The 1,153,433-nt window shown below is 42.2% G+C and overlaps 3 protein-coding genes, 2 non-coding genes and 2 pseudogenes across 5 annotated transcripts; 3 read left to right on the top strand and 4 right to left on the bottom strand.

Annotated features, from left to right (window-relative positions):
• The first annotated feature begins 37,202 nt into the window (after nucleotides 1-37,202).
• Nucleotides 37,203-93,593, top strand: LOC124593946 (farnesol dehydrogenase-like). The gene is made up of 7 exons (XM_047132295.1): nucleotides 37,203-37,377; nucleotides 40,383-40,440; nucleotides 48,990-49,166; nucleotides 70,682-70,804; nucleotides 70,888-71,017; nucleotides 76,556-76,702; nucleotides 93,479-93,593. Exons 1-7 carry the CDS (start codon nucleotides 37,203-37,205, stop codon nucleotides 93,530-93,532), a joined length of 864 nt encoding a protein of 287 aa, XP_046988251.1. The 3' UTR covers nucleotides 93,533-93,593.
• A 160,589-nt stretch (nucleotides 93,594-254,182) lies between these two features.
• On the top strand, nucleotides 254,183-804,349 carry LOC124593945 (fl(2)d-associated complex component). The gene is made up of 6 exons (XM_047132294.1): nucleotides 254,183-254,371; nucleotides 691,279-691,341; nucleotides 768,756-769,158; nucleotides 774,945-775,138; nucleotides 787,892-788,031; nucleotides 803,941-804,349. The coding sequence occupies exons 1-6, from the start codon at nucleotides 254,183-254,185 to the stop codon at nucleotides 804,347-804,349; spliced, it is 1,398 nt and encodes a 465-aa protein (XP_046988250.1).
• Nucleotides 400,541-400,615, bottom strand: Trnat-ugu. Its single transcript has one exon. It is a non-coding gene; the product is annotated as a tRNA-Thr (tRNA).
• LOC124596952 lies at nucleotides 467,604-467,722 on the top strand (annotated as a pseudogene).
• On the bottom strand, nucleotides 558,986-559,060 carry Trnas-cga. The gene has a single exon. It is a non-coding gene; the product is annotated as a tRNA-Ser (tRNA).
• A 17,224-nt stretch (nucleotides 804,350-821,573) lies between the features above and the next one.
• Nucleotides 821,574-945,354, bottom strand: LOC124593944 (adhesion G protein-coupled receptor E3-like). The gene is made up of 10 exons (XM_047132293.1): nucleotides 945,137-945,354; nucleotides 928,318-928,388; nucleotides 927,955-928,214; nucleotides 924,364-924,716; nucleotides 888,118-888,300; nucleotides 863,474-863,614; nucleotides 856,238-856,672; nucleotides 850,570-850,847; nucleotides 833,698-833,838; nucleotides 821,574-823,621 (listed from the first exon to the last, which is right to left on the bottom strand). The coding sequence occupies exons 1-10, from the start codon at nucleotides 945,260-945,262 to the stop codon at nucleotides 823,354-823,356; spliced, it is 2,256 nt and encodes a 751-aa protein (XP_046988249.1). The 5' UTR covers nucleotides 945,263-945,354; the 3' UTR covers nucleotides 821,574-823,353.
• On the bottom strand, nucleotides 851,610-851,727 carry LOC124597065 (annotated as a pseudogene).
• Nucleotides 945,355-1,153,433: the final 208,079 nt, after the last annotated feature.

The following is a 1,153,433-nucleotide window of genomic DNA, read 5'->3' as shown; positions in this document are numbered from 1 at the left end:
ATCAGCAACACTGACTGGTAATTACCAGCTGCTATTAGAGCCGACAAACAGGCCACAGTAGGGACACCGACGAGCTCGCCCACTGACGCACAAACAAACCGCCAACATTACCTTACACTGTGCATCCGATATATGACCTATCGGACACAAAAACGACAATGAACCTAGCTGCTGCAGGTTGCTGACGCTGAACGAGAGCTCTACACCGGCACCCAGCGCCAGCCTCCGAGCTACACAGCCGCACAGCGCCAAAGGTATCGACATGAATGATATCCACTACTAACAAAGCCTACTCTTGCACGACCTATCGCAGGCAGCAAGACATCCGCTACTGTTATTACAACCCGACCTAACTATCGCAGAGGTTTTTTTTTCCCCTTGGCTCTTGCCTTGGCACTTATTTTCCTCTGCCCTTCAAACCGCTACTCTCCGTTCGACTTCGACCCAATCTATCTCCAGATGAGCGCCTATTAATGGTTAACCTTAACCAGACGTACGTAAACATCGCAGAGGGAGGGGGACTGGGGGGGGGGGGGGAGTATGTTCCTTCGCCCCTTCAGCGCCATGTAAACTGGAAGGAAATTCTTGACTATCCATTTTTAGACATAAATCTTTATAAATGGACAATAAATTATGCAAAGGCGCGATGAGTAATATCTGCAAGCTGCACTCATTTCCTCAACCAATAGGGCAACGTCTCTTTCAATGTCTTGCCATTTAAACGTAATGCAGTTCGTCCTAAATCCTAGGCAAGCAATTAAATCATTATAATTTGTAAGTCAATAATGGTGATATAAGTGCCATGTCATTAATTACAGTAAATGGGCAATAAATTACACTAACTGGACAATAAATTATAGCAGTAACACGATAGATCATTAATAAAAATGATGGAGGTAAGGAGGCTAGGCCAGGTAGTTGACTTGTATAGAACAATAGACCCCTTTACCTCGGAAATAAGTTACACAAAACTGCGGAGACCATAGTCTCTGGAGGACAGTGGCCTTTGACCTTGCTGGTTACGAGAACAACGTGCTCTTTGTCTTAGGAGCAGAACTTATTCACTGGTGACACACACAAGTGTAACTTATTGCATATAAACAGGCAAAAAGGCTCACTACTGGAACACTTGAGTCAAACAGTAGGAAATGTGAGCGCTACGTGGATAGGAATCTTTTACACAAAAATAGCGGTTTACAGACATGTATTCAACAGATACTTCTGACTAGCACAATTTGTCGTGGGATCGTTGTGGAGATGCTCGATGGACCCCAATGGTGGTTGCTGCCCGAGAGGCGTTCCATATCTTGGAGAGGTTTACAGTTGCAAAAATCTGAGGGAGTACGTTCTGGGGAATATATTGCTTTCTCCCACAATGAGAAATTAGAGAGAGTGTTCGGTTTACACGGACAATTTTTCTATCAACGTGAATCTAGCATGGACACAGGTTAAATGTCAGATGTTAGATGGCAGCCCTGACGCCGGCTACGAGCGCTTTTCGCTTGCTGTGTTACAAGATAAGTAGTTTAGCTAGTAATTAATCGTTTTTGCTGTGTCTTCTATAGTATTTACGTGCATTAGCGTCAGATACATGTGATAAATTAAAGGTTTCAGTTTTTATTTGCGTCTGAATAAGATAAGCGCAGTTTCTATTTAGGACAGTTCCGGGTGTACGCAAACTTTGTTTACATTCTTAAGTGACGTTAAATACGCGGGATCATCAATTAATTCAGTGCACAATATGCAGTATTTGCGATTATTAGTGTCATTTAGGCTCGATACATTGACGGTAGCAGTTTTTATACGTTTTATTAGGTTCTCTTTTGCGTGAACGTAAACGTTTGTTTACAGTATCGATACGAGGGTTAATCAGTTTAAGTTAGTGTACAATACTCACTATTCACGTTTATTAGTGTCATTTAGACTCGATACATTGAAGGTAGCAGTTTTTATATGTTTTATTAGGAATAGTGATACTGACAGTGATTTCTAACCTCACTTGTATACGTTTGACTAGCGCAACCTGTGACCGTTAACAGTTAAGCAAACGTAACGTACGTGATAAATTAGTATTACACAACAATATCTGAGTAAATCAGTGTTACAACACAACTTCTGAGTCCTTACAGACGGTTTAGGTAGCAGAAAGCTAAAACTCACCTCGCCGTCTTCTTAAATTCCTTAGCTTGTTGTGGGCTTTAGTGATCGCGTAAGCCCATCGGTTCCTATGAAGCAGAAATTGTATTTGTGCTTTACATTCTGAACTCTTATTGTTAGCTAAAGGTTTTGTTTTGTACCTGCATCTGTCAGTGTACAATACCCAGTGTTTACGTTTATTAGTGTCATTTAGACTCGGTACATTTAAGGTAGCACTTGGTACGACAAACATATTAGGAAGTTGCTGAGAAAGCAAAGAATTTTGCACAGTCGTTTTAAACGTAGTCACTACCCCGCTGACAAACAGAAATTATGCGAAATGAAAGCAGCTCTCAGAAAGACAATGAGAGATTCTTTTAACAAATTTGAAAGCAATATTTTATCTGCAGATTCTAAAAATAACTCCAAAAAATTTTGGTCGTATGTAAAATCTATGAACGTTACAAATAATTCAATACCTTCTCTTGCTGACGGTACGGGTAATGTAACTGCTGATGATAAACAGAAGGCCGAAATTCTAAACCCACCTTTCAAAAAGTCCTTTACGATAGAGGACTGCAGCACCATTCCCACTTTCAATTATCGAACAAACAAAAGGATGGCTGACATAGTGTTTAGTGTATCTGGAATTGTAAAACAGTTAAGTTCCCTAGACGCCGGGAAGGTATCTGGCCCAGACGGTTTTATGTTGACTATGCTACAAATATAGCATCATTCTTATCCGTCATCTATCAGAGATCATTGGAACGGCGGAAAGTTCCACGGGACTGTAAGAATGCCCAGGTCATAGCAATCTATAAAAAGGGTAGAAAATCGGATGCACATAATTACCGGCCAATTTCACTGACATCGATTTGTTGTAGAATCATGGAACACATTTTGTGTTCAGACGTATTGACCTTTCTAGACTCTGAGAAGCTGATCTGCAGAAAACAGTACGGTTTTAGGAAACAGCGGTCATTCGAGACACAGCTGGCCCTCTTTGTACATGATATACAACAGGTTCTAGATGCCAGCTTCCAGGTTGATGCCATATTTCTCATCTTTCGAAAGGTGTCCGACTCAGTTCCGCACTCTCCCTCGCTACAAAAAGTGCGCACTTACGGTCTATCTGATGACATATGCGGTTGGATAGAAGGTTTTCTAACAGATAGGGAGCAGTATGTCGTCCTGAACGGGGTGACTTCAACGGAAACAAGCGTAACCCCAGGGCAGAGTAATAGGTCCTCTGCTTTTTATGATTTACATAATAGATCTGGTTGATGGTATTGATAGCGGTCTTAGGCTGTTTGCCGATGATGCTGTAGTCTGCAGGAAAGTAGTATCACACGAAAGTTGTGAACAAATCAACGAGGATTTGAAGAAAATAAATGCGTGGTGTAATGACTGGCAGTTATCTCTCAATATTAGTAAGTGTAACCTACTGCGTATAACGAGGCGAAAATGCCCATTAATGTACGAGTACAAAATAAATGCCTAGGCTTTGGAAGCGGTAACGTCCGTCAAGTATCTGGGTGTGACTGTTCGAAATGATCTCAAGTGGAATGATCAGATTACACAAGTAACGGGTAAGGCGAACTCTAGATTGCGGTTTAGTGGTAGAGTCCTGAAGCGATGCAGTCCTTCAACAAAGGAAGTAGCTTACAATACGTTAGTTCGTCCAGTCTTGGAGTATTGTTCGTCTGTATGGGACCCTTACCAGTTGGGTCTGATTCAAGAGGTTGAGAAGGTCCAAAGAAGAGCGGTAACATTCGTGACTAGTACATTTAGCCATCGCGAGAGCGTTATAAATCTCATAGAAAGCTTGAAGTGGGAAACACTTTCAGATAGACGGAGCGCTAAACAGAAGGGGCTGCTCACTAAATTCCGAAATCCGATCTTCACCGAGGGTGTAGAGCATATATTATTACCATTACCTTGCAAATCGCGCAATGATTACGATTCAAACATAAGGGACATAAGAGCTCGTACTGAGGCGTTCAGAGAATCGTTTTTCCCTTGCGCGACCCGCGAGTGGAACAGAGGGCGCGAATTGTACCCTCCGTCACACACCTCTTGGTGGCTAGCGGAGTAAATATGTAGATGTAGACATGTTGGTGCGTTCCGCCTGTGTGTCCGGCAATCCATTTGGCACGACGACTTCGCGGGTTGCCTACATGGCGTGGACCCGCTCTGCACCAGGAGACAATCTTGCAGCAGTTCCACTAGGCAGTCCTAGCCGCTCCGCCAGGGGTAGCGGACAGAGAGGAACCTATTTGCATCCGTGCCCCAAATGACATAGATATCTTGCCGCGTGGCGATATTAAGGCCCGCACACCGCATGCAGTTCACGTTGAGCCAGAGCTACAGACGCTCATCCGTTCCACTACGTTGCCTGCTGCCGACCAGCTTCCTCTTCGACAGACACTGCCTGGCCTCTGCAGCTCCATCGCCAGTCCAGACTTCGTTGTTGGTTTGCGTAACCTGGATCACGAACTTTGTTACAACATTGACTGTCTTCTGTTTTTCCAAGGAGCTATATCACTGAGCACGTACTAAAACTAAACTCTTGTAGAACTTGGTTACCGTATGCAGTAGTAGAACTTCGTAAATATTCGTTGGTGGAAACTTGACCAAGTACGAGACTTTGAGTTGTCGGACTAAGGCCTTCAGCCTGTCAGTCATTTTTGGATGTTAATTTGTGTGTTTGGTTAGTCGCAGCAGACTAGTATACTATCTTTCCCAATAGCTATATTTGCGAAAACTAGTGACTTTAGTTCCAGTTGCGGCAGATTCAAACATAAGGGACATAAGAGCTCGTACTGAGGCGTTCAGAGAATCGTTTTTCCCTCGCGCGATCCGCGAGTGGAACAGAGGGCGCGAATTGTACCCTCTGTCACACACCTCTTGGTGGCTAGCGGAGTAAATATGTAGATATAGACATGTTGGTGCGTTCCGCCTGTGTGTCCGGCAATCCATTTGGCACGACAACTTCGCGGGTTGCCTACATGGCATGGACCCGCTCTGCACCAGGAGACAATCTTGCAGCAGTTCCACTAGGCAGCCCTAGCCGCTCCGCCGGGGGTAGCGGATTCTCCATCACATACTGTAAGGTTGTGTGCAGGTGGTATACATATGATTTTCGATATAGTCAATGTCGTCCACTGGGCAAAAGCTGTGTATGTTGAATAACTCTCAGGTCAACGTATTAGTAGCGAGCAAACAGCTACAATGTCATCTGCGTGTCACCTAGAAGCTTCGTTAACTATATGAAATATTGTACATTAAACGTTTCTGCCTCTCGAAATCGTCAGGTAGGCAAACCTGCAACTGGTGTTGGGTCAGTACTATAGAGTACTAGTTTTTCGACCCGGCTTCTTGGTTTAGTGGCTTCATTGGTGTAGTAGCAACATACTTACTCAAACCTTCCTCGTGTAGCAGTCTGTCCATTAACAAACACTGTACGGAAATCGCTATACTAGCTCCACAAACAGACATAAAAGCGCAGCACATGACTTTACATATATCCTGGATAATGCAGCTACCCCTACCGATCGGATTTATGCAACACGCAATGCCTTCAAAAACCATATGCGAGACTTCCATATTCTTATGCTCACGACAGGCAAACTATTAGTGAAACATAAAAATCGACAGGACGTTTTTGCAGGAAATTTAATGTAGTTAAAATGTATGGTGGGATACATTTCCCCTAAAGGTCGCAGTATTCGAATATTGAAGAAAAATCTACAAAGGTGATGCATTTTTCTCGAATAACTCGAAAACCATGTCCTCCAGCGAAAACGTATTCCAGTACAAAACTTAAATACATTAAATTTCCTACAAAAAGGCCCCGTTCCTTTTTTTTTTGTTGGATTAATAGTTTGCATGTAGCAAGCGAGGAAATATGAAATTCTTGCACGTGGTTTTTAAAGGAACTTGGCGTTGCATAAAATCCATCGATAGGGGCAGGTGACTCAACCTGTGTGTGTAGATTGTCATTATACACTCTTCGTGTACTATGCATATTGGGATATAACCAACTAAGATCGTCTGGTTAAATGTAGCGAAGAATCTGATGGACCTAACCTTGTGAGATGAAATACATGCATGAAAAATAAACAAACAAATAAATAAATATATGCCATATCACTCCGAACCAGGCTGGAGGTGCACCCCGGTAAAGTTGCAAATGAGGCAACAGTGTCCTACTCTAGTCAAATGATGCTGAAAGAGCGACGCTATGCCCACAATAGCATAGCTATGCTATTGTCGTTGAATGAAAAGCAAGGATGTAAATACAGAGCTGTTCCTTTCGCAGGCGTTTTCGCAGACAACCGACGTGACGTCATTTGTCGAGCCCACACCTAGCTGGCTGTCTGTAGAGGTTCCGCCCACCTCATTTCGTGGCAGACTGCGGCCTTACACCTCAACGGCCGCCGACTTCCGAGTGACGGTGGGATTTGCATGAGAAAGCAGACCCGAGATCCCTTACAATCCACCTGCCACTGCGTCTATGCTTCTGCTGTAAGCGCCTTGTAGCGGAAACAAACACCATAAATCACTTGCTGTTCTCCTAATTCATTCCTGTTATCGGAGACACACAAGCAAACTCATAAACACAAGCACAAACACACACACGCACACACACACACACACACACACACACACACACATACACACACATACTGGCACCCGTGGGCACGTCGCCTGTGTCGTAACACCCACATTATTTAATAAAATGTCCTTTCAACAAGGTTTTTCACACATCATATCGAAGCTGTAGAGCCTGATTTAAAGAGGATTTTATTTACATCCAGAATTCTTGAAAGCATGACGTCAGAAACTGTTATGGTTAACCAAACTATCCAATAAATTGCAGAGAACTGTCAAGGTAGCAATATTAATTTCCTTTATTACTTGAAGACTAGTTTTGAAACTAAACTGACCATAAAATCATCAATTATAGGGTAGATTATTGGATAATTTGATAATAAGTTTAGATTCGAAACTGCTCATCAAGTAAGAAAGAAAATTAATATTGCAACTTCGACGGTTCTCGGTAATTTATTGCAGAATTTGGTTAAAGAAGATTTTTTGGACTTTGCATCACCAGATTGCAACGTACCTGGGGGTTCAGGGTAATAGATAATTTTGAAAGATCAATCGTCAGTTGAAACCAATCTGTTGCAGCCTAACCACCAGCGGGCGAGAACACAATCTTAAACCTGTTTATGACCTGTTTGCTAACATAGCGGTTCTGATATGCAGTGTTATTTTGTGCCCTTAAAGAAGCATTATTTTTATAGATAGCCTAATGACAGGATTATCTGTGTAAGTGTGAAACGGGTACAAAAAGACGTACTGATTGTTCAGTAGTATATGCCAACTGCAGAAAATGATGACCAATGCGTAGAGGAAACGTAGGAATGACCAATGCGTAGAGGAAACATAGGATATAATGGAGAAAATAAAGGATGATAATCAAGGATGCTGCAAAACAGTAGTGAATGACTGAAATGCCATGGTGGGAGAAGGACTCAAGTACGCAATCATGGTCTTGGAAGGAGGAATAACAGAGGTTAACGGCTTATTGACTTCTGGAGGGAAATAGTGCTGGTAGTCGCAAAGACGTGGTTCAAAAATCGCAGAAGACGGTTCTGTACGCTGAACAACTAACCACTTAGAGAAACAGGGCACACAAGGAAAATGGCTAAAAGAGGACTGCAACACAATTGAGAAACTAGAGGGGAAGGGAGGACTTCATTTACTGTACAGCAGAGTAAAGACTACAACATGGAGTCAAAGACTAGGAAGTGGCACTACGGAAATTCTCATTAAAGTCTAAACTGTAGTGTACAAACATCGAGATGACGTCCTACGGATATTGGAAGACCATTTAAAAAGCTATATGACATATCACAGAATCCTTAAAGAGTGTGAATGATGAGGATAAAGGATCAGCAATCATAACGGAAGAATTTGAAAAAGCTGCAATGAAAAATGGGATATCAGTAAATATGGTACCAGGAGAAATACTGAAATATTTGAACCAAGAAGGGGTAAGAGAAATATTGAGATTATGTAACAAGTTATGCAGTGATGGTGACCAGAGGACTATATGAAACGGCAAGGAACTATGAATGCAGAGAACACGGGACAGATAGCCTCATTTCACTTGCAGCCAAAATTATCTTAAGAATAATAATTAAAACACTGGAGAAGCTACTGAAGGAAAATGTGGCCGCGGAAAATATGTTTTAGACGGAATACAGGCCAAAGAGCTACAAAATGGCTCTTGCAAATTATGGGAGAGAGTTTTTTTTGAAGTGGAATGTGTTTTATAAACCTGGAAAAAGGCATTGGATAATGTGGCTTCGTATAAGTTTGCAACTATAATAACAGAAAAAGGAGTGGACTGGTAAACCAGATGACTTATAAACGCATTGTATTTAAATCAGAAAGCTTCAATGTAAGTGAGAGAAAGAAGTACCCACTTAAAAGAACTAGCAAAGTGAGTAAGAGATCGCTGCCGTATGCCTCCTACACTTCTCAATCTCTGTTTAGAAAATGTGAGTGATCACTGTCCACTACGAGACAGGTTTGCAGACGACGTGGTGCTTCTAGCAGCAGATGGAAAAGAGAGGACGTAGTGGGTGCCACAGAAGTTACAGGAAAGATTTTTGGAATGAAAGTCAATACAAAGAAAACAAAAGTTATGGCACTAAGGGGAAATAAAAGCGTAAATATAACACTGAATGGGAAATATTAAGACATGTGCGAAGATTTAAATACCTCGGACGATGGATATAAATCGACTGAAAGGGCAGCAAAGAAATTAAAACCAGGATAGCACTGGCGAAAGAGACATTTTGTGAGAAAAAGCGAATTTTCTGCAGCAATATGGCCAGAGATATGAGGGAAAGACTAATGAAACGTTTGTTTTGTATAGATTGTCTTCCTGCGTGGTGTTGAAAGGTGGACACTGTGGAAGGAAGATGTAGTAAGCATGGAGGCTTCTGAGATGTGGACATGGCGGAGGATGGAAAGAATAAGATAAACAGACAGAGCGAAACATGAAAAGACATTGAGAAGAGTGGGAGAGCAAAAATAATTACTGCATGTAATAAAAACAAGGATAAGACACTGGACTGCACATACACTCATCAAAAAAAGTTTTGCATCACTCCAGTTCCCAGAACTCCTGAAAAGAGACGTTGACTGTGGATATTGTATCACAGACACAGTCGCTTTGAATGTTCAGAGATGTCACTAAACCCACGCAAAGATGTAAACCACGATGCATGAGCAGTGCCCATTAGACGGAGGGGGACCGACAGCCGATCAGTTCCAGTCATTCCATCAGGAAGGAGGTACATGCCTCGTGTTGTCTGTAATCCAACCATGCCTAAACGATCAATACCGCGGTTCGATCGGGTCCGCATTGTTACTTTGTGACAAGGGAAGTGCCCAGGCGTATCGGAGTGAACCAAAGCGATGCTGTTCGGACATGGAGGAGATACAGAGAGGCAGGAACTGTCGATGACATGCCTCGCTCAGGCAGCCCAAGGGCTACTACTGCAGTGGATGACGGCTACCTGCCGGCCGAAGTGGCCGCGCGGTTCTGGCGCTGCAGTCTGGAACCGCGAGACCGCTACGGTCGCAGGTTCGAATCCTGCCTCGGGCATGGATGTGTGTGATGTCCTTAGGTTAGTTAGGTTTAACTAGTTCTAAGCTCTAGGGGACTAATGACCTCAGCAGTTGAGTCCCATAGTGCTCAGAGCCATTTTTTTGACGGCTACCTATGGATTATGGCTCGGAGGAACCCTGACAGCAACACCACCACGTTGAGTAATGCACCCACAGGACGTCGCGTTACGACTCAAAACTGTGCGCAATAGGCTGCATGATGCGCAACTTAACTTCCGACGTCCCTGGCGAGATCCACCTTTGCAACCACGACCCCGTGCACTGCGGTACAGATGGTCCCAACAACATGCCGAATGGACCGCTCAGGATTGGCATCACGTTCTCTTCACCGATGAGTGTCTCATATGCCTTCAGGCAGACAATCGTTGGAGACATGTTTCAAGGCAACCCAGTCAGGCTGGACGCCTTAGACATACTGTCCAATGAGTGCAGCAAGTTGTAGGTTCCCTGCTGTTTTGGGGTGGCATTATGTGGAGCCGACGTAAGCCGTTTGGGGTCATGGAAGGCGCCGTAACGGCTGTACGATACGTGAATGGCATCCTCCAACTGATAGTGCAACCATATCGGCAGCATACTGGCGAGGCATTCGTCTTCAAGGACGACAATTCGCGCCCCCATCGTGCACATCTTGTGAATGACTTAGTTCAGATGTTCAAACTATAGAGGTTATCGGTCCCTAGACTTACACACTACTTAAAAGAACTTCAACTAACTTATTCTAAGAATAACACAAACACCATGGGAGGACTCGAACCTCCGGTGGGAGGGGCCGCGCAATCGGTGACAGAGCGCCTCAAACCACGCCGCCACTCATAACGACATAGCTCGATTAGAGTGGGCAGCATGTTATCCAGACATGAACCCTATCGAACATGCCTCGGATAGATTGAAAATGGCTGTTTATGGACGACGTGACCCTGCAACCACTCTGAGGGATCTACGCCGAATCACCGTTGAGGAGTCTGACAATCTGGACCAACGATGCCTTGGTGAAGTTGTGGATAGTATGCCAGGACGAATACAGGCATGCATCAGTACAGGAGGACGTGTTATTGGGTATTAGATGTACCGGTGTGTAAAGCAATCTGGACTGCCACCTCTGAAGTTCTCACCGTATGGTGGTGTGTGTATGAAATCTTATGGGACTTAACTGCTAATGTCATCAGTCCCCAAGCTACACACACCCATGCCCGAGGGAGGACTCGAACCTCCGCCGGGACCATCCGCACAGTCCATGACTGCAGCGCCTGAGACCGCTCGGCTAATCACACGCGGCACCCGTATGCTGGTACAAAATGCAATGTATGGTTTTCATGAACAATAAAAAGGGCGGAAATGATGTTGATCTCTATTCCAATTTTCTGCATAGGTTCCAGAACTCTAGGAACCGTGGTGATTCAACACTTTTTTTATATGTGTATATTAAAAATGAAGCAGGGACGTAGATAAAATATCTTACAGGTATACGTGTATGCGAAGAGGAGGCGAGGCGAGGGAGGAAAATATTTCAGGTCCTGGGTCATGACGTAGAGGTAGATGTGACAGACTGTTGCATATACAGTAACATTAGACGAAGGTTACATGGGACAGCAATATGCACATATACAGATGGCAGTAGCATCGCATGCACAAGGTATAAAGGGACAGTGCATTGGCGGGGCTGTCATTTGTACTCAAGTGATTCAGATGGAAGGGTTTCCGAGGTTACTATGGCCACACGATGGGAATTAACAGACTTTGAATGCGAATTTGTTGTTGGAGCTAGAAGCACAGGGCATTTCATTTCGGAAACTGATAGGGAATTCAGTATTCCCAGATCCACAGTGTATAGAGTGTGCCGAAAATATCAAATTTCAGCCATTAGCTCTCATCCTGGGCAACTCAGTGGCCGACAGCCTTCACTTAACGACCGAGAACAGTGGCGTTTGCGTAGAGTCGTCTGCACTAAGAGACAAGCAACACTGCTTGAAATAGCCACAGAAATCAATGTGGGGCTTACGAAAAGCATATCCGTTAGGACAGTGCGGCGAAATTTGGTGTTAATAGGCTATGGCAGCAGGGCAGCGACGTGAGTCCCTTTGCTAACAGCATGAAATCGCCTCCAACGCATCTCCTGGGCTCGTGACCATATCGGTTGGACCCTAGACTACTGTAAATCCGTGGTCTCGTCAGAGAATTCCTGATTTCAGTGGATAAGGAGTCAAGGTAGGGTTCGAGTGTGACGCAGATCCCCAAGAAGCCATGGACCCAAGTTGTCAACAAGGGACAGTTCAAACTGCTAGTGGCTCCATAAAGCCATGGGTCGTAACACATCTGAAATGTAACGTCCACTGTTGAAAATGCAGTCAATGCAAACGAGAAGTGACAGAGACGTGTAGCCAATGGCACCCCATACCATCAAGCCGGGTGATACGCCAGTATGGCGATGACGAATACACGCTTCCAATGTGCGTTCACCGCGATGTCGCCAAACACGGATGCGACCAACATGATGCTGTAAACAGAACCTGGATTCATGCGAAAAAATGACATTTTGCCGTTTGTGCACCCAGATTCGTCGTTGAGTACACCATCGCAGGCGCTCCTGTCTGTGATGTAGGGTCAAGGGTAACCGCAGCCATGGTTTCCGAGCTGATAGTCCATGCTGCTGCAAACGTCGTCGAACTGTTCGTGCAGATGGTTGTTGTGTTGCAAACGTCCCCATCCGTTGACTCAGGGATTGAGACGTGGCTGCACGATCCGTTACAGCCATGCGGATAAGATGCCTGTCATCTCGACTGATAGTGATACTAGGCCGTTGGGATCCAGCACGGCGTTCCGTATTACCCTCCTGAACCCACCGATTCCATATTCTGTTAACAGTCATTGGATCTCGACCAACGCGAGCAGCAATGTCGCGATACGATAAACCGCAATCGCGATAGGCTACAACCCGACCTTTATCAAAGTCGGAAACGTGATGGTACGCATTTCTCCGCCTTTCACGAGGCATCACAACAACGTTTCACCGGGAACGCCGGTCAACTGCTGTTTGTGTATGAGAAATCGGTTGGAAATTTTCCTCATGTCAGCACGTTGTAGGTGTCGCCACCGGCGCCAACCTTGTGTGAATGCTCTGAAAAGCTAAGCATTTGCATATCACAGCATCTTCTTCCTGTCGGTTAAATTTCGCGTCTGTAGCATGTTATCTTCGTGGTGTAGCAATTTTAAAGGCCAGTAGTGTATACCGACCATTTTTCTGGTAATGATTAATGATTATGTTCGACTACTTGGAGACCATTTGCAGCCATTCATACACTTCATGGTCACAAACAGTGATGGAAATGAAGAACATTCTGGACAATTCTAGGGAATAATTTGGTCATTTAGATTGCCCGACATGAATCTCATCGAACATTTATGGGACATAATGGAGAGATTAGTTTGTGCACAAAATCTTGTAGCAGCAACACTTTCACAACTATGGACGCCTGTAAAATCAGCATGGCTCAGTATTTGTGCAGGTAACTTCCAACGACTTGCTGAGCCCGTGGCACGTCGAATCGCTGCATTACGCTGGGCAAAAGTAGGTCTGACACGATATTGGGAGGTATCCCATGACTTTTCTGCCTCAATGTAGTAGCCAGTATGTAAGTGGGCTGCTTATGTTTTTGCATCACTATGTAGCTCTTTCCATTGGATCTCTGACTGCGCTTTCCTTGTAAGAGACTCTGTGGCTGCTCGGACCCGTTGTTCGAAGTTAATCGCCAGTACTGCTGGGCAGTTGGAAGTTAGTCGCCAGCAGTGATGGAAATACTGTTGGGCAGTTGGAAGTGAACAGTGAGCAGTAATAGATGTTAAATATGAGAAGTTAGCATTGATGGAGGGTGGAGGTCTGAAGTGTTAGCGTAGGCTAACGATCTGTGCGTGTTCGACTTGGAGACTGAATATTATTCCTTAGTACTAGTTGTCAATGACGATTTATATTCGTGCTTGAACTGGATGTCACATTATTAAGGTAAAAAATACATTATTCAGTTTGCAACAAAATCTTTCCTTTGCTAACCACGTGCCTATTAGTAGTTAGTGGCTTTAGTAGTTAGAATCTTTTATTTAGCTGGCAATATTGACGCTCGCTGTATTGCAGTAGTTCGCGTAATGAAGATTTTTGGGAGGTAAGTGCTTAATGAAATGTGTAGGTTATTGTTAAGCTTTCATTTTAGTCAGGGCTATCCTTTGGAATTAATTATTTGAAGTCAGGTTGTAATTTTTTTGAGCAGTCAGATTGCGTTGCGCTAGAATATTGTGGCTCAGTGTTGACATGATAAGAAAAAGTAAAGAGAAAGTAGGCTCAGTACGTTCAGTTTTACTCAGCTGTTTTCAGAATCAAATAACGTGGAAGTGTCACCTTGTCAGTCATTCGGCAATTCAAGTACAGACACGCTCATTTAAATAAAGAAGTTTCGAATATTTATAGATACGAAATATCCATATTTGGGTTTCAACTACGTGGCTTAGTGTAATATTGCGCTAAATGATTAATATTTAGAAATCTTTTTTTAGTGATGAATAGTATCAATTATAGTGGAAGTAAACATGCGGCATCTAATACTGTAGGCAGAGGTGTCCGCAAAAATATTTTCATGGGGGAGAAGATAAAATGGCTCTGAGCACTATGGGACTCAACTGCTGTGGTCATAAGTCCCCTAGAACTTAGAACTACTTAAACCTAACTAACCTAAGGACAGCACACAACACCCAGCCATCACGAGGCAGAGAAAATCCTTGACCCCGCCGGGAATCGAACCCGGGAACCCGGGCGTGGGAAGCGAGAACGCTACCGCACGACCACGAGATGCGGACGGGGAGAAGATAACTTTGATATAAATGAGATTCACAGTTTCGAGGTGTGTCATGTCACAAGAGCTGATTTTTATAAGAGATACAAAAAACTTATTAAATCCCAGAGAACTGATGGTCATCAATTCAATTCTCGACAAAATGGAAGATGAGGAATGTAGTGCGATTCCCACACACTTCTCTGCTCGCACACGGCGTGCACTCGTAAAGGTGATGTTGACAGAACAGTTTAACGACAATGACGGCCAAGAAAAACAGAGGACGACGCATGCTAGTACACAGAGGATGGCAAACCGTGCACCGCAAGTGTTCAGGTGACGCAGTAGAGGGTCGAATTCGCAAAATACCGGTGGACGAAGAGATGAGAGGAATAGGCAAGATGGCGACAGACACCATGTTGTAGTATGGCGAGAGAGAGGGGTGGGGCGGAGGAGGGAAGAGGGAGGGGGAGAGAGGAAGAGAAGAAATTGGAAATTTGTGGAAAGTTCTATGGGACCAAACTGATGAGGTCATCGGTCCCTAGGCTTACATACTACTTAATCTACCTTAAACTTACACTAAGGACAAGGCACACACCCATGCCCAAGGGAGGACTCGAACCTTCGACGGGGAGAGCCGCGCGAACCGTCGCGAGGCGCCTTAGGAAGAGAAGAGAGAAATACAGGGCGTGACAGCAATGTGTGTGCGCCATCGCTGGCCTCGCATAAAGAAGAACTGTGGAAAAGCTCGAAAATACATGACAAAAGGCTATTTTTCCTAGAAGACTTATCACTAGAAAAGGGGCATGACGAACTCAGTGTTCTGTACTGGCGGTCGGAAGGGCAAGACGAAACTGACGAGGATTGTGATGAACCAGAGATGTCCGAGAAGGCAGGCAATCGGTGCGACAGTATCATCTAGATAACCTAGGAAGGAGTCTAAACCAGGGCATACCTGGATTCTAGTTCGGAAACGATGACCCTTTCGAAGTCTTTTTACTTAAAACTAGTAGACAGTGGCAGTAAAGAGTTGAAGTGACATCATAGATTCATGCGTTTGGAGTGAGAAAGAAACGATGTCTTGATGTCACTGAGAGACGGAATAAGCGTCTTTTTGGTGAAGCCTATTGTTATGGGCGGGTTGTCGCTCGCAAGAACGTTTTTACAGATGGGCCGCAGGAGCTAAAGGGTAATTTATTAGATTCAATTGGTGCTCCAGATGAGCTCAATTTACCGTCCGCGCCTCTTTCCGACGAAGGGGATCTGAGAGACACGTTCTGACTGCCCTTGTGTCACATAGCCACGTAAATGTTTTTATAGGGTTTAGAGGGCTACACGCCATGATACCACACGTCTCCCACGCGAACACCAAGGATGCCTTGCTAGTGTGCGGCGTGAGGCTGCAACCGAACCGCGCGCTAACGAAACCAACGACAAAAAAAATTTTAGGTAGGGCCGCTTCGTTGACACAGAAGCTTAGGCGAAGTGAAGAATGCGACAGATATTGCCCACTTTGAGGTGCACCACGGAACTTTAGGATACGCCCTCAACCATTAGTAGAAAACAATGCTGTTCCGTCCACAGGCGAAAGAGCTACTGCAGTTAGACTGTTGTCGGCCGATCACAAGTGTTTCCATACGCCGAAACGGCGGGAGACAGAAATGACATCTCATTCTGATGCAGATTACTGCACAGTAGATGATGTCGAGTGTACGAGCTATAAGTCAGAGGTAGATGTGCAGAGCACCGATCGAGATACTCAGGTTTAGAGACAGGAGCAGAGACAGCAGTTGGTGGAAACGTTAATAGGATTCAGACAGACGTTTCATTCCTATAGATAGACTTTCACGGAGCACTTCATAAATTAAGAGTGGCGTGTCATCGTATACAGGCAATGATGGCGTACCTATTTCCCTGGAAACACTGAAAGCCTGCCAGGGAAACGACACAGACGCTGAACGCTGCATGTTCATAACGCGGACCGCTTTGGAATGCGTGAAACCGCTCTAGGTTAACGCTAGAAATGACAATGAGGCAGACGGAGCAAGGTTGGAACCTATTCAGGATAGCCTGTGCGAATTCTGTTTTTCGACTCTCGACTTTACGGCTGGCTTCAGTCGTGTTGAGCTCGATGCATCCTAATAAAAGTACGCTGCTTTCCTGTTCAAGGGTGAACAATCGGTTTACAACAGAGTACCATTTCGCGTTAAGGACTCGAGTTTTGTTTTTTTGAGGTACCTGAATAATCGCAACATAAACTAAGGAATTTTGCGTCGCCTCTATCGACATTTCAAGAACGCATATGCCACATAAGGAGACAAAAGAAGCTGCTGGCGGTACTTAAGAGGTATGGCGTGGCTCTCACGCCTGACAAAGCGAACCTGTGCATGAATGGAGACCTATCTTTGTATTTAGATCGCGTCAGAGGGCATCCGTCCGGAAATGGGGAAAGTAATGGAATCCAGCATAATGGAACGGTCATCGCATCTACGAGAATCGAACCAGTTCTTGGTCCTGATTTCATTGTATAGAGGCACTTTGTCAAATTCCCACCGGTGTTGAGTTCCATATGCGCACTGTTGAAGAAGGGCAAGAAGTAAGCTTGGGATATAAGGATGAAAATGGATTCATGGAGATAAGGATTGCATTCCATGACAACATATGTCTAGCACATCCTCACTTCTTGGCACCTGTCCAACTCTTCACAGATGCGACAACACGACTCGCCGGAGCCTGCTTGCAACGGAGAATAAAACTGGGAGATTGCACATGGCGCCACATGCAGCGAGAAACTACTAGACATGTGGGCATGGTATTTCACTACAGAACTGGAAATACAGGTTCTAAATCAAAAGACTCGTCTATACACTGACCACTTGTGTTCAGTCATTCCGAAAAACTCTCAGGTACAGTAGTGGCAGAGTGATACAGTGGGCCTTGCCAATACAGGAACAAGATGTCGATACTGCATATTATCAGGGTAAACACAAAAAACTTGTCGAAGTTGAAATGACATTCGCGCGGGAAGATGGTAATGACCTTAGAGATCGTGACAATAATCAGGTAATAATGTCAGTGTTACAGTTCTTGGACCAGTTGTGCATCCAAACCACAGGATGGACTTAGCTGCCGGATAGGATCAAAGGAAAATATCCTGAGAGTAAAGAAATTTCTGCAGTATAGGCCGGCCGCGGTGGCCGAACGGTTCTAGGCACTTCAGTCCGGAACCGCGTGACTGCTACGGTCGCAGGTTCGAATCCTGCCTCGGGCATGGATGTGTGTGTTGTCCTTAGGTTAGTTAAGTTTAAGTAGTTCTAAGTCTAGGGGACTGATGACCTCAGCTGTTAAGTCCCATAGTGCTCAGAGCCAGAGCAGTATAGGATGGATGGAGAGGATGCATGAACGAGAAATACAGCCTTACTGTGCAAGGTCGAGTGGAGGGCATGTTTTCGGTAACAAATGATCAGAGTGAAGTCCTTTGGGCTTACCACATGAGCACAAATAATCGTCCATCAGTATTTTGATGTAACCTTCTTTTGTGGTGAATTTTGTGACTTAAAGCCTGACATATCTTGTGAATGCACGCCCGGCCACAAAAATGGAGAATGATTATGAGCAAATAATAAAAGGACGTGCTGAAAAGTAATGCCTCCAAATTTAATATGTAAGAAGTTTTAAGGTTTTGTAAATAAAACAAAGCTTATTTAACATTCTACACCTTTGTTCTTCAAGTCTGTATATTTATTTCTCAACATAGTCACCCTGGCGACGAATACTTTTCTTCCAACGAGAGACCAGTTTGTTGATACCATCACTGTAGAAAGTTTGACTTTGTTGATGGAGCCACAACCTCACCACTGCTTGCACTACTTCATCACCATCAAAGAGAAGTTATAGAAGGTTGTTTTTCTTTTTTTAAGTTTTCGAAACAGATTACAATCGGACAGGGCCAAGTGGGCGCTGTATGGAGGATAATCGACTACAGGCGTCGGATTGTTGCAGGTGTTATGACTCGTGTGTGGTCTGGCATTGTCATGCTGAAGCAGAGGGTGCTACGTGTGTTGACGAAGTCTTAGAATTCGAGACTTGACTACAGTGTGCCGTTTCTCACCCACCAATGTAGTTACGTTACACACCGCCATGTTACGCGGTACAATTAGGAGCCCTCTAGGGGTAGAGAGGATGGCAAGTGTGTAGGGACGAAGAATAAAGATGCAGAATGCTAAAGACCCTTACTTAAAAAAACTTTAAGAGTTACCACAAAAAAAATTCGGAGATATTACATTTCAGCAAACCCTCGTATTTAATTTGACCTATAAACGAAGATTAAAAATATTGTACACAGAAAAACTGGACACGTACGAGTACGACTTGCACTCTGAGGGTTGCGCACCAACTTCCATTATATATGTAGGTGCTATTCACCTCGTGTGGCTCCATAGCGTGGTGCAAGTCGTCCTATTTGACGCCGCTTCGGCGACTCGCATGTCTCTAACATGTTCCAGATATCCAACTGGAGAAGTGTAGCGTGCAATCCGAACCACGTCATTTTTATTTTTTTATTTTTTCGTTTTTTTTTCTTTATTTTTGGTATGGGCAGATGTCGCATGACACCCTTTCAACTTCATCGTTGAGTACCTCACTCAAATATTTTATTACATTGCGCAGTCACGCTGTGACCTAACACACTGAGCTACCGTGCCGACAGTGCTAGACCACCAATCCCGACACGTATATAGTGAGATCATCTATAGATTTTGGTGAGTAAATTTGCTAATATCAAAATATGTGACATAAATGGCCGTATGTTTTGACTGCATTGACGTAGATGTTCGAACTTTTCACATCGCCAGGGTATCGTAGACTTAAGAATGTGACGTAAATTTCAAACTGATACTTAAACTCGTAACCTGGAAAAAGGGCTTTTAACAGTCGGACAGACCCCGACGCAGCCGCAGTGGTACACAACCCCACGAGGACTACCGCAGTCCACTTCACCCCTCCGCCGCCCCAAACCGAACCACTGTTTCAGGGTTACTGTGCGGTTCGGCCCCGGTGGATATCTCCCCCCCCCCCCCCCCCCCCCCCCCCCCCCCCCCCCCCCCAGGGAACGTCTCACACCAGATGAGTGTAACCTCTATGTTTGCGTTGTAGAGTAATGGTGGTGAACGCGTATGTGGAGAACTTGTATGCGCAGCAATCACCGAAATAGTGTAGCTGAGGCGGAATAAGGGGAACCAGCCGAGACAGATGGAAAACCGCCTAAAAACCATCCACTGACTGGCCGGCTCACCGGATCTCGACACAGGTCCGCCGGGCGGATTCGTGCCGGAGACCAGGTACTCCTTCCCAATCCGAAAAGCCGTGCGTTAGACCGAACGGCTAACCGGGCGGGCTTTCGCTATGACATACTAGGGAACCATTGTACTGTATCGGAACATTATATTTTATTGACATGGAGACTCCAAAAAACTATAAAGTGCAGTGCAACACCCGAAAAAAATAGTGTCTCTCTTTTCTTATACTACAATGAAGTGCCGAAGAAATTCGTATAGGCATCTATAATAAAATACAGAGATATGTAAACGGGCAGGCTGCGATCGGCAACGCCTATATAAGACAACAGATACCTGACGCAGTTGTGAGATAGGCTACTGCTGCTGCAATGGCAGGTTATCAAGATTTAAGAGAGTTTCAACATGGTGTTATAGTCGGCGCACGAGCGATGGGGCACAACATCCCCGAGGTAGCGATGAAGTGGGGATTTTCCCGTATGATCATTGCACGGGTGTACCGTGATTATCAGGAATTCAGTAAAACATCAAATCTCCGACATCGCTGCAGCCGAAAACAGATACAACAAAAACGGGACCAACTATGACTGAAGAGAATCGTTGAAAATGATAGAAGTGCAACCATTCCGCAAACTGCTGCAGATTTCAAATCTGGGCGATCAACAAGTGGTAGCGTGCAAACTTTCAACAAAACATTATCGATATGGACTTTGGGAGCCGATGGACTACTCGTGTACCCTTGATGACTGCACGACACAAAGCTTTACGCCTCGTCTAGGCCCGTCAAACCGACATCGAACTGTTGATGACTGGAAACATGTTGCCTGGTCGGACGAGTCTCGTTTCAAATTGAATCGAGCGGACGCGTGTGTGCGGGTATGGAGTCAAACTCACGAATCCATGAACACTGCCTGCCGGCAGGGGACTGTTCAAGCTGATCGTGACTCTGTAATGGTGTGGGGTGTGTGCAGTTGGAGTGACATGGGACCCGTCATACGTCATTACTGAGCATATCTGGGACGATTTGCGACGTGCTGTTCAGAAGAGATCTCCACCTCCTTGTACTCTTACGGATTTATGGACAGCCTTGCAGGAATCATGGTGTCAATTCTCTCCAGCACTACTTCAGATTCGTGTCCATTCTATGTCGTCCTGCGGCACTTCTGCATGTTCGCGGGGGTCCTACACGATATTAATCAGGAATACCAGTTTCTTTGGCTCTTCAGTGTATAACATAAAAGACTACAGGGACCTTTTTTACCTTAAGGATCAGCAATATTTCGCTACAGTCTCCTGGCGTAGCTACTTACCAATAGAAATAGTTACAGAACTTCAAAGAAGTGTTGGTTATTTTCGTTATTTGCAGACACCACATATTTAAATAGGGATTACATCTTATATACATGCAGGGAGTATCCCATTTAACAAGAAAAAAGTTTGCAACATGGTAACTTTTGGGGAGATGACTGCGAAAGTAAGTGGATAAGAGTCAACATTGACTTAAGACCTCATTAAGCGTGTGCGAGAGGTGGCTTGTTTCAATTGGAAGTTCGACAGACAGGCACAGCTCAGGTTAGACATGGCGACACACTGCGAAAATGTGCTGACGCCACTGCACCGCTGTAGACAGCTGGTAAACAGTAATATCGCCTATCACGTTCAAAAGTATTTCAGTTTCGCAAAAATTAGCGTCATTTTGAAGGGTATCTGAACGAACTCACCATAAATTGACAGTGTGTTCAGAAGTGTCCAAACGATTTGTTTGATGACTTCATAACTTTACATTATTTATCGTAATCCACAATGAAACCATTTACGTTATGGATACAGGTTAATGATATGGTCGATGTTTCACAAAATAATGCTTGATGTTGCTACAAACCATTTCATTTCGTCACGCAACTCACATTTCTCGTCAGTACATTTTGTTTTCATCTGGGCGCAATATGACCCGCTACTGATTCCTTTGGATATCGAAGCAAGCAGCAGTCGATATGAATTCAGTGTCAAAACGTTTTTAGTTGTTGGATCGAGTCATAACTTGTCCTGACTTCTGTGAGGAAAGCAAACATGCGTTCTTGTCGTGTCAGCGAAGTATGGCATGCTTGGAGATTACGAAAGAATTGATTCGCTGACTAAACGAAAATGTAGGTAATAAAGCCAGCTAGACTCCATAAGAAATTTGTCGTTTGAAGCTACATGTGTCTTCCAGAGATTTCTGCACATCATCGTACTGTAACGTCTCCATTTTGAAATCTCTTGGTGAAGAAGAGGACAACTGCAGACATTTCAGTAGTCTAAATTATGACAGTTGGTGAGCCAGCTATGAAGCGTGTTAACATTAATGATGTTAATCTATCACGGGTTTGCGTGCATTCAGCTTTCAGAAAGTGAATGTATGCTGTCATAATAGCCAGTCATGATGGGTTCGAGTATAGTTGTTTCAACATCAGAATTCAAAGCACATTGCTAGCAATCATCAATGGTTAACTCTTTAACACAAGGCTGTTTCACACACTTCACTCTGCACATTACACAACGTGATTCTGTCTCGAGTCCATAATTTTACCTCATACCTCACAGACGAACAAATTCAGTAACCTATTAACCATTCAAACCTAAAGTATCATAACCACCTGATATCCTCATAACATAGTTTTACAATGTTTACTGTAAAATTCTTTAGTATGTATTCGAAAGAAATGTGCTTAAGGTGAGTCTTTCAGAAATGTAAGATAGCCATTCCTACTGTTATTGGTTTATGAAACAGATTATCAAGTCTCTTTAAAGCAAAACCAACTAAATTTTCGTTAAAAACGACACTTCTTTAAAAAATTCAGCTTCTCGGTTCCTACCTTACCTGGATATCATTAGTTTTTAGTCTTTTATCTTTCGTATAGTTTGTACGGTTTTACCAAACATACGTCAACTAAAATTCGAAAGAAAAAGCTCTTCCATTTCGCTGAAGAGGAAATACGTATCATACTAGACCATAAAGTGAGCACTGCTATGTGGAGTCATTGCTGTGAGTGCAACAGTTGATTTAACAGTAATCAATAACTTACTGTAATGCAATAAGAAGTTCACATGTTACAATACATATTTGTATTATTTTTGTTTTTCTGTACGACGTCTGTCTTATCCCATTTAACCACTTTACACCATGCTGTGGGTATACGTACGAAAACGAGCACTGTGTGTTCGGGTCAAGGAAACAGGAATGCTTCTGCTTCCACGTGAAGCATCTGGGTAATGGTGAAACAGCAATAGGCACTGGAAGAGTTTGGCACAAGAGAAGGGGAAGCGGTACCAAATCTTGAGCGCAAGACATGTCAGCCTCAAATCTGAAGCACCAGTGCTGGTTTATTTGACTGCAGATCAGTGATGATTGAGTTTCTTAACAGCGGCACTGTGAACTTGATTTATTGTGGGAAAGAGAACAACATGGCTACAGATGATACAAACTAAAACTTTTGCCTCAAATGTCACAAGGAGAAAGCTGTGTATGTACAAACGTGTCAGTTCCTATTAGCAAGGTACCATGCAACGGAACTGTAAGAGATACTGGGTGGTTATAACTGTAGTGCAGCCACTCGCAGAGATCCAGTGTGGGCTATAATTGTCGTATGGCAACGAAATTTGACAAATATTACAATGCGCTAATGTGAAGCGATTTCCGACAAAAAATTAATTTTGTATTAATGTTCGCTATCTAAAAGAAGATTACTGTTACTCTTTGTCTCATTCACATGAGTGTTTAGTTCACACATATTAATTCATTGGTTTAGGTTCTGATATGAAACTTTTACAGAAGTCAATGCGAAGATAATATAGACGCTCAAAAAAATTACTTAGTACATTCTGCTCACTTCTGTCTTTTGAAGAATATGACAAGTACGAATGTATTTATCACATTGTAGTGATTTTGTTTCAGTACAACCTACTGATTATTTGCTACATTAGGATCATACACTGAAGAGCCAAAGAAACTGGTACACCAGTCTAATATCGTGCAGGCCCCCGCGAGCACGCAGAAGTGCAGCAACACGACGTGGCATGGACTCACCAATATCTGAAGTAGTGCTAGAGAGAATTAACACCATGAATCAGGCAGGACTGTCAATAAATCCGTAAGAGTACGAGGAGGTGGAGATATCTGCTGAACAGCACGTTACAAGGCATCCCAGATATGCTTAATAATGGTCATGTCTGGGGAGCTGGGTGGCCAACGGAAGTGTTTAAACTCAGAAGAGTGTTCCTGTAGCCACTCTGTAGTAATTCTGAACGTGTGGGTTGTCGCATTGGCTCAAATGGCTCTGAGCACTATGGGACTCAACATCTTAGGTCATAAGTCCCCTAGAACTTAGAACTACTTAAACCTAACTAACCTAAGGACATCACACACACCCATGCCCGAGGAAGGATTCGAACCTGCGACCGTAGCAGTCCCGCGGTTCCGGACTGCAGCGCCAGAACCGCTAGACCACCGCGGCCGGCGGTTGTCGCATTGTCCTGATGGAATTGCCCACCTCCGTCGGAATGCACAATGGATATGAATGGATGCAGGTAATCAGACAGGATGCTTACGTACGAGTCACCTGTCGGAGTTGTATCTAGACGTAGTAGGTGTCCCATATCGGTCCAGCTGCACACGCCGAACATCATTAGAGAGCCTCTACCAGCTTGAACAGTCCCCTGCTGACATGCAGGGTTCATGGATTCATGAGATTGTCTCCATACCCGTACACATCCGTTGGCTCGATTCAATTTGAAACGAAACTCGTCCGACCAGGCATCATGTTTCCGGTCATCAACAGCCAGTGTCGAATTGCCGGGTCCAGGCGAGGCGGAAAGCTTTGTGTCGTGTAGTCATCAAGGGTACTCGAGTGGGCCTTCAGCTCCGAAAGCCCATATCGATAATGTTTCATTGAATGGTTAGCACGCTGACACTTGTTGTTGGCCCAGCATTAAAATCTGCAGCAATTTATGGAAGTGTTGCACTTCTGTCACGTTGAACGATTCTCTTCAGTCGTCATTGGTCTCTTTCTTGCAAGACTTTTTCCGATCGGAGCAGTGTCGGAGGTTTTATGTTTTAGCGGATTACTGATATTTACGGTACACTCGTGAAATGGTCGCACGGGAAAATCTCCAGTTCATCGCTACGTCGGAGATGCTGTGTCCCATCGCTCGTACACCGACTATAACACCACGCTGAAACTCATTTAAATCTTGATAATCTGCCTTTGTAGCAGCAGTAACCGATCTAACAACTGCGCCAGACACTTGTTGTCTGATACAGGCGTTGCCGACCGCAGCGCTGTATTCTGCCTGTTCACACATCTCTGTATTTGAACACGCATGCCTATACCTGTTTCTTTGGCGCTTCTTTCGTATTCCAGTTTTCCCACAAAATTAAACTCAGTGTCGTTTAGATTATTGAGGCAGATGAAGGTGTGAAATCGTGGTTATGTCAAATATTTACTCAAACTGTAACAGCGAGAGAAGCAGATTTTTTAGTGATCAGCACATGGAAATGTGTGCTTCTGAATTTACACTGAAAAACAGTTAACATTTAGCTGTAACTGTATACGGATCTCCATTGGGAAACTTTTACCTGTTTACGAGGAATATGGATTCCTTACTGTGCCATGTGTGTAACAGCACCAAGTAGACTTAAATACAGATTATCTAAAGGATTTTGATAGGAAAAATAATATAGTAACCTTATTCTGATCCTACAATTTGACTTTTCCGGAATGGGTGGATAAAGACAGCAGGACCCTGATTGACGTTTTTTTTTAATGAAGTTCAAAGGAAGAAAGTAACTGTTTACTCAGTCAGAAATGCTGTCTCTTATCGTCAGCTGGGATCAATAATATATTACCTTGCAGTATGGATACTCCTCAATGGTAATCAGTTAGAATAATTAATGACTATAGGACAAATGTTTTTAAGAACAGTTTACAAGAGATGACATGGTATGAAATTTATAATGAACCAAATGTCAACATAAAATTTAATCTGTTCCATGATAAATTCATATAATTATTCGTAAACTGGTTTTTGCTTAAAATAATCAGAAAGCACATTAAGCAACTACGAAAAGAACCATGGATCACTAGAGGATTTATAAAGAATCTTGTGAAAGGAAAAGGGAAATTTATCTGTTGGCAAGAAGAAACACAGATCCTGAAGTAATTACAGGCTACAAAAATTACTTAAAATTACTAAGAAAGGTTATTAAAAAATCAAGGAAAATGTACATAATATCAGAAGTCAGTAGTTACGACAACAAACATAAAGCTGTAAGGAATGTAGTGAAATGAGTGACGGGACAACCTACCATAAAGCAGAATAGTATCATTATTGAACTGAATGGGAGGGGTATAAACGATGTGTCACAGGTAGCAAACGTACTTAGTACTCATTTGCATTTACGTCTACAGGGCTACTGTGCAAAGCACACTTTAGTGCCTGGTAGAGGTTTTATCGAATCACCTTCGCAATAGCTCTCTGTTATTTCACTATCGAACAGCACGCTGAAAAAAAAAAACAAAAAAACGAGTACCTATATTTTCCGTGCAAGCTCTATTTCTCTTATTCTATTATTATGATCGTTTCTTTCTATATTAGGCCAGCCGGAGTGGCCGAGCGGTTCTAGGCGCTACAGTCTGGAACCGCGCTACCGCTACGGTGGCAGGTTCGAATCCTGCCTCGGGCATGGATGTGTGTGATGTCATTAGGTTAGTTAGGTTTAAGTAGTTCTAAGTTCTAGGGGACTGATGACCTCAGATGTGAAGTCCCATAGTGCTCAGAGCCATTTGAACCATTTCTATATTAGATCGGGGTCAACACAATATTTTTGCATTCGAAAAGAAAGTTGTTGATTGAAATTTCGTGAGAAGATCCTGCTGCTTCGAGAAATGCCTTTGTTTTAATTACGTCCACCCCATATACTGTATCATGTCCGTGATACACTCTATCCTATCTTAAATATAGCAGAAAGCATAGGAACAAATAATTCAAGAAAAATATCACAGCACTACGTTTAAAAATTAACTATCATACAGTTCAGTCATATTGATATATCACCAACTTCTTCTTCTGAAATGAAGAAAATTATGCATGCTCTTAAAAATAAAAGAACATCTGGTTCTGATGATGTTTTTAAAATAGTACTAAAAATTTATTTTCTTATAATAGGCCCAGTTTTTCCTTAAATATGTAATGCACACTTTCAAGGTAATTTTCCAGAGAGACTGAAATACGCCATTTTTAAAGACCTATTTAAGAAATGTGATGGAAGAGATGTCATTACTGCAGACCTGTTTCACGGCTGACATAGGGTTTTAAAATTTTTGAGAAGTTGATGTATTTTAGAGTAGTATCTCACCTTAGCAACAATAACATCCTCAGGAAAACACAGTTTTGGTTTCCGAGGAGTTTCCCTACTGGGAATATCATTTAAATGTTCACTCACTAAATGTTACGAGCATTAAATATTAAAATACCGCCGGTTGATATTTTTTTGCGATCTATCTAACGCATTTCACTGTATGAATCACAGTATTCTCCTAGATAAATAGAAGTATATGGAAATGTTGACATAGCCAACCAATGTATAATGAATATCTAACCAAAAGAACGCAGGAGGTACTATTCCGTAATTCAGCCAATACAGTCTGGTGACATAACTCTGACTGAGGAGAAATCATGTATGGAGTTACCCAAGGCTCAGTCTTAGGTCCACTATTGTTCCTCATATATTTAAATGACCTATCGTCTAACATACAACAAGCAGAACTAGTTCTTTCTGCATATGACACTAGTATTGTAATCAATCCAAGCATATATACAGAAACACAAGAAATGGTAAACAATGTCAATAAAAGTATCATTGACTGATTTCATGTGAATGTTCTTACTCTCAAAAGAAGACAACATATTTGGTTCTTTAACCCAAGGGGTACAACACCAATGATAAGTGTAACACATGATGGGAAAATAACAATTATGGTGGAAACATCAAAATTTTGGCATTAATTTGGTGAGCGGTGTTCCGAATCAAGTTGGCTTACATACAGAAACTTGTCACATTACAATATTCCATAGCCACTGTCGGAAGTTGCCTGATTCTGATAATGAGTGTTAATGATTAATCTAGTAAGCGTGAGAGTAGTATCCGGCAAATTCTCGGAACAGTCAAATTTTGTGTATTTTGTTTTTAGTTATTCCAAAGGTACGTAAGACAGATTCTGTACTTAAATCGTTGTGGAGGAGTTAGTTTTCGTCTCCTTTCTTGAAAGTTATTTGCCAGATTTCCCTTTTATCCAACAGACAGATTAAATGTTGTTACATTTTGCGTAAACAAGGTTATTACTAGTGGGAAGATTAATTTGACGGGGACGTCCTCTTTCGCTACAGCTCCTCAACATGCTAATGGAATATGAAAGAAAATCAGTAACATTGGTCAGATATGCCCTCCGCCATGCGCTGCGCAGCTTCATGCCGCATATTTATGTAGATGTAGATGGGGAAGGACAATGGTAGTGCTCTCTTGAAAGGAAGCTTAAGCAGTTTAGGAAAAAACCAAATCTTTGTGGACGAATCGGTTTCTGAACTCTAATCCCTGTGACTGCGAGACAGGTTTTTATTAGTGCGACTAATAGCTTCGTTAATTTGCTGTTAATGTTAACTGATGATGATGGCAGTGCTTTTTCCAACTGAGGTAGTGCCTCTCCTCCATCGGCGTTGACGTCACATGGTGATGGAGCGTGACCTTCCTCGTTTCCGTGTCATAGCGAGCGCACTGCTGTAGTTTGTGGTTGCCGGACGTATTTCACCTGAGCCGTCTTCTGCAGGGCACCTTACCTGTCTAATATGGTGACAACACTTCTTTTGCCTCTGAGCTGAAGGACTGAACGAAGAGCTTCTGAATGTGAAGTGCTGAGAAGTCGGTGACGGACGCACTTAACTTGCTTGCTACATCTCCAGCACAGCCGAACGCGAAACAGTTGATTCTTGACTGTGTGAATGGCGTTTAAGGCCTCTTACCTCGCGTACGTCACTGAAGCAAGTGTACAAATGACTTTAGAACTACTGAAAACGTCGTGGTACTAGAACACGATACCTTAGCGTCGCGAAACACTAGATAACGTTCATCTACGTACCAGCTTAAAGCTTACTTCCGGGAAGAGACGCGATTGTAAAACCTCGTTTTTGGTGGAAAATTCTCTTATCTACTGAGCTATTTGACGAAACGCTGTAATGGCTTCAGTTCTGCCAATCCTTCGATCCTGTTCTCTGAACTCCACAGTTCACAGATATTCTCTGGAATACCTAGCTCGACTAGCGCTCCTGCGAGAAAAGGTGTTGCGGAGGAAGCCACTGCCTGGGGGATTGTTTGCCAGAAGTGAAACTGAAAGACTGGATCGTGATCTGCACAACGATAGCTCAGCTGGTTAAGTGCACTGTCCAGGTAAGGTGAGTACGGAGGATAGTCATAAATTCTTAATTATCACACCTAAAGAATAAAATTCATTAAATTTTTCTTGCAGGCGCATATTGTAACGCGATGGCTAGGTGTGCTATATATATTACGACGATGTAGTTCTGTTCTCTCCACTTCAAGGAGTAACTATATATTTGGTTCACTTACTGGTAATTTGAGAAAGAGGACAGCAAACGAAGTAAGCTAAATTCATTCAGTTATGAAGACAGACGAAGTGGACGATGGCGGGTTCGTTTAAGAGCAGCATCGTTAAGAATTACCAATTCTACTATTTGTTACTGAAATTATTACTCATTTCAACCACTTTTAAGGATACACTATTTGAACAACACGTTTTCTGTGTTCCAGCTTCTTTACAAGGCTGTCTCTATCAGACACAAAATGTGTTTAGTGTAGCGAAGACGTTCGAAGGACGGCCATAGTTCTCGCAGTATGGTATGGAAATGAGCGTTTGGCGTCATTGGTCGGGAAACCCCTTACGGGGCAGGTCCGGCCGCATTGGTGCAGGTTTTATTACATACGACGCCACATTGGGCGACCTTCGCGCCGGATGGGGATGAAATGATGATGAAGACAATACAACACCCAGTCCCTGAGCAGAGAAAATCCCTGACCCAGCCGGGAATCGCACCCGGGCCCGTAGGACGGCAATCCGTCATTCTGACCACTCAGCTATCGGGGCGGACTGCAGTATGGTGTCAGCTAGACGGCTGGAAATACAGGTCCGTTTGTGTAGGGTTGCGATAAAGGGGGTATTCCAATAGGCCGCCCACCTTCCTACTGACCAAGACGTCCAAAACGACAGACATCCGCCCTTCTCCATTTCCATCATAAAATTGGATATTCCTGTGAACTCAATTCGGATGTTGCAAAAATCGTGACAGTTCTTCTTTAACCGTTGGTCCGCGCTACAAAAGTGTAATCAGCATATCGCCAAAATACTTCTGGCTTACGATACTGCAGTGGCTGTGCTGTTCAGAAGTATGAGGCCACATTCCTTTGGACATGCGTGTATTGCAACCGCTCGCGATATACAGGAATCCGGTTTCGAGTCCCAATCCGGCACATATCTTCATTGTCGTCATTTCATTATACAGCCAATGGTTGTCCATATTCACAACTGCGAATACATTACAGGTACTTCTTGCTTAAGTTCTGCCGAACCCAGTATCCTCTCCTCAAAATCTTCCATAAAAAAAAGTTTGCTACCAGAGGGGAGAGAGGACCATCAATGGCAACAGCGTCAATTTGCTCAACAAATTGGCTGTTCAATAAAAAGTAGGTTGTGGAAACGGCATGATGAAACAGCGATGTTTAATTCAACGATGACTATTTTGAACAAACTGAAGGTTTTGCCATGTATGGTCTTCTCCCCCCTCTAGTAGCAAACATTTTTAAAGATGATTCAATGGAGAGGGTACTTCATTCGCCAGAACATGAATCAAAAGTCTTCTGCCGATATGTTAGTGATACTTTTCTAGTGTGGTCCCACGGCTGAAGATCAACTGTGACGATTTCTTCAGCATATGAATTCCATTCATGAGAATATCCAGTTTACGATGGAAATGAAGAAGAGCGGCTATCTGCCGTTTCAGGGTGTCTGACTCAATCGGAAAGCATATGGTTCACTGCTGCACTCCGTTTACCGTAAGCCCACACATACAGACCTGCATTTAGAAGCGTCTAGCTATGAGCATCCTTCACAAACTACAGGCGTCCTTCGAGCGCTTGTGCACTGGGAACATGTTGTGTCTGACAGACACAACCTTGCAAAGGAGCTGCAAAACCACAATACGTAACAGCTTGGCAGATTAATACTTTGTGACGGACCGAGACTCGAACCTTTACCTTTCGGAGGCAGGTGCACTACCTACAGTGTGTTCCCATCAGACCTTTAGGAGGAAGAAGCAATACAATACATAAGGTAAAGAGGAGAAGGAAACGTTCAAGTCTAGGGCATTCCTCCCAGATGTTTGCACTATTTCGTTGAAATTAGACAGAATGATAAGGAAACATTATGTTAATTTTTCGGCCACCTACAAATATTTGCATTCTTCTCTGGTAAAGAGCGAACGGGGAATGCGAAAGTCTGGAATCTATGGATTACAGTGCCAGTATGGCAAAGCCTTCTGTACTGATTGCCCTGGGGAGAACAATATTTATTCGTATGGAATTACGAACAGTACAATGAATTAAGACTTTAATGATTCTTGAAAGAGGTACGTAAAATGAACAGGAAAAACATTTTTCATTCAACGCAATTGTATTTAAACACAATATAGATTTGTCATGTATATTGTCCTTTGTTATATGTCAAAAATATTAATAAATGTGTAATAGTTGACTTATTTTATGTAATTACTTTGTCTGGTCTCTATCTTGGATGAGGGTAGACGTGGGAAACATTGTAAGTGTACTTATGTTGCATTTTGCCTGATTGTATTTGTTTATTTGCTCTTAAAACCTTTATCTTTAGCATCCATACATGTTAGGAAACTAATCACTTAGTTTTTCAGAATGTCAGGATGCGAAATACAGCGCGAGCCTATGAAAGATTGTTGTCGGTCATTTGCACGGTCGCAACATCTTATTTGAATATTGCCAATATTAAATGGGACAGAGCCGCGGCAATAACTTACAAAGTTGACATTTTGATTATGTTATTTAACTTCAGTGTCATTTTAATTTATTTGCAAAAGTTAATAACAGTTTTCATTAAATTTTGTGGTTGCCACTTATCGGCTACCTTTTATCTCAGCTATATAAATTCACAGAAATTAAATTAATCCAAAATGATCAGTGATAAACATGCCACATAATAATATTTCTCTACGCGAACCCATGACATTAAAGCAGTATTAGTTTCAATGAAACAGCAACGCAAAAAGAACCTGAGATCTCTTACTAATATACGAGCTAGTACGATGCTTCACACCGTTCTTTACCTGTGTCATATTGCGGGTAAAACCTTCAAATAATATTTAGATAAAAAAGACTGTAATTTGCGCGTGATAAATTGTGTGGTCACCTTAGTTTGTCTGGCGTCATTTGATGTGTAGCTATACGTATATGTGTCTACAAATGATACAGTTTATGGAACAGCACATGTATACACAATTAAAGCGCACAACTTGACGTACGGAGCAGAACAACATACACAGATATTAGAAAAACAACACACTACGTTGTTCAGACCACACACACAGTACGTGAAAGGTGTGTCGAACATGATCGCCACACCCGCATTTCACAGCCTTTCTAGTGATACTGAGGATTGTATCTTCACAGGACATTCGACGGATTACTCTGCCACTCTTGGCCTCGGCGAGATACTTCTGTGATTCAGTTTTTAAGGAATTTGTGCACATACGGAAGATCTTATTAATCGTGACGGCGGCTTTCAAACCGATAACGCATGGGAGCTGCTGTTCTTCAGAAAGAAAATATTTTATGCCTAATGATATGTTTAGCGACAGTTAATTTTACTACTTATACTTAACTGCGCTTGCCCGGATCTAGACAGGTGTTGTGCACGTAGCATCGCCGTTACACATGTGCCTGCGCGCTATACATGAAACACTATTCGAATACGGCGCCCATGTAGAGGCTGCCTATGCGCGTGCGTCTCCGCGCCAATCTTTGATGTAAAGTTAGTGATTTGAAATAGCTGTCTCCAGTCTAAAACACTCACCTGAAGATGGCGCGGTGGTTGACAGCCGAAATATCGTGGACGTCATCCGACTGCAAACCCAAAATTTCTTGGAATACTATTTACTACGGGGAAACTTCAGGAATCACAAAGTGTGACATATTTTAAAGTTATTTCTTTCACATTTTACTACAAGTACACGTCTCAGTGAAGCGAGAATAGTCAACTGTCAGTTCCAGAAGTTGTTCAAGAACCATCCTCCATGAAGGTTTCCTAAAATTACTGCAACCAGTTTTATCCCATTTCGAACCACCTAGCTGTTCATCATCAGACCACAAACACACACACACACACACACACACACACACACACACACACACACACACACACACACTCCTCCCACATATCCTGCTTAACATTTCATTATCATAAATAAATAAATCAAAGTGATACTGTGATGTTAATTGTTTATTTCATAAGTGTGGATCAATTTTAGTTGAACAAAAGATAAATGAAATGTCAAACAAAATTTCGTTGCTAAAGTTGTGGATCCATTACCTTCCAAACTCATTGTTTAATACATTTTACAAATATCACATATCAGCTTTGCCATGTAACTACATGCTATTTTTGCAAGAGAGAAATAGATACATACTTGCTGTCGTCAGTGTGTATTACAAGAGCAGAACAAAGCGACTCTATGTCCTAACACGAGCTCTTTGACATAACTTTGGCTGTAGTCCTTGGTTTAATTACGTTTTGTAAAGCATGCGGAAGTTGTTACTTGTGGCTAAGTATGTGAAGTTCAGTACAATTAACGTCACTGGAAAACACTCATTATAGTTTGCAGAATACTGTGTGTAGCAACAGCCGACCAACGGATATTAGTAACTGTAAGTAACGCAACAAAATGGTGCTCATAATGTGATTAATTCTCGCCGCACTCAGTACTTATATGCATCGTTTATACATATTATCACAACTACACGACTCTCACACTCCTGTGGACAATCAATAAATATGTGCCATCTGATGATGGATCGCTAGGCGGTTCGAAACCGGTAAAGGGGTAATAAAAATTGAAGAACAAAACAAAAGGCGACTGGTTGCAGTAATTCCTCGACGCCTTTCTTCATGACAATCGCGGTAATCATCATCAACAATGGATAAAAGTTTCATTACCTGTGATTTCTGCGGCTTAGGAATGAGCTTTCAAAGTCACCAGATGTAACACTTTGAAGCAATGGGTACCCTCCGACGACTCTTTGAAATACTAATGCTCATCCCAAGAGATTGAGTAAATATGTCAGAGTTTATCCCGTTTGCGGTGAGCTCAGCCGCACTGGCAACAAATATTTTACGTTTATACCGTTCTGCGCTCTGGCTCTAGACGGGCAAGTCGGACCCGATCAAGCGCAATGTCATCCTCCGGCAGTGGCGTCACTGGATGTCTTGTGGTCATCACAGCGCTCCCACTGCCGTAGTCAGTTTTCGCGACCTGAAACCGTTACTATTCGCTCGAGTTGGCCTCGGCGAGGTTGAATGCACCCCAGACCAGTCTTCTCACCAATGAAAAATATCTAGCAGCACCAGGAATCAAACCCGGGTCTTCTGCATGGCAGTCAGCCGCGCTGACGACCCAGCTACAGAAGCGGGCTTTTACATTTTTAGCACCCACTTAGAGATTTTAAGAAAAAGTCATTTTGAGAGGTTTCTATTTGACTTGTACGTTCATGAAATGCTCTAAATGCCTAGAACACGTTTGTTCTACAGAAATGAATGTCAGGTCTATCACAGAAGTCACGAAACAACATAGATACAGAAATTCTTCCAATCCATATTTGGCATACAGCAAACCAGTGCTTACAGTATTGGTTAAAAACAGTCTTGGTTGCAATTTTAGCTGGCCGCAGTGGCCGAACGATTCTAGGCCCTTCAGTCTGGAACCGCGGGACAGCTACGGCCGCAGGTTCGAATCCTGCCTCGGGCATGGATGTTTGTGATGTCCTTAGGTTAGTTAAGTCTAGGAGGCTGATGACCTCAGATGTTAAGTCCCATAGTGCTCAGAGTCATTTGAAGCATTTTTGCAATTTTATTTTTTTATTTTTCAACGACGCGTTTCGCCTTATGTAAGCATCTTCAGGTTATCTTTTCAGGTGGACGCGAGTGACACCAAGATCTGCATAACGCATTTCCGTTCACAGGAGCGAGTAACAGAATTTTATGCGTTATGCAGATCTTGGTGTCACTCGCGTCCACCTGAAAAGATAACCTGAAAATGCCTAAATAAGGCGAAACGCGTCGTTGAAAAATAAAAAAAAACTAAAATTGCAACCAAGACTGTTTTTAACCAACACAGATACACTTTAAATACAATTAAATTCACAAATTACTTTCAGTTTCGTTACAGAGTCTGATACCACACATTTGTCGTTAGTGACCAATTTTGTTTTGTACAGGGTCTGTCTCAAATGTAATAGAACCCAGTATGTTGTCCTCGGTGGCGAGTGATCATCAGAGAGAGGAGTATCGTGAGGAGTGCCCCAGGAATGTATGATAGGACCGCTGTTGTTCTCTCTATACATAAATGATTTGGCGGACACGGTGGGCATCATTCTGCTATTGTTGGTTGATGATGCCGTGGTGTACGACAGGGTGTCAAAGTTGAGTGACTGTAGGGAGATACAAGACGAATTTGACAAAATTTATAGTTGGTATGACGAAACGCAGATGGCCCTAAATCTAAAACTGTAAGTTAATGTAGATGAGGAGGAAGATAAAACTATTATATTTCATTACAGTGTTACTAGTGTCGTTCTTTCAAAGCCAAGTCGTTTAAATATCTGGGCGTAACGTTGCAAAGCGATATGAGATGGAACGAGCATGCGGGAACTGTGGTAGCTAAGGCGAATGTTCGACTTCGGTTTATTGGGAGAATTTTAGGAAAGATTAGTTCACCTATAAAGGAGGCAGCATATAGGACGCTGGTGCGACCTATTCTTGAGTACTGCTCCAGTGCTTGGGATCCGCACCAGGTCGGATTGAAAGAAGACACTGAAGCATTTCAGAGGCGGGCTGCTAGATTTGTTACCAGTAGGTTAGCACAACACATAAGTGTTACGGAAATGCTTTGCAAACTCAAATTGAATCCATGGAGGGATCTATGTTGTTTGTCGTATGTAGCAAGGGAGTATCTATATTAGGTGTAAGAATTCATATGTGCTTAGAAGGAAGCAGGTTGCAGTAAACCTATCTAGTGCCCGCCCGGTTGGTCGTGCGGTCTAACGCGCGGCTTTCCGGGCGGGAAGGAGCGCCTGGTGCCCGGTGCGAATACGCCCGACGGATTTGTGTCGAGGTCCGGTCCGGTGAACCGGCCAGTCTGTGGATGGTTTTTAGGCGGTTTTCCATCTGCCTCGGCGAATGCGGGCTGGTTCCCCTCAATCCGCCTCAGTTACACTACGTCGGCGATTGCTGCGCAAACAAGCTCTCCACGTACTCGTACACCACCATTACTTTACAACGCAAACATGGGGGTTACACTCGTCTGGTGTGAGACGTTCCCTGGGAGGGGCGGGGGGGCGGGGGTCTACAGGGGGCCGAACCGCACAATAACCATGAGTTCGGTGTGGGCCGGCGGAGGGTGAAGTGGACTGCGGTAGTCGTCGTGGGGTTGTGGACCACTGCAGCTGCGGAGGGGACGGAGCCTCTTCATCGTTTCTAGGTCCCCGGTTAAAATACAAATACAAATACAAACCTATCTAGTGAATCTTAATTTATGAATTATAGCTTCACCATCATCAACATGGAGCCCACCACCATAGTTTATGGGATCAAGACTCGACCGTAAGTGCCGGAATTGCCGAGATCATAGCGGGAATTCAATTAAAACTCGCCTTCTCGCGGACCAACTTCGTGACGTCACGCGCTCCACCTGCCAGTTGTCGCAAGCTCTGTGTCCTGCAGAACCTCCCACCTCACCTCCGCGGATGGCGCAGCGCCGTATATAAGAGCGGCCCGCTGCGCCTGGAGGCCAGACGACGAGCCGAGACCAGCCCAGACGAGAGCGGAGACCAGAGGGCTGACTGATGGATCGCTGGCGGGGCCGGGTGGCGGTGGTGACTGGCGCCAGCGCGGGCATCGGCGCCGCCGTTGTGCGCGCCCTGCTCCGGCACGGCGTCACCGTCGTGGGCGTTGCCCGGCGCGCCGACAGGGTGCAGGTGGGTGTGGACCACCCAGTTACAGCTGGAGAGAAGGAAGGGGGTATGCCCTGAAGATGGTCACGCCACTCCGCCAGCTTTTCTAGAGCAGATTACAGGCACGAAGGCCTGGACTTATATCTTGGTCTCCCTCTACGATTTCGCCTCCCCTCCTCACACATACACACACACTTCCCTCCAGTACTAAAGTGGCGATACAATGCTGTACCTGAATGTGTCTTATGGACCGAGCCCGTCTTCTAGCCATTGCGCCATAAATTTCCTTTCTGCCCAATTTTATTCAGTACCTCCTCATAAGTTACGTGATCTACCCATCTAATCTTCAGCATTCTTCTCTAGCACTTCATTTCAAAAGCTTGTATTCTCTTTTTATCTGAACTGTTTATCGCCATTGTTTCGCTTCCATACATGACTACACACTAGACAAATACTTAAAAAGCTTCCTTACTTAGATCTGCATTCGATGTTAATAATTTTCTCTTCTTCAGAAACGCTTTTCTTGCCATAGCCAATGTACGTTTTCTGTCCTTTCTACTTCAGACATCATCTGTTATTTTACTAACCAAATAGCAAAACTCATGTACTACTTTGAGTGTCTCATTTCCTAATCTAATTTCCTCAGCATCACCTGATTTGATTCGACTACATTTCATTATCCTTGCTTTGCTTTTATGACGTTCATCTTGCTCGTATATCCTCCTTTTAAGATCTTGTCCATCACATTCAGCTGCTCTTCCAAGTTCTTTGCTGTCTCTGACAGAATTACAATGTCACTGGCAAACCTCAAAGTTTTTATTTCTTCTCCTTGGACTTTACTTAACACTCCAAATGTTTCTTTTATTTCCTTTGCTACTTGATGCATGTGCAGATTGAATAACAGCGGATACAAGTCTGCCTCACTGCCTTCTCAACCGCTGCATGCATTTCATGCCACTCTCATTACTGCCGTACTAATCGTGCATAGCTTTTCGCTCACTATGTTTTACCACTGCTACACTCAGAATTTCAGAGGGTGTATTCCAGCCAACGTTGTCAAAGCTTTCTCTAAGTCTCCAAATTCTGTAAATATGGGTTTGCCTTTCCTTCAACTTATCTTCTAAGATAGGTTGTAGGTTCGGTATCGCCTCTCGTGTTTCTGTACAAATTGTATATAGCTTTTCGCTCACTATGTTTTACCGCTGCTACCCTCAGAATTTTAGAGAGAGTCTTCCAGTCAACGTTGTAAAACGTTTTCTCTAAGTCTGCAAATGCTGTAAACGTAGGTTTGCCCTTCCTTAACCTATCTTCTGAGATATGTCGTAGGGTCAGTATTGCCTCACTTGTTCCAACATTTCTACAGAATCCAAACTGATTGTCCCAGAGGTCGTCGTATGCCTGTTTTTCCATTCTTCTGTAAGGAATTCGTGTTAGTATTTTGCAACCATGATTTATAAAAGTGATAGCTCGGTAATATTCGCAGCTATCAGCACCTGCTTTCTTTGGAATTGGAATTACTACATTCTTCTTGAACTCTGAGGGTATTTCACATGTCTCATACATCTGGCACACAAGATGGAACAGTCTTGACATGGCGTCTCTCCCAAGGCTGTCAGTAGTTCTGATGGAATGTCGTCTACTCCCGGGGGCCTTATTTCGACTTAGGTCTTTCAGTGCTCTGTTAAATTCTTCCCGCAGTATTATATCCGCCTCGATTTCTATAACGTGACCTTTCACTTAATGTCCCTCCTTTCAGCTTTCCCTTCGTTGTTTAAGACTGGTTTGCCGCTGTTTCTCCGGAAGCCTGTTTAGTTTTCATGTAGGCGGTATCTACTTTTCCCGTAGTGAAATATGTTTCTAAATCCTTACATTTGTCCTAGTAATCCAAAACTGAGTTCATGTGAATATGAGCAATCATATCAAACCACCAGGCATGACAGTGTTCAATCAACGTGGATTCTAGCCGTTTGCAATCCAATGGGAATGTGCGCCCAGTTTGTTTCTGTCTTACTCGAAACATAAGACGTCGAATAAAGGCGCTCTCCGTAGAATAAAGGCTTGCTTCTCTGCCAGTTGTACCCCACCTTCTCTGCTGAAAAAAAAATACCTGCACAGTAATGGAATGTGTAATATACGTCTGTTGCTGACGTGAACTGCAATGAGAGAACAGGAAAATTCTAGTACTTGAGGTAGCCATTCAAGAAGTTTAAGATCAACTTATTAAGTTGGCCTAATTCGTTTAAGTAGGAAAATGCATGACGAGGAGAATGAATGTAAAGAACGTGACATGTTGCTTGACTGTGTCAAGTAAATGCATAAATGAAATAGTTCACAACATACCTGTGATTCATACTTGATTTTTTGTTGATTCGCACTACGAAACTGCTATAACTTTCACGTGTTGGACTTGCGTCTGACTTGTAGCTATCGGCTATTTGTGTTTTTGTGAGGCGAGTATGTTTCGAGACTCGGAACAGGTCCCACTTGCCGTTACTTCATGCGAATGGTGATATAGTCAGTTTAGACATACTCCCTACTACTGATTCTTTGTAAGTGTCTTGCGATTTATATTTTGATAAATTTCCTTACCGTTTGGCTATGTATTCTCACTGCCTCTGTTACTTGTTCACTTTTCTGAGATCAGTTACATTAAATTACATTTACACGTTCTTTACATTCATTCTCCTCGCCATGCATTTTCCTACTTAAACGAATTAGGCCAGCTTGATAAGTTGATCTAAAACGTCTTGAATGGCTACCTCAAGTACTAGAATTTTCCTGTACTCTCATTGCAGTTCACGTCAGCAACAGTAGAAAACACTACGTATGTTATACATTGCATTACCGTGCAGGTTCTTTTATTTTTCTCAGCAGAGAAGGTGGGGTACAACTGGCAGAGAAGCAAGCCTTTGTTCTACGGGGAGAGCCTTTATTCGACGTCTTATGTACATAGTCGTACGATGTCCAAGGATGCCGTTGTCGATACGCTTACTAAAGACAGCTATTAGCGGGTCATTTCCCGTGGCCGCGATTATCAACGGTCTGTATTGTTGAAGGTTCTGGTTGTTGCAGTTGTGTACCAACAGCTGGGAAATCCCAGGCAGAGAGTGCGTGCTTGTGAGACGTTGGAGTGAGTCATTCGGTGGCCAGTGGTCGATAGTGGCGGTTGGGATGCGGTCCAAAAATGCCGACAAGAAGAATAAATAGTTTGAAAGTGATAAGAGGAAAGAGTTGCGACAGTAATGGAATTTTCAGGGTAATCAGTTTGGTCAATCTAAGTATGAAGAATCATAAATTTTGAACAGTCTGAGGATCACAGTGTGATACATGAATGGTAGTTATTAGTAGCAAATTTATTTAATTTAAATATGTAGGTAATTTAAACATACGTAATGAGAAGTAGGTGAAAGAAACAGACTTACGGGCTTTGTGGGATGAGCTATGTTAGAGTCAGAGAGACAAAGCAGGGACCATAAGCTTTCTGTACATGATATAATATTCTTCGTTTATGTAGAATGGCTTTAACCATTTCAAAAGAACTGTTAAATATAGTTCCCTATGCGTGTAGGGACCTGTGCGTAAGGTGATTTAAGCGCACGATTCAACTGAGTATCTGCAGAGGTACCTGTTGCAATAACACATATTAGTCGTCCGATTGCCGTGAAATTTGTAACGTCCCGCAATTTCCGATCTGTTAAACCATTTGACCGTCTGATCGCATAGTCGATTTCCGGGAACAGGATTATTGTATCCTAATAGCACCGAATCAAAATGGGGAAACATATAGGGGAGAGTTTTGAACCATGGAACAAATTTCAGACTTTCGTCCCTGATTTAAATGTAATATATTTTCTTAATGCATTTTTAAACAATGACCTTCAGAATCCTGTGTTGCAGTCTTTTTCTGAAAATATCAAAATTACTAATACCATCGTGTACCTAGGAACAAATTTTAAAGCGTTGCAAGCGAGAAAATATTGTCAACACTGTATTTAGTCGTCTCTGTGTTAAATTATGACACACCAATAATAAGTGAAATCGAACTAAGCAGAAACATCAGCAAAAACGGTTTCACGTTCAACAAACTTTGAAACTGTAGCTATAAGAAACTAACACAAATTTCCATTTTCATGACAGGTAAGTTTTTAAGGCACTAATTATACAAAATTGATCTGCAAATATCAAATGCTGCATGGTAAAAGGCCTAAGTGATGCACTACCGACAGAGTATGGCTCAGCCGTTCACACGTTATATAAATAATGTTAAAAATATATAGAACTGTACTTACTATAAAATTCTATAACTGAAGAATTAACAGCATACTCAAAATAGCACGTAAACATGTATAGCTCGAAACATTTACAAATATCTCACAAAACACAACCTCATGCCTAGCAACAACAAAAACAGTAGAAAATGGCGGAAATTGTTTACTGTGGTCTGTAATGCGCATTCTTTCATGTGATTCTACAGTCAGTGAGTAGACTGAAGTATCGACCAAAAAACATTGTTTGTCACATTTACACTATCCTCTGTTCTGTGCAAGCCACTGTCGAGAATGGCAACGACAACTAACTCATACACAACATTTTTGATATGGAATTATTTATGGATAAAATGATTAAAGTTGGTACTGATCTTTCACGGAAATACACTGACTGAATAATGTAATTGCTTGAAATGAACTATGATAATTTTTAAGTAATACCGTCCCCCGTCCACGCGGACGAACTTCAAAATAGTTTGGTTATTGCAAAGACGCTCATAATCAACTATTGGGGGTACAACTACGACATTTTGAATCATGCCTGCAGATACAAATGTTGCTGCGATTATTGAACATATGGTATCGAAATCAGTATGTCAATAATTCTGACAGAATATTCTTAACGCTACAAAACGTGCTGCGATTACTGTAGCATCGCAATAACCGTGAACCCGACAATACACAGACGTTGCAGCACACTAACACTTACCTTTAAAAAACTATGTTTAGATCAATTAATCAGGTACGAAAATTAAAATCATCGGACTTGTAAAACTCATAATTTTCTTTAACCTCGCTGAACCACTGTACACCAATCGATAAACAACAAAAATATTAAAAAGCTTTGGAAGGCGAATAACCGACTTGGGTTTATGGAAAGAATTTTCGGGAAGGGTGGTTCATCTGTAAAGGAGACCCTAGTGTGACCTATTCCTGAGTAATGCTCGAGTGTTTCGGTTGCTCACCAGGCCGGGTTAAGGGAATTAACTAAGTGCGAGGCAGGTTACTAGATTTGTTACCGGTAGGTTCAAACAACACAGTGTTAGGAAATACTTCCGGAACCGAAATGGGAATCTCTGGAGGGAAGGCGACGTTCTTTTCGGGGAAAGCTGATGAGATAATTTAAAGAACCAGCATTTGAAGCTGACAAGAGCGATTATGTTGTCACAAGCGTATGTTTGGAGTAATGACCGCAAATATAAGTTGAAAGAAATTAGGACTCGTACAAATGCTCATAGATAACCGATTTCCCGCCGCTCTATTTGCGAGTGGTACAGGAAATGACACGACTAGCGGTGATACAGGCCATCCTCCGCCACGCAACGTACGGTAGCTTACGGAGAATGTGTAGATGTAGATGTAGATGTACCTACGACATACGAGGCGCGACAATAAAGTAGTGAGACTGATGTGAAAAAAAAAATGTGGCTTACCGTTTTAGTCTAGTGCTGTCTCTGTCAAAGTAGTTCCCTTCTGATTGCACACACTTTTTCCAGCGCTTCTGCCATTGATGGTAACATTTCTGGAACTCATATTCTGTAATATTCTCCAAGACCCTCGTCACAGCTTTTTGGACATCTTGTGTTGTTTGAAAATGGTGTCCCTTGACCGACGTTTTGACTCTTGGAAATAGAAAAAAATCGCACGGAGCGATATCTGGTGAATAAGGTGGCCGTGGTAGTACTGAAATTTATTTTGAGGTTAAAGATTGCTGTACTGACAGAGCAGTATGGGGTGGCGCATTATCGTGATGCAGAATCCAATTATCAGCAATGATGACACGGACACGAAGAACTCTTTTACGAATTCTTTCGAAAATTTCTTTGTAGTAGTATAGGTTAACTGTTTACCCAGGAGGCATCCACTCTTTATGAAAAATTCCCTTGAAATCAAAGAAGCACACAAGTATGCATTTCACTTTTGACTTTGACATGCGAGCTTTTTTTTGGTCTTTGAGCACCAGTGCGAACTTTGCAGTTTCGTCTCTGGTTCGGACTGAAAAAACCAACTTTCATCACCAGTGATAACACGGCTCAACAATTCTAGATTGATTTCTGTTTGCTCTAACAGATCGGCTGCCACATTTTTCCGTGTTTCTAGCTGTTGTGATGTGAGATTTTTGGGGACCATTTTTGCACAAATCTTTCTCATACCAAGTCTTTAATTATTATTAGACGAACAGTTTCTCGATTGATGTTCAGTTCTTCTGCAATCATTTTCAAGGATAATCTTCGGTCAGATCATAAGAGTTCACGCACCCTGGCCAAGTTGACATCGGTCCGTGAGGTTGATGGTCGTACACTGCGGTCTTCATCTTCAACATTCGTTCTGCCTTCACTAAACATTTTATGCCAACGAAAAACTTGAACTCTTGACATAACCTCCTCTCCAAAAGCCTTTTGAAGCTAACCGTAAGTTGTCGTCGCGTTTTCACCCAGTTTAATGCAAAAAGAAATGGTATAACTTTGCGCAATATTATGCAGTTCCATTTTCGTGACGAGAGACACAAACACGTGTTAACTTATTACAGCACAACTCATGACTGAGCAGTTGCATCGATATGCCACTTGGACTAGAAGCAGCTCATAGACCAAGGTCAAAGATATTGTGCTTACGCAAGCCTGCAGGTTTGCCACATCTTGCAAAGAAAATCAGTCTCAAAACTTTATTGTCGCACCTCATATAGTGTGTTACAGAACTTTTTTATTGTAATTAAGTCATAAAATTGTTAAAGCTTTGTAAATATAAAGACTAGAACCCTATCAGAAGCTGTGCGACTTTGCCAGAAACCGTTAATTTCTATATAAATGAACAATGATCCAAAGGCAGAAAATAAGTCTATTTTGCATAAATAGAGATTGTGGATTCTTTGTGAAGAATATCTACTGTTTTCAAATTTTAAAAACTCTGGTGGTAAATGTGCGATCACTGTGTAACGCAAATGTTTTCAACCCCTGGATCGGTTTCAGGCATTCGTTGATTGCAATTTTGCTCAAAGGATCAACCAAGCAAGGAGGCGCTATTGCCAGCACACTGAACATCGGTTCAAATCCTCGTCGGGCTGTCCAGATTTAGATTTTATGTTATTTCCTTAAATCGGTTAAGGCAAACTCCGCAATAGCTACTTTCAAAATGACGCGATGCTACTTGTTTCCACACCATTCCCTAATCCGAGCTTGTTCTCAGTCGCTGACGAATAAATTCCGCATTTTAACTACCTAAAAGTCAGCGGAATATGCAAGCATTCATGACGTACAAATTGTATAAATATGGCTTTAAACCTAAAATATACCCTCATATAAGTTTATTTATAAACATTTGTTGATTTTTATGTACCATGTAACACGAAACTCATTTTTGAACAAATTGTGAGTATAGTACATACTTTTTGCAGTCTTCGAAACTAGCTGGCTCTTATTTTCGAAATGTCGCTGTGTGTCCAAAAAAAGAAAACAAAGCACCAAGTAAGTGAAAATCATAGAACCTATCCAAATAATAACACCACGTTTTTACTGCTGCATACTAATTGTTTAAAATATTCCAAATCCTGTCAATCTTCAGTTTCTAGCTTTGGTTCACTATCTTTAAATGTTGTGACTGTCCCAGAAAGACTGTCACTAATTTTGTACATTGTAAAATTTCCAGTTTTCCGCTGGAGTACACGTTGCAATTTATAGTTCACTTTGTCAGACACACGACCACGAGCTCGACCCGACTATATCTGCACTTGCTGCACAGTATCCAGGGCGTCACATAGTTCAGTACGAGCAGCTTCCTGTCGTGAAATGGCTTTTGATGCCACTGAAAAGTTAGCGTTGACGTACGCCAATTTCCCATCCAGGGTATCTCTAAAGACCTTTCTCTATCTCTCTCAGTTTTCATAGCACTTGATTCATCTCTATCAAGCTCCGAAAAGATTGTCTTTATTTTGGTGTAGTTGGTGCAATAATACTCAGCAGCATTAAGCCAAGAACCCGACATCTGCATCATTATTCTGCAATTCACAATTAAGTGTCTGTCAGAGGTTTCACGAGACTGCATTTAAGCTGCTTCTCTACCGTTCCACTCTCGAACAGCGCGAGGGTAAAGCGAACACTTAAATCTTTCCGTGCTAGCTGCGATTTCTCTTATTTCATTATGATGATCATTTCACCCTATCCAGGTGGGTGTCAACAAAATATTTTCACACTCTGAGGAGAAGTCCCTCACCGCACAGCAATACTCCAAAAAAGGACATACAAGCGTAGTACAGACAGTCTCTTTAGTAAACATGTTACATTTTCCAAGTGTTCTACCAATAACTAGTAGTCTTCGGTTTGCTTCCCTCACAACGTTATGTATTTGATCTTTCCGCTTTATGTTATTCATAATTAAAGTTTTAAACATTGCTGCGTGGTCAGCGATCGCTTACAAAGTAAAATTGAAGCAATAACAGCCCTCGGTCGCAAAAATTAAGTCTCTTGACCTGGTTTCGGCACAACTATGAGTGCCTTCATCAGAAGTAAAACGTGAGTCTGATGCTATCTGTTGCTCGACATATGTTAGCAGCCCGTAGCGGCTTGCCTTCCACGTATTCTATTTTAAAAATTTTGTGACTAAAGCTTTATAGCTAGATTTTTGTTTTATACGTGACAAGCCAATTTGAATGTTTTACTTTTGATGAAAGCACTCATAGTAGTGCCGAAACCAGGTCAAGAGACTTAATATTTGCGACCGAGGGCTGTTATTGCTTTAATTTTGTTCCTAATTGTAACCCCTAAGTATATGGTTGAGTTTAAAGCCTTTAAATTTGTGTGACGTATCGTGTAACTGAAATTTAGCGGGTTCTTTTAGTACTTTGTGCACGACTTCACACTTTTCATTATTTAGAGTCAATTGCCACTTTTTACATCGTACAGATATCTTTAGTAAATCGTTTTGATCATCTGATGACTTTTCAAGACGCTAAATGACAGCACCATCTGCAAACAATCTACGAGGGCTACTCTGTCTCCAAAATTGTTTATTTACATCAGGAACAACAGAGGGCCTGTAACACTTCCTTGGTGAACGCCAGATATTCGTTCTGTTTCAATCGACGACATTCTGCCAGTTATTACGAACTGTGATCTTTCTGGCAGAAGATCTCGAATCCATTTTCACAACTGAGACGATACTCCATACACACGTAGGTATTCACTCGTACCACTTTCCAGTCTTTGGGTACGGATCTTTCTATGAGCGAGCAGTTGTATATGATTCCTAAAATGGAGCTATTGTATCAACATTTTCTGAAATGACTGACTCGTATACGATCTGTACAGGAGGCTTTGCCTTTCTTGAGAGTTTTAAGCTGCTTCGATACATGGAGGATGTCTACATCTAAGTTACTCGTGTTGGTAGTTGTTCTTCATTCTAATTCTCGAAAATTTACTCCGTCTCCTTTTGTGAAGGAATTTAGGAAAGCCGTTTTTGTGACTCTGTTGCAGTAGTTCTGTCATCACAACACCACCATTGCTATCGTGCAGTGAGAGTACTGATTGCGTCTTGCCACTGGTATACTTTTTATACGAAGAGTATCTCTCTGGATTTCCTGTCAGACTTCGAGAGGTGCTCATGCCTTGAATTCATGCACCCGTAGCATAGCTTTCACATAGATTATCTTAGCACAGGAAATTAATTTGCCCACGTCAGTGTAATTTGATCTCATGTGCCAGGCACGTGACGTACACCATACCGGGATAGAGAATCTGAAGCCCTTTGGCTGCTTTAGCCATGTACGAAGCAGCGACACGTTGTCTGTATTCACACCATCCGGCCACACTAACTTCACGAAGTTACCAAGCAAAATGGCACTTGTCTGGTTGTTTACCCTCGAGGGAGCTTCACGCGTTAGGAGGAACATTTCTCCAGGTCCGTCAACTTAAAGAACATTTGCAACGTAACGCTCACCAATGTCGATGGTTTCATCTACGGGCCTCCATACCTTCTGGTCTGCAACGCCGATTCAAATTTTGTTGAACAACTCCATGCAGCACACGGATAAATATTTCTTTCTCAATGTAGATTGATCTGGAACTCGAGGAGTTGCTTGGATTCCTCAGTTTCTTCGATCTTATGTTGCAAGACACACGAGTCCTTGAAGAACGACTGAAGCGTTGAAGATGGACCCATCTGTTGAAATAACAGCGTTTGTCGGCTGCCATTTTCAGCACTTCACTTCAGTCAGTTGCTGCGTTTGTCGTTATTACAGTGTTGGTACTGCTCTAAATTTAGCTTCACACTGTTTACAAAGTAATATTTTTCCGTCAGTGGCTAAGAACTTCTCTCTAAAATCACGAACAAAACCTCGCCACTTCATGAAGTTCTAACACTTTGCTTTCGGCGTGTTGAACCAGACTGAATTTGCATTCAGTCTGAACAGTGTGACCACGAATGCGATGTTTATGACATCGGAAGTCGCCTTTGTTGGCTTCGAGTCCTTGTCTATTATAACCCTGATAAAGAAAACTTTGTACTTGTTTTTGTGTTTATTTGTGACAATATCCCTTTAAACAATCTTGTGTGACCAACATTCGCATTTTTTTTATTTGTGTGTTCTTAAAGATACAAAAAATATATGTATTTTTGGCAAAAGTTGGCCGAAATATGACGTATTAGTAAAAACGTTGTAAATATGACATCATATGCTCAATGAAAATACGTTTTTCTGCACTTATAACTGAATTAGTGCATGAATTCTTGTAAATTTTGGCCTATAGTTCAGAAGAAAAATATGACCGGGCCGTACTAAAGACGTCGTTGTGTTGTTGCTTGCTTCCCACTGTGATGGGGATGTGTAGAAACTGATCCTTGATCTTAATATCAAATTAAATTGTTTCAAGGTTAATAGATCGCGATGTAGTTGGAACGTCTTCCGTCCAGCCTGTGACAGTCTCTCAGAGGTTGTCAACATACGTTTTGTTTTTAAAACTCTTGACTTTGCGCCATATATCCGTCATGTTAGCACAGACATTTACAGAGGCACTGGACCATTTCCAGGCCCAATTTTTGCAATGTTTCTAGAATCGCTTCTCTCTGCCATCGAAGAAGCTGCATTTTATGTACATTTCTCCGTAGGCTGATGTTTGAATTTTTTAATGTTGATATTTTTAATGTAATAGCGCAGCAGTATTCCAGATTCCACGACATCCTTTGCCAGTTATTACACGGACGGTGAACAGTTGTCCTCGGAAGTAAAGATACCTTTCTGCATGTTCACATCGAGAGCTGACAAGCTCAGAAATGCCATGATTTTTCATTCACTTCCGTCTCTTTCGCAAGCTTTTGTTTCAGTATCTGTTGCGTTTTGAATCGAGTGAAATATTATATCTGTGGAGCCCTATTGTTTACAGAATTCTCACATTTCAGACGTTTTGTGAGACATTTCTAGCTTTCAGGAAATTGCCAAGACCCACTCGTACCCTGGCAAGCTGCACGCAGTCGAAGCGGACCTGAGCAAGGAGGGGGACATACAGGCCGCCTTTCGCTGGCTCAAGGATAACCTTGGCCGCGTCGACATCCTGGTCAACAACGCTGGCGTCTTCTCTGACTCTCAGCTTACAGGTTAGTCAGCTTACCTCGTCCAAATGAGTGTCATAGCTAGCAAGTTTAGCTTAGTTTATTTAAGTAGCCTAGATATTTGTATGTTGTCTGCATCATACGATAACCCGCTATGGTGCTGAACAAGCCAGATGATCTACAATTCTGATACCGTTCCTCAGGGACAGTAACGCTACAAGCCGACTTTTCACACAAATGTGATTCCACAACAGTGGAAAATAGACGGCCTCTAGAAAACGGGACTCTTGTCATGAAGCAGGCATATAGTTAGAAAAAATGACTTTGCAACACAGCACTTGTCTGACACACAACATGCGAACAACGGAATAAATGTTAACCCAAATGGTATCTAACCAGCTCCCAAAATCAAGAACCCACATCAGGAGCCACCATCTCTAGTAAAATCAGCATGTTATGAATCTGTTAGGTAGGGTCCATACAGGGAACGTTTGAAACAATCAACGAGAAGAAAAATGTAGCGAACTCAAACGAAACAGAAGCGAATATTTTGTTGTTGATAATGAAGAAAATAATTCGAAGTGGGATACAAATTTTTTTGAGGACAAACCTTCAAGTTTACTATCTGAAGAAAAAGCATATTCTACAGTGATCGTTCATCTGAAGACTAACATAGGCAAATGGGCAGAATGCATGGAATGTTAGCTTAGGGTTTCAGGAGAATTTTAACTTGTTTCGTATGCCCTGACTGCGTTTCGTTTGCACTATATACGCAGAAAATGTTGGGGAAGCAGTAAGGAAAAGAATATTATTATTTTAGGGTTTAATCATCTGAAATGACGTAATGCCATCAATGGTCTACATCCAATTCAGCGAAGGCAAGACTATAAAATTTGTGATCTTCAGAGAAGGTCTGTTTATTAGCAGCCCTATGGGCTCTGAGGCCAACGGCCTTGCTGCAGTGGTTCCCGTCGGATCACCGAAATTAAGTGCTGTCGGGCTTTACTTGGATGGATCACAGTCCGGGTTTGCCAAGTCGTGTTGGTAAGTGGGGTGCACTCAGCCCTTGTTAGTCCAATTGAGGAGCTACTTGACTGAGAAGTAACGCCACCCGTCACGAAAACTGACAACAGCTCGAAGAGGGATGTGCTGAACTCATGCCGTCCGTACCCGCATTTGTTGACGCCTAAGGGCTAATGATGACGCGGCGGCTGGTCGGTAACGTTGGGACTTCAAGGCCTGTTCGGATTACATTTGTTTTAAGGGCTCTAAGGCCAGCAACCTGCAAGCAGTGGGAAACAGTTTGTGAGCATCCAGAGAAATTGACTCATTCTTGAGTTGGACTGCGATTAAAAACGTACTTTCCATACAAATATGAAATAAGAAGTTGCCCTGCTGAGGCGTCGACCTCTTTCCTAAGCCCGACCCTCGAACGAGAGTGCGAACTCGCATTCGGGAGGACGACGGTTCAAACCCGGGTCCGGCTATCCCGATTTAGGTTTTCCGTGTTTTCCCTGAATCGCCTAAGGGAAATAGCAGGACGTTTTCTTCGATAGGACACGGTCGCTTTCCCTAACCCGAGCTTGTGCTCTGTCGCTAATGACCTCGTTGTCGACGGGACGTTAAATACTATCCTTCTCCTCCTCTCCTTAGACTCTTGAAGCCGGTTAGTTACCCCTGTCCCACGTTATCTCTGTTTCCACTTCTCTGCACGGTGATGTCGAACGCCGCACCTGCTGCCGCTTCACCACACTGAAACTATCATGCTGGACAAATGCCAGGACGCCGCGTCTCGACGCCTGCGTATGCTGAGACACCCTGGCGGTAAATGACTGCTTGTCATGTACCCATCTGTGGCTCAGTGTGTTACGTTCGGCGTATCCCAGGAGTATTCGAGTTACGCTTGCAACGCAACAACGAACTATACAATGTAAATAGTAAATGGTATTGAGGAGATGGGAATTCATAATTACTTCAGCGAAATGCCAGAACCTCGGACGCTGCTATCACGTACCTGTACAGTTTTGCACTTACACAGGATGTTTCCGTAAGAGTGTGCAAAAATTTAACAGGACATAGAGAACGCTCCATTGAACAATTTGAAACAGGGAATCTGGGACCAGAGAGGCCACCTTAAGGAAATGTGGAAGTAAACATGTCTACCGCTTTCTTCATATTTTCGCGGCGCAAATACTGATCCATAAAATTTTGGGCGTGCAGCCGCATAAATTTATGCGGCTGTAGGCCCGAAATTTTTGTGGATCATGTCTACCGTTTTGTCTAACATTACTGTTTATCAGCTGATTTACAACTAACATCCGTACAAGTTTACACGTACTGAGTTGTTTATTTACATGTACATTCTGTATTTTCTGCAAGGAAACGAGGAGGACGAGCCTGATTACAAGGAAGTCATGATGTGAGTTTTGTTTACTTTTGTGCGTGACCATCTTCCGCAGCAGCTGTAATGTAATTAAAAAGAATTACACCAGACGTGTTTCGCTTTTATTTATAAAACATATTCCGCGGTTACTTGTGTTTCTTACATATTCTGCTCCTTCCCTCCTTGCAAGCAGCGGTTGGTGTCGAAGAACTTCATTCCATATTTTCACTTGGCACTTTTTGCCGGTCTGCAGTATTTCTTGAGCCGCACTGCATTATTTACATTTCACTTTCTTAAACTGTTTCTCATGTTTTTCGACGCCAACTGCTGCTAATAAGGAGCAGAATATGTAAGAAACAGCAACGACCACCGGAGATGCTTTATAAATAAAAGCGAAACGCGTATGTGTAATTCCTTCAATTAGATTGCAGTCAGCTCAAGACGGATAACCGATAGAAACAGATTTGTTTACTTAACTTGTCCATAAGGTGACTCTGTTGTATCGTATTTATACTATCCGTATGACAGAATGTGCTATGAAGAAACGACAGACCCATTCATTACTCAGTGCTATTCAGAGACGCACAGTGCAATACGATGGAGCAGTACCGGTATTTCCTGATCACTAGATTGGAAGGGGAGGTCCTATTCCATAGCCTGCGAGGTCACGTGACCTGAATCACCTTGATTATTTCCTATGGGATATCTAAAGCTTCTTGTGTATGAGACCCCAGTGGATATGGAGATGGAATTACTTGCCAGAATTGTATCTGATTGTGATGTGATTCGAAACGCAACAGGGATATTTGTCAGGGTGCGTCAGAACCTTGTTCGCCAATGTCACGCTTACAGTGAGGTTGATGGACGTCAGCTTCAGCACATTTTGTAAGATACAATATAAATGATACGTTCATTGTGTCAATGATGGGATTTGCAGTTAACTGTAACTAATGTGAATACAAAGGTACGCTCTAATGTGATTTTATTCTTATTATCTCCTTACGTTGGCTTCTCCGAACCCAGGATCCCTGCCTCAAATTGTACAGTGGAGCAACCTCTATTTTCCGTTAAGTTTTTGCACTCTCTTACGGAAACCCCCGGGTATATTGGTTATTTGAGTCAGAAGCATCTCAATGTTCAGAAAGGCATATGTTATACAGGGTGGTCTATTGATCGTGACCGGACCAAATATCTCACGGAATAAACGTCAGACGAAAAAACTACAAAGATCGAAACTCATCTAGCTTGAAGGGGGAAACCAGATGGCGCTATGGTTGGCCCACTAGATGGCGCTGCCATAATCAAACGGATATCAATTGCGTTTTTTAAAAAATAGGAACCCCCATTTTTTATTACATATTCGTGTAGTACGTAAAGAAATATAAATTTTTTAGTTGGACCACTCTTTTCACTTTGTGATAGATGGCGCTGTAATATTCACGGCTCAAAATTTTAGACGAACAGTTGGTAACAGGTATTTTATTTCGGTTGTTCCAATGTGATACATGTACCTTTGTGAACTTATTATTTCTGAGAACGCATGCTGTTACAGTGTGATTACCTGTAACTACCACATTAATGCAATAAACGCTCAAAATGATGTCCGTCAACCTCAATGAATTTGGCAATGCCCGCATCTCGTGGTCGTGCGGTAGCGTTCTCGCTTCCCACGCCCGGGTTCCCGGGTTCGATTCCCGGCGGGGTCAGGGATTTTCTCTGACTCGTGATGGCTGAGTGTTGTATGATGTCCTTAGGTTAGTTAGGTTTAAGTAGTTCTAAGTTCTAGGGGACTGATGACCATAGATGTTAAGTCCCATAGTGCTCAGAGCCATTTGAACCATTTGGCAATACGTGTAACGACATTCCTCTCAACAGCGAGTAGTTCGCCTTCCGTAATGTTCGCACATGCATTGACAATGCGCTGACGCATGTTGCCAGGCGTTGTCGGTGGATCACGATAGCAAATATCCTTCAACTTTCCCCACAGAAGGAAATCCGTGGACGTCAGACCCGGTGAACGTGCGGGCCATGGTATGGAGCTTCGGCGACCAACCCACCTTCCATGAAATATGCTATTCAATACCGTTTCAACCCCACGCGAGCTATGTGCCGGACATCCATCATGTTGGAAGTACATCGCCATTCTGTCATGCAGTGAAACGTCTTGTAGTAACATCGGTAGAACATTACGTAGGAAATCAGCATACATTGCACTATTTAGATTGCCATCGATAAAATGGGGGCTAATTATCCTTCGTCCCATAATGCCACACCATACATTCACCGGCCAAGGTCGCTGATGTTCCGCTTGTCGCAGCCATCGTGGATTTTCCGTTGCCCAATAGTGCACATTATGCCGGTTTACGTTACCGCTGTTGGTGAATGACACTTCGTCGCTAAATAGAACGCGTGCAAAAAATCTGTCATTGTCCCGCAATTTCTCTTGTGCCCAGTGGAAGAACTGTACACGACGTTCAAAGTCGTCGCCATGCAATTCCTGGTGCATAGAAATATGATACGGGTGCAATGGATGTTGATGTAGCATTCTCAACACCGAAGTTTTTGAGATTCCCGTTTCTCGCGCCATTTGTCTGCTAGTGATATGCGGATTAGCCGCGACAGCAGCTAAAACACCTACTTGGGCATCATCATTTGTTGCAGGTCGTGATTAATGTTTCAGATGTGGCTGAACACTTTCTGTTTCCTTAAATAACGTAGCTATCAGGCGAACGGTCCGGACACTTGGATGATGTCGTCCAGGATACCGACCAGAATACGTAGCACACGCCCGTTGGGTTCAAATGGCTCTGAGCACTATGGGACTAAACATCTGTGGTCATCAGTCCCCTAGAACGTAGAACTACTTAAACCTAACTAACCTAAGGACATCATAGACATCCATGCCCGAGGCAGGATTCGAACCTGCGACCGTAGCAGTCGCGGGGTTCCGGACTGAGCGCCTAGAACCGCTAGACCACCGCGGCCGGCCCGCCCGTTGGGCATTTTAATCAGAATAGCCATACATCAACACGATATAGACCTTTTCTGCAATTGGTAAACGGTCCATTTTCACACGGGTAATGTATCACGAAGCAAATACCGTCCGCACAGGCGGAATGTTACGTGATACCACGTACTTATACTTTTGTGACTATTACAGCGCCATCTATCACAAAGCGAAAAAAGTGGTCCAACTAAAACATTCATATTTCTTTACGTACTACACGAATATGTAATAAAAATGGGGGTTCCTATTTAAAAAAAAAAAACGCAGTTGACATCCATTTGACCTATGGCAGCGCCATCTAGCGGGCCAGCCATAGCGCCATCTGGTTTCCCCCCTTCAAGCTAGGCGAGTTTCATTCTTTGTAGTTTTTTCGTTTGATGCTTATTTCGTGAGATACTTGGCCCGGTCATTATCAATGAACCATCCTGTATATGAAACAACATGTTGTAAATATACGTAATCACAGAAAATCAGAAATGTTTATAAGTAAAATCATTACAATGAGAAGGAAGCAAATAGTCTAAAATTGTGTCATCGTGTGTTGTTTTACCACTGGTGTGAGCTGCTCAGAACCGAAGGTACCAGCTCTTGTCAGGACGTGCTAAGAGTTTTGGTTTGTCGACTGACCATACGATATTATTTATACACCTACAGAAAGTCCCTGTGTGATTAGTAAATTAAATGATTCATAGAACTGGAGCTTTCGTACCATGATATTACGCTAGGTGTTATTAGCAACTTAGAATTAAAATTAACGACAGTCCATATGAGCTCATTAGCTGTTTATTGTAAAATTATTAATCAAACGTTCTTCCTACCGCACTTAGGTGCACTCCTAGATCCATATTCACTCTTACCAAGGTCTACTTCCACTTACATTCTACTTCTAAGCCTGCAGCTATCGACCCCTACAACTGCGGTTCGTTTGATTAATCATTTTAATTACTTTAATGAATGTTTTCCTGGCACTTGATCGACCGCATTCTTTCTTTAAAGGAACTTCCACACCAATATTTACTCGGTTTATGGATTTTATTTAGTACGCCGACCATCGCTGTTTAACAGTCTTTTAGTTTGATGATGGCCGTTGAGGGATCACTCAGTATTGTTTATAGCTGCAACAACTTGGAACATGGTAATTCTCATCAAGCACGAAGTGATCACTTGTAAGTAATGAATATGAGAATCGATGATCAACAGCGCCTATAACATAGTATTTCTAGCAAAAGTTTCTTCAAGTGTTGAGCCCCAGTTCACTACCACCAGCACCACGTCATCGTAACGCTCCTGTGTTTAACATACAAAGGATTGCAACATTATCTAAGAGTGAAACTAAATTTAAAATAACGTTTCCTAACTTCTTATGCTTACGTATATCAATGTTAACATTGTTAAGTCTCACAACGTGGAAATGAATGTGTTAGGCAAGATATACGATCTTAAGAAAAAATAAATGGCGCTGCATAATAAAAATAGAAAGCTAAAAATTGATCAGAATATGCAAGTGTATGTCGCAATTAAAAGTTACAAGTCTCAATTTGATCTGAGCAATGTTTTGGTCGAAATCCGCGTTTTTATGAAAAATTGAAGGCGCTGAACATTAGAGTCAGAAAGATGAAAATTCATATGTAGCCTTAGTTTCATACAAAAACGTTAACTAAAAATGGTTCAAATGGCTCTGAGCACTATGGGACTTAACTTCTGAGGTCATCAGTCCCCTAGAACTTAGAACTACTTAAACCTAACTAACCTAAGGACATCACAAACATCCATGCCCGATTCAACATTCGAACCTGCGGCCGTAGCGGTCGCGCGGGTCCATACAGTAGCGTCTAGAACCGCTCGGCCACCCCCGCCGGCAAAACGTTAACTATGTGACACCAATAAGCTACCTCTATTAATTTTCGAGTCATTTCCTAAAAACCAAATTTGGAACGAAAACGTCCATCTTCATGGTAGCTTATGTGTTTGGTGTTTGAGGCGCTCAATTTCGCGGTTATCAGCGCCCGTACAAATTTCCAACCTTTGCTCAGACCAATGTCGCCACTTTCATGAATGATGATGAAATAATGAGGACAACACAAAACCCAGTCATTTCGAGGCATGTGAAAATCCCTCACCCCGCCAGGAATCGAACCCAAAACCATGTGCTCTCGAAGCGCGAACGCGACCGCGAGACCACGAGCTGCGGACTCATGGTAGACTATTCACTGTATTTGTAATGGAAAGTTCTAATTACAGCACTCAATTCATTCATGCAATAATAGAGCTGTACCAAGATTAAATACTGTATTGTAAATAACAATGATCACAAGGAAACTTAAAGAGGTTGTTCAGAGGTCATGTTTTACTGTCCGTTCCTTACTAAAAACACCAGCCAGCAAAGTTTAAATGCAGTGAGCTAAAGCTTTTTCAGTAACTTAAGCGAACTTAGCTCTTTTTATATAAAAATTGAGATTGTAAATTATTAAACTACAGAGCTGTCAATTAATGTCTGTCCGAGGTAGGGGCCATTAGATGCTGCGTTTGCCAGCACGGTAGCTCAGCGTGTTCTATCAGAGGGCTGCTCGCCCTCTGTAATAAAAAACTGAGTAAAGGAATCAACGATCACCTTGAACGGATGTCTTGTGACGTTCACCCAGACCAAACGCAACGAACAATACCGAACAAAATGAATAAAAGCGGTTCTAGGCGCTTCACTTCGGAACCGCGCTGCTGCTACTGTCGCAGGTTCGAATCCTGCCTCGGGCATGGATATGTGTGATGTACTTAGGTTAGTTAGGTTTAACTAGTTCTAAGTCTAGGGGACTGATGACCTAAGATGTTAAGTCCCGTAGGGCGTAGAGCCATTTGGCCCATTTTTGACACTTGGAACAAAGATATCAATCTTTTCGCGTCAGTTCTACTCCTGCGTGCGTATTGCTTCAGAGGACATCAGACCCGGGCAGACTTGAGGGCGTTTTCGCTACAAATAGGAAGCGAACTCGTGAGGACTCTACACTGTCCTCGACCGCTTACACTTCATGGCAGTAAATGTTTGTGTGCCCCCCCCCCCCCCCCCCCCCATCACAATGTTGACGAAACCGTGTCGCAAGTGACGAAATTATTTTCCACTTTTAAGGTGAGCAACTCCCTTTTGGTGATTAGACGTCAGGGCGATAGACCATTTGACCTGGAACTTACTGTAGAGGCCCCCTCCGAACTGTTAACAGTGCTTATTCCGATAGGTGTATTATTATTATCATTAGGGATATTATTATATGTTTTGCTTTTGAAGTTTTACACAATATACATGCATCAACAAAGTTTTGTATCACCCCAGTCCCCAGAACTGAAGACACATGTTGACTGTGGATATTGTATCACTGATACAGTCCCTTTGACTGTTCAGAGATGTCACTAAACCCACCCAAAGATGTAAACAACCATGCATGAGCAGCGCCTATCAGGCGGAGGGGGGCCGGCAGCCGATCAGTTCCAGTTCCAGTCATTCCACCTAAACGGTCAATACCGCGTTTGATCGCGTCCGAATTGTTACTTTGTGCCAGGAATGGCTCTCAACAAGGGAAGTGTCCAGGCGTCTCGGAGTGAACCAAAGCGATGTTGTTCGGACATGGAGGAGATACAGAGAGACAGGAACTGTCGATGACATGCCTCGCTCAGGCCGCCCAAGGCCTACTGCTGCAGTGGATGACCGCTACCTACGGATTATGGCTCGGAGGAACCCTGACAGCAACGCCATCATGATGAATAATGTTTTTCGTGCAGGCACAGGACGTCGTGTTACGACTCAATCTGTGCGCAATAGGCTGCATGATGCGCAACTTCACTCCCGACATCCGTGGCGAGGTCCATCTTTCCAACCATGACACCATGCATCGCGGTACAGATTGGCCCAACAAAATGCCGTATGGACCGCTCAGGATTGGCATCACGTTCTCTTCACCGATGAGTGTCGCATATGCCTTCAACAAGACAATCGTCGGAGACGTGTTTGGAGGCAACCCTGTCAGGAAGAACGCCTTAGACACGCTGTCCAGCGAGTGCAGCAAATTGGAGGTTCCCTACTGTTTTGGGGTGGCATTATGCGGGGCCGACGTACGTCGCTGGTGGTGATGGAAGGCGCCGTAACGGCTGTACGATACGTGAATGGCATCCTCCGACCGCTAGTGCAACCACATCGGCAGCATATTGGCGAGGCATTCGTCTTCATGGACGACAATTCGCGCTCCCATCGTGCCCATCTTGTGAATGACTTCCTTCAGGATAACGGCATCGTTCGACTAGAGTGGCCAGCATTTTCTCCGGCCTGGGATGGATTGAAAAAGGCTGTATATGGAAGACGTGACCCACCAACCATTGTGAGGGATCTACGCCGATTCGACGTTGAGGAGTGGGACAATCTAGACCAACAGTGCCTTGATAAACTTGTGGACAGTGTGCCATGATGAATACAGGCATGCATCAATGGAAGAGGAGGTGCTACTGGGTATTGGAAGTACCGGCATGTACAGCAATCTAGACCACCACCCTTGAAGGTCTCGCTGTATGGTGGTGCAACATGCAATGGGTAAAACATGGAAATGTCGTGTGGCTAGGGCCTCCCGTCGGGTAGACCGTTCGCCTGGTGCAGGTCTTTCGATTTGACGCCACTCCGGCGACCTGCGCGTCGATGGGGATGAAATGATGATGATTAGGACATGGGTGGATTTCATGAGCAATAAAAAGGGCGGAAATGATATTTATGTTAATCTCTATTCCTATTTTCTGTGCCGGCCGCGGTGGTCTCGCGGTTCTAGGCGCGCAGTCCGGAACCGCGCCACTGCTACGGTCGCAGGTTCGAATCCTGCCTCGGGCATGGATGTGTGTGATGTCCTTAGGTTAGTTAGGTTTAAGTAGTTCTAAGCTCTAGGGGACTGATGACCACAGCTGGTAAGTCCCATAGTGCTCAGAGCCAGCCTATTTTCTGTACAGGTTCCGAAAATCTCGGGGCCGAGGTGATGCAAAATTTTTTTTGATATGTGTATTAAAAAGTTAAACCTCATAAACTTTTGTATTTATATTAATGGCTCCTGATCCTGCTGAGTAAATAACGAGTAGGAACATTTTCATTCAGTGATCACAAACAGTATTGTGGCCTTGCAGACTGGAAATTATGGTCAGTATGTTCCCCTTTGCTTTCTGGCTGACAGCAAAATAGTTTTCAGACTCTTTGAAACGCCGAAAGTAGGTGTAAAGCACATTTAGGCAAATTACGTGTCTTTCATAACGACATAACGAATCAAAACAACAGTGTGTTTAACATTACGGCGTTTAGCAGTACGTATACAGAATAGCATTTGTGGTGAAAGTTGTTTAAGGCTTTTTTAAAAAAATCTTCTATGATTTTTTATTATACAAAGAACGTAATTCTTTTATAGAGAAACACACATTAAGATGGACCTTCAAGGTGCGAAACCGATAGTGGATCTTTGAAAGGACTAGTATAGTCATATGGACTTTCATTCATTTTAATTCTAATTTTCTAATAACACCTTGCATAATATTGTAGCCAATGCCATCAATTATTTTTTATGTTAGGTGTTTTTGTCCCACCTATAGAGTAGTTCGTAATAAAGTAAAAGTAAACTTCCACGTTCTGGTCCAAGACAGGCCAAACTGGACCGCCTGATTGCTGTCATTCTCTGCCAATGACGTCATCGAATCTAGTACGGAGGGGAATCTCATCAGCACACCGCCCTCCCCCTGACTATTGGGTTTCTTGACCTTGGTACCTTTACAAATCGGTCAAATAGTTCCTGAGTGTACCTCGTACCATTACTCCTACCAAAGAAAAATCCCGGGAATCGAACCATGATTCTCTGACTGACAGGCAACCACGCTGACCACTCAGCTATTGCGACGGACTGTTTGGTTAATACTTCGATACTTGAAGACGACTTAAGTTAATGGAAGTACCCAAAGTGATTTCGTCACAAAAATCAGGTCACACGGAGGACGTTTTCCACAACAAAAATATCTGAGAGCTATAGAATCGGCAAGAGTTATTATTGACATGCAAAAGCAGGAATATTGAACAATCTGATTTGAGAGAGAGAAGAAAAATCTTAGAAATTTTTCACAATGTAACCATATTTGAAAATTAATTTGCAATGTGAATGTAAAATGACTCGTTCCACATTATTACGATCTATCATGTAAAATGAACCGCAGAGCATGTAACGAACTAACAAACTTAATATTATGCCAGACAATCGAGCAGGACTCCAGAATGGGTCGCACCAGTGTTGTATACGAGGTCTTTTTCATACATGAACTACACTTTCTTAAAATTCTCCCAGTAAGCCGAAGACGATAATTCACCATCCCATCTACCGACGTTAGGTGCTCGTTCCGTCTGATGTCGCTTTGCAACGTTACGTTGAAATATTTAATATTCCTGTATCTTACTTTTTTTTTTGTCATCAGTCTACTGACTGGTTTGATGCGGCCCGCCACGAATTCCTTTCCTGTGCTAAGCTCTTCATCTCAGAGTAGCACTTGCAACCTACGTCCCCAATTATTTGCTTGCCGTATTCCAATCTCTGTCTTCCTCTACAGTTTTTGCCCTCTACAGCTCCCTCTAGTACCATGGAAGTCATTCCCTCATGTCTTAGCAGATGTCCTATCATCCCGTCCCTTCTTCTTATCAGTGTTTTCCACATATTCCTTTCCTCTCCGATTCTGCGTAGAACCTCCTCATTCCTTACCTTATCAGTCCACCTAATTTTCAACATTCGTCTATAGCACCACATTTCAAATGCTTCGATTCTCTTCTGTTCCGGTTTTCCCACAGTCCATGTTTCACTACCATACAATGCTGTACTCCAGACGTACATCCTCAGAAATTTCTTCCTCAAATTAAGGCCAGTATTTGATATTAGTAGACTTCTCTTGGCCAGAAATGCCTTTTTTGCCATAGCGAGTCTGCTTTTGATGTCCTCCTTGCCCCGTCCGTCAGTGGTTATTTTACTGCCTAGGTAGCAGAATTCCTTAACTTCATTGGCTTCGTGACCATCAATCCTGATGTTAAGTTTCTCGCTGTTCTCATTTCTACTACTTCTCATTACCTTCGTCTTTCTCCGATTTACTCTCAAACCATACTGTGTACTCATTAGACTGTTCATTCCGTTCAGCAGATCATTTAATTCTTCTTCACTTTCACTCAGGATAGCAATGTCATCAGCGGATCGTATCATTGATATCCTTTCACCTTGTATTTTAATTCCACTCCTGAACCTTTCTTTTATTTCCATCATTGCTTCCTCGATGTACAGATTGAAGAGTGGGGGCGAAAGGCTACAGCCTTGTCTTACACCCTTCTTAATACGAGCACTTCGTTCTTGATCGTCCACTCTTATTATTACCTCTTGGTTGTTGTACATATTGTATATGACCCGTCTCTCCCTATAGCTTACCCACACTTTTTTCAGAATTTCGAACAGCTTGCACCATTTTATTTTGTCGAACGCTTTTTCCAGGTCGACAAATCCTATGAAAGTGTCTTTGATTCATAATCAAAACGTCTTCGGTCCCGGGTTCGATCCCCGCCACTGCCTAAATTTTGATAAATAATCAGCATTGGCGGCCGAAGACTTCCGGCATAAGAAGTCAGCCTCATTCTGCCTTGTCAAAGAGGGCGGAGGAGCGGATAGAGGTTCAGGGCACTCTCTTGTCCTAGGGGTGGGAAATAGCCCCTAAAGGCGGAAGAATCAGCAATGATCAATGACATGAGGATGCAGAAGGCAATGGAAACCACTGCATTAAAGACACGTAACGTGTATCCACAGGACATGTGGCCTGTATTTGAAGAAGTGTCATGATGATCTCTCCATTGGCAAAAGATTCCGGAATAGTCCCCCATTCGGATCTCCGGGAGGGGACTGCCAAGAGGGAGGTTACCATGAGAAAATGATTGAATAATCAACGAAAGGATAACGTTCTACGAGTAAGAAGCTTGAACGTGGTAGGGAAACTAGAAAATCTGAAAAGGGAAATGCAAAGGCTCAATCTAGATATAGTAGGGGTCAGTGAAGTGAAGTGGAAGGAAGACAAGGATTTCTGGTCAGATGAGCATCGGGTAATATCAACAGCAGCAGAAAATGGTATAACAGGTGTAGGATTCGTTATGAATAGGAAGGTAGGGCGGAGGGTGTGTTACTGTGACCAGTTCAGTGACCGGGTTGTTCTAATCAGAATCGACAGCAGACCAACACCGACAACGATAGTTCAGGTATACATGCCGACGTCGCAAGCTGAAGATGAACAGATAGAGAAAGTGTATGAGGATATTGAAAGGGTAATGCAGTATGTAAAGGGGGACGAAAATGTAATAGTCATGGGGGTCTGGAATGCAGTTTTAGGGGAAGGAGTAGAAGAAAAGGTTACAGGAGAATATGGGCTTGGGACAATGAATGAAAGAGGAGAAAGACTAATTGAGTTCTGTAACAAGTTTCAGCTAGTAATAGCGATTACCCTGTTCAAGAATCACAAGAAAAGGAGGCATACTTGGAAAAGGCCGGGAGATACGGGGAGATTTCAATTAGATTACATCATGGTCAGACAGAGATTCCGAAATCAGATACTGGATTGTAAGGCGTACCAAGGAGCAGATACAGACTCAGATCACAATATAGTAGTGATGAAGAGTAGGCTGAAGTTCAAGACATTAGTCAGGAAGAATCAATACGCAAAGAAGTGGGATACGGAAGTACTAAGGAATGACGAGATACGTTTGAAGTTCTCTAACGCTATAGATACAGCAATAAGGAATAGCGCAGTAGGCAGTACAGTTGAAGAGGAATGGACATCTCTAAAAAGGGCCAGCGCAGAAGTTGGGAAGGAAAACATAGGTACAAAGAAGGTAGCTGCGAAGAAACCATGGGTAACAGAAGAAATACTTCAGTTGATTGATGAAAGGAGGAAGTACAAACATGTTCCGGGAAAATCAGGAATACAGAAATACAAGTCGCTGAGGAATGAAATAAATAGGAAGTGCAGGGAAGCTAAGACGAAATGGCTGCAGGAAAAATGTGAAGACATCGAAAAAGATATGATTGTCGGAAGGACAGATTCAGCATACAGGAAAGTCAAAACAACCTTTGGTGACATTAAAAGCAACGGGAATTCCACTGTTAAATGCAGAGGAGAGAGCAGATAGGTGGAAAGAATACATTGAAAGCCTCTATGAGGGTGAAGATTTGTCTGATGTGATGGAAGAAGAAACAGGAGTCGATTTAGAAGAGATAGGGGATCCAGCATTAGAATCGGAATTTAAAAGAGCTTTGGAGGACTTACGGTCAAATAAGGCAGAAGGGATAGCTAACATTCCATCAGAATTTCTAAAATCATTGGGGGAAGTGGCAACAAAACGACTATTCACGTTGGTGTGTAGAATATATGAGTCTGGCGATATACCATCTGACTTTCGGAAAAGCATCATCCACACAATTCCGAAGACGGCAAGAGCTGACAAGTGCGAGAATTATCGCACAATCAGCTTAACAGCTCATGCATCGAAGCTGCTTACAAGAATAATGTACAGAAGAATGGAAAAGAAAATTGAGAATGCGCTAGGTGACGATCAGTTTGGCTTTAGGAAAAGTAAGGGGACGAGAGAGGCAATTCTGACGTTACGGCTAATTATGGAAGCAAGGCTAAAGAAAAATCTGATTTACATGTTCCCTTTTGATATGCTCTGTTGCCATCCTTGTATGCAGCTGAATGTAATGCTTCTTTTTAAAGAAAGTGATATAACTTTAACAGAAAACTAAACAATATTTTTTGAGATAATTTCTTTTATTCACTCTTTGTTTCTGTGCAACACTACGTAACATCATTACGTTGCTTGTATTATCAACTAAGGGAACAATTCCTGCTTCCTCATTTTATAACAAGAAGTTATTCACTTAAGTCTCCAGGTTTTGCTCACAGCTGTTCTTGATGATAAAACTTTGAGTCGTTTGACCGCAGCACGTTCCTTTTCAGATTTCTTCACTAATCGACGCTTCGACCCCTCTGCTGGAACCTATATTGAGTATTACATTGGTGTCCCAGGATAGCCGAACGCTTTTGAGAGACATCATCGTGGTTACTTATAAAAGGCTATTTTCCGGGCCTTTATTGGAGAAGTGGAGTTACTGGGTAAAAATCTCCCAGTTGCTAATCGTGCACCGTCGTCATTGGGTAAATGCTGAAATCACTCACTGACCAAGAGGGGAGGAGACCAAAATACTATTGTTGTGCCGCCTCCATTGCTTCCTGGTAGCTGTTTACTTTCCTCTCTCGCCGTGGCTGTGTGTTTATGTACTGACAGCGCATAGTCACGAAGACGGTGCTATTACACTCATTCTTCGATATTTGGACTGTTCCAAGGACTTTACTTCTGTAAGTACTACTTTATGCGTCCAGCGCGCGTACGTACTTAAAATCCGTAACCTCTTACACTCTTCTTGGTCCTCCGCTACCTCTGACATTAAACTGGTTTACGTCTTCTTTAACGCGTTCTTTTACTATCTTTCCAGTTTCGCCGATGTATGCTTTGCCCGAGAAACATGTCACTTAATACACTTTTCGAGCGGAACGACCTCCTCCATGCTAACCAGCCTGAATTTCGAAAACACCGATCACATGAAACATAACTTGCGGTTTTCTCACATGACATCCCGAAATCCATGGCTCAAGGCAGTGAAGTGCATGCAGTATTAGTCGATTTCCGAAAAGCATTTGACTCACAAGGAGAGGTCCCCAGCGGTGGGATCGACTTTTTGTAACCATCTATACGGTGATGTAGGTTAAGATACCAGGTATCAAACCCTTCAGCCATTTATCCTAGTGTGCTCTCGTTTGCGACTAATTTAAAAAAAAAAAATCAGAATTTTGCGTGATGGTCAATGACTTTGAAAATGACACAATTCCAACAGTGGTGTTATGGTGTAGTAGATAGAATAGTAGCTTTTTTTTATGCAGGAGGTTGTGGGCTCGAATCTCGTCAGGAGCAGTAATTTTTTTATTGTAAAATCTTTATCGATATGACTTTGATCGTTTTTTTATTCTATTAATTGTTTCAAATGTAATTTCTTTCTATTCATTTGTTTCATTTTTTCTTTACGTCATTCTTTTTCCAAACGGATTTTTTGTGAATTTGAATTTAATTATATTTATCTATTATAAATTATTTGAAAATTACGATCTGCCAGTTAAAAAAATAAAACACGAAATAATCTATTTATATTGACTGTGCAATGGTGTGAAAAATGTATTTTTCGTTATCAGATGTGCAGTTCTTTCTGCACTGTAATCATCATATTAACATTTATAACATTACCTAAAAATCTATAGCACTATGGACAAAATAACGCAGATGAAGGTTTAAATGAAAGAAGATTGTATAAGTAAAACGAAATTGAAGCAAAATGAGAAATAGATATAGTGAACGCAATAATGTGCACAGAAAAACCAGGACGAGATAACAAAAGAAATTAATTTGAAATTAATACATAAAGTTAATCAAAAATTTCAGGTGGAAAATGAATGATAGGAAGAAAAATGAGAGCAAATGAATAAGTTGATATTATAATTAAAATTATGTGACAAAGGAATGGAAATAAAAATTGCAGTTAAGTCAATTAATTGAATGAAATGATGGTGAAAGTCATGTCTATAAAGATATGCAAGTAAAATAAAAAAAAAGTTCACTGCTCCTCACGAGATTCGTATTCACAACTTCCTGTATGTGAAGCCATTATCCTGTCCATTACACGACACTACAGCACTATTCAGTGCACCTTTTTTAACGCTGTTGAGTGACAGACAAAATTCCAAAGTAAGTTTTCATCAGTTACTCGCAAACGAGGCCCGATCAGGGTGAATTGCTGTAGTGTGTGATACCTGGGATCTTAACCTACATAACAGTATAGATAGCTTCAAAAAGTCGATCCCATCGCTGGTGACCTCTCCTTGCCAGTAGCTCACTTCCATTTGTTATCAGAAGTACCATCGTATGGCATATCAGACGAAATTTGGAACAGAAGTGAGGATTTCTTTGTAAGAAGGACGCAGCATGGTTGGAGCACAGTCATCGTATGGTTCAAATGGCTCTGAGCACTATGGGACTTAACATCTGAGGTCAACAGCCCCTAGAACTTAGAACTACTTAAACCTAACTAACCTAAGGACATCACACACATCCATGTCCGAGGCAAGATTTGAACCAGCGACCGTAGTGGTCGCGTGGTTCCAGACTGAAGTGCCTAGAACCGCTCGGCCACAACGGCCGGCGGAGACTCATCGACATAAGTAGAATATACTTTGGGCGTATTCCAGCGTACTGTGTTAGGGCCTTTGCTGTTGATGTTGCATGTTAATGACCTTGGGTACAATGCTAACTTCTCGCAGATGGCGCAGTTGTCTTTAAAAAAATGTTCAAATGTGTATGAATTCCTAAGGGACCAAACTGCTGACGTCATTGGTCCCTATACTTACACACTACTTAAAGTAACTTATGCTAAGAACAACATACACGCTCTCGCTCGAGGGAAGACGAGAACCTCCGGTGGGAGGGGCCACGCAATCATTGACATGGCGTCTCAAACCGCTGGCCACTCCGCGCGGCAGTTGTCTTCAGTGAAGCACAGTCTGAACGAAGCTGCACAAACGTTCGGTAACATTTTGATAAGATTTCAAAGAATTACAAACATTGACAGCCTGATGTAAATATTCAGAAACGTAAAACTGCGCACTTCACAAAACGAAAAAAAAATACAACAACAAAGAAACGTATGAATAAAATAGCACTGAGTCGCAGCTGGAATCGGTAAACTCATAAAAATAGGTGGGTGTAACACTTCGAAGGGACAGGGAATGGGATCCGCTGTAGTAAACTAGGTAACAGATTTCGTTCTATTCGTAAAAAAACTAGCAAATCTCGATCCATCTACAAAGGAGATTGCTTACAAATCACTCATGCGACCCATCCTGGAATACTGCTGGAGTGTGTGGAATCCATATCAAATGGGATTATATGAAATGTCGAGTGTGTATAGAGATGGGCAACACAAATGGTCATATGTTTGTTAGGTTTGATTGACCCACGGGAAAGAGCGACAGAGATGTTGAAGGAGCTGAATTGGCCGACTCCTGAGGATAAACGGAAAACTGACGTAGATGAATATGCCGTGTGTGGGGCAGTCAGCCACGTCCGTTGAGGGGCCGAAGAAGTCTTTTATCTGGTGTTGACTGAATACATAGTCCACAAACAATTCTTTCATTGGGCTCTATCTATACGATTGGTTGTTTTAGAGACAAATCTTAAACAATATGCCGGAAGTTACTCGTACTCCTTCTTTACATTTTTGTTATTAAGTTACTCGTACTCCTTGTTTACATTATTATTATTATTATTAAAGCTCCTTTTAAAGGCCCTGTTTATGGAAAGTTCACCATAGCCGTTAGTCATCTCATCAATGTTTCTATAAGAAATTCTAGCTCTGTTCAAAAGCTCTTACCGTCAGTGACGAGCAGTGCTCGCGAGTACAGAGTGCTCATAGCAGATTGCTTATGGGCTGAGAAGTGGTGCGAAGAGGCGTTTCGGCTGCCTGTTGTCAGATCTTCTGAAGATCAAAACATCTGACCTCGCTCTCCACATCCGTGGTCAAGCTAATTTTACGATTAATGTTCAGAAAACAGTGGAAGCTATGTAGATCTTCCCTGGTGTGTAGCCAAGAACGATCGAATCATCCACACAGCGTAATCAGCAAGATATTTTTAATTCCACATTACTTAATGCCTGTTGTTCGACATAGCCCACAAAAATGTCAGCTGCTACGGGCGACAGAAATGAAACCATAACAACCCCGTCACACTGTTTATAAAGTTCCCCCTTATGCCCCCACCTTCAGAAGAAAACAGAGCACCTTAAACGAATAGAGACAGGACACTCATATTCACAGGACATGTACATCAGTATGTTCTGTAGAAATGATTAGCTTTCCAATCACCTTGGTTCGGGTAGCCTAGGTGACACAGGATTCTCCATGGGTCCTGAAAACTTGTTCCATGCGTGATGGCATTGGCACGTGTGAAGGCGCGAATGGCGTCCTGTGGTATAGCCATCCATGCTGCATTTCGTCTGGTTCCAACGTTCATCTGTCGTGGTTGGCGTTGGGTCACAGCACTGCCCCCGTCATTTCACCATATCCCACGTATTTTAGATTGACGACAAGTTTGGTGATCTGGAGGGCCAGGACAAAAGGCTGACATCCTGCGGCAGCAAGAAGGCACATGTACGCGCAGCAACATGTGGTCGTGCATTCTCTTGCTGATAAATGGCAGCTGCAGAATGGGTTCGGCTGTGGGTCGCAGGATGTCATTCACGTAGGTGAAACTGGTCACGCTACCCTGGACACGCGGCGACTGTGATTTGTGGTTGTAACCAATTGCACCCCACACCATAAGGCCTCGAGTTGGTGTTATATATCTTGTGTGACTGCAGTCAAATGGTTCAAATGGCTCTTAGCACTATGGGACTTAACTTCCGAGGTCATTAGTCCCCTTGAACTTACAACTACTTCAACCTAACTAACCTAAGGACATCACACACATCCATGCCCGAGGCTGGATTCGAACCTGCGACCGTAGCGGTAGCGCGGTTCCAGACCGTAGCGCCTAGAACCGCTCGGCCACCTCGGCCGTCGTGAATGCAGTCACTGTGATGCGGCGCCTCCCTGTCTGCGGCGACCCAAAATGAGGCCATTATTTTCTAACAAACAGAACCTGGATTCTAACGTGCCAATTGGCGATACTCAAGATCGAAATCACGACGACAACGGGTCGTACTGTACCAGCGACTAGGCGCTAAGTCCGGAACCGCGCGACTGCTACGGTCGCCTCGGGCATGGATGTGTGTGATGTCCTTAGGTTAGTTTGGTTTAAGTAGTTCTGAGTTCGAGGGGACTTATGACCACAGATGTTAAGTCCCATAGTGCTCAGAGCCATTTGAACCATTTTTTGTACCAGCGTCGCTATGCCGCTGATGTATGGCTTCCTGCCGCGCAAAATTGCTTCAGCCAACCAATCGACCACTACAGCTTGAATTTGGTAGTTTTAATTTTACAGTCGATGTTATGACTGTGGATCGCTATTAGTTTTCAGAAGATTCCAGTCGTTGTGGAGCGCCTGGCAAATACTCGAAGTCTAAGGCGTACCGTTGTTGCACTCTTAAAAGACAAATTGAAGACAGATCAACCCTTGAATAATTAGTACTGCAGCAATCATAAACATTGACGAGACGGCAGACTCAAATGTCGAATAAACAACACCTTTACTATACACAACGTCGTAATCGTACAGGACACTACTACATCACGAATAGACACGCTCAAACATTCCAATGGCACTGACAAACAATATCGAGCAGCTATCACGAGACACAGATTTTGATAACAACTCCCGTTATCTTACTATTGGACAAACAAAATGGTATGGTGAATCAGTTTTGTCGTTACAGCAGGTCGTCAGTCGTGTCTGGCTAGGCCGTGATCCAGGTAAACGGCTACTGGAAACATAAACCTTGCCGAGGACGGATGCAAGTGGGGGACAGCATTATGCTATGGGAGACACTCGATGGGTCTTACGTGGGACCTGTGGTGGTAACCACAGTCGACTGCATGATCGTTGATGTGGGCCCCGTGTATCCCTTCATGTTTAGTTTGCTACCGATGGAGACGGCATATTCCAGTAAGATAGAGTTCCTTGTGAAAAGGCCAGAATTGTGCTACATTGGTTCAAGGAGCATGATAGTCGACTCACAGTGATGGCTACCAAATTCGCATGATCTGAACGCTGTGAAGCACATCTGGGAAGCTATTAGGTGCCACTTTTGGCCCAAAATCCACTGGCTCGTAACTGGCGTGACCTGGGCGTAGAGATCTGGCGTCCACAAACCTATCAAGGACTTGATGAATTCATTCGACGCAGAATCGGATATGTATTTCGTTCCAAACTTGGACCAGTAGATTATTAAACACGATAGTCAAGATGTTTCGGGTCATCAGTGCACTGTGGGGAGACTATTGTGTCAGACCAGGCTTACAATGGGTAAAGCTTGTATGTGTGTCTGTGTGTGTGCAGAGGGCAGCACGGAGGAGTTCCGCCGCATGCTGGAGGTGAACGTGCTGGGTCTGACGCTGTGCACCAGGGAGGCCGTTAACCTGATGCGCACCAAGGGCATCGACGACGGCCACATCGTCAACATCGGCAGGTGACGCTCGCCTGCCTTCTCCCACCGCTTGCTGCTCACGCTGATCATTGCCTCATTACTTATTGTCTGCTGTGTGCTTGCAGCGTGGCGGGCCACTGGCTACCCCTCATGTCGGAGGGCGCCTTCTACTACGGCACCAAGCACGCGGTCAGGGTGCTGTCCGAGGGCCTCCGCCGCGAGTTCCTCCAGCGGGACTCCAGCATGAGGGTCACCGTGAGTACTCCCACCAACCTAGCATCTCTGCTGAAGCACTAAACTCCAGTTCTCTGCTGCTCCGCCTGGTGTCTACATGTATATTTCACAAGCAGTTATACTACTGCAGATCATTATACAACTTTCTGACCCACTCGTAAATAGAACGAGGGAAAAACAAATCTCTATAAGCTTCCGTATCATCTGCTATGAATGACGAGGACATCGACGAACGACAGTGAACTGTCTCTTTTTCTTATTTTCTGTACAACGATCAGTATTACGATCAGTCCGATGATGTTGCCATGGGAAGCCTTGTAAACTCCAGCTGTTGCAAATCCCTTCATGGAGAATTTTGAGGATATTGCCTTAGACACAGTGCTATTAAAGCCTAGTTGTTTTTTTCGATTACAATGACGACATTTTCGTCACTTGTCCCCATGTGACAACCTCTACGAGTTCTTAGATAATTTCACCGGTGCTAACAGTAACATCCAGTTAACCACGGAGGTAGGAGAAGACAATGCATTACTCTTCCTCGTGGCCCCGGCGGAGGTTCGAGTCCTCCCTCGGGCATGGGTGTGTGTGTTTGTCCTTAGGATAATTTAGGTTACGTAGTGTGTAAGCTTAGGGACTGATGACCTTAGCAGTTAAGTCCCATAAGATTTCTTCCTCGCCTCGTGTCGCGCAAGATAAGCTGCCTGCTAAAAAAATACAAGATCAAATCGATTTCAGATATCTGACAAAAATCTGGCAATTTCGGAGACTAGTTAAAGACGCAGCACGTCTCAGAACACATGGGGCCTACAAGAAAACTTGCTATAGTGGGCAGTCTTACATCGGACAAACACTACGCACTATGGAACAACGCAGGAAGGAGCATGCGAGCTTTTATCGCCTGCACTACTCCGAGAAAGTCGATTTAATAAGCATGCTTTACAAAACGGTCACCGGATCAAATTTCACGAAACCTCTCTCGTGGCTTGCACTAACAAGTCCTGGGACTGTGTAACAGAAGAAGCCATTGAAATACGTCACCGATAACATCCTTGATAGAGACGAAGGCTTGCAGCTCAGCGCAACTTGGGATACAGGCGATCGCGCGGTTGAAGCGAGTACACCGAGTGCCGAGTCAGCGTATGGATATATATGGCGATGCCGCAGGCACCAGTGACGTCACAGCCGGCAGCTAGGGTGTATCAGGACGTACCGTCAGCCCACTGGCAGTCATGTACTTCACAATGGCCAAGGAGCGCTTGGCCGAAAGCTCGTGTAATTTTGAACTCTTGACGCCGCTAAAAACCGAAGAACGTTTTCTTCAAGCATTAGCTATGGCCGATTTGTGCTCCGAGCAAAATTCTACCAGGCTGGCTCTGAGCACTGTGGGACTTAACTGATGAGGTCATCAGTGCCCTAGAACTTAGAAGTACTTAAACCTAACTAACCTAAGGACGTCACACACATCCATGCCCAAGGCAGGATTCGAACCTGCGACCGTAGCGGTCGCGTGGTTCCAGACTGTCACGCCTAGAACCGCTCGGCCACCCCGACCGGCTACTCTACCAGGCAACTTCCACTTTCATTCTCGTTCTCCTACTATTTTTCGTTATCTTCTGTTTGATACTATAGACTTCCAATCTCCAATCACAATTATATTTTCATTTTCCTTATCAGTCTGAATAACTTCTTTTATCTCATCGCATATTGTTTCAACCGTTTCGTGATGTTTGGAGCTAGTTCTCACTACTTAGGGGATGTTCCCTTCGTGTCTATTTTGGTTAGGATAATGTGTGAGCCGGCCGCTGTGGCCGATCGGTTCTAGGCGCTTCAGTCCGGATCCACGCTGCTGCTACAGTCGCAGGTTCGAATCCTGCCTCGGGCATGGATGTGTGTGACGTCATTACGTTAGTTAGGTTTAAGTAGTTCTAAGTTCTAGGGGCTGATGTCCTCAGATGTTTCGTCCCATAGTGCTTAGAGCCATTTGAACCAGCTAGTATAATTTTTATTATAAATGAAACTCCTCCAGCTGTACTTAAGATTTTATATTTATTTGGCTACTAGTTTCGACGTTGCATCAACGCCATCTTCAGCCCCGTACTAGAAGTCCGCGGTGCGACCAACACGTGCAGTAACTAGTGTCAGACACCAGTTACTGCTCGCCATCCATGTGGAGCACGTGTTGTTCTCACCGCGGACTTCTAGTACTGAGCCACGCACAATTGATTTCATCAAAGTGTACGGGCCTGAAGATGGCGTTGACGCAACGTCGAAAGTAGTGGCCCAATAAATATAAAATCTTAGATACAGCTGGAGGAGTTTCATTTTTAATAAAAATTATACCAGGTGTGTCCCACCATCGACCAATTTAAATATTGATGTACGAAGATTTGATAATTTCTGCTACTGTGGTTGGTGTTGGCTTCGTGTCCATTTTGGCTAGTACAAAGCATTCAATACGCTGGTCGTAATAGCTTACTGCATTCCTGTTTTCTAATTCATTATTAGATCTTCTACTGTACTACCTCTATTTGATTTTGTTTTGATCACCGCATACTTACCTGACCAGAAGTACCATTCTTCCTGGAACTGTAATTCAGTCATTCTCATTATCTCCAACTTCAACATATCCATTTCTATTTTTATGCTCTCTAATACACATCCTCCAACATTCCATGCTCCAATGTGTAGAATGAGTTTTGTTTCCCCTGATGACAACGTCGTCCAGAGAAGTCACGCCCAGAACTTCGATTAATACAATATTTTACCTCAGGATTATTGTATCCAAGGTGATATCGTCATCACTAAGCCAGAGAGTAGGCTGCTTGAGATCAGGCTGTAGTTTCAGCTTGCTTTCAGTTTTTCGCAGTACCAACACAGCATGACCAAGTTGGCTAATGTAAAAAGCTCATCTCAGTCGATCATCCTGGCTGTTGCCCCTGCAACGTCTGAAGAGACTGCCGCCCCTCTTCAGCAACGACACGTTTGTCTGGACTGTCTGCAAACACTCTTCCATAGTGATTGTACCTGCGGTACAGCTATCTGTATGATTAAAGCACACAAGCCACCTCACCTCGGCAAGGTACATGGTTTGTGTAAAGGGCAGGGGGCAGGGGTGTAGTTTTCAATGTGGATCATTATGTGAACCATACAGTTCTACTTTCGCACTGCCTTTGGCTGAAAAAAAGCCTGTAACTACCATCTCTGTCGCTATAATGATTAACGGCATCTGTGCACAGGTCTTATAAATTTACACATTGTCATTCATGTATAAAACTTTCTTGGTGTTTAAAAAGCGCAGGTCTGTGTAATGCTTATTTTTCTCCAATATTCACCATGTTTGGTACCTCCAACTTTCACTCGAACGGGAGGCCACTTGCACATTGATGAAATTTGATAGATAATCTCTGCTGCCGAAACAAGAAAGAAAAATATGCGGATTTTAGCGCAGAGGGTTGAGACATCATCGTTTCCAGTATTCGTGGCGTTGGCACCTTTTCATTGCGAGGTATCTGCAGCAGTCTCATCATAATATTCATCCCTCCCCCCTCCAATCTGGCATCCATTGCTGTGTAAAGGTGTCTTCCTAACTTGTCGTGTGTTATGGTCTTCAGCTTTTCTCGACTATGTTCGTGAAGTCGTCGTTTTAATCTTTTCTTATCTCCTTGTTAATAACCCTCTTGGATCACCTACCATCAAGTTACCTGGTTCCATGCTACGTCCAACTATCTTTCATGCCCATCACACAGTTATCCTTTCTCTCTAGTATGTTCCCTGATCTGTTTGCTTCTTTTGTTGTTCCTCCTAGTAACTGCCAAAATGCGTCTCAACATTCGTCGTTGAAATACTACTGCCCCAGGTGAAAACACAGTATGTTATCAGCAAAAAGAAAATTGTCCAATTGTGTTCTATTAACAGCGATCGCTTCTTTTCCCAATTTACGGATCTGAAATTATCCTCAAGGACTTCTGAGAATAGTTTTGATGATATAGGCTCTCTTCGCCTAACTCTTCTTTCAATCTCACTGTCCCACTATTCAGCGGTTGTCCAATGCTGCGCCACTCTAGCGGCGTGCTCAGTTACTATGTCATAGGAATTTCGAAGTGTACCAACTATGCAGACGAGTATATGCAAGGAAACGGAAAAGTAATTACATAACTTTACTTATGGAGGCCGGATAGCAGAGCGCGCTAACGCACCCGCTTCCGGGACACAGGGAGTCGAGCCTCGTGTCGAATTCACCTTGCGGATTAATGACGTGTGCTGGTATATAGGTCAGCCTGGTTGTAGTTTCAAAGTGATTTTTCACACCCAAATAGGTATAAAGGGCGTTCAAAAAGTTTTTCACAGTCGTCTGTAATTTTTTCATTTTTTTTGCAGGAGGAGAATGAAATTTTTTTGAACATTCTTGGAACATTTAGCTATACATTGAGCCTACTCAATGTAGCCTCCACCAGCTGTGACGCATCTGGCCCAACGTTCTCTCCATGATGTAAATGCACTTTGGTAAAATTCTGGGGATTGACTTTTACACCATCGCTTGGCACCGGAAATAAGGTCTTTCTCACTATCTAAGGTTTTACCGCGCAGGTGGGTCTTCAGACGACCAAAGAGGTAAAAATCAGACGGAGCCAAGTCGGGACTGTAGGGAGGATGAGGAACAATTTTCCAACCCACTTCATAAGGGCTGTGTGGGGTTTGGTATTGTGATGGTGTAGTCTGATGAGCTGACCCTGAAGCTGTGGTCTGTTGGTCTTGATGGCACGTCGGAGTTACACACAGTAACAGTCCTGGTTAATTGTGGAACCAAATTCCAAAACGTCAATGAAAATGACACCACATTGATCCCAGAAGAAGGAGGCCATCACCTTTCTGCATGCTGTTCGTGAAAGTCTTGGTTTCTTCTTCCGAGGGGAATCTGGATGACACCACTACATGGATTGGGTTTTGCTCTGTTTCGGACAAAAACAACCATGCTTCATCCTGGCAGAGTCATGGCCGTTCTTGAACAGGAACTCCATCACCTACCGTTGTCGCAACATGACATCTACTTCACGGTCCATTATGGCTCACCTATAACTGAAAGAAAATACTTTTGTATACCACCGTATAGCTAAATGTTGCAAGTATGTTCACAAAAAATTTCATTCTCCTCCTGCAAAAAACAAAAAAAATGAGAGACAACTGTGCAAAACTTTTCGAACGCTCTTTGTACTTACTGGGATGGTACCCACTTTCCATCTCAGTTATACTTCAGGCACACACTGAAAACTTTAATGCACTTGAAAATCAGATCTGCACCACACGCCGTGAGATGGGATGGTACATAGATTCCTTCCTGGAGAGAGTGGTGGCGTCAGAAATGACGCCCACCACTGCCAAGGTAGCATGGTGGCCCAATAGGAAACGAAAAAATAGCAGTGGGAAAAGAAGAATTAAACTTTATGACGATCTTCACATTTTGTTTATTTTGAAATAAAATCATGTTCATGTGCATATAAATTGTACCTAAAGTGCGGGTAGCCGTGGTGCGTGGTTGTGTTGACTTCATTTGCCTTGCAGGAGATCAGCCCTGGTGTGGTGGCCACCGACATCTTCGACAAGCAGCAGCTCCTCTCGCGGGACGTTGTCCTGAAGCATCCGCACATCATGCCGGAGGACATCGCCGATGCCGTCATCTATGTCCTGGGAGCTCCGGGTTCTGTGCTAGTACGTACGTGCCAACTCTGGAAACTTTCCACCTATCAGCCAACAACACCAAGTTCAGAGACTGAACAACGTTGTGTATTGATAGGCTCTGTCATTTTCCTCATTTCCCTACCACTCTCTATTGTATAGTAAATAATAAGTCATGATATAAAGACCATTGATTATTAACAGGATAATAATCATATTGGTAGTAGCTGTCTGCGGGAAAGATCAATTTGGGTTCTGGAGAAATTAAACACATGACGGAATAATGACCTTACACGTTATCTTAGAAGATAGATTGAATGAAGTGTTACCTACATTTTTAGCCTTTGTAGATTCAGAGAAGGTTGTTGACAACTCTGAAACTCTGAAGATATTGTTTTCTGATCTTCAATACAAAGACTGGTTCTCCAGGGACCGCAACCGTTCGTAAAATTTGTTGACAAATTATTTAATGAAGCAACGTGTTTCGAGGTATAAATATCATGTTCAGGCTACAATGGCAATAAAAAATTTATAAAGGCACACATAGATACCAAAGTTGTTTTCTGGAGTCTTTGCATGCAGTAGTTAGTTAGTTTCATATTTCAAGGATCATTTTGTCTGGTAAATCGTAATTATATGGAATGAATCACTTTACTTTCACATCACCAATGAATTTGTAAATGTGGCTACATGCTAAACGACTTTTCATTTTTTAAATGTTTTATTTTATTTTTTCCAACATACAGATGTGACTCAGTAATTCCTACACCGCACCTTTTACACGTTACAATAATAGAAATTCTTCTATGGAACATAAGGAGTTGTAAAGGAGAAACTATTTCATTTTCATTTTCAAATTTTACTTTTCTCTCTCTCAGAAATGTTACATCCCTGGATAAGCGATCGAAATTTTTTGTTGCAGTGTTATGCACCACTTTTGGTGCTAAACACAATCTTAACGTGGAATAATGAATGTCATTATCCCTTCTGCTTTTGCACTGGATTATTTACAACAAACCTAATGAGGGAATAAATACAATGTGAAGCAGTATTCACAAGGCCCAACTCTTTAAACAAGTTGATCGTGGGTGAGCACCACGTATTATTATTTCATTGCTTTTTTGAGCTATGAAGACTTTCTTTCTTAAAGATGAGTTATCGCAGTACATTACTCCATACGATATTATAATGAAAATATGCAAAATATGTCAACTGACATATGTCTCTCCTCAAGATGTGCATTGATCGTAAGTGCAGATGTGGTTGGTGACGATATAATAAATAGGGTAGAAACTTCAAAACTTGTAGGTGTACCCGTCGAAGATAATGTGAACTGAAGAAGCGCAGTTTACAATATCATCAATGTGAACACCTCAAAATTTTGAAGTTTCCACCCTAATTATTAATTGCTAACCATGTATTACACTAACCACTGGTGTAACACCCCTAAATGTGCAGAACTGAATAAATGAGTCTTTTTAAAATTAAGAGTGAGTGCATTCGCAGAAAATCAGTGGTACTGTTAAGAACAGTGTTTAAAAATTCTTATACAGGTCTCACCTAACTCTGCCACCTCAAGTATCTCTGAAACAACAACAGATATTCAAAAACGGTTTTCACCAGCATGAACGTACGGCGGGGGCTTAGGAAACCAAATGCTATGTGAAATTTAAAAACGTAAACAAATGCTATTTTCAACACAAACTTGTGTATTTTTAAATGGGCGCCCCCTATTATTTCGTATGCAATCAATAGCATGAAAAATCACAAAAATAGTGGCGTTGGTTGCATCGCAGTACGTCAGTTCCATCTCGAGAAGTTGCGAAGCGAAGTTGGCGCTTTAAATAAAAGAAGCGCACACCTAGCGCACCTCCTGAGACTCAAACGTGCACCTCACGCTGCCATTGTCGGGTGCTCACACAGTGGGATAGCGAAATGACAACTTGAGCTACAATTATAGATAACACATTGGAATTCACTTGCTAAGCACATTTACTAGTGCGCTGTCACCCACAGAAACTGTATTGTTGTGCATTACATCCAGCATACAAAATACACCCATATCTTGACCAATGAAACTGTGTCACGTCAACATATGTGCGAAGTGCCCTCCGCTTGCATCAATACACGTTTGCAGACGGGTAACGAGAGAGTGTTGCACAGATTGTAGAGTTTCTACAGATTTTGCCGCACACGCCGCAGTAATAGGATGTTGCATATCCTCTAATGTCATTGGAGGTTCTTGATACGGTCTGTCTCTCACTGCGCCGCAGAGAAAGAAGTCTAATGGCGTCAAGTTGGGGGACCGCCCCATCCTCGTATTTGGAAATGTCGCATCTAGAACGTCTTTGGCAACTTTTGCACTGTGTGCAGGACATCCATTATGTTGGAATCACATTGATAGGCGTGTTTCCAATCCTAGATCCTCCATAAGGAGCTCTAGTATGTGTTGGAGAAATGATGCATATCGCTGTCCATTCACTGATCCACGGTAAAAGTAGGGACCTACAATACAGTTAGTAACAGTACCGCACCAACCATTGACACTCCACTGTCGTTGATGAGCAACTTGGCGAATTCAGTGGGGATTTTGCACGGACCAGTAGTGCGTGTACGCAGATTCACATTAGCATGATCTGTAAATGAAGTCTTGTTTGTAAAGAACGTATTGCTTAGGAATACGGGATTACCTTGAAACTGCTGAAGTGCAACATGACACAATGCAATGCGGATTTCAAAGTCATTCCCGCACAGTTCCTGGTGCAGTGAGGTATGGAACTGATGAAACCGATGCCGATGCAAGATTCTGCACGCACTACTGTGGCTTATTCCTGCACCTCGTGCAATTTCTCTTACACCCACCTGAGAATTGTGCGCTACAGCAGCCACTACAGCAATTTCGTTTCCATTACCAGTCGCTGGCGTTATACGTCGACGTTTTGTGGGAGCTCAGCTTCCAGTTTCCGCGAGTGTCTTGCAGATGATGCCAATGGTTCGATGTGACGTACACCGCCGATCTGGGTGGCGTTCAGCATGCGGTGTCACAGCTGCGGTTGAATTTCTGTGACATTCGCCATAAACTAAAAGAATATCTAGTTTTTATTCATTACTGAAGGCCGGCATATCGACTAGATGACGGCAAATGTAACAAGCCACAAGAAAACAGGTTTTAATGTGGAAACGTATGCGAATTACGTTATAGTATGAGAACATTTCAACAGACTGGGTAAGGAGTCCTTGTACACTGACAGGATACAGGCGCCAGTGTAGGCAATACTACATGCGATGCATTACGTTAGAAACTGTGACGCCGTTGCTATCCTTTACAAGCCACATATTTCAGAACTTATGAGGTTTAGAAACGTGAAACCAAGTGTGTTACCACTAATTGTACCTCTTGTTGCCATTCCGCAACAATAAACATTATGCGCAGTACATCCATCATTCTCATACCACATTACGTGACACATTATAAGAGGTGGACCGGTTCAAGTAAGGTACAGCTCAATAAGGGGCTAAACTATCCCCCTTTAGGAGTGCCATCAATGAAATGTGGGGCAATGATGTGTTGTCATACAATACCCCACCATACATTAACACTCCACTGACGTAGTACGTCAATCACATCACGATTACCGGCAGCGTGAGGTGCACGCTTGAGTCTCAGGGCGTGCGCTAGCTGTGCGCTTCATTTATTTCAAGCGCCAACTTCGCTTCGCAATTTCTCTGGATGGACCTGACGAACTGCGATGTAACAAACGCAATTATTTGCGTGATTTTTCGTGCTATTGACTGCATACGAAATAATTGGGGGTGTCCATTTAAAAATACACAAGTTTGTGTTGAAAATCGTATTTGTTTACGTTTTTAAATTTCAGGTAGTATTTGGTTTCCTAAGCCAACACCGTACGTTCATGCTGGTGAAAACCATGTTTCAATATCTGTTGTTGTTCCAGAGATATTTGAGATGGCAGAGTTAGGTGAGACACCCTATATATAAAAAAATGATCCACGAAGATATGCAAATATTTTAATATGTTCCACAAGTAAAACTAAAGAAAAAAGTTGATATAAACATGGATCCGCAAATGTTTAGTTACAGAGTTACAACTAATGAAAGATTTTGCCTTAAATTTAGCTACTTCGCTAATATGAAGCCATCGAAAAACTGTACGAGGTGAAAGTAAAACAAGATTTCCATTTATTTTGTTGTTATTGATCTTGTGAATGTGATTAAACATGTCCCAGACGTGTATTTGCAGTAGTTTTCAAAACATCAAGACAAGCAAATAAGTAATTTCGTAAAATTTTTAATTTATTAATTACTTGGCCTAATTTGTTTTTTTAAATTCCAGACAATTAAACAAATTTTTCAACAGTAGTTGTAGAGAATTTAATTTTGGATAAACTGATGGTAATAACGTTAGCTGAAACTGTATGAATGTGTCAGATAATCTGCTTTTATTAATAGTACAGCACACGTGAATTCATGTTAAATCGGAAAAAACAAAGTTGTGTTAAGGAAGTTGTACAGTGTACATATAATTTCACAATCATTCACAATAAATGTTCAAAAATATCTCCACCGAGTTCAGTGCATTCAGCTGCACGTGTATGAACAGACTTCAGTTTCATACGGTTGTTCTTAATTTCGTCTGTTGCATTCACAATGCGAGCAAGTAATGCCTGACGTGTATTGACTTTGTCCTCAAATTGTCGTTCATCCATCCCCATAAAAAAATATCCATTGGTGTTACATCGAGTGATCTGGGTGGCCACAGACGTGTAGCACCACGACCAATCCATTTTTGGGGAAAATGTAGTTGGTGTAAAGTGGTGGCGCGCCGTCATGTTGCAATTACATTTGCAATCGCGTAGCAACTGGAACGTACTCGAGCAAGCAGAGCATTTCTTCTTGAAGGAATTGTAAATACGTCTCGCCAGTTAGACGTCCTGGGAAAATGAAAGGTCCAATAAAGTGTGTGTTGATTGTAGCACACCCCATATTTAGACTAAATCGCTGCTGGAAATTACGTTGCACTGTTGCATGTGGATTTGCTTCAGACCATACGTGTTCGTTATGTAAATTTTTTATACAATCTCGAGTAAACTGTATCTCATCAGTAAATAAAAATGTTTCTGTGTAACTGCGGATTAATCTTCAACCAGTTGCACAACTCCAAGCGAAGGGCAGGATCTCCCAGATGCGATTGATGCACTTTTTGCTTATGATAAAGATACCTGTTATTGTACTTCAGTGTACGCCATACCTTAGACTGTGAAATGCCTAATCGTTGAGAGACGCGTCGTGTATTGGTACCCGGGCTGCGTTGAACGGCATCCATAATATACTCATCATAGTCTTCACGTAACGAGCGCTCGTACTGATTATGAACGCTAGGTAGAGAATCTGTTTCCCGTAATATTTGAAATCCTCCACTAATGACTCGTGCATTCGGAATCCTCCGAGATGGATACGTACACGACATTCGTTAACTGCATCCGTAGAATTACCATCACATTTGCCATAAATAAACATCATATCGGCGTATTCCTCTCTCGTAAATTTAAAAGGCATCCCTATTTCATAAATAATCTGCAAACTACGACAGTTACTATGTGGTTTCACATAAATACACTGTTGTTATTATGTTCTTTCACTGAACAATGCAGAAAACTAACTCGTTTCAAGGTTAGGAAACTCACTAACGTTGTCAACAATGAGAAACGTTTCTGCATTCTCAATGGAAAGTAAACAAATTTACTTGTATAATAATCTTTGATTCTCTGGATGTTCTAGAAAACTACTGCAGATACACGTCTGGGACATGCTTTATTAGTTTCACGAGTGGAAATTGTGCTTTACTTAACCTCGTACAGTTTTTCGATGGCTTCATATTAGCGAAGTTGCTAAATTCCAGGCAAAATCTTTTAGTAGCCGTAACTCTGGTGTCATGTAAGAAAAAAATTGCTTTTTATATATTATACGATGGACGAGAGTTTACATATATGAGAAACACAGGTAGATCTAAGATTGAGCCTTGCGGAACCCCATAGATGACTTCTCTTGAGTCAAAATAACATCCGCAGACTATTTTGGTTGAATTACTAAGTACAACTGTCTGCATTCTTTTGGCTAGCTGCGACATTATCCATTGATTCGTCATACCATAAAACTCATAAAAATTCAATTTATGAAAGCGAATGATGTGATTGACACAGTCAAATGCCTTAGGTAGGTCGCTGAAAACACCTACCGGCGTTGTTTTACTATTTAAAGCTTGTAAAATTTGAGGAGTGAACAAGTAAATATCATTTTCAGTAGAGTAGCTCTCTGAAATACAAACTGTGATTTACTGAGGATATTAATTTTGCTCGGTGAGATACTGTTCTAGAATATATCACCTCAAAATTTTTGGAAAATGATATCAGTAGTGAAACAGGTTGTTAGTTACTGACATCTCTCCTATCATCTTTCTTAAATTGGAATTTGAACACGATATATTTCAGTCTCTCTGGAAAAATACCTTGAGTTAATGATGCATTACATATTTCAGATAAGACCAGGCTTATTTCCCGGGTACAAATTTTTAGTAATCTATTGGGAACACCATCAAAACCAGATGAGCTTTTATTCGTTAGTGGAAGGTCTGTTAGAAAAGTATCCGACCTTTTTATTTTGACCTGACCAGATGGATTTGAATCTAGCATGCTTGCAAGTGCCGACCTTCAGCCTTCATGCGAAATCGTCCAGTCTGTCGATAGCGTCAGTTGCTGGTAAGCAGCATTGAGTGAGTCAGTGTGTAGTGCTCGCGTCAATTTTCATTGCAATGGAAACGAGAAACTATTGGAGCAGCGCTACTGCATCATATTTTGTCAGAAACTGGGCGACAGCCAGATGGAGACTGTTCGGAAGATTCAGACAGCCTTCGGTGCTCACACAGGCTTCGGTGCTCACATGACATGCTGGACTCCATAAACAGTGACTCCACAAACAGTGACCCCGACTTCGTTAGCACCATAGTCACTCGTATCGAGTGTTGGGTGTACGGGTACGACGCGGAAACCAAATCCCAGTCATCACAGTGAAAGCATTCCTCATGAAACCAAAGAAGGCCTGTCAAGTGCGCAGCAACCTCAAAGTGATGCTGACTGCTTTCTTTGGCTCCTGCGGTGTGGCTATCCCGTTCTTCCTCAAGAGCCGAGACGAAAGAAAGTAGCGATGTTGGGCTGTGGGATCTGTAGCGATGTAAATGTTGTAACTCATCCCGAACGTGCTCCATTGGGTTGAGATCGGAACTCTGTGCACGCGAATCCATTTCAGGACTGTTTCCGTCCACAGACCATAGCCTCACAGATGCTGCTTCTGACTTGGTGCGTTTTCAAGCTGATACCAAAAATCATCGTTTCCGAATTTTTTGTCTATTATGCGCACAGCAAAATGCTATAAAATGTGTTCTGGTCCTGCCGCGTTAGGCGCAGGAAGGAGACCACATCCTAACCACGAAAAACACCCCCATGCCTTACTTAACCTACCTTCTTAGTACTTGACATCGGAACTAGACTTGGTAAAAGGTATCGTTTTCCAGGAATTCACCAAATTCAGAATCTTCCATCGTGTTGCCACAAGGTATAGCGTGATTTATCCTTCAAATCGGTTGTTTTCAGTCATCCACTGACCAGTGGCGTCGCTCTCTACAACTGCAAAAGTGTCACTCAGCATTGAACACAGAAATGTGTGGCTAATGAAGAGCTGCCCGACGATTGTACCCTGTTTTTTTGTAACTTCCTATGTACGGTCACTGGGCTTGCTGGACTGCCAGTAGCACTTGGGAACTCAGGAGTACTTCCCCTCTCAGATTTCATCTGATTTGTACAACCATTCTCCGCAATGCTCAACGGTCCCTGTCCTCCAGACATGAGGTCTGGCTGATGTTTATTTAGCTGTGGTGGTTCCTTTCCATTTCCTCTTCACAATCACATCACTAGCAGTCGGCTTGGACACCTTTAGGAGGACAGATACGTCTCTGATGGATTTGTTACTCTGCTGAATCCCATATTTAGTTCGCACCAAAAGTTACTGAGCTCCCATGACCTATCCAGTCTGCTGTTACTGCTTCTCTGTTGACTAGAGAAACTCCCCGACTCCTTTCACATTGGGGGTCTACCTCTCGTGACATCATCTGACCAGTTCTGCATTGCATAATGGTGTCCAGATACCACAGATAGTGCGCATGTACGAGCAGGTGACTTCCATATCAAAAGAGAGAGGAGGTACCTGTTGCCCGGAATGTAATTGTAGAGTTAGTTGCTGTCCTGCCATCTGTCTACAAGTGTTACAGTCCGGAACAGTCGCTGCCACACCTGTCATCAGCATGTTGTTGGCTACAACGGAAAGGCAGCCACAGTTTTGCGCAAATCCAGGTACCCACGGAAAAATTACAAATGAATTAAAAACAGTCTTGACCGCAATAAAAATATTTACAAATGATAGAGCACAGCAATCAGTAGTCCTACATTTGCAGATTTTATTTACCAAATCTAGATTTCGGCTAGCACCTAGCCATTATCAATACACTATATCGTAGTATCATTGCATGTCAGCTCCCGTCTGTCACAATTCTGTAGTCGTGAAAGAACTGTGACAGACGACCGAACAACAGCGAACTGACATGCATTGATACTACGAAACGGTGCATTGATAATGGCTGGTACTAGCCAATATCTACACTATTGGCCATTAAAATTGCTACACCAAGAACAAATGCAGATGACAAACGGGTATTCATTGGACAGATATATTATACTAGAACTGACATGTGATTACATTTTCACGCAATTTGGGTGCATAGATCCTGAGAAATCAGTACCCAGAACAACAACCTCTGGCCGTAATAACGGCCTTGATACGCCTGGGCATTGAGTCAAACAGAGCTTGGATGGCGTGTAGAGGTACAGCCGCCCATGGAGCTTCAACACGATACCACAGTTCATCAAGAGTAATGACTGGCGTATTGTGACGAGCCAGTTGCTCAGCCACCATAAACCAGACGTTTTCAGTTGGTGAGAGATCTGGAGAATGTGCTGGACAGGGCAGCAGTCGAACATTTTCTGTATCCAGAAAGGCCCGTAGAGGACCTACAACATGCGGTAGTGCGTTATCCTGCTGAAATGTAGTGTTTCGCAGGGATCGAATGAAGGGTAGAGCCACGGGTCGTAACACATCTGAAATGTAAGTGCCGTCAATGCGAACAAGAGGTGACCGATACGTGTGACCCATACCATCACGCCGGGTGATACGCCAGTATGGCGATGGCGAATACACGTTTCCAATGTGCGTTCACCGCGATGTCGCCAAACACGGATGCGACCATCATGATGCTGTAAACGGATCCTGGATTCATCCGAAAAAATGACATTTTGCCATTTGTGCACCCAAGTTCGTCGTTGAGTACACCATCGCAGGCGCTCCTGTCTGTCATGTAGCGTCAAGGATAACCGCAGCCATGGTCTCCGAGCTGACAGTCCATGCTGCTGCAAACGCCGTAGAACTGTTCGTGCAGATGGTTGTTGTGCTGCAAACGTCCCCATCCGTTGACTCAGACGTCGAGACGTGGCTGCACGATCCGTTACAGCCATGCGGATAAGATGCCTGTCATCTCGACTGATAGTGACACTAGGCCGTTGGGATCCAGCACGGCGTTGCGTATTACCCTCCTGAACCCACCGATTCCATATTCTGTTAACAGTCATTGGATCTCGACCAACGCGATATGATAAACCGCAATTGTGACAGGCTACAATCCGACCTTTATCAAAGTCGGGAACGTGATGGTACGCATTTCTCCTCCTTACACGAGGCATCACAACAATGTTTCACCAGGCAACGCTGGTCAACTGCTGTTTGTGTGTGAGAAATCGGTTGGAAACCTTCCTCATGTCAACACGTTGTAGGTGTTGCCACCGGCGCCAACCTTGTGTGAATGCTCTAGAAAGCTAATCATTTGCATATCACAGTATCTTCTTCCTGTCGGTTAAATTTCGCGTTTGTAGCACATCATCTTGGTGGTGTAGCAATTTTAATGGCCAGTAGTGTAGATTTGCGAAATAAAATCCGCAAATAAAGGACGACTGATTCCTGTGCTCTATCATTTGTAAGTCGTATCGTAGTCGCTGAGGGCACCCACGTTCCTAATGGAAGGCAATGTAATAAAATCTTTGTTTGCAACGGTTACTTGTTTCTACCAGAATGTTACCATCTTAAGACTATTTATACCATGCTAGTAGGCTGTGGCGGTGAATGGAGCAGCTGTGAGACTCCATGAACGTCATCTGTTGAGTTGACGTTTGTGGAGGTACGAGTTCCGTTTACCGCCACCGCCTACCAACATGATATAAATAGCCTGAAGATGGTCACATTCTGACCGAAACCGGTAATCATGGAAAACAATTATAATTTTATTACGGTCAAGACTGTTTTTAATCCATTTTTAGACTATTTTAGCCAGACCGTTGCTATTCTCCACGACAAATGTTCTAAAAAATTACCCACGGTACTGCCGGGGCGGGGGGGGGGGGGGGGGATGGGAGGGGGGGGGGCACGTCAGAAATGGAGCGTCCCGTCCGCTGGGCAGTCACAATACGGCAGCTCTCAAATGCGTGTCTTGTCCTTCCAGTGCCCCAGTGTCGCTATCAGTGTCATGTAAAGACGTGCCAACATGCCAGTTCTGTTTCTATGCCGGCCGGAGTGACCGAGCGGTTAAAGGCGCTACAGTCTGGAACCGCACGACCGCTACGGTCGCAGGTTCGAATCCTGCCTCGGGCATGGATGTGTGTGATGTCCTTAGGTTAGTTAGGTTTAAGTAGTTCTAAGTTCTAGGGGACTTATGACCATAGCAGTTGAGTCCCATAGTGCTGAGAGCCATTTGAACCATCTGTTTCTATGATAGATAAATATTTGTATCTGTGAAATCACCACGGAGACATTGTGGATCTGGTTTTGGTAACGACGGTGCTGTGTTAATCAAAGGGGAGAGGGGGAAATTCAAATATGTCCCTGTTGCTGATGTTGCCTCTAGCATGCACTGCTTTGTCGTTTTTGCTGCTGATAAACGGCAGTAATTAATACTCAATGTCGATAACGGGGATGGAAATTATTTGTAAATGAGGGGCGGGCTTGCGTACTGCTCAGCGTCTTACATCCTTAAACCTACGGTTAGCGCTGATTACTTTGCGACAGCTCCTTCATTACGTCAACCACTTACTTACTGGCACTTCATAGCTGGACCGCGACGTGTTTTGTAACTATTGACGCCTAGCTGTCACTTCCAGTACTCGATGATGACTTGCACACTTTTCCCACATATCCTTCGTTTGACATTACCTCTATAGCTTCTTGTGGGCTTCAGTGCCTGTAAGTTGTTGTTTTTCAATTGTGAATCTACATACGATTCCAACCCCTGACATCCTTGGCCGACCGGTAGAGGCAGGGTGGCACGGGGAACAGATCCTTCACGGCGCTGCCCGAGTGCCTCGTCACGCAGACAAGTTGGTCCTCCACGGGTCGTCGCCATTTGGGTCCAACACGCTTCGTGAAGTCACGTATTTTCGAGTCTTTCGACTTGGGACCCATTAGCGATATCGCTGGCGCAATAGCTAGACGGGATTCGATATTAGAGACGATCAGACTTAATCGCACGGATGGTGGCTTCACACAGTCAGGTACTCGGCCGTCTGCGTGAATAAGATCTTGGATTTAGATTATGTTCTGTTTGCTGCAAGTTATTATTACGAGTCATATTTCGTTTTAAATAAGAAAACGTTTGTTTGGAATTTTTAATCACTAACAGTTAAGGATCGAGTCATCTTCTTCAGCGCCCGCATCTCGTGGTCGTGCGGTAGCGTTCTCGCTTCCCACGCCCGGGTTCCCGGGTTCGATTCCCGGCGGGGTCAGGGATTTTCTCTGCCTCGTGATGGCTGGGTGTTGTGTGCTGTCCTTAGGTTAGTTAGGTTTAAGTAGTTCTAAGTTCTAGGGGACTGATGACCATAGATGTTAAGTCCAATAGTGCTCAGAGCCATCTTCTTCAGCCGTAAAAACGTGGAATGTGAGCGCCAATTAAATGGTCGGTGAACGCTGTATCAGTCACCGGATGGATTATTAACTGATGAGTAACCTCTGATAGTGACCGCATAAGAGAAGTGGTGACCCCACATTATGAAGTATTTTCTCTATGTGGCTGTACTCAGTTCAAAAGGCAGAATGTGTTTAACAATGCTGTCATTACAGGTCTTGTGGGGAAATCAAAGTATTCGCCGAAAGCGAGAATAAATGAAGGGCTGAGAACCAGAGTGGGCCAAATCCAGTTTTCATGTTTTTGAAGCTCACGGCATCTATGCATTGTTTGCTGAGTTAAGGGGGTTTCCTGCTCTAGAAGCTTCAAAAAATGAATTTTTTATTCCATTTTTCGATACCTTATGATACGGAGAACATCTGGACGAAACCGTTTTACCTGCAAACTGTTGGATATAGTCTAAATACATGATCATCGGACCGGCAGTCCCGCGTCTTCGAGCGCCTACGGACGGCGCTCGGAGGCAATCAGACCTGTATACGAAGACCTATCGAATGACAGTTTACTGGAAAAATGTGTTGGCGCGAACTCTCAAAACTCTGACGAGTCGATAAGTTCGCTGACTTGGACGCTTTCCCCAAAACACATATATTCCGGTAAAGAATCACTTGAAATTGCAAACAGTTTGGCTGCAGCTATCTTCAGCGAGAGTTTCATGGGAGTCGCACAGACAATGAATGTCATGGGCATTCATCTTGGCAACACGGCGTTGGAATTTTGCAGAAGGCGCAACGCGGACCGCCTTGTACTCTCAGAGCGCCTGGCGTCTGCGGCCAATAAAGAAGCCAGATCTGCGGCCCGGGAGGAAGCGGTGCACGCGAACGAGATGTACGAAATCGAGGAAGGCCCACTGTATGCTCCAGGCATCGCAGACTGATGCTATCTCTTTCCAAAACTTCAATTGCGATTTCCTAAAAGTCACATTTTTTTGCTGGGTGTTTAGACTGTCGAAAAACTTTTTAGACAACATAGTCGCGTGGAGATAGCAGCGATTGGTTTACTTATAATCAATCAATCAAAATGACAGACACAATCGCATTATTTATTTTGTCACCAACCGGTTTCAACCCGCGATGGCGTCATATTCAGGGCAATTTACACCATTTGTTCGCTCGCTGGAGTTGTCACCCTGCCTGTGCACGGTTGGTAACTATGCCATCCCAACGCGGGTTGAAACCGGTTGGTGACAAAATAAATAAAGCGATTGTGACTGTCATTTTGATTGACTGTCGAAAAACTACTCTGCCGTTCTTCATACCGCTTGGCTACTTTTGTAGAGAATTGAAATGCTTATGGTCGGGTCCCTAAACTTTAAACAATTTTCAAAATATCTATTTTTATGTACGTTTGAAGGCCCAAACAAAGTCGATTTTTCTTGCTTTTTTCAAATAGCAGCCATTTTGTGAAAAAAGACTTTCACTTTTCGGAGGTTCTGACTATAACTACACTCGTATGTTTTAATAGTTTTTTAGTCTGGTCTGCTTCAGACCACCTAGTTACCAGAATCATGTCCAGCCGCCCACCGGTGCACGACATGCATTATGATCTTCGGCGCCATTTTGTTTAGTAACCCCTCAATATTTTTGGACACAAAATTTGTAAATGCAGATAATAGACAGATGAATAAAAAGATATAAGCATTGTTTGACTTATCTTTTGATTTCACCTCACAAAATGTTGAAAACGAGGTAAAAATCGAACCTCTAGAGCAGAAAACTGCTTTAAGCCCTTCGCGAAACGGTTGGGGTGGTTCAAACCCCTCATAATGCGAGATAATGACAGAGTAAAGAAAAGCCTCTCTATGAAATTTCAGTTCCCTTAAGAGCCGTAGTGGGCAATATCCAAGCAGCCAATCAAAACAAACGACTCGTATCATGTGGTGTAAACATTCAAGACGGCCGATATAAGGCAAGAAAGTAGTGAAATAGTTAGAAAAGCAAGGGAACGTATGTGAAATTGTGATCAGTAAATGAAAAATACTTGAAAAAGAAACAAGGGTAAAGAGTACGTTAATTCAAATGGAAAATGTGTATCTGCGAAAACATACACACACAAAGATTGTAAATGCTGCTTGCACTATTTCGAACGTTTGGGCAATACAAATAACCGGGCACATGTGCATGACACGTTCTGGTTCATTGGTGATTCCGAATAGCAAAAGGTATATCGTTCAGGGATGGTTCATGTAATGAATATCAAGGGACGTCGTGAGGATACTAACTCAGAAGACAGTCGTGAACATTCACATGTTTATTACATCAGATTGCGTGTATGTACCATCTCATTGAATTTAACAAGCCAGGCACTGGTTCATAGACATAATTCATTCGTGATTATATTAAACAGCGTTAACAGTATATTATTTAGTTACAGTGGCGTTTTGTTTCTTCTACGGTGACAGTAAAGTCAGACTAAGCAAAATCACATTTCTCAATTTGTATGGCATTAGTTATGGGAGGTTATCACGAATTAAAAGTCTTCCTACCGAGACAAGTCATTACAGTAGTGTAGATAACGTTAAATGTTAGTATTTATCGCAAAAACTATAACAGAGCAAATCTATGAACTTCATTATAATTTGTACAAGGAAATAAATAATTGTTAAAGAATGCTGTTACAGAAGTTCGTTCGGTAATAAGTTCAATTAATTAAAAAAAAAAGCAAAATATGATACACGCTCTGTTGGCTCTCGAATGAGAGTGAGTATAAGTCAGGAGGGAGAAACTTCTCAAAAGTTTAAATGGGAGTTGTATAAGGGAGTGCGGAGAAAGCACAAAATTAGATGACAGCAGACATTACGAACTCTAAAAACAGTGATGTTGTGCACAATATAACTTTTGCCATAGAGCAAACAATACGTCTGCCCCTTCTAACTACAAATGTTTATTTTTATGTAAAAACATTTGGATATACAATGTAGAATGCATGATTGTGAACATGATTCAGGACAAATGCGTTTGTGCGGAGAACACACTGCTCAAAGGGGTGCTAATGTCTATTATCTTACCTCAAATTGCCGGCCGAAGTGGCCGTGCGGTTAAAGGCGCTGCAGTCTGGAACCGCAAGACCGCTACGGTCGCAGGTTCGAATCCTGCCTCGGGCATGGATGTTTGTGATGTCCTTAGGTTAGTTAGGTTTAACTAGTTCTAAGTTCTAGGGGACTAATAACCTCAGCAGTTGAGTCCCATAGTGCTCAGAGCCATTTGAACCATTTGAGCCTTACCTCAAATCAGTAAATACAAAAGCTGACCATTTACTAACATGTCCTCACACGTGTGGAGGATGAAACAGGAACCAGCACATAGCTTCGCTGTGGACCTATCTTGTCCACTACACTCAATTGAAGATTATAGATAAAAAATTTCTAGAAGCAGGTCATTATTTCCTCCCAAATGCCAGGAAATTCAGTAGTATTGCATCTTATAAACGCAAAGCCAAATCTTTGTTTTCAGTAGGTGATCTCATAAAACATAACAGGAGAAAGAACTCTTTCACAGTGAAATAAATAAATCAGTTAGACTCTTTGGATATCAAAGATAATACAAAACGTAAATTTTCAAGGCGCTAGGAAACTACAGATGGACAAAAGGGCAATGGTTAAAAATTACGAGTAGGTGGATGAAGTTTAAAACTTATGGAACTGTGAAAATTAAATTCCGCTGTTCATTAAATGAAATAAACCTGGAAAATTATTGACAATTCGCCAGTGGAAAGGGGCAAAAACACTATGAATGTTACACCTGGCGTTCCTTCCACATTGTATCTGTCACGATCTTATAAAAATAGCTAAAACTAAATATGAAGACCTGGTGTGTTTGTTACTTTATATTCCACCAGTTTCATATCAATTTTTAGAGAATTTAAATGTGGAAAACTAAGCTTCAGGAGGGTGTTTGGAGATGGCCCACAGAAGCTTTTACTAGTTTGACTATAAAAACTTTAGAGCTGTAATGGGCCATCTCCAAGAGTCTGAAGTACGTACTACTATTTTTAGGATAAGATATTTGTTTTTCGGTTTCATGTTTCAAGTAAGATTTCATCAATGTCTGCTTTCTATAATAATTTAATAGTTTCAAGTAATATGCATTCAATAAATTGTGTGATGTACTAAACTTTAGGTCCGTTTTCCTCAGTTTCAAGGAAGTGGCATTTTGCCTACTCTGGCTCTCAGCCCCTCAAATAAAACGCTTCGGATCAGATGTTACAAACCACGCGTTCCACAACACGAAATGGTAAATGATGCATCAATTTGACATATAATTAACTGTACCGACATTAAGAAAAAAATTATCCTAACAAACATTTTCTTGCTGGCAAACTGAGCAGCTTCGTGATAGTCATTTAATGACGCAGTTGCCACCTATTAGTTAGATACTAACATCTCCTGCGCCACTCCTATGAAACTGCTAATTGTATTCCAGATGCTACTTTACACGAATCTGAACACAGTGGTACTTTATCACTACTTCGAGCAACACTTTGCCACTTGACGCTCCAAAAAGTGATTTTCCATGTCCCTCATCACCCTTCCCCGACCCCAAAGAGGCTCAGATTATTTCGTATTTTGTTTTGACTGAGAATGTAAGTTTCTGTCTGGTTCAAGATTATGAAATATGATACTGTGATTGATGTCCTGAAATTGTTAGTTCACCTGTGAAAGGCAACCGTTACGTTTCAGGTGCACGAGATGATGGTGATGCCAGTCAAACAGAAGCACCTGAGCGAACTGTAGCAGACACGCTGCCTACTTGTGATAGCCTCTTCAGTATACGACGAAGTCAACGTAAATTGCAAACATAATCAAAACTCACATATCATTTGCCATATGTTCTTAACCCTTCGGCACTGAAGGAAAAATTTGGAACAATGTCTATTTTGATGTTTTTTCGAAGCAGTGTGAAGTCCTGAATACAACAAAGAAATTATATATACTTACCTGTATTTATTTAAAAATGGCATGCTGCTTGTAAGGTATCAAACCATTTCATTACCTAAATTTTTACTTTATTTTGGTGTACATCAATACAAACACATACACCGAGGGGCCAATACATTATGACCAGCTGTTTAAAGCATCTTTCAAATAACTTCCGGGAATTCAGCCAGGTAACACTTTCAGCGACCGCCGATATTTCGGCGGGAGAACACCCCGCCATTTTCAAGGCAAACTGCGGTCGCTGAAAGTGTTACCTGGCTGAATTCCCGGAAGTTATTTGAAAGTTGTATACGCCAGGAGAAACTCAGGTCTCACATTGTTTAAAGCATGTTGTTCCACTTTTCAACACAGTACAACAGAGATTCTGCTTGGCATGGATTCTTCAAGTATTTGACAGAATTCCCAAAGTACATGGAACCAGATTACCCACAGGTCAAGTAGCTCCTGGCAATTACAGGATGATGTTCTACGACCTTGCAGTTTGCTCTCGATATGTGCGCCAGTGGGTACAGATCAGGCACATTTGCTGGCCGAGACGTCAACGTGAGTTCACTACAGTGCCTCTCAAACCACTGTAGCACGATGCTGATCCTGCAACACGGACACTTATCCTGCTGGAAGAGGTCATCCCCGTAGGGAGAGACTTCAAACATGAAGCATATAGGTGGTCCACAATAATGTTAACGTAGTCCGCTACTGTCATGATGCCTAACCCTTGTGTACCCCATAGCCTAACTCTGACCTCACCAGCTTGAATCTGTGGCGTGGTGCATGCTCCATGCTATTCTCCTGGAAGAAGGCGTGTAAGGATCCAACCATCAACCTAGTGTAACAAGAAATGCGATTCATTCGACAGTTGACATGTTTCTATTGGTCCACTGTGGAAATTCAGTGATGCTGTGCTCACTGCAATCATCGCTGACGATGTCGTTGGGTCAGCATACAGGTGACACATTTCTATTGGTCCATTGTGAAAATTCAGTGATGCTGTGCCCATTGCAATCATAATTGATGATAGCGTTGGGTCAACGTAGGAACACATAGGGGTCGTGAGATGTGGAGCTCCATGCTCAAGAATGGCCATTGAACCATGTGCTTCGAGACAGTTGTGCCTGCACCAGCATTGTACTCTGTCGTCAGATCTGCCACAGATCTCAGTGGGGAATCCTCCGACCTCTACCTTGATAAGATTTGGACGTCCAGTACCGTACGGCCTACTCGTTATTTCACCATCTTTAACCACTTTCTGTAAGTGCTCACGACAGTAGTACGCCAACAGGCAATCAGCTCCGATGTTTCAGAGATTCTCGTTTCCAGCCGAAACACCACAACAATGTGCCCTTTGTCAAAACCGCTCGTATCAGTGGATTTCCGCATTTGCTGCCCGTATCTTCGCTATAATGACTGCTCACTCGTCTCTCTTCCGCTTACGTTCTTTCCTTACTGCGTCACGTGCCCGCAACACCGCCAGCGAGCATTCAACCTTGCAGTGGGCAGTGGTCATAATGTTTTGGCTCATCAGTGAAAATCTCACGTCCAGCATCTAAGTTAACAGGAAACGAACGCCCTACTACAGAAAACTAGTGGTTGTATAAGGTATTTGGATTTTTTACTCCAGCAAGGGGCGTGATCAGTGGGCGACATAACTAATATCGTAACACAAACTGAAACAAGGAAATAACATTTATTAACAAAAGTACCATGAGACATTCATCTTTGAGTGATGAAAGTTGCATGGCTTTGTAGTCAAAATCCTACACGCAAATCTAACAAAAGGCCTTGAAAGAGAGCTCTAGACTCTATAGAAGTTCAGTCTTGACTGCTGTATCTAAAAGTTCTGAGTTCTGGCTCTGAATATTCAAAACCACTTAGATAGACACTCTGTGTTCACAGCCAGAGGATCACTGATTTATAGCAGCTGGATATGACAGGAGCATTTGCTGGCCTGCGTCGCGTGGAACTGAAGACATCTGGTTGCTGGTGAACTATGGGAACTGGAATCGTTGGCAAATGTGCCAACTGGCTGAGTGTGGCAATGCTTCTCCAGTTATCCATGACAGGAAAAACGACGTCAGTGCGCGCTCTATTTTGCGGAAGAGCAAAATCGTTCCAGGTACCAGTAGCCTCTGTGGGAGCTGACATAACTATAGGCGGATGGAGCGTGCTATTTGAATTTGCGTGGCGACAGATTGAAAGTGAGTAGCGTCAGGAGTGGAAATTGCTTGGATAGTGGCGCTTTCTGAGGCTGTCGCTGTGTACCACACGACTGCGTACACAGCAGTTTTTTAAAAGTGAAGACTACAAGAAATTGATCGAAAATTGCAATTAGCTACATGGCAAGTAGCAGTGCGTATCTTAAAGCTGAATGGCAATTAGTGATGTTGAAAAACAATAGCGATCCAGGAGTTGTGAGGTTACACGTCACAAGAACATGACATGTGAACCAGAAAAACGATTTTATTTTTTAAAGAGTGCTCCAGATAGTTACTATATTTCTGAAACACACGAAGTGTGAAATGAATGCAAGTGAACAATACACTTTTAGAATTATACATTGAGTAATTTATTTTGAGATATCAAACCGTTGAGTTTCACCACACTCCAATGGTTCTGTTTCAACATACATTAAATGAAGCACAGAATGAATTAAAACAAAGAGAAAAACAATTCATATAACGAGCGTTACATAATAATGAATTCACGACGAATATATATTAGGTTATTGTAGCAGAGAAGACAATGAATCATTATAAAAAAACACTTCGAAACAAAACCGGCAACGATAAAAATGTATAAATGAATTTTAAAGAACATTGAACAGTTACCTTCAACAACAAGTAGTAAGTTTAACTCTGAAAATCAAAGCCAACACAAATAATACTCATAAATTACCAACCTGGATCAGACCTGATAAACAGTCATAACTTTACATGGACAATCATTTATCCTCAAGCAATGTACATAGCTTGATATTAAGTTTAGATTACAGAGGCTAGTTCCATAAAAGCGTGTTTAAATACAATTTGACGAGAACGTCCACATTGTTTCAAATAAGACAGACTGCACAATAGGTTATGAAAACAATTCATACAATGCTCATAAATTATTAGCAGTGGTCAAACCCAGTAGACAGAAATAACAATGACATAAAATATTGATTTGAAGGCGTGGTGTCTGTTCTTTCGGACATGTCAAAGAGAGAAGACACCATACATTCATATAACTGATGGACAATGAATCCACCAAATTCAATCCGGATGCACATTTAAGTACGACCTCCTGCTGGAATCTCAAAACAGCGAGCATGGAGGGCATGTCCGTGTGACGCAGTGGTTAACGGAACTGCCTAGTAAGCTGGAAATCCTGGGATAGAATCCCAGTCTGGCACACATTTTCACTCGTCGCCGCTGATGCCACACAAAGTCCTGTTGCAGCTGATATCAATAGTTCCTTTCCTTCCTCGCCCTTACACCTTCAATTTACACAATAAAAATACTTACCAACGTAAGTTATCGCCCCCTTTACCCTCTCTTTTAAATAACACCGGGGTTAACTCGGTATAAAAAGGCCCTACGGTATAGTGGACAGCTACGAGGAGAAGCTCGTACATTCTGTACATTAAGACCTCACCAGACAAGTCCATACGGCTCAATCATTCCACTTTGCGCATAATTTCTGTAGATACCAAACAGTAGAGGGAAGAACAAGACCGTATTACTCAAAAACCAAGCGACTTGTTTCTGAAGCATATAAACTGACACAGTTGCGCGTCCACAAAAACTACGATTCTGTGACGAGTAAATGCTAAGATTACTGGTAGTATTAGTAGCGTTGGTAGGGAAAGAGACGTAAATGAATATGTAAGAGAGAAAATGGGAGCCGCCGACTGTTCTTTGTTTTTGTGTATTTGTTTGTTTTATACATAATTAGAACCGTTCTGCGTTTGTCGATTGTGCATTTTAAATCCTTACAACGTAAAAATTGCGTTTTATAGGTAATACATTTAGTTGATCGCGTAAGTTCTACACTTATATGTAACTAAAGCAAGTACTGTAAATGAATGTACAGTTTACGTGTGCAAACATAAAAATACGACAGAATCATTGTTGTCCTTCTGTACTCAATGCATCATTCTTCATCATGATCAAATGCAAGAGTTTCCTGTTATTACTGAAGTGCGAATGTTTTTTTATGTTTTATATAAGATCGACAAAGAGTTGAAGCGATGTTTGGTTCGTTTTCGTTTTCCGTTTTTCGTTAATTTTATTTCCTTATTTTTTTGAGGAAATTGTGTCTTCTAGCACTGTGTGATGCATGTGTATTGTTTGTTTTTATTTTTACTACAACATCCACCTCTTTTACGTTAGAAATCAACAAAATTTTCCTAATAAACAGTGAATTAATCGTTGGCTGTTTCATTTTCGCTATAAATATGGTTAACTTTTAAGTAACAGACTCGAGGATAACTATGAAGAATAAACGTGTTCCGCAGGCTATACGACCCTTTACATTTCCTTACTCAGTTTCTAGGCGGTCCTCCACTTCCATCTTCTAGAAGAATCTAGTAAAGCTCTGAGCAACGCAAATAAAACGATCGAGATGAGGTAAAGCCCGATAGGTATGCAACACACCTATCGTGTAGGTAACGCAGAAACGCTCTTAAGTAACCAAAGCTACTAGGGAAACTGCCACAGGCTGCACTTACTTATGGTAGCCTACGGTAGATTACAAATGTATAAATTAACAGATTAGCAACACATACTCTCTCTCAAAGTTATATGTAGCTCCGGCAGTTTCTTATGGCGACCATGTCCCACGTAACTTCCAGCACTTTCGTTGGACGGGCGTGCTCCAGATATCGTTGGCCTGGGACTAGGAGCGAGCTGATGCGGGCCGTCGTTAAGTCGGCGCGGCAGAGCGCGGAGATGCACCCAGGCGAAACTCGAAGCAGGTCGTTGCTTGGTTAAAGGCAAAGGCTATATCGCGCTTTCGATTACACAACGAAACAGCAGACGGGTAAAGTGTATCGTAAACAGGCATCTCTTGGTCGAGATATCGATATATACTGTCTATGAAAAATGCCACTGTGGTGAAGTAAATACACGGTCCAGCAACACTAATGTGATCACCACCTGTGTTCGACGTCAACGTGTAATAACCACTTTCAGACAGTAGATAGCAGCATTAGTAGAGGAGGGTATACCAATAGTGTCGGGGAAAGGGGGAGGGGCGAGGAATTGGGGGCGCGGAAAACAGTGCAGACATTGTCGTAATGCGGAAACGAAGTAATTTATCTGATATCCAAAAGGGCATGGCCGTTGACTTTCGAGAAAAGAATGGAAGTAAAGCTGTGAGGACGGGGCGTGAGTCGTACTTGGGTAGCTTAGATAGTAGAGCACTTGCCCGTGAAAGGCAAAGGTTCCGAGTTCGAGTCTCGGGCCGGCACACAGTTTTAATCTGCCAGGAAGTTTCATATCAGCGCACACTCCGCTACAGAGTGAAAATCTCATTCTGGAAGAATGGAAACCTTCCGAGATGGCTAATTATCTAAACTATTTGGGTGCCGCCTTGGTTAAAATATACCGAGCATGGCAAAATGGCGCAATGCAAAACCGGCGCCGAGCCAACTGTGATGCACCGCGGCCATAGATGACAGGGGTGAGCGACGACTGCGGAGATGTGTATGAGCGGATAGACGCGCAACTGTTGCGCAACTGACCGCCCAGATGAACCAAGGGGCTACCAACAGTGTCCCCTCAACGACCGTTCAGCGAGCGCTGCTGCGTTGGGGCTCCGCAACAGGCGCATGATTCATGCATCCATGCTGACTGCTGTTCGTCAACGATGATAGCTAGAGTTTGCATACCAGCGCCGCAACTGGACCTCCACTGATCGGAGGCAGGTAGCCTTTTCATAGGATCCAGGCCGGAGGAAGGAGTGATATGGATTGGGAAATATTTTCATGGAATACCCAGTTTGTTTACTAAGTTGTCCTTGTCAACGAGTGTTCATAGGAGACAAGAGTATCGTCGGGAGGGCACGAGGCACGGGTAATAGGATAGCTGTTATTTTCAATATACATAAATAATCTGGGGGACAGCCGGCCGAAGTGGCCGCGCGGTTCTAGGCGCAGCAGTCTGGAACCGCGAGACCGCTACGGTCGCAGGTTCGAATCCTACCTCGGGCATGGATGTGTGTGATGTCCTTAGGTTAATTAGGTTTAACTAGTTCTAAGTTCTAGGGGACTAATGACCTCAGAAGTTGAGTCCCATAGTGCTCAGAGCCATTTGAACCATTTTTGGGGGACAAGGTGAACAGCGATTCACGGCTGTTTCCGATGACGCTGTGTTGTATGGGAAAGTGACGTCGTTGAGTGACTGTAAGAGGATACAAGATGATGCAGGAAAAATTTCTAGTTGGTGTAATGAATGACAGCTGGCTCTAAATGTAGAAATACGTAAGCTAACGCGGATGAGCACGAAAAACAATCCAGTAACATTCGAATACACCACTAGTAATGTTCTGCCTGCCAGAATCACATAGATTAAGTGCTTGGGAATAACGCTGCAAGTCGATATGAAATGCAATGAGTACATCAGGTTGCCATTTGGGAAGGCGAATGCTATCTTCATTTTATTGGGAGAATCTTGGGAAAGTGTAGATCACATATAAAAGACGGCGTACAGAACTCTAGTGCAACCCATTCTTGAGTACTGCCAGATTTTTTGGGATCCGCACTAGGTTGGATTTAGGGGACTCCGTACCAGCTGGAATCTTGAACTAAATTTTTTTTCTAATCTACGGAATTTCCCATTTCCGATGATATATATATTAAAACAAACACTGTGTGGGCGTGACCACTTGCCAAGAACATGAACAGTTGAAGGTAAGATTTGTCAGTTACTTAGGAGATGGGTATTCAAAAGCTTCGAAGCAGCTGAGGAAGAGATGCCATACAGATAAGATATAACTATCACTACACGGGAGTACATAGATCATGTACAAAAGCGAATGGGTACGAGGCTGCGACGACTGAAAAGTGCAAAGAAGGGAAAGAAATTGGAAGCTGGCAGAGAATTTCATGGTAAGAAGAGACTCGCAGGATCTATCATAGATAAAATCCAAAATTATCATGGCATGACCATCAGGCAAACGTTAGTAGCGTAGAAGACACGAGAAAAGCTGTTTGGGCAGTTTTGTCCCATCCCCTTTCAACTGACGACAACCCCACTCTTCGCCTGTCCCCTCCAGGAAGTATTCATGTTGAATATACATCAGAGCACAGCAAAATGGTGAGAAATTTATTCACAAACCAGCTATACCTTTTGCCATAGCGTTTCAGAGCTTTGTCAGATGTAAGAGTATTGAAGAAATGTGTTCATGGCCGCAACTAGAATCGCAACGAGTCCATTAACAGCGTAATCTGCGTCAGAAACACCAAGACAGTGTTTCTGTCAAATAGTACTCTGCATTTTAGGGTCTTTGATGTAATGGCAACGTTCAGTGAACGAAATGTTGCCAGGTATGAAGTCCTGGAAACACTGCTACTAAATGCTGGTCGTTTAACAGTGAAACAAACGTTAAATTTAGATAAAGAGAAAGTTACTGCATCAGAGAGAGCTATTAGCGACCTTTAAACAAGGGCAAAACTACGCAGATGAGCAGGAAAAAGGACATTGCAAATTACGTGGAAGAGGATGATGTCAACCCATCTTATGGAGCGGGGATGCACTGACAACTTTAATCGCTCTTTCCCTTAACTTGTATTTTTTAATAATAAAGTGTACTTTTTCTCAGCTTCTTCTTGCCAGAATTTGTTCAGTTTTGCGGGATATACTAATCTGAGTATTGTGCATATTTTAACACAGGGACATTCCTATTTTGTTAATCTCGGATAAGTTAGAGCCTCACTTAGAAAGAAAAATGAATACACATTTTACTAAAATAATTAAAATCCTAAAATTAATCACTATTTTTAGAAATACTTCTGATAAAGTCGTTAGAAATGTGTAACCTACAAGCCACATTTCTTTTACAAATTTTTATTCCCAACAATTTCTGATAAAAAGTACCTTTCATATGAATAAATTTTACACTAGTTAAGATGTTGATTACCAACCTTCCCGGGCCCCCTTAAACGAAGACATCGGAGCAATTCACAGACGTGCTGGTAGATGTTTTACCGGTAGGGTCCATCAGCACGCAAATATTACGGAAATTCTTCGTAAAATCAAATGGGAATCCCTGAAGGGCAGACGGCCCTTTTTTCGCGAGGCACTGTTGTGGAAATTTAGAGAACCGGCATTTGAAGCCGACTGCATATCGATTCTTCTACCACTAACGTACATTTCGCGCAGGGACCACAAGGATAACATGAGAGAAATTAGGGCCCATACGGAGACATATAGACCGCCATTCTTCCCTCCCTCTTGTTGCGAGTGGACCAGAAAAGGAAATGACTAGTAGTGGTAATGATACCCTCCACCAGTCACCGCACTGTGGCTTTTGGAGAATGTACATAGATGCGGACATAGAAGTGCTAGGTACAACGTGTACGTCAAAGAATGCTGCTGAATATTTTTTCGGGAATTTCAGACCCTAAACACAGTGATCTATACATGACTTATGTATCAGCTAAACTACACGTAGTCGACGTAGTAAACAAGGGTACTGCGATTTGAAATACAATGGTCAGTGTCCTTTTCCATTCTTCCGCAATCCGATGTTCTCCGTCTGGAATGAGCTCGTCGCTGCAAGTTTAACATTAAGCTTCCTTCCCCTTTCAGTACGGTCAAAATCACTCTGAATGCATGGCCAAGACTGTTTTGTGGGAAAGAAAAATAATGCAATACCACACAAGCGTCTTCTAAGCAAACTGCGCGCCTACGGAATATCACCTAGTTGTGCGACTGGATTCGTGATTTTCTGTCAGAAAGGTCACAGTTCGTAGTAATGGGCTGAAAGTCATCGAGTAAAACAGAAGTAATATTCGGCATTCCGCAAGGAAGTGTTTTAGGCCCTCTGTTGTTCCCGATCTATATTAACGACATAGGAGACAATCTGAGTTGCCATCTTAGATTGTTTGCAGATGATGCTGTCATTTACCGTCTTGTAAAGTCATCAGATGATCAAAACGACTTGCAAAATGATTTAGATAAGATATTTGTATGGTGTGAAAAGTGACAGTTGACAATGAATAAAGAAAAGTGCGAAGTTATTCACATGAGTACTAAAAGCAATCAGCTAAATTTCGATTACGCGGTAAGTCACACAAATCTGAGGGCTGTAAATTCAACTAAATACTTAGGGATTACAATTATAAATAACGTAAACTGGAACGATCACATAGATAATATTGTGGGCAGAGCAAACCAAATACTGCGATTCATTGGCAGAACACTTAGAAGGTGCTACAGGTCTACTAAAGAGACTGCGTATACTACGCTTGTCCGCCCTATTCTAGAGTATTGCTGTGCGGTGTGGGATCCGCATCAGGTGGGACTGACGGATGACATCGAAAAAGTACAAATAAGGGCAGCTCCTTTTGTATTATCGCGAAATAGGGGAGATAGTGTCACTGACATGATACGTGAATAGGAGTGGCAATCATTAAAACAAAGGTGTTTTTCGTTGCGGCGGGATCTTCTCACGAAATTTCAATCACCAGTTTTCTCCTCCAATTGCGAAAATATTCTGTTGGCGCCCACCTACATAGGGAGAAATGATCATCACGATACAATAAGAGAACTCAGGGCTCGACAGAAAAATTTAAGTGCTCGTTTTTCCCGCGTCCCTTTGGAGAGTGGAACGGTAGAGAGACCGCTTGAAATTGGTACACTGTAGCCTCTGCCAGGCGCTTTATTGTGAATAGGACAGTAATCACGTAGATGTAGATGTAGAAAATCACACTGTTGTATCTATACCAGGATTAACTGCATCTATTGCCTGTGGTATGACAGGACCAACATATGCTGTTAAGTGAGTAGAGGCTTCACTCCGTCTGACCAGTTTTGACGTTATCCGCGCACCGTTTACAGGCAGTTGGAGCAAAACCCACAGCACCCTTACAAAGAGTACACTGTGTTCCGACCTTCCAATAAAGCTTCCAGTCTGCACATGCAGCGGGAGTGTGGTGGAACGTACGTACTCGTAGCTTTGGTATCGGACCGGACTGAAGCAGAGAGCCCGCCGTGAATGTAGAACTGGTTGACATTCGGGGACCACTTGACATTCTATTGTCGTCTAACGCCCACCACGCATTACTGTGTACACAAGCAGTATTGCAAATTCCAGCAAGTGACAGGGTCGCAGGGGGGCAACCTTTGAGTAAGAGAAGGGCGGAGGAGCGCCCCCGAAAGGTCAGGCGTGAGGCCCCCGCGGGCAGCGGCGGTTCCCACGCGTGCACTCAGCGCGGGGGATTCGCCGGGCTCAGGGAGGCGGAGGAAACACTCCACACAGGCTGCCCACGCTACAAGGCAGGGGAACCCCCACTCTGCTGCAGCGCGAGAGAGCGCACACGCTCTTTGTTTGTGGCAAATGCCAGGGGTGGGGATGCTGATGTGTGAGGAGGCACAGGATTACGGAAATGTTACAGTGGAATAATAGACAGAGGCAAACTTTTGATTACCATACAAATGAGTTACTGTGTATTTCACGTTAAGCATGTAAAACCTTTATGTTTTGAGACGCAAAACCCAAATACACTACTGACCATTAAAATTGCTACTCCAAGAAGAAATTCAGATGATACACGGGTATTCATTGAACAAATATATTATACTAGAACTGACATGTGATTACATTTTCACGCAATTTGGGTGTATAAATCCTGAGAAATCAGTACCCAGAACAACCACCTCTCGCCGTAATAACGGTCTTGATACGCCTGGGCTTTGAGTCAAACAGAGCTTGGATGGCATGTACAGGTACAGCTGCCCATGCAGCTTCAACACGGTACCACACTTCATCAAGAGTAGTGACTGGCGTATTGTGACGAGCCAGTTGCTCGGCCACCATTGACCAGACGTTTTCAATTGGTGAGAGATCTGGAGAATGTGCTGGCCAGGGCAGCAGTCGAACATTTTCTGTATCCAGAAAGGCCCGTACAGGACCTGCAACATACGGTCGTGCATTATCCTGCTGAAATGTAGGGTTTCGCAGGGATCGAATGAAGGGTAGAGCCACGGGTCGTAACACATCTGAAACGTAACGTCCACTGTTCAAAGTGCCGTCAGTGCGAACAAGAGGTGACCGAGACCTGTAACCAATGGCACCCCATACCATCACGGTGGGTGATACGCCAGTATGGCGATGACGAATACACGCTCCCAAGGGTGCGTTCATCGCGATGTCGCCAAACACGGATGCGACCATCATGATGCTGTAAACAGAACCTGGATTCATCCGCAAAAATAACATTTTGCCATTTGTGCACCCAGGTTCGTCGTTGAGTACACCATCGGAGGCGCTCCTGTCTGTGATGCAGCGTCAAGGGTAACCCATCTGTTGACTCAGGGATCGAGACTTGGCTGCACGATCCGTTACAGCCATGCGGATAAGATGCCTGTCATCTCGACTGCTAGTGATACGAGGCCGTTGGGATCCAACACTGCGTTCCGTATTACCCTCCTGAAACCACCGATTAGATATTCTGCTAACAGTCATTGGATCTCGACCAACGCGAGCAGCAATGTCGCGATAGGCTACAATCCGACCTTTATCAAATTCGGAAACGTGATGGTACACATTTCTCCTGCTAACACGAGACATCACAACAACGTTTCGCCAGGCAACGACGATCACTACTGTTTGTGTATGAGAAATCGGTTGGAAATTTTCCTCATGTCAGCACGTTGTAGGTGCCGCCACCGGTGCCAACCTTGTGTGAATGCTCTGAAAAGCTAATCATTTGCATATCACGGCATCATCTTCCTGTCGGTTAAATTTCGCGTCTGTAGCACGTCATCTTCGTGGTGTAGCAATTTTAATGGCCAGTAGTGTAATATTAATAATAATTTACACTAAATTAATTATAAAACTGCCTAGATCGTGAAGGCACGTTTATCAAAAGTGACCAGTTTCGATCATCACATGATCATCTTCATACTGACAGACAATTGCCGTGCACTATCATCTTTCAGCGGATCCTGATCCATGCACAGGCACTGTCTATCAGTATGGCTGAAGGTCTGAAGATGATTATCTTTTGATCAAAATCACTCACCTTTTAACAAATGTGCCTATGCAACCTAGACTGTTTTATAATTAATATCAATTACAGCGTGTTTCAAAAAGAATGACCTCATTTTGGGTTGTAATAATTACGAAACATGGGTCTTGCCGGTAAGGAAATGTGTGTTGTTTGAGTGGGCGTGGCCTAGAGTTTCAGAAAATCGCCGTTAGATGTCAGTCAATGCGTCTTATCAGTTTGCAGTCAGTTAGAAGGAAGACGGCGTCCGCTCAACAGAAGGTCTTTTGTGTGCTGCAGTTTGCAGAGAGTGTGTCAGTGATTCCGATCCAGCGTGCTTTTCGTCGGAGTTTTGGCATCGATCCGCCTGCATCCAAAAACATTCGTCGTTGGTATCGCCAATTGAGAAAGACAGGATGCTTGTACAAACGGAAGAGTCCAGGTCGATCTCGCGCTTCTGATGGTATGGCGGAAGGAATTCGGCAAACTCTGAGCGGAGTCCCCGAAAGTCTACTCAATGTGCAAGCAGAGGACAATGCCTCAAGGCGTCGTTTGGTCTATAAACCACAGAGACTACAATTAGTGCAAGGTGTTAGGGTTGGTGATGGAAGGAAACTGGCTGACGTCAGCAATGCTCTGCTAGAAGACGTGGAAGACGAATCATTTTTACCATGGTTATTTTTCAATGATGGAGCAACATTTCTTGTTAGCGGTAAAGTAAACGTCATAAAGTGCGCATATGGGGATTCTAGAACCCTCATGACATTATTGAGCACGAAAGAGACTTGCCTAAAATGAACGATTTTTGTACCATTTTTGTCCGCAGCTCGTGGTCGTGCGGTAGCGTTCTCGCTTCCCACGCCCGGGTTCCCGGGTTCGGATCCCGGCGAGGTCAGGGATTTTCTCTGCCTCGTGATGACTGGGTGTTGTGTGATGTCCTTAGGTTAGTTAGGTTTAAGTAGTTCTAAGTTCTAGGGGACTGATGACCATAGATGTTAAGTCCCATAGTGCTCAGAGCCATTTGAACCATTTTGTACCATTTCTCTTGAAAAAGTGTACAGTCCATTGTTTTTTGAGGAAAATACAGTAACTAGAATGAGCTGTCTTCAAATGCTGCATTGTTGGATTTTACCACAACTCCACCGTACTTGGGTCACAACGTACGTCATTTTCTCAATGACGCTCTACCTTGCCGATGCCTTGGCGTCCGCTGGCTGCCTAAAGCTTCATCGATTGCTGGTATGAGCTGCCATTTTCCACACTAACGCCCAAAAAATATCGACAGCGCTACAGATCGATTGAATTGTGACCTGCAGTGTGGGGTCTTTCCTTATCCTGCCTGTATATGTCATTTCGTATCCTGGTCATGAAAGGAATAACGACAGGGTTTAACATTTTGTTACATACTTGGAGCATTCATCCTCCCTGTTACAATTAACAAATAATCCTGTTATTTCCAACAGCTTCCCAACACGATGGTTACGCAACTTGAAGAGGTATGAGTCTCGAGAATCTCTGCTTCCTGGGACCTTTAACCAGATCGTCCACGAGCGCATTGGCGTTGAACGGTCCACCACAGACAGAAGCGAGGCTCATGGCTGAATAGTAGATAGTGCCACTCAATGTCCCAGTAAAGTCTGGCTCTACACCCTTGCAAGTCTTTCACGTATGATGTCTGTGGTAGATGATGCATGACAACTCAGTGCCTCAATGCAGCTCCCAGTAATCTCTCCCGACGGTTACTTGTGACCCTCTGCCTGTAACCCCTGCACGTGTTTCAGCTGTTGTCATTTCTCTATTCGTCAGATTCAGTACAACAGTCCTACTGTTTTCTCGTGATGTAGTCGATAAAGTCCTCCTGGACGGATCCATGCCTACTCTTCTTGCCACATTGCTGTCCTGAGTCAGACTCAGAGCCATGGACTACAGCCAACTGTGCCCTATGTCGGTATTATGCTCCCTCATGCCAGTGATTCGACCTTCGTTCGAGAAATGACGATAATGTGCATGTTCTCGTCCCCTGTGAGTGCTGAGTTGCTATCTCCTACCGAAAAGTTCTAATGACGTCACACCCACCCAACAGGAATACGTACTCTCACCGTTCTTCAGTTGTAGGAATGGCTTTTTTTGTTCTGAAGATAAGTTCGTATATGGACGAAATTTTAACCACGCCCACCTCACATGGAAAAACTGTGGGACTGTTTGGTGGCGTTGAGTGAGTGGTGTAACACTTTCCACTTTCGTTAATTTGGTTTGGGGACTACAACTGACAACAATAAAGCTGAGTAGAAGTATTTACTTCTTTGTTGTGCAGGAACTTATTGTTTAGTAATAAGTCAGACCTGCTGAAGTTAACTCACTGCTCCAGCGTAATCCAGTTAAATAAATCTGTGCAGAGTTGTTGTGCATCCGCCTTTTTTTTTCAGGCTTTTATCAGCTGGGGAATGAGGACAGTCGCTTCATGGCAGGTCTTACTTCTGAAAAACTGACTTAAGGTGACGACTTTCAGCGTTAGCGAAAGACAGAATGCACAAAAACGAACGATGCTGCATTGGGTGAAGTGCGACAGGAGATTGCCCAGCCCGATCACCATGTTTCACACCAATTATAGAATGAACAGTTCACTCTGGGACGGAATGTGTGCTGTTATGAAACTTACTGGCAGATTAGAACTGCGTGCCTATTCAGGACTGTGCCCTTACCGAATCAGCCAGGCGTGAGTCAAGTGCAGTGAGGACTGATCACGAGTCGTGCGTGGCTATTTCAGTCAGTAGGAGCACGGCTCTGGAAGGATATTGTTCCGTGTTCGAGTTTGTGGTCCAGCTCACAGTTTAAAATTGCCACGAACTATTAAAACACAATTTCTACATATGGAGTCATCGAAAGGCATAGGTATATTCAGCTGAGTTGAATTACATAGACTTAGGCAATATCTGAACAAGGATGTATATATTTGTTTTATCGACTGAGAGAAGGCATTCGACAGAGTCAACTGGAGTAAACTGCTCAGAATTTTAAAAGCTATTGGTTTGGACTGGAAAGAGAGAAGGTTAATGAAGGAGATGCACACAAAGCAAAAAGTGACTGAGAAGGAAATGAGGAGATGGAAGAGATGAGCATTGGAAGGGGTGTAAGGCAAGGATGCCCTCTATCACCAAGGATGTTCAACATACGTGGAGAAGAAGTGGTGGATAACTCCGTAGAGGACCTAAAGGCATTGTAATTTGAGGAGAAGTAATGAAGACAATAAAATACGCGGATTTTCAAGAAGTACTATGGGGATCAGAAGAGGAGCTACAGAAGATGCCGAACAGTGTTGCAAGATGGGGCGAGAAGTATGGAATAATGAAAAACAAAGGAAAGACATTAGTGATGAGAATAAGCTAGAAGGAAGCACCAGTTAACATATTCCTAGGCGGAAAAACGTCCGAACAAGTAAAATCCTTTCGTATCTACGAAGTTTAATGACACGGAACGTAAGCTGCACAGAACAAATATGGATGGGTTTATCTATGGAACAGAGGCCATTTGAAAAGTTGAACCAATTACTAACAGCTAGAGGAATTCGAAAGGAGCCGAGTAAAAGATTCGCTAAGATATGAAAAAACCGGCAGTCTCGGTTGCAGTGTTAAAATTTCTTATTATTTCCCAATGACGTGTTTCACCTTTATTTAGGCGTCATCGGATTGGCTGATATTTGATAGCGATGGTTTCATGGGATACCGCGCATAAAATGTGCCAGCAGTTGAATGCCCCTTGTCAAAACTTTAAGGGACTCCATAAAGGTTCAAAATCAAGACGTTCAATTTTTACACTTTTGCATTTTTAAAACCTACAGACTTTCCCCTTTCAATTGATATGTAATTTATTCAGTTCAGAAGACTACAAATATTTTTAAAATATTTTTGAAATATGTTCTGCATGGGCGTGCCCCACTGTGGCGTGTTAAACTGCTGTCAAATGTTACACTCATTTATCTACAAGCTCATCATTCACATTTTAGTGATGCGAGAGAAAATAAGTGTTACAAAATAAGTGTTGTGGCTAATCTGTGATAGTTCGATATATATCGTTCGCTCGATCGTTGTGTGTTTCATATTTATTTATTCCTTTGTAATCCTGAAAAATATTCGTATTGAATTCTGTTAATTGAAATCTCTATTATATTGAAGGTTAACCATGCGTAAATGTAAAGTGACTGCCGGCCTCATTCCGGAACCGCGCTGCTGCTACGGTCGCAGGTTCGAATCCTGCCTCGGGCATGGATGTGATATCCTTAGTTTAGTTAGGTTTAAGTAATCCTAAGTCTAGGGGACTGATGACCTCAGATGTTAAGTCCCATAGTGCTTAGAGCCATTTTGTAAGGTCACTAGAAATCCTCTGAAGACTTTTAAGAAAAGGAGAAATGTTGGAAAGCCGATGGTAGGTGTTGTTACCGTAAACAAGAAAGACGATAACCAAGTATGTGAACCTAACCTTTGCTGGTACACCTGGCCATTGCAGTGACAGTGAGAAAGAAAGTACTTCGCAGAGGAAGGTTGGTTCTGTTAGTGAAGACTGTGAGTGTTTTATGGGCGAAATGGATGTGAACGAAATATTTGATATGTCAATTCTCAACGGAAATTTTTTGCTAGAGAAATGGAACTGAAGTGTGGTAAGTGTTCATACATGACCACCTTTTGGGACAGTGTTGTAGTAACTCCAAATGAAGCAAATGGTAGCAAATCCCATAAGCGCACAACATTAGATTTTTTTACGCCTTGCGGACGATTTTTAAGGGTGCTACTGTGGGTGCAGTTTTCTGTGGCATGATGAATATTTCAAATCCCCCATCCAAGTTTAATAGATTTATAGGGTCTAAGGCAGAAGATGTCTGTATAGAATCTATGAAGAAAGTTGTGGAGGAGGCAGTAATAGAAACCAGTGGTAATAGAGACTTGACTGCAGAATTTGATGGTACCTGGCATAACATCTCTTCATGATGTAGTGTGTTACCGGTATGTATACAGAGAAGGTATTAGATGTAACAGTAATATGTAAATATTGTAAGCGTCCACAAAAAAGAAAGGTACACATGAAAATAATTGCACAACTAACTATAGTGGCAGTAGTGGGGGAATGGAAGTGGCTGGTGTTGCTAGTATACGAGGATTGCCCAGAAAGTAATACACCGCCTTTTTTTCTCAGTCTAAAGCAATGCTGCGAATGCGAGACGTTAGTTATGGATTATTTAAAGCCTCCTCAGTGAGCGTGCCAAGTTTCCGTCAGTTCCGACAGATAGCGTAGCTGCAGGACAGTTTCAAAATGGCGTCTGTAGGTGATGTACGTTACAAGGAACGTGCCGTCATTGAATTTCTCGCAGGGAAAGAAACTGAGAAATATTCACAAACGCTTTTGCAAAGTCTATGGAGCATCAGCTGTCGACAGAAGTACAGTTAGTCGCTGGACACGGAGGATCAGTCATCAGAAGGCGGTTCGGCGGAGCTCCATGATTTGCAGCGCTTGGGGAGACCATCCACAGCTGTCACACCTGACACACTTACCTAGCCCCTCGGACTTCCACTTGTTTGGGCCGTTAAAAGATGTTGTTCGTTTACGAAATTTTGAGGACGACGAGGAGGTGATTCATACAGTGAAGCACTGACTCCGCCACCAGGACAATGATTGGTACCCACAGGGCCTACATACCCTTGTTTCGTGTTGGAGGAAGGCCATAGAACAGGATAGATATTACGTGGAAAAATAAGGTGGGTAGGTATAACACCATTCTTTAGTGTGTGTAATTCTCATTATGTTCAATAAAGAACTGTTGAAGAAAAAAATGCGGTGCATTACTTTTTGGTCAACACTAATATTTCAACGTTCTGTTGTGCGCAATAAAGTACGATATGTGATTACCTTGGTGACATTGATTCTAAAAGTTTCGAACATATTCAAGATCTGAAGTCCTATGGTGATGATGTAATGCAGAAATTTGAGTGCGTCGGAAACGTATAACAAATGGGATCAAGACTTCGGCGACTGAAAGCTTGGTTGTGTACCAAGCTTTCAGTCGCCGAAGTCTTGGTCCCATTTGTTATACGTTTCCAATGCAAAAACTCAGTGATGGTAAAGGGTTGGTTGGGAGTGGAAGGTTAACTTGTTTAACTGAGTATCTGCAATTTATGAAGTGTGTATTCTGTGTTGTTCCAACTCCTTGATGTATGGCAAGAAAATTAGAGTTTTGTAATGTATGTATGAAAAAAGCAAAAGAATATGTTGAAATTTTAAATTATTATAATATGAATATGTTTATGAAAGAAGTATGTGTGTTAAAAGCTGGTTCATGCTTAGGGCACTTGTATTAGTAACATGTAAACGCTGTAGGGAAGTCCCTCCACAACGAAAGTGGCATGGCAAGATGTAAAAGGTGGGTTGGGCGGTCTTACTGAACAGCTGCTTTGTGTGAATTTAAGATGTGATTTATCTTTATTTGTGTTATTCATGTCAGTCAAGATACAAGCCCCTCATGTCCAAAATTAATTCTACACTTCATGTAGTGATGATTCAGTATTTTGATTAAGTAATGCTAATGATTGTGGCCGTCATTAGTATGAGCTCAGTGCAATTTCGATCTCCATAATATACTGGTGTGTGTGTTACTGGTAACTGCTGCTACACACAGTACAGAGTGCGCTGTGTCAATTTGTATCCTGTTTGCTATTCAAAGGGAAATCTCAACAAAAGTAACTTGAATGGCTAATATCCGGTTTTCTCAAATATATATTTCCGAAGTAATGTGCCTAATTAGGCTGGCGACCGTTCATTTTTTTCATTCACTTGTAATTTTACACTTCTTTTAATTTCCAAGGTTAAGGCCCGTTTGTTTTTACTGTCAACTTCACAAAATTCGCAATTATTGTTCGATACCCTTTTCCATTAGACACATGCACGGTCGAACTTTGAAATCCTCTCACAGGGTAACATTTTCGTGATTCACCGCACGTTAGTGTTATACGTAGCTTTTCTCGTGACAGAACTAAAGGTTCAGTTCCCAGGAAATAGTGTTGTAAACTGTCAGTGTAATTGACAAAATACAGAACGTTTATGGAGTGGCTATTAGACAAAACACACACACAGTCGTTGGCAGCTCGCTCATTGTTCGAAGGGGTGCTGTTTCGGATGATATAGTTAGTTACGTTTTATGGGATATCCTGATCCATTATCGCCACACACTGTGTATACAGACACTTAATAAATTACTGGCTGCCTTACTCACCATCACTCATCATTACAAAAGTATCAATGTGCCAGCGCAGCCTTAGGTAGCAGCTAGTCACGTGTATAAAGTAACTGGAAGAGTGTTTCTGGGATAACTCAACAACAAAAGACGATAACAAAATCAAAACATGAAAACCGCCAATATTTAATGAATGTGACTTCTGATATTGTTTTGGTAGATTATGATGTAATACTAAACTGCGTCCTTTTTGGTTCTGCCTCCGATAGTCCCACGTGATATTAATATTTATTTAACGTAGTGTAGAAGTCAGCTGTTCGAATAAGCGTCATGGTTTAATATGAACGTTAGATTTTTGTATAAACGTTAGATTTTCCCAACGTGCAACCTACTGCATGTCAGACAACATTGGCCAAAATGAGATTGGTTAAGGTGATGTGATCAGTGCCGCTACTAATGGCAAGTGTATATCTACGTACACTGTCTAACAGTTGTCACTGCCCATGCACTGACATCTAAATTAAAGTGAGACTAGCGAAGAATTAGTATGGTTGAAATAAAATTCTCGTCATATTTGCCTCACACAATTAGTAAATAATAGGTTTGTAGGCCGTGTTATAAAATTAAAGCAGCAGTGCTGTATTAATAACCAAGTTGAAAGCAAAAAAGTGTTTCTTTAACATGCTGCTTCAAAATGCTACTTCTGAACAATGTTTTTTTGAGATAAAAAGTAAATACGAGTTCCTGACATTCTACAACTTTTGAAATGGAGAAGAACTGCTTCCTCCTTTCGCACTGAGTCTAAATCACGCGCATCTCATATTTTGAGCATGAAAACCAAACTAGGGGGTATCACAAAGAAACAAAATTGGAAAAATAAGAGCCTCCATAAGTATCATATATTATTTCTGGAATAAAAGCGATAGTCGCATGTTATATGTAAACTTCATTAGATTACAGTTAGAATGATTAAAAGCAGACAAAACTGAAAAAATCTGCGAATTAAATAATGGCTTCTCGTTTTGCTTGGTCAAACAAATTAATCGCCTTGTGATAAGTATGTGTTCTACAACTAATCAAAATGACGAAAAATATATACGTATTACATAAAACATAAATTTTGTGTTAGTTGTATAATTATAAATATGTTGAACTGGAACAAGGAACGACTGACTACACAAAAAAGAAAGTAATCCGTCGAATGAAACCAAGGCAGGAACGGAGGAATTAGCCCAAGGAAGGAGAGCGCTAAACGGGACCACGGTGGCTCAAATGGTTCAAATGGCTCTGAGCACTATGGGACTTAACTTCTGAGGTCATCAGTCGCCTAGAACTTAAAACTACTTAAACCTAACTAACCTAAGGACATCACACACATTCAATGCCCGAGGCAGGATTCGAACCTGCGACCGTAGCGGTTGCTCGGCTCCAGCCTGTAGCTCCTAGAACCGCACGACCGAGACCCTGGTGGGAACAAGGGCAGCCGAAGTGAATGGTGAATTCCGTTCAGTTAAGTGACCCATTCCTTTGGACCCGTTCATATGCTAATGGTCCACCTCTAGTCTCTCTCTTCTCTCTCTCCTCGCATAAGAATTTTTAATGCCAATTCTTAGCTCAATATCTACATAAAAAATAACACAGTCGCTTTACTGTCTGATGTAACATACCTTAGGAGGTATTCACTGAATTGACCTACTTCTTTCGCAGTCGAAGGTACGCTTTGACGTGGTCGCAATTTTATTTCTTGAGTAATTAGCTGGAAGTGCAGATTTTTGCGAATCCGCGTGAATAGCGCTGGTCCACATCACTAGCTATGCGCAAACACGCAGAAGTACACGGCTTACTCTCGGTATCACATGGCGCTCTCTCACTGAAGGATGGGCAAAAGCCGCATGGCCTTGCACGTGGGTAGGGAAACATGGACTCTATCTACATAGCTTCGACGCAAATGGCACTAATTGGCCCCGCAATTGAGAATTAGAATTTCTCTTTACACATGGGTTTTCTATGTTTCCTATGGAGAGTGAGTGTGCTGTATAACATTGATTCACTAAGTGTTAAAACAAAATTACGAAAATTAAAGTAATAACAGAGTATTTACTATTGAGAGTACGTTTCAGTTGTGGAACTGTATTTTCCGTGATATAATAACTGATGAATTAATGGTCGCTTTCAGTTAGCTGCTAAAATCGCACTGACGTTTAGGCATACTTAGCACAGAACAACTTAAAAAGATTTACACTGAGGAGGGTGTCAACATACTATAGTTTTTAATTTTGTTTATAGTTGACAAAGAAACTTCAATCCAGCTACACCGTGGACTGTCATAAGTAAATCGGGCAAACGAACTAGCAGGGCGTGCCACATTTGATAATATGAACAGAAAGAGAAAAGGAGTGCAAGGTGTAGCGTTGAAAAGAGGTGGGTATTACTCGAATAGATTTCTATTTGAGTAATTATTCGAATGAGTAGATCATTCAAACAAATTTATCCAGCAATAATTTATCTGTGAGTAAAATAATCAGTAACATACTATGCCACTGTATTTTCTTCGTTTACTTCTTGAACAGAAATAGTATTTGTTCCCTTGCCTCAGTGCACTTTCTGCTTGATAAATAGCTTATTAACAGTTAGTCCAGAACTCAGTGATATAAGTTCCTGACTAACAAACTTAGGCTTAGGGTTCCTTACCCGGTAGATCTTACAATTTTCTAGGGTCATTGCTTCTCTCACCTACAACAATGACAATAAGGGCATACCACCACGCCTAGTAGAGCACTACAGTGCTGAAACTATTCTTCAAGATGAACACAGCTGGATGGCATCAGCAGTTTGGGCTATGAAGCACTGGGCAGCCACAGTGATGAGCAGCCAGTTTAATCGGTCGTGACCGATCAGCCGTGCGAGATGAACGTGGAGCATGTTATGCCTTTTCTCTCATAACAACTCCACTGATATATGGTATAAATTACTATTGACTTTGTAGTAGAGTCATTCAGAGTCCAGTAGTACCACCGCGAACCGGCGATATGCTACACAAGGAAATGACATGGAGCCACCAGGCACAGATGCAGGTCCGAGCCCCCACAGCTTCCTGCCCTGAGTCTGCACCCCCAGACTTGGTGCCACAGAGCAGCGGGCCTGCTGGTCCACTTCAGCGGGAGCCCGACTCCTGCCAGGGGGGACCAGGTCACAGTCCAGGTGCTGTAGCTACCTACCGATAATATGGTGGGCGCCTCTCTTCCTGCTCACCTTGGCCGTCAGAGTGCGGTCATTCGTCTTCGCAAGATTCTTCACTGACTTTGGTCTTGTGGCGGGGCGAAAGCACGTCTTGTGGCCAGATGGATGGGTGCTAGCTGTCAGCTGACTGACTTCCAGGACACCCCTGTGGGGCAAATGCGTAATCGCATCCACAACATGCAGTGAAACCAACTATCAAATGAAGTATTAATCCCGATAGCCGATTCTTGCTGTGTCTCATTGGACTGCCATCAGCCTCATCCCTCGATCACTTACCCTCCTGTCAGTGCAGCCAACCCACGCCATCTCCAGGGTCGGCTACATTTTCAAGGGAAATATTACAGCTCGAATGACTAAAACGTGTTGAAATTACTCTTAAAATTGGGATTTATCTCTGTTCTAATACTCATCCAGACGATGTACCTGTAAAACACTGCACTCAGGCATAATCGATATTTAAACGTTAACATTATTAATCATGACTTTGAAGAAACAATGACGTAACAAATAATATTATCAGGAGACTCAATATAGGAAAATAGGGGGTACTATTTGATCAAAATCCAAGCACTTTTCTCAAGAAATATATATTAAAACATGTTCTACTTGCAGACTCATATTCCCCAAAACAGGAGTTGCTGTGTTCTTATACATTTTTTTCGTATTTATCAACGAACTACGAAATATTAAGTGTCTGAAACATAGAGGAGTGGAAAACGGTGCACACTTGACAACGACAACGTGAGGACATGCTAAACCCTCATACATACTCCGGAAGCCATCATATGGTGCATAGCGGGGCGTACCTTGTACCATTACTAGTCGTTTACTTTCCTCTTCCACTAGCAAATAGATCGAGTGACATACGACTTTCTATACGCCCGTAAGACAGCTAATTTTTCTTATCTTCATGGTCCTTACGCGAAATGTACGTTGACGACACTAAAATCGTGTTGCATTCAGCTTCAAATTCCGCACTAGAAATTTTTGTAAAAAAATTGCCCAAGAAGAACGTCGTCTGTACTCCAAGGATTCCCATTTGAGCGTCCCGTAACACTCGCGTGTTGACATAACTTACCGGTAACGCAAACAAAGACAGCTTTAGCACAGATTCAACAGAAGTCAAGACTCTTGTTCGACCGATTCTTGAATATTTTTCGTCAATCTGAGACCCTTACTAGGTAGGACTGACAGAGGTAGATACGATTTAACGAAGAGCGGCGCTTTTCGTCAAGGGATGGATTGGTCGCCTTCGAGAGCGTTGCAGAGGTGCTCAACATATTCCAGAGGCAGACGTTACAAGAGAGGCGCTGAGGTCCCTTCAAAAATACTGAACCATGCTGCCTCTATAGTCGTCCAAAATTACGAAAGTGTTGCCGGTTCAGGAGTTTGTGCACAAACTGTCCTCTAGATTGTGCCCCGTAAATTCATATCGGGTGATCTGGATGGCGAAATCATTCCCTCTAATTGTCCTGAATGTTCATCAAACAAGTCGCAAACAGGTGTGTCTCGATGAATTGCGCATAGTCATCTATAAAAATCCATCCTTGTTTGTGAATATGAACTTCATAAATGGCTGCGAGTTGTCTCCAAGTAGCCAAACATAACCATTTACAGTCACCTATCGGTTCAGTTGGACTAGAAGACCCAGTCCATTCCTTGTAAACACAGTCCACATCATAATGGAACCACCATCAGCTTGCATGGTGCCTTCTTGACAACTTGGCTCCATGGCTTCTGCGCCCTTACCAACTGAAATAGGAACACATCTGACCAGGCCACGTCTTTACCTAGTCTAGGGGCCAACCGATATGATCACGAGCCCAGGAGAGGCGCTGCAGGCAACGTCGTGGTGTTAGCAGAGGCACTCGCGTCGGTCGTCTGGTCCCACAGCCCATTAACGCCAAATTCCGTCGCACTGTCCTAAAGTATACGTTCATCGTACATCCCACATTAATTTCTGAGATTATTTCACGCAGTGTTGCTTGTTGTTAGCACTGACAACTCTACGCAAACGCCGCTGTTCTCTGTCGTTAAGTGAAGGCCGCTGGTCACTGCGTTGTCTTCGATGAGAATTAATGCCTGAAATATAGTATTCTCGGCACACTCTTGATGTGGTGAATCTCGGAATATTGAATTTCCTAGCGAATTCCGAAGTGGAGAATTACATGCGTCGACTTCCAACTAGCATTCCGCGTTCAAAGTGTGTTAATTCCCGCCGTGCGTCCATAATCACGTCGGAAACCTTTTCACATGAACCACCTGAGTACAAATGACTGCTCCGCCAATGCAGTGTCCTTTTATATCTTGTGTACGCGATACTGCTGCCATCTGTATACGTGCATATCGCATGACATTTGTCACATCAGTGGAAAGTCGTAATGCAGTCCAATGGCTGCCTCACGCCTAAATGGTCTTCTGCCACAGTTCGTTCGGGAGATAGTCCCTGGGCTCCACTCGAAAATTTTTGCTATAGCACCTAGATTCTGTCGTTCTCACAACACGAATGGCGGTGCTGCTTTCAAATACGCAGATGTCTGCTACGTACAGATGACTCAAGTGGTTTAAATGTGGTGGTTTGTTCACCTTTACTATAATAATAGCATGCTCAATTTTCCCATGCTTAATTTTCGTGTCAATTTGTTTAATTTTTCTCTAGAATATTGATATTTTTGTGATTTTTTGCCCTAATTTACTGAAATTAGAGTAGTTTCCAATGATCAAAGGGTGGTTTTCTCGTTCGCATAAATCCCCGTTTGCTGAATAAGTGATGGGGAGTTGGAAACCGCAGCGTACGTTTAAATCAATTCTGCCAGCTGCACGCGGCTGCATTAGCGGCTAGAATTATTCACTGCACTCAAAGAAGTCACATTTACATGGCGGCTCATCATTAATTGCTGAATCAGGACGGTAATTAACTCAAGTCTTGTAGCGAGAGGTCAGTAACGGGCAGAGAAACCCGTGCGTGGTGCCACAGGTAGCGCTAACAGAGCGTCTAGATGGTGTCGTGCCCTTCAAACATTTATTCTTCCTTCCATTATTTTGTACAGTTACGTTAACAAGTCACACCTAAATTAAATAAGAATGAAGTTGTCCCTTAATTACAAGCAAGTGAGAGGAGATGATGCAGAAATGTTCTTTATAGAAAATACATAGCACATGTATCCTTCAACAAAGTGTAATGTGAACAGATAATTTCTATATTCCTCAGTGGCACTTGTGAAGATATTGCTAATTGCGAGAGATAAATTTTGCCTTCTTTCTTTACTTTTGCTTCCTTATACTCTTTACGTATTTCTTTGAAGGTCTAATTTTTTTTCGTTCTGTACTATGAAACGCGACTCAGATTTTAGTAGAGAACACAGAATTGCAACATGTGTTCGATCTTCTTTGTATTTCTTTTGCTAAATGAAATGTGTAAAACAAAATTAATACGCGGAACTGTAGTATACACTGTGAGGCGAGAATGAAATCGGTAGTGGCAGTTGAACAGTGATCAGTGATGTGGTGTACATGCGTGAGTTGTGAACTGTTTAGTACCGCGTCTGATGAAACGACCCACAATAGTATGCCAGAGCTCTTATGTTTTGGACACAGTTTGAACTAAATTTTGAAGTGCAAATTATGAAAGGGAGTATTTGAAAACTGCTAGCTTCGTGGACTGTTATGAACAGAATAGGCAGTGATTGTCGTTGTTAGAAATGTTTTGATCTGGCTGAGTTGCACAAACTAATATACTTCCAAATTCTTATCTTGTTTGCAGCTTAATGAACCGCCACAATCGTTAAAACATTAACCGCCGATGGGGACACATGTAAACTGTTTGTTGTGTTGGGACTGTCTTCGCCGGAACTGCGAATTCGCGATCGTGATATTCATGCTAAAATCGAATGAACTGCAGCTTCGCGATCGGCTTATTGAACTGAATTTTTTACTATTTGCAAACCTTGTATCGAATGTTAATAACAGCGCCATGTGTCTAAGAGACCTTACTGTCGTGCATATACGAACCTTGCTCTGCATACAGCAAGAATTGCGTTCTACCAGTCAGAGGTCAAAAGAATGCGATGAGGGACAATACCACCACCAGGAGCAACTTATATCAAGGAAGACGATGTAGCCTTTGCAATTACATGACAGATGAAGCCGCTTTAATTACGCTGCCAGTATGAACAAGCCGTCGCTGATGTCGCATCATGCCAACCACTAACAGATAATCTGCAACTTAAAACTCTCGTTCTTTCTGTCTGTGAGCCAGAACTGTTAAAAGAATAGAAAAAAGTTTCAATTTCAATTTCTCTTTTTTGTGATAAGTCATTCCCAGTATTTGTTTTTCTTAAATAAATTTAGTGTCAGTTAAGAGTGTCCCAGTTTTTGATGACATTGTTGGTTTCACTATCAGCAGTAGTCATTGCCTCTTACCAGCTCCATCTTTCTCTTTTATGTTATTATAGTAGTTGTTACATGTGTTCAAAAGTATCTTTTGGAGGGATTTGTAGTTCTGTATCTGTGCTGGTTTTTTATCAGACACATTTACCTGTTTTTGTTGAGCACATCTGTTTTGTTGAGGTATGTGGCGACTCGCTTAAGGTGTCGTGTCAGCCGCTGAATTCCGAGTACTACCCAGTCATAGCAAAGCTGCTCGTTCGCTGTCGGTGGGAACTTTAAATCTGATAGCTGTCCAACTCTGCGAAAGGTGTTTGCATTTAGTACAAAGTCATGTTACCACATGTTAATGACCAGGTGCGAGATTATTTGACTTTCACAATCATACCTGAACAGAATTCACTCTTTTCCATTGCTATTTATGAGATTAATTACAGAATTATTTCGCGATTTGTATTATTTTGGAGTTCATTACCAAATTGTGACAAAACAGCTCTCATCAAGTGCGGAAGTGAAACACGTACTTTTGACGCAAATAATCGAAATACACTTCATAAAGGTTTTCCAAATCAGCTATGTAAATTCTTGGTCAAAATTAGGCAGAGTTAGACCTCATAGAATCGGTTTCTTCACATATGGTTAAATTTTGTTGTACAACTCACATACTTCACATATGGTTGAGTTCCTGACAGGATTAAATAATATGGCATGTTATGGGTGCTATGGTTAAATTTAGTGAGACGACTGAGCCACATACGTCACACGCAGAAACTATTAAATGTTATATCGTCTTCAGTTCTTTCTCCATACCAATATTTTACTCTATTTACTTTTGCGGGGAATGCAGTGAAGATTACTTTAGGTTTATATACCGTACGTCTTTGACCGTGCAGTGACTGCTAACGACTTCTCAATGAGAAATATCCATACTTCTGGTTTCATAGTTGTGAATATGGACATTTAATTATGAGAATTCCGTGCACAAAGGCAATAAACACACTCACGCACTGAAACGCCAAAGAATCTGGTATAGGCATGTGTATTCAAATACAGAGATACATAAACACGCAGAATACGGCGCTGCGGTCGGCAACGCCCATTTAGCACAACAGGTATCTGGCGCGGTTGTTATCAAGATTTAAGTGAGTTCGAACGTGATGTTATAGTCGGCGCACGAGCTATGGGACACAGCGTCTCCGAGGTAGCGATGAAGTGGGGATTTTCACGTACGACAATTTCACGAGTGTACCGTGAATATCAGGATCTGTAAAACATCAAATCTCCGACATCGCTGCGGCCACAGAATATCCTGCAAGAATGGGACCAACGACGATTGAAGAGAATCGTTCAGCGCGACAGAAGTGCAACATTTCCGCAAATTGCTGCAATTTCAATGCTGGGCCATCAACAAGTGTCAGAGTACGAACCATTCAACGAAACACCATCGATATGGGCTTTCAAAGCCAAAGACCCAATCGTATACCCTTGATTACTGCACGACACAAAGCTTTACCCCTCGCCTGGACCCGTCCACAGCGGCATTGGACTGTTGATGACTGGAAATATGTTTTCTGGTTTCCTGGTTTCGAGTTTCGTTTCAAATTGTACCGAGCGGAAGGACGTCTACGGCCATGGAGACAACCTCATGAATCAACGGATCCTGCTTGTCAGCAGGGGACTATTCAAGCTGGTCGGGCTCTGTAATGGTGTGGGGCGTGTGCAGTTGGAGTGATATGGAACGCCTGATACGTCTGCATGCGACTCTGACAGTTGACACGTACGTAAGCATCCTGTCTGATCACGTGCATCCATTCGTGTCCATTGTGAATCCCGATGGACTTGGGCAATCCCAGCAGGACAATGCGACACCCCACACTTCCAGAATCGCTACAGAGTGGCACCAGGAACACTCTTTTTGAGTTTAAACACTCCCGCTGGCCACCAAACTCGCCAGAAGTGATTATTGAGCATATCTGGGATACCTTGCAATGTGCTCTTCAGAAGAGATCTCCATCCCCTCGTACTCTCACGGATTTATGGACTGCGCTGCAGGATTCATGGTGTCCGTTCCCTCCAGCGCTACTTCAGACATTCATCGAGTCCATGCCACGTCGTGTTGCGGCACTTCTGCGTGCTCCCTGGGTCCTTCATGATATTAAGCAAGTGTCAGATCACCGAGTTAAGCGCTGTCGGGCTTGGCTGGCACCTGAATAGGTGACCGTCTGGGTCTGCCGAGCGCTGCTGGCAAGCGGGGTGCTCTCAGCCCTTCTGAGGCCAATTCAGGAGCTACTTGACTGAGAAGTAGCGGCACTGGTGACAAAAACTGACAACAGCCGGAAGAGCGGTGTCCCTACCTTATGTCCCTCCATATCCGCATCCAGTGACGCCAATCGGCTGAGCATGACACGGCGGTCGGTCGGTACCGCCGGTTCTTTAGAAGCCAGTTCGGATGGAGTTTTTTCATTTTCTTTGTTGCTCCAAACACAGAACCATGGGAAAGCCGATAACTAATTTTCCTGTATCCTGAAACGTAACATTCATTTTCATGATAGACATTAGCCCAATAATTTGGATTGACAATGAGTACCTTTAGTGATATCACCAGTATGTACAAATGATAAAATCTTCAGTTCACGAGTACAACACTAGAGGTATAAATAATTTCCGTATAGACTATGCGTCCCCTTAAGTTCATAATAGAGTTTGTTTTCCGCTGTAAAAGTGTGTAACGAATTGCCTTTCGGCATAGCTACGAAACTGAAAATCCCAACAAGGAGAGGAGCAGTGCCTTTTGGGTGAGTCATTTAAGAAGAACACTTATTTCGTGAACGGTTACACATATCGAAACGTGGTTTTCGAATGTTACAGCGTCGAGAGGGACCTTTTTTTGTTTTGTTAATGTTTTTAGCGCTGGTATCAACAGAGATATTGAAGCACGTAGGTTTTTTTAATGGAACCGTGTACTTCTTGTAACAGCATTTGATAGCTCTTGAGAACACAATTACAGTGATGTGGCTTTTGTTACTGCTGACATTGAAACCTGTCGTTAAAAGAAATTCGAGAAATGTCCTAGAATTTGAGAGCACGGTGGCCGGAATCGGCATTAGCGGTACAGACACTGCCAAACAGAGGTCTCATGTTACCCTATATCAGAATGTCAACAGATCTGCCTGTTTACTTGCAGAAATGCACACCATTGAGGATAAGTTAAAAATACTACTTTTCTTTGGTGAATGTAAAAGAAACGCTGCAGAAGCGTTTTACAGCGGTATACGATTATCTATCCGGATCGCCTGTGTCCGACGCGCCAGGCAATTGCATGAATTATTAAGACGCTGGTGCGGACAGGCTGCTTCAACGTCAAAAAGAGGACAAGAAGGAAGACCGCAGCTGACAGAGAACACGAAGAAGCTGCTCTGGCTACGACGCTTATGAATCCGCACAGCGGTACGTGACATATTGCCAAGGAATGTGGAATCAGCCACTCGAGTGTCATTCGCATCCTGCATCGACAGAATTTTCATCCTCATCGCCTGTTACTACTTCACGCACTCAATGCCCGTGATTTAGAGCGTCGTACAGAATTTTGTCGGTTTGCTCTTCAGCAACTGAGGGTCGGCGCTACACTTTTCCAACGCGTGCTCTTTGTCGATCAAGCAAATTTTACTAACCTGGCTAATGTAAATTTGCGTAAGATGCACTCCTGGCCGGCCGAAAATCGACACTGGCTTCGTCAGGTGCAACATTAACGGTCGTGGAGCATAAACGTATGGTGCGGTATCACAGGAAATTACATTGTGGGACCTTACTTCATCTCAGTCGGGCCCTGGTAGCTGAGTCGCCCGGCCCGGGTTCGATTCCCGGCTGAGTTGGAGATTTTCTCCGCTCAGGGGCTGGGTGTTGTGTTGTCCTTATCATCATCATTTCATCCCCATCGACTCGCAAATCGCCGAAGTGGTGTCAACTCGAAAGTCTTGCACCAGGCGAACGGTCTACCCGACGGGAGGACCTAGCCACACGGCATTTCCATTTACTTCATCTCAGGCTTGTAAATGGACATGCGTAGGCACATTTTATAACGAACATTCTGCCTGCTCTCCTAGAAGATGTACCACTGGATATTCGAAAGTGTATGTGGCTGCAACACGTGGGTTGTCCAGCTCACTTGTCCCGTGTTGCAACGCAGTTACTGAATTAGAACTTTCCTGGACGTTGGATAGGATGAAATTCTGTTGTCAGATGGCCTCCGAAGTCCCCCGAATTCACTCCTCTTGATTTCTTTCTTTGGAAAGCACTCAAAGATGCAGCCTATGACGAAGCCCCAACTAAGCCAGACGATATGTGTCGTCGAATCGCCAGTGCATGATCTACCATATCATCCACTGTAATCACATCTGTTCATCGTTCTTTTGAACGGCGACTGCAAATGTGCCTTTCAGTCTATGGTCAACAGTTTGAACGCGTGCTTAAATTAAGAGTAAAGTTAATTTTTTGGAAGACAAAATTTATGTTACGTGATTTGGATGGTTATGAAATCATTGTTAGTAAATTGTTTATTTCATTTACGTGTGTATGAAATTGCGTTGCAGTTTCAAATAAGTTGACAGCGTGTATTGCACGTAGCTGGTAACATCGTTATCCCGCGCTTACGTTCAGTATGAAACGACGTTTAGTTAAGAAGGATATTTATTTTGTGGTGTGCATGTGGTCACCAAAGTATTTTTAATAAAATGTTTACGTCAACGAATGTATAACATATGATATAATTTAGAGCAGTGTAGGTAGAGACTATGTATGTGTGTATGTATTTTACCTCTAAGAAGCACACAGCCACGTACAGAAAAGGATAGGTCAAATCTTCCTTCTAACATTTAGATATTTAATACAGTAGTTGCTTCTTGCATCGTATAAGACTTCTTTATTTTTGGAGAATTAACAGCTGATTTCTCTGTTTTAGCCCACGTAAATCTGGGAGGATACACAAATGTGAAATATTGCTAGAGGTGGACCCCATCCAAAAGCATATATATTGTTAAAGCAAACACGGAAAAAAGAGCTTCAACCCCAAGACGAGTTTTCCTAAGCCCTTTGTGACGCACTAGATTGTAGCCTACGTCGTATTCCCATATGCAGCATTCGTAGGTGAACCTGTGTCCAGATCTTATGTTTGTTCAACAGGAAATAAAGCTTTATTCTCGTAGCGCAGGCCTACACTTTACGGTATGCAACTACGCAGTCTGATCAGAGACACCGATTGGCAGTGTTTGCACCGGAAGTGCCGTTTCCGGTCACCGTTTTCCCACATTCCACTATATTTCTAGATTTTTTTATGACAGGCTTCAACGTCTACATTAACAAACGCTGTATCACTGTAATTGTCTTCTCAAGAGCTATCGAATGCACCATCTACATCAACATGGTTACTCTGCAATTCACAGTTAAGTGCCTGGAAGAGGGTTCATCGAACCATTTTCATACTACTTCTCTACATTCCACTCTCGAATGGCGCGTGGGAAAAAGGAACACCTAAATCTTTCCGTTCGAGCTCTAATTTCTCTTATTTTATTGTGATGATTATTGTCCCTACGTAGGTGGGTGTCAACAAAATATTTTCGCATTCGGAAGAGAAAGTTGGTAATTGAAATTTGGTAAATAAATCTCGCCGCAAAGAAAACCGCCTTTGTTCCAGTGACTGCCACCCCAACTCGTGCATCATATCAGTGACACTCTCACCCCTATTGCGCGATAACACGAAACGAGCTGCCCTTCTTTGCACTTTTACGACGTCCTCCGTCAATCCTACCTGGTAAGGATCCCATACCGCGGAGCAATATTCCAGCAGATGACGGACAAGTGTAATGTAGTCTGTCTCTTTACTTGGTTTGTCGCATCTTCGAAGTGTTATGCCAACAAAGCGCAGTCTTTGTTTCGCCTTCCCCACAATATTATCTATGTGGTCTTTCCAATTTAAGTTGTTCGTGGCCGGCCAGTGTGTCCGAGCGGTTCTAGGTCCTGCAGTCTGGAACCGCGCGACCGCTACGGTAGCAGGTTCGAATCCTGCCTCGGGCATGGATGCGTGTGATGTCCTTAGGTTAGTAGGTTTAAGTAGTTCTAATTCTATGGGACTGATGACCTCAAACGTTAAGTCCCATAGTGCTCAGAGCCATTTGAACCCTTTTAAGTTGCTCGTAATTGTAATTCCGAGGCATTTAGTCGAATTGACAGCCCTTATATTTGTGCGATTTATCGTATACCCAAAATTTATCGGATTTCTTTTAGTACCCGTGTGAATGACCTCGCACTTTTCTTTGTTTAGTGCTAATTGCCACTTTTTGCACCATACAGAAATTCTCTCTAGATTATTTTGTAATTGGAATTGATCGTCTGTTGATTTTACTAGACGATAAATTACAGCGTCATCTGCGAAGAGTGTAAGGGGGCTGCTCAGATTATCACCTAGATAATTTATACAAATCAGGAACAACAGAGAGCCTATGTCACTACCTTGCGGAACGCCAGATATCACTTATGTTCTACTCGATGATTTACCGTCTATCACTACGAACTGTGACCTCTCTGAGAGGAAATCACGAATCCAGTCACACGAGTGAGACGATACTCCAAATGAACGTAATTTCATCAATAGTCGCTTGTGAGGAACGGTACTTATAAAAAGTATACGGTTCCATTTTTAAAAAAAGTACTTACTATCTCAGTTGATTCCAGAGCTAAAAACATTAACTAAAGAAAACATACGAGCTCTTCGACGCTTAATATTTGCCGAAACCGCGTTTCGATATGTGTAATCGTTTACGAAGCAAAGGGGATGTTACGTTTTACGTGACTCACTATCCTATCTACAGGATGTTTCAGAAGCGATGGTCAGTATTCAGGGATATGACAGCAATGATCATTCGGAGGAAAAAAGTCAAGTAAACATCGGCTCTAAAACGGCATAGCTTAAGAGGTATGAGCAATTCATGATTCTTGATACTGTGAAACAAATCTCTTCAATTGCAAACTCTTTGGTTTCCATATTTTAGGAAGTAGTAGCATGAGCCAAAACAAGAAAAAAATGTCCAGTAAACACGTGCCTTAAAATGCATACCTTAAGAGCTATGAGCACTTGTTTATCTTCGCTACTTTTAAACACAACTGCCGGCCGGGGTGGCCGAGCGGTTATAGGCGCGTCAGTCTGGAACCGCGCGGCCGCTACGGTCGCAGGTTCGAATCCTGCCTCGGGCATGGATGTGTGTGATGTTCTTAGGTTAGTTAGGTTTAAGTAGTTCTATGTTCTAGGGGACTGATGACCTGAGATGTTAAGTCCCATAGTGCTCAGAGCCATTTGAACCATTTTTTTAAACACAAATCTTTTAATGAACAAGTGCTCATAACTTTTGAGGTATGCATTTCAGATCACACGTTTATTGGACTTTTTTTCTTGTTTTGGCCCACACTACCACCTCGCAAAAAACGGAAAGCGCAGAGCTTGCAGTGGAACAGATTTGCATCACAAAATCAAGAATCAAGAATTGCTCGTAACTCTTAAGGTATGCATTTTAGAGTCCATTTTTACCTGACTTTTTTGATTCGAATTATCATTCCTGTCAAATCCCTGAATATTGACCGCCACTTCATAAGACAACTTGGCGCGCCGAGTGTATTCGTCTGTCTACCGACGCTCACATGTTTCATGCTTGTTACTTCCAAAGTTTGCAAGGACCGACAAACTCCCCAAAAGGTTGTATACAGTACTTAGGTAAAAATACAAACTAACAGACCAAGAAATGCAAGCATGTCTGCACACCGACTGATGGAACTGAAGTTTACAGTCGACTACGTAAAAGTCGTGATAAGTTATGATGCAACTTCCGTGACCCAAACCGAGAAATACATTTGACATAAGTTTATTTAAAAATCCTTTATAAATAAATTGAAGTGAACCTGTTACTAAAACAACAAAAAGGCATTAAGGTTTTAAAGCCTTCTAGACGCCTTAAAAAGAAAAAGAAAAAAAACCGAGTCAGTTATTCACGATAACGTTATCAACACCGTGCTGAAAAGGTATGGAGGCCGTAGAGTCATATGATTTCTTTTTGTTTTAATTTTATCCCTTGGGGTGTTTGACCACTCAGGCACTCATCAGTGTTTCCGACACTTTCTAGGGCCTTATTAAGATGTACCCGTGGTCTAGGGCACAGCCGGCACGGTAGCTCAGCGTGTTCGCTCAGAGGGTTAGCAGCCCTCTGTAATAAAAAAACTGAGCTAATCGATCAACAACGAAATTAAACGGATGTCTTATGACGTCCGCCCCGAGCAGATGCAACGAACAAAAACGAACAAAACGAGATTAAAAAAAAAAGGGGGTAGCGTCTTTGATTCATAATCAAAACGTCTTCGGTCACGGGTTCGATCCCCGCCACTGCCTAAATTTTGATAAATAATCAGCATTGGCGGCCGAAGACTTCCGGCATAAGAAGTCACCCTCATTCTGCCAACGGCCTTGTCAAAGAGGGCGGAGGAGCGGATAGAGGTTCAGGGCACTCTCTTGTCCTAGGGGTGGGAAATTGCCTCTAAAGGCGGAAGAATCAGCATTGATCAACGACATGAGGATGCAGAAGGCAATGGAAACCACTGCATTAAAGACACGTAACGTGTATCCACATGACATGTGGCCTGTAATTGAAGAAGTGTCATGATGATCTCTCCATTGGCAAAAGATTCCGGAATAGTCCCCCATTCGGATCTCCGGGAGGGGACTGCCAAGGGGGAGGTTACCATGAGAAAAAGATTGAATAATCTACGAAAGGATAACGTTCTACGAGTCGGGGCGTGGAATGTCAGAAGCTTGAACGTGGTAGGGAAACTATAAAATCTGAAAAGGGAAATGCAAAAGCTCAATCTAGATATAGTGGGGGTCAGTGAAGTGAAGTGGAAGGAAGACAAGGATATCTGGTCAGATGAGTATCGGGTAATATCAACAGCAGCAGAAAATGGTATAACAGGTGTAGGATTCGTTATGAATATGAAGGTAGGGCAGAGGGTGTGTTACTGTGAGCAGTTCAGTGACCGGGTTGTTCTAATCAGAATCGACAGCAGACCAACACCGACAACGATAGTTCAGGTATACATCCCGACGTCGCATGCTGAAGATGAACAGATAGAGAAAGTGTAAGAGGATATTGAAAGGGTAATGCAGTATGTAAAGGGGGACGAAAATCTAATAGTCATAGGCGACTGGGATGCAGTTTTAGGGGAAGGAGTAGAAGAAAAGGTTACAGGAGAATATGGGCTTGGGACAAGGAATGAAAGAGGAGAAAGACTAATTGAGTTCTGTAACAAGTTTCAGCTAGTAATAGCGAATACCCTGTTCAAGATTCACAAGAGGAAGAGGTATACTTGGAAAAGCCCAGGAGATACGGGAAGATTTCAATTAGATTACATCATGGTCAGACAGAGATTCCGAAATCAGATACTGGATTGTAAGGCGTACCCAGGAGCAGATATAGACTCAGATCACAATATAATAGTGATGAAGAGTAGGCTGAAGTTCAAGACATTAGTCAGGAAGAATCAATACGCAAAGAAGTGGGATACGGAAGTACTAAGGAATGACGAGATACGTTTGAAGTTCTCTAACGCTATAAATACAGCAATAAGGAATAGCGCAGTAGGCAGTACAGTTGAAGAGGAATGGACATCTCTAAAAAGGGCCATCACAGAAGTTGGGAAGGAAAACATAGGTACAAAGAAGGTAGCTGCGAAGAAACCATGAGTAACAGAAGAAATACTACAGTTGATTGATGAAAGGAGGAAGTACAAACATGTTCCGGGAAAATCAGGAATACAGAAATACAAGTCGCTGAGGAATGAAATAAATAGGAAGTGCAGGGAAGCTAAGACGAAATGGCTGCAGGAAAAATGTGAAGACATCGAAAAAGATATGATTGTCGGAAGGACAGACTCAGCATACAGGAAAGTCAAACAACCCTTGGTGACATTAAAAGCAACGGTGGTAACATTAAGAGTGCAACGGGAATTCCACTGTTATATGCAGAGCAGAGAGCCGATAGGTGGAAAGAATACATTGAAAGCCTCTATGAGGTGAAGATTTGTCTGATGTGATAGAAGAAGAAACAGGAGTCGATTTAGAAGAGATAGGGGATCCAATATTACAATCGGAATTTAAAAGAGCTTTGGAGGACTTACGGTCAAATAAGGCAGAAGGGATAGATAACATTCCATCAGAATTTCTAAAATCATTGGGGGAAGTGGCAACAAAACGACTATTCACGTTGGTGTGTAGAATATATGAGTCTGGCGATATACCATCTGACTTTCGGAAAAGCATCATCCACACAATTCCGAAGACGGCAAGAGCTGACAAGTGCGAGAATTATCGCACAATCAGCTTAACAGCTCATGCATCGAAGCTGCTTACAAGAATAATGTACAGAAGAATGGAAAAGAAAATTGGGAATGCGCTAGGTGACGATCAGTTTGTCTTTAGAAAAAGTAAGGGACGAGAGAGGCAATTCTGACGTTACGGCTAATAATGGAAGCAAGGCTAAAGAAAAATCAAGACACTTTCATAGAATTTGTCAACCTGGAAAAAGCATTCGACATCATAAAATGGTGCAAGCTGTTCGAGATTCTGAAAAAAGTAGGGGTAAGCTATAGGGAGAGACGGGTCATATACAATATGTACAACAACCAAGAGGGAATAATAAGAGTGGACGATCAAGAACGAAGTGCTCGTATTAAGAATGGTGTAAGATAAGGCTATAGCCTTCGCCCCTACTCTTCAATCTGTGCATCGAGGAAGCAATGATGGAAATAAAAGAAAGGTTCAGGAGTGGAATTAAAATACAAGGTGAAAAGATATCAATGATACGATTCGCTGATGACATTGCTATCCTGAGTGAAAGTGAAAAAGAATTAAATGATCTGCTGAACGGAATGAACAGTCTAATGAGTACACAGTATGGTTTGAGAGTAAATCGGAGAAAGACGAAGCTAATGAGAAGTAGTAGAAATAAGAACAGCGAGAAACTTAATATCAGGATTGATGGTCACGAAGTCAATGAAGTTAAGGAATTCTGCTACCTAGGCAGTAAAATAACCAATGACGGACGGCAAAGGAGGACATCAAAAGCAGACTCGCTATGGCAAAAAAGGCATTTCTGGCCAAGAGAAGTCTACTAATATCAAATACCGGCCTTAATTTGAGGAAGAAATTTCTGAGAATGTACGTCTGGGGTACAGCATTGTATGGTAGTGAAACATGGACTGTGGGAAAACCGGAACAGAAGAGAGTCGAAGCATTTGAAATGTGGTTCTACAGACGAATGTTGAAAATTAGGTGGACTGATAAGGTAAGGAATGAGGAGGTTCTACGCAGAATCGGAGAGGGAAGGAATATGTGGAAAACACTGATAAGGAGAAGGGACAGGATGATAGGACATCTGCTAAGACATGAGGGAATGACTTCCATGGTACTAGAGGGAGCTGTAGAGGGCAAAAACTGTAGAGGAAGACAGAGATTGGAATACGTCAAGCAAATAATTGAGGACGTGGGTTGCAAGTGCTACTCTGAGATAAAGAGGTTAGCAGAGGAAAGGAATTCGTGGCGGGCCGCATCAAACCAGTCAGTAGACTGATGACCAAAAAAAAAAAAAAAAAAAGAATGTTTCACTTACTTAAAAAGTACTATTGTTTTGAACACAGACACAGCATAAAATAAGGACAAGTTCTTTGGATTTGTTGATCTAAAACATGTTCAACCATGTAAAACCGTGCAAGATATTCGAAATTCAGACGAAATTGAGAGAAAAATAATAGTAAGCCGTAGGGAAAGATGGATAATATACAACATGTACAACAACCAAGAGGTAACCATTAGAATGGAACACCAAGAACGCAGTGCTTGAATTACAAAGGATGTGAAATCAGGATGTACTCTTTAAGCCCTACTGATTTATAAACCGCAGGATCACCGATGTAAATAAAAGAAGGCTCAAGAGTGTGGCTCTGAGCACTATGGGACTCAACTTCTGAGGTCATCACTCCCCTAGAACTTAGAACTACTTAAACCTAACTAACCTAAGGACAGCACACAACACCCAGCCATCACGAGGCAGAGAAAATCCCTGACCCCGCCGGGAATCGAACCCGGGAACCCGGGCGTGGGAAGCGAGAACGCTACCGCACGACCACGAGATGCGGGCTCAAGAGTGTAATAAAGTTCAGAATGAAAGGATATAGATGATAATATTCGCTGATGACATTTCTATATCCATTGAAAGTAAAGAGGGTATACAGGATCAGAAGAACGTAATGAATAGTCTCATGAATAAAGAATATATGGTTTTGCGGATAAACCGGAGAAGGAGGAAAGTAATTAAGAGTAGCTGAAATGACAGTAACGATAATGTTAACATAAAAATTGGAGATCACGAAGAAGAGAAATTTAAAGACCTCTGCTACTTTGGAGGCAAAATAACCCATGACGGACGAAGAGCGACATGAAAAGCAGACTAGTGCAGGCAAAGAGGGCATTCCTCGCCCAGACGTGTCTACTTGACTGAAAAGTAGGCTTTACTTTAGGGAAGAAGTTTCTGAGAATGTCGATTTGGAACACAGCATTATATGATAATGAGTCATGGCCTTGTGGAAAACCGTAACAGAAAGGAATCGAAGCGGTTGACATGTGGAGCTATAGAACCAAAATTACAGACCAATATCTTTATCATTGGTTTGCTGCAGAAACCTTGAACATATTACCAGTTCGAATATAATAAATTTCTTTGAGAAGAAATAGCTTTTGTCCACAAATCATCATGGTTTTAGAAAGCATCGCTCGCGTGAAACTCTGCTTGCCCTTTTCTCGCATGACATAGTGCGAACCATGGATGAAGGACAACATGCGGATTTCATATTCCTGTAAATCTGTAAATCATTTGACATGGTGCCACACCGCCACTGGTATCGTAGGTATATGCGTATGGACTTAATTCCCAAATATGTGAGGGGGTCGAAGACTTCTTAAGTCACAAAAATCAGTATGTTGTCCTCAACGGCAAGTGTCCACCAGATACAAGGTTATCATCAGGAGTGCCACAGGGAAGTGTGATTTGCAACCGAACCCTCACGATTTTAAATTTAATTTTTAATTGACCAAATGCCGCGATATAAATGTCCGTCTGATCAGCAAATTAAATTTGGACAATTATTTAAAACCGTTTTCCTTATCGTTTTCGTAATAGCTGGCACTGCTCTTTACAAAAATTTAGAATATGTTCCTTCTCTCTTCTTTTGTTTCACCCTTTTTGGCGTACGCAGGATCAATCATTTTTTGTGCGTTGTTCTTTTCTTAGGGCGCAGTATTTCTTCATTCTTTCTGATCTTCTTTTCCTCTCTTCTTCCGAGATGAAGGGTTTGGACATTTGTGTGGATTTGTCTTGGAACCTTTTCATCTTTAGTAATTAATTTAGCTGTTCGATCGATAAGTGAATTTTCTGAAATCTTTAATTCTACTAGGTCTTTCTCAGTTTCTTTGAACCAGTTGGGTTTCGGTTTGCGGTTACGGAAAAAGTTAAAGATTTGTTTGGTTAATCTGCTGGAATTCATTCAGAAGATGACCATAAAATGTTCCTCCATTAAATGACTTTCCTTTCTACTCCATGTCTAGCGCGAGGCCCCGCTAAGAGCGTCTCCGTGCTGCGCTGTACATCGGGTTGTCCCGTAGCTCGACTCTCGACGGACACACACAAAACACACGACTGCTACCACTTCCACCGTTCTCTATCTCGCGTTTAAAACAGTGTCTCATCACAGACAAAATCACTGTTCCCTTTTCTTACTCACTGGAGTATCATGTCTACTCAGTTTGCAAGCTATTACACCTATGAAATATTAAATGATTGACTATTGTTTGACCCATGTATTACCTTTTATTTCGGATAAGACCGAGTTTATTTTTTGGATATAGGGGGTTCGATATTGTAACAAACACTCCCCCTTACAGTTCACTTTTGATAAGTATCACTGCCTATCTTGGGCTGTATCTCTCCATCAAACAGCAAACTATCGTTCAGCTGGACGTTCTGCTATAAAACTCACCTTAATTACCCATCTGAAATAAATCTTATGTGCTAATGTTGTGGTCGTCAAACTCTAAATGAGCTAATTACTTCAACTACTTTACTGAAATATTGGCTGCTTTGTAGCAATTAAATTTGTATTATTTATTTCTGGTCTTTTTCTCTAGCCAATTAAAAGAAAGTGGCGACGATTTCAGTCAGCCATCTTTAAAAACATTAAGAACCTTAGCTGAAATTGCACTTTTTCTTAATATTTAAATTTGGAAAAAAATAGAATTTCAATTTACTTGAATTTAATTAAAATTGCATGTTACTTGCAAAATTACGCTTCTACACAAAGCGGCCAATGCATTTAAATAGAGTTAATTATTTACATTATTACAGCACTGATTTTTGCAATGACGCCAATGTTTTCCTTAACTTCTGTTTTTAGCTTTAGATTTAGGCTTTGTTGTTACTTTATGGAACGTTGACACTAGGAACTGTTCATGGAGTAGGTAAATAAAGTATTGGTTAGTTGGAGTTCACAATATTAAAAGTTCACAACAAACGTATATATACTGATCCGCTACAACATTACAAATGGCTTTACACAAAATAAAATACAAATTATTTCCTGTTTTTGAGCAGTGTTATTCGTTATTAGATGTTCAGTACGGTTAAGTCCAGAGAAGCACGGGCTCTCCACGTCTCCCTGCATGGACATGGTGTGCTTCCAAACCACCCACATATTGCACCTTTGCTGTTACGGTATCCATTACAACCGCGACCAACAACAGCCGTTTAGTCGGAAAATTCTTGCACAGTGCACATAAACGACACCTCACACCTTAGAGCGAATTAGACCACTTATTGCACAGTACAAATGTTTACCTCCGCAGCCATGAGCAACAGGTCCTCTCACGTAGAGGCTCAAGCTATCCCTGCCTTTCCGCTGGAGTTGCACACGTCACCAATTGGCGCCACCCTCCTCGTCCAATCAGGACTAGCCCACAGTTTCTCTACGGTTTTGATTCTAATTCTGATAATTTTCAAAGGCTTGGAGCAGCTCATTGAGACGTGGGACTTAGGAAAGGTAGGAAAGGGTGTGGACGGGGTCTAATCAGTTACCGTTGGTTGCGCAGTAAACATGTACTTTTTATTTAAGGAAGTAATTTTTTAAAAACAATCATTTTTAAAAAATTGACTGTAACACAAGCTACACTGACGGCTGAAGGCCTTATTAAGAAAGAATTCAAATTATTTGTCGGCTTAAAGCCACAATCAATAGAAATAATTTAAATAAAATATTTTTAAACAATTGACACATTTAGACAAAATAAGAAAGGAGTGATCCACAGACGGAGCTCCAAGGATCGACCAGAGAAAAAGTTCCTACAGCTTCGTAAGCGGTGAGACAGGCAGCCAAGAGTTATGCTCACCAGGATGGTAACTCAAGCTGGGGACAGCTTAAACGTCGATCAGCACACTCACAAAATCCACCTAAGATGTGATTACCAATTCCACTATAGAATAACAGTTAACATCCTCAGATGACAATCATATAATGACATACGTTGGCTCCACAAAATCCTAGTACGCACACAGTGTTAAGACCAAACTGCCTATTCAAAATCTGACTAGTTGCACATGGAACCGCAAAAGACAATTCCACAAACAACTCAAACAATGATAAAACAGTCACTATACAGCAACAAGATGAATTGCACGTAAACACGAATACTAAGAACACAGAAACGGTTGAAAGACCAGATACACGTCGTCCACTGAGACGACCGACCGAGCGACCAACCATCAGTCGCTGCCAATCAAGTCAGGCAAGGGAAACATTGGAGTATAAAACCGCCAACTGACAGCTTGATGGCATGATGGCATGATGTCACTTCGACGGACACACACACACACACACACACACACACACACACACACACACACACACAAGTGAAAGTTGCACTTCTCGAATATAACGATCCATTCAACTTCAATTGAACTCGCTGAATCCGGACCTCGACGTTCCATCGGGCAGTGCATATAGGCCTATCGCCAGCTCCCTCGGCGAGTACTGGCGCTGTCGGACCTCACTGCTGCCCCATCCCAAGCGAACTCCCTGACACACGACGATCAGGAAGTACTAGAGGTCGATCCAAAGATAGTACCACAGTACTTGCTATCGATAAGCGCTGCTACTGCCACTGACGGACAGGCAAAGCGAGCAAACGTAGTGGCGCCAGTGAACGGACTAAGAAAGCGAGAGATCACAATCCGAATACACGACGCCAAACTGTCAATGGCACAAACACGAGCCGGAGCAAGGCTCACTCATCGGTCGTTAGATTCAACAATAACATTCACAACTCTTTTATTCTACAAAATTTTATCTCTTTACCATTTATGACTGAAACTTCTTATATTCGACTCGAAAGTTGTGAAGACAAGCCCTACCTGGCTCCCTACTACTGATCGTCCTTACAAATTAATACTTGCAAAGTTTTTTACAGATTTATACCAGCATCACAAGTACACAGTTGTTCCGTTTTAGATAGGATAGCGACATAGCGGACAGGAGAAGCAGCAGTCTGCGGTTGTTTGCTGATGATGCTGTGGTGTGTGGAAAGGTGTCATCGTTGACTGACTGTAGGAGAATACAAGATGACTTAGACAAAATTTGTAGTTGGTGAGATGAATGGGAGCTAGTTTTAAATGTAGAAAATTTAAGTTAATGCAGATGAGTAGGAACAGCAAACCCATAATGTTCGAGTACATCATTAGTAGTGCGCTGCTTGACACAATCACGTCAGCTAAATATGCAGGCATTACGTTGCAGAACAGTATGAAATGGAATGGACGTATAAGGATTGAGGTAGGGAAGGCGAATGGTTCACTTCAGTTTATAGAGAAAATTCTGGGAAATTGTGGTTCATCTATAAAGGAGACTGCCAATGGGGCGCTAGTGCGACGCACTGTTGAATATCGTTCGAGTGATTGTGATCCGCACAAGGTCGGATTAGAGGAAGACATCGAAGAAATTGAGATGTGGGCTGCTAGATTTGTTAACGGTAGGTTCCAGCAACGCCCAGGTGTTACGGAGATGCTTCGGGAACTCAAATGGGAATCATTGGAGGGCAGGTGACGTTCTTTCAGAGAAACAGTATTGAGAAAATTTAGAGAACCGGCATATGAGGCTGGCTGCAGAATGATTCTACAGCTGCCAATGTACATTTCGTGCAAGGACTACAAAGATTATATACGAGAAGTCAGGGCTCTTGCGGAGGCATAAAGACCAACTTTTTCTCTCGATCTCTTTGCGACTGGAATTGGAGAGGAAATGACTAGTAGAGGGTACCCACATCACGCATCATATGGTGGTATGTATGTAGATATAGATGTCTATGTAGATGGATGTTGACAATTAGGTGGACTGATGGATAATGAATGCGGAGGTTCTCCACAGAGTCTGCGAAGAAAGGAACATACGGAAAAAGAGTGACAAGAAGACTATAAGGAGGGGTTGGTCATGTGTTACACATTAAGGCATTACTTTCCGTGACACTAGAGAGAGCTGTAGAGGGTGAAGAGCTGCATGAGAAGACAGAAACTGGAATACATCCAACAATTAATTGAGAAGGACGTCAAATTCAACACCTTTCAGCCGTCTAGTTTCCAAATTAATTTTATTTGGCAACTAGTTAACTTATTTTATTTGACTGCCACTTTTGGCAATTTACTACGCCGTTTTCAGACCCCTGACTGCTAGCCAAATAAAATAAGTTTGGAAACTAGACAGTTGAAAGGTGTTTAATTTGACATCCTGTATCGAACAGCCAAGTCCCGCAACCATCTCTGAAAAGATGGAGAGAAGTCTTCCGAAGTAAGAGTGATTTCGGGTGTGCCGCACGGGAGTGTCGTGCGGCCGTTGCTATTCACAATATACATTAATGACCTTGTGGATAACATCGGAAGTTCACTGAGGCTTTTTGCGGATGATGCTGTGGTATATTGAGAGGTTGTAATAATGGAAAATTGTACTGAAATGCAGGAGGATCTGCAACGAATTGACGTATGGTGCAGGGAATGGCAATTGAATCTCAATGTAGACAAGTTTAATGTGCTGCGGATACATAGAAAGAAAGATCCCTTATCATTTAGCTACAATATAGCAGGTCAGCAACTGGAAGCAGTTAATTCCGTCAATTATCTGGGAGTAGGCATTAGGAATGATTCAAAATGGAATGATCATATAAAGTTGATCGTCGGTAAAGCAGATGCCAGACTGAGATTCAGTGTAAGAATCCTAAGGAAATGCAATCCGAAAACAAAGGAAGTAGGTTACAGTACACTTGTTCGCCCACTGCTTGAATATTGCTCACCAGTGTGGGATCCGTACCAGATAGGGTTGATAGAAGAGATAGAGAAGATCCAACGGAGAGCAGCGCGCTTCGTTACAGGATCATTTAGTAGTCGCGAAAGCGTTACGGAGATGATAGATAAACTCCAGTGGAAGACTTTGCAGGAGAGACGCTCAGTAGCTCGGTACGGGCTTTTGTTGAAGTTTCGAGAACATACCTTCACCGAGGAGCCAAGCAGTATATTGCTCCCTCCTACGTACACCTCGCGAAGAGACTATGAGGATAAAATCAGAGAGATTAGAGCCCACACAGAGGCATACAGACAATCTTCCTTTCCACGAACAATACGAGACTGGAATAGACGGGAGAACCGATAGAGGTACTCAAAGTACCCTCCGCCACACACCGTCAGGTGGCTTGCGGAGTATGGATGTAGATGTAGATGTAGACATACAGAAATAACTGAGGAGGACGATAGATGCAAGTGCTACTCTGAGGTGAATCGTGGCGGACCGCATCAAACCTGATGATCGGAAAAGGAATACTGTGTTTTGATTAAGAAGGAAACATGTTCGTGGGTCTAAAAAATTCTCTACAGTTTCTGCTCCTATGTTTCTTACCAGCGCAGTGAAGGATGTTCGCCGAAGAAAGGTTAAATATGTTGTGTATGCCGGCAATTAAAAGGTATAAGGGAATGGACGTACAGCGGTGGAGTCTGGGGGCGGTATGGCTGGCCTTTCAAATGGGGCTTTGTAAACAAGTGGGGATGAAGCCGCGCCGGTGACACCCGCGCTGGCGCGTCCTCTGGGAACCCTGAATGGCGTGGGCGGCCGAGTCGGAAAACACAGCGTGGGCGGAGCCAGTCTACCCAGTCCACTGCCTGTGTACACACCTGCCGTGGTATTGCACCAGACGCGTGGCTAAAACACGGGCGAACCAGAGGTGCCGTCCGCAGGCAGTCCGCAAACTCACACAGGCCAGGATTGTAGCGTTCCCATACAATATTGACATCTGGATTGTCTATATACTGTGCATCGCGTGAAACTCGCAACCCTTTATTTCTTGAGTGATTCTGTCTATATACTGTGCGTAGCGTGAAACTCGCAACTCTTATTTCTTGGGCGATTATGTCTATTTACTGTGCATCGGATCAAACTCGTAACCCTTTTATTTCGTGGGCGATTCCAGATAATGACACGAGATTATTCGGCAAATTAAAGCAGGCACACAAGGATGTAATCGTGTTCTACAGGTAATAGTCTTAACTGTTTGAGCAGTGAATCCGTTAGAATCGATATCTGTCCCTTGTTAAACTCGTCCACGCTTCGTGTCCTAGCGACGAGTTCGCCAGCGTCCGTCGAGGCGCAATATGGCCGCACATCGAGCTGCCTTAATAGCACACGCTCTCCTTCCTGGCTCTCCATGTTTGCTTCCTGTTCCGCATACTAACTGGGATTGCTCTCCGAAGACAGAGGTCCGGTTCGTCGTGTTATGAATGACTGTGGAAAGTATGCCTACCATTTTTGTACAGATACTGCTTCCCTCCGCATTCGTGGTCGTGGGGTTGTGTCTTCAGAGTCGACACGTTTCTTATTTCTGCTGTTTTGGTTTATGGATTCTGAGCTGCCGGTTATTATTAAACAGCCAAGGACTAGAGCTATACGCGAAAAAAGCGCTGGTTGTGATTTGTGGACACTATAGTTGTTTTAGAGAGCTATTGTTTCTCGTGTGTACTGCTTGCTAGCTTTGAGTAACGACTATTATTTTGGTCTTAGAAGCCAATGTATATCAGAATTACGGGTTACACGTAAATACCCAGGTAATTCTAAACCTGCTTGTAGAAGGCAAACAGAATTCAGATTTTAGTGTTGATTGTTTTTACCGAAATCATTTCTGTATTTATTTGTTAACAAAAAAGTTAATTCTTTTTAAAATTGTTTTCCTGTTTTTGAAGGCCCATGTGTTAAACGAAATTAACCTTTGGAAGAATTTTTTCTCTTTTAAATAGTCATATGTCAAATTACGAGAGGTGTTCCATATTGATTTACACTTTATTTTTCCCAACATTCACGATACATCATTCGGCTCATTACAGTTGGGAGTATCTAGTACTTTTGTCTAACTGCAGGTGGCAGGAAAATCTCTATAAGCCTAATCCCTGCGCCGTACAGCCCGTTTTCTGAACTCCAGTCATTAGGTCAGTGGGTAACGTGGAGACTGATAATCAAGGACAGCGCTGGAGGGCGTATTTTCTGTAGTGGGAGGATGTAAGTGCTGCGGATTTTCACGGGCGCTTGGTTGCAATAAGTGGAGAGTGTGTAGGCTACTGTCGCGAAAAGAGCTTTCGCAATACGGCGACATTCGTCCCCATAGGAGTAGGAAAACCACGGCTGCCATCGCTGAAATGCGGTTCGAGGGAGGGAGACCGGGACAGCTTGACCCACTCTTTTTTTCTTGATGCTTTCGCTGATCTTTTTATGTGGAAACATTTTTACAATGTTTCTGCACCTTTACACTAAAGAATCTCACTATCTACTCATAAAACAAATATTTCGTACAGTAATACCACCTGGGTCCAAGTACCCCACACACGGGGTAAGTTGGTCAAGCAGTTGGAGCAAGTTGGCCCATATGATATTTTCACTTAAGTAGTTACGATTCGTCATTTATTTGAAAACTGTGTGTAGTCCTACAGCTTTATCACAAAAAAGTATCACAAATTGTGCTATAATTGTTATAATAACAGACTGACAGAAAAGCATGGCTCTGAGCACTATGGGACTTAACATCTGAGGTCATCAGTCCCCTAGAACTTGGAACTACTTAAACCTAACTAACCTAAGGACATCACACACATCCATGCCCGAGGTAGGATTCGAACCTGTGACCGTAGCGGTCCCGCGGTTCCAGACTGAAGCGCCTAGAACCGCTCGGTCACTGAGGCCGGCCAGAAAAGCATGTCCGTAACTTTTATTAGTCTTCGTTTGATTGTCCGATAGGATCTTCAAAGTTCAAATACTCATAAAAAATTCCTTTCACGTCATTTTTAACAAGTGACAGATGTGTCCATAGCTTGCAGCTTGTTCACTGACTCCAACCATCACCTGGAGTTCTGTGAGAAAATGGTTTAAGGCACCTAAGACACAGTACATTCTCATCCTCATTTTCTTCGTCTTGAAAACCTACGTACGAATGCCTACTTTCTTTGTGCACTTTACCTGAGGAGCCTTTTCATGACCACAGCAAGGTTTACGCACAATATCATTATTTCTCTTTCAAGTTTTTATTTCCTCTCTTTGAAGGCTTGTTGTTCCCATTGTAATGTGTCTTTCACTGGAATGTCTGTCAACATTACTGTAGCTCTTCTTCGTTTTCTTGCTATCTTTTTCGTTGGTTCCGACTTCCCACTTTTTTTTTTTTTGGGAAAACGGGTTGAAGCATATAAGGTCTTTGTTTTGTAAATGTTTTCGAAGGGACACGGCATATTTACTTTCCCATCCTTTTATAATCCGAGCTTGTGCTCCGTCGCTAATGACCTCGCTGTCGACCGGACGTTAAACGCTAATCTTCCTTCGTTTCTTCCATCCTTTTAGACGTATTAGACCACCTGCTATAGACTTGAGGTATACTACGTTGGAATTGCATGTCCATTTATAAAATGAAGTGCTTGAGACTGTATTTCAAAATCTTGAACATGACTGGAAGCAGGAATTGAAGAATGAAAGGAATAGGTGCAAGTGCAACTACAAATTTTATTGAATAAACGTCTTTTGTATATAATATTATGTTTCGGTATTTACTATAAACCACACATTATGTAACTCCTAAATTTTTTATTGCATTTTATGGTATTTTTATACTAAATGTGGTATACGTTCTGTGAACTTTTTCTACAAATTCAGTTATTAATGGTTTTCCATTTCCAGCTTTCTGCAGTTTAATTAAAGAGAATTACACCAGACGCGATTCGCTTTTATTTAAAAATCATCTTCAGTGGTTATTCTCCAACTTGGATACGTCTGTTTGTAGATATGTATTCAAATAGTAGAATGACTACGGAAGATGCTTTATAAATAAAAGTGAAACACGTCTGGTGTAGTTCTCTTTAATTAAATTGTAGTAAGGTCAAGACCGAAAATCAATAGTAAGTAATTTTAACGGTTGTCGTGTAATATGACCATGCCTACAAACGTATTTTTCTACAAAATTATGGTGACGATTGGGCTGTAGCTAGCTAATGTGAACCCCCCCCCCCTTTTTCCCCATGTTCTTCTGTCATTTCACTTTAACCCTCTGCCCCTTCCTCCTCCTCCTCGTTCCCCCCTTTATCGCTTGAAAATAATTTATTTCAAGTTATTTTGTATTTGAATACCGTAATGCAGTTGATTCCGAAAAAAACGTTTGGCTGCTAACCAAATAACACGTTTTAGGTTTGTCATTTTTTTATGTCAGTATTTAATACTGTAGTTGTTTTCTAGTCAATTGAGTTCCATTATTTTCTTTACTCCTGCGCATTGATTCCGCTTCTACATGCGTGTCCTCTCGCGTCCTCGACGTCAGTTCACTGGGTATCATAGTGAAGCACTTTCTAATTATAGTCAGCACAATATTATTATTATTATAATTATTATTATTATTAGGGAGGTGAATTTTATGTTCGTTTTGCCTAATGGCGACATTTTTATCGAGCCTCCACAACATTATGTAACATGTAAGTCTATAATTTGTTTTCACTTTTACTTTATACTTATATTTTAACATGTATATAATGTTAACTATTTTAAGTGTGATTCATTGGTCCTCCTGAAGAAGACGTCGAAACCTATGTCGACGGGTTTGAGTAAACCTTTTTACTATTGCAACTAATCTGGCTATTTTTCACTTTCTCCTCATGAAGAACCATACTTCATGTGTCGATGCAGAGTCTTGCGCCACGGAGTTCTGGCGTAAAAAGTTCTCGGTCTATCTGCTGCGTCAATAATTTCATATATTTCGAGAAATACATAACAGAGCTTTATTGTATATCTTATTTATTACTACCGGTTTCGGTTCTCGGCCTTCATCCATATAAGAAAGTAAACTATCAAAGCTTCATCCGTCTTACGTACTTTGGTTCAAATGGCTCGGAGCACTATGGGACTTAACATCTGTGGTCATGAATCCCCTAGAACTTAGAACTACTTAAACCTAACTAACCTAAGGACATCACACACATCTATGCCCGAGGCAGGATCCGAACCTGCGACCGTAGCGGTCACGCGGTTCCAGACTGAAGCGCCTAGAACCGCACGGCCACACCGGCGAGCGTACGTACTTTCACAGAAGAGGAACTTCAATAGTACAGTCAAACTTGCAGTGTACAGCACAAAATTTTCAAAAGTGAAACACTGTCAGCCGCTCAATTACAGAGCAATAACCCAAATGATGTTTCTGCAGTTACCTGCCCGCAAAAAAGTGTAATTCTAGTTTGCTGGCCAGCCATATAAGAATGGTAGGGCGCCAGACACTCGAATACACCTTCATATCATATCGCGCCCTGGCTAGAACAGTGACACAAGTCGAAAAACGGCAACTCTTTGTTTGTCACTAAAAAATACGTGTGGAGTGCTCCAACTTGCACAGAGAATATAATGGTATTTACCGTCAACAATATTTACTTGAAATTCAAAGGAAGTTTATAATATTTCAATGTAAGTTTCAGAGAATTAATTCTTTAAGTCGAGTATTCTTAACTGTTGCAGTTTTGAGTTGTGTCACTGTTCTTGCCGGGATGAGACATGTGTTAACAACCTAGGACGTTTGAAAATTTGCATCCCACCATCACCTAAATTACAGGGAAGACCTTAGCTAACACTGCAGGCAAGTCATTTTATCGGCTTGTAAAGTACAGTGGAGAGATGCGTGCCGAACTAAGCGTGGTGCGCTGCAGGCAGAGTCTACAGAAAGGACCTGCCACCCAAGAAGGAAGCCACGCGACAATGGCGCGAACACCATTCAGAGTCTGGCGACGGCCATTTCATCACACCACCTCCTGCTCTGGGGAGCCGTGCTGTCGGTCTGACACACCGCTCCTCCATACCAGCCAGCCTCCAGGAAGTCTCCCGCCGACAACCTCAAAGAATTCCACATTCATTTCATTAAATGTCTGGGTGGCATGTAAGCGAAAGTCATCAAAATGGGAAAATTATTGTTAGAATTCATTGTACTATATATACTAGGATCTTCCTACTTAAACGACATGTGTTTAAATTCACAGAAAAATACTGAAACATTTGGAAGGTCAAGCATACTGCACCACAGTGTTAGTACATCAACAAAAACAACGGCAACACAAATTAAAATTCCATAAACATTTATCTTTGCCAATGGAATGCCAATACTCTGAAGCGCTTTCGCATACATTTGCCGTAACAATAGGAGAGAATGCTACTTGAAATTACTCCGAAATGCTAGTAAAGAAACAACATCATTTGTGTGCAACGCATTAATACATAAAAAACATCGGCGGCGGGAGTGGCCGAGCGGTTCTAGGCGCTACAGTTTGGTACCGCGCAACCGCTACGGTCGAAGGTTCGAAACCTGCCTCGGACATGGATGTATGTGATGCCCTTAGGTTAGTTAGGTTTAAGTAGTTCTAAGTTCTGGGGGACTGATGACCTCAGCAGTTAAGTCCCATAGTGTTCAAAAAATGTGTGTGAAATCTTATGGGACTTAACTGCTAAGGTAATCAGCCCCTAAGCTTACACACTACTTAACCTAAATTATCCTAAGGACAAACACACACACCCATGCCCGAGGGAGGACTCTAACCTCCGCCGGGACCTGTCCCATAGTGCTCAGAGCCATTTGAACCATAAAAAACATCAATAACTAGAAGGACAAATACAGGGCGATCAAAAAGGAAAGAAACGGATTTCAGTTGTTTATTGTAGACAGGCTGTGAAAGATATAAACAAATTGCGCATATCACTGGATACAGCAATGTTCAAAGTTTTATGTCAGACACTGTACTACGTACCCAACATGAGTATCATGCTCGAAAAATATCGAAACGGTAGCCTTTTTCAATCCCACACAGCAATCAACAGGTCGTTGTTTACTGAATCGACAGCTTCAACAGTTCGATTTCTCCGTTCGTGAGGAGCAGCTGCCACGTTCGGACGAAGTCTCTGTCCTTTATCTACTCCCGCAGAAAAAAAAAAAAAAAAAAAATCGGGAGATGTAAGGTCTAGGGACCTGGAAGGCCAAAAGCAATGAAGATATTGTTGTCCACATCTTCCAATGCAACGTTGTAGGATGCTCTTGTTAAGATAACGCCGCACCTAAAGGTAAAAGTGAGGTGGGCTCCCCTCATGCATAAAAATGAAATCATTGCAATCGTCATGAAGTTGAAGAAAAAAACTGTTTAGCGGCATATCCAGATATGCAATTCCTGTCAGAGTTTCACCTGCATAAAAGAGAGGTGTATACACTTCGTTAACAGAAACGGCAAAAAACACAGTTTCGGTGACTCTTCCATGTTCGACGACGCCAGGATTTTGTGACTCTCAATACCTCACATTAACATGGTTTCCGTATAACCCTACCAATACTAATGTAATTTGGTATGCTTTTATCTAAATAACGGAAAACCTGATCTCTGTGTTGCCACGTATAGTATACTCCTACAGAACAAATAGTCCTGTTACAGGAAAAAGCCTCGTATAGCCCTCTTACTAAAATTTAGTTTAGTTTCCAAATAAAATACGCTATGGGAGGGTACTCCTGTTAATAGGAAAAGCTAATCAATAGAGTTATCCTTTTACAGGATTTGACCGTGTGTTACATTTAATGGATAAGAAAATCAGACGATTCACTTCTTTTCCTAAAATCTTACCCAGCCGTTAGATAGAAACGCAGTATGAATAATATTATACTGAAGCTAGGGCAACTCAGTTCCAAGTTCATTTAGTGGGTTATAACATGTGCGAATGGTCGCCAGCCTATCAAGGCAATGAAACAGTGCAGTATTCGAAAAGCAGAAGCATGAATTTTACCTACTTTCTTGCTACTGTGTAATTTGCTTCTTCAGAGAACTATTACTCCACTTAAACAATGTTGGACTGAACCTTTATACATTACGTTCTTAAAAGATAAAAAGCCCAGTAGGCAGCTTCAAGCAAGCTAAAAAAAAAGTTTGGTGAGGGGGGGGGGGGACTTCTAGAAAATCACTTCCCATAATCAAAAAACTTAAATACTAAAATACTTGGATACTACAGCACACACTTTTTATGCGGAAAATTTCACTTCAAGAAAACCTCTTTGTTACTGGAATTTACTTTCAAACGCTATTACTCTTTGAACTAATTCTGTATAGTCACTTAACAGATTACAGTAATTTGGCTTTAATCTGATTGAATATTACATAAACAAACTTTTACTATAACACTTTGCAATAGTTAAGAAAACACAAAAAACAAATTAAATGGTGCCTCTTTACATTAACTTGGCACTTCGTAAATCTGTAAAACAGGATATTCGAATTAATCAAACACCAGGAAGGAACTCTATATAGGTGTATAACTAGGATGAAACAACCGAGTGAAACAGTTTCTTTAAAGTTTAACCATGGTTATTAAAACACAATTTAAATTAATGGTTCACGCTGCCCAAAGTAAAAATACAAAAAAAATCTTATCTGGTGGCTGTAGGCTTGGGTGTGGCCAACAATTATGGCAGCTACACTACCCACATTACGGCTTGCAAGTATCTTGCTGTGTGGGCTTAATTTCTCTTCTTGGCGTCGTTCAGTTCTACATGCAATAGCCCAACAACTCGCAGACGTGCTGTTTTCAGTCTTCATCCGAGGCAATTTTGTACAAATTTGCAGGCAAAGCTTCTCCTGCTCCACAAAGGTGTTGCCTCAATATCAGCTGCCTACAGACTGTGTGACTTAGCCTACTTCCCGCTCTTGCTCTAGGTAGCGCGCCAGTTCACCCTTGTCACCTTTTCCACTCCCCAGAGCCACTTTAGTTTCAAACAAATAGACACTGGCTTTTACATAACACTTATTTCTTACATTGTTCCTAAGCGTGACCATTTCTGAAGTTGTCAAATTTACATCGACATGAACAACTTACACACAGAAATATTTTTAAATGCGAAATGTCATCCAAAAATTATTAAACGTAATAAACAATTTACGTAGTATTTTACATAAATTACTCACATACAATTCAAAGAACTTCAAATTCCAGTATAGAACACTTTACTTTACAATATACAGCAAATATAGTACCAATATGCGAAAATTTTAAACCAAAAAAATTTAAAAAAAATTAAATGAACCATAAACAAATAATGTTATAACCTTCACCCGGTACATACAACGTCGATTCGTCCCAAAAGATTAGTCGTTAGGGAAAAAGTGATTTGCCGATCCTTGGCGGTCCGGGGTGGCCGAGCGGTTCTAGGCGCTACAGTCTGGAACCGCGCGACCGCTACAGTCGCAGGTTCGAATCCTGCCTCGGGCATGGATGTGTGTGATGCCCTTAGTTAGTTAGATTTAAGTAGTTGTGAGTTCTAGGGGACTGATGACCTTAGAAGTTTAGTCTCATAGAGCTCAGAGCCATTTGAATCATTTTTGAGCCTACCCTGGAGAACTGAAATGCAAAATTCGTACCTTCCGTTACGTCGAAATTGCTTCAGTAATTCCAGCTTGTAAGGGTTCATATGAAGGCGTCGTTTCTGAACACGCGACTTCCGAGGGCTCCATCTGAACTCATCTCGGATACGCTCGACATTTTCACCAGATGTACGTGGCCGAAATTGCGTATGAAACTGACTGTCAAGAATTTTGTATGCCAGTCATAAATATTCTCGTGCGAAGGCGGCTTCATGCTGAATCGACGACGGAATGCACGCTGCATTTGAACAATGCACTGAGTTCGCGCGAAAGATCCGTACCCGAAGACTGGAAAGTTGCACAGGCCACACCAATATTCAAGATCGAAATTAGAATTATATATTAATACCTTCAGCTGCTTACGGGCGTTGATATATGTCAACAGGGACACATGAAAATGTGTGCCCTGACCGGGACTCGAAGCCGGGATCTCCTGCTTACATGGCAGACTCTCTATCCATCTGAGCCACTTTTTTTTTTTAATCTCATTTTGTTCTATACTGTTAGTTGAATTTGCTCGTGGCGGACGTCCGATGACACCTGTTCAGGTTGTTCGTTGATCCGTTCACTCACTTTTTTTTATTACAGAGGGTAGCTAAACCCTCTGGCCGAACACGCTGAGCTACCGTGCCGGCGTCACCGAGGGCACAGAGGATAGTGCGACTGCAGGGACTATCTCGCGCACACCTCCCGCGAGACCCACATTCTCACCTTATATGTCCACACACTACATTCGTAGTGTCCCTGCCCAACACACTCATTTCTCGTGGAAGGCATTCTTACCAAGTCCCGTAAGAGGTGGGGTAATATGTGTGCATCCGCACAAAAGAATAATGTCATGGCCGGTAATGCCAGGTCTGTTCTTTCGGAATATATATAATTCTAATTTCCTTCTAGACGGCTGCAGGTCATCAATGGTGTTTGTTCTTCCGGACATGTCCGAAAGAACGGGCAACATATCCATATAAGTATATAACATTCAAGAAGGTCAGTGTGCCGTCACATGTCCGACGCCTTTGAACGCCGCGCGCGACATTCCCGCGCCGGTACTACAGTGTGGCACAACCAACGCCATCCAAGTGTCGCCCTCTGCCGACTGCCATGAGAGACAGCCGGAGAACGGTTGCAACGAGACGGTAGAGCGGAGCTACGGACTAGGTCAATCTGCTACACAACGTGTTCCGGACAGAAGATGCCTTTGGTCAGTTGGTGACACCGTGGATAGTACCGATCATTAACCTATTTGAGTTATAGTGCGCTGTGGTGATTGGAAAGGTCGTCGCCTAGGGATCCGAATACCGGCCGTGTTCTATGTGGCTCAGCTGTGGCGTATATTTAACTAAGAGAACTCTGCGGGAGGGGGAGTCCGAAAACTTGTCATGCAACTCATGTGTACTGTATTCAGATGGTTATTTTCATATCCCTTCCAAGGACAAATTCTGATAGTTGTGCTTTCTTTTGTAACTGTGTGCATTGACCGAAGATTGACGAAAGAGGAGCTGCAGCAATTTTGATAGGATGAGCGCATGTGTTACATTCACATATAGCTGTAAAGTTTTTCTTGGCCAAGGTACCACATTAAATTAAACAATTCATTGTAAAATTTTTCGACATATTGTTTTAAATCAATTATTTCGTGGTGTTTTTCTAAAGATTGGTTTTAAGAAAATTGGTTCAAATGGCTCTGAGCACTATGGGACATAACTGCTTTGGTCATCAGTCCCCTAGAACTTAGAACTACTTAAACCTAACTAACCTAAAGACATCGCACACACCCATGCCCGAGGCAGGATTCGAACCTGCGACCGCAGCGGCCACGCGGCTCCAGACTGTAGCGCCTAGAACCGCACGGCCATTCCGGCCGGCTTGGTTTTAAGAGTATCCTTTGGTTTTAAGAGTATCAGTGGATTTTACTGGATGGTTAGTTACAATTATGCTTAGAACTGTTATATTGCGCCAATCTCCTCACCCCCAGCCCTTCCACTTAATGCTCTGCTGCAGTATGGTAGCAGAGAGCGTAGTTGTGGTGTGAAGACGTTAGGTGGTACTTTAATGACAGTTCAATAATATTGAACTGTGTTATATTTTGTAAAGCCGATAGTACTTTGGTGTTGTATTGTTTCAGCATGGCAGCCAGAGAAGTGATTGGGGTGTTGGAGTTGCGGAAGGCGGAACTATTACACGAAGTAGGTGTACGGGGCGCCGATACCGCGGGCAGTGCGGCCGAGTTAGCGCGACGGCTGCGGGAAGTTGTTGACCGTCCGGTTGCACCGCCGCAGCTGGAGGAAAGTGAGGTGTGACGCCCTATCCAGCATTAAGTGTGCGCTAGGCGAGTTACATACAATCAGTAGTTTCCATCTTTGAATTCAGTGAGCCGTCACGGTCACAGATTAATACACTATGTTGGTAGGGCATAGGATCTGTGTACCGTCAACCGGTCCAACACCCAGTTTAAAGAATTGTCTGAACAGTTAAACGCATTATTAGGACGTACCCAGGGGTTGTAGTACGTGGAGGAGACGCCATGGGCGGGGAATCAGCCTACCTTAGGACAAGTTGCGAGAGAGGCCCCTTCTATAAAAGGTAGTCATATTGTCACGTAGAATAAGGTATAATTAGATGAATGACGAACACTAACTTCACTTAACGAAGATTTTTTCAGCACTTGCACATACAAGAGCGCGGGGCGAACTGCCTCCGGTCAGAACATATACAGGGTGAGTCACCTAACGTTACCGCTGGATATATTTCGTAAACCACATCAAATAGTGACGAACTGATTCCACAGACCGAACGTGAGGAGAGGGGCTAGTGTAATTGTTTAATACAAACCATACAAAAATGCACGGAAGTATGTTTTTTAACACAAACCTACGTTTTTTTAAATGGAACCACATTAGTTCTGTTAGCACATCTGAACATATAAACAAATACGTAATCAGTGCCGTTTGTTGCATTGTAAAATGTTAATTACATCCGGAGATATTGTAACCTAAAGTTGACGCTTGAAACATCCGACGTTCCGTTGCGTGTTGCAACAAACACGGGCCACGGTCGGCGAGCAGCATCTGCAGGGACATGTTAACGATGACCAGCGTGTTTAGAGTGTGGCTGCAGTGCATTGTTGTGGTTTGGTCTAGCTGTCGCAGTGTCCGCATGTAGCGCTTGCTGCTATTGCTATTCTGCATTCGTCTCCGCACGCAGACCAACTGTAGTACACCGTGTTACCAGACGTCTGTGATAGTGTAGTGTTGTAGGAACTGTGACCATGGTGTATTCGATCTCTGAAAAGGCGGAGATGATACTCATCTATGGTGAGCGTCGACGAAATTCAGCTGAAGCCTGCAGGGTGTATGCAGAACGGTACCCGGATAGAGAGCATCCAACGTGCCGCACATTGCAAAACAACTACCGCCAACTGTATGCAACAGGTATGGTCGTAGCACGCAAACTGGTCCTTAACAGGCCCGTCACAGGAGAAGCGGGTGCAGTTGGTGTGTTAGCTGCTGTTGACATGAACCCGCACATGAGTACACGGGACATTGCGAGAACCGGTGGACTGAGTCAAAGTAGTGTCATGCGCATACTGCATCGTCACCGCTTTCACCCGTTTCATGTGTCGCTACATCAGCAATTAAATGGTGATGACTATAATCATCGAGTGCAATTCTGTCAATGGGCATTAACAGAGAATGCGTTGCAGCTCTACCTATTTACCGATGAAGCGGGTTTCACAAATCACGGGGCAGTGAATCTACAGAACATGCATTACTGGTCCGTGGACAATCCTCGCTGGCTCAGACAGGTAGAGCGGCTGCGACCGTGGACTGTAAATGTATGGTGCGGAATCATTGGCGACCACCTCATTGGTCCTCACTTCATTGCAGGGGCCCAAAAAGCTGCAACATACATCGCGTTTCTACAGAATGATCTGCCAACGTTGCTCGAAAATGTCCCACTGAAAACGCGTCGACGCATGTGGTATCAGCATGATGGTGCACCTGCACATTCCGCAATTAACACTAGGCTGACCCTCGACAGGATGTTCGACGGGCGTTTCATAGGGCGTGGAGGATGCATAAATTGGCCAGCCCGTTCTCCTGATCTTACACCTCTGGACTTATTTCTTCGGGGTACGTTAAAGGAGAATAAGTACCGTGATGTGCCTACAACCCCAGAGGATATGAAACAACGTATTGTGGCAGCCTGCGGCGACATTACACCAGATGTACTGCGGCGTGTACGACATTCATTACGCCAGAGATTGCAATTGTGTGCAGCAAATGATGGCCACCACATTGAACATCTATTGGCCTGACATGTCGGGACACACTCTATTCCACTCCGTAATTGAAAACGGAAACCACGTGTGTACGTGTACCTCACCCCTCATGGTAATGTATATGTGCGTCAGTGAAAAAGACCAATAAAAAGGTGTTAGCATGTGGACGTAATGTGCTGTTCCAGTCTCTTCTGTACCTAAGGTCCATCACCGTTCCCTTTGGATCCCTACGTAATTCGGTGCTCTCCGATACACACGATCGAACAGCGGAGGAGCGGTACTCAAGCGTCAAGTTTAGGTTACAATATCTCCGGATGTAATTAACATTTTACAATGCAACAAACGGCACTGATTACGTATTTGTTTATATGTTCAGATGTGCTAACAAAACTAACGGGGTTCCATTTAAAAAAACGTAGGTTTGTGTTAAAAAACATACTTCCGTGCATTTTTTTATGGTTTGTATTAACCAATTACACTAGCCCTCTCCTCACGTTCGGTCTGTGGAAATATATATATATATATACTCCTGGAAATGGAAAAAAGAACACATTGACACCGGTGTGTCAGACCCACCATACTTGCTCCGGACACTGCGAGAGGGCTGTACAAGCAATGATCACACGCACGGCACAGCGGACACACCAGGAACCGCGGTGTTGGCCGTCGAATGGCGCTAGCTGCGCAGCATTTGTGCACCGCCGCCGTCAGTGTCAGCCAGTTTGCCGTGGCATACGGAGCTCCATCGCAGTCTTTAACACTGGTAGCATGCCGCGACAACGTGGACGTGAACCGTATGTGCAGTTGACGGACTTTGAGCGAGGGCGTATAGTGGGCATGCGGGAGGCCGGGTGGACGTACCGCCGAATTGCTCAACACGTGGGGCGTGAGGTCTCCACAGTACATCGATGTTGTCGCCAGTGGTCGGCGGAAGGTGCACGTGCCCGTCGACCTGGGACCGGACCGCAGCGACGCACGGATGCACGCCAAGACCGTAGGATCCTACGCAGAGCCGTAGGGGACCGCACCGCCACTTCCCAGCAAATTAGGGACACTGTTGCTCCTGGGGTATCGGCGAGGACCATTCGCAACCGTCTCCATGAAGCTGGGCTACGGTCCCGCACACCGTTAGGCCGTCTTCCGCTCACGCCCCAGCATCGTGCAGCCCGCCTCCAGTGGTGTCGCGACAGGCGTGAATGGAGGGACGAATGGAGACGTGTCGTCTTCAGCGATGGGAGTCGCTTCTGCCTTGGTGCCAATGATGGTCGTATGCGTGTTTGGCGTCGTGCAGGTGAGCGCCACAATCAGGATTGCATACGACCGAGGCACACAGGGCCAACACCCGGCATCATGGTGTGGGGAGCGATCTCCTACACTGGCCGTACACCACTGGTGATCGTCGAGGGGACACTGAATAGTGCACGGTACATCCAAACCGTCATCGAACCCATCGTTCTACCATTCCTAGACCGGCAAGGGAACTTGCTGTTCCAACAGGACAATGCACGTCCGCATGTATCCCGTGCCACCCAACGTGCTCTAGAAGGTGTAAGTCAACTATCCTGGCCAGCAAGATCTCCGGATCTGTCCCCCATTGAGCATGTTTGGGACTGGATGAAGCGTCGTCTCACGCGGTCTGCACGTCCAGCACGAACGCTGGTCCAACTGAGGCGCCAGGTGGAAATGGCATGGCAAGCCGTTCCACAGGACTACATCCAGCATCTCTACGATCGTCTCCATGGGAGAATAGCAGCCTGCATTGCTGCGAAAGGTGGATATACACTGTACTAGTGCCGACATTGTGCATGCTCTGTTGCCTGTGTCTATGTGCCTGTGGTTCTGTCAGTGTGATCATGTGATGTATCTGACCCCAGGAATGTGTCAAAGTTTCCCCTTCCTGGGACAGTGAAATCACGGTGTTCCTATTTCAATTTCCAGGCGTGTATATATATATAGTTACAGAACATTCCAGTACAATGATTCCTGACATTTGTGAATACTTCTAGAATGTCCTCGAACCGAATATAGAAATTACAACTTCACTGTTCAGTTGAGTTTTCAACTCACAACCCTCAATGCAACAGCCCAGTATCATAACCGCTACAGTACAGTGACTGTACTACTCAGCTTCTTCTGCGACATTGCTCCCTCCTTAAGATAACAACGTGTCGGTGTTACGGCTTCCTAGTTCGAGAACGAGACATCGGTCCTGCATATTCCGACTCCCGATGACTGATGTTCGCCCTGGCGGCGATCTTCGTAGAACTTCCCTTGCCGCTACGCTCTTCGTCACCTTTCCGCTTGTTGCCTGTCGCCGGAGATTTGAATTTACCCTGGGTTGCAGGATCCTTGTAGGTCTTCATTCGAAGGACGTGGATCTTTCGTCGTCGGGTTTCGGGGTCGAAATCTTCAACTTCATAAACAACATCAGACAACTGTCTTACAACCTTATAAGGTCCTGAGGAGCTTCTCAGAGAGACCAACCTTCCGAACAGGAATGAAGATCCAGACGAGGTCACCAGGCTGGTAGTACTGTAGTACTCATACGTACTGTATTCAGGTGGTTATTTTCGTGTCCCTTCCAGAGACAAATTCTGATAGTTGTGTTTTCTTTTGTAATTGTTTGCATTGAGCATAGATAGACGAATGAGGAACTGCAATAATTTTGATAAGATGAGCACATGTGTTATATTCACTTCTGGTCGTAAAGTTTTTCTTGGCCAAGGTACCACATTAAATTAAATTAAACAATTCATTGTGAAGTTTTTTGACATACTGTTTTAAATCAATTATTTTGTGTTGTTATTAAAAATTTGGTTTTACGAGTATCAGTGGATTTTACTGTATGGTTAGTTACAATAAAATTATGCTTAGAACTGTTATATTACGCCTACCTCCTCACACCGAACCCTTCCACTTAATGTTCTGTTACAGTCGATATGAGTAATCCACTAAATTTTAGGGCAATACCACTAACGTCGATATGCAGCAGGATTTAACAACAAGTGTTGTGTTTCAACAGCACGAATTACCCTGAAGAGAGCCGTCTATTGGCACATAGTCAACAAGAATTTAGAAAACATTGTTGTTGTGAAACACAACTTGCTCTATGCTTACACGAAGTGCTGAGTGCTACCGACAAGGGATTTGAAATTGGTTCCGTGTTTCTAGATTTCAAGGCTTTCGACACCGTACATCATAAGCGACTTGTAATTAAGTTGCGCGCTTAGGTCAATGGATTCGTTGTTTCGTGAACAGAGAGCTCACATTTAGTAGCAACTGACGGAAAGTGGTTGAGTAAAACAGAAATGATTTATGTAGTTTCCCATGGTTATGTTATAGGCCCTCTGCCTTTCCTTACGTATACAAATGATTTAGGGGACAATTTGAGCAGCAGTCTTAGGATGTTTGCAGATGATGCTGCCGTTTAGCTCCTAGTAAAGTCATCAGAAGATCAAAACCAAATGCTAAACGAGTTACAAAATACAACCTTATATTGCTAAAATCGGCAATTGACTCTAAATAATGAAAAGTGTGAGGTCTTCCACATGAGTGCTAAAAGGAATCCTTTAGACATTGGTTACACGATAAATCAGTCAAATCTAAAGGCCATAAGTTCAAATAAATGCCTAAGAATTACAATTAGGAACAACTTAAATTGGAAAATGGTTCAAATGGCTCTGAGCACTATGGGACTTAACATCTGTGGTCATCAGTCAACTAGAACTTAGAACTAATTAAACCTAACTAACCTAAGGACATCACACACATCCATGCCCGAGGCAGGATTCGAATCTGCGACCGTAGCAGCCGCGCGGTTCCTGACTGAGCGCCTAGAACCGCGAGACCACCGCGGCCGGCTTAAATTGGAAAGAACACACATAAAATCTGTGGGGAAGGTGAATCGAAGACTGCGTTTTATTGGCTGAGCACTTAGAAGATGCAACAGATATCTTACAGAGACTGCGCACGCAATGCTTGTCCATCCTCTTTTGGAGTACTGCTGCGCAGTGTGGGATCCTTACCAAATACGGTTATTTATTTATTTATTGTTCCGTGGGACCAAATTATGGACAAGTCTCCATGGTCATGGAACGAGTCAATACATGAAATTATAACACGATATTAGAAACAGATAAAATGAAATATAAAAAAACATATTCAGGTGACAAGTCGTGTTTAAATGAAGAAAATCAACAATGTAACACTGGAATTTGCTTAATTTTTTAGCTCTTCCAGGAGCTCCTCAACAGAATAGGAGTGAGCCATGAGGAAACTCTTCAGTTTAGACTTAAAAAAGTTTGGGCTACTGCTAAGATTTTTGAGTTCTTGTGGTAGCTTATTGAAAATGGATGCAGCATAATACTGCACTCCTTTCTGCACAAGAGTCAAGGAAGTGCATTCTACATGCAGATTTGATTTCTGCCTAGTATTAACTGAGTGAAAGCTGCTAACTCTTGGGAATAGGCTAATATTGCTAACAACAAACGACATTAAAGAAGATATATACTGTGAGGGCAATGTCAGAATTCCCAGATTTTTGAATAGGGGTCGACAAGAGGTTCTCGAATTTACACCACATATAGCTCGAGCAGCCCGTTTTTGAGCAAAAAAAACACCCTTTTTGAATCAGAAGAATTACCCCAAAAAATAATACCATACGACATAAGCGTATGAAAATATGCGAAGTAGACTACTTTTCGTGTTGAAGTGTAACTTATTTCAGATACTGTTCTAATGGTAAATAAAGCAGCATTTAGCTTCTGAACAAGATCCTGGACATGGGCTTTCCACAACAGCTTACTATCTATCCGAACGCCTAGGAACTTTAACTGTTCTGTCTCGCTTATAATATGCCTATTCGGTTCTTGTTGAATTGTGATTTTGTAAAAATTGAGTCTTACTGTGATTTAGCATCAAATTATTTTCCACAAGCCACGAACTTATTTCATGAACTACATTATTTGTTACTGTTTCAATATTACACACAAGATCCTTCACTATCAAGCTGGTGTCATCAGCAAACAGAAATATTTTTGAATCCCCTGTAATACTAGAAGGCATATCATTTATATAAATAAGAAACAGCAGTGGCCCCAGCACCGACCCTTGGGGAACGCCCCACTTAACAGTGCCCCATTGGAACTGAACATCACTACCATTCTCAATATTGCGGAGAATTTCCCTCTGCCTTCTGTTCTTAAAGTAAGAGGCGAACCAATTGTTAGCTACTCCCCTTACTCCATAATGGTCCAACTTCTGCAGTAATATTTTGTGGTCAGCACAGTCAAAAGCCTTCGTTAAATCAAAGAAAACACCTAGCGTTCGCAACCTTTTATTTAATCCGTCCAAAACCTCACAGAGAAAAGAGAATATAGCATTTTCAGTTGTTAAACCATTTCTAAAACCAAACTGAACATTTGACAGCAAATTATGTGAATTTAAATGCTCCAGTAACCTTGTATATACAACCTTCTCGATAACTTTAGCAAACACCGATGGCATAGAAATAGGTCTAAAATTGTCAACATTATCAATGTCTCCCTTTTTATAAAGTGGTTTCACTACCGAGTACTTTAATCGGTCAGGAAACCGACCACTCCTAAAGGAAAAGTTACAGATATGGCTGAGAACTGGGCTAACATACATAGAACAATACTTCAGTATTCTGCTAGATACCCCGTCATATTGATGAGAGTTCTTGGTCTTTAGTGATTTAATTATTAACTCAATCTCCCTCTTGTCAGTATCATGAAGGAGCATTTCAGGTAACAGTCTCGGAACACTTTTTTCTAAGAGCGCTATATGATTCCCTGTTGGGATTAGGTTTCTATTTAGTTCACCTGCTATATTCAGAAAGTGATTATTAAATACTGTATATATTTGCGACTTATCAGTAACACGGACATTCCCACTACGCACTGATTCTATATCCTCGACCTGTCTCTGCAGACCAGCAACTCCCTTTACGACTGACCATATGGTTTTAATTTTATCCTGAGACTTAGCTATTCTATCTGCATACCACATACTTTTTGCCTTCCTAATAACATTTTTAAGCACCTTACAATACTGTTTGTAATGGGCTGCTGCATTTAGATTTTGACTGTTTCTAATGTTTTGATATAATTGCCACTTTGTTCTACAAGATATTCTTATCCCTCTAGTCAGCCATCCAGGCTGCCTGTTGTGCGAGTACCCTGTTTTAAACGTTCTAACGGAAAGTAACTTTCAAAGAGCATGAGAAAAGTCTTGGAAAAGCATTATATTTATCGTCTACTGTATCAGCGCTATAAACATTTTGCCACTCTTGCTCCTTTATAAGGTTTACAAAGGTCTCTACAGCAACTGGATCAGCTTTCCTGAACAGCTGATGACTATATTTAACACGTGTTGCAGCACACAAATCTTTTAAAGTTAAAATTTGTGCATAATGATCTGAAAGGCCATTCACCTTTTTACTAACAGAATGCCCTTCTAGTAATGAGGAATGAACAAAAATGTTGTCTATGGTTGTTCTACTGTTCCCTTGCACTCTCGTTGGAAAGAATACGGTTTGCATAAGATTATACGAATTAGAGAGGTCTACCAGCATCCTCTTCCTTGCACAATCACTTATACAATTAATATTGAAGTCACCACATATAACTAACTTTTTGTATTTCCTATAAAGTGAACCAAGAACCTCCTCTAGCTTTAGCAAAAATGTTGTGAAATCGGAGTCTGGGGATCTATAAATAACAACAGTTAGAAGTTTAGCTCCGTTAAATTTAACCACACCTGCACAACATTCAAACACCTTGTCAGTGCAGTACTTTGAAACATCAATTGACTCAAATGGGATGCCGTTTTTCAAATACATGGCTACTCCCCGACACCGCAAGGAGCTCCTCGAAAAGCTGCCAGCCAACCTGTATCCTGGTAAAGGAAGCCTCTGAATTATCTCCTTATTTAAGAAGTGTCCAGATATACCAATAATTTCAGAGTCAACATTTATAAGCAGTTCACTAACTTTATCTCTAATACCTTGTATATTTTGATGAAATACACTAATTCCCTCATTACTCGGATACCTCAGCTTTGTCAAAAGTGATTCTCTTGTTAGAGAGACTTCCCTTAAGCGGGAATACCTATCAGCTGACTTCAATCTAAAAAAGGTGCAGCTCTAACACCTACTACTGCAGGAAATTTTCCATGAGTGATCCCACCAACCCCACCTATGCTGTCACCTATAAGCTTTGGCAACCTCCCCTTCCCATACCTGTTGAGGTGCAGACCATGTCTAGCGAAACCCGTCCTGCTGATAGATTCCACCGACACCACTGAAATGTGACCCATGCTTTCTGTCATCAGCGCACCCCCAAGTCTCATGTTATTACGCCTGACGGCTGTATTAAGATGAGGCCGATCGTGACGCTGAAACGGTTCCACGAAATGCACATTCGTGTTGCCAGTCTGAGTGGCTATCTTTTCCAGGTCACCATCTATGTTATACTCCCCATCCCTATCAATACTATTACCAGCCCCACCCACAATCACTACCTGATGCTCTTTAGTAAAATTTCCTACATAACCCCCCTATGTTAACAGTCACCTGAGCCAACCCTGCATTAGGCTTCACAATGCTGGTGACCTGGTGCTCACTCCCCAGCACTTCCTGCAACTGCTGGCCTACACCCCTGCCATGAGAACTACCTAACAGCAAAACCTTCTTCTTCCTCTTCGACTTTGCAACTGTTCTAGGCACAGTAACTACTGAGGTCTGCTGCATACTTCCTACATCTACAGCTACTAGAGATTCCTCTCCACTAGACTCTGACAGTTGGTCATATCTATTGTAAACACCAATAGTAAAACTATCTGAAAATCTTCTTCTCCTAGCAGATCTCTTGCCAACAGCCAGCTCCCATTCCCCAACCCCCTTCTCTCTCCTCATCCTATCTAGCTCCTCCTGTGCGTTTTTCAACTGCACCTGAATGGCACAGATCTTACGCTCCTGCTCCTCTATCAACTTACTCTTGCTACATAACCTGCAGTTCCAGGAGAGGATCTCACCAGAATGCCCACTAGTTTCCCCACTGCGTTCCCCCCAAGTGAAAATACTTCGAACAAGTCTCACACCGCAATCCACTACTCACGAACCTACGGCAAAGCCCACACTTCTCACTCATAGTAAAATTTTACTTTTTCTAAGTTCCGCTACTACAATAAGAAGATGTTAAAAACCTGACTACAATAATCACAAACTTACTCTACAAGGGAAGTAACTACTATTATTAACAGTATTAATAAACAGCAAATGTGAATATAACAAAAGACTAATACAGAAAGAGAATCAAACGTCTAATGACACAGTAACGAAGCTGAAAACAGTTCCCAAAAGGTTCTTCTGAAATTATTTCACCAGAAAACACCAAGAACACCGGTTGAAGACTACTAAAGTTCCTAAATAAACCACTGTACACAAACAATTAATTAGTACTTAACTTCCGATGCGTCGCTACAGCTGCAACTGGTCAGCGCGGAATGTAAACACAGGCAAGAGGTTAAGTTTCTCGATACGAAACACTCACAAATATCAGGTCACAACACAAGAAAGGCAGAGGTGAATGAAGAAACCACTAATACGTCACTTATATAGTAAATATTATCATAAAAACCGTTAAAATATGTATCTGAAACCTAAAAATACATGAAAACTTAGAGAGCGATCTCACACGCAGTCACTCGCTTATGACGTCACACCAAAGATCAAAAGACTAACGGTGTATATCAAGGAAGCTCAAAGAAGATTTGCACGTTTCGTATTATAGAGATATAGAAGTGTCATTGACGCGGTACTGGATTTGGGGTGGACAGCATTAAAACGGAGACGTTTCTCGTTGCGATAAAGCTTCTCACGAAAGTTCAACCACGAAATTTCTCCTGCGAATGCGAAAATAGTTTGTTGACGCCGAGCCACGTAGGGGCCAACGATCATCATAATAAATTAAGGGAAACCAGAGCTCGCATGGAAAGATGTAGGTGCTCGTTTTATCCGCGCTTTTAGAAAGTGTAGTTATACAGTTCGTGTGACGATGGTTCGACGAACCCTCTGCCAGGCACTTAAGTGTGATTTGGTGAGAGCCCATGTAGATATAGATGTGGATGTAGATGAAATTTCAACATACAAAATGGTTTCTCTTGTGCTGTAGTCCCCATTTTGCTACAAACAGTAGCGCAATTGTATAAAAAGTTTTGAACCTTCCTCTTTCCTGTGACGTGCGCAATGTGTTTCTATATTTTAGGTTGTCTGTAATAATTAAAAAGTATTCTTTCTTACTGAATCACTTGGTGTAGTAAATGTTCAATAATACTTTGTACTGAGACGATTGGAAGATTTGGCCGAAATACAATGTCTTCTAAAGCCTAGATGTCTGCTCATTCAAGAGCAGAATTCCGTTTATCCTTGCGGATATGTGAGAGTTGTGACGTATACGTATTTGTAAAGTATAGACGAGCACGATGGATGCTTTATGTTATGTGACGATGACGATGAGAGAAGGGAGAGGATGAAATCCGGCGGCGACATCCAGCCTACATCAAGAGGGCCTGCTTGTTTATCGTCTCCATCCAACGGACGGTTCATGATCAACAGTATCACATTTTCTCACGTCATGATGGACTGCAGAGAGGTTCAAAATTTAATCCAGGAGACTGGAGCAAAGACTGGTTATCGAGAGCTACACGCTACACGCTGCCATCTCTCCCTCCCTTGCCGGCGAAATACTGGCCGTGTAAATTTCATACACCACCAAGATTCGAACCGGCTTACCTCTGAGAAGAGCGCCGCCGCACAGACGTGCGTCATAGCTTCTCGGCTATTGAAGCCGTAACTAACTAACAATGCTGACATTCGAACCTAGAGCCGTGCAACATTCTGCTACCAGTGGCAATTGAACGACGACATTTTGACTAGTCAGCGATTACCCTTTTCCCTATTCTACTTGAAAGGCTGCAGCCTCGTTAGCAGCCATCATAACGCTGTCGGATTCTAAATCTTGGCCGTACTACATGCACGTTGCATAGTACGATCTTTTCACAAACAGTCAACATTTGAACACGAGTACATAGCTTGTATAAAGTTCAGTGTATAGTCTCAAAAATTAAAGGACACACGAGTTACAAACCAAATACGATTGGTTCAAATGGCTCTTAGCACTATGGGACTTAACATCTATGGTCATCAGTCCCCTAGAACTTAGAACTACTTAAACCTAACTAACCTAAGGACAGGACACAACACCCAGTCATCACGAGGCAGAGAAAATCCCTGAGCCCGGGACCAAATACCATTAGTGGCCTTCAAAGCAATCACCATTAGCTGCAACACGCTTCTGACATAGTTCATAGACCTGTTGGAAACAGTCAACCAACACTTCTTGTGGAATCGGTCGAAGCACCATGGTATACTATGACTTACACAAATTAATACAGAGAGTGGCAAATATAAAAAAGAAACAGGTCTTCTAAACAGCATATAGAATTGTGCAAACTTCCCAATATGACTTAAACCAACCAAAAAAAATCAAGAGGGACACATTTCAGGGCTCAGGTATCTAAAAACTTCAGTGTCAAAGTTGTGATGCTGTATATATTGGCATATTTTAATACTTGGTACAAAGAGAAACTGGGGATTGGATATATGAAACAAACCATTCCACATTTTCAGAACACGTAAAAGATCACGTCCACTATCCTACAGACATTGAAAAGGATATGAAAAATCATGTTAAACAAAAAAATGGCTCTGAGCACTATGGGACTTAACTTCTGAGGTCATCAATCCCCTAGAACTTAGAACTACTTAAACCTAACTAACCTAAGGACATCACACACATCCATGCCCGAGGCAGGATTCGAACCTGCGACCGTAGCGGTCGCACGGTTCCAGACTATAGCGCCTAGAACCGCTCGGCCACCCTGGCCGGCTTCATGTTAAACAACTACAACAAATGCTTTATACAAAGGTGGGAAAACTACCACTTCAGCAAACCATTGCTGGGAACAAACGTATGATGGAAAACCAGATTCACATCATTACCGAATTTGCTAAATATAATAAAAGAAATAATATAAAAACGTTCCACTTAAAAAAAGATCCACCCATACCTCATCGTACCAAAACAAACAGAAGTTCATACACACAACACAAGCACACACACCGGTTCCCAAAACTCCAGAAGATAGACGTTGACTGTGGATATTGTATCACAGACACACTCCCTTTGACTGTTCGGAGATGTCACTAAACCCGCCCGAAGATATAAACAACCATGCATGAGCAGCGCCTATTAGACGGAAGGGGTCCGACAGCAGAACAGTTCCAGTCATTCCATCAGGAAGGAGGTGCACGGCTCGTGTTGTCTGTAGTTCAATCATGCCTAGACGGTCAGTACCGCGGTTCGATCGCGTCCGCATTGGTACTTTGTGCCAAGAATGGCTCTCAACAAGGTAAGTGTCCAGGCGTCTCGGAGTGAACCAAAGCGATGTTGTTCGGACATGGAGGAGATACAGAGAGACAGGAAGTGTCGATGACATGCCACCCAAGGGCTATTACTACAGTGGATGCCCGCTACTTACGGATTATGGCTCGGATGAACCCAGACAGCAACGCCACCATATTGAATAATGCTTTTCGTGCAGCCACAGGACGTCATATTACGACTTGAACTGTGCGCAATAGGCTGCATGATGCGCAACTTCACTCCCGACGTCCATGGCGAGGACCATCCTTGCAACCACGACACCATGCAGATGGGACCAACAACAAGCCGAATGGACCCTCAAGATTGGCATCACGTTCTCTTCCCTGATGAGTGTCGCATATCGGAGACGTGTTTGAACGCAACCTGGTCAGGCTGAATGCCTTAGACACATTGCCCAGCGAGTGCAGCAAGGTGGCTTTATGTGGGGCCGATTCACACCGCTGGTGGTCATGGAAGGCGCCGTAACGGCTGTATGGTACGTGAACGCCATCCTCCGACCGATAGTGCAATCATATCGGCAGAAAAATTGTGAGTCATTCGTCTTCATGGACGACAATTCGCGCCCGCATCGTGCACATCTTGTGCTATCCTTCAGGATAGCGACATCGCTCGATTAGAGTGGCCAGCATGTTCTCCAGACATGAACCCTATCGGACGTGCCTGGGATAGAGTGAAAAAGGCTCTTTATGGACGACGTGACCCACCAACCACTCTGAGGGATCCACGTCGAATCGCTGTTGAGGAGTGGGGCATCTGGACCAACAGCGCCTTGATGAACTTGTGGATAGTATGCCACGACGAATACAGGCACGCATCAATGCAAGAGGACGTGCTACTGGGTATTAGAGGTACCGGTGTGTACAGCAATCTAGGCCACCACCTCTGAAGGTCTCGCTGTATGGTAGTCCCACATGCAAGTGTGGTTTTCATGAGCAATAAAAAGGGTGGAAGTGATGTTTATGTTGATCTCTATTCCAATTTTCTGTACAGGTTCCGGAACTCTCGAAACCGAGGTGACGCGAAGTGTATGTATACACTTCCACGGTACTCCCAAACAGAAAACGACGCGACCGATTTCCTTTTTCATCCTACGGAATTCCGAACCTTTGCTCCATCTTTAACGAGCCGATCATGGACGAGAAGTTAGCCATGAACTTATCTCCTTTTTCCAACTCTAATGGTCTTTCTGCTCAGTTGTAGGTAGTACATTAATTTTGTGTGAAAAGTGTCACCTAAACCTATCTAACACGCTTCAACCACTAGTTCTTAATCCTTCATCGTGTCTCACACGGTCGTGAAATATTCCTATTATTGTTCACTGTCATCGGGAAACGTCTCACAGATAACAGTCAGTAACTTCTGGGGGATAACTTCTGCTGCAAAAAACGGGGCGCAGAAGTTATTAGTTCATTTGCTCCGGCCGCCGGCCAAACTCGGGAAGACAAATGTTGTTTACTCTTTGTTCCGCCGCTGCAGTTTGGCAAACAAGTGGCTCGGGGAGCCAGCGGCTCCGGGCCGGGCATCGCGGCGGTGCAAACTTGCGGTGAATTAAAACTTCCGGCTCGCAGACTCTGGCCACCAAGTTATAGCGCACTTCTCCCCCAAGAATATCTGTTCTGTGTGTCCACTGTCGGCCTGTCCGCTGATGATGTACTGCGTGAAGCGCGCGAAACGTCAAGGTCGTCAGCTTCTCTGTACTTCTTACGTAAAATATCGTCATGACGTTCCATACATAGAAAAATGCTGTTCCTAAGAAATACATTCCATTTGTAATTTTTGAGGACATTTCTCTTGGAGAAAGATGGTTTTTTAATACTTAAAATGAACATGAACAGTCACAACCGCAAGAAACTTGTTTTATTATACGAGGTTACAGGTTTCTGTCTGTTTTAGAAAATCTTCAGACCTACCATATGGGAGACTCACACCGTTGGTGGCCAGCGCACACGATCGCACGCCAAGCTGCTGGTGCGGCGACGCTGCTCAAACTATGGTAGGTCTGAAGATGGTCTAAAACAGACCGAAACCGGTAACCTCGTAATAAAAGATGTTTCTTACGGTTGTGACTGTTCATGGTTTTTTTACATTCTTCACGTTGATTTTACATTCCATTTGTTTTTTATTTTCAACGAACTCCTCTGTTTTGCGTTTCGGCATCGTTCACTGCAGAGGGCGTCTCTTTACCGATAGAGAGTGCTGACACACCTAATTCGCTCACCAGCAACCATAGCAAATGCAACTCAAAAGAGGCAGATTCCGTTCCTTCTTGCTTCGGAAGCTTCGTATTCCATTGTACACTAGCGTGCAAAACTTAAAGATGAAAATAATGTTCTAATTATGTTGTAACCTCCTGCTTCCTAATAGGCCTACTGGACAGCGATATAACTGAACGTGGTCGCATATGCCTAATGAAATTTTGCGGTGAATAAGACTATCGTTACCGAGGGGAGATAAGCGTCTGTTACGAAATACAAGAACGTACAGTAAATGAGGCAGAAAATTTAGACTGAAACTGGTCATTAGCAAACAGAAAAAACTGACAGTAAATAGTTATTCAATTGTCATATTCTTACGACACTCGGTGATTGCACGGAAAGGAAAGGGACCATGCCTGGTAATAATGTCTGAAGATAATGACAACACAGGTGCCCTACAAGTTTTAACTATTGCCGGTTATTATTCAGGTTAATCATACTTTGTGAAAAAAAATGTCGCTGGGTAATGCCTATGTAAGTTCATAATTTTTCACTCAACATTCTTAAGATATTGTAGCTGTGCTGACGACGAATCATGTAGCCGACGACAGTGCTGCTAGTGCATGAGAACCCCGAGTCGTCTCCAGAGCCACGGATAATCACGGGACAGGCAATAGATGGAACTGCAGCTTCCTCCGCCTGTCCACTCCTACAGTGCTCTCAATACTCGTAGGTTAACGAAATAGGCGCGGGTACACCGGCGTGATCATAGCTGCACCCCGAGTCTGCGGTAGCGTCCAACAAACACTTCCGGATTCTTTCATGACTCAAGCTGTTCTGCTTTCTCTCTGGTCACAACGCGACAGAGACTCTCCGTTCGCAAAAATAAACAACGGCACAGCTACCTCCATTTCGTCTTTGCTACCGATACATTTAAATAAAGTTGCGTTGGCAGTTTAAAATATTTTCGTTACATTTACAATCAGTTATATGTAGTCAGAAATAAATATACTACTACATCGATTGTGTATTAAATGTAGTTTCTGTAATAAAGATCACAGCTTCAGAATCAGAATTACAGTACAATTTACTAACGGATATTAAACGACGATAAGATTTGAATGGTGTAGAAGGTATTTTATCTGCTACCTAACAAAGTTTGACGGAACTTGGACCACACAAAAAATAAACTCCTGTTATATAGTACTGATGGTAATCGAAAGTACTACGTAATGAGACGAACGGAAATGGCAGTTTTACTCAAAGACAATAATTACACTGAACAACGTTACAAAAGGCGGGGCATGATGTTTGGCTCTGAGCACTATCGGACTTAACATGTCAGGTCATCAATCCCCCAGAACTTAGAACTACTTAAACCTAACTAACCTAACGACATCACACACACCCATGCCCGAGGCAGGATTCGAACCTGCGACCGTAGCGGTCGCGCGGTTCCAGACAGAAGCGCCTAGAACCGCTTGGCCACCAGCGGCCGGCGGCATGGTATTTAATAGGGTGTGTGACCACCACGGGAGCCGGCCGAAGTGGCCGTGCGGTTCTAGGCGCTGCAGTCTGGACCCGCGGGACCGCTACAGTCGCAGGTTCGAATCCTGCCTCGGGCATGGGTGTGTGTGATGTCCTTAGGTTAGTTAGGTTTAACTAGTTCTACGTTCTAGGGGACTAATGACCTCAGAAGTTGAGTCCCATAGTGCTCAGAGCCATTTGAACCATTTTTTGACTACCATGGATGGCAGTTCTTGATTCTGTAAAGGGCTACCACGCTGCCCACAAGGTTGGTAACCAGTAGTTCTGGCAGGGTGTTCAACTTCTACACCACCGCGGTTGAAAGTGCTGGATGGTCGTTGGTGTGTGTGGCGTGCTGCATCCTACACGTCCGCGATAGCATTTGAAGTCGGGAAAACTGGCTGACCACTCCGCTCGGCGAATACGCTCTAGTGACAAGTGCTGCTCCAGCTACACTGTTCGATACGGTCGCACATTGTGTACAATAAAAATGAAGACAGGCCCTAATGCACCACTGAAAACACGAACTCAGTATGTAACACTACCGCCTACTATTAAAACAGTATTATGCTGACAATGTTATTCATTTTAGGATACTTCTTTCACTGTGATTGTCCATAATGGAAAGATATCGGACTAATTTAATTTGTGTGTGTGTAAAATTTTCAACATATCATTCTTGCTCAAAGGTTTTTCACTCTCTTGCTCTACCGTATCTCCACGTTCTGATTCTATCTCAGGTTTCTCGATCGGTTCTTTCTCTATTTATGGTGAACTGAACATATCAGCCAATTCAATCGCATTATCGCTATCTACCATGTAACCTTCCTCATTTGTTCCGACCTTTGGTTCCTGTTTTCATTGTGACGCGCTCTTATCTCAATCTGATAATTTACATAAGCGTGATACGCTAAATAAGCCAATTGCCGTTCTGTGGCGCTGCCTCTGTACACATTTCAGTAGCTGCTATCGGGCTCTATGTTGTTTCTCGGCACGACCCATTGTCTCTTTTTTGTTCGCTTTGATCTGCTACTGTTTTGTAGCCATATACTATTAAATATAAATTACAGTTTACTTTCTGAAATCCCGTAATATTTGCTATTATTTGTTTTATTGAATTTACTGGAAGTTAGTGCCACTGGGGATTTAGTGCTCGTAATACGTTTGTTTCGTTCTTAGTACGTATCCTGCGATGTGTATTTTACTGTGTGTGTCAAGATCGTGGATAATTTCCTCCATGACAGAACCTTCTTGGTTACTCAGCAAGGAAAACGCTCAAGCTTACGTCACATATCGATGGGTACCGCTCATGGCTCTGTGTTATCTCCCATCCTCTTTAACATTTATGTTAATGATATGCCATTCACCCCACACTGCCACCTGGCGCAATATGCCGATGATTACGGCGCTCTATACGACCGGCCGCAACACGGCGGCCGGTGGATGCGACAGTGACCTGGTGTCCTTCAAACAATATTGCCCTCAATGGTGCCAAAACTACGGCAGACTACTTTTCCAAACGGTGTCCAATCCTCCGCCACTATTGCAGGAGTACAGGTCTCACTGTCCCCTGATACCAAATATCTAGGTGTCCGGATGGATAAAAAAACTGCTCTTCCATTGACATGCAGAATACGTCGCCTAGAAAAGGACAGAAGCTGATAAAAGTGTTGTACCCAATGTTCAACAGCAGGGAACTGAACCTCGACACCAAGCTCCGACTGTACAGAATGGCTGTCCACCCTTCCCTCACCTACGGCTCCAATGCGTGGGACACGATTAGTGCCTCCCGGATGAAGACTCTCCAGCTCCTGCAGAATAAGGTTCTTCGTTGGAGCCCGCGCGCCCTTCAACTCAAGAGGGTAGCTACCACCCACGAGACGCCCATTCGAGAGAAGACAAGGTCTCTATGACAAAGTGAATGCCCTGCGCGAAATGGTCTCTGGCTTACAACACATTGGCACCACGACTGCCCGTCACTGGCACCGCCACCCTGTTTCTCTCACCATCCTCGAGGAATCAGATTCCGACCATGGCTAACGATAGCCCTGTTACAACCACTAACGAAGAGTCAGTCTTGATACGACCACTCGATATGTGGATATGTGTCGGCCCTCGTGCGACCACCAGTATCAGTATCTACGTAGTCGTGATACCTATTGCCTGCTACACTGAAAGCCGGCCGCAGTGGCCCAGAGGTTCTAGGCGCTTCAGTGTAGCACCACACGACCGCTACGGTCGCAGGTTCGAATCCTGCCTCGGGCATGGATATGTGTGATGTCCTTAGGTTAGTTAGGTTTAAGTAGTTCTAAGTTCTAGGGGACTGATGACCTCCGATGTTAAGCCCCATAGTGCTAACAGCCATTTGAACCTTTTTTTTTTTTTTTTTTTTTTTTTTTTTTTTTTTTTTTTTTTTTTTTTTTTGCTTCCACCGTCGGAGGGTGGTATGGGACATCAAGTGCCACCGCCACATTTTATACATGCACTACAATGTTGTTATTGGAATGACGTCATTCTGGAACAAATTTACCGTTACACCAAGACAGTAAGACTGAGATTCACCGGTGACGCTGTACCTCAATCTACAACAAGAAATAAATAAATATATTTACTGTGTAAGAAGCTAACGAATGTTCTGTCACGCGCCACAACGTATAACACTCTTCCTCCACCAGGACAAACAATCCTGTCACGGGAAAAGCCACGTATAACACTACTGGCTACTATTAAATTAGTAATATGCCGATAATATTATTCCTGTGAAAGGATACTTTCTTGAAGGTAATCGTGAGTGATGGAAAGATATCGGAGTAATTTTATTTCCCTATGGATTTCTATTGAAAGGAAGCAGTAGCAAAACAAAAGGGAATAGAACCAAAGTTCTAGTAGTAATCAAGTAAACTGTAATTACGTTAAAGGAAATGGTTGCCAGCCTAATTAGGCACAGTTTTACCCAATACTAGCATGATTCATAAAGAAAGTTAACTATTGGGGTGGACTTTACTTGACTGAACTTTTGTTTTGCGTATAAGATAAACGTCAGTGGCACAGTTTAGCAAGTAATGTACCAGTGGTTTGACTTGAACTACACGGGAGGTGTGTTAATGCGTTTGGGTCCAGCTGACTGTCAGTAACACTTAGTATCTGTACATTATAGTAGAGAGATAACGATAATTATAGCTAAATGACTGCTAATGATGGAGCGCTACTGACTTGGCCTGGACGTTCTTTTGTCAGTTTAATTATAGGAAATTACTACTGCTAAAATAGTTATGAAGTAACTATATTTTTCGTACTTATTATTATTTGCCTTCTCAAGGAATGTTCACCTCCCAATTCTATGTAACTCAAGCGGAACATGTGACCCCTGAATTCAGTATAGTTTGAATATTTGTATCCATTTGCTTATTCTTTATTGCTGTTAGTGTAATGTGACCTTTAAATCTGCCTCAACTATTAGCGTGAGGACCCAGAAACTACTTTCTTGGTAGACTCAGATCGAGGCTGAACACTTTAGTTACAACACAATATGTGAAACACTGTTAACTACATAACACATGAAATCGTAAACGCTATTATTTCAATAAGAGAAATCTTTGAACTGAATACTTTAAATCTTCTATTAGTAATTGTACCTTGATAAAAGTTTAACTGTCCATTTATGAAAACTGCGTGGAGTATTTCAAAAGTTATACTCACTAAATAATTATGTACGTTACAACCCCACAAAGTTTATTAAATTTTATTAATGAAGATAATTGCTTCTCAGTTCAGTAAAATAGGATATTCGGATTCATCATAGCACTTGGGACAGGACCCAGTGTAGGTAAATGACTAAGGATAAAATACGTTGGCTCAACACAAACTTTGCAGAACACAAACTTATTATTAAAAGAGAAACCACATTACTGGTTCATGCAGTTATACAGTCCTCAACTGATAAATTGAGATGAAGTTGCTAGCCACCGACTAACTAATGCCGCACAGGAGCCTCGCAGTTCGACCGAAAGATCCACCTTTTCTCTTCCCGCCTAGCCAGTTCCGTTGCAGAGGGACTTCCCTCCAAGTTTTACATGATTACAAGCCTACTTCCCCTATGTGTGATCCAGTATTAAAACTAAAGTTTTAGCTTTTACATTCTTTTACAGTACATTACCTTCGAGATTACATCCATAGATTAATTACAATTACAATTGCATAAGTTATCATAAATAATGAATAAAACAATTACTTTGATGTTATATCAAAGAGCATGGTTATACAGAAACCACATTAAGTAGATAGGAGAGTTTCAAGTAATATCGGTAGTATTGTTAAAGGTGGCAAATTAACGTTGACCGATTAATTATATCGTGTTTGGAGCTCAGTACGTCCATACACTATCATGCCTCGCCGCAGAATAAGACTTGGCGCATCAAAACAATCATTGTCGACACTGTTCCTGGGTGGATTACGTGTTCCCACCTCTCGCCATCTGAGGGTACGTCCAGTATCACTAGTCCCACTAAATCTTCTCTCTTCCGAGGAGAGCACCCGATCCCACTCCTCGCTGGTCCACCCCCATACTCTTGACAACATTGAGTCGTGTGCGGCTCGCGTTGATGCTGTTCATAGCTTGGCATCTTGTAATCGCGATAGTGGTGTCTCGTTTTCTTGGTGTTTTCACTGGCGCCACTACGTTTGCTAGCCTGGTCTGTTCCTGAGTGGCAGCAGCAGCGCTTATCGATAGCGCTTACTGTGGTACCATCTTTGGAGCGGCCTCTAGTATTTCCAGGTCCTCTTCTGTCGACCGAATTGAGTTGGGACGGAGCAGCAGTGAGGTCCGGACAGCCAGTACTCGCCCTACCGCTGGCGACACACATGCACTGTCCGACGGAAGGATGTGGTCGCGAAAGTGCACGACCACGTCAAGGAGCGGATTCAGCGAGTTTTAATTAAATCAACCTTGATATTCGATTACTGCAACTTTCACTGGTATGTGTGTGTCCGCCCGTCGAAGTGACTCATGGCAATAAGTTGTAAGTCGACGATTTACACTGGGATCTTTCTCGTGCCTGACTTGAGTGGGGACGACCGTTGGTTGGTCTTTCGGTCGGTCGTCGCAGTGGACGACGTGCATTTGGTCTTCCGGCCGCTTCTAGCTTCTGTGTGTGTGTGTGTGTGTGTGTGTGTGTGTGTGTGTGTGTGTGTGTGTGTGTGCCGACCTAAAATTCGTCAGTGTTTTGACTGGTTTTAGTATTGTGAGTAGTTGGTGGAATTGTTTTCCCGGATCCGTGTGTATCTTGAGCAGTTATTTTAATGCTGCCTGCGTACTGGATTTGGAGAGGAGTTGCGAACGGACGTTAGGCGGATTGGTTAGTAGGTCGGTCGGCCCTCAAGCTGCCCCTAGTTTGAGTTGCCATCCTGTTACGTGAGTACAACTCTTGGCTGCCTGTTTCACCTTACCTTATGTGTGAGTTACCTTCCCACGTCGACCATTGGAACACTTGCTGAGAACCGTTTCTCCTGATTCCTTAGATTGTGATGTTTTTTTAAGGATATCTGTAATTTTCTAATTATTGTTGCTGTGGCCTTCAGCTGAGCAATAATTCCACTTCTTTGATAATAAAGCCTTCAGCCGTGTTACAATAAGTTTTTTTAAAGCAAGCTTGTTTTAAAAGGAAAGTATTCTTAACGTGTAATTGTCGACCTTATTATTAATCCAGGCCTTTAGACGCTGTGTATTTTTCAAATTGCTTCTGGCCTCCAGCCGACGAATAATTTTGAACCCTAATCAGGCCTTCAGCCGTTGATTGTGTGTAACATTGCCTGTAGCATTCAGCCGACCATAACTTGCAATTTTTCTAATAAGGCTTTTAACCGCCAGTGTAGTAAAATATTTTAAAATGATTGTTGAGAGTTTTTTTTTAACAAAGTGTATGTGCTCTCTGTGCAACCAACGGTAACTGATTAGGCCACCTCCATACCTTTCCTGCCTTCCCTAAGTCCCACGTCTCAACCATCACAACGGGTGCCGCCGATGTGCGGTTGTCAATGGAACACAAAGTACTCTACATTCGGCTAAGGGACCACCACCAAACAGTCGCCGTGTCACTGATAAGATTGGGACCGTGTGCCTTACAGTTCTGTTAAATATCTGACGTGGCTACCTTGTTGCCTGTTGCATACAGTAGCCGTAATCTGCTGTGGTCAACAACGTCCTCTCCTTATGGCAGCAGTGACCGTGGCTGGGAACAGTCCACATGTGTATTAAACAATGCAGGGCTACACTCGTCACACTCCGCCCTTCTTCCAGATTCCCGACGATTCTCCCACGTGTGAAATGATGAAGATATTGTCTCTGGGCCAAGTTGTAACGAAGACCACCACCACCACAGTGCACGGTAACTGCTTGCTGCCTGACACACACACTGTCTCTTTTCCCGTTCCTTGAGCTGCCTCGTGTTGCGAGGCCGGTCCCATTTGGGGCTATAGTAACGGTGACCTCACACCATGTTAATGTGCACGACTGGGAGACCTTTGGATTCTCGTTTCGAGTCGATCCATCGCTGCTTTCACATCTTTGGCTCACTGTCACGCTGTGTGGCTAGGTGGCGCTCCGGAGCCGGGAGATAAGCGAACTGCAAGCGTGGGAGAGTTGCCGTCGGGAGTGAGATGATTGCACCTTGCTAGGCAAGACCGTTTACAAGGAAGTGCGTGATACTGGGCGTTCTGCACGCCAGTGGTAGCTCCGCGGGCTGTGGGGCCTGGTAGCAATTTTACAGTAGGACTGTTGACATTCTTAAAACTACCGGGAATCTGATGTATCGATATTTAAAAAATATCATTATCGGTCCACGCCATATACGATCAAGAGTATCGATACATCTTTATATTGACGGAGAAAATATTGACGTTGATGTCTATAAAAATATCGGCTGACATTGTAAATATAGTGCCAGTCTTCGAGCTCTACATTTAAGTGTTAAACATTTAAGTATTGATTTATTATTAGATATTCTGTACATCAACAAGCTAGGAGCCTGCCTATCACCCTTCACGAATTGAAAGGAGAACGATGCACGTTCTCACTTGCCGATAACCACTTTACTGACGATGGTAGCTGCATGTAAGTGGCACAATAAAAGGTGTCCGATGGGTTTGTCGTTCGGGTTCATCACATATCGGATTTGTCCGGAACACTTCATGTCGACTTTCCTGTATCTCATTGCTGCCAACGCCAGTGACCTAGCATTTGTAGTGTCAAAACTGCGTGGTGAACCGAAACGTTGCTGTTTCTTTAGCCAGCGCCGAGCGCTGACTACGTCAGCATTTACCCTCACGCGTCTCCGCCCACTGCAAAGACCCCCAGCGGAGGTTCCAACCCTCCCTCGAGCATGGGTGTGTGTGTTTGTCCTTAGGATAATTTAGATTAAGTAGTGTGTAAGCTTAGGGACTGATGACCTTAGACCTTAGCAGTTAAGTCCCATAAGATTTCACACACATTAGAACTTTTTTTTTTTTTTTTTTTTTTTTTTTTTTTTTTTTTTTTTTTTTTTTTTTTGCGAAGACCAATCTTATCATTTAGATTTTTGTTACGAATGCCGATGTGAAGAAACAGCATACCAGTTGCGTTAAAAATTGTGATATTTGTTCACATCGGAAATCTTGTTCCATTCAGACCGTCACCCCCTCCAGTTCAATCGGACTTAATTGTTTTTTGGCACATTACTTGCTTCGCACAGTCAAAAACAAAGATTGGACGTGGTGAAAACTCAAAAAGTAGTAAGACTCCTTCATGGAGCGAAACAAAAATTAGGTTCCATTACGATTTCAAAAGAGCAGTATCAAATATTTCCCGAAAATTGTGGAACAAATATAATATATAATAAGAATATCGGAACTCGATATTGAAATTTTGATATAGATTAATCGATATATAGAGGAAGAATATCCATGTTATATCAATATCTTTGGGGCCTCCCGTTTGTCTGTTCAAGCCATATTTGCGGCGAACGAAGCCCATCTTCTGGAAGCGAACGTATTACTGTCCCGATCTCTGGATCTTGGTGCTGCAATTGCGTCGTGTTGCCAGCTCGGCTGAGAGCTGGCTTGCGACTGCCTACTTTGACGCCGGGTAAGTGTAACGTGACATTGTTTAAGTTTGCTTGGGTGCGATTTGCCTTAAATTCATGAATTTATTTGCACTGAAAATTGATGGAAATCTTTGTGTGTTCTAGTTCTGCCAAGTGGACTGCTAAGGACAAACTATGATTGTCACTCGACAGTTGTTCCGCAGGGTGTATCTGGTCTGTTATTTACTCGTGGGCTCACTGCTAGACCTGTGGTAAACTTAAGGTATTAGAGCTTAATTTGCCTTGTTTTATGTTTGAACCTTTACGGGTAGCATGCTGCGCACCATTGCAGATCTTGGTGATGTAAATTTGTGATCTAGGTAATATTTTACTGCAAATTGTATATTTAAGATTTCTGTAAATTTATTGTGCTCTCTAGTCAGGAGATTAATTTCATTTTATCGTGTTTGTAAGCTTGTTTATTTTATTAAGATTTCAATCTGGTAAGACGCTGGTGTTTCGGGTCACTACTTAAATTTGTCAGGCCCAAGATAGTGGCCTTGTCCAAGGTTTATATACATAAGATTTAATATCCACGCTGTAGCTCAACTTTGGCCTATCCCTGTGCATAGTTAGCGCTAGTTTTCCCTCTTGTATCTCCACTAATAAGTTTTTATTTTCTCCCAATGAGGAAAAGAAAATTGAGGATGTGTTGGATGACGATCAATTTGGCGTTAGGAAAGATAAAGGCACGAGAGAGGCAATTCTGACGTTGCGGTTGATAACGGAAGCAAGACTAAAGAAAAATCAAGAAACGCTCAGAGGATTTGTCGATCTGCAGAAAGAGTTCGACAATGTACAATGATGCAAAATGTTCGAAATTCTGAGAGAAGTAGGGGTAAACTACAAGGACGTGTGCAAGAGCCAAGAGGGAATAATAAGAGTGGACAACCAAGAACGTAGTGCTCGGATTAAAAAGGGTGTGAGACACGGATGTAGCCTTTCGTCCCTAATGTTCAATCTGTACATCGAAGAAGCAGTCATGGAAACAAAAGAAAGGTTCAGGAATCGTACTAATATTCCAGATGAAAGGATATCAGTGTTACGACTCGCTGATGACTGTTATCCTGAGTGAAAGGCATGAAGAATTACATGATCTGCTGACTGGAATGGACAGTCTAATGAGTACAGAATATGGATTGAGAGTAAATCGAAGAAAGACGAAAGCAATGAGAAGCATCAGAAATGAGAACAATGAGAACCTTAACATCAGGATTGAAGGACACAAAATAGGTGAAGTTAAGGAGTTCTGCTACCTAGGCAGTAAAATAACCAATGACGGACGGAGCAAGGAGGACATCAAAAGCAGACTAACACTGGCAAACAAGGCATTCCTCGCCAAGAGAAGTCTATTAGTATCAAACATAGGCTTTGATTTGAGGAAGAAATTTCTGAGAATGTGCTTTTGGAGCACAGCATTGTAAAGTGAAACACGGACTGTGGGAAAACCAGAACAGACAAGAATCGAAGCAATTGAGATGTGGTGCTACAGGCGTATGTTGAAAATTAGGTGGACTAATAAGGTAAGGAGCGATCAGGCTTTGCGCAGAATCGGAGAGGAAAGGAGTATGTGGAAAACACTGAGAAGCAAAAGGGACAGGATGATATAACATCTGTTAAGACATCAGGGCATGACTTCCATGGTAGTAGAGGGAGCTGTAGAGGGCAAAAACTGTAGAGGAAGACAGAAACTGGAATGTATCCAGCTAATAATTGAGGACGTAGGTTGCAACTGCTACTGTGAGATGAAAAGGTTGGCACGGGAGATGAATTCATACTTTGGCGTCAGGCTTCCGCACTTTCATTCATTTCCCCCAATTGTTAGTATGTGAGGTTAGTTTATCTATCTGGTCCTTAAATTTTAGGAAACAGTGTAGTTACAAGGATGAATGAAGCTGTCAACCGCTGCATCGATTTACTAATGAAGGAAAAAAATTCGAAATATGAGTGTTAATCTTATTCCATTTCCATAAATATTTGCAATTTAGAACGCATGGATTGTCTGTATCAATTATGTTGAAAGCCATCTGCTGCCTTACAGGAATGGTACCTGACCGTGAACAATGTTCCCTGTCCCCGGATGCCTTGATTGATGTCACGTCGCCGGTGCCGGTCGATGACTATAAATGTATTTATCTGGAGCTGATATCACTGACACAGATTTCACTGACGCAAGATCGGCCGGGCATGTATGGAGGGGGACACGAAACAACGCATACCGAAACTCAGGCATTTTAACTGATGACCTGAAACACTGTGACCAACAGCTTAATGCGTGTTCGTCCAACCTTTGGAATACAATAGACTAACAGTTTTGCGTGGCATTGGTTCGGCAAGTCCTCGTAAGGTTTTCGGAGATATATCGCAGCAGATGTGCACGCACAGATCACGCAATTACCGGAAATTATGAACAGGTGGCTTGTGTGCACAGACTAGGAGTGTTGTTAGTTTTAAAAAATATCGGGAACCCGACGTATCGATATTTAAAAAGAAGTAGCTTTGTCGGTCCTAGATATATTGAAAAAAGTATCGATATCTGGATGTCGGAAAAAATATCGACGTACGGGGTTATAGAAATATCGACTACACATTGTAAATATAAAACCGGTTTTACGCTGAGTGGTGAGAACTTCATTAAACACTAAAACTTAAACACCAAATTGCCATACACATGAGGCGAAAGTTTAATTTCACTAGTAAACAGCTGAGTTTGAAAGTGCTGGACGGCTCATGGCCTTGATAATCCGCAGTAAGCAAAGGTCTCAGTTGTACACTTTATCGCAAGCACAGGCACAGTCATTAATTTCCACCCAAAATTTTCACCACTGAAATAAATGGAGATGTACAACAAAGTTAATGTCAAAATTAATCATAACAAATTAAAATGTACCAGTGGTCCATAAAACACCAACAGAAGAGGCACAGATATTAAGGCGCGAGCAATACAGATCCAAAATTTTCCAGTAATGGTCCTTGCATACTCGGAAATGATGAGGGTAAAACTGCAAGGTTCCACGTTGGCACAACATGGATGAACAGGGAAGTACAAATCCAATGATGGCCGTAAGAAGACACCGTCGGTACAGCAGTGTGATTACCACTACCCAAAAGGAGCGACAAGTCGATCTCATCACAAACACACGTAACGGCCGCAAGAACCACTGCGGGCGAAAATCCACTCGTCATATCCTCAAGCTGCACCGCTCCTGCCCCTTCCCACCTCACAATCCACTGGTAGCCAATTTGATATCTCTCTGAGCCAGCGATCATCTACGAGAGTTGCAAGCTGAATTCGCGCCGTCTATCGAGGTGGGGTTCCAGTGAAAGAAGGCACCGGTAAGACAGAGATAAAATGAACTGGAGCCGCCACGGCTCACGTCCTTCAACCAGTTTGCAAGATGCTCACGACATTATCACGTGAACACCCAACCATCTTCGCCTTTTCAGAGATGCTCGCCCCCAGACGCGGGTCCATAACAGTCTGCCCTCTTTCAAAGTCTCTTACGTCAATAGATTTCCCCATTTGCGGCCCGCATCGTCGCTAGAACGATTCTCATTTCGTTTATGTCCCACTAACATACTTTCCTTACCGTGTTCCCTGTAGGAACATGATCAGGTGGCAATCCATCTCGCGAAGGACAGTGGTGACAATGTGATTGGCTGTAACTTGTGCAGTTATTGAATCAAGTGCGTTATGTAGTTGCAGAAACTGTACCAGTTTTAGTCATGGGCGGCTCAAGTCTACAATGACATTGTGCATGTCACGGTTTTACGGTTTAAGAATAAAATAATCAACAAATCATATAAACAGACATTTGCACTCTTGACAAAGATTGAACAGGTAGCTCGCTATGGCATTAGACTAGGGACCATATTGGAATTTCCTGAAGTAATTTATTGTAACCACTAGAATGGAACTTCCGTCCTCTCGAATACAAAACCAGTATATTTAAAAGATGGCAACAACATTCGCCTTATTTCTAATCTACAATAATTTTTTGCAAAGACAATAGAACGACAAAAAAAATACTAAGAAAAACACTTGTACCCAAAACTATATGTGTAGAAGTTCGAAAGAACTAAGTTTATATAGCAGGAACGGATGACTCTCACTTGACCAAGAAGAAGTTTCTATATCGTTAACAGAACCCGACAATCCAAACTATGTCGACCCACTGGCAACTACATGAATTACACATGGCCACAAAATCAATACACATTACTTCATGCCCAAGAATTCCACTGGATGGAATTTGAAACTTAAAAATGCGTTGCCTTAAGGAAGAAGACATGCACGAAGTTAAAGTTTTAGGAAGTCTTATGCTTGCTACGATGTGGTGTAACACTTACCCGGATATTCAAAGAGGATTTTTTTGTCAAGTGAAAAAGGTACTATAACACTAACGTGCCGTGAAACAAGCTAATGTTACCCTGTGAGAGGATTTCGAAGTTTGACCGCGCGTGTGTCTAATGGACAAGGGTATCGGACTACAATTTCGGATTTGGTGAAATAAAAGGAAAACCAACGGGCTTTAATCTTAGGAGTTAACGAAAGTGGTAAAATCATAAATGAAAGAAGAAACATGAACGGTTGCCAACTCAATTAGGCACATTAATTTGGAATTATGTATTTGAAAAAATTGAGTATTTGTTATTGAAGTTACTTTTGTTGAGATTTCCCTTTGAATAGCAAACAGGATACAAACTGGCACAGTGTAGTCTGTACTGTATGTAGCAGCAGTTACCAATAACATACACACCAGTAAATTACGAGGAGCAAATTTGAACCAAGCTCTTACTAATGACAGTCACACTCAAGAGCATTACTTAATCAAATACTGAAATGTCACTGCATGAAGTGCAGAACTAAATTTGGACATGAAGGGCTTCTATCTTGACTGACATGAAAAAAAAACAAATAAAGATTAATAACATCATAAATACACTGTTTAAGCTCCTCTACATATAGCAGTTTTTCTTAGTAACAGTAATAGTCCAATTATTTTTCAATAGGTGGAGTATATGATGGGGACCCACAAACTAATATAGTTTCACTAGTCAAAGTTCTTTGATTATTACAATAGTGAAGAATAACTCTAAAAGCTAATCATTCATTTAAATTACCTTGTAAGACAATAAATACAACACTGGGCCCAATTAACTTCAAAAAAGGAACCTTTCATGATGGATACAAAAAATACAACTTCTTTATAAATGTGCATAATTTTTTTCTAATAATACTACCGTAAATCTGTTCATTAAAGATTTATATGTACTTGAACTTTAATTACCTGTGAAGCAGGTATTCTTTGCAACAATATTTACACAATCGTGCACTGTAATCATAAAAAACTTCTGTTGTGGAGGGACTTCCCTACAGCGTTTACATGTTACAAATACAAGTGCCTTAAACATGAACCAGCTTTTAACAAACATATCCATTTTATAAACATATTCATATTATAATAATCTACAATTTCAACTTATTCTTTTGCTTTTTTAATATATGCATTACAAAACTCTAATTTTCTTGCCATACATCAAGGAGTTTAAACAATACAGAATACACACTTCATAAATTGCAAATACACAGTTACATAAAATAAACCTACTCCTAATCGATATAAGGGTTACAGTACTACTCGAAGGAATACTTATAAACAGCATGAGCAGCGAAAACCTTTTTCGTTTCATTATTTTATGTAGTGTGTCAGCGAGAAAAGTTTCGAAAAGGTTTGAAATTATATGTGAAGGTTGTTGGAAGTCGCTAACTGCTCTCTTTCTCAAATACTGGATGAATATAGTGTGGGTAATTTGTGCGGTGAGTTATACTGCCCCAAGAGATGTACGTTTTTTTGAATTTCAATACTTGACTTATTTTGTTCAACCGTTAACGTAAGTTTATAACAGTGAGTAGATTATGGCAGTATTTTAAATTTTTGGAATTAGGTCAATAATTAAATAAAATACTGAAATTTAAATTTTGTTGTCCCTGCAAGCCGTTAGACAGACAATCTGAAACTGGGAATGAATAACTCTAGCGTACGAAATACAGATATTGCTCACCAAACATTAACATACGGGGATTTTTGCGGTACAATTGCAGATATTTTTATATGTAGTACGTTACTATATACTACTCAGTGTGTTGGTTGTTTCTCCACTGTATCTGTCTTTTCGAAAACAAGTTACATAATTTAATGCGTGATGTTTTCTGCACAATCGTCACTGTATCACTAAGTGGACTATTCCTGTCAGTATATACCTGCTGCCCAGGCAAAAACAAACATTAATGGCTTGGTCCCGCCATACGTACTTGGAGGTAATAACCAACGTAAAAAACACGCTACTGCTAACAGCTACAAAGTATTAGTCTGCAAATGAAGTTTATACTGATGTTCAGTACACTGTCTGCGCCACCAATAGAAATAACGGCTCTCATACTATTAAGACATTGCATAAAACGGAAGCTTTTTTACACTAACAGCGGACGACAGGATTGCATTAGTATTTATTCTGATGTTACACAGGCCAATAGAAGCAAATAAAGCCGTTCTGATACTGAGAAACGAACCCAAGGGAAAGAGAGAGTCATGAGAACACAGTGTGAAGCGACAGAGGACCATGACGAGGTGTTAGATGGCCTGTGTGTGGCAGCTTATTGACCTGTACCCGCAGACAGACGACCACAGCAAATTACGGATGTAATTCCTCTTGCATAGGGCACAAATCATGAACGGTATCAACCCTTTCACTACAGTTTGGACGTACGGTATGTGTCCCACAATAGATTATCCGGGAAACAGTGAGAATTTGCTGCATGTTACAGCTGTGTATCAGTCTCCCGCTGGTAAAAGGAAGCCTATTAGCAGTTTGAAGGAATCTTGTAATTACAACTTACTCCTGTAGGATGCACTGTCTTCGTGTTTCATTGTTAATCCTCAGCTCCAACCCGCTCCACAATGTCGCATAGAATTATTTGGCGCCTGCAGATCTGCAACAAGAGCTACTATCACGCCTTTACAGACAATTCATCTCGATGAATTTCAGACACGTATTGACCTTTCCCACATCACAAACAGTGCACCATATTGAGCACATGTAATGTGAGTTGAAAATCTGGAGAGATGTCCTGTCCACTGACGTGTGTCCGTTTTCAATATGCATTGTAGTTTTTGAGCAGTCTCTTCTGAAATCCTGGAAGTAATTATGAGTACCCCTATACATCCCACCTGTCCCCACACTCGAAAATGAAATGGAGGGAAATACTTGTTTCATATTTTTACTTCTGACTACGACATTAAAATAACACACATTAATGTCTTTCACTCGGAAAAAGAAATTGGTAGTTCTCCGACAGCATGAACCTCAGAGCTATACAAGCAGCAGTTTCATTGTGGTCCACACTGACTATAGAAAGTGCACATTAGCTATTGTTTGCTTTAACAAACTGACAAAAAAGTCTGGGTGATCCTGCTGGGTCGAACTGTAAAATCTCCGTCTCAGCGTAGTGTTGTTCGTACTAAGAAAGGACGTATGTCTAATTTACAAATGTGTTCTAAGCGATCTGCGCATTTGCCATTATCTCACTAGTCCTAACAGCCAACTAAGTCCAAGCTGAGGGATCCTTGATACTCACACAACCTTCATTCACACAAAGGAACGTGTGACGGTCGCTACCATTCTGGTGAAAATCGACAAAATTATAACTGGAGAGGAGATACATCAAAGTAAAAAAAAAAGTTTTAAAAATACTTGGGCAGCTAACGAACAAAAGATACAATTTCTGTCTTTCTCCCATCGATAGAACACACAGAAAATTGTTATGAAAATTTTTGCACACATTAATTGCGAACCAAAATACCACACTACCATTTGATTAAGTTTAATTTAATTTGACCTGTTTAATCACAATAAAATGTCGATGTCTTTAGGTCTTGCACAACAGGGCAATTCACTGAAGACACGTCGACTGTCTCGTTGGTTCCAAGGTGCCTAGGGGTACATTTTTTGTCTTAGGAAACAACTCGCCTCTTTGGTGGAACATGACTGTCTACTGTAGAAAAGGTAGATACCCTCAAACTGTGTGACACACTCGCAGACGCTAGGTGTAATCCCCCCCTCCTTCCTAACTCCATCTATTGTCCACAATAAGCAAAGTCTTTCATGAAAAATTTGAGAGGAGCCAGGACTACAACAAACTTTCTAGTTTGCTTTGCTTTTCGTGTAGAGATGGCCTCAGTTCTTCTTGTCTAGGGGTCCGATTCTTCAAGCTGAAATTCTTACATTTTAGGTCCTCATGGATGAATTGAGCTAAATAAATTTATTGTTGCAGGATTTTTGTTGTCACGTTAATATATTTTGTCCCATTTTAGTATATCATACAGTCTTTTGAATTTTCACCTTAACAAAGCCGAAATTACATTGTTCGCCCAAAATACAAAAATACGTCCGATCGCAAAGAGGCATGCTACTTCACTCTGCGGCAATAACAGTCTTCCAAAGGGCTTACAGTTTTCCTTGACAAATGAATTTCTATTAATTTCGATTATCATTTCATAAATGAATCCAGAAATAAACAATGTAAACCGTACTAGATTGCGTAATTAATAATACACATTTTAAGTGTGCCAAATAATTCGTGATTTCAAATGTTTCTAATAAAATTTAACTTTACATTCAGAGCTAGTGCTTACCGATTGTAACATCGAAAATAAAGTATTTCCTTGTCATAAATTTTAGCTTGAAATGTAGCATATTGTGTATAAAATTATATGAAAGCTTTCAGATAAGCAGTTGAGACAATACTGACCAGTCCAAAATTCGAAAAATAATACCGGTACCGACAACTACTGTTGAAGAAAAGTAATGCTTGAGGATGATGTCACGTTACATAGGGGAAGGAAATAAGGTCTCCAACGGTGGAGGAGAATGATAATTTTTCTTCATGTCCACATTTGCTCATCAACTGTTTTCTGACTGGTTTGATCGTAAGGATCTCCCCTCAGCAATGATTCTATTCGTCTCACAATAGCCCCTAAGCCATTACGCTCTCACAAAATGTGTTAAAAAATCCCGCTAAAACTTAGGGATAAAATCAGAAGCGAATTTAAATCAAAGAAATATACACTCTAAGGCAGAAGAAAAAAAGTGATACACCACGAAATAATTGACTGAATGGAACGGAAATCAGTGGGTGTGGGGTACATGTGCAGACAAACAAGTAATTAGTTTCAGAAAAACTGAATCATTTGTTCACGAGAACGACTTTCACAAATTGAACAAGTCGATAACGCGTTGGTCCTCCTTTTCACCTTATGCAAGCAGTTATTCGGGTTGCCATTGATTGATAGAGTTGTTGGATCTCTCCTTTTCCACATCCATGAGGATTTCCTCAATACTCATATACGGAATGAAAAGTATATTTGCCGTATTTCCCGAACAAAAATTGCGCAGTAATACGCCACGACAAATAGTTCCTTGATAAAGCGAACTCTCGATTTCTCTTGTGGCGAATTAGTACTAACATATCTGGAAAACGTCATGTGCTGTGTGTTTTGGGCTAAGCACCCTACAGTGATATTGTGAAAGTCAGCTCCCTCGCTGCTGGAAGTCACAACAGCTGGACACCTGTTTTGTCTCTGAATTCGTTTCGCCGACGCCTGTGTTTTGCTCCTGCTGCCGGGTTGGGGATCTGTGACGGCAGGCAGGCAGTCGCTCTGTTCTCTTCTCCGCACCAGCCTCTCATGTTTATGCAGTGGCCTTCCTGCTGCTGCTGCTGCTGCTGCTGGCGAAGGGTGGGGGGTGAGCCGAGCCTGAAACAGCAGGAGGGGCTGAGAGGGACACACCACGGGCTGTCGTGGAGCTGCCGCGTGCCGTTGGAATACGAATGCTTGAGTTATGCAGTCGTCCACGGCAAGCGATAATAACAAGGAAAAAGATGCAGGCTGCTTTCGCAGTATGCCGAAGACCTTCACGTCCAAGCAACTGTCGCATCAACTGAGATTCAAGCATTACGCTAGGGCAGTCAGAGGATCAAGCGGTAGAAAAGAAAGGTCTTAAATGAATATCACGAGAGGGGACATGTGTCAGCGTTTTAACCTCCGTTACATATTACAAGGCTACTTCGCGGGCTGGTCTGGCATCTTCGATCTTCTGCATATTTATATGTTTTGAAAATCTGTGCCTGGACATCAAATTCCCAAAGCAGTACACCGGATTTCTCACAACTTGGAACAAATCGCTTTTGAGAAAAAGATTTCCTGCAGCGTTTGACTATAAAAATGTCGAGTTAAGTAACACAGTTGCCAGTAATGGAGCGCGTAGCGTAAGTCTACTGATCATAAAGTTTTGGTTCGACTCTTGTTGGTAGTGAACACTTTTTACTTTCATGCAAATTCCATATTTATTTACGAACGGATATCTTAATTAACAACTACTGACTCATCATTTTTGACAAAAATAATGTTTTCCTATTTTTAATTACCAACCACAGGAAAATATGAGTATTCACATTGAATTAAAATTTGGTAGAAGATGCAAACCGTCAAAGAGAAAATAAAATACATTCTTATCTCTAGACATTAAACAGCGTTATTGATGTATACAACTTTTCTTCATTTCACACACTTACATGACGCATATCTACCAAATTTTAATCGTTTTCATGTGATTAGTCATTAGAAAGATTTTCCTTTGTTTAAAACCTATTATTCAGTATTGGTTAATTAACATTCCCACTTATTTATAAATATGGAACTTGAAATAAAATATAAAAGCAAGTAGCACCGATGAGTCTCGAGCCAAGTACTTCACAGTTATTAAAACTTTTAGGCTACACACTCAACAACCGGTAGCTACGTTTAGCTCCAGCTCTTTTCACTTATCTGTGGCCGGAAATCTAATTATTAAAGACTATGCTTATTCTGGATGCTTTTGAGAACAGCATCGTACTGTTTGAGATAACTCGTTGTGATTAAACTGCTACTATCGTACTGAATGAGTGTAAATGAAAGAATATTGACCATCAGTTCCCGAATGTACCGTAAACAAGATTAAAAGCATCTTTGTTCGGGGAAACTCAACCAGTTATGGACCTATCTTAAGAATCCCTGACACTGAATATGTTCTATCACAGTATTCGCGATTGGGGCACTGAATTTACTGTCTAACTGCGTATGAATATTTCCACTCTTTGCGACAGTCGTTCCCTCACTCTGGACGAGACAAAATTGTAAAGTGTACTCTGTAAAGAAAACGGTTCCTGGAGATTTACTATGTCCGTGAATTTGTAATCAGAAAATGTTTAAAGAAAAACTGCATGAAGTAAATTAATATTGCATTAATCACAAGAACTCGTTCTACTTCCGGAAACTCCAAAATCAAACCTCTATAAAAGTTTTCTAATTCCGTTAAAATTCTGAAAATCTTTTGATAGTGGAAAACAGTAAAATGAAGCTAATTTGATTAATGACACAGTATACCGTAATTTTGCTTACCAGTAACAGTTAAACCCAGATAAATTTGCATCTAACCGTGAATGAATGGAAATATGACGTTAAGAGGCACGTAAACAAAGATCGTGTACTTTGACAGCTGTCAGATTCAAAGTTCCCTCTAATACGCTAACTTGAACCAAGCGAATAAGCTATTTCTTTGTAATTGGTCAGTATAAATAATTTCAATGACGGATGCATCAACTTACCCGTCTGGCCACATTTCACAGTCTAAGCTACTGTATATACACATCGAAGCACGCCCTTCCAAAAGACACGTACAACGCATGCAACGACTAGTACAAATACTCTGAAAAGCAAAAACAAACAAACGATGCCAATAACTACTGTTAGTGGTGAGGTTAACAATCACTGAAGGTGAACAGACTTTACAGTACACTACTATACATTTATTTACGGAGAGAAACGTTAAGAGATAGACTGTTACAAATCAAAAAGAAATTAAATTGGTTACAATTGTGTTTCTCGAAGAGAAGCATGGTTTTGAGTTTTACCTGTTCTGGGTCGGCGTGATGTGGCACTGGCAGTGGAAGCAGTTTGAAATTGCTGATATGAATCTTGTACGTTCATCCAGTCGTGTCCCTGGCATTAATATATCCTCTTTTTCTTACACCCTGTTTCGTCTGGCGGTGGTAAGTTGCGTAGCACCCATTTGTCGTAGGCTGGAACAAATTAACTGTTTATGCAGCACCTGAAGGTCGTGTTAGTTCAACTGCAACTTTCACACACGATAGTTTGGAACAATCCACACGACGTATTTAAATTAACATTCCGTTTGCTATAATTTGCCAATTGCGAAGTTAGACAGTCCATCTACAGTAAATATTCATGGTTCACGATAGCACTGTTCCCGCGAAAGCATTCACTTACGTAACCCAACACAGTTCACAGTTTCCACATTGGCTGTTAGTGTTTTAGCATACGTCATACATCGTAGTGAAGGAAATGAGCAATATTAAATTCATAGTTTATGTAAAGCAGCTCAGTTCTAAACCGACGACAGTACTGTCTGTTCACGAGTGCACTGTCACTGCCACAAGCATCATTCTGCAAAAACTAACAGCGCTTGCGTAATACAGAGTCCGTTTACAACATCCATCATACAGTCAAATTTCAGAACGGTCTGATACACGAAAGTCCGGTATTAATATCGCGTTAAACGCACACCGTTACTACACACAGTACTTGCTTTTGTATAGCCACGCTCATGCGCCATCCGCGACTGTCTGCTACACACCGTTCAACCCGTCAACTATCGATACCTGTCTCGCACCACAGTTCTTGCAACACTTCTGCCTATTGTATTCTGTTTCATACGATACATTTAATAAAACTGTCTGAAATATCATCAGAAAAAATTGAAGTCTTTACATAAGGAACTCGTATAGAAAATAGCACATCAGACATAGTCATACACACTTCATGTTCAACACCATATAACCAACTGAAAAATGTTCTACGTCATCGGAAATATATCTATGGAGTACAAGGTGTTAAAAGAAAGGAAAAAATGATGTCTCGTTACCAGCCATGATATCACAATTCCAACACAAATATAAGTATAAACACAGATCCTATCCCGACGAAACAATTACCTATTAAATATTTTATGGGTTGCAGGAGATGGAAAATAACATATTACTAAAATAGTGTTTTAATGGTATAGCATTAATGTTTATTGCGAAAGAATGTGAGTTAAGAGCAAATATGAAAAACGTACACCTCATGTAAAAAAAAAATAGCTCTGAGCACTATGGGACTTAACAACTGTGGTCATCAGTCCCCTAGAACTTAGAACTACTTAAACCTAACTAACCTAAGGACATCACACAACACCCAGTCATCACGAGGCAGAGAAAATCCCTGACCCCGCCGGGAATCGAACCCGGGAACGGGAAGAGAGAACGCTACCGCACGACCACGAGCTGCGGACTACCTCACGTAAGTGCAGTACCTTGTTAAGGGGAAAATTATGCTCTGATGGTGTGACGATCTGGAGGGGTGGTTGAGGGGTAGGGGGGAGGGGGGTAGTTGTAGAGTGGATGCGCTAGAGAAGGCAGGTCGCCAGACTGTGGTCACACACTGCTCTTCTCTGTAGGTCTGTGGGCTGTAGAGCGAGCACAGGCGAACACAGGCAAGGCCCTCCCCCCTCCCTGCTACACTACTCACAAAAAGGCACTACAGGATAGTACACAAACTTATGCCGACCGTCCCGTAGGTCGCTTTATGAATCACTGGCGATGCAGTGCGCACACACTCCCTGGAGAGTTAACACTACGCTGGTTACAGGTATGAGATGCGGATAATACTAACGCAAGAAAAGCATAAGGACACTGCTAGAGACGAAGTTGATCCTAGGTTATCTTTTACGTCAGTGTAGTGTTCACCTGGAAAAGTTGACTTCCTTAACCAAGAGTGCTGCTGGCTCTTCAATGTGTACTTCCCCATCATATCCCGACCTCTTACGTGAGCAGATAAAATTGAACTGTGTCGGCTCGTTCTACGTTTTACATCTTTGCCTACTGACGCGATCCATCTCTGTCTAGGCGCCGCGTGGCACTTCGATTGCCTGTTAGTTGAGTCTTTGGTTGTTCACCACATGGGCAGGCGGTCGGTCCCAGTCAGGGCCAGAGAGAGAGAGAGAGAGACAAGAGGCACGTGTGGCGTACGGCGGGCTGTTCACGGAGCTTACGGGTGTACGATCGTCTAAGCGGCCAGTGGTCGACGCAGCCGATCTACCCTGGATTAAGGAGGCATAGTTGCTGATGTGGGTGTTGGAGTGCCGTTCATTTTCTGGTGCCGTTTGTTCCGCTATTTGTGGGTAAGATACTCGTTACTTGAATAACGGCTGTGCTCCAGTGTTGAAGTTGCTCTCGCTGCGCTGGGTTGCCTGTGATTCTCCATCACTCTGTCTCAAGTGTTAAATTTACCCTTTGGTGCATCTGTTTTAAAATGAGTGCCATATTTGAGCGTTTTAAATTCCTTTTAATTACAACTTATTCAATGTCTGCTTATTTGTCAGTTGCACCTGAATGTAGCTGTCATATGTTCTAGGCCGCCACGTATGTTAGTGACCACTGACGTCGAAATTCAGTCGTATTTTTATTGGAAGTTGTTGCTTCCCTGACTGATGTAGCGACTATAAAATGCCTATGGCTGTGGTAAGCAAACGCTAGCGGCCCAGTGAATTTGGCACATTTTCGTAGCTGAATTCCATAACTTTGGTGAGATTTTGCCCTTTTCAGGAAAGTTAATATTTACTGTTTCAAATATAATTACTATTGTAGTTGTTTGAGCATTAGCCCTCAAGATTTGCCTGTTACATTTTGAGCCACTTAAGGTAATGCGTCTGGTGGCTGTATGATTTTCTGTTTATTACGTAACTTGTTATATTTTATTGTAAGATTTACAGGTTAATCCTCTTCGTAATTTTTATTGTAAAATTCTTGTTGTTACACGTAAGATTTGGTTGGGGCTAGAAGCAAAACTCAAATTGAGCTTCTTGTCTTGGTCTGAGCATTTTCATATATTCTATGGTTATTATGCATTAATTATATGTTTGCTTGTTTTCTCTCGCCCTTTGGAGCTGTTCGTTGGGTTTGGATGCCCCACTCCGGGGTTGTTACCTGTTACACTCCGGTTCATCGGGCGTAGCCTTTCCGCGTCGGCTGTGTACAGTAGGTGCGCGCTGGCGTCGCGCAGCTTCCTGTCTCACCGCAATCTCTGAGACGTTGCGACCTCCTAGCTTGCTGCGGTAATACACGGAGCTTGAGTTTTTATCCCGTAGCAATCGAGTGTTAATTTACCCAAAGTGCCCGTTATTCTAAATCATCTTATTCAGACCTCACCTGCCGTACCTGCCCATTCCATGGTTTCCCTGTCTAAGGTTTGGTTTTTAACGTAAAAGTTTTAATATTGATGTAATTCTCGATTGTTAAATGGCATTTTATTATTTTTCCGCCTCAGTATCTTGAATATGCCCAAGAGCCTTCCCTGACTGAGCAAATATGTTTTCAGAATTATGTGACTGAGCTGAAGAGTTTCCATTTATAATATATGTTTGAAAAATGCTCTATATTTATGGTGGTAAGATGGAATAAGCGAATTCAGAGTTTCTGCCAGGCAACTGAATTATAATATTTATTTGTGGAAGATTATAAGATTTATCTTGCGAAGTAACAAATGACCTGTGATAAATGGCCTGCACTTTTCCATGCCTGTTTACTTGTTCCTTTATCCTGGGCGTCCATTGACATTTCAAAAATAACTTCATTGCGCTCGTGTTGATGTGGTGGACTTATTTTCTGTTTATTCAGTTCTTACAGTTGGTAGTGAGCTCTTATGTAAAATAATTTCGTATGACAGAGAAGTGCTTCATTTTCTGTGATGTGAGTTTGTGGGAAAGTGATTACGTTGGCAAGTGTCGCATATTTCTCCTCTATGTCGTTGACAGCATATTGTAAAGAGGCATAACGATGTTGTAGTGACTTGGTGGCGATAAATGAGTGACTGATAGGTTACTGCACTTCTCTCAGTACCAGCTGTGCTACTGGTACTCTATTCAGGAATAACTGAAACGTGTAGAGTGGGCTGTGCTGAGTGGAGCCACATCAAAATGACGTTAAAATCTAGAATATTAATCTCCTGTAATGAATTACTCGACTTATGATTAAATATCTGAAGCTCGATAACATCTAGGTAGCCTACTTCTGTTATAGAGAGAGCAAATTTAAGCCTCTGGGCCTCTTCGGATGTTGGGAGAACTGAGCTGGTTTTAAGCATTTGATACCGCCGATGTTGCGAAAAGTATTACAGCCATTTGCAGTGAAACCATGAAATCAATATTGTCTAATATTCTGCTAGAATGTTAGATTTGGGACAGGTTCTTCGGTGTGATAGACAGTTGACTAGTCCAGCTGTAGAACTCACTCAACAGCAAATAAGTTCACACTTAATAAACTAAACATAACTCTACCATACAAATTCGGGTTCAGTGAAGTTATTTTGTCTGCTCACATGCGATAATTGGATAGGGGATGTTTCGGAGGTGTTGTCCGCCTGTAAATTGAAAAGTGAGAAGGGAGTTGACTTTGCTAGAAGAACACAATAGCTTCCATGCAGGATGGCTAAGAATCAATCGCTTTCTAACAGTACAGAACAGCGTGCAGAGATACGCGTAGATTCTGTCCACAGTATTAATAGTTACTCATATATGCATTCCATTTAGTGGGAAATAAACACCCGCCCCCCCTCTCGATACATGTCTGCACACAGCGTCACCAGCTAGTCGTAAGGGCTACGGAAGGGTCGGTAGAACTTTAAATGAGACACTCTAAAGATAAATTTTGCGACAATCTGCTTTACGGATAATGGAAAATCACCTGAAAGATCTTCAGCCTGGCAAAGCTGTGAAGAGGGAAATACTTGACCCAATTCGTTTAACAACATACATTAATTTTATACCATTAATCCTCTATTTTCAATAATCTGGGATTTTTCCATCCACTGCAACGCGGAAACTATTAGTCCTTGAGAAAAAAAGGAATAGGACCTCTTTTGGCGGAACTTTAATGGTTTAATTTCACAGTGGTAAACTTTTTCGCTCTAACCCACGGTGTTTGCGATGTTAAAGAAAGAAAAACATAACTCCCTCCTCCGCCCCTCACGACTCTCACCCCCCCCCCCCCCCCCGGGTCAGGGTTCAGGTTTCTTAGTATGGTGTTCACAACACACACACTCCTACCACTGTAAAAAGAAATTTGCGCCTACACGAATTTTTTGGTCTCATTTTCCCTCGTTGCCTGGACTAATGTACCGCCTCACTGTTCTGGAGAGATCAGCCATCTTCGGACATTGTCGGTCGTCGGCGGAATCCCTCTATGTCAGAGCCACCGCAGCCGCAGCGTTGCCTGGCAGCCAGCGCTACACGAGAGCACTGTCACTGAAACGCGCGACCACACTGTTGACCTCCTGCCGTGCTGAATGAGCCGGCAGTCTCGGTCCGCCATCGACCGCAGGCTGGGCACAAGCGGCCATTGAGTCGGCCGGCGGCAGCGCAGCGCCTCTCAATGACGCCCACGCCTAACCTCTCTGCTGCCGCCGGCGCCCCTAATGAGGTCTGCAAGCCCGCAACGCAGTGCCGACTAACGTCTGCCGAGCCCTGCACGCAATGGTCCCGCGGTCGAAGACACCGCCCTCACCTGGACACTCCCTGCACCACTTTAGGTCCCCAGCACGACTACAGCCACACTATGCCACGCGAATTCTAGTCACACCCTGTTTCTGCTTGAAGTAATTGGTTGGATTGAAGGGAGCGCTAAACGAGTATATTGTTTAAAAAAGGACTATCTCACTTTTGAATCTAAGGGTAGTTAATTTCCGTTATTGTAACAGTAGAGACCAACATCTACAAAAACTCTGGATGCTAAATTACATCTGAATTGTGCAATACATGTGACCCTATTGATGTAATTGCTTCCTTCAGAACGTGTTGTATTAACACAAGCATTTCTTTTGAGCTATAGTCACGTATGCTTAATATGCGATGTATCCCAAGACATACGGCCAATATTCAACTGTATGAAGGAACGATCATTTCAAGCAAAATACTTTATGCGGCCATGCCCCCTATTCTGAATGATTTCTGAGATAAAACAGATTCAATGTACATATGTGCTTATTATAAAAGCATATCCACTTCATTGAGTGTTGGTACAGCAAACAAATTTCAAATGGCTCTAAGCGCTATAGTACTTAACATCTGAGGTCGTCAGTCCCCTAGACTTAGAACTACATAAATCTAACTAACCTAAGGACATCACACACATACATTCCCGAAGCAGAATTCGAACCTGCGACCGCGCCTAGAACCACTCGGCCACATAGGCCGGCTACAGCAAACAGTACGAAGAATGTGGTGAAAACAACAGTCTTACTTGAAGAATTAATTTTATTGATTTATTTGTTCATGATGTGCGTTTCGCCTAATAAAATGTATCTTTATACTGACCTACGTTAATTGCAATGGTATTATAAAGGCTTGATTCTTTGTTGCAACTGGAAAGGTTACAATTTTAAAAGTTATTTTGAAACTTACCGCCCGCATCTCGTGGTCGTGCGGTAGCGCTCTCGCTTCCCACGCCCGGGTCCCGGGTTCAATTCCCGGCGGGGTCAGGGATTTTCTCTGCCTCGTGATGACTGGGTGTTATGTGATGTCCTCAGGTTAGTTAGGTTTAAGTAGTTCTAAGTTCTAGGGGACTGATGACCTAAGATGTTAAGTCCCATAGTGCTCAGAGCCATTTGAACCGTTGAAACTTACCAGTACGGTGTTGGTAGGTTTTGGGTATCACAATTAGAGCATCGGCAAAAATAGACTTCCCTCATCATATATAGTAAAATAAATCGAAAAAACATCTGCTCCCGTCATATGTTAAAAGCGTAACACCCGCTAAGCTATGGATGAAAAAAACAAAATTAAAATATTGTAAAATTTACACCTGTTGACTTTACGATGGATATGATCGGTATGGGTAAAATAACAGAAGAATATGGAAATTAATTACCTTACAGGCCTTTGTAGTATAGACCAGTGCATACAGGGCAGGATCGGCCCTTTTCATAGACCGTCACATGGTAAATACTATGGAAGCATCGTTCGTTACGCGGTCTGATACACTATAATGAGCACTACAGCAAGTATCCGTTTTTCACGACAGGTGGCGTTGGTATACCGTTAGTTAAGTTGCATAGTTTTACGGTTGTTGTTTTTCAAGCTTTTTTCTAGATAATGTTACATTCTGTACATAGGCTACGGTGTAGAATACTTCACGCTATTTTATATTAAAAGTGGCTTACGTAAAATTATTTTACAACTCAAGCGTATTACAGTAGATGTGATAAAATTCTGTAATTCGTTGAAATTTATTTCAGATCATGTACAGGACGAATGCAGTCACATAGAGGCAGAAGATCTAGTCCATAAGCTAGATGGTAGTGCTGATGCTAGGCCGCATAAGATAAGTTCTAATTTTGTTTATGCTAAAAATAATTAATGTTGTGATGAGCTTATTAAATTATGCAATATACATATGTCCCTCTTCATTACTTTTGTGCTGTCTAGGAGCGAAATATGGGCACAATGTAGTTATTGTTATAAACAGAATGCCGTACTGTGTAGAGATAGCCTGTAATTGCTTAGGAATCGCTAATGGGAGTACAAACGCAATCTTCTCTGATTACTTACTGATGGTAGCCTCTCGATTTTAGACTAAACTGCAGAACCGGCACAGGGGCACGTGAACTGAGAGTTGGATCATGATTTACGGTGTAAGATGCGCCGGATGCCTATCACGTGGTAAACTTAGGAATGACAGCTGTGTGACAAGGTGCTGTGATGGAAAGGGCACTCTTCAGGTGATCTGTGGTGAATTTCATGGGCCGGCCTGTGTGACCGAACGGTTCTAGGCGCTTCATTCTGGAACCGCGCGACCGCTACGGTCGCAGGTTCGAATCCTGCCTCGGGCATGGATGTGTGTGATGTCCGTTGGTTAGTTGGGTTTAAGTAGTTCTAAGTTCTAGGGGACTGATACCCTCAGATGTTAAGTCCCATAATGCTGAGAGCCATTTTGTATTTTGATGTGAAACTGAAACTTTATGTATGAGCGCTCTTCAAATAAATGAAGTGGCTATTTCTGTGAGACAGGCAGTAGCAGCCGACAGCCGGCCGAGACACAAGCAGCAACAGGGAAGTAACCGATTTTTTGACTTTTACGACTTCCTAACGAGGAGCGAATTTTATAATATCATCTGTGTTTTCTTGAGCTTCTGCGTGTTAATATATTAAGAGGGTTGGAACTTTAATAGCGGCGACTATTTATTTACAGATCGTATAAAATAGATACGTGTTTCAAACTTTTGCTGACCTTCAGACTAGTCACCAGCACTGTGCATAACCCGTTGCCAGCGATGTGGAAGTCGTGGGATACTCTTAGCAGTGCCAGTTCTGTTGACAGTTCGAGCGACGCGGTCTATTGCCCGACGAATTTGTAGCAGTTCTGAAGCGAATACCGTGAAGTGTTTCCTTCAGTTTAGAAATCGAGTTGAACTCACGAGGGCTTAAGTCAGGGGAGTGCAGTAGGTGGTATAGCACTTAGCAGCCCCCTCAGTCAAACAAATCAATAACAGCTTGAACTGTACGTGCTTGAGTATTGTCCTGCAAAATGATGGTCAGGTCCTGCAGCAAGTGTTATCACTTCTGTCTCTAAGTTGTTCATTTTTGGAACGCAGCCTATGACCAACTTAGAGACAGAAGTGATGATACTTTCTGCAGGACCTGACCATCATTTTGCAGGACAATGCTCAAGCACGTACAGTGCAAGACGTTACTGATTCGTTTGACTGATGGGACTGCTAAGTGCTATACCACCTACTGCATTCTCCTGACTTAAACGCTCGTGAGTTCAACTCGATTTCTAAACTGAAGGAAACGCTCCACGGCATTCACTTCAGAAATGCTACAAATTCGTCGGGCAATAGACCGCGTCGCTCGAACTGTCAACACAACTGGCGCTGCTAAGAGTATCCTACGACTTCCACTTCGCTGGCAACGGGATAAACACAATGCAGGTGACTACTTTGAAGGTCAGTAAAACTTTGAAACACGTATCTATTTTGTACGGGCTGTAAATAAATAGTTGCCCCTATTAAAGTTCCAACCCTCGTATCTAATGGCCACAGTTCTCGCGTTTTAGTTTACATCGGAAAGTGAACCGATTTTCTGACATATTACAAGTTCCTAATCGGGGGCGAATTATTTAGTTTCACCTGAGTGCTTTGGTAGTTAGGTTTTTGAATCTCTGCGTATTAATCTAATTTTTTAGACACTGTTCCTGCGTTTTAGTTAGGGTCTAGGGTAGAGTTGAGCAGCACATGCTGGTAGTCCTTTTATCTACATAGTTTAGCTTTCCACGGTCTTTAATATGGATAGGGACTGCGGTTGTTGTGTGCTCTCAGCTTTAGACTGTGATGGCTTCGGTTACACAGCTTGAGGCTGCAGTGGATGGGCACCACTGTTGTGGGCCGACCGTGGGGATCCAACGGACGTCCAGCACGTCACAATCCTCCGATCGGTACTCATTGGTGGCCAGCCCAGTAACTGCACGCACTGAGGTTGACCCCCCTTCTATGGTCGAGTGGGAGGTCGCCCCAGGGCGTAGCATGAAGCGAAAGACTTCCCAGGCGGCCGCACATAAGTGCGTTTGGCTGACACTGTAGGTGAGCCAGATGCTGTCGCCTGTCCTGTTTCAGAGGAAACCGCTCAGCCTGCAAGATCCGGACAGTCACAGAAGGTGTTAGTTCGGAGCTACAACGTTAGGCGCGTTATGGGACCCCTTAGGAATATGGCTGCCACGAAGGGAAAGAAAACCAATGTGCACTCCGTTTGCTTAAAGGGTGGAGTCTTTCCAGATGTGGAATAGGTCCTCCCGGATGCCATGAAGAGCACAAGGTGCAGGCAGCTGCAGGTGGTTGCTCACGTCGGGACTAATGATGTATGTCACTTTGGATCAGAAGAGATTCTTTCTGGTTTCGAGTGGCTAACAGAAGCGGTACAGGATGCCAATCTTGCTTGCAAGATGAAAGCAGAGCTGACCATATGCAGCATAGTCGACAGAACTGATTGCGGACCTCTGGTACAGAGCTGAGTGGAGTGTCTGAATCAGAGGCTCAGACGGTTCTTTGACCGTGTAGGCTACAGATTCCTCTGCTTGTGCCAAAGGGTGGTTGGGTTCCGGGTTCCGCTGAATAGGTCAGGCGTCCACTATAAGCAGGAGGCGGCTACACGGGTAGCAGGGGCTGTGTGGCGTGGACTGGGCGGTGTTTTAGGTTAGAGGGTGTCGGGAAAGAAGGGCTTCAGTCAGAAAGGGTGTAGTCCGAACACAGGAAGAACGTATGTACAGGAACCATCGGTATAACAGCTGTAGATTGTCGTAGCTGTGCTGGAAAAGTACCAGAGCTCCAAGTGCTAATAGAAAGCACTGATGCTCAAAACGTTATAGGCACTGAATGCTGGCTAAAGCAGGAGATAAGCTCAGCCAAATTTTTTTTGCGAAGAAACTAACAGTGATCCGAAAGGATAGGCTAAACACGGCTGGCGGTGGTTGCTGCTGTTAGAAGTAGTTTATCTTGTCGCGAAATTGAAGATACTTCCTGTGAGTTAGTATGGGCAGAGGTCATGGCTGGCAACCGGAATAAAATAATAATTGAATCCTTTTACCGACCTCCCAGTTCAAATGATCCAGTTACTGAAAGGTTCAAATAAAAGTTGAGTTTGATTTCAAACACGTATCCGACTCATATGATTATAGTCAGTGGTGACTTCAATTTCTCCTCGATGTTGTTGTTGTTGTTGTTGTTGTTGCCTTGAGTCCAGAGACTGGTCTGATGCAACTCTCTATGCTACTCTATCCTGTGCAAGCTTCTTCATCTCCCAGTACCCACTGAAACCTACATCCTTCTGATTCTGCTTTGTGTATTCATCTCTTGGTCTCCCTCTACTATTTTTACCCTCCACGCTGCCCTACAGTACCAAATTGGTGATCCCTTGATGCCTCAGAACATGTCCTACCAATCGATCCCTTCTTCTAGTCAAGATGTGCCACAAATTTCTCTTCTCCCCAATTCTATTCAATACCTCCTCATTAGTTATGTGATCTACCCATCTAATCTTCAGCATTCTTCTGTAGCACCACATTTCGAAAGCTTCTATTCTCTTCTTGTCCAAACTATTTATCGTCCACGTTTCACTTCCATACATGGCTACACTCCATACAAATACTTTCAGAAACGACTTCGTAACACTTAAATCTATACTCGATTTTAACAAATTTCTCTTCTTCAGAAACACTTCCTTTGCCATTGCCAGCCTACATTTTCTATCCTCTCTACTTCGATCATCGTCAGTTGTTTTGCTCCCCAAATAGCAAAACTCATCTACTACTTTAAGTGTCTCATTTCCTAATCTAATTCCCTCAGCATCACCCGACTTAATTCGACTACATTCCATTATCCTCGTTTTGCTTTTGTTGATGTTCATCTTATATCCTCCTTTCGGAACAGTGTCCATTCCGTTCAACTGCTCTTCCAGGTCCTTTGCTGTCTCTGACAGAATTACGATGTCATCGGCGAACCTCAAAGTTTTTATTTCTTCTCCATGGATTTTAATACCTACTCCGAATTTTTCTTTTGTTTCCTTTACTGCTTGCTCAATATACAGATTGAATAACATTAGGGAGAGGCTACAACCCTCTCTCACTCCCTTCCCAACCACTGCTTCCCTTTCATACCCCAGGACTCTTATAACTGCCATCTGGTTTCTGTACAAATTGTAAATAGCCTTTCGCTCCCTGCATTTTACCTCTGCCACCTTTAGAATTTGAAAGAGAGTATTCCAGTCAACATTGTCAAAAGCTTTCTCTAAGTCTACAAATGCTAGAAATATAGGTTTGCCTTTCCTTAATCTAGCTTCTAAGATAAGCCGTAGGGTCAGTATTGCCTCACGTGTTCCAACATTTCTACGTAATCCAAACTAATCTTCCCTGAGGTCGGCTTCTACCAGTTTTTCCTTTCGTCTGTAAAGAATTCGTGTTAGTATTTTGCAGCCGTTACTTGATATTTCGGTAATTTTCACATCTGCCATCACCTGCTTTCTTTGGGATTGGAACTTTTATATTCTTCTTGAAGTCTTAGGGTATTTCGCCTGTCTCATACATCTTGCTCACCAGATGGTAGAGTTTTGTCAGGGCTGGCTCTCCCAAGGCTGTCAGTAGTTCTAATGGAATGTTGTCTACTCCTGGGGCCTTGTTTCGACTTAGGCCTTTCGGTGCTCTGTCAAATTCTTCACGCAGTATTATATTCCCATTTCATCTTCACCTCCATCCTCTTCCATTTCTATAACACTGTCCTCAAGCACATCGGCCTTGTATAGGCCCTCTGTATACTCCTTCCACCTTTCTTTTTTCCCTTCTTTCCTTAGAACTGGGTTTCCATCTGAGCTCTTGATATTCATACAAGTGGTTCTCTTTTCTCCAAAGGTCTCTTTAATTTTCCTTTAGGCAGTATCTATCCTATCCCTAGTGAGATATGCCTCTACATCCTTACATTTGTCCTCTAGCCATCCCTGCTTGGCCACTTTGCACTTCCTGTCGATCTCATTTTTTACACGTTTTATTCCTTTTTGCCTGCTTCATTTTATATTTTCTCCTTTCATCAATTAAATTCAGTATATCTTCTGTTACTCAATGATTTCTACTAGCCCTCGTCTTTTTACCTTCTTGATCCTCTGCTGCTTTCATTATTTCATCCCTCAAAGCTATCCAAACTTCTTCTAATGTATTTCTTTCCCTAATGCTCTCCCTGAAAACCTCTACGACCTCTGGTTCTTTCAGTTTATCCAGGTCCCATCTCCTTAATTTCCCACCTTTTTGCAGTTTCTTCAGTTTTAATCTACAGTTCATAACCAATAGATTGTGGTCAGAGTCCACATCTGCCCCCGGAAATGTCTTACAATTTAAAATCTGGTTCCTAAATATCTGTCGTACCATTATATAATCTATCTGATACCTTCTAGTATCTCCAGGATTCTTCCATTTATACAACCTTCTGTCATGATTCTTGAACCAAGTGTTAGCTATGATTAAGTTATGCTTTGTGCAAAATTCTACCAGGTGGCTTCCTCTTTCATTTCTTACCCCCATTCCATATTCACCTATTACTTTTCCTTCTCTTCGCTTTCTTACTATTGAATACCAGTCACCCATGACTATTAAATTTTCGTCTCCCTTCACTATCTGAATAATTTCTTTTATATCATCATATATTTCATCGATCTCTTCGTCATCTGCGGAGTTAGTTGGCATGTAAACTTGTACTACTGTGGTAGACGTGGGCTTCGTGTCTATCTTGGCGACAATTATGCGTTCACTATGCTGTTCGTAGCATCTTACCCGCACTCATATTTTTTATTCATTATTAAACCTACTCCTGCATTACCCCTATTCGATTCTGTAGTTACAACCCTGTATTCACCTGACCAGAAGTCTTCTTCCTCCTGCCACCGAACTTCTCTAATTGCCACTATATCTAACTTTAACTTACCCATTTCCCTTTTTAAATTTTCTATCCTACCTGCCTGATAAGGGATCTGACATTTAACGCTTCGATCCTTAGGACGCCAGTTTTCTTTTTCTTGATGACAACGTCCTCTTGAGTAGTCCCCGCCCGGAGATCAGAATTGGGGACTATTTTACCTCCGGAATATTTTACCCAAGAGGACGCCATCATCATTTGACCATACACTAAAGCTGCATTCCCTCGGGAAAAATTACGGCTGTAGTTTCCTCTTGCTTTCAGCCGTTCGCAATACCAGCACAGCAAAGCCGTTTTGGTTAGTGTTACAAGGCCAGATAAGTCAATCATCCAGACTGTTGCCCCTGCAACTACTGAAAAGGCTGCTGCCCCTCTTCAGGAAACCCACGTTTGTCTGGCCTCTCAACAGATAGCCCTCCGTTGTGGTTGAACGTACGGTACGGCTATCTGTATTGCTTAGGCACACAAGCCTCCCCACCAACGGCGAAGTCCATGGTTCATGTTGGCGCAACTACATGTTTGATTCCGGAGGTACGCATTAAACACCATCCGAAATTGTGCTAAACACAATCTCTGAAAATTATTTCGAACATGAGCCACGCGAATAGTAAATGGTTGTGGAAACACACTTAACCTCTTAGCAACAAATAGTCCTGAGTTAATAACGAGCGTCAAAACGGACACAGGGATTAGTGAACGTAAGGTTGTCGTAGTGAGACTGAATATTGTAGCACCAAAATCCTCCAAAAATAAGTGAAAAATATACCTATTCAAAAAAGCAGATAAAAATTTACCTGACGGCTTCCTGAGAGGCCCGTGGTCTAGGGGTAGCGTCTTCGATTCATAATCAGAACTTCTTCAGCCCCGGATAGGAATCCTGTTTCTGCTTCAATTTTGATAAATAGCATTGGCGGCCGAAGAAAAAAATGGCTCTGAGCACTATGGGACTTAACAGCTATGGTCATTAGTCCCCTAGAACTTAGAACTACTTAAACCCAACTAACCTAAGGACATGACACAATACCGAGTCATCACGAGGCAGAGAAAATCCCTGACGCCGCCGGGAATCGAACCCGGAAACCCGGACGCGGGAAGCGAGAACGCTACCGCACGACCACGAGCTGCGGACACAGCCGAAGACTTCCAGCATAAGAAGTCACTCTCGTTCTGCCAACGGACTTGTCAAAGTGGGCGTAGGAGAGGACAGAGGTTCAGGGAACTCTCTCGTCCTAGTGGTGGGAAACTGCCCTTAAAGACGGAAGAACCAGCAATGATCAACGGAATGAGGATGCAGAAGGCAATGGAAACCACAGCATTAAAGACATGTAACGTGTATCCACAAGACACGTGGTCTATAACTGCAGAAGTGTCATGATGATCTCTACATTGGCGAAAGATTCCGGATTAGTCCCTCATTTGGATCTCTGGGGGGGGGGGGGGGGGGGGGCACTGTCAAGGAGGACGTTACCATGAGAAAAAGACAGAATAATCAACAAAATGGTGATGTTCTATGAGTCGGGGTGTGGAATGTCAGAAGCTTGAACGTGATAGGGGAACTAGAAAATCTGGAAAGGGAAATGTAATGGCTCAATCTAGATGTAGTAGGGGTCAGAGAAGTGAAGTGGAAAGGACACAAGAATTTCTGGTCATATGAGTATAGGGTAATATCAACAACAGCAGAAAATGGTATAACATGAGTAGGATTCGTTAACAATAGGAAGTAGGGCAGAGAATGTGTTACTGTGAACAGTTCAGTGACAGGGTTGTTCTTGTCAGAATCGGCAGCAACCCAACACCGACAACGATATCTCTGGCATACATGCTGTTGAGTGATACTTAAGATAGGTGAATAAATTAGTGAAATCAGTGTGAAGTGAGGTAGAAATTAGAAAATAAATGAAAAACTTAGTTTAGTTTAGAAGAGTTTCACACGGGCAAACAGCGGGCAGAGCAGCAGTGACACAAGAGCCAATGATCATGAAGTCAGCACGTTCTGGAGAAGCCATCGCCCTCCCCACATAAGCGGAAGCTGTCGATTCAGCCGTCAGGGCATCGCACGACCAGCTCACGTGTTTCTCGATTGTCACATGTGATCAAAGGCCCTCGCCTACATTCCAAGAGCCAATGTCCGACGTTAAGAAGATTCTTCGAGAAGCTTTTCAATGTGACAGAAGAGGTAATGACCGTGAAGTCATTCACCTCCAGTGAACTGAAGTAAATAAATACGTGAGACGCAGTGGGCCCGACAAGAGTAGCAGTAGTTTTCAGTCAGTTTCGGTGCTGAAGACCGTCATGCAAGAAGAGACTACATCATACACAGACGCACCAAGTCCGCCGCTGTAATGGAATAGCAAGCAGCAGCCTCGGCGCCAGAAGACAGAAGTTAAAAGGTATTTGAAGACTGATTTTTATGTACCCGGGTGACTCGTGAGGACGGGAAGGAGACGGCCTCACACCAGCAGTCACCTGTGAGCTGGAATGAAGATCTGACAGCCGAAGACTGGCGAGCGGGAGTCCGTTGTTCGAGTCCAGGACGGTGGCCTTCCCCCGCCGCGCCGCTCCGCTGGCCGACGCACAACACACGCGGCCGCTTAGAGAAGAGAAACACTGGGAAGCCACATCCAAGGTATCACCGTCCGATGCACAACTTCGCTCTCAATAATTAAACGGGCCACCGCACGAGGCGCATCTCCAGTCAACTGGGCGAAACGGCGACACGAGATACACACCGCCACGCGTAATCAGACGCCGCCGCTGCCGCAGCAGAAGGCTTCGCAAACGACACAGCTGCCGCTCTCCGAGCCAGAACATCTAGTAAGGAATTAGTTGTACAAAACTTTCAATAAAAGTTATCTTATGTAAAAATGCTGTTTCATTCTGCCTCATACCCGAGCCAAGGAAGAACCCACCCTGTCCACATGTTGTTAAGAGAGAGTGAAAGTGAAGAAGAATTACATGATCTGCTGAACAGAATGAACAGTCTAATGAGTACACAGTATGCGTTGAGAGTAAATCGAAGAAAGAAGAAGGTAACGAGAAGTAGTAGAAACGAGAACAGCGGGAAACTTAATATCAGGATTGATGGTCACGATGTAGATAGCCCGCATCTCGTGACGTGCGCTAGCGTTCTCACTTCCCACGCCCGGGTTCCCGGGTTCGATTCCCGGCGGGGTCAGGGATTTTCTCTGCCTCGTGATGGCTGGGTGTTGTGTGATATCCTTAGGTTAGTTAGGTTTAAGTAGTTCTAAGTTCTAGGGGACTGATGACCTAAGATGTTAAGTCCCATAGTGCTCAGAGCCATTTGAACCATTTGAATCACGATGTAGACAAAGGAATTCTGCTACCTTTGCACTAAAATACACTCCTGGAAATTGAAATAAGAACACCGTGAATTCATTGTCCCAGGAAGGGGAAACTTTATTGACACATTCCTGGGGTCAGATACATCACATGATCACACTGACAGAACCACAGGCACATAGACACAGGCAACAAAGCATGCACAATGTTGGCACTAGTACAGTGTATATCCACCTTTCGCAGCTATGCAGGCTGCTATTCTCCCATGGAGACGATCGTAGAGATGCTGGATGTAGTCCTGTGGAACGGCTTGCCATGCCATTTCCACCTGGCACCTCAGTTGGACCAGCGTTCGTGCTGGACGTGCAGACCGCGTGAGACGACGCTTCATCCAGTCCCAAACATGCTCAATGGGGGACAGATCCGGAGATCTTGCTGGCCAGCGTAGTTGACTTACACCTTCTAGAGCACGTTGGGTGGCACGGGATACATGCGGACGTGCATTGTCCTGTTGGAACAGCAAGTTCCCTTGCCGCTCTAGGAATGGTAGAACGATGGGTTCGATGACGGTTTGGATGTACCGTGCACTATTCAGTGTCCCCTCGACGATCACCAGTGGTGTACGGCCAGTGTAGGAGATCGCTCCCCACACCATGATGCCGGGTGTTGGCCCTGTGTGCCTCGGTCGTATGCAGTCCTGATTGTGGCGCTCACCTGCACGGCGCCAAACACGCATACGACCATCATTGGCACCAAGGCAGAAGCGACTCTCATCGCTGAAGACGACACGTCTCCATTCGTCCCTCCATTCACGCCTGTCGCGACACCACTGGAGGCGAGCTGCACGATGTTGGGGCGTGAGCGGAAGACGGCCTAACGGTGTGCGGGACCGTAGCCCAGCTTCATGGAGATGGTTGCGAATGGTCCTCGCCGATACCCCAGGAGCAACAGTGTCCCTAATTTGCTGGGAAGTGGCGGTGCGGTCCCCTACGGCACTGCGTAGGATCCTACGGTCTTGGCGTGCATCCGTGCGGCGGTCCGGTCCCAGGTCGACGGGCACGTGCACCTTCCGCCGACCACTGGCGACAACATCGATGTACTGTGGAGACCTCACGCCCCACGTGTTAAGCAATTCGGCGGTACGTCCACCCGGCCTCCCGCATGCCCACTATACGTCCTCGCTCAAAGTCCGTCAACTGCACATACGGTTCACGTCCACGCTGTCGCGGCATGCTACCAGTGTTAAAGACTGCGACGGAGCTCCGTATGCCACGGCAAACTGGCTGACACTGACGGCGGCGGTGCACAAATGCTGCGCAGCTAGCGCCATTCGACGGCCAACACCGCGGTTCCTGGTGTGTCCGCTGTGCAGTGCGTGTGATCATTGCTTGTACAGCCCTTTCGCAGTGTCCGGAGCAAGTATGGTGGGTCTGACACACCGGTGTCAATGTGTTCTTTTTTCCATTTCCAGGAGTGTAATCAGTGACTGACGGAGCAAGGAGGACATCAAAAGCAGACTAGCTCTGACAAAAAGGGAGAAGTTTACTAGTATCAAACATAAGCCTTAATTTTAGGAAGAAATTTCTCAGAACATACGTCCCGAGTACAGCATTGTATGCTAGTGAAACATGGACTATGGGAAAACCGAGACAGAAGAGAATTAAAGCATTTGAGAAGGGGCGCTACAGACGAATGTTGAAAATTATGTGGACTGATAAAGGAAGGAAGGAGGAGGTTTTGCGCATAATCGGGAAGGAAAGGAATATGTGGAAAACACTGATAAGGAGAAGGGACGGTATGATAGGACATCTGTTAAGACATGAGGTAATAGCTTACATGGTACTAGAGGGAGCTGTAGAGGACAAAAACTTTAGAGGAAGATAGAGATTAGAATACATCCAGCAAAAAATTGAGGACGTAGGTTGCAATTGATACTCTGAGAAGTAGAAGTAGCACTGGAGAGGAATTCGAATCAAGAACAGCTGCCAACATGAGTAAATTAGAAGTAAATATCCTCGGAGTAGTGAAGCAACTTAAATCAGTTAATAAAAGTAAGTCTTCTGGTCCAGAATGTATACCAGTTGGGTTTCTTTCAGAGTATGCCGATGCATTGGGTCCATACTAAACAATAATATACAACCGTTTGCTCGACGAAAGATCCGTACCCAAAGACTGGAAAGTTGCACAGGCCACTCCAGTATTCAAGAATGGAGTAATCCACTTAATTACAGGCCTATATCATTAGCGTCGATATGCAGCAGGATTTTGGAACATAAATTGTGTTCGAACATTAAGAATTACTTCGAAGAAAACATCGTTCTTGTGAAACACAACTAGCTCTTCATTCGCATGAAGTGTTGAGTGCTATTGACAAGGCATTTCAGATCGATTCCGTATTTCTGGATTTTTGGAAGGCTTTTGATACTGTACCACACAAGCGGCTTATAGTGAAATTGCGCGCTTATGCAATATTGTCTCAATTATGTGACTGAATTTGTGATTTCCTGTCAGAGAAGTCACAGTTCGTAGTAACTGATGGAAAGTCATCGAGTAAAACAGAAGCGGTTTCCGATCTTCCGCAAGGTAGTGTTATAGGCCCTTTGCTGTTCCTTATCTGTATAAACGATTTGGGAGACAATCTGATCAGCCGTCTTAGGTTGTTTGCGAATGACGCTGTCGTTTATCGACAAATAAGTCATCAGAAATCAAAACAATTTGCAAAACGATTTAGAAAAGATATCTGAATGGTGCGAAAATTGGCAGTTGACCCTAAATAACGAAAAATTGAGGTCATCCACATAAATTCTAAAAGGAATTCGTTAAACTTCGATTATATGTTAAATCACTCAAATCTAAAGGCCGTAAATCCAACTAAATACCTACGAATTACAATTACGAACAACTTAAATTGGAAGGAACTCATAGAAAATGTTGTGGGGAGGGTTAACCAGAGACCGCATTTTATTGGGAGGACACTTAGAAAATGTAACAGATCTACTAAGGAGATTGCCTACACTACGCTTGTCCGTCCTCTTTTAGAATACTGCTGCGCGGTGTGGGATCCTTACGAGATAGGCCGGAGTTCATCGAAAAAATTCAAAGTAGGGCAGCACGTTTTGTATTATCGCGAAATGAGGGAAAGCGTGTAACTGAAATGATACAGGATTTGGGGTGGACATCATTAAGAGAAAGGCGTTTTTCGTTGAGATGTTATCTTCTCACGAAACTCCAATCACCAATCATCCACTCTGAAAGCGAAAATATTTTGTTGACACGGACCTACATAGGGAGAAACGATCACCACGATAAAATAAGGGAAATCAGAGTTCGTACGTTAAGATATAGGTGTTCGTTCTTTCCGCGTGCTATACTTGGTTGGAATAATAGAGAATTGTGAAGGTGGTTTGATGAAACCTCTGCCATCCACTAAAATGTGGTTTGCAGAGTATCCGTGTAGATGTAGATGTAGACGAAGTAAGACAAGCGAACAGTGTATCTAAACTATAAATTTTAGGTGAGCATTGTTTTCCTGCCTGTGCAAAGTCAGCATTTTCATGAATTTTGCCACACATTTCTGAGCAACGGACCTGCGGCATCGTAATGTGTTTGAATTTCACTATCTAGTTGAGCATTTTAAAGACGGTTACTTGGTCCTCCGGCAAGTTTTACAGTCTCGATTTCCTTAAGAAAGCTTTTTTGCGCATGATGCAGGGCTTGAAAATTCTGTCACGTCGGTGGGCGGTAGTGTTACTTCGATTTCTTTCTTTAAACAATTTACTTGGCCTGCCTTGTAAAGATTGTAGGCAACTTTGTCACTGACCCACCTTTCTCTAATTTGAATGCTTCTCAAGATGAGTCACATTGAAATCTCTCTGTAGGTATATTAGAGATTAGAAGCTTGAAGACATTTCTGGCGGAGCGTATCTTGCGTAGCTCGTATGCGCAGTAAGTTCCACTACCCCTTTCACCGAGATCGCGTCAAACCGCATCTCTGTACATCCGAAGATGAGTAAAGATTTCTATTTAGACAGTTTCCCACCGCTCTACCTGTCGAATTGTGGGCACTGAATAGTATAGATGCTTAAGGAAAACGACCTTTTGGTGAGTTGAAACGAAAGATATTCTTCTATTCGTTTATCCGTTACTATGTGAACCAAGGATGACTGTTAACACCAAGCTCTGTAAGCATAGTGATCTCTGGTGAGCGTATTAAAATACTCAAATGCAGAAAATTATGAATTGTATAATTTTTTTCAATTTAGACACCTGTTGAATAATAAAACTGATAATGTTTCACTGGTATATCCTACCATATCACTATGCTCTGAAAATCATTCGAAGATTTACCGTTCAAACTCGATAAGTCAGAGATTAAATATCACTTTCTTGTAGCATCGAAAGGTACATGAATTTTCATTCAGTAAAACTCAACGCTTTTCCTGATTTTCACACATATCTCAATGTGAATAAACTGGAGTCATCAATTTCCAAAATAATTAATCCTTTAACACTTTAGAAGACACAAAACGCTTTATTTAGTAACACCACATACAAATGACCGCACCGTAAGTATTTCACCGTACATCTGTCATCAAGCCTGCTTCTTTCAGAACAGCTAACATCGAACTCTGACATAGGAGCGAAGCTACATTTTCGATCATGAAACATAATTTTATTGTTAACAACTTAGGCCACAGCATCTAAGAGAAACTTCCGGCATCTTCTTCCTTCGCACGGCCGTCGCCCCTCTGACGTCTGCGTCCGGCGACTGCAACACTCCGGTCCTGGTGGAAGATTCCTTCCGCCGCCGCTTAGCTGCTGCGCCGCTCATGAAAGATAAGAAACAACAAAATATACATAACTTCTGGCGGACACTTGCCATATTCCGTTGCTACACTAACTGATAATGTAAAAACCACTGTACCATCACGATACCAATATGTTTTCAATGGAAAATAGGCCCACGGATTTGATTAGCACACTAAAGATCCGATTAAAATTTTATTCATTTGTATGATTTCTTACCTACAGAGGTTACAAAAAATTCAATGGGTAACGCAGTAGGATTATGGGGACCATCATAGGAAGGGACGTCTTGGTTTAGTTGAAATAGTGCCTGGTATTTGACTTTCTATGGTGTGCACATAGTGCAAAATTCTAGTGGTTGGTAAGTCTGATCTTTACTTTTAATTTTATTTACAGTTGGTCAAAGGTTTTTCTCTCAGGCATTGAGGTCCATATGATTAGACAAGAAGGAAGAGTTGGTTTCTTTTACACAATAATGACGTTCATTTTTAACTAGAAAAATCAATTGACAAAGAATGAGCAAGACATCGCTTCGGGCGCACAATATGCCTGCATATTTCTTACGCAGTTTCAGTTTATAGTAATTAAACATGTTCCTTTAATCTGGCTCTGCCCTGAACTGGGAAAGCATAGTAAATCATGGACAGCATCTGGTCTCAGATCGGACTCGTTGACGTATGTTCACATGCTGTGTTGCGTGGGAAACGAAAAGAGAAAAAAAATGGTTCAAATGGCTCTGAGCACTATGGGAGTTAACATCTAAGGTCATCAGTCCCCTAAAAATTAGAACTACATAAACCTAATTAACCTAAGGCCATCACACACATCCATGCCCGAGGCAGGATTCGAACCTGCGGCCGTAGCGGTCGCGCTGTTCCAGACTGAAGCGCCTAGAACCGCTCGGCCACTCCGGCTGGCTGAAAAGAGATAAACCGAGACGATTAATTAATAACAGACATTGAAAGTCAGTGGCTGAGGCATTGAACAGGACTTGGTGGTGGTGGTTACATGCGTGATGAGCTTAAGAAATCACTGGTTTCATTATGGTTTGAGTTATCGGAGACCATTACAAGCGAGAAAGTGGAAGTATTACTGAATACTGATTTCACGAAAGGTTGAACGGCGATGTACCTGCGGGAGAAGCCCAGAATCATGCAGCAGCTCGATTACAGGCTCGATGGTTCAAGAGAGAATATTCACTAAGCACACTTTATTCTGGTTAAATTTATCAGATACGGGAAAGAATTATTAAGGCCATTGGCGGTAACACCATGTTTCAACTCAGATAAGGGAAATACTGTCCATTCTGTGGCCGCTTTCCGCAACATGGACCCGGTAGAACACAAAGACATTACACAAAGAAACGGATAAAAATTGTGAACAAATACTTTCTGTGAAGCGGCGTAAATCACCCGAATAAATTTATTAAGCATTTAAACGTGATGCCGAGTTATGTGTAGGTGTTTGAGGCAGAAGTACACACACTGTATCACACAAAGGAACTCATATAGGACAAGGAAAAATGGGTAAAATCTGGACAAAACGGTCACAGAATTCGTCAGACGATAAACCTGAATCAACTACCGGAATGGTAAAGTACTGGACAACCACGTGAATTTATGAAGGAAAAATACTGCAATTGAAAAACCCTCTTGGTCGTGCCAAACGGAAGCCATACCACAACAGAAAAGTCCCTAGCTGACAAAAATTGATAAAATTATGACCCCTGTTGTATTCGCTCAATGATAACAGATCTGTGAAACAAGAAATAATTAGACTGAGCTGCTAAACAAAACCACCTGATATCTTTGTCCATTCCTTTGATACAGGCTTTCTGAGGAAACGTCTGGTCGCTTACCCATCTCCTTGCAGTCTTGTCTCGGCCTGTGCTTAGAGATGGCCAGCGAAGTGGAAGTCTGTGGCTGGCCAGCATGCGAGCTGAAGAGATAGCAGTGTAGTCAGTTGCTGGACGCAGACGAACGAACGAGTTCTGGTCAGAGCTGTGAGGGTGGGCCTCAAGAAGGTGGTGTGCTGCTGGACCACCACTACAGTCTGCACGGGGTGGGCGTAACAGTCTAGAGGAGTGGATGATATCTTTCTCCGCCAGATGGACAGAGATCGTAGGCGATGCGAAGAAAAAGGCTTCTGCGTGTCCAGTGGAGCATAACCTGCGTGCTTTTGCAGCTGACTGTACGTGATGGTAGTTTTTATCAATGATACACTACACAGTGTGGTACAAGAACAGTGCATTGTAGCCTCCACCTTACTAATCGACCTATCCTGCTTGCGATATAAAATATGACCGTGGATCGCGTGTATACCTAATGGAATTTCTCTAATTGGATAAGGCTATCTTACCCCAAGAAGTAATACCGATAAGTAGCGGGAAAGCGTACAACCGATCTTTCTGATAGAAAAGTTTACTAAAAATAAAAAGGGCTAAAATTTGGAAAAATGAAAGTTATTTTGTGCATTCACTCAGAACAACACTGGACAGAAAAGGAGTACCACTGATTATGAATCCAAAAGTTACACTAGTGAACGAAAAGGAAATAATTACGGTCGCCAGCCCACTAGGACGATTTACATCCAAAATCCTGTACAAGATGATGGGAAAGAAAAACATTTATTATCAAACAGTGACGTGGCTACTGAAGGTTGTCACGTTTTTGACACTAATTTTAAGTGAGTATGTAATGATAAAGAAAACTGAGAAGTCACTTTTACGTTAAGTTTGTCATTAAATATTGAAAAAGGCAGTAGAGTAATGATTTGAAAATATCCACTTAAACTGTGTGTTAGTATTGATCTTCGTTACGTGAACATTGACTTTCAGAGACCTCAACATAACGTCATCAAAGAAATTTAGAGAAAGGCAAGCACTTTTTAGTTTGCAGTTACTTAATTTTCAAATTGGATTTCATATTATTGTCTGAACAACTGAACATTTTTTACTGACTTGAACAGAATTAAATAGTAGAATACGTTCCATACCAAACAGCCATGTGCTCCAAGCTATATGTAAAATAAATAAAACTTCCGCACTCTTATTTGTGCATTTTCTTTAGATTTGGATTTTTTTCCAGTGATAGATTCTCAAACTTCGGTTAGCATGTAAGGAAAAAATGGAACAAGGACCCTGCTTGGTAACAATATCTGGGGGCAATGAGGACACAATCGCCCTGAATTTAACTGATCAGTATTTAAATACAGTTCATTCATTAAATCACATTCAGTTGTGTTGCTGGGTTAGCCGTTAATACTTTCTACCAATGAACAGTCTCACTTCAGTGCTGTGCGTGCGACGGAACTCTGAGCCGACGACGAATCTGTGTTGCTGGAACTGCTGCTGTTGTTGAAGGCGGTAGCATCTTGTGGGGCCATGGCTAATTACAGGAACGGGCAATCGTAATTAATACAGCCTCTTCCGCCCGTCCACTGTCCTTCCTCCTGTTTCTAGTCATCTGGCCGGCGCGCGTACATGATGCCGCCGAAATGGTACTCTCTACTGCGAGAGCGTTAAAACACCACACTTCCGCACACTAAAAGCCCTGGAACCCGCCTCTCGCTCTCTCTGCGCGCACTGCGCAACAACTCCCTACTCAAAGATTTTACAACGCACAAGCACTGCAGTTATCGTTGCTAGTCGATGCAAATAACAATTCCTTTGGCTTTTTCCCAGAGCTTATAAGTTTCACAGATAATTACAATGAAACGTCAACTGACTTCTACCTAAATGTACACATACAGTGAAGCAATGTCTTTACTCAATAAAAGAAAGCATTTAAATTACAAATATTTACATACAATTAAAAATAAGAATTATATATCGGTAGCAGGTGCCATGCATCCTGCATTTTCGATGTTACAGCTTCATGTATGTTTGATACCCAAAAATTCTGCACGTATGTCTGTGGTTGCGTGTCATAAGTTGTATGTCCTTACTGATAGTACTGTGATTCACAGCAGTTCAGATTTCTTAACTACACTCAATGAGCGTGATTAATTTATGATTCTTAAACAGTTTCGTTCGAATTTGCGATGGTACCTAGAGTTTACTACCACTGTAGGTGTTATTCCAAACAACATTCTTTGCGAGCAAAACAGTTCCGTCTTAAACTGCGGTCATTTGTACTTTAGACACTTGGGCTATAACGGCTCTGTTTAAAAAGACTATTTCACTGTAGTCATAGGGTGAGGCTGTGCGCATCTGTGTTCGTACCCCTACAGCTAATTCGCTGCAAATAATAATCTGTAGCTTTGATACTGCAGTTAAATAGTCTATGCATTGGCTAGAATTACAAGTTAATAAAATACAGAAAATAGAAAATAAAAATTAAATTAATTTAATAACAAGGGCTCTATTCCAAGGGCTGTAAATGATGTAGATTATAGAGAATTATATTGAATAACGTTTACTGAAGAAAGGACATCTCAAATAAATGGGAAGTAGTCCTACGATATTCAGTTAAAGTACATACAAAAAATACCTTTTATCAAACGCAGTAAAGTTACGTTGAAAGCGTTACGAGAATGGTACCAAAATCCCCAAACCAAATAGTCATCAAAGATGCATAAAAACTAAGTCCATTTCGGAATCACAATACACGAAATATTCACCAACTCAAAACAGTTCAGAGTTAATTACGTTGATTTACAAATTAACGCATGTGTGATGACGAGTAGAAACTCATACCATGCTACCCTCAGTTCTGTAATACAAGTGGAAAAAGTTAAGAGTCCTACTCTGGAGCACATTCGGTCATCTTGAAATATAAAGTCCCTTAAAAAGTTAAAGTACTTGGCGGCCAGTCACCGACGAGAGTCTAACACCGACGCAACCGAATATCACACATTACCTACTCAAGTCTGCCTTCCGCTAGGTCTCCATGTAAAATATTTTCAAAAGTTAACGTCTCATAGTGTCTATTCACCACCCAGAATCTATCCCCCACTCGATAAAATATCACTCGACACAACAGGCTCGTCTGCCTTCTTCCAGAACGAACGTCCCAGTGACCAGAATCGCTCCCTTGAGCTCTTCATTCGAGAAGTCCCTCTCTCCTCTTTATTCCCATAGTGCTCCAGTACTATCAGCTTTTCCATTGGCTGAAGGCCGTCTCCACCAAAAACACATCATTATTAATTTCTACAGACATGATCTGATTCAACTTGACCACTTCCCAGGCTAAACTAATATATTACAACAATGTTTAAATAAAGAAATATTATATATATTTGGTCATACTCAGATCATTCACAATAATTACATATAAGGTTTCTTCATAAATAAATAAACTACTATTCTTCTGCAAGTCTGTTCATGTTTGCTGACAACAGATCGATGTTAAATATTGCTGAAAAAGCTATTTTGTCCTTCTTGACTGAAGAGTCTTTTGGTTCTCTTTTAAACTGTGGTGTCTGCTAACACATGCGACTGACCACTTTTAAATTAGCACAGTGTTTCAGTAGCATTTGCAGTCAACATTTAAATAAAATTACTATCAAAATGGGAAACAAGTAACTACACAAGTGTGTCAAGATATGAGGTATTCATGCTATATTCATTTGCTCTCTAAATGTGGAGAATACGATGTTTTGACAAACATTTGTGTAACAAAGAACATACAAAAGACGTCCTAAGTCAATAAAACAACACATGCAGATGAGTGGCTTTCACGGATGACGGCTGTCATGCAATCCTATGAAATGAGATATTGTTTGTTGCAATCGTATGAAGCGTTTAAAAGTAGATAATTCAGTGGTTCACTGTGGAAACGTTTATTCACTGTTACACATTAACTTCTGTAATTTTAATGAGATTGAAAATATTGTTATTTCACTGCATGGACCTCATTTTTCTGAGATCAAAGATGTATTCAGGTTTGCTTTAATATTTGACTGTAAATTATAATAGGATCTTGAAGGGCTATAAGAAGTGGTCTTTCAGCTTGTCTGATAATCAACCATTTCTTGTGCATCTCCTGCACAAAGGCCATGTAGGCAACAGCCATCCAGAATTACCAGCTTGTGATTTACCCATTTCCGGCGGCGCTGCTTGTCTTTGTACTTGGACTTGCCCGTACCAGTCACCTAACCACACCTGCCGTGGCGCCCCCTGAGCCCTGAACCCACTAGCGTTCAGCCGTACAATTTCACTGTCCCTCATACTACTTCCCGGTGGCCAAATCGCTCGTCTACATATGAGTAACGTTCCGAATTACTCCGTGAGGAAACTTAGTTGCTGAGGCGTTCTGCTGAGAATTCAAATTGTTCTTTGTATATAATCTATTGTTTGTGCTGTTGTATAAGAATTATCGAGTATGTGCATAGGTAGTTTGTTAGAGACTTTGATTAGCTTGTTGTGGGAGCTGTCTGGTTATGGTACCAGTAGCAGACCGATTCATAATTGTGTGTTATGATCTTCTTTCAGTTAAGAATGTTTTCCACCTTATGTTTTAACGCTGAAGTCGTCCCAGATATTATTGCTGATTTGCTTTGTAAACTGCTAACGTTATTGCCCAGTTACGTCTTCAGTCCAGAGACTGGTTTGATGCACCCCTCAATGCTACTCTATCCTGTGCAAGCTTCTTCATCTCTCAGTACCTAATGCAGCCTACATCCTTCTGAATCTGTTTAGTGTATTCATCTTTTCGTCTCCCTCTACGATTCTTACCCTCCACGCTGCTCTACAATACTAAATTGGTGATTCCTTGATGCCTCAGAATATATCCTACCAACCGATCTCTTCTTCTAGTCAAGTTGGTGCCACAAATTTCTCTTCTCCCCAATTCTATTCAATACCTCCTCATTAGTTATGTGATCTACCCATCTAATCTTCAGCATTCTTCTGTAGCACCACATTTCGAAAGTGTTTCGAAAGTGTTTCACATCCATACATGGCTACACTCCATATAAATACTTTCAGAATCGACTTCCTGACAGTTAAATCTATACTCGATGTTAACAAAATATCTCTTATTCAGAAACGCTTTCCTTGCCATTGCCAGTCTACATTTTATATCCTCTCTACTTCGGCCATCGTGAGTTATTTTGCTCCCCAAATAGCAAAACTTATTTACTGCTGTAAGTGTCTCGTTTCCTAATCTAATTCCCTCAGCATCACCCGATGTAATTCGACTACATTCCATTATCCTCGTTTTGCTTTTGTTGATGTTCATCTTATATCCTCCTTTCAAGACACTGTCCATTCCATTCAGCTGCTCTTCCAGGTCCTTTGCTGTCTCTGACAGAATTACAATTTCATCGGCAAACCTCAAAGTCTTCTACATGGATTTTAATTCCTACTCCGTTTTCCTTTTGTTTCCTTTAGAGCTTGCTCAATATACACATTGAATAACATCGGGGATAGGCTGCAAACCTGTCTCATTGCTTCCCTTTCATGCCACTCGACTCTTATAACTGCCATCTGGTTTCTGTACAAATTGTAATTAGCCTTTCCCTCCCAGTATGTTACCCCTGCCACCTTCAGAATATGAAAGAGGGTATTCCAATCAACACTGTCAAAAGCTTTCTCTAAGTCTATAAATGCCAGAAACGTACGCTTGGCTTTCTTTAATCTATTCTCTAAGATAAGTCGTATGGTCGGTATTGCCTCACGTGTTCCAACATTTCTACGGAAACAAAGAATCTACCTTTCCTGAATTGTTATTAGCTTTGAGATACTGATGTTCACGTAGGCTCCAGAACCTGAAAATATCATTCAGCACCATCTTAGCAACACAATCCTTTTTTCGTAATGTGTACACCAATAGGAGGGGTACTTCACGACCACAACAAAAAATTTTCTTAAAAATACAAACTTCGTTAAATGTAATTTTTAAATGTAATTTTTAAATCTATACAGATGTGTCACATTCGCTACGAAGACTTAAATTACCGCTTAAGTTGTAACGAACAATTTAAAACAACTACGGAAACTAGTATCGGAAATGATTATAAAAATACAATAAATACATTTTCACAACTTTAAAATATGAAGTAGAATTAAAATATTTTCAAAAGGCATAAAGTTGCCCCCATCCCCTCCCCTCCTCACCCTTTGGTAGTGTGAGCGTTAAAGGCCAGATGAATATCACGCTGCAGTATGTAACACCTGAAAGGATATTTTTCACCTACACGTGTTCTGTAGAGCGCCTCACCCCTCTCTACCGAGTTTCCACAGCCGCCGTGACACAGTTTCCCCCGTGTGGGGACGCCGCTGCAGGGATTCTGCGTCCCTGACCCGGTGCCTCCCCCACTGGGGCGGGCTGTGTTGTGCTGTGTGGTAGCCCCGCCGCTACGTATATTACCGTGTGTCGCTGCTGCTGCTACTGTTGTTGCTGCTACTGCCGCATCTGGGTCACGGCGGACACACCCGCCGCGCGGACCAGCGACCGACCGGCCGGCCAGTAAACGGCGTATCGGAAAAATAAGCCCTCCCCAGTTACGGACGCTGTTCCGCTTACTGCCGGCTCTAACTGCGGAAGCGTCCGCACTGCGTTTCCAATAACAGCCTGCGCAGCTCGCTCCGCACTGCGAATTCTGCAGCCGGCCTCTCTACATGCCGAGAGAGCGCCAGTTGTTCTGTCCGAGGTAACAAGTGACCAGTAGGAGAGCAGCGCGGGCTAGACAGTGACAATTTGCCAGAACAACCACGCATGTAATAAACTATAGCGTGTGCACCAGGAATTAAAAGCCATAGCCACCGTGTTCTTCTTACTTTTCTGACTTCTAAGTCGTCTTTGGGTTATCTCTTCTACTAAAGCACATCTGTAAGTGTTCTTGCAAAGCAGCTTTTTGTGGAGTTGTATTGACAATCATATAGTATGGTTTTACTTTGGTGTGGAGCCACGGACATATAAAACAGTTTGAAACATATAATCGCCATTTGACTATACAACGGGTTTCACTCCACAATCTAGATTTCGGCCTTAAGCCATTTTCAAGTGTTACAAATATCAAAAATCTTTAGAATTGAGTAGAACACGAGTCATCGTCAAAATATGTATCTTCCAGTAAACGATTTATATAACCGAAGATATGTATTTTAACGATGACTTGCGTTCTACTCAATTTTAATGATTTTTGATACTTGTAACACTTGAGAATGGCCTAAGGCCGAAATCTAGATTGTAAAATGGAACCTGTTGTATAGTCAAATGGCGATTATATCTTTCAAAAAAATCATATATTAACTTGCACAGTGCTGTATGAAACGCATTTGGCTGTCAAGACGACAGTGTTTGAAGAGTTCAACGACTACCGTAGTCTAAGGCGCTGCAATCATGGACTGTGCCGCTCGTCCCGGCGGAGATTCGAGTCCTCCTTCGGGCATGGGTGTGAGTGTTTGTCATTAGGATAATTTAGGTTAACTAGTGTGTAAGCTTAGGGACTGATGCCTTAGCAGTCCCATAACATTTCACACACATCTGAACATTTTGGACTACAGTAGTAGGCTACAGAATTGTTGAAAGATCTCTCACACAACCTAAAGAAATTGTATCATATACAGGACAATCTTGTAAAACTTGCGCTGTAAATATTTCGAAAATGGAAGGCGCCATTGATATGCTGATTTCACAAACTGGAATAGTAGGCAAGGGGCCCGTCTTTGCGGTCCACATACTGTTATCAGTTCCAGATGTCTATTTATTTATAAAAGGTACAAATATTTTAATGGAAAGATGCATATTGACAGTAACACAATCAAAGTAGACTAAATCAGAATGTCACTGGTGTTTTTTGGTTCAAATGGCTCTGAGCACTATGGGACTCAACATCTTAGGTCATAAGTCCCCTAGAACTTAGAACTACTTAAACCTAACTAACGTAAGGACATCACACACACCCATGCCTGAGGCAGGATTCGAACCTGCAACCGTAGCAGTCCCGCGGTTCCGGACTGCAGCGCCAGAACCGCTAGACCACCGCGGCCGGCACTGGTGTTTTTTGCAGGAGTCTAGTGACATAGCTCCATATGCAATGTAAGATAATCCTCCAAAATAGCGCGTTCAGTTAACGATTTAACAATTGAAAATTTTAGGTAAAGCGTGTGACAGTTACACTGGGCTGAGGTCTACAGGGAACCTGAGGCTAATTTAAAATGAAACATATTTCATGATACCTTTGTGAGAATATTTGAAAACAATTTCCCTGAGAAAACAGAGAAATATTATTGTAAGAAATCATCTAAAAAGCCATGGCTTACTAAAGTGATAAAAATATCTTGTAACCAGAAAAGGGAACTGTATCTTATAGCTAGGAGGAGTAAAATTCCAGTAACAGCGAAACATTATAAAAATTACTGCACTGTTTTAAGAAGAGTTATTAAAACGTCTTAGAAGTATGCTCATAATGTCTGAATTAGCACATCTGATAATAAAATTAAAACAATTTGTAATATTGTTAAAAGGGAAACAGAGCAACTGAGAGCACAGGAAGACTGTACTTCTATCCCCACTCAATAAAAAGTTTGTTAACAAGAAGTAAGTGTTCTAGAGGAAACGGAATACAGCTATTGATTAGAAAATGCAAGGCTGTCTATAGAAGAGGAAATACCGACGCAATTTGATAAAATTGAAATTCAACCCACCTCTCCTACGTAAATTAGGACAATAATAAATTCACTCAAAAGTAAAAGCTCACATGGAGTTGATGGCATTTCCAACAGAGTACTAAAAGCTTGTTCGCAACAGATAAGTAGGATTCTCAGCCACATATTTAAGAGCTCACTAATACAGGGCATTTTTTCAGATAGACCGAAATACGCTATTGCTAAATCATTGCATAAAAAGACTACCGTCCAGTCTCACTTCTGACAGCTTTATCAAAAATTCTTGAAAAAGTAATTTATTCAAGAGTACCATCACCTATTTGTAAAAATGAGGTACTAACAAAATGTCAATTTGGTTTTCAGAAAGCCTTTTCAACAGAAAATGCTATATATGCTTTCACTGATCAAATATTAAATGCACTGAAAAACTGATCATAGCTCATTGGGATCTCTCAAAGGCTTTTGACTGTGTGAATCACGAAATTCTTATAGATAAACTTAAGTATTGTGATATGAGTGGGACAGTGCACAAATGGTTTAATTCATATTCAACTGGAAGAATGGAGAAGGCTGAAATGAACAGTATAGATAGCATGCAAAAATCGGCAGACTCTTCTAACTAGGGAGCTGTTAAGAATTGCTACCCACAGGATTCAGTCTTGGGTCCATTATTGTTCTTAACATATATTAATGACTTGCCACTCTATATTCGTGAAGATGCAATGGCAGTTCTTTTTGCTGATGATACAAGTACAGTAACACTACCAAACAAACAAGAATCAGTTGAGGAAATTGTAAATAATGGCTTTCAGAAAATTATTAAGTGGTTCTCTGCAAATGGACTCTCACTAAATTGTGAGAAAACACAGTATATACAGTTATGTACAGTAAATGGCATAACACCATTGATAAATATAGACTACGAACAGAGTTCGTTGCTAAGACAGAACATTCAAAATTTCTGGGTGTGTGCATTGATGAGAATTTGAATTGGAAGGAACATATTGATGATTTGCTGAAACAGTTAAGTTCAGCTACTTATGCTATTAGGGTTATTAAAAGTTTTGGTGACAAACATATCAGTAAATTACCCTACTAAGCCTGTTTTCATTCACTGCTTTCATATGGCATCATATTTTGGGGTAATTCATCATTAAGGGAAAAGTATTCCTTGCACAAAAGCATGTAATCAGAATAACAGCCGAGCCCACCAAAGATCTCCTTCCAGACATTTATTTAGGGAACTCGGGATTTTCACAGTGCCTTCGCAGTACATACATTCAGTTATTAAATTAGTTATTAATAACCCATCCCAATTCGAAAATAACAACGAAGTACATAGCTACAACACAAGAAGAAAAGATGATCTTCACTATTCTGGGCTACATCTGACTTTGGCACAGAAAGAGGTGAATTATGCTGCTACGAAAACCTTTAGTCATTTGCCAAATAGCATAAAAAATCTGACACGTAGCCAGCCAACATCTAAAAACCAACAAAATGAATTTCTGAATGACAACTCCTTTTACTCGAGGTAGATGAATTTTTAAATATGAAGTAGGAACTGTAAAAAAAATTAATTATTTTCTGTAAAAAAAAAAACTTATGTTGAAGTGACACATTACACTTCATTACGAAATGCATTCATGATATATGGAACAAGCATTACTGTGTATATTTGGTATTCTATGAGATATCGTAGTATGAATATCGTCAACACTGACACTTGTTTGTTCCATTGTGTAGCACAAACGAATGTGAATTTTACATGGGTGCTACGTTCAGCCATACACAGATGTTAGTACATCTCCAGAGGTGTCGTATCGTTATATGGGGCTTTACCTAGGACAAACGGAAGACAAACAGTACCTCCATGGGTCTGCCACACAAAGAACCAATACAACCTCAAAGCCTGTACTCGCAATGAACACCACCAGCTTCCACACAAGATTGCGGTCTGTCAGGCAACGATTGCTGCAAACATTTGAGCATTTAATTGGAAATTACAGTGCAGGCAGCAGTAATAGTCCATTTCAAATCATCTGTAATTGTTTGAAGAGGTTGAGGTATATTTGGTTATCTTTCGGCATACACGGTACGCGAACGAATGGCATACTTTCTACATTCACCATAAACCATGAGCATTTCCGCTTTTTTCACATTGGGAAATACCACCTTACAAGCACGTCCTGCTACGTTCACTATCACGCAGTATGTGAGAGGACATCGCAGAGCAGTCAAAGTCTACACACAATAAACTGTAAATAAACGTAACGTCATCGCCTATCATTTACGCAATAGATAGGAACAAACAAACTGTTGTCAGTGTTTGCATTGTTCACAGTACGATAGCTCGTAAAATGCTTGCAATACCTTCCTGCAAGAAACACCATTGGCAATCTCATTTACGTTAGTTTTAGGATTTTACTGGCAATAGGCACTTCCCCATTTAAAAATTTGCAACTATTGTAAAAAAATTGCACTTTCGTCAACGTCGCAAAATCTGTGTATTGGCTGCAAATACTTGCCCTTGCCTACAATTTTGTTCTGTGAAAACCGCATACAGACAGTGTCTTCCATGTCCGAAACATTTGCTGTGCAAATGTTAGGTGATTCACCCTATATATAGGCTGTCAGAGGTACCAAAGTTAGTGACCAGCCACAGACAGGAACAGGAACTAAAATTGAGGGTAGCAATGCAAAACCAGAAATTCTGTTTTCAAATGTTCCTTTACAAACATACGAGAATTGGCTCTATGCAATTCTCGCAATCACAGATATTAATGTCAGCACTATTGAGGAAACGAGGCATCGGCTAAAATTGAACAAAGGTGCAAAGCCCGATGGAATCCCCATCATATGCTACTTAGAATTTGCAGTTACGTTGGCATTCTTCTTAACCATAATATGTCACAGATCCTTTGAACAAAAACAGAAGATAGCACAGGGCTGACAGAAATGTAAGAACTATAGCATAAGCGAGCCACAGCACAGTTACTCAATATCCTTCACATAATTTTGTTGCAGACTCTTGAAATTTATTGTCAGCTCAACCTTCATGCGGTATTTCAAACAAAATAACCTCCTTCATACCAACCAGCAAGAGCTCCATCTCTCTCACGAACCTGATTTTGATTTCCAAAAAGCATTTGAATCAGTACATATCAACACTCGTTATCAAAAATCGTATGGGGCATCATGCGAAATTTGTGATGGACTGACGATTTTTAGGTATGGAAGCCGCAGGAAGTTATTTTGGGTGAAGAGTCGTCGCCAGATGTAGAAATAAGTTCAGGTGTGCACCTGGTTCAAAAAATGGTTGAAATTACTCTGAGCACTATGGGACTCAACTGCTGAGGTCATAAGTCCCCTAGAACTTAGAACTACTGAAACCTAACTAACCTAAGGACATCAGACACGTCCATGCCCGAGGCAGGATTCAAACCTGCGACCTCAGCGGTTGCGCGGTTCCGGACTGTAGCGCCTAGAACCGCTTGGCCACTTCGGCCGTGTGCACCTGGGAAGTGTGCTGGGACCCTTACTAATCATGTTGGATGTTACATGTATGTACTTACATTTTATGTCTTTAACATATATAAAGATATAAAATGTAAGTACATATTCCGTAATTATACACCAATGAATTTATACTCGTTGCTTAAGGCATTTAACGTCATTTTAAATTTTATGTGGTCTAACTGTACGCAATTTTTGCACACAGTTGTACTTAAATACACAATAAAACAGCCAAATGGCAGTGTGGACCTTTAAAAAATATTGTATGAATGTGGCTCACCAACGTCAAGAACTGTTTGACTTTCAGATGGGTTTCTACACTAATAACAACTTTCGCAACATCCTTGGACATAGTACAAATAAAACGAACCCAGTGAGTATATCCAGTATGTACAAGATTAAATATGTGTGAGATATGCAATAAGTACTACAGTGGACAAACTGGGCGTGCTTTTCACAACAGGTTTAAAGAACACATCAGACAAACAGAGAACTGCACTTCTACTTCCAATAAGTATCTGAAACAGACTAATTACCAAGTGAAAGCGAATGATGTGGCACTGCAAAATTATGCATACACTACCCAAAAGCAATGAAATGAATGTTTTAAAGGAAATCGAGATATACAACTGCGTGATTAAATCTCCAAACGACCAATTGAATGAACAACTAGAATTTTGCGTTAAAAAGTTCTTAGATAATTTCAGGTTTTTATCATTTGAGTAAAGATGTAAGCAAACTGACGACTGTTCTTCATGAGTGTACTTGAGCAACACATATGATGTTAGTATCAGTGTAGCTTACTGCCTGTCACTGATGTATCTGTAGGTCAGTACAAAATTTCTCCATACCATAATTTTTTATGATGGTGTCGCAAGTGTATAAAGTTTTACATTGTACATACCGCCTTCCTCTTTTACGTAACATTCTACAGTGTTTTAGAGTTTGTAGCTACATTGGTTCTACGGTAACATGTAATTTGATTGGTATGTATAAGTCTGGATATCATTCTATGTAGTTTAGTATATAATACAGTTAACCACTGTGCTCATTGTCTTCTCCCTCCTTCCTCTGTAAGGCCCCCTCTTCCATATATATGTACCCAATAACCTTTTCCAATCATTTGGATAAAAAGGTTCTCATATTGTAGTTTAAGGTACTTACCATCCAAACGGTAGCACCACTGAACTTACGCCTATACGCTAGAGTGGAGGAGGGCCATATAGGTACAGTTAATACTAACCTATCTCCATAATGCTGGCATGTGCCCTTTAGGACATTTTAAGAGTTTTATTAATTTTCTCATGAATTCAGAATAGTTTAATCATTTCTGATGATTTTAATGCCTCTCTCATATACTTGATGCAAAAAGACGATGTTTCTAGTGAAATTTAAGAATTTAAAATATTTACACAATAAATTATTTGTGCTTTAGGTATCATCAAGACCACATCAGTATTACATTTTCCTTTAATATGATACTTAAATCAGTATGATATTTTAGGAGTGTCTATAACCACCATTTCTATATAAAAGACCACAGTGTACTGGGTTTACAGTAATATATAACTTAATAAATATGTGTAATTGCAGACGTCTCTGTGTACAGTTAAGTACATTATACAGTTAACCATTGTGATCCCTTCCCCTTGCCTCCCTCCCCCTACTCTAAGGTTAGTACATCCATAATGCATTGGCTAAAGGACTTGTTAATATTTTTATTAATTTTTCATTAATCCACTAATAATTTTGACAGCTTTCTTACTTACCATTTATAATATGAACTTCTTTACATGTAATTCCAAGAACTTAGAATGTTTATGGAACGAATCATGTTTGCCTCAGAGCTCTACGTGTTAACATTATGAAGACCTCATCAATGGAAAATGGGATAATAATGGTTATTTTTGTAATACTACAATATATGATCAAGGGCACAGTGTATCAACCAACATGTTATCTTGTTTATTGAACAATCTGTGTGTGCTTCAGATCTCCTCTTGATGGAAATATTAAGATCGCATCAATATGAAATTTAATGGGTATTTATACAATACTACAATGTATGCTCAGGTACATAGGATAATGTACCAATGTACGATACACCCACTACCCTTTCTGCCTTCCCCTCCAATTGCAGTTACCCCTCCCCCTCTCCAAATCCCAATATTCTTGCTTGGACAGCTGTCAGGACCATATCGCCTGATAGTCAGGACCATTTCCTGATGGTAACACTGCTGAACTGTGACCATCTTTAGCCGAGCCAAATAGCGTAAGTTAGTGTTAACATACTACTTTCACCACGTATGTCTTATATGACTTCTCAACAATTTATGGTAATTTTAGAATCACCTTGAAAATGCGTATTGAACGTATTATATTTGGTTCAAATCTTCATAGACTTTAAGTAATAAGGCTGTATTAATATGTAATTAATAATATTCACGTAAAATCGTGTCCGCAGCTCATAGTCTTGCGATAGCGTTCTCGCTTCCCGAGCGCGAGGTCCCGGGTTCGATTCCCGGCAGGGTAAGGGATTTTCACTTGTCTCGAATAGACTGGGTGTTGTTGTGTCGCCTTCATCATTATCATTCATCTCCATTACGATCGGAGGAAGGCAACGGCAAACCACCTACATTAGGACATTGCCTAGTATGGCGGTGTGGGCCCCCCGCATCTTTCCCCTATGCCCTGTCAAGAAGCATGGACTTCATTTCAATTTTCCATGTAAAATCGTAGCATATGGTATAGGTATGTAGTTTGACATACTGATGCACCATCTTGGAAATGTATATAGAACCTATTATGATTCAGGTCTTCATATGCTATAAGTGGTGGGAGTACATCAATACGAATTTAGTGGACGTTAATATTGAAGTAAATGGTCAGGCACCTAATAAAGTTAAGTACCACACTCTGCCTATCCCCCCACCAACCACCACCACTATAACACCTCCTCCTATGCATACTCTCAAATCTCTTCCGTCGCTGAGCCACCCCAGCAACTCCCCCCTGCAGTCAACTGTCCTCTACTTTCCTCCTGACAACCCTGCCACTCTGTCACTTGCCCCTCCCATTGCCACTCACTCCCCCCTTCGTTCTCCCTCTACCTGAGTTTCGTTTACGAATGTTTACAGAATGTCCTTGAGCAGTTCTGGCTTAGGATTTTTCAGTTTCTGAGTTGGCAGTCCTGCCACTGCACCTGGGTCGTGTAAGTTGTTGCACAGATGTGATGGCTTTTATGTAACTCTCCACGAGTCAGTGAATTACGTTTTTGTAATCCTGGAATCAGTGTGAGCTCAAAATTTTGTTGCACGTCCAAAACGATTATGTTTACACACTGAGCGTGGATTATTACAATGTATACATGTCAGAGTCTGTTATGAACTTCTATTACAAAGACATGTTAAGCATTTAGCTAAATAAATATCCATCTTCCCTTTCCTGGTAAGAACACTGGTGAAGCAAAGAGGTTCACTCAGTAGTGCCGCTTTTGTACGATCTCTGCCATTGCTTTGACATATTTTGACGTCAGCTGATTAACAGAAGTGACAAAGGCAGGTTACAGGAATATATTAGCTGTTAAACATGCCGTACGGTGTGCTAATGGTTTTTCACTGTGCACATTGTCATCCATATTATGTATTTTCCATGCATACTCGTATCCTGTAATATGACAGCTAGTCTGTTAAAATTAGAAACACGTCTTTTCGATGATGACATGCCACAGACAGGTCAGACATATTTTAACGTGTAAGTAATGTTTTCAAATAAGCAATAATCGCTTGTTTCTAAGCATTGCACTGTGTGATACATACGACTGATTAATTTTCAGTTCAACATGCACTTGAAAATGGCTGTAAAGCTGAACCCATGAATGGCTTGAAAAAGAACATTTAATAGTCAAATGGCGGAAACTTCTTTAAAAAATTACTATAGGCCCCTAAATACCCCTCGTGTTGGGTCACAAGCAGAATATTACTCTAATTATAGAATACTGAAACACAATTTTGAGAGAGTGGGGCTAATGTGAGTGTGGAGTTACAGACTGGGGCCCAGTGTTATTCTCCTTTCGACCAACGCTTCCCTTTTGAATGTCCTCAACTCTTATAACTTCAGTCTGATTTCTGTTCAAGTGGTAGATAATCTCTTTGCTTCCTATATTTCACCCCTGACATATTCAGATTTCTAAAAATGCACCATTATGATCTCCCTCATCATCTGGGATAAACACATTTACTTGATAGTGACTGATTAGGCGCAGAATAGTTCTCTCCCGCGTCATGATTATTCACTCGTAGAGGCGTTGACGAGATGATTTCTGTACCTCACGATAGTTTCTGACTGAAACTAGTAGCTCTGTGATCAATATGAAATTTTTGTTCACACTTCTCTTCCTGGATACCCACCAACTCGAGCTCGCGAGCGTCACGTGCTCTTTTCCGACCAGAGTGTGCTTGCAGCATGCGAGGGCAGACACCACTCCGAAATTTTCTATGACGGTGCAAGACGAAGAGAGTCTACAGCTTAGAGTGCAAGAGGCAGATCGACTTTGGGCCGAGCGGGAGGCCGTGGGAGTGGGGCGGTGTTGGAGCTAGCCCTGAAGTTGCCGTGGCCGAATTATGGTGGAGACGCTAGTCAGTGGTTTGGTGTGGTGGCATCCAACCAAGTCAGGATTTGGCACTGGGCCTGGATGGCATGTCGGCTGTGGCTGCCCTCACATTCGTTGTGGCTGACCAATGGGTGGTTGTAGTTGTCAGCTGATGACAGCAAACGTAAGTCGCTTGATGGAGACAAACAGCAACAGAATGGAGAAGTGAATGATGTGATACAGCAGCAGACTGCAACGGTCACCATGGGGTGTGGCTAGTTATATGCAGACATCGTCAAGCTGGGTAATAGTGAGTGCCTTCTTGTCGATGTGAAGACAGCAGCTCAGAGCAAGTGAGTAGGAGTGGTGGAGAAATTGGTTATGCAAGACACTACAGATTACAAAGTGGTATGTGCTTTGGTGAGCTATAACAGATAGCGGCGGGCACTGTGTATATTTGACTGATTAGTTTACAGCAGTCTAGCGGCTGCACCCAGATAAATAAAATCTGCTTCCATCTGTTTCAATTGTATTAAGTACAGCGAGGGTGAAGAATACTGCATGAAAATAACATGGAGTAAGAGAGTGCAATATTCAGATTGTGAAATTATATACCTGCTAGGAGTGTGTTTCAGTTATTGTGCGCAAGTGATAAGTTTCTGTGTATTATACTGCTTTTCTTATGATCCAAGTAGTAGCAAATTGGGTGTAGTTGTGCTGTCAGTTGGAACTCGTCTGGCAGGAGGTGAAGGTTGGTAGTAGTAGACTGTAGATTGAAGATATCACAGTGAGTCAGTACTTTGTCTTAGTGATTCAATGTGCCCACTTGTAAAGTTAATCATGGACTTACACAAGTTAAAATTTTTATTTAGAGCCCATTTGTGTAGTTATCTGGGCCAAGTAAGATTATCCATGTAAATTATATTTGATAATGTGCTTTAGAATAATTTCTGTGAATGTTGTTGGCCTTTGGAGTTTATAATTATCATATTTCTGTCTTTGCGAAATATAGAATTATTTATGATATCGCAGTTGTCAGAATTTATTATGTTATTAAACACCAATATTTCAGTTTTCTTATGCACTCACATCTCATACTCTATTGGTTATAAATGAATGTATTTAGTAGAGGTTCACACTTGCTCAACCCTAGCAAAACTGCACTCCACTCAAAACCTGCGTCACAGAGTAGCAGATACGGATTCACCTTAGGAAGTATCGATAATTTCAAGGTTGTTGTTGTTGTTGTTGTTGTGGTCTTCAGTCCTGAGACTGGTTTGATGCAGCTCTCCATGCTACTCTATCCTGTGCAAGCTTTTTCATCTCCCAGTACCTATTGCAACCTACATCCTTCTGAATCTGCTTAGTGTATTCATCTCTTGGTCTCCCTCTACGATTTTTACCCTCCACGCTGCCCTCCAACACTAAATTGGTGATCCCTTGATGCCTCAGAACATGTCCTACCAACCGATCCCTTCTTCTGGTCAAGTTGTGCCACAAACTTCTCTTCTCCCCAATCCTATTCAATACTTCCTCATTAGTTATGTGATCTACCCATCTAATCTTCAGCATTCTTCTGTAGCACCACATTTCGAAAGCTTCTATTCTCTTCTTGTCCAAACTATTTATCGTCCATGTTTCACTTCCATACATGGCTACACTCCATACAAATACTTTCAAGGTGACTTCTCTAAATATAAGAACGGATGTGTGGAATATGTAACGGCTGTTGAGAGTCAGTAGGGTGACGACTTACTGTGCCAGAGACAAGGAAAACCTTGAATGCGAGGTATGGCTCACTTGAAAATGTCGTGTTAACTATTATGACAGGAAAAGCATTAGCTAGTACTGACTCACCATGTGCATCAGGAGGGCGACGTAGATGAGCGCCCGGGAGGTGCAGAGATCAACTTTCTATGGGATGTATTTATTACAATTCCAGAAATGAACATAGACGATATACAAGAAGTGTTCAAAGCAAACCATTACCCTGCACCGTGAACCCGAAACGAAAAATGGCGCGCCAAGTGATCACAAAGTTCTCACCATGAAGAATGGAGGCGAACTCCTTGGGAGTTACAAATTGCGAGGACGTTCAGCTAGATATCCACCCCTAAACAAGGCATATTCAATCATAGTGGCGTAGTGGGGTGATGAGAACTGACAGAATGTGATGGAATGAAATTGAATGAGAAGCAGTCTGTCATGGAGCATATCGTGAAACTGACTGTCCTTCAAGGAACAGCTGCAAAGAGTGCGAAAACATGTTTGATAGGCACAGGAAAGGAAAACACCCGCAGGCTGAGTTTGTCTAGTGAGTCCAGGTGGCATGAAATGCAATGTCACACACTTTTCAGGGGGGATAGTTTGCTCTAAGGGAGTACGATGTTTATGGAATCCAGGAATCAAGCAAAAGAAAGTTAATGTGACCAGCTGTTGGCCAAAAGCAGTGGTCATACTATATCTGTAGTTCTCTTATGCGCATTTTGCCACTCTTGCTTGCTGTGATGTACATATTCACTGCTACCGTTGCATGATCATGCACACAAGAAAGAATCGCAGATGGCAGAGCACCTCCAACTTCTCCGAGCATGATAAATAACTTTACCATCCAGATTAACAGTCGGCATAATAGTCTACGAATGCGTTAAGGCATTGATGACAGTTGATCTTGATACAACTCTATTCGTACCTCTAATTTCCTGGGTTCTTTTCGTATGCATTTCCGCTTTAAGTCGCTGTTGGTCGGAGTCGAAAACAAGTTCCTTACTGAACAATGGGATAACTTTGTTTATTTCATCGAGCCGATTTCACAGTTTGCTGTGCATAATTAAGTTGACACTTCGTTTAAAATTTCGTTTCTTACGTCTTCCAATTCTGTAGGACTCTTTGCTGTTTTGGCGTCATCCACAGATTCGTTAGAAATCACTGTAATCTATGTTGCGCGCAATTTCATGTGCATATCGTAGTAGACGACTATGATGCATATCCTGCAATTTGTGTCGAGCATTCTTGAAACGCATGTACACCAGTTTTTGTAATAACTGCGCCTTGTCCTCTATTGAATATATGTAATTTTTCTTATGAATTACACGATCATATTCTTCCGGGATTATTGGAAATCTGTTCATAATTGTATTTTTATTATACTGCAGATAATCTTCCATTTACCTGGTCCTCGGACAATGACTGTCCCTTACTATGTCTCACTGGAGACGGGATTTGTGGCCGCCTGTCGGGCAAGGATGATGAACTACATGGCTCGAGACCTGTTTCAATATCACTTTCACTTGTGAAAGACCCATCATCATCATTGTACTCCTCATACACATTATTAGCACAGTCGAGGGACACCACAGGCATACGACACCACACATTTCACCGATTCAACTTGCAGAAACGCCGATGTTTCCTCTGCCCCTTCTTTCTCATTCTGCGAAATTCTTTGGTTGTCCTTCTGATGAAGTGTCCCATTCGGCAACTGTTGTTATAGATATAATGCAATATTTGCTATGTTTATCGTTGCCATTGCTCTGCTTTGTATTGACATCACTAGCACTGAAGCATTGTTGTAAGTTACTCGTCGACTAAGCAGTTCGACTTCGCTCCGTAGCTTCATGCTATGCACACCATTTGATACCTCTAGTCTCTCCCGTTGTTGCCATTAATAACCAATATTGTGGTTACATGGTATTAAGTATGTAGGGCTTCGAATGCCGTAAGCATCGTGGCCTTTTGCGACCTCGCACTCAAGGGGTTCCTTGTGAGAGTTTACTGTGCTACTTTCTGCGAAACCCACAGCTCAGGGGAATTTGAGCTAAGGCAGGTATTAGCCTTCTTTACGGGTGTATTGGGACCACAACTAAGTAGGGTAGCACCACTAACTCAATTCTAGGGGCAAGGGACAGGCTACTCTCATATCCGGTGATAAAATAACGTTGTAACTGATTAGCAATGGGTTAACAGTGTATGTTCTAGTGCATGTAACGATCTTATGTCATTTCTATTTCTAGTGTCAGGTTTTGTTTCCGTTGATAGGTTACATACTTGTACTACATACAGGGAGACCTCCCCCCCCCCCCCCCCCCCAAAAAAAAAAAAAAATCACTGACCTTAGTATGTTGTGCACAAAGTTACACTGATCGGCTTTCGAGAAGGAACCCATATCTACAAATGTACAGCTTCAGCGCTAGAGATTGTCGAAGTCTGAGATGCGCGTGTGTTCCACATTACATCAAAAAACCCAACATGAGCAGCACATAGTGCTGTCAAAATTACAAACGGAATTCGAATTGTGTACCTCCTACGTAAATGCAGAGCCTGTATCGGCGGTGCTGCACCTCACGCACGTGAGTCAATATGTGTGGTTATCTTTGAAGCACTTCAATCGCTCTATGGACTCGAGAAGTAAGGTCCTCCCCTGGCGTTACAGGTGCGCCACACACCACAACCCTTATACTACTCCACAGAAGATAATAAAGAGGTGTCAGATTGTAATGTCAACGCCAATATTTTGTGTCGCCAGTGTATGGGACAGTGCTCGAGATATAAATTAACGAATATTTTTCCAGAAATGACTTTTAACTGAGAGAAGAGTTATTATTATATCGTAACTTATTATTATATTGTGAAATGTCCATCAACCTTATGTTTTATTATTTTTGTTACCAGTTCTCTACAAGGAAAAATCATATAACAAATGATAATACCACTAAAAGAATGTACTAGCATTGTATTTTCTGTGGAATTTTTCCTTCTTCTGTTCTTCTTCTTCTGTTGATGTATGAAACGGATGAGATCGAAGATAAGCTGAGGTCTGTTCTTTTAAATATTGTAAAAGGTAGTCATATATATAAAGATAGTCATATATAACAAAAATATAACGTAACATTTACTAAATGTAATTCTAGTTTACAAACTTTTATTTGTAACTAGATAACCAACAATGAATGTTTTAAGTTTTGTGTCCGTAGCAGTCCAGACCGTGCTTTGCTTGGCGCCATTACGTGAGCGTAATGGTGGCAATTTTAAACTGCAGAAATAATCAAACATACTCTTTCGATCGTTGTTACAAATCTGAACTCCGAGTACAAGAACCCAGAGGAATTTATTATTTTTCTATTGTAAAAGTGAAAATAACAATCAGTAGAACAATCTTAGACTACGTAAATGAAATAATTTTATGGCTGGTGTGTAAGATTAATTTTTCCCAAACTAATTCATCAGTAACTAATTTTTCCCAAACTAATTCATCAGTGACCTTAAATGAAAATATTTACTACACCAGTGTTGTTATGGGTAGAGGTTGTGGTGTGATATATTAGTTATTTGGTGCATACATTTTAATGTCAAGTATAGAATTACTAAAACTCGTTGTAGTCGGGGTCAGCAGCACACAAATAAGACTTATCAGAGTTTATTTCTTTCTTTCAAATAATACTGTTATTGTTGCTGCTACATTTTCATACGTTGTACAGTAACATGCACACAACCACAACAACATTAAAAAGAACCTCACTACCAATTATAGGATCTGGCAACCGTGTCGGACATGGAACTGGTCCTCCCCTACCAAACCATTGATTACGATATGCGACATTGAGGTGATACTGCGCATTGTTATCAAAGTGTCATGGAGTTTTGTCACGTTTCTGCCACATCTCCATCCGACCATTTAGCGGCACTGAACCCAATGGGGTAGGCAAAGCATTTCTAATAAATGTGAGATACATCGTTGCCGTTAGTCTGTTTGACGGTAGTTATGGTTCAATGATATGGTCACTGATTATCCCCACCCATATGCTAATACCGATGCTGTGTTGATAATTTTGAGCTACTTTCGCACTCGGATATTCATCTGCCCAAACACGCATTTTGTGCACTTTTAATATGCGATCTCCAGTAAAAGTGTGTTCATCTGTGAATAACACCCAGCTCGGGAATTGTGGCTGTAGTAAGCACTGTTATGAGTACCACTGTATAAACTGTATCCATCCTGTGTAGTCCTCCTCCTGCAATGCTTGCGTTTTCTGTAGATGATATGGACGGAGATGATGTTTATGAGAGCACCCAACATGGCACTCTTACCTGTGCACAGCGCCTCTGACACCTGCCGAATGCTGGTGGCTGGGTATTCTTCGAATATTGTCTGTACGTCCTGCTACGACTGTTGTATTCATGTTAAATGTGGACGACCTGAACCATGCTTTGATGCCTACTAGTAGAAAAACGGTAGACTGAGCATATTATTCGCAAATACCAAGCACAAAGTGCTACTGCTTTACTGTACAATGGACACACGTCAGGCAGAAAATATCTACATGCAACCTTCCATCTGCTCTGAGGGATCCCTTGAAGCCCACGAACATGAAATGATGTGAGGTATGTCTGTCTGGAAAACGCTCCGCATATAATCTTGTAATATCTCTCCCATTGTGATCTACTTTACCATGCAAGCACCATGTCGCGCTGCTGTCAGCAACGTTACTCCACTGGGAGATCACACAAAGTCCACTTAGGATGCACACAAGGTCTGTGTAGAGGAATGTAGTGGGTATCCAGGAATGTTAAAAGGCTCAGGTCGTCCATATGCAGTACACACATGACTAATGAGTCGCATATCTTCCATATTCAGTCACTAAAACGAATCACCGCAGCGACCTGGCACGTATACAAGGGCACCCCCGATTCACCTTCTCCCTGACAACCGATCAAGGTCACCCACACACCTTAGGCAATTGTGCGATTCATATTCAAGACCATGATGTAACTCTACACCTATCATGTGATATAAAATTGGTGGGAAAGACCTGGACCAATCGGAGCACGTTAAAATGGCCGAAAACCGTTCGTCCTCTGCCCGGGACCAACAAGATTCACACTCCCCCTCCCCTTATCATCCTTTATAACTTGTTCAAACTGCATAGGTCTCATTGTATGAGCTATCTGCATCATGGGGAGAGGTTCAGGATTGTTATATACTAAGTAATAATAATTGTATAGTGCCAGGGTTTGGAAATAATAACAATGATATAAAAAATTACCTTATGGTTTATTATTACAATTTCTTTTCGGCAGTACAACTTTTTACAATAATTTTTGGTGTTTATTAACAATTTCTTCTTTTGTTTACAAAACTATTTGTTTCTAATGACATGCACTCAGTGGCTTTTTAACAATGCTATTTTCTTCTTATCTAAAATACATTGAAAAACCATTTTCTTATTACAATTTTTTTGTTGGTGCGTGTACACGGCCACTCCTTTCTGGCTTTTCTGTAGTACAAGATTTATAGATTTTTGGTGTTAATTAACAATTTCTTCTTTTGTTTACAAATGTATTTGTTTCTAATGACATACACACAGTGACTTTTCAACAAAGCTATTTTATTCTTGTCTAAAATACATTTGAAAACCATTTTATTATTACAGTTTTTTCATTGGTGCATTTACACGGCCACTTCTTTCTGGCATATATACATTGGCTTTATTTTCAAAGTTATTATATCCTTTTGTAGACTTATGTACTTTTTCAACACTATCAGGTATACTAAAAACATAAATACAACGTTTCCCATTTGAATTTGTTGTTTTTCATTCTATACACAATATTTACATTTTCTTTCTGATCATTTACATCTTAATCAGATGACCACATGAGGAAGCAAGCCATGATGAAAGCAGATTTGTGGCAACACCATTGATATGGACACCATGTGTCTTTTAAATCAGAAATATTTTATAATGCTTTTATAATGACTTTTAACTTCAACAAAGCACAGATTTCAGTTAAGTATGTCAGTGTCACCAAACAAACAAACATTATTAGTAATTGGGTGTGGGTGTGTATGTTTTATTCAGATGCGAGAAATGTACCAAACTGTTGACAGTCGGTATATGGGCTACATTACTGATGTGGATTCTACCACAGCACTGTTTTACTATGTGCCATAGATTGTAAACTTGCTGAAAATTAGGTGTGTTAGTCTTGTACCTGACACATTCAGGTACACTCTGGTGCATTTGATGTTTCATATTGGAATGGCATGGTAACACTTTGTGTTTCATACACTATTTGCTAATTAGTTACTTTACTGTTGTCTACAGCATTCTCGAGGAGACACTATCTACATGCAGCACCGTGCGCCCAGGCGACAGTGTTTAAACGTTTTTTTATCCTGTCTTCAGTTTTTATTTCTTGAGATGGCACCATCCCCCAAGGGGGCTCCCATCTCATGAGTATCTGGATGGTAACCACAAAGGTCTTTAGCTTATTCTGGTATTACTTCCATTTACCAGGGTCAGGCTTCTGCTGTATACTTTGTCTTCAGCCGTACTTCGACAACTCTTGTTTTTTCGACTCTGACGGTATTAGGTTTCGAGGCCCAAAGGTGTCTGGCTTCCTTTTCTTTTCCTAATCTACATGGACAGAGGAGGTTCGGTAGCTCAGTGACAGCAAATTTTCTAGAGGAGAAAACTTCTACTTAAAATCCTGCAAGTCTGGAAGCAGTAAGGCAGCAGCCTCATCATCAGTCTCTGATTGCATACGGCCCATAAGTCTATCAAGCAAGGTTTTATTACTAAAAAGTTTCATAAAAAAAAGTTGCATGACTAGGCAAGAGAAAGCCAAACTACTGATATGCGCCAAACTACTTTTAGCAACATCGAACATTTGTGGTTTAGCTAATAATAAAATGGAAGTTATTAAACAATTAGAGGAAGGAAAATGCAATTTATTGGTTCTAACCGAAACGAAAATGAAACTTAATGCATATGACACAACACTTTGATTTACAGTGATGTTAGTAAACAAAAAAATCAGCTAGTGGAGTTGCAGCAATTTTTGGTAAGAAGTGGGCTAATAAAATAGTCTTACATTTTCATAAATGATGGAATAATAACAGATTTAAAATAGCTAGAGGTTACTTGGCCGTAATTGGACTGTATGCTTTTGACGAAGGAGAGAATGAAGATAGTGAAAGAGTCCACCAAGAAGTAAGTAAGGAAATGAGCAAATATGTAAAAAGAGATTATATTATCAGGAGATTCAAATACCCAAATGAGCAAAATGCTGTTTATAGACGTTATACATACTTTTCGTGAAGTTACTTTGAATGATAATGTAGAGTAGCTGAAACATTTCGCAGCATTTAACGAGTCAAGGGAAACAAATACTTTCTTTAGAGAAATGGAGTTCCATAAATGAATCCCTCATTATTGAAAGGCACTAAGTCCAACTTCTACTGTTTTCAGATAAACACAAAAAATGTTTTTCCAATCTTTTAATGTAGTATGAGACACAATTGTTTGTGCGTGTAAAGTTCACACACACGCTGTTACAATAAAGTCAAAACTGTTCTGCTGTGGATTACTAACGCTTTTATTGACAAAATATGTAACTTGCATAACTGAACTTGGTTCCTTTCAACATGGAACGAACAGAACCAATAAGCGAGCAATAACATTCATGATCTTTGTTTATTTCCTTTATTTCCGAATGAAAATCTGCTTATGAAGTATGAAATTAAAAGATAACATAAATGAAATAATTATTATTTCTTCATACAACACACGGAATTATTTATTATTTTCTTTGGCGGAATACAACTCTATTAATGCTGAAACAGCTGCTGTATAGTCGTAGATACTGCACAAGAAAACTATTAGGATAACTATTCATACTTTTAGGAAAAGTAGGTAATGCATTTTCACTGACAAGGTCATTCTTGTATTTCATCAAAGAATGCTTCACTAAAGTGCGCGTCATATATCTTGGCGGCCGAGTTTAGGTTCGTTCTGCGCATCTGACGTCACAAAACACAGTCAGCCAATGAACAGAGAACGACGTTGCCAGATCTCGACTGCAGTGCAGGGCACAGACGAGTGTCTTCAGTTTTAGAAACGTTCAGTCATAAATAAAGTAATAGAACAAAAGCAATGTCTTGATAGCAGACTTTCTTTTATAGAAAGTTTGGAAAAAGCATTCTTTATACCAATTGCTTCATATTCTATTAATTAATTAAACCAAACAAGCAATAAGACTCCTAATTCAGGCGATAGCAAGGAAAGGTGTTTGTTTCAATCTCACGAACTGCTTTTTCGCAATAAAGAACAGTGGTAATTGTTTATTTCCTATTGTACTTCGACGAAGCGTGAGTAATTCATAGTTATACCAACAGTGTTTATAAGTAGTTGCGTGAGGTGTTAAGACCCCTTACGGAGTTACATTGTTCGATGAGCTGAGGTAGCGGAATGGTTAAGGTGTAGGGCTACCAAGTGAAAGGTTACGAGTGCAAACCTTGTTCAGGGCTTAACATTTTCTTTATTTAAAAACAATATTGGAGTGCCTTGCTTCACGAATTTTATTCGTTTGAATGAAATTTCTAGTGCTTTGCCTCTTCATTAACTTTTTCGCTGCTGCAGACACGTGCTCCCCGCATTCCGCGCGGTGCGCGATTTTGTCATCACTGCACTTCTCGCCTGTGCAGACACATGGTGTTCCCACTGCTTTCACACTTATCATTCGATTTCACAAAAACTATTTGGCCAAAAAATTTGATTTTTTACTCGTGTTCTTGACTGATACCTTCCCCCCATAAATGACTTAATTTTGTTTTGATGTGCAGCATTAAATGTAGTAAACCCTTGCACGAAATTTTGAAAAGTTTGCAGAAGTAAAAGTCCATAGCGTATACTTTCCGTATGGTCGATTTTAGTTGCCACAATGTTGAGAATGAAATGTGGACAAGATACCTAAATTTCATATAATATTTACTGTATAACAATATCTCATTTAATTTAAGTACCACATAGGTGTCGTATGTAATATTCAGAAACATTCCGTCTTTCGCGACTGTAATAAAAGTTTTATTTACACAGGGCGCGTTTGGCTTTATTTTAAAGTACTTCCATCGGTGAAAGGTATGGCACATACACAATGGTATTCATGTTCTATTTCTTGTTTTTGTTCCACAGTCGCAGTTTTACCAATGGTATTGAAATATATCCCTCTTATGCAACTGCAATAAGCGACTTATTTAGACCAGACGCGTTTCTCTCTTTTGAAGCATCATAAGAGGACTGTATTTTGTGTCCTCCATTGCCAAGTCACCTTTCGTAGTTTTGTGCTGCAGTAGCACAATATTCAACGTTTGTGTTGGCTCATCAGTGTTTTAGCAAATAAATGCTGTTTGTGTGTGCCACACACAAAATTATATATGACATAGCTCTGAGCACTTCACTGACAGACGGTATATTCAAGTCCTAATGTTTTTGTAAGTTCACGGATTTGTTTAATGTATTTTGCCTACTTCCTTTTCATTGATTGAAGTGCTTTAAAATAAAGCCAAACGTGCCCAGTGTAAGTAAAACTTTTGTTACAGTCGCGAAAGGTGGAATATTTCTCAATATTACATACGACACTTATGCGGTACTTAAATGAAATGAAATATCTTGTCCACATTTCATTCTCAACATTGTGGCAACTAAAATCGACCATCCGGAAAGTATACTCTATGGACTTTACCTCTGCAAACTCTTCAAAATTTCGTGCAATGGTTTACTATATTTAATGCTGCATAATTGCGTTGAACATCGAAACAAAATTAAGTCATTTATGGGGGGAAGGTATCAGTCAAGAAGATAGGTAAAAATCTAATTTTTGAGCCAAATAGTTTTTGTGGAATCGAATGATAAGAGTGTCAAAGCAGTCGGAACACCATGTATGTGTCTGCACAGGCGAGCAGTGCAGTGACAAAATCGCGCACAGCGCGGAATGCAGGGAGCACGTCTTTGTAGCAGCGAAAGGGTTAATGCAGCCCTGGTGGCTTTACTTCATGAACTGCGCGCTCCCCCCTAAACGTAAGCTTGCGAACTATGCTATACTATGGCGCTGCTTCTCTTGGCGCGTGCGTCGTGTGCAACTGGCAACGCAGCAATCTCCCGCGTCTAGGCGGGTACGCGCGAGCCGCCAAGATAAAAGAATTGAACTATAGCCTCAGAAGTCATGATATCACCATGAACCTTCTTGAGATCGTCTTTATATCACAGGAGATCATCTTCCTGCCAGCAAGAATAAGAAATTGGCCAAGATGTAAGTGAGGAACGGGATGATATTGTAAAAACTGTAAGAACTATAGTTAATCAAGCGTTAGGGAAAAAACGAAAGTAACGTAACAAACAAGAATTAAGGATATGGAATGAAGAAATTTCAAACGCAATAAGAGACAAGAAATCTGCTCATGTACAAACCTTTACAACTACAAACGAACAACTGGGATATAGAGAGAAAAGAAATGAAGCGTAAAATTTTATAAGGAAAGCTAACGAAGAAACACAGCTGAAGGTTATACACACATGGGAGGCAAATAAAGGCCTACAAAGTGCTTAAGCATCTAGATAGTCAGAAAAGACATGATAAAACATGAATGTAATACAAAAGGAACAATGTATACAACATTACAGAGATTTGTTTCTAAGAACTCAATAGAAACAGAAGAAGGAAATGACGACCCTATTTATGGAAATGTAAATCAAATTACCTCGAAGGAGTAAAAAACCATTAAAAGAAACGAGGAATAGGGAGCCTACAGGAGAAGGTCTAATAAATACATAATAATGGAGAAATGGGGACCCAGTAATAAATCACTTATTTCTGAATCAACTTAATACATGTTGGAATGTTATCCAGGTTCTGGTCGCATGCCCAAGTTATGCCTATATTTTTAAAAATGGTGCTAGAAACAGGTTTGAAAATTGTAAGGGATTAAGAGTTTCGAATACAGGACATAAAAGATATGCATGAAAATTAAATAAGAGTACGAACTGCCACAGATGTTTACTAGAAGAACAAAACGGTTGGAGAAAGAGAAGATTCTGTACAGATACCACTTTCACAGTTAATGAGATAACAGAAACTGAGAAGGGAATATAAACTTGAAACTTATATAATTTTTATTTGTTGAAAGAATCAGCAACTAGCTACATGCAATAAATTTTATTTCTTTACCGGATTCAAGTATCTAGTGCCCTTCTTCAGAAGATCGGTATTTTCGCATCATTACATTAGCGAGCGTCAAGAAAAGGCAGTAATATGCAGCATATTACATGTAGATCATTGTGCAGCAACAAATTGGTGCATGCATTGTGATCCACATGATTACAGTAATATGCTGCATACACCTGCTTATTTTTATCACTCACTAATAATGCGATAATTCTAATTTTCTGAAGAAAAGCGCTAGTCCTGAAACCGGTAAAGAAAGAAAATTTCTGTCGTGCAGCTGGTTGCTGATTTTTTCAACAAATACACTTACAGTTGCACAAAATGGACAAAGTACGAAGTATATTTTTTATTGATTACGAAAAAGCATTCGACCGAGTAAGTAGAGAAACATTATGAGAAATCATGACTCGAAGAGGATATCCGAACCATCTCTTTAAAGTACTGAAATATGTACAATTATGAAGACACAACAATCAGTGTGTGTGCTGGAAACGTGGAGGCATAGTAAAAAGATACCTATTAACCTAGGTGCAAGAAATGGAGGGAATTGATGTATAGAATTAGAAGAGAAGCATAAGACGATGCTGTTCGTTGAGGGTCAGATTGTTATAAGTAAAAGTGAAGAAGAGCCGCAAGAACGACATATATGTTACAGAAGTAATATGAGAAGATATTTTAAAACTTCCATAAATAAGTAAAAAATAGTAGCCTTAATAGGTAAACATACTGTTACAACCAAAATTGTTATCATTGATACCATATTAGAACAAGTCATTGTTTTGCTTATTTAGTCACATATGTCAGTTACAAATGTGAAAAGGATTTTCAACGCCATACCTATCTTCCAGAAAACATGCGGCAGAATAAACAGAAGGCTAGAAACTAAAACCAGAAAAACATGAACGAAATTCTACAAAGTAATGGCAGCGCTTGTTTTCCGTGGTGGATCTCAAAATTGGAACTTATCAGAAGCTAATAAAAACTAGATACAAGCCGCCTAAATGATATCTTAAGAACAATAAAAAGATATGTTGTTTCAGACACCATTTCAAATGAAAAACAAGGGAAGATCTGGGAATACAATTGTTTGAAGAAAAAACTGTAAAGTGATTGAATGGTGCAAATGGCTCTGAGCACTATGGGACTCAACTGCTGAGGTCATTAGGCCCCTAGAACTTAGAACTAGTTAAACCTAACTAACCTAAGGACATCACAAACATCCATGCCCGAGGCAGGATTCGAACCTGCGACCGTAGCGGTCTTGCGGTTCCAGACTGCAGCGCCTTTAACCGCACGGCCACTTCGGCCGGCAAAGTGATTGAAGACAGCATGTTGATACAATGTCGAAGAAGAACAGTGTTGTACTGTAGGTCCAAGGAAACAAGACAACCGTCAAGACCAAGTAAAAGGCTGATAAGTTTTCAAGTCCAAACAGGCAACACTGCCTAATCCATTTAGTGCAGAAGAAGAAGTTTTGTTTACATACCTGAGGATAGTTCATGCTAAATCTAAACCAGTCATTTAAAAAATTAATACAATTAAGACGGATAATAAACCGGTCTGAAAAGTGGTGATTTCGGTTTTGTTGTCCAAGGACATTATGTCAATTTTTGCAAACTTTAGCTTGACATTGTAGTCCCGCCAACCGCTTTGTGAGTCTCGTTCAGGGACCACGGAAAATAGAAGTAGTAAGAAGGAGTTTGTAGTAGAGTCAGCTGGTAGCTTCCGTTTCAGTCACTGAGGCAGGACTTCGAAGCGAATGGGACGTTCATCTTCATCTTCACGGCTACACTGCAAATTACCTTTAAGTGCATGGCAGAGGGTTCATCGAACCACCTTCACACTGCTTGTCTGTTATTCCACTCTCAAACAGCTCACGGAAAAATGAACAACGATATCTTTACCTGCGAGCTCTGTTTCCCTTTATTTTCCTATGTACTCGTAGATAGGCGTCTACAAATATTTACGTATTCGGAAGAGAAATTTCGTGAGAAGATTCCGCTACAACGAGAGACGCCTTTGTTTTAATGATGTCCAATCCAAGTCCTGTATCATGTCCGTGACACACCATCCCCTATTTTTCGATATTACAAAACGTTCTGCCTTTATTTTATCTTTCTCGACTTACTACGATAACTCTCTCTGGCAAGGATACCAGACCGCGCAACAGTACTCCAAAAGGTGACGGACAAGTGTAGTGCAGGCAGTCTCTTTAGTAGACCTGTTACAGCTTCTGACCGTTCTGCCAATAAAATGCAGTCTTTGGTTCGCCGTACTAACAACATATTATGTGCTCTTTCCAGTTTAAGCTATTCGTAATCGTAATTCCTCGGTATTTAGTTGAACTTACGACCTTTAGATTTGATTGATTTATCGTGTAACCGAAATTTAACGGATTACTTTTAGCACATATGTGGATGACCTCATACTTTTCATTATTTAGATTAATTTGCCAATTTTCACACCATGCAGATGTCTTATCTAACTCGTTTTGCTGTTGGTTTTGATCTTTTGACGACTTTACTGGACGATGAAGGACATCAGGATCTGCAAACAACCTAACGTGGCTTATCATATTGTCTCCTAAATCGTTTATATACCGGGTGATCAAAAAGTGAGTATAAATTTGAAAACTGAATAAATCACGGAATAATGTAGATAGAGAGGTACAAATTGACACACATGCTTGGAATGACATGGGTTTTATTAGAACCAAAAAATATAAATGTTCAAAAAATGTCCGAGAGATGGAGCTTCATCTGATCAGAATAGCAATAACTAGCATCACAAAGTAAGACAGAGCAAAGATGATGTTCTTTACAGGAAATGCTCAATATGTCCACCATCATTCCTCACCAATAACTGTAGTCGAGGAATAATGTTGTGAACAGCACTGTAAAGCATGTCCGGAGTTATGGTGAGGCATTGGCGTCGGATGTTGTCTTTCACCATGCCTAGAGATGTCGGTCGATCACGATACACTTGATACTTCAGGTAACCCCAAAGCCAATATTCGCACGAACTGGGGTCTGGGGACCTGGGACGTCAAGCATGACGAAAGTGGCGGCTGAGCACACAATCATCTTTCACGCGTCTAGCAATACTTTTTTTGGTTCTAATAAAACCCCATGTTATTCCAAGCATGTGTGTCAATTTGTACCTCTCTATCTACATTATTTCGTGGTTTATTAAGTTTTCAAATTTATACTGACTTTTTGATCACCCGGTAGTTATGGTACGGCAGAGGGGCTATAACACTACTTTGGGGAACGCCAGACATCACTTTTTTTTACTAGACGACTTTCCGTCAAATACATACAAACTGTGACATCCCTGACAAGAAATCACGAAACCGGTCGCATAACTGAGACGATATTTCGTAAGCACGCAATAGGATTGGTTCAAATGGCTCTGAGCACTATGGGACTCAACATCTGTGGTCATAAGTCCCCTAGAACTTAGAACTACTTAAACCTAACTAACCTAAGGACATCACACACATCCATGCCCGAGGCGGGATTCGAACCTGCGACCGTAGCAGCCGCGCGATTCCTGACTAAGCGCCTAGAACCGCTAGACCACCGCGGCCGGTCGCGCAATAGGATTACAAACCGTTTGCGACGTACGGTGTCAGAAGCCTTATGGAAATCTAGAAATACGGAATCAATTTGAAATCCCTTGTTATTAGGACTCAACATTTCATGTGAGTGAAGAACTAGTTGTATTTCCAAGAACGATATTTTAAAATCCATGTTGACTGTGCGTCAATAGACCGTTCTCTTCGAGGTAATTCATAATGTTTGAACACAACGTATGTTCCAAAATCCTGCTGCACATCGACGTTAACGAAATAGGCCTGTGACAGTGGATTACTCCTATTGCCTCACGTTAGTGGGTTATCCGGTAGCAACCTGCATAGTAACTGCACTTTCTCCAAATGGTCTGCTGGTACCTCATGCGGTATGTTAGACGAGACCAAAGCACAATTCAATATAACAGTTCTGGACATGAGATAAAGACCATTTTGAAATTCTAGAGTCTGGCAGTTGATGACGTACTGTCTAAACTAACTCCAGCACAAAAAGATGTTCCTAACAGCTTGTGATGATACGCATAAAAACGTCTTTGTGGAGCAAAACCAAAAGATGATTCTGCGACAATTTTTGCGACTGCCTGACGCGTGCCTAGCGGAATGTGGCGTCACGGCACGGCGGGCAGCGATCCATTTGCGTCCCGCCAGACGGAGGCACGCTCCGGCTGTGACGACAGAAGCGCTCGCCCGGCGCTATTTTTAGCCTCGCTGTTCGCTCTCGGCGTGCGTATATCTGATGGCTACGCTTGCGCCGCGCCAGCCGTGCGTGGCACAGTGTGTGGCCTGCCTCAGCAGCGCAGCAGTGACGTCACGAGTCACGTGACGGCCGGGACTTCCCCGGCGCGATCAGCGCGCGTCACATTCCGGTCGCCCTAGGCTGTTGCCCTTTCCGCTTTCGCTTGCTTTCTCTGTCCAGCGCACAGACAAATGCCACGTTAAGTTTAAATTTTCCAGCGTTGTCCTTCTATTTGTGAAAGAGTCACTCAAGCTGAACGAATAAGTCGTGTATTCTGTTGCAAGGGTATTTCAGAATATTATCATGAAAAAAAAAAAATTGAGTACTCTTCCACGTTAAAAAAATGAATAAAATTAAACTAAAATAAAAATTAAAAATACACGTCGCTTGTTGTTACGAGAAATTTTACAGTAAAGTTTCACTAAAATATTGTAAAGAAGGTTTTGTGGCGGCATTCGTAGCGACAAGCAATTCGCTGTAGAAACGGCTTACGAAGTCACCGCCACACTTTTAATAGCGGGCCGACCGGTCCGCTGGAACAGTGAACAGAAAGATGAAAACCCAAACACTCTGATTAAATAAAAGTCGGTACTTATCTTTATTAACGAAGATACAGAACACAGTAGTGGACTCCGTGTCTACAGAGATCTGTCTAGTTCGAGTCGGAGCGGCTAGGTCAGCGTCGGCTGACGACAAACAACAACTCTGCTGCGATGAACACACAACTGACTAGCAAGTACACAATTCGGTGGCGAGTATACAACTGAGCGGCGAATACAGAACACAGTAGTGAACGCCGTGTCTACAGAGATCTGTCTAGGTCGAGTCGGAGCGGCTGGGTCAGCGTCGGCTGACGACAAACAACAACTCTGCTGCGATGAACACACAACTGACTAGCAAGTACACAATTCGGTGGCGAGTATACAACTGAGCGGCGAATACAGAGCTGTCCTAGCGCTCGCGACTCCAGCGCTTAAGAAACCAGAAGCCAGCGGTGGCGCGCGCAGACTTGCGGCGATTTCCTGTCTCGCTGGCGCTGCTTATGCGGACGGCGTCCGGACTTTGATGCTGCCAACCTTTTGGCAGCGGGCTCGGGTGGCATTACTGGCTAGGATATAACAGAAGGTATTTCAAGTACATGCACTGTGATCTTTTTGTTGAGATAACTCATTGCTTTCAAATACATCTGCAGTAACGACACATTTTTAAAATGGAAAATTCTACCCGAAATTTTATTCTTAAAATTTCGTCAGTCTCTACTTAACATCATTTACTTGCATATTGACTCAATTTAACATGGATTAACTTAACACTGCTCACTTTCTGCGCGAATTAACGAAACAAATCTCTCCAAAACACCAATTTAAAAGGCTGCAGTTCTATCATTTTTTTAGGTTAAGACCGGTATTAACGCTTTTTTGCAGTAATAAAGTATAGCAACCTCGGAACTAAATTTATGATTCAGCGCAATAAAAAATTAATTTTAGCAATCATCTTACTACTGCAAGCAGACAATTTTAAGGATGACCCTTAATATTCCTTCCATCAATCTCTCACGTAAACAATGGTAAGGGATACAATTTAACATGGTATATCTGCTTAAATAAACACATTTCTTTGATTAGAAACGATATTTGAAGGTGTTTGCCTTCATGAACATATTCAGAATCTTTATCTCAGGCGTATTTATTCACATCGTCCTCAGATTCGTACACACCATACCTGAAAAGCATTTTGCTAGCACAACCACCGCATATGATACTATCACCGGCAACCATGTTTTTGGCACCTACCACTGTGTACATGCACGCATACCGACAAAATTTTCATTAGCGAGAATCTGAAATTTGAGACAGAGGTGTCATACTCTGTTTATTGCGTAACTGTTAACTACTATGAATGAAGCACATTACTTACCATGTTTTACAAGCAGTAGCTCTGTTTCATATTGACTGTCAGTTACCATTGTTTACAGCTGAGCTCTTCGATTATAGGACCGTCTACATTCAAAGACTAAAATCCCTCTTATCTACAGTATCTAATCAGTATCATAAGGAAATCTATCAATGGACACTAATAAGTGGTGTGCCCACCCTTCACCTTTATGGTAGCTTGAACTCGACTGGGGTGTCATTGAATGAGGTTTTCTGAATGTCTGATGAAATCCGTCAGGCTATAGCGAGCCTGACATTGCATTCATTAACCACGTGAATTAATTTCGTAATGCAATATGCAGATTTTCTGTTGATGTAACGCATGATTAACGTGGATCTGATTCGTATATGGGACAGGAATAATGACTGCAGAAATTACTCTTTCCTAGTTTGTAATGTTTCTTTCTGTAGTGAGTCTGCATTGTAGAATAAGCGTTAGAAATGTATGTGGCGAGCAGAGTTGTGAGGGACGGGAAATATTCTCCGTGGTTCGACAACCATGTTAGAAAACTGCTACGAAAACAAAGACTGCTCCACTGCAAATTTAAACGTAGCCAAAACCTCATCAACAAACAAAAGCTAAACGAAACAAAAATTAGCGTAGAACCATCTGTGAAGAGTTCAATGAATTCGGATGTAAAATTCTGTCTGCCTACTTGACAGAAAATCCTAATAAGTTTTGGTCGTACGTTAAATTAGTAAATAGAACGAAGCCATCTGTAAACACTCTTTGACGGTAACGGTAGCGAAACGGAGGACGACAAAGAATTGGCCGAAATACTAAACTTCTTACAGAACTGTTTCACAGGGAAAAATCGAGCTGTAGTACCTCCTTTAAATGGTCGCACGAATAACAAAATGACAGGTATCGAAAAAAAGTGACCATGGGGTAAAAAAGGACCTGAAATCGCTCAACAGAGGGAAGGCCACTAGAGCTGACGGGACAATTCTACGTACGGTATACAATAGAACTTGTTCCTCTTCTAGCAGGTGCCTATTGTAAGTCTTTGATGCTGAAGATTGAGAAAAGCGCAGATCATTGCCGTGTTCAAGTATGGTCGTCGCACAGACGCACAGAACTATAGACCTTACCTTTGACGTCGGTCAGTTGTAGAATTTTTGATCATGTTTCACGTACGCTCTCGTATTATGACACTTCTGGTATGACATTTATGGAGATCGTGTGAAAAATAGATCTCTCTATTCGTCGACGAGAACCAGAAAGCAGTAAATATAGGCATCCAGGTAGATGAAGTGTTCCTTGACTTCCTCAAGAAATTGGGTACAGTTCCACACTGTCGCCTTATGAACATAATACGAGATACGAGATCAACTGTACGATTACACAGAAGAGTTTCTACCAAACGGAACACAGTTTGTAATTGTCAATGGAGACAGGTCTTCAGACGTAAAAGTGACTTCTGGCATACTCGAAGCAGGGTTTACATTAAGTCCGGAAACACTCTCAGTTATTAATTGCACAAGAACCAAACATTGTACAGATATCACTCTCTGAATTTTTTTTTTCATTTATACCGCCACAGCGTAGTTTTGTAATTTGCCGATAGTCAGTGCTATTCACAAACATGGCCGTGCTACAGAAGGGGACAGTTGTTTCATGAAATGGCCTCCCCTATCATCAGATCTCACTCCGTGTGGCTTTTTTCTGCGGGGAGACATTAAAGATCTGGTGTATGTACCGCCTCTACCATGTGATGTAGCAGAGCTCGGGGAGAGAATACGGGAAGCGACTGCCACAGTCGACGATGCCATGCTGGGACGGGTATGGCAAGAATTCGATTACCGTATTGATATCTGCCGGGTCACTCATGGTTCGCATATAGAATTTTTGTAAAAAAAAAAAAAAAAAAACTTTCAGAGTTTCTCTTCAAAATGCAATATGCACGACATCTCTACAATGTTTAGTTCTTGTGCAATCTCTCTCTTTCTGAGCATTAATCCCGACTCGCGAGGTCTGCTGGTTAGTCGGATGTGGCATGTAAATTATAAAGGGTGGCCGGGTGCCCTTCCTGTCGCCAGTTTAGTTCTTGTGCAATAAATAATTGAAACTCTTCCCGGACTTTATGTACACCCTGCCTAATATCGTGTAGGGCCCCCGCGAGCTCGTAGAAATGCCGCAACACGACGTGGCATGGAGTCGACTAATGACTGAAGTAGTGCTGGAGGGAACTGACACCACGAATCCTGCAGGGCTGTCCATAAATCCGTAAGACTAACAGAGGTTGTAGATCTCTTCTGAACAGCATGTTGCAAGGCATCCCAGATATGCTCAATAATCTTTATGTCTGAGGAGTTTGGTGGCCAGCGGAAGTGTTTGAATTCAGAAGAGTGTCCCTGGAACCTCTCTGTAGCAATTCCTGCTGGAATTTACCAAGTCCGTTGGAAAGGACAATGGACATGAATGGATGCAGGGTGCTTACGTACGTGTTACCTGTCAGAGTCGTAACTGGACGTATGAGGGATCCCATATCACTACAACTGCACACGCCCCACACAATTACAGAGCCTCCACCAGCTTGAACAGTCCCCTGCTGACAAGCAGGGTCCATGGATTCATGAGGTTGTGTCCATGCCTGTAAAGGTCCATCCGCTCGATACAATTTGAAACGAGACTCGTCCCACCAGGTAAGATGATTCCAGTTATCAACAATCCAGTGCTGGTATTGACGGGCCCAGGCGAGGCGTAAAGCTTTGTGTCGTGCAGTCATGAAGGGTACACGAGTGGGCATTCGGCTGCGAAAGCCGGTATCGGTAACGTTTCGTCGAATGGTTTGCACGCTGACACTTGCTGATGACTTTGAAATCTGCAGCAATCTGCGGAAGGGTTGCACTTCGGTCACGCTGAACGATTCTGTTCAATCGCCGTTGGTCCCGTTCTTGCAGGATCTTTTTGCGGCCGCAGCGATGTCGGAGATTTGATGTTTTACCGGATTCCTGATATTCACAGTACACTCGTGAAATGGTCGTACGGGAAAATCCGCATTTCATCGCCACCTCGGAGATGCTGTGTCGTATCGCTCGTGCGCCGACTGTAACACCACGTTCAAACTCACTTGAATCTTGATAATCTGAGATTATATCAGCAGTAACAGATCTAACAACTGCACCAGACTGTTGTTGTCTTACATAGGCGTTTCAGACCTCAGCGCCTTATTCTTCCTGTTTACATATCTCTGTATTTGAATACGCACGCTTATACCAGTTTCTTTGACGCTATCGTATATAATTTTGCAACATATACGGGTCGATCAGAAAATGTCTGAAACGCTCGTAGGGTTGTTGCAGTGCAGGTTGCACTAGAACATAAATGTTTAAAAAAAAAGAAATTAGATACGTTGCGCCGATTCCAAGTTATTTAGCAATGAAATTAGGCAGCCAGGTACTCGTCCGCACATACTCAAGTGTCAGCTATGCAAACAAAGCACTCGCTGGGCAATGCTGCCCCTGGCGGGCAACTTGAATGTGAGTGCGCGACGCCGCCATTGGTTAATATCAATGCTACACGACTGACTATTGAAATTTCTACACCACGAAGATAACGTGCTAGAGACGCGAAATTTAACCGACAGCAAGAAGATGCTGTGATATGAAAATGATTAGCTTTTCAGAGCATTCACACAAGGTTGGCGCCGGTGGCGACACCTATAACGTGCTGACATGAGGAAAGTTTCCAACCGATTTCTCATACACAAACAGCAGTTTACCGGAATTGCCTGGTGAAACGTTGTTGTGATGCCTCCTGTAAGGAGGAGAAATGCGTACCATCACTTTTCCGACTTTGATAAAGGGCGGATTGTAGCCTACCGCGATTGCTGTTTACCGTATCTCGACATTGCTGTTCCCGTTGGTTGAGATCCAATGACTGTTAGCAGAGTATGGAATCGGTGTGTTCAGGAGGGTACTACGGAACGCCGTGCTAGATCCCAACAGCCTCCAATCACTAGCAGTCGAGATGACAGGCATCTATTCTGCATGGCTGTAACGGATCGTGCAGCCACGTCTCGATCCCTGAGTCAACAGATGGGGACGTTTGCAAGACAACAACCATCTGCACGAACAGTTCGACGACGTTTGCAGCAGCATGGACTATCAGCTCGGAGACCATGTCTACGGTTGCCCTTGACGCTGCATCACAGACAAGAGCGCATGAGATGATGTACTCAACGACGAACCTGGGTGCACGAACGGCAAAAGGTCATTTTTTCGAATGAATCCAGGTTATGTTTACAGCATCATGATGGTCGGATCCGTGTTTGGCGACATCGCGGTGAACGCACGTTGGAGCCCGAGGTTCTGCCTCCCTTAAGGACGTCAGTTCTGCTTGAGGTCTGGATCACAAGAGAGAGAAGCAACTGTTTCCTGCACTGTAGAACGCTCCAGCGTCCGCACACGAGACCTGTATCCTAGCCACACTATTGGCTAAAACCGATAGCGTGAATTCGCTAGCAATTCCAGCAGGTTTAACTGGAAGAACTGCCTCGGTTCCGGATGACAGGCAACTTGGGTCACGTGGGCACAGCGGAGATTGCTCTGGGAGAAAACTTGCAAAGATTTGAATGGACTTTGAAATAAAAAATTTTTAAACCAATTCCCTAAATTATCCTTGACTGGCTGCCAGCCTGTATATTCATATAGTATGTGAATGGGTCTGTGTACTCGTCAATAGTTCAGTCCCAGAAGCAGTTCGCAAGGTAGGAGAGAAGTAAAGCTGTGGCAGATGGTCTACATCTACATCTACATTTATACTCCGCAAGCCATCCAACGGTGTGTGGCGGAGGGCACTTTACGTGCCACATTATCTCCCTTTCCTGTTCCAGTCGCGTATGGTTCGCGGGAAGAACGACTGCCGGAAAGCCTCCGTGCGCGCTCGAATCTCTCTAATTTTACATTCGTGATCTCCTCGGGAGGTATAAGTAGGAGGAAGCAATACATTCGATACCTCATCCAGAAACGCACCCTCTCGAAACCTGGACAGCAAGCTACACCGCGATGCAGAGCGCCTCTCTTGCAGAACAGCAAGCTACACCGCGATGCAGAGCGCCTCTCTTGCAGAGTCTGCCTCTTGAGTTTGCTAAACATCTCCGTAACGCTATCACGCTTACCAAATAACCCTGTGACGAAACGCGCCGCTCTTCTTTGGATCTTCTCTATCTCCTCCGTCAACCCGACCTGGCACGGATCCCACACTGATGAGCAATACTCAAGCATAGGTCGAACGAGTGTTTTGTAAGCCACCTCCTTTGTTGATGGACTGCATTTTCTAAGGACTCTGCCAATGAATCTCGATCTGGCACCCACCTTACCAACAATTAATTTTATATGATCATTCCTCTTCAAATCGTTCAACACGCATACTCCCAGATATTTTACAGAAGTAACTGCTACCAGTGTTTGCTCTGCTATCATATAATCATACAATAAAGGATCCTTCTTTCTATGTATTCTCAATATATTACACTTGTCCATGTTAAGGGTCAGATGGTCGTGGGTCGTGTCTGGAAGGTGTCAGTCAGTGGAGCATTAGATCGTGAAAGACAAAGGTTCCGGTTTCGAGTACCGATCCAGCATATAGTTTTATACAGTTTCACGGTGCTAGAAAGTAGTGAGTCGCCACAACCGGCGGTCCACAGCGGGTGTACGCGCTCAGTGGCGCGCCGCGGGCGGCCGCAGTGTGCCCGTGCGCTACTGCAGCCATTGTTAGGGACGGCCGGGCGCCGGCCGGCTATCGAGCAGGGGGGCTGCAGCGCGGCTGCGCCGTATCGAGCGGCGCCCGCCCCCCGCCCCCTGCCCCCCTCCCGCTCCGACGCTCGGCGTCGCGACGCTCAGTGTGGGCCCGGCGGGCAGCGGAGTGGCAGCAGGCAGGCAGGCAGCGCAGCCGGCGCAGCGGACGCCGCGACAGCAGCCAGCAGACAGCGACAGCAGCAGACACCAGCCGCCCCCGCGCCATGCCGCCCCGCGGGCCCGCCCCCGCCGCCCCCGGCCTTTCGTCCTCCGCCTTCATGAAGCCGTTCGTGGTGCTGGCGCTGCCCGGCATGTACCTCTTCTACAAGTACAGCCAGTACCGGCGGCAGCAGCAGGAGCAGAACCGCCGCAAGGTCACCGAGCGCGAGCTGCAGCACCTCAACCACAAGATCGTGAGTACCACCTCCGGCGCTGACGATGTCGCGTGCCGCCGAAACGTCGCGTGCGCTGCCGCCGCTCCACAATCGAACTCGTAATCGTATTACTGTCCACGTGCGCAACATCTCCCTTAACAATGTCCACGGCGTCTGTAGTGAACCAAACAGTCGTGTCTCGAAGTAATTTTTAGAATTATACTCACTTTTCGTACAGGAAACAGCGAGATAGAGAATCCTCTACGAACTGTGTCACTGGCGGAGCAAAAGACAGACAACTAGGAAGTTATTTCTTTGATTCCGTCTCGCGTCACACCAAATTCTCCTGTGCACTTAATCAGTGACCATCGCCTAATCTGAAAACAGTCACACGGAACCCACAACTAAACCAAAGTCTAATGTTTAGATGTACAAGAATATTTAGGAGTCGCTTAAAAGTTGATAAATATCATACAGTTCAAACAATAGCACTGTGGGATGCATGATGCGATCGTTGTGGCAAACAAATGCTAATGTCACAAAAAATGCAGTCTATTTCCTCCGCTATCTCTATATTCAACTGTTACCAACATATCTGAGCTATCCTCTTGCCTGCATATATTTTTTCGGAGCTTAACCTCAAATACCTCCGGGACCGCTTGTCTGTTTCGCCACGTAAACATTGGCTCGGACAGAGTTTGCCCTGAGCACAAAGCCATGTCTCCACATTCTAATTTTCAAATTTACACACAGGGCACTGAAAGCTCAGTGTACAAAGAAAACACAACTGAAATGTTACCAAACTATTAATATTCGTTTTGTTTTACATTAGTCAGGACAATGCGTTAATAAAACTTAAAGATAAAACCCCGTCATGCGCATCTCCCACATACTGAAAAAAAAAGTGAATGCCGAACACAATGGAAAAAATATACAACGAGAATGCATGTCCGTCATAAATCACAATCACTCACCCTTGAGAAGACGTGATCTGGAACAAATCAGAGGGCAGAACCCATTAAGCTGATTTTGGCGATGAGACAATAACAAATCCGTTATCAGTTCTATTTTCCTCTTGTCAATGGCTTTCTGTGGTCATCAGAAATGTACACATTTTCATTAAAAAAGTAGTTCCTTGAATTTTTCGGCAGATAAAGAAAAGCCAAGAGAATTGAACATAAAGCAGAATAATAGTCCCCTTAGAGTTATTACCTTTTGTAGAAAACCTGTTTATATATTTTCTACATGTATTTTTGTCTGAACAGTTTATTTATCCTCATCACCGTGATGTTTTCCACAATCTGTCATGAGCAGTAGAGCATGCAATTGCTTTCTCCCTTCTGCATTCTTCGTCCTCTAAAAATACTCATACATTAGTAATTTACAACATAATGCATTTTGGGAACCGTTACCATATCTAGTATAATCCGTCTAGGCTGAGAGGCGATTTACCCACACATCAACTAGTTATCTTCTACAGTGACAAGTTGCGTGTTCTTTGTTGACTACACAGGAGTAAAGGCGGGGACAGTAACCAAGTGTCAGAGCACTATTTTTATGTGGGTATAATAGAATTAAAATTTTGTGAATAGGACTCTCACTTAGCTTCAAAACGCAGCAGCAATCTGTTTCTACGTATATGAAAGATGTCTTTATAAATGCCTGCCTGATGCAATGATTATGTTTGAACATTACCCTAAGTTTTTCCGCTATGGAAATCTAACGAACAGCGTCTAACTACACAGTTTATTCGGTTTTTATTGTTTGGAATCGTTGTTCACTTTATGATATTGCAAAACAAAAACTGTATATTTAACATATTGTAACATCCGCATCTCTTATTCCACGTAGTTATGTTATATGACGCTGAGCTATTCGTCTTGCGAACAGCTATAGCGAGTCAGAACTAAATAAAAAATAATTAGATGTTAAATGATTGTACGGCTGTCGTTTTTCAACTTTCCTTAAGTTTGTAATTTAAACGAATGACCGCTGCCAAGTAAATGAAATATCAAATGTTCAAATGTGTGTGTATACCTAAGGGACCAAGCTGCTGATGTCATCGGTCCCTAGACTTACACGCTACTTAAACTGACTTATACTAAGGGCAACACACACCCATTCCTGAGTGCCTCAAACCGCGCGGCTACTCCGCGCGGCATGAAATATTAGCTCGATTAATAAAACTCTTTGTTATGCCGTTTGTCTGTTTAGGAAACGGAGCGATAAAACCTTTTTTACTATGCAGAACTGAATCAACGTTCCATTTAGTACATGACATTGCAGATTTAAGTGCACATTCCCTTAAATACCGATGCATTTAATACGGCCGCCCGCCCTCAGGAGCCCAGTTCGTCAGCGCACCTGACGATGGTGACATGTCTGATCGCCGAAATATTGTGCCCGTAGGACACTATGGACGGGCAGTACACCCGTGGACTGTTCGAGCAAGAACTACGCCGGGAGAAACTGAAGAATCACACCGATGCATTTGTTCACTTTCGCCAATAACATGGCAATATTTGTCTATGTGTGTACATGACGATTATTCGATTTGTATAGTGTAACATGTTTCATCGAAAGCCTCTAGCGTGTAATTAAGGATTCGATTTTTCTGGCATCACTCTGAAGCTGCATTTTATGACCTGTAAGTAGTGCATTTGGGAAAAGAGCTTTCGGAACACGCAAGAAACCCGCACTGGCGAAGCTATAACGGAGATGGCTGGAATTCGCCTTCATCCGATATGTAGTGAAGTTTCAGTTGTGTATCTCCATCGTGTGAATATATGTGGGGAGTGCTTGTAGCGTGTAGTATTCTGTTTGCGCTGTTGTGGATGGAATGAAGGGACAGGGTTAAATCCGGTACATAGTGTACACGTCTCGACTATCACCAAGGGGCCATTCGTCTCCACCCAGCCGACGCATCGCCATCAATGGTGTCACATCTCTTCACTTCACCAGAGGTTTTCCAGTTGAAAATAAAATGTTCGGGTTGCAAATATCGCTTTCGAACAGGAATCGGAGAGATTATATCCATGCCGGTGGACAACTCACTTGCACATGTTGGCATCAGTGGAAACGGTGACAGGTCATTTTACGACCATACGCTCCAAGTCATGTGGGAGATATGTTTGGCAACTATTGAACTTTAGTCTTTTAATCAGTTCGTGCCTCATGCATCTTTAAAAGCAATGGGAAACTTTCATGCCTCAGACTTCAGTTGGAAATTGTAGGATCTTGATGTACATGATTCCATGCTTCTATTTTGGCAGTGTTCAATATAGTTCCTCATCGCACGGAAACATGGTGGAAACAGTGTAATTATTTAGTAGATAATTTGTGTAGTATTGGAATGTAGGCTAGTGTAATAGGTCAAAAAGTGAGTAAATCTAAACTGGACGTAATTTTTATGTTTGTAATACCCAAACCTCCTGATGTTAGACACTCTAGCGATACACAACGTTTGGTACCGATCTGAGTGTCGGACATCTGGAGGTATGTGCGTAAGCAGCGTTGTGACGTTGTAATATGTTGTTATTGTAATAGTCTATATTCCTAGAACTGGTCTGATTCAACATCCACGCTAGTCTGTCCCGTGCAAGCCTCTTCACCTCTGCATAACTACCGCAATCTGAATCCATATGAACCTGCTTCCTGAAAAATGCTGGTATTCTACAATTTTTAACCCTCATACTTCCCGCAATTAAGAAACTGTCGATTTATTGATGGTTCAAATGGCTCTAAGCATATGGGACGTAACATCTGAGGTCATCAGTCCCATAGACTTAGAACTACTTAAACCTAACTAACCTAAGGACATGACACACATCCATGACCCTAGGCGGGATTCGAACCTGAGACCGTAGCAGCAGCGTGGTTCCGGACTGAAGGGCCTAGAGCCGCTCGGCCACAGCGGCACACTGATTTCTTGATGCTTCAGAATACAACCCAACAACCAGTTTTCTCTTTTAGTCTAGCTATACTGTAAATTTCTTCCACCTCGAATTGAGAGAGTATCTCTTAATGAGTTATCCGTACTTCCCAAATAACTTTCCTCATCTTCTATAACATCGCACATCAGACTTCCCGTCATTACGAAATCTTCGATTCGTGATGCCTCAGTGTACATTCCAACAATCAGTTTCCTCTTTTAGTCTAGCTATACAGTAAATTTATTTCTGCACGAGTTGACTGAGTACCTCTTAACGAGTTTTCTGATCTTCCCAAATACCTTTCTTCATCTTCTACAACGTCCCATATCAGAACCTTCTGTTCCGTTCTGCTATATACTGTTCGTACTCCTCGTTTTACTTCCACACAAGGCTACACTTCAAATATTTAAGAGAAGACTTCCAAAGAGTTGTATTACTTATTTAACTTTTTCAAGCGAGCTTTCTTGCTGTTCACTTTCTGTATTTTATGTTTACTTTATTTCTACCTTCGTCAGTTACATTTCTGTCCAGATAGCAAAATTCGTCTGCTGCGTCTCATTTCCTACTCTAATTCCCTCAAAACCATTTGACATAAATTGATTACGCTCCTTTGCCCTTTTTTAGTTTTATTGGCGTCTGTGTATAAATTCTATTCCATTATGTAATATACTATTATTATCTGATCGATAGTCAGTCAATGAAGACTTATAGTCACACTTCAGACCTCTTTTACTATCAAGAGCTAGTCTACGAATTATTGCGCTCTTGGAATATATGCAGACAAAAATTATTGCCGATTTAACTATTGCACTGTCCCAGCTAAACCATGTGCTTACAACAAAGGGGTTACTAATTTTCCAAAACGTTGTATACGTTACGCATGTACTTATCGATCTGAAAATTTTATCAAATTAATCTACAGGTAAATAGTTGCTACAAAAATTTGGAAATTTTACCAAAAAACTTTTCAAATCAAAGTTACAAGTCAATATTTGCAATAAGAATGTCTCACTCTAGGTTTCACTACCAAAAATAAGAAAAATAAGCTTTATATGAAACCACAATGATTTTACATGAAACATAGAGACAGTTCATTAACCGCCAGGATTTCGATTTTTTTACTAACTTTTATTACGTATTTCCAAGCAAAACATTAATCTTCGGGATTTAAAAACTTGAATCGTCACTTTTGATGGAGATCGTATCACCAGGCAACTCCTGCACTGAAACACGTAAAAAAAAAAAAAAAAAAAAAAAAAAAAAAAATTAAAATACTATATCAGACAGTACACGGAATTTCATTCTTAAATATTTCCTGTAATTTTTGATAAGAGATATTAGGATACACGGTAGACAAGTCTTTTGTCAAGTCAGCTTGCAAAAGCGATTCACAGTATCAGCGCACTGAAGCTGAAACACAAATCCAAACACAATGGCGATCATGTCAATACTTCCGCCAAACAAACACACTTAGTAACGAAACACACGCTGCCCTAATCGGCAGTGAAATGAAACAAAACCAGTTACTGCTCTCTGTAATAAACCACTACTACAGCTAATTACTCGGCGGTTACACAATGTAGCATAGTTTCGAACAACTTATTAATAGCAATCAGTTACTACTACTAGCAGCTACAAATTTTCGATTTTACTCGAAGCGCTTCAGCTAGGTACTGTTAACTATTGTCATGTCAAAATAAGTCACGAGAATGAAATAATTAATCGGGATAAATTACGTACGCTACACAAAAGCGTATTTATAAATGGAAGAATTTATAAATAGGGAGACTTTTCCCCGAAGGAATGGAGTGTTGGCATCAACAGTTCCAACAGAAGCCGTTATGATTGTAGTGGTCTTTTCTGTGAGTTGCTGCGTGTCATAAGGAATATTCGTGCTGTTTCTGCATCATGCGCCTACAAGAAATATCATGATTCTATGTACATTATTTGATTTTAAGAGTACCAATACGCCTACGCTACAATGCATGAAGCCCAACACTTCTCGTATTATATTAATGATATTTAGTCCACGTCTACCTACGTGCAACTGAATAAACGAAATTTATGTTTTGTCAGAGGTATTTCACTGTGATACTGTTGTTGTGGTCTTCATACAAACACTGATCTGACGCTCCTCGAGAAGCTATTGTATCTTTTACAAGCCTCATCATAACTGAATTACTATTGCATCATACATCCACCTCAGTCTGCTTACTGTGTTCAAGCCTTGACCTCCCTCTACAATTCTTGTCCCCCTGTCCCCCATACACACACACTCGTCTTCGTTACGAAACTGACGGTTGCTTGATGCCTTATGATGTGCCATGTCAAAATATCGCTTCTTTTATTAATTAGTGCCGTAAATTTCTTATCTCCTCGATTCGATACAATACCTCCTCAATAAGTTTCCTTTAATTTACACCTATGGACACAAACCTTTTGTTAACAGATTACCGGTTTCGGTCTTTAATGACCATCATCAGATCTGTTTCATAAAAACAAAGTCCTAATGCACTACTTTGTTTTTATGAAGCAGATCTGATGATGATAATTAAAGACCGAAACCGGTAATCTGTTAACAAAAAGTTTGTGAACTTAGACGTAAGTTAAAGGAAACTTACTACATATACAGGTCACTGTCTTTTCGCGACAATGTCGCAGCTTGTGAAACCTTCTCATTAGTTGTCCATCATGCCCATCTAATAATCAGAATTGTTGTATAGCACTACATTTAAATCTCTTCCTGTCTGAATTTCTACCGTCCACGTTTCAGTTCCGTACAAGGCTACACTTCAGACACATACATTCAGAAATTACTTCCCATCACTTAAACTGGTATTCAATCTTCACAAATTTCTCACACTCAGAATTTTTTTTTCTTGCTACAGTCAATCTGCATTATATTCCGCTCTCATTTGGCTACCGTCACTTACTTTTCTGTCCAAACAGCAAAACCCATCTACTAATTTTAATGTCTCGTTTCCTAACCTAATGCCCTGAGGATCGCGTAATTTAATTCCACTGCATATTCACTTCTATTAAGGTTCACCTTACAGCCATTTTTAAGATGTTAACCATTCCATCCAACTGCCCTTCGAAATCCTTTGTCGTCTCTGACATAAATATATGCCATTGACAAACCTAAATGAATTTCGTCTCCCTGAAATTTAACTTCCTTTATAAATTTCTGCTTCTTTTTCCCGACTGACTGCCGCACAGGGTAGCTGCGCGGTCTACTTCGTCTTGTCACGGCTCGCGCGGCTCCACCCGTCGGAGGTTCGAGTCCTCCCTCGGGCATGGGTGTGTGTAGTGTCATTAGCTAAGTTAGATTAAGTAGTATGTATACCCAGGGACCGATGACGTCAGCAGTTTGGTCCCATAGGAACTTACCACAAATTTCCAAAATTACCAAAACTGATTTTTGACGTAGATACTGACTAACATGAAGGGTAGGCTGTAACGCTGACTCACTCACTTCTCAACAACTGCTTCCTATCCGGCAGTTACAACTGAATGCAACTTGCGTTTTATTCCCGTTGCCTTCAGAGTTTCAAAGAATGTATCTACCCCTACAAACCCTTGGTTTTCATTTGTTCAGCCTATTTTCTACGAAAAGGTGCAGTATTAGTATTGCCTCGCGTTTTCCTAAACGTCAACGCCACTCAAAGCGATAAGCCACGAAGGCAGTTCAATTCAGTCCAGTGGTAAGTTAAGGCATCTGCTAACGAGTAAATTGCATTTATTCAGTTCTACATCGGCAGACACCACGTAAAAAAAACATTAACATAAAATTAGTACCAGTTGAGGACACGCATAAAGACAAAATTTAGAGATGTTACTTTTTCCGTACGTTTATCACCGATTATTTTCACTGGTGTCCAAAATTAAAGCAAATAAATCACTATTTCCCTCTCCTGTGTCTAATTCACAATATAATCATACACACTCTCAACAGGTGTTCGTAACATCGTGTCCTGCACGGAAGATGGTATTCTGGTCAACGGACAACGACGTCAACGATGCCTTTCGGTCACCTATGAAACGAGATAGTGTTTGCCGTGTAGTCCCACATCACCTGTCGCTGCGTACACTGTCACAGACGGTGCGGTGTGTCACAGAGAAGGCGCTTACTAGGCTCTCTACGATGGAGTGCCATGAGAAGAATGGAAGCAAACTGATGTGGCCCGATGGCTTAATGTGAATCGTTCTGTTGTTTTTCGGATGTGGGGACAGTTTATAGAAATCGAAACTGTATCCCGGAAACCAGGTTGGTGACGACCACGAGTGATATCATCAGAAACAGAGGACATTTATTTGGCTGTAAGGGCACGACGGCACCACCGCCCTGCACGGCAGCTGGCATCTGACCTTGCAGCATCCACTGACCGTGTTGTATCGAGGCAAATGGTGTACAGAAGGCTTCGGCAGAATGGCCTTTATTGTCGGAGACATGCTGTATGTGCACCTCTGACGCGTCTTCACAGAAGGCAACGCCCAGAGTGGAGTCGTCAACAAGCCACCTGGACGGTCGAAGAGTGAGCCGATGTTCTTTCCTCAGCTGAATCCCGATTTGGTCTGGACAGTGATTCGCGACGGATTCGCGTCAAGAAGGAGGGTGGAACACGAACTCGGGACCCACCCATCATGGAAAGAGACTGATATCGAGGGTGATCCCTAATAGTGTGGTCGCGGATTACGTTCACCACCTTCTCTTTATGAAATTGTTCAGTTAAACAGGCAAGGTTTAACTATTGTCAGGTATTGAATTCCATAGAGCACGTCTGAGATGCACTAGGGACACAGGTGCCACCCCGTCAGCATCCACTAACCACTCTCCAAGACTTGCGAGCAGCTCTGCAGGAAGACTGGGCGTTATTGCCTCAACATGAGATTGATGACATCATTCACAGCGTGCCCCGTCGTTTGTCAGGCCTTTATTGCTGCCCGAAGTGGTCACACACCATACTGAGCACATTAACCAGTTGTAGGAATGTGTCTGTAAATCCGTTAAGTTGGAAAAAAAAACATGAACATTTTCGTCGACTCGTCGACCATCATGCATGTTGTAGTTGCTTACGTTCTGTATCCTTTACATTTTTTCTACTTCACTATTACCTGTTTCTACTGTTTTGTGTCAAAAGAAACGCAGCTTTGAAAATTTCGATTTGTTGCTTTACTCTAGTACATTTACTTGTGTTTAAATAGTTTATACACTAAAATCACTATTCACTCACTCATCGGAAACAACCAATTTGTGACTGATCTCTTATTCCGAAATAGTTTGTTATTCCCACCCTACGTTGCTGCTGACCGGGTGTACTGTGTTAGCACTAGGAGAAGAGGGAAGATATGGGTTTAATAACTGTCGGCGACTACATCTTTAGAGACGGAGCACATACTTGAAATGTGGAAGTATAGGCCACCCAACTGGCTGCATCTTTTTTAAAGCAACCATCTCGATATTTGCCTCGCTTGATGTTGGGAAAACTGCCGACAAGCTAAATCTAAATGGGGGGGACGGAGATTTGAACTGCCGTCCACCTGAATGCGATTTCAGTATCTTAACCACTTCGCGATGTTGTTCTAGTTTAGTTAACCACTGTAATGTAACGCAAAGTCAGTTAAACTAATGATCCTTAAAGGTTTCACATATGGCACCACTGCAACCCACCACGTGGAATGGACTGCGGTATTGTATCTCTGGTATCTTGTCTTACGAAAAAAATAGCGAAAGTAAATGGGAGATTTCGTCAGAGGTCGTCCCTGACTGCTGAATTAGCTGATTACCAACAAGCGAATTTTCACAGTCTCTTGTCTCACTGTAAGAAGCACTTCTTATTAATATGAATTTCCGTGGTAAATCGCAATGTAAACTGATTATACTGAGCGTAACTGCACTGCTGTTTTCTCTCTCGCAATTGGGAACGATTTTTCGAGTACAAAACAGACAGGAACGTCGTTGGTTAATTCGTAGTAGCTGGTATACGACTGCGAAAGCGCGTGAGTGGATTAACTCACTTCAGCCTTATTTTTTCGAAGACGTCATGGCGTGTGTTTACCAACATTATTGTAGCTTTTCTCTTCGGGAGCACCGACAGGCCTTGAGAAACGTACTGCGACCTTTTTTCCATAATTATTATGACAGTTAATGTACCAGTATTTGGCAGCTTCTTCCTGTAACCTGAAAACGACCGCAAAGTGCAAAACTGCCCTTTAGGGGGTGACAATATGAATTTTAACATTTGATTTTAATCATTAACAAGCAGGAGAGTACGTCACAGATATTATAAAAATAATTCTTATAACGGATACGACATTTCTGGGTGTCATTCCGAGACAGTCAGCGCCATTATTCTGATATTCAGTCTTATTAATAGCTTAATTTTTGTCGCACATTGCTGCGATAATCTACTCGGAAGTTATCTCCATTACATTACTGCATATCAGAGACGAACTCGGTAGAACAGTCGTTAAAGTGGCCTGCACTAAACTAATCAACAAGATACCCATGAACTTGAAACGGGGAACTAAAATAAAGTAAAACATTATTATGCTTCAACTGTTAAAATATTACATGGATTCTTTGACAAAAAATTCATTATTAGTATCGTACCGAAATACATACAAAATAAAAATCTTCCATTCTTAAGTGCTTAGACCATTAAATCGTTACTAACTGTTTGACATCCGCTATAGGATAGAGTCCTCTAGAAATCATCGAGTAATATACGGCTCTCAGTCATAAATATTCGTGTTGTTCCAAAATGTCTAATGTCACCTACTAACCTTCCATTAAGTAGTCGCTCTGGTCTTTTATTTCCTTGAAACGTAGCAAACCATTTACTTGATCCATCTTGCAACTATTCACCTGCTATGTCTACCTCCAGTCCATTGTCGTCGCTGTTATAATTATGGAATACCCTTCAGTCTGTTTCTCAATCTATTCCTTATTTTCTAAAACATTCTGATATCTGTTCGCTGAACAAGTCCAAGTTTCTCATTATTTTCGTATTACAATTCCCTGTCTCAATACCAGAAGACAAAACTGATGTTACGCATATATGGTAAACCGTAAATTTCAGACACAATGCAAGCTTCATTTTGAAAATTATATATAGAATCACTTCATTTTTGCTATTTTCTTTGTTTCATTTGCTGACCGTACAGTCGTTTCCTTCAACTTCCACAAGTAACTCATGAACTGATTCTATGACTTCATGGTTAATTTCTATTATTTTCTTTCCGATGTTTGCATATTCAATATTTTCTATTAATGTAATTCATTGTAAGCCCACTTGAATCTTTGCTCCCTACTGTAAATACAAAAGCTTATCAACTGGTTCTACGATTTCAAGCTTAATCTGCATGTTTTCCTTTCGATGTGCTGAATACCCAACATTTTCTTCTCATTATAATTGAATTTGAGGCTTGTTTGCGTCTTCGTTTTGTTCCCTAATTCCTTTAGTTTTGAATCTCATTTGCACTTCTGGTTACCATGGTTATCAGAACTTCATCAGCGAAATGAAGGTGGTTCAGATACCTTCCTCGAGCACGTATGCGTCCTACTTTTCTCATTTTAGGGAGCCATCATTTTGATCCAGGAATGCTGAGAGTAGTATTGATGATCTGAAATTTCTTTACCTGACTCCACTTTCCATTATGAATTTTCACTATCATGTTGAATAACGAAACGTGTAGTATTAACACACATATATTCTTCAGTCTACTAATATTACTACAATTAATGATTTCTAAAGTCTGTTGGTAACGATTTAGTTGAAAATGAGTCAAAAGATTTTCCTAAATAAATACATCCCAGAAAAAGAGCGATTGTTACTCAGTGTTATGTTGCATATTTCCTGGTCACTAAATACGAATTTTCCATTGTGCTACATCAACAGCTAGGTCATATTTACCCTTTAAGCACATATTTTTTCCTCTGCCTGGTAAGAATTTTTGTAGTAACTTAAGCATCTTGATCATTGCAGGAAAAGTGTTGATAATTATTTCTAGCATCTTCTGAAGTGGAACAATTACAGTAGTGTTAAAGTATCATTGAACTGCCTTCTCTTACACATAACCTATGAAAAATTATGGAGTTCCATTTCTGCTACTTTTCCTTGTATTTTTAATCGTACATGTAAATATACATTAACTAATGTTCAGTTAATATTACTTAAATATCTGCATTGATACTAATGGGCAATATTACATTATAAACTAACATCTGCATCTAAGGTGGGGCACTGATCGACGATCTCCAGTAGTCAAAGCAATGGATCACAGAGGCCAATCAACCTCCAATTACCAGTATGGATTTTTACTCTCCAGTGGAACTTCCTGGCACATTAAAACTACGTGCGAGAAATGGACTAGAACAAGGGAACTTTGGCTTTCACCTTACAAACTGAGCTATCCAATATGACACGCAGTGCACCCTTTCATGATCTGGTGCATAGTTTTAGTATGCCAGTGAGTTTCAGACCTTTAATTACCTTGAAGCACACTCGTTAGCGGTACTATTCAACAAGCAGCGAGCCGAGCATGTGGATCCTGGAAAACCCGGGCCGCAGGCGAGGTGTAGTGGTGTGTCTGATGGCGTCGCCAGTCTGCTGTGTGCAGCATGCTGGTAGGGGCAGGGAACGGACTGCCCTGGACTACTGATGCGCTGTTACACCTGGCGGTGGGCATGCTCCCCATCTGCTCAGCTGTTACAAAGCTGACAACAGTTCCGCTCACTGGAGACACCCTCATCTGACTGATCGTTCACAGTCCAGTTTTTGCATTGTGGAGGAAAGTATCCACCCTGTCTATAGACAATCGGAGGAAGACAATTAAAAACTGTGAATGGTGAACTCAGAAAGGTGGCACACTGCTCACCGTACTGGAATCTCATCACAAAGGCGGTGGCGTTCAAATTCCAGTCCGACCATCACGACAGATTTTCTAGAATTTTCCCACATCATTCTCCATAAAGCACCCAATGTTGTGTGTGAAGGATGCTTTGAGCACTAATATTATTACTCCCCTTTCCTGTTCCACTCTCTGATGCATCCCAAGAAGAACGACTTTCGCAAGAGGTGTTATAAGCCTGAAATTCTCCCATTCTTCGCTTTTGCGAGATTAATGTGTCAGGAAGTAGAAGTTTGTCTGATTCCTTTTGGAACGTGCACTCTCTGAATTTTTAAATGTAAATTTTTGCACGATGCATAACTCGTCTCTTTATCTTCTGCCACATTAGTTTGATGAAAATGTTCATGACATTATTACCAATGAATCTGTCATGAATTTTGACACTTTTCATTGGATTTTATGTATCTTCTCTATTAGTTCTATCTCCTCAAGACCCCATACTGACAAGAAGTTCTTGAATTAAAAAAGTCCTGATGGTATCCTATTACAAGATTGTTGATGGACCACTAGATCATGTCACACCGTTTGGAGTGCCTGATGATGTAAACTCTAAAGTAGGGAATATGAATGGGAGGGCTCACTGAAGTTGCACAATGATGCAAAATCTGTAGTGGCGAATGTGAATAAAAGGGTTGTCAGAAAGTGCACTGCATCTGTGAAGGCAGTCACATACAAGATACCAACCAGATAATTTCTAGAACACCAATGAACTTCCAGTTCTGTAAAGAATTGAACTCCTTGTATAAAAGATTTCGAAACATCTGGTTATTTTACAAATGAGTTAATGTGTGAAGTATTTGATATTAAGCAAGTAAGAGAGAAAAAGTTTAGAAAAGGCTATAAATTGTGCTTAGAGTTGATTGGAAGCCGTTAAGTATTCTCATGATGAAACACTGAATATGTCTGGGTAATTTGCACTCCATTTTAATCGGAAGTTAGCCGCACATGTCAATGTTTATGATGTCATATCTCCTGAACAACGGCGCAGTTATGCGGTACATTCGTTTATATACGTAGAGGCTGTCTGCAAAGTGTGTTGCGAATAGAAATAGCAGTAAAGAAATAAAACCTCATGCCTAATGTTGAAGTTTCACAGCGCACCATTTTAAGCATGAGCTAGTTTTTCACAAATCACAATGTTTATGACGTCGTATCTCCTGATGTATGTCCCTTACAATGATATAATTTTGCAGGCGCAATCAATAGTATGCGTGTGGATACTGTCTACAAATTGTGTGTTTGCTGGAAGTCGCTAAATGCTCTGAATCTCAATTACTGAATGAATAAAGTCTGCATTTGCACGCCGTCGGTTGTCGGGCGGTGCGACGGGTGAGAGACACGTCTCCAGACACATTATCGCTGGTCGTCGCGGCTCAGTTCAGAGCGCGGCCTCATCACTGAAGACCTACTCCAGTCAATGAGATTCCAGGCCGAAGACTCAGCGAAAGTGCAATGTCCTGTTTTTGTGCCTAGCCAGTATTCTTCGCCTCGTCGAGATACATGACAGCGAGGCGACACAACACTGTTTGTTATTGCAGTAAATATTTGTTGGTCATGTCCACTCTTTGCGCTAATTTGAGTCAAATTCTTTCTTTAACAAGTTTAGACACAAACTATTACAATCAGCTTGCTGCGTTGTTAATCGGTTGACGCCAAAGATGCTCATTAACAGTTACTAGGCGGCTGATTGGCGTTTCAGAATATATTGATACCTGTGACGTGCGTAGCACGCGTAATTTGAATTAATTCCTTCAAGTCACAGCGTTAATTTAATATTAATGTGGAATAAACTATTATTATTATTATTATTATTATTATTGACCAGAGACAATCCAATACGCGGTTCACTTCCCTAATACCCTGTCTGAAATCGTAGGCCACTATAATTAACTCGTTTTTTTATTAACACAGTTTCTTTGATATGATCCACTACTATAGATGGTCACACTTTAGATCAATAATAAATGTCCAAATAGGGTCTATAATTGAAAGTCATGTTGCGACGCGATATTTGAATAGTAGCTTCGGCAACAACTGAAGTTCTGAAATTGGAGTTAATTATATCGACCTTTTATCGATTGAGATGTACGCTGGATGTTGGAGTTATCTCAGTTCTGTTTTCGTACTTTTGACAATAAATTAAACGAACAGAAATTTACTTTTAATTAGTCCAGGTTCCAATGAAATTAACTATTTCACACAGTGCACATGAACTTAGAGACGCGAATACTCAGGATTCAAACGCTTAAAACTCGCACACTAAAATCTCGAAAATAAGGACTTCCAAACAATACTTGCTCTGGGTTGTATAGCAGCTGTGAAACAACAAGGACGTTCATTAGAAAATCGTTGAAATCAGTCCCTTGCTACTTGGCACATAATACTTTGCTCCATTGGCTCTTATTATTCTTTTACTTAATTTTCTCCACTTTAAAACGGGAATTCGTGATTTTATATGAAATATGGGAATTGTTCATGGCCAGTTCCGATGAATTTCAGTTTCAAAAGAGAACAAATAGGTAATGTGGGGTTACACAGTACAACGGTACGTCGAATATGTTCTACGCCCCGGTTTTTTGACCTTCGTGGAAAGCCTTCCTGGGCTTACATTTCAGCAAGATAATGTCAGCTCGCTCACGGCGAGAGTTTCTACTGCTTTTCTTCGCGCTTGGCAAACCCTACCTTGGTCATCAAGGATTCTTCCAATTGCAGAACAGGTAATTTTAACACGGGACGCTCGAAGCTTATGTTGTCAGCTGCTGTGTTGGTGGCGAATACACTCGAGCGATCGGCTTTTTCTCACTACATGGCCCAGCACTTCCCTGAATAACATCTCTGAGCGGCATTTTGTTGCTTGACATAGGCCGATAAGAGCATATTTTAACCGGAAAGTGGACAGTTCGCGACTTATCACAGACATGACATTCATCTTTGACGGTGGTCTTTTTATCAGTTGCCGATGTTTTTTATCAATTGAGAATGGCTGAAATCTTTACCTAGCCAGGCCAATTGTTACTCTGCGGCATTTTTAACCTACGACAAAGCATTTAAATTTGCACCAGGAGACGCAACTCAAAAGTTGCGAATCTGGTTATTTATAAGTGCCCTGAGGAAATACAGTTACAAAGGAACACTGGAAATTTTATTCAGTTTCATTTTAGTAGTTTTAAAACCTCTGTTTTAAAAAACTGTTCACATTACAGGCAGGACCTTCCAACGAGCTCGGGATTTTGACTATACAGCATGACAGTTGGACAGACTCCGGCACGACATCCCTCAGGAGGATATCCAACTACTCTGGGTCACCAATGCTAAGCCGAATAACTGCTTGCATAATGGCCAGATGTGCACCAACGCGTTATTGACTTGTTCAGTTTGTGAAGCTTTTGCTCTTGAATAAATCTTCCTATTTTTTTTCATTTTTCCGAAATTGGGATGATTTTATTTTGTCTATACATGTACAACACATCTACTAATTTCATCTCATTCGGGTAATTTCTTGGTTGTGCTACGTTTTGTGCTTTAGATGATATTTACAAAATTGAAGTTTAGCACTGACACTGTCGTCATCGAAAACCTGTGTTCTCGCATAAGTTCCCATATTATGGGAGCCATGTGTCATACGCAGCTTATCATCGCACGTTCAAAGCCGGTTATCTCGCCACGCAATGCCGTGTTCGCTACACAGCAGCCTTTAACTGACTGTTCAGGTACCGTGTCTTCACTAGCTCCACTAGCCGTAAGATTTGGGCCTCGTAAACAGCACATCTTCGACAGGGGCAATCCTTACCGTGACATTTGGCGACTCGTTCTATATCTTGTGTATGGATCAATGGATCACCGGAGAAGTAGGTGAGAGATTAGGTCGCTTACACATAGCCTGTTTCTTTTGCTAAACATGTGAGTGGAGTAGGACAGAAATGCCTTAGTACTTGTACGAATAAGACAGTGCTGCCAAAGCAGAGTTACTAAACACAGCCTTCCGAAATGCCTTCAGAAAAGAAGACGAAGTAAGTACTCCATAATTTGCACCAAGAGCAGCTGCCAATATCAGTAGCGTAGAATTAAATATCCTCGGAGTAGTAAAGCAACTTAACTCACTTAACAAAAGCAAGTCTTCTGGTCCAGACTGTATACCTACTAGGTTCCTTTCGCAGTATGCTGATGCATTAGCTCCATACTTAACAATCATGTACAACCCTTCGCTCGACTAAAGATCCGTACCCAAAGACTGGAAAGTTGCACAGGTCACACCAATATTCAAGAAAGGCAGTAGGAGTAATCCACTTAATTACAGGCCCATATCATTAACGTCGATATGCAGCAGGATTTTGGAACATATATTGTGTTCGAACATTATGAATTACCTCGAAGAAAACGGTCTATTGAGACACAGTCAACATGGGTTTAGAAAACATCGTTCTTGCGAAACACAACTAGCTCTTTATTCTTCATTCGTGTTGCCATAGTGTCCGTAGTTGCTTTATAATTCATGAGGGTATTTTTGATACGTCGTTTCGACTACAAAATGCATGATTTTTTCACCAGACGTGTTTCGTTTTAATGAGGTAAAGCACCATCAGTGGCCTATAATTATGTTTATTCACAATTTGATTTGCTTTTTAGATCGAAAACAAGTTCATTAAAAATAGGTCGTTTGTACTTAGGTAATTTTTCGGTTGATTTCTCGCTTACATCGGGAAATGTCGTCTGCTAACATATATTTGCTTTTCTGTGTTAGACCTTGATAATTTCGTCTACTTTTCAGATGGTCTGCAGCGCTCTGCATTTCCTACAGCACACTTTTATGCACACCACTGTATTCTGTTTGTTTTTGTACTTCAAGTATGTGTTTCTGTTTGTGTTTTTTTAGTGTTGCCAAAATAACTTTTCCACTACTTTGTCTTTGACCTACAAATATTATCTTTATTGTATGTGTGTAATTCTATTTAAGCATGTTTCTGTGTATTTATGTATTGCGTAAGAGTAGAGAAGGAATAGCGATGGAGTTGTTTTTTTTTTGAGGGGTTTGGAGTGGGGTAGGGGAGGGAGAAACCACGATTAGTGGACATGAGTCGTAAGCAAATAGCAGTATGATGGAGTGTGAGTTAGAGGAGGAGATGAGGAGAGAGAAGTAAAACTGTGAGGGGGGGAAGGGAAGAGGGGGTTGTGGAAGAGTGGGAGGGGGTGAAGGATGGAAAAGGTTCTCTTCTTTTTCATGTGATTTCATCAATTATTCTATATAGAGCCTCTGGTTTCCAATATTTATCTGGTCATTGAGCAACTGTTCATTTTGTGTTAATCCTTTTTGTATGTGGAAATTTTCTTGGAAAGGACGGAGGTGTCTGTCTTTACTGATTTTAATGATATTCACATCGTTTTCAATACTGCTTGGCCTATGGTGTTCTACTTTTAGATGATCCGCAAATATTGAACAATTTGTACCGTATTTGAATGCTCTGATGTGTTCTTTATATATTGGATCAAATGTCCCGTCAGTCATTCCAATGTACATATATCCCCTCACAATCTCTGCAACTAAGCTGATAAATACCACACTGTTGGTATCTGTCTGGTTTTGATTTTAGTTTCGGGATGTGCTTTTGTATGGAATTGTTTGTATTGTAAGCAATGTTTATGCCTTGTTTTTTGAATATGTTTCCTATTTTATGAGTGAATTTGTTGTGGTAGGTCACTGTACGCCTTTTTTTGTTGTAGTGCAAGTTGTACGAGTTATTGTGGTTTGGTTTGTTTTCTTCATTGTTTGTTCATTTTTTTAATTATTTTGTCTACCACTGTTTCTTTGTGTCCATTTTAGTGCTGTTTACTTGTACGTACAATAGAATATACAGGGTTTTTCAAATTTTCGTCAAAAGTCTAGTGCAATAGATTTGGAAAATGCTAAGGGAGCAGAGACTGTTGCACTCTCGGTTAAAAAAAAAAAACGTGAAAGTGACCTCAGGGACAAGTACGTAGAACTTCATGAGTCTGTAAAAGATAAATGTGCGAAGCGTACAACAGGTGCCACCGTCATATCTTAGCAAAAGGTCTTTCCCAAAACCCGAGAAACTTCTGATCGGACGTAAAATCGCTAAACGGGTCTCAGGTTTCCACCCAGCCATTCGTTGATCAGTCTGGTGTGGCAGTAGAAGGCAGCAAAACGAAGGTCTAAATTTTAAATTCGGCGTTTAAAATATCGTTCACACAGGGGACTGTACAAACTTACCGTCGTTCGACCATCGCGCGGAGTTCCTTATGGAACACACAGCAATAAGCATCCCTGGCGTAAAAAACAACTGAAAGAGCTGAAAACACAAAAGTCGCCAGATCAGGATGGAATCCCAATTCGGTGTTACGAAGAGTACTCTAAGGCATTGGCCCCGTACTTATCTTGCATTTATCGCGAGTCTCTCGTCCAGTGCAGATTGCCAAGCTACTGGGAAAAAGTGCTGTTGGCTCCTATATATAGGTCAAAAGAACAGACTAGTAAAATCACAGAACAATATCCTTAACATCGGTTTGCTGCTGAATTCGTCAACATAATTCTTAGTCTGGGCCGCGCGGGGTAGCCGTTCGGTCTAGGAGTCCTGTCACGGTTCGCGCGGCTCTCCCCGTCGGAGGTTCGAGTCCTCCCTCGGGCATGAGTGTGTGGGTTGTCTTTGGCGTAAGTTAGTTCAAGTTAGATTAAGTAGTGGATAAGCCTAGGGACCGATGACCACAGAAGTTTGGTCTCATAGTCCTTAACACAAATTTCCAAAATTTCTTAGTCTGAATGTAATAAAATTCCTTGAGACCAGAAAACTTCTGCCAGCAAATCACCACAGATTTAGAAAGAATCCCTCGTGCGAAGAGCTTGCCCTTTCCTCGTGCGATATCCTGCGAACTGTGGATGAAGGGCAACAGGAAGAGTCCATATTCCTTTCGGAAAAGCGTTTGACACGATCCCCTGTCGAGACTGTTAACGAAGGTACGAGAATACGGATTAGCTCCCCAAGTATGTGAGGGGCTCGAAGACATCTTAAGTAACAGAAACCAGAATGTTATCCTCGACGGACGGTGTTCATCAGAAGTGTATCGTCAGGAGTGTCTCAGGGAAATGATATAGGGCCGCTGGTATTTTTTATGTACATAAATGATCTGACGCGCAGGGTTGGCAGCATTCTGCAGCTGTTGGCTAAGGATGCTGCGGCGTACGGGAAGCTATCGTCGTCGAGTGACTGTTGGAGGATACAAGATGACTCAGAATTTCTAATTGGTATATGAAGGGCAGCTTGCTCTAAATGTAGACAAATCTAAATTAATTCAAATGAATAGGCAAAACAGTTCCGTAATTTTCGAACACAACATTAGTGACGTGTTACTTGGGACAGTCACGTCAAATAAATACATAGGTGTAACATTACAAAGCGATATGAAATGGACCGAGCGCTTTACTTGGGTAGGAGGGAATTTGAATTGTCGGCTTACGTTTCCTGGGAGAGTCTTAGGAAAGTGTAGCTCATCTACAAAGGAGACCGTGTCTAAACTTTTGTGTCTTTCATTCTTGAGTAGTGCTCTAGTGTTTGCGATCCGCTCCCGGTCGGATTGGGGGTAGATATGGAAACAACTAAGAACCGTGGTACTGCCTTCGTTACCGGTGTATTTGATCAACACACGAGTCTTAGAGTATGCTACGCGAACTCCAATGGGGATCCTAGGACAGGAGAAGGCATTCTTTTCGCGAAACGTGATTGAGAAAATTTACAGGACAGAATGATTTATACTGCCGCCAACGTACAGTTCGCGTTAGGACCACGAAGAGAAGAGAAAGTAGGGCTCATACGGAGACACATAGACAGCCGTTTCTTGCTCTGATTGTGAGTGGAACATGAAAGGGAATGAATTTTAATGGCACAAGGTATCCTCCGTCATTCGCCGTAGGTTGGCTTGCGGGAAAGGTGGGTATGAAGATATAGATGTAGATACATAACGTCAGCACGTCTTGGAGAGAAAAAATGTTCCCTGACGCCAGGCGTCTTCTAGTATTTGCCTACCTTGGTACGACAAGATTTCACAGAACTAACAGGGTCTGCTATTTCAGTGCAGTGCATGGTACCTACCCCAGTAAATCATTAGAGTGATTTTCTGAAAGAGTGCCTCTGAGCGGAGAAAGGTATTTCAGGATCCGAAACTTCTGTTTTGCTGGGCCTTTTATACGGAACTAATGACTGGATTGTAGGCAACAAACAAAGCTTATACACACATATAGACGAGGCCTCTTTGGGGCATAATTAATACGAACGGACTCCTAGCGTCGCCGGGGAGCTTTATCGAACGTTTTGTTTCTGACAAAATTGTTCTCTATAACATCACCTATCAACCCCAGATATTTGATGCAAGGACTTTGAGGCACCTCGTACGTGTAGATTGCTATGTACTACATCGTAGATCTTCACAATATTCTCTATTTGAACCAACAACACGTGTGCCTGTAGATAACGCGTAGTGCTGATACATGCAAAAACGAGAAGACCTAAGGGGCTCCGGAAAGGCTCAAAATCATGAAAAGTTCAATTTTTACTTTTTTGCGTTTTCTGAATCTGCAGACTATTACCTTTTAATAGATATATAATTTATTCAATTCCGAAGACTACAACTATTTTTAAATTTTTTTTGAAATGTGTTCTACATGGGCGTGACCCACTGTGGCGCTGTTAAACTGCTGTCAAATGGTGTTATTATTAACGTCCGTGTTCATCAGGTACATTTTAGTGATGTGAGATAAAGTATGTGTTGTGGCTAACCTGTGATGGTTCAATATATATCGCTGGTGTGATTGTCGATTGTTTCATGTTTATTTACTCTGTCGTTATCTCGAAAATATTCGTAATTAATTCTGTTTCTGGAGTCACTGTTTTGTGGAAGTATAATAATGAGTAAAAGTAAAGTTATTAGAAATCCTCTGAAGGCTTTTAAGAAAAGGAGAAATGTTGGAAAGCAAAGGTATGTGTTATTACTGTAAACAATAAAGACGATAACCAAGTGAGTGAACCTAACCTCTCAAGTACACCTGCCCATAGCAGCCAAAGTGGGAAAGAAAATACTTCACAGAAGAAGCTTGGTTCAATGAGTGAAAACTATGAATGTTTTATGGGCGAATCGGATGTGAATGAAATATTTGATATGTCGGTTCTCAAAGGAATTTTTCCAAACTGTGTAAGATGTATTCATTGTAGTGAAGTTGGTCTGGAACTCTCCATAATAAAGCACGTAGGACTTGCTAGTGAAATACAACTGAAATGTGATAAGTGTTCATACATGACCACCTTTTGGAACAGTGTTGCAGTAACTGTAACTGAAGAAAATGGTAGCAAAATCTGCGAACACAACAACGAGCGATGCTTGCTTTAGACAAGGAACGCCTTCGGGCTGCAGACAGGGCTGTAAAGAGTCTAGAAATACAAGCAAGAGTAAACAGGAGGAGGAACAAGAGGAAGCTCGAGGAGGAGTTTGCAGAGGATGAAGATAATCCATCCTATGGACCTGGAATGCACTAAAAAGTTACTCCAATCTTTGTCGCTCGATTCCCAAAACTTTTATTTTCTCATACTAATTACATGTTTTCTAAGGTCTTCCAAACATATTTGTTTCAGACTTTCAGTAAATGTTACACAGTACCTTCTGCATAATTTAACACAGCCTTTTTCCAAAAAACTGTATATTTTTGAATATATAAATAAAAAATTGCAAAAAAATGTTGTGAATTTTCATTACAATTGAAAAAAAAATCATCTTTAATAACTGAACTAAAATTGTGTAAAATCCCTGTGTTAAATTGTAGCCCATATTTCAATAAATAATCTGTAAAAATTTCAACTTCCTGCCTCAAATACTTTGTGAGGAAAGATGTAATTTATAAGCGTTATTTTAACATTGCAAGTATAGGGCGTTCCGGAGCCCCTTAAGCTATTTTATTCCAGACTTAATTTCTGACTGAATTAAATGTTGCATGATAATTTTCGTGATTTTTATCAAATTGATCTACTAGGCATAGAAGGTTATTTTTGTCATTAAGGCTATACGCTCAGCATTTAGATATTACTAAAGTACACAGTTACTTAAATTTTATTACGTAGTCGTATTAGTGTTTGAGACTACTCATGTTGCAAGTGAACCACAAATTTATAAACAAATTAAATGTATTAAGAGACCCTAGCTAAAAGGGTTGACAGAACCACACATGGTTCGAGTTAGATTATCGAGAAGAAATACTAAACTTATGGTTAAGTGCATACTTTGCTTATTGACAGATGACGAGCGTGATCTTCCTTCGAAGAGTAGCAACGCCGGAATGCAGCTATGTAGTTCGCACAATCGCCATCATTAAAGCTAATGGGCGTTGTAAGTTTGTGGCGAGCGTATTTATCTCATTACTGGAAACGGCACACGTTCCAGCGGGGCCGCGCTGTGACACTAACGGCCGGAATTAATGGCGCACTTCCTGTGACAGCAGTAATGGCCACGGAACAGCAGAGGGCGGGAACAATACGAGGGCCGTGTATCGGCCGGCAGGGGGCGGGGGGGGGGGGGGGGGGGAGGGGTGCGTGTGCCGAATGGTGGCGCCGGCTTCCAGATTTCAAAAAGCACAGCACGAATTATGGAAACTAAAAACGTGGAAATGACGGCGAATGTGCTGCAGATAACCACGGCGCTAAGTTCACTCAGTGGCACGCTATTCACAAGCTACTCAATACTAGTTGTGCAGCGAAGGTAAAAATCAGATAAATGAGATCGATGTTGCCATTAGCGTTTAGACAGGCAGTTGTGCAAACTTTAGAGCGCTCATCGTGATAAGTTTCGATAAATGTTAGTGATTCCGCTCTTAACACTCGCACTGAATACAGCTCTGCTTATATGGAACAAAAAGGTCATCATAATCCACCAATGACAACCTTGTTGATTCAGACACCTGCTCTGTTCCTAGCCAGTACCGTGATTTCCGTCTTTTATTCCACAAACAGCAATCAGAAGGTTTTTTTTCTCATAATTCATTTAGTTGCACCAGGTATTTGCATTGTTAAGGTGTAGCTGAAGGGCAGTTGGGATGCATGCTACGTGAGATAGTTGGCGACATACGCCGTGTATTCAGTGTACTGTAGAAGGTGCACGCGTGTTGTAGGTTTTGGGATGTTAGCGATGTAGACGGCAAGAAAGTGTGGGAAGATCTGGGAAAGACGGGATTATATAACTGGTAAACTAGACTCTACAACACAGCTGACTTACATAAGCTAGCACTAGGCGATCGGTGCTAAAGTCATTTGCTATTTCAGTTAGGGAAATTGCAGTGCTACAAGCAGCTATCAGTAGCTTTGTAGGAGACCGGAAGGCCAATGGACAAATGGATTCAATTTGGAACTTACAAAATATACCGGTGTTGGATGGAAAATGAAACTGGTGCAGTTGCCGAATGATATTTGGCGCTTGGGAAAATTCCATAGGAATGATTCGCAACGATTATAAGTATACACAAAAAAAGGAGATAAAAAATAACGTTATTTTATCCACGTTGTATCTTGTGAAGTCCACGGCCGTTAATGATAATTGGTAAATAACTCAACCAGGGATGGTTGCGTCATTTAATGACTAAACTAGGATGCTCAAATTGAACAGGTATACCCATTTTAAATACTATTCATAAACTATATTGATCTACTATTAAAAGGAAACTCCACCCAATTGGAGAAACATATTCACGAAAACAACAATGCACCTTTCGTAAAGGCACGTCCTGTGCAGATAGAATATTTGTTTTAAAACAGCTGATATTAAAGAGAAGAGAATTCAAAAACCCACTGTGTGTGAACTTCGTGGACTATGAGATGTCCTACGATAGGCGAAGGATGAAATTATGAGGTACACTCACTGACTGCAATGTGCCTCTAAATTTACGGAATGTCATTAAATCACTATACTATAATACAGAAATTAATAGAAACGAAGAGTTAGTCACCGTACACCAACAAAGCTCTAGGACAGTGGAATTCTAAAAACCCCGAGAAGATGGCTATGCAAAGGAATAAATTTGTTAATACTATTTTATTTCCAAGAGACCAAGTTCTCCTAGCAGGTAATTTGAATGAAGTTTTACAAACTTATCAAACGGTTAGATCTCTAAAAAACAAAAGTATTGGTGGTGGACTAAAAACAAATAGCCTAAGAAGAACCAAAATAGTGATAAACGCTAAACTAATATAACGGGTAAATTCGTTCGAATGTCTCGGAACAGAGATATCAATATACAAAATTAAATTCAGATGTTGTTCAAAATATACCGAAATATAATGCTATTAATCCTCATAAATAAAACAAAATCTCCTAACTGTGTCACTAAGTTATCATTATCTTGTCCAGATCACTAGGGATAGAAACTTGAAATTCGGAGAGGGTGTTGATCTGACTGCACAGCCATTGTTTAAGAAGGAATTTTTCAATATTATACTACTAAGAGGATGAAATACGGGATGAAACAGTTTGAAAAATATCGCTATTACGACAATTTTGAAGCTATAATTATGAAAATTGGTGTATGGTTTCTCAGTCAGAAATAAAGAAATACTTGTTTCAGAATTTTTGGAATATAGAACATATCGTCGTCGTGCAAGACACACAATATATAAAACAATTGAAGACGTTGAAATGACAACATCCGCCGCCGATAAGAAAAAGAATACTATTAAATCTGTTGCTGAACATTCCCTACTGGATGGACCCGCAATCTTCTGTGGTTGCAGACTGAACTTCAGCATCGTCATCAATGATTCCTTTACCCATGGGAACGGATGGTTAACAGTCGCTATAGTACGTGGAGGTACAGGCGTACCCAATGTATCCGGACTAGAAAGCTTCGTCGATCGTGACATCATCGCCTATCGAACATATCATGTGACAGAAAATGCAAATAAAGACTTCGGAAATCAACATATACGTCACCCTCACCCTTCTCCTTGTATACACGTAGTAGACGTAAGATATCTGTTAATGAAACTGTATTTGTATGGATCAAAGGAAAAGGTACCTGTGAATATGTAAAATTTGTAGGAGAAGTGGACGAAACAGTGGATGAAAGCTTTCTTTTCTTTTTTTAAAACAGATCATATTAACCTACCAAAGCCCTTTTAAAGCTATGTCCACGAAAGCTGGTATTTGTCTTCTCAGTTAGAAATAAAAAAATAGGGCCTTCAGCGTTTTTAGAAATTCAGCCCGTAAGAGGGTGAAAAAGAGGATAAAAAGTTTTTTGAATAAAGTTCATTATGAAAGCACTTACCATAAGTGTTTCAATGTTTTTCGCAATTCAACCCCTAAGGGGGTGTAATAGAGGATGAATATTTTTACCAATATATTTCGTTATATTAAAACATAGACGTTGTTAATTTTAACTGTAGTCGTCGTTTGAGGGGGAGGGGTTACGAAATTCCGCCCCTAAAGGGATGAAGTAGAGGATGAAGGTTTTGTTTTAAATACGTCGTCATTAAACTAATTTTGAAGCTAGAACAATTAAAGTTGGTATTTGATGTCTCGACCAGAAGTAAAAAAGTACATGCTTCAGAATTTTGGAAATTCAACCCCTAAGAGGGCGAAATAGTGAGTGAAAGTTTTGTCTCGATAAATTATTATTAAAGACCTGGTAAAGCGTTTTTAAAGCTACGACTATAAAAATTAGTATTTGACCTTCAGCTGGTAACAAAATAAATGTGTGTTTCATTGTTTATGGAAATTTAACCCCTAAGGGAGTGAAATAGAGGACGAAAGATTTTTTGAAAATATATCACTACTAAGGCAATTTCGAAGCTTGAACTACGGAAATTGGTATTTGGATTCTCAGACAGGCATAAAAAATAAGTTTCAGAATTTTTGGAAATTTAACCCATAAGGGGATGAAACAGTTGCTGAAAAAAATTTTTTTAGAGTAAATCAATACTGAAGAACTACTAAAACATTTTTAAAGCTACATCTATGAAAGTTGGTATTCGACTACCTAGTAAAAAAATTAAAAAAAAAATGCTTACCTCAGTGTTTCTGGATATTCAACCCATAATGGGGTGAAAGAGGGAATGAAAAGTCTTATGAAAATATCTCATTATGAAAGCAGAATCGCGTTTTGGTCAGAAGTACATTCTGAAAATATCGTGCTTCTATAGCCTTAATTAGATCGCAAAGTTAATAAGGTGTTGTAATTTGTGAACTGAATCAAAGAAAGCTGTTTGTCATTATGACAAATTGGGTTTGTCAGAATTGTGTAGAAAAAGAAAGGAATCTTTAATACATTAATTTTTCAGTGGGCCTAATAGATGTCTATAAAATTATGTTTGTTGTAATTTATTTCAAAGCTATTTGTTAATAATGGCAAAATGGATACCATATTCAAATGCGACTTCATGTACGAGAATATCCGTATGAGACGAGAGATTTGAGTACCGGGTGTAACACTGGCGCTAATAATTGCAAAACCACTTACCTGATTTGTGTATTTCTTTTCTTTTTAACCCGTTATATGAATTTGAATTAAACCCATTGGAAAACTTGAATTATGCAAATCCTGGCAGCCATGTAAACGGCGAGCAACTCTGTTAAGATGTGTGGATTTACATATGAGCAATGGGCATTCCAACATACAGATTCCATTAAAGAAAAAGAAATCTATGCAGACCATACAGTCTTTTCAAGCGAAGCAGTAGGCGCTAAACTAGTGGTTTGGATGTATCTTGGTAGAACCAAGAGATAACACTAAGACTAGACAACATGGTAGTCCAGCCTTGTCTTATGTATAGCAGTGAAAATTCGATTCTAAATAAAGAAGGTGGAGAATTGCAGCAACTAGCAAGGAAAACCTTGAGTGCAAAGTCGTAAATTCAACCTTTAGTAAAGCGTTGTGCTAACAATTATGACAAGAAACATCTTAGCTGCTAATGTAAAATAAAATGTAAATATCGTGTGATTAGGGCCTCCCGTCGGGTAGATCGTTCGCCGGGTGCAAGTCTTTCGATTTAACGCCACTTCGGTGACTTGTGCCTCGATGACTCACCATGTGCATCAGGAGGGCGACAGAAAATGAGTGTCCGGAAGGTGCAGAGATAACCTCCTTATTTTAGGATGTGTGTATTACACATCACAAAATGACATGGTAGACATTCATGAAACGTTCAGAACAAACCTTTATCTTGCACCATGAACACCTAATGAATAATGGCGCGACACAGTGATCACAAAGGTTTACACCACCAAGCTCGAAGGCGAACTCATTGGGAGTAACAAACCGTGCAAGACGTTCAGCTAGGTATCCACTCTTATAAATGCATATACAACCATATTGGTGTAGCGATGTGATGAGAACTGATGGAACACGATGGCGCACGAACGAATGCGAAACAGTGTGTGGTGGAGCTTATCGTGAAACTGGCAATCCCTTAAGGCGTAACTCCAGATAGAGCGATAGTATGCTTTATAGGCAAGGACAAACAACCAGAGGCTGAATTTGTCCAGTGGGTGCAGGTGGTATAATTTGTAGTGTCACACACTTTTCGGAAGAGTTAGTTTGCTCCAAAAGAGTATGATACCAGGAATCAAGCAAAAGCAAGTTATTTTGGCCGGCTATTGACCAAACGCAGTCCGCATACCATAGTATGCTCGTTTTCCCACTCACGTTCAGAGTGCTGTAAGTATTCTCCATTACCCTTGCAAGACCACTCGCACGAGACAGAATCGCCAGTAGCAGGACACCTCCACCTCCTTGCAGCACAACTGTCCAGCCAGTTTATCATTAGTCGGAATTATTGTATTTTTTTTTTTTTTGTCATCGGTCTACTGACTAGTTTGATGCGGCCCGCCACGAATTCCTTTCCTGTGCTAACCTCTTCAGCACTTGCAACCTACGTCCTCAATTATTTGCTTGACGTATTCCAATCTCTGTCTTCCTCTACAGATTTTGCCCTCTACAGCTCCCTCTAGTACCATGGAAGTCATTCCCTCACGTCTTAGCAGATGTCCTATCATCCTGTCCCTTCTCCTTATCAGTGTTTTCCACATATTCCTTTCCTCTCCGATTCTGCATAGAACCTCCTCATTCCTTACCTTATCAGTCCACCTAATTTTCAACATTCGTCTACAGCACCACATCTCAAATGCTTCGATTCTCTTCTGTTTCGGTTTTCCCACAGTCCATGTTTCACTACCATACAATGCTGTACTCCAGACGTACATCCTCAGAAATTTCTGCCTCAAATTAAGGCCGGTATTTGATATTAGTAGACTTCTCTTGGCCAGAAATGCCTTTTTTGCCATACCGAGTCTGCTTTTGATGTCCTCCTTGCTCCGTCCGTCATTGGTTATTTTATTGCCTAGGTAGCAGAATTCCTTAACTTCATTGACTTCGTGACCATCAATCCTGATGTTAAGTTTCTCGCTGTTCTCATTTCTACTACTTCTCATTACCTTCGTCTTTCTCCGATTTACTCTCAACCCATACTGTGTACTCATTAGACTGTTCATTTCGTTCAGCAGATCATTTAATTCTTCTTCACTTTCACTCGGGATAGCAATGTCATCAGCGAATCGTATCATTGATATCCTTTCATCTTGTATTTTAATTCCACTCCTGAACCTTTCTTTTATTTCCATCATTGCTTCCTCGATGTACAGATTGAAGAGTAGGGACGAAAGGCTACAGCCTTGTCTTACACCCTTCTTAATACGAGCACCTCGTTCTTGATCGTCCACTCTAATAATTCCCTCTTGGTTGTTGTACATATTGTATATGACCCGTCTCTCCCTAAAGCTTACCCCTACTTTTTTCAGAATCTCGAACAGCTTGCACCATTTTACATTGTCGAACGCTTTTTCCAGGTCGACAAATCCTATGAAAGTGTCTTGATTTTTCTTTAGCCTTGCTTCCATGATTAGCCGTAACATCAGAATTGTCTCTCTCGTCCCTTTACTTTTCCTAAAGCCAAACTGATCGTCACCTAGCGCATTCCCAATTTTCTTTTCCATTCTTCTGTATATTATTCTTGCAAGCAGCTTCAATGCATGAGCTGTTAAGCTGATTGTACGATAATTCTCGCACTTGTCAGCTCTTGCCGTCTTCGGAATTGTGTGGATGATGCTTTTCTGAAAGTCAGATGGTATGTCGCCAGACTCATATATTCTACACACCAACGTGAATAGTCGTTTTGTTGCCACTTCCCCCAGTGATTCTAGAAATTCTGATGGAATGTTATCTATTCCTTCTGCCTCATTTGACCGTAAGTCTTCCAAAGCTCTTTTAAATTCCGATTCTAATACTGGATCCCCTATCTCTTCTAAATCGACTCCTGTTTCTTCTTCTATCACATCAGACAAATCTTCACCCTCATAGAGGCTTTCAATGTATTCTTTCCACCTATCTGCTCTCTCCTCTGCATTTAACAGCGGAATTCCCGTTGCACTCTTAATGTTACCACCGTTGCTTTTAATGTCACCAAAGGTTGTTTTGACTTTCCTGTATGCTGAGTCTGTCCTTCCGACCATCATATCATTTTCGATGTCTTCACATTTTTCCTGCAGCCATTTCGTCTTAGCTTCCCTGCACTTCCTATTTATTTCATTCCTCAGCCACTTGTATTTCTGTATTCCTGATTTTCCCGGAACATGTTTGTACTTCCTCCTTTCATCAATCAACTGAAGTATTTCTTCTGTTACCCACGGTTTCTTCGCAGCTACCTTCTTTGTACCTATGTTTTCCTTCCCAACTTCTGTGATGGCCCTTTTTAGAGACGTCCATTCCTCTTCAACTGTACTGCCTACTGCACTGTTCCTTATTGCTGTATCTATAGCGTTATAAAACTTAAAACGCATCTCGTCTTTCCTTAGTACTTCCGTATCCCACTTCTTTACGTATTGATTCTTCCTGACTAATGTCTTGAACTTCAGCCTACTCTTCATCACTACTGTATTGTGATCTGAGTCTATATCTGCTCCTGGGCGCGCCTTACAGTCCAGTATCTGATTTCGGAATCTCTGTCTGACCATGATGTAATTTAATTGAAATCTTCCCGTATCTCCCGGCCTTTTCCAAGTCTACCTCCTCCTCTTGTGATTCTTGAACAGGGTATTCGCTATTACTAGCTGAAACTTGTCACAGAACTCAATTAGTCTTTCAATTATTGTATACGAATGCGTTAAGGCTGCGATGGTAGTTGATCTTGATACGACTGTCTTGGTAAATCTAATTTCCAGGATTCCTTTCATGTACTTTTCAAATTACGATTGGTCGGAGTTGGAAACAAATTTCTGACTCAACGATGGGATAAGTTTGTTCATCTCATCTACGAATTTTGCACTGAGTCTGTAGTTTTCCGTGCATCTTCAAGCTGAAGCTTTGTTTAAAACTTCTATATCTTAGATCTTCCAGTTCTGTAGCACTGTCTGAAATTATGCAGTCATGCACCGCTTCCCTTTAAATCACTGTTATCTATGTCGTGCGCAATTTGATGTGCCTAACTTAGTAGGTCACTATAATGTACATCCACTAAATTGTATGGAGCATCCTTGAAACGCGAAAACACCTGTTTCTGTAATAAGTGCGCCTTGTCCTCCCTCGTATGTCCATAGTTTTTCTTACGCACTATACGGTCATTCTGCAGCAAAGTTATTCGAAATAGTTTTTTTATGTACGTGATTATGTTTAGTATACACACCTTAGATAATGATTGTCCTTTAATATGTCTCACTGGAGACGGATTTGTGGCTATCTATCTGACAAGGATAATGAACTACACTGCTCTACACCTGTTTCAGTATCACTTCCACTTGTTAAGCACCTGTTGTCATAATGGTACTCCTCATATACATTGTCCACACAGTCCAGCGTATATGACATCACACATTTTACCGACTCATCTTGCAGAACCTCTAAAATTTCATCTGCCATTTCTTTCTCACTCTGTTAAATTCCTTGTGTTCCTTTCTGACTACATGCCAACTTCGGCAACTGCTGCTGTAGATATAATGCAATATTTGCTTTGTTTATCGTCGCCATTGCTGTGCTTTGTATCAAAATCACTACCACTGTAGCACCGTTGTGAGTTACCATCGGCTAAGCAGTGAAATCAGGTTTGTCGGAATTGTGCAGAAAAAGAAACGGATCTTTAATGTATTAATTTTTTCAGGGGGCCTAATATATGCTTTGTTGCAATTAGTACGCAAGCTATTTATTAGTAATGACAAAATAGATTAGACATTTAAACGCGATTTCATGTAAAGGAATATCCGTTTTAGAAGTAAGATTTCAGTATCGGTTATAAGACTGGCACTAATAACTACAGAACCACTTACCTGATTTGTCTCTTTCTTTTTTAAACCCGCTTTATGTAATTAAACGAAACCCATTCTCAACCTTAAATCATGCAAAGACTAGCAACCTCGTAAAGGGGCAGTAGCTCTGTTAAAGTGGGTGGACTTACACATGAGCAATGGGCATAACTACATACAATTTCGAGTAAAGAAAAACAAAAACAAAAGGCAAAAAAAAAAAAAAATCTATACAGACCATACAGTCTATGCAAGCCCCACGCCATACACACCATTTTATACATCTAGTCTCACCCCCTGTTGACATCAGCAGCCAATGTTGTGATTGCGTTGTAGACAATACGTCGGGCTCCGAACGCCGTAAACATCATTGGCCTTTTGCGACCTGGCACTCAAGGGGTTTCTTGTGAGAGGAGGTTTCTGAGGTCACTTCTTGCACTAACAGTATGACAGAGAGTATGGAGTGAAGTCCTAAGATAGCAACTGGATGTAAAATCAACAATGATAGAAGTGCTTAGACAGTACAAAAGGATGCCACCCAAACTCCTTCCAAGAGAGGCATTACATTTTATCCATCGTGGGAAAAGGTATATATGACGCCCAGTGAGGAGATGGAGACAAAAGCTTTGTTAAATTCCTTTGGTTTTGGAACACGCCAATACACAATCATTGAAGTGGGAGAAGAAGAAGAAGGAGAAGAATAAATTACTGTGTAGTAGACAACTGCATACGGGTTCATCAACGCAAATAGACATACATGTGTGGCACCAAGTTGGATAAGCCACAGACATTGGACTTCAGCGCATTTAGTTGAAGGAAGTCTGTATACGATAACCGTGGCCCAAACTGTGTTAGGTTTATGAAGTAAAACCATACCAAAGGTGACAATGTGTTGCTGTAGCAGTCTTCAGGCCGAAGATGAGTTTCGCGCAGCTCTCTAATTTAGTCTATCCCACGCAAGCCTCTTTCACCTCTGCGTAACGACATCCATTTGAACCTGCTTCTAGTACTGAAGTCTTGGGCTTCATTGCAATTTTTACTCTCCGGACTTCCTCCATTACCACAAGGACGATTCCTTGATGCTTCAGGAAGTTCAGTATCAACTGATTCCTTGTCTCATGTGTGACACACATTTCTGTTCCGTCGGATTAGATTCAGAGATAGTTCATAACACCAAAACGCATTAGTAGTTGATGAAAATGTAATCTCTCCCCTCCTTCCTACTTCCATCTATTATCCACATTAAACAATGTCCAGTCAAAGCAATTAATAAGCAAAGTCTTTTATGAAGACTTGAGAGAAGCGAATATTACAATAAACTTTCTAGTTTACTTAGCTTGTCATGTTGAGATGGCTCCAGTTCTCCTTGTCTATGGGTCTGATTCATGAATCTGAAAATCTCACATCAGGTCCTAATGGTTTGAACTGAATGAATTTGAAGATTGTTGTTGCAGCATTTTTTTACGTAAATATATTTTCTCACGTTTTAGTATATCATACAGTGTTCTGACTTTTCACATTAGTAATGACGAATTTACACTGTTCACACAAAACTACAAAACTACACCCGATCACATCGGAGGCAAGCTAACGACTCCCACACTCTTCGGAAAAAACAATATTCCAAAGTGTTTACAATTTTTCTTAACAAGTGAATTTCTACTAGTTTCCGTTACATTATTAATTTCGACTATTATTTCATAAATGAATCCAGAAATAAACATCAAAACAGTAGAGGATTGTGTAATTAAAAATAGAAATTTTAAGGGTGCAATAATTTGTAATTTCAAGTGTTTCTAAATAAACTAATTTTAGCTGTACATTAGAACTAGTACTTACCGATTATAACATCTTTACATAAAATCATTCCTTTTCATAAATTATAGTTTGAAGTATAACACACTACCTATAAAATTATAAGAAAGTTTCAAGAAAAGGAACTGAGATAATACAGCCTTGTCCAAAATTCGTAAAATAATACCGGAATCAACAACTACTGTTGAGGAAAAGTAATGCTGGACGAGCATGTCCCATGACAAAGACCATTCCTAAACAATCGGAATTGGTGAATAACGAAAATTTTTGTGGAAATGAGTTTTGAGGCGACACTAGCAACTTGAATAGCTCGAACAACTGCTAGCACTTACAAGCTGCTCAACCTGCTGTAGCTTACAAACTCAGAACCACTGACTCCATGGAAATCTCACTGACATGGCTCACTTCTTAATGGAGAACTTTACTACAAGTTTATTAGAAGACCGTCAATGAAAGTTGAACAAGGACAGTGAGGTGTAGACAGATGAAGTCATCTACATCTGTACTCCGCAAGCCACTTTCGGTGTGTGACGCAGGGTACTTGGTGTACCAGTGTCATTTCACCCTTTGCCAGTTCCGGTCCCTTATGGTTCGTCGGAAGAAAGAGTGCTGGTAAGTCTCTGTATAGGCTCAATTCTCTCTAATTTTATCTTCATGGCCTTTTCGCTAGGAGGAAGAAGCACACTGCTTGACTCTTCTAGGAACGTCGCTCCCGGAACTTTAACAGTAAACCACAGTGTGATTCAGAACACCTCTCTTATCCAGTCTGTCCCTGCAGTTGACTGATCAACCTGTCTGGTATGGATCCCATACTGACGAGCTGGTCGAATGAGTGTTTTGTAAGATACTTCCTTTTTTGAGACACTATATTTCTCAAGGATTCATCCAACGAATCTCTGTCTGGCATCTGCCTTACTCGCACTTAATCTTATGTGGTCGTTCCAGGCCAGCCGGTGTGGCCGAGTGGTTCTAGGTGCTTCAGTCTGGAACCGCGTGACCGCTACGATCGCAGGTTCGAATCCTGCCTCGGGCATGGATGTGTGTTATGTCCTTAGGTTAGTTAGGTTTAAGTAGTTCTAAGTTCTAGGGGACTGATGACCTCAGATGTTAAGTCCCATAGTTCTCAAAGCCATTTGAACCATTTTTTTAGACCACTTCGTTGGGTTCACCCTAAGTTACTTTTACGTCTGAAGACTCTCTCCGTTCAGCAGGACATGCTGTAGTTTTGTCCGTCTCTTCTAGTACCCTTCTTGAAACAGGAATGACCTGTTTTTTTTTTTTTACGGTCATCAGGAACACTTCACTCCTCCGAAGACCTACGGTAAACTCCTGGTAGAACAGGAGCAAGTTCTTTCGCATACTCTAGGTAGAACCGTATAGGTATCGCGTCAGGTCCAGTGGCCTACCCTCTGTTATTTGAGTTGCTTTCGTACCCCATCGTTACTTATTATGGTATCTGTCATTTTGTCGCTATTGCGATTGTGTGAAGGGGGAAATTACAGCGTGATTTCCTCTGTGAAACAGTTTTCTGTGTCATTGCTCTGTTTCAGTGCCATGATGGTAAGAGAGTATCTGGACATGTGACTTCGATCCGTTTACCGATTTATCGTAAGTCCAAATCATCTTAGAATTTTCTGTCAAGTCAGTAGATAATCGTGTAATGTTCTAGCAGTTAGATTTGGAAATGAGACCCAAGAAGTAGTGGAAGATGTTCGCTGTTTGGCCAGAAAAACTGGCGATTGGAGAAATAAGAGCATGTAAATCGCAGACTGGCAAGAACAGGAATGGGTGTCCTGAAAAAGGAACGGCGTTTCAATATCGAATATAAATTGAACTGTTGGATAGTCTTACCTAAAAGTATTTATCTAGAGTGTGGCATAATATGGAGAAATTAATAGACGCTTTCGAGCAGTGTTACTACAAAAGGAGAATCCTGAATATTAGATTTGTAAATCTGGTAACTAATGAGGAAGTAATGAAATGATCTTTGAGACACAACGTGACGAAAATAACGGATACGTTGTTAGGTCATATACTAGGGCATTAAGGAATAATTAATTTGGTAATGGAGATTAGTGTGGGAGTAAAAATTACACGAGAAGATCTCTACTTTCAACGGTCCTGCCACTGGTTTGATGCGGCCCGCCACGAATTATTCTCTTCCACCAACTTCTTCATTTCGGAGTACCAACTGCAACCTACGACATCAATTATTTGCTGGATGCCTTGTCTCTTCTTCTTGTCAATGTTTTGCATGTGTTCTTTTCTTCGCCGATTATTCAGAGATACTCCTCGTTCCTTGTGTTATCGGTCCACCTGATTTTCAACATTCTTTTGTAGCATCATATCTCATATGCCGTGCTTTGAATGCCTTCTCTTCCGATTTTTCCACTGTTCATAACTCACTACCATACAGTGTTGTGCTCCAGACTTGTATTTTCAGATTTTTTTTGCTTTGTTACCGCTATACTTCTCTTGGCCAACAATCCACTCTCTACCTGTGGTAGTCTGCTTTTTATGTCCTCGATACTTCGTCCGTCATGGGTAATTTTGCTTCCAGGGTAGAAGAATTCCTTAAGTTCGTCTGCTACGTGATCACTAATTTTGAAATTAAGTTTCTCGTCATTCTCATTACAGCTACTTGTCATTACTTTTGTATTTTTCAGATTACCTCTATACCCATTAGACTGTTCATTCCATTCAACAGATACTGTAACTCTCTTACACTTTCACTGAGGATAGCAAACTCGTCAGCGAATGATATTATCGATGTGGTGTCACCGCCAGACACCGCACTTGCTAGGCGGTAGCCTTTAAATCGGCCGCGGTCCGTTAGTATACGTCGGACCCGCGTGTCGCCACTATCAGTGATTGCAGACCGAGCGCCGCCACACGGCAGGTCTAGTCTAGAGACTCCCTAGCACTCGCCCCAGTTGTACAGCCGACTTTGCTAGCGATGGTTCACTGTCTACATACGCTCTCATTTGCAGAGACGACAGTTTAGCATAGCCTTCACCTACGTCAATTGCTACGACCTAGCAAGGCGCCCTATTCAGTTACTATCATTACTATCTTCAAGAATGTATTCTGAACAGATAATATTGTGAATCATGCACCGTCAAGAGCGACGTTCATCATTAACGGATTAAAGTTAAGTATCAAACTAATTACGTCCGCTTTCTGAATTCTCAGTCCTTGTCATGTTCCAGACCTCACGTCAGCATAGTTCTTCCCTCCCCACGCCAGCCTGCGTGAGCTAAAACGTGTGCATTTCGGCCTCCACTCGTAATACGGTGTTGGCTCTTCTGCTAACACAAAAATCGATGTCCTTTCACCTTGAATTTTAATCTCACTCTTGAACATTGCTTTAATTCTGTATTTTCCTTTCCGATGTAAAGACTGAACAGTTGGGGCGAAAACTCTATCCCCTTTTTAACAGGAGCACTTCATTTTTCGTCTTCCACTCTTATTGTGCCGCCATAGTTCTTTTACAACTTGTACATTACCCGTCTTTTCCTGCAGATTACTCCTATTCGAACATCTTACACCATTTTACACTATCTAATGCTATTTCCAGATCGAAAAAATGTCTTGATTTTTCTTCAGTCTTGCTTCTACCATAGAGCGCAAAGTCAGAACATCCTCTCTGGTGCCTTTACCTTTCCTTAAGCCAAACTGATCATCATCTCACTTACCCAAAATTTTCTTTTCCTTTCTTCTTATATTATTCTTGTCAGAAGCCTGTATGCATGAACTGTTAAGCTGACTGTGCCACAGTTTTTGCGTATATGTGCCCTTTCTATCTTCGGAAATGGATGATATTTTTCGGGAAACAAGACGGTATCTCGCCGATTTCATAGATTCTACACGACAACTTGAACAGTCGTTTGGTTTCAGTTTGCCATAATCATTACCGGAGGCTGAAATGGTTGTGGATTACAGTAGTTATGTAGAAATGAGACTTATCCGGGGTAAACTAGCGCGGAGAATTACACTACAGGCCATTAAAATTGCTTCACCACGAATGTGACTTGCTACAAACGCGAAAATTAATCGACAGGAAGAAGATGCTGTGATATGCAAATGATTAGCTTTCCAGAGCATTCACACAAGGTTGGCGCCGGTGGCGACACCTACAACGTGCTGACATGAGGAAAGTTTCCAACCGATTTCTCATACACAAACAGCAGTTGATAGGCGTTGCCTGGTGAAATGTTGTTGTGATGCTTCGTGTAAGGAGGAGAAATGCGTACCATCACGTTTCCGGCTTTGATGAAGGTCGGATTGTAGCCTATCGCGATTACGGTTTATCGTATCGCGACATTGCTGCTCGCGTTGGTCGAGATCCAATGATTGTTAGCAGAATATGGAATCGGTGTGTTCAGGAGGGTAATACGGAACGCCGTGCTAGATCCCAACGGCCTCTTATCACTAGCAGTCGAGATGAGAGGGATCTTATCCGCATGGCTGTAACGGATCGTGCAGCCACGTCTCGATCCCTGAGTCAACAGATGGGGACGTTTGCAAAACAACAACCATCTGCACGAACAGTTCGACGACGTTTGCAGCAGCACGGACTATCAGCTCGGAGGCCATGGCTGCGGTTACCCTCGACGCTGCATCACAGACAGGAGCGCATGAGATGGTCTACTCAACGACCAACCTGGGTGCACGAATGGCAAAACATCATTTTTCGAATGAATCCAGGTTATGTTTACAGCATCATGATGGTCGCATCCGTGTTTGGAGACATCGCGGTGAACGCACATTGGAAGCGTGTATTCGTCATCGCCATACTGGCGTATCACCCGGCGTGATGCTATGGGGTGCCACTGGTTACACGTCTCGGTCACCACTTGTTCGCATTGACGGCACTTTGAACAGTGGACGTTACATTTCAGATGTGTTACGACCCGTGGATCTACCCTTCATTCGATCCCTGCAAAACCCTACATTTCAGCAGCATAATGCACGACCGCATGTTGCAGGTCCTGTACGGGCCTTTCTGGATACAGAAAATGTTAGACTGCTGCCCTGGCCAGCACATTCTCCAGATCTCTCACCAATTGAAAACGTCTGGTCAATGGTGGCCGAGCAACTGGCTCGTCACAATACGCCAGTCACTACTCTTGACGAACTGTGGTATCGTGTTGAAGCTGCATGGGCAGATGTACCTGTACACGCCGTCCAAGCTCTGTTTGGCTCAATTTCCATGCATATAAAGGCCGTTATTGCAGCCAGAGGTGGTTGTTCTGGGTACTGATTTCTCAGGATCTATGAACCCAAATTGCGTGAAAATGTAATCTCATGTCAGTTCTAGTATAATATATTTGTTCAATGAATACCCGTTTATCATCTGCATTTCTTATTGATGTAGAAATTTTAATGGCCAGTAGTATATACGGGACGCAAGACGCAGCAAATAGTGTAACAAGTGCATTTAGATGAAAGTCACATCACGCTATTATAATTCTGGGGTCGTGCGGAGCGTGTGTCAGCAGTAGTAACGTGTCTGCTACACAGCGATCACGGCCACTGGGACCGGAGAGCACGTGTCTAGCATTCTCCGGGCAGTGGCGGGAGGTAAGCTGCGCATGCGCACTCGCGACGTCCGCGTCTCGTCTCCTCGCTACCGGCGGATCTGGCGACGACGCCAGACTGCGGCAAATTCTGCGGCTGCCGCCTAACTTCTAGCGGGCACGGTAGTGTAGCCTACCTGTCTCTACTGCGACGCCAGAGCTGCGCAACCTGCCGTAACCACTTCCGCAGACGCCGTTAAATTAACGCCTACATCCTCTCACTGGAAGTGTTTCCGAGTTCGTCGGACCGGATGTTGTAGGGCCCACTCACAGCATCGTTCGTCGAAATAACGAAACACGACGTTGACTGTACTGCAAAACTTCAGCCACCACGAAAGACGAGTTACGCAACTCTGTCTCGTAGTTCAGAAATAGTAGGGACAGACAGAGTAAATGCAGTAATTGCTACAACAGGAGAAAGCGACTTTACATTTGTCTATGATTAGTCAAATAACTGAGATAATTTTCACGTTCATTCAGTCTGTTCACTCTAGCCTAGGAATGGTCCTGCAAAAAGCGCGACAGACAGAAAGGGAGCCGGGCGATGTGGCAGAGCGGTTCTAGGCACCTCAGTCTGAAACCGAGCGACCGCTACGGTCGCAGGTTCAAATCCTGCCTCGGGCGTGGATGAGTGTTATGTCCTTAGGTTAGTTCTAAGTTCTAGTTATTTCTAAGGGGACTGATGACCTCAGATGTTAAGTCCCATAGTGCTCAGAGCCATTTGAACAGAAAGGGAGAGAGACAGAGAGAGGGAGACAGAGTCTCTTGACTCTTTTCACGAATGGACTTGAGGGAAGAGATGCGACACACACACAACACACACACACACACACACACACACACACACACACACACACACGCACACACACACACAGAGAGAGAGAGAGAGAGAGAGAGAGAGAGAGAGATGTGATAAAATAATGGTGAGACGATCCAAAAAAAGAATATGATCAGTAACTGACAAAGTAGAAGAAAGAAAAATTAACCGTAAGAGGAAATCCTCACTGTTACACTAAAACAGATTGCCAATGTCTTTTATTTATTTATTCAAAAATAAGTCATGAATGATTTCGATTTATTGGGAGAACTTAAGAAAAGTTGAGCTCATATATTGAGACCGCGCATGAAACACTACTGCAACACATTCTTGACTACCGCCCAAGAGTGAGGAATCCCTACGAGGTCAGATTATAGAAAGACACCGAAATAGTTCAGACGCGTGCTGTTAGATTTGTTACAAGTACGTTCCACCAGCACGCAAGTATTACGAAGGTGCTACGTGGACCCAAATGGGAATCCCTGGGGGGGGGGGGGGGGGGGGGGTCAGTAAGAAGTTCCAATCACGAGGCACTATTGAGATAATTTATAGAACCGTCATTTGAGGCTGACAGCAGAACAATTATAGTGCCGCCAGCGTACATTTTGCGTAAGGACACGTGCGAGAGAAATTACAGCGCATACGGAGGCATACAGACAGTCCGTTTTCCCTTCCTCCATTTTCTAGTGGAACACGAAAGGAAATGACTGATAGAGCTACAACGTATCCTCAGCCATGCACCATGCGGTGGCTTGTGGAGTATGTACATAGATGTAGTTGTATAATTCTTAAACACAACGTGCTATTGAAGAGCATGTGGACTGCACGATAGCTTGTGCAGCAAGTGGACAGCGGCAGTAGAAAATATTACTTTATGAAGGGAAAGAAGCAGGGCTCTAGCTGAAACTTCGTTTTGCGGTAAGGATGAAATGTGGGATATTTTCCTTGTCCGGAAAATTTCTTTAAGTGTTTTACAGTCCAATATCGCTCCACGTTCAGTGCTTCTTTCTTGTCGAGGAACAGATCGTCAAAGTTACATCCCGTGGGGCAGTTGAGACATTGTGGAAGACGTCCGATCACCTTCACCATAGTTGCATTCGACGTTTGCCTCATATTTGAGGCCCCATTTAATTCGATTTGTTTTGACCCTGCACTACAATGTTCTGATACGAACCAGTGGCCCCAAATCTTCCAGTTTGGTGTATTCTCGCTCGGTGTACACTGGGGTGCCAAATTAATAGGATAGCAAATGCACTGTCCTTTTATATCTTGCGTACGTCATATTACCGCCATCTGCATGTGTGCACATAGATGCCGGTAGTATCGCGTACACATATAGGCGATTCATATAAAAATGTTTCCGACTTGGTTTGGCTACATGACGATAATTAACATACTTTGAACCTGGAATGATGGTTGGAGCTAAACGCATGGCAAATTCAATTTCGGAAATCGGCAGGTGAGTCAGTATTTTGACATCCACAGTGTCTAGAGTGTGCCAAGAATACCAAATTTTAGGCATTACCTCTCACCGCGGACAACGGAATGGCCGGCCGCCTTCACTTAACGACATAGAGCAGAGGCGTTTGCATGGAGTTGTCAGTTCTAACAGACAAGCAATATTGCCTGAAATAACAGCAAACTTGGATTTCATGGTCGAGCAGCTACTCATAAGCCACACATCACGTCAGTAAATGCCAAATGACTTCTCGTTTAGCGTAAGGAGCGTAAACATTTGACAATTTAACAGTGGGAAAACGTTGTGTGGAGTGACGGATCACAGGACAGAGTGTGGCGATCCAATGGCACGGTGTGGGTATGGCGAATGCCCCATGAACGTCACCTGCCAGCTTGTGTAGTGTCAACAGTAAAATTCGGTGGCGGTGGTGTTATGGTGTGTTCATGTTTTCCATGGAGGGGGCTTGCACCCCTTGTTGTTTTGAGTAGGACAATCATGCATAGGTCTACATTGATGTTTAAAGCACCTTCTTGCTTCCCACTGTTGAAGAGCAATTCGGGGATGGCGACTGCATCTTTCAACACGATCGAGCATTTGTTCATAATGTACGAACTGTGACGGAGTGGTTACCCGACAATAAAGTCGCTGTAATGGACTGGCCCACACAGAGTCTTGACCTGATACCTATAGAACACCTTTGGGACGTTTTGAAACGCCGACTTCGTGCAAGGCCTCACCGACCGACATCAATACCTCTCCTCAGTGCAACACTCCGTGAAGAATGGTCTGCCATTCCCATTTCCAACACCTGATTGAACGTACGCCTGTGGGAGCGGAAGCCGCCATCAAGGCTAAGGGTGGGCCAACACCAAACTGAATTCCAGAATTACTGTTGGAGGGCGCCACGAACTTGTAAGTCATTTACAGCCAAGTGTCTGGATACTTTTGATCACATAGTGTATAATGTACGGCCGCGAGGCCAACTCCAGTGCACCGTTGGCAATGGAGGTTAAAGGTCTGTCAATGCCAGCCGCTGGTGCTGGCGAAACGTCAGGAAGGTCACCAACCTAACGTCGCCCTAAGAATCAGAAGTCAATAGGCAGTTCCTCACAGAGGAATACACTGGAACAATGAAGGCGTTGTGGAAGAACTGGAGGGAACAACGAAATATAGTGAAACTGGAATATGTTGCCCAACGTAGAAGCAAGAACGGGTGAAAAATTTCCTATATTATTTCCTGGCTTTATGCAGGCTTGTTTGAGAGACTGGATGAAGTGGAAATGAAATTATTGCGATGGAGAGATGGTCAGAAGCAATGAAGAACAGGATGGAGAGCGAAAAAGGCGGTGCCGTCGGCATACTGGAGTAGGTACACCGGGGAGGGGGTAATGGGGCAAGTGTGATAAGACGGTTACTTGGCGTATACATGCAGGAGGTGAATGGAACATTTGATTGTGCGTGTTGTCTCTATGTACATAGGACGGTCAGTCAGACAGGAAGAATACGGTTAGGTCTCAACATAATTAATTGGACACACGTATCATCAGAACTTCAACCAGAGGCTTAAACATTTTTTTTTTTTTTTTTTTTTTTTTTTTTGCTGCGTTATTCTGACTGCTAAACGATCTGCTTTCGAATGACTCTATTGTTTCTTGGCGGCTACAGAGGATTACACGGTCAGCTTAAGGGAACGAGTAGCTAAATCGATCTGTCATTGACGCCTATTCAGTGTGGTGGGTTCCTCGAGCCGTGGTAATAGTGGCCGATGTGGCTGGCTCGGTCATTACATATTGAGCGCGCCCTGTCGTCGTCCTGCCGCGACAACCCTGGCTTCGATCGCAGAGCCACAGGTCCGCCACTCCCCCCCCCCCTCCCCCCCTGTTCCATTGCGACACTCGCCTTGCGTCCGCATAGCTTTGTTATCCCGGAGTGGCTGCTAACTGAAATTTCTCACGTTTTGCTCGTTTAATGCGAGTAATTCTCCAAGTAATACATTACGATACTGTAATTCCACTTATCGATAATTGCTTTACACTCCGCTAACTATACTGTTGACCATAGAAACCAGACACCAGGAAGGACAGAAAATGAACTTTTATTTATTGTGGCTCCGCAGTATAGCAGGATGAATAAGTGATGAAACTCAGCTTGTAATACTCAAATGGTTATTACCACGAAAGTAACACCCAAATAATGTTACTCCTTCGAAAGGAATTTGTAGTTGACCGTGATCATGAATTAACGCAAATTAATCGGACGAAGTTTCCTCACTTGACATTATGTTTTGGCAGAGAGGAGTACTTACACTAACTGGAATCTAGCCAAGGTTACTGGGGTTTCAGGGTAAAACTGTGGTTATGTAAATAAAAGACTGTCGCTGACCTATTTAGTAAAGTGATTCCAAGTAAATATACTCTTAATCAAGAAAATTAACTACTGTACGTTACTTTACTTTTGACTGAAATCTGTTTTGTAAGTTGTGCACGAAATAATAGCACAATCTAGGAAGTATCGGTATGACAACCAGTCATGAGCAACACAGGTATAAGCTTAAAATGTTTTGGGAACGAAGTATCTCCCACTACCGTTCAGTGTCTGTTTCATAGTAAGAAACATAAATGAAATTACACACAAGGAGAGACGCTCAGTAGCTCGGTACGGGCTTTTGCTGAAGTTTCGAGAACATACCTTCACCGAGGAGTCAAGCAGTATATTGCTCCCTCCTACGTATATCTCTCGAAGAGACCATGAGGATTAAATCAGAGAGATTAGAGCCCACACAGAGGCATACGGAAAATCCTTCTTTCCACGAACAATACGAGACTGGAATAGAAGGGAGAACCGATAGAGGTACTCAAGGTACCCTCCGCCACGCACCGTCGGGTGGCTTGCGGAGTATGGATATAGATGTCGATTTAGTAGAACCTAGTTGCCGTGTAGTGAAATCGAATGATATTTTGATTTTCATTCATAAGACGAGAAAGCAGTACCACTATCGATAGTCAACAAAGGAAACAACAGATTTAAACTATCTATACATCCACAGCACTATTGCCTATTGTCCATCCTTATTTATCCACGACCAATTGTTGGCCTTGCTTGAGGGCAGTTGAATTTAATGTAAGTGCGACCGTTTATTGTTTTTGTGCAAGTGTGCTGTTGTGATAGTTCTAACGGTGGATAAGTTTGTAGCTAGAAAGAGGAGGAAAACATATTCTGATTCGTCTGCTAGCGTTATGATGAGTTAAAAATATGTACTACTACTATAATAGCCTGCTTACCTACCTATAGCAGTTTAATGTTAGCGCTGTGTTCGTTATTTGGAGCCGGCCGCTGTAACAGAGCGTTTCTGGACGTTTTAGTCCAGAACCGCGCTGCTGCTACTGTCGCAGGTTCGAATCCCGCCTCGGGCATGGCTGTGTGTGATGTCCTTAGGTTAGTTACGTTTAAGTAGTTCTAAGTTCTAGGGGACTGATGACCTCAGATGTTAAGTCCCATAGTGCTCAGAGCCGTTTGAACCAATTTGAACCATTCGATATTTGGAGGCTGACAGAACTTTGGAGTTGCAAGATTTCAGTATTTCTTAAGGCAGCGGAGTGGCAAACATCATTACAAATAACGTTATATTAAAATCAGTGCGTAGAAATAAACTTGGACTTGTCTGTGTCGCCCACAAATCGCGTTGACCGGCAATAATATCGCCCAACGGCGAAGGTTGTGTTTCTTTAAAAAATCTGCAATGTTCTGTCATTACTGGCCCAAATGGCAATATATCGCTCAAATTGGTCACCCAGGCGGTACTCAGTTATGAAAACAAGTTCCGATACGGAACGATGGGGAGGAATTTGTGGAGAGAGGAAGGGGTATGTGGTAACAACACATTCTATTGCACATTCGTTTCTAAAAGATTTTTTCAGCGGGTTGCTTGAATTCGTCCGAGTCAACTGCGCTCTGCATCCCCCCCCCCCTTTTCCTCCTAAATCTATTTATGCCCTTGCAATACTATAATAACTGGAGCTGACAATTCCATTCACAATTAAATATTAAAATAACCCAGGGATTCAAGCACCATCAAATGACGAAACACACACAATTAAAGGTAAAATATGCAATGGCAAAACTCAATATTTTGTTGTGATGCATTTTATTTTGTTTTAAAACAATACAAACAAGCAGTTTTTCCAAATTCTCCAGCGACTTGGGATAGCTACCCCTGCTGAGCCGCTGAGCTAGCAGTCCCTGGATTCGGAAGACGAAGTGCTCCGAATCAATCCTCCAGCAACCTAGAAGACCGTTTCCTCTGGTCTTCCATTTTCAATTTATTCAAATGTCGGGGTTGGTCCCTAGCTATAGGCCACAGCCAGTTCCATCAGAATACTTTTATTCCCTGAAAGATTTCAATCCCCTTAAAAATGCAGCCCCTATGCTTCAATGAAAAGCGCTGCATCGAAAGTGAACCGAGGATATTTTTGGAAACTTCCGGCACTAAAAAACGTATGATAAGTAATAATCCAAATTCTCCTCATGCTTTTGTCTACCGGGACTTTTTTTAATGCAGAAGTGAATAATGCATATATAAATGAGGAAATTTGGGAAAGGGTAAGGCTGGCCGGAGTGGCTGAGCGGTTCTAGGCGCTTCAGTCTGGAACCGCGCGACCGCTACGGTCGCAGGTTCGAATCCTGCCTCGGGCATGGATATGTGTGATGTCCTTAGGTTAGTTAGGTTTAAGTAGTTAGTTAGGTTTAAGTAGTTCTAAGTTCTAGGGGACTGATGACCTCAGATGTTAAGTCCCATAGGGCTCAGAGCCAGTGGGAAAGGGTAAGGTTGAATAATTCACGATGCTTTGCATTTTCGCCACCAAAAATGGTTCTGCTTCTCTGTCGAATAGATATTTCTATATTCCAAAAGTTGGTTTTAATCTGTTGGTAATAATCACACTGTCCCAAAAAATTTGTGGTCCTCCATTCCTGATCATTTCCTCAGCTCGAACACAGACTGAAAGACGAAGAGTGTAAAATGACCTTGAAGGGTGAAGAGAGATTGGAGCATGATTGCTTGTTAGTGGTTTGCCAAAATAAAGCACTCTCTGCCGCGCAGGATTAGCTGAGCGGTCTAATGCGCTGCAGTCATGGACTGTGCGGCTGGTCCCGGCGGAGGTTCGAGTCCTCCCTCGGGCTTGGGTGTGTGTGTTTGTACTTAGGATAATTTAGGTTAAGTAGTGTGTATGCTTAGGGACTGACGACCTTAGCAGTTAAGTACCATAAGATTTCACACACATTCTGCTTCACGAAAATTCTTAGATCATTGTCGAATAAAATGGTAATTTTGAGAATAAATGAAGAACATGTGTCTTTTTAAGATCCCCTTTAACAAATCGGACGCACCCTTTTAAAACATCCTGGCTACGCCCTCGTTACACAGCGCACTTAACAGGGTAGGAGCACAGCTAAACTGGACATGAGGTGGCTACAGCATTTTACTATTGAAAGAGTATAACATAGAAATAACTGTCAAACTGTCATGCTAGCTGCTATCTGTCTACAGATCGAGGATATTAGCGAATTCGGCGAAATACCTAGTAATTACAATAACGAACAACTTAAACTGAAACGAATATGTTTTATTGCGCTTATAAGATGCAACAGGGTAACTAAAGAGAATGCCTACACTAGGCTTGTTCGTTATTTGCAAGAGTACTGATGTGCTCTGTATGATTCTCTTTATCAGATAGGATTCACGGAGCACATCTCAAAAGTTCAAGGAAGGGCAGCTCTTTTTGTATTATCACGAAATAGGGGAAGAGTGTCACGGATATTATAAACGAATTGGGATGGTGATGATTAAAACAAAGGCGTTTATCGTTGCCGCGAGATCCTTTCACGAAATTTCTGTCATCAACTTTCTCCTCTGAATGTGAAAATATTTTATTGTCACCAACCTACATAGGAAGAAATGATGATTGTAATAAAATCCTATTCTGCAAATATCCTATCCTGCAAATCGGAAAGCCACAATTTGTCCCCTTTCAAACTCGCTCAGTTGGCTGTAGGAAGTACGAGTGTACGTTCGTGACATGGTTACCGGCTTGCTTCATATGTCTGCACCACACTGAGCTTTCTAGGTGAGAGCATTCCCTATTAAAGGGTAGACACAAATGGAAGTGTAGTGGGTATGCTACCACGCTATCTATTGGTGGACGACGATGAAAACGTCATTAGTACATCTACTATCCCCCAAGTGGCGTATGCCATCATCGGATTAAAATCGACGTCGTCTGTGCAGTTATTTAAATTTTTTCCAGCTGTGTATACGAACCAAACATTTTCGTCTGCTAGACGCAAAATCGGGGCGATTATTTTTAACGTTATTTTACCATTTATATTAAACAATGTGTTTCTTTCTTTGAAAAACCGTAATTGTGTTACAGTAACGATGGATAGCTCAAAGAGAAATGAAGTAAAACATGCTCTGGTTGTTGTAAGATATTTCATTGTGGAGTCCATTTTTTAAATTTCGATGAGGTGTCACATGAAACTGCTCACACTTTGACGCAGTGTGTGAAAAGATAAGAAATTGAAAAGAAAAAAAAATTGGTTCGTTGTACTGTCGATAGCATCAACAGTAAATTTGGTGGCGTAAAGAGGAATGAAAATGTGTTCAAAGAAGTTCGAAGCGATTTAGGTAGATTATTTTAGGGAATTTCTATTCAGCCTAGATTTACGCTAACCACTTCTGAAAAAAATTCATGGCTAGTGGAAAAGTTGATGTTTCAATCTGTTAAGATTTTTAAGTAATTTCAAAAATATGTCCAGTGTTGGCACCAAATACGTGGTATAATGTCCTAGGTTTGACCCAAAAAATATAGTAAACGTATATATACTGGCTTCACTATGTTGCATTTTTGTGGCTTCTCTGACTAATACGAACAACGTACAAGTCATTCACTGTAACTGTTAGAACTGTATGTCGCACAAGGGCCATTTGCTGACTGCCCCAAATAGTCTGACACTTCTTGTAGTGCTGTGCTCCCTTACCATAGAATTATTTGTAAGTCCCTCCGAGCTCACAGAAGACGTCTGTTTGAAAACTGCAAAATCCATATTAATATCATAGATGCGGAAGTAACTACGTCTGTTATGCTTTCACGACTAACGTCAGCAGCTCGTGGTCTCGCATTCGCGTTCCAGCTTCCCTAACATGGGGTCCCGTGTTCGATTCCCAGCGGTATCAGGGGTTTTCACCTCCCTCGAGATGTCTGGGTCTTTGTATTGTCCTCATCATTTTATCATCATTCAAGAAAGTGGCGAGACTGGACTGAGCAAATGTTGGGAATTTGTATCGGCGCTGATAACCGCGCAGTTGAGCACACCACAAACCAAACATCGTCATCATTATCTTTCACGACCTAAACTCTGAATTGATTTTAATGAATTTAGTATGGAGATAGCTTGAACGCTGATGAAGAACATAGGATAGTTTAGAAATTATGTAGTGCAACATACGTATTGATTTGAAGAATACAACGTGAAATTTGGAATAATAAGTACTCTTCGAAAAACCTATACCCTCCCTGAATTTTGAACTTTATTATATTTGTGAAAATGCTTTCATTGTTTGATATGATCTACATAATACGATTCAACGTAATGAATACAGTGTCTATATAATCCTGTATGTTTTTAATGCGACTTCCATACTTATATCAGTTCCAAAAATATTGCATTTTAGGCGCTAAGCATTATGCATCTCTTATGAGTAAGACGAAGAGTGTTATGTGTCAACCTGTGGTGGCCTTGTAGTTAGCGTTTGTAACTGTCGTCTGTGTGGTCCCCGGCTCGATGGTTCGATTCCCTGCCGGCTCGCATTTTATTCGCTCGCCCCTGGATGTGTGTTGTTCTCATCATAATTTTAGCATCATCGACGCCCAAGTCGCCGAAATGGCGTCAAATATAAAGACATGCCCCAAACACCCCAATTTCCCGAGCGAGATCTCCCGGCCATTAATAGCATACGCACATTTCATTTTATTTTACTGATATGCGAAAGCAGCCGGGCGTAATTGCCAATATATTATAAATACGAAAGTTTGTGTGTGTGTTAGTGTGTTTGCTACTCCTTCACGATAGAACAGCTGAATGGATTTGGTGAAATTTGGCATAGAGGTAGCTTACACCCTGAATTAACAAGCAGGATACCTTATAACTGAACCACCAAAGAAACTGTTTAGGCATGCGTATTCAAATACAGAGATATGTAGACAGGTGGAATACGGCGCTGCGGTCGCCAACGCCAATATAATATAGCAAGTGTCTGGCGCCGTTGTTACATCCGTTACTGCTGCTACAATGGCACGTTATCAAGATTTCAGTGAGTTTGAACTAGGTGTTACAGTCGGCGCACGAGTGATGGGATACACCATCTACGAGGTAGCGATGAAGCGGAGATTTTCCCGTACGGCCGTTTCACGAGTGTACCGTGAACATCAGGAATCCGGTAAATTATCAAATCTCCGACGTCGCTGCCGCCGGAAAAAAGATCCTGCAACAACGGGACCAACGACGATCAAAGAGAATCGTTCAACGTGACAGAAGTGCAACCCTTCCGCAGATTGCTGCAGATTTGAATGCTGACAAGTGTCAGCGTGCGAACCATTCAACGAAACATCATCTACAAGGGCTTTCGGAACCGAAGGTCCACTCGTGTACCCTTGATGACTGCACGACACAAAGCTTTACTCCTCGCCTGGCCCCATCAACAACGACATTAGACTGTTGACGACTGGAAACATGCTCCCTGGTCGGACAGGCCTCGTTTCAAATTGTATCTAGCGGATGGACGTGTACAGGTATGGAGACATCAATCCGTGGACTCTGCATGTAGGCTGTGGACTGTTGAAGTTGGTGGGGGCTCTGTAATGGTGTGGGGCAGTTGGAGTGATCTGAGCCCCTGATACATCTAGATACGACTCTTACAGGTACCACGTACGTAAGCATCTTGTCTAATCACCTGCATCCATTCATGTCCATTGTACATTCCGACGTTTTACAGAGTGGCTCCAGGAGCACTCTTTTGAGTTTAAACACTTTCACTGGCCGCTAAACTCCCCAGACACGAACGTTATTGAGCATATCTGAGATGCTTTTCAACGTGCTGTTCAGAAGAGATCTCCATCACCTAGTTCTCCTACGAATTAATGGACAGCCCTGCAGGATTCAAGGTGTCAATACCCTCCAGCACTACTTCAGACAGTAGTCCAGTCCATACAACGTCGATTTGCGGAACCTCTGCCTGCTTGCGGAGGCCCTACACGATATTATGCAGGTGTACCAGTTTCTTTGGCTCTTCAGTGTATATGTCTACCTATCAAAGGGGTGGGGATGGCACGGAAAAAGTAGTGTAGCCCACGACGCACGAATACTCATATAGTATTTGAGAAACGTTACACGTAATATCGAACCATTACGAAACTTTTTCTCTCTGATAACCCCCACAAAACGATGAAATGAAAAATGTTTATGTCTTACCACAATTGCGCTGTCCGTGCAGTAAAACTGCCACAAGAAGCATGACATCTTAATTTATTACTTCTTTGTTACTGCTTCTATTCGTGACACGTTTCGCAGACAGTATTCCACACACGTCACTGAATGAATCAGAAAAATTGTATCATTATATGACACATAGTTCATGAGATATGACGTCGTGAACACTACGACGCGTGAAAATGGAACTGCAGGGTGAAATTCGCTAGAGATACAAGTGAACATTGTGCACAATTACGTGTGAAATGTACGTTATATAGATTGCACATGTGCGTATGCGGACAAAGCCAATGTTCATCTAGACCTCTGAAACGATCTGGAAAAATAATATGTGGGTGAGAACCACAAGCCTCCTATTGGGGTGGGAACGATAGCATGAAGAGAGAAGGGCGGAATGTGAGATAGACAGACAGAGAGGGGAAGGAGGTCGCAGATAGGGGCTGGGGTGGAGGAGGAGGCGGACAGAGAGAGGGGGGAGGGGAAGATGGACAGATAAAGGCGAAGAAAGAAATGGTCAGAGAAAGGGAAGAAGAGGAGATGGACAAGCAGAAGGGAGAGGAGGAGATGGACAGAGAAAGGAAAGAGAAGGAGATGGGCAGAGTGGGGAGGAGAGGAGATGGACAGCGAAAGAGAGGAGGGGATGCCAGAAAAAGGGGGTGGATGAAATGGACAAAGAAAGGGAAGAAGAGGCGTTGGGCAGTGGGATGGGAAAGGAGGAGATGAAAAGAGAGTGGGGACAGGAGGAGGTTAGCAGAGGGAGGGAAGTTGAACAGAGAGAGGGGAATGAGGAGATGGATAGAGACGGTGGAACGGAGAAGATGGAGAAAGAGAGGAGACAGAATGAGATGGATTAACAGAAGATTGGAATAAATACATATCCTGGCAGTGCCGGATAGTCAGCTATCTCTACGTACACGCAGAGAACAAGAAGTCTCGGAACGTTGTTTACAGAGAGATATTGCTGTAGATTTATGACTCTCCGTCAACACCAAGACAATTATGATCTTTCCCCGCTAAGCACGCCGCAAGCAATCGTTAAATTATTTACTTCCTTTCCTGGCACATTTTGTTGTTCGCTACTCGGTCGCATAAAAATGTTTTCTGTGAAGTAAGCGAATGAGTTGCGAGCGACACGGGTTCCGTCAGCTTTTACCATCTTTTCCGATGTCGTGCGCTTTGCTGGGCCGCAAGTGTTCGCGCCACAAGACTTCTAAGAGACATGGGAAGCGAAATTAGTCACTAACATTTTTTTATAAATTACTGCTGAACCGCTGCTAACCCTGCGGGGTACAGCTAGTATAAAGATAAATGATATATGCCCATGGATGGAGGACCTCTCCAGGTTTTGATTCGTAGTGTGCGTTGTGGCGTACTTACAGAATCCACCACTAGAAGGCAAGCTCGTCTGACAAACCATGCGTACCGTATTGTCACATCGAATTATTTGGTGCCTGCAGATAGAGAACCAATAAACTTATATCTAGAGCGGACTGCTGCTGTTGTGCCTTCCCAGGCACCAGCAGAGCGACCAGAGGCTTAAAAATAGAGTTTAATAACGGTGAATTCATGATCGTGTTCTTTTAAACTGTTTAAAACTCTGTAAGAACGTAGCAATGATTCTCTTCATTCCAGTTGTCATGCAACCTGTCATACTAATACACGCCACCATGCACTGCGTTCGCGTCAGGGGCTAGCGAACTGGAAGGAACGGTATGAATCCGGAAACACGTAGAACAGAAGAAGGGTCACAACCCGAAGTTTTATATAAACCTAGGCATTGCTGGCACGCCTCGGTTGATGTTACGCTGAGCTATCTTATGCAATCAAACTGGATAATTTAGTTAGCGGAATGCGTCGTCGAATAAAGTTATGGAACCTCTTCGATAGAAGCAAGTTGGTAGTAAGACAGACTCAGTATGTAAATATCTTAAACCTAAATATAACAATACCTTGCGTCAGGATTAAAAGAAAGTCTTATCAGATGCTATTTTTGCCTTCAATCTGTTAAACAGGGAGTTTCTGGTGATGCTAGGAAAAAAAGAAAAAAGGTCAATAAAGTGCTGCAGAATACTGAAGTATGAAGGACGTCGTCTTCATTTACGCTATCATCAGTGTCTTCCGGTTCTTGTTTTCTTTTTCTTTTTTCTTTTTTTTTTCCTTTTGAGTCATCAGTTCGTCTGACTGATTTGATGCAGCCCACCACGAATTCTTCTCCTGCACCAACCTCTTAACCTCTTCACATCATAGTAACAGTTGTAACCTATGTTCTCAGTCATCTAAAGGATGTATTCCAATCTCTGTCATCCTCTACAGTTTTTGTCCTCTACAGCTCCCTCTAGTATCATGGAAGTCATTCCCTGACGTCTTGACAGATGCCCTTTCATCCTGTTCCCACTCCTTGTCAGTGTTTTTTCAAATATTCCTTTCCTCTTCGATTCTGTGCAGAACCTCCTCATTTCTTACCTTATCAGTCCACCTAATTTTTAGCACTCGTCTGTAGCATCACATCTCAAATGCTTCGATTCTCTTCTTTTTTGGTTTTGCTGTAGTCCACATTTCACTGCTATAGAATGCTGTGCTCCAAACGTTATGCTCTTAACGAAAAACTTGTGACAGGTTCGCCACAAACCCTCTTCATTTGGCCATAAGGATACCAATCAAGCAAGTGACAGTGACTTTCACGAAGACTTTGCTAGGGCTACATATGCTTCCGCTGTTCCACTGTCTACGATGGATTCGAAAAGTTGGAGGGAAGTATTTTAGAAAATACGGCCTGGCTATGAATTTCTTAGTCACCTACTGCTCAGCGCATTTTGCTCTCTGCCGAATGTCAACAGGTGAGGACATTTGTGACAACGAAACTGAGTTGTTCAACTGCCCTTGCACTGATTTCAGATGGCTAGGCTGATGTATCAAGGAACAATGTCGCGAACTTTATCGTTACAATGCCTCAGCCAATATTTTATAAAAGTTTACGACCTGGTGAGGAAAGGTAAACTGCACAATATATTGCTTCGTAGCTAATTGAAGATATTAGTGAAATAGGTGTGGAAAGGTTCATAGCAGTGGTCACAAACAATGTGCGAAACATGCATGCAGCATGGAAAACAGTAGCGGAGAAGTTTGTACACATCCTACATAGGCTGTGCAGAAGATACTTGTAATCTACTTATACAGGACACAATGACACTGAGAACTTTGGAAGAGCAAAATTCTTTAAGGAGCGCCATGCCTCCCTCGCTTTGTTGAAAAACAAGAGAATGGGGAAATCCACCATGCCTCTGCGACACTTAAGTTTCTATCACCAGCCCATTGGTCAGACATTGTGATTTGTTTGTACAGTTTATTTAAGAATGAAGAGGCTGTTTTAAAAGCCATTGTATGCCCAACTGTGAAGTGCGACAAAGTACTTAGAGTTCCTGCGTTCGCAGAGGAAGACAGCAAATATGGCATGGCGTCTCTTGCGACCAATGTGAGAAGCCATGCGCAAGGTTGAAATACTTCATAGGATTTCTACGGAATTAGGCGCTGTAGTCCTAGAATGTAATACTTTCTCCAGTAACGAATCTTCCATTAAAGATGCCCTGAGCCCCAGGAACATGTACGCATTTAAAGCTATTCATGCATGCTGCGGAAAATATACTGAAGCGCCAAAGAAACTGGTGTGGGCATGAGTGTTCAAATACAGAGATATGTAAACAGGTAGAATACGGTGCTGCGGTCAGCAACGCCTATATAATACAGCAAGTGTCTGGTGCAGTTGTTACATCCGCTACTGCTGCTAAAATGGCAGGTTATCAAGATTTAAGTGAGTTTGAACGTGATGTTATAGTCAGCGCACGAGTGATGGGACACACCATCTGCAAGGTAGCGATGAAGAGGAGATTTTCCCGTACGACCATTAAACGAGTGTACTGTGAATATCAGGAATCTGGTAAAACATCAAATCTCTGACATCGCTGCGGCCGGAAAAATGATCCTGCAAGAACGGGACCAACGACGACTGAAGAGAATCGTTCACCAAGACGTAAGTGCAACCCATTTGCAAATTTCTGTAGATTTCAGTCCCAGGCCATCAACAAGTGTCATCGTACGAAACATTCAACGAAACATCATCGATATGGGCTTGCGGCGCCGAATTCCCGCTCATGTACCCTTGATGACTGCACGACACAAAGCTTTACGCCTCGGCTGGGCCCGTCAACACAGATTTTCGACTGTAGAATACTGGGAACATGTTGCCTGGTCTGACGAGTCTCGTTTCAAATTGTATCGATCGGATGGACGTGTACGCGTATGGAGACAACCTCATGAACCCATGGATCCTGCAAGTCAGCAGGGGACTGTTCAAGCTGGTGGAGGCTCTCTAATGGTGTGGGGCGTGTACGGTTTGAGTAATATGGGACCGCTGATACGTCTACATACGACTCTGACAGGTAACACGTACGTAAGCATCCTATCCGATCACCTGCATCCATTCATGTCCATTGTGCATTCCGACGGACTTGGGCAATTCCAGCAGGACAATGAGAGACTCCATACGTCCAGAATTTTTACAGAGAGGCTCCAGGAACACTCTTCTGAGTTTAAACACTTCCGCTGGCCACCAAATTCGATGGACATGAACATTATTGAGCATATCTGGAATGCTTGCATTATGCTGTTATCCACCCCCTCGTACTCTTACGGATCTGTGGACAGCCCTGCAGGTTTCTTTGGTTTCTCAGTGTATCTTAGATCCCCGTTTTAGGGGGGAAACTCCCAGCCAGGAGGAGGAATCACAGGCTCTAGACTTAATTGCAGCAACGAATAAAGTAATACGACAGTGTCCTCATTATTGAAAATTTGGCGTCATTTCGGTCAGTCGAAGGCTTTTTCCACCACAGTGCCTTACGTACATAAGCAAAATTTGTATCTCCTTCTGTATAGTGGTAAGGTTTATGTGCTAAACAACTCCTATGTTCACTTGCCTCTAAAATTTTAACGTACCACGTCCCTTAGCAGCAAGCGAGCATAATTGGTCAGCTCACGAACGTATTCACACTCCATTACGAAGCAGGTATAACTGAAAAACTAGTTTGCGTGCAGTGAAACCTCAGGTACACTGGTGATATGTTACTTATAATCGGTCTTGATTGCAAAATATTTATTCACATGACCGGTTTCGGTTCCTCTAGAACCATCTTCAGATCTGCAATTTCGCTTACAGGGGTAACCAGTCCACACACAGCAACCTTCACATGCTGCGTCACAATCCCTGCAGACATTATGCCTGTTTTTGCAAACGTTGGTGATACACGGGTCATCGAAACATTCCGGACATCGTTTATAGACGAATCTTATTTACATCATGATAAGTGACTACCAGAAAGCACATTTATGTCTGTTCCAGAGTAAATTTAAATTTCTTTGCTGTTCGTTTCTAGTTACAGTTAATTTTATTTTGCTACTATTACAGTGGCCTAAATGAGACAGGCGTTTGAAAATGTTTTCTTATGATCTATTTTCTGATGCTAATACTTCAAGTATGATTTACTCGGAATTTGGAGTCCCACGTCGAGCAATTACTTATTTCCATATTTTGGACTACGTAATGTATCCAACAAATAAAAGACCATTGCAACATTTTTGATATTTTTCTTCACGCGGATTGAGATTGCCAGTCAAACCATCTATAAGAACTGTATCTAGCAATTTACGGTTTAAAATCAAGGTTGTCGTATTTTACCAAGTATACGTAACTGGTTTCAAACATCGTCGCAACTCTAAGAGCAACGCTCAGCGCACCACCAACGGCGCTCATACAGAGTCTGACACCCTGGAGATACTTACGAAGAACTCTATTCTCATGCTAACACTTTTCTTTTGATACTCTCAAGACTGATAATCACACTACTGCTGAATGACTTGGAGTGAGTTCGTACTCGTTGGGTAACTCTCTTGGTTTGCTTTCTGCACCACAAAGCACCAGCATGGAGGGGTTTTGTGATTCTGTCGGCGTTACTTGTGTAGAAAACCAGACAGCGCAATAAATGGCTCTGAGCACTATGGGACTTAACATCTGAGGTCATCAGTCCCCTAGAACTTAGAACTACTTAAACCTAACTAAACCTAGGGACATCATACACATCCATGCCCGAGGCAGGATTCGAACCTGCGACTTTAGCGGTCGAGCGGCTCCAAACTGAAGCGCCTAGAACCGCTCGGCCACAACGGCCGGCAAACAGCGCAATAAAGTAGATTTGTTACACCGTATCAGGTGTAGTGCTTGGACTGTCGGACTTCGTGATACCCAGACGAGTGAGTCCTGTGGCCTTTTTTGTCTTGCTTTACTCTCGTTATACTGCCTAAAATACACAGCCTAACTGCACAGCAACTGTTTCTTTTATCCAAACACTACGGTGCCCATTTTTATATACGCTTTTCTTATAAGATTTATTAAACCAGGACATACGTTCTCTCGTTATTCGCCACAAGAAAACCTGAGGATTAGCGTCTTAACACCGTAGCGCTACATAACAGCTTAGTGATGCCAGAGTGAATAAAGAATCACTACACGTTGAGCGTCTGAAGTAACTGGACCCTTCTTGACATTCATTAATTTGCTTGTATTTTGGCCACACCTTCTAGGTCACTCTTCTTGTCTTTCATGATCGGTACTAGTCTACGGCGAAACAAATACCTCGTTTGTGATTCTTTCAGTCAAACGATTTCACTGAATTTCCGAACATTTGGCTTACTCAAAGATAATTCTGTGCAACCATCGTCCCTGAAAACAGAGTTGCTCATTTCTTCAATTATAAAGCGCATTTTCTAGGATTGCCTGAATCCAGTGACAAAGCTGTTCCGATGTTTCGTAAGCTTGAATTTTGTTGTCTATACGACAATGTTGGACATTCCCAAAAGGTATCACTGACGGCAGAGGAAGGCAGACAGATGGATCAGTGTATACTTCTAAATGGGCAGGAGATACAAAACCTAGATAACTGTGCGACTGTCGGCAGTACACTGATAAGTATCGGGTCTTTACTGTAGCGTGAAAAGAAACACGTTCTCAAAACGATGTGTCTACAATATTTACATGCCCTTGGTAGGTAAGAGATATTCTGCAGATAAGCGATTGTAGGCATTTATCCAGGAATAGCACTTGAACCTGGACGTGTGGCAACCCAAACATCACTAGTGTTGAGCGGGTAGCGGCAGCAATCAGGAACCGGGAGCCGGGCGGGCTGCGATCGAAGCCCAACACCAGCCGGCCTGCGGCAGGTAGGACGCCGTCACACGGTCGCGTGTCTGTCAATCACGCTGCCCCGTCTCTGTCTGAAAGCTGCGTTTACCTCCAGCACTCTCACGTCGCTGGCAGTCAATAGAAAGGAGAGAGACTACGGTTTAGCCTTCGGTCGACGATTGTGTCTTTAGAGACGGAGCACTAGGTAACGATAGGGAACGATGCGGTACGAAATGGATCCCTGTTGGTCCATCACGGACATGGGACATCGGCTGGGCACGTAATTATCAATGAAATTCTCCAACAGCCGTGTAATTGAGATATTATTTTATTTTATTTTATTTTTTGTCTATCAGTTTCGGCGTTCTACTATTACATCTTCAGCCTCCATATACAGTTCTCAAAAATAAACAGTATTGTCATATACAGCGCCATATATTCCTTGACGTCGTGATGGCAATCAAGTCTTCGAATGTAGCACCTGGGATACGGTTCTGAATTCACGACATCCAGAATATACGCTATGTGATCAAAAGTAACCGGACACCCTGAAAAATAAACCTTTTTCAAATTAAGTGCATTGTGCTGCCACCTACTGCCAGGTACTCAATATCTCAGTATCTCAGTAGTCATCAGACATCTTGAGAGAGCAGAATGGGGCGCTCCGCGGACCTCACGGACTTCGAACGTAGGTCAGGTGATTGGGTGTCATTTGGGTCATAAGTCCGTATGCGAGATTTTCACACTCATAAACATCCATAGGTCCACTGTTTCCGATGTGTTAGTGAAGTGGAAAATCGAAAGGACACGTATAGTACAAAAGCGTACAGGCCGACCTCGTCTGTTGACTGACAGAGGCCGCCGACAGTTGAAGAGGGTCGTAATGTGTAATAGGCAGACATCTATCCAGACCATCAGACAGGAATTACAAACTGCACCAGGATCCACAGCAAGTACTATGAAAGTTAGGCGGGAGGTGAGAAAACTTGGATTTCATGGTCGATCGGCTGCTCATAATTGACACATCACACCGGTAAATGCCAAACGACGCCTCGCTTGGTGTAAGGAGCGTAAACATTGGACAATTGAACAGTGGGAAGACGTTGTGTGGAGTGGCGAATCACGGTACACAATGTGTCAATCCTATGGCAGGGTATTGGTATGGTGAATGGCCAGTGGACGTCATTTGCCAGAGTGTGTAGTGCCAACAGTAAAATTCGGAATCGATGGTGTTATGGTGTGGTCGTGTTTTTCATGGAGGGGGCTTGCATCCTCTGTTGTTTTGCATGGCTCTATCACAGTACAGGCCCCATTGATGTTTTAAGCACCTTTTTGCTTTCCACTGTTGAAGAGGAATTCGGGGATGGCGGTTGCATCTTTCAACAGTATCGAGCACCTTTTCATAATACACGGCTTGTGGCGGAGTGGTTACACGACAATAACATCCCTGCAATGGACTGGCCTGCGTAGAGTCCTGACATAAATCATATACAACACCTTTGGGATGTTTTGGAACGCCGACTTCGTGCATGGCCTCACCGATTGTCTACGATACCTTTCCTCAGTGCAGCACTCCGTGAAGAATGGGCTGACATTCCCAAGAAACCTTCCAGCACCTGTTTGAACGTATACGTACGAGAGTGGAAGCCGTCATCAAGGCTAATGGTGAGCAAACACCATATTGAATTCCAGAATTACCGATGGAGGGCTCCGCGAACTTGTAAGTCATTTTCAGCCAGGTGTCCGCATACTTTTGATCACATAGTGTATGTCACTGTATGATAGTAGTGTTTATTTTTGAGAGATGCAAAAAAATGGTTCAAATGGCTCTGAGCCCCCGACGGCGGCAGCAGGGAGACTGCAGACCCCAGTTCAGACCCAGGCGCCGCTTACCCCACCACCTCCAGTAGCCGCCGCGCCGGCCGCACCGAAAACACCAGGAGAGGAACGGTGGAGGGGGTAACGGCTAGTATGTATAGGGCGCCGATAGGGACAGCACAGCATTCGTCAGGAACCACCTGAAGATGGCAGCGTGTACGTCTGCCGAAATATTGTAGAGAAATTACGACGCTACCCGGTCGGATACCCGAGAACTGTTCTAATTGGAAATACGCCGGAAAAGCTTCAGATCGCAGTTTAAAATATATATGGTGTTCTGTACCTGAAGAATAAACAATATCATACACGTAACTCTGACATATTACACAACTATTAAATATGTAGGTTCGTAATATTTACAAACATTGCACAAAACACAAGCTCATATCTCACAACACGAACGGTAGAAAATAAAAATAAATAATTAAATGTTTTTATTTACTTACTACAAAACGTACTGTTTATGTTTGCATTTTGTAATACTTTTCTATTATGCTTCTGATGGACGATGAATTACAATTTAACAGCTTTCGGACTTTTTTCCTTTACTTCTATTGTGAAACCTTGCTTTTTTCCAACTTTCATGATTCTAGGTCAACGGGAAGTATCCACTACGTTTTGATGAGTGGATTTGCGAGAATCAAAATAAGTACCACGCGGCACATTGACTGAGAAGCTTAAATTTTTTGCACAATCAGCGTACCGTAGACCTTACTATGTGACATAAATTTTATCTTGATTCGTCTACTCGTTCCTGAGAAAAGAGTTCTTAACAGTCCGACAAGCAGACAGACAGATGGACAAAAAAGCGATCCTGTAAGGGTTCCGTTTTTACCAACTGAGGTATGGAACCCTAAAAAGGGATACCGAATTGACTCACACAACTTCTGTCCTATACTACCCACGTCAGTTTGTAATAGACTTTGTAACATGATGGCTTTTTTCCTGTACTTTGCGTGTGTACGTATGTCACATATACTGCACGCTTATATGTCTGAACCCCTGCTGTTTTACTCTATATCAGTCCAGAGAGAACGTTAAAGTTATCGGTACCTCTTCCACCTCACAGCCTGTCTCTCTTCTACATACACCCCAGAGCCACCTTCCTCCTAACACCCGCTACGTCTTCAGCCTCACTAAAAATGGTTCAAATGGCTCTGAGTACTATGGGACTTAACTTGGGGTCATCAGTCCCCTAGAACTTAGAACTACTTAAACCTAACTAACCTAAGGATATGACACACATCCATGCCCGAGGCAGGATTCGAACCTGCGACCGTAGCGGTCAACCTCACACTCTCTCCCTCTTCCACCTCATACTCTCTCGCTCTTCCACCTGCCTCCTACATCTCCACCTCCTGTCTATTCTTCCTCTCTGTCTATTTTTCTCTTCCCCCCTACCATTGCCCTCTTAACTTGCCTTTTCCTCTTCCGATCTCTCTGTCCATCTGCTCTTCTCTTTCTGTCCATCTTCTCCTCTCTATCTCACTGTCCATCACCTATGTCACCCCATTTTCACCTTCACCTCCAGCTCAATGCAAGGTAATTCTAACCCTCACAGAGCTTCTTTCCAGGCAATAAGTGGTATGTGTAAGAAGTTTGGTTTAAACTAAGGCAATAGTTTAGGAGGAGCAGTAACTGTATGAGGATACAAGATGACATAGATAAAATTTATAGTTGGTGTGAGGAACGGCAGCTTGGTCTAAATGGTTGGAAACGTATGTTTAATGCAGATGATTAGGAAAGACATCCCGTAACGATCGAATACACCACTAATAGTGTCGACGAAATATTTGGGTGTAACACTGCAGAGCGACATGAAATAGAACGAGCATGTAAGGTTGGTAGTAGGAAAGGCGAATGACCGACCGATTTATTGGGAGAAATGTAGGAAAGTGTAGTTCATCTGTAAAGGAGAGGGCGTATAAGCAGACTGTGACCCATTCTTGAGTGCTGCTCGAGTATTTCGGATCCCCACCAGATTGTATTACAGAACGTTGTCGAAGCAGTTCAGAAGCAGGCTGTAAGGTGTGTTATGGTAGGTTCGATCAACACTTGAGTATTGCAGAGACGCTTCAGGAATTCTAATGGGAATCCCTGGAGCGTAGACAACGGACTTTTCGCGAAATACTGCTGAGGAAGTTTGAAGAACTGGCATTTGGAACTGACGGGAGAACTATTCTACTACCTCCAACACATTTTTCGCGTAAGGACTACAACGATAAGATAAGAGAAATTAGGGCACATAGCCTATCGATTCTTCATACGGTAACTTGTGGAGTACGTATGTAGATGTAGGTGGATATATAGGTTGTAACGTTGCCTGTACCAAAATCTTCTCCTTATAAATCAGCATGGATCCCAAAAACATCGATCATGCCAATTCAACTCACACATTCAGATCACTCCACTCCATACTACTGCGGTGGTACTGGTACAGCAACCATAACAGATCTTTGAATACAGGAAAAACAGTACTGGTTGTAAAAGACAGGTGTATTTACTCTTCACATGTGACACATTTCGCCTGTTCAAGGCATCCTCAGATGATATCGATAAATTACAAACTGGTACAAGTATAATTTGCTATTAAGGACAATAATAAGTGATTAAATTAAAAACAGCAGAAGGAACACAAACATCTGCTTGAGTATGGAGCACAGCATATTTTCTTGTTTCAGAAGGTGGTGAGCGGTATAAATTTCAACTCATAAAATACTGCAACATGACTGAGCTTACTGAACAAAAACTCTTTCTAATTGTGACCCAGGCGTCGAACGTATTTAAGAGTCCCATAGAACAGGGAGCTATCGGCCAGATAGCCACAGTCGATGCTTCATTACATCACTGATAAAATTCCTCCTACTCGTATCCGAGGTGTCAAACGTGACTAAAAGGCCAAAAGAACTGGGAGGCAACAGCCAGATACCATCGACAATGGCTTTTTGGCTGTTTACTTCCAGTTCTTTCGGAGTTTTAATCACGTTTGACACAGGAGAGGAATTTGTGACGGGCCACATCAAACCAGTCAGCAGAGTGACGACTCAAAAAAATAAATAAATAAAAAATAAAATAAAAGCCTTTTGGCGGCTCGGATACGAGTAGGAAGAATTTCGTCGGTGATGTAATGTTTGTCTCCCCTCCAGTATTTTTAATTTATTCATTCATTATTATCTTTAATAGCAGTTTCTACTTATGCCAGTTTTTAAATTACCCAGATTATCTGACGATGCCTAGAAAAAGCGAAACGTGTTACACGTGGAGGTTAAATAAACATCCCCTTTGCAACTAAGAACGTTTTTTCTGTATGCCACACTATTCACCCTTGATATTCTTGATGCCATCGATAGAGAAAGTCCAGTTTATTCGGTGTTGCAAGCTTTCTAAAATATTTTATTACCGGAACACATCGAAGCGTACTAAAGAGAGTAAGTCCCCACGCCATATTTCAACGGATTCGTTCGTGGATCCGAAGTTTTGTTACCGACAGGTCATCTTTGGTGGGTTGTCATTTACAGATACTGACGTAATACGTGGTGCGCTGCAGGGGAGTATAATAGAACCTTAATGACTCATGTTATATATTAACGACTTAGCCGAAAATATTAGTTGGAACGTCAGATTTTTCGCAGATGTTGTAGTCACCGATAAAAATGTCAGTAAGATCCAGCGAAAACTAGACGTGAAGTAGCTGTTAATGAAGAGAAATGGACGAAACCTAAAAGCGTGGTGTTCTTGAATTACACGATTAGAACGTTACAAGTAGAGTCAATCATCTAATTCACAAGTTTGGGAATAATACAGTGTACAGAAATAGATTGGAACGACTTATTTTTGGATATGATAATTCTCGCATATTGCGTGGAACATTTGATATGGCTGTCTACCTAATGATTCCCATCTCTTGTTTTATGCCTAAGGGGTGACAGCTATGCTGTTTTAAATGGTCTTCGTTTATGAAATGATTGTTTTTATATTTACTTGTGATATATTCTTGCTCCAAGGGCACAACTGTTTACAGCTTATGAGGATATTTATTTAGTATTTCATCCATAAAGCAGGGAATCCCGAGGGTTGCGATTGTTGATAATACAAATAAAACAGTTTTCTGCACCAGTCGCTTAGTTATGTAGCCACTACGCGTTTCGGTGGTTCACGCCGTATTCTTCAGACGGTGAACTGTTTAATTAGTTGGTGTCCTTGTGAAAGATGTCTCTGCTCTTCAATAACATCAGTTAATTACGTAAGTAGTTCTCCACCTGCATGACACGTAGTGGCAAAATAAATAAGCGACTGACGCAGAAATCACCTTTATTTGTACTGGATATGTAAGTTAAAAATATGTATTTCAGTACACAGAAGATGTTTCTTTACATTGAGGAGAAACGTGTCTGTCAAAACATAAACTACATTTATTCAGTTCACATTGTCGTAATATCAAAATCACTAGTACGACTGTATTTTAAATTCTGTTTTTATATCAGTCTGTAACACACGATACTAATTTTCACTTGTAGCCAGATGCAGTTTGTAAAGTGTCGTATTTTACTTTGTTGGCGGTGCGGTTCTCACATTACTCGCGCCTCTTGTGCGATGAAAAACACGCAGTCCGTGCGAGATCAAGGTCGCCAGTTGTTAATTGATGCGTTTTCGCTGGGTGCTGCCTAAGTCACGTTAAAAGTGCAACGGTTAAGGGTTTCTCGTGGGGGCCATGCGAACGGCTAAATGTCAGCTCATTAAGTGGGATGACCTTTCAGTACCTTCATTTAAGGCATTTATGCTTCATAAAAGAGATGAGAGAACAGCGATACGATCATTTCCCATCAGCAGGAGATCAAACGACAATTAGCTGCATTAGCCTCATGCGGACGACACGAGATACAGGGAAACTGCACGTAATAGACCATTCACCGTATAGTAAAGTAAGTGAGTTATCGGGGAATGAAGCTTGCCTGTGTGTTAGTATCTTGTCCAGTGCGGAATGAGAGAACTACAGCTGATTAACCGGCATCCCCCGCTCACGTATTTTAGTCTGACCTCTCCTGCTGGCAGAAATACCTTCCAACCCGTATTTACTAACATGTTTAGAGTGACGTTTTGTATTCGCAGTATTTGGTTCGAAGATTGGTTCGTTGGGACTGTCCACTTTACTGTACCATAGCAGTTCTCTAGATCGCTGCGTAGCTATTGCAGCCTACACCCACTTGAATCGGCCAACTGTTGTCATACTTTTTACTCCCTCAAGAATTCATGCATTGCACACCTTCATCCATTACCAAATTTCACGCTTCGTTGATACCTGTTCTAACTATTGCTTGTCTGCACCGTTACTTATCTTACTGTCCAAATAGCAAAACTCATTTCCTAATCTAATTCCCTCAGAATCGCCTGATTTGGTTCGACTACTCTCTTTTCAAATTTCTCTTTTATTACCTTTACAGCTTGTTCAGTGGCCAGATTGGATACCGTCGTTGAAAAGAGGCTACACGGCTCTCTCCATTCCTTCTCAACTACTGCTGAGGTTTCATAGCATTCAACTCATTTAACTATAGTCTCGATCCTGTACGAGTTGTAGATACAATTTTAGTCCCGGCGTTTTATCACTGCTACCTTTAGAATTTGAAATAGTGAATGCCAGTTAACATTTTCGAAAACTTTGTCTGTATCCACAAACCCTTTAAATGTAGGTCGTTTTTAATTCACCTAAATACAGGGACCGATGACATCGTTGTTTGGTCCCTACCCCCCTCTTTTAAACCAACCAACCAGCCTAAATACACTATTGTCCAGAATTAAAGCAACAAACGGAAATTTAGCAAAGTTGCATTAATTTTGCCACAAAACAGTATAAACAAGTGGTAGTAAAGTAGAAACAGCGTAAAGAATACAGATCTTAACCAACTGCAACATGCATAACGGTGGACAAGAATGTTCTTCGTTTTCTTCCATCTTAACGTATTTGCACACACATTCTGACAACTGGTGAATGTGTCCAGTATGGGGTGTGACTACCTCTGGCTCCAATACAGGCTTGACAACGACGGGACATGCTGTGAATGATGTCATCATCTCACGTTGAGGCTATAAAGTCCATTCTTCCCTCAGAGCTGCTCGTAAGTATTGAAGAGTAGTTGATGTATGCTGAGGTGATGCTATCCCGCTCTCTAGTGCATCCCAGACATCCTCTATGGGATTAAAATCGGGAGAGCGAACAGGCCCAGCAATGCGTGCAATATCTTCCGTTCCCATAAAAAAAAATCATCAACCACCCGTGCTCTATAAGGTCGAGTATTATCGTCCATCAATACGAAGTTCGAGTATAATGACTTTTCTTGAGACTAGAAATCTACTCTGTAGGAATCAGTATGGGTTTCGAAAAAGATGATCGTGTCAAACCCAGCTCGCATTATTCGTCCACGAGACTCAGAGGGCCACAGACACGGGTTCCCAAGTATATGCCGTGTTTCTTGACTTCCGCAAGGCGTTCGATACAGTTCCCCACAGTCGTTTAATGAACAAAGTAAGAGCATATGGACTATCAGACCAATTGTGTGAGTGGATTGAAGAGTTCCTAGATAACAGAACACAGCATGTCATTCTCAATGGAGAGAAGTCTTCCGAAGTAAGAGTTATTTCAGGTGTGCCGCAGGGGAATGTCGTAGGACCGCTGCTATTCACAATATACATAAATGACCTTGTGGATGACATCGGAAGTTCACTGAGGCTTTTTGCGGATGATGCTGTGGTATATCGAGAGGTTGTAACAATGGAAAATTGTACTGAAATGCAGGAGGATCTGCAGCGAATTGACGCATGGTGCAGAAAATGGCAATTGAATCACAATGTAGACAAGTGTAATGTGCTGCGAATACATAGAAAGATAGATCCCATCATTTAGCTACAATATAGCAGGTCAGCAACTGAAGCAGTTATCTGGGAGTACACATTAAGAGTGATTTAAAATGGGATGATCATATAAAGTTGATCGTCGGTAAAGCAGATGCCAGACTAAGATTCACTGGAAGAATCCTAAGGAAATGCAGTCCGAAAACAAAGGAAGTAGGTTTCAGTACGCTTGTTCGCCCACTGCTTGAATACTGCTCAGCGGTGTGGGATCCGTACCAGATAGGGTTGATGGAAGAGATAGAGAAGATCCAACGGAGAGCAGCGCGCTTCGTTACAGGATCATTGAGAAATCGCGAAAGCGTTACGGAGATGATAGATAAACTCCAGTGGAAGACTCTGCAGGAGAGACGCTCAGTTGCTCGGTACGGGCTTTTGCTGAAGTTTCGAGAACATACCTTCACCGAGGAGTCAAGCAGTATATTGCTCCCTCCTACGCATATCTCGCGAGGAGACCATGAGGATAAAATCAGAGAGATTAGAGCCCACACAGATGCATACCGACAATCCTTCTTTCCACGAGCAATACGAGACTGGGATAGAAGGGAGAACCGATAGAGGTACTCAAGGTACCCTCCGCCACACACCGTCAGGTGGCTTGCGGAGTATGGATGTAGATGTAGATGTAAAGGCTAGGCCCACAGCACCTCGCAACAACCGATCCGAAGATCTCCTCACGGTACCTGACAGCAGTTAAATCTTGTTAATTGACCCGTACAATTTCGTGAAGAGCTGTTCGATTGGTCAAAATAATCTCTGCTCACACCATTAGGGATCCTCCTCTATATCGATCTCTTTTGCCAGGGTATTGGTCCAGAAATCGCGTTCCACGTTTCCTCCAGATGCGAATCTGTCGAGAATCACTCTCCAGACCAAATCGGGACTCATCTTTGAAAAGAACATTGGTCCACCGTTCGACCGTCCAGGTGGCATGTTGACGTCCCCACTCTAGACGTTCACGTCTGTGAAGACACGCCAGAGGTAAACAGACAACAGGACTCTGAGAATAAACGCCCCTCTGATGAAGGCTTCTGTACATCGCTTGCCTCGATACAACACGTCCAGGGGATGCTGCGAAGTCAGATACCAGTTGCAGTGCAGTACTAAATCGCTACCATTGTGCCCTTACAGCCAAACAACGGTCCCCACTTGGTGTCACGCGTTGTCGGCCCTGTCCTGGTCTCTGGGATACAGTTTGGTTCGAAAGACTTGAATTCTATAGTTAAATCTGTCGTTTCAAACTAACTTACCTTTAGTCCTCTGTCGTTACAGTGACAGATGTATTGAAACTGGACCTCATACACCGCATACATCGCTGAGAAGTCAAATACTCGTTCTGGAAATAATTACCCACGATGTAGCTAATAATCACCCGCCAGGTTAGCCGAGAGTGCTAATGAGCTGCTTCCTGGACTCGAGTAGTCGCGCCGGCCCGGATCGGATCCTCCCGGCGGATTAACGACGTGGGCCAGTGTGCCGGCTAGCATGCATATGGTTTTTAGGTGTTTTTTCACATCCCCCTAGGTGAATACCGGGCTGATCCCCACATCCCGCCTCAGTTGCACGATTCGCAGACATCTGAAACACTTTCATACTCTTTCATGGTTTACGCTAGACGCCGGCAGCTGGGGTACACTGATTCCGTCCCAGGGGTTATGGGGTGGTAGCAGGAAGGGCATCCAGCCACCCCTTTAAATTAACCATGCCAACTCCGATTGTACTAATGCCGACCATGTGAAAACTGCGGGACAAGGCACAAGTAAAAGAAGAAGTTGTGGCTAATCATCGCGGCATGACAAAAAAAGTCGAATACACAGAAGACATGGTCGAGTGTCAATGTAACTTCGTACATGTACGCACAGTCTGCAGTTATGTATATGATTGGTGGAACGACCATCAGAGTGTTTAGTGTTTAGGCCTGGTAAGATATCGAATGAGACAAGATCTTTGTTTACAGAATATAACAGTGTACATGTGATGTGTTACGACAGTGAAAAGAACCTGTGACCACTGGAAACAGTGCCAGAAGTTCCTCCAAAAATCATAACACAGGACCCACACATATGTCATATTAATAATGTAAATTCGCCTGATGATAGAGGTTGTATCCGCCTACCATCCGAGAGCAAATAATGTGTTCCATGCAACAGTTTGTGTCATCTCGCACCGTTGGTTGATGACTAGCAGCAGACGGATGATGAAATTACCTCCTCACGGGTAGCTGCCGTTAACACGAGACCAGGAATCGTGGACTGCTAATGAATGACACCGCACCGCGTCAGCGATGCATCGCGTTTTTCCACTATCCTGGATGACCTTCGTTGGGGACTACAGCCTCTACCTGTGGAGAAATTCTGTCCTCCAATGTTTTGAAGAAGCACGCCGGAGTTACTCCTGACGTCACGGTGTGTGGAGCCACGGAGTATGAATGCAAGCCACGGCACAAACGATACGTCACTGACATTCTGCGTCGTCCTATGTCACCTTCCACACGACAGTGTCATTGGGGCCATTTTTCAACGGAATAATGTTCGTCCGCGCATGGCTCGTGTCTCTGTGAACTGTGTGCTTGATGTTCAGGTAGTACCGTGGCAAGCAAGATTCCTAGATCTGTAATCGATAGAACAAGCATGGGACTAGCTTGGATTTCAGTTCCAATCCATCGCCAGTATGGAACATATCGAGGATGAGTTACAATATCTACGCGCCGGATTTCTTCAGTAGGAGAGGGGGGGAGGGGGAGGAGTAGAACGGTTTTATGAGAGCCTTCCCATTTGAATCAGTGCACGCACGCATGCCAGAGGTGGTGTAACGTCATATTGACAAACGTCCTCATATTGTTAAGTTTTTTGCACATTTGACTTGTCTTTGTAGTAATGACTCAAATATCATAACAAGCTCTCTCAACCAGTGATATTTTATTTTGTTTCTTCGTCTCTTTCTCGAAGCTTAACTTTTTTTGTCACCCAGTGTACTTTTCGATATCCTTTATTCAACTAGTTGCAGACCAGCAAGGTCTGCACGAGCGCTTCTGTATGAAGTCTTGAAGGTAGGAGAGAGGTATTGACAAGAGGTGTGAGGGTGGCTCACCAGTCTGCTCTGGACAACTCAGTGAGTCAGAGAATCGAGTGCAGAAGGTGACGTTCAGGGTTCGAGTCCCGGTTAGGTACTCAGGAAACTTTCAACCTACGTGATTGTTCAATTGCATCTCTTCATGCCTCATTATTCATACACATTTCTCTTATATGACTGATTACATTGTACACAGCGATTTGTTAAACACGTGATTCTCATCATTATCATCGTCACCATCATCATCATTGTCATCAGCCATTAGACATTCATTGCTGGATAAATGCCAGCCAGACGTTCCCATCTACACTTAAGCGTAGCTACATGTCCTGCACATCTCTTTTAATACGCGTTATGGCTGTTATTACGTCTGGCACTGCAGCGTGTTCTCGTATACATATCTCTGTCTCCTAATTCCTGATATCGCGCTCGCCATTACTCCTACACAAACCCTCGCCTTTGGAAATGAATTTCCTGTTAAGAGTCCGTATCTCACTGCCGCAAGTCAGAACTGGCAGTGTAGGCTGATTGTTATCCTCCCGTTTCAGACACATCGGATGGTTCATTTTAACACCATTTTATGTTTACCAGTAGCACTGTAGCGTATATAATAATTTATTACGATATTCATTACACCGTTTATCCCTTGACTGACATCTTGACGTGTGATTAATTTGCTAAAAACTTCGTCGAATTACAGTCTGTTAAGTAAGAGCGGATCGGCATTAGTCACAGGTAGTAAAAGATATCGCCTCAGCTCTTTCACAGCCCAATAGATGGAACCTTTGTCCTTCAGGCGATGTCCTTAAAGCATTAGTTTACTTTGAATTCTTGACTGAGATGCACAAGAAGAAACATGAGTGCAGAGCATTGTCAAAGTAATTCATGTTGCTAATCAATTTCTAGCGTGTTACCCTCTTCTCTACAAACGACTGATTTCCCCGTATATTTCTAAACAGGGACACGACTCACTTTCTGGCCCAAAACGCGAAGCGTAAGCTGAAATCACGACTCTTCTTGTCTATCTCAGTCAAGAATTCGAAGTCAAGTAATGCTTTATGGATACTGCACGAAGGCGATGGTTGCTTCTATTGGCCTCTGAAAGAACTAAGGCGATATTTTTTTCCATCAGTGTATAATGCCGACCACGCTCTTGCTTAACAGATTGTGTACAACACTTTCAGTTAAACAATCTGAAGATAATGAAGTCTTATAAAATATGACCATGGAATATCGTATCGTCACCTATTAAAGAGACTGAAATTAAAATACTACCCTATGCTTTTTTATATGGAGTTTTTTGAAGCGAGGCTTATGAGAAACAGGGGAGGGAGAAAACTAAGGCCACAGACGAAGTGCAATGTTTGTTATATGCAGTTGTTTTAAAAGTAATAAGTTCAAGTAAAGAAAGATTAAAAATAACTAAAGTTATCATATTCTAAGATGTTTCTAAAATTTTAAAGCGTCTTGAAGAATAGATAATATGAAAAAACATGCATGCGGCTGTCATATCAAGATAACCATAGACTTTGTATGTCTAAGTTACATGTCTAAGTTACCATACACAATGAAATTCTATAAATAAATAAAAGAAAGAGTGCACCAAACTAGCGGTCTTGTCGAAAGTTTTCCTTAATGTTTTTCTTATTTCCCCAGAAACGGAAAGAGTTGGTGGAAGACAAAAACCATTACTCAGGCAGAAGTTACATGTATTTAAAAGGTAATTAAAGTATAAAAAAGATGACAAAACAAATGTATACCAAATGAAGTTTTCTTTGTGAAAATGCGTATAGGTAGAATATAATTCATTTTTAAATCTTCAATGAGGATTATATATTACTGTTGAAACATAACGATTGATGATAATACGATTTCTGCCATGGTGTAATGGTCGTGCTTGTGATATATGAAAATGATAATGGTCATGATGAAACTGGATTCTTCAGTATGTCTATGGAGCCCTGCGAAACCGCATTTAGTGACTAAAAGTCTGCAATGTGGGCGAAGTGGGAGGGATGAAATGGAAGGATGATGTGAGGTGGTGCGTTCTGACTGGGGTTGGAACGGATTTCATATTTGGTTCAAAAATGGCTCTGAGCACTATGGGACTTAACTTCTGAGGTCATCATTCCCCTAGAACTTAGAACTACTTAAACTAACTAACCTAAGGACATCACACACATCCATGCCCGAGACAAGGATTCGAACCTGCGGCCGTAGCGGTCGCGCGGTTCCAGACTGCAGCGCCTAGAACCGCTCGGCTACCCCGGCCGGCCATTTCGTAGTTGGGGAGTGGGAAATTCCGGTAGGTTAGGATGGATAAGGTGTGAAGGTGGGTGGGAGGTATAATATGGACGTAGTGACGCAGCAGGGTGCTATGGGTTCTGCGATTAATATATTGAATCCAAACGTGCTCTAGAAAGGGAAAAAAGTGTTAAGTGGATGAGTCGGTGCAGGGTGTTAGTAGGGGAAGATAGGCGGATGCGGAAGGGGAAATGTAATGCCTGTCTTTCCATGATTTCTAGGGAGTTGTAGAATTAAGGAGGGGCGGATATGCAGGTAAGAGTGACATAGGTGAGGATGGGACTGTTGAGAGGTTTGTAGGTGTGGATTACGGATGAAGAAAGTAGATACATTGTGCAGTCCGTTAGCAGTTTTAGTCTGTTGCGGTCTTTGTTTTGAGTATTAAGAAGGTAAGAAATTGTAAGAAAAGAAAGAAAAACGTGCATCACGAAGTGATTATCTAAATGGTACGCAACTTGGTAGATGTGATGAGCATGTACAAACAAACAAATGACTGATTTGTCCAAAGGAGAGAGCTTCACAGATCGAGCAAGTCAGTAACGCGTTGGTCCACCTCTGGCCCTTAGGCGAACAGTTATTCAGCTTGTCATTGATTGATAGAGTTGCTGAATGTCCTACTGAGGGAAATCGTTCCAAATTCTGCCCCAATTGGAGCGTTATATCATGAAAAACACGATCGGGTTAGACAGATCTGCCCAAAACGCTCCAAACGTTTACAATTGGTGATAGATCCGTGAACATGCCTCTGGCTGGGACAGGGTTAGGCAGGCACGAAGAGAAACAATAGAAACTATCGCTGTGTGCGGCAGCGCATCATCTCGCTGAACTGTAAGCCCAGGATGCCCTTACTATGAAGGGCAGCAAAACGGGGTGTATCATGTCGTCGATATACCACTGTGCTGTGAGGATGCTGCGGATGACAACCAAAGTTGTCCTGCTATGAAAAGGAATGGCATCCCAGACCACCACTCCTTGTTCTCGGGTCGTATGGCGGGCGAAATTCAGGTTGGTACCTCACTGCTGTCAGGGGTATCTCATTAACTGTCTTCAGTGGTGAGCCCCGCTTCAAAAGGGCTCCGATACCATCCCGCACATGGCGAGAGTTTCTACTGCTTGCCTTCGTGCTTGGTAGACTCTACCTTAGTGAGGAAGGTAGCCGGGTTTCTCTCCAGTTGAGTCGTTTGGAACATTATGGGAAGAATTATCTAGGGAACTCGGGATTTTGACGATCTAACGCACCAGTTCGACAGAATTCGGCACGGTATCCCTTAGGTGGAGATTCAACAACTCTATCTGTTATGTATGAGGCCGAACTATGGGCCTCATGGAAAAAGGGTGACCCGACTGAGTCACGCAATTTGACTCTTAGTCTGATCACGAGGTGTGGCCATTGCACGCATTGATCAAGTAGTCTGACGAGAGGATCAATGAACTATACTTGACGGGATGTATCTGGAACATTTTAGGTGATTAGATGTTAGTAGACAGGAATACAATTAAATGCTTAGTTTTAATTCAGCATCAGCGATGAATCGCGTCCTATTTGAAGCCTACAACCTAGCAAGTGTGGTGCCTTGCGGTGAAACCACACTATCAATTAATGACAATCGCAATAAATGCTTGCGTATGGACGCTTTATTGATTTCCTCAGTTCGTCAAGTTCTGACTTTTGAATAAATCATCGAATTTTTCTAAAATTGTCACTTTTCCCCCTTAGAACATATCTTAGCTTTCTGTCGATAGTTACTGCTGAATACTTTATTGTGTCAGACTGAAGGATGGGTTTATTAAAAAGGCTTGCATTTGTAAAAATAATAAGCGATTAACATAACCAAAAACATTTAAAAAGAATATGTGTCATTAATGAAGTAAGTATAGGAAGATAATCTCATTAAGAGAAACCTGTCGTAAAAATAATAGAACTCATGAAATGAGAGCGTCATTTGATATTAAATTTTTTTAAAAAATATAATAATTTTTGACTGTATTGTTGTTTGTGTAAGTACGACCCAGGTTTCGGCATTTTGTGCCATTTGCAAGTCATTGAGTTTGAAAATAGCATAAAAGGCCGCAACCTGGGTCATAATTAAATAAACAACAATACAGTCAAATGGCGGTGTGTTCCTTTAAAACTTATTGTGTGACTGTTTCTTAGCAACATATACAATAAAACGTACTGACACAAGGGCGACGGTACATCCACTTAGCGGTGAGGTTACGCTGTAGAGTAGGTAGCGCTGGTCTTGTCAGTGTGTTTAGCAGCTGTTTCAGCACGTGGCCGCTACACTCAGTCGGGTGCCCACTCCCTCCAAGTCTGTCCTTGTGCACAGCACTGGAGTACCAGCCCGTCTAAAATACTGATCATTCATGTGCATGTTGTGTGTTGAATTTGAAGTTCTTCATAATATCTAGATTGCTCGCCTCTTGCCTGTTCTAAGTAAACTTTTAACGTTTCTTTGGAGGCTTTCAACACTGTTTGCATTCAACCAAGTGTGAATCGAAAGGTGACTTATTACAAAATGCTTTCCGTTTTGCACTATTTTCTCATAACTATTACACTTCATTTAGTATACTCTCGAAATGGTAAAGTGGTTTTCGCTATTATTAATGTTGTACCGTGATTGGATTTTGAGTGGTATTTCTGTCTGGAAACATAATTTAACTTTGCTGTTGCGAAAATATTTTGCAGTCTTATCGGATAGCTGACAGAAATAAGTCACAAGCATACATTTCATCCTTATTGTAGATTTTCCTTAGTTCGACAATGGTCTTGTTCGCCACATGCTGTAGTTTCTCATTGCTCATCTTGCACAGTATTGTTATATGAGTGATTCAGTACCCGTTGTTTATTGCTATTCGTTTTAAGATGTGTAATTACTTAACTATTTCAGTTTTAGTTAGTGATAACTTGAGTATACTAGTAACCATCACATCAAAACATGGTTTTCTATGGTACTGGTGATGGCAGGATTCTGCATTAATAATGGCAATGGTGGTGCTACTTTTTCTAAAAATTAATATTTCATTTTTGCGTCTAAATTTGCTTAATGTGAAATATAAGAAATTGTCGCTGCATCCGTTTCAGCTATGAAATTTATCTTTGAGTGCGCTGCACTTAATTTGTCATCCAAATCGTGAAAGTCGGGCTGATTACCTATGAATCATGTGATAGAGTCGTCAACATAACTTTTTTGATGTTTTTAATACAAAACTTTTTTCGTTTTTTAAAGAATTTGTTAAATAACTTTCTTTCAAGATAGTTTATAAATGTATGTTCCAGATAGGCTATTTCCCATAGCTAAGCTGTCAGATGCTGATATACATTTGTCATGAAATTTGAAATAATTAAAATGTAGAAGCAACTGTACAAATTTTATTAGTTTATATAGTTCACTGGTACTAAATACAACGCGGGGCAGTACGATTATTGGAGAAAAACATCTGAACTGTGCACACAGTCACCGTTCGTTTCTGGCTGTATATGAAGCAAACGCAATGTCGCGTCCAGCCGTAGTAAAATGGTGCCAACATTTTTATCAAAGTCGCGTAGACGTGGGTGATGCTAGGAAAGCCATCGATATTGACATCAACATCGACCACAGGCGACAGTGTCCTGGCAGACGAAGAGGCGATTCGTAGAAATTTCAGGTTTCCCGACGATGAGAATGTTCACACAGCACTATTCGAATAGCTACGTGACCAAGCAACGGATTTCTATCCTCAAGGAACTGAACGACTGGTAGCAAGTTCCAGCCTTTGTTTACAGAGTCTCGGTGACTATTTTAAAAAATTGCGTTATCTGTCTCTCTCACTTCCATATTTGGTACAGCATTCAGAAAGGTTAGTTGTCCTACTATAACAACGTGTAACTCTCCTTTTTAGTTCCTTAGTACCAGCTGTGTCAATTGAATTTCCTGAGGAAAAAGGAAAAAAAGTTCCATAACTCAGTTGTTTGTTGAAAGTGACAGACTAAACTACATTCTGTTTCTTGTTTTTAATTCGTCTACATCACCTATGACGCGTTCTGCAAATGCAGTTTTACTATGGCACTTCATTTGTCGTTATAGGAAGTGGGTTTTCCGATAATTAATGATATGATCTGTTTGAAGTCTCCAAAGACTTGGTAGTTCCTTCTTGTTGTATTTCATTTTGTGAGTATACAATTTTCAAAGTTTAAGAACTACTGAATCCTACAGTTTAAGTCTTGTCAAAATTTAATGATAATCCGTTTGCCTTCAACAATCCCATTCCCTGTTTGCTCAATACGAGACATGCTACTAGTAAAACGGGATCCTCCAGTTTTCAGCTACTCTGCTTGCTGTTGTAAGCCTACACTGACACCCATAAAGGGCGTCTACTTACGATGATTTTCTTCCTTGTTCGTATGTTTACAGCGCCAGATTTGGGGAATAATAAACCTCAAAATCAAAAAGGATCTGCCCAAGGGAGACGGTTGGAGTCATAGCCGTCTTTGTGAATCATAATTGGTGGAATGCTGAATTTACATTTTTTTTTAAATTTCTTAAGAACATTGGATATTACTAGTCCCCCTAGACAACAGTTCATAGGCTGTTTTACAAAGAGGGACCGGCATTAAAGCTCGAGATAGTCACCACATGGAGGTAAAGACTTACGATAACTGAAATGAAATCATCGGAATCATTGTTGGCCGGGAGGCCCCTTTAGGGCGAGTTCTGCAAGTCCTTTTTAGTTGACGCCACTTCGGCGACTCGCGAGTCACTGATAATGAAAGACACACAACACCCATTCCCCTGCCGGGAATCAAACCCGGGCCCCATGCGTGGTAGGCGGTAACACTACCGATACGCTACGGAGGCGGACTTACGGTAACTAATACCATCAGCAATAACTTAATCAGAAGTACGTTTAAACATGTACTGGTGAGAAAACAAAGAATATCACATAATCTCACTCGATCCCATCTCGATAACCATGACAGAATGCAGTTTGATGTATAGAGAGATAGCGGGTGGGTGTAGAGAGAGAGTGAGTGAGTGAGAGAGAGAGAGAGAGAGAGAGAGAGAGAGAGAGAGAGATCAGAACGAAAAATTCCATGGGACACGCTGGTGTAGGTAAATCATGGAAATAAAGGAAATCATGTAACCACCAAGAAATACGTATTATCATCAATGTAACTCAGAAAAAAAGAACACGTTATATTATAGCCTGACGAGGCAAAGGAATTGTATATCTGCCCAACTACTCACTGATGGCTGCAAGTACTGTATGGGCGCAGACGTATAATGGGCTAACACAGCTAAGTGTTCAAAACATACTGATCTGTTTGAAGCAAAAAATGCTCTTCCTAACGAAAACTTGGGCAGACTGTTTCATTGGAATTAATGACGTTACATAATTGGAGAACCCTTTATGAAATGCACACGCTACTGGCATCATTATCAATACAATTGTTAGCTTCTGTTCAAACTTGAATGTAGGGTCACGAGTACTTATTTTTGCTATGTAGATAAACGAGGCGCTTTCACTAATTTTTAGCCCTACATATGCATCATTTGCACAAAAGACAAAATTTGCGTTTTCTGACAATGCTTCTGGCAAATAATTTCTGTGTATCATAAACCAGACAGGACTCAAAGTATTTCAAGTGAGATTGCATCAAGTTCAGTGGTTAAATCGCTGTAATCAGCATGTAAGTGATACGCATTCATTTCGAACATGTACATAACATAAGAAGGTGACCCTGTTCTGTCTGCTGTTCTATAGTTCTACTTTCCCAAGAGAATGTCAGTGGAAAGGCTTTTCCAGATGAATGGTAATAATTTCTAATTTATCGATTCTAGTATAAGTTCTGTAACGGTAAATACAGACCATTCAGTTGCCAGACTCTTTTCTAGTCTAAACTCTTTGCTACTAAAAGTGTTCTTTCTTTCTAAAGCAACTGTTCATAAAGCTCTATTTTATATGATCTTCTCGAAAAAAGTAGTAATGCCGTTAACGATTGTGACATCAGGTATCTTAATTGATGATATGTCACAATCACCCACATCATCATTATCATCAACTTTTTTTATCATCAAAGGGTGTGTCGTCTCCAGGTACTGAACTCAGGGTGCGTGTGCAACTTTATCCATGCGCAGGATCGTGAGCGGTATTTAGCCAGTTGAGTCCAGGGATCTCCCGCAGATGTTTGTCCCATCGGTGTCACGGTCTTCCTCGTGGTCCACATCTGTCTCTGGGAGTCCCCTCCAGCATCGCCATTGTCCATCGGTCATCGTTTCTTCTATCATGGCGGTCAGTTGCCATTGTTATAGTGACTGTCCTCTCGAGGATGTCCTTGTCTGCCCTTTTTTGTTTAGATTAGATTAGATTAGATTAGTACTTGTTCCACAGATCATGAATACGACACTTCGTATTGATGTGGAACGTGTCAGGTTAATAAAAGATGTCTGTACAAGACATTACGTTACACAAAATGTTACATGACACTTACTATATCCGAAAATTCATCTAATGAGTAGAACGAGTTGCCGTTGAGAAATTCTTTTCATTTCCTTTTAAATGCTAAATGGCTATCTGTCAGACTTTTGATGCAATTAGGTAAGTGACCAAACGTTTGTGACAGCATAATTTACCCTCTTCTGAGCCGAAGTTAGATTTAACCTTGAGTAGGGAATATCATCCTTTCTCCTAGTGTTGTAGCCATGTACACTGCTATTACTTTTGAATTCGTTCGGGTTGCTAATAACAAATTTTATAAGTGAATATATGTATTGTGAGGCTACAGTAAAGATCCATAGCTCTTTAAATAAGTGTCTGGAGGATGATCTTGGATGAGCTCCAGCAATTATTCTGATTACACGCTTTTGAGCGATGAATACTCTTTTACTCAATGATGAGTTATCCCAGATTATGATGCCATAAAAAAGCAGAGAATGAAAATAGGCGTGGTAAGCTAATTTACTGAGATGTATATCGCCAAAATTTGCAATTACCCTAACAGCATAAGCAGCTGAACTCAAACGTTTCAGCAGATCTTCAGTGTGTATTTTCCAGTTCAACCCCTCATCAATGCATCACCTAGAAATTTTGAATATTCTACCTTAGCTACCGATTTCCGATCGAAGTCTATATTTATTAATGGTGTCATTCCATTTACTGTGTGGAACTGTATATACTGTGTTTTGTCAAAGTTTAATGAGAGCCCATTTGCAGAGAACCACTTAATTATTTTCTGAAAAACATCGTTTACAATTTAATCAGTTAATTCTTGTCTGTTGGGTGTGATAGCTACACATGTATCATCGGCAAAAAGCACCAGCTTTGCATATTCGTGAATATAGAATGGCAAGTCACTAATATATATTAAGAACAGCAGAGGACCCAAGACTGAACCTTGAGGCACCCCATTCTTGATTGTTCCCCAGATTGAGAAATCACCAGCTTTTTGCATATTATGGAACTGCTTTCCTTGTAAACGCCAACATACCTGTAGACATGTCCGCGTCCCGCTCTGCAGTTCTGAGTTTCCGTTGTTTGCTCATGAAGTCTCAATGTCTCACAGCCATAAGCCAGTATGGGAAACACATAGTGACGAAAAACTACTCTTTTCAGCTTCAGCGCCGTGATTGACCTGGAAATAGTTGAATGTCTTCCAAATGCTTGCCAGCCTGGCTTGTGTGGTACATTATTATTACCATTAGCACCTTGCTTGTGTGTGAGTTGTTTGAGTTGATAGGCAGACGGAAGAGTGAGAACATTTTTAGGACATGCCTGTGTTTTTCCTTCGGTGTCCACCCCTCGGCCGGTGGTTGACAGTGTGGACTCCCGCGGCCGCTGCCAGATTCAGCCACCACCGGCAGCTGCCGTCCCTCGGCGCGGCTGTCGCAATGCGGCGAAGCGGTGCAGCGCCTGTTCCCTGCTCCACCACAGCCTCCTAGCCCGTCTCTCTCTCTCTCTCTCTCTCTCTCCCCCACACTCTCCAGCTGAGCTCCGCCCACGCGGCAGCCTCCACTCTCCAGACCCACCCCCACCCCCCTCCCCCGCACAGCGCGCGCACACACACCGCACGCACACAACACACGCAGCCACAGCCGCCCAAACTCGATACCACCGCGGTGCAGGCCGGCGCTCCCTACTCCACCTCCTCACCCACCGCCATCATCTCCTTCTCCGCTTGTCCTCTCTGTCTCTCGCAACCGCGCTCTCATCTCCCTCCACTGCTGTCCGAAAGAGAAATCTCGTTTTTTAACATCCGGCATTCTTTCCTTTGTAAGGGACATGTCGGCTTAAGGATAAACCTGGAAAGTATTTCCATCTCTCATCTGTCGCGAATCCATTTATGTGACGCTTGACGTGGCGCTTCTTGCAACTGGAGCCGCTTCCCCCCATCCTCCGTGCGCATTATCATAAGTGATGAAAGCCTTTCCCCTGGAACAAAATACGAAACACACTGTTTCTTAACAGGCCTCTGAGGATACATTATTTGATTAAATGGAATCGCTTCTTGCTGCACGGGGAAGGTTTTTCGCAATTGAGATAATGTGTATACTGCATATAAAAATTACACAGAAACTAAACGGGCACAAGTTTGGAGATACAATCATTTTTTTCATTTTTCTGCTTTTTCTGAAGTGCCACTCCTATTTCTTTATATAATAATAATCTGACGAGGAGCTCTTTACTACGGTGCCACGCAGATTCGCTGAATTGTGCTGGTCATTCCTCAAGGATCCTCATTTCACACTTTATTACTGTTAATTGTTTATCTCCAGAGTGTGTCCCACGGACATGTCAGAAATGATCGCCGGCCGCTGTGGCCGAGCGCTTCTAGGTCCTTCAGTCCGGAACCGCGTGACTGCTACGGTCGCAGGTTCGAATCCTGCCTCGGGCATGGATGTGTGTGATGTCCTTAGGTTAGTTAGGTTCAAGTAGCTCTAAGTTCTAGGGGACTGATGATCTCAGATGTTAAGTCCCATAGTGCTCAGAGCCAATTGAACAGAAACGATCATTCGAAGCAAAAATATCTAGTAAACATGGGCTCTAAAATACATAACTTAAGAGCTATGAACACTTCTGCGTCTTCGATGCTGTGAGACAGATCTCTTCTACTGCAAGCTCTTTGCTTAGCATATTTTGGGATGCGTTAATATGACTGGAAACAAGAAAAAATGCCCTCATCAGGTTACTTTCCATTAGGAAAGTGGGTACACTCAGCGACTGTTATGTAATTTATAAATGATAGAGCGCAGCAATCAGTCTTCTTTCATTTTGCAGGTTTTATTACACAAATCCAGATTTCGGCTTGTGCCTAGCCATTATGAATGCACTATTTTTTAGTCTGAATGCATGTTAGTTCCCTGTTGTTCGGAAGCCTGAGCAACAAGGAACTAACATGCATCGAGATTAAAAAATAGTGCGTTGATAATGGCTAGGCACAAGCCGAAATCTGGATTTGTGTAATAAAACCTGCAAAATGAAAGAAGACTGATTGCTGCGCTCTATCATTTATAAAAGAAAAAAGTAATCTACTAAAAATGGGTTCTAAAATGTATACCAAGAGCTGTGAATCTTGTTCAGTGGAAGAGATGTGACTCAAGTAGCGATGTGGAGCAAGTGGTCATAGCTCTTAAGATACGCGTTTTAGAGCCCATGTTTATTAGAATTTTTTGCTTCGAATGGTAGTTCCAGTCATATTTCTGAATATTCACGATTCCTCCAGTATAAACAGTTCTTCTTGTACTTCTTATTTATTGAAATACGTCTTTACCTTCTCACTGTGTCATAGACATCGTTATGGTATTCATGTCATTTTGAGTTTCAGGATTCTTTCTGTTAGCTGTTTGTACGTGAAATCACGAGAATCGATCTTCATTTTGTATGTCGCCTGAGTAACTGCAGTGGGTTAGCTTACCAAATATCCTTTCGAGTGTTGACTAGCCATCGTACTTTGGTTTACGTGGTCCTGTTTAGAGAGTGCAGGGGTTGTCTGAGTTGTCCACTACAAAATTTCACACACTTTGTCCGTACAATGGGTCGAAATCGTTCTGTAAGGGAATACAGTTTTCCTGATGGTGGTAAGTTCCTATGGTATCAAACTGCTGAGGTCATCGGTCCCTGGGCTTACACGCTACTTAATCTAACTTGAACTAACTTACGCTAAGGACAACACACACACCCATGCCCGAGGAAGGACTCGAACCTCCGACGGGGGAAGCAGCGCGAACCGTGGCAAGGCGCTTCTGACCACGCGGCTACCCCGTGCGGCTTCTTCTGGTGTATGCACTTCCATACATCACTTTGGATCTTGCTTCTGCATATTTTCGGCTGTATCTATTGCTCCATTTCGTCGATGGCACTGACATTGACGATTGATGGCTATGGTCAGAGACTAGGACCAACTGAGTGTGGTAATGTATGGCTTTGATGGAAAGGAATTTCTTGTCATAAGTATTCCATATGATAGTGTAAGCTTTAAGCAAGATTTGTGCACCAGGTTTTTGCTCTCTTTTGACGCCTAAGTGTCTAATGTGGTGAACATGAATTATGATGACATATAACGCCTTGTGGTGTAACAGATCTGTGTGTTTCTTGCCCTTTTTCATTATATTTATTACTTTCTGATGAAATGATGCATTGTACACAATCTGATCAAAAGTAACCGGACGCTTGGCTGAAAATGACTTATAAGTTCGTGGTGCCCTCCAACGGTAATACTGGAATTCAGTATGGTGTTGGCTCACCCTTAGCGTTGTTGACAGCTTTCACTCTCGCAAGCATACGTTCAATCAGATGCTGGAAGGTTTCTTGGGAAATGGCCCCATTATCGACGGAGTGCTGCACTGAGTAAGGTATCGATGACGGTCGGTAAGGCCTTGCACGAAGTCGGCGTTCCAAAACATCCGAAAGGTGTTCTATAGGATCCAGGTCAGGCCTCTGTGCAGGCAAGTCCATTACAGGGATGTTATGGTCGTGTAACCACTCCGCCACAGGTCGTGCATTATGAACAGGTGCTCTATCTTGTTGAAATATGCAATCGCCAACCATGGTTGCTCTTCAATATTGGGAAGCAAGAATGTGCTTAAAACATCTGTGCTGTGATAGTGCCTCGTAGAACAACATGGGGAGCTGGCCCCTCCACGAAAAACACGACCACACCATAACACCACCGCCTCCGACTTTTCATGTTGGCACTACACACGTTGGCAGATGACCTTCACAGGGCATTCGCCATACCCACAACCTACCGTCGGATCGTGACATTGTTTACCGTGATTTGTCACTCCACACAATGTTTTTCCACTGTTCAATCATCCAATGTTTACGCTCCTTACATCAAGCGAGACGCCTTTTGGCATTCACCGGCGTGATGTGTGGTTTATGAGCAGTCGCTCGACCATGAAATCCAAGTTTTGTCACCTAACGCCTAAATGTCACAGTGCTTGCAGTGGATTCTGATGCAGTTTGGAATTCCTGTGTGATGGTCTGGATAGATGTCTGCCTGTTACACATTACGAGCCTCTTCAACTGTCGGCGGTCTCTGTCAGTGAACAGACGAGGTCGGCCTGTACGCTTTAGTGCTGTACGTGTCGCTTCGCTTTCCAACTTCACTAACACATAGGAAACAGTGGACCTATGGATGTTTAGGAGTGTGGAAATCTCGCGTACAGACGTGTGACACAAGTGACACCCAATCACCTGACCACGTTCGGAGCCCGTGACCTCCGCGGAGCGCCCCATTCTGCTCTCTTACGATGTCTAATGACTACTCAGATCGCTGATATGGACTACCTGGCAGTAGGTGGCAGCACAATGCACCTAATATGAAAAACATGTGTTTTATGGGGTGTCCGGACACCTTTGATCACGTAGTGTATTACGATCACATTCTGGCTGTGGTACATTTCCATCTTCCGTATTAACACAATACCATTAAGAAGCCATCTCTGTCAGTATAAGCAGTTTACATCCATCAATATATTCAAAAATATAAAAATGGATGTATTTATGTTTCAGCTTAAGTTTGGAACATATTGAGCAACTTCAACCAACCTTGGTTCATACACAATCATAAGCCAAAAAATTACAACCACTTCCCACCGCAACTTTGCATGCCGCCTGGCGGCGTTGCGGATACGTGACGCGCTAACAGAAGTAAGTGGAGCAGATATGGGCGGGAGATCACCGTAGAGAAGATATAGTCTGCAGGTGTGAAAATCCAATGAGATAAGCGATTTTGACAAAGAGTGGATCATTATTATGCAGAGTCTGTGAACGAGTGTCTCGAAAATGGCGAAACTTTACGAATTTTCACGTGCTACTGTTGTGAGCATCTACAGAAAGACACAGAAGCGAAGTGAAACTACCACTAGGTGTAAAATGGTTGGACGCCCACGACTCTTCACAGAACGGGGGTTTCGGAGGCTTGTCTGCTCTGTAAAGTAGGTCAGATGATGACCTGTGCCATATCTGCCGAAAAAGCACTTTGCTGGTGTGCGCACAAGTTTATCGCAGCACACTGTTCATCGTACATTGTTGAAGGTGGAGCTCCGCAGCAGACCATCACTACGTGTTTACTTGTTGATCCGACGACAATAGCAGTTCCGATTGGAGTGAGCACGGGACCATCGGGATGCGACCGTCGTGTTTTCGAGCGAATCAGATTTTTGCTGCGTTAGGTTGATCGAAGTCTTCACAAACGCCGACATCGAGGTGAACGGCGTCTCGGAACGCGCAGCGCCCCACGGACGCAAGATGGTGGGAGCAGTATTATGATATGGGAGACGTTCTGCACTTGCATGGGATACGCTGACAGCTGCTAACCATCTGCATTCCCTCATGCTCGATGTCTTACCCGACGGCGATGTCATCTTTCAGTAATACACTACTGGCCATTAAAATTGCTACACCAAGAAGAAATGCAGATGATAAACGGGTATTCATTGGGCAAATATATTATACTAGAAATGAAATATGATTACATTGTCACGCAATTTGGGCGCATAGATCCTGGGAATTTAAGGAGATGGGACCTCGATAAACTGACTAAGCCAGAGGCTGTACAGAGTTTCAGGGAGAGCGTAAGGAAACAATTGACAGGAATGGGGGAAAGAACTACAGTAGAAGAAGAATGGGTAGCTCTGAGGAATAAAGTAGTGAAGGCAGCAGAGGATCAAGTAGGTAAAAAGACGAGGGCTAGTAGGAATCCTTGGGTAACGGAAGAAATATTGAATTTAATTGATGAAAGGAGAAAATACAAAAATGCAGTAAATGAAGCAGGCAAAAAGGAATACAAACGTCTCAAAAGTGAGATCGACAGGAAGTGCAAAATGGCTAAGCAGGCATGGTTAGAGGACAAATGTAAGGATGTAGAGGCTTATTCACTAGGGGTAAGATAGATACTGCCTACAGGAAAATTAAAGAGACCTTTGGAGAAAAGAGAACCACTTGCATGAATATCAAGAGCTCAGATGGAAACCCAGTTCTAAGCAAAGAAGGGAAGGCAGAAAGGTGGATGGAGTATATAGAAAGTCTATACAAGGGCGATGTACTTGTGGACAATATTATGGAAATGGAAGAGGATGTAGATGAAGGTGAAATGGGAGATACGATACTGCGTGAAGAATTTGACAGAGCACTGAAAGACCTGACTCGAAACAAGGCCCCGGGAGTAGACAACATTCCATTAGAACTACTGATGGGCTTCGGAGAGCCAGTCATGACAAAAGTCTACCATCTGGTGAGCAAGATGTATGAGACTGGCGAAATACCCTCAGACTTCAAGAAGAATATAATAATTCAAATCCCAAAGAAAGCAGGCGTTGACAGATGTGAAAATTACCAAACTATCAGTTTAATAAGTCACAGCTGCAAAATACTAACACGAGTCCTTTACAGACGAATGGAAAAACTGGTAGAAGCCGACCTCGGGGAAGATCAGTTTGGATTCCGTAGAAATATTGGAAACCGTGAGGCAATACTGACCTTACGACTTACCTTAGAAGAAAGATTAAGGAAAGGCAAACCTACGTTTCTAGTATTTGTAGACTTAGAGGAAGCTTTTGACAATATTGACTGGAATATTCTCTTTCAAATTCTAAAGGTTGCAGCGGTAAAATACAGGGAGCGAAAGGCTATTTAAAATTTGTACAGATACCAGATGGCAGTTATAAGAGTTGAGGGGCATGAAAGGGAAGTAGTGGTTGGGAAGGGAGTGAGACAAGGTTGTAGCCTCTCCCCGATGTTATTCAATCTGTATATTGAGCAAGCAGTAAAGGAAACAAAAGAAAAATTCGGAATAGGTATTAAAATCCAGGGAGAAGAAATAAAAACTTTGAGGTTCGCTGATGACATTGTAATTCTATCAGAGACAGCAAAGGACTTGGAAGAGCAGTTGAACTGAATGGACAGTGTCTTGAAAAGAGGATATAAGATGAACATCAACGAAAGCAAAACGAGGATAATGGAATGTAGTCGGGTGATGCTGAGGGAATTAGATTAGGAAATGAGACACTTAAAGTAGTAAAGGAGTTTTGCTATTTGGGGAGCAAAATAACTGATGATGGTCGAAGTAGAGAAGATATAAAATGTAGACTGGCAATGGAAGGAAAGCGTTTCTGAAGAAGAGAAATTTGTTAACATCGAGTATCGATTTAAGTATCAGGAAGTCGTTTTTGAAAGTATTTGTATGGAGTGTAGCCATGTATGGAAGTGAAACATGGACGATAAATAGTTTGGACAAGAAGAGAATAGAAGCTTTCGAAATGTGGTGCTACAGAAGAATGCTGAATATTAGATGGGTGGATCACATAACTAATGATGAAGTATTGAATAGAATTGGGGAGAAGAGGAGTTTGTGGCATAGCTTGACAAAAAGATGGGACCGGTTAGTAGGACATGTTCTGAGGCATCAAGGGATCAAAAATTTTGCATTGGAGGGCAGCGTGGAGGGTAAAAATTGTAGAGGGAGACCAAGGGATGAATACACTAAGCACGTTCAGAAGGATGTAGGTTGCAGTAAGTACTGGGAGATGAAGAAGCTTGCACAGGATAGGGTAGCGTGGAGAGCTGCATCAAACCAGTCTCAGGACTGAAGACCACAACAACAGCAACAGATCCTGAGAAATCAGTACCCAGAACAACCACCTCTGGCCGTAATAACGGCCTTGATACGCCTGGGAATTGAGTCGAACAGAGCTTGGATGGCGTGTACAGGTACAGCTGCCCATGCAGCTTCAACACGATACCACAGTTCATCAAGATTAGGGACTGGCGTATTGTGACGAGCCAGTTGCTCGGCCGCCATCGACCAGACGTTTTCAGTTGGTGAGAGATCTGGAAAATGTGCTGGCCAGGGCAGCAATCGAAGATTTTCCGTATCCACAAAGGCCCGTACAGGACCTGCAACATTCGGTCGTGCATTATCCCGCTGAAATGTAGGGTTTCGCAGCATCCACTGTTCAAAGTGCCGTCAATGCGAACCAGAGGTGACCAATGGCACCCCATACCATCACGCCGGATGATACGCCAGTATGGCGATGACGAATACACGCTTCCAATGTGCGTTCACCTCGATGTCGCCAGCCGGCCGCGGTGGTCTAGCGGTTCTAGGCGCTCAGTCCGGAACCGTGCGACTGATACGGTCGCAGGTTCGAATCCTGCCTCGGGCATGGATGTGTGTGATGTTCTTAGGTTAGTTAGGTTTAAGTAGTTCTAAGTTCTAGGGGACTGATGACCACTGATGTTAAGTCCCATAGTGCTCAGAGCCATTTGAACCATTTGAACCTCGATGTCGCCAAACACGGATGCGACCATCATGATGCTGTAAACAGAACCTGGATTCGTCCGAAAAAATAACGTTTTGCCATTCGTGCACCCAGGTTCGTCGTTGAGTACGCCATCGTAGGCACTCCTGTGTGTGATGCAGCGTCAAGGGTAACCGCAGGCATGGTCTCCGAGCTGATAGTCCGTGCTGCTGCAAACGTCGTCGAACTGTTCGTACAGATGGTTGTTGTCTTGCAAACGTCCCCATCTGTTGACTCAGGAATCGAGACGTGGCTGCACGATCCGTTACAGCCATGCGGATAAGATGCCTGTCATCTAGACTGCTAGTGATACGAGGCCGTTGGGATTCACCACGGCGTTGCGTATTTCCCTCCTGAACCCACCGATTCCATATTCTGCTAACAGTCATTGGATCTCGACCAACGCCAGTAGTAATGTCTCGATATAATAAACCGCAATCGCGATAGGCTACAGTACGTCCTTTATCAAAGTCGGAAACGTGATGGTACGCATTTCTCCTCCTTATAGTAGGCATCACAACAACGTTTCACCAGGCAACGCCGGTCAACTGCTGTTTGTGTATGAGAAATCGGTTGGAAACTTTCCTCATGTCAGCACGTTGTAGGTGTCGCCACCGGCGCCAACCTTGTGTGAATGCTCTCATTTGCATATCACAGCATCTTCTTCCTGTCGGTTACATTTCGCGTCTGTAGCACGTCATCTTCGTGGTGTAGCAATTTTAATGGCCAGTAGTGTATTATTGTCCGTGTCTCGCAGCCAGAACCGTGCTATAGTCATTTTAGGAGCATTATATTGAACTCGCGTAGATGTCTAGGCAATCAAATTTGTCTGATGTAAATCCCACGGAACCCATTTGGGTCGCTGTTGGAGACATCAACGCGTATGCCAATCAGAGGTCAGTTATTTACGTGAATTACATGACCTGTGCATAAACATGTACCTCCAAAAACTTACCAACAAACTGTCGGATCCCTGATACGCAGAATAGGTGCTATATTTTGCTCCAAAAACGGATAAACAAGCTATTAAGCAGGTTGTCACAATGTTTCGACTCATTAAACTAATGCAGAAAAATGGTAAGAAAGAGGCAAGAGATCGCTATGTGTGGGACCGTATGTCTCAACGAGTTTCATTTCAGAATAGTCATAACTCTGAAATTTTTGCGATAGTTACCACAAAAATTTATACACATACTTCGTATTACCTGGAAAAAATACTGTACCGTATGACACACTTAACTACTCTACAACTGCAGTTGGAAAACAAAATACTGGGGAGAAGAGATGAGACGGGAAATCCTGGAGCTACTGGAGGTGTATCATCCAAAACTGGTACTCAGCGACAGACGAACAGTCGCAAAGAATACTAAATGTGTAAGACAGACCTACCACTGAGGAGAGTGGAGACAGTGTGTGTCAGACAGAAGTATTAGGAATCACTGGCATTAGTGTCGGGTCCGCAGTTTTAGAAGTTGCTAGGTTGGCTGCGACAAATCGTTATACCAAACGGGTAGCATGATGCGTCAGTGGAATGATTGCTTCAATGAAAATGGCGATTATGCGTGATTGACACACCGAAACTGCACTGTACCACTTTCGAAAGGAAACTTTTTGATTGTCCCTTAAAATTATCATTAGATCGACAAATATTGTCAACTTATTGACAATCGACCGTAAGTGTTTCAAAAACAAGAAAATGTTTTTCATACAGTGAAACTGATACAAGCTTTGGTTTGGCCGCCTTCTTGTTTATACTAATGTTGCTTGTGATGACGTGTTTTAAATGTTTCGCCAAGTTTATTAATAGTGGTTAACAAGATTCAATGAGTCATACGAATGGATGTAACTCAACACACCACAAGAATATAGCTATTTCGTATGAACAAACTGAGTGACTATTGGCATAATGAGAACAAACTAACAAAGGAAACATATTTTGCCTCATATCAGATTATCCTTTTCGTTCTCCGCAGAACGGCCACAGTAGATGTCAATACTGAAAAGAGCAACTTTAACTTTTAAGCGTACATTTTGTTTTGTTTTGTTAGTGTAATTTGAAGATGAAGTTTGTTCCTCGAACATGTTGCTTTGTTAAATAACGTAATTTGAGTAAATCAACAAATATCTGTGACTGGTAACGGTCTTCATATAGGTAGGTTTGACGCCTTTTGATTATTTTCTAATACAAGAGTAGGATAAATATGCAACCAGGAGACACCGTGTAATGACAGACTTATTGATGAAAAACAGGTCATTACCTCTGCATCGTCATCGGCAGGTAGAATTTAGCTCAGACACAACGTGCAGTGGCTAACTGAGCTGTTACGTTAGATTGGCTATGTTTTATTACTGGGCAACTTGTTTTGTTCGCAATTCTCTCAGGTAGGACGAGGAAGTTAAATAATGAATTCGTATTTAATTCCCTATTATTAGGGTTCTGTCCGAAAGATTCTTACATTCACCCACATTACACGTTTAGTAGAAGTAACAAACTATAAATACAGGGGCAAAACATTTACTATTTAGTTAATAAAAGAATTCACGACGTGGCAAAGATATGAACGCAGATACATTTAAATGAATTACTGCTTGACCAGTTCATAATTACATTTTGCACAATAGTAAGTTTATAAGGACTTGTTACAGTAATTGTAAGATTATTAAGAAAAGAAACCAAACGATATTATTTATAGTGCTATGTGTCTTGTGTGCAGCCACGTATGCATGTTTTACATTGTTTGACAATCTAAATTTCTGTTTTTTTGAAGTGGTAATATTGTGAACTTCGGACGTTGACGCTGGATTTTTCCTACTCCTTTGTTCATCGGAAGATAATCACTAGTATATTGTCTGCCGTCTCCCGTGTGGTGTACATGCATCCTCAGGTGATTGTTGCAGCAAACGAAACCTCATAATGCAAAGATGTATCTGGTGACATGACAACCATCTAGCGAAGATAGCAGAAAATCACAGCCGAAACCAGTAAGTGTAATGGTAAACCAGGATTATTTTTTAATCAAGGCATTCGCCGGCACAAGGCAGCCGAACGGATTGCACGGGGGTATATTTTCGATTTGAATCGGTGCGAAACTTCTATCACGTAGCACACAACTTATTGTGTGCCGTTTAAGCCACGCGTTCCTAACGCCGTTTGTGATTAAGGGAACGAGTGAGGCGTGGCGGCGAATTTTGTGCCTGCGTACTTCAGGACCTTAGTCTTTGACCGAACTGTACAGTCAGTCTCGACAGTGTCCCGTGTTATTTACATCTGCTGATTGGTATTCAGTCTTCTTCGCATTGAGGGGTAATGCCGGCAGCTCGAGGCAATTCTTCCGTGCTCCGACTTGTCATTGAAGGACTTTCTTGTCCCCAGCAGCCAGAAAAACATCGTCAGCATATAGCATTCTGAAGATCTCCTGCAAACGGTCCATTGTTATGATGAAGAGAAGGGGGAGAAGAGCACATTAATTCATCTTATCACGAGAACGCCTTCGTTATTCTTGGTTTGTTACATCGACGACAATCTACACTCCTGGAAATTGAAATAAGAACACCGTGAATTCATTGTCCCAGGAAGGGGAAACTTTATTGACACATTCCTGGGGTCAGATACATCACATGATCACACTGACAGAACCACAGGCACATAGACACAGGCAACAGAGCGTGCACAATGTCGGCACTAGTACAGTGTATATCCACCTTTCGCAGCAATGCAGGCTGCTATTCTCCCATGGAGACGATCGCAGAGATGCTGGATGTAGTCCTGTGGAACGGCTTGCCATGCCATTTCCACCTGGCGCCTCAGTTGGACCAGCGTTCGTGCTGGACGTGCAGACCGCGTGAGACGACGCTTCATCCAGTCCCAAACATGCTCAATGGGGGACAGATCCGGAGATCTTGCTGGCCAGGGTAGTTGACTTACACCTTCTAGAGCACGTTGGGTGGCACGGGATACATGCGGACGTGCATTGTCCTGTTGGAACAGCAAGTTCCCTTGCCGGTCTAGGAATGGTAGAACGATGGGTTCGATGACGGTTTGGATGTACCGTGCACTATTCAGTGTCCCCTCGACGATCGCCAGTGGTGTACGGCCAGTGTAGGAGATCGCTCCCCACACCATGATGCCGGGTGTTGGCCCTGTGTGCCTCGGTCGTATGCAGTCCTGATTGTGGCGCTCACCTGCACGGCGCCAAACACGCATACGACCATCATGGGCACCAAGGCAGAAGCGACTCTCATCGCTGAAGACGACACGTCTCCATTCGTCCCTCCATTCATGCCTGTCGCGACACCACTGGAGGCGGGCTGCACGATGTTGGGGCGTGAGCGGAAGACGGCCTAACGGTGTGCGGGACCGTAGCCCAGCTTCATGGAGACGGTTGCGAATGGTCCTCGCCGATACCCCAGGAGCAACAGTGTCCCTAATTTGCTGGGAAGTGGCGGTGCGGTCCCCTACGGCACTGCGTAGGATCCTACGGTCTTGGCGTGCATCCGTGCGTCGCTGCGGTCCGGTCCCAGGTCGACGGGCACGTGCACCTTCCGCCGACCACTGGCGACAACATCGATGTACTGTGGAGACCTCACGCCCCACGTGTTGAGCAATTCGGCGGTACGTCCACCCGGCCTCCCGCATGCCCACTATACGCCCTCGCTCAAAGTCCGTCAACTGCACATACGGTTCACGTCCACGCTGTCGCGGCATGCTACCAGTGTTAAAGACTGCGATGGAGCTCCGTATGCCACGGCAAACTGGCTGACACTGACGGCGGCGGTGCACAAATGCTGCGCAGCTAGCGCCATTCGACGGCCAACACCGCGGTTCCTGGTGTGTCTGCTGTGCCGTGCGTGTGATCATTGCTTGTACAGCCCTCTCGCAGTGTCCGGAGCAAGTATGGTGGGTCTGACACACCGGTGTCAATGTGTTCTTTTTTCCATTTCCAGGAGTGTATTTAGTAGCCCTTACGATTAAAAGCACTCGAATAAACTACTGTTATTGGTTGACTAGTCTGATCAATTTCATAAGGATGAAATTCACTAAAGTTCTCTCCTGGCAAATCTTTATGTATAAAAATTCAGCCTGCGTATGTTTGCGCTCGTAAAACTCGAAAAGTAATCGGTCGATTGACTTGAAACTTTGGCACAACACTACATCCGAATACGCCCGTGATGTTATGTACCTATTTTTAAATATATATAATATATAAATAAATATCTAATGAAGAAAAAATGTTTTCACCAAAAATCACAAAAAGTTCTTTGCCGATTTACTTCAAAATTTATCGACACGCTTATGAACATTTCGACAGACATAGGCTATATATTTCTAATACGTAATATACAAAGACGAAACATTGTTATCAACAATTTCAAAAAGTACCTGACGATTAAACGATATTTTATCAAACAAACATATAATAATTCCATTTTTAGACAATCATGTAGACGTTTTCAGCTAAAACCAACTGCGAGAAACAAAATGCTCTGGTGTGCTCTGCTGTCAAATGTACGGTGTTCTTTTCTTTGTCGCAGGCAGTTTCAACTACGATAGCGAGGCATTTAAACCATTAGAGAAATTGTGTCTGCAATATTTATTTATTGGAAACGCACACAAACGGTGGAAAGGGTTGCATTCACATTACATTACATTCACATTACTTGTCTGTGCTATAAGCTACGATAGATTTCTGTCTATTCCTGCATTTGATAATATTGTATCGGTCACAAAATTCCAAGCACAACTCACACATACACACTCGTCATTTGGTTTGTGAAATAATTTGTTGCAAAACACCTTGTGGTGAAAACCATGGGTTGCCAGTTTTGTCGTCACGTGTGGCATTTCATGGTTAGCTTCCATCCAGGTCCTGTTTTGCATAGCAGACGTTACATAGAAGCTCTCTGGTATGTTGTTTTTCTTCTCATGCAGCTCGTGTAGAAACTGTTTGAAGTTGGCACAAGCTCGGAATATGAGCTCACATCTTAAATGCTCTATCAGGAAGATCTCCCTGGTAAGCTCGTACACTAGCCTCGATCGTGAGTTCTGCGGGACTCCTAAAATTCTCTTCATCTATATAGCTTTTACTCGCTCCAGTTCGTCCAGCTGTTTGTATGTGAGGTATTCTCCCACTGATTCTAGGCCATACGTCACAACAGGTAGTATCTTTAGCCTAAAAATTTCCACAGTTGTGCTGATCGATAGTTTTGTGATGTTTCTGGTTTCATTCATAGCTCTCGTGGCCGCCATTGCTCTAGTCTGAAATTTTTTCCCATTGTTTGGATTTTGATGACCAGGTATATAAATTTGTAACCCTCTTGAGTGGCTTTCCATTGCATTTGACGTTCTCTGCTTCAGCGAGTCTTCCTCCTTTCCTGAACATTACCAACTCCCCTTCTCTTCGTTTATCCTGATGTCGTTTCGCTCCACCCACTCGCTTAGTGTGTTTAGCGCTAATAGTAGTTTGTCTATATCATGTCATCAGCGTATATGTACGTGCTTGTTTTTGCCATTTCTTTCGTGACATCGTGCGTGAGGACGTTAAACAGGATAGTCGATCGCCTTGGAGGACACTATTCGTCTGTGGCAGTCAGTCGGATATGCCTATTCCATCACCTATCTGTATGTGGTTTTCTGCAGTATATTCGATATCAGGGTCGTTGTTCTTCGAATTAGTTCGTCCAGTTCGTCTATTAAATCCTTTTGAATAGTAGACAAAAACAGCACACAGTTTTCCTTTGTGTCTTCCTAACGTCCGTTTTATTTGTTCCAGCAGGTTTTCTACTGGCAGGGCCGTGGAACGTTCTTCCTAAAACCGAACTGCTCCTCTGGTAGATGGTGTTCGAGCTTCTCTGGCAGCCTTTTGGCGAGGATTCCCGTTAGGAGCTTCAGTGGCGTGGATTCCAAGGCTATTCCTCCGTACGCGTCTGGGTTCTCTGTGTCTCCTTTTCCCTTATACAGTAGATTGATTGTTGACTTTTTCCATTCGCCCGGTATGCTTCCTAGTTCTACGCATTTATTTAGACGGGAGGTCCATATCGGCAGGTACTCTTGCGCTGTCTGTTTTAAGTGTTAGTTTCTTATCCCATCTGCTCCTGGTGCTCTGTTGTCCCTCATTTTCTGTATCTCCCTCGCAATTTCAGCTATGGTGAGGATCTCATCAGCCTATGGAGTCCTTGATGTCTTGATCGTGAGTCTTGTTTCTTGTGTACTGATTACTTTTCTTATGTGGTCTTTCCATTCTGCCTTTTTTCTGTCTTTTCGGTCTCAGAGCTCGTTATGGATCTTCTTATGCCTCCTTTACCATTTTCTTTTGTTCTTCTTCCAGGTGCTGCTTTTTCTTTGTTCTTATTAGGTCCTTGTATTTCCTCCGTTCTCGTTGGTATTCTGCGATGGTTTCGCTTGCCATTTGTCCTCTAGTTTTATGTAGTGTTATCAGCGTCAGTTTTCTTTGCTCATACCATTTTCTGTCGAACCATGGCCTCGCTCTCCTATTTGTATCTTGTGTAGTGGCACCATTTATTTTATTTGATTCCAGCCATGTGGCAGGCTCGTCAATATTTCCTGCTCGTATTGCTCTTTCTGTCATTTTCTCTTTGATTATTTCCATGCCCTGGATCTTGCCAGGTGTTACATTTCGCCTTTCTTCTCATCTGATGGTTTTGTCGTTTTCTACATTTATTTGTACTGGAATGTGCTTACGAATGAGTGCTTGGTGCATTAGTTATACTGTTCCAAACCCTCGCATTTGTTACAGTTTTGAATTAATTATTCACTCAGACATAAGTACAGTTCATGCTAGGGAACGAGAATTAGGCGATTATTATACTAAAATCGGTTTTTCACGACACAGTTCAGTCACTGTTTATTAGCGTTGTCCTTTTCTTTCACACAATGAAATTAGCACTGGTGAGATGGTTTACAGTTTTACTTTAATAATAATTTGACTCCGAGCCCCCAATAGCAGTAATGTAGGATGCTATAATCGAAAGTTATTCAATCAATTCGAACAGAACCACAAGTCCCACTGCCCTCTTTGTTCGAACAGTATTGGCGCGAAATCACAGTTCGCCACATGTTCACTTACGACGATGTATACCTCGTAAATCGGACTCACACAAATAATCGTAGCACTTCCAGTTCACTAAATATATGCTTGCACACTTGCATTATTTAACAATACTCTTTGTCGAAATAAATCGGCGCGAAAAAGAATTCTCAAACGACCACATCGGCCACCCTCTATTGGGGCTTGCTCGCTACCCACCCTCCAAAACGACTGACCAACGACTGACCCCTAGCCAAGATGGCCTCTCGCTTATATAGGCTCGGATGTCAACCCCCCTGGTTATGCAAGTATCAATCTCACCAGTTAAGGTTACAAGTTTTGATAAATACATCCCTCGACAGAAATAAGTACACCATCGTAACCGTGCTAAAAAGTGCATCTTATGTACTATTTTACAATCATTTCTACTATTATTCTATCGCCCGTAAATCAAGTTTTAGTTTTTGCAAAGTTTCGCCACTTAACGCAAATTTGTTTGTTTACATCTGTGCTGCAAAGTTTTAACATAGAACTGCATATAGCACCGTTTTTAGACGTAATCTATAGCGATCTGCACATTGCGCTGCTCAAAAGCTTCATAACTACAATAATTAATTAATTACGGGCGATAAATGTTAATAATAATTTGCAAACAATGAAAACTATTGCAAGTTAAGTGTATAGTATAACTTAACTAGTTTAAAATACGTGTGATGCCACCCAAAATATTATATATTGCCGTTCTTTCACGTCATGAATTTTCTATTGAATTTTATAAATAATTTTCCCTCAAACTTTGATGCTCTTTACGGGCTTAATTATTTATGAATCTTAACTACGGCAATCGATCCGCTATGACGAAACTTTTTAATGAGTGCTCGCTCATCGCTTAACGTTGTTATTTACTATTTTTATTAATCTTTCAGTAGTCGTGATATTAACCGATTTTGAGGTTACTATAACTTTTGAGTCTCGTGACTTGAAATAAAGATCGATCTTTCAGAAGGTGCATATGCTGACCACAATCCACTGCCGCATCGCTCGTCACCGTAAGTTACATAGTTTTAGCGTAATGCGTGAAAAACCAAACAATGCCCCAAGCTGCGGGACACGTGGAGATGTCCCACCGACCATTGCAAATCCGCGCGGGCGCGCCACGCGCTTCCGCGAATCGCGCACCATGTCGCGCGCTCGCTCTCCACAAAGCAATCCTTGCATACTACACCTATTCATCTAGTAACGTGGCTTTGTACCGTCCCAAGTGGCACGGCGGTTCGTTCTGACACCCTTTGCGATTATTAGATCTACCGTGGTGACTCCGTTATGCCCTATGTATGTCCAGTCATCCTGTCTGTTGCGTACTGTGAAGCCCCCGTTTATTAGATATTCCAAAAATTCTTTGCATTTTCTATCTTACCTATTTATCACGCAATTCAGGTGTCCCGCAATGATTATCTTGTCCTTGCTTCTTCTGTAATAAAAAAAAAATGGTTCAAATGACTCTGAGCACTATGGGACTTAACATCTATGGTCATCAGTCCCCTAGAACTTAGAACTACTTAAACCCAACCAACCTAAGGACAGCACACAACACCCAGTTATCACGAGGCAGAGAAAATCCCTGACCCCGCCGGGAATCGAACCCGGGATTCTGTAATCCAAGGCCATCCTACCAGATATATATTTTCTCTCTCTTTTAAAGACAAATTGTATAAAAAATAACGTGCTGTTTTGTTTTCTTCCTCGTAGACGGTTTTCACAGAGAACATGAAAGTTGTACTACTGGCATATCGGCTTATGACTAGAACACGACTACATAATCTGAATTTGTAATAACGATAAACAAGGCTCAAAGTCAGAGAGGTTCGGGGTAGAAGAGGAAATGGACGGAGGGATGGGAGGAAATCGACCCAGAGAGCAGAAAGAAGGAGATGGACAGAGAGAGGGGGCAGAAGGTGATGGACAGAGAGAGGGAGAAGGAAGAGGAGATGAACCAAGAGAGGAGGAGGAGGAGGAGGAGATTGGCAGGGACAGGGAGGAGGAGGTGATTAGTATGCATATCCCATACGAATACATATGAGGAACATGTTCTTTCCTTTTCTTACTTTTACATTTAACTTCAATCAGTCACAGCAATGTGTGGCCGGATACAGCCAGTTTTCTATAAACATTGGTTGTTTCTGTCGGAATGCTTACAGCACCACGTCATGGTCTAACGAAGTATAGATCACTGTCTTTCCATTTACTTCTGTGTGTGAAAATAGGAGACATCTTGGTATTCATAGTTAACGAGATATACCATTTACCAGAGGCTCTTTTCCACTCGCACAAGAACTTGGGTAATATCAAGTCAATTTTGAACCGGCAGACTGTACTGAATACCTCGGTGCCACTGTTGCTGGATACTTGACGTATTGATATCTGGTGAGTGTAGCTACTGGACAATATGGATCTTGTGAGAATATTGGCGCTGGCAGTGTGTCTGCGTGTGTCTTGGGTCCGTGATGGTGGCTGACTTCCCAAGTTTTTGCCCGCTGCTGTTGACGCCGGATGCTGTTCGGGTTTTGGAGGAAGTACTACTGATGTGCAGTACTTCGTCATGAAGCTGCTCTGGAAACATATGCTTGTCTTGATGCTGCTGATATTGTGGAAACAAGTTCCGGAAAATCTGCTGGAACCTTTTCAGACTCATTTCCTTCAGCTCCTTCAGTCGTTATTTATGCTTTCTTTTTTTGTCACACATGCGCATGTCACACATTTCGTCGTAAACATCCGGTCCCGCCTGCTGTTGCAATGACTGGTGGGAGAAATCATTGGTGGTAATAATGTAAGGAAATTCACGGCAACTGGGAGTAACCTTTCAACGTGTGAGAAAAATCAAACTATGCCAAATAACCCTAAATGAAATCGAAAGTTCATGTGCCATTTACCTCGCAAACCAATATGCATCTAACTATCGCTACTCAGATACTGACAGGTTTGAATGTTACCGAGCCATTAGTTTAATAGGTCATGGTTGCAAAATACTGACAGCAATTATTTAGAGAAGGATGTAAGGTCTGCCAGAAGCCGACCTCGATGTATATCAATTTGAGTTCTGCAGAAATGCAGGAACACGCGAGGCCGTACTGACCCTAGAACTTAGGCTGGAGAAACACGAACCTACTTTTATAGCTTTTGTAGACTTAGAGAAAGCTTGGGAAAATGTTGGCAGGAATAAACTGTTTGAAATTCCGAAAGTACCAGGGATGAAATAGAGAGAGCAGTCTGCAGTTATATGATTCGAAAGGCATGAAAGCAAATAGTAACTGAGAAGGGATTGAGACAGCGTTGTAGCTTCTCTCCACCGTTATTCAATCTGTAGCACACATTGAGCAAGAGTACAGGAAACCAAAGAGGAAATTGGAAAGTGAATTAAAGTTCTGGGATAGAAATATAGCTTTACAGTTTGGAAACGACATTGTAGCTCTGGCAGAGACGGCGGAGGACTTGGGAGAACAGTCGAAGGGAATGAATTGTGTCTTAAAAGGAAGTATAAAATGAATATCGCAAAGTAAAGGATAATGGAATGTAGTCGAATTAAACCCGGCGGCGTTGAGGAAATTAGATTAGGAAATGAGACACTAACGGTAATAGATGAGTTTTGCTATTTGGGAAGCAAAATAACTTACGATCACCAAACTAGAAACGATGTAAGATAGTGAGCTCGTATTATTAGCGAGATGAGTGTTTTTGATACTGAGAAATTTGTTAACATCGAATATAAAGTTAAGTATTAGGAACTCTTTTCTGAAGGTATTTGTGGAAGTGCAGCGTGGAAGATAAGTAATTCAGAAAAGAACAGATTAGAAGCTTCTGAAAAGCGGTGCCAGAGAAGAATGTCAGAATTAGATGGACATATTTAATGAACTATTGCGCAGGTACTGTATCGAATCTGGGGAATGAGAAATTTCTGGCTCAACTTGACTAAAAAAAAAAAAGGTTCGACTGATAGGTCACATTCTGAGGCATTAAGAAATCGTCACTTTGGTAGTGGATTGTTGTGTGGGGAGAAGGGATAAAAACTGTACACAAAGAGAAATGCTTGAATACACTAAGCAAGTTCAAATGGATGTAGGTTGTAATGGTTGTATGAAGATGACAAGAGAGACTGGCGTGGAGAGTTTTAATAAACCGTGCTTCTTACTGGAGACCACAACAACGACAGATCGCTACTTATCTGTAGCCTACTCGGAAGAAATAGAAATTTAGAGGTGATACATAAAACGACCACACAATGAAGATTTTATTGGCGCTGCTTGGTCCCAGTAAAACACGTTGGTCACCAACCACACGGAACGTTTCAGTAGTGAAGCAAGCGAAAAAAGGTCGTAACTTTAGGACTACCATAGCGGGTGGCACTGCCTGACCTCTGTGGCGCGAATACGGCGTACTTTTATTTGTACGTATTCGCCGGGTATTATCGACACGAAGTAGCAAGTGTGCTACAAGGCAGGTTTATTTTTTGAATCGAATGGTTAGTAGCGGAGTACGTTCTGAGGCTACAAGCAGACAACTGTCCTAGGCGTAGATGGCAGGAGAACGCTTTAGCGGCCACCAGGGGAACGTGTATGGCGGGCAGAAGGCTCGTTAGGGGAAGAGACGCATTACATATGTATGTCGTGGGATGCATCGCAGGCGCTCAACCCCAACCCAGCGTTCACCGCGAGTAACTTCGCCACGTCGCACGGAGGTTTTACATCTCCATCTATACTCTGTGAACTACTACGAACAATGTGGCAAGAGACACATTTCTGTAGTACCTATACAGCTTTTCTTCCCTTATGTAAGGATTCAATATATCGTAGTGAATTAAAGTTCTGGAAGTTAGTTCCGCATCATGTTTCGAACTTGTATCTCCGGCTTACAGCAGGCAGTCACCTTGAGGCGTTTGATGCATTTCCGCACTGCCACCCAACGAACAAACTATAAGCATATGGCACATATGGAGACTTCCTAGCGAACGGAACACAGCTTTTCGTTGTCAAGGGAGAGAAATCCTCAGACGTAAATGTAACATAGGGCGTATCCAAAGGGAATGCTATAAGTCCAGTAGTTTTCAAAACATGTATATACTGATTAATTTATTGTGGGTGGGCACCATTTGAAGAAAGACATATCGGTAAATAGTGAACTTTGACGACTTGCTATGCACAAGCACGCATGGCAGGCGATTTTTAATTGATGAGGATGATGTATCTAAAAACGTTGTGGTGAACTTGAAAAATCAAAACGAATAGTGCTTCTAATATATAAATGACGTAATGGATAGCGTAAGAACTTTCATGAGACCTTTCACGGATGATGTTTCCGTATACAGAGAAGTCACAGCGGTTAAAAAAAAAAGTTGCGAAAAAATAGAGGAAGATCTGCAGACGGTTGACTCTTGAGGCAATGATTTCCAATTCAACATAAAGAAATGCAACGTGACCAGTGCGGCTACAGACACGCAGTATTAGCGTTTTGTAAGTGTTGGCACAGAATGTATGTTTTTTCGTGTGGTTCGTCATGTATCTAATATCAGACATGTAACCTTCTTCGAAATTATAATATTTTCTGAACACTGTATTGGAACATTTTTCGCATTAAACAATCTATGTACTAATAATACACGTTCCTTGAATTTTTAATGTTTTTCTGACTTTTGTATTTTGCTCGTTTAAATTTTTGGAGGATGTATTGGACATAAAATTACATGAGTAAAGATGTCATTTTTAATACACATAGGAGATGCAGACATTGGCTGCGAGTGGGCATTGATTTAAATTTAAGTCAATGGGGGAAAGCAGAAAATTTGTGCAGGCCCTCGATTCGAACCCAGGACTCCTGCTTACGAAGCAGATGCTCTGACCATTAAGGCGTCCAGACACAGTGGTCTTCGCAGCTGCACGGACTAACCCAGCACGCCTCTCGTCAAACCCAAATTCTCAACTTATCCACACACTACTGATGTGGTGAACCTTGTCCAGTGTCCTCACTACTCGTGGCGTTTCGCCATGTCCCGTACGAGTTCGAGCCTGGCGTGCACATATCCGAAAGAATAGACACCACATAGATATGACGTAATTTTTGTTGGGTAAACGTTAATCGGACTCTAAATTGTTATAAATTTCAACTTACCTACTTTTTGAAGGAATTTGTCAGCTTATCCATTGATGAAAGAAACTCGTGTACTGGCCTTGGCGTTAAGTCTTCATGGCTTTTCAAAAATCGTAGCAAACGTCCTTACTCGCTTTCCATTGTGTATTACTAAGCCGATGCTTTACTTTCAGTTGCTCTGCATATTTGCATGCTAGATTAAAGAACTCATCTTTACTCAAATGCATAACATGGCTATCTAATTTAAAAAAGAAGATATTATACAATTTTCTTTCCTCTTCATCACTGAATATTGTCAGAGAAAACTTATTATTTTCTAAACCCATTGTCAACCATCATTTTGTTTTCACGTAACGCTTTTAGTCTACCACCTAATATACTTCTTCAAACTGAATTTTTCTCACTCGTCTCAATGTTTGTCATTTCAGTCAATCTGGTTTTTCTTTTCTGCGCCTTCCTACACGTTATTTTCGGCCCATTTCTACCCTGACATATCCATCTTTGCTTGTTAAAGAAAAAAAAGAAAAGCCGAACATTTTAGTTTGTGTCACTAAACTCTGAAAAAATACACTGCAGCTTTGAACTTGTAAGAGGTTTCCCGCTAGTATATCCCTGAAACGTGACAAGACACAAATAAAAGAAGTAGACAGTGTTACACTCCTGGAAATGGAAAAAAGAACACATTGACACCGGTGTGTCAGACCCACCATACTTGCTCCGGACACTGCGAGAGGGCTGTACAAGCAATGATCACACGCACGGCACAGCGGACACACCAGGAACCGCGGTGTTGGCCGTCGAATGGCGCTAGCTGCGCAGCATTTGTGCACCGCCGCCGTCAGTGTCAGCCAGTTTGCCGTGGCATACGGAGCTCCATCGCAGTCTTTAACACTGGTAGCATGCCGCGACAGCGTGGACGTGAACCGTATGTGCAGTTGACGGACTTTGAGCGAGGGCGTATAGTGGGCATGCGGGAGGCCGGGTGGACGTACCGCTGAATTGCTCAACACGTGGGGCGTGAGGTCTCCACAGTACATCGATGTTGTCGCCAGTGGTCGGCGGAAGGTGCACGTGCCCGTCGACCTGGGACCGGACCGCAGCGACGCACGGATGCACGCCAAGACCGTAGGATCCTACGCAGTGCCGTAGGGGACCGCACCGCCACTTCCCAGCAAATTAGGGACACTGTTGCTCCTGGGGTATCGGCGAGGACCATTCGCAACCGTCTCCATGAAGCTGGGCTACGGTCCCGCACACCGTTAGGCCGTCTTCCGCTCACGCCCCAACATCGTGCAGCCCGCCTCCAGTGGTGTCGCGACAGGCGCGAATGGAGGGACGAATGGAGACGTGTCGTCTTCAGCGATGAGAGTCGCTTCTGCCTTGGTGCCAATGATGCTCTGTTGCCTGTGTCTATGTGCCTGTGGTTCTGTCAGTGTGATCATGTGATGTATCTGACCCCAGGAATGTGTCAATAAAGTTTCCCCTTCCTGGGACAATGAATTCACGGTGTTCTTATTTCAATTTCCAGGAGTGTAGATTCTTGGGATTATAGCTTTACAATAAATTCAGCTGTAGGAACACACCATAGAACTTCTGAAGCGCCTAAATAAATTTCCATTTGGAATACAGATGTTGTCAGACATAGGTGAAATAAAAATAAAGAAGGTAGCATACTACGCTTACTTTCACTCCATAGTATGATGTGCGATATTTTTTTGGAGTAACCCATCGAGCCAAGTTTAAGTTCTCTAGGTCCAAAAACGTGTGATAAGAATTATTTGTGGCGTGAACTCAAGAACTCCCTGAACTAGCGATACTAGCTTCTGCTTCCCAATGCTCGTGTACTTATTCCTTAATGAAATTTGTCATTAAAGTATATCCCTTTGTCAAATCAACAGCTCAGGTCATGGAATCAATACTAGAAATCAGAATAATCTTCACAAGGATTTAAAGTCACTCACTTTGTCCGGAACGGTATCCGTTATTCAGATGCACACATTTTCAATAACTCGCCAAAAGCTATAAAAGGTTTAACTACTAAACAAAGTTAAGTTTAAGAGGAGCCTAAAGGATTTATTGTTGGTCAATTCCTTCTATTCCACTGACGAATTTCTAAGGGGAACCTAGTAATGTGTATATGTTATTATTAACATCAAATAATGGGAGTATTAGTACAATATGACTTCTGTATCAATTCAGTACAGTAATCCGATCATTCGAAATAAGTGTTGTAAAATGACTTCCTTCTATGTGATGATTCATGGCTACAATAGCCTAAGAATTATTATATGCACCACAGTGTACTGATGATTTACGTCTTCTGTGACAAGTTGTTTACCATCTTTAAACGATAATACGATTAAGATTTTTTTAAACTTATCCAACATCCATGAGAACCATTTCAGCTGGTGATATGTGCAACGTACATTAGCGTATTTGCTTTTCTTTGTAAACATTTGTAATGTATTGTTGTTTTTTCTGATATATTCTACGTCCTTGACGATCTTCTTACTGTGGATCCATTGGAACTGAAAGTATATCTAATCTATGATCTCTATTTTGCAAGAACAACCCAAAACTGACTTGTCCGACAGAATCTCAATGTACCGTTGTGGTTGTTTAGCGTACCTATCATTACTTGAACTAGACGTTGTATCTAAATATACAACAAAATGTAATGTTACTTACTCGCAAAGAAAGCAAAACACTCCAGAGGTAGCTCCATCCCCCAAAACCTCACTACGAACGAATAACATCCTGCCATTGCGACAGGCACTGTTGTTTTGTTTCAAAGTCGCGCGAGCGATTATGTTCCTTAGTAGTTGAAACCACGATATTTTTCATTTTTTCTTTTTTTGTTTTTATTTCTAAAGTCATCTAATTGGTATGATGTGGCCCTCCACCAATTTCTCTGCTGTACCAACCTCTTCATCCCAGAATAACACTTGCATCCTATTTGCCGGATGTATTCCAATCTCTGTCTTCCCCTATAGTTTTTACAATCTACAGCTTCCTCTAGTACCTTGGAAATTATTCCGTGACGTCATAACAGATGTCCTGCTATCCTCTCCCTTCTTCCTGTCAATGTCTTCCATATATTCCTTTCCTCATTCCTTACCTTATCAGTCCACCTAATTTTCAATATTCTCCTGTAGCAACACGTTTCAAATGTTACTACTTTCTTCTGTTCCGGTTTTCATATAGTCCATGATTCACTGCCATATACTGCTGTGCTACAAACGTACATTCTCAGAAATTTCTTCCTCAAATTAAGGCATATGTTTGATACTAGTAAATTTTTCTTTGCCAGGAATATTATTTTTGCCAGTGCTAGTCTGCTTTTGATGCCCTACTTGCTGCCTCTGTCATGGTTTATTTTGGTGCCTCGTTAGCATTATTCCTTAACGTCATCTACTTAATTATCACCATCCTGATGTTAAATTTGTCTCTGTTCTCTCTTCTCCTATTTCTCTTTACTTTCGCCCTTCTTCGATTTACTCTCAGTCCCTATTCTGTGCTCATTAGACAGTTCAGTCAACAGATCCTGTAATTCTTGATCACTTTGACTGAGGATAGCAATGTCTTCAGCGAATCTTATCATTGATATCCTTTCATCTTTAATTTTAATTCCACTCTAGAATTTTCCTTTTATTCCCGTCATTGCTTCTTCATTGTATAGATTGAACAGTAGGTGCAGATGACTACACCCTTCTCTTACACGCTTTTTAATCAGAGAACTTCGTTCTTAGTCTTCCAGTCTGATTATTCCCTCTTGGCTCTTGTAAGTATTGTATATTACACGTCTCTCCCTATAGCTTGGCCCTACTTTTCCTAGAACTTCGAATATCTTGCACCATTTTACATTGCTTTATCCAGGTCGACAAATGAACGTGTCTTGATTTTTCTTTAGTCTTGTTTCCAATATCAACTGCAGCACCAGAACTGTCTCTCTGGTGCCTTTACCTTTCCTAAAGCTTAACTGGTCATCTAACATATCCCCAATGTTCTGAGTTCCTGAATTTCTGCCAACATTGTTTTCTTCCTTTTTTCACCGATCATCTGAAGAAGTTTTTCTGTTTTCCATGGTTTCTTCGCAGCTTTGTGACCAATATCTAGGTTCAGCCTTAGATTTTCCTTCTCAGATTTTGTAGCTTCCCTACCACGTTCAGACTTCTGACATTCCATTTCTCGACTCGTAAATCCTTATCCTTTCGTTGATTATTCAATCTTTTTCTCATGGCTACTTCTCCCGGATATCCGAATGGGGGACTAGTCCGGAATCTTTTTCCAGCGGGAGACCATCATGGCACTTTCTCTGTTATAGGCCACATGTTCTGCGGATACTCATCATGTGTCTTAATGCAGTTGTTCCCATTGCCTCCTGCATCCTCATCCCATTCATCAGCCGATTCTTCCGCCTTTTGGGGCAATTTCCCACCGGAAGAGCAAACGATCTGTCCTCTTTTCCGCCGTTTTTGAAAGGCCGTTGGTTGAATGAGGGTGCCTTCTTATGCCAGAAGTCTTCGAGCGCCATTGCTGATGATTTTATTCAACATTTAAGTGCTGTCGGGATTCGCACCCAGGATTAAGGACGTTTTGGATTACTAATCAAAGACGATACCCGTAGGATACGGATGAACCCATATAGGTACTCATATAGGTAACAGCAGGAAAAACTCTAGAAATTAATACTTAAGTTAAAGAATCACTTGATGTGTTTATAAGACATTTGAAGGTAATGACCACATACAGGGGAAGGGGACAGAATAAAACCTGCCTGCAGTGCTTTTGTTAAATTAAATGAAGTTTTAAATCTAAGTTTCGCATGGTAGTGGAAAAGAAAATTTGTAGTCGCTCTTTCCAGTTCCGACTCAAGTATTCAGACGTGGACTTTCAAACAGAAAACAATTAAAATTTAAAGAATTGCTCACAGAGCACTGCATGCTGGAAATTACCAGGGTAACAGGGGAAAAAATAAATATATCAGGGAACTGTATGATGGAAATTGTAGTGAACGCGTCATGAAGCATAGAAGTTCTTTGCTGCTTCCGACGAGGTAATAAAAGACGGCGACGTCTAATTTTGGCGAAGATCAAAAAATTACCTCAAAAGAATCGAGGTCTTACAAACTCTTTGATAATTTTTTTTCTTTTTTATTGCGCCGGCAAGGTGAAGACTGCATAACTAATTTGGTAGCCGCTATTAGGAAAAGAAGGCGGTAATAAACGACGGAGATCTCGGAACTGTGTGACGTCACCTCATTAGCAACAAATTTGAGTCCCGGAAAACTAACCGTGTGCTTTCTACGGCAGTTAATTATAATGAGGTTCTGTCCGAGTTCTTAAAAAAACTCCCCGAGGAAAAAAAGGATAGCCGTTGCGTTTCAAAAAGTAAACAAACATTTCTTTAGATCGGTCCATTTTAAGAGCAGCATTCACACGTTCATAACCGTATGAAAATTCAAATAAAGCTCATTGTATGGGAAACTATTGTCTCAAGTCTGATAAAGCTTACTTCTTATCTGGATACATGCAGAGTTAGCTGTTTGTTAGCATTCTTGGACAACAAGGTGTTCCACGAAAGCATGTATGTCCACACTATTCAAGACACGCTACGATATGTGGCGGAGGGGACCTCCGATACCAGCATACTTTCGCTCTTTCCTTTTAGACTTGAAAATGGTGACTGGCAAGAATAGCCGTCGGTAAGGGTCCGTATAAACTCGAATTTCTTCCGTCACTTCACGAGGAGCGGTAGGAAATAAAGTCTTTTGACGCTGCTTCCAACGGATGCTGTCAGGATTTTGACTGTAACCCGGAGAGTCTCTTGCAGCGTCTACATTAGAGTTATTTGAGCATTTCCATAATATTCTTACGCTCTACTGCAAGTGTTGATCACAGACAAGGGTGTCGTCAGGAATGTCTCAGGGAGTGGCATGGGATCGCTATTATTCTCTATATATTTAAATGCTCTGACGGACGGGTTGAGCAGCACTGTGCAGTTGTTTCCTGATGATGCAGTGATGTATGGGAAGGTGTCGTCGTTGAGTAACTGTAGGAGAATACAAAATGGCTTAGACAAAAATTTCTTGATGGTATGATGACTGGCAGCTAGCTCCAAATATAGAAAAAAATAATGTTAATACAGATGAGTAGGAAAAACACTCCGATTCGAATACAGCTTTAATAGAGGGCTACTTGACACAGTCACGTAGATTAAATATCTAGGCGTAACGTTGTAAAGCGATGTGAAATGGAAAGAGCATGTAAGAACTGTAATGGGGAAGGCGAATGTCGCCTTCTGTGTATTGGGAGAGTTCAGGAAAATGTTGATCATCCGTAAAGGTCACGTAAAGAACAATACTGCGACCCATTCTTGAGTACTGTTTGAGTGTTTGTGGTCTGTACCAGGTCGTATTAAAGGAAGACATCGAATCAGATTTGTTACCGGTAAGTTCGATCAACACACAAGTATTATGGAGATGCTTTCGGAACTCAAATGGGAATCCCTGAAGGGAAGACGACGCTCTTTTCGAGGAACAATGTCGAGGAAATTTAGAGAACTGGCCTTTAAAGCTGACTACAGAACCATCCTACAGTCGCCAACGTGCATTTCGTGTAAGGAACGCGAACATAATGGAAATTCGGGCTCGTATGGAGGTATATAGACAGTGGTTTTTCCCTCGATCTGTTTGCGCGTGGAAGAAGAATGGAGGTGACTAGTAATGGCAGGATGTACTTCCGCCATGCACAGTACAGTGGCTTGTAGAGTATGTATGTAGACGTAGAAGCAGATGTAGATGAAAGAAAGGAAGTCTTCATTGAACATGCTGTTCTTCCTTGGACCTACTCTGCCGCTTCTATTATTCCTTGCTGATAAGGCTTCCAGACTGAAAAGCAGTTGTCTCGTGAATGGATTCCAGTTTATAAAGATTATTAATTAAACTCACCCTACCATTTACTTTATCTACAACTACTTTTTATGTTTTATCCAATACTGGTCGCTCCAGGAAATTACTTTTAGCTATTGTACGGTTCATGTGCATCCATGTCTATATGATTAGTTTGCAATTCATAATTAAGTACCTGGCAGTGTGTTCATCGAAGCACCTTCAAGCTGTTTCTCTAGCGTTCCACTCTCGAACAGCGCGCGGGAAAAACGAATACTTACATCTTCCCGTGCAAACTCTGATTTCTCTTATTTTGCTTTGATGATCATTCCTCCCTATATGGTGGGCGTCAATAAAATACTTTCACCATCTGAGGACAAATTGATGATTGAAATTTCGTGGAAAGACCCTGAAATTATATAAGATCCTGCTGCAACGAAAAATAACTTTGTTTTAATGACTGTCACCCCAATTCGCGTATCACATCCGTGCCACTCTCTGTCTTACTTCGGGATTATATAAAATGAGCTGCCCTTCTTTGAACATTTTCGATGTGCTCCGTCAATCCCATCTCATGCGGATCCCACGGAGCACAGAAGTACTTCAAAAGGGGGGCAGACAAGCGTAGTGTAAGCATTCTCTTTAGTACACCTGTTACATTTTGTGACTGTTCTGTCAATAAATTGCAGTCTTTGGTATTATTTCCCTACAAAATTATCTATGTAATCGTTCCAATTGAAGTTATTCATAACTGTTATCCCAAAGCACTGAGTTAAATCCACAGTCTTCAGAATTGTGTGATTCATCGCGTAACAGAAATTTAGTGGATACTCATGCGGATGACTTGACACTTTTCATTGAGTCGGCCGGCACTTTTCGCACCATGTAGATATCTCGTCAAAATTCAATTTTTTATTTTATGATGATTTTTCAAGACGGTAAATGACACAGATAGCTGCAAACAATCTAAGAGGAGTACTCAGATTGTTTCCTAAATCACTTATGTAGATCAGGAGCATCAGAGAGTCTATAACACTTCGTTGTGGAACGTCAGATATTACTTTTGTTTTAATCGATGACTTCGCGTCAGTTGCTGTGAACTGTGACCTTTCAGATAAGAAACTACGGTCCGGTGACGTAACTGTGACGATACTCCATATGTGCGCAATTTGATTAGCTTCTCGAAATGTAAAAGTATGGAATCAGTTTGACATCCCCTGTCAATAGCAGTCATTATTTCGTTAGAATAAAGAGCTAGTTGTGTTTCACAAGAACGATATTTGCCGAATCCGTGTTGGCTATCTGTCAATGTGGTAATTTGTAATGTTCAGACACAGTATATCTTCCAGAATCCTACTTCAAATCAGCGTTAGTGATCTGGGTCTCTAAATGAGAGGATTATTCTTATTCCCTCTCTTGGATACTGATGTGACTTGTGCAACTTTCCAAATCCCTTGGTGTGGAATTTTGCTACCCAGCGATTTGTCGCCAATAGTCTAACTGCCATGTAACAGATCGTTCTGCTTATTTATGCGCAATAAATGAAATTTATATATGTCGAGGGTCAACAGCCAGTGCCTGCCCCAGCGGCTGATCCTTTCATGTCATTCTTCTCCATTTCGTAGGCACTGCAATCTTTCTTTAGACCACGGCGTCATGTACGAACAATCTCATCGAGGTTCCACTCTTATCTACCAAATTATATATATACTAGCTAAAACAGAAACAGAAACAACAAGAGCCATAGAGGAACTCCACGAAATCGCATCCAAGATCGGACTACAGATATCATACGAGAAATGAAGAGAGAAGAGCGAAACTAGAGAATGCGTACAAACTGACGTGGAATCACTACAATAAGAAAGATATCTCACGAAAGGCCAAGCTACGACACTACTAGACGGTGGTGCTACCAGAAGCACTATATGCAGCCGAGACCACAGTAGTACAAGGACAGACACGAATCAAACAGATAGGGAAGACGGAATGAAAAATACTCAGGAAAACATTCGGGGTCACGCAAAAAGACGGGGTACAGATAACGAGGCCAGCTGAAGAACTATACGAACACACAGAGAAAATAACAGATCAAATGAGGAAACGAAGATTACGGTGTTGCGGACACCTCAGCAGAATGGCACCACATAGGATAACGAGACGGATCTTGGAATGGGTTGGCACAAGGAAAAACAACAAATGGATGAATAAAGTAAGAAATGACATGGAACAACTCAACATCACAAAGAAACAATACAAAGCACAATACTCCTTAGGAAGCTAAAATAAATGTAAATTTTTTGTGACTAGGGCCTCCCGTCGGGTAGACCGTTCCCTGGGTGCAAGTCTTTCGATCTGACGCCACTTCGGCGACTTGCGCGTCGATGTGGATGAAATGATGATGATTAGGACAACACAACACCCAGTCCCTGAGAGGGGAAAATCTCCGACCCAGCTGGGAATCGAACCTGGGCCCTTAGGATTGACATAATGTCCCGCTGACCACTCGGCTACCGGGCTAAGGAACCTGATCACAAGAAACAAACTAGAAGAGACACCACACAACAAACGAATACAATGGACCGAACAGAGCCAACAAGAACACAGCCAGAGGATGAAGGAACACAGGGCGAACAGGAAAAAAGAGAAGCTGAAGACAACACAGGATCAAAAGTGGATCGAAGAACGGAAGCAGAAACGCAGCACACGAATGATGGAAGTTTGGGCAGAACGTAAAGAGAAAACAGGGGAATGGACATGAAACTTAGTCTAAATGCGCTCTTCAAGGACATAACAGAAATAATAATAATAATAAATACTAGCTAAGTGCCCAACGTTTCCTCGGTATGTATTTATTCTGATTCTATTATCACATTTTCTCGTTTCTGTCCAGCTCCTCTGCCCTCCTGTTTGTCCATCTCCTCCCCCCCCCCCTTCCCTCTCCCTCTCTCTCTCTCTCTGTGTCCATCTACTTTTCCCTTTCTGTGTTTATCCCCTTGTCCCAGTACCTCTGTCCATCTCTCGCTCTACTGTCTCTCAGTCCCTCCTGCTCCCCCCTTTCTCTTGTCTCTCCCTTCTTCTTTCCTTCCCCCCATCTCCTCCTCCCAATCCTCTCTCTGTCTCTCTCCTCCTATTCCCTTTCTCTGTCCATTTCCCTTTCCCCAGTTCATCTCCTCGTCCCCTAATATCTGTGTCCACAACAGCCTTCCCCTTCTCTATCTATCCATCCCTTTGTCCCTTCTCTCTCCACAATATCATCCCCAACCAAACAGGAGATGCTGCTTCTTACTACTACAGCATTTCTTTCCAGATCCAAGTTTGGCTGAAATCTATACAGCGTTTCAGGAGGAGCCTTTACCCGTGACTTTGCCTACGTACACACGTTACATATACTTCATTTGTTTCATGCATAATTGTACACATATTTAACCTGTATCTGTAGCGAATTTTGCCCTGCAGTTCCGTTTTCACGCGACTCAGCGTTTATGACATCAGGTCTCCTGAATTATGTATCATAAAATGACACAATTTGGTGGGTAAATTGAGCGGCATATGTGCATATTGTCTGCAAAATTTGTTATGATTAGAGTTAGTAACAGAGAAGTAATAAACGTGATGTATGATGCGGCTGTTCACTACTCATATGAGTGTTAATGATGTCATGTTTACTGAACTGTGTGTTACCATGATATAATTTTGCAGATACATTCAGTGGTATATGTGAATATTGTCTGCAAACTGTTTCTTGAATTAAGTTATTAGTAAAGGGGTAATAGAGTAAAACGCCCTGTCTTATGCGGTAGTTTTACTGCAGAGAAAATGTGGCAAGCGATAAATGTTTTCCCTTTCATGTTGTCAGCGAGAAAAATTTCGTGAAGGTTTGAAACCGTGTGTAAACATTGTTGCATGTCGCTAAGTGCTCTCATTCTAAAATACTCGATGACTAATCTACGGGTATTCGCACTTCGTGTAATACCCTTCTTTTTCACACATAAATACACTCCTACAGTGATTCTTTCCAGGTAATAACTGATACGTTTAGTAAGTTTGGTTGAAATCGGTTCAGTGGTTTAGGTATATCCATTTCTTTTTATATACTAGGGTAGAAAACCAGCGTTGCCCAGGTATTTGTTTATAGCTGTGCGTCCACGTCCGCACCATGCAGCGTCTGGCCATGCGCTAAATGTTTATGACGTCATATCTCCTGATCTGCGTGTCGTACTATGCCATAATTTTGTAGGGACAATCAGTGGCAAGTGTGGATACTGTTTGCAAAATGTGTTGTGAATGGAGTTATTAACAACGAAACAATGAATTTGAACGTCATGCACGATGCAGCAGTTTTTCATGCATCTCACTGTTCTTGAGGTCATATATCCTGCTCTCTGATAGTCAAATAGTTCTTACTCCGAAAATGATTGTTGCCTGACAGTAAGGTATATGTGTACCAAGTTTGGTTAAAATCGGTCCATTGGTTTAGGAGGAATACAGAAAACAAACACACACACACACACACACACACACACACACACACACACACACACACACACACACACACAAACGCACACGCACCCACACACACACAGACACAGACGAACGTACATACATACATAAATACAAGTACCTGCGTAATGTGTATAGATACTATAAGTCAGAAGTAATCGATTACCCGTAAAAAAGCTATATACTTTATTTCATGGTAGAAATACATTGTACAAACTAAATAGACCAACAAAATTAGTATTTTCTCTCTCTGTCGTTAGTTACAGTACGTTATGTTATAGCTTTTTAGCCTCTTCAGAGTACCCACACTTTGCCGTCAGAGAAGCTGCCAAAACTCTTGGTACTTTGGGGATAAGATTTTACAGTGTTTTTTCAGATACTGCAGTCCACCACGTCTGTAAATTATTCCATAGATCTTCAACATTAAATATACTCTACTTTCTGATCACCCTATCAAGTTCATGCCATAGGATTTCAATGGGATTTATGTCAGGTGACTGACATGGCCAAATGATATTCTTCAGTTCCATAGATTTCTCTTTTTTGTTGACATATCCTGTGCACAAGATAGAAACATGTTTGGAATCATTGTCCTGGTGCAGAACAAATCCACGTTTAATAAGTTTCTTGTGAGATGGAACGGTGTTGTTGATGAGTCTCCAGCAATATCCTTCCTTCTTTAATATTCCAGTAATTCTCACTAAATCCCCTACTTTATGACCCGCAAGACATCCCCACACAATCATCAACCCTCTATCATGTTTCACCGATGACGTCACATACTACCCCTCCATACGTTCTCCATGGAGTCGACGGACAAACATTCGACGATGGCTTCGAGGTACTTCAAACTTAAATTCATCCGTGTTTAACATCTTGGTGCATTGCTGCACTCTCTAGTTTTTATGTTGGTGTGGCCGCTGCAATAGTTTCACTTCATTCTTTTGCGTAATAATGGTTTTTTGGCAGATATGTATCACTTTAAACCTTGTTCACGGATACGACATTGCACTTTTGAGGCATGGATTAGAACTTCTCGCATGCTGTTCACTTCCTCGCTAATTTCAGGTGCATCACAAGTCCTCTGACGCTTACCTTCTACATGTATGAACAAATCTTCCCCTTTTCATGTTATTCTGGGTCTTCCAGATTGCGAAACATTTGCATTGGCACGAGTTTGCTAGAACCGCCGCAACGTATACACCACTTTAAATTAGTCTACGCCAAGTTTGTTTCTGTAGTCTTGCTAGAATAGACTTGTTGACGGAGAGCTACTACTACAGAATGTTTTTGAATTACAAGCTCCTGCTTCCTTCTCATTATGAGGTAATACGGTATGAACCAGTCAGGTTCGAGTCTTCCCTCGGGCATGAGTGTGTGTGTTTGTCCTTAGGACAATTTAGGTTAATTAGTGTATAAGCTTAGGGACTGATGACCTTAGCAGTTAAGTCCCATAAGATTTCACACACATTTGAACATTTTTGAACCCGTCAGGTACACAAAAACATTGCTAGATACACATAGTGTACTGTAAACTAAAGCGAAATGGTTGCTACACAGACAGCTGAAGAAATGAGGCCTATTCCAAAGGAGCCAGCTTAGGAAAAGGCACCTCAGTGTTGCTGTAGATACTCATGAGCCCCTCTAGGCGAGCAACCAGTCAAATATACAACATAAGGCCTTAGTCTCTACATGTTAATAATTGTTTTATTATCATGATGGGGATGTGATAAAATATTAAAACCGAAAAACCTATTTAAACCGAAAATCCACAGCTGTGATAGCTGACCGAAAACTTTTGCCAGCGAATATTTATATGACGTCATATACATGATGCCTCAGCTGCCCCTAACGTCCAGAGCAGTCAAATACCACATGCAAGGTTAACATATTCTCTCCCTCGCTCAGTCCAAACTATTAGCCCTAAAGGAAAAACGACCTTTAATGTGGTTAAAATTTGTACTGGGCTACATTTTTGCTGGAGGCCACAGTTTTCGAATTATTCAGAAAAACCGGGTTAGAAGGCCCTTACGTTTTCCTTAAATAATTAAAAAACAATGACCTCTAGTGAAAGAGTACCCCAGTAAAAAACTTAACTACATCAAATTTCCTACAAGAAGGTCTTGTTCATTTTTTCCTGTAGGACTAACGTTTCGCACATATTGAGCGAGAGAATATGAAAATTCTGTTCATTGTATTTGAAGGCATTGCAGGTTGCATAAACCGACAGTTAGAGGCACCTGAATCACCCTGTACATGACGTGATATAAAGATTCGCTTGTACAAGGTTGTATACCTGACAGTGTAGAAGCGATAATAAGGTAACGAATGATTGTGATTCCGTCTACAGATGTTTCAGTATGCAAATGACATCTGCGCTTTGCTAGATGGCGCTAAGGACAGAACATAGAGAACTCCTGTCGAGGCAAGAGGGACGAGCTGCTCGAGCACGGAACAAAGGCTGCTGTCGCCACGTGTACCGCGGTAGCAGGCAGTCACGGGCGCTGACCACGGTAAGGAGGGGGAGGGGCGGGGGAGGAAGCTCGGAGTGATGTCAAAGCAGGCCTGAAAACAGCGCTGACGCAAACAACAACCCACGGGCGCTTTTCTTATTCCACCCACGTAGTAAGAAGCTCCGTTTTCGCTTTGCGTCAGACTACTCCGTTCATGTTGGCTGCTACAATACACACACACACATACATACTATATAGTGCATGTGTGTGTGTGTGTGTGTGTGTGTGTGTGTGTGTGCACAGATGTTTTTTTTTATTTGTCTTTAATGTTGTTCACAAATTGTAACATCTAAACTTTTCATGCTATTGAAGGCCATGGAAGCATGGTTTTTACCGAATGTGCTTCTGACCAGAAGGTGATTCTGCTAGCTGGAGTCAGAGGCATTTGAGGTCTTGTGGTGATATTTCCATAGAAACTTTCATCCCCTAAAGCGTATTTCTGTAGAAGTCAAATACAAATCTTCTTGGATTTCGCTTCAAAAATGCTTTCATAGTCAAATAATTTCCTGAAACTTTTCAACCCATTTTCTTCCTTATGGGATTTACAAAAAATTGAAATGTACTTTTTATTTCTAATCAAGAAGAAAAACACATGTAACTTTAAAAATGCTTTAGTAGTTTTTTAAAAATGATTTATTAAAAAAAATGTTTTCACACACTATTTTACCCCATTGGTAATTACAGTTACAAAAATGCTGGAGCACTTTTTTTTTTGACAGAGAAACCAAATACCAATTTTTGTACTGTTAGCTACACAATTGTCTTAATAACGCCATATTTTCGAAAAGCTGTTCATCCGCTTTTTCATCATCTCAGGAGTGAAATCTCGAACAATCGCTTCTTAAACGGCGCCTAAAGTGTAAGATCCACACGATCGCCAAATTTCAGGTACCTGTCCTAATCAGTTCGGATTGGGCGATAATGAGTCAGTGAATCAGTCAGATCCTATTTCACGCCCTTAAGGGACGAATTTCCAAAAACAGTGAAACATAACTGTTTTTTATTTCCAGCCGAGAAACCAAATAGCAAGTTCAAATATGTAGCCTTAAAAACCCTTCAGAATGAAGTATTTCCAGACGTTTTCCCCCTACTTCATCCCCTTAGGGATCAATTTCCAAAAATATTGTGACATGAACTTCTTATTTTTAACTGAGAAGACAAATACAAACTTCATTAATGATGGAGTCTGAAGAAATGAGTTAAAATTTGTGCCACATCCAGGACTTGACCAGGGAAATTCAGGAATACAGAAAGACAAGTCACTAAGGAATGAAATAACAGGAAGTACAGGGAAGCTAAGACGAAATACCTGCGTGAAAAATGTGAAGAAGTCTAAAAACAAATGATTTCGGAAGGACTGACTCAGCATATAGGAAACTGGGAAGAGTACATTCAAGGACTCTACAGGGGGAAAGATTTGTCTGATGTGATAGAAGAAGAATCGATTTAGAAGAGATGGGCGATCCAATATTAGAATCATAATTTAAAAGAGCTTTGGAGGACTTAACATCAAATAAGGCATAAGGGATAGATAATATTACGTCAGAAGTTGTAAGATCATTGGGGAAAGTGGCAACAAAACAGCCATTCACGTTGGTGTGTAGAACCTATGAGTCTGGCGACATACCATCCGACTTTCGGGGAAATATCATCTACACAATTCCGTAGACTGCAAGAGCTGGTAAGTGCGAGAATTATCGCACAATCAGCTTAACGGCTCATACATCGAAATTGCTGACAAGAATCATATAAAGAAGAATGGAAAATAAAATTCAGGATGTGTTAGATGACGATCAGTTTTGCTTTAGGAAAAGTACATACATCAGAGAAGGAAATCTAATGTTGCGGTTGATAATGGTAGCAGGACTAAAGAAAAATCGAGACATGTTCATAGTATTTTTCAACCTGCAAAAAGCTACTGACACTGTAAAATGGTGCAAGATGTTCGAAATTCTGATAAAAAATAGGATTAACTTATAGGGACAGACGGGTGATATACAATATATACAAGAGCCAAGAGGGAAAAATAGGAGTTGACGACCAAGAACGAAGTGCTCGGATTAAAAAGCGTGTAAGACAGGGATATAGTCTTTCACCCCCACAGTTCAATCTGTACATCGATGAAACAATGATGGAAATAAAAGAAAGGCTCAGGAGTGGGATTAAAATTCAAGGTGAAAGGATATCAGAGATACGATTCCCTGATGACATTGCTATCCTGAGTTAAAGTGAAGAAGAATTACAGGACTCTAGTGAGTACAGAGTGTGGATTGAGAGTAAATCGAAGAAGGACGAAAGTAATGAGAAGTAGCAGAAGCTAGAACAGCGGGAAACTTAACATCAGCAATGATGGTCACGAATTAGATGAAGTTAAGGAATTCTGCTACCTAGGCAGCAAAATAACCAATGACGGACGGCGCGAGGAGGACACCAAAAGCAGACTAGCACTGGCAAAAAGGGCATTCTTGGTCAAGAGAAATCTACTACTATCAAACACAGACATTAATTTGAGAATGTATGTTTGGAGCAGAGCATTGTATGGCAGTGAAATATGGATTGTGGGAAAACCGGAACAGAAGAGAATCGAAGCATTTGAGATGTGGTGTTGCAAATGACTGTTGAAAATTATGTGGACTGATAAGGTAAGGAATGAGGAGGTTCTGCGCAGAGTCGGAGAGGAAAGGAACATGTGGAAAACACTGAAAAGTAGAAGCGACAGAACGATAGGAATCTTGTAAGACATCAGGAAATGACTTGCAAGGTACTAGAGGAAGCTGTAAAGGGGAGGAATTCATGGCGGGTCGGATCAAACCAGTCAACGGAAGACTGATGAATCGAAAAAAAAAAAAAAAGAAGAGCCCTGCAAGAAGATCTCAGAAGGACCATTAGAGCCGCTGTGACTGATCAGACTGCAAGGATCAGGTCACGAGAAAGGACTTTAGGATCCAGATGTCCTTTTAGAGTACTCAGTTTGTCCTGATATCTCGTAGCTCGCGTTCAGTTCTGCTTTCTCCATGTCAACTGGCATCATAGTCATTGGCGAAACGAGTTATTCACAGACTAGTCCAGATATCTTCTGACGAAAGGTGAGCGGTGTCTGCCAAGTGTTTTCCAATAAATCGACAGACTTTTCCAAGGTTCTGTAATGGTGTGGGAAGGCATCAATGGTGACAGCCGTATGGATGTTGTCATTGTCCGGGGTTGCCTTATGGCCAGGCAGCACATAGAACTGCTCCTGTTGGACCATTGGTGTCTACTGCGTATGGTGGTCGAATTACTTTTAATTGACGATAATGGCAGAGCCCATTTGTTGGACGCCACCTTGGACGACTTGTGAAGCCTATACATTGAAGTAATGGAATGGCCAGAGGTAAGTTCCAACATGTCCCATCGAGAAGTCTTGGGAAATGCTTGACCGACATGTTCGTGGTCGTTCTGTTCCATCGAAAACTCTCCAAGAACTCTCGAGGGCTCTAACTGAATAATGGGAAAGGATACTGCAGGGTAACCTCCATAGACTCACACAGAGCATACCACGTAGGTGACAGTTGGTGATAAACACTCATAGGAAACATATACGATTTTGAAGCTCTCGCAGTCCAATGGAAAGCACCAAGGATAACGGGATAAATGATTTTTTTTCAGTTTGTTTTTGACATTTGTCAGGCATTTCTGTACTTTTTATGTAAATGAACGAGAATGTAATGATGTTATGTTGAGTACTTAATTTATGTATGCCAAAGGTATGAATTTGTAACGTACTCAGTACTCAATTGTAGCTCAATACAGTACGCAAATGCCCAAAGCAATGTTTCACTAATTGTAAACCTTGCAAGAGTGTTGAATGATAGAGTGTGCTGAGAAATAATGGTTGAGAAAAAAATCGATACATTGCGCCGTTTCTGAGTTACTTAGAATTGAATGTAGCCAATCAGGTCGTTGCGCACGCAAGTTCAAGCGCCCCTCCAGGTACAGTTAGCGTCAGTTGTTCTCATAGGGTAGATGGTAGCACGCTATACTCTGAGCACTTGGCTCGGGTTCGATTCTTACTACCGTTCCATGTCCAGTTCAGGAAACGAAGGGTAGAACACGTTTGGCAACGTTGTCTGTGACGGGCTACTTGAATTTGCCAACCAGCAGCTTGAATGGCTGTCTTGAACGCTAATTAACTCTGAGACATATCAAACTTTTTCTTAATAATTATTTTTCAGCACAACCTACCAACCTACCTTGCAACACCACTATATACACTGAAGAGCCAAAGAAACTGACACACCGGCCTAATATCGTTTAGGGCGCTCACGAGCACGCACAAGTGCCACAACACGACGTGTCATGGACTGGACTAACGTCTAAAGTAATGCTTGAGGGAACTGACATCATGAATCCTGCAGTGCTGTTCATAAATCCACAAGAGTACAAGGGAGTGGAGACCTCTTCTGAGCAGCACGTTGTACGGTATCGTAGATATGCCCAATAATGTTCATTCCTGTGGAGTTAGGTGGCCAGCGGAAGTGTTTATAGCCAGAAGAGTGTTCCTGAAGCCACTCTGTACGAATTCTGGAAGTGTGGGTATCGCATTGTGCTGCTGGAATTGTCCTAGTCCTTCGGAATCCACAATTCACATGAAGTAATCAGACAGGATGCGTACATACGAGTAACCTGTCGGAATTGTATCTAGACATGTAAGTAGTCCCGTATCACTCCAACTGTACACGCCTCCCGCCATTACAGAGCCTCCATTACTTGACCAGTCCCCTGCTGACATACAGAGTCTACGGAGACTTCGGCTCCGAAAGCCCTTATCGATGATGTTTCGTTGAATGATTTATACGCTGACACTCGTTGATGGCCCAGCATTGAAATCTGCAGCGATTATGGAAAGGTTGCACTTCTGTCACGTTGAGCGATTCTGTCCAGTCGTCGATGGTCCCGTTATTGCAGGATCTTTTCCCGGCCGCAGCGATGTCGGAGATTTGATGTTTTACCGGATTCATGGCATACACAATACATTCGTGAAATGGTCATACGGAAAAATCCCCGCTTCAACGCTACTTCGGAGATGCTGTGTCCCATTGCTCCTGCTCCCCGACTAGAACACCATGTTGAAACTCACTTAAATCCTGTTAACCTGAGATTGTAGCAGCAGTAACCGATCTAACGACTGCGCCAGACACTTGTTGTGTTACATAGGCGTTCCCGACCGCAGCGACGTATTTTGCCTGTTACGTATCTCTGTATTTGAATATTCATGCCTATACCAGTTTCTTTGGCACTTCAGCGTATATTTGACAGCAGTATCATTATACTTAGGTCACAACATGGCACATACTACATACATTCAGATAACTTCTATGTAGCTTGTCGCAATACATGTAGCACGCAAATCAGTTCACCATTGGAATCACATTTAAATACTAATGTGATCTGTGTGGTACTCCTATAACGGATAATAGGTATATTTCTAGAATACTGACGATGCTTCATTGTGAAAGTGAAAACGAAAGGGCCGAGTGGAGGACAATGAAACAAGTAGGTATCCCTAATGAACATAGCTCTAGAAGAAAACAGTTTCCCCATTATGGCGTTTTACGAATGGGAACATGAACACCTTATAAAAGAGTCCCTTAGAATGAAAACTGCAGATAAGCACATGAGGACAAATATAATCCAAGCGTTTCACACGGTGTCCGTTCATGGGAAGGCACGTTTCAGGATGTCTGCTAATGTACGTCTGTGCACGTTCAAAAGTCTCACTCATGTTCCAAATGCACTGACAGTCATCCACAATGCTTTCGTACAGTTCATCTACACTGTAAACAGGCCTGGAGTACATCAAAAAGTTTAGATGTTACAACGGAAACAAGTCTGAGAACCTGAGAGTACGTGGTATTGATAAGTCATGACCGATATACTTGTTGCTGAAGATACGTGCTGCCTATTCCTGAACAACCACATGAAAGCATGTCAGAGCAACATCATGCGCGTACTACATGTGCACCTGTCCCCTCAAGGGACACCGTCCAAAAAGTAGCCTTAGACATTAACACTGTTGTAACACTGACATGATGAAACTGGTATGACTACACTTGTGCATCCAGTATATTGGGGAAACATTTGATTTCTGGAACTGTGTTAATTAGGAACTTTTGTTTATTTCTCTGTCCACTACTCGCCTCTTTAGTTTGTACCCAATAACGTCAGACACCCTGAATATATTCATAGGAGACCTGCGTGCTTCGTCAAGAGAGTGTTTATCCTGCGTCAGAGACTCAAAAAGCTGCACAACCATCTTCAGTTGTAGACACTGTCGTAAATGCACTGTATTCACATCGAGCCTTACTCTAAAATTTTCCGAGAAGTCCTAATCCAAAACCTTGTCAAGGAAAGTTTACATTCCAATACGAGACATGCATTGCTCCCTCTACTTCACGACTCACATGGTGATCTAAATAACAAAAACAGAAATTCTAATGTAAATAGAAAAATATCAAGAGTCTTTCTTTTCATTCACCGTGAAGAAATCGAACAGAAAAGGTATAAAATTATTCTGACACAGGATACAGGATGTACCCTCTGCCTCACACTTTACTGAATAGGAGGTTTCTTCAGTAGAAGCTGCGGTATGAAATGAAACAGTAATGATGTTGGCAACCCTGGCGTTGGAAATCTCTCTTCATTGCCTGGGGATTCCCCAAGGCTGCCTTGGCCGGACGAGCTCAGAGTTCGCGTAAGGTGCAGAGCCCTACCGCTGGTACCCCTCCTCCGCTAGCACCTCTCCTCCCCCCTCCCCCTTTCCACCGTACTTACCCGGAAGGCACCCCCTCCCTCACTCTCACCCCTTACCCTCCTCCTTCTCCCTCTCTCCCCCCTCCCTGCTATGTACCCTGGCGGCCCTGTTTGTGTTTGCGATCAGCGGCCGCGCTAGCGAGATTACCGCGGTCGACGTCCCCAGGGTCGATATCGGCCAGCCAGGCTGTCGACTCGCCCCTTCCTGCACCTAGCAGCAGGTAGGCGAGGGTGCAGGCTTCCGCAGAAGTGGCCAGGAAGTCTGCCGGCAGCTATTTTAAACCAAAGTCGTAAATTACTGTCAGGCTTCAGTTCAAAATTTAATTCCAAGTCACACAGTTACCTAAGACGTGAAGGCAATGTGGATACACGTCCAACGTAGCTGGTGAGTGCTCAGAGAAGATGACGATATCATATTCAGCGAGATCAGAGACGCAGTTCACGCACATAAATCCTTCGCAACGTATAAGTCTTCCAATAGCTTACAGACACCTTTAATCCCCCACATCTGTATCAGCTTTCACGTTCGTGTGAGCATCGGTATAGGCATGCATATTCAAATACAGAGATATGTAAACAGGCAGAATAAGGCGCTGCGGTCGGCAAAGTCTATATAAGACAACAAGTGTCTGGCGCAGTGTTAGATCGGTAACTGCTGCTGCAATGGCAGGTTATTGAGTGAGTCTGAATGTGGTGTTATAGTCGGCGCACGAGCGATGGGACAGAGGTTGCAATGAAATGGGGATTTTCGTGTACGACTATTTCACGAGTGTACCGTGAATATCAGGAATCCGGTAAAACATCAAATCTCTGACAGGGCTGCGGCAGGAAAAAGCTCCGCAAGAACGGGTCTAATGACGACTGAAGAGATTCGTTCAACGTGACAGAAGTGTAGCCCTTCCGCAAATTGCTGCAGATTTCAATTCTGGGCTATCAACAACTGTCAGCGAGCGAACCATTCAATGAAACATCATCGACATGGGCTTTCGGAGCCAAAGGCCCACTCGTGTACCCCTGATGACTGCATGACACAAAGCTTTACGCCTCATCTGGGCCTGTCGAGACCGACATTGGACTGTTGATACCTGGAAACACGTTGTCTGGTCGGACGAGTCTCGTTTCAAATTATATCGAACGGATGGACGTGGACGGGTACGGAGACAGCTTCATGAATCCATGGACCATACATATCAGCAGTGGACTGTTCAAGCTGGTGGAAGCTCTGTAATAGTGTGGAGCATGTGGAGATGGAATGATATGGGACCCCTCATAAATCTAAATACGACTCTGACAGGTGGGACGTACATAATCATCCTGTGTGGTCACCTGCATCCATTCATGCCCATTGTGCATTCCGACCGACTGGAGCAATTCGAGCAGGTCAATGTGACACCCCACACGTCCAGAATTGCTACTGAGTGACTCCAGTAACACTGTTCTGAATTTAAACACTTCCGCTGGCCACCAAACTCCCCAGACATGAAGATTATTGAGAATATCTGGGATGCCTTGGAACATGCTGTTCAGAAGAGATCTGCAACCTCTGTTAGTCTTACGGATTTATGGACAGCCCTGCAGGATTCATGGTATCAGTTCCCTCCAGCACTACTTCAGACGTTAGTAGAGGCTATGCCACTTCGTGTTGCGGCACTTCTGCGTGCTCGCGGGGGCCCTACACGACAATAGGCAGGTGTACCAGTTTCTTTGGCCCTTCAGTGTACATATAAATCTATTTTACGGTTCAACAGGCGGTAGGCGACAAGGTCACTAGCGGCGTCCATTTGAGCGCTAATATAAATGACTCAGATACTTGTACATTACGTCTTTTCCACCACACAAAATAAGGTAGTTTGCGGAGTAGAAATGTAGAAGCACCAGGTGCCTTGAGTCTGTTCACTGTCACTGAGATGCACCTGTCTTAAAAGCGTGTCTTGTATACTGTTGCGCGGAATCGTTGCCACCTTTCAGCCGTGAAGGGAAAGGAACCAGCGTGGCGATAACGGAATTTTCAGCTCCCTATCTCAGTGTGATGGGAGGGAAGAAAAGAGCAAAAGTAGGAAGGAAGAGTTAGGGATCATGAGAGGGAGAGGGATGTTTCCCTGAGGAGGATTGGAGAGGAGAGGAGGGGGAATGCTCCAGAAGTGAGTCGTGGGGACGGCCGGAGTCATGGCGGTAATTACGTTATCACCGGTGGAGCCTCCTGGCGGCGCTGGTGGGAACCTGGCCTGCTTCACTGTGCTGTAAGTGATGGCTCCAGCGCACGCAGCGTGTCGTGGCCGTGCTAAGTGATCCCAGGTCCACCGCTTGAGGCCGCCTAAAAAACCGCGGGGTGGGCACGCTACCGCTACCGCAGGGAATTCAATAAAGCTCAAAACGTTGGCCTAACTCTCGGTGACAAGACTACTGCCCGTCGTTAACGAAGTGGCGTTCGTATATTCGTCCTAACAGTTTTCCAAGATCATGACAACATGAAGCAGCAGGACTATGCGTCGAAGTCCTGTCTCTACAGCAATTCGCTGACAGCCTTTCAAAGGTTATCACGGACATACACGTCGTTTGTGGTGTAGTCAAAACGAGTGTGTGGACAAATAACTACAGGCGTTTAAGTAATTCTAGAATTCTTGACGAGAGGGAAGTGCATCTACATTATACGTTGCATGTTATCGTAAGGTATGTGTCGAAGAGCGCTTTCTTTCTCCCACTTTCCTTTTTGTGAAAAGAGGGGGGAAGGGGGTTGGAGTGGCATCTAGGTCGCAGTCTCTTACCATTCCCACATATCGATTATAACGATTAAAGTGACATACGAAAGAAAGGTTTTATGTGTAGTATACCAGTCGATAAAATTATAATTTAAGAATACGTCCTTCAGAACTAAAAAATCCAAAAATAAAGTACGACAAAGGTGACGTAATCCCCAGCACCGTCACCTCTTGGGTAACACTTTTTAACCTCCCCCTCACTTATCAACCTTAATGACAGTGAAAAATTAAACCGCGTGCACCTAATGGAAATTTGGGAAAAGTAATCATCACCGAAGTTAATTTGTCGGTAAAGAGGGAGGAAAGGGTTACATCTAAATGAAAGGAAAAATGCAAATGAAATTGGTGGAAATTAATTTTGAGGAAAGGGTAAAATTAATAAAGAAAGTAAATGTGCGGTCGTTACGTTAACAATTAATGGGCGTTAATTAGATATTTGAGGTTTGGGGAAAATTACGGTCGCCAGTCCTATGGACAACTACTATAATAACTGAAAATGAAAGATTAATGCATATATAACTAGCACTAAAAGCGTGGCAACTGAAGGTTGACACGTGTTGTGTGAAAACTGAATGTTTGTCAGAAGTAATAAATTTCGCTACACTCTGACTTAATTTAGCAAACGAATTAATAAAACCGGAAAATTGAAAGTTAATTTAGTGACTGAATTAATAGTGAACTTTGTTTCTGAAGCACTGCGAAATTCAATAAAATAAGGTTAGTCTTGGGCTACCTCAACAATCATTTCAAAAGCTACTTGAATCTACGAAATTTAGAAATAAGAGATTTAACTTTGAACTTGAATTAAATGATTCTGAACAATTAACAATAGTAAAATTTAGGACGTACCGAGCTGAGCTGCAGTCACAAGTAAGTTAAATATGGTAACAAAACTCGCACTCTTAATTTCTGCTTGTGCAATCTAAATATTGTAGCCAGCTGTGAATACTTCAACTGAACTTTGAAATTAAAGCAATGAAATGGAATGATATTACTTTAATGCTGGCGTATAAATTTCAAAGACACTCGGGTTCATTTCGGAAAAGGAAGGGACCCTGCTTGGTAATGCAATTGGGACAATGAACAACAAAGGTTCATGCTAAGTTGCTGTATATTTGTGATGCAACAGTTTGAAAAGCTGAGGTCTGCCATAGTTTGAAGTCGTCGATCGGGGAGGTGGCGACAGTCACTCACTGTCGGCCGTCGCTGTTGCAAAAGCTGGATGTTGGCGCGCCTTCTTCTCGACACGGTCACCAGGCGAAACGGGCTCTTGATGTGCGCCAGCTAATGCTTCCCGTCCGCGACACCGTGTCAGAAACTATCATAGCAAGTCGAGCGCAATTACATGCTGCCAAACCCCGAAAGCGCGGCAACTCGCGGGAGCGTCACACAATCCACCTGCTTCACCGTCCTACTCCAGCCAGACTCCCTCTGCCCGCGCTCCATGAGGCAAACACTACCAAAGATCCTAAACACTTTGGTTCTCCACACGACCTATCGATGTAATCGTTCGATAACATAGTTTTCCCTAGGCAAGACCCAGCGTAAAAATACAAATAATATTTACAAAACAAACCAATTAAACATCGACATTAATGCATGTATATATATATATATATATATATATATATATATATATATATATATATATATACAAATAGTAAACCAATTACAATATAAAGACACAGAAATGTCATATCTTCAGGTAACAAAATAAGGAAAAAAATTCTAGTACAATAGATAGAAATAGGAGGCTATGCATTTCCGGCGTTACAACTTGACTTTCTGTAAGCTTCTGAGCCGAGGATTAAAACTAAACTTTGCTTTACGAGATCTAATTTCTGATGGACGAATTTATTTCTATATTTGTTTATTGTTCACCCACATTCTTATTTTACTTCAATTTAGATAACAGCTCTGGTGGTGGCAGCAAGCGAAGCGCCGTAGTAACTGTAAATTTATTAAACCATTTGGACATGTTTGTCCCAAAAATTAACTATGATCGCTCGTGGCCAGCAGGAGAAATGGCGTCGTGGTTAAGTGGTTACGGTGTTGGACTACGAAGGAGGCTAGCCGTGTTCGAATCTTACTCATTCCACAGAGTTTTTTCGCTGCTAGTTTCATTCAAATTTATGTCTGTGTCGTGGTGTAACGTCCGTCTACTACTCTATTAGCAGCCGAAGGGAAGTGGCTTTCGAATGGGAACCCTAACCGTTTGATGACAAAGTGACAAGTGAACCGAATCCACACGTCTGTTATGTCATACATAGCATATGATGAGAATCTCTTATCGAAGCACCTAATTTGTACTACTGGTAAGCGAGTGTGATATGTCTTCTTGCCCGATGTAGGTGTTCGTATGAATGTGAATATAATTACTCCCAAGAAAATGCCGGCCGCGGTGGTCTAGCGGTTCTAGGCGCTCAGTCAGGAACCGCGCGACTGCTACGGTCGCAGGTTCGAATCCTGCCTCGGGCATGGATGTGTGTGATGTCCTTAGGTTAGTTTGGTTTAAGTAGTTCTAAGTTCTAGGGGACTTATGACCACAGATGTTGAGTCCCATAGTGCTCAGAGCCATTTGAACCATTTGAACCCAAGAAAATGGTGAAAACATAATAATTTGTCACGTGAGCTGCAACAAATGAACGCAACAGTTTCACAATCACACAGTTTCTCTTTGTTCTGTCAAAACATGTATTTCTACCATTTTTGAAGTTGCGTTCCCTTTTGGAAGTCTTGACTGTTGAATTCCTTTGTTGTAACATAGTTCACGACCACTTTTTTGTTGTTTTCATTTCTGTGAGACGCCTATTTGGTATCTCGCCTGCTCTCACTATTCATCACGTTTACTTGCGACGGTAAAGGATTGTTACCACATAACTCTAATTTTATAACCAATGTACGAGTAAAGTATGACACCAGCTAAGACTACAGAAAGAGAACAAACTTGACAGGCAGTTCATAAAGTTTAAAAGAAATAAAAAAATGGCAGAAGGGAGTTTTGTACATGGCTCGCCCGCTCCGCATTCGAACACCATGACCGCTTACCCACGACGGCGTTACTTTTTCAGTCTCTTCGGTATTGCACTTATTGTTCTTGGACCGTTCACTGTTTCTATTTTGCTTTCTTTCACCTTTCAGGACACCTTCTTCTTGTTTGGAACTTAACATCTATGGTCATCAGTCCCCTAGAACTTAGAACTACGTAAACCTAACTAACCTAAGGACCTCACACAACACCCAGTCATCACGAGGCAGAGAAAATCCCTGACCCTGCCGGGAATCGAACCCGGGAACCCGGGCGCGGACGGCAGTGCATACAGCAATATTGAGAAGGAAGCAATGGATCGCATCAAGTGAAGAAACAAAGCACTGGCTAACATAGAAGAAAAGTGATGATGATGATGATGATGATGACGATGATCGTGATTATGTTCAAAGAGCAGATCAGAAGAAAAAGTCCTACTCCTGGAAACAAGTAGCTTTTGCCATACAGGCCATTTTACTTGAGTGATGAACTGTTTGCACTTATCGGTAAAGGCTGCCTCCCTGATGACATCACATTCCATGTTGGCTCTGTTTATCTCTGTGCTCAGACCCTACACTGTGATTCTGTTCTCACAATTAGCACAGATAAATGTCTCCCACAGCAGCCGTTCTGTGCACATCATTCTGAATGCACTTACTGTATTCATCTTTTTGTCTCCCACTGCGATTTTTACCCCCGCCCCCAATACTAAATTGGTGACCCCAGTGTCCTACTAACCGATCCCTTCTTTTAGTCAATTTGTGCCAGAGATTTCTTGACCCCCAATTCTATTCAGTAGTTGCTCATTAGTTACATGATCAATCCACCTAATCTTCCGTATTCTTCTGTAACATTTGAAAAGTATCTATTCTCTTCCTGTCTGAACTGTTCATCGTCCATCTTTCACGTCGAACATGGCCACATTGCAGACTAATATCTTCAGAAAAGACTTCCTAACACTTAAATCTGTGATCGATTTAACAGATTTCTTCAAAAATTTCTTCGGAAACATTTTCCTGGCCATCACTAGTCTATATTTTACGTCCTCTGTACTTCGGCCATCAACAGTTATTTTGCTGCCTAAATAGTAAGTAAGACTCATCTAATTCGCTTAGCGTCACCTGTTTTCATTCGATTACATTCCATTATCCTTGTTTTTCTTCTGTTGACGTCCATTTTATATCCCTCTATCAAGACGCTGTTCATTCCACAGAGGAGTCTTTTGTTGTCTCTGACAGAGTTCCAGTGTCATCGGCAAACCTCAGAGTCTTTATTTCATCTCCCTGAACTTTAATTCCTACCCCAAATTATTTTTTTCTTCATTTAGTGCTACGTAGACTGTAGCAATTGTTATTGTTCTTAACGTACCGCACGATGTTATTATGTATACTTGAGCGCCAAATACCGGCGTTTCCAGCTTTGGGCTTAGCTTTCGCAAGTACACACAGCAGTTAGTCTTCCTACAGAAATAAGTTGCGGGTCACAGTCAAATACGACCTACTGGACGCATCAGCTTCGACATGTTACTTGAAATAAGGATGCTGCACATACATTTTATAATTGACAGCAATCTCATTAAGATCGGTTTGCTCCTTTATGTATATTATTGCTATTTTTATATTCGTAATACGATAGTTTTCAGTAGGTAACATACTTGGTTCAATTGGCTCTGAGCACTATGGGACTTAACATCTATGGTCATCAGTCCCCTAGAACTTAGAACTACTTAAACCTAACTAACCTAAGGACATTCACACGACACCCAGTCATCACGTGGCATAACATACTTGTTTTGCCTCTATTGTTCTGATAGGTTTTGAACTAGTTTGTTTTATCTTTCCAGTTTATTCAGCTTTTTAATTGGGACTATTACTCATAGGATGTGGCATGTTTTATACGTTACCTCTTTGATATACTTTTGTTATTTTATTTAGTACGCGCTTGCTCGACCATAATTTCCGTTCTCTCAAATAGCTCTCATGTGTACAGGCGATGCAGAGTTTTCAATATGCTTTATGCTGATATATTTTTTGTTTGATTTATTCCTTACTTTCAAAATTTTATAAGTTCGGGGCTTAGTTCGCGAAAATTGAGGCAATTTTTCGTTCTCTGTCTGTTCTCAGACCTGAAGATGTTTCCCCGGTCAACTGAAACTAATCAGCACATTTTAATATTTTACAATGTGCGCGATCTGGACAAATCTGTTGTTTTTTATTAATTTTTAAGAAATTTATATTTGATCTCTTTTTTATTTTCCGACAACATCAGATATGATTAATTTCTGCTAGCCAGTCCTTAAAGGTCTGACAAGTGCCTCGTACGCCAAACGACGTACTTAACTCCGAATTCCATCTGAAAAAATGGTTCAGCAGGTTGATACAGTGACTAGCAGACACGAGATCTATCGCTGAAGACCTAGCACAGTTCACGCTGGAACGAGTGGGAGGCAATTCTGGAATATGTGACGGATTGAAGCTGGTGAAGGAGCACGTGCGCTACTGCATGGTCAACTAAGTACCAGCAGTTCTTTTGCCCGCGTCAGTTACAGCGCGTGCTAGCTCTCAGAACACAAGAGCACCATGTCAGATTACCGTTGTGCCACTTAATTCAAAGGCGAAGCGCTGAAAATCCGCAGTTGACTGGTTGTATTTAATCTCCGGTTGAGGAGGGTTTCACACAGTGGGGATTCAAGCAGACTGATATGTACATGTGTGTGTCTATGTATGTTCTACATCTCTTCCTAAAACACTACGCCGATGTCAACCAAACTTGGCACACAAATCCCTTACTGTCAGGTGGTAAGAACCCCGTACCTTTCACAGATCAGCAGATATGACGTCGTAAACACTGATATGCGTGAGACAATTTCGCATCTAATACAGTTTTTCTCTACTACTAAGGTACTTCTACAGTCGAGTCATCTCATGAAAATCCCTGACAGCTTTCGACTGCGAAGCGCAAACGGTTGTGGGTGAAAACAATAGCAATGTTCAGAGCTACGAAGAGGCGTTGCTATAGAGACGTTTACAAAATCGCATTGTTGATACGCGAAGCAGCTACGCCCAGCGTACACAAAATGTACGTTTCTAATAGAAAATTTACAGAATGAATATTCGGGCAGCGCCGAGTTTGTCAGCTAGGAACAAAATCAAACGTAAGATAAGTTGCAAATCCATTAAATGTACTCGCAGCTGCGAATACGGACAATCATCAGCTGTATAAGGGCATGAGGACAGTGAAAATGTGTACCGCAGCGGGACTCGAACACGGATTCCCCTCTTAACGTTAGCGGTCGCCTTAACCTCTTTGGCTCTCCGTGCTCGACTCAAGTCCAGACCCATATGTAGCCTTTTCTGTGTAACAACCTGTACTCGTTCACGCATTATGTAATTTCCGTACAGGGCAGGACATTCTTAACTGTAAGTCGCTGCCCAGGGTAGGGCGGATAAATACGATATCTAGTACCTACATGTGGTCATAAATAGTGGCTGATAGACTAATAAGGCCATACATTTTACTAGAATTAACAGATGCTACTTATTATTGATTTCTGAGAGCAAAATTACCCACTCCGTTGCATCAAGACAACGGATATTCTTTATGCACGAGCTGGTACCACCCCATTTTCAGCATCTCGTACGACAGCACCTCATACACCATTCATCTGTCCTTAATACTTCAGACTTGTGGCTACTGGAAGATTTAAAGGCATTGGTGTATCCATCCAACACCGACGATCAGACGTTAAAGGACCGTGCACGTGACCATATCTAAGGGCAACCAGGTGTGTTCGCACGAGTTGACAAACCTCAGAGAAGAAGGGCTGAAGGATATATAATACCGAGTGTGTAATCATATTGATTATCTTCTATACAGTCAACAAACAAATAATTAACACAAAAACAACATATATCCTAGGACAGAATGACCCACATCTCAATAATTTTTTGTTCCTGGACTTATAGCTCTTTTTTCTAGTGTCAACCAGTACTACCTCTCGAAGAACATGGGGCATTTTTTTTACACATCCTGTACAGCCTCATATAGTTTATATTTCCTTGTACATACCTCGAATGTTTCCATATTTTCTTGAACTGCTTTTTCCTCTGCAGTGACGTACAGTGGGGGGCGAATTCGCTGCCTGCTGTTCGCACAGCAGGGCGGTGAGTGGCGGCCACAGAGATATGCTGCCGGTTGCTATGGAAACCGAGCGCCCGCCCCCACCACCAGTCTGTGTCAAGGCTACGAGCCGCTTGTTTATTTCTCTCTCTCTCTCTCTATCTCTCTCTCTCTCTCTCTCTCTCTCTCTCACACACACACACACACACACACACAAGCCAGGCCATTCCCTTAAAACGCTGCGCTCTTTCACCCATTGAGGTGGAGTCTAAATATAGAACCGTACTTCTGCCAGCTACCACGGCTCACGTAAATGCAACGCAGGCCTTTGCCATCGCTTCTCATCTTCGCAGTCATGTGTATATTCACACATTTAGTAATTACATGTATGTAGACAGCAAAATAGTGTGGCGAATATATTATAAAGTGGTAGCACTCACTGGAGGAGGAAAAACAAATCAAATTATTCCGGGTCCGAAACCGTATATTTTCTGAGATCAGAACACTTGTTTATTGGATGTGTTCACATTGGTAATGAATCCCCCTGTGCATCGACGTAACGAATCACACACCCTTTAAACTTGGCCCATTTGTTGTATTCTCTGCCATTAATTGAAAATGTGGCTCTGTAGTGTGATTGGAGTGAGGTAGACTAATGTCTTGCACTGTCTCCATGACTAAAATTGTACAGGATTCCCAGAAAGAGCTGAACAATAAACAATCATGCATGTGAATAATCATGAACGTTAGATTTGTGGCTACGGCACTGAGTGACAGGAGCCTAAATTTGGTGCAGTTATGATCTCTTTGCTGTCAGCACGTAAAAAGAGGCCAACACTATCGTGCTGGTGTAAGCTATCGCCAGCACACCGTTCGGCAAAGAGGTTGCAATAAGGTCAATAATAGGCGCTGAATCAAGTGCGCCTACCAGGAGAGAGGCCAAAGACTCGCAAGCAACTCGCTGCCGACACCCTCTCGACTGGAAGTATTTAGATCGCTTCCGCGGACTGGAGGGCACAGGCAGTCACAGTCCGAGTCAGTTGCAGTCAGCTTAGTTAATAGCTCAGTCACTGTTCTAGTTGGCGTCCGTCAGTCCATGTCAGCGGCTACAAGAGTGTAGTGTTTATAGTGGGACTTGTACTTCACCAGCAATGAGGCTAACATGGACTATTACGGAAGGAGTTGTACCACAACACATGGACTAGGATAAAGATAAATAGCTTCCTGTTAATAAAGAACTCCATTAATATATGTGTGCAGTTGCATTGTAGACACAGGATATTGGCCACCAAACAACATCCTCTTCTTGCTTCCCATGGCACAAGACTCTACAGTGGTAATACGACACAAAAAGTAGTGAGTGAGTGGGGATAACATGCAGTACAAGGTACTGCATAAGAGGTAATTTAATGGCAGCGAGGGTAAATAACTTGAATGAATATAGTTTTCCTCGTAACGTGGACTTCTCCCTCCACAACCTACGTGTACTGTGACACCCATCCATACAGGCCTCGGAAGGCCCAACAGTACCGACCGACATCCTCAGCGTCACTCGATGCAGACATGAAGGGGCATATGGTCAACACATCGCTCCCTCGCTCGTTGCCGGTTTTCGTGGCCAGAGCCGCTAGTTCCCAATCAGATAGTTCCGCAGTTGGCCTCACAAGGGCTGTGTGCATCCCCTGAAAAACAGTGCTCTTCAGACCAGGATGGCCACCCGTCCAAGTGCTAGACAAGTCCGACAGCGCTCACCTTCGGTGATCTGACGGGAATTGCCAAGGCCGTTGACAACCTATGTATACGTGTACCATTAATTATATAAGGGGAAATCAAAATGTCTCCGTTCCAAGGCCGTACTGTCCAGAATGGGTGTGCCAGTCAGGCAAAGTGATCTGAGACCTGTGGAAATCATTCCACTGACGCACCAGGTTGATGATACCTGTATGGGAAAGCACCGTGTCTTGTCGCGTAAAGTCTGTAACTGCCTGCTGCAAATCCATGTCCGACAGGAATCGTTTGCCAGACAAGGCCATTTTAAAGGAACCGAAGGTGTGATAATCACATGGGGAGAGATTAGGGTCATAGGGCAGGTGATCGAGTTTCCCCCACTTGGCGTAACTTCTGCGTTACTACATTTGAGATATTGGGTGGTGCGTTAACATAAAGTAGCAGCACCAGCTCTAAATTTCGCTATCCTGTTTCTTCTACATTTCACCAGTCACATCATTAATATTTTTTTCCAATCATTTTATAACAAGACAAATTTTTCAAAACCCGTCAATAACAAAATAATGCCACCTTCAGACAATTAAGTTATCAGAGAGTGTTTGTTATTTCCGCAGTACCATAAACTATTGAATTACAAATTTCCCCTGGTGTACGTGGCTCATTCACACTATCCAGATACAGATTACCATGCTACTACAACTCAGTTAGTACACCTACAAATATATTTTTATTTATATTTGCAACTGTAGACTGAATTTATTCTGAAATTATACTACAATTGCTGTAAAATAGTGATCACCAATAAAATAATAAATATTCACATATCACGTTACCTAAGATTTATACCTTCATTCACTCTCATAATTAAAAACATAAAATAAGCAATGATTAACGGAAAACATGTTATCTGCAGAACCTCAAAGTTATTTGCATCAAATACATTATCTTTCTGGCTTTATCACAAGAACACATAACTTTCACAAAGGGACCCTGACTCGTCATCTCTATCAAGCTATTTACTATCATCAGACAGTTTTAGGAGTGGTAAGTGGGGTTACGTCACACAGAGTCCAAAATGTGTAGGTAGCGGCTGCTGACTGTGGGTGCACACCATGAGGAGGATCATCGGTGTTTTGTCTCACGGTAGGGGATGAATGTACGAATGTCGTCGCTGTGGTCAACTCCAACTCACAGTGTCACTTCACCACCTGAGAAATATGATGGCAGACTGAACGGCGCACGGAAGTCGTAATCTGCATCTCACGACTGGAGTCGTCCTTTGAGCTTAACTGCACTGAGATTGCAAATAAACTTTAACCAACATGAAATGTGTACAGCACGATTGGAAAATTGCGCAGGTCGCACCAGTGTTTAAGAAGGGTATTAGGAGTAATCCATCGAACTACGGACCTATATCATTGACGTCGGTTTGCAGTAGGGTTTTGGAGCATATACTGTATTCAAACATTATGAATAACCTCGAAGGGAACGATCTATTGATACTTAATCAGCATGGTTTCAGAAAGCATCGTTCTTGTGCAACGCAGCTAGCTCTTTATTCGCACGAAGTAATGGCCGCTATCGACAGGGGATCTCAAGTTGATTCCGTATTTCTAGATTTCCGGAAAGCTTTTGACACCATTCCTCACAAGCGACTTCTAATCAAGCTGCAGGCCTATGGGTTATCGTCTCAGTTGTGCGACTGGATTCGCGATTTCCTGTCAGGAAGGTCGCAGTTCGTAGTAATACACGGTAAATCATCGAGTAAAACTGAAGTGATATCAGGTGTTCCCCAGGGAAGCGTCCTGGGACCTCTGCTGTTCCTGATCTATATAAATGACCTGGGTGACAATCTGAGCAGTTCTCTTAGGTTGTTCGCAGATGATGCTGTAATTTACCGTCTAGTAAGGTCATCTGAAGACCAGTATCAGTTTCAAAGCGATTTAGAAAAGGTTGCTGTATGGTGTGGCAGGTGGCAGTTGACGCTAAATAACGAAAAGTGTGAGGTGATCCACATGAGTTCCAGAAGAAATCCGTTAGAATTCGATTACTCGATAAATAGTACAATTCTCAAGGCTGTCAATTCAACTAAGTACCTGGGTGTTAAAATTACGAACAACTTCAGTTGGAAAGACCACATAGATAATATTGTGGGGAAGGCGAGCCAAAGGTTGCGTTTCATTGGCAGGACACTTAGAAGATGCAACAAGTCCACTAAAGAGACAGCTTACACTACACTCGTTCGTCCTCTGTTAGAATATTGCTGCGCGGTGTGGGATCCCTACCAGGTGGGACTGACGGAGGACATCGAAAGGGTGCAAAAAAGGGCAGCTCGTTTTGTATTATCACTTAATAGGGGAGAGAGTGTGTCAGATATGATACGCGAGTTGGGATGGAAGTCATTAAAGCAAAGACGTTTTTCGTCGCGGCGAGATGTATTTACGAAATTTCAGTAGCCTACTTTCTCTTCCGAATGCGAAAATATTTTGTTGAGCCCAACCTACATAAGTAGGAATGATCATCAAAATAAAATAAGAGAAATCAGAGCTCGAACAGAAAGGTTTAGGTGTTCGTTTTTCCCGCGCGCTGTTCGGGAGTGGAATGGTAGAGAGATAGTATGATTGTGGTTCGATGAACCCTCTGCCAAGCACTTAAATGTGAATTGTAGAGTAGTCATGTAGATGTAGAAATGATTTCCACTAGGCAAAAGAGCTATTGAGAAATAATGCAAGTTGTGAGGATACTGAAAAGCTTTCTTTTCCTGAGTTTATTTTTTTTCCTAGGGATCTGAAACATCTTACACTACTTTACGACGACGAATGTTTCTTGTAAGTCAAACGATGCTATCAATGTTGCATCCGTTTTCTAGTCCTTTCCCCATTACGAAACGCAACACTGGCACTGATTGTCTGGAGCCATTGCTTCTCCTAAATCCACCATGATCACCTCTAACAGAACCTCAATTTTCTTTTCCATTTTTCTGCATATCATTATCGGCAGAAACTTGAATGTATGAGATTACAAGCTCACTGACTAATAGCTCTCACATTTTATGCCTTTACTTCTTCGGGATTCTGCGAGTGACATTTTTCCGATGCATGACAAATGTAATATGTATATGACACTGGGGAGAAACAGATCCCACTTATAGAAAACTTGAAGAGGTCTTTTAAGGAAGCAGAAGCAGTTGTATGGATATGAAGAACTCTGCTAGAAAACCTGTAATAAACAAAGAAGGGAAAGCTGAAAAGTGGAAGAATATATAGACAGGCTGTACAAGGGAGATGAAGGCAGTACTGTAAAAAGGGAAGAGGACGTAGATGAAGATGACATAGGAGATATGATACTGCGAAAAGAATTCGACCGATTACTGAAAGACCTGAGTCGAAACAAGGCTCCTCACAGTCAGCCAGAACTACTGATACCCTTAGCAAAGCGAGCCATGGGAAAACTATTCCAGAACGGAAAAACTGCTAGAAGCCACCTAGGAGAAGATCAGTTTGGATTTCGGAGAAATATCCGAATATGCGACGCAACACTGACCCTACGACTTATCTTAGCAGATAGGCTAAGGAAAGGCAAATCTACTTTTATAGCACTTGGAGACTTAGGCAAAACTTTTGACAATGTTGACTGGAATACTCTCTATGATATTCTGAAGGTTGGAGTGGTAAAATAGACAGAGAGAAAGGCTATTTACAACTTTACAGAAACCAGACAGCAGTTATATGAGTCAAGGGGCATGAACGGGGAGCAGTGGTTGAGAAGGGAGTGAGACATGGTTGTAGCCATTCCCCGATATTACTCGATCTTTACTTGTACTGAGCAAGCGCTAAAGGAAACAAACAAACAAAATTATAAAAGAGAGTAGGAATTAACGTTCAAGCAGAAACCATAAAAACTTTGAGGTTTGTCGATGAACTTGTAATTCTCTTAGAGACAGCAAAGGAATTGGAAAAGCAGCTGAACGGAATGGACAGTGTCTTGAAAGAAAGATACAATATGAACATCAACAAAAGCAAAAGGAGGATAGTGGAATGCTGTCAGATTAAATCAGGTGTCCATGAAGAAATTAGATTAGGAAATGAGACACTGAAAGTAATTAATGAGTTTTGGTTTTTGGGCACCAAAACAGCTGATGGTGTCTGAAGTACAGAGAATATAAAATGTAGATTGGCAATGGCAAGAATAGCGTTTCTGAAGAAGAGAAATTTGTTAACATCGAATATAGATTTCAGTATCAGCAGGTCTTTTCAGAAAGTATTTGCATGGAACGTAGCCATGTATGCAAGTGAAACATGGACGAAAACAGTTTGGACACGAAGAGAATAGAAGCTTTTGAAATGCGGCACTGTAGAAGTATGTTGAAGATTATATGGGTAGATCACGTTACTAATGAGGCAGTACTGAATAGAATTCGGGAGACAAGAAATTTGTGAAGCAATCTGACCAGAAGAAGGGATCGGTTGACAGGATACAATAAGGGATCACCAGTTTAGTATTGGAGGGAAGTAGTAGTTATTCAGAAATGAAGAGGCTTGGGCAGGACAGAGTAGCATAGAGAGCTGCATCTAACCACTCTTCGGACTGAAGATCACAACAACAACAACAACATTGTCCCTGATAGTCAAATGACATGTTCATATACACTAAATACACAAATCTGGATAATCGTTTGTTGTAAAGCCCAAGAATGAAGTTCGAAAGAATATTTTCAGTCCTTTCTGCGTTGTTTGACAGCACGTCTTTCAAACGTTGCCAAACTTTGCCTATAGTTCTGAGTCCCCTATGTACTCCAAATGGACACACGCTTATTCTGGTTTCTCACGGAGGTACTCCACCTATCCACTGTCTCCCGACCTTACCATTACAAACAACAAAAGTCGTTTATAGCTCTATGGGGCACATCACGTATTTCAGAGCCTCAAGCACGGCGCCTCGGTGGCGGGTTCCACGTGACGCCGAACATGCGACCTACACACGCCACAACAATCGATACTGTGTATCGACCCTGAGCGCCCTGACCACGGCCCCGCCATATCGACCGCGGACCGCGCGCCACGTTTGGGCGCCCTATCCTGTTCTACCCTATCCTATCCTAACCCGACACACCGAAATCCCTGCAGACCGGCAACCGGCGGCGCTGCAGTTCTCCGGTCGTGCACGCCACGCCACGCCACGCCACGCCAGACACTTTGCAAGTCGGCGCCGAGCCGAGACACGCGAGCGCCGTCGAACCGCCGCCCCACCAGCTCCCGCTGTAGAGTCGTGTGCCCGCTGAGTGTGTGTGTGTGTGTGTGTGTGTGTGTGTGTGTGCTCTATCAGTGTGGCAGTCCATTCTCAAAAGGAGAGACACGTCAGAAATGGAGATCAGCACTCGGTGATGTGCAGTCGACCGTCGATTCAAGTTTAGTTAGAGAATTCGCAAACTGCAGATCAAATATAATATTCTAAGGAATTTCCTCGTGACCACAAGCAATAAATTATTATGTATTTCACAGCGGAATGCTTCAGTAAAATCTTCTCTGTTTGCAAGCTGCATCACTTCGAATCAAACACTTGAGCTTTCGATAGCTGACTCAGCCATCGTCATCAGCATCACCAGTCAGTGGTTTTAACTCCTGATGACGATGGCTGAGTCAGCTATCGAAAGCTCGAGTGTTTTGTCCAAAGTGTCACGGCTTGTAAACCAAGAAGATTTTAATGAATAGAATAGGGTCTTACATACAATATAAATCCGAAAGTTTGTGTTTATGCCTGTGCGAGTGTGAGTGCGCGTGCACGAACGCGTGTGTATGTGTTTGTGTGTGTGTGTGTGTGTGTGTGTGTGTGTGTGTGTGTGTGTATGAGTGTGAGTGTGTGTGCATGAGTATGTTTCTTACTCCGTCACGCATAAACGGCTAGACGGATTGGACGAAATTTGGAATGGAAATAGCATATACCAGGAAATAACATTATATACACTGAAGAACCAAAGAAACTGGTACACCTGCCTAATATCGTGTATCGCACTACGTGGCATCGACTCGACTAATGTCGGAAGTGGTGCTGGAGGGAATAGACACCGTGAACCCTACATGGCTGTCCATAAATTCGTAAGACTACGAGGGGCTGGAGATCTCTTCTTAACATCACGTTGCAAGGCATTCCAGATATGTTCAATAATGTTCATGTCTGAGGAGTTTGGTGCCTAGCGGAAGTGTTTAAACTCAGAAGAGTGTTCCTGGAGACACGCTGTAACACTTCTGGACGCGTGGGGTGTCTTATTGTCCTGCTGGAATTGCCAAAGTCAGTCGGAATGGACATGAATGGATGCAGGTGATGAGACAGGACGCTTACGTACGTTTCACCTGTCACAGTCGTGTATAGACGTATCAGGGGTCCCTTATCACTCCAATTGCACACGTCCCACACCATTACATGGCCTCCACCAGCTTGAACAGTCCCCTGTTCACATCGAGGATCCATGGATTCACGAGGATGTCTCCATACTCATACACATATATCCGCTCGATACAATTTGAAAAGAGACTCGTCCGACCAGGCAACATGTTTCCAGTCATCAACAATCCAATGTCGGAGTTTACGGGCCCAGGCGAGGCATAAAGCTTTGAGTCATGCAGTCACCAAGGGTACACGAGTGGGCCTTCGCTCCGAAAGCCCATATCGATGATGTTTCGTTTAATGGTTCGCACACTGCCACTTGTTGATGGCCCAGCATTGAAATATGCAGAAATTTGCGGAAGGGTTCCACTTCTGTCACGTTGAACGATTCTCTTCAGTTGCCGTTGGTCCCGTTCTTGCAGGATCGTTTTACCGGATTCCTGATATTCACGGTACACTCGTGAAGTGGTCGTCCGGGAAAATCCCCACATCTTCGCTACCTCGGAGATGGTGTGTGTTCCATCGCTCGTGCGCCGACTATAACGCCACATCCAAAATCACTTAAATCTTGATAACCTGCCACTGTAGGAGCAGCAACCGATCTAACAATTGCGCCAGACACTTGTTGTCTTATATGGGCGTTGTCGACAGCAGCGACGTATTCTGCCTGTTCACATATCACTGTATTTGAATACGCATGCCTAAGCTAGTTGCTTTGGAGCTTCAGTGTATATACATCTACCTATCAAAAGGGTGGGGGTGAAAAACAACTGTAGCCCACAACGCGCGAATACCCACAGTTTATGCGCACAGTCATTGAGAGTGAGAATATTTAGTGACTTGCAACAAACTTCACACATAGTATAAAACACTTAAGAAACACTTTCTCTCTGACAACTACTACAAAATAATGAAAGAATAAAAAGTTTATGTCTTGCTACATTTTCGCTGTCCATGTAGTAACATCGCAACAAGAGGCAAGGCGTTTTAATTTATCACTTCTTTCCTACTATATGTATTTCCTGCACAAAAACAGACATTATTCACATATACTACTGGATGTACCTGAGAAATTATATCATTGTACGACACGTAATTCAGATAATAAGACGTCATAAACATTGAGTTGCATGAAAGTCGCCAGAGATACATGTGAAATATGTATACAAATACATGTGAAATATATTAAATTCAAGTGAAATTTGTTTGAAAAGTGTGTACACGTCCGAAACCAAGGGTAGAAAGCTCATCAAAAAACACTGAAATTGTTTCAGTAAAATTTGATACATGTATACTAGTTGCTATCTGGAAAGAGACACTGTGACAATGAGAACCACCGGCCTCCTATTGGTGTGGGTGTGATAACTTGGAGAAAGAAGGGGAGAGGAGGAGATGGACAGACATAGAGGGGAGAGGTGGAGATGGATTCAGATAGGGGTGGGGGGAGAAGGGCAGAGGGGGAAGAAAGAGATGGACAGGCAGAAGAGGAGAAAATCGACAGAGAATAGGAAGAGAAGGATATGGATAGGGTGAGGGAAGGTGAGGAGCTGAACAGTGAGGGGAGGAGGAGATCGACGGAGAGTAGGGGTGTGGGAGATGCTGGTAACATTGCGAGGCGCAGCTTGCGGAAGCTAAAAGTGGTCGCCATAGATAGTACACAGTGACAGCCTCAAAAGAAATAACGAAACATAACTCTAATGAATGCTCGCCTTTCACTGGATGAAAAGCAGTTGATAATCGAGACCAGAGTCTGTGATTTCACATTTGTGGCTCGGATCCAGGCCAGAGTGACTTTTAAGTTGCAGTCAGGTGAAAACAAATGAATCTCTGTTTCATTTACGTTTTCGATGCGTCTTTGGCCAGAAAAAGGAAATGAAAACTTCGCCAGTGAAGTGATTTACTACATTGATATCGACCCTTTACCTCCAATGAGCAACGTCGGAAGGTATTACATTTTATTGTTGTTTTGTGTGCTAACGGAGTTCAAAGACGTCACTTCTACGACAAAGTAAAAATTGAGCTCTGCCACGATGTAATATTATCTGTATCTCATTAATTTTATCTTTCGGCTGCTATTCATTTCCATTTTTGAAACGACATCCGCAAGAGCATGACTGAAATCAATTCAGAAACTGTCTTTCTGCACAGCCTCCAGTACTTAACACTCCACGAAGAAGGAGAATGTTCCATTCAAACACCGCTACGCTGTTTTTTTTCCTTTATAGTTTCTTTAGTATACTATTACTAAGAAATTATATGACCTCCTTCACAATATTACACGAGAGAGAGAGAGAGAGAGGGAGAGAGAGAGAGAGAGAGAGAGAGAGAGGGAGAGAGAGAGAGAGAGAGAGAGAGGGAGAGAGAGAGACAGACAGACAGAGAGTCATTTTACGTTACAAAATACTACAGTGAGAATCAAAGGTACTATTTTTATAGACGTTCATTTTTCTACCCTATTCCTACAAAATACTTTATTCTTTGGTCTTAGTTTATTTTTTTCAGATTACAGTATTTATTTCGCTAATTTGCACTGAACTAACTTGCTGGCGTCTGTCATTCTCTGATTACACACTGTCCTCTCAGCTTCCTCTAGGAGTTACCATTTTTGCCAACACAAGACACCACAAGTATGTGCCTTTCCGTTTTGCTTGGTCGGCCCATATCACGTAGTGTTGATGAAACAGATACATTCTCATACAGAGGATTGACAAAACTATGGATAACACAAATAAAATACATTATTAAGCCAAATACTCTAGAGGAAAACCGTTGACATTCAAAACTACTTTCAGTCGTCTGGGAACAGATAAATACAGAAACTAAATTAGAATTATAGATTAATACCTTCATCTGCTGACGGGCGTTGATATATATCAAGGGGACAGGTGAAAATGTGTGCCCCGACCAGGACTCGAACCCGGGATTTCTTGCTTACGTGGCAGACGCTCTATCCATCTGAGCCCCCGAGCGCACAAGGGACAGTGCGACTGCAGGAACTATCTCGCGCACACCTCCCGCGAGACCCACATTATCACCTTATATGTCCACACACTACATTCGTAGTATTCCTACCCAACACACTCGTTACTCGTGGAAGATATTCTTACTAAGTCCCGCAAGGGTTCGGGTAATATGTGTGCATCCGCACAGAAGAAGAAGGTCATGGCCGGTATAGCCAGAACTATATACTTATACACTCCTGGAAATAGAAAAAAGAACACATTGACACCGGTGTGTCAGACCCACCATACTTGCTCCGGACACTGCGAGAGGGCTGTACAAGCAATGATCACACGCACGGCACAGCGGACACACCAGGAACCGCGGTGTTGGCCGTCGAATGGCGCTAGCTGCGCAGCATTTGTGCACCGCAGCCATCAGTGTCAGCCAGTTTGCCGTGGCATATGGAGCTCCATCGCAGTCTTTAACACTGGTAGCATGCCGCGACAGCGTGGACGTGAACCGTATGTGCAGTTGACGGACTTTGAGCGAGGGCGTATAGTGGGCAGGCGGGAGGCCGGGTGGACGTATCGCCGAATTGCTCAACACGTGGGGCGTGAGGTCTCCACAGTACATCGATGTTGTAGCCAGTGGTCGGCGGAAGGTGCACGTGCCCGTCGACCTGGGACCGGACCGCAGCGACGCACGGATGCACGCCAAGACCGTAGGATTCTACGCAGTGCCGTAGGGGACCGCACCGCCACTTCCCAGCAAATTAGGGACACTGTTGCTCCTGGGGTATTGGCGAGGACCATTCGCAACCGTCTCCATGAAGCTGGGCTACGGTCCCGCACACCGTTAGGCCGTCTTCCGCTCACGCCCCAACATCGTGCAGCCCGCCTCCAGTGGTGTCGCGACAGGCGTGAATGGAGGGACGAATGGAGACGTGTCGTCTTCAGCGATGAGAGTCGCTTCTGCCTTGGTGCCAATGATGGTCGTATGCATGTTTAGCGCCGTGCAGGTGAGCGCCACAATCAGGACTGCATATGACCGAGGCACACAGGGCCAACACCCGGCATCATGGTGTGGGGAGCGATCTCCTACACTGGCCGTACACCACTGGTGGTCGTCGAGGGGACACTGAATAGTGCACGGTACATCCAAACCGTCATCGAACCCATCGTTCTACCATTCCTAGGCCGGCAAGGGAACTTGCTGTTCCAACAGGACAATGGACGTCCGCATGTATCCCGTGCCACCCAACGTGCTCTAGAAGGTGTAAGTCAACTACCATGGCCAGCAAGATCTCCGGATCTGTCCCCCATTGAGCATGTTTGGGACTGGATGAAGCGCCGTCTCACGCGGTCTGCACGTCCAGCACGAACGCTGGTCCAACTGAGGCGCCAGGTGGAAATGGCATGGCAAGCCGTTCCACAGGACTACATCCAGCATCTCTATGATCGTCTCCATGGGAGAATAGCAGCCTGCATTGCTGCGAAATGTGGATATACACTGTACTAGTGCTGACATTGTGCATGCTCTGTTGCCTGTGTCTATGTGCCTGTGGTTCTGTCAGTGTGATCATGTGATGTATCTGACCCCAGGAATGTGTCAATAAAGTTTCCCCTTCCTGGGACAATGAATTCACGGTGTTCTTATTTCAATTTCCAGGAGTGTATGTATATGATGTCTGTTCTTCCGGACATGTCGGAAAGAATAGACACCATTGATGATCTGCAGCTGTCTAGGACGAAATTAGAATCATAGATCAATACCTTCAGCTGCTGACGGGCGTTCATATATATCAAGGGGGACAGGTGAACATGTGTGCCCCGACCGGGACTCGAACCCGGGATCTCCTGCTTACATGGCAGACGCTCTATCCATCTGAGCCACCGAGGGCACAGAGGATAGAGCGACTGCATGGACTATCTCGCGCACACCTCTCGCGTGACCCACATTCTCACCTTATAGTGTGTGGACATATAAGGAGATGCCGGGTTCGAGTCCCGGTCGGCGCACACATTTTCTCCTTTCCCCGTTGATATACATGAACGCCCGTCAACAGCTGAAAGCATTAATCTATAATTCTGTTTTCGTTGTAGACTTCTGCAGGTCATCAATGGTGTCTGTTCTTTCGGACAGACACCATATCCATATAAGTAGATAAATACAGGTCCTGTACGTTTTTCAGCGGAATCGATACTGTTTTTCCTGAAAAATAGTGGCAAGTTCAGGTAACGATGATGGAACTGGATAGCGATTATTTACCCTTTCCTCCAAAGTAGAGAACAAAGGCTCAATAATATTGATATTTGCTGACTGTGGTGACCAGGGGAGATGCGACAATTCATCGTCGTGCCCACAAAACCAATCCTGGACGATGTGAGCTGTGTGAACGGGGATCCTATCGTCTCTGAACAAAGGATCACCCCTGAGTAACAAACATGGACCTAATAAGCCAAAATGTCACATAATCCCGTAACCCTGCAGAGGAACCATTAGGGCAAATGAATACCACAATATGGCTTCCCATAGCATCACTGAATCCTCGCTGTGTTTCACACTTGGGACGTAAGCTTCTCCAGAAGCCGAAAACAATGTGAAACAAACTCATCCGACCAAATGACTCTTCCATTGCTCCACTGTCTAGGTTTTATGGCCTCGCACCACGTTTCCCTGTTATGGGAATTTGCATCCCTGATGAGTTGTATTTGGGATTCCAACTCACCCTATAATTCCCTGGCTCTGGTTCTTCCCTGTTGTTGTCTAGGTGCTGACAAGGTTCGCGAGTCCGACATTTAGTTCTGCAATGATTTTTGCAGTTGTCGTTCTTTTATTTTTCGACACAATGACATAATTTTGTGGGTACATTCAGTGGTGTATGTGATTACAAAATGTGTCGCGAATACACTTAATAGCAAAGAAGTAATAAATTAAACATCATGCCCAGTGCCAAATTTCTACAACTTCAGCAGTGAAAATGTAGTGAATTACATTTTACCTTTCATTACTTTGAGGAGGTGAGTGAGTGAGAAAACTGTGGTGTCACCGCCAGACACCACACTTGCTAGGTGGTAGTTTTAAATCGGCCGCGGTCCATTAGTACATATCGGACCCGCGTGTCGCCACTGTGTGATCGCAGACCGAGCGCCACCACAAGGCAGGTCTCGAGATACGGACTAGCACTCGACCCCAGTTGTACGGACGACTTTGCTAGCGACTACATGGACGAAGCATTGCTCATTAGCCGAGCCAATAGTTAGAATAGCCTTCAGCTAAGTCAATGGCTACGACCTAGCAAGGCGCCATTAGTAACATTGCATGTATCTAAAGAGTCTCACTTGTATCGCCACAATCTCCAGATGTACCAAAAGGATGGATTAAAGTTAAGTATTCCAGAAGCTACGTACTTTTCTTTATAGCATTCATTACGTATCCTGTTTCAGACCTCACGCCATCCTGCTTTAACTTAGCGCGTGCCTTTCGGCTTCCTCTCATTGTGTCTAGGCTGTCTTGTCTAGACACAAAAAAAACCTTTCGAAAAATTTTGAAATTACGCGTAAAGTTCGATAGAAGTCGCGAAGTGTTCTCATTCTCAAGTACTAAAGGAATATAGTCTGGGTTACTTGCGCGCCGTGAGTTATGCTGTCTCAAGACATAAACACAGTTCAACTAAAACAGTTTCTGCGCCAGTCACTTGTGTATTTCGCCACTACGCGTTTCGATGTTCACATCATCATCTTCAGGTGGAGAACTGTCTATTTACAAAGCAGCTGTTGGTGAAGGGTACAGAAGTCTTTTCACAGTCGCAGACCAAAGCAGTGTGGCTTATTTTTGTCTTTTGAAGGACAGTAGAGCTGTAAAAGCTCTGCATATTGTTGGCTGTTGTAAGGTATGCAGACATTTTACAACTCTACCGTCCCTCAAAAGAAGCAAAATAACGTACACTGGCGTTGGTTTGCAATTGGGAAAAGATGTCTGCACTCTTCACCGTCACCAGCCATGTAAATAAACAAATCTCCACCCGAAGATGATGGTGTGAAACATAGAAACCGGTAGAGGCAATGTAAACAAGTAACTGACGCAGAAACTGTTGTATTTGTATTGATCAATAGTCACATTCCCCATGATGCCGTCCCTTATGGATGAAATATTTATAACCACAGTTTCTAACTGTAATACTTGGCTCATTGTTTTAAATATTAAACATAAGGCTATACCTATGAATGAGTAGATTGTGAGAACATTTTAAATTTTGAAATTCAGTTATAAGTTGTATGGAAATCTGGAAATCAAATTTTTGTTGCAACTGGAAATCGTTACGTAGCCAACGCGTGACTGGGACCGGGTGACCCTTTTACCAGTTACAGAATACAGATATGACATCGCAGCAAACGAAGTCCCAGTTGCTAATTCACATACCGGTACTAGTACATAAGAAAAAGAAAAAAAAAGAAAAAAAAACGCGAATGGGGAATTGTTAGTAGGACTCGCGGGCTCGCCCACTTAGGGTTTTGTACAAACTTAATTATGTTTATAGACAGTTCATCCATTCCATTAACCAAGAATGTCGATGATTTTCGTCTGTTAGCGATGTCGATACTGGCAAAGTATTGATCCCAGGAACTCCAAGACCTTATCAAAATCTGTACAGTAGTTCCTGAGAGTAGCCCAGATATACGAAGAGAAGTATGTAGTGGACTTTAGTTAATATACACAGAAAGACACAATTTAATACAATATATTTAATTATTTACTAAAACATAACCACAACTTCCATTTTACGTTTGCATGCATTAAAATTTTTCTATTACGCTTTTGACGGATGATGAATGCAATGTAAGTACTAATGGCAAAAGATATTTTTATGTGATAATTATAGTTCGACAGTTTTCGAATTTTTTCCCTTTACTTGTACTCTGAAACCTGGCTGCTTGCCAAGTTTCATGATTTTAATTCAATAGGACGTACTCTATAGGTGATGCTGAGTGACGTTGCGAATAGCACAGTATGTGACGTAGATGACCATATCTTTTAGCTGCATTAACTTAGAAGCTTAAGGAACTATAGACCTTAGTACGTGACGTAAATTTTTAACTTGATACGTCCACCCATTCCCGAGAAAAAGGGGCCTTAACAGACGAACAGACAGGCAGACAGATGGACAACAAAGTCATCCTATATGGTGTTTCCTTTTAACGGACTGAAATATGGTGTCCTAAAAAATACGTGGAAGTCACTTTAGTACGATGCCATACACAAAAAAATCATCAAAATTCACACATATTCCTTTCTGGCGAATTGACCTGGCGGCCTCCGACAAGCAACTGAATTGTGGAAGACGACGCTCTTCTTCCGAATATACACTATGTATTGGTGTGACTGTTTGGGCACCCCTTATTGTAACATGTTTGTATTATTTGGTATGAATTTGTAATAATCCACGGATAGAGCCTCGTAGAAATTACTGCCTTTCAAAACATCGATCAATTACCTTCAGTAGCCCTACACTACAGAAAATATGTAACACGTCAGTCCAAAATGCATACAGTGCCGACACTGACGGATACAGAGTTCGAATAGAGTTCTTTTCTGCGTCTCCACTGCTTTCACTTCAGTCTCCCGGTTATCAGGAACTCGAAGCTGGCTGAAGGCTCGGAAGTTCTTAAATGAAAGGCCATGCTGTATGGACCGAGAAAGTGGTACTAGGAGGGAATGATGTCTGTTGAATGGGGTAAAACACCATCGAAATCAGTTCAAGGTTTCCTTCACTCGGTTTGCACCATGTGGTTGGTACTGTCATGAAACAGAATGACTTTGTCATGTATCTAACAATACTGTGGGCGTTTGTATTTGAGTGAGCGATTCAACTTGATTAACTGTGCTCCGTAGCGTCAACATTCAGCGTCCTACCCAGTTACAACAACTCACGCCACACAATGACCAGGACGCATTTTGTCACTCACCTTAAAATCGTTGGCTTTGAGCCCTCGAAAACAATCTTGCACGTGATTTCCGACAGGGCGTGTCCTCCATACGCTCGTACTTCCAAACTATGACTTTCCACAGCAGATTTCTTGAGAGGAGATCAGAACAGTACACTTCCCGCTTCCCGCAAATGCTGTTTTGTAGGCACAAACCCGGCCACGTTCAAGGCACTAAACAAGTATATTCTTTTCAGTCCACTCAAAAGTTATGCACATGTCTGAAAGTCTAAAGCTTCTACTGTTAAATAGGTCACCCGTCAATGTCTGCTATGCTCTACTGAAAAACTACTGCCTCCAACAACGAGTATTATTTTAAATTCCGAATACATAACATTAACCTTGTTTTACTTTTATTGATGGTCGATTTATAACTCCTTTTCAATTCGCAACCCGTTCTATTAAATTCACGTCCTAATTTCTCTACTGCCCCTTCCCGAATTATGATGATATTAGTAAATGTTGAAATTTTTATTTGTGCCCGCTCAACTTCATTCTCCTTTCTTGGTTTCCTCTAATGCTTGCTGGATGTGCAGACTAAATATGACAAGAGTTACAGTTCTACACTCCTTTTTCAGCAACTGCCAAAATACCATCCCCCCCCCCTCCCCCTCACGCACTATATGGCGCTCTGTTGAGACTTTCTTATTTCCCTTGTAGAGTAGACATAGCAATACAGCGTCTGCAGACAGAGCTTTGGCAGTGAGGTTGGCAGGAGGCGGTTCCGTGGAGTTTACGACGCAGGCCGTGCCATGCCTTTCCGCCCTTCGTCTATCTGCCGCTGTTCCCCATGGGGGCCGTAGACAGACGCTCAATCTGCTGCGCGGGTCGGCCTACCCGCCAGGCAGCAGGCATTCCGAGAGGCGTCTGTACGTGCGGCAGTGCAGCAGCCTCGTACACTGTCCGTGTTTACACTCGCCGTGGCGGGATGTGTCAGCCCTGTCCCACGCAGCACGCAATGTGTGCTGATCCAGTTTCTCGGTTGCAGTCGTTTCATGTTATTTGCCAGAGCCAGCCAGCAGCAAGATGGTAGTAGTTTCCTTTTATTTTCATGCAACCAGCAACCACAAAGCCATTTCAAAATGCAGTTACCCGTCCCGACCAGTCAGAGGTCATCATGTGACTGCCTAAAAGCACTTTTGCATGGATACTCTGCAAATCACACTTGAGTGTCTGGCAGAGGATTCATCGATCCACCTTCACAATAATACTCTATTTTTCTACTCTCGAACAGCGAGCGGAAAAAACTAACATTTATATCTTTCTCTGTGAGTTCTGATTTCCCTTATTTTATTACGATGATCATTTGTCCTTATGTATGTCGACGCCAGCAAAATATTATATCATTCGGAGAAGAAAGTTGTTGATTGAAATTTGGTGGGAAGATACAGCCGCAACGAGAAACGCCTTCAGTTTGATGAAGTCCACCTCAAATGCTTCATCATATCTGTGACACTCTCTCTCCTATTTTTCGATAATACGAAATGTGCTGCTCTTCTTTGAACTTTCTCGATGTACTCCGTAATTCTTATCTGGTGTGGATCCCACACTGCACAGTAGTACCCCAAAATAAAACGGACAAGTGTAGTGTAGGCGGTCTCTTTAGTAGATCTATTGCATCTTCTAAGTGTTCTGCCAATAACACTGTAAGGCGTCCGGATTTTGACGGACCTTACACGAGCTTTATCCATAACAACAGTACGATACAGCATGAGATCCTCAGAAAATAATAATTACATTATATCAACAAAAGGCAACTGCAGTTAATCTCATGTACCCGAAAACTAACAAAACAATCTCTACCAATATATGGGCAGTGGCATGCAAAGAACACGTTAAAGAGAAACGCATTTTGGAGACTAACCGAGCAAGTGGCTAATGATTTCATAAAACTCCCATTAGCAAGAGAATGGTGAGCTTCAGCACAGAAAGGGATAAGGCTAGAACAATAAATTATTCTTTTTAGAGTAAATAAGGCCGGGACCGAGGTAAGTGGCTGCATGTCATTAACAGGATAGGCCGCGACCCAGAAAGAAATATAAAAATATTTATTCACCTCTAGCGAGACGGTGATTGGCTGAAGCCATACTTGGTGATGCATACGCGAAACTTTGTGGAGATCCCCATTATATAAAAGCATTTTGAGACCTAAAATTAAGGTTGACTCTCTCTCTCTCTCTCTCACACACACACACACACACACACACACACACACACACTCTCTCTCTCTCTCTCTCTCTCTCTCGTCTCGCAGAGAGCCGCACAAGTGTGTCGAAATAAGCGAAGGCATTGAGAGTTTGCTTTCTGCGAAGTGAGGATGATACGCTTCACATATTGTGGCGACAGTTAGCAAAGCGGTAGCTCAATATTCCGGTGGGAATTTTTTGCGGGCAAAGAAATTGTGCACGTCGCTCCAACCCATAACGAGTGTTCAATAGCCATTACTTCGTCTAGGGAAAGATTAACGTTCTACGGAACGCAGAAAAGTAGCGACTGAGTGAATTCAGTCAAGGCCAGAGTAGGGAATTAGCGTTTCAGATCCAGCACGGAGACAACGCCGTTGCAGATGCTGCTTGGTAAAGCACCATCGCGCATTAGGCCACAGTAAATGTTGAGTCGAGATTTTGCACACTCCTACTTGCGTTCGCTTTGACCATTGAATATCAAAAGCTAGGATACTAACCTACCCTCACATTGAGTACAAGAGAGTTTTTTCATTGGTTCAAAAAAGTAAATTTATTCTCCACCAACTCGGTGCACTAACCAGCTACAACAATGTAGATCTAAATGAGCTGATGAGAATTTATAACATTCATTCTTTACTGTGATAAAAAATTTTCATGTCTAGAGATAACGATTTAAATAATGGTTCAAAAATGGCTCTGAGCACTATGGGACTTAACATCCATGGTCATCAGTCGCCTAGAACTTAGAACTACTTAAACCTATCTAACCTAAGGACGTCACACAACACCCAGTCATCACGAGGCAGAGAAAATCCCTGACCCCGCCGGGAATCGAACCCGGGAACCCGGGCGTGGGAAGCGAGAACGCTACCGCACGACCATGAGCTGCGGACAAATGATGGTTATTTCAATATGTCCCAGAAGTAAATATTTTGTTATTAATTACCAAAAGTAATTGAACACGATTGTTGTTTATCACTTGACCCCTGAAAGCAACAGCTGATAAATTATATGTAGAATAAAACAGGGAATAGCTTTTTTGTCTTTCTAGGATAGACCCCAAACTTTCACTTTTATTAATTCATGCATTCTAGGTACCTGACAGCAGCATTTCTAAAGATTTTTCTTACGATCCACACCTGATATTAGCTGCCTTACAGGGCCCAGGGCATACTTATTTAGAATGTCTGTTTGTCACCCGGGGCTTGAGAAGACAGTTCAGAGGTTCTGTCCATCTGCGCGCTAAGTGGTAAGCTACGTTTGCACACTTTAGTACACTCCATGTGCAGATACAAAGGTCGGACGTACGACAAAACGCAATCTTTGGTTTGCCTTCCTAACAACATTTTCTGTGTGATCTTTCCAATTTAAGGTGTTCATAATTGTAATTCCCAATTCCTAGGCATTTACTTGAATTTTCAGGCTTTATATTTAACTGATTTATAGTGTAACTGAAGTTTAATAATTCCGTTATGCAGTATTATGAATGACCTCACACTTTTCATTATTTAGGGTCAATTGTCTACTATCGCATCATAGAGATACCTTACATAAATCGACTTGCAGTTGGTTTCGATCTTCGGACGACTTTACCAGACGATAACAATTTAAAATGGCTACTCAGATTGTCTCCTAAATCATTTATTTGAAAAAGGAAAAGCAGAGGGCCTATAACACTTTCTGGAGGAACGCCACAAATCACTTCTGTGTTACTCAATGATTTACCGTCAATTACTACGAACTGTGACCTCTCTGACAGGAAATCTCGAATCCAGTGGCGTAACTGATATTCAGTAAGCGTGGAATTTAATTACCAGCGGTCTGGCAGGTACTACTTCAAAATCCTTATGGAAACCTAGAAATATGAAATCAATTTGAAGTTCCTTGTCGATAGCACTCAACACTTCGTGTGAGTAAAGAGCTTGTGTGTTTTACAAGAACGATGTTTTCACGATATTTGTAGACTCTGTGTCAATTGAATTTTCTCTCCGAAGTAATACATAATGTTCGAACACAATCTATGTTACAAAATCCTGCTGCATATCGACGTTAATGATATTGGCCTGTAATGTAATGGGTTGCTCTTACTGTCTTTCTTGAATATTGGTGTGACCTGTGCAACTTTCCAGTCTTTGTGTACGGATCTTTTGTCGAGCTTCAAACTCCGAGGATTTTTACTTCTAAGTTACTCATGTTGGTAGCTGCTCTTGATTCGAATTCTGTAATATTTACTTCGTCTTCTGTGGTGAAGGACTTTTGGAAGGCTGTGTTTAGTGGCTCTGTTTTAGCAGCACTGTCATCGATAGTACTTCCATTGCTGCCGCATAGAGAAGGCACTGATTGTGTCTTGTCGCTAGTATACTTTACATACGACCAGAATCTCTTTGGATTTTCTGCCAAGTTTCGAGACAAAGTTTCGTTGTGGAAACTATTATAAGACCTCCTGTCAAAATGATGGACGTACAAAAACTGTAATAAGCTTTTCGCATTGAAGTCCGCGCTGTATTTCGAGCTTCTGCAAAAGACCGCCAATCTTGGGGATTTTGCATTCGTTTGAATTTGGCATGCTTCTTTCTTTGTTTCTGCAACAGTGTTCTGGTTCACTCAGTGCTCCGTCGTTTGTTAATTGATTTGGTATCATAAAACAGTCCATCGCCCTTTCCCCTTTCCGTCGACACTCACAGACATAGTGCACTGTGTTTTCATACTGTCCCTCATCCCTTTATATTTTCTCTGTAGGGACACTGTGTAGGGGGCTTACCTCGATAGACTTCCTAAATGCAACAACTTAATCATCGTTATTATCTTCGCATTACATTATTGCCATTTCTGTTTTTATTTTAAATCACCAAAGGAAACAATTCTTACTGTATTTGAATCATATTATTCAACCTTGATAAGCATAAATATATTTTTAAAAAGGTTTGTCCCCCAGAGTAGCAATGTGGCTGCTGCCAGACCGTCTCGCCCGAAGAATGGACAAAGAAAAGAAAAATACAGCCGATGCCAGTATTCTCCAACTGAATATTCTAGCAGCTGCCCAGGTATCGTGCGTTACAGTGACTGATGGGGACCAGTACAGTTCGCTCACATTTTCTTTAAGTTTGCTTGTGATAACAAGCTATCGCTCCCATTCAACTCTAGGTTCTGATACATGGGTGGCACAAAAATATGGAAACCCATGCTTGAACATAAATGCAGACGCTGCCCAAGCCTGCACGTTGCTCTGTTGTATTTGACCACGAACGGCCCCCGTGCCATGCCCTCAATACGTTGCAAGTGTCAGTCACGGTCAGAAGAGGGTTTTTTGAAGTTGTCATTGTATTATGTCACAGCTTAGTGAATTCCAACGTGGGTAAATTTTTGGTGCTCTTCCATAGCCAAGGTAGCCGAAATATTTCTAAAGGCAACGTCTCGAGGATTAATACCGAATACAGGGAAAGCGGAAGAAACATCATCCGCTAAGTCCCAACGTGGACTAAAGTTAGTGCTGAGTGATCATGATGGACGTTAGTTGAGGAGGATTGTGTCGAAGTTATCCAGACTACATTCATCCGGTACTCAAAAAGGTAAACACTTTGCAAACTGCAACAAACTTTACGCATAATTTCAAGTCATTTTTAAACTTTTTGTCACTGAGACCCCTCCAAAAAATAAAGGTAGAATGTTTATCATTTACCACATTTTAGCTATTCGCGCAGGAAAAAATTTTACGCTGGGTATTATATTTTAATTTATTACTTCTTCGCTACCAACCCCATTCGCAACACATTCTGAAGACGGTATCCACACATACCACTAAATGTAGCGACAAACTTACATCACTGTGAGGGACGGAAATCACCCATAATATGCTCATTCAGCTGTTAATAATGAAGCAGTTTTATACAAAGGAATTCTATTCCTTAAAGAATCGTGAATGCGGTAGAAGGAAGGAGAGGGTTATAGGTACAAGACAAACCAGGGAAAATTCACACGGACTCGTTTCGCAGTAAATAATCCATCACCTTTCAACACTTGAGGGAACAACGACCTTTATCAGCCATTATTAAAATGTCAGTGGCTCAGAAGGGAATTCCATATGCAGCAACAAAAAAGTTTTGATCAGTTACGCAATAATTTAAAATGTCTAAGAGGTAACGAAACAAGTTTTAAATCTGGTATAAAATCATTTCTCTTGGACAACTCCTTCTACTACATTGACGAATTTCTACTTAAAAACTGGTTGCTAGAAAAAAAAGAGAAGTTAGTTGAAGTTGCATGACTAGGAATATTAATAATAATGAGTTCATTCATGTTAACAATAATCGTATAAACTTATGCTGTAACTTGATCCTTTCCACATCATTCCGATAAAAGAACGATTCAAGTGACCTATGGATCTTGTAACTAAGAAACTGACTTTCTGCGGCGTTGACATCACAATGAAGATCTTTCGATAACAAACTCAATCGTAGAAGATGAAGCTCTGCTTCCAAATACACTAAGTTGACAAAATTCATGCGATACCAGCTAATATCGTTTTGGACCTCATTGATCCTCGCTGCCTCTTTTTTTCTCCTTTTTTGAGTAATTAGTCTTTGACTACATTGACACTTCAAATGCTTGGATCCTCTTCTGTTCCCGTTTCCCCTTAGTCCGTGTATCACTGCCATACAATACTGTGTTCCAAACGTACATTCTCAGAAATTTCTTCCTCAAATTAAGGCATGTATTTAATACTGGCAGACATCTCTTGGCCAGATGTGCCCTTTTTTCCAATGCTAGTCTGTTTTTTATGTCCTCCTGGCTTCGTTACGTCTTGGGTTACTTTGCTGCCTAGGCAGCAGAATTCCTTAACTTCATCTACTTCGTGATCCCCAATCCTGATGTTACGTTTCCCGCCATTCCCATTTCTACTATTCCTCATTATTTTCACCTTTATTAGATCATTTCTCAATCCATATTCTCTACTTCTTGGATTGTTCATCCCATTCAAATCTTATCTGTGATATCCTGTCACCTTGAATCTTAATTCTGCTCTTGAATTTTTTATTTCCATCATTGCTTCTTAGATGTATAGATTGAACAGTAGAGTTGACAGACTATATCCCTGTCTCAGACCCTGTTTAACCAGAGCACTTCGTTTCTAGTCGTCCACTCTTATTGTTCCCTCTTGGCTCTTGTACGTATTTTATATTACCCGTCTCTCCCTATGCCTTACCCCTACTTTTCTTAGAATTTCGAATACTTTGCACCATTTCACACTGTCGAACACTTTTTGGAGATCGAAAATTCCTATGAAAGTGTCTTGATTTTTCTTTAGTCTTGCTTTCATTACCAGCCGCACCTCTGGAGCCTTTACCTTTCCTAAAGCCAAACTAATCTTCATCTAAGATATCCTCAATTTTCTTTTCCTTCCTTCTGTGTGTTATCCCTGTAAGTAACTTGGATGCTTGAGCTGGGAAGTTGACTCTGCGCTAATTCTCCCACTTGTCAGCTCTTGCAGTCTTCGAAAGTTTGTGAATGATGTTTTTTCCGAAAGTCAGATGGTATATCGCCAGACTCGTATAATCTACACACTAAGTTGAATTATCATTTCGTTGTCACTTTCCTCAGTGGTTTTAGAAATTCTGAAGGAATGTTATCTGTCCCTTCTACCTGGTTAGAAGGACACCAGAGACTAGTCAAAAAAATAACGAAATGATGCCCGCAAGGCTCAATCTGTGGGCCATTATTTTGAGACACTGAAGTCGAGCCACTCCTAAAGTAATTGGATGCGAATGACAGCGTAAACTGGGCGGTCGCTTATGCAGATGACTCATTAGTTGTATCAGCAAACTCACCAGTAAACCTATAAAACAAAACTATACAACTTTCCATTAGTATAAGAAATTTGTGTAGCTAAAAGGAACTCAAAATAGCTGCAAACGAAACAGTGTATCTATTACTCAAAAGGACACTGAAACGGACCCAGTTATTAAAACAGATAATGATAACATAAAGAGGAAACAACTAACTCGACATTTAGGAATAGATATTAAGGAGCGACTTACTTTCAATGTGCACACGAGACTGGCAATTCACGAAGCGACGAAACCTAAGGCACGAACTTGCAAGACCAAACACCCCACAATACTGAGTACCTCTGAATATGCTACGAACGTACCACAGAGCTCTCTTGGAAGTCATCCTACGCTCTGCAGCAAGTGCATGTGCGCATCGTCTGTATCTAGGGATTTATAGAAACACAGTGAGGCGAGGGCAGAGGAGCATACTGCTCAGAATGTCGAGTGCTTTGGGCACCACATCAATAGAAGCCGTGTGTGATTCTGGGAACTTGCACCACTGCCTTCACCATCCGCCACAGGGCAGCGGAATACTGCCTAAGGAGGGGCGGACACGACAAGGTTCTAGGAATAAGGGAAAACATCGTAGACATTGGTCAATTAAACAGCTGACGCCTTGACACATGACAATGGGAGTGGGAGACGACGACAAAGGCCGTCGACTTTTCTCCTTGTTCTCCAAAATACAGGAGCGCCTTAAGCTGAAGCATGCGGATCCAAACTGCGGCGTCGTTCACTTTTTGACCCGCCACGGCTCATATCCAGCTTATTTGAACCGCGTGGGCCTTAAACAGACCTCTAGGTACACATGCGGCGTATATGGTTCTCCTGAACACGTGGCATCACATTGCAAAACACCCACACACGTAAGACTTGCAACAGAACATAATGAAGCCAAAAAAATGTTACGCGATTCAGACAAATGGTGTGATCTAGGTAATATCACTGCGTACGCCTGTAAACATGAAAATCCATACTGCTTATCTCGATCATACACGCGACAAATACGACAACAGGGTCCAAGGGACGACACAAATTCAGGCACAGCCACAGACACTGATACAAGTGTAGACACAGAAAATGACACAAACACAACAACATTAGCCACCAACTCATAACACTAGGAGTATAACACCTAAAATAGGTAATTATAAGAAAAGCAGACGTAGTACGTGACTGGTTCATGTATCTAAACTGCATTTCAGATATGATTACTACATAATTTAAACGAAAATGACTAATATAAGCAACGACACAATCAGTATATTTAAGGAATTGTCATACGGTGTGGCGAGGTTCGAAGTTTAAGTTCTGAGGTTTCCCTCCTGCCTAAGCCACTGGTTGTGCACACAAACATACAAGATAACAGCTCACATACAACATGTAGAAGTCTATCTAGTTATACTAACACAAATAGTGCAGTAAGTTGTTGTTGTTGTGGTCTTCAGTCCTGAGACTGGTTTTATGCAGCTCTCCATGCTACTCTATCCTGTGCAAGCTTCTTCATCTCTTCATCTACCTACTGCAGCCTACATCCTTCTGAATCTGCTTAGTGTATTCATCCCTTGGTCTCCCTCTACGATTTTTGCCCTCCAATACTAAATTGGTGATCCCTCGATGTTTCAGAACATGTCCTACCAACCGATCCCTTCTTCTAGTCAAGTTGTGCCACAAGCTCCTCTAGTTATGTGATCTACCCATCTAATCTTCAGCATTCTTCTGTAGCACCACATTTCGGAAGCTTCTATTCTCCTTTTGTCTAAACTATTTATCGTCCACGTTTCACTTCCATACATGGCTACCCTCCATACAAATACTTTCAGAAACGACTTCCTGCCACTTAAATCTATACTCGATGTTAACAAATTTCTCTTCTTCAGAAACACTTTCTTTGCCATTGCCAGTCTACATTTTATATCCTCTCTACTTCGACCATCATCAGTTATTTTGCTTCCCAAATAGCAAACCTCCTTTACTACTTTAAGTGTCCCATTTCCTAATCTAATTCCCTCAGCATCACCTGCCTTAATTCGACTACATTCCGTTATCCCCGTTTTGCTTTTGTTGATGTTCATCTTATACCCTCCTTTCAAGACACTGTCCATTACGTTCAACTGCTCTTCCGAGTCCTTTGCTGTCTCTGACAGAATTACAATGCCATCGGTGAACCTCAAAGTTTTTATTTCTTCTCCATGGATTTTAAAACCTACTCCAAACTTTTCTTTTGTTTCCTTTATTGCTTGCTCAATATACAGATTGAATAACATCGGGGATAGGCTACAACCCTGTCTCACTCCCTTCCCAACTACTACTTCCCTTTCATACCCCTCGACTCTAATAACTGCCGTCTGCTTTCTGTACAAATTATAAATAGCCTTTCGCTCCCTGTATTTTGCCCCTGCCACCTTCAGAATTTGAAAGAGTGTATTCCAATCAACATTGTCAAAAGCTTTCTCTAAGTCTACAAATGCAAGAAACGTAGGTTTGCCTTTCCTTAATCTTTCTTCTAAGATGAGGTGCAGTAGGTATGCCACACAAAATCATTTAAAAGTTTCTCAAACAGTAGAAACACACACAGAGTCCCTTTGATGCATTTCATTTAGTAATGAAATAAGACATAATTTTGTACGCTACTTCAGGTGAGACAGACTCGGTGTTTCCGCCGAGACTCTACCGCATCGAATAGCGACACGAAACGTAATTTATCTGTTTCTGATTGTCCCTTTTCTATTTTCCTATTACTTTCTTCTAAATTATTAACATATATCATTTAACACTTCGTTTCCTAGAGTTAATTTATTTTTCTTTGTATCTCATTGTCATTACGCCTGTTCTAATGCCCAAAACAAATTTTTGATCATAAGATGAAAAAATGTACTATTACATATAAAACTTCGTCCCAAATTGATTACTGCAGTTATTTCACGCAGTGTTGCTTGGCTGTTAGCACTGACAACTGTACGGAAACGCCGCTGCTCTCGGTCATTACGTGAAGTCCAGCGGCCACTGCGTTGTACGTGGTGATAGGTAATGCCTGAAATTTGGTATTCTCTATACTCTCTTGACACCGTGGTTGTCGGAATACTGAATTCCATAACGATTTGCGAAACGGAATGTCCCATGCGTCTAGCTCCAACTACCATTCCGCATTCAGAGTTTGTTAATTCCCTTCGTGCGGCCATAATCACGTTGGAAATCTTCTCAGATAAATCAGCTGAGTACAAATGACAGCTTCGCCCAGGCACTGCTCTTTTATACCATGTGGACGCGATACTACCGCCATCTGTATATGTGCATACTGTGCATTAATGTATGCATTGCCGAAATGAAGGAGTTATTGAAATGTCACCAGTAGCCCGTTTTCGCTGTTAAATTTTTCATTCACTTCAGCGTCTCCGTTTTTCGAAGAATAGCCTCTAAGGCTCCCACGACGTACTAGTACTTCAAGCGTTTGATTATGTCCACGTTTCGCGTAGCAATGTTATAGTGGTCCTGTGAACAAAAGTTAAATGCATACAAGGGAAAGTAGGCTCTGCCATACACGTGACTCTGTGAACGCAAACGAGTGGAGACAGTACGTGTACCTTTATGTAATAGACTGAAGCGTTGAGTGAAAATTTATATCACGGCCGAGAATCGAACCCAGTACTCCTGTTCATGAGGTAGGTGCGTTAGCCACTTAGCCACCTTGGCACAGCCGTTCACACAACTGCACGGATTACCTGGCTCGCCTCCCTTCTCGATCCAAATTCTCACTGCCGCCCCGTTCTGCAGAGGCTCTCCATGTTCTGGAATAGCACCTCACCACTCGCCGCTTCAGTCTATATACGTAAAATCGTATCAGTATGACACCAGTGAAGTCTCTGAAATTGTGTCATTTCATTTGCACGTGTATCAAGTCGACAGCGGCTGGTTTAGAGGTTTCGGAGCTGGTGCGAACGGCTCGACGGCACCCGTCCCTGGGGAGAGCTCGTGGGTTTCCGTGGGACAACGGCCTACACCCTGTCCCGTGTAGGCCCGCGGTGCCCGCGCCCGGTATCGATCACGGGGCCGCCGCTCCCGCGACCACCGCAGCACGCCGTACGTGCCGAACATACTCACACTTGTCGGAAACCCTGTCGGTTGTGACGTCACGGTCTCACGCCTGTAAGTCGTACATATCCGTTCCCGCTGTAGGCAGCTGCTCTGTGGTATTATCAAAATTTGCAAAATATACTCTTACATACAGATATTACCATTTACCAAGCAATAAATTTCAGTATTTACAGATGACGTGACACTTCTGGTAGAGAGCGAAGTAGGTTGTTAAAGAAATATCGATAAGAATGAGTAACACGACTAGAAAAAAGAGACAAAGGAAATGCAGTAACATTAGAATCAACATTCATTCGGCAAATACACTACAGATGGACCTCAAGGTGTGTCAAGACAACGAAGTTGGAAGTGAATCGCTCACATTCTTTCGAAAAGAATCGTCCCACCATTCGCTTGGTTGGTTTAGGGCAGTGGTTTCGGACCACGTCTCCCTTGACTTGTACATAAACATCCGTGGCTAGTCTTGCACATGACATCCGACTCGAAATGTGACGTAAATAAAAATAAGTCTCCAATAAAATTAAAAACATTAGTTTCTTCTTTATTAACTACTGTTGTATCTCATCTTCCACAACTTTTAATGTTAGTACATCTTATTCTTCCAAAGAAATCAATCAGAGGGATGAGTTTTCTTCTTCATTATCAGTTCTTCAAATCTCGGCACAAGATATTTCTTGCTGATTATTGGCAATGCCTAAAAATCTACCTCAAATAAGTAGAATTTAGCAAAAGAAATCAAAACGCATAGGGACTTTTTACCTACTTACGGATACTTCTGCTTCATCAAGCTCCAAAATTCAAGCAGTAACAAGAAAACGAAATTCGGAAAATCTATTAATACAGTTTCAGACAGCCTCAAAGGAAAACACTCCTTTAGAACTACTATCACTGCATGAAATTGAACAATACATTGGCCAGCTGAAAAACAACAGAGCGGCAGGCGAAGACGGCATATTAGCTGAGGTGTCAAATTTGGAAGGGAAGCAGCAGCGTTTCAGCTGCTGGTTTCACATTTATGAGGTTGTTAAAGATTGCCGGGGAAAAGAAAGAATACCGGACGACTGGAAACAAGCCATAATCCATCCGCTACGTAAGGAGGGTGACAGGACGGACACCAACAATTACCGAGGCGTATCTCCACTTCCAGTCACCTACAAAATTATATCAAAGCGCTACCGAATATAGATCAAGCAGGACACACAATTAGCAAGTAACTAGCAGGATTCAGAAAAAATAGGTCGTGACCAGAGAAAAATTTTAACCTGAAAACCATCCTCATGATCAGAATAATGCTGAACCTTAACACAGTCGTTATATTTAATGATTTCAAAAAAGCATACGATTCTGTAGACAGACAGTATTCCTGGTCTGGAAGAAGCAGGTATCGACTGGAAGAAAAGCACCAGACAATTAGTCGAACAGACACTCACAGACACATCAAAAATTAAATTTCTAAGAGAAGTTTCTGAACCCTTCTCAATTAACACAGGTTTTCGGTAGGGCGATGGGCTCTCACCGATTCTCTTCAGTCTGGCTTTAGACAAGGTCATAAGTGAGTGGGATAAAGAACTGCAAGAGAAAAAAGTCGAAGGAATCAGTCTAGGACAAAAAAGAGGAAGATTTGAGGTGAAATATCTCGCTTTTGCTGACGACATTACAAAAATTTCTAAGGACAAAACAGATGCAAAGAATGTTATAGAAACACTTTACAAAACTGCAGCTAAAACCGGATTACTAATATCATATGAAAAAAATGGAATACATTCAACATAAACAGAACAGAGAAAAATATATATAAACGCAACACGGATACATCAAAAGAGTTGACAAGTTTAAGTATCTGCGAGAATGGATTCAATCAATTGGGTTAGATAACGCCATAAGTAAAGAAAGATTGAAGAAAATGAAATTAGCATACAAATCCATCCTAAACCTATAGAGTAAAAGATCGGTATCATACTAGCCAAAAATGAAACACTACGCAACAGTAATTAAACCGGAAGCTCTAAACGGATCCGGATGCCTAAGGCTGAATAAAAGGGGTGAAAAAGAAGAACTGAAAAAGAAAGAGAGAAAATACGCAGAAAAATTTTAGAACCACAAAAGAACAAAGATAACAACTGGACGAAGAGGAGAAATGGTGTAGAAATCTATGTAGAAACATAGAAACAATCACAAACACAATAAGAAAGAGGAGATTAAAATTTTACGGTCATATGTACAGAATGAATGACAATGGGCTAACAAAGACGATTTTTAACTTCATTTCCAAATTAAAAAACAAGACGGGGTGGCTCGAAGAGACAAGAAAACACCGTACGCAACAGTGAAAGTTTCAGGCTACTGATCAATACTGCTAAATTTCCTGTCCAACAACGAAATTCCCAACCAAGGATGGTGGTGTCAAATGAACAGAGGTAGGCCAATAGGCAACGCATGAAGTAGTTCTGGGAAGATAAAAAGAAAAAGATTGTACCTTTGTCTTAGATTCTAAGCGGTCTATAACTGTCCAAATTCTGTAACTAAAAAAAAAAAAAAAAAAAAAAAACAAACGAGTTTCAAGAACCGAGATAAGTGATAGCCCTAGGAACATTCTACAACCCCCAATGTATCACTCACACAGGTATCGTGACGACAGCATTAGATTAATTACAGCTCACGCAGAGGCATCGAACAAGTATTCCTCTAGCACTGCATGCGTGAATCGAACGGGAAGAAACCCCAATAACTGATACAATATTACGTACCCTCTGCCATGCTGTTAACAGTGCCTTGCAGAGTATAGATGTAGACGTAGATGTAGATGAAGTAGTTTGGAGAGACTATGCAATACCAAGACCTAGAAAAAGCGTTCAACAATGTAAAATGGTGCAAAATGTTCCAAATTCTGAGAAAAATAGGAGTAAGCTGTAGGGAGAGGCGGATAATATACAGTATGTACAAGAACCAAGAACGAATAATAAGAGTAGGCGACCAAGAGCGAAGTGCTCGAATTAAACATGGTGTAAGACAGCGATGTAGTCTTTCGCTCCTATTGTTCAATCTGTACATCCAAGAAGCATTGATGGAAATAAAAGAGCGGTTCAGGAGAGAAAATTCAAGGTGAAAGGGTATCAATGATGCGATTCGCTGATAACATTGCTACCCTGAATGAAGGTGAAGAAGAATTATATGATTTGCTGAATGGAATGGACAGTGTAATGAATACACAATACGGATTGGGAGAAAATCAAAGAAAGACGAAAGCAATGAGAAGTAGCAGAAACGAGAACAGAGAGAAACTTTACATCAGGATTGATGGTCACGAAGTAGATGAAGTTAAGGAACTTTGCTACCTAGGCAGCAAAATAACCATTGACGGACGGAGGAAGGTGGACATCAAAAGCAGACTAGCACTGGCAAAAAGGGCATTCCTGGTGAAAAAAAGTCTATCAGTGTCAAACATACGTCTTAATTTGAGGAATAAATTTCTGAGAATGTATGTTTCGAGCACAGTGTTGTGTGGTAGTGAAACATGGACTGAAAGAAATATGTGGAAAACACTGACAAGGAGAAGGGACAGGATAATAAGACATCTATTAAGACAACAGGGACTGACTTCCACGGTACTAGAGAGAGCTTTAGAGGGTAGAAACTACAGAGGAAGACAGATTTTGGAATACGTCCAGCGGATGGCCGCATCAAACCAGTCAGAAAACTGATGACACAAAAAAATAAATAAATAAATAAATAATAAAATAAAATAAAAGAATACGGAAATTCCTAAATCAGGACGGCCGGATGGAGATAGGAATCTCCTTATTCCCGAATAAAACGCCACTCAGATTAAAATTGTGTGCCGGAGTGAGACTCGAACTCGGGACCCTGCAAGTGCTCTACCAACTGAGCTTCCCAAGCACGACTCGCGACCCGTCCTCAGAGCTTCAATTCTGCCAGTACCTCGTCTCCTACCTTCCAAACTTTACAGAAGTTCTCCTGCGAACCATGCAGAACTAGCACTTTTGAAAGAAAGGATATTGCGGAGACATGGCTTAGCCACAGCCTGGGGGATGTTTCCAGAATGAGATTTTAACTCTGCAGCGGGGTGTGCGCTGATATGAAAGTCTCCGTCCGGCACACAGTTTTAATCTGCCAGGAAGTTTCATATCAGCGCACACTCCGCTGAAGAGTGAAAATCTCATTCTGAAAACGCCACTCAGTTTAAAAACAGCGTACCGTCACTCAGTTTATTACCGGTGAACAATATTCTATTGCTCAGAATGAAGTTATTTCGTAATGTAAAAAGCTAGTGTTTCATGTTCATTCATTTACCGACGCCAGTCACCGCAAACACTACACGCATTTACATGCAACACACACAAACTAGACTGGCAGTAATGCCTAATTTGGTGAGCTTCAGACAAATGTTCGAAGTTCAGTAGCAACTTCCTCTTGTATCGTGAATAGCAGGAAGGTAACTGTTACGGTATCCCAATTTTTGACGTAAGGCGACGATTAAAAGCAAACAGTGTGAGTATGGATCCAGCGGTGGGGTTGATGTCGCCGCCTACGTGGTGGCTGACGCAAAGGATTTCACAGCAGGGCTGGCAGCGAGATAAGTCCTTAAGGCTGGCGAGCTGCATCAGCGCGTAGGCGGGTAACTGGCGGGTAACGCGGTTACCTGCGGCGGCGCTGATGGCCGCCGAGATCCAATTACCCCGCCCTCCGCTGCCTCCAGCGTTGTGTGTGGGTAAGGCCGGCAGTCCGAGCCGAGACTACCATTCTGACCAACGCCGTATTCATTAACTAGGAATATTGCACTGTACATATACCACGAGCCGATAACGAAGAATGCTGAAGGAAGAGTTAGACATTTTTCTTCTTGATGTTTATTCCAATAGCCTACTTACTAGCTTTTTTGTCCGCGGCTTATTCCATGTACCTGCATTTCACCTACATTTCACACAGTCATAAATGTAATTCACACATTATATTTAATATATTTCACACATATTTGTACTCCTATTTACTCTGCGTCTTACAGTGAATTTCGACATACGGTTTCATCTGAGTCCTGACGAAAAGGTCTGTTTCACGCCATGTGACTCCAGAGACGACGTTAAATGTATCTGTAGTTTTCAGAATTTTTTTCACATAGAGGTAAAAAAAAAGGAAGGGAGATGGCACTACAGACTTACGCTGTATGTTGTTTTGAAACCAGAGTGGGCGTGGCCTGCCGCCATTCTGAATTACCAAAACATTAGTAGGCTACTATTTACGATTACTTCTTGTTCATTATTTCTGTCTTGTGAGCGAGAGAAATGTTTTGCATAATAAAAATTACAGAGCTCACATAGTGTCAGGTAGGGAATTTCGAATGTTTTTCATTTCTTAAACGGGTATTTGCTCCAGTAATACGATATATTTGTCATCGTTAATGTAACTTATTTTTTACTGATATATTTCGAATAACCAAGAAGGAAGGAAGTGATGTGCAAAGCACGCTTTCATAATTCTTTTAATTCCATTTTTACTGTACTTGTATCGATAGGAAATTCAGCTGGAACTCCGAACTAAAGCGTGTTTGCTTATTGGTTCTGCTTTTGATTGGTTACAATTTCACCTTTCAGCTCGTACACACAACATACTTAATGTTCACGTTTGCAAACAACGTTCTTTGTCAGCCCATAAACATAAGCAATGAGGAAAGAAGCCAGGCATGCTATGATAGCTTGTGCATGTCAACAAAGTGGAGAATTACTGAAATGTCAGAGAAACAGAATTGCATAGAGGTATTTCTCCTTGCAGTGTAGACGTTTTGTTTTGTTAGATTGTCAGTGCATTAGCCTCACTATAGTTTACACATCTTCCCACTTTGAAATCTTACCTACTATGCGTCGTTCAGTATGTGGCCAATAATAGCAAATTTGCAGGGTAAAAAAGGATATAATTTTTTAAACATTTTCCAGCGTTGAGGAATACTATAAATGTGATTAAGGAAATGGTCTCAAACGCATAAGACCTCATGAAATGGATATTTTGCTTTAATATGTTTGTAAGTAATTGTTTTAGTAATAATTGGCTAACTTGAGAAAGATGTAGGCCTACCTTTCCAACAGTAGCCAGTTTGCTTATTTTCTCGGAATATTTCTCGCCAGTATATCAGCTAGTTTTTCAGGAATAACCAAACGTAGCACAATTGGGATGTACGTCTGAACATTTGCTTGATTTTACTTTTGAATTTCATTTTTAGTTTTTCAAACTATGTAAGCCTATGTAAGTTTGCAGGCTTTCGTGGCCGTTGTCACTAAAGTGGAAATCTTCTGGGTTTTTCTAAAACAATCGACGTTTCGAACCCTCTGCTGGGATTTTCTTCAGGTTGTTTCAGTGTCATGCGTTTCTTCGATCTGATGAACTTTTATAAGATGATATCCTCACTGAACAGATTTCATTTTTATCTTATCACAAGTTGACAGATATCGGAGCTTTCATTTATGTATACCACAGATAGTCCGCAGCTCGTGGTCTTGCGGTAGCGTTCTTCCTTCCTGCGCACAGGGTCCCGGGTTCTATTCCCGTCTGGGTTAGGGATTTTCCCTGCCTCGAGATGACTGGTTGTTGTTGTGTCGTCTTCATCATCATCATTCGTCCACATTACTGTCGGAGGAAGGCAACTGCAAACCACCTCCACTAGGACCTCGCCCAGTCGGCGGTGCGGGTCTCCCGCATCGTCCCCTACGCTCCTCGGAGTATGGAATCTCATCATACCACAGATAGAAGAATATACGCAGCACACAATCGACAAAGGAAATGCGTATTTTAATAAAGAAAACGTAGGGATTCTATGCGCATCCCTTTTCGTGAACAAACAGTATGGTTTGCGAACCACATAAAGCCGACAACAGCTGTTGGAGAACACTGAGAACGCAATATCACGGTAGCCAGCTCGTGGCGTGTGGCGACTTCTACGTCAGCTACCTCGTCCATTGTGCCGTCGTCTTAAGTCACACCAAGTACGGTAACTCCAGGCTGGCGACCAGGGGCGCTTCCTGAGCTCTAGAATGAGCGTCACTTGCCGCAAGACCGAGAGTGGCGCTAGAAGCGACTATTAAGTGAAACAAGAATAGTATTCAGTTTGACCAGTGGTTCTCAACCTGGGGTAATATGTAATTCGCTGAGGTGTCGAAACAATAGGGTTCAGTCGTGTTTCTGTCACGAGAGACATAATTCAGATGCTCTATGGAACAACTAACTAACGAACTAACTTTAAAGCGTCATTACTATAATCACTGTTTCATTAGATCCTGATACAGATTACATAAGCTTCCAGTAAGGATATTTCTTTCAAATACTAACGTTGAAGTTTGACACAATGTGGTGGTTACAGCTCGTGAAATGAATGTATGAACATCATGCATAATCCACCCACTACACACACTCATTGTGCCGTGCATCTTTGGAAGTAAAACTGAGACATATACATGTAGGTAGTTCCCACAAGATCAGTAAATGCATAAGTATCCACTTTGAAACAATTAAGCGCTAATTGATAACACAACAGTAACTATGTAATGGCTACTACAATGCTGTGAGGCGCACCCTGATTTAATGGCAGTGGTCAGACACAAAGCACTGGCAAGCTGAGGTCTTCTAACTACTGTCAGCTCAGATGTACGGAGTCCAGCGGTGAAGTGATTCAGAAAAAATGGTTCAAATGGCTCTGAGCACTATGGGACTTAACATCTTAGCTCATCAGTCCCCTAGAACTTAGAACTAAATAAACCTAACTAACCTAAGGACATTGCACACATCCATGCCCGAGGCAGGATTCGAACCTGCGACCGTAGCAGTCACGCGGTTCCGGACTGCAGCGCCTAGAACCGCACGACCACCGCGGCCGGCTGATTCAGAAACAGTAGGCCTAAATGTACTGTACACACCTCGAAGAAAGTTTTTCGTAGTTTTGTTAGACGCGAATGTTGGTGTTGGGGTAGAAGAATGGGTACTCAGGAGCAACGGTCTCAGAGATATTGGGACCAACAGAGTTAGGCGAACAGTTGTAAATGCAACACCGGCTGTTAAGTACTTACCTTCGCCACCTTGACTAACTTGAAATATTGTAAATAAAAGCGTATAAATTTTACCCATGCAACTGTTTGTCTCTGAGCTCGTAATACAACGGTTTACCTCGTTTCCATCCCCTAAAACTACGGACAGTACAATTTAGAAATAAGGATCAAGTTCCCAGAAGACTTCGTGCTGAGCACAGAATTGCGTGGAACTGCAATGTTGGCCATCGGAAATCCAGAGATGAAACTGGAAACACTGGAAATGTGGTGTCTGTGGTGTCGTCTGATGAGCGAGGTGCCAAAACAAGGTTGGTAGCTTGCAATATAACGACAGGAAAAGACAGTCGGTGCAAGCCGCATCGAGGAATGAGCGACACCTGTGCAGCAAGCCCCACAAACGTGTCGCTACACCCGCTTGTGTACTGACGGTGGAGCACTGGACCGCGCAGTCCAGTCTGCGTTAATCTAGTGAGACGGCAGCATTGTCTTCTAGTAGGCCAGCTATGTGGCTAGTGTCGTAGGAAGAACTGCAAGTGAAGTGGTGTCAGTTGCAGTCAGAGAGAGAGACTCGCATTTTACCTGTATCAAGAGAGTTGTAAATACTCCTGACATTCCTGTGGAAGCTGAAACACTCCTCATTAGATGAAATACTGCGTTCTGTAGTCTATTTTTCACCGTAAGCCAAGAAGAAACTTTCCCGACTAAATTCCGCTGATTGTTAATAATCGAATAGCAACCTAACTTCAATTCTGATGTGACTGCGACCTAATCTATAAGTGATAATCGTTTATAGCTGCTTCGGGGGCTGTTTCTAATGAGAATGGGGCTGTGGTTCAAATGGTTCTGAGCACCATGGGACTTAACATCTGAGGTCATAAGTCCCCTAGAACTTAGAACTACTTAGACCTAACCAACCTAAGGACATCACACACATCCATGCCAGAGGCAGGATTCGAACCTGCGACCGTAGTAGTCGCGTGGTTCCGGACTGAAGCGCCTAGAACCGCTCGGCCACCGCGGCCGCCGAAAATGGGGCTGCTCAAGAATGTTAAACACTGTTTTTGCAATAACCAATGCCAATATATTTTACACTATTTGAACAATATATCATATTCTGTTTAGACACAATTACTACTTTTGTGGACAACTTATAATTACGATTAATCTCAACACAGGTATTATCGTATATTGTCACACGCTATAACGACATAAGTATACATGTTGTAGGGCCATCTCTGTTTGTATATACTTTTTGTGAAAGCCAAGATCGCTTGATTTGGTTCAAATGGCTCTGAGCACTATGGGACTTAACTTCTGAGGTCATAAGTCCCCTAGAACTTAGAGCTACTTAAACCTAACTAACCTAAGGACATCACACACATCCATGCCCGAGGCAGGATTCGAACCTGCAACCGTAGCGGCCGCGCGGTTCCAGACTGTAGCGCCTAGAACCGCTCGGCCATCTCGGCCGGCTATGGCTTGATTTTAATACCTTTATTCCAATTACTAGTTTCAACAGAATCGTGCCGTCATTTTCAGGTTGGCACTTCACTGTATGAAAAGACAATATGTAATCGGTAATCTGCACAAGATACAACCATTTTTTGGGATGATCCAAATTTTACAAAAACTTTTACGTACCCTTGCATGTATCTTCACATACACGTGTAGTCGACATTTTGAGTAAGTGTAAATTCATTAAAAAAACTCCTCATGGTTTGTCATTTTAAAACAGAATACTCCCAGACGGGTTGTCAAATGAATGAAAGGTAAATGTACAACATCCACAGCACCAGTAGAGTTAAAACTATACCCCATGCTGATGACCTCACGCGGGCTAAACTGAGGTGCCACAGAGTCCTTGCGACTTGCCGCACGGACGTCTGGTGGCCCAACAGTATTAACCATCGATATATTGAAAGTTTTTGAAATTATTATTATGAAATCTTTTTACACAGTTTTAAAAAGCACATTATATACTCCAGGAAGCACAAAGATAAATCTTTACACCTGATTTATATACAAAGATATGGGGCATTTCACTTATATAATTACATGTATGGAAAAACGTAATGGTAACAACCAACTGTAATCCTCATAGACTGTTATTATGACATACCATGTCGAGTTCTTTCTTTTAAAATGTATTTACGTTTTGTTGTCAAAATGTCGACGACACATGTATGTGAACATATAAGCAAGGGTACGTAAAAGTTTTTGTAAAATTTAGGTCATCCTAGAAAATGGCTGTTCTTGTGCAGATTACGGATTATCTTCTTTTTTCCTCATGCAGAGTAATGCCAATCTGAAGATGACAGCACGATTTTATCGAAACTGGTAATAAGAGTAAAGATCTTAAGGGAAGGTTTACTATCTTCGGCCCGAAAAAAGCATGTACTTTGAGAATTTTTTCTCGGAATGTGTTATGGATATCGATGTCAAACGTTTATTGATATTTCCTCTACAAACTGGAATTTTTTCGACCGGAAATGTTGAAGAGCAAAGGCGAAAGTGCCGTCGGAACGAAACAAAATTTCGATGTAGACCTCCACGCGCGGTATGTCACAGGTCAGCTGGCTCGTCTGAAATCAAAATTTAGTTGACGTTAGCGAAGTATATAAGATTCTTTAGGAGTTGTACCTCACTTAAGTTATTTGGACCATAGCAAACGAAATGGCGGCCGTTTGAAAAAAAACAGGATTTTTTTTTCATCGATGTTTCGACTTCGTCGGCCAGGTAAAAATATTTATAGTTGATGGATAGTAATAAAAGCGGTACTAGTCCTAGACAATTTAGTTATCTTCGTCGTAAACAGAGAATCATGCCAATCGGTTCAGTAGATTTGAAGTTACCACATCGCGCGTTAAAAAAAGTCATTTCGAGAAAAACGCGTTTGAAGCGTTGACTACATGTAAATGCAATATTATGCATTTTCGTTCAATCTGCTATTCCGGGTCAATAAATTAGTCCTTCCTCTTCCTCATAGAGGGCGTTCTGCTCCATCTGGGCCATCCTGTGCTGCTCCAGAGCCGCTCGTACGGCAGGTGACAAACGGTTTTCGGCCGCTTGAATCCGGTGGTCGTCCGAATGCTTGCGAGCTGCGTCGAATAGAGTCCCAGGATGACGTCCATCGTTGTCATGGTCTTCAGAATTGCTGAATACCCTTCGTTGTAGCTGCTCATTGCCAGGAAAGTCGCGATCTCCACAGTATTCGCACCGGAATGCAAATGCTTGGGGGCTAGCTTGCAAACTTTCGTTTGAATTTTGTGTGTTTCCTCGCAAGCTCCGGTGCAATAAGACGTCCTCCGAAAGAAAAAAAACTGATGCGTGAAAAAGGCGGATTTCAGGCAGGTGCATATTCTTGTTCAACCGCGAATAACAAACATTTCCGTCCGTATTCGGAAAAACCGTTTCAGGGATGGATTCTAAACACTTTTATGGATCCAAAAATGCAGTTAAAAACCGATTTCTTTAACCAAAAGATAGTAAACCTCCCCTTAAAAATTAAATTATTTTGGCTTTCACAAAAAAAATGTAGCTGTGACAACAGTTAACACACAGTCCTACCTGCAATCCACTGTGTGTCCGACACGGTTGACGCAACACGGATTTTGGGCACTCCATAAACTTCTTGGACACTCGTCGGTTATGTCGCTTGTCACGACTTGGTACAGCGTTTTACTGATTCCAGCCCTTGGCGGTGGGGAGGCACTAAGCCAGTACTACCTCACGAGTTGCTCACTGACTCAAGGCTCCATCCAGTCTCCATTGACTGTCGCTTCACTCAGTCAGAGCGCGCGGCGCCTGACAATTGATCCTTCTTACCATCGACCTGTGTGAGGCAAAATGTGTGTGTACTCCTTACAAAATGGACTGCACAAAGATAAGCATTTCCTGTTATCTACGTTGCAGTAAAGTGAACTATATTTCATATATTATAGTATGCACTCGGTGTCCTCCCGGAGCAAAGCAAAGAACCGCCTGTTGTACTGGCAGCCAGACAGTCTCGCCAAGGACTGTTAAAAATTATTTTGTGCAAAAGTGCAATATTTGTATCCCGTACACTAGAATGGGAAGTGTTAAAGCCATGTCTCATCAATCTCCCCTTTGTGTAAGAAAATATGCCACGATGCGACTGCTTAGGCAGTGTGAGTAATACACGTGTAAGGCAAAATGTAGTTACCTTTTCACACATAGTTGTAACCTGTCTGGTGGCTCTCAGGTACTGATAGCTCAACAGTAGCAGCTTGCTAATTTGTGCACAAGAGTGGGCACGTCAGCGGCCCCACAGCCGTGTTAAACGAGGGGCTGCCGTGTTAGCCCACGACCTTGCTCGCGCCCGCGGCAGCTCGGCCCGTTATTTTCATACATTAAGATTCCCGATAAGCCCCTGATGGCATCGGCTGCGCTGACCTCCGCGCCAGACCCTGCCTTCCCCTTCTTCCTCCCCCCCCCCCACCCCGTGCCCCGCCCTCTACCCAGACAATCAGGGCCCGACCTTCTCTGCGTCCCCACCCCGCTGTCACTGTCATTTTTCACTGCAGGCGGCCAGGTGTGAGTAGCGGGGAAGCGCGGATTATCGGCCACACTTGGGCCCAGCCGACGGGGCGTGCGCCGGCCATTCTTCTGCGCGCAGTCTTGCAGGCGCGGCCATCAATTTCCTCACTCCACCACCCCCTCCCGCTGTCAGGTCTCGTAGGGCGGGCGCCAGCAAGAGAGAAGAATGCCCGCCTCAGCCGAAGCAGCAAACGTCGAAGCTGCGTCGGCCACCGCGTGTCTGCAGGTAGAGTGACGTATCTGCACCTCGACGTCTTCCCTGCTTTCGTACTCAAGTGTTGTTATATATGTGAAGAAAAAAAAAGCATTGTCAAAATACTTTCAAAGGGCAGGTCGCCTGTATTTCCATTCCTCTAAATTCTGTCACTCTCTTCAGATCGCACACTCCACCTCGCCTAACGTGAATGTCCATCCGCCACCCTCTCCAATTCTATTTTAACTTACTAATTTCTCACATTTCCTGTCCTGTCTTACTAATTAATTGCTCACATTTCCTGTCCTGCTCAAACACTTTATCAATGTATTAATTTCCCATCACTCTTCTCCCATATTACAACATTGTCCAGTTCTTGAGCAGTGCACAGTGCAATGTATGTAGTTGTTTTTGTTCTGATCGTAGACAATTTTTTTACATGTGTTTACTTCAGATGAGCCACAAGCACTTGCATCTCTTTTTCGATGCTGATTTAGACAAGTAAAGATTTTTCCATATTACTCTCGTTTCGCCACTTCATCGTCCACTACCTCTACACTTAGTTTCATATTACGTCAGCTACTAGGCGTTCTCTCTAACAGACGACATTTGACATAACATTGACTACCATATTGCAAGTATGTTCTGGGAGTCTGCCTCTTGCTCTGTGCTTAAGAAAAACAGTGCCCGTTTATTCGATGAAGGTAAGCAGGACACTTAAACTAAATGAAATGCTTGGGACTCGTGACGACTATCGCATCTCCATTAGAGAGCGATTTACGTATTTATGTCTGGACAGATACGATTGTTATATCACTGGGACTTGTGAAGATAATCGCATCTCCATTAGAGAGTGTATTATAGATTTGTGTCTAGATAGATGCGATTTCTATATCACTGGAGGGCGTCCGTACTGCTACTCCTCAAATGTCAGGGAGAACCTCCAAATGGGTTACGTCAAACAAATTGCTAGTCTTTTATTATTATTATTATTGTCATTATTATTTATTGATTTACATAATGTTTCATTATAATAAGTCTACTCCCCACGAATAGCATCAAAGGGGTCGCCAAGTTCAACGTCCCCATCCGAAGAAAGGATCACCATTGACAGTGTTACACGCCCTCACTTCATGAGACACTGTGGAGAAGTTTGGACACTGGCGCAAAATCTGGTGATCAGGAACCTTACGGCACCCCCTCTCCGTCCCTTGCTGGCCAAAAGCTGCAGTGGAAGATTTTCCACCACCAGGATTCGAACCAGCCTACCCTCGGGTCGAGCGTCAGCGAAAAAGCATCTGGTAGCGACCTGGGTCAAGGAAGCTGGTCTTGTGCACTATCTCACAGGAGATGACGCATACCTGTGTTACTTATACAGAACAAAGAGAAAAGAGCAACCCTGCTTTGATTGCACAGCCACTGGTCTCGTCCTGGTGGAATATCCGGTTTAAGCGTCTTTGATGGTAGAAGGGAGGCTACCGATTCATGGCTCTCCTCTCATCTAGGCAGTGCCTAAACAACTGAAATTTGGCTTCTTCAACGAAATAGAGTCAGTTGCTGACAGATAGCCAAAAGAGAGCATTTGGATCAAGTAGTTTGTGCCCAGGGCAGAAGTGCGTGGCGTGAAACAGAGGAGGGCAAAGGTTCGATGCCAAGATAGGGATGGAGGGAATAAGGTTCATTAGGCCGTCAGCAGATCCGAGTTTCTGATACCGGGTTCTCTTAGGATGCTAAGTCGAGTCTGAAAGTATGTCTGGATCTTGAGTACCTCACTGACCACACAGGCGGTGAAGTGGGAAATTCTTGAGAGCATTACTGACTTCGTTCATATCCACAACGTTCCTGAAGCTACCGCGAAAAGGAAAATGGACTTAGAGTACTCTATCCACTGAGATGACGTAAGATCACACGGAAACTGTAATAGCACCTCTCAACTCCTCAACATTCTTTGGTAATAATGACGAATTTGTCTCTTTTTCCAATTTTTATTCTTATCGGTATTCATTATCTCTCAGTTTCTGTTGTTACTAGATCCCTTTTATTATTGTTATTATTATTATAGATTTAGGGTGGTTTAAGCTGTAGCCTTAATGGATAAACTACGAATAATTAGGTCTTAGAAGAACCAAGTGTCGAGAAATATACGTTGCCAGAAGGTCGTCTCCCAAAAGGTACCCAGATTATTAGTAGTAGATACTTCAATATAAGTATTAGCTACAGAAATGTACACTCCTGGAAATTGAAATAAGAACACCGTGAATTCATTGTCCCAGGAAGGGGAAACTTTATTGACACATTCCTGGGGTCAGATACACCACATGATCACACTGACAGAACCACAGGCACATAGACACAGGCAACAGAGCATGCACAATGTCGGCACTAGTACAGTGTATATCCACCTTTCGCAGCAATGCAGGCTGCTATTCTCCCATGGAGACGATCGTAGAGATGCTGGATGTAGTCCTGTGGAACGGCTTGCCATGCCATTTCCACCTGGCGCCTCAGTTGGACCAGCGTTCGTGCTGGACGTGCAGACCGCGTGAGACGACGCTTCATCCAGTCCCAAACATGCTCAATGGGGGACAGATCCGGAGATCTTGCTGGCCAGGGTAGTTGACTTACTCCTTCTAGAGCACGTTGGGTGGCACGGGATACATGCGGACGTGCATTGTCCTGTTGGAACAGCAAGTTCCCTTGCCGGTCTAGGAATGATAGAACGATGGGTTCGATGACGGTTTGGATGTACCGTGCACTATTCAGTGTCCCCTCGACGATCACCAGTGGTGTACGGCCAGTGTAGGAGATCGCTCCCCACACCATGATGCCGGGTGTTGGCCCTGTGTGCCTCGGTCGTATGCAGTCCTGATTGTGGCGCTCACCTGCACGGCGCCAAACACGCATACGACCATCATTGGCACCAAGGCAGAAGCGACTCTCATCGCTGAAGACGACACGTCTCCATTCGTCCCTCCATTCGCGCCTGTCGCGACACCACTGGAGGCGGGCTGCACGATGTTGGGGCGTGAGCGGAAGACGGCCTAACGGTGTGCGGGACCGTAGCCCAGCTTCATGGAGACGGTTGCGAATGGTCCTCGCCGATACCCCAGGAGCAACAGTGTCCCTAATTTGCTGGGAAGTGGCGGTGCGGTCCCCTACGGCACTGCGTAGGATCCTACGGTCTTGGCGTGCATCCGTGCGTCGCTGCGGTCCGGTCCCAGGTCGGCGGGCACGTGCACCTTCTGCCGACCACTGGCGACAACATCGATGTACTGTGGAGACCTCACGCCCCACGTGTTGAGCAATTCGGCCGTACGTCCACCCGGCCTCCCGCATGCCCACTATACGCCCTCGCTCAAAGTCCGTCAACTGCACATACGGTTCACGTCCACGCTGTCGCGGCATGCTACCAGTGTTAAAGACTGCGATGGAGCTCCGTATGCCACGGCAAACTGGCTGACACTGACGGCGGCGGTGCACAAATGCTGCGCAGCTAGCGCCATTCGACGGCCAACACCGCGGTTCCTGGTGTGTCCGCTGTGCCGTGCGTGTGATCATTGCTTGTACAGCCCTCTCGCAGTGTCCGGAGCAAGTATGGTGGGTCTGACACACCGGTGTCAATGTGTTCTTTTTTCCATTTCCAGGAGTGTATATTCTTTTTGCATAACATGTTTCAAAATGTAATGTAAAAAAAACGACCATTTATCTAGCTAGGCGATGGACCATCAACAACAATACATAAATGCAAAAAATGGTAGTATATGAGTCTACCATGGGTTCGAGACTTATGATTTGAACAGTATGTAAGTGTACCATGGGTTCGAGACTTATAATTTCGACAAGATAAAGCACCACAACCACGAACTTCCATGGTTCCCGAGATGCCTGAACATAGGCCACAAAAAACAAAGACTGACTGACAACCAGATGCCCAATTTAGGCCCCTATCTGGACAATTTCTATGATTCAGAGGCAGCTATTCAATTATCAATAATCTTTCAAACTCGTCAATTACTACTGGGTTACTATAGTCCGAGTCCCTACCTACACATATATACTAGGAAGATCTACGTACACTCTACGACAAAAGGAAAAGAAAAGATACAGTACGTAGAAGAATTGGGCATGGGCTGGAAATCGATAGATGTGAACTGCATTTATAGACAAGCAAATGTCTGTTCACAATTCACAAAATACACTCAAGTCTGCTGTCCTAAACCACTATATTGCGCTCCACTTGACTGCTTTCGAACGTCGCTACATACATACTTGTCCCCGAATGTGGCTACCCACCCACTACTACCATCCTCAGATGCGCGGCACGTCCGGCTCTTAGCGTCGCTCAGCACCAACTCCTCTCAAAGATGGCCGCCCTTTCCACCCTCGAAACGACTGTCTAACTCAAAACAGTGTTTGACAAAAATTACGAATATTCTAAAACTGCCAGCCGGTGTGTCCGTGCGGTTCTAGGCTCTTCAGTCTGGCACCGCGTGACCGCTACGGACGCAGGTTCGAATCCTGCCTCGGGCATGGATGTGTGTGATGTCCTTAGGTTAGTTAGGTTTAAGTAGTTCTACGTTCTAGGGGACTGATGACCACAGATGTTAAGTCCCATAGTGCTCAGAGCCATTTGAACCATTTTTTTTCTAAAACTAAACACAAAAACACGTATGATACATTGAAAAATACGGAAAATTTCCGGGCAATAACAATTTAAGGTCCAATTTTCTGTATAAGCCACCGTTTTTTCACAAATAATGTTCCTGTGGCGTGATATTGCTTTTCCCGGATTTTTGATACTGAACATAAATAAACAAATAAATATACATACTTAATTACTCATCTGCCTCTCTAAACTTCTAGAATGCTGCCGCTCGTTTCGTCTCTTTAAATTTATTTATCACCAAAAACACAGTTTCTCTCTGTCGAATCCCATATTCCGACGTCTCATTCAAAAATGGTACACACTATGCAAATCGGCTATGATTGCTCGATGTAGCTCAACTAGCCGCATCCGTAGACACTTTGTTCATATTGATCGACCAAAGCATTGCCGAGATATTAGCTTTTGAACTTTCATAAATTTACAATTTGTAAGACAACAATAACTTTTAAACTATTATATATTTTTGTGGCGCGTATAGATAATTTATTTTTCTGTCCATGACTACCAAATCGCACCTACGTGTCGCTCTTTTGTTTTTCTCGACTTTTCTCTGGCATATAAATTTCTCCAAGCTCGTAACACGGCCATACGCCTCCCTGGCAAGCGCTCGGTTTTTTTCAAGGCAGCGTAGGCGCTAGCCGTTCGCCGCGGCCCCCTAGCAACCGCCAACCATGTCCTCTAAAGCGGGAAACTTCCGCTCTAATCTCACAGTTTGTACGCTCACAGCCCAGAGTGCAAACTCAACTCCTGAAAGGAGGGGTGCGCCCGGAGAAGGTTGAAGAGGCAACTAGAGATCAAAGTGTAGGGCATTCTGCGGTGAAGGGAAAGATCACACGTGTTGAACGGCTACCGTTATGTGCTACTATATCTACAAGGCAGTTTACGGAGGGCAATACTTCGCCGACATTATTGCCTTGCATGCGGACGTCTACCTGTTCCGTCTTCTCCAAGTTTGTGGCACTGTTTAGCTGGTCGGCCTATTTATTTCGTTCAAAATTTTAAGTGGTAATACTTCAACAAATCTCTCCCCCTAGTACCAATCTGTTTTATGGAAAAATCTTAGGGGACGGCCTTCCAATCGGTGGAACGTAAACCAAATCCATGAGTGTATCCAGTTTATGATGGAAGTGGAGAAAAGCGACTTTCTACCGTTTCTAGGCCTCTTAGTCAATCTAAAGGTGGATGGGTCTTTGGGGCATTCAGTTTACCGTAAGCTCGCACATACGGACTTGTATCGAGTGTCTAGCTGACGACCACCCTTCACAAATTATGGCGTCTTCGAAAATTTACTACACCGGGCAGACGTATGTCTGACGGAGACAGCCTTGAAAAATAGCTGGAAGATCTACTGTCTGTGTTTAGAGACAAGAGATATACTTCACGTCAAATTAGCACAGCTTTATCGAGCAGTAAAAGTGACCACTCGTAAGATCAAGAGAATAAGGAGCTGTTTAAGTCCACGGCGCGGCGTTCCTCCGATGCTTAGGCAATATTTCTTCTAAATTGTGTATAATCTTTAAAAAACAATATTAACATAATCTCCCAGCCACATATGGCCTGCATGCCACGGTAACGGATGTTTTGAGTTTGCAGAAGTCTGGAGTCTACAAAATACCATGCTAGTGTGGCAAATTCTACATTGTTTACGCAGCATACATAGGTACATATATTGATACTCGTTCCATAGACCATGAGGACGACATTTCGTAATGATGTGGACAGTGTCACTTTAGCGTAAGTTTCCTTTACACAAAATAATTAATTTTTTTACAGTTACTACTACATATCTACAAATTCATCTACTCAGTAGAAGGAGCTGACAATCAGAAATTCTTGTAATTAGTTTTTAAGTTTTGGTTGGCTAGCTTTCAGGCTTTTAATGCTATTTGTCAAATGACCAAAGATTCTTGTGGCAGCATAATTCACCCCTTTCTGTGCCAAAGCCAGATTTAATTCAGAACGCTGAAGATCATCCTTTCTTCTAGTAGTGTGGCTATACACTTCCCTGTTATTTTTGAATTAGGATGGATTATTAATTGAACACGTGAGGCAATACTGACCCTACGACTTACCTTAGAAGCTAGATTAAGGAAGGGCTAACCTACGTTTCTAGCATTTGTAGACTTAGAGAAAGCTTTTGACAATGTTGACTGGAATACTCTCATTCAAATTCTGAAGGTGGCAGGAGTAAAATACAGGGGGCGAAAGGTTATTTACAATTTGTACAGAAACCAGATGGCAGTTATAAGAGTCGAGGGACATGAAAGGGAAGCAGTTGTTGGGAAGGGAGTGAGACAGGGTTGTAGTCTCTCCCCGATGTTATTGAATCTGTATATTGAGCAAGCAGTAAAGGAAACAAAAGAAAAATTCGGAGTAGGTATTAAAATCCATGGAGAAGAAATAAAAACTTTGAGGTTCGCCAATGACATCGTAATTCTGTCAGAGACAGCAAAGGACTTGGAAGAGCAGTTGAACGGGATGGATACGGTCTTGAAAGGAGGATATAAGATGAACATCAACAAAAGCAAAACGGGGATAATGAAACGTAGTCGAATTAAGCCGGGTGATGCTGAGGGAATGAGATTAGGAAATGACACACTTAAAGTAGTAAAGGAGTTTTGCTATTTGGGGAACAAAATAACTGATGATGGTCGAAGTAGAGAGGATACAAAATGTAGACTGGCAATGGCAAGGAAAGCGTTTCGGAAGAAGAGAAATTTGTTAACATCGAGTATAGATTTAAGTGTCAGGAAGTCGTTTCTGAAAGTATTTGTATGGAGTGTAGCCAAGTATGGAAGTGAAACATGGACGATAAATAGTTTGGACAAGAAGAGAATAGAAGCTTTCGAAATGTGGTGCTACAGAAGAATGCTGAAGATTAGGTGGGTAGATCACATAACTAATGATGAAGTATTGAATAGAATTGGGGAGAAGAGGAGTATGTCGCACAACTTGACAAAAGGAAGGGACCGGTTAGTAGGACATGTTCTGAGGCATCAAGGGATCACCAATTTAATATTGGAGGGCAGCGTGGAGGGTAAAAATCGTAGAGGGAGACCAAGAGATGAATACACTAAGCAGATTCAGAAGGATGTAGGTTGCAGTAGGTACTGGGAGATGAAGAAGTTTGCACAGGATAGAGTAGCATGGAGAGCTGCATCAAACCAGTCTCAGGACTGAAGACCACAACAACAACAACAACATTAATTACAAATTTCATAAGTGAATATACGTTTTGTGAAGGTACTGTGAATATCCCGAGTTCCTTAAATAAATGTCTGCAAGGTGATCTTGGAAGGACTCCAGCTATTATTCTGATTACACACGCATAATACGTGAAAGATGCGTGAAACGTGATCGCCACACTAGCCTTTAGGAACCCATTAAGTCAGCCACCGCTGGGTACCGTATCTCCACAGGACAGCCTGTGCATTATTCTGCCGGAAACCTTACTCACGACGTCTTTCTGTGATTCCATTGTTAAGAAATCTGTGGAAACATATTTGGCTGAAGCTTTTACTGGCCATGAGGGTAGCCTTCAGTTTGATAAGGTGTGGGATCCACTAATTTCTTTAACGTCTTCAGCAAGACGAATCTTTCCGCCTAATAACACGTACTCTGACGGTTAATTTATAAATCTGATCTATGAAATCAGCAGGCTCGCTGTACAACAAAGGGCATACAGCATCTCATTTACCCATGCGTCTCTGCTCCACAGATGGAGCAATATTCGACGAAGGGCACTAGTTTCGACGAAAGGCGCGTACAGCGGAAGCCCCTGCTCATGAGTCTCAGCGCTAATTTTAGGTGTAGAGACCGCGACTTGAACCACCTGAAAACGACTGAATGGCTGCCTACCGAAATATAGTCGCAAGAAGTCGATCTAATCCAGCTTGAAGCCCGAAACGTCATGAAACAGACATTCTCTCTAAATAATGAAAAGTTTGAGGTCAGCCAGATGAGTGCTAAAAGGAATACGATAAATCAGTCAAATTTAAAGGCCATAAATTCAACTAAATACCTAGGAATTTTAATTACAAACTACTTAAATTGGAAGGAACTCATAGAAAATGTTGTGGAGAAGGCTAACCAAAGACCTGTTATTGGCGGTACGCTTATAAAATGTAACAGATCTACTAAGCAGGCTGCCTACACTACGCTTGTCCGTCCTCTTTTAGAATACTGCTTCGCGGTGTGGGGTACTTACCAGAAAGGACTGACCGTGTACATCTAAACAGTTCAAAGGAAGGCACCGCGTTTTTTACCGTCGTGGAATAGGGGACAAAGTGTACCTGAAATAATACAGGAGTTGGGATGGACATCATTAAAATAAAGGCTTTTTTCGTTGCGGCGGAATCTTCTCACGAATTCGAATCCCAACTTTCTCCTCCGAACACGAAAATATTTTGTTGACGCTGACCTACATAAGGAAAAACGATCACCTTGATAAATAAGGGAAGTGCTCGTATGGAAAGATATAGGTGTTCGTTCTTTCCGCGCACTATACGAGATTGGAATAATAGAGAATTGTGAAGGTGGTTCAATGAACCCTCTGCCAGGCATTTAAATGTGATTTGCAGGGTATCCATGTAGATGTAGATCTATGGGAAATGATTCCATCTCGAGCTAACACACTGTCTTCTTTTTCCGTTTTTTCAACCAGACATTGTTTGGAATACTGAAGGTAATAGGGGGCGAGTAAGGCTATCTACAACTTATAAAGAAATCGTAGTGCAGTCAGACGAGACGAAGGATGCAAAAAGGAAGCAGTAGTTGAGAAGCGAGCAACGCAAGGTTGTAGCTCATCTTGTATGTCAGCCAAACTAACAAACAGTACGCGAGCAGCAAAGGAAACTAAGGAGAAATTTGGGGATCAAAGTGCTGGGAGAAGAAATGAAAACTACGGGATTTGCCAGTGACATTGCAGTTCTGTCGGCGACTTCAAAGGACTTACAAGGGAAGTAGTATAGAATGAGCAGTGTCTTTAAAAGTGATTATGGGATGTAACTTGACAGAAGTAAAAATTTTGTAATGGAATGTAGCCGTACTGAAACAGGTGATGGTGGGGGAATTACATTAGGAAATAATACACGAAAAGTAGGGTGTGATGAGTTTTGCTAATTGGGCAGAAAATTAACTGACGATAGTCGATTAAAGAAGTATAAAATTCAGACCGGACGTAGAAAGGAAAGCGTTTCTGATAAAAAGAAATTTGTTAAATTTGACTAAAAATTTAAACTATAGGAAGTCATTTCGTAGTGTATTTCTGCGGATTTGAGACGTAGCGATAAGCAGTACAGGCAAGAAACGTTTGAAACGCGATGCTACAGAAGAATGCTGAAGATTAGATAGCTGCATTGGATAGCTAATGAAGAAGTAATTACTAAAATCGGAGAGAAATTCAAGTTCTTGCCACAACTTTACGACAAGAAGCGATCAGTTGGTAGAACACATCCAGAGGCATTAAGGAATCTATATCCACATCTACATTCAATGACCGCAAGCCACTGTACGGTGTGTGGCGGATGGTAACTTATACCATTACTAATCAATTTATTTCATGTTCCACTCGCAAATAGAGCGAGGGAAAACGACTGCCAAGATGCCTCTGTATGAACCCTAATTTCTGTTATCTTCTTGGCCCTTATGTGGATTGTACCTTGGCGGCAGAGAAGTCACCTTCATATGATGGTTCTCTAAATTTTCTATATCTTTCCTCGATAACGACGTCACCTTCCCTCCAGAGATTCCCACCAGATTTCCCGAAGCATCTCTGTAACATTTGCGTGTTGTGCGAACCTACCGGTAACAAATCTAGCAGACCGCCTCAGAATTGTTTCTATGTCTCCCTTTAATCTGACCTGGTGCGGATCCCAAACACTCGATCATCACTCAAGAATGGTAGCACTACCGTCCTATATAAGGTCTCTTTTACAGATGAACCACACTTTCCTAAAATTGTCCCACTAAATCGATAGCCTTCCCTATCATAATCCTCACAAAATCGTTATGTTTCACATCGCTTTGCAACGTTACGCTCAGATATTTGAACGACGTGACTGTGTCAGCCAGTCACTACTAATGCTGCATTCGAACAGTACAGTTTTTCCCTACTCATCTGTATTAACTTAGATTTTTCTAACATTAAAGCTAGCTGCAGTGCATCACACGAACACAGAATGTGGCCTAAATCATCTTGTATCCTCCTATAATCACTTAACGTCAAGACATTACTGTACACCACAGCACACAAACGCAGTTTGTTGCTCACTCTCTCCACCCAATTATTTATGTGTATAGAAAATAACAGCGGTTTTATCACACTTCCCTGAGGTACTCCTTGTCTCAGGCGAACACTGCCCGTCAAGAACAAAGTACTGGATTCTGTTACTAAGGAATTCTTGGAGTCACAGTGTGTGTGAATCGTGAGTTTGTTAATGGAAGGAAGTCTGGGGGTTTAAAAATGGGGGAAAAGGTTTGAATACAGTAAGTAGGTCCTAACACTAAGAGTGCAATGGGAATTCCACTGTTAAATACAGTTGAGAGAGCGGATGAGTGGAAAGAGTGCATTTAAGGCTTCTGTGAGGGCAAAACTTGTTGACGTAATGGAAGAAGAAACAGAAGTCGATATAGAATAGATAGGTGATCCAGTACTAGAATCAGAATTTAAATTTGGAAGACTAACGATCGAATAAGGCAGAAGGGATGGATAATATTCCATCAGAATTTCTAAAATCAGTGTGGAAATTAGCAACAAAACTACTGTTCACGTTGATGTGCAGAACGTATGAGTCTTGCGACTGTCTGTCTTTCGGAAAAAGATCATCCGTACAATTCCGAATATTGCAAGAGCCGACAAGTGCAAGAATTATCACACAATCAGCGTAACAGTTCAGCCATGCAAGTTGCTGACGAAAGAATTAAAAAGGCAACTGAGGATGTATTAGATGGCGATTCGTTTTTCTTTAGGAATAGCAAAGGCAGCGAAGAGGCAATTCTGACGCTGCTCTTGATAGTGCAAGCAAGACTGACGAAAATTCAAGACAGGATTTGTCCACCTGGAAAAAGTGTTCTACAATGTCAAATGGTGCATGATGTTCAAAATTCATAATATACCAAATGTACAAGAAGAAAGAGGGAACAATAAGAGTGGAGACGAAGAACGAATTGCTAGGATTAAAAAGGGAGTAAGTCTTTCGCCCCTACTGTCCAATCTGTATATAAAAGAAGCAATGACGAGAAAAAAGAAACGTTTAATATTGGGACTGAAATTAAAGGTGAAAAGATATCAGTGATAAAATTGACTGATGACATTGCTATTCTCAGTGAAAGTGAAGAACAAGAATTACAGGATCTTATGAATGGGATGATAAGATTCGCTGACGACATTGCCATCCTTGGCGAAAGAGAGGAACAAGAATTATGGGGGTCTGCTGAATGCAAGGAACAGTCTAATGAGTACGCAATATAGACTAAGAGTAATTCGAAGAAACTCGAAAATAATGAAAAGTAGCTGAAATGAAAACAGGGAGAAACTAAACATCAGGATTGGTGATCACGAAACAGACGAAGTTAAGGAATTCTAGAACCTATGCAGCAAAATAACCTGTGACATAAGAGCAGCCTAGCAATGTCGAAAAGGACATTCCTGGCCAAGAGAAATCGACTAGTATCAAACATAGGCCGTAATTTGAGGAAGAAATTTCTGAGTATATACGTTTCAATCACAGCAGTGTGTAGTAGTGAAACATGGAGTGTGGGAACAGCGGAAAAGAAGAGAATCGTAGCATTTGAGATGTGCTGTTCTAGAGGAACGTTGAAATTCTGGTGCAGCGTAAGGTTGAGGAGGTTCATCAGAGAATCGGCGAGGAAAGGAATATTTGGAAAACACTGACGTGAAGAAGGGACAGGGTGGCAGGACATCTGTGAAGACGTCAGAGAATAACTTCCATGGTAGTAGAGGGAGCTATAGAGAAGAACAGAGATTGGAACACATTCAATAAGTAATTGAGGACGTAGGCTGCAAATGCTACTTTGAGATGAAGAGGTTGGCACAGAAGAAGCATTCGTGGCGGGCCGTAGCCACAAGGGAAAAACAAAAAAACGCCAGTCTCCTATTTGGGTGAGTGTGACAACGTGGAGAGAGAAGGGGGGAGGGAGGAGTAGGAGTAGGTGGACAGATAGAGGACTGGTGGGAGGTGATGGACTCGGACAGACGGAGGGGGCGGGGGAATGGACAGAGAGGGGGTGAAGGAGGAGATGGACATAGGGGAAGGAAGGAGATGAACTAAAAGAAGAGTGGAATAAATACATACCCGGGCAAGACCGGGTAGTCAACTGGTTGCATAATAAAGCCGATCCATATATATACGAACAGTCTCCACTTTGTCCACTAAAATGGTTGCCTGCACAGGGATACCGAATGAAATATACGGCAGGTGCCATATGTTAATAATTTATTTATAAGCTAAATGCATTTCGAATGTGAGGAATGTACGTGTAGGCTTGGCCCAATGTGTTCGATGTGCTCTCGGCTCTTTGCTGGACTCGTGCGGTGTGAATAACACTCAGCAAACCGAAGTGTGTGCAATTAACTTAATGGACGAAAAGCAATTACCGTGACATAGCGCTACGTTTGACAGCGCCACCAGCTATTGTAGTCTACACTGGAATACACACAACCTACAAACGGCGGACGCTGGCATAAATTTAATTTGTGCATCGGAACGGGATCAGGCTTTAATTGATTTAGGAAAATTGAAATGGAGGGGCTACTAAAATGAATGTAGTTTAGAAACAAACAGAAAGGACGATCGGGATACATTCCCTCAACCGAGACTAGCTTGTTACGGTTGACTGAACAAGCACACACTTAACAAATTTGTGTTATCACGAAAAGCATGGCGTAAACGATAGACTTTAATGAAGGAAAGTGCTGCGTTAGAAACTCCTTAGCACGATATTGCTCCCACATGTTGGCTTATGTCATTTAAACCCTTGTCCCATTAGAACACCTACTCGGATTTCTCTTATGTCAGACAATAAACTTTAAAACCACTTTTTTTAATTAATAAATATTTTTTTTTTTTTGTTTTGTTTATTTTTGTTTTGAGTTCGATCCACTCCGATGTGGATATATACGCACCGACATGTAGGGAAGGGATTAGTTGGCGTTCGTGTGCCATAAAAAAGGAAACGTGAACTATGGCGACGTTAGTACCAAATGCGACCAAACAAGACCAACATGCTCCTAATCCTTTCTTTTCTTGGTTGTCGAAGGGCAAACGGCGGTAGACATCCACCGGAGAATGAAGAAAATGTGTGGGCAAGCGTGCCGTCGGAAACAACCGTTGTGGAACCTGCATCAAGGGTCGCTGCTGCTTCGTATTAACGCCCCTCTCCATGTCGCAGATGTCTCGTAACGCAGAAGCTACGCCAACTAAAGTGCAGTCCTGAATTCTCCCCATGCTATACATGCGATTATCATGCCTTCGGTCCCTTAAAAAAATCCTTGAATTTTCATGTATATCTTGTTGACACACGCTGTGGTTTTCCTTGATTTTTATGCTGTTACTGCAGCTGATTGCTTTCACAGTTTGCCATCTGCAACCACACAGGACATAGTATAGAAGAGTTATTTACTTCGATATTTTACGAGTGGGAATGTCGTGGTTCTGCCAAACATTAACTAATCCTATGTGGAGTATTGTGTTCTGTGTGCGTGTAGGTGGGGGGTGTTTGTGTGTGGAGAATGCAGCTTTGGAGGTTTATGGTTCGGTGTCATTTTTGGGGCCAGAGAACAGAGTTCTGTCGTGAAGAACTGTGTATCCGTTTATTATTTGTTTTCCTTCAACTACGCCTTCTTCTATTTGATAGTTTTCTTCATTTATTAGTTTTGGTTGGGTGCCTATTATTGCATTGGAGAGTTTTCAAGTTAGTTTTGATGCCTCTTGGGCTGTATTTCACGTCCACAAGGTGTTCAGCAAATGTAGAATGACAGCTGTTACTTTTTAAAGCTCTTTGGAGCTCTGTATATCTGGTATTAAAGTTTCCATTTGACTGTCCTATACAAACTCATCTGCATTCCTAGCATGTCAGTTGGTAAATGCAAAATGTGTTGTGTTTGTCTATGCTTGTACTTTCTGCCCTTAAATTTCTTTGTACTGAGTTGTCTGTCCTGTAGTCTATAGCCGTTGCTTTTTAGTATGTTGCCTATTCTATGGGCTGTTTTGTTGTTGTAAGTGAATGTGTACCATTTACTTGTTGTTATGGTCGTTTCTTGCTCTTGTGTGCTTGTGTATTTGTTTTTTGTATGTTTGTGTTCTGTGTGTTTGTGTCCTGTGTGCTTGTGTTCTGTGTGTCTGTGTTCATTGCTATAGGTATTTCTTGTTCATTTGTGCTTGTGTTTGTGCTGTGAGTTTATGTTCTTTATGTCTGTACTTGTAAGTTGGTGACAGGTGTCCCTTCATTTTTGTTTTATTTTTTAGCTTCTCTATAACGTTTGTATCGCATCCATTCTCTGTAGGTATTTGTTTGAGTGTCTGTAATTCTGTAATACATTTTTGTTGTTGTCTTCATTAAACGGAATTCTGTTCAGTCTGTGCAACATGGAAATCAGCTAGTTTGTGCCTGATTGGATGATTGCTGGTGGTGAATTCACTGAATATGGAGAAGTGATGTTGGTTGTTGTGTGTCATTTTCTGTTTCTATGATGAATTCTAGTTTTGAGCAAACTGTGTTTATATCATTGTGTAGTTGTTGGACGCGACAGGATCTTTCATCTAAAGGCATATGATGTCATCTACATGACGATGCCAATATACTATCCTGTCTTGTTTGAGTCTTACTATTGTTCCAAATATTTTGTTTTCAACGAGATTAAGGAAGATGTCGGGTAGGAGTCCACTGAACGGTGATGTCTTGGGAAGCCCATACTGTTGTGAGTAGAACAAGTTGTCGAATGAAAGACGGTTTTGCTCTATGACCAGTTTTAGAATGGTAGCTACTTCTTCTACGTGTGGTTAGGGGACGATATTTTGTTGTCCTACTTGTCTTGATATTGATGGTTTCGGTAGTGGGGATATTCATGTACATGGACATGATGTCGACTGACGTGAGCACAGTTGTTGTGGGGATGTTGATGTCTTTGATTTTTTGTATCAGCTCTTTGGTGTTATGTATGCTCCTGTTGTATGTGTATGCATAATGTTCCTGTAATTATGTGTTTATTTCTCTAGCTAGGGAATATGTGGGTGCACTGCTGAAATTTACGACTGTGTAAACGAATATCCTTCTTGTGGAGCTTTAGAGGGCTGTTCATTGTAGGTGCCTTGGAGTTCTTTTGTTTTATCCATTTCACTTCCGTTTTTTATATGTGTGAGATATTTTTGTTCATATCTGTGTATTTTGCTGGTGGCTTTTTGTTGGGTCACTGGTTGCCTATATTATGTTGTAGTCTTCTAGAAATTTTATGGCTCCTATCTTTGTATTACTCCTTTTTCATAACTATCATCGTGTTACAAAATTGTCTGACCTCGTGACGAGTATTACTCCTGTTTTATAACTATCATCGTGTTACAATTGTCTGACCTCGTGACGAGAGCCCTGTTGTTTTTAAATTTGTTCATTATTTTCCTGGAGGCTTTTCTTCTTCTGTTTTTGTTTCTGTTAGTACGTTGCTTTTGTCTTCCCTTATTATGCATCCTATTTTTTCCTGCAACCAATTCTCTTCTCAGACCTGCGTAGCAGTTTTAATTTTTTTTTCTTGTTGTTTTATAACAGATGCACTTTCTGTGATAAAATTATCTACTGTCTTATGTATAACGTGTGCGTTGGTGTTGTATTTAGGTTCTTCTTCTAACATGTTCATTTCTCCTTTGTCAGTGGCCTTGCCACGTTGGTAACACCGCTTCCCCCCACCAAAAGTAAGCAACGTCGGGCCAGGCTGATACTTGTATGGCTGACCATTCGGGGAAAACCGGGTGCTGTCGTTTTCAGGACACGCAAGCCGCCGAAGTAGTGTCCAATTTAAAGAGTTGCACGAGGCCGTTGTGCCACACGACATATTTTTTATTTCTTTGCTATTTGTGTGTCAGTAAGACATTTTTGTAATGCGTGGTTTGTTTGTTTTCTGTTTTATATACAATGATTTTATTTTATTTCAAAAATGTGTTTAGCTTTTGTTGTTCTCTTTCCCATTTTATTTTTATTAGTGTTTCTCTGTTTTGTTTGACTGTATCCATGATGTCATTTAATATTTCAGATATTTTTATTGGATTTCCTAGTTCCAGATGGCGTTGAGTTCTTGCTTCTTTTTACGTAGACATCTAATTTCTTGTTTCAACCAGCCAATTTTGGCTTTGTGCTAGGCATGTTAGGCTGCAGCTGACATACTGTTTACTTTGACATGTATATAGTTCGGTATTACATTACGTGAAAGACAGATTCTATTGAATTTTGTGTTTAAAATAGATTGATGTAATTTTGCTACAGTGTTCCGGAATTTGTTGCGTGTCAACCAGCGAAGCTACCGCGAATTACGGTGTTCTTCATTACCAACATAAGATTGGAGGACGGTTCGTTGATGCCTAACACAGAAGTCTACTGTATCAAACATCATGATCTTAAAATATACGAGTTCTGTGTTCTGGAAAGAAATAAACTACGGCATATTGCTAAACCATCAAACTTCATATATAGGGCTTCTGTGTTCTAAGTGCACTTCTAATGTCAACGAACCATCTTCCTATCTCGTGTCCTATTTAAAAGCGGAAACAACAACAACTTAATACAGCCCTGCTGAGTATTTTAAGATGACTTTTCTGGACGATTTTGTTGGATTACACGACATAGGAAAGTTGCAAGAGTGTTGTGATTTCGAAGTGTAGGTCTGCCAGTGGATTTACATCTTCGCAGTGCTGCTCTCGCTAGAAGCGTTGTTGCGGCGCCTACGTCTTCTTTACGTGTCTCTTCCCCTTTCTTTTCTTGGGTTTCGGAGCCCTTGGGCCTGGCGCGCCGTCAGACCGCAGCTTTCACGATTCCGGAGGGTGCGAGCCGCCGCGGAATCAATGTGGCGCCCGCACAATGGCGGCCGCGCGCCATACGACACCCAGAAACAAAAGCCGGCAGCCTCGGGCTTCCATTTGCGCGTCCTTTTGTCCCGCAGCCTCTGCGTCTGGCCACATATTCACGAGCGGCCGACCGCGAGTGCTCCGCGCCGATTCCTCTCACTGCTGCGACCTCTAATGGCGACCGTGACAGGGCGCAAAAAACTGCAACACTTTCAAGAAAAACGTCACAACACGCGCAGAGTTAAAATGTTCGTCTCTCTTTTGCTCTTTCGCTAACATTCGCTTCTACTTCTCTTAATCAAATCACTTTCCTGTGTCACTTACGACGGGCGTTCAGTAAGAATTGCGACACTTTTTTTTTCTCGGCTAATTTTGGGTTGAAAAAATGCGGAATTTATTGTGAGAGATCGTGAACTATTCCCGCTTCAGCCGTTATAGCTTCAGAAGTTCTGCTAAATGGCGGTGCTATACGTATCCCTCAAAATGGCGTGTGTAACGGAAGTGTATTCCTTATCGTGAGCTATCATTGAGTTTCTTTTGGCGGAAAATCAGAGCATCGCACTCATAGGCCCTTGCAGAACGTCTACGGAGATCTGGCAGTGAATAAAAGCACAGTGCGTCATGGAGGTTAGGCGCGTATCATCATCGTCTCAAGGTCGCGAAACCTGTTGAATTTTCCCATGCGCCAGCCAGCCACACACAACAGTCACTCCTGTAGTGTTGGAACGTGCGGACACTCTCATTCGAGATGTACGAAAGATTGCAGTCAAACACCTCGCTGCTCAATGGAACGTCTCTGTTTGTAGTGCTGACACATACTCGTCCACCCGTCCACCAGTTAGTGTACTCAAAGATATGTGCCCGCTGGTTGGCTTGCTGCCTAAAAGAAGGCCATAAAGAGCAGTGAAGGGCTATATTGAGGAATTGCTTGTGCGTTACGAGGCTGATCGTGACAAATTTTTGTCGTATATCGTCGCAGGCGACGAAACGTTGGTTTATCACTTTGTACCAAAACGAAAAAGCAATCTCCTCCGAAGAAAAGTTCAAAACCACACCCTTAGTCAGTAAAATCATGGCGACGGTATTCTAGAACTCTCAGGGAGTTTACCTCCTAGTACAACGATCACTTCTGAAGTGTTTTGCGCTACCCTCAGAAAATTGAAGAAATGACAACGCAAGGCCTCACATAAGTCTGCGCATCTGAGAAGAGCTTAGATTCATTGGATTGTTGTTCCTCTTCGATCTTACAGCCCGGGTGTCGCACCTTCAGACTTTCACCTGTTTGGTCCAACGAAGGATGCCGTCTGCATGTGGGGATGTTAATGACGCAGCAAAATGCTGGCTACGATGTCGACCAGCAGAGTGGTACCAAGCTGGCACACAGGCCCTCGCAGTAAGGTGGCGTAAGGCCGTCCCATTTCGAGAAACAGGGTTTTGTAGCCAAAAGAGTGGCAAATAATGTGATCTATTGAATCCTGAACAAAAACCACCTGCTGTCAGAAAAACGAATGTGTTGCATCACTTATCGAACGCCGCTTGTGGTTGTTGCTATTTGTTATATGCTTCCCTCCTCCCTCCTGCCCTCCACTTTTACCAGTTTACCCCAATGATGGACAGATTTCTATAGACAACAGTCAGATGAAGCAGAGGAGGGGCATGCGACTGTGAAAAAGTTAACAACACAGTACATACCTGACGCTCTCCAAAAACCGGTTTGTGAAGGGAGGTTCAAAATACAGTCCTAACCCATGACCTGGCTGGGGACCGTTTCGGTTTGAAATTCTTTGTTGAAGTAACTTGAAATGATACCCATTACATGTTATATTCAGCACTACCACAACAGCTGGAGAAAAAGCCTACAACGAACGAGATCAAAGAGGATCCCAATATCCATGCAACACTGCCACCACAACGGTGGAAGATAGCTAGCTGGACCAATGAATAGATACTTGGAGAACCTCTCGACGATATCTTACAGGTCGAGATCCCCAACACTTGTAAGGAAGATGATGAACATAGTGGCGATTTGAGTTAGGTTCATCAGAGAGTACGAACGCTATAACAAGACCTGTGTTGACTCAGTACACCTTTCATACTATACATCGTTTCTAATGGGCAAGGCACTAAAAGGTAATCTTTTACCTTGTCATTTCAGAGTCAATGCATTACATATTTCATCATCTGAGTAACAGATGAAAGTAATCATTCATTATTTGCTAGTTAATTGTATATTTTAGCCTATTGTCGTGGTTACTTTCTGTGGAGCTGTTCCAAATACTGATTCCTGATGGTTCTACAAATAATTTTAAACTATACACAGTTTCTAATGGGCAAGGCACTAAAAAATAGCCTTTTGCCTTGTCATTTCAGCGTATTTTTGCCTATTTTCGTGGTTAGTTTCTGTGGAGCTGTTCCAAATACTGACTCTTTATGGGTCAACAAACCATTCATTTACATCTGCATCTACATCTGCATCTACATGGATACTCTGCAAATCACATTTAAATGCCTGGCAGAGGATTCATCTTTAAGTGTCTGGCAGTTAGCGTAGGTTTCCCCACGAAATTTCTTGTGAAATTATGCGAACAGTTCCAGCGGGAATGTTCTCAACGTAGTGGAGACTCTTCTTCTAAATTTGTTTTTCTACGCCTGTCCCAACACATACACTCCGTAAGCTATTCTACCGTGAATGTTGGAGGGTGTTTTGTATCAATATTCTCTGTTCCGTTCGTGTATGAAGCGGGGAAAAATGACTGTGAGATGGCTCGGTACGTGTTCTCATCTCATTTATGGTTATATCAAGGTCATTATTTGACACTTGTGCCAAAAAGGCTTTCACGAAAACGTAGGCTTTGTTCTAAAGTTCCCCATGAAAGTTCTCTGGGGCTCACTGTTGACATATGCGTATCAGCTATACTGATCTGTTACTATCCTAGCTGCGTATCTGAATTCGTTCCACATCTGTTGTACAGTTATAGAATACTGTAGACCTCTTAGAAGAGATCACTTTGGCTTCTTGTACTGCGGTCCTTGATGTAAGCGCGGCCTTTTGCAACTTCCTTACAATAAACAGGATTCTTCTGTTTGGCCTCCCTGCTTCTGATTTCACGAGTCGTCTAGTTACAGATCCGCTTGTATTTACTATTGCGCCTAGGTATTTATAGGAAATGACAGGGTCCATGGGTCAGTCCTACAGTATGACGGTAACAAGTTTTTTTCAGCACCATCCACTTGCACTGAGTATCTACAGCTAGTTTATAATATGCACGCAAACCTTCGTGGTCTATCAGTACATTAGTGAGAAGCGTATTACATTTCCTCCTGAGATTAGCCTTCAGAAACAGGAAACACAGCGTGGGACTTTAATGTTTAACAATCACGTACAGATGCACACACATCTTTCTCGTGACTCAATCTGTCTATTAGTGAAAACGGTATCAAAATAAATACAATAGCCCTTATATATAGATAAGTTTTTCTCTGTAACTTACAAAATAAATGAAACGATTAGTATTTAAAAAAGTCAGAAACGTTACTCATTCTCTCGAATTGTGAACTTACTATATTTGCTTATTTTCCAGAGAGTTTCAGTAAGCAGTTGTAATTAGCGTAACTGATGAGTTAAAACCAACTGTCCACAAATTAATTTAAATTTACTAATTTCGATCACTTTAGTTGTGGAGCTAGAAATGTCCACAGTTTTAGCTGTGGATGGAACAGGCTGTACAAAAATGGCTATGTTCACACGGATGCTCATTTAAGTGAGTGTTAAAACGAGTGCCCATTTTGTGAGTGCACGACCCTATGCACCTTCCAAGTGGCTTACCGAGCATCAGCAACTCGGTAACACATTCTTTGGATGCGTAAGCCATGTTTATTCCACATCAGTATCCGTGGCAGACCGAATATCGTTTTTTGTGCATTTCGGTGTCTCTTCTGGTTTATCTTGATCAGCATACTCCTAATAATAACCGAATACGATGGACATTTTAATATGTTATAGCTAATGCTTTCTGAACAGAACATGAAAATTTGAAAAAAACTAAAAAAAACGACAAATGTTTTGCGGAATGATTTGTTTAAAAGTAGTAGATAAAGCAGGTTTGACAAACATGTGAGAGGCCTTTGGACTATGCTCGAAGTCATGGACAGTAAATGAGTTGTCGACTGAGAATTTAAAGTACTATGTTTAACTATGAATCTGTGAAGTTCAAAGAGCAGTAGAGGATGTTGGTCTGGTGGAATTTAAGTCAGTGGTCTTGTTACGTCACTACCATATGATTAGCTCAGCTACTGCATATAATTTTGACAATAATTCGAAGACGCATCAAATATTTCTCAAAATTCGTTTTATTTCTTACTTTTAGACAAATCATTTAACAAAATATTTGACTTTTTTTTGTATCAACTGATCTAAATTGTAACATACGCCGCGCGGGATTAGCCGAGCGGTCTTAGGCGCAGCAGTCGTGGACTGTGGGGCTGGTCCCGGTGGAGGTTCGAGTCTAAGTAGTGTGTAAGCTCAGGGACTGATGACCTTCACAGGTGAGTCCCATAAGATTTCACACACATTTGAACATTTTTTGTAACATACGATCATTTCAGTTAACTGGATGATGGCCGGTCAGTAAGGGTAAATAAAATGAAAATTGAAAAGCATGTTCAAGTAGAGGCAAAAGACTGCATCGCTGCCTTGCGCCCATTTTAATACGGGCACTTCTCTAACAAGGTGAAATGCATTTTTTGAGGGGAGAGGGGTGTGAAGACGTACGTCCCTGCAGACGTGTTTCATATCAGCGTGGAGCGGAGCTTTCGCGGGAGCGACGCCCGGCCGTCAGGAGGTGGAGAAGGGCGGGCGAGGTGGCGCGGGGGATCCTCTTAGCGGCTGGCGCTGTTGACCCAGCGGCTGCCGCGCCTTCGCCTCACCCTCTCTTCACTGCTCTGCACTGGTCTGCCGCTGCTGGGACGTCAGACCTCTCTCACTCTGGGCGGCGAGTCGCTGAGGCTCCAGCCGTGGAGGCGCGCCAACACCTTCAGCCGCACGCTGCGGATCATTGCGACTCGTGTGGCCCAGCCTACTGAACATGGGGAATTCCGCCATTGACGGTGGGCCTTACCATGACGGTTTATGTATGCCCATCCATCTGCTTGGAAATTTGAGCGACTTTGGCTGTTCAATTATGTAATAAAACGCATTATCTACAGCTGTCCTTACGATGTTATTTACACCACTGCCCATTAAAACTGCTACACTACTAAGATAACGTGCTACAGGCGCGAAATTTAACCAACAGGAAGAAGATGCTGTGGTATGCAAATGATTAGTTTTACAGAGCATTCACAAAAGGTTGGCGCCGGTGGCGACACCTACAACGTGCTGACATGAGGAAAGTTTCCAACCGATTTCTCATACACAAACAGCAGTTGACCGGCGTTGCCTGGTGAAACGTTGTTGTTATGCCTCGTGTAAGGAGGAGAAATACATACCATCACGTTTCCGACTTTGATAAAGGTCGGATTGTAGCCTATCGCGATTGCGGTTTATCGTATCGCGACATTGCTGCTCACGTTGGTCGACATCCAGTGACTGTTAGTAGAATATGGAATCGGTGGGTTCAGGAGGGTAATATGGAACGCCGTGCTGGATCCCAACGGCCTCGTATCACTAGCAGTCGAGATGACAGGCATCTTATCCGCATGGCTGTAACGGATCGTGCAGCCACGTCTCGATCCCTGAGTGTACAGATGGGGACGTTTACAAGACAACAACCATGTGCACGAACAGTTCGACGACGTTTGCAGCAGCATGGACTATCAGCTCGGAGACTATGGCTGCGGTTACCCTTGACGCTGCATCACAGACAGGAGCGCCTACGATGGTGTACACAACGACGAACCTGGGTGCACGAATGGCGAAACGTCATTTTTTCGGATGAACCCAGGTTCTGTTAACAGCATCATGATGGTCGCATCCGTATTTGGCGACATCGCAGTGAACGCACATTGGAAGTGTGTATTCGTCATCGCCATACTGGCATATAACCCGGCGTGATGGTATGGGATGCCATTGGTTACACGTTTCGGTCACGTCTTGTTCGCATTGACGGCACTTTGAACAGTGGACGTTACATTTCAGATGTGTTACGACCCGTCGCTCTACCCTTCATTCGATCCCTGCGAAACCATACATTTCAGCAGGGTAATGCACGACCGCATGTTGAAGGTCCTGTACGGGCCTTTCTGCATACAGAAAATGTTCGACTACTGCCCTCACCAGCACATCCTCCATATCTCTCACTAATTGAAAACGTCTGGTCAATGGTGGCCGAGCAACTGGCTCGTCACAATACGCCAGTGACTACTCTTGATGAACTGTGGTATCGTGTTGAAGCTGCATGGGCCTGTACACCCCATCCAAGCTCTGTTTGACTCAATGCCCAGGCGTACCAAGGCCGTTATTACGGCCAGAGGTGGTTATTTTGGGTACTGATTTCTCAGGATCTATGCACCCAAATTGCGTGAAAAGGTAATCACATGTCAGTTCTAGTACAATATATTTGTCCAATGAATATCCGTTTATCATATGCATTTCTTCTTGGTGTAGCAATGTTAATGGCCAGTGACGTATTATATGGCTACCAGTTACGGTTTCAGCCTCTACTGATTGCTGAGGGGGTTAATTCAAATCGTATACACGATGCCAACAGCGATCAACATCTATGAACTTGTTTTCGCGGAAACCAAATCGTTGTTACAGGCTGGTGCGGAAAACGGTTTATAGATGTTGGCTGCCTATGGAATCGTGTATACGATTTGATCATAATGATGATTTTGGTTTTTGGGGTGATCAAATGCTTGGTCATCAGCGCCCGCACGAATTCCGAATATTTCCACTGTCCAGTGTCGCCACTTTCCATAATGATGACTAAATGATGAGGGCAACACAAACACCCAGTCCGCGGGCGGAGAAAATGCCCGACCCGTTCGGGAATCGTACCTGGGACCCCGTGATCCAGAGGCAGCAACGCTAGCCACTAAACTACGCGCTGCGGACTGTACGTCTTGCCTTAGGCACCTCAGTATCAGTTGAGGCCTGAAATTGGTGTACTGAAGCACCTAAACTGGTAGTCATACGATAAATAACGTCGTAAGGACGGCTGTAGGCGTTCCCTTTTATTACATTGCCAAGATGGGGTGTCTTGCACTTGTTAACGATGCAGATAGCCGTGCAGCAAATGCAGTCACACTGTAGGGGGAGTGGGATTATCAGTAGAGATCAGAAACTAATCTGTAAGTGCTCCAGAGGATCAGCAGCCTTTTCAATAGGTTCAGGGGATGATTGAGCAACACAGCGTTGTAACATATGGTACCTAGCCCAAGGGATAAGGGATATTGTAAGGTGGATATAATTTCGCATCTTACAAGCACCCATCCGTGATCTACAAACACAATTAGGTATCATGTAATAGGTTGTACATCGTATACATTAATATATAAAGGAGACTGACATTGTCATGTACGCCTTGAAAACAATTGTTAACACTTATTGCACGAAAGGTGATGGAGTGTCTTTATTATCAGAACGGCGTAATGAATGATTGCCTGTACTAGTAGAGGTTGGAACGACAATGGAAATGAAACGGGAGGCGGAAATCAAGCCCTGGGTGGAAGGCCCACACAGGTGTGGTGGTTCAGCTACACACAGGAAGTGCCATGACGGACAGTCTGGACACCTGAGCGCGAAGACACAATACAGGGGCGGCCGGCTACTATCAGCCACTATTGTAGTTGGGCCGGAAGGAAAACCGGATAATACTTCCGAACTCTCTGCAGACCTTGGACGCGGGTGAGAGGAACGAAGAAGCGGCACCTCGGAAACCACGCAGGCTGGATTATTTCGCGTATTTTTACTCAGAAGCGTACCATTGTATGAGTATAGGTTTTTCCTCGCAAACTTTCCGCACTGGACGACAAAAGACTAAAATTACGATGGTGGGGAGCTGAGCCTTGCTGGGAGGCCAGCGGTGGAGAGACGAGGGCTTCCGTTGTGAGCGCCTGTGTGTGACAATCGCGCGATATCAGTTTTGTTGGTACAGATGAACTTGCTGTCTTTGCTCTCAGGAGAGTTTATAATTATAACAGTTAGGCTCTGTACTGTTGCAAACCTATACGATTCTGGACTTCACCTCCGGGTTGGGAGTCGTCGTTGAGTACGCAGCGTTCAGTGACTGAGAGCACTTCCTTTGTCTATACTTACATTGAGACGTTATCTGAACTCCATCCTTGTGGGTGGGAGTCCGCGTTTCTCGTCTGTAGTACACAGAGAGGAGAAGGCAGTATTAGATTATATTACTCAGAGGACCGCCTTCTGCTGTCCGAGTGTTTGAAAGAGTTTATTTGTGGTTGGAGTTCTTCCATCGTCGCAGACGAGTACGAGAACCATCACTTCGACGCACCGAATACAGTACAAACGGTAATATAGCAAATTGCTTCGGCTTATTAGGGCTATAACAGCTAAACAGCTGTGATCACGGTATTTTATTTCCTCTGAGGTTCCACACCATCGTAGATCATCTTTGAAAGTAGTGTCTTCTAGTCTTTGGTACATAGATGATGTCAGTCGTTCCGCGTTACTGATATTAGACCGCGCAGTCGTAATAAGGGACACAGTTGGGCTATTGATCAGTAATTTTACTTAGGAAATGTAAACTTTGTAATATAAAGGATTTTTAATCCACAATAAATACATAAGCGGGAACAACGTTTATCATTTAGTAGAATTAGTTGCCTTCATCATTCATTTATGTTTAGATTGTAATTTATAGAATTAAGAGCTCCTAAGATCTGCTTCAGGGGGTAGTTAGACAGGACCAGGTCTTCTTTTTAGCGTTTATTATTTTCCGTTGCGCACATTCATTTTACACCCGCCTGCAGTATCATCTTGGAATATCCAAAACATTTAACCCTACCTTTCTGTCACCAATGGAAACAGAGGTGTGATATCCGGAAAAATCTCGGTTTTATGAGCGGCGTTTTGGAACACGTTGTGTAGCCCATGTACACGTCTTTTTAAGGTGCTTGTGCTGTGCACATTTCGTCGCAAGAGATAAACTAGAATACCGTGCCGTTTGAAAATGAAGTAAAATAATACCAACGTAATGTGTCATCATCACACTGATTGCAAAATAGTAAACGTAAAACACCACTCACGGATTACACCTTACACGTGTTTCGACTGACCAACTGCTGCCTGGGTGGCAATACGACGAGCGCTCTGTGATCGTGGGACATGTGATCAGCCGTTACTGCCAGTACATCAGTACTAATGGTGCCTCTGCTTGTTTACTCAAGAAACTCCTCATATGGCCAGAAAATAATCTAGGGGGATAACAGGAATCGAACCCGTGTCCTTTACCACCATTCTATGAAAAAGTAAAAATAGCTTCTGGTGCTTTCGGTAGTGTAAACAGCGTTTCCGCAGCGAACCTTCCGATGTGCCAGAAATGCGAAGTTCACAATGAATGCCTATCATCAGTTTTGACTCAGTCTCTGTTGATCCATCATGGGCAGGGGACATCCGCTAGTCAAGTAATTAGCAATGAAATTCGCCAACAGTCGTGTAATTGAGATGTTATTTTATTTTATTTCGACTAACGGTATCGGTTTTCCACTATGCCATCTTCAGGCCCGATATGCATTCTCAAAAATAAACGATATTGCCCTATAGTGCCATATATGCCTGGATGTCGTGAATTAAAAACCTTATTGCAAGTGCTTCATATGAAGACTTTATTGTAGCAATGGCAATGTATGACAATATCGTTTATTTTTGAGAATGCATCCGGGGACTGAAGATGGCATAGAGGAATGCCGAAACTGTTAGTGAAAATAAAATAAAGCAGCATCTCAATTATACGGCTTTTGGGGAATTTCTTTGATAATTTTGGCTTACGTAAGTTAAACATCGACTTAAGATGTGTACTGGAGAGACATATGTTCAAAATTAATAGGAAGAGCTGGAAAATATTGAAGTGAGCCAGGAAAGAAACCAGAGTGGGTAACATAATTACGTTTGCAATGGCATGGAGATGGCGAGGACACATAGCCAAAGATGGGTGGTATACGGACTAAGGGAATTGTTCGATGTATTCCAAGAGCGAGTAAAGAACGGGGTGAAAACATAATGGAATGTGAGTAGGCAAAATTAGATGCGCTTACCTGTAGCCAGTTATGCTCGGAAAAATCTAGAAGAGGATGTCAAAATGACTAGATGATCAGGATGTTTGTGCCAAACACAAGTTAAGTGCTGTTCAATACGTAACACAAGCTTTTGTAGTAAATGTTAGTTCGGAGATGAGGCTAAAATTTTTAATATGTCATTGATTGTTTTTGGACCGCGTATCATCACTGGAAGCATAAAAGTGGGTGGATATTTATAAACAGCCAGATTGTGTAATTTCAGTAAAAATAAATGTGCATCTAAATTCAAATACGACTGTTCTTCTGTTGAAGATTGTAGAAGGTAACACCGTCCAAACAGCACAACCGTTGAGACTTCCTGGCGGCCTGCTAATAGCACAAGATATGCAGGATAACGTTTGTCGTATTGCGAAAGCAGAGAAGAGATGCTTGGAGATGTGAGACTGTGGGGGCAGGTCATGAGTCGTGTCTGGATAGCTTAGCTGGTAATTCGAGGTTTCACGATGAAACCTTGGTCCACCACACAGTTTCAATCTGCCAAGAAGTTTCGTAGTATGGCATGCTCCGTTCCAATAAGTGAAAGATTCAGATTGCAGTAAAACCACTGTCGGAAAGATACAGAATATGAATCGTGTAGAATTGGACAGGCAGTGATTACAGTTGTTTGAAATCGATCTTATCAAAGGCGTACAATAAGAAGACTATGGCACACTATTTTCCTGATAACTTAACTGTGAGAAAACTCTATGCGGGATGGGTGTCTAATTTATTCTGCGTTGGCCAAAATCAAACGCGAACGTGAATTTCTCAAGTAATTATCAAAATTTATTTCATCCGTATTGGATCTTCTAAGCTACGCGACCGTTAACAATAGTTCGTGACAGACAAAACGAGCAACAAATACTTTTTTTTAAATCTTTTATTTCAGTGCCGTAACCGGTTTCAGGCCGTCGTGCCCATCTTCAAATGGCTGATACTTTCAGTTACATGGAGGTTTTTTTCCATCAACAGCATATCGTTTGCTTCTGTACTACACAAGAATATTAGAATATTTAATGGCACTTTATCAGTTGTTTCATTAAAAAAAACGCGCTAAAGCGCTTGCTTTTATTTAGAGACAATGTGAAGTAGTTATATTCATTTACATAAGTTCCAGTAGAAGGGGATTTGCTTTCTTGTGGTCCTTATGGTTTTGTAGGTCGTAGTATATCTTGTTTAGTTGCACACAGCACACACATTATACGTAAATTACTGTTGCACACTTCATAATATTCATAACGGCAGTGCTGAGCGTCGTATATGTACTATATAACTGAAATGCTTGTTACCAATGCAAAGACTGTCCATTAAGCAAAGATACAAATACCTCATTCATTTCCTACTGAGAAACGATGTAAACAGATTAAATATGATGTATCGGATGCAACATATTAATAAAAGAAAAATGTTTGCAGTGTATTAAAGGACTACAGGACAAGTTGTTTCCATAAAAATTTTATGGCAGATTTAAAAAAAAAATATTTCTGGCTGGTTCCATCATTCACCAACTAACGATGAAGCGGTTTAAAATCCCTACTATTTTAGTAGTCAAGTTACACTTAGACGTGATCCAACACTTCATACCAAAAAAAAGTGGTAAGAAAAATCAAATAAGTGGCGAAAACTGGCGGGGCTCCATTAAAAAATACGGGCAATGTAATGGCCATAAGCATCTAAATTCATACTCTGCAAACCACTGTGAAAAACATGTCAAGGGACACTTACCACTGCACCACAAATAAGGCTTTATTTCTCCTCGCATATAGAGCACGGGAAGAACAACTGTGCCGAATGTCTCTGTGCGTCTTCCCTCAGCAGTATTAATAGGGGACCAATATTCGGCCTCCTAAAATCCGCTTCTGTAAATTCAAGATGACGGTTCTGTGAATATCGGAACTGCTCTGTTAGAGGCAGATTCATCTGGTATTTGTCTGTTTGTTACCTTCTGTGTCTTGAGAAACTTTACACTTTGCCATGGCGCCTATCGCTTTAATTGAGAGAAAGTGTTCTATTTTCATATCCACTACGGGAAACTTTCTGCTGATCTCCTTCACTGCTTCCATTCTGTCTTGGGGAACACAAACACATGTTCAAAGTGTTTCTTTGACTTTCCGGAGACGTCAAAGTTTTTATCACATTCCACACATGTATGGCCAGGTTCAAGACCTCATGATCTGTGTGTCAATATGATTCTTTTGCTTCAAGATGTACAAGTGGTGTTTCTAAATATGACCTATTTAAACGAGCTTTAAATACTACTCGGTACTCTTAAAAGCGTACACATTAGACTACTGCTGTTATTTCAAAAAATACACAACTTAACATTCATTAAAACTAGCATGAAGTCTGCTTCTGTCCGCCAGTTCACTTATACCTGTACCTAATTGTATTCTAAATGCTGTCCAGACACTGGCTTAGAGCCTGAACTTTGTTGAAATATTCAAATGCGTGTGAATTCCGAAGGGACCGAGCTGCTGAGGTCATTGGTGCCTATACTTACACACTTCTTAAACTAACTTATGCCAAGAGCAACACACACACGCATGCCCGACGGAGGACTGTAACCTCCGGCGTGAGGGGCGCGCAATCCGTGACATGGCGCCTCTAACCGCACAGCCACTCCGCGCGGCTGAACTTTGTCATCACAGAGTAAGAGAGTACGCAGGAAATCCCACGTACTTCTTTTACTCAATAGAGACCTACAACTGAGCTATCAGAACGGGCATTTACTTCATTTTCTTGTGAAATGTCACTTGTATCAATTGTACTCTCAGCATCTCATTTGTAAATACGTAACGGAAACCGCCATTTTCCATGCATCTAGGCAGTCAGGCGGATGCAGAATTTCTGAACACGGAATGGGTCTGCCTGTACCACATTGACGCTTGTTACGGAAGTAAGATTATCTGGGCTACGAAGCGAAATTTAGGACTGCACTGACAAGGGAAACTCCCCATCGCACTCCCCTCAGACTTAGTGGTAATATGGCCCAGTGGATAGCCCATTAGACACTGAAGACAGATCGAGCCTGAAAATAGGAGGAAGGTGTACTGAACTGTAAAAGAAAATCAAAACGGTGAACTGTCCAAGAACAAGAAGTGCAATAAACAGCAGCGGCTTCGTGGGTAAGTGGTCATGGTGTTTGACTGTTAGGCGGGTGAGCCGTGTTAAAATTTCCTCGTACCATTTTTTTTTCCCTACAACTTTATGAATTGTCCCTTTGGTCACTGAAATATTTGTTCTCTTTCTGTCGTCTTGGCAGTTGTCACACTATATATTGGTTATAGAACGTGAGTCACATGGAAAGAATACGTTACGGTCGCAAGTAAACGTGATGAATAGTGAGAGCAGGCGAGATAGCACATGGACGTCTCACAGAAGTGAAAACGGCAAATAGACGGGTGTGAACTGTGTTACAACGAAGAAATTCAAGAGTCAAAACTTCCAAAACAGAACGCAACTTCAAAAACGTTAAAAAATATGTTTTGACAGAGCACAGGGAAACTGTGTGATTGTGAAACTGTTGCATTGATGTGCGGCATCTTAAGTGACAAACTTTTGTGTTTTCATCATTTCCTTTGGAGTGATCACATTCACATTCATGTTGTTGTGGTCTTCAGTCCTGAGACTGGTTTGATGCAGCTCTCCATGCTACTCTATCCTGTGCAAGCTTCTTCATCTCCCAGTACCTACTGCAACCATCCTTCTGAATCTGCTTAGTGTATTCATCTCTTGGTCTCCCTCTACGATTTTTACCCTCCACGCTGCCCTCCAATACTAAATTGGTGATCCCTTGATGCCTCAGAACATGTCCTACCAACCGATCCCTTCTTCTGGTCAAGTTGTGCGACAAACTTCTCTTCTCCCCAATCCTATTCAATACCTCCTCATTAGTTATGTGATCTACCCATCTAATCTTCAGCATTCTTCTGTAGCAACACATTTTGAAAGCTTCTATTCTCTTCCTGTCCGAACTATTTATCGTCCATGTTTCACATCCATACAAGGCCACACTCCATACAAATACTTTCAGAAACGACTTCCTGACATTTAAATCTATACTCGATATTAACAAATTTCTCTTTTTCAGAAATGCTTTCCTTGCCATTGCCAGTCTACATTTTATATCCTCTCTACTTCGACCATCATCAGTTATTTTGTTCCCCAAATAGCAAAACTCCTTTGATACTTTAAGTGTCTCATTTCCTAATCTAATTCCCTCAGCACCACCCGACTTAATTTGACTACATTCCATTATCTTCGTTTTGCTTTTGTTGATGTTCATCTTATATCCTCCTTTCAAGACACTACCCATTCCATTCAACTGCTCTTCCAAGTCCTTTGCTGTTCCTGACAGAATTACAATGTCATCGGCGAACCTCATAGTTTTTATTTCTTCTCCATGGATTTTAATACCTACTCCGAATTTTTCTTTTGTTTCCTTTACAGCTTGCTCAATATACAGATTGAATAACATCGGGGAGAGGCTACAACCCTGTCTTACTCCCTTCCCAACCACTGCTTCCCTTTTCATGTCCCTCGACTCTTATAACTGCCATCTGGTTTCTGTACAAATTATAAATAGCCTTTCGCTCCCTGTATTTTACCCCTGCCACCTTTAGAGTTTGAAAGAGAGTATTCAGTCAACATTGTCAAAAGCTTTCTCTAAGTCTACAAATGCTAGAAACGTAGGTTTGCCTTTCCTTAATCTTTCTTCTAAGATAAGTCGTAAGGTCAGTATTGCTCACGTGTTCCAGTATTTCTACGGAATCCAAACTGATCTTCCCCGAGGTCGGCTTCTAGTTTTTCCATTCGTCTGTAAAGAATTCGTGTTAGTATTTTGCAGCTGTGGCTTATTAAACTGATTGTTCGGTAATTTTCACATCTGTCAACACCTGCTTCCTTTGGGATTTGAATTATTATATTCTTCTTGAAGTCTGAGGGTATTTCGCCTGTTCCATACATCTTGCTCATCAGATGGTAGAGTTTTGTCAGGACTGGCTCTCCCAAGGCCGTCAGTAGTTCCAATGGAATGTTGTCTACTCCTGGCTCCTTGTTTCGACTCAGGTCTTTCAGTGCTCTGTCAAACTCTTCACGCAGTATCGTATCTCCCATTTCATCTTCATCTACATCCTCTTCCATTTCCATAATATTGTCCTCAAGTACATCGCCCTTGTATAGACCTTCTATATACTCCTTCCACCTTTCTGCTTTCCCTTCTTTGCTTAGAACTCGGTTTCCATCTGAGCTCTTGATGTTCATACAAGTGGTTCTCTTATCTCCAAAGGTCTCTTTAATTTTCATGTAGGCCGTATCTATCTTACCCCTAGTGAGATAAGCTTCTACATCCTTACATTTGTCCTCTAGCCATCCCTGCTTAGCCATTTTGCACTTCCTGTCGATCTCATTTTTGAGACGTTTGTATTCCTTTTTGCCTGCTTCATTTACTGCATTTTTATGTTTTCTCCTTTCATCAATTAAATTCAATATTTCTTCTGTTACCCAAGGATTTCTTCTAGCCCTCGTCTTTTTACCTACTTGATCCTCTGCTGCCTTCACTACTTCATACTTCACTACTTCATACTTCATACGAACACCTAAATCTGACAAGGATGTTTATCTCACTCACTTACCATGCTTACAAATTAGGACGTTGTTATGAGATTCCTATCATATGTTATACATACTGTCACTAATGCCTTGTATGACACACCAGACGTGGTTTCCCTGAAGGATTCGGATGCCTTGTCATCAAACGTTTCCTGTTCCCATTCAAAAGCCGCTTATTTACGCCTGCTAATTGAGTAGTTGTGCAGAATCAGCTGTCATTGCGGGGCCCTTCCTTACACCTCGCTGTTGCGAACGGACGTTACACTACGAGACAGACACAGATTTCAATAAAGCGAATAGCGGAAATAACTAAATAAATAAATAATTAGCACAAGGGAAGTTTGGACTTGTCCGCATGGCAGCCCAACACCGTGACCACTTTACCAAGACGCCGTTGCTCTTGTATGCTGGTCTATATCGCACTTCTTGTCTCTCGAACGTGCACTGTTTTTATTTTGCCTTTTTTTTCAAAGTTCAGTACGCCTTCTTCCTGTTTCCTTGCTTGATCTGTGTTCAGGTTTTGACGGGCTGTCCACTGGGCCCTCTTACCACTAAATCTGAGGGGGTGCGATGGGGAGGATCCCTTGTGAGCATTTCTCGTTAGGGTGGAGGTACGTTACCTTCTTTGTATGCGGAGTCATCGACAGATGTGGCAATAACTTAGATGTACCTCAGGGAAGCGTGTTCCAATCCTTGCAATTGTGCAAAGAGACGCACGGTGGTTGCGGTCTGCTGGCAAAGCGTCTTGTGGCTATGTTAGGATGTCGCAAACTAAACGCTTCAAGTGGCTGCACTTAAGCGCAACAAAGGCGGTCGGGGAAGGAGGAAGTGGCTCTTCCGAGAACCGTGTGACATGGTGTCAGCCAGCGCGCAGAGGACGTGACAGGGACAACGTGCCGTAGCGCTGCGGCCGCCGTCGGGAACACGGCGACAACGGCTCTCCACTGACACAGAAGTCCTGCTTTGTTTGATTTTTCTTTAATCGCACGAGCAAACGAAATCATATAGACCTGGATAGTGCTTTGCCAGTGATGTCCCTGCTGTAGATGGTATGCCGTCGCCTCGCTCCTAATATTTGAACTGGCTTTCCCCATAGAGCATAATACTGCATTTAGAGAAATGGATGTTGTTCTTGTGGTCTTCAGTCTGAACACTGGTTCGATGCAGCTCCCCATGCTGCTCTATCCTGTGCCTGTCTCTTCATCTCCGAATAACTGCTGCGACCTACGTCTCTCTGAATCTACTTAATGAATTCATCTATCGGATTCCCTCTACAATTTTAACACCACACACTTCCCTCCAATAGTATGGTGACCTCTTGATGTCTCAGAATGTGTCCTATCAACTACTCCCTTCTTTTGGTCAAGTTGTGCCACAAATTCCTTCTCTCCCCAATTCTATCCGATACTTCCTCATTAGTTATATGATCGAACCATCTAATCATCAGCATTCTTCTGTAGCACAAAATTTCGAAAGCTCCTATTCTCTTTTTATCTAAACTGTTTATCGTCCACGTTTCGCTTCCATACATGACTACACTCTAGACAAATACCTTCAGGAAAGACTTCCTAACCATTAAATCTATATACAATGTCAACAAATTTCACTTCTTCAGAAAGTCTTTTTTTGCGACTGAGCCTACATTTTATATCCTTTGTACATCGGTCATCATCAAGTTTGCTGCCCAAACAACAAAACTCATCTACTACTGTTCGCTTCATAGTGAATGAATACGGCGACGTAAGTTTACTTCCTACTCCCGTCGTGTGTATGAAAGAGCCGGCCGAAGCGACCATGGGAGGCAAAGTGCTCACTGGTATCTTGGGGTCTGTAACTATCACCTCCTCTTTAGGTGCTATAGGGTGCAGGTACAGCGAGTGAAATACTTCACCTTATTCTCCCGAGTGCCCAGTCACCCCATAAAGTCTAATCCGTTTGCAGTGCCAGACCTTAAGGTTATACTAACTTTTGTAGGTTTTAGTTACCTTATGTAAGGCAAGTGGTCACTTTGTGCATTTTTTGTGGAGAGGAACTGACTTACGTCTTTCTAATGAAATTGTGTTGAAAATATCATATCTTGACTTCTACTTCAGTCACCGAAATTTCGGTCATGCTGTGAGATGGTTACGGCTTCTCTGTAAAGGCATCAATGCCGACAAAGTGGCCATCCCGGTGGTGGTTTCTGGCTATTTTGTGTTGGGAGGAACACGTAAAAACAGCGACCGAAAGCAGGGCGACACTTACAGGAAGTCCTTATAACAGTGACCTAGAAACGGCAAATACAGAGAAGAAAAATAAAGTAAAAACGAGGAGCAAGGAAAACAGCCGAACAGAAGAAAGGCAATGAAAAGAAGAGTTCGAATAGCAGGGAAACCAACCTTTAAAGAGCTGTTTTTTACGCAACTATGAAGCCGGGGAGTGCATGTACCGCGAAGAAAAATTTAATCGAGGTCAGAACAGCAGTGGATTTAGCGCCAGTTTAAAATGGCCGGCCGGAATTTAAAGCTGACCCTCGTTCAGGACGCCCTTCGATGTCTACCGACGATACTCATGTCAGGAAAGTCAATGAAATTGTGCGTGCCAATCGGAGACTGACTGCCCAAGAGATTGCAGAAGAATGTAACATTTTAGTTGGATCATGTCTTGTCCTGACACAATACTTCGAGGACGAAGATTTGCAAAGATAGACATAATAACAGAAAATTCGTAGACGGTGCTTCGTGCGACTCAACAAGAGGTGTACCAAGAGTACTTCCGCAAGTAGAAACGGCGTTGATAGAGAGTATTTCGAAGGAGACCATGCACAATATGTTAAACGTAAGCGTAGAAAAATTTTGTGGATAAAGTTCGTGAATTTTTTGAACAGGCCTCGTACACTTAATTTTTTTACCCCTTATTTTTAAGTTTAAAGACAGTGTTCACTTTTCCCACTCATGTCAGGCAAAGTAGCCATGTTGCCACTTTGTGAAACTGAATTATTTAAAATACTTACTTACAGCCTAAGGTAATCAAACGGATCGGTATTATATTTCAATAGTTGCAACTTATAATCACTCATTACTATTAATTTCTATCTACTGCTAGTAAGCTTGAAAAATAGGAATAACTTAGTCTGTCCACTTTATCCAACTCTCTCTTAATTTCATCCAAAACAACAAAACACAGCAGTGATGCTCACAACAGGAGGGAAAACATGACATGCTATAATGATAAAATGCTATAAATGTAAGCCGACTTGCACAGATCGTCTTTCAAAACTAATGTCATTTCACAAATAAACAGACGTCCCCAGAAGAGGACACATAGATATCAGAAAAAAATCTGGATAATAGAAAAAAGAAATTCATTACGTTTTGCGGAAGGTGGAGTTTTAAAACCCGGATTGTTATCATTAATTGTTTCGCCGTACAAATAGTTGTGTACCTCCATATTGCTATGATGATTTCGTGAGTCATAGGGCCGTTTATTGATTATTAAAATTATTTTTTCTCCTTTTTACTCAAATCAGTTTTTTAATAATCAGAATCGACGTGTGGCTCATCATTCAAATTGAATGTGTGTAATAAAAAAGTCTGCTACCGTATTTCGATAATGCTGCTGGTCTAGTGTTGTCTGTAGAGAGTTTGTTCTTTTTGATCGATTAAGGCGGTTTGAAGTTATTAATTTTTAAAGGACAAAGATTGTCTCTGACTAATTTACTTTTCCACCTGCGTAGTGGGTGTTAATTTTCTTCCCCGCCTCGATTTTTCCTTTCATATGTAGCTTTATTAATACTGGTTTCACTCATGTAACGATGGCGAAATCATTTTCGGCCACTAAGTTTCCGCCATAACGACTTTCCCATGCCACGCACGACATTGCAACGGCCACTCCAACGCGGAAAATCACTCGAGCAGTAACCATTCAGTTTACTTGCTGCTCTTCTGAGATCAAGAATTCCCTTCTCTGACGTGACAGCTCCGAAACGTGTGCTATACCCGTCTGTGAGCGGTCTCGTCCACAAGAAACTCCTTATCATACCGGGGCCCGTCTAGCCATGATGAAACTGCTACTTTCGAATCCTGTTCGTTGACCTCCTCGGGCGCTGTATTGTGACGGCATGTTTACGTGACAATGTCTTGGCAATACGGTGTCCACCAAATGGCCCGTACGTGAATACTTAGCCCAGTGACACCTGTCAGCTTCCCGATATCTCCTACTGCATTGTCCGCACACCGAAAATGACATACGCAACTTCTGTAACCGGATAAAAGACATTTCATTAGGACCAGTTGACTGTGCACCCGAAAGCGTAGTGACAAAATGTCTTAGGGACCTTGCATCAGGAGAGACCTTGTTGTGAAACCTTCGCTGCGCTGTATGAAGCTTGCCGTCCCCACATCCCTGATATACCCGTAGTTCATGGTTAGGTTGCCAACGGCCTTCCCGCAGTGGTAATACCGGTTTCCGCCAGGTCACCGAAGTTAAGCGCTGTCGGGCTTGGCTGGCACTTGGATGGGTCACCGTCCGGGTCTGCCGAGTGCTGTTGGCAAGTGGGGTGCACTCAGCCCTTGTGGGGCCAATTGAGAAGCTACTTGATAGAGAAGTAGCGACACCGATCACTAAAACTGCCAACGATGGGAGAGAGGTGTGTTGCTTACATACTCCTCTGTATCCGCATCCAGTAACGCCTAAGGGCCGTCGGTGCCGCTGGGCCTTCAAGGCCTGTTCGGACAGTGTTTTTCTTTTTTGGTTAGGTTGTCCTTCTCTACAGTGTTAGCCACTACGTAGGTATCCCATTAATTTATTTTAACATAGAAACACATACAAACGTGACACCTATGAAATTCAAATCTTCTGGGTTGTTGGGCCGAGTGTCATTTCCTTAAATAAACGACGTTTCGATCTCTCTGCTGAAATCTTCTTCAGGATCTTCTGGTGTCCATTGTAGACTGAGCAGTGTAAGAGAGCATGGCCGCCTTCTCTTATAAAGGGGAATTTTCCCCTTGCTGGAGAAGTGGAATTATTGGGTTAAAAACCTTGGGCTCCTATTTCTGGGCCTTCGACATTGGATAGTAAGAGAAGTTTTACCCCGCTATGCTGAAGAGGAGGGCTACCATTGATGGGCCATCGTCATTAATTAGAATGTGGAAACTTCTATTACTATCCAATGACGATGACGCACCAATGGTAGACCTATGTTTTTTATACGGTAATCCCACTTTTCAAGCAGGAGCGCGGGGGGAAAGTTCCCCTTATAAGAGAAGGCGACACTAGTGTTTGATAGTGCTCCATCTACAGTGAACATCAGAAAATCCTGAAGAAGAACAGACGGACTGAAACTTCGATTGTTTGAAGAAATACGTTTGATGCGACCTAACAACTCAGAAGATTTTAACTCCAGTGACAACGGCCATGAAAGCTTAAAGGTGGTTCAAATAGCTCTGAGCACTATGGGACTTAACATCTGAGGTCGTCAGTCCCTTAGAACTTAGATCTAATTAAACCCAACTAAACTAAGGACATCACACACATCCCTGCCCGAGGCAGGATTGGAACCTGCGACCGTAGCGGTCGAGCGGTTCCAGATTGAAGCGCCTAGAACCGCCCCGCCACAGCGGCCGGCCAAAGCTTAAAGACTTACATAAAACGATACCTATGTTATCGCATTGTGTACGTTTAAGAAAGTTTGTGAGTGTTTTGTTTTGTCGTGACTCCAGGCTCTCCGCCTCTTGTACTACTCCGTGGATCCGTCACTTTGTTTTGGTTTCTGTAACGTAAAGGCGTGAACTGAAAACAAGTTCCTGTAAACTAAACACATTAACTCTAGGCAGCTATGAACTGCAACAACCAGAATATTGTAAGGTGATCTCAGATGTCACTTCACAATTTTATTAATGGACAAATGGTTAAAATTCTTTATATGTAAATTAATATCTAAATGCGCTTCTAAATCCTGTGTTTCTTTGATGCATAGGAAATAAACATTTGGGACAGAATGTCTAAATCCAACACAGACGCCAATATCACAAGCAAAATAATTAAACAAATACTGAAGTTCATTTCTAGATGCCAAAAATATTTAAAATGATTAACAGATAAGAACAACGATATTGTAAAACTTTGAGGGATTATAGACATTATTTAAAGTGTTGGTTAAGTGACAACCAATTGCCGTTAAGTAATTGAAAAAATGTATTATTAACCATCACCTGTTTATTATAAGCCAATATGTCTCCCGGTTTCGGTCATGGACTATCATCACAGGAAGTAGGGTGAAAACAGATCAGGTGAAAGCATATTTCAAGTTCCTTTTAGCCTCACAGATTTCTATTCATGGTTGATTTTTCTCCTGAAACCCTCTAAAACCTCCAACGTTATTCGATATGCAGGAGATAAGTAAACTGCAGATGGAAGCCCTTGTCCGAAACCGTCATCGATAGAAACAGCCAAGCATCGCATTCTTAGGAGACGAGGTCTGTCTTCGTAGCGGCTAGGTCCATCTTCTCCATTGGCGATCGTGGCAGTCAGTCGCGATCACTGCATAACAAACAACATTGCGAGGCCTTCCACGTAAGGTCCGTCAGCGTGCGAGTCACGCTTGCTGCCGAAGCGGTGGTCTTGCAGCCGGCGCCGGCGCCTATGACTTCGACACTCTGTAGCGTCGTTGGATGACATTTCCAGACGCAGTTCCGTATCCTCGATCTGTCCCTCACATCACCCTCTGCACTCCCTCGAAGTTCGTCGTATCGCTTTGTAACACCCTGAAGGTATTTGATTACAGAAGAACTGTAAAGAACAGGGCTTCCCAGAATATTGCACTTCTCCAAATGTCACGTGATAGGCCCATGTTTTTTTTACTGCCAGCACCTGCGTGCTGCTCACGTGATCACACCGTCCGATGCAAGCAGACACACCCTGTGGATAGGATGCGAAATCATGGGGATTCTGCTGTAGCAGTGCAACGAGCGACCACGGTCGACTTGGGAGTGTGAGGAAACTGTTGAGGAACTTAACATTTGGGATAGAATCCCCAGGGTCCAAGACATATGCGAAAATTACAAGTAAAATAATTAAACAAGTACAGAAGTTGATATATAGGCTCCAAAAATATCTAAAATGATTATCTGTGGTTCGAGAAATGCCTAACGTGATGAATAAAGGTTGAGCAGTCGGTACTAGTTTTTATATCAACAATTAATGCCAAAAAACCAAAGAGAACAACAATTTACAATTCTTTTTCTTCTTCCTAGGCTAAAGACTGTTTGCTTCGGTACACCTCAACCTACCCTGAGTTTCCCGTGCCATCTTTTCTTTAGACGACCAATATTTCTTTTACCAACTGGTAATGAAACAATGAGTGTGGGAAAACCCGAACAGAAGAAAATAGAAGCATTCGAGATGTGGTGCTACAGACGATAGTTGGAAATTATATTTGCTGATAAGTCGAGGAATGAGGAGGTTCTGTGCAGAATCGGAGAGAAAAGAAATATGTGGAAAACACTGACAAGGAGAAGGGAAAGGTCGATAGAACATCTGTTAAGACACCAGGGGTTGACTTCTATGGTACTACAGGGAGCTGTAGAGTGCAAATACTGTGGAGACAGAGTTTGGAATACATCCAGCAAATAACTGAGGATGTAGGTTGCAAGTGCGACTCTGAGATGGAGAGGTTGGCACCACAGAGAAATACGTGGCGGACTGCATCACACCAGTCAAAAGACCCTAAGAAAAAAAATATTTCTTATGATTTTTCACAATCGTCCGTTCGTCCATGCTATGTGTTCGCTCCATTCCTGCTTTCTCTTATGTACCTCGCAGAGTCTTCCCTGTAATTCTTCGCAGATTTTTCATTTCCGTGCCTTCCAAAAGTACTTTTGTTTTTCATGTTTCCGGTCTTGTCTCAGTTGTGAATATCATAATGGGTCTCACTATTGTTTTGTATATTCCTGCCTTTCCTTTTTTTCCAATACCCTTGTTTTTTTTTCAAATAGTATAATTTAAACACCCTGCCACTTATTTGCTTTTGCTATTTGTTCTCTGACTTCCTTTCCGATATTTCCATTGCTGGACAGTTCAATACCGAGATATTTAAATGTCATTACCTGTTGAATAATTTTTCCATCTAATTGGTTCCACAGATGTGGAAGATGGTATCTTGAGTGGATATGATCATATTCAAGTGTTTGGCTACCACGTTACCTATATATAAATGTTTGCCAGCAGAACTGCATAGTCAGCGAAACAAAAGATTTTTATCTCTTTGTCCCCCATTTTATAACCACTACTACCCAATACCTTCATGACCTCATCCACGACTATGTTAAAAAGTAGCTGGCTCACCCTGTCACCCTGTCTAATACCACTATTAACTGCTATGCAGCTACTTTACTTGGAAACAATTCAAAACGACAGATGGTGAGCTCTTCTTTAACTTAACGACCTTTCTACAAAACGACTCCATGAATGGAGAAAAACAATGAACCTGATCTCGCCATCGTGTTGACGTTAAACACAGTACATTATTTGCATGGTCCGCAAAACATCTCTTCAAGAGCAGAGATCGGATCACGGCACACAGTTTATCGTGAAGTCTCTGGAGTCTCCGCTCAAGAATAAATAGTGCCTGACACAGATTCTCTCTCTAACATTTCGTTTCGCAGTGAGATAGGTCATACAAAAATAAAACTTTCACGCAAGTAAAAAAGTAAAAACAATGTAGTTTAGAGAACATAAACATATGTGTTGGTAAATGTGCCAACACCTTGTAGATAGAGGCGGCCTAAATGCACGCTATCTAACGCAGACGGGCGTGAATTCTGGAACAGGATAAGTAGTGAATTCTCATAAGAAAAGTATGCAGCTCCTCGAATACTTATCTTTTATTCTTTGATGTGAATACAACAGTCTTGATGAGACATTTCATACGATAACTATCCAACTATGTAAGGCTAATGGCGCCTTGCTAGGTCGTAGCCATGGACTTAGCTGAAGGCTATTCTAACTGTCTCTCGGCAAATGAGAGAAAGGCTTCGTCAGTGTAGTCGCTAGCAAAGTCGTCGTACAACTGGGGCTCGAGTGCTATTCCGTATCTCGAGACCTGCCTTGTGGTGGCGCTCGGTCTGCGATCACACAGTGGCGACACGCGGGTCCGACATGTACTAAATGGACCGCGGCCGATTTAAGCTACCACCTAGCAAGTGTGGTGTCTGGCGGTGACACCACATTCCTCCCCCGCAAATCGGCGAACGGTCGTGTGATAAGGCTTCCGCCCGCCGTGGGGAGGACCCCATGTTGACGTATGCGATGAGGTGGGGAGCCTAACAACAGGCGAGGCTGTGCCACCCACAACCGGCCATTCGGTCCGAGGGGATCTAGGAAACGACTGAAAACCTAGTCGAGGGTGCACGTCAACATGCGGTGTATGCGCCCGTACAGAGACAGGAGGTGCCGAAGGGTCGACCTCCATTGCGTCGGGGTACCCGACGCGCGATGACGTCATGTGGTCCGGAGCGGGCAAGAGTTCCATGGCGGAGGACAGCTGGTCACGGGAAGCGATCGGCGGCGCGTGACCCAGGGAGGCGCTTGGCGGCTGCAGCGAAGCGTGGAATGCGGGCGGCGCCGGCGGGAGAACAGGCGGCGGCGGCGGCGGCGACGGCTGCGGCGGCGCGTCGCCATGGGGCAAAATGGAAGGCATCGTCGGTAACACCTGGGGATGAGGCGAGCCAGTAGATGGGTCCCCAGGGCGCTGACCGGACGGCACCGTCGCTGAAAGCAGACGGGGAGCGGCAGAACCCGTGCGACGACAGAGGCGCAGCTGATTGAGATGCCGACGCACCTCACCAGAGGCCCCCAAAACCAAATACATCGCGCGGACGAGGCAGCGAAGAATGCGCCCTGCGAGCCAACGCCGTGAACCTCGATAGTTGCGATAAAATACAACGTCGCCTAGAGCAAAAGCAGAAGTCTGCCGCTGCACAGGAACCTGATGCGGCGGATGCAGCAAAGACATCAAGGTTCGATGAGGACGACCATGGAGCAACTCAGCCGGCGAGCGACCATCTCGGGGCTGAGAGCGATACGATGACAAAAAGAGCAACAACGCGTCCTCCCGAAAATGCGACTCTTTCAACTTCAACATCTGTGACTTGAAAGTCCGGACCAATCGTTCAGCGGCACCGTTTGACTGAGGCGAAAACGGCGCGGATGTCAGATGTTGAATACCATTGGCCTGGCAGAATGACTGAAATTCTGCGGACATGAATTGTGGGCCATTGTCGGAAACAATAGTCTGCGGAAGACCTTCAATGCAAAAGATAGCAGACAACGCTTGGATGGTGGCGGAGGACGTCGTGGAAGACATCCGGACAACAAAAGGAAAATTACTGAAGGCATCTACCAGAACCAACCATCGAGCATTCCAGAATGGACCAGCAAAATCGATGTGCAAGCGTTGCCAAGGGGAAGTGGCTTTTGGCCATGCAAAGACTTTCCGCGGCGGTGCGGATTGTGTTCGTCCCACAAAAAGTGTGCGTCGATGTCGCCGGAAATCACGTCAATTAGCAAGTGATTCTGTACCAGTGTCTGTTCAAATTGCACAAAACAGTCGCTCTTGTCGTCAGCAGGACAATAAACTTTTTGTAGATTTGAACTTTAATGGCAAGGTCATACCATTCCAGCTCGATACCGGAGCTGCAGTTTCACTGCTCAATCACGACACGTACAAACAACTGGGCAAACCTCCGTTGCGTGCCGCAAATGTTCAGTTAAAAAGTTATTCAGGACAGCAGATCCCAACCTCGTCGCCAATTATGTGTTGGTAAATGTGCCAACACCTTGTAGATAGAGGCGGCCTAAATGCACGCTATCTAACGCAGACGGGCGTGATTTCTGGAACAGGATAAGTAGTGAATTCTCATAAGAAAAGTATGCAGCTCCTCGAATACTTATCTTTTATTCTTTGATGTGAATACAACAGTCTTGATGAGACATTTCATACGATAACTATCCAACTATGTAAGGCTAATGGCGCCTTGCTAGGTCGTAGCCATGGACTTAGCTGAAGGCTATCCTGTCTCTCGGCAAATGAGAGAAAGGCTTCGTCAGTGTAGTCGCTAGCAAAGTCGTCGTACAACTGGGGCTCGAGTGCTATTCCGTATCTCGAGACCTGCCTTGTGGTGGCGCTCGGTCTGCGATCACACAGTGGCGACACGCGGGTCCGACATGTACTAAATGGACCGCGGCCGATTTAAGCTACCACCTAGCAAGTGTGGTGTCTGGCGGTGACACCACATAAACATTAATAGACAGTTATTATACCACAGTGTAAACATTTAAAAGTAATGCTATTAGTTAACTATACACAAACGGCGGTAGTGATTTCACGTGACAGAACTGCAATCGTGGTATCATATGTCAGGGGGTATTATTTCTTTATAACAATGACGTGATAGCGTTCCTCAAAGATGGCAGCTGCACAGTTATAACAGTGACTGGTTGTGTCGGCGTGATGAGCCGCCTTACGTCACTCATACAAATTATTTGACTGTAAATCAAGCTTAATTAGCCTAACTACTTAACATATTGATAATGTCATCATTGTCTCCCTTGCAGTGGGAAATAGGCTAGCTACCAGTTATACGGTGCAACGACCCTGCCCCTGCATCTTATCAATCACAAAGTATAACCTAGCTGACAAGAAGTAAAAGTGTGTCTTCTTGGCTGGTTCGTGACGAAGTTAGAGCGCTCTGGACGCTGAGAAAGTTCTCTCGTTCTTATACAAGGTAGGGTTGACCTGACTAATGTCCAATCTAGTTCAGTGGCGGTCGTTCAAACTTCGATAACAGTGGAAGTCGATTAGCACGGAAATGACACTCCTGGATCGCAGAGCTGGGCTGAGGTGTTTCTACGCCGCGAACTTCCTTCTCTCGCGGTGTGTGGGAATGGGTGCTTTGTGTGTCAACCTCGGAGGGGCCGTTTCCCGCCAACCTTCCACTGGAACTGATAAATTATTTGCCCACCCATGAATCTGTTGCGTCTGGTACGCTGCCGGTGCGATTCCCGACTGATCCTCGCCACACTACCTTGTCTCTTGCTCACTCCACACTTCTGTTACGTTAATTAATTTGACCTGATAGGTAGTCCCTCTTCATCTAAATGAGAGATTTGTCTCACAACAGGGCTGGTTTCGTAGGTGTTTACGGATCAAAGTTACTCACCTCAAAATAATCCCTGACATGTTAACAGAAACACTTTGTCATTCATCTTTTCATTAACTGCCACATTCTGTAAACTCATCACGAAAAACTTCAGTTTTGTTGTTTGTACGAATACTCTATTTCAGTTCATCCCTACAGGCCGGCTTCACTCAATGTAGGTCAGTGTTTTAAGCTGGGTGTGAACGAAGCATCGCTGGTGCGACGCAGCAGGTGACGACAGGGCTCAGACGACGAACGGCCTCTAGCCGAACACGCTAGTCCCTCAGCGGCGACACACGTCCATCACGGAAGCGAACAGCGAGCGGCGTCGCAGTGCGTTTATCTGACGGCCAGTAAATCACTTGCAGGCCCCAGCTGCCGTTGCTGTAAATCTGCCTAACACCCCGCGCGCCTACCCGGGATCACACCGGCATCCCAACCATCAGCTGCGCGGAGCGGGTAGCCTGCACAGCTACAGTAGGGGCTTAGTATTCTCCCAACATGTAGGTGTCCCTGAACAGCGTATAGACGGTGAACCAGAACTCCATCGACAAAACTTCGGAGTTTGTTCTTAGGCGTTTTCCGAATATTTTAGCATCAGAGACCAAAGGTCTTCCATGGCTCGCTGCAGGCTAACTGCATCTTGTTTGATTTCGCATCTCCATTTATCTTTGCATACATATTGCACTGATAATATGTACACAACAGTAAGAAAGTTGACGGTATACGCTGTGTGCCTTATTTGGACACAAAACTCGTTTGAATCACTCACGTTCCTCGCTGCTGAAAAGAATAATGCCACTTTAGTCTTCGCCCTCAAGCTGCTCCGTTCTGTCTCTGATTTGTTTTTCCGGCAGTGTTACTTGTACTTAAAAAATAATATACAGCAGTTCGGGTGCAATGGAAGAGCACTATAACGGTGATATGCTGAGCTGTTGCCATGGCATCGCAGTACCTTCACATCTCAGGATTCTTGTATTACTCTTCGTTTGGTGTCTCACATTTTGGTGATGTTATTTTAAAGTTCACTGCTGTGAGCTTATTTTCACAGAAACAAAGGTAACAGGGAGAAGAAAGCTAATAAGTGACACGTACATTCTTAATCAATAACGAACCGTAGTAGACCACAGCTACTTCATACAAAGATGCTAAGAAAATATCCCTAAACCTCTGATATTTTGTCGGTGGCGTTCAGCCAAGTGTACAGTTAGGTCCCTCGCAAGGTTACGTACCGATTATAAGAAGACACTTAATTCATAAGTGAATGACGATTCACACAGTTCCATGTTGTGGAAAGGACGTGGATCATGTAGAAAAAAATTGAGACCTAAAGTCCTACTCCACACACGATCAGGAAATTTGGTGTTGCAGCTTGGCAGAAATCACAGAGAGAAATTGCCCGTGATGAAATTGCTAAAAAGCTAACCAGGGAACCTGCTGTGAAAGAGGACACAATTAAAACTCAAATGAGAAGTCTAAACTACAGACGTCTAACATGAGAAAGTGTGAAGACAACAGGGGACAACAGAAAGAACTGAGCAATAACTCAGCTTAAGCAGTGTCTAGGCGCAAGATGTCATTAATAGCCGACCACGGTGGACGAGCGGTTCTAGGCGCTTCAGTCCGGAACCGCGCGACTGCTATGGTCGCAGGTTCGAATCCTGCCTCGGGCATGGATGTGTGTCATGTCCTTAGGTTAGTTAGGTTTAAGTAGTTCTAAGTTCTAGGGGACTGATGACCCCAGATGTTAAGTCCCATAGTGCTCAGAGCCATTTGAACCATTTTGTCATTAATATCTACACTCAAATTTAGCCACGGGCTTTTTTGAAAACGCCAGCATAGGCAGGACAGGTAGCAAACGTTTTCTGCTCTTGTGAAAGAGAGGAGGAAGCAGGTCATCTGTTGAAACTTCCTGGCAGATTAAAACTGTGTGCCCGACCGAGACTCGAACTCGGGACCTTTGCTTTTCGTGGGCAAGTGCTCTACCATCTGAGCTACCGAAGCACGACTCACGCCCGGTACTCACAGCTTTACTTCTGCCAGTACCTCGTCTCCTACCTTCCAAACTTTACAGAAATCTCATTCTGGAAACATCCCCCAGGCTGTGGCTAAGCCATGCCTCCGCAATATCCTTTCTTTCAGGAGTGCTAGTTCTGCAAGGTTCGCAGGAGAGCTTCTGTAACGTTTGGAAGGTAGGAGACGAGGTACTGGCAGAAGTAAAGCTGTGAGTACCGGGCGTGAGTCGTGCTTCGGTAGCTCAGATGGTAGAGCACTTGCCCGCGAAAGGCAAAGGTCTCGAGTTCGAGTCTCGGTCGGGCACACAGTTTTAATCTGCCAGGAAGTTTCATATCAGCGCACACTCCGCTGCAGAGTGAAAATCTCATTCAGGTCGTCTGTTGTTTGTGAGTGCAGAAAAGGTTTTCAAGAAAACTCTAACAAATGCGATTAATGACAGATCGCTAACGACGATCTCTTGTATGATGACCGAATTCATTTTACGCTCGTGTAAGAAGGGTGTTTTTAAATAGTGTAAACCGCCTCAGCTACAATAAATAATTCAGAATACTGCGATCTTATGACTTGGGTAAAGCGCTCTGCACTGTCGTTTAGCGAACAAAAATGGAGTTTACGGATAAGGAGACCAGATCTGTGACTGCATTCGCGACCTCTTAGCATGCACACCTAACTAAATCGTTCTTAACGAGGCAATATCGTAAGATGAGAAATAAATTACTAGAGTAAGCAATGTGAGTCAGAATGAAATTTTCACTCGGCAGTGGATTGCGCGCTGATAGAAACATACTGGCAGATTTAAACTGTGTGCCGGACCGAGATTTGATCTTGGGACCTTTGTAGAGTTGATAGAGCACTTCCCAGCGAAAAGCAATGGTCTCGAGTTCGATTATCGGTCCGGCACACAGATTTAATCTGCCAGGAAGTTTTACATCAGCGAAATTTCTTAGCACTCTACGAAAGGAAGTTTTAAACTACGGCAGTGTTATAGCGTCACTGCCGTTCAGGATTTTCACAAATGATCTGGAGCACTACGTTGAACGTTTCGTGACACTGTTTGTGGATGATGCTCTTGTAAGATGTACAAATTCTCAAAGATAGAGAAATGCGGGGAGCAGTGCAGAGCATCGTCGCTCGATGTAGCGACTAGCTGTTGATCACCAATGTAAATTGCTCGTAACTGACGAAGAGATACATTACTGCTTTGTTAAACCATTGGTAATCATTCGCTGGGAACAGTAAATAACTCAAATTCCTAGGAGTAACGGTTTTCAGCGATCTGAAATGGAATGACCACATAAAACTTTTTCTATGACTAAAAGATGCCAGGTTGAGATTCATTGGCGAAATTTAAGGAAATATTATTCAGTAATGACAGTTCACGACGAAACCTTCCACTGATTCTTGAGTGTCAATGATAAAATCCGCTACAGCTGTAAAAACTAATCATTTCTCAAAAGGAAAGGACTGCGTTGTTTCAGGATATATGTCCCATCTTCAGGTGCGTCTAATAATGAGAGCCCACAAGGATGATAACTAAGGCTAAAATATGTTAAAATAGTGCCTCCCTGGTACATGACATGCTAGAGAATATTCTCTTAAATCCTAGGTCTGACAGAAAACCCTCGAATCCTTGTGGATTCACATTTTAATGTGTACCTGAAGATGGGACATATGTCCTGAAACCTTCAAGTGATTTCCTTTTTACAAAAAAATAATTTTTACAAATGTAGCGGATTTTATCAACAGAGAGTAACAGTTGTGAACGTCTTGTGAAGAGAAACGTGTGATTCTTGAGTGTTCAGGTAGGATTTACAAGTGAAATACCAACAGCATACGTTCCCATAAGAATAGGGCAATGTATTACTTCCTCCATATCTGGGTGGCGAAATCACAGAAAGTATCAGAGGAATTATAGACATATGAAATTGCGGCAACACTCTTAGTTGAACTTGCTCAGTTTAGTTTGCGTCGACAACCTTCATGGTCGTTCTCTTTAGCAAACAGGGATAACAGAACTCAGGACACACTTTCGGAACGTAGGGTAGAAGCAGACATCCGTATCTAACACGAAGGTATGTAAAAACTGTAGAGTAATATATGTGACTTGGAATATTTTATTAGATTATCCATGGAGTAAACTGCTACTGGCAGAAAGATGTGGGTAAATAAATAAAATATAAAATACAGAAGCAGTACGCAATGTCATACCACCTGCGTCAGGTCTATGTCCTGTTAAGCTCACTTATTATGTATGGTTTTTTAACTTCTATGTTGCTGCGTTGGTCACTGAGTGAAGTTTTATATTGCAATCTTTTTTTCCTCAATTATCTAACCTGACAGTAAAGTGGTATGATTCTATTGATGAGGTTTATATTTCACTAATGTATATTTACAGCTATTTTTCTCCTTTCTTTCTAGGTAAGTGTCTGCTGAGACGTTTCGTTCAGTACGTAAGTAGAAGCAAGCCTTAAACTATGCCTAAGTGTTATCTGATGCTCTAAAATTTTTTCTTGAAATTTCGTTGTTTGTGCGTCAGTTTCGAGGAATGCTGCAAAATCTGGATATACTATTTACTAAGATATGTGTAATTATCAGCGAAAACAAAGTCGCATTTGAAAGAAATCAGCAAACAAGAGAACATTAAATGTTTACTAATCATTTTGTTCAACCTCCAGAAATGATTAATACGGTCTGTTACCGTATTTTGCTATATGAGACTTTACTGTGTACAATAATGAGAGCGTGGCAAGAGACTCCTATTCTTGCTCAAACTAGGCACTTTAAATTTCTGTTAGCAATTGATGGTTTAGTTTGGAATAACAACATTTAAAAATTCAAGTAGCGTTGCAACCTTACTACAGGAATTATATCCAAATGTCTGAAGCACAATGTCTAAATAATACTGAATCCCGGGAATTGGACAACAAGTACTACTGCTATTTTTAGGATTCGGTAAAATGTACAAGGTTCAGTCAAGATTTCCGTGTACGGTAATCTCTAGGCTGATTATTGTCGGCTCTTCAGCCTGAAGTCTGTGTCGCCAACTTTTAGAATTCATTATATTTCCCGTAAATATCTATTAATATTTTCGTGTTATTAATGCATTTCTTAACAACGGACCCATACCATTAACGGAATTGTTTCTGACGACTTCTCCTTTTCAGTTTGGATTCCGCTGCGCATCTCTGCGTTGCCAGTAATCAGAAATTACAGTACGTGTCGGAGAGTTAAGAATATTTGTAAATTACGCTTTGGAGACCACATTTAAATATTTCTGATAGTATATTAAACCCTATTTTAAAAAATATCTGCCTATTTTTTAACTTTTGTGGAAATATTCAGTTGCCCTGACGTGATATCACTCCCACTAAACTGAGAAATGTTCCGTACAATGTTCTGATCCATGTTCGTCATATCTTCTGCTTTCCTAGTTAGGAATCTGTGAAGATGAGGCAGACGCTCGAAATTCTGCAAAATGTTGCACTGCCAAGCAGTGAGTAGCAATATGGAAAACGTAGTACTACAGTTATTCACCATATAACATGGTTGTCTATTTTAAACACAGACAAAACACATTAAACATGAAAAAATGCAAAATAAACTTGATACATGTAATATCACAAGTCACTGAAATGCAGGAAAAATAATTTTCAAAATGGTAAATAGCAGCAATCAGTCGCGGCTTCCGTTCTACCTTCGTTAGAGCAGATTCAGATATCGGTTAGTAACTAGTCATTATCAGTGCAATATTTCGGAATTGTTATATATGCCTTAGTACGTGTACATCTGTTGTTCAGGCTCTTGTCACAGTACTACTGTTTAATGAGCTATGACAAGTGCTTCAACAATAGGGTTAGACGTACTAAGACATACATAACAACTCCGAAATATTGAATGTATAATGGCTAGTTACTAGCCATAATCTGTATCTGCTCTAAAAAAGCTAGAACGGAAACGACTGACTGCCATTCTTAACCATTTTTAAAGTTATATCGCAGACTTGAAGAGAATTCTACTTTCCTAATGAAAGGTAAAGTGAGAAAAGTAATTGTTTTCGCTTTCTCTTGTAGTATCAACAAGTAATTGTCTACGTGAGAGATAATAGAGACATTCCCAATATGAATCTTTGAATCTTCACCCAGCGACCATAAGTGAACGACACGTATGAATTTTGTATTACAAAATTAAATGACAATTTACAACAAACCCATTAATTGATTTCACAGTTTAAATCAGTTTGTGCGTAATTTGCCACATTTGGCTTGAAATGCCTTTTGTGAGTCTGAAGAATGCAAATTGTTACCTTTTCGCTGCGCAACACGTGACTCTCCACATCATTGCACACAAATACTTCATTCGTGGATTTTCATATGACTGATATAATACTCTGAATATAAGTACAACATTCTTAGGGTAACGGGTTTATAGCTCTCATCACCAGAAATAGGCACTGGAAGGTAATGAGTTCATGATAGCTGTAAATACTTAACATAAACTGCTTTTAATAACGTAATATTTAAAGCTAAATTGGCTTTAAGAACTTAAGCTCTGATTCACACTGTGCTGGCACATAGTCGATGCATTACAGACGGACTAACTGGGAGCATGGTATATGTCTTATAGGATGGAAGCGTCAGGGAGAAAATGGCAACTGATTCTTCATGCTTTACAAGTAGTTCCTCCAGATCCAAGCTACTGCTGGCTCATACTACATTCCTGTAGTTGACTGCAAGAACGATCTCGTTTGACGTCCACTCGTGTCCTTCATACAAAATTCCCTTCTTTGCCATTTCCATACCAGCACTTTTCAGTTTTGTCCTTTTGTGTTGAAGATCGTCCATAAAACCAGTCACTATACCCGCATAAAGCATCTTTTTCTTTTTTCTGGTGTACCTCTACTACTGACTAACGTATTGTTACACAGCGGATTGCCAACATTACTGGGCACACTTCCCACAGACGCTACTAACACAAAATTACAGTTATGTCATTTCTTTGATACTACACATTCTACTCGTTTGTAAGATGGATATTTACCTCCTAAAACAATGACAGGAAAACATATATAGATATTACTTCAACTACATTCATAAAGAAACGTCATATTATACAAGGGTTGACTGAAAAGTAATGTCTCCACCTTCGTAACTCTTCAACTGATGGCAGCATTGGTATGCGGCAGGTACTGGCTTGTTCCGTTGCTTCTTCTCTATACCTCCAGCTGGCGGGAAGCCTTAGCACTGAACGGTTGTGTTGTTACAGTGTAAGGTATGGAACCCTGCGCAGACGGTCGGTCAATACGATTTAAGCAACGTGCAGTCATTGAATTCTTGACAGTGGAAGGTGTCACCCCAAAGTAGATTCATCAGAGAATGAAAGCAGTTTATGGTAATTGTGTTGATGTGAGTACTGTGCGTTGTTAGGCGAGTATGTTTAGAGATGTTGAGGCGGGAACGTCTGACCTGCGCAACAAAAAAAGAGTTGGACGTCCTGTGACAGCAACCGCCGAGTTTCACAAGCAAAATGTTGACAGATTGATTCAGGACGATCGTCGTATCACTCAGAGAGATATTGCAAGCCGGCCGGTTCTAGGCGCTTCAGTCTGGAACCGCGCGACCGCTACGGTCGCAGGTTCGAATCCTGCCTCGCGCATGGATGTGTGTGATGTCCTTAGGTTAGTTAGGTTTAAGTAGTTCTAAGCTCTAGGGGACTGATGACCTCACATGTTAAGTCCCATAGTGTTCAGAGCCATTTGAACCATTTTCGAAATTTGAAGCACAATCAACATTTCACAAGAACGTGTGGGTCACATTAAGGCAGCAAGGCAATGCCAAACCACACATTCACGTGCCACCACAGCAGAATCTCACCACCGTATGGCATCCTCCATAGAGTTCGGATTTAGCACCGTCTGACTTCCGTCTGTTCCCGACGAAGGACGATCTGCGGGGACATCATTATGCTTCTGATGAAGACGCTGAGAGAACTGTGAGACTGTGGCTGCAGAAACAGAGAGTCGACTTCTTCCGTGACGGCTTCAGGAAACAATTTCATCGTTGGCAGAAATGTATCCAATTAGCTGGTGGTTGTGTAGAAAAGTGAATACTCATAATTAAAGGTCACATTCAAAGGATTGTTTCTGCGTTAGATTTATTAAAATATTCCCTCCAAACGCAATTAACGATAGTGGAGTCATTACTTTTAATTCAACCCTCGTAGGATTAGTTTTTTCGTGAATAAAAGTGTCTAGACCGCTTACTAAACTTACTTTATTTATTACGCCCTTTCAGCTATTGCTGTATCTGATATCAAAAAGCTTTGAACCTGCAAAACAAGGTTTAGTGGCACGACCGAACAGTCTGTAATGAGCTTAAGACTGTACATTACGCCCGAAAAGGTGTACAAGTGCGCTATTTTAGACACGTCTGGCTTGTAAGCAGCGAACACACTATTAAGTCAGAACCAAAACTCTGATGTGCAGATAGCTAGTGTGCTTTACTGTCGCATTATGGCCTCTGATTCCACGTGTGACCGATTCGCCTTTGAATTTTAAATGTCCCAATCGCGTGTAATCGAACCGTTTTTTAACGTTATGTAGCAGGGAGAGGAATGCCTTTTAGCTACAAACGCGACAAGATTTAGCCGTATTACCCACTAATATTGCTTAAAATTGAATTAACAATGTGCAGAACAATTTTTGTATCTCTCCAGAAGTGAAAATTCGACGTTTCCGGGCTATGGAAAGTGAATCAGGTTGGTGGTCGGTTTATGGGACCACGAACTTGTACCACTATCCGCCGGGGCTCCCTCACAAGAAAGTGTCGTCTCCACCTCGCTGCCCGCTTGCCGCTTCCCAGAAAAAATACAGCTTTTAGTTCGCCCAGTAATGCATTTTCATTAAAACAAAAACAACATTACACTGTTTTTACTAGCATTAACAGCAATCTCTGACAAAAATTTTCACATTTGTTATCTAAAAGAATACCCTTATTAGCAAAGCACCTATTCATGATTCACATTTCGCTACAAAGCGAGATGTGGACAATGGGGTTTGATTTTCGGGATTGGTACACAACACGAATTATAATCATTTCAAAAGTTAAACACAGTATAGGAAGATAGCTGAAAAATTTTGCCGACGCCAGCACACTGTCACGTTGCTGCTTGCGGAAACAGCCCAGGAAGCAACACGTTATGGTCTACTTGAATTTGGTATTAACCGCACCCTTGTAGCAAACAGCTTGCAGCTATGTAGCCTTACCTTATGACAGGTCCAGTGACAGAACAATATATCTTCGAAGATCATTTGGAAGCCGGCTGTGAAGGAGCAATTTAAATACCTTCTTACAGTAATGTTCTTCATGCGCGAGGAGTAAATTTACGTTAATAATTTTTGCGGCAACCATTTTGCTTGGAAACAAGATGGAGGCATACTGAGATATTCTTATGTGGATTAATGGCTGCATCTTTACTTTGAATAATTACATAAAGATAATATTCTGCTAAATCAAATTCGAAGGTAACAAATCTCATGAAATTGAATTTAACAATGACACATCAAAGCGAACACACCTTTTCAGAATGAAAGCAAACATTTATTTTTGGAAGTTACTTCTATGCGACACTGGAACACTGTCGAAACGCAAAAATTAATTAACTACGATCTTCTGAACATACAGAATGACACAGAAGTCATATTTGACGAAAAATACTTGTAACAAAACTGTATTAAAACTTTGGGAAAGTATCGGGGTTGACTGTAACATCCTCATACACTGCTAATACAAAGATATCTTTCCTTGTTGGTTGCAGTCGTATCATTGTTGAAGTTGTTGCTTGCTGATTGAAAATTTGGGTAGGCGCTTCACGCCTCCAGTGATAGATTTAATTTATAATTTCCACGCACGTGCGTGAAACATATCTTGCTGTATTGTCGACTTCCATCACATAAAACCAGCTGGATATTCTTGCTTTCCGACACAAAACAAACTGGAGACGGCCTCAGGAACGATAAGCGATTTCCACATAAGATATTAAGCACTTTCATACCGAATTTTTCCTGTTTAAACCACACGTCGCTAGACATGGCACGCCATGATACGTAAATTGCCAAGTGTCGAATGTGGCTGCCCCTGGTTTTCCGTTCTTCTGCTCCCTTGCGCTGCTCGCGCCAAGGTCTTCCAAAGGACTGACGATCGAAACCTCACAGTGAATTCACTATCCTTATGTTTTCAGTTTGTTTAAATGAATTACTTGTTCTAATACCCTTAGTACGTTACAGCAAATTAAATTGTTTTCCGCATTTTACTTTCCATGAAATTATTAATATTTTCACAAAAGACGCTCTCCTTCCAACGAATATTTATCACGGAAATAACACTTTTACATTTTGACGTAGTTATAGAGATTTTTTTAACACTGCCCTTTGGTAGACGATTGATAATTTTACTGAGTTAGTTTTCATTTAATACCGTTTAATTAAACAAAAATTTTTACAAATTTAAAATAGAATTTAACGGTATCATCACACGTTGCTAAAGAACGTGGATTTTACAGTTTTCAATCGTTAAAATGTTGAAAACTTTCTCATATTTCTATAGCATTCGCGTAAACAGTTCCGATCACAGTCTGTTGCACAATTTCACACACCACCGATCACTCCGACTGTTTTCGAAGGTACGTCACGATATTCCGAAGGAACATTGCATTGTAATTCGGAATAACACAGACACCACAATATCGTATTCATCCGCCGACACCGGACGAGCGGCGTTCAAGTAAAATATCTCCCCCTGTATGGCAATATACGCAATGAATGTACGACAACAAGTCGTAGGCACATGGCTGACGACATATAGTAGTTTGGGTATGGCTGTGACTCGAGCTCGGTTAGCCAAATAGCAAGGCGTCTGCTCGCGATAAATGGGAAATCTGGGTTGAGTCCCTGCTCGGAAGAAATTTCCATTTTCGTCAATCCATTATGCAGCTGATGGTTGCCCATATTCGCAACATTTCAGTGTTTGCTAAGGTTTCCATAACGCGTTGACGCAGCATCCCTGCAGAAGGATGCGAAAATATTAATACGAAGCCGAAATGTGCTGGAGCCCCACTCTGCATTAACAAGGGAATAGTACCCTTCTTTTCTTTTTTTTTTTAAGTCTGCTGACTGGTTTCATGCTGGCCCGCCACGCGACGAATTCCTCTCCTGTGCCAACCTTTTCATCTCAGAGTAGCACTTGCAACATACGTTCTCAGTTATTTCCTGGATGTGTTCCAATCTCAGTCTTTCTCTACAGTTTCTTCCTTCTACAGCTCCCTCTAGTACCATGGAAGCCATTCCCTGATGTCTTAACAGTTGTCCTGTCATCATGTGCCATCATGTGTCAGTGTTTTCGACGTATTCCTTTCCTTTCCTCTCCGATTCTGCGCAGAACCTCCACACTCCTTACCTTATCAGTCCACCAAATTTTCAACATTCATCTATAGCACTACATCTCAAATGCTTCGATTCTCCTCTGTTCCGGTTTTCCAACCGTGTATGTTTCGCTACCATACTATCCTGTGCTCCAAACGTACATTCCCGGAAATTTCTTCCTCAAATTACGGCCTATTTTTGATACTAGTAGGCTTCCCCTGGTCAGGAATGTCCTTTTTGCCAGTGCTAGTCTGCTTTTGATATCCTCCTTGCTCCGTCCGTCATCGGTTATTTTGTTGCCTACGCAGCAAAATTCCTTAACTTCACCTGCTTCGTGACCATCAGTCCTGAGGTTAATTTTCTCGCTGTTCTCATTTCTGCTACTTCTCAGTACTTTTGCGTTTCTTAGATTTACTTTCAATCCATATACTGTACTCACTAGACTGTTCATTCCATTCAGCACATCGCTTCCACTCATGATAACAATGTCATCAGCGAATCGTATCACTGGTATCCTTTCACCTTGAATTTTAAATCCACTCGTGAATCTTTCTTTTATTCCGTATTGTTTCTTCGATGTGGCCCGCCAGGTTAGCCGAGTGCGCTAATACGCTCCTTCCTGGCCTCGGGTAGACGCGCCAGCCCCAGATCGAATCTGCCCCACGAAAGCCGGTGTGCCAGCCAATCTGGATGTGGTTTTTAGGCGTTTTCCACATCCCACTAGGTGAATACTGGGCTGGTCCCCACGTCCCGCCTCAGTTACACGACTCGCAGACATTCCATGTCTTACACTAGACACAGACAGCTGGGGTACTCGTACCCCATCCCGTGGGGAAGGGCATTCGACCACCTTTTAACTTTAACCTTGCCAAATCCGTCTCTAATCATGCCGACCCTGCGTAACAGCGGTATAAAGGCATACGCAAAAGAACAAGATTGCTTCTTCGATGTGCAAGTTGAACAGTATGGACGGGAGACGACATCCCTGTCTTACGCCATTTTTAATCCAAGCACTACATTCTTGTTCGTTCAGTCTTATTATTCCCTCTTGGTTCTTGTACAGATTGTATATTATCCCTCTCTCCCTATAGCTTACCCCTATTTTTCTCAGAATTTCAAACATTTTGCACCATTTTACATTGTCGACACTTTTTAAGGTCGACACATCCTATGAACGTGTCTTGAGTTTTCTTTAGTCCTGCTTCCATTATCAACCGCAACGTCCGAATTGCCTCTTTGCTGCCTTGCTGCCTTTACCTTTTCTAAAGCCAAACTGATCATCATCTAACACATCCTCAATGTTCTTTTCCATTCTTCTGTGTATCATTCTTTTAAGCAACTTGGATGCACGAGCTGTTAAGCTGATTTTGCAATAATTCTTGAACCTGTCAGCTCTTCCACCCTTCGGAATTGTGTGGACAATATTTTTCCTAAAGTCAGATGATATGTCACCATATTCAACACCAAAGTGAGTAGTCGTTTTGTTGCCCCTTAGAAATTCTGGTGGAATGTTATCTATCACATCTGCCTTATTTGACCTTAAGTCCTCCGAAGCTCTCTTAAATATTGATTGTAATACTCTACCCCATATTTCTTGTAAATCGACTCCTGTTTCTTCTTCTACCGCATCAGACAAATCTTCCACCTATGCGCTCTCTTCTCTGCATTTAACATAGGAATTCCCGTTGCACTCTTAATGTTACTAGCCTTGCTTCTCATTTCATATATCCTATATCTTGAGTCAGTCCTTCCGACAATCATTTCTTTTTCGATTTCTTCCCATTTTTCATGCAGCCATTTCGTCTTTACTTCCCCGCACTTCCTATTTATTTCACTCCTCAACGACTTGTATTTCTATATTCCTGAGTTTCTTCTTTACTTCCCCGCACTTCCTATTTATTTCACTCCTCAACGACTTGTATTTCTGTATTCCGGAATTTCCCTGAACATTTTTGTACTCTCTTCTTTCATCGATCAACTGAAGTATTTCTTTTGTTACTCATGCCTTCTTCGAAGTTACCTTCTTTGTACCTGTGTTTTCCTTTCCAACTTCTGTGATTGCCGTTTTTAGAGACGTCCATTCCTCTTCAAATGAAGTACCTACTGAGCTATTCTTTACTGCTTTATGTACAGCCTTAGATAACTTTAAGCTTATCTCACCATTCCTTACTACTCCCGTTTCTCACTTCTTTGCGTATTGACTCTTCCTGACTAATCTCTTAAACTTCAGCCTACTCTTCATCACTAATACATTGCGATCCCAGTCTATATCTGCTCCTGGGTACGCCTTCCAGTCCAGTATCTGATTTAGGAATCTCTGTCTGACCATGATGTAATCTAACTGAAATCTTCCCGTATCACCCGGCCCCTTCCAAGTATACATCCTCCTCTTGTGATTCTTGAACAGAGTATTCGCTATTGCCAGATGAAACTTGTTACAGAACTCAATTAGTCTTTCTATTCCTTGTCCCAAGCCCATATTCTCCTGTAACTTTTCTTCTGCTCCTTCCCCTACAACTGCATTCCATTCCCCATGACTTTTAGATTTTCATCTCCCTTTTCGTGCCCTTTCAATATCCTCATATACTTTCTCTATCTCGTCATCTTCAGCTTGCGACATGGGGACGTACACCTGAACTATCGTTGTCGATGTTGGTTTGCTGTCGCTTCTGATAAGAATAACCCTATCACTGAACTGCTCACACTAACACACTCTTTGCCCTACCTTCCTACTCATAATGAATCCCACTCTCGTTATACAATTTTCTGCTGCTATTGTTGATATTACCCTATACTCATCTGACCAGAAATCCTTGTCTTCTTTCCATTTCACAGCGCCATTACATGTTTGAATAATATCGCTGACGCCAACAGTGGCAGTAGGGTGCGCAGAAAACAAAAAGAGTTGGTGATCAACTGCATTGAGCCACGGACACCCACGAAGCAATAGGGTTCTCGTGCTCATGTAATGGGAATCAGTGTCGTAAGATAATATGTAATGTGAAATATTTATGTGGTGGAATGTTATCTGATATTAATAAGTTGTTCAAAAATGGTTCAAATGGCTCTGAGCACTATGGGACCCAACATCTGTGGTCATCAGTCCCCTAGAACTTAGAACTACTTAAACCTAACTAACCTAAGGACATCACACACATCCATGCCCGAGGCAGGATTCTAACCTGCGACCGTAGCGGTCACGCGGTTCCAGACTGACGTGGCTAGAACCGCACGGCCACACCGGCCGGCTTAATAAATTGTGATAAAGTTACTGGAGCGAAATAATTTCACAGCTGAAGAAACACTGCTCACAAAAGTTTGTGTTTATTGGTCAGCAAAGCTCAGTATTACAGTTAATAAGAACATTATCACATCATCTTACAAGCAGCGAAGGCATTATCGTATACGAAAGGATTAACAGTAACATAGGGCATATTTTCGTTGCAACACACTTCGACTAATTTCCCTTGTTTGTAGACACACATCCTGCAGCACGTGTGGAAGGATATTCAGAATAAGGGTCTTGCTCATGGTACCTGTAAGGCTCTCTGGGACGAAACGAGTTCCGTATCAGTTAGCCAGCTACAGTTACTGTTGTCACATTTATTTTTATTATTTTTTTAATTTTCAAACGTGGCAGGGAAACAAATTGTGCTTTTTCGCCACTAATATTAAATACGGCAGGTATTGCTAAATTGTCGTTTTCATCCATCGATGTTGATATAATTATTCATTCATTCCCATGCAGACGTAGAAACTAATAGATTTTCAGCAACTGACATAGTTGACTGCATGCTTGCTTTTCAGTTGGCCTTAATTTTTGCCAAAAGCTGCTACATTTCCAGACATCACTGAGCTTACAAAAAAAACGTGCCGTTCACGTAATTAAATGAAAACAGTATTGCACGTCATAATAACGGTATTTACACTCCCGCCAAACAGTTTTAATTAAATTGCTGCTAGCGTGATTAATCCCAAATGCAGAAAAAAAACTACCGTCACATTGTAACAACGACAGTTTACACAAAATTATAATTGCCGTTGTACCTCGAAAGAAGTGAAACGGTTAATATCTTTACCGAGAAACTAATTTGGACTGAGTTACTGAAACGTAGATTAGGTAGTCTACAATAAATTATTGTTTTTGTACAACTGCTTGTAAAATAAATAAACAAACTAAAAATTTCGCTGTAGGAAACGGTGCAACGCTTCAATTGCTTCGCCTGACACAACTAGTATTACGACCTGCTAACAAATTTTGTGGGAGGGCAGGTGTGTTTAGAAACAACCGGAGGACATTTTTGAAGTTCCTTTTTTGTGCTCGTGATTAGAAAATTGATAAATGTTCTTTTATTCATATTTCAGGAATGAAGATTTTGCGGACATGTGTTTATACCAGCTCTTTCTTGCGTTCATTGCACTATTTTTCTTTTGGTGCGAACAACGTGCTCCCGACGTTTGTAAAGCACTTCCTGATACATCCTATGCGGGGCGTTAGAGAACAGGAGCGCAGCTGGGTCGGGCAAGAGACCTCGTTCACCCAAGTGTTCTAATTTCCGGTTTCGCCACCGCCTGGGGCAAAGAAGGAACGGGGTGGCGTTGAGAGGTGGGGAGGGGTAGGGGTGGGGTTCAATTAAGAAGTGCCTCGCCTCCACAAACCCCTCCCCCTTCCTCTCATTCCAAGTGTCCTAGAATCGCAGCACCCTGGAAGACCGTCTGTCAAATCAACCTGACGTTACATTGCATTACTCGTATTCTGTGAATCCCACGGAAAAGGATCTCTGCAATACGGAAAGATGTCGGATATATGCAAATGATATAAGTGGATTACTGTCACGAAACGTTATTCTATTAGAGATTTAATGTTGATTATAAAATAATTTAAAACATTAATTTTAAAAATATCTGTGACTATGCTCGTCTGCAGAACAGCAGGAATTTCCCAACAGAAAGTTCTTTAATTCAGCCTGAACCCACACCACATTGCCTACGTGACATTTAATGTTCTGTGATAGGTTACTGGATAAATCCGACGTCGTGTACGTCACTTCTTTTTTCCTAGTACGAAACACTTGAAGTCAGAGGAGAGTTTGTTTTGTTCGCAATATTGTACAGACTCAAGCAGGAGGAAAGCTGCATGTTTTGAGCGGTGAAATAATTAGTTATCCTGTACAAATATCTTAATACGGACATATGCATAGTTCCGAATAGTTTCCGAAATAGGACACATTAACCCTAAAACAGTGAAGACGGGTGCGAGGGCAGGGGGGAGGGGGGGGGGGTGTTACACTATTACTTAACACCGTAAATTTTACCAGTCCATATTTTGTTCAAATACCACGAATTGGTAGCAATTGCAGTCGTGAATCTTACAAGGGTTTAGTAATCTAGGATTAATATCACTTTCGTACGTTTTTCTTGAATAACTCTAAAACTCCGCCCTCTGGTCAACAAAATTAAACTGAATTAAATTTACTACAAGAAGGGTCCTATTCGTTCTTTCTCTAGGACTAATAGTTTGCGCGAAGAGAGGGCGAGAATATTGAAAATCTCGCGCAAAGCACACGCCCTGCAGCTTAGGTACTTTCTGTAGGTCAGTGTGAAGTAGTTTCCCGACTCGATAGACAAGTGTCCTGTATCAAACCGTCCGTTTCAACTTCTTCCGCACAATCGTGGTACGTTGTAAACAGTGACACTGTTTGGCTAAAACAGAAAATAAATAACTGTGTACATTAAATGTGTTCAGTCTTGGAAATCATTCATTACAGGGCATATGTGCGTATGAAGCTTTTTGTACATAGTCACCAGTACTAACACGCTTCAAAGCATGTACATTTCCTTCTGACTCACCCTGTGTTTGTGCTTATTATTTTTGTTTTGTTTTGAGAAAAGACAAATGATAGATATGACGAAAGGCACTTTAAAGTAGTATCGCAGTCCTGTCTTATTGCAGCATATTAGGACTGAAGCTGACGTTACAGCCACACGTGGACATGTTTAACCTACAATCCCATTTACAACAACCTTGCCTTCCAGTTTCAGCAAATCTCTTTGATATTTTTGGTAAAAGTTTCAGCAGTAAAATTAGCATTTGCTTTACTACTGTAATCTTTTGGAGAGTTTTCGTACGGCGTTAATAACATACATGATGTACACCGTATAACAGGTAAGAATGAGCGGGTGATGCACAGTCACCGATCAGAGGGGCTGAGAGGCTAGCCAACTTTCATTAGGAGTTAAATGCACAGTTTTAACTTTTGCAGTCAGCTAGGTGCTTCCGTCATGCACCTTGGCGATTCTGCTGGTACTCGTACTTACTTTCTTCCAGGTTCTTTCTTTTAACAATTAATCATTTTCACAGTAACCAGCCGCGTACGCGATATAGGTTCGTGATTATGCTGTCATGTATACACCCAACTGTAACTAGACCAGATTTCATAATTACTATCCTTAGTCCACTTATTAAATGTCTACATACTTACTTCAGTGGGTAAATCATTAGTTCCATGCTTTATAGTAATAAACCAAATTGTTATAATGAGCGCTAGTTTTGTAGTTTAAATGAGCCCCTATCATTAATATTTCCATGGGCGGTGTGGCACCCGTACTTGCATACTTGATTGGATTGCCCTAGTATTTTTGTTTCCCTTGCGCGACATTGGTTTTCTTAAATTTGCGTGATCTTAAGGAGAGTTTCCCTTCTCTGTAACTGACCGGGGATCGGATTATAGCGTATTAGAGGGTACGCTACAGAGCTCTACCGACCCCTCACAAATGCTATGCTCCAAACGTACGTTCTCACAAGTTGCTTCCTCAAATTAAGACCTATGTTTGAAAGTAGTAGACTTCTTTTGGTGAGCATGTGATGAATCAAAATTAAAGTATAATAAAAATTGTATATGTTTAATAAATAAAGGACGACAAGGCTGCCCAATATTATGTAGTCTTTTTTTTATTTGTATTGACAACACTATCCCAAACTGTACGCAACACGTACAGGAAGTTAATAATATATCCAAAAAAATCCGTTACATGTTTTTCTTTATTCAGGTGATAACTGTCACCATTCCCTTATTTGGGATGTTATATTGGTCTAGCTAGTAATAACGATCTAAGCAAAAAATTGGATACATAAGAGATATATGTGGCATCATCCATAATGTATTTAAAAATAATACCAGACAAGAAACGAGAGTGAAATTTTGTCGAAATATGGCGCTTCCAGCACTTCTTCAAATGGTTGAATGCTGAATGACCACAAAACTAACTTAGCTCATACACAAAAAACAGAAATGAAATTTTGTATGAAGAACAAAAGGCTACACGGGAACAGACCAATAAAGAACGAAACAGTGCGAAAAGAACTAAAAGTAAAGTCCATTAAAAGCAGAATAACGAAATATTGCAACATATGGTAGGAAGACTTACAAAGAATGGACAGTAATCGACTTTTAAAACTGGCATTAGTTTACTAAGTGTCAGGAAGAGGAGCTGTTGCGAGATCCAGCGAGGGTTGGGTAGACAAATTGTGAAGACGGAACAACCAAAAAGTCTGATTCGTGAAGTGTAGAAGAAAAAAAAAAAGAGATTTGAGATAAAGAGTCAAAAATTAGGGAACTTAAAATACTCGTCCATAGCCGGTTACGTTTGACTAGAATTTTCTGTGATGCTTACTGGCTAATGCCTCAATAATAAATCAACTATGCTAAAAGTACCGTAATGTCATTAATTTGTTAAGATAACAAGCATGTCATTAATTTGTTAACACAATAGCCAGTACTGCAGAAACAGCTTTACTGTGAGATAGTCGACACGCGCTACTGTAGGATGCAATGATATTAATAATGAAATCTAAAGGCTACATGCTTAATTTTTGCTAACATACAGAGAGCATGAATGAGCTTTCGTTCTGTCAGGTTCCAAAATGCGCTATGAGCATTTAATATCATATCAAACCCAAATGTGGATGCCACTTTTGTAGTAATCAAATGGTTCAAATGGCTCTAAGCACTATTGGACTTATCATCTGAGGTCATCAGTCCCCTAGACTTAGAACTACTCAAACCTAACTAACCTAAGGACAGCACACACATCCAAACCAGGGGGAGGATTCGAACGTGCGATCGTAGCAGCAGCGCGGTTCCGGACTGAAGCGCATAGAACCGCTTGTCCACAGCGGCCGACTGTAGTGGTCAGTTTCTTGGCATTTACTAATTACAATTTTTTCATTTTGCATGTATCTAGGTGCGGCATTTGCATATTGAATAACGGGATTGGTAGTGCCAACTGCGGAAATGTAATTAGATTGCCGTGGTATTTATTTTTCTAAGCAAATGTGTTTTTGGTCCACGGCTAAATGCAAAATGTCCCTCCTAAGAACCTAGAGATGTGTTTTCCCAGATGCTTCGGCATATATTACCTGCAATTTCGTTTTTACAGTGTGGAGCTGGAATCATTGCAAACAAATGCTGCTCGTCACGTCTCTCATGTGACACCCAGTCTAGAAGAGAAGCAAACCCAAACTAGTCTAGTGCGATATCCGTTTTATCGATATGTATTGACAGGTACAGCGAAACATGAAGAATAACAAAAATTTCGGCTAGGACGACACCGCCGTGCTATCGTCCTGCAGCAGCGCTTCTCAGTCGATGCTGAAATACTGGTTTTCCTACGTTTTTTCATCTCTCTGTTAATACATATGAAGAAAACGAATATCTCACTAAAGTAATTTGATATTTCTCTATCGAATAAGCACGGAAAATCCAGTTTCAAAAATCAGTATGTTTGTAACTAGAAGTTTCTATCGACACTGGGGGTAACATGTTATGAGCAGATTTGTTTGGACCGACTGTACTGCACATTACAAAAACGAAACTGCAGATGCCTGCCGAAGCACGAGAGGAAGTGCGCCCAACGAATCATAGGAGGGACACTCTGCACGTGTGTAGCCATCAAGCAAACCCGATCCTCACACTCATTCCTCCTCCCCCCCCCCCTCCCTCCTATTAAACGGTCAGAATATTTAGTATATTGTTCACGGCACTGCTCCCTACCACTGAAGAAAAAATTTCAACACCACGATTATTTCCCTTATTCGACAGTTTTTTTAACTTTGCTGACTGGACTTAGTACATCACCGGCTTATTCGTGCCGGTGGAAATTGTTTAATTGACATTTCCGTAACTCTTACGTCAAAGCGTTGTGAATTTTAACAGCATAAAAGTAACAAATCGTTTTGTTTGTCTGACCTTACTGCTACAAAGCTGCTGTGTTCGTAGGGGTTAAACGTAATTAGGTTTCGCACAATGTTTACAAAAGTCTTTTCCCTTTCAATACCCTCGTGGGCAAGTCTAAATTAATACTGTTGCTTTTCTACACCACAGTTTCAAATCCACTTCAAAATGGCCTAATGTGAAAGCCAAAATTGTTGATTTAATAAATATGATACTGACAACTGTAGCGGCATTGAATTAACACTTGTTTGGTTCCGCGACCAATCCGTTACCTGTTCGGGCATACGAAAACAATAGCGACTGTGTGACCGCCCTGAGCCTCCCTCAGTGTACGACTCCATAGGGTGTTGTCGAGCCCGGTCTCAGACATCTCTTGTATCTGGGTGGCGTGCTGGCATAAACACTGCAGCAAATCAGTAAGTGTGAACACTCGTGAAAACGTAGACAGACATGAACTTCTATACCCTCACATAGCATTGCTTGCAGTAAATTCTGGAAATATCTGTGTCCAGTACCTCTACAAAGTTGACACACAGAAAGAAATGGCTGTTGCACAATCTCGGACATTTATTTATTCTTCCAATTACTGCCTGTTATCTGAGAAGCCAAAAAAGGCCATTCAAGTCACATTTTCTTGGAAAATGTTATAATTTGACATTAATTATTTGTCTGTTGTACTTAATCAAAAGTAATACTACAAAAATGCTAATACTACAGCTACTTCTGCTACAAAACTGCACTAAAACTCTTAACCAACTATCCAAAGACTGGTACTGTTGTTAGCAATACAGAATCAGTTGAATTTTGCTCATTTATTTTGAAGTGTTTAAAATGTAAATGATATTTGCGCTACTGGATCCGCCCTCATACTTCCCCAGTCAACAGCCGTTGTCTGCTAGATTCCTGGGAAGTAGGGCAGCACGTCAGTAGCGTTCTACTATAACAAACAATCCTACGATTTTTTATTTATTTATTTATTTATTTATTGTTCCGTGGGGCCACATTTAGGAGAAGTCTCCATGGTCATGGAACGAGTCAATACATGAAATTATAACACGATTGTAGAAACAGATAAAATGAAATATAAGAAACATATTCAGGCGACAAGTCGTTAGTTTAAATAAAGAAAATCAAGAATGTAACACTGGAGTTTGCTTAATTTTTTAGCTCTTCCAGGAGCTCCTCGACAGAATAGAAGGAGTGAGCCATGAGGAAACTCTTCAGTTTAGACTTAAAAGAGTTTGGGCTACTGCTAAGATTTTTGAGTTCTTGTGGTAGCTTATTGAAAATGGATGCAGCAGAATACTGCACTCCTTTCTGCACAAGAGTCAAGGAAGTGCATTCCACATGCAGATTTGATTTCTGCCTAGTATTAACTGAGTGAAAGCTGCTAACTCTTGGGAATAAGCTAATATTGCTAACAACAAACGACATTAAAGAAAATACATACTGTGAGGGCAATGTCAAAATTCCCAGACTATTGAATAGGGGTCGACAAGAGGTTTTCGAACTTACACCATACATAGCTCGAACAGCCCGTTTTTGAGCCAAAAATACCCTTTTTGAATCAGAAGAATTACCCCAAAAAATTATACCATATGACATAAGCGTATGAAAATATGCGAAGTATACTACTTTTCGTGTTGGAATGTCACTTATTTCAGATACTGTTCTAATGGTAAATAAAGCGGCATTTAGTTTCTGAACAAGATCCTGAACATGGGCCTTCCACAACAGCTTACTATCTATCCGTACGCCTAGGAACTTGAACTGTTCTGTCTCGCTTATAACATGCCCATTCTGTCTGATTAAAATGTCAGTTCTTGTTGAATTGTGAGTTAGAAACTGTAAAAACTGAGTCTTACTGTGATTTAGCATCAAATTATTTTCCACAAGCCACGAACTTATATCATGAACTACACTATTTGATAATGTTTCAATATTACACACAAGATCCTTCACTACCAAGGTGGTGTCACCAGCAAACAGAAATATTTTTGAATCACCTGTAATACTAGAAGGCATATCATTTATATAAATAAGAAACAGCAGTGGCCCCAGCACCGACCCTTGGGGAACGCCCCATTTAACAGTGCCCCATTGGGACTGAACATCATTACCACTCTCAATATTGCGGAGGATTACCTTCTGCTTTCTGTTCTTAAAGTAGGAGGCGAACCAATTGTAAGCTACTCCCCTTACTCCATAATGTTCCAACTTTTGCAGTAATATTCTGTGGTCAACACAGTCAAAAGCCTTCGTTAAATAAAAGAAAACACCTAACGTTCGCAACCTTTTATTTAATCCGTCCAAAACCTCACACAGAAAAGAGACTATAGCATTTTCAGTTGTTAAGCCATTTCTAAAACCAAACTGTACATTTGACAGCAAATTATGTGAATTTAAATGCTGCAGTAACCTTGTATATACAACCCTCTCGATAACTTTAGCAAACACCGATGGCATAGAAATAGGTCTATAATTGTCAACATTATCCCTGTCTCCCTTTTTATAGAGTGGCTTCACTACCGAGTACTTTAATCGGTCAGGAAACCGACCACTCCTAAAGGAAAAGTTACAGATATGGCTAAGTACTAAGCTAACATACGTGGAACAATGCTTCAGTATTCTGCTAGATACCCCGTCATATCCATGAGAGTTCTTGGTCTTTAGTGATTTAATTATTAACTCAATCTCCCTCTTGTCAGTATCATGGAGGAGCATTTCAGGTAACAGTCTCGGAACACTTTTTTCTAAGAGCGCTATATGATTCCCTGTTGGGACTAGGTTTCTATTTAGTTCATCTGCTATACTCAGAAAGTGATTATTAAGTACTGTACATATATGCGACTTATCAGTAACATGGACATCCCCACTACGCACTGATTCTATATTCTCGACCCGTCTCTGCAGACCAGCCACTTCCTTTACGACTGACCATATGGTTTTAATTTTATCCTGAGACTTAGCTATTCTATCTGCATACCACATACTTTTTGCCTTCCTAATAACTTTTTTAAGCATCTTACAATACTGTTTGTAATGGGCAGCTGCATTTAGATTTTGACTGTTTCTAACGTTTTGATATAATTGCCACTTTGTTCTACAAGATATTCTTATCCCTTTAGTCAGCCACCCAGGCTGCCTGTTTGTGCTAGTACCCTGTTTTGAACGTTCTAACGGAAAGCAACTTTCAAAGAGCACGAGAAAAGTGTTGAGGAAAGCATTATATTTATCGTCTACTGTATCAGCACTATAAACATCTTGCCACTCTTGTTCCTTGATAAGGTTTACAAAAGTCTGTACAGCAACTGGATCAGCTTTCCTAAAAAGTTGGTAACTATATTTAACATGTGTTGCAGCACAAAAATCTTTTAGACTTAAAATTTGTGCATCATGATCTGAAAGGCCATTCACCTTTTTGCTAACAGAATGCCCTTCCAATAATGACGAATGAACAAAAATATTGTCTATAGTTGTTCTACTGTTCCCTTGCACTCTCGTTGGAAATAATACGGTTTGCATAAGATTATATGAATTAAGGAGGTCTACCAGCATCCTTTTCCTTGCATAATCACTTATACAATTAACATTGAAGACACCACATATAACTAACTTTTTGTATTTCCTATAAAGTGAACCAAGAACCTCCTCTAGCTTTAGCAAAAATGTTGTGAAATCGGAGTCTGGGGATCTATAAATAACAACATTAAGAAGTTTAGCTCCACTAAATTTAACCACACCTGCACAACATTCAAACACCTTTTCAGTGCAGTACTTTGAAACATCAATTGACTCAAATGGGATACCGTTTTTCACATACATGGCTACTCCCCCACACCGCAAAGAGCTCCTAGAAAAGCTACCAGCCAACCTGTATCATGGTAAAGGAAGCCACTGAATTATCTGCTTATTTAAGAAGTGTTCAGATATACCAATAATTTCAGAGTCAACATCTATAAGCAGTTCACTAACTTTATCTCTAATACCTTGTATATTTTGATGAAATATACTAATTCCCTCATTAATCGGATACCCAACCTTTGTAGAAAGTGGTTTCTTTGTTAGAGAGACTTCCCTTAAGCAGGAATACCTATCAGCTGACTTCAATCTAAAAAAGGTACAGCTCCAACACCCACAACTACCGGAATTTTCCCATGAGTGATCCTACCACCCCCACCTATGCTGTCACCTATAAGTTTTGCCAACCTCCCCTTCCCATACCTGTTGAGGTACACTGTTATGTCTTAGAAACTTACACTTTGGTGAGCATTTACACCAAAGCAAGTTTTTTGAGAAACTATTTCAGTCGTTAGTTGTCTATCCTTGTTGTCCTGTCTCTATCTGCCGAGTATGTTGTTTAGCTGGTGTGGGAACATGCTGACTTGCGGTTGAATGTCTCGTGAAATCTCCCGTGACCTTCCTGGACAAAGGTTCATTCGCTCCTCAATTATGCTTAGGAAGCCATCGTCCTTACCGCCTGACGGCCCGTTACCCGCCGCTTCTCGGACAAAACGGCGCTGCCAGAACCATCAGAACACGTCATCTTACCGGACAAACTTCATACCTCTTGTAGCTATTTAGCTGTCGTTTTATGGCCTTAGATCCACAACGGCGCGTTTCTGACGTGTTGATGTTTTGTAAAATGTTGCTCCATTTGACGTTCTCAACCCTCGTCAGGCCACATTATCAGATCGCTTTTAAATGAACGCACCGCCATTTGACTGTAGCATTGTTTATTTCATTACGACCCAGGTTTCCGTCTTTTATGCCATTTTAAGTGACTGAGTTTGTCATTAACAAACAGTCAAATGGTGGTGTGTTCATTTAAAAATTATTGTATGACTGTTGCTCAGCAACATCAAAAACTGTTTATCAGATTTTCTCCACCCTGCATACACTGATGAGTCATAAATAGTGACCACTGCCAACAACGAGATTCAGTACTCCCTGTTGGTGTGGCGGCCATCTGATGCGATAAGGAAATTATATTAGTGGAACAGAGACGAATGACGTATCATTCTAGAGAAAATGTGGGCTATGGAAATAGGGAAATCCACTGACATAAGCGACTTTGACACAGGGCAGATGTTACGGTGTAATATCTCTTTATATTCTACTAATTACCCCTTCACAATTCTATGAGTGAATTACGTTTCCTACTTTACCATGTATGTACTCGCAGAATCGATGCGCAAAGTAGTGCAGTACTATTATTATTCCATGAACGCATAATTACTCTTTGTAATATTCTCTCTGGTGTGTTGAGGGGACTTCTAGGATCTTCTCCGTGCCGAATAGCTGCATTGAATAATTGTAATTTTGCTATCGAGATTACTGGAAGAAATTGAAAATATATCGTATGCTACTCAAGAAAATATATACTGAGCATTTACATCAAAGGTGTGTAAGGAATTTCATTATACATGTATTATCTAATTGGAAATTTGCACGGAGGTGTCGTTTCGTTGGTAATCAGAAGGGAACTTCCGATGAATTGGAAACGAACCTGCAATTATTACATCCAAGAGCTCCATTATTTCATCGGATAATTAAACTCTGTCAAAGCAAACTTTCACCTTGATCTGAGCTTTCCCGACTGACTACGCAACTCAAGGAAACCAAGACATTTTATTTACACAGGATTGCAGATCGCTTCGAATCATCGAGACTGCGGACAAGGAGAGTCATCGTCCGATTCTGGTTAAACAAGTAAAGCTTAATTATAACTTTCTTGAGCCACTGTGATGATTGTGATATGGCTGCTTGTGAATAAATACTAATAACTAACTTTCCTCCTCACCAGCAACCAGTATAAACACAATATTAATTAAAATTATAAGGGCCTTACGTCTCTGAAACAGCGAAGCTGGTGGACAGTTCGCATAAAACTGTCATCAACAGAAAATGGTTCAAATGGCGAGTACGCCACAAAGTATTGGATGACCATACCTCATCACAGAACGTGGCCGTTTGTATATCTGGAGAAAGAGTACCAAAGTTGGTGAAGGCAAGTATCTAATTAACCGCTCAGTGCACTGTAGGCTGGAAACTACTACTGTTTTGTCAGGATATGCGGCCTGAAGAACTGTGGAGCGAAGTTTGACGCAAATAAAACAAGATTAGTTAATACTCATTTTATAGTTCAATACAAACATCGTAGCTGCTGGCTTAGCAACGGCCGATTGTTGCGTAGGCCGCAGTGGAGCCTGCTGTCAAGAGTGCCACACTCAAGGCTGCCCTGAGGTCGCTGCATTAGACTGCATCATAGGCTGGTGGCTCATGGTCTGGCGGCTTGCCCGCACGCAGATCTGTAGGCGCTTCCCATGTGGTAGATTCGCTGCAAAGAGCGCGAGACTGTGGTGCGTGTGTGAGTGATTCACACACCGCCCTGAAAGTGCTCTGGTCCTTTCTCGTCACTGCCTGCGTTGTCCTATCGGACTGACCAGAGTGTCCAGTCCCATGATCTTTGATGTCATGATACACTATGTGATCAAACGTATCCGGACAACTTGCTAAAAATGACTTACAAGTTCGTGGCGCCCTCCATAGGCAACGCTGGAATTCAATATGGTGTTGGCCCACCCTTAGCCTTGATGACAGCTTCCACTCTCGCACGCATACGTTCAATCAGGTGCTGGAAGGTTTCTTGGGAATGGCAGCCCACTCCACGGAGTGCTGCACTGAGGAGAGGTATCGATGTCGATCGGTGAGGCCTGGCACGAAGTCGGCGTCCCAAAACATCCCAAAGGTGTTCTATAGAATTCAGGTCAGGACAGAAGTGTACATGTTCCGCTTTCAACCCGCCCATGCATGTCCGGTGGCCAGGCGGGCAGGCCGCCGCGCGTTGTCAACAGAACGGGCAGGCTGCTTCACTCCCAGCCAAGCCAAGCAGAACCCAACCCGGGCAGGCTGCGGGAAACTTGCTTGCCCGCCCATATTACTGCTGAGCTGCGCTACCTAGCCGTTTAGTCTGCGCGCGTCGTTGTCGTATTATGAACGTTAATTAGAAGTTTTTATATTACCTGACCACCAAAAGACAAACCCCAACATTATATATATATATATATATATATACATTAATTTCAGGTCAAAAAATATTGGGTTTTATTTGTACATTCTTCCTTTACGCGTATATTTCAGGCTTATTATCTATGTAAATAAAAATGAATTGCCAAATGTGTTGATAAGCGTAAAACTCGAGAACAGCTAGACCAATTCGGCAATTTTTTTTTTTTTTTGCTTTGTTCGTAATTCTCAGGACAAGGTTTTCATGAAATAAAATTTTTGGAAAATTGAACGAAAAATTTGAAAATTTGAGAAACACTGAAAGTGCGTTTTCATTGTGTCTGTGTGTTTGTATTGCATACAATCTTGATCAAATTTGGCACACTATACCTTGAAATCAAGGGGAAGGTCACATTCTACATAAAATTTCGTAGGGTGCAGGGCAGAGGTTTCTTTACCTAACGGAATTCGACCAATTGTACGTTTTTATTCCGATCTTGATGAAATTTGGCACACTTGATATTCAAAGCAGGATGAATGACACTGTCTGCTTAAAATTCTGAATGATGCATGGCGGAGGGTACTTTACTTACATACTTCTATACCAACCTACAGTTTTATTCCGATCTTGAAGAAATTTTGCACACTTGACCAATATTTCGGACAGTGCATGGAATAGAGTACCTTACATAAGATTTTGACATCGTTTGCGGGTTACCATGAGAGTTGGCGCATGTACACATATTTCCATGGAGAAGGTTTTTGAATATTTCCATTGTTGTTGTTGTTGTGGTCTTCAGTCCTGAGACTGGTTTGATGCAGCTCTCCATGCTACTCTATCCTGTGCAAGCTTCTTCATCTCCCAGTACCTACTGCAACCTACATCCTTCTGAATCTGCTTAGTGTATTCATCTCTTGGTCTCCCTCTACGATTTTTACCCTCCACGCTGCCCTCCAATGCTAAATTTGTGATCCCTTGATGCCTCAAAACATGTCCTACCAACCGATCCCACAAACTTCTCTTCTCCCCAATCCTATTCAATACCTCCTCATTAGTTACGTGATCTACCCACCTTATCTTCAGTATTCTTCTGTAGCACCACATTTCGAAAGCTTCTATTCTCTTCTTGTCCAAACTGGTTATCGTCCATGTTTCACTTCCATACATGGCTACACTCCATACAAATACTTTCAGAAACGACTTCCTGACACTTAAATCTATACTCGATGTTAACAAATTTCTCTCCTTCAGAAACGATTTCCTTGCCATTGCCAGTCTACATTTTATATCCTCTCTACTTCGACCATCATCAGTTATTTTACTCCCTAAATAGCAAAACTCCTTTACTACTTTAAGTGTCTCATTTCCTAATGTAATCCCCTCAGCATCACCCGATTTAATTTGACTACATTCCACTATCCTCGTTTTGCTTTTGTTGATGTTCATCTTATATCCTCCTTTCAAGACACTGTCCATTCCGTTCAACTGCTCTTCCAAGTCCTTTGCTGTCTCTGACAGAATTACAATGTCATCGGCGAACCTCAAAGTTTTTACTTCTTCTCCATGAATTTTAATACCTACTCCGAATTTTTCTTTTGTTTCCTTTACTGCTTGCTCAATATACAGATTGAATAACATCGGGGAGAGACTACAACCCTGTCTCACTCCTTTCCCAACCATTGCTTCCCTTTCGTGCCCCTCGACTCTTATAACTGCCATCTGGTTTCTGTACAAATTGTAAATAGCCTTTCGCTCCCTGTATTTTACCCCTGCCACCTTCAGAATTTGAAAGAGAGTATTCCAGTTAACGTTGTCAAAAGCTTTCTCTAAGTCTACAAATGCTAGAAACGTAGGTTTGCCTTTTCTTAATCTTTCATCTAAGATAAGTCGTAAGGTATATAACATGCATATTTTCATATGCATCTTATATATATATATATATATATATATATATATATATATATATATATATATATATATATATATATGTGTGTGTGTGTGTGTGTATGTGTGTGTGTGTGTGTGTGTGTGTGTGTATGTATATATACATACATTTTTTTAAACGAAATGTCTATGATCTTTTCGAAATTTGACAGATGACTGACACATTCACAGTCATCGTGTTTGACAATTCGCGCACAGCAAATGTCGTTTAACAGCTGCAAACCATTTTTGGTTGGCCGAACGTGTTATATTGGCTGCAAAAAACCTTGATGTTAACGAAATGAATTTTCAGATTCAAAATATGATACCTGGCGAATTGATGACATACAAGTCGGCTTATTCCGTTACTAACCAAGATGATGTAGTCAACTATCATACGGAATTTTTAAATTCTCTGGATTTGCCCAGATTAGCGCCTCCCAATCTGCAATTAAGTCGGATCGTCAATCATTATGTTGCGAAAGGTAAACCAGCCACGTCTTTGTAATGGCACCCGGCTTTCAGTGAAGAAATTAAAGAACAACGTAATGGAAGCCACGATTTTAAAAGGAAAGTACAAAGGTGAAGACAGTTTGATTCCACGTATCACTATGATTCCGACCGACATGCCATTCTAATTTAAACGGTTATAATTTCCAGTGCAGCTTACATTTGCCATGTAGATAGATAAATCGCAATGGCAGTCGTTATATGTTTGTGGCATCAATCTTGAAAATCATGTTTCTCACGTGGCCAATTGTATGTCGCATATTCCCCTGTCGGGACACCTTCAACATCATTTGTTTACGCACCTGAAAACAAAACTATCAATGCTGCCTATCAAAAAGTATTACAATAAATGCTACCTAGCAATAAACTTTGACACTGCTTCACTGATCACCACAAAATATGACAGACATAGATTAATTTTCCTAGATAGGTGAAGAGGAGATAGCGGAGTCCAACAGAGAGAGGACGAGGAGAAGGATAGAGGGTGGCGGGAGATGGGCCAAGGGATGGGAAGGGGGGGGGGAGGTGAACAGAGCGATAGTGGGAGAGGAATAAATGGATAGAGAGAAAATAGGGGAGGGAAGATGGACTACGAGAGCGAGAGTATGGAATAAATAAATGCCCAGGCAACACCGGGTTTTCAGCTAGATGTCAAATATAAAAGGATTTCTTCGAGACTTCACAATCCCTCAATACTGGATATTCTCAATTCGAACCACCATTAGATCACATCTCAAACAGGTTTGTGTAGCAAACAGAACAACCACTGAAAATGGAGCTCCTTCGTACACTAAAGGCTACAGATAACCACCAGGGGCGTAGATATCGGGGAGGGGGCGGGGGCAGGAGGCAGGGGTCCCCCCCTACCCCCCCACCCCCTCCCCACCCCTCCCCACCCCCTCCCCACCCCCTCCCCACCCCGAGCCCATGAACATAGAGTTTTTTGTTTTAGTGGAACGCAATGCAGTCTGTGTTGCAGTTTTCAACACTGAAAGGGATGGATATTTATATTAAAGAAGTGAACCTCCCCCCCCCCCCCCAAGAAGAAGATTGGTCCCCTCCCCAGAAGAATAAATTATCTACGTCCCTGGTAACCACTGTACTGCAATGAGAAGCAAATTAAGATTTTGGAAGTCTAGATTCTTTAACTTTAGTTGTTTCAGCCAAGTATGACACCAGTTATTCAAATATTTAACTGCTTTTCCAGGAATTATTTTACTGATTCTGTGAATTCATTCGAAGTTTGCAAAATCATTCTAAGTTGCCAAAATGCATTTTAGCAAAATCGAAGCACTTGTTTCGTATCCAGTTCGTCTAAAAACTATAGCACTGGGAATACAATGGCGACTCTGAGCCATTTTTCGCGGCGTCTACGTTTGCGTCATGAGAGTCCACACTTGTAGTCTAGGTCTGGGTCATGAGGGACCATAGTTCGGACCCTTATGTTGCAGACCTAGACGACGAGTGTTTACTTGCATGATGCAAACCTAAACGACTACTGTAGACCCTCATAACACAGACCTAAACGACGAGTCTGAACCCTCATGACGTAGACGCTGTGGAGAGTGGCTCAGAGTTTCCATTATATTCCTACTACAATACATTCGTAGAAAAATACGCTCGTCATTATAAAAGCATCTTGTCTCTGATTGTGGGAGTCCCCTTAACATAGTAATACTCAACAAAATAAATTGTAATATAAACTCATAATGTAGTTGCCTTAATCCACAAATGAATATTTTATTTTGCAGAACACTTTTCAATATAAAATATTTACAAATTTTACTTTAGTTCCCCTGAAAGTATTATTTAGGCCAAACCAGATACTCCTAAAAATATTTGGCTACTTTTGCGAACACAAGTAACAGAAAATGGTTTAAAAACAATAATAAATGTCACTTTGGAGGATTGAAATCAAAAAGTTTAGTCTAAAATAAAAATGAACTGTATGCATTACAAAATTTCTGTCTCAGAAATTGACGCCCAGAAAGCACAAGAAAGAAAACTGCACTCTTAATCATTAAATTTGCACTCAAACGGCCGGCCGGAGTGGCCGTGCGATTCTAGGCGCTACAGTCTGGAGCCGAACGACCGCTACAGTAGCAGGTTCGAATCCTGCCTCGGGCATGGATGTGTGTGATGTCCTTAGGTTAGTTACGTTTAATTAGTTCTAAATTCTAGGCGACTGATGACCTCAGAAATTAAGTCGCATAGTGCTCAGAGCCATTTGAACCTTTTTTTTTTTTTTTTTTTTTTCACTCAAACTCATAGTTTCCTGTTTAATGTTCTATTGTATTCTTAATGTGTCTGCTGATTAGTGTTTTAATTAATTATGACGAGAACGTTAAGTCTGTCTGCATTAAGACGTGATCGTTTTTCGCTAATTAGGTTTCCAGCGCAACTAAATATTCTCTCACTAGAGGCACTAGTGGCTGGTATATTTAATATTTTTCTTGCCACACACGCAAGTCGAGGAAGTCGCTGGGAGCTATTTTTCCGCCACTGTAGAATATCTCCCTCGTTCACACAGTGTTTTTGCAAGCATCTGCTGACTTCATCATGTAGGAGAAGAGACTCTTCTGCCCAGTCCTCAAATTTCGCCATTTTGTACGGTCCTGAATTTGTTTCTTGGGTGCTGTGATTGGGCACTTGTACTGAAACTATATAGGTTCCAATTAATATTTGCAGAATAATGTGAAGATCGTACTGCACATCGTTGAAATTATAATAGTTTTTAGATGGTGCTATCTTTTATGGTCCAGTAAAGACACCAGAAGATCAAAACTAACAGCTCGTTTGGTGTTATCGTGAAACAGGGGAAAGAGTGTCGCGCAAATTATACAGAACTTGGGGTGGGAATCATTACAACAATGCCGTTTTTTGACGTGGCGCGATCTATATATGAAATTTCGATCACCAACTTACACCTCCGAATTTGAAGATATCTTGTTGAGTCCCATCTACATTGGAAGAAATGATCATCAGAATAAAATACAAAAGCAGCGCTCAGACGGAGAGATGTAGGTGTTTTATCCCGCGCGAGATTAGAGAATAGGAGACAAATAAGTTGAAAGTGGTTCGATGAACCCTCAATCAAGCACTTGCGTGTGACTTGCAGAGTACCCATGTACATGTAGATGAATAATATATGCGTTATCTTAGGAGCTTACCTTGAGCACACATCTGTCGTGCTGCTTGGTAAACATCAATTTTTTTCATCCTCGGTTAACTTTCTTAATGGTTCAAATGGTTCAAATGGCTCTGAGTACTATGCGACTTAACTTCTGAGGTTATCAGTCGCCTAGAACTTAGAACTAATTAAACCTAAGTAACCTGAGGACATTACACACATCCATGCCCGAGGCAGGATTTGAACCTGCAACCGTAACGGTCGCTCGGCTCCCGACTGTAGCGCCCAGAACCGCACGGCCACTCCGGCCGGCTAACTTTCTTAATGTGCGGTAGTTAGGCACCATAAACGTTGCAATTTTGTGCATCATACTAACGCACATTTTCTGTTTTAGGAAGGCACCGGTGGCTTGTTTCGAAGGTTTCATGTCCTGAAAATACATTTTATCAACATACATATTTCACAAGTGGTTCTATAATATTCAGATGGAACAAAATTACAAACCTCTTCATCGTTATGCCGTACAGTATAGTGAGCTTTTAAGGCATAAAACCACGGTAGAACTAAATGTAGGGTTGGCTCATTGTCACCCTCCAGATCAACTGTGGCTTCTTTAAACGGCTTCAGAAATGCTATAAGCTGGCCAGTTATATGGTGGTCATAACCCAGCATCTTATCAGAGGCACCTTCGTTATGTAAGACAGCCTTCACTGAATCAATCTTAGAATGGACTCATACAAGCATGTCAAAATAACTATTCCAACGAGTTGAAACGCACTGCTTTAAAGATGAGTTCAGTTTCACACAGAGACCTCTTCTCATGAAGTAGGAAACCGTAGCCCGCAATGTATTAAGAATGGCTAATATATTTGGAACATTTTCTTTCAAAAACTGTTCGTACAGAACATGTTTCAAGACTGTGTTTATACTATCAGCCATGCATGGAAGACGCTGATATATTTCGAGAGCTTTGAAAATGTTACTGCCCTGGTCTGTGACAAACCTAATTTTGGCAATGTCTTCACGAGAAACACCCACAGTATCTAAGCAATCTTCCAACTCGTTTCGAGCCAATCTTTGGGCAGTCAGGAAACGCAGAGCATATCAGTACATATTTATTCAAACACCAGTCTGAATTTATGTAATGCATTGTTACGAACATGTAATGCACACCTTTGTAATTGTCTGTCCATAGATCAACTGTACTGGCACATATACCAGATCGAATTGCATGTACTATATCTGGGAGCATTTTGCTGCGCACTTTATCAGCTAAGGTTTGAAATTTCCTAGCTACTGTCACGCGGGAAGGCATAATATTTTTAATATCAACTGAGCCATATTTTTTACCTATGTCGATCAGTGTCTGCCCTAAATTAAGAAATCCTTCTCCCTCTATACTGCTAAATGGTCTCAGGTCCTTAGCACACATTTCGACGCACTTTTCGTCCACTAAATCTTTGTCCTCTTTCAAGATATTTACGGAGTGAGGGAAGTGCTTGTCAAATTCTCTCACATGTTGTAACAGACTCGAGGTTCCGGAATAATTACGTAAGAGCTTTTTACATAGTTTGCGTTGAGAAACACCTACCGATTTATTTGAAGCGGCCTCATAAACACACGAAAACGTTTCCCATGCGGCACTTGTGCTCTGTTTCGTTACCAGCATGTATTCGCCAGTTGTCATTTTTTTTTCAATCTCACTAAAGTTCGACCTATTCATTGTGCTGCCCCCACCGTTGCGATAAATGAACGGCAGGCTAACTACCTGGCTACTCTAGTCACGGTAGCTTGACAGCGCAACCTGTTGTCAGGCGCAGCAAGCTGAGCGGGTCCCGTGAAGCTTGGCAGGCCTGCGGGAACCCAGGTAACCCGGGCTTGCGGGAGCCCAAGTCGGCCGCATTACCCACTATGCCTCAGTATACGCGCACTCTTGTGTTTACGTCACGGCAGGCTGACCTGCATGAATGGTTGCAGAGGAGCTAGGGGCAAGCAGGCTGGAAAGGGAATATGTACACCTCTAGATCAGGACTCTGTGCAGGCCAGTCCATTACAGGGATGTTATTGTCGCGTAACCACTCCGCCACAGGCCGTGCATTATGAACAGCTGCTCGATCCTACTGAAAGATACAATAGCCATCCCTGAATTGCTCCTCAACAGTGGGAAGCAAGCAGGTGCTTAAAACATCAATGTAGGCCTGTGCTGTGATAGTGGCACGCAAAACAACAAGGGGTGCAAGCCCCTCCATGAAAAGCACGACCACACCATAGCACCACCGGCTCCGAATTTTACTGTTGGCACCACACACGCTGGCAGATGACATTCACCTGGCATTCGCCAAACCCACGACCTGCCATCTGATAACCACACTGTGCACCTTGATTCGTCTCTCCACACAACATTTTTCCACTGTTCAATCGTCCAATGTTTACCCTCCATACACCAAGCGAGGCATCGTTTGGCATTTGCCGGCGTGATGTGTGGCTTATGAGCAACCGCTCGACCATGAAATGCCAGTTTTTTCATTTCCCGCCTGTACAGTACTTGCAATGGATCCTGATGCAGTTTGGAATTCCTGTGTGTTGGTCTGGATAGACGTCTGCCTATTATACATTACGACCCTCTTCAACCGTCGGCGGTCTCTGTCAGTCAACAGACGAGGTCGGCCTGTACGCTTTTGTGCTGTACGTGTCCCTTCAAGTTTCCACTTCACTATCACATTGGAAACAGTAGACTAGGGATGTTTAGGAGTGTGGAAATCTCGCGTACAGACGTATGACACAAATGATACCCAATCACCTGTCCACGTTCGAAGTCCGTGAGTTCCGCAGAGCGCCCCATTCTGCTCTCTTACGATGTCTAATGACTACTGAGGTCGCTGAAATGAAATTCCTGGCAGTAAGTGGGAACACAATACACCTAATATGAAAAACGTATGTTTTTGAGGGTGTCCGGATACTTTTGATCACATAGTGTATATGCTGATCCAGGACCGCTGATTTGGTATGCCCTCTGGTCCGTATGATACTTAAGTGTTAGAGCAGCTCGTGACGAGAACTGGAACAGTGCTAGTAGACCCAACGACCAGTCATCAGTGACAGCTTCCATCCTGAACTCGATTGTCAGTTACCCATGGATACGGAACTGCTGTCGTTATGTCTAGCAGTGATTGTGTGGCTGGCACAGTGTGACAATACTGGAACAACCTTACACAACATGTTACAATACAATAATCAGAGAATCGAGCACGAACGACACGCACACAATTGATCCTACTCACCGACTGCCCCTAAGCTAGATATTCGGGATATTTATTGAACAGGGGAGGGGCTTTGCAGTGTGATGCCTGTAGTAACTAAACTGATGCAGTTTATTATGAATGGTCAGTGATATCCAGTTCTGCTACATTTGCTTAACAGGTTTGTTTCAGTATCGTAACTGTTCCGTCAGGTCCCCGATATACATCGTAATGTTACAAGGGTGACAAAGGCAGTTTGGTAACCTCTTGTCTTACACTTTCCCCTGAGCACAGAAGTGTCGATGTCACTGTCTTGGTGACTGACTAACCGCGTCGAAGTGTTTATACCTTGCAGGTCGCTTATGTTGCCACCTCCCTGAGCTAAGGCAATGCTAGACTGTAGGAACTTGGAAAATTGCTACTCTCCCATTAACGCACTTTCTCAGTGCGTAACAGCAAACGGCCGCTATGTGTTGTCCTGTTGACCCAGCAGCATCGCCACTTCCGATTGCAGTGCACAAGGGATCATCGAGATAGCACCATGAATCAATGGAAATGTGTTGCCTGGTCGGATGAATTCCGTTTCTTGTTACGCCAAATAATTGTCGTTAAAAACATTCTAAAGCCAAAATCGCATAAATATCTCTTCGTTTGAAACAACTGGTTTCGACATATTTTTCTCTCATTTTCAGGTATTAAAAATCTTTTTGTTACGAAATGTGTTCATTTTAAGTCGGACTTCAAGCCAAATTGTTATGTGGATAAAAAACAGCACATTATAAAAGTTGTGTCATAGTTAAAATATTCAAAAACATAAAGTAACTTCTGTTTTTAAGTATTTTAGTTATGACAAACCTTTTATAATGTGGCGTTTTTTACCCACATGAAAATTTAGCGTGAGGTCCGACTTCAAATGAATCCGACTTAAAATGAACACATTTCTAACACAACGATTTTTTAAGGTCTGAAGATGACAGTAAAGTCCGTCGAAACCGGCTGTTTTAAATAAGTAAATATTTATGCAATCTTGGGTTCAGAATGTTTTTAGCAAGTAAAACACATCGCTCGTGCTTTCTTCTCAAAATGAGAAAATTCAACCAATCGTCGCGTCCGCATATGGCGTCACTGAGGTGAACGCTTGCTCGAAACATGCACCACAGCACGGGAAGCACGCCAATGAAGGCTGTAGCATGTTATGAGTGAAATTCACTCAGGCTTCTGTGGGACTGAGCAATCGAAGACCCCGCGACAGCTGTGGACTATGAGAACATTATTAAGGACCACCTGGGTCCCTTCATGTTCGAAGCCACCCCGACATTAAAGGCATTCTAGTAGGATAAATGTACGTGAACGTCGTTTTGAGGAGCGTGATAGTGCACACACGTTACTGTCTTGGCCAACAAATGCGTCTGATGTGGGTCCAGCTGAACACATCTGGGGCGCTGTCAGGAGTACCTCTGTATCCACAAACAACTGGCGCATAATTTACGGGAACTGCTTGACCGTGCTTAGACATCTCATGCCATGATGTACTGCCAGAAACATACTAAGAACTTGTTGAATCCATGCCACGTAGAATCGGCCCAGTACTGCTGTCCAAAGGTGAGTAAGTGTGTGTGTGTGTGTGTGTGTTAGAGAGAGAGAGAGAGAGAGAGAGAGAGAGAGAGAGAGCAGAGACAAGTTTCTTATCGGCAAGCAGCGGCTCCATTAACGACAGTGGCAGCTCCTGCCCTGATTGCTAACGCGTTTCCCTGCCTTGTTGTTGCGCCCCACAGCAGGCGCATCGCATTGTTCTACACACGGCGCGTGCAGCTCGCAGATACGCGCGCGTAATTTAGACGCACAAAGCGGTGCGTAATGAAGCCAGCCTGCACTCCAGTCTCTAGCCTGGCACATTCTCTGCCCTACGAGTGCCTCTTGTGTGTCTGCCTAGCCCCAAGCCGAGTCTGCAGCGTCAACGCCGTGGTGCTCCGCCAAATGAGCAGCAGGTCGTGTAGTACACCCGGCTTGAGGAGTAGCTCGCTGATGTGTTCGCTAATAGAGACATGTGCCCCATACAGCGGGGATGAAGTGTGCGGCAGGAACAATAGTCCGGTTTGTTGATTTGGGCACACAGGGCGACAAAGACTTGGCACCTCCTCGAGATTTCTCAGAACCGATTTCCTATGCCTTTGTGTCCTGAGAAATTAAACACCTTCCTACACACATTGACACACACACTCGCACTTATTTTTGCAGTTAGAAGGGATACGAAAATGGATCGCAGTCTGGTTGTGGTACTATTTTTCATCCCTCTAGATATCAATCATTCAGCTGCTCTTTAATACAGTGTGATTCACAGAGATTCATCCGACTTCATGCGATTCTTAGCCTCAGTTTAGTTTCCAAAAGCAATCTTTACATGTACACAAATTGCCGATGAAAACTGCATTTTTTTCGTTATTTCGCAGAAAATTCATTATGCTGATTACATGTATGAATATATGTATCACGTAATCATATTATAACGTGAACATTACAAAATACTGTATTTGTGGAACGTAGAGAACATCACTTTTGAGACAAATCGAATTGCAGTGAATTAAAAGTTCAGACATACATATAAAAAAACAATGTAAATTATAAGTAACATTATAACTTATCATAAAAAGTGTATCTTTTGTGTTGGAAATATACCGCAGATTATGGGCAACGTCCGAAACTAGTCCCATAGATAAAATGCTACAGCGAATCAGTCTTTGTCAAATAAGTAATTAATAATAGTATTTTAATTTAAAAAATCTACAAACTGCAGACCACCAAACGTACAAGTCGTGAGTTAATAATTACCTGCCACATTCCAGGATTTTTAAAAGGATATCATACTTGCAGTTTCCAGTCGACTGTACACATTATTTATTTCACTATTGTAATTCCATTTTTTGGACCATTTTCTCGTGGTACTGCAAAAGAGTTTGCTTCAGCACATGTCAGACTTCAAAATCCTCCGACATGAATACATGTAATCGTCAAAAACAGGCCTTTTTACTGTGGAAATACAGTAACATCAGACGAGAGCGAAACTCTGTATGTTGGGAAATGATGTACATTACATGAGATGTTACCAATGTTAACATCACTCATGTAAATCGCTACAAATCAACGTACAGACCTCCGCTCTCGTCTGATGTTACTGTATTTCCACAGTAAAAAGGCCTTTTTTTGACGACGACATGTTTACCTGTTGGAGGTGTTTAAAGTCTGACATGTGCTGAAGGAAAATCTTTCGCTGTACCAAATGAAAATGGCCCAAAGAATAAAACTGCAATAGTGAAGTAAATAATTTTTACAGTCAATGGAGAATATGATGTCCTTTAAAAAGAAACTTACAGTGAAGCGCCAAAGAAACCGGTACAGGAATGCGTATTCAAATACATAAATATGTAAAGAGCAACAACGCGGCCCTGCGCTGGGCAACGCCTACATAAGACAAGTGTCTGGCGCAGTTGTTAGATCAGTTACTACTGATGGCAGATTATAAAGATTTAAGTGAGTTCAAACGTGGACTTACAGTCGGCGCATGAGGGATGGGACACAGCATCTCCGAGGTAGCGATGAAGTGGGGATTTTCCCGAATGACCGTTCCACGAATGTACCGCGAATGTCAGGAATCCGGTAAAACATCAGATCTCAGACATCGCTGCAGCCGGAAAAAGATCCTGCAAGAAAGAGACCAACGACAACTGAAGAGAATGGTTCCACTTGTCAGAAGTGGAACCCTTCCGCAAATTGCTGCAGATTTCAACGCTGGGCCATGAACAAGTGTCTGTGTGCGAACCATTCAACGAAACATCATCGATATGGGCTTTCGGAGGCGAAGAACCACTCTCTACCCTTGATGACTGCACGACACAAAGCTTTACGCCTAGCCTGGGCCCATCAGCACCGTCATTGGACTGTTGAGTGGAGACATGTTGCCTGGTCGGACAAATCTCGTTTCAAATTTTATGGACTAGATGGACGTGTACGGGTATGGAGACAGTCTCATGAATCCATGGTCTCTGCATGTCAGCAGAGGACTTTTCCAGCTGGCAGAGGCTTTATAATCGAGTGGGACGTGTGCAGTTGGACTGATATGGGACCCCTGATATGTCTAGACATGACTAATTGGTGACACGTAAGTAAGCATCCTGTCTGATCACCTGCATTCATTCATGTCCGTTGTGCATTCCGACGAACTTGAGCAATTCTAGCAGGACAATGCGACACCCGATACCTCCAGAATTGCTACAAATGGCTCCAGCAACACTCTTCATAATTTAAACACTGCCGCTGGCCATCAAACTCCCCAGACACGAACATTATTGAGCATACCTGGGGTACCTGCAAACGCAGTTCAGAAGATATCTCCACCCATACTCTTCAGGATTTATGGGCAACTCTGTAGTATTCATGGTATCAGTTCCCTCCAGCACTACTTCAGACATTAGTCGATTCCATGCGACGTCATGTTGCGGCACTTTTTCGTGCATACGGGGCCCCTTCACGATATCAGGCATGTGTACCAGTTTCTTTGGCACTTCAGTGTACATGACTGTGAATCCCGACCATGAAAAGTTAACCACTTTCCACGGTGTTATTAAATACTGCTGAAAGCTGGCAAACAGTGCATATTTACTGCACTTCTGTCTATTTTGTTTGTCTTTACCAGGCTCTTTACAGATCATATAAAGGCATTTTTTATGTTTCTTCGGTGTAAGGTAGCCGGTTTAAGTAGATTTAATCCAGTCAGCAACAAAATTACATATCTGTATCAACTACTCATCAGGTGAAACAAATGTTCCTTTTTTTCCCAAATCGTGTAACTGTGTTCACATCTTTTGGATCTAGAGTCTGGTCGTTTCGTACTGTGGGGAGAAAGACCACGCCTCCCTGCCTCCGACGCTGCCCTTTCGCCCTTCGCGGCTGCCCTGAAGTCACGCCAGCGGTACTCGACAGCGGACGGGAGGCCGACCGCAATAAGCCTTTACGGCGGTAGTAAAGCCCTCGTTGTAATACGGCGAAAATGTCGGCCAGGTCAGTAAACGCCGACCGCCAATATCTGCGGGCCGACCCCGCCGGCACTAACCCACGCGATGCTGCAGAGTCTATCGCGGAAACCCGGCGCCAGCTATTCCTGGAAGCGACCGCGGCCGGCATGAGATACGTCAATCCGACGCGTGTTACCGGCACCCGGCAGCGTGCGTTCTACGGCGTGGCTTTGTTTACCATCAGACCTGTGAAAGACTTAAGGTGGTTTACTTTGCAAGCTCTCCTTCCTTAACGTCACATTGTTGTCGCGGTTTTCATTCCGAAGACTGATGTGTTGTATCTCTCCTCACTAGTCTAGCCTACGCACTCCTCATCTCCGCATTACCACTACAATATGCATACATTTCAACTTTCCTACTATATTCGCGCCTTTGTCTCCCTCTTCAGTTTTAAGCCGCCGGACTTTTGTCCGTTAGCAGATTAGTTACTGATACCTCAGAATGTCTCAGGACAATCATTTTTCTTATGACTGGTTTGGCATGTACGTTCGCTAAGCGGGTCTAAGGCATCAGTCCCTTGTTGACCAGTCTGGTGTGGCAGTTGAACGAAAGCCAAAATTTGGAATTTCACATTAAGGAATCGTTCACAAAGGAGAGTCCTACGGTCATATCTCCATTTCACCATCGTATAGACTTCCGTGGAACAACATAGCAATAAGCATAGAGAAACAACTGAAAGATCTGAAACCAAATAAATCACCTTGTCCGGATGGAATCCCAGTTCGATTTTACAAATAGTACTCTAAGGCATTGGCCCCTTACCTAGCTTGCATTTATCATGAATCTCTCGCCCAGCGCAAAGTCCCAAGCGACTGGAAAAAGACGCAGGTGACTCCAGTATATAAGAAAGGTAAAAGAACGGACCCGCTAAATTACAGACCGATATTTCTAACTTGTCGCTTCTGCAGAATAGTTGCACAGATTCTTGTAACGACTATAATAAACTTTCTTGAGACTGAGAAGCTTATGTCCACGAATCAGCATGGTTTTAGAAAGCATCGCTCGTGCGAAACTCGGTTTGCCTTTTTATCACATGATACACTGAGATCTATGTTAGGTTACGAATTTCGTAAGTCGAATGCGGAAAGCATGTGCAAAATAGTGGAAAATGAACAGTGTAAACTTACCACATCATCCAAGAAAGCAAAATCCTTGGATGATGTGGTACGTTTGCACTGTTCATTTTCCTCTATTTTGCACATATTTTCCGTGTTCGACTTACGAAATTCAAAACCTAACACTAAACCTTTTCGTGGCAGGAATATGCATTTCACCTCATTCAGGAGAAGAAATAAAACATGTATTAAGACAAATTACACCTGACGATGGATCGTGTAGTTAATAAAACACGAAAAAGTTGTGACTGAAGGCGTTGTTTAATTCATACCTCCAATGTTCTTAGATTTTACGTACGACCAAAACTTTTTGGGGTTATTTTTAGAATCTGCAGATAAAATATTGCTGTCAAATTCGTTAAAAGAATCTCTCGTTGTCCTACTGAGAGCTGCATGCATTTCGCATAATTTCTGTTTATCAGCGGGGCAGTGACTATGTTTAAAACGACCGTGAAAAATTCTCTGCTTTCTCAGCAACTTTCTAATATGTTTGTTGTACCAAAGTGGATCCTTTCCCTCCCCTATATTTTTGCTAGGCACATGCTTCTCTAGCACAAGGTGGACTATACCTTTAAATTCCGACCAGAGATGCTCAATATCTTTGTGTCCCGCGGTGAATGCTTGGAGCTGACTATGAAGATATTAATGTTACATTCTTTCTCCGCAACAGATGAGGCCAGAAGATATTTCCATTTGCTTCCGCTTACAGACTTTTCTTATCGTGTTGATATTTTTCGATAAACTGAATAACATTTACAACTTGAGAATACCTCCTTCGTCAAGAATTACTCTCACTTATCGTTTGGTTCGTTCGACAGAAGAGTACAGACTGTTATGCGGCACAAATTGCTCTGGAAGTACTGTTCCCGTAAGCGGTATGAGGGAGAGAACGCCCATAAGTTCTTGTCAAAAGACAAGACATATCTTCTAAAACTCCGAATCTGCCATCAAACGCCGGCCGGTGTGGCCGTGTGGTTCTAGGCGCTTCAGACTGGAACCGCGTGACCGCTACGGTCGCAGGTTCGAATCCTGCCTCGTGCATGGATGTGTGTGATGTCCTTAGTTAGGTTTAAGTAGTTTTAAGTTCTAGGGGACTGATGACCTTAGAAGTTAAGTCCCATAGTGCTCAGAGCCATTTTAATTTGCCATCACACACAAGATGAACCAAAACTCCGACAGATTTTTGGATGGTCTCGAGTGGCTCGTCATAAATATTGCAACTGGTTTGATTTCTTGCCCTCATTTATCTGTACTGCACTGAAAATAGCCAAATAGCACTGTAAATGTTGCACTGTGTCTTGTCTGAAAATACTTGTTCCATTTAGTCGTGGTACTCATTATTGACAAACGTAAAGCCCACTTTAATCTTCGACATCGAGATTGCATTTGATACTGCTCGGTTCTGACTCATTTTTATCCCAGCAGAGTTAGTTTTTCGTTAAAATTGATACACAGCAGTACGGATAGGTTTACTGATGGGGCGTTTGCCAAAATGCTCTTGGTGTATGGTTGATACACAGTAGTACGGATAGGTTTACTGATGGGGCGTTTGCCAAAATGCACTTGGTGTATGGGTTCACTGAATTCAACGGAACATTAGATGTTCTCTCATCGACGGTAGGCCCATTACACTACTTTTACATCTCTCTGAGAGCTGTTGCACTGCTTCATGTTTCGTATTACACACTTTTTCACAATTGTGAAGTTATTTTCCCAAAAACAAAGGTAGCTGAGGTGAGAATCTGAATAAATCGTAATTACATCATCAAGCTGTAAGGAGCCACCAGAGAACGCGGGTCTCTTGTTCCAAAATACTAAGAACGTACCCGTTTACAATCCCAATTTTTTTCAGTATTCTGTATGGAATTAGCTCAGACTCACGGCGCAGAGTCAATTAAATGCAACTCACCAAATCTGCAGTGGCTCGACATTGTATTCCCGCTGACCATTGCATGTATTACGGAAAAAGTGAAGTTGGTGGCCACAGCTTTACCCTGTTGGGATTCAGTGGTCAAGGAAGCAGTGGAAATATTAGGTTGGTGCATAAGTTCGTAGTGTTTTTGCTTTTTAGGCTGGTACTCCGGTTGTAATGGGCTTATTTATCAACTGTCGTTTTTCGTTTCTAGTTCACTGTTGCTATTTGACGCCACATAAGGTCATTTTATCATCTGGAGATAGTGAGTGGAGCTGTGGACGCTAGGAAATGGAGTACCAAGTGGAGATATCGGAACATTTCCGACATATTCTTCTGTTTTGAGTTCTACAGAGGGGTGACAACAGCGGAGGCAGCCCGAAACATTTGTGTCGTGTATAGGGATAATCCCATTGGACAGAGCACGGCAAGAAAATGGTTTTCTGATTTCAAGAAGGATCTTTTTGACATTAGTGACTCTCCACGTTTAGGAAGACCTTAGAGGTTCAATTAAGGTCGTTTCAGGGGCTCCGGAAAGGGTCAAAATCATGAAAAGTTCAATTTTTACTTTTTTGCGTTTTCTGAATCTGCAGACTATTACCTTTTAATAGATATATAATTTATTCAATTCCGAAGACTACAACTATTTTTAAATTTTTTTTTCAAATGTGTTCTACATGGGCGTGACCCACTGTGGCGCTGTTAAACTGCTGTCAAATGGTGTTATTATTAACGTCCGTGCTCATCAGGTACATTTTAGTGATGTGAGATAAAGTATGTTTTGTGACTAACCTGTGATGGTTCAATATATATCGCTGGTGTGATTGTCGATTGTTTCATGTTTATTTACTCTGTCGTTATCTCGAAAATATTCGTAATTAATTCTGTTTCTTGAGTCTCTGTTTTGTTGAAGTATAATAATGAGTAAAAGTAAAGTTATTAGAAATCCTCTGAAGGCTTTTAAGAAAAGGAGAAATGTTGGAAATCCAAAGGTATGTGCTATTACTGTAAACAATAAAGACGATAACCAAGTGAGTGAACCTAACCTCTCAAGTACACCTGCCCATAGCAGTCAAAGTGGGAAAGAAAATACTTCACAGAAGAAGCTTGGTTCAATGAGTGAAAACTATGAATGTTTTATGGGCGAATCGGATGTGAATGAAATATTTGATATGTCGGTTCTCAAAGGAAGTTTTTCAAACTGTGTAAGATGTATTCATTGTAGTGAAGTTGGTCTGGAACTCTCCATAATAAAGCACGTAGGACTTGCTAGTGAAATACAACTGAAATGTGATAAGTGTTCATACATGACCACCTTTTGGAACAGTGTTGCAGTAACTGCAACTGAAGAAAATGGTAGCAAAATCTACGAACACAACAACGAGCGATGCTTGCTTTAGACAAGGAACGCCTTTGGGCTGCAGATAGGGCTGTAAAGAGTCTAGAAATACAAGCAAGAGTAAACAGGAGGAGGAACAAGAGGAAGCTGGAGGAGGAGTTTGCAGAGGATGAAGATAATCCATCCTATGGACCTGGAATGCACTAAAAAGTTAATCCAATCTTTGTCGCTCGATACCCAAAACTTTTATTTTCTCATACTAATAACATATTTTCTAAGGATCTTCCAAACATATTTGTTTCAAACTTTTAGTAAATGTTACACAGTACCTTCTGCATAATTTAACACAGCCTTTTTCCAAAAAACTGTATATTTTTGAATATATAAATAAAAAATTGCAAAAAAATGTTGTGAATTTTCATTACAATTGAAAAAAATTCATCTTTAATAACTGAACTAAAATTTTGTAAAATCCCTGTGTTAAGTTGTAGCCCATATTCCAATAAATAATCTGTAAAAAGTTCAACTTCCTACCTCAAATACTTTGTGAGGAAAGATGTAACTTATAAGCGTTATTTTAACATTGCAAGTATAGGGCGTTCCGGAGCCCCTTAAACGCATAAATCCTCGATGATGCGAGTAAGTGTGCTCTAGGACTGGTAAATGTGATTAATTGTGGTCATGCTGCAATCGTGGAACACTTGCATACAATGGGGAAGGTTCCAAAATCGAGTGTATGTGTACCTTATGCTCTAAGCCAAAATCACAAAAATCAGCCAGTGGCCATATGTGCATCTCTGCTTGCTCGTCATCAGTTGGTCATGAACAACATCGACTATTCCTATCCTGCATCGTTACTGGCGACGAAAAACGGAATCTTTATGCTAATATAAGGAAAAGAAAGGAATGGCTCAGTCAAAACAAAGCAGCAACTTACTGTACAAAGACCTATGCGCAAGCACAAAAGATGATGTCGCCCATGTATGGAACAGCGACGGTGTGGTGTACTACGAATTGCTTCCCCGAGGTGTAACCATCACTGCTGACATTTATTGTCAACAACTGAGACGCCTTGCAGTTGCAGTCAGAGAACAACGACCAGGAAGATTGCTTGAAGTGATGCTACTCATCGACAACAGCAGTCCGCATTCTGCTACACTGACAGAAAACGCTATACAAGAGTTATGTTGGGAAGTCATTCTGCACCCACCTTATACATCTCACCTTGCGCCCGCAGATATTCATCTTTTCCGCTCTCTATCAGACAGTCTTCAAGGAACTTTCTTTCTGGATGAAAATGAGCTCCGAAACATGTCTCGATTAGTTCTACGCCTCAAAACCACTTGATTTCTACAGTCGGAATCGTAACGTTACACCAGTGTTGCCAGATTGATGTAAATAGTAAAGAATAATATATCATTGATGACTGAAGGGTCTATTATGTGTATCTGTTGCGTTTATTAAACTTACGGAGAAACACTTCGAACTTATACACCAATCAGCAGACAACCTGCTCAACCGAGACAAGGATTTCCAGCTTGACAAATCGTGGAAACGTGGAAACCCCTCATTTCACGTCTTCGTTCTCGTAGGGATTATTCTTCTGAGATTTCGCTACCTTTAATTCCATCGTATGCTCTCCATTTTGATGACTTAACACATATGTAATGGGTAAGCGCTGTGGATTTTCTGCCTCGGAGCTTGACATGTTTCACTCACAGACGCATAAAGGTTTGTCTGTGATATAAGAGTCACGTTCATGTTGCCGTATTATCTCAGACGCACGCGCCTTTAGTCCTCAGCATTGTGCGGAGTAATTTAAAGTCTGTCGCCGACTCACTGTGAAAGTGGCTGTAGGGTTATCAGCTCAGGTATTGGAAGAAGAAATACTGCCGTGCCGGTTGCTCGACCGAAGAAACATGATGCAAAATGCCATCCTCCAGGGAAAACTTCAGGAAACCTATTAGTATGACGCTCTCTTGTCTCTCATGCCTTGCTCCAGAAGATGCAATGAGCTACACGTGCACTTGCTCTGGGCGTCACGTTTTCGCACCATTCTTCATCCGTCGTAGTCGCTTTTCTGTACTGAAAATGCTAAAGCTTACATAAGGATGAAATTTCGAACAACATACTCGACAAACATGGAAGTACTTGAGTATCAATTTGGTAGTGTTCGGATAACTTGTTGACAGTTGTACACGCACAATTTCAGCTTCCGTATGTGTGTCAGAGGCAGGTCTTTTTGCGATCTCTCAGGTCCCTGGCGTGTAGGCACACCCGTGCTGCACACGTTGTTTTTTCGTCTTACAAGATGGCCGCACCCACTCGTCATCACCGATTTCGTCCAAATTTATGGTATATTTAGGGCTTAGCCAGAAGTGAAAGTGATGTAAGTGGGAGCTCTAGATGGCCAAGCGTTACGAAAAGAAAAAAGAAAAAAAAAGTATCCTTGCCATATGTCTGGTGATGCATGAGCCATTTATTTGAGCGCAGTTACCTGGAAGTGATTGACGGAACGGAAAGAGTACCGAATGATAATCCGATGGTAGTGGTGTGGAGTTCCTATGCAGATGTGTATTTTATCTTTAATTTTTGAGTTAACTACACAGCAAATAAATAATGCTCAATAGATTGTATTTACTAATGCTTTCTTAGTAGGGTTGAAAAGAAGCAAAGGAAAATTTGGGATTGCCAATCAGTTTACAGATAGGGATTTTAAGGCTTACACCAAAACTTAGAATATAATATTATATACGTTTATTATTTTACAGTTAACTATTTACACGTGTTAGGAAGATATTCATCGAAAAACTGGGGAAGCAGTAATTTTCTCGGTATCTGGCACGCGTTTAAATGCCACATTTTTGCAGCGGTGTGTCCGTTTTATAGCGTCTTTAGAATAACAAAGTGTCTCTTGCACCAAGCCTCACGTTGCAGCCGTTGCCTGACTTGCTACCTGGCAACGCTGGGGCCAGCTGTTCATGCTACTCGGAAAACTGCCACTGTTGTTCTTTAACGTACCACTGTCGTCTATGGTTTATGCCGCCCATAAAGAACACAACAGAGGCTAAGAAACCTCAAAATATGTAAACCAACATGAAAATTAATAGTAAATGTTCCACACGCATCCGAAAGTGCTTGCCACGGGCAGAATGACGCTACTGGTTGGAGTGTCCTGCGGTACATTGTTCTTTTCCATAGCACATCGCTCCACGACCAGCATTTCTATCTGCACACCATTGTAAGAACCGGCCTACTGGTTTCTGCGTGCTAGAAAAACTTGAGTCCGATCGCACACCTCCTCTGGTATACTGAATGATACAACAGAAAGTCTCCAACTGAGATTAATCGACAGTCCATCGCTCCTTGATTACTTCTAACCACTGTGCTTCTATGGCCAATTGAACTAAATAAAAGATGGTCTCAGAATAAATGTTGCTCGAGATTCCTTCGACGGAAGAACCCCTCACTTAAGCAAAATAGTACCCAGAGAAATGTTTTGTGTTCAGGGCACTCTGCAGCGTGTATGAAATTGAAGAATTACATTGTATGTATGCATACAAAGCTGCTTGCTTCACTGCTAACTTTTATTTTGGCTGCACCGGTATCGGGCTACATAGCCGTTTACAGCGGTCCTATAATTTGTTATTGTGCTCTCATAGAATATCCTCAGGTTTATTTGGAAGTATCGCTTCACCTTTTAATTAGTTTTTAGCACGTCCTTGTCATGTTGCAACTCGTAGTGCAAAGAATACTGCTTCATCTTTAACAGGATGAGAATATACTAAAATCCAATTAAAAGCTAAGTCATAGTTCCAAACAAACTGAAATTGTCTTTCATTGGTGGCGGCAGGAATTTATGGAAGGGCCAAGCCCCAGGTTCAACATCGCTTATGGTTGACAACATCCAGATTTATTTCGTAGAAACATTTAAAATTTTCATTTACAATGGAACAGAGCGAAAATCAAGTTAACAACAACCAGTAACCGCAGAGCACCAGAGGGGCTTAAAAATTTGCTAGAATTTACTTTAAAATTCTCTCTTAAAAAATTACAATCAGATCAAAATCAATAATCACCATATATATATATGGTGAACTAAATTTGCAATAGCGTTTAACTTGGTGAAAGTTAGTAACTGTCTGATGGCTTGAAACCTTCCTATTTGCACAATTTTAAGGCTTGATTCCTGCTGGGGAAGGCAGACAAGGGCAAATTTAAGAAGGAACGGAAAATTAAGAAATGGCCTGGACAGAACGACGCAATAAGCATAAAAACTTAAGTTAAGTGACTGACGACCCGCAGCCTCCTCCGCCCAGAAGTGCGCCCGCTTCCTCTCCCGTCGTCAAGTCGGCCGGCTGGTGAGACACAAAGTAAGAATTTGTTAGTGGGTCGGACAATCAGGAGCTGGGGCAACGTACAATATGGCTAACTAGCCCAGCCTGCAAAACTGGCAACCTGATATTAGTGTTAGACCAACTTAGACAGTAACCACGTAAAACACAAGAATAATACAGCAATTGATCCTTCTGCAAATTTGTTCCCTTTTAAAAAAATACTTAAATAATATTGTAACCCTTAAGTCCAAGAAATAATATATATATATATATATATATATATATATATATATATATATATATATAAAGCTTTATTGCCGTTTCTTGCTTATTATAATCATATATATATATATATATATATATATATATATATATATTGGACTTAAGGGTTACAATATTATTTAAGTATTTTTTTTAAATGGAACAGATTTGCAGAAGGTTCAGTTGCTGTATTATTCTTGTGTTTTACGTGGTTACTCTCTAAGTTGATCTAACACCAATATCAGGTTGCCAGTTTTGCAGACTGGGCTAGCTAGCCGTATTGTATACTACCCCAGGTATATATATATATATATATATATATATATATATATATATATATATATATATATATATATATGTCGGTATATATACATACCGACAAGCATTTAAGCAAGAGGGAAATGATTAAACACAAGATTAGTCTAAGGTAATTGCAACAAGTTGCTTCCACATATCGAGTACCGAGTACCCAGACAGCGTTAAGATTGACTGCTCCTTCAAAAATATCACTAGATGCAAATACTGCACCTTACCAATATGGGGCATTCATCAACACTCGACAGTGTCGGCTGCATGACAACCGTCTCCCAGTGCGGCTAGAGCTAACGGATACCCCATTGGATTGCCAATGTAATTCTAAAATACAATTTAAAAAAAGAACAACTCGGCGGATTAATTGCGCTGCTTATCCCAGCTGGATTCCGAAATGTTCAAATATGTGTGAATTCCGAAGGGACCAAACTGCTGAGGTCTTCGGTCCCTAGACGTACACACCACTTAAACTAACTTATGCTAAGAACAACACACACACCCATGTCCGAGAGAGGACTCGAACCTCCGACAGGAGGGGCCGCACAATCAGTGACATGGCGCCCCTGACAGTGCGGTCCAGCGGGACTCCTATTAGTCGGACCGCTTCACAGACCCACCCACGAATCACAAGCAACTCAAACAACACTAAAACCACACACCGTGCAGCAACACGGAGGAACTGCAAGTAATCAGGGGCACACAGAACCCAGAAGCGGCCAAAATACCCAATACACGTATTCCGCTGAGATGATCGTTCTTGATGAAATCAAAGGCAACGGAAAAGGTTGCAAATGAATCGCCAACTGACAGCTGGTTACCACGAGGTCACTTCGACGGACGGAAACACAATGGGCGGCGGCGGCAACTCATTTTCAATGGAAAACCTGTAGCCATCAGCCTCTCGCGGAATGGAGCCTTTGGTCACCTCCCTTACAATCGTCCAACCGTCATTCCTACCGCTTCAGCTCGGTGCCCCAACTTCCTTCCAGCGCTGTCCAAACAAGACTCACACGCCGCGAAATTTCGGCCCACCGGCCGCGGCGGGGCGGTAGCGCCACAGGACGACCAGAGGAGAAACCAAGCAGAGGAAGCCGCCTGGAATAGAAATATATACGTTCCGATACGGCTCACAAATCAACGGAAATTCTATGAGTGCACAATAGCAAAGTATACGATCGCTGAGAACAGGACGTTGCCTCGCAACAGTTCAATTAAAATAAAAATCAACAATAAAAGAAGACAATGTTACAAACTTCCAAACCTTGTAATTAATTACGATTGCTGAGCACAGCCATGTTCAAAACATTAATAAAAGAAGAATCCTTGACGATGTAAATACATACAGTGTCATTCATCAAAATGAACAGAAATGCTCAGGATTAGAGGGCACTAATTCGAACCTACCTCTACGGTTAAACGTTGATACCGCTACTGTAGATACATCCCAGAGCCTCAAGATGGATGCGGACAGCATGAGACACATTATTTAAGTTGACCTTGCAACAGTATTTACGAACACAGGAAATTACTCTAAAAGGTGACTATACTCTTAATGAATATCAGTGCACAAACTGTGGTTATAAACGCACTGAATTTCGTTCAGCAGACAGGAAATCAGAGGAACAATCGTGCCGTGGTTTTGCTACACACGGAGAATTTTCCTGTGTGCTCCAACGTGCTTTACTACGGCGGCAGTAACTCCAGTGCTGCGTGGATTCCAGAGCACGCGAGATGGGGGAAGGCAGGTTCATGTCGCACTTTTACAAATCGTCATTCAACTTCGATAACTTCGGTGAAGTTTGGAATGTAGGATATGACGTGCTGGAGGAAGTAAAGCTGTGAGCGCGGCTCCTGAGAAGTGGTTGGTAATCACTGAATCTCATTGCGGCACACAGTGCTAGTCTGCTTGAAGTTTCAAACCAGTAACTATTTCGCGTTGAAGCTGCTATTAACTTCAATACACTTTCACGTGAAGCCTCATCTGTTTTGGATACAGCTGTACGACATGTCTGTTGCCCAAAACTGTCCATCCAAACGCGACCTCTCTGACGACCAGGAAGTCGGCTCTTTTCCGGCGGCTGGCTTCAAAACTTCTCGTGCACCGGCCCCTCCCGTGTTGCCAACCCAATTGGTGTTGTAAGCAAGCTATTCTCTCAAGAACTACCAATTTGTCATCGTACGTTTCCTGGTGAGGTCGATGTCTTCAAGAAGCCTGTGACTGACATTATATTTGCGGTACGAGTTGCGTTCAACACGTAATACAACTCATTTTTTTCATCGCCCAATTTCGGTTGAAAAATGTGGAATTTGTTGTGGGACATCGTAGAGTATTCCCGCTTCATCCTCCACAGTTTCAGGAAATCCCGATAGGTGGCGGGGCTATACGTTACCTTTAAAATGGTTTTTGTAACGGAGGTGCGTCCCAAGCGGACAGCTGTCATTGAGGTTTGATGGTAAACCGGAGCATCACATATATCCATAAGCACTTGCGGAATGTCTACGGAGATCTGACAGTGAACAAAAACACGATGAGTCGCTGGGCGAGGCGTCTGTCATCATCAGAAGGTCGCACAAACCAGTCCGATCTCCCGCGTGCCAGCTGCACAAAGCTGTGACTCCTGCATTATTGGAACGTGCGGACACTCTCAAATGAGTTGATCAACGGACCACAATCAAACACATCCCTGTGTAACTGAATGTGTCTGCTGATAGCGCTGACACACTCGTCCACCAGTTGGGGACTCAAAGATGTGTGCCCGCTGGGTTCCTCGCCGCCTAACAGAAGGCTTTAAAGAGCAGCGAAGTACCAGCTGAGCGAAACTGCTTGAGCTTTAGAAGACTGATCTGACAAATTTTTGTCGAACATCGTCAGAGGCGATGAAACATTAGTTCATCACCTCTAACCGGGAAAGAAAACGTCAATCTATCGAGTGCTACCATATCACCTCTACTCCGAACAAAAAGTTCAAAGCTGCATCCTTAGCTGGTAAAATCACGATGACGGTCTTCTGGGACTCTGAAGGAGTTATTCTGTTTGATGTCCTCTTTCACGGTGAAACGATCAATTATGAATTGTATTGTGCTACCCTTAGGAAATTGAAGAAACGACTGCAGCCAACGACTGCAGCCTATTCGTCACCGCATAAATCCAAACGAACTTCTCGTTCTCCATGACACTGCAAGGCCTCTCACAAGCCTACACCTCCGAGAGCAGCTCAGTAAACTTCGTTTGACTGTTCTTCCTCACCCGCCCCATAGCCCGGATCTCGTACCTTCCGGCTTCATCCGTTTCGCCCAATAAAGAATGCACTCCGCGGGAAGCTCTATGTGGATGTGGGGCAGGTTATTGATAGACAAGACTCTGACTCCGACGTCGGCCAGTAGAGTGTTAACATGCGGGCATACAGGTCGTCCTAGTAAGGAGGAGTAAGGCCATCGCACTAAACGGAGATTATGTTCAAAAACAGGATTTTGTAGCCAAAAGAGTGGGGAAACCTGAATGTAACCAAGCTGATTAAAAAAAATATATATTGCATTACCTACTGAACTCTCTCGTATAAAAGCGCCCTGACACAGAAGCTGTGAGTAGCCGATGCTTCCCCATGATGCTGCTCTATTCGCTCATGTGAATGATTTAGAACTACATCTAGAGTACATACAGGGTGCCAATTACTGAACTACATGAAAAAAAACGTAAATTAGTTATAAACCACGGCGTGCACACACTTTATTCAACATGTAAACGTCACTACAGATATTCAGATTTAGGTTATGACGTGTTCGATATGCCTGCCATCACTGGCGATGATGTGGCGCAGACGAATAGTAAAATTCTGCGTGACTCGCTGTGTCAGAACTCCTATGTTGTTGATGACTTCCTGCACGGCTGTTTTTAGCTCAGCATAGTATTTGGGGTTATTGCTGTACGCCTTGTCTTTAATACAGCCTCACAAAAGGAAGTCTCATTTGTTCAGATCCTCAGAATATGGCGGCCAATCGAGGCCCATGCCAGTGGCCTCTGTGTACCCCTGAGCCAGAGTGCGATCCCCACAGTGCTGCTCCAGGACATCAAACACTCTCCTGCGTCGATGTGGTCGAGCTCCGTCTTGCATGAACCACATCTTCTCGAAATCATGGTCATTTGCATAATGGGGATGAAATAATGGTCACTTTGTATAGTGAGCATGAAATCATCTTCCAAAACCTTCACGAACCATACAGTAGTCACCATGCCATCATGGTGTATCGTACCGATTATACCGTGACTGGACATGGCAAACACTGTTCAGGGTGAAGTGACTTCTCGATTGCGAAATGCGGATTCTCAGTCCCCCAAATGCGCCAGTTTTCCTTATAGACAGGCCCATCCAAATGAAAGTGGGCTTCGCCGCTAAACCATATTCACATCAGAGTCCTGTTCGTCAATTCTGTGGACAGTAGTGTTGGCAAAACACAATCGCTGTTCCATGGCCCTGGGGCTTAATTGCTGATGGGTTTAAATTTTGTATGGGAAGAGATGCAGATCTTCAATAACAATTTGTCGCAATGTCTCCCTGTTGATTCCCATCTGTTGTGCAGCCTGTGTGATTGATTTCCCTGGGCTTGTTTGAAACACACCGTGTGTCTTCTCGATGTTTTCAGGCGTTTTAATCCTTTTTGGACGACCGACATTGCCAACACTGTAATCACGAACAATACCAGTTCTCTCAAACTTGCAAATCAAATTCTTGGTTACAATCACACTTGGACAGGTTTTCTTCAGCTTGAACTCGGTCGCAAATTTCCTTTGAGCTTCAGTTGGGCTGTTATTGCTCGCATAGTAGGTCTTCACAAGCGCTATACGCTCAGGTACGCTGCACCGTGGCATTTTCACGTACAAATGGCCGACAACAGCAAGGCAAGTGAACATGCACATACTAAATGCTAAAACCGTTCAGAAGTTATGATGATATTATTTCATGTAGTTCAGTAATTGTCACCCTGTAATACTCGCCTGATTAGCATACGTTCAGCTCTGCGTTAACGAATATCCGAACTACTACGAAGTGGAGCAGTGTCCCCAAGTCAAAGCGTGTTGAACCCAGGTGACGCCTTTAAGTGAAAGTGCCTGAGACGGCTGCAGTAATCAGGGCCGCACGCCAGCCCAGCAGTAAGAGACGCACGGTGTTTATCGGTAGGACGGGCTGAGGCACAGACAACAGGTAACAGGTGTGGCGCCTGCATTGTCGGCGGGGCCATTGTCTGCCGCGGCGCTGATTGCTCGCGGATAAAGGCGCCCGCGCTAGGCTCGCCGTCGCTATTCAGCACTGCCAGAGTGGTGGGGGCGGCAGTGGGTGGGGCTGGTGGCGGGGGAGGGGAGGGGAGCGCCGCCTCAAGCTGCAGCCGTCACCTCTGCGATTCATCGTACGCCCACTCTCCTCCATCCTGGCTCAGTTTCTCATCAGACGTTTCCCCAGTAATAACTCCATGTCTTCATCTGACAACTGCGCGTCAACTCAAGGTGTGTGGCGGAGAGAACATGTCGCACCAGAATCAATTCTACTACTTCCCATTCTTTTCGCAGATGGTGGTTCAGAAAGAAAATGTCGACTGAACACTGTCAGATTTGAAACTTCATGGCAAATCAAAACAGTTTTGATCTGCCAGGAAGTTTCCTATCAGCGCACACTCCACTGCAGAGTGAAAATTTCATTCTACTGTTAGATTTCTGCATGGAAGATTGGTCTACTACATGAGATGGAATCCGGAGGAAGTCATAAATATTTTTACTCGTTCATGAAAGTGGGCTTTCGAAACTTTGTAATTGACTCCGTGATGCACGGCGCCTATCTTGTAGCTTATCTCGTTCAAGTTCGTCGAGTACTTCTGTGACACTATCGCGTTGTTTAGGCAAATACTTGCTGAGTCGTGGCAACTCTTCATTTTTTGTCTACTCTTCCTTACTTCACTACCACTTCAAATCTTACAAGATAGGCTTACAAAAGATACTGCTACAAGCATAGTGCGACGATGCGAGGTAGTTCATTTCTTTCTAAAATCCATTTGTTTACCTTAGCGCTGATCTAATAGCTCCATAGCTAGCAATCATATATAAGTGACAGTCAAATGAAAATGAGGCAGACGGAAAAAATGTTAACCCATTTATCCACTGTCGGAGAAGACGGTCAATACCTTCATGGAATGACGTTTGTGGTTGCCAATCGAAACATAATTGTTCCCATACGTGCACCTCTTCGTCTGTAGCAAATCACCTGCCAAAAATGCCCTCCTTTAGGTCTCGTCAACGTGTTACCGATTTTTTTTCGACTAGGCTGCTGAAGTTTTGCTGGGAAGGCCTTGCACATTTTCCATACAGTCTAGATCTCTCCCTATGCGTTTTCCATATTTTTGGATCTCTGAAGAAAGACATTCGTGCCCGTCGATTTGCTTCGGACGAAGAAGTGCATGCCAGTGTACAATTATGGTTCTGCAAGAATCGCTAAAGCTTTTCCGTGAACGCACTGACATCTTGTCTGACAGTGGAATAAATGTACTGACGATCTGGGGGATTAATTTTGAAATAATAAACACTTTACTTACTTTGTTGTTTCCAGAATGAAATTTTTCACTCTGCAGCGAAGTGTGCGCTGACATGAAACTTCCTGGCCGGTTAAATCTGTGTTATGGACAGAGACTCGAACTCGGGACCTTTGCCTTTCGCGATCAAGTGCACTACCGTCTGAGTTAACCAAGCATGAATCTGGACCCGGCCTCACAGGTTTAATTCCGCCAGTACCTCGTCTCGTACCTTCCAAACTTCCAAGAAGCTTTCCTGAAAACCTTGTAGAACTAGGACTCCGGGAAGAAAGGATTTTGCGGAGACATGGCTTAGCCAAAGCCTGGGGGATGTTTCCAAGATGAAATTTTCACTCTGGGGTGGAGTGTGTGCTGATATGAAATTTCCTGGCAGGCTAAAACTGTGTGTCGAATCGAGACTCGAACTTGGGACCTTTGTCTTTCGCAGGCAAAGGTCCCGAGTTCGACTCTCGGTCCGTCACACAGTTTTAACCTGCCAGGAAGTTTCGTGCTTTTTGTTATTTGCCTGCTTTTCTTTTGAATACAATCGAGTGCTCGATGGAAGATCTGTAGCTAAGTCTGGAACGTAGCATGGTCACACCAATACTCACGAAGGAAAATAGGAGTAATCCGCTAAATTAGAAATTCATATCACCAACGTCGATTTGCAGTAAGATTTTGGAACAAGCGATGTGTTCGAACATCATGAATTACCTCGAAGGTAACGGTCTATTGACGCATAGTCAGCACGGATGCAGAAACTATCACTCGTGTACAGCACAGTTACCTCTTTATTCTCATGAAGTAATGAAGTGCTATTGACAGGGGATCTCAAATTTATTCCATATTTCTAGATTTACGAAGGTTTTTCACGCTGTTCCTCACAAGCAGCTTCTAATCAGATTGCATGCTTATGGAGTTTGTTCTCACTTGTCCGACTGGATTTGTAATTTCTTATCAGGAAGGACACAGTTCCTATTAACTCAATGGAAGTCATCGAGTGAGACAGAAGTGATAGCTGCCGTCCCCAAAGTAGTGTTATACGCCCCATGCTGTTGCTAACCTACACAAATGATTTAGGAGACAATCTGAACAATCATCTTAAATTATGCTGTCTTTACCGCCTCTTAAAGTCATCAGAAGATCAAAACGAGCTGCAAAATGATCTTGGCAAGGTATCTGTGTGGTGGAAAAAGCTACAATTGACGCTAAACAATAAAAAGTCTGAGACCCACCACATGAGCACGAAAAAGTATCCGTCAAATTTCAGTCATAAGAGGGAACTTCAAGAAGTAAAGTATACATTACTATGGTGCGCCATGTACTTCTCTTTAGAGATGGAGCTATTCGAAAAATGCTCCATAGAGCATGCGTTCGTCGGTTTTGTACCCTATGGCCTATCTACACAGCTCCTTCACAGTCGGTGGCCACGAGCTTCCCTGCTGATGACGCAACTTTGTGTTTCCCCTGCCGAGGTGAGGAGGTGCACCTATACTGCAAGGACCATCTCTCTGTGGCGGATGTGAAATGATGGGCCAGTGTTTCATGCCCGTAATGATGCAGCATACGAAATCGGAGCGATCAACTGTGTAACTCTCAAGGAAGCAGTCGCGTGGTTCCAGACTGAAGCGCCTAGAACCGTTCAGCCACACTGGCCGGCCTGATACTGCAGACGATTTCAGATGATGGAATGAGCACTGCCTTTTCTCATACGCGTATGCTAAGCAATGTCCGCAAAAGTCGCTTTGCCACTGCTTCCAGTCGCTTGCACGTGCCTGTGGTTGATGTCGATGGGTTTTTCCCTTTCAGTATCACCATCCGCGAGGTCTTACTGAGATTTCATTACGGCCGGACGCGACATAGTACGAGAGTTGGAACTTATATAGTGGCCACTATTTATTCACAACCGATACAAAAGAGTTACAAACAATAATACTGTGCATTGACGGTCTGCCGTTGAGGAACGTAATGCTTTAGGATAACACCATCACAGTCGTACACGAGAATCACCATAACTTTAGACCGCTCCATTCGCACCATCAACGGAACAGGCTCTGCTAACAGCATACTACGCCTTCTACATCGCTGGCAACGGGTTCTAAACAACGCTGGCGACTACTTTGAAGGACAGTAACAGGTGCAAACACGTAACTCTCTTTTATCGGTTTTGAACAAATAGTTGCCACTATTTGAGTTCCGTCCCTCGTATTTGGTCCATATGCCGCCTGTACTTCACAGTGAACCTGCGATCAATTTAGAAGTTTTGCCCACAAGAATCGTAGTGTCACGCGCACTTCATCTTTGGAGTAAGTTTCCACTTCCGGCGCCATTTCACTCGCACGCTGTGAATCACGTGTTATCCGCACCACAACAGGAATGTGTTTGCAGGAAACCCAGTACATATACTCTCTTCTGACAATGCAGCACTCTTTTTGCTCAATAGTCTTAGCATTGAAGGAGATATGTAACTTATTTTCTGAAGAACCTACGTAAGATAATTAAAAGATGGTCGATTCTAATAAACACCCAGTGATAACAATTATAGAGAAGTTAAACTTGACTCATCATTTAGAAAACGTTGTGTGTAAGCTAAACTAAAGACAGCATTTTATTCACAGAACGCTTAAAAGATGCAACAGGTCTACTAAAGAGACTGCCTGCACCACACATGAGGAGTGTTACTGCACTGCGTGGGATCCCATCAGTTGTGATTGACAGAGAACATCGAAAAACTTCACGGAGGGCCACCATGCCTTGTATTACGTGATCCACATGTTTCATAAAAATTATGTGTGTATGTATGTGTGTGTGTGTGTGAGTGTGTGTGTGTGTGTGTGTGTGTGTGTGTGTGTTACACATCACCTCCGAAACCTGTGGATCGATTTCAATCAAACTTGGTACCCATATACTTTACTGTCAGGCGACGATGAGAGGGTAACAACTATGCACTTATCAAAAGGGTTGAGGTGGGGTGAAAAAGTAATGTACCTCGCTACTCATGAATGTCCAGACTGTATAAATCCATTATTTCACAATTAGAGTACTTAGCAACTTGTAACAAACTTTACACATAATTTCAAACCTTTATGAAATTTTTTTCTCGCTTACACCTACAAAATGATGAAAGGAAAAATCATTATCACTTACTGCTTTCCTGCTGTTCATGCAGTAAAAGTTATAAGTGACGTGCACTTAAGTGGTGTTTATGAAATGAGTGGAGCCCTGAGCTACTTCCTGATGGTTAAAAGGGCCACACGCAAATGGAAATCCTATTTGACATTAAAATAAAAGTAAAAGATTGGGTCGTCACGAAGTCTAGCCACACGACAAACACGAGGTTCGACTGAGTTGGAAAATTAATTAATCTAGTCATAAGAAAAACTCATAAAAGAACATTCATTGTAATGTCACTCACAAGAAATGGGATGTAATTACTAATATGATCCAGGGATTGTTCACAAGAATCAAATACTAAAATAAAGTAAAAAGTGTGTGAACACTGTGAACAAGAGCATCTTGCAGCAACATTCCTGAAAACAAGATCTATCCTAAAAAAATTGTTTTAAATAGGAATGGAACACTAATTACTGGACCTGTGCGCATGGAAACGCTGTGGATGGGCTAACAAGGAAACTTCAAGGTAAATGACGTACGTAATCGAGACGTAATATCCGTACACTGGATAAGACTTTTAACAAAATTATTTATTTCTTAAGACATTGATATAAGGCGCCTATATAACTGCTGTTGCCTGGTAACTACGTACGATTGTTTGTGAAACGCTATACGATTCACAAAAGAATCTCTGTGGCTAGATTGAATCGTAAGTCAGTCTTCCCTGTACGAAGTTTAGCACCGAAAACACCCGAATTGTTCTGTGGGATGCAAAGTGCACTGGAAAGCAAATAAAATGATAATGAAAGGGGACTATAGGACCCTTTCAAAGTGCCACATGGGGCATGACACAATTTATTACTTCTTTACTACTAACTCTATTCCCAACACGTTTTGTAGATAGTATCCAAATATGCCACTTAATGTACTTACAAATTATGTCATTGTACGACACACAATTCAGGCGGTATGGCGTCATAAACAATGAACGCAAGGCCAGACGTTGTGTGGCATGGGCGTGGTCGTAGAGCTGTGTATAAATAAGTGAGCAACGCGTATTTCTCCGCTAATAGTTATAGAATAAGGGCGAGAGTGTCACCAATGTGAAATGCGAGTTGGAGTGACAGTCATTAAAACTAAGGTTCTCTCCTCGTGAAATTTCAGTCACCAACTTTCTCCTCCGAATCTGAAAATATTCTGTTGGCTCCCACCTACATAGCGAGAAATGATCATCAAGATAAAATAACAGAAATCAGAGCTCGCCCAGAAATATTTAAGTGCTTGTTTTCCCGCGCGTTGTTAGAGACTGGGACCGTAAAGAAATAGCTTCATAGTGGTTCGATGAACCCTGTGCCAAGCACTTAATTGCGAACTGCAGAGTAATGATGTAGATGTACCATTTTTTCATTGCGGCGAGATCTTTTCATGAAATTTCAATCTCCAAGTTTCTCCTCCAAATACAAAAATATTTTCTTGCCTCCCACCTATTTAAGGAGTAATTTTCATCGTAATTAATTAAGAGAAAACTGAGCTCTCACGGAAGGATTTAGTTGTTCATTTTCCCCACGCGTTAAAGGGGAAACGGTCGAGGAATAGTCTTAAAGTGGTCCTATGAACCCTCTGCTAAACATGGAAGGGTAATATGCAGAACCTTCGCGTAGATGTAAGGTCTAGGTATACGAATATATCGCGCAGGCTTGTAAATACTGTGGTATGCGTTTGGTAGCGTTCCGTTAATGTCAATGAACACAAACGAAAAGTACAATGAAATTGAAGTGTAAGAAGCAGCAGCTAGTATGGAACGAGGAGTGAAGAAGAAGTACAAGAGGTTTTCTTTGCGTTAAATCCCGGGCGCGAGCGTCTGACTGCCTCGCAGTCTGTGCCCCCCGGAAGCGCCGCCTCCTCATCGCGATATGAGGCCGCCGCCGCTTCCGCCGCCCCCGCCGCCCCTCATTTCGTCCGCCTCGACGCCAGCCTCTCGGCTTTCTTCCGCAAAGTTAATTACTGCCGCCCGCTAATTACGTATTACTCGGTAATTGGGCGGCACAACACTTGTTTGCGCCGTAATTGCGCCCGTGGGACTGGCACCAACGCAGGCCGCCTCTGCTGCTGCAGACTCCGCGCCCTGACCAACACAACAACAATCGCAACAACAACAACACGTGTTCTCCGCGTTCACAGCATACTCCGACAAAGTTCCAAAAGTTACACGTGTGTTTCCATCACCATACAGCTCCACTACTGTATTCTTCTTCTTCTGGAGGTATTGAAACACACTCACTCACACACACACACATACACACACACACACACACACACACCTTTTAAGACAGTCATAAATATTGGCGGCAACAGCGTTAATGGCTTCTGGCAGTGCAGCTCGGTAGGAGTGCTACGTTGCCAACTCGGCCGAAACTGCATACACACTTGCACTTTGGTAACGTCGTAGACTTGCTCACCTGAATCTGTCTCGCAGTTGAAGAACGAGTACACCTAAAAAATTAGTTCCCTTGCCTGTCTGTGAAACGCTAGATGTTTCGGCCCTTGAACTCACAGAACGCGAACGAAAATGGCTCTGAGCACTAAGGGACTTAACATCTGAGGTCATCAGTCCCCTAGACTTAGAACTACTTAAACCTAACTAACCTAAGGGCATCACACACATCCATGCCCGAGGCAGGATTTGAACCTGCGGCAGTAGCAGCATCGCGGTTCCGGACTGAAGCGCCTAGAACCGCTCGGCCACAACGGCCTGCGGACACGAACGGTCAATCGTAGTCTCGCACACTTGAAACACTATATAACGCTCAAAGAAGACGGAAGATAACGCAGTACAGGAGGCGGATACAGACTGAGAGGTGACTGGCTAGCTGCGCAGCTGTCTACTGCGCATCCCTAGTCCAGAAGCCATAAACGCTGTCGCTGTTGCTCTAAGGCAGGCAAGGGTTACGTTTGGTGATCTGCAGACCTGAGTCACGTCCTTAAGCTAGAGAGCCGCTTCGTCACGTTGCACCACAGCAGCACTCCTAGAGCATAAAGTCAAAACTATAGGGTCCGTGACACTAATGTTTATGGGGTAAGGCACCGATACGAATGACACCCCTTTCCTCAAACGTAACAGCAACAAATTATCTCTCAAAAGTGTGTTTTTGGAAGTACGTTCGTTTTATGTTCACCCCATCTTCAAGCGTTTGTATTTAGTTACTTAGCACACCGTTTATTTACTTACAACGTTTTACAGTAGCTGTCTTACAAATTTCCGTTGACAAATTCTGCCACTTAGTTAGTGAAAAAACATCGTTCACAAAACGTAAATAAATGTAAAATCTGAAGATAGGATGTCTGGTGTCTTGAAATGTCATCATTAAAAAATAAACACCTAAAAAAGCAACAAAGTTTCAGCTAATTTATTATACATTAAGTTCAATAGTTGCAGTGTTATAATACATCCACAACGGACAAGATTTAATAGGAGAAAGAAAAACACTAGGCTCTTCAGTCTGGAACCACGCAGGTTCGAATCCTGCCTTGGGCATGGATGTGTGTGATGTACTTAGGTTAGTTAGGTTTAAGTAGTTCTAAGTTCTAGGGGACTGATGACCTCAGATGTTAAGTCCCATAGTACTCAGAGCCATTTGAACATGGAAACAAAATACAGCAGTGAGTAGGCAACGCAAGTGGACTAGCAGTAAGGAATAACTTTGCGATTTTTGGTCACAAGTGGGTCATTCAGGTGTTTGAAATTTAGTGTGTTGCTGACCACGAACACCATTAGGAAGCAGTTTCTAAACATTTGTCTGGAAATGCTTTGGCTAACTGATCGCATAGGCATGGATTGTTTCTGCAACACTAAATAAATTAGGTCGTCGTTCCTCTGTTAATTTTAAATATTTTAAAATTATAAATCGCTTGAACATAACGTATATCGGCTTTATTGTACTGGAGCTAACCTAAAAATATTGAGAACAACAGAGTGACGAATTGTCAAACGATAACCCTTACCCTCACACGCTCAATACGAAACAGAGATACTGAGAATATTTTGCACAGCATTATCACTGTCCGTCAATACAGTATTTATAATACTGACAGTACGACAACACTCGCCCTCCACAAGAACGCATGCTACTGTTACTGTTTCCATTTGTACCAAATCACCTCGCACAGCACTAGGCACCTGTTACCGAACGATGTTCAATGGAGAAAACCGGCAGTGGAAATTAAAGCATTTCTTTACTGGAGCTAAGGTGATGTTTCACGTAACTATTTTTCTAAAATACTAAAGTGCTCACGCGGTCACCAGTACCTAATAGCAGGTTGCCTACCTAACAGCTGCCAGGAGCAAAGTTAATCAATTTTAATTTTGAACATTTATGAAAGGGTAAACTGCTTCACAGCATAAAAATAACACTCTTAGTTGCAGACGGGTACAGTGAAAACACTTACACATTAAGCTTTCGGCCAAAGCCTTCTTCATAAAAGAAAGGACTCACACGCATTTATACAAGCACCCAAACCTCATGCACACATGACCGCTATATCTGGCGTCCGTAGCATAATTGCTCGTTTTCCAACCTGGACTTTCCATTGTTTAATTTTGATTTTTAGTGTTTCAAATAATTAATGACCAAATTAAAAAAATTGAAATACTTTCATGAGCTACTTGTTAAGAGTTATTTTTACAGTAAGACAAGCATTTAGAGTTAGAAACTGTGAGGTAGTATAGTTCACGACATTCAAGTACGTAGACTATATTCATCCAGTATTTGGGAATTACAGCACTTTGCGGTTCCCATCAAACTTTACAAGTTATTTCAAACGTTTCCGAAACTGTTTCTCCCTGACACCCAGCCACTCCATCCCCTCTTCTGCATACCCATAAAATTGAAAGGAAAAAGTTTTATCGCTTATTACATTTTCGCTGTTCAGGCAGACAAACTTCAGCATCTGGCATGACGTTTTAATTCATTACTTCCTTACTGCTAACTCTATTCGCAACATATTTTCCAGACAGTGTCCACAACCGAGCGAGGTACGGCAGTGGTTAGCACACTGGACTCAAATACCGATGGACGACGATTCAGTGCATGTCCGGACATCTAGTTTACGTTTTCCGTAATTTCCCTAAACCGCTTAAGGCGAATTCTGGGATGGGCGCTTTGAAAAGGCACGTCTGAATTCCTTTCCCATCCTTTCCTAATACGAGCTTGTGCTCCGTCTCTAATGATATCGTTGTCGACGGGACGTTAAATACTAATCAGACAGTATGCACTACCTTCAAAATTATAGTTGTTTTTTTGTTCAAAAAATGGTTCAAATGGCCGTGAGCACTATGGGACTTAACTTCTGAGGTCATCAGTCCCCTAGAACTTAGACCTACTTAAACCTAACTAACATAATAACATCACACACATCCAGCCCGAGGCAGGATTCGAACCTGCGACCATAGAAGTCGCGCTGTTCCAGACTGTAGCGCGTAGAACCGCTCGGCCACCCCGGCCGGCTGTTTGTTTGTTTTGGGGGAGGGTATCAAACAGCGATGTCATCGAGCCCTTCGAATTAGGGAAGGATGGAGAAGGAAATCGGCCATGCTCTTTCAAAGGAACCATCCCGTCATTTGCCTGAAGCAATTTAGGGACATTACGGAAAACCTAAATAAGGTTGGGTGAGCGCGCGTTTGTACCGTCACTCTCCTAAATGCGAATCCAGTGTGCTAAGCACTGTGCCACCTCGATCGGTGCAAAATTATGTCAGTGAAGGACACATACATATGGACAGCATGATAAACACTGGCTTGTGTAAAAAACTAGCTTTTCTTAAGACCGAACAGTTTTATATATAGGAATTCGTTTGATTTAAAGTGGTATGTGAAAGATTAAATGTTCCAGCTGAAATGAGGTGATTCGATAAGGAACAAGAACTCAGTGTACTGGTGTAAGATGTAGCAAGAAGATCGATAGTAGGCGCTGAATCAAGTACACTTATCAGGAGAGAGGCCAAAGACACACCCACAAGCAACATGCCGCCAACGCCCCCTCGACCACATGTACTTAGATTGCCGCCACTGACCGGCAGTCTGTCACTAGCGCACTGCCTCAGTTACAGACTCAGTCAGTCTCACTCTTCAGCTCAGTCTCTCAGTCACTAGCTCAGTTAGCAGCTCAGTTACTAGCCTATTTGGCGTCTGTGAGTTCCCATCGCCGGCTACGAGAGTGTATAGCGACCGGAGTAGTGTTTATAGCGGGTCTTGTTCTTCACCAGTAGTGAGGCTAACCTGTACTAATATTGAATAACTTGTACCACAACACATGGACGCTGTTAAAGTTAAGTAGCAGCTGTTTGTTTAAGTAAATGAACCCTGTTACTCAATATGTATAGTTATGTTGTAGAAAGAGGGTACCGACCACCAAACAACATCTTCTTCCTTCATTTCTATGGTATAAGACTCTACAATGTCGACGAGGACCAAACACTCGGAATGGGCAATGAAGCGGAAATAGATCGTCGGTGTCCCTTCTATAGAAACCATTCCGGCATTTGTCTTAAACGACTTTGGGATACCACGAAAAATACAGATCTGGTTGTTTGGACGGGGGATTTTAACCGCTGACACCCCGTGTGCGCTCCATGTAACAACATTAAATGAAAGACTGTAGCGCGGCGAGCCGTCACGTGGTCTGCGACGACCGCCCTCGTTAAAACTCCGCTACGGCTTTTACGGCCCAGCGAGGCACGGTTGCTGTGCAATCGGCCGCGCAGAGCCGCGCCGGCAGACAATGGCAGCAGCGACGGCGCCCGACCCACACACACACACACACACACACACACACACTTGTGACGCCTGGCGTCGGGACGCGGCGAAACGCGACCTGTGCTGAGCCGCGCTGAGCGGCGCTAAACCGCACGGCATGGGCTTAATGGCCGCCTCTGACGTCACGCGCAGGCGCTGTTTATGCATAACCGTGCAACAGCTGAGGCCAACAGTGGCGTGGCGGCTCGATCTCGCTTGGCTCTCCACCAAGGCGGCCTCTCCGCCCTGTCTCTCCCACAGCATTTGAGTTCACCTCCATTTGTATGCTACATCTACATACACTCATTTCCACAGGAAAGTGCACACTATAATGATGAATGTCCGCAGCGACATCTCCGGTAGTGGTCTCGAATCTGTACTCAATGCGCTTTCTGCACAAAGTATAGACACACAGTGTGAGAGTTCAATGTAGGTTGCAGTTTTGGCTATTTGCACTTACTTGGATTAACTATTAGGTAATTGATCAATTAAGATTTCTTACAGATAACGGTGTACACTTTCTTGTGGAACTGAGTGTGCATACTCCATAAGCCACCGTACGGTGCGTGGCGGAGGGTATCCTATACCACTGCTAGTTGTTTCCTTTACTGTTAACACTCGCAAATGGAATGAGGGAAAACCGACTGCCTATATGCCTCAGTATGAACCCTAATTTCTCTTATCTCGTGGTTCAAATGGCTCTGAGCACTATGGAACTTAACATCTGAGGTCATCAGCGCCTAGACTTAGAACTACTTAAACCTAACTAACCTAAGGACATCACACACATCCATGCCCGAGGCAGGAATCGAACCTGCGACCGCAGCAGCAGCGCGGTTCCGGACTGAAGCGCCTAGAACCTAGCCGGCTATCTCGTGGTCCACAAGCAAAATGTACGTTGGCAGCAGTAGAATCGTCCTGCAGTCAGCTTCAAAAGCGATTTCTCTGAATTTTCTCAACAGTGTTCCTCGAAAAGAATGTCGCCTTCCCTTCCAGGGATTCCTATTTGAGTTCCCAAAGCATCTCCGTAAAATATGGGTGTTGTTCACGATGCGTACGGGTCTTACACACGTCGTAATAGGTTTAGATGTCCCAAGGTGAACGGAGAAACTGTGACAGTGCATACAGATTAGTGACAGCAAATATACGATTTAGCACTGCGATACTTAAATAAAGTGGTACAGCAACTCGTTGGATGTGTCTGTGGGCAAATACAACTAAGAATTAGCCTGTGAAGGCGGTTGTTACTGAATACAATGTGAACAAGACAGTCCGTCGTGGGCACCACACTGTCAATCACTGTAGTAAACACTTGTCACCATGCGAAGGTTAGAGGCAATTCCATTTATAGACTAAGTCTCGCTAGCTGATCTCGCACTGTGAACTGTAACCATGAACAGCAACCCTGGAACTCCGGCCCCCCCCCCCCCCCCCAACCCTTGTGATTGGTGGCGAACTTCAAAGCGCCACCTGTGGCCCCAGTTGGAAACTGTTTCAGGGCGCCGGCTCTGGTTATGTCCATTGGCGAGGACACAACAGTTCTAACTATCGGTAACAAATAAAGCAACCCGTCGTCCTTTAACCCACACTCCTTCCTCTTTTTCTTCGCTGGCCGGAGTGGCCGAGCGGCTCTAGGCGCTACAGTCTCGAGCCGCGTGACTGATGACCATAGATGTTGAGTCCCATAGTGCTCAGAGCCATTTTTCTTCTTCTTCATTTTTAGGTTTGGGATACGATGAGCCTGTCTGTAGTCACCATCTGGTCGCCCGTGTGCCAATCGATCTTATCCTATGAACTTTTGAGACTTGCTTGGGATCCTGCTCACCAAAACAACCGGGGTATGTTGCTGCCTTTCAGTATCGTTCAGTGCGGATCTCTATGTTACAGACTCCAAATTTAATTCTGATCATATCGTCCCTGATATTCTCTTCCTTGATATATTCTTTCTGATGTTGCTAATTGGTAAAGATATTTATTTCTTGTAGCCCCCCCCCCCCTTCAGCAAGGTCGGAAGTGTCATTAATCAAAAAACTTCATTTTGATCTCTTTCCTTATTTCCCCCCTGAGCGTTCTGCGCATTCTCTTAGGTGTGTTTCTTTTCATATATCATTTACCTTGATAGTCATCAGAAGATAAGGTGTTTCGCATGTCGCTGGCTTCCTAAGCCCGAAGGGGAGAAATGTTCTCTTCCCTGTACATCAACCAGTTTCTCTACATTTCTCTAAAAAGAATAGGGGCTTGCCTCAATAATACTAGATACTTCCTTTTAAAAACGTATGTCGTGGTAACTTCGATATTTTACATGGATTGTACTAACATTCCGAATACTGCCTACAGTCTTATTTGTAGTAAAGATCTATTTTTCTTTTTGTTAAATCATTTTCTTCAGGAACAAGGGAAATCTCCCTTCATGAGAAGCTGAATTCCTGAAAAGTGTTGTTATTACTAAATTTACACTCCTGGCCAAAACAAAGATTATTTTTGGCCTGCAATTCAAGTCGCGAAGAAAGAAATAGCAAAAATGAAGCTGAAATAATATGTTGTGACATTCATTCTGTCTAAATGAAATGTATTCGCAGTTGAGAATATGGAAAACCAGCAGCAGTATAATGGAATGAATACAATGAAAATTTATTCCGGATCGTCAGTGCAGGTTGTAGACAGACGGTGATGACGTATAGAGGTTTGGGCCTGGCCATGAGTCTTGCTCGGATAGCCTATTGGTAAGGCGACCGCTGGCGATGAGCGGAATATCCGGGTACGAGTCCCACTCCGGCCCAAATATTCATTGTTTTCATTCCATTATATAGCTGATGGTTGTCCATATTCGCAACTGCGAATACATTTCATTTATTTCATAGTGGCTGTACTCGCCGCAGTGCCTGTTGCTTCGGACATGCATGCAAACATGCATCTTATTTCTGAACAACGTCAGTTGTATACCAGGTCTTTAGAACAAACTGGAGCATAAGTTTGTGAATTTTGAATTGATTATTGGGGGTAACTGTCCCCTTGAAACAGCCCAGCAACATGGGATATATGATGATGACTATGGATGGCATAGACGCTGGATGGATCTCGTTACAGTGCACAAAATACCGCATTGAGACAGTGCCTCTATGAGTGTTGTATGAATGTTGTTTGCTAAAAAAGTCTGCCGTGTTGCTAGTTACAGCGGCATTTCTTGTGATACTGTACAGTTTCTGCATATAGGTCCGACTGTGTTGTGTCTGCCCTATGAACTATGCACCATAGGAATTGGCGTGATTCGGGAAGTCCAGCTCTTGCAAATCGGTGACCGCGGATCCTGCAATCATCGGAGTTATCGCTTACATTTCAGCATTTCAGTATCACAGATTCGTCCTTTCAGCTCCATACCAGCTCTCAATAAACTCTAATACACCTGATAAAACTCAACAGCGTGTAGTGTTTTAAACTAGTCTCATGTTGTCAATAATGATCAAATTCTCCAACCATCAACATCAAATACACAAGAGCTGCGCAGAAATGTGGAAACACCAGAAGGACAACACATTATCATATCTAGTACTGTGTAGGAAAACCGTTTGCACTATTTCCAGTGGTCTTGTAATGCATATATATATATATATATATATATATATATATATATATATATATATATATATATATATATATAGGATGTGCATTGTGTTAAAGGAAAACTTAGGGCATTCTTCCTGCAAAATAGTGGCAAGTGCAGGTAATTATCAGGGAGGTGGATAGTGATTCTTTCCAGCTCTCATAGACTATGATAACGGGGGCCTTTTCCTCTTGCATCACAGTATCACCATTTGCGAACAAACGTTGTACCATGAGATGGACGTGACCAGCCATAAGAGTCACGTAATCCCTGGCAGTAATGTGACCTTGCAGGGTAACCATGGGGCCCAAGGAATACCACCATATAGCTGCCCAAATCATCAAAGAACCCCAGCCATTTTTCACTCTTGGGCCGTAACCTTCACTAGAAGCTGGAAACAGTGTGAAATAAGATTCATCCGACCAAGTGACTTTCTTCCATTGCTCTATAGCCCTCATTTTATGACTTCAGCATCACGTTTTCCGTCATCGCCATTTGCTTCATTAATGAGTGGTTTTGGATTTCCAGCTTGCCCTACAGTACCTAGCATATATTTCGTTATGGAGCCCAGGGGCACCATCCGCAACCCGCACGACAACTATGCTGCACAGGCAAACAGGCAAAGAAGGGCGCCTCTCATGCACGCAGCCGCTACGTCACTGCATGCCCAAGTTACTGACAAATGGTTTGGTGCACATTAAAATATATTTATTTTGGATCACTGTTAAATTCATTGTAGTTACCGTTCACAAAGTTACTTAATAACGTGTTCTGGAAGAGATCACATGTTTCCATCGTACAGTAAGTTAAAAGTAATATAGTATTATGCTATTTACGTTAATTACAATCTCATGAGTCACTTTCCTGGATGATAATTTTCGGATTGATCGCATGTTGTCAAATAGACCTTTACTTCAGCGCTTCGTCAGTCTGTTGTCAGTGTCGTCAGATGCATGGCGCCCATGCTGTTTCCCAGAGGAACACAGCATCTGCGAGTGGTAGCAGAGTGTGATGAACATGGCAATAGCTGGACCACGGGTGGCTTTCAGCAACACGTCTGTGTGATCGACATGCACAAGTCTAGAGCTTCCTCCCAACCTGTCGTCTGGGCTACTAGTAGTCTCCTATAGTAGGGGTATATGTGCTTTTATGTGTCTTCTCTCTCCCATCTAATTTAGTTGTGTAGTTCGTATTTTTCACATCTATCCGCTTACTAGATAGCCATTCTTGTTTTTCGAGAGTGATATCCTATTTATCCACGCTAAAAGAACCCTTATTTACCAAACTAATTTCTTTTTGCAAAGAATTCCAGAACAATGATTAATATTCCAGTGTCTCCGAGAATTCGCAACTTCCCTGTACTGCTAGACCATAAATCCTTGAACTGATGTACATCTACATCTACAAAAGGACCACAGTTAGTCATTTCTTTCCTGTCCCATTCGCAAGTAGAGAGAGGCAAAAACGACTATCTATACGGTTCCCTACGAGAGATAATTTCTCGTATCTTATCTTCATTCTCCTTACGAGAAATGCAAGTTTTCAGCAGTAAAATCGTTCGGTAGTCAGCTGCAAATTTCGATCCTTTAAATTTTGTCAACAGTGATCATTTAAAAGACTGTCGCATTCCCTACAGGCATTCCCATTTGAGTTTCCGAAGCATTACATTACATTAATACTTGTTTCATAGATCATGAATGCGACATATCGTAATAATGTGGAACGTGTCAATTTAACATAAGTTTTCACTATACATAATTAATTTCTTTTCTTTTTTTTCTTTACAGTCACTACTTCAGACCTAAAAATTGTCCTATTGAGAAATTCAGAAATTCCTTTACTTTGTTTTTAAATGTTGATTGGCTATCCGTCACTCTTTTAATGGAATTTGAGAAATGACCAAAGGTTTTTGTTACAGCATAATCCACTCCTTTCTGCGATTTAACCCAGAATAGTGAAGAGCATCCTTTCTTCTAGTGTTGTAACTATGCAGTTAGCTATTATTTTTGAAATGCGATGGGTTATTAATAAAAAATTTCATAAGTCAATATATGTATTACGAAGGTACTGTGAATACTAGTGCCTGAAAGCTGATCTTGGTTGGGCTCCAGCTGTTATTTTGATTACACGCTTTTTACAATGAATACTTTTTCTCTTAGTAATGAATTACCCCAAAATATGATGCCATATGAAAGCAGTGGGTGAAAATAGGCATAGTAGGCTAATTTATTGATATACTTATCACCAAACTTTGCAATAACCTTAGCGGCGTAAGTAGCTGTACCTAACCGTTTCAGCAGATCATCAATGTGTTTCTTCCAATACAATTTCTCATCAATGCACACAGCCAGAAATTTTGAATATTCTGCCTTAGCAACAGACTTCTGTTCAAAGTCTGTATTTGTTGTTGTTGTTGTGGTCTTCAGTCCTGAGACTGGTTTGATGCAGCTCTCCATGCTAATCTATCCTGTGCAAGCTCCTTCATCTCCCAGTACCTACTGCAACCTACATCCTTCTGACTCTGCTTAGTGTATTCATCTCTTGGTCTCCTCTGTATTTATCAGTGGTGTTATGCGATTCACTGTGCAGAGTTGTATGTATTGTGTTTTCCCAAACTTTGGTGAGAGTCCATCTGCAGATCTCCGTAGTATTCGTGTGTTGATTAACCATACCGGTAACAAATCTAGTAGCCCGCCTCTGATTTGCTTCGATGTCTTCCTTCTATCAGACCTCGTGGGGAGACAACTCACTCGAGCAGCACTCAATAATTTCTCTCTCTAACGCTCTGTATGCTATTTCCTTTGTAGATGTGCTGCATTTTCCTAAAATCCTCCCAATAAACCAAAGTCGATCATTCGCCTTCCCTACTACCGGCCTTAAGGGCTTGTTACATTTCATATCGCTTTGTAATGTTATGCCTAGCTATTTAATTGACATGACTCTATTAAGTAGCGTTCTACTAATGCTAATTCGATACGTTGCGCCTTTTCCGATTTAATTAGTACCGAATCTGGCCGTTACACACACAAATACACACGACTGTCCAGAGACGGAGTCTTCAAATGTGTGCTTCGTTGGTTTTCTAAAACTGAACAAGAGAGCGAACGAAAAATTGGACCTAGGACCGCAGTAATGATCGAACCTGAAAAAAAGGCGCAGCAGAGCAATTGATACTAATTGTATTGTGTCAAGTTTCATTATCAGTTAAAATACATAGTGTACTGTAATATGAAGTTCATATATTACAAGAGTACAAATTCATACATAAGTAGAATATAAACCACCACATTCAACTAATGCGTGTGCCACATGTACACATTACATTCAGTATTTCAGAAACTTCGTATTGTCTACAATGTCCACATCGTTTGCTTAGCAAGATTTGCCCTGATCGGTATGGAGTGTCATGGCCATCTTCACCGGCAATATGGTTTAAAGTATTCGTTTCAATACACGCACTTCCTGCTGTAACAGTTTGCAGCATCGCCGCTGTGCCTTGTTCCTCAAATGCGAGATGTACAGTCAATCACATGCCTGTGTACGGTAGAACTACACACGTTTCTCGTGAGTGGAAGACTAGCTAACCACATGACTGAAGTTAAACGCACGTTATGGCAAGGCTTTCTGTATGGGGTAGAAGAATTTACGTGGATTGTAAAGTGACTGCCCGATTTGATCAGAGACTTGTTCACGCACATTTGAAGATTTTTGTAATGACATTGGAATGTTGTATCAGACAGGGACTTAAAGCAGACTATAGACATGAGTGGTGTCTGTTCTGTCGGACATTTCGGACAGAGCAGATACTACTTACTATGAAATAACTGGGAAATACACATTGATAAGCCAAACCATTATGAACACACCCCACGGCGACGTTGGAAGTTGCCTGGTGCATTGCGGGCACGTGACGCGGTAACAAAAGTATGTAAGCGGAACAGACACGGACGGGAGAACACTCTAGCGAAGATGTGAGCTGCAAATGGGGAAATACATTGAGATAAACGACTTAGACAAAGTGCAGATTATTATTACGCAGAACCTGTGAACGAGTATCTCGAAAACGGCGAAGCTGGTCGGATGTTCATGTGCTACTCTCGTGATCGTCTACGGAAAGAGGTAGAAGGACAGTGAAACTACCACTAGGCGGTAAATGGTTGGACGTCCATGACTATTCGCAAAACGTGGTGTCCGGAGAATTGTCTGCTCTGCAAAGTTGAATGGATGGTAACCTGTGGCATCTCGGCTGAAAGAGATGCAAATGCTGGTGCACACAAAAGTGTTTCGGAGCACACCGTTCATCGTACATTGTTGATCATGGAGATCCGCAGCAGACCACCCCTACGTGTTCACATGTTGAGCCAGTTACGACTGCAGTGGGCACAGGAACCATCGAGATTCGACTGTCGATCAATGGAAACGTGTCGGCCCTCCGGGAGAGTACATTTTTGCTGCACTGCGACGATGGTCGTTTCCACAAACGCCGTCACCGAGGTGAACGATGACTCGAAACGTGCAGCGCGCTACGGACGCAAGCTGGTGGGAGCAGTACTATCGAAGACATTCTCCTGCACTTGTACCGGATACGATGACAGCTGCAAACCACCTGCATCCCTTCATGCTTGATTTCTTTCCAGACGGCGATGTCATCTTTCAGCGTTATAATTGTCCGTGTCTCGGAGACAGAACTGTATTACATTGGTTTGAAAAGCATTATAGTGAGCTCATATTCATGCCTCGGCGATCAAATTCGCCTGATGTAAATCCTATGGAACCCATCTAGTTCGCTACTGGGCGCCATCACCGCTTACGCAAAATAGTGGCCCGTTATTTACGCAAATTACATTGACCTGTGACTAGACATCTAATGCCACATACCTCCAAAAACCTACCAACAAACTATCGGATCCCTGATACGCAGAATCAATGGTGCTACATTTACGTCTTGCTTGCTTTTAGTACGATCATATGACGTTCTGTAATCTGATTTTAATGTCGGTAGTACTACACAGCGACTGTTATAAACGCTCAGTGTGAAGCGACACGGACACCAGAAAACAACAGTTCAGCAACCACACGCATCTGACCAATTTCACAGCACTTCTATGTAATAAAACTATTCAGTGCTCTGAGATGGGATTAGCTGAGAGTCATAAATATCTTCCCTTTTTAAATGAATTAATATCCTTTAATACTGGACAGAAAATCTTTACTCTCGAGTCGCAGTTGCTTCTCAAAGTCAAATTCTTCTACGACTCGAATGCTAATAAGTCGTACCAGCGGTTTCTTGGACAAACAGTATTTACGCCAATAACTATGCGTTATTTCCCGCCTCGCTATTTTGTCAAATACATAATATTACATGGTAAGTATTACAAGTGGAAAGTTAGTGATGAACGACTGTAAAATTATAAGATTAGAACACGTGTATGTTTCGGTATTGCACGTCGCTAATAGTAAATAATTCCCAGCAGTACACCAACTAGTAAGTCGTTTTTCTTTTCTGTCAGCTATCTACCGTCTCTTTCTTTGGTAAATTAAATAACACACTTAGTTAAGATTGTATTACGTGTACAAAATGTCTCTAATTATTACAGTGGAAAATATTTTCTCACTTTGTTTACTCCTGCGACACTATTAACGTACCTATCAACCTTATCTCTGACTGCTAAATGTAACTTTAAACAAATTACATAGAATGAGACTTTTTGTCGTAATTTTAAATAATTTTTTTATTGGAATTTTCTTAATCTTTCCTTTATTCCCTTAGAATCCGTTAGTTGTAAATACACAAGAAATTTAAACTTTCTTTAATTGTTGTAGTTTACGACGAACGGAATCCTTAACATTTTTTCTGTCTTTTGCTCTCAGTTTAAATATTCATTACCACTCCTGGTGTATTCTGGTCGTATCGTCGGAGGTAAATAAATTATCGGGTTGCTCTTTAATTAATTACAGTTCGATACGACAAACGTTCACCTGCTCAGGATTTAATCAACGTTCGTCATTCACATAGTACATATAATGATTCTAGCTACAAAGTCAGTAAAAAATCTCTTTATATTTTTATTTTATTACTGTCAGGGTGTATTTTTTCTTGTATTTTATTGATTATACACCTTTACAATGAATATGACCGAATGATCGAGTAATCTATACACCTTTACAATGAATATGACCGAATGATCGAGTAATCGAGTGCCAGCCAAGATTATCATCCCACTTGCCGAAATCGAATCACACAACAAAAACAAATCCCCTACGTGTCACTAACATTTTTATTTAATAGTTATACAATGAAAATCAAAGCTCTGCCTCTTCGGACGTTGACAATTCGCGAATCCACTACTGAAATCTAATTTTATAATGCTCACTAGTCACAGTGAAATCCCAGAATTAGAAAATAGCAGCACGTCCATCTCTCGATAATGTTTCAGGGACTAAATTATTCTACACGGTAGGGTAGATCTCTACTTCCAAATACCAGGTGATCTACGCAGTACATAATAATGGTGTTTCCTGTGACTATTTGGTAGGGACTTCCAGAAAAAAAAACAATCACTACACCTCGAGACTTCACCTCTCTCGGGTATAAGAAATCTCCATCAATCATCAAATAATATATAGCTCTCACTCAAGTACCTTAGAGTGGGCCAGCAGCTGGCCCATTAGCTTCACCTATTTGAAACAGTTGGATCCATCGTTCGGCAAAATCAAACTCACATATCTTCACGAAGTAATGCATGAGCTAACTTGTTCCTTCCAATTTTATTATCACCATCATCATATAATTAAAAGATTTCCCTAGTGGTTACAAAAGAACTTCGGAACTAACTAACTTCCCTATAAACAGATAACTGGAACCAAAATTCTTGGAACACTCCAAACTCCCCAGCTATGGTTATCGCTAGAAACGTGCTAACCGCATTCACTAAGCGCAGTTTGTCTTACCACACGAGATGGGTAATACTTAACCAGTTTCTTCCCTACAAGATGATCTACCTTGGCTCGTGACAAAAAGGAAACTGTCCATATCTCCACGTTAATCACAACATGAACCATGTCTTGAGACAAATACACTGCAATTTTGTAATGTTACAATAAAAAATCATTTCAGGTGATGCCCATCGGAGCGACCAAAACGCGATGCTGGTATGCGATCTCTGGAATCAGCTGGTGTCCGCTGCACTCTCGCTGTTTTACTGTATCACTGCCAAAGTGCAGTCATCCGCGAGCTGGATTTCTACAACATATTTACACCGGTCAATTAGACAATTATTCAACAAACAACTTTACACATTTGCCTTTAAAAATTTTTTCCGATGTGAATTTGCAATAGGTGGAGGCGACAACTAAACCACTTTCATACTGCAAAGCCATTCGACGCAATAGGTCACTGATGTTCCCACCTGCGATTCCCTACGACAGGCACGGCAGGTTTTCTCACGCGGTATGTGGTAATAATACCGTAGGAGAAACAGAGTGGTGGAGGACCAGGGCTAACGCTATTCTACATCTACATGGATAATCTGCAAATCACATTTAAGTGCCTGGCACAGGGTTCATCGAATCACCTTCACAGTTCTCTATTATTCCAATCTCGTATAGCGCGCGGAGAGTATGAACACTTTTATCTTTCCGTAAGAGCTCTGATTTCCCTTATTTTATCTTGATGAGCGTTCCGCCCTATGTAGGTCGGTGTCAACAAAATATTTTCGCATTCGGAGGAGAGTTGGTGATTGGAATTTCGTGAGAAGATTCCGTCGCAACTAAAAACGCCTTTCTTTTAATGATGTCCAGCCCAAATCGTGTATCATTTCTGTGACACTCTCTCCCATATTTTGCGATAATACAAAACGTGCTGCCTTTCTTTGAACTTTTTCGATGTGCTCCGTCAGTCCTATCTAGTAAGGATCCCACACCGCGCAGCAGTATTCTAAAAGAGGACGGACAAGAGTAAAGTGGGCTGTCTCCTTAGTAGTCTAGGTGATATGTATTAAATCAATTAAATACTATGAAATGAGATGAATGGACTAATGAAAGATGAAGTCAATGGCATGAAACACTGTTAGTCAAAATCGTTCTGGCTGAGCCTGAAAGGTAATATGTTGAGCCTGGAAGTACGTTCAGGTAGCTGAACGGATAAGCCAACCGCTCACGCTGAGCACGGCATCTATATTGGAGTCCCAGTCGGGGGAAAACGCTCATAAGTGACGAAGAAATACTACCACCTTGTTTTGTTAATGTTGTGATTCCTAGATGGAAAGGGATTCTGATACAGTTACTCCCGTTGTGGTTTTTCTGGCCTTACCAACGATGAACTGTCACAAAATTCGTCAGTACCTCGTCTCCTACCTTCCAAACTTCACAGAAGCTTTCCTGCATACCTTGCAGAACTAGCACTCCTGGAAGAAACGATGTTGCGGAGACATGGCTTAGCCACAGCCTAGGGGTTGTTTACAGAATGAAATTTTCACTCTGCAGCGGAGTGTGCACTGATATGAAGCTGTGAGGACGCAGCGTGAGTCGTGCTTGGGTAGCTCAGTTGGTAGAGCACTTGCCCGCCAAAGGCAAATGTCTCGAGTTCCGGCACACAGTTTTAATCTTCCAGGAAGTTTCATATCAGTGTACACTCCGATGCAGAATGAAAATTTCATTCTGTCACAATTTTGTCTTCTTAGTATGGTTGGAACAACTGTTGAGCAATCATATTTGTTTCGTTTTTGTTATGGTATTGCGCTAGATTCAATGACACAGTGATTTCAATTATTGGTAAGTGGAACCCACAAGCTGATATTAGGTCAACTGACTCCTTCCAGTTCTGGCTACCACCCAACAGCGTAAATTGTACCCTCTGCGCTTCTTGGCAACCAGCCAGGTTGCAGCCACCATCACTCTCATTCTCTACACGAAACGAAACCACTCCAACACTCACTTTCAGATGTAGCTTATAGCATAAAATTTGCAGTATTCATACCTTATTGCAGTATAATCCGAGCACTGAGTGCGATATTTAAGACTACAGTGCTAAAAGGCGTAGAATTTGGGCTCAAATGGCATCGTCAACGTTGCCGTTTGGGTTACTTGAAAAAATTATCTGCATATCAGCTATATTTATATAATTATAATGAGAGAATCATTTAAGTAAACGGAACGTACTGCAGTCAATAACGTAGTGGGTTGCTGTTTTAGTTGGTCAAGGCCCAATACAGAAGTTTTTCTCCACTTACTTTCGACGTCATTTTAGCTAGATGCCTCCAGCAGACACTCAAATTGCTCTGTAATTGTTCCCTGTCAGTTTTTAGTAAGAAAGATCGCAAGGGAGTGAAAATCGTTATATAATCGATGGCATTGGGTGATACGTCAGTAGTTTAATGTTTCATGCAGTTTGAGCAAATATATAAATATTTAATGAACAACGTACAGTATTGAAATGCGACTCCAGATTATCGCTATAATTCTTTAAGCAGTTAAAAACACCCTCCTGGGAAGTCTTTAAATCTTAATGGGGCAGTTTTTGTACATCTTCGTAGTCTTCTACGGCAGCCGTCTTTATGTTCTAGACAAGGATTGCGAGCTACAATAACTCTCAGCTTGGCCGTGCCATACCTCTGGCTTCCGACAAAGACGCCTTCTCCGGCGTCTGTTTCACCACTCTCCTCTCATCGAGAAATGTTCTTCACATTGCTCTTTCAATTAACTGGTACCTCCATAACATGAAATACCCATCCTAATAACAGAGATCGCTCAGAAAGAGTTATTTGTTCATTGTTCCAACTCTCCATTGCAGATTGGAACGGTCGAGAAATAGTCTGGTAGGAGTTCCACGAAATCTCTGCCAAGTACTTGGAAGTGAATCGCATTGTAGTGATGTAGAGGTAAATGTAGAAATATATTAGCTCCTCGTGCGGTTAATTTCTTACAAAAAAAGTGCATCGTACTTCTGTATTTAAATAAATCATTTGAGTCTTCTTAATTACAAATTTATAAAGGCTTAACGCAATATAGGAGGCCTCGCAGATTGAATTTTGTTTCTTATTTGTTTTGTGTGCATCTCGAAGCTCTATTTCTGCACGTGATGCATGAAAGTCTCCATCACGTCGGGTTTGGTACCCCTTAGCTACACTGAAGGGCCAAAGAAACTGGTGCACCTGCCTAATATCGTGTAGGGCCCCCGCGAACACGCAGAAGTGCCACAACATGACGTGGCATGGACTCGACTAATGTCTGAATTAGTGGTAGACGGAATTGACACCATGAATCCTTAAGAGTAAGAGGCGTTGGAGATCACTTTTAAACAGAAAGTTGCAAGGCATATGCTCAATAATGTTCACGTCTGGGATATTTGGTGGATAGTGGAAGTGCTTAAACTCAGAAGAGTGTTCCTGGAGCCACACTGTAGCACTTCTGGACGTATGGGGTATCGCATTGTCCTACTGAAATTGCCCAAGTCCGTCGGAATGCACAATGGACATGAATGGATGCAGGTGTCACCTGTCAGAGCCGTATCTAGACGTATCACGGATCCCATATCACTTCAACTGCACAACCCCATACCACGACAGAGCCTCCACCATCTTGAACAGTCCCCTGTTGACGTGCAGGGTCCAGAGATTCATGAGGTTATCTGGATACCCGTACACGTCCTTCCGCTCGATAGAATTTGAAACGAGACACGTATGACCAGGCAATAAGTTTCCAGTCATAAACAGTCCAACGGTGTTGACGGGTCCAGCCGACGCGTAAAGCTTTGTGTCGTGGAGTCATCAAGGATGCACAAGTGGGCCTTCGGCTCCGAAAGATGATATCGATGATGTTTCATTAAATTGTTCGCACACTGACATTTGGTGATGGCCCAGCATTGAAATCTGCAGCAATTTGCGGAAGGGTTGCACTTCTGTCACGATGACCCTTTATCTGCAGTCGACGCTGGTCCCGTTCTTGCAGCATCTTTTTCCGGCCGCAGCGATGTAGGAGATTCGATGTTTTACCGGATTATTGATATTCACAGTACACTCGTGAAATGGTCGTACGGGAAAATCCTCACTTCATCGCTACCTCGAAGATGCTGTGGCCCATCGCTCGTGCGCCGACTATAACACCAAGTCCGAACGCACTTAAATGTTGATAACCTGCGTTTGTAGCAGCAGTAACTGATCTAACAACTGCGCCACACACTTGTTGTCTTATACAGGGTGTTACAAAAAGGTACGACCAAACCTTCAGGAAACATTCCTCACACACAAATAAACAAAAGATGTTATGTGGACATGTGTCCGGAAACGCTTAATTTCCATGTTAGAGCTCATTTTAGTTTCGTCAGTATGTTCTTCCACCTGCGCTGAATGGAGCACATTATCATGATTTCATACGGGGTACTCTACCTGTGCTGCTAGAACATGTGCCTTTACAAGTACGACACAACATGTGGTTCATGCACGATGGAGCTCCTACACATTTCAGTCGAAGTGTTCGTACGCTTCTCAACAACAGATTCGGTGACCGATGGATTGGTAGAGGCGGACCAATTCCATGGTCTCCACGCTCTCCTGACCTCAACCCTCTTAACTTTCATTTATGGGGGCATTTGAAAGCTCTTGTCTACGGAACCCCGGTACCAAATGTAGAGACTCTTCGTGCTCGTATTGTGGACGGCTGTGATACAATACGCCATTCTCCAGGGCTGCATCAGTGCATCAGGGATGCGACGGAGGGTGGATGCATGTATCCTCGCTAACGGAGGACATTTTGAACATTTCCTGTAACAAAGTGTTTGAAGTCACGCTGGTACGTTCTATTGCTGTGTGTTTCCATTCCATGACTAATGTGATTTGAAGAGAAGTAATAAAATGAGCTCTAACATGAAAAGTAAGCGTTTCCGGACTCATGTCCACATAACATATTTTCTTTCTTTGTGTGTGGGGAATGTTTCCTGAAAGTTTGGCCGTACCTTTTTGTAACACCCTGTATAGGCGTTGCCGACCGCAGCGACGTATTCTGCCTGTTACATATCTATGCCTATACCAGTTTCTTTCACGCTTCAGTGTACGTTGCGTAGTATTTTTTTATATCTCATCATAGCAGAACCATGTATTCGATAACTTGCATGTTCACTGTATCTGAACGCCCTACAGTCGTATCAGTTCACTTTACTGCATAGTCACGGCTTTCGCGCCCATCGATTCACTAACTTAATTTCAGAGAGTCTAATACAGCTGACACATTCGAAGCGGCTGGCCCTCGCAGTAGTGTGCACGCCGCAGCCCGGCACTGCGGAGTCAGCAGCCGGCAGCAGCACGCCCGCGTGTCCCGCAGGGCTCCGCGCCGTGCCCACTGCTACGGGTTCGCGCGGCAGCTATTAACCCTCGGCAATCCGCTTACGGGGCAGCTCTGAGGAGGGGGGAGGGGGACGAGAGGTCCGCCAATCAGAGTACGGGAAGCCCCACTGGCGGAAAGCGCTTTGTCTCTCGTTATCCGGGGAGCCGGAGGACGTCGTTTCGGAATGCGGTGTCCCAATTAGACCTGAATGTTCGCAAGCATAGCAGTTCCATTCTATTTTAAGTAAGTTACTGGATGTTGTAACACAATAGCCGTCACCAGTAAATGCCTCAAAGTTGAACGTTTCACTTCGGTATCACTTTAGTGAAAAGGAAGTCATCAATCTTTCGACTAGAATGAGATTTTCACTCTGCAGTGGAGTGTACGCTGATATGAAACTTCCTGGCAGATTAAAACTGTATGCCGGACCGAGACTCGAACTCGGGACCTTTGCCTTTCGAGGGCAAGTGCTCTACCAACTGAGCTACCCAAGCACGACTCACGCCCCGTCCTCACAGCTTTACTTCCGCCAGTACCTCGTCTCCTACCTTCCAAACTTTACAGAAGCTCTCCTGCGAACCTTGCAGAACTAGCACTCCTAGCGCTGATATGAAACTTCCTGGCAGATTTGAGTCGTGCTTGGGTAGCTCAGTTGGTAGAGCACTTGCCCGCGAAAGGCAAAGGTCCGGAGTTCGAGTCTCGGTCCGGCACACAGTTTTAATCTGCCAGGAAGTTTCAATCTCTCAACTAATTTGATGCTTCACCCCGCTGTACCCACCTAGAGTGAATCTCTCCATCTTTACTTCTCACTCAACATCCTCTATAATGTTATACGTGTTCCGTGTTTTTCCTGCCCCTGTTCCATCCATCACTAGTTCTACTGCCGAATTCATACCTGGATGTCCTTTCTTCTGGCATGGGTTTTCCATAGATTTCTCTAAATTTCATTCCCAACCAATTACTACTTCTTCACTCGACGTTTCATCTCTCCATTTGATTTTTAATATTCTTCCATTGCGACACATTTCAAATAAATAAGGCGCAACATTATCCTAAACAACTTATTTAAATCCTACATTATTAATTTCTATTCATTAACAGATGATGAAACCTTACGAAATGTTTCAAACTGAAAGTACAACTTCAAATAAACTTTGAACAAGTTTCACCCTGAATTTTATGCTAAATCCTCAAGTATGCAACAGTGGATAACGCAAACCGATTTGTAAAATTCATGCAACGACGTGGTAGAATCTTCGCTACAGCTTCGAAAGTGCCCTTTATAAAGAATTTCTAACCAGCACAGATTGGGTACAACGTACATTCACTGCCTAAGCAGAGACCACATATGTCGCCTTATACGTTCGATTCATGCAGGCCAAATGTTCTTGCCATTAGTTACAGGTACCATTTCAAAAACACTATACAGTGAGTTGTGCTAGACCAGTAATTTAATAAACTAGTACTCTAAGCTGCCTCTTAAGGTATTCGTGACCTTACCAGAATTCTGAAAAACCCTACGAAAAGTTTGCAGGTGCGTCTGTTACAAAGCAAATAGGTCCCTTCGTCTCAAAACAAACGAAACGGAAAAATGGGTCAGGAGCCATGAGACCACATCTTTGTGATATAAATGACCAAATCCGCTTGGATGTACAGGTTGATAAATGAAGTGCTCTACTTCAATAAAAACACGCATGAAAAATCTGACAAAATGAATGTTATAATGTTCGAAATGGCAGAGGCAAATGGACATAATAACCCATCATTATAACTGATTGACATGTTTACAAATTACACAGTTCCCAACGAAATACGTAATGAAAGCTACAAAATATTCTCGAGATGAATATTTTACAATCTGCAGTGGAGTGTGAGCTGGTACGAAACTTTCTGGTAACTTGAAACTGTGTGTGGCATCCGAACGCGGGGCCTTTCCTGTCCCAGGAAGTTTCATATCAGCGCATATGCCGCTGTAGGGTAGAAAAATTTACTCTGCAAACAATCCCCTAGTCTGTTGCTAAATCATATGTCGGCAATATTCTTTGTTCCAGGAGTGCTAGTCCTACAAGTTTAGCAAGAGAAGTTCTGTGAATGTTGGGAGGTAGCAGATGAGGTACTGGCGGAAGTAAAACTTTGGTATGGGTCTTGAGTTGTGCTTTGGTAGCTTAGTTGCTAGCGAACTTACGCTGAAAGGCAAAGGTGCTGGGTTCGAGTCACGGTCTGGGTCACAGTTTTAATCTGGCTGAAACATTTTACTAAATGTTTTTTAAGCTTTTTACAGAGAAGGAGAGTGATGTTGTAACTTCTCTCTATTCAAGGTTGGAAAGTGTGAACTGGAAATCGCCATCCACGCGTGGATGTGAGTTCTAGAAAATGCAGGAACAGTGAAGTCCTGTAGCAAAACATCAAATATATGGTGTGAGAAGTGAATGAATGAAGTGACTATCGCCTGCAGCAAGCAGCAGTCCTATGTAATTATACTAAAAGGCAGGCTGATGCCAAAAAACGCTACAATCTTGTTCCGGAACGTCTGAATATGTGAACGGAACCGATAAGCTAGAGTGTAACTTTCTCCGTTCATAGGATGTCTGTAGAGCTTTATTTGACGCCTTTGCTCTCATTCGCTCGCGCCGGCCAAAGTTCCTGAACTAAGATATGACATCGGAACCTCGCAGAAATCCTTGGCGCTTGCCGATCAAGTCGCTGTACTTCACAAACACATAAGTTGCACAATGCGTGCTTGCGCAGAATATGCGAAATCATGAAACACGTCTCAGCGCATGGCGTCGTGTTTCAATGTTTTTGTATAAAGATCAAAACTGATTTAAAATTGCAGTGGTTCAATTGGCTCTGAGCACTATGTGACTTAACTTCTGAGGTCATCAGTCCCCTAGAACTTAGAACCACTTAAATCTAACTAACCTAATGACATCACACACATTCATGCGCGAGGCGTCGCGGTTGCGCGGTTCCATGCTGTAGCGCCCAGAACCGCTGGGCCACGCCGACCGGCGAAATTGCAGTGCCTTAGAACATACTGCTGTAGTGAATGAATACTGAAATGTCAATGTAGTTTATGCAGTCCATACTATATTTTTTTTCTCCCAAGGTGAACAAAAGTAACACCAGTGACCCATTATATACATGAGATGTATTTGCAGTTGCGAATACGAACAACCATCAGCTTTGTAAAGGAGGAACGACAATGAAAATTTGTACCGGACCGGGACTAGAGCCGGCCGCTGTAACCAAGCGGTTCTAGGCGCTTCAGTCCGGAACAGCGCTGCTGCTGCGGTCGCAAGTTCGAATCCTGCCACGGGCATGGATGAGTGTGTTGTCCTTAGGTTAGTTAGGTTTAAGTAGTTCTAAGTCTAGGGGACTGACGACCTCAGATGTTAAGTCCCAAAGTGCTAGACCCATTTGAGCCATTTGAAACCGGGACTCGAACGCCTTAACCGCTGTGGCACTCCGCGCACTTCTCATCGCCAGACACAGAATCCCGCATCGTCGTTCCTGCCTCACAGCCTGTACTCGTACATAGAGTACGTATTTCCCATACAGGGGCGGACAGTTTAATTGAAAGTCGCTGCCTGGTATAGGTGGATTAATACTATACTTCAGTGCCTGTGCTCTTAATAACAACGATGCGTGCATGCATGTCCTAGCGAACATTGTATCGTTCTTCTTAACTACAGCCGGCCGAAGTGGCCGTGCGGTTAAAGGCGCTGCAGTCTGGAACCGCAAGACCGCTACGGTCGCAGGTTCGAATCCTGCCTCGGGCATGGATGTCTGTGATGTCCTTAGGTTAGTTAGGTTTAACTAGTTCTAAGTTCTAGGGGACTAATGACCTCAGCAGTTGAGTCCCATAGTGCTCAAAGCCATTTGAACCATTTTCTTAACTACACATGCATTGCAATAGCGTTATAATTTATTACTTGAACACAGTGCACTTGCTTTGAAATGACCACATGAGTGTATCTATGCGCAAGCTTGATCTAAGAGCGCTATCTATCGTAAAATGCAACAAAAGAGGTTGCTCAGAAAACCCTTCGACCGATTCGTAGGGGTAACAGACTGGTGTGGGATGTGATATGGACAAGATTAAAAGGCCAGCTGCACTCATCGTCACATTACTTTTGGTCACCATCAAATAAATTCTCGACAATGTCCAGTGAGAATGTATTTTCCGTGCCGGCATCCGGGACAGCAATATTTCTTCTTCTAATACTTCAGCTAGTCTTAAGACAATAGCCCAGTCAGCAGAAGTTGCTGCTCATAGCTCCATTTCGTGAACCTACTTTATAGTGATACACGAAGTTCCCTTCTGTCTCTTGCGGGGTGTAAATGTCGATGTAAACGTAAAACTTATCCATAGTTGTCGAATATTGTGATGCAGAAGTTGTGGCATTACGAACTGCAGGAAAAGTGTGTGTAAGCCACAGCAGCACAGTAACGTCCAGAATTCGCCAATGGAAACTAAAAAAACCTTACTTTAAACACAACAACAATAGCAGCAACTCATTTAGCACGCAAATAATAACCAAGTACACCTCAGAACAGGTCAACTGCAACAATGGTGACGTATTAATGTAGACTTGTGGCTGACTTCAGTTGGGAACCACAGGGCACACATAAAGTAAAAAAAATTAACGCAAGAAAAAAACACACTGAAGATTTCACAGACGTGGTGAAACTCATTTGGAGATTAATATACAAAATAAAATTTGTGTTCTTGGAAGAAGACCCTCTTTAATTCATTTTGATAATACTGCAAGAGGCGACTATTGAGAAGGCATAAGTAGAGCTGGTTCTGCGTCGGGAGGCACCCTCCCACTTCGCTCCTTGCCAGTTTTCCTCAGAAGGATGATAGTGACCTGTGGTCTCTGGTAGGCGCAGTGAAAGAAGGTTGACAGTTATGTACGAGGGTTGGGACTTTAATAGTGGCAACTATTCATTTACAGCTCTTACAAAATAGATACATGTTTCAAAAGTTTTACTGATCTTCAAAGTAGTCACCAGCATTGTGGAAGTCGTGGGATACTCTTAGCAGTGCCAGTTGTGTTAACAGTTCGAGCGGCGCTGTCTATTGCCTGACGAATTTGTATCAGTTCTGAAGCGAATTCCGTGAAGTGTTTCCTTCAGTTTATAAATCTAGATGAACTCACAAGGGCTGGTTCAAATGGTTCAAATGGCTCTGAGGACTATGGGACTTAACTTCTGAGGTCATCAGTCCCCTAGAACTTAGAACTACTTAAACATAACTAACCTAAGGACATCACACACATTCATGCCCGAGGCAGGATTCGAACCTGCGACGATAGTGGTCTCGCGGTTCCAGATTGTAGCGGCTAGAACCGCTTGGCCACTCCGGCTGGCCACAAGGGCTGAAGTCAGGGGAGTGCAGTAGGTGGTATAGCACTTAGCAGCCCCATTAGTCAAACAAATCAGTAACAGCTTGCACTGTACGTGCTTGAGCGTTGTCTTGCAAAATGATGGTCAGGTCCTGCAGAAAGTGTCATCAGTTCTGTCTCTATGCTGTTCATTTTTCGAACAGAACCTAGTTTAGCGAGATAGCTTCATTCTGGGAGTTTGAAAATTTTACCCGTTTCAGCGTCCTACACAAAGTTGGGATGCAACAATATTTCTTCTTCTTATTCTTATGCCTTTGTCTCGCATCATCGCAGCGTTTGGATGGTAATGATTGTGTCATAGTTTATTTAAGAGCTGGCCAGATGCATTTCGTGTCACCACTTCATTACGTCCCGTCTCCTCCTGGGATGGATGTGTGTACCCTGACAGTCTAAATATAGTGTTATTGATGTGAAAGGAAGCGAAAGTTTTCTAAATGTTTGCAAAACGTGTAACTGAGGCGGGACTTGCGTACCAGCCCAGAATTCACTATGTGGGATGTGGGAAACCGCCTAAAAACCACGTCAATGCTGGCCGGCACCAGACCGTATTCGCTGATCCGCTGGGCGGCTACGATGTGGGGCCGGCATACCTCCCTGTCCCGGAAGCGCCACTCGAACACGCGCTGCAATGCGGGCGGGTCATAATACTTGTATTTACCATCACTGTATTTAACTTGAGTTTTATTTTCTGCTTTTAATTCGAATTTAATTCTTAATTTAGATCTCATTTGGCACATAAAATACCATTCTGTGCTTCTTTCTTCAATCGCGGCAACAATAAATCTAATAACTGGGGCTCAAAATATGCCTTTTACTTATTCACTGAATTCTGCTCTTTAAAAAATTTTAAGTTATTGAAAAGTCTCAAGCATTTCTTTACTATTGCTTTCAGAATGGCAACGAACCGCAGTTTGCTTGGAAGAAACTCGTTTGGTTTAATTCTGACAGCACTGATATTGACTTTAACTGCATGAATCTTTAAGTTTGTAAAGACGATCAGACTTCTGAACAAATTAAAGTGATTGCAGCTTCTGTCGTGTTTAATGAAAGAAAGTTAATGCTACTGTAATTGGCAAATGGAATTAAACTCTACATCCTAAAAGGAAAAACTTTTCTATTTAATTATCTTACATTCTGTAATAGTTTCGAACTTTCATCTTCAAATATTTGGAAAGGAAATTTCTAGCGATAAAATCAGATTGAAATTAAAATTTTTCTCTGAAATTGTTCCATACAAGTAAATGCAAAGTACAGTGCGACAAGTTAAATTTCATCATACCAACGAATTCCACTGACAATGAAATAGCCATTTTCACCACAGTTTGTTGTTTTTGAAGTAGAGTACACATGAGAATCTGTGTCCTTTTTTTTTTCAACGGTCATAGTAGGATGTTTATGATGGACGCTGCTTTTTTCAGAGATGGTAAGTATTTCACATTTTAATTTAAAATATTCATGATTTGAATTAAATGGGGGTGTATGAATATGGCTTTAAATATGGTGATAAACGTGCCCTTTGAATGTTGTGCTCCGAATGCTTCTTCTAATTGAGAACAACGTTCAACATAAAGTTAGTTTCAGTCGACATTTGATTGTTAGTTCCCTAAGATTTCTCATAGAGTGTTACCGCAGACATTAACCACTATCTTTAGTAGATACATTTTTCGGCGTGCGGATTACATTTTGTCTCAAGTGACTGTTTGCGTCTTCTGATCGTCTGAGGATTCTAATATGATTTACATTGTCATTATTATTGTTCGAATCCTGGCTCTGGCATGGATGTGTGTGATGTCCTTAGGTTAGTTAGGTTTAATTAGTTCTAACTGCTAGGCGACTGATGACCTCAGAAGTTAAGTCGCATAGTGCTCAGAGCCATTATTATTGTTCGACTGTGCAGTTTTACTTGAGTCTGTTTTACAGCTTATGTCCCGAAAATTATCTTTCACCAACTCAGCAGCGGTACGCTGGACCTGGAAAAAGGGGCATCCAAAAACAGGGGTGAACATACAGATTCCAGTGGTTAGTTTACAATAACATTTGCATCTTCTGTAGATATAGTGTTACAAAATATATCAGGAATACATACATGCAACTTTACAATAGTGGTGAACTATGGTCACAAGCACATCATTAATTATTGATGAGTGGTAGATTTTATACTCTTCTTGCATTTCGAAAATAGGAGAGAAGGTAATTCAACCATTTCCTTTTCTTGGACTTGCTTTTCGTCACTATTCACGGTAGAAACTGTACTTTCTATTTCGTGATCGGAAATCTGCTGATCTTCAGAGGCTAATTCCTCATCGCATACGTCGGTATTTTCCGCATTTGGGTTTATTTTTCATATCTTTCTCATTACCATTAATTTGCATTATATGCTTAAATCTGGAATGTACTGATTTTAAAGTAAATTTTAGTACACAAGAATGAATCATTGTTACTAACAACACGATTTAATGAAAGAACAATCTAGCGGCGATCGGACATGATGTCTTAATGGTGCCTAATCTCCGCCATTTCATGGTGCGTAACATTAACGAAATTCCTTAAAATATCTTCGTAAGCTTTCTTCACACAATTCACAAAATGACAAAATGAGAAAAGTCCATCATCATCGACTTTTGCTATTCTAACTTCGAGGCATAAGCGTTTGCTCAAGAAAAGCACTTCCCTTACATTCGAGGTTGCGATCGATAATCGTGGTTTGGTACTTTGAATGATTCTCTTCTCTCCTTTTCCTCTCAATTGGTTTAGCTTTTTGGTCTCAATTCGAGGCTGAACACATGAAAAATAAGACATTTATGTGGTTCCTCAACACAAAATTTACAAAAGTATATACAACACCTACATTCTTACAAATTCCCTTTTTTTATTGGAAGTCCTCGTCCAATGTCCCCAACTTTACCGCCACCGCTTTTAATTTGGGTTTTACTTTCTGTCTATAATTGTGATTTAATTACGTTAGATATCAGTTAACATGTAAAATGCCATTGCGTGCTATTTGCTTCTCTTGCGGCAACGATAAGCGGGAAAATGATTGCACATTCTATCGTACTTAATGAATGAAAGTTAATACTATCGTAGCTGGCAAACTGGAATTAAACACTACACCCCAAACGAAAAACTTCTGTATTTAATTACATTACCTTTTGTAGTAGTTCTGTTCTCCTTTAAGTAATTGAGGAAATTCTGAAAGAGAATATCGAGCTAAAACTAAAATCTTTCACTTTAATTGTTCCAAACAACCATCTACAAAATACAGTGCGACAAATCAAGTTAAACTTCATCAGAGCAGCGAATCCAAATGAGAATAGAATGGCCGATTGCTCCATTGTTTGTTCCTTTTATAACAGACATAAGGCCCTTTGTCCTCTTTCTTTTACTTTACAGTGATCGTAGTACAATGTTTGTAATGGCCACTGCTTTTTATACAGACGATAAATATTTCACAAATTACTTATTACCTAATTTCATTTTATTTCTGATAACGAAGACTTGAACAGAAATAAGGGGGGAGGGGGGGATGTCTTTAAATGCAGCTGTGACGCCATATCTAGTAGGTATTACACATAATGGACTATGGCAGATGAATTCAGTAACGAATTGTATAATATCTGATTAAACAGTACCAACACAAATATATGACGATAGTAGTCGTCTGTCTGGCGCAGAATCCTTCAACATGTGGAAGTTCTTGTGACTGCCAGCCAAGTAGGTGGGGGCAGGGTCTAGGGTGTGCGGGCGAGCGCTCGCCAGCCCACGATCAAGGTCTCCGGGTCTATTTTTACTGGCCGCTAATGTATATTTCACGAGATCAATGGCTAGTGCTGAGACAGCGATAGAAGTCATAAATCTCCATCAGCCGCAGCTGGCGTGGGTTTGCCCTTTGAGAACATCTTCCACTTTCTGACACCAAATTTCACACGCCTGCCACCTTCCTCCCGCTCCCAAATCTCATCCACGAACACAATCCCATACTCTTTCTCCTCTCCCGTTCATAACTAACTCGCTTTTATTGCGACAGTGACGGCAGAGAATCTGAATTTACGTCGAGGTCACTTACATAGCCACTGCAGTAAGCAGATACAGAGAAGAAAATGGAAATTCTCTGAGAAGACAACAGCCGAATCACAAAGTGAGGCACAACGATAACAGCAGCTTATGAAACCACCAACAACCGTGTGGCTTCGAGTAGATGTAACTTACGTGGAAAACTGTCAGATAAATAAATGTAAATGTCGTGTCACTAGGGCCACCCGTCGGGTAGATAGTTCACCGGGTGCAAGTCTTTCGATTTGACGCCACTTCGGTGACTTGCGTGTTGATGGGGATGAAATGATTATGATTAGGACAACACAACACCCAGTCCCTGAGCGGAGAAAATCTCCGACCCAGTCGGGAATGGAACCCGGGCCCTTAGAACTGACATTCTGTCGCGCTGACTTCCCAGCTTCCAGGGGCGGACACTGTCAGGTAAAAAAGCAAAACAAGAAGTGCTCAAAGGAATTGGTGAGACAAAAATTGCTTTGACAAATCTCTTTCACAAACATAATTTGAAAGACTTTTTTCCGTATCTAGATACGTAACCCATAGCCCACTATACGGTGCATGTCGGAGGTACCTCGTACCACAACAACTTTCCGTATGAAGATGGTATCTGTCCTTTCGGACATGTCCGAAAGCTTCCGGACATGTTCGAAAGAACAGATACCATCTTCATATAGATAAGGCTTACCAGCCAATGATCTTCAGCGCAGATGCACTCACATTGCTCAAACTCTTACGGGAATAGGTAGATTGACTGCCACGAGTAATGAGTATAGTGATCAGGGGCACTACAAATGTAGTGTGTGGACAGTAAGTTGGAAATGTGGGTCTCACGGGGAGCGTGTCAGAGATAAGTCCCTGCAGTGGTACTATCCTCTGTATCTTCGATGGCTCAGACGGATACAGCGTCTGCCATGTAAGCAGGAGATCTCGGGTTCGAATCCCGAACGCGGCACATTTTTGAAACTGTCCCCTTATACATTAATCAACGCCTGTAAGCTGCTAATGGTGTGAATTTCATTGTCACTTCACTAGTCTTTCCTGTTGCACTCGTAGACAGAGACTGGATAGAACGACTGTCTACTGAACTCTGATATCCTCTCTCTTCTTGATCTTTAACCGAAATGTACGTTGGCGGCACTAGAATCATTCTGTAATCAGCAGAATCATTCTCTGAAGTTTCTCAATAGTGTTCCTTGAAAATAATGTCTCCTTCCCTCCAACTGTTCCATTTTGCGTTCTCAAAGTATCTCCATAAAACTCGTACCTTGAACAAACCGACCAGTAACATATCTAGCAGCACGCCTCTGAATTCCTTTGATGCATTTCTTCAATCCTACCTGGTGCGGATCCAAAACAGTCGAGTAATAGTCAGGAACCGGACGCATTAGTGTTCTGCATATGGTCTCCTTTATAGATGAGCTACAATTTCCAAGAATTCTCCCAATGAGCAGAAGTCGACCGTTCACCATCCTCGCCACCGACCTGCGGGCTCATTCCTTTTCACATAGCTTTTCAGCGTTATGCCTCGATATTTAACTGATGTGACTTTGTCAAGCAGCACACCACTGATACTTTACAGCATTATTTTCCTAATCATCTAGATTAACTCACATTTTTCCGCATTTAGAGTAAGCTACCACTCATCACACCAGCTACAAATTCTGCCTGTCTTGTATAGCCCTACAGCCATTCAATGACGACACCTTCCCGTGCACCGCAGCGTCATCAGTAAACAGTTACAGATTGCTATTCAGCCTGTCAGACAGATCATTGACGTGTATAGAAAATAAGAACGGTCCCATCACAGTTGCTTTTGGCCCTCCAGACACCACCCATGTCTCCGATGAACAGTTGTTCTCCTGGACAGCGGACTGTGCTCTAGTAATTCAGAACTCTTCCAGCCACTCAGGTATCTGGGAAAATATTCCATATGCTCAAATCTTCATTATCGCCCTCCATTTATGCATCACATCATATGCTTTCCAGAAATCTAGCAATATCGCATCCGCTTGTTGTCCTTGTGACATTACTGCCACGATGTTACGTCACTGTCACATATCGTTATGCAATATTAATCCATTTTCTGTGGGTATTTACAGTTACTTCACTGTATTTACAGGCGCAGCGCACTTGAGAAAGCAGCCATGTGCTCGCCACATTGGGGTGCTGTGAAGCTGGAAACGTCATTCTCGCTGGTAGAAGGCAGACTGTGAATCTCGTTAGGTCAAGAAGGATCCTCTGGGGATACTGGTAGTCTCTTGGAAGTTGGAAAGCGACACACTGTGGCTATTGAATGCCTGGCACGTGGCTGCACACCCTTTGGTCGGTGAACACTGCAGCCATACCACAGGCCCCAGAGAATAACTGGGGACGACATCTTTGCCTTTTTGCAGGTGCTTCAGAGAACCAGATGTCACTGCACCATCCGCCCTGCATGCGACAGTCAGCTGCGTTCCCTCTAAGAATTTGGTTCTGCCTATTGTGTAGCTTTAGCCCAGTGTCTGTGTTTCTTAAGGCAGACTAATCATGATTATATAGCTTCGATTTTGTGCCAACTTCATGTTTAAAAATGTGTATCTTGTACACGATATGAGGGAAGCTATGTGTGCTGTCCCCTCTCTTTCCACAAATTTAGCAGCAGTTCTCACATAGGCAGCAGCGTGGAGTCATCCCCTCCAAACAGACTTTTCTGAAAGTAGTAAGTTTCTGGCTGTGAACTTAGATTCTGGGCATTCTGCTGCGGGCCATCGTAGAGAGAGGATCGTCTCTAGCCGCTGTTGGATGTCGAGTCGCTTAGTCGATCTGTTCAGGTGAATGTATCACAACTGCAGCTTGATAATTGTTTACTTTGCCACGCAAGTTATGCTTACAATTTGTGGCATATTGTTCTAACATAACTTTGATTTCGTGAGCTGCCCTGACAAGGAGATTTCGTTGTGCTTACTCCATACAGTATTCCACAGTTCTGGTACATCCCCCGCTATGTCACTGTCATTTTGTAACTTCATTTGAGCTCTGTAGAACTTCGTTCTCTGTCAGATTCCATTTTGACTTATGTCAGTTTTACAACTTGTCCTTGTTAGGCAACCCATCGAGTAATAAAGTGTTATATATCCAAATGGCCGGCCGGGGTGGCCGAGCGGTTCTACAGTCTGAAACCGCGCGACCGCTACGGTCGCAGATTCGAATCCTGCCTCGGGCATGGATGTGTGTGATGTCCTTAGGTTAGTTAGGTTTAAGTAGTTGTAAGTTCTAGCGGACTGATGACTCAGAAATTAAGTCCCATAGTGCTCAGAGCCATTTGAACCATATCAAAATGATTCACTGCACTGTATGGGGTTTGTCCGTAGCACAGTAGCTAATAACAGGGATAATTTACGTATTATATAGTGAAAGCAACGAGCATTGAACTCGCTCGTCTTGTACAATTGCAAGTTGGTTTCATTAAACAGGGGCAAGGGCTTTCACCCTTTATTCATGACTCGCAGCATATCGTCCGATATGAGGCGAAGCTGAGTTTTGCACGAGTGATGCTTTCTAAATCCATACTGATTTGCGGACAGATACAGGAAATTTATCACATTCGATCTTACTGAAGAATTGTACAACTGACACTATAAAAGGCAAAACAAAAGGAAATTGTGAAATGGTATGCTGTTGTGGTCTTCAGTTCGAAGACATTGACATGATCCTGTTCACTGTGGGAGAGCCATGGCTTTCCTCGTCAGCTTTTATCCCCCAACCCCATCCTCCAAAACCAAACTGAAGTTACCTCCTTTTCTGTCGAACATACACTGTCCCGTTTGTGTACTGGTTTCCATTATTGACATATTTTTTGAGTCAATCTCCGTATAACCTCTCTCTCTGTCTCTTTAGTGTTCAACCCTGAGGTTGGTTTGCAGCAGAACGCCATTACTCTCTACAGTCTGTCTTCCTCTTCATTTCCGCGTTTGTAGTGCATTCCACATCATTCATAATCTGCTGTATGTATGACATCCCTGGACGTCCCCAGCGATCCTTTTCCTCAATAGCTCCTTCTGCTGTAGTTCCAGTGATGTTATTGTGTCTCAAAGTGGGTCCTACGAGTCTGTATCTTTTCAGCTGGGCAAGTATCCACAGAGATGTGGTTTCCTGTACCACTCTCACCACATTTTCATTGGTAACTCTGTCTTCCAGCTGATCTTCATCATCGTTCTGTAACACCAAATTTCCAGGGCTTCTAGCCGTCTTCTCTCTGTTTTTCTATTGTACAAGTTTCGCAGTCGTATAGGGCCATAGCCCATTATACGTTTACACGGCCCGTTTCCTCATTTCCAGACTGATGTTCTTGCTGATGCGTAAGTTCTTCCTAAAATTAAATACTGTTTTAGCCTGCTGTATTCTGCTTACAATTTCGTTCTGGCTTCTACCATCCTTTGTGATCCTGTTTCCCAAACAGGTAGATTCCTCTATCATTTCTAGCTCCTCTCTTCCTTTCCTTATTCTCAAAGATTCATACTCTTCTTCAGCATTGCATAACCATTACTTCATTCTTTAATTTATTTATTGTCATACAATACTGACTGCAGAAATCCTTTCCGTTGTGCTGAGGACCTTCTCTAGACCTTCATTCGTCTCCATAATCACAGCAAGATCTTCTGTATAACGTAGCATGTCTATCTTCTGCCCATTAATTTTGGTCCCCAGCACACAAACTTGGTCCATAGCTTCCTGGATGTTAAGTATTAAATATAAGAGGAGAAAGAGCACATACTTCTCTCACGCCTTTTCTAATTTTTGCTTCTTGTTCCTCATGAAAATTCCTAATCACAACCACTTCCTTCTTATAGAAGCTGTGTACCATCCACATGTCTTAGTATTCTAGAGCTGCTTTTTAAACACTTTGAACATCTCTTGCCAGATAACACTATCAAATGCCTTTCCAGTTCTACGAAGGCAATATAAATTGGTTTCTTTTTCTGTATTTACTTTTCTATAGGCGGCCTCAGTGCCAGAATCGCTTCTCTCGCTCCTAACCCCCTTCTGAATGCAAACTGGTCTTAGTGTATTCTCCGTCTGCTCTTCAATTCTCCTCAAAATTATCTTTATAATGATTTTTTATGCATACGATATTAGGCTCAGGGTTCGGTTCTGTTCTCATTTTGTAGCTACCGCCTTATTCAGTTTACGGGCGACGACGCATTTCTGGAAGTCGGTTATATCTATGCTATAGATTGACTAAGTCAATTTCAGCAACATCATTAGCTTGTCGTCACCAATAGTCTTGATTAGTTCTGCGGGAATGTCATTACTGACACAATGAACGTACCATTTGTACTGTATCTTACAAATCGTTGTGAAACTAACGGCCATCAACCTCAATACAAGCATGACATCGGCGAACGAGATTCTGACGCACACTACAAACATCACTGGTGTGTTTCGAATCACGTCACAGACAGCTACAATTCTGGCAACTAATTCCATCTCTGTATCTACTGGTGTCTCATAAACGTGTGACTTTGGATATCGCCGTAGGAAATAATCAAGGGGCTTCAGGTCATGTGACCTTGAAGGCCATGGAGTAACATCTCCCGTTCCAGTCCAGCGACCAGGAAATACTGAGATGGTTGCGAACAACCATACTTAAGTAAGACGGTGCACCGTCATGTAGTACCCAAATCCTCTCATGAACAGCCAAGAGCACGCTCTCCAGCAACTCAGCTAGAGCTCTTTGCACGAACCTCAAGTACAGGTGGTTATTCAGACGGCCAGGTAGAAGACGCGGCCGAAAAAGATTGTCGCTTACAATGCCACCCAGATATTCACAACAAAACTCAACTACAGGGTGAGGGTTTTCCTCATCCCACACCTGACTATTCCTGCAGTTCGAAATACCACCTCGATCAAATGATGTCTCGTCAGTAAACAACACGATTTGGATGAAATCTGGTAGATCAATCCATTGTTGTAGCAACCACTAACGGAATGCTACCCTTGGTGCAAAGTCAGACACAATCTTTGCATGGACTCGTTGTCGATGTGAATCATGACTTCCTAGTAATCAGACTCGTCCTGCTTGTTCCCTTGCAGAAAATAAATAATGTAAATGTAAATTAGCAGCACATTACTTGTAAACTTGTACGCCTGTTAGTTTAAATAAGGTTGAAAACAGTAATGCTAGACAAGGCGGTAGACAAGTTTACTTCCGTATCTCCTCAAGCTGACTTGTCCGACCTCAGGTTCCCTACAAGTGGAGCATTCTCTGTGTCCTGTTACATTTTTACGCTCTTACGGAAACATCTGTATAGCCAGTGCCTGACTTGGTGCAAAGGTCGACGCCACTAGACCGTGATTAGTGGAAACGAGCTAGTTTGGGTGACGAGTAACGCTATACTCGGTCGCAATCCGACGGAAGACTTTGCTTTAGAGTATGCATGTGGAAAGTTTCTTGCCATCGTGTGTCACGCCAACAGTGACATACAGAGGAGCTGGTGTTACTGATTGTTTTTCGCGGTTAGGGTGTCATCCCTTTATTGCGCTTATGGAATCGCTAAATTCAAAAGAATATGAACACATTTTATCCCACTGTATGCTGAGTACAATAGAGGAACTGTACGGCGACAATTATTTCTTGTGGCAGCCTGAAAATGCTCCCTGTGATAAAGCAGCGTTTATCAAGCAATGTTTCGTGGACAATAACTTTCGTGAAATGGACTGGTCTGCGCAAGGTCCTGATCTGAATCCTGTAGAACTGTTTCGGGATGTGTTAGATAAGTTCGCTCCTCACCCCAGCATCCAGCATCAATCATTTCTCTGGTTTCGGCCTTTGAAGGTTATCTTTTCTCCACAGACATTCAGGCGTCTCTCTGAAAAATATGTGCTGCTGGCAGAGTGTCATCCGACTTAAAGCCGAAGGGTTGACACACCCCTAATTAATGTACAGTAATAGGTGCCCAGGTACTTTAACCAGGTCGTGTATGTTGACTCTTTGACATAAAAATGTTTTCCTCCAGGAATGTCATAATGTTTCAGTTTAGAATATGGTCAAGAAATCTATACCCTCTGTAGTGATGTTTAATTATGTGGTATATTACCATTTCTTCAAACGAAAGTGACATTGAAACGTTGTCGATACAGTGTTGAGTCCTGTAACGAGAAAGACAAGTATACATTACGACCCTAGATCTAATGGTGAACTGTATGTTCGGCCTATTGTCGTCCTTCCCAGATTCGTGGCACGCATGAGGAACAGTGGACCTATACATTTGGCTTACCTGACGATCTGCTAATTGCTTCATTTATTCACAAACAAAGAATGTTTGGTGCCATCCATCTTGGAAGTCTAATACCATGATGATTAAAATTCTTCTGTGTATTGTACAGCGTGATTGTGTAAAATACTTTAATTGTAAACTTAAAACCAATGTTTCGACCGTATTACAACGACATTTCTCATGGAAAGAGGAGTTTTACGCAATGATGTGGTGCAACACACAGAAGAATTTTAGTCTTCATGACAACGGCCGCAAAAACCTACTTAGTTTAATGTCGTGATTTATCATATCTAACCTGATGATGTGGCCTCTAGGCTACAAAACCGGACGTTAAATTATTTACACGAGCAGCCGAGCAGTTATTATTCATGATGAAAACTGAATTTGTTATACAAAATAAGACAATCGCCAGCCTCAATCTGAGAAAGACTTCTAAAACTGATTTCGTTGTCTAAATGGGATTTTGTGTAGTAGCTGCTGAAATGTCTGTGAACGGTAACAGACAATGCACGAGAGACAACTCGGTTGGAAATGCAACACGTTCTAAAACGTTTAAAAGCTAATAAACGTCGCACTCCCCACTTTGCAATAACTCAGAGTTAAAAGTCATTTACTAATTGGGACACATAACACAGTAATGATAGAGAAACGGTATTTCGTTATAATGTTTGCTAAAACCAAAACTCAAAAACTGATCGAACGAACACTATCAGAAACCAAAACAAAAATTAAATTCATAGATCAAATTTCGGAACCATTCTTAGTTAAAATAGGAGTAGGACAAGGAGATACAATCTCGCCACTATTCTTCAACATAGTTTTAGACAAACTAATAAAAGAATTGGAAATGGAACTAAGAAAACAAAACTTTTGGAAGCCAATCTAACTAGGAAGAGGGCAAGGAAAAAGGAAACGTGAACGTTCCGTACGTAGAGTTTGCAAATGACTTGGCGATTCAACCGACAGGGAGAAACAGACCTGAAACAAATTGAGACCCTCAAAGAATGTGCAGAGAAAATTGGCCTGCAAATCTCCTTTGAAAAGACTGAATTCATGTGTTTCAAGTCAGATATTCCGTAACTTACAACAAATTATGGTGAAATTAAAAGAGTCGAACACTTTAAGTACCTCGGTGAAATTATTGAACTAACAGGATATATTCATAGTCAGCAGCAGTGGAAGCAGGCGACGCCGAAAATACAAGATCCAAGGATCACACAATAAACAGCACGTAAACTTATATAACACTGTTTAAATAAATTATGTACTACACTCTAACCCTCATCATATACGGAATGGGGGAGGGGGGTGCTTTATGCCCACCTTTTGAAAATATCATAATCTAGTCAAGCACTTCATATTTTAGAATTTTGAAAAAAATATTTGTCGTTTTAATAATTTTTATACCAGATTCCAAAATTGTTTTAAACTTTTCAGTAAAACAGTCCGGGAATAATATAAGTATTAGAATTGAATATGACTTTTTGTAATAAATGTCATATTCATATTTTCAGGTTCAGGAACCTTCTGACACTTCTTTAAGAAGTATTTTGTGAATAAAAGTCAACGAAAATTAACGAAATTTGTATTGTTTTACACTTTTTGTGGTGTCCATAAAGTCCTCCTGCCGACAGTGCAGTCGTTATGGAAAATGCATTATTATTACTAAGATTGTGTAAAGAGAAATTTTCAAGTTCTGGACCCTAATTACACATCAGTACCTAATTAAAAAGTATGTTATTAATAAAAGTTAACAACAATTAATGAATTTTTTTTATTTTTTATGGTGAGTATAAAATTTTCCCAGCCCCTTGACAGTCACATTATGGAAAATGTGTTGGTGTTGCTAGGGTTAATAAGTCTTTATCTAAAGGTAATGAAAGTAGTTAATTTTGCAAAAGTTAATCGACACTAAATTTAAATGGCTAAGTATCACATTTCACTGAACTAAAGAATATAAGATTTACTATCTCGCTCTTTCATTAATTTAAAAAGTTAATCTTTTCATTCATGTAGCACTCAGTTATTACAACGATGGCGGTAATTATATGGAGTAAATATTAATACAAAATAGTTCTAAAGTTAATGAAACATCTATTATGTTCACATGCCGATTGTAATGTGATGGAAGTTCGTTAACTTTTCTAACTTCTATTCTTCCATTAATACCCTTGAACTCTTCTTTAATAGCTATTGCGCTGCGGCACTTAATATTGTTCGTTATCCTCACAACGCCTTGTCCAAAATTTTATCACCATGAAGTTCACACAAGTTTTACACTTGCTTCCGCTATTACTCACTTCTGATCTCTCTCACTGTCAGCCTGCAACTCCTATCTGTGTGCTCTCGTGTACCAACGATGTTAGTTCTGTTCTAAGGTTATCTTTGGTTACAGATTGTCGTTTTCATAGCAAAAATCCTGACTTTGCAATGTGCTTGCTATATTTCAAATGGTTCAAATAGCTGTGAGCACTATGGGACTTACCATCTGAGGTCATCATTCCCCTAGAACTTAGAGCTACTTAAACCTAACTAATCTAGGGTCATCACACACATCCATGCCCGAGGCAGTATTCGTACCTGCGACAGTAACGGTCGCGCGGTTCCAGACTGAAGCACCTAGAACCGCTCGGCCACACCGGCCGGCTACTATATTACTGTATAACATTATTTTTAAAGGATTTGCAGTAAATTTGCGTTACAGTATTTCAGATAGCTACATTTGACAATAAAATAACAAAATATATATCTTTACAAGCTCAGATTACAATCAGCAATGTGAAAAGACAAAATGTGAAAAATACGAAGTACTGTGTTATAGTGTTATAACCTAGGCTCTTTTACAGCATCATAGGGTTATTCAACGCTTTCTCCTGAATTCTCGAAAAATCGCGGACATTTGGTGCGAGATCGAATCACATCCTTGCCTTCTTGTAAAGTCAGATGAGAGAACATGGCCGACGTCTCTCAACACGCCAGTGCTGCCTCTAAACATATACCAACGAGGCTGTAAAGAGCTACTGCTGGACGGCTTTCGCTCTCGCCTGTATGCCTTATAGCGCTCAGAAAGCTAATGTGAGGAAGTTGGCCCTGTGTGGGAGATATGGCACGCCGTCAGCTCGCAGAACGCCTGCAACGAGCAGATGCTGGCGGCCCTGAGTTGCTGATAATGGAGGCCGTGGGTGAGGGGAATACCCTCATCCATGATGGCGGCGGCCGGTTTATGACTATGGCCGGGTAGGCCGTGCTGCTCTCTCTCTCTCGCACTGTGACTGCGCAGAAAGCCAGACCCGCACTCCGGGCCCTGCGTCGTCACAGTTACGGCACTCAGAAGCGTTCGCTTTTGTTTGCAACGATCCACCAGCCAGGCACTGAAAGCCAACTGCCCCTCGTTTCGGTGACGAGCGCGCGCGCCATCCTCGGGCAGCTGCGGCACTTGTTCTGAGCCTGCAGAATAGGAATGGCGCACCAGCCTCTCGCAGAGCATCGCGAAGCAGCTGGGGATCTCATCGGACTGCGGCGGGAGTCGCTCTCCGAGAATAGCAAGAGACACTTTCTCCCAGCGGAGGCAGAATTCCGTTCGTATTGTGCGCTTCATTCGTGCAGACCAAAATTGAAACCAGCATTCGTGACATGAAAAACTAAAGCATTTGGTGTACATAATTCTGAGAAATTGTGAAATGTGATTTTATTTTGTCTCGAATTACATGCTATTCTTATTTTTAAAGTTCCTTTTTATACAACTGAGTTCATTGTGTCAGTCGACTACTCGTGGCAGGTGGTAGCATCCCTGTACTGAAACACCACTGCAACGAGTGGCCGTTTCTTTTTAGTCGTCAGCGCCAAAATTGCGTTTTTTCTGAGTGGTGATTGCTGTGAAATGGAGTTTATGGAAGACTGTCCTTCTTTTAAAATGTTGGAATATGGAACATCATTAAGGGCCTTGGCATTGTAATAGACGTTAGTGGTAACCAGGACGTAATTCATAATGAATATTCTTGACAAAGGTATATAGTAAATCTTCCACATTGCTGCAAACTGAAACAACATATAATGTGTCGACCAAACATGACAAAACATGATAATTTATTTTCTGGAAAATTTATGTACATAGAATCGCGTCAAGTATTTAGAAGGTAGTAACTGAAATGCCTCGGCTAGAGGGACACAGCGGATTAGGTTGTGGAAAGGGGCCAAAATGAGTTCCTGTCAGTTGCACTAAACATACAAACTTTATTTATCAACACACAATATTACAAAAAGTTTATCAACCTCCTCTGATTAACTTTAAATCGGCTGAAGGCCACATTCAAAATCCAAGACACAAGGCCTAAGCAAAATTGAAATACAAGATTATTCTCGAGGCTTCACCCAGAATATTTTCTTAATGACTCAAATGGTTCAAATGGCTCTGAGCACTATGGGTCTTAACTTCTGAGGTCATCAGTCCCCCAGAACCTAGAACTACTTAAACCTAGCTAATCTAAGGACAGCACACACATCCATGCCCGAGGCAGGATTAGAACCTGCGACCGTAGCGGCTATTTTCTAAATCTTCAATCTAATCGGCTGAAGGCCTTAACAATTTAATTTCAGTGTAACTAGGCTGGAGGTCTCATATTAAGCTACAAGAGGAGTTTCAATCAAAAGGCAGAAGGCCTTACCTTAAAACATTTCATATAAAATAAAGAATAACAATCTCATGCCTTAAGAGCAAAACAAGGGCATCAATTCAAGAGATATTAATACTCGGCTTAAGGCCACACATCAACACAATAATTTAACGGCTTAAGGCCTTAAAAGATTTGATGTAAAATTCGGCTGAAAGGCCCATATAAGGAATAAGAATCTTATGTCTAAAGGGCAAGACAGTAACATTAATTCAGGATATATAAAAGCTCGGCTGAAAGCCACACATCAACCAAATATCTAAAACTCAAACAGGAAGTTACTATGTAACAGACACGGAACGGCGCTCAGAAGTCTCAAAGGGTCGGCCTGGACTTTAACACCGGTTTAGGCGAGACAGGCAGCCTGACCAACTATTTCTAAATAGGAAGGAAACCCAACCGACAGACAGCCGACGAACCAACCAACTATCTGATTTCGGTGACCAGATCAAAAACACTACAACCAAAATGCCAGCGAGGCGAAGAGACCACTAACAGTCGTCTTCAAATATTGGTTTGTTAATAAGCCAAGGCACAATAACCTCTGACATGAATAAACATCGCAACGGCTGTGGAACTACACGCAGTGGCAGGCAGCATCAACACGGTAAGAAAACACTCACTCGCTGCTCTGTCGCAGCAGACCAACTGGCTATTGCAGCACGCAGACAGCATTACAGCATTTAAGGCATTGCTCAGTCGAACTGACATAGGGTACACCGTGTTGCACGAAGCACTGCCACGAGAAACTCGAACACTCGTAAAACGAACCACTGATGAACAACTAGAACAAATCACCGGCGGACACACACACCAACCCGAAGGACGGTCGGTGACGAAACACACGTCGTCTGAACAGACGACCGACCAACGACCAACCGAGGTCGTTGACACTCTAACCGTGTGTGTCCGCTGTCCGTCGGGAACTGGAAGACACGGCGATCCGGGCACACTGGCTCGGACCCAATCATGCAGAGATAACTCTTGCCCATTGGCCACGACGTCTCCGCACAAGAAGGAACCGAGCCACGTCCAGCAAGATGACCCAGTGACGAGGCCCAGAAGCGGCCAAAAGATCAAACACACGACGCCCCCAAAGAGGCGACCAAATGAACGACCGACCAACGGTCGATGCCGCTGCCATCTCCGTCTGTCGGACAGTTCATCCTGTTTCGCGAGCGGTCGACGAGTACTGGCTGTCCGCGCCGCCCTAGCGCTCCGTCCCCGACTGCTGCTATGTCCCGACTGCACTCCTGCCGCGTTCCAGCTCTACGACTCCAGGTCCGATGTCTCTCCACGACACACCACGACCGGTAAGTAATAGCCGTCCAGCAAAGATAATACGATACGCGCTGCTGCTGCCACTCACGGGCAGGCAAGACAGTAATGCAGTGACACCAGTAATTGAAATTTAATATGACGAGGCGGTCGTACGGTAAAAGAAGATGTTACATAATAGATGGCACGAACATGAGCCACACACGGCTCAGTAACTATCGCCTTTTTTACTATGTCACTGGTATCCAGTTTCCTTTTATCTGACTCATAACCTCTGAAACCGCAGTAACTGATCAGAAGTAACTGGACGACTGAATGTAACGCGAAATTGACATATAGATGTCATTTCAGCCGGACGTGATACTATGAGGCGAGGAGTATTGCGTTGTCCGTAGAGAAGCAATAACAGCAGAATTGATGGATCAGAAGAGGTCAGGGACTTAGAAGTCCGACACCGGTAGCTGAATGGTGAGCGTGATGGATTGTCAATCCTCTGGGTCGGGGAATTTTCTCATCCCAGGAATTGGGTGTTGTGGTGTCCTCATCTTCATCATCCTTTCATCCTCATCGACTGCAGGTCGCCGAAGTGGCGTCAAATTGAAAGACCGCCACCCGGCGAACAGTCTGCCCGACGAGGGGCCCTAGCCATACGAATAAAGAAATAAACAAGTGACTTAGAATGTGGACTAGTGATTGGATATCACCCGAGTAACAAATCCATTAGAGACATTTCAACCCTTCTAAAGCCGCCCAAGTTGGCTGTTGGTGAAGTGCCTGTGAAGTGGAACCGCAAAGGAACAGGAACCGCAAAGGAACAGTCGCATCTAAACCAAGACCAGCCAGATCGCGTGTAGTGAAGTACAGGAACCGTCAAGCACTGCGGAGGTTGCTTGTAAAAATGGTACGGAATCACTGGAAGGAATCGCTCGTGAGTTCCAACGTGCTACCAGTAGTCCACACAGCCCAATGGCTGTGCTTAATGTGTTAATAAGTATATGGTACAATGGTTGGGCACTCCTCGTAAGCTACACATTTCTGTGGTCAGTGCAAAGCGAGACTTGAGGTGGCTTAAAGAAAGACACCAATAGATAGTGGATGACTGAAAACGAGCAATTTGGAGTGATGAATAACTCTATAGCCTGTGGCAATCATATGGAAATGTTTGGGTTTGGCAAATGCTTGCAGATAGTTACCTGCCATCACGTCTCGTGCCAACATTGAAGTATGTAGGAGGTGTCATTACGATATGGGGGCTTTCTTGTTATTGAGCTTAAGAAAACGCTAAATGCAGAAGGATGTGAATACATTTCACATAAACTCCATACAGAAGTGCAACAGTTCGGAGACTATGACCGTCTGTATCGGTATAATGCACTCTGTCATAAAGAACCATCTGTGAGGCAAAGTTTTGTTGACAATGACATTTCTGAAGTAGCATGTCCTACCATGACTCTCGACTTAAATCAGTGGATCACTTTTGGGATGAGTCGTCTTTCCTTCAGTTCCCAGCCTCCGTTCATCACCTTCCCCAGTTCAGTTCTTGAGACAGAATGGGCTACCGTCTTTCAACGGACAATCACACATCTCGCTGAAAGTGTATCCGGCACAGAATTCAAGCCGTCATGAAGGCGAAGGGTGGGTGCATCCCATATCATTAGGGGACCATACACATCTGACCAGGTTATAAAGAACGAATCTTTGCACTGTTGAATCAATTTTCATCAAAAACTTTTATTCATTAACGCTCGTATCTACGCACAATGTAGATTTTTCTCTTTGTTCATTTAAGGTAAATCCGATTAACCTTACTTTTCAGATATTTGGTTTCACTTGAGTCTGAACACTCGTAGAAAAGACATCGAACCCTCATGCAACTTCCACAATGAATAACGACATAAAAGGAACCAGAAATAAAACGAACTTGAAGATCAAGGAGACACAAAATCCATAAGTAAAAAGTGAATATCGACGTTATCATATGAGTCCACTAACCTCTGTTCCTGACCATACACAGTGTTCAACTGTCTCGGGATTTCCAAAGTCAACATTGGGTACAGTCAGCTGATCATTGATGACACTCACCATTTACGGATAGGCTTTTGTTTTTCAGTCATCAGTCTTCCGACTGGTTTGATGCGGCCCGCCAAATTCCTCTCCTGTAACAACATGTTCATTTCAGAGTAGCACTTGCAACCTACGTCCTCAGTTATTTACTAGATGTATTCCAGTCTCTCTGTTCCTCTAAAGTTTCTGCCCTCTACAACTTCCTCTAGTACCATGGAAGTCATTCTCTGATGTCTTAACAGATGGACTCTCATACTGTCCCTTCTTCTTGTCAGTGTTTTCCCCATATTCCTTTCCTCTCCGATTCCGCACAGGGTCTCCTCATTCCTTACCTTATCAGTCGATCCAATTTTCAACATTCTTCTGTAGCACCACATTTCAAATCCTTCGAGTCCCCTCTGTTACGGTTTTCCATACAACATGTTTCACTACCATACAACGCTGTGCTCCAAATGCACATTCTCAGCATGTCTTCCTCAAGTTAAGGCCTATGTTAGATACTAATAGACTTCTCTTGGCCATGAATACCCTCTTTGCTACTGCTAGTCTGCTTTTGATGTCCTCCTTGCTCCGTCCGTAATTGATTATTTTGCTGTCTAGGTGACAGAACGCCTTAACTTCGTCTGTTTCGTGACCATCAATTATGATGTGAAATTTCTCGCTGTTCTCATTTCTGTTACTTCTGATTACACTCAGTCCAAATTCTGTACTCATTAGATTGTTCATTTATTCAGCACATCATGTAATTCTTCTTTTCGATGAGGATAGCAATGTCATCAGCAAATCTTGTAACTGATAACCTTTCACCCTGAACTTTAATTTCACTCCTGAACCTTTCTTTTATTTCCATCATCGCTTCTCCGATGTATAGATTGAACAATGGGGGCGAAAGATTAAATCCCTGTCTTACACCCTTTTTAATCCGAGCTCTTTATTCTTGGTCTTCCACTCTTATTATTCTCTCTCGGCTGTTGTACATGTCATATGTTAACCGTGACTCCCTATTGCTTACCCCTACTTTTCTCAGAATTTCACACATTTTGCACCATATGACACTGTCGAACGCTTTTTCCGAGTCGACATATACTGTGAACGTGTCTTTGTCTTTCTTTTGCTTCCATTATCAACCGCAACGTCAGAATTGCCTCGCTGGTGCCTTTATCTTTCCTAAATCCAAATTGATCGTCACCTAACACATCCTCAGTTTTCTATTCCATTCTTCTGTATATTATTCTTGTCAGCAGTTTGGATGCATGAGCTGTCAAGCTGATTGTGCGATAGTTCTCGCACTTGTCAGCTCTTGCCGCCTTCGAAACTGTGTGGATGATGCTTTTCCAAAAGTCAGATGGTATGTCGCCAGACTCCTACATTCTACACACCAACGTGAATAGTCGTTTTGTTGCTACTTCCCCCAATGATTTTAGAAATTCTGATGGGATGTTATCTGTCCCTTCTGCCTCATGTGAGCCGGCCGTAGTGGCCGTGCGGTTAAAGGCGCTGCAGTCTGGAACCGCAAGACCGCTACGGTCGCAGGTTCGAATCCTGCCTCGGGCATGGATGTTTGTGATGTCCTTAGGTTAGTTAGGTTTAACTAGTTCTAAGTTCTAGGGGACTAATGACCTCAGCAGTTGAGTCCCATAGTGCTCAGAGCCATTTGAACCATTTTTTTGCCTCATGTGATCTTAAGTCTTCCAAAGTCATTTTAAATTCTGGTTGTATCAATGGATCCCCTAGCTCTTCTAAATCTACTCCTCTTTCTTCTTCTATAACATCAGACAAATATTCCTCCTCATAGAGCCCTTTAATGTACTTTTTCGATCTATCCGCTCTTTCATCTGCATTTAAGAGTGAAATTACATTTGCTCTCTTAATATTACCACTCTTGATTTTAATTTCACCGAAGGTCGTTTTGACATCTATATGATGAGTCAGTCCTTCCGACAGTCATTTCTTCTTCACTTTCTTCATATTTTTGTTGCAACCATTTCGTCTTAGCTTCCCTGCACTTCCTATTTCTTTCATTTCTGAGCGACTTGTATTTCTGTATTCCTGAATTTCCCTGAACATTTTTCTATTTCCTTCTTTCATCGATCAGCTGAAATATTTCTTCTGTTTCCCAGAGCTTCTTCGCAGCTACCTTCTTTGTATCTATGTTTTCCTTCCCAACTTCTGTGATTGCCGTTTTCAGACTTGTCCATTCCTCTTCAACTGTACTGCGTACTGAGCTATTCCTCATTGCCTTGAGTATAGCCTTAGAGAACTTTAAGCGCATCTCTTCATTCCACAGTACTCCGTATCACATTTCAGTGTTTATTGATTCTTCCTCTCTAAGGTATTAAATTTCAGCCTACTACATTGTGATCTGAGTCTATATCTGTTCCTGGGTACGCCTTACAACCGAATATCTGATTTCGGAATCTATGTTCGGAATCTCTGTCTGACCGTGATGTAATGTAACTGAGATTTTCCCGTATTTGGCGGCCTTTTCCAAGTACACCTCCTCCTCTTGTGATCCTTGAACAGAGTATTCGATATTACTAGTTGAAATTTGTTACAGAACTCAATTAGTCTTTCTCCTGAACAATCGTTGTCGTTGTTAGTTTGATGTTAATTCTGATGAGAACACCCTTTTCACTGAACTATTCACAGTAACACAGTCTAGGATTTATGTAGCATACGGCTCTATTTGCTCTATAATCACTTTCTGTTTGATGACAACAAATGGAATCTCAGAATGTGAAAATACTGATAGACGTGACACACGGGGAACTGTTTTGCAACTATATCACTCTCCAATGGCTGGTACAAAATACATTCCTGCGTTAGGCGCAGCAAATGTTCCTCAAACATGCAACCAGTGAGACGAAGTGTACTGGGCTCTGCAGAGCAATATGAATACATCACAGTCATCTACAACAATGTCAACAAAGACAGCCAGGTAGCTTCCTCAAGCTTCTCTCCCTGTCCACCTTTCCTCCCTATCACCGGTCAATACCAACAGAACAGTCAACATATTTAACTTTCCATAGCTTCATAAGTAGATCTATTTTATTTAAGTAATTTGTATTTATATGTAATTATTAATTGCAGTAGAAATTGCAACTAATGAAGTCCTAAACACGATCGAAACCATTAAGTGTACGCGTGGACTTCTTAAACTAAGTGACACATGCCGTCTCATGATAAGACCACGGCACAACCGTAGTTTGGCATTGTGGGAAGAGAGTACATGTCCCAGGTTTACTGCAGAAGCAGTTCTGCTGCGGTTCGGATGACAGGAGGATCACAGTGTGCGAGCGAAATGGCGCGTTGCTTGGAAACATACTACAAAGCTTGGAGTTCGCAGGTTACATATGAGTCTTGTAGGCGAAACGTCTAAATGCACACAGGTTCACTGTGAAACTTGGGCTGTGTGTGGAGCAAATGCGATGTCACGTCCAGCCTTAGTGAAACGGTGTTAATAGTTTGATACGTCCGCACAGACATGGCTGATGCTGATGGGCAAGTCCAAATCTTGCACCGTTTTACGAGGGTTGTTCGAAAACTAAGGTTCGATCGGCCGCGAAATGAAAACCACAGAGAAAGTCAAAAATTTTATATTCGTAACACTTAGCGACACCTTTCAGCTACCTCTCCAAATAGTCGCGGCTCCGACTTACTCTTATGTCGTGGCGTTGTACAAGCTTTGCAGTACCCGCGTCACAGAAAGCAGCAGCCTGTGCTTTCCGTCAATTCTCTCTGCTCGACTGCCTTTGGTTGTTTGTGCCAAAATGTTGTCTTCGTAGCCAGCGGTTCATGTGAGCAGATATGAGCTACGGAAGGAGCTAGTTGAGGACTTTATTGTGGATGACCAAACACTTCACATCGAAAACGCTGCAGGAGCGTCTTCATTGCCCCTGCAGAATGCGGCTGAAAATTGTCTTGTAGAAAGAAATGCACGACTTTTATGTTATGTGGGCTGCATAGCTTCAGGCGAAATATCTCACCAAATCCACATGGTTGGCGAGAGACATTGAAGTTTCAGGTATTTCTAAGTGATCACTTTGCGCTCTGAACAGAAAAGAGTGACATGGAGCGATCGACAGGCACACTAAAGAGCCTGTCCAACTCATCTGTGCTAAGGTCCATCGGATTTACACAAGTAAAAAATGAATTAAAATATAGTAATATGTAAATATGTAAGAAATGCATACAAAACAAAATGTTAACCATCGTTCAGTAATACACAAACTTTTTCAGTACCTCCAAGTGTGTCTCATGTGCAACTAATGAACATAGTTAGTTCCTGGGCTTTTTTTCATATAAAATACCAATCACAAGAACTGACTTCAAAGCGACATTCCAATTTAAGGAAACGAGTTTTGGGTTAATTAATGACAACATGTGCAAGTATTAAAATTGCGATTTTTCCATTGGTGCTACATAAATCATGTCTCCTGTCATTTGAAAGTCACATTTAAAGGACTGCGTTGGACGTCGTCCTTGATAGCATGTTAAATCCTAAAATTTCCTGCTTGTGGTGAATATGGTCAGGAATGTGAACTTAGCTGTAGATGAAACCGTTGGCGAAAATCCTTACTTTTGTGCAACCCTAAGCATATTTTTCGATTTAACTAAGGCATTTGACTGTGTTTATCACAAAATATTGCTCCAGAAGTTGGACCACTACGGAATACGGGGATTAACTCACAGTTGGTTCACCTCTTACTTTAACAACAGACGGTAAAAGGTCAGTATTCACAGCGTTGAGAATGACTGTGATGTGGGGTCTGAGTGAGATACAGTCAAATTGGGGGGGTACCGCCACTCCTGTTCCTTATTTACATAAATGATATGCCCTCTAGTATTACGGGTAATTCTAAAATATTTCTGTTCCTGATGACACTAGCTTGGTAGTAAAGGATGTTGTGTGCAACATTGGCTCTGTTTCAAATAATGTAGTTTATGACATAAGTTCATGGCTTGTAGAAAATAAACAGCTATTAAAAAATCTACACAGTGTGGATGAAGTTCCGTGGACTAAGGAAACATCGGATGAATTATTGCATAATTCTTGTCATTTGGTCTTCTATTCCGTTTCCAATATCGTTATCATTCTTCTATCAAGCCCATAAATAGGTTACAATGCGAATTTCTGTTTTCAGACAAAAGTGGCCACAATTATGTTATTTATTTGGCATCATCTCGAAAGAAATGCCATTTAACACCACCACCTTCAACAGCATAGACGTGTATGGTACGTTTAAAATGTATATTCTGGAGTATTGCTCTAAGTCAGCTTTTATTTATATTGAGGAGGGAAGTAACGTAAAAGCTCCAGTAAGAAACCCAGCAGGGACGTGAACTGCGTTCATATACAGTGCATTTAAAGTGATGGAGAAGCCCTGAGATTAAGCTGACAGTTTACACAGTCTGAGGAGTGGTTGGCCGGGGCAAACGGGAAGCCCCACATGTCGCTGATGCCAATAGGATTCGGCCGGAGGTTTCACTGCCGCTTTTCTCTGCCTACCTATGAGGTACCATCGGCGAGCTAATACAAATCTCACAACGATAACACACTTCAAAAAAACCTCCATGTTTCGCAGCCAGAATTGTTTCGCGAGTTGAGATAATCACTGATGGAGTAAGTTGTTTTCTGTGACTTGCCAGCTATCATCTACATCTGAATCTACATATACGTCTACATACATATTCCGCAAGTCACCGTATGGGGCGTGGCGAAGAGACGTTCCACCACTACTAGTCATTCCTTTACCTCTTCCACTCATTAACAGGGCGAGGGAATGAAGACTATCTATACGCCACTGGCCGGCCGGAATGTCCGTGCGGTTCTAGGCGCTACAGTCTGGAACCGAGCGACCGCTACGGTCGCAGGTTCGAATCCTGCCTCGGGCATGGATGTGTGTGATGTCCTTAGGTTAGTTAGGCTTAATTCGTTCTAAGTTCTAGGCGACTGATGACCACAGAAGTTAAGTCGCATTGTGCTCAGAGCCATTTGAACCATATACGCCACTGTATCGGCCCTAATTTCTCTTAGTTTCGTGGTTCTTACGCAAAGTGTACGTCGGCGGCAGTGGAATCGTTCTACAGCCAGCCTCAAGTATTGGTTCTACCAACAGTGCCTCGCAAAAAGAAAGTCGTCTTCCGTCCAGGGATTTCCATTTCAAATCACGAAGAAGCTCGGTAATTCTCGCATGCTGATCGAACCTACCGGTAACAAATCTAACAGCCCGCATCCGAATTACTACGATGTTTTTCTTTAATCAGAACTGATGGGGAGCTCACAAAAACGAACAACGCTAGAGAATTGGCCGCACTAGTCTGCTATTGGCCATCTCTTTTGTAGGTGAGCTACATTTTCCTAGAATTATTACACTAAATCGAAGTCGACCATTCGCATACCATGCCAACGTCCTTACGTGCATATTACACGTTTTAAACATCTTTTTTTAATGAGAAACGAAATGAAGATCCAGTTTTGAGTTTCTTCCTCTATCCTGAAGGGCGCCTGCTTATAACCTGAGAGTATGTCATCGTTAAATACTTGACATAAAAGTGTTGCATTGTCTATCAGCTGTCACGTTGCTATTCAGGGTCATAGAGACAACGATTGAAATTATGGCAATGTATTTCTTTGAACATGACATTAAAAGTCGGATTCTGAAGAAGTTAATCTGCACGTCTGGTTCAAATGTTTCATATGGCTCTAAGCACTATGGGACTTAACATCTAAGGTCATCAGTCCCCTAGACTTAGAACTACGTAAACCTAACTAACCTAAGGACATCACACACATGAATGCTCGAGGCAGGATTCGAACCTGCGACCGCGGCAGCCGTGTGGTTCCGGACTGAAACGCCTAGAACCGCTCGGCCACAACGGCAGACTGCACGTCTGGGTGCAACATGTAGTCTATTTTGAAAACAGACATAAAGTGCAATATGACAGGTAATGGATTTCGGCAATCTACATCTAAATCCACATGGATACCCTGAAATTTACATTTAAGTGCCTGGCACAGGGTTCATCGAACCACCTTCACAATTCTCTGTTATTCCAGTCTCGTATAGCGTCCGGAAAGAACGAACACTTATATCTTTCCGTACGAGCTCTGACTTCCCTCATTTTATCGTGGTGATCGTTTCTCCCTGTGTAGGTCGGTGTCAAAAAAATACACTCCTGGAAATGGAAAAAAGAACACATTGACACAGGTGTGTCAGACCCACCATACTTGCTCCGGACACTGCGAGAGGGCTGTACAAGCAATGATCACACGCACGGCACAGCGGACACACCAGGAACCGCGGTGTTGGCCGTCGAATGGCGCTAGCTGCGCAGCATTTGTGCACCGCCGCCGTCAGTGTCAGCCAGTTTGCCGTGGCATACGGAGCTCCATCGCAGTCTTTAACACTGGTAGCATGCCGTGACAGCGTGGACGTGAACCGTATGTGCAGTTGACGGACTTTGAGCGAGGGCGTATAGTGGGCATGCGGGAGGCCGGGTGGACGTACCGCCGAATTGCTCAACACGTGGGGCGTGAGGTCTCCACAGTACATCGATGTTGTCGCCAGTGGTCGGCGGAAGGTGCACGTGCCCGTCGACCTGGGACCGGACCGCAGCGACGCACGGATGCACGCCAAGACCGTAGGATCCTACGCAGTGCCGTAGGGGACCGCACCGCCACTTCCCAGCAAATTAGGGACACTGTTGCTCCTGGGGTATCGGCGAGGACCATTCGCAACCGTCTCCATGAAGCTGGGCTACGGTCCCGCACACCGTTAGGCCGTCTTCCGCTCACGCCCCAATATCGTGCAGCCCGCCTCCAGTGGTGTCGCGGCAGGCGTGAATGGAGGGACGAATGGAGACGTGTCGTCTTCAGCGATGAGAGTCGCTTCTGCCTTGGTGCCAATGATGGTCGTATGCGTGTTTGGCGCCGTGCAGGTGAGCGCCACAATCAGGACTGCATACGACCGAGGCACACAGGGCCAACACCCGGCATCATGGTGTGGGGAGCGATCTCCTACACTGGCCGTACACCACTGGTGATCGTCGAGGGGACACTGAATAGTGCACGGTACATCCAAACCGTCATCGAACCCATCGTTCTACCATTCCTAGACCGGCAAGGGAACTTGCTGTTCCAACAGGACAATGCACGTCCGCATGTATCCCGTGCCACCCAACGTGCTCTAGAAGGTGTAAGTCAACTACCCTGGCGAGCAAGATCTCCGGATCTGTCCCCCATTGAGCATGTTTGGGACTGGATGAAGCGTCGTCTCACGCGGTCTGCACGTCCGGCACGAACGCTGGTCCAACTGAGGCGCCAGGTGGAAATGGCATGGCAAGCCGTTCCACACGACTACATCCAGCATCTCTACGATCGTCTCCATGGGAGAATAGCAGCCTGCATTGCTGCGAAAGGTGGATATACACTGTACTAGTGCCGACATTGTGCATGCTCTGTTGCCTGTGTCTATGTGCCTGTGGTTCTGTCAGTGTGATCATGTGATGTATCTGACCCCAGGAATGTGTCAATAAAGTTTCCCCTTCCTGGGACAATGAATTCACGGTGTTCTTATTTCAATTTCCAGGAGTGTATTTTCGCATTCAGAGGAGAAAGGTGGTGATTGGAATTTCGTGAAAAGAATCCGTCGCAACGAAAAACGCCTTTCTTTTAATGATGTCCAGCCCAAATCCTGTATCAATTCAGTGACACTCTCGCCCATATTTCGCGATAATACAAAACGTGCTGCCCTTCTTTGAACTTTTTCGATGTATTCCTATCTGGTAAGGATCCCACACCGGGCAAAAGTATTCTAAAAGAGGACGGACAAGCGTAGTGTAGGCAGTCTCCTTAGTAGGTCTGTTACATTTTCTAAGTGTCCTGCCAACAAAACGCTGTCTTTGGTTTCCTTCCCCACGACATTTCTAGGTGTTCCTTCCAACTTAAGTTGTTCTTCATTGTAATTCCTAGGTGTTTAGTTGAATTTCCGGTCTTTATATATGACTGTTTTATCATGTAACCGAAGTTTAACGGATGCCTTTTAGCACTCATGTGGATGACCTCATACTTTTCGTTATTTAGGATCAACTGCCAATTTTCGCACCATTCAGATACCTTTTCTAAATCGTTTTGCAATTTGTTTTGATCATCTGATGACTTTATTAGTAGATAAACGACAGGGTCATTGGCAAACAACCTAAGACAGCTGCTCAGATTGTCTCCCAAATCGGTTATACAGATAAGGAATAGCAAAGGGTCTGTAACACTACCTTGGAGAACGCCAGAAATCACTTCTGCTTAGCTCGATGACATTCCTTCAATTACTACGAACTGTGACCTCTCTGACAGGAAATCACAAATCCATCACATAAATGAGACGATATTCCATAAGCACGCAATTTTACTAAAAGCTGCTTGTGTGGTACAGTGTCAAAAGCCTTTCGGAAATCCAGATATACGGAAACGATCTGAAATACCTTGTCAGTAGCAATCAACACCTCATGTGAATAAAGAGCTAGTTGTGTTCCACAAAAACGATGTTTTCTAAATCCATGTTGGCTATGTGTCAATAGACCGATTTCTTCGAGGTAATTCATAATGTTCGAACACGATATACATATATGTTCCAAGATCCTGGCTACATATCGACGTAAATGATATGGGCCTGTAATTTAGTGGACTACTCCTACTACCTTTCTTGAATATTGAATTATGATCCTGTGCAACTTTCCAATCTTTGGGTACGGATCTTCCGTCGAGCGAACGGTTGTATGTGATTGCTAAGTATGGAGATAATACATTAGCTAATTGGTATACAGTCTGGACCAGAAGACTTGCATTTATTAAGTGGTTTAAGGTGCTTCACTACTCCGAGGACATTTATTTCTATGTTACTCATGTTGGCAGCTGCTCTTGGTTCGAATTCTGGAATATTTGCTTCGTATTGTTTTGCGAAGGCACTTCGGAAGGCTGTGTTTAGTAACTCTGCATTGGCAGCACTGTCTTCGATAGTATCTCCATTGCTATCGCGCAGAGAAGGCATTGATTCTTTCTGCCGCTAACATACTTCACATACGACCAAAACCTCTTTCGATTTTCTGCCAGGTTTCGAAGCAAAATTTCGTTGTGGAAACTATTATAAGCATCTCGCACTGAAGTCCTCGGTAAATTTCGAGCTTCTGTAAAAGATTGCCAATGTTGGGGATTCTACGTATGTTTAAATTGGCATGTTTGTTTCATTGTTTCTGCAACAGTGTTATGACCTGTTTTGTGTACCAAGGAATATCAGCTACGTCGATTTTTAATTTATTTGGTATAAATCTCTCAATTGCTGCCGATATTATTTCACTGAATCGAAGCCACTTCTAGTCTACACTTATATTATTAATTTGGAAGGAGTGGAGGTTGTCTCTCAGGAAGGCATCAATTTAATTTTTATCTGCTTTTTTGAATAGGTTTATTTTTCTTTATTTATTTCTTTATTTTTTAGAGTGTTTGGGGGTTACAATATATCCAATCTCGCTACGACAACCCTATGTTCACTAATCCCTGTACCCGTCTTGATACTCGTTATTAACTCAGGATTATTTGCTGCTAAGGGGTACAAAGAAGGAGCCTCCTAGAAGATTGTGAGCCTAAAGACTGAAGACAGACACAATCGGGCGTACCCTGGAAACGGCGAAAGATTTCACCGGCAAATCCTTCTGACACCCGATCAAGTTAAAGTCCAAAACCAATTTAACACCAAGATGCAACGGCCTTTATCAAGACTATCCCTTGTGACGATCTCGATAAATATTGAAGGATTCTCTAGTCATAAAGAGTGTTTTATTAGCAGGCATGTGCTATAAGCATAAATGCGACGTATTGTTGGTGCAGGAAACACACCGGGGAGCCATCAGCCGCAATGACAGAATAACATTGAAGTACTTACCATTCGCGCCCAGAAGTTCTCTGTGACGTCTGTGTACAAACCACCAGATGTGGACTTTGTTTTCCATGAACCAAACAATTTTACATATGACCATATTAATTTTGTCATGGGCGATTTAAACTGCCATGGTGAAGCATGGGGATATAATGAGATTGATGAGAATGGTGTACAGCTTGAATCCTGGGCTGACACTAATGATCTACAACTCATTCATGACCCAAAACAGCCAGCATCGTTCAACAGCAGAAGATGGAGAAGGGGATATAATCCTGACAACATCTTTATGAGTAGGAAATTGGCAGCACAGTGCATGAAGCTTGTTGAAGAACGTATCCCAAGTACACAACACAGACCCGCCATTTGTGTTGGGAACGCCATTGTTAAACCAGAGGAGGTGCCTTTCCGAAGACGGTTTAATTTCAAAAAGGCAGACTTGCAGAAATTTAAAGAGCAATTGGACGAAGAGATTGAGCAAATCCTTCCTCGACGAGATGAGTATGGTAGATTTATCGATCTTGTGAAAGGGATCTCAAGGAAAAACATCCCAAGGGGTTGCCGTACCCAGTACATCCAGGGTCCGACAGGCAGCAGCAAGGTCTTACTTGACAGGTACCAAAAGCTGTTCACTCAGGGCCCCTTCAGCGAATATACGATGGAGGCTGGGGAGGAACTAATGCAGGCTATTGCTGAGGATAAGAGATCACGGTGGTGCAAACTAGTCGAGAATCTTGACATGAAACAAAATAGCAGATGTGAATGGAAATTACTGAAGAACTTAAGTGGGGACCCAACTGACCACCAGCAGAAGAACAACGGGGTAACAGCAAATCATATTGCTAGCCAACTTCTGAAGAATGGGAAAACCAAAGGGAAAAGAGAAAGGGAAAGAGTTATACCCCAAGAACAAAAAGATTACGGACTCCTCAAAGCTTCATTCACAGCAACCGAACTGGAAGATGCCATTCAGAGTATGAAACTGAATAAGGCCGCTGGAACTGATGACCTTAGAACGAAGCAGATAAAACAGTTTGGGCCCAAAGCTCGAAATTGGTTACTACAAATGATGAACACCTGTATTAAAGAGCTGAATATTCCAAAACTATGGCGGCAGGCGAGAGTGGTGGCTTTACTGAAACCTGGCAATGAGATAAAGGACCCCAAAAGTTACAGACCAGAGTCACTTCTATGCCATCTCTATAAGATACTGGAACGGATTATTCTCAACTGGGTGGCAGAAACTATAGATGGAAAGCTCATAAAGGAACAAGCCGGTTTCAGACCAGGAAGATCTTGTTGTGAGCAAATACTTAATCTGACGCAACATATAGAAGATGTGCTTGGAAAAAAATTAATAACTGGAGCATCTTTCATAGATCTTACTGCTGCATACGACACGGTAAACCACAGAAAGCTATTGCGCAAGTTATGTCACCTCACAGGGACTGTAGGTTGACGATGGTTATTGGTAGTCTTCTGAAGAATCGAAGATTTTATGTCTCCCTAAATGGTAAGAACAGTAGATGGCGACTGCCGAAGAATGGCTTACCACAAGGAAGTGTACTTTCTCCCATCCTTTATAATGTGTACACTAATGACCAACCTATACCTCAAGATGCAAGGGAACTTGCTGTTCCAACAGGACAATGCACGTCCGCATGTATCCCGTGCCACCCAACGTGCTCTAGAAGGTGTAAGTCAACTACCCTGATGACACAGCTGTGGTGGTCCAGGGGTCCAATTTTGATGCAACATCTGGAAATATCTCTAGAGCGCTTGAAGAACTGGCTCAATACTAGACGCCAATCACCTCAAGCCAAACCCTGACAAAACCCAAGTATGTGCTTTCCATCTGCGCAATAGAGATGCTGGAGTTGAGCTCGACGTTACATGACAAGGTAAGAAGCTAAACCACTGTCCAACACCTAAATACCTTGGGGTTGTACTTGACAGAACGCTTTCTTTCAAGCAGCATTGCCAAAACACCAAGGCTAAAGTCTGCTCCAGGAATAACATCATCCGCAGGCTGACCAACTATGAATGGGGAGCTCAACCATCAGTACTGAGAACATCAGCACTTGCTCTGTCTGTTTCTGCAGCAGACTATGCAGTGCCAGTATGGGAAGCTTCTGCACATGCTAAACAGGTTGATGTAAGTGTAAATGAGACAATGCGAATTGTTACAGTCTGTCTCAGACCCACACCAACGGGTAACTAGTACCTACTTGCTGAAATTGCCCCATCCAAGATCAGAAGGCAGGTGGCAGCAGACGCTGAGAGAACAAAGAAAGAAACAGATTCTCGACACCCACTGAATGGGCACGTCACTCAGGCTCGGAGGCTTAAGTCTAGAAATAGCTTTATTGCAAGAACCAAGATCCTTGACGGTTCACAGGAAGATAATAGAGTCCGTAAATGGGAGAATGAACAAACCGCACTGCAGATAATACCAAAAGAGCAAATGGCACCTGGAAACAAACTTCCTTATACAATGTGGAGAACACTAAATAGGCTGAGGGCTGGTGTACCCAGATGCAAAACTAATCTGTGCAAGTGGGTACTGCTGACTAACGATGACGACGTTCTTTGCGGATGCGGAGAGGTACAAGACGAGGCACATCTGCTCATGTGCCGACTACTGCCGGAGCCCTGCAGTTTTAGTGACCTGCTACAAGCCAACGACAAAGCCGTAGCGGTGGCGAACTATTGGAAAAATAAAATTTGGTCTGGACATGGAAAAGTAAAGTAAAGTATTTGCTGCTAAGTGTCTTTTCACAACCGTTTACTACTCGCGTGAGCTCATGAACTAACTGCTCGAAATAATTTTCAGAGAATGCGTCTAGCACAATTTCGGATAATGCTTTGTGCTTACCTCCGGAATTAAACATGTATTTTCGCCAACATATCGAGGGTAAATTAAAGTCACCGCCAACTATAATCGTATGGCTCGGGTATGTGTTTGAAACCAAACTCAAGTTTTCTTTGAACCTTTCAGCAACTGTATCATCTGAACTGGAAAGTCGGTAAAAGGATACAATTACTATTTTATTCCGGTTGCCAGCAATGACTTCTGCCCCTAATAACTCACAAGAACTATGTACCTCAACTTCGCAACAAGATAAACTACTTCTAACAGCAACAAACACTCCACCGCCAACCGTGTTTAGCCTATCCTTTTGGAACATCGTTAAGTTCTTCGCAAAAATTTCGGCTTAGCTTATCTCCGGGTTTAGCCAGCTTTCAGTGCCTATAGCTATTTGAGCATCAGTGCTTTCTATTAGCGCTTGGAGCTCTGGTACTTTCCCAACACAGCTGCGACAATTTACAACTCTTATACTGATGGTTCCTGAATCTATGTTCTTCCTATGTTCGGCCTGCACCCTTTGTGACTGAAGCCCTTCTTGTGTTTTCCAGAGACCCTCTAACCTAAAAAACGGCCCAGTCCACGCCACAAATCCCCTGCTACCCGTGTAGCCGACTCCTGCGTATAGTGAACACCTGGCCTATTCAGTGGAACGCGAAACCCAACTACCCTCTGGCGCAAGTCGAGGAATCTGCAGCCTACACGGTCGCAGAACCGCCTGACCCTCTGATTCAGACCCTCCACTCGACTCTGTACCAGAAGCCCGCTATCGGTCCTGTAGACTATTCTGCAGATGGTAAACTCTGCTTTCATCGTGCAAACAAGACTGTCAGCCTATACCACTTCAGTTAGCCGCTCGAAACCAGAGAGAATCTCCTCTGATCCAAAGTTAACACATCATTGGTACCGACGTAGCCCACCACCTGCATTTGGCAGCACCCTGTGCTCTTCATGGCATCCGGAAGGATCCGTTCGGCGTCTGAAATGACTCCACCCAGTATGGATACGGAGTGCACATTGGTTTTCTTTCTCTTCTTGGCAGCCATCTCCCTCAGGGGCCCCATGACGCGCCTAACGTTGGAGCTCCTAACTGTCAACAATCCCACCCTCTGTGATTGTCCGGATCTTGCAGGCTGAGAGGTTTCCTCTGAAAAACAGGACAGGCGAAGGCGTCTGGCTCAGCGACAGTGTCAGCTACAGACAGCTCCTGGAACCTGTTTGTCAGACAAATCGGGGAGGCCTCACGTGCGGCCTGCGGGCCTCCGGGGCCACCTGTCACTCGACCACAGGTGAGGGGTCAACCTCAGTGCGAGCAGTAACTGGGCTGACCACCGGTGAGGACCAATCGGAGGACTTGGACGTGCTGGACGTCGGGTCGGACCCCCACGGCCGGCCCACAAAAGTGGTGCCCATCCACTGCAGCCTCAAGCTGTGTAACATAAGCCATCACAGCCTGGAGCTGAGAGCGGAGTGTCACCAACTCGGCTCGCATCCGCACACGACAATCGCAGTCCCTGTCCATCCTGAAGACCGCGGAAAACTAAACTACGCAGATAAACGGCACGTGCTGAGCAACTCTACTGTAGACCCTAACGAAAACGCGAGAACTGTGCCTAATAAATAGACTGGCATGCAGAGATTCAAAAACTCTCAGATGAAAATAAATAATTCGCCCCTGATTAGGAACTTGTAATATGTCACAAAATCGGTTTACTTTCCGACGCAAACGAAAACGCGATAACTGTGGCTATTAGATATTACATTAACACGCAGAAACTCAAGAGACTAAACTATTAAAGCATACAGATGATATTATAAAATCCGCTCCTTTTTAGGAAGTCATGAAAGTCACAAACTTGGTTACTTCCACACGCTTGTCAATTATCTGCAGGATACAGACATTAAATTAAATTTGCGAAGCTGTATTTAGTAATTGTGATACCGTTTCCAGGAACAAAACCACAGGAAATGTAGTAACATTGTATTAAGCATGGAATTAATTTGGTTTTGTTCCTCATCTAATAAAATATTGCAATGATGTATAGACTCATCAAAACGTTTAGCCTAACTGCAATATGGCGTAATTTCTATGCTGCGAAGCTAGGGGTCTCCATCCAGTTAGTATAGACATCAGTCTCACGCACACTGCCTTCTCCCCCCTTCATTCTCCTCTCCTTCTGTCCTCCTTATGTTGTTGATGGAGCGCCAAGCGGTCTGTACGTCATAATGACATTACTTAGAGTCCGACATGTATTTAATACGTTGTTAACTTAAACTCAACACTGATATTCCCTATGGTTCAGACATTCGATGAATTTTAACATTGTTAGCCATAATTTATAAAAAGGAAACAAACGGTTACAGTTGTATCATACGATGATCACTGTTTCAGTAAATACATGGACAACAATTGGTACAAAAAATGACAGACAGTTTCAAGAAATATTTACATTGCAGCCGAAAGTGCATATCGTGGTACATCAAAAACCACTTTGAATACACCAACATTTAGCTTGGAGGCAGCGTGTTAACATACAAACGTAGTTCGATTGAGTCCTTGCCGTAGACTGTGAATGAACAGGAAATTCAAGAAAATTATATCACAGTTTCCTAATGGAATGGTACACTACCGTTGCTGTACTCGTCATTCTCAGCTCGAGAAGTAGGGAAGGAACAAATCAATTTATTTTGTAACATAGTTCTGTCTTGGTTTTCGTTGATTTTATTGTTACGTTTTGGTCAGATTCGCTGCTATTTTCTAAGAGGCTGTTATTCCACATTTTCTCCTTATTATTCATTGTCTTAGTAACTGATGAGATGGAATAATCAATTTTCAAATAGTAAACATTAACGGCAATAACAAACGCTATAAACTCAAACGCACACCATACAAACACAAATTAAAAGTTTACAGAAAGACATTAAAACAAAACTTCATGGGCTGCACACATGAAACTCCTTTATTTAATTGGAGCGCTAACGGTTCGACCTCCTTCTTCATCATCTATAGAATATCAAAGGACAGTTACGTTACAAACCAGCTAGTGCAGTCCAAGCAGACACGTATCTGGACAACTGCCATAGCCAAATAACTAGAGTTCTTCAGCTATCTGAAGCATGGAATCCACTTGGTGGGTTTTAATATAATTTAGTTATGCCCTACACTTTATAATAAACAAGAAGACTGAAATCGGTTGTGCTCCAGTGAAATAGAAGTGTTTAATACGCATAACCTGTGACTTTTCTCATCATGTAAATTCATTAAGGCTGTTAGCAATTGAGCAGTTTGTTCCACAAAATTTCGGGAGAACTGTCGGATGTTTGTAACTTCCTGCCACAATATGTCGGCGCAGAGTCAATCTCACAATTGAGCAATTTAATTGATTTGGAATTGTGATCATAGTGTTCATTGGTTTATGTTTTTAAAGTGTTTCTAAATTGTTATATGTGCCTGTACGGATGAAAGATGTTTTGAGTTTCACTGTGTCTAGTAAAGCACTGACTACAACAATCATTCAGTCAGTTTCGGCCGTAATGCATCTTTCTGCTGTCACGTAACATAATACACGGGCTTAGCTGTTCTATTAACTTTAAGAGCGTTTCATTAAACAACACATACGGAAGTAGTGACGACGGTTCACTGTAGGTTGAATTGAGTACGCGAATACGTTAGGAAAATAGCTTATTACAGACATAGGCCTCAATATATAAGCACATTCCACGAACTGTTATTAACTGTAAGGGTTTATTTAAAGAACAAAAATGGCTCTGAGCACTATGGGACTCAACAGCTGAGGTCATTAGTCCCCTAGAACTTAGAACTAGTTAAACCTAACTAACCTAAGGACATCACAAACATCCATGCCCGAGGCAGGATTCGAACCTGCGACCGTAGCGGTCTTGCGGTTCCAGACTGCAGCGCCTTTAACCGCACGGCCACTTCGGCCGGCTATTTAAAGAACACTGCCGCTACAATGTTTCATATGCTGAAACTAGGCAGTGACGTAATAGGCATGGAAATAAATAAATAAATAGAGGAGCGAAAATGAGCATCTTTTGGTAAGTTGAAAAGGGTTTTCAGAACAGGCGTTCCAGTTCGCAATATGATTTACCAATTCTGACTTTTGACGTGAAAACCCCCGAAAAAATGGCACATATTAGAGCACCGGCTGCAATGTCTTGGTGCAATGGAATCCACAGAAAGTCACAGTAATTCCACATAGTTACATGTGAACCATATTCTGCATTATATTCGTAAATGGGAGTTGTCGTCTGTTGTGACCGCGAGTTGAGTGGTCGCAAGTCTGCTGGCTAGTCTACCCTCTGTCCATGCATGTTACACGGGGCAGCCTAACCACCAGGCGGAGCAAGCCCGCTGTCATTCGAACAATTCACAGCAGAAGTTTCCAGTATAACAGTAACAACGTTGCACGTCAGCAGTCACGTGAAACAATTAGTCTGCAGTTTCATATCACTGAGCAACCAGAATATAAGCCGCCTTGCAATATAAGCCGCCTTACGCAGCTTAACGAGCAGCGCAGCTGCGGTCAGAGCTTCCATCGCACCTTCGACCTGTTCGCTGAAGCAATCGCCACGCACGCCGACGACGAGTCCGACAAGAAACCACCAACCCAGTGACATCGCAAGGTCTCGTTATGGAACGCTGGAAGAAACTAGTCGTATTCATCGATTTAGAACTTAGTCTCTGAACAGGGCATTGGCAAAGGCTAGGAATATTTATACAATGGTCACGTGAATGTTGAGTATTTGTGTTACGCGCTGGACATAGACATTTACAGATATTTCAGCAGTTATCATGTATTTGTTGGGAGCAGAGCCCCTATTCGCACTGTAGCGGGTAGGGGTTTAGTGACACTAGATATGGAGCGTCAGTGACAGACAGGAGCAAAGGTCATCATTTTGTCAGTGATGGTGGAAAGGAAAGCGACACTTTGTGGGCAGTGGAGTGGGCTCTTTCCTTGGCTCAGTGGGTGAGGTGGGAGTGAAATATTGGTGGTTCCACTAACAGTCATTTATTGAGACAGAAGACCCTTTAACAAACTGAGTAATACAATGTGTTTCAACTTGCTCAGTTCCTCGCGGCTGCCGAGCGGCCGAGTCGTAGCGTGCAGATTCCGGGGAAAGGCGATGCGGCGACGGCTGGTTTTGCAGCGGCGTGCCGGCGGCGTATTCTTCCATTTACAGCCGTACCCGTGACTCTTAACAAGTGGCTACGGCGTGGCTCGAAGTGCTTCGTCCCGGAATCGAACCAGTGACCCTCAGGTTCGGCGTCTTCTGCAGGAGTTCATCGACCTGTAGGTTCACAGGTGGCCCATTTAGTGAGGCCGCAGTCCCTTCTTCCTCACCAGCCACCTGGGTATGTACCACACGAACTTCTTGCTGGTAACATCTGGGGTAGCATCTTCTGTGTTGACCTATTGGCGCGGTACTGACATCTTCTTCTAGCGAGCTGCGTTGCAGCTAAGTCGCTGTAGTGAAATATGACGTTCACTGAATAATCATGGGTCCGTCCGTCCACGCGACGTTTCTTCGTGTCTCCATTCTCCCCTCGAAGGACCTTTTCAAGGACCACCTCACGCCCATTTGTCGGAGGTATTTATACGATGTTTTTTCCAATGTCGCAGAGTTTCTAGAGCGGCGACCGACTCTTCGGTCGTTGATCTATGCTCCTCACGTTGGGCCGAAACGCGACGAATGTCGAACACGTGCCGGCTTTCCATTGTTTTGTCTCTATGCTGGTGCGGTCAGGTATTTCCCTGTCGTCCCCGCCCACATCGCCAGATACGTCACGCACGTGAGTTCAGTAAGTTGACAGTTCATGGAGCATTGACCGCTGATATGCGAACAGTGCTGGTCGTTGTTCTCCTTGTAAGCATTGCCCGTCTGCTCGGTCATTGATCTGTCGAAGTGTTGACTGCTGCAGCTCAAACTCCGGTGGTCATCGGCCAACTCACGTTGCGCAGAAACGTGACCAATGTCAATACTCATGCCGGCTTTCCTTTTTCGACTGCTGCCGCTTCCGAATATTGTGGCTTAACGTTCACATAATCTACAAGCATAAATAACACATAATTGTTGTACATAATTATTATACACCCTACAACAGAGACATATGAGCAGCACCTCCTTGTCTGTCCTCATCGTACAAAAGTCTAATCAGCCACATCGATTGGCAATGAAGTGAAGCTACAGTATCGTTCCCCTTTTTGCTGGTGGTTTGAGAGCTGATGGTGTTCTTTATGAACCAGATGTGATAGTCTGTTCGAGGAAGAGAAGGCACCCTGACGGGAAGTGGCCTAACTCGAATGCGTGGAGGAGTATAAAGGGTTGAGAGGACCCCATGTCCTCACATAAAATGATTTTTGTGTCCCGCTACTTATTACCTTCAAATCTAAAAGACTGTGCCAACACTAAGAGAAGTACCGCTACTACCATCAAAAACGGCTGGTGTGAGGCAAGTGTGGTGTGCAGCCGTTGTGAAATTTAAGCAATCACGATGGACGTTTGTGCTGCCATGCTATTTTGCTCATTCATTGGACGCAAAGACTCTTTGCGAAGTAATTTTATAAAATTTGTAGTATGTAGAAAATATTTACGTGATGCTCGTATCTGTCGTGCCTTGAACAATTAATCAATAAAAAGCAGTGGTTTCGCATTCGGATCTAACTGTCCGCTTTCACCATTTCATTTTCAAGATTTCTGGAAACTTAAAAACAAATGGGTTTGCTATCCGGCTGTTGTTAAACACAGGTGACACAAAAATAAAAAAAATACCATATTTAGCTTACATCCGTTCGATAATGTCATATGAAATCAATTTCTGAGGCGACCCATTGCGTCAGACTAAAGTTTCCTGAGTCCACAACGAGCGGAACACGAATTATTTGTGGTGTGAACTCAAGACTATCCCCCAGCGGCCTGTTTAGGGAACTAGTGACACTAACCACTGTGTTCGAATATATTTATCGTTAACTAAACACTGTTTTAGCCTTTTTTCACAATTTATTATTGATGTTATTGGGAATCAGTAATGTACTTGAAAATGGGCTTGTAACCCGAAACCTAGGTCGTGCTATAACACTAACAATAAATTGTGAAACAAGGCTACAAACAGTGCTTCTTTGGTTAATTTACAATAATTTCACCAAGAACCCACATTTAATTAAAATATTTATCCTTAGCTAAATTTGTCAAAAGTGATATATCTCTTTTTGAAACCCACAGCTCACTTCGTGTAATCATACTAGTAATAAAAATAATCTTCAAAATGATTTAAAGTCACTTACTTTGGTCGAGAAAGGTGTCAGTCATTCACAAACACTAATTTTCAGTAATTCGCTAGCAGCCATAAAAAGGTTTACTGCCACTAAATTTCAGAACAAGAGGATCCTAACAGATGTATTGGTGGCTAACCCCTCCTACACCATTGACGAAAGTCTTAGAACAACTGGCTGGCGTTTTCATTATTTATTAATCCTGTTAAGTACTGCGAGTGTTACGTAAAACCCGACTTCCGCAAATGTTCAGTGCAGTAATGTGGTGACTGTAAATAAAAAAGTAAAAAGAAGCAGTCGAGATTGAAAGTTCGCTGTGTGTCTAATGTTGGTAACTGTTTTCGGTCATTACCAGAGGATCCAGTGCCCGAAAGTTGCTCTGTGACAGTAAAAAGTACTTCTCACAAACTGAGCAGTTCTGCTGTTTTGTGTTTCCAGATTAAGTGCGGTCGCTGAGTTCCCTCATGGTGTCAAAAATTCTCGATGTAATAAGGCCTGAAAAGTAATTTTCTGTTTGATGATGCGTGTCTACACTAGACCAATAATTATCATATCGACCCATTGCATCGTACATTTTCATGTTTTGGACAAAACTGTTAATACAAGTTAAAAAATATGTTTGTGACGTTTCGATTTATTCCACAGCTACGCGAATCGCCTCATACGCGATCTGTGAAAGGAAGGACAGCATAACTCTTCTTCTAAATGTGTAGTACGTAATCTTGTTTTATGACGTGTTCTACTTTTTCACGAGCTTCTCACTATGGATTCATAAAGCAAAAAATTTATCTAAAATGATCTAAACTTTAGATTGCTGCGTAGTGAATGGGGCCTTATGCGCTATTTCATCAAAGTAATTCAGATGCCTATTAGTGAACATTACTATAGGGTGTGTCCGCACTCCTCCGATATGGAAACTTTCAGAGATGTTAAAAGCGGTGGCTCGTTTTATTTTACAGGTTACTATCCCTCTGTGTAGGGGCTGTAGCCGGCCGAAGTGGCCGTGCGGTTAAAGGCGCTGCAGTCTGGAACCGCAAGACCGCTACGGTCGCAGGTTCGAATCCTGCCTCGGGCATGGATGTTTGTGATGTCCTTAGGTTAGTTAGGTTTAACTAGTTCTAAGTTCTAGGGGACTAATGACCTCAGCAGTTGAGTCCCATAGTGCTCAGAGCCATTTGAGCCATTTCTTGAGGGGCTGTAATTTTTGATATTCCTTTCTTTTAAACCAGCGAGGTAAAACAGAGGCCACTACTTCCACCACATCAAGTGGATTTAGTGCTCACGTACTCACACTGAGCCGTGAACACTTCCCAGTTTATCAATGGGGGATAATTGAAAATTATTATTACTATTATCGGTGCCAAGCGTGCAATGGTCGTGCCAGGCGCGCGATATTGAATCTTGATCCTATCATTAATGGCGCGAGACCTGCACGACCTTGTAGCAACCGTTGTAGTTCTGCATTATTCTACTGTGACACTAAGGATGGTTCACGCAATGAAAGGGATAATGTACAGATTAAAGGACTCATTTATTTAACAGTTGAATACTGAACAATTATACAATCAAATGGGGGAGGGGGGAAGAAAGAATTGAGTTCAGCAGCTTGCCCCAATGCTCGTTCATAATAAGCCACGATAGCAGGAGACAAGGAATTTTAGGGACGATCGCCGTATTATCACATGGGGTCCAATTTACTAAAGGAAGGGGTTGCAGGTATGCAACGACCACCACCATGAATCAGCCAAAGACTAAGAAAGATGCTACTGTGGGTGAATCGCTAGGTGGCCTCCTGTACTAAAGGAATACAACCAGCAAGACGCGAAACTATTGATATAACTTTGGCTCGCGGTCCGACTACGTTAACGAAACATGAAGGGGCGCCAGACACTCACCACGTGGCGTAGGACAAAGGGAACAAGTTTTCAAGCTAGGAAGACATAAATTCTGAGTCGAATTTTACACAGCAGAACTGAAAGAGCTACTGTCGGACGAAGTGGGAAAGTGAGCATGAATGTATGTACTTTAGTGTCGTACTGCAGCTTCTGTGACTAACCAACACGTCTCGCAAATTATGCCCGACTGTATAAGGAAAACCCTACAGTCTTATAACACGGAAAACATTGCATAAACCGTAATTCAAGGAGCACACATCAGTACAATGACCTATAAGGTTCCCTCTGGGCCGCAGGGCGCGAAACTACAGTACACGTCGGCGCTCATGCTTACCGAACTTCATCTCCTGGAAGCAGCACCTCCGGCCTCCGGCACGGTCACACTAGAACTGTCTACTGCCTCTTTGTCCACTATCCATCCGTGGAGGGTGGTTGGCGCCCGCCCGCGAAAAACGGGCGCGCACCTGAACTGGCCAATCATAAGGCCGGAATTTCATAGGGAGGCGACCTCGCGACGTTAAAGTCGAGAAGAAATATCAGTTACAAGGTTGGTAAGGCAGGTTGGGGGACTGAGAGCAGGAGGAACTTTGGCCATTACTGAACTTTCAAACGTCACCACGTGCTACCCTGGCGATCGGAAAAAGGATAGGAAACAGGGGATCATCATGGCTGCTAGGAAGACTGCTGCCCTCGCTCATAAATAAATTCCTGGCGCCAAGCTCCTCTCACAGATCAGTGTGAGACAAGCTGTAAAAATCGTCAAATAAATCAGGCAACCCATAGAAATTATTAATATTACCCGAATTATTAGTTTACCGAATGCCAGAATGAGTGGATTAGAAATATGAAATGCGAGCACTGAATGGTGAATGAAGTGCACGTCTTTCAACGTGTCTGAATGTCTGTGGAAGAAAGGCAGACCATCCTTTCTGAAGACCGCAAACCAGAGAAGGAACGCTGGGGTCTGGAGCGAAGTCGATATTCTAACTCTTCCCAAAGGTGCTCTATTGGGTTCACGTCGGGACTTTCGGCAGAAAGACGAGTTCAGGAATGTTATTGTCTACAAGCCACAGCTCACAAATGCTACTTTATGAAAGGATGCACTGCCAAGCAGTTTGCATATGCTATGAAGATACAGTTATCATTCCCAAATTTCCCCTTTTATACGCAGTACCGAACGCTGTAAAAGAAGTCCATATCATGCCCCATTCAGCTTTTCCTCAAGTGAAATGAGGGTATCATGCCCTAATCACGAAACGCATCGCTATACCGTAGGAGAAAAATGGTTCAAATGGCTCTGAGCACTATGCGACTTAACTTCTGAGGTCATCAGTCGCCTAGAACTTAGAACTAATTAAACCTAACTAACCTAAGGACATCACACACATCCATTCCCGAGGCAGAATTCGAACCTGCGACCGTAGCGGTCGCTCGGCTCCAGACTGTAGCGCCCAGAACCGCACGGCCACTCCGGCCGGCTACCCGTAGGAGCACCTTCTCTGTACTTCACTATTGGTACTACACATGATGGCAGATAGTGTTCTCCAGACGTTCACCGAACCTAGAGCCTCTGTCAGATTCTGGCGAGGTATACTGTGATTCGTCTGATCTACTGCTCAGGGCGTCGCTCCTTACACCACCTAAAGCGCAGCTTCACGCTGGCGACAGAAATGTTTGACATATGAGGGGCTACTCGAACATTGTACTCAATTTTTAGATCCATGCGGACAGTTATTGTCTGCTGTCACTGATGGTACACTTTGGAACTCACGCGTGACTCCTTCTGGTGATTTCATGCGAATTTCTACAACTGTTCTCCACTATGGCCGACGGTTCCCGTCCGCCAGTACATGAGACCTGATCTTGGTTTAGCTGTGGTCGTTCCTTCGCGTTTCTATTTCACAGTTACATCGCCAACAGTCGACTTGGGCATCGCTAGAAGGTTTGAAATGTCCCTGATGGAGTTGTCACTCAGCTGACATCCAATGACGTTCGAAGTCACTGATGTCCCCTGACCGAGTCTCTTGCTGTTACTCCTTCTCTACTGACAAAACAACAATCTGAGCCTCCTTTCTTAGTGGAGAGTCTTCCTCTCATGGGATCCAATGGTCATCTCCGCATTACATGGGTGTCATGGATACCTTTGCTGAGACAGTGTAAATTCTGAAGAAAGGAACCTTATACCACGTGCTACTTTACATTGCTGAGGTGTCATTCCACTTCTCCTTAAGTACAGTAACCTTTTTTTTACTACACATTCTTCTTCCTCAATATTCTCACTATGGGTTCATACATCAAGAAATGTATTTACTCTAATCTAATCTAATCTCTAGGCAAATTAACAGGCAATGAACGGGACCTTTTTGAGTGTTGACGCAGTCATGGGTGTAGCTGAATTCGAGTTGTATTGTGCTGGTGTAAGCTGCCAACAGCACACCGGTTGGCAAAGATGTAGCAAGAAGACCGATAGTAGGCGCTGGATCAAGCGCGCCTATCAGGACAGAGGCCAAAGACAGATTAGCAAGCAACAAGCCGCCAACGCCCTCGCGACCACAAGTATTTAGATCGCCGCCGCTGACCGGAGGGCTCCGTCTCAGGCACTAGCGCAGTCGCTCAGTCGCTGACACACCAACTCACACTCCAGATTGACGTCTGTGATTCATCTCATAGTGAGATTTGCACTTCACCAGCAGTGAGTTTGTACCACATGGATTCTCTTAAAGATAAGTAGCTTCTTGTCTCTGTAAATAAAGATCACTGTTAATAGACATGTGTGCAGTTTGTGTTGTAGAAAGAAGATACCGGCCACTAAACAACACCCTCTCCCTTGATTCCTGCCAGCCGGTGTGGCTGAGCAGTTCTAGGCGCTTCAGTCTGGAACCGCGCGACCGCTACGGTCGCAAGTTCGAATCCTGCCTCGGGCATGGATGTGTGTGATGTCCTTAGGTTAGTTCTAGGGGACTGATGACCTCATATATTAAGTCCCATAGGCCTCAGAGCCATGTGAACCATTTTGAACCCTGATTCCTATTGTACAAGGCTCTACAGTATTGGCGCCATTTGAGAACCACATGTTAAAAAAACCAACCGAGTATATCAGCGTTAGACGATGGGGGTCCGACTGTGTGCTGACGTCATACACTTGAGCGCTGGGTACAAGTCGTGCGCGACGTCATGGCGCGGCTTGGCTGCTACCGCGTTTACCTGTGTGAGGACGCCAGCTCGTTAAGCTCTTCGCTATCCGCGGTTCGCACGCTGCGTGGCTTCGTTAGCAGCAGACCTGTTCCCTGATTACAGACCTGGCTTTGTCGCGTTACGTGTCGGCTGGTGTTTGCTACTCTCTATCACAGTGGAACCTGTACGCCCTTTCTGGTACTGTCACAAAACGAAAGCCTCTCGCGTAGGATTCGTTTTGCTATTTTCCGATACAGCGCAGCGTCGCTTTGTTAACTTCGATTACGTAATCAGCACAGCAACGAACCTACACAGGAAGTTTATCAACTGTTGTAACGAACGTCCTCGATTCATCGTTGAATTTAAATCGAGAGAGACAGAGAGAGAACGTATATGACCTGCGACGCTTTGATGAGAAGAAAACCATTTTGCACCGGCAGTGTCACCACAGTTCTCTACGGCAACGTTGCATTCAACGTACGACGGGACAAATCTCAATCTTCCTTCCTTCCTTCATGACAAAACGTTCTTCTATTTGTCAGTCTTTAATAGGAGTGCGTAAATGATATGACTCCGGTACTACTGTCGTGACAATGTCTTTTGCATAATTTTGAGCCATGAACGAACTGTAGTGCTTTCTCACACCTATTTCTGAAATATTAGGTAATAGGGATGTTTATATAACGCAAAGAAATATGTGAAGGTGGTTCTAACAAGTGTTAAGGTTATGCAGAATAATATCCTATCATTCTAATACAACTTACACGAATAGGTGCGTCTTCGCTCATAAAGAAATCGAGTGACATGCTGAAATGAACTGCATCTTACATTCTCCAACACCTGATAATAAGAAGCACCAATCACAAAAGAAGGAACTCTTCACGTATTCAGGACTACAGCACTCTCGATGTTCTCTGCAGCTTAAATATGACTCGTTCCAGCTGAAACTCCAATCCAAATATATATATATATATATATATATATATATATATATATATATATATATATATATATATATATATATATATACACCACCTGTATAAAGCAGTTTCTTTTTCTATTAATTCCACGAAAGGCACATTGTTTTCAGTGATTTGAGCTCCCTTCAACTACGAACAGACACAAAGCACACATAAACTGATAAACTGAGCGTATACACTGAAGAGCCAAAGAAACTGGTACGCCTTCATAACATTGTGTAGGGACCCCGCGAGAACGCAGAAGAGTCGCAGCATGACTTGCTATGCACTCGCCTAACGTCTGAAGTAGTGCTGGAGGGAACTGACACCATGAACCCAACAGGGCTGTCCATAAAGTCGTAAGAATACGAGGGGGTGGAGATCTTTTCTGAACACACTTTGCAAGGTATCTCAGATATGCTAAATAATGTTCATGTCTGGCCAATTTGGTGGGCAGAGAAAGTGTTTAAATTCAGAAGAGTGTTCCTGGAGCAATTCTGTATCAATTCTGGACGTGTGGAGTGTCGCAGTGTCCTGCTGAAATTGCCCAAGTCCGTCGGAATGCACAATGGACATGAATGGATGCAGGTGATCAGACAGGATGCTTACGTACGTGCCACCTGTCAGACACGTATCTCAACGTATCCGGGGTCCCATATCACTCCAACTGCAGAAGCTTCAAACCATTACAGTGCCTCCACCACCTTGCACAGACCCCTAATGACATGCAGTGTCCATGGATTCATGACGCTGTCTCCATACTGTACACGTCCATCCACTCGATACAATTTGAAATGAGACTCGTCCGACCAGGCAACATGTTTCCAGTCATCAGCAGTCCAACGTTGGTGTTGAAGGGCCCAGGAGAGACGTAAAGCTGTGTGTCGTGCAGTCATCAAGGGTACAAGAGTGGGCCTTCGGCTCCGAAAGCCTATATCGATGATGTTTCAAATGGTTCAAATGGCTCTGAGCACTATGGGACTTAACATCTGAGGTCATCAGTCCCCTACAACTTAGAACTACTTAAACCTAACTAACCTAAGGACATCACACACATCCATGCCCGAGGCAGGATTCGAACCTGCGCCGTAGCGGTCGCGTGGTTCCAGACTGAAGCGCCTAGAACCGCTCGGCCACAGCGTCCGGCAATGATGTTTCGTTGAATGGTTCGGACGCTGACACTTGTTGATGGCTCATCATTGAAATCTGCAGCAATTTGTGGCAGAATTGCACTTCTATCACGTTGAACGATTCTCTTCAGTCATCGTTGCTCCCGTCTTACAGGATCTTTCTCCGGCCGCAGCGAAGTCGGAGATTCGATGTTTTAGCGGATTCCTGATATCCACGATACATTCGTGAAATGGTCGTATGGGATAATCCCCAGCTCTTCGCTACCTCGGAGATGCTGTGTCCCATCGCTCGTGCGCCGACTACAGCACGACGTTCAAACTCACTTACCTGCCACTCCGATCTAACAACTGCCCAGACACTTCTTGTCTTATATAGGCGTCGCCGACAGCAGCGCCATATTCTGCCTGTTTACATTTCTCTGTATTTGCATACGCATCCCTATACCACATTCTTTGACTCTTCAGAGCATGTTTACAAACATTTAGAGGATGCTCCCTGCCGCCGTTGGATAAGCAGCTGCAGCAGCAAGTCGTATACTCCTAGCTCACTCATTTGTTACATAGTTTAATTCTTAACTTCTTTGCGTGTTTTTGGTACTTGCATTGTTTAATTCATAAATTTCTGGCGTATTATAGTATTTGAGAGTTGTAGCATCGCGTTTTAGTACCTGAATAGTGTAAAATCGTGTAGTCTCCTTCCGCCGCCGAGCAGTGTCAGCAGTGCGCAAGTAGCAGCATTACTGCATTTACTAGGCAATCTTGTATTTTAATAACCGTTTAAATTTTGTCGATTTGTCTGCGCTCTCTGTAGATTAGTTCAGACGTTCTTTGCAAACAGTTTTTAGCATGGATAGGGACTGCAACTGCTGTGTTCGGATGCAGGCTGAGTTGGCATCCCTTCGCTCCCAGCTTCAGGCAGTGTTGGCTTCGGTCACACAGCTTGAGGCTGTTACCAATGGGCATCACTGTGGGGGTCCGGATGGGGGTTTGTCGGGGACGGCCAGCTCGTCCCACGCATCCCCCGATCGGACTACGACTGTGGTTGCCCGGGACACTGCCCGCATTGAGGCTGATCCCTCACCTGTGGTAGAGTGGGAGGTCGTCTGAAGGTGTGGCAGGGGGCGAAAGACATTCCGGAGGGCTGAACGGAAGACCTCTCCAGTTTGTCTGACGAACCGGTTTCAGGCTCTGACTCAGGCTGATACTGATCTTCGGCCTGACATGGCTGCTTGTCCTGTTCCAGAGGTTGCCCCTCAGTCTGCAAGATCCGGGCGGTCGCAGAGGGTGGGCTTACTGGTAGTTGGGAGCTCCAACGTCAGGCGCGTAATGGGGCCCCTTAGGGAAATGGCAGCAAGAGAGGGAAAGAAAACCAATGTGCACTCCGTGTGCATACCGGGGGGAGTCATTCCAGATGTGGAAAGGGTCCTTCCGGATGCCATGAAGGGTACAGGGTGCACCCATCTGCAGGTGGTCGCTCATGTCGGCACCAATGATGTGTGTCGCTATGGATCCGAGGAAATCCTCTCTGGCTTCCGGCGGCTATCTGATTTGGTGAAGACTGCCAGTCTCGCTAGCGGGATGAAAGCAGAGCTCACCATCTGCAGCATCGTCGACAGGACTGACTGCGGACCTTTGGTACAGAGCCGAGTGGAGGGTCTGAATCAGAGGCTGAGACGGTTCTGCGACCGGGTGGGCTGCAGATTCCTCGACTTGCGCCATAGGGTGGTGGGGTTTCGGGTTCCGCTGGACAGGTCTGGAGTCCACTACACGCAACAAGCGGCTACACGGGTAGCAGGGGTTGTGTGGCGTGGGCTGGGCGGTTTTTTAGGTTAGATGGCCTTGGGCAAGTACAGAAAGGGCAACAGCCTCAACGGGTGCGGGGCAAAGTCAGGATATGCGGGGACCAAGCAGCAATCGGTATTGTAATTGTCAACTGTCGAAGCTGCGTTGGTAAAGTACCAGAACTTCAAGCGCTGATAGAAAGCACCGAAGCTGAAATCGTTATAGGTACAGAAAGCTGGCTTAAGCCAGAGATAAATTCTGCCGAAATTTTTACAAAGGTACAGACGGTGTTTAGAAAGGATAGATTGCATGCAACCGGCGGTGGAGTGTTCGTCGCTGTTAGTAGTATTTATCCTGTAGTGAAGTAGAAGTGGATAGTTCCTGTGAATTATTATGGGTGGAGGTTACACTCAACAACCGAGCTAGGTTAATAATTGGCTCCTTTTACCGACCTCCCGACTCAGCAGCGTTAGTGGCAGAACAACTGAGAGAAAATTTGGAATACATTTCACATAAATTTTCTCAGCATGTTATAGTCTTAGGTGGAGATTTCAATTTACCAGATATAGACTGGGACACTCATATGTTTAGGACGGGTGGTAGGGACAGAGCATCGAGAGACATTATACTGAGTGCACTATCCGAAAATTACCTCGAGCAATTAAACAGAGAACCGACTCGTGGAGATAACATCTTGGACCTACTGATAACAAACAGACCCGAACTTTTCGACTCTGTATGTACAGAACAGGGAATCAGTGATCATAAGGCCGTTGCAGCATCCCTGAATATGGAAGTTAATAGGAATATAAAAAAAGGGAGGAAGGTTTATCTGTTTAGCAAGAGTAATAGAAGGCAGATTTCAGACTACCTAACAGTTCAAAACGAAAATTTCTGTTCCGACACCGACAATGTTGAGTGTTTATGGAAAAAGTTCAAGGCAATCGTAAAATGCGTTTTAGACAGGTACGTGCCGAGTAAAACTATGAGGGACGGGAAAAACCCACCGTGGTACAACAACAAAGTTAGGAAACTACTGCGAAAGCAAAGAGAGCTTCACTCCAAGTTTAAACGCAGCCAAAACCTCTCAGACAAACAGAAGCTAAACGAAGTCAAAGTTAGCGTGAGGAGGGCTATGCATGAAGCGTTCAGTGAATTCGAAAGTAAAATTCTATGTACCGACTTGACAGAAAATCCTAGGAAGTTCTGGTCTTAAGTTAAATCAGTAAGTGGCTCGAAACAGCATATCCAGACACTACGGGATGATGATGGCATTGAAGCAGAGGATGACACGCGTAAAGCTGAAATACAAAACACCTTTTTCCAAAGCTGTTTCACAGAGGAAGACCGCACTGCAGTTCCTTCTCTAAATCCTCGCACAAACGAAAAAAATGGCTGACATCGAAATAAGTGTCCGAGGAATAGAAAAGCAACTGGAATCACTCAATAGAGGAAAGTCCACTGGACCTGACGGGATACCAATTCGATTCTACACAGAGTACGCGAAAGAACTTGCCCCCCTTCTAACAGCCGTGTACCGCAAGTCTCTAGAGGAACGGAGGGTTCCAAATGATTGGAAAAGAGCACAGGTAGTCCCAGTCTTCAAGAAGGGTCGTCGAGCAGATGCGCAAAACTATAGACCTATATCTCTGACGTCGATCTGTTGTAGAATTTTAGAACATGTTTTCTGCTGGAGTATCATGTCGTTTTTGGAAACCCAGAATCTACTATGCAGGAATCAACATCGATTCCGGAAACAGCGATCGTGTGAGACCCAACTCGCTTCATTTGTTCATGAGACCCAGAAAATATTAGATACAGGCTCCCAGGTAGATGCTATTTTTCTTGACTTCCGGAAGGCGTTCGATACAGTTCCGCACTGTCGCCTGATAAACAAAGTAAGAGCCTACGGAATATCAGACCAGCTGTGTGGCTGGATTGAAGAGTTTTTAGCAAACAGAACACAGCATGTTGTTATCAATGGAGAGACATCTACAGACGTTAAAGTAACCTCTGGCGTGCCACAGGGGAGTGTTATGGGACCATTGCTTTTCACAATATATATAAATGACCTAGTAGATAGTGTCGGAAGTTCCATGCGGCTTTTCGCGGATGATGCTGTAGTATACAGAGAAGTTGCAGCATTAGAAAATTGTAGCGAAATGCAGGAAGATCTGCAGCGGATAGGCACTTGGTGCAGGGAGTGGCAACTGTCCCTTAACATGGACAAATGTAATGTATTGCGAATACATAGATAGAAGGATCCTTTATTGTATGATTATATGATAGCGGAACAAACACTGGTAGCAGTTACTTCTGTAAAATATCTGGGAGTATGCGTGCGGAACGATTTGAAGTGGAATGATCATATAAAATTAATTGTTGGTAAGGCAGGTACCAGGTTGAGATTCATTGGGAGACTGCTTAGAGGGTGTAGTCCATCAACAAGGGAGGTGGCTTACAAAACACTCGTTCGACCTATACTTGAGTATTGCTCATCAGTGTGGGATCCGTACCAGATCGGTTTGACGGAGGAGATAGAGAAGATCCAAAGAGGAGCGGCGCGTTTCGTCACAGGGTTATTTGGTAACCGTGATAGCGTTACGGAGATGTTTAATAAACTCAAGTGGTAGACTCTGCAAGAGAGGCGCTCTGCATCGCAGTGTAGCTTGCTCGCCAGGTTTCGAGAGGGTGCGTTTCTGGATGAGGTATCGAATATATTGCTTCCCCCTACTTATACCTCCCGAGGAGATCACGAATGTAAAATTAGAGAGATTAGAGCGCGCACGGAGGCTTTCAGACAGTCGTTCTTCCCGCGAACCATACGCGACTGGAACAGGAAAGGGAGGTAATGACAGTGGCACGTAAAGTGCCCCCCGCCACACACCGTTGGGTGGCTTGCGGAGTATAAATGTAGATGTAGATGAGAGATAATAAAGGCCTGACTTGAAAGAATTTCACATTACTGGCCAAGAAGTAAGCACGAAGTTCAGTGCAGAAGAGATACATATGTCGTCCATCGAATCACGAGCAAATCTACGGATTACCAAAAACATGTAAGATCCCCACACATTCTCACATACTCGTAATTCGCACACTATCCAGTCACATTAAAGTGACCGTCCGTCAGGAGCCTGAATAACAACCGTTTTCAGTGCGGACCGTTGCGAGACGCTCAGGAACAGAGTGAATGACGTTCTGGAAGGGATGCAGAACCATGCCGAATCCAGAGCCGTGTCCAGCTGTGCTAGGTTTCTCGGTTGAGAACCCATGGAGCGTACAGCCCAGTTGAGGTTGTCCCACAGATTCTCAGCTTTAAACCCAAGGCCAAGAGGGGGGTGGGGGGTACGGTAAATTCATCCTAATCGTATTCGAACAACGCACGTACACTGCGAGCTACGCGACACGTTACATTTTCCTACTGGTAGACGCCACTGTGCCGAGGACATATACACTGCATGTGTTGGTGGACATGGTTCCCAAGGATAGATGCATACTTCTGTTGATCCATTGCGCCTTCCAGAATCGAGATCATTCAGGGAATGCCACAAAAGCATTCCCCATACCTTAACGCTTCCTCCTCCCACCTGTAATCTTTAGGTACTGCTTCCAATGTGCCGAGAACCGCTGGAACGACCTCCGTCAAAGCCACTATAGTTCGATTTGCAAGTCCTCGTAGCCGACAACTTTTTCTGAACTATTTCTGGGCGACACTGCTACCACTCTAAATGGATAAGTCAGTGATCAACGCTTTCTTTATCTTCACAATTGTCATTTCTGGTGTGTTGTGTTTCCAGCATTCGGTCTCTCTGAAGTCGGAAGTCCTACAGTAATTTGGATTGTTCCTTTCTGATAACTTCGTCTGGCGTACGGTCCCGTCAGTTCCTTGCCGCTGGCAGAAGATTAATCTTGGCCTAAATTCCAGTGTATCAGTCGTGCCACATCACTGCGCCTCTGTTTGAAATCAGTTCGAGGTATCGTTTTGTAACAGCTCAAGTTATGCAAACGGTTTTCTCAGTTTCCTTCCACAGTCTGTGCTTTCGGTCTTTCTTTGATTTCCCGATTCTGTCTTTGGTGGCGTTATAGCACAATGTTCTATGTATAGCCTTTCATAATATCCGTTTATGGCTGACAGCATCTGAATCATATGAAATTGAATCCGGTGGTCTCCTTGCTGCAAAGCATGTTCCACAACAGTTGACCTGTCTGTTTCTCGCTTTCTACAGTTGAATTTTGTGTTGTTCGAGGCGTCCTCAGACTGTTATTTTTGTATGAATATCAAGAGCTCCGATGGAAACCCAGTTCTAAGCAAAGAAGGGAAAGCAGAAAGGTGGAAGGAGTGTATAGAGGGTCTATACAAGGGCGATGTACTTCAGGACAATATTATGGAAATGGAAAAGGATGCAGATGAAGATGAAATGGGAGATACGATACTGCGTGAAGAGTTTGCAGGGCACTGAAAGACCTGAGTCGAAACAAGGCCCCGGGAGTAGACAACATTCCATTAGAACTACTGACAGCCTTGGGAGAGCGAGTCCTGACAAAACTCTACCATCGGGTGAACAAGATGTATGTGGCCGGCGAACTACCGTCAGACTTTAAGAAGAATATAATAATTCCAATCCCAAAGAAAGCAGGTGTTGACAAACGTGAAAATTACCGAACTATCAGTTTAATAAGTCACAGCTGCAAAATACTAACGCGAATTCTTTGCAGACGAATGGAAAAACTGGTAGAAGTGGAACTCGGGGAAGATCAGTTTCGATTCTGTAGAAGTACTGGAACACGTGAGGCGATACTGGCCTTACGACTCACCTTAGAAGAAAGGTTAAGGAAAGGCAAACCTACGTTCCTAGCATTTGTAGACTTAGAGAAAGCTTTTGACAATGTTGACTGGAATACTCTCTTTCAAATTCTAAAGGTGGCAGGGGTAAAATTCAGGGAGCGAAAGGCTATTTACAATTTGTACAGAAACCAGCTGGTAGTTATAAGAGTCGAGGGGCATGAAAGGGAAGCAGTGGTTGGGAAGGGAGTGAGACAGGGTTGTAGCCTCTCCCCGATGTTATTCAATCTGTATATTAAGCAAGCAGTAAAGGAAACAAAAGAAAAATTCGGAGTAGGTATTAAAATCCATGGAGAAGAAATAAAAACTTTGAGGTTCGCCGATGGCATTGTAATTCTGTCAGAGACAGCAAAGGACCTGGAAGAGCAGTTGAACGGAATGGATAGTGTCTTGAAAGGAGGATATAAGATGAACATCAACAAAAGCAAAACGACGATAATGGAATGTAGTCGAACTAAATCGGGTGATGCTGAGGATATTAGATTAGGAAATGAGACTTAAAGTAGTAAAGGAGTTTTGCTATTTGGGGAGCAAATTAACTGATGATGGTCGAAGTAAAGAGGATATCAAATGTAGACTGGCAATGGCAAGGAAAGCGTTTCTGAAGAAGAAAAATTTGTTAACATCGAGTATAGATTTAAGTGCCAGGAAGTCGTTTCTGAAAGTATTTGTATGGAGTGTAGCCATGTATGGAAGTGAAACATGGACGATAATAGTTTGGACAAGAAGAGAATAGAAGCTTTAGAAATGTGGTGCTACAGAAGAATGCTGAAGATTAGATGGGCAGATCACATAACTAATGAGGAGGAATTGAATAGAATTGGGGAGAAGAGGAGTTTGTGGCACAACTTGACTAGAAGAAGGGATCGGTTGGTAGGACATGTTCTGAGACATCGAGGGATCACCAATTTAGTATTGGAGGGCAGCATGGAAGGTAAAAATCGTAGAGGGAGACCAAGAGATGAATACAGTAAGCAGATTCATAAGGATATAGGTTGCAGTAGGAACTGGGAGATGAAGAAGCTTGCAAAGGATAGCGTAGCATGGAGAGCTGCATCAAACCAGTCTCAGGACTGAAGACCACAACAACAACAACAACAACAACAACACCTTTTGCGTAGTATTCATGTACACTCCTCGACAACTCTACGGAAACCTGTAAATTCCCGGTTTTGCCAGCGATTTGTGATTGACCGACTTCAGCTCTAATTGTACCTTTGGGTGGGTTTGTAGATTACAGCGATATTCTGTTTCTTCAAGATACTACCTATGCGATAACCGTGCTTATAACTGTGCTTTCATACCTTCACCTCATCTATTGAGAACGGATACCTGTTTGTACATTAGATGTTCAGCAGTTTTGATGGGCCTCTGTCCATCGCCTTATTGATATGACGTGACATAAATAACTTATGAACCTTTAAACTGTGATGGTGGTTATCAACTAAAACCAGTAGCGATAGTACAGGACATACAGTCAGTTTTGCCATGACGTTCATAAAATACTTAATAGCTGTTGCGAATAGCCTTCAAATAATGGCCTTAATCCTTAAATTCGCTAGCCTTCATACATTGTCTTTGCACAGAGTTGGATAGATAAATGACCTTGATGGGTCGTAGACCAGGCCCATGTCTATATTTTAAATTGATATTTATTCAGTTTTAGAGATTAGCCCTGGCGTAATTGCCTTGTAAGAGGATGGAGCGTTAGGTCTACACATGTTTCGTGCCAAGAAAAAGATATCCTCGGAGTAGTGAAGCAGCGTAAATCACTTAATAAAAGTAAGTCATCCAGTCCAGAATGTACAGAAACTAGGTTCCTTTTAGAGTGATACAATGCTTCCGTACTTGACAATCATATACAACCACTCGCTCGGTGGAAGGTCAGTACCCAAAGGCTGGAAACTGCACTTGTCACACCACTATCCAAGAAAGGTAATAGGAGTAATCCACTAAATTACCGATCCGTATCAATAATATTTATATGTAGCAGCTTTGTGGACCATGCATTGTGTTCGAACATTGTGCATTACCTCGAAGATAACGACCTATTGACATGCAGTCGTCACGTATTTAGAAAACATCGTCCTTGTGAAACACAACAAGCTCTTTACTCACAAGTGGTGTTGAATGCCATCGACAAGGAATTTCAAATTGATTACGTTTTTCTAGATTTCGAGAAGGCTTTTGACGCCTTACCTTTAAAGCGGCTTGTAATCAAATTGCATGATTATGGAATATCGTCTCAGTATGCTACTGGATTCGTGATTTCCTGTCGGGGAAGACACAGCTCGCAGTAACTGACGGAAAGTCGTCGAGTAAAACAGAAGTGATTTCTGGCGTTCCCGAAGGTAATGTTATGGGCCCTGCGTTGTTTTGTATCTATATAAACGTCATAGGAGACAGTCTGGACAGCTGTCTTAGGTTCTTTGCAGATGACACTGTCGTTTACCGTCTAGTAAAGTCATGAGAAGATCAAAACAAACTGCAGAACGATTTAGAAAAGATGTCTGTATGGTACGAAAATTGGCAATTGACTGTAAATAATGAAAAGTGCGAGGTCATCCCTATGAGTGCTAAAAGAAATGCGTTAGACTTCAGTTAAACGATAAATCAATCAAATCCAAAGGCCGTAAATTCAACTAAATACCTAGGAATTACAGTTACAAACAACTTAAACGGAAAGAACACATAGAAAATGTTGCGCGGAACGTGAACCAAAGACTGATTTTTATTGGCAGACCACTTGGAGGTACAACAGATCTACTAAAGATATTGCCTACACTACGCTTATCTGTCCTCTTTCGGAGTACTGCTGTACTGTCTAGGATCCTTACCAGATATATTTAACGGAGTACATCGAGAAAGTTCAGAAAGCACGTTTTGTATTAGCGAGAAATAAGGGAGATCTTCTCATGAAATTTCAGTCACCAACTTTCTCCTCCGAATGCGAAAATACTTCGTTGACGCCGACCTACATAAGGAGAAATGATCACCATAATAAAATAAGGGAAATCAGAGCTCGCACGTAAAGATATAGGAGTTCATTTTTCCCGTGCGCTGTCCCAGAGTGGAGTAATGGAGAATTGTTACGAAGGTGGTTCGATGAATCCTCTGCCAGACGCTTTAAATGTGATTTGCAGAGTAAACGTCTGTGTGTGTGTGTGTGTGTGTGTGTGTGTGTTTGTGTCCTGCTGCTTAGGGGAAGTTTGTAACGCTTAGTGTCTGCATACGTATGCGGACGTGAAAACAGACGAGCGGGTTAGGGCGTCCAGAGGGCTTCTGTGTGGTGTGGTGTGGGTGGGACGTGCCGGGCCGACATAACGAGCAGGGAGCCGCACTGCGGACCTCTGGTAGGGGGGAAGGGTGGACAGAGCGCGGGAGGGAGGGGGTGAGTTGGCAGCGACGCGGTGCGCGGCTGAACACGACGCCCGTTCAGCGCTCAGCAGCATTGCAGCTAGCTGCGGCGCTCTGCTCCGTGCAGACGCCGTTCAACGGGTGTATGTGTTCGCCAACCGTACACGACAGCCATCGGAAAAGTCGTAACCAGACGGCGCCGTGCAGTAAACACTGGCTTGAGACGATATAAGATCTCTAGACTGAATCTCTCACTCTGGACAGAGACCGTGCTATCTGGAAAAATCTTGGCCGATGAAATGTACATGAGTAGGGAAGGGGAAAGAAGGTTGTAGCGTCCGTCTTAAGACGACAATGCACACGAGATCGAGCGGTCAGGACTTGTAAGTGGGAATCCAGGGCTGCTGTTATGTAATAGAACATAAAATTAGCTAAAATGAAGAGAATATATTTCAGTGTACGGTGTACAGCGGGTGCTCCTAGGGTCAGTAGTTGCCAGGTTCAGGCCAGTTCAAGAGGTCGAAAAATGGTTCAAATGGCTCTGAGCACTATGGGACTTAACTTCTGTGGTCATCAGTCCCCTAGAACTTAGAACTAGTTAAACCTAACTAACCTAAGGACATCACAAACATCCATGCCCGAGGCAGGATTCGAACCTGCGACCGTAGCGGTCTTGCGGTTCCAGACTGCAGCGCCTTTAACCGCACGGCCACTTCGGCCGGCAAGAGGTCGAACAACTAAATAAGTGAGCAACGGATGGGGAGGCGGTTCATGTTAATTGAGCAGTTGCAGCTGACTTTTTAGGGAACATTTTGAGCAACAGGCATTAAGTAGTTCTCCTTTGAACTCTTCTTGTTGGCCACCGTCCCTAGACCTGTTGGTATACAAAAGACCTGAAAAACACTCCAGGTCACAGATTGTATAGTAAGCCGACCAACACAAACAGGTATTTAGATGCCACTTCGCACCACCAGTCAGCCCAGAAGCAAGCAGTGCTCAACACTCTGTCTTCATGTGCCTTCCGTATCAGCAATGAGGACAACCTGGAATCGGAGTTCGATTTTTCAAAGAGGACAATGAAGGCAAATGGCTATGATAGTTGTTCAATCGACAGGGATTTTAGGAGGAATATTAATCACGCTAATAATAATAACGAGGAACCGCCTCCTCACTCGGTTAGGTTACCTTTCGTTTCTGAGATCACCGACCGCATCAGCAGAATTCTAAAGAAGAATGGTATCCAGACATCTTTTTTTTTTTTAATCGAAACAAAAGAAAAAAATCTCGAATCAAAAACGGATGCACCTGATTCGGGCGCCTATAAAGTGGCATGTGGCTGCGGCAAAGTGTGTGTAGGGGAAACGCGAAGAACTGTTGAAATACGCATTAAGGAACACGAACGACACTCGCGGCTAAAACAAAACGTAAAATCGGCAGTAGCGGAACATCATGAGAACTGTGGCTCTGACATCGATTTTAATAAAGTATGTGTGCTGGCTAAGGAAACCAACATTTATATAAGAAAGGTCCGAGAAGTGGTTGAAATTTCCAAGAAAACTGATGACTTGGAGCGCCTTGTTTGCATCGCTCGCACACCGCGGCAGCATATTCTCTTCCTTGATGGCGGGGAGCCACGATGCCGGAAGGATATAGCGGTTCTCTCTATTGAATTCGATTAAATGAAACAATTTTTTTCCAAAATTATTAATAAAAATATTTTTTCCGCCATTGTCATCCTTCTCCCATCACTCGGCAACAATTTGACATACGTTAACTTAGGTTACATCTGAAATTATCCTGTCCAGACACGTAACTATGACCACTGTCCGCCCCCGGTAGCTGAGTGGTCAGCGCGACAGAATGTGAATCCTAAGGACCCGGGTTCGATTCCGGGCTGGATCGGAGATTTTCTTCGCTCAGGGACTGGGTGTTGTGTTGTCCTAAAAATCGACGCACAAGTCGCCGAAGTGGCGTCAAATCGAAAGACTTGCACCCGGTGAACGGTCTACCCGACAGGAGGCCCTAGTCACACGACATTTACATTTACGATGACCACTTGTCAAAAGGTCAGTGAGGTCCTGGAAGGTACCGACAGGCACGTGCAGCCATGCCGACTCCAGCGCTGAGGCCAGCTGTGCTAAGTTTCTCGGTTGTAGATTCATGGAGCTAATAGCCCGATCAAGGTGGTCTCACAAATTCTCGATTGGGTTTTAATTAAGGGGTGTTGGTAGCCAGGGGAGTACAGTAAACTCATCCTGGTGCTCTTCGAACCACGCAGGTACACTGCGAGCTGTGTCACACGTTGCGTTGTCCTGCTGGTAGATGACATCGTGTAAGGAAAACAAACTTCGTGTAGGGGTGGACGTGGTCCGCAAGGAGAGATGCATACTTGTGTCGATCCACTGTGCCTTCCAGAATTAAGAAATCGCCCAGTGAATACCACGAAAACGTTCTCCAGACCTTAACGCTAGCCGGCCGTTGAAGCCGAGTGGTTCTAGGCGCTTCAGTCCAGAACCGCGCTACTGCTACGGTCGCAGGTTCGAATCCCGCCTCGGTCCCCTAGAACTTAGAACTACTTAAACCTAACTAACCTAAGGACATCACACACATCCATGCTCGAAGCAGGATTCGAACCTGCGACCGTAGCGGTCGCGCGGTTCCAAACTGTAGCGCCTAGAACCGCTCGACCACACCGGCCGGCGCTAGACATTCACTAGACTTAATATAAATATATGTTGTTCACTTTACAGTACAGAAAATTTATTACACAGATAATAATCTTCCCCAATGGATATTATCAACTTTCGTTGCCTTTCGAAAAAAGAATGACATGAGAAATTGTGAAGATCAAGACTCATTAGTTTTATGAGATGTTCCTAGAAAAAATTCTGAAAGCCATCGATCAAATGTTATGTAAAAAATGTTTGAAAATCATTGGTTTGGGTTTAAGAGAAGAGCTAATTGCATTACCGTTTCTATCACAGAGCTGCTATTATCGGGATAAAAAGATAGGACTTTGCTTATGGATTATGAAAAAGCATTCGATAGTGGGGAAAATCATAAACTTACGGAAATTCTGAAAAGAACTGATATAAATCAGAAAGACATTCGCTGTAGAGAGATTTATATTGGAATCATAATGAGGCCACCGACTTGGTTCATATCTATAGAGGGGTCCAACAAGGATGTGATCTGTCACCCCCGCTATTAAATCTGTGCTCAGCATGTTTCAGGAAGGACTTGATGATATAGATCAAGCCATAAAGTTTAATGAATTCTTCATCAACAATATTCGCAATGCAAATAATGCAGTACTAATTTCTGACGATTTAGATGATCTTCAATAACTCGTCAACATAATAGGAGATTACAGACGTAGTCTAGGCATGAATATCAACACAAAAAAGGAATTTCATGGTCGTCACACGACAGTTTGACTCCTTTAAAAATGCAGATCTACGATTCAATGCCTCCTTAATACAAAGAATAGACAACTTCAAATAGCCTCGGAACGTGTCTCTGTGAAGATTGGAGATCAGATAATGAGGATGAAATGTCGCAGATGGAATGCTCATAACGCTTTTATAAAACAGAATAAAATTCTCCTAAGTATAGATTTAGATCCTATTAAGATGCTAAATATGGTCTGCATTTCTGTATGATCCTGAAGGGTGGATATTAAATAAGCCAATAGCAAAGACGACCGAAGCCTCTGAAATGTGACGCAGAATGCTAAAGATACCAGGGACAACAAGAGTAGCACTGAAGTACTGTGAAGAATACATAAACAGCGTTAACAGAGTTTAGAAGGAGAAAAACTGCATACTTAGGACATAGCTTACAGAACACCGCATATGTATATACTTCTACAGTTGATTACAGAAAGGAAGACTGGAGGTAAAAGAAGAAAAGGACGAAGAATGACATCGTTAGGTAACACAGACAGTATTACAAAGTGCACTCCATCGGAGGTTCTTGTTCGCCATTATCCATTAATGGACAGGCAGAAACAGCATAGTACCAGGCCATTCAGGATAAGAAAACATATTTAGCAGCTGCCTTTGTACACTCGCTCTTGGTAGCGGCTGCTCTTGGTACGTTGGGCCGCTCACCGCCTGAGCGTAGGCCTCCGCGCGACACACACACACCTGTTCCCCGCTCTCTCCCGGCCGGCGCGGCACGGCTGAATATTGCATCGGACACGGCACGGCGTTTCTGTCCGCTGTCGTGTTGGACAAAGCGGCTGTCCGCAGACCACTGGCTGCTTGTAGCCATTCAGTCTGGCCGGCCCGCACCAGAGAGGCTTAAACTACAGTCGCAGAGATCGTAGCAGAATGAATGTATCTATGTCAGTGATCTGTTCAGTGCTGCAAACGCCTCAAAATACAGGACGTCTCCCGTATGAATGAAATTTTACGAGCGACGTTGCGTCGGATCCAATACCACCAAGAGGAAACTGCATCTTCGATGACGCTCCGGTCATAGTTCGGACTGTAGCATGTGGTGTATATGTTTTACTAGAGAAGGAAGAGCGAATTAGGAGCAACCTTAGATAGTAGACCCAGAAAATCTGTTTGTTTGTTTTTGGTGGAATTCACAGTCACAAGCAGATCGGGCACAAAATATATCAATCTTAGGCGACATCAGGCTAATATTGTGTAACACCGCATCCGGCTTGAATAGTGGAAGGTCGGTGAGGAACAGGCTCCCCAAGTCCTTTCAGGTAGATTTTTTGTTGTTGTTGTTGTGGTCTTGAGTTCGAACAGCAGTTCTCCTTGATAGTCTATCTTGTGCAAGCCTTTTCCTCTCCGAATAAACTGGTCAACCTTTACCACCACACTTCCCTCCAATACTAAATTGGCGATCTCTTGATCTCTCATAATTTGTTGTGTCTACCGACCCCTTCTTTTATTCAAGATATGTCACAAATATCTTGTCTCCCCAATTCTGTTCAGTACCTCCTCACTGGTTACGCGATTTACCCGTCCAATCTTCAGCATTGTTCTGTTAACACTACATTTCGAAAGCTTTGTTCTCTGTCTAAACTGTTTACGCCTACGTTTCATTTGTATACATGACTACACTCCAGACAAATACCTTCAGAAAGACTTCCTAACACTTAAATCTATATTCTCTGTTAACAAATTTCTGTCCTTCATAAATGTCTCATTTCCATACATGGCCACACTCCACACAAATAACTTCAGAAAAGACTTTTAACACTTACATCTATATTCCATGTTAACAAATTTCTCTTCTTCAGAAACGCTTTTCTTGCCATTGCCATTATCCTCTCTACTTCAGCCATAACATTATTTTGCTGCCAAAATGCCAAAACCTATCTGCTGGTTTTAGCTTCTCGTTTCCTAATCTAATTCTCTTATCATCAGCTGACATAATTCGAATAACTTCCATTATCCTTGTTTTGCTCTTGTTGATGTTCACCATATAGCCTCCTTGCAAGAGGTATCCATTCGGTTCAGTTGCTCTTCCAAGTCCTCTGCTGCGTCTGACAGAATTACAGTGTTACCGGCAAACTTAAAAGTTTTTATTACTTCTCCCTCAACTTTAATTCCTACTCAAAATTTACCTTAAATTCTCGCTCATTGTACGGTTTGAATAACATCAAGGACAGGCTACAACGGTATCTCACTCGTCCCTCAATAATTGCTTCCTTTTCATGCTGCTTGACTATTATATATGCCGGCTGATATCTGTACAAGTCGTAAATAGCCTTTCGCTCCCAATGTCTTACCCATGCTACCTTCAGAATTTCAAAGAGAATATTCCAGCCAGCATTGCAAAAGTCTTATCTAAGTCTACAAATGCTTTAAACGTAGGTTTGCCTTTCCTTAACTTATCTACCAAGGTAAGCCGAAGGGACAGCACTGCCTCGCGAACTCCTATATTTCTCCAGAATCAAAACCGAACTTCCCTCAGGTCAGTTTCTACCAGGTCTTCCCCACTTCTGTAAAGAATCCGTTTTACTATTTTACAACCATGACTTATTAAACTGATAGGTCCGTAATATACACACCTGTCGGCAACTGCTTTCTTTGAAATCAGAATTATTACATTCTTCTTGAAGTCTGAGGGTATTTTATCTGTCTCATACATCTTCAGATGAAACAGTTTTGTCATGGCTGGCTCTCCCAAGGCTGTCAGTAGTTCTGATGGTGTGTCGTCTAAACCAGGGGCCTTGTTTTGACGTAGGTCTTTCAGCGCTCTGTAAAGTTCTTCTCGCAGAATCGTATGTCCCATCTCTTTATGTACGTCCTGTTCCCTTTCTATAACACTGCCTCCAGTTTTATCTCTCTTGTCAGATCCTCTATATATTCCCTCCGCCTTTCAGATTTTCCTTCTATGTTTAGAACTGGTTTGAGCTCTTGGTATTCCTTCATACAGCTGCTTCTCTTTCCTTCAAAGCTCTCTCTAATTTCCCTATTGGTAGTATGTATCTTTCCCCTGGAGATATAATTTCTAGATCCTTACACTTGTTCTCTTGTCATTCCTTCCTGAAGATTCTGTATTTTCTGTCCATCTCATTTTTTAGACGTTTGTATTCCCCCTCGCCACCTTTATTTGCTGTGTATTTATATTCTCTCCTCTCATTAATTAGATTCGATATCTGCTGTGATATCTAAAGATTCTGTCTTTTTATCTACCGGTATTTGATCTTCTGCTACCTTCACTATTTCATCTCTAACAGCTACCAATTCGTCCTCTTCCGTATTTCTTTCCGCTATTATACTTAATCTTTACGTAAAGATCCCTCTGAAACTTTCGAAAACCTATCATTGTTTCAACTTACCAAGGTCCCATCTCCTTAATTTCTTACGTTCCACGTATGCCCCTGGAAAAGTCTTACAATTTAAAGTCTGGCCCCGAAATCTTTGTCTTAGCGTTGTATAATCAAACTGAAGCTTTTGTGTGTCTTTTTAATGATTGTTAAACCAAGTGTTAGCAATGACTAAATTATGCTCTGTGCAGAACTCTATCAGGCGGCTTCCTCTTTTATTCTTTCCCCACAAGCCATTTTCACTACTATTTTTCCTTTTCTTTCTTTTCCTATTATCGAATTCCAGTCCCCCATCACAAATAAATTTTCGCCTCCCGTAACTACTTGAACAATTTATTTTATCTCATCATACATTTCTTCAATATCTTCGTCATATGCGGAGCTGATTGGCATACAACCTTGTACTGCTGTGGTGAGTGTGGGCTTCGTGTCTATCTTAGTTACGATACAACGTTCACTGTTCTGTTCTTATTGGCTTATCCGCATTCCTATTTTCTTATTCGTTATTAAATCCAATCCTGCATTACCCTTATTTGATTATGTATTTCTAATCCTATTTCCACTTGACTTTGTTTTTAACCCGTTTTCACCTGACGATAAGTCCTGTTCCTTTTGAAACCCAACTTTAGTAATTCCCACTATATCTGACTTTAACCTATCCATATCCCTTTTTAAAGTTTATAATCTACCTGTACATTTAAGGGATCTCACATTCCACACTCCGGCACGTAGAACGCCTGTTTTGTTTCACCTGCGACTACTCAGGAGGATGTCGTCATCAGGACTACCGAAGAGGCTGCTGTCCCTCTTAAGGAACCACACGTTTGTCAGACCTCTCAGCAGACACTTCTCCGTTGTGGTCACACCTGCAGTACGGCTATTTGCATGGCTGAGGCATGCAAGCCGCTTCAATTACCGCGAGGTCCATGGTTCATGAGGGACGGGGAAGGGGGGGGGGACAGGGTTAGTAGCAAAGTACTATCAAAATTGCGGGGATGTTGATTGCTACGTTCCACCGGCTGACCTTGATAGTCCCAGACACTTTGTATGAAATTAAGATCAGGTGATATAGAGAACCAGTTGAGATAAGATTTTTTTTTTTTTGAGTCATTAGTTCTCTGACTGGTTTGATGCTGCTCGCCACGAATTTCTCTCCTGTGCCAACCTCTTCATCTCAAAGTAGGACTTGCAACCTACATCCCCAGTTATTTGCTGGATCTATTCCAACCTCTGTTTTCCTCTACAGTTTTTACACTCTACAGCTCCCTCTAGTACCATAGAAGTTATTCCGTGATGTCTTAACTATTTCTTACCATCCTGTCCATTCTTACTCTCTGTGTTTTCCATATATTCCTTTCCTCACCAATTCTCCCGGAAACGTCCTCATTCTTCAACTTATCAGGCCACCTAATTTTCAATATACTTCTGCAGAACAACATCTCAAATGCTTCGATTCTCTTCTGTTCCGACCGAGCGAGATGGTGCAGTGGTTAGCACACTGGACTTGAAGTCTAGAAGGCCACGGTTCAAACCCGCCTCCGGCCATCCCGATTTTAGTTTTCCCTGATTTCCCTAAAATCTCTCCAGCCAAATGCCGGGATGGTTCCTTTGAAAGAGCACGGCCATTTTCCTTCCAAGTCCTTGACACAATCTGATCTTGTGCTACGTCTCTAATGATCTCGATGCCGATGGGGCACTAAATGCAATCTTCCTTCCCTTAGTTTCTCTTCTGTTCTAGTTTTCCCACAGTATTTGTTTCACTGTTCTACCATGCTGTGCTCCAAACGTAAATTCTAGAAAATTTCTTCCTCAAATTAAGGCTTATGTGTGACACTAGTAGACGTTTGTTGACCAGAAATGCCATTTTTGTCAGTGCTAACTGCTTTTTATGTCCTCCTTGCTCCGTCCATTATCGGTTATTTTTCTGCATAGATAGCAGAATTCGCTGTTCGCACCTCTGCTACTCTCATTACTTGCGTCTTTCTTCGATTTATCTCTCCATATGCTGCACTCATTAGACAGTTCATTTCATTCAGGAGATCCTGAAATTCTTCTTCGCTTTGACAGAGGATAGCTATGTCATCAGCCAATCTTATCATTGCTATCGTTTCACCGAGAATTTTAATTCATTTCTCGGACATTTCTCTCATTTCTGTCATTACTTCCTCAATGTATAGATTGAAGAGCAGGGTGAAAGGCTGCATCACCGCCTAACATCCTTTCCAATCAGAGCACTTGGTTCGTGGCCTCCCTTTTTATTGTTCCCTCTTGGTTCCTGTACATATTATATATCACCCATCTTTCCCCATAGCTTACATCTACTTGTCCCGAGAAATTCGAACATCTTCCACCATTTGACTTTGTCGAGCGCTTTACCCTGTCTACAGATCTGTCTAGATTTTTAAATATACAGAAGTGAATTAGTAATTCCTAACCAGCACCTTTTACACATTACAATACCAGAAATTCTTCTACGCAGTAGGAGTGCCAAGCAGAAACTTTTGATATTTTTGTATCACTGGATAAGTGATCAAATATTGTAGATGAAGCTTTGTGAAACCCGTTTTGTGCTAAAGACAACCTTAATGTGAAGTAATGAATTTCATTTTTCCTTCCGGTATTGTAATTATGTGTATTATTGTTTTCTCGGTGGACTGTTTACAACAAGCTTCTTGAGGGAATAAACATACTGTGAAGCAGGAGACAGACTGCCCAACTCCTTAAACGGATGTCTACAAGATGATCGTGGGTTAGCAGCATATATTATTCTTACAGCACGTTTTTCAGCAATGAAAACCTTTCTTCTTAAAGATGAGTTACCCAGAATATTATTCCGCATGACAAAATTGATTGAAGATATGTAAAACTAAAATATGTCAACTTACTGATTTGTCTCTCCCCAAGACTTGCAATGATTCTGTGCGTAAATGTGACTTAACTAAATTGCTTAGGAGCTGTAAAATTTGTTTTTCCAGTTTAAGAACTCTGAAGTTTCCACCCTATTGTTTCCTTACTATGTGTTACACTTATCACTAATGTAGTACCTCTAGATGTGTAGATCAGGATATGTTGTCTCTTTTCATAATTGACGGTGGAGTATTCGTAGCAAACCAGCCAATGATACTTTTAAGAACTCTCTTTACCATTTCTCCAGTTTCTATGTGTATACTTGGATTGATTAAAATACTAGCGTCATCTGCAAAAGTAATTAATTGTGCTTGTTGTGTATTAGACGTAATATGAGGAACAACAGTGGTACTAAGACTGAGCCTTGGGGAACTCCATAGGTCGTTCGTCCCCAATCAGTATTACATCCCCCGACTTTGAAACTGATTTTCGTTGAAAAGGAGTTACACTCATCTCCATGCCCTGTCGTTCAGGGTCTTTCTACCACCAATGCTCTCACGACGTGTTACGTCCGTTCAGACACGTTGGGCAATCATAATTTATAATCCAGCAAATCAAGCCGCTTAATTCACGGTGTGGTCAAGGCCACGTCCAGACATGATAGCTGCTTTCTGTGACGTATCCAGGTCGGCCCATCATACAATGCCGATTCCTTACAACCGACTGAGGCATACGCGGCACTTCACTGTCGTGACTTATGCCAGCGGCGGAGGTTGATTATTTCCTGAATATTTCGACGCCCCCTAAGTTCAGAGACGAAAGGTCGGGATTCCAAAGTCGCGGCTGACCTTTACAAGAGCTGCCCCCTTAAGGCTGCCGGTCAATAGGAATGCACCACTGCGGCCTACTGCCGTCTACGTTGGCACTTCTAACGCCGGTGGCCTAGCAGGTATTTATTTATTCGCGTCAGAAGTACCAGGACACAGAATATGCTGATTTAAAAATATAATTATTTGTATATATGAGTAATTCAAAGACATTTAAACGTAATAAAATGAACACATAGGGAAAAAAAGAGTAAGAAATCAATATTTACATAGTACACACAACAGTAAGAAACCAATATTTACATAATACGCACAGGAGTAAGAAATCAATTGTTACGTAATAAACACATTTACACTAGTTGTGTCCAGTATTTGGCAACATTGGCTGCGTTGCTATAAGCCAAGGCCAGTTACAGTCCTGTACAAGAGTATGGGCAGAAACGACACTTCAGCAGATGGCGTGTACTTTGTTCATCTCCACACTCACACAATGTGTCTCCGCCTTGTGCAACTCCCCATTTCTTTAAACTCTCCTTCGTTCTTGCAACGTCGGAGCGCAGTCTGTTCAAGGACTTCCATGTGCATCTTCCTTCTTGATGGCCAAGTGGCAGAGTTTCTTCAATTACGTCTCGCTCTGGATGGGCAGGAAGTCTTTTTTTCCACATTTCAACCCCGGCTGTACTTTGGTCTCTGTCAAATGGAACAGAAGACGGTAGAAAGTTCTTCCTGGACTTCAGTCGAGGTGGTGGTGGTGGTCGATGTTCGTGCAAGGGGTGGGCCGCCTTATTGCAGACCTTTTGCCTCTCGTTGCTAGCAGCTGTCTATCGTCTAGTATCGGTGGGGCTATACCTGCAAGTATATACAGCTTCTGTATTGGCGATGGCTTCAGACAGCCTGTGATCAGCCTGCAGGTTTCATTCAGTATTCGGCAGCGGAGTAGCAGAGTGCCAGGGCAGTTGTTCTTACTGTCTGGGGGTGGCCACCCCATCCAGAATCAGTCACCTTGCGCAGTAGGAAATTTCGCGATGAAACCTTGGCTTTAAGGTTGGTGCAGTGTGCCTTGACGGTCAGGGTGCGGTCCAGGGTAGCACCAAGGTAAACTGGAGCACTGCAGTGTTCTAACTCCTTTCCACTCCAGTTCACATGCAGCTGTCTAGAAGCTTCTCTGTTCTTCAGATGAAAAACACATGTTTTAGTTTCTGATGGGTTTGGCTTGAGATGGTTTTTCTCATAATATTCTGAGAGAATCTTCAGAGCAGCAGTGAGATTTTCTTCTACTGTCTCAAAATTCTTACCCTGAGTTGCCAATGCTAGGTAGTCTGCATATAGGAAGCTTCTTGTGGGGAGAGGAAGTGGTTGGTCATTGGTGTAGATATTAAACAGCAATGGTGCTAAGGCACTGCCTTGCCGGAGCCCATTTTTTTGTATTCTCCATCTGCTCCGCCTGCCTTGAAATTTTACAAAGAACGTCGATTCTGCAACAGGGTGGCAACGATTTGCGTAAGCCTGAAGGCCATGGTAAGGTCGTAAATCTTCTTTAGGACCTAGCAGGCGTTTTATCCGTATTGCTGCTGGCTTCTACGTTTTCGTTCACTACAACACGTATGTTCGGAATTCTGAGGAAAACAGGAATAATCTGCAGGGAAAGAACGGTTATATAAAATTGTACGAGAACCAAGAAGAAACCAGTAGACTGGAAGACCAAGGACGAAGTGCTCGGATTAAAAGGGCGTAAGGCGTGGGTGCAGTCTTTCGTCCCTGCTATTCAATCTATACGTTGAAGTAGCAATGCCGGAAATAAAAGAAAGATTCAGTAGTTGAATTAAAATTCAAGGTGAAAGGATATCAATTATACGATTCGCTGATGACATTGCTATCCTGAGTGAAAGTGAAGAAGAATTACGAGACCTGTAGAATGAAATGAACAGTCTAATGAATACAGAATACGGAATGAGAGTAAACCGAAGAAAGACGAAAGTAATGAGAAGTAACAGAAACGAGAAAATCGAAAAACTTAACTTGAAAATCGGTGGTCACGAAGGAAACGAAGTCAAGGAATTCTGCTCCCTTGTAAGCAAAACAACACATGACGGACGGTAAAGGATACACATAAAAAGCAGACTAGCACGGGAAAAGGACATTCCTGGTACGGTAATGAATCACAGACTGTGACAAAACGGGAAAAGAAGAGAATCTAAGCATTTGAGATTTTGTGCTACAGAAGAGTATTGGAAACTTGGTAGACTGAAAATATAAGAAATGAGGATGTTCTCCGCAGTATTGGCGAAGAATCCAGTGTATGGGAATACCCATAAGAAGAAGAGACAACATGATAGGACATCTGTTAAGACATCTGAGAATAATCTAGAGCTAGAGGGAGCTGTAGAGGGTAAAAACTAAAGACGAAGACAGAGACTGGAATACATCTAGCAAACAATTGAAGGTGTAGGGTGCAAGTGCTACTGTGAGATGCAGAGGTTGCCACAGAATAGGAATTCTTTGCGGGCCTCATCGAACCAGTCATAAAAGTGATGACTCAAAGAAAATAACTAACTACATAGTGTGGAATCACTACTGTTCATAACAGGAGTGACATCGTGAAGAAAACATGCAAAAGTCGTCCATCTTATATTACTTAAAAGAAATTTTGTGCTACATGAAAGATTACAATGACCGAGCGATCGTAAATTATGGCCGTGTATGGCGCAAGAACGAAGAGGCTTAGGTTCTGCATGAGAAATAACTATGCCTCAACACAGTAAAAGCATAACAGACGTAGATGGGGATAGCACATCATATTACGAACGCATTATTATACACAGAATCCAAAGGTCTTAAGCCTGTTTCACTCTCAGCCAATAATTTACTGCAGTAGCGATTGATTTAGCAACTAAATATGTGTGAACAAGATGGAGGTGTTATGTTTCGAGTTGTGAAATTTAACAATCTCAAATAAAAGTAAGAAAGTGAGCAGTAAAAATTTAATATTTGAAATTCGAGAAATTTTCAGCTGAGGTTTACGGCACGACGTTGCGTAGAACTTCTGCTTCGAAACAAGTTCAGTAAGGCACTGTATGAATTCAGGCACCACTAAAACACACAAAAAATATTTCATTTAACACACGTAAAAATCAACACTTAACATCGCTAGCCGTTTAGTTAACGCATATGTTTAAGACCTATGAGGACAGCAGATCAGAACGATCAATGGGCAGCTATCGAATATCCTTCAACTAAGTCAGAGAAATATTATTTAAATAGAATGCAGATAACTCAGGCTAGTCCTAAATGCATGTACTAATAAAATGTAAACAACATCGCCCACATGGGTTCAACTAAAACAGCAGGTAGCAAAACTGAACTCCAATTCACCCTGAGTACAAAATTAGTGTCACAAAGCCAGTACAACCATGTTGACAAATTACCAACGGGGCTCAAGCCCTGTAAACAATCTTAGCAATGTCAGTTACCCAAATGGGACCAGTACACTCAACAAATAAAATGAGGCTTAATTCAAACTTAAGCACGTAGTATAAAGAAGCCTAAGGCACAGTGGATAGCTTCGAATAACTGTTCATATAGTCTACATGTTAAGGTGCTGACCAAAGAAGTCCAACAAACATCGATGACTACGGATCGGTAAACCACTTTGCCCGTGACTTCTGCAGACAACAAATGGCAGACCGACATCCGAGGCCGTCTCCCAACAAGTTCGAACAATATGCTTTCGGGAGTGTAAATTGGTAGAATCGAGAATCACACACAGCCGCTCAAAGTGATATTCAGTTGCTAGTGCGCATGCCGCACATAACTGACAGCACTTGTCCTTGGACGGTCATCCTGCAGTTACAGGTGAAAAACGACTAAAAGCGACCTCATGCGCATCGCCGTGAAGTAATCTACCCGGTACAGATATTGCATGCCCGCTGGCGGCACGCCAAGGACGCGGATGCTAACATACACAGGAAAAAAGATTATGCCGCACTTTCTATTTCATTTCAAAGCACTGAAGGATCATCAATAACGCATTCTACGAAAACCGGAAAACAGATAGTCGAAGTTTATGAGTTGTTGTGTTACAAAAGGAAACTGAAATTAAGTTGATGGATAATAGATTGGGAGGTTCCCTACTATTATTGTAATTATTCACTATTTGCTTTTCCAAGCCATGAGTTAAATGCTGTTAGTGGAAGTACACATATCACACGCAGTGTGTAACACTTATATCAATTAGAAGTAGGTTTATGCTATGTTATTGTGTATCTGCATTTATGGAGTGGGTATTCTTTGTTAGTTAAGGTCATTGATTTGTGACAGGGAATTTAGAGTTTTGTAATGTATATATGAAAAAGCAACATGATTTGTTAAAATAATGAATTTTATAGTATGTTTATAAGAGAGACAATGTTTATTGGAAGCTGGTTCACGTTTAGGGCACTTGTAATGTAAAATGTAAAAGATTTAGTTAAGTCCTTCCGCAACGGAACTGGCACGGCGCTATGTAAAAGGTGGTTTTGGCGGTCAAACTGGGCGGCTCCTTGGTGTGAACGGTACGCAGTAAGTGACCAGCCCTAGCACGGTACACTTCGAGGGTACCAAGAGAGGCAATTGGAAGCCGCTTTGCAAGGGATTTTTGCCTCGGATGTGGATCTGGCTATTGTTTGGTGTTCTCGGCAAAAAGGAATGACTCTAATCTGTTAAAAATCCGACGCCATGAAGAGATTTTATAGAGCATTCGAACCTCAAAAGCCGTGAGTATGGTGCTGGACCAGTTAATTTGTGAGTGGTTTTAATAATAATCCACATGCTATAAATCTGTGTACGGAACCTTATCTTCTATCCTGATCACGAAACTATGCAGGGTCCTCTCCGAAGTGCTACTAAAATTGAGTACCCTGTTTTAAATGAACTATTATTGCTTTCAGGTGTTCTAAAGTGGTTTCTTTTTGTTTGTCAAATGTGAAAAAAGTAGCAAAAGTGAAGTTAGATAGGATTTTGTTAAAGTACTCTCAGTTTATTACAAAGTATAGTTTTGCAAGAATAAAGTGCCAAATTGTGTAAATGTTATTGGATAAAATAACTGCTTCACAGGTGATAAAAAATGCAAATACGTTAAGCTCATTTTAAACATAATGTAGTCTTGATTACTATCATGAAGGATTCCTTTCTTTTGAAGGTAATTGCGCTCCGTGTTGAATATTTTGCCTTGCAAAGTAAAATATAAACTATTCCAAGTGAAGTTAAGGACTAGCTTTGTTTGAATTAGTCTTTTCTACTGAAATAATTATAGAGCTTGACTAGTGACACTATACTAGTTTATGGGTCCCCATCATATTCTTCACATATTGGAAATATAATTGAACTATTTCTGCTGCTAAGGAAATTATATATATAGGAGAATAAACTGTGTAAGGATGATATTAATAATCTTTACGTGTACTTTTACATGTCAGTTAAAATAAAAGTCCCTCATGTCCAAATTTAGTTCGGCAATTCATGCAGTAACATTTCAGTATCGGTTTAAGTAAAGATCTTGAACGTAGCTGTTATTAGTATGAGTTCAGTGCAAATTTGCTTTGCAAGATTACTGGTGTGTGCGTTATTTGTAACTGCTGCTAAACAAAGCTCTGAGTGCCCTGTGTCAGTTTTTATCCTGTATGCTATTCAAAGGGAAGTATTAATGAAAGTAACTTCAATAACCAATATTCAATTTTCTCAAACATATATTTCCAAAATAATGTGCCCAATTGGGCTGGCGACCGTTTATTTCTTCATTCACATATGAATTTTACCATTTTCATTAACTTCAAAGGTTAAAGTCTGTTTAGTTTTTCTGTTAATTTCACCATATTTAAAATTATAGTCATATACCTCTATCCATTAGACACACGCATAGCCAAAATTTCAAAATCCTCTCAGAGGGTAACATTAGCTTGTTTGACGGCACGTTAGCGTTATATGTGGCATTTCCCAGGACAGGAGTAGTAGGTTCGTTTGTTAGGGAAGAGTGATGTATTAGTGACAGCCTAGTGTTATAAGCGATTTCTGCTTTCCTTTTCTTCTCTTTTTTAATAATAAAAACAAAGAGAAAGATGGAGAATAAACTTTCCTTAATTTTGCAATTTTCAGTCCAAGACTGATTTTATACAGCTACCAGTCAGTCTTATGCAAATCTTTTAATATCTGCATAACTTATCCAACTTTTAATCTGTTTTCTGTATCATGCGTTGGCCTCCCTCTACAATTTCTACCGCTCCATGCCTCCCTCTATTATAATATTAACTATCCTCTGACACTATCTTTTTTGTAAAGTTGTTCCATGTATATATTTTCTCCACAAATCGATTTAATACTTTTTAACCTGTTTGCGACGTGGCGGGTTCTCACCCTCGTTACCCTTCTACACCTGCATCGGATCACAGTTCGACCTAATAGTTCGTGTTTGGTGTTTCGGTGCAGAATTGTCAGTCCAGCTACCCTGATAGTCTTCTTGATGTCCATCCCCTCCACTCTTTGTTGATAGGTACTCGTTCAACCGACGAAAAGCAGCGTTGAAGAAACGTCGACAATAAACCTATCAAACAATGGCCGCATAACTCAAGCTTGGAGTCAATTTCAGTACGTTTGAAGTTCAACTAATTATACTTTATTGCCTCTGAAACAAGTTGTAAATGGCTGTCAAGCTTGTATTTACAGCCGAAAGAGTTTAATCATTGTAAGTTGGTTATTGTTTTATTACAATACCTTACATGAAAACAGTCACAATTTTACAGGTCCATCCCAACAAATTTTGGTCTTCTACATGGTAACTGACACACAGTTATTCGCTACTTACTACATCAAGTCGTTCAGTGGCCCTTTCTTATAGATGTGCTTGCCGTAAGATATCGAGAAAGTTCACGAAACATGTCACACAGAGCTATTATACGACAAGAAAGTTCAAATGCAAATATATTCCAAATAAATTCATTTAAAATTTTCAGATCTTCACTATAAGGGTAAAACTGTAGTCGCTTCATATTTACATTAACAGAAAAGACAGGGCGAATCCTTTTCTTCATTTTAGCTGAAACTTGTACTGCACGGTTCCTCACGTTATGTACAGTAAGACGGTTCATATGTGACTCCTCCAAGAGACAGTACTGCATCACAGGTCCCTACACGAAGAGCGGGAAACGCTGAATTCCTGTTGCCTGACGATTTATACAGCCAATCGGAACACCTCTAGACCTCCAATACCCGCGGAAATTCCTGTCTTATTCAACAGAATTACTGAAGCTAAATTATGAAAGGAACTTTTACTTTCTGAAATGAAACATAAATCAAGTAAAACAAGGTACTAATTACCCCCGGAAATTAATATTAATTGATTTAACGACTAACTTTTCTTCTGGTAGCGTTTATGCAAAAGCAAGTAAACTGTACATAACTCACATGAGTCATATTGCACAAGAATTTTCCCATGTACAAATTCAGATAATATTCCATAGAATAAAACATTCTCTACACACTCTCCGACCCTTTTCACATCTCACAACAAAACAAAATTAAGTAATTTTAAAGCTATTATTTTTAAGTCATACTCCTAATGTAATTAAAGCAAAGAAACTTTTACTACTACTACTACTACGTGACCAGGCCCAGTGGACCGCACGCATCTACAAGTTTCCTCCTCCACTGTATTCTGTCCATTGCTGTTATCCGCCATTCGTCCACATCTATTGACATTTGTTTTAAATCTTCATGGAGTCCATCCCTCCAACGCTTCTTGGGTCTCCCTGGCGGTCTCTTTCCTGTAGGTGTGAAATCCAGGAGCTTCCGAGGCCATCTGTGATCCTCCATCCGGGCCACATAGCCGGCCCACTGCATTCCTTTGGCTTTGACAGCTCCTGCTATGTTGGGCTGCTGGTATAGTTCCTCAAGCTCTTGGTTGCATCTGATCCTCCATTCCCCTGTATCTGCATCCAGAACCGGACCGAAAATCTTCCGAAGCACTTTTCTCTCAAAGACAAGGAGCTTATGGAAGTCCTGTTTCCGGATACTCCATGTCTCACAGCCATATAGAACAACAGGCTGGATCAGGGTTTTGTACAGTCGAATCTTGAACTGTCTGGAGAGAGATTTGGACCGAAGGAGATGTACTAGGCTGTGGTAAGATCGGTTTCCTGCTTGTATTCTGGCATTGATCTCTGCTTCACATGACGAGTTCTCAGTGAAAAGTGCCCCTAGGTATTTGAATTCTTGCACTCTCTTGTAGGAATGGTCCCCAACCTGCAGTGATTGTAGATGATCAGCAGTCTGACAATGACCACGCGTCATAACGAGGTACTCTGTCTTAGCTTCGTTTATGTTTAGCCCAAATTTGCTGGCAGCCTCCTTTAGTGCTTTGGTCATTTGCTCCAACTCCTCTTCCGACCTAGAGAGTAAACAGATGTCGTCCGCATAGGCTAAGTATGCCAGTCTCTTTCCTTCGATTTCAATCCCTACGTTCTCTTGGAAAGTCTCGCGTATGGTCTTCTCGAGGGCAAAGTTGAACAGGATAGGGGACAACCCATCTCCTTGCCTGAGTCCTGTTACAATTTCAAATTCCTCAGTTACGCGATTTCCCATCTTCACCTTTGCATGTGTCTCGTTCAGACAGATCTTAATCAGATTGATGAGTTTCTCTGCTATGCCAAACTCCCTTAAACAGTTGAGCAAGCTCTTGCGATGTATGCAATCATAGGCCTTCTTAAAATCAACGAATAAAGTATGCAAATCTTTACCATATTCACCCAGTTTCTCAGTGAGCTGCCGGAGACTGAAGATGTGATCTACTGTTGACCGTCCTGGCCGGAAACCTCCCTGGTACTTCCCACTGCCACTGGCTGAATTCTATGTATGAGGCAATTGGACAGGATCTTATAGCAGACGTTAAGCAGGGCGATTCCTCGATAGTTGTCACATTTCAGTTTGTCGCCCTTCTTATGTATTGGACAAATCAGAGCTGTTTTCCATTCTCGTGGTAGTTCTTCTTTGGTCCAAATTGCCTGTATCAGTCGGTGTATTTTTTCTGCAAGTTTCACTCCTCCTGCCAGGATCATTTCAGGATGTATTCCATCTTGACCTGGACTCTTATTCTGTTTAAGGTGTCTGATTCTGGTTTTTATCTCATCCAGGGTAGGTGGGGGATAGTCTGCATCGGCTGTAATTGGGTACTGGAAATCAAACTGCAGTTCGGGTTCATCACAATTTAGCAGCTGTCGAAAGTACTCTTTCCATCTCTCAGCTATGTCCCTATCGTTCGTCAGGATCTTATCACGGGAATCTTTGACAAATTTCTGCTTGGCCTGGTGACCTTTGCAGAGGTACTTCACCCTCAGAAACATTTCCCTCGTCTTTTGTCCTCTGAAGTCTGTTTCTGCTTCAGTGATGAAGAAACTTTTAGAAAAATAATTTACATGAAATTATCTTTGTGATTATACCTTTAAATGTTGTTACAAGTGAATACATTACAACCTCGAGCTCTATATTTCAGCATCCGAAAAATTATTATAGGTTTCTGGTAATTTTCTTATCTCCTAAAGCTGAAGATTTTAACAGTATTGATGTATTATCAGCACAAACCAGTGTATTGAGTATGAAAAAGATCGGAAACAAATTAACATTATTTCCTTAGGTTCATAAGAAGTGTGCGCAATGTTTCGATCGTATGCTGGGCGAGGTCACTGCCCAGGCGCTGAATGTGAGAGCAAAAAACGATACACTCCTGCCCGCCCACAGGAGCAGACACACTCTAACGAGGGGAGAACGGCAAGTGCAAATAACCCGATTTCCCAGAAACTTCGCTCTAAGAGGAGCCAGAATAAGCAAATACGAGTCTCTGCTTATCAATAGATACCCTACCGTTTCTGAGAAAACGACCCTCAAAGTTTTCGACATAATTTATATGCCTTTCCGGACGCGATAACAATCCGCCTAACGGGTAGCATAGTGTCTAACGTCGCAGTCTCTCTCACTTTTTCATTTCATGACTGAAACACGATTATTGTTTTTTATTTAAACTTTTGAATTCGGCTGTTTCTCAGCAGCCGTACATTAATTTCGGCGTATGAATCACACAGCCAATTGGTTGCAAATAACTGTTTGATACACTGACCAAGGTTTCGGCACCTCTAAGGATGACGTCATCATGACACCGTGAAGTTACATAACCAGAAGGCAATAGCCAGGGTTTAGAGCAGATATGCTCAACTCAGAAATAACATGAAACACGTTCCAGACTCCAGTCTAATGTTATTCCTTGCTTGGTATACTTGCCAAAGGCTGGAAATTTGACTTCAATCTGATGTTGTTCCTAGCTAGGCTTACGTGCCACAGGGTGGAATGTGTTTTATTTTATTTTTTGACTTGAGCATTTCTGTCCTAAACTCTGACCATTGCCTTCTCGCAATGTAATTTTATGGTTTCTCGAAATTTTATTCCGATGAAAACATCCTTAGAGGTGTCGAAACATAGCTCACTGAACCAAACAGTTATTTGGAACCGGTTGGCTACGTGATTCCTATGTCGAAAGTTCTTATTTATTTTATTTTACCTTTTTCTCATTTATCTACCCATTCCTGTAATAGGTTACTACCCCAATGTTTCTCATCAAGTTAGGGGATACAACGACGTTATATTATTTGTAAAATTAAAATCGGGTTTCACAGTAACTGTCATGTAGTTATTATATACGTGTTATGGTACTTTCAGGGGCTGCTATCTTTTTAAATTTCATATTCTTATATCTCATTCTTATATAAATTTTTAATTTTTGTATTTTATTTTTATGTTTATTCTTTAGCAGGATTTGGAGCATTCCCTCGGATGATACCGATCTCAGAACCATTCTAAACAGAAATTCAGGATATCACGAGTAGGTAGTGAAGGCGTGTTTGCCGCAGCGATATTTCTTCATATGAATCTCACTCGGAAGGGTGACGCCGTTAACACCGATGAAGATTCCACGCGTTGACGCAAATTTCGCGAAATACAGCGCATAACAGATCAGTTTTCCGAAAACTGCGGCTTGCAATGGAATAAGAATCAAAATATACTCTCTGAATTTCACCGAACACATTTTCGGATAACTTTACCATTTATTTACTGTTTTTTTCATTTTTCTTTCTTTTTTAAACTCATTCTTCGGACATACAGTTAGCAGACGAATATCGAAAACATCATTTCAATACACATTGGGAAACATTCGTGCGGTAATCTGATACGACTTGGGTAGATAAATGAAATACAGAAATAAATATAATTATCGGATTTCTAGCGCGAGCCGCATAAATGTGAATCCACGAGGCCAACCTCTGTGCCACCGCCTCAGGTGGTCTGTTAACGCTTTAAAAGGCACAAAAAGTACCTCTAAAACCTCGGCCGCTGCTTTTTTTCAGAAACGGTAGAGTATCTACGGATAAACCGAGACACGTGTCCGCATATTTTGAGTCCTCTTCCACTAATCGAAGTTTCTGGCCAATTGGATGTGGCGCTGCCATATTCTCCTCTTAAGATCGCTCACATCACTGCAGGGAATAAGTACTCGGAATAGTCTTCAACGCTACAAGTTATCCAATGTTACCGTGTATATAGTTTTTCTTTTTTCAGTAATAGTTAACGCCGCTATTGCATGTCGAATTTTTATATCATCTTTACCTTTACAATCTTGAGTTATTTATGCACCCTAATGGCGAAATTCGTCTACTATCTTTAGAGTATCATTTCCTGATTTCGTCGGAAACGCCCTAATTTAATTAGACAACATAACGTTAAAATTACTTTACTTTTCTTGATATTCGATTTACAAACATGTTTCAAGGCAGTAGCCACTCCATTCAACTAATATTCCAAATCCTCTGCAGTTTTCGCCTTAATTAGAATTTCATCGCAGACTTCTTAAATTCTTATTTCTTCTTCTTAAAATTCGATTCCCTTCCGTATATCCTCCTTAGTTTCGTTTACCGCTTGCTCGAAGTACAGCCTAAATAACAGCAGGGATAGGTTACAACCCTGTCTCACTCTCGTCTCAATTTATTACCACCTCCTTTACATTTTCTTCGACTGCTATAATTGAAGTCTCGTCTCTGTATGGATTGTACACAGTCTTCAGGTCTCAGTGTTTTGTCCTTAACAACTTCAAGATCTTGAAGAATGTATTCAAGTACAAGACGACATTATTAAAAAGCTTTCTCTAAAAGCCGCGGTGGACGAGCGGTTCTTGGCACTTCAGTTCGGAACCGCGCGACTGCTACGGTCGCAGGTTCGAATCCTGCCTCGGGCATGGATGTGTGTGGTGTCATTAGGTTAGTTAGGTTTAAGTAGTTCTAAGTTCTAGGGGACTGATGACCTCAGATGTTAAGTCCCGTAGTGCCCAGAGCCATTTGAAGCATTTGAACCTTTCTCTAATCTTTATCACGTTGAGTTCCATAGCTGACTTATCCTGATAATAATTTTTTAGTTCATCTCTGTTTTGAAATGGCCAAATTACGTCCCAAGGAATTTCTAGGAAAAACATTTACAGGGAAGGGGTTGACCCCAAAATTGTTTAGCAGCATTCGTTTTTTAATTTCAATCACAATATATATTTATTATAGCCATTCAGAAAACAACTAATTTAGTTATAGCATCAGTCAATTAAAGAAGGTTATTTTAAGTCATGAATTAATCCAGAATTTGTTTTACCAATCTCAGAACAATGTAACGTGACTAATAAATAATATCAAAATCACGATTCAGTGGTTACTTAATTCTTGGAATAAAACTGTACGTTAAAATTCTGTTCTTTTATTTTAAAAAAAGCAAATCAAATACATTTACCATGAAAACCAGCCGCTAGGGCGCAACTTGGCAAATAAATTTTGCACCCTTTAAGAGATTTAACTGGATCAAATTTACAGGAATAATTAATATTTGACCTACAGTACTGCCTTAGTGGAATATGAGCCAGAATAACATATTATTCAAGGAAAAACTAGATGCATAAACCTATTAATCAACATAGTAACAGACCAGATGCAAGAACGTGAAACAGTGTAGTAAGCAACTTCGTGGAATATTAAAACCAAAATTTTTGTTATTACATTAACTGTTAAAGGCCCCAGGCCAATTTCAAACTACAATGAAGGAAATCTTAACTTTCCCCATTAGCTGCGTGGACTAGTTGCAACAGGCACAATATACAGACGGAGCTCTTGGGACGATCAAGCACAACAAGGTATGTTGCCCGACGTCTAGGTATCCCTTGCGGATCGCAGGTGAGCGGACGCCGTAGTGCACCGCTTTCAGGGACCAAAGCGTGAACTATTAACACAATCAAGATAGCCCCACGCAAGCAACTTCATTAACAACCAGGACAGGAGGCAGACCTAGTATACAAAAACTTATTAGTCGAGATGCAAGAGGGAAAGCTCAAGTTAACTGCACAGAGGGATAGGCCAAATTTGAACTACAATATAAGAATTAAATTTTGACTAGCAAAACCTTGTGCCAGGCCACTCACTGTGCTTGGGACCGACGCAAATTTAAGCAATCGCCCGAAATACCTAGGGTTCACTTTCTTGAAACCTCGATAACGTGAATGAGCTCACAAACACAATAAAATGTAATTAATCTTCTAACTAGACAGCACAGGAAATTTACAGATATCTTAAATATATAATTTGCACTAAAACGTTAAGTAGGTTACAAAATTACATCACTAACACCTCCAATGCTGCACTGCATGCTACACGTAAAATTCCAGAACTTAAAACAAAGAAAATCAAGATTCAATGTCTTATATTTTACTACAGTTCGAGCAGTGAGCCCAAGAGTAAATAACAGATCAGACACACACAGCAAAACAACTATTCAGTGACGTGACCGTAGTCTAATCTTATTAGGCTACATGGCAATACCAGAACACACCAAGATTTCCATCAGTGTACAAATGGCACTCTCGTCTTCAGGCCACGAGTGGCCCACCGGGACCCTCCGAGGAGGACCGCTCTCCCGGTCGTTATGATGGTATTCTTGACCGAAGCCGCTACTATTCGGTCGAGTAGCTCCTCAATTGGCATCACGAGGCTGAGTGCACCCCGAAAAATGGCAACAGCGCATGGCGGCTGGATGGTCACCCATCCAAGTGCCGGCCACGACAAACAGCGCTTAACTTCGGTGATCTCACGGGAACTGGTGTATCCACTGCGGCAAGATCGTTGCCCAGTGTTCAAATAACTACATGAATTTAAAACAAATCACCCACATGCAAGCTTAAGCGTAGTAGGACTCAAAGTAGGTGAAATTACAATGAAATGGACATCCTTAGCTGCTTACAGGTGTTGACATACGTCAACGGGGACAGATGAAAATGTGTGCCCCGACCGGGACTCGAACCCGGGATCTCCTGCTTACATGGCAGACGCTCTATCCATCTTAGCCACCGAGGGCACAGAGGATAGCGCGACTGCAGGGATTTATCTCTGGCACGCCTCCCGCGAAACCCACATTCTCAACGTAGTGCCCCCGCCCATTATACTCATTACTCGCGGCGCGTTGCCGATTCCCGTAAGAGTTCGGGCACTGTTTGTGCATTCGCACAGAAGAAGAAGATGGTCAAGTGACCGGTGAGCCTTAACTATATATATATACTATGATGGTATCTGTTCTTTTGGACATGTCCGAAAGAACAGTCTTTTAAAATGCAGTCTTTTAAAATGCAATCCCAAACGTGCTAGGGCCCAGAGTTCGAAAAGTAGTACCTTCGCTTCCAGAAGACCGGCTTCATTCTCTGCAGATATGGCTTTAACGGACTAACTGAAGGCCCTGCAAAATTAGTTTTCCCGTCGGCCAATGTGCGACCAAAACACGACACGACCACCAGGACTGTGACCACTGCAAAATACTGCCAGACCCCACAGCCTGCGGAGCCCACTGACTTCTAACACGCCCAGGAGCGCACACTTCCTCCTACTCGGTCTTGACTAGCTCGGTGCAGTCGCCTCACTGCTCCTACGCCGACTCCCCTCCGCTTCGGTCGCCTTCAGCCCCAGAGCAACAACACCGCCCGATACCGAACCAAAGATAAGCAAGCAGCGGTGGATAGATTCGAGACGAGCCGCCATGGATCATGTCTGGACCTCTTTGTGCAATTATTCTCAATAATTGTGTAATGTTTCTACACTTTAATGTCATTCCTGTATTTAAGATTTCGTTTTTACTTATTACGATTAAGATCCTCAACTCATAAGCCGCACTCGATGGAGGACAAACAGTATGCCTGCGTGTTTAGCTCTCTCATGGAGTGGCCATGTTTGGGCAGTCTAGTGTACGCAGCACACAGTGACTTCTAAACACTACCGTCTTTCTGCCAGGTGATCGGCAGAATGTTTGTATGATCGTCATTTCCGTATTTTGTGTCTAGCATTAGATAAGACAACTACAGAACGACACAGTTAAAAGTATCCCGCCTTCCCTATGAATGCGAATGCAATATTTCGACTTCTGAAATACAGTAAACAGCTACCATAATAGACAGATTCATGCAATAATCGATTGTTAGCATTCTTCTGTCAGGATTTCAGTTTATTTCACCAGTGAAGTTAGCCGTTTCTCTTCTCGATAGAAGAAAGAATCGAAATTGTTGAAGCTTATATGAAAACAGATTCGATTAAGGAAACTCGCGAAATTTTCGGTGTCAAACACCCTGACAGAAGACTACCAGAAAAGAGTGCATAAGAAGTCTGTATAAAACTCGTCGCACTTACGCATCTGTCCAAATTATAAACCGACGAAGAATACCTTCAGGTCACAACGTGTTTTTTTTTTTTTTTTTTTTGTTTTTGAGTCCTCAGTCTTCTGACTGGTTTGATGCGGTACGCCACGAATTTCTCTCCTGTGCCAACCTCTTCATCTCACAGTAGCACTTGCAAGCAACATCGTCAACTATTTGCTGGGTGGATTCCGATCTCTACAATTTTTACCCTCTACAGTTCCCTCTAGTACCATGGAAGTCATTCCCTGATGTCTTAACAGATGTCCTACCATCCTGCCCCTTGTCTTTGTCAGTGTTTCCCACATATTCCTTTCATCTTAGAGTCTGCGCAGAGCCTCCTCAGTCTTTATCTTATTAGTCCACGTAATTTTAACACTTCAACATTCGTCTGCAGCACCACATCTCAAATGTGTCGATTCTCTTCTCTCTCGATTCTCTTCTGTTCCGGTTTTTCCACAGTCCATGTTTCACTACTGTACAATGTTGTACTCCAGACTACATTTTCAGAAACTTCTTCCTCAAATTAAGACCTATGTTTGATACTAGTAGATTTATCTTCGTTTGCAATGCCCTTTTCGCTAGTGCTAGTCTGTTTCTCATCTCCCCTCTGCACCGTCCATCAAGGCTATTTTGCTGTCTAGGCAGTATAATTCCTTAACTTCATCTAGTTCGTGACCATCAATCCTGATGTTAAGATTCTCGCTTTTCTCATTTCTAGTACTTCCCATTACTTCCGTCTTTCTTCGATTTATTCTCATTCCATATTCTGCACTCATTAGACTGTTCATTCATTCAGCAAATCATGTAATTCACCTTCACTTTAACTCAGGATAGCAATCTCTTCAGTGAATCGTGTCACTGATATCCTTTCACCTTGAACTTTAATCCCACTCCTGAACCTTTCTTTTATTTCAACCATTGCTTCTTCGATGTACAGCTCGAACAGCAGGGGTGAACGGCTACATCCCTGTCTTACACCCTTTTTAGTCCGAGCACTTCTTTCTCGGTCGCCCACTCTTATCACCCCCTCTTGATTCTTGTACATATTGTATACTACCCGTCTCTCCCTGTAGCTTACCTTATTTTTCTCATAATTTCGAACATCTTGCACCATTTTACATTGTCGAACGTTTTTTCCAGGTCGACAAATCCTATGAACGTGTCTTTATTTTTCTTTAGTCTTTCTTCCATTATCAGCCGATATGTCAGAATTGCCTCTCTGGTGAATTTACCTTTCCTAAAACCAAACTGATCGTCATCTAACGCATCCTCAATTTTTTCCGTTCTTTAGTAAATAATTCTTGTCAGCAACTTGGATGCATGAGCTGTCAAGCTGATTATGCTACAATTCTCGCTTTTCCAGTCTTCGGAATTGTGTGGATGATATTATTCCGAAACTCAAATGATATGTCGCCAGACTGATACATTCCACACACCAACGTGAATAGTCGTTTCGTTGCCACTTCCTTCAATGATTTTAGAAATTCTGATGTAATGTTATCTATTCCTTCTGCCTTATTTGATCTTAAGTCCTCCAAAGCTCTTTTAAATTCTAATTCTAATACTGGAACTCCTGTCTCTTCTAAATCTACTCCTGTTTCTTCTTCTATCACATCAGCCAAATCTTCCCCCTCATAGAGGACTTCAATGCCCTCTTTCCACCTATCCGCTCTCTCCTCTACGTCGCGTGAGATTAGCCGAGCGGTCTGAGGCACTGCAGTCATGGACTGTGCGGCTGGTTCCGGCGGAGGTTCGAGTCCTCCCTCGGGCATGGGTGTGTGTGTTTGTCCTTAGGATAATTTAGGTTAAGTAGTGTGTAAGCTTAGGGACTGATGACCTTAGCAGTTAAGTCCCATAAGATTTCACACACATTCGAACATTTTTTTCTCTCCTCTACATTTAACAGCGGAGTTCCCATTGCACTCTCAATGTTACCATCCTTGCTTTCAATGTCACCGAAGGCTGTTTTTTCTCTCCCATACGCTGAGTCAGTCCACCGACAACCCGTCTTTTTCGATGTCTTCACATTTTTCATGCAAGCGTTTCGTCTTAATTTCATTCCTCAGCGACTCGTATTTCTGTATTCCCGAGTTTTCCGGGGCATTTTTGTACTTCCTCCTTTCGTCAATCAACTGAAGTATTTCTTTTGTTACCCGTGGTTTCTTCGCAGTTACCGTCTTTGTACCTATGATTTTCTTTCCAACTTCTGTGACTACCCTTTTTTTAGAGACGTCCAATCCTTTTTCTCTATCTTTTCATTTTCAGCTTGCGATTCGGCATGTATACCTTAATTATCGTTGTCGATGTTGGTTTGCTGTAGATTCTGATAAGAACAACTGTATCACTGAGCTGTTCACAGTAACACACTCTCTGCCCTACCTTCCTATTCATAGCGAATCCTACTCCCAGTGTACCATTTTCTACTGCTGTTGATAACAGCCTATACTCCTCTGACCAGAATCCTTGTCTTCTTTCCATTTCACTCCATTTCCAGTTCGCACACCAGAAGCTATTGCAGACATTCGCCGAAGAATTATTCAGCGCCCACAGAAATCTACACGTAAACTGACTCTAAAGGTGCATATATGTAGGAGGAGCTGCCAGTAGATATTGAAAAGTCATAATTTGAAGCCTTATTGTGTGAAGCTTGTGCAGCAATTACTGAAGGATGACAGCATAGATTAGATTACTGCACGTGGCTTTTGAATATAATCAACGATGGTTTTGTTAGACCCTTTCCATTACTGATGAAGCTTGGTTTCACCTTTCCGGACATACCAATCCATAGAGCACGAGGTACTGGGCAACACTGTGTGTGAACAACCAGTACGTGATGAAAAAATCGGCGTTGGTGCTGTGTAACAGTAACGCGCATCAGTGGACCGATGTTTTTTGACACTACCCTCAACATGGTTGCATTTATTCGCATGGAAATTTTTGACAGATTTTGTGCTCAACTCACCGAATGTAAAAGACAATACTGCCTCTTCCAGCAATATGTGGCAACATGCAACACGTCTAAGGGTCCCTAGAACGACTCGGCGATGTCTTCCGCGAAGAACGAACTGTAAGCACACACCTATGGCCACCACGTTCGGCAGATCAAACAAAATGTGATTTTTTCCTGTTGGGACACTTGAAGAGCAAGGTCTATGAAACAAACACGCATACAATACAGGAACTGAAAGACATCAACGGTGAAGTTGCCGTGATCGACAGCCGAACTCTGCGCCGGGTGTATCTGAATATGCTTAGATGTGCACAGCTGTGGATTGATGTCAACATTTTCTATAAATGAAATGTTCACTGTATTTTCAATTTCAAATAAATGGTAAGTCCATTTTAGCTCTTCGTTTGTGTAATGTCCCTTCATTTGCTTTATACTTCCACGGGCCACTTTTATCTGTGCAACCGGGTAGAACACTTACTATTTCATACTGCCACAACAGGAAAGACTTATTATAAGACCGTCCCAAGAAGAGTTATGTTACTATAGCTTTTTCGCCTAATTTCTTATTTTCCTTGATTTCGGGCAACCTCATGATGTCCTGACTAATGACATTGACAGGGAATCAGTGATCATAAGGCCGTTGCAGCATCCCTCAATATGGAAGTAAATAGGAATATAAAAAAAAGGGAGGAAGGTTTATATGTTTAGCAAGAGTAATAGGAGGCAGATTTCAGACTATCCAACAGATCAAAAGGAAAATTTCTGTTCCGACACTGAAAATGTTGAGTGTTTATGGAAAAAGTTCAAGGCAATTGTAAAATGCGTTTTAGACAGGTTCGTGAAGAGTAAAACTGTGAGGGATGGGAAAAACCCACCGTGGTTCAACAACAAAGTTAGGAAACTACTGCGAAAGCAAAGAGAGCTTCACTGCAAATTTAAACGCATCCAAAAGCTCTCAGACAAACAGAAGCTAAACGATGTCAAAGTTAGCGTAAGGAAGCTATGCGTGAAGCGTTCAGTGAATTCGAAAGTAAAATTGTATACACCGACTTGACAGAAAATGCTAGGAATTTCTGGTCTAACGTTAAATCAGTAATTGTATCGAAACAGCATATCCAGACACTCTGGGATGAAAATGGCATTGAAACAGAGGATGTCACGCGTAAAGTTGGAATACTAAACACCTTTTTCCAAAGCTGTTTCACAGAGGAAGGTCGCACTGCAGTTCCTTCTCTAAATCCTCGCATGAACGAAAAAATGGCTGGCATTGAAATAAGTGTCCAAGGAATAGAAAGCAACTGAAATCACTCAACAGAGGAAAGTCCACTAGACCTGACGGGATACCAATTCGATTCTACACAGTACGCGAAAGACTTGCCCCCTTTCTAACAGCCGCGTACCGCAAGTCTCTAGAGGAACGGAAGGTTCCAAATGATTGGAAAAGAGCACAGGTAGTTTCAGTTTTCAAGAAGGGTCGTCGAGCAGATGCGCAAAACTATAGGCCTATATCTCCAACATCGATCTGTTGTAGAATTTTAGAACATGTTTCTTGCTCGCATATCATGTCATTTCTGGAAACCCAGAATCTACTCTCTAGGAATCAACATCGATTCCGGAAACAGCGATCGTGTGAGACCCAACTCGCTTTATTTGTTCATGAGATCCAGAAAATATTAGATACAGGCTCCCAGGTAGATGCCACTTTCCTTGACTTCCGGAAGGCGTTCGATACAGTTTCGCGCTTTCGCCTGATAAACAAAGTAAGAGCCTACGGAATATCAGACCAGCTGTGTGGCTGGATTGAAGAGTTTTTAGCAAACAGAACACAGCATGTTGTTATCAATGGAGAGACATCTACAGACGTTAAAGTAACCTTTGGCGTGCCAAAAAAAAAAAAAAAAAAAATGGTTCAAATGGCTCTGAGCACTAGAACTTAGAACTACTTAAACCTAACTAACCTAAGGACATCACACACATCCATGCCCGAGGCAGGATTCGAACCTGCGACTGTAGTGGTCGCGCGGTTCCAGACTGTAGCGCCTAGAACCGCGCGGCCACCGCGGCCGGCTCTGGCGTGCCACAGGGGAGTGTTATGGGACCATTGCTTTTCAAAATATATATAAATGACCGAATAGATAGTGTCGGAAGTGCCATGCGGCTTTTCGCGGATGATGCTGTAGTATGCAGAGAAGTTGCAACATTAGAAAATTGCAGCGAAATGCAGGAAGATCTGCAGCGGATAGGCACTTGGTGCAGGGAGTGGCAACTGACCCTTAACATAGACAAATGTAATGTATTGCGAATACATATAAAGAAGGACCCTTTATTGTATCACTATATGTTAGCGGAACAAACACTGGTACTAGTTACTTCTGTAAAATATCTGGGAGTATGCGTACGGAACGATTTGAAGCGGAATGATCGCATAAAATTAATTGTTGGTAAGGCGGGTGCCAGGTAGAGGTTCATTGGGAGAGTCGTTAGAAAATGTAGTCCATCAACAAAGGAGGTGGCTTACAAAACACTCGTTCGACCTATACTTGAGTATTTCTCATCAGTGTGGGTTCCATACCAGGTCCGGTTGACAGAGGAGATAGAAAAGATCCAAAGAAGAGCGGTGCGTTTTGTCACAGGGTTATTTGGTAAGCGTCATAGCGTTACGGAGATGTTTAGCAAGCTCAAGTTGCAGACTCTGCAAGAGAGGCGCTCTGCATCGTGGTGTAGCTTGCTGTCCAGGTTTCGAGAGAGTGTGGGGCGGCGGATAGTAAGTTTGTAAGAATAATCTAATTTGCTGCATAAATGCTTGCATGTTGAATCAGTTTCTGGCTTTTAGAATGTTGTTAATGCTGTCTTTCGCCGTTCTCAACACTGGCTCTCTATTTACTTTTTGGCACCCATAAAGTGATTTAATAAAACATGGAACCAGTAATTAGAGATCCTAGTACCCACTTTATCTGAGAATGTTATTATAGCTGCAGCCTATAGCTCTGAAGAATTAGGAGATTGTCCGGGATTTCTAATCAAAAACGGTTTTCCAAAATAGTTGAGTATATTCTGAAATTCACTGATAAAAACACAAGTATCCCTACAACCTATCTAACAGAGCAGTTCAGAGTCTAATGCGCTGATGCAACTATAAATGTCCGAATTAAATGTTAAAAGGAATGCTCGCCATAATTTGATGAAAATACTTCATCAAACGCCACGCTAAATATTTGGTAGAATGTCTGTCCCGCGACGGCACGTGAAAATACGACAATATGCAAACTGAATACCGATAATTAAAGTCAACCCAGAATTAACACTATACGGCATCCGAGGCTGTTTGTAGCAGTGACACTGATGCGACGCGACTCCCGACACAGATGGCGTGTCATTCAGCGTCTGGAGAGAACTGGGGCCTTCCTTCCTCGCGCAGCGTTCTTATATATAAAGCCGCGGTGCGGACGGCTAAGGGAACGCCTGATCAAATCCGCTTTCCCGACTAGCTGCTGGGCTAGTAACGCACCACTTCAAGTTACATAATAATTTATAGCTTCTTTTGCTGATGGCCGATGAAGCTCTTAATTTAAACGTGCATTCAGCACGCAGGTAAGTATGGATAATAAAATTTTGACGTGGCTAAGTTAAATATTTTGGGCGAGAGAATTAATTAAATTACACTGCACGCAGTAGATGAGCTCTGAACTGGCCCTTTTGAGATCCGCTATCGCTATAATTTTATAGGTATTCAAAAGAAACTTTACACATCTTCATTGTCATAGCGGACCTCCAACCTATTTAAATCTAAACATCCTAGCCTTATTTACTAGCCTACTTAATCTATCTTGCTTCCTTCAGTTTTGAGACGAAAACCACAAAATCATGAATTTCCACTAAAATCTTAATATGTGAAATCCAAAGTACTGTTTTTATTAAGTCAATATGAAAGATGAATCTAAATATAAATTTTGAAGTCTCTAGCTCTTTTCTGTTGCGCCAATGATTTTTTCACAAAAACGTCCAAATTTCGAAAATGACTGAAGTTATCGAACTGATATTTAACACACATTAATTTAGTATTATTTCTGACATGCTAGAAAAGTTTTAGGTCATTTGTTTGACTCTTAAGGTATTGCGCAACATTTATGACGTCTGAGCTAGTTACAGCAGACTGGCTGGCACACAATGGAAACTGATGTGAATTTACTACAGCGTGAGTAGGCTGCTTCCCTACAAGAGTGCGTTTCTGGATGAGGTATCGAATACATTGCTTCCCCCTACTTATACCTCCCGAGGAGATCACGAATGTAAAATTAGAGATATTCGAGCGCGCACGGACGCTTTCCGGCAGTCGTTCTTCCCGCGAACCGTACGCGACTGGAACAGGAAAGGGAGATAATGACAGTGGCACGTAAAGTGCCCTCTGCCACACACCGTTGGGTGGCTTGCGGAGTATAAACGTGATGTAGATGCAGATTGTGACAGAAAAAATATATATCAATGCACCCGTGGTGATTTTCACTAGTGATGAGTATTAGCTTTCTCTGGAGTTACTACATTTGCCGTGAGTACAAGAAGATTGTGAAAATATGTAAGAGCGCACGCGGTTGTACGGCAGTGGACACTGTAGGACGCTCCAGGCGGTCTACATGGCAGTAAACACGGAGACGCGGTTGGTCCGTTCTGCGGGCAGCCGCGCCGTGACGTCACGGTCGCGATCCTCTGGTGCTGGCATAGCGCCGTGTGGCGTGCAGTGGCGTTCCACAGGGATCGATACGCGGCCTCCAGCTTCCAGCATCCAGACCGCAGATGGACCAGCCACAGCTGGAGGCGCGCCCGCCAGAGTGTACGAACGCGTGCCAACGGGCGCTCCACATTACTGAGGCCCCTAACGCACATACACTTTGTATGACATGAAACTTGCAAACCTTTTGTTTCACCAGTGGTCCTAGATATTGATAGCAGGTTTCTACAAATCATGGTAAATATGTTTAATGAGTAAAACTCTTAATTCATGATGTTATAATGGATCTAGACCATTTGACAGTGCCTATTTTGATTACAAATTTCTTGTGTTTTGTTTCATAGATGAACTTGATAACATCCAATAAGTGGAAATCGGTCATAACGTAAAGGTAAAACTTTGTGGCGAAGATTGATTTGGATTTTAAACGTACATACTCCTTTCAGGGTAAACTGATACAATGGCTCCATTATTAGCAATCATATACAACCACTCACTCGTAGAAAGATAGGTACTCAAGACAAACATGCACAAGTGACACCACTACCCAAGAAATAAAATAGGATTGATCTGATGAACTGAAGACTCATATCATTACCGTAGATTTGTAGTAGAGGTTTGGAAGATATTCTGTGCTCAAAAATTATGAAGTACCTCGAAGAAAACGATTTGTTGACAAATAGCCAATGTGGGTTCAGAAAATATCGTTCTTCTGAAACACAGTTGGCCCTTTATTGTCACGAAGTAATTAGTGCTTTCGACAGGGGACGTCAGATTGATCACGAATTTTTAGATTTCGAGAACGCTTTTGACACTGTTTCTTGCAAGCGACTTACTATCAAATTGGGTGCCTATGAAGTATCGTCTCAGTTTTGTGACTGGATTCGTGATTTCCTGTTAGAAAGGTCACATTTCGTAATAACTGATGGAAATTCATCGAGTAAAACAAAAGTAATATCTGGCGTTCCTCAAGGAAGCGTTATAGGCCGTGTGCTATTTCTGATCTACGTAAACGAGATAGAAGACAATCTGAGTTCTCCTCTTAGACTGTTTGCAGACAATGCTGTCATTTAGCGTCTACCAAATCATCAGCTGATGAAAACGAATTACAAAATTATTTACACAAAATATCTATAAGAAAGCGACAATTAGCTCTAAATAATGAGAAGTGTGAATCCATCCACATGAGTACTAGAATGAATCCGCTAAATTTCGGTTACACAACAAATGACACAAATCTAACTGCTATAAACTCAACTAAATACTTGGTGTTACAATCGCGAATAATTTAAGTTGGAAAAATTTCATAGGTAATGTAACAGGCAAAACAAACCGAACATTGGGATTTATTGGCATAACAGTCAGAAAATGTAAGTCTACTAAAGAGACTGCCTAAACTACGCTTGTTCACCTTCTTCTGGAGTATTTCTGTGTGGTGTGGGATCCACATCAGATGAGGCTGCCAGAATCACCACCCTACTGGCATAAAAGCGTCAGCAACCATTAATAATAGTTTGTAGACACCTAATGTCTTCCTAACACAACCCAATAAAAAGCTGCTACTGTAACCTTAAGCACAAGATACGCCATGCTTCCCACTTGAATAAATTATTTTTTGAGGTCATGATTTACACATAAAATTTGCAATAAAGATTTTGGTTACTTGTCATCTCCAATAAACCTGCGATTTCAGCCCATAGATTCCGAGCTATACCCCGGTTATGATATTTTTCCATCCCGAGGATGCCACAAACTCCTCCTTTGACTGAACTTATCAGTTTCTCACAATCCACGTTTCGTGTCGTGTGGGCCAATATAACCGATGAAAACAATTTTCTCATTATGAGAGTATTGAAGGGCCATCTATTGCAGCTGTTAAAAACCATTCAAAAGCTAATATCACACATAATACTTTTATTCAAGACCGGTTTCAATAGTCTTTGCTGTCATCTTCAGGTCTGTAAGAAAATGCAATGCGTGGAATATGTTTGACGAGTTTATCTGTAACATTTGATACAAAAGTTTTAGTTTGATATTACAAAAACCAGAAATGGACCTATACATTTACATACCATAAACATATTTTTTGTAGTAATATACATTCATGTTATGCTGAACCTCATGCACAACATGTCAAGCACATTATAAACGTTTGCCGTCGCTAAAATATTTAAAAACGCAAAGCACCTTGTCCAAAAGACCATGTCCATGTTTTGTGTATTTGGACATGGCCATTTTGACAAGGTGCTTTGTGTTTTTAAATATCTTAGCGACGGTAAACGTTTATAATGTGCTGAGATTTACCCACTTGACATGTTGTACATGTTGTGTTCAGTGTAAAATGAACGTGATTTACTACAAATATATGTTTAAGGAATGCAATGTGTAGCTCCACTTCCGGTTTTTGTAATACGAAACAAAACGTCTTATATCAAAAATTACAGATTAACTTATAAGACATATTCCGAGTATTGCTTGAAGATGACAGCAAAGACTGTTGAAACCGACTGTCTTGAATAAAGAGTATTTTGTGCGATATTGGCTTTTGAATGGTTTTCAACAAAGTGATTTGAATTTCAGCTATAGTAGTCCGAAATCTGTAGGTTCGGGCAATGAGATCGGCTACAATGTGACCGCGCACGTAGTGGCCTCTACTGGTTTGACGAGATCGGCCGTCTTCGGCCAATGTCGGTAGTCAGCGGATTCCACCGACATCGGCGCCACTGTGACCGCAGCCCAGCGCTCCCTGCTCCAAAGAACCAGCGACAAACTGCTGCTGGGGGCTCAGCTGCTCGCGTCGCCCTTCTGTCAGACATCGCGCCGCTCTTAAGACAGGCGTCCTCGCACCAGACGGCGCCACGTGAGAGGGGGGGGGGGGGGGGGAGGGGGGGCCGGGTGGAGCGCCTGCAGCACGGCACATGCCACACAAAGGTCAGCGCCGCTATTTTTAGGGGTGGCGCGGCGGGCTAGGGAACGAAAACGAAGCGGCGGGGAGGCGAGGGCCGCCCCAATTTGGGAGGCTTTGAGCGGCCGCCATTCAAGTCACACACCAGGTCCCACCACACATACGCTCTCACCTGCTGCCGCGATCTGCAGATCCGCCAACACTAAGGCTAAACAAAAGAGACGAGACAACTCGCATTACTGAGGAGATACCGCAATTCTCTTTCAGGAACATGGCTTTTTTTAATTTTATTTTATTTGTCAGTTTTAAACACAGCTGTTTCTCAGCAACCGAATATTAGTCGCAGCATAGGATGGCACAGCCAACCGGTTGCAAATAACATGTTTGGTGCCCTGACATAGCTTTCCACACCACTACGGACGTCTTCATCAGAATGGAATTTTGAGGAACCGTAAAATTACATTGCGAGAAAGCAATGGTCACAATTAAGAGCAGTTACGCTCATGTCAAAAAATAAATAAAACACTTGCCTAGCCGAGCGGTCTTAGGCGCTGCAGTCGTGGACTGTGCGCCTGGTCCCGGCGGAGGTTCGAGTCCTCCCTCGGGCATGGGTTTGTGTGTTTGTCCTTAGGATAATTTAGGTTAAGTACTGTGTAAGCTTAGGGACTGATGATCTGAGCAGTTAAGTCCCATAAGATTTCACACACATTTGAACATTTTTGAAACACGTGCCAGCCTTTGGCACGTGTGCCTAGCTAGGAACAGTGTCATAGTCCGATGTTCTACCTAGTTAGGCAGACGTGCCAAAGGCTGTCACACATTTTATTTATTTTTTGACATGAGCATACCTGCTTTTATTTCTGACCATTGCTTTCCCGCAACGTAATTTTACGGTTTCTCAAAATTTCATCCTGGTAAAGTCGTCCGTAATGGTGACGAAACCTCTGTCAGGACACCAAACAGTTATTCGCAACCGCTTGGCTGTAGAATCCTGTGTTGAGACAGGAATTAGCTAAATTTCTATAAAATTTTCCAGGAGCTTCTCGATAGAATAGAGGGAAGGAGTCATGAGTAAATCCTTCAGTTTCGACATGAACACGCGCGGTTTACTGCTAAGATATTTGAACTATTGTGACAGCTTACTGGAAATGGCTGCTGCAGAATACTGCGCGCCTTTCTGCAAAAGAGTCAAGGAGCTGCGTTCCAAATACAGATTGGAATTCTGCCTAGTGTTAACTGACCCGAAGCTGCAAACTCTTGGGAATAAGCTGATATTGTTAACAACATCACCCGTTTCTCAACCAAAAATACCCTTTTTGAATCATAAGAGTGGACCCTCCCTCCCCCCCCCCCCAAAAAAAAAGAAAACAGTACCATATGTGAAAATAATGAAAGTAAACAACTTTTCATGTTGAACTATCACTTATTTCAGATACGGTTCTAATAATAAATAAAGCAGCATTTAGTTTTTGAACAATATTCTGAACGTGGGCTTTCCACGGCAGCTTACTATCAATCTGAAAGCCTACGAATTTGAACTGTTGAGTCTCACTAATCATATGAACATTTAAAAGGCAATGCCGTTACACTGCATACAGCTTGGTTTTAGATTTCACGTTTCTCAACAACATAGATCACAGACAAATGTTCAGTATTATTTAGTTACGTTCTGCACTCAGAAGACAAGTATAATTTTTATCTGGTACAAACAGTTGGCATACGGACAGAAGCTGCCAATTTCAAAGATTTTCACTCAGGTTGCCACATAATCTTTACTTATTTAGTTTCACAATCGAAAAATGTCATTCACAGACACACATGTTGATCGAAATTTTGTGGCACTTTTGCAACCTAATTATGAAGACGTGGAAACTCTGCTTTAGGAAAACAATGTAGACATCTTCGACAGTTTTCACGTAAGAGGATTTGTTTTTAAAACGAGAATTATGTTGCAGATTAGTTATAATCTGCGCATGCACAGGGACGGTTTCAGTTTAAGTGATGAAAGGTCTCAAAAACAGCTCAGAAACAATGTAAGATTGGCAGTGTTCTCAAAATGGTTAGAAAACCATCATTGTAATTTATCGTACAATGTAAGCTTTCTCGGCCGGTGTTTCCAGTTGAAACTTCCGGGCTGAGAGGTCGTGGTCGATGTATAAAATTTCCACCTAAAATATGAATGTCGACGTTGCACCAGCAGAATAATAATCGATTATTCTTAATCGAGCATGATGACGCCTTCCCAAGATAGGCATACCGTCGGCATCACGTGACGAATGGTGGTGCCCTCCTCTATGCGCTCTATAAATGCGAGAGTACCTGGAGCCACAGTGGCAGTAGCCGGACGACCTCAGAAGATGGTCTCCCGCAGATGGAGACGAGACGTTAGGTGGAAATTTTATACATCGACCACGGCCTCTCAGCCCGGAAGTTTCAACTAAAGATCATTATAATTGTTGTGTCTAGGAATCCTGCATACTCGGTTCGCTAAACAAACAACCGAACAACTGGTATTAATGAGTTTCATTACATCAAGACAAATACAATACTTAACTTTGATAGATATTGAACAAGCAAAGGGTGACATACAAAATAATCAATCTTCAGAATAAACAGAAGTGTGTGCTACGTAGAGATAAGTATTGATAGGGGCTACGAGGCGTCGGCTAACGAAGTGGCTAACGTTGAAGCTGCTACCGAAATGGGCTGCCACCAGTCGGGCGCGTCGCCTATGTCCCCTTCACCTAGGGGCCGCAGCTGTCGCGTTGTCGTACTGGAGGGAGGTTCAGCGTGCGATTGGCTGACCTCTTCCTACAGCCGTCACTTCTCTGTCGTTCCCGACTGGCGTGCTGATGCTGACTTTACGCCGTAACAGTAATTCTTTCCAGAACACAATGAATTCTTCAAACTTTTCTTTAACACCAACAATCTTAGGGAAAAAGAGGTGTTTCCTGTCAGAATGTGTCCCTTTCACAATACGATTTTCTTTTTAAATATATCCTCATCAGACCCGAAATTAGTTGTTTCTTACTTTGCAGAAGTCAAGTCCACTTTGCGAGGTCTGAAATCAATTCCAGATGTTCTAACTTTGGTTACTGCACACCTTCTACCTCCATAAATTCAACAATAGTTGATTTTAAGTGGAAAGTATTCCCCGTGGTCTAGGGGTAGCGTCTTTAGTTCATACACAAAACGTTTTCGGTCCCGGATTCGGATCTCGCTTCTACTTCAATTTTGATAAATAGTCAGCATTGGCGGCCGAAGACTTCTGGCATAAGAAGTCACCCTCATTCTGCCATCGGCCTTGTCAAAGAGGGCGGAGGACAGATGTTCAGGCACTTTATTGTCCTAGGGGTCGGAAACTGCCCCTAAAGACGGAAGAATCAGCAATGATCAACGGTATGAGGATGCAGAACGCAAAATTGAAGAAGTGTCATGACTATCTCTCCATTGGCAAAAGATTCCGGAGTAATCTCCCATTCGGATCTCCGGGAGGGGGCTGTCAAGGGGGAGGTTACGATAAGAAAAAGATTGGTTAATCAACGGAAGGATAACATTCTACGAGTCGGGGAGTGGAATGTCAGAAATAACGGCCATAATTTGAGGAAGAAATTTCTGAGACTGTACGTCTGGAGTACAGCATTGTGTGGTAGTGAAACATGGACTGTGGGAAAGCCGGAACAGAAGAGAATCGAAGCATTTGAGATGTGGTGCTACAGACGAATGTTGAAAAATAGGTGGACTGATAAGGTAAGCAATGAGGAGGTTCTGCGCAGAACCGGAGTAGAAAGGAATACGTGGAAAATACTGATAAGGAGAAGGGACAGGGTGATAGGACTTCTGTTAAGACATGAGGGAGTGGCTTCCATGGTACTAGAGGGAGCTGTAAAGGGCAAAAACTGTAGAGAAAGATAGAGATTCGAATACATCCAGCAAATAATTGAAGACTCTGAGATGAAGAGGTTAGCACAGGAGAGGAATTCGTGGTGGGCCGCATCAAACCAGTTAGAAGACTGATGACTAAAAACAAAACAAAAAAATGAAAAGTTCGTTGAAGGCATGCCCCTTGACTTAACCAACGCACTTCGCAGTATTATATGCATATAATGTACGTAAACTTCATTACGTTTCATCCAAAACTATTGCAACTGACAGTGGAATATCAGAATGGCTTCAAAAATTTTGATATTCCTACCAACAATTTCTTCACACGTTCCATGCGTGCAAAGATTTTGAAACACCCGGCATGTTGTAACTAACAGCGGAAACGTGCTAAATTGTACAACAGGAAAAATACGCTCCAGTAAACATGAGTCTGCAAAGAAGTCTTTTGTGGAAGATAATTGCGAAAGAAATTTTACTACCCGCCACTGACTTACGCGTCACCCTGTTAGGAAAAACGTATTTGGAACATAAACTTTTCAGTTGTTTCATCTGATTGGGCTGATTTCTTTTACCTTGTAACACCGACAAGCCATGTAACATTACGAATATTTGGGCGAGCTAATCAGGCGCCTAGAATTGCTACGAGTTGAGGTGAACTTGATGTACGGCTGAACGCTAGTGGGTCTGAGCTTCAGGGAAGGCCTGTAGCGGTCGCTCCAGCCCAGCCAGGTGAGGAGTAAAGGTCTGGATGTGAGGAATATTCCGGTATGGGGAATTTGGACGACGCGATGATCCCTTAATAGGGCCGGCTACGCTCCCAGCAAGGCTGGGCTTTGAGACAAAAGAAGATGGCTTCTTACAGCACTTTGACAGCCTATAATAACTTACAATCAAATATTAATGCAAATCTGAATACATCTGCGATCTCAGAAAAATGATATCCAATGACACAACAATATTTCAATATCTTTAAAGCTATAGTTATCATCCCTGAAAGCTACAGATCTACATTTATTTCATTTATTGGTTTACAACGTCTTTTATATCTTTTTCATTGTGCAAGTGTTTGTCACAATATCGTATGCGCACATTTACACAGCAAATGAACAGGCCATAAATACCTCACATTGTCGTACTTGTGTATTTAGTTAATGAACATTTTAGTATTTTGCTGGTCACTTTCTTTGAATGTTGTGCAAGTGCTATTAAAATAACTGTGCTATTTGAAAAGTGGTCAGCTGCATCTATTAGCGGACATCACAACTGAAAAGGAAACCGAAAGACATATGTTCAAGAACTCATAAGTAATTGTTTAAATAATATTCAACAACAATTCGTTGTCCTTTAATGTGAGCGCACTTGCGTATGGATACTGGCTTATTTATTTATGTACAAACCTTATTGATATTTATTGTAAACATTCTGAGTTTTACCGAAATGTCATAACATTTATTTATTTAAATATATTTGTTTGATGCAAGAAACTGGTCAAGATGAGCCAAATCATGTCTGTAGTACATAATAACGATGTATTTGTGGTGGGGATTATCTTGAACGAATGGAAAAGTATACAGAGGCGGAACACTATATGAGTCAACTGAAGATGGCGACGTTTCAACTGAAGAGCTCAAGGGAGCAATTCTCGACAGTTTTTTTACATCTGTGCTGTCTTAATGTGCATGATTTGGATGTACAGGTGATAGGTTCCGGGTGGTGAACAGCCGCTAACTTACTTTAATTTCTGAAGGGACTTTGTATTTTAAGCGGTCTGAATGTGCTCCACAGTAGGACTTAATCTATTTCCGCTTGATTTACGCAACTGAGAACAGACAGAATATGAGTTACTATTCTTTGTATCACCACTTGCATGAATATCAAGAGCTCAGATGGAAACCCAGTTCTAAGCAAAGAAGGGAAAGCAGAATGGTGGAAGGAGTATATAGAGGGTCTATACAGGGACGATGCTCTTGAGGACAATATTAAGGAAATGGAAGAGGAGGTAGATGAAGATGAAATGGGAAATACGATACTGCGTGAAGAGTTTGACAGAGCACTGAGAGACCGGAGTCGAAACAAGGCCCCGGGAGTAGACAACATTCCATTAGAACTACTGACAGCCTTGGGAGAGCCAGTCCTGACAAAACTCTACTATCTGGTGAGTAAGATGTATGAGACAGGCGAAATTCCATCAGACTTCAAGAAGAACATAATAATTCCAATCCCAAAGAAAGCAGGTGTTGACAGATGTGAAAATTACCGAACTATCAGTTTAATAAGTCACAGCTGCAAAATACTAACGCGAATTATTTACAGACGAATGGAAAAACTGGTAGAAGCCGACCACGGGGAAGATCAGTTTGGATTCCGTAGAAATGTTGGAACACGTGAGGCAATACTGACCCTACGACTTATCTTAGAAGAAAGATTAAGGAAAAGCAAACCTACGTTTCTAGCATATGTAGACTTAGAGAAAGCTTTTGACAATGTTGACTGGAATATTCTCTTTCAAATTCTGAAGGTGGCAGGGGTAAAATACACGGAGCGAAAGGCTATTTACAATTTTTACAGAAACCAGATGGCAGTTTTAAGAGTCGAGGGGCATGAAAGGGAAGCAGTGGTTGGGAAGGGAGTGAGACAGGGTTTAGCCTCTCCCCGATGCTATCAATCTGTATATTGAGCAAGCAGTAAAGGAAACAAAAGAAAAGTTCGGAGTACGTATTAAAATCCATGGAGAAGAAATAAAAATTTTGAGGTTCGCCGATGACATTGAAATTCTGTCAGAGACAGCAAAGGACAAGGAAGAGCAGTTGAACGGAATGGGCAGTGTCTTGAAAGGAGGATATAAGATGAACATCAACAAAAGCAAAACCAGGATAATGGAATGTAGTCGAATTAAGTTGGTTGATGCCGAGGGAATTAGATTAGGAAATGAGACACTGAAAGTAGTAAAGGAGTTTTGCTATTTGGGGAGCAAAATAACTGATGGTGGTCAAAGTAGAGAGGATATAAAATGTAGACTGGCAATGGCAAGGAAAGCGTTTCTGAAGAAGAGAAATTTGTTAACATCGAGTATAGATTTAAGTGTCAGGAAGTCGTTTCTGAAAGTATTTGTATGGAGTGTAGCCATGTCTGGAAGTGAAACATCGATGATAAATAGTTTAGAAAAGACGAGAATAGAAGCTTTCGAAATGTGGTGCTACAGAAGAATGTTGAAGATTAGATGGGTAGATCACATAACTAATGAAGAGGTATTGAATAAAATTGGGGAGAAGAGGAGATTGTGGCACACCTTGACCAGAAGAAGGGATCGGTTGGTACGACATCTTCTGAGGCATCGAGGGATCACCAATTTAGTACTGGAGGGCAGTGTGGAGGGTAAAAATCGTAGAGGGAGACCAAGAGATGAATACACTAAGCAGATTCAGAAGGATGTAGTAGGCTGCAGTAGGTACTGGAAGATGAAGAAGTTTGCACAGGATAGAGTAGCTTGGAGAGCTGCATCAAACCAGTCTCAGGACTGAAGACCACAACAACAACAACAACAACAACAACAACAACAACGTATCACATGTGTGAATTTGTGAATCATCATGTAGCACTCTAAACTGTTTTGAGCAAAAGAATATTTCATGCATTATTACCACGAAATTGTCTTAGTTTTCATGTATCTTTGATGACTGTTTAGTTTGAGGATTTTGCTACCATACTCGTGATGCTGTCAATGTAACTTTACTGCATTTCAGAAGAGCATTTGCAGTCTGTATTTTAACTGAATATCGTAGAGTCACTTCCAGATTTGAGATGTTTGTGCTTGAATAAACATTATTCAACATAATTCTCTGTTGTCTACATCAATTATAAATGTTAGAACAGAACTTTTGTTATTAACTTATTCATTCATCTTTTATATTTCTGAATAATTTTGAGAGTTTGCAGGGCACTCTCACTTCTGATTCGGTGTCATGACAATGTTCTTAGAGAAGATGATCTTTTTTACGGTCTGACTTCATACATCATGATGGAATGGGCGGCAGTAGTTAAAAGTCTGGCTTGTGTGCTCAAGTGAAGGAACAGCAGCAAGCTTTACCTGCATTTAAAGGAATAGGGGGCCGATTTTAACGACTACAGTAAAAGCGTACGGTGACTGAGAGCCGCGGGGAGCGCGTTTTTTCTGCGGAACCTGGGTGAAAACATTTCCGGTCTGCCGAGTTCCACGCTCTCATTGTGCATACACATTGGTTGGCGCTAGTCGGTCAGTAGCCGTGTCCAGGTAGACTGACTAGCGCCAAGAAGTCACAGCTGCAATGGGCAGCGCATTGTAGACCAGTAATAAAGCAGGGGATGGGCCCTTGTTAGGCAGGAAGCCGACGAGACAACTGTGAGCTTGCTGCAGATGTCCGTCTGACAGGTCACTGGCACCCAGACGTCCAGACTCCGTTACAAAACATATTTGTGAAGGCAGGACGCTTTTAGCGAGTTTATGACCATTCTTCAGAAAGTTCGAAAATGGATGGAACGGGGGAGATAACAATATTTTTATGGAGGGCTGTGGTTCCATCGTGGTCATGTTGTTAAGTAAAGACACAGCGTAAACGCGTGGGAAAGAGGCCACGAAGCTGAATCTTTTTTTCCTTTTCTCCTAATTAACTTTAAAGTCTCTGATTGGTCAAATCTGTGTATGCAGAGCAAGGGGCAGTCTCTTATCTTCGAATGCGACGCTCCAGCTCGTGATTGGCTTGTGCTAAAGTGGGAGTAGTCTAAGAAGTAAGTGTGCTTTACTACCGAGCTGGCGAGGAAATTAGAGAGAAAGAGAAGTGTCACTCTTGTACTGGCGCTTCGCTAGTAAAAAACTGCAGGTCTCTACCTAAACGATGAGACTTGTGTCCTTTGCTAGTGTGCCACTTAGAGCCTGTGGCAGCCACCTTCTGAACCATCAGAGATACTGTTTCTAGCATCACGCACACAACGAGTGTTGAGAGGGTGTACTTATTTGTGTTGCGTCGGCCATCTAAACGTTTGGCATATTCCGTCACTCATGGTGGTGGGATGGTGTCAAATTGGTTTGGCAGCCCAGCAAACAGGTCCACATGCAGCCTGTTTTCGTCAGAAACGTGAGTTAGTGTCTCGTTGCTCATTTATAAAAGTTCTTAACATATAGACGTCTTGTTTCTAGAAGCGGAGTGAACAAATTTACTGTGAGCGCGCGCCCTCTGTACTGCCGGAGCAATACTCTTGCTGCGATTGCACATAAAGTTAAACTGTGACGTCAAATTTATACCTGCAATGAAAGGCACGAAAACTACGTGTTTGTATTTATTAGTTACGTCCACAATTTTTTTATGCAGTGTCGAATGTCAATTTACATTATGTTTAACAAACACAAAAACAGCATTGGACCAACATGCATTTTACTGTAAACAAAAAGTGTAGAATTCCTGCAGCTATGAACTATGAAATTGTTACGGAAAATAAACAAATTTCAGTTTCATTAGCAGTAAATGAATTTGTGTGTGTGTGTGTGTGTGTGTGTGTGTGTGTGTGTGTGTGCGTGTGTGTGTGTGTGTGTGTGTGTGTGTGTGTTTGTGTGTATGTGTCCGAAGTGACGCCATGCACGAATATCTCTGTCAGTACAGCACGCCACGTGAGTCATACAATAGATAGGGCCTCGAATCCTACCGACAACATTTCCCAATAATAACTAAGATAATTATTTTAGCAAATAACGACGTTAAAAGCTCACTCCAAATATTACGTGACATCCTACATCTGGGTACATGTATAGCCCATCTCTGATTCCATTACTCGTGTAACACTCACCACGATTTCTCGAATTTTATCTCTACAGAGCTTAAAATCTTGCTGTCATTTCCTATGATTTTCTACATAGTTTTCTTCATTTCCTCGTAAGTTTTTTTTTTCACGCAGGGTGGATAAATTGCTGCGACCAGCTCTATCTGACAGTACACTCTATTTGTACACTTACTTTTTGCAGCAGATTGAGGATTTTTTCTGAATATAGCATTCAGTTCCTCAAATTAGCTCCAATCCAACGAATTCTCTTAGTTATCTCAAAATTGACATCAACTGTCTTTTACCCTTGTTTATTCTATATATCAGGAATATACAAACTACAAAAGTTTGAGATTTACTAATGCCGTTTATTTTACACTGAGATCGTGAAATTTTATTGTAGTGCACATTGCTTGTCGACATTCCTTGAAATTTATCCCAACTCCCCCAACTCACTGCGAAGTTTGTAATGAGGAAGATAGTTTTACGAATACTTCCTACCTGCCTCCTTAGATGGAAGTACAGCAACGGTGCCCAAAAACAGAACAGTTTCCGCTTCATTATCCAAGAAGAGTCACTTGAAGCAGATAGTGAATACTAAAATAAATATTTATCCCGCAGTAAGTAAAACGGTATTGTTAATATTTCTGTGCTGTCGACCTGTATAACAGTATTACTTCATGAGCGATAGCACTGTGGGTGACGACTGTACTAGAGAGAGAAGGGAGCTGTTACCAGAACGAAGGGATTAGGATGTGGGACATGAACGAATTTATTCTAATCTAGATCGTGGATTCCTAATATACGGGACATCTCCTCTGCGTGGTTGGTAGAAGATCTGCCCTTTCATACACCACATTTTGATAAATGTACCCAGAGAAGCCCGATTCGGGAAAAATCACTACTGTCAGGTCATTTGTCGGCCGAAACAGTGTGCTGATGACATAGGTTGTCGACTATCGTGGGTTGTGACAGCAGATATCAATCACACAAGCTCGGTTTATAATTCTGCTTGTAGCTAACATTTCAGACTTCGCAGTTTGGAAGCAGATTCGGTTTTACGTGTTACGAACTTGAGATAGAATGCAAATTATAAAAATCATGGTAGATACATATGATAACGTGATATTTTGGGTCCAGATGCTCGAAGTTGGTAACACAGTAAGAGGTTCAGTTTACGCGGAATTTTCATACAAATTGAATCTACAAATTGCCACCTTTTACACGGAAGCATTCGTCGTATACACTCGACATTTATATAGGGGATTTTAAAACTTTAAATTGTTAACTGTTTTGCACAGTGACAAATACAAACCTTATTAAGGTAACAAACAGCTGCTTTATTCCAGTCTTGTAAGGTCACAGGACTGATACTTCTTGTTCTGAATTGTCTTAGAAACGATGTTTAACTGATTCATTCTATGTGCTATGAAATTCATACTAGCGAAATGGCATACATAATCTATATTGAAAACAATAATTTTTTAGTCAAAAGAGTCTTCATATAGTTAATTACAGGTGACAAACATTGACTGTCAAGGACCATTTGAAGCGTTATTTTCTTAACAGCATACTGGTTTTTGTGCTGGCGAACGCCTTCGCCAGCAAACCGGACGACACTATGAAACATTGCATAGCAGGCGCTGAAATAGGCGCGCCTATCACAAAAGCAGACCAAGACAGTCCCCCAGGCTACGCGCCGATAACCCCCCTGGCCAGCATGCATATAGGCCGCCGCCGGCAACCGAGCTGTCTCCGCCTCTCAATCTCACTACCTCAGTATGTCGCATCGGAACTCAGTTTGCATTGTACACTACTGGCCATTAAAATTGCTACACAACGAAGATGTGCTACAGACGCGAAATATAACCGACAGGACGAAGATGCTCTGATATGCAAGTAATTAGATTTTCAGAGCATTCACACAAGGTTGGTGCCGGTGGCGACACCTACAACGTTCTGACATGAGGAAAGTTTCCAACCAATTTCCCATACGCAAACAGCATTTAACCGGCGTTACCTGGTGAAACGTTGTTTTGATGCCTCGTGTAAGGAGAAGAAATGCGTACCATCACGTTTCCGACTTTGATAAAGGTCGCATTGTAGCATACCGCGCTTGCGGTTTATCGTATCGCGACATTGCTGCTAGCGTTGGTCAAGATCCAATGACTGTTAGCAGAATATGGAATCGGTGGGTTCAGGAGGGTAATACCGAACGTCGTGCTGGATCCCAATGGCCTCGTATCACTAGCAGTCGAGATGACAGACATCTTATCCGCATGGCTGTAACGGATCGTGTAGCCACGTCTCGATCCCTGAGTCAACAGATGGAGACGTCTGCAAGGCAACAACCATCTGCACGAACAATTCGACGACGTTTGCAGCAGCATGGACTATCAGCTCGGAGACCATGGCTGCGGTTACCCTAGACGCTGCATCACAGATAGGAGCTCCAGCGATGGTGTACTCAACGACGAACCTGGGTGCACGAATGGCAAAACGTCATTTTTTTCGGATGAATCCAGGTTCTGTTTACAGGATCATGATGGTCGCATCCGTGTTTGGCGACATCGCGGTGAACGCACATTGGAAGCGTGTATTCGTCATCGCCATACTGGCGTACCACCCGGCGTGATGGTATAGGGTGCCACTGGTTATACGTCTCGGTCACCTCTTGTTCGCATTGACGGCACTTTGAACAGTGGACGTTGCATTTCAGATGTGTTACGACACGTGGCTCTACCCTTCATTCGATCCCTGCGAAACCCTACATTTCAGCAGGATAATGCACGACCGCATGTTGCAGGTCATGTACGGGCCTTTCTGGATACAGAAAATGTTCGACTGCTGCCCTGGTCAGCACATTCTCCAGATCTCTCACCAATTGAAAACATCTGGTCAATGGTGTCCGAGCAACTGGCTCGTCACAATACGCCAGTCACTACTGTGTTGTAGCTACATGGGCAGCTATACCTGTACACGCCATCCAAGCTGTGTTTAACTCAATTCCTAGGCGTATCAAGGCCGTTATTACGGCCAGAGGTGGTTGTTCCGGGTATTGATTTCTCAGGATCTATGCACCCAAATTGTGTGAAAATGTAATCACATGTCGATTCTAGTATAATATATTTGTCCAATGAAGACCCGTTTCTCATCTGTATATCTTCTTGGTGTAGCAATTTAATGGCCAGTAGTGTACCTGAATACGTCGCACTGTGCTCTAGTCTTCCACAGTGATAATCGCCACCTTGCACGTTAGCTAGCTGTGAGGGAAGGTTATTCATTGTATAGAATTGCGATATGAACACTGACAAGATTCAATAATTAGTTCCTGTCATGTGATTCTTTCAGATTGGACAGCATTGAAGTTAAGTGCTCACTTGGCTCCTGTAATAAAGTGTATTTTAACCACGTATGCATTCCGTGTTGTAGTGAGAGGAAACCGGCCACCACCGTATCATACCACCGTGTCCTCATCCAGCCAGGAATCACAAAATATTACAGGAGGGCACAGCCATAACAGTTTTGATGATGATCCGTAAGATTCTAAACCGGTTAGGTGTTATCAGCCCACGAAATGCGTTCAAGAGAACTATAAATATACATGTGTTGTCTCTGTTCTTTCCAGGCAAATGGCGGGATGGTTCCTTTGAAAGTGCACTGCCGATTTCTTTCCCCATCCTTCCCTAATCCGAGCTTGTGTTCCGTCTCTAATGACCTCGTTGTCGGCGGGACGTTAAACACTAATCTCCTCGTCCTCTGTTCTTTCGCGCATGTTCGAGAGAACCTCGCCGAGAATGCAAATGAAACTCTCAAGGAAGTTTATGGTTGCTCAATAAGCAATAAAGTGACATTGAACATAAAGGAAACTAATGTCATGAATTTCAGTTTGAAGTGGAAAAATGATAATGTTAAATTAAATGTAGATGGCACCTCTACAGACTGTGTGTAAAAAATGCAAAATTTCTAGGAATGAATATTGATTCTCCGTTGAAGTGGTGTGAATACACAAAGGTACTTGCAAACAGAATGTCATCAGCATGTTATGCCCTTAGAATCCTATCGACAATGTGTAGCGTGCAGTGTCTTTTAGTTACATATTATTCATATGTAGACCCAGTTCTTAGCTATGGCATTCTTTTTTGGGGAACAAACGCACAAAATATGAACACAATTTTCAAACTCCAGAAAGGAGCCATAAGAATAATAACCAAAAATACTAGTCGAGCTCATTGTAAAGATCTGTTCTAAACACCGTGTATTTTAACTGCTCCGTGTGGATACATTTACCAGTCAGTTGTACACATCTAAAATAACATTGGTAATTACTGCACAAACAGCTCTGTCCATGACCATGCAACGAGAGACAGACTCATCTTACATTTACCAAGAAAAAATAAACATAAAACTCAAAACAGCATTTTCCACCAAGGAATAAAACTGTACAATAAATTACCAAAAGAGATTGAACAAATTGCAAAAATAAACTTATTTGAAAAGGCAGCTAAAAAGTACCTATTATGCAATACATTTTAAACATTGAAGTATTACGTAGATAAAACAGAGTAGGGGTTTGATAAAAAAATGTTATACAAATAAATAATAATTATTATTATTGTAAAACGTCCAAAATTCCATATAACACCTTCACTTTATTTTTTTTCCTTCTTTTTTCCTTTCTAGAAATACTTACCCCCAAGCTATGCACAGCACAATGCTAACACCTCTTCCTCTGTCTGAGCTAAACATCTCACTCATTAGGGAGGGATGCTGACTCAGTTTTTCAGGATAGCAAATGGGAAGTTGCGGTACAGAGAATGGCCCAGAGATCACCAGTGTGTGTGAGTGTGTGTGTGTGTGTGTGTGTGTGTTCGTGTGTGTAGTGAGTGAAGTGTTATGAAACTATGTGTGTATAGTGTGTGCAGTGACTGATAGTGAGATATGAGTGAACAGTGTGGCATTACTTTATTTAATAAAATATTTGTAAAAAAAGTATTGTATACCAGGAGTAAATCTAATGATTGTCTCTAACTAGAAGTCTGGAAATATATGTGTATACGAATTAGCTTATTTTAAATTGGTCTAAACTTGTAAATACTTTGACATGTCCTATATACTTGTAGAAAGAGATCTACAGATGAATAATGCTGTTACTACTACTACTACTACATATAATTGTGCAGACACACCTCGGGGTAGTGAGTCAGGCAGGAAGCGTGTCTGCATGGCTGATACGGTCAAGGTGACAGTTCTAGAGAAGTGGTCACAAATTTTCATGGGTCGCTGTTGAATTATTTCAACGCTCAAAGCAGCTACGTCATGCAAATTTCCGTTTAGTTATACTGGAATATAAAAATCATGGGCTATGTAACTCCTTAACTAGCCCGTTACTGCTCTGTCAGGTACTAAACTGGCGTGAACAGAGAACTCAGGTAGAATACTGAAAGTTTGTCGTGTCGCTCTGTAGGTGGCCTGCGATACCTGGTTTTGGACAGTTGTTGTGACGTCACCTTTCAGCGCCTCAATCGAGTGTGACGCCTGCTACCCGGTCCTGCGCTGGAGAGCGCAGCAATCACCACGGCGTGGAGTGGCCAGCGGCGTAATCTATTTACAGCCGCGGGCTGGGAGAAGAAGTGGACGTGGTGGAGGGAAGGGGGGGGAGGGGGGGTGCTGACTGCTGCTGATTGCGACCCGCAGGCCTACCCATCAGCTGCGCCCATCATCTCCTAATTTGCCAACAGCGGCAGCAGCGGCGGGAGGGAGAAGAGGGGGGGCGGGACCAGTTGGTCGCCTCGCAGCTTACTCCCGCCTCTGGCGCCCGCCTCCTCCACCCCCAATCCCTCCCCTCACATTCCGGTCACCGCCTCCAGAGTCCAGACAGCGGGCGACAGGAGTTTGGAATGGTGAGCGTCTAGAGATTGCTGCCTCCGCGGCCAGAATGCTTTAATATCGCGTCGTCACGCCGGCTGTCTGGACTATCTCTCTCTGTCTCTCTCTCCTTCCCTTTCTCTGACGCCTTTTCAACCACCCTTAACACCGAGTCTGCACTGCACACGACCATTAATGACTCACTTTTTCGAAACACAGCAATTGTCTCCCACTACAATGCCGAAGTTTGAAATTTAGCTCGGAAGTGCCTACAGCCTTCCGCTGTAATGGCACAAAAGCGTGGCACCCTGTGACTTCACGCTCGAGTTGGGCGACGATTCCAACAGCGAGGTGTCGACACATGCTGGAAAAAAAGCCCAGAGCTCAGAAGTTCAAATGGTTCAAATGGCTCGGAGCACTATGGGACTTAACATCTATGGTCATCAGTCCCCTAGAACTTAGAACTACTTAAACCTAACTAAACTAAGGACATCACACAACACCCAGTCATCACGAGGCAGAGAAAATCCCTGACCCCGCCGGGAATCGAACCCGGGAACCCGGGCGTCAGAAGTTCATGTGACATGTTACGTGGGTTATATCGAGACCAAATTTCACTACAATTCTGCCCAGTCACTCCATGGACAGGTCACACGATGATAAGACTGTCACACATTTCACCCCTTTTTTCGATCCCTCTGCGATGGAGGCTAGAATCCCGACGCCCAGCGTTAAAATCAGGAGGTTTTCTTGGGGGTGGCCGATTAAAGCATTTCGGATACAATGACGCTCAGAATCGCCAAGGAAAGACCAGAGGGGGTTCCATAAATGGCAATGTGAGACCACCCCTTTCCTTTGAGCGTTGGCTCTCGCATATTTTGCGGTTGAGAAGGAGATTTCACAGTGCGATGAGTAACAGGAACACGTTGTTGAAAACTTTGACTCTGCTGACACCCCCGACGTTTCAACTCTTCTCGTGGTCTCCCGCCTTTCCAGTGTAGTGCGACCGCAATTTTTGCGTTTTCATGCAGGCTGGAACCGTTCGAAACCATTAGACCAAAACTGAATATCATCCAAGTCAACGAAGTGTGTTTATACTTGTCGTCTTATTTCGCACCCTCCTGTCGTGTGATCACGGGGTGGGGGGTGGGGGTGCAACAATAACAAAAAAATGGTTCAAATGGCTCTGAGCACTATGGGACTTAACTGCTGTGGTCATCAGCCCCTAGATCGTAGAACTACTTAAACCTAACTAACCTAAGGACATCACACACATCCATGCCCGAGGCAGGATTCGAACCTGAGACCGTAGCGGTCGCGCGGTTCCAGACTGTGGCGCCTAGAACCGCTCGGCCACTTCGGCCGGCCAACAATAACACATTCGTGAATAAATCTAGAAACTGTCCCCACTTCGGCAACACCCATCACGGCACCCGCCCACTTTGTTGAGAATTTTAAAGTTGTACCTGTACAGAGGCAACTTGTGAAGTAGTCGCAATGGACCGCTGGTAGAAGGAAACTAATGTATACGAATGGCTAGCGGCAAATGTACTAAACACTTTATTAATATGAAATGACGTTAGGAAGACTAGTTCAGAAAATGCAAGATCATTTTCTCACGAAATATACTGAGAACTATGGATGAAGGGCAACAGGCAGACTCCATATCTCTAGACTTCCAAAAAGCATTTGACACGGTGCCCAATTGCAGGCTGTTAACGAAGGTACCATCACAAGGAATATTGCGCTACGTGGCACGTAATGCGTCCAGTGGACTGCAACGACCACTCAACAGTAACAAAAGAGTCAAGTTGTTCTCCGACAGAGTCCAACCCTCCAAAGCTTGACATAGCGCGTGGCAGGCCAGTTGCCTATGGGCGAGTGTAATGCGTTGTGCGCTTGAGTTTAGTGAAACAGTGTCAAAGAAGGGTAAGAGAATGGACCCGCAAAATGACAGACTGGTATCCCTAACTTAGGTTTGCTGCAGAATCCTTGAAAACATTCTCAGTTCGAATATAATAAATTTGCTTGAGACTGGGAAGCTTATCTCCACGAATCAGCTTGGTTTTAGAAAGCATCGCTCGTGCTAAACTCAGCTTACCTCCTTCTCACATGATATACTGCTGAATATGGGTGAAGGGCAGCAGCCAGATTCAATATTTCTAATCTGCAGAAAGCGTCTAATACGGTGCCCTATTGCAGGCTGTTAAATAGGGTACGACCATATGGAATAGGTTCACAGATATAGGAGTGTCTCGAAGACTTCTTCAATAATAAACCAACTATGTTGTCCTCAATGATGAGTGATCATCAGCGACAAGAGTATCATCACGAGTGCCCCAGGGAAGTGTGATACGACCGCTGTTGTTCTCTATATACATAAATGATTTGGTTCAGAGGGTGGACAGCAATCTACGGTTGTCTGCTTATGATACCGTGGTGTAGGGTAAGGAAAAGGACACGATTGGTACCAAATTCAAGAGTGTATAGGGAATTGGAGAATAGGGCATGAATAACGTAAATGGAGCTGTGAGAGATGAAATGAAAGTAGGGAGAATTAGGTAGCAAACAAACAGAAATGGGAGAGGGATAAGGGAGGCAAGTACCTTAGACGATGAAATGGGGCCAGAAGGATTATTTGACTGAGGGGAAGAAGTGAATAATAACAATTTTCGGAAAAACTGGGATCAGGCTCTAAAACAAAAGTACGTGCAAAGTTGACGACAAAAGAATGTAATGTTAACTCGACTGATATAAATCTAAGAGCACCAATCCTTGTGATATGGGCAGTGAGCTAGGAAAGTGTCGGCTGACGTTTAAGAAAATAGTTATAGTAATTCGTATATTGTATCGGCGAATACTGAACAAGGTTGTTATAGTGTTGCGTGTGTTGCATCAGCGAATGTGGAAAAAGTTGAGTATGTTCGGCAGAAGTAATAGATTTATTCTTAAGGGAAAGTGAGGGGGAGATTTCAGGAAATGTAATTGTGGACAACAATAGTGTTTCCCCTGGACTGGATATTTCGGAAGAGGGGCTGATTTTTTGTTTAAATACACGTTCTCACATAATTGTGAGAAAAAGTATTCTGAATTTGAGATAGATAATAAGAAACATAAGGTAAAATTGAAGTATTCTAACAGGGGAACGATCTGTCACCCACACTGAAAAGGTTACCTGCTATGAAATTTCAAATCTGAATACGGATAGCTGTTTTACTGTTTTATCAAAACCTAGTTATCATGATTACAAATACTTTTTGCGATCTTGACTAACAAAGGATTATTATTTTGAAGAACCGGTAACGTTTAACATTTATCCGTCGCTTGTGTCCAACCTGACTAGGTCAGGAAACAACAGTCAGTTGTGTTGCTAGCAAAACTCATCTAAAAGTCTTACTGTTCCAGTTTGTTACCTTATAGCCTGAGCGTCACTTGATTCAATTTCATCACACTGCGTTATTGTTGTTTTACTTCATCTCATGGCGTCTTTTCAAGAGATTATTATTTGCAATCAAGTGATCTTCCAGTTAAAAAAAAAAAAAAAGAAAAAAAGGTTCAAATGGCTCTGAGCACTATGCGACTTAACTTCTGAGGTCATCAGTCCCCTAGAACCTAGAACTACTTAAACCTAACTAACCTAAGGACATCACACACATCCATGCCCGAGGCAGGATTCGAACCTGCGACCGTAGCGGTCGCGCGGTTCCAGACTCTAGCGCCTAGAACCGCTCGGCCACTCCTGCCGGCTCTTCCAGTTCCTTTGCCGTCTTTGACAGAATTATAATGTGAGTGACAAACTTTGAAGTTTTTATTTCTCCTGGCTAAAATTTTTGTTTCTTTTCTAAATTTAATGTTAATTTCCTCTCTGTTGATAAGTTAAAATTATTACCTTCATACTATTAACATCTAAAAAAATAAATGTAATTTAGTTGTAGTAATTATCTCACAAACATCATTTTAAATTATTCCACACCTTATTTTCAATCGTGTAATTTATGATTTTAGTAGAACTAATATTATACTTTAGTTGACAAATTCCAGACATTTACAAATTATGAAGAAATTAAATATCCATATGTTCATTAAAGTATGAAGTAATGATAGCTATGTCGATGATAATCAATTATAATCCTCAGCTGAGAAAATTAATTCATTAAAAATGTATATAAATGTTAAATATGTTAGTTGTACACAGTGCTCCCTCTTGTATCATAATAGGTTACATGTTGTATTATACTTTTCAAATCAAAATTTGGGCTGAACTTTTCAGTTTTGGCTATGCCTGTTATTAGACTGAATTATGTAAATCAAAAATGTTACGACGTATTTACAGAATTATCAACTGATATAATTTTTAGGATTTATAGCTTCCTTTGTGCTAAAGAAAGACACTGAATGAAACGTAATACAGCTGAATTTCAGTACTGTGAGGCGTAACATTGATAGAAAAAAACGAAATTCATGTCTTGTACCGTCGACTAGAGTATCATTGTGCCATGAACAACAATGACTTGATGGAGGTGAGAGACAAGTGGCGACCCTGTACTGGGAGCTGGCAGGCTGCCACTGAATGGGGCAGAGGGGCCAGGAGAGGCGGCGGACAGCCACAGGTAGTCCTCCAGAGCCATCGATCCGAAAGCAGGCGAGAGCAGAGGAGGACCTCTGATTAATGCCGCAGGTCAACAAGCGGCAGGGCGGGACGCGGCCGGTGCTGACGAGCCAAAGGAGGTGTGCGGGGGCGCAAGCGGGCCTCGCGCGCTCACGTAGAGTAACAGGCGTGCACGTGTCCACCGGTCGTTTGACCGTATAGTTCCAGCACGCACCTGGAAGCTGAAGCTGCCTTTTATAAAGCAGAACTGCTTGTGATCCTGAAGGCACTGGTTCAAATCAGGCGTCATCGAGGTAAATAATCCTTCTGCTTCGATTCCCTTAATGCCCTACAAGCATGTACTCAGTGGAGCAAACGATCCATACAATACAAGGTGGAATTCTTCTCCGTCATTATCTACATCTACGTCTACATCCATACTCCGCAAGCCACCTGACGGTGTGTGTCGGAGGGTACCTTGAGTACCTCTATCGGTTCTCAATTTTATTCCAGTCTCGTATTGTTCGTGCAAAGAAGGATTGTCGGTATGCCTCTGTGTGGGCTCTAATCTGATTTTATCCTCATGGTCTCTTCGCGAGATATACGTAGGGGGGAGCAATATACTGCTTGACTCCTCGGTGAAGGTATGTTCCCGAAACTTTAACAAAATCCCGTACCGAGCTACTGAGCGTCTCTCCTGCAGAGTCTTCCACTGGAGTTTGTCTATCATCTCCGTAACGCTTTAGCGACTACTAAATGATCCTGTAACGAAGCGCGCTGCTCTCCGTTGGATCTTCTCTATCTCTTCTATCGCTCCTATCTGGTAAGGATCCCACACTGCTGAACAGTATTCACCAGTGGGCGAACAAGCATACTGTAACCTACTTCCTTTGTTTTCAGATTGCATTTCCTTTGGATTCTTCCAATGAATCTCAGTCTGGCATCTGCTTTACCGACGATCAACTTTATATGATCATTCCATTTTAAATCACTCCTAATGCCTACTCCCAGATAATTTATGGAATTAACTGCTTCCAGTTGGTGACCTGCTGTACTGTAGCTAAATGATATGGGATCTTTCTTTCTGTGTATTCGCAGCACATTACACTTGTCTACACTGAGATTCAATTGCCATTCCCTGCACCATGCGTCAATTCGCTGCAGATCCTCCTGCATTTCAGTACCATTTTGCATTGTTACAACCTCACGATATACGACAGCATCATCCGCAAAAAGCCTCAGTGAACTTCCGATGTCGTCCAGAAGGTCATTTATGTATATTGTGAATAGCAAAGGTCCTACGACACTCCCCTGAGGCACACCTGAAATCACTGTTACTTCGGAAGACTTCTCCCCATTGAGAATGACATGCTGCGTTCTGTTATCTAGGAACTCTTCAATCCAATCACACAATTGGTCTGATAGTCCATACGCTCTTACTTTGTCCATTAAACGACTGTGGGGAACTGTATAGAACGCCTTGCGAAGGTCAAGAAACACGGCATCTACCTGGGAACATTGTCTATGGCCCTCTGAGTCTCGTGGACGAATAGCGCGAGCTGGGTTTCACACGATCGTCTTTTTCGAAACCCATGCTGATTCCTACAGAGTAGATTTCTAGTTTCCAGAAAAGTCATTATACTCGAACATAATACGTGTTCCATAATTCTACAACCGATCGACGTTAGAGATATAGGTCTATAGTTCGACACATCTGTTCGACGTCCCTTCTTGAAAACGGGGATGACCTGTGCCCTTTTCCAGTTATCAGGGGAAGCAAGTATATACTTAAAAACATGGACTGGGATGGACACAAAGCTATTACTTGAAAGACTCGTTACCACCTTTCCTCCATCTACGTATGTACATACGAGCTTTCCAGCATTTAGCAGTGTTGAGTTGGACACAAACACAGGTGTTCTTAAAGAGGAGAGCAATAGAATGCTTGGAATAAAAAGATATCTAAAACTTATACAGAAACAAAACTGCAGTTAAAAGTCGACGGACATCAAAGTGGGGCAGTAGTTCATGAATGACAGAGGACTGTTATCCGTCCCACAATTTATCTAAACTGTACGTTGAGAAAACACTAAATAAAGCTAAGTCGAAACTTGTAAAAGGAATTAAAGATGCGTGAGGAGAAGAATAAACTTTAACATTTTCTGATGTTTATGTAACAAAGTAAGAGATGGCAAGGGCTTGGAAGAACAGCAGAACGGAGAGATAGTGTATTGAGGATGAATAAACATCAATAAAAGTACATCAAGAGTAGTGGAATGTAATAGAATTGCTAGGTGATGCCGAGGCATTTATATTATGCATTTAGTCGCTAGAAGTAGTAGATGAATTTTGATAGTTGGACTCTAAAATAACTGTCGATTGCAGAAGTGTATAGGATATAAAATACGAATTCTCTGTCTTTCTTTTCGGATGCACTCATCATATCTATGTATTGCGGAGATTCATTCATTAGCTTTGGTGAAACTTCCGGTCAGATTAACAGTGTGTGCCAGACTGGAACTCGAAACGAGCACCTTTGCTTTTTGCAGGCAAGCGCTCTACTAACTGAGCTATCCAAACACAACTCATGATCCGTCCTCACAACTGTACTTCAGGTAGCACCTCATCTCCTACCTTCCAAACCTCACAGAACTTCTGATGCGTAACCCGTGGGTCAGTACTCCTCTAAGAAAGGATATCATTTTTGTTGTTTAATTACTGCAAGATGGTTCAAATGGGTCTGAGCACTATGGGACTTAACATCCGAGGCCATCAGTCCCCTAGAACTTAGAACTACTTAAACCTAACTAACCTAAGGAGATCACACACATCCAAGCCCAAGGCAGGATTCGAACCTGCGACCGTAGCAGTCGCATGGTTCCGGACTGAAGCGCCTAGAACCGCTCGGCCACCGCGGCCAGCATACTGCAAGAAATCGTTTGGTTACACAGTAGCCCCTTTTTTTTATATGTGGATAAAGGACAGTATATTCTCCAGATATCGGCTGAGAGTTTTATTTCTGTAAAATTTATTGCTACTTCTTAACAATATGGTGCTGTTATCTGCATCTGTTTCCTTGCACCATAATATCTCTGTTTTCTCCATTCCTATATTGAGTGTTTACAATCCATTAAGATGAGAAATTGCCTACTCTTTAGACTATATTGTAGTGTCTAATTAACGTTGATTTCGTATTCCATTTGCCAGCTTCGTGGTTCACACATTGTGGTGTAATGTTATTGAAACATTTTAATGAGAAAAGCACTTGCTTAACTGGATCTTTAGATTCGTTATTTGAGGCACAGTTGGGAGTGGCAAATATATATGATTACCTAACATGTTTGATTTCCTAATCGGCCTATGTGTCGGTAACTTGGTAGTGGTGGATGCAGGTCTGTAACCATAACTTTTTGGATGCGAGAAGCATTCCATGTCGATCGCACACAAGAGAGAGTTATAGAGTTGTGAACGAAGCAGTTTGCCTATAATTTAAATTTGCTGCCGTGGGAGGTACGTTAGCACCGCCCACTACTGCTATATGATGGATGTTTCAGCGACACAAGTGACACTACATACGTAAAGCCACATCATGGCACGTAGAGACAAGTGACTGGCTATTAGATTCCGGAAGGGGCAGATATACATACCCAGCACAGCACGACAATTTTCGGCCTCTCCTTTCCTCTCTCCCCCATAAAAATCCCCTGGCAGGCATGCAGGGACTGCTGCCAGTCATACCACCCATTCTTTTCTAAGCTGAGCTTCTGGTCAGTTGTCGGGACGAGGAAAAGATACGACGCTCACAAGTGGAAAAATGGTTCAAATGGCTCTGAGCACTACGGGACTTAACATCTGAGGTCATCAGTCCCCTAGAACTTAGAACTACTTAAACCTAACTAACCTAAGGACATCACATACATCCATGCCCGAGGCAGGATTCGAACCTGCGACCGTGGCGGTTGCGCGGTTCCAGACTGTAGCGCCTAGAACCGCTCGGCCACCCTGGCCGGCTCACAAGTGGATTGAGACGGGTTTCAATATTACGAACCAATCAGATTTCCACGTCTGATGACGTACCTTTCCAACTCCCGATTAACTCTCATAATCTAGCCTGAAGTAATTCTACAGTAACTGTTCATGAACGTACGAAATAGCGTAATTGCGCTTGACATATCCTCCCGGAATGTGGACGTTTCTATGAAATTACTGTATCACAAGTAATTGAACTGTCTAAAAAATACAATATTCCTTACGAGGGCGTCCTGAATAGTAATACCTCCCAATTTCTTACGTGAAACCTTTAAAGTTTTGTAAATGAAACTAACGTTATTAACATTCCATATAGCTATTCTTCATGTCTACATATTTATTTCACAACACAGTCATCTTGGCGACGAAACATATTTTTCCTAACGAGAGACCACTTTCTTGACACCATTACTGAAGAACGTTTAACTCGACGGAGCCATAATCTCATCTCTGCTTGCTCCGCTTTATCATTACGAAAGTGAAGTCCTCAATGGTGTTCTCTTAGTTTTGGAATGAGGTGAAAATCGAATGCGACCAAGTCGGGTAGTCATATGGAGGATTATTGCTGACACTGGACCCAAGTCGTCGGACTGTTGCAGATGTCGTAGCGATCGTATATGGTCTGACACTGTCTTGCTGAAGGAGATGCGTAAACGAACTCTTCGAACTGGAAACTCGATTACAGCACGCTGTTTCTCACGGGCCGATATACGAACGTTACTCACCGCCGTGTTAGACGCTACAATTCAGAGCACCCTAGCGACAGGAGGCTGAAAATACAAGAACATGAAGACAAAGGTACAGAAAGCTAATAACATTTGTTTTATTTAAAAAGTTTTAAGATTTTTCATGTAAAAAATTGGGAGTTATTACTTTCCAGCACAGCCCCACATTTTAATGCCTGTTGTCGGTGATGGCGCCGCAATGTCTACGTACCGCTTCGGTTGCTAGCTGTGTAAGTGCTGCAAAAATTCATATTGTGTATCGTAAGACTATAAACCAAATAATGATTCAACTAAAAATGCTTTGTATATTAAATGGTTTTACTCATTACTGCAATCTTCAGTCAAATCATAACAGTCTACAAGTGTCCACAGCCGACACAAAGCTACCTGTGCACTGCCAAATGCCGGCCGCCGTAGCCGAGCTGTTCTAGGCGCTTCAGTATGGAACCGCGCGACCGCTATGGTCGCTTCTGGGGGACTGATGACTTCAGATGTTAAGTCCCATAGTGCTCAGAGCCAGTTGAACCATTTTGAGCACTGCCAAAATAAAGTATACGAGTATAACATACAGTCTTGAAGCTGATTTTATCAAAAGTAAAAACCTCACAGCCTAAAGTACTGTTCCTCAGTTAAGTTCACCATTGTTCGCAGTATTACGATTATTATAATCGAAGATCTTTAGTTGCAAAAAACGTGTACCGCTGTCTACACAGACGTCCGCAAGTATCCTTTTTTCTGGCCAACAATAGATGCGCGAACAAAATACAACTCTGACACTGTTTGAAATTAACGATAATATCAGGCTAATCACCTCACAAAGTCGACCGCATGATCTCCCAGCAATGGCATAACAGTTGATTAGCTGCGGATGCAGGTAACCCAGATGTTCAACTGTGAGACAGCAACTGTCTAGACAGTCTCCACAGGACCTCGGATTCAAGGTTGATGTAAGCTGAAAATACGAGTATTCGGTACCATCAAATGATTCCTTAATGCTCGAAAGGCACATGAACAGATTGTTATCATAACAACGGAACATTCATAATCCACAAACAACATTAGAGTGCTTGGCAGAGGGTACATATCATCTAACCGTATACACCCCTCTTTTCATTTTCAAGTAGGAAAGAACAGCTATTGGTGATTTGACACGTGGATGGAATAGCTTGCAGAAATAAGAAGGCTTCTGTTCGGAGACATACTGTAGCTACTAGTTTAAGTAAATCCAGAGAGCATTATTGTGTTTGTAGAAATTGGAGCAAAGTTGCTGGCAGTAACATATTTTCTGGAAAATCAAACCATGGAGTGATTTCAAATTCTTCTTGTCCATCAGTCACTGTCTGCAATTGCATTAAACATTATTTACTTCTGCACTAATAACCTTTGAGAAACTAGTCACTGATTCTACCCATGTCAGTATAGATCTACTGAAGAATAATTAAACAAATCTGCAACTTCCATTAAACTTCATTAGGATACAGAGGCATTTAGAAATGGAAGAGTAGCCAAGCAAGTAGGTTTCATACCATCAGAAGCTATTGACAGAAACGCTACAGAAAATTTTCATAACTTTGAACTGGAAAAACGAAGGAAGAGTAATACTAATCTAACATAAGTATACTATATTCGTTAGCTGACGAGGTTTCTATCCAGTGTAGGTAAAGTTTAACCATTAATGGAGGACCTTAATGGAGCAGATATTAATATATACTTGAAAATCATTTATAATAAGAATAAAGTAATTTTGTAATGTACACAATGAAAAAGAAACAGTACGGACTAATAAATAACTTGTAGAACCAGTAGTCTGATTGGAACAAGTTATGCTTAGTGTACAATTGTGCTAAGTGGTTTCAAAATTTGTAAGTGTTGTCCTATGCCGGCTTTACGTTTCCAGTTGACCCTGATGCGTTTAAAGTACACACAACGGTCCACCCATACGTGACGAATACAAATTTTATAGTATATTAAAATATTTTGATGATGCCCCAGAAGAGAGAAACGCGTCAATAAAAGTACCATTTACCCTGCAGCCAAGGCTGTTTTTCTTTTGAAAATTCAATAGACACTTTTTCTATTTAGAGAAATTGAAAATTCCTAATGAAAGAACTGCAGAAAAAGTAGACAGTAGAGTTCCTATACTAAGTGGAGTTTTCGAAACAGCTTCCGACATATTTCAAAACAGAAGGCTTACAGTCAATCTGTATTGGCAGTTTGGCTTATGGTTGTGTGACATGTACTTTTGATGTGAAAAACGTTCACAAAATAAGGCTTGCTTAGCGAGAAAAGGAGAGATATATGTTGTAAATTGACTTAAATAATGAAGTGCTGCGCCAACAAATACGTAACTGATGCAGTACTTTTAAATAATTTTTGACGCAGTTGCAGGCTTTCAAACACATCATGTATTACGGATGAAATTAATGCTGGAAATTACTCGGCCAGACAGAAAACATGCAAATAAAACGTAGATGTGTAGGCTATGTAGCCAGGTGAATGGGTAGTAGGTGAAGCGAGGAAACTGAAGAGATGAGAAAAGACATAATGTAGGGGGCTAAACGACAGAAAAAAATATGGCGCTTGTCATTGAAGTATAGAGGACCGTTTTCGCCAGCAGTGAATGTTAAACGTCTGATGATATATAAATAAAGATTTTGAGTCCTACAGAACTGCCTTTGCTAGTACCAGAACCTACATTCAAGTCCTACATTTTTGCCCTTTGAGACCGGCGTAGAGATCTTTTTTCCTTGGAAGTTTTGTATTACCAAGATGTTTCGAGCTACCGTCACCTCGAAATGGCGAAGTGTATTACATTGCGTCAATCTCCTTTTTAGAGAAGGAACACGTTATCAGCCTGGGCGTCGTTACCTGCTGCGGTCTGGATCCCACAACCAGAACCACATGCCGAATATTAACAGGCCGAGCTGTGTTTCTCACGATCGCTCTCTGGAGGTCCATATTGATTTTTACGCAGGAGATATTCCGCATAGAGAAAGTTTCGTAACATCTGAGAGTAAAGCATATCTCGTAAGTGTATAACAGATCGACACCTGCGATATAGTTGTGTTGGAAGATCCTTCTCGAGAAAGTGGACTTTCTGAACTCTGTGGAATGCGTTATCGGTCCAACGATCCGCGGTAAACTGCTTCTAGCATCGTAATTAGGTCTTACTTGTATGCCATGTTGTTGACGTTTCCAACAGGAGCCTAGACAAGATGCTAACTCCTTTTAGTTTATTACGCAGCCATCGCCTAAGAAGCATTATGAACTATTGACAACGAGCAAAGAATCGAAAGCAATACAGCAAATCAGATTTGTGTGAGTTCTGAATGATAATCTTTACAGTCAAGATCTGTCAGACAGCTGTGTTATAGATTGGAATAGGTAGCTCCTTGGGTTTAGGTGTGTTTCCTATATTAAACGATTAAGGCTAATTTTCGTTTCGCTGTAATTTGAGTGCGCCTGCGCTGTTGCGGGAACTATACCTGAGTCCACGACAGCAAAATTTTACGTTAAATTTTTTCGAGCGCCAAACGCAATATTCTGGGCTATTGTGGCATCTATTTGTTAGGAATCCGTTTTTTTTGTTGTTGTTTTTTTTTTTTTTTTTTTTGCCTGACGTAGCCGTCTGCTTCCTTCCGAGGAGAGGATTTCGCGACCATATTGAGAATGCCGTGTTGTTCGTGGCTTGAGAAATATTTTAAAAGCACATTCCAAGAAAACCACTAACGTTACTGTACTGAAGATGTATGAGCAACTATCAGAAAAGATAAATTAGGAATTTCTTGCGGTATTATTGTCCAATAGCTAGGAGCTAAGAGCAAATATCGGTATGAGACTTGTGTTTGAAATACTTCTCGAATATTAAACGGAGAACTGCAGTACAATAAGAGTACATCTGACCAGACGGATAAATTATACCCACAAAAACGACCCTTTAAACTCTGTCAGGTGCTGATAAGGCTTTCTCATACGAGTATGGGCATCTCCGTGAGATGAGTCAACATCTGACGTCCCTTATATACACTGGCACGCAGGATAACAACACTACACATTCACAAAACTAACACATTCTGGCCGCCGTTCTACCTGTCACAAAAATTGCAACTTGAATCATTTACACACTCGGCGATGGTGCGTACGTTCACAAAGTTACATTTACATCCGACCGTGCCTTCTGGGTGCTTGACTCCTTTTTTCACGCAGAATCATTCACTTTATATTTCATAAATTATATACACATATTTTTCTGTATTATTCAAATCATCCACACAACATATATAGTTTCATCAAGAACTCATTCGTATGTGGTGCCTAAGGGTTGTACCGGCTGTTGATGAGTATATTACTGCAATTAAACAGTTGTACCTATCCGAAGATCGGCATGATGCCCAGAAGCAAAGCTTTCTCTGAAAATATTTGAGGCGGGTTGAGTTCTCCACCAACAATCCTTAACTGAAAAACAGCCTCGTTGTTCTACAGAAGGCAGCATGGAAAAATGGTACTACATAAATAGTTTTCTCAAACAATGAAAATACGAAGCAGGAAGTATCAAGTCTTTGAGATTCCAGATAGGGCACAAGCTTGATCAAAAACGCACCGCTAAGAATTAATGAAGCGCCTTGGTTTAACTACATTTGTGGTACGCCTGATTATGGCTAGAGACTATTTAAATATGAATTAACTAGTTTATTCGGGAGATTTAGATTCATCGTTAATTTACGGAATCCTTTTTAGGATACCTAAACTTGAAGGAACAGTATTTCCAGACTACAGAAGCGTGTTGTACGACTAATATATATAACCAGGGTGTTTCAAAATGAATACACGGGTTTTAAGGCTTTGTAGCACATATTACACTCACCTTAAAATTATAAATAATACACTAAATGAAAGAGAAACACAAATAGTTTTTCTTACAATTATTCGGTGTGAACACTGATCACACATCGAGTCGGTAGGCGATTTGTTCCGAAACCTTGATCAACGTGTCAGGAGTAACTGCTGCAATAACACTGTTTCTAAAGTCGGATGGGTAAGCTGGTATCGGAGGCTTACACCCATGATCGCGTCAGATCGTGTGCGAACGTGGAGGTCATGCATAAAATGCTGTGTCAACCGGCCCCTTGCGCCCAATCCACCGGTCGGATACAACGTCGTTTAACCAGTCGCGTACTGAGTTTGCTAGTGGGGCGGCGCACAATCTTGCTCCCAAACAAAGATGCGTTGTTCAGCTTCTTCCCATTGAGGCATGGGCCATAGCTGTAGCACATCAAGATAAGAAACATCAGTTACAGTTGATTCACCGAAAAAGAAAGGCCCATAAACTTTCCGCGGGGATATTTCTTGGAGCTAAGCGTGAAAGACTAGCATTCGTTCAACACGTTTTCCAGTCACTCTTCCCATTGCGCACAAGTATACCAAAAAACTGCTTGAGTTGCTCTTTCATTTAGTGTATGATTTACAATTGTAAGTTGAACGTAATAAATGCTTCAACGCCTTAATACGGTATGTTCATTTTGAAATATATATATTATTTTTGTCAAAAATTTGTCAACTTCGTAGATGTAGCACTAGCACCAGAAACGACTGCTACAAAGACTCCAGGTGGTTAACATTACTACAGAAAGGAGTCGAATTGATTGGTACACATGTATTCAGTAACCTACTTGACCATATTAAATGTCACGTAGTTTATGTGGTGGAGTTAAGAATTGAAGCAAGCAGCTTTTTGTTTGGGGAACTTCTTCCACTCCACTGAAGGGTACTTCCCTGGAAACTTTTAAATTTAATGCTGTGGATTAATTTGTAAAGAGAATTACCAGCATAACATAGGGTGTCACAGGAAGGATGGTCAACATTCAGGAATATTCATTCAAAGCAAAAATGTCTAGTAAACATGGGCGTACCTGAAGTGGTATGAGTGCTTCTGCACCTTCGACACTGTGAAACAAATCTCTTATACTGCAAGCTTTTTGCTTTCTGTGTTATGGGAGGAGGCGGTATGAACAAAAAGAAGAAACATTTGGCTAGTAAATATGGTCTCTAAAATACATACATTACGAGCTATGAACACTTGTTCAGTAGAAGCGATGGATTCACAGTGGCGAAGATGAACAATTGCTCATAGCTGTTAAGTTAAGCATTTTACAGCCGATATTTACTAGACTCTTCTGCTTCCAATGATCGATCCTGTCATATCCCCGAATATCGACAATTCCTCCTGGAACATCATGTCAGGGGTTATTCGCCTGTATGGTGACATCGGTTCAACGACTTCATTGTCTTTGTCATGATTAGGACAACATGAAGACACCGTTTCCGAGCGGAGAAGATCTCCAATCCATCTGAGAATCGAACCCGTGACCGCATGATGGCAGTGACGCTAATCGTTAGATCACAAGCAGTGGACAGTTATTCCATCGCACTGCATTTAAATTAAATATATTTGTTTGACTTCTTTCCACATTCCAATCTCTATGTCATTTACATAATGTGACAAATTTAAGGAAAAACTGTAAAGCAGCATAGAACTTTTTCGGCATTGCTGTAAGGAAAAAGGAAGAAAGATTAGAGTTTAACTCCTCATGGACAACAAGGTAGTAATAGACAGAAAATAACGGATTGCGAAATGATGGTGAAGAAAATCAGTCGTGCCCTTTCCAGGGGACCGATCCCCGTTTAAGGAAATCACGGGAAACATAAACCTGGATGCCTGAACGGGGATTCGAACCGTTGTCTTCCCAATTGCGAGTCCAATGCATTAACTATTATGCCACCTCAATTGCTGACATTGCCTGTAATGGCTATACGTAAAATATTATGTGACTTCTGAGTAAATGTTCATAACTTTTATTAATGAATAAAATACATACAGGACTTAACACTCATCTGAAGAACGCTGACATGACCATTAATCACTTTGTATTGAAGTGTTAATTAGGTGAATTTACTCTTCCATAGTCCATTCCCTGAGCGATGAAAGTCGTGGGCGAGAGCCACCCCCATACTAGCTGACAGGTCGCCGGGCCAGGAAATGGACCCAGTGACTCTCCAGTTGAACTCCAGTTGACTTTGTACTTCACTCTATGAGCATCACACCGTGCAACCCCTAAATACCCAGCGGTGGAAGGATCCTGAGTTCCTCTATAATCCTTCCACGTGATAGGCCAAACAAAACAGTACGGCAAAGACTGCGTACTCTGCCTGTCGACTGGGCCCTTTGTACGCCGTCCCACTGCGTGCGCCTGCTCTGCAGGCAACCCCCCTGCCTCTACTGCACCGCGTGAAGCCTCAGTGCCCCTTGGATACAGCAGCCACATCAACATGCTCCCCGTTTCAACTCGGGAGTTTACTACGTGAACCTCATCTTCTGGTTGCTTTGTGAAACCGAAGCTCGTCATGCGCAGTGCGGTATGCTGAGGTTGATCACTATTTTCAGCGATACTTGGGGCTCGTTACATTTATTATGCTTCAAATAACAATAAATTACTTTTATTTATAATTAATTTCAAAAGCTTACAGGCAAATACTTCAGCATCCAATCTGAATGATGACTTAGACAGGCAATAGAGCACTTCTGCTACAGATAAAATAAGCTTCTAGCGATCGCATGAACAACATTCGGATTGCTGCCATACTGGGAGGCGGACCAGTATTTAAATATTCCGCACATGTACCTCCAAGAATCGTCGGCAGCCAGTGAGGTCCCTTCTTCTTCCAGATGCCGTACTGTGATTAAAACTGAAGAGCGACAATCGTTTTCCTCCATACGGTGCAGTAGTCGCACAATTTCATTCATTGTTGACTGTAATAGCACTTTGTTAGTCTTGTCTAACGTTAAGTGTGTCTGTACGGCGCGTCCCTTCCTCCACCAATACCTGTCGCTTTCTCTATTTGCCTCTCTGCCTCCCAGGTACGCTCCTGATGTGGCGTGCACTGTACCTATCCTTGGTAATGTCAAACTGCAAAATACCAGAACGCAGAACCAGCGTCTCTAGACAATCCGTGACTTAACAAGCGCCCTCTTGTGTTCCAGGACAAGCTGCTGACCAAGCTGGAGGAGAACGAGCCGGAAATGGCCACGTCGCAGGAGGATGAGGTGAGTCCTGGTCTCTCCTGTACTCTTCGCTCCAGCACTGCCAACAAGACCCGTAATCGAATGCTTCGCATTAGTGCTTCATACTGCTTTAGAAGTGTCATATTCGATACGTCGTGTGTACTATCTACCTCAACCCGTACTTTTTCTTGGTGGACCATACAGACAAAAATCTTCTTTTGTTGAGCCACGTCAGTTCAGTTGCTAATTTCGAAATGTCAGTGACTTTCGCGACCTTCTAAATTTTATCGAAGCCTTCAGATCGTCAAATTTTATGCTCCAAAACCGGTTTCCGTCTCTTGATATCTTCTTTTATTGACTATTCTCGTGCATATAAATTAGAAGGAGCAATCTCTTTTACTTGGCAAAAACTTTCTAAAGCTAAGATCGCGCAAATATTTCTTTCTTTACAAACAACCTGTTTCGACGACTTTCCTGTCATTTTCAGGTCTTCAAAAATTTTTTGTGACCTGAAGGTGGCAACAAAGTCTGTCGAAACCCTTTGTTCGCAAGAAAATAAATTTATGCGATCTCCGATTTAGAAAGTTTTTGTCTTCTTTCACTCGGATTCTGCACCAGCTAATAAAATTCCCACTCCTCGCACATCGCACCTCCTTTTCCTTCCTATATATCGCAATATCTTGAATCCCAACACCAACACTAACACCATGGTGTACAAAATTCTTTTAAGCCCTGGGCTGTTGGAGTACTTACAGTACTTAATCTCACCTTCTCCACATCTACAAACTGTCTACATCCTTTCTCAACTCAATTTTGATTTCTCCTAACCACAAAATATTCACTGACACCTAACCTCCTACTAACTGTAGCCGGCCGATGTGGCCGTGCGGTTAAAGGCGCTTCAGTCTGGAACCGCGTGGCCGCTACGGTCGCAGGTTCGAATCCTGCCTCGGGCATGGATGTGTGTGATGTCCTTAGGTTAGTTAAGTTTAATTAGTTCTAAGTTCTAGGGGACTGATGACCACAGATGTTAAGTCCCATAGTGCTCAGAGCCATTTGAACCATTTTACTAACTGTACCTACACCACATTCCCCAACACATCTGAAGATTTCAATCAAAATTCTTCCAGCATAACTGAAATCCAATTCATCTCTTGACGTACATGCCCTATTTCCTGGTGCATGCTTCCGCAATACACGTCCTAAATCCAACATCCGTTTCAATAGTATGGTTCAAATGGCTCTGAGCACTATGGGACTCAACTGATGTGGTCATCAGTCCCCTAGAACTTAGAACTACTTAAACATCACACACATCCATGCCCGAGGCAGGATTCGAACCTGCGACCGTAGCAGTCGCACGGTTCCGGACTGGGCGCCTAGAACCGCGAGACCACCGCGGCCGGCGTTTCAATAGTATCTTCACTGAAGTCACTAACCTACAATTACCAGAAGCTCTCGCCAAAATCATCACCATAGACTGTACAAACACATACATCACCATCATTCTCACGACCAGTGGTTCACTATTGCTGTTTCACTAATTGAATAGCAACAATTCTACGAGAGGCTTATAATCTGCCCACAGCACTGTATGCTGAAAACGGCGGCTTTGCTTGGCACTGGGTTTGCGTGGACAGTCTCGTGACAAGTGCCCGGTGCAAAGCCCATTGCCCGCACGACCTCAGACATGAAGCATCCCATACGTCAGCACCCACGATGTAGCCGCTTGGTGATCCCTCGTCTTTCCCACAGTGCGCTCTTCCCGAATGAGCCTGCGAAGTGGTTAGCACAATGGACTCGCATTCTGGAGGAAGTCGGTTCAAATCGCCGACCAGCCATTCAGATCTAGGTTTTTACTTGGTTCTCCTACATTTTTGAGAGGTACAATTGGAAAGTTCCTTCGCGAAGCGCACAACCATTTTCCCCAGTTCGTGTTTCTGCTCCTTCCCTAACGTCCCAGATGTCGACGTGACATGAGACTTTAGTCATAGATGCTCTGCAGTCAGCTCTTATAAGACGGCCAATACCAGTTCTGACGACATACCAAACAAGCGCCAAGCGTCACTGTTCCATTCACCATGGTAACACAGCAACTATTTGATAATTATGTTGCACTTGAGAGCTTTATAGTATCTTGGTATTGAAAGGTATGTGCTGAGATTCGATCAGGATAGAGCCAGTGAAAAATGTCGATAGTTCCCAACCGCAAGGTTGGACGAGTAGTACATCTTCGAGTAGTAAGATCTTTGACAGCTAACAGAGCTAGGTGCACGCGGTAAAAGTTTGAGCAGTGGTGAGGAGATGCGCAGAGATAGCAGACGTGTTTCGAGTCGGAGCTAGATGCCTCCCCACTCCAGCCTTCTAAGAAGAGTTCAATAAGGTTCCTGACTAATCCAGCGTATGGCTCTATCCCAGTGTCAGCCAGTGTGCCTCCAAAACATTCTCTTATTTCCAAACAGCTCGCAATTCTGTTTTACAGAAGCTGAAAATCACTTGTACATTTAGAGTCTGATTGCACTTAATTATTCAAGTTGCGGGTGGATATCTAATCTGAATTCATATGAATTTACATGTGTTTGAGGACTGTTATGAAAAACTGTCCAGTAATATCTGCAGGAAACAGGAGGAATGAGCTGAGTTCAGTAGTGGCAATAAAAAGGGAAGCAACACCAAGATTTGACACCCAACCGACGGGTAGATCATAATATGAGGTGGGGTAGAAGCTCAAAATAAACATACAAACCAAGAGTAATCGTATTTGTCTGTCCTTTACAATGGAACAAATCTGGCATTCACCACAAGTAATTTATGAAAACATTATTTTGTTGACAACTGACATAGTGAGACCATGGATATATAAAACTAGAGGCTAATTGTTACAAAAATGTAAGACGTATGCCATCTAAGTGTTCCTTTTAAAAAAAACATTCAAACACTAACTTAACATCAAATGCCACACTACAATACAAGAGCCTGCTAATTCTACGTATATATGGAGTTTTTTCGTTCTTTTCATGTCAGAGATCGACCCCAGGGTATTTCTATTGCACCTTCACAAAGGACAATGAGAACAGTAGCCGGTTTCTCGAACTTTACGGAGGTGCTTGAGGTACCCCACACCACACATTTTTTAGTGATTGGAACGTTTAAATAGATTTTGACCGTCTAGATAGAGTAACAGAAATGTTACATCATCTGAACTCGCAAATTTTACAAGAAAAGTTTGTAAGCTTCCGATAAAACACAGTTACAATCTGTATCACTAGACGCTAAAAAGGTCACACAATTCAGTTGCAGGCTGCGTATTTAGCCGCTTCCCGGGGCGACAAAAATTTGGTTTTCTGCATAATTATTGGCCAAACTTAAAAATTTAAAATTTTTCCATTAATTACTCATTGAAAAGTTTAGTCTTACGTTACAAGTTTAACACAATAAGTCGAGTACCAAAGTAAGAAACAGTGTTACGTCACGGCGTACAATATATCCAGATTCTATTTATTCAGTATTCGACAAGGAGAGAACTTAGCAGCTTCCAACAGACTTTACACATTATTTCAAACGTTTTCTCCCAGACACCACCTACAAAGTAACCAAGGAAAAATTTTAGTGCCATCGCAGGGACTTCATTGATTAAGTCAAACAAGCAATATGTCATGCAAAGACATACGGGGCGCAACGAAGCGCTACCGAAAAACTTCGGGTAGTCGGGGGGGGGGGGGGGGGGGGGAGGGAAGCAGTAGAGCGTATCTTGAGGAACAAGCTGATGTCGGGAACCCATGCCATTTCTTCGGCTGCTGGTCAGCAAGCGGAACTTGGCGGTATTCAAGAAGTTGGAAGGAGTCGAACGCATCCACGCTTGTCGCAACAACATTGTATGCAGCCAAAGAGTGGCGTAGAGGACAGCGTTGACCCCTCTATTACCCTTCGAAGTTCTTAACCCTGTATAAAATAGTGCCGTTTAGTACCTCCATGACTGAGTAAAATCTAAAGCTTAACAAAGCCATGATACATTAAAAAGGAACCTCTATATACAGAAATTAGCAGAGTAAAGATGTAGCTTGAAACTGGTGAGTAGACACCACAGCAAACACGTAGTTGATTGCTTTTCTGCAGAGATCCAAAACTAAATGAACTTGGGTCTTACATGAGTGGAAAATTACCTGATTACATTTACGTCTACGTTTGCAAGATTACTCAGCAGTTCACTTTTAAGTTTTTGGCAGAGGGCTCAAAGAACTACTTTCAGACTATAGCGTTACCATTACTGTCGAGCAACACGTAGGATAAAACTAACGCCTAAATAATTCGTGGAAATATCTCACTACATGGATAAGCGCCCTTTCGTATATGCTACACTCCCTCCCCTGTACCGTAATAGTACAAAAAAGTTCCTCATTTCTGTGGATTTCGTTTTCCTAAACATATTTATGTGAGGGTTAAAGTTTGTTTGCCCTTCAAATACACAGACATTTAGATGAACTGATAACGTTTAAATTTGTTTTTAATCGATAGCCTCTAAGTTTTTCCATAATGTTCAAGTCGTTTAACAAAATGTAGCAGAATTTCTTAGTTCTCAAGAGCCAGACCATACTTTTCACTGTTCAACGTCGGCTGCTACTTTTTGTATCATGCAGATATCTTGTCTAAATTATTTTTCACTTCGTTTTGACCTTTTGTTGACTTTACTAAACGGTAAAAGAGAATATCATCTGCAAGCAGTATAAAATGGCTGCTCAGTTTGTCTCATAAATCTTTTATGCAGATTCAAAACTGTGGAACACTTGTAATGCTTCCTTGGGGAACGCCAAATATACCTTCCGTATCACTACACAACGTTCCGTCTTTTACTATGACCACCGCGCGGAGTAGCCGCACGATCTATGGGGGCCTTGCCACGGTTCGCGCGGCTGCCCCCGTCGGAGGTTCGAGTCCTGAACTGTGACGTTTATGACAGGAAATCACGAATCCAGTCGCACGGCTGAAACGAAACCTCACCGGCACAAAGTTTAATCAGAAGGCACTAGTGCGAAACGGTGTCAAAAGCCTTGTGGAAAAACGGAAATATGGGCAATTGGAAATACCCTGTCGACAACACTTATTACTTCGTGCGAATAAATACTGGTGTTTCAGAAGAACAATATTTTCTGAATCCACACCGGTTGCTTGTGAATAGATGTCAATAGATATTAGAGGTATATCACAATGTTTGAACACGGTATATGTTCCAAAATCTTACTACAGATCGATATCAATGAAATTTATCTTTACTTCCACACGGAACTGCCAGAGAAACTGGTATAGGCATTCGTATTCAAATACAGAGATATGTAAACAGGCAGAATACTGCGCTGCGGTCGGCAGTGCTTATATAAGATAACACGGGTCTGGCGCAGTTGTTAGATCCGTTACTGCCGACAGGTTATTAAGATTTAAGTGATTTTGAACGTGGTGTTACAGTCGGTGCACGACTGATGGGGCACAGTTACTCAGAGGTAGCGGTGAAGTGGGGATTTTACCGTACGACCATATCAGGAATCCGGTAAAACATCAAATCTCCATCACTCTGGTCGGAAAAAAATCCTGCAGAAACGGGACCAACGATGACAAGAGAATCGTTCAACGTGACTGAAGTGTAATCCTTACGCAAACTGCTGCAGATTTCAATGCTGGGTCATCAACAAGTGTCAGCGTGTGAACCATTCACCGAAACATCGTCGATATGAGCTTTTGGAACCGCAGGCCCATTCATGTACCCTTGATGACTGCACGACAAAAGCTTTACGCCTCGCTTGGGCCCGTTAATACTGGCATTGACCTGTTGTTGACTGGAAACATGTAGCCTGGTCGGACGAGTCTCAAGTTGTACCGAGCAGATGGACGTAAATGGGTATGGAGACAACCTCATGAATCCATGGACCCTACATGTCAGCAGGGGACTCCTCACGCTGGTGGAGGCTCTGTAATTGTGTGTACGTGTGGGGGGGGGGGGGGCGGTGCAGTTGCAGCGATATGTTCAGATACGCCTCTGACAGGTGACTCGTGCGTAAGCATCCTCTTCAATCACCTTCTTGCATTCATATTCATTGTGCATTCCGACGAACTTGGGCAATTCCAGCAGGACAATGCGACACCACATACGTCCAGAATTGCTACAGAGTGACTAGAGGAACACTCTTCTGAGTTTATACACTTCCGTTGGCCAGCAAACTCCCGAGACATGAACACTTTTGAGCATATCTGGGATGCCTTGAAACGTGCTGTTCAAAAGAGGTCTCCACACCCTCGTACTCTTTGCGATTTATGGACAGCCCTACAGGACGCATGGTGTCAGTTCCCTGCAGCACTACTTCAGACATTAGTCGAGTCCATGCCACGTTGTGTTATGCACTTCTACGTGCTCGCAGGGGCCCTACACAATATTAGGCAGGTGTACCAGTTTCTTTGGCTCTTCAGTGGATATGCCTCGTCGAAAGGTATTACTGAATTACAGTAACTAAATAATTCCACGGTATTCTAATAGAACTTCAGTTTCATGAATGATGAGTGGTAGAACGTACGTTCTAGTTGTTATACTTCCTCGTAAGACTGGTCAGCACGAAGAAGGAAAATGAAACACACCACAATTTTGTTCAAGAATGTTCAAATGTGTGTGAAATCGTATGGGACCTAACTGCTAAGGTCATCAGTCCCTAAGTTTACACACTACTTAACCTAAATCTTCCTAAAGACAAACACACACACTGATGCCCGAGGGAGGACTCGAATCTCCGCCGGGACCAGCCGCCAGTCCATGACTGCAGTCCCCCAGACCGCTCGGCTAATCCCGCGCAGCACACCATAATTTTTGTCATCAATCTTAACCATGTTGGCCTGTCTACTGTACCCGACATCGTTTCTTTCCTTTACGGTTCCATATCTGAGCTAATGTTCAGTCTTTAATTACTTTGATCTCGACGGGGCGCTGCCCTCATTCTCAGCTCATATGGAACTTCTGATGAGCGAGATGACAGGTTAATTGCAGGCTACAGTGCCAGCCCTGGTCCGCATTGGCGTGGCAGGTACGAAACTCTGTACAGACGCTGTTGTTACAGCTCAGTACGCCGCTGTTTTCATTTGGTGTAGGTTAGTTGCAGCCCCGTGGTAGGAGCGGGAGGGCTCACGGAAAGCGTGCCAGATTGCATCGCCGTAGCCCCGCACTGATGGGGAATTCTATTTCCAAGTGCCTGCGTCATTATTCGCGCGTTTATCTCGGTGCATTTATTTCCTATCGTGACGCCAAAAAGCTTGGACGGGGTCATAGCGTGAGGCTTTGTATCAGAAGGCTGACCTTTCTGCCGTCGCTATCGGCGCTGTTTCAGGGCGGTTAGTCGATGGCTTCAGAGATGGGCGATGCTTGTGGTTGACCCCTTAGCAGCTGGTGGACGGCCACGTTGGGAGACGTTGCGCTCTGGGGATCGTTGTCGCTAGGCACTTCCTTGGCCACGGAAAAGGCGTTGTGTCTGTCCCCACCAGGAAGATGCAGTAAATATTGTAGAGTTCAAACCAATGACAGCTGTCACAGTTAATCTGGGAGGTTCTCGGTGCAGCGAAGCTACTTACGTCATTTAATAAAGGCAAGTCTTCTCGACCAGACCATATACCAATTAGGTTCGTTTCAAAGAATGCTGATGAAATAGCTCCGTTTTAGCAGCCATGTAAGCAAGACTGCAAAGCTGCATCGTTCCCACCCATACACAAGAAATGAAGTACACTGAAGAGCCAAAGAAACTGCAGGGAACTGACACCATGAGTCCTGCAGGGCTGTCCATAAATCCCAAAGAGTACGAGGATGTGGAGATCTCTTCTGAACAGCACGTTGCTAGGCATCCCAGATATGCTCAATAATGTTCTTGTTTGGGGGGTGGGGGGGGGGGGGGTCTGTTGGCCAGCGGAAGTGTTTAAACTCAGAAGAGTGTTTCTAGAGCCAGTCTGTAGCAACTATGGTCGTATGGGGTGTCGCATTGTCCTGATGGAACTGTCCAAGTCTGTCAGAATGCACAATGGACATGAATGGATGCAGGTGATCAGACAGGATGCTTATGTACGTATCACCGGTCAGGATCGTATCTAGACGCATCAGGGGTCGCATATAACTGTAACTGCACACGCCCAACACCATTACAGAGCCTCCACCAGCTTGAACAGTTCATGGATTTATGAGAGTGTCTACATATCCGTACACATCCATCCACTCGATATAATTTTAAACGAGACTCGTTCTACCAAACAACACGTTTCCAGTCAGCTGTCGACCACTGCACCGCGTTCTGGCTGTTTACATACCTCTGTATTTGAATATCCGTCCCTAAACCAGTTTCTTGAGGCTTCACTGTAGTACACTAAGATTGGACTGTCATTTCAATCTATTGTGCATAATGAACTTCAGCCAAGCGATCATGAAGAAATATCAAAAAGTACAAGTGAGGAAACAATCCATCATCGACAAGGAGAGGATTAATTATCAGAGAAGTGAACAGAGAGAACGAACCTCGCAATTTAAGCCACCGTCACCGAAGTCCAAATGTGCAGTTTCAATGAAGTGATTAAAACACAGCGGATTAGAGCAGCGTGGACACGCTTCGTAAGGGAAACACTAGCGTGCGCTACACATTTTCCGGCGCATCACCAATGTAGTCGTGCAGTATAAAATTCTAGTTCACCTTTGTCACGTGCTGTTCCATCACGCTTGCGGCGGTGCGGGTTGCTCTCTCACTATCCATTAAACAATCTGTCCACCTATCTGGATAGTTTTCAGGTTCTCTGCCCCTTCACTCTGCGATGGCAGATACTGGTTTAGCCGACAAAAGCAGCTTTGTCGAAAATCTACTAAATACCTACCACGCAAAGTCCACATAACTCCAGTCAATGAGCAGTAGCTGAAAGTTAGTTAAACAATCGAGTGGTAGGTATTCTCGCATGACTCGTGTGAAAAAAAAAGTTTAAAATTTCCTTTAAGTTGGTTTATTGTCTTTAAAACAAGGAAAATGGCTCTCAATTCCGTGTTTAATATCCCGATATCAATTATGCGATGTTACTGACTGACTCTGTAACAAGTTCACACACGGCAGCAGCCAGAACATATTTAGTCCTAAACAGTCACTGGCGCACGACCTCTTGTGAGTTAACACATACAGTCGTTCAGTAGGCTTCTTGTAAAAAAGTGCTCGCCATAATATCTCGTTATCTGCACGAAATATGCCACGTAGAATTTATGTGCTACTTTAAATGTTCGCACGCGAATATCTCCTTAAATAAACCAGTCACAAGACTCAAACTTCCACAAAATACTCAATATTGTAATCGTTTTTCGTCACCTACACGAGAACCGATCAAACGAGCGAATTTCTTCATTTTGGTATAAATCTGATCAGCGCGTTTTACCACAAGACGGCTCCAGAGCGACTATATCGACTCATAGATCTCAGGCACAAAGCCCTACTCAAACGCGCGGGAAATGCTGAGTTCCTATTGGCTAGTATATCATCTCGAGCACTTCTACACTCGCGGTATTTCTAATGTCAGCCAATCACATTAAAACAAGTAATTCAGACTAGAAATTTCGTAATTCCGTAACTAAATACAATCTAATGAAAACGGAATGCGATACCTTCCCACAAAATAAATCACTAATAAATTTAATTCTCAACGCCACTTCTGGCTGCTTTTTACAAAATCAAGCTCATTCGGACATACGTAACAAATTCCGCTATTACACAACAACTTTCTCACACTTACATTTACATAGTTTCAATAAAATATCACATTCTCACTTTCCGTATGTCCTCCATACACTCCCTCAGTCTCTCCAAAACACTCGCACGACCGAAACCCCATGAAATAATAATTTTCCAAAGTACTTTTAATTGATACAGGTTAACTCTTACAGAGAAGACAACAGCACCCAGTCGCTTTTTACAATGCTATTTATTTATTTAAATTCAGCTGTACCGGTTTCGAACCGAAATGTTCATCTTCAGACGGCTAGTTCAAGTAACGATACATTTTACATTAGCTTTTTCCCAAATGCTGAAATTTCCTTCGGGTGGTGGTGTCGTTGGAAAAACCGCTCCATTCCGTTCCAATGCTGACTGCCTGTGATGATGCAGCAGCGAAGACTGTATGATGAACTTTTTTAAAGTATATTTATACTTAACGACGGTTATGGTTGCGATATTGCCATCTTTGCGTACACACTTCCATGTGGTGAAATTTCTTGGTATGTGAATGGTACTTCAGATTATGTGCATAATATACTTAAAAAAAGTACATCATACAGTTTTCGCTGCTGCGTGATCACAGGCAGTCGGCACTGGAACGGAATGGTGCTGTTTTTTTTTTTTCAGCGACACTACCACCTCATGGAAATCTGATCAATTGGAAAAAGCTAATGTAAAATATATTGTAACGTGAACTAGCCGTCTGAAGATGAACCTTTCGTTTCGAAACCGGTAACTGCACTATTTAAATAAATAAATAGCATTGTAAAAAGTGACTGGTTGGTGCTGTCTTCTTTGTACCAGATGTAGAAGTATGAAACTGGAATTTGGTTGCAAAAATTACACGTCCGTTGTCTTAAAATGATAAACAATATTTTTTTTCAAAATAAATCTCCATTGGTATTCATACGTTTCTCCCACCTCTCCGGCAGGCTATGAATGCCACGTCAAAAAACAGTTCTTATGAAGCAAAATAGTCAGCGAGCCATTTTCGTATATTTTCATATGAAGTGAAGCGTTGTGCTGCGAGAGCGTCTCCCAATGACACAAATGGATGCTAATCGGACGGTGCCAGGTCTGGAGAATAAGCCGCATGCCCTAGTATTTCCCAACTGAACGCCTCGATCGTTTTCCTGACGCGTTCTGCTGTGTGTGATGGGCTGTTATCATGGAGCAATATGACTTTGTGTTGCCTTTTTCCATATTTCGGTCGTTTTTCACGCAATGCTCGATTTAAATCGATCATTTGTCGTTTGCAGCGATCTGTGTTAACGGTTTCACCAGGTTTCTGCAGTTCATAACAGATGACACTCTTCTGATCCCACCAAACACAGAGCAATGTCTTCTGTCCAAAACGATTTGGTCTTTCAGTGAATGTCGACGATTTGCCCGCATTCACCCATGATTTACGACGCTTGAAATTCTCATATTATATCCATTTTTCACCATCTGTCGCTATTCGATGGAGAAACGATTTACTTTTGTATCTAGCGAACAGCATTTCACGAAAGGTCTTTCGATTTGCTTGCTGACTTTTATTCAGTTCATGTGAAGCCCATTTTCCCACGTTCTGCACCTTTCCCATAGCTTTAGAGAAACGGCTTGCTGCGTCACATTCAACTGTGCCCGCGAGTTTCTGTAGAGTTTGAGTATCACTTTCACCCAGTAAGATCTGCAATTCCTCGTCTTCGAACTTTTTCAGTGGTTTCCCGTGCTTGTCGTTTCTCACGTCAAAATAACCATTTTCGAATTTTGTGAACCACTCGAAGCACTGTGTTTCCCCAAGAGCATGTTCACCGAAAGCTTCGACAAGTACTCGATGAGATTCTGCAGCAGTTTTCTTCAAATAATAGCACAATACCAATGCTATCCGCAAATCGTAATTCGTAGGCACAAAACTCGACATGTTAACGAGTTTGAAACATACCGATATGTGGAACTTGGGTTATTGTATGCCGACATTCGCCGTCAGCCGTTACAGGAAGCAGATGGAGCTGCGCACTCGGTCTCACGGGCACCACACTGACGTCTAGCACCATCTACACTCCTGGAAATTGAAATAAGAACACCATGAATTCATTGTCCCAGGAAGGGGAAACTTTATTGACACATTCCTGGGGTCAGATACATCACATGATCACACTGACAGAACCACAGGCACATAGACACAGGCAACAGAGCATGCACAATGTCGGCACTAGTACAGTGTATATCCACCTTTCGCAGCAATGCAGGCTGCTATTCTCCCATGGAGACGATCGTAGAGATGCTGGATGTAGTCCTGTGGAACGGCTTGCCATGCCATTTCCACCTGGCGCCTCAGTTGGACCAGCGTTCGTGCTGGACGTGCAGACCGCGTGAGACGACGCTTCATCCAGTCCCAAACATGCTCAATGGGGGGACAGATCCGGAGATCTTGCTGGCCAGGGTAGTTGACTTACACCTTCTAGAGCACGTTGGGTGGCACGGGATACATGCGGACGTGCATTGTCCTGTTGGAACAGCAAGATGCCTTGCCGGTCTAGGAATGGTAGAACGATGGGTTCGATGACGGTTTGGATGTACCGTGCACTATTCAGTGTCCACTCGACGATCACCAGTGTGTACGGCCAGTGTAGGAGATCGCTCCCCACACCATGATGCCGGGTGTTGGCCCTGTGTGCCTCGGTCGTATGCAGTCCTGATTGTGGCGCTCACCTGCACGGCGCCAAACACGCATACGACCATCATTGACACCAAGGCAGAAGCGACTCTCATCGCTGAAGACGACACGTCTCCATTCGTCCCTCCATTCACGCCTGTCGCGACACCACTGGAGGCGGGCTGCACGATGTTGGGGCGTGAGCGGAAGACTGCCTAACGGTGTGCGGGACCGTAGCCCAGCTTCATGGAGACGGTTGCGAATGGTCCTCGCCGATACCCCAGGAGCAACAGTGTCCCTAATTTGCTGGGAAGTGGCGGTGCGGTCCCCTACGGCACTGCGTAGGATCCTACGGTCTTGGCGTGCATCCGTGCGTCGCTGCGGTCCAGTCCCAGGTCGACGGGCACGTGCACCTTCCGCCGACCACTGGCGACAACATCGATGTACTGTGGAGACCTCACGCCCCACGTGTTGAGCAATTCAGCGGTACGTCCACCCGGCCTCCCGCATGCCCACTATACGCCCTCGCTCAAAGTCCGTCAACTGCACATACGGTTCACGTCCACGCTGTCGCGGCATGCTACCAGTGTTAAAGACTGCGATGGAGCTCCGTATGCCACGGCAAACTGGCTGACACTGACGGCGGCGGTGCACAAATGCTGCGCAGCTAGCGCCGTTCGACGGCCAACACCGCGGTTCCTGGTGTGTCCGCTGTGCCGTGCGTGTGATCATTGCTTGTACAGCCCTCTCGCAGTGTCCGGAGCAAGTATGGTGGGTCTGACACACCGATGTCAATGTGTTCTTTTTTCCATTTCCAGGAGTGTATATGGAAATTCCGATTTCATACTTCTGCACCTGGTAAAATTCAACCCGTATTTTGTACACAGCCACGGGCTCAGAATTTCACTTTTCGACAAAATAACTTTTAATTGAGCCAGAAAAAAATGGTTCAAATGCCTCTGAGCACTATGGGACTTAACATCTGTGGTTATCAGTCCCCTAGAACTTAGAACTACTTAAACCTAACTAACCTAAGGACATTACACACATCCATGCCCGAGGCAGGATTCGAACCTGCGACCGTAGCAGTCGCGCGGTTCCGGACTGAGTGCCTAGAACCGCTAGACCACCGCGGCCGGCAATTGAGCCAGAGATATATGGTAATGAAACTTAAGAAAATTCTATAAAGTTAGATTATGTTTACCTGTCTTCTTGGTTGTAATTTCAGTTGCTACTATAGATGAATACATTACAGCCCCTAACTCAGTTTCACAATGCCAGCAATGTCTAGGTAAAAATTTATATCTCAAAAAGAATGGAAGTTACTGATTTGTAATATTAACAGAGTGGTTGTGTTATCCATTTTATTTGCTCTACTAAGTATGAAAGAGATCGATTTACATTTAAAAGAATTTCTTCAGATTCATAAAGAGTGTGCTGCACGCAGCGTTTTAAAAGCAATCACACGGCTCGCCCGGCCCAGCAGCCAGCGTCAGCTGTGCGAGCATGGGAACCAAAATCTGCTCTCCTCCAGGCTCCACGGCAAACTACGTTTTCAAAGCAAAATGACACTCGCAATAATTTGCTACGTTACAAGCTGTATTCAGGAATTTTATTGAAACTCTACCTTTGCACTTCGTTGATGAATAAGAGAACGAGGTGTGACAACACAAGTTCGAATTACTGTTCAGTAATCCTCCGGCAGCCGACCGTGGAATTCAGTCCGTTACTTCGCTTTCTTTCGAATACTCCCTCCGACCGAGTGTTCGCGATCGGCCGCATCTCAATACTCCATGTGCCAATAACAGTATGCAGTGATGGCGCACGCTCATAAACAAGCAATCATAAAACTCACTGACGAGCCGAGATATGGTTAACTGCGCTTTGTCGCTCCTCGCAGAGGTTGTCTTTATTCTCTTGTCTCTCGAGATGCAGTAACGGCGACCTCAAGAGTGCTCCATGTGTCACGAAACATGGTTGCAAGTAGATGACTATTTTTTGACATTTAAATGTGATATTAATAAATAAATATATCTCATATGTTATGAATGACAAGGGTAGCGGAGTTTTCTTGGTGAATCAAGTAACTCAAGTAAACATGGTGGGGGATATAGATCTTTTTTTTTTAAGACGAGAAAAGTATACTATATAATTTTTTCATTCCACTAGGGTATTAAAGATGATGATGAAGTCACATATTCTTTGACAGAGGGTAGGGGGAACGATGCGAGAGACCCGCACGCTGTACTAGGCAATAGTGCACGGTACATCCAAACCGTCATCGAACCCATCGTTCTACCATTCCTAGACCGGCAAGGGAACTTGCTGTTCCAACAGGACAATGCACGTCCGCATGTATCCCGTGCCACCCGACGTACTCTAGAAGGTGTAAGTCAACTACCCTGGCCAGCAAGATCTCCGGATCTGTCCCCCATTGAGCATGTTTGGGACTGGATGAAGCGTCGTCTCACGCGGTCTCCACGTCCAGCACGAACGCTGGTCCAACTGAGGCGCCAGGTGGAAATGGCATGGCAAGCCGTTCCACAGGACTACATCCAGCATCTCTACGATCGTCTCCATGGGAGAATAGCAGCCTGCATTGCTGCGAAAGGTGAATATACACTGTACTAGTGCCGACATTGTGCATGCTCTGTTGCCTGTGTCTATGTGCCTGTGGTTCTGTCAGTGTGATCATGTGATGTATCTGACCACAGGAATGTGTCAATAAAGTTTCCCCTTCCTGGGACAATGAATTCACGGTGTTCTTATTTCAGTTTCCAGGAGTGTAGCTTCAAACCTCTTATTACAAATGAGTTAGTGTTCGAAGTGACTAAGTGCTCTCATTATCTAACACTGAATGAGTATAATCTGGATATCTGTGCTCCGTTTTAAGAAAAGCTAGTTTTTCATGCGTCTCAAGAATTCGTTGTGTGTTCTGTTTGTTAGTAAGTATTCGACCCAGTCACACAGCTGGTCCTGTTTTGTATATTTTTCGACTGTGTAGAACTGTGTCGAACACCTTCCGAAAGTCGAGGAACGCACCACATACCTGATCGCCTGTATTTATTGCTTTCTCGGTCTCATGGAAGAAAAGAGCGAGCTGGGCCCCACAGGATATTTGTTTTCGCAACCAATATCCATTTCTGCAGAGGAGATTTTCAGTCTGTAGAAATATCACAATACGCGAGCATGAAACGTGTTCTAAAATTCTTCAACCGACCGTCTGTTCGACAACCTTACTTGAAAGCTTCTGTTAGACGACCCTTCTTGATATCGGGAATAGCCTGCGCTTCCCACCAAAAACCAGCAAAGCTTCGCTCTTCTAGGCGCCTACTGTATACTGTTCCTGGAAGAGCAACAAATACTTTCGCATACTCTGTGTACAATCGAAATGGTACCTCGTCAGATCCAGTGGTCTTGCCTCTGGTGAGCAATTTGGTTGTATGTTTGGACGAAGAGGCCAAACAGCGAGGATATTGGTCTCATAGGATTAGGGAAGGATGGGGAAGAAAGTCGGCCGTGCCCTTTGAAAGGAACCATCCCGGTATTTGCCTGGAGCGATTTAGGGAAATCACGGAAAACCTAAATCAGGATGGCCGGACGCGGGATTGAACCGTCGTCCTTCCGAATGCGAGTCCAATGTGCTAACCACTGCGCCACCTCGCTCGATGGCGGTGAGCAATTTCAGTTGTTCTAAGAATCTCTGAATATGTGAGAAGCGTTCGCCTCGGACAAAAGGAAAAGTCCGCGGTAGCGGAGCACAGCCACAGTGAACACACGATTCAGTTTGGAGAAACCAAGAGACTGTGTACAGCGAAAGGTTTCTTGGGCTCTATTATTATAGAGGCGGTGGAGATACGGGTCAGTGATAACCTGGTCAACCGGAATAGTGGCTTCCAACTCAGCACCGCGTGGAACACAACATTATCAAGACGAGAACGCACCGATGGAGGCAGGTCGGTGGCGGCAGATGGAATAAACAGGCCGCACCGGGGCGAGACGCCAGGACCCGGTTCCGACGGCTCCTCCCCCCACCCCATCCCATTCCCCCACCATGCGCCGCCGCGCCGATTCCGCTCGCGCCTGATTGGCCCGACCGACGCCGAGGATGCAGACAAGGCCGTGGCCCGTGGTCCAGTGGCTATAAAGATCCGAACGAGAAGTGAACCCGACACTTCGCCTGAACATGGCAAGTAAGAAATTTGCTGAAAAGTTGTCAGAGAACAACACATTGACTCGGCTGTCAACCCGAGAAGATTTTATCATCACAGTCCACACCCTTATGAAGCCACCACCAGCTTGTACAGTGCCATGTTGACGCTTTGGGTACTTGGCTTCTCGGTGTCTGCGCCACACCAGCTTTTACCAATTAAAATCGGGGCCCGTCTCACCAGATCACGGTTTTCCAGTCGTCTAGCGTTCAACCGATATAGTCACTAGTTCTGGAGAGGCGCTGCAGGCGATGTCGTGGTGTTAGCAAAGGCACTCGCGTCGGTCGTCTGCTGCCGTAGCCCATAAACACCATATTTCTTGACACTGTCCTAACGAATACGTTTGTCGTACGCCCCACATTTACACTCGTGCTCATAAATTAAGGATACTCGCAGAATGTGGTGCCGCACCACGTGTCACTACACAAAACTGGCGCTAATAGCATAGACACATAGGGAACACACACGACACAGATCTGTAAGTCCACGGTATTGGTGATAAGTTGGGAAAACCGCCCCGAAACACATGTGCTACAAAACTCCACTGTTTCCTGCGCATGTATCCCGACATCAATATGGGATATGATCACCATGCACACGTACACAGGCCGCACACTTTGGATCAGGTGGTGGAGCAGCTGCTGGGGTATAGCCACCCATGAATCACTGCTCAGACTATACCTGGACACGTCCGTGAACATTACCTGGGAACACTGTTTCAATGACCATGTACTTTGTTCTTGACATCAGGCTTTACGGGCTCTTTTGTGACCGTGGGTCTGTGAAATGCACCTTGCAGGTCTCCGGGCGAATAAACCATGTCCGTTCAGTCGTCTGTAGACTGTGTGTCTGGAGACAACTGTTCCAGTGGCTGCGGTAAGATCCCGAGCAAGGCTTCCTGCAGTACTCCGTAGCCGTCTGCGGGCACTGATGGTGAGATATCGGTCTTCTCCTTCTGTGGACGTCCCGTACTGTAGCGCCTGGACACGTTTCCTGTCTGCTGGAATCGTTGCCATAATCTTGAGATCACACTTTGTGACACACGGAGGACCCGTGCTACGACCTGCTGTGTTTGACCAGCCTCCAGTCGCCCTAGCATTCTACCCCTCATAACGTCATCAATATGTGTTCTTTGACTCATTTTCAACACAGTCACCATTAGCACGTCTGAAAACGTCTGCACTCTTACTCGCTGCACCGTACTCTGACATGCAACAACACACCTCTGCGTATGTGGACTGCTTCCAGCGCCACCGTGCGACGACCACTGGTCAAATGCACCGCATGGTCATACGCTTAGGTGATTTAAACCCGCAAACCGCCCACCAGAGCGTTGTTTCACCATGTATCAGCATTATCCCTAATTTATGAGCATGAGTGTATTTCTGCGCTTGTTTCACGCCTGTCTGTCAGCACTGACAACTCTACGCAAAATCCGCTGCTCTCGTTCGTTAAGTGAAGGCCGTCAGCCACTGCGTTGTCCGGGGTAAAAGGTAATATCTGATATTTGGTATTCTCGGCACACTCTTGACACTGTGGATCACGGAATACTTAAGGGGCTCCGGAAAGGTTCAAAATCATGAAAAGTTCAATTTTTACTTTTTTGAGTTTTCTGAATCTGCAGACTATTACCTTTTAATAGATATATAATTTATTCAATTCCGAAGACTACAACTATTTTTAAATTTTTTTTGAAATGTGTTCTACATGGGCGTGACCCACTGTGGCGCTGTTAAACTGCTGTCAAATGGTGTTATTATTTACGTCCGTGTTCATCAGGTACATTTTAGTGATGTGAGATAAAGTATGTGTTGTGGATAACCTGTGATGGTTCAATATATATCGCTGGTGTGATTGTCGATTGTTTCATGTTTAGTTACTATGTCGTTATCTCGAAAATATTCGTAATTAATTCTGTTTCTTGAGTCTCTGTTTTGTTGAAGTATAATAATGAGTAAAAGTAAAGTTATTAGAAATCCTCTGAAGGCTTTTAAGAAAAGGAGAAATGTTGGAAAGCCAAAGGTATGTGTTATTACTGTAAACAATAAAGACGACAACCAAGTGAGTGAACCTAACCTCTCAAGTACACCTGCCCATAGCAGTCAAAGTGGGAAAGAAAATACTTCACAGAAGAAGCTTGGTTCAATGAGTGAAAACTATGAATGTTTTATGGGCGAATCGGATGTGAATGAAATATTCGATATGTCGGTTCTCAAAGGAATTTTTTCAAACTGTGTAAGATGTATTCATTGTAGTGAAGTTGGTCTGGAACTCTCCATAACAAAGCACGTAGGACTTGCTAGTGAAATACAACTGAAATGTGATAAGTGTTCATACATGACCACCTTTTGGAACAGTGTTGCAGTAACTGCAACTGAAGAAAATGGTAGCAAAATCTACGAACACAACAACGAGCGATGCTTGCTTTAGACAAGGAACGCCTTCGGGCTGCAGACAGGGCTGTAAAGAGTCTAGAAATACAAGCAAGAGTAAACAGGAGGAGGAACAAGAGAAAGCTGGAGGAGGAGTTTGCAGAGGATGAAGATAATCCATCCTATGGACCTGGAATGCACTAAAAGGTTAATCCAATCTTTGTCGCTCGATTCCCAAAACTTTTATTTTCTCATACTAATTACATGTTTTCTAAGGATCTTCCAAACATATTTGTTTCAAACTTTCAGTAAATGTTACACAGTACCTTCTGCATAATTTAACACAGCCTTTTTCCAAAAAACTGTATGTTTTTGAATATATAAATAAAAAATTGCAAAAAAATGTTGTGAATTTTTATTACAATTGAAAAAAAATCATCTTTAATAACTGAACTAAAATTTTGTAAAATCCCTGTGTTAAGTTGTAGCCCATATTCCAATAAATAATCTGTAAAAAGTTCAACTTCCTACCTCAAATACTTTGTGAGGAAAGATGTAATTTATAAGCGTTATTTTAACATTGCAAGCATAGGGCGTTCCGGAGCCCCTTAATCCCCTATCGATTTCCGATGTGGAATGTCCCATTCGTCCCGCTCCAACTCCCATTCCGCTCTTAATGTCTGTTAATTCCCGTCGTACGACCTTGATCACGTCGGAATCCTTTTCACACGAATGAGCTGAGCACAAATGACAGCTCCGCCAATGCACTGCCCTTTTATATTCTGTATACGCGATGCTACTGCCATTTGTAAATGTGCATATGGCTATCCCATGGCTTCTGTCACCTCAGTGTATTATATTTTACTGTGTGCACCGCAACGCTGTTGTGTAATCTGTCAGAGGTCGCTTCCAGGACATTTCTTCTTAAGAAAAGAAAGTTAAATTTAGCTTGACCAAAAGCGAGAACTGCCTTTACTGCTATAGATTCGAAATCTAAGTGCCTAACTGAAATAGGAACCCAGAATGAGAGCAGCGGCCTTTATTAGGGAAGATCTATCAGCCAAGATTAAAGTTTTGCCTCCAAATGGTTCATCTGGCCCTTTTAGCAGCGGGGCTCTCGCGATTGGATTCTGCCGCTCTCTGAGAGAGGCCGGTCTGATATTACAGTCGGTACCTTGTGGCGCTGCCATTAGCCTCGTGATGAGAACTGCCGGCCGTAATTCCCAGTCTTTTGGTAATTAACGCGAAATGCGAGAGTCAGTTTGGCGCCATCGACCGCGTCACTGGGACGCGGGATAGGCCAGTTCGAAGCAGAGAGAGCCAAAAAGACAGATTTTGGAACGTCAGAGCAAGAGAGAGACATGTGTTCTGCTTCACGACTTGGTGCTGTCAGCCCTTACTCTCAAATACAGTGTGTTTCACACGTGACCCAAGATCCGTTTGCGGAATGGAAAGTACGATCGTCTCCAACGATATGGATCGTTTTTGAGAGTGAGGCAGATGGCGTGTCGATTTTAACCGAAACTTTTAGGAGCAGCTTTGGAAACAAGTCTCCGGAAATCTTTGCACCCTCTCTCAATTCAGAGAGACTTCTTAGAACAAGTAACATTATTCATGACAAACTAAAGTTTGAATATAATAATATGCCTATTATATATGAATTACCACAGTTTTTGGGTGCCAGTTATTATTCATTTGAACAAACAGAAGAGTGGCTATTACTAGGGTGATTTAGAGCATATTATTACCCAGCAGTAATCGAGTTTTCAGTGGCTTCAACCATCACGTTCATGTCATGTCACATGCCGGAATTAGTATAATCTGTGTGTCGCGGTTGTTGTGTGCTTTGGCTGAGCCAAACGAGACCAAAGTCTATCTTCAAGCAGAAGTGTCTACCATCAAGCTGTGCCCTGGGACGAATATAGATTAAACCTCCCCTAGAACCTCCCTTTGCTTTCTACAACATTCGCCTCGGGCATGTCATATTCTTATTATTATTATTAACCTCAAGCTTTGAGCTTTGTAAGTCCTATTAACAACGTTCTTCATTTCTGCTAACTAATGCCCTTTTGTTACGCCAGAAAACAAACGTACAATCAATGTTCGTTCTCAAAGAAGTCCGCAGCTCGTGGTCTAGTGGCTAGCGTTGCTGCCCTGGATCGTGGGGTCCCGGGTTCGATTCCCGCCAAGGTGGGGGATTTTTCCTGTCGGGGACTGCGTTTTTGTGTTGTCCTCATCATTTCATCATCATTATCATCATTCGTGACAGTGGCTCGACTGAATCGCGTCAAAAATTTCACTGTATAAAAATTGGGACTTTGTACGGGCGCTGATGACCGAGCAGTTGAGTGCCCCACAAACCAAACATCATCATCATCATCATCGTGGAAGAATCCCTCCACTTACTGATATTTCTCTTTTACGGGAAACTTTCATGACTGTCTCATCAATTCTTAAGACGTGGTCTTACGGTTGCCCAATTCTTAACATTCTTCTGTGTCCTCCTAAGCCTTGTCGTCCATTATCCATCTTGTATTTCTATCTTGTATTATCTTTCGCTTTTAATAAGTTTATACAACTGGGGTCCAAATACTTATTACATTTCTTGAAGGACCTCTTATTGTAACAATGAGCTGCATATCAAAATTATTGATTTGCCAAAGTAGTACTCAAATACAGACAAGCTACGGAGCACACAGCATACAAGAATTTCAGCTTAGAGCGTTACTAAGCGCAGTAAAAAGAACGAAGTTGCACTCGCTCGTGTTGTCATTGTCGTGTCGTATGCAGAATAACATCTTATGCAAAAGATGGTACTCACAATGGCATCACAAGTAAAGACAGCGTTGCAATGCTGCAACGGGTTTCGTTTTACTGATCTTATTTTCACAAACCCGTAGCTGCACCCACCATGTGATTAGGTGAGAGTACTGGTGTTTTTTAATGTTTTTCCAGGACCTTTCTGTAACTTAGAAACTTTCTCCTCACTCATTGGTCATTTGTTGTTGTTGTGGTCTTCAGTCCTGAGACTGGTTTGATGCAGCTCTCCATGCTACTCTATCCTGTGCAAGCTTCTTCATCTCCCAGTAACTACTGCAACCTACATCCTTCTGAATCTGCTTAGTGTATTCATCTCTTGGTCTCCCTTTACGATTTTTACCCTCCACGCTGCCCTCCGATGCTAAATTTGTGATCCCTTGACGCCTCAAAACATGTCCTACCAACCGATCCCTTCTTCTAGTCAAGTTGTGCCACAAACTTCTCTTCTCCCCAATCCTATTCAATACCTCTTCATTAGTTACATGATCTACCCACCTTATCTTCAGCATTCTTCTGTAGCACCACATTTCGAAAGCTTCTATTCTCTTCCTGTCCAAACTGGTTATCGTCCATGTTTCACTTCCATACATGGCTACACTCCATACAAATACTGTCAGAAACGACTTCCTGACACTTAAATCTATACCCGATGTTAACAAATTTCTCTTCTTCAGAAACGATTTCCTTGCCATTGCCAGTCTATATTTTATATCCTCTCTACTTCGACCATCATCAGTTATTTTATTCCCTAAATAGCAAAACTCCTTTACTACTTTAAGTGTCTCATTTCCTAATCTAATCCCCTCAGCATCACCCGATTTAATTTGACTACATTCCATTATCCTCGTTTTGCTTTTGTTGATCTTCATCTTATATCCCCCTTTCAAGACACTGTACATTCCGTTCAACTGCTCTTCCAAGTCCTTTGCTGTCTCTGACAGAATTACAATGTCATCGGCGAACCTCAAAGTTTTTATTTCTTCTCCATGGATTTTAATACCTACTCCGAATTTTTCTTTTGTTTCCTTTACTGCTTGCTCAATATACAGATTGAATAACATCGGGGAGAGGCTACAACCCTGTCTCACTCCTTTCCCAACCACTGCTTCCCTTTCATGCCCCTCGACTCTTATAACTGCCATCTGGTTTCTGTACAAATTGTAAATAGCCTTTCGCTCCCTGTATTTTACCCCTGCCACCTCCAGAATTTGAAAGAGAGTATTCCAGTTAACGTTGTCAAAAGGTTTCTCTAAGTCTACAAAGGCTAGAAACGTAGGTTTGCCTTTTATTAATCTTTCTTCTAAGATAAGTCGTAAGGTTAGTATTGCCTCACGTGTTCCAACATTTCTACGGAATCCAAACTGATCTTCCCCGAGGTCCGCTTCTACCAGTTTTTCCATTCGTCTGTAAAGAATTCGCGTTAGTATTTTGCAGCTGTGGCTTATTAAACTGATAGTTCGGTAATTTTCACATCTGTCAACACCTGCTTCCTTTGGGATTGGAATTATTATATTCTTCTTGAAGTCTGTGGGTATTTCGCCTGTCTCATACATCTTGCTCACCAGATGGTAGAGTTTTGTCATGACTGGCTCTCCCAAGGCCATCAGTAGTTCTAATGGAATGTTGTCTACTCCCGGGGCCTTGTTTCGACTCAGGTCTTTCAGTGCTCTGTCAAACTCTTCACGCAGTATCTTATCTCCCATTTCATCTTCATCTACATCCTCTTCCATTTCCATAATATTGTCCTCAAGTACATCGCCCTTTTATAAACCCTCTATATACTCCTTCCACCTTTCTGCCTTCCCTTCTTTGCTTAGAACTGGGTTGCCATCTGAGCTCTTGATATTCATACAAGTGGTTCTCTTCTCTCCAAAGGTCACTTTAATTTTCCTGTAGGCAGTATCTATCTTACCCCTAGTGAGACAAGCCTCTACATCCTTACATTTGTCCTCTAGCCATCCCTGCTTAGCCATTTTGCACTTCCTGTCGTTCTCATTTTGAGACGTTTGTATTCCTTTTTGCCTGCTTCATTTACTGCATTTTTATATTTTCTCCTTTCATCAATTAAATTCAATATTTCTTCTGTTACCCAAGGATTTCTATTAGCCCTCGTCTTTTTACCTACTTGATCCTCTGCTGCCTTCACTACTTCATCCCTCAGAGCTACCCATTCTTCTTCTACTGTATTTCTTTCCCCCATTCCTGTCAATTGTTCCCTTATGCTTTCCCTGAAACTCTGTACAACCTCTGGTTCTTTCAGTTTATCCAGGTCCCATCTCCTTAAATACCCGCCTTTTTGCAGTTTCTTCAGTTTCAATCTGCAGTTCATAACCAATATATTGTGGTCAGAATCCACATCTGCCCCTGGAAATGTCTTACAATTTAAAACCTGGTTCCTAAATCTCTGTCTTACCATTATGTAATCTATCTGATACCTTTTAGTATCTCCAGGATTCTTCCAGGTATATAACCTTCTTTCATGATTCTTGAACCAAGTGTTAGCTATGATTAAGTTATGCTCTGTGCAAAATTCTACAAGGCGGCTTCCTCTTTCATTTCTTCCCCCCAATCCATATTCACCTACTATGTTTCCTTCTCTCCCTTTTCCTACTGACGAATTTCAGTCACCCATGACTATTAAATTTTCGTCTCCCTTCACTACCTGAATAATTTCTTTTATCTCGTCATACATTTCATCAATTTCTTCATCATCTGCAGAGCTAGTTGGCATATAAACTTGTACTACTGTAGTAGGCATGGGCTTTGTGTCTATCTTGGCCACAATAATGCGTTCACTATGCTGTTTGTAGTAGCTAACCCGCACTCCTATTTTTTTATTCATTATTAAACCTACTCCTGCATTACCCCTATTTGATTTTGTATTTATAACCCTGTAATCACCTGACCAAAAGTCTTGTTCCTCCTGCCACCGAACTTCACTAATTCCCACTATATCTAACTGTAACCTATCCATTTCCCTTTTTAAATTTTCTAACCTACCTGCCCGATTAAGGGATCTGACATTCCACGCTCCGATCCGTAGAATGCCTGTTTTCTTTCTCCTGATAACGACGCCCTCCTGAGTAGTCCCCGCCCGGAGATCCGAATGGGGGACTATTTTACCTCCGGAATATTTTACCCAAGAGGACGCCATCATCATTTAATCATACAGTAAAGCTGCATGTCCTCGCGAAAAATTACGGCTGTAGTTTCCCCTTGCTTTCAGCCGTTCGCAGTACCAGCACAGCAAGGCCGCTTTGGTTAATGTTACAAGGCCAGATCAGTCAATCATCCAGACTGTTGCCCCTGCAAGTACTGCAACTCATTGGTCATATCTGCAACATAGTTTTATGTCGTTGCTATCTTGTGTCCAACCAACTGTGCCAAGGCTATGGTACATATTTGCAGTTCCTAGTTTTAATGTCTTCTGCAATAAATCTGGTTCTTATAGTGAGCCTTAGTTTCTTTTCTTAGATCGATCGACGCCGTTACCAGTATCCGTGAGGTGCAATTCCCATAGTTTCATTCTTGACTGGGCAATCAATGGTAATTTCATTAGATAAAAATTATCCATTTTGAGACCTGGTTTTCCTATAATTCACACGATTTTATGGGAAGTTTTCTATCACTGTATGTCATCGCTGATAGAATCTATAACATCTCAGCGGTATGCTAAATTGCACAACTGAAATGTCACATTCAATATCTGTATTTCGATGTTCAGCTGAAGCACTTATGAAGACCACTACGCAGTTGTGCGAACGCGCAATCATGAAAATGGTATAGAGAACAGGACTTTCGTGTATTATTGCAATACGGCCGACATTCGGCCACAAGACTCGGACTACCTCAGGCAAAGGTAACACAGTTTTGACACATCTCTAACGTGCAGGGCCCTGTATTAGAAAATTTTTAAATACGTTTTCGCTTGAAAGTGCAGTTACGACAGTGAATGCGAAATATAGAGGAGGATTCTTCCGTGGCCTGAAAAGTGAGGGGAAGACAAAAACTCGGCCTGTGTCGGACCAGCGAGGCGCGAGAGACGCAGGTGGCCACAGAGTGGTGGCTGGCTGGCCCCGTAATGACGCCGCTGGTGGTGGGAGGGGCGGGATGGTACAGCTCGCTGCCGCTGCGGCGCCTAATGACCTCTCCAGCCAGCCGCCGCGACGCCTTTCAGAGGCGCGGCACAAAAGTCCGGCGCGCCGCGATCGTCGCTGTTAAACAGCAGAGCGCAGCACGGCGCGGCAGCCGCCGAGGCCGCGCGCTCGCTACCGGCAGGGGAGCTGCGGCCAGGGACTCGCAAAAAAAGCAAACAGCCCGGCGAGATGTAGCCTGCTTGCGCTGTAACCGCATACTGAAGTGAGGTCTACTTTCCAGAAGTAAACCTGGTGTTGAAATTCCTCACAATAGATGGTTGGTTGGATGTTTCTGCATTTTCAACAGCTGTGCTAAACAGTCGCACTCTAATCGAGCGCGGGGGCGGGAGGGGGGGGGGGGGACTGGTAGGGGGTTAGTATGGGTGGTGCGAGGATAGTAGACATTCGTGCGTCTATGAGAAGATCTATGCGCGAAGCATACGACACTACCATCGTCACACCTTAGCAGTAGATACGGCAGAGAACCTGACAAAATTGTGATCGCGTTTAAAATCGCTAAGCACGTCCAAGGCTTCCATGCAGTCTCTTGTTGACCAGTCTGGTGTGGAAGGTAAGGCAGCAAACCGAAAGCCAAAGTTTTCAATTTCACGTTCAGGAAATCGTTCACACAGTAGTATCTTACAAACATACCGTCGTTTGACCATCGGACACACTCCCGTATGGACGGCATAGTAATAAGCATATTTGGCGTTGAGAAACAACTGAAAGATTTGTAAGAAAATAAATCACTCGGCCCGGATGGAATCCCAGTTTCATTTTACAAAGAATATTCTACGGCATTGCCCGTTATCTAGCTTGCAGTACCATGTCCCAGGCGACTGGAAAAAACCGCTGGTGACTCCAGTGGCCGGCCGCTGTGGCCGAGCGGTTCTAGGCGCTTCAGTTTGGAACCGCGCTGCTGCTACGGACGCAGGTTCGAATCCTGCCTCAGGCATGGATGTGTGTGATGTCCTTAGGTTAGTTAGGTTTAAGTACTTCTAAGTCTAGGGGACTGATGACCTCAGATGTTCAGTCCCATAGTGCTTAGAGCCATTTGAACCATTTTTGACTCCAGTGTGTAAGAACGGTAAAAGAACGGACCCGCAAAATTACAGACCAATATCCGTAACTTCTGTTTGCTGCAGAATCCTTGAATATATTCTCAGTTCGAATATAATAAACTTCCTTGAGAATGAGAAGCTTATGTCTGCCAATAAGCATGGTTTCAGAAAGCATCGCTCGTGCTAAGCATAGCTGCCCTTTTCTCACACGATATACTGAGAACTACAGTTGAAGGACAACAGCCAATTTCGATGTTTCCAGATTTCCGCTGCCCCATTGCAGACTGTTAACGAAGGTACATATGGAATAAGTTCACAGATATGTGAGTGGCTCGAAGATATCTTGAATAATGGAACCCAGCATGTTGTCCTCGACGGTGAGTGTTTATCGGACACAAGGGTATCGTCAAAACGCCCCAGGGAAGTGTGATAGAACCACTGTTGTTCTCTACATACATTAATGGTTTTTTCGGATAGGGTGGGCAACAATCTGCGCTTGTTTGGTGCCGTCGTGCATGGTAAGGTGCCGAAGTTGATTGACTGTAGGAAGATAAAACTACGACATAGACAACATTTGGAGTAGTTGTGATCAATGACAGCTAGCCCTAAATGTGGAAATATGTAGGTTAATGCGGATGAGTAGGAAAGCCAAACCTGTAATGTTCGGATACAGTATTACTATTGTCTTGCTTGACACAGTCAAATCGTTTAAGCATCTGGGCGTAACGTTGCAAACCGATATGCGGTGGAACGAGCGTGTGAGAATTGTGGTAGGGAAGGTAAATGGTCGACTTCGGTTATTGGGAGAATTTTAGGAAAGAGCAGTTCACCTGTAAATGAGTCCGCATATGGGAAGCTAGTGTGACTTATTCTTGAGTACTGCTCGAGTCTTTGGGATCCGTACCAGGTCGAACGGAAAAAAGACATCACAGCAATTGAGAGGCGGACTATTGGATTTGTTACCTGTATGTTCGATCAACACGGAAGTGTTACGGAGATGCTTTAGGAACTTAAATGGGAATTCTTGGAGACAATGCGACGTTCTTTTGGAGAAACACTATTGAGAAAATTTAGAGAATCAGCATTTGAAGCTGACTGCCGAACGATTCTACTGCCGCCAACATGCATTGCACGTACAGACCACGAAGATACGAGAAGTTACGGCTCATAAGGAGGCATGCAGACAGTCGTTTTTCCCTCGCTCTGTTTGCGAGTGGAACAGGAAAGGAATGACAAATAGTGGTACAGCGTGCCCTCCGCCACGCACCGTACTGTGGCCTGCTGAGTACTAGGTGGATGTAAATGTAATGACCCGCCCAAGCAAACACATTAGTAAAAGCGTTTATATTTTTTGTATGCATCGATTTCCAAATTTCTGAATTAACTTTCAGGGAATAAAGTAGTACCAAAAATAAAATTCGTGAAAGTAGCAAGGAATTCCTGAAAATACTGTCTGCAAATGGCTTAGGTGTTCGGTGAAGGATGAGGCGACACGGAGAGTCAAACGAATCTCGATGGCAGTAGATGTCTTTTATTATGTTGGTGCATCATAAGCTCGTAGCGTTTTTGTTTTGCTCATTGGTTCAAATGGCTCTAAGCACTATGGGACTTAATATCTGAGGTCATCATTCCCCTAGACTTAGAACTACTTAAACCTAACTAACCTAAGGACATCACATACATCCATGCCCGAGGCAGGATTCGAACCTGCGACCGTAGCAGCAGCGCGGTCCCGGGCTGAAGCGTATAGAACGCTCGGCCGGCTTTGCTTATTGGTGTTCCGGTTCCTGTGGGTTTACTTATCGATTTTCATTTTTATTTATAGTTCACTGTTGCTATTTGAGTCATTTGGAGAGAGTGAATGGAGCTATGAACGCTAGAAAATGGAGTGTCAAGTGGAGAAATCAGAACATGTCCGACAAATTCTTCTGTTTCATTTCAATTCCGGGGTGACAGCAGTAGCAGCAGCCAGAAACATTTGCGCCGCTGGATAGAACATGGCAAGGAAATGGTTTTCTCGGTTTGAGGAGGATAGATTCGACATTGCTGATGCCCGGTCAGTTACTAATATAAACTGTTGGGAAGTAAATATTAGGTTCGTGCATAAGTCCATACTGTTTTCCCGTAAGTTTAATAAACACAATAGATATACATAACAGAGACTTCAATCATCAATAATGTATGCTCTTTCACTAATTACAACGTCCGCCCCCGGTAGCTGAGTGGTCAGCGGGACAGAATGTCAATCCTAAGGGCCCGGTTTCGATTCCCGGCTGGGTTGGAGATTTTCTCCGCTCGGGGACTGGGTGTCGTGTTGTCCTAATCATCATCATTTCATACCCATCGACGCGCAAGTCGCCGAAGTTGCGCCAAGTCGAAAGACTTGCACCCGACGAACGGTCTACCCAACGGGAGGCCCTAATCACAAGACATTAATTACAACAGTCTGCCAACGCGGGTGTAGCTTTTCAGTTCCGCGACTCGAGAAATCACATGGTTCTGCGGCGAAGACCTCTTCATTCGGAAAAGAAGTTTTTCCAAGGTTGTGCGATATCGAGTGGTAAAGATGAAAATCTGAGGGCGCAAGAACAGGCGAATAAGGTGGGTGCGGAATGACATCTCAGCCTGCGTCTGGCACTGACAGGCGCCCAGTGGCTCGGTGGTTGGGAAGGCTTCTTAGTTCGGCCATCAGTACCATAGGCAGTGGTCGTGCCATGACGACGATTGCGAGTTGGCGGTCTCATGGCGGAAGACCGCGTAACAGTGGTCGCCAACTTCATCACTCTCTTATTCGAAGCTCAGCCTCGCCGAATGACCAGCATTTATACGCGACAGAAACAGTGTCTTGTGGTGTGGTCATCACCAATGTCACTTATACTAGCTGCCGAAGTTACCATGGTTAATTATTAACTCCCTGCCCACTAGCCAGTCAGGTGGACTGCAGTGCCTTTGGTCGACGGCGTGACATAGCGCTGCATCAGCCTGTTACAAATAGCTCTCTTACAACAAGGAGCCCCTGCCTTTCACCCGCGTCATTACGAAGCTTGACAGTATGACTATGAGTTTCTTGTCAAGGTAATTGAACATTCGTACTAAACTCCTGCTAGGAACGTTCCGGCCTAGTCCAGGCGTCCATTCACAGGTTGGCCATAGATGCTCCCAACAACAGACCCGTCATACTTCTTTGATCCTCAGACAGAACTCGAGAGTGTACAGGATTTTAAGTAAACCAAGACAAAAGAGAAAAGTCCCCCCCCCCCCTCCATTAATAAAGGAATGGCAGAATACATGAATGCCCGAACATAGGCGAAAATTACTGTCCTAAGACATCACTCCCCTCGTTTACACGCTCACATAGCCGCTGTCGACCTGTCGACAGACCTGTGTTCACAATCTGACTGCCAACAAGAGACACCTTTGACCTCGAACACTCGGAACCCCACGAAAGCATACTTACACTATCATTTGATCATAAAGACAATAGTTGTTTACTTCATTTCGATCCAAAACACTGAACTTGTCTGCTAGCGCCATCAGATGGTGACATGTTGTAGCTGCACTAACAAGTGCTCGTGTTGTGTGAATGATATAGCTGCAGTACGAATGTGTCTCTTGGAGTGTGTGCATGCGGGCTGTTGTGTACATTATGTATCGTGATATCATGAAAAGAATTAATCCTACTAATGTGCTCCAAATATCAGAGACAAACTTGCAACGTGCTGAATGTGGAAATGAAATCGACGTCGAGCATAGAGAGTTCGCGGATATATTATATAACTAATAATTCAGAAATATGATGAGAATGACACAGAAATACATGAGTGCGCTGGATATATATATACTTATTTTGAGGGACAGGAAGAATCTGAACCTGAAGGCGGCTGTTGGGGCAGTACCCAACATTCATCGCCAGAGCAACAGGAACAGTCCAGCCAAGGTGAGTACGAACTGTCTCCACCCGAACAGACGAGGCCCAGTCCATTAGAAGATATTGATGACAGCGTACTAGAGAACATTTATGAAACTACTGTAGTCGTGGCTTCAGTTCCCATAGCAAACTAATGAGGCGGTGCAGGTGCATGAAAAGTAAATCAGATTGCACATTAATTCTAAATTATATGTATAGCAAAAGAAGAGCAGGAGGTCGTTTTAAAGGAGATAGACATTCACAATTACAAACTATAAAAGAGCATGTATTATCTCTTTTTCATAGAGCAAGGTCATATGGACCTACAGTTCACTATCGGCATCTGCAAATGTGGGCACGAGAAGAGTCTAAAATGGTTGGCTTGAACAATTTCAGAGCTTCTATTTCTCCTATCGACAATGTTAAGGCCTATTATGGCATTTCATTCTGGTATATTACTACATTTGTCACACGTAGGAACATACAAGACTAGAATAGTATACATCAGAAGACACAACAGCTTGTGGAGGAACTGAACGTTTTTATGACAGAGCAGAGTGTGGAGGAAGGAAATGTTTGGAATAATAACCAGGGTGTCTTCATCATTAACACTGTCTCACAGAGAACAGAAAACTACGGCTAATGTGTTGCAGTCTGTGCATAGCTCTACCCACAGCTACACAATTGATGTGGCTTCATCAATGACAGACAGACTAGCAAACAAATTGTACATCTGTTTTCAAGAGGCCCAAGGCACTTTCGGACCAAATGTTTCAAAGAAACTTGAAATAACCTGCCTACGAAACAGTTACGTGCAGGGAAGAGAAAGTGAAAAAATGACTAAAGAACACATGAAGCATTTTGTAATTCCAGTCCTTGGCGAAAATGTAACAAGTGAAAGGAGCCTATTGCCGTGTGATTCCTGGTCAGGTCAGACACATAGTAATCTTCTAGATGCAAGTTTCCCAAACAAAGATATGAAGCTGAATATATTGCCATTGAAAACAACAAAATATTTCCAACCCCTTGATGTTTACTCCTTTCGGCAATATAAGCTCTATATCGGATGGATTGCTGATTTTGTAATACTACAAAGTGCCAAACCGCAGCTGATGATCATTATTCCATCGTCAATTTTCACTCTGAGACTCACAACCAATTTTCTGCAGCAAAGTGTACGCCTATGTTGCAATGTTCAATGTACGCTTATGTTGCAGGTTATGACACTGACACACCTATATCATCATTTCGAAATGCAGTTAGTGTGGCTCCGCCGGCCGCGTTGGCCGAGCGGTTCTAGGCGCTTCAGTCCGGAACCGCGCTACTGCTACGGTCGCAGATTCGAATCCTGCCTCGGGCATGGATGTGTGTGATGTCCTTAGGTTAGTTAGGTTTAAGTAGTTCTAAGTCTATGGGACTGATGACCTCAGATATTAAGTCCCATAGTGCTCAGAGACATTTCAACCTTTTCTTTTTGTGTGTGTGGCTCCTAATATTTAAGTGCTTCAATGCGAAAGTGATTCTGAAAGTAAACAAGTCGTTTTCGTGAGGCGTGCACATTGTTCTCTTCCACTTTGTTTTAATCACTTCATCGAAATCCTGCATTTGCGCTATGAGGACTATTACAAGCGCTGTCAGGGATGCAGGGTTTCTGTGTTGTGCACTGTTACAATTACTTTAAGCAGAGGGTTTAGGCACTGTTGATTGAAAATGCTATGATACACTGACGTCTTGAATGTGTATAATTTCCCTCCAATGGTACTGATATCCTATTACTTTATTTCTCTCTGTCAAAATGTCACTTGCGGTAGAATGCAACATTTTGCATGGAAATGACACAGACCAAGTTTTTTATATGATCGAGTGTTATTCCAAGCACGGTTTCGTGCGGTTCCGAGCGATCGAGATCAAAGATGTCTCTTGTAAGCGAAATATCATAATAGTTCAAGAAGCATACTTCATTTTCTATTTCGTAAATTTTGATGTCAACGTCGTGAAAGTTTGTTATTGTTTTTCTTGGAGTTTTCTACGTTGCAGAGACTGGTTTGATGCTGCTTGCCACGCTACAACAACCTGTGCAAGCATCTTCATTTCGAAGCAATTACTGAAACGTGCATTCATTTGAACCTGTTTGCCGTACCATCCCTGACTCTCCCGGAAACGTTTTTATTCCCCTACACATCCTTTGCAATCAGAAGCTTCCTTGATGCCTCAGGATGTGTCCTATCAGCTGAGACCTTGCTTTAGTGAAGTTGTGACACAATTTTTCCCCAAATTCGATGCACTAACTCTACATTAGCTACTCGATCTACCCGCCTAATCTTTAGAATTCTTCTATAGCACCACACTTCAAAGCTTTTATTGTCTGTTCGTCTGAACAACTTATCGTCCATATTTCAGTTGCATACCAGGCTACACTCCATACAAGCTCCTTCAAAAAGACTTCCTAACTCTTGCATTTGTATTAGATATCAACAAATTCAAATGGTTCAAATGGCTCTGAGCACTATGGGACTTATCATCTGAGATCATCAGTCCCCTAGACTTAGGACTACTTAATCCTAACTAACCTAAGGACAGCACACACATCCCTACCCGAGGCAGGATGCGAACCTGCGACCGTAGCAGCTGCGCGGTTCCGGACTGAAGCGCCTAGAACCGCTCGCCCACAACGGCCGGATATCAACAAATTCCTCCAGTCTTTGTTTTAAATCCTCCCTACTTCGACCACACCATTTATCTTGCTGCACAAATAAAAAAACTGATCAATTACTTCTAGTGTCTCATTTACTAATGTCACTCTTCCAGAATAATCTCTTTTAATTAGACTACATTCCACTGGCCTTGTTTTACTTTTATTGATGTTCATCTTAGAATCTCTTAAACAAAATGCTTAACATTCCATTCAGCTGCTCTTCTGAATTCTTTGTTATCCTGAACAGATTTACAATGTCATTGGCAAACCTCGTAGTTTTTACTTCTATTGCCTGAACTTTTATTCCCTCTCCAAAATTCTCAATGGTTTCTTTTACTGCTTGCTCAACATACACTGACAAAAGTCATGGGGCAGTGATATGCACATATACGGTTGGCGGTAGTATCGTGTAGAGTAGCTGAAAGTTAATTGTCTCTATCATTGTACAGAGAAACGCAAAATGTCTAATTTTTAATGAGTTATGTCCTAATACCTCTCCTATGGATTCTTTTAAAAATAATTGGCCTAAATTTATTATTTTTAGATATAATTCTTTAGGTAGGAAAGGGTAACTAGTGTTTGTAAGGAGTAATAGAGATAATAACACCACCTTCAAGATCTCTCACGTTTGTGACACCCAACGTACCATACATAGCCAAAATAAAAAAAAATAGTAACCAATAACGGAAGTGCCACATTCAACAATTATGGAAAGAATGCAAAATCTAAGTATAAAATGAACTTCTAATTCAGTTACTTTCAAGTTCAGCACAGCGATCTTCACGCAATGTACAAAGCTTTGATTTTTTTTACAGATCCATTATCTCATGTTTCATGATACCATTTTACATTGTGTGTACTCAATCTAATCCTTCTTGTTCCCTTTGTCGTAGAAATAACCACTACAGTCATCGCAGCACAGATCCTTATTACAGGACTTTGAGTGTGCTTTGATTGAGGTTTCCTTGCCGGCATTGATGCTGCTGTTGGGACCTGCCGCTTTGGCATTAAGTGACCATCTGTTGTTAGCTTTCCTTTCCATCCTGGGAATTGACATTAGTTGCTGAACTGGTGATTTCTCAGGAGTCTTCTCCCGCTGAATTGGCAAATTGACTTCTGCACACGGTCTCCCAGTCGTAGAGCTCGGTGCAAATGACATTTCTGAGAAAACATATGGGTTTTATGGAAGAAGTCCACTTGCCCCAAACCCAGAACTAACATTAGCAGGAGTTGCTTCAGAAAACAGTTTTGGGAACTGAAACTCCCCAGGTGATCGTTCTGGATTCTAACGACGGAAATTGTCAACACTATCTTTCCAGTAGACCTTAAGAGAACTGAAAAAACGCTTGTTCAGACGCTGGAGCTCATGACTGCATGGGCAGAAAGGCAGGGTACCTTGATACCTAGTTCTTCTGGTACATCCAGTATAGTGAGTTCTATGGCCTTCCAAGATGAGCAGAAAAATTATATAGTGACGTAACCCTTTGGCGTCACAGCAAATGTGTTGCCTGTTGACAAGTCCTTTCCGAATTCCTTCATTTGCATAGCCGTCTTTGTAAAGGAGCATTGGCGGAGTACACGTACTAGCAGCATTACAACGTGAAACAACTGGAATTGTTTCTCTTCACAAATGTTGCTACATGCACTCTTTAACCATCCTTTCCCGTGAAGTTTTTTCGGTGCCACTGAAAATTAACGAAAGATGATTTTCATCCATATATGAATATGATATGACAACCAAAAGATCAAGAAAGTGCTTCACTGTCTTTAAATTGATTCTCATAACCCTGCCGTAACTTAAATTTTCACCCTTCCTACGAAAAATGTTCATAAATAGGTTTCAGAATTCCTTTAAACCAATATCTTCCTGCTTGATCACCAGAGAAAGGCGTTTTTATACCCAAGACAGTGCTCATTTCAGCTGCCTTCATGCACTGAAGTTTTTTGGTGACACCTGAACCAACTTACTGCAGCTCAACAGCTCTTAAAACTCTTTTTCAGTGTTTCGATTCAACACAGGATTGCGACGAGGTTTCCAAGTTCAGCCAGTCTAAAGGGCTTCCTCTTGAAATGTTAAATGTCCTTGTAGCCTCCGAAACAGTAATTCCAAATCTAACTGCTTCAGTGTCCTTTTGTAGATCCTCAGTTCGTTGCATGAAGATTTTGACAGGGCTTGCCAATATCCTCACCGAGGTTAGAAAAATACAGAAATGGCGTCATTATCTGTAGGTGTCTTATTAAAGTTTTTATGAAATGTACTGAAAAACATTTAAACATTTTAAAATCTATTTCTACGATTTAATACAAGAAAAGACGTATTTTAATCACACAGTAATCGGAACATTAAATTAGAATGACGTTAGAAATTCATTCATTCCTCCTTAAACTCATGGAAAAATTGTCAGCTGCAAAAAGCAAACTTTTAGCGTGTGACCTCACTTTGACAGTTGTCGAACTCACACTTAGGTTGATGTTGCTGCGAGGACCTTACAGGCATGCAGTGGAAGCTCCCCTCTTAGTTATTCGTTACTTACACGGTGCTGCCACCATCGGAATATTTCCACGTTAGCCATTAAGTTACACATGCGTTGAAGCCAGCACTGCGTTATTACCTTCAATTACTCTACAGAAGGTATAAAAGGACAGTGCATTGGCGGGGCTGTCGTTTGTTTTCAGGTGAAGTGAAAAGATAACTGATGTGATTATGGCCTCCAGATTGGCATTAACAGGCTTTCCACGGGGAGTGGTAGTTGTAGCTACACTCATGGAACATTCCATTTCGTAAATTAAGAAATTCTATATTCCGCTATCCACAGTGTCAACAGTGTACAGAGAATACCATATTTCAGGCATTTGCTCTCAATACGGCCTTCAATTAACGACAGGGAACAAAGGCGTCTACTTAGAGTTGTTAGTGCTAACTGACAAGCAACACTGCAAGAAATAATCGCAGAAATCAATGTGGGAGGAGCGACGTACGAATCCATTAAGACAGGGCGGCAAAATTTGTTTTAATGGGCTATGGTAGAAGACGAACGACGTGAGTGCCTTTGCTAACAGCTCGACATCGCCTGTAGCGCCTCTCCTGGGGGCGTGGCCGTATCCGTTGGATCCTAGACAAATGGAAAACTGCTGCCTGATCAGCTGAGTCCCGATTTCAGTTGGTAAGAGCTGTTGGAAGAGTTCGAGTGTCGCGCAGACCCCACGAATCCATGCACCCAAGTTGTCAACAAGGTATTGTGCAAGCTGGTGGTGGCTCCATAATGGTGTGGGCTGCGTCCACGTGGAATGGACTGGGCACTCTGACTGGAAATGGTTATGTTTGGCTTCTAGGAGACCATTTGCAGACCTTCATGAAATTAAATTTCCCATACAACGATGGAATTTTTGTGGATGACAATGGTGTCTTGACCCCAGTCCACAATTGTTCGCTGTTAGTTTGAAGAACATTGTGGAAAGTTCGAGCGAACGATTTTGCCACCCAGATCGCTCGACATGAATCCCATCGAACTTTACGGGACAAATAGAGAGGCCAGTTCGTGCACAAAATCCTGCATCGGCAACGCTTTCGCAGTTATGGACGGCTATAGGGGACTTCCAACGAATCGTTGATTCAAATGCACGCCGAGCTGCTGCACTACGTCGAGAAAAAGGAGGTCCGACATGATATTAGGAGGTGTGCCCCAACTCTTGTCACCTGAGTGTGCCGACTGAGTAACACAGGGTATAGCTTACAGTCCTGTCTCAGTCCCTTCTCAATCACTGCTTCACTATTCATTTCGTTCGACTCTTGTAACTGCCGCCTGGTTTCTGTACATGTTGTATATAAAATTTCACTTCCTGTATATTACCTTTTCAGCCATTATAATTTCAAAGAGTGTATTCCAATCGACACTATCAAAAGATTCCTCCGAAACCACACTACTGGCCATTAAAATTGCTACACCACCAAGATGACGTGCTACAGATACGTAATTTAACCGACAGGAATAAGATGCTGTGATATGCAAATGATTAGCTTTTCAGAGCATTCACACAAGGTTGGCGCCGGTGGCGACACCTACAACGTGCTGACATGAGGAAAGTTTCCAACCGATTTCTCATACACAAACAGCAGTCGACGGCGTTCCCTGGTGAAACGTTGCTGTGATGCCTCGCGTGAGGAGGGGAAATGCGTACCATCACGTTCCCGACTTTGATAAATGTCGGATTGTAGCCTATCGCGATTGCGGTTTATCGTATTGCAATGTTGCTGCTCGTGTTGGTCGAGATCCAATGACTGTTAGCAGAATATGGAATCGGTGGGTTCAGGAGGGTAATACGGAACGCCGTGCTGGATCCCAACGGCCTCGTATCACTAGCAGTCGAGATGACAGGCATCTTATCCACATGGCTGTAACGGATCGTGCAGCCACGTCTCGATCCCTGAGTCAACAGATGGAGACGTCTGCAAGACAACAACCATCTGCACGAACAGTTCGACGACGTTTGCAGCAGCATGGACTGTCAGCTCGGAGACCATGGTTGCGGTTACCCTTGGCGCTGCATCACAGACAGGAGCGCCTGCGATGTTGTACTCAACGACGAACCTGGGTGCACGAATGTCAAATCGTCATTTTTTCTAATGAATCCTGGTTCTGTTCACAGCATCATGATGGTCGCATCCGTGTTTGTGACACCGCGGTGAACGCACATTGGAAGCGTGTATTCCTCATAGCCATATTGGCGTGTCACCGGCGTGATGGTATGAGGTGCCATTGGTTACATGTCTCGGTCACCTCTTGTTCGCACTGACGGCACTTTTAACAGTGGACGCTACATTTCAGATGTGTTACGACCCGTGGCTCTACCCTTCAAAAATGGTTCAAATGGCTCTGAGCACTATGGGACTCAACTGCTGAGGTCATTAGTCCCCTAGAACTTAGAACTAGTTAAACCTAACTAACCTGAGGACATCACAAACATCCATGACCGAGGCAGGATTCGAACCTGCGACCGTAGCGGTCTTGCGGTTCCAGACTGCAGCGCCGCTCTACCCTTCATTCGATCTCTGCGAAACCCTACATTTCAGCACGACCGCATGTTGCAGGTCCTGTACGGGCCTTTCTGCATACAGAAAATGTTCGACTGCTGCCCTGGCTAGCACTTTCTCCAGATCTCTCACCAACTGAAAACGTCTGGTCAACGGTAGCCGAGCAACTGCGTCGCCACATCACGCCTGTCACTACTCTTGATGAACTGTGGTATCGTGTTGAAGGTGCATGGGCAGCTGTACCTGTACAAGCCATCCAAGCTCTGTTCGACACAATGCCCAGGCGTATCAAGGCCGTTATTACCGCCAGAGGTGGTTGTTATGGGTACTGATTTCTCAGGATCTATGCACCCAAATTGCGTGAAAATGTAATCACATGTCAGTTCTAGTACAATATATTTGTCCAATCAATACCCGTTTATCATCCGCATTTCTTCTTGGTGTAGAAATTTTAATGGCCGTTAGATCAGTACTGCATCGCTTATTCCTGCATTTCTGCAGAACCTGAACTCATCTCCCTCAAGGTCAGTCTTCTGCTGTAGATAATCCGTGTCAATATTGTACAACCGTGGCGTATTAAACTAATATTTCGGTACCTAATATTCACATTTGTCAGGACCTGTCTTCTTTGGGATTGGAATTACGACGATGTTCTTGAATTCCGAGGGTGTTTCACCCGTCTCATACATCTTGCATACCAGGTGGAATAATGTTATCATGTCTGGTTCCCCATACCATCTCATTAAATCTGAGGGCACTTCAGTGGCCTCGTTTCGACTTAGGTCTTTCAGTGCTTTCTCAAATTTTTATTGCACTTCACACCTCGTAGCACTGAAAGCCCTGAGTCGAAACAAGGCCCCGGGAGTAGACAACATTCCATTAGAACTACTGACGGCCTTGGGAGAGCCAGTCCTGACAAAACTCTAACATCTGGTGAGCAAGATGTATGAGACAGGCGAAATACCCTCAGACTTCAAGAAGAATATAATAATCCCAATCCCAAAGAAAAACGGTGTTGACAGATGTGAAAATTACCGAACTATCAGTTTAATAAGCCACAACTGCAAAATACTAACGCGAATTATTTACAGACGAATGGAAAAACTGGTAGAATCCGACGTCGGGGAAGATCAGTTTGGATTCCGTAGAAATGTTGGAACACGTGAGGCAATACTGACCTTACGACTTATCTTAGAAGAAAGATTAAGGAAAGGCAAACCTACGATTCTAGCATTCGTAGACGCAGAGAAAGCTTTTGACAATGTTGACTGGAATACTCTCTTTCAAATTCTAAAGGTGGCAGGGGTAAAATACAGGGAGCGAAAGACTATTTACAATTTGTACAGAAACCAGATGGCAGTTATAAGAGTCGAGGAGCATGAAAGGGAAGCAGTGGTTGGGAAGGGTGTGAGACAGGGTTGTAGCCTCTCCCCGATGCTATTCAATCTGTATATTGAGCAAGCAGTAAAGGAAACAAAAGAAAAATTTGGAGTAGGTATTAAAATCCATGGAGAAGAAGTAAAAACTTTGAGGTTCGCCGATGACATTGTAATTCTGTCAGAGACAGCAAAGGACTTGGAAGAGCAGTTGAACGGAATGGACAGTGTCTTGAAAGGAGGATATAAGATGAACATCAACAAAAGTAAAACGAGGATAATGGAATGTAGTCGAATTAAGTCGGGTGATGCTGAGGGAATTAGATTAGGAAATGAGGCACTTAAAGTAGTAAAGGAGTTTTGCTATTTGGGGAGCAAAATATCTGATGATGGTCGAAGTAGAGAGGATATCAAATGTAGACTGGCAATGGCAAGGAAATCGTTTCTGAAGAAGAGAAATTTGTTAACATCGAGTATAGATTTAAGTGTCAGGAAGTCGTTTCTGAAAGTATTTGTATGGAGTGTAGCCATGTATGGAAGTGAAACATGGACGATAAATAGTTTGGACAAGAAGAGAATAGAAGCTTTCGAAATGTGGTGCTACAGAAGAATGTTGAATATTAGGTGGGTAGATCACGTAACTAATGAGGAGGTATTGAATAGGATTGGGGAGAACAGAAGTTTGTGGCACAACTTGACTAGAAGAAGGGATCGGTTGAGGGCAGCGTGGAGGGTAAAAATCGTAGAGGGAGACCAAGAGATGAATACACTAAGCAGATTCAGAAGGATGTAGGTTGCAGTAGGTACTAGGAAATGAAGGAGCTTGCACAGGATAGATTAGCATGGAGAGGTGCATCAAACCAGTCTCAGGACTGAAGACCACAACAACAATAACAACACTTTGTATCTCATCATCACATACTTCCTCTTCTCTTTCTATAATATTGTCGTCAAGTTTGTTTCCTTTATATATATCCTCTTTATATTTCTTGCATCTTCCAGTTTTCCTTCTTTGTTTAGTGTTTACTGGCTTGCCATCTGAGCTCTTGATATGTATATATGTCTTCTCTTTTCTCCGAAAAACTCCTCATTTTTTTCTCTTGGCGGCATCTATGTTTCCCGTGCTTACGCGTACTTCTACATCACTGGGTTTCTGGTCTATCCATATCTGCTTTAACGAGTTGGGACATAGTCGCAGCAAAAATCCACGGTGCTCCGAGAAAGTTTCTCTGCATTTTTCCAGTCTCAGGCCACAATATTTTACAACACGTAATTAATATACTTCTATAATGACCATCATCAGACCGAGTACCAAAAGGTTTTCACTCATTTCGAGGCAACATATATAAATGTGGTACTGTCAAAGTAATAAGCGAAACAAGCTTCGTCGTTTTTACGTAAAAACGTAAGTACTACGTTTTACGTAAAACAAAGCACTTACATACACTAGTCTAACACACATGTTCACTCTATACAACGACTTAGCAGTCTGCTGCATACGTAAATAATATTGCAGTTGGCAAATAAACTATGTTGATTAGCTTTTTCATATAGTTAGTTGTTTTAGACCCATCATATTGATGTTGGACCGGGACTACAGCTGATTAATAACTCGTAGAAAAACTATACGAACGGCAGTAACGCTTCCTGAAAATTTTAATCATTTAAGCAACAAGTTTCAACTGTTCACTAGCGTCATCTTCAGGCCCCTACACAAGAAAAGAATGGGGCCTGAAGATGACGCTAATGAATCGTCGAAACTGATTACTTAAATGTTAAAATTTTTTTGGAAGAATTACTGCTGTTCGTATCCTCCTCCTACGAGTTTTTTCATTTGTTGGTTGACTGAATTAATTTATTTACAATTAGTAAACTGCCAGGGGACTACAACACAGTAATACGTGGTTCAGGCTGCAGATGCAGCATTTGGAATGCTCTTCCATGCGGAAGGCTTGGCCCCCAGAGAATTGCCGGCTGCGGTGATTCGCAGAAGCCAGACAAAAACTAATCCCGCCCCTCCTGGCGCCGGCAGGTTCCAGCTCTACCGTGTGCCCCTTTAATCGATCCTGTCTGCACACACGATCCGACAAACTCCATGTCCAATTACAGGCCTGCCCACGCGTATTGGTAGCAAACATACAGACAACGCCGCACCTCTGCAACGTGATACCCACACCGCTCCTCAGCTCCCACGTTGGGCTAGAACACCCGTGTCGTTTGTTCGAATGAGCGCTAATGTGTATCTAGATCTTCACCGGCGTTACTCAAAATATTGTTCAACAGATGTCGTCAGTTTCCTTTGCTGTTCTATTATTGGCTGAAGAGAGGAATGAAACTTCCTGGCAGATCAAAACTGTGTGCCCGACCGAGACTCGAACTCGGGACCTTTGCCTTTCGCGGGCAAGTGCTCTACCATCTGAGCTACCGAAGCACGACTCACGCACGCTACTCACAGCTTTACTTCTGCCAGTATCTCGTCTCCAGAAGTAAAGCTGTGAGTACCGGCCGTGAGTCGTGCTTCAGTAGCTCAGATGGTAGAACACTTGCCCGCGAAAGGTGAAGGTCCCGAGTTCGAGTCTCGGTCGGGCACACAGTTTTAATCTACCAGGAAGTTTCATATCAGCGCACACTCCGCTGCAGAGTGAAAATCTCATTCTGAAGAGAGGAATATTCGAAAATAAATTTGAAATTTTGTGGCTTTTTTGAGTATTTTCCCGATTTAATCCACTTTTTCGTCAGGAAATCCGTTTCGTCGGTGATTTTTTTTTATTGATTTAAGCCCTAAAAAGCAGAAATCTTCGAGCTCTGAGTAATATGATTAGTTATGGAGAGATCTCTTCAGCTGATACACATTTTTTTTCATCAACCTATCTTTTTTCTTAATCCACGCACAGAAAGTAGTCATCTACTGCACCTATCTGAAGAATGCTGTGCAGTAGTGCATTTCAACAACTTCGGGCATGGCTTGATGTACCGAGATAGCCCTTGCTTTTACACAAACTGAAAAAATACAAAAACGTACCCGACGAAAAAACTAGTGAGTGAGAGGATAGTGTACCTAGGAAAATACAGTGTTTCCTGGTAGGTGTTTCAATCTAGAGACTGATTTTAGATAAACATGAAGGAATCCGCACTAGACACAGTCATAAGCAATTTCCTTCATTTTTAACAGTTTTATTATTGTGAGGCCTGAGGTTGCGTTTTGTGCAGCATCTGTAAATATTTTCAGTTCTACACATTTAAGCAATAGGGTGTTATATATCTGAATGATACTGTTAATTCTCCACTGACAGAATTTTATTATAAGTAAAATTATATGGGTTTTAAAAGCTGGTTAAGTAACTTGTGGACGGTTGCGCTACCTTTCGTCTTCTACATTCAAACAGAAGGAAGTCTTCTACCATGGCACTTGTGATATTAGCAAATGAGCTAAGTCTCTTCACAGAATTGACAAATTTAACGTTTTTTGGAAATGAAAATTTAGTGTTTGTTTCCAGTAGCATCACTTTCAAAAAGTAGCTAACTTGTAACTGGTTTTTGATGACAATTCTACTTAATCTAATTTCGCTTTGGTATGTACTTGCGTGTAGCAGATAAATGGTTCAAATGGCTCTCAACACTTTGGGACCTAACATCTGAGGTCATCAGTCCCCTAGAACCTAGAACTACTTAAACCTAACTAGCCTAAGGACATCACACACATCCATGCCCGAGGCAGGAGTCGAACCTGCGACCGTAGCGGTCGCGCGGTTCCAGACTGTAGCGCCTAGAACCGCTAGGCCACCCGGGCCGGCGTAGCAGATAGACCAATAAACACAGGATTAACAAGATTTTACGGATTGCAACACTTTTAAATTTGAATAGACGATTTGTTCCAAGGTCCATGACCATACTGTATCTTGAAACATTTTTTTCAAATCTGGAAGATACTAATTTCTCCTGAGTAAATTTTGTAATTTCAGGAAAAGATTGGCCCACATGAAAAGTTAATGCTACAATTTAAAAAATGAATAAGAAAATATAATAAACTTGTGTTATAGGGTTGGCTAGAAGTGAAAGCCTGAAAAGTGTTCCCAGATACAACTATCTCGCATGTATTACCTAATTCGTACTGCCAAATGTGGTTCTTTCGAAATGCTACCGCGGGATCTGTTAGTGAAGTATGCTTTCAGAAAAGATTTCCTGAGACTTAAATCTATACTCGAAGTTCTCTTCTTCAGAAACGTTTTCCTTGTCATTAGCAGTCTACATTTTACACCCCCCCCTCTTCGAACATCATCAGTTATTTCGCTCCCCACAAAGCAAAAGTGATCTACTACTTTAAGTGTCTCATTTCCTACCCTAATTCCCTTAGCATCACATGATTTAATTCGACTACGTTTCATTATCCTCTTTTTGCTTTTCTTGGTGTTCGTGATATATCCTCCTTTCTAGACACTGTCCATTCCATTCAACTGTTCTTCCAAGTCCTTTGGTGTCTCTGACAGAATCACAATATCATCGGCAAGCCTCAAAGTTTTTATTTCTCCTCCCTGGACTTTAATTCCTGCTCCAAATTTTTCTTTTGTTTCCTTTACTGCTTGCTCAGTATCGGAGATAGGCTACACGCCTGCCTCACTCCCGTCTCAACCACTGCTTCCCTTTCGTGCCCCTCGACTCTCATAACTGCCATCTGGTTACTGTACAAATTGTACATAGCCTTTCGCTCCATGTATTTTACCACTGACACCTTTAGAATTTGAAAGAGATTATTCTAGTCGACATTGTCAAAAGTGCTAGTAGTATGGGCATTTGGTGAGAATACTAGATCGATGGCAGAAGAGAAAATTTTTGAATGGAAATGCCTACAGACATGAATGCGGCAGTTCTTAGAAAGACCACATCAACAAAATAACGGATCATCGCAGTGCCTGGAATATAGCGGTTTGGCAGAAGATGAAAACGAGTACAGCTAAATGTTGTTATTAATTGACATTTGTATTCATTAATTCCATAGTAATAACAGTTTGGGAGCAACATTATTATACGAAATTCATTCTAAACCTATTCTCTGCTCTCTCAGGCAGGGCAAAAGAGATGAAAAATATGTGTGCGTTTGTAGGTGTGTGACGGAGAAAGAGAGAGAGAGAGAGAGAGAGAGTAAACGAACTCGAAAATTATGTTAACGAACCAGAAAATTATGTTGTGACAGTCTGAAATTTACATACTGTAAAGAAATACGTAGTTTCCTATTCGAGTGAAAAGCTTACAGTTTCAAATGTGGCTGCGAGACAGCAAACGTACAAGAGAATGATTTGTGTAATACAGCCAATCTTGTTGCAACCAGTCGGCTGTATTATACATATGACACGAGTTAAAAAACTAAATACTCTTAAATTCGTCGTATTACAACAGTCTGACGTTCAGAGTACTTTCATAACTTGTCTGTCATTGTAATTTCGTTGTTGCAACATTTTCACTGCGTTCATTTCACGAAAAAATGGGATTACAGTGAACTTTCACTTTGTTATTCGTATGACAGCAGCTCATTCGCGAGTGACGTCATGCGCAGATTCGTCTGTCTGTGCAGCACATCCTTGTTTCCGGTTCCTTCGCCCCATTGCCAAAGCTTTTCTTCCCTGGCGCACAACTTCTCTGAAGTCTGTTTGTCACTGACAGTGATGAGAGTGCGTGGAGTTTAGGTGACTTGTTTGTTTTGTTTACAATCATGAGGGAGAGGAGAAAGATTGCCAACAGAATTCTGCTGCTTTTGAATGTAATCACGCCGACCGGCAAGTTTAATGTCCTCTGACGCACGGATCGCCGTTAAGTGTGTCACATGCCCTCATCCCATCAGACACAGATGAGAGAATGGAATTTAATCCAGATCGTTCGCACAAGGTCTGGTGATCAGGAACTTAAGGCCACCACTTCTCCTCAATTTGACGACCAAATACTGGCGGCGAGAATTTCTATCACTTCCGAATCGGGAGCCATCTCACAAGCGTGCGTTAACGATTGCGACTAGGGAGGTGTGTTCATTCGCAGAAATAAAAGAAACATTGATAGAGGAAGAGAGGAAGAATATTGTTACTAACACTACGACATTGTGCTAGTATTAAGTCATTTCTGCAAGATACAATTTCTACATCGAAAATAAGTTATCCTTCTGGATAATATTGTGGGATCTCCTCAACTGAAGGTTGATTTGATCACCACAGTAACATGTTCAGTAGTTTCCCACAGTAAGATGTTCAATAGTTTTTTTTTTTACTTTACGAGCTTTATTACGGGATTAAATTCTGTAATTACGTTCTTTCATATTGTAATCTCCACAATAAAAATTACATAAGCGACTCAGCACATTCCCGATACATTTTTGAAGTAATGTAATAAAGCACTCGTGTAATACATTTTATGCAGTACTAATATTTTTAATGTAATTGCTGTATGGTTTTAACCTATTTTTACCGGTTGAGTTCACTTTTACGTAATGTCAGCCATTAACAGTTTTAGTTCTGTCTGATGTAGCATGCCGCTGAAAATGGTCGTAATGGCCGTTACTATTATGGCAAGACCGTAGGTAAATAATCGTAAAATGCAGCTTCAGTCGATACCATTATTATTTCTATTATAAAAGCTGAATGGTCGCTTTGAGCCTTCGTAATTTGAACTTTAAACGGTTCCACAGTAGCAGTTAAGAAGTGTCAATATTAATATCATATTCTCCGCAGACTCGTCCATTTCTTCCTTGCATCTCACTACACAGTGTACTTTGACGTAAGTCAAGTTAATGTGCGTTTTTTTCTGTTACAGTGGTTACACTTCTCTGGTATATTGAATCATAAACTTCTGTTTAGAGCTATGTCCATAGCGTACTATGCTGGCTGAAAAACAGTTATTGATAAGACATCAAAAATTGAGATCTCCATTTTCAGTCCCTATTTTCTGTTCTCTCCCATCGACAGTAAAAACCACATCCAACGTTGTTGTTTAATAGTAATTATTTCTGTAATATTGCTAGGCACGTCTATATTTATTTTCTGTATTTCTTAACAAAATGCTAGGCGGTCACGTTTTCATTATCTTCAGGTGTATGCTTACAAACACAAATGTTGTTTAATGGATGAATGACAAAAATGTCTCATAATAAATGATAATTAATTGAAACCCTCAGATGCCGACAGGTGTTATTGATATACCTCGATAGGGACAGCTGAAAATGTGTGCCCTGACCGGGACTCCAACCCAGGATCTCCTGCTTACATGGCAGACCCTTTATCCATCTGAGGCACTGAGGACAGAGATCAACAGCGCAACTGCAGGGACTTATCCCTTGCACGCTCCCCGTGAGACCCACATTCCTAACTGTCCACAATCTACATTCGTAATGTCCCTAATAGACATTTGCCCATCCACTCATTACTCGCACACACTAAGTCTCAATTCATGTAAATTAATACAGATATTATAGATACAATTCACTGCACACGTTTCTGCTGATCGAATGTCTGGTGGTGAGAGGGGGGCGGGGGAGGGGGAGGAAGTTACCAGAAATCGACGTTCAAATTTATAACACTATGACGGTCTACATTCTGTGTGCCGAGTTATCGACTGCCGTTTCTTACACCACATCCGCGATATTAACAGTCAGTTGCTCTTTCTCTTCATACTGCCGCGTCTTAAATCTATTGCATTAGATCTAGCTCAAGGCTAACGACTTTCTTTCCATGATATCTACTGTTTAACTTTTTCCGAATTCGTGCAAAAATTATAGACTGTTTTCGATTTTCAAACGACGGCCTACGTTTTTAATATGTGTTGCTACTGTTCATTTGTTACATTTCTCCAGTCTGTAGCAGTCCATGTGTTATTTAAATCGTGTTCTGAAAAATCTGGAACCTCTGAAGTTTGTTGGAACTTATGCGTAGTCTTCCGCAGGGTAGATGGTGCCCTTCTTCAAATCTCTGGAAATTTTGTCTTCATCTCAGTGACGCTCTCTCACGGATCAAACAAGCCTGTGACCATTCGTGCTGCCCTCGTTTTATATATCCACCTTATTTGCCACCCATAGACTTGGGTAATGTTCTAGAATGGGTAGCACTAGTGTTTTCTAAAAACGTTGTAGACTGACTCCATTTTAACAGTGTTCTAGCAACGGACCAAAGTCTTCCATCCACTTTACCTAACACTGAGCCTATGTGATCATTATACTTCATATGCGCACCAATTGTTTTTTCAAGGTATTCTGCCAAATTAACTGATTCTAATTGTGACACACTGATATCGAAATCATAGGAATCTACATTTTCACATTTTACGAATCACATTATTTTACGTTTATGAACAAGTAAAACAAGTTTACAACGTTCGCACCAATTTGAAATCTTATCAAGATCTCTGCAGCTTATTCCAGACAGTATTTCATTACAGACAAGTGAAGCTTTGCAGATATGCCGCTTTTTTTCAGACAGTATTTCATCACAGAAAGTTGCATCACCTGAAAAAAAGTCAGTGATTACTATTAATATGGTCTAGAGGGTCATTATTATACAATATGAATAGCAAAGGTCCCAACACACTTCCCTGTTGCACGCTTAAAGTAGTTTTTAAATCTGTCGGTGACTCTCCATGCAAGACAGCATGATGCGGTGTTCCTACTACGAAACTCCCAAATTTCGTTTGATATTCAACTCGATAAGCTTATAATAACAAATCTTTAGCTACGACAGACTGTTTCGACATTTATCGCCATTGTCAAGTACCTGCGAATACAATTTTGGTGAGAATGTGTATAAATATGAAAGTTATTTATATTAAAGTGATTATATTTTACTCACGTCTAGACTGATGTGACAGCCATATTGCGTCGTTAGTGAACTGTCTTATAACTGTCACTGTTTTAATAAAATGGTAATTGACGTAATATATTGAAAATGTATCTTATTTTCTGCTTGGGTGATGTTTCTCGAGTTAGGCATATCTCGCTATGTATTGTGTTCTACTTTGGTGTTTTACACTTGTAGTATAATTTTGTGACTATGTGGTGGTCAAAGTCATCTGTATAGGCTATATAACGAAGTGTGTTAAGTTCTTTTTGAATTGCTGATTTTTCTAATGATAGGTTATTTAATCTATTAATCATTGAATGGAAAAATGCTGGTTTATTAGACATTGGATGTCAGGACTTGGAAATTACTATGTTATCAAAAATGGTATCCTTTCTACAGATATCAAATGCGTGATGTTCATTATTTTTGCCAATTATGAGGCTAAATAGTTAATGGTATTGTCTTTCTCAATTTCCATAGTCAAATTAATTTTAGACTATAGTTTATTTAGTTTTTGGTGAATATTTTCGATATCTGCATGGCTGTCATCTACCGACATGAGGGTACCATCTACATACCTAAAATAGTGTAGAATTTGTAGGTCAATGTGAGTTAAAGAATTGGTCTTCCAGAGAATTTACTAAAAATCGGCTAATATGCCTGCTACACTGTTTCCCATGCCTACTCCATCTGCTTGGGTATAAATTTTGTTGTTAAATCTAAAAAATTCTGTGATAGAACTATTTCCAAAAGATTTATAATTTCAAATGTTTCAGTAATAGACATCTTCCTTTATTGTAAAACGTTACAATTTATTATTCGGATAGTTTCTTGTACTGGTACATCGATATACAGATGCGAGAAAAGCATGCCAAATTTAAAAGAACGCAAAAACCCCAAGACTGGCAAAGTTTTGCAGAAGTTAGAAATATAGCACGTACTTTGATGGGAGATACTTTCAACAATTTCCACAACGAAACTCTGTCTCGAACTCTGGCAGAAAACCCATCGAGATTCTGGTCATACATAAAGCACACCAGTGGCAAGACACAATCAATACCTTCACTGCGCGATAACAACGGTGAAGTCATTGATGACAGCGCCACTAAGGCAGAATTATTAAACACGATTTTCCGAAACTCCTTCACCAAAGAAGACGAAGTAAATATTCCTGAATTCCAATCAAGAACAACTGCCAAGATGAGAAACATAGAAATTGATATCCTCGGTGCCGCAAAGCAGCTTAAATTACTTAATAAAAGCAAGGCTTCCGGTCCAGACTTATCCCAGTCAGGTTTCTCTCAGAGTATGCTGATACAATGGCTCCATATTTAGCAATTATATACATTAAAACAAAGGCGTTTTTCGTTGCGACGGGATCTTCTTATAAAATCTCAATCACCAGTTTTCACCTCCGATTGCGAAAACATTCTGTTCGCACCCACCTACATAGGGAGAAATGATCATCACGATAAAATAGGAGAAATGAGGACTCGCACAGAAAAAATTAAGTGCCCGTTTTTCCCGCGCGCCCTTCGAGAGTGGAACGGTAGAGAGAGAGCTTGAAGGTGGTTCATTGAACCCTCTGCCAGGCATTTAATTGTGAATAGCAGAGTAATAGTAGAGATATTGCTGTAGATCAGTGACATCAGAGAAATAAATTTACCATTAGGTGGTATTTGTATATCTTTTGTATCTATCGCCATATTACGTGAATTTTTTATTGTGTATTTTTTGTTGAAGTGTAAAGTTTTGTTATTAGTGTGTTTAATTTTTTGCTTATCAAATACGATGGGTTATTAATGCAGTTAATTATGGGCCGAATCGGAACCGCCGGTTTATGTGCATCTGGTTACGCTCGTAATTTTGGTGTAGCTGGATTCATTACTATACATGTTCTTTCATCATGTTCAGTGGGAAAGTTATTACAATTTTTAACGGCTTTCTTTATTTTAGCTGCAAATCTGTTGGCAGGGTTGTGAAGCAATTCAGTGATACTGTTAGATTCAAAGAAAGGCCTGATCTTATCTATATGGTCTTTTTGCTAAGTATGACCACGCTGTTCCATTTACCAGCCTTTAATGCTATAGCATCATTTAACAGCAGTTTATGGTTTATATTATTTTAAATTTTATGTTCTGTTTTGGGCTGGTTTTTGTATTTGTTTTGTTTTCATAGTGCCTTGTCTATAATGTTTGTTGCGTTAACTGTAACTTCATTCCGTTTTCTGTATGAGATATTCGCCACATCAATTGTAATTTTAGCAGTGGCTATCAAGTGCTTTTCAGAACTTTTCGGTAGTATTGGAGCTATGTTTATACTGAAGCAGATGGAGTAGCCATGAGTAACAGTGTAGCAAGCACATTAGCCGATATATTCCTAAATTCTCTGGAAGACAAGTTCTTTAACTCAGATTGGCCTACTGTCAACCAAATGGTATACTATTTTAGGTATGTAGTAGATACCCTCTTGTTGGTAGACGACATCTATGCAGATATCGAAAATATTCACCAAAAGCTCAACCGACCAACTACACCCTAAAATTAATTTCACTGTGGAAACTGAGAAAGACAGTACCATTAACTATGTAGACCTCACATTTGGAAAAATAATAATCATCACACATTTGATATCTATGGAAAGAGTAATACTTTTGACAACATTATAAATGCCATTTTTCCATTCAGTGATTATGATTAAATAAGCTTCCATTAGCAAAAACCAGCAATTCAAAAAGAACGTAATACACTTCGTTATATAGCTTATACAAACGACTTTGATCTCAATATATTCACAAAATTAGACTGTAAGTATAAAACACCAAAGTAGAACACGATACATAGCGAGATATGCCTATCTCGAGAAAGATTACCCACACAGAAAATAAGATACGTACCTGGAGACTTCCTTTGTAGAGTCTCCAACAAAATTAATGCCCTTTTTAAAGTCGCAAATATTCAACTAGCCTTTAGAACTAAAAACAACCTATCAAAAATATTACATTCCGCCACCACTAGAACGTCGATATATGATAACCCAGACATATATAAAATTACATGTAGCAGCTGTAATACTTTCACATTGGCCAATGTTGTTGTTGTTGTGGTCTTCAGTCCTGAGACTGGTTTGATGCAGCTCTCCATGCTACTCTATCCTGTGCAAGCTTCTTCATCTCCCAGTACCTACTGCAACCTACATCCTTCTGAATCTGCTTAGTGTATTCATCTCTTGGTCTCCCTCTACGATTTTTACCCTCCATGCTGCCCTCCAATGCTAAATGTGTGATCCCTTGATGCCTCAAAACATGTCCTACCAACCGATCCCTTCTTCTAGTCAAGTTGTGCCACAAACGTCTCTTCTCCCCAATCCTATTCAATACCTCCTCATTAGTTACGTGATCTACCCACCTTATCTTCAGCATTCTTCTGTAGCACCACATTTCGAGAGCTTCTATTATCTTCTTGTCCAAACCAGTTATCGTCCATGTTTCACTTCCATACATGGCTTCACTCCATACAAATATTTTCAGAAACGACTTCCTGACACTTAAATCTATACTCGATGTTAACAAATTTCTCTTCTACAGAAACGATTTCCTTGCCATTGCCAGTCTACATTTAATATCCTCTCTAATTCGACCCTCATCAGTTATTTTACTCCCTAAATAGCAAAACTCCTTTACTACTTTAAGTGTCTCGTTTACTAATCTAATTCCCTCAGCATCGCCCGATTTAATTTGACTACATTCCATTATCCTCGTTTTGCTTTTGTTGATGTTCATCTTATATCCTCCTTTCAAGACACTGTCCATTCCGTTCAACTGCTCTTCCAAGTCCTTTGCTGTCTCTGACAGAATTACAATGTCATCGGCGAACCTCAAAGTTTTTACTTCTTCTCCATGAATTTTAATACCTACTCCGAATTTTTCTTTTGTTTCCTTTACTGCTTGCTCAATATACAGATTGAATAACATCGGGGAGAGGCTACAACCCTGTCTCACTCCTTTCCCAACCACTGCTTCCCTTTCATGCCCCTCGACTCTTATAACTGCCATCTGATTTCTGTACAAACATTGGCCAAACAGGAAGAAATTTTAAACTGAGATATTAGGAACACAATATAGAGAGCGAAAATAATCAGTTGAGCTTCCTTCTGCACTTGAAACATCAAAACCACACTGCTAATACGAACGAAAATACACTCCAAATTCTGCACAGAATACCAAAAGGTTTTGCAATGAACATTCTTAAAGAACTGAAAATCTATATACACACGAGAAAATACCGACAAAAAATATTAAACGAGCAGACAGAACTTCGACACAAGTACTACCTCAAAAACGTTATTGAAGATTTAGAACACGAAAATGAACAAATCTGAACTAACATATGCAACAACCAAAGGCAATCGTATCAAATCTTAGTCAGCAAAATAATATCGCTGTTCAACTGCATAATCGTTGTAAACATACAGTGTCGTAAGAGTGGAACTATCACACTAGTCACACCGTAAGTAATGTTATAATTTTAATATATTACAGCATTTACCGTCCTATTAAAACAGTGACAGTTCAGATCACTAATGACGTAATATGGTTGTCACGTCAGTTGAGACATGAGTACAGTATTTAATATAAATGACATTCACATTTGTACACGTTCTCACCAAAATTGTGTTCGCAGGTACTTGACAATGGCGATAAATGTCGAAACAGTCTGTTGTAAATAAAGATAGGTTATTACAAGCAGATATTTTGGTGCATCTATTCTTATAATCATGTCGCTATCAGAAACATATTACGCTGCTGATCATAAAGAAGAAAAACTGAATCAAATGCTTTTCGGAAGTCAACTAGTACTGCTTTCACCTCATTGGCTTCATGCCTGACTTTCAGGAAGCCGTTTGAGAAAAGATTGACCGATGTTTCCTAAACCCATACATGTTCTCGAGACGTATGACTATGTTTCAGCCCACAATGTGTTCTAAGATTCTACAGCAGCGCTGTTGAATGGTAGTTTTGTAGATCATTTCAGTCAGCCTTTTTGAAGACACGTGTGCAGTGTGCCCCCTTGAAACCATATGTTTCAGGCACCATGCTCATTTTCAGACAGAGTCACCTACAACAATTAAAAGTGCATTTATGATGTCATTTATTTACTAACGACAGAGCTATGGAAGATCTAACATGAAATGGACCCTAATACGAGTATTTGCAAGCTAGTAGTGCGGGTTGCAAAATGTTAAGGTTCCACCACGCTGTCTTTCAAATTACGCAGTTTATTTCCGAATACATTAATTTAACACACAGCCTGGTGCAATCATGTCATTTTTCCTATTTACTGAGGCTATCGAGCCCACCTAGAATAAAATAATAATTGTTCGGTGTAGCAAAGATTTAAAAAGAGGATGTTCGTCGTGGCAGACTTCATTGATCGTAACTCTATTCTGTAGCACATGTACTGCTATTTATTCAATTTCTCTAATTTTAGGAAATGCATTACAGGGTGCAGTCAATATTTAATTCATTGTTACAACCGGCTTCGTTTGCCAATCATATTCTCGGTATCTGTGTACAGAAAATAAGAGTGTAGAGCAAACGGAAGTGAATAGACTACATTCAATTTAAATGCGGTATTGTATAAACTAATACTTAAAAAACGTCTTCTATGAGCTACGTGTCATGCTAATCTTTAATATGTCACTGTTATTCACACAGCCTTGTGTCTCATCACAACATGAAAGTGACAAACCTCTTATTAATTTTTTTAACTGAGAAAGTTATTGTAAGTTGTTTATACCTTATTAAAGACAATGCAGTATGCTCACAACAGGGAGTATCCAACAAGTAAAACGCAAAGAAGAGGAAGTACAGTGGTAATGTGCTAGTTGTGAAGGCACAGTTAGAACTGAGTATCAGATAAATCGTTAACAACTCCAAAAATATCAGACCAGAGATGTGTGGTACGAAACAATACAATCGAACGAGAATAAACGAAACTAGAGGTGTAGCTCAGCTTCACTGTTAAAAGTTAATGAACAATGCATATAGGTCACCGTAGAGGTTTATCGTATAGAGCGATTTTCAAAAATTATGATTATAATAAAATTCATTTTACAAGCAGAAATAATGTACGTTTCAAACAAGGCAACTATTCACATAAAAATGTGATCAAATGTGTAATATAAAAGATAAAAAATAGTGACATCTCAGAAAGAGATATTTAAATACATGAAAATATGTTCGCATATTAATTAGCTCCACCCTGATGGATGCTAAATTCAACAAACAATTCCTAGGATGTCTTCTAGGTTGCTTTGGGATCAAAACAGGAGTAAACAAAATGGCTCTGAGCACTATGAGACTTAACTTCTGAGGTCACGAGTCACCTAGAACTTAGAGCTAGTTAAACCTAATTAACCTAAGGACATCACACACATCCATGCCCCAGGCAGAATTCGAACCTGTGACCGTAGCGGTCACGCGGTTCCAGACTGTTGCGGCTAGAACCGCTCGGCCACTCTGGCCGGCGAAACCAGGAGTCAGACAGGGCTGTCACCAACGCTTATCTACTTTGTTCTTGAAGAAAAAAAATCATGAAGACCTGGCGAACGAGATGATGGAAAGCAACTACAGCCTGATCAGAAGTAGAATTAAATCGAAGGAAATCACGATAGACTATCCAGCTTTTGCTGACGGCATTGACATACTGTAAGATGACATAGAAACTGTTAGGATTGAAATTCAACTGTTAAAGGAAATTGCCGAACAAATGAGCCTGCAGATATGATCTGAAAAAGACAGAAGCAATGACTAATAACCAAGATGCGTCCGCAAAATTCCGAACGAAAAATGGAAAAATCAGTAGAATAGAAGAATTTTTATTATCTATGTGAGATCATTGCGGAAAGCGCACTGGACAGGAAGCACTTAAGGAATGAATACGTAAACCTGAAATATCTCACCAATCTTTGCGCACTATCTACAACCAAAACTGTCTTTTACACAACACTAACGTACCTCACTATAGAAAGGTTATGACACCAGTAGTTACGTATGCAGGCGAAACCCTATGTTTAAATGTAAGTAGAGGCCTCCTCGAAGATCTGGGGAAGAAAGGCCTCAGAATTACTGAGGTTCATCACGAGATATAATAACTTGACTTGAATTCACCAAAAATATCCGAACACGAACTCTATAGCAAAACAGGAGGGAAATGAAAGACGCAACCGGCTTAAACGAATGGACAGGAATAGGTTGACCAAAAAGATCTTCCACTTTTTTTAATCATACCCCAAAACCCCTTATGTACTGCTTTAGAAATACCAAAGAAGACCTATACCTCTATAAATCAAACCTGAAGACACCGGTGAGAGGCGTGTAAGTGCAGGTAATAAAATTATGGAGAGTGAATGTTCATCAACTTGTTTTCACGTTTTTAGATGTAACAGAACAATGGTCGAGTTTGGATAACAGTGGAGTAATGACACTGCAACACATTTTACTTTGTCACATGTAGACTTTTTATGTAGACTCAGAAGTTAGGAGGTCAACAGAGGGAGATTCAAGATTTGCATCTTTAAGGAATTCTTTTAATGAAAAATTCGGAAGGAATATATTTGATGGGGGGGGGGGATGGGAACACTCTGATCCAGGGTTTTGCTGCTTTGCTGTGATTTGGAGAGCCTGGACAAAAAGCCACTGCGGCGCTAATGACTTCCGGACCTTCGCCTTTGTTTGGCTGCGAGCGCAGACAATAGACTGATTACTGGTGGCGTTCCAGACGGAGCTTCGCCGCCCTCCAATGGAGCAGAGGGCAGCACCTGCCTGCCGATGTTCACGGCTGAGCGTTTCACAGCAATGTCCTCGTCTTGTAGCATTGAATCATGATCACGAACTGCTTTATCATCAACGATGGAGATTCTGTAGACCTGCATAGCGATACTTCAGAGTGGAACACATTTGTGGACTGTGTGTCCATCTTACAGGAGCGGACAGCGACTTGCATATTACGCAGAGTATAGTGTAGCCTGAAGCCTTGTTTTCTGGAGTTTCGTACTGGCTCTGGTAAGGCAGCAACTGCAGGAAGTTCGATTACATAGACTGTGCTGAAACGAAGTAGCAAATTAGGGATCTCGAAGGGAAGTTACAAAATATTTAGAAAGTGAAAGCACTTTAAGAAAAAACCTTGTCCTGAAGTGAATACTGTGAGGGTTCCCCAATGTTGGAATGAACTCCTGTATAGAAGCAGAGGAGAGTGGAAGACTTTGTGGTAGTTTAGGCAGAATCAGCAGAATGTATGCGAATCTGTATGTAACATATGTGGGTCTCCCAACCTACGAAGGGTAGGAGGAGAGGGTTGGGATGAGGATCCCTTGGGTCCCATTCGATAACATCACTGGGATTCGGGATGACGGCTGCAACTCACCTGTGGCTAACTTACAGTGAGTTCAGGATTGCAACTCTGGTTCTAGAGATTTACCTTGTTGTCACCATACACGGGGACACACTTGCATTGAAGAAAGAAATGTTAGCATGGGTCACAGATGTAGAACTCCTCAACAGCTTTACCAGTCGTTAAGATCAGGAATGGCCAGTAACCGATCTGCTACAACAGAAATGTAGATGTTGTACCATAGTTTATAGGTTTCGGATGATTTTCTTTCTATTTTATCTCATACTAGCTGTGCCCGCCCACTTGTTGGTGTCGCTCAATTTGGCTAAACGGAAAAGAAAGAAAAGAGGAATCACACGTTTCTAATATGCATAGGTATTGGATTTATGCCCTCATATTCCCCTCACTCCTATCTCTGCCCATCTCTTCCTTCCCCCTTCCCCTCTCTTTGTCCATTTCCTCCCATTGCTCCTCTCTTTTCCTTTCTCCTCCTCCTCCTCCTCCTTCTCCCTCCCCCTCTCTCTCCATCTTCTCATCACGCCTCTCTTTCTATCTGCTGCTGTCCCCTTTCTCTCCCACTCTCTTTCCATCGCCTCCTCCCCCTTTCGATGTCCACCTTCTCCTCCTCCTCCCTCACCACCTCTTCTTATCCCCTCTGTCCATCTCCTCCCTTCTCCTTTCTATGCCCATTCCCTCCCTCCATTCAGTGCATCTCATTTCCCCCCCCCCCCCTCTATAAAAATGAGCCTTGTATGTAGTTACTGCAAATTCAGATTCTGAGGTGTTACTCCAATTATAAGCCGATAACCCATAAATTTCCTGTTTGCTGATAATGATTCACTATCATATATTTTCTATATACATTTATAAACATTTATAAAAATATACAACCTGTATAAGTCCAAAAGTTTATTAAAGCAACGTGTACAAATTTGAAGTAAACTGTGCGAGTACTTTTTGAGATTTTTGCTTAGAATGTCTTCCCTTTGCATATTACATGTATATCTACATAGTAATTAGTACATGTATGAAAATATATGGCCTACGTCTCTCCGAATGTTCATAAGAGTATTGCGTAAATATGTGTAGTAAATCAGCAAAAAACTTTTCGAGATTTTTAGTAATAATATTTCCCCTTTACACATTACATATTTTTTATATGTCATATATAATAAAACAGGCATGCCAAAAACACACTCACATTGGAATGCAGCGTTGTGTCCGACTTCCGAAGCAATCGATCAAGAACTTTCAGAGATTTACGTTTTCATTTTTATTTATATTGATGTAAATGTTCGTTGGTTCAAAATCTTAAACCTCCGATTTCTTTAAAATGTTGACATAACGTTGCATTCGAATACACGCATATTTTTATATACCTATGGGAGCGCCATATTGAATATACATAGGTAAAGGGTGAGTCACGTAAGAGGTAACACTCATTTTATTTCGTGAACCGTTACACATATCGGTTTCCGGAAATGTTAGAGTACCGAGAGGTTCGCATGTTTTTGTTTTGTTAATGTTTTTAGTGCTGGTATCAACGGAGATACTGAAGCAAGTACGTGTTCTTCAGTAGAAATATACTTTTTATAACAGCATTCGATAGCTCTTAAGAAGACAATTACAGTGAGACAGCGTTTGTTAAGGTTGACGTTGAAACCGGTAGTAAAAAAATTCGAGAAATATCCTAGGATATGAGAGCACGGCCGGCCGCTGTGGCCGAGCGGTTATAGGCTGCTCAGTCCGGAATCGCGCTGCTGTTACGGTCGCAGGTTCGAAACCTGCCTCGGGCATGGATGTGTATGATATCCTTAGGTTACTTAGGTTTAAGCAGTTCTAAGTCTAGGGGACTGCCGACCTCAGATGTCAAGTCCCATAGTGCTTAGAGCCATTTGAACTTTTTTTTTTTTTTTTTTTTTTTTGAGAGAGAGCACTGTGGCCGAAAACGGCATTTACGGTACAAATACCGACAAGCAGAGCTCTCTTGCTGCGCTGTGTCAGAATGTCAACACATTTGCCTGTTTACTTGTGTGCACTGCAGGCCGCTCGTTTCTGCTTCAACATTCGTTGCGTGCAGGCATGAACACCAATGAAGAGAAGTGATATGAATGTAAAAGAAATGCCGTAAAAACAGTAAAACAGTATAGGGCTATCTGTCCATATGGACAATGTCCGACACACCAGGCAGCTGCACGAATAATTAAAACGCTAGCGCGGACAGGCTGCTTGAACGTCAAAAACAGGACAGAAAAGAAGACTTCAACAGACAGAGAACACGAAGAAACTGGTCTGGCTACAACACTAACGAATCCACACAGTGACACGACATATATCACCAAGGAATGTGGAATCAGCCAACCGAATGTCATTCGCATCCCGAATCGATAGAATTTCCATCCCTATCATCTGTCACTACATGAGGCACTCGACGACCGTGGTTTCGAACATAGTACAGAATTTTGTCGGTTTGCTCTTCAGCAACTGAGAGACGTCCCTACGTTTTTCCAACGTGTGCTCTTTACCGATAAAGCAACGTTTCCTTTGTATAACATGCACTACTGGCTTTGTCAGATGCAACATCAACGACCGTCGAGCCTAAACGTATAGTGCAGGTTGTAAGACCTTATTTCATCTCAGGCATTCTAAATGGACATTCGTACGCACTGTTTCTGACCAACATTCTGCCGGTTCTTCTGGAAGAGGTGTCACTGGATATTCGAAACTGTATGTGGCTGCAACACCACGGTTGCCCAACTCACTCGTCCCGTGTTGCAAAGCAAATACTGAATGAGAACTTCCCTAAACGCTGGACAGGACGAAATTCTGTTGTTCAATGGCCTGCTAGGTCCCCCGATTCGACTCCTCTTGATTTATTTCTTTGAGAAGCTCTCGAAGATGCAGTCAATGACGGGGCCCCATCTACACCAAACAATATGTGTCATCGAATCGCCAGTGCATGTTCTTCCATTTCAACTGATGAAATAACACCTATTCGTCATTCTTTCGAACGGCGATTGCAAATGTGCGTTGAAAGGCACATTTTCAATCGGTTGAACGGTTTAAACACACGCCTAAAAACAGAATAAAGTAATTTTTTTGGAAGACAAAATTTATGTAATGTGATTTGGTCGGTTATCAAATCATTGTTAGTAAATAGCTTGTTTCATTTCCGTGTGTACGAAATTGCAATCCAGTATCACATAAGTCGACAGTCTGTGCTGCACGTGGTTGGTAGTACTGTCATTACGCGCTTGCGTTCAGCATGAAACGACGTTACGTTAAGACTATTTATTTTCCGGTGTACAGGTGGTCAGCAAAGTATTTTTAATAAAATGTTTTGTTCAACCAAAGTATTCCTTGTGGTGTAATTTAGAGTAGTGTAGGTAGAGGCAGTTGTCCAACAGCATGTATTTTACCTATAAGAAGCACACAGCAACGTATAGGAAAAGATAGGCCAAATCTTCTTTCTAGAATTTATGTATTTAATACAGTAATAACCACGCAACCTGGTCCGAGACGACTGCTTGGCGGTGTTTGCACCGCAAATGCCGTTTCCGGCCACCGTGCTCTCACATCCTAGGATATTTCTCGAATTTTTTTATGACAGCTTTCAATGTCAACATTAAGAAACGCTACATCACGGTAACTGTCTTCTCAAGAGCTATCGAATGCAGTTATGAAAGTATACGGTTCCAGTTAAGAAACCTTACTTGCTTCAATATCTCCGTTGATACCAGCGCTAAAAACATTAACCAAACAAAGCCAAACGTGCCCCTTGACGCTCTAACATTTGCCGAAAACCACGTTTCGATATGTGTAATCGTGCAGGAAATAAAATGACTGTTACGTCTTACGTGACTCACCCTTTGTATAGTATACAGGTTGAGTCACCTAACGTTACCGCTGGATATATTTCGTAAACCACATCAAATACTGACGAACCGATTCCACAGACCGAACCTGAGGAGAGGGGCTAGTGTAATTGTTTAATACAAACCATACAAAAGTGCACGGAAGTATGTTTTTTAACACAAACGTACGTTTTTTTAAATGGAACCACGTTAGCTTTGTTAGCACATTTGTACATATAAACAAATGCGTAATCAGTGCCGTTTGTTGCATTGTAAAATGTTAATTACATCCGGAGATATTATAACCTAAAGTTGACGCTTGAAACCTCCGACGTTCAGTTGCGTGTTGTAACAAATACGGCCGACGGTCGGCGAGCAGCATCTGCAATTACATGGTAATGACTTTAATCATCGAGTGCAATTCTGTAAATGGGCATTAACAGAGAATGCGTTGCAGTTCTACCTGTTTACCGATGAAGCGGGTTTCACAAACCACGGGGCAGTGAATCTACGGAACATGCATTACTGGTCCGTGGACAATCCTCGCTGGCTCAGATAGGTAGAGCGACAGCGACCGTGGACTGTAAATGTATGGTGCGGAATCATTGGCGACCACCTCATTGGTCCTCACTTCATTGCAGGGGCCCAAACAGCTGCAACATACATCGCGTTTCTATAGAATGATCTGTCAACGTTGCTCGAAAATGTCCCACTGGAAACGCGTCGACGTATGTGGTATCAGCATGATGGTGCGCCTGCACATTCCGCAGTTAACACTAGGCTGACCCTTGACAGGATGTTCGACGGGCGTTTCATAGGACGTGGAGGACGCATAAATTGGCCAGCCCGTTCTCCTGATCTTACACCTCTGGACTTCTTTCTGTGGGGTACGTTAAAGGAGAATGTGTACCGTGATGTGCCTACAACCACAGAGGATATGAAACAACGTATTGCGGCGACATGACACCAGATGTACTGCGGCCTGTACGACATTCATTACGCCAGAGATTGCTATTGTGTGCAGCAAATGATGGCCACCACATTGAACATCTATTGGCCTGACATGTCGGGACACACTCTATTCCACTCCGTAATTGAAAACGGAAACCACGTGTGTACGTGTACCTCACCCGTCATGGTAATGTACATGTGCGTCAGTGAAAAAGACCAATAAAAAGGTATTAGCATGTGGACGTAATGTGCTGTTCCAGTCTCTTCTGTACCTAAGGTCCATCACCGTTCCCTTTGGATCCTTACGTAATTCGGTGCTTTCCGATACACACGATCGAACAGCGGAGGAGTGGTACTCAAGCGTCAACTTTAGGTTACAATATCTCCGGATGTAATTAACATTTTACAATGTAACAAATGGCACTGATTACTTATTTGTTTATATGTTCAGATGTGCTAACAAAACTAACGGGGTTCCTTTTAAAAAAAAACGTAGGTTTGTGTTAAAAAAACATACTTCCGTGCATTTTTTTATGGTTTGTATTAACCAATTACACTAGCCCCTCTCCTCCCGTTCGGTCTGTGGAATCGATTCGTCAGTATTTGATGTGGTTTACGAAATATATCCAGCGGCAATATTAGGTGACTCACCCTGTATATTACTCTTATATATATACGCCATATATCATATGGCGCTTCAGTGGGTACATAAAAACACGCGCATATTCGAATGTAACATTGTGTCAATATTTCAAAGCAATCGGTGAAGAACTCTCAAAGATATACAATTTTGAACAAACAAACATTTACATTTTTATTTACATAGAGTTAATTTCACCAATTATTGTAAACATTTAAATGGCTTTTAAATCAAGAAAAAAATGTTTAACCACAATTGTATGTAACTTTCGATAGCTATGTGGAAATACGAGCCGCATTAAATTCCAGGACTTTAGTATCAAGATCGTATGCAATAATAAACAAATAAAATGACTATCTTTTCTTTTGCTCAGAAGTTTTGAATACGTACCGCAGTGTTTCAATAAACCTAAATATAATGTATTCCCCAATTACAAACGTTTTCTCTGGCCAACTACTAACTAGCCCGATGCCTTCTTCGGTAGAACCAGAAGCAAGGAGTGTGTTAGTTGTAAATTGCGACTTTCGGACCGCATATGATGAGGAACCCCACCTATAAGTGTCGTAAACAAGCGTGTACTAACAGCCGCCATGGTCCTGTGTGCTGACTGGCCAGCTAGGAATGTCCGGTTGCAACCTATCGGTGACAAGCGGGCCGCAGCGGCAGCAACCGTGGTGCACAAAACGGCCGCCAGGGGATGGGACGGCGCTGCGGGCTGCTGAATCTTTCAGCGCCACCGCACTGCGTAGCCGCTGGGTTTTTCATGAAGCGCTCAAACCCTGAGCTATCGCTGCCTGCTGCCTGTTTGTTTGCGCGTGTCCTGCTAAATGACTCACTCTCTCTCAGCAGAAAACCACTGGTCGATTATTAATCAACCACTCATTATTCATTAAATGTATAACTGACGACGAACTGAATTCATCATTAATGGAAGGGAAAATGTTCTATCTTGCGTGCCTATCTTTCCCTGAGGCCTGGAAATGGGGACCTGTCAAGCCATTACCTGAAGAGCTGAAGAGAACGTTCCTACAGCACCCTCTCATTAGCCATATGTTTGCTCTCCTCTCTTCTTTTTTTTTATTTTATTTTTTTTTCAACTTCCGATCATCGCGAATTTGAAGCCACAGAGAAAATCAAAAAGGGTTTTATTTGTAGCATTTACCTCCACCTTCCAGATACTTCTCTACATAGTTGTCAGTATAACTTAAACAGTTTGTCGTAACAAGGTACTAACTTTCCAGTAGGCCCTACCATCCTCATCGAAAGCAATCATCTACGATTTCTCCCAATTCTCCAAGCTGGTCTGCAGTTCGTTGTCCACGCAAAAATTCTGTCGTGTTCATGTGCACGAAGAGATGGAAATCAGTGGGCGACAAGTCTGTGTTGTCTGGTGGTTCAACGACAGGTCCCATAGAAAACGCTGCAGGGTTGTCTTCGTTGCCCTGCAGTGTATGGCTGAGAAATGTCATGAAGAAGGAAATGCATGACAGTCACGCTATGTGGGCTGCATGAAATCAGGTGAAATATCTCACCAGTCACCTCAAACATGGCAGGGGACGCTATTTTTTTGGCATCTATACGTCCTCACTGTGCGCTCAGAATTAATAAGTGCAATGTGACGCTATATACAGGCATACTAGAGACACTGCACGGCATATCTATGCAAAGTTTCACTGATTTTTCACTGTGGGTGTAATTTCACAACCAATCGGAGGCTGAAACAAGTAGCCCTAGTACTAGACGAATAGATCAGGATTCACAAACAACACAGCACGACATTTGTTTTAATAGAAATAACAGATGACCTGAAACTTGCTGTGAATAGAAAAGAGGCTACTATCCTCTTCTTAGACTTCAGAAAAGCCTCTGGAACTGTCAATTTCGACATTTTACTTGCAGAACGCCTTGTTGTTGTTATTATTGTTGTTGTTGTTGTTGTTGTGGTCTTCAGTAGGAAGACTACTCTGTACTGTGCAAGCCTCTTCATCTGTAAATAATTATTAAAACCTACATTCCTCTAACTCTGGTTGCTGTATTCATCTATTAGCCTCCCTCTACGATTTTTAACCCCCCCCCCCCTCACCGCACTTCCCCCCAACAGTAAACTGGTAATCCATTGATGTCTCAGAAAGTGTGCTGTCAAGTAATCCCTTCGTGTAGTCATGTTGTGCCACAAATTTATTGTCTCCCAAATTGTATTCAGTACCTCCTCATTAGCTACATGATGTACTCATCCAATCTTCAGTATTCTTCTGTAGCACCAAATTTCAAAAGTTTCTATTCTCTTTTTGTCTAAACTGTTTATGGTCCATGTTTCACTTCCATACATGGCTACATGGCCTTTCTTGCCATTGGCAGTCTACATTTCATATACTCTCTGCTTCGACCATCAGTTATTTTGCTGCACAAATAGCAAAACTCATCACCTGCTCTAAGTGTCTCGTTTTCTACCCTAATTCCCTCAGCCTCATCTAATTTGATTCGAATACATTCCATTATCCTTAATTCGCTTTTTTTTTAGTTGGCGAACTTGTTGCTTTTGTATTTCGACATAACTGTCATCAAGGAGTGCGACTGAATGAAATTTAAAATCTTTATTTGACACCGCAAACGGTCGTCAAGCCACATCACTAAAACAACGAAATTTTTAAAGTGTTACATACCCAGTTTCAGTTTTGAAAATGACGACTCTGTGCGCTGGAACTACACTCCTGGAAATTCAAATAAGAACACCGTGAATTCATTGTCCCAGGAAGGGGAAACTTTATTGACACATTCCTGGGGTCAGATACATCACATGATCACACTGACAGAACCACAGGCACATAGACACAGGCAACAGAGCATGCACAATGTCGGCACTAGTACAGTGTATATCCACCTTTCGCAGCAATGCAGGCTGCTATTCTCCCATGGAGACGATCGTAGAGATGCTGGATGTAGTCCTGTGGAACGGCTTGCCATGCCATTTCCACCTGGCGCCTCAGTTGGACCAGCGTTCGTGCTGGACGTGCAGACCGCGTGAGACCGCGCTTCATCCAGTCCCAAACATGCTCAATGGGGGACAGATCCGGAGATCTTGCTGGCCAGGGTAGTTGACTTACACCTTCTAGAGCACGTTGGGTGGCACGGGATACATGCGGACGTGCATTGTCCTGTTGGAACAGCAAGTTCCCTTGCCGGTCTAGGAATGGTAGAACGATGGGTTCGATGACGGTTTGGATGTACCGTGCACTATTCAGTGTCCCCTCGACGATCACCAGTGGTGTACGGCCAGTGTAGGAGATCGCTCCCCACACCATGATGCCGGGTGTTGGCCCTGTGTGCCTCGGTCGTATGCAGTCCTGATTGTGGCGCTCACCTGCACGGCGCCAAACACGCATACGACCATCATTGGCACCAAGGCAGAAGCGACTCTCATCGCTGAAGACGACACGTCTCCATTCGTCCCTCCATTCACGCCTGTCGCGACACCACTGGAGGCGGGCTGCACGATGTTGGGGCGTGAGCGGAAGACGGCCTAACGGTGTGCGGGACCGTAGCCCAGCTTCATGGAGACGGTTGCGAATGGTCCTCGCCGATACCCCAGGAGCAACAGTGTCCCTAATTTGCTGGGAAGTGGCGGTGCGGTCCCCTACGACACTGCGTAGGATGCTACGGTCTTGGCGTGCATCCGTGCGTCGCTGCGGTCCAGTCCCAGGTCGACGGGCACGTGCACCTTCCGCCGACCACTGGCGACAACATCGATGTACTGTGGAGACCTCACGCCCCACGTGTTGAGCAATTCGGCGGTACGTCCACCCGGCCTCCCGCATGCCCACTATACGCCCTCGCTCAAAGTCCGTCAACTGCACATACGGTTCACGTCCACGCTGTCGCGGCATGCTACCAGTGTTAAAGACTGCGATGGAGCTCCGTATGCCACGGCAAACTGGCTGACACTGACGGCGGCGGTGCACAAATGCTGCGCAGCTAGCGCCATTCGACGGCCAACACCGCGGTTCCTGGTGTGTCCGCTGTGCCGTGCGTGTGATCATTGCTTGTACAGCCCTCTCGCAGTGTCCGGAGCAAGTATGGTGGGTCTGACACACCGGTGTCAATGTGTTCTTTTTTCCATTTCCAGGAGTGTAGTTATGTAACCTTTCAAAAAATTCACTGTTTTAGCGTTGTGGCTCGACGACCGTTTGTGGTGGCAAGTAAACAATTTAAACTTGTTGCTGTTGTTATTGTGGTCTTCAGTCAGTAGACTGGTTTGATGCGAGTATCCACGCTTCTATATCCTGTGCAAGCTCTTCAGTTTAGAAGGCAACATTTCTCGTCAAGTTCAGTGCACTGGTTTCTCCATCAGTACCTCATGTCCAACATCATAACGTCACAATGGAGGCAGATGGTATCACGCGTCCCACAGGGCTGATGACCTCCAGTAATATCTAAATGCAAAATCAATAAAGTTGAAGTCAGCTATCGAGCATTTCAGTAATGATAAGGGTGCTCTATCAAAATAGGTACAGAATGTAGGGTTAAAGCTCAACCCATCCAAAACCCAAGCGGTCCTAGTTTCTCATTCTAGGCTCCTCTGCCGGAAATACCAGACATCCCTCATGTCTTTAATCCTAAATGAGACACAAATATCAATTTCTCTCCCTCAGCAAAGAACTTAGGAGTACTAATAATGAGAAGGTAAATTGGGCTGAGCGCATAGCTGTAATGTGCAAGAAGGCATCAGCATTTCTCCGTGCCCTACAAAAGTATAAAAAACTCTCTAGTTTCCATCTCAGAATAAATTTATACAAGCATCATGTATACGTCTAATGGTTGATTGCAACGATATCATCGTGCAGGGTCTTGCTCAAGATAGTTCATGATGCCTGGAACTGGTGATGAACGCCTACGTTCGATATGTTTGTGACGTTCTACTTTTTGGTCATATTTCGCCATCTTACACTTACAGAGGTGACCGTACACTTCGTCTTCTCTACCGCCTTATTAACGTACACCATCCCTCATATATCTCTTCGACCTTAACCCTTGTGCCTTAACAAGATGGCAGAAACATCCGTTCCGATCAGAGCCATATTGTCCCTGTCCCACTCCATCGCTCAGCCGGTTCCACAAATTCTTTTCATTGTCAGGAGCCAGACTCTGGAATGACCTCCCTCATTATATCAGATAAGGGACTAACATCTCCAGCTGCGGAAGCCAGTTACTGACAAACCTAATGAAGTAATAATTACGTCTACCTTTGTCCCTGCACCAGCTCGTTACCCAATTACTTCCTTCTTTCCAACCAGATCTTCTCCATTTCCCAACACCCTTAGATGGTGCTGTCTACCAAAATTTCTCTCCATCAGAACTCGTTCTGTCAGAAAATATCACTACATTTTGTATCTGCCACTAACACCACTAACACCGAATTAATAGCAGCAGCACCAGCTGTAGTAGCAGAAGTAGTAGTAGTAGTAGTAGTAGTAGTAGTAGTAGTAGTAGTATTAACAGTACTGCTAGTATTAAGTTTATTAGTTCTTAGTCAGTATTATCCATTCACATTGTCTTACTCAAATCATTATTAATTCTATCTTACTAACATTGGTCATATTGAAAATATTGTTATTTCTTAGGCAACTAAAATGTGAAAAATACTGAACCTGTCAAATTCGATGAAAGACAGGGCTTAGAGGCCTTAATCTTACCTGGTTAAACCCGTACATATTATAGAAATTGAGTTAGGGCGCCTTGCCACGGTTCGCGCGGCTGCCCCCGTCGGAGGTTCGAGTCCTCCCTCGGGCATTGGTGTGTGCGTGTTGCCCTTAGCGTAACTTAGTTTAAGTTATATTAAGTAGTGTGTAAGCCTAGGGATCAATGACCTTAGCGGTTTGATCCCATAGTAATTTACCACCATAAACCATTATAGAAATCGATGTATGCGTGCGTGTATGTATAATCCGCACCTCCTCCTAAACCACTGGAATGATTTCAACCAAACTTTTAAACAGATCCCTTATTGTCAGACACCAATTGCTGTGGGGTTAAGAGCCACCTACCTAACGCAGTTCAGCAGATATGACGTCATAAACACAGAGCTGCGTGGAAAACTGCCTCATTGTGCATGACGTTTAAATTTGTTGCTTATTTGCCACTAACTCTATTAGCAACACATTTTGCAGACAGTATGCCTCTGAATGTACATACAACATTGCATCATTGTACTACGCGTGGTTCAAGAGATATGACGTAATAAATGCTGAGATGCATGAAAAAATGCCACATCATGCACGAAGGCGTAAAACATTTCTTCTTAATTACTAAGACACACCAACAGGCGAGTCAACTTTAGGAAATCCCTGACACCTAGCAGCGCTTTTGATAGCTTTCAACTATGAAGCGCAAACTGCTGTAGGCAAAAACAATGGCCATCTAAGGGCTATGAAGAAGCCGTCCATAGAAACGTTTAAAAAAATCGCCAATACGATTGCAATGCGGGTGCGCCCAGCGTACAGAAACTGTTTCATAATTTCAAGCACGTTTTCACGAATATATGGAAATGAAATTTTACGGTTTTACTCTACGAACACAGTTATTTTTTAGTTTAGCTTCCAACAGAAAATTGGCACAGTGAATACTACGGCAATACGGGGTTTGTCAGTTAATAAACAAATAAAAGTAAAATATTTTTCCTTTTACAATGATTATTCTGAGAGCTACATGGTTTTTATTTGTCCAGTATATGAGTCCCCATGACATAAATATGTAGCAAAGCGACAACTTCTGCATCTACACCTGCAACGCTTTTGCTCCTATCTGGCGTTCTCAAATAAAATAGAGTTTGTTTTATTAACGGCAGTGGGACGCAGAACACGGATAAGTATTTAATGCTTATGGCTCATCTGTGTCAAATGGGTTTCCGTGTAGCCTCTCATTCTTTTCTTGAAAATATTGTTAATCGAAAACACCTGAAAATATTCCTAAATAAGTCTGATGTGAGGTTGATTTTAGATTACAGTAGTGGACACACATCTGAATTAAACTTCACTTAATTATCTATCACCCTCAGGCATATGTGCATAGTGTAACGAATCATACGACCAGTCGGGGTTAACCGAGTGACAAAAGTTAAATTCTATCAAGCCCCATCAAAGACACTGAAGCAACGACTAATATAAGTCCCAATTGCTTTTAGCATATGGAGCCCAGCATCGATCCTAGGGCTACGCCCCTTCAAAAGTTAAAGTATTGCGAACTGCTCCTCACACACCAAACACCAGGTCCCTCCAAAAGTTCATGGTCTGAATTTAGAAATCCTCACGAGAAATACTTTATCAACGTGGCTAAGCTGCCACCTAAACCGCCACAGTACCTCAGACAAACGCCTATCTTACTATAGTCCTTCACCACATTCGAGTCCCGGAATTTATACCCTTTACCCCCAGCATGGGTCTCCAACTACCACTGTTCAGATTCACCAGACTCAAAAAGTGCATACTCTTGAATAACATATGATATTTAAAAAATATATGATATGCGTGTTTAATTTCTAAACAAATCGACTCTAAACACTGCATATCTAATTTAAATGCTCTGTGAGTTAGCGTGATTCGTAGCATTTGCACAGCTAAGACTGTAACGTGTATCCACGTAACGTGTATCGACAGGACATGTGGCCTGTAATTGAAAAAGTGTTATGATGATCTCTCCATTGGCAAAAGATTCCGGAATAGTCCCCCATTCGGATCTCCGGGAGGGGACTGCCAAGGGGGAGGTTACCATGAGAAAAAGATTGAATAATCAACGAAAGGATAACGTTCTATGAGTCGGGGCGTGGAATGTCAGAAGCTTGAACGTGGTAGGGAAACTAGAAAATCTGAAAAGGGAAATGCAAAGGCTCAATCTAGATATAGTAGGGATCAGTGAAGTGAAGTTGGAGGAAGACAAGGATTTCTGGTCAGATGAGTATCAGGTAATACCAACAGCAGTAGAAAATGGTATAACAGGTGTAGGATTCGTTATGAATAGGAAGGTAGGGCAGAGGGTGTGTTACTGTGAACAGTTCAGTGACCGGGTTGTTCTAATCAGAATCGACAGCAGACCAACACCGACAACGATAGTTCAGGTATACATGCCGACGTCGCAAGCTGAAGATGAACAGACAGAGAAAGTGTATGAGGATATTGAAAGGGTAATGCAGTATGTAAAGGGGGACGAAAATCTAATAGTCATGGGCGACTGGAATGCAGTTGTAGGGGAAGGAGTAGAAGAAAAGGTTCCAGGAGAATATGGGCTTGGGACAAGGAATGAAAGAGGAAAAAGACTAATTGAGTTCTGTAACAAGTTTCAGCTAGTAATAGCGAATACCCTGTTCAAGAATCACAAGAGGAGGAGGTATACTTGGAAAAGGCCGGGAGATACGGGAAGATTTCAATTAGATTACATCACGGTCAGACAGAGATTCCGAAATCAGATACTGGATTGTAAGGCGTACCCAGGAGCAGATATAGACTCAGATCACAATATAGTAGTGATGAAGAGTAGGCTGAAGTTCAAGACAGGAAGAATCAACACGCAAAGAAGTGGGATACGGAAGTACTAAGGAATGACGAGATACGTTTGAAGTTCTCTAACGCTATAGATGCAGCAATAAGGAATAGCGCAGTAGGCAGTACAGTTGAAGAGGAATGGACATCTCTAAAAAGGGCCATCACGGAATTTGGGAAAGAAAACATAGGTACAAAGAAGGTAGCGCTAAGAAACCATGGCTAACAGAAGAAATACTTCAGTCGATTGATGAAAGGAGGAAGTACAAACATGTTCCGGGAAAATCAGGAATACAGAAATACAAGTCGCTGAGGAATGAAATAAATAGGAAGTGCAGGGAAGCTAAGACGAAATGGCTGCAGGAAAAATGTGAAGACATCGAAAAAGATATGATTGTCGGAAGGAGAGACTCAGCATACAGGAAAGTCAAAACAACCTTTGGTGACATTAAAAGCAACGGTGGTAACATTAAGAGTGCAACGGGAAATCCACTGTTAAATGCAGAGGAGAGAGCAGACAGGTGGAAAGAATAAATTGAAAGCCTCTATGAGGGTGAAGATTTGTCAGATGTGATAGAAGAAGAAAGAGGAGTCGATTTAGAAGAGATAGGGGATCTAGTATTAGAATCGGAATTTAAAAGAGCTTTGGAGGACAGAAGGGATAGATAACATTCCATCAGAATTTCTAAAATCATTGGGGGAAGTGGCAACAAAACGACTATTCACGTTGGTGTGTAGAATATATGAGTCTGGCGACATACCAACTGACTTTCGGAAAAACATCATCCACACAATTCCGAAGACGGCAAGAGCTGACAAGTGCGAGAATTATCGCACAATCAGCTTAACAGCTCATGCATCGAAGCTGCTTACAAGAATAATATACAGAAGAATGGAAAAGAAAATTGAGAATGCGCTAGGTGACGATCAGTTTGGCTTTAGGAAAAGTAAAGGGACGAGAGAGGCAATTCTGACGTTACGGCTAATAATGGAAGCAGGGATAAAGAAAAATCAAGACACTTTCATAGGATTTGTCGACCTGGAAAAAGCGTTCGACAATATAAAATGGTGCAAGCTGTTCGAGATTCTGAAAAAAGTAGGGGTAAGCTATAGGGAGAGACGGGTCATATACAATATGTACAACAACCAAGAGGGAATAATAAGAGTGGACGATCAAGAACGAAGTGCTCATATTAAGAAGGGTGTAAGACAAGGCTGTACCCTTTCGCCCCTACTCTTCAATCTGTACATCGAGGAAGCAATGATTGAAATAAAAGAAAGGTTCAGGAGTGGAATTAAAATACAAGGTGAAAGGATATCAATGATACGATTCGCTGATGACATTGCTATCCTGAGTGAAAGTGAAGAAGAATTAAATGATCCGCTGAACGGAATGAACAGTCTAGTGAGTACACAGTATGGTTTGAGAGTAAATCGGAGAAAGGCGAAGGTAATGAGAAGTAGTAGAAATGAGAACAGCGAGAAACTTAACAATAGGATAGATGGTCACGAAGTCAATGAAGTTAAGGAATTCTGCTACCTAGGCAGTAAAATAACCAATGACGGACGGAGCAAGGAGGACATCAAAAGCAGACTCGCTATGGCAAAAAAGGCATTTCTGGCCAAGAGAAGTCTACTAATATCAAATACCGGCCTTAATTTGAGGAAGAAATTTCTGAGGATGTGCGTCTGGAGTACAGCATTGTATGGTAGTGAAACATGGACTGTGGGAAAACCGGAACACAAGAGAATCGAAGCATTTGAGATGTGGTGCGATAGAAGAATGTTGAAAATTAGGTGGACTGATAAGGTAGGTACACTGGACTCGCATTCGGAAGGACGACGGTTCAATCCCGTGTCCGGCCATCCTGATTTAGGTTTTCCGTGACTTCCCTAAATCGCACCGGGCAAATGCTGGGATGGTTCCTTTGAAAGGGCACGGCCGACTTCCTTCCCCGTCCATCCCTAATCCAATGAGACCGATGACCTCGCTGTCGGTCTCTTCCCCCTAAACAACCCAACCCAACCCACCCCAACTGATAAGGTAAGGAATGAGGAGGTTCTACGCAGAATCGGAGAGGAAAGGAATATGTGGAAGACACTGATAAGGAGAAGGGACAGGATGATAGGACATCTGCTAAGACATGAGGGAATGACTTCCATGGTACTAGAGGGAGCTGTAGAGGGTAAAAACTGTAGAGGAAGACAGAGATTGGAATACGTCAAGCAAATAATTGAAGACGTAGGTTGCAAGTGCTACTCTGAGATGAAGAGGTTAGCACAGGAAAGGAATTCGTGGCGGGCCGCATCAAACCAGTCAGTAGACTGAGGAAAAAAAAAAACTGTATGAATAGCGAAAATACGTTTTAATTTGATGCTGACACATAAGTAGCGCATCTTCCCTACGGGAAAAATCCCTCTCTTCCCATTTATGTACTCAGAATGGATGCAACTCTTCTGGTTCTCGCGTAACTGATGATATTAACAACACGCTTTTAGCATGATCTTACTTTGTTCCTCATTTTACATAAAGCAAAGACATTTATATTCGTTGTAATAACTGTGCATTCATAATAGCGCATTCTGCTTTGTGTAACATTCTGTTAATTCCGTAGCTTCAAAAACGTAATCAGATTTGGAAGTTAGTGACGGCCCCCTCTTCAGCTAAGCAAACATTTTGTCGCAGAATAATCTGAGTAGCACCGTGGTGTAGTTGTTATGATACTAAACTGTTGCATGGAGGGACGTGAGCTAAAAGCCCACCTGGACTGTACAATTTTAATTTCTATTTTCGGTTCGAGTACATTCTAGAAGTAACCACAAATGTCAAGAATCATTGTACAGGAATGTTCTGTAGCTGTATATATGCTGTATGTGTTCTGGCCGGAGGCAGTTCGCTCCGCGCTCTTGTATGTGCTAGTGCTGAATAAACCTTCGTTAAGTGAAGTTAGTGTTTGTCATTCATCTAATTACACCCTCGTCTGTAAGTGGAGTTATTTGTAGATAACTCTCACCAACATCTGTCTGTTAACATTTCGCCGACGGTTACACCAATTTTATTAACAGACTTAAATAATTTCAAAGTGTAATGCTGAAAAATAGTCTTTAATTAGCAATAGGTCTGGAACTACTTGTGGTGTTAGAGACCTCTGCAAACCTGTAATACCATTTTACTATTATCCTTAATTAGACGTTTTGTGCTCACGCAGAACAATATGTCGCCAGGCAAGTGTTTCACATAATTATATTATACGACTTCAGTAACAACTAAACTCTGCGAACCACTATGGAGTGCTTGGTATAGGGTGCTTCCCAATGCGCACATATCAAGGTTTCTTCCTATGGAACACGGGAAGAAAGACTGCTTGAAAACCTTTGTGCGACGCAGAGTAGTCTGATTTCGATCTCTTTGTCTCAACAGAATTGATTCGTAGGGGGCTGTTTAATATACCTACATTCATCACTTTCTAAGTATACTTCCGCACGATAAGTGTCGTTTATATGCAAGTGACTGCTGGTTCCGACTTTTGGGCATTATCGTTCATCATAGTGCTCAGAGCCATTTGAGCCATTATCGTTCATCTCTCTCGTGAGTCTCGAAATCACCGATAATTTAACAGTGCAACGCAGTGTTCATCCATCCACTTCCCAGAAGTGCTCAACAACAAATTAGAAATATCATTTCGAAATCTTCTGGAAGAATGATGCGGTACCAATGCCACAGGACCATTAACATCATGACCCGCCATTGAAAACGAGGTCGCTAACACACTCCTGTGAGGTGGCGGTCGACTTACGTTACGGTTCTACTCACGTTATGGTGCGACTGAACTCGTATTGAAGAGGACAATGTTTCAAATCGCCGCCTGGCAACCCGGTTTTTGTTTTCCAGTGACATCCCGAAGTCACATTGCCGGGATGTTCCTCTGAAGGGGCACCGCCCATTGAAAACTTACTTTTCGGTTTTTAATACTCATTGTGGTAGGAAAACTGAACTGAAAGAACTTCTGTTAAGTATCTAACGCGTTTAAAATAGCTTCTAGTGGGGTATGCTGAAGCGAATGATAAACATCTGCATTCACCTCCAGTCCAATTTCCTTCCATGCTGCCGTAGAAATTAGAGTGAGCTATCAAATCTCGGCGAAGTTATTAATAGTTGAAATCGTGAACAGAAAGAATTTTAACTGTTAAGTGCCGGAAGGTCGCTTGGAGGATACTAGCGGTTTGCTTCAGCATCAGTGAGAGGAGATTCGCCTGTGTCACAAATAATCTTTATTTCGTAAGACGTGATCAACTAGGCAAAACACGTGAACAGCTAAAACAAGATCACAAACAATGAATGATTACCAAAACGTTACAAGGCAAAGTATGGTCCCCCCAACACAATGGCTCTTCGCGATAGTTACTTTCTCATCCAATCCGAGAGGGTAAAAGCTCATTAGATCTTAAAATTCCAACCGTCGCAAGGCTTACAACTTTGCATCCCTCTGTCTCTTTCACCACTGGTCGTCTTCGTCGTCCCTAAAACTGCTCTCGGTCGCAGGTAGAGGGGGGCTGGGGGGGGGGGGGGGGAGGGCAGATAGCCGGTGTAAGTGAAACACTCCAATCATTGGCCGCGCAAGGATACGCATTTTTCAGTCCCTTTTAAGTCCTGCATTTTTATCTCATGTCCAGATCTGGCTCTCCCTGTTGAGTGATAGGGAGAACTTTTCGTTGGAGTTTAAACACGCCAGTGGTTCTGTCATCTCCCTCACGCAAGCACCTCTCCGTCACGTGTGAAGTAACACACTCTTTCAAGTGATGGGGAGGAACCTACGTTAAAGATTGCTATCTTCCTCACACAAGGTATGCCTCTGTCGCACTCAAAGCAATGTGTTCTACCGAGCTGGAACAGGTTTTGGTAATAGTCAAGAAATCCAAATTAACTACTCACCCGTCCTGGATATTCCCTTCTCCTACCACGATGATTGGTTATGTCCAACTAGGAACCCAATCTCGCAACTACTGTCGCACATAGAATAAGGAATGAGGGAACTTAAATGAAATAAATTTCTTAATTTGATCGGTCTTCCTTCCAGCAGGCCATAGATCAGTTTTTTCAAGGTAGCTTTAGCACGTCAAACTCTAAACGGCGTCACCAACATGACAGACTGTGGACAAATTTCATCAATGAAACTTCCTGGCAGATTAAAACTGTGTGCCCGACCGAGACTCGAACTCGGGACCTTTGCCTTTCGCGGGCAAGTGCTCTACCAACTGAGCTACCGAAGCACGACTGACGCCCGGTACTCACAGCTTTACTTCTGCCAGTACCTCGTCTCCTACCTTCCAAACTTTACAGAAGCTCTCCTGGCAGAAGTAAAGCTGTGAGTACCGCGCGTGAGTCGTGCTTCGGTAGCTCAGTTGGTAGAGCACTTGCCCGCGAAAGGCAAAGTTCCCGAGTTCGAGTCTCGGTCGGGCACACAGTTTTAATCTGCCAGAAAGTTTCATATTAGCGCACACTCCGCTGCAGAGTGAAATTCTCATTCTGGAAATTTCATCAATATTTAAACGACAGGCACCAATAGTCGCCATTTTTCTCACCCACTTCTTCACTAATCCGAGTTTGTGCTTTGTCTTCGTCATCGGGGTGGGGGACATGTTAAACTATAATTTTCATCCCTTTTTTACTAATCCTAGTAGTGGAAGGAATATTCATGGGCAGCATTTAAATTACCCCAGATTAATGGATTAAATTCCAAACCGCTCCGCAGTTTCCTGGAGTGAGCTCATGTGACAGTTGTGACAAGTTGGTGATGATTTTTCTGTCAGATGGGATCATTAAGCTCAACAGTCCCCTTGTTGTTATTGTTACTGTAGAGGAAGAAGTTTTATGCCAAATCGCGTATCACCCTCTCGTTCACCATTACATGACACTATACACGCACCCATTACTCACTATACTGAAGGAGTAATTCCTAAGACACAACTTTCACAGAGTGCAAGGAAATAGGCCACTGTGCACTGGCAAACAAAAACTTTTCCCTTTTTGGAGCTCAGTCTACCTCTTGGGGTCTCGCAGCCAACAATAACTTACCAATCTTTCCTTTAACATCATGGAGTAAAATCCGGAAAGTCTGCGTCTTTCAAAATGTTGGACGCCATAGTTAACTGCACGTGGTGTGTTCTGGTACGTGTGTAGAAGGAGATGAGCATCAGGAAATTGAGACTGATCGCCTCTGGCTCTTGATCAGCTTTTGATAGTAAGTGTCATTTCGCTTGTGTTGGACAGTGCGTGATCTGCGTGAACGCCAAGGCGACGATGCAGACGTCGCCATGTGGGCACCGGGTGGTGTGCCGCAAGTGCTTCGTCAAGACCATCCAGATGGCGGTCTCGCAGCGCCTGCTGCCGCTGCGCTGCGTCATCTGCAGGGCCAAGATCCTGCGCCTCAAGCAGAGCGGCGGTGGTGGCGGAGGCGGCTCCGGCTCGCTGCACCACCACCACCATCACCACCACCACCCGCACCACCCCCAGCAGCAGCCGCAGCACCAGCAGCAGCAGCACCCCGCGGCCTACGGCGCCGGCCTGCCCTGGGGCGTCATGCCCAGCTCCGCGTCGCAGTACTCGGTCGGCAGCTCCGTGCCCAACTCCGAGTCGCTCTACTCCATGACATCGGGCTCGTCTTCCCTCTCAGGTCAGTGGCCGCCCTACCCTCTCCCGTACTCTGCTTCTGCAGCGCCTCAGTGAGGCGAAAAGTTATAATGGTGCCAGTCCAATTAAATTCTCTGGCTGATGGCAAGTTTGCGAAACACGAAGTTCATAACAATATGGAATTAAATTAACGACCCATAAATGATGTATGCCACACAGTTGCGATTTGATTGGAATAACGTTTATTAAGAAAGCAAACTAATAGCGAAAGTGGTCGTATTTAGAATTACTATTACTCTCGAGCGCATATCCATTTGACACAGTTCGATCATTCACAATCTCATCACGAAACACAAGTCCAATACTGCACCTCGATATTTACACGAAAAGTTAGAGTTCACACCAGGTGCGCGGCTGCTCACCGCTGAGAGACCAAGTCCCACGATACCACAAAACGCGAAATTTTCTATGTCGTTTCATTTCATAGCTGCCTAAAGACCGACAGTCCGCTTTCGCGTCTCCACCAGGAGACCCTTTGGCACCTAGGCCAGAACTGTCCACTTCTGCGTCTCCAGCCGAACTATCCATTTTGGTGTCTCGACGAGAACTCCCCTCTGCCCATCTCCGACCGCGTTTCCCGCGCACCGAACATCTTAGCTTAACTGACAAGTGCATTTCCCTTTCCTGAAGCCGTCCATCTGATTGGCTACACCTTTTTTTACATTATTTTACATTTTAACGTATTTAAATAATCAAAGTTTGACCACTTTCACGTTCTAAATAAAGTAACAATAATATCCATTACATAATAAACATTAAATTCTTTTACATAAAAGCAATACAATTTCTTTCTTAGCTTTGAATGCCACGGCCAGTAGCAAGGCTTTCTGATAGGTAAATAAAGAACAAAAGTAACTACACTCCTGGAAATGGAAAAAAGAACGCATTGACACCGGTGTGTCAGACCCACCATACTTGCTCCGGACACTGCGAGAGGGCTGTACAAGCAATGATCACACGCACGGCACAGCGGACACACCAGGAACCGCGGTGTTGGCCGTCGAATGGCGCTAGCTGCGCAGCATTTGTGCACCGCCGCCGTCAGTGTCAGCCAGTTTGCCGTGGCATACGGAGCTCCATCGCAGTCTTTAACACTGGTAGCATGCCGCGACAGCGTGGACGTGAACCGTATGTGCAGTTGACGGACGTTGAGCGAGGGCGTATAGTGGGCATGCGGGAGGCCGGGTGGACGTACCGCCGAATTGCTCAACACGTGGGGCGTGAGGTCTCCACAGTACATCGATGTTGTCGCCAGTGGTCGGCGGAAGGTGCACGTGCCCGTCGACCTGGGACCGGACCGCAGCGACTCACGGATGCACGCCAAGACCGTAGGATCCTACGCAGTGCCGTAGGGGACCGCACCGCCACTTCCCAGCAAATTAGGGACACTGTTGCTCCTGGGGTATCGGCGAGGACCATTCGCAACCGTCTCCATGAAGCTGGGCTACGGTCCCGCACACCGTTAGGCCGTCTTCCGCTCACGCCCCAACATCGTGCAGCCCGCCTCCAGTGGTGTCGCGACAGGCGTGAATGGAGGGACGAATGGAGACGTGTCGTCTTCAGCGATGAGAGTCGCTTCTGCCTTGGTGCCAATGATGGTCGTATGCGTGTTTGGCGCCGTGCAGGTGAGCGCCACAATCAGGACTGCATACGACCGAGGCACACAGGGCCAACACCCGGCATCATGGTGTGGGGAGCGATCTCCTACACTGGCCGTACACCACTGGTGATCGTCGAGGGGACACTGAATAGTGCACGGTACATCCAAACCGTCATCGAACCCATCGTTCTACCATTCCTAGACCGGCAAGGGAACTTGCTGTTCCAACAGGACAATGCACGTCCGCATGTATCCCGTGCCACCCAACGTGCTCTAGAAGGTGTAAGTCAACTACCCTGGCCAGCAAGATCTCCGGATCTGTCCCCCATTGAGCATGTTTGGGACTGGATGAAGCGTCGTCTCACGCGGTCTGCACGTCCAGCACGAACGCTGGTCCAACTGAGGCGCCAGGTGGAAATGGCATGGCAAGCCGTTCCACAGGACTACATCCAGCATCTCTACGATCGTCTCCATGGGAGAATAGCAGCCTGCATTGCTGCGAAAGGTGGATATACACTGTACTAGTGCCGACATTGTGCATGCTCTGTTGCCTGTGTCTATGTGCCTGTGGTTCTGTCAGTGTGATCATGTGATGTATCTGACCCCAGGAATGTGTCAATAAAGTTTCCCCTTCCTGGGACAATGAATTCACGGTGATCTTATTTCAATTTCCAGGAGTGTATAACCCACTAAACTTTACAACAAATATTCCATAACCTAATGATCCAATACGGTGTCATGCTGTCATCGTTCAATGTGTTTTGTGTGGAGGAAATGATGATCTGATGCTTAACTGAAAATACTGATAATTTAAATTTACTATATCTTTTATACAAATGAAGTTACAGAGTTGATATTTACAACATTTGTCATTTTAATGATGCGCTTCTATATGAAATGTCGATCATTAAGATTGATCAAAGTGTTCATATTTTAGCATTCAGGTCTTCGTTACAAAACTTGTTAATTTCACTTTGACAGTAAATCCTAAACTATTATAGATATGATCAATATTCAAGCTTTATTGGGATCACCATGAAATTTTATAAAGGATGGTAAATTAAAATTACTGTGGTTTCATTCCCTGCACTACTACACAATTAAATAGTTTGCATAAATGTTTGCCTTTATGGCCGATCTTAGGTGAGCCATATTTAACACTGCTACATCTCCTTGGCCACAAAAGCCTTCTACTGGGTTTCCCTATGGCGTAGGTTCTCGTCTGTCTCACTCGCACACTACAGCGCTTAGGCCTCAACAGACAGTAGACGCCTGTGAGTTTCCCCATCTCGTAGTGAATCTGCGTCCTTTGTGACATCCAGTCCTGGACGATAGGGTTCGTTTCACAATTCTCGAAGGCTGACTCTTTCGGCCATATACTTAAATGACAGTGAAATGCTCGTTAACTCACAAGGGTATAAACCGAGTGCAGTTCACAGGACACGAGTGGCGTGTATATAGACGATTATATTCAGGTCGTATGCATTCTTCCAAGAGGGTAGTGAGAATATTAGTGATTTGTTGTGGATTACAAGAATGGCGAGAGAGAAGGGGACTCACCGAAATGAAGCACTCCTATGGTGAGAGACAAGAAGAATTACCGAAATCAATCAATTAAAAGGCTTTGATGTGAGCTAGAACGTCGACTTCGCGCCAGACCCTAGCGTTCAACTGCACTACCTTCTCTTGTTTCGGTTTTTGAGGAAGGAACGAGTGCCTTTCCTCGACACATATTCAAATATCTCACAGAAAGTGTCCCAGAACAATTCAATACGCCTTAAAGGCGAGAGTTGGTCATATCCAGCATGATTGTCCACTAATAGGTGTCCAGATACTTCTGACCAGATAGTGTCTATTATTCTTGTAATACCTATGTATACAGATATCATATGAGACAGTTAGTCGACTTGCGTGATTTAACACATACAAATTTACTCGAACACTGAAGTATTTAATGAATCATTTTATTTCACGTAATACTGCTATAATGCATTCAGGAAAATCGTGACCACTTATCCGATCTGAGGTGTTGGTGTAGCCAAGTCAGCCGAACGGGTGAAGACACACTCAAACGAGAATTTCTAGTGTAGTATCATGAAACTAATAAGGAAACTGACAACGCCACGATCCCAGAAACAATACAAGCAACTATCTGTCAAATATATATTTTTTCATTCAAGAGAGAAGCAAAATCCAATAATACGTGCTACCAATACCAAGTAAAATTAAATATTATGTAGAACCCAGTAGAGATAACAAATTTATATGAAAATCTATGACATTGATTAAAAAGTTTCCTCACATATTTTCTCACTGTTTATCCGCTCTGCCCTTCCCGTTTATTGTGCTGAATGTAAGGTTACTGATACATCATCATCATCAGAATCATCATCAGCCATATATGGATGAACGCCTCCTCTATATCTAACTTTTACCATTCAAAATTGGTAACACAAACACAGTAAAATTAACCGTTTAAGATTTACTGGAATTTTCGTTCTGAAAATTCCATTTATTTAATACAAAGGATGTGAGACACTTTTACCCTAGTCATCAAATCGTTAGACAAGTTCAGTATTAAGTTGCTGCAATTTTCTTTTTATATGTAAGTTATATTTTACTGTAGTTTTGTGTAACAGATTTTCTAGTCTGCTATCAATTTTTCTCAAAGTAGTTCATCTATTCATTGTTAAAGTTTACCTGCAGTAGAAGCAGACAATTGAACGTCTTCAGCAAAACGAAAGTAATACAGGCATGTTCCATTATAACGTAATCCGTCTTCATTTTCCCAGGTTACGGATCTGAATCTTACTGAGCACAATTTCAGTGATACGGAATCTTCTTCACTCTCTTCTTTCTGTTCAGAATGTCACTGCAGTCGTATGACTAATGTAAGCTGTAGAACTGAAGTTCGAGTATCTTCAATATATTAACATAGCTCAAATCAATATTTTTTTTAAATTAAGGGCTGTCAGTACAGACTGTTTTCAGATTCAGTCAAAAACTTTCTCTGAGAATCCCAGACGATGTGGTAATTCATACTCATTGCTCCAGTCTGTTATTTCTAAAACCAGATTTTTTTTTGCCTGATTAAAATTTAAAGCCTGTTCTTTGTTCTTGATGATACTTGTAGTGAATACCTTGTACATTACATAGAGGAGGATGATAACTCTATAGATTTCATGTCTTGTCTTTGTTGGTTTAATGTAAAGTAGTCTGATTACAGCAATGTTTCGCTTTTGGGTAACTGTCCTCCTCCATAGATATTTTGTAAGTAATAGATTTTTGCTTTTATTTAAACAAAAAAACATCTCTTGAGGATCAAGGCAGTTAATCGACGAAGAAGGCAGGTATGACGTGACATCTACTACGACGTCATTCGAAACGGAGCACCATGTTAGTCTGGACATGTAGGGGAGAGAAGGAAATCGACCATCTCCTTTCAAAGGCACCATTCGATCAATTGCCTTAGGAGTTATACCAAAACTTAAAGAAACTGTATTTGTCGGCCAATAATAGCTCTTCTGTTGATAAAAGCGAGGCCTCTTAGTAGAGAACCAATTTAATATATTTAGTCTTCGAGTACCCTTTAGTAAATTTGTTGCAAATTCCCTTTGCAAAATATAAAATTCTTTGAAAAATTCATTAATACATTTTGTAAAAATTAGTCACTCAACTGTGCTATATGGTTTTGTAGTTAATTTTATGGAGAACAATGTTCTGCTCCCAAAATTGCTGCTCATTATAGCTTTATATATGTCATACATCTTTTAAATACTTCTGTTGAGTGTTCTTGTTGGAAAGGCTACACCGTTTAAGTACCGTACATTCAGTCTCACTTATTGAAGATAAGCTTTATGTAGCTAACTAGTTGACTAGGGCAATCACATCACTACCAATTGACTATTTTTTTCTGTTTATGGTAGTCGGAGGTTATGACTGGATCTTCAGCAAAAGATGCAAAAAGTATGTAAAAATTGAGAGGAATGCTTTGGTAATCTAAATAGGATTGCCAGCCTGAAGATTCTGCTCTATCTGAAACGAAAGTTTGCTGTGTTCACTACCAGTCTTGCCTTAGAGAGTGAGAAATGGAATTTTAACGCAGAAACCACTTAGAAACGGAGCATTGTTAATAGTAGATGCTGTACATGTGGTGTGTTTTTCGGCAGGTGTGTCTTCCGTGAGCTCTGCGACGACGAGTAGCGCAGGCAGCAGCGGCAGTGGCGGCGGAGGCCTGGGGAAGGCCGGCAAGGCGGGAGCGGCGGGGGCGGCGGTGGCAGTTGCGGCGGCGGCGCGCGTGGGGCTCGGCTTCCCGCGACAACCCACCGGATCTTTGCGGCGCTCGCAGGCGCACTCCATGAAGGTCAGTAACAGCAAGTCCATCCACCGTATTTACGCTGTAGTACAGCTTCTCTTCAGTACGTACGATGATAAGGTCAAAGTGGCTAGCCCTCTGTGGTAGAGATTCGTCTGGCCAGTGCATCTCCTGTATGTACAAAGTGGAGGTAACTCTGGCCGGTCCACCCCCTGTATGTACGATGATAGATGAGACGGATAAACCTCTGCTCCTCACACCCAATTGTCACAGATATCGATAGATTGTTTTCGCAATTTCGATAAAGGAATTCGCAGTAATGTAAGTCAAGTGTCTTCTTCATCTGCATAAAAGTCACTGTATTCCTGTTGGCAATTTATTTGGGTATAATGTCCTGTTTCCCTTTTTTTAAAAGTTAGATGTAATTTTTTGTCTGTACCGTAAACGTCCCGTGAACCATGGACCTTGCCGTTGGTGGGGAGGCTTGCGTGCCTCAGCGATACAGATGGCCGTACCGTAGGTGCAACCTCAACGGAGGGGTATCTGTTGAGAGGCCAGACAAACGTGTGGTTCCTGAAGAGGGGCAGCATCCTTTTCAGTAGTTGCAGGGGCAACAGTCTGGATGACTGGCTGACCTGGCCTTGCAACATTAACCAAAACGACCTTGCTGTGCTGGTACTGCGTACGGCTGAAAGCAAGGGGAAACTACGGCCGTAATTTTTCCCGAGGGCATGCAGCTCTACTGTATGGATAAATGATGATGGCGTCCTCTTGGGTAAAATATTCTGGAGGTAAAATAGTCCCCCATTCGGATCTCCGGGCGGGGTCTACTCAAGAGGACGTCGTTATCAGGAAAAAGAAAACTGGCGTTCTACGGATCGAAGCGTGGAATGTCACATGCCTTAATCGGGCAGGTAGGTTAGAAAATTTAAAAAGGGAAATGGATAGTTTAAAGTTAGATATAGTGGGAATTAGTAAAGTTCGGTGGCAGGAGGAACAAGACTTTTGGTCAGGTGAATACAGGGTTATAAATACAGAATCAAATAGGGGTAATGCAGGAGTAGGTTTAATAATGAATAAAAAGATACGAGTGCTGGTAAGCTACTAAAACAGCATAGTGAACGCATTATTGTGGCCAAGATAGACACGAAGCCCATGCCTACTACAGTAGTACAAGTTTATATGCCAACTAGCTCTGCAAATGATGAAGAAATTGAAGAAATCGATGATGAGATAAAAGAAATTATTCAGGTAGTGAATGAAGACGAATATTTAATAGTCATGGGTGACTGGAATTCGAGTGTAGGAAAAGGGAGAGAAGGAAACATAGTAGGTGAATATGGATTGGGGGACAGAAATGAAAGAGGAAGCCGCCTGGTAGAATTTTGCACAGAGCACAACATAATCATAACTAACACTTGGTTTAAGAATCATGAAAGAAGGTTGTATACATGGAAGAACCCTGGAGATACTAAAAGGTATCAGATAGATTATATAATGGTAAGACAGAGATTTAGGAACCTGGTTTCAAACTGTAAGACATTTCCAGGGGCAGATATGGACTCTGACCACAATCTATTGGTTATGAACTGTAGATTAAAACTGAAGAAACTGCTAAAAGGTGGGAATTTAAGGAGATGGGACCTGGATAAACTGAAAGAACCAGAGGTTGTACAGAGTTTCAAGGAGAGCATAAGGGAACAATTGACAGGAATGAGGGAAAGTAGTACAGTAGAAGAAGAATGGGTAGCTCCGAGGGATGAAGTAGTGAAGGCAGCAGAGGATCAAGTAGGTAAAAAGACGAGAGCTAGTAGAACTCCTTGGGTAACAGATGAAATATTGAATTTAACTGATGAAAGGAGAAAATATAAAAATGCAGTAAATAAAGCAGGCAAAAAGGACTACAGACGTCTCAAAAATGAGATAGACAGGAAGTGCAAAATAGCTAAGCAGGGATGGCTAGAGGACAAATGTAAGGATGTAGAGGCTTATCTCACTAGCGGTAAGATAGATACTGCCTACAGGAAAATTAAAGAGACCTTTGGAGAAAAGAGAACCATTTGTATGAATATCAAGAGCTCAGATGGAAACCCAGTTCTAAGCAAAGAAGGGAAAGCAGAAAGGTGGAAGGAGTATATAGAGGGTCTATACAAGGGCAATGTACTTGGGGACAATATTATGGAAATGGAAGAGGATGTAGATGAAGATGAAATGGGATATACGATACTGCTTGAAGAGTTTGACAGAGCACTGAAAGACCTGAGTCGAAACAAGGCCCCGGGAGTAGATAACATTCCATTAGAATTACTGACGGCCTTGGGAGAGCCAGTCCTGACAAAACTCTAACATCTGGTGAGCAAGATGTATGAGACAGGCGAAATACCCTCAGACTTCAAGAAGAATATAACAATTCCTATCCCAAAGAAAGCAGGTATTGACAGATGTGAAAATTACCGAACTATCAGTTTAATAAGTCACTGCTGCAAAATACTAACGCGAATTCTTTACGACGAATGGAAAAACTGGTAGAAGTCGACCTCGTGGAAGATCAGTTTGGATTCCGTAGGAATGTTGGAACACGCGAGGCAATACTGACCTTACGACTTATCTTAGAAGAAAGATTAAGGAAAGGCAAACCTACGTTTCTAGCATTTGGAGACTTAGAGAAAGCTTTTGACAATGTTGACTGGAATACTCTCTTTCAGATTCTAAAGGTGGCAGGGGTAATATACAGGGAGCGAAAGGCTATTTACAATTTGTACAGAAACCAAATGGCTGTTATAAGAGTCGAGGGGCATGAAAGGGAGGCAGTGGTTGGGAAGGGAGTGAGACAGGGTTGTAGCCTCTCCCCGATGTTATTCAATCTGTATATTGAGCAAGCAGTAAAGGAAACAAAAGAAAAATTCGGAGAAGGTATTAAAATCCATGGAAAAGAAATAAAAACTACTTTCAGGTGACATTGTAATTCTATCAGAGACAGCAAAGGACTTGGAAAAGCAGTTGAACGGAATGGACAGTGTCTTGAAAGGAGGATATAAGATGAACCTCAACAAAAGCAAAACGAGGATGATGGAATATGGTCAAATTAAGTCGGGTGACGCTGAGGGAATTAGATTACGAAATGAGACACTTAAAGTAGTAAAGGAGTTTTGCTATTTGGGGAGCAAAATAACTGATGATGGTCGAAGTAGAGAAGATATCAAAGGTAGACTGGCAATGGCAAGGAAAGCGTTTCTGAAGAAGAGAAATTTGTTAACATCGAGTATAGATTTAAGTGTCAGGAAGTCGTTTCTGAAAGTATTTGTATGGAGTGTAGCCATGTATGGAAGTGAAACATGGACGATAAATAGTTTGGACAAGAAGAGAATAGAAGCTTTCAAAATGTGGTGCTACAGAAGAATGCTGAAGATTAGATGGGTAGATCACACAACTAATGAGGAGGTATTGAATAGGATTGGGGAGAAGAGGAGTTTGTGACAGAACTTGACTAGAAGAAGGGATCGGTTGGTAGGACATGTTCTGAGGCATCAAGGGATCGCCAGTTTAGTATTGGAGGGCAGCGTGGAGGGTAAAAATCGTAGAGGGAGACCAAGAGATGAATACACTAAGCAGATTCAGAAGGATGTAGGCTGCAGTAAGTACTGGGCGATGAAGAAGCTTGCACAGGATAGGGTAGCATGGAGAGCTGCATCAAACCAGTGTCAGGACTGAAGACCACAACAACAACCGTTAACTAGTTTTAAGGCCACTGGAGGCTCATCATCAGATGGAAGTGTGGTCATGGATGTAGGTGTGGTGTGGCAAATTCTTGTGGTTATGTACATTTTGCAGATGGTACACACATGCATACACAGTATTTAGTTGGTCTACCGTGAGTCAATGTGAAACCAGTGACTTGAAAACTAGCTAATGGTGCAGAATGAATCGTATCAAAAATTCAGAACAGTAACTGTTATGCCCAAATAAATATCCAATTTAAATCGCAGTCGCCGTTCAGCATCCACAATGGCTACAGAATTAGTTTCCTGTTTTGGACGGTTCATAGACATAAAAAGGATAGAGTCCTCCTAATCATAGCAGATGATTTTAATAAACCAGAAACTAAGTTTTGGACATCATCGTACAATTATTTTTCTCAGTAATAAAAAGATACGTAAATACGGTAGACTAGAGGTAAAGAGGCCTAAGTCCATTTTCCGCAATTTGTAATTGCGATGCACTGCTTCGTTTTTGGAAGAAGGGCAGCAGTCCTGCTCCAACCCATGACTAATTTATGCAGTGTTGAAAGGACGCTTGTCCATTAACCCTTCCGTGGTGGATGGGACACATATGTCCCACTAACGTAATATGAAGTTTCGAGCGTTGGAACTTCTATATCTCAGTATCTATTTAGTGCTAGCACATAGTGAGATGCTTTCAGAACTTGGAGAGAAATGCCAGGGACTATGCGGTTGATACCTGGAAGGCTGTGAGCGATCAAATGGGGCAGTGTATTTATAGTGTATGCGTTTCACGAAAATCATATTAAATCACCATCTTCTCTATTCCAGTAACGTCTGAAGTAACTAATGGTGTGTTCTTACACATTATAGACATTATTTTGAAACGTTACAACACACCTTAGTGATTCTATTGACCTGAACGGAATTTGTATGTAGTGCAACGTATGTGCCCCACAAAACGTCATAGAACGTAGAGAACAATGATGTGTGATATGTCAAAGCCAACTTCAAATGTTATGTTGAAAACTTGTGTATGACATTTCACGTTTTTCATTGTCAGGAAAATAGATGTGTTTTGGTAGTGATTTGTTATACTTTTTTCCATAATCTCCATCCTTACAAAATCATTTCAAAATTAAATATTTAACTCTGAAATCCTAGGTGCACATGAAACCATGGATGCAGCTAGGTTCACTGCTCGCATGCATCCCACTTCGCCGATTTTGAAAAGTGGTCGGCTTAAAATATTTTTTATAGTGAAAGTGTATTTTTATCTCAAAGGAAGATAGTTTTTGACCTTTTATATTTCAAATATCTGCTAAATAAATTTTAAACATGTTAATGGTTAAACACCGCCTATACAGACCACAGGCTGAAACATAACTGCTACCGATGCAACGGCTCTCTTTTTTCTTATGTTTTTCTCTGTTTGTAGGTTCAGTGACCATTCTTACAAAAGGCAGTTAGCTCGGAAAAAATTTATTAATGATTTCTTTTCATAACTTTAACATAAAATTTAGTCAAGCTATTTTTGGTGATATATTTATATGAGTTGCTCATTTCCAAAACATCTTTTACCCAATTTTTGTGGAGACTGAGTTATTGTTTTCATAGCATTCTTCAAATTTTTTTGCATCATATGAAACTATGGTTTTCGTTCGAAACGTCCTTTAAACCATTATAATTTAATAATAAAATCCTGAAATATGCCTATTTAGTTTCAGAATGTCCCTTATACAATCCAACATAGCCGACTCATCTACCGTTAATTTTTGTAACAAAATGACCTATATCTTTAGCCTTTTTCTAAGCAGTGTGTCAGCTTTTTCAAAAGTGACTCTTAATCACAGTGAAACTACCAAACCATTTTAAGGAATGGGGTATTTTTCCAGTGAAACGTGTTGTGGTAGAACTGGCGGTCGGCTGAAGCTAAGTTTTGTTTCCTGTTGACGATAGGCTATGTTTTTTGCTTACTGTGAAGTTGGTGCTTGTTTTGTGTGTTCACCATGGCGTTCTTGCTAGTTTTTGTTGTCAAAATTCTTACCAATAAGTGAAATTAGGCTGTTTCTAAGTGTTCTTCTGCGTTTAAAGTGAGTTTCTTGCTTTAAAAGTGTACTGTACAGGCAGTGTTGTAGGCCTAAAAGTTGATAAACTTTGTGGTTAACCAATGGAGGAACTACAGCCTCAAACTACGGAGCAACAGGTTATGGGAGGACCGAAGATAACGCCATGCCAGAAGAACAAAGGAAGGAACGTATGAAGTATCCAGATAAATGGAAAAAGACAGTAGAGAATTGGAAGCTCTACACGTCAAAGATTTTGCCAAGACTAAGACAGTGCCTTCATTCTAATCAAGTTTTTAAGTGTAATGAGCTTACCATGCAAGATGTTCTTAAGTTTCACGCCATCTTTCAATAAGTAAGTTTCACATGGCTTGCAATTCAAGAGTACAAAGTGATCTTCAAGTTCCATATTCATATTGTCCGCCCCCGGTGATTGGTCAGCGCGACAGAATGTCAATCCTAAGGGCCCAGGATCGATTCCCGGCTGGGTCGGAGATTTTCTCCGCTCAGGTACTGGGTGTTGTCCTAATCATCATCATTTCATCCCCATCGACGCGCAAGTCGCGGAAGTGGCGTCAAATCGAAAGACTTGCACCTGGCGAACGGTCTACCCGACGGGAGGCCCTAGTCACGCGACATTTTATATTCATATTTTTATGAAATGTTTGTCAAAGATTATAACTTAAGCTTTGGCTCTCCTGCTGTGGACAAGTGTTCCAAATGCATCCAGTTTCAGTTGAAATTAGACTTGAAATTAGACATTGAGGACAAATCAGTTGAAACTGATTTCGATCTCCACAAAAAGAGGGCAGAAACGTTCTTTAATTTACTGAAAACCGAAAATGAAAATGAAATCACCCTATCCTTTGACTGCCAAAAGAATTTGGTTTTACCTAAAATCCCTGACCAGGCAGCTTGCTGTTGTCGACAGTTCTATTTATTTAACTATACTATCTGCCAAGGTACATTTAAAGATAATCAGACAAAAGACCGTGTTTTTATATATCACTGGACAGAATCGGACTTCAAAAAAGGTTCGAATGAAATTGCTTCAGTAATTTTTCATTGGCTACAAAATACTTGCTTTGAAGGCGTGACCACTGTAAGGCTTTTTACGGAAGGTTGTGGAGGACAAAACCGGAACAGTTGAATGATCATTACGCTTCAATACTGGTTGGTAATGAAGCACCGCCAAATATTAACGACATTGTTTTAGTATTCCCTGTACCAGGTCATTCGTATATGCCGCCTGATCGCGTATTTGGCAGAACTGAGATAGAAATTCAAAATTATGACACTATTATTAAGCCTGAGAAATACATTGAAATCTGTAAGGAGCGTGGAACTGTTTTCAGTATGACTGAGAGCTGAAATATTTTTGACTGAAGAAGATATGCGAGAATTACCAAAAGAAGCTGGAAACTGGCATTTTAAATTTTGAACTGCTAAAAGATTTATTATAACACCAGATAATGTGTCAACCTGTGAAGTACTTGATGCAGGTGAACCTTTGGTATAACACCAATCTCGGAAAGGCACAAAAAGTACTCAAACCTGGATTTAAAGTTCAAAACTTTGAACTACCGCTAGTACCACCTGCAGTAACAGTAAAAGAGCTGAAAGTGAAAGATGTCAACAAGCTTTTGACTCTTCACTTTGTGGAAACAATACAGAATAGACCTGAAGAACGATCTGATGATGATAACGCCGGTGGACACATGGACATTAATAATGGCTTTAAATTACTTCACAGCAATTAATAGGACAAATCCAGATTTAAATAAGTAAATGAATACCCTTAAGGCATTTTTAAAATTATGTTTCCTGGAATGTGTATAGATTTAATGTAATGTTATTTTTTAATAACTTTCTGGTAAATGTATGTTTCTATCTGTTTCCCTAACTTAACCAGAAATTATTTCAGTCGTTTTAAAAATACCTACAGGCATTGTTTCCACAAAAATTAAATTATATACATTTTCTAAACAAACACTGTTTATACTTTTTCCCCTATTTTCTTTTTCAAACTGCTTCTTATCCAAAATTTTTATTTTCAAAATGTCTCTTCTCCATATTTTGGTTCCAAAACGTCCCTTATCCAAGAGTTTTTTTTATAACGAAATTTTGAAATAAGTTATTTTTATGATTTTTTTAAAAACAAAAATAGATAACTAAAAAACATGCGGAAAAAATTCAAGTTTATAGATACAACAGAAATTGTTAAGTAGGTTTCTTACTAATTACGGAAATTTGTGCCGATTCGATGAAGGACATTTTGGAACTAAGCGACTTATATGTATTTTTCCATCCATATTACATTCTGCTAATTGGAGTTAATTAAGAATTATTAGCACTTTTTTATACCTCTTCCAATCAGTACAGAATAACAACTAACAATAATTATTGCTAAAAATAAAAACAACGTCTACACAGCATCGTGGAACTTATCCTCTTAATATCTTTGGCCTGCACAGCGGATGTGACAGAGGCCAGCCTGTGTTACACATGCGGACATATCACATTCAGCTGTGGCGCTTGCTCGCCTCACACGAAATAAAAAGTAAATATATATGTATAAAGCAAGAACCAAGTCCATGTGAAAGAAAACATTAAACATATTACCCAATCGGCCGTGAAACTGAGTGTAGTCAAATTAGAAGTTAACTGCGTGCAGGAGTGACAGGAGTGAGAGAACTAGTGTCAACCATTTTCTGACATTATACTGTCCCTCACAAAAAAGGGAAACTCGTGCACAGATTTATTTATTTATGTATTTGGTACAGCAAGAAAGTATCGGGTCATCATGTCCTCTCTTACATCTAAGCAGGCAACCTTAACGAGCCAACATTTCCATTTGTATGGCTAACGAAAAATGTATAATCATCATAATGATAATAATGCTACTGACAATAAATACAGTCATGGATACATGGCGTTTAAGATATGTTGGGCTTATTAACACCATCCAAACAATTTCTTTACTCTGTTTTCATAGAATTGTCTATGTCATCTAACAGATATACATCACAGCAGTACAAATGGAATCAGTGTGGAGAAGTTGACATGTCAGACGAATAGTGAGAAGCAACTGGGTAAGGTTAGAAATGTCAGAAACTCATAAATGATGTTCCAAACGTGTTCCAATTGCTTCTTTTTGTTTTAAACCCACAAAAAGTGAAGCACCCAGAAGACATGTTTGGATGTCAATGCAACGTCGTAATCGTACACAACTTCGGTGGTTATGTAAATGATTAGAGGAGTAATCCTCTCTCATAAGAAGAGCCGCCACCAGACCGCATTAGTGTTTTTCTGTTTAGTGTCGTTGCCAGGCCTAGTATGGTATGGTAGAAAAGGGGTGTGAATAGCGTCAGATGTTCAGTGGTCACGATGAAGGACACGAAGATGCCGTATACTCGTGTAAGACATGGTTATCAGTACGCGACAGAGTTTGAAAGCGGTTGCGTTTTGGGTCTCAATTTGGTCAGTTTCTCTAATCGTGTAATATTCCATTTCTGGGGCATTCGAGTGTCACAGGGCCCAGTGTTGGACTGTCAACGTGAGGACACGAATACTCGACGCCAAGGTTCTCCTGCAATATTCTGTGTCATTCCGTACCACAGGTCGGATAGTAGAAGCGGAACTAGGAAATCATCGTCCCACGCATAGGCTGCCGTCGACACTGCAACACAAACGGCTGCAGTTGGAGTGGTGTCGTGGCCTGGAAGCATTGACCACTGTTGAATGGTGCCACACTGATTGCTAATGAATCGTGGTTATGCATTATCCCGGATGACCATTGGCAGTGAGTGACCTGTGGATAGGACACAACGTCCGAAAGTTCTGGAGAGGCATAATGGTGTTACTCCTAGCGTCATAGTGCAAGGAGCATTCAGTTCACGGCTGGTGGTAATTCAGCGAATGAGAGCACAATGGTCTGTCATGGACATCCTGTGACGTTATCGTTTAGCTCCGTGCGATAGTATCGTGATGCCATTTCGAACAGGACAATGTTAATCCACACCTGACGCGTGTCTATAAGAACTGTCTGTCTGATCCTTAGGTACTGCTGAGGCCAACAGGGTCCCCAGATGCGTACTCTATGGAACATACACTGAAAAGGCAAAGAAACTGGAACACCTGCCTAATATCGTGTAGGGCCCCCGCGAGCACGTAGAAGTGTCACAAAACGACGTGACGTGGAGTCGATTATTGTCTGAAGTGGAGGCGGAGGGGACTGACATCATGATTCCTGCAAGGATATCCATAAATCCGTAAGACACCGAGGGACTGGAGATCTCGTCAGAACAGCACGTCGCAAGGCATCCCAGATTTGCTCAATAATATTCACGTCTGGGGAGTCTGGCGGCCAGCCGCAGTTTTTTAACTCAGAAGAGTCTTCCTGGAGCTACTCTGTAGCAATCCTGGACGTGTGGGGTGTCGCATGGTCCTACTGGAATAGCTCAAGTCCGTCGGAATACACAATGGACGTGAATGGATGCAGGTGAACAGAAGACAGGACACTTACGTACGTGTCACCTGTCATAATCGTATCTAAACGTATCGGGGGTCCCATATCACTCCAACCGTACACGTCCCGCACCATTACAGAGCGTCCACCAGCTTGAACAGTCCCCTGCTGACTTCCAGGGTCCATGGATCCATGACGTTGTCTGCATAACCGTATGCGTCAAAGCGCTCAATATAATTTGAAACTAGACTCGTCCGACCAGGCAACTTGCTTCCAATCATCAACAGTCCAATGTCAGTGTCGACGGGCCCTTACGAGGCATAAAGCTTTGTGGCGTGCAGTCATCAAGGGTACACGAGTGGGCCTTCGGCACCGAAAGCTCATATCGATGATGTTTCGCTGAATGGTTCGCATGCTGACACTTGTTGAATGCCCTGCATTGAAATCTGCAGCAATTTGCGGAAGGGTTACACTTCCGTCACGTTGTACGATTCTCTGCAGTCGTCGTTGGTCCCGTTCTTGCAGGATCCTTTTCCGGCACCAGCTATGTCGGAGATTTGATGTTTTACCGAATTCCTGATATTCACGGTACACTCGTGAAATGGTCGAACGGGCATGGCTACACCAGTTTCTTTGGCACTTCAGTGTTTGTGGGACCACCTGGGACGTCAACCACGCTCCAGTGCCAGTATCCAATATATTGAGGACGAGTTCCAACAGCTGCGGTTCAGCTTGCCTCAGGGAATGATTCAAGCGTATCACTGGATGCATGCAAGCCAGAGCGAGCGCAACATCATACATAGAAATGGGCTCGTGTTGCCTAGGACTTTTTGAACATGCTTCGATTTTGTGAACAATGCAGTAACATCACATAGTCTCAAGTCGTGAAGTTTCATTTTTTTCCCTCCTCTCCTTCTGGGTGCTTCAATTTCTTTTATACATTTATTTATTTATTTTGTGAGGCAGTGTGCATGTTTGCAGAACGCAACTGTGACTGACTACAGCCACTTCTCATCATTTTACAGGTGTTATTGTTGTTGTGGTCTTCAGTCCTGAGACTGCTTTGATGCAGCTCTCCATGCTACTCTATCCTGTGCAAGCTTCTTCATCTTCCAGTACATACTGCAACCTACATCCTTCTGAATCTGCTTAGTGTATTCATCTCTTAGTCTCTCTCTACGATTTTTGCCCTCCACGCTGCCCTCCATTGCTTAATTTGTGATCCCTTGATGCCTCACAACATGCCCTACCAGCCGGTGCCTTCTTCGTGTCGTGCCACAAACTCTTCTTCTCCTCTATTCTATTCAATACCTCCTTATTAGTTACGTGATCTACCCATCTAATCTTCAGCATTCTTCTGTAGTACCACATTTCGAAAGCTTCTATTCTCTTCTTGTCCAAACTATTTATCTTCCACGTTTCACTTCGATACATGGCTACACTCCATACAAATACTTTCAGAAACGACTTTCTGACACTTAAATCTATACTCCATGATAATAAATCCCTCTTCTTCAGAAACGCCTTCCTTGCCATTGCCAGTCTACATTTAATACCCTCTCTACTTCGACCATCATCAATTATTTTGCTCCCCAAATAGCAAAACTTCTTTACCACTTTAAGTGTCTCATTTCCTAATCTAATTCCGTCAGCATCACCCGGCTTAATTCGACTACATTCGATGATCCTCGTTTTGCTTTTGTCGATGTTTATCTTATGTTCTCCTTTCAAGACACTGTCCATTCCGTTCAACTGCTCTTCCAAGTCCTTTGCTGTCTCTGACAGAATTACAATGTCATCGGCGAACCTCAAAGTTTTTATTTCTTCTCCATGGATTTTAATACCTACTCCGAATTTTTCTTTTGTTTCCTTCACTGCTTGCTCAATATACAGATTGAATAACATCGGGGTTAGGCTACAACCCTGTCTCACTCCCTTCCCAACCACTGCTTCTCTTTCATGCCCCTCAACTCTTATAACTGCCATCTGGTTTCTGTACAAATTGTAAATAGCCTTTCGCTCCCTGTATTTTACCCCTGCCACCTTTAGAATTTGAAAGAGAGTATTCCAGTCAACATTGTCAAAAGCTTTCTCTAAGTCTACAAATGCTAGAAACGTAGGTTTGCCTTTCCTTAATCTAGCTTCTAAGATAAGGCGTAAGGTCAGTATTGCCTCACGTGTTACAACATTTCTACGGAATCCAAACTGATCTTCCCCGAGGTCGACTTCTACCAGTTTTTCCATTCGTCTGTAAAGAATTCGCGTTATTATTTTGCGGCTGTGACTTATTAAACTGATAGTTCGGTAGTTTTCACATCTGTCAACACCTGCTTCCTTTAGGATTGGAATTAATTACATTCTTCTTGAAGTCTGAGGGAATTTCGCCTGTCTCATATAACTTGCTCACCAGATGTTAGAGTTTTGTCGTGACTGGCTCTCCCAAGGCCGTCAGTAGTTCTAATGGAATGTTGTCTACTCCCGGGGCCTTGTTTCGACTCGTGCAAGAAGTAACCAGTGTGTTGTACTGAGTGCCCCTTCTGTGTTCCAGCTGCGACTGCAGGATTACAAAGAGCCCGCGGCGCGCCCGGTCCGTGAGCCCGAGCACCGCCTGCCGCCCATCAAGGAGTTCCAGCGGGAGTTCCGCGCCTGCAAGGAGCGCACCGCCTCCTCCTCCTCAACCAGGATACGGTCAGTACAGCTCTCCACCATGCCCACACATACCTGGTTACGCTCAGTACAGCTCTCCACCAGACCCACACACAGCTGGTTACGGTCGGCACAGGCACCACTCACTCACCCCACAGAGTGTTAGTCAGTACACACACACACACACACACACACACACACACACACACACACACCTTAGGCCGGTATTACACTATCATGTTTCTTTGACAAAGAAATGTGACCAAACATTCGTCAAATTTCTTTGACAAAGATATTTGACGTTGCGCTAAAAAGGAGTATTTCACTGTCATCATATGTTTCGTCAGAGTTCAAGATGGCGCAACATCAACTTGTTAGTGTGGTGCATTTTGAGGAGAAGGGGCGAAAACAAAAGGAAACATATTTGGGTGAAACTATGGGTTTTACGTCCAGATAAAAGCATTCAGCAAAATTTTTTTTACGCTACGTCAAGTTTTACATAAATTACTTACGAATGGATGAGAGTGCTTTTCAGTATTTGCTCATCAATGTGGCTACTCGTATTACAAAACAGAATGCTCAGTTCAGAAATGCTATATGTGCACAAGACAGGCTCACCATTACACTGCTATTTCTTGCTACAGGAGAGAGCTATTCTAGCTTACAATACAGCATTCCAGTAGCACAGAGCACGGTAACCAAAATAATTCAAGAAACGTGTGAAGCGATTTATAAAACAATAAGGACGAATATCTGAAAGTAAATGAATATTTAGTACACACAATACGGGTAATAAGAACTACTTTCATTTTACGATACTTTAATTAATAGAGTTAGTGTTCCAACAACTATGAACTTAATAAAAAGAACGAAACAGATTAAGCACTTTTTAACTAGTGACATGCAGAATTCAGAAATAGACGAAGTAGAATAGATAGCTAGTATTTTTTTATTTTAGAGTGTTTTCTTCTCTTCTATTCCGGCTTGCTGAAAAGCTGCTTGGATGATACTTCCTGGCAGATTAAAATCTATGTCCGGACCGGGACTCGAACTCGGGATCTTTGCCTTTCGCGGGCAAGTGCTCTACCATATTTTTTTCCATTTCTTTCGATACAGTTCGTTGCGTTTGGTCTGGGCGGACGTCACAAGACGGTTCAAGTTGATCATTGATTCCTTGACTCAGTTTTTTTTTCTTTCTTTTTTTTCTTTTATTAGAGTGGGCACGCAGCCCTCTGACCGGACATGCTGACCCACCGTCCCGGCAAAATGTGTGCTGAGCTACCCAAGCACGACTCATGACCTGTTTTCACAGCTTTAATTTCGGAAATACCTCGTCTCCTACCCTCCAAACTTCACAGAAGCTCTCCTGCTGACCACACAGAGCTAGCGCTCCTGGAAGAAATGATATTGCGGAAACATGGCTTAGCCACAGCTTGGGGGATGTTTCCAGAATGAAATTTTCACTCTGTAGCGGAGTGTGCACAAGATATGAAAACTCCTGGCAGCTGGGAGGACAGGGCGTGACTCCTGCTTGGGTAGCTCAGATGGTAGAACACTTGTCTGCAAAAGGCAACAGTCCCTAGTTCGAGTCTCGGTCCCGCACACAGTTTTAATCTGCCAGGAAATTTCATATCCGCGCACTCTCCGGTGCAGAGTGAAAATTTCGTTCTGGAAGCTGCCTGGGTGTTTCAAGATGTAGAAATAGATGGCTGTGGTTGTGATTGCGGATTGGAAGGCGCCTCCAGAATATTCCACTTGCTGATCAGCACAAGTCCGTACAGTCAGGATGTAAAATGGTTCAAATGGTTCTGAGCACTATGGGACTTAACTGTTGAGGTCATCAGTCCCCTAGAACTCAGAACTACTTAAACCTAACTAACTTAAGGACAACACACACATCCATGCCCGAGGCAGGATTCCAACCTGTGACCGTAGCGGTTGCGCGGTTCCAGACTGTAGTGCCTAGAACCGCTCGGCTACTCCGGCCGGCGTCAGGATGTACTCTCGTTATTACTTTGACAAGAATTCCCAGTGAGAAAGTGAAATTTATTACTATAGCTATTCAATGGGATAGTAAGAACACATAGTCGTTACTCCTACTATAACTGAATACGGTCAACTTACACGTTCACCATCCCTTCTACCACAGAGCAGTTAACGTCCGAATTCCACATTCCCTTTTCGATTAAATCATTCTGGGTGTTGGGCTACGTCATTACGAAACAGTAAAACAATTGTACCATCGACGTTCCAATCACGTTCCAGAGACCGCTACAAAGACTGTCGAAACCTAAGTGGTATAGTTCTTTACTGTTCTGCAATGACGCGGCTCAACACCCAGAATAATTTTGTAATCTTCGTGTCCTCTTTTGTGTCAATACTAACACTCTTTACTTTTCCTCTTGCAGGGTGTATTCAGTACACACATTATTTACTCGTTCTGCAACAAAGTGCAATCCGGACACACTGTCCTCACTCAATCTATTCCTATATGAAAGAAAAAACTGTTCTCACTAAGAATACTAAAGAATAAAGTGTGTATGCACACCTGTTATACCCTCATAAGAAACTGCTGTCAGAATATACACTCCTCACGACTTATATGCACAACACGGTGCAGTTAAAACCCGTTCTCCTCCTTCTTCCTACCAAGGGAGATGCTCCATATGAACACTCCTTACTTCTCCTGCTCTACGCTGCATTTGAAGTAGATACTCCTTAGACAACGGGATACAATCACAATCCACATTCCTCACTTCTCCCACACCAGGATAGTCATGAGTTAAATTTAAAACAGAATACAGGTATTTCGTTACTTCTCCTACAGAAGTCAGTCCTTGCGATGCACAATGCTTACTCCTCTTACTCTACGACAGAGTCAGTTCATTTACCCTTTATTCCTTCTACAACATTATGCCGTTAGACCACGCAATCCTAGCACATCCTACTCTAGGATACGCGAGGAAAAATAATCCTTACTCCTCATATTCCAAGCTAAGTCTTCATGCTCACTCCTTATTCCTTTTGTAACAGGCTACAGTCAGAACACATACAAGTTACATCTCTTACTCAAGCATATTTTTAGTATGTATATTATTTATTCCTACTGTAGCACGATGTAGACAGTGCTATGGGCTTGATGACTTCTCCTTTCTCTTTATGGATCAGGAGTCCGTCACGACACACACATCTTAGTCCTATTACGCTAGAATACATCATAAATAAACACACTTTATTCTTCGTAAACCAGGCTCTGTCCATGATGTTTTCTCCTTTCAGTTTCTACACCAGGATGCGGTCAGGACATTCACTCTTAGCCCTCCTGTTCCAGGATAGAGCCAAATGCACCATATTCCTCCTACACAGGGTACTCCATACGTTATTTCTCCTATTACAGGCTACAGTCGTGTTTCGCACTACTTACTCCTCCTACCTGACAATAAGACACATTGCTAGTACTTTCCATACCCGAATACGGTACGATACACAGCCCTTAGGTCATCTGTGCCAGGTTATGTTACAGATGCTCATACTTTACTGCTCCTAACCTAGGATACAGTCAGACAGACACACACTTCTTAACCCTGTTTATCCAGAGTACCGACAGGATGCTCGCTCCTTACGCCTCCTATTCCAGGATTAGTTCAGATAGCACATTCAGTACACCTCCGATATGCGACTGTAACCAGAACGCACCCGCTTTACTACTCGTTATTTCTCTGCATCTTGTGGAAGGAAATCATTCTCCGTCTAGTAAATAATAGATCAACAGCAGTTTTCTGTAACTGAAGTAATTATTTCATTAGTAAAGATCCACTTATTGTGATAACAATGCTCAGTATACACAATACGTATTGCACTTGTTGCGAGGGCGTGCTCAAAAGCAATACCTTGGTTGGTGGATTGGTTGGTTGATTTTGGGGAGGGGGACCAAACTGCGTTGTCATCGGTCCCTTCGGATTAGGGAAGCGTGGGGAAGGAAGTTTGCCGTGTCCTTTCAAAGGAACCACGCCGGCATTTGCCTGAAGCGGTTTAGGGAAATTCTAAATCAGGATAGCCGGAGGCGGGTCTGAACCGTCGTCCTCCCGAAAAGTAATGCCTCCGAATTTTTATGTGAAAACTCTTAAAGCTTTTTAAATAAAACAACCTTATTGACATTGTACATCTTTATTCTTCACGTTTACATACTTGAAGACCTCTGCCGCTAGAGAGCTCCGAATTGTAGCGTGAAGCTTGGCAGTGTGTAACGTAACTATGACGGTGCATCAGAAAGAGTGCGCTGTAATCGAACTTCGAATCAGAACAGTTATTCCACACACAGAGCGCTCTCTCCTTCAGCATGTCAATGCTAGACCGCACACGAGGGCTGCGATATCTGCAACAATCCTACGTTCTTGGTTCAGTGTCATCGATCAAGTTCCATAAAGCCTCGAGTTGACCCCATTCGATTTTTATCTGTTTCCAAGACTTAAAGAGCATCTTCGAGGACTTCACTTTGATAGTGATCAAGCGGTGCAAGTAGAGGTGAGGTTGTAGCTCCGCCATCAAAGGCAAATACTCTACAGTGACATATCAACACACTAGTCTGTCGTTAGGAGAAATGTGTTCGTCGCCAGGGTGAGTACGTTGAGAAATAAATATGTACGCACGAAGAATAAAGATGCAGAATGTTAATTGCGTTTCTTGTTTTTTTTTAAAAAAAGGTTCAAGTATTTTCACAACAAAATTTTGAGACATTGGTTTTCAGCACGCCTTCGTACATTATGCGTGCGCTGTCATTTGCTTTTGATTTTCTGCAGTCCTGTAACAGCAACTGATACGCTAGTCAAAGAAAATTATATTGCTGTCCTATACAGCAGAGATATTTTATTTATTTATTTCTGTAACCGAAGAACAGTGTCTCTCTCGACATAAATTATTACTTAACTCATTACTTTGGCACTACGTTCTACACATTCCCCAGTTCTGAAGCAGAAATTTCGTGACGCAGTATCCAAAGTACTATTTTAAATATGGATCAGTACTCTACAAACCACTGTATAGTGTGTGGCAGAGCCTGACATTCCACTTGCGTTCGGAGGGTGGGAGGAATTACTGTTTAAATGCCTCTGTGCACACTGTAATTAGTGTAATCTCGTCTTCGAGATCACTATGGAGGCAGATGGCTCTACAATATTCCTAGATCGTTCACCTAACGAAGGACAGCTCGCAGCCGTCTTCAAGCGACGGCCAATCCGAGTTTTTCAGCATTAACTTGGCTCTTTTCCATGGCTCAGACACACGTGTGACAATCGGTTCTGCCCTTCAATGCATACGTTCAACAATCCCGTGCTATTCTTACACTTCTGGCAATTAAAATTGCTACATCAAGAAGAAATTCAGATGATAAGCGGGTATTCATTGGAAAAATACATTATACTAGAACTGACATGTGATTACATTTTCACGCAATTTGGGAGCATAGATCCTGAGAAATCAGTACCCAGAACAACCACCTCTGGCCGTAATAACGGCCTTAGTACGCCTGGGCATTGAGTCAAACAGAGCTTGGGTGGCATGTACAGGTACACCTGCTCATGCAGCTTCAACGTGATACCACAGTTCATCAAGAGTAGTGACTGGCGTATTGGACGAGCCAGTTGCTCGGCCACCATTGACCAGGCGTTTTCAGTTGGTGAGAGATCTGGAGAATGTGCTGGCCAGGACAGCAGTTGAACATTTTCTATATCCAGAAAGGCCCGTACAGGACCTGCAACATGCGGTCGTGCATTATAATGGTGAAAAGTAGGGTTTCGCAGGGATCGAATGAAGGGTTGAGCCACGGGTCGTAACACATCTGAAATGTAACGTTCACTGTTCAGAGTGCCGTCAATGCGACAAGAGATGACCGAGACGTGTAACCAATGGCACCCTATACCATCACGCCGGGTGATACGCCAATATGGCGATGACGAATACACGCTTCCAATGTGCGTTCACCGCGATGTCGCCAAACACGGATGCGACCATCATGATGCTGTAAACAGAAAAATTCATCCGAAAAAAATGACGTTTTGACATTCGTGCACCCAAGTACGTCGTTGAGTACACCATTGCAGGCGCTCCTGTCTGTGATGCAGCGTCAAGGGTAACCGCAGCCATGGTCTCCGAGCTAATAGTCCATGCTACTGCAAACGTCGTCGAACTGTTCGTGCAGATGGTTGTTGTCTTGCAAACGTCCCCTTCTGTTGACTCAGGGATCGAGACGTGGCTGCACGATCCGTTACAGCCATGCGGATAAGATGCCTGTCATCTCGACTGCTAGTGATACGAGACCGTTGGGATTCAGCAAGGCGTTCCGTATTACCCTCCTGAACCCACCGATTCCATATTCTGCTAACGGTCGTTGGATCTCGACCAACGCGAGCAGCAATGTCGCGATACGATAAACCGAAATCGGGACAGGCTACAATCCGACCTTTATCAAAGCCGGAAACGTGATGGTACGCATTTGTCCCCCTTGCACGAGGCATCACAACAACGTTTCACCTGGCAACGCCGGTCAACTGCTGTTTGTATATGAGAAATCGGGTGGAAACTTTCCTCATGTCAGTACTTTGTAGGTGTCGTCACCGGCGCCAACCTTGTGTGAATGCTCTGAAAAGCTAATCATTTGCATATCACAGCATCTTCTTCCTGTCGGTTAAATTTCGCGTCTGTAGCACATCTTCGTGGTGTAGCAATTTTAATGGCCAGTAGTGTATTTGGTACTGGTCTCACAAACTTGAGCAAATTTTGGATTGGGCAACTGCACAGTATCGAAGCAGTTTCCTTTCTAGGCTAACCGCATTATAATAGTATCCTGTCAATGAACCTGAGACAGTCATTTGCTTTACCTATGACTATGCGGCGACTATTTCTTAAGGACTCCATGATTAAAATATTTATAGTGGATCGACCACCAGCCCCTATAAGCTAATGATCAATGTATCTGGAATGGGTTGACAGTCGGACGGCGAACAGTCCGACGGTTTGAAGTCAGGCAGTGGAGGCGTGAGAAAGTGGGTGTATTTCGAGATGGATGGGGACAGTGCGTTGTGTTAGGGCTGCTTAGGATAGCGTCCGCAAGAAGCGAGGAAGATATACGAGTAGAACTGCTGCGCGTGTGGTACTAGTATTTTTGTTTCGTTATGAATGAGAATGTTTGAAAGCGTGTCCTAATGACCAACTGATATGCTACTTTCTTGTTTAAAATGAATGTTATAAATAGTGTAAACAATATTTTAACTACTGGCCGTTAAAAAACGTACTTTTCAGAAAAAGTTGGAACTAAAAAGGTCAGGACCGCCAAGACCCGATGTAAACATTGTACAGACTCAAAATGCGTGCAAAGGCAAAAACAGTTTTACCAGAAACTTACACTTTATCTAAACCTGCGGACTGGCTGGGCGGATGTGAAATAAGAAATGTTTTCTTCTGTGGCATGCATCTGATAATGAATGCTGCGGAACGTGCTTGGACCACAGATGGGGTAACTGACTTTCAACACTTAGCTGACAAAGTTAAAAACCATGAATTGAGTGAACTACACATAAACAATTGCATCGAGTTTGCTATGCTTGGCGAAGTCGATGTAATATGTCAACTGGATACAGATTACAGAATGAGGATTAAGAAGATTAATGAAAATGTTTCTAAGACTCGTTACTTCCTTAGCAATTTTATTGACTGTGTAAAGTTCTGTGGAAGTTTTACCTTACACTAAGGGGACATGATGAAATGGATACTTTATAGAATCCTGGTATTTTTCGAGGTTTTGTCAGTCTGATGGCAGAACCTGAGTCCACGTGAAGGAACATATTGAAAAAAAACAATAATAGTATATTTTTGGGGCTCTCAAAAATAAATCAGAACGATCTGCTGGACTCTATATGTTGTTTGCTGTCAGTTGATTTCTCAAGTAATATCGCAAACGGATAACGTGGCAATTAAAGTTGAAACGACAGACTCTGCAATCTTGTGTCAACTCGTATTTATTGTTCAGTATGAATTGTAAGTGGAAGTATTTGAGAGATTCATAAATTTCATAACGGCCAACGACCATACAGCTGCGGGAATAAATAGTGAAGACTTCATTGAACTTAAAAAGCTAAAGATCGGCGACTCTCCAGAAAAACTGGTAGCTCAGTATGATGGAGCTTCAGTTATTAGCGTCAGGCACAGTGGGGTGCGGGAAACAGTGAAAGCAGTATATGAAATAGCAAATTTTTTACGGTGTTACGCCCACCAACTCAGTCACATAGTAGCGCACAACACAACACAGCAATTTACAGAGATTCTCTATTTTGCTCTCAAAGTCAGTGAAAAGAACTGCCGTACTGCATAATGTTGTGAAGAAACGTATTCCAAGAAACGCTGATACAATACGGAATTTTAAAACGCGATGTGAGAATACCGCATTTAGGTATAAGATAAAAACAGTTGACTGCCTTGGAATCTTTGAGGGTGATTATAAAAAAGATTATCCAACAACCAGGAAAGCAACTGGACTTCGGAAACTTCCCAACAACGACCAAGATTTTCTCTTTCGGTTTGAGATTTTCAGTAAGGTCCGGCCTCACCGAAACGTTTTGTTTAATCAGCTGCAACGTAGAGATGTTGATAGTGTGAAAGCTTTTATAACGTCTCTGATTTCAAGTCAGGGATTCAACTGACGAGAAAGTCTCTTGATTTCTATTATCATTGGGCAAAGGGAATGGAAATGTAAAGATCGCCGGCCCAAAACGTTTCAGTTTTGTAGACTCACGTAAAACTGTTGCAAAGAAAGTGTGTAACCTTGTTATAGCTAACACTAAAGAGCTTTTCGCACTTAGCAATCACTTGTCAGCAGCTATATTTTTCCAGCCCAGTTTGTTTTCAAAACACAAGCTGTTATTCCCTGGCGAAGAATTTCAGACTATAGTTAAATTATTTGACTTGAATGAAAATGAATTGCGGCAGGAATTGATCGTCGTATTGAGTAGAAATGATTTACAAACTGCAAGTGGAGCTTTAGCATTTATGAATTGTACATAAGAGAATAATTTGGAAACTGTTTCACTGTAGTCAGTGAAACTTCTTCGAATTATTTGTATAATACCAATGTCAACAGTGGAAAGCGAGAGGTATTTCTCCACAATGAAAAGAATAGACTTACAGTAGAAACGAAGTGAAAGAAGAGAGATTGAGTGTATTAGCTATGTGATCTAGAGAAAAAAAAAACACTTCTGAATGTGCATAATTTCAATGAGTTTGTAATTCACCACATTGCTGAAGGAAAGGAGATGATAGTCGACTTCATCTACAAACCTAATAATTTAGGTAAGAACGTCGTTTCAATTTTATTCCAAAACTACTGTCTTGCCTGCAGAAATTATTAAAAACCATATACTTTTGCACAGATTATTATATTTTAATATCAACAAATTGTGCTAGGCGTAAAGGTTTACAGTAGGTCACTTGCTAATACACTGCTATATTTTCGCGTTCAAGAAATGTTCTGAAGAGGAAAATGTTCCACCCGTCTGTTTCAACAGAGGTGCCTCCCCCCTTAGTTTACGGCACACAAGTTGCCACTGGACTAACGCTTCGTAATCGTTCCATTTAGGATCCCCACAAATTGTTACTCTCAGGTATTTATATGGGTTGAGTGAAAAAAATTGTGACTCATTGATACTGTACAAGTTAATTGCGTGAAGTGCATGACTTATAGCAAGTTGCCAGCCTTCATACCACTATGGAACCTTAATAAGGTCTGCAGAGCTTCTTGCTGTTTTATGTCAACATTTATTCATTATAGATAGCTGCAGCATAGTGTACATGACTTCCAGCGGAATGTGGGTAGGATGCTGCAGTGGGATATGAAATGGTCCTATGGGAGTCAGAAATACAATCAATGTTGGAGCTATATCGAGTACCACTTTCATGAGCAACATAGAGAGTGACAAATTTTAAAGGATATTCCAAGAACAGCGACTTTTCCAGGGTGAATGCAGAAAGACAGGGGTGAAGAAAGACAATCTGAGGCCTTCTACGCTGTAGCCGAACTAAAACACAAGAGAGAACAACGGCTGGTGGCCTAAACCACCTGTCCTAGAGCAAAGACAAGACAGGATGAGCAAGGTGGCCCAAGCTACCTGCTCTTTACCAGAGGCAAATTACAGGAGAAAGATATTCTCAAGCATTTCTCTTTAGGGAGACCGTGGTGGTAGTCATACGACCTCCTGATTGGTTACTGCAAGAATGCGAGGTTATTCTGTGTCTTCGTTACAGTCTCTACACTGCACTTGCACTTCAGTGGTCACAGAACAGAAAAATCTTAACAAGAAACGTACAATGCCTGACAAGGTGAAGCATCCAGAAGACACGGCCAGGTGCCAGTCTAAATTCCGTATATCACACGCCACCGGGACCACCAGAGTGCGTTAGTGTTGTCTGTGTATAGTGTTGTTATTAGGCATGGTAGGGGTTATGAGGGCCGTGAACTGCACCGAATGTTGAATGATCACGGTGAAGAACACGGAGAAACCGTGTACTCGACTGAGACAGAGTTATCAGCACCTGCCAGAGTTTGAAAGGGGGCCTCATTGTGTATCTCCATGTGTGCGGCTGGTCTAACTGCAAAATTTCTACATTTGTGGAGCACTCTGATGTCACAATGGCACAGTCTGGGACTGCAAGCGAACATGAGGACAGGCATCAAGGTTCCAACCGACAGCCCAATTAGGGAAAGTAATTTCACATAAATATACGGCTAACACAGTAATCTAACAAACAACAGATACTCCAGGTAGGAATATCAACAATGTAGAAAAAGACAGATTGCCACTTACGGTAAAGAAGACACGTTAAGTTGCAGACGGGCACAATTAAAAGTTTTGGGCCACAGCGTTCGTCAGCAAAAGTGAAACACACACCATTCATACACACAAGCGAGCACACCTCATGCACACATGACCGCCAACTCCAGCATCTCGGGCCGGGATGCCTGTCTGCAACTTAAAGTGTCCCCTTCAGGGTAAGTACTAATCTGTCTTTTCTTAAATTGTTAAAGTAATCTAATAATTGTTTTAAACTTTACTTGAAATTGAAATTTGTTTTTTAAATCGGCCACGGAAACAACAGCACACTCTAGCATCTATTGGTAAAGTAGCTAACCATTCCGCAGCTCGTGGTCTAGTGGCTAGTGGTCTAGTGACTTTGGATCGCGGGGTCACAGGTGCGATTCCCGTCCGGGTTGGGAATTTTCTCTGTCTGGGGAGTGGGTATTTGTGTTGTCCTCATCATATCATCATCATTCGTGAAAGTGGCTAGATTGGGCTGTGTAAAGATTGGGTAGCAGATGACGCAGTTGAGCGACCCACAAGCCAAACATCATCAAACAACACAGATAAAAGTTTTAAATGTATTGGCAACAAACTATCTCCCGCTAACCTACACTGCCTGTTTTAAAGTGCGAAAGATAATTGTCATTACGAAGTACTACTTAATAAGAGAGAAGCACTGATATAATTGATATGAGGTGGCTGTAATATTTCATTATTGAAAAATGGTGATATTGAAACGGTTGCCAGTTCGTTATTTTAACCAAAATGAACACTATTGATTTTCATGGGAACCATGTAAGCTTTTGCGTTATACAGAGCATTTGGAATGTATGGGGACCCTGAATCTGTTACAGTTGTTTCCAGTTATGACGTTAACTGTACAAATTTTATAGAATAACTTCTGACCTTTTCACTGCAAAGTTTACTAAACTACTAGCTCACCATAAGATTGGGGGCCTTATCAGTCTGTTCTGTTTATTGACTTCGTTTTGGGCTAACACTTGTAACAAGGCACCGTAATTATGCAAACGCAAACATAAATACACGAAAAAAGCATTATTACAAGCCAGTATACTAAATATGAATTATGTGGGCTTTTGAACTGTTATGGCCTGTACTTGGTTTTTGTAATCAGATTCCTATTTTATTGCTTTTAGTATTGAGCAAATCTTTAATAATATTTAAAAATGGTCACTTCAGTCAAGCCTTTTTCTTTGCACTCATTCTTTTGAAATACTTTAACTATTCACTTTAGTGACTAAGTGGAGCATTTCATACAGATCACTAAATACTTGAGAAAATTATTACTCCACGAAAGTTAATAAACGGAACAGTAATGATTCTGCCCCCCCCCCCCATGAACCATGGACCTTGCCGTTGGTGGGGAGGCTTTCGTGCCTCAACGATACAGATAGCTGTAACATAGGTGAACCACAACGGAGGGGTATATGTCGCCAGACAAACGCGTGGTTCCTGAAGAGGGACAGCAGCCTTTTCAGTAGTTGCAGGGGCAACAGTTTGGATGATTGACTGATCTGGCCTTGTAACACTAACCAAAATGGCCTTGCTGTTCTGGTACTGCGAACGGCTGAAAGCAAGGAGAAACTACAGCTGCAATTTTTTCCCGAGGGCATGCATCTTTACTGTATGCTTAAATGATGATGGCGTCCTCTTGGGTAAAATATTCCGGAGGTAAAATAGTCCTCCATTCGGATCTCCGGCGGGAACTATTCAAGAGGACGTCGTTATCAGGAGAAAGAAAACTGGCGTTCTACGGATCTGAACGTGGAATATCAGATCCCATAATCGGGCATATAGGTTAGAAAATTTAAAAAGGGAAATGGATAGGTTAAAGTTAGATATAGTGGGAATTAGTGAAGTTCGGTGGCAGGAGGAACAAGACTTTTGGTCAGGTGAATACAGGGTTATAAATACAAAATCAAATAGGGGTAATGCTGGAGTAGGTTTAATAATGAATAAGGAAATAGGAGTACAGCCAATCTACTACAAACAGCATAGTGAACGCATTATTGTGGCCAAGATAGACACGAAGCCCACGACTACTACAGTAGTACACGTTTATATGCCAACTAGCCTTGCAGATGATGAAGAAATTGATAAAATGTTTGATGAGAAAAAAGAATTTATTCAGGTAGTGAAGGGAGACGCAAATTTAATAGTCATGGGTGACTGGAATTCGGTAGTAGGAAAAGGGAGAGAAGGAAACATAGTAGGTGAATACGGCTTGGGGCTAAGAAATGAAAGAGGAAGCCGCCTGGTAGAATTCTGCGCAGAGCATAACTCAATCATAGCTAACACTTGGTTCAAGAATCATGAAAGAAGGTTGTATACCCTGGAGATACTAAAAAGGTATCAGATATATTATATAATGGTAAGACAGAGATTTAGGAACCTGGTTTCAAATTGTAAGACATTTCCAGAGGCAGATGTGGACTCTGATCACAATCTATTGGTTATGAACTGTAGATGAAAACTGAAGAAACTGCAAAAAGGTGGGAATTTGAGGAGATGGGACCTGGATAAACTGAAAGAACCAGAGGTTGTACAGAGTTTCAGGGAGAGCATAAGGGAACAATTGACAGGAATGGGGGAAAGAAATACAGTAGAAGAAGAATGGGTAGCTTTGAGGGATGAAATAGTGAAAGCAGCAGAGGATAAAATAGGTAAAAAGATGAGGGCTAGTAGAAACCCTTGGGTAACACAAGAAATATTGAATTTAATTGATGAAAGGAGAAATATAAAAATGCAGTAAATGAAGCAGGCAAAAAGGAATACAAATGTCTCAAAAATGATATCGACAGGAAGTGCAAAATGGCTAAGCAGGGATGGCTAGAGGGCAAATGTAAGGATGTAGAAGCTTATCTCACTAGGGGTAAGATAGATACTGCCTACAGGAAAATTAAACAGACCTTTGGAGAAAGGAGAATCACTTGCATGAATATCAAGGCATTATGTGTACCAATGCTCACTAAATTTTCAAGTTGCAAATTGAATCATTGAAGTGTCTTCTTTATAGCAGAGACTATAGCTGCAGTATTACACTCATGCAGTTCAGCGCAGTAAAGGTGTATAGATATTATTTTTTGGTCTAATTTGTTGTAATAAACTATAATCAATCCCAAGTATGTACATCCAGCAATATCAGTGGATTCATCAATTAATAAGCTAAATGGTTGATCTTTGCAATCTTGTTTTAGAACATCAGTGAAACGCAGTGCTAACACGCTTTTTATAACTGAGGTGCACTTATTTCAGTGCAGCTGAACTTATTCGATATCTTTTTCATGACTGTCTTAATATCTCTACCAAATGGTCGATTTCACATTACTAATAAGCATGGTTGTGAATAATGAAAGTCTTGCTTCTTTCTTTTTTCATTCTCAATGGGCTGTGATGTAAAAGCAATTTTAGGCTGCATAGTTACAATGTGCAACAATTTACTTAGCCAAATAGTGGTTGAAGATGTAAAACCGATCAATGAATGACAACCAGTTTAAAAAAAAAGGTTGCTTATCTTTTTATTTTGTACATACTTCTTTGACATCCCATGAGAGGATCTTCATAGTGACTCCTTAAAACTGTCCACAAAATTTGTACTTCACTACCTGACCCATACTACTTTAAATAATTTGAAGACAATCTTGGGGGTCTTGAAGCCAAGAATCCTGAAACTTTTGCATGTATTGTAGTTTCTGTATAGTTGTACATGTATGTAGTCGTGAAATAATACCACACACTGAGAATCACAATTGTATATTGCACACCACGAACGACGACAGTAGAGTTACGTTTTCTGCACATCTGATGTGTGCACCCTGCATGAGCCAAAAAGCGCTCTGTGGTTATTCGAATGTCGTGAAATGAACTATAGCTAGGTGCTACTAAATGATGTCCATTCTGCAGGGAATCCCGCATGTAGTCTGTCGAGTGTGATGATTGTGGTCTTCACAGTAGAAGTTAAATACTGCTGAAATCAAATGAAGTAGTAATAACATATTTCGAAACATATAGATAGCTTAGTGGCTGAGAGATCGCATTTTCAGTATCTGTAACTGAATTCTATTAAATTACTAAAAATCCACCAGCCTCTAGAAGCAATATGTCGCCACTTAAGGGGGGGTAGAAACCCCCAGTTTTAGTGGAAAATCCACTGAATTGGCAACACTATGTTAAATGATGACCCTTACCAGAGTTTGCATTAGTTTACATGACAGAGTGAAGATAGAAATATTTATGGCCATCTTGATCACTGTTGAGTAAGATGTTTGCTAAAATTAATTTTTATGTTGTATTGAATCAAAGATTAATTTTTGAACCTGTTATATTTTGTTATTGCAAACTGTAAAAAACTCAAACAACTAGGACCTTTTAAATTGGTTTTCCTTAGAGATTTTGCTATAATGTTTCGTTAATTTATCCAGCAAGTAAAGAATGGTAAGTCAATGCTAACCCCCATTAAGTGCACTCAGTTTGCAAGTAAACAACGTTAAGTACCCACTGACGAATATTTAAGAATAAAATGTCATGTAAAATTTACCATTTTAAAAATATGCTGTTACTCTAAATGAATTTGAAAACTTTTACCTGAATAAAAACTCACATTGCATGTACTTAAAATATTTTAATTATGAGGTATTATTGAAACATTACTGTACAATTTCTGAAAACAACCAACTCGTCCTTCATCGATTAGCAGCCAAAGACATCAGTTAAGGAGACACAGGAACTACTCACAAAATCAAGAAATCAGTAATTTGCTTGAGATTGGCTGCAGTATATATGTAGATGTAAATGTAGAAATGGCCAGCTTATATATATCTGTAGTTATGTTTAAACTCTAACTTGTGGTACTTCACCAACAGCCCTCTCGCACAGTGGCTGAAGATATATATAGATATAGAACTGAAACAAAGATTATCTTTAAATACTTTTACATAGATACTGTGTATCCTGTGCACTCACATATACAAGGTTATGTCACATTCTTTATTGTATACAGATCGAATTACATAATTATTATTTCAGTTGGTTCTGAAAGATTTGTTAATTCAGTCCTTAATTCCACTTCCATTCATTCTATTTCCAGATGCGCACAAAAAATTGTCACTCAGTTGGAGACTACACCTGTGAATAGAACCTCAAAGTCTAGTTATTTCCGTTCACCTCTGAAACCTGCCAATAAGGAGGACAAAAGGAGAAGTGAAAAGTGGAAAGATGAAAGGAAAAAAGAAGACCGAAAAGACAATGAAGAAAATTTGGAAAACAAGAAGAAGGAAGAAAAGATGAATAAGAAGGCAGAGAAAAAAGAAGCGAAGCTGGAGAAGAAAGCAGATAAGAAAGAGGAGAAAAAAGAAGCTAAAGCTGAGAAGAAGGAAAAGACAGAAAAGAAAGAAAATAAAAAGGAAGCTAAGGCTGAAGCAAAGGAAAGCAAGAAGGCAGCAAAGGCAGAAAAGAAGAAAGAAAAATCCAAGACAGAGAAAAAAGAAAAAGATTAGTTACAAAATAGGTTAAAGAAAGACTTTTGAATTTTAGAGATAGATATTCGAGTGAGTAATTTACTTGTATAAAATTTTTACATCTAGTTTTATTTTTACTGACTAATGCTCATATGTATTGAAAAACCTCCTTTGAAGTCTAAATCCCATAGACGAAACAGCATCAGGGAAGATTTATTTCAATATAAGGTCATTTTATAATAGTCAGGAAACAATTTTATCAGAATTTTTGCACAAGTGAAGACGAAAATTTAATAATTAGTTTTTAAAAAATTGATTTCTCCTATTTATAAGAGAAATGAGAAATTTCTTGGTTTATATTGTCCCTGAAATCATATAACTGTGCCGTTCAGTCATCTGTAAGAGGTTGTTTATCAAGTATTTTACTTCCCATAGTCTTTTTTTATGTGACTTCAAGTTAAAAATGGAGCCAACTAAGGAATACAAGAACAATTTTGCTGCAGAAGAAAAAATGATTATGATGCATATCATTATGTCTCTCTTTCTACTGAATGTAGGTACATACTGGAAATGTTTAGGTATTATTCGTTGTTAATGTAACACATAATGTAAAGTAAATTGGATTCAGATTTATAAAGGTTGAAGGTAGATATCTAATTCTAAAATAAAAGCTGATAAAGTGACAGCCTCTTCATATAAAGAAAGTGAGATACGTTACAGAAGTAGAAAACAATTAAACAAGGAAACAACAGAGAAACAACAGTTTTTTTTTTTTTTTTTTTGTAGAAAGCTCTAAGACATCTAAGTTAGAGAAACTGGGAATGAGAGAGTGAGTGAGTGTGAGAGAGAGAGAGAGAGAGAGAGAGAGTAGATATGTGTGTGTGTATGTGTGTGTGTGTGTGTGTGTGTGTGTGTGTGTGTGTGTGTGTGTGTGTGTGTGTGTGTGTGTGTGTGTGTCTGTGTCTGTGTCTGTGTGCATGTGTGTGTGTTTGAGAGAGTGTGTTTTTATCTCTGTATGACTACTGGAATTCATTTGGAATTTCTAGCTTTGCACTCAATCTCTTTTTATCCTGTGAGACATATGGTTACCATGATAAACCCCAAACTAATATATATGCGGTGTTGTTTATATCCAATTTTAGTACTGGATTTTGAATGAAGAACAAATCTGTTATGATGCTGGAAGCAGTTATTTGTGAACTTAAGATGCTAGAGTTGTGTTAATATACAGTGTAATTATAGTATGTGGCCTACTAAATGATGTAAACTACGGGAAGGAAAGTTGCAAATACTTTAGGCATTGTTCTTAATTAATGTTTTATTATTTTCAATTTTGTGTATTCCTTGTACAGATGAAGTTGTGTGATTTTTTCCTATTTCCTAACTTTTCTAAAGTCTTCCATCACAAGGCAGTAGCGCTTTCATCCTCAGTAATTGCACAAGCAATTGTAATACTGTTTTCACTGTTTCATTTATTCTCTCTCATTGAACTTTCTCATTATGTATCAAGTGTTATCTTCGAAATTAAGATTCTTTGATCTACCAACATATTTCTTCAGCTGATTTATTCTTAACATTTCGAAACTGGACGCAAAAATTCAAGTTACAATCAACACAATAGTAGTTATGTGGAAGGACTGCATCTGCATATTTAATTCATTTGGCGCTTACACCATCTTCAGTTGTCTAGCAGCATTTACATTCAGTCATTTCACTTTTCTCCCCGCTAACTCCAGTTTCTCTTCCATCTGTACAAGCAACTATCTGCATCATGTGCTGAAACGTCTTTTTCTCGTTTTCACTCTATAATAGAGGAATCTAATTATGTCTGTTTAATTTATACTTCCATTTTTTCCTTAGCTTATTACTTCTGTTCATCCTCCAATAGTTCCTTTGCTTAATTTTCTTCATCTTAAATTGTACATTTCTGTAGCTATTTATTTTTCAGAAGTTTTATATTCACCCTCTTTCATCAGATAATAAGTTAAAACAAAATCTGATGTGTCAGATATTCAGTTTATCAACATGTGTTGCTTTCTTTTTATACACATGTATTTGTATTCTGCTGGCCACTTTATGGTGTGTGGTGGAGGTTACTGCAGGTAGCTCTGTTACATCTCACTCCTCCTTTTCCAGTCAGAAATTATTAGTCCAATGGTTTTCATCATGTAGATCGATATCTATATCCCAGTTTGTAGGTAATGTTTGTTCCTATTTACTAAATTACCATGAGATATCTGTTCATTATCGTCAACCTTCTCTTCCTCTCATCAGTCTCACTTTGTTTTCATATATCTATGGAACCAGCAATTTTAAAATTGAACTGTTAACCACTTTAACTTGTATTGGATGTAACAATACTGTATCATAACGGCATCATATATGAAAAAACGTGTTCCTACAGTTCATCAGAAAATTTCTTTTGCTAACAGTCTATAGCATTTCACAAGTAAATCTGAATAATTACAAATAAAATAACAGACAGAGAGGGTAAAATCTCTCAGTAAATCTTTCACTCACTTCTTAATAAGCAAATACGATTTTTTATGTTTAAGTGGAATTTGTGATAGTAAAATAAACTATGGGATGTTTTGACAGTGGATAAAAGAGAGTGAAATAATATTATTCTTCATGAGTATAATGTCATCCATACTGAGCTAATCATCACATATGTTCCTGAAGCAACATTCAATTTGCAGTGTGGAAGACATCACCATTATCATCAATAGTAGCAAGTACCACATGTAAAGTACTTAGCTAAAATGAAGTGTTGTTTCGTCTATGGGACTTCACACATTTTGTTTCAGTTCTTTAACAGAAATATCAACCTACACCACAAACGTTTTGACACACAGGTGATCCACTTCAGACACACTAGTGGTTTGCACGCCTTCTGCAGTTCTGTGTCAGCACCAATCACAGCGATAACTTCAAATTTTATATGAGAGGTTATTACATGTCAAATATGTTTCATGATATTGCCTTTTTTTAGTTTTATATGATTTTCTGACCTGATTGCTTCATTTTTTAAGTATCACAGGTACTATGGTGTTCACAGCAGAAATAAATAAATTATACTTAATATTTCTGCAATCCATAGAACTGTAAAGTTTGTGTGCCTGGAATGGATTAATAAGTGGAAAGCATGTGACATAAGTGTCTCATTTATTTGTTGTTGTTGTATTTCGATTAAAAGAATTAGTTGAAGCTGTACTATAACTTAAATAGTATTTATAGAGGAGATTTCCTTAATGTAACAAAAAGAACAGTATTTCTTTGACACACAGAAAAATGTTTCCAGATATCCAGTGTTGGTGCTTCAAGCAAAGGGTATCTAAAACTGTGATATTGAAATACAATAAGCAAGCTTGTCTCCTGTAGTACAGGTGGAAACCACTTTCTGTTTAATGATTAAAACTTAATAATGCTGTAATCACTCTATACAGTCATGAGTAATTGGTAGAGTAATTAATTTGCAGGAAAGATAAGGCTTAAAAAAAGAAAGCTATTTTTGAAAAGAAGGCTTATTTTAATAGCCAGCGTTTTTTTAAATAATAGCTCCCTGTAGAAAATTTTAATGTATTTTTACAATCATGATTTGTGTATTATTTCCATATGAAATGCACGTTATCATAGTGTTTCGAAGTCATGACCAAATGCTGTCTGCATTGATTTATTGATAACTAAAGACATTTATTCTGAGAATAGGCCTACTCAATTTCACTGTGCATTGTCCACATTTCATCTACACAACAAGAATTCTGTGGCTCATCAACTAAACTGCTTCAAATTCTAATGTTGAAACTCCAGCAAAGCCTACTCATGAATTCTCAGCTCACTTCACCAATTAATGTCAGCTACTCATGATTACCATTATTCCAATTTTCAATAAACAAACCAACTTGTGTTTAAAATGCTACAATGTGGAGATCTTGTTAGATAAATAAGAAATCACCCATATTTTGACACTGATGTATGAGAGCCATCTGAAGAATGTGCCATGTTTCTTACCTGCAAGAGTTACGAAGTTATACTGAAACTCTTGATTTCGCAAATTTAAAAAAGGTGTTGTAGTACAAAGAAAGTTTTAGAAATGTTAGTGAAATGAGATAATGGTGTAACATGTTATTTGTAAGTAAAATATAGTGCGCTATGTGGTATTATATGAATAGTGGTAATAAGTATTCCATGTATCAAACCTATATCTGTGATTTGAAGAGGAAAAAGAACCAAACATACGAAACAGGTCTGTGCATCGATGAAGGCTTACTATAGTTGCTGACCCGAAAATTGGCAGGTGAAGGTCATTTCATCTCTGTACAGTCAGGTAGGGGTTCGTAAAATTTTCAAGTTCCCATCTAATAACACTATCAAAGATATGGAAAAGAACTTGATAAAATGCTCCAATTGATGTACTTATAAAAGACGAAACTTACTTGGTTATTGCAACAAACAATCTCACGTTACAATTCTGATAAAACATTACTTTTTACTTCAACTAGGAAAAACATCATAATGCCTTGTGAAATCAAGTTGAAAAAATTAAGAATGTTACTGAAGGTTGCTTTTTACCTACTGTAGTTAAGAAATATACAAAAGATATAAAATATGTCGTAAAAACATAACATAAAGTTTTTGTCATATGTTGGTTAAATTGTGGCTGACTGACTTACATTCGTGTTACCCAAGGAAAAACTTACAGCGAGATAGATTCTCCAAAAACACAGAAATTATTTTTGGAAGCACAAAAGGCGTGCTACTGTATTAGCCATAACTGATGTTTAATTTTCTTCATTTTTGCCCATGCACATGCTTTAAGTAATGTGGTACATATGCTTTGTTAGGTTTCGTAAATATGCAAAGCACTTCCAGTCACGACAAGATCCAGCACACAAAGCATAAAAAAAGGGAGAAAAATTTCGAAGTATAAGGCAAAAGCAATGCAGTCAGGTGATATATGAATGTGAATAAGATCGAAACAAGTTTCTAGGAAAATCTGCAGAACCTAAAATTTTATTTTAAATCATAATTGTCGCATGTAAGCAAATGTTGGGTCAAGCGCCAAACATGTGTGTAGCTGTTGTACAAAAACAGTACAAAAGTTGGGGATCGCGAGATACGCACAAACATTATACAGGTTTCACATCATATATGTGTTTTTATGGTAGCTAGTAGGTTTAAGAACAAAATTGTACACAATTTTAAGAAAATGAAACTTTCTATAGGCAATAATTTTAACATAGTCAACGATACAAGTGTCATCATATACACTTTCTCTCATTTCACAATGATCTCATGAAACTACTTATTCTGCTCTTTTACAAATGGATCCATTTTAGCTAAATCCCCTCTCTTTTCTTCAGCCAGTTGGGGTTAAGAAAGTAGTGTTTCCAGCTCCACATCAGAAGGCTTCAGGCTCCTTTTCCTTGAACTGTTCAACTTGATTGATATTTGACCAAACGTACAGTACATGTATCCATTCAGCAGTCTCGTCAAACATGATTTTGAAGTCTGTGAAATTCATATTTTTCAGCAGCTGACGTAAAGTAGTAAAACTCTTTTTCTTGCGTAACCAGCGATGAAGCTTATAAAATTTTTCGGAATTTCACACACAATTAGCCTCTTTGGTTTCTCAATGCATGTAAAATCACCATAAACTTCTGTTCATGTTTGTGCAAAGTAAACCTTTGCTGTTAGGTAAGTAAATGGTTCCATGCAAGTAGTTAACTGTAATCTCATAATAAGAACGATCATTGTTGTCTAAACGAAAGTCGTTCCTGTATTATATTAAACACATTAAAATACTTTAACATTACTTACATTGATTCCAAGGTGTATAATAAACTTTAAAACGACAGTCAAGGTCTACCTGGTGTTTGGGAGCCTCTTTTGCTGAACCACAATATTACCTTTTCGATCATATTCCTTTCCTTCACTGCACGGTTCCTTCCTATCACTTCATGCACTAACTTCCTCCATTTTGGTGCAGTTTTCGTTTCCATTTTGCAATATTCTGTATTATTTAGATGTAATTATTTCAGCATTGCTCTTTTCTGCAAACGAAGCACAGAGCTACTTCATTTGTCAGCAATTCAGACAAGTACAAGCGAATACATTAACAAAGAGCTGGTGCATGACTCTTTATTTGAACATCAATGTTGGTCTTTGACATGAGTGTCATCTTTAGACCACTGTAAACACTGTTTCCCACTGTTCTCGCGCTTGTTTCAGAATATATGTTTTTGGTCTTAGCTTTTACAGCGGAACTTCACCAGTAACTCAAATTTTCCTTCTTTGACCCTTGACCCGCTATTTACTTACATGCTACAATTACTGACCAGTACGCTAAATTCCAACACTTGTGATAGGTTTGTCACACATCTACTGAGAACACTCATTCGCACTTTGCCTGCCTTAACTAAAGTAAAAACAAAAATTTAAATCAACTAAGCTCTTTACATAGCCTTCACTTGCCTAAACTAGAATACACTCTGGTTCTGTGCCTACAGGTTCTCTGTCACTTGTTTCGGACAGATGTACATTAATAAGTCACCCTATACTGTCTCTTAGGTCGCGGCCAAAAAATCAACTTCTACATGTCTTATGCACATCACCCAGTCATGCTGAGTAACTTTTCCAGAACATCAAGTGTTACTTGCTCTACATCAGCAAGTTTAAAAGCAGCCACGTCTCGTTATCCTAGGCCCATATCAGCTCAATAGGAGTACATTGGCAGCGATGAAGCGCCATATGTATAACTTGGTGTTTCAATTAGTTTTCCAGTTGGCTAATTAAATATTGAATAATGCATGACACCTTTCAAATGATGTGATTCAAATACAACTTTAAAATAGAAACACTAAATTATTGTTTCTATTAAGTTAAAATGTGATGGAATATGTCTTTTGGGAAGGAAAGGACTAACAAATATCATTCAGACTGTCAAATATGGATTATAACTGACGAAAACACGAAAACAGAAAGAAATACCAAACCTTTTGAATCTTTGTCTTTCACACACATTTAATTCATTATGCAAAGTAAGAATTAAACATGAAGAAGATGTTTGTAGCTCAGACACAAGGAAGAGGAAATGATTTTTGGATACTAAGAGCCAAAAATGTCAACAAATATAGAAATGGCATCTGAGGTTTTAATCTGAAATGTTTCACCCAGCTACCTGAAGTGTAGTGAATACTGTCAAAACTGTGAAAATTCTAACAGGTTGTCATCACAGTTCTGATGAGAAGAAAGCACAACAAATCATGTAAGAAATTGTAAATAATGCAAATAGTAGAGACAGAAAGAGGTAGGAAGGAGATAAGCTATGTGGAGCTGGACAAGGAAGTAATGAAATTTAAAACACAGAGGAAAGAAGAGTCCTGACAGTGGATTAATAAGAGGTGCAGTAAATTCAATAAAATAAAATTTAATACTTTTTGAATAGTTGGTTGAGTGCTCTTACTTTAATGTCATACTTCAGTTTTCTACTCTTCTCAAGTTTTCCTGTCGGTGTGGGCTCTCATTTATTGAAGGGTTATTGGCTGCCTTGCTTCCTCTTTCCATATTTCTAAGTTTTCTGTTAATGTGTTTATAAAAATTCTTGGTTTCAAAAGAGCTTTAGATTAACTGCTTGTCTTAAAATGAATCTATTTTGGAAAAAATAATTTACACAGAAAATTCTTCATAAACAAGTGTTCATGAAGCTGTCAGAGTACTGCAAAATCACTACACAATATCTCCTACAAAAATAGAAAACGTTTGTTTCTAAAATAACTAACATTATGTTCTGTGGTTAATGTGAGTAGTTTGATTGTGTAGTGTCACAAAAAGACTGTTAGATTATGGTTTTATCATTGACATTCCCTTTGTCTATATACAGCCTGAATCAGTTATATTACCATCAAAGCAGTATAACTTAATTATATGATTCTATACAAGGGCAGAAGTTGTAGGAGTATCAATCTTCGCATCGCATGCAAATGTGAAGCAGTTACATGAGCGATAGCAAAGGTGTTTCCCTCCACATTATTAACAGTATTAAAAGTCATCTCATTCATGAATTGTAGTTGAGATTTAGACATGAATTATACCTGTGGCCTAAACTGCAAATAATTCAGAAGTTTTAATTGTCAGATTTACACCTTGCAAAATAAATTCTGTTCCCATTCAGAATAAAATATGTTACATTTAAACAGCACATGCCATTGATGCATTTTTTGTGTCTCAATTACTATTAATTTAATTTTTATTGCAAAATGTGGATCTCTCCAAGGAAGATTATTCTGTCAAACTTTCATGTCATTTTAAAGGAATTTATTCACTAAAAGGAGCAATACTTAATGAAATTTCCTTTTATCAACTATTATTCATACATTATGAAATTCAGGGATGTATTGACTGTCATCAGTCTTTATGATGTTAAATGAAGAGATGTTTGAAATTGTACTTAATATTTGCAGCAGAAGGGAGTTCATATAGTTTGTTATTTAAAACATATTCAACATTCTAGTAGTTTCTTTTTGTGGTAGGACTTCGTATTCATGGCCACAGTATTCTTTCTAACATCAATAAATATCTTAGAAAGTAGTGTTCATTGAGATAGTTGTAAACACATAACGTCCAGCTAATAATATAGTTGACTTTAGCCTTTAACATGTTGGCAATAATTTGTCTAAAGTAATGAACACTTACAAATTATAAATTTTCAAAATAACTTCACAGTATATGAAACTCCTTTTTTAATCATAAATTAGAACGTAAACTAAACTGGTATAAAATTAAATGTAATTACATTACATTTTGTTAGACACATAATGTATGTTTGTTGAATGTGTGTAAAGAGATGCACAGTTAGTTGTAGTGACTGTGCAAAGTGAAATATCCTAAATTTATTTTTGACAATAAAAATATTACTTTTAATTCCATAAATATTACTCAGCATTAATTTGTATTCATCGTCAATAATGTTTGCTGATGCAGATGACTATGTAGATTCTTCACTTTATTTGCATTTTGTTTGATTAAAGTATTACCATTGGTAAAATCTATACTTTTTAAAATTGACTTTCACTCTTTGATTTGTAATGTACTATAACAGGAAAAAGCAAACCAATTAAAAATTAGTGTAGGCAGTCATTTTACACAAAAAACATAGTATATCACTTAGAAGCAGACAAATTACTTATCATAGTAATTGATGTGTTGCTCTATCACAGGTTTTCAAGCTTTCCTTTTTTAATAAGCGCTTACTGAATAACATTCCATAACATGAATTGCCATTTGCTGTAACCACTATTTTCTTAAAACCTCTTGGCCTTAAATATTGATGCCAGTGGCATCACAAAACTTTTCCTCCTAAAAGGAGAGGTACCTTCTTTTAAGATTACACATGTATTAGCTTTATTTATCCACTCGAATTTCAGTGTATTGTACTGACTTCCTTACATCAAAGAATGTATGTACAGCCACTGCGACTACTATGACCTTACTGGTAGGCATAGACCATGAATAAGTGGCTGACTGGTTTATTTGCCATGCAAATAGTGAAGGATAAAAATTATTCAGTTCTACATCATATGCAAAACTTGGTGATGTATTTGATCTGCCTTCTTACAGATAATCATTTCCAGTCCTTCCATCAGACAATATATATTATATAAGAAAACTGTGAATACTTACTGAAGGTTGAGTAAGAGTTGTTTTGTGACCTATACACAGTTGTTGCATGTGGTTTATTTGGTTGTTTCATTTAAAAAGTATGACATGATTGCACATGCAGATATATATCCTTACTCTATCTTTTTAATGTGCCTTTAAGAAAAGGAAAACATGGATCTGTCAGTGATTGTAAACTGTGATGGAACAATGATATTACAGTATATTGAGAAAATTCAGGCCTGGAATAGGCTTATCAGAAATACATACATTAATGGTTCAGTATTAACTACTTTCTTCTTTACAAGACAATAAGTGAATGCTGGTTTGATATGCCACTTCTGTTTGAATATGTGTTGCAATTCAAGAAAAAATAGCATATGAGGTACACATGAAATAACATGTGAAGTACAGTTCACTGAAAATGATTTGTTGTAAAATGAAGTTTCCAAAAATTGATATATCTTGTTTGTCATATCATAGGGCAAAAGTATAATTGCTTCTGTAACACTCACCTTTTTTACTTCACTTGAATGTAAACCAAATTTTGTTTATTCTCTAAACAAAAACACGTGTAAATCTGTACCTTTTGACTGACTTCAACATGTCACAGAAATTCTATATTGAGGAAAACTGTGATACTGCAGTTGACAACAGTCTTCATACAGAGTGTAGTGTTAACTAAACATTTAACTTGCTTTTACTTGATTGGTAACAAACAAAAAGAAAATTATGCGAGAGCTGCACACAGTACATTGAATGTTTCATGTCCTGGCATGTATGGTAAGGTGAATAGCTGACCTCTTTTAAGTATCTTATATTCATAAGCCAATGAGTGTTAATTCCTAGTAGCATACTATTATTCTAAGCTGTCTTTTTACCAATAATTGATTTTCATATTTCTCTTTTTTCCAATCTTGTACACACATTTCAAAATGATCTTGTTTACATTAGTGTTTTTTAAGTGTACACTGAAAAATTTATTTTCAAAATATAACCTGTTGCTCATTTTCGAAGTGGCTCTAACTTTAAATTTATGTTTTTTGGCCTAATACTGTCAATACCTTGTGCAACTGAAGCCTTAGAGTTAAAGATAGTTCCACAGTGTGATGTCTAAAGAGAAAAGAATATACAATACTTTATACATATTAGTCAATTTTCTGTGTGATCTTGACAGCAGCATTCTGTTCATAATTCAACAGATATACTCTGACTAATTCAAAATCATGTTGCATTGATCTGTAAAACCACAACAGTTTCTGTGTTTCTCCTACATTGCTAGAACCAAGCAGCATTGATAACACAATGATTCAATATCACAGCTTCTTTCCTTTACACTTTTCTTCACTTTCAGACATTTTTCATGTGATTTGTGATGTCCACTTTGAGTTTATAAAAGCAGTGTTTCCTAACGAGTTTGCAACTTTCTTATAAGTTCATTATTAGATGTAACCAACTTTTGCCACTCTCATTTGATGAAGTCAGATGAATTGTTGGACACTACAATAATGATTTGTCTTCTCTCAGTAAGAATTGGAATTCAACTCATGTAAATCAGAAGCAAGTGATAACATTTATTGCACTGGAGTAGTTTTGCCTTATAGAGAAGTTCCTGAAACATAAGGCATAAGAACATGGCAAACCGATGTGAAAACTGAAATAAAACTTGCTGAACACTGAAGTTTTGGCATTTTATAAATATTTTAGGCAGTATGAGACAAAAAATAGATACTGAATATAAAAGATGAGAAATAGTATAGGTAAAGCAAAATACCATTATTTCCAAACTGTGTGTGAAGTATTACTTATATCTGCTTTATTCTTCTGATCAAGCATAGATTGATACTTACATTGTTACAAAAGAATATTTGGCTCTTTCACGTAATGTGTGTGTTAGTCCTCTGCAACCTTCCATGTTTAGGTCGCAAACTTCCATAAGCGTTCTCACACAAAGACACTTGTAAATCTATGACTTATGTTCACTATTAATCAAATCTTCACAAGATTTCTATCAAATCAACGAAAATGTCGTTTGCCATGTTACAAGAATATAGCCCATTGTAATTCTGCCACTTAACTCAATGATGGATGCCAAATCTGATTCGCACTGTATGTCTCTTCATACATGTAAGACTTTATGAATTTTTAACCAACGAAATTTCCTTTCAATGTAAATTATAAAGAACGATAAATGACGTTGAGATAAAAACTGTCAAAACTCAGAGAACGTTTACCAATTATAAAAACTGTTTGCTCTAAACCTCTACACTCAGAAAGACATTTCTTGCCGCAAAATTTGTTTAATGAGCACTACAATAAGTATACTTTCTTTAAAATGAACTTCATTTAATTTATTAAAAACAGAAATACTTCTTTTAAGCATATGTTTGCTAAATCCTTTGTAGAGCAAAGTAACTTCAATAGACGCCCTCATCATGATGCTTTCCGAATCTGTATGCACTTTTAAAACATTTTGAAGTCTGGAAAGCCTATCAGGCAAGCTCATTACTAGATGTGGGGTGTACAGAACAGAAAATTTGTCATTAATTGTTTTTACCCTTAATCTATTGACAATTCTTTCAAAATTGTCAGTAAACATTAACTATAATTGTTTAGTAGTTACAAAGTGCCAATATTTCCCACTTCATCATGTGTTTATGTATTATTCATGGTTTCATTTTTAAAGTAAAAACTACCATAACCCACGTAATATGGTCTTACATTTACTTAACAGCATGCTCACGTTATTTTCTTGTTACTGCTGCTTTCATTTCGACATCTATATTTTGTAAATATATAGACAGTGCTGCTAAAAACTTGAGACCCTTGGGGAAGCATGTTATCAGTGAACAAGATCTTTTCCTCATCTTTGAGGATGTTAACTGCTGTAGACTTATGGACAACTGTCTGAAAGATTTCTTCATGAATGACATTTTCTTTATTTCAGTAGTTTTTGTTACATTAAGTTCCCAGTAGTCATAGAATTTTGTTTTAATTTTTGTATAACATTTTCTGTCAACTAATTCACCATCCCAACATTTTTCCACTCCAGCTCGCCACTCTCTCTCTCTCTCTCTCTCTCTCTCTCTCTCTCTCTCTCTCTCTCTCTCTTTCTGTGTGTGTGTGTGTGTGTGTGTGTGTGTGTGTGTGTGTGTGTGTGTGTGTGTGTCTTGTTCACTTCTCACTCCCCTCTCTTCCTCCTCCTCAATCTCCTTCTTCTACTGTTTCTAATGTCTTTCATTCATATAGTTGATAATTATATTGAGTTCCTCTGGCTGATTATTAATTGAGCTTCCTCTTTTTGTGAATGAATGGTTTATTTTTCTACATGACCCGAGAATTTTCCCTTGCTCTCTTCACAGACACATGTGGACATCATAGTTTTCCACAAATTCTGCTTTTAAGGTGGCCTATAATTGTGGCACAATAAGTTCTAATTCTAAATTAGGGGATTGAAGTAGCTACTACAAATATTAACTTCTCATCAGCATGTATGATCAAAAAATTTCCGTTTCTTAGTGTAGTGTGTACACCTTATTTTCCCCATTTCAAATTTGTTAACTCCATGATGTTGTCAATTATAATATACAAGTACACTATACCCCATGTGTTGTCTTTTATATCTTTAGTATGTAAGTGTAAAACAAGAAATTTGTTTAGCATTTCCTTTTCATTATCTCAACCATGAAGAAAGTACCATAACAAATAATATGTTTTGGATGCAAACTCATAGATATAAAATAGAGTTTTCTTCAGTAACTGCATAGAGCGATCTATCATTTTAAGATGATAACTACTGGGATATTGCTGAATTATACTGAAAGTAGTTTGGTAACTCTGTTACAAGCCAAACTGGGCAGAACTTTTAAGAAAGTCCTATAGTCTATTTCAGGTGGTAGGGAAAAGCAATAAAAATGTAATGGGCGACAGATTAAGGGAAATTATAATTAAGAAAATATTCTTCCAAATTGGGGTATGTATTACTCCATTACATATAGGTACTTAATTTTTCCTGAGACACCCAGTGGTATTTCAGAGCATACAGGTGTTTAGTTCTTTTTGGGCTCACTCTGCTACCTAATTTGAGCCAACCGTTAGTAGTATAGTTTCACGAGTATACCTCTGTCATAAAAAGATATTTTAAGCGACATTGTTGAAAGGTCGTCATCAAAAAGTTTATTCACTAATACGTGGCAAAACATATATATATAAGATCAACGTGAGAGACTTTAAACCATCTATCCTCTTGCTTAACTCTATTGCATAGAGCTAAGGGTAACTTTTTCTTCATAACTTTCATACCTCTTTACATACATCCCTTTCCCTCTTCTCACTTTCTGCTATAGAACAAAGACACTAGTTCTTAGAAGCTTACAATTATTGGATCCATGTCAGCTGTTGCTTTTTATTTGTTTTTCTTTTCATGTAAATATAACATTTACTTTGTAAATTCACTAAATCTACTCTTCTTTTTCTTTTTTTACTGCCCAGTTACATATGTTTGGTGCATTTGCAGATGAAATGTGAAAATATTCAGTTTGGCATATTATTAGCTTCGGTTTCACATAACATTAAACTAATTTTTTACTAGTGAAGCAATTTTGAATATTTGAATTATGAATCAGAGTTGCTGCTGTTGTGGAATTTAGAGTAAGAAGAAAATATCAGTAGTGTAGGTCACGTGTACAAACCCTGAGATGAGTAACTCAGTATGATTTAGGTATGGTCAGATCTGTAAGCAATAGCTTGAGATGGTATCCCATGTTTTATTAAATCAAGTTCTAGGCTAATTTCCATCAGTTCATGTTCAGAAGATTATTGCAGTATTGATAAGTTATGAACTGCTGTATTTTTTGAAGTAGTAATGATTTTAGTAGATTTGCAACTGTGCAGGTATGCAATCCCTAGTGTGCCAAAATAGAATAAAATTGGGGATATAAGCAGGGCCTTCCATACATCGTGGCTGGCTGTTTGTTTTAAACTAGATTTTATTTTTCGCTTATCCGTAATTTTTATGTCTGAAATTTTAGCAATGTCCCCATAATGTTTTAGGTATTTTTTCCCTGTCTTTGATTTAAAATATGATGGAATGTTAAAGTAATAAAGTATGATACATAGAATAAATCTGTATTTTATTATCAAATAGATATTTTCTTTTATCTTATCAATTTTAAGCCTCAGTAGCAAAATCGATTCCTATAATAACTGTTACACAGCAGCCTACAAAAATTAGCTATAGCCATGTTTGTATACACATTTCATAAAACCTTATCATCCCAATATACGTAACATTCATATAAGTTTTTTTTTCCAAATTACATATGAATTCTTACACATTCGGTATCTATTTACATCCTTTTGATATATCTCTAATTGGTTTCTTTATTTACTCTTTTCGCATTGAATGTATTTCCCTTGTTAATATTTTGTTTTGCTTTACAGAAGTCTTTTGAATTATCAGTCTACCTCTTTGCTTATATAATTTCTCTTGAGCTATTTTGTTAACTAAGAGCCTTTCAGTTTCTGTAACTCTTATCTGTTTTGCTACATCGATGTGTGACCATAGTGCGTCACAACTGCACCTCAGTACTTCTTCTAATATTCCTCATAACCAAAGGCGAACATTCAGTTACATTTAATTGAATAAAACAGAGAATAATAGAAATTTTAACAATAATTTCTAAGGCATTTGCCAGATTTCGGAAATGATCGTATTTCTGCTGTGGGAGTTTCCCTAAGGCCAAAAATTAAAACTGAGTTAAATGATTCTCAGAAGAAAAAAAAATGTCGTGTAACTACTTCCTCCCTTAGGGTAGACCGTTCGCTCAGAAGTTAATTTCTGCATTAACCTTAACTTTCACGGATGCACATCCGTTTCACCATGAGAAAAACAAATTCTTTGCTCTAAAAAAAACACATCGTGGTCGTTATTTCCCTACAATTTGCTGATCAACACAAAGAGGAATACACTGTCTAACTGTGTGGGATCTGTAACAGGCAAGACTAACAGAGACAGAGAGTGTATACATAGCAATGAGAGCTGCGTGTTCTTAGGCTTGTCTCACTGGGGAGAGAGTATAAGAGATGTGTAAAAACATCTCAAAGAATGCGCTGGAATAAACTCATGAAAATCTCCAGAAAATGTCACGAACACGCTTACAGGTAGAAACTACGATTATTGTTCGATCTCCTTCATATCCACTCTGTAGAGACCATAAACATAAAGTTAGACTAATAAAATGCCTACACAGAGGCGAACTTAAAAATCCAAAATATGGTATGATTAAAAGTGACCTCTGTCACACCCTTTTAAGCGCACAACTGAGCATAGAAATAGAGGTAGTTGTAGATGTGCTTGGGAGAGAGTAATTTTCTCTAAGACATATTAGGTCTACAACTTTGCGTCCGCCGTTTTGCAGTAGACGGCAGTAGCGGCAAGTGGGGTTCGGGTGGTTGGTCATAGGTGTAATACAATAAGCATAGGCATCTGTAAGCATATTGTCATAAAAATACTACACGATTTATGATTGCGTCACAAGGCCATTCTCGATAAAGTACGTCAACTTACGTAACCCATTTCTCGCCATTTGCGGGAAGTTTTAATTTTCTGCTTTAACATGAAGAAATCTGCGGCTGTGGCTCTTAAAATGCTGAAAAGACCAATGATGAGGGAACTATTAGTGGAAGAACATGCAGAGAATGTTTTCAAAGCCTTAAGGACGGTGATTTTGATGTCGAAGACCGGCATGGCGGTAGAAGACAGACGTTTTCGTAGCTACTGAAACAGACTAAGACAGTCACAGGACGTCATTATCGAAAGAAATCGAGCCCAGCACAGACACACAAACGGCCACAATACAGCGATAGACACGTAAAGGCAATTTTGCAGCAGGACAGTGCTCGACCCCCTTTTGCAAAACCCGTCGAAATATACATGGAAACGTTGAAACGAGAAGTCCTATCCCTCCCGCTGTATTCTCCATACGTTGTTCTCTCTCTCCGAATACCACCTTTTTTGCTCAATGGCATACAGTCTGGCTCACCAGCACTTCCGATCATATGAACAAGGGCAAAATTGAACCGATTCATGGATCCCCACAAAGGACGCCCAGTTCTTCCGCCACGAGATTCGTATGCTTTCTGAAATATGGGAGACTGTAGTGGCCAGCGATGGGCAATATTATGAATCATAATTTTTTTGTACGTTTTTCACAATAAAGGCTCGAACTTCGAGAAAAAACGTCGGAAGCAAAGTTGTACACTTAGTATGACGTCTACATTTACATCTACAGATTGTAAATAGGAACGTCGCTCAGTGCACGAGTGGTTACACGAACTTCAAAATGAATTCTTTTGTGGAGCAATTCACACACACTGTAAATGCTGATGACCTGGCATTGAAATTGGTGATGGTACTTAGTTACTTACTTACATCCTCTTCCAGGATTCGGCTGTTGCCTGCCCTCTCTTCACGTGTCGACCAACGCCTCTTCTTCTGGTAGAAGGATATCTAAGGACAAGCTTCAGAATTCTATTGACCTCCATTCTAAAAATGTGGTTGCCACTCAACTACACTGTGTTTAAGTTGTGAGGTATTTTAGGGAGTACCCTTCCACTGACCTGAGGAACTATACTTCAGACGATTGCATTTTGTTCCGATAATTTGTTTTATTCACTTATTTTTCGGTTCTATATATCAATCTTGGCATAGCTATAACCTTCCAGAATTTAAGTTGAATCCGTTATCTTACGCTTCGATGCTGGCCGAAATGTTCCTCACACATAGCGAGATCGATGAAGCTTTTTCTTCACTTCGTCGTCATTCTTGAGATATGAATCACAACCAACGCAGATAAAACTTGATACTTGTCCTACTGGTTCACCGTCAATTATTGTCTCTAACTACCAATTTTCATTGTCTTGCCATAACTACTGTTTTTGTTCTGGATATCTGAACACTATTACTTTTATAAATGATATTTAGCACATGTAATCATTTCCGAAAATTATCGTCTTCGTCCTGTAGAAAAGCATAGTATTTATAAGGGCCAGTCGAAAGGAAACGAGAAGATAAAAAAAAGTATGTAAATTATTTATTTTATTTCAGAAGTAATCGGCATAACTGTTAACGTATCTATCCACTGTGAAATTGTCAATGCCATCATAGAAAGATGTTTGTGGCTGCCTACAGAACAATGATTGTACCTGAGCGTGCATCTCTTCATGTGAAGGAAATCGACGGCGATGAATATCTTACTTCAAGGTTCCAAAAATAGGGAAATGACATGAGGAGAGTGTGCGTGTACTGCTGTGCGTTGTGCACTGTGTCCCAGAAAGTCAATGAGTAGCAGGTTGATGGACAGCATCATTCTATTGCAGGATATTACCCGCCCACATGTTGCCAAGGTTGTTTCGACTATGCTGCAGATGTTTCGCTGGAAAGCCCTTGCACATCCTCCATACAGTCCCGATATCTCTCCAGATTTCCATATTTTTGGAGCCCTGAAGGAGGAAATTTGTGGCCGTCCATTTATTCCAGACAAAGAGACGCACACCTGGATACATTCATGATTCTGTACGAAACCGCATACATTTTTCTATAAAGGCACTGCCCGTTTTGGTTTACAGTCGGATAAATGTATTAACAGCTACGGCGATTACTTTTTAAATAATAAACACTTTACTTACTTTCTTCCATCTGTGGCATTTTCATTTAACTGCCCCTTATATGCACATACTGTTATTCCTTTTTGGTGGGATTTCTACCTACAGTAAATGTTGTTTTTATCTAGATGTGTACAGTAAATAAAATTTCAAAAATTTTCATTTCACTGTCCCTCCATGAATATGTGACTATGAGCCACATGAAAATGATTAGGCAACAACGAAGATCGTTGTCATATTACGAAAAACTGTACTGACCGATTTCTCTACACTTTTATATTTGTGGACACGTAAATCGGGGACAAGAGAATCAATGTTCACAAACTCATAATTTTACTCAGTATTTCTAGAAATGTAAGGAATCTAATCTGCAAAAAGTAGATGAGATGGCTGTCAATCAGTTGTGAGATACCTCATCTCCAGTTTGTCTGCTTTAAATTCTTGCGTAAGTCTTTGATATACATCTACTGTCATATGTTAATACTTGTTGATATAGTTGTAAGTCACATTCCATACATTTGAACGTTGATCTGTTATAAGTTTCGATCCACTGCAAAAGAAACAAATGGCTTTGAATCTCTCATAGTTTTAAATAGTGTAGGTAATGAACGAGGACATGGTGCATTCTGCTCACTTGGAGAACTATTTCTTTCCCTTGTCTGAAGTCTGACGCTTGAGCACGCGTGACACACAGCAGTGCTAGTTGTTGCTGTGGACGGCGTTCAGTATCTGCTGATGGAGACAGAGCTGTTGGCCCCCTCACTGGAGAAGCTGGCCGAGGCGGACACAGCGGGATGCTCCTTGACTGGTGGGGCCACAGCTGCTGTAGCGGTGGTGGTGGTGGTGGTGGACGAGGACCGGCCCTGCGAGCTCCTGGCCGCCATCTTGTCAAGGTAGCAAGTGTCTGCAGGCAGCCACGACTGGAAGGTAGCCCACCACTTGGCGCGCAGCTGTGGTTCCCCGAGCACGAAGAACAGGAACAACACCAGCCTGCAGGCAAGGCGCGGTATCACGTCAGCACCGCACAAAAGAGTGTACCATGTACTACACCAAGTGTCTTCTACACGAGCAGGGCCATACCGACGGTATGGCAAAATATTCCAGAGCACAGACACAGAGGGGGTGTAAATAACAATAAAACAAAGAGAGACAGCAACTGCGACATAATCGCGTGTACAAACAGTGATCCAATACTGTAAAATGCTTTTTTATTCCAGTCTCTGATCACAAATGAATTCTTTAGACGGTGACCAGTTTCAGTCTGTAATGGCCATCTTCAGATCTGAAATATATAAATATATACACCTAGTGAGCAGTGTGTCTTTTAACATAAAACAGCAATATGTATCACAATATACTGTCATACACCAGGGAAATGTACAGATAAAATTTGGTATAACGTACCTTTTTTACACCATGTCCTAAAGTGATACGGCCATAATGGCATCGTCAAAACATATAAATAAAATCAGCATAGCATCGTCACATAGATCTAAAAAAAATACGATGTAGAATAGGCCACATAGTACACATAGTGATTATTGCCAACTAGCTACTGAGGTACAGTAGCATCCAGAAACCTGTTTGCCTACACCCTTCCTAGATGTCGCTACTGTGGGTTTGCTTATATGCAATCATCATTTACGCAAAAACATAATCTGATAAAAGCACATTAGATAAAACGCATGTAGCAGACTTATTAAAATTGATGACTATCATAGAAACCAATTGTGATACATTAAAAGATGAATGCAGTTACCCATGTAAAACTATTAAAAGAAAATATATGAAGAGTAGAGGTCCGACCCTTTTTTATGGTGAATTTACGGTCAACAATTGATATAGCGTAATACATTGCCTGTGGCAACCTATGAATTACTTATGACAGATAAAATGTCTATATGACAGCTGAAAAAGGGACAGATCAATGAACAGCGCCCTCTGTTGGGTCGGCCGCTAGGATCTTATGTAGGCGCGCACCAATTCATATATGTGTACTATGTGGCCTATTCTACAACTTATTTTTTTTAGATCTATGTGACGATGCTATGCTGATTTTATTTATATGTTTTGACGATGCCATTATGGCCGTATCACTTTAGGACATGGTGTAAAAAAGGTACGTTATACCAAATTTTATCTGTACATTTCCCTGGTGTATGACAGTATATTGTGATACATATTGCTGTTTTATGTTAAAAGACACACTGCTCACTAGATGTACATATTTATATATTTTAGATCTGAAGATGGTCATTACAGACTGAAACCGGTCATCGTTTAAAGAATTCATTTGTGATCAGAGACTGTAATAAAAAAGCATTTTAAAGAGAGACAGTTTAACGGTTACCAGAATGATGTATGTGGGTTCTCCTACCCGTTGTGTTCCTGTCTTCTGCCTGGGAGACGAAGCCTTTCCCTCATTCCGTAACTATGAACAGACACAACTGTCAGATTGTAACTTCCTACAAATACAGTAGTTATACTCTTAAGTGCCAAAGAAAATGGTTTACATGCGTATTCAAATACAGAGATATGTAAACAGGCAGAAGACGGCGCTGCGGTCGCCAACGCCTATATAAAACACGTATCTGTCGCAGTTGTTGGATCGGTTACTGACCCTGGAATGGCAGGTCATCAAGATTTAAGTGAGTTTGAACGTGGTGTTAGTAATCAGTGCACGAGCGATGGGACACAGCATCTCCGAGGTAGCAATGAACTGGGGCTTTCCCCGTACGACTATTTCACGAGTGTACCGTGACTATCAGGAATCCGGTAAAACATCACATCCCCACCCGGAAAAAGATCCTGCAAGAATGGGACCAAAGATAACTAAAGAGAATCGTTCAAGGTTACAGAAGTGCAACCCTACCGAAAATTGCAGATTGCTGGGCCATCAACAAGTGTCAGCGTGCGAACCATTCAATGAAACATTATCGATATGGGCTTTCGGAGCCGAGGCTGCTGCCTGCATGACACCAAGCTTTACGCCTCACGTGGGCCCATCAACAGTGACATTGGACTGTCGATGAATGGAAACATGTTGCCTGGTCGGACGAGTGTCGTTTCAAATTGTATCGAGCGGATGGACGTGTACGGGTATGGAGACCTCATGAATCCATGGACTCTTCATGTCAGGAGGCAACTGTTCAAGCTCGTGGAGGCTCTGTTATGTATGGGGCGTGTGCAGTTGGAGTGATATGGAACCCCTGATATGTCTAGATACGACTCTGACAGATGACACGTACGGAAGCATCCTGTCTGATCACCTACATCCATTCATGTCCATTGGGCATTTCGACGGATTGAGCAATTCCAGTAGCACAACGTCCATAATTGCTACCGAGGGGCTCCAGGAAGACTCTTCCGCTGCCCACCAGACTCCCCAGACATGAACATTACTGAGCATATCTTGTATGCCTTGCAACGTGCTGTTCGGAAGAGATCTTCACCACTTCGTACTCTTTCGGATTTTTGGACAGCCCTGCAGGATTCATGGTGGCGATTCCCTCCAACACTACTTCAGACATTAGTCGAGCCACCGCCACATCGTGTTGCAGCACTTCTCCGTGCTCGCGGGGGCCCTACACAAGATTAGGCAGCTGTACCAGTTTCTTTGGCTCTTCAGTGTACGAATGTGTGGCATCTCCTCCTTCAGCCGTGTCCGAACGGACACCACGCAGAATTCACTGCTGTGAGGAGAATGGAAAGGATCTGATGATATCAGCTACAGCAAAACCTTGTGCGGAATCAACAGCGAAGAGTGAAAATACGTGCTGGACCAGGACTCGGAAATGTGATGTCCTGCTTACTAAGCAGTTGTATTAACCACTGCTCCATATGGACACAGTGTTTATCGAAAATGTGTGGACTATCTCGTCACGCTCCGGCCGGGGTGGCCGAGCGGTTCTAGGCGCTACAGTCTGGAACCCCGCGACCGCTACGGCCGCAGGTTCGAATCCTGCCTCGGGCATGGATGTGTGTGATGTCCTTAATTTAGTTAGGTTTAAGTAGTTCTAAGTTCTAGGGGACTGATGATCACAGAAGTTAAGTCCCATAGTGCTCAGAGGCATTTGAACCATTTGTTTTTATCTCGACATGCTCCCTAGTCGACTCATATTCCCATTTAGCGCCACCTATTCACAATCTCTGTCCATGTCCACCATGCTCGCTAATTTGAGATTGCCGCTGAAGACCGAATGTAAATGTGCAAGCACACTGAATGTTGTTTATTCATTGCCCGTAAAGACAAATCAGTTAGATGAATGTGTGGCGTCTGGATTCACGTAACTTATTCGCGTCGATGGGCTGTGAATCCTTAACCTTCGTTCAGGTGGACATTTACGTCCGACCTCCAGCTGAAATCTAAAAATAACGAAAGTGGAGGACACTGACAGGGACGGCAGATAGGTGTCGCTAGGTGAGATTATGGGTCAGCTGGGGAGCCGAGATAGTCTGCACAATTGCGATAGGCACTGTGTCCGGGTTCAACTGCCTAGTAAGCAGGAGATCACAGGTCTAAGTCTCAACCTGACACACATTTTGACTCGCCGCCGGTGATTTCGAACAAAGTCCCGATTCAACTAGTACCATCAGTTCCTTCCCTTTGCTTTCTACCCCATCCACCTACAGTTTACATAATCCTACAGAAGTATCAAAGAAACTTCTGCTACCAAATATACACACATCAAAAAAAGTTTTGCATCGCCCCAGTTCCCAGAACTCCAGACTGTGGACATTGTATCACAGACACAGTCCCTTTGACTGTTCAGAGATATCACTAAACCCGTCCAAAGATGTAAACAACCATGCATGAGCAGCGCCTATTAGACGGAGGGGGTCCGACAGCCGATCAGTTCCAGTCATTCCACCAAGAATGAGGTACACGGCTCGTGTTGTCTGTAGAACAATCGTGACTAGACGGTCAATACCGCGGTTCGATAGCGTCCGCATTGTTACCTTGTGCCAGGAAAGGCTCTAATCACGGGAAGTGTTCAGACGTCTCGGGGTGAACCAAAGCGATGTTGTTCGGACATAGGGGGAGATACAGAGAGACAGGAACTTTGGATGACATGCTTCGCTCAGGCCGCCCAAGGGCTACGGCTGCAGTGGATGGCCGCTACCTACGGATTATGGCTCGAAGAAACCCTGACAGCAACGCCACCATGTTGAATAATGCTTTCCGTGCAGCAACAGGACGTCGTGTTACGACTCAAACTGTGCGCAATAGACTGCATGATGCGCAACTTCAATCCCGACGTCCATGGCGAGGTCCAATTTTGCAACCATGACCCCATGCAGCGCGGAACAGATGGGCCCAACAACAAGCCGAATGAACCGCTCAGGACTGGCATCACGTTCTCTTCACCGATGAGTGTCGCATATGCCTTCACCCGGACAATTGTCAGAGACGTTTTTGGAGGCAACCCGGTCACGCCGAACGCCTTAGACACACTGTCCAGCGAGCACAGCACAGCGGTATTATGTTGGGCCGACGTACACCGGTGGTTGTCATGGAAGGCGCCGTAACGGCTGTACTATACGTGAATGCCATCCTCCGACCGATAGTGCAACCATATAGGCAGCATACTGGCGAGGCATTCATGAGCGACATCGTCCACATCTTGAGAACGACTTCCTTCAGGATAACGACATCGCTCGACTAGAGTGGCCAGCATGTTCTCTAGACATGAACCCTATCGAACATGCCTAGGATAATTGAAAAGAACTGTTTGTGGACGATGTGACCCACCAACCACTCTGAGGGATCTACGCAGAATCGCCGTTGAGGAGTGGGACAATCTGGACCAAAAGTGCCTTGATGAACTTGTCGATGCCATGACAAATACAGGCATTCATCAACGCAAGAGGACGTGCTACTGGGTATTAGAGGTACCGGTGTGTACAGCAGTCCGGACCACCACCTCTGAAGGTCTCACCGTATGGTGGTACAACATGCAATGTGCAGTTTTCATGAGTAATAAAAAGGGAGGAAATTATAATTATGTTGATCTCTATTCCAGTTTTCTGTACAGGTTCCGGAACTCTCGGAACCGAGGTGATGCAACTTTTTTTTTTTATTTGTGTATGTCTATTGCTATAAAGTCTGGTATGCCAACAGTGCTTATGGTGAACAAAGTTGTTGCCTTCACAGGTCACTCAGGTTCAACAATGTATTTCTTGCTGCCATTTTACTGCTGCATTGCAGGATCTCAAACGTAGGCGAGCGGATACTAGAGCAAATATGCTAGTTGTCTGAAGGCTCCCGATTTCCGCAGTATGAGAGCTGGAGTAAGACGCTATGGTAGAAGAAGGAAGCAAAAAGATGAAGTTGATGAGTAATTATTTGTCTCTCTGTTATTGCTTTTATTGTTCGCAAGTTTCGGTTGATACGATCTGCTGTGTAAATAAAAAGAACTCACGACTAAGTCTTCTGCGGCGAGTAATAATATTAGATAATGAAGCCATAATTAATTTTCCGTCTGCAGCGGAGTGTGCTGATATGAAACTTCCTGGCAGATTGAAACTGTGTGCCGAACCGAGAGTCGAACTCGGGACCTTTGCCTTTTAATGGCAAGTGCTCATCCTCGGGGATTTCTACAGAACGAATTTTCCTCTCTTCAGCTCAGTTATTACAACAATTGCCCGCGAAGTGCAAAGGGCCCGAGTTCGATTCTCGATCTCTCACATAGTTTTAGTCTGCCAGGAAGTTTAATACAACAGGAGATAGTCGTTGTCCTTATAGACAGCTATACTCTGTTCGTCTACATTAAAATTTCCTATAAACAAAAGTACGCTCCAAGATTACTGCATAACTGTTCGCTCTGCCTTTCGTCATCGGCTGCATTCCTCAAGCATCTGGCGTCGTAAGATCACTGCAAGTGGGTCTTAATTCCGCGTTACGTATTTTAGTGTCACTCTAGTGCGAACGGAAGTCTAACCTATATGAATGCATCGAAAATCTTATTATTTCTGCTAATCACTTTGCTATATATTTAACTTAGGTAAGTATTACATAAAAACTCACTGGTCAGTCGGTTTCGCTGAGCTTCACATTCATTAAACCAATTTTTAAAATTAATCGAAACTTGTTAAACATGCGATAGCTATTCGGTGGGGGAGGAGGGCGGGAAGGGGAGGAGGCGAAGTTTTGGCGTGTCTGCAAGGGCGCAGGGTCTTCTCGGTACCGTTCTGAACGTGTTCGAATTTCTTGTTTCACTCGTCTCCGTGTAGGAAACGAGTCTACTGCAGCGCCGCTGGAGAACCATTCAGGCACTGAGATTCACTTGCTACGAGTGACCATTTGTTTCTCCGTGTGACATCGCCGGAATCACGTGTCTGCATGGAGGCGTCTGGTGGGCAGTTTGGCGTCATTACATACACTGACGGTGGATTCACAATAGGGGTCGAGAGAATGCTACAAACCAGAAAGGAACGTCGCCGTCAAATGGTGGTGTGTTCACTCTAGATGAAATGTGAATATAATGTAACTTGCTTTGTCCAGTACTGAATGCTGAATGCTGAAGGAGCCGCCTGTTTCAAAAATTTGAGACCCTAGTAACAGAATTACGGACGTAATAATGACTCTAGAGTTTATTAATGACCTAAGCGAAGTTCATAATGGAGATCTTGCATTAGGTCATGTGGTAAATCGTCCAAATTGCTAAGTAGTGAAAGAATAAGCAAAGTGTCACCCAAAAGTTTCACAACATCAACATATGATTGCTTGAGAAGACATATATGTACAAACAATATGTGGAAGGAAATATATTTCAACTTTTTACTTCCATTTTTTTGTTCTGTTTTCTATTTAAATTCCAAAGAACGTTAATACACTCCTGGAAATTGAAATAAGAACACCGTGAATTCATTGTCCCAGGAAGGGGAAACTTTATTGACACATTCCTGGGCTCAGATACATCACATGATCACACTGACAGAACCACAGGCACATAGACACAGGCAACAGAGCATGCACAATGTCGGCACTAGTACAGTGTATATCCACCTTTCGCAGCAATGCAGGCTGCTATTCTCCCATGGAGACGACGTAGAGAGGCTGGATGTAGTCCTGTGGAACGGCTTGCCATGCCATTTCCACCTGGCGCCTCAGTTGGACCAGCGTTCGTGCTGGACGTGCAGACCGCGTGAGACGACGCTTCATCCAGTCCCAAACATGCTCAATGGGGGACAGATCCGGAGATCTTGCTGGCCAGGGTAGTTGACTTACACCTTCTAGAGCACGTTGGGTGGCACGGGATACATGCGGACGTGCATTGTCCTGTTGGAACAGCAAGTTCCCTTGCCGGTCTAGGAATGGTAGAACGATGGGTTCGATGACGGTTTGGATGTACCGTGCACTATTCAGTGTCCCCTCGACGTAGGATCCTACGGTCTTGGCGTGCATCCGTGCGTCGCTGCGGTCCGGTCCCAGGTCGACGGGCACGTGCACCTTCGGCCGACCACTGGCGACAACATCGATGTACTGTGGAGACATCACGCCCCACGTGTTGAGCAATTCGGTGGTACGTCCACCCGGCCTCCCGCATGCCCACTATACGCCCTCGCTCAAAGTCCGTCAACTGCACATACGGTTCACGTCCACGCTGTCGCGGCATGCTACCAGTGTTAAAGACTGCGATGGAGCTCCGTATGCCACGGCAAACTGGCTGACACTGACGGCGGCGGTGCACAAATGCTGCGCAGCTAGCGCCATTCGACTGCCAACACCGCGGTTCCTGGTGTGTCCGCTGTGCCGTGCGTGTGATCATTGCTTGTACAGCCCTCTCGCAGTGTCCGGAGCAAGTATGGTGGGTCTGACACACCGGTGTCAATGTGTTCTTTTTTCCATTTCCAGGAGTGTATTTACAGCACGCCAGCAACAGAGAACACACAAGGCACACAAGATGAAGAAACCATAAATAGCAAGAAAACATGACACATCTAACATTTGACAAGATACACAATAGGTAACATCATGAGAAAAGAATGTAAAAATGAAGCATACAAACCAACAACACACAAAAAAAAAGATTAAAAATACGCAACACCACGATAGATAAATACAAGAAAGGAGGCATACGCCAGCTAACGTGTAAAGGCTGTGATTCTATATGCATTGGACAGACGTGTAGAAATTTCAGGATTAGACACTCAGAATATGTACAGCAATGAAAAGTGACTGCACTTTTGAGAACGCTTTGCCTTGCAGCGCTGCGCCTTGCAGTTCCGTCCCCGCGTAGAGCGTTCTGTCTCATACGATTTCACGTAAACAACACTGAATCGCCAAAGAAACTGCTATAGACATAAGTATTCAAATACAGAGGTATGTAAACGGGCAGATTACGGCGCTGCGGTCGGCAAGGCCTATATAAGACAATAAGTTTTGGTAAACATTTTTGGAAAGCAGTGATCAATTAATTGTTATATTTTGACTAAAGTTCAGTCTTGATCACATCATGTATGTTTTAATAATATAGGTAACCGGTTTCGGTTCTTTCTACAAAACCATCATCAGACCCATGGCTCCCTTAGGATGGTAGGCGGAGCTCTCCTCGCTGCTACGCAGTCAACTGATCATGCGTAGCAGCGAGGAGAGCTCCGCCTACCATCCTAAAGGAGCCATGGGTCTGATGATGGTTTTGTAGAAAGAACCGAAACCGATTACCTATATTATTAAAACATACATGATGTGATCAAGACTGAACTTTAGTCAAAATAAGACAATAAGTGTCTGTCGCAGTTGTTAGGTCGGTTACTGGTGCTATAATGTCAACTTATCAAGATTTAAGTGAGTCTGAACGGGGTGTTAGAGTCGGCGAACGAGCGATGGGACACAGCATCTCCGAGCTAGCGGTGAAGTGGGGATTTTCCCGTACGACCATATCAGGAATCCGGTAAAACATCAAATCTCCGATATCACTTCGCCTGGAGAAAGGTCCTGCAAAAACGGGACCAACGACGACTGAAGAGAATCGTTCAGGTTGACGGAAGTGCAACCCTTCCGCAAATTGCTGTAGATTTCAATGCTGGGCTATCAACAAGTGTCAGCGTGCGAACCATTCAACAAAACATCATCGATATGAGCTTTCGGAGCCGAAGGCCCACTTGCGTAACCTTGATGACAGCACGGTATAAAGGTTTACGCCTCGCGTGGGCCTGTCACACCGACTTGGACTGGTGATGAATGGAAAGATGTTGCCTGGTCGGACGAGTCTCGTTTCAAATTGTATCGAGCCGATGGATGTGTACGGTATCGAGACAACCTCATGAATCCATGGACCCTGCATATCAGAGGGGGACTGTTCAGGCTAGTGGAGGTTCTCTAATGGTGTGGGACTTGTGCAGTTGGATTAATAATGGACTCCTGATACCTCTAGATACCACTCTGATACGTGACACGTAAATAAGCATCCTGTCTGATCACCTGCATCAATTCATGTCCATTGTGCATTATGACATACTTGGGCAATTCCAGCAGGACAATTCGACACACCCCACGCCCGGAATTGCTACAGAGTGGCTCCAAGAAGACTCTACTGAGTTGAAACACCTCCGCTGGCAACCAAACTCCCCAGACATGAACAGTAATGAGCAATTCTGGGATGGCTTGCAACGTGCTGTGCAGAAGAGATCTCCACCCCCTCTTACTCTTACGAATTTATGGACAGCCCTGGAGGACTCACGGTGTCAATTCCCTCCAGCACTACTTCAGACTTTAGTCGAGTCCACGCCACGTCGTGCTGCGGCACTTCTCCGTGCTCACGGGGGCCCTACATGAGGTTAGGCAGGTGTACCAATTTGTTTGGCTCTTCAGTGTGTATTTGGTTGCGTCGCGCCGCGGTGCTCTGCTGCAGCGCAGTTCCTCTGAGTCCGAGTTAATCTTTAGGATTAAGAGCCGCGATACCGAAGGCCCGGTATAACAACATCAGGGAACAACCTTTATGTGCAACTTGTGACGTAGTCGCGTAGATGGAGAGTGGTGACTCTCTAGCTCGTTCATCAGTTAGCCGACGGAGTGTATGTACGTGGTGCAGTGGGCTGCGTGTGTGGGCGAGCATACTCACCCGTGCGGCGTGGCTGTGATGCAGAAGAGGTAGGCGAGCCACAAGGTCCTAGCGGGAGGTCCGAGCGCCCACGGCACGCCCAGCAGGAAGAACAGCATCACCGCCGTCATCAGCCGGCGCCGCAGCATCGACGGCCCGTGTCTGCGCACACACCCGTACACATGAGAGCTTCATGTGACGTACAGCCACTGGAATTACACATAGCTGCAAAGCACTGCGTCAGCAGTCCATTAGTCTCAGTAAAAAGTAAACGACAAGGACGTTGTGAAATTTAAAAGCGCTCCTGGTGTAGAGATTGTTCCGTGAAAAATTTGGAAATCTGTGGTAAGTTCCTATGGGACCAGATTACTTACGCACTACTTAATCAAAATTAAATATACGCTAAGGATAGCACACACATCCATGCCCGAGGGAGGACTCGAACGTCCGGTGAAAGGAGCCGCGCGAACCGTGGCAACGTCCCCAGTCCGCGCGGCTACATTGTTCCGTGAAATTTCGAGTGAACTGCAGTATGTCTATATCTTGCTGCACGATATTTTTTCGCACAGTCTTCTCTCCATCTTCAGGTGTACGAGGTGTCTTAAAAAAAATAAATAAATAAATAAATGAAAACTGCTGTCTCAGCTTCATTGCTTCTTGTACAACATTTTAAGCACTGTGCCCTTCAAAACAGTCCCCTTGTAACGAGTCATTCTCCTCTACCATTACCTTTTTTATAGAAATAACTGATGCCATGTATACTATCAATTCTTGCATAGATTAAAATTGTCTCAGCTGTTTCACTAAAAGAATTCAAATGATTTTGTGTACGATGTATTCTGTTTCAGGCTAAAATGTATAAAAAAGAAATTAATATGTTACAATCGATATGCACTAACAGTTAAAATTACTCTTCTTTTGAAAATATTTTAAATTACGAAAATATCTGGTATATTTAAAATTCATATTATTAATTACACAATCAAAAAATTAGTTCAAGTGGATCTGAGCACTATGGGACTTAACATCTGCGGTCATCAGTCCCCTAGAACTTTGAACTACTTAAACCTAACTAACCTAAGGACATCACACACATCCATGCCCGAGGCAGGATTCGAACCTGCGACCGGAGCGGTCGCGCGGCTCCAGACTGTAGCGCCTAGAACCGCTCGGCCACTCCGGCCGGCTAATTACACAATCTAATGGAAATTATTAAACTCATTTCTGGATTAATTTATAAAATGATGATGAATTTCGTCGATGAGTCATCTTTTTTTGTATTGCTTTGTAAACTCTTTTGCTTTGTAAACTGTTTTTCTCTGTAAACTTTTTTCCTTTGTAAAGTCTTTTGCTTTGCAAACTCTTTGAAACTACGAGAACCGAAAAATGTAAGTACTGGTGGCCAATGGAAACGCACATATTTTCCTAAACTTGTCAACAACAATGTAAAAATGTGATTTGATAGAAGTAAAAAATTTTAAGTCGGTCTGATTTAGAAGAATGGGATAAAATAAAATTCAAGAATAATACAGACAAATCTTCAACAGTTATTTAGCCAATAAGAAGCTAAGAAATCGAAATTTCAGCGGCAAGAATGTACCCCCAGACAAGACTGAGCCACCGACAACAACAACGAGATAATGAAGATAAGTAAAAAGTTATTAGTTTGTGAATCTTACACCTCTCGAAGCTTTTGAAACTAGTGAAGATACTAAGGCAGTGAATTTAATAGTGATGTGTGGACGGGTAAGATTACACCCTCTACTGGCAACACACTTCCCACCGTTTCTTCCAGTTTTGGAACGCCTCCTTGAACACATTTTGTGGGATGGCGCGCAGGTTTCTCGTCGCATTGTCCTGTATCACCTTGTGGTTTGGATACGACGTCCTTTCGACATGATTTTTCAGTTTGGGAAACAGGAAAAAAGTCTGCCGGGGCTAGGTCCGGAAAATAAGGGGCACAACGGGAATGTGGTGTTTAGCTAGACAGCTGCAGATGGTTCAAATGGCTCTGAGCACTATGGGACTCAACTGCTGAGGTCATTAGTCCCCTAGAACTTAGAACTAGTTAAACCTAACTAACCTAAGGACATCACAAACATCCATGCCCGAGGCAGGATTCGAACCTGCGACCGTAGCGGTCCTGCGGTTCCAGACTGCAGCGCCTTTAACCGCACGGCCACTTCGGCCGGCTCAGCTGCAGACAAGGAACGACTCGTGTGCTGGCGTATTGACATGATACAACATCAAATGGTTCAAATGGCTCTGAGCACTATGGGACTTAACATCTATGGTCATCAGTCCCCTAGAACTTAGAACTACTTAAACCTAACTAACCTAAGGACATCACACAACACCCAGTCATCACGAGGCAGAGAAAGATACAACATCCAACTCTGGTTTTCCCATAACACAGGCCTCTCCCTGCTCACGGCATTCCTCATGCGCACTAGGATTCCTTGGTAGACTTCCTTGTTTAACATCTGACCACGAGGCACAAATTTAGTGATGGGCAACACCTTTATAGTCAAAAGACGCAACCAAGATCACCTTGATCTTTGACCGATTCATGCGTGCTTTTTTTGCAGGAGGTGGCCACTGCGACGAATGCATCTTCGTTCCAGCATCATAGCCGTACATATACATCTCGTGGCCTGTTATGATGCTCTTAAGAAAGTTTCTCTTTCTGATCTTCAGTCAACATACGTGGTACGAATTTTGCGCTGACACGACGCACCTCAAGTTTTTCGCTCAAAATATGATGGCATGATCCTGCGCCGATGCTGATCTCCTCAGCAATTTCCCGAGCAATTAAACGACGATTTCCGCGAATCACACCAAGAACGCTATCCCCATGGCAATCATCTGTTGATGTGAAAGAATATCCAGACTTGGAATAGTCACAGACCGACATTCTGCTCTGCTGAAAATGTTTAAACCACTCTCACTGCGTGCGACTCATACAGTACTCTCCGTATGCTTGGCTAAGCATTTGAAATGTCTCTGTGAAAGTTTTGCCAAGTTTGTAGCAGAATTTCACACACACACACGTCGTTCTCCGAGCTCCTTCATTGCAATAATTCAACGAGCGGGCTGTACACGTGCTTACTTCAGCGACTGTGGTTCGCTTGCAAATTGTCCGAGCGACACGAGGCAAATCTCAGTTTGTTGTCTAAACCTACCGCTAGGTGTCCTCAGTAGCCGCAGCGCGCTCTATCTGCTGGTTGGCGCACTATTTCAAACGTACGGTTTCTGTTCGAGCACACCTCGTATACTGTCGAAAATACACTGAGCTTCCTTATTTAAAACCCCGCCAGCTTGTGCGTGATACATTCAGCTGTCACTGCTCGAGCGCATACATTTCCAATGCAGGTCTATGCGCTACTTCGAGTCCCCTTCGTGGTGAAAAATTGCCCCATCGATATCAGATCGATTGTCTTCACACGATAAAATCGCAGAAAGACGCCGCAGGCTACGAAGCGAACCAAGTTACTCTAGTGCAGGATTTCGTGCAGTAACTGGATATTGCCGTTCTGATTGGTAAGAGCTTCGGACAGTCCTCTTTCCACTAATCTTCTGTACGTATATAGCCTGAAGTCCGATGCTCGCTTCCTTCTGTATATTCAGGCTAATCTCAGAAGTTACTGCAAGGATTTTGAACTCCTAGAGGGGGGTTCCGTACCTCATGCGGTAAAAATGGAGTCCTCTTAGGATCACTTTTTTGTCCATCTCTCTGTCCGTCTGAATGTTCAAAACCCTTATTCTCAGGAATTGGCACACGTATCGAGTTGAAATTTATGTCAGACATTAAGGTCTAGGTCAGTGCAATCAAAAGATACGGGCATTTATGTGACATATTACGATATTCGGAAACTCACTCATTAGAACCTTCACGGTACTTCCTGCTGACCTAGAATCATAAAATTTGGCAAGAAGTAAGGCTTTACAGTGAAATCAAATTAAATAATCCTAAAATTTTTGATTATATCAGACGGAAAAAATTGTCATTTGTCGTCAGACTGTCTGTCTGGCCGTTTGTTTAGACCCGATTTCCTCAGGAATGGGTAGATGTATCAAACTGAAATTTATGCCACACACTAATGTCTATACTCCCTTGGCTACATAATAAGCGTTTGCTTATGCGAGCAAAGGATACTGCCATATAAGTCACATATTTTGATACTCGCAAGCTCCCTCATTAAAACTTATAGGGTACGTCCCCTTGACGTAGAATCATGAAATTTGGCAAGAAGAAAATTTCGATAGTGTAACTATAGGAAAAAATTAAAAAATTGTTAATTTACAATTATATCACGTGAAAAACATTTCTTTTGTCGTTTGTTATTTAGCTTTAAACTTGGAATTAAAACATTTACGAAAGGCTTGGAATCCCTGGGACTGATCTCTTGCCAGTATCAATGTCGGTAACAGACAAAAATCGTCGAGATTCTTGATTCCCAGATTGGATGAGCTATTAATATATATGTAATTAAGTTTGTACAGAATCCTCAGTGTGTGCGTCCAATTCGTCCTGACGAATTTTTAAGAATAAGTAGGCCAGTTTACGAGTGAGGTTTGTGTATATAAATTAGAAACATATCGTGCAGACTGCATGAACTACATGATCAGTTAATCAACGGCTGTCGTAAAAAGGATGCCATTGCCATCTAGCGGTGGACAGCAGAACTACTTGAACCCACAGCTCGGCTTGGCGCGATACAGCCATGGACAAACAGCACCTGCCAGCGCCTCATTTTGTTTGATGTACCAACAACAGAAGAAACAGTTTCTGGCGCAGTGCAGTTAGTTTGGACGCGACTTAACATATTCAGGTCCTATTATTTTGGCCGTTTGAAATTGCTACTTTTTATTCGCAGAAAGGAATACCCTGAAATGTAGAAACCGAAAACTACCAGCATTCCTCAGAAACGCTGGTGTGTTGATAGTTTCTTAAAGAAAGACACAGGTGAGGGTACTATCCTCTTCACACCTTAAAAATAGAGAATATTTCGACTTTTACAGAAGGGTTTAGGCGCATTTCGAAAAAAGACAACAATTTCAGTCAGTTTCTGCTTCTCTCAGATTTGCAACTGCAATTCGCAGCCATAGTTCAGTGCACATTCTTTTATCAACAAGCAGCGAGTTACTTAACATTGAAGTGTCGTAAGGAGTCGTTTGAGAAAAACTGCATAGCAAAAAAACCCGTGAATCCAAAATCTGCGGTTTTTAATTTGTTATGCAAAAAGTAAAACGTTTTTCGAAAAGCTACCTCAGCATGGGTTGCAGCTTTGCTCTGTTTACATAAAGAAAGTTTTTTCAGCTTCGCAGAAGATGACAGCATTCACCTTTCTGCTTTGCGAAGCAGGGCGAATAAGTCTACCGCAAAGGTTCTGCAACAGAGAATTGCGGCAGTGTACGTGAACAGTGAATCAGTGCATACTATGATTTACAAGTGTAATGCTCTCACAGACTACGCATCTATATATGGTACGTTATTTTCTCTTTCACTTCCTCTTATTTTTGGCCCTCGTGCTTGACCCACTCAGACAGCCTCCAATACACGGTACGCTACAAATTCAAAGGCGCAACCAACCACGCACACATACTCTCTTGATTCCCATAGAATATTTACAATTGCTGTTAACGTGTTTTTTTTTAAATATAGTGTGTTAGTGTGGACTGAAGAGATCATCCTTGATGACTTATTCTTCTAGGATGGGATGTAAGGATAAAAGGAAAACACTTTATTTATTACACTTTCAGTTAGGCTTGGGCACCCGATGGGTCCTTTAGCCTGCTGTCTTTGGTGATGTCTATCTCCTGTGGAGGATGAAATGTGTCAAGGCTGTTATGTGTGACTGCTTCCTCGTGTTATGACAGATTGCCTATGGGGGGTGAAACGTTACTGACTTCCGTACTCGATACTTGTGCCATCTTGCAGGGTTTACCGTTCCTACCGATTCGAATTGTCGAACCTCGTCCCTAAGGGCATCGATCTTGTCAAAAACTCGTAGAGCCTTGTCATGGACCTTCTCTTGTATAGTGGTCTCGTGGAGTGCGGTGCGGATGTCGACGTTTCTTGTCCACCATGGAGCTCCTGTGATCCATCGATAGCAAATGTTTTGCAGCGCTTTGAGTTTGTTGTAGTTGGAGACGCACGTAGTTCCCCACGAGGAGGAGCCATAGAAAATTGTGGGTTCCACTGTTGCCTTATACAATTGGAGTTTAGTCTTAGGGTTGAGATCCTTACTCTTCAGGATTGGAATCAATGACCTGGCCATCTTCTGGGCTCGGCCGGCCGGTGTTGCCGTGCGGTTCTAAGCGCGTCAGTTCGGAACCGCGTGACCGCAACGGTCGCAGGTTCGAATCCTGCCTCGGGCGTGGATGTGTGTGATGTCCTTAGGTTAGTTAGGTTTAAGTAGTTCTAAGTTCTAGGGGACTGATGACCTCAGTAGTTAAGTCCCATAGCGCTCAGAGCCATTTTCTTCTGGGCTGCCGTCTTCTTGTCGTCAATATGCTGCATAAAGAGTAATTTTTTGCCAAGGTAGACACCGAGATACTTCACTCCCGGCGACCATGGGATAAATTGGTCAGCTATTTGGAGTCTGTCGTTCAGAACTTGTTTCCTCCGTGTGAACAGAACGGCTGTCGTCTTCGTCGGGTTGATCGTTATCTTATTTTGCAGCGCCCAGCGTTCCATTACAGCAAGTTGCCGTTGCATCCTAGCGATTAGCTGGCCCAAGTGTCGTCCAGTTGTCAGAAAGGCCGTATCCCCCGTATAAAATCTCGCCGTAACAAGGGGGACTGTTGGGATGTCATTTATACATAAGTTGAAAAGCAGAGGCGAAATGACAGAGCCCTGCGGAATTCCTGCGGAGATCAGTTTCATTTCGGAGTTTTTGACGTCGACTCGGACATACAGTTTCCTGTCCTGCAGAAAGCTGTCTATGAGTCTAATGTAACAATCCGCAATAGGGGTAGTGCGATGCAGTTTGACGATAAGGTTGGGCAGCCACACCCTATCGTAAGCTTTTTCGATGTCAAGGAAGACACCAATCGTGAAGTGCTGCTTGTTGTATCCTTCTTGTATCCGTTCGGTGATCCGTAGAAGTTGATGTTCGGCAGATAACTTGTCCTTGAAACCGAATTGTTCGGGTCGTATAACATCATGCGCTGTAAGCATGTCATGGAGCCTCTTCAACAGCACTCTCTCGAGCACCTTGCCAAGGGTCGGCAAGAGGCTAATTGGCCGGTAACTGTTGGGTTCTGCTGGGTCTTTACCTGGCTTGGGTACTGGAACTACTCGAACCGTCTTCCATGCCGTAGGAAAATATCCCTGCAGAAGACAGCTGTTGAGAATTCGGGTAAGGAGCACAGTTGGCTTCCTGGGCAACTGTTTCAAATCGGTGTTGCTTATGGAATCGTTGCCCGGCGCATTATTCCGAGTCTTCCGGATAATTTTACGGATCTCTGCTGGTGTGGTGAGTTGTGGGCGGCTTTGCACAGACGCAGTACGAAAAGCAGTCCATTCTGCTGTAACGACGGCTTCCTGTTCTTGCAGGCGGACGTCGTTCACGGGGGTCGCTGGTGTAGACATCTGTTCTTGGTAAGTCGTAGCATACAGCTCCGCCTGGGCGAGTTCGTCATAGAGACGGCCATCTGGTCCTCTGATGACCCATTTAGGTGGCCGCTGGTGTCGTATGTTCTTGACTACCTGCCATTCGTTCTTGGTTCGAAGTAAGAATTCATCCATCTTATCTTCCCAGACCTGCTGTCGCCACTCGGCCACTCTCCTGTGCAGTTCTCGTGTTAAGACGTGTGTTTCTCGTCGATCGATCGGGTGTCTATAGCGGAGCCAACGTCGCCTGCTCCTGTTTCTCTGTGTCTTCAGTTCTTGGAGTAAAGGCGGGAACTCGTCGAAAGCTACTACAGGTTAGACCGTGTGAGTAGTTGCCCTCCGTTTGGCTACCTTTATCTTCTGCGTCAAAGTTTGTACCGCGATGTCGGTGGCTTCCGGTGTTGAAACGTCCTGCGTCGGGCAGATATTGTCAAGATATGTCCGAAATTGACCCCAGTTCAGAGTTCGTGAGGTTGGGGGCGGAAGGTTGGCCGTTGCGTTTTCCACTATGCTGATAACAGGTCGGTGGTCAGACGAAAGATCGTCGACGGTGCGGAGCTGGAGGTTCGTCTCAATATTTTTGATGATAGCAATATCTAGGGCGTCTGCTTCTTGCCGATCGACGTAAGGAATCCGTGTCGGCTCTCGTGGGCCATGGACTGTGATGCCCAGTTCTTCTTCCATGGCAATCAAAGTTCGTCCACGAGGGTTCGTACGCCGTGAATTCCACGCCACGTGCTTGCTGTTAAGGTCACCTCCTAGGAAGATTTTGTCAAAATTGGTGAAGATACTCCTTAGGTCGCCTGGCACCAGGTTTTTACCGGGGCTGTTGTACGCCGCAGTGAAAGTGATGTTACCTGCCGCCAATCGAACCGTTACTGCTGTTGCCTCCAGATGTTGGAGGTGTGGTAGTGTTTCATGATGGTGCCGCAGTTCCCTTTTAAGCAGAACTGCGGTCCCTCCACCTCGTTGGCCTTGTCTGTCCGTTCTATAGACGTACATGTTACGAAATCTGAGCTCAGTTGCTGGACGAAGGTGCGTCTCCGATACAAGTGCGATGTCGATTTTGTAACGTTGTAAAAATTCAGTGAATTCTGTTTTCTTGTGTTTCAATCCGTTGGCGTTCCATATACTGATTTTCAGGTTTCTCGTGGTCCCAGGGCGATCCATCTTAAGGTGTTCCAAAGGCCTTCAATACACTTTCGATTAAAGAAAGTATCCCCACTAGTTGCTGCTGCACGGCGGTGAGAAGTTTCGCGACATCAGAGAGCGCTGGAGCTATAGATTCCATCAAATGAGCTGGTGAGACGTAGGTTTCCGTTTCCGGTCGGCGTGGTGATGCTGCGTGGGCGTATGAATAATGCTGGCGGTGCTGTCGAGGTGGAAGTGCTTCAGGAGGAGGCTGTGTTACTGGCTGCCGTGTCGCCGCCGGCTGTTCTTGTGGCGTTTGCTGACGGTGGAGCGGAGGGTGTGGCGTCAGGTTGGAGTTCCGTATTACACGAGTCCTCCGTTGAGAGGGCTGCGGGGAAGACCGTTGTCTGTATTTCCTGAGAAGTTCCTGGCACTTCTGGCAGCCACGCCATGTGACAGGATGGTCATTTTCACACTTAGCGCATTTCGGCGGAGCCCCTCGGGGATGAGTATATGCTAAAGATCGGTGTTGCCCTCCACATCGAACGCAGCGAGCAGGCAAGCTGCAATAATTAGCTGTATGTTCGAATCGCTGGCAGTGGCGACATTGAACAGGTCCTTCTTGTCTGTTGTAAGTTCCAATAACGACTTTAGTATATAGAAGGTATTTGATGTCGTAAATCTTGTAGTTTTCCTTTTGGGCTGGCAACGTGACACAGTAAGCATCTTGAGGTCGTAATTCCTTCGTGTTGTCTCGATTTTTAAACTGGTGGTCGTTGATGACAGGGAAACCCTTCTCTATCAGTGCGTCTTTCAGTTCTTCCTCCGTAACTTCGGCAGGTAGACGTTTGACAACCACTTTGAGGTCCTTGTCCTCTGCGGCCTGATGTGTAAAAAGTGGACCGTTGATCTTCATAGGAGTCAAAGTGATATTTGATCCTGTCTCGTTGGTAGATGGCCTTAAGACTGCCGTCAATATTCGCTTTCAGCGCCTTGTTGAGTTCCGTGTAGTTCTTGGTATGGTAAATAGTAACGGGCGGGAGTTTGCGTAGTAAGTTACGGCCAGAGCCATCTGTCCCCTCTTTATCTGCTTCGAGATTGGCGTCACTCGTCTGGTCCATACGTTCTGGAGCATCCGTAGTACCTTCCGTCGCAATAGCCGCGTAACTGTTGGAAGTTTTCAGTTCTTCTGGACGTTGTCGCTTCCGAGAGTTGTTCTGCTTAGGAGAAGCGTTGAGTCGTTTTCTTTGGCGAACTAGTGTAAAATCGCCCTCTTCGTCGGTGGGCTGCATGGTCCAAACTTCTTCACAGGAGACTCCCTCCATTTCGTCGTCGTCTTCTGGTGGAGAGAATTGTTCCACGTCGTCTGCTTGTTCTTCAGGCTGTAAAGTAGGAACTGCACTAGTGCGGTTGTCGTATACTTCCTGACTTTGCAGAATCATGTGTTGTATTTCACGTCTTAGTTCCCGTTGTTGCCGATCGTTCTGTGTTAGCTGATGTATCTCGTCGTAGGGGTTTGACGTACGTTGTCCTGCGCTCTGCATTCGCATAGCGCTCGTCGTGGTCCTGTCCTCATTATGTTGCCTGTCAGAATCCGTTGTCGTTGCAGGGGTCGTCGCCGTCGTATCCGTCCTGTGGGAAGCGGCCGCCGGGGTGGGCCCCACCGACCGGCCAGCGGCCGGCCCCGGCGCTACCGAGCCGGCTGGCTCGGACGCGCGCGTTCCGTTGTCCGTACTCATCGGCATCGCGCGCTCAACTGCTGTGAACGTATTAATTAAACCCTGATGTTCTCCCAGCATTGGCACGAGATGTCACTCGACACCCAGTTAAATATGACAGGTTGCTCCTAACAAGGGAAACTCTCCATCGCACCCCCCTCAGTTTTAGTTATAAGTTGGCACAGTGGATAGGCTTTTGAAAAACTGAACATAGATCAATCGAGAAAACAGGAAGAAGTTGTGTGGAACTATGAAAAAATAAGCAAAATGTACAAACTGAGTAGTCTGAGTAGTCTATGTGTAAGATAAGCAACATTAAGGACACTCTCAGCTCAGGAGCGCCGTGGTCCCGTGGTTAGCGCGAGCAGCTAGCCGGCACGGCAGCTCACCGTGTTCGGTCAGAGGGCTACCTGCTCTCTGTAATAAAAAAACTGAGTTAATGGACCAACAACGAACTAAAATGGGTGTCTTTCGACGTTCGCCCCGAGCAGATGCAACGAACGAAAACGAACAAAATGAGATTAAAAAAAAAAAAAAAAAAAAAAGCTGTGGAACGAGAGGCACTTGGTTCAAGTCTTCCCTCGAGTGAAAAGTTTAACTTTTTATTTTCAGACAATTATTTTGCGAAACTGCACAGGTACACGGAGCAGTATTGTGTACGTGATCGTGTGTCAATTATCAAAGTTAAGGCACTCACACATAATCAACTTCGCTCTCCAAAATTCTAGGACATGTTCAGATTTGCTTGGACATATGCAGGATTTGACGGTCTACACATGGAAAAATTTGAAAACGTTAAAAAAACATGTTTTGACAGAGCACAGGGAAAACTGTGCGACTCTGAAACTGTTGCATTCATTTGTTGCAGTTTATGTGACAAACTCTTATGTTTTCATCAATTTTTTGGGAGTGATTATCACATCCACAAGAAAACCTAAATCGGGCAAGGTAGAAGAATCTTTTTACCCATTCGCCAAATGTACAAGTTAGGTGGGTCGACGACATATTCCTGTCATGTGACGCACATGCCGTCACCAGTGTCGTATAGAATATATCAGACGTGTTTTCCTGTGGAGGAATCGGTTGGCCTATGACCTTGCGATCAAATGTTTTCGGTTCCCATTGGAGAGGCACGTCCTTTTGTCTACGAATCGCACGGTTTTGCGGTGCGGTCGCAAAACACAGACACTAAAGTTATTACAGTGAACAGAGACGTCAATGAACGAACGGACAGATCACAACTTTGCGAAAATAAAGAAAGTAAACTTTTCACTCGAGGGAAGACTTGAACCAAGGACCTCTCGTCCCGTAGCTGCTCACACGAACCACAGGACCGCGGCTCTCCTGATCGCACACTACCCTGGACGTTGCATATCTTGCGCATGGACTACTCAGTTTCTATATTTTGCTTATTTTTTCATAGTTCCACACAACTTCTTCCTGTTTTCTCGATTGATCTGTGTTCAGTTTTTCAAGGCCTATCCACTGTGCCAACTTATAACTATATCTGAGGGGGGTGCGATGGGGAGGTTCCCTTGTAAGAAGTTTCCTCGGGTGCGCTGCTTAGATTGTTTCACTTATGTGAAACTGATGATATTCACTTCTCTGAACTTTTATGCATAACTGCACGAAGAGGCCCGTAAGGAGAACTCGGCCAGCCATAGATACCTAGTGGTATCCGTGCGAAGCTGGGGCGGATAGCTAGTGCATTGAAAATTTAGTCCCAGAAGTCTGAACAATGAATTTTTGTCTCATTGTATTTCATCGAATGACCCGTAGAAATACGGCGTTCTGTGACAGTGGATATGCTGGCTGGGAAGAGGCGAGCATGCCGCTGGTGTTCTACGATGCGCTCCTGAATAGTTCGCGTCGTTTTCCCTACATATGATTTGCACTCGCACGAAACCTTAAAAATACCTGCCTTGCGCAGCACTAAATGTTCTCCCACCGATCCCAAAGAAGCAGAGTTTTTTTATGGTATAAGAAAATCAGTTTAACCTTATGTTATCGTAACACTGAAACATTAGCAACATGTGGTCTATATGCTGTCGCGTTGATAGCCTCGTCCTCTTCCTTATTATGCAATTTGTACTTTTATAGCACTTTCTGTATCTACCGAGACGTACACTCATTGTTTAGGAACACAGTTTGTAGGTGTTCAAGTTCCTGTTTCAGGTTATAGGCATCTGAGGCGGTATGGGGTGGGTGGAACGTTCATTGTTTGGGTTAGGTTGCGTTGTTTGGGGGAAGAGACGAAACAGCGAGGTCATCTTTCTCATCGGATTACGGAAGGACAGCAAGGAGGTCGGCTGTGCCCTTTCACAGAAACCATCCCCACAGATGCCGGGAGCGATTTAGGAAAATCACGGAAAACCTAAATCACGATGGCCAGACGCGGGATTGCACCGTCGTCCTCCCGAACGCGAGTCCAGTATGTTAACCACTGCACCACCACGCTCGGTCGTTCATTGTTTCTTCCGAATAATGGTGACAGCCTGTAACCTGAATGAACTTTGGACATGCCGAATGTCACAGCATTCAAGCTTGTCATCACATCGAATGTGGATTGACGACTGGATACGCTACGCATTAGCTGTTGGGGTCTTAAATAGGGGAACACAGTGTATTTTCGAAAGTACAGCTGATAATGGCCATAACGCTCTCCGTTGAAATATCGCGGCACCTAGTTACCGACATCCGACAACTCGCCTGACATTTCATGGCATGGCACGGACGTTATAACCTGCGTGGCCAAGTATCCCGATTTAGGTGTGATTGTCCGATTTTTCTGTAGAAAAGCCGACTCACGAGAATACTTGTCAGGATACGTAAAAATTCCGGTCACAAAGATAATATTTCACTTAATATAGTTTGCTCATTGTGCTAGCATTAAATTCTACTTGTGAAGGCTGCTCAAACAAAAAAAAAGAACTTTTAGTCTACAGGGAGGTAATGGTAACAAAAACGGTTTTTACTAGCATTCAGTAGCGAGTCAGAAGTCGACCAAAACAATTTCTTGTTGTTACTTTGCATTTTACAGTTCGCGAAACATTTCTGCAAATGGACTTGTCGTCAGGCAGTGGAACTAATAAACTGCCAATGCTGAAAAATAAGAAAAACATGAAATTAAAAACCATAATGGCTTAATAATCATAAATATGATTATAATGATTACCGTGTTTAGGTCCTCCTCACGTTTTGGTACGTCTCAATCGGTGAACATGAAGTAAAAAACACGAAAGATATGCATCACACAGAAGCTCCGTTCATTGGTGGGCCCCGAAAAAGCAAATGGAAGTTAAGTTCTTATTTTACGACTCATGGAAAAATAAAGCAAGAAAAAATTATGGCTATGAAAGCATCGTTTGTGTTTCATTCAGGTAGTCATAGTCCTATCACAGTCACAGCAGAAGATACAGCAGTTTATCCTATTGATTCAAAAATTCGATGCATGATATTCATACGGATGCACAACTCCGACGAAAATGATTTCGTCAGTGGCATGTCCGTCTCAAAAGCAGCTGAACGACTGTGCATCATTCTGTTTCTTTGATGCCGCCAAAGAAAGGTAGATTAAAACTTTTTTGCTCATGTCGTACCAACAGTTTAACGACTGAAAATAGTGAAACAATATTGGTAGGGCGTATATTTGAATTTTTGACTAGTATGTTTTCATTCTAGCTTCAGAGACGCCTCTTCCGAAAAATTCTGGAGTTTATTCCATTTAGAAGTATCAGGCTCGTAAAAGATTCCGACCTTGTTCAGAAAAACAACCATATCCCTGGAGAGTGGCACAAGTTTTGTAGCAGACGTCAACTGGCAGAAATCGATTACCAGCAGAGGGAGAAACACGGAGAAAGCATTTTCTCTTCGAGCGCCCGGTCAGTCGAGGACGACTGTCTATCTGCCCTAATTAACACTTATAACACTGTGATCCTTGACCACCTATCTGCAGCCATCCAAAACTTATCCAGTGTGCAGCCAAGAAGAGATAGTTTTTATCGGGTGATTTATCGGGTGGCAGCCCGTAGCCGAAATTTTTCATTTGTGAGGAGTAAAAAAAGGAAAAAAATTCGTATTCCACACGGAAAATTGCAATAGAAGTGTCAAAAAATTATTTGTGCCTCATGTCAGATTTTATATTCTGTTTTGACAATGTTTGTTTAAATTATCTGGATGGAACAAAATACAGTTCGAAAGTGGGAAGTGTCAAACAATGAGGCAGCAATCCAGCAGTCCTTGTGGAGGTGTTCATCACATAACAGGTATTAATTGATTAAACTTTACTTCCATTCGTAGACACATTGTGCCATTTAATGAAGACTGTTGACTGGAGGATGCTATGAAAGTATACATCTTCGCATCACATCCCAAATAAACACCACAGGTAATGAATCAGAGAACAAGGCAGGCCAGTCAAGCAGCTCTGCATTCCTCAAGGCATTTGCTGTTTGAACTGCAGTGTGGGCCCTTGTATTACGCAGCTGGAATAAGCCATTCAGTAGCCTGATCATGAAGGGCACGAAAGCCGTGTTGAACAATCTTACCATGCCCTGACGAAAATTTGGTCTGCCTTCAACAAATCAAAATCGGTCCAGTTGTCACGTCTAAAAGCTCCCCGCACCATGAGGCTTAAATGTCAGTTTGGTGCTGAATGCTCAGTGTGTTCACGATATAACACTTTCACATTCCATCTGTGTATGAAACTTTCATCGGTTTTACTATAGGAGAATCATACACAGTGCTTAGAAGCACTCTCAAGCAGTTCTTAACAGTCAACTGTTTTTATAGAATGTAACAGCTCATAGATGCAGGACTGTGATGTTACAACAATGATTAAAAATGTTGAGTAATTAAAGAAGTACTTAACTTTATGCTTATAACAGCCTTACTGTATAAAATTATATATATTTCTGTGGAGTAAGTATGTAAATCTCAACTAAATTTTACTTGTTAACCTACAGCAAAGACTAATGGTTTCTGTAACACATGTACCTGTACCGAAACAAAACACATTTCTCTGTCATACAAACCGACAATTATAATTTTGTGTATGATGTAATATTGGATAGTCTAAGTAAAGTTGCAACATTTTCTTTATAACTTTGTACAGGAAAATGGACAAAATCATTATAACTGTTATGCTACAGAGTAGAAGAAGGGGAAGAAATTAAAATTTTTCTTAAGGTCGCACTAGCGCAGCCACAGGCGACACCAAGCAGAGGTGGTGACATAGCTATGCTGCAGAAAAAAACAATTAATACTGTAAGTCAGTCGTGGATGTGAGCACACGTTGCTATATCGGCACCAATTGCCTGGCACAAGTTACACATTCAGTGGAACGCCCACTGGGGGAGACTGAGATATATTCATTAGCTCTTGTAATGTGGAGCAACAAGCAATACCTTAGCTGCAATAACACCTATCAGGGATGTGACAGTGCAGTTAACAGTCTGTAACAAATTGTTAAGCAAACACAGCGCAACGAGGATTGCTGACCATCAGTGAAGAAGTATTCTGTGGTTTCAGAATACCTTCTCAGTTTTTGGATACAAATAAGTTATATATAAAAAGAGGAAATTGTTATTATATTCTTGTGACAAATGTGAGATGTGGCACTTAGAAAATGTGCCATTTCCACTCTTCAGTTATTCAATGAATGCAAAAGCTCTTGAAGACAAACATCAGAGTCCTCTTTCAGAAACTACTGTTGACAGACAATATACCCAAAAAGTATCCATACCGGACAAGTAAAAAATAAAGTTCAGACAGTGGTTTTAATGCTTGAGGTATTCTAAACAGTCCCCCCACCCCAATCAACTCACCCACATCACATTTGAAAACAATGCACAGAACACTGCTACAACCATCTGAAACTGTCAGAAATGTCCTTTGGAAGGTTCTTCATACTACATGTCACATTCTTCGGTACTGGCAAATCATTAGAGGCTCATTTTTCACTTTGTTGTTCTGTGGTAGATTCATACTGATAACACCAAGTCTCATCCCCCATGGTGATTTTTTCCAGAAGACAACTTACTTGTTTTTTATTTCAATCAAGCAAGTGTTCTTGCATCATTCTTTGGTTTTGGAGTCGTGGTGTGTGGGAAAAACTGTAACACTTTTCTCTTCTTCAAAACATTCTAGAGAATGTCTTGTACATTTGATTTAAAGATATTCAGTCCATTCATCGAAAGCTATTTGTGACACAACAGTACTGACACATTACGAACTCGTGTCCACTACTTAATATTGCCTGCTCAAAACTGATTGGTCGAATGCAGACCTGTTGTTTACTGTTGTTAGTGGAAAGCTGCCACCATAGTTACTGCGTGGACGACGCTTATATGCTAGGAATAAAATTAGTCTCGGTACTTTTTGGACGGACAGTATATACGTGAACATGTTTGAGCATCACCAGCATACCTGGAGGCAGCAGCAACGGATTTTGCCCGCCCGAAGGGGAAGAGAACGACGAAAAGTAGCCAGAAGAAGGCTGTGGCGCTGGCGAGGCAGCAGAGCGTGGAGGGCAACAGAACGGCCGTATAGAAGGCGGCGCCCTGAGGGAAGCAGAGCGCTCCAGCCGCAGAGTCCTCACGCAACTGGTAGCCCTCCAGCCCAAGTACTACCAGCGCCCCCAGCACCGGCACCAGTGGCATCAGCCATGCCGTCAGCGCGCAGACCAGCACTGTGTGAGGGTAAGCCTGCACAAAGGTCTAAGAATTAACTTACCTCAAGGCTGTATATTGGGTCCTAAATTATTCAAATTATATTTCTGTATTCCTGAAAGAGAGGTAAGCAGTTACTGCCACACTGACAGTGCACATGCTAGCATAATGTTGGGGTATGCCTACACAAAGGGGACAAGTTAGATTACCACAAGGCTATATGCTGGGTCCTAAATTCTTCAGTCTATAAGTATCTGGTCCTGTCACAGAGACCACCATTATCAGCAAAATTGACACTGTACATGCTAGTGGTATGTGAGGGTACGTTTGCTCAGAGGTAAAAGAGTTAGCTTGCCATAAGGCTGCATATTTGTTCCTAAATTTTCCATTTTATATCAGTCTATTGCTATCACAGAGACCAGCAGTAGCAACAGCCACACTCAGTGCACTCACTAGCACCATGTGTCGGTGTGCCTGAAGGGAGAGGGCGAGTTAGCTTACCACACTACTTGCTCCTAAATTCTCCACTGTCTATGAACCTATCTACCACACAGTGACCAAGGGTAGTGCCAAATCCAAAAGTGCACAACTCCATTCGAACAGGCCTTGGAGGGCTCAACAGTACCGACCGGCCGCCTTGTCATCCACAGCAGACAGGCGTCACAGGATGCAGATAAGGAGGGGCATGTGATCAGTACACTGCTCTCCTGGCCATATGACAGTTTACGAGTCCGGAGCAGCTACTTCTCAATCAAGTAGCTCCTCAGTTTGCCTCACAAAGGCTAAGCGCACCCCAAATGCCAACAGTGCTCGGCAGACCAGACGGTCACCCATCCAAGTGCTAGCCCAGTCCAACAGCGCTTATCTTCGGTGATCTGACAGGAACTGGTGTTACCACTGCGGCAAAGCCGTTGGCAACAGTGCACAAATCATCACCCACGTAAAGTGGACAAGGTATACACCATTTTAGCTTATTCCAAGGATCAACCTTGAGCACTAAACCGAACGATTTCAGGTAATGGGACGATTTTATGAAACTCTATTTTCACGACCGTTGAAAATACCGAATGAATTCAGGTAATGGGACGATTTCGTGAAGCTCTATTTTCACGACCGTTGAAAATATGACGTTTCCACCAGTTCAAAGAAGAAAATATCTGCAATGGCGCATGAGGTACTTAGTGTAAGCTACTAATAAAGTGTAATACAAGGGGTAGTCATATAGTTTTCATTACATCCGCGAAAAGTAAAGTAATCTACTTATTTTTTCTTTGTTTTCAGGTGGTTGTCTCTATTCATGATGGACTTCAAATTCGTCACTCCACAGTATCATCATCATAATGGCACATCTCCGCTGATAAAGTGGAGAAGCCACTGTCTTACTGCTTAGAGATACATTAACTAATATAAAGAATCCAGAAGGCCTTATGAAATGCTGAACTGAGTACTAGATGTTATGAGAGGCGTACACGCCAGTGTAAAAGTAGAAGAGCAGTAACGGCAGAATGCGTTGGTCATGAGAGCTCACTGACTTCGAAAGTGGCCAAGTCATTGGATGTCATCTGAGTAACACACCTATAAGGGAAAGTTTAACCCTTCTAAAGCTGCCGGACCCAACTGTTGGTGACGTGACTCTGAAGTGGAAACATGAAGGAACAACCGCAGCTAAACCAAGACAACGCACACCTCATGTACTGGTGGACAGGGACGGTCGACCATTGCAGAGGGTAGTTTAAGAAAATCGTATAAAATCAGCGGAAGGAATCATTCGTGAGTTCCTAAACAGTGCCAGCAGTCTTGCTAGTACAATGACTGTCCAGTCAACGAGCAGCTACTCATAAGTCGCAGTTTGCTTAGCCAATGACGAGAAACACTTAAAATGCTGTAAAGAGTGACGCCGCTGCACTATATGATGTGAGCTAGGTGATCGTAGGTAAGAGTGGGGAGTGTGAGTGCAGTTTTATCTTTTTGGCTCTTTGTCTCTTCTCTCGCATTTCCTCAGTTTTAACCACTTTCGTCTCTAATAATTTCGTATCGGTGCTAATAACCTCGTCGTTGGGCACCCCTAGCCCATAAACAAACACATGTCACTGGACAGCGAATGACTGGAAACGAGTAATGAGAAATGATGAATCACGCTACACACTATGGCACTCTGATGGAAGAGATTGGGTTTGGTGCATGCCTATAAAACGTTAGTTGCCATAAAATGTGTGCCAACAGTGAAGTCTGGACGAGACAGGGTTATAATATGTCGGTTTTTCTCGTGATTGGGATGTGGTCTCGTAATTGTGCTTAATAAAACGCTAAATGCTGAAGGATATGAACACATTTTGAAGAAATGCATACTGCGTACAATACAGGAACGTTTCGGGGACGATCCTTGTTTGTATTAGCATGAAAGTGCATCCTGTCATAAGCAGCAGTGGGAGACAATAGTTAGTGTACAGTACTGCCCTGAGTCCATACACATAATGAATGCAGCACCGTTCGGATTCTTTAGAACGTCGACTTCGCCTCAGTACAGAGCATCCAACATCATTACACTGCCTGATTTCGACTTTTGAGAAAGAATAGGCTGCTGGTCCTCTACAAACATTCAAACGCATCACTGGAAGAGTCCACAGCAGGCTTCAAGTCGTCCACCAATAGGAGCACAGATACTTTTGGTGACTGCTCGATACCAATGGTAATATTACCGATGACAGTGTCACTACAGCCGAGTTACTAAAGACAGTTTACCGAAATTTCTTCAGAATTGAGGACGAAGTAAATAATGCTGAATTCAAACCAAGAACTACTGCCAACATGAGTAAATTAGAAGTAAATGTCCTCGGTACAGCGAAGGTGCTAAAGTCACGTTTCTGCTCCAGATAGAATACCATCTCGGTTTCTTCCAGAGTATGCTGATACAATAGCTAAGCGGATTACAAACCATATCATTGCCGTCCACTTTCAATAAAATTAAGAACTTATACTCTATTCGAACATTGTGAATTATGTCAGAGAAAACTACTTACACATAGTCAGTACAGATTCAGAAAATATCATTCTTGTGAAACTCAACTACCTCTTTATTCTTGCAAAGTAGTGAGTGCTATTTACAGGGTATCTCAAACTGATTCCATATTTCTACATTTCCAGAAGGCTTTCGACACCATTCCTCACAAGCGACTTCTAATCAAATTGCGGGCCTATGAAGTATCATCTCAGTTGTGCGACTTGATTCGTGAGTCCCTCTCAGAAAGATAACAGTTCATAGTAACTGATGGAAAGTTATCTAATAAAATAGAAGTAATATCTTATGTTCCCCAAGGAACTGTTATAGGCCCTCTGATGTTTCTGACCTACATAAACGTCATAGGAGACACTCTGAGTAGCCCTCTTAGACCATTTGCAGATATTGCAGTCATTTATCGTCTTGTAAAGTTATCAGATGACCAAATTCAATTGCTAAATGATTCAGAGGTGGATTTAGATGGTGAAAGAAAGTAACAGCTATCTCTAAATTATGAAGAGTGTGATGTTATCCACATGAGTATTAACATGAATCGGCTACATTTCGGTCACACAATCAATCACACAAATCTAGGGCCTGCCAGTTAAACTAAATATGCAGGAATTACAATTACGGAAAAACAAAAAGTGGATAGATAATGTTGTGGGGAAAGGAAATCAAAGACTGCGATTTATTGGCAGATTGGCAGAGCGTTTAGAAAATGCAACAGATCTAGACTCCTTACGCTACACTTGTCCGCCCTCTTCTGGAGTATTGCTGCGCAGTGTGGGATTCGCGTCAGATCGGAATGACAGAGGACATCGAAAAAGTTGAAAGAAGTGCAGCTTGTTTTGTATTATCGCGAAAAAGGGAAGAGGGTGCCACTTATATGTCACGCGAATTGGAGTGACAACATTTAAAGCAAAGGCGATTTTCGTTGTGTCAGCATCTTCTCATGAAGTTTCAATCACCAACTTTCTCTTCCGAATGAGAAAATATTTTGTTTGTGTCCACCTACAGAGAGAGAAATAATCATCATAATAAAATTAGAAAAATCGTAGGTCACACTGAAATATTTAAGCGTTCATTTTTCTCATGTGGTGTTCAAGAGTGGGGTGGTGGAGAAAGAATGTGAAGGTGCAGAATGAGATTTTCACTCTCCAGCGGAGCGGTGCGGGAAAGTGCTCTACCAACTGAGCTACCCAAGCACGACAAACGTCCCGTCCTCACAGTTTTCCTTCTCACAGTACCTCGTCTCCTACCTTCCAAACTTTACAGAAGCTCTCCTGCGAACGTTGCAGAACTAGCACTCCAGAAAGAAAAGAGACTGCGGAGACATGGCTTAACCACAGCCTGGGGGATTTTTCCAGAATGAGATATTCACTCTGCAGCGGAGTGTGCGCTGATATGAAACTTCCTGGCAGATTAAAACTGTTTGCCAGACCAAGACTCGAACTCAGGACCTTTGCCTTTCGCGGGCTAGTGCTCTAGCAACTGAGCTACCCAAGCACGACTCCCGCCTCGTCCTCACAGCTCTACTTCTGCCAGTACCTAGTCCCCTACCATCCAAACTTTACAGAAGCTCTCCTGCGAACCTTGCAGAACTGGCACTCCTGAAAGAAAGGATATTGCGGAGACATGGCTTAGCCACAGCCTAGGGGACGTTCCTAGAATGAGATTTTGACTCTGCAGCGGAGTATGCGCTGATATGAAACATCCTGGCAGATTAAAACTGTGTGCCGGACCGAGACTCGACCTCGGGACCTTTGCCTTCCGCGGGCAAGTGCCCTACCAACTGAGCTACCCAAGCACGACTAACGTCCCCTCTTCACAGCAAGGTTCGCAGGAGAGCTTCTGTAAAGTTTGGAAGGTAGGAGACGAGGTACTGGCAGAAGTAAAGCTGAGAGGACTGGGCGTTAGTCGTTCTTGGGTAGCTCAATTTGTAGAGCACTTTCCCGCAAAAGGCAAAGGTCCCGAGTTCGAGTCTCGGTCCGGCACACAGTTTTAATCTGCCAGGAATTTCAATGTGAAGGTGGTTCGACGAATCCTCTGTCAGGCACTTACATAGGAGTGCAGTCTAGTCACATAGATGCACATAGTGAGTTTAGCACTTATAGACGAACGGGGTCCATAAGGTAAGGACGTAGAGTGGAGTCTGTGTGTGTGTGTGTGTGTGTGTGTGTGTGTGTGTGTGTGAGAGAGAGAGAGAGAGAGAGAGAGAGAGAGAGAAAGAGAGAGAGGGAGAGAGAGAGAGGGAAGAGAAAAAAAGAGACAGATGAAGGGAGAAAGTGAGAAAGAGAGAGAGAGGAGTTGGAGAGGAGAAGGAGACAGAGAGAAAGAGAGGGAGAGAGAGAGTGGAGGAGGGGGGAGACAGAGAGGAGAGGGAGAGAGAGAGAGAGACAGAAGAGAGGAGGTGGCATGGTTGTACCTGGGCGCCGGTGATAGTCGCGAAACGGAGGACCTGCAGCGCCGCGGCGGCGGTGGCCCAGCAGGCGGCGGCCAGCAGGCTATAATGCAGCGCGACGCCCACGACGACGCAGAGCGCCCCCGGCTCGGACTGCGCGTACGGCTCTGCGCCTGGGGCGGCGCCGGAGCCGAGGGCGGAGGCGGCAGCGGCGAAGCAGGCGTCGCGCAGCGCCGTGGCCAGCACGAGCTGCAGCAGCGCGCGCGAGCCGGCGCGCCGCCGCCACTCGCCCGCCACCAGCGCAGTGCCCGCGAAGCCGAGAGCGCCCAGAAGCGACAGCGACACGCCCGCCACCGACAGCGCCGTCAGCGTGCCCTCGTGCCCCAGCCACGCCACGTCCGCGTCCGTCACCAGCTGAGCAAAGTGCGTCAGGTGCCGGCAGCGGCACACGTCGCTCACCTGTAACCGGCCACCGCAGCTCTCTGAACCACGTATCGTGCTACATTCTGCAGGGCAGCTTGTGTTGCAACTGTCTAGTCATACGTACTGGAGAGATGTACACAGTGCTACTACCAGTCGTACATACAGGTGAGAAACTTGCAGAGCCACAGCACAGACATACGTACTAGAGAGAAGCTCAAGTGATACTGTCCAATAATTACACGTGCCAGCACCAGCAAATGTGTCACACTTGCAAGTGGTTGGATGATTGGTTTGGAGTATAAAGGGACCAAACTACAGGGTCATCAGTCCCTTTTTCCTCATGTAAACAAGGCTCCAAATTCCCAAAAGGTTCTTGATGCAATAATTTGTAGACGTTTATTTTATTTAATGAACTTCAATGTGCTCCTACCAGTTTCGGTATTACATTGATGCCATCTTCACGCCCCACTCGTCATAGTCGTAAAATCGCTATACACAGAAGGAGCCATATAAGTGGATCCATGGTTCAAATGGCTCTGAGCACTATGGGACTTAACATCTGACGTCATCAGTCCCCTAGAACTTAGAACTACATTAACCTAAGGACGACACACACATCCATGCCCGAGGCAGGATTCGAACCTGCGACAGTAGCGGTCGCGTGGTTCCAGACTGAAGCGTCTAGAACCGCTCGGCCACTCTGGCCGGCTTTTGATCCGTGAATCAATCGTCCTGCAGCATGTAGAAGTTCATAAAATAAAACAAAGTTCTGCAAATCACACGGCTGTTGGTAAATTATTGCATCAAGAAGTTCATGCCAGCTGTCGTCCCACGATCCATAATGGATCAACGAAGATTAAAATTCCAAAAAGGGGTCGCAGAATGGCAAAGGGCGGAAAACTAACGGGGAACCACAGTGAAAGAGACAACGAAAGAAAATAACCAAAAGGAGAAAACGTGCGTTAAAAGGAAAAGTAGTGGAACGTATTAAAATAACATAGCAGATGGCCGAGACTGACTGAACATAAGAATAAATAAGGATGAGAAAGTCACTCTGCAAGACACTATAATCTCCATCCTAAAAGAGAAGCTAAGATGAACAAACATAGAAGTTTCAAAGAAAGCAGGTGTCGACAGGTGTGAAAATTATCGAACTATCACTTTAATAGCTCATAGCTGCAAAATACTAACATGAATTCTTTACAGATCAATCGAAAAACTAGTAGAAGGTTATCTCGGGCAAGATCAGTTTGGATTCCGTCGAAATGTTGGAACAAGTGAGGCAATACTGACCCTAGAACTTATCTTAGAAGATAGATTAAGGAAAGGCAAACCTACGCTTCTAGAATTCGTAGACTTAGAGAAAGCTTTTGACAGTCTTGACTGGAGTATGCTCATTAAAATTTTGAAGGTGGCAGGGGTAAAGTACAGGGAGCGAAAGAATATTTAGAATTTACACAGAAACCAGATGGCAGTTATAAGAGCAGAGGGGCATTAAAGAAAAGCAGTGGTTGAGAAGTGAGTGAGACAGGGTTGTAGCTTATCCCCGATGTTATTCACTCTGTATATTGAGCAAGGATTAAAAGAAACAAAAGAAAAATTTGGATCAGGAATTAAAATTCATGGAGAAGAAATAAAAACTTTGAGCTTTGCCGATGATATTGAAATTCTGTCAGAGATAGCAAAGGACCTGGAAGAGCAATTGAACGGAATGGGCAGTGTTTTGAGAGAAGGATACAAGATGAACATCAACAAAAGCGAAACGACGATATTGGAATGTAGTCGAATGAAGTCAGGTGATGCTGAGGGGATTAGATTAGAAAATGAGACACTTAAAGTAGTAGATGAGTTTTGCTATTTGGGGAGCAAGATGGTCGGAGCAGAGAGGATATAAAATGTAGACTGGCTATGACAAGGAAAGTGTTTCTGAAGAAGAGAAATTTGTTAACATCGAGTATAGATTTGACTCTCAGAAAGTCTTCTCTACAAGTATTTGTATGGATTGTAGCCATGTATGGATGTGAAACGTGGACGATAAATAGTTTGGACAAGAAGAGAATAGAAGCTTTCGAAATGTGGTGCAACGGAATAATGCTGAAGATTAGATGGGTAGATTACGTAACTAATGAGAAGGTACTGGCTAGACTTGGGGAGAAGAGGAATTTGCGGCACAACTTGACCAGAAGAGGGATCGGTTGGTAGGACACGTTCTGAGGCATCAAGGGATCACCAATTTAGTATTGGAGGGTATTGTGGAGGGTAAAAATAGTAGAGGTAGACCAAGAGATAAATACACTAAGCAGATTCAGAAAGATGTAAGTTAAAGTAGTTACTCAGAGATGAAGAAGCTTGCACAGGGTAGAGGAGCATGGAGAGCTGCATCAAACCAGTCTCTGGACTGAAGACCACAACAACAACAACGAATAAAACGTACAACAACGCCAGCCATTGAGGCGTTGTCGCCAACACCGGAGGCAGGGTGCTGTGAAGGTTAAAATTCCGAGTCAGAGCGGCTCAAATAGGGCAGTTCAACAAGATGTGGACTATAGTCATATGGGAGCCACAGTGACACCGAGGTGGGTCCTCGCGTTGGAGAAGGTGACCCTGTGTTAGCTAAGTATGGCTGATGCAGAGTCAGCAGAGGACAACGGAGTCCTTGGGAGTGTCTTACTTGGACGACTGCCACACATTCGTTGTCCTCTTAATAACACATAGTTTATATAGTGTACTGAGAGTGCACCGTTCGGTATCCCAGATCACGAAAACTTTGCAGTGGAGGACCGATCGAAGATCAGTCTCTGGCAGGCCAATCTCCAGATCTGGTTTACTGGTAGCCTGTTTTACCAGGCGGTCAACAAGTTCATTGCCCAGGCAACATGTCCTAGGTCCAAATGAAGGTCACTGAGCGTCCACTGTTGCCGAAGGCATAAAAAGACTCCTGGATAGTCGGTACCATAGAATGGCGAGGGAAGCACTGGTCCAGGGCTTGTAGGCTGCTTAAGGAGTACAGATGACGAAGAACTCCCTGACACAGAAGCTGATATCGATTGATGACTACCAACACTGCAGTAAAAACACTGCAGCCAGCCAACAAGGAGCCCTGTCCAGTGTGTCCAACGTGAGTGTAAGCGAAATCAACAAGATCGACGACCATTGATCCGTCAGTGTAGACTATTTCTGAGCCCTGGAACTCGCTAAGAATAGAGATAAATTGCCAGCAGAGGGCCTCAGGCGGAACAGCCTTTTGGGTCTAGCGACAGGTCCAGACGGCGTTGTGGCCACGGCATGGACCTTGAAAGTGTTTGTAAGTTGACCCACAGGAAAGGTTGGAGAAGAAAAGTGTCGAGTTCAGTAATAAGCGACTGGACATGGGCTGCAAGGAGATGCCCTGTTATGGGCCACCATTGCGTGAGATGGATCACCTTGATAGGAAAAAGGAGACTGTAATTCGGATGGTGAGGTGAACTATGAATGTAGGCAGTATAATTTGCAAGCAGTGATTTCCGCCGAAGCCGCATTGGAGGAATGCCAACTTTCACGGGGAGGCTGTTCACTGGGCTCATTGAGAGAGCTCCTATCAAAAGCCAATCTCAACAGCGGTGGTTAGGGTCTAGCAGCCACAGTGCAGAGGGCGCATGACAACTCTGTATACGAGGAACCTTGTCATAAACTGGGGAGCTGCTTGCGTCATAATACCTCAGCAGTTACACATAGTGTGTCATGTTCTGGCAGCGACACCTGTGACATACCTGCAGTAGGACACAATGCATTAGCCAAGATACGATGGTACATACTAGAAAACATCTTGCAATTGGCCATAACTGCCCTGCAGATGTGCGAAGTACATAATTTGCTGGCAGCAGCATACATCACACAAGTGTAAGTGGAAATCGCAACTCTAAAGGCAAGATTCCGACATACATACTGGAGAGAGTCATGCAGTGCTGCTGGTCGACAACCACACGTGCCACCACCAGCATATGTGGCCACACTTGTACGTGACCACGATGGTTCTGTAGACATAGAACTGTAAATTGCACCACAGAAAACAGTTCTGTCTGAAAGTAAAATTTTTAAAGTTTATTCACTGGCAAGTGCTGCGCCGAGCCAAGACAGGCCTGTGTGCAATGTCACAATTAGAATGTGAGCTAGGTAGCACACAACTGGGGCACAGATACACCACACTCGACCACAGGGTTCAGAGTGTGACTGCAGAAGAATGACCACATCGTAACGTCATTCCAACAGCAGTGCAAGGTACTGTACCAACACACAAGTCATATGCGAGAGCGGCTTTCAGCCGTTGACATGGGAGAAACCAGTGTGACAGTTTTCTGAGTTACAGCGAATCCACGTCAAGGCTGTTCCGTGAAGTGCTGCCTAATATTCGTCTTACGACTTCAACTGTGAGACCTCAGCCAGCCTGATACAATCCACTTCCATGTAATGCTGCTGCTGCCTGCTTTACTGCCACTGAGCGTGCTCGACCAGCAAACTTCCGGGGATCAATCAAGGGTGACCTTTAGCTGACAGCCATACATGCTGCCTGAGAGATGTGGACTAGTGCTGTGCTTCTGCGTGTACATGAGCCATGGCCAGAGTCTTCGCTGTCTCTTATTGGGAGATTGGGAGGCAAGGCGTTCTTCTGCATGGCTACCGCCATGCTGTGTGGGGCTGGTGGCCCCTGACCTGAGTGTGAACTCTGATGTCTTCAAGAGCGCCTCGGTAAAACAGTGTGCTCCGCCGCCAGCATTCCAGCTGGGCGGACAACGCCTGCAGACCTCTGGGTCGGCAACCTGCAAGATGCAACCCTTGTCAAAAGCGCAGTTTCCAACCTCTGACATTAAATGGTGACACCACTGAGCTGGACAAGTCAGCAATTCTTGACCACTTTCGCCACTCTGACGCCTTCGTTCAGTGAGACGGAGGAGCTATTTGCATTCTACGAATCCTGAAAAGAAATGTATTCACAGCCAATACTGTATCACTGATACCCTTGGGTGTTCCATTGGATAACACTCCTGCATACTGAGCTTGGCATCCTGCGCCCAGAGAGAGCACAGTTCCTTGGTCTCCACACTTATTACGTATTGGGTATCTACTTGCATTATAATTCCACATCAGCACCACACCAACACAACTGACACACCTGCAGTCAGACAGAATGTATTAGCCAAGCCACACACTTACATACTAGAGAACATCTTGCATTACAGTAGTTCACTACTGCTCAGTAGTTGTGTGAAGCGCGAAATGTACCAACACCGTCAAAAGTCACACACCTGCCAGTGAACACTACGACTCACTTGCTGTGACGTCTTCACACATACTACAATGAATGGTCTGCAGGAGTACCTTGCATTAAAACTGCTTCTTGTCTGTCAAGAACTGCTCAGAGTCTGTCAAGTGTCAGAACTGGTACATATGACACACTAGCAGGCAGACACCACAGGACGAAGCACTCCTATACAAACTGGAGGGTAGCTGGTAGTGAGCTGTTCACTACCACTGATCAGCTCAACAACGTGTCTCAGATCCCAGCACTGGAACATTTCATTCACCTGTAAGTACACGCTGCATCTCTAGACATTACATCCTTACACATACTGGGGAGAATGTTTGTCAACAGCCTGTGTCACAACTGGTGAGCAATGCTCAGCAAGAGTGTGAAGTGCACTGTCCAACATCAAGCATCTGCAAGTGGCCATTGCAACTGATTAGACATATTGCCTAATATTGAGTATATACATCACTGAAAGATAATGGTGAGCCTCTAAGACTTCATTGAAAGCAAGTAGCAACTGCTCCAGAATCTCATTTGGGCAGCACATCAGTAAATTTATCTTTGTCTCTTTTTCCAGAGGTAGGACACAAGAACTAAATTTATGTATGTGCACTGAGGGTGAGTTGGAGAAGGTGAGGCAGATGGAGGCGCGTGGGCAGAGACAGTGTTATCTCCCTTTATTGCATAAAGTGTCACGACATTAAGTCTACATGCTTTCTGTAGTAGCTTCATATCCCGAATTAATCCTTCACTTCTCAGCGGAGTGCGTAAAGCTTTCAAACTTCTTGGCAGAGTGAAACTAGAGTGCCTGACAGGAACTCCAAGTTGGAATCCTGTCTTCCCGGAAATTCCTGGATAATATAATTGGTAAGGTCACTGCCCACGAAAGGTAAGGTCCCAGGCGGCTACACAATCAGCCAGAAACTTTGAAGATAGTGCTAAATTTCTATTGGAGAATTCTCATCCCAAATCACCAAGCAGTTTGTCAGTTCAGGAATATTAAAGATTTTTATTCCAGTAATTTCTTATTTGTGACTAGTTTTCAGTCAATGATCACGAGGTTAACATAGCTTTATAAATATAATATGGAATGGTAGTCCATTAGAATCAGTTATGCAACTGGCATTGAAGAGCCCAATATTTGAGTCTCGTGGCTCTATGAACAGTTGAGTTTGTTAATATCAGATGTACAAACAAGTTATGACTGCCACTGTGTTGGTACAAATCAATAGCGAATTGGAAAGTACTCACACAGCAGCTCAATAATTTGGGAACTATCGAGCTATCAATGTCACAAGTTTCATTATTCATTTTGTAGAATAAAGACAACTCATATGGTATGGGCGTACGAAAAAGGTGTCAGAGGAGAGAAAGAAAGAAAACAGGGACACCATGGGCTAGATGGATATAAGGAGTTCATACATTAATTAGAAGAAGAAATATTGAAGAAAAGCTGTGGCCAGATTGGGACAAATGGAGAATGAAAACTAAATTTGACGAGTGATGTTGTCATCGGTCAGCGAGGCCCAGAGGTGAGATGGCGGTGCTGTTACCTTCCCCCTGGAGATGAGCCTGCAGTTGTCGAAGTCCCAGGTGGAGGTGTTGAGGTTCCAGTAGCCGCAGCGCCGCCTGCGGATGGCCACGTTGCTATTCTTCAGCACGATGTCCACCTCTCCAGAGGCGTTCAGCACCGCCTGTGCGACACGGGGAGCGTCCAGGTAAGCATGGTACATCTCTCACAAAATCCGACGAGTAGCAAAATAGGTGACATAACATATTGAAGCTGAAGTGTGGGAGGTTATTTCAAATAGATAGCCAGATATCCCGTATGAGTTAGAGCACCTTGACAACAGACTGTCTATATGACGTTAGGGACTACTTTATCTTACAATGCCGACTAAAAATTTCAGATTGCTTCGAAATGTCTCACAGAAATACACAGGATTTGGGCTGGAAATCATTAAAAGAAAGGCGTTATTCGTTGCGACAGAATCTTCTCACGAAATTCCAATCACCAACTTTCTCCTACAAATGCGAAAAAATTTTGTTGTCACCGACCTACATAGGAAGGAATGATAACCACGATAAAATAAGGGAAATCAGAGCTCGTACGAAAAGATATAGGTGTTCATTCCTTCCGTGTGCTATACGAGATTGGAATAATAGAGAATTGTGAAGAGGGTTCGATGAACCCTCTGCCAGGCACTTAAATGTGATTTGCAGAGTATCCATGTAGATGTAGAAATGTATTGCGGGATTATCATTTCAGCGAAACTGCACGAAGTAGGCAGCATGCAGCTGATTTCTCATTCAGAAATTATTTTTGAATGTTGGTTGTTCGTGAGAAGATCGTGTTATACCTCGTGTAAGAAGGAGAACCAGTGCATTTCAGAATTACACAGTGGCGGCTTCGTAGGGTATCGAGACATCGATTTATCGTTCTGCGGTGTTGCCACTGGCAGTGGTCAAAACCCCACCACGGTCATGTGGCTGTCGAGTCGATGGGTTCAGTAGGTTGACACTCAACGCCATGCTAGATTTCAACGGTCACGTGACTAGCGCCAGAGCTGGGACAGATGTATTGTTTGCTAGGCCGTGTACAGCCATGCAGCAGGAAATGGGCTTATTAGCAGTAAGACGAGTGTCCACACGGACGACATCTTCAGCAGATCTGAATGTCACCACGGTTACCATTGTTGCACTTCCACTTCACGCGCAGTAGAGAGAGGCGCGCCGACGGTGGTATGTTCAGTCGCAAGTCCCGCTTCCGCACACAGAACCATCAGGTGCGAACCGCTTATGGAGGTTAGATTATATCTGTCACACAGGCCATTTGGTACACAACACGATGACCTCTGGTTTGCAAAGCCTGTAATTTAAACAGCAGATCTCCGTGACATTAATAACAAGATAACGCAAGATCACAGGTTGCCTGTGTTACTCAAACCGACCTCCTTACACAGGGCGTGCCATTGTTCCTCTGACCAATAGATTCTCCAGATCTCTCATCAATTGAAAATATCTAGGCATGACGCCCCAACGCCACCACTCGCCAGTCACTACGAATGATGAACTCTGGCGCACAGTTGAAGAAGCGTGGGATGAGGTATCCGTATCTATCATTCAAGCCCAGCTCGACTCGACAACCACGAAGTTCCGCACTGTTGCTCCTGACAGAAGTGGCAGCTCGCTGTAATAAATTTCGCATCCTGTACGGATTCAAAACACATACAGTTTTCGTATATATTTACTCTGTACTGTATAAACACATGAAGTAAATTTTCTTAGTCGCTGTATGAATAAACCTCAGTGTAGTTTCCAGTATAGTTCTAAAATAACTGAAAGAATTTCAGCGAAGCTTAGTAAACGTAAAACTTACTGTCTGTTAAAAAAAGTATGAGACGAGCACACCCCTAGCACTCCTAGGGCTGGAAATTGGTGTAGAGAAGTGGAAGGGGTGACATGCAAGCAAATCTTTAAACGCCTGGAGAAACTGAAATCAAACCTGGTATATTTATGATTCACCATATGGAAAAATATACACTATGTGACCTAAAGTATCCGGACACCCCAAAAACATAGTTTTTCATATAACGTGCACTATGCTGCTACCTGCTGCCAGGTACTCCATATCAGCGACCTCAGTGGTCATTAGACATCGTGAGATAGCAGACTGGGGCGAGCCACGAGACTAGCGGACTTCGAACGTGGCCAGGTGATTGGATGTCACTTGTGTCATACGTCTGTACGCGAGATTTCCACACTCCCAAACATCCCTAGGTCCACCGTTTCCGATGTGATTGTGAAGTGGAAACGTGAAGGGACACGTACAGCACAAAAGCGTACAGGCCGACCTCGTCTGTTGACTGACAGAGACCGCCGACAGTCGAAGAGGGTCGTAATGTGTAATTAGCAGACATCTATCTCGACCACCACACAGGAATTCCAAACTGCATTAGGATGCACTGCAAATACTATGACAGTTAGGCGGAAGGTGAGAAAACTTGGATTTCATGGTCGAGAGGCTGCTCATAAGGCACACATCACGCCAGTACATGCCAAACGACGCCTCGCTTGGCGTAAGGAGCGTAAACGTTGGACGATTGAACAGTGGAAAAATGTTGTGTGGAGTGACGAATCACGGTACACAATGTGGCGATCCGATGGCAGGGTGTGGCTATGGCGAATGCCCGGTAAACGTCATCTGCCAGCATGTGTAGTGCCAACAGTAAAATTCGGAGGCGGTATGTTATGGTGTGGTCGTGTTTTTCATGGAGGGGGCTTGCACCCCTTGTTGTTTTGCGTGACACTACCACAGCACAGACCTACATTGATGTTTTAAGCACCATCTTGCTCCCCACTGTTGAAGAGCAATTCGGGGATGGTGACGGCATCTTTCAACACGATCGAGCACCTGTTCGTAACGCACGGCCTGTGGCGGAGTGATTACACGACAATAACATCCCCATAATGGACTGGTCTGCACAGAGTCCTGACATGAATCCTATTGAACACCTTTGGGATGCTTTGGAACACCGACTTCGTGGCAAGCCTCACCGACCGACATCAATACCTCTCCTCAGCGCAGCACTCCGTGAAGAATGGACTGCCATCCCCCAAGAAAGCTTCCAGCACGTGACTGAACATATGCCTGGGAAAGTGGAAGCTGTCATCAAGGCTAAGGATGGGTCCACACCATATTGAATTCCAGCATTACCGATGGAGGTCGCCACGAACTTGTAAGTTATTTTCAGCCAGGTGTCCGGATACTTTTGATTACATAGTGGGTACATCCGTAGCACGGTTATTAGTAGTGTGGGAGTATGAATAGCGTGACTTGTGAAAAAACGGAAAAAGAATTTATTAGAGACGGATTTACAGTTGTCAGTGATTCTGCGTGACTGATGACAGTTCGAATTGTATTTCTCTAGGGGTAATGGTAGTGGTAAGAAGGGGTGACACAGGGAGCATAATTTTTTAACTCTTGGAACAATTTCCACGAAACTAGGTAGACATATGACTTACTAACTGGGATGAAATACTGAGGGGGAAGGCACCCTTAACACCGCCACGTAGGGTTGTAGTAGAGTGAGAGAAGGAGATGATATATTTATTTACACCTTAAAATGCAAATCTGGTTTTAAAATTGTGCAGCAGCCACAAGTCGCATTTAATTTTTCCTTTATTCACACGTTTCACTCTTCAGACGCGAGCATTATAAGAAATTCAGAAGCCAAGGGACACACCTTAAATATTTCTGACTGTGCTCTAGATGTGTGGCCCTTGGCTAATTAAGGGGACATTGTATGTCCTATGCCGCTAGTGTTAAATTTTCGAATTTTGTGACCCATTATTTTGGAAACTTTTTAAAACACGAACCTACAATTTTCCATAATAATTTAATGCACCTTTCTAGATACACTGAACTATAATTATTACTGATATTGTATTGTGAGGCATGATACTAAAATGTAGACTTTCACGGCCGGAAATATCATGTGCATTATAATTATCCGCGCTGTTATGCCGTGGTCGGTTGATGAATTCTGTGTCGATTCCCAACGTTCGTCTCCGACTGCGGGAGACATCTTCAAGGGGGTCCGTAACTCGATGGAAGGTCCAACACACCCACTGGCTCGCTACTGACTGAGTCTCCCGCAGTCGGAGACGAAACGTTGGGAATCGACACAGAATCCATCAACCGACCACGGCATAACAGCCCGGATAATTATAATGCACATTGTGGGGCATGTTATCTTTTTTTTTCCAAACACTCAATTTTTTGACAGAATTTTGTAGATAAATGAACATAAAAACAAAACAACTCAGGATGTTTTAATTATTCTAGTTCCATATGTGTGGAATCTTACACTTGGCATGCTGTAAAAATTTCATGTCTCTACCATTATTACGTTTTTAGAGAACGGGGTATTTATTGTAAAAACGTAGTTCAGAGATATTAAGGTTTAAACCTTTTTTTGTTACAAATTCTTATACAGACTTTAATTTCTGCGTCTTTGATGCACTAGAACTGCCCTGGCATAGTATGTGTTTTTTCCTCAGTGTCACAACAGCCTAGTACTTGCCTCCTCCTTTTCTTTCTTGCTTCTTTTGTCATTTGCTGAGCAGCTAACTCTGCTTCACGTACACAAAGCTCATCCAGTTCCCGCAGTCCTTTAGCTGTGTTCTGTCCAAATCTTACCCCTAACTTCCCCAGACCCTTAAGTCTTTCATATTTCCCACCATTCAAAGTTATTACAGCATCAGACACTGCTAACTTTAAAGAGATACGGCCAACAAATACATTTCTAGACACACGGTACCACACAACATTATTGAAGGACTCATTCACATTCTGGGTCTACTCATTTAAATACTTCTTTAGTAATTTAGGATTTGCAAAATCTCCGTAAATAGGTTTGATTGTCTCCATTACTGCCAAAGGAAAACGGGTAAATTTATGCAGGGTGCCAAAAATTTCAGCTTGCCTACATTTACACCAAGTGTTTGGTGGAGGTGGACACAAAGTATGACATGTCTTTTCATCGGTTGATATTCGATGAAAGAAAGTGCTCCACACAGCTCTTTTCATCTTGCCTAAATTGTCACAGTATCTCTAATGGCCTTCCCATAATATTCCTGTAATTCATCAATTACTTTGTCCGTTAGTCCTTGTAGACTGTGTAGTTCCCAAGATATGGCTGCTCAATTGTGGCAGTATATGCGTAGCCGCGATATTTGACAGTCACACGTCAACATTCGAAATATTATTTGAAGGTCTCACAATTGTCTGATTTTAATGTATTATATACCAAAATGTTCAGGAAAGTCCAAAGTACATTAAGGAGCAGAAAACAGCAGATGTCAAATTTCAACGAATTTCACGTACAGTGTCCCCTTAAGTTCTAAAGATGCTCGAGTCTGTCGAGCGAAAAGTTTCAGTAAAGGAAAGTTAGAGACGATTTGTGGCTGCTCTACAATTTTAATTTCTAATGATAGCTGTTCCACCTGCAGATGATGCCTGAGCTCGTTACAGATGTTGTGTTATAATCAAGTATTACGTTAAGTTGAATTTAAAAAAATTGTAAAGTATTTTACTTTGTAATCTATATACTGGACATATGCTTCTAAAAACATAAACTAAATTTGCTGTTACATTTCTACGCTCACACGATTACAGTTCACACTTGATTGCCGGGAAGTTCACGTACCCGCTTTCAGATTATTACTTGACCGTTCTGCTCTTGAACAGCATGTGAGAAATGTTAACACATTAATCTTGGAATGCGATATCTGATTTCTCCTATTTTATGACGCTGGTAATTTCTTCCTATGTAGGTTGGAGTTAAAAAAATATTTTGGCTTTGTAGGTGAAATTTGGTGACTGTAATTTCGTTATTAGATCTCATCGCAAAGTAAAATACCTTAGTTTTAATGATTACCACCCCAGCTATATTATCATTTCCGGGATACACTGTCAGGACTTTTCATTCACATTTCTGACCATTGCATGAGTAACCAGGCTGGAGGTGATAATCAGGCAGTGCTCCACACGAGAGCCCAACCCTGCTGTCTCTGACATTATGCTATTTCCGAGTATCTTGTGTCACCAGTCAGACAATGCCTTAAAAAGCCGTTTTGGTCACCATGACGTAAGCGAGGTTGGAGATATTCGGGGCGCTCTGCAGCATCACTTCGGCAATCTGACATCACTTCCGTCATTTGCGATAACACGTAGCGGAAACAGCTTCCCACTCAGCTTTGTGACGCGTGCAAGGTGTTTCAGGACGACACCGACAAAATAATAAGAACCACAAGTCGTACACGATCTTTTATTTGTTAAGGATCGTTTACTTTTTCACCCTTCGTTTGTAGGTTATGCACGGAACTTCTGCGAATAAACAAAAACTGTTGTGTATCATTTGTTCATACAGTATTTCCCATGTTACTGAAAGAGCATATAACGTTTAAGAATAGGGTTTACTTCAGTTGGTGTTCACGTAAATTCCTTAGTAGCTAATGCGGATTCGACTGAGAACACTTTACCAATAGCCCATAAATTTTTTACTTATACGGTGGCTCCGTCAGAGCACTCTGCATTAGGATCGTGCCAGACGACGCACATGTCATACACTCCAAATAGGCTGCGTGTAACTTCACGTCCTGTTATAACCTTGACATTGACGACCGACTTCGATTCTCTTTAAAACTTGTGATACAATTAGTAGGATGCCGAAAAGATACACCAGAAAGAAAGAAAATTCTATAAAGCAATGGTTTTTCCAGCCGTGTCTTACAGGAGTGAGACATGGGCGGGAAAACGCCGTGATGAATCCCAGATCAGGCCTGCAGAAATCAGATTCTTGCATGCAGTTAACGCTGTTCCGAAAGAGACCACACCAGAAATCGACCAGCCATCCACAACGTAGCAACAGAAATTAGTGAGTATCAAAATAAATTGTTCCAATATGAGCTGAGAAGGATCAATAGGCTACAAAAATTATCTCTACGTTATACCCCTCAGGAATAAGTAGTGTCGAGCGCCCCAGAAAGAGGTAGGCTGTTATATCTCCATCTATGTCAATATTCCGCAAACGACTGTGAAGTGTGTGATAGAGCGTACTTCCCATTGTGTCTGTTATTAGGCTTTCTTCCCGTTCCATTCATATATGGAGAGCTGGATCCTTATGTGAACGATAAGTAGAGGTTTGCAGCATATTCCTAGAGTCATCGCTTAAAGGCGGTTCTACAAAGTTTGTAAACAGGCTTTCTCTGGATAGTACACGTCTATCTTCAAGTAACTGCCAGTTCAGTTTCTTCAGCATAATTGTGACTCTCTCGCACAGGCCAAACAAATATGCGACCATTTGTACTGCCCTTCTCAATGTACGTTCAGTATTCCCTGTTAGTCTCACTTGGTATCGGTCACACACAATATTCTAAGATGGGCCGGAACACTAATTTTTAAGCAACCTCCTTTGTAGACTGATTGCATTTCCCAAATATTCTATCAACGAACCGAAGTCTGTAACCAACTTCACCTGCGACTGAACATGTGAGAAGGTTCCATTTCACATCATTACAAAGTGATACGCTCAATTATTTATAGGGGTTTGTCGATTCCAGTTGCGGATCACTGATATTTTAGTCATAGGATACTACGTGTTTCCGTGTTGTGAAGTGCGCAATTTTACATTTATGAACTTTCAAAGCAAGTTGACAATCTTTGCACAACTTTGAAATTTTTTCAAGATCTGACTGAATATTTGTGCAGCTTTTTTTTCAGACAGTACTTCAATGTAGATAACGGCATCATCTGCATAAGCACTGTCTGTTAGGTCATGAACATACAACATGAATACCAAGGGTCCCAACACACTTCCCTGGGACACACCTAAAGTCATCTGTCGATGACTCTCCGTCCAAGATCACATGATGCCTCCTCCCTCTCTACCAAGGAACCCTCCCCAGTCCAGTCACAAACTGGCATGGTACCCCACAGGAAAGTACTTTTGATAACAAGCACAAGTGCAGCACTGAGACAAATGTCTTTCGGAAATCGAGGAATACTGAATCTACCTAACTTCCATGTAGAATGTCATGTCTACCTACATCTACATACATACTCCGCAATCTACCATACGGTGCGTGCCGGAGGATACCTCGTACCACAACTAGCATCTTCTCTCCCTGTTCCACTCCCAAACACAACGAGGGAAAAATGACTGCCTATATGCCTCTATACGAGCCCTAATCTCTCTTATCTTATCTTTGTGGTCTTTCCGCGAAATGTAAGTTGGCGGCAGTAAAATTGTACTTCAGTCAGCCTCAACTGCTGGTTCTCTCAATTTCCTCAGTAGCGATTCACGAAAAGAACGCCTCCTTTCCTCTAGAGACTCCCACCCGAGTTCCTGAAGCATTTTCGTAACACTCGCGTGATGATCAAACCTACCAGTAACAAATATAGCAGCCCACCTCTGAATTGCTTCTATGTCCTCCCTCAACCCGACCTGATAGGGATCCCAAACACTCGAGTAGTACTCAAGAATAGGTCGTATTAGTGTTTTATAAGCGGTCTCCTTTACAGATGAACCACATCTTCCCAAAATTCTACCAATGAACCGAAGACGACTATCCGCCTTCCCCACAACTGCCATTACATGCTTGTCCCACTTCATATCGCTCTGCAATGTTACACCCAAATATTTAATCGACGTGACTGTGTCAAGCGCTACACTACTAATGGAGTATTCAAACATTACAGGATTCTTTTTCCTATTCATCTGCATTAATTTACATTTATCTGTATTTAGAGTTAGCTGCCATTCTTTACACCAATCACAAATCCTGTCCAAGTCATCTTGTATCCTCCTACAGTCACTCAACGACGACACCTTCCCGTACACCACAGCATCATCAGCAAACAGCCGCACATTGCTATCCACCCTATCCAAAAGATCATTTATGTAGATAGAAAACAACAGCGGACCTACCACACTTCCCTGGGGCACTCCAGATGATACCCTCACCTCCGATGAACACTCACCATCGAGGAGAACGTACTGGGTTCTATTACTTAAGAAGTCTTCGAGCCACTCACATACTTGGGAACCAATCCCATATGCTCGTTCCTTAGTTAGGAGTCTGCAGTGGGGCACCGAGTCAAACGCTTTCCGGAAGTCAAGGAATATGGCATCCGTCTGATACCCTTCATCCATGGTTCGCAAGATATCATGTGAAAAAAGGGCGAGTTGCGTTTCGCAGGAGCGATGCTTTCTAACGCCGTGCTGATGCATGGACAGCAAATTCTCTGTCTCAAGGAAATTCATTATATTCGAACTGAGAATATGTTCGAGAATCCTTCAACAAACCGATGTTGAAGATTTTGGTCTGTAATTTTGAGGATCCGTCCTTCTACCCTTCTTATATACAGGCGTCACCTGCGCTTTTTTCCAGTCGCTCGGGACTTTACATTGGGCTTCACCTGATTGACGTTTCGGATCTATGCTACGTGGTATGGTTGATGTCGTTAAGTTAGAGATACCTCACTACATGCGAAATCAGAATATATTCTAAGATTCTACAACAAATGGATGTCAGGGATATTGGACAGTAGTTTCGTGGATCACGCCTGCTATCCTTCTCGTTAACCTGTGCTTTGTATTAACTACTGGTCATGAACTTTTGTTCGACAGATCAGCGGTATAGTATTGTTTAAAGAGGGGCGAACTCAGCCCCAAATTCAGTATAGAATATAATTTAGATTCGATCGGGTCCTGGAGTTTTATTCAATTTACGAATTTTGCAATATTGGAACAGGTCACATGGCCTAGCCCGTAATGAAGATTATGCTGATATTTAGGGACTTAACACTCTCGTAGGTGATTCAGTGTAAATTTTGAATGAGAAGAAAGTGGGGAAACGAAATTTCTGGTTTTTTTGAGTGATTTCGCCTTTAAAAGACGACAAACAATCTTTCTTCTTTTCGAAAATAATGTGTGTATACAGTTCCCGCTCTGGGCGGCAGGTTGCACCTGGAACACCCGTCTCTAACTTTGTGTCAGTGTGCTGGTTACATTCTGTAGAACGATAGAAATATCGTATTTCTGTAACTGTGCCATATTTGGCTGCCAGTGAGTGTCCTGAACAGCTGCTTTTGGGACCATGACTTAATTGACACAGGAGATAGCAGGAGATATCTGTTGTGTCAGCCTGACATCAGTTCCGCTCCTTGCGGAAGCGCCTCTCCCACCGGGCCGTGGTGAGTCAGATGACACACATGCGGGCTGAGTGGCCGTGCGAGAAGTAAACAGTCCGCCAACGCCCAGTCGGCGATGCGTCACATAAGGGACAGCTCTAGGCGGGTCTCCGCGTAGGAAGCTGTTCAGGAAACCGCGCAGTGCTGTTTCAGGCGAGGAGTGACGTAGTAGGCGCCGCTGCCTCCGCCACAGAAACTGTAACCAGTTTCGAGTTAGACAGTCCCGAGTAACTTTGTGAAGGACCGGATATAAGGATGGTACCGACGGACACATGTTGCGTGTGACGGAGACAGCTTTGAAAAGGAGCTGGAACCTGTGTTCAAAGATAATACATGTTCTCCGCATCAGAACAGGATAGCTTTAAGGAGGAAGAAACGTGACCACTCACCAGATCACGAGGAGAAGAAGATATCAAGTCCAGGGCATTCCTCCCATTGTCGGCAATATTTTTTCGAAATTAGACAGAACCCGTAAGAAATATTATGTTAGAGTGATTTCCCAGTCACTTGTCAGACTCTTGAAGCTAGTTTCTGTCTATCAGACAAGGTATACTAGTAAACTTTCAAGAACTGCCTTTAAATGATGACTCTAGGAATATGCTACAACCCCCTACATATCGCTCCAGTAGGCACAGTAGTGGAAATCAGTATAACGGCAGCGTTCCTAAGAAAATAGTATCACAAAACCTGTAGCATACATCTATCGAATTCGTTATGAGAGTAGTAGATGCTCATAAGAAATAAACCATCATAACGGAATTACATAGTTTCTTTCATAGCCGGCCGGAGTGGCCGAGCGGTCCCAGGCGCTACACTCTGGAACCGCGCGACCGCTACGGTCGCAGGTTCGAATCCTGCCTCGGGCATGGACGTGTGTGCTGTCCTTAGGCTAGTTAGGTTTAAGTAGTTCTAAGTTCTAGGGGACTGATGACCCCAGAAGTTAAGTCCCATAGTGCTCAGAGCCATTTGAATCATTTTTTCTTTCATAATGCAAATAACAATATGAGGCTTTTGGATTTCCTAGATAGAAACTGGTATAAAGACAATTTACTGTCCTGTTGTGTTATTGTGTTGTTAGTTCTTCGTTCAACCTCCATTCTTAGTAATTACCTCAAAAATTCCATTCGGCATTGATGTTTGTAGGTCTTGCAGTGAAGTTGTCGCCGACTTCTCTTTTGAGCTCACATGCGAGCTCAAAGTACCCTCCATTGCGACAAACACGTCTTGCAAGTATTCCCCAAAGGTTTTCCACGGGGTTCAAATCCAGGCTACGTGTAGCCCATGGCAACCACCTTTTTGCTGTAGCAGAAACATGCACAGAGACATTATCTTGTTGAAACATTAGACTTTCGATCAATAGGTGTTCATTTTGTCTCTAGCTTCTCGGTGTACATGTTACAGTTCATTCCAGTATTCAGCCAAGCAATGCGTGATTCACCTTTAGCGCAGAAGGCTGCCCAAATCATAACACTTCCACAACCAGAATTTCTGCTCATTTTCACTAGCTGCTCTGTTCTCAGATGATGTCAATAATACTGAAATCCAACCAGCCCTTCTGACATAAACTTCTGCTCGTCTCTGGAGTTCACTTTATACCATTTTCAATTCCATGGCATATGATTTTCAGTAAACTCCTGTCTAGCCTTCATATGTTTCGGTGTTAGAGCAGGTTTCTGCAGTCGTTTCTTGAATGGAAGATGTTTGTCATGTGACAAAATGTGACGCGCTTGGCAGTTACTGGAAACCGTAAATATGCAACAACTTGTGAAGAATAATGGTTTGTGGACGTCACTTTGTGCGAAAGTAACCGTTTCGATGCGTCAGATAATTTTCTACTTTGCCCAGTTTTCAGTTCTGCCCATATCGTGCGTCCCGTCTAACGAAATTACCAATCACTGTACTTGAACTGTTCAACATCTTGGCGATTTCACGATAAAAAAGTCCCATTTCCTTATGCGCACCAATTCTGGCTTTTTCATCTCGTGATAACTGTTTTCCGGGTGGCATTATCATAATCTTAGTTTGTGTACACAACACGCACTGTCACTAATGGTGTCTGTTTCCTACCTGCAGTGAAGGCGCCGACGCGCAAAATCAACACCGCACACGGCCTACTGTCTTTGCACCGAGTTCCACCCTCTACCACCTGAGTCGATAATGCCTTGTTTTCGGCTGTACTACTGACATCACAAGCGATACCATTTGACTGCATTTGTTGGCATACGGGATATCATACTATTGCTTATACACTGTGCAGAACTATTCTAATAGACAATGTCAATTTCCTAGAATGAAATTTTCACTCTACAGTGGAGTGTGCGCTGATATGAAACTTCCTAGCAGATTAAAACTGTGTGCCGGGCCGAGACTCGAAAACGGGACCTTTACCTTTCGTGGGCAAGTGCTCTAGCTACTGAGCTACCCAAGCACTACTCACGCCCCGTCCTCACAGCTTTAATTCCGCCAGTACCTCGTCTCCTACCTTCCAAACTTCACAGAAGCTCTCCTGCGAACCTTGCAGAACTAGCACTTCTGGAAGAAAGGACCTGCGGAGACATGGCTTAGCCACAGCCTGGGGGATGTTTCTTCCAGGAGTGCTAGTTCTGCAAGGTTCGCACGAGAGCTTCTGTGAAGTTTGGAAAGTAGGAGACGAGGTACTGGTGGGATTAAAGCTGTGAGGACGGGGCGTGAGTCGTGCTTGGGTAGCTCAGTTGCTAGAGCACTTGCCCGCGAAAGGCAAAGGTCCCGAGTTCGTCGTTTCTGCAGCAGTGTTCTGATCCTTTTTGTGTACCAAGGAGGTTCAGCTCCGTCGTTTGTTAATTTATTTGGTATGAATCTCTTAATTGCTGTCGATACTATTTCTCTGAGTTCAGGCCACTTCTTTTCTACACTTACATCGTTAATGTGGAAGGAGTGGAGGTTGTCTCTCAGGAAGGCGTCAGGTGAACTTTTATCTGCTTTCTTGAATAGGTTTATTTTTGGAGGATTTGGGGGTTACAATATTCAGTCTCGCTACGACGGCACTGTGTTCACTAATCCCTATATACACTTTGTTGCTCGTTCTTAGCTCAGGATTATTTGTTGCTAGGAGGTCAAATGTGTTTTCACGACCGTTTATTGTTCGCGTGGGCTCATGACCTAACTGCTCGAGATAATTATCAGAGAATGCGTTTAGCACAATATCGGATGATATTTCATGTGTACCTCCGCAATTAAACATGAATTTTCGCCAACATATCGAGGGTAAACTAAAGTCACCATCAACTATAATCTTATGAGTCGGGTACGTGTTTGAAATTAAGCTCAAGTTTCCTTTGAACTTTTTAGCAATTGTATCATCTGAGTTGGGAGATCGGTAAAAGGATCCAATTATTATTTTATTCCGGCTGCCAACAATGACCTCTGCCCATACTAACTATCTAATTCAATCTCGCGACAGATAAACTACTTCTAACAGCAACAAACACGGTACTACCAACCGTGTTTAGCCTATCCTTTCGGAACATCGTTAGGTTCTTAGGAAAAACTTCGGTTCAACATGTCTCAAGCTTTAGACAGCTTTCAGTACCTATAACGATTTGAGCATCAGTGCTTTCTATTAGTGCTTGGAGCTCTGCTACTTCTCCAACACAGCTACGACAGTTTACAACTCTTACACTGATGTTCCTGTATCTACGTTCTTCCTGTGTTCGATCTGCACCCTTTGAGACTGAAGCCCTTTTTGTGTTTTCCCGAGACCCTCTAACCTAAAAGATCGCCCAGTCCACGCCACACAGCCCCTGGTACCCGTGCAGCAGCCTCCTGCGTCTAGTGGAGTCCTGACCTATTCAACGGAACCCGAAACCCAACCACCCTATGGCGCAAGTCATCTGCAGTCTACACGGTCGTGGAACCGTCTGAGCCTCCGAGTCAGATCCTCCATTCGGGTCTCTACCAGAGGTCCGCAATCGGTCCTGTCGACTATGCTGCAAATGGTCAGCTCTGCTTTCACCTTGCAAGCAAGACTGGCAGCCTTTACCACTTCTGTTAGCCACTCGAAACCAGAGAGCAGCTCATCCTAGCCAAAGAGACACACATCGTTGGTTCCGGCGTGAGTCACCACCAGCAGTTGGCTGCACTCTGTGCTCTTCATGGAATACTCACTTCGCCGGGCAAAAGAATCACGACGTAGGAACTAATGGAAAATCACTGGTTTTGTCGATGGTGACAACCTTCGCTCTAAAAATTGATTAAATTGGAGCAATCGAAACTGCTTACGATATTTGTATAGGGAAGGGGGAGGGAGAGTGCAGTTCCATCTACTGAACTGTTTCGATATCGAGATTCATCAGCAAAAGTTGAACGAAGTTTGGCCAATAAAGCCACCCTTTTAGTTATGCCGAAGCTACCTTCCATAAAGTTATAATAGTGAAATTCGAAGATTCACAGCTAGTATCAGAATGGCATAGAAAATGAACTGTGTAACTATCCGACTGAATGTAATTAGTAATCGGGACATTAGAAAATGGTTGTGAATAAAAAGTACATTCTTCTAACAAGTGCGGTAAATGGCTGTAGGTCTCATTTATTTATTGTGAGGGGTATTATTGATAATGCCTCTTTTGGTTTTCTTCACCTCTCAAAAGTCAGTAGAGCGTATGTTGAATTCTTCTAAGGTGGAGCCCAGCAAGAAAGAAATTATTCGGTGTAGGCTGGTGTCCCACGTTACAGAATATCCAGCTCCACGACAGTAACAGAAGGAAGGCCAGCGTGTCCGTGACATACCGGGTAGTTATAATTAAACTATCGCTACTTAATGCATTATAACAAGGAAACTAATTACGGTACGAGACCAAACGTGGTAGCATAAATGTTAAGCTCATGGGGAGGAGAAATAATGCAGAATCAAGTCAATTGATACAGTGTTAATGTGCTGCTACGGTACATCATTATATACCAGTACCATTACTGCTACAAAAGGGGCTGAATATGGGGCCTATCAGTATCCAGAAGAGTCTGAAAGCGCAGGATTGCATTCTGCACAGCAGAACGAAGCATGTCCGTAGGTATGCTGGCTACCTCTCTTGATGTGTTACGCATCAGATCAGCACATGTGCGAATGTTTCCCTGGCAAGCCCTGTCCTTCAGGTAGCCCCACAACCAGAAATCAGAGGGAGATGATCGTGCCGGCCAAGCATTTGGAAACGATCGGCTGATAATTGGATCGTTTCCAAATGTGCAGGTAGACTTCACGAGCGATGTGCGGTGGGGCCTCATCTTGCATGAAGACTGTTGAGTTCAGTGCGTCTCTCTCCTGTAGGGCGGGTATGACATGCTGGCGAAACACACAGCAGTGACGCTGGCCAGTCACACTCCACGTCTTTCGTTCTTCAGTTCCAACCTGTTCAAAAAAGAATAGGCCAATGATGAACGTAGTCGTGAAGCCACACCATACGGTGACGCGTTCATCATACAGACGAACTTCATGCAAACTGAATGGAAGTGAAGATCCCCACATTCGGTAATTATGTGCGTTCACCTCGCCCGTCAGAGAAAAATGAGCTTCTTCCGTCCATAGGATGGTCCACGACCAGCCCTCGTCAACTTCAGTCCTTGCGAGAAACTGGAGGGCGAAGTCAACAAGTCGTTGTGCGTCCTCTAGTGCAAGTTGCTGTTCGATATGGACTTCGTACGGATACCCCATTTCGGAATGGTTCGAAGCACCTTCCATACAGTGGACCACGGGATGTTCAACTCTCGTGACGCAGCACGTGCACTGCCTGACGATCGGGAATTCGCGCAGCGTTGACTGCCATTCCAGCAGCGATTTCATCAACCACCTGTGGTGCAGCCGGTCGTCGGCCTCTTCCCTGAGCGACGCCCAGTTCTCAAGTTGATTCGAACTTCTTCATCATGCTCCACACAGCAGGTGGAGAAAGAGGACCGTTCCGCAATCATTTCAGCCGGCGATATTCCCGAAGTCAAACTGCAGCATTACCGTTATTTTGATGACAGAGTTCCACCAATAATTCCCTGGTCCTTTTGTCCCAGCTGATGTTGGCACATCAAAAAGCGGACTGCGAATGGTCAGGCGTATGAGACTACGAATCACGATGAATGAACATGGCACCTGGTGGTCATAGTTGGAACTGGACGTTTGCGCTGTAACGCATGGAAATCATGCACTCCATTCTCTGGACATCAGTGCTACCATGATTCGTACTCGTACGATAGTTAGTTTCCGTGTTATAACGTGTTAAATAGGGAAAATTTAATTATAACCATCCGGTATGTTACATAACATTCTAGAACTAGGCAAGTGAAATTATGTAATACGGCAATTACTGTGCGCTTTGCTTCATCCTACGTAAACATAGCTAACAATGTAAAGGTGGTTTTATTGTAACCGCCCACATTAGAGGGAAGCGTGAGCTAGTGCCTTCAGCCAGCCACCGCTGTGTGTCACGATGCCGTCACTCTACGGCGAGCCTACCCGACTATATCCAACCCAGGTGACGCGCCGCTTACAGTCAGCGGTTCGCCAGCCAGCCAGCCAGTCACTGCGTTAAACTCAGCCCACTTCCCGCGCCGTTCACACCGCATCCCGTGAACGTAACAAGGTCAGAGACAGCATAAATCTGCTAGGAGGACGCCGTAGTTCAGATACGATACTAACAGAATAAAATACAACTCGCCTGGGAACGGAGCGCAGTTGTTCCACGGGGGGCTCTCTCCTATGCACCACGCAGAACAAATGTCCTGGTGAAATATTAAACACGTCAGAAACATAATTCAATCATAAACGTGGTGAATGTTCAACAGCAACGAAAGTAACGTTGGGTGTGGCTCAAGTAAGCGTAATAGGACCTCCTATGTTCTTGATATCCATAACGATGTATGAAGAAGGGGAGAAATCACTAGCAAAATGTTCGCTGACGGTGCAGTTCCCTGCAGACAAAGAGGCAGGAAATACATAGCGTGCAGCAAGACGTTCTTCAGCGTTCCCTGCGGTGGCAGACCGTACTATCCGCCATGATTTAGGACGTCACTTAGTGGTTGTTCTGAAAGCGAGAGAATTATTTCATGGTTTTGTAAGCTACGTAATTGCTGAATTTCTTTTCGGAATCTTACCTTCCATGTGCTAAGAGTATAAATCCACACACATATCTCGAAGAAAGGTTGGAGATAGGTTTACATATTTTTATATATTCTCTGTATCTATGACATGTTTTACATACATCGATGTGTATGTTCGTTTGTGTAATAAAACTTGTTTCACCCAATTTCTCCGTGGCGTATACCTTAAGCCATATGATATTCCGAGAATTTTGTGACGAATGAGAAACGTGACAAAGACTTGCATCATATTTTGTAACATTTCCGAAACGTGAGGGGCATGAGATCTTAAATTTTTGTTGTGACAGGGAACTTAGCTGCTGGAGGGAATGTATGGTAAATAACGTCTTTTTCCTATGAGTATTATCAAGTAAATTACTCAGGAATGAAATTTTCACTCTGCAGCAGAGTGTGAGCTGATATGAAACTTCCTGACAGATTAAAACTGTGTGCTGGATCAAGACTCGAACTCAGGACCTTTGCCTTTGGCGGGCAGATGCTCTACCGACTGAGCTACCCAAACCTGACTCACGCCTTCTCCCCACGGCTTCAGTTCGGACAGTATCTCGTCTCCTACCTTCCAACCTTCACAGAAGCTCTCCTGCGAACCTTGCAGATCTAGCACTTCTGGAAGAAAGAATATTGCGAAGACACGGCTTAGCCACAGCCTGGGGGATGTTTCCAAAATGAAATATTCACTCAGCAGCGGAGTGTGCTCTGATATGAAACTTCTTGGTAGATCAAAATTCTATGCCGGACCGAAACTAAAAAATCTTTGCCTTTCGCGGGAAAGTGGTCTACCATATGAGCTACCCAAGCACGACTCAGACCCCGTCCCCACAGCTTCAATTCTGACAGTATCTCGTCTCCTACCTTCCAGACTTCCTCAGTGTTTGACAGGTGCAGTAGGCACTACTCCAAAAAATGTTGTTGTTCCTTTCTGGAAATTTTAAATGGAGCATCCTTGCACTTAGAAAATATGTAGTCTAGACAGAAAGGACTGTGTTTTACGCAAGGGGAATTCCGCAGACTAAGCCTTCCTATTCCGAATGTCACGCAATATATCGACTGGGACTGCAGTATTTATATGTGTGTGTCCAGTAGGCCAGTAACTGCTAGAAGACAGTCTATATCAAGTGCTCGTCCTTCATAATCAGTGGCCATTTCGCTTCTATGTCTTCTTATTTTGAATGTCACGCAATAGATCGTCTGCGAGGGACTATTTGTATGTACGCGTTTCAGTAATTGCTCAAAGACAGTGTATAGCAAGTGATCGTCAGCATAATCAGCGGTAATTTCGCATCTGTTTGTAATTGTTGAACATTAGCTACTGGACGTTATTGCGCAATTAGTTGACACATTATCTTCCACTATCCGCTAAACACTAGTAGCGCTGTTGCCTGTCCGTGGTACCCTATCTCATTGCTTGCAGGTAGCGTCTTCGACGATCGTGAGAAAATGCAGGAAGATCAACCAATTTCCACTTCATGTAATGAAGGACGGTTCTCTTTAAATACTGATAAATGCAAGAGAACAAAGAGAAAGGACCATTTAGTATCCGATTACAACATCAGTGGTCAATAACTTGAACACGTCATACCGTCTGTGTATATAAGGCTTATACTAAGAAGTAGAATGAAATGGGACGATCTTCTGAATCAGTACTGGGGAAGGTAAATAGATGACATAGAGCTTTTTGGAAGGAACCTGAGAACGTGTGAAGCATTCGCAAAGGAAATTGCTTACAAGACTACAGCGCGGTCGATTCTAAAGCATTGATCCAGCGATGAGAGGATGACAACAGACGAACGAGCCCAGAGACGCGCTATTCGTAACAAGGCCATACTACCCAAATAAAAGTGTGATAGACATGCTTGAGTGACGTTCATGGGAGTCTTTGGAGGATAGATGTATTACTCGCGAAACCCTAATTGATTTGATATGGCCCGCTACGAATTCCCCTCCAGTGCCAGCTTCTTCATCTCAGAGTAGCACTTGCAATCTACTTCCTCAATTATTTGCTGGATGTATTCCAATCTCTGTCTTTCTCTACAGTTTTTCCCCTCTACACCTACCTCTAGCACCATGGAAATCATTCACTAAAGTCTCAACACATGTGCTACATTTTTTATTCTTATCAGTGTTTTCCAAAAAATGTTTGAAATGGCTCTGAGCACTATGGGACTTAACATCTGAGGTCACCAATCCCCTAGAACTTAGAACTACTTAAGCCTAACTAGCCTAAGGACATCACACATATCCATGCCCGAGGCAGGATTCGAACCTGCGACCGTAGCGTTCGCGCGGTTCCAGACTGAAGTGCCTAGAACCGCTCGGCCACACCGGCCGGCAGTGCTTTCCATACATTCCTTTCTTCATCGATTCTACGGAAACCCTCCCCGTTCCTTACCTAATCACCCCACCAAATTTTCAACATTCTTCTACAGCACCACGTCTCAAATGCTTCTATTCTCTTGTGTTCTGGCTTTCCCACAGTCCATGTCTCACTGCCATACAATGTTGTGCCCCAAACTTAAATTCTCAACAAGTTCTTCCTCAAATTAAGGTCTGTGTTTGATGTTATCAGACTTCTCCTGGCCAGGAATGCCCTTTTTGCCAGTGCTAGTTTGCTGTTTACGTCCTCCGTGCTCCGCACGTCATGGTTTATTTTGCTGCCTAAGTATGTAGCAGAATTCCTTAACTGCATCTACTTCTTGATCACCAATCCTTAAGTTTCCAGCTGTTCCTATTCTGTTACTTCTTATTACTTTCGTCTTTCTACGAGTTACTCTCAGTCCATATTCTGCACTTAATGAACTGTTCAATCCATTCAACAGATCCTGCTTTTCTGCTTCTCCTTCACTGAGGATAGCAATGTATCCAGAGAATTTTATCGTTGATATCACTTAACTCCGAATTTTAATCTCACTCTTCAACCTTTGTTTTATCTCCGTCATTCCTCCTTAGATGAAGACATTGACCAATAAGGACATAGGCTGCATCCCTGCCTTACATTCTTTTAAAGCCGTTGTTGGTCTTACAGTCTCATTGTTTCCTCTTGATTGTTTCACATGTTGTATGTTACAGATTTTGTCCTATAGCTTAATACTATTTTCTTGAAAATTTCGAACAACTTGAACCATTTTACATTGCCGAACGCTTTACCAGGTCGACAAATCGTATGAAGGTGTCTTGATTTTTCTTTTTGTTTTGCTTCCATTATCAACTGCAACGTCAGAACCGCCTCTCTCTGATGCCTTTACTCTTCCTACAGGCAAACTGATTGTCGTCTAGCACATCCTCAATTTTCTTTTCCATTCTTCTGTATATTATTCTTGTCAGCAACTTGGATACATGAGCTGATTGTGCGATAATTCTCACTTTTATCTGCTCTTGCTATCTTCGGAATAGTGTGGATGATATTTTTCGAAAGTCTGATTGTACGTCGCCAGTCTCATAGATTCAACACATGAACTTAAATACCCGTTTTGATGCCACTTCTATTAATTATTTCAGAAATTCCGATGGAATGTTATGTATCCCTTCTGCCCCACTTGATCTCAAGTCTTCCATAACGCTTTTAAATTCTGACTCCAACATTGATCCCCTATGTCCTCCATATCGACTTCAATTTCTTCTTCTATTACAACTTCCCCTCACAGAAGCATTCAAGGTAGTCTTTCCATTTATCCGCTCTCACCTCTGCGTTTAACAGTGGAATTTCTATCCCACTCTTGGGAATTCTACTGTAGCTTATGTAAACGAAAAATCAGTTACGGAAATGTCCTTTTAGCAAGTCTCTGAAGCTACAGGAGTCATTTCACAAGATGGTGGTAGTCCTTTCCTTTATGTGGCGCAGAAAATTGCACCCATATTCACTTTCGAGACTATTCCACAATTAATGGATGTCCATCCTACTGCATGGACGAGGGACTTCAGCTGATGGTATATATGAGAAAAAGTGCCAACATAGCTGTATCTTGAGAATGTCTTTATTGTCTCACACTAGTTTCGGCGGCACATTACCGCCATCCTCAGACCCCACCACTACCAAAAGAGTATTAGAATTCGTTGGCGCTCAGTGAATTTTTTCGGGTAGAGACCAGCACGGTCAGATAATTACTTTAAAGTTTGTCTTACTGAATTTATTGTTAAGCGCTTCGGCGCCAGCGTCAAATGTTTCAAATTTGGAATTTACTCTTTATTAATTACTATTTAAGGTGTCAATAACCTGAAGTAATCGTTATTGTACTTTATTTTGGTTGTATCGTAAGCTGTTGTCTTGTGTTTCATATTAGGAATGTTTCGGACCTGTGTTAGGACCCATTGATCTCTGCAAAGGGCCTTTCTTTTTTGTGTACTTTCTGTGACAATTATTGTTGTTTCCATTGCGTTATTTGATCATGTCTAAATTTGGAGAGTCTTTCACTGTTGTAGTTTGACTCCAGAATGTAAATTTTACTGTTTCAAACAAATAAACTAAAAGAAATTGGTGAACCGTGGACGCACGTTAAAGTTAAACTGAGATTTATTTTCGCAGTCGTTTATTTATTGAGTAAAGCTGAGTGATCTGAAATTTGTGAACCTCTGGGAAGAATTCTTTACATCTGAAACTGTTAGTGAATTCATTGGTAGCGTTACACCTTACCACTCCAAACCTAGCCTCTACAGTCACAAGGATAACAATAGAATCACAAAGATAACTTTAGAACCTTTTAAAATTTGATGCTATAGAAGAATACTGAAGATTAGATAGGAGAATCGTAAAGCTAATAAGTTCGTGTCATTAGTAATCATCAGATTACTAACGACATGATGTCGTATATGCATTCAAGTTTCTAGAAGCCCATACCATGGAAACGTCCACAAAGAGCTGCTACTCTGTCACCATAGCACTTGTCAACAGCAGCTACTCAGGTGGTTGATGTATCCCCATATTTGGTCTCACTAATGGCTCTGTAGGATACTAAGTAACTTTTCTACAGCGTTTGTAATATGGTCGCTTCCTTTTCAGCACCTGGTTTGTCATTTAAAAAAATTCGCGTGATATTCCGCCAACTATAAGGCACGCGCCGTCATAAGGTAGCGATGTTTCAGTTTTTCCAGCAATTTATGAGTCATGTGCACAAACGTATTTCGAAGATATCGACCTGGGACGATACCATGATCGCAGATGGCGTCCCCATGCATACTTCCTTCGTTTCTTAGCTGTCACTTCGGCCCCTATGTTACCATGACAACGGCGTCCTTTTCAGTACTCACTTCTATCATTTTATGGCGGCCATTTGGCCTTTACGTTGCCTAGACAACGTCGTCGTTTTGAATTCTTACCAGAGGGCATTACCTAGTAAATATACAGCGATGTGTATATATTTTAATGGTTGTTTCTTTTAACGTAATTTTACCTGTTATTATGTCTTTATGTAATATCTGCATGTGCGTTTAGTTAGCACTCTCTAGTTTAGGCGTTTATTAATAAGGACGATGTGTTTGTCATTCACACCAGTGTTAACAGACGACACGTTCTCTTGTCTCGTATTGTAAGTTTGTTTATTAATTTTAACATAAATGACTACTGACCTGATGCCTTATACTTTTTAACTTCTTATGTTCTCGCACTTGATATACGAGAACTTACTGTGCACATTTCGTACAGCGACGACATTTCAGTTCTTATGAAGCATGTGCCATTGGCTGGTGCTGACGTAATCCATAGTCAGCGCGATAATTGCACGCTGTTAACCCGTGGCTCCACGGACATCAGTCACAGTGTACGAAAGTGGTATCACGAGGAAAACCGAGGAGCCGCCAGCACCACCCTTATGGGCAAACGCTACAGCTTTTCCCAATTTTCTTTTAACGCCATATGTAATAGTATTGTTAGTAACTTTGCTGTTCCCACCCCTGCAGGGTGCGAAAAATTCTGTGGCTTCAGCATATGCGGAAACCGGCAATGTTGTTGCGATCTTGACTGTTGATTTTGTTGTTATTAGTGTTGTGGTTTTTAGTCCAAAGACTTGTTTGATGCAGCTCTCCATGCTACTTTATCCTGTGCAAGCCTCTTCATCTCCGAATAACTACTGCAACCTCCATCCTTCTGAATCTGCTTTGTGTACTCATCTCTTGGTCTCCCTCCACTATTTTTGCGCTCCACGACGCCCTACAGTACTAAATTGGTGATCCCTTGATGCCTCAGAACGTGTCCTACCAACCGATCCCTCTTCTGGTCAAGTTGTGCCGCAAATTCCTCTTCTCCCCAAGTCTAGTCAGTACCTTCTCATTAGTTACGTAATCTACCCATCTAATCTTCAGCATTCATGTGTAGCACCATATTTCGAAAGCTTCTATTCTCTTCTTGTCTAAACTATTTATCGTCCACGTTTAACATCCATACATGGCTACAATCCATACAAATACTTGGAGAAAAGACTTCTTGACACTTAAATCCATACTTGATGTTAAAAAATTTCTCTTCTTCAGAAACGCTTTCCTTGCCATAGCCAGTCTACATTTTAAATCCTCTCTACTTTGACCATCATCAGTTATTTTGCTTCCCAGATAGCAAAATTTATTTACTCTTTAAGTGTCTCGTTTCTTAATCTAATTCCCTCAGCATCATCTGATTTAATTTGACTGCATTCCATTATCCTCGTTTTGCTCTTGAGTTCATCTTATATCCTCCTCTCAAGACACTGCCCATTCCGTTCAGCTGCTCGTTCACGTCCTTTGCTGTCTCTGACAGAATTACAATATCGTCGGCAAACCTCAAAGTTTTTATTACTTTTCCGTGAATTCTGATTCCTGTTCCAAATTTTTCTTTTGTTTCCTTCACTGCGTGCTCAGTATACAGATTGAGTAACATCAGAGATAGGCCACAACCCTGTCTCACTCCCTTCTCAACCACTGCTTCCCTTTCCCGCCCCTCGACTCTTATATTTGCCAGCTGGTTTCAGTACAAATTGTAAATAGGCTATCGCTCCCTGTGTTTTACCTCGGTCAAGTTCGGAAATTAAAACAGAATATTCCAGTCAACACTGATTTTAACCTAGCAAAAAGGTGCTGGATTGCATCGTGCAGATGGTACAATTGGGCTACAAAAAGTGATCAGTTGATAGAGCACACCTGTAGGCATAAAGGAGCAGAGAATATGGTAAGTGCGCTGCTGTATGGGTGAAACCTGTAGAAGGAGACCAAAGCATGAATACATAAGCGGGTCAAGTATCTGTAAGATACAGCAGTTGTGCAGAGATGAAGAGGCATTCGCAGGGCGTATCGTGCAGAGTTGTTGGGACTGAAGACCACAGCAACGGCATGGCGCATGTAGAGAGGTGGGTGTGACGGTACCTGGACGCTGAGCACGTTGGTGTTGAGCTGGAGACCCGGCTGGAGGAAGACCTCGTGGACGGCACTCTCCTGGATCAACGCTGTGGCGACACGCTTGCCCCCAGCCGCCACCCCCGGGGGCAGCACCACCGCCGCCTCCACGGCCTCGTTGTCAGCCATCGCTACGGCGTTCAATCCCGACTCCTGCCAACACGACAGCACCACTCTGAGTTGGATTCAGTCTGTGAGCAAATGGACTGTACTAACGCCGCTAGAGTGAAAGGTGAAGTCATTATGTAGAGAGTGAGGGCGCCACATCATACGTCACTGGAAGCCCTTGAAAGCAAATATCGTCTCCGGTCGGCAGCACTCTGCGATACAAGAGCGGTTCTCCAAAGTACACTACTGGCCATTAAAATTGCTACACCAAGAACAAATGCAGATCATAAACGGGTATTCATTGGACAAATGTATTATACTATAACTGACATGTGATTACATTTTCACGCAGATTGGGTGCATAGATCCTGAGAAATCAGTACCCAGATCAACCACCTCTGGCCGTAATAACGGCCTTCAAACGCCTGGGCATTAAGTTAAACACAGTTTGGATGGCATGTACAGGTACAGGTGCCCATGCAGCTTCAACATGATATCAGAGTTCATCAAGAGAAGTGACTGGCGTATTGTGAGGAGCCAGTTGCTCGGCCACCATTGACCAGACGTTTTCAGTTGGTGATAGATCAGGAGAATGTGCTGACCAGGGCAGTAGTCGAACATCTTCTGTACCCAGAATGGTCCATACAGGATCTGCAACATGCGGTCGTGCATTATCCTGCTGAAATGTAGGGTTTCGCAGGGATCGAATGAAGGGTAGAGCCACGGGTCGTAACACATCTGAAATGTAACGTCCACTGTTCAAAGTGCCGTCAGTGCGAACAAGAGGTGACAGAGACATGTAACCAATGGCACCCCATACCATCACGCCGGGTGATACGCCAGTATGGCGAAGACGAATACACGCTTCCAATGTGCGTTCACCGCGATGTCGCCGAACACGGATGCGACCATAATGATGCTGTAAGCAGAACCTGGGCTCATCTGAAAAAATGACGTTTTGCCATTCGTGCACCCAGGTTCGTCGTTGAGTACACCATCGGAGGCGCTCTTGTCTGTGATGCAGCGTCAAGGGTAACCGCAGCCACGGTCTCCGAGCTGATAGTTCATACTACTGAAAATGTCGTCGAAATGTTCGTGCAGATGGTTGTTGTCCTGCCAATGTCCCCATCTGTTGACTCAGGGATCGAGACGTGGCTGCACGATCCGTTACAGCCATGCGGATAAGATGACTGCTAGTGATACGACGCCGTTGGGATCCAGCATGGCGTTCCGTATTACCCTCCTGAAGCCACCGATTCCATATTCTGATAAGAGTCATTGGATCTCGACCAAAGCGAGCAGAAATGTCGCGATACGATAAACCTCAGTCGCGATAGGCTACAATCCGACCTTTATCAAAGTCGGAAACGTGATGGTACGCATTTCTCCTCCTTACAAAAGGCATCACAACAACGTTTCATCAGGCAACGCCTGTCGACTGCTGCTTGTGTATGAGGAATCGGTTGGAAACTTTCCTCATGTCAGCACGTTGTTGGTGTCGTCACCGGCGCCAACCTTGAGTGAATGCTCTGAAAAGCTAATGATTTGCATATCTCAGCATCTTCTTCCGGTCGGTTAAATTTCACGTCTGTAGCACGTCATCTTCATGGTGTAGCAATTTTAATGGCCAGTAGTGTATTTCATCTACATCAGCATGAGTGCTCTGCAATTCACACAGAAGTGTTGGGCAGCGGGGGGCAATAGGATCACTTCCAGCCTATTTCTCGACCGTACCCCTCTCGAGTAACACGCGGGAAAATTGAACACCTGAATCTTTCCATGCGAGCTCCGAGTTAATTTATTACGACGGTCAATTCTTCTTATGCACGTGGAAGTCAACAAAATTATTTTGCATTCGGAAGAGAAAGTTGCTGATTGAAATTTCGTCAAAAGATATCGCCTCTACGAAAAATGCCTTTGTTTTAATACTGCCAGCCCAACTCGCTTATCATATCCATCTCTGCTATGTTTCCGATTACATAAAACGATTTGCACTTGTTAGAATTTTACCAGTGTACTTTGTCACTCCGGTCTGGCAAGGAATCTATGCCACGCTAAATTCGCTAAATGATTTCCTAGCAATTGGTATCACATGTGACCCTTTCGATACGAAATCACGTATCCAGTTGCAGTACTGAGGCGACACTCCACAATTTGATTAATAGTCACTTGTGGGGAACGGTGTCGATGGCCTTCTGGAAATCTAGAAATATAGAATTAATCTGAGATTCCTTGTCAATAACACCCATTACTTTGACTGACTAAACAGACAGTCATGTTCCACTAGAACGGCATTTTCTTAACGTGTGCTGCTTATGTGTGGAACGATTCTTTTCTTAGAGATATTTCATAATCTTGGAATACAATAAACACTACGTGATCAAAAGTATCCAGACACCCCAAAAGCCGCGCGGGATTAGCCGAGCGGTCTATGGCGCTGCTGTCATGGACTGTGCGGCTCTTCCCGGCGGAGGTTCGAGTCCTCCCTCGGGCATGGGTGTGTGTGTTTGTCCTTCGGATAATTTAGGTTAAGTAGTGTGTAAGCTTAGGGACTGATGACCGTAGCAGCTACGTCAAATAAGATTTCACACACATTTGAACATTTGGACACCCCAAAAAACATACGTTTTTCATATTAGATGCACTGTGCTGCCACCTACTGCCAGGTTCTCCATATCAGCGGCCTCAATAGTCATTAGATACCGTGAGAAAGCAAAATGGGGCGCTCCGCGGAACTCACGGACTTCGAATGTGGTCAGGTGATCGGGTGCCACTTGTGTCATACGTCTGTACCGGAGATTTCCACACTCCTAAACATCCCTAGGTCCACTGTTTCCGATGTGATAGTGAAGTGAAAAAGTGAAGGGACACATACAGCACAAAAGCGTACAGGCCGACCTCGTCTGTTGGCTGACAGAGACCGCTGACAGTTGAAGAGGGTCGTAATGTGTAATAGGCAGACATCTGTCCAGGCCACCACACAGAAATTCCATACTGCTTCAGGAACCACTGAAAGTGCTATGACAGTTAGGCTGGAGGTGAGAAAACTTGGATTTCATGGTCGAACAGCTGCTCATAAGCCACACATCACACCGGTGAATGCCAAACGACGCCTCGCTTGGTGTAAGGTGCGTAAACATTGGACGATTTAACAGTGGAAAAACGTTGTGTGAAGTGACAAATCTCGGTACACAATGTGGCGATCCGATGGCAGGGAGTGGGTATGGCGAGAGCCCGTGAACGTGTGTGTGTAGTGCCAACAGTAAAATTCGGAGGCGGTGGTGTTATGGTGTGGTCGTGTTTTCGTGGCACTATCGCAGCACAGGCCTACATTGATGCTTTAAGCACGTTCTTGCTTCCCACTGATGAAGAGCAATTCGGGGATGGCGATTGCATCTTTCAACACGAATGAGCACCTGTTCATAATGCACGGCCTGTGGCGGATGGTTACACGACAATAACATCCCTGTAATTAGCCTGGCCTGCACAGAGTCCTGAGCTGAATTCTATAGAATACCTTTGGGATGTTTGGAACGCCGACTTCGTGCCAGGCCTCACCGACCAACATCGATACCTCTCCTCAGCGCAGCACTTCGTGAAGAATGGGCTGCCACTCCCCAAGGAACATTCCGGCACCTGATTGAACGTATGCCTGCGAGAATGGAAGCTGTCATCAAGGCTAAGGGTGGGCCAACACCATATTTAATTCCAGCATTGCCGATGGAGGTCCCCAAGAACTTCTAAGTCATTTTCAGCCAGATGTCCGGATACTTTTGATCACATATTGTACGTTGCAGAATCCTACTACTGTCAGTCATCAGAGTCTATAATTTAGCTGATTACATCCATTCCCTTTCTTGTGGCTTGGTACGACTCTACAACTTTTCAGCCTTTAATTGCCTGTGTGTATGTGTGTGTGTGTGTGTGTTTGTGTGTGTTTGTACACTCACTTTCTTACCATCTCACTAACGGCCAGAAAGTGTGTAAATGTAATCAGGTTTTTGTAAAACTCTGTATTAAAACACAAACAACTCAAGAGGAAAGCGAAAAGAATTACGCAGGTATATGTGGCTCTGGCTGATCACTTACAAAATCATGAATAATCAGGCCACCTTGGTAACACATAAAAAGAATCTCCGTAAAACTTTAGGAGAATGCTTTTGTATGTTTTAGCAGTCATTCTTTAAGAAAGCGAAATGTCGTCAGATTTTGTAAAACTGTGAATTAAAACACATTAATGCAAGAGGAAAAGTAAACGAACTGCTGGGGTATACGTGTCTAGTTGATACCTAAAATTTTACTATACAAGTCGGATTGTACACAGAACCTTGAAAGTCGTACCACATCCGTGTCATTGTCAGTTGAAATAGAGCGCGAATTGGTAGGTAAATTAGATGCTATCCTGTTGTCTGAATATAAAACATAGTCAAATAGACAACTAAAATATTATCTGCACGCCAGAAGCACCACACGTGTGAGGGTTCGCTCCCCAAGGCAAGAAGCAATGCCCTGTAGGGTTGTGTCCTTTGTGAAGAGCAGTGAGAAGGATTTCAGCCCTTTTACGCAGCTAACAAGGGGTACGCCATGACCGAGCTGACGTCGTGTAGCTTGTTGCCTGTCAGTTCCAGCCAGTCTTCTACCCACCTACACACACATACACACACAAATCTGTATTTCAGCAGTGAGGTGATTGCATGTAGGTAGTTGGCACACTAAATTATTGTATTATCGTGGCACGACTTATTGGGTGCTATATCTGCCCTTTCGTTCCCCGTAATGCCCATGTGCCCTGGAACCCAGCAGAAAGACACCTCAGATCCCAGTCTTTATAAGTGGAAATAGGCGTCCTGTATTTTCTTCATTACTTTATCTAATGGGAAAAAATGTTGTAGAGAGTTAAGGGCACTCAGGAAGTCGAACACACGATGAATATAGCACTCGCAACACATCTAATCTGCTCCAATGCCCTCAGGATGGCGTATAGTTCTGTATCGAACTCAGTGAATTCCTAAGGTGACCAGATTGAGGTGACTGGATCTTGAACACTATCAGGGAAAACAACAGAGCAGCCAAGGGAGTTCCGTGGTTTGGACACACCCGGGAATACAAATGTATAGCTGTAGTGTTCATTTAAAATATTGTATTAAAAACAGATGTAGAAGGGCAACCTCTCTCGTACTGGACTAAATACAAAATTACTCTGGACCTCTGCAGTATCCAGGGCGGCAGGCGGTTGACTTGCCCAACACCGAGTGACTCCGGCTCATGCTGCAAACGGTTCGCAAACAGCTTTGTTGCTCGTGGACGACTTGAGAAAAGGCATTCCACAACTTGATGGACAACTGGATGGTATATTGGTGAAGTGGGAACAGAGAGGCGGAGATGTTGCCCAATGGTAAGCGGTGGTTTCCCAGTCTCAGCAAATAGACTAATCCTGTAAGGTGCCCGCGGACAAGCTGATACCCACGTGGTGGATAACATCAATGATGGTCAGGTAAGAAGGTGCACCCACACCCATAGTCCCTACAAACCTGGAGCAGAATCGCATTGTCCGTTCCCCAACAGATGTTGCTAAAGGCTTTCTGGGTCCTCGCCTTCACGTCTTTTAAGTACGGTAACCGAATCGAAAAATGAGGCCCAATAACCTTACCAAGTGAGGTAAGTTAAAAATACGAGCGAGCGTTTGTATCTTATTGCTAAAAACTGTAACTATTTCATCAAACTTGTCTTTATTAAGTGACTTAAACAACTTTACTATACCAAGAATACCTACTATCGCATTACTCATATTGGCAGCTGTTTCTGATTCGAATTCTGGAGTATCTATCGTATCTCCTTTGGTGAACGAATTTCGGAAAACCATCTGTAGTAACTTCGCTTTAGTGCTTCTGTCGTCGTCATCATTGTCATAAAGCAGTGAAACTGTCATTGTCTCTTTGTCGTTGGTATACTTTATATACGACCAGAATCTCTTTGGATTATCTGCCGGCGCGCGGAATGGCCGCGCGGTTCGAGGCGCCATGTACCGGATTGCGCGGCCCCTCCCACCGTAGGTCATCCCCCGGGCATGGGTGTGCGTGTTGTTCTTAGCATAAGCTAGTTTAAGTAGGGTGTAAGTCTAGGGACAGATGACCTCAGCAGTTTGGTCCCTTAGGAATTCACACACATTCGAACATTATCTACCAGATTTCGAGACAATGGAACACTGTGAAAAATATTAAAAGCACTTCACACTCAAATCCTCACGAAACGTCGAAATGTCGAACATATGAATATCGTTGCCAATCTTGGAGATTTTGCTTCTTTAAAAAATCTGGCATGCTTTTTCGTTGCTTCTGCAACTTTATCATAATTTTTGTACCATGAGGAATCGCCACTATTAATTCGTATGAATATCTCAGTTGTCGTCAACCACATTTTTTTTAAAATCTAAGGCAAATTTGGTCGACGCTTTCATAGTTAGTACGCAAGGTATGCAGATTGTGTCTTGAGAAGAGGTCAAACGAATTTCAACCATTATTTCGAACACTACTGTGTCGTGAAGTTCAGTTACGAAAAATAAACTGTCATTTTTAGCACGAGTGGCAGTTGATCTGCGTATGTCGAGTAACATTCGCAAAAATAAGGCGAAAGTTGAATTTTACTAATTTGAGTTGGTGTGCTTTTCTTGGAAACTGTTGGTATCCACTAAAGAAGTGTGCAGACCTAAATTATGTGCTACCAGGTGTAGAAGTATGAAACCGGAATTTGGTTGTAATAATTACACTTCTGTTGTTTGAAACTGATAAACAATATTTTGTTGAAAATAATCTCCACTGCTGTTTATACATTTCGCCCACCTCTCCGGCAGGCTATGAATGGCACGCCAAAAAAACAGTTCTCCTTTTGAAGCGAACCAGTCAGCGAGCCATTTTCGTACATTTTCATACGAATTGAAGTGTTGTTCAGCGAGATCGTGTGCCACTGATGGAAACAGATGATAATCGGAAGGAGACAAGTCTAGAGAATAAGCGCTTGCCGTAGTATTTCCAAACAGAACGCCTCGATCGTTTCCCTGACCCGTTTTGCTGAAAGTGATGGGCGTTATCACGGAGCAATATGACTTTGTGTTGTCTTTTTCCATACTTCGGTCGTTTTTCAAAAAAATGGTTCAAATGGCTCTGAGCACTATGGCACTTAACATCTGACGTCATCAGTCCCCTAGAACTTAGAACTACTTAAACCTAACTAACCTAAGGACATCACACACATCCATGCCCGAGGCAGGATTCGAACCTGCGACCGTAGCGGCCGCGCGGGTCCAGACAGACGCGCCTAGAACCGCGCGGCCACACCGGCCGGCCGGTCGTTTTTCACGTAATGCTCGATTTATATCATCATTTTCTGTTGGTAGCGATCAGTGTCAACGGTTTCACCAGGTTTTAGCAGCTCCTAATAGATGACACCCTTCTGATCCCGCTAAACAAAGAGCAATGTCTTCTATCCAAAGCCATGTGGTCTTGCAGTGGATGTCGACGGTTTTCATGGATTTACGCACGATTTGCGACGCTCAGGATTCTCAAAATATATTCATTTTTCATCACCTGTCACTATTCAATGGAGAAACGACTTTCTTTTGAATCTGGCGAGCAGCATTTCACAACTGGTCTTTGGATTTGCTTGCTGACTTTTATTCAGTTCACGCGGTACGCATTTTCCCACTTTCTGCACCTTTTCCATAGCTTTCAACCGAAGAGAAACGACTTTCTGCGTCACATTCAGTTGTTCTGCGAGTTCCTGTTGACGTTGAGTATCATTTTCATCCAATGAGGCCTGCAATTCGTTGTCTTCTAACTTTTTCGGTGGTTTCCCACGCTCGTTGTTTCTCACGTCAAAATCACCACTTTTGAATTTTTTGAACTACTCGAAACGCTGTGTTTTCCCAATGGCATGCTCACCGAAAGCTTCGACAAGCATTCGAAGCGATTCTGCAGTAGTTATCTGCAAATAATAATGGAAAACCAACGCTGTCTGCAAATCGTAGTTCGTAGGCACAAAACTGCATATGTTTACGGGTTTGAAACAGATACCGATGTATGGAACTTGGGTTACTGTGTGTTGACATATGTCGTCAGCCGTTACAGGAAGCAGACGGCGCCGCAGACGCCGTCCCACGGGGCCCTACACTGACGACTAGCACCACCTAGAGGGAAATTCCGGTTTCGTACTTCTACGCCTGGTAATTACGAGGGTCACTTTTATTCTACATGTTTGGAAGTTTTACATTGTGGAGATACATCCTTTACGAACAATATTTTCATTTTTCCACATAATTTCCATCCCTCTCAACTGCCTTACGCCATCTTGGAACCAGCGCCTGTATACCAGCACGGTAAAATTCTGGACCAACATGTTGGAGCCACTGTTTGGCAGCGTGCACAAGGGAGTCATCATCTTCAAACCTTGTTCCACGAAGAGAGTCTTTCAGTTTCCCAAAGAGATGATAGTCACATGGAGCCAGGTCAGGACTGTAAGGCAGGTGTTGTCCATCCGAGTTTTGTGATCTCTTCCATGGTTTCTTGACTGACATGTGGCCGTGCATTGTCGTGCAACAGCAAAACATCCTGCCCTTGCCGATGTGGTCGAACAAGACTCAGTCGAGCTTGAAGTTTCTTCAGTGTCGTCACATATGCATCAGAATGTATGGTGGTTTCACTTGGAATGATGTCCACAAGCAAGAGTCCTTCCGAATCGAAAAACACCGTAGCCATAACTTTTCCAGCAGAAGGTGTGGTTTTGAACTTTTTTTCCTTGGGTGAATTTGCGTGATGCCACTCCACTGATTGCCTCTTCGTCTCTGGTGAAAAATGATGGAGCCATGTTTCATCACCTGTCACAATTCTTCCAAGAAATTCGTCTCCACCATTCTCGTACTATTCCAAAAGTTCGTTGCATACCGTTTTTCTTGTTTCTTTGTGAGCCACTGTCAACATCCTGGGAACCCACCTGGCACAAGCCTTTTTTAACGCCAACACTTTCAGTATTCTGCAAACACTTCCTTCCCCGACCCCAACGTAGCGTGACAATTCGTTCACTGTGATGCGTCTGTCAGCAGTCACCAATTCGTTAACTCTTTGCACATTGTCTGGAGTGTTTGCAGTACGAGGTCTGCCGCTGCGAGGACAATCCTGAATATTGCCGTGCCCGCTTTCATCACGTAACCTGCTTGCCCACCGACTAACTGTACTGCGATCGACAGCAGCATCTCCATACACCTTTTTCAACCTCTTTTGGATGTTTCCCACTGTCTCGTTTTCACAGCACAGAAATTCTATCACAGCACGTTGCTTCTGACGAACGTCAAGTGTAGCAGCCATCTCGAAGATATGCTGTGACGGCGCCACTCACGGGAACAGATTGAACTATGTTTGAAAACAAGCGGGAAGGATGTGTCTACACACCGTAAAACGTTCACACATGCAGAACGAAAACTGTATTTTGACAAAAATAGTGTTCATTTCTTTTGGAGCGACCCTCGTATATGACAAAATTTGCTGAAATGGTCTGTAGTTTTAGGGCCACCTTTGATCAGTTCGATATTTACGCTTAAGGAAATTGTTTCTTCCTCCTGACACATTTATTGTTACGTTCCAAATTGTTAACTTTAGTCAGAGGAACTCATTTTTTCTTGGAAATACATGCGTTCTGATGCTCTGATGATATTGCTTCGAATTTTATGATAAAATTTGTAATGTGATTGAACTCTGTAATCATGCATGTCCGTCGACATAGTTTGCAATTTACGTTGAGTTTATTTGAAGTTGAGGGGTTATAAACATTTGATCGACTGACACATGTTAATTTTTAGAAAAGTAGGCTACGGCTGTTTGAACAAACTCCTTTTGGGCATTAGACCGCATCGTTATGAATCACCGGAAAGCTACAAAACCTTTCGACCACCTTCAGGGCGACAACCTACTGGTTTATGAGCACATTCTTTCCTATATACCGTTCTATTTCGGTCACTTTCCTGGAACGTCATTGGACATTTCAAAGGCAAGACGCCAGTGAGGGATGGGTGTACTGTAGGCTATTGCCTATGCTGCCCTAGCCAGCGACTGGCCAAGCCACAGCGAATCAGCAGCTGGTAACCAGCGGCCACGTTTACCTACATCTAGACGTCGATACAACACGGCAGCTTTCTGTGGCCACTTCTTTATACGGTTGAGCACGAGACTTGATGAGTAAGTAGGTGGCGAAAAAACGTGGCTCGTTGGATTGGGATCGCCGACAGCTAGGCCGCCGCTAACTTGTAGCCATCCTCGCTGTCCATGCTGTTAGGGCGTTTAACTATTTCGACAGCACTCTTGTTTTCTGCTGCTGTATCTCTGGCTGCCGGGCAAGTACGCTGGCCTCTTGAAAACTTTTGGGTCGGCCATATTGCAGGTGGTTTTGGGCTATATCTGGTTTGCTGTGTTGTCACAGTCACGTGTAACTCACTTGCTCCTACACGCGGACGCTAACAGCTTCCCCGATACTGCCCATAGAAGTCACCGCAATAACCTGCAGCTTAGAGAGCATCCACGGAATCCTTGACGGGCCTCAATAGATCTCGGATCTTGAAGCCGATCTGAAATGTAGCCCTGGTTACTGCACCTCTCTTAAGCGGTCGCAAACGGAGTACCCGAACAAGAGAGAGCTGAGCTCCTGTTCCTTTATCGGCGTAATCTTCGCTGATCCTCACTGTATGTTTTCACTGCTCTGTGCATGTACATAGAGTTTGTTTAATTCATGATAAAGATTAGCAGCGTTGCTTATCCAGTAAGCTTGGGAGTACATGCCACGCCGTTCTTTCGTGCTAGGTAATGGTGACACTCTGCATGCAGGTATTCTTTGATGTGAGTCGATTTTCTGGGATTAGAGAATAACGGTGATTCACCTTTACTGGAGTATAAGTGACGTAGAACACTCAGCTGCAAAGTGGGACAAGGTATACAGGAAACACTCGCAAACTGCTACGACCGGGGACTAGTTTGTGGAGGCCTTTACGATTTTGCGTTCGGAGCGAGCTGCCTTTCGGAGAGTTAGTTAAGCTTTAACAAATAATTAGGAGTAATTACTTTCGTTGTAAAATGTTAACACTGGATGAAAATTTGTGTGACGTAGATGAAGACGATGATAGAGAGACTGGAATTTGCTACCATCCAAGGTAGCGAATATGTTTAGAGAAAAACCTAACAATCACAGCCTCCAAGGTGATTTCCATGGGCAACGCTGTCGCCTGATAGAAATTAAGGAAGCAAGAAGACGAGACATTTTGCCTGTCGGCACTGTATTAATAGAGAACATTATGAGAATTTCGAAGTCGGAAATGGAGAGCGGGGCGAAGAAAATAAAAACTTTAAGTATTCCATTATTCTTCAAAGTTAGTCGCGTTTGCGCCTCAGTGTACAGTGCTCTAAACATATTGCAAGTGCCTCACCTTGACAGTGGCTTAAAGGTAATCAGCCGTAATACCGATACAAGAGTTAATAATACCACGGATACACTCCCGAAAAATGATGCAGTATTCGTCCGCCGGGCAAACTACAAAGTTTGCCGATTACGCTATAATTCTGTCACAGACAGCAAATGACTTGGAAGATCAGCTGGTTAATATGAATAGTGTTGCGAAAAGATGAACATCAACGTAAGTAGGATAAGGGTAGTGGTATGTCGTCGGATTGAAAAAAGTGAACCTTAGAGAAATAAATTAGGAAATGAGACAGCGAAAGTTGCAGATCAGTTTTGCTATTTGGGCGGCAAAATAAATGACGGTGGCCGGAGAACACTTGATATAACATGCAGAGTTACAATAACGAGAGAAGGTTTTGTGAAAAAAAATATGTTAAGATGTAATACAGATTTAAAAGTTATGAGGTATTACACTCCTGGAAATTGAAATAAGAACACCGTGAATTCATTGTCCCAGGAAGGGGAAACTTTATTGACACATTCCTGGGGTCAGATACATCACATGATCACACTGACAGAACCACAGGCACATAGACACAGGCAACAGAGCATGCACAATGTCGGCACTAGTACAGTGTATATCCACCTTTCGCAGCAATGCAGGCTGCTATTCTCCCATGGAGACGATCGTAGAGATGCTGGATGTAGTCCTGTGGAACGGCTTGCCATGCCATTTCCACCTGGCGCCTCAGTTGGACCAGCGTTCGTGCTGGACGTGCAGACCGCGTGAGACGACGCTTCATCCAGTCCCAAACATGCTCAATGGGGGACAGATCCGGAGATATTGCTGGCCAGGGTAGTTCACTTGCACCTTCTAGAGCACGTTGGGTGGCACGGGATACATGCGGACGTGCATTGTCCTGTTGGAACAGCAATTTCCCTTGCCGGTCTAGGAATGGTAGAACGATGGGTTCGATGACGGTTTGGATGTACCGTGCACTATTCAGTGTCCCCTCGACGATCACCAGTGGTGTACGGCCAGTGTAAGAGATCGCTCCCCACACCATGATGCCGGGTGTTGGCCCTGTGTGCCTCGGTCGTATGCAGTCCTGATTGTGGCGCTCACCTGCACGGCGCCAAACACGCATACGACCATCATTGGCACCAAGGCAGAAGCGACTCTCATCGCTGAAGACGACACGTCTCCATTCGTCCCTCCATTCACGCCTGTCGCGACACCACTGGAGGCGGGCTGCACGATGTTGGGGCGTGAGCGGAAGACGGCCTAACGGTGTGCGGGACCGTAGCCCAGCTTCATGGAGACGGTTGCGAATGGTCCTCGCCGATACCCCAGGAGCAACAGTGTCCCTAATTTGCTGGGAAGTGGCGGTGCGGTCCCCTACGGCACTGCGTAGGGTCCTACGGTCTTGGCGTGCATCCGTGCGTCGCTGCGGTCCGGTCCCAGGTCGACGGGCACGTGCACCTTCCGCCGACCACTGGCGACAACATCGATGTACTGTGGAGACCTCACGCCCCACGTGTTGAGCAATTCGGCGGTACGTCCACCCGGCCTCCCGCATGCCCACTATACGCCCTCGCTCAAAGTCCGTCAACTGCACATACGGTTCACGTCCACGCTGTCGCGGCATGCTACCAGTGTTAAAGACTGCGATGGAGCTCCGTATGCCCCGGCAATCTGGCTGACACTGACGGCGGCGGTGCACAAATGCTGCGCAGCTAGCGCCATTCGACGGCCAACACCGCGGTTCCTGGTGTGTCCGCTGTGCCGTGCGTGTGATCATTGCTTGTACAGCCCTCTCGCAGTGTCCGGAGCAAGTATGGTGGGTCTGACACACCGGTGTCAATGTGTTCTTTTTTTGCATTTCCAGGAGTGTATTTGAAAGTATTTGTGTGGAATGTTGCCTTGTAGACAAGCTAAACGTGGAGAATAACACTAAAGACAAGAAATGAATAGAAGATTATGAAATGTGGTGCTCCAGTAGATCGCTGAAAACTAGATATGTTTCATCGGATAACAAATCAATAGGTACCAAATCAAACTGAATAAAATGAATTTATGCTAAAATTTGAGTTAAAGAAGGAGTCGATCGACAGGGAACATCCTGAACCATCAAGGAATAGTCAATCTGGTTCTGGACGGAATACTGGAGAGCTAAATTTTTCAGGGAAACCAAGTCTTAACTACAATACTCAGCTCGAAATGGAGTACGTTGAAGTAGACATGGAGACATGAAGAACCTTGTACTGGATAGACCTGCATCAAACCAGTGTTCGGACAAATTAAGATGGAATTTTGTAGCTCATAGAAAAATGATGGATTGTGTTTTCTTGCACTTTTGTCGTAGTCGGTTTCTACGTCTTTCATTTGCTGTTATGGTGTTGAGTCCGAAGACTGGTTTCACGTAGCTCTGCACGATAGTCTCTCCTGAGCAATCCTTTTCTTATCTGAATAACTACTGCAACCTGCTACATCCCTTTATTTTTAGTTTATCGAATACAAATTGTGGTATCCCTTCACAGAATGTGCGGGTACGAAATTTCTTCTCGTCAAAATGCCTTAAATATAAAAAAAATTGTTGTTTTCCACTGTTAGACGCATCCATAACATTACCCTCTCTGTGGGTCTATGTAACGAGCAGTGTATCAATCAGCTCTCAAACAAATGAGTACTTTTAATTTGATGCGCGACATTTAGATACACCGAGCCGTTAACGTACAGTGCAGATTCAAAGACGAATGCTCGGACAAAAATAACTCATCCTGCTCGCAATCCTATCGTCCGGTAAGAAGTGGTTTGCGAAATTTCAGTATCCGCGGGTGCGAGTCAGAGGCTCGCGGATGCGGTTAAGATGAGTTTCAGGGACTCACGGATGTGGTGACCGTTCTCTTATGTACTCAGATCTATAGCTCAGAACACACTGTGAACAGTTAATTTCTCTGTGAAACGGCCGGAGAAATCTGCAAAGGTAGTTATCTGGTTACGATGGCAGTCGTTCCGTTCCTAAGATTTCTTTTTTATTTTAAAAGGCCATATACTAGGATCGTTCAATAAGTAACGCCACACATTTTTTCTCAGAACATATTTATTGTTAAGAATCGGAATTTGGTGACAACATACATCGACATAGTCTCCATCACGTTCTATGGCCGTACGCCAACGTTGTGGAAGATCATGTATTCCCTGCCGGTAAAAGCAGGCTGTAGGCGCAGCCATGTATTCACTGCATGACTGACACTCTCGTCATCTTCAAAGTGTGTTCCCCGTAGAGAATCTTTAAGCGGCCCAAAGAGATGGAAGTCCGAGGGTGCTAGGTCTGGAATGTAGGTTGGATGAGGCAATGACGTTCAGTCAAATTGGGCGATGTGTTCCTGGGTTCTCAGACTTGTATGTGAGCGTGCATTGTCGTGTTCCAGCAAGATTTCTGTTAGATTCATTACCACGAGTATTTGAGGGCTGGAGCTGATGTGATTGGCTGCCTAAATTATCAGCCAATAAAAAATTAAGAATTTTCCGCGCTTTGTGTTCTGCTGTACGTTACAGGTCTGTGTCTCCAGGAGTCGCTCGGGAACTGTCTTTCAGTGCTGATTAAGCTTCGTTACGATGAAGAAAATCTAGCGTTCTGTCGCTTCTCTTGTCGTAATTGTGAAGCGACTAAAGTTTCGAACATTGCAGTGCAGATCTGAAGACTTTGAGTTATATAGTTAGGAAGTTACTTGCCTGAGAACTTTCTTGTCGTACTCAGAAACTCCACGTGGCGTGTTTAGTGACGATGTTAAGACGTTATGGCAAGCATATCCTTTGAAGGACACAATTTAAAGACTTTATGTAGTAACTAGCGATTAGCTGTCGGTCGGTGACTATACAGAAAGTAAAAATCATTCGGGTCCGACTCGTAAACTTCCGGCTGCTTTCGTGCGAAAACGTATAGTGAAAACAGTAACCAGTTTGCACCAGTAATAGTTTTGGCAATGAATACGAATTTGATAAGCATTAAAACTTGTTTGGAATCAAAAAAGGAAATGCAATCCGAAAACAAAGGAAGTAGGTTACAGTACGCTTGTTCGCCCACTGCTTGAATACTGCTCACCAGTGTGGGATCCGTACCAGATAGGGTTGATAGAAGAGATAGAGAAAATCCAACGGAGAGCAACGCGCTTCGTTACAGGATCATTTAGTAGTCGCGAAAGCGTTACGCAGATGATAAACTCCAATGGAATACTCTGCAGGAGAGACGGTCAGTAGCTCGGTACGGGCTTTTGTTGAACTTTCGAGAACATACCTTCACCGCGGAGTCAAGCAGTATATTGCTCCCACCTACGTATATCTCGCGAAGAGACCATGAGGATAAAATCAGAGAGATTAGAGCGCACACAGAGGCATACCGACAATCTTTCTTTCCACGAACAATACGAGACTGGAATAGAAGTGAGAACCGATAGAGGTACTCAAGATACCCTCCGCCACACACCGTCAGGTGGCTTGCGGAGTATGGATGTAGATGTAGACGTAGATGTAAAGCCTAAGTAGTTGAACTTTAAAAACTTTTAAGCGCGCAATTTAGTCTCCCGGAATTTTTACGTACTTGCAGGTTCTGCTTCCAAGATCGAGTTATGCGGCCTTTGTTTAGTTAGTACTGTCGATGTTTCTTCATCGCCGCATGTCATCGGCTAAGCCAGTGTCTACCAAGTCAGAAAGAGGTGGAAGGACAGCAAGAAGGCCGCCGAGGTAGGTGGACTGTTATGTTAGAGGTACCAGCTAAACGAACAAGCTCCATCGCACACGGGAAGTTCCAGAAGGGCTACAACATGAAAAGATCGGAAGACTTTTAGTACAGCTCTGGCAAATAGACAGGTCACAACAGCTGAAGTTTGGTCAGAAGGTACATGCAGAGTATCACCATGAAAACTCAGAAACCAGCTACTGGAAGAAGGGTTGAAATCTCTAATTACGATGCGTCGTTTACCGCTAGCACCGTACCACAGACGACCCAGACTTGTACCGTGTAAGCCGGCCGGGGTGGCCGAGCGGTTCTAGCTGCTACAGTCTGACACCGCGTGACCGCTACGGTCGCAGGTCGAATCCTGCCTCGGGCATGGATGTGTGTGATGTCCTTAGGTTAGTTAGGTTTAAGTAGTTCTAAGTTCTAGGGCGAGGCTCAACCGGGACACATTCTGTGGTGTTCAGATACGCTCTCGCTTCTGTTTGTGGCCAGAAGTGTAGACGGCACTGGAAAGGGTCTCAGGCAGCGCTATTCCCGAGGTCCATACCAGTCCATCTCCTGGAATCTCTGTCTCAAAAGCAGTTGGATATAATGAGAGACAGGATATCTTCGTAGAGATCTGCGATCATGGTGCACTTAAAAGCAAAATTTTTGTGTCTAGGTCGGAATTTATTTGCTTTAGTTACGCGTTTCGGCATACTGCCATTATCTGATCAATGACTTTAAGCAGTGGTATTCGATCTACGTGCCGCAGTGTCCTGGTGCACCGTGAATGACCACCTGGGTCGCCGTCTATTTGTCTCGTAGCTGGTGGCAAAGAAGACAGTTGTCGGAAATTTCATTTCTGGTGTCAACATGTGAGAACTCACAGGAATTTCATTTCAAATGTTAGCCAGCCGGCGTATGGAGGTATAACCTCGAAGCTGGACTATCGCGCGCTACACTGTTCACCATCAGTGAATGCTGTTTTTAAACAGTTTCTACACTACTGGCTATTAAAATTGATACACCAGGAAGAAATGCAGATGAAAAACGGGTATTCATTGGACAAATATATTATACTAGAACTGACATGTGATTACATTTTCACGCAATTTGGGTGCACAGATCCTGAGAAATCAGTACCCAGAACAACGACCTCTGGCCGTAATAACGGCCTTAATACGCCTGGACATTCAGTCAAACAGAGCTTGGATGGCGTGTACAGGTACACCTGCGCATGCAGCTTCAACACGATACCACAGTTCATCAAGAGTAGTGACTGGCGTATTGTGACGAGGCAGTTGTTCGTCCACCATTGACCAGACGTTTTCAGTTGGTGAGAGACCTGGAGAATGGGCTGGCCAGGGCAGCAGTCGAACATTTTCTGTATGTAGAATGGCCCGTACAGGATCTGCAACACGCGGTCGTGCATTATCCTGCTGAAATATAGGGTTTCGCAGGGATCGAATGAAGGGTAGAGCCACGGGTCGTAACACATCTGAAATGTAACGTCCACTGTTCAAAGTGCCGTCAATGCGAACAAGAAGTGGCCGAGACGTGTAACCAATGGCACCCCATACCATCACGCCGGATGATACGCCAGTATGGCGATGACGAATACACACTTCCAATGTGCGTTCATCGCGATGTCGCCAAACACGGATGGGACCATCATGATGCTGTAAACAGCACCTGGATTCATCCGATAAAATGACGTTTTGCCATTTGTGCACCCAGATTCGTCGTTGAGTACACCATCGCAGGCGCTCCTGTCTGTGATGCAGCGCCAAGAGTAACCACAGCCATGGTCTCCGAGCTGATAGTCTATGCTGCTGCAAACGTCGTCGAACTGTTCGTGCAGTTGGTTGTTGTCTTGCAAACGTCCCCCTCTGTTGACTCAGGTATCGAAACGTGGCTCCACAATCCATTACAGCCATGTGGATAAGATGCCTGTCATCTCGACTGCTAGTGATACGAGGCCGTTGGGATCCAGCACGGATTTCCGTATTACCCTCCTGAACCCACCGATTTCATATTCTGCTAACAGTCATTGAATCTCGGCCAACGCAAGCAGCAATGTCGCGATACGATAAACCGCAATCGCGATAGGCTACAATCCGACCTTTATCAAAGTCGGAAACGTGATGGTACGCATTTCTCCTCCTTACACGAGGCATCACAACAACGTTTCACCAGACAACGCCGGTCAACTGCTGTTTGTGTATGAGAAATCGGTTGGAAACTTTCCTCATGTCAGCGCGTTGTAGGTGTCGCCACCGGCGCCAACCTTGTGTAAATGCCCTGAAAAGCTAATCATTTGCATATCACAGCATCTTCTTCCTGTCGGTTAAATTTCGCGTCTGTAGCACGTCATCTTCGTGGTGTAGCAATTTTAATCGCCAGTAGTGTATTGTACTGTGAGTTTTTTTATTAAGTTGAGAAAGGCGTTACGTTAGAGAAAAGTTTTTAAGTTTCAGGTGGAAGTAAAAAGTGAGAACTTGCTGAGGACAACAAGCAAAGTGGTAATGAAGAGGATCGAAAGCATTTATATAAAACCGTTGGTAGCTACTTAGATTCTGGTTTCATGTACACTGTTGTGAACAATAAAGAGCGTTAAAAGTGCTTTTGTGTTTCAAAGTAGTTTCTATTGAATGCGTACTATCTAGCAAATTAAATGGTCATTTAAAAACTGTTCATACGAACGATGTGGTCAAACCAAATGAATATTTTTCCAGAAAACTGAGTGAAATGGAAGAACAAAGATCGTCATTTCCTAAGCAAGTGAAAAACTCGAATAAAGCACTTCTACCGTCGTTCACTGTCGCTTACCGAGTAGCAAAATGTTTGCAGCATTTTTATTATGTTTCTATAATTGAAGGACATTTATCTGAAAGTCATTTGGAAAAATACTTTCCTGAAAACTGTGATACGTTTCCGGGGGTTCAAAATGCCCTCAGTAGTGATTCTCTTTCTGAGTTGAATACTACAGAAGAGAAAGAGTTGACAGAACTTTTATCGCATTCTTCGGTAAAAGAGAAGTTTTCGTCAAAGAAATTGCCAACATCATGGTACTCTGTAAGAAAAGAGTTTCCAAGCTCGAGCGCGAAAGCACTCGTGTCCTCCCATCTTTGAGAGAATGGGTACTCGGCAGTAGCTGTCATTAAAACCAAGTACATATTAAGACTTCATGTGAATAACGAAATGAGGGTAATTGTATCCCATTTGTGCCAAGATTTGACAAGTTGTGTAACAAGAAGGAAGCTCAAGTGTCGTCATGAGGTGAGCGCCATTTTATTCGTAACTTTTCATAAGATATCCTACTTATGAGACACGGAAGCACCTAAATGGTCAGAGAAGCCATTAACTCAAAAACATTGAAAACCATGTACTTAAAAAATCAGTGCAACGTATTACGTCAAATAGTACATGATTATATCTGAGCATATTCCATTGGATAATGGCAGTCTGCCGCTATGCGTTATTAAAACAAGTAAGTCCGACCCAGACAGCAAAATTTTGTGTATGAGCTATTGGATATGTCGAAAGGACTGACTTGTTCATTGTTGAACAGAGTCTAAAATGCTTGCAGCATGTGACAAAAATGGTAAACACTATTGTCATGCCCTCATGCTCATGTTCTCAAATGTCATATTCCAAGAGGATAACGCAAGACCGAATACTGCAGTCCACACCTCGAGCACCTTGATGAATGCACGTATCCGTGACAAACCCATCCAGTCTCCTGATTTTCAGTCAGAGTCTCGTCAGATTTAATCCCGTGTCCCTCATTTAAACAATGTTCTTCTGCCGCCGATTTTTCAGTTGACACACCAACTAGAAATTTTGTTAAGTCGTCTTGTATCCTCCTACAGTCACTCAACGAGAGTCGTCCGACCAGTGATCAACAATACGATGTCGGTGTCGACGGGCCCAGGTAAGGCGTAAAGTTTTGTGTCGTTAAGCCATCAAGGGTACACGAGTGGGCCATCCGCTCCGAAAGCCCATATCGATGACGTTTCGTTGGATGGTTCGCAAGCTGACACTTCTTGATGGCCCAGCATTGAAATGTGCGGCAAATTGCGGAAGGGTTGCACTTCTGTCACGTTGAACGATCCTCTATAGTCGTCGTTGGTCCCGTTCTTGCAGAATCTTTTTCCGGTCGCAGCTATGTCGAATATTTGTTGTTTTACTGGACTGTTGATATTCACGGTATACTCGTGAAATGGTCCTACGGGAAAATCCCCACTTCATCACTACCTCGGAGATGCTGCGTCCCATCGGTCGTGTGGCGACTATAAGACAACGTTCAAACTCACTTAAATCTTGATAACGTGTCATTGTAGCAGCAGTGACCGATCTAACAACTGCGCCAGACACTTGTCTCATTTAGGCGTTGCCGACCGCAGTGCCGTATTGTGCCTTTTCACATATCTCTGTATTTGAATATGCATGCCTCTACCAGTTTATTTGGGTTTTCCCCGTAGGACAATGGTCTGTAGCCTTGGCACCAGTTTTTAGTAGGACTCAGCGTTGTCCTGAAGATGGCGGACAGATGGATCGCCGAAATACGTTAGTTTTAGGATCCATCAGGGAAACCTGAGGCGTCTACCAATTCTGTTGATGGACTTGCGTTAATTGTCTGCGACGCTGCGCTATTAACTCGGTTTAAATAACGGTACCGATCTCGTTAGAACCCGCTCGACAAACTTAAAATTGTCACTACTCCTAAAACACTAATAAATATCGTGTAGCAATGTAACTATTTTCAGAAAGATTCCGACATCTGAGCGCTGGACAGGGAAACATACACAGCCAGCAATCAATGCACCACCTCCGATTGGCTACCAGCCATTCCCGCCAGTATACTCCAGAATATCGAAACCGTAATAGTGTTCAAAATCAATTGGTCGAAATTCACACAAAAGCACCGCACTTCAATCTTTCACAGTAACAAATGGAATTCATTGGCCTGTCTTAAGCCTAGGCAAGTGCATCACTTTTTAGGAACAACAGGTCTAATTAGCCACTGGCTCCATAACCTGTTACGAGATCTCTGCCCAGGGAGCAAGCACTCGTTCAGTAAATCACAACACTCACCCAGAAAATGAAAGGAGTCAGCATTTCATGCCCCGGAAACCCGGTATAACTTTCTATCGGGTCATGCCAGTTTATGCTTGATAATGGTCATTTGGCAGAAACTAGTAGCAAAGCGAATTGTGCAAAATATAGGACACCTGAAGGTTCACCATGAATTTTAACAAACACATTTTGCGCTTGTCGTAGGTTTTTCGTATCTGAAACAGAGCATGGTTAGTATCGACTTCAGAAGTACCGGTCGAAACACCACTTCCACCTCAGAGGGCTCGATACTTACGGTGTCTGAGAAAAGGTGTGCGGAAACATATTACTTGTTTGCTCAGCATCCGCCTTCATAACGGCTTGAACTGTGCTGGGGACACCAGCGAGGTGTCTTAAGGTACGTAAAGGAATGGCAGATCACTCTTCCTCATCAACCAAAACCAGAGAAGGTACTGATGGACACTGAGATGTGGCGTCGCCGCTCTAATTCATCAGGAAAGGTATTCCATTAGGTTCAGGTTGGAACTCGAGGCAGGTCAGTCCATTTCAGTGATGTTACGGTCCACAAACCATTGTGTAACAGATTCTGTCATGACACAGTGCATTGTCATACCGACTTAAACAAACATCGTCACCGAATTGTTCCTCTACTAAGAGCAGTACTCCTCATTTAGCGGATTCTTGGTGCAGCAAGGAGACCTCACCCAATGACGAAAAACACTTCCATATTGTAACACCAACTCCCCCGTACTTCACTGTTGACACAAGATGTGGTGGCAGGTAACGTTCTCTCGCCAAACCTGAACCCTACCAGCAGATTGGCACAGCGTATATTGTGACTGATGGCTTCAGGTTACCACCACATGAATAATCACCCACACACCGCACCCCACCCATCAGCTTCTACACTATGAGAAGTTACGGTTTGTACCTAGGGGAGCGATAAGAGAAAATAGCTCCTACTGCATTCCAGTTCTTCCTTAGCGCTTAAGCTTCCATAGTGGTAAGCGGAAGTTTCTCTTTCTAGTGACGTTGTTTTAGCTCACATTTGCTTTTCTTTCCCCGCGTGTTTGTAACAATGGCCCTTTGTAAATAGAATTCAATCTTCTGCAAGCTCAGTTTACGTACATAATTACTCTGTTAGCAAATGTATTATAAATTTTATACGTAATGTATACCTGTAAATTTTCTGCATTATTAGTAGCCTTGTAGAAGAAATTTTCATTCTTACTTTAATGTAAAATACTGTTACACAACACAAGCAAGGCGTGGTTCTTACGTGGATGTATTTAGCGCCCTCTGTATCCCAATTTTTCCTTGTCGCTTGAACCTGTACCTATGAACAGCTGGCCTCGTCTCTGGCGTGATGAATACTTATGTTATGCACATATTTTATTCTTTGGACTCCTGCTGTAGTTTTGTGTAGACAACAGCCTTTACCTGTGGGCGAATACATTTATGAATTTATTGTGACCTACGTTGAATGTAATCTGGCTCCTGTCTTAAGCCACGATATGTGATGTTTCTGGTTTTTATATCAATTTTATATATGACAGGAGCTTCCCAGCTTCAGTAAATGTAATTTACCACCATGTGATGTAATAACTGAGTAAGCTTATCTCACAATTATTTTTCTATTATTAAAATAGTTTGTAACGGTTTATATACATGTTTAGAGCCCACCCCTTCCGAAGAAGATATTTTTACAAATATAGAAACCTAGGTCAAGGGTTAAATAAACATTTAGTTGGCAACTGGTTGGCTGATTTTTTTTCAACCTCTTCAAATACCAAACTATAAAGAAATTTTTATAAATTTTTAAACAAACCTTTAAAGAAACTGTGGAGAATGTCCGCAACCAGAACGGTCAAAAAATCGTTTAACAATAACAGAAAACCGACGGACTCCTGTTAACTTGAAAAGGCAGCAACACCCCGCGCCAGGACCTGGTAAAGAAGGAAGCAACAGTAGCGGGACAAACGAGGCATCCCTCTACACGGAGTCGACTTCTCAGTAACGCCTAGCACAATGAAATTCGCTGAAGTACAAAGAAACTCGTATGGGAATGCGTATTCAAATTCACAGATGTGTGAACAGACAAACACGGCGCTGCGGTCGGCAACGCCTGTATAAGACAACAAATGTCTGGCGCAAATGTTACATCGGTTACTGTTGCTACAGTGGCAGGTTATCAAGATTTTGAGTTTGAACGTGGTCTTATAGTCGGCGCATGAGCGATGGGACACATCATCTCCAAGGTAGTATTAAAGTGGGGATTTTCCCGTGCGACCGCTTCACGAATGTACCGTGAATATCAAGAATCCGGTAAAACATCAAATCTCCGACATAGCTGCGCCCGGAAAAATATCTTGCAAGAACAGGACCAACGACGACTGAAGAGAATGGTTGATCGTGTCAGAAGTGCAGCCCTTCCGCAAATTGTTGCAGATTTCAACGCTGAACCATCAACAGGTGTCAGCGTGCGAACCATTCATACATCATCCATACGGGCTTTCGGAGTGAAGGCCCACTCGTGTACCCTTGATGATTGCAGGACATAATGCTTTAAGTCTCTCCTGGGCCCGTCAACACCGACATTGGACTGTTGATGACTGGAAACATGTTGCCTGGTCGGAAGAGTCTGGTTTCAAATTGTATCGAGCAGATGGCCCTGTACGGTCATGGAATCCACGGACCCTTCATGTCAGCAGGGGACTGTTCAAGCTGGTGGAGGCTCTGTAATGGTGTGGGGCGTGTGAAATTGGAGTGATGTGGGGCCGCTGACACGTCTAGATGTAACTCTGGCAAGTTACACGTACTAAAGCGTCTTGTCTGATGACCTGCATCCATTCATGTCAGTTGTGCGTTCCGACGGACTTGGGCAATTCCAGCGGGACAATGCGACACGCCACACATCCAAAATTGCTACAGAGTGGCTGCAGGAACATGGCTGCAGGAACACTTCTGAGTTTAAACAGTTCCGCTGGCCACCAAACTCCCCAGACATGAACATTATTGTGCATATGTGGGATGCATTTCAACGTGATGTTCAGATGAGACCCCCATCCCCTCGTACTCTTACGGATTTATGGACAACCCTGCAGGATTCATGGTGTCAGTTCCCTCCAGCACTACTTCAGACATTAGACGAGTCCACGCGACGTCGTGTTGCGGCAGTTCTGCTTGATAGCGGGGACCCTACGCGATATTAGGTGTACGAGTTTCTTTGGCTCTTCAGTGTATATTGCCAATTCAGATTCTCGGGTTAATTATGTAAGTTCTTAAGGTTACAATAAAAACTTATGAGAATTTTTTTTTAAAAAAGAGTTACATATTATCCACTTTTCAGTGACGTCGCTCTTCACCCCACCTCGAGCATCGTTCAGTATTGATTACAGAAATGTGTGGCTTTTAGGCGCAGCGCGTCCATTGTACCCTGTTCTCTTTAATTCCATACGAACAGTGACTATGCTTACCGAACTGCTGGTACCACTTTGGAACTCACGAGCGATCTCTTCCTCCAATTTCATACGGTTTCTCACAACCACAGTCCGCAACGCTCAAGAGTTTGCCTGTCGTTGTTCCTTCATTTTTCCGCTGTACAGTCGCTGATAGTTGACATGGGCAGTTTAAGAAGGAGTGAAATGTCCGTAATGGATTTGTTGCTAAGGTGACATCCAATGAGTCCGGAACCGCGCGACTGCTACGGTCGCAGGTTCGAATCCTGCCTCGGGCATGGATGTGTGTGATGTCCTTAGGTTAGTTAGGTTTAAGTAGTTCTACGTTCTAGGGGACTGATGACCACAATAGTTAAGTCCCATAATGCTCAGAGCCATTTGAACCATTTTGACATCCAATCACTAGTGAATGTCACTGACCTCTCTTGACAGACCTATTGTTCTGTTACCGTTTCTTCACTGGAAACACAATACTTAGCTGCTGCCCCGCATCTCGTGAAATATAGTCGCCAATTCCGGATTGCATCGGGGTCTCCAGATAGCTGTGGTTAGGTTCGTGCCTGAGCTTTCGATTTTAGTAGCTTCAAGCAGCTTTCCAAAATTTGTTTTAGCATTTAGCCCTTCCAGGTAGTCGTACTCGGGAAGAGAAGTCAGACATTTCCATTGGCCATTTCGTGCTCCCACTAACAACATTCTTCAGCAAAGAGCTGCTTCCCGCTAGCGTTGTTCAAAGTTCCTTTCCAACAGGTGCTGGAAACCACGACTGGAAAATCACTGGCCTTCAACCGACCATAGCAGGCCCCGACCACGACCACTTAGGAGGATTAATGGAAGATCACTCCATCATTCGAAGTCCCGAGAAAGGCTCATATCCTCGTATACCAGAGAACAGCTATAGTATATACAGTATCCGATGTCGCATTTCATCGGCGTGGCCAAGAAAATTGTCACAAGGGAACAACTTCCCTAGTATTATAGCATTGATTCCCAACCTGGGGATAATTACCCCCTGAGGGGTAAAGTGAAATCACCTCAGGGGTAAAAACTAAACGATTCCATTCTGTTTCAGCCTCTAAACTAAATTATTTTCAAAACATCATTAGTCTTATCACAATTTTGCAAGCCTCTAATTCTGTTTGTATAGCTCATCAATAAATACTTTGTCTCAGGTACTATTAATGCAGTGGAGGTTACAGGTTCCTCACACAGTCCACCCACTACAAACGTATGTTGTGCTTTGTTCCATCATTGCTGATGATAAAAGTGAGACATGTAGCAAACAAATGCTAAATAGCTCAATAAAATCACCAAATTGTAGATAGTACCAATAGTAGTCCAGATATTGCTTCATTACTGCTTCGAAACAGATAAATGAACTAATTTACAGCATGACACATGACTACTATAGTGCTGGACACAGCATTATTATTATTATTATTATTATTGCTATTAGTGACTGTGGTCAGAGACGAAGCTTTAACAGCCATCAAGTGATTTACGAACAGTAAGCGTAGTGCATACCTTTTAACCTGGTTGGTTTTAAACAGCGTTGCAGTGTGCAGATCAAGCAAGTGCCACAATAGAGAGGAGTAATGCAAAGGTAGTATGTTTCGTAACAAGAGTCTACCCTCACTGTGAATAGTTAGCTTTCTTTTCAGAATCTGAGAAAGGGTTGTGGGTAGCACTTGGGATGCACCAAGAATTTCTTCGTCATTCATTCTAACAAACACACACACACACACACACACACACACACAAACTGAATGTCATTCATGTTTCATAATTTAAAAAATAAAGTGATCCAAGAAAATTCTTCATGCTACAGTTTAGCTATGTGCTAAAGTTGGTGATAACGTGGGGGAGGGTGGGGGGCAACAGGCGATGGGGGACGGGAGTATTAGCTAATGTCTAATTGCATTCAGAGGTAATGGTCTAGGAAAGGCTGTAAACCACTGTACAAGAGGGAGACACAGGGGGTAACAATTGTACGGGAAGACGAAGATTGAAATATGAAGAACTGGTAATTGGGGACATTGCGTACTACTCTGAGATGAAGTGCCTACCACAGAAGACTGATCACCTAACTAAAAACAGAATAAGACGTGATCTCTTTATTTGTCAAATTACAGACAGCAGTTGCCGGAGAACTCCTGCATGGCAGTACCAAACTTTTTCAACACATCTTGATTACTAGTTACTTCCTGTACAGTGTAAAATATCAAGAAATGACCTATGGCACGGCTATGGGCTCTCCGTTATCACTGGCTATCGCTAACTTCTTCATGGAAGATTTGGAAGTACGGTCCGTACATTCTACTACTTTCCACCCAACTCATTTTTATAGGTATGTGGGCTACAGCTTTTTAACGTGGCATTGGTACTGGGACCAGATGAACTACACACACCCACATATCAGATTTACTTTGGACGTAGAAACGTAAAGCAAGGCGCCATTTCAGGACGTGCCTGCGGATCGCATACTGGGTGCACGATGCACGATTCGGTCATTCTGTGTCAGAAAGCAGTCTCACGCAGATCTTTATTTAAATAAGAGTAGTTTGTACTATCTAGCTTCAAAGCATTCTGTACCGGGCACTTTATTACACAGAGAGCAGACAGTTTCAGACCGTCATCACTTGGGATGTGAACTCAAACACTTAAAGAATGTGTACACGAAAAACGAATACAAACTATATCAGATTAGAACTGTATTTGCTGGTAAACAAAGCCACACGTCCACCCAACCATCGGAAGAAGACATATCCACAGCATTCGTCCCGTTCTGTGGAGCAATCTCGAGCCAAATGGGGAAGCTCGTATTACATAAATATGGTATTAGACCAGTTCTCAGACTCCGCTGAAAATTGAGGACATGATGCGTCCAGTGAAAGTCAACCTGGATTTGCGTGTACCTCCTGTGTACGATATGCCACGTGAAAGTGACGAGGATTACTTTTATTTTTTTTAGTCTGCTGACTGGTTTGATGTGGCCCGCCACGAATTCCTCTCCTGTGCCAAACACTTCATCTCAAAGTAGCAATTGGTACCTACGTCCTCAATTATTTCCTGATGTATTCCAATCTCAGTCTACCTCTACAGTTTTTGCCGTCTACAGCTCCCTCTAGTCCTATGGAAGTCATTCCCTCATGTCTTAAAGATGTCGTATCATCGTGTTCCATCATCTTGTCAGTGTTTCCCATTTTTTTTTCCTCTCCGATACAGCGCAGACCTCCTCATTCCTTACCTTATCAGTCCACCAAATCTTCAACATTCGTCTGTTGCACCACAACTAAAAGGCTTCGATTCTCTTCTCTTTCGGTTTTCCCACAGTCCATGTTTCACTACCACACAATGCTGTGCTCCAGGGGTACAATCACAGAAATTTCGTCCTCAAATGTCTATGTCTGATACTAGAAGACATATGTTGGCCAGGAATGCCCTTCTTGCCAGCGATAGTCTGCCTTTGATGTTCTTCTTGCTCCGTCCGTCAATGGTTATTTTGGTGCCTAGATAGTAGAATTCCTTAACCTCATCTACTTCGTGGCAATCGACCCTGATGTTAACTTTCCCGCTGTTCTCATTTCTGCTGCTTCTAATTACTTTCGTCTTTCTTCGATTTAGTTTCAGTTCATATTCTGTACCGATTAGACTGTTCATTCCATTCAACAGTTCATTTAATTCTTCATCTCTTTCACTCAGGACAGCAATGTCGCCGGCCGCAGTGGCCGTGCGGTTCTAGGCGCTGCAGTCTGGAACCGCGAGACCGCTACGGTCGCAGGTTCGAATCCGGCCTCGGTCATGGGTGTGTGTGATGTCCTTAGGTTAATTAGGTTTAACTAGTTCTAAGTTCTAGGTGACTAATGACCTCAGAAGTTGAGTCCCATAGTGCTCAGAGCCATTTGAACAGCAATGTCATCAGCGAATCGTATCACTGAAATCTTTTCACCTCGAATTTTAATTCCACTCCTAATCCTTCCTCCTCCGATGTACAGATTGAACAGCAGTGGTTAAAGACTACATCCCTGCCTTACACATTCTTAATCCGAGAACTTCATTCTCGGGCGTCCACTCTTATTGTTCCCTCTTGGCTCTTGTACATTTTGTATACTACCCGCCTCTCCATATAGCTTACCCCTATTTTTCTCAGAATTTCGACCATCTTGCACCATTCGACACTGTCGAACGCTTTTTCCAGATCGACAAATCCCATCAAAGTGTCTTGATTTTTCTTCAGTCTTGCTTCCCTGAACATTTTTGTACTTCATTCTTTCATCAATTAACTGAAGTATTATTCCGTTACCTATGGTTTCTGTACAGTTGCCTTCTTTGTGCTTGTGTTTTCCTTTCCAACTTCCGTGATTGCCTTTTACAGAGATGTCCATTCACCTTCAACTCTACTGCCTATTTAGCTGTTCCTTAGTACTTCCGTATCCCACTCCTTTGCGTATTGATTCTTCCTGACTGATCGCTCACTTCAGCCTACTCTTCATCAGTAGTACATTGTGATCTGAGTCTATATCTGCTCGTGGGTACATAGGGCTTTCAATTCGCACCGTGCAAGTGCACTGCGCTGAACATAAAGGAACATCAGCTATAGAAATATTGAAATATCAACCATAGTGGAACACAGGCTTAGGGTATAAGATCAACTCTGAGGAAATGAAGGTCCTCTGCCATGCATCAACCTAATGTTATCCATACATATTATAAATAGTGGATCCATTATGTAGTTCCACATCTTCTCCTAAACCTTTGGATCGATTTCAGTCAAGCTTGGTACACTTACCACTTACTGTCTGGAAGGAACCTCTGCGGGGGCAAAAGAAGCGTAGTTCACGACGCCCAGACAGCCAGACTATATCCATCCAATATTTGAGAATGAGACTATTTAATTACTTGCTATCAACTTTAAACATAATTTCAAACCTTTACGAGACATTTTATCGCTGACATCCTTCACAAAAAGAAAGGAAAAAAAATTATCACTTACTACATTTTCATTGTTCATGTAATAAAACTACGCCATCAGGCATGACCTTCTAATTTTTTACTTCTTTACTACTACATTTATTTGCAACACATTTCGCAAACAGTATTTACATATACCAGCGAATGTACTTGCAAAAATATATCATTTTCCATCACATAGAATAGGAGATATGAAAACATAAACACTGAAATGAGTGAAAAATGTCGCATCATGCACGACGTTTTAATATATCACATGTTTACTACTAACTCCATTCGCAGCACATTTCGCAGACAGTATCGACATATACCACTGTGTGCACCTGCAAAAATATATAATTGTGCGACACCTTATTCAGGAGTGTGATGTCATAAACATTGAGATGGGTGAAAACTAAAGTGCAGGGAGAAATTCGCTAGAGAGACAGGTGACGTATGTGCACAAATATGTGTTAAATATGTTAAATGCGCAAGCAGGCAAAACCACTGGTAAAAAGTTTCTCATAAACCCCTGTATCGATTGCAACCAAACTTTGTACACATATTACTTTCTATCGAGGACGAAATTATGCAAGGGATGAACCAGCAACCTCGTAATGGGGTCAGGGTATAACGTAGGGTGAAGGGGGGTGGGGGGAGAGATGGACAGACAGAGAAGGGGAAGAAGGAGTTGGATACAGGTACTGCATTAAAGACACGTAACGTGTATCCACAGGACATGTGGCCTGTAATTGAAGAAGTGTCATGATGATCTCTCCATTGGCAAAAGATTCCGGAATAGTTCCCCATTCGGATCTCCGGGAGGGGACTGCCAAGGGGGAGGTTATCATGAGAAAAAGATTGAATAATCAACGAAAGGATAACGTACTACGAGTCGGGGCGTGGAATGTCAGAAGCTTGAACGTGATAGGGAAACTAGAAAATCTGAAAAGGGAAATGCAAAGGCTCAATCTAGATATAGTAGGGGTCAGTGAAGTGAAGTGGAAGGAAGATGAGTATCGGGTAATATCAACAGCAGCAGAAAATGGTATAACAGGTGTAGGATTCGTTATGAATAGGAAGGTAGGGCAGAGGGTGTGTTACTGTGAACAGTTCAGTGACCGGGTTGATCTAATCAGAATCGACAGCAGACCAACACCGACAACGATAGTTCAGGTATACAAGCCGACATCGCAAGCTGAAGATGAACAGATAGAGAAAGTGTATGAGGATATTGAAAGGGTAATGCAGTATGTAAAGGGGGACGAAAATCTAATAGTCATGGGCGACTGGAATGCAGTTGTAGGGGAAGGAGTAGAAGAAAAGGTTACAGGAGAATATGGGCTTGGGACAAGGAATGAAAGTGGAGAAAGACTAATTGAGTTCTGTAACAAGTTTCAGCTAGTAATAGCTAATACCCTGTTCAAGAATCACAAGAGGAGGAGGTATACTTGGAAAAGGCCGGGAGATACGGGAAAATTTCAATTAGATTACATCATGATCAGACAGTGATTCCGAAATCAGATACTGGATTGTAAGGCGTACCCAGGAGCATATATAGACTCAGATCACAATATAGTAGTGATGAAGAGTAGGCTGAAGTTCAAGACATTAGTCAGGAAGAATCAATACGCAAAGAAGTGGGATACGGAAGTACTAAGGAATGACGAGATACGTTTGAAGTTCTCTAACGCTACAGATACAGCAATAAGGAATAGCGCAGTAGGCACTACAGTTGAAGAGGAATGGACATCTCTAAAAAGAGCCATCACAGAAGTTGGGAAGGAAAACATACGTACAAAGATGGTAACTGCGAAGAAACCATGGGTAACAGAAGAAATACTTCAGCTGATTGATGAAAGGAGGAAGTACAAACATGTTCCGGGAAAATCAGGAATACAGAAATACAAGTCGCTGAGGAATGAAATGCACTCCTGGAAATTGAAATAAGAACACTGTGAATTCATTGTCCCAGGAAGGGGAAACTTTATTGACACATTCCTGGGGTCAGATACATCACATGATCACACTGACAGAACCACAGGCAACAGAGCATGCACAATGTCGGCACTAGTACAGTGTATATCCACCTTTCGCAGCAATGCAGGCTGCTATTCTCCCATGGAGACGATCGTAGAGACGCTGGATGTAGTCCTGTGGAACGGTTTGCCATGCCATTTCCACCTGGCGCCTCAGTTGGACCAGCGTTCGTGCTGGACGTGCAGACCGCGTGAGACGACGCTTCATCCAGTCCCAAACATGCTCAATGGGGGACAGATCCGGAGATCTTGCTGGCCAGGGTAGTTGACTTACACCTTCTAGAGCACGTTGGGTGGCACGGGATACATGCGGACGTGCATTGTCCTGTTGGAACAGCAAGTTCCCTTACCGGTCTAGGAATGGTAGAACGATGGGTTCGATGACGGTTTGGATGTACCGTGCACTATTCAGCGTCCCCTCGACGATCACCAGTGGTGTACGGCCAGTGTAGGAGATCGCTCCCCACACCATGATGCCGGGTGTTGGCCCTGTGTGCCTCGGTCGTATGCAGTCCTGATTGTGGCGCTCACCTGCACGGCGCCAAACACGCATACGACCATCATTGGCACCAAGGCAGAAGCGACTCTCATCGCTGAAGACGACACGTCTCCATTCGTCCCTCCATTCACGCCTGTCGCGACACCACTGGAGGCGGGCTGCACGATGTTGGGGCGTGAGCGGAAGACGGCCTAACGGTGTGCGGGACCGTAGCCCAGCTTCATGGAGACGGTTGCGAATGGTCCTCGCCGATACCCCAGGAGCAACAGTGTCCCTAATTTGCTGGGAAGTGGCGGTGCGGTCCCCTACGGCACTGCGTAGGATCCTACGGTCTTGGCGTGCATCCGTGCGTCGCTGCGGTCCGGTCCCAGGTCGACGGGCACGTGCACCTTCCGCCGACCACTGGCGACAACATCGATGTACTGTGGAGACCTCACGCCCCACGTGTTGAGCAATTCGGCGGTACGTCCACCCGGCCTCCCGCATGCCCACTATACGCCCTCGCTCAAAGTCCGTCAACTGCACATACGGTTCACGTCCATGCTGTCGCTGCATGCTACCAGTGTTAAAGACTGCGATGGAGCTCCGTATGCCACGGCAAACTGGCTGACACTGACGGCGGCGGTGCACAAATGCTGCGCAGCTAGCGCCATTCGACGGCCAACACCGCGGTTCCTGGTGTGTCCGCTGTGCCGTGCGTGTGATTATTGCTTGTACAGCCCTCTCGCAGTGTCCGGAGGAAGTATGGTGGGTCTGACACACCGGTGTCAATGTGTTCTTTTTTCCATTTCCAGGAGTGTAAATAGGAAGTGCAGGGAAGCTAAGACGAAATGGCTGCAGGAAAAATCTGAAGACATCAAAAAAAATATGATTATCGGAAGGAGAGACTCAGCATACAGGAAAGTCAAAACAACCTCTTGTGACATTAAAAGCAACGGTGGTAACATTAAGAGTGCAACGGGAATTCCACTGTTAAATGCAGAGGAGAGAGCAGATAGGTGGAAAGAATACATTGAAAGCCTCTATGAGGGTGAAGATTTGTCTGATGTGATAGAAGAAGAAGAAACAGGAGTCGATTTAGAAGAGATAGGGGATCCATTATTGGAATCAGGATTTAAAAGACGTTTGGAGGACTTAAGATCAAATAAGGCAGAAGGGATAGATAACATTCCATCAGAATTTCTAAATTCATTGAGGGAAGTGGCAACAAAACGACTATTCACGTTGGTGTGTAGAATATATGAGTCTGGCGACATATATATATATAATATACAGAAGAATGGAAAAGAAAATTGAGAATGCGCTAGGTGACGATCAGTTTGGCCTTAGGAAAAGTAAAGGGACGAGAGAGGCAATTCTGACGTTACGGCTAATAATGGAAGCAAGGCTAAAGAAAAATCAAAACACTTTCATAGGATTTGCCGACCTGGAAAAAGCGTTCGACAGTATAAAATGGTGCAAGCTGTTCGAGATTCTGAAAATAGTGGGGGTAAGCTATAGGGAGAGACGGGTAGTATACAATATGTACAACAACCAAGAGGGAACAATAAGAGTGGACGATCAAGAACGAAGTGCTCGTATTAAGAAGGGTGTAAGACCAGGCTGTAGCCTTTCGCCCCTACTCTTCAATCTGTACATCGAGGAAACAATGATGGAAATAAAAGAAAGGTTCAGGAGTGGAATTAAAATACAATGTGAAACGATATCAATGATACGATTCGCTGATGACATTGCTATCCTGAGTGAAAGTGAAGAAGAATTAAATGATCTGCTGAACGGAATGAACAGTCTAATGAGTACACAGTATGGTTTGAGAGTAAATCGGAGAAAGACGAAGGTAATGAGAAGTAGTAGAAATGAGAACAGCGAGAAACTTAACATCAGGATTGATGGTCACGAAGTCAATGAAGTTAAGTAATTCTGCTACCTTGGCAGTAAAATAACCAATGACGGACGGAGCAAGGAGGACATCAAAAGCAGACTCGCTATGGCAAAAAAGGCATTTCTGGCCAAGAGAAGTCTACTAATATCAAATACCGGCCTTAATTTGAGGAAGAAATTTCTGAGAATGTACGTCTCGAGTACAGCATTGTATGGTAGTGAAACATGGACTGTGGGAAAACCGGAACAGAAGAGAATCGAACCATTTGAGATGTGGTGCTGTAGACGAATGTTGAAAATTAGGTGGACTGATAAGGTAAGGAATGAGGAAGTTCTACGCAGAATCGGAGAGGAAAGGAATATGTGGAAAACACCGATAAGGAGAAGGGACAGGATGATAGGACATCTGCTAAGACATGAGGGAATGACTTCCATGGTACTAGAGGGAGCTGTGGAGGGCAAAAACTGTAGAGGAAGACAGAGATTGGAATACGTCAAGCAAATAATGGAGGACGTAGGTTGCAGGTGCTTCTCTGAGATGAAGAGGTTAGCACAGGAAAGGAATTCGTGTCGGGCCGCATCAAACCAGTCAGTAGACTGATGACCAAAAAAAAAACGTGAGGAGGAAGAGATGAGCAGAGTGAGAGGACAGAAGGATGTGGAATAACAGAATAGTGGATTAAATACATGCCTAGACAATGCAAGGTACTAAGCTAGTCCTGTAATAAAAGAAATGGCACAGAAATTCGAATGTGTAGTAGCAACTTTAACAGAGGTGGAGGTTATCTGAGTGGTGCCTGGAGATGAGCACTTGAGACGAATCGCCTTCAAAGAAATGCAGCCAAAAATCGTCACTCTTAACGGGGACAGCTGGTTCGTGTATTTGCTCCCCGTCCACCTCGCAGTTGTGGCCCTCCGGAGGAAAGAGACACATACTGCTGCATTACCAATCTGCTGCTTTGTGCATGTAAATTCCACCCTCCAGATAACTTCACCGCCAAAAGAAGTTAAAATTCCGAGCGATGTCATCTGACCAATCACAAGCCTGAACGCTACTGTAAAACAAGCAGTTTTCGCGCCTAGCCTCTCATCTCTTAAGGCAGAAGAAGATGTCGATGTTGGGAAGTTCGAATCTGAACTCCAATCTGACCGAGACGATTTTACACAAGAATGATGTTTAGAATGTGTGGTGTGCGTACTTTAAGACTTTGAGTACACACACCATCAGATTATTTGACTTGTTGCTCTAACGAAGTAGGCGAGTGTCAGCAATATATCTTGCGGTCTTATCGTGGCGTGTTTATCCTCTGCCGTTAGGTCAGACGATAGAAATGCCACTTGCACGCTTAGAGTAACAGATTGACGGTGACCAACTTTAAACAGAACTTGATTAATTTTCACACACATTTATTAAAATAATAACAACCATAAAAATTACTTAACTTGGTTCTAGACGCTATTTACAATTGACAATCTGAAGTTCCTTTGGTATGGGTACGTTAATCTTATTCTCACATATATCTCTGATACTTGACAAAAGTGTCTATGCATTTATCTTCATGGCTATGTACAGGAATATGGTAATCTTATTAGGGTCAGACTGAAACTTGACTATAGACTGGAAAAGACAAATGTAGAACTCGAACAGACTGGTACAGACTAATGCAGACTGGTACAGACTGGTGCAGACAAATGAAGACTGACTAACGGAGGTCTGTACACTCGTTATAATACCTCGCACGTTCATGTATCACTGCGCGAGTGTGATCTGCGAGGAGAAAAGGTTCTACGTTAGCAGCAATCTCATTGGCTGCGTTACATATTAATACGCGGATCGGCGGAAGCAGAATTTGGTCCGTCTCTACGGCAGCGCCATCTCGTAGTGCTGAGACGGACGAGCGCTGCGCCTGTGCTGTTGTGCTTAGCGGTGCGTGCTCTAGTGGGAAAGTTGTGTACGCGCTGACTACGTGGAACTATGTACACAACGGAATGAGAGCAAGTTAAGTGCAGCGGTAGCATAGAAGCGAGCGAGGCGAGCCCCCTCCTACCTTGGCTGGCACGATCTCGATTTGCTTGGCGACGTTGAAGAGTACGGCCCTGACGCCGGCGGCGACGGACACCGAGGCGCGGCTGTCGGTGAGCCGGAGGGTCTGGTTGGGCGGCAGCTTCACCTGCCACGCGTACAGCTCGAGCGCGACCAGCGCCCTCACGACCCGGTCGGCGGGCAGGCGGTCGGCGCACGCAAGCACCGTCTCCAGGCTCGACATCACCTCCGCCGGGGCGGTGCGGGCCAGGTCCGGACGCTCCGGGTTAAGGATGGCCAGCGCTCCTGACAACACGGACAGCTTCTGCGGCTCCTGCTTGCCGTTGTCCTTCTCCTCCGCAGATGTCACTTCACATTCTGTGCACAGAGAGACAGCCTGTCATCGTGTAGCCCCTAATTGCAGCCATTTATGCACACTTTCAGAACCCTGATCCAACCCTCCTAGGCTTCCACTTCTCAAACTTTAATAACCTACTCCAGATCCTGCACTACTGGCCATTAAAATTGCTGCACCAAGAAGAAATGGAGATGATAAACGGGTATTCATTGGACAAATATATTATACTAGAACTGGCATGTGATTACATTTTCACGCAATTTGGGTGCATAGATCCTGAGAAATCAGTACCCGGAAAACCACCTCTGGCCGTAATAACGGCCTTGATACGCCTGGGCATTCAGTCAAACAGAGCTTGGATGGCGTGTACAGGTACAGCTGCCAATGCAGCTTCAACACGATACCACAGTTCATCAAGAGTGGCGTATTGCGACGAGCCAGTTACTCGGCCACCATTGACCAGACGTTTTCAATTGGTGAGAGATCTGGAGAAAGTACTGCCCAGGGCAGCAGTCGAACATTTTCTGTATCCAGAAAGGCCCGTACAGGACCTGTAACATACGGCCGTGCATTATCCTGCTGAAATGTAGGGTTTCGCAGGGATCGAATGAAGCGTAGAGCCACGAGTCGTGATACATCTGAAAAGTAACGCCCACTGTTCAAAGTGCCGTCAATGCGAACTAGAGGTGACAGAGACGTGTAACCAATGGCATCCCATACCATCACGCCATGTGATACACCAGTAATGCGATGACGAATACACGCTTCCAATGTGCGATCACTGCGATGCCGCCAAACACGGATGCGACCATCATGATGCTGTAAACAGAACCTGGATTCATCCGAAAAAATGAATTTTTGCCATTCGTGCACCCAGGTTCGTCGTTGAGTACACCATCTCAGGTGCTCCTGTCGTGATGCAGCGTCAACGGTAACCGCAGCCATGGTCTCCGAGCTGATAGTCCTTATGCTGCAAACGTCATCGAACTGTTCGTGCAGATGGTTGTTGTCTTGCAAACGTCCCCATCCGTTGACTCAGGGATCGAGACGTGGCTCCACAATCCATTACAGCCATGTGGATAAGATGCCTGTCATCTCGACTGCTAGTAATACGAGGCCGTTGGGATCCAGCACGGCGTTCAGTATTAAACTCCTGAACCCACCGATTCCATATTCTGCTAACAATCACTGGATCTCGACCAACGCGAGCAGCAATGTCGGGATACGATAAACCGCAATCGCGATAGGCTACAATCCGACCTTTGTCAAAGTCAGAAACGTGATGGTACGCATTTCTCCTCCTTACACGAGGCATCACAACAACGTTTCACCAGGCAACGCCGGTCAACTGCTGTTTGTGTATGAGAAATCGGTTGGAAACTTTTCTCATGTCAGCACGATGTAGGTGTCGCCACCGGCGCCTACCTTGTGTAAATGCCCTGAAAAGCTTATCATTTGCATATCACAGCATCTTCTTCCTGTCGGTTAAATTTCGCGTCTGTAGCACGCCATCTTCGTGGTGTAGCAGTTTTAATGGCCAGTAGTGTACATTACTAAAAAGTTAACCTGGTGCTAAGTTCACAATCCCAGCAGCAATTTACGTGTCTAACGACATCCGAGGGCAACAATAATTTGCTTCTCAGTACTTCATATAGTTATTGATCGATGATGGAATATTCTCGGGTTATAAGCCGACTCTAGGCGTCGTTCTGCACCAATACTTCAACAAGTATCCTACTCGTAATCTTCATGTGAAATCGCCTGAAGATGACGAGTAGTAAACTTGTCGAAACGATGCTGCAGAACGAGGCCTTGGCACAATTTATAACCCGAGAAAACTTCATCATCGAGATTCACGGAGAAAGTCTGCATTCCCTATTACTGACTGAATTTATAATTTTAAAATGCTGCCGGAATCTACCCATTAAAGCTACGATCCTAAGTTAAAGGTTTAACACAGTAAAGCAAGTATTACAGTTAGTATTTGTATTGAGGCAGCATAAATCACGGCGCGCAAATTATCCAGATTATATCCATTCAATATTTGAGAATGAGCGCACTTAGCGGCTTCCAAGAAATTTTTACACATAACTTCAAACCTTAAGGAAACTTTTTCTCGCTGACACTCTTCGCAAAGTAAGGAAAGGAAGAAAACTTTATCACTTAATACATTTTCACTGTTTATGCAACAAAATGTGGTCACTAGGCACGACGTTTTATTACTTCCTTACTATAAGGTATGCGGAACTGAAAAGGAGACCTTTCTGTAGTGGCATAGTACGTAATCCTAGTGGGAGAATGTGTCTGCTGAGAGATGGCTTGGTGATATTCCCAGCTGCGCAAGAGAAGTTAGTGGCTTTTCAGCAGTTTACTCATTTCTGGAGAGTATTAGTTAAAAACAGTCTTGGTTGCAATTTTTAGTTTTTTATTTTTCAACTACGCGTTCCACCTTATTTAGGCATCTACAGGTTAATCTTAATTTGGTATTTCTTAGGACGATCCTTTAGACAGTGTAGTCAAAGGGCATCGTCGAATACATCAGGCCAACATCGCCTTCGTTAAAATCAGTAAAAACTTCCTAGATTGACGTGAGTGAGATGTGAACGGGAACGCGTTATGCAGGTCTTGGAGACACTCCCTAATCCATCGCAGAATGAAAGAGGTGTACGGAGAACAGTGTCCCACACAGTGTCAGATATTCCAGTGCTGTCAGTCTTATGAGGAACGACATTATTACATGACTGTTTTAACCAAGCAGTCCTATAATTTGCGTAAAACCCGTGAGATTCAGTCAGGTTAATTTAGGTTAAGTAGTGTGTCAGCTTAGGGACTGATGACCTTAGCAGTTAAGTCCCTTAAGATTTCACACACATTTGAGCATTTTGCACGCCATGAAAGGTCGCTGGCTCCAGTGGTATGGTCACATATTGGAATGAAGAGATGTAAACAAGGAAGATTGTAGTTCGGCTATGAATATCGGGCAAACAACCGGGGGGGGGGGGGGGGGGGGGGACCAAAGTGTTGCATAATATAATAAAATCTAGAACTGGGAAGACGTCACAGATGAGAAATTGTGCAACGGCAGGAGGAAACGACCAGCGCTTGTGTGCTACACATAGGAAACTGGAACTGGAAAGTGATTTTCAAGCGCCCTTCAGCCCAGCCCTGTACCGCTAACAAACCGCCGCCCCTCTCCCCCGCTCCCCGTGAAAAAAGCGGCTGAGGTGTTGCACTGGGAGAGAACGCTCAGATAGTTACCCACTCTATCTTGTGACTCTTCCGCAACCGAGCTGTAGTCATTGATGTCGCCGTAAGAGTCTCGATACACCATCTGGTCACTGATTGTGTTCCATAGCGAGCAGTTCAACCAGTTGATCGCTCTCATCTTCACTTGCTTGATGAACATCATGTCGATCCCCACAAAGTCTCGAATGTCGGCTCGCTCCTGGCCGCATTTCTTCTTGATGTACAGTTTCGGCTTGGGACTCGTCATCATCACGAACTCGTACCGTGAGTCACTGAGGAAGGAGAAGTCACGATGAAGCAATGTCCATACGTAGTGTTTCATAAAAGAATTTCCTGTCTCGATTTCAGTTGTACTTACATGAACTGTGAACTTACCTGTCGTACCCGCCATTAGGATCGTTACTGCAAGTGTAAACAGACTCAGAATCGTCTTCGATAGACAGATCCTGAAAAAGAGAAAAGAACGAAAAATTCTGACAACTCTTCCGCACCTGCAGTAGAGAAAAGAAGAGCAGAGGTTAACGTAGACTGGCATGTCATTAGAGCACTGTTTGGACTGGAAAAGGATATCGGCCGTGCCCTCTTCAAAGGAAAGTGTCATTGTTCGATGACTTAATGGAAATGCAGAGCAATCTGTGCAATATTTTCACACACGGTGCCGAAACGCAGCTATGTTTCAGTGTTGCTGAACCCAGTAAACACAGACGTGATAAAAGTCATGGGATACCTCCCAAAATCGTTTCGGACCTCCTTTTGGCCGGCGCAGTGGGGCAGCTCGTCATGGCTGGGACTCATCAAGTCTTCGGAATTCCCCTGCAGAAATAGTGACTCATGCTGCCACTATAGCCATCCATAACTGCGAAGATGTTGCCGGTGCAGGAGTTTGTGCACAAACTGACCGCTCGGTTATGTCTCATAAATGTTCAGTGCCATTCCAGTGTGGCCAAATAATTCGCCCGAATTATCCAGAATGTTCTTGAGCCAGTAGTGAACAATTGCGGCCCGGTGAAATGGTGCATTGTCATTCACAAAAATTCCACCGTTGCTTGGGAACATAACAATGGCTCCAAATGGTCTGCAAGTAGCCGAACATAAAATTTCTAGTCAATGATCGGTTCAGTCTGACCAGAGGATCAAGTCCATTGCATGTAAACAAAGCCCACACCACTATGGAGCCCCCACTAGCTTACACAGTGCCTTGTTGATAACTTAAGCGCGTGACTTCGTGGGGTCTGCACCTCATTCGAACGCTATTATCAGCTCTTACCAACTGAAATCGGGACTCATCTCATCAGACCATGGTTTTCCAGTCGTCTATGATCCGACCGATATGGTCACGAGTCCAGTGGAGGGCTGCAGGCGGTCGGTTATCTGGTGCCATAGCCTGTTAACGCCAAATTTCGCCGAATTGCTCTAGCGCAGGGATTCCCAACAAAATTTTCTCGAGGACCCTCTCTTCGAGCATGATTGGTACCTTGTCATATCACCGTATCAGGTACCTAAAAAAGCTAAATTAAGAGTCTTTTTATACATTTTCTGTTTTTGGTACTTAGAAAAAACATTGACACATTCATTTTTGAAAAAATGTTGAGCGGCCAAAACAAAAAGTCTGTTATCATACGAAATATAGATAATATATTTTTTATTCTAATAGCATCTTGCGGACCCCTCTGGCATAGCTCGCGGACCCCTGGGGGTCCGCGGGTCATCTATTGGGAACCACTGCTCTAGCGCATTCGCTCGTCGTACGTCTCGCATTGTTTTCTGCGGTTATTTCACGCAGTGTTGCTTGTCTGTTAGCACTGACAACTCTACGCAAGCACCAATGTTCTCAGTCATTACGTGAAGGCCGTCGGCCACTTCGTTGTTCTTGCGGAGAGGTACTGCCCAAAATTTTGTATTTTTAGCGCACTCTTGACACTGTGGATCTCGAAATATTTAATTCCCTAACGATTTCAGATGTCCCATGCGTCTAGCTACAACAACCATTCCGTATTCAAAGTATATTAACTCCTGTCGTGGGGCCATAAACATGCCGGAAACCTTTTCACGTGCATCAACTGAGTACAGATGACAACTCCGCCAATGCAAAGCCATTTTATATCTTGTGTACGCGATACTACCGCCGTTTGTATATGTGCATAACGCTATCCCATGACTTTTTGTCTCCTCGACGTAATGTGCATGTGAAAGAGAGAAAACCCAGTAATACCATACATCCTTTTTATGCATTTAGCAGTGACACTGCGAAGTGATCTTTCTCACACAACAGCTGTTTAACCACTTTCATCAATCTTTCTCTGTGTGTCAGTTTAGCTTGGTTTAGTTTAGTTCCTTACATGTCCGAGGAAGCATATTCGCAACAACTCATTGTGATGTTGAACTTCCCAGTAGGTTTACAAATAAGAAACACTTTCTCTGTGAAAACATCGATCCGTGTTACCTCTTCACAGAACTGGTTTTTGAAAAATTTCAATCCACAAAAAATTTGCTGAATCCAATACAAACAATTACTGATACTATCTATTTAGAAATTCACCTGTGGAATACAATAATTGCTTAGACATGCGCGTGATGTCTCGACAGAGATGCTGCGCCGCATAGAGATAAGTCAGAGGTGATATCTGCTCTGCTAAGTGCCCGCCAGATTTATGTGTTGATCGCAAAGAGAGGTGAGGAGATAGTTATTTGATCTACATCTACATCTACATGATTACTCTCCAATTCACATTTAGGTGCTTGGCAGAGGGTTCATCGAACCACAATCATACTATCTCCCTACCATTCCACTTCTGAACAGCGCGCGGGAAAAACGAACACCTAAACCTTTCTGTTCGGGCTCTGATTTCTCTTATTTTATTTTGATGATTATTCCTACCTATGTAGGTTGGGCTCAACAAAATATTTTCGCATTCGGAAGAGAAAGTTGGTGACTGAAATTTCGTAAATAGATCTCACCGCGACGAAAAACGTCTTTGCTTTAATGACTTCCATCCCAACTCGCGTATCATATCTGCCACACTCTCTCCCCTATTACGCGATAATACAAAACGAGCTGCCCTTTTTTGCACCCTTTCGATGTCCTCGGTCAATCCCACCTGGTAAGGATCCCACACCGCGCAGCAATATTCTAACAGAGGACGAACGAGTGTAGTGTAAGCCGTCTCTTTAGTGGACTTGTTTCATCTTCTAAGTGTCCTGCCAATGAAACGTAACCTTTGGCTCGCCTTCCCCACAATATTATCTATGTGGTCTTTCCAACTCAAGTTGTTCGTAATTTTTACACCCAGGTACTTAGTTGAATTGACAGCCTTGAGAATTGTACTATTTATCGAGTAATCGAATTCCAACGGATTTCTTTTGGAACTCATGTGAATCACCTCACACTTTTCGTTATTTAGCGTCAACTACCACCTGCCACACCATACAGCAATCTTTTCTAAATCGCTTTGCAACTGATACTGGTCTTCGGATGACCTTACTAGACAGTAAATTACAGCATCATCTGCGAACAACCTAAGAGAACTGCTCAGATTGTCACCCAGGTCATTTATATAGATCAAGAACAGCAGAGGTCACAGGACGCTTCCCTGGGGAACACCTGATATCACTTCAGTTTTACTCGATGATTTGCTGTCTATTACTACGAACTGCGAACTTCCTGACAGGAAATCACGAATCCAGTCCCACAACTGAGGCGATACCCCATAGGCCCGCAGCTTGATTAGAAGTCGCTTGTGAGGAACGGTGTCAAAAGCTTTCCGGAAATCTAGAAATACGGAATCAACTTGAGATCCCCTGTCGATAGCGGCCATTACTTCGTGCGAATAAAGATCTAGCTGCGTTGCACAAGAACGATGTTTCCTGAAACCATGCTGATAGATCGTTCCCCTCGAGGTGATTCAGTATGTTTGAATACAGTATACGCTCCAAAACCCTACTGCAAACCGACGTCAATGATATAGGTCCGTAGTTCGATGGATTACTCCTACTACCCTTCTTAAACACTGGTGCGACCTGCGCAATTTTCCAATCTGTAGGTACAGATCTATCGGTGAGCGAGCGGTTGTATATGATTGCTAAGTAGGGAGCTATTGTATCAGCGTAATCTGAAAGGAACCTAATCGGTATACAATCTGGACCTGAAGACTTGCCCGTATCAAGCGATTTGAGTTGCTTCGTAACCCCTAAGGTATTTACTTCTAAGAAACTCATGCTAGAAGCTGTTAGTGTTTCAAATTCTGGAATATTCCATTCGTCTTCCCTGGTGAAGGAATTTCGGAAAACTGCGTTCAATAACTCCGCTTTAGCGGCACAATCGTCGGTAACAGTACCATCGGCACTGCGCAGCGAAGGTATTGACTGCGTCTTGCCGCTTGTGTACTTTACATACGACCAGAATTTCATCGGATTTTCTACCAAATTTCGAGACAATGTTTCGTTGTGGAACCTATTAAAGGCATCTCGCATTGAAGTCCGTGCCAAATTTCGCGCGTCTGTAAATTTTCGCCAATCTTCGGGATTTCGCGTTCTTCTGAACTTCACATGCTTTTTCCGTTGCCTCTGCAAAAGCGTTCGGACCTGTTTTGTGTACTATGGGGGATCAGTTCTATCTCTTACCAATTTATGAGGTATGAATCTCTCAATTGCTGTTGCTACTATATCTTTGAATTTGAGCCACATCTCGTCTATACTTGCATAGTCAGTTCGGAAGGAATGGAGATTCTCCCTTAGGAAAGCTTATAGTGACACTTTATCCGCTTTTTTAAATAAAATCATTTTGCGTTTGTTTCTCGTGGATTTGGAAGAAACGGTATTGAGCCTAGCTACGACAACGTTGTGATCACTAACCCCTGTATCAGTCATGATGTTCTCTATTAGCTCTGGGTTGTTTGTGGCTAAGAGGTCAAGGGTGTTTTCGCAACCATTTAAATTCGCGCGAGTTCGTGGACTAACGGCTCAAAATAATTTTCGGAAAAAGCATTTAGGAAGATGTTTTCTGCCTACCACCAGTTTTGAACAAGTATTTTTGCCAACATATCGAGGGAAGGTTGAAGTCCCCACCAACTATAACCGTATGAGTGGGATATTTATTTGTTACGAGACTCAAATTTTCTCTGAACTGTTCAGCAACTATATCATCGGAGTCTGGGGGTCGGTAGAAGGAGCCCATTATTAACTTAGTTCGGCTGTTAAGTACAACCTCCACCCATACCAATTCGCACAGAGTATCTACTTCGACTTCACTACAAGATAAACCACTACTGACAGACGTAAACACTCCACCACCCATTCTGCCTAATCTATCTTTCCTGAACACCATCTGAGACTTCGTAAAAATTTATGCAGAACTTGCTTCAGGCTTTAGCCAGCTTTCTGTACCTATAACGATTTCTGCTTCTGTGCTTTCTATTAGCGCTTGAAGCTCAGGGACTTTCCCATCACAACTACAACAATTTACAACTACAATTCCGACTGTTCCTTGATCCAAGCACGTCCTGTATTTGCCATGCACCCTTTGAGATTGCAGCCCACCCCGTACTTTCCCGAGGCCTTCTAACCTAAAAAACAGCCCAGTCCACGCCACACAGCCTCCGCTACCCGTGTAGCCGCCAGCTGAGTGTAGTGAACTCCGACCTATTCAGCAGAACCCGAAACCCCACCACCCTATGGCGCAAGTCAAGGAATCTGCAGCCAACACGGTCGCAAAACCGTCTGAGCCTCTGATTCAGACCCTCCACCCGGCTCTGCACCAAAAGTCCGCAGTCGGTTCTGTCACCGATGCTGCAGATGATGAGCTCTGCCTTCATCTCGTAAGCAAGACCGGCAGCCTTCACCAAATCAGATTGCCGCTGGAATCCAGAGAGAATTTCCACAGATCCAAAGCGACACACGTCATTAGTGCCGACATGTGCCACCACCTGCAGCTGGCTGCACCCTGTGCTCTTCATGGCATCGGGAAGGACCCTTTCCACATCAGGAATGACTCCGCTCTTTGGTGTTGGATGTCAACAGTCGAGTTTTCGTACAGTAGCAGCAAGGGACTCACACCGGAGTTTTTTGGAATTATATTCTGAATCAATAGAAGACTTATTCCGGAGAAAAAAACGAATTGATTTGTAAATTGATACGATAATATTTGTGAAGAATGGATTACAGGTAATGATTAAGATTGTTTTATTTGCGGCAGCTGTTCTATAGTGCAGCATTCTTGGTTCGCCAGACATCCAGACCAGGAATCTTTTTTCTTATTTTTTGTCAGGATTTATCTCTCTTAGAGAAAGAAATAGAACGAACAATTAGATTTTGAAATTTTGTCTGAGAGAGATTATACATGTGCAGTGCAACTTTTGTGAGTTCCGTTTTTGTAATTCTTGGATTGTTGTTACGTGATTTCAGAGAAAACTTATATGTTTTTCAAGTTTCATTAAATTTTATTAAGTCTAAGGAAATGAAATTGGAATTGATTTCATTTAAACCAGAGAAATTGTTCACATCGTAAGAGTCAATTAATTTTCAATTAGTTAAAAACCATTATCAAAAGATTATGAATCAATAATGATAGGAATGCTTTTAGAGTACCCATTGTATCTCTGTGGTTGGATTTTACAGTTGATTTTTGAGTTTATGGGACATGTTATGGTATCCACTGTTTTTTTCTCACTACTGTGTGTAGTCGTTATTGTGCTCACTGATGGGTGCCACTCCTCAGAGATTACCTTATTAAGGCTGTGCCTGCGGGTAAGAGTGAGGAGGTACCCTCCTGCTTTAGATGTGTACACGTAAAACTGGACCGATTAATTGCATCGTTTATGCTGAAAATAAATTTTGAAGAAACCACTCAGCATTAAAAGCTGAATAGGGTACAATTTGCACGATCCCTGGAAATAGTTTACAGATATTTCACCAAGAGATCAACCTACAGGAGTCTGTGGACATGACAGGATATGCACGTAGGGGATCGTTCCAGAAGGCTCTGTCAAACTAAACTTTGTACACTTTAAGTGGACAGAAACATGCAAAGTCAATTTTCTGAGTGTTTTTGAGAAGGGCATCGAACTGCTTTACTCAACTGATGTCCAGACAGTGATACTGAAATCCCATTAGCGTGCATAAAATCTAAAATGACCACAATAATTTATCCATCTGACTAGCTGTTGAGCCCCATGGCTGTGGATTATATTACTTTAATAAACAGAGCAATCAGCCACTTGGCTACGTAATTTTATTTGAGCTAATACATGTTTTGAGCTTTCACGTTTCTTCAATTAGAGTACTACATATTCGAGTCTTCAATCAGGACATAGCCACAACATCAAATGCCAGACAGAGCTCGCAACTTACAAATACTCCACCTGGCCAACAAAGGAAAAAGAATGAACTAATCTGAAGAAAACGAAGTGTAATCTCACAAATGAGCATCCCAAATGACCAAAGAGATCTAGCAAACAAAATTTTTTCTATGAAATTTTCATTATTTGCGCATACAGCCATATACTAAGCACCGCCCTGAACAAAATATAATCCAGTGTGAGCCCATCCAGCGCACCCAGCAGAGTTCTACGTAATGTAAATCTGTTGTTCTGTCTTTACTTTTTATAAGTATCACCCCAACGGTGAAGAGAGGGAGGGGGGAAAGGCAATATTAATTCTTCTAAATAAAATATTTTTGGTAACATATTGCATAACCCAAACAGTCATTAACGCACTTATTTCATACCTACATAGCATACTCAGCACATTTTAGTTAAACAGTTTCAATTCTTTTTAGTCATACAGAAACTGTAAGCCAGGACCTATAAGCAAAACGTAATCTTTGACAAAATGTCTATTTTCGGATGAAAACAAAGATGTCAGTTGGCAACATGGCGGATAATTGGCTGATTTTGCGCAAAAGTAAGTAAGATAGTGTTTGCGTCACATCCATAACGACAAAAATAGGAATAATAACAAGGTGAGTAGACAATAAGTACACCTAAACAGCAACATATCTTAAATGTACATCTCATGTAGTGTAGTACCTAAACAAAATTATTATTTTGCACAAGGCAGCTGCAGCATCCCATTTGCTAATGATGTCGTAAGAATGTACTGACTGAAGATTCAAATACACTGAATTTCCAAAGAAACTGGTATAGAAATGCGTATTCAAATACAGAGATATGTAAACAGGCAGAATACGGCGCTGCGGTCGCCAACGCCTAGATAATACAACAAGTGTCCAGCGCAGTTGTTACATCGGTTACTGCTGCTACAATGGCAGCTTATGAAGATTTAAGTGTGTTACGTCTGCCACAAACGGCCCCTGCCAGGCAGACTACGCTCAAGACACCCATGTGTACTATATTACATACACAAGTACTTGCAGGCGCAACCAAGAGGAAAACAATTCTTCAAAACAAACAGAACTTGCTAGAGACTAATGCGAACCCTTTTCTGCAGAGGTCGCCTCACAGATACAGGGAAAGTTGGAGTACTCCGCCGGCCTCCACTGGCTTTATAAGGCCAGCGCAGCAGCAGTACAGCCAGTTCCTTGCTGAGCTCTTGAAGAATGGTTGTCTACAAGTTATTTGTTTTTTTTGTGTGTATATAGTGATTGTTCGAGAAGTGTAGTTCAGTTTCAATAAACGACATTATACTGAGTGTTCTACAGTACTGAATATTCTTCAGTGGCGACAAGTATAGTGGAACGAACCGACGAACGTCATGGTTACAACAGCAGCACCTACGGATTGGCAACAATTCTTTCAAGGACTTCTGCACCAGTTTTTGGAAACTCAGACACAACTGGTCGCCGAAATCCGAAGCCTCCACCGCCCCACAACGCCATTGCCGTTCCAAGCATTCAACGATGAAGTTGAAGAATTGGGAAACATACGAACGACGTATCCGGCAACACTTCACGATTTATCAAGTCACCCAAGAAGACAGGCAGCCCGCTTTTTTCTTGTCATGGAACCAATCGAAGATGTACGTCCTGCTCACGAAACTACAGCCGCTGGACCCCGACTCCCTCACCTTCACCGCCATCTGTGCGACGTTAAACGCCTACTACAAACGCCGATATCATGTACTCGCAGCACGCGTCGAGTTCTATCAATGCCGGAAGAATCCCGAGCAGACCTATCGCCAGTGGGCCGCCGAACTGCAAGGTCCCAGCAGGAAATGTAAGTTTCACACACATCTTTCCAAGGAATCATACGCTGATGACATGGTGCGTGACCACTTGATACCGGCAGCGCCAGACGCCGCCTTCCGCCACGACGCCCTCAAGTTAGAAGACCCGACCGCCGAGCAGGTCATAGAACTAGCCTATAAGTTCGAAATTTCTACAGCCGCCGATCGTCGACTGGAATCCTGGGCAGACGTAGCACCAGCAATCCGTGATGACTCCACGACGGACACCAAAGACGTCGCAGCAATCCGGGGCTCAACGGCGCGCTCCTACCGCCGCCGCAGTCGGAGAGCGCCGTCCACAACAAGACGCTGAGTCGCACCATGCCAGTCAAGGCCAGAAGCCACTGCAACAACAACACAACCGGCAACGTCGTCGTGGGGATCGTCTCCGCCTGCCCTCCTGTCCCACTGCTATTCCACACATGATAAAGAAGATTGCCCAGACCGTTGGGCGCAATGCACACATTGCAGCAGGGAAGGCCATTTAGCGTCCGTTTGTCGTGCAAGAACAACCACCTCTAGCAACCGCCAACCAAGGCCATATCCAGACGGCTTGAACAACACCCCAATGGACGTCAACCAGGTAGACAACTCCTCGACATCAAAAATTTTTATAGACGTCACTATCAATGACAAGCCTCTGCATCTGCAAGTGGACACAGGCGCAGCAGTATCATTGTTTAATTAGACTTCAAATGCCCACATTGGTTCACCACCCCTTTCTCCAGCCCCTAAGCGCCTATTGGCGTATAATAAGCAAGACATAGCTCTCCTAGGACAATTCACGACTCACGGCAATTACAAATCGGTTCACCGTCCAGTCACGTTCCTGGTTGTCAACAATTCCTCCACAGCAGACTTATTCAGACTGGACGCCTTCCGCTTATTCGGATTTTCCGTTGTGGACGATGTTCACCTAGTGTCTCAGCATGTTCCTTTTCCTGAAGTTGATGCACTCTGAATGAATTCTAGGACCTATTTTCGCTGGGCATAGGCTGCGCCACAGACTTTGAGGCCTCGCTCCACCTCCGTCCCGCCGCCCGGCCCCGCTACTTCCGGGTACGCCAGGTACCAGTGGCACTACAACAGCCACTGAAAGATGAAGGGGTTCGCCTCCCCGTACAGTTCAGCTTGTGGTCCACACCTTTAGTCATCGTGCAGAAGCCATGCTGCCTCCTTTGCCTCTGCGGTGACTTTAAGTCTAAAGTCAACCCTCAGCTTCTCGTTGGCAACTATCCCCTTCCACGACCGGAAGACCTTTTTCGCAAATTGGCAGGGGGCTCCTACTGTACCAAATTCGACCTAGCAGAAGCATATCTCAAAATTCCTCTTGATCTTTCCTCTCGACAATACACTGTTATGAATACTCCTTTCGGCCTCTTCCAACTAAACCGACTCATGTTTGGTTTAGCCAGTGCTCCTGCAATCTTTCAAAGATACCTTGAACAACTTCTCACTGATATCCCGGGCTGTATAAATTACTTAGACAACATAGTCATCACGGGGTCCTCCTCCGAAGATCACATAGCCAACCTCCGCCTCCTCTTCCTCCGCCTAGAAACTGCAGTTCTGAAATGTAATATTTCTAAATGTTCATTTCTCCAACAATCTATTTCCTATCTGTGTCACATCATATCCCAGAATGGCATTTCTCCATCTTTCTCTTATATCGACGCCTTTAACAACCTGCCCCATCCCTGGGACCTTCATCAGTTGAAATCCTTCTTGGGCAAAATTTCGTATTACAGGAAATTCGTTCCTTCTGCAGCTCAAGTGGCAGCACCCCTGTACCATCTCTGCCGCAAAAATGTCCCATTCTGTTGGACCCCAGTCTGCAAGACCGCCTTCCATACCCTCAAACAGCAGCTCCAATCCGCTGCATGTCTCATGCCTTCTGATCCAAATCTTCCTTTGATACTTGCTACGGACATCACTGAGTATAGTGTGGGAGCTGTCCTGTCTCACAATTTGCCGGATGGCACAGAGCTCCATAGCAAACATATCAAAAGCGCTCTCCACAGCACAAATCAAATATTCCCAAATTGAGAAAGAAGCACTTGCCATGGTTTTTGCCTGTTCCAAGTTCTATCCCTTTCTCTATGGCAAGTCCTTTCACATTATTACTAACCACAAACCGCTCCTCTCTTTATTTGCGCCTTCCACGCGATTACCAACCAAAACATCCCAACGTCTCCAGCGTTGGGCGTTGTTCCTATCCCAATTTCGCTACACCATGCATTTCCATACCACCTCCCAGCACTCCAACGCGGATGCCTTGTCACATCTACCACAAGGTCCGGACCCTGCTTTTGACCAGTTGGATCTCCTCGTTTTCCAGATTGATGATGATGTCCAAGAGGCCCTGAGGCATTTCCCATTACAGCTGTCAAAGTAGCTGCAGCCACCGCAGAAGATTCCCTCCTCTGGGTCGTCCGACACCACGTTCTCCATGGTTGGCCATCCTCGCCACCTCCTGAGTATCAATGCCACCTCCGGTTGAACTATTCCATCTCACACCAGCTTTCGGTGGTGGATGGAGTCCTCTTTCGCTTAGATTCAGCAGAACCGAGGGTCATCGTTCCGAGATCCCTGCGGCCGACGATCCTTCACATTCTTCACCAAGGGCATTGGGGGATAGTTTGCACCAAATCCCTCTCAAGAAGGCATGTTTTTTGGATCGGCCTCACGTCTGACAGCACAGAGATGGTGCAGTGCTGTACCATCTGTGCCCAACAATTGCTCCGTCCCCCCCCCCCCCCAAAAATCCTTCCCTGGCCTATGCCGAACGATCCCTGAGAACGCATCCACCTTGACTTCACGGGACTATTTCTGGGCCACCAATGGCTCCTAGTCACGAATGCATTTTCCCATTTCCCATACATTGTTCAGTGTTCACCAATCATCATGCACATTACCTTGTCAGCCCTCCCAAAAATATTTTGCTTGGAAGGATTACCGAAAGCCATAGTCACAGACAATGGACGACAATTTCACAGCCAGGAATTCCTCCCCTTTTGCACTGACAATGGCATCCAGCATTTTCTTACCCCACCCTTCCATCCCCAATCCAATGGAGAAGCGGAACGCCTGGTCAGAACTTTCAAGACACAAATGCTCGAATATACCAAAGACCACTCCCTTGAAGATGTTCTGACGCTATTCCTCAGTTCCTATCAAGCCACTCTGATGTGGGACAAAAGCCCAACGGAAGCTCTCCATGGCCCCAACCCAGGACCCTCCTACATCTTCTCTTCCCCTCTCCAAGAGATCAGATTCCTCCTGGACAGTCCCAGTTCTTCCCTGGCTCCTTAGTCTGGACCCAAGGTTTTGGCACTAAAGCAGGTTGGCTGCCCGCCGTCATCCAGCATTCCCGGGGTCGCCAACTTTTTGATGTCATCTTGGATGGCCACATAGTCCATCGCCGTCGAAATCAATTACGTCCTAGCTACCCTGCGACACCTGCACCACACCCTACGACACAGACTACCGCCACCTCTACAACCCATTACAGATCACCTACACAGACCCCTTCACTAATGCCATCTACTCGTTGCATGGGTGACGTTTCAGGGCAATAGTTGCAGCCACCAGCACCACCAACACAGCAGCCACAACTGACGGACCAGCTGCCCGGCCCCTCTTCGGCTCCTCCCCAACAGCAGATGGCCACCGATGAAGACAAACTGATACCACTGGTCCCACCCATGTCACCAACACAACCAGTACGCAGGTCAGCCCGCATCGCAGGACGTACAGCACCATATTCTCCAAGGGGCAGCCTCCACATCCTCCTCCAGGGAGCCACAGCCGCAGATTGCCACGACGTAGCAGCTATCGATCCTTTGCGCAGCTCCCCCCCAGAGGGGAAGTATGTTACGTCTGCCACAGATGGTCCCTCCCAGGCAGACTACACTCAAGACATCCCTGTGTACCATATAACATACAAAAGCATTTGCAGGCGCAACCAAGAGGAAAACAATTCTTCAAAACAAACAGAACTTGCTAGAGACTAATGGGAACCTTTTCCTGCAGAGGTCGCCTCACAGATACAGGGAAAGTTGGAGTACTCTGCCGGCCTCTGCTGGCCTTATAAGGCCAGCGCAACAGCAGTACAGCCAGTTCCTCACTGAGCTAGGACCAGCTCTGATGGACCTCACTGACGCTCTTGATGAATGGTCGTCTACAAGTTATTTGTTTTTTTTGTGTGTATATAGTGATTGTTCGAGAAGTGTTGTTCAGTTTCAATAAACGACATTATACTGAGTGTTCTACCGTACAGAGTATTCTTCAAGTGAGTTTGAACGTGCTGCCATAATCGATGCATGAGCAATGGGACACAGCATCTACGAGATAGTGATGAAGTAGGGACTTTATCATGTGACCATTTCACGACAGTACGTGAATATCAGGAATCCGGTAGAACATCAAATGTCCGACATCGCTGCGACTGGAGAAAGATCTTGAAAAAACGGGACCAACGACGACTATAGATGATAGTTCAACATTACAGAAGTGCATCCTTGCCGCAAATTGCTGCAAATTTGAGTGCTGGGCCATCAACAAGTGTCAATGTGCGAACCATTCAACGAATCATCGTGGATATGGGCTTTCGGAGCCGAAGGCCCACTCGTGTATCCTTGATGACTGCACTACACAGAACTTTACACCTCGCCTGGGCCCGTCGACACAGATATTGGACTGTTGATGACTGGAAACATGTTGCCTGCTTGGACGAGTCTGGTTTCAGATTGTATTGAGGGGATGGATCTGTACGGTTATGGAGACAACCTCATGAATCCACGGACTCTCCGTGTCAGCAGGGGACTGTTCAAGCTGATGAGGCTCTGTAATGGTGTGTGTGGGGGGGGGGGGGGAGGGGTGCAGTTGGAGTGATATGTCTACATACAACTCTGACTGGCGACACGTACGTAAGCTTCCTGTCTGAGTAGCTGCATCCATTCATGTCCATTGTGCATTCCGACGGACTTGGGCAATTCCAGCAGGACAATGCGACATCCCACACGTCCAGAATTGCTACAGAGTGGCTCCAGGAACACTATTCTGAGCTTAAACACTTCTGTTGGTCACTAAACTCCCCTGACATGAATATTATTGAGCATATATGGGATGCCTAACAACGTGTTGTTCAGAACAGATCTCCACCCCCTTGCGCTCTTACGGATTTGTGGGCAGCCCTGCAAGATTCATGGTGTCAACTCCCTCCTGCACTACTTCAGATATTATAGTGCGCGTCATTTACGACGGCGGCCGAGTTTAAGTTCGTTATGCGCATCTGACGGCAGAAAACTGTCTTCAGTTTTAGAAACATTTAGTCATAAATAAAGTAATTGAACAAAAGCAATGTCTTGATAGCAGACTTTCTTTTATAGAAAGTTTGGAAAAAGCATTCTTCATATCAATTGCTTCATATTCTATTAATTAATTAAACCAAACAAGCAATAAGCCTCCTAATTCAGGCGATAGCAAGGAAAGGTGTTTATATGATTCTCACGAACCTCTTATTAGCAATGAAGAACAGCGGTAATTGTTTATTTCCTATTGTACTTCGACGAAACGTGAGTAATTCACAGTCATACGAACAGTGTATGTCGGTATTTTGCGTGATGTTTTAGAGTCCTCGAGGATTCCTGTTGAAAGGCGGGCTGCGATAGCGTAATGGTTAAGGTGTTTGGCTGCTAAGCGAGACGTTCTGAGTTAAAAACCTTGTTTGGTGCTTAATACTCTATTTATTTAAAAACAATATCGAAGTGTCTTACTTCATGAATTTTTTGAAATTTTTAGTACTTTGTCTCTTCATTATAATCATAATAAGTTTTTGGTTTTTTCTAATTTTGTCCTCCAAGATTTCTTTTCACAGCAATTAAAAACAATGAAAAGGTACACGTACAATATTCATGTCATCTGTTTTGTTTGTATATATTCTCTACCGCAGTCACTGTTTTACTATTCATATTGAGATATATTCTTTTGCGACAGTATTAAAAGTATTATTTAGAGCAGAATTTCGGCTCGTACGTTGCCGAGCTACTTGATTGACGCAATTCTTTGCTTCGCTGCTGTGGCAAATTATCATATTCAATGTTTTCGTCGACTGATCTATGTTTCAGCAAGTATTTGCTGTCCGTTGTGACAAACAGAAATTGTTTTGGCACTGCGCCTCACTGACAATATATTTTAGTTTCTGTGTTTTATTACGCCCACAATTCAGTTTTGTGTACTTCGCCAACTTTGTTTTAATCAGAACTTTTTAGAAAGAAAAATAACGAAATGACTCTGGTATAAATAAAACTTTTATTTCAGTGGCGAAAGACAGAATAATTCTCGATATTACATACGACACCTAGCTGGTACTTAAATTAAATGAGATATTGTTATACAGTAAATTTTATATGAAATTTAGGTGTCTTGTCCACATTTCATTCTCAACATTGTGGTAACTAAAATCGACCGTACGGAAAGTATACGCTATGGACTTTTACCTCTGCAAACTCTTCAAAATTCCGTGCAATGGTTTACTACATTTAATTCTGCACAGTAACTACGTTGAACATTGAAACAAAATTAAGTCATTTATGGGAGGAATGTATCAGTCAAAAAGACGTGTAAAAATCAAATTTTTGGGCCAAATAATTTTTTTGAAATCGAATGATAAATGTGTCAAAGCAGTCGGAACACCATGTGTCAGCACAGGCGAGCAGTGCAGTGATGACAAAATCGCGCACAGCGCGGAATGCAGGGAGCACGTCGCTGTAGCAGCGAAAGTGTTAATGCGGCCGTGGTGGCTTTACTTCATAAACTGCGCCCTCCCCCCTAAGTGTAAGTTTGCGCACTATACTACACTATGGCGCTGCTTCTCTTGGTGCATGCGTCGTTTGCAACTGGCAACGCAGCAATCTCCCGCGTCTGGGTGGGCATGCGCGAGCCGCCAAGATAAAAGAATTGAACTATAGTCAATTCCACGCCACATCGTATTGCGGCACTGTGCGTGCTTGCAAGGGCCCTACACGATATTAAGCTCTTCACTCTATACAGGGTGTTACAAAAAGGTACGGCCAAACTTTCAGGAAACATTCCTCACACACAAATAAAGAAAAGCTGTTATGTGGACATGTGTCCGGAAACGCTTAATTTCCATGTTAGAGCTCCTCTTAGTTTCATCAGTATGTTCTTCCACCTACGCTCAATGGAGCACGTTATCATGATTTCATACGGGATGCTCTACCTGTGCTGCTAGAACATGTGCCTTTACAAGTACGACACAACATGTGGTTCATGCACGATGGAACTCCTGCACATTTCAGTCTAAGTGTTCGTACGCTTCTCAACAACAGATTCGGTGACCGATGGATTGGTAAAGGCGGACCAATTCCATGGCCCCCACGCTCTCCTGACCTCAACCCTCTTGACTTTCATTTATGGGGGCATTTGAAAGCTCTTGTCTACGCAACCCCGGTACCAAATGTAGAGACTCTTCGTGCTCGTATTGTGGACGGCTGTGATACAATACGCCATTCTCCAGGGCTGCATCAGCGCATCAGGGATTCTATGCGACGGAGGGTGGATGCATGTACCCTCGCTAACGGAGGGCATTTTGAACATTTCCTGTAGCAAAGTGTTTGAAGTCACGCTGAAACGTTCTGTTGCTGTGTGTTTCCATTCCATGATTAATGTGATTTGATGAGAAGTAATAAAATGAGCTCTAACGTGGAAAGTAAGCGTTTCCGGACACATGTCCACATAACATATTTTCTTTCGTTGTGTGTGAGGAATGTTTCCTGAAAGTTTTGCCGTACCTTTGTGTAACACCCTGTATACTACCTTTATTGAAGATAGATGAAATCCGATAACACTTATTAGCTTAAATAAAAATACATAACAAAGTGGCTTGTTGCTGTATTTTTTAAAATAATGAAATTACGAGTTCTTAAGTAACGGTCCGTTTGTGTGTAGATTACAGAGTACTATTAGACCTAAGATGAAGCCCTGTGGTACTCACCCTGCTGTCGCTATCGCTGTCACTGTCGCTGTCGCTGTCACTGTCACTGTCACTCCCGCTGTCGCTGCTGCTGCTGCTGCTGCTGTCGGCGTAGGGCCGGAGGCCCCCCACGCCGGTGCTCCGCATCGCGTCCCAGACGCAGACACCCGTTGGCTGGTCGTCGGCCAGGTCTGCGGCCAGCCACACGAAGGACTGGCGGCAGCGGCTGGGCCGCTCCTCCCAGCGGCCGAGGCACGCCGTGCCGAACGAGAGGCGCCCCAGCGGGCTGGCGACGCGGCAGTGGCGCCAGCTGGAGCGCTCCTCGCGGCCCCGCCCGTGCAGCACGCGCGACACGCCCACCAGCAGCTCGCCCGGCAGCAGCGGCGCCGCGGCGCTCCGAGACGAGTCCGGCAGGCGCTTGACGAGGACGTCGCGCGCGTCCGCGCAGCGCCGCACCGCCCCCAGCACGTCGTCGACGCCGCGGCGGTAGCGCACCGCGCACCACGCCACCACGCTGTGCAGCGAACCCAGCTGCGCAGAGCACGACAGCGGCCGCGACTGCTGCGAGCACCCGCCACCACCCACCAGCACCAGCGCCACTAACAGCACCGCCGTCACCACTGCCAGCTGCATCTCTGCACACACGTTCGTCTACTCCTCAGCTAACGACTGGTTTGACTCCGTTCTCAATTTCTTCTAATACAGGGTGATTAGGATGTCACAGGCTGACAATCATTGAACTATATGAAAAGAAAACGTTACAAACTACGGCGTGCAGACACTTTATTCAACAAGTAAACGTCACACTGAAGAGCCAAAGAAACTGGTACACCTGCCTAATATCGTGTAGGACCCCAAGAGCACGCGGTAGCGCCGCAACACGATTGAGCCGTAGTTGTCTCCGGCTCTTTGAAGAGCATGCCAGGCGGAGTGCTTTCGCTTCGGGTCTAAAGTGCGCGTCATTTACGACGGCGGCCGAGTTTAGGTTCGTTCTGCGCATCTGACGTCACAAAACACAGTCAGCCAATGAACATAAAACAACGTTGCCGGAGCTCGACTGCAGTGCAGAGCAGGTCGTGCGGTAGCGTCCTCGATTCCCGCGCTCGGGTTCCCAGGTTCGATTCCCAGCGGGGTCAGAGATTTTCTCTGCCTCGTAATGACTGGGTGTTGTATCATGTCCTTAGGTTAGTTAGGTTTAAGTAGTTCTAAGTTCTAGGCGACTAATGACCTTAGATGTTAAGTCCCATAGTGCTCAGAGCCAATTTTGAAGTGCAGAGCACAGACGAGTGTCTTCAGTTTTAGAAACGTTCAGTCGTAAATAAAGTAATTGAACAAAAGCAATGTCTTGATAGCAGACTTTCTTTTATAGAAAGTTCGGAAAAGGCATTGTTTATACCAATTGCTTCATATTCTATTAATTAATTAAACCAAACAAACAATAAGCCTCCTAATTCAGGCGACAGCAAGCAAAGGTTTTTGTATCGTTCTCACTAAACGCTTTTTCGCAATAAAGAACAGCGGTAATTGTTTATGTCCTATTGTACTTCGATGTGAGTAATTCATAATCATACCAACAGTGTTTGTCGGTATTTTGCGTGATATTTTAAAGTCCTCCAGGAGGTACGTTAAATGATGAGCTGTGTTAGCGTAACGGTTAAAGTGTATGGCTGCTAAGCGAAAGGTTCTGAGTTCAAACCTTGATCTGTGCTTAATATTTTCTATATTGAATGTAATTTTTTGAAATTTCTAGTGGCAACTAAAATCGACCATACGGAAAGTATATGCTATGGACTTTAACCTCTGTAAACTCTTCAAAATTTCGTGCAATGGTTTACTACATGTAATGCTGCACAATAACTGCGATGAACATCGAAACAAAATTAAGTCATTTATGGGGGGAAGGTATCAGTCAAGAAGATGTGTAAAAATCTAATTTTAGGGCCAAATAGTTTTTGTGAAATCGAATGATAAAGGAGCGTCAAAGCAGTCGAAACACCATGTGTCTGCACAGGCGATCAGTGCAATGATGACAAAATCGCGCACATCGCGGAATGCGGGGAGCACGTCTCTGTAGCAGCGAAAGAGTTAATGCGGCCGTAGTGACTTTACTTCATAAACTGCTCGCTCCCCCCTAAACGTAAGTTTGCGAACTATAGTATGGCGCTGAGTCTCTTGGCGCGTACAACTGGCAACGCAGCAGCAATCTCCCGCGTCTGGGCGGGCATACGCGAACCGCCAAGATAAAAGAATTGAACTATAGTGTTTACAGTGGCGCTTTCAGTTTGGCGCGCTGTTTGGATCGCTACCGCCCTGTGGCGGGAAGTGGAGCAAGTGTACAGTCGCGTGACGATCGAGGAGTACGTACTGGGCTGTGACCGAGAGAGGTGGTGGCGCGAGCGGGGCCCTGCTGTTGGGGGTCGTCAACTGCTCGCCGCTTGCTTTGGCCGACCTCTTGGCTGTCAGGGGCTAAGTCTGCCTTACCCGCATGTACGTGGCTTATGAAGCTTAGAAGCCGTGGTGCAGGAGATCAGCGCGTGGGAACGTATGTCTTCTTATCGGCCGTTGAAACCACTGGCAGCGGTTGGCTCTGACGAGCATAAGGAAGTGCAACATGTTCCCGGCGCTGTGGTGGAGTGTGAGAAGTTGAGTACTGTTTTTATGTAACAGAGTTTAAGGGGTTCTTCAAGATCTAGTGGAGTGTATGAGTTTCTTCACCAGTGGTTTCGTTGGGGTCTTCCCATCACAATTTTCGTTTGCCTGTCCGCGCGAATGTGGTAATTGCTTCTTAGTCGGGCCGTTTCATTCACACTTTGATTGGGTGATTTAGGGTCGGTGTCGTGTGTCTCTGTGGTTCTGAGTCTGTACAGGCACCGCCCTTGCTACATCTTCTGGTTTTGGGTAACTCGGGGAGGTGGTGGCTTCTAGTGCAAGTTTTGGGGCTGATCTGCTACGGCCCTGTGGACCACCAATAACTATTCAGGCTATTGTGATCTGGGCCCCTTTACACGTGTCGCTCCCTCACCGAGCTAAGGAAAATTTATTTTTTGGGAACTGTCTTTAATGTGAAGGTTTGTGTGATGGCTTATTCACATTTATCTTGTAACAACTGACAGGTGTAATATAAGTTATTTAATTGGCAAGGGACAACTATTTTAACTTTAGTACAAACTAGCTACTTAAAGGTTTTTTTTTTTAGGAATTCTACTCTTATATGTATATGATAAGTTTAAAATCTTATTATTGGGAAGCTGTTAACGTCATACCTTGCAATATCCTTTACATGGAGAAAATTTGCCAGCTATTTAAAAGAGTTTTTTTTAATTGTTGTCTTTTATGTATACAGGGTGGTCCACTGGTCGTGACCGGGCCAAGTATCTCACGAAATAAGCGTCAAATGTAAAGACTACAAAGAACGAAACTTGACTAGCTTGAAGGGGGAAACCAGATGGCGCTATGGTTGGCCCGCTAGATGGCGCTTGCCATAGGTCAAACGGATATCAACTGCGTTTTTTTAAAATAGGAACCCCCATTTTTTATTACATATTCGTGTAGTACGTAAAGAAATATGAATGTTTTAGTTGGACCACATTTTTCGCTTTGTGATAGATGGCACTGTAATAGTCACAAACATATGGCTCACAATTTTAGACGAACAGTTGGTAACATTTAGGTTTTTTAAATTAAAATACAGAACGTAGGTACGTTCGAACATTTTATTTCGGTTGTTCCAATGTGATACATGTACCTTTGTGAACTTATCATTTCTGAGAACGCATGCTGTTACAGCGTGATTACCTGTAAATACCACATTAATGCAATAAGTGCTCAAAATGATGTCCGCAACCTCAATGCATTTCGCAATACGTGTAACGACATCCCTCTCAGCAGCGATTAGTTCGTCTTCCATAATGTTCGCACATGCATTGACAATGCGCTGACGCATGTTGTCAGGCGTTGTCGGTGGATCACAGAAAGAAACCCGGGGACGTCAGATCCGGTGAACGTGCGGGCCATGGTATGGTGCTTCGACGACCAATCCACCTGGCATGAAATATGCTACTCAATACCGCTTCAACCGCACGTGAGCTATGTGCCGGACATCCATCATGTTGGAAGTACATCGCCATTCTGTCATGCAGTGAAACATCTTGTAGTAACATTGGTAGAACATTACGTAGGAAATCAGCATACATTGCACCATTTAGATTGCCATCGATATAATGGGGGCCAATTATCCTTCCTCCCATAATGCCGCACCATACATTAACCGGCCAAGGTCGCTGATGTTCCACTTGTCGCAGCCATCGTGGATTTTCCGTTGCCCAATAGTGCACATTATGCCGGTTTACGTTACCGCTGTTGGCGAATGACGCTTCGTCGCTAAATAGAACGCGTGCAAAAAATCTGTCATTGTCCCGCAATTTCTCTTGTGTCCAGTGGAAGAACTGTACACGACGTTCAAGGTCGTCGCTATGCAATTCCTGGTGCATAGAAATATGGTACGGGTGCAATCGATGTTGATGTTGCATTCTCAACACCGACGTTTTTGAGCTTTCGACCAAATCTTCAAGATCTTCTCCGTTTTTGTCCGTTTCCCTGCAGCCCAATGAATAGCTGTGGCAATTGATATCACTCACGACTAGTTTCTTTGGTTTGGAGCAGAAGTTATTTGCTTCCTTGAAACTGAAACGTGCCTTCAATGGTTTGTACACTGACGTTACTGTGCGTGACTGAACTTCAACAGGAGGAATTTTATGTCTTCTTCTGCCGTTAGGTCCGTGAATAGGATAAGAATGTCCAGTTTGGCAAATATTGAACTTGCATACTGAATGTTTGGTCTTTCAGCGATTCCTTTCGTGCCATTTACCTTTGGCCTCGGATCAAAGGGGCCTTTATGGGTCTCTTGTATCATGAAAAAGTCACAGTGTGTGTTGTGACTTGGCGAGACAGCCAAGCCACTATGAGGAAGCCGATTGGCACGCGTTTAAGCTCACGCAGGATGGCGTGAGGTCTGGAACAGGACAAGTAATGGAGACTAGCAAAGAAAGTGCGTAGCTTCTGGAATACTTAACTTTAATCCATAATGGGTGAACATCTGTCTGACGGTACATGCATCACAAGATAAACAGCAAATGATAATGGCGCCTTGCTAGGTCGTAGCAAATGACGTAGCTGAAGGCTGTACAACTGGGGCGAGTGCTAGGAAGTCTCTCTAGACCTGCCGTGTGGCGGCGCTCGGTCTGCAATCACTGACAGTGGCCACACGTGGGTCCGACGTATACTAACGGACCGCGGCCGATTTAAAGGCTACCACCTAGCAAGTGTGGTGTCTGGCGGTGACACCACAGTTTGTTTGTTTGCATAGCTTCTTTCTCATATGATGTCCTCTCAATGTTTATGGAGATTACTGTCACATCTGGCTTTGATAAAAGCCTTTTGGTCTCATTATTGTTGTTGTCCTGGTGATGGAAGGTTTTGGTGCTAGGATAACATATAGCATTGCGCAGGCCACTCGCGATCGTCTGCGTAGCATATGATCAGAGGAACGATTTTCGGGGAGGCATCTTCTTGTACCCAAATAAGTGATGCAACACCTGAATAAAACCGACCTGCTTTCAGTAAAATGGTGTTCTAAAAATACAATTTTTTGATGGTAGGTTAAACCAACTTGCTTTCAGGAAAGAAGTGTTGCAAGGAAAATAGTAACGAAATACAATATTTTTTTGGGTAGGTTGGTTTTATCCAGAATTGCAATACGCCATATTTTCCCCACACTTCTGGCTATACAAAACCGTATTTTTCAACATAATCTCCTGTCAGTGCAGTGACTTTACGCCACCTCACTGGAAGGGCTCGTATTGCCGCATGGTACCGCCCTACTGGTCGACGCCGTAGCCAACGTCTTGCTGTACCAATAACGTCCCCATCATTAAGGTAGTGCTTACCGCAGAGCGGATCCTTCATTGGGCCAAACAGATGGAAATCGGAATGTGCGAGACCCGGGCTGTAGGGTGGATGAGGAAGAAGAGTCTAATGACGTTTTGTGAGGTTCTCTCGGGTGACCAGACTTGTGTGAGGCCTTGCGTTGTCGTGGAGAAGTAGAGGTTCGTTTCCATTTCCGTGGCGACGAAGACATTGCAGGAGTCACATCTGTGTGCGCCCGGCTGCACGCGAGAGATAGAACGGGCTTTTGCGATCTTGTTCCGATCATGTCAGACGTCCCGCACGTTGACTCACCGTGCTTCTATTGGCTACCACGTCTCCGTAGACATTCTGCAAGCGCCTATGAATATCTGCGATGCTCTGGTCTTCCGTCAACAGAAACTCAGTGACAGCTCCCTGCTTGGAACGCACCTCAGTTAAAGTCCCGTGTTGAAGGCTACGTATAGTGCCGTCACATATTGGAACGTCATGAATTTTCATGATGAAAATGGGGGATAAAGCGCAAACATTCCACAATGTTCCACAATAAATTCCGCATTTTTCCAAATGATATTAGCCGAGAAAAAAATGTGTTGCTTTACTTATTGAACACCCCTTATACTTCTTTTTTTTTCTTTTGGGTCATGAGTCTTTCCTTATTTTATTATGATGGTCGTGTCTCCATATGTAGGACTGCGTCAACAAAATATTTTCACATTCTGAGAGGAAAGTTGTTGATTGAAATTTCGTGAGAAGATCCTGCCGCAACGAGAAAAACCTTTATTTTAACGATGTGCACCACAAAAATGGTTCAAATGGCTCTGAGCACTATGGGACTTAACAGCTGTGGTCATCACTCCCCTAGAACTTAGAACTACTTAAACCTAACTAACCTAAGGACATCACACACATCCATAAAAAAATGGTTCAAATGGCTCTGAGCACTATGGGACTCAACTGCTGTAGTCATCAGTCCCCTAGAACTTAGAACTACTTAAACCTAACTAAGGACATCACACACATCCATGCCCGAGGCAGGATTCGAACCTCCGACCGTAGCAGTCGCGCGGTTCCGGACTGCGCGCCTAGAACCGCGAGACCACCGCGGCCGGCTGCGCACCACAAATCCGTGGCACTCTCTCCCCTATATTTCGATAAGACAAAACGTGCTGTTCTTCTCTGAACTTGCTCGACTACTCCGTTAATGCTAACTGTTAAAATGTCACACACCGCGCCGACAAGCGCAGTGTAGGCAGTCCCTTTAGTAGGTCTGTTCCATCTTCTAAGCGTTCTGCCAAAAAATCGCTGTCTTTGGTTCGCCTTCCCCACAATATTTTATACACGTTATTTCCAGTTTAAGTTATTCGTAATTCTTACTCCTAGGTAATTAGCTGATTTTACGGTCTTTAGACGCTACGGTCTCGAACCGCGCGACCGCTACGGTCGTAGGTTCGAATCCTGCCTCGGGCATAGATGTGTGTGATGTCCTTAGGTTAGTTACGTTTAAGTAGTTCTAAGTTCTAGGGGACTGATGACCTCAGAAGTTTAGTCCCATAGTGCTCAGAGCCATTAGAACCATTTGAATGGTCTTTAGATTTGATTGATTTATCGTACCCTCACGTGAATGACGTCAGACTTTTCATTATTAAGCTAGGAGAAAACTGGAAGTAGCATGGAGGAGAAGGCAATTACAACAATGGGACACCACTACACACCTCGGGGTAAAGCCTGCCGCACACATACTTTTGAAGACTATTTCGAAAACATGAAGCTGAAAATTTCCAGCAGAAATACTATCATACGCAATCCCACTAACAGCCCATGGGGGGCTCAACCAAATGACCGATGTACGTCTGGTATAGATGTATGTGTCTCCACGCAGAATATCCTGCTCAAGTTTGGCAAAACTCCGCACACACCACTCACGTTGGCACCGCTCTTAACGAGGCAGGCAGTACTATAACTGGTTGCCTACGACCAACTCCGGTTGACAAAATCTACCATCTTACAGGCATAGATAGTTCCGCCGGATATCAAACGAAGAACAGCGACAGCGGTTGAGAAAAAGAAACAGGAAAATGATTCCAGTCATCACATGTTTGGAAGCGAACCTTCATCTTCTAGTTTGAAGTCGATAAAGAGCTTTCTTCGAACAACTGAAGCCATTACATTATCACCTTCCGCTCGCCGAATAGAACTGTGGCGAAACAAGGCAATTGAAAGTAACTACCGAAACCTAAAGGAAGAACCTGATGTTCATTTCCAACAACCCTACCTGAAGCTGAAGACTCTGAACAGACTACGAACTGGAGTGACGCGGCAAAAACAAAACTTGAAGCTCTGGGGTTACATCACTGAAGATGCAATTTGTGAATGTGGAGACCTTCAAGATAGTGAACACCTTCTGCTGTGCCTGAAGTCGTCAAAGCCCTGCGCATTGGAGGTCGCGGTTTCAGCAAATGTCCCAGCAAGCAAGACTACCGAATTTTGGGCCTCAAAAGCAAATCGATGTGTACAAATTCTAGAGTATATATAACAGATATTGAATTGCATTGTATTATTTCCATTTTGTAACTAACTGTGCTGCGCTGTCCCCGATATGAAAATAACAATAATTACTTATTGAACGCACCTCGTATCTTATTGTTCGCTAACAGATCTCCACAATGAATCTCACAATGCACCATCCTGTCGTCATGGAACTGACTCGGCATTGTTTAAAAACAACTGACGGATATTTGTGTTTGTGTGGCAGCGCCATATAACCTGGCGTCGATCGTTCACGCAATAACAGTTACCATTTTTAATCATTAAGACTAAGTGTAGATGAATACCTGCCTTAGAAGCACCGCGTTCAAGTTCTCGTGCAGAAAGTAAATGCTGTTATCTCTGCTATGAGGATAATTTCCAATGTCTCTGATACTGTAACGCGGAGGCTCGTTGGCTTTACTTACTTTCACTTTACTACCTCCTATGGTGTCAGCTATTGGTGCAGGTATGTGCCCTCACCAAGTATAATCTTAGCCCAGAAAATGGCGGTGAGACCAATGTGCCATATCGTTTCGCGAACTTCTTGTAGGCCATTGGTCGGCTGTCCCGGAATTCTAAGTCTGGCGTCCCTGTACAAATATTCCATCCTCACATTTGTTGTTGACAATACTGACTCATTCACAAGGAACTGCAACATTCATTCAGTGAACACTGGCCGAAAAACCATTTTCACTTGGCTAACACTTCTTTAACCATTGCGCAAAAACATGTTCAGATATCCATTTACATCTACATATATGTTCCGAAAGCCACCTTGCGGTGTGTGGCGGAGGGTTGTTTTTGTGTCACTCGCACTTGCCTCCTTTCCTGTTCCAGTCGATAATGGTTGGCGGAAGGAACAGTTGTCGCTAAGTCTCCGTGTGTTCGAACCTCTCTGATTTTGCCCTCAAGGTCTTTTAACGAGATATGCGTTGGAGAAGCAATATATTGATTGACGCTTCTCGTAACGTACGCTCTCGCAACATCATCACTAGGCCACACCGTGATGCACAGCGCATCTCTTGCAGCGTCTGTCACTGATCATCTCCGTGACGCTTTTGCACTTACCAAATGAGCCTGTGACTAAGCGTGCTGCTCTTGTCTGGATATATTCTCTACTTCCTCCGTGAATGCTCTTTGGTATGGATCCCATATAGTTGAGCAGTATTCCAGTATTGGTCGGAAGAGTGTTTTGTAAGCTACCTCGTTTCGACATGAGTGTTATCTGCGATTAGTTCATGCGGTTGTTCCTATGTAAATCTCTCCGTAAGCATACTCTAGCTAGTATATGTGGCTGCTCCCAACGATTCTTCTGCAATCGTGTTCTCATACAATATGCAAGGTGGCTCCTCCCATTTTGGGATAATTAATCAGGGCTGTAATGAGAAGTTGCGACACTGATGTCAGCAAATTTGCAGTTCATCGCGCTATGCTAAGAGCGGTGGCTAAGGGATTAGCAATAAGAATCCACTACATTGCATTAAGTGCAAATACTTTCTGTGGACAGAGTTTCGCGCGGGGCTTTACTCAGGGAGCCAGTGGCTTGAAACGAGCAGCGCGTTAGCCCGAAGGTCTAATTTTACATCCTGCAGCGCTCCAGGAGGTGTTGGCACCACCAGGGTGGTCTCCAGCGGCAGAGCCATGAAACCGCGCGACAGGCTGGCGGCATTTGCGGTAGAACACTGCGAGGCAAGCAGAATGTCTCCCCAAAGTGAATAACGCGTCTCCCACTTGGCCATATTGTCCTAGGCTCACAAAAGCGTCGCGAGCGACATTGCCGACAAAGGTCGTACCTCTACGATTCCCCCACTCCATATTTTTTTGAGGGTGGGACAGAGGATCGGAATGTGTCCGTTTAGATGGTGGCGCCAAGGAAGCGTCTGGAAAGTTTTTCAGACCAGCGGTGACTCCCCAGGGTGCCTGTTCTGTATCTTTCCGCCATTGTGCCGATCGTTTCGGTACTCAAGAGCACCGAACGGTCTAGTACTCGAATTAGAGCCCCTGCTTTATTCAGTATGCATTTCGGAAGCGATAACGTTCGGGTCTAGAGAACCGAAGCGCTGTTGTTGGTTCACGTCGCGCAAGCCAATCAAAAGCAAGCGGCCGCAGATCCACGCATGCGCACTGCAGCGCGCGCAGCGCCACGAACACCAAGCGGCTAGCAGACGACACAGGCGCGCTATTCTTCGAAGTATCGAAAATTACGTTTACGTTGCCATAACGCATGACGCTGCATTCCATCGAGCTGACAAGCCCGCTTTCATCGCTCTTGCCTCCTCCTTAACAGTATCAGGTGCAGTATATCCATTTCCATGATTCTCAGCTGAAATGCTTAAAAATTTTTACAGTTTTCCTGCCCGCATGTTTCTATGCATGCATAATAACGATAGCGTATTTGACTGTATTCTGCAGATTGTCGTAAATGCCGCATTATGTCATCTTATTCTCATTCACACTGATATCGTGTTTTGGATTTTACGTTTCGGAAAATGAGTTAGGAATAGTGTGTAGTACCACATTGTACTGATACATCTATAAAAACATCCGAAAAATTGATTCTGAGAGTTACGAAGAATAATAAGATGAACAGAATGTGGTTATAACTCGCTCCTAGAGATCCAAATGATTAAGTAGCCCACTTCCCTGTGTGATACGTCAACGATTTGGGGTCTTAAAAACAAAATTGAAGAAACGCATTTTCGAAAGCTCCTGCAGTTCGTCGAAGTTTATAACATGCATCTCATGAATGAAAATGTTTCGTATATGGTGTTACAGTCTAAAAATATTACGGCGGAAATCTTTCATCTCCGTCTACTGTTGTTGAGGATTCGATCGCAGATAAATACCTGTGACAAGAAAGATTATGAAGATAACTGCTGCTAGTTACATTACCAGTAATTTAAGTTGTGCTCTTAGATTTCTGTCTAACCGCATACTCGGAAAACGCTACATATTCGGAAAAAATTGTGAATGATATCTGACAAGAAAAAATATAAAGGTCACTGTCGGTTGTTTCACTCACACCAATTTCACCTCCAGCAATTTCATATTTCGTTTCTTAAACACCCAGAAATCACGAAATCATTACTGACGAATATTGCAGAAAAATCTTAATTTACACGAATAACAATGACTCAGAACGTGTTGCATATATGAAGTGAAAAAATTTTTTTGCACCCGTCACCTTTCGTATGGCAATCCCACACGCTAACCACTTGGCCACGCCAAACAACAGAAACGTCGGGCTCAATTTTTGTACTATAACGCAGAGGAACGTAGGCTGACTTTGCTGCCAAACGGTGCTGCGTAAGTCATAAATGCGTGATAGTTTGGAAGGTTTCCAATATCAGGCTTAACAGAATTAATTTCCGTTGTTACTTGAAAATTGTAAACATGTTCCTACTGACTAAAGCATTTGTGGGAAAAATTACACAAAATCACTAGTAACGTCAGTTCACACTTATGTAATATACGTAAGCAGAGCCGATGTTTGATATTTAATGATCTTTAGACTCTTATTTGCATAAAAGTAACACGTATTTTGAGAGAATATTGACCGAAAACGTTTATTTTTTTTATGTAATCATTCGCAGTAACAACCTAACCTAACCACGTATCTAACAAAGGAAATAAGTGTATTATGAACTAACTTTCCAACCGGATGCGTCCTCTGGTGATTCTTTAGTAATACAATCACTAAATCCAAAGCTTAAACCGCTAAATATGTTTAAAATAACAAATTATAGTTGTACATAAACCACAACTCACCGATTGACAGGGCCACACCGAAATCCAAAACCTCTCGGTACAATTGTCGTAAAATCGGTGGTAGGAACGTTCGGCAACAGGTCTCAGAAGCTTACTGAATAGGATATTTCGATAAAGAACCGAAAATGACGTCACTAACGAGACTAACCTACTACACCGATCGGTATGGACGATACAGAATAGGGCCCCAGGCGACCGCGATTGGCCATCCCGATGTGAAGTAAGCACTGTTTCCCGCGCACTCACTGTCGAGCGGGTGTAGCGCTCATTGGTGAAAAAAAATTGTTAAAATGTTGCGATTGGGCAGCCACAGCAGCAGAGCGGCAAGATGCACTAGATTTTGGTAGAAATGAGACACTCGCGTTTCAGCGTCGGTCCGATAATGGCGCAGTACTCTGTGCCGCGCAATTAGGAGTAATTGCGGAGTAGTTGCGCACCTTGTCCCCGAACTCCGGATAATTACGCGGAATTGTATAGTATGCGCGCTGCTGTGGTTGCAGCGACATCACACCTCATGAGCAAAACAACACGGCGAGACCTTCTCGTGGAGCAGAAGAGCAGAATAGGTGAAATATGGAGCTCCTGCCATAGTACGATCAGCCTTGCAGTTCATAGGAGTTAAACGGGTGGCCATTGACTCATTGTGCATCGCAGCACATTCTCGCATTATTTCTGTGATTAGATACTATTGGAAAGTATGTGACAAAGAACCTTCTGCTCTCATTCAGTTAAGGGAAGTGCCAATCCGCATTGATAAGTTTTATAGTTGTAGATTTGTGTTATACTTCTTTCTTTTTATTGAGTTACTAATCTGTGCACATTCAAGAGGCATTACGACATCAGTGCGACTGATGAGTATATGTAAATTATTCAAATGGAATAAATCTGATTATCTTTCTTCACATTTCAGACTACATATTTTGACACACCAAGCTTTCCCTACAACCTAGCCAAAAATTTTGGTGGAGTTAACTTGATGTTAATAATTTACATGCACCACTAATTTTTATGAGGCAAGAGACCTCACCCAATCCGATTCTTCAACAGAGGTCTGTATTGCATGACCAGATGCCATGAAGATTCCCCCCATTGGGGGAATTTATAATACAATTCCGAGCGAGTTCAGTAAATAGTTCATTTGCATATCGCCTCATGGTAGCAAAGGAAACTCGGAGGTCGCTTCCTAAATAATACATCTTTCTGCCTAGTTATGTGGAATGCGTTACATTTGTTAATGTTGAGTGTCAATTGTCACTCACTGCACAAGCGTAGTCCTCTTCAGGTCTTCCTTCGTTTCGCTACTATTTTCTTGCGTTACGACTTCTCTGTATAAAACAGTATCATCCGCGAAAAGCCTCATGCAATTTCCGATGTCGTCTACTACGTTATTCATACATATCGTGGAAAGTAATGGACCTATAGCACTCCTCTGGGGTACGCCCGCAGTTATTTTTGCCTTTGAGAACTTCTCTCTGTTCAGAATGACACACTGTGTTCTGTTTGCTAGAAATCATCAATCCAGTCACACAGTTGGTATGACATTCCGTACGCTCGTACTTTGTTCAATAGGTCTTCAGCGACGAAGTTTCAGACGTTGTTCAAGAGTCTCGTCTGAATGATATTCTTGGTTTGTTACCCCAATCACCCTTGTTTCTGTGAAACAGTGAAGAAACCCGTATTACGTCAATAACCAAAACGTCAACTCACAACACAGAGAAATACCACAACTCTCACTAGAAACACGTACACTTTTATCAGAATGCGTTCATTCTGTTCTGTCAGTGTCAGCGCGTAACAAATGCAGAACTGTATTCTTACAGGTATTGTTCAAAATTACGACGACCATGTAGACGACAGAATATACAGAGACGCTCCATCGACTGTCCTACACGCTCACGAGTAACAGGACTTTGGCGTACTATTTGCAAGGCTGTGATAATGATAGCAACCAGCTCTGTGCTTTATGGACCGGAATCTCGTGAACTAGACTCTTCGCATGGCCCCAGAGGAAATAATCGTTGGTGTCATGTCTGGTGACAGAGCTGACTACCGGAACAGGACCGCCGCGACCAGTACATTGTCACCAAACCGAATGCAACAACTCTGGAGACTCATAAGGTATCCCTAAAAAACATCTGAAAGTTTGTCGGTGGAGATCTGACTCACCCTGTATATAAATGACCTAATGGGAACGTCAGAAGTTCCATGAGGCTTTTCGCGGATGATAGAGCTGTACACAGAGAAGTCATAATGCTCGAAATCTGTAACGAAATTCTGAAGACCTGTTGAGGATCGATACAGGATGCAGAGATTGGAAATTGACCCTCAGCATAAAAAAATGTATCAGACTGCACATAAATAGTCAGACAGACCTGTTATTGTATAATTACATGAGTACAGAACAATCACTCGAAACAGCCACGACCGTAACATATCTAGGAGTATCCGATAGGGAGCGTACTTAATGTGAGAAGACTACATTAAACTAACTGTAGGTATGGCAGATATCATTCTGTGATTCATTGGCAGAATGGCAGAGTCCTCAGCATATGTAGTCCACGACAAACGAGGTACCATACAAACCACACGTTCGACCGGTACTTGGATACTTTTCGTCAGTAGCAGACAGGATAGAGAAAATCCAAAGAAGAACAGAACATTTCGTCATAGGCCCATTTAATAAGCGCGAAACCGTCATGGAGATGCTCAGCCACCTCAGGTGGCAGACGCTGCAAGAGAGGCATTCTGCATCACGGTGTGGTTTCCAGGAGTGTGCTTTCCTAGAAGATTCAATCAGTATATTGGTTGAAGCTTACAGGCAAATTAAAACTGTGTGCCGGGCCAAGACTCGAACTCGGGAGCTTTGCCTTATGTGGACTAGTGCTCTACCGACTGAGCTACCCAGGCACGACTCAAGACCTGTTTCACAACTTAACTTCCACCAGTACCTCGTCTCCTACCTTCCAAATTTCCCAGAAGCTCTCTTCCAAAATTTGCAGGCACTCCAGGAACGAAGGATATTAGAGTGACATGGCTTAGCCACAGCCTGGAGAATGTTTCCAGAACGAAATTTTCACTCTGCAGCGGAGTTTATACCGATATGAAACTTCTTGGCAGATTAAAACCATGTGCGGAACCGAGACTCAAATTCGGAAACCTTTGTCAAAGGTCATCAGCGCACACTCCAATGCGAAGTGAAATTTTCATTCTTAATATGCTGGTATCTTGTATGAATATCTCCGGAAAATACCATGAAGGTAAAATTAGAGGCTCTATCCCACATGGAGACTTACTAGAAATCATTCTTCTCTCGAACCATTCGCGACTGGAATACCTTTTTGGACTGAAAGTGTGTGAAGCTTTATCGAATGTGCCCCATCCCCCAACAGGACCACACCGTCATGCACTGAGCTTCTCTAGTAACGATGTTACTTGGCTTTTACTGGCACCACTTTATGCCCAAACTGAGAAAGATGGCGCAATTGTTAAGGTAATAAAAGGAGAAGAGTTCGGGACCCCGACAGGGTATCCCTGGGTTTTCCCCAATTGCTTAAGGCAAATTTGAGACACGATCGTTTTCCTACAGGTGACCTTCTCCAGTGTCACCTCGTGCTCCATCTCTAATGACCTCATAATCGACAAGACGTCGAACCATAATCTATTATCTTTAGATGAACGTGGCGACCAACTGAAGCAGAATTTCTGACTATCAAATTCCTCCATTCATCCATGGTTCAATCGCTATCTTGCTGACTCCGTAATAAAAGGGTCCCCCCACTGCCGTACCCTCTCAGCCTCCAGTACAAAGTTCCCCAGGAAAGTACAAATTGTTAGGTGACTGTAAACTCCGAAGACAATTGCCTTACAAGCATCGCGGAAATTTGTTGCGCAGTTACGACCGGATATGTGACTTCTTGTGGAGTGGTTACTCGTGTACCGAACCACGATGAACATTTCGTGTTTCTCGAGACCGTGGCCAAAGCTTTGAAATAATACTCTATGACACGTTCACAGTCTGTGACAATGCGATTTGTGTCTTATCTGTTTCAAGGACTCAGATGGCATTACGCTGTAACCTTCACTTAGAGGCCACATTGCAGACACACGGGTCTCAACGTATGTGTGTATTCGACTGAGGTATTATGAATCTAACAGACGGTACTTCGTAATATTCCAATGACGAGCCTATTATAAACAGGGAATATCCAGTTAATACAAATTCTGCTTTGCTGCGAACGCTTGGCAGTTGTTTGCAGTGCTGTTCGCCTCCCCTCTTTCTGTTTTCCTCTTTTTCCCATTATGTTTAACTTTGTATCACTGCTGTAGCAGAAGTGGGGTGGATGTCTATGGGTTGGACAAAAATATGGAAACAGCGCGAGAAATTTTCATGCTTGAACAGAATTGCGGGCTGCGCTTTCCCATTTGGCCAGGAGTGGCATCTGTGCAGTGTCCTCAATGCATCGCAAGTATCAATCGTGGTAAGAACAGTGTTCTGTGTGGTTATGACTGCATTATGTTGGAGCTAAGTGACTTGGAACGTAGGTAAATTGTTGGTTCTTGTATGGTGGTTGCTTTCGTAACTACAGTGTCCGAATGTTTTATGTGTCAAGAGGCATCATAACGAAGACTTGTGCGACATACAGGGAAAGAGGAAAAACATCATCCTTTTAAGTCACAACGCGGACGAAGGTGTGCGTTGAGTGATCGTGACAAATGGGCATTGAAGAGGATTGTGAAGAAAAATAGGGGGAAAACCACTGAAAAAGTCAGTATAGAACTGAATGCTGCACTCGCGAACTCTGTCGGCACCAAACCAACAACGAAGGGAGGCCATTTTGGCTGATCACGTCCATCTAATGGAACAATGTTTGGTCCCCAGTCTTGATGCCGTTTTCCAAGACGACACAACTCGCATCGTTCAGGTCTACTTTTGTTAACACGAGGATGAATTATCGCACCTCTTCTGACCACTACAGTCACCGGGTCACAGTATTATTGAGACTTTGTGGTCGACTTTGAAGAGAAGGGTGCATGATAGCTATCCACGTCCATCGTCAATAACTGAACTTGTCACTGTTTTGCAGAAACAATAGAATAAAAGTTCCTTGAAAATCGTGCAGGCTCTTTATACATTCCGAGTGGACTGGAAGCTGATTTGAACGCCAACGGGTTTCCTACGCCGTATTAGGCATGGAAATGTGTCTTTTTGGTGTTTCAATTTTTTTCCACACACTGTATTAGTAACTAATGATGCACAGAAGTAGAAGTTGCTGTACTAATGATAAGAATATTAGTTGCAGTTGTAACAGATGAGAACTGAGGTAGGCAACTGACACAACACATAATAGTCCTTGCGTCTACTGAATAAAACAATCCTAAAAATAATTAAGATTAATTGTGGACGTTTTAGCAGTCTTAACTCGCGACATTTCATCGGCCCAAAATCTGATTGAACTCTTGAAAGAAACTGGAGATAATCTCCTGACATCTGAAAATGCAGAATACAAGACCTGCAACAAATAAACACCAAAATCGTGGAGACGATGTACGGCAAAATTAAACTAGTTCCACAATTTAAATAGCTCAGTAAAACCATTCAGGAGAATGGAAACGAAACAAAAGCGAAGAAATTAGGTCCCAAAAGATGGAAACTGCATACTGACTTACACAAAATACGTACAAGAATAAATGTACCTCCAAGCATACAAAACTAAGATATTGCAATACAGAAACTAAACCAGAATGTCTCTGCGGATTATAAACACTAATTTTTAGCAGGAAAACAGATACAAAAAACAACACGAAAAAGGAAAGCCAAATTGTAAGAAAAATTCTATGCCCAAAGCTCGTAGAGGAACATAGTAGACTCAGAGACAAATAGAGTGTCAAACAGTATACAAGTATTCATAGTGGCACTAGCAAACGCAGGTTAAGATTCTATGGTCGTATTAAAAGAACCAACTTAGACTCAGAAAACAAACAGTTGAATTCTTTGTCGACAGGTGTAGAGCCGCAATGGACACGATGGAATGAATCAGGTAGATCAAAACTGATCTGGAACTAGCATGAATGACACTAGAAGATGTCCAAAATTCACAAATGATAAGTTGGGCAGTAGGAGAACCAAATAAGAAGACTAGAACAGAATGGTCTGAAGGAAGAAAATAAGTCCACAGCAAGAGAATGAAATAAATATGGGTACAACAGGACGGCAAACGCCCTCCTCTAAGTACTCTGCTTCGTCCTAATGAGCTTCGTCGCAAATAAAAAGTTTCATTCATTTCACTGACTTCATTGTAGGTTCTTAGTGGAAGATAATAATCATTAATCACGAAAATAGACGTTTAATTAATTTTTGCAGTATTTAAGTATCACTGAAATAATTTTGCCTGTCTTGTGTGTAGTAAATAATGCACTGTCGCCATCATCGTACTGCGAGAAACTCTATATTCAATCCGTAACCAAATAGGTACTACGCAGTCGAAGTCTCATCTCATAATTTAATTTCGTTGTTGTATGTATGAAGATATTGATGTATTTCGAATTTCCAGAGTGAAACTTTAGCCAGTCAGCAACGCGCACGGTGTTTTGAAACTAGGAAGATTAAAAATGTGTGCCAGACTAGGACTCAAACCCTTACACATTTCAGTCATGGCCCGATACAATTTTTAAGACTGTCAGGAAATCGAAGTGCTTAATTTGTTTAGTGGTGTTGATTCTTTCTTCATGTCTAATAGCGCACCAGAAGAGAGGAATAACATCTTTGCCGCGCGGGATTAGCCGAGCGGTCGACGGCGCTGCAGTCATCGACTGCGCGGCTGGTCCCGGCGGAGGTTCGAGTCCTCCCTCAGGCATGGGTGTGTGTGTTTGTCCTTAGGATAATTTAGGTTAAGTAGTGTGTCAGCTTAGAGACTGATGACCTTAGCAGTTTTCACACACATTTGAACAATTTTTGAATAAAACATCTTTGGAACAGCAACACGAAAAAGCCTTCTGGAAACAGGAACGCACAGCATGTGGAATTTAAAAAAAGTGCGAAACAGATCCCAAAAAAATTTTTTCTTGTATAGTAGTTGAGACTAAAAATACCCGAAAGAGCTAAGAGAAACCTTATGAACAGTTGTACTACAAGCAGGGACTACAAGAAACGTGGGAGATAGATAACTTAGGAGTAACAGATTTATCGCAAATGACTGAATTGGAAATGGCATTGGCACGAGAAAGGCACCAGGAATAAATGGCTTAAATTTGGTAGCAAATAATATCGAAGGTACACTCCTAGATTTTATAATACTGCACCTTTTCAGTCTATGCTTGTGAAGATAAGAAACAACTGATTAATGCAGCACTGTGAAAGTCAGTTTGTGGATTTCCCATAAGTCCAGCACTGTCATAATAAGCTTTTATGAATGCTTAATACTGAACAGTTTTAAATGAAAGATGTTACAATTTTGGCAGCGTTGCAACAGTTGTAATGTAAACGACAACCATAGTCAGTCTGCCAGGAAGTGATGGTATCAGAGGTTATAGTCGAAATGTGCGCTCGCACACGGTATGTTATGTATCTGTTTGGCGCTTTGGTGTAGCTTACATCTACATCTACACCTACACAGATACTCCGCAAGTCACCGTGCGGCGCGTGGCGGAGGGTACCCTGTACCACTACTGGTCATTCCCTTTCCTGTTCCACGTGCAACTAGAGCGAAGGAAAAAAGACGGTTTATACGCCTCCATATGAGCCCTAATTTCTCGTATCTTATCTTCGTAGTCCTTAAGCGCAGTGTACTTTGGTGGCAGTAGAGTCGTTCGGCAGTCAGTGTGAAATGCTCATTCTATAAATTTTCTCGATAACGTTTCTCGAAACGAAACTTAGGTTAAATGTCGAATGCTGTGGCACCAATTAATATTTTTGCTTTGACTTCAGTGACATATCCTGACTGCGTTTCCCTTCTGTTTACTGCAAACCAGAACCAAACGTGGATAAACATTAGTGGTAAATTTATCCACCTCTATATATACATCACACTCCGCAAGCTACCTAATGCTGTGTGGTGAAGGGTACTTCTGGTACCTCCAACTGGTCTCCCCTACACTGTTCCATCCGCAAACGGTGCGTGGGGTGAATGATTGTCCGTAAATCTCTGTATTGAGTCTAATTTCTCGAATTGTCTCGCCTGGACATTATGCAGTATGTTTTTGGGAGGAGTAATATTTGTCCAACGCTTCTCGGTAAGTGCTGTCTAGAAATATCAATAGTAAACCTCTCCGCGATGGATAATGCCTCTCTTGTAACGTCTTCCAGTGGAGTTTGTTGAGCATCTCGGAAAATCTCTAAGGCTGACTAAACGATTCCGTAACGAAACGCGCCGCGCTTCATTACAAAAAATGGTTCAAATGGCTCTGAGCACTATGGGACTTAACAGCTGTGGTCATCAGTCCCCTAGAACTTAGAACTACTTAAACCTAACCAACCTAAGGACATCACACACATCCATGCCCGAGGCAGGATTCGAACCTGCGACCGTAGCAGTCGCGCGGTTCCGGACTGCGCGCCTAGAACCGCGAGACCACCGCGGCCGGCCCGCGCTTCATTACCTCTTCTCTATCTCTCCTATCAGTCCTACCTGGTAAGGATACCATATTGATGAATAATACACAAGAATCGGTCGAACAACAGGTTATAAGCCACTTTATTAGTGAATGAGTTACATTTCCTTAAGATTCTACCTAAAAATCTCAGTCTGTCATCTGCTTTTCCTACTGTTTGTTACATTTGGTCATTCTACATTTACATCTACATCTACATACATATTCCGCAAGCCACCTGACAGTGTGTGGCGGAGGGTAGTTTGAGTACCTCTATCGGTTCTCCTCCCTTCTATTCCAGTGTCGTATTGTTCGTTGAAAGAAAGATTGTCGGTATGCCTCTGATTTTATCTTCATGGTCCCTTCGCATGATATACGTAGGAGGGAGCAATATTTTGCTTGGCTCCTCTGTGAAGGAATGTTCTGGAAACTTCAACAAAAGACCGTACCGAGCTACTGAGCGTCTCTCCTGCAGAGTCTTCCACGGGAGTTTATCTATCATATCCATAAAGCTTTCGCGATTACTAAATGATCCTGTAGCGAAGCGCGCTGCTCTCCGTTGGATCTTCTCTATCTCTTCTATCAACCCTATCTGGTACGGATTCCACACTGCTGAGCAATATTCAAGCAGTGGGCGAACAAGTGTACTGTAACCTACTTTCTTCGTTTTCGGATTGCATTTCCTTACGATTCTTCCAATGAATCTCACTCTGGCATCTGCTTTACCGACGATCAACTTTATATGACCATTCCATTTTAAATCACTCCTAATGCCTACTCCCAGATAATTTATGGAATTAACTGCTTCCAGTTGCTGACCTGCTATATTGTAACTAAATGATAAAGGATTCTTTCTATGTATTCGCAGCACATTATACTTGTCTACATCGAGATTCAATTGCCATTCCCTGCACAATGCGTCAATTCGTTGCAGATCCTCCTGCATTTCAGTACAATTTTCCATTGTTACAACCTCTCGATATACTGCAGCATCATCCGCAAAAAGCCTCAGTGAACTTCTTATGTTATCCACAAGATCATTTATGTATATTGTGAATAGCAACGGTCCTACAACACTCCCCTGCGGCACACCTGAAACCACTCTTACTTCGGAAGACTTCTCTCCGTTGAGGATGACATGCTGTGTTCTGTTATCTAGGAACTCTTCAATCCAATCACACAATTGGTCTGATAGTCCATATGCTCTTACTTTGTCCATTAAACGACTGTGGGGAACTGTATCGAATGCCTTGCGGAAGTCAAGAAGCACGGCATCTACCTGGAAACCCGTGTCTATGGCCCTCTGAGTCTCGTGGACGAATAGCGCGAGCTGGGTTTCACACGATCGTCTTTTTCGAAACCCATGCTGATTCCTACAGAGCAGATTTCTAGTCTCCAGAAAAGTCATTATACTCGAACGTAATACGTGTTCCAAAATTCTACAACTGATCGACGTTAGACATAGAGGTCTATAGTTCTGCACATCTGTTCCATGTCCCTTCTTGAAAACGGCGTCATTCCATTTAAGATCGCTCTGGATAGTTACACTTGGATATTTTACGGTAGACACTGTTTCCAGAAACTTGTCTACAACAGTGTAGTTGTAGTGAAATGGATTTCTTTTCCTATATATGACCAATAGGCTACATTTATTTAGGTTCATGTTGAACCGCCAGAGCCATTCATCAGTCCTCTGCGGCTCACTGCGCGAATCGATACTTTCTTCCGGCTTTGCTACTTTGTTACAAACAACCGCAGCATCTGTGAACAGTCTTAATACGAATCCGGCGCTTTCTACTAAATAATTTATACACATTGAAATCAATAACTGTTCTATCACAGTTCCTTGGGGTACTGCAGAAATTACTTTTATATATGTTAATTTTGTTCTAATATCAGCGACGTCTTGAGTTCTATCTGCAAGGAAGTCTCTAGTCCAGTCGCGAATCTGATACGATACTCGATAAGCTTGGTTTTCTTTTTTTAAGTAAACAGCAGTAAGAGATGGTGTCAGACGCTTTCCTGAAGTCAAGGAACACGGCATCAGCCTGAGCGCCGTTGTCCACTGCGCTGTGGATCTCGTGGAGGCCAGAGCGAGCTGAGTTTCGTAAGATCTCTCTTTCCGGAATCTATGTTGATTTTTACTGAGGATATTTTCGTTTTCCAAAAGCGTCAACATTTTTGAGCATAAAAAGTGTTCCATAATTCTACAACAGATTGACGTAACGATATAGACCTTTATTTGTGTTCCTGTGGCCTGAGACCCTTCTTGAAAACGGGAATGACCTGGGATTTTTTCCAGTCGCTAGGTACCCTTCGTTGCTCCAGCGATCTACGAGCAATAATTTGGGTGCTACACGGGGAACTAATTCTTTCGCGTAATCGTTTTAGATTCTTATAGGTATCTCATCTTTCCACCACTAAGCCATTGTAGTTGCTTTCCTATTCCGCTGTCGGTTATCTCAGTACCTGCCGTTTCGATATTCGTTCGATAGTTGGAAGGAGGGACTATGTTATGATATTCCGTTGCGAAATATTTCGGAAGACCGAATTCAGTATTTCGGCCTTCTGTCTTCTACCTTCCATTGCAGTGGCAGTATGATCTTTGAGTCAATTCATAGATGCTTTAGAACCGCTTACCGGTTTTACAGAAGATCAAAATCTCTTAAAGTTTTTACTCAGATCAGCAGACAAAATTTTACTCTCAAAGTCATTGAATGCCTCTCTTATTCCTCACCTTAGGCTCATTTTCACTTCGTTCATCTTCTGTTTGATAACTGGTTTTGGACTTCTCTTGATTCTGAGATGAGGTATTCTTCGTTTACGTAGAAGTTTTCTAATACGGCCGTTAAATCACGGTGAGTCTTTCCAATCCCTTAAGACCTTGTTCGGAACATACGTGACTTGTCTAAGGCATATTGAACAATTCTCTTCCATTTTTTCCATTTGCACTCCACATATTGGTCCTCACCACTGAGTATACCATGCTGACTACTCGGATACTCTGCATTTTGTATCCTGTAATTCCTGCCAAGCAAAAATGTCTTCCTACCTTTCTTAACATTCGTTGTAAAACTCATAGTCATAGATGCTATCGCAGCTATGTGATCACTGATACCTTTCTCTTCGTTAACTCGTTCGATAAATTCAGGTCTGTTTGTTGCTAGGAGGGCTAAGACGTTACCTTCGTGAGTTGATTGTCTATCTGCTCAAAGTAATCTTCAGAGAAGACATGCAGAATAATTTCAAACGAGTCCCTGCTTCTGGCACTAGTACTGAAGCATGTCGCTCCAAATCTATACTTGGCAAGTTGAAGTCACCCCCCTTTACAACCGCATGATCGGGAAAATTACTAACGACATTCTGTAGGTTCTCTTAGAAGCGCTTTGTCACTACAGCAACTGAACCAGGCTCCAACCAACTCTCTGTTTCTGATATTATCTGGGCATTATAATCTTGAATAAGTAATATTCTCCTGCAGTTTACTAATATGTTAACCTTTTCTATACCTGATCTGTGGGGACAAGCATTCTCTGAGAACATTGTGGCTGATGTAACTGCGGTTTTGGTAGGCAATTCATATTTGTTCCCAATGATGGGTTTCTCTAACATAAAAATCCCCATCTGTACGCCACAAGTACTCTGCTACCTGAGTAGCTGCTTCTTGCATGTAATGCACGCATTAACCTGTTCAGGCGAACCCTACAATTCTCCACCTGACGGCGGAGGTCCTAACTTGAGCATCGCGGTCGCCCCTGAATACGGTGCACAAATAGACAGCTATTTGTCTGTATTTCATAATTTTAGAAGGTGTAGCCCTTGACCCCGTATAAATAGTCAATTAATCCCTCTCACGTGATGCATGAAACAGCCATAAGCAGTACCACAATGTCACAATTTTTCTTTTCAGGGAAAACAGAAAAGCTTGTAATAAATACAATGGTACTAGTATTTTAAATACAGCTTATAAAATGTGTGTGAAAGTGATTAATGGAAAGCTCTTAAATAACTCTGAGTTATTTTGTATTGAGGAAGGATCAGGTTTCCCGAAAAGCTTGATTTTAAAATGATAAGATTTTCACAATGAAACAGCTAATTTATTAAAAGGGGGAATTTAATTTGGATACACGCCTACCTTCCACGGGTTACGAAAACACGTTGATCCTGTAACAAGGTATAAGTTATGCGAAAACATGTGAAAAACAAGATACTTAACCCGAGTGAAATAGAATCCTTGTACTATAATTAGCATCATCATAAACACTGAAGCTGGAGGCAATCAGTGGTCGTAAGACTGTAATAGCATCAGTGACTACTGGTGTTGTAAGAAGTGTAAAGGAAGATAGCAAAGTATTTTTGCTTAGCAAGAGTGACAATAGGGCCAATCGCAGAGTATCTCAGTAGTCAACTTCAGACCTTCCATTTTGAGGACGAAGGTATGGGGCAGAAAAGAATAAAATATAAAAGTATCATTCGTTATACCTTAGATAAGTATTTTCCGAGCAAGGTTTCAAGGCATTGGAAATCCCAACAGTGATTCAACAGCCGTGTTATAATACTGCTACGAAAGCAAAGAAAGCTTCGTCACAGATTCTAGAGACGTCAGATGGCTGATAGCGTTGATATATTGTGTTAGGCAGTACCTGGTGTGTGTCTGTCGCTCTTTAACATTCACACAGATGACCCGGCGAGAACTTGGAAGTTCCTTGAGGAGTCAAATTAGGAAGTCAACTATATATGAACATATTTCTCTGTGCTGAGATGAAATAATTATTCAAGAATTTGCAGACAAATTCTACAGGGCAGCACATAAGCTACATCTTTCGAGCTCTACATATAATTTAAAGACTTCAACGACAGAAAATTCTTTGCTAGGAAAGGAGACAATGATATTAAAAATCTCCATCGATAGTGAAAGATTGGAGCAAACGTTTCACTTCCGATATCTTGTCTACGACACGATAGCAGAATGACGATAAAACAACCATCTATCGAAAAATATGTGGAACAGTTACGAGAACCCTATAAGGGAAAATAAGGAAATGACACAAATAAAATTACACAGATGGCAGTTCTCACCTGGTTGTAAGGAGCAGAAAACTGGACTGCAAGGGAAAAAACTGGAAACATCAGAAACGAAATACTTTAAATCTGTACAAAGCTATAATATAGAGGATAAAATGAGGAACAACATAAAGGCCTAATGAGGTGTGGAATATGTAAAGAGCAAGCTGAAGAAAACAAAAAAAAATGGAAAGAACATTTTCTGCATGTACCGGAGACCAGGATCTGAAAGCAGGCTGTACATTGGAGACTTCTGGCGAGAAAAACCATGGTGAGCCCGAAGAGTAGATGGTGAAAGCTAGACAGATTTCTTAACAGGTCACTGGAGAACCAGAGAAAGATTATTAGTCAAAGGACAAATTCAGATATAACAAAAGTGAATACTAGGTTAGGACCAAAAATTAGCTGGTTAGCCCTTTTTGTAAAGCAAAACAGAACACCTCACCGCAAAATGGAAACTGATCTCATAGGAAACCTGTACGTAGAGTAACAGTACTGGCTGTATAAACTTTAGGACAACACTGCTAGGAGTAGACGAAGTAGAAATTTTAGAACTGTAAATGTTCAATGAAGATCGGAAAAATGGGACTTATGATGGTTTATTATAGTCAACATAACGATAGAGTAATAATAAACTGAAAAAATTAATCGATCTGTTACAATTTCAGGTTGGCTGCCTCCGTTAAGTTCGAGTGTGAATTTTCCAGGACATACTGTGACGATCACAGAATTAGGCGCATGGAGAAAGGAGGAATGATTACGGTTTAACGTCTCACGATGATGTCATTAAAAAAGGAATGGTTTCATCTATGACTAATCACTATCTTGAAAGAACAGAAGTTCCCGAATGTTGTGATGTGAAATGGTTCGGGGTATTCTTCGATGCTGAGTTAAAAAAGCAAAAATAATAAAATAAAACAGAGCTATTCGAATTTCTTCAATAAATCATAACACTTTCACCTTGCGTTAGCATTCATACAGGACACGTGTAAAGAAGTTATCTTTCTCTCTCATTTTGTCTCACTTACTGTCAGGTCTGTATAGTAGATAGTACGTACCGTTAATTATGTCAGTACTTGACTTGGTTCCATAACGCTGGATGTCTGTGGAATTCTGACGGTAGCAGGGAAGCCCAGGGAGAAGAATTTAAAACTTTGAGGTTTGCCGATGTCATTGTTATTCATTCAGTGGGCAAAGGACTTGGGAGAGCAGTTGACCGGAATAGATAGTATCATGAAAAGATGAACATGAACTAAAGAAAAACAACGCTAATGATATGTAGTCGACCAATATCTGGCGATTCTAGTACAGTTGAATTAGGAAATGAGACACTAAACGTAGTAGACGTGTTTTGCTATTTGGGCAGCAAAGTAACTGACTATGGCCAAAACGGAGAGTATACAAAATACAGATTGAAAATAGGAAGTAAAACTTTTCTGAAAAAGGAACTCTTTTCTGAAAGTGTTTGACTGGAGTGTAGCCTTGTACGGATCTGAAATGTGAAAAATACACAGTGCAGACAAGAAGTGAACAGTAGCTTTTGAAATTTGGTGCAACAATAGAATGTTGAAGGTTGGGTGGGTAAATGGAATAACTAATGCAAAGGCAGTGAATCAAATAGATCAGAAAACAAATCTTGGTAGAATTTGGTTCAAAGATGAGGTCAGTTGTCAGACACATACTAAGACGTTAATGATTCATCACTTCGTTAATGGACTTAAACTTTAGTTGTAGACGCTTACTGGATGTAAGTTGCAGTAGAAATGCAGAGATGAGGAGTAGAGTAGCGTGATTAGCTGCATAAACCAGTGTTCGGACTGAAGACCACAACAACGACAATGCTGTTATGGTCTTATCTTTCTGTTATGTGCCTTTATTATTTTCCAGTTCCGTATATACAATATCTACTACTCAGCCTACACGCTTATTTTTGTTGATAGACAGTACAACACTGCTGCTAAATCACAGCAGTTCAGAAATGTAGCACTACAATGCATCTTGAGTAGGAGCGATACTTTCATTGTAGAATCTACGGGATCCACTGCTGTCAATACTGGTAGCGTAATAAGAACTGAAATAGAATGTAATAAAATATAGTATTTAAGACGAGATTGCAGTACAATGAAGAGGAGAGCTATTTATACTTACCAATGTTCGGGCTGACAGCCGGTTCTATGAGATCTGGGTGCGTCTTGTGGACACAGTAGCAGTGAATACCATCGCTCAGGTGCAGTCTTCAGATTAACCTGTGAACAAATGTAAAACGGTTCCATTCTATACCAGTTGCAGAATTCGATCCAATGATATATTCTTCGGTCCTCTTTTGGTTGCGCTAATTTTCAGCACAGCATGCGCTGAACCTGAAAACAACGAATAGCTTCTACTTGCTCACACTCTAGAGCAAATGAAATTTGACAAATCCCAATCACTACACGTCTTCCAGTAACAAACATCATTGGAACATCACATTATTCTCCAGTGTTTTTAACTGACTTAGTGAAATCTTAGCATTGTAAAGAGGCTCTAACTACAAAAAGCGTCTCGTCACATAAAACAACTGCAAACGAGATGTTAACACTGTCCACATTTTCAGATCTATCTAAGTATTTGATGCTGTTGACCACAAATATGCACTAAAGGAACAAGACTCAATATAAATGACAGTAGTAGTAAATGGGTGGTTTCTAAGAATCTTCAACATACGGAAAATAGGTTAAGAGCCATCACGGATCTCCAATGAAGCAAAATGTTTTGTGAAACATTTACTAGATCCAGTATAATAATATCACAGATCGTTATTGATATTCATATACATGAGTGAGTATACACGTGGTCTTCGAGATAGGGAAAAATGGTTTGCCCATAGGTAGAAATATTGTGGTCACAAATAAAAATAATAGTATTCCTGGTAGAGAAAGCAAAGAAAACTGTCGGTAATATTTATCATTTATCAATTTCCAATAAACTAAAATTTAACATAATGAAATCATACGGTACGAATTTCCACTTAAAGAGTGACAATAATACTGTCATATCAAACTTAGAAGTGTACGAACGTAAAATTTCATTAATAACTCATGGTAAACATGATAAAGTTGTTAAAGACAATTGCTAGGCATTTGCTGGTGACGCTGTACACCCAGCTTCTTTTCATAAATTTTCTTCACCTTCCACGCTGCTCATCTGTTCATTTCGCGTCAGTTGGTGGTTTCTCATTACAGAAATCTACAGAACTCACGAAGGATTTTGGAAGCTTCAAGTCGCAAACGACGCACTATGAACCCCAATATCATGGAGTGGAGTGATGGATAGCTACAGTTTCTGAAAGTGTAACAAATACAGCAATCTGTGTATGATCGGCGAAAGCCTGCGTCTGTAAAAACAACGTTCTTTATAAAAATAACTTTTCTCTGCTATAGGCAGCTATTATCGTTTCATTTATACTTCGAACGAAGCGTTTCGGGAGATGGTTCCCGTTTTCGAGTTCGTTTTTCGTGCGTTATTTTGGCATTTGTGATGTTTTCGATGGGTGAAGAGGTACACTGTTATGTTGCCTTTACTGCAGTATACAAAAATTAATGATTTATCTGCACACAGAGTTAATCGTAAATACGGAAATAACTTCTATTTACGGTTTTCTTACAATGCACTTGTGCAGAAATTCACACTTATCGTCTGCGCAAATTACACAATAAAACCAGCAGATGATACGAGTCAAACCACCAAATAATTAGATCGTGAATACCCAGATCAATAGTGGCATATAAAAAACATTAGTGCGCTCTTAATATAATTCACGGGAATGGTTTGGAATAATCTGATGTAAAGGATAATATATACAACATGGAAAAAGTATATTATCTCGAGGAAAGTGTATATCAAAAAACTGTAACCTAACGACCTTCAAATAAAGTGGTGAAATCGGAATGATTACGTACAAAGGAATGCCTACTGTTATCCAAATAAGAAATAATAGAACAATTGTGGAGAAAACATAAGTGTATTAAAAAGAGTCCTTTTAAAATATATCAAAACAAGAAAATAATGCACAAAAGAAACAGTAACTGGCATGAGATTGTCTTTTGTACTTTGGGCAGAATTGATAACGAGTGATTAATGAAGAAGGCCTTCAAATATTATTGGAACTAGAAGTCAACCGCAAACTGGGTTCCAGAAGTTGCAATGACACACACAACTCCCTTTTTCCTAACTAATAAATTGTAAAGATGCTTTGAATTACCTTAGTATACGCATTACCTTAGCATATGTATCGATATCCCGCCCATGAACCATGGACCGTGCCGTTGGTGGGAAGGCTTGCGTGCCTCAGTGATACGGATAGCCGTACCGTAGGTGAAACCACAACGGAGAGGTATCTGTCGAAAGTTCCGGGGGCAACAGCTTGGTTGATTGACTGATCTGACCTTGTAACATCAACCAACATGGCCTTGTTGTGCTGGTACTGCGGAAACTACAGCCGCAATTTTTCCCGAGGGCATGCAGCTCTACTGTATGGTTGAATGACGATGGCGTCCTCGTGGGTAAAATATTCCGTAGGTAAAATAGACCCCCATGCGGATCTCCGGGCGGGACTACTTTGGAGGACGTCGTTATCAGGAGAAACAAAACTGCCGTTTTACGGGTCGGAGCGTGGAATGTCAGATCCCTTAATCGGGCAAGGTAGGTTAGAAAATTTAAAAAGGGAAATGCATAGGTTAAAGTTAGATATAGTGGGAATTAGTGAAGTTCGGTGGCAGGAGGAACAAAACTTCTGGGCAGGTGAATACAGAGTTATAAATGCAAAATCAAATAGGGTTCATGCAGGAGTAGGTATAATAATGAATAAAAAATAGGAACGCGAATAATCTACACTCCTGGAAATGGAAAAAAGAACACATTGACACCGGTGTGTCAGACCCACCATACTTGCTCCGGACACTGCGAGAGGGCTGTACAAGCAATGATCACACGCACGGCACAGCGGACACACCAGGAACCGCGGTGTTGGCCGTCGAATGGCGCTAGCTGCGCAGCATTTGTGCACCGCCGCCGTCAGTGTCAGCCAGTTTGCCGTGGCATACGGAGCTCCATCGCAGTCTTTAACACTGGTAGCATGCCGCGACAGTGTGGACGTGAACCGTATGTGCAGTTGACGGACTTTGAGCGAGGGCGTATAGTGGGCATGCGGGAGGCCGGGTGGACGTACCGCCGAATTGCTCAACACGTGGGGCGTGAGGTCTCCACAGTACATCGATGTTGTCGCCAGTGGTCGGCGGAAGGTACACGTGCCCGTCGACCTGGGACCGGACCGCAGCGACGCACGGATGCACGCCAAGACCGTAGGATCCTACGCAGTGCCGTAGGGGACCGCACCGCCACTTCCCAGCAAATTAGGGACACTGTTGCTCCTGGGGTATCGGCGAGGACCATTCGCAACCGTCTCCATGAAGCTGGGCTACGGTCCCGCACACCGTTAGGCCGTCTTCCGCTCACGCCCCAACATCGTGCAGCCCGCCTCCAGTGGTGTCGCGACAGGCGTGAATGGAGGGACGAATGGAGACGTGTCGTCTTCAGCGATGAGAGTCGCTTCTGCCTTGGTGCCAATGATGGTCGTATGCGTGTTTGGCGCCGTGCAGGTGAGCGCCACAATCAGGACTGCATACGACCGGGGCACACAGGGCCAACACCCGGCATCATGGTGTGGGGAGCGATCTCCTACACTGGCCGTACACCACTGGTGATCGTCGAGGGGACACTGAATAGTGCACGGTACATCCAAACCGTCATCGAACCCATCGTTCTACCATTCCTAGACCGGCAAGGGAACGTGCTGTTCCAACAGGACAATGCACGTCCGCATGTATCCCGTGCCACCCAACGTGCTCTAGAAGGTGTAAGTCAACTACCCTGGCCAGCAAGATCTCCGGATCTGTCCCCCATTGAGCATGTTTGGGACTGGATGAAGCGTCGTCTCACGCGGTCTGCACGTCCAGCACGAACGCTGGCTCAGCTGAGGCGCCAGGTGGAAATGGCATGGCAAGCCGTTCCACAGGACTACATCCAGCATCTCTACGATCGTCTCCATGGGAGAATAGCAGCCTGCATTGCTGCGAAAGGTGGATATACACTGTACTAGTGCCGACATTGTGCATGCTCTGTTGCTGTGTCTATGTGCCTGTGGTTCTGTCAGTGTGATCATGTGATGTATCTGACCCCAGGAATGTGTCAATAAAGTTTCCCCTTCCTGGGACAATGAATTCGCGGTGTTCTTATTTCAATTTCCAGGAGTGTACTATGAACAGCATAGTGAACGCATTATTTTAGCCAGGATAGATACGAAGCCCACACCCACCACAGTAGTACAAGTTTATATGCCAACTATCTCTGCAGATGAAGAGAAGATTGAGGACACATATGATGAGACAAAAGAAATTATTCAGATACTTAAGGGAAACGAAAATTTAATAGTCATGGTGGACTGGAATTCGATAGTAGTAAAAACAAGAGAAGGAAAAGTAGTAGGAGAATATGGACTGGGGTAAAGGAAGGAAAAAGCAGAATTTTGCACAGATCATAATTTAATCATACCTAACACTTGGTTTAAGAATCATGAAAGCAGGTTGCATATGTGGAAGACACCTGGAGACACTGGAAGGTTTCAGACTGATTTTATAATGGTAAGACAGAGATTTAGGAACCAGGTTTTAAATTATATGACATTCCCAGGGGCAGATGTGAGCTTTGACCACAATTTACTGGTTATACAGATTAAAAGTGAAGAAACTGCAAAAAGGCAGGATTTTACGGAGATGGGACCTACATATACCTAAAGAACCAGAGTTTGTAGAGAGTTTCAGAGGGAGCATTAGGGAACGATTGACAAGAACAGGGGAAAGGAATACAATAGAAGAAGAATGGGTAGCTTTGAGAGAGCAGAGGTTCCAGTAGGTAAAAGGACGAGGGCTAGTAGAAATCCTATGGTAACTAAAGAGATATTGAATTTAATAGATGATAGGGGAAAATATAAAAATGCAGTAAATTAAGTAGGCGAAAGGGAATACAAACGTCTTAGAAATGAGATCGACAGGAAGTGCAAAATGGCTAAGCAAGGATGGCTAGAGGACGAATGTAAGGATTTAAAATCATATATCACTAGGGGTAAGATAGATGCTGCCTACTGAGAAATTAAAGAGACTTTCGGAGAAAGGAGAACTACCTGTATGGATATCAAGAGCTCAGATGGAAATCCAGTTCTAAGCAAAGAAGGGAAAGCAAAAGAATTTGACAAAGCACTGAAAGATTGAAGTCTATACAAGGCCCCGGTAGCAGACAACATTTCGCTAGAGCTACTGATAGTCGTGGTAGAGCCAACCATGACAAAACTCTTCCATGTGGTGAGCAAGACTATGAGACAGACGAAATACCCTCAGACTGCAAGAAGAGTATAATAATTCCAATTCCAAAGAAATCATGTGCTGACAGGTGAAGAATTACCAAACTATCGGTTTAATAAGTCACGATTGCAAAATACTAACACGAATCCTTTGCAGAAGAATGGAAAAACTGATAGAAGTCGACCTTGCTGAAGATAAGTTTGGATTCACGAGGAATATTGGAACACGCGAGGCAATACTGACGATACGACTTCTCATAGAAGATATGTTAAGGAAAGGCAAACCTACGTTTATAGCATTTGTAGATTTAGAGAAAGCTTTTGAAAATGTTGTCTGGAATACTCTCAAATTCTAAAGGTGGCAGGGGTAAAACGAAGGGAGTGAAAGGCTGTTTACAATTTCTACAAAAACCAGATGGCGATTATAAGAGGACATGAAAGAGATGCAGTGGTTGAGAACGGAGAGATATAGGGTCGTAACCTATGCCTGATGTTACTCAATCAGTATATTGAGCAGACAGTAAAGGAGACAAAAGAAAAATTTGGAGTAGGAATTACAGTCCAGGGAGTAGAAATAAAAATTTTGAGTTTTGCCAATGACGTTGTAATTCTGACAGAGACAGCAAAGCACTTGGAACAGCAGTTGAACGGAATGGACAGTATCTTCAAAAGAGGATATAAGATGAACATCAATAAAAGCAAAACGAGGTTAAGGGAATGTAGTCGAATTAAATCAGGCGATACTGAGGGAATTAGATTAGGCACTTGAACCAGTATATTGTTGTTGTTGTTGTTGTGGTCTTCAGTCTCGAGACTGGTTTGATGCAGCTCTCCATGCTACTCTATCCTGTGCAAGCTTCTTCATCTCCCAGTACTTACTGCAACCTACATCCTTCTGAATCTGCTTAATGTATTCATCTCTCGGTCAAGTATATTAGATTTGCTATTTGTGCAGCAAAGTGACTGATGGTGGTCGAAGTAGGGAGGATATGAAATGTAAACTGAAAATGGCAAGAAAAGCTTTTCTGAAGAAGAGAAATTTATTAACATCGAGTATAGCCCTAAGCGTCAGGAAGTCCTTTCTGAAAGTATATCTACAGAGTGTAGCCACATATGGAAGTGAAATGTGCACGATAAATAGTTTAGACAAGCTGAAAACAGAAGCTTTTTAATGTAGTGCTGCAGAAGAATGGGCAAGATTAGATGAGGAGGTACTGAAAAGAACTGCGGAGACAAGAGAGATGTGGCACAACCTGACTAGAAATATGGATCAGTTGCTAGGACACATTTTGAGGCATCAGGGGATTACCAGTTTAGTAGTAGGGGAGAGGGGGGGAGGGTTAAAATCGTACAGGGAGACCAAGAGATAAATAAAGTAAGCAGATTCAGAAGGATGTAGGTTGCTGTAGTTATTTGGAGATGAAGAGGCTTGCACAGGATAGAGTACCGTGGACAGCTGTCTTTGGACTGAAGACCACAACAGCATCAAGCATCGAATACAATTAGAATTAGAAATCAAGTGCCACCTATGAGTGGCGTATAATGCTATCCAACTTCGTGTCTAATGTTCACGCATAATAATATATTTTTTCTATAGGATGTCGATCGGAAACAGATCAGCTTAATTTAACACTAGCCTTTCCAAAACGGCTTTGCCCACATATGTGTTCGACACATATATTCGCCACTGTTCCTCATCCTCCTCTCTGCGTCTACCGCTTCCTGCCTCTACATGTCCACCTCATCCTCCTACCTCTGTTTATCCTCCATCCATTGTCTCTGTCCCTTCACCTCTTCCTCCTCTCTCTTTGTCCGTTTCCTCCATCCCACCTCTTTGACAGTATCTTCCTCTCCCATCCCTCCGAGAATGTCCTCCTATCCTTCTCTCTTTCCATCTCCCCCTCTTCCTTTTCCACCCGCCCATTACCACTCAACAACTTCCACCTGTCTCATGCGGCACCTCCTCTTCCCTCTCTCTGTCCATTTCCTCGTTGCCTTCTTTCTGTCCACCCTCTCCTGCCCCCAGCCATACACGTGTTGAGCCCCTGCGATACAGTTCAATAAAGCTGACCAATATTATTTCCTTTCTAGGAAGCATGTTTTTATTATAAAACCCATTGGAAGCGTTATAACGTCAACAGGAATTTACAAAGAAACAACAGATAGAGACGATTTTAGAACAAGAATGTTCCAGATGAAAGGATTCTGACGCAAGAAATAAAGAAAATAGTTTCAACGTCGGCCGAGGGCGGAAAAATTAATACAATGAACGGACGGCGGTAAACTTGACTAAAAGAAAAAGAAAACAATATGAAGTGGCGAATCTACCAGAAAACCACGACGATTAATAAAACGAAGAACAGAAGTAGGCAAACAATAAAGAAAAGGAGGAAATGGAACGTAAAGAGGCAAAATCGATGTTCTTTCGCGTTCCTGAGACGTATGAACAGCAAGAGCTTCAGCATGTTGTATGTGTGTGGTTTCCTGCCTATAACCGTTTGCCGCTGCGAATGAGTCACATTCCTACTGGTACTCACGTTTAACTCAAATTTGCGTTTCTCTACTTGCTCCAGTGATAACGGCCTGTTTACTTGGCGGTGCGACAAAACTTAGTATCGCAAATAGCTTACCGCGATTTACTACACTATGCGCGGAAGATTTCTGTTATCAGTTCCGTGAAACGTCTGCTGTGTACACGGTGCCCACCCTTCTCTGGCAGAAGACATCAGGCAACTGCAAAGTGCTGCAGCTCTCTCCGTCTCTCGTGTAGGCAGGGCGTGTCTCTGGAAGTCTACAGAAATGATTCAGTTTCAGTCACTCACCTCCATCTCTAGCTGAATTCTAGAACATCTTTCGAACTCAAACATAAAAATGGTTCAAATGGCTCTGAGCACTATGGGACTTAACTGCTGAGGTCATCAGTCGCCTAGAACTTAGAACTAATTAAACCTAACTAACCTAAGGACATCACACACATCCATGCCCGAGGCAGGATTCGAACCTGCGACCGTAGCGGTCACGCGGTTCCAGACTGAAGCGCCTAGAACCGCACGGCCACACCGGCCGGCACTCAAACATAGTAAGTTACGCTGTACAAAATGACGTAACATGTGCAACCGGTGTCCATTCTGATGACACATACTGAGAAAAGCCGATCCATCGCTCTTCACATATCTTTCTTTATTGGTGTCAGAAGTTCCAAAGAAAACGGATATTGAATATAAAGAATATGAAATATACATCTACAAATTAATCAATTTATAATTTATAAAGAAAGAGATTAAAACTGAAGGAAATAAGCTATACTACACAGCATTTAAATGGACATAGCCACATGTTTGCAACATATCCAATATTATTAAAGATGTGACCAGTGTTTGACTACATTGATGGCATTGCTGTCAGCCAGTGCCAGTTCCAACATCGTGCACGAATCCGGACTAAGGCGGCACTTCATGGTATAACTAGAAGTTTGCTATTCCCCACACTCGCACATTAAGTCTCCATCTTGGACGATGCTACTTTTCTTGAGGTTCTCATTGGGTCTTGTAACGCCTATGCACAGTCTATGGCCTTTCACGTACGTCATCCTTCTTCTTGACCAGCTGACAATTCAATTTTGACACGTTTAGGATTATCAGGTTACATCTTTCCTCATATTTCAGCCCTGTCTACCCCAGAGAGTGACTGAAGTGGTGCAGAAGACTGCAAGAAACTTTTCCTGGGCTTTAGACGAGCTAGTGGTGGCTGATGTTCATGAAGGGAATGGACTGAAATGTTAAAAACCGTTTTGCCTTTCTATATCAGCAGCCACTGCAGTCTGATATCGGGTGGGGCTATGACTGCAAGTGAATACAATTTCGTGTAGATGTTGGCTTCATGCAGTCTGTGATTGGCCTGCAGGTTTCATTCAGGGTGATATCGACTTTTCTGCGTGAGAAGATATGAACCACTCAGGACTGGCATATTCAGAAGCAGAGTAGCTAAGCGGTAGGACGGTTGTCCTGAGCGCCTAAGCTTGAGCACCCTGTCCACATCCAGGTGTCTTACATAGCAGAAAGATACGTGATGAACCCCTTGCCTTGATATTGATGCAACATATCTCTAAGATTAGAGAGTGATCTAAGGTAGCATCTAGATCAACTGCTGTATTACTGTATTACAACTGCATTCTTCTCCATTTCACATGCAGCTACCGTGAGGCTATTCGTTCCTCAAACGAAAGGCGTAGACTTTGGTTTTCACTGAAGTAGGCGTGAGATGATTTTCCTCGCAAAAGTCTGAAACTGTTTTCAGAGAATTGGTGATGTTCCAATCTCGAAGTCTTTACTCTGTGTTGCCAGGGCCACGTCATCCGCATATGGGAAACTCTTTGTATGAGGTGGGAGTAGTTGACCATTGTTGGCATTGTTGTGTATGTTAAACAGCGTTGTTCTCACAACTGAGCCTGGCGCGAATCCTTTCTTCTGTATGCTCCACCTACACCTGACCTTGGAATTCTACAACGATATGACGGTTCTGCAGCAGAGGCAATGATTTGTGTAAGCCTGAAGTTCACGCTACGCTGGTAGAGCTTTCTTAAAACTATTTGATGTTCTAAAATGGCGTACAGCAAAGACAAAGTAGCAACAGCCTCTATAGTAATATCACCATGGTGAAATCCATCTATATGCAGTGTCAGATTAAGAATCTGTATATAACAGGTCTTTCTAGTCTGAATCTTGTGATACAGACCTTGAGACCAGAAGGACATTCAAGCCGCGTTTGGAACACAGCTTTTTATGAAGCCGAAATACGAGCAGTGGGATACACAGGAAAGAAACGACTAGAAGCTTTTGAAACGTGAAGTTACAGGAGACTCTTGAAGATCAGATGGACTGATCGACTAAGGGATTCTGTTCTGTGGCTCTAAGGCACAAAACATGGAGATAATTTTTAACTGCTGGATAGGGCTATATAAATAATAACTAATACTAGTAGAACTCATTGTAAAGAGCTGTTTAAAAAAATGGAAACCTGTACTGCAGCAACTGAGTACATTTACCAGTCCGTTGTGCAGATCTGGGAAAACATTACGAAGTATTTCACTAATACTTCTATACATAACCATGGAACAAGAGCCAATTTGGACCTACATTTACCTAGGAAAAGCAAACAAAAACTCAAAATAGCATTTTCTATTAGGAAATAAAACTCTGCGATAAATTTCTGGACGAGATAAAAAGTTTACTAAAACACTTCTGTTTAAAAAGGCAGCTAAAACATTCTTGATAAATAATAGATACTGCACTATTAAACATACTTAGAGGACTCTGAAATTAGGGCTTGAAGGCACATTGTCAAAATGCAATACATGATGACAATGTAATTCTTTTACAAGAAAACCAAGTGCCAAGCTCTACAGTGCATATTAGTAAAGTCTTGTAATTCTCCTGAACTCAAACTTTCACTCATCTTGGTGGGATGCTGGCTCAGTTTTCCAGGCGGACTGAGCGAAGGGCACGACGAAGTGGCATGGGGCGTAGTTGTATATTTACAGGCCTGGAGACAGTTTTTCGAACAAGCTGGAATTAGCGCAAGGGCATAAAGTATGTTCGTGGTCCACGAACCAGCAGCGAGTGTGCAGAGATTAAGTGCGAAACTATGTTTTATATTATAAATTGGTACAAATTGTATGTAAACCAAAGAATACTGTACAATAGGGACGAACCGAATGAGGTAGTGCAGTTGTTAACCCTTAGGTAGGCGCGTGGGGTGGAGGTCCACTTATGGGCACCGAGTGTGGTTTACGTCCCCATGTACAACACGTACTTTAGCTGCTTTCAGTAACGATAATCTTCACTGTATGGTCTTTGAAATATTCTTCCAGGATGGGGGAAACAAATAACTCTTTTAGAAAACAACAAACATGAACGATTTTATTGAGTACAGTTGAAAATAACGGTAACACAAACGTAATATGGTGAATGTATATTATTACTCCTAATACAGTTAATTCTATATCATCGATACACTCTCCATATATTATGTTTGCATGAGCTTTGCAAATAAAGGATTTGCATCTTGAGCGTTTCTGCGAAGGTTTTTTGTCTTCTTTTCTGGGGCACATTTTGCACCTCCCTCGAGAAGGTCCAGGAGCGTCAGAGACCAGACCTGACGATTTTATATCCTCTCCGAAATTTAATTTCTTTATTTTTTTCTTGAGGGCTTGGGAATATTGTCTATACATTGCCACATTCTGATGAACTTTTCAAAAAACGATTCTCCCAGGTTCCTCAGAAATGTTCGTCGTAGTAGGAAACTAGTTTTCGGGCCAATGTTACGCAGCAAATATGTATTTATACCTATTGCCTTTGGAGCAGATATGGACTCTGACCACAATCTATTGGTTATGAACTGTAGATTAAAACTGAAGAAACTGCAAAAAGGTGGGAATTTAAGGAGATGGGACCTGGATATACTGACTAAACCAGAGGTTGCACGGAGTTTCAGGGAGAGCATAAGGGAACAATTGACAGGAATAGGGGAGAGAAATACAGTGGAAGAGGAATTGGTAGCTTTGAGGGATGAAGTATTAGCAGAGGATCAAGTAGGTAAAAAGACGAGGGCTAGTAGAAATCCCTGGGTAACAGAAGAAATACTGAATTTAATTATGAAAGGAGAAAATATAAAAATGCAATAAAGAAGCAGGCAAAAATGAGATCCACAGGAAGTGCAAAATGGCTAAGCAGGGATGGCTAGAGGACAAATGTAAGGATGTAGAGGCTTATCTCACTAGGGGTAAGATAGATACTGCCTACAGGAAAATTAAAGAGACCTTTGGAGAAAAGAGAACCACTTGTATGAATATCAAGATGGAAACCCAGTTCTAAGCAAAGAAGGGAAAGCCGGAAGGTGGAAGGAGTATATAGAGGGTCTATACAAGGGCGATGTATTTGAGGACAATATTATGGAAATGGAAGAGAATGTAGATAAAGATGAAATGGGAGACACAATACCGCGTGAAGAGTTTGACAGAGCACTGAAAGACCTGAGTCGAAACAAGGCCCCGGGAGTAGACAACATTCCATTAGCACTACTGACGGCCATGGGAGAGCCAGTCATGACAAAACTCTACCATCTGGTGAGCGAGATGTATGAGACAGACTTCAAGAAGAATACAATAATTCCAATCCCAAAGAAAGCAGGTGTTGACAGATGTGAAAATTACCGAACTATCAGTTTAAGAAGCCACAGCTGCAAAATACTAACGCGAATTCTTTACAGACGAATGGAAAAACTGGTAGAAGCCGACCTCGGGGAAGATCAGTTTGGATTCCGTAGAAATGTTGGAACACGTGAGGCAATACTGACCTTACGACTTATCTTAGAAGAAAGATTAAGAAAAGGCAAACCTACGTTTCTAGCATTTGTAGACTTAGAGAAAGCTTTTGACAATGTTGACTGGAACACTCTCTTTCAAATTTTGAAGGTGGCATGGGTAAAATACAGGGAGCGAAATGCTATTTACAATTTGTACAGACACCAGATGGCAGTTATAAGAGTCGAGGGGCATGAAAGGAAGCAGTGGTTGGGAAGGGAGTGAGACAGGGTTGTAGCCTATCCCCGATGCTATTCAATCTGTATATTGAGCAAGCAGTAAAGGAAACAAAAGAACAATTTGGAGTAGGTATTAAAATCCATGGAGAAAAAATAAAAAAATTGAGGTTCGCCGATGCCATTATAATTCTGTCACAGACAGCAAAGGACATGGAGGAGCAGGTGTACGGAATTGACAGTGTCTTGAAAGGAGGATATAAGATGAACATCAGTAAAAGCAAAACGAGGATAATGGAATGTAGTCAAATTAAGTCGGGTGCTCCTGAGGGAATTAGATTAGGAAATGAGACACTTAAAGTAGTAAAGGAGTTTTGCTATTTGGGGAGCTAAATAACTGATGATGGTCGAAGTAGAGAGGATATAAAATGTAGTCTGGCAATGGCAAGGAAAGCATTTTTGAAAAGAGAAATTTGTTAACGTCGAGTATAGATTTAAATGTCAGGAAGTCGTTTCTGAAAGTATTTGTATGGAGTGTAGCCATGCATGGAAGTGAAACATGGACGATAAATAGTTTGGACAAGAAGAGAATAGAAGCTTTCGAAATGTGATGCTACAGAAGAATGCTGAAGATTAGATGGGTGGATCACATAACTAATGAGGAGGTATTGAATAGAATTGGGGAGAAGAGGAGCTTGTGGCACAACTTGACAAGAAGAAGGGACCAGTTGGTAGGACATGTTTTGAGGCATCAAGGGGTCACAAATATAGAACTGGAAGGCTTCGTGGAGGGTAAAAATCGTAGAGGGAGACCAAGAGATGAATACACTAAGCAGATTCAGAAGGATGTAGGTTGCAGTAAGTACTGGGAGATGAAGAAGCTTGCACAGGATAGAGTAGCTTGGAGAGCTGCATCAAACCAGTCTCAGGACTGAAGACCATAACAACAACAACCTTTGGAAAATGGAAAAATGTGACTAATGACTACCTTCTTGTCCGTCTACCAACATTAAAATTTGCACAGAACTGATAACGTATATCGATCCCACCTTTGGTAGGCCTACAATTATAAAAGGTGATTAGTCCGTGTTTTTCTTAAATCATTTCTGGCAAATGCCAAGATGGTTCCTTCATCGAAGTTACCACAGACTACCTGTCTCGTCCTCATGAAATCATACTTTTGTATTGTGTGTGCAGGATTCTTGGATCTGCTCCCCTATTCTCGATCCCTGTATATGGTACTACTTTTACTCTGATGTATATTTTGAGCTATTTATTTACATTTCATTATGATGATAAATCCTATATCATTGTGACATGATCTCAGTATGAATAATTAAGGGGAGGTTTACTATCTTTTGGTTCAAAAATCGATTTTTTTTTAAATTGGATTTTTGGATCCATAAAAGTGTTTAGAATCCACCCCTGAAACGGTTTTTCCGAATACGGAACGGAAATGTTTGTTATTGGCGGTTGAACAAAAAACTGCACCTGCCCGAAATCGAACTTTTTCACGCACCAGTTTTTTCTTTCGGAGGACGAATTAATATTGTACCGGTGCTTGAGAGGAAACACACACAATTCAAATGAAAGTTTGAACGCGTGTGTTTGGAAGTTAGCCTCCAATATAGCCTCCAATAGCATAATATTGCACTCATATGTAGTCAAAACTTCAAACGCGTTTTTCTCGAAATTACATTTTTTTTTTTTTTTTTTTTTTTTTTATCGCGCGGTACGGTAACTTCAAATCTGCTGAAACGATTGGCATGATTCTTTGTTTCCGACGAAGCTAACTAAATTGTCTAGGAGTTGTACCACTTTTATTCCGATCCATTAACTATTCTGGCGTGAAGACTGCGGAGATTTCCTAGCAGTGAGCAGCTTCAACGAAGGGTATTGAGCAATTCTCAAGACCATGAAAACGATGGACGTCACCCTGGGACTCTATTCGACGCGGTTCGCCAAGTATTCGGACAACCACCGGATTCAAGCGGCCGAAAACCGCTTGTCACCGGCCGTACGAGCGGCTCTGGAGCAGCGCAGGATGGCCCAGATCTAGCAGAACGCCCTCTGTGAGGAGGAGGAAGGATTAGTTTATGGATCCGGAATAGCAGATTGAACATAAGTTGCGTAATATTGCACTCATATGTAGTCAAAACTTCAAACGCGTTTTTCTCGAAATTACATTTTTTTTTTTTTTTTTTTTTTTTTTGTATCGCGCGGTATGGTAACCTCAAATCTGCTGAAACGATTGGCATGATTCTTTGTTTCCGACGAAGCTAACTAAATTGTCTAGGAGCTGTACCACTTTTATTCCGATCCATTAACTATAAATATTTTTACTTGACCGACGAAGTCGAAAAATCGATGAAAAAGCCCTATTTTTTTCAAATGGCCGCCATTTTGTTTCCTATGGTCCAAATAACTTAAGCGAGGTACAGCTCCTAAAGAATCTTACATACTTCGCTAACGTCAACCCAATTTTAATTTCAGGCGAGCCGGCTAAGCTGTGGAGGTCTACATTGAAATTTTGTTTCGTTCCGATGGCACTTCCGCCTTTGCTCTTCGACATTTCCGGTCGAAAAAATTCCAGTTTGTAGAGGAAATATGAATAACCATTTTGACTAAATTTGACACATCCCGAGAAAAAAATTATCAAAGAACATGCTTTTTTCGGGCCAAAGATAGTAAACCTCCGCTTAAATAAACGAATAAGAGAATTTACTCCATAAACAGAGATCAGTATGGGTGCGAACATGGACAATTGAAAAAGCGTAAACGAAACTATCAGAAGCCTTAAAAATGGTGTTACAAGAGAGTGTTGCATATTAGGTGTTCTGATTAAGCAGGTTAAGAAATGGAGACGTCCTTCAGGGAGTGAACGGGAAAGTGTGTGTGGTAGAGAACAAGTGAAACAAAGGGAAATAATGGTCGAACAGATATTACGATGTGACGTTTCACTGAAAATCGTAGCTGAATGGACCGTAGAGCGTACATAAGGCAGATGGTCGATGGTGTGGATTGCGGCAGCTATGCTGAAAATAGTGAGGACATTTGCTAAGCGTCAGGAATAGAAACCTGCATCGCACCAGCCTTATGGTTAGCTACCAAAACGACAAAAGCATGTCGTGGCAATGTTTTCTTGTCCTATGCTGATTTGTAGCCCAGTGAAGGGTGTCCCTTTGCAGCTGTTACGTGTTTTCCACTAGGGCTGTCGTAAACGTTCATTGATGTTGACGCCATCGTTCCGCCAGCTGAGATTGTTCCACCTTGACCACATGCCTTACGACGAGTAGTAAAAAGTCTCACTTAGTTCACGGTGTTGTGCCTGGTACTTAAAAGTGGCGTGAGCACTACACGCTGCAGAGAAGCGGCTGTGGGTAGCAGCTGGGATTATTTGAGTAACAATCCAGGCAAATTACGAAGCTTACATCCGCTCTGAACTTAAAGGTCACTGCCGGAATGCAGCTGTCTGCTCACTACGAGTGACTAAGGCTGTTTAGTCACCTCGTCATCTGCTGGCCTGTGGTGGAGACGTTCCACAGTTAGCTTTAAGTCGCAGACAACCTACTGACGGTTCACGAAACATATGAAATACCGAGAATCACCTTCTAGTGACAATTTTTTGAGATGTTTACAACTGCTTCGCTGGAGAGGATTACTACACGGTTTCTTCCTACTCTGACCACTACAGGAAGTTCAGAATAACATAGCAATAAATGAATGTGAAATTTAAAAACAACTGAAGACTCCTGGACTTGCGTATTTCTCCATTTTCAAAGAATCCTTTTAGAATTATAATCTTCTTGATTTATAGTTATAAAATATTTCCTGTAGAATACGCAGAAGAGGTTGCCGTTGTCCTAGCGACAGATCTTCGTAGTTCGCTGGAACGAAGATGCGTGATGCATGACTGGAAACAGGCGGAGGTCGTTCCTGGCCATACGAAGGGTAACGGGTCATATGCGTGTGGAACACTGTGCTCGCAACGATGAACTTTCTGGAGAAAAAATAAGAACTCAGTAGGAGCAGACATGCTTTCCACAAACAACGCTGGTGTTCAACCCAGTCTCCTCAGTTCGTTCATGACGCAAAGTGTTGGACAGGTGGGTAACGTGTCTCTTACAATTCAGAAAATCTTCGGTACAGTTCCATACCTCCGCTTAGTAAACGAAACGCGTGCATGCCACTGGACTCAATGCCACGTCACAAAAAGAACTCCGAACGTCTTAAGTTCAGCCTCATCTCCAGGATTTGTGATTACTGATACAGATGATTTAAAAGAAACTAGTTGATTCTGACAGTATAGTCAGATGTCGGAATACAGAAGGGTTGCCATAAGAATTATATCTGGCGTTAATTCTAGAAGATTCTGTGGGGACCTCTTTATATATGGATACATAAGTGCGTGTGTGTGTGTTTTTGTCATTACCTATATATCTCTTTCCTCGAAAATAGTGAGAAGTGCACTAAATTTCATGTAGAAAATGTAGTGCAGGTTAAGACTGAGTTAAAGAACTTTCTGTTTAATAACTCCTTGTGCTCTCCATTGGCTCGTACCTTCACAAAAATTAATATTGGTAGTAGGGGGAGGGAGGAGGAGTTGGAGGAACATGACACATTATTAGAACTGAATTTCTTAGGTGACACGAAAACCTTTTTACACCTCAGAGAACTGAAAGTTTACACTTAATATACGTATTACATGAACAGAAACTCTATACTCTACATTCCAGGAGAGCAAAGTGCTCTCACTTGTCACCCCCACCCCATCCCGCTCCCTCCTTGTCAGATGTATATACTTGAACATAATGTTTTACTTTATTTTCTTATTAGAATTACTATAATCTTTCGAAACGTTAAGTCATTTCTATGTACAACACATTAAATGTACATTATTTACTTCTGTTCACATAAGAGAGACCCCTTTCCGCATGATCCATCGATATACGAGGGTTGGAACTTTAATAGTAGCAACTATTTATTTACAGCTCGTACAAAATAGATATGTGTTTCAAAGTTTTACTGTCCTTAAAAGTAGTTACCAGCATTGTGGTCAACCCGTTGCCAGCGATGAGGAAGTCGTAGGATACTCTTTGCAGTACCAATTGTATTGACAGTTCGAGCGGCGCTGTCTATTGCCCGACGTCTTTGTGGCAGCTCTGAAGTGAAAGCCGTGAAGTGTTTCCTTCAGTTTAGAAATCGAGTTGAACTCACGAGGGCTAAAGTCAGGGGAGTGCAGTAGGTGGTATAGCATCTAGCAGCCCCATCGGTCAAACAAATCAGTAACAGCTTGCACTGTACGTGCTTGAGCATTGTCCTGCAAAATGATGGTCACGTCCTGCAGAAAGTGTCAGCACTTCTGTCTCTCAGCTGGTCGTAGGTTGTGTTCCAAAAATGAACAGCATAAAGATTTGTGAATAAATAGTTGCCACTATTAAAGTTCCAACCCTCGTACCATGACTAACTGTAATACAATGAGGCATCCGTTAAGGTAACGTGACAGGATCGCTGCTGTTCAGAACATACGCTGTTGTACAAAACTTGAGGACGGAAGTAACTTTCGCATGATGCGTCACTGCTCGATCAAACTTGGACTATAGTATTGTCTTTTACTCAAAGACAGTAATTACACTCAAGTCACCGCGATTCTTGATAGTCCCCTGGACATTAGAAGGTGGGAAATGGATATTAACGGGGTGTGTGACCACTACCAATGGCAGTGCCGGCTTTGTAACGTCATCGCATGCTTTCTACAAGATTGTGAGGAGTTCTTGTAGTACGGTGTTCCATTCCTTCGCCAGTGCAGTTGACAAGTGCGGAATGGTCTTCTGTGCATGTGAACATGATGCAATACGTGTCCCCAAAAGTAGTCAATGGGATTAATGTCGAGTGAACGGGCAGATCAGTACATCAGCCGAATATTCTTTCGTCCCGAGAGCTCCTCTACCTGCGCACTCCGATACGGTCGCGCATTGTCATACATAATGAAGTCAGGGCCGAATGCTCCCCTGCAAAGAAGCGTATGGAGAGGGAGAATGGTGTCACAATTACGTTGACCCGTGACTGCATTGTGTTAAAACATTTGAAGGGCAGCACATCAATGCAACATTACGACTTTCCACACCGAAGGACCTGAAGCACCAAACCGACGATGGTGGACAATGCTGGACGTACGTCATATGGTGAGAGATAGGAACACCTAAGGCATCGAGAAACTTCATCGAATGTCATCATTTGATGGTCCAAGTGTTATGGTTTGGAGAGGCATAATGTTGCGTGGGTGAACTGACCTCGACATCTCTGAGCACGGTACATTTACCAGTCAATGTTCTTCGTGACAGCATACTCTTTCCCCAAGTGAGTCTGTTCAGGTGTGCATTTGGTTCTGATTTCATTTTCCTGGAAGACAATGCGCGACCACATAGAACTGCGTTGGTTGAGGAGCTCGTGGAACGAGAAGATACGCGGCGAATGGACTGGCTGCTCGTTCCCCGACTTAAATCCCATGGAGTACATATGGGATGCTTCGAACGAGCATCTAGAAGTTGTCGACCGCTCTGATGGAGGAACGGAACATCCTACCACAAGAACTCGTTAACAACCTTGTCACCAGCGTGGGAGCACGTTGCAGAGCATGCATTGCCGTCACTGGTGATCACACGCTCTATTAAGGGGCATGTTGGGGTTCAGTTGATTTTGGGGAGGAGACCAAACTGCGAGGTCATCGGTCTCATCGGATTAGGGTAGGATGGGGAAGAAAGTCAGTCGTGCCCTTTCAAAGGAACCATCCCGGCATTTGTCTGAAGCGATTTAGGTAAATCACGGAAAACCTAAATCAGGATGGCCGGACGCGGGACTGAACCGTCCTCCTCCCGAATGCGAGTCCAGTGTGCTAACCACTGCGCCACCTCGCTCAGTAACGGGCATGTCCCGCCTTGTATAATGTCCAGGGTACCATCGTGAATCGCGGTGGCTTCATTGTACTCGTACTTATCGTCGCTGAATAAGAATGTTGTTTATCTTCGTCACACTGCGTATTTCTTTCACTCATCTTCTATACTATACTAAGCTGGAGCAATTTTGGTCCAAGTTGAGGTCCAAGGTTCATAAAGCTATGTCACTTGGAAGTGGCGCATGATGGAAAACTTACCTTCATTCTTAAGTTTTGAACACTATTGTTCAGCTAATACAGTCTTTACAAGATGTAGAAACTTAAATTTCAAACCAAAAAAAAGTCAGTCGCTGTCTCTGTCTCCTGTTGTCTTGTGTCTATTGAGGCCTGAGACTTTCTTGAACTATGTCCACCTGCTTAGCTGAGTGGTAACATGCTTCCTACCATGCAGTGGGCCCAGTTTCGATTCCGGACCGGGTTGGAGATTTTCTCCGCCCGTCGACCGAGTGTTGTGCTGCCCTCATCATCATCTCATCGTCACCGACACACAAGTCGCCCAGTGTGGCAGAGCTTCCCCGGACGGGGAACAATGCCACACGATCATTTCTTGAGTTCTGTTGGGTTGTTTTGGAAGGAGAGACCGAACAGCAAGGTCATTGGTCTCATCTGATTAGGGAAGGACGAGCAAGGAAGTCGGCCGTGCCCTTTCGAAGGAACCATCCCGGCATTTGCCTGGAGCGATTTTTGTGTTCTGTATCCCAAAGGTAGTGTGATTTGTCTTCTGCTCTCCCTCTTTCTCTGAAACTCTACTCTAACCCTGCCTTTGTCCGTCTTCCGTCATTTCTTCGTGCGATGTGCCCAGCCCGTTTCCATCCTATACCCTGTAGCCACACCACAGCATACGCAGGGATTGGACAAAAATATGGACACCAAAACAAATGAATGCTTGAACATAAAGGCAGATGCTGGCCAGATCTGCAGATTGCGCTGTTATATTTGACCACTGATAGCACCTGTGCAATGTCCTCAGTACATTGCAGTTGCTAATAATGGTTAGGGCAGTGTTCTGCGCAGATGTGAGTGCATTATGTAGGAGCAAAGTGAACTCGAACGTGGACGAATTGTTGATGCTCGCATGGTGGATGTTCCCGTAAACAAGATGGATAAAGTGTTTGGTGTTTCAAGAGGTACAGTATCGAAGATTTATACCGCATACAGGAAAAGCAGAAAAACATCATCTATTAGGTCATAACGCGGACGTGTTTTGAGTGATCGTGACAGACGGTCGTTGGAGAAGATTGTGGCGAAAAATAAAAGGACGACAGCTGGAAAATCCACTGCAGAACAGACTGCAGCACTCGCGAACGCTGTCAGCACCAAAACAACACGAAGGGAGCTCCATAAGCTGCAACTGTAGGGCGAGCTGGATTTCCAAAACCACTCATCAGAGATGGAAATGCCAGTAACCGGAAAACGAGGTACCGAAGCCACAAAGCCTGGCTTGTGCAGCAACGGAAGACGGTCATTTGGTCAGATGAGTCTCGTTTCATACTTTTTCCAACTTGTGGCCGAGTTCACATCCCAAGAGCGAAAACTGGCGGTGGTTCGGAGATGGTTTTGGTAGCCGCACCATGTTATTCCATGGACAAAATGGGTACTTTGCAAGCTCGCAATACTGGCAAGAGTTCTGTGATCATTGTGGCGGATCAGGTCCATCCCATGGCACAGTGTTTGTTGCCCAGTGGCGCTGCTGCGTTCCAAGTCGACTGACCCACTGTTCACACAGGTCGCATCGCCCTGGACTGGCGTCATAAGCACGAAGATGAGCTATTGCCTCTCCCCTGGCCGCCACAGTCAGCAGATCTCACTGTTATTCCGCCTTTGTGGTCTGCTTTGGAGAGAAGGACGCCTGAACGCTACCTATCTCCATCGTCGTTATCTTAACGTGTCACTATTTTCCTGGGAGAATGATATCAGGTTTCTTTGTAATCCATACAGGACCTGTGCGAGTATTTATCCACTCCGAAACGTAGCTGTTTTGTACGGTAAAGATTTTCCTACACCGTATTGGATATGGTGATGTTACGTGTTTTTGATGTTTCCATACTTCTGTCGACCTCCCGTATGCATAGAGGGTGTTGACATCGTTAAGAAATCTTTACGATGGGCTTAGATACTGCAGATAATTAACGCTTGGTGCAAATATTGGCAGTTGGGCCTCATCATTAAGGAATATAAAGTAAACAGACGAAAAGATTCGATATCATCTATCTACGCGATCGCAAATCGATTACTAGAATCATTCACAGAGTTGTCAAGTCTCAAAGAAGTTCTTCACGCTTACGATCATTCAAAGGTTCAAAAAATACACAGAGAGATAATGCAAAAATGATACCATCTAATAGGTGTGAGCCGAAAAAATGCTTGCTTAGTAGTAGGGGAGAGGTCGCAATGTGTGTATGTCATCCAGTACTCTGGACTTTGAATAACTTACTTGCGGAGTCCGACTCCATCTGGCTTGAAATATGTGTATGTTGTGCGAAGATGTTTGGTAACGTTACCTTCTAGTAACATAAGAGGCGCCCATCAAACGGCTGTGCGCTGTGGTGATTTTTATTTCGAGTCTTTTCATTATTTTATTTACAAGAAGGTTCACAGTCACCATAAATGTTCTGAATGTTATACTCTGTCATACTGGCCGCAGCTGGTTATATTCAAATAGACTGCGCTTGTAAACACAAAAGAAATCAGTATTTAAAGTCAACCAGTGATGTCCAGTATGGAAGAATACTATCATTCAGAAAAAGAGTGGTTTCATCATATAAACACCATCTCACACTTTTTACTGAGTCAAGAACAAATAGTGATTATTTGATTTATACCAAATTAAAAACAAAAGAACTGAAAATTAAATAATGTTCCTGGAGAAAGTTTAAAAAATCGTAAGCAATGGTCAGAAGAGCGGATCATACTACACAGCGAATCCATGAAGGGATTCTGGCAAATACCATTAAGTCATCTAATATGTTTAGACTTATTATATATTTAAACAAAATGATGAAAGTAAAAGAATGAATAAAATTATAAAAGGCGTTCTGTTTAGCTGTCGAACATGGGCTGCTCATCATTTGTGACTGCCTTATTGGTAGAACTGTATATTAAGGAACAAAACAGAGATGGCTTTAAGGATCCGCGGGAGCGTCTGAACCAGACTTCCTTAGTGATAAGGATGTTCAATACATACATAGTTCACAGAAAGTGTATCAGGAATCGGAGATGTAAAGGCAAAGATAAGAGATTTGTAATGATACAGACACACGCATGCGACAACACAACTGAAGTCTCTGAGTTCTGTGGCTCTTTTTGTACCAAATAAAACAAGTCTGCTACAAGTAAACACTGCTTCTTATATTTTAAAATATGATGTTCAGCTATCGTATCATTCATCTCTATTGAAAAATAACTGAGAAAACAAACATGCAGGTAAGCTGATAGCATTGTATACAATAATTAAGGAATTGGTATCCGCATACAAATCGGTTGTCTGTCTTGTGTTCAGTGAGTGAATGTCTGAATTACTTTCCAATGAACTCATTAATAATAATGAATCTCACGAGTGAGTTATGTACAATGGTAAACCTGACACGAAGTACAGGACACTGTTGTTTCACAGTAGAATACTATAGGAGATAGTAGAGTGACAGTGACTGTGACAGCGGTGATTTTTCTCATAGCGAAGAAAGCAGCACAGAGTGTCTTTATTAGATCCTGAATGTAGCATTACTAAGAAAGATTCTCGTCTGACTCTTGTCTTAAGAATTAAAAACGCACTATTTCCCAGACTGTCTGATCATCTTCAAAATCCGATTCAAATTTTCTAGGAAACTTAACTTGTTCTCATCAAACGAACTGCCACCGAACATAAATAAAACACAATACACGCCATTCCGTAGTGCAGAAAGCCTGACCTCAGCGATATCAATAATGTATAAGTGATAAGTGAAACAGAAAATTCTGAGTGATTACGATGATGAGAACTAAATTTGATGTCACAGATTGTAGACTTTCTTAAATGTCTGAGCTTTGCAACTCGTAAAATTAATTAAGGATGAAAAAAAACAAAAAAACAATTAATTTTCGCATTTGACTGCCTAATATATCGCTGTGGAGTAAGTCTTCAGCAAGGAAGAAAGTGTTAGCAGTACAACGCATATACTAAGGATGTGTTTCCATCACAGCTTGAAAACAACACCTACAGTAATAAATATAATATAAGAAGAAGAAATTAATTCCAGTATCCGTAACTCAGGCATAAAAAAGATAAATCACCACAAAAATCTTTGACCGCTTGTCCAGTAACCCAACAGATCTAACAAATCTTTGAACATGTATCTAGTGAAGTACAGAATTTTATATACTCGTATATTAAAATTAAGCTCATCTGTTTGACAACCCTGTCATGTCCATAAAAATGTCTGAATAAGTAAAGTGAGTGCGTGTGTGTGTGTGTGTGTGTGTGTGTGTGTGTGTGTGTGTGTGTGTGTGTGTGTGTGAGAGAGAGAGAGAGAGAGGGGGGGGGAGATGGGGAGGGAGAGACAGAGAGAGAGAGAGAGAGAGATGTAGTTATATACCACACAGAGTGTAATTCGCCACATATTAAGGAAATTGAGTAGCTTTTGATTAATGTCAAAGACAATCACACAAGCTTTGGTATAGTTCGTATTTTTCACTGACAATTGTATTACATTATTTAACTAACTGAGACGTTACACAGATCCCAGTTATACTCCAGGGAACATTTAAATAACTGACTCACTAATCAAAGGTCCTCTTAGATGGACATCAGTGATAGAGTCTTTACACATCTATATTTTTCTTTAAGTTGCAGTCTGTTCTTTGTATGCCACGTGCTAATGTTACCGATTAGGTGATCGGTTAGTTCTTCAACGTAGGCGTTTCACAGTGACACATATTATGTCATACACAAACCTGTTACGCGGAGCTCGACAGCTGCAATGAATTTCCTGAAAGTCATGCTGATAAGTGAATCTTCATTGTTCTACCTCGGTAGACCTACAAGCTCATCCTCAGGCCACCTGAGGGACCTCAGCACATATATGAACTCTCAGTTTCCGGAAGGAGCATCTTGCGCCAAGTTAAAAATATGTGAGATTAATTCTATTTCTAAATTTCTGTTTGATACGAACAAAGTCATAGGTTAAATATGTCTGATGGATATCAATAAATTACTTAACGTGAAAATCCAACACCGAAAAACTCAGAGATGTGTTAATGATGTTATTAGAAGTGAGAGTATGTTCAAAAATGGCTCTGAGCACTATGGGACTTAACTTCTGAGGTCATCAGTCCCCTAGAACTTAGAACTACTTAAACGTAACTAACCTAAGGACATCACACACATCCATGCCCGAGGCAGGATTCAAACCTGCGACCGTAGCGGTCGCGCGGTTCCAGACTGTAGCGCCTAGAACCGCTCGGCCACCCCGGCCGGCTGAGAGTATGTAATGGTGTGCACTGGGGCACTGAGAATTAGGTCTGAATGTAAAGGATATCAAATAAAATCGCAGGTGCCATGGATATTTAACAGTTTCTGACATTTGAGTACAATAGATATGTGTTTGAGTTAGTACGCTTTTCAACTTTTAATACTGTAATTAATGATCTGCGGTAAAAGTTTAATCTAATTATTTTGTCAATATGGGACAGTATCACGAGTAGTAGGACTGATAATGAAGTAGCAGTATGTTGCGTATTTTTTGTTTTAGTAGACCTCAGAATGTGAGACATGACCTGTTTAGTACTGTAACTTCTGCTGTGATAAGGCATTTGCACCGCGCACTATCATCAAGAATGTAAGCCCGTAATTTTCTACATGAAGATGATGCCGTGAACGAACGAAATGGGTAGTCAAATAACAGATAGGAAAGTTTTATTTGTGATATTTAATCTGTACATTCCTACGTATCTGATATTTAAAAGATGTAAATTGAAGAGCACAGTGACGCTCCATGTTTAAAATGTAAGATGGAATGATCATTATCGAAATCACGAAGAATTATACACACTTTTGCTAAGGACTGAAGACGGTCTTTTAGGTCGAAGGTGGAAGCATAGTAAAGAGTCACATAGCAACTGTCCGTGTGTTTTCCAAAACGCCTTTCGTGCTGTACTTCACAGCTGCGTAACACTGTCTGTCGAAAATATTTCGTGGCGACATACGAATATATTAAAAATATCTGAAGGCCATGAGTTGAAAACTATTTTATCCGCCTTGAATGAGAAAACCCGTGATAGCAGGTACTGAGTGCAAGCAGCGCTGAGATGTCGGCAGCGGCAGCAAAGTGTCGGTAGACTTACCTGCAAGCCGTCTGCTGAGCGAGCGCAGCCTCGCGCGGGCGTGTGTGTGCCTGCTAGGTAGCACGTGAGCGCGCGCCTGCGACCGGTGTACGTAGCACTGAGCTGGCGCTCGTGATTCTGGGCAGCTGAGACGCGAGGAAACAAGTGAAGCCCGGCCAGGCAGAGGACGCCGCGCCGGCGGACGTAGATAAGCGCCGCGGTGGCGCTCGGGCCAGCGGGGAGCACCCTGCGGAAGTGGGCGCACCGCACTCATCAGTTCTCGCCCTCACTAATAACTCCTCACTTTACTTCAAGCTAATTCTCTTTTACCGTTCCGCCTCAGTTTCACATTTTTAATTAGATTACATGTTTCGATCAATCTGGCTCCTCTTCATATCTAAAATAAAACTAAATGTGTACCATATTAAGTTTTAGAATATGTTGAGAAGAAAAGACTTGTACATAAACTTAGACTGTACCCAATTAGTTGCGTCAGCAATGTGTCTTTTGAAAGGTATGCAGGAGAGCTTCTGTGAAGTTTGGAAGGTAGGATACGAGGTACTGGTGGAATTGAAGCTGTGAGCACGGGTCCCTAGTCATGCTTCGGTAGCTCAGTTGGGAGAGCACTTGCCCGCGAAAAGCAAAGGTCCCGAGTTCGAGTCTCGGTCCAGCATACACTTTTAATCTGCCAGGAAACTTTCATATCAGCGCACACTCCGCTGCAGAGTGAAAATCTCATTCTGGAAACGTGTCTTTTGTCTGCTCAGAAGTACGTATCAGAGTACTGTGGTTTGCAGCTGCATTCAATGTTTTAAATAGGTACAAGTCAGGAGTAGGGGGTAGAGGGTGGAGAGGAAATGGAGGGAGACTGATTAGGGGAGGAGGGAAAGGAAGCAGGAAAGAATGGTGCGTTTGTCATGAATTTAACAAGAGAGATCGTGCTAAAATTGTAGAATCTTTAATTATGTAAAAATTCTCGTGGAAACACTAACAGTGTAGAACAATCGGTATGCAAACGGCATAAACTTTCTTTTTTTTTAAGCCATTAATCTCCTCACTCGTCTGATGCAGCCTGCCACAGCATAGAATAGTGAAACTATAAAATAGACTGTGCGGCTGATCCCGGCGGAGGTTCGAGTCCTCCCTCGGGCATGGGTGTGTGTGTTTGTCCTTAGGATAATTTAGGTTAAGTAGTGTGTAAGCTTAGGGACTGATGACCTTAGTTAAGCCCCATAAGATTTCACACACATTTGAACATTTTTTTCACATATAAAATAGAGAGAAGGGGGAGGGGGTGGTAGAGAGTGGGCAAAGAAGGCAAGGGAGGGGGGGTGGGGTGTAAGGAGTGAGACTGGCATGGATGCAAAGGATTTAACAAGAAGGAGTTGTAATGGCACATCCTCCTCTAGCATTACTTTTCCTCAGAAGTAGTTGTCGATAGCAGTATTTTTTTTTTCGAGTTTTAGACAGGTCAATATTATCTCAGTTGCTTTTCTGCAAACGTTCATATAATTTTATACACAGTATGTTATATTTGAAGCTAAAATTTATGAAAAGGAATTACTTTATAAAATATTTTAGTTTCGATGTTATAATCGGTAAGTACTAGTCCTGAATGTACAGTTAAAATTATTTTTTTTAGAAACATTTGAAATTACGAATTATTCACACACTTAAAATTTTTGTTATTAATTACGCAATCCTGTACTGTTTATTATGTTTATTTCTGGATTCATTTATGAAATTGTAATCGAAAATAATAATGTAACGAAATGTAGTAGGGCCGGCCGGTGTGGCCGTGCGGTTAAAGGCGCTTCAGTCTAGAACCGCGTAACCGCTACGGTCGCAGGTTCGAATCCTGCCTCGGGCATGGATGTGTGTGATGTCCTTAGGTTAGTTAGGTTTAATTAGTTCTAAGTTCTAGGCGACTGATGACCTCAGAAGTTAAGTCGCATAGTGCTCAGAGCCATTTGAACCATTTGAAATGTAGTAGGAATTTATTTGTTAAAAAAAATTCTGTAAACTCTTTGGGATATTGTTATTTCCGCAGAGTGTGGAAGTTGTCAGGCTGCCTGTGGCGTGATTGGACATACTTTTGTATAATAGGTGCGAACAATGTAATTTCGTCCTCGTTAATGTGAAAAATCAAAATACTGTATAATATACTAAAATGTGAGAAAATCAGTGGAAAATATATTTACGTAAAAAATTCTGCAACAACGATCTCCCGATTTATTTAGTTCACACCAATCGTGAGGACCTGATGTTTAGGTTTTCAGCTTCAGGAGTCAAACCTCAAGACAAGGAGAACTGGAGCCATCTCAACATGACAAGCTAAGTAAACTTGAAAGTTTATTTTAATCTTCGCTCCTCTCAAATCTTCGTAAAAGACTTTGCTTATTAATTACTTGGACTGGGCATTGTTTAATGTGGACAATAGATGAAAGAAAGGAAGGAGGGGGAGATTACACGGTCTCATACTAAAATTGCAAAAAGTCAATAACGTAAAAAAACCTTCTGTTAAGATACCAGAAGAGATGCGTTAAACTGTAAATGGTGGATAAAATAGTAGATTATAAAAGTGGAACTGAAGCAACGAAAAGCCAATTAGTATGTGAAGATATTCAAAGTGTGAAACCTTGAAAGAATAAAGTCATAAGCTGAAAATATAAAAATAGAATTGCGTAATATTTCCTGTAAAATATTAAGGTCTAGAAGAGTGGATCATAAAGATCGTAATATGACGAAAGTGGAATTACGTGGAAGCCAGTCTGCACGCCAGCCTGCTGCTGGGACGGTGTGTGGTGTGAGCCGATGCGCTACCGCAGTCTCTTCTCGGTGAGTAGGCTGTTGATCATGCGTGCGCTGCGCTGAGGTGCACGGATATGAAGACGCTTTCGAAGTTTATAAAAAATGCAGCTGAGATGGTATAATAAATGAGAATTAGCTTAAACATCTACAAAGTTGCTTAATTTCTCAAGACGATTATATCGACTACAGTTTTCATTTTACGTTTTTCAAAAATCATAACGCATTACTACCATGACTGCTATTCCAAATTATATAATGGATCTATAGAACAAATAATTGTTAGCTGCCAAGGTGAAATGAAAGCCCAGCTACAGTAGAAGGATCGTCGTTTTTACACCCAAAGCAAATTGAGGCCCACGTATAGTGGAAGCGCCATGGCGTTTACACCGGCGTTGACTGTCACTTTTGTTAGAGAATACTTCACCTACACACTTATTTGCAGAGTAAGACGTCTGGTGGAAACCACAGGGCTCCATTCTCGGGTCTCTGTTCTTGTTCACAGATGCAAACGGCTTCCGAGTTCACATTAACCAAGAATCTGTGAATGGGAGTTATAAAAACTAATTTTCCAGATAATCGCAATAGATGTAGTTGCTGCTGGCCAACAAGACGAGAAGGTCTACCTAGCGTGGAAGCACTGCCATACGGTATTTTCACCAAAAAAAGAGGGAGGGAGACAATAACAAAGTAAGCCTTGGTGTTCTTATAAAGTGGATCGCTGTCACAAGATGAAAGTCTCGCTACACTTAAACACTGACCAGAATTTCGTCCGACAGTGCTTGCCGTACTCGGCAAATGCTTGTTTCAAATGCTCGAAATGTAAAATTGTGCACTCCACAAAAAGCAGAAATATAGTATCCTAGGCATCCAGCACTAAAAAGATACAGGTGGAATCAGTCAACTCATAGAAATACCTGGATGCAATAATTTGTGGAGATATGAAATGGAATGAACACATAGGCTCTGTAATAGGTATAATTGTAGCAAACAATTTAAGTGGAAGAAGCTGCCTGATCCAGCTTGTGACTGCGGGGCTCCATACCAGACTGTTCACCACATTGTCAGTGAATGCAGGATTCGAGCCTATCACGGCGCCAAAGAGGACTTCCTGCTAGCAACTCCAGATGCAGTGCGCTGGATTGAAGGACCGGATATTCAGTTATAAAGATAAAATTAAGTTTCTTACGTGTCAATATGTACATATGTATAAGTAATTTAATTTCATGGTATGTCTGTATTAGCCATACGCTAAATAAATAATGAAGCACACTTCAGTTCACTAGTAGAATATTAGCAAAATGCAATCAGTCTACAACGGAGATTGCTTACAAAACTCTAGAACATTACTGAAGTGTGTAGCATCGCCTACGGTACTGTAGTGTGAAGTGTTCTGCGAGGGATCATATTTCGGCAGCACTTACCCAGACATAGTTAATGAATTGTTTTCAGAAGTAGTGATAACGCTAAAGTTTTAGTTAGGTAGTTGCCTATGTGTTCCATCTATCCTAATTGCATCTTTCCATATGATGTTGAGCGTATCTGTTAGCTTAAAAATGAAATACAGTATCTCAGTGCAACGTACTGCTCAATAAATAAGTGTCTTTTACGTTAATCTCAAACAACTTTTTTACATATGGTGATTTACACTTAACTCAATGTGCAGTACTTCTCTTCGAATAACCCCCTCCACATAGACACACACACACACACACACACACACACACACACAAACGCGCGCGCGCACACGCACGATCACACGCTACATGTGCAAAAATTCTTGTATGGATTATAAGCTACCAAGAAGATATATTTAAGGTCGTGATTTAATTTAATTTTATGGTTTTTTAGTTTCTGACATCACTAGGTAAGTGGACGAAGTATTTTGTAACTGAAGACTTCACTCCTTTCCCCGCCACGCCAGGGATGACTGATATAGTGCAAGTCATTTCTCCTTCTAGTTTTTTTTTTTTTTTTGTCATCAATCTACTGACTGGTTTTCTGGTGTCACCGCCAGACACCACACTTGCTAGATGGTAGCCTTTAAATCGGCCGCGGTCCGTTAGTATACGCCGGACCCGCGTGTCGTCACTGTCAGTGTTAGCAGACCGAGCGCCACCACACGGCAGGTCTAAAGAGACGTCCTGGCACTCGCCCTAGTTGTACATCCGACATTCATAGCAATGGTTCACTGACAATTACGCTCTCATTTGCCGAGACGATAGTTAGCATAGCCATCAGCTACATTTGCCACGACCTAGCAAGGCGCCATAGCTTTGATAATTAATATTGTGAAGCGTGTATCATCAAGAGCGATGTTCTACAAATGTGGATTAAAGTTAAGTATTACAGCAACTGCGTCCATTTTCTAAGTTCTCATTTCCTTTTAACTGTTCCAGACCTTACGCCAATCTGCGTGAGCTTAACGCGTGCCTTTCGGCTTCCTCTCGTTGTGACTTGGCTGTCGTGCTAAGTCACAACAGGTTTGATGCGGCCCGCCACGAAGTATTCCAATCTCTGTCTTCCTCTACAGTTTTTGCCCTCTACAGCTGCCTCTAGTACCATGGAAGTCATTCCCTCATGTCTTAGCAGATGTCCTATCATCCTGTCCCTTCTCCTTATCAGTGTTTTCCACACATTCCTTTCCTCTCCGATTCTGCGTAGAACCTCCTCATTCCTTACCTTATCAGTTCACCTAATTTTCAACATTCGTCTGTAGCACCACATCTCAAATGCTTCGATTCTCTTCTGTTAAGGGTTTTCCCACAGTCCATGTTTCACTACCATACAATGCTGTATTCCAGACGCACATCCTCAGAAATTTCTTCCTCAAATTAAGGCCGGTATTTGATATTAGTAGACTTCTCTTGGCCAGAAATGCCTTTTTTGCAATAGCGATTCTGCTTTTGATGTCCTCCTTGCTCCGTCCGTCATTGGTTATTTTACTGCCAAGGTAGCAGAATTCCTTAACTTCATTGACTTCGTGACCATCAATCTTGATGTTAAGTTTCTCGCTGTTCTCATTTCTACTACTTCTCATTACCTTCGTCTTTCTCCGATTTACTCTCAAACCATACTGTGTACTCATTAGACTGTTCATTCCGTTCAGCAGATCATTTAATTCTTCTTCACTTTCACTCAGGATAGCAATGTCATCAGCGAATCGTATCATTGATATCCTTTCACCTTGTATTTTAATTCCACTCCTGAACCTTTCTTTTATTTCCATCATTGCTTCCTCGATGTACAGATTGAAGAGTAGGGGCGAAAGGCTACAGCCTTGTCTTACACCCTTCTTAATACGAGCACTTCGTTCTTGATCAAATGGTTCAAATGGCTCTGAGCACTATGGGACTCAACTGCTGAGGTCATTAGTCCCCTAGAACTTAGAACTAGTTAAACCTAACTAACCTAAGGACATCACAAACATCCATGCCCGAGGCAGGATTCGAACCTGCGACCGTAGCGGTCTTGCGGTTCCAGACTGCAGCGCCTTTAACCGCACGGCCACTTCGGCCGGCTCGTTCTTGATCGTCCACTCTTATTATTCCCTCTTGGTTGTTGTACATATTGTATATGACCCGTCTCTCCCTAGAGCTTACCCCTACTTTTTTCAGAATCTCGAACAGCTTGCACCATTTTATATTGTCGAACGCTTTTTCCAGATCGACAAATCCTATGAAAGTGTCTTGATTTTTCTTTAGCCTTGCTTCCATTATTAGCCGTAACGTCAGAATTGCCTCTCTCGTCCCTTTACTTTTCCTAAAGCCAAACTGATCGTCACCTAGCGCATTCTCAATTTTCTTTTCCATTCTTCTGTATATTATTCTTGTAAGCAGCTTCGATGCAAGAGCTGTTAAGCTGATTGTGCGATAATTATCGCACTTGTCAGCTCTTGCCGTCTTCGGAATTGTGTGGATCATGCTTTTCCGAAAGTCAGATGGTATGTCGCTAGATTCACATATTCTACACACCAACGTGAATAGTCGTTTTGTTGCCACTTCCCCCAATGATTTTAGAAATTCTGGTGGAATGTTATCTATCCCTTCTGCCTTATTTGACCGTAAGTCCTCCAAAGCTCTTTTAAATTGCGATTCTAATACTGGGTCCCCTATCTCTTCTAAATCGACTCCTGTTTCTTCTTCTATCACATCAGACAAATCTTCGACCTCATAGAGGCTTTCAATGTATTCTTTCCACCTATCTGCTCTCTCCTCTGCATTTAACAGAGGAATTCCCGTTACACTCTTAATGTTACCACCGTTGCTTTTAATGTCACCAAAGGTTGTTTTGATATTCCTGTTTGCTGAGTCTGTCCTTCCGACAATCATGTCTTTTCGATGTCTTCACATTTTTTCTGCAGCCATTTCGTCTTGGCTTCCCTGCACTTCCTATTTATTTCATTCCTCAGCGACTTGTATTTCTGTATTCCTGATTTTCCCGGAACATGTTTGTACTTCCTCCTTTCATCAATCAACTGAAGTATTTCTTCTGTTACCCATGGTTTCTTCGCAGCTACCTTCTTTGTACCTATGTTTTCCTTCCCAACTTCTGTTATGGCCCTTTTTAGAGATGTCCATTCCTCTTCAACTGTACTGCCTACTGCGCTATTCCTTATTTTTGTATCTGTAGCGTTAGAGAACTTCAAACGTATCTCGTGGTTCCTTAGTACTTCCGTATCCCACTTCTTTGCGCATTGATTCTTCCTGACTAATGTCTTGAACTTCAGCCTACTCTTCATCACTACTATACTGTGATCTGAGTCAGTATCTGCTCCTGGGTACGCCTTACAATCCAGTATCTGATTTCGGAATCTCTGTCTGACCATGATGTAATCTAATTGAAATCTTCCTGTATCTCCCGGCCTTTTCCAAGTATACCTCCTCCTCTTGTGATTCTTGAACAGGGTATTCGCTATTACTAACTGAAACTTGTTACAGAACTCAAGTAGTCTTTCTCCTCTTTCATTCCTTGTCCCAAGCCCATATTCTCCTGTAACCTTTTCTTCTACTCCTTCCCCTACAACTGCATTCCAGTCGCCCATGACTATTAGATTTTCGTCCCCCTTTGCATACTGCATTACCCTTTCAATATCCTCATACACTTTCTCTATCTGTTCATCTTCAGCTTGCGACGTCGGCATGTATACCTGAACTATCGTTGTCGGTGTTGGTCTGCTGTCGATTCTGATTAGAACAACCCGGTCACTGAACTGTTCACAGTAACACACCCTCTGCCCTACCTTCCTATTGATAACGAATCCTACACCTGTTATACCATTTTCTGCTGCTGTTGATATTACCCGATACTCATCTGACCAGAAATCCTTGTCTTCCTTCCACTTCACTTCACTGACCCCTACTACATCTAGATTGAGCCTTTGAATTTCCCTTTTCAGATTTTCTATTTTCCCTACCACGTTCAAGCTTCCGACATTCCACGCTCCGACTCGTAGAACGTTATCCTTCCGTTGATTATTCAATCTTTTTCTCATGGTAACCTCCCCCTTGGCAGTCCCCTCCCGGAGATCCGAATGGGGAACTATTCCGGAATCTTTTGCCAATGGAGAGATCATCATGACACTTCTTCAAATACACGCCACATGTCCTGTGGATACACCTTACGTGTCTTTAATGCAGTGGTTTCCATTGCCTTCTGCATCCTCATGTCGTTGATCATTGCTGATTCTTCCGCCTTTAGGGGCAATTTCCCACGCCTAGGACAAGAGAGTGCCCTGAACCTCTACCCGCTCCTCCGCCCTCTTTGACAAGGCCGTTGGCAGAATGAGGCTGACTTCTTATGCCGGAAGTCTTCAGCCGCCAATTCTGATTATTTATCAAAATTTAGGCAGTGGCGGGGGTCGAACCCGGGACCGAAGACCTTTCGATTATGAATCAAAGACGCTACCCATAGACCACCCTCTAATAGCCCTAATTCTAGTACTACATTTATAATTGTTCCTGCTGTTTTCGAACTGTGATAGGCTGTCCACAACAAATTTCATCAAAGAGTAAATGTATAGTAAGCCTGTTTTCAGTATGCCCTATGGCTGAAGAGCTGTCTCCAGGAGGTTCTAGAGTTGACATATGTTATCTACGTTACAAGATTTTATGAAAATAAACTTTAGAACCATTCTTAGAGTATTCTGTGTCATTTGTTGCTTTTCCCCTCCTGAATTGTTCTAGCAAGGTTGTACAGCACAGTACAGAAGTGCATGCATTTTGATCATTAAAGTTCAATGACAGACCAGTTTCAGAGAAGAACCTAACAGTATTCATTAAAAATTTTTATAAACACTGAGGCGAAAAAATCAAAACACCAAGAAGGAGTTCTACTACATAAACGAAAGTTGGTTGACGTGTTTCCACATATGGAAGATAATGTCTATTCCAATTTCGCGTCAATCGCATAGAAGTGGCGCCCGTAGCGTCACTATGAGGATGCAGATCAGATTTGCTTTAAATACACGCTGTAAGAGTCGTGAGCGTTAATTACCTTTGAGATTCGACGTGGTGAGTTGATGTTAGTCAAGAATGCCTTTCAGATAAGACGCCATTGTCAACACCGCACTGAGTTTGAACGAGTCGAGTAATAGAGCTACGAGAAGCTGGATGTTCCTTCCACGATACTGCAGAAATACTTGGTACGAATGTAGCCACAATACATTATTGCTGGCGGCGGTGGTCACGGGAATGTACCGTCCCAATAAGACCGGACTCTGGACGGGCACGTGGGACTACCGAGTGAGAAGACCATCGTGTTCGGTTTATGGTTCTGCCATATCGTACTGCATCTGTAGCAGCAATTTGAGCAGCAGTTGGCACGACAGTGACACAACGAAGTGTTGCAAATCGGTTACTTCAGGGACAGTTCCGGGCCAGACGCCCCGTAGCGTACGTTCTACTGAACTCAAACCACCGTCGACTTCGGTGGTGTCATGCGAGAGCTCATTGGAGGGCGAGGTGAAGGCCTGTTGTATTTTCTGATGAAATCTGATTCTGCGTCGGTGCCAGCGATGGCCGTGTGAAGCTTAGAAGGAGGTCAGTCGAGTGCCTGTAACCAACCTATCTCCATGCTAGACACACTGGACCTACACCTGGAGTTGTGGTCTGGGGTGCGATTTCGTATGACAGCAGGAGCACTCTCCTGGTTATCCCACGCACCCTGACTGCAAATCTGTTCGCTAATCTGGTGATTCGACCTGTTGTGTTGCCATTCATAAACAGCAACCCAGGAGGTATTTTCCGACAGGATACCGTTCGTCCACATAACGGTGTTGTAACCCAACATGCTCTACACAGTATCGACATGTTCCTTGGCCTGCTAGATCGCCAGATCTGTCTCCAATGGAGCACACATGGGAAATATTGGGACGACGACTCTAGCGTCATCAACAAACAGCATTAACCGTCCCTGTATTGACCGATCAATTGCAACATGCGTGGAACGCCACCTCACAAACTTTCATTCGGAACCTGCACAACACAATGCATGTACGTTTGCATCCATACATTCAACATTCTGGAGGTTACACAGGTTGTTAATGTAGCAAAATTTCACATTTTCAATGGCTTATCTCGTACTTACATTAACCTGTGACGTTGCAGTGTTAATCACTTAAACACACTGAAGAGCCAAAGAAACTGGTACACCTGCCTAATATCGTGTAAGACCCCCGCGAGCACGCAGAAGTGCCGCAACACGACGTGGTATGGACTCGACTAATATCTGAAGGGAACTAACTCCATGAATCCTGCAGGACTGTCCATAAACCCGTAGGAGTACGAGGGGGTAGAGATCTCTTCTGAGCAGCAGGTTGCAAGGCATCCAAGATATGCTCAATAATGTTCATGTCTGGGGAGCTGGGTGACCAGCGGAAGTGTTTAATCTATCTACTCAGTAGCAATTCTGGACGTATGGTGTGTCGCACTGTCCTGCTGGAATTGCCAAGTCCGTCTTAATGCACAATGGACATGAATGGATGCAGGCGATCTGACAGGGTGCTTAAGTACGTGTCACCTGTCAGAGTCGTACCTAGACGCAGCAGGGTCCCATATCACTCTAACTGCACACGCCCCTCATCGTTGCAGAGAGTCCACCTGCTTGATATGCAGGGTCCATGGATTCCCTCAGAGCCATATACGAGTGGACCTTCAGCTCCGAAAGCCCATATCGATTATGTTTCGTTGAATGGTTCGTTCGCTGACAGTTGTTGATGGCCCAGCATTGATATCTGCAGCAATTTGGGGAAGGGTTACACTTCTGTCACATGTCGGAGATTTGATGTTCCACCAGATTCCTGATATTCACGGTACAATCGTGAAATGGTCGTACGGGAAAATCCCCACTTCATTGCTACCTCGAAAATACTGTGTCCCATCGCACTTGCGCCGACTATAAAGCCGCTTCAGACTCACTTAAATCTTGGTAACCTGCCATTGTAGCAGCAGTAACCGATCTAACAACTGCACCAGACACTTGTCTTATATTGGCGTTGCTGGGCGCAGCTCCGTATTCTACATCTACATTTACACTCCGCAAGCCACCCAACGGTGTGTGGAGGAGGGCACTTTACGGCCACTGTCATTACCTCCTTTTCCTGTTCCAGTCGCGCATGGTTCGCGGGAAGAACGACTGCCGGAAAGCCTCCGTGCGCACTCGAATCTCTCTAATTTTACATTCGTGAACTCCTCGGGAGGTATAAGTAGGGGGAAGCAATATATTCGATACCTCATCCAGAAACGCACCATCTCGAAACCTGGACAGCAAGCTACACCGCGATGCAGACCGCCTCTCTTGCAGAGTCTGCCACTTGAGTTTGCTAAATATCGTAAAGCTATCACGCTTACCAAATAACCCTGTGACGAAACGCGCCGCTCTTCTTTGGATCTTCTCTATCTCCTCCGTCAACCCGATCTGGTACGGATTCCACACTGATGAGCAATACTCAACTATAGGTCGAACGAGTGTTTTGTAAGCCACCTCCTTTGTTGATGGACTACATTTTCTAAGGACTCTCCCAATGAATCTCAACCTGGTACCCGCCTTACCAACAATTAATTTTATATGATCATTCCACTTCATATCGTTCCGCACGCATACTCCCAGATATTTTACAGAAGTAACTGCTACCAGTGTTTGTTCCACTATCATATAATCATACAATAAAGGATCCTTCTTTCTATGTACTAGCAATACGTTACATTTGACTATGTTAAGGGTCAGTTGCCAGTCCCTGCACCAAGTGCCTATCCGCTGCATATCTTCCTGCATTTCGCTACAATTTTCTAATGCTGCAACTTCTCTGTTTACTACAGCATCATCCGCGAATAGCCGCATGGAACTTCTGACACTATCTACTAGGTCATTTATATATATTGTGAAAAGCAATGGTCCCTTAACACTCCCCTGTGGCACGCCAGAGGTTACTTTAACGTCTGTAGACGTCTCTCTATTGAGAACAACATGCTGTGTTCTCTTTGCTAAAAACTCTTCAATCCAGCCACACAGCTGGTCTGATATTCCGTAGGCTCTTACTTATCAGGCGACAGTGCGGAACTGTATCGAACGCCTTCCGGAAGTAAAGGAAAATGGCATGTACCTGGGAGCCTGTATCTAATATTTTCTGGGTCTCATGAACAAATAAAGCGAGTTGGGTCTCACACGATCGCTGTTTCCGGAATATATGTTGATTCCTACAGAGTAGATTCTGGGTTTCCAGAAACGACATGATACGCGAGCAAAAAACATGTTCTGAAATTCTACAACAGATCGACGTCAGAGATATAGGTCTATAGTTTTGCGCATCTGCTCGACGACCCTTCTTGAAGACTGGGACTACCTGTGCTCTTTTCCAATCATTTGGGACCTTCCGTTCCTCTAGAGACTTGCGGTACACGGCTGTTAGAAAGGGGGCAAGTTCTTTCGCGTACTCTGTGTAGAATCGAATTAGTATCCCGTCTGGTCCAGTGGACTTTCCTCTGTTGAGTGATTCCAGTTGCTTTTCTATTCCTTGGACACTTATTTCGATGTCAGCCATTTTTTCGTTTGTGCGAGGATTTAGAGAAGGAACTGCAGTGCGGTCTTCCTCTGTGAAACAGCTTTGGAAAAAGGTGTTTAGTATTTCAGCTTTACGCGTGTCATCCTCTGTTTCAGTGCCACCATCATCCCGGAGTGTCTGGATATGCTGTTTCGAGCCACTTACTGATTAACGTAGGACCAGAACTTCCTAGGATTTACTGTCAAGTCGGTACATAGAATTTTACTTTCGAATTCACTGAACGCTTCACGCATAGCTTCCTTACGCTAACTTTGACATCGTTTAGCTTCTGTTTGTCTGAGAGCTTTTGGATGCGTTTAAATTTGCAGTGAAGCTCTCTTTGCTTTCGCAGTAGTTTCCTAACTTTGTTGTTGAACCACGGTGGGTTTTTTTCCCATCCCTCACAGTTTTACTCGGCACGTACCTGTCTAAAACGCATTTTACAATTGCCTTGAACTTTTTCCATAAACACTCAACATTGTCAGTGTCGGAACAGAAATTTTCGTTTTGATCTGTTAGGTAGTTTGAAATCTACCTTCTATTACTCTTGCTAAACAGATAAACCTTCCTCCCTTTTTTATATTCCTTTTTACTTTCACATTCAGGGATCTGCAACGGCCGTATGATCTCTGATTCCCTGTTCTGCGCTTACAGAGTCGAAAAGTTCGGGTCTGTTTGTTATCAGCCTGTTTACGTATCTCTGTATTTGAATGTGAGTGCCTATGACAGTTTCTTTGGCGCTTTAGCGTATGTTACCTAGACAAATATATTCACGAAATTTCAGTGCTCTGCGTTAAAAAATTTTTGGTATTGCGATTTTTCTCCTTCAGTGTATACCCAACTACTGAAATTTCACCTTTAGATTTGATTATAGTAGTCTAGCGTCATCAAAGGAAACTTCTGCATTTCATCGTATATATTTGCCTTATCGTTTACGGACCTGATTAACAAAAACAGGCTCGATATTGATCACTGTGGCACACCTATAGTGCTTTGTTTTATAGAAGATATATGGTTAATTTTTGCACATTCTGATCATAAACTAAAATGTCTAAGCCAATCATGTTCTTGAGAGAAGCCTCTTTTGGTTCATAGCTCACGGGGTGGGACATAATTACAACAAAACACAGCACATCTAGGCGCTTTCTCACGAGACTCTCATTGACATTCAGATTTTGTACAATAGTTGTGCAATTAGTGAAGCAGTAAACATCAGTTTCATGGAAGTGGGAACGCTAGCATGAGAAGTATATGTTCGTGATAGTCTGCAGAACTTGGTTTCAGCTACCATTACATATGACAAAGAAGCAAGACTGAACGGCAAGAACGTTAGACCGAGGGAGAAAAATTAGATTAGCGTAGGGAGCCTTTCCGCAGCTCTTCTTCCAACGTACTGTCTGCGAATGTAACAATGAAAGGGGGAGGGACGGGGGAGAGCTCATGTGATGTACGTCTACGCTCAGCAGGTAACTATTAATTGCTCGGCAGAGGGACTTACGTTGAATCAGAAATCTGGGTTCCTTGCTGGAACAATGACTGCTTAAATGGTTATGTCCACACTGTGACTGGTGCTAGGTCGTCTATGCTGTCCCTGCTGGGATCATACGTAGGGGCTGTAGTGCACTTATGGATTTTACATTTCCAGCCAGGTCTTGAAACTCTGAAAATGGGCTTTCGCGATGTGTCTAGCGTTTGTCTTCAAGTGTCTTCCCATTCCCGTGACGCCCTCCCGCGACTCAAACAAACCTGTGTCTTTTTATCTGTTGTTTTGTTTTTTTGTTTGTGTGTGTGTGTGTGTGTGTGTCATCAGTCTTCTATGTATTTTCCTAAGGCCCGCCACGAATTCCTCTCCTGTGCCAATCTCTTCATCTCAGAATAGAACTTGCAACCTAAGTCCTCAATTATTTGCTCGATATATTCCAGTCTCTGTCTTCCCCTACAGTTTTTGCCCTCTACAGCTCCCTCTAGTGCCATGGCAGTTATTCCCTGACGTCTTAACAGGTGTCCTATCATCCTGTCCCTTCTCCTTATCAGTGTTTTCCACATATTTCTTTCCTCTCTGATCCTGCGCAGGACCTCCTCATTCCTTACCTTATCAGTCCACCAAATATACAACATTATTCTATAGCACCACAACTCAATGGCTTTGATTCTCTTCTGTTACCGTTTTCCCATAGTCCATTTCTCACTACCATACAATGGTGCTCCAGACGTACATTCTTAGAATATTCACCCTCAAATTAACGTCTATGTTCGGTACAAGCAGACTTCTCTTGGCCAGGAATGCCCTTTTCGCCAGTGCTGGTCTGCTTTTTATATTCTCCTTACTCCGTCAATCATGGCTTATTTTGCTGCATAGATAGCAATATTCCTTAACTTCATCCACTTCATGATCCCCAATTCAGATGTTAAATTTCTCGCTGTTCTCATTTCTGTTCTTTCTCATGTCTTTTGTCTTTCTTCGATTTATGCTCAGTTCATCTTCTGTACTCATTACACTTTTCATTCTATTCAGCACATCCTGTAATTCTTTTTCACTTTCACTGAAGATATCAATGTCATCTGTGAATCTTATCGTCGATATCCTTTCACCCTGAATTTAATTCAACTCTTGAAACTTATTTTATTTCCCACATTCCTTCTTCAATATATGGACTGAACAGTAGGGGGGGAAAGACAACACCCCCACCTCTGAAGACTTCGATCTCGGTCTTCCTCTCTTACTGTTCCCTCTTGTTTCTCATACATATTGCATATTATTCGCCTTCCACTATAGATTACCCCTCATTCTTCTCAGAATGTCGAATATCTGCCACTATTTTGCATTGTCGAAGACTTTTTCCAGGTTGATAAACATTATGAACCTGTCTTTATTTTCTTTAGTCTTGGTTCCATTTTCAGCCCCAATGTCAGAACTGCCTCTATTGTGCATTTACCTTTCCGAAAGTCAGACTCATCGTCATATAACATATCCTCGAGTTTCTTTTTCATTCTTCTGTATTTTACTCCAGTCGGCAACTTGAAGGAATAAGTTGTTAAGCTGATGACTCAACAGTTCTTGTCGGCTTTTGCTGTCTTCGAAATTGTGTGGATGGTGTTTTTCCGAAAGTCAGTTGGTATATCGCCAGACTCCTACATTCTGTACAATAACGTGTACAGCCGTTATTCATGCAGCCATTTCGCCTCAGCTTGGCTGAACTTTCTATTTATTTCGTTCCTAAGTGACTTGTATTTCTGTATTCCCGAATTTCCATGTACATTTTGCAATGCACGGGCGGTATACTTTAACTACGGCGATATACAAACAGTTTACAGACTTAGCCATTTTGGAAATGCTTCCACACTTGACCCGTAAATTAATGATCGTATACTTTTGGACAACATATAAATCGCTATGTTTCCACATTACGACAACAACTGCACTGTTTTCCGCGTCCCTCAATGCGCTTTATACATCCTCCACTGCTAGTGCTGCCACCTGCCATTTGTGAATAGTTATTGCATGTTGAAGTCGAACATAGGCACATTTATGTGACCTGATCAAAAGTACCCACACACCTATTAGTTGACTTAAATATGGGCTGTGTCCACCAATCAGCTTCATGACAGCTTGATCTCTGCTGGACACACTTTCAGTCCGATATCTGAATGTCTCTCGTGGAATGGCAGCCCATTCTTCCTGAAGAGCCGAAACCAATGAAAGTACTATTGTTGGGTGCTGGAGTCTCGAGTGACGTCACGTTCTAACATATCTCATAGGTGTTCAATTGCGTTCAGCTCTGTACTTGGGACAGGCCAGCCCATTTCAGAAATTTATTGTCCTCAAGCCATTGCACAACAGATTCTATACATTTACTGTCTTTGAGTTCCTCTGTTGTAAGTAAAATCTCGTGTGACTAGGGCCTCCCGTCGGGTAGACAGTATGCTGGGTGCAAATCTTTCGACTTGACACCACTTCGGCGGCTTGCGCGTCAATGGGAATGAAACGATAATGATTAGGACAACACAACATCCAGTCCTGAGCGCAGAATATCTCCGAAGAAGCTGTGAAACAAACCGGGACCCTTAGGATAGACATTCTGTCGTGCTGACCACTCAGCTACCGGGGGCAGACTTCCTCTGTTGAAAGGAGTACACAGTGCCATGAAATGTGTTCACATCCTTCCACATTTAGCGTATTGGTTACCCTGATGAGACTGTAAGCTAACTATGGAGAACACCCTCACACGAGAAACACCACCTCCTCAGTATTTCACTATGACACTACAGAATAAGGAAGATAGCATTCTTCAGGCATTCGTCAAACCCAAATGTTTCCTTCGAATTGCCACATGCTGTAGCATAATTCATCACTCCAAATTATTTGTTTGAAGTCATCAGTAGGATGGTTTTGTAAAAAATAAAGAGTCGATCCTTAACACTTGCAGTTATTTATTTTTCACAAAATTGATCTAATTATCCAGAACATGCAAAATCATCCTACTTTCCCTTTTACCTAATAAAAATATAATATAATAATAGCTATAATAAAAAATCATTTATTTTATATACATTTCCCATAGGTGAATGTAATAAAATAAATAAAATTAATTAGTTAAGAAGTACATTATTTTAAAAAATCGCATTGTGAATGTAAGTAAATGATGTAAATGTATTAGTTAATAGAAGTAAATTTTTTACATTGTGAAATCTTTATCATGACATTCAATATTTCTATTTTTAAGTGTCTTCATTCCTTTATATTTCAGATTTATTTGTACTTTTTAATAATTTCAAGAGTTCAAGGATCAATTAATCTGTAATATCTGTTTGGTGAAATTACTTTAAAATCATTACTAAGCTCCATACAAATTTTTTCTCCATATCTAGTAATTAAATACTCACAGTCAGTGATATTATATAAAACATTTATCTCGAGTTCAGTTATTTTTTTATCTCTTTTGAGACACTAACATCATTGAGCTTTTTGATTAGAGTCTCCATTTACATAGAAAAAATTTTATTAGATTTATATAAGATAATTATTTATTAGATTTTCAATAATAAGTAATGACCATATGGTAATGTATCTATTTTATTTTCTAAAACATATCTTTTATTATCATGAGGACTTAGTGCTTTTTTGTTTACTTGAATTGTATATATTTTATGATTTTCACTTTTAATTAAATCAAATTTAAGTATTGTTCTGTATTATTAAACAATCAATCTTCATAATCTTCTGAACTTATTTTGTTTTTAATGACACATTTTTTTATTCCTTTAGATTTTTTCTCTATTTTATTGCCAACTTTATAAGCATACATCTTTGCTCTTAAACGACAAAATTACCCCATTACTTTTCCATTACATTCATTTTACCAACAACTTTCTTGTATACTTGTGGAATACCATATATATTACATGTTGGATAATCACTTGTATCAAAGTAATCAATCATCGATTTCATATCTTCATAGAAATCTTCGGTTCTAATATTGTAAATATAACTATATGTATCTTGATAACATAATTCAATATTTTCTCCATTTTCTTCATAACTCTATGATGAATATCATACATTAATTCTTTAGATAAATCAAGTATACTTAATCCAACATAAATAGGTTTATTAAAAATTATATTAATTTTATTCATATGATTAGCAGCAAAATTTTCGCTAAATATCGTTCTATGTTTAAAGTTTGGTTAGCTACATGTTTATCGCATATTTTTCTATTTGAAACTAACTTTATATCTTGTCTGTTTCTTATATTCTCCATTGTTTTACCAAATAGAGAATAATTCATTAATTTATCGAAATCTTTTTCAAAATCGTTTGTAGCCTTAGTTCTTAACTGCGTGTTTAGATATATATATTCCTTTAACCAATTAGATTGTTTAAATTTTAAAACTTTATGTATTTTTGTAAGTTGCATTCCTAGAGATAGATATTGTATAAGGTTTCTATAATGTACTATATAATTACACTTTTTATTTAAAGCAGTTATTAATTTCCTTTCATTTGTATCTGGAACAAGTTTTGATTCAGGAGCTAGTGGTAAATCTTTATGTAAATCACGTAATTCTTTTCCATATTCTAGATCTACTTCAAATATATAACCATCCTGATTATTGTTTAACATTTCACTTATCGTTGTACAATTAAAGTTATTTGGTTGTTCCCATTTAAATCCACCACATGGTAAATATTGGTTCAAAGCATAACCATTCGAATTATTTGGATCTAGATGCATTATATAATTTGATATTTCTATATTATAAAAATCTTTTAAATATTTATTATTTGCTTTTACATATCTTTACAACATTTCGAAACTCCACCTCTTATTCTTTTTTGAACCATTAGAAGCAAATCATAATCACATAATAATTCAAGTTTTTGATCAGTAATTTCTGACTTTGCATCCCAAAATAAACCTGGTGCTGTTAAATGCCAAGAAGGATCTAGATCATATGTTAGTGTACATGTTTTTCCAAAATTTTCAAAAACATCACTTAATAATAATACATCAGTTTTAAGATATTAATCATGATATTCATCAAGATTTCTAATACTGAACTTCTCCTAAACTAATTTTGCACGTTCATAATCTTCATCACTTATGTCACAATCATTTAATTCATTACAAAATTTATCTTTTGTTGGTAATTGTGTTTCCTCAAATTTTTTCCAACACTCCATGTAATCATATGGATAAACACCTTTTCTAATTACTAAATTAAATACATCTGGAGAAAAATACTTTATATAAACTTTTTTAATTGATTTTTCTTTAACTATGATGAAAGATTATCAAGTGAAGAAGCCATATATCTAAATATATCATCACATCACATTGTTCTCGTTGTTAATTATTTTGTATATTTAGTAATACTAAGGTGATAATTTTCATTAGTTGATATTAATTCTATTTCTTTACTATCATAACCCAGTTCTTTTACAAAAAGATATGAATCATAACCAGATAAATTATATAAATAAACAGGTACAAAATCAGGTGCTTGTAGTTTGAAATTACAAGTATTGCACATTGGAGCAATGTGTTTTCCAATCAAATGATCATGATGACGAACTTTTTTATTATTTATTGTATAATAATATTTACATAATGTACAAAATTTAGAATTTTTGTGTCTTTAATTTTCTCCATTCGTAAGTGATTTCATTTCGTCAGTTTCAGAATATATTCTTCCCTTTTCTTCAATTTCTTGTTTTATACATTCTATAAATTATTTATAACAATTTGGCCCTCTATAAACAACAGGGCCTTAATAATTTCGATTTGATATTTCATTGGATATGGTGTTTCTGGATTTGGTTCACAATTATGCATCTTTAAAAGTAAACTTCCAAAATCGGCATCAATTACAAATGGAACCATGTGTGTAAACTGATAATTTTTCAAATATACAGATTCTCCTTCCACTGGCATTTCAACATTTAATGGTTATTTAGTTAATCAGTTTGTTGTATCACTATCTAAATGTAATAAACGTAAATGTAATAAACACAAATCACAAATAAAATTTTCCTTCACTATGTTTACTCATTTGACTTGATACAAGTCAAGTTTTTTATAAAACAATAATGTGAAATACCATCTTTCTTAAAATAAAGTTGGTTTATATTTCTTTCTTTTTTACATTTTGAAATTTTTGCTGGATACACTTGTTAAGTTTCATCTTCATCATCAAATGAAATACATTACAAGAAATATTAATTATATTTTCTATTTTTGGAATATGTTCAGCTAGTGCAGGAAATACAATGTTTTCAAGTTTTTATTCAAGATTAAGCCCATTATTTTTATATTTTGTTATTCTTTCTTCCTTTTTATCTACAGGAATCAAAGCTGATTTTATAGTCCACAAAAAACCTATTAGATCTTCATTTTTCACATTTTCACATGAGTTTTTAATTTTAATATTTTCTGGAAAATCAATATAGGATGATCTTCTTAGAAGAAATTTATGTTAGTTGCTAGTTGTAAACCAACAATTCTGTTTAATGACCATCCTGATCCTAGCACATGATAATTGGATATTTTTTCCAAACTACGTCTTTTACCATATTTGAATGCTTTATTGAACTATTTTTCTGTTAAAATAGTATAGTTTGGTGTTTGTTGTGCAAATTCTTGAACTTTTTCATCTATTTCACCTTTAATAGCATATATACACAATATAAATTAAAATTTATCTTTACACCCTGATGTAATTTCAAAAAGTCTTCAACAATCATAACAAATTTTGTTTTTATTGCTTTTAAGAAATGATCTGGATCAAGTATATATATATACTATTTTCTAATTTTATAGTTTGTAATTTATTTTCTAATGCTTTTTCAACTAAAAAATCATTAATTGTTTTTCTATCTCTTGGTTTTACAAATTTATTTGCAGAACATGTAAATAATCCTTTTACAGTTTATATTCTTTAGTTAGAAAAACATCATCAAATGGTAACTTTTTTCAAAGATTTTCACTATGATAAGATTTACAATTTTTAATTGTTTTTTTATCTCTTGGTTTTACAAATATATTTGTAGAACATGTAAATAATCCTTTCACAGTTTATCTTCTATAGTTAGAAAACCATCATCAAATGGTAACTTATTCAAAGATTTTCACTATGATAAGATTTACAATTTTTAATTGTTTTTCTATCTCTTGGTTTTAGAAATATATTAGTATAAAATGAAAATATTCCTTTCAAATGTTTATCTTCTTTAGTTAGGAAAACATCATAAATATCAAAAAATAGTAACTTTTTCAAGGATTTTAACACCAATCAGGTTTATAATTTTTAACAATATTTGTATTAGTAAACATAAATAAGAATTTTTTATTTTTACTTACTTCTGTAATATAATTTTCACTTGCTTTGGCGACATTTTTTTAATATTTTCACTTACTTCACAGGTATTATTTTTAACAATAGTTCGATGATTACTAATCATAATTGAACGATTACTAATAATAGATGTAATTAAATCAACTTTACATCAATTTGAATAGCCTCATAAATTGTTTATTCTACAAGATTCACGAAATCTAGCAACAGTTAATTTTTGTTGTTTAGTTGCATTTTGGCTTAGATGAGTAGAAATGTACTTTCCATTTTGCTCTTATATTTATTAAAAAAATTTATTAGATATGTAATATATTATTTTTTTTATAAGATGATAATTATTTAGATGTGATAGGATTCCTATTTAATAAATAATTAATCAAAAAGAGAATAAGTTAATCAATATATTAGTTTTAAAAAAATTAGTTAAACAATCGATTAGCTTTTAAACAATTAGTTTATTATTTAATTTTTAACTATTAGTTTTATAAAATTAGATTTAAAAGAATTAGATTACTATTTAGTTTAACAATCAATTAGTATGCTCTTCTATTTACTACAAAAAAAATTAATTAGATTTGCAGAAGTTAACTTTGTTAATAAAATGATAATTACCTAATAGGTGATAGATAAATAATCATAAAGGATTATTATTTAAAGTTAAAGTTCTCTTGTTATTAATATTTTCTAAACACATTTATTATTAAATTTATATTTATGTGATGAATTTATATAAAACAATTCAAATCTTTAATCTCTTGCCCAATTTTAGATTTCTTTTTTTCTTCAGTTATTACTTCTTCGTTATTCCTTTTAGATTCATTTTCCATTTTCATATGTCCCTCAGTTGGATTTCTTTGTACATGTTCCTTTAAATAATTGTTAGCAATAAATTTTCCACATACACCAGTAATACGGTATTTACTGTCGTTTTCTACATGATATTAATTTAAACATGCCCTACATACAGCTCTATAAATATCTTTTGTATACTTTTCTAAAGTGAAATTATCAATTGATTTCTCTGTATTACAATATTTACAAAACTTAGTTTTCACAGAACAATCTTGTTGAACTTACTCCACTTTTATTGAAAAAAAATTATTAGAATTGTAAAATAGTAATTTTTTTATTTTAAATGATTCATATGAATTATTTTAAAAATAAGAATCACCAGATTCATAAAGCTGATTTCTAAATTGTTGAGATCTATGATTCGTAGGATTGCGAAATTGTTCAAGAGATACAATAACATTTTCTGGTATAGAATTAAGTGCAGCTAATATATCTTCTAATGTTGATTCTTTATTTTTAATAATAGTTCTAAAAAGTGGACACTTTCATTTCTCATTTAAACATTTATCAACGCATTTTATTAGAAATATGATTGCTGCTTGTTTTAACAAATTGAATATTATTTTCACCAGTTAAACAAATAGCACAATCAATATCTTCTTCACATACCCAAATTAGTACATAAGTTTCCTTTAGTTAAGTGTGCATTTCGTTTGGTTTCCCCATTTATAAGAAAATAATTTTTATGAGATTTAAAAAAAGTTAAATACTCTAATTTCTGTACTGTATCTTCCAATATATTCCAATTTTGTAATCTTTTTATTCAATTTATACATAATAGTTCAATAAATAACTTATGAATCTTTTACACCATATTCTAGGTTTGTTCATCAAACATAAAGATTCTTCATTTAATTCACCAGACCACAAAAACACAATTGATGCAATAATTAATCATGTTGATTCATAAGGCAAAGCAAATTTTGCTAATATTTTCAGCATCGCATTTTGCGAGCCAACATCAAGAGTTGATAAACTATTTTCATTAATGAATCTGGATTATATTTTTTAATTTTAAAATAAAAAGGAAGAAACTAAACACTTTAAAAGATGGGTTACTCATGATGTTTTACCATCAATTAGAAGACATGGAGAATATTAAATTAAAAGTTTTTACAAAAATGGAATACAACACAGATTATTGTATACAACAAATACAAGAATTGAATAAATTAAACACAGAAATATTCAATTAAAAGGTGATAGGATTAACATGAAAGATGAACATATTGAAAATTAGAAAGAAACAGTTAAACTGTTGCAGAAATGATAGGTATAAGAAATGAAGAAATAAATAGTTTATTACCACATGTAGTTCCTAAAACAATTAATGAAAACTTAAGACCAATATTCATCCTTTTAAAATTATTTGATAATGTGAATATAACTAATATGTCACAAGAACACAACAAAATTTACAGAAACTATATAAAATCGAAGATAGACATCCAAATTGTGAAGAAATGTGGAGATTGAATTATAATCCTAATTCAATTAATCTGTATCAAAGAATGAAAGAAAATTTAAGGATTGTCTGTCATCTGAACTATTTCAATATTTTGAATAACCGTACATAACAACAATTGATTAATGTAATTAGTCTTCATCAAACTGAATTTCTATAAAATTACTTTATCTTTATTTACCCAACTATTGTGTTAATTACCAAAACCTAACCATTTAATATTTTTAAAAACTTTTTCAGCTAAGTATACAGCTGTCTATTTTTTTCTGTAGGTCTTGTTCATAAAAATTTCCTTTTAACTCTTTCAATTTATATGTGATGGGATTAGAATAAATAACATCTTCAATTTCAAATTTTCTGAAAAAGGTGAATAATGATTAATGGATTATTTCTTCATTAATTCTTTAAATTTTTTGTTGTAGAGTTCTTTACCATTATCTCTTTGTAAGATTTTTGGGTTACTAATTGTAAATTTTTTTTGAAAAGCATCAACTACATTCTTACTTGTTTTATCATTAATAGGAACAGCAAATGCATATTTTGAAAAAACATTAATTATTGTTAATAAATCTTTACAACCTTAATTTATTTTTGAAATTTCTTTTTAATTACCAGAATCCATGTCTACTAAATCAGCCTGCCATAAATCATCTATACTAAATGGAACAACAATTCTTCTTTCAAAATTCTTTCAAATTGGTTTAGGTAATTCATTAATTATTTCTTCATGAATATTATTATTATTATTATTATTAATTATACCTTCACCAGCACTTACAAATTTTTTAACAAATTTACTTTTTTTACATTTACATATTGTACAAAGACCTTCCATTCTTTGCCTTCCATTTTTAGTTGTTGCTCTATGTGGATTATGTGCATCAGTAAACTTTTTACACTTTAAACAAAAATGTGATTGTCATGTGAAGTATGATTATTCATTTATATAGATAAAATATTTATTAAATTTTAAATTATTTTAAATTGTTTCACCAAATATAATTATTTTTACATCAACTGGAAAAGTTGTAAAAGAATCTTTGACAGAATTTTTTAATCTACAAATATCATTTTGTTAATTTTGATTAAATAAATGTATCTTATTTCCAAAAATGTCCATTCATTAAATCTAAAATATCAATAAAATTATGATTATCACATACTAATTTTGAAACGAATAAACATGAATGACAACATATTTCCGCTGTGTACTGGTCTTAAGTGATTGGTGATATATCCTACTATCTGCCTTAGAGATATATCAAAATCATTAAAGTTTAAATCTCCATTTGCATGTTTCCGAAGAACAATAATCCTTTTAAGTATGAAAATAAATTCAAAATTGAACATTTTTAGTTCATCTGTTTTTTGTTTATCATATGCTTTTTCTATAAAATTACTTAACAGTTCTAAGTATGGAGTTAACTCCACCTATAAAAAATAATCTGAAAAAACTTTTTCTACTTATTTTTAGGTAAAATAATTATTGAACTGTGTTAAAATGCTTGTGTATTCAGGTTTTTTAATGTATTCTTTTTCCAAGTATTATTTGTTAACTACATATTTTTCAGCAATTGGGTAATATACATTAGCAAGTCATCTACTTTTAAAAGCATTATATCCTTTAGTCATTATAAAAATAACATTAAATTCTTTTTGAAATTGTTTAATTGCATTAGATATCTTTGGATGTATTAATGACTGTAGTTGTATAATAGTATTTTCAGTTTTTTCTAGTTGTATTAACTACTTGTCCATTTTGTTTAACTAAATTTGTCTTATTTCCAAAAATGTCCTTTTATTAAATCTAAAATATCAATAAAATTATAATTATCATATAGTAATTTTAAAACGAATAAACATAAATGACCACATATTACTTCATCAAAAATTTGTATTCTTTCTGTTGTTGTTGTAGTCTTCAGTCCTGAGACTGGTTTGATGCAGCTCTCCGTGCTACTGTATCCTGTGCAAGCTTCTTCATCTCCGAGTACCTACTGCAACCTACATCCTTCTGAATCTGCTTGGTGTATTCATCTCTTGGTCTCCCTCTACGATTTTTACCTTCTGCGTTGCCCTCGAATGCTAAATTGGTGATACCTTGATGTCGCAGAACATGTCCTACCAATCGATCCCTTCTTCTAGTCAAGTTGTGCCACAAACTTCTCTGCTCCCCAATCCTATTCAATAACTCCTCATTAGTTATGTCATCTACCCATCTAATCTTCAGCATTCTTCTGTAGCACCACATTTCGAAAGCTTATATTCTCTTCTTGTCTAAACTATTTATCGTCCATGTTCACTTCCATACATGGCTACACTCCATACAAATACTTTCAGAAATGACTTCCTGACACGTAAGTCTATACTCGATGTTAACAAATTTCTCTTCTTCAGAAACGATTTCCTTGCCATTGCCAGTCTACATTTTATATCCTCTCTAGTTAGACCATCATCAGTTATTTTGCTCCCCAAATAGCAAAACTCCTTTACTACTTTAAGTGTCTCATTTCTTAATCTAATTCCCTCAGGAGCACCCGACTTAATTCGACTACATTCCATTATCCATTTGCTTTTGTTGATGTTCATCTTATATCCTCCAATCCAGACGCTATCCATTCCATTCAACTGCTCTTCCAAGTTCTTTGCTGTCTCTGACAGAATTACAATGTGTTCGGTGAACCTCAAGGTTTTCATTTCTTCTCCATGGATTTTAATACCTACTCCAAATTTTCCTTTTGTTTCCTTTACTGTTTGCTCAATATACAGATGGAATAACATCTCTATTGTAATATAATTCATCTTTTCCTAAATAATTAACTAATTGTTTTGATATATATGAATCAAAAACGACTGTTGCATTTTTATTTTTATAATAACAAATCCAATGTGTACCAGCATTATCAGATATATGTAAATTAACTATACCACACTCAGATTTAAATGGTTTATTTGGTAATTCATATATCATGTGTACACCACAAAAGTTTTTACTTTTTAATTGTTTAGTAAGTCCTTCTAAATCAAAATTACTTAATGCATTAGGATATTTATCAATTACTTTTTCGAAATTTATTTTGTTATCTTTATTCCATTTCCTGCTTTCTTTTCCATTTCTAAATTATGTCTTTTTTGTTTCTCTAATTCTTCATCAGCTTTCTTTTTGTTTATAACTGCATTTGCAATTGCTACAGATCCACCAGCTAAAGAAACAGTTGTTGCTAAATATGGTAATGCGGCTAAAATAATGGTAGAAATCCTCCTTCATCTTGTGTTAGTACTTTACCATCTTTCTTTTATGTTAAATATTCAACATTTTTTTTAACAACAGGAAAAGCTAATGTAACATGTAAATTTCCACCAACTTTCTTTTCTTTTTTCCTTTTTTGAACATCTGTTAAAAATGGTCAATTGCATTTAATTGTTCATTATTTAACTTTAATTTAATTGACTTTTGTTAAGTTTTGCTACTAAGTACTAAAGTATAATCAATTGTAAAGTTATTCATTTATATAGATAAAAATCTAATAAAGATTATTTTATATAGTTTAAAGATTTCTTAATCCCACAACAATTTTCATCAACATAAATTCCCATTCCTAATTTTCGTTTTCCATACATAGTTGCTCTAACAGCTATTGCTGCAACTTTTTCACCAACTGAAATATCATTTGCATACCTTGTTTCTTTTGCAGCTAACTGAAGTTCTTTATAAGCTATATGCCTTTTTTCTACATCTTTATTATCTCTATAAGCAGTAAGTGTTTTTACAAGCTTTGTCTAATGTATTTATACCTTGATCTCCTGTAGCTTATCTTTCTTCAAGTTTAGTAAACAGTCCACAGTAGTTACATCCTGGTAGATGCATCTCAGCCATTGCAACATTGTTTAAAATGCATGTTTACCACTTTTCCAAAATGTATTATTTAAAAATCTAAATAAATATAGAATTTCTTTTGTATTATCAATTATTAAGTTGTAAAATTAATTGTTAACATTTGTGCAATACTAATATTATCATTGTGATAATTTTATTTCCTGCTAATTCTTCATCATGAATTACTGCTAATCTATCAATTAATTGTCTAACATCATTCATCCAAACATATTCAATTGATTTATCTCTATAGTTTTTAACTAACCCTTGACCTATTTTCTTTGGATTATATTATTTTCTCCCATATTAGTTTGATTAATGTATATATCTCACTTCTACGTGATTTGGGTTTGTTAGAATTTGGATCATTATTTTGATACATAGCATTTGTTAATATCACGATGTCTTCATAGTTGTTTAATGCATCTTCTTCATATTCATTTTCAACATTACTGTCAGTCAAGAGTTGCATTAAGTCATTGGTTGCCTTATAATTTTTTTCCATTGATTAAGGTGTTGTCATTGCTAAATTTAACTTCAGAATCTCCTATATAGTGTTTGCATTTTCAAACCGTAATCCAAAACCTTTTCAAATGAAGATTCTGAAGGTGTTGATGGAATAGGAAAAATTTCGTTGTAATTTTCTTTATGGTGATAAGGAACCATTTGTTTTCCTGCTTCTCTATTTTCTTCAATCGCTTTCAAAACATCATCACTTAAACCTTCAATTCCTTTTTTTCCTTGTTTGATTGTATCAAGAACAGGTTTATCTTCCTTTTTATATTTCTCATATTCTATTTTTGGTTGCTTTCTCCAAAGCTTAAATTGTTCTTTTAATTCTTCAGCTTTCTTTATATTTTGTTTTGCTTTTTTAACAACTTTTCATTGTACTTTGTAAACATTTATTAAGGAAGAAAAAACATTGGTTATGTTTATCATTTACGTTAGTGTTTAACGTTTATGTTTATATTATGTTTAATGTCTATGTTTAACATTTATGTTTAACATTTATTTTTATATTTATATTTAATATTTATGTTTACATTTACATTTACATTTATGTTTAACATTTAACATTTATGTTTATGTTTTTAAGAAAACATTTTATTTTCTAGAAATATCTATTGCGAAAAATCCAAACTCATCATTCCAACATTTGATATACTTTTCTTTAAAATTATCAAACTTTAAATCTCCACCAACAAACCCATTGTAAATATGATATAAATTTGTATCAACTTGTCTAAAACTATTTAAAAAATTTAAATTGTCTCTAACTAACTGTTTTGGTATTATTGAATAAGTTTGAGCTAAGTAAAAACAATCTATTAGTTTATGTCTTCCTCTAGTAAAATAGTCTCTTACAATATTTTGATTTTGTAGAATAAAATCATGAAATACAACTTCTCAATTTTCCTTACATTCATCTAATGGAATAATTTCTTCATTATTATCAATAAAACTAACAATGTTTTCATTAATTTTATCTTCAATTTTTTTACATTGTTTTATAAATTCTTGATACTTTGGTTGATCTAAACTTTTTGAATAAATATTCAAACGTTCAATTTTATTCCAATTCAGCCATGCTGGAGGTAAAATATAATTATCAATCATTAATGTTGTTTTCCCACAACCACTAGGTACAATTATTGCACATTGAATAGAATTTTGTAGAAGTTTACCATGTTTGTTTTTAACTTATTTTCCAGAATTCTTACTTTACGTTCCCAACTTGTTTTGTTCATTTATTCAATAATTTTTTTCAATAGTAAATGAGCAGCCTTTTTCAACTTAGTGACCAATCTAATATACTTAGAAAAAGATTAACTGTTCCAATACAAATTGTTCAAATGGCTCTGAGCATTAAGGGACATAACTGCTGAGATCATCAGTCGCCTAAAACTTAGAACTACTTAAACCTAACTAACCTAAGGACATCACACACATCCATGCCCGAGGCAGGATTCGAACCTGCAACCAAAGTGGCCACACGGTTCCAGACTGTAGTGCCTACAACCACTCAGCCACAACGGCCTGCATTCCAATACATGATAGTTATTCTAACATTTCATTAGCTGGTTTTTATTCAACTTTTTTAACACCAAATATTACAACAAAAAATAAACTTTATTGGGATGGAGAATCGATCGAAATTCCTGTAGGCCAATATGGTTTTAAAAATTTAAAAAAATTTATACATCCCAAAAACATAATATACACATTAAATCACATGAAATTTTAAACAGAATAACTATTGGAAGTGATGTAAAATTCCATATGGATATAGAAGGTAGTTTTGGAGTTTCCTTGGTTTTAATAATCAAGTTGTTTTACATAATGAAAAAGCTGTAGATTAAGATGTTCCTAAAATATTTCCTTTTGAATTAATAAATATAAATTATAATCTTGCTGATGGAGTGTATGTAAAACATAATGATCATTTTCATAAAGAAACTAATATTATTGCTTCATTTAAACATAATGTGAAGTTTGGTGGACCAATAATTTATGATCCATAATATCCTGTAAATCTTCTGTTTTCGATAAAATTCAAGATTTAGAAGTTACTATAACTGATAAAAATGATAATTTAATTGACGTTAATGGTGCTAGTGTAACAGTTATTTTCGAAATACCTTAACATTTTAATAATTGTTTTCCTTAATAAATAAGTAATTGCTAAAACAATCATGAATGAAATTGAAACTTATCAGTTTTACTCATTCCCTGTGAATGAGAAAATTAAAAATAATTTAAATGTTCCTAACAAAGATACAAGAATTGAAATAAATATTGGAGATGGATGGCTTCCTCCAAATCATGCACAATTGTAAATGAATTATGTAGCTAAATTGTGTAATCTTGTAACAACAAAGAAAGAAAATAATATTTTATTTAGAATTGAACATCCTTTTATTTCTTCATCAGTTTTACTACATCTAACTTCATCATATAATTAATACAGAAAAATAAATAGTCAAAGAAATAAAGTACTTTATCCATTGTCAAGGCTTGGTGGATTTTTTAAAGATTATGAAGAAATTATGTGGGAAGGAGATTTAACTGTAATTTTTACACGTAGTTCATCTTCTGGAGATGTAATTCTTTGTTGGTCTGACAAAAATAATGCTGGAATTGCAATAAAACATACTCTTCCTAAAGAAGGTAAAATTATTATAGAATCTACGGAAATTCGTGTATTTGTTGTTAAATATGAACCAAATTATGAACCTGAACAACATGAAAATATTCTTAAAATTCCGACAGTACCTATTTCTTTTTGTGAACTTGAAACAGAAGAAGTTGCTGGTTTATCTAATAAAAATAGATATTACAAATTACTATAACTCTTCAGAATTTGATATGCCATATTTTGTTTTTGTTGTATTTCAGTCAAATCGTAAAAATAATCAGCTAGTTGATTCATCATTATTTGATCATGTTAAATTACAGAATATCTATTTAAAAAATGGTAGAAATGAAGTTTTTCCCCAAGAAATGTGGAATATTAATCTGTCAAATAATTTTCTAAAAGCATATGATGCATTTTTGGATTTTAAATGAATTACTTTACTAAAATAAGATATTGATATTAATCCATTTAGTTTTATAAGTAGTTATGCAATTTATGTAATTAATATGACACATTAAAAGAAAGTTGTAACTACACTGAAAACAACTATGAAACTTTGTGCAACTTTTAATGATAAAATTCCAAATAATACACTTGCTTATGTAATTATGTATGGTAAAAAGAATCGTACATACGATGCACAACATAGATTACTTACTGAAAATTTTTAATTATTAACATTTGCTTCCATATAAATGAATGAAAAACATAAAAAATTTATAAAAATATTAACTTCATACTACATATTTTAAGAAAGATAGAAAAAATAAAAAATAAAAATTGTAAATGTAATTCACTTTTGTTAACTAACTCAGTTTAATTATTTGCTTTTGTTAACTAATATTTTCAATTATTTACTTACATTCACAATAGGATTTTTTTAAAAAATGATCTTCATTAACTAATTGACATTATTTATTTTATTACGTTCACCTATGGGAAAGATATATAAAATAAATGATTTTTTATTATGTTATTATTATATTATTTTATTATATTATATTATTATTAGGTAAAAGGGAAAGTAGGATGTATGTTCTGGATAATTAGATCAATTTTGTGAAAAATAAAAACTGCCACTCTTTAGTGGCGTCGTCCTTTGCTCCACCTGTAATGTCGCTTTGCCTTGACAACAGACATGTGGGGCTTATGAGGAGCTGCTCGACCATTTTATATTGTTCTCTTCCTTTTCTTTCAATTTCTTTCGCAAAGTCATTGTGGTACCTGGACTTTTGATGCCACTTTGAAACTCATAAGTGAATCCTTCAGCTGATTTCATGCGATTTTTGCAACTGACTTACACGGTCCCTGTCCGTCATTACATGACTCTATATGGTCTTGATTTAGCTGTGGTTGTTTCTTCGTTTTTCGACTTTAAAGTGGTATCATCAACACTCGACTTGGGCAGCTCTAGAAGGGCTGAAATGTCCCGGCTGGACTAGTTACTCAGGTGTCACTGAGCTCTCCCATTTGATCCATTCTGCTTTTTCTATTTCTCTATTGACAGCTCGATACTTGCCACCTCTCATGACATGTGATGGTGTGATCGAATATTTTTCACCACATAGTGTAAGGTCAGATGCAAACACAGTGTGCTGCTGTTGTTGCTGTGGGAAGATATTGGCATAGCAATGTTGTGCCACTCTTCCACTGCTTCAGAAATCTCATAGACGAGGAGAATATGAGCTATCTCTTCATGAGTAAGTAAAGCCATAGTCCATTGTGTTACTGTTCACGTAGAATTAATACTGTCGTAAAAACAAACCTGATACAAAAAACCGGTCAGTGCTGAATGAAAGGTTGAGGGGGAAAAAGTAATGTGGGCAACACTGTTGTCAATAACCAGTACCTTAATTGATGGAATAAGTTTGTTTCAAAACAAGGGACACAGAGCGTGTCGTCCACATTTGCAGTGTTGAGCAGATATTTTCAGTGCAATATAGCTTCAAAGATAAATGGATGTAAAAAACGAAACGCAGTACAGTTACCCTGTTAAGAGCCACAAGGATCCACAATCACATTGCATTCACCAAGTAAATTTGGCATTCAGCGTATAGGTAGTGGGAAACATACCACGCACCTCAGAAAGTAACTGCATTGAGATGCTGTGCCTGCAAGCAGCAACTGTTTGGTCACAGAGCAATGATAGATTATAATAGAAAAAATGTGGCCAAAACAATTAATAACAATTAAGAATCCTTTATTAAAAACTTAATACAAATACTCAGCTATAGTTTGATGATGATGCAATAGTGTGGCACTAGAGCTGTGCCAGCTCGTATCGATTGATCGATCGGGTCGGCATGGTGTGATCTTCGGGCTCGGCCATTTGAGGTGGCCTTTGGCTGCGACGGACATGTGGTGCTAGAGAGGGACAGCCGGAGAGCTGCGCGGCGCTGGAGAATCAGGGGGGAGCATGGTTGAGAAGGCCGGGGCATGACGCAGAGGTTGTGGTGTGTTTGACATGTTTGCAAGACCGAACCTGGCTTGTAGTGGGGGCACTGGAATTGGCCACATTACCCGAATCGAGTCGTGCAGCCCTGATTTGGATCTGCAAAGGACTTCATAGAAGATTTGGTGAGAATTGCTTGTCAGGTTTTTGGTGTGCGTATTATACTGATCCTCGCTTCCCAAGTATCGTCACCATGCCTCGAAACTGTTGTCTTGCCAACCAAAAGGTCCCCTCTATTTAGTGCTGTTTAAGTAAACATGTGTTATTGTGTTTGGTTAAAGGTTTGTCTGGATTTTGTGATGTGATACAGTCTGAGTAACCGAGGTGTATTAACTGGTACTACTGCTGTTTGGAGTAACAGACAGCATAAGCCAGTATGGTGAAACTGTAATATTTTCCCTGGTGCATTAAGCTGTGTGGATGTTGTTGTAATTGGTTCAAAGCACAGGCTTAACATTGAATTTGTACGTTCTGTGTTATCTAATTGCAATACTTATTCACTTGTAAACAGTGAAATTGTAGTCTTACTTGACTGTTTAAGTTTATCAGTATCCTGTTAAGGGGTAATTTAAATGAGCTCTCCTGTTTCAGTGAGCATAGGTTAACCTACTAGTGTAGTTTAAATTTCTAAGCTGACTTGGTTTTATGCTGTTCACGCTCGTCCTTTAAGGTATCGTCAAGGGCATTAGTTACTAATTCACCCTTGACTGTTTTACTTCAATGTCCATGAAATGGGCTACTATTTTATACATCGTAGTTATTTTACATTTGAGGAATTAATGTTTGCCGTTTTCTCCCCCCCCCCCTTCTCTAAAATTGTGTAGTAGTATGGGCTCTAAGGTGCGGCACCTTGTCCAGCTCGCACACTTGCTGTGGGTTCTGTATATAGCTGTCTCTGGTCTGGGTCCAGTGCCCCCCCCCTTTCTGCCACTTGAATTAGCCCATGCCTATGTGACATCATTTGTTTTAAAAATCTGTCACGAAGGGATGTATCTGACTGTATTTCATTTTCAAAAAAATTTGTGATACCCATGATTGGTTAAACTTTATCTCATTATTGTATTCACCTTTCACGAGTTTTACTGTGTACAAAATTTAATTAACTTGCGAATCACTTAATGACTTTTTAAAGATTAATGTTGTTTGAATAGGGCGCATGCCCATGCTTGTAAGGATTCTTTGCTAACTTACCTTATCACAAAAATTTTAAAAATAAAAGAAAAGTTTAATAAAAGTGTTGTTATTATAAACTGTGAATGTTGTTTATGTGGCCCGGCCCTCCCACTCAACAGCAATTGCCTGATTAGGGTGGATTGACCACCATAGCACTGATGTAGAAGTTCTGAATACTGGTTTAAACTAACTGTAGTGAACAAGGACTAAACTAGTCTAATGGTAGTTCTGGCCTAGCTCTACTGTCGGTGACTATATCTAAGATCTGTCTGTGTGAATAACGCACATGGCGACGTTCGGCAGCAACTTCAACACTATGCTATGGTTACAGAGTGTGATTGAGTAATGCAGTGGTTTCCAACCTTTCTGAGACCATTACCCCTGAACAAGATCAGATGTCGTGCAAAATCCTAAACAAAGTTTCTGACCCAATTAAACATTATATTGTAAAAGAAGATGACAGCGCAATTATAGTGTGACAAATTAGAAAAGAAGTTTATAATATCAGAAAAATGTTTATAATACTGAGTTAAAGAATAAACAACAGAAACCCAACTGTTTTCTACTTTTTTCACTGAACCAAAACATAATTAATTGATGCAGTCCTTGGTTCTGCATATTTAAAACAGTCCTTTTCTTATATCTGGTCTGGTGCCTGCCATTTCTCATCATAAGTGATCTACCAAGTACATCACTTTAGTTTTCATTGCAACTATACTCAAAAGTCTCCTTTTACACCTGTAATTCATGGCAAATTAAATCGGTATTCCTAAGAGCTCTTCCACTACTAAAACTATTAACGACAGACTCTTCACTGCTGTGTGAAAATCTTCTTACAGGGTGTTAGATATAGCGAATTGCACTTTGGTTCGAATTTCACTACATGAAAATATTCCTTCATACGGTGAAACTGATCTTAGAAGCCAGGCCAGTTTTCCAAATCTGAAAAGTAGTCACTATTAAAATTTATTTATGACAGCAAGTGATTGCTACCACTGGATGAACACTAAATGTAGCAAGTAGAAGTGTAAAACTGACCTTGGTGAGGTAAAAAAATTTTCAAAATGAAACTTTTAATGTGTATTAAAGTGAACATTAACAAACAGTTTGTGTCAAAACTTTGGGTCATGACAGTGAGACATGGTCTGTCAACATATGAAGAGATGCATGCTGCAAAATACTGGGAGAGACAGGAAAGCAAATAAATGAATTTGGGGACAGGTTAGAGTGTGGGACATCTCTGACAGTGATGAGAAAAACTAGAGGTGAGCTGGACAGTCCGAAAGAAGGTGGATAGTGGAATGCTAAAGGAAGCTATTTTCTGGATTCCAAGAAATAAGAATTAGCAGATATACTTATGGAAGGTAAGCAGATGAAACATTGATTTCTATTGGTGAAGATCACAGTGCGTGAACACACCTAGAGAAGGCTTTTATCATGCAGTGGGTATCACTGATGATGATTATGATGATGAAATTTTATATATTAGAGTGTAGGGAAATTTCGATAATAGAGATTATTTTTACAAATTAATTTAGAGTGGTCACTAAATCTTCACCAAACCCATTTTAATACTTATTTTGTAAGTGAAACCGCCTTTTCCTGCTGCCATTTAATTTATTTATCCTAGACGCGTTTTGCATTTTTCTTGTTCTATGGTATCACCAGTGGGATCTATAACGATACAGTTTTGTTAGTTTTTTATTATTAAACAGTTCAGGTAGCGATTTTTTTAGGTAAAAAAGTAATTACAATTTGTTGATTTGCGTTTTCTCTCATCTGGTCTGGAGGTCGCACTACCACTTCATTACTACCATATAAGCACAACTTTGCATTCTGACCTTCTTCACACGGTTCACCATGTGTCTCCTCCTTTTTGCGGTGAATCATTGTTCTTTTGCCACTCGATGTAACTATTTCGTTGGACACTGCTTTTCACACCATAAATATTGCAACTCCATTACGTTTTCCTCCTCTTTGGCATGTTTACCTACTCGTTGCCAACCTCACGAAGTATATGTTTAACTTCTATTCATGATGTTTATACCTAGTGTGTGTATGAGAGAGAGAGAGATAGAGAGAGAGCTGAAGACTGGTTTCTTTGGGGAGGGGGGTGGAGGTTGGTGGTTTGAATTGTATATTTGTACTAATAGATAAAATAATAGAATAACGCTCCCAAAGAGGATTAATATAATAATATTATCCAATACAAAATAATACCTCCAAACATCTTTACACTCACTTACCCATGAACCCCTCCACAGAATAGTGAAACGGAAAGTCAAATCAGCCGTCACCTAAGCTTTCAACCACTTGTTAACAGCTAGTACAAAAACACCATATAATTCTCAGTCGCACTCTTAGATTATTTGTAGATAATGTTGTCTTTTACCGTCTTATAAAGTCAGCAGTTGATAAAACCAATTGCAAAACGATTTAGATAAGATATTTGTATCGTGCGAAAATTTGCAATTGACTCTAAATAATGAAAAGTGTGATGATGTCCACGTGAGTACTAAATGGAATCCGTTAATTTTCGGTTACATGATAAATCACACAAATCTAAAAGATATAAATTCAACTATATACTAAGGGATTACAATTGTAAATTCAACTATATACTTAGGGATTACAGTTACGAATAACTTAAATTGGAACGATCACATAGATAACGTTGTGTGGAACGCAAACTAAGTTGTGAGGAGGGTAAAACAAAGACTTCGTTTTATTGGCAGAACAGTTAGAAAATGCTTCTGGTCTAGTAAAGACGTTGCTTACACTACGCTCTTCTTGAGTATTGCTGTACTGTTTGAGATCCTTACAAAATACGATTCACGGAGGGCATGGAAAAAGTGCAAAGGAATCCACTCATTTTGTATTATTACCAGAAAGTGGATAGAGTATCACGAATATGATTTGCGAGCTGCTGTCGCAATCATGAAACCAAAAGTTTCTCGTTGCGGCAAGATCTTCTCACGAAATTTCAGTCACCAACTTTATCCTCTGAATACGAAGATATTGTCATGCTACATAGGGGAAAATGATGATCGTAATAAAATAAGACAAACCATATCTCACACGGAATCATTTAAGTCTTCATTGTTCCTACGCGCTGTTCGAGAGTGGAACGGTAGGGAAATAGTGCGAAAGTGGTTCAATTAACACTCTACCAGGCAGTCAAGTTTGAATGGCAGAGTAGCCATGTTAATGTAGATGTGGATGTCGAGGATGGTATGGGGTCCCATTGGGAATGCAATACGATCACCCTGCAACGTAGCAAATTATTAGGAGTTGTCTTGCCGGGAGGAGAGCGGATTTTGGTTCCCAACGCTGGCTACTGCGCCGGGCGAGCGGTGTACATGACTTACGGCGCGGGCAAGGCGTTACACAAACTCTCTATGAATCTGAGTAGTAGTATTAAACATTAATCGATCTTTTTCATACTTAATATACCTGATTCTATGGATAACACAACCATACCGGTAAAATTTCAAATCAATAACTTCCATCCTTTTGGAGATATAAATTTTTACCTAAAACACATAATAGCCTTGCTGGCATTGTGAAACTTGAGTTAGGGATCGTAATGCATTCATCTATAGTATCAATTGCAACTACAATCAAGAGGATAGATTCACATAATCTAACTTTCTGGAATTTTCTTTAGTTTCATTACCACAAATTTCTGACGTAATTAAAAATACTTTGAAAAATTATTATTTCATCGTGTTTTGGTTGTGTGAGTGTTTCGGAGAGGCTGAGAGAGTGAATGGAGGACAAACGTAAAGCGGGAATATAATATTGTATTAAAACTATGCAAATGTATGTGTGAGAAAGTTATTGTGCAACAGGGGAATTTGTGACGTATGTCTGAGTGAGGTTGATTTTGTAAAAGGCAACCAGAAGGGACGTTGAGTATAAAATTTATGATCGATTTATTTTGTGGAAAGGAATCGTAATTTGTTTTCATTAAATTTTATTTAGTTTTGGAATTATGAAATTTCCAGTCTGAATTATTTGTAGTAATGTGATTGACTGACAATAGAAATACCGCGAGTATAAATTTTATCGAGATGATAGGATTGGCTGCTTAACATACTAGCCGATAGGAAGCCAGCATTTTCCGCCGGTTTGAGAAGGACTTTGTGCCTCAGATCTATGAGTCACCATAGTCACTCGGGAGCCGTCTTCTGGCAAACACTATGTTAAACCGCGCTGATCAAATCGTACCAAAATGAAGAAATTCGCTCGTTTAATCGTTTCTCGTATCACTGACGAAAAGTGACTACAGCGTTGAGTGTTTTGTAAAGGTTTGAATTTTTTGAGTGGTTTATTTAAGGAGATATTTGTGTGTGCATGTTTCGTGTCGTGCATGTACTCCGTTTGGCGTATTTCGTGCATTATGGCGAGCATTTTTTACAGTGAGCTTACTGAATGTGTTAACTCGTGGGCCAGTAAGTCCTTAGAACGTATAAAATATTGGGTTGGACTAAATATCTTCTGGCTGCTTTAGAATGTAAACTTGTAGCAGAGACAGTCAGTAAAGTTGCATAATTGACGTCGGATGTTAGATACGGACCTTGCTTTAAAGACAGTAAACCAACTAGAAGGAATTGTTTCACATTTTTTCAAACGACTCATGCAAGAATCCCGAACGCTGGATAGTTTAACTAACTTTAAGCGTCTACCTATGGACTGGAGCTATGTGGTCTTTGCATGGTAGGTTATTTAGTCGAATTTTCGTCATCGCTGTTTTTGGCGGCCAAACCGGTATCTACCATCGCAGAGTGAAGAGGCAGACAACCTAAAGCCTATCCAGGCACGTGGACAGATTGTTTAAAGGATAGTGAGAGAACAACCCGCCTCGCCGCAACCTCTGTTTTGCGTAGCCGGTAACTTGGTGAACAGACATTCAGTTTCCGACGTATTAAGGTCTGTAGCTGCGCCCCATTTTTGACGTCTCCGTGACACCATCCTTCAACAAGATAAAGCAAGACCGGATGTTGCCCATGCTGTCCTGACGTGCCCCGATACGGAGAGTGTTCGACATACGGTCTGCCAGCATGTTGTCCAGGTCTCTCATCCATTTGCGAGAGCCAGGCACGGCATCGCTCGACAGACATTCCACTACGACTGATAAACAGCATGGCCGTATGCACATCTGTCATCCAAGTTCCGTTTTATTCGGTGCCCAGCCGGGTTAGAGGCCTTGTTTCTGAGATACGTGGCAGCTCTGTTCCCTCAGTCTCTCTGTGCACTCTCAATTCGCCTAGAGATTTAATCACGTATTCGTCCTACTACACTGTACAGACATAATAAGTAACCTTTCCTTATTTGCTGCCTTTAATTGTGTTTCAGTTTTAATGGTCAGTAGTCTCTTGCCGTGTAGCAGAAGTCTTTATGTTAGCAAAATGACCACCCAGTACTAATACCGCCTTCTCTCACCAGCGACGATACTGCACGGTACTCTCTGATCATGTCCATCCAGAAACGTCGTGCGTCAGGGATGCCTGGCTACAGCGAATAACACGTACACTTCTCAAGTTAAACAACAAGCTCGTTACAGGTCTTCTAGGTTCCTTCTTATTGTACTCCACATGTTCTCTTTTATTCCCATTCGTCTTACCACTTCTTAAAATGCTAGCTTTTTGACCTAACGTATCATCAGCATTCGACGACAGCACCACATACCGAAGGCTGCCACTCTCCTTACATTATTCAGTTTCTCGCCCATACAACAGCACTCCACGCGCAAATGTTTTCAGGTGCTTGATCCAAGTTTCTGCTCTCATTTGAAAGTAATGGTTTTCTCTAGTTGTCTAACACTTCTTTTACTTACTTAATTCTACATCTACATCTCTACATACATCTGTACTCGGTAAGAAACCTTAGAGCATGTGGCGTATGGTACTTTGTATTTTGTTACTTCCCCTCTTCCCTGGCGAGAGGGAAGAATGACTCCTCGTAAGCGTCTCTGCTGGCTCGAATCTCTTTAATTATACCTTAGTGGCCTTTTCCTGAAATTCGAGTATGCGCAGGAGGAAAAAACATATTGCTTGACTATTTTGAGGATTTTGAGGACCTAAGCTCTCGAAATTTTTACAGTAAACCACGCCATGATACACAACACCTCTCTTGCAGCGTCTGCCGCTGGAGTTGGATCAACATTTCCGTGGACCTTTCAGGCGTGCTGAAAGAACCTGTGACGAATCGTGCTGTTCATCTTTAGCACCTATCTGATTCCTCCAGAAGTATTATTTTATGAGCTTCCCAGACCGTCAAACAATACTCAAGTATCGGTCGAATGAGGGTTTTGTGAGCTGCCCTGTCGTGGGTGGGCTACCCTTCCTGAGGATCCTTACAGTGAGTCTCAGTCTGTTACCTGCGTTATTGCGATGAATATTATGTGGTCATTCAACTGTCAATCGCTCCATGTGTATACTGTCAGATATGTTATGGACGTGATTATTTTCAGTGATTGTTCAACAACCGTGTACTCACACAATAACGTCTTTATGTTTATTTATGCGCAGTGTGTTACATTTATTTATCTTGAGGGTAAACATTAATCTCTGCACCACATATCTATGCTCTGCACGTCTTCTTGCACTTCACTACAGTCTCCCAGATTTGCGACTCCCTTCAACACAACACCATAATTTGCGAACAGCTGCACGAAACCCCCGACATGACCCTCCTGTACATTTATTTACATTATCAACAGTAATTGCCTCATAAAGCTCCCTTGGAGTAACCCACAGTTACTTTGCGTCTGAAGATCTCCGTTACGAACACTTCAATCAAGTCACAAAGTTAGTCTACCATAAAATTCGTTCGTACATTCACGTTCAGAAAAAAATAAAAATTAAAAAAAAAACAGAACACCTTGAACGACTAGAGATAGAACATTCATATTCACAGACCTTGTACATCACTATGTTCTGCAGAAGTGATTAGCATTTCAGTCACCTCAGTTCAGCAAGTGTCCTGTTGCCTTGTAGGCAAAGGGTCCGAAATGAGCCCCGGTAACTTGTTCCATGCATGGTGGGATCGATGTGCATAAGGTGTGGATGGCGTCCTGTGCTATAGCCATCCATACTGCATTCACTTGGTTCCAAAGTTCATCTGTGGTGGCGAGCATTCGGTCATAGCGCTGCATCCGTCGTTTCAACATATCACACACATTTTCGATTGGCGACAGGTCTGGTCATCTGGCGGACCGGGGCAAAAGGCTAACATCCTGTGACACCAAGAAGGCACGTGTTCGTGCAGCAACCAGTGGTCGTGCATTGCCTTGCTGAAAAATGGAGTCCGGGGTGTTGTGCAGAAAGGCTAGGTCTACGGATCGCAGGATGTCATTCACGTGGGTCACATTGGTCACAATGCCCTGTAGCACCCCGCACCATAAGGCCTTGAGTTGGCGTTGTATGTCTTGTGCGAATGCAGTCACTGTGTCGTCGCTCCCCCTGTCTGCGGTGAACCAAAAGGGGGTCCATCGTTTTCAAACAAACAGAACCTAAATTCGTCCGAAAACGCTGACTGATACCATTCGTGTTCCGAGTGACGTTGTTCCATACACCATTGCCGTCTGGCATGTTTCTGCACGTCCGTCAAAGGACGTGCACATAGCCCATGCTGTAATAAACGGTGACGGACTGTCACCACTGATAGTGTACGATGTGTTACACTGTTCCACTCTCGCGCCAGAGCCGAGGAGACGCAGATGTGTCCCGCAATGCCGTTCGGATGAGGTGTCGGTCTTCTTGGGGTATGGTCTGGGTGGTGTAACATGACCTATCTCGTCGTGTTTTATGCCCTTCCGTGAACCATTCTGCATATACCAGTGTCACTGCCGAAGCACTTGGTCCTACACGAGCAGCAGTTTCCAGGATGGATGCATCATATTTTCTCATTCAAATAATACGCCCTCTAACAAACTCACTGATTTGACGGTATGGTTCGCGCATACGTTTGGGAGGCGTCTTGCACGTCTGCTCAAGTCACACTGATCCATTACTTTCGGTTTACAGCGACAACGAGAACCGCAGGCACATTTTACCGGTGGGTAGTGTTGCGCCGCGACATCGATATTGACCTTGAACCCGGGATCGACATGGTTCAAATGCTAAATTTCTGCAGAACATACTAAATGTACGTGTCCTGTGAATATGAACGTCCTATCTATAGTCGTTAAAGGTGCTCTGTTTTTTTCTGAACGTAAGAGTATTATGTTCATTATTTGGCAGTGCTTTCCCGGAAACAATGAACACGGAATCTTCTTGCCTTCTGGGTCTTTTGATCGAACAGAGCGAGATGCCCGTCCTGCGGATTCATGTTGGTTCATACAAAGGAGTTCTTTTCGGTCCCCAGAAAAGTCGTAATACGCGAACATAAAACATGTTACAAACTTATACAACGGACTGATGTATATAGGCCTGTAGTCATGTGTATCTCTTCTATTCTCCTTTTTCAAAATGGGCATGACCTTCGCCCTTTTTCGAATCACGTGGGCTACTTGGTTCCTCTCTACCTACTGTGCACTGCTACTGGAAAAGGAGCAAGTTTCTTCGCATACTCCATGTAGCAGCATATAGGTGTCTTACCAGGTCCAGTCTTCTTTCCTATGCTGATTTTCTATCCAGAGCTCCTTGCAACAGAATTAAACATGAAATGAGTTAAGAATTACTGGTTAATTTATGAGTTTGGATGGGCGCCTGTGGGCTCAAGCATAAGCCTTCGAAGACGCCGGTTCCTAGCACAGCTAAGAGTCACGCCACCATTTGCTGAGGGATTACGGGCAGCTTCAGCTGGAAGTGCGCAGGCAGCTGGCTGGCTCAAAGGAGCCGCTATTTGGAGGACGAGCAACAAAGTTCCACGCCACTGCGAAGGCAGAATGGCCCAAACACAGTCTCGTACCTGTCTCAAGCTTAGGAAGGATACTTCTAGTGGCGGAAGGCATCGACGCAATTTTCTATTAATGTTCATACCTATTAGCCTCTTTCCACCATTACGTGTGGAAGTTCTTATTTATGAGGCTCCCTATAGGTCTTATTTCGACTCAACGAATTTTCGTATTGCCCGGGGGAACAGAGTGGATCGATGTCTAAGCTTGTGTTGTTCTACCTGTGTATCTTGCCTTTGCACAGGATCTTTGTAACAAAGGCAAAGGTGTGCACAAGGACCATGATGAGACAATAAGTGTATGTAGACCAGAGGACACTGAAGATTTTTGAAGTACAGTGGAAGTGGAAGTGGGAACATGGATCAATTACATAGTACAGAGATACTGCCGGAGAAGATAAAGAGAAAAATGGAGTGCTAAAGAATTACAGAATATTCAAACTTCCAGTAAGACCGGGATAGAACTGCACACCATCCTGATGCACCACTCTCCATATGCTTCATAAACGGCCCTACTATATGGTCTCAATTGCTTTGAACATTGGTGGCTCGAAAGCCCGATGGATCATCACACACCCAGCAAGTAGCAGGAATACTGATGTGGGTGTGATATAAGGTCTCGTATCTTCCATATCAAAAAGATAAAAGAAGTCAAATTAGAAAATCCATGTCATAAAGCATTAATTGACACTTTTTGAAATATTATGTACTTTTTGATTCAATTATGTACTAAGTACTAAATTTTTTACGTGAAACAGATGTATTTTGAGAATCGGTATCATGCGTCATTAAATTACATAAATCTTGTCAAAAGGTTACTACATTATGAGAAGTGGCAGTTTTGTTTGTCATATTTGCCACAGTAAACACTTTTCCTAAGAACGTGTACAAAGAAGACACTCTGAATTCCAAAGCTTAAGTTGTTGTCAAGTAATCAGCACACGTTTCGTAAGACTTAGGTGTCGAGAATGGTTGAAGTAGATGTGTGTATTGGCTTGAAAGCCTGATTTCGGAATGCGTATCTTAAAGAAGGTAATTTACGGTGTGCGCTAGCTTTGCAGAAAGTGAGATGTCGAGCTTGAAGAACTGTTTCAATTTTAGTGTGTAAATTTTCGTAAGTTGCTTTGTTTAACTATTATGATACTGCTGTTCCAACATCTCATAAATGCATTAAATCAAGAAAAGGACACATCATTCTTTACCTGTTTTAGTTTTTAAATGCTAAATGTAAATTTTGTTTAACTGCCTGATTGTCCCTTTTTGCACGGGCAAGTCAAGTGATTATTAGGGCCAGAATTAAACATTGTTTAGTGCTATAAGGCAACACTGATGGTCTATTCAGACTGCATTCAGTGAATCAGTAATTGGTTTGAAATACATACTGATATTATTTAGTTCAATGGTGTGTAAGTGATCTGCGTTGGACATCCAAATTTTGACATTACGTATAGAGTAGGTTTAATAATGAATAAAAAAAAAAGTGCGGGTAAGCTACTACAAACAGCATAGTAAACGCATTATTGTGGCCAAGATAGACACGAGGCCCATGCCTACTACAGTAGCACAAGTTTATATGCCGACTAGTTCTGCAGATGATGAATAAGTTGATGCAATGTATGATGAGATAAAAGAAATTATTCAGATAGTGCAGGGAGACGAAAATTTAATAGTCGTAGATGACTGGAATTAGAGAGTAGGAAAAGGGAGAGAAGAAAACATAGTAGGTTAATTTGGATTGGGGGTAAGAAATGAAAGAGGAAGCCGTCTGGTAGAATTTTGCACAGAGCATAACGTAATCATAGCTAACACTTGGTTCAAGAATCATAAAAGAAGGTTGCATATATGGAAGAATCCTGGAGATACTGACAGGTTTCAGATAGATTATATAATGGTAAGACAGAGATTTAGGAACCAGTTTTAAATTGTAAGACATATCCAGGGGCAGATGTGGACTCTGACCACAATTTATTGTTTATGAACTGTAGATTAAAACTGAAGAAACTGCAAAAAGGTGGATATTTAAGGAGATGGGACCTGGATAAACTGACTAAACCAGCGGTTGTACAGAGTTTCAGGGAGAGAATAAGGGAACGATTGACAGGAATGGGGAAAGAAATACAGTAGAAGAAGAATGGGTAGCTCTGAGAGATGAAGTAGTGAAGGCAGCAGAGGAACAAGTAGGTAAAAAAACGAGGGCTAGTAGAAATCCTTGGGTAACAGAAGAAATATGGAATATAATTGATGAAGGGAGAAATATAAGAATACAGTAAATGAAGCAGGCAAAAAGGAATACAAACGTCTCAAAAATGAGATCGACAAGAAGTGCAAAATGGCTAAGCAGGCATGGCTAGAGGACAAATGTAAGGATGTAGAGGCTTATCTCACAAAGGGTAAGATAGATACTGCCTACAAGAAAATTAAAGAAACCTTTGGAGAAAAGAGATCCACTTGTATGAAGATTAAGAGCTCAGATGAAAACCCAGTACTAAGCAAAGAAGGGAAAGGAAAAACGTGGAAGGAGTATATGGAGGGTCTATACAAGGGCGATGTGCTTGAGGACAATATTATGGAAATGGAGGAGGATGTAGATGAGGATGAAATGGGAGATACGATACTGCGTGAAGAGTTTGACAGAGCACTGAAAGACCTAAGTCGAAACAAGGCCCCGGGAGTAGACAACATTCCACTAGAACTACTGACGGCCTAAGGTGAGCCAGTCCTGACAAAACTTTGAGGTTCGCCAATGACATTGTAATTCTGTCAGAGACAGCAAAGGACTTGGAAGAGCAGTTGAAAGGAATGGACAGTGTCTTGAAAGATGAACATCAACAAAAGCAAAACGACGATAATGGAATGTAGTCGAATTAAGTTGGGTGATGGTGAGGGAATTAGATTAGGAAATGAGACACTTAAAGTAGTAAAGGAGTTTTGCTGTTTGGCGAGTAAAATATCTGCTGATGGTCGAAGTTGAGAGGATATAAAATGCAGACTGGCAATGGCAAGGAAAGCGTTTCTGAAGAAGAGAAATTTTTTAACATCGAGTATTGATTTAAGTGTCAGGAAGTGGTTTCTGAAAGTATTTGTATGGAGTGTAGCCATATATGGAAGTGAAACATGGACGATAAATAGTTTGGACAAGAAGAGAATAGAAGCTTTCGAAATGTGGTGCTACGGAAGAATGCTGAAGATTAGGTGGGTAGATTACGTAACTAATGAGAAGGTACTGACTAGACTTGGGGAGAAGAGGAGTTTGTGGCACAACTTGACAAGAAGAAGGGACAGTTTGGTAGGACATTTTCTGAGGCATCAAGGGATCACAAACTTAGCATTGGAGGACACCGTGGAGGGTAAAAATCGTAGAGGGAGACCAAGACATGAATACACTAATCAAGGTAGTTGCAGTGGGTACTGGGAGATGAAGAAGCTTGCGCGGGATAGAGTAGCATGGAGAGCTGCATCAAACCAGTCTCAGGACTGAAGACCACAACAACAACAACAACATAGAGTTTATATATCAACATAATATTCACATGTGGTACGTCGATCGCATAGCGTTCATAAGGATTGCACACAATGTACGTAATTATGCACGTTGATACTTTACACGTAGAAGTTTCATATGCAGCAAAGGTAATGATTACATGCAGCCGCTGGGGTGCATAAAAGTACATCACGTACACCGTCATGTTAAAGTCTAGAAGTTTCAATAAGACGCTAAACTAAAAAGCCCATTTTGAAAAGTTAGAACGATCATCAAAGTTTCAATAAAGGCGAAAGTCTCGTTTCAAGAGTTACAGTATTTCATAGATTCCCCAGAAAGGAGTCGCTAAGATTTGGAAAGAAGCGGAAGTATCAAAGAAATCTTTTTGCAATACAAAAGTGAAGTGTAAATACGAGGGCTATCCACAAAGTACATAACGTTTTATTTGTGTCCGTTAGGGGCGGGGCTAGTTTGGCCATCTTGGTGTCATGGTATTCCGCCGCTCAGTCGGCATCCTGCCGTGCTAGTGAAAGGTTCGTGCTGTACTCCGTTGAGTTACAGTGACAGTTGAAATGTCAGCGTTAATTGAAAATGCCGTGAAGTGTGAAGTGCGTGCTGTAATAAGGTTTCTGACTGCAAAAAGCTGTACACCGATAGAAATCTATCGGCAGCTTTGTGAAGTGTATGGGGACAACATAATCACTGAAGGTGGAGTGCGTCAATGGGTCATAAAATTTAAAAATGGCCGAACTAACGTTCACGACGAAGAGCGAAGGGGAAGACCCAGCATAGTGACCGCCGAACTTGTCGAAAAAACCGATGCCGCGGTCCGTGAAAACCGTAATTTCACAATAACGGAACTCTCTATGAGTTTTCCACAAATTTCACAAAGTTTGTTGCACGAAATCATTACCGAAAAGCTTGGTTACCACAAGTTTTGTGCAAGATGGATACCAAAAATCTTGACAGGGATTCACAAAAATCAGCGAATGGCTGTAACGTTAACGTTTTTGGACGCTTACGAGAAAGATGGCGACCCATTACTCGATTGCATCGTTACTGGTGACGAAACATGGGTTAAGCATGTGAACTGCGAGACAAAATTGCAGTCAATGCAGTGGGGGCACACAAATTCCCCCCAAAAACCCAAGAAATGCATGCAGACAATGTAGGCAAGGAAGGTGATGGCGACTGTCTTTTTGGACAGAAAAGGAGCGATTTTTGTGGATTTCCTGGAAAGAGGCACTACAATAAACTCTCAAAGATATTGCCAAACTCTGCACAGCCTCAGAAGAGCAATACAAAACAAGCGCAGTGGAAAGTTGGGCTCAAAGATCTTGCTGATTCACGACGACAACGCCCGGGCCCACACGGCAAATGCCACTCGTGAAGTTCTCGAATCTTTTAAGTGGGAGTTGTTTCCTCATCCCCCGTACAGTCCCGACCTGGCACCGAGCGACTTCCACTTATTCCCAGCAACGAAGAAGTGGTTGGCTATGCAGCGTTTTGATGACGACACACAGCTTCAAGAAGAGGTAATCACGTGGTTGAAGGCGCAGGCGGCCGAATTTTACGACGAAGGAATTTCCAAGCTCGTCCATCGCTACGATAAGTGCCTTAATTTAAATGGCAACTATGTAGAAAAGTAGTATTTAAGTGTGGCTTTCATCTGTATATAATAAAAAAATTTCCAATACTTTATTTATTTTTAATTCCAAAACGTAATGTACTTAGTGGATAGCCCTCGTATATAAAATACTATAACATTACATTATTAATAAGAGTTATACTCTAACTGAATCAGTTACTTTTAGTAACTGTTGTGAAGTTCTTTTGAAGTTCACTATATTACCCACAAGACATTTAATGTAGTCTGGCAGGCTGTTAATAAATAGAGCAATAAAGGAACCCGCTCGCGTGATTGATAGTCTGTTGGATATGGTCATCCTACAGTACAGGTGATGAAACTTTACACCGGTCTGTGGAAGCGACTTCGATCACGAAACACCTGCTCCAATGAGTCAATACCGGTATGTTTAATAGGATCGCCACACATGTTTGGGTGATAGACATGAATGCACCCTGTGAGTCACAGATCTCCTTCGGACTACCTGTATGTAGTTCGAAGATGTGTCGCAATGCAGTAGCAAAATCTTCGTCCTTCCTCCATGCCATGTATGATGTGTAGTTTTCCTAATTTCCCCAGCAAGAAACACCACCGTAACTGCTCGTACTATCCCTTCTACTACCTCGTATTGCAGGGGAGAACTTAGTTTGGCGCTGGCCTTACACGCTGTAGAAGCTTGGCATAGCTATGACACCATGTTCCCATTTCCACCGAGTGGTCAAAAGGCGCTCCTGTCACATTAACTCAGCTCATCCCGTTTCCCCACAGTACGGAGAAGATCTTAGATGTAGCACTCTCCGACGTCCGTACAGGTCAGACTTAAAATGGGACGATCGCATAGACTAAGCTGCAGGGAGGGCTGGGCAGACACTTAGGAGCAGTTACAGGATGCAGAGGGCCTGTCTAAAAACAGTGCTGGAGTGCCTGGTGTATGGGATCCTTACCAGATAGATTCGAAAAAAGGTGACTTGTTTCGAAGTACGAGAGTGGCACGAATATGATTCACCAGTGGCTGTAATCATTAAAAGACGTCTCTACAGGATGCAACGCAAATAAGTGGTTGAATGGATAGACATGATTCCAAATTGCTATCAGCATTTCCCACAGAATTTCTGCCTGAAAGCATAACACTACCAGTGACCGTGTGTGCCTCTGCAGACTCAAGACCGCTTTTTATGCAGGGTGATGGTAACATATGCGTTATGATCGTGTTTTTAATAGCTCGGTCCTTACGCGAAATGTATGTTGTGGGCTGTAGAACCCCTCTGTGGTCAGCTTCAGATGTCATTTCTCTATAGTGTTCCTCGAAAAGAATATCGTGTTCCCTCCATGGATTCCCAGTTGTCCTACTTGGCGAGTGTAATCCGACTGCTGAATTATGCACCATGGAAAGTGACTCTCATGACCAATTTAATTAATTAGCTTATCAAATTGATGTAAATGATGTGCCGTCTGATGGGTGGAAGAGATGGCTAGGGCACCACGGAATGATGCTCGACAAGTGTTTCTTTTTTTTCGTTGTGGTGATATCTTTTAACGAAATTTCAATCTCTCACCTCCACAGGGCGAGACAGGCTCTCACGACTTGTTTTGTAAAGGCTGGTATGATATGGCAACCCATTGGTAAAAGGGGACCTACCATAGTGTACAAAACAGCTATGTTCTCTTGAATTATAGCTTCTTGTTTTCAAACGTAAAATGAATGTGTTTTCTTCCGACATGTGTGCCAATGGCGTGAAAGATTTTCTGAAATGTTGTAATACACACGTGCATGACAGTTTATTTACAGACGCTGAACGCGAGAGACGCTCTCAGGTTGTGTAATTTGTTCAAAAAGCTGAAAGAAATAGCTAAATATAGATTATTATTCTTTTTCTTTGGAGTTTAAATTATTGCTTTTTCTTTACTGTGATGACGGTTTCGAAATAACGAGGACGACCTGCGGTGATCGGTAGTTTTCGTATCAAAACAGTCGAAGTTTTTTCCTGATTTTACCCATGGTGGGCATGTCTCTGCTGATCATTTGTGATCGGTGGTGGTACACTTCGCTGGACGTCACAAAATAATGAGCTGCGACTTCAGTCGAACGTAAAAACTATATCGATTTTGTTCGTAAAACTAAAAGAAAATGGACTTTACCTATTTTCGTGGAAAGATAAGGTGACCATCCGTCCCGTTTTTTTCGGGACAGTCCCGATTTTTGTGTCTGTCACGAATTTTTTCAAAGGTAATTCGGGACACCTGTTTGTCCCGAAATTAACAATCATAACCCAGTTTGTCCCGAATTAGACATTCATTTCACCTGTACCGGTATATTTTATTATTAGTTTCAGTTATGGTGGGAAATTGTTTGACAAGAGGGTACGACATATTGTCGAAACCGTTATCAAACTGTTTCTACTGCGCAACCACGTCTGCTTCCAGCAGAGGTAAAGAGTTTTAATAGTGCTGTATTATTTTTCTATGAAACTGCTCTATCCTACTTAAAAAAGTGGACTGAAAGAAGTTTCCAGAACTTGGACTGCTACAATTGGGTTACCTTGAATCACATACCTGTATGGGATGACATCGAAAGAACTTCTTCTCTAGTTAGCGAAACTGTACCATATGTTCAGTTTGCAGAAAATGTAATGTATGATGAGTATGTCAGTGTCAAACAGTTCGTAACCACTGAGAAAATCATTGAATGGACTGCTAACAACACTGTTCCAGGTCAAAGATAGGCTGAGATGATTTCTCATTTCAGCCAGAATCATGTGCCATTCTCAAATGTACTCAAACTAGTGGAGTTTCTTTTCTGCCTTCCTGGCACAAATGCTCCTTGTTGTTGTTGTGGTCTTCAGTTCTGAGACTGGTTTGATGCAGTTCTCCATGCGACTCTATCCTGTGCAAGCTTCTTCATCTCCCAGTACCTACTGCAACCTACATCCTTCTGAATCTGCTTGGTGTATTCATCTCTTGGTCTCCCTCTACGATTTTTACCCTCCACGCTGCCATCCAATGCTAAATTTGTGATCCCTTGATGCCTCAGAAAATGTCCTTCCAATCGATCCCTTCTTCTAGTCAAGTTGTGCCACAAACTTCTCTTCTCCCCAATCCTATTCAATATCTCCTCGTTAGTTATGTGATCTACCCATCTAATCTTCAGCATTCTTCTGTAGCACCACATTTCGAAAGCTTCTATTCTCTTCTTGTCCAAACTATTTATCGTCCATGTTTCACTTCCATACATGGCTACACTCCATCCAAATACTTTCAGAAATGACTTCCTGACACTTAAATCAATACTCGATGTTAACAAATTTCTCTTCTTCAGAAACGCTTTCCTTGCCATTGCCAGTCTACATTTTATATCCTGTCTATTTCCACCATCATCAGTTATTTTGCGCCCCAAACAGCAAAACTCCTTTACTACTTTAAGTGTCTCATTTCCTAATCTTATTCCCTCTGCATCTCCCGACTTAATTCGACTAGATTCCATTATCCTCGTTTTGCTTTTGTTGATGTTCATCTTATATCCTCCTTTCAAGACACTATCCATTCCGTTAAACTGCTCTTCCAAGTCCTTTGCTGTCTCTGACAGAATTACAATGTCATCGGCGAACCTCAAGGTTTCTATTTCTTCTCCACGGATTTTAATACCTACTCCGAATTTTTCTTTTGTTTCCTTCACTGCTTGCTCAATATACAGATTGAATAACATCGGGGAGAGGCTACAACCCTGTCTCACTCCCTTCCCAACCACTGCTTCCCTTTCATGCCCCTCAACTCTCATAACTGCCATTTGGTTTCTGTACAAATTGTAAATAGCCTTTCGTTCCCTGTATTTTACCCATGCCACCTTCAGAATCTGAAAGAGACTATTCCAGTCAACATTGTCAAAAGCTTCCTCTAAGTCTACAAATGCTAGAAATTTGTGTTTGCCTTTCCTTAATCTAGTCGTAGGGTCAGTATTGCCTCACGTGTTCCAATATTTCTACGGAATCCAAACTGATCTTCCCCGAGGTCGGCTTCTACTAGTTTTTCCATTCGTCTGTAAAGAATTCGCGTTAGTATTTTGCAGCCGTGACTTGTTAAACTGATAGTTCGGTAATTTTCACATCTGTCAACACCTGCTTTCTTTGGGATTGGAATTATTATATTCTTCTTGAAGTCTGAGGGTATTTCGCCTGTCTCATACATCTTGCTCACCATATGGTAGAGTTTCGTCAGGACTGGCTCTCCCAATGCCGTCAGTAGTTCTATTGGAATGTTGTCTACTTCCGGGGCTTTGTTTCGACTCAGGTCTTTCAGTGCTCTGTCAAACTCTTCACGCAGTATCATATCTCCCATTTCACCTTCATCTACATTTCCATTTCCATAATATTGTCGTCAAATACATCGCCCTTGTATAGACCCTCTACATACTCCTTCCACCTTTCTGCTTTCCCTTCTTTGCTTAGAACTGGGTTTCCATCCTCTACATCCTTACATTTGACCTCTAGCCATGCCTGCTTAGCCATTTTGCACTTCCTGTCGATCTCATTTTTGAGACGTTTGTATTCCTTCTTACCTGCTTCATTTACTGCATTTTTATATTTTCTCCTTTCGTCAATCAAATTCAATATTTCTTCTGTTACCCAAGGATTTCTACTAGCTCTTGTCTTTTTACCTACATGTTCCTCTGCTGCCTTCACTAATTCATCCCTCAAAGCTACCCATCCTTCTTCTACTGTATTTCTTTCCCCCATTCCTGTCAATTGTTCCCTTATGCTCTCCCTGAAACTCTGTACAACCTCTGGTTCTTTCAGTTTATCCAGGTCCCATCTCCTTAAATTCCCACCTTTTTGCAGTTTCTTCAGTTTTAATCTACAGTTCATAACCAATAGATTGTGGTCAGAGTCCACATCTGCCCCTGGAAACGTCTTACAATTTAAAACCTGGTTCCTAAATCTCTGTCTTACCATTATATAATCTATCTGAAACCTGTCAGTATCTCCCGGCTTCTTCCATGTATACAACCTTCTTTTATGATTCTTGAACCAAGTGTTAGCTATGATTAAGTTGTGCTCCGTGCAGAATTCTACCAGGCGGCTTCCTCTTTCATTTCTTACCCCCAATCCATATTCACCTACTACGTTTCCTTCTCTCCCTTTTCCTACTACCGAATTCCAGTCACCCATCACTATTTAATTTTCGTCTCCCTTCACTATCTGAATAATTTCTTTTATTTCATCATACATTTCTTCAATTTCTTCGTCATCTGCAGAGCTAGTTGGCATATAAACTTGTACTACCGTAGTAGGCGTGGGCTTCGTGTCTATCTTGGCCACAATAATGCGTTCACTATGCTGTTTGTAGTAGCTTACCCGCACTCCTATTTTTTTATTCATTATTAAACCTACTCCTGCATTACCCCTATTTGACTTTGTATTTATAACCCTGTATTCGCCTGACCAAAAGTCTTGTTCCTCCTGCCACCGAACTTCACTAATTCCCACTATATCTAACTTTAACCTCTCCATTTCCCTTTTTAAATTTTCTAACCTACCTGCCCGATTAAGGAATCTGACATTCCACGTTCCAATCCGTAGAACGCCAGTTTTCTTTCTCATGATAATGACGTCCTCTTGAGTAGCCCCTGCCCGGAGATCCGAATGGGGGGCTATTTTACCTCCGGAATATTTTACCCAAGAGGACGCCATCATCATTAGCCATACAGTAGAGCTGCATGCCCTCGGGAAAAATAACGGCTGTAGTTTCCCCTTGCTTTCAACCGTTCGCAGTACCAGTACAGCAAGGCCGTTTTGGTTAGTGTTACAAGGCCAGATCAGTCAATCATCCAGACTGTTGCCCCTGCAACTACTGAAAAGGCTGCTTCCCCTCTTCAGGAACCACAAGTTTGTCTGGCCTCTCAACAGATACTCTTCCGTTGTGGTTGCTCCTACGGTACGGCTATCTGTATCGCTGAGGCATGCAAGCCTCCCCACCAACGGCGAGGTCCATGGTTCATGGGGGACTAATGCTCCTACTGAAAGGGTATTTTCCCCACATGAACAATATATGGACAAGTGACAAAACACAGTTGGCTGTAGAAACCATGAAAGCAATGTTAGTAAGTAGAATAAATTATGATGAAACTTGTGTCGAGTTTTTTCATATGTTGTTGAAAAATACAGACTTGATAAAGAAAATTCACAGCACTGATAAATACAGTTGCCCTGATCACACTCATTCATCTTAGAAGGTATTAATAAAATGTAAATGTGCTTTTCTTTGTAACAAATTTAGTTGATATTTTGTATTTATTACATTTAATTGGAACCTTCTTCTCATTTAATAAATAAATATAGCCTATTTTGCAAAATTTTTAATGTGTCCCGAATTTGGGCCTAGGAAATATGTTAACGTCCCGAATTTGAGTGTAGAAAATATGGTCACCTTAGGAAAGAGGACATTTATTATCGCCGCGAATGTTTTTTTTTCCTTTTTTAAAAGTTACTTTATTATAGGAGTCGCGTTGATGGTGAACAGTCCAGTGCAGAACAGCAAAGGAAGCTTTTTGTTTCTCAAGCAGCTGACTTTTGAAATAGCCATCTGGAGCGTTCTCTGGATGGGCGGGGCTATGCTGCTAAATTTCCCTTCGTGTTGTCTAGGACTATCGCCTTAAGGCAGCGGCCATATGGTGGAAAGCCGGGTGCGGACAGCAGCCTGCCCACGCCGTGAGGTGGTAGGTGGAGCAGCTGGCTGTTTCAAGAAGCCTGTGCCCCCCCCCCCCCCCCTTCCGCCTCACCCCGTAAGTGGATGGAGGGAGGGGCGGTGGGGAGAGCGAGGAAGAGGGCCTCGATTTTCAGCAGTTTGCGGACGCCTATTGAGGAGAACACACGTTCAACTACCGCCCCCTTTCCAGTCTTTTAGGACGACGGTTTTCCCCAGTGCATGTGCAGCATTATGATCCATTAATTATGAGTGCTGGTTTTTTCACAACAGTTTCGAAGTGTAATTAAATCTGTGACGCATTTTTTTCCATCAGTTGTGGTATCGTGTATTGGCATCGATTACCTGGGCTGCATGATGGTTTTTGAGCAGGTATCTGTAGCGAATTCTGACGTCAAACAGCGATAGATACTGTATGCTTACAGGTAATACACTTATTAAACTCATCTCTGTGTAACACCAGCATCTCGTCAGATAAAAGTGTTTCCCGCCAAAAAGAATAAAGATCCTACCTTACACCCCACCCTTTTTCCCGCCAGCTTGTAGGTGAAGGGTAGAGTTTGAGTGTGTGTCTGTTTTTCGAGTGTAATTGCGATTTTTTTCCCAGTATGATAACACCAGTTGTGTGGTATCGTCATTTTTTGAATTGCACTGCGATTTTATGTCGTCCTTGTGTAGCACCATGCATGTAGTTGTGTAATTAGGCCCACTCTTTGTGATTAAAAAAATGGCTCTGAGCACTATGGGACTTAACATCTGAGGTCATCAGTCCCCTAGACTTCGAAACTACTTAAACCTAACTAACCTAAGGACATCACACGCATCCCTGCCCGAGGCAGGATTCGAACCTGCGACCGTAGCAGTCACGCGGTTGCTGACTGAAGCGTCTAGAACCGCTCTGACCCCGCGGCCGGCGTCTTTATGATTAACCAAGTAATTATGATCGATCTTTGCATCAGTCTCCCGAGCCAAAATAAATAAAGTACACTAGCCTAACTTTCCTCTCCCAGCCCTAGGACAAGGAGTATCCAGCCAAAATTCGAAATTCCCGCCAAAATTGAAAATTTCCGCCTATAGGGTAGGTTTGGCGCGGGGGGGAGGTGGGGAAGGGGAATGAGGGGCTGGGGCACAAGTGCAGGCTGAAAAAAATACGTGACATCATCCGGGAGTGGGTGTGGCCAAGGTTGGGTGCGGGGATAGGCGGAGGCAGGTGTGGTTAATTGATCAATTTGATATCAAAATTGCACCAGGAACCCTACTATACTACTAATTATCTATAGCTGAAGTTATTGTCTGGGGCGCAATTTCGTATGACAACAGCAGCACTGTCATGGTTATCCTACACACCCTGACTGCAAATTTGTACGTCAGTCTGGAAATTCGATCTGTTGTGCTGCGATTCATGAACGACATTCTGCAGGGAGTTTTCCAACAGTGTAACGCTCGCCCACGTACATCTGTTGTAACCCAACATGCTCTAAGAGTGCTGACATGTTGCCCTGGCTTGCTCAGTCAGCTCAACAGTCTCCAATCGAGCATATATCTACATCATTGGACGAAAACTTAAAGGCCATCCACACACAGCATTAACCATCCCTGCACTGACCGACCAAGTGCAACAGACATGCAACTCTATACCACATATGACATACGGCAAATGTACAGCACAATGTGTGCATGTATGCACGCTTGCATTCAAAATTCTGGCGGTTACACCGTACCAGAATGTACCAGCATTTCACGTTTGGAATGGCTTATCTGGCACCAACATTAACTTGTGACGTTGCGATGTTAATCACTTAAATATATTACCTAGAGTACTGTATTCCGGAAATTTCATTACTCTGCATTAATTATTTTTTGGTGCTGCGTTTTTGCCGTCAATGTATATACAGGGTGGTCCATTGATAGTGACCGGGCCAAATATCTCACGAAATAAGCGTCAAACTAAAGAACTACATAGAACGAAACTCGTCTAGCTTGAAGGGGAAAACCAGATGGCGTTATAGTTGGCCCGCTAGTTAGCGCTGCCATAGGTCTAACGGATATCAACTGCGTTTTTTTTTTGTTTTTTTTTTTTGATAGGAACTCCCATTTTTCTATTACATATTTGTGTAGTACGTAAAGAAATATGAATGTTTTAGTTGGACCACTTTTTTCGCTTTGTGATAGATGGCGATGTAATAGTCACAAACGTATAAGTACGTGGTATGACGTAACATTCCGCCAGTGCGAACGGTATTTGATTCGTGATAAGTTACCCGTGTTAAAATGGACCGTTTACCAATCGTGGAAAAGGTCGATATCGTGTTGATGTATGGCTATTGTGATCAAAATGCCCAACGGGCGTGTCCTATGTATGCTGCTCGGTATCCTGGAAGACATCATCCAAGTGTCCGGACCGTTCGCCGGATAGTTACGTTTTTTAAGCAAACAGGAAGTGTTCAGTCACATGTGAAACGTCAACCCCGACCTGCAACAAATGATGATGCCCAAGTAGGTGTTTTAGGTGCTGTCACGGCTAATCCGCATTTCAGTAGTAGACAAATGAGAAATTACGGGACGATGACAGATTTTTTGCACGCGTTCTATTTAGTAACGAAGCGTCATTCACCAACAGCGGTAACGTAAACCGGCATAATATGCACTATTGGGAAAAGGAAAATCCACGATGGCTGCGACAACTGGAACATCAGGGACCTTGGCGGGTTAATGTATGGTGCGGCATTATGGGAGGAAGGATAATTGGCCCCCATTTTATCGATGACAATCTAAATGGTGCAATGTATGCTGATTTCCTACGTAATGTTCTACTGATATTACTACAAGATGTTTCACTGAATGACAGAATGGCGATATACTTCCAACACGATGGATGACCGGTACATAGCTCACGTGCGGTTGAAGCGGTATTGAATAGCATATTTCATGACAGGTGGATTGGTCGTCGAAGCATGGCCCGCACGTTCACCGGATCTGACGTCCCCGGATGTCTTTCTGTGGGGAAAGTTGAAGGATATTTGCTATCGTGATCCACCGACAACGCCTGACGACATGCGTCAGCGCATTGTCAATGCATGTGCGAACATTACGGAAGGCGAACTACTCGCTGTTGAGAGGAATGTCGTTACACGCATTTCCAAATGCATTGACGTTGACGGACATCATTTTGAGCATTTATTGCATTAATGTGGTATTTACAGGTAATCACCCTGTAACATCATGCGTTCTCAGAAATGATAAGTTCACAAAGGTACACGTATCACATTGGAACAACCGAAACAAAATGTTCAAACGCACCTACGTTCTGTATTTTGATTTAAGAAATCTACCTGTTACCAACTGTTCGTCTAAAATTGTGAGCCATATGTTTATGACTATTTCAGCGCCATCTATTACAAAGCGAAAAAAGTGGTCCAACTAAAACATTCATATTTCTTTACGTACTACACGAAAATGTAATAAAAATGAGGGTTGATATTCGTTTGACCTATGGCAGCACCATCTAGCGGGCCAACCACAGCGTCATCTGGTCTGCCCCTTCAAGCTAGACAAGTTTCGTTCTTTGTAGTTTTTTCGTTTGACGCTTATTTCGTGAAATATTTGGCCCGGTCACGGTCAATGGACCACCCTGTATATCAGAATGAAGCTGAACTCAGGCACTTGCAGTGCACCAAGTACACAGTGTGGGTTTTCGCATTCAGACTGCGTTCTATTTGCAGTCCAAAATCTGAAGACCATCGACTTCTTGTATTTCTTTGATTGAACACATTACAGTTATATTTTCTGAACTTCCACGATATATACTGAACTTTACTCATTTGGAGCTCTTGAAATTTTATTACAATCCATTTGTCTTGAAATCACCATTGGGGTTTTCAAATATCTCATTACTGGCCCTTTCATGAAGAGAACTAATGCTGTTTTTTATTCCTGTAGTTACAATGAAAATAGGATCTTCTTGTTGTATGTCGGAAAGAATGAGGGATCGAGGTTAGAACTTCATGTTTCACTGTGTCCGATTCCATGAATTTAGGTAATGAACACGGCTATTTATGGATACAGAGCTGCTTTCTGTAAGGCATGTAAGATAAAAATCATGAAACTGTGTGTCCACAGTTCCATAACACTGCTGCACCGCGGAATAATCTACGTGGTGCAGCCAAGTAGAACTGTCTGCCCTGTTGCCGCGGGTGGGGTCGAATGTCATCACAACATTTGTGTATTACTGAAGAACAAATGTTTGGTGTTTTAGTATTGTTTTTGCTAACGCCTTCGGACATCTTAAAGGCATCCATTCACGAAGCCGCTGTTCATCCTGGAGTAGTGATCCACAGCAACTGTCACCCAACGTAGCGTCCGAGCCCAGTGCATTACAATACATTAATTTTAGCACGACCGTATCATGCTGTACACCGTCAAAATTCTTAGGAAAATCATGAAGCCTGGTCTCCAGTAAAAATTTTGATTTTTCATTTCCAATAAGTAAACTATAGGGGTAAATATATGAAAGTCAGCTTGCAGTCTTCTTCGAAATCGGAACTTCAGCCATGGCAGTTATCTGCAATCTCAGTGAGCATGCTCGTTTCCGGTTTCTTAATCTCCATAATCAAGACAGTCAATTAAGATAGAAGAATAAGGGTGAAACACAACGTGTGCGCATGCTTATTTTATTTGAGATTGACTAGTGCGACATCGTGATCTGACGTTTGGCTCGAGAGATATCTAAATTTTAAGTTAATGTTTACTCCAGCACGCGACGGGCCAAGGTGCCCATCGTTACGAGGTGGGCAGCTAAGCGGCGCCACTGGATGGTTTCTCGCACCATGGCGCAAGTATACGATGGAAAAGAACTAGAAGTTGATATGGGGCTGTAGATAATTTCATGGGCATTTCTGTAGTATTTAGATGTCATAAACACGTAAGCATATTTGTACTGTTTGAAATCATAAGCGCGCAGTGTCATCAGAGATCCTGTGTGGCCTGGAGGTTTCCTAGGGCCATCACTGCTTTGCAAGATGCTCGGGTAAAGATGCGCACTGTTAATCGTGAGATGAGGAGACACTAGTTGGCAGTGGTGTATCATGAGAGGCCAAAGGATATCGTTGTAGCTATATTCTGAGGAAGTGGAACATGTCGATTTAATGATTAATTATTTGAGATGAGGAAAGAGATTGAAGCAATTTGAGAAGAATAATTTATTATAATTATTTTGATGAGTAACAGAAGGCGATTTAATTTAAGATAACTGATTTCAGATCTTGCACTTTATTGCGGCAGCTTGTAGATATGCATTCTTGGTTCAGAAGTCCAGAGACTTGAGTATGGGGAAAGATAAACAGCCAAGCACAATTTTCAGTTTGAATTTGGGGAAAAATATATGTTGAATATTTAATATCATTTTTACGAGTTGCATTTTTGAAAAGATCTCATTTGATGTTAAATACTACTTAAGTTTGTACACTCAATAACTGTGAATTAATGTTTGTGAAGCAAAGAAAAAAAATGTTAATACCGAACTTTTCCGATCAGGAAACTAATTACATTTGATGCTATAATTCATCCCAAGTCATTGTTCGCATCCAAAGTTGTAACCTCCCCATAAAAATTTTAAAAGGACAGAAATAATAAATGGGAGCCAAGTGTAACCTTTCCACCGAAATTTAAATGACAATATTTAATAGAAATGGGAGCCAAGTGTAACCTCCCTACATGAAATGTACTGACAAAGACAATAAAATCTGAAATTCGCAATCTGACTCTGGTGTAAGCTCCCACAAAAAATATAATAAAAGATAATTCAGCGCTAATGAAAATCTCAGTGATAATGATAACTCAATTAAACCGAAATATCGATCTTTGGCCCTGTGCAAAAAATCATAATTAATTTCTTACCTCAGTATAACTGCATGTCAAACTTCTGCTCTTATTGTTGGCCACGGCTTGGAGGAAATGCATTGCAAGTAATTTTTTTTTTTTAATTTAACTGAAACTTTACTTTAAAGGAAATGGAAGGAAATCGTTGGTTCAATTAAATGGTTATTTTGTAAAAAACTTGCTTTGAAATCAAAATTATTATTGGGGCGATTATTGCACAAATTAGTTACAATTAATTTACATTATTAGCTAACGGCATTGCTGATTCATTACCTTGTTCAAAAAATAATATACCTCGTCCTGAATCTTGACCAGAATGCCATGTCGACGCCCGCCGACTCCTCACACACAACTGCACTCGACTGCTACTACCGACATACTGCACTGCTCACAGACTGCCCACTGACAGACTGCTCGCAACTGTACTGCACGACTACTACCGACCGACTATTGGATGCAACTGAACTGAGCTACTGCTACCGATAGAGTGCACTGCACGACGACTACAGGAGTACTGCTCGCAACTCTCGCGCGGTCAAGCGCAGACTAACCATGATAAAAGGCTCTCTGGTCAAAGATTTTATCATGCCTCACCATCGCTGCTACGTTACATACGTGTTTCATAACCCTCCACTGGGGGGGGCAAAAATTTGGCAGCGATGGTGAGTCATTTGGACTTGCCATCGCAAGAATTTTTACAATTTACAGAATATTCAAATGTAGTACATAAATTAAATGTGCACATGCACCAAGTACAAAATGTATCAGACAAAGACAAAATGTGAGTACAAAACATAGTAGCAAATCAGAAAAATGTATATACAAATTATTTGACAGATAACAGAGTGCATACGCACTGAAAAAAATTCTGTAGCATTTTCAGAACAAATAAACAGAATGGCAGAAAATCATGTTGACAAGTGATATGAGTGCACATGCACTGCAGTTGAGGACATATCAGCAAATGACGAAATGTATATACAATGAGTAACAAATGACATAAGCGCATACGCACTGAAGTAATGAACATATCAGGAAATCATAAAAGGTATACAGAATGAGTACAAATCATATTGAAAAATGAGAAAAGTGCACAGGAGGAGGAGGATATTAGTGTTTAACGTCCCGTCGACAACGAGGTCATTAGAGACGGAGCGCAAGCTCGTGTTAGGGAAGGATGGGGAAGGAAATCGGCCGTGCCCTTTCAAAGGAACCATCCCGGCATTTGCCTGAAGCGATTTAGGGAAATCACGGAAAACCTAAATCAGGATGGCCGGAGACGGGATTGAACCGTCGTCCTCCCGAATGCGAGTCCAGTGTGCTAACCACTGCGAGTGCACAGGCACTGAAGTTCAGTAGAAAGCATATTAACACATAACATAAGTGCACATGCACTGTAGTTCAGAACATATCACCAAAATAAAAATGTATATACAATATAAAAGACAAGAGTGCACATATACTGTACTTCAGAACAAATCGAAAAAATGTCTTTAACATTTTCACAACAAATAAACATAACGGCAAAAAAAATCATGTGGACAAGTGACATAAGTGTACTCGCACTGGAGTTCAGCAAATCGAAAAAAAATGTATAACCCATGAACATAAATGATGTTAGCAAAAAAATGATTTTCACTATGTGACAAGAATTAGGATAGGAAAGGGAGGATTGCATCATGGCTGTAGCACTTTAGATTGCACACAGCTGTTCTGAAAGTCCATATCTTTCCACAGAAGTACAACACCAAGTGACACAATTTGAAGTTCTTTTCCCATCAGAATTTATCAGCGTAGCCAAGACACTGAACTGTCGTAGTAATATTCCATGTTTTCATTTTGGCAGTACACTAGGTACACCAAACAGTGCGACCATAATAACGTCTTCATCGCTCACGGTGGTGGACAGCATGTCGTGTCAACACCACGGTCTTACAAGGCACACCAACGTAGAATTAGTGCAAAAACCAAATATAGTGCTCCATGATCATGAGGATGGACAGGACAAATCGACATTCCAGTAATTCAGGGTAGTTAGCTCATAAGGTGAAGGACATTAACTCACATAATACTGAGAATTACAGTAGTAGTTTGCGGCATTCATAGCCCAGTTATTGAACATTTCTGTACCAAGTATGTAGTATTACAGAATAATGTTCATAAAATTAAATTATTGGCATCATGGGTAATCGTATTACAATAAACAGTGGCAGTCCTTGGCCGGTTACAAAGCATATTTAGTATGACAGAATAATGTTCATCAGAAGTCTTAATTGAAAAGGAGAGTCAATTATTGGCCTAGCATTAACATAATACATTGAGTGATACAAATTATTGGCACTCATTGGCCATTTACCAAAACATGAAAAGTCAACATTGAAAACAAAAGCTAATTAATGGCATAATTAATAACATAATTCATTTAGTGACTTAATTATTGGCACTCAGTGGTCAGTTATAGAACATGAAAAATCATCATTGAAAACAGGAGCTAATTAATGGCATAATTAATAACATAATTCATTTAGTGACATTAATTATTGGCACTCAGTGGCCAGTTAGCAAAATATGAAAAGTCATAATTCATTTAGTTATATTAATTATTGGCACTCAGTGGCCAGTAAGTATTGAATAGTATAAAACATTGTTCATCATTCAGTGTTATTCAGATCATTAAGAAGTCATTATTAAAAATCAGTTAATTACAGTCATGGCATTAATAATCATGGGCATTATAAGTAGTCTCATTACAATAAACAGTGGCAGTTATTAGCCAGTTGCAAAGCATTATTTTATATATATATTTTTTTTGTATCATTAAGAAGTCATTACTGAAGTGACATACTATTCAGAGCTGATCAGCATTATTCAGAATTATCATAAACTAGTGACATTATGTGGGACTGGTAATACATTTTTTGTTAGCAATGCATTGCGTTGGCATCGATAATTAATTGCTGAGGCATAACAATATTTGCTTTTGACCTATTGCTGCAAATGAGGATAGGTAACGTCATTCGTCATGAGTCAGCTGTAGCAAGGTTATGTAACAAGGCAGTATACGTGATCACATTTATAAATGATAGACACAAATGGGTAAAAAATATAAAAATGCAAGTACTAGAACAGGTATAATAAGTAACAGGTTTAGTAAGTATCATGAAAAGCTTCTCCTGGAAAAAATACAAAATGGATTATTGAGCTGAAAGAAGAAACGCATACTATGCTGCAAAGTAGTGTACTTCGAATTAACAGGTAGTGAAATGTGTATAAAAATGTGTTCCATAGCTGTCCTTTCCAAAACTTTCCGTCATCCTACTATGCAATATAACACCTGCTGTCAAAGCAAACTGCAACAAATACTTAAATAACTACATAGCATAAATACATAACTTCAACATTATCCTCATCTGTAAAGAAAAAACTTTATTATCCATCACTTCATTATCCATATTATCATAACTTCATTATAATCATCACCTATAAAGAAAAACTTCATTATTCATAACAGCATATCCTTCATCATTATTCATCAGCATTCATTATCATCTGCAAAAAAATCACTTCATTACTCATTACACAACTATTCCTTATCTCTAGCATATTTCATCACTAAAACTAAGATGTGTAGTTCTGTCTGACAGCCTGCATCAATCGCCTTGTATTCTGAAAGAAAAAATTAGTTAAGACTGCTATTCTACGATGAGTATAGTATAATCATGTTAATGCTTGTCAATCCTGATCCATTTACTCTTCCTCATAAAGTTATTGCATCTTCTTTCGTTTATTCCGTAGGTGAAGTTCCCATTTCTGTTGAATTTATTTTTTACATGCACCATTTCTTTCTGAAATTGATGAACAAAGATTAATGTCTTGCATTTAAATCATATACCCACTAAATAATGACTGGTTAATGGTGACATAATTAACCATACAGCATAACATGACAAAAAACGTAATATGTCAAAGACATTGACAGTGTTCAGATGCAAAAATGTACACAGAATAATACAATGCAGCAGCAAAAAAAATGTAAAATAGTCACGATGTTGAGATATCATAGGGCAACAAAAATGTCAAAGTCAACTGGTGTGTGTTATATCTTAACTATTTCACAGTGCATACAAACAAAACTGGAATACAATCATATACACAAAAAAATGGAAAATGTGCACGGTCTGATGTGTAACGACAAGAAAAGCGACCTGCTAACCTTACCTTGCCGGGCACTTGCCAAGAAAAAATACGATAATCATCAGTAATTAGTCATGTGAATATAATTGCATAAATGGTCATAAAAAATTAGTTAATGGCATCATAGTGAGTTGAATCACACAGTGTCTTCATTCAATAAAGGGTTTAATATTTGACCAATGGTGGTTGCCTTTCGATTTTCTGGTTCTCAAAGTTTCGACGTGTACAACATTGGGGTGAGGGATGCTGCGAATCCGATGTGGACCTGCGTATAGAAGTTCAAATTTACTGCACTTACCTTTTAATCTGCTGGATAAATAGTGTGTACGTACTAATATCTTCTGTCCAACGTGAAAGTCGCGGCGTGTACAAACCTGTTTTTGCTGTCTTCTCCGGCGCTCTGCGGCACGTTTGATGTTGTTCAGCGCAATGTCAATTATTTCGTGGTGTCTTAGTCGACGACATTTAGGGAAGTTTACTAATTCTTTAATTTTGTTTGGTGGTTCAACGTTTTTCAGTATAACATGCGGAGATAGCATAGTGGATTCATTTGGAATGGAATTAATTACATCTTGGAATGAGAATATGTGTGTATCCCAATCAATATGTCTTTTGTGGCAGTATATTCGGCACAGCTTACCAATTTCTTTCATTAATCTTTCACAGGGGTTCGAAGAAGCATGGTACTTGGATATATAGATCGGAGAAATGTTTCTAGCTCGTAACATACGTGTCCATGTTGCACATCGAAATTGTGATCCATTATCGGAAATTACTTTCATCACATGCCCTACATGAAATAGAAAATGTTTTGCAAATGCTTTCGAAGCAGTTTTAGCAGTAGCTTTGCGTAGCGGAGTGAAAGTGACAAATTTTGAAGTGAGCTCAACAGCGACAAAGATGTAGCAAAAACCTCTGTTAGTTCTCGGAATCGGACCAAAAATGTCTACAGCGGCCATATGTCTTAATTTAACAGGTACAATAGGATATAAAGGAGGAATATGTGGCGTCTGATTTAGCTTTCTGGCAAATTTTACAAGACGCTAAAACTCGTCGTATACGTTTCTCCATGTTGGTAAAATAACAGTTCTGTCTCAGTATAAGAAAACATTTTCGTGCTCCGTAATGTGCGTAACTTAAATGAGTGTACCAGATTAATTTGTTAACCAGTTCGTCAGGAATGCATAATAACCAATTGTTGCTGTCAGGATGAGAGCGGCGAAACAGAATGTCATTGCGTACAGTGTAATGGTTTCTAATCGTAACATTATTCTTATCTTGCCAAATGTGTTTAATTTCTTTCCACACGCTGTCTTTATTTTGTTCTTGTGCTATGTCCTGTAATGACGATGAAATAAAGTTTTCAAATGCAACTTGCTGAATGTACATGACACTGAAATTTGCTTTGCAGAAGTTGGTTGCTACGTCTTGCTGATTGTTGCTCAGAGAACGCGATAGTGCGTCTGCTATAACATTTTGTGTGCCGGGAATGTGAAATATTGTAAAATTAAATTCCTGTAAATAAAGTTTCCATCTGCTTAATCTGTCGTGAGTGAATTTAGCCGAAAGTAAAAATTGTATTGCTCTGTGGTCTGTGTAAACGGTGGTATGTCTGCCATAAAGAAAATGCCGAAATCTCGTAAAGGCCCATACAACACATAGTGTTTCCAATTCTGTAACGGAATAATTTCGTTCAGCAGGTGACAGAATGCGACTTGCAAATGCGATGTTTTTAATTACTATTGAACCATCTTCTTCAATTTCCTGGAAAATATGTACGCCTAAAGCCGTGTTAGAACTGTCGGTGGCAATGGAAAAATTTCTGGTAAGATCTGGGTGCGATAAAAGTGGTGCATTCAACAAAGCATGTTTCAAATAACATTCTCGTGAACAAAATTCTGCGTGTGAAAATTATTGCTTACGTTACTGGAATATGCAACCTGTACTGTACGTGGTCAAATTGTATCGTACGTGCTGTTATTTACGGGAGGATGATGTGGCATTTCTACTATTTGAACTGTTCTGTTAACTCTTCTTGACGTATTACGCTATGGATGACACCTATTGTCTGGATCATTCATGATAATGTGTTGTTGCTGATGTTCTAGTTGCTGAAAAGATCGACTGTTATTAAATGTACGCTGAAAATTGTGCTCGTTATTTTTGCGTCTGTCATGATAGTCACTTCTATACGGTGCATTGCGATAGGAATTGAAATACTGTGTTTTCTGTACATAGTTGTTTCTTTGCTGTCGTGCGTTACTATTTGTTGGGTTTGACACTATACGTGCACGCGGCGAAACATTAAAGCCTGGTTGACCTTGTAGACTGCATTGTTGGTTAGGTATGCTAAGCGGCTGACTTTCATGCTGTTGTGGTGAAAAACATCTATTGCTACCAAAATGTGGTTCCGAATGCCGAAAATTTTATGCATACTGATGATTACGATTTTATCTGTAATTAAAATTACGGCGGTAGTTGTCATTACGGGAGTGCCTACTGAAAATTGTCACATTCGGTAAAGATTTGTCATATCCGGTTTTCATTACATATTCTTAATCCTAGATAGAGCAATAGTTAAAGAGCAGTTTTGATAGATATAAAGGATAGTAGAAGAGAAGGCAGCAGTGCAGAAAACTAAAGATGAAACAGCACTACTACAGCTCGGGGCCCTATGCACGCTACGGCACATATTCATTAAAGCGTAATGAATCCCCTGAGGTCATTTACGCACTGCAAATAAATTTTAGCTTTTGCGTTGCAAGCAGTAGCGGTAAAATTCCAAAAGCAAATCGTTGTATCCGTGCTAATTCAAATTTCTGCTTTATAGGCAATGCTGTTGTAAATATAAAAATAAATTGTCGCATCTGGTTCAAAGCTAGCTTCTGCATTACAGGCAATAGCGGTGAAAGCACAAAAATAAATTGTCGTATACAGTGCAAATCGTGTATCTGTGTTCTGCCATTATTAAATTCCTTACATTTTCTGGCGGATAAAAATTGCTCGTAATCTACGTTCTCGTCATTGAATTTGAAAACACGTTCGGGTTTGTGTGTGAATCTGTTTGTCTGTGTCATTTCGTACTTCAAGTTGCGTAGCTTTTCATATTTTAAGTCGCGTAGCTTTTCGGATTTTAATTCGCGTAGTCTCTGTAAATTGTTCACATTATACACGCTGCGTGAGTCAGACAAATGTTCGCAAAGTGGCGGATTCTGTGACGTATTGGTAACTGAAATATTTTTCATCTCTGTTACTTCTTGCTGTAAGCTAGACAATTTTCTACGCAACGTGTTATTAGATGAATCTATCTCATTGACTGTCTGTTGTAAATTTTGAAATTCAGGTGTTTGGTTAAATGAAATCGGTGCAGTATCGTCTGATTTGTTGTCATTACCACTTTCTACAACGTCCATACGACTGGCCAATTCATCATATTTTTCCGTCAGTATTTTTACCTGCTCATCACTTTTAGTGTCAGAGGCATTAAACTGTTTTTACAATTTACGCGTAGTTTCATTCAGTTTTTTAACGTCAGCTTTGACGACATCTGAATCATGTGCTAATTCTAATTGTTCTAGTCTGTCGGTCACTGTTTGAAAATCGGTTGTGTATGTGTCTGTATTCGACTTAAGATTGGAAATTTCGTCACGTAATTCTGTGTTCGACTGTTTGATGGAATTAATTTCGTCGGACACTGTAGCAATATTATTGTCTACATACGTTTTTGCCTTCGCAAACATTTTACGTTTGTCTTCCTGTCTCTGTGCTGTGATTGTTTCCATTACTTGTCGTTTCACTTTGGTTTGATCCTGAATAAATTTACGGAAACGCGTATCACTGTTTTGTATATGGTGATTAAGACGTTCGTTAATTTGAGAGTTCTGATGTTCGAATTTCGCGTCTATCTTTGCGTCCATTGTGCGCGAAAGTTCTACCGTCATTGCTTTAAACTCGTCCCGTAATTGTGTAGCTTTTTCAGAGCATTGTTTAGCGACTCCGCCAATTTCGTCTCTGAGTGTTTCTGTTGTAGCTGTTTGCATTTCCCTTAATTCCTGAGCAACAGACCTAATTTCTTCGCAACTTTTTTTTGAACAAGCCTCAATTTCCACGCGCAACTGTTCCTTAGTGTCATGCCACTGCGCGGCAACGGCTCTAATTTGTTCGCTAAGCTGTCTGGAATTGTTGTCTAATTTTTCATTTAGGTATTGTTTGAGTTTTTCGTTATCTTGTTTGTTATCTACACTCTGTTGTTTGACCTGTTCATTAAGTTGTTTGAGATCTTCACTACTGTTGTCTTGTTTTTCAATAATTTGGTTAACTCGTTGCAGCAATAGTGTCATAATTTGATCCGAACCAAAATTAGCATTTCTATTCTCAGTGCTGTTTAATGGTGTACCTGCAATTGTCGCGCTTTGTGTGACCATTTGGTCATTCTGCAATTTACAAAAAGGATTATCAGTCGGATGTACACTGTCAGACACTATTTCGGAATTAAATAAATCCGTCGTACTTTGTGTATCCTGTTCATTTTCATTAGACAAATTTGTGTGTTCATCACGTAAATTTAGTAAACCGGTTGTGTTAGGCTGGGCAGCGCTCATTACAATAGAGCGTCCCGCGTCATCGATTGTCGTCAAATCCACAGAGGACATAACCGAGTTCGTTTGTTCATCATTAAGACAAAAGTCATCATTAGTGGTTGGAACGCATTGATTGTCAGTGAACGCAGGATTGTCATCATTACATTGCGTGTCACAAGTCCTATCGGTAAAGTTGTTTGAGTCGGTAATTTCATTCATAATACCTCGCGATACACTATTCACAGTCTTTCACGGCATTTTTACAATAGTCACAATTATTCACAAAAGAAATAAGCACAAATACAGAAAGGCAACAAACAAATACAACAGAGCAACGAATTGCCGTTGACCTGTGGAAAGAAAGTCACAATATTAGTAAAAGCGTTGCGCCAAATCCTAATTATATCTAAGCAAATAATAGCAGATATCTGACTGTTTTTCAAAAGACTCTCAACGAAATTCGATCCTGGACTGGGTGTCGCCAAGTGTAACCTCCGCACAAAAATTTTAAAAGGACAGAAATAATAAATGGGAGCCAAGTGTAACCTTTCCACCGAAATTTAAATGACAATATTTAATAGAAATGGGAGCCAAGTGTAACCTCCCTACATGAAATGTACTGACAAAGACAATAAAATCTGAAATTCGCAATCTGACTCTGGTGTAAGCTCCCACAAAAAATATAATAAAAGATAATTCAGCGCTAATGAAAATCTCAGTGATAATGACAACTCAATTAAACCGAAATATCGGTCTTTGGCCCTGTGCAAAAAATCATAATTAATTTCTTACCTCAGTATAACTGCATGTCAAACTTCTGCTCTTATTGTTGGCCACGGCTTGGAGGAAATGCATTGCAAGTAATTTTTTTTTTTTTTTAATTTAACTGAAACTTTACTTTAAAGGAAATGGAAGGAAATCGTTGGTTCAATTAAATGGTTATTTTGTAAAAAACTTGCTTTGAAATCAAAATTATTATTGGGGCGATTATTGCACAAATTAGTTACAATTAATTTACATTATTAGCTAACGGCATTGCTGATTCATTACCTTGTTCAAAAAATAATATACCTCGTCCTGAATCTTGACCAGAATGCCATGTCGACGCCCGCCGACTCCTCACACACAACTGCACTCGACTGCTACTACCGACATACTGCACTGCTCAAAGACTGCCCACTGACAGACTGCTCGCAACTGTACTGCACGACTACTACCGACCGACTACTGGACGCAACTGAACTGAGCTACTGCTACCGACAGAGTGCTGCTCGCAACGACTACTGACAGAGAACTGCTCGTAACACTCGCGCGGTCAAGCGCAGACTAACCATGATAAAAGGCTCTCTGGTCAAAGATTTTATCATGCCTCACCATCGCTGCTACGTTACATACGTGTTTCAAAGTCCACGCAAAAAATGTGAATTATCATTTTTATTTATTCAGTTGTGTTATGTATGCTTTGTCCTTTTCTTTATAAGGGCGAACTGCACCAGGCGCATCTCAGAAGTTAGTTGTAGCTCAGCAAATGCGACACCGCGCTTTCAAGACAACAGCAGTGTCACGGTGTTTCCATTGTGCAACAGATAAGCAAAAATTAAATACACTCCTGGAAATGGAAAAAAGAACACATCGACACCGGTGTGTCAGACCCACCATACTTGCTCCGGACACTGCGAGAGGGCTGTACAAGCAATGATCACACGCACGGCACAGCGGACACACCAGGAACCGCGGTGTTGGCCGTCGAATGGCGCTAGCTGCGCAGCATTTGTGCACCGCCACCGTCAGTGTCAGCCAGTTTGCCGTGGCATACGGAGCTCCATCGCAGTCTTTAACACTGGTAGCATGCCGCGACAGCGTGGACGTGAACCGTATGTGCAGTTGACGGACTTTGAGCGAGGGCGTATAGTGGGCATGCGGGAGGCCGGGTGGACGTACCGCCGAATTGCTCAATACGTGGGGCGTCAGGTCTCCACAGTACATCGATGTTGTCGCCAGTGGTCGGCGGATGGTGCACGTGCCCGTCGACCTGGGACCGGACCGCAGCGACGCACGGATGCACGCCAAGACCGTAGGATCCTACGCAGTGCCGTAGGGGACCGCACCGCCACTTCCCAGCAAATTAGGGACACTGTTGCTCCTGGGGTATCTGCGAGGACCATTCGCAACCGTCTCCATGAAGCTGGGCTACGGTCCTGCACACCGTTAGGCCGTCTTCCGCTCACGCCCCAAGATCGTGCAGCCCGCCTCCAGTGGTGTCGCGACAGGCGTGAATGGAGGGACGAATGGAGACGTGTCGTCTTCAGCGATGAGAGTCGCTTCTGCCTTGGTGCCAATGATGGTCGCATGCGTGTTTGGCGCCGTGCAGGTGAGCGCCACAATCAGGACTGCATACGACCGAGGCACACAGGGCCAACACCCGGCGTCATGGTGTGGGGAGCGATCTCCTACACTGGCCGTACACCACTGGTGATCTTCGAGGGGACACTGAATAGTGCACGGTACATCCAAACCGTCATCGAACCCATCGTTCTACCATTCCTAGACCGGCAAGGGAACTTGCTGTTCCAACCGGACAATGCACGTCCGCATGTATCCCGTGCCACCCAACGTGCTCTAGAAGGTGTAAGTCAACTACCCTGGCCAGCAAGATCTCCGGATCTGTCCCCCATTGAGCATGTTTGGGACTGGATGAAGCGTCGTCTCACGCGGTCTGCACGTCCAGCACGAACGCTGGTCCAACTAAGGCGCCAGGTGGAAATGGCATGGCAAGCCGTTCCACAGGACTACATCCAGCATCTCTACGATTGTCCCCATGGGAGAATAGCAGCCTGCATTGCTCCGAAAGGTGGATATACACTGTACTAGTGCCGACATTATGCACGCTCTGTTGCCTGTGCCTATGTGCCTGTGGTTCTGTCAGTGTGATCATGTGATGTATCTGACCCCAGGAATGTGTCAATAAAGTTTCCCCTTCCTGGGACAATGAATTCACAGTGTTCTTATTTCAATTTCCAGGAGTGTAATTAAAAAAGGGAACATTGAGATTTTCCAGGGCCAGTTTATCAGTTTAAAAGTTTAATGATTCCCAATGTCGAATTCAGATAGTATTCTTGCCATTTGTTGTTGTGTTGTGGTCTTCAGTCCAGAGACTGGTTTGCTGCAGCTCTCCATGCTACTCTATCCTGTGCAAGCTTCTTCATCTCCCAGTAACTACTGCAACATACATCCTTCTGAATCTGCTTAGTGTATTCATCTCTTGGTCTCCCTCTACGATTTTTACCCTCCATGCTTCCCTCCAGTACTAAATTGGTGATCCCTGGATGTCTCAGAACGTGTCCTACCAACCGATCACTTCGTCTAGTCAAGTTGTGCCACAAATTACTCTCTTCCCCAATACTATTCAGTACCTCTTCATTAGTTACGTGATCTACCCATCTAATCTTCAGCATTCTTCTGTAGCACCACGTTTCGAACGCTTCTATTCTCTGCTTGTCTAAACTATTTATTGTCCATGTTTCACTTCCATACATATCTAAACTCCATACAAATATTTTCAGAAAGGACCTACTGGCATTTAAATCTATACTGGATGTTAAAAAATTTCTCTTCTTCAGAAACCCTTATCTTGCCATAGCCAGTCTACATTTTGTATCCTAGCTACTTTGATCATCATCAGTTATTTTGCTTCCCAGAAAAAAACTGGTTCCGAGCTCTATGGGACTTAACTTCTGAGGTCATCAGTCCCCTAGAACTTAGAAATACTTAAACCTAACCAACATAAGGACATCACGCACATCCATGCCCGAGGCAGGATTCGAACCTGCGACCGTAGCGGTCGCGCGGTTCCAGACTGTAGCGCCTAGAAGCGCTCGGCCACTCCGGCCGGCGCTTCCCAGAGAGCAAAATTCGTTTTCTACTTTAAGAGCCTCATTTCTTAATCTAATTCCCTCAGCATCATCTGATTTAATTCTACTACATTCCATTATCCTCGTTTTGCTTTTGGTGATATTCATCTCATATCCTCCTTTCAAGACACTATCCATACCGTTCAACTGCTCTTCCAGATCCTTTGCTGTCTATGACAGAATTATAATGTCGTCGGCAGATCTCAAAGTTCTTATTTCTTCTCCGTGAATTTTAATTCCTACTTCAAATTTTTATTTTGTTTCCTTTACCGCTTGCTCAGTATACAGAATGAATAACATCGGGGCTAGGCTACAGCCATGTCTCACTCCCTTCTCAATCACTGCTTCCCTTCCGTGTCCTTCAACTCTTATAACTGAGATCTGGTTTCTGTACAAATTGTAAATAGCCTTTCACTCCCTGTATTTCACCCCTGTCACCTCAAGAATTTCAAAGAGAGTATTCCAGTCAGCATTATCAATAGCTTTCTCTAAGTCTACAAATGCTAGAAACGAAGGTTTGCCTTTCCTTAATCTATCTTCTAAGAAAAGTCTAGGGTCAGTATTGCCTTACGTGTTCCCACGTTTCTACGATATCCAGACTGATTTTGCTGAGGTCGGCTTCCATCAGTTTTTCCATTCGTCTTACCATTACGAATGTTTAAACGGACAGAGGACCAGATAGGTACTTTCAAATTTCTTTCTCGCAGTCACATTTTTTGACACATCGCCAGTCGAATTCTTATGTTCAAAGTTTACGAATTTCTATGCAAAAAGTTTACGTAAGCTCATAGATAGCTTACACTGCCAGAAAGCAAAGCTTTCAATAAATAACAACAATCATACTACTTTTTTAAAGATTTCTTTCAAAGTCACACGCAGTGTGAGGGGCAGACACGACTTAACATCAAGCAGGTAGACTCGCCACAAGTTCTCAAGTCACCGATAAGAAAAAAACGTTGCTTAAGAGTTAGGACGATAGTAAAATACACTCCTGGAAATGGAAAAAAGAACACATTGACACCGGTGTGTCAGACCCACCATACTTGCTCCGGACACTGCGAGAGGGCTGTACAAGACTGTTCTTACACTGATGATAAGCTTTTTCTCTGGCAGATACATACATGTTGGCTTATAAAGACTTTCTTTAAAATTGCAAACTATAGATTACTAACACATAAAAAATTAGGAATATCGTCACCATTCGATCTCCATATCAGTTCAAAGTTAATGGACTTAGTTATGAGAAGTAATGTTGTTGTAAAAAAAAGGATAAGATTTAAATCCATCTGGCAATGCAAGGAGAAGACGCCCTAACATACAATCCATACCCATACTTCCGTACTGATGATGATGGCGTGTGACGAGGGCCTCCCGTCGGGTAGACCGCTCGTCTGGTGCAAGTCTTTCGATTTGACGCCACTTCGGCGACTTGCGCGTCCATGGGAATGAAATGATGATGATTAGGACAACACAACACCCAGTCCCTGAGCGGAGAAAATCTTCGACCCAGCCGGGAATCGAAACCGGGCCCTCGGCGGACACTTCCGTGCTAATATTATACATGCGTACATAACTCATAACACAGTTATGTACGCATGTATAATATTTACGCGTTTACGACTAAACCGCTGAACCGCTTTTGATGACTTTGGTATGGAGATAGCTCGAACGCTGAGGAAGAACATAGGCTAATTCATGAAGTGTGTAGTACAACATACTTATTGATCTGAAGACTATAATGCGAAATGTGGAACCATAGTTACACTGAAAAAGCTACTTATTCTTTGACTTTTGAACTTTATCATCTTCGCGAAAATACTTTTATTGTTTGCTATGTTCTACATACAATCCTCTGTGTGTTTATTGCATACTTCAGTTGCTAAACGTAGTGCATCACTTATAACTTCTTTGTTGCAGGCGAATCTGTGTGAAAAGCTTCTGTTCAAGCAGATGGCCTTGTTTCACGATGATGAGTCCCGGGTTTAATTCCCTTCCGTTTTTTTTTTCTGCTAGCTTCTGGATGTGTGAGGTATTCTCATTATTATCGACGTGCAAGTCACCGAAGTTACATTTGCACCAAGCTTCCTAACATCCCAAACGGCGTCCACCGCACATTTCATTTCATTTTAATGATACACGAGCGCAGTCGTGGGTAATAGCTTATACAATACTCAACGTGTTTAATCCATGCCAATTCATACTTTCATACTAATACTATAAATGCGAAACTAACTCAATCTGTTACGTTTTCACGAGTGAACGCTAACTTATATCCATGCATTTTGTCGTGAGATAGCTTGAAAACTGATGAAGAAGACAGGATGTTTTATAAAGTGTGGAGTATAAATATTTATTGATTTGAAGAATATTATGCAAATTAAGGAAAAACGTTTACTCTTTGAACACGCTGTTAACTCTTTCATTTTTGTACCTTATCATATTTGTAAAAATGCTTTTATTGTTTCATATATTCTACGTAACATAATTCAGAAAAAGCGGAGTATCGATACGAGTTGTTGGCTATGGAGAATGACGTAAAAAACATGTGACAAATGTCGTAAATATTATGTGTAATGTAATGCGACATCAATGTGGATTTCTGCAAAGCAAAAGAGAGAAACATTGAGTAAAAAATTAACAACGTCGCAAAATAAACATTTCGGATTACGAACATTGTAATGAAAGAAATAATTTTTAGAATGAACTAAACGAAAGAGTCAAAACCGTAGTACAAAAAAGTAAACTGGAAATACACTTACAGGCTCAACTACTTTTCCAAAGTCTGCTACTGTTAATAATGGCTCCCATGTCTCTCGGAAATAATATTTGCTTCCCGAATAACCGTAGCTCATAGTATGTACGGAAACAGCGCAATATTTCTAATAAATAATTCCTCATAAATCGAATCATATTTGGAACTAAGCAAAACAAGCAGCACAACGACCAAACTGATAATGTTAAATCGTTAGTATGTTGACAGCCAACGACAATAGTACTCAGCTGCAGTTTTGTACTAACTCGTAATTGAACCACATAGTCCAAATATTCGGCAAAGTCGTAAATACAAGTAGGATATTGCAAAGAGCTTCATATATCATGACAGATAATACAGATCTACCAGGCACAGTACATTCGTGTTGGAATTCGTTTCCTTCGACACCTCAACGAAATTTGCACGTTACAGCTAACACAGATCTCTTGCTACGCTACTGGTGAGTCTCTTACCACATGTAGTTTTCTTGGCTTTACCGAGAAAACCGTTGAAATATAACCTAACATAGAGCTCAGGCTACGCTATAGAACGGCCCGTCACCACAGAAATCTTTTCCGCCGTCATATTCTTTTGCTTCGCCAACTCGCAACCAAACTGGCGCATTTCAACCTAGACCTCGGGCTACGCTACAGATCGGTCTGTCACAACACAGAAAGCTTTTCCGCTGTCATATTCGGTGACTTCGCCAACTCACGATTAAAATGCTTTGTTCCAAGCTAACCTAGACCTCGGGCTACGCTACAGATCAGTGTGTCACTGCAGAAATCTTTTCCGCTGTAAGATACAGTTGCTTTGCCAACTCAAAACCAAACTGTTGCAGTCCAGCTTAACCTAGACCTCAAGTTACGATACAGATAATTGTGACACTAAAGACAATTGCTATCTACAAATTCACTAAGACCAATGTCAAACAATTGCCAACATCAGCACAATGCAAGTACCATCATACAGCAAGTCACTGTTAGACAAAACTAGTATATAAATGAAAATTACGGTAATAGCGAACGCACCAGTACTTACCTATGGTAGATTAGTATCCCCAAAAGGTTGACGACCAAGAAATCAATTATTAAAAAAAAGCATCTTAATACTTCAAAACCAAACATTAAGCAAAACTAACGAACAAAATTTATTGGAAAAATTAAAAGAAAAGAACGGAAAACGCACCACTATTCAAAAACAGAAAGTTCAATCTCTTTCTTTGGCACCTACGTCCTCCCCACATCCTCCAAAAAACCTCAGACAAGCACCGATTTTGTGAGACATTGTTCCTCCAGATATACTCATTTAAATGAATATGTCTTACTCAATTGCCGGCCGCGGTGGTCTATCGGTTCTAGGCGCGCAGTCCGGAACCGCGAGACTGCTACGGTCGCAGGTTCGAATCCTGCCTCGGGCATGGATGTGTGTGATGTCCTTAGGTTAGTTAGGTTTAAGTAGTTATAAGTTCTAGGGGACTGATGACCACAGATGTTAAGTCCCATAGTGCTCAGAGCCATTTGAACCATCTTACTCAATTCTCCTTTTCCCTCCCCCAATAATACTTTTATACTTTTTATTGCTCCCCCCCCCTCCCTGGCCCCCAGTACCTATCAATTGTGTTTGTACATGCCCCTGTTTTCTTTGGGGTTTTTTTTTTGTCGCTAAATTAACGGAATGTGTCGCAGTCAAATGTATGCACCCAGTTTCATCTAATCCCTTACAAGCAGCCCATCCATCTGACTTTATTACTAATCATCTGCTATATAATTTTTTACTGACTGGAACATCGTACAAGCTGTCCAATCTTTAATTACAGTAAGAATCATGTCTGGAGAAGGGTGATTCCCGGAAACAACTGTCCCCCACACGCATGGTCCAACAGCATCATGGTCTCTCTCTCTCTAACCCTTTTTTTTTCAATTCATCGATTTTGCCCCTTCTGATAACAAAATCCGAGCAACTTCCCGGCAAAACGAATGCCAGTCTATATCAGTTTTACGATCTGTTCCTGTCTCATGAGCAGCAAGTCAAACAAAGCAAAAAAAAGTAATAAAGTAATAAAACACTTTTCATAGGAAGACGTGATTTCTCAAACCACGTCCCTCTAACGAACAGACTGCCACACACGATCTCTTGCACACCGCCTTCGAAGTCTTGGAAAATCTCATGTCGTCGCCACAAACACTACATTTAGAATAGCAAGCAATTAAATTGTACTGTCTGGCAAAGCTGATGACATTCATTGGTTCCCTCAATTCATCAGCCAATTTGGCCGTAGTGAAACGGACATGAGGAATATGTTGTTGCCCACTCCCACTACCTTTCACATCTTCAAAATCGAGAGCAGAAGTTGGCCCCACATTTGCCTCATATTTCGTGATGCTACTAATACTTGCAAACCAATTTCAAATCCTGCGCAAAGATTAACAAATTACTTTCTGTATAAACCAAAGAGATTACGATCGATAGAATGTAAGGCTACACAGAGACTGAACTCAAAATACGCAACGAAACGTGACATCACAGCGGTCGTTACGTCGCAGGTTAAAGTTGACGGCTAGTATCGAACATTACTCTAGATTCACGTGATTCAACGTAATCAATACAATTCCTAGTCAATTCTCAACGTATTTAATCCATAGTCTTCTATAATATCAGAATTATTAATTGCGAAAATAACAAACACTCTACCGCTGAACCGATTCCGATGGTATTTGATATGGAGATAGCTGGAACCGCGAGGAAGTCCATAGGCTACTTCAGAAAGTTGTGTCTTTTCGCTTATTATTAACATTTTTAAATGTGGTATACATGAGTGGGACGCAGCCGACGCTGGTGCGATGGTCGGCGGTTCTTAGTGTTTATACGTTATTCTGTGTCATTGTGTATCAAGTGTTACCGTGCGCGTCGTTTACGATACTGAGTCCCTACACCACCTGGCATAGCTGGAGAGTTTTATGGAGATGCAACAATAAAATCGGACTGTAAGCCCGAGATCCACATTTAAAACTATTACTGTAAGCCTCGCAAACCTAAGTCTGATTTAGTGCGTAGTTCTAAGAGAGCTCAAGCTGCGAAAGGTACTCGAATCCAACAAATTTTAGGGCAAACTCATGCCCGCTGAAACTTGGATGCAGAACGTCTGACGGCCTTAAGAGCTACATACACATTAGAACAGTCAAAAACCCATCGCATTTCAGACGCTGATCATCATGCGTGTCTTACAGATTCCAAGAAGCCTAAACACTAACAGAGAAGACGTCATTTAAGGGCTGTACGATAAACATAGAGTCATACCTTCACGCGTGGAACATGGGAGGCTTTTCGTGAGGCTGCATTTGATTATAATCTATTAAATTACTATGTTAATCATAAATCAGGCACCATAGGGGAAGGGATCAAAAATGTAGACACCATAACGCATTAAAATGGAGATGAGAAACGGAGGTATGTGTTACTCTGGTGGCAAAATCTCACACCCAGTATTAGGCGAGCCAGAGAAACCCCTAAAACCTCTGCTTCTGCACGAATATAGTGAATCGAGGCAGTTTCTAACTGTAATTAGAAAGGACAATGTATGCTTTCAGATTCGACATACAGTAAACTATTAGAAACATATTCATTATCTACCTACACACCGACACTGCATACATGCGTCTCCACACCACCGTCTACACCCATCACATAAAATTACTAGCTTGCTTACTCGCCATCACACATCATAGTAAAACAACTGATGTGCGAGCGAAGTAGCGGGTAGCAGCTAGTACAAGATAAAGGACCCACTGCCATACGATTTACAGTGACTCGTAAAGAAACATATGTAGAGATGGATCATACAAACAGATGCCGTATTGTCAACAGTTTTTGAGATAAAAATATTTGTAACTCATGACAATTTGTGTACTGATGACTTAAGATCTTTCATCACATAAATACTTATATTTGTGGGTTTGATTATTGTTCGTGGAGTTTGTTGAAGACTGTAACTTATGTTCTAAAAGTGCTAAAACTAGACGAGTTGTTGCTCCAGTTTTAAATGTGTTTGACATGTTAAATAAGAATGTGGTCCTTAGTTTATATTTCACCAAGAACTTTCCATTATCATATTTACTATTATTATTATTAATATTAATATTATTACACATTTTTGCCGTTAAGGTTGTCCCTGAAATTGAATTGTACGGTATTATTCAGTTTTCCCTTGTTTCTTTCTTTTTCTCTTCCTAAAATCTCTTTATATACTGTGTTCCCGTATCCTTTGTTCTGTCCATATTTTCCGTGTTTTCTTCCTTCCTTTTACTTCTAATTTCGTTTTCATAATTTTGTTTCTGAATTTATCCGGCCTGTTTGAGATCTCCAGTCTCTTGGAGCCAGTTTTTTATTTCATCAAAAATCTTCTTTGTGAGTCTACTGTTGTACATTCTACGTATGGATGCAGAGAATATTAGTTGACTTTTCTGATGATCTTTGGTTGGTCTCTTCATTCGTATATCATCTCTATGAATTGCTCCAAAATTTTTTCTGAGGATTTTGTGTTTTATATTTTATGTCTGTGTGACACCAGATGCTCCGATCATGGTCGTTTCTGATGCGTAGAGTTCTTCTGGTAGCACGATGTACTGTAGTGCCTGAGTTGGACCTCTCTTGATATGTTTTTTTTATTGTTGTTTGTTCATGTGCATTTGTATCTTTTTGAAGTTTAGTATGGTGGTGTAAGATTATTGTAATCTATGAACGTCGTTTGTAAACGTCATCAGTTTGATGGCTACATGCAGGTAGTTGTAAATAAATGCAGCTTTCTCAAAATCATCTAAGATGAGGCATCTTGCTTTCATTTGTATCGTTCAGAATAATACATACATTCATCTTCTGATTCCCCATTTCCTCTTGAAACAAACTGCAAATGTTGTTCAAATGTGTGTGAATTCCTAAGGGACCAAACTGCTGAGGTCATCGGTCCCTAGACTTACATCCTGCTTAAACTAACTTATAGTAAGAACTACACACACACCAATGCCCTAGGGAGGACTCGAACCTCCGGCGGGAGGGGCCGCGCACTCCGTGACATGGCGCCTCAAACCGCGCGGCCACTACGCGCGGCAAACTGCAAGTCGTACGTTTGCTTTTGTAGTGTCGTGTGCAACAAGCTGATGAACAAAGAGAGACTGAAACGGTCACTTCTGTAGCAGAGCCTCTTCCAAGTTGCGCATTCCCTTGGAAAGGATTACTGTCCACCACGGTTCGTCTTCGTTCTTTATCTTCGGGCTTGTTACACCATGGGCACGGGTGGCAAAGCGAAAGGTGAGCTGACCAGGAGTAGCAGAATGCCATGCCGCTGTGTTTACATCTGTGGATTCAATTTTCGCCGATAGCCGGCGAGATAACCGGCTGGAACTGCGGCCGATAATGCCGGCTCCAGTTTCGTTGAAAGTGGGCGGGGAAGAGGGAGAGGGGGGGGGGAATGGAGGGGCATTGATTGCGATAGCGATACAAGAATAGAGTGCAGATGGCTGTTGTCACACGCATTATTAGCTTGCGACTGATATCACTGGTGCAGAGCACGGTCCCCAGGCGGAAAGACTTCGCTTAAGCCTCACTTCCTCTGCACCGATTACTCCCCAATACAGGTCGCGACCAAATCAAGGCAGTACTAATTAGGGATTTGTTTATTTACGGGTCAGATTCACTTTACGGCATGCGTTAATGTAGCCTGGCTCAGATGTCGTGGTACTGGCTGCGAGGATTTCCACCAAAGTGCAGTGCAGATGCCAGTACATAAACCGTCAGGGACGTAGGCAATTATTTTTTTTCTGGGGGGGGGGGGGGGGGTGGGGGGGTAGTGGAGGGAGGGAGGGTTCAGTTCTGTTCAAGTACAATGAGTTGATTTACATAAGTATCACAAAATACCAGATCCTGAAATGCCACTGACTGTTTCTGTGTTCAGATTTGGAACACGAGTTACATCTCATACCACGGTTGGAAATGAAAGTACTGTAGTAGAAAAACTACGACACTTCAGAAGCTGATGTGAATCGCACCTTTAATCCAGAGTCTTCAGTGTCTGTAAACTGCATATTATGTGACAGTGCACTTCAAATGCTTTCACTCTCACCACACTTACCCTTGTATTGCTTAATATTTCAAATTAGTTAGAAAATCTTCTGAACTGACTGTATCAGACTGATTCCAGTTTGCTACTTTACAGCGAAAATCGATTTAATTGAAGCTTGAAACGATTCTTTTTTTTGAGCTGCTGGCGCCATGGTAGTTCCTAATATGAGGAAATAAACATGTGAAATGTTCAGTCTTGGGATGTTGTGTCGTTTTATTAAGGCTAAAATAATCATAAATATTGTGTGTTAAATAGTCCAGTCATCGAAAGAAAATTTGGGGAAAAAATTCATGTAGCCGCAAATGTTTTGTACAGTCCTAGGGGGAGTGTCATGAACAACATACTAAAAATCATGACCGGTGGGATGTGAGCGTGGAGGAAGGGGGAATAGACAGGTCATTTTTCTAGGTTTTTCTTGGATATCTCAAAAACTGCGGCATCTAGCGAAAATGTTTCCCCGTACAGGATTAACCTACATTAAATTTCGTACAAATAGGTTATATTCATTTTGCTCTAGGACTAATATTTTCTGCGTTGCAGGGGATGGAAAAAACGCAAATTATTAAAAATAGTGTTTAAATGGTGCAAAGTGTGTGTATTGTTAAATAACGTAGGTTAAGAACGAATATTAAATGTTGATACCACACCTTAGAACAATAAAGCCGTTTAGGAATAAATTCTGTCCCGGTGGAGCAACAGGGTGGACAGATGGGGGTGAAGGTTAGAAGAATGACAGAAGGTAGGTCCCCAAATAGTGGTCGTGCACTTCCCTCATTTACAGGTCTGCAAAATTAAAAGCGAGCAGGCAATTTCCCGTTCTTTCCATCGCACTGCACCGAGCGAGGTGGCGCAGTGGTTAGCACACTGGACTCGCATTCGGAAGGACGACGGTTCAATCCCGCGTCCGGCCATCCTGATTTAGGTTTTCCGTGATTTCCCTAAATCGCTCCAGGCAAATGCCGGGATGGTTCCTTTCAAAGGGCACGGCCGACTTCCTTCCCTAATCCGATGAGACCGATGACCTCGCTGTCTGGTCTCCTTCCCCCCAAAAACAACCAACCAACCATCGCACTGCGTCACAACAAGCAACTACAGGGTGTTATACGACCCTTCCGCAGCTCATATTTCGTATCATTGGTGACGTAGTGTGCAGACATGCTCAGGATGTTTACGTTCGTCAAAGTGTGATTTACACTACATGGAATACAAATATTATTTACTAATACTTGTAAAACAATTAACGCATATAGATAGAATCTACGTAAATCTCTACACACTGTTGTATAATGTTAGAGGGAAATTGATTCTTAGTCATCCTCTACGGCAGCTGTATTCTTCCGGGAAACACAACTTCCCCCCCCCCCTCCCTCCAACATGAGTTCTGCTCGCTTTTCAGTTTACAGACTGACTGTACCTCCCCAGCATTTCCTGTCCAGTTCTCACACGTGAGTGAACAAATTCACTGAGATCTTGTTTATATAGTGGGGCTTTTTTCAATTTGTTGAGCATTTATTTGCTGTTGTTAAATGAGCTATTATGTAAAAAGAAAAGCTCAACAGCCGGAGCTGTCAACTGTCTACCACATTTAGAGCCTGCCCCAGGTGTAACATAGGGTCAATGTTTATCTGAGAATGTCGAATTCCTTTCCTCCACTGTCAATGACTGGGATGCTTTTCCCAACTTGAGTGTATCAAATGCAGCACCCAAGCCTCAGCTCGCCCAACGTCTAATGAGGCGCAGAGGCTTAAATTGTCTCCCTCTAAAATATAAGTAGGTCGCTGAAGTGTTATGGAACTTCAGATTTTTCAAAGAAATTCAAGCAATGCGTTACAGCAGGTAACTGTTCTAGATTTAAACGTGATCCACTGTAATCCATCTTACATATTAATAACCACCCTGCAAGGTATATTGTAAACGTGTGGCAAGCGTGTAAATAACCCCTTACTTCCAGATAAGGGCGCATTTTACTTTATTTCCATATGCATACGTGAGTGAATGTATTAGCGCTGCAGTACATACGTACGGAGTGGGGAGCGATCGGTAGGTTCCCACACAGGTTAGCAGAGGCGATTGGCCATCTGGCGCTTTCAGAGCCAGTGGGATGAGATGCCGATGCAGAAACCGCTTGCGACATCAGCAAAGAGATACGTATGGAAGCAAATGTATTCTCACACGAGTCAAGTAAGTATTATTAATATTTTCTAACAAAAGTTGCCTTTATCCATTGAGGCATTAGGGGAGTCTAAAGGTCATAAGTACTATCTTTCAGTAACTTTACAAAGCCAGGCAACGTTGATATTAATAAATAAATGAATAACTTTGGCATAAACGAAGATGTACGATCTTATACGAAGTATACCGTTTGTACTCCTAAGTTACAGACTCTGGGCCATAGTCGGCAGTCATCGATAGGATGGCTTTCGACCTAGTCAAGCGGTAGACCATGTTCTCGTGCCGTTAATAGTTACCTTATAGTCAGTGTGAACAAGTTCGTCTTAAGGTGTTTCTTAAATAAACGCACCATAACGGCATCGCATGTAACAATTATTTACACAAAAAACTTGTTCCTGCTTCATTACATGAAACATAGACGGTATTATTGCACTTTCAGAATCAGACGGCGCTGCTAGGGCTCTGCAAGGGGACATAGAACTGCGAGAGCATCTGCACATAACAGGTAGGAAGAATTCCTACGCGGCGGCTCACTAAATCACTTCAAGGACGGACTGGCTTAATTATCGCAAAACTCGGATGGGAAAGCCTGGGCATTTATACTGTATGCCCCCTTATGTCACCACCCACGGACTCGGACATTTCTGGAGGTTTAGTACGACTGGGGATTTCTTACAAATGGGTTCACTCAGCGCAGCCCATTCCACAAGTGCCAGCAATTCCTCAATGAAAGAGATCTATACAGTCTGTAAATAACACAATTAATGGTGACAGAAGTGCAGTATCTTCCTGGTCCTTGACTGATTCTCCCTTTCCCACCAATACTGCACAGATCACTGACAACATCACACTTTCAAATTAAGCGTTTTTCATCCACTGTTTGTAGGAACGTATTTTAAATAAAAGCTCATTTAAAAATTGTGAGTAAGGACTCACTTCACAAACTGAAAATAATTCCGCTATATAAACACGAGCTCAGTGAAAGTATGTGGTCTACTTACATAAGAGAACTGGGCTGGAAATGGTGGGGAGATACATCTGTCTGTAAACTGAAAAGTGAGCAGTGTTCGTAGGGGATGAATTCGCTTTCGAACGTTTTGCGTAAAACCTGTCCATATGCTTTTCCTGCATTTGTACTTATAGCAACCTGTATCCGTATTTAATGCAGTGTTAACGCACTTTTTGGAAAATAAACATCCCCCACTCCCGGGAGTGTCTGCTCCATTGATTCATAAGGCGGGCTGTAGATGGGTCAGTATAACTTTGTGAAACACCCGGTAGTTACTTTTTGCGAGGTGGTGCTATAGGGCGAATGGGGAGTAGCATGCTCGCTCATAACTGTGCTGACCTACGAAGGAGGGAGGTTCACTATCCCAACCCGGCAACCTACGTTCCCTCACCTTCTAACCTCATCCTCCACCCCACAACTTTCTACCCTGTTAACCCAACAACAGAATTTTTGCCATAATACAGTTCTATTGCACTTAGAAGTGCTGCTCACATTTATTATTTGTTCTTAAGCCACGTTATTCAACAGTAAGCATCAACACTATACCATTAAAACACTATTTTAATAACTGTATTTTTCCGCTTCCTGCAGCACAGTAACTATAGTCCTAAAGAAAAAATGGATAGGACCCTCTTTGTAAGAAATAACTCAGTGTAATTATTTACCAAGAAACATTTTCTCTAGATGACGCAGTTTTCAAGATATTCAGGAAAAACCTAGAAAAAAGTAACTTTTACACACCCTGACGCTCACATCCGACCGGTCAGGATTTTTAGTATGGTGTTTGAAACCCTGCACCACTTTAGCTCCAGCACGATTGGCTGCTGAATGGAGCGAATGGACCCCAAGGTGCAAAGAGAAACTTTCTCAAACTTCGGTCACAGCTGTTTATTGTAACACCAATGTAAGATAAACAATGAAAGACTAAATGCAACAATTACATAAGCCGTCACGGCAACCACTAAAGGGCATTCATTGAGTTACAATATTTGAAAATATTTTTAAGTCAGTTTAAAAATGTACCAAGGCGGCAATGGTAACCAATCAAGGAAAATTTAAAATTAATCAATTACTCAGAGCAACCACTATTAAGGTACAGGAAAACTGCCACTCTGGGCAGCTACACAAATTTCTTTCATTCCCGAGTAAACTTAGAAAGGCAGTATCAGGACCAATTAAAGAAAAAATCTGAAATTAGTAAATTACGTAGGCACACGCATCCGCTCTAACGTCTCAGACAGCTATACAAGGTGTAATTTAATGAATTAAATCCATCGGGGCGGCCTTGTAGGCCTATGTTAGCCATTCAGTAGTTAATTAATAACAAAATCAATTAAGTAGAAAACAAATGCAAGATAAGAAGAACTTAGATGAGCGCAAAGGCCGGATCAGTCACGTACTCCAGTGATGATAAATGAAAGGATAGAGTACAAAGATACTGTACTCTCAGATAATTAATTAACTGATTAAAGTTTCCTTCAAAAATTTAGTTAATACAACTATTAGACAATTGTGGCTTAAGGGGGGTAGGACGTCAAACGGGCCGACTTGGAGCCGGAGAGGCACCACAGGACATTTTAATTTCCACTGTCTATACTTTTACAAGTAAATTCATAAAACTTTGTCAGCATGACCAGGAAGGATTCAGGATTCACACTCGTAGCAGCGGAAGTTCAAAAACATAAAATAATTTTTTACATGTGAAATTTGATCATTTTTTCACTTACTATTGGCTGCATTTGTTGCTATAGGTACACTTTTCTTCATAAGTAAGAGAGACTGTTCGATGAATTTTGCACAGCATACAAACCATACTTACAGGTGTCTGAAACTCTAGAATCTATTTAATTTATGAAAAAATGAATGAGCTGTTACGTTTTAAACTTTATGTTTAAAAAAAATCAAATTTTGTAGTTAATTATCTCAATTTTTACCCCAGTTTTTAATAGATTTGGAAAATTCTGGAGTTTCATACACCTGTAAGTATGGTTTGTATGCTGTGCAAAATTCATCAAAGAATCTCTCTTACTTGTGAAGAAAAATATACCTATAGCAACAAATGCAGCCAACAGTAAGTGAAAAAACGATGAAATTTCATATCTAAAAAAAATTTATTTTGTTATGTTTTTGCACTTCTACTGCTATGAGTGTGAATCCCGAATCCTTCCTGGTCATGCTGACAAAGTTTTATGAATTTATTTGTAAAAGTATAGACATTAGAAAATAAAATGTCCTGTGGTGCCTCTCCTGCTCCAAGTCGGCCCGTTTGACGTCCTACCCCCCTTAATAAGATTTATGTAGTTACAATGACACCACAGTTGGTGGTGGTTTCAATGGATTAGATATAACAGTTTCACTATTCCTCGGGTTACAGATTATTCCATTCGGGCTCAGACTCCTCACAGGCATCGGTCCAATCACAGACTACCGGAACATACAGGATACTCGGAAGCCCGTTCAAACGAACTTGATCACAACTTCTTTTATCACCATCCAGCAATTTAGACAAGTCACGGTGCACTTATTTCCCGAAGCCGTTCCGTCTACCAGCAGTAGTAATTGCACAATCAGCCTCCGGCCCCGCGCAGGATATATCGATGGCCCATTTCCGTACTCTCGCTGGTATACTATGTGCTGAGAAGTATCCGTACACCTGGCTGAAAATGACTTTCAAGTTCGTGGCGCCATCCATCGGTACTGCTGGAATTCAGTATGGTGTTGGACCACCCTTAGCTTTTATGAAAGCTTCCAGCCCCGCAGGCATACGTTCCATCAAGTGCTGGAAGGTTTCTTGGGAAATGGCAGCCCACTCTTCACGGAGTGCTGCACTGAGGAGAGGTATCGATGTCTGTCGGTGAGGCCTGGCACGTAGTTCAAATGGTTCAAATGGCTCTGAGCACTATGGGACTTAACAGCTGTGGTCATCAGTCCCCTAGAACTTAGAACTACTTAAACCTAACTAACTTAAGGACATCACACACATCCATGCCCGAGGCAGGATTCGAACCTGCGACCGTAGCAGTCGCGCGGTTCCGGACTGAGCGCCTAGAACCGCGAGACCACCGCGGCCGGCCCTGGCACGTAGTCGGCGTTCCAAAACTTCCACAGGATTCAGGTCCGGACTCTGTGCAGGCCATTCCATTACACGGATGTTATTGTCGTGTAACCAGATTCAGGTCCGGACTCTATGCAGGCCATTCCATTACAGGGATGTTATTGTCGCGTAACCATTGTGCCACAGGCCGTGCATTATGAACAGGTGCTCGATTGTGTTGAAAGATGCAGTCGCCATCCCTAAATCGCTGTTCAGCATTGGGAAGCAAGAAGGTGCTTAAAACATCAGTGTAGGTCCGTGCTGTGACACTGCCACGAAAAACACGACCACACCATAACACCACCGCCTCCGAATTTTACTGTTGGCACTACACATGCTGGCAGATGACGTTCACGGGCATTCGCCATACCCACTCCCTGCCATCGGATCGCCACATTGTGTACCGTGATTCGTCACTCCACACAACGTTTTTCCACTGTTCAATCGTCCAATGTTTACGCTTGTTATACCAAGCGAGGCGTCGTTTGGCATTTACCGTGTGGCTTATGAGCAGCCGCTCGATCATGAAATCCAAGTTTTCTCACCTTCCACCTAACTATAATAGTACTTGCAGTGGATCCTGATGCAGTTTAGATTTCCTGTGTGATGGTCGGGATAGATGTCTGCCTATTACACATTACGACCCTCTTCAGCTGTCGGCGGTCTCTGTGTCAACAGATGAGGTCGCCCTGTTCGCTTTTGTGTTGTGCGTGACCCCTCACATTTCCACTTCGCTGTCACATCGGAAACAGTGGACCTAGGTATGTTTACAAGTGTGGAAATCTCGCGTACAGACGCATGACATAAGTGACACCCTATCACCTGACCACGTTCGAAGTCCGTGAGTTCCGTGGAGCGCCCCAATTTGGCTCTCTCACGTCTAATGATTACTGAGGTCGCTGATATGGAGTACCTGCCAGTAGGTGGCAGCACAATGCACCTAATACGAAAAACGTATGTTTTTGTGGGTGTCCAGATACTTTTGATCACATAGTGTAGCTCGGGCACGCGTCACGCAAATTCCACTCTCCGTAACCACTGCGCCAGTACTCCCCCACTGTCCAGTTGCCCAACGCACTTTCGCACCCCGATATTCAAAACTCAAAAATGCTCGCCAAATCGGCCGTCAAAGATTCTCGCAACGGGCCGCGATAATCGATAGCGGCCAGATATCACTGGGCTGTCGCGGCAGCTACCCTTGCGAATCGGCACGGCTCACTGTTCATGAACTTCCCCCTCCCCCTTCCATCATTATAATAATAATAATCATCATCATCATCATTCTCCAACTCCAGTTTTCCGGGTATGGTGTACAAGCGCTCGCCATCTCCTTCTGTATTGATACATCTTCTGTTCCAGGACAACTTCCTACTCCACATCTGATCTCTATCTAGCGTTTTCTTGGTCTTCCCCGTGGTCTTCTTCCTACGAGGCTCAGATTGAAATGCCTTTTGGCAGGACTTTGACTGTTCATTCTCATTATGTGTCTCCGTTTCTTTATAGCACTGGTAACAGGAATCTCAATACATTCTACTTTTCTGTTCACCTCATTCCTGATTCCGTACTTTATAGTTGTTAGATTCATAGTTGAAATGAATCTCATTTCTGTTTCCCTGAATTCTACTGAGGTCTTTGTTTAGTAGAGTACATGTTTCTAGACCATATGTAAGGATTGGTACGAAATAGGTGTGGTACACTGTCGCTTTTGTTTTTCGTGGCATTTTGTCGTTCCCCTAACACTGTACAAAAATTTGGGACTACAAAAAACTTTCTCCCCCACTCGACATTTTTTGGTCTTTTTTGATTGGGCTAAAAGTAAAAGAACGCAAATAGCATAACTAGGGTGACTGTTTACAATATGTGTTTTTTAATACGTAATGTGAAAAGTTAGAGATTGTATAGAACGAAATTTTTAAAATTTCCACAGACTGATTTTTGTAGTACTTCGAATGTAACGCTCCCACCGTTGTTCAGGCGTCGTAGGGAGATGGACTACTTAAAAGTTTTTGTTGTTGCCGCTACATATCTGCATTAGTTGTTTGACCGGACTGTGTTGGTACATCCTCAGGCATCAGGTTTCTTTCCCGGAGATGCCAAGTCCGTGCCAGCTGAAAATTTCAAACACCAGTCGCTACAAAACACATTGATCTGCCATATATTTAATCTCCATTGTATACATTCCATGTTATAGCATACGACTTTAACAAATCTAACTGTACGTATTAGCCTTTATCATTTCGCTCCGTACGTCTTTCTATGAGTTTCCCTTGATAAATGACATCATTGTCATGCACGGCCAGGTTCTGTGGTCTACAGCGAATCCCCAAGGTGGGACGTCGTTTCGGTGGCAGCAGGCGCCTCCATGTGCAGAAATCCACTTGCCCATCGCCCCTGCCTTCCAGATACGCTGCGTCCACTACCGCTTTCATGACACTCGCAAAAGAAACAGAAGATTCTTGCTCAAGCAGAGCTACTAAACACAGCTTTCCTAATTTCCTTCACAAACGAAGACGAAGTAAATATTCCAGAATTCGTATCAAGAACAGCTGCCAACATGAGTGACTTAGAAGTAGTTATCTTCAGAGTAGTGAAGGTACTTAAATCACTTATGAAAACCAAGTCTTTCGGGCCAAACTGTATACCAATTAAGATTCTTTCAGAGCATGCTCATGCATTAGCTCCATAAATCTTATACAACCGTTCGCTCGACGAAAGATCCGTATCCAAAGACTGGAAAGTTGCACAAATCACACCAGTATTCAAGAAAGGTAGGAGGAGTAATACACTAAATTACCTGCCCAAGGCATTAACGTCGATATGCAGTAGGATTTTGGAACATATTGTGTTCGAGCATTATGAATTACCTCGAAGAGAACGGTCTATTAAAACTCAGTCAACGCCGGTTAGGAAACATCGTTCTCGTGAAATACAGCTAGCTCTTACTCACACGAAGTGATGAGTGCTATTGACATGGAATTTCAAATTGATTCCGCATTCCTAGATTTCCAGAACGCTTTTGACACTGTACCTCACAAGCACCTTGTGATCAAATTGCCTGCTTACAGAATATCGTCTCAGTTACGAGACTGGGTTCCTGCCTTCCTATCAGTGAAGACACTGTTTGCAGTAACTGACGGGAAGTTATCGAGTACAACACTAGTGATTTCCGGCATTCCCCAAGGTAATGTTATAGGCCCTCAACTATTCCTTATCTGTGTAAACGATTTAGGAGCCCATCTGAGCCGCCGCGTTAGTTTATATGCGGATTATGCTGTTGTTTATCGTCTAGTGAAGTCAAGTCGTCATAAGTTCAAAAAAATTGCCAAAGATTTACAAAGTATATTTGTATAGTGTGAAAATTGGAAATTGACCCTAAATAATGAAAAGCGCGAAGTCATCCATGTGAGTGCTAAAAAGAATCCATTAAACTTTCATTACACGATACATCAGTCAAATCTAAAGGCTGTAAATTCAACTAAATACGTAGGAATTGCAGGTACAAACAACTTAAATTGCAAAGAACACACTGAAAATGTTGTGGGGAAGGCAAAGCAAAGACTGCGATTTACTGGCGGAATACTTAGAATATGCAACACATCTACTAAAGACATTGCCTAAACTAAATTTGTCCGTCTTCTTTTGGAGTGCTGCTGCGCAGTGTGGGATTCATACGAGGTAAGATTTGTATTATTCAGAAATAGGGGAGAGAGAGAGAGATAGTCGTGGACATGATAGAGGATTTGGGGTGGACGTCATTAACACAAAGCCGTTTGTCGTTGCAACGGGATTTTCTCACGAAATTTCAATCACTAATTTCCTTCTCCGAATGCGTAAATATTTTGTTGATGCCGACCTACATAGAGAGAAACTATCATCATAATAAATTAATGGAAATCAGAGCTCGCAAGGAAAGATATATCTGTTCGGTTTTTCCGCGCGCTGTTCGAGAGCGGAGTAATAGACAATTAATGTGAAGGTGGTTCGATGAACCCTTTACTAGGCACTAAAGTGTGATTTGCTCGGTATCCATATAGATATAGATGCACAATATGCTGTCCAAAACCACGACAGAGGGCATAACGTGTTTCTCTCTCCAAAGCGATATGTTACCCCTCATACTCCAGAAGACACACAAATTCAAAAAAAAAAAAAAGAACATCACTACAGTGTTTTATTCATTGCAAAAAGGTAGGGTAACTATTAACTTTGAAGATATTAGTATAGCAGTAAGACAGAATTCAGGAGTCTTTGTGACGCCTGCCATCGTGTTTTCCAATCTGTACGAGCTGACACCAAGTGGTGCTGCATTGCCCAGTACATGGGGAACTGCTTGACATTCAACTATGGCATTAATTTAATTTAATGTCATATTCATAGCTACAAATAAATGTCACATGCGAATATGGACTCTCACGAAACCTCGTTACTTCCTTGCGAATTTCCATCACACCGAGTGGCCGTTACGCGGGTTGCAAATGTTGTCAGCACTGCGGGAGATTTCCCCGAGCAACATTCCACTGAGAAATCTGTACTGCTGTTTAACTTACGGTAGGAGAAAAGTTCCGCTATACTGAATTTACGTGGTGTCGCCGTATTCAACAGTTTCCTTCACCCTGTTCTAAATTTTTGCTTTTTTTTCAATTTAATATAATTTGAAAATGCTCTCAAAACTGCGTGTTTCAAGGCGCAATTTCTAGGTGTCTCATATCAAGGAATGGATCGATAGCCCTGTTGAACAATTACTATTGCAAGCTCGAGTTTTCGGTAAAGTGATCCGTTATGCATGGTTTTTCGCGAAATTATTGCCAGAGCGTGAAATATTCAGCAGTTCTAACGACGTTTCTTTCCGGAGTCAGATTCATGCGAGGAAATGTCACTGTTGCGAGCCTGCCTCCACGCCATGCTCACGGTATTCGGGATTTCTATGTTTCGAATGTTTTTACGTTCGGTACTCCAAGAGAATTCATCAAATCTTCCTACAGAATAAACATTACAAAAAAGATATAAAAATTAATATAAGAATTTATGTAAGAACGAAATAAGAGAAAATGAGAATTTAAAAAGATTTTAATCCCTGAAAATACCATCCACACATATATTGTATAATAAATGTGTGACATTTACTGTGAAATCCAGCTGTAATTTTAAAATTAATATAATGCCCTTGTATTCTCTAACTTGATAGGAAACATTCGTGTAGTAACCGTAGACGGTCATCGGTGTATAAATGAAAAAAGTAAATAGAAAAAATAAAACCAATGATTGGATTTCGAACACAGGCAGGAAGAAGTGAGAGGTCTCCGCGCTAGCCACTGTACCATTGTTTCGTGCGAGATTACCAACTGCTAGAAGGCATCTAGATTACGTCGAAAATTTTGACGGTCGTTTTCTCAAAAACGGCCGAGTATCTACGGATAAGCCGAGACACGTGATCGGTTATTTTGACTCATATTCCTCTGCCTGAAGTTTCTGGGAAATCAGGTTATGGCATTTGCCGTGTTCTCGTTAGGACTGTCCACGTCTGACCACAACGGCCAGACTTACTCTGTACGACGGCGTCTCGTTCTCCCTTTCAGATTCTACCGGCTCACATGTCACGATCACGCGCTAGCCTTCCATTGGCCGAGCTACCGATTCCAAAGACCGCACGTAAAACTTAAGTACTTCCCACGTAGCAGAGATAAATACCAAAATCGCTCAACGTCGATCTGAAAATAAAGGAAAAAGGCTCTCCCATAATCGATGCCAAAAATACTTGATCCGGATGAAGAGTGCTTCAGTCAACAGACACCTTTCAAGCTGATAGATCTGCGTTCGCCTTCGTGCTTAACCTCTATTGAAAAAACAAAGAGAAACGTCGCCGATACTGGAACAAGAGGTGATTTCATCGGATTTGCCAATATGGGAATGAGCTTATGAGAAAAATGACTTTTTTTCGTTTGTGTGCAGTCCCAACAGGATTTGAAATGTTGAGCGGTACTGATATGGAAGCTGGTAAATATTTAATAGTCACTACATGTAAGGCAAATGCTTCGTTGGCGGGTTTCGAATACAGCCATCTTCAGAACATCAAGTCAGGGAGAAGACCTTCAAATGTTCCGAGGATGAGTGTGTTCGAAATGTATCAATTACACAGTTGCCTTGTATCTAGTGAATATAAAATATTTGTCCACAGTCCACATCAGCACTGGTTAACATTTTAAATTTCGTAAAATGGGCGCGTACCTCTTGCATGACTACATGTAACATCCTGAATCCCAAACGAGCTTTGCTTCTCGATTTCAAAGTTGAGACTCGGTGTTGAGAGATCATGCTCATTTCCTGTCTTGCACCCAACACTTTTGCCTGACAGTGGGGGCCCTTTTTCCCATGAGGTCTCACAAAAGCAAACGTTTTCGTGCAGTTCGATGAGGCAGATGTTATCTTCCTGGTTCATCGTCTTGTGCACAGACACTGCGCTAAACGAGAGAAGCAAGGCCCTTTGGTGCGCCCAAAACCCGACTGCGGCCTACCTTGCCGTGAAACAACCCAGATGCGCAATATGTTCCGCGCTGGGGAGCACGTTCACGGCTGTTTTGTGTAGTGTGATCGCACTGTAAGACTGACGTTGCATCAGTGAGACTAGAACTGATGCACTGATACCTTTACCATGTGTGGATGCCACACTCATTTTACTCTTGTTGACTTGTCAGACACAGGCAGGAGATGGTAAGAGTTGTTCTTTTATTGTCATTTCATTCCCCTCGCCCTCATGGATGGCGGGTGTGCTCTCAGCTGTTACGATTCTCCGCTCTTCCGCCAAACGAAATGGCTCTGAGCACTATGCGACTTAACTTCAGTCGCCTAGAACTTAGAACTAATTAAACCTAACTACCCTGAGGACATCACACACATCTATGCCCGAGGCAGGATTCGAACCTCCGACCGTAGCGGTCGCTCGGTTCCAAACTGTAGCGCCTAGAACCGCACGGGCCCTCCGGCCGGCCTTCCGCCAAACGATATTACCAATTTAAAACGCAGTAAAGTTTATTACATAGCACTAAAAAATTGATTGCTTTCACAAACAAAAATACAAATGGTGAGATGCGTTCGTTAAAAATATAAAAGGTTAATTTGTTGAGTGTTTACAACATTTACAAAGGGAAGAATGACGTAATTAGCTTACATAGACTCTCAGGGTTAAGGGTTTTGTGGGAATTGTAGGATTTTAAATTCTGTGTCGTACCGGTATGGGTTACAGGTGGGTGTATTGTAACGTATATGCAAACTAATATATGTGTAGCTACAACAAACATTGCCTATGTTCGTCTGTGAAAATGGACTCGATAAGCAACCTGAGCTATCAGTAAACGGAATCTAACCTGCATAAAACTGTGTGCGTGTTGTCCGAGTGTCAGTTTCACTGTCATTTAAGCCCTCAACAGATCGTAACATGAAAAACTTAAAAGTAACATTTGGATAAGCTATCTGACTACATATTTGAATGTGAAAAACTGCAGGAACAAATGAACCTATAACAATGAATACCTAAGCTATCTCATTGCGTTTTTTAATAAGAATTTACAAGTGATCAGAATCTCGCTTGTACAACAGAATTTACTGGATTAGAGTACATAACATGTTATGGTGTGTCAGCGTCTCTGTTACGGCCCTAAGTTTGGCAGTCACCTCTTTAGATGACTGCCTTTTTCCATGTGGTTTACAGCAATTCGAAGCAGCATGCAGCAGCAGCGGCTAAAGCTTATTGTTGCTAAGAATGAATTTAATAAAAAGGAGTTTGTTTGGGTCCTGTTAACTACTAAATAACTTGTGACAAAGGATTTCTTAAATTAAGTATAATTATAACTTAAGAATCATCATGGCAATGACATAGGTGTCAACAGTGGCTGAGTGCCAGAATAACAAATTATTTCAGTTTCAAAGTTACGTTAACATTTAATAACCACAGCATTTATTTATTAATTAGATGTGGAGAATAATAATTATTATTTGGAGAACAAGGTGGCTTTCTTAACTGACAAGCTAAACATAGGATTACTGCAAACTCGAACTAACTATCGCCAGCCTAACCCTGCAATTGCTTTTGCGCTATGCTTGCGAATTTTACCTTGAATTCCATCTTCAAGCGTAGTTAAGCCATCTAAATCTCTACCTGTCTATATAAATGAAACCAGTTCTTGAGTGTGGTAAGCTCTACCTTCACCGACGTGAGGGCAACGTGACACGTCTTCTGTCTCCGAGCTCTCGACCGACACTACTACTTCCTCTCTGGCAGACCCACCTCGCCTCACAACAATGCTTAGAATCGCGCTCCCATATTTCGCCCTCAGGTTGTTACTATCGATATGTGAGTGCTTACATAATGCAAAGAATAGCTTTAGGTTTGCTATATTGTTTGTAATGTAATGGAGAGTTCTGGCACACTCCTTATATCTTCATTGAGGGATGTGGGAGAGTTATGAGGAAGAGAATGTGGGTGAAGGGGATAGGAGAGTAGAAGGCAAGAAGAGTAGAAGTGACTTCCAGTATATCTGAGCGGATTACATTTCCAGGTAAGGGGAATTGATTACAGTTTCGTTGGGGGAGTTTGTAGAGAGTGTAAAGGTTTATTATTGGTGAAATATCTTGGTACAGGTACGGTGGAGTGCTAGGATCGGGGAACAGGGGAGAAACTAGAGGGTGGTTAGCGTCAACTCTGCGGCAGTGTAGGCTCAACATCTACCTACATCTGTATTCTGAAAGCCACCTGACGGTGTGTGGTGGAGAGTACTTGGTGTATCAGCGTCACTTCCCCCTTTTCCTGTTGCAGTCGCGGATAGTTCGAGAGCAGATCGACTGTTGATGACCTTCTGTGTAGGTTCGAACCTCACTAATTTCATCTCCACGATCTTTCCACGAGATGTAATTAGGAGGAAGCTATATATTGGTTGATTCTTCCAGAAACACTCGGTCTCTGAAGTTTAACAGTAAACGACAACGTGATGCAAAAAGCCTCTCTTGCAGCGTCTGCGCTGTAGTTGATTGATCATCTCCGTGACGCTTTAGTGCTTATAAAGTTAACTTGTAAGGAAATGGGACGCTGTTTTTGGATCAATCGTATCTGGTACGGACCCCAGACTGACAAGCAGTATTCAACTATTGATCGAATGAGGGTTTTGTAAGCTGCCTCCTTTGTTGATTATTACATTTCCAGAGGAACCTTCAAATGAAGATCAGTCTGAAAAATTCTTCCAGTGTATTTCATTCTGGTATCTGCCTTTCCCGCGATTAATTTCGTGTGGCCGTTCCACTTCAAATCACTCTGTACGCGTACTTCCACATATTTCATGGAAGTAAATGTCTCCACTGATTGTTATGCAATCGTGTAATCATACAATAAAGGGCCTTTTCTGTCTATATATTCGCAATACGTTAATTTGTGTCAATAAAATTCTTCTGGGCTGTTGATCGCACTGTCAGTACAAAATTGTCCGACTTCCTCAGGGATTTGTGCAGAGCTGACTGCTGAAATCGCTCTGAGCACTATGGGACTTAACATCTGAGGTCATCAGTCCCTTAGAACTTTAGAACTACTTAAAAACCTAACTAACCTAAGGACATCACACACATCCATGCCCGAGGTAGGATTCGAACCTGCGACCGTAGGGGTTTCGCGGTTTCAGACTGACTCCTAGAACCGCTCGGTCACTCCGACCGACTTGACTGCTGAAAGTGAGACACTTTAGATCTTATGTAGTAGCAGAGGAAGTTGTTTACGTAATTTGATAGGGTACTTGAGGACAGCCGCTGCGGTCGCAGGTTCGAATCTTGCCTCGGGCGTGGATGTGTGTGATGTCCTTAGGTTAGTTAGGTTTAAGCAGTTCCAAGTTCTAGGGGACTTATGACCTCAGATGTTAAGTCCTATAGTGCTCAGAGGCATTTCAACGATTTGAACTGGAGGACAGGAGGAGGGGTGTTAGGCATTCTTTATATTATTCCTTACCATTGGTGAATGAAGATGTCCCTGATCGGTGTTTACATTATTTCTTGCCATTGGTGGAAACAGGTGAATCAGAAATTGGCGGTAGACTTGACGTAGCACTGTTTGCTTGTTGCCTGGTGCGGTCTGCGGCGCGCCTGCGCTCTGTGTAGTGTGTGGGACCGCCGCGATCTGCCGCGAGCCCGTTTGAGTTGCTAGGAGCGCGCCGCCCTCCCTTAGCGGTGTCACTGCTGGCAGCCAGGAAGACAAAAGCTCATACCCATCCTCTCTTATTCACGCTGGCGGGTCGCTTGGTTATTTCTGTCGCATCTCTAATCTTCCTCCTCAGGGTAAATGGCTGTTTCGCCAGTACACGGGCCTCACGGAATATCATCTCTTTATCGCACCCATCCTGGTTTTTCGCCACCGCTGATCTGGTACGTTGTCCCAGACGGATACATCTTTCATGCTCTGCATTTCGTGTGCTGATCGGCCGCCGCGTCTCGCTTACAATTTTCGGACGATTTTATATATTGAAAATGCAGTCGACAGCCCAGAAGAGTTTTATTGATAGTGACAACGGCCGCGGAAGGCCACGCTTACGTTACATTTATTTGTGTTGATGGTGCACTGCCACTTCTTGCAGCAAGCGTCGATGATCTCCAGGTCTTGCTGCCCTTCGCTGCAGTTTTCTAGTGTTGCGACTTCTCTCTGTACAACATAGCCATAAGCGAAAAGCCTCATGGAACTTCCAACGATAACCACTAGGAAATTTATATATATCGTGAAAAATAGTCGTCATACAACACTCCCTTGGGACCCGCCCGAAGTTACTTTAACATCTGAAGACAGTTCTCCACTGGGACTGATATGCTCGTTTCTGTTTGCTAGACACTCTTCAACCCAATCACACAGCTGGTGTGATATTCCACACCCTCGTATTTTGTTCATTACGCGGCAGAGCGGAACAGTATCCAATGCCTTCCAAAAGTTAAGGAACACGGCATCTACCTGGATGCCTGTATCTAGTGCTTTCTGCTGCTCGTGGACCAATAGAGCGCGCTGGGTTGTTTTCGGAGCCCAAGGCGAGTCCTACAGAGGATATTTTCGCCCTCGAGAAACGCCAAAATACGCGAGCATAAAACATGTTCCAAAAGGCGGGATGCGGGAAAGTGTCTGATTCTGTCAGTGTGCATTACGTATGACGACCTATTATTCTGGTATGTTTTACAACGTTTTTCCACTGGACTGTAAAATAAAAGATCCTGTTCACACAAATTATGACTATGTGTCCCGCCTTTTGACGGTTGCACACTAATCAGTGTATTTTGTTATGGTTTGAAGATGGCTTATAGATAAGCAAAAACTACTAATCAAATAAAATTATGTTTGCGATCTTGACTGTTAAGGGTTTCTCTGAACCCATGGCTTTAACACAACAGCTAGTTTATCCCCAAATTTGACTGTCACATAATAGCATAGAATTTTAGTTTCGAACTGGTTCAATGCTTCACACACAGCCCTCCTTACTTAAATTTGTTTTCGTTCAGTACGTGTTGTTCAAGAGGCTTTGGCTACGTTTTTTTTCGGTACATACCGTAATAAAACTAATTATGGTGAGACAAATGTACTAACCGATCTTTAATCATATGAAGTTACCGATTCCCAAACTAAAGACCGAAAACCCAGAAATTACAACCAAATAGCTACATGAAAATGCATAAACATCAACATATATAAATGCTTTATGTAATTAATATGATTATTATGGACTTCTTAAAAATATCCAATGATAAACAATTATTTGTAATTTATTTTTTAAATATCTGTTCCAAAGATGACTTTGCATGAATAGATCGATATAGGATAGAATTTTCTTTGCTACATGTTGTTGTAGGTAAATTGAGAATTGGGTGTTTCTGTTTACATATGTTGAAATCCTAGTCGTGCCCTACGCACCCTGTCAATATGAATCAAATGGGTGAGGGGATATTCTTACAGTCTCTACATTAGAATCAACTTGGGTGAGAAATAATCAACAATTTTCATAACTTCGAGTAAATTTTCGTGCTACTTTCGACACTTCACAAAAATGATAACTTCTTCAACAGTATAGTATACAAAATATTGAGAGACGGGACTGTAGCTTTCGTCGACGAATTTCATTGATGAAATATTCTCCGGCTGTTGGTCGAGTCGTAAGGTTGTGTTGTCGCAAAGTTTCGACGACTTTCCGATTTCTCATCTTCAGGTGAAGTATTGGCTTCATGTGCACTTGGTTCCTTTATACCCAACTGCTCACGGGCGGAACTGGGGTGCCGTCTGGGGTGGGAGGGGCGGATGGAGAGGAGGTGGCGACAGGAATCTGGTGTTCCACTCGCTGCCTCCGCCGCTTTCACATCAGATCATCCCTGAACGTATTTCTGTTAACGCCACATCCCATGCGGAGCTCGACAGAAAACTGCTGTCCCAGTTAACAAGATCGTCTTGTAGTCGACTCTTACTTCCACTATCTGTTGACTCACCGAATCCCAGATCCGCTGGTGCGACACAGCACCATTCTCAATTCAACCACAAACACGTTCCTTCGTTGATGCTGTGCGCCGCCACTGCAGACTCGTCGGTTTGGCTTATGCGAACGCTCCTCGCATGTTCTGAACAGCGCTGTGAGAAGCATCGCTGCCTCTGGCAGATGTATTACATGCCACACCCTCAACTTATGTTGTTGATGCCAAGTGCCTATAGCAACAGTCAATTTTTGACTAACCCAAGCATTGCCTCGATCTTAGTCATTGCGCGGAAAATTGTTTTTGTATTGCGTTTCTCTATTATCGTGGTAATATTGGCCTTAGGCGGTCCTTCGTATTGAAGGCCAAGAGGCTGCGGTTCCTATTGTTGTTCGGTACCTTGCATTTGACAGGTTTCTTAAGACTTCGCTGACTGGGCACAGTTGGCCTTGCTGAAAATGCATAAACATCAACATATATAAATGCTTTATGTAATTAATATGATTATTATGGACTTCTTAAAAATATCCAATGATAAACAATTATTTGTAATTTATTTTTTAAATATCTGTTTCAAAGATGATTTTGCATGAATAGGTCGATATATGATAGAATTTTCTTTGCTATATGTTGTAGTAGGTAAATCTTTGTTCTTGTTTAGTACGCGTTTGGAGTTCGAGTGTGGAGTATGAGTTATTTGTGTTGTCAGCATGGAGGTTGGTCCTCATTGTTTTGTGAAGTGATATAACTAAAAATATATCTGTTCAACAACAGAAGCTCCACCAGTGTTCATACTGCTTAGGAAAACGAAGCCGAGCATCCTCTAGACCACTATATAAAGTAGCTGAACTTGTAAAATCCATTCCTACATAGTGGTATTTAATTCGCTTCTATATTCAAGCCACTGGTTTTATCTTGAAGCCGACGACTACTTGTAGCAGAAAAGCGACTGTTGTAGGTCACCCTTTTTCATGTGGTGTTGCGCTGAGTACTGGGGCAAGTAATCCAGACTTAGTTACGTATTCAGTCTGTGACACCTCTACAGCAGACTTTCGGAATTTCTCCAACGGAGAGCAGCGCGCTTCGTTACAGGATCATTTAGTAATCGCGAAAGCGTTACGGAGATGATAGATAAACTCCAGTGGAAGACTCTGCAGGAGAGACGCTCAGTAGCTCGGTACGGGCTTTTGTTAAAGTTTCGAGAACATACCTTCACCGAAGAGCCAAGCAGTATATTGCTCCCTCCTACGTATATCTCGCGAAGAGACAATGAGGATAAAATCAGAGAGATTAGAGCCCACACAGAAACATACCGACAATCCTTCTTTCCACGAACAATACGAGACTGGAATAGAAGGGAGAACCGATAGAGGTACTCAGGGTACACTCCGCCACACACCGTCAGCTGGCTTGCGGAGTATGGATGTAGATGTAGATGTAGATGTAATACTTTTGTCTTATGCTTCACTTAAAGATTTTTGGAATATGTTTTTATTACTAAATTATAACACGCAGTAACCGTTCTTACAACAAAACAGGTGGTTTCGTACTGAAACCACCGGTACGTAACGACCTTCATACAGCTAATCTAGATACACACTATGTTCTTTCTATGGAGTGTCAATATGGGTAGTAAACCACCGTCAAGAGGAAAGAAAAAGCAAAAATTTGCGGTACAGAATTTTCTAGCACTTTCTTGATGTTACTGTTGTAAATGCCTTAATCATTTGTAACGAACACTGCAGTCGCAAGCCTTGAATCAATTCAGACTCCCTGAAACTGTTGGTGTAGCTGGAGCATCTCCACCATCTCTCAACCGCAAGAGGCTCAGATCCAGCAGCACGGATTCAGACACGTCGTTGCACCAGAAAAGCTCTTCGACGATGCATCCCAAACGCGAGAAAGAGGACCATGAATATGTGCACACTTTAGTACTGGTGAAGTAGCACGTCGCACAGGAACAACGTGTAAACATGCAACGTGGTTTCCTCAATCACTGGAACACCTGGTTCATCAGCAGCAACCTACCACGCACTACCTGCCAACCCACTTCCGACACCACCTGCATGTGGCGGAGGGGATGGTAGGCGAAGGCTCTACATTCTTCTTAAAGTGTGTATGTGAATCATTAGCTCTTGCAGATTTTTCCTCTGTACCACAGTATTCACTAACGTCAAAATGTGACTAACGTCCGAAGTGTTCTTTACGACCAAGAGATTTTGACTCCTCAGATGTGCTCCCAAAGGCCATCCTAGGTAAGGAGGCCTCCTGCTCTGGGTAAATTCTATAGGCTGTGACCACATGCAAATAACAGGAAGCAGTTAACTGTGATGCAGAAAATTGTACACACTATAGGATAGATTGGATTGTTAGAATCTATAAAATACTTGCACTTATAGGATGGCGAGCAGCAACTCCGAGCCCAACAGGTCCTGCCAGTGAAGCAGGTTGTCCAGCAACTGAGGAAGTCCGCGATGAACTGCGCCACTACTTCTTTAACAACGTATACTTGGAATGGACAGCTGTTGATTCCACTGGGCTGGATGCGGCTACCTTTGCCTGCTGACCAGGCGTCCGTGGCGGCTGTTACTGGTGCGTCACAGAAAGGCCCGTAGCGGAAAGGTGCTGGTAAGGAAGACTCTTGACTCGGTCACACTCTGAGCCCCAGAGCATAGGAGACCCGTGTTGTACCATTCCTCGTCTTGTCCCCTAGGCTGGTGGCGGGACGGCAGCTGTGTCGTCTGCATAGGATAGACCCTCATGGACCAATCGTCCACCATGGTCCACGACGCCTGACGAATGACGGCGGGATCGCTCTCAATTCCACCTGCTGACTGCGCGATGGAGGCGTCATTAGTGAGTCACGCCGCAGCCTCTCGTCGTCACCATATTAGGAGAGACAATGGCGTTTTCCCGAAGGTGGACGAGTGTTGTACCTGCCAGGACGTCACTTCAGTAACCCCTCTAGCCCGTCGAGGAGCGCGGTGTGATGTGACAGCTTACTCAGCGCGGTGGTGGATGACATAATGTGTCCCCATTCCCGCACCCAGCATCTTTCTCTGTTCCAACATCCATTCGGACTCTTGGGTTTCTATGTGTTTAAAGAAAGCAAAAAACTGTTTCCTTGAATTTAACAAAAAATGTAGCCGTGAAAATCGTCATAGCGACACAGTGGTTTCACTTTGAAACCACCCAAAATACAAGGTGTTTGAAAAACACTTATGTATTGAAATTACATTTCACTTATGTAATGAAATGGAACACCAGCAGCTGTCATTTCGACGTTATTTATTGTGTAATTACCAGTTTCGGTGATTCAATACACCTTCTTCAGGCCTATATGTATACACAGTAATGAGAGCATCATCAGCCTACCAATCATGCAAATACAAAAACACATTAAAAGCAGATATATCCATTGTCACACATCTAAAACATAATTGTATACTGTATACTGTAATGAATTTCCACTCTATCGTTGTACAATAGTACTATTTTTAAAAAGATCATTAATTAAATAATCCAAGTTTAAAATTAGTCCTGAAGTAACCTATTAATCTACAAAAATAACTGCATAAAGTGGCAGATGTATGAGAGAGACTACAAAATGAGAAATAAGTAAACCAAAGAAATAAGTATCTATGTGCAAGCAGCCCTCGCGCAAGGACAGCATCAACGGTATCTTAGAGTCAATTAACTAAAGCTACCAAACTACAGTATAAATATATCTATATGTCAGATCAAAGTTATGAAATACTAAGCTGAAAACCGAATATAGGCGTATTTATGCCATGTGTATAAAATGAATTTCAAGAATGTGTCAAGAGATCAAATATAGAAAAGCACCATGTCATACCATACACATAATACAGGGCTATTACAAATGATTGAAGCGATTTCATAAATTCACTGTAGCTCCATCTCTGACATATGGTCACGACACACTGCAGATACGTAGAAAAACTCATAAAGTTTTGTTCGGCTGAAGCCGCACTTCAGGTTTCTGCCGCCAGAGCGCTCGAGAGCGCAGTGAGACAAAATGGCGACAGGAGCCGAGAAAGCGTATGTCGTGCTTGAAATGCACTCACATCAGTCAGTCATAACAGTGCAACGACACTTCAGGACGAAGTTCAACAAAGATCCACCAACTGCTAACTCCATTCGGCGATGGTATACGCAGTTTAAAGCTTCTGGGTGCCTCTGTAAGGGGAAATCAACGGGTCAGCCTGCAGTGAGCGAAGAAGCCGGTTGAACGCGTGCGGGCAAGTTTCACGCGTAGCCCGTGGAAGTCGACGAATAAAGCAAGCAGGGAGCTAAACGTACCACAGCCGACGGTTTGGAAAATCTTACGGAAAAGGCTAAAGCAGAAGCCTTACCGTTTACAATTGCTACAAGCCCTGACACCCGATGACAAAGTCAAACGCTTTGAATTTTCGGCGCGATTGCAACAGCTCATGGAAGAGGATGCGTTCAGTGTGAAACTTGTTTTCAGTGATGAAGCAACATTTTTTCTTAATGGTGAAGTGAACAGACACAATGTGCGAATCTGGGCGGTAGAGAATCCTCACGCATTCGTGCAGCAAATTCGCAATTCACCAAAAGTTAACGTGTTTTGTGCAATCTCACGGTTTTAAGTTTACGGACCCTTTTTCTTCTACGAAAAAAACGTTACAGGACACGTATATCTGGACATGCTGGAAAATTGGCTCATGCCACAACTGGAGACCGACAGCGCCGACTTCATCTTTCATCAGGATGGTGCTCCACCGCACTTCCATCATGATGTTCGGCATTTCTTAAACAGGAGATTGGAAAACCAATGGATCGGTCGTGGTGGAGACCATGATCAGCAATTCATGTCATGGCCTCCACACTCTCCCGACTTAACCCCATGCGATTTCTTTCTGTGGGGTTATGTGAAAGATTCAGTGTTTAAACCTCCTCTACCAAGAAACGTGCCAGAACTGCGAGCTCGCATCAATGATGCTTTCGAACTCATTGATGGGGACATGCTGCGCCGAGTGTGGGAGGAACTTGATTATCGGCTTGATGTCTGCCGAATCACTAAAGGGGCACATATCGAACATTTGTGAATGCCTAAAAAAACTTTTTGAGTTGTTGTATGTGTGTGCAAAAAGCATTGTGAAAATATCTCAAATAATAAAGTTATTGTAGAGCTGTGTAATCGCTTCAATCATTTCTAATAACCCTGTATATAGAACCCAAGTTAATGTTCATGACGAACAACATCTACACATCTGTGTGAAAGTAGCCCTTGCAGAAGGAAAGCCTCAACAAGGACAAATGTTAAGGTTGCTACCCTGTACTAAATATAATCACTAGAAAGCACGCTTAACAGTGTGGTATTAGTCTGTGAGGATGCAGTATGGCGTAAAGGATACCTCAACAATATTAATCCATGAAGTAACAGAAAAATAAATGAACAGTATACCATATGAAAAGTTAATCGTACATAGTGGATACAAATTAAAACTTGTGCAGTGTTATAATGTGGGATACACCCTTCGTCATATCAAATGGCCTTGGTGAAGCTACTGAGCTTCCCATCAAGAGCGGGTGGTACTTCTTATTGCTAAATACCACTGAGTACAACGCCGTCTGAAGTCAGCGGTAAGCCATTATAATATCTGACCCTACGATTTATCTGAAAGTTCTCAGCGTAATCTGGCTGCATGAATTCAGTATGACTAATCAGGGAATGAATCTCATTGATGATTTAGAACACCATTTATGAAGCAAGAACAGCAATTTTCACTAATCATAGGAGTAGGAAAGCCTGTAGGCGAAAATACTAGTTAATTATTCTCCATGAAAAAGATATTTATTAAATCTAGGTACTCTCTCTTCGAAGTTTAGTAATCATTTAACGATCAATATTCACCTAAAAATTATGGTTCCTTGTGGGGTTTGAATTTTAATGAATTTTAGAGACATTATTCTGTCAGAATAAGACCGTACCATCGGAGAGATCTTACATGGTTGCTCTTGCGGACACATTAAAAATTCGAGCTGTAGGTACAGCAAGAGAGATAAGTTCAGCAATAATTCATACGAATTGTGTTTGGTTGTCGTCAAACCTGACTTGTGACCATTCATGATACTCAAGGAAATCCCTAGAACACGATGATGAATCCCAACGGTGGTAACTAAAGAAAAACCAAATCGCCCTTCCAAAAATGCGAAATTTAGCTTTATAACCCTCTTGATAACTGAACTGTGTTCCTTTTTTTGCGGTCCCTTTTCTACACAGTTGCAGATTTACATTACAGCTCGAAAAGACGGTATTTAATATAGATAACTTTAATTGAATTACTGCAAGGATTGCTTACATTACAAAACGAAAACAACTAACGGGGTTCCCAACCAAAATGTTTTATCGTAAGTGCGCTCAGAGTGAGACTCTGACCTGCTGTTACCAACTACTTTGTAAATCATCGCAGACGCTCTGCTCTGGTGCACCCATCCAGTGTTGGGGTGGACACCGCCCTATCGTGACACGGGACGACTCTGCCACGCCAACTGCTTTACCAAGTCTGATGGAAGCTAAAAATGCCTGTGTCTGTTAACCAGCATCCCACCACCTTACCGAATAAAATTTCGAACATGAGTCCGGTGGAAAATCTCACAATCCGCGCCTTGGCCTGACTGACCAGTACTTTTAAAAAGAGAGGGACAAACTGTCTGGAGTCCAATCAAGTCATGAGCCAGCTTTGAAATTTAAAATTCAACGGACGTTCGCACACTTCTACAACAAGATGCAAGAAATTGGTAGTGATTCTATGATCCCACTTGCACTCCCAGTTAACCACGGATTAATACGTCACAGAGCTAACCGTGATTAGGTTATGGATAATTGGTGACATAGAGTACTGATACGAGCTAAAAGGATATAAAATCAATAACTTTGCTTCCTAAAACAGTGCTTATCCCAGGCATGGCTATAGGAGAAAAGACATCTGGTAGACAGGTGTGATGTGACTGACTTTGGGGGGCGGATGTAAAGACCGAAATTTTCTGTAATAAATGGCAGTAGAGGATCTGTCGTGTTTACATCTCAGATTGTGTGTTCAAAATGGTTCAAATGGCTCTGAGCACTATGGGACGTAACATCTGAGGTCACCAGTCCCCTAGAACTTAGAACTACTTAAACCTAACTAACCTAAGGACATCACACACATCCATGCCCGAGGCAGGATTCGAACCTGCGACCGCAGCAGTCCCGCGGTTCCGGACAGCAGCGCCTAGAACCGCACGGCCACCGCGGCCGGCAGATTGTGTGTCAACCGTCTTGACAGCAGCAGAATCGTCCTAGTTTCGGCACTGACCGACAGATGGCGGTACTTTAAAATGAGTACCGTCAGTTTGGCATCCAGTCACGTGATGGGGAAACTCAACGGCCGCCATGCTGGGTCATGGCGGACTTTCTCAGGGCCGCATTTAGCACAGAGGTAAAGTGAATGTATGATGTACAAATAAATAAAAAACTGATCCAATGTGGCACAACGGAGCTTGTAGGCTCATTTTAAAGGAGAAAATTAGCCGGTGGTGCTCTTATAAACGCGCCTCCAGTCGCCCTGGTAGTTTTTGAATTGTAATAAATTGAATATTTTAATAACTAAGTAAGACTGTAAATTGGACATCTTGGAGACGCTTTGACAAAATTTTACAAACTATGTGTCAAATTAACGGTCTGAATGAGCAGTATCAAGATATCTATGTAACGTTTTTTTACATGTTTTAAAAATTCAAATGAGGAGCCGGAATGCTGTTTTCGTGTTTAAAAATGCAGAATTTTGATAAATAAAAAATAGGAACTATAAAGATAGCGGCAGTACGGAAAAGTAGACATAAGGAAATAGGTAATACAATAATAATATCAGTTATTTATGCATTGAAGGTATTTTAAATATTGAAAAGTTCTATATGAAGAACAAATAAATTTTAATAATACGAGAATAAGATCCCGTACAGAAATTCTGATGATGAATCTGAATTCAGCGAAAAATTTCCTTCTGAATAGAAGTTTTACATGCATTTTATTGTATCTATATTAAGAGTAAAAGTAAATTTTATGCGCAAACAAACTTGATTTGACCTCAGAGTGTTCAAACCGAGGTCTTTTAAGGGCGCCCATTTCAGTTGAGTTGAAAGGGGTAGTGCGTGTGACTGGCAAAAGTCCGTGCACGAATTGGACTTGGAATATTTTCGGACCGCGAAGTCGTGTGGAACTTGTGATTTTCAGCAGTTGGGTGCTGCTGGACTTTGAAGAATTCTCTGTGGTGCGTTTGAGAGACTTGTGAAAATTTCGCGCACGAGTTGAACTTGGAATATTTTCGTACCGCGAAGTCGTGTCGAACTTTAACTCTGAACAACTGCTGTGGGACATAGTGATTTCAGCTTGCGGCTGGACTTCGGACTGTGTTTGGTTTATGATTATTTTTCGAGAAGTATTCTCCACTCGTAACTTTGTTCATCTTGGGGTTTCAGTTATTTTAAAAGAAACATTAAGTGAATAATTGCTGAATGATTGTGATTATTATTTGAGTGGCGCTGTTAAACTAACTCGGTAAATATCTGAGGTCAAATCAAGAACACTTGACAGTATTTCAGTCAAATCTGTCCTGAACAAGTTAACATAAACTCCAATTAGTTTAAACTGTGTTGTGTTCACTAAAAATCATTCCTCCCTGCTAACATTTGTTTTTCTAAACTTGACATTAATTTAAAATTACTGGGGATAGTGCAGCGGTTGTGGTTGCCACCCCTCAGACCGAACGTAGCCAACTTAGTTGATAAGTCCAACCACATTTTATGGAACCCCAAGGGAATGCATGGTATGTAGGTGCTTGGGTGATAGTTTTTTTTTCGTGCAGAAGCACATGGGTGCTCGAGCCATCTAGTTTTACTAGGTAACTGACTTTGAACTAAAATTATTGTGGTCACCCAGTGCAACCAGTGTGTTTCTCCTGATCTCGCACATAGAGAAAAACCGTCGCACGTCGCAAATGGTTTTCTCGGCTCAGCGAAGCTCGCAAATGGGTATTTCTCGTCCGTAGTAGCTCTCACAGGGTGAAGCCAAGTTAATCATTCCAGATAATGCTATCATGAAAGGTGGCTGAGACAGATGGCTTACAAGGGTGACACCACACAACAAAGATGAGGAAGCAATTACAAATATTTCCATTGACGATAGGGTTGCACCTAATTTTTATTCCTGCGATTCATTCAACCGATGAAAAGAAGAGAAAGTGTGCTTGAAATGTAAGATATGTGCAAAATTAAACCACTCAGATTGTAGCGGACTTTCTAGGCAGATAAAAAAAATTGAGTTGTGTCGTTAAGATACTCATTGTCCCATTATCTGAATGCAAAATACTATCCATTACTTGAGCAATCGCGAAATTTTAAATGTGAGAAGTTAGGAGATAATGTCGCGAGATTTTTAAATTTGGTGTATAACCATTATTACTTTGTTAGGTTCGCAGTTCTGAATTTTAATTCAGATTTGTACAGGGTGTCCCACATAAAACCGATACTCCTTACACCTGAGATTCAAATAACAATGAATTAAGTAAAAAAGAATAGCTAGGTTAAAAAACGTGTAGTTACCTATTTATATAGATGTTGCAAGATCAAGACATCGCTGACTTCGTGTGATGACGTTACCAGCAACACGCTGTAATTCTGCAGGCGTGATGTTGCTAATTTCTTTAGCAATGTTCCGTTTTAGATCGTCTATTGTGCGGGTACTGTCAGCATACGTCATGCTCTTTAGTGTGCACTGAACATAAAATCGCACCATGTCTCAGCCTGGGGATGTTGGGCGACAGAGGCCTCTACTGACAAGTCCGTCTTTAGAGAATAAGTTGATTATATAAGCCATATTTGGTTGGATGTGTGAGCGGTTGCTACATCTTGTTGGAATACTGCATATAGCTACTCCGCATGTGTTAAGAGTGCATAGGAAGAGCCAAAGATCTCTAGATATCTGGCGCCGTTTTAAGGTGTAGATGAAAAATATGAGGCCAATAATGCGCATGACGGACAACGGACACCAAACACATATCTTCTCTGATTGGAGAGGTTCTTGGTGTAGAATTTGTGGGTTGTCCTGTGACCAGTATCTGCAATTCTGGGAGTTTACATAACCTGACAAATGAAACCAGGCCTCATCTGGCACGAAGTAAAGAAAACAGTCCAAGAAACCGTTAGCAATTTATGTTAGCAGCCAGTTACAACAACGAACTCAAATTCCAGCTCTTGCACCACTCTCAAAGACAGGTTTTTAATTTCATATATTTTAGTGCATAATGACACGATGTACGAGCTGCACCAATCTGCTGCGATAACATTCTTACCGACTCGTAATGTCCATGTGAGTTCTGTCTGTAGTTTCAGGGACTTTCTGAATAGATCCTACAGCCCTCCATTTCTTGTACAGATCTAGAATGGCACTGGTCGTGGGAAGTTTCCTACCGGGATACTTCACTTGAAACATTTCTTTAAATTCCTTGATGGAGCCAGTGTTTACATAAACTCCACAATATCAATTCGCTATTCTAATGCAAACTGCGCCATTTCTGTAACAACAGTATGACTACTCACTACAACTGACGCACGAGCAAACAGTATCCCTGCTAAGGGAAAAGGTGTGCCATTTTTTCCCCGCAGGTTAGCCCAAAAATTACACGGTGAGAACATTTCTGAATTTGTGAATTCGTTGGGCTGCCGTTTTCTGTTGAAGCGTTTACACAAATCCTACTCTAGAAACAGAGATGTAACGTAAAATGTCTTATAACGGCTTTACTTAAATCAGCTATGAGACATAGTTCGTCTGAACTTTTTGCACGAGGTTCTGGGCCACCTCCCCCTGCTCGTAACTTACAGCTGGGCCCATCCCGCGACTTTACGACAGTGTGAGCCGGGACCTAGGGCGGCGGTAATCGCGTCTTGTTTTCGCGCCCTAATCGAGCACGGATTGCGATTGTTATCCCGGCCGGAGCTTTTATTAAGCCGCGGCCAGCGCGACACAAAGGCCCGATAAGATAGGCCGCCGCTAGGCCAGCCAGCCCCGCCGTAATTCACTCGGTGGGGGCGGGGGGGAGGGGGGGGGGGGTGGTTGTGCCGTGTGAGACCCGCCACAGGTGGTCCGCACGACTCTTTTCGTCAGTCAGCAGGAAGGTCAACCCAAAGGGTGGGTGTTCCAGTCGCTACCCGTTACAGCTTCCACGGCGTAGTCTCGGTCCCTGAATAATGTATGTGAATATCAGTCACAGTATTGTCCTAGATAAATTGAAGTTCCGTGGAATTAATGGTATAGCCAATCAATGAATAATGTCATATCTAACCAAAAGAATGTAGAAATTGTACTTAGTAACTCATCCAACATTGTTCAGACTGGGGATAAATGACGTATGGGGTCCCCCAGGGGTCAATCTTAGATCCACTACTGATAATTATATACTTACACGATCTCCAGTTCTTTTTGAGATGTTACTAGCAGTGCTAGCAATCGAAGGATACGTGCAGTAACAGAAGAAAAGGTAAACAGAGTTCTTAAAAGTATCATTTATTGGTTTCCTACAAATGGTCTCACTCTCAGTTTTAAAAAGTCGTGACATATTCATTTGTGTACATCTAGTACTACTACGCCAATCATAAGTGTAACACATGGATAGGAAATAACGAACAGGATGGAAACTTCAAAATTCTTAAGAGACCATACTGGTGAGAATTTAAACTGGGAAATGCCCATTTTGAGATACGTAAAACAACTTGTTTCAGCCACATTTGCACTTATAGTCATTCAAATCTTGGAGAAAGACTGATCAGTAAGTTGATATATTTTGCATATTTTCATTCAATAATGTCATGGAATAATGCTCCAGGGTAACTCATCTTTAAGAAAGAACGTCTTTATTACTCAAAAACATGTTGTAAACCCATGATCATCTTGTAGACATCTGTTTAAGGAGTTGGGCACTGTGACTGCTGTTTCTCGATATATTTATTTCCTCATCAGTTTTGTTGTAAACGATCCACTTCCGTTCAAAACGAACAATAATGTATGTATTTACAATGTCAGAGGGAAAACTGACGTTCATTTCTTCACCTTACGAATGTATTTAGCACAAAAATGAGTGCACAAAGCTGGAACTAACAGGTTTTATAATTTATCCTCCGATATATAAAGCGTCTGACAGAGAGTGAAGTAAAATGAGAACAAGCAATTTCTTCTGGTTTCAAAAATGTATGGCTTATTAACATTTACATTATTTGTTTCATGATGACTCGGCTTTTAATAAAAAATTCACGTGCATGGCTCGTGCGCTCTTTCAATTGAATTACGATGTATGGCAAATGAAAAGAAATTGTTTTTTTGCGGGTTCTATCAGACGAATTGTCAGAATGTTTCCACAGAAGTGTTCAAGGAACTGTTGAATAGTAACACAGTTTACAAATGCACCATTTTATTCTGTTGTCATCTATTAAGATTAGGCGGTGTACGTCGGCCAAGTGTGCTCTGCTTTTGAAGTTTTATTTCTTGTCTTGCGGTGTTGAAAATGCCAAGAGTAAAACCATATGTAATACCAAACCTGAGTGTTACAGCAATCAATTTCAAACTACAGCAGTTACGAGGGATGCAGGAGAAGATTTATATCTGCAACCAAAGACTCTAAATGCAAAGTTTCTAACACATGGCAACTGTAAAGGCTATGCAACTGAAGTTAATGACTAAGATTTAGGTTTTCCGTGGTTTTCCTAAATTTCTTAAGGCAAAATACTTTGGAAAAGTACTTTTCACAGCTTTTCTGAAGGACCTCTAAATGTGTAATAATGTCTCGAACTAAATCTTCCACGGGAGTTAGTTCATTGTCTTCCAGAAAGAGGAGGGAGTGCGAAAAAGTTATTGTTTAGTAATTGTGAACTAAAAAGAGTCACACTCTTTTGAAAGACGTTATTTTGTTAGCTGCTAAGAAAGTTGATGCGCCTCGTCCTTGTTGGTGCATATTCCAAATGTGAAGCGTGTCGAAGGTATCTGCACCTTCATGTGCATACATACTCCGCAAGGCACCGTATGGTGCGAGGCGGAAGGTACCCTGTACCAAAACTAGTCATTTCCTTTCTACATCTACATTTATACTCCGCAAGCCACCCAACGGTGTGTGGCTTGCCTGTTCCACTGGCTGATACAGCGAGGGAAAAACGACTACCTATATGCCTCCGTAAGAACCAAATATTCCGCTTTTGATAAGCACTAATCAACAGTGAAAAAATTCTTCGTGTCATTGTTTTAGTCACTGAGAAACATAAAACCTCAGGCCACAGTTTAAATATCCAGTTTGAAAAATTGCCGCGACAGAGTTATCTTATTTCAGTAGGAAAAGGCAAACTTCTAAATTCCCCCCCCCGAATCACCACACAATAGCATAAATAGCCGTGAGTTTAGATTAGCCTTTGCAGCGTCTGTCAAACCAATATGAAGAGTTTTGGGTTCCACGTGCAACTTTCTTCACTATTATTAAGTGCCCATACATTCCCTTGTCCCCGTCCGTACAAATACCAGCACATTTTTGTCATGGAATACCTACTTTTAACGAATAAAGGTCAATAATATTAAAAATGTTTTCTGCTGTAGCGTTTGATTCAAGTAGTTTGCAAAATAAAAATTCTGCTCTCATATCTTCATGACATCCAAATCGAACCAAAAACAATTGCGCCATATTTGTGACATCTGTAGTCTCGTCTATTTGAAGAGCACTCTTGCAGTTGCAATAACAACTTTCTTCAATATTGGAAGATATGTCTTCAGTTCTCCTTTTTACTGTGTTGTTGGGTAGCAGAACTTTTTGTATAATTTTCCCACAAAAGTGCTTGGATGATGTCTCTAGCCGCCCGCTGTAAGAAAGACTGACCAATATTGAGAGGTTTTCCTTTCTTTGCAATTCTAAAACTAGCCGGGTATGGCGCTATTACGAAGTTAGTATCAGTGTTAATAAAATTTGCCATGCATTGGATTCTTTTTTACGAAATGCAGACTTCCTTTGAAGATAATCGATAGGTTTGCAAACTAATTCAGAGTGATTCGAACTTTGACAGCTTTTAATTTTAAAAAAAGGCTTCAGGTTTTAATTTGAAAGCGTTTCTAAGCATACAACGCCCTGAGGAATTGGGTTATCGCTGGTTTCTGTATCGACTTTAGTGTAAAGTCAAATTACAAGAAGCTTTGATCGTACTTACGGTTGGGTGTTAGTGTAGGTTTTTTAACCGCATTCCTGGAGGTAGGAGCTTTGTGGCTTAATAAGCTCTTCGAAGTTAAAAACGTCATCACGTACAAGTCACACGATCAAGTTAAACTTCACATTACAACTATACAATAACGGGAAAAAATTACTACACTTGGAAAGTCGACGTCAATTACAATTCGATGACAGCATGTGCCACCTGGGGGATTTCTGCTGTACTGATAATGGTTTCAACGTCGTCCGCCAACAGATAGCGTAGTGGCAGAGGTACCCGAGCGACATCTCTGCCTACCCTTTAACAGGGAATGCTCACACCCAGAAGGCTCAGTTTGGTGCAAACGTGTGAAGCAAACAGGCAACCGTGCAACGGAGACGCATTCGTGCTTCCCCCAGCTAACTGAGGCAGTTTGAAAGGGGTAAAATTGTGGCCTTCCGACTAGCGGGATGGTCCTTCTGGAGAATTGCTACACGAGTTGGACGTGCCGCGTCAGTTGTACAACGGTCGTGGTATCGGTGGTCACGTGAACATTCTTACACCCACAGACGGTGTTGCGGACGTCCACGCAGCAAAGATGCCCGCCAGGATCGTCGTATTGTAAGGATAGCAGTGGCAGAACGAACAGCTGCCACAGCACAGATAATGGGGCTTCTGAGCCCAGACGTGTCAACACCAACTGTTGTGAATCGCTTATTAGCAGCGGGACTACCGGCACGCACATCTCCAGCTCGTCTTCCACTCACGCCACGGCATCGACGTACATGCTTCCATTGTTGCCGTCTGTTGCTTCAAAGATGGAATGGCACGCTATGGTCTTCCATGATGGAAGCAAATTCTGTCTGCATAAAAGTGATGCTCATCTGCCCATACGACATAGATCCTGTGAGTATTTTCTCGTAAAGTGCATTCGTCCAAGACACACCGGCCCTACTCATCCCTTATGGTCAAGAATGCAATAAGCTGCAACTCTCGCTCACCTTTGGTGTTAACTGAAGGGGACGCTAACAAGTACTCGGTACATGCAAAATGTTGTTAGACCCGTTCTTTTTCCGTCCTTGCAACAGGAAATTGATTCGTTTTTCCAACAGAATAATGCTCGCCTACCCACTACAGGATAATGCTCGCCCACTCAATACCCACGAACCTCAACGTGCTCTGTGAGACATGCAGCAGCTTCCCTGGATAGCAATGTCTCTAGACTTGTCTCCAGTTGAGCACATGTAGGATACGATGGAACAAGAAGTGACTCAGCCAACAACTCTTACTGAACTACGCAAACGGGTCGAGTAGGCTAGCATAATGTATCCCAGAACAGTATTCATCATTTGAACGATCGACTGGATTCCAGAGTCAGCGCCTGCATTACCGACCACGGAGGCTGCACCGCATACTAATATGAGTGTTTCAGCATGGGTAGGCATCTGGTACCTCAGAACCGCTCGTGTTATTAATACTTAAATATAATCATTTCTTGCACTCGATATGCATAATAAATCTTGATTGCGTTGGAAACTCCTAAAAGGAGCTTTCTTCACGTATCGCGCTGCCATTTAACGTGTGGTAGCTTTTCCTATTAGGTGCAGGAATTGTACCATTAACAGAGACGACATGTTGCTATGACGATATTGCTTTATTCTCATTATATGACACGCAGCACATCGGCACAATACGAGGCTCTAAAGTGAACTGAGTTCTGTAGAGTCCACCCAGATAATCCACTCAGCCACGTGTATCCTCTGGTCAGAGGCATAACTCGTGCTGGTGTCCCCAAAGAGATCCCCCACCCCCACCCTCCTTCCTCCCTGTAGAGTGCTTTACTGAGGGGAGCAATGGTCGATGGGCGTCGTCCAGTAGGAAGGTTATGCACAGACGCACTTGACCAGCCATGTCATGGTCGGCTGCTGAGCAGGGCACGTTTAGACCGTTTCACGTCTCGGATTGGCCCACAGCACTGATGCTGTGTAGATGATTCGATGCCAAATGTTGAGGAGTTCAGCAGGGGCGCCAGTACCGAGATTCGTTTGGATCAGGTGACAACGGAGGCTGAGGAAGCTGGGATAGCTCATCGGTAAGAGGATCAGAAACTGTTTGTGACGTGGTTTATGGTAGGTCCCATTGTGGTTCTCTCGGTGCTATAATAGTGAGTACACTGTTTGCTCTTTCTGTATTAGTATTTTGTTATATTCACATTTGTTGTCTATTAATACTGTTAATAATAGTCGTTACTTTCCTTGTAGAGTAAGTTTGTGATTATTGTAGTCAGGTTTTTAACATCTTCTTATTGTAGCAGCGGAACTTAGAAAAAGTAAAATTTTACCATGAGTGAGAAGTGTGGGCTTTGCCGTAGGTTCGTGAGTAGTGGATTGCGGTGTGAGACTTGTTCGAAGTATTTTCACTGGGGGGAATGCAGTGGGGAAGCCAGTGGGCATTCTGGTGAGATCCTCTCCTGGAACTGCAGGTTATGTAGCAAGAGTAAGTTGATAGAGGAGCAGGAGCGTAAGATCTGTGCCCTTCAGGTGCAGTTGAAAAACGCACAGGAGGAGCTAGATGGGATGAGGAGGGAGAAGGGGGTTGGGGAATGGGAGCTGGCTGTTGGCAAGAGATCTGCTAGGAGAAGAAGATTTTCAGATAGTTTTACTATTGGTGTTTACAATAGATATGACCAACTGTCAGAGTCTAGTGGAGAGGAATCTCTAGTAGCTGTAGATGTAGGAAATATGCAGCAGACCTCAGTAGTTACTGTGCCTAGAACAGTTGCAAAGTCGAAGAGGAAGAAGAAGGTTCTGCTGTTAGGTAGTTCTCATGGCAGAGGTGTAGGCCAGCAGTTGCAGGATGTGCTGGGGAGTGAGTACCAGGTCACCAGCATTGTGAAGCCTAATGCAGGGTTGGCTCAGGTGACTGTTAACATAGGGGGGTTATGTAGGGGTTTTACTAAAGAGGATCAGGTAGTGATTGTGGGTGGGGCTGGTAATAGTATTGGTAGAGATGGGGAGTATAACATAGATGGTGACCTGGAAAAGATAGCCACTCAGACTGGCAACACGAATGTGCATTTCGTGGAACTGTTTCAGCGTCACGATCTGCCTCATCTTAATACAGCCGTCAGGCGTAATAACATGAGACTTGGGGGTGCGCTAATGACAGAAAGCATGGGTCACATTTCAGTGGTGTCGGTGGAGTCTAACAGCAGGACGGGTTTCACTAGACATGGCCTGCACCTCAACAGGTATGGCAAGGGGAGGTTGGCAAAGCTTGTAGGTGACAGCATAGGTGGGGTTGGTGGGATCACTCATGGGAAAATTCCTGCAGTAGTGGGTGTTAGAGCTGCACCTTTCTTAGATTGAAGTCAGCTGATAGGTATTCCTGCTTAAGGGAAGTGTCTCTAACAAGGGAATCACTTTTGACAAAGCTTAGGTATCCGAGTAATGAGGGAATTAGTATATTTCATCAAAATATACGAGGTATTAGAGATAAAGTTAGTGAACTGCTTATAGATGTTGACTCTGAAATTATTGGTATATCTGAACACTTCTTAAATAAGGAGATAATTCAGAGGCTTCCTTTACCAGGATACAGGTTGGCTGGCAGCTTTTCGAGGAGCTCTTTGCGGTGTGGGGGAGTAGCCATGTATGTGAAAAACGGCATCCCATTTGAGTCAATTGATGTTTCAAAGTACTGCACTGAAAAGGTGTTTGAATGTTGTGCAGGTGTGGTTAAATTTAATGGAGCTAAACTTCTAACTGTTGTTATTTATAGATCCACAGACTCCGATTTCACAACATTTTTGTTAAAGCTAGAGGAGGTTCTTGGTTCACTTTATATGAAATACAAAAAGTTAGTTATATGTGGTGACTTCAATATTAATTGTATAAGTGATTGTGCAAGGAAGAGGATGCTGGTAGACCTCTTTAATTCATATAATCTTATGCAAACCGTATTCTTTTCAACGAGAGGGCAAGGGAACAGTACAACAACCATAGACAACATTTTTGTTCATTCCTCATTACTAGAAGGGCATTCTGTTAGCAAAAAGGTGAATGGCCTTTCAGATCATGATGCACAAATTTTAACTTTATAAGATTTTTATGCTGCAACACGTGTTAAATATAGTCATCAGCTGTTCAGGAAAGCTGATCCAGTTGCTGTAGAGACCTTTGTAAACCTTATAAAGGAACAAGAGTGGCAAGATGTTTATAGCGCTGATACAGTAGACGATGAATATAATGCTTTTCTCAAGACTTTTCTCATGCTCTTTGAAAGTTGCTTTCCGTTAGAACGTTTAAAACAGGGTACTAGCACAAACAGGCAGCCTGGGTGGCTGACTAGAGGGATAAGAATATCTTGTAGAACAAAGTGGCAATTATATCAAAACGTTAGAAAAAGTCAAAATCTAAATTCAGCAACCCATTACAAACAGTATTGTAAGGTGCTTAAAAATGTTATTAGGAAGGCAAAAAGTATGTGGTATGCAGATAGAATAGCTAAGTCTCAGGATAAAATTAAAACCATATGGTCAGTCGTAAAGGAAGTTGCTGGTCTGCAGAGACAGGTTGAGGATATAGAATCAGTGCGTAGTGGGAATGTCCGTGTTACTGATAAGTCGCATATATGTACAGTATTTAATAATCACTTTCTGAATATAGCAGGTGAACTAAATAGAAACCTAGTCCCAACAGGGAATCATATAGCGCTCTTAGAAAAAAGTGTTCCGAGACTGTTATCTGAAATGCTCCTCCATGATACTGACAAGAGGGAGATTGAGTTAATAATTAAATCACTAAAGACGAAGAACTCTCATGGATATGACGGGGTATCTAGCAGAATACTGAAGTATTGTTCTATGTATGTTAGCCCAGTTCTCAGCCATATCTGTAACTTTTCCTTTAGGAGTGGTCGGTTTCCTGACCGATTAAAGTACTCGGTAGTGAAGCCACTTTATAAAAAGGGAGACATTGATAATGTTGACAATTTTAGACCTATTTCTATGCCATCGGTGTTGGCTAAAGTTATCGAGAAGGTTGTATATACAAGGTTACTGGAGCATTTAAATTCACATAATTTGCTGTCAAATGTTCAGTTTGGTTTTAGAAATGGCTTAACAACTGAAAATGCTATATTCTCTTTTCTCTGTGAGGTTTTGGACGGATTAAATAAAAGGTTGCGAACGCTAGGTGTTTTCTTTGATTTAACGAAGGCTTTTGACTGTGTTGACCACAAAATATTACTGCAGAAGTTGGACCAATATAGAGTAAGGGGAGTAGCTTACAATTGGTTCGCCTCTTACTTTAAGAACAGAAAGCAGAGGGTAATTCTCCGCAATATTGAGAGTGGTAGTGGTGTTCAGTCCCAATGGGGCACTGTTAAGTGGGGCGTTCCCCAAGGGTCGGTGCTGGGGCCACTGCTGTTTCTTATTTATATAAATGATATGCCTTCTAGTATTACAGGTGATTCAAAAATATTTCTGTTTGCTGATGACACCAGCTTGATAGTGAAGGCTCTTGTGTGTAATATTGAAACAGTAACAAATAATGTAGTTCATGAAATAAGTTCGTGGCTTGTGGAAAATAATTTGATGCTAAATCACAGTAAGACTCAGTTTTTACAGTTTCTAACTCACAATTCAACAAGAACCGATATTTTGATCAGACAGAATAGGGCATATTACAAGCGAGACAGAACAGTTCAAGTTCCTAGGCGTTCGGATAGATAGTAAGCTGTTGTGAAAAGCCCATGTCCAGGATCTTGTTCAGAAGCTAAATGCTGCTTTAATTACCATTAGAACAGCATCTGAAATAAGTGACACTTCAACACGAAAAATAGTCTACTTCGCATATTTTCATACGCTTATGTCGTATGGTATTATTTTTTGGGGTAATTCTTCTGATTCAAAAAGGGTATTTTTGGCTCAAAAACGGGCTGTTCGAGCTATATGTGGTGTAAGTTCGAGAACGTCTTGTCGACCCCTATTCAAAAATCCGGGAATTCTGATATTGCCCTCGCAGTATATATTTTCTTTAATGTCGTTTGTTGTTAACAATATTAGCGTATTCCCAAGAGTTTGCAGCTTTCACTCAGTTAATACTAGGCAGAAATCAAATCTGCATGTAGAATGCACTTCCTTGACTCTTGTGCAGAAAGGAGTGCAGTATTCTGCTGCATCCATTTTCAATAAGCTAGCACAAGAACTCAAAAATCTTAGCAGTAGCCCAAACTCTTTTAAGTCTAAACTGAAGAGTTTCCTCATGGCTCACTCCTTCTATTCTGTCGAGGAGCTCCTGGAAGAACTAAAAAATTAAGCAAATTCCAGTGTTACATTGTTGATTTTCTTCATTTAAACTTACGACTTGTCACCTGAATATGTTTTTTTATATTTCATTTTATCTGTTTCTAATATCGTGTTATAATTTCATGTATTGACTCGTTCCATGACCATGGAGACTTCTCCTTAATTTGGTCCCACGGAACAATAAATAAATGTGAAGATATAGCAGCATAGTCGACGTTCGTAGGTAACTGATACGTGTGTGTCAATTTGTCAGGCCATCAGTCCATTATCAGTCGCACAAATGTCACGGGAGGTGTCCACAATCAGAGTACAGTCCACAGGCTTCATACAGATGTTCTCTGGATCAAAGTCTCTCCTATCAATTGCGATGACAATTAGCTCCTCGGAGTCAGAATTAGGGCTCTGTATGTCAAGGAGTAAATGACCGCACAGCTCGTTGTCTATTTCTTTCGACTTCGTATCACACACAGCTGCAAGTTCACGCAGAATCAACGCTGTTTTGAGGAGATCTAATCAGACGGTCGTTTTTCCGTTGATCAAAATGACGAATGTGTGGGTGTCATGTTTTAAGATTTTATATGGGCCAGAGTAGGGTGGCTCAGTGCCATGTGCACGAAAACTTTCGGCTTGGTATGTGAGGTAGGCGGTGGCACCAGCGTATGACTGATGTAACTCTTTACTCGCTGGATCAGTGCTGAGTCGAGGGGGCAGATTAGTAGAAGGACTCTGTTGGACGCCGTTCGGCAGGTAGTGTAATTATTCTTCACTTTCACTCAGGATAGCAATGTCATCAGCGAATCGTATCAGCCGGCCGGTGTGGCCGAGCTGCCCTCTGTAATAAAAAAACTGAGTTAATTGATCAACAACGAACTTAAACGAACGTCTTACGACGTCCGCCTCGAGCCGATGCATCGAACAAAATGAAAAAAAAAAAAAAAAAAAAAAGCGGTTCTAGTCGCTTCAGTCTGGAACCACGAGACCGCTACGGCCGCAGGTTCGAATCCTGCCTCGGGAATGAAATTTTTTTCTCTGCCTCGTGATGACTGGGTGTTGTGTGATGTCCATAGGTTAGTTAGGTTTAAGTAGTTCTAAGTTCTAGGGGACTGATGGCCATAGATGTTAAGTCCCATAGTGCTCAGAGCCATTTGAACCAAACCTGCCTCGGGCATGGATGTGTGTGATGTCCTTAGGTTAGTTAGGTTTAAGTAGTTCTAAGTTCTAGAGGACTGATGACCATAGATGTTAAGTCCCATTGTGCTCAGAGCCATTTGAACCAAACCTGCCTCGGGCATGGATGTGTGTGATGTCCTTAGGTTAGTTAGATTTAAGTAGTTCTAAGTTCTAGGGGACTGATGACCTCATATATTAAGTCCCATAGTGCTCAGAGCCATTTGAACCATTTGAACTCTGCTGGAAGTAAGAGTCATTCTGCCAGTGATCCGTGTCAGTCTTCCTCAAACGCCATACAAAAACTAGTAGCACGTGAGTGCATATCTTACAGTTCTGTGGAACTGCTCCACAAGCCCTTTAGTCTGAGGCTGGGATGAAGTTGTCCAGTTATGCTTAATGCAGTAGAGATAGCACAGAGCCTCGAACAGCGTGGACTGAGATTGTCTTCGTGTTCTGTCTCTATCATTTCAGGGTAACCGAATAGAGCTGTACTAGGGTCTATGAATGTATGAGCTGTTGATCCTGCTGTAATCTCTTTTATTGGGACTGCTTCCACCAAACTAGTAACTCTGTCAACAACTAATAGTGTCTATCTGTAACCTACTGATGCTGGAAGGGTCCCAGTGATGTCTGGGAGCAGGTGTCGAAAACGTGTTCATGGTATATTTAAACGTTCTAGTTGATGTGACGTATGACAAACAACTTTGCTGTGCTGGTGCGCCAGACAAGCTTGTGCCCAGGCTCATCTCTCACATTTAACGTTTGACCAAATGAAACGTTCAGTAATGAGCCCTACTGTTGGCGTAACCCTCAGATGCACCAGGTTGTGGGGCGCATGGATGAGGCCACTAGTGGCCGAATTTTTTTCTGAGGTTCATTGCATAGTTTTTGGACGTTAGTCTCAGGAAGTCTTTCAGCCATTTTAGGCAGAGATTGGTGGAGTCACTGTTAGGTAAGTCCATAATGGTCACTTCGAGGTTTTGCCCTTCCGCTAGTCTGAAAGTTGGACGTCCATGTCCTTTTTTTGGAAATGCGGGTACTGATACTGCTGTTGCGTGCATACATAAACTCAAAGTCTGAGATATTATTGTCGCGAGTGGTAGCGAGCAAACACTTGTCGTCAATAGTCTTACGCAGAGTGGTATGGAGAGAAGCCGCATCAGGAGAGGTCGCAGTCTGCCCTGACCGTGTTAGTAGCGCCAGAGGTGATTTTGGTATTAATAGAGAATTTCTGGTAATTTGCATTTTTTGTTGCACGTAGGTATTTTGTCAGATTTGTGTATGCATACGTTGAAAGTAATATTCATATCTTTGTTGTGATCAGATACATGATTATTTATTATAGACATTGTAGAATAATTACAGTTTTTGCTGATCAAACTGTCCAAGGAAAGAAAGATCTGAGTAAAGATCGTCAGTGTATGAATCTTCAGTTTCCAGAATACAGTAAATTAAATGTTTTTGTTGGTTCCTTTCATTTTTTTCACTGTTTAAGTCTTTCTGACTAAACGCCGCCTGATCATTTAATTTCTATAAAAATTAAACAAAGGAATAGCTGCATCATTAGTTGTGACCATGCACTGCTCTCTGCATGGATCGCAGTATTTCTTTTGAATTATTTTAACACGTTCCTGCAAACAATATATTTATGCAGTTGTAGTGGAAAGACGAGGTAAGTTGTCTGTTGCATGCAGGAACATTTCAGTACAATTGTTAGGAGAAATTAGAGGATGTTTGTAAAATCATAGTCATATGCTAGAGAATTGATTTTTCTTGGTTTATAGAAAGAGTAATCAATTTCTGTTTTGTTCTCAGAATACTGACATGTACGATAGTAGGAGGTTCCAGAAAATGTTTGAATACTGACATGTCGGAATAAGAGTTTTCGCAATACACGTTGTACGGCTACATATCAGATTTTACAATAACGATAGTAAAGTTTCACTAGATTGCCTTGCAATTTTTAGAGAAAGGGTATAAGTAACGATATTATTGTCAATGGCAGAACTTTACACATTTCCGTACATCTTTCACCTGGCTAATAATAATTACTACAATTTTTATGGCAAAACCTTCAAGTTTGTTCTAGACTTACGTACTCTGAGGAGTGCCATATGGCGTCTGCAAGTGGCTTGTGATCTGTATATATAATGATGTGTCTTCCTTCAATATCTTATCTAAAATCTTTGACTGGCTCGTAGATGGCGGTTAATTCATGGTCGGACGTAGACCATCTTTACTGCGAAGCCATGAGTTTTTTCGATAAAAAGCGAAGCGGCTGTGCTTCAACTGCCACAGTTTATTTATTGTAAGACTGCTCTGAAGGGTGAATCACTGGCGTCAGCTGTGACAACGAGCTATGCATCAGCTATTTGACGTACCAAAGTCATTACTTTTGCGTCGTAGTCTGTAATACTTATATCGATTAGGAGTAGGTTTATTTTATGTAACTGTGTATTTGCAACTTATGAAGCGTGTATTCTTTGTTGTTTAAACTCCTTGATGTATGGCAAGAAAATAAGAGTTTTGTAATGTATATATGAAAAAAGCAAACGAATATGTTGAAATTTTAAATTATAATGATATGAGTATGTTTATAAAAAAGAGTATGTTTGTTAAAAGCTGGTTCATGCTTAGGGGACTTGCATTTGTAACATGTAAATGCTGTAGGGAAGTCCCTTCGTATCGGAAGTGGCATGGCGCGATGTGAAAGGTGGGTTTGGCGGTCGTTCTGAGCGGGATCTTTGTGTGAACGACACGCAGTGTGTGGCTAGCCTTATCACGGTACACTTCGACATTGCTAAAAGAGGCAATTGGAAGCTGCATTAGAAGGGATTTGCCTCTGATGTGGATCTGGCTGTTATTTGGTATTCACGGCATAATAGAATGGCTCTAATACGTTGAAAATCCGGCGCCAAGAAGAGAATTTATAGAGCATTCGAACACCAAGAGCCGTGAGTACAGTTAGCCGCCATGTCGTCTGCCACCAGTCTTCGCCACTGCTTCACAAACTTCATACATTCAGTTAAGTGATGTATAAGAGCATGGGCCAGTTAATTTGTGTGTTGTTTCAATAATAATCACATAAAACATAAATTCGTGTCCTCAACCATATTTTCAATCCTGCTCATGAACCAACACAGGGTCCTCACCTAAGTGCTACTAAAACCGAGTACCACGATTTAAAAGAATAATTCCTGTATTCATGTGTTTAAAGGTGATTTTTTGTCAAAAGTAAAAGGAGTAGTAAAAGTTAAAGTAAGAGTACCATTTGCATCCTTGTTAATGAATTACTCCAAGTGAAATTGTTCAGGTAGGAAGTTTAAGTACAAAAATTCAAAGATCAAGCTAAAATTACTAACGTGAACTTGGATAGGCTTTTGCTGAAGTATCCTTAGTTTATTATAACTTTCGTTAACTTCCAAGGAGAAAGCCCGTTTGGTTTTTCTGTTAATTTCACCAAAATCGAAATTATAGTCCAATATCATTTTCCATTAGACACACGCGTGGTCGAACTTCGAAAACCTCTCAGAGGCTAACATTAGCACGTTTCATGGCACGTTAGTGATAAGTCTTTGGCTAGTGTGAATGCTTCCTGCATTTTGTCGGCCCACTCTCATTTTCTTCTTCCCTGAGTATTTGGCCCAGCAAGAGTGGCACTGAGGGGGGCTTGTATCGTTGCTGCCTGTGGCAGTAGAGGCCAATACAAATTTACAGTGGCTAGAAGACGTCGAAGGTCTTGGTGATTCTGCGGGGGTGGTGAATACTTAACGTGTTCCATTCGCTCTAAGATGAGTTTGATCGCTACGGCATTTAGTACGTGTCTGAGAAAGATCACTTTGGCTTCCACAGCTGTGATTTATTCTCGTTCACACCCATACCTGCTTCCTGCAGGACGGTGAGAACTAGTTCAAGTTTTCGTTCGCTATCGTGCGGAGTGGCAGAAAATAATACGATATCGTCCAGATAAGCACAACAAAAGTCATATTTGAAGAGAACTCTTTCAACGAACGGCTGCCAAGTTTGAACTGCATTCTTTAGCACATAAGACTATGTAACGGGACATCCTCCTCTAGCATTACTTTTCCTCAAGAGTATTTGTCGATCCCAGTATTATTTTTCGAATTTTGGACAGTTGGACAGTTTATCTCAGTTGCTTCTCTGAAAACTTTCATATAATTTTATACAGAGTACGTTATATTTCAAGCTAAAATTTATGAAAATTAATTACTTTATAAAATGTTCTAGTCTCGATGTTATAATCGATAAGTACTAGTTCTGAATGTACAGTTAAAATTATTTTTTGTAGAAGCATTTGAAATTACGAATTATTTAAAAATGGTTCAAATGGCTCTGAACACTATGGGACTCAACATCTGAGGTCATCAGTCCCCTAGACTTATAACTACTTAAACCTAACTAACCTAAGGACATCACACACATCCATGCCCGAGGCAGGATTCGAACCTGCGACCGTAGTAGCAGCGCGGTTTCGGACTGAAGCACCTAGAATCTCTCGGCCACAACGGCCGGCACGAATTATTTAGTTCAATTCAAGCTAAAATTTACGAAAATGAATTACTTTATAAAATGTTCTGGTCTCCATGTTATAATCGATATGTACTGGTTCTGAATGTGAGAATTTCCGCTTCAAGAGTCAAACCCCTAGACAAGAAGAACTGAAGCCAACTCTACATGACAGGCTAAGTAAACTAGAAAGTTTATTGTAATCTTCGCTCCTCTCAAATCTTCATAAAAGACTTTTTTCTTTTTGTCATCAGTCTTCTGAGTGATCTGATGCGGCCCGCCACGAATTACTTTCCTGTGCTAACCTCTTCATCTCAGAGTAGCACTTGCAACCTACGTCCTCAATTATTTGCTGGATGTATTCCAATCTCTGTCTTCCTCTACAGTTTTTGCCCCCATGTCTTACCAGATGTACTATCATCTTGTCCCTTCTCCTTCTCGGTGTTTTCCAAATATTCTATTCCTCTCCGATTCTGCGCAGAACCTCCTCGCTCCTTACCTTATCAGTCCACCTAACTCTCAACATCCGTATGTAGCACCACATCTCAAATGCTTCGATTCTCTTCTGTTCCGTTTTGCCCACAGTCCATGTTTCACTACCATACAATGCTGTACTCCAGACGTACATTCCCGTAAATTTCTTCCTCAAATTTCGGCCGATATTTGATATTAATAGACTTCTCTTGGCCAGGAATGCCCTTTTTGCCTTTGCTAGTCTGCTTTTGATATCCTCGTAGCTCCGTCCATCACCGGTTACATTACTGCCCAGGTAGCAGAATTCCTTAACTTCATCTACTTTCTGACCATCAATCCTGATGTTAAGTTTCTCGCTGTTTTCATTTCTACTACTTCTCATTACCTTCGTCTTTCTTCGATTTACGCTCAATCCACACTCTGTACACATTAGGCTGTTCATTCAGTTCGGCAGATGATGTAATTCTTCTTCACTTTCACTCAGGATAGCAATGTCATCAGCGAACCTTGTCACTGATATCCTTTCACCTTCAATTTTAATCCCACTCCTGAACCTTTCTTTTATTTCCATCATTGCTTCCTTGATGCACAGATTGAACAGTAGGGGCGAAAGGTTACACCCTTGTCTTACACCCTTTTTAATACGAGCATTTCGTTCTCAGTCGCCCACTCTTATCACTCCCTCTTGATTCTTGTACATATTGTATACTACCCGACTCTCCCTATAGCTTACCTTATTTTTCTCATAATTTCGAACATCTTGCACCACTTTACATTGCCGAATGCTTTTTCCAGGTCGACAAGTCCTATGAACGGTCTTGACTTTTCTTTAATCTTGCTTCCATTATTAACCGCAACGTCAGGATCGCCTTTCTCGTGCCTTTACCTTTTCTAAAGTCAAACTGATCGTAATCTAGCGCATCCTCAATTTTCTTTTCCATTCTTCTGTATATCATTCTTGTAGGCAACTTGGATGAATGAGCTGTTAAAGTGATTGTGCGGTAATTCTCGCACTTGTCAGTTCTTGCCGTCTTCGGAATTGTATGGATGATGCTTTTCCGAAAGTCAGATGGTATGTCGCCAGACCCACACGTTCTACACACCAACGTGAATAGTCGTTTTGTTGCCAATTCCCCCAATGAATTTAGAGCTTCTGATGGAATGTTATCTATCCCTTCTGCCTTATTTGATCTGAAGTCCTCCAAAGGTCTTTTAAATCCTGATTCTAATAATGGATCCCCTATCTCTTCTAAATCGACTCCTGTTTCTTCTTCTTCTATCACATCAGACAAATCTTCCCCCTCATAGAGGCTTTCAATGTATTCTTTCTATCTATCCGCTCTCTCCTCTGCATTTAACAGGGGAATTCCCGTTGCACTCTTAATGTTAATATTATCACCCTTGCTTTTAATAACACAGAAGGTTGTTCTGACTTTCCTGTAGGCTGAGTCCGTCCTTCCGACAATCGTTTCGTTTTCGATATCTTCGCAGGTTTCCTGCACCCATTTCGTCTTAGTTTCCTGCACTTACTATTTATTTCATTCCTCAGCGACTTGTATTTCTCTGTTCCTGAATTTCCCTGAACATTTTTGTACTTCCTTTTTTCGTTGATCGACTGGAGTATTTCTTCTGGTATCCATGGTTTCTTCTCAGTTACCTTCTTGTACCTATGTTTTTCTCTGCAAATTCTGTGATTTCCCTTTTTAGAGATGTCCATTCCTCTTCGACTGTACTGTCTACTAAGCTATTCCTTACTGCTGTATCTATAGCCTTAGAGAACTTCAGCCGGCCGCTGTGACCGAGCGGTTTTAGGCGCTTCAGTCTGGAACCGCGCGACCGCTACGGTCGCAGGTTCCAATCCTGCCTGGTGGTGTGTGATGTCCTTAGGTTAGTTAGGTTTAAGTAGTTCTTTTAAGTTCTAGGGGACTGATGACCTCAGATGTTAAGTCCCATAGTGCTCAGAGCCATTTGAACAATTTGAAGAGAACTTCAACCGTATCTCTTCATTCCTTAGTACTTCTGTATTCCACTTCTTTGCACTGCCTAATCTCTTAAACTTCAGCCTATTTTTCATCACTACTCCATTGTGATCTGAGTCTATATCCGCTCCTTGATATGCTTTACAATCCACTATCTGATTTCAGAAACTCTATCTGACCATGATGTAATCTAACTGAAATCTTCCCGTATCACATGGCCTTTTCCAAGCATACCTCCTCCTCCTCTTCTTATTCTTGAACAGAGTGTTCGCTATTACTAGTGGAAATTTATTACAGATCTCAATCAATCTTTCTCCTCTCTCATTCCTTGCCCCAAGCCCTTATTCTCCTGTAACCCTTTCTTCAACTCCTTCCCCTACAACTGCATTCCAATCCCCCATGACTATTAGATTTTCATCTCCCTTTACATAATGTATTACCCTTTCAGAACCCTGATGTATTGTTTTTATCTCTTCATCTTCATCTTGCGACGTCAGCTTGTATATCTGAACTATTGTCGTCGGTGTTAGTGTACTGTCGATTCTGATAAGAACAACCCTATCACTGAATGGTTCACAGTAACACATTCTCTGCCCCACCTCCCTATTCATAACGAATCCTACTCCCGTTTTACCATTTTCTACCGCTGTTGATATTACCCTATACTCATCTGACCAGAAATCTTTGTCTTCTTTCCACGTCACTTCACTGACCCCTACTATATCTAGACTGAGCCTTTGCATTTCCCTTTTCAGATTGACTAGTTTCCCTACCACGTTCAAGCTTCTGACATTCCACGCCTCGACTCATATAACGGTATCTTTCCATTGATTATTCAATCTTTTTGTCATGGTAACCTCCCGCTTGACAGTCCCCTTCGGGATATCCGAAGGGGGGACTATTCCGGTATCTTTTGCAAAAAAAATGGTTCAAATGGTTCTGAGCACTATGGGACTTAACATCTAAGGTCATCAGTCACCTAGAACTTAGAACTACTTAAACCTAACTAACCTAAGGACATCACACACATCCATGCCCGAGGCAGGATTCAAACCTGCGACCGTAGCGGTCGCGCGGTTCTAGACTGAAGCGCCTAGAATCGCTCGGCCACACTGGCCGGCTATCTGTTGCAAATGGAGCGATCATCATGACACTTCTTCAATTACAGGCGACATGTCCTGTAGATACATGTTACATGTCTTGAATGCAGTGGTTTCCATGGCCATCTGCATCCTCATGCCGTTGATATTTGTTGATTCTTCCGCCTCTAGGGGCAGTTTCCTACCACTAGGACAAGAGAGTGCCCTGAATCTCTGTCCGTTCCTCCGCCCACTTTGACAAGGCCGCTGGCAGAATGAGGGGTGACTTCTTAAGCCGGAAGTCTTCGGCCGCCAGTGCTGATTATCAACCGAAATTTAAGCAGCAGCGGGATTCGAATCTGGGATCGTAGACGTTTTGATTATGAATCAAAGACGCTACCTTTAGACCACGAGTGCATAAAAGACTAATATGGGCAAAAGCTGCAAGTAGGGAGAAGAGGGTGGATTACAATCTGGGCAGGAACATAAAAATTCTGAATGGTGACGTTGTTGTGGTCTCAGAGACGTCATCCAGGCTTATATGTATTTGGTAGTATACATTTCTGTAATTAGTGATAATGAAAATAGTAGCACCTTCTAGAGAGTGTGTAGAGTCTTCAAAATTTGGAACTGGATATCTGCCATGGATCGTGCGAGCACTGAGAGTTCTGTAACGTCTGCAGAGCCCATGGAACCGTCCTCTTTCGGTACAAGTTTTATGACTTATGCCCTAGAGCTGTCCAAACGGTGGACTATGCCTGATAATAATAGTTCATAAACTATCACTTTTGTGGCCCGTAAGTGTGCCGGTACATACCGGCGTGCTTTGTGGCAGACTGGTAGACCGGTAGTCGTGAGAATGGTGCATTGTTTAACTTCCACTCTCGACTGGTTGGGTGGGGGTGTGGTACACTCATTCGATGGGTTGAGAGGCGAGGCAGAGCGGGCTGTACTGATCTGTATTCACTGTGATGTGCTCGGGGTCACTGACTGCATTGCAGTGCGGTGGTGGTGGTGGTTGTTGGATGTTTAAGGGGGACTAAACAGCGAAGGTCATCAGTCCCCCATTCCAAAATCAGGCGAGCCGAAAATCTACGAAGCAGATAAAAACCAAAGGGGGAGGAGACGTCCCCCCAGGCGCTAAAAGCACACAAATGCAGCAACAAACACTACAGACAAGAACAGGACAGAGGAACACGAGACAGAAAGAAACAGAAGAAAGGAAGATGGCCGGAGACTGGTTGACTGACCACGAGATCAAAAATGGGAAAGAGTCAACCATCTCACGGCACACCAGAACAGCAACAGACACAAGGACAATAGACACAGAAAGGGAAAGGCGCAGGACCTCCCTAAATCGAACCATAAAACGGACTACCACGGATAAAATTTAAAACGGTATCAGCCATGGAGGCATCGTCGGATAAAACCAAAGCCAAAGTGCCCGGGAGATGAAAAGATTGCCGGAGTGTGCGCAGTCGAGGACACTCCAGCAAAATGTGGCCGACCGTCAGCCGGGACCCACACTGACACAAGGGGGGATCCTCCTGACGTAACAGATGGCCGTGCGTCAGGTAGGTATGGCCGATGCGCAGCCGACACAGGACTACCGAGTCCCTGCGAGAAGCCCGCAGGGAGGAACGCCAGCGTCATAGTGACTGACAGTGGAACGTGGTCGGGCAGAGTGAGACAGGTTTGGGTAGTACCGGTGTCGACTGCGTGATGCATAAGCGAAAGACTCTCGCGTCGCTCACGTGCATGTGCGAGTGCAGCGGACACGTACAGTCGTACTCAAAAGTATCCAAACGACCTGAATTGCATTTCACCTGATTCGCATAGTACCCTCATAAGGCAGCTGTCTAGCAGGTTCTCTAATCGCTCCGCGGTACAGTCGTTTAACTATTGAAAATGGTTCCAACAAATCACCACTAAAAAACACTGCTCTGTACCGCAATAACTCAAGATGTAAAGTAGTAACACGATACTATAAATATTATGGAACACCTTATCACAGATAAGACTGTCCTTAAGACTTGTAAACTCACATTTATTACAATAAATGACGTACCTGAAATGTTACCACTGTCGTTATTATATTAGATAGGTAATGCACGTAATAAGTTCGTCATATTAATGATTTCCTCTTCAAAGTAACATACCGTACTTATTGTTTAACACAAAATGACATCAAAAATTTAAGATTTTCACGAGCTGCTAGTTGAGAATATGTATGAACTTCAATTGACACGACGAACCGCACGTTCTGCATATGGACTCAAACCCAGGTCATGCAGACTAAGCAAAGATTTCGTGACTGATGGAAACTAACAGTCATTCCTGACTAGGCATACAGAGAGCGATATACCTCTATTTTAGACAGTATCAGTTAGGAAATATCAACTTTAAATTACATAACGTAAACATTTCCTACCCAGCATCAATTGTCCCAGTTAACGAACTACGAGAGATGTTAAATATTGCTTCTTCATAAGTAACTTACATGAAATGCCGTGAGGTAAAGCTTTGTGTTGGACAGGGATTCGAACCCAGAACATAGTCGGATTGTTATCGAAGCACAATCAACTGTGACATATAGGATTTTCTCGGCAATAGCAAGATGTTTTAACTGAAATGAGTAGACGAAACATTAATTTTTTCCTGCCCAGGACTCCAACCCGGCACCTATCGCTGTTACATTCTAGAGAAAACGAACGTTAAATATGGGTTTGTTACACCAGCAGCGAAATGAAAACATGTTTGAACTAGAAATAATATGACGAAGAGTTCAGTGCTGACTGGTAATCGAACCCCACACATATCGTTGTTGACTACACAAAAAGAGACGTCAGCTACCGAATTTTTCTCCACCAGCAACACGGAGTAACATCCCTGAACTTACAGTAATCTCGCAAATATTTCTGTGTCTCACTGGGAGTCAAACACGTCAGACAGCGTCAAGTGTTGACAACGAATGAAAATACACTAAAAATCAAAATTATTATCCACCAGCTGATAGGTGTTATCATGCCAGAGCTTGATAATACATAATGAAAACTTTAGTACCGGGCCAGGATTCGAACCCATTCAGGCGCTATGTGTGGAGATGTTGAGGAATCTGCAGTTTTGAACAAACAACAAATTGTAGTCGAGCTGTATTGTCACGAAGGGATCGAATTCCGTGCTAAGGGCGGTCTGAGTTGCATTCCCAGTTCAGTACCAATTTCATCGACATACAGAAGCTCAAATAAAAGATGGAATAAGTGTCCTGTGACCCTACTAAGCGTTTGTTTCTCCACTAGAAATAAATAACCAGTATAAGAAAAGTTACTGGTGATAGAGCTTCTACACGTCGCCACTCCTGACTTTATTGTGGTTCAACCTTATGTCTACTTGGTAGAGAAGGAGTATCATGTTTAATCTGAATTTCAGACCACAATGCCATTATACCTTCTTCACTTGGCGTAGCCAGAAGAGAATAGAATCTGTCTCTCCCTATCAAAAATCATCGGTAGAAGTTCGAATCGAACCCAGACCTTGAATATACGAACCTCTCAGCAAACCAACAGTCCACCAGAAACGCATCCTTGTGGCTCATTTTTCTATTGCAACGCCGTTGCGACACACTGGATGATAATTCTGACACACAGGCTCCCTGTGGTGGTTTGCAGCATGTTCAGTACATTCATTAACTTGCTTGACCGAATCGCCATGAACTAGCTGCCTCAGCTACCCAGTGCATACATTCGACTCTATTTTTTAATCACGAAACTAAATCACGTAACTGCCACTTACAAAGAACTGCCAACAGTGTAGGATGCAGAAATTTAAATAGGAAGTGTTCCTTTCCATTTGAGCAACTCTACTGCGCTATCTGTTTGTTGAAAACGTCATAAAGTCCAAAAGGAAAGTTGAAACTGTCTGTCCCTCAGAAGTTATCAGTCTAATGGAACTTTTAACAGAACTCCCTTCACTTCTCAACTTAAAATATTCATATGTGGAAAAAGGGCTAACTACTGCGACATTTTGTTCTTTTCACGATTAATAGACGGCCAGGCAGCAGATGCATCTCTAAACTTTCGTATTGTGTTTAGGGAGGGCGTATAGTGCCAAAATACGTCAGAAAAGTATTTTCTACGTTAGCTGTCGTGTGGTAGTGGCATTTTACTCTTCTTCAAACCTTGAAAATTCGCATATATCGTTGACGATTAATTTCCCTCTCATGTTTACTATTGTTTAAACAACACTAAAAGAAACCCTACGAAAATTGTGCACTGCAATATAAGAAATGAAATAAAACTGCCCATGATAACCTTACGATGAAAGTCTGTTTTAATAAAGCTGAGTATCTGTACACAAGCGTGCCTCCATCGAACCGAATTAGTAAAATACTACTCACTTTGATTTCGATTGGGTCTGTGTTTAATTCGTATGCTGTGTCATACTCAAGAGGTATGCAAATGTAGCATTTCATAAATAAAGTTATGTATCCCTAGAAACCCAAAATTTGCTTGTCAGCAACGGAAAGAGGCATTACCTGTTGTGCAGCATTGTACGTTTTTCGCCATTGCACTATGAGCCGAAAGTATTTTCTTGCGTTTTCCTGATCGATGTTTGATCTGACTGCTTGTAGCTCTTTCACAGAAGGGATAAAAACGTCACAGTCAGCGAGACTGGAACCGCAACCCAGGACAACCGCTTTTTTAAGAGAGCAGTATGTTACCACAGAGCTAGCGAAAAGGTATACATTTGGGATTCCTATTACGAGGCCAATAGTGACTAGAACTCGTAAATCGCTATTTAAACAACAAGATTAGTTGCGATTTCCGCGTGCAACGACTTTCCTGGGCAGAAAACAATAAATGTACAGACTTTTGTTACACCTAAATTGATAATAACTCAGATTATTCAATGGAAATGACAGGAAAAATCAAGTGAACTTTAAGGCTTAATTCCGTGCACACCAGGAAGTAACTCGTCGATCACAGAGTTGCCAAACATTCCTTGCCCTGTTGCCAAATCTCAGTTACAGTACCAGCAGGAAAAGAGGAACCGATGTGTTCCTACAGAGGGCTGGGAAGTGACCATAGCTGGCATCTCAAAGACGCGGCTGCACGGCCTGGAATGCGTCTGATTTGCATTTCCGTAATCAGGTTTAGGGACTGGAGCGTAGTTACTAATAATAATCAGAACTGAAAGCATAATAAATCAGTAACTCTCATAGTTGTTTATATATTCCTTTCGTAAGTGTACTCAAAACTAAGATATTCATTCAAGGACGTTTTTGAGCCTGGCTAATAGTCGAGCACAACAAACAAGAAAAAGAAAAAACCATGTGTGTGTGAGAGAGAGAGAGAGAGAAAGAGAGAGAGAGAGAGATAAATATAAAAAATAATGAGAGAGAGAGAGAGAGTAAAAACTGTTGTAAAGAAATTGCATCATGGTATGTACAGAAATCTTTCATTAAAATGAAATGTTCCACATTATTACGATATTTCGTATTCATGATCTATGGAACACATATTAATCGAATCAAATCAAATCCAATCAAATCTAATCATATTGCTGACTAGCCATGATGAGTCATGAATTACAGAAATATTCGCCAATATCGGTAACCAAATCTAAACTTGAAAATAAAAGACCACAATTTTTGTAATAAACCGGGACTCCTATCAAGACACTTTCGTCTCTGTTAACTAACCACGAGAGATGTCTGATATACCTCCATTCAGAAGTAACAAAATGTGCATGCATTTAAAGATGGAGCGCATGATGTGAAGTTCTGTGACGGAGATACGAAACCAACACGTAATCGGATTGTTAACTAAGTAAAATCATATGTTATGTATCGGTTTTTCTTACCAGCTGCTAGGTGTTTGAATCTGAAATAAGGATACAAATTTTTGTGCCTGAGCGACAATCGTACTGCACACCTACCGTCCTTCTTTATGATCCACGAATATGGCTTGGGTATCAATTGTTTACTCACCAACAGTAAGATCTGTGCGAGTCTGACCAGAAATAACGATACCTATTGCGAATGTTGGCAACAGATGAACAGACATTAAAAGTGCATATTAATTTTCACTAGCTGGCCGGTATGCACGTGATAGGGCTTGAAATGAAATTATGAATATTTTTGTACTGGATCAGTATTCGGACCCACATACTTACCTTTGGAGTAGACCTAGAGCAGACTGGAGTCTTGGGGAAAGGAACGAAATGACTGAACTATACTATTCTGAGAGATTCAGATCCTCGAGAAAGGATATACGAATTCAAATCACAGTCCAGCACCAAATTTTTCAATGTCTGCAGTTCAATCAAGTACAAGTAATATAAGAGCCCTGTTCCTTTGAACGGCTATCGGTTCATCAAATAAAATAAAATTTTCTAACGGAAGTAAGTTTACTGGTGGCAGTATTACTGTTTACCATTTCTTCCGCCTATGTCATTTCCCAACGTAAACTGGCTCTGCCCAGTTGGTAATGAAGGAACGTGATGTTTAATGTAGATTATGAATTGACGTCTTTAGCAATTACTCCAGTTTTTATGTAATCTACAAGTTATTGCTGATATTTGATATTAACATGAAAAGAACAGCCGGCCGAAGTGGCCGAGCGGTTTTAGGCACTTCAGACTGGAACCACGCGACCGCTACGGTCTCAGGTTCGAATTCTGCCTCGGGCGTGGATGTATGTGACGTCCTTAGGTTAGTTAGGTTTAAGTTGGTCTAAGTTGTAGGGGACTGATGATTTCAGAAATTAAGTCCCACAGTGCTCAAGGCCATGAATAGAATTCCGTAGACAGGAAAAGAACCTGTTCCTGGCAACTACTTCTATAATGACCAAAAGGCATTAAATGATGTTCAAGCACATGTGTTCCAGCAGCGGTATGAAGAAAATGATAGTAATAATGACGGTAATATTCGAATTATACGGTAACTTCGCACTTCACAGTGGATTTTCTCGAATTAAGAAAGTTGCTGAATTCGTGCAAATTTCAAAATGGCTTCACATCGAGGATATGATGCCTAGAAGAGTCTTTTCATCTTCCTGACATGAGAATAGCATAATCTCTGTGTCAGAAGATTGCTTCTACTAAACCATTTAATAGACTCGCATGTTTTCCACCGTGACTAATTTTGTAAGCTAAGCATATCATCCGTTACAGCACACTCCTGGGGCTGGGAAATGTGGCCACAATGGTCTGGTGGAACGAACTATCTCAGGTGCAATGCGTGGGTTCAGGCATTTACTTTTAAGAGGCACAAACAGATTTACTTTACCTCTGGTAATCTCAAGAGAAAGGACGTTATAATTCATAATCTACATTAAACATCACGTTCCTTCATTACCAACTGGGCAGAGCCAGTTTACGTTGGGAAATGACATAGGCGGAAGAAATGGTAAACAGTAATACTGCCACCAGTAAACTTACTTCCGTTAGAAAATTTTATTTTATTTGATGAACCGATAGCCACTCAAAGGAACAGGGCTCTTATATTACTTGTACTTGATTTAACTGCAGACGTAGAAAAATTTGGTGCTGGACTGTGATTTGAATTCGTATCTCCTCTCTCGAGGACCTGAATCACTCGGAACAGTATAGTTCAGTCATTTCGTTCCTTTCTCCAAGACTCCAGTCTGCTCTAGGTCTACTCCAAAGGTAAGTATGTGGGTCCTAATACTGATCCAGTACAAAAATATTCATAATTTCATTTCAAGCCCTATCACGTGCATACCGGCCTGCTAGTGAAAATTAATATGCATTTCTAATGTCTGTTCATCTGTTGCCAACATTCGCAATAGGTGTCGTTATTTTGGGTCAGACACGCACATATCTTACTGTCGGTGAGCAAATAATTGATACTTAAGCCGTATTCGTGGATCATAAAGAAGGACGGTAGGTGTGCAGTTCGATTGTCCCTCAGGCACAAAAATTTGTATCCTTATTTCAGATTCAAACACCTGGTAACAAAAACCGATACATAACATTTGATTTTACTTAGTTAACAATCCGATTACGTGTTGGTTTCGTATCTCCGTCACAGAACTTCACATCATGCGCTCCGCCTTTAAATGCATGCACACTTTATTACTTCTGAATGGAGGTATATCAGACATCTTTCGTGGTTAGTTAACAGAGACGAAAGTGTCTTCATAGGAGTCCCGGTTTATTACAAAAACTGTGGTCTTTTCTTTTCAAGTTTAGATTTGGTTACCGATGTTGGCGAATATTTCTGTAATTCATGACTCATCATGGCTAGTCAGCAATATGATTAGATTTGATTGGATTTGATTCGATTAATATTTATTTCATGGATCATAAATACGAAATATGGTAATAATGTGGAACATGTCATTTTAATGAAAGATTTCTTTACATACCATAATGCAATTTCTTTACAACAATATTTACTCTCTCTCCCTCTTTTATGTGTGTGTGATATATATATATATATATATATATATATATATATATATATATATATATATGTGTGTGTGTGTGTGTGTGTGTGTGTGTGTGTGTGTGTGTGATATATATATATATATATATATATATCACACACACACACCCACATTGCGTTTTTTATTTTTCTTGTTTGTTGTGCTCGGCTATCGTCCAGGCACGAAAACGTCCATGAATAAAGATCTTAGTTTTGAGTACACTTACGAAACGAATATAAAAACAACTACGAGAGTTACTGATTTTTGATGCTTAGTTTACAGTCAGTTCTGATTATTGTTAGTAACTACGCTCCAGTCCCTAAACCTGGTTACGGAAATGCAAATCAGACGCATTCCAGGCCGTGCAGCCGCGTCTTTGAGATGCACGCGGAAATCGCAACTAATCTTGTTGTTTAAATAGCGATTTACGAGTTCTAGTCACTATTGGCCTCGTAATAGGAATCCCAAATGTATACCTTTTCGCTAGCTCTGTGGTAACATACTGCTCTCTTAAAAAAGCGGCTGTCCTGGGTTGCGGTTCCAGTCTCGCTGACTGTGACGTTTTTATCCCTTCTGTGAAAGAGCTACAAGCAGTCAGATCAAACATCGATCAGGAAAACGCAAGAAAATACTTTCGGCTCATAATGCAATGGCGAAAAACTTACAATGCTGCACAACAGGTAATGCCTCTTTCCGTTGCTGACAAGCAAATTTTGGGTTTCTAGGGATACATAAATTTATTTATGAAATGCTACATTTGCATACCTCTTGAGTATGACACAGCATACGAATTAAACACAGACCCAATCGAAATCAAAGTGAGTAGTATTTTACTAATTCGGTTCGATGGAGGCACGCTTGTGTACAGATACTCAGCTTTATTAAAACAGACTTTCATCGTAAGGTTATCATGGGCAATTTTATTTCATTTCTTACATTGCAGTGCACAATTTTCGTAGGGTTTCTTTTAGTGTTGTTTAAACAATAGTAAACATGAGAGGGAAATTAATCGTCAACGATATATGGGAATTTTCAGGGTTTGAAGAAGAATAAAATGCCACTACCACACGACAGCTAACGTAGAAAATACTTTTCTGACGTATTTTGGCGCTATACGCTCTCCCCAAACATAATACGAAAGTTTAGAGATGCATCTGCTGCCTGGCCGTCTATTAATCCTGAAAAGTACAAAATGTTGCAGTAGTTAGCCTTTTTCCACATGTGACTATTTTGAGTTGAGAAGTGAAGGGAATTATGTTCAAAGTTCCATTAGACTGATAACTTCAGCAGACAAGAGAATTGCGTTTTAAAAAATTTAGCAGTGGATGTATTTGAACTGGCGACATTTTGTCTACAGTGCATTATACTTACCGCTACAGTACTAGCTGAACAGTAGCTACGCTTGCTCAAGAAGTCAACAACAAATCCTACAGAATTTCCGCATTCCACAGTGTTGTGAGATAATGGATATGGGCGGATGTAGACTTGTGAGAGATAGACAGTTACAGCTTTTCTTTTACACTGCACGACGTTTTCAACAAATGGATAGCGCAATAGAGTAGCTCAATTGGAAAGGAACACTTCCTATTTAAATTTCTGCATCCTACACTGTTGGCAGTTCTGTGTAGGTGGCAGTTACGTGATTTTATTTCGGTGATTAAAAAATAGAGTCGAATGTATGCACTGGGTAGCTGAGGCAGCTAGTTCATGGCGTTTCAGTCAAGCAAGTTAGTGAATGTACTGAACATGCTGCAAGCCACTACAAGGAGCCTGTGTGTGTCAGAATTATCATCCAGTGTGACGCAACTGCGTTACAATAGAAAAATTAGCCACATAGATGCGTGTCTGCTGGACTGTTGGGTTCCTGAGAGGTTGATATACTCATGGTATGGGTTCGATTCGAACTTCTGCCGATGATTTTTGATAGGGAGAGACAGATTCTATTCTCTTCTGGCTACGCCAAGTGAAGAAGGTATAATGGCATTGTGGTCTGAAATTCGCGTTAAACATGATATTCCTTCTCTACCAAGTAGACGTTAGGTTGAACCACAATAAAGTCAGGAGGGCGACATGTAGAAACTCTATCACCAGTAACCTTTCTTGTACTACTTATTTATTTCTAGTGACGAAACAAACGCTATGTAGGGTCACAGGACACTTATTCCATCTTTTATTTGAGCTTCTGTATGTCGATAAAATTGGTTCTGAACTGGGAATGCAACTCAGACCGCCCTTAACACGGAATTCGATCCCTTCGTGACAATACAGCTCGACTACAATTTGTTGTTTGTTCAAAACTGAAGATTCCTCAACATCCCCACATATAGCGCCTGAATGGGTTCGAATCCTGGCCCGGCACTAAAGTTTTCATTATGTATTATCAAGCTCTGGCATGAGAACACCTATCAGCTGGTGGATAATAATTTTGATTTTTAGTGTATTTTCATTCGTTGTCAACACTTACGCTGTCTGACGTTTTTGACTTCCAGTGAGACACAGACCTATTTGCGAGATCACTGTAAGTTCAAGGATGTTATTCCGTGCTGCTGGTGGAGAAAAATTCGGTAGCTGACGTCTCTTTGTGTGTAATCAACAACAATATGTGTGGGGTACAATTACCAGTCGGCACTGAACTCTTCGTCATATTATTTCCAGTTCAAACATGCTCGCATGTCGCTGCTGGTGTAACAAACCCATATTTAACGTTCGTTTTCTCTAGAATGTAACAGCGATAGGTGCCGGGTTGGAGTCCTGGGCAGGAAAAAATTAATGTTTCGTCTAGTCATTTCAGTTAAAACATCTTGCTATTGCCGAGAAAATCCTGTATGTCACAGTTGACTGTGCTTCGATAACATCCGATGTTCTGGGTTCGAATCCCTGTCCAACATAAAGCTTTACCTCACGGCATTTCATGTAAGTTACTTGTGAAGAAGCAATATTTAATATCTCTCGTAGTTCGTTACAGGGACATCTGATCCTGGGTAGGAATTCGCGTCCGTTAAAAATGTTTACGTTATGTAATTTAAAGTTGATATTTCCTAACTGATACTGTCCAAAATCGAGGTATATCACTCTCTGTATGCCTAGTCAGGAATGACTTGTTAGTTTCCGCCAGTCACGAAATCTTTGCTTAGTCTGCATGACCTGGGTCTGAGTCCATATGCAGAACGAGACGGTTCGTCGTGTCATTTGAAGTTCATACATATTCTCAACTAGCAGCTCGTGAAAAACTCATTTTGTGTTAAATAATAAGTACGGTATGCTACTTTGAGGAGGAAATCATGAATATGACGAACTTATTACGTGCGTTACCTATCTGATATAATAATGACAGTGGTAACATTTCAGGTACGCCATTTATTGTAATAAATGTGAGCCTACAAGCATTAAGGACAGTCTTATCTGTGATAAGGTGTTCCATAATATTTGTAGTATCGTGTTACTTACTACTTTACATCTTGAGTTATTGCGATACAGAGCAGTATTTTCTATTGGTTATTAGTTGGAACCATTTTCAATAGTCAAACGACTGTACCGAGGAGCGATTAGAGAACCTGCTAGACAGCTGCGTTATGAGGGTTGTATGCGAATCAGGCGAAATGCAATTCAGGTCGTTCGGATACTTTTGAGCACGACTGTACCTCGATCAACACTGCATCGTGTAGTTCACCAGCGTCTTCGTATGTGTGCTTACAAAGTGCAAATTCTGCAACATCTGACGCTGAACGACAAACCACGCCGACAACAATTTGCTGCGGATAAGCTGCAGCGTATTGATGAGGATGCCAGCTTCATGGAAAGTTGTTTATCTTAGATGAGGTAACCTTTCATCTATCGGGAAGTGTTAATAGGCATAATGTTCCGATTTGTGGTTCGCAAAATCCCCACATTGTCATTGAACATGTTCGCGATAGCCCTAAACTAAATGTGTGGTGTGGGCTAATGCATGACAGGAGTTGTGGACCGTTCTTCTTTGCGGAACAAACATTGAATGGGTCAGTGTATCTGTACATGTTGGAGCAGTTTGTGTGCCCTCAAATACAAGACTTCCAACACAACATTATTTTTCAACAAGATGGAGCTCCGCCACATTGGTATAGGAAATTTCCCAGTCGTTGGATCTGACGCGGTGGACCCATTGCCTGGCCACCACGTTCGTGAAGAACCGAGTGTATGCGACCAAGAACCGACTGTATGCGACCAAAGTGGACGATATTCCTACGTTGCGACATCGTATCACTAATTGGATTGCAACAGTAACAGAGGAAATAATGTTACAAAGAACTTGGCAAGAAATTGAATATAGACTCGATATTATTTGTGCTACAGATGGTTTACATGTAGAGGTGTATTGATTATAAATAAATAAATTCTTTGCGATATTCTAGAATGTGGTACATTTTTCATTGTCGTATCTACTGTGATTTTTTTCCTGGGTCTTTGAAATCAAGGAGGTTTGAGTGGTACACCCTGTATTTTATAGAGGCGTGGAGGGCTAACAATTCTCTACCAAAAGCCTGTATTGTTGTTGCCTTGGCATCAGCTTCAAGGAGAAAAGGGCGAGAGGCAGCCAAGCATCGTTTACATATTATTGTAGTAGGACGCCGTTTACTGATTGGCTCGCGTCAACGACAGTGGCTCGCGTCAACAACAAGCTCGAGAGGAGTGTCCAAAGCAGGAAGTGCTAGTAGTGCCGCCTCAACTATGACCACATAAAACAAATAGTGGGACAAGCAGATGCCATACTCAGATTCATAGGAAGAATCTTAAGGAAAGAAGTGGCTTATAAGGCGCTTGTTCGACATATTCTTGAGTATTGTTCATGTATCTGTGTTACCTGTCAGATAGGACTGATAGAAGAGATGGAGAAGATCCAACGAAGAGCGGCAGGTTTCGTCACGGGATCGTTCAGTCGGCACGAGAGCGTTACGGAGATGCTTAACGAACTCCATTGGCAGACGTTACAAGAGAGGCGTTGTACATCACAGAGGGACTTACTATTGAAATTTCGAGAGAGCACTTTCCGGGAAGAGTCAGACAACATATTACTCTCCCCTACATACGTCTCGCAAAAGGAGAAAATTCGAGAAATTAGAGCCAATACTGAGGCTTACCGACTGTCATTCTTCCCACATGCTATTCGCGAGTGGGGTTGGAGGGCTCAGTTAGTGGTACAAAAAGTACCCTCCGACACAGACCATTAGGTGGCTTGCGGAATATTATGATGATGTAGATGTAGATGCTTCGCTTCGCCGTTAGAGTTTTTAGATCCCTGGTGCTTGGGGCAAGTGGCAACGATAAAAGTTGAGGACCCCTAAGAACCGGCGCAATTCCATGGTCATTTCTGATCGAGCTATGCTGGGGATAGCCTCTATCTTTTCTGGCAGCGAGCGTGAGCTCCCAGAGGAAATAAAGTATCCCAAGAATGTAATTTCTGCCCTACCGAACACGCACTTCGATATATTCAAAACTATTCCGAACTCGCCCTTGTCAAAACCGTTCAAACTTCTTAACTGATACAGATCCCATACCGCGCTGCAGTACGGAGCTTTACCGACGATCATTTCTTTTACGTACGTTTTGTCAGTGGAATAGAAAAAAGGAGAGGGGAGAGGCAGTGACAGTGGTGCAAAAAGTACCCTCCACCACGTACCGCAAGACGTATTGTGGTATGTCGACTTGGGTGGATATGTAGACTGCTGAACGAGCTTTCGTATTAGTTTTATATCGTGCTGATCGCGAACCAGCATAATATTCTTCTAAACTGGTTGAGAACCTTCCAGGTTCGGTACGCGGCTTAGTTGAAATGCAACGGTCAATAATACTACGCTCTTATTCGATTCAAGATAGTGTCATTTTCTTGTTTCGCATGTCAAATTTTTTACTCTATAAGAGCAACGGATTCTGTAACTGAACAGCAGTGGCTCACGATAGTGAGCTCATTTTGTCGTCTTGGTACCGCACACTGTAGCTGGCCTCTGACTATGTTACACATGTCGCAGTAAGTGCTATTTTTTCTTTTAGCTTTTATAAGTAAATGTAAGATGCATACATAATACATAACATATTGTACCGAGACAATGAATGTAGGGGAGTGGATGTAGCATCGCCGTCCTGGACAAGCTTCTAATGGTGGTGGTTTACCAATGCCTTCCTCTATAGAGTTGTGACTGTGATGGGTACTTATACAGTGCGGTGTTGGGTTTGTGTTGTTAACGACGAAGGGAAGGGAGAGAGGGTCAAACTCCACGCCGTCACGTAGCCTACTCCTCCCGGAGAGCATGAAGGGGGCCTCCGATTCTTTATGTCCCCTACGACGGACTGATCACAACAGTGCCACATGCCCTCACTTCATCAGACACTGCGGAGAGTTTTGGAATTTAATCCAGGACACTGGCGCAAAGACTCGTGATTCGGGAACTTTACGCCGCCACCTCTCCTCTCCGCCGGCCGAATACTAGCTGTGAAAATATTCAAACAGGATTCTAACGTAACAGCTTGGCCCGAGTCGAGCGCCATCACAGAAGCGTGCGTTAGCGATCTCTGTTACGGTGAACTCTAAGCTAAATGGACAGATTGCGATTTTTCGAAGCATCCAAATTAATTGGTTTACGAAGATTGAATAAGGCTTACCGGCTCCACCGGGAACATAGTTTGCTATATTCACAATGGAGACACACGTTTGCTTAGCTCCAGTGGGAATCTGCACGTACCGTCAGCATAACACGTTCTGATACAGAAAACGCTTGCTGTCGTCCGTACATTAAGACACAACGCGCTCCACCGGGAACATAGTTTGCTATATTCACAATGGAGACACACGTTTGCTTAGCTCCAGTGGGAATCTGCACGTACCGTCAGCATAACACGTTCTGATACAGAAAACGCCTGCTGTCGTCCGTACATTAAGACACAACGCGCTCCACCGGGAACATAGTTTGCTATATTCACAATGGAGACACACGTTTGCTTAGCTCCAGTGGGAATCTGCACGTACCGTCAGCATAACACGTTCTGATACAGAAAACGCTTGCTGTCGTCCGTACATTAAGACACAACGCGCTCCACCGGGAACATAGTTTGCTATATTCACAATGGAGACACACGTTTGCTTAGCTCCAGTGGGAATCTGCACGTACCGTCAGCATAACACGTTCTGATACAGAAAACGCTTGCTGTCGTCCGTACATTAAGACACAACGCGCTCCACCGGGAACATAGTTTGCTATATTCACAATGGAGACACACGTTTGCTTAGCTCCAGTGGGAATCTGCACGTACCGTCAGCATAACACGTTCTGATACAGAAAACGCCTGCTGTCGTCCGTACATTAAGACACAACGCGCTCCACCGGGAACATAGTTTGCTATATTCACAATGGAGACACACGTTTGCTTAGCTCCAGTGGGAATCTGCACGTACCGTCAGCATAACACGTTCTGATACAGAAAACGCCTGCTGTCGTCCGTACATTAAGACACAACGCGCTCCACCGGGAACATAGTTTGCTATATTCACAATGGAGACACACGTTTGCTTAGCTCCAGTGGGAATCTGCACGTACCGTCAGCATAACACGTTCTGATACAGAAAACGCTTGCTGTCGTCCGTACATTAAGACACAACGCAAAGTTTTTCTGGTTGCGGCATCTCGTCACCAGTAAAAACCGGACTGTCAGAGATTGTTATAAATAGGTTACACTTGAAGATTCTATACGCTCTGAACAGTGGAGTATTACGAAACTGTTATCACTGATCGTTAAGAAAGCAGAGTCGTATGTCTCTCAATGCTACGCTGACGTTACGTTGGCGAGGAAGATAGTAAGTGGCAATCAAAATCATAAAAGAAATCTAAGATATAGCAATTTTGCTGCATTTTTATCTCTCTCGCTCTCGTGCGATTTGTAGGTGTCTTTCGAAAGCTGTTTGCTCCCCTATCGTGGCGTCGACGGATCTCTCTTCGTGTACCACAGCTTCATGCAATGCTGTCGGATAGCCATTCACCGTAATCACAGGCGCAGTAATGGGACTGTCATGTCAAAATTCAGTAAAAAAACAAGGCAAGGAAGGTTATAGTATTTATAGTATTTATTTTGCAATTTCTTCTGTACATGATTTATCTCTGTATCGATGGGAGGGGGTAAGCAGTTCCGGCATTTGCCTTACAACCAAGGAAAACCTCCCGAAAACCCTGGTCGGAACTGAGGGTCCGTAGTCAGCTGGACGCACTGGATGGGGCGGCGACGCTAAGCATCTGTCATGTAGAGGCGTCATGCGTGACAGGCGGGAAGAGTCGGTAGGAGTCCCTCTCTGCGTAGGGTGGCCGACACGTAGCAGACCATCACCGGCCCGCAGCGTAGTGTCACACTGTCCATGGAAAACAGTCCGGTTCGTTCCAGCAGGAGAGGGCAGCACGGAGCGACGGCAGCTTTACACAGCAAGAATATTTCACGTGAGTGCAGATAAGTTCGTGACACCACAGACGACCTGCCGACGAATATGCCTCTGCGACTCACGTCTGCGGCTCTTACATCTGCGAATCACGCGCCTGCTCGACTACACATTGGCAGCTATACGCTTCTGTGGTTCAGCACGTCTGGAACTACTCTTCTGTGATTCCTACATGTATGGGGCAGTACATCTGGGACACACAACTTTTGCACGCAGGGTTGTGACTCACGTATTTAGGACTACATACCTGACTCTCCTACGTGTCTGTACTGTTACATCTGCGAATCGAGTTGTCGGGGACGCTAAGCTGCGCATCTGAGAATCTTCGCAATGAGTCTATACTAGGCATCCAAGAGTCTAAGCGTCAGCGACTCTACATTGCACGGCCAAGAATCTACGCTAAGCAGCCTACGCTACACGTACACGAGACTACACTTCCTGCTCACTCGCCAACGGTCAGCCCCGACAGTCTGAAGCACTAACCGTAAAGACCCTCCTGCGAAAGACCGACGAACGGTCCAGCAACAGGACTGGCATCGCGGCTATAAGGCGTTTGCCATTGCCCTTGCAGTGTTCTTCTCCTGACCGAAGCATCGCGTAAGCTCTAGGACACAGTGTAGGCTCGTGGACGTTTAGTGTAGATGCATAGCGTAGATTCACGGGCGCGTAACTACTTAAGAGTAGCAGATGCGTAGACTTGTGGAGGCACAGCACAGACTCGCAGACCGCGTGCTGGTGGAAAAATTCTCAGACGCGCAGCGTGGAGTCGTCGACGACTTCGTTCACAGACGAGCAACGTACAAAAACGCAGCAGTCCTAGATGTGGAGTCCCAAATTCGTCCGAGTCACAGTCCTGTACGCACAAATGGTGAAGAGTCCCAGACGTGCTTTCTCTCACATGTAGGTGTCACAGAAGAGTAGTCCCGCACAGATATGGTGAACCACAGAGGCGTACAGTCGCCAGCGCGTATCGTGCAGGCGTGTAACTCGCAGATGTGAAGAGTCGCAGACGCCAAGACCTGTAGACGCGTAGTCGCCGAACAACCTGTCGAGTCACATACTTGGCTACACCCAAGTGAAAACTCGCAGCTGCCGTCACCCGGTGTTGCTCTCACCTGCTGCTGAACTAGACTGAATTTCATGCACAGGGAGCCTCCTTATATAGCCATCGCGGCTCTGTTGAGCTGCTGTTTCCGAGGAAACCCGTGGCGATATTGTTGCCTCGCCGCCCTGGTTCTAATGTTACAACAATCGGTAGCATATTTCACGTGTATACTCCTTATAATGTCTATTAAGACACAGTGATCCAGATCTTTCCGAGAATGTTGCTTTTAGCAGTTCTGGCGTATATTATTACTGGTTCCGATTTGGATGCTCTGAGCAATTGAAGAAACGTGTTCTCTAATCTCGATCTCCACCAACATTTTGCGTCATCCGTTAAGATTTTCAATCCGAAAACAGAAAACTTCTGTCCGAGCTTCTTTTTTTAGGTCATCGGTCTTCTGACTGGTTTGACGCAGCCTGCTACGAATTCCTATCCTGTGCCAAATTCTTCGTCTCAGAGTAGCACTTGTAACCTACGTCCTCATTTATTTGTTGAATGTATTCCAATCTCTGTCTTCCTCTACAGTTTTTGTCTTCTACAGCTGCGTACAGCCCCTTCTCCTTCTCAGTGTCTTCCACATATTCCTTTCTTCTCCGATAAAGACGCCATTGTCTGCACCTCAGTGGGTTTGAACGAAGTCGTATAATAAGGTACGAGAAGCTGGATGTTCCTTCTGCGATACTGCAGAAAGACTTAGCCACTGTACATGACGGCTGGCAGCGGTAGTCACGGGAATTTATGGTCGCAGGCTGACCGGGCTCCGGACGGCCACGCAGCACTTTTTTTTTTCTGAGTGGTTTGATGCGACCTCCCACGAATTCCTCTCCTGTGCCAACCTCTTCATCTCAGAGTAGCACTTGCAACATACGTCCTCAATTATTTGCTGGACATGTACCAGTCTCTTTCTACAGTTTTAGCTCTCTACAGCTCCCGCTAGTCCCATGGAAGTTATTCCCTGATGTCTTAACAGATGATCTTATCATCTTGCCTCTTCTCCTTGTCAGTGTTTCCCACATATTCCTATCCTGTTCGATTCTGCGCAGAACCTCCTCATACCTCACCTTATCAGTCCACCTAATTTTCGACATTCGCCAGTAGCACCGCATCTCAAATGCTTCGATTCTCTTCTGTTCCGATTTTCCCACAGTCCATGTTTCACTACCATACAATGCTCTGCTCCAAACGTACATTCTCAGAAATTTCTTCCTCAAATTAAGATCTATGTTTGATACTAGTAGACTTCTCTTGGCCAGGAATGCAATTTTTGCCAGTGCTAGTCTGTTTTTTATGCCCTTCTTGCTCCGTCCGTCATTGGTTACTTTGCTGCATACGTAGTAGAATTCCCTAACTTCATCTGCTTTGTGGCCATGAATCCAAATGTTAAGTTTCTTTCTGTTCTCATTTCTGCTACTTCTCATTACTTGTCTTTCTTCGATTTACTCTCAGTCCATATTCTGTACTCATTAGATTGTTCATTCCATTCAGCATATCAAGTGATTCTTCTTCACTTTCATTCAGGATACCAGTGTCATCAACGAATTGTATCACTGATATCTTTCCCCTTGAGTTTTAATTCCATTCCTGAAACTTTCTTTTATTTCCATCATTGCTTCTTCGATGTACAGGTTGAACAGTGTTGGTGTCTTACGCACTTTTTAATGTGAACACCTAGCTTTTGGTCGTCACAGAGCGAGGTGGGGCAGTGGTTAGCACACTGCACTCGCATTCGGGAGGACGATGGTTCAAACCGGCTTCCGACCATCCAGATTTAGGTTTTCCGTGATTTCCGTAAATCGCTTCAGGCAAATGCCGGGATGGTTCCTTCCCTAATTCGAGCTTGTGCTCCGTATGTAATAACCACGATGTCGACGGGACGTTAAACACTGACCTCCTCCTCCTCTTGGTCGTCCACTCTTATTATTCCATCTTGGCTCTTGTACGTATTGTATGTTACCGCTCTCTCCCTATAGCTTACCCCTATTTTTCTCAGAATTTCTAACATCTTGCACCATTTCACATTTCCGAATGCTTTTTCCAGGTCGGCAAGTCCTATGGACGTGTCTTGATTTTTCTTTAGTCGTTCTTCCATTATCAACCACAACGTCAGAATTCCGTCTCTAGTGCCCTTACCTTTTCTAAATTCAAACTAATCGTCATCTAGCACATCCTCAATTTTCTTTTCCATTACCCTGTACATTATTATTGACAGCAACTTGGATGCAAGAGCTTGTTAATCCTCGCTATAATTCTCGCACTTGTCAGCTCTTGCAGCCTTCAATTTGTGTGGATGATACTTTTTCCGAATGTCAGATAGTATGTCACAACAACGTGAATAATCGTTTTGTTGCTGCTTCAATGTACTCTTTCCACCTATCCGCTCTCTCCTCTGCATTTAACAGTGGAACTCCCGTTGCAGTCTTTAATGTTACCTCCCTGGCTTTTAATGTCACTGAAGGTTGTTTTGACTCTACTATACGCTGAGTCAGTCCTTCCGACAATCATTTCTATTTCGATTTTTTCACATTTTTCATGCAGCCACTTCGTCTTAGCTTCTCTACAGTTCCTGTTTATTTCATTGCTCAGCGACTTATATTTCTGTAGTACTGAATTTCCCTGAAAATTTTTGTACTTCCTTCTCTCATCGATCAGCAAACGTATTTCTTCTGTTACCCATGGTTTCTTCGCAGTTACCTTCTTTGTACCTATGTTTTTCTTTCCAATTTCTGTGATTGCTCTTGTTAGAGACGTCCATTCCTCTTCAAATGTACTGCCTACCGGGCTATTCCTTATCACTCTACTATGGCATTAGCGAACTTCAAGCGTGTCTCGTCATCCCGTAGTACTTCTGTATCCCACTTCTTTGCGTATTGACTCTTCCTGACTAATGTCTTGAACTTCAGCCTACTCTTCATCACTACTATGTTGTGATCCGAGTCAGTATGTGCTCCTGGGTACGCCTTACAATCCAGTATCTGATTTCGGAATCTCTGTTTGACCTGATGTAATCTAACTGAAATCTTCCCGAATCACCTGGTCTTTTCCAAGTATACCTCCTACTCTTGTGATTCTTGAACAGAGTATTCGCTATTACTAGCTGAAATTTATTACAGAACTCAATCAGTCTTTCTCCTCTCTCATTCCGTGTCCCAGTTCCACATTCTCCTGTAACCTTTTCTTCCACTCCTTTCCTTACAACTACATTCTAGTCCCCCATGACTATTAGATTATCTCCCTTTACGTCGTGTATTATCCTTCAATGTCCTCATAGACTTTCTCTGTCTCTAAAAAAATCCTTATTATTTGGATGTTTTGAATGAAAAAGAAATACACCATTCAATCTGCAATCTTTTTGAAGTGAAATACCCCATCTTAATTAAGAATGTTTGCACCTGCTTTCATTTCGTTACGCACGAAAAAATGAATACTTTTTTAGACACTTAGAAATTCATCAGTAGTTACATGGCGAACACAAAGCCAATATAAACACGTATTTCTGTCTAATCTTCGGGAACCTTTATAGATATTTCGGTGTGTGAGATGATGGCTGTGTAACACGCCAGAACATGGAGTCCAACGCTCTACCACAAAAACGAATTCCTGTAGACAATGTACAGGGAATGTGACGGGGTACAACAAGAATATAACAACGCCGAACCTACAGACCAGTCATTGGACAGATTACATGAGCAGAGAGTGGCAGAAGATGTTGTTTTTCGTAACTTTTGTCTTAGGACTTGATGTTGTGATGGCTCTTAGGAGTATCATAGAAACCGCGAGGGAGCTCTGATATTGTCAGCTGTTTCCTGTAGCGCCTTACGAAAGTGGTGGAATATCTGTGAAACAACTAATGTCGAAAAGGTGTTACATGTCCGCAACACATCGATGAAAATGGAGTCGTAGTTGTTACCGTTGTGTGATGCAGAACATGTAGCAATTTGAGGCTGAACTGATAGAGAATTACAATTCTAGAGGCAGAAAATTCGGTTTTGCATAGTGAATCATGGAATCTGTTACACCAGTAACTGGCCGTGTCGGAACACCACGGATTCTACGACGTTGCCTATTCGAGAAATGTATCTTGGGGCAAACTCCGTTGGCTGCAGTGTTACCCCATGGGAAACATTGAAATGTGATACTGTCAGAATGCAGCATAGAAGACATAGACAGAAGTAATATCATCTCTAACCTCTTGAATCCCTTAATGAATTATGTCATTCCCCCAGGGCGCTGCATTTTCCAGAAACTACTGTGATTATTTTTGTTTCCGAATTTGAGGAGCGTCTACAGAATCCAATACGTCTAGGACGCCACAAGATTCTAAAGGCTATGCCAAACGGCTTGCAGTTGTTTTGAACACCAGAGGTAGGGCAACATACATTGGGTACCTGATAACATAGTGGCAAAACACCGTAAAGAGTTTGTCTATTTACAGCAAGTACTTGAAGTTAAGCCAGCCTTCCGATAGTCACCCACAAGGACAGAATAACCGTAACCGTATTCTGAATAAGTCTGAAAAGTAGTCGAGAAGTACTGGCAGAAATGAAGCTCTGGTGCTTGTTGTGAAACGTACCAGGATAGCTAATTTAGGAAGAAAACTGGCCACGAAAGGGAAAGTTCCATTCGGAGATCTGGACCAGCACATAGTTTCAATCCGTAAGCAAGTTTCGTAACAGTGCTCTGAAATGTAGGCATATTTCCTAAGGTTGCGAGACAGGTGTCACTGAAATTAACGGATTACAAAAGAAGGTAAATTACCGTTTTCACCTCACTGATTTTACTGCTCATACGTCTCGACAAATGTTCTGATTTTAACAAGAACAGGCTTGACAAACATATATAGATAGTCACATCTCTTAGGAAAGGTATCTATTCAGATGGCTGGTAAGGTACGAGGGTCGGTCAAAAAGTAATGCCTCCCATTTTTTTTCTACTTAAAGAAATTAAGT

Source organism: Schistocerca americana, chromosome 2, assembly GCF_021461395.2.
Source record: "Schistocerca americana isolate TAMUIC-IGC-003095 chromosome 2, iqSchAmer2.1, whole genome shotgun sequence".
Lineage (NCBI taxonomy): Eukaryota > Metazoa > Arthropoda > Insecta > Orthoptera > Acrididae > Schistocerca > Schistocerca americana.
This window is presented reverse-complemented; position numbering and strand designations above follow the sequence as displayed.

Excerpts from the sequence above, each read along its gene's own strand:
- LOC124593945 (XM_047132294.1), top strand. The coding sequence starts at position 254,183 with ATGCCGCCCCGCGGGCCCGCCCCCGCCGCCCCCGGCCTTTCGTCCTCC. Across the intron at positions 769,159-774,944 it reads GGGCTCGTCTTCCCTCTCAG|GTGTGTCTTCCGTGAGCTCT; the intron begins GTCAGTGGCCGC and ends GTTTTTCGGCAG. Across the intron at positions 775,139-787,891 it reads CGCAGGCGCACTCCATGAAG|CTGCGACTGCAGGATTACAA; the intron begins GTCAGTAACAGC and ends TCTGTGTTCCAG.
- LOC124593946 (XM_047132295.1), top strand. The coding sequence starts at position 37,203 with ATGGATCGCTGGCGGGGCCGGGTGGCGGTGGTGACTGGCGCCAGCGCG. Across the intron at positions 37,378-40,382 it reads AGCTGGAGAGAAGGAAGGGG|TTGTGTACCAACAGCTGGGA; the intron begins GTATGCCCTGAA and ends TGGTTGTTGCAG. Across the intron at positions 71,018-76,555 it reads ACTCCAGCATGAGGGTCACC|GAGATCAGCCCTGGTGTGGT; the intron begins GTGAGTACTCCC and ends TTTGCCTTGCAG.
- LOC124593944 (XM_047132293.1), bottom strand. The coding sequence starts at position 945,262 with ATGCGGAGCACCGGCGTGGGGGGCCTCCGGCCCTACGCCGACAGCAGC. Across the intron at positions 856,673-863,473 it reads GGCTCATCTCCAGGGGGAAG|GTGAGCGACGTGTGCCGCTG; the intron begins GTAACAGCACCG and ends GGCCGGTTACAG. Across the intron at positions 850,848-856,237 it reads CGACTATCACCGGCGCCCAG|GCTTACCCTCACACAGTGCT; the intron begins GTACAACCATGC and ends ACCTTTGTGCAG.